This window comes from Anabrus simplex, chromosome 1, assembly GCF_040414725.1.
Source record: "Anabrus simplex isolate iqAnaSimp1 chromosome 1, ASM4041472v1, whole genome shotgun sequence".
NCBI lineage: Eukaryota > Metazoa > Arthropoda > Insecta > Orthoptera > Tettigoniidae > Anabrus > Anabrus simplex.
The window spans coordinates 478,156,384-479,292,781 of record NC_090265.1 but is presented as its reverse complement, the minus strand read 5'-3'; the positions used below and the strand labels follow the sequence as shown (position 1 = coordinate 479,292,781).

At 40.4% G+C, this 1,136,398-nt stretch overlaps 2 protein-coding genes and 1 pseudogene across 8 annotated transcripts; all 3 read left to right on the top strand.

Annotated features, from left to right (window-relative positions):
• The first annotated feature begins 47,793 nt into the window (after positions 1-47,793).
• LOC136867409 (kelch-like protein diablo) lies at positions 47,794-154,581 on the top strand. 2 transcript variants are annotated; one of them, XM_067144617.2, is made up of 9 exons: positions 47,794-47,907; positions 53,164-53,278; positions 61,640-61,942; positions 72,889-73,158; positions 95,678-95,885; positions 116,723-116,901; positions 132,344-132,455; positions 139,150-139,339; positions 154,285-154,581. In XM_067144617.2, exons 2-9 carry the CDS (start codon positions 53,168-53,170, stop codon positions 154,535-154,537), a joined length of 1,626 nt encoding a protein of 541 aa, XP_067000718.2. In that variant the 5' UTR covers positions 47,794-47,907; positions 53,164-53,167; the 3' UTR covers positions 154,538-154,581. The 2 variants fall into 2 exon arrangements, with proteins under 2 accessions (XP_067000718.2, XP_067000710.2); XM_067144609.2 differs by lacking the exon at positions 47,794-47,907 and adding an exon at positions 48,377-48,846.
• A 100,787-nt stretch (positions 154,582-255,368) lies between these two features.
• LOC136856968 (sodium/hydrogen exchanger 3) lies at positions 255,369-1,077,935 on the top strand. Of its 6 annotated transcripts, none has more exons than XM_067135270.2 (17): positions 255,369-256,078; positions 707,108-707,371; positions 755,883-756,079; positions 784,644-784,900; positions 838,460-838,677; positions 901,846-902,048; positions 931,786-931,875; positions 940,733-940,803; positions 956,351-956,590; positions 965,638-965,800; positions 979,214-979,354; positions 983,213-983,282; positions 1,007,831-1,007,938; positions 1,027,169-1,027,339; positions 1,056,330-1,056,395; positions 1,065,229-1,065,393; positions 1,071,878-1,077,935. In XM_067135270.2, exons 1-17 carry the CDS (start codon positions 255,652-255,654, stop codon positions 1,072,378-1,072,380), a joined length of 3,354 nt encoding a protein of 1,117 aa, XP_066991371.2. In that variant the 5' UTR covers positions 255,369-255,651; the 3' UTR covers positions 1,072,381-1,077,935. The 6 variants fall into 6 exon arrangements, with proteins under 6 accessions (XP_066991371.2, XP_066991372.2, XP_066991370.2 ...); XM_067135271.2 differs by having other exon boundaries at positions 965,632-965,764; XM_067135269.2 differs by having other exon boundaries at positions 965,632-965,800.
• On the top strand, positions 853,854-855,373 carry LOC137498976 (zinc finger protein ZPR1-like; annotated as a pseudogene).
• Positions 1,077,936-1,136,398: the final 58,463 nt, after the last annotated feature.

Sequence of the window (1,136,398 nt, the reverse complement as noted above, 5' to 3'; positions counted from 1 at the left end):
AACCTTGACTGTCTGGTACAAATTTTAACCTAGGTCGAAATAATGTACAGCAGGCGAGCCAAATTGCATTTCGGGTGTTTTCAGTAAGATTTCTGAACAGTATTTATTTAATATTCTTCATACAGTAGAAGGCCATTCACTTTATTTTACAACTTACAAAAACTATTATTAATAGAAGCGGTATGTTTATATATGAAATATTTTAAAGACATTTATATTAATTATGTCTCCGAAAAGCATTTATTTAATATTCACGCTCAGTTAAAAAGGAAAACAGTTCTAAAATAGTATAATCTGTTGAAACTGGCAGTTCAATGTGATATTTGGGCTTGTCTCTTGGAGCATAACAATTGTATTCTTCGATACAACCAAGTTCTTCTTCGATTGACAAAAGCCTATTTCGTTGTTTGGTTTTAATAGTTTTCAAAAATGAAAGTGTTCACTTCACTTACAGTATATCGACGCAGGTATTGGAGATAATTTTCGATCTTCCTTTAAAGTACTACCGAAACAGGCTGCTATCCTCTGCGAGAGGGTTTCGGCATGTACGGCAGTCATGATGAACGGCTGCTCATGACGCAGGCTTCTTACCTCTACTTCTGTGTGCTGTATGCACAGCGGTTTTTTTCTAAAGTATAGAACAAACTATAATCTTGAGATACGTATGTTACGAATAAAACACTGTTTCATTTATCTAATTTAATTTAGGATGACCCATTCAGTACACACATACGCACACACACACAATTATACTTGAAAATGAATGGCAACAGTTCACTAATTAGTGGCTATTAGTCTCTTATCCTTACAGCAGATCTGCAGCTCGCTGATATTTACTGCGACGGTCGACCATTCCGTAATCTTGATTGACAGCTCTCGCCTTTCACTAGGCACGCACCATCGTCACTTTGCGTAACAGTTACATGCACACAGATTTGAATACAAGTCTGTTGACTATCACAACACACGACTGCTGAGCACTTGGCTCGACTTCAGGCAAGACCGATAATTCGCACAATCAACTCACTTCACTGTTCCACACACTGAACGCATTTCACACATAGTAAATAATACACTAGAGGTAGCTGCGGCGCCACCGTCTGTGAGAGAATCATTGTAGAGAGTGGGGGATATTGAAATCTCAGCTGTTTGGCAAAAAAACTCACTCCACTGTACTCATCAATGTAAATAGGGGACTTTTAAAATTGTGTGGATATAGATATGGTTTTAAATTCTTACATGTAAACGTTCTCGGATACTACAGTGTACTTGCGATGCTTCTCTCTAGTAGAAAAGAAAGCCCAAAAAGCATAAATACAGGAGAAATGCGTGATAAAAGAGGACGGTGTTCAGGTGCAGTTAAGTAACACAAAATTAATTTACTGTTCATATCAAGTCTTGTAACAAACGTGTAGAAGGAGAGCACGTATATTTCGCTGTATTTTGTGTAAATGACCGGGACTTTGGTATAATTCTGCCCAACGACCGAAAATGTCCTCTCTCGTACGAAGCGAATGAGGGAGTTTTTAAGCCTAAAAGCGCTGGAGAGATTTTTGGGTAAACTGGACAAAATATTGTCAACGCCGGTTTAGACGATGGGTTTCTGATCCCAAATTGGCAGGTTCGAGTCTAGCTCAGTCCGGTGATACTTGAAGGTGCTCAAATATGTCAGCCTATTTTAGATAGATTTACCGGCACATGAAAGAACTCCCACGAGAAAAAATTGCGACACCTCAGCGTCACCGAAAACCCCACTATTATTATTATTATTATTATTATTATTATTATTATTATTATTATTGTCGGTGTTTTCTAAAAGTAATTACAAAAGGAAATATGTCACTCGGTTGTGGTTTCAGCCAATTATGGAGTTTTTATTTAGCTTTTTCTGAAATGTATTATTTGCTTTAAGATTTTAACTTGCAAAATGATTTCCGATGGAAAAGAAGAGTGGTGAATTATGTAACTGAAGAGAACTGAAAAAACTTACAATATTTTGAACAATTTGCTTTATATCGCACCGACACAGATAGATGTTGACGACGATTAGATAGGAAAGGACTAGGAGTGGTAAGGAAGCGCCCGTAGGCTTAATTAAGGTACATCCCCAGCATATGCCTGGTGTGAAAATGGGAAACCACGGAAAACGATCTTCGAGGCTGCCGACAGTGGGGGTTGAATCCACTATTTCCCGAAAACAAGCTTACACTTGCGTGGCCCTAACCGAACAGCCAACTCGCTCGGTCAATAATTTATGATGCTTGTATAGTCCAGTACGACATTAAAGGAATGATAATGACGAACGTAAAGGACTCGGATGTTAACACGGTGTTGCACTTCTAGTTTCTAAATTGTAATATTTTGTAAGGTATGAATGGGGAGTGCTACACGTATTGTATGAAGGGAAAACAACAAATTGTACATACAGAAAATATATTCAATAGCTTTTAATACTATACATACACACAAAACGTGAAAAACGGAGCACAATTCCAGCCTATCATGCAAATCTTTCCTTATTTTCTTCATTGTACCAATTTGCTTTACGTTGCGCCGACACAGATAGGTATTACCGCGACTATGGGACAGTAAAGGGCTGGGAGTGGGAAGGGAACTACTGTGGCCTTAATTACGTACAGTCCCAGCATGTGCCTGGTGTAAAAATTGGAAACCATCTTCAGGGCTGCCGACAGTAGGGTTCAAACACACTATCTCCTGAATGCAAGCTGACGGCTACGTGTCCTAAAGCCTACAGCCACTTGCTCGGTATCATGCACATGATTTTTCTGGATATTCGCTTTCAAAGGCATGGCCATTCAGTGAAAGGAAAATGTCATCCCTTATATTTCCTAAAACATCAATTTCAGTCTTAAAGGTAAGATCCTATGAATGTCATTCACGCCGACGGGGGAATCAGTAGTGAAGTCAGTCCAAGTAGGCCAATTAACTTGACAATAAGTGTCACGGAAAATACACAGTTCAAAAAAATTAGGGGAACATGTTTTTGAACGTATGCCATACTCCACAAAACAATACCTCAATCCAAGTATATTACCAACTAAATCTTTATTCTTTACCGTTGAAGTATACAAAAGAACATCGATGGATTTGCGGTCATTTTCAGAACACAGACGGAAATGTCGAAATAGGGGCGAAAATAAAGTGATAACAGTCCTCCAGGGTGGATTTTTATCACAGTTGGAGAGCTTCAGTATGGTGTATGTCCTCCACGAGCATTTATCACAGCTTGGCACCTACGTGGCATGCTCCGTATAAGTCGACGGAGGTCACGTTGTGGTATCAGGTCCCATTTTTAAATGAGAGCCTGTTCGAGGTCTTGGAGAGTCCGTGGTGGAACAGGACGCCCACGAACACTTCTCTCAAGCCTATCCCACACATGCTCGATGGGACTAAGGTCGGAACTCACTGTTGGCCTTTCCATCTCTTGAATGTCCAGTTCTCGCAAGACAGCTCCGGTGATGCGCGCTACATGAGCCCTGGCATTGTCGTGCACGAGTACGAATTCAGGGCTAACACCGTATGCAGCAGCCAACACATGCTGTAGCAGTACCTGTTCATGTACCCTGCAGCGGTAAGATTACCACGGACGATGACAAGATCCGTACGGCCATCAATACTGATGCCACCCCACACCAACACAGAACCTTGTCCGAATCGGTCGCCTTCCTGGACAACATTTGGCATGTTCTGCTGACCACGGCATCTCCACACACGTTGACGTCCATCACGCTGTGTTAGAGGAAATCTGGACTCGTCTGTGAACAACACAGGTCTCCATTGGCGAAGTTGCTAGTTGACGGGGGTACGGGCAAACAGAAGGCGAGCTGCGTGATGTTGCTGCGTTAAATGTGGCACTCGAACAGGGCGTCTGGGTCGTAAGGACACTTCTCTTAACCTGTTCCTTACCGTCTGGTCAGACGCCGTGACTCCAGTGACCCTCCTGAGGTCTTGCTGCTATTCTCTGGCAGTTGCTGAACGACGCCGCAACGCACACATGGTCAGACATCGGTCATCCTATGGGGTTGTCATCCATCCACAACCTTGACAACAGTCCTTGTGAACTGGCCTGTCTCATTGTAGCGATTCCACAAGCGTTGAATAACTGACGGAGAGACATTGAGATCCACAGCAACACGACGAAAAGTACATCCTTCCTAGATCAAAGTGACGGCTAGCGACTTGAACCTCGTTAAGATGTCTCATGGGATGTGCTGCTTTACGTACAACTTGCTCAAATGACCGCAGTAGTCTGTGTACCTCACAACGACACACAGACGCACCGCTATTCACTTTGTTTTGAGGGGTCACCTGACAGTTTAATGCATGGCTACGCCTAAAAATGGAGTATAACTTCGATTTGACATACCCTAAGTAGCCATGGTATCAAGGTATGCTGATGACCATTGGAACGTCATCTACCAAATAAACGTTCGCATACCAGACGTTACAAAACATGTTTCCCTAAATTTGACTGTGTATTATTTTATACGGACGGAAATTAATTTCAAGGAAACATACCTGTGAAATGATACGCCATTGCCCTTTGCCATAAGCTGCACAGGAGACTGGCATTTTCCTTCAAAGAAGTATATACTCAATTTATCGGGAAGCTCCTGTAGTGACAGTGCCAAACAACTACTACTACTAAAATGTTTTCATTCCTCCCTGAAGGGGGAGGCGGGCCTCTTAGACGGTAACGCCGTCTCTCAGGCCGAGAGATTTATTACGGTGAAGGATGTGCACGGAGAAGGTGAGGGGGTTGGCAGCCGTGACCTATACTAGGAACTGTCCCGACATTCGCCTTTTTGCAGGAGAATGGGAAAACCATTCTCAGGACAGCCGACGGTTGGGGCCAGCCATGAGGTCCAGCCCTGTCCCGTCTCCCGAATGCAGAGGCGTAGACCCACTGTAGAGCCGTGGCTACCCCTCCTCTGCTTGGTTGGCCGGTCAGAGTGCAGAGCTGTTGGAGCACGGACCAGCCGTGGCTACTTATGGACAGACACCCACTCTGCATCTACCGACCGAGCCAAACAAGCCAGCTTTTGCCAAACAGCGCGCTCGCACAACTTCGCACGCGACTGCAGCGCCAGTGCTACCTCTAGTGTATTATTTACTAACTCTATGATTTCACTCAGCAAGACAATAACACAGCACAACTCAACACCAACTACTAATCAACAACTCTCCAACACTCCAACACTCCGATAACACGCTACGCTTGTTCACGGCCTGCCTACTTTTATATCCCGGTGGCTAAACATTATGATGTTACGGGTGCGGCCGGATTACACCTTCCAGCCAGTCCATGGAAACGCCAGATATAAAGCACAAAAACGGCGACGTCGCCATATTGTCTCCGCCGGCTGAGAGCTCCCCGGTCTGACTCCCTCATTCTTTCCAGGGAATATCGAAGGGGGCTCCCAGAGAGCTGGCAGTCGCATGAGCACGTAACACTTACAAATGAAAGTTCTTACTTTCAATTCAGATTGCATGTACACCGGGTGAGTTGGCCGTGCGGTTAGGGGCGCGCAGCTGTGAGCTTACATCCGGGTGATAGTGGGTTCGAGCCCCACTGTCGGCAGCCATGAAGATGGTTTTCCGTGGTTTCCCATTTTCACACCAGGCAAATGCTGGGGCTGTACCTTAAGGCCATGGCCGCTTCTTTTCCATTCTCAAGCCTTTCCTATCCCATCGTCGCTATGAGACCTAACTACGTCGGTGCGACGTAAAGCCAATTATAAAAAAAGGAAAGATTGTTTGTACAATTGAAAATGATACTATCGTTCATGTTTAAATAGGCTTCATGTAATGGGATTACGGAGTCAATGTGATAATATACATCCTTCTTGCATAAATTACTTCGCCTCAAAATAATTACGAAGTAATACATTTCATATGATATGGAAAGGGAGATGGGGAGGCAAGTATCTGTGTATAAATATATAGCCTACGTTTCATAAGTGCAGTTATTTAAATATATAAAATAACATGTCCTGACTGACTGGCTGACTGACTGATTGAGCATCACCGAGCCGCAACTACTGGACATAAAGTAATGGAATTTCGGGAATACATTCATACTACAATGTAGGTGCTCGCTAAGAAAGAATTTTTGGATATTCCGTCGCTAAGGGAGTGAAAAGAGGGGCTGAATTTTAAAAATGAATATATATATCCAAAATGAATATATCTATATCCAAAAAACTAAACAGTTTAAAGACGTGAAAATTGGCATTTGGAATCTCCTTCAAAAATAAAGAAACGTATTTTTTGTTTTCGGAAAATTCACTTAAGGGGATAAAAATAATTGGAAAGGGGGGTTGAGCCCTTTTTATGAGGACGCTCATATCTCAAAAACTTAGGATGTTACGGACATAGACATTGGTACATGGACTCTCCTTTCAAAAGAAAGGAACACATATTTATTGGGTTTTGGAAAATCCTCTTACGGGGGATGAAAAGAATCGAAAAAAGGGATGCATTTTTAAAATGAATATACAGTATATCATGAACTTAACATGTTACAGACGTAAATATTGGTATTTGGAATCTCTTTTGAAAATAAACACGTGTTTTTGTTTTCGGAAAGTCCACTTAATGGGGGGTAAGGGGGTGAAAAGAAGTAAGGGGGTTGAATTCCTTCTCTGAGGATACATATTTCTCAGAAACTGAAGATGTTACAGACGTGAAAATTGGTACTGTACTTGAAATTTTCTTTAAAAGTAAAGAAACACGCACTTTTGTTTTCGGAAAATCCTCTTAAGGGGGCGAAAATAATTGAAAAAGCGTGTGAATTTTTAAAATTAGTATATCTAAAGTACATTTCATAAACTTAACATGTTACAGACGTGATATTTGGTACTTGGAATCTCCTTTAAAAATAAAGAAACACATACTTTTTGTTTTTAATTATCGACTTAAGTTGGGAAGTGAAATAAGCGGAGAAGGAGTTGAATTCCGTTTATGAGGATACTGATATAGAAAAACTGGAGATTTTACAGACGTGAAAATTGGTGTCTGGAATCTCCTTAAAAAGTAAACACGTATTTTTGTTTTTGGAAAGTTCACTTAATGGGGGCAGGGGGTGAAATGAAGTGAAGGAGTTGAATTCCTGTTATGAGGATACATATGTCTCAGAAACTGAAGATGTTACAGATGTGAAAATTGGTTCTTGAAATCTCCTTTAAAAATAAAGAAACACGTATTTTTTGTTTTCGGAAAACCCACTTAAGGGGGTGAAAAGAATTGAAAAAGTGGGTGAATTTTTAAAATGAGTATATCTCATAAACTTAACATGTTACAGAGGTGAAAACTGTTACTTGGAATCTCCTTTAACAGTAAAGAAACCTGTATTGTTTGTCTTCGAAAAATCGACTTAAGGAGGGAAGTAAAAATAAGTGAAGGAGAAGTTGAATTCTGTTTATGAGGATAATTATATATAAAAATCTTTACAAACGTGAAAATTATTATTTGGAATCTCCTTTAATAATAAAGAAACGCGTACCGGTACCTTTTGTTTTTGTAAAGTCCACTTGAGTGGGGTAGGGGGCGTGGAAAGAAGTGAAGAAGGAGTTGAATTTTTTTATGAGGATACTTACATCTCAAAAAGGGAAGATGTTACAGACCTTAAAAATAAAGGAACATGCATTTTTAACGGGTGTGAAAATAAGTGGAGAAGGAGTTGAATTCTTTTTATGAGGGTACTTATATCTCAAATAACTGAATGTGTTACAGACGTGGAAATAGGTATTTGGAATCTCCTTAAATAAAGAAACACTTTTATTTTCTTCAACTTGAGCGAGACTTGTAATATGTAAAGTTCCACGTCGTATGCTCCCGAGTTAGCTCTGCCATTAGCCTGGTCATCTTAGCCCCACAAGACAATACTGCAAACGTGGTTTACAAAGATGTTCTTGGGGTAAATGAAACGCAACTTTTCGGAGAGTTTTTATACTTTAGGGATTTTCAGATAATGTCTTACTGAAGTTCCGTGGAACAATTAATTTTATCAAATCACGAAATACTCGCGAGCGAAGCAACAGCTAGTATATCATATACGAATAAAACAATTACGGTACTGAACATGCATTCAAAAGATGATTATTTCACTTTTTATAATGTTTCTCTTAATACGAAATTTATAACAAATAAATGGCCTTCAGGAATCAAGAATAAACAGGAGCTTTTACTGGTATACAGAGTCAGGTAATTGAACGCGTAAGCAATCATAGATTAATAAATAGATCTTGTAAAAATGAATTTTAAAAACTCGAAACTAACTTTCTCTTTGATGTATTGTGATTTCACTCCTTTTATTTCTATTATTTTGAATACGCAGATGTTTGAGTATTTGGTTTTAATTTGTTGCAGCATGCCGCCTTTCCCTGTATTGTGCAGGTTACGAGAGATCTGTCTATAAAACGTGGTAGAACAGCCTAACCACGGCTGTAGTCAGGCCACTATGGCTCAGTTCGCCATGCCTGTTCTAAAATGTTGTAACTAAATGTGTTTTCCCCAGCTTAAATACTCAGTATCTTAAAATTACGTTCTTCAGTTTTCACATCATGTCACAAGAATAAGACAAAAACTTTACTGAACCTATTATCGACTTCATTTTCCTAATCCAACATAAAAATGTTTGACCTTTATTATTTTTTTTGTCCGTCACCTTTCGGATCTGGCCGATCCCCCTTGGATTTAGTGTGGATCTCATTTCAAAGCAATGTCCTGGAGGTTTACATACGTGGTGGATCTAGCCTACAACTGTGCGAAAGGGATTGCCCATTTCCAAGGATAAGGACTAATAAAGGATTGACTGTAGCCGGCTAGAATATAATACACAGAGCGGTTATAGCAGCTCGATTAGCGCTCCGGACGGAAATAAGCAACACTGCGGCCTCCTTGATATAAATGTACCAGTTAACGACAAGAGGCCGGCCCCGTGGGGTAGGGGTAGCGTGCCTGCCTCTTACCCGGAGCCCCGTGTTCGATTCCCGGGCAGGTCAGGGATTTTTACCTGGACCTGAGGGCTGGTTCGATGTCCACTCAGCCTACGTGAGTAGAATTGATGAGCTATCTGACTGTGACATGGCGGCCCCGTCTAGAAAGTCAAGAATAACGGCCGAGATGATTTGTCGTGCTGTCCACACGACACCTCGTAATCTGCAGGCCTTCGGGCTGAGCAGCGGTCGCTTGGTAGGCCAAGGCCCTTCAAGGGCTGTAGTGCCATGTGGTTTGGTTTAACGACAAGAGCTGCCTGGAGCCAAATAGCTTAATTTGATAGGTATTACTGATATTTACTGGAACTATCTGAGTCTGAGTAATCTCGCATGTATGAAAAGTTCATCGTTGATAGAAATTATTTAACGTGGGTCTTTATTTATTGAAGCGCAGTCTGTTTGGCATGCTTTTCTTCGAGCAAAACAAACAGTGCATCTTATTTCAGGCAAGTTCATTTCTTTTCTATTATAAGAATATAACACAACACAACACAGAATTTGTGCTTTACCACAGTAAAGCACAAATTCTCGTCACGGGTTCTCACTATAAGACAATAGCTGACTGGGCAGTGGGTGAATAATATGAAGAGAGACAAGTGGTATCCCAAACGGCGAAGTACTCACTGATCAGAACATTACGTATGTGTGTATCCAATCCTTCTTCCGTTTCTCTACTGGTTCGGGTATTTAGTTAATGACATGAGGCGTGCTGTATGCATTACTGACAATTTAGAATACCATTTCTCATCCATACGTAATAGGAAAGGAAATAGAAATAATCCCAATGCATATTGATACACAATGGAGATGTATGAATATCTCCACATCTTTGTGCGTAAATAGTCGATTTAATCATTTTCAACACTATATCGCTTCAAGAAAAAACAAATTGTTACGTATTGTGCTTCTCTTATCCTTCTGAAGAAAGCGCCTCTACTGATCATTATCACTGTGCTACGAGTCACTCACAGAGTACTCTGAAAATGTTGTTGAGTACATAGCAAGAAATGTCATCCGTGAGGTGGGAAAAAATTAAATGCCACGACTGTCTGAAGGTTATGTTTGCTCAACATTCCGAAAAGCAGAAAGGACTTGTTGCACAGAAAGATGTAAAATATAGTCCCTTTATGCAGCTCATGATATTGTGAAATTGGCACGTGGCTGAAAAGGTATTCAGAAAAAGTCAATGTCACGAAGATAACATAAATATTATGTTAAAGTTACAGTCTGAAGTTCTCTCGTCAGTCGCAGGGCAGTTGTTTTACAGTAACGATCGTTTACTGCTACCGAGTTCAGTGAGGAATCCCATTACGCCAGCATGGCAATACTTCATTTAAAGCAGTAGCCTACTTTAAATTAGACTGCACCACAGATACAGAGCTATTACGCAAAAACGGAAAAGAGAAACCATGAGGCAGATGTACGCAAATGCAATACTTTTTATGGGATAATGAAACATAGCCAGAAAATACGTAGCCGTTCATGTGAATGAGAGAGCTGTTCCGGATCGAGGAATGTAACTATTAACAAACCAATACAAATTCAGTTTGTTTATTGTAAATTTTATTTTCAGTCTATGTTATAAACATGTTTACGTAGAAAGGTTGCCTTTTAAATGTATGATAATTCATTAAACTTGTTCAATTTTCTTAGCTGTTTAGATACGCATGCTAATCCGTAACCTTGTACCGTAGGCCCACACTCTTCCGTATATTGATACACATTGAGATGTATGAATATCTCCACATCTTTGTGCGTAAATAGTCGATTTAATCATTTTCAACAATATATCGCTTCAAGAAAAAACAAATTGTTACGTATTGTGTTTCTTTTATTAATGTACAGTACATTGCGATTCTATATCCTCTGTTTAAGGAAAACTTATACGCATCAGATAGTAACGCTTTCCATTCGATATTTTCATCATCAATTCCAATAATCTAATAATCAATTCATGGCTCCACCAGAGATTTTAAATCTTGCCAGATTAATGAATAACAACTGTGTGAAAATATCTCATTTTCCCGCTCTATTCCTCGATTGCTTACACAGCGCTCCACCTAATGAGATACATTTAAGACATGGCGGTCGACAATTCAACTTCCTTCAAAGATGGCAGCTTGATAGCCACTCTATGTATTATATCCTAGCTCGTTGATTGACTCGGTCCTGGAAGGAGGCGGCCGTGGCTTCAGATTACGCACCATCCCGTTATTTGCCTGGAGCTGAAGTGGGAAACCATGGAAACCATGGAAAACTACTTCGAGGATGGCCGAGGATTGGGTTATCAACCCACCTCTACTGCAATTATTGCTCTCACGAGGCTGAATGCTCCCTGTTGCAGACATCTGGCAAGATTTAAAATCTCTGGTGGAGCCATGAATTGAACAGAGTGCAGTACGTACTCCGAGACTACCGAAAAGTTGTCCTAGATAGACATGAAGTTTATGGAAATATTCTTACCCTTCAGGGTTGGCCGACTCCACGGACTAAAGCTCAATACCACCGGCAGACAGTGTCCCGGAGCTGGACGCATTCAGTCTTGTCTGAACCTTTATACACTGACTGACAGAGCAAATGCAACACCAAGAAGGAGTGGTTCGAAAGGGATGAAAGTTGGGGGAAAAACAGAGACGGCACGGACGAATAATTGATGTTTATTTCAAACCGATATGCAGGTTACACAATGAGCACGGCATCGACTCAGTAGGATGTAGGACCACCGCGAGCGGCGATGCACGCAGAAACAAGTCGAGGTACAGAGTCAATAAGAGTGCGGATGGTGTCCAGAGGGATGGTTCTCCATTCTCTGTCAACCATTTGCCACAGTTGGTCGTCCGTACGAGGCTGGGGCAGAGTTTGCAAACGGCGTCCAATGAGATCCCACACGTGTTCGATTGGTGAGAGATCCGGAGAGTACGCTGGCCACGGAAGCATCTGTACACCTCGTAGAGCCTGTTGGGAGATGCGAGCAGTGTGTGGGCGGGCATTATCCTGCTGAAACAGAGCATTGGGCAGCCTCTGAAGGTACGGGAGTGCCACCGGCCGCAGCACATGCTGCACGTAGCGGTGGGCATTTAACGTACCTTGAATACGCACTAGAGGTGACGTGGAATCATAAGCAATAGCGCCCCAAACCATGATGCCGCGTTGTCTAGCGGTAGGGCGCTCCACAGTTATTGCCGGATTTGACCTTTCTCCACGCCGACGCTACACTCGTCTGCGGTGACTATCACTGACAGAACAGAAGCGTGACTCATCGGAGAACACGACGTTCCGCCATTCCCTCATCCAAGTCGCTCTAGCCCGGCACCATGCCAGGCGTGCACGTCTATGCTGTGGAGTCAATGGTAGTCTTCTGAGCGGACGCCGGGAGTGCAGGCCTCCTTCAACCAATCGACGGGAAATTGTTCTGGTCGATATTGGAACAGCCAGGGTGTCTTGCACATGCTGAAGAATGGCGGTTGACGTGGCGTGCGGGGCTGCCACCGCTTGGCGGCGGATGCGCCGATCCTCGCGTGCTGACGTCACTCGGGCTGCGCCTGGACCCCTCGCACGTGCCACATGTCCCTGCGCCAACCATCATCGCCACAGGCGCTGCACCGTGGACACATCCCTATGGGTATCGGCTGCGATTTGACGAAGCGACCAACCTGCCCTTCTCAGCCCGATCACCATACCCCTCGTAAAGTCGTCTGTCTGCTGGAAATGCCTCCGTTGACGGCGGCCTGGCATTCTTAGCTATACACGTGTCCTGTGGCACACGACAACACGTTCTACAATGACTGTCGGCTGAGAAATCACGGTACGAAGTGGGCCATTCGCCAACGCCGTGTCCCATTTATCGTTCGCTACGTGCGCAGCACAGCGGCGCATTTCACATCATGAGCATACCTCAGTGACGTCAGTCTACCCTGCAATTGGCATAAAGTTCTGACCACTCCTTCTTGGTGTTGCATTTGCTCTGTCAGTCAGTGTATATTGTCATGCCCCTGAACAAGTTGCCGCGGAGTTTGGGTCGGGAGATAGTGGGTTTGAAACCCACTGTCGGCAGCCCTGAAGATGGCTTTCCGTGGTTTCCCATTTTCATACCAGGCAAATGCTGGGGTTCTACCTTAATTGATGTTGGTTTTATGCCCCATTGCCTACTTTTACGGTTTTCGGAGACGCCGAAATGCCAGGATTTTGCCGAACAGGATTTCCTTTACGGGTCGATAAATCTACCGATACGAGGCCGGCGTATTTTGAGCACCTTCAAGAGCCGCCAGGGCCGGGCTGAATGACTTAGATGGGTGAGCGCTGGGCTTCAGGCCCCGCGTTGGTGGGTATGAATTGATTCAGTCCGGTGACAATTTATTTTTTAAGGTGCTCAAATTCGCCGGCTTCGCTTCGGTAGAATATCTGGAACGTAAAAGGAAAGGACTCCGGCACCTAAGTGGTTCAGAAAATCGTAAAAGAAATTAGTGGTACGAAAAAACCAATTACATTATTATTAAATACCACCTGACTGAACTGGAATTGAATCCGCCAACTTGCGCTCTACTGTCTGTGCCACTCAGCCTGGTATGATAAAAAGCCTACTGAGTCTATGGTTTTCGATTTCAGAAACTTAGATATCATTTCTGATGCCGCAAGACTAAACCAGGACAGAAATTAAGGTAATGTAGTAGTATGTGTATAGCATATGACAAATAGATCTAGTTAGCCGTGCGGTTAGGGGTGCGCAGCTCTGGGCTTGCATTCGGGGTTCGAACACTCCTGTCAGCAGCCTGAAAGATGGTTTTCCGTGGTCTTCCATTTTCAAACCAGGCAAATGTTGGGGCTATACCTTAATTATGGCCACGGCCGCTTCCTTCCCATTCCTAGCCCTTTCTTATCCCATCGTCGCCATAATACCTATCTGTGTCGGTGCGACGTAAAGCCAATTAAGTAAATAAATAAATAAAACCTGTATAAAAACTAAAACACTTCTTAACCCACTTTTCATGGAAATAACTGAAATATATAATGTCATATCATAAATCAGGACTGAAGGGGTGATGAACAAAGAAAAAGCGTGTCATACTTTTTTATTAAAAATAGCCCAAGGAAAAGAGTGTGTTGATGGGTTACAAATGTTCTCTACCCAGTCTATTATCGGATAGAAAATAACTTATTAAAGCGTAATATCGTACTTTATGGCAGAGCTCCAACTTGAAGAATTCTGGGAATGAACAGACTAGCCCAGATTCTATCCACTTTCTTAGGCTTGGTTTTTGGTGTGAAGCAGCGGGTTTTTACAGTCATCCCCGTAATCTCGTAAATAGGAAACGCCCAAGTAAATAGACCGGATGTAAATACAGTTTCTTCCATTTATTTCAGTTTATTATTACTATTATTATTATTATTATTATTATTATTATTATTATTATTATTATTATTATTATTATTATTATTATTACCTCTGCTGGATTGTGTTCCAATGTTAGTATAGTAGGGTATAGACTCTTTTGCTCGTAAATAACATTCTGATGATATTTTTACAGCAGAAGTTGTCTACCCTAGAAATGAAAAGATTAACTATAGAAGTCATGCCCAAAGAGTTGGATTTCTCGCGATGAACGTTCGGATTGAATCTAGTTTTGACGCGAAGGAGACACTGTTGAACTCCGGTAGTTTTTCAATCTTCTCTGATTCGAGAATCAGCTAGAAGTTGATGTAGGGACTGTTCGTAGGAAGTGAACTAACTTCAACAGCTCTGGAAGTATGGCCTTCGTTTACTTAATAATTGCCTAGTTTTAGGGATGGAAACAGGAGCGAAGGGACCTGGGCCGCATAATTTGGCGCCTCTGCTTAAGGACAGTACTCTAATCCTATTTTAAAAATAATTTCAAGATCTCAGTTAATGGACTATTTACTGATCGTGTAAACTGAGACGTTTCGGTGCTAGATGAGGGAAACATGTCTGTTTATCAAAAAATCATATCAGTGTTCATAATTTATTCACCGCTGGGCTGAGTAGCTCGGTTGTCGAGCGCTGGCCTTCTGAGCTCAAGTTGGCACCAATAGAACTACTGAAGTCAAAAGAGAGAGTGCCGGGCTGAGTGGCTCAGATGGTTGAGGCGCTGGCCTTCTGAGTTCAAGTTGGCACCAATAGACTACTGAAGTCAAAAGAGAGAGTGCCGGGCTGAGTGGCTCAGATGGTTGAGGCGCTGGCCTTCTGAACTCAAGTTGGCACCAATAGACTACTGAAGTCAAAAGAGAGAGTGCCGGGCTGAGTGGCTCAAATGGTTGAGGCGCTGGCCTTCTGAGTTCAAGTTGGCACCAATAGACTACTGAAGTCAAAAGGGAGAGTGCCGAGCTGAGTGGCTCAGATGGTTGAGGCGCTGGCCTTCTGAGCTCAAGTTGACACCAATAGAACTACTGAAGTCAAAAGAGAGAGTGCCAGGCTGAGTGGCTCAGATGGTTGAGGCGCTGGCTAAGCTCAAGTTGACACCAATAGACTACTGAAGTCAAAAGAGAGAGTGCCGGGCTGAGTGGCTCAGATGGTTGAGGCGCTGGCCTTCTGATCTCAAATTGGCACCAATAGACTACCGAAGTCAAAAGGGAGAGTGCCGGGCTGAGTGGCTCAGATGGTTGAGTCGCTGGCCTTCTGACCCCAGCTTGGCAGTTTCGATCCTGGCTCAGTCCGATGATATATGAAGGTGCTCAAATATGTCAGACTCGAGTCAATAGATTGACTGACACGCAGAAAGAACTCCTACGGGACAAAATTCCGGTAACTAGGTGTCTCCGAAAACCGTAAAAGTAGTTAGGGGAGGTATGACCAATAATAACAATTTATTCAATGTGAACTCATCAACAGCCTGTTTAATATTCTACATCTTCCAGCAAATTCTGTTGTTATGTTCAGGTACATTTTATCACTTTTCCTTTGAAGTTCATATAAATAATTTCATAAACAAAATGGATTGTGCCTTCTAACTTGAGTAACATTGTCCACCACAAACGATAAAAGATACACCTTTTTTGTTAATAGAAATGTAGTAAAATGGATCTAACATCTTTTGAGGCTAGCGTCTATTCCCTGAACGAAGTGCGTAATTTTATAGAATCGTTTCTTCTTCTTCTTATTATTATTATTATTCTTTTCTTCTTCTTCTTCTTCTTCTTCTTCTTCTTCTTCTTCTTTCTGGCCTTTTCCCAGCTGGATGAGGTCTGCTCTAATGTGGATTAAGCCCAATCCTACGCCTGGATGACTTTCCTGACGCTAACCCTAAGTAAAGGAATATATTCACTGCTGCATGTTTCTGCGATGATTGGTAGAGTGATATTGTATGGAAACAAAGATCTGCATTAAGACGAACAAAAATCCAGCCCCCGAGCTGAAGTAATTAATCAGACTCAGTTAAAATCCTCGGTCCGACCGGGAACCGGAGGCCAGTATACTGACCGTTCAGCTAAGGAGCCGCGCATTTTACAAAATTGTTTACATATTGTTATTTGGAACCACACTGATTATGCTTCATTAATAATTTAAAAATATGCTCAAATCAATGTTTACTTTAATGGGTTAATAGTTTTTGTGCTTAAGTCTGCCTGTGAGAGCTCGTCAGAGACAAAGATGAGATTGATGATCAGCTGGCACAGTGTGCCGCGGGTCTAGGTCGGCCGTTCTGTATCAGGTTTTAATAATTCATTTTGTGGACCACAAAAAAAAAAAAAAAATTAAAAAAAAGAAAGAAAAAAAACAACGCAGCCTTGTCCACCACAAGAGATATTCAGTTAAAGCATTTCTGTTGTGACAGGCTTTAATTCCTTACGTCACCGCGGGACTACCCACCTCCCACGACACAGCACCGGTATTTACGAGAATGTGCAAGTCACGTGACGGTGGGCGGGTCCAGCATAGCAAGGTTAATGACCTGGTCCAACTCCAACTCTCGTAAAGTCTTTAAGGAGGAATTTGGGTTCAACTCTCGATTGACTCTGAACGTTCTTTCATCTTGTACCTCCATCTCATAGCCTTTTATTAAACTTCGATTGGTACGGGCCATAACCAGATTCCAGTTACACACGTAACCCAGCCATTCGTGTCTTGAAAAGGTTTGATGCCGAGGCATGGGATCCTTCTCTTCAGCTTATAGGCATAGGCGTAATTCGGGGGGAGAGGGGGGAGGGTGGCAAGGGGTGGTACCCCAATATTTTTAAGGAAACCAAGTTTTTGTAATATTACAGACTTCGAAATACATATTTTACAAGTGCGTTTTTCGTTACTCTGCTTAATTTAGCTCAATGAAAAGAAATGATCGTTGCAAAATTGTATAGGCTTCCTATATAATGTTGATAGAAATAATGTCTAATATTGTTCAATTTTACTTATTCTATCATTCTAATTAAAATGTCGTTTATTCAGCAACCTGCGAGAGGTGCTTTACATGCTTGGCGGCGTTTAAAAGCGTACTGCAGGAACACGATCACCCAGGAGAGCTTATCCTCTTAGGTTTTTTGGCTATCAAAAGTAGTACTGATGTTGCCATTTCAAAATTAACTAAAGAATTTAATTCAAATGGAAAAATAAGACTTAATTTGTGTCAAAATACGATGAGATCAGATTATGTAAAATAAAGGAAAGGTTCGGTTTTTGTCCATGTTGTTTGCTTGATTTTTACTTTTACGGATAAAAACAGGCCAAGTAACAAATACACTTGAATTAGGTCTACTTTTTAAATCTGCGTGAATGTTCTTTACTTTACAGGGGCTTGGTTGTCAAATTAAATGAAGAATATTCAAGGAAAAAGAGAATATTAGCAGTTAATTATGGTCGCAAATTGTTCTCAAAAGGGAGGAGCTATGGACCCCCGGTGATCATTCCCCCCCCCCCTCCACCAATCAAAATGCTTAAATTACGCACATGTTTATAGGTGACGTCCTTGACAGCATTGTACCTCGTGTTGGTTTCCAACTCAGAATTGACCCAAAATGTCAAAAATACATAATTTATATTTTAATATATGTATACTCTTATAACGTTTAACTCCTTACTGAACATTCAGCATAGCTACCATGGATTCAAAGGGTCCTGGCATTTTATTCCCGTCCGGTTAATTGCTATAGGGCGGACTGGCTGTTTGTGTTAGTCAAAGATGAACTTGATACAAACTGATGAGAATAACAAGTTTGTTCTTGCCAGTAGCGTAGCAAGGATCGACCGTTAGGGGCAGGGGGGGGGGGGGCTTATAGTTACAAGATGATAGAACATTATGAAGGTGTACAGAAACACGCAACAGTGATTACATCCCTACATATAGGGTTGGCGTCAGGAAGGGCATCTCTCTTAACTGCAGTAGTAATGGTGATTGCTGCTTTAAGTCAACTCTCTTGACTTCCGTGGTGGTGGTGGTGATTGTTGTTTCAAGGGTCACAATAACGGGATTATCAGCCCCTATTAACATTAATCTACGAAATATGAAGAATCCCGACTTTTTACCTGGAACTGAAAACTGGTTCGAGGTTCAGTGAGCCTGCGCTAGAACAACTGAGAAGCTGGCGGCGTGGTGGTAGCCCTGGTCTAGAAAGCTAACAATAACGACCGAGAAGATTCGTAGTGCTGGCCATGCGTTACCTCGTAATCTGAAGACTTTCGGACAGCTTGTTCTTGTCAGGGGCGGTGCGTGGTATTGTTGCAGGTTTGCACAACTCCCAATAATTTTACGCTTGATTTGTCGTCTTTTCTTCCTATTTTGCAGTTTAATAAACCTAACATGTACTCTAAAATGTGTTAAAACCAAGCACCTTTTATCGTTCGATGTACTAATACTTCGTAACGAACCATTAAACTCCGCCGTCTTTAAATCAAACTCAGGGGGTTGACTTTCCTACGCCAAACTCCCTAGCGCACAGCGCGCCGCTATTTAGTTTCAGCAGGGTCGAGCCTAAGCCTGTATACGATGTATAGCATCAGGTAGCAAGCCCGCCAGTATCGGTCCTAGGGAGTTGCATGAGACCAGCAAGTCCCCTATCGAAAAACAACTCCAAATGTCCCCGTTAGATTGCACCACTCTGCAGAGATGACTTCATCCCTGCTTTCTCTCCACTCGCAACGGTAATTTCTTTTCCACGCCACTAGGGTAAGGGTAAGCTGCACCGCACCATTCACAATGTTACCAACATTGGTAATTCATGGGCAATCATAACCTTTTATTAAATCCCAAAATTTGTTTTGAGGATATACTTTCGGAGGAAACGTTTTCTCATCAGCATAACTTCATGTTATGCATTTGCCAACCGTAAAACGAGCTTTGTGCCAACATTGTCACATGTTGGTAAACGGCTGGGCTATTGCGACATGGAGTTGTTGGTGTTAATGTAGACGTTATGTTTACATTTATCACGTGCAGGCCTTGGTGTGTTTTCAGGTGATTGAGTATTTTGGTTCTAGATAATTTTTCTGTGCGTTATTATTAAAACTGATGGGTTCTAAATTGTGAGTAAGAGTTCGTCACAAAGCTGCCGGTGTTTGTGTAGTTTAGTTTCAACAAATAGTGTATACGGTTCTGGACAAACTGAAACTACGCCATGAACTATCGTCCATCTATTTAGCACAAAAAAGCAAAGCAAAGTCACCTACGTACAGGCCATGAAAGCCCTTGTAGGAGTGGAAGGTAAAGGCTTCCACCATTGTTAACCTCGGCACATGATGGGGTAGAGTGGTTAGCTCTACGCCTGGCCACCTTTGCCCCTAGAAATTAACCTGGTACTCATTTTTGGTGTAGGCTGAGTGAACCTCAGGGCCATATGCACGTCCGGAAGTGGAAATCTCGTTTCTTAAAGTTTACTACTTCCTGACGGGGATTCGAACCCACGTCCTTCCGGGCGAACCGAGCACGCCTTTACCGCCTCGGCCAGACAGCCCCTATTTAGCACAAGAATTCAGATCATTGTCGGGCCCTGTTAGTTTAGCAGAGTTTATAATAACCAACAACCTGGAGAGGACGTTCACTGAACTGAGTGCTTGAAACTGCTGAAGTTTAATTTTACAATCCCTATGACGTCTGTCGAAGCAGAAAGATGTTTTTCTACTTTGAATAAAATAAAAACTTCCTTAAGGAACTCTATGAGCCAGGAAAGATTGTCGGCCTTGGCGATGCTTTCTATAGAAAGAGATCTGCTGATGGAAATCGCGGACTTCAATCAACGGGTGACTGACAAGTTTGCATCAATGAAAAACAGGAGGGCGAATTTTCAATTCAAGTGAGATAAGAATAACTGTAGTTATATTCTTATTTCCTGTGTTTTAATTGCTGGATATGTATTTCAATTTTAATATGAATGCAGTTCATTACATACGGATACTAGGGATTCTTGTTATTTCTATTAGATTCTCATTTAAAATTGCAACATTGAACATGTTGGTGCAACACCCAGCCTCAGATACGACCAGCCGCCACTGGTTCTTGTGCATACAGTATGTTTTAATTTGTCTCTTGGCACAGACCAGAACAAAATGTAGCTTCCACTGAAGTCTCAGGCTCATTTAAGGCTGTGATAGTATGAAAGACTGAGGTACGGCAGTGCTTAGTAATGGCATTCGGAGCACTAGTGCAACTGGATGTTGTGAAAGGTGCCACTCATGGCGTTTGTCGTGCTGTAACAGCACTTTCTGATTCAGTGAGAAAAGTAACGGCAAGCTACCTCAACCCCTGTGGGTGGGGGCGGTAGAATAATATCCACGGTAACCCCTGTCTGACGTAAGAGGCGATTGATAGGGGCCCCAGAGGCTCTTAACTTGGGAGAGTGGGTTGGTGACCACGGGGCCCTTATCTGAGTCCTGGCATTGCTTCCACTTACTTGTGCCAGGCTCCTCACTTTCATTTATCCTATCCGACCTCCTTGGTCAACTCTGGTTCTTTCCCGACCCCGACGGTATTACAGTACTCGAGGCCTAGGGAGTTTATCATTTTTACGCACTTCGTGGCCCTTGTCTTTCTTTGGCCGATATATTCATTTTTCGGAGTGTCGGATCCCTTCCATTTTTTTCTCTCTGATTAGTGTCAGATAGAGGATGGTTGCCTAGATGTACTTCCTCTTAAGACAGTAATCACCGCCACCACCAAACTACCTGACTCATCATGGCTTGTACGCCGCATTGTGGCGCCGCCATCAGATTTTACGGTTTTCCCATAATCGCATAACCTTCGATGCTACTATTTGAAGACCCAACCAGCCTCTGGGCTGATAACTTGACAGACAAAATAAGTAATGTGGTTGGTTAGGCGTTCGCTTTGAGAGGTGATGGTTGCGGAATGGCATTTAGGAGTATCTCATCTAAATACAGAAAATCAGTGTCATTAGGTTTCCTGGCATGTTAAAGAATATTTTATCTGGACAACATTTCAGGACTCTGGTGTCTGCCAAGACCAATACTTGATGAAAAGAGGGGCTGCCTGGCCGCGGGGGAAAAGGCGTTTTCGATTCACCCAGAAGGTCGTGGATTCGATTCCCTGTCAAGAAACATTTAGAAACCAGTTTTCCACTTCTGAAGAGGTACATGGTCGTGAGGTTCGGTCAACCTTCATCAAAAATAAATATCAGGGTAATTCCTGGCGGGGGGGGGGGGGGGGGGGAGCGGCCAAGCATAGAGCTTCTACCCCACTTACTGTAGTACCGAGGTTGCAAGTAGTGGAAACCTTTACCTTCAAAACACCTCCACAGGCCTTCATGGTTCTTGCGTTCTTGTTGAGCAGAGGAGGAAGAAAAAAATCTGTAAATACAGTATATCGAGCGTGTAAATAACATTACATTTCAAAGATCTATAGAAGACGGTATTCAAAAACGGAAAATTGATCATTACTTGGCGTGCTAAATCAGATCATCTGTCTGTCTAAATTCCATTTTCGAAACATTAAATCCGCCGCTATAGTATGTCTTTGAGTTAACCTGGACATTTGTAAGAATTAACTCAAAGACATACTAGTGCTATAGCTCTAATATTTCGAAGGTGGTATTATGACAGCAAATAAAAAACAAAACAAAACAGCCAATTTTAAAGAGAAAAGTTAATTTACATAACGAACATTGTGACGTCTCTCCTTGGGAAGAGATATGGACCGTTGTCGGCTTTGCATGTTTTGATAGTTTAATAACCTACAGGTACGGAGCTTCTGGAGTTGAGCTAGGCGTGGTCAGACTTCACAAGGTCTACTGGTCCTTTAATGTGATCGCACCAAGGGTATTAAACCCAGGAAACCGGCTCCGTATTCTACAAGTCAGTGCTCCTGTTGCGGGGGCAAGCGTTGGCTGCAGGTCATGGGCATGTGGGTATTCCACAACAACAAATGACACATTAAACACATGAATTGTATCAAGAGTATTAATTTGCACTTTTCTCACTTTTCATCACTGCTGTGAGAACGTTAACCACTGCCGGCTATCTGTTTAACGTGGCACGAACTCATGAAGCTTACGGTAACAACAACAAAAACAACAACAATAATAATAGTAATAATAATAAAAAACCTAGCGAGTTGGCCGTACGGTTAGGTGCTGCAGCTGTGAACTTGCATTCGGGAGATAGTGGGTTAGAACCCCATTGTCGGCTGCTCTGAAGATGGTTTTCGGTGGTTTCCCATTTTCACACCAGGAAAATGCTGGGGCTGTATCTTAATTAAGACCAAGGCCGCTTCCTTCTCACTCCTAGCCCTTTCCTGTCCCATTGTCGCCATTAAGACCTATCTGTGTCGGTGCGACGAAAAACAAGTTGTAAAATAATAATAATAATAATAATAATAATAATAATAATAATAATACCGTATGCCCCCGGAGACGCTCTGTTCGTGACCTGCGCACTTGTGAGGACGGGGCCCTCTCTAAGATGAATCTAATGTTGAAGACGGTACAAACACTTAATATTCCCGAGCCAGAGGAATTCACCAATAAAGGTTAAAATTCCTGACCCGGCCGGGAATTGAAGCCAGAATCTATTGGGCCGAATGCCGGCATGCTAACCATATATGGAACCTGAGACAGTGACAATGATGATGATGATTGTTGTTTAAAGGGGCCTAACAGCTAGATCATCGGCCCTTACTGGTACGAGATATAATTCATTTCGTGATGCTCTTTCTAGCCGGGTGCTGCCCTTGTAAGGCAGACCCTCCGATTAGGGTGGGCGGCATCTACTATGTGTAGGTAACTGCGTGTTATTGTGGTGGAGGATAGTGTTATGTGTGGTGTGTGAGTTGCAGGGATGTTGGGGACAGCACAAACATCCAGTTCCCGGGCCAAGGGAACTAACCATTTAAGATTAAAATATCCAACCCGGCCGGGAATCGAACCCGGGACCCCTCTGACCAAAGGTCAGCACGCTACTCATTTAGTCATGGAGCCGGACATGGTACGAGGTGAACGAAACGAAAGTTAAAACTTCAAAATGTATCCACCGACTAGAATCGAAAAGAATGGTGATGAAAAGATCGCGGAAAAAAACAATCAGTGGATCCAATTCACAATGCTTTAATTACTGAGATAATAATAATAATAATCGTATGGCCTCAGCTACCGTGTGCAGACATTTCAATTTGACGCCATCTGGCTGCCTGCTCGTCAATTTCGACGTTCCGTTTTACTCTAGGTCCACTAGATGGCAGACAGAGTAAACCGGATCTCTCTTGGGCGTCTATGGCTGAGATTTAATTAATTTTGTCGGGTAAATACCAAATGTATCACCAGAGATCTTTTACATGCCGACATCGTACGACATGGAGTGTCGAATGGACTTTTTTCAGCCCTTCAAAAATCCGACTACCTCTGCCGGGTTTGAACCCGCTATCTTGGGATTCGGAGGCCGACACTCTACCACGGATCCACAGAGGCAGCTTATTACTGAGATGATGCTTATTATCTAACGGGGTCCAAAATCCAGGTACGGTAACCGACCCCTCATAATGGTACTAATCACTGGTAAAGCAGAACGATGGTGTTTCTCCTATAGTGGTACTAATCACAGGTACCGTAACGTGGACTCGTGGTGTTTCTCGCATGGTGGTACTAATCATAGGTAATGTAGACCCATGGTATATCACACACAATGGCACCACTCACAGGTAATACAAACCTATGGCGTTTCGCACATAAGGGTACTCACAAGCAGCGCAGACTCATGGTGTTCATCAAATAGTGGGACTAGTCATGGGCGCCGGTATTCCCGTGGTGTTCCTCACTTAGTGGAACTAATCACAGGCCACGTATACTCATGGTGCTCACATAGTAGTACTAATCAAAAGCAATGTAGACCCACGGTGTATCACACATTATGGTAACGCCCACAGGCAACGCAAACCCATGGTGTTCCTCAAATAATGGCATTACTCTCGGGCAACGCAGACCCATGGTTTTCATAACATAGTGGTGTCCGACTTGTTGGCTGAATGGTCAGCGTACCGGCCATCGATTCAGAGGGTCCCGGGTTCGGTTCCTGGCCGGGTCGGGGATTTTAACCTTCATTGGTTAAATCCAGTGGCTCGGGGGCTGGGTGTTAGTGCTGTCCTCAACATTCCTCCAATTCTCACACCACACATAACACTATCCTCCACCACAATAACACGCAGTTACCTACACATGGTAGATGTCACCCAGCCTCATCAGAGGGTCTGCCTTACAAGGGCTGCGCCCGGATAGAAATAGCCACACGAAATTAATTTTCACATAGTAGTACTAATCACGGGCGCCTGCCAAACCCGTGGTTTTTCTCACATTGTGGTACTAATCACAGACAACGTAGACCCATGGTGTTTCTCATAAATTGGCACTACTCATTGGTAACGTAGGCCCATTCTGAACACAGTGGAACCGACCGGTGGAATAAACACGATGATATTTGTTCCGAGGTTATCTGTGGAACGGCAGAGGTGAAAGAAGGTGCGGGGGTGAACAGGTCCCAAAATACGAAATTAAAGATAAAATTTAACAAGGTTATATTTTCTTTTAAAGATTAAGAAATAACAAGAATGGCAGGTACAGAGTAGCAAGGTAACTAATGTACAATTACAGTATTCACAGAATTTGGGCTTCGAGCCCCGGATTCACAATTCTTGAGCTATAAGCCCAACCTTACGATATACAGAATTCAACAAAAGGGGCAGAAGACCCCAATTATGCCTAGGAGCACTTGCTCCTCTTTACACGGTAAAGCCTCCTCGAGGCATACAACAACTCAATTTTCAAGAAAGAGCAACTCGCTCTCAAAATTTAATCCGATCAGAGGCCACACCAAACTCCACATTCAAGTTGTCCTCCAAGGACAAGAAAACAGGGGTAAAAATACCCAAACCTACTGAGGCCTATCAAGTAAAGAAACAGAAATATTACATGGCCTCGACAATACCAATTTGAAAGGAGGCGAAGCTGCACTCCTAATACAATTTGTCTAAAACCTACTTGGCACTAGGCCGTTAATGCAACGGCTAATCCCATACTAAAGAGGTGACTTTTAGAAGGAAACAACTTACATTACACTAGACTGGAAGAAACAGTTGAGAAAAATAAGTTCACCTCAAAGCAATATGAGTGGGAGCTCGAGAGGGTTAAGCACTCTCTATCCCAATTTATAGTTTAAACAGATAGAATTGATACTGAGTGTCTTTACATTTTAGGGGAAACGTTACATGGTGGAAAAGCTTCGGAACTGCCCCGAGAGTTAAACTGCTGAGCTAGCAAGAAAAGAAGTTATTAAAAGGCCATTACCTTGTGGTTGAACTGCTGCCCGAAGAAAGAGGCGCTTCCCGCCCCCTGCTACGTACTTTACACACTGAAAGATGTTACTGAAGTGGCGCGGAGACCCGAAAATCAGCAGTTTATATACTCTCGCGGAAAGTTCGAGGCGTTTGAGGAATGAGAACACCCTCCCACAAGAATTTTATTGGTTACCCACGAAAACCCCTACACAAGATGAAGAAGAAACACATTATTGGTGGAAATTTAATTACAGAAAATTATGATTGGCCAGTTTTAAAACTGGCAGAAAGAAAGGGTTAATATTGCCAACTTAAACAATGACTGAATGAAATTTAACAAAGAGCAAACTTATACATACAAAATTTCTTCAAAGAAAAGTTCCTTCACTTCGCACTAGGGTGCACAATAGTAGTTCTAGAAGAGAATGTTCACACCTCTTGCTACAGAGAAAACAAAAATGAATCGAAACTGACACAGTTCAGAACTTCAAAATTTTACAAGTAGTGACATCTTCTGAGAAACTTGAAAATTAACACAGTAGATAAAGTTCAGACTTCCTCCAGTAGAGGAGTTTCAACTGGCGCAAGGTTTGAATAAGCGGCGTGGAGGTGTACCGCCCGGTACAATATTTATAACAAGCAACGCCCAGACCCGTAGTGTTCCTCACATAATGGTACTATTCCTATATAACGTAGACCCACGGTTTTCCTCGCAAGGTGGTACAAGTTGCAAGTAACGTCGACCCATGGTGTTCCGCACGTAACGGTACTAATCACAATTAATCTCATAGTTCTAAAGTCATCATTCCTTGGTCGCCCCTTTTAGTTGTCTATTACGACAGGCAGGGGATGTCGTGGGTGTAGTCTTCGTCTGCGTCCCCACCCACAGGTGACAGAGAGAGAGAGAGGGGAAAAAGAAAAAAGAAGAATCCGACACTTCAAACAATGAATTACCGGACGAACAAAGACAAGGGCCACGAAGGGCGTGGAAATGAAAGACTCCCTAGGCCTTGAATGCTCTAATACTGTCAGGGTCAGATAAGAACAAGAGTTGGCCAAGTGAGGTCGGACAAAATAGATGAAAGTGAGGAGCCTGGCACAACTAAGTGGAAGCAATGCCAGGACTCAGTTAAGGGCCCCGTGGTCGCCAACCCACGCTCCCAAGTTGAGATCCCTGGGGCCCCTTTTAGTCGCCTCTTACGAAAGGCAGGGAAAACCGTGGGTGTATTCATCTGCGTCCCCCACCCACAGGGTGGCAATAGGATCACTACATAATGGAATGCCAACATTAAATAATAATTTACATCTATATATATATAAGCAAGTCGGTTTGGAGCGATCTATATTTAGACGTATAAAAATGAAAATAGACGTGAATTAATGAGGCATTTCCAGGCCTCTCAGATACTTATAACTTGATACCAGAGAGGCTGATGATCTCAGGATCCCTAGAAAAATCGAAAATTCTCAACATTCCATGAGGGGGGAACGCTGGGGGGTTCAAATTTGGGGCTTAGCAAAAATAACGTAGTCGGATATATTTATCCAAAGCGATAACATATAGGTTTCGTTGGCTTAAAAACTTTCAGGAAATTCCTAATTTTACCCCCTCCCCTAAATCAAGATGACAGCACTATCTGCCAGACAAGCTAGAAAACTAAAATTGGCGAAATTATAGCTTTTAGCCATTAACAGATGGAAAAATTCCATGGTGTTAAAATGTTTCACTTTTTACCCCCCGAAAATGAACGAAAATGGAGTCAATTTTAATGATGATGCAGACCTTCCTTTCGAGGTACTTGGTGGCTAAACGGTAAGTCGTATCACAAAACAGAAGACACAGTCTTAGTTCAATTTGGAGTGTTCTAGAACTTTAGTTCTATGAGTTTTGTCGTATCTCTCTCCCTTATACGTTTTTGTCGTATCTCTCTCCATTATACGTTAGATTTGGATGTATTTCTCGACTGCACATAAATCGTGTGCTTTTTACACGTATATTTCATAGTTTGACACACTTATAGGAAGGATAGAGTGATCAGATTTGGCAATAACATGGACCGCCCAGTGGCAATATGTGTGCCAAATGCTGTTTCTATCTGTCACATAAGTATCCGAAAAGTAATGCAGTGTGTGAAAACTGGACCCAAATTACGCCCTATTCAACGTTTCTAACTCTATCTAATCCATAAATAGATGAGATACGCGAAAATGTCATTGGATTAACCACATAGTTCGCTAAAAGAGGCGTCTTACGGTGCAATCCGTTTATCGGTATGATGTAGAACTACCGTTAAACAGCACTTAATCTGTAAGTGAAGTTCTGCAGTGTTGTAAACGTGCATATACATGAGTATATCGATGCATATACACTGACTGACAGAGCAAATGCAACACCAAGAAGGAGTGGTTCGAAAGTGATGAAAGTTGGGGAAAAAAACAGAGACGGCACGGACGAATAATTGATGTTTATTTCAAACCGATATGCAGGTTACACAATGCGCACGGCATCGACTCAGTAGGATGTAGGACCACCGCGAGCGGCGATGCACGCAGAAACACGTCGAGGTACAGAGTCAATAAGAGTGCGGATGGTGTCCTGAGGGATGGTTCTCCATTCTCTGTCAACCATTTGCCACAGTTGGTCGTCCGTACGAGGCTGGGGCAGAGTTTGCAAACGGCGTCCAATGAGATCCCACACGTGTTCGATTGGTGAGAGATCCGGAGAGTACGCTGGCCACGGAAGCATCTGTACACCTCGTAGAGCCTGTTGGGAGATGCGAGCAGTGTGTGGGCGGGCATTATCCTGCTGAAACAGAGCATTGGGCAGCCCCTGAAGGTACGGGAGTGCCACCGGCCACAGCACATGCTGCACGTAGCGGTGGGCATTTAACGTGCCTTGAATACGCACTAGAGGTGACGTGGAATCATACGCAATAGCGCCCCAAACCATGATGCCGCGTTGTCTAGCGGTAGGGCGCTCCACAGTTACTGCCGGATTTGACCTTTCTCCACGCCGACGCCACACTCGTCTGCGGTGACTATCACTGACAGAACAGAAGCGTGACTCATCGGAGAACACGACGTTCCGCCATTCCCTCATCCAAGTCGCTCTAGTCCGGCACCATGCCAGGCGTGCACGTCTATGCTGTGGAGTCAATGGTAGTCTTCTGAGCGGACGCCGGGAGTGTAGGCCTCATTCAACCAATCGACGGGAAATTGTTCTGGTCGATATTGGAACAGCCAGGGTGTCTTGCACATGCTGAAGAATGGCGGTTGACGTGGCGTGCGGGGCTGCCACCGCTTGGCGGCGGATGCGCCGATCCTCGCGTGCTGACGTCACTCGGGCTGCGCCTGGACCTCTCGTACGTGCCACATGTCCCTGCGCCAATCATCTTCGCCACAGGCGCTGCACCGTGGACACATCCCTATGGGTATCGGCTGCGATTTGACGAAGCGACCAACCTGCCCTTCTCAGCCCGATCACCATACCCCTCGTAAAGTCGTCTGTCTGCTGGAAATGCCTCCGTTGACGGCGGCCTGTCATTCTTAGCTATACACGTGTCCTGTGGCACACGACAACACGTTCTACAATGACTGTCGGCTGAGAAATCACGGTACGAAGTGGGCCATTCGCCAACGCCGTGTCCCATTTATCGTTCGCTACGTGCGCAGCACAGCGGCGCATTTCACATCATGAGCATACCTCAGTGACGTCAGTCTACCCTGCAATTGGCATAAAGTTCTGACCACTCCTTCTTGGTGTTGCATTTGCTCTGTCAGTCAGTGTATATGCATTGAAATCGATTTGTAGCGTTCTTGAAAGAGGGTGTCTGCCATTATTGTAACCGTTCAATACCGTGTTACTAGACATGTTGGGTAGCCTAGTAAGTTATATGTACCGTTTTCCGCATCAGTTTGTGAAATATTTGGTTGCAAATAGCATTTTATGCCCTGTCCGGGATACGAACGACGCTGGGTGAGTTCGGAGGCTACAGCCCTAATTAAGCTTAAAGAGAGAGAGAGAAGATCTGCATACAACGTGACCTTGGTATTACCCTCTCTATCGTATAAGAGAGTTGACGATATGACGCGAGGTCTGGGATGCTGCTTGTGTCAAAAGGCGTGGCTAATTTACAGGGTTTCAACCTAAGAAATGTATATTTTTCCATCACTTCCTTGCCTATTTCCTGGATACCAATCCACAGATTTCGCGGGCTCACCAATAATAATAATAGTGATAATTCACCAAAAGCCCAGGAAAACTACATAAGAAGGATCAATAAACTTCGCACAATTTGCAGTATCTAATGAGGGAGAAATGTCGTTTATTTCTCAACGCAGTTTTAATGACGCCACTTAGGGTAACATCACAGTGACAAATATCAGTTGGCTCTTGGGTGTTTCTTAACTCAAAGCTGGGGAGTCCCCATCGCCCCTACAATGTGTGCCTAAAATACAAAAGATGCAATCGTAATTACTCTGAAACACACGATCCGATTTGAATGAAAATAGTTCAGTAGATAGAGTGTGTAAAGAGCTTCGACTTTGGGAGATGACTACTAATGGAGCGAATATGTAAAAGTGGGAGAGGAGTACCCTTTCCATAGTGAACTCCACAAGTCAGCTACAGTATATAAGGCGTTTCACCCTGCAGATGCCAGCTTATTCTATGTCATGGTTTGTGCGATTCATATCACAGTGCAGATTAAGTGTTTCTTTGTGCACATACCTGTAATCATTGTGTGATAGGTGTGTGTGTGTGTGGTATAGACAGTATTACGTGTGATCAGTACTCTTCTTGTTATGAGATGAGTATGAGATAATCTCAGAATTGATGTTCTGGACAGGCTAAGCAAATGAGCTTCATTTAGAGACCGGGTCACGCTTGTTGTGCTCGTCAGCGTAGTTGATACTGTGATCACTGAGAACTCGTGAACTCGCGTGAAGCTACCAGAGGCTATAATCACTATCAGATAACTTAGTCATATTAGCCAGGGATGAGTAAGTTGAATAGTGACGCTCAGTTTATGGATTAGACAGATTATCAAGTATCGCTATCTGTAATGAACGAAGCGCGAGTGTCAAACTCCTGGAATATTAATCGCTATTTGTGGTAGTCCATCTCGAGCCTATGAGTGGTCATTACCATTATCGCACTTATTTAGAAGTCAGAAAAACAGTACTTCGCATAACTTGATTTACATTTGTTTTCACATGCATGCGAGTGCCCCTTGAACCCAGTACCAGCGACAACGAGAACACGCCTATGTTCCAGCAATATTCCTGAGTGGAAGGACAGCGTGGAATTTTAAACGGCTTGGAGGTGGTAGCAGTTTCCAGTACATCATGAAGACAGCGCGGAGTCAGATGTACCCAGGATCTTCTACTAGCGAGATGGCGGTCATGGACTACTAAATCCACGTGGGTGTCACCAGATGAGAGCAGGTTACACTCCAAAACGATAAGTTCATTCCAATGACATCTAGCATGAAAATCCGTCGAAGGTCGCATTAATGTGATAACTTTGTAGATAAATTCAACAGCATGCATTTTAATTTCATTTCTAGTGTGTAGATAACGAGATACGCGAGTCTCAAAGGGGTATAGTTTCTTTATTAGTTTTTGTTTACGTGTCTCCAGGCTGATTATTGGTTAATCAGTAAATTTATCTCCGGAAATCTGCATGAAGTAGTGTTTAATGCCCTATATGTCGTTATGTGTGTTTAGCGAAGCATCCGTAGATGGGGTGGATTTCAATAATTCGGCTGACTGTCATAATATTTCCATTTAAATCAGCCGGTACGATCTTCCTAAGTTCCGATTATGAATCGTGCGATGAAACGGTAGCCAAGAACTTCACAAATTAGAATTTGCATGGTTATAGACATACTGCTTTAGTTTAAGGATGCCGATAAGTGAAGAAAGAAATTTTCGACTCGAGGTACGAACTATTCACTTAAAAGGATACGCCAGTGTGTGAAGTATATTTTAATTTTATATTTTAATTCCCTGTTGGTGAGGATCATCGAAATATATACTAGAGGTATTGGAGTAATGTGGATATTAAGTACATGTGTGTGAAATAGAGGGCGATGGAGAGAATATGTGAAAGATATGTAGTATATAAGAAATAATAATATAAGCCAATAGTGTAATTTGCAGAGCCATTGGAAGAAAGTGAGTAATATGTGATTAATATCCATTGAGGGTAATATGTCAGGAAAATATGCGATAGATATGAATTAATAATTAGATCGCTCATTCCGGATGTTATATTGTGCAGCCGCTCAACTGTCTTGGCCAGGGCTTGTTACCTTCGGTGAGTGAAATATGGCCTCAAAGTGGGGGAATGAGAAGGAGGCTAGACTCCAGACCCTTCGTCGTGTTTGTTTTCGTTTTTGCTGGCCATGTTACCAAGCATATGATGTTCTTGACCTGAAGAGATCTTCGCCCATTTAAACGCACAGTACTTAAAATATTCACTTGCGTAGTAAGCTGTCTTTACCACCGGAAGGCTCTGTGTTGAATGAGCCGGTATTTGATGCATTTCCTCCAATTAGGGTATTAAAATAAATTCGTAGTTAGGGAATTTCAGTTAGTAACTCGAGTCAAAATGGCGTGGTTCGATACCCGACTGGTATCGAAGTTCCTGGGTCGACACCAGAAAACCCTTGTGGGGTCCCAGACTCCGGAGAGCATTGGGTGTATTTCATATCTTGTTTACAGGGGAAATGCTCCACCGTATTGTGTACCTTATTGTTTGTGTCTTGTGTAATTGTTTGGTGATTCATTTCTGGAGTTACAGTTTCACCAGCGTTGTAATGTCCACATTGTAAATATTAGTAATAAGTTTGTCACCCCGGAGAAAGTATGTTCGGTAGTATGGTAACTTGTAATGATATAAACCATTAGTAATAGGCGACTGCTGCGGGATGTTTATGATTAGGTATTTTGATGATTCATGTGGAACGTACTAATTGAATACTCTCAAAATTATGAAGAACCATTAGAAATGCCAAATGTAATCGTGTCATTTATGTTTTCCTTTTACAATAATAAGTGGGCGGTATATTTGCCATATTGACAAACAGGCCCATTGGACCTTGTAATGAGGTGTGAATAAACAAATGATATTAATATCAAATTGAAAGGAAAGATTCCCTAATATTTGGCAGTGAATCTGTAATACATGCGATGTTGAGCGGTTTCGACTTGGGAATGTCAGAATGCAATTCAAGTGTGAATAACAAACTGATAAAGACATTAGATGGCATTACACATGCGATAAGTTAAGTGTAGCATATCTTAAAAATTGCCACGCAGGCAACTTAATTGGCATTTCATGTGCCCATAGAATTATTCATAGATGATGTCTCAGTGTTTTGAACTAGGTAAACATCTATTCTTATTCTTCATTAGATTAATGTATTCCTCTTACCATAAATCTCTGTTTTTTTAGATATTTATCTTACATGCCTACTTTATTTTCGTCGGACAGAACCATGACTCACGTACTCTCGAGTGAATCCGTTGCTCGGAATGAAAGTAGGGAGGATGGGACGTCGATGCCCGGGTTTGATTCTCTGAGGTTCTTCATCCATAAGATTTCCATCCATGACATATTTGTGAGGCATGTCTTTTATCCTTAGTACTCTGTCCATGCCCGGGACAGGTACTGACCCCATAAATTATACCCTGCTAAATATTGCAACTACAAGTGCAACCGTAATTCTTAATTCCAAGCTTGTCTCACATTCCGTGGCATGAGAACTCGCCGTGGGGAGCGAGCCACCTATTCGAGCGAGCTCGGAACACTTCGATTGACTTCGAGTTATTAATAATTAACTTCCACATAATAAACCTTCATTGCGAGAGATCCGGCGAGATCATTAACCAAGAAATAAATAATTCAGAATTTTAAGAAATATTTAATGAAGCTAAAATCTACAGGGTGGATATGTATGTAATTAGGCCTGGAGAAAATTTGGCATTCATACTGGCAGATTAGAAACACGTGCCAAGGCCACGCAATCCAAATGCGTGCGAAATCATCTACACGAAATTAATTAATTACGCGCATTACAGGCACGGGAAAATCAGCAAACAACACCATCACGGCTTGGAAATAAGGTGAAATTTTTGGGGTGAGCCTCAAAGAAATCGGTCCAGTGGTCATGGAATTGTATGATTACACCGCAATACATCGCGACCAGGAAAGCGTCCCTAGAAAAGCTATAAGTATCCCCACTTATGGACAGCAGCATTTAGTTGAATTGGCATAGAATCCCTGAACTTCTCAAATGAAAACCGCGAATTCATAGATAGCTTTCGGGAATTACAGTGTGTCTTCGTATTCAGTGAAGGGAACCGTAGACTAGCCAAGATAAGCATCGAGTTTCATATCACTAAACCACCTGGCATAAGAGGGTGAGAGTGTGGGAAGTTCTCACGGAGAGTTGGGTCTTCGCCGTTATACGGTGTAGTTGTACAGATTGTGTGTGTGTATCTAGAATACGTCATTGCTTACGTGTTTTGTACCAATTAAAATGTAGAGTTTGTGTAATTATAAATATCATAATATAAAGGAGAATAATGTTCTATTTAACCATGAGTGGTTAATTTCTGATACGACCTGGCTCGAATGTAGCCAGGATGGCCTCAAAAACTACGACACAGCACAAGGTCTGTCTAATTTGAACATAAAGTTTTGTAGTTAGAAATTGTGCATGCCTGTCCCATTAAATTATTATGTAGCGTGTGGAAAATTTAAGTGTGTTACAATGATGAGGCGAAGTGTCTATTATTCATGTCAGTGCGCGAAACCCAAAAATGCGTTTAAATTTCTGTAAGAAAATATAATCGGTGAAGTTTTGAATATTGCAATGAAAAGCAATGAAGTAATGTTCAGGCCGGTAAAAGTTACGATGATGATAAATAGTCGTTGTGAGCGTGATAAGTCAAATGTCCAATTATCCATAATAATAATAATAATAATAATAATAATAATAATAATAATAATAATAATAATAATAATAATAATAATAATAATAATATTCACGTCGGTATAAATTTGAGATTACAAATTATGTGTTCAGCATTAATGTCAAGCGAGATTTGCGATTTATACCGAAATCCAATGAAGTCTGATAAAGTCGGCAGTTATTTTTGAAAACTTAAATTATGTGACAGGGTGTCCTGTTTTACGACGGAGAGGAATTTCTATGACAGGGTGTTTGTGAAGAGGTGATATTTCTGAGACAGGTTGTGTAAGATAACGATGTCCTGTAAGCAATCCAGAACAGTAGACTTATTTTATGGTGTTCAAAGCCAAGTTAGCGCGTAATACCGCCTATTTTAATTACAAGTGATGTTCCCACATGGTTACTAATTTTTAATGAGACTGTAGGTCTTGGCAATTAAGTCCAAGTGACGATTCTATGTAATACCAGCAAAGTTCATTTTTGTGATAGTCGACCTTACGAACAAAATACATTCTGACATGCGGTCAAGGTAATACTTGATTATTGTAAATTGAATTTTATTCTGTAATTTTACGAGACGAAGTTATCGCTGACTAGAAACATTGCGGGTGTGAACAATGAATACATTAGAATGAGAGTGTAGCTTGAGTAGATTGTTAGAAAGTTACTTCACTGGATAGTTCACGGCAATACATGTTTGGAACGTTGAGATGATAGGCCATTTGGAGCCTCACACTTGAGTTATGCTGTGGATCTCGTGATGGTGGTGATTACTATTTTCCGTGATATTACGTAAAATTAAACGAGAGTTGAATTTAGCGAACCTCACTGCGTGTTTTGAGATTGTATTAAAGAATGGATTACACTATTCGGGCGTGTTATGTAATTTCGATTTCATACTTTATTGTAAGAAATGGACATAGTTATATTTCCAGGTTCGAGTTTATTCTGTGGCGAGTTTCATTTTATTGTGTTAGAGTTTCAACGACGATTACATCTAAATATCCGGGATTGTGTTTGAAGTTTCGATTTCGCCTGATAGTGTAAATGATGTGTAGACATCCTAGTGTAGACTCAACGATAGATTTAGAATGCTGCGTGTATTATATAAACATACGAATGTGTACACACTACGTAGGCTCGACGACAGGACTAGGGCATCGTCTTTATATAGTCAAGTCATAGGTTAGTCGTTTTTGCGAATCGACTTGAACGAAGTGTCTGCAGTAGTGAATACGAATGTGAAGAGTGTTAGCAGATATTATCAAGGCCATGTTTCGGCATAATTCTTACTAGCCAGAAGGTGCTCCCATAATAGCGTTGCATCAGTAGTGGCATGAATGTGAGGGGTGTCCCACGTGAAAGCCTAGCTAACGGAGACTGATCATTACTGTTTAGCCGCGCGGGTTCAATTTCGACGAACTTTCGTTTCCTATTTTACTTTCTTTACTTATAGAATTATTGTTTGGATGTCCGGAATATGATAGTACCGTGTATTGTCACTTAGTTGATTTATGTAGGATTTACGCTACGAATGCGGTTCCGATTCGTCAGCTGTTAATACCGGTATATTTTATTTTCAATTTTCGTTATTTTACTATATATTAGGCGAGACGTTGAGCTACCGATCACTTATAGTTTAGTTTAATGGGACAAGTGTAGACAGATTTGTAATGATAGTCGTAGGTATAGAAATTGGAAAGATTTAATTTGCTTAGTTGGGACGTGGACTTGTATCAGTGGCGAATATAGAATATATTTTTGGGGGGGGCAAGATTGATGTAAGGTTAGGTTAAGTAATTTTAAGAGGTCAGACGATTTCAAACACTTTAGAAAGGAAAAAGGAAACATTGATTTGGGCTGATACATACATACGTGCATACATACATACATACATACATACATACATACATACATACATACATACATACATACATACATACATACATACATACATACATACATACATACATACATACATACATACATACATACATACATACATACATACATACATACATACATACATACGTACGTACGTACGTACGTACGTACGTACGTACGTACATACATACATACATACATACATACATACATACATACATACATACATACATACATACATACATACATACATACATACATACATACATACATACATACATACATACATACATACATACATACATACATACATACATACATACATACATACATACATACATACATACATACATACATACATACATACATACATACATACATACATACATACATACATACATACATACATACATACATACATACATACAGTACACCAATGGCTACAAAACGAAGTCCAGGTTTCTTGGTACACTTGCAAACTTATCAAGAACTTCTTCGTCACCAATTATAATGCCTCTGTGGATAGAGAGTAAAGCAAGCCTACTTTCAGATGTGCTGTTCCTTAAGTAAGTCTTCAGTCTCCTTAGGCTAGAGAAAGTTCTTGCTACGGTTGCGATAGAAACAGGAAGAACTGCGAGTAATTTGAGTAGGGTATAAATGTTGGAGAAGAAAGTCTTGTCACATTTTTCTAGAGAACTTACAGCCATTTTTGGAAGATTTGAAGGATTTTCCTGACTCCACTTTTCTTTCCACAACATAAACTCACTTTGCACAATCTCTTTATGTGACAGATCTTCTTCGTAGAAACTAAAAGCGGCCTCCAGTGAACCGAAATCTGTTACGATACACAATTGTTTTGTAAGGATGCAACTATTTCCCTGTGAGATTCAAAGCGTTCTTTTAGTGAGTTACAAAAATCGTCCAGGTATGGCACATAAACAGCTACTGTAACGTCCTACTGCCATAACCTCTACATCGACGTTCTACGAGTTTCTGCAAACTTCGTCGCATGTACATCTCCACATACTCTACAAGTTTATGTTTCTACAAGACTATAATGCTATTATTATTGTCTGCTCTGCTTATCAATACTTCTTCCTATCATCAGAATTACCTTACTTTGCTCACCTGTCGTTACCCTCCGACCTTTCTCGACACACTGACCGCTGTCTTTCTGTCTGCCTCGCACCTACTACGTCATCTGCTACGTCACTTGATCTTTCTCGAATGAACTAGTCTTCGCTTTCGGGCGTGTATATATTGGACTGCTTGGCCCGTCTTCGGCAGACTGGCATCATCCTTTGTAAATAGTGTGTGTGTGTGGAGGGACTACGGACCTCGCACGGCTTGCCGTGTGCTGCGCCATTTTCTTCCCTACGAGCTGATGGAATTATTCTGAAAGGACTTTGGTGAGCTAAACATATCATTTGCTATACTTGTTTTTGGAAACTTTAATATTCGGCCTGTTTCGGCATGTTGAGAGATGGCATGCTATGAAAACTTTCAAGGCCTTGGCATCGAGTTTAATTTATTGCCACCTTCAAAACTGATTAAGTTTAATTGATTTTTAGTGCTGAATACTTGGTGATGTGGACTGAGCCTAAACATCGTCAAACAGAAAATTTTCACAACTTTAGACGATTCTAAAAAAATCTATTGGCAGATCAGACATTTCTCCAGCATTACGCAGTCGGAGTTTCCTTTCTTTTCATCCTCACTTGTCCTTATTGTACTGATCCTCCTTTTTACCCTACCCTTTTTTCTTTTATTAGGTGTGTATACTTTTTATATTAGGGCGCCCTGGAGGCGTATTTGGGTTTTTTAGTGTGGCCAAATATTTTCTTGATCCTCATGGTAAAAACTGTTACTTGTTGTCTCGAAATTTGATCAGATAATAATATTTAGAAATATCTTCTGAGGTGATTGTGTGTGTGACACCTCTCTATTCAAAATATAAATGGTAATATTTGAGAAAACTGGTTTTGGCCGAGATTCACGCTGACACAGTGATTCTATTGTAACGATTTTTCTTTTTTTTAAAAATTTTTTGTCCTAACTTATCTGAGGGTTAGTCCCCTTTCTAAAACGGGGACCCGAGCTGTTTTGTCTTTGTAAAATCAATGCCTGGGATTTTTTTCCTCGGACTATATTTTTCTTGTTTAACAAGGTGCATATTATATATATATATATATATATATATATATATATATATTGGTCAAATTTATTCTGTAGGTTTTAGCTTAATTATCCCTTTGATTATTTCCTACAATACCCAGAGTATATTTGAGGATCTTGTTTTTTCCAAAAATGTTAATGTGTGCTGTATTCTCGTTAAAGCTGCTGTTTCCAATACACTTGGTCATTTAAAAACTTTTAGCAACGTGGTGTTCTTTTTTGATTTTCTTTTTTGGTACCATCCACGGTAAACCTCTCCTACTATCCCTCCCCCAGTATTGCTTCTGCTCACTCTGCTGCTTTCTTGTTTTATGTGATCGACTCCTCGCTGCAGTGTTGCCTATGCACAGACCTCGTTTTAGTGGTTTAAGTGTGTTGCACATAACGTCACACTACTCAATAGTAATCTTCTTCTGTGGTGTAAGGGACGTTTCTACGTGCTGTTTGAAGGCAGCAAATTCTTGGAATCTCTTCTTTAATGTCAGGTTTGGCAGCGAATGACTTTGCTTGATTATACAAGGCTTTAAATGAGTCATCAGCATTTGCTCTTTCCTTCGATAGAAGGTGGAAGACCCTCATGACGTTATTCAAGGCCTGTGGAAGATCTATATTGTTGTTTTGAAACTGCTCGGATAAGTTATGCATGGTTGATAACATCCAGCTCAAAACAAAAAGATTAATAAGAAATGCAAATTGACTAATAGCACTACTTAGAGTGTGAGCCTTATATGCTGAATCACTTAATTCCTCTTCTATATTGCAAAGCGAGAGAAAGATAGACTCCGAAAAGTATTTAAATAAAATTACTGAGTCGTCCCATTCTACCCATCGGGTTTCGCACATTGAAATAAGTTTCTGTTTCTTTTGTTCTGGACAACATTCAGAAATCATTGATTTCAATATTTCGTTTCTTTTGGCTGATAGAATCCACAGATTTATTTTATGACACCCATACAGTTTCTTATAGAGGGTACTTTTTTCGCATCTGACAAACATAAATTTAGAGTGTGTGAAGAGCAATGTGTATACAGGGCCAACGGTAGGTAGCTTTTCTCTGATGGAAGCTTGTACTCCTCTGAATTGCCCGCTCATCGTGGCAGCACCATCGTACCCTAGGCCTCTCATTTTGTTTAGGTCAAGCCCTAATGTTGACAAGGTCTCCAATATTGTGTTGGCCAAACCTGCTCCAGTGACGTCATAAACGGGGACGAATGTCATAAAATCTTCTCTGATTTTGAAAGTTTGTTCCTCTACATAACGTACACAGAGAGAAAACGGTTTGATTTGGCTGATGTCGGTTGTTACATGTGCTAAAATCGAATAAGAACAGACTTTCTGACATTTTCTACAATTTTTTATTGCTAAGTGACCGAATGTGTTAATAAGTTCGTTTTGAATGAAAGAAATTGTGTACATCGTCTTCCCACCACTGGTCGTTAATTGGTCTTTAAGAATATTATCTGCACTGTTGGCTCGGTATCTCAACAACGATCGAAAATTCCCATCATTTTGGTCCGGTTCTTCAAGGCTTATACATTATTTCGGGGGGGGGGGGGCAGGCCCCCTGCCCCTCCCCCCCTTATATACGCCCATGACTTGTATGTTTATAAACTTAACGACATAACTATTTACGACCTGAAAGTCGATTTAATAAGAACATTTTCAAGTGACTTATCACGTTTCTTTAACTTCAGTGTTTGGCATTTCTTCTAAATGCATAATGAATTAACGTTTCCTGCGTTTCGCAGTTTTGTTCCTTCAGGAGGACGTAACGTAAGATCTTCTATGATCAAGTTGTTGTTGATTCCTTCTGAACATGTTTGGGGTCATGCATTTTTCAGCATTGGGATTTATTCTGTAACTTAAGGTTGTCACGAGATGACAATACATGGTGAAATTTTATTTTTGATTGTGACCATTGCTGTTAACTTGTAATGTACACCATGCCTTTTAGTAATGTTTCGCAACCTATCCAAAGCAACTGATAGTCGATTTGGTTCGATTAAGGGTCCATTTGGGGGATATTCCAATATCCGATAGGATACCGGACTGGTTGATAACATTAATTAAATGTAAATCTGGAATTCTACTTGTTGAAGGTCAGATTTTCCACGGATCGTGTGGACTAACTCTCAGTTATCGTTTGGATTAATGGTGCCCGATTTTCAGGTTTATTCTCGTTTTTCTGGTTTTTGCTGTCCACGATTTTGTTTTCTACATTTTCATTCTTTGACATATAATGTTAAACAATAATAAAATAAAAAGATAAGACTCACGTTACGTATTGTGACTGCGTTAAAACCTTGTTAAAATTATGAAGTGATTTTTTTCTAATTTAATAAATATGTTCACCGTGATTGAATTTTAATAAATATTTTAGTAGGCACATTTTTGCTGCTCATTTAAAGTAGTTAGGCTCTCTTCTGAACCCCGTCGTTTGGTCAATGTAGTGACAGGAAAAAAACCGCTACGACCTCAAGATCTAAGAGTTCGATATTGCTCTATTGAAGCAGCTGTGGCAGACGACCAACGATGGAACGGTAAGTTCATGGGTTCAGTAAATTATAAATAATCCTGTACAAATCGATCATGACCGTCAGTAGGACGGAAGGAGGGGCGTCTGCAATTGTAATCAATTCTCCCCACGTCGAGTTTGACTGGCAGTAGGAACTCCTGTGTATCTGGCATTAGTAAGGAGGGCCTACCGTTGTAATGAATAACTCTCATCGATTTGACTGGCAGAAGGCAAGGGAGAACGCAATTTTTTTCAAAACTCTCCTACTCAATTGTGTCTAGCAGTAGGCAAGTGTGCCCGTCATTGTAAACGAACTTACCCATCCAAATTGTGACTGGTATTAGGCAAAGTGACTGCTATTATCATCATCGAAACTCACCAACTCGAGTGAGACTTGCAGTAAGCTGAATGGCATTGGGAAAAGGGGCCTTTCATTATAATAATAACAGCACAACTCAATTTTGACTGGCAGTAGTGAATATGCCTGTCATTATAATGAAAACTCCTCAACTGGAATGTATCTGGAAGTAGGAAAGGGGCCTGTCATCGTAACGAAAACTCCCCAAATCGATTGTGACCATCAGTAGGCAAGGGGTCTGCCATTATAACGAAAACTTCCAACTGATTTTGAATGGTAGTAGACAAGTGAACCTGACATTATTATCACAACTCTGCAACTCGCACATTACACTGGAAACAACGTATGGGGTCCTCCCCATACTGTTTCTCGGATAACGCTAAGAGACATGCAGTTTTAAAAATCTTATCGTATTCACTGCGTGTACAGAAATGTATTTCTATATCTGTATACAGTGTGGAATACCCTAGCGAAGCACGGGTACATTTGCTAGTTTATTATAATCTAAAAATGTGGAAAAAACTATGGAGAAGTTATTAAAACTAAAAATCCCGTCTGGTGGCCATGAAGTCCGCCTCTGTGGTGTAGTGGTTAGCGTGATTAGCTGCCACCCCGGAGGCCCGGGTTCGATTCCCGGCTCTGCCACGAAATTTGAAAAGCGGTATGAGGGCTGGAACGGGGTCCACTCAGCCTCGGGAGGTCAACTGAGTAGAGGTGGGTTCGATTCCCACCTCAGCCATCCTGGAAGTGGTTTTCCGTGGTTTCCCACTTCTCCAAGCGAATGCCGGGATGGTACCTAACATAAGGCCACGGCCGCTTCCTTCCCTCTTCCTTGCCTATCCCTTCCAATCTTCCCATCCCTCCACAAGGCCCCTGTTCAGCATAACAGGTGAGGCCGCCTGGGCGAGGTACTGGTCATTCTCCCCAGTTGTATCCCCGACCAAGAGCCTGAAGCTGCAGGACACTGCCCTTGAGGCGGTAGAGGTGGGATCCCTCGCTGAGTCCGAGGGAAAAGCCGACCCTGGAGGGTAAACAGATGATGATGATGATGATGATGATGATGATGATGATGATGATGATGATGATGGTGGTGGTGGTGGCCATGATCGTCGAGGTGCCAAATCTATGTGGTCTGACACCGTGGTTAGCTGGTTTGAGTCCCGCTGGTGGAAAACAGTTTCACCATCAGAATGCTGTCCGGCAGGGTAGGAGAGTTGGTGGTATACAGTTTCTAATCACTAGACTGCGTACAAAAAGCCTCGATTCAATTTATTCCAAACATCTTCGCAGTGTTCACATGGAGTGCAGGCATGTCACGCTAAAGCTGTACCCAGGAACATTTTTCGGGAGTGGAGGATAGGAGTTTTCGGCGGTGGGGCGAGGGTTGATGAGGGGGGAGGAGGAATGGAGGTGGGGGCGGCGCTCCAAAACCAAAAGTTTTAGGAGATGGGGATGGTAGAATATACTCACGGTTGCCTCCGCAGCTCGTAAGAGCCGACTGACAAGCGTTCCTAGGGAGCCCAATTTGAAAGCGTGGGTTGGCAACCACGGTTCCTGTAGTTGTGACTGACATTGCTTACACTGACCTGTGTCAGGCTCCTCACTTTCACTTTCCTATCCGACCACCCTTGGTCAACACTTGTTCTCTTCCAACCACTAAGTTATTAGGTTTGCGAGGTCTAGGGAGTCTTTAATTTTCACCCCCTTCGTGGACCTTCTCTTTCTTTTGCCGATGCCTTGATTCTTCGAAGGTCGGGCATCTTCTACATTACTTCTCTGATTAGTGTTAATAGAGGATGGTTACATAATAATAATAATAATAATAATAATGGTGTATGGCTTCCTGAGATGCGTGGTGCAGGTCTTTAGAGATGACAACCTAGTGCCAACCTGCGTATCTGTGAGGATTGGTCCCCGTATAAGACGAATTCTAATGCTGAAGACGACACAAACACCCGACCCCGAAACAGAAGAATTAACCAATAAGGGTTAAAATTTCAGACCCGAACGGGAATCGAACACGGTACTCCTTGGATCGAAGGCCAGCATGCTAATTATTTAGCCATGAAGCTACACAAAGTTCCTATCCTCGTTCCTACGTTGTAGAGCTCTTTACAGGCATAGCGCAAATGGAGGTGAGCTACATGTTTAATTTTAACATCATACCAGCCTTTCTGCAATTCTTAAATCTTTGGCAGTACCAGGCCTCTGATGACGGCAGTAGTATACGTCAGGGATTCGGGCGCCACCTCTACCTCCGGCTCTCGGCAAAGGCCTCCGCCGCCTCCACCTCCACATGCCCCTCCGCAGAGACCTCCACCGCCTCCACCTCCACAAGCTCTCGGGAGAGGCCTTCTCCGCCTCCGCCACCGCAGGTCCCTCCACAGAGGCCTCCACCACATTGCTATGCTGGCTAAGAGCGCGAGCCTAACCTCACATCCGCCATTTTGGAGGGGCTTAACCTAACTTTTTACGCGTAAGAAAGCTAGCTTAACCTAATGGAGGGGCTTAACTTCAGTTTTACGGCTGGATGCCCTTCCTGACGTCTAAGAGAACGAGCTTAACCTTACATTTACTATCTTGGAGGGGCTTAACCTAACTTTTTACGTGCAAGGCAGCAAGCCTAACCACATGGAAGGGCTTAACATCAGTTTTACGGCCGAATGCCCTTCCCGACGCAGTTGCACAAGATGGCGGCTATACACAGATCCTTAAGAGACGTCTTAAGGTTGCTTGCGCAAGATGGTGGCCGCAAGATTGCTGCTATACATAGACTCTTATGAGACGATCTAGGGACGCTTGCGCAAGATGGTGGCTAATTCCACAAGATGGCAGCTATACATGGCTCCTTATGAGACTCCTTAAGGGTGCTTGCGCAAGATGGCTGCTATACAGAGGCTCCTATGAGACCCCCTAGGGATGCTTGCGCAAGATGGCGGCCGCAAGTTGGCGGCTATACATAGCTTCTTATGAGACGGCTTAAGGGCGCTTGCATAAGATGGCTGCTATACGTAGGCTCTTATGAGACTCCCTAGGGACGCTTGCGCAAGATGGCAGCTATCTAATTCTACAAGATAGCGGCTATACACAGCTCCTTATGAGACGGCCTAGGGGTGCTCGCACAAGATGGCTGCTATACATAGGCTCTTATGAGACGCCATAGGGATGCTTGCGCAAGACGGCGACTATACACAGGCTCTTGTGAAGAAAGTTAGCTTAGAGGCTACTGCGCAAGATGGCGGCTGCTGTTATGAATATCCTTATTTTTGCTGTGGAGGGCAATTTGAAATTCTACGTGCTCTTGTTTGTAAACAAAGCTGCGTGCTTTTTGACAGCGGCTGCTATCTTTAGCTACTACCTTTGAAATGTGGTAGCGGGCAATTTGAAAAATTCCACGTGCTTTTCTGACAGCTGTCAGCGGCCTTCTTTAATCAACAGAGCATCATGCTGCCATCTTTAGCCACTACCTTTGAAATGTGCTGGCAGGCAATTTGAAAAAATTCTACGTGGTTTTGACGGCTGTCATCACCATATTTAAACAACAACGCATCGTGCTGCTATCTTTACGGCACTAAACCTCATCCTTATACATGTGGTGGAGGGTAATTCGAAAAATCCCAAGTGCTTTTTTGACAGCTCCCATCTTTAATCAACAGAGCATCGTGCTGCTATCTTTACAGCACTAAACCTCATACCTTTGAAATGTGGTGGCGGGTAATTTGAAAAATTCTACGTGCTTTTTTGACAGCTTTCAGCGGCCATCTTTGAACAATGGCGGCTGTACATAGGCTGTTAAGGCCTCCTCCTCCTCCACCTCCTCCGCCTCCTCCTCTATCAAGGCATAGCTTTATATCTCTATCGAACAAGTTTAAATCTGCATCGCGAAGGCAAGAGTGTGCACGTGTTGCAGCTATAACATTATTATGCTTGTTTAGACTTGCAGATCATAAAAGAAGTGATTGAAACATAACAAGACTAGAATCAAGCACTGTATTCGATGTCGTTAACTTCAACATGCGTTCAGAACATTGTTTGATGTGTTCAGATCACTAAATAAGTGATTAAAACATAACAAGACTAGAATCGAACACTGTACTCGATGTCGTTACTTACAACATGTGTTCAGAACATGTTAGGGGATACCTTTGTTCTAAGAAGATCAGATTACAAAAGAAGCGATTGAAACATAACAAGACTAGAATCGAACACTGTACTCGATGTCGTTAATTTCAACATGTGATGTGAACATTGATTGATGTGTTCAGAACACTAAATAAGAGATTAAAACTTAACAAGACTAGAATAGAACACCATACACGATGACGTTACTTACAACATATGTTCAGAACGTGTCAGGGGATACCTTTGTTCTAAGAAGATGGATTCGAACGGAGAAAAAAGATAAGACTAGAATTCTGAACAGCTTGTGCAAGACAGCGGCTGTTATAACGTCCTCCTCCTCTTCCCGCTCGGTTAAGGCATATCTCTATCAAACATACTACGCGATCTTATGCATAAGGCAGTTCACATACTGCGTAGCCAACTTGCTCGGTAAACGATAATATGAATACAACAAAAGTACAACTTCAAATGATTTGCCTTCTATCATTTGTCTTGTGCGAAAATAAAAAACTACAGAAAAACCATACTGCGTAGCCAACTCGCTCGGTAAACGATAATATGAATATATCAAACGCACAACTTCAAATGATTTGCTTTCTATCATTTGTCTTGTGCGAAAATCAAAAGGTACAGAACAAAAACCATACTGCGTAGCCAACTCGTTCGGTAAACGATGTTTCAGTTTCCACATATGTGAGTGGTGGTGATTATTGTTTTAAGAGGAAGTACAACTAGGCAACCATCCTCTATATAACACTAATCAGAGAAAAAAATGGAAGAGATCCGACACTTCAAAAAAATGAAGGTACCGGTCAAAGTAAGACAAGGGCCACGAAGGGCGTACTCCCTAGGCCTCAAAAACCTAATACCATTGGGGTCGGAAAATAACAAGAGTTGACGAAGGAAGGTCAGATAGGATAGATGAAAGTGAAGAGCCTGGCACAAGTAAGTGGAAACAATGCCAGGACTCAGCTAAGTTCCCCGTGGTCGCCAGCCCACGCTCCAAAGTTCAGAGCCCCTGGGGCCCCTTTTAGTCGCCTCTTATGACAGGCAGGGGATACCGTGGGTGTTATTCTACCGCCCCCACCCACAGGGGGACTCTTTTATCAACTGTGACTCGAGGAAAGAGCTAGCTTGCCACATCGACTCTCGTTCATTCGTTTGGCTCTGGAACTGGGTGGTGTTTTTCCCAACACTCTCCTCTTCATATTCAGACAACACACCACACTGCCAATCACCACAGAAACACGCAATAGTGATTACATCCCTCCACATAGGGTTAGCGTGAGGAAGGGCATCCGGCCGTAAAAATGCCAACTCCACATGTGCGAAGCAGTTCGCACCCACGACCCAACAATTGTTGGAAAAGAGGTAGAAGAAGAAGTAGTAGTGTAATCATGTAAAAAGTGCCAATATATCGAACATATACGTCTCCTCCCGTGTAATCGTTCTTGAAAAAAGTTAGAAGACCGAGCTCGATAGCTGCAGTCGCTTAAGTGCGGCCAGTATCCAGTATTCGGGAGATAGTAGGTTCGAACCCCACTGTCGGCAGCCCTGAAAATGGTTTTCCGTGGTTTCCCATTTTCACACCAGGCAAATGCTGGGGCTGTACCTTAATTAAGGCCACGGCCGCTTCCTTCCCACTCCTAGCCCTTTCCTGTCCCATCGTCGCCATAAGACCTATCTGTGTCGGTGCGACGTAAAGCAACTAGCAAAAAAAAAAAAAAAGTTAGAAGAGTGTTTGACATACTGTATGCAAAAAAAAAAAAAAAAAAAAAAAAAAACAGTACGTAGTAAGAGATGCTATACGTGGTTATATGTACATTTGTGCTGATAGTATTTGCCAATGTTTTCGTTAAATATCGCATTTAATCAGTATGTTTCCTACGCTGCATTATTGAATGAAAGAATCTGTTTTTCCGAGTGGAACGAGCAACTTTCTGTATTTCCAGTCGAAACAGCATGTTCTGAGGACATCTGCTGAGTGAAATGTAAACTACGTGAACAGGAATGGGGTCTCGTCTCATGCTCAACTCGAACATAGGCTACGTCTCGTACGGTGCATTTAATCTTGAAAGACATCATTTTAAGAAGAATGGAACTTAGGCAAAGTAATATTAGATGTCATCCATTAATACCGGTGCTGTATATTTGTGATACGTTTCTTCGCTACTGTATATAAAGCTTTATCATTGAATTATTTGCCAATGCACATATTAATTATGAATTTGTTTTATTCCAAGAGTAGCGTAAGAACATGGGGATTTGACCATGGTTTACGGCCGGTTGCCCTTCCTGACGCCAACCCTATATGTATGGATGTAATTACTAATGCGTATATCTGTGGTGGTCGGTACTGTAGTGTGTTGTCTGAATACATCCAGTCCCCGGGCCAGAAAAAATAATCAGACGCGACTAAAATCCCCGACCCGGTCGGGAATTGAACCCGGGACCCTCTGAACTGAAGGTCTCACCGCTGACTATTCAGCCAATGAGTCGGACAATTATGAGATGGGAACGTTCTATATCAAAGGGTAGAGAGTATTTTTACTTTTCTCTATTGGTGACCCTTACTGTTCTGGACAAATGATTGTCGTTAGCCGCCTGTTAGTTTACTCAATGTAACCGAGGTTGGCTTTAGATACTTTTTGGATATTTTATGACCTTGCAAATTTATTGTGGTCTGCAGATTCATTTACAATATATGTTGAATTAAAAGTTTCCCTTGATCATTTGGAGTTTATACTGTTTTCTATATTTATTATAGCATTTTTCTCGTATTTAATGCCTTTCTGAGGTTAAGTGCTGTCAGTGTTGTCAGACGGTGGTTGCGTAGTCTAGATATAGGTTGTGTGGCAAATTGAGTGTGACAAGACAAACCACATAGTTAGGTCATTTGTTTAAAATTCATTATGTGTAAAACTATAAAATACAGTGATCATATTCTTCCAACACATCTTTTACAAGATCTTGCTGAAATGCAGAGCACAGGGACTTTGTGTGATGTGACTTTAGTTGTAGATAGCAAAGAAATCGAAGCACATAAGGCTGTGTTGGCTGCAGCGTCGCCTTACTTCAGGTAAAATTAGTGTTGTTACATAAGTAGAAGCGTTCATGATTTCAAAATACCTCCAAAACCCCTTAAATACAACTGTTCACTCCCTAAGTTAAAACTATAACATTTTTGTTTCTTCATCATGCCCTCTGAAGGTAATTTGAAACCAATTCTTCAGCGCCAAAATGATGTCCTGTATTTTGACTGAAAGAAGTTGTCATTTCTTGATGTACGTTCGTGAAACATACTTGTATGCTTGGGAAGAGCTCCATAAACTAAGGCAAAATCTATTGTAATTCACTAAGTGAAGCTGATTACTTGGTTAACTACAGTATCTTAAGACATATTCAAACAGGGCAAGTTGGCCGTGCGGTTACGGGCGCGCATCTGTGAGCTTGCATCTGGAAGATAGTGTCGGCAGCCCTGAAGATAGTTTTTTGTGGTTTCCTATTTTCACACCAGGCAAATGCTGGGGCTATGGACGCCTTCTTCCCATTGCTAGGCCTTTTCTATCCCATCGTTGCCATAAGACCTATCTGTGTCGGTGCGACGTAAAGCAGATTGTAAAGACATAATAAATACTGTGTCTCTTCATATATAGATGACATAAATCTTGACTTTATAAAGCACATGTCTCATGATATTCCCAGCAACCTGCTGTTGTATATGCTGAGCATCCAAAAACTACCATTGAAACTTTCAGCATGTACGCTGTCATCATTTAGGTGCAGGATAGCACTTAAAATTTTCCTCTTATAGGAAGGAATCCCACTCCTGTGAACCATATGTCCTTTTTGTAAAGGATTTGTCCCAATGAAGCAGGTGGTTGAGTCATGGATTCAATTGTATTGGAGGGTTAACTGATGAGAGACCACTATCTGTCTGATCCTGTGATGAAAATGATGATAGCTTTGTCCTGGGTAAAGTATTCTGGAGGTGAAATAGTCTCTGAGATTTCTGGCTGGAGGCTACTCAAGAAGGGGTGATTTTTAGGGATTTAAATAGCCTATTGACAATTTTTGAGTTGGAGTGTGGAATATTAGATGCTTGAATTCTTGCAGTAGTTTAGAGAATCTGAAAAGGGAAATAGATTGACTAAAATTAGATGTAGTTGGTATGTGAGATGGGCTGGCAGGAAGAGGAGGATTTCTGAGTAGGCCCTAGGCAATTACATAATTATTAACTTGAAATCCAGTTGGGAAAATTAAGGGGTTAATTTAATAATGGATTAAATAGGACAGAGGATTCTGTTGTAGAGTCCTTACAACTCTACCTTCACTGGGCATTGATGTAGTTAACAAAAAATAACTATATTATATATATGCTAGTTGTTTTATGTCACACCGACACAGATAGGTCTTATGGCGACGATGGGACAGGAAAGGCCTAGGAATGGGCAGGAAGCGGTCGTGGCCTTAATTAAGGTACAGCCCCAGCATTTGCCTGGTGTGAAAATGGGAAAACACGGAAAACCATCTTCAGGGCTGCCAACATTCGGGTTTGAACCCACTATCTCCCGGATGCGAGCTCACAGCTGAGCGCTCCTAACCGCACAGCCAACTCGCTCGGTACAAAAAAGAACTAAGGTAGGTGCACCTATGCCCTGTACCTATAGCTGATAGCCTAACTTAATATATTTAAAAAACGAGAATATCTCCGCTCATACTTAATTTCTTTTTGTATCCATTTGTGGTTTAAATGTTTCTCTTTGGCAGAAAAAAATGAGTTTGCAGTACTGTAGTCAAAGTACTGATTTAGATCTGCAAGTCCTTTTTGTGAAGGGGATCATCAGCAAACAAAGTTTGGAGGGAACCCTAGCATTTTTCATAAGGAAGTTAGTGCAAGTAAATAAGGTATTATAGGCTATTTTGTTTATTGAGTTCTGAAAGTTAAATCAATGTGTGATAGTACGTTTAATGAGTGTATATGAATTCTATATGGTGGCTAAAGTGAAAGTTATAAATTATGGATAGTCAGCCATTAGTACACCATAGTGGGGCCATATACCTATACCTGACACTTGTGTCAGCTTAGGGTGAAAACATTATTTTGGTCTTTTTCAAATTAGAAACATTCAGTTTATACTAGCTTTATACAGATATGCTGGCCATGATCGTTAAGACATCAAGTCTATATGATCTGACACCATGGTTAGCTGGTTTGAGTCCCATTGGTTGAAATAAATTTCACTATCAGAAAGTTGACAACAGGGTAGGAGAAGGGGTGGTATACAATTTCTAATGATCAGATTCCATGCAAATCACCTGGATTAAATTCCAAGCATCTCTGCAGTGCTCATATGGAGTGAGGGCATACGATGCTGTTAATGGTGATTTGTTCATTGTATGGGGACGGGAAGGCTTGAGCAAACCCCTTGGTGCTATTCAACAGGAGTAGGCTATGTGCCGGCACCATGTTTCACCGTCTCCTTTCCTGTTATCGTATCATTAATTTCAACTCAATAACTCCTCTGATTAGGTTGATGTCAGGAAGGGTATCCGGTTGTAAAAACTCGCTACAAAGATCCATCTCTCTTCATACCCGACCCCCGTAGAGAAACAGGACAAAGGTTGGATGACATACATATGTACATACCTACATATTATAAGTTATGAATTTCATTATGGTCCGTATTGACAATTGATCACTATCAAAGGGTAGGAAGGGGGCTGCCTGGCCGAGGTGGTAAAGGCGTGTTCGGTTCGCCCGGAAGGACGTGGGTTCGAATCCCTGTCAGGAAGTCATAAAATTTAAGAAACGAGATTTCCACTTCCGGAGGTGCATATGGCCCTGAGGTTCACTCAGCCTACACCAAAAATGAGTTCCAGGTTAATTCCTGGGGGCAAAGGCGGCCGGGTGTAGAGCTAACTACTCTACCCCATCACGTGCCGCAGTTAACAATGGTGGAAGCTTTTACCTTCCACTCCTCCAAGGGCCTTCATGGCCTGTACGGAGGTGACTTTGTCTTTGTTTGTAAAGGGTAGGAAGGGTCCACCTATTCAGTACTATTAGCTTGTATATTGTCTTATAAAACTGGGACTAGTTTTGACCCCATATATATTAGGTCATCTTCAGCCATGCTCCAATTGGAAGACATAAGCACACATATAACCAATAATAATATAAATATAATCGCCATCAACCACAACATTTTTGATGTGTTATTTAGTTTAAAGTGTGGATATGTCTTTCGGACATCATCAATGGTTTAAATTAAGGCTATAAATTGTGTCATATCAGTGTTTATATCATTATTGGTTATATGTGTGCTTATGTCTTCCAGTTGGAGCGTGGCTGAAGATGACACAATATATATGGGGTCGAAACTAGTCCCAGTTTTATAAGACAATATACAAGCTAATAGAATTGAATAGGTGGACTCTTCCTACCCTTTGATAGATACCTACATATTAGATAGATATATTTCTTTTAATATGATTCTCCAATAAGGGAACCTGAAGCTGACCCCATGTGTCAGGTACAGGCAGCTGATATGAGCCATAACCCAAAGCTGAAACAGCCGGGCTGAGTGGCTCAGACGGTTGAGATGCTGGCCTTTTGACCCCAAGGTGGCAGGTTTGATCCTAGCTCAGTCCGGTGGTATTCGAAGGTGCTCAAATACGTCAGCCTCATGTCAGTAGATTTACTGGCACGTAAAAGAACTCCTGCGGGACTAAATTCCGGCACCTCAGTGTCTCCAAAAACCGTAAAAGTAGTTAGTGGGACGTAAAGCATATAACATTATTAAAGCTGAAACATGGTGCGTATATTTTAACATTTTTGTCACACCTGTCTTTCAGGTGGTGATATAAAATGGACCCTCAACAAAGTACATTTTTAAAGTACCTACAGTCATCTATGGCTGCTGCATTGGATGAGGTGAAACAAGGAATGCCAGTAAATATGGCAGCTTCAAAGTAAGGGGTATTCTGTACAAGGCTAGGGGGCAAGTATCCTGCTTATAACATACAGGATATCTCTAAAGGGCGATTTATTGTTATATCATAGGCCTGCAGTATAATCTGTGTCAGCTATAGGTGCGAAAAGTGTCAGCTTTAGGAGATGAGGAAAAATAAGGTGTCGGCTACAGGTACGAAAACACACATTTTAAAAATTAATTTTGAGGGATAAGTATAGATTACATGACTATTTTATATGCATCTTGTTGGGCACAAAGAGTTCTATCTGATGGTACATAATGTGTGACTTGTTTAGCAAAGTTTTCTCCCTGGATTATGTAAAAAGTATTATTAAAGTGTCAGCTACTAGTGCATCTACCTTAGTTCTAATTATTTCTAATAAGTAAATGAGAGAATCTTCTTTTTCTTGTTTCTGTTTCAGGGCCATGTTTCTTGGAGGTATGAAGGAAGCAACGGAAAGGAAGATTGTAATGCATGGAATAGAATTCAGAATTCTGAAAGCTATAATTTACTTTTTGTACACAACAGAAATTGAGGTTTGTGAGAAGCTGTTATGTACTGTATGTTTTAAGTATGGTAGGTTCTTTTTAGTCCCAAAATATATATGTGTAGTACAAAGGGCACTAGGAAAGTTTTGCAATGTGAGTGAACGCTTTAGTCTTTTTCAAAATAATTTTCACCACACTCAATACACTTCTCTATACGTCGGAACCATACACTGAACCAACTCTGCCACTTTTCTTCGGTTACATTTTCACACTCTCGATCCCATGCTGCCAGAAGCTCCTCATCTGGTGCAAAACGTTGCCCTTTCAGCTTCATCTTCACTTCTGGGAAGAGTGCAAAGTCACATGGGGCAAGATCAGGACTGTATGGAGGCTGGTCAAGCACGGTCAACCCTGATCTGGCAAGAAAATCCATTGTTACATTAGCACGATATGTTGGAGCATTGTCGTGATGCAAGAGGCAAGTGTTGAGCCGTGACCTTGGATGGAGCTGCTTGAGAGCCTGGATGACCTGAGGCAGTCAAGTCTCACTGTACCACTTGGCAGTAACTGTCCTTTGTGTTTCTAGCACAACCCGAGTCAGGATGCCCTGTTTAATGAAGAATACTGCAATTATCCTTTTCTTTACTGACCTTGACTTTCGCACAGTCTCAGGAGTACCCTCATCTTCAAACAGCCACACCTTGTTCTGGGATTTTGTTGGGACATCGTAATAATAAAGCAAAATTTCCGTCACCTGTAACGATGCTATTGATGTTACGCAAAGTCCCATTTTCATACTGTTTTAGCATTTTTCGGCACCATTTTACTCGATGTGCCCTTTGTTCCTCTGAAAGTGAATGGGGCACCCAAAGGGAACAAACCTTTCTAACATGGAGATGGTCGTGTAGAATTGAATGAATAGCTGGTGCAGGGATGTGGAGGGTCTCTTCTACCTGCCGATATGTCAACCGCCTCTCTTGCTGTAACATTTTCCTCACAGCTTCAATGTTTTCTTCAGTCACTGATTCAGACGGTTGCCCTGAACGAGGATCGTCTTCAACGCCAAAATTTCCCCTTTGGAACTCTTTGTACCAGCGGAAAATTGTTGTCTGATGTGGACAGTCTTTCCCCAGCACAGGAGTCATTTCCTCCAGGCACTGGTCAACAGTTAATTCATGAGCAAAATTGTAGTGGATAATTGTTCGATATTCACCTTTAGACGACACTGACATCTTAATTGTTTTCAATCCCACTGCTTGGTAACAACTAGTGTGAAGGTTGCGCCTTGCTGTCTTTTAGACCGGTTTTCACCCCTCTTTTCATCTCTCACCATAACAGGGGTGTCTGGCCAACCATTTTTGCGTATTGCAAAACTTTCCTAGTGCCCTTTGTAATATACTGATTTTTATTGGACCCTCCCTGATTTTAAGGGAAGAGTCCAATCATAAAAGCTGTCAAACATTGTTGTTACCTGAATTCAAACTGCCCTAACATATTTGTTTTTGAAGCTTAAGCTTTAATTTAAGAATCAATTGATGAAAATTCCAGCCCATGACTTCCAATATTAGAGCCTTGGCTCCACGTGGAGTGACTGTCTTTTGTTTACTTCTCACAGCCTTAACACGGAGGATGTGGTTGGGGCGGTCGACAAGGCTGCCAAACTCTCTAGTTAAGAACTAAAATGAGGAGGCATAAACCCCCGGAAGGAGAGAAAAGAATGGAAGTTAAAATAATACAAGACTGTTTCGTGTTGTGTAAACACCATCTTGGTATGGTTAGGTTAGGGTAGGGCTGGGCAAGACCAGTGATACGTGGAACACCAAAGGGGGCATGGGGGCGTAAGTCCCCCAGGTTAGAGCCCCCAAGTGGCCCTTAGGCTTCTAGTATCCCCTGTGAAGAGACCATTGGTCTGGACTGGTTAGGGTTGGATTAGGGCAATAACAGTGCATTCATGCGGGCTAGTGGTGGAAAGTTGAATTTGGTATTGCTAATACTTTTGGCCATGGAGCATTCTATAGGGTCTAGTGGTGGAAAGCTGAATTACAACTTTTTGCCATACTTTTTCAAAACACACATGGTCCCAGGGCGATAAGAGGCATTCTATTTGGCCTGTGGTGATAACAGAACATTGTATGTTCAATTCAACACGTTCCTATGTATATGAGTTCTGTTTGTTTGCACTTTTATTCTGCCCGAGTTGGTAATAGAATCTGGTGAATCTAGTGAACAACAATAATCAAGATGAGACCAAACTGTTTTAATCGACCTCTCGGTCAAAGATTAAGGAGAAAAAATACCCAAATAGGTCCTTCTTCTCAGAACCCTCAAGTTCGTAAGATTGGACCATGAATACAAATTTACCAACTCAACGTTGAAGGTATATGCAGAGCAAAATGTGAATATCCATCCAAAAGCTTGAAGAATCATCGAATTGACGTCATCTTACTGCAAGAAACCCGTGCTGAAGATGACTTACAGCTTTACAGCAGAGGAAAGATTCCAGGGTTTAAGCCTGTGGCTACAAACAATCATCCCAAATATGGATTAGAAACCTATATAAGAAATAACACAGCAACCACGAGTCCTGCCATCAACTTCAGATGACAGTGTCTTTACAGCAACAGTTAAGTTGGCTAACCTGACTCTAATCAACTTATACAAACCACCAGGATTCATCTGACCTTCTCCACCCTTACCCTCACTAAACAGCCAAGCATCATCGCTAGAGACTTCAATAGCCATCATACTCTCTGGGGATATCAAGAGTGTGATGAAAATGTACAAAAACTTGTTAACTGGGTGGATACAGGAAACCTCATACTCATTTATGATGCTAAAGATAAGGCAACTTTTATCTCTGCATGATGGAATCATGGCTATATACCTAACCTGTGCTCCATTACACAGTCTCCAAATGTTGCGAATGAGGTGTGTCTCACAGTACTAGCCAGGTTCCCTCACATCCAGCACCGGCCAGTAATTCTCCAGACAGGTCTGTTCATACCCATTATCCTCTCCTACCTGAAACCACGATGGAACTTCAACAAAGCAAATTGGACAGAATTTTCAAAGCAGACTGACTCCATTATAAGATTGATAAAACCCACTTTCAACAACTACAGCAGATTTATTGGTACACTAAAAGGTGCAGCAAAATGATGCATACCTTGAGGTTACTGCAAAGAGTACATCCCTGGCTGGAATGATGACAGCGAAAAGCTTCTCAAGGAATATGAATAGTGATCCTGTAACTGCGTCTATCCCTCTACAATCACTAAATGAAAACATACGAAACAAATGGCAAGAAACCATAGAATCCTTGGACCATACTCACTCCAGCAGAAAGGTGTGGTCCTTAATCCGGAAACTGGATACAGCAAAAAATACCATCAGGCAAAAATGTAACAAAGATGATATGACCAAACATATAATCACTACCTCCAAGTCAAGAAAGGAAATACATTTTTAAGAGAAGTCAGACAACAATTGAATAAAAGTAAAAGGTCAGCTCCACAATCATCTACGTTCTCTGCCCCATTTCAACTAAAAGAGACTATAGAAGCTGTGAAGTGCATGAAACCTGGAAAGGCAGCAGGTGTTGACGCATTTACCCCAAATTTCTGTTACACTGTGGTCCAGCTACTGTCAGATGGTTGAACACCTTCTTTTCCAACATTGTAGAAACAGGTTATCTGCCTCCACTATTCAAGAAAACCAAGATCATTGCTATACTAAAGCCAAACAAAAACCCTTCAAAAGTTGAAAACTACCACCCCATTGCACTCCTTAGTGTCACGTTCAAGTTACTAGAGAGACTGATTCACAATAGAATCTCCTCAGCCGTCAACAAGGTTGTCCCTATAGAACAAGCTGGATTTAGACCAGGAAGAGGCTGTAAGGAACAGGTGCTAGCAGTAGCAACTCATATCAAAAATGACTTTGAGAAGAAGTTGATAAGCCTGGGTGTTTTCTTAGATCTAACTGCTGTTTATGATACCGTTTGGCATGACAAACTGCTGCTCAAATTCATTAGTGTCATCCCTTGTCGGAAACTAACCACTCTAATAGACAGTATGCTGAGCAATAGGTATTTTCAAGTGTTTTCAGAAAACTCTACAAGTAGGGTGCGAAAACTAAATGACGGGGACTCCCACAGGGATCTGTGCTGGCTCCACTACTTTTTAATTTGTACACATACGATCTTCCAAATACCAAGTCCAAGAAATCTATTTACGTTGATGATATTGCCTTGATAGCCCACGATCAAAGCTTCCCCTAAACTGAAGCAACATTAACATCAGATCTAAAGATATTGGATGAATACTTCAAACATAATTCTCTTTGACTGAATCCTCAAAAGACTGTTGTATCAACTTTCCATCTGCGGAACAAACATGCAAATTACAATCCTACAGTCAGTTTCAGAGATGAGATTCTCCAATACTGCAGTAACCCTAAATACCGTGGACAGATCACTGACATACAAAATGCATCTCAAGAATGTAGCAGCTAAAATTAAACCCGGAACAACATATTACAGAAGTTAACAGCGGCCACCTGGTGTGCCAATGCATCAGTCCTTAGATCCACAGCTCTGGCTCTTTTGTACTCACAATGTTAAAATTTGGGTAAAAGTTCAACCTTTTCAATACAATGCGTGTTGTACAGGAATGTTATTTACAACATATTTTATTTTAGGTACCGGTTTTGACACCTGTACATGGTGTCATCATGAGAATAAAATTACAACCAAGCAAAAGAACATACTGGAATTGTCTTTACAATGTATGCAAATGACACAACACATGTTATAAAATCACATACTAGGTTAAAATAATATGAAATATGTAGTACGTTTTCTCTTTACAGCGCATTATAGCGTAATAGTCTTGTATGGTTTTGTGTAATTTAAATCACTGGTAATGGAACCAAGATGTAGTTAAATATAAAGTTAAAAGTCAGATGTACAAAAAAACTTGAAGAACACGATTTAAACATGCTCATCCAGATTTTAATTCCTTCACGCCTATGGGGACTGAACTTTCACTTGAACGGTAACCGGAGTGTCACTATTCATCTCAGCAATCCCGATAACTATGCATTCAACGCTAATATTGGCTATTTTTGATTATTTTTATATTGAACTCCCATCCCTAGGGGCACTAGGGGTGTCTACCCCCACAGTATTTGTTTCCAGATACAGTAGTAAGTCATATGTGAACCAAGTTTGGTTATAAGGTATACCAGAACATACTCACATACATCCATAACCTCAGTTATTTTTGCATTCATTTTCACCCCTTCTCAACCTCCATTCCCAGTGCGGCTGAAGTATGACTTAACCGGCATCCAGATTGTCAAAGTTCAACTCAGTATTGTCGAAAACTATGCATTCAACATTCATATTAGTCTCTTTTGATTATTTTTATATTTCACCCATCCCTATAGGGGTGCTTATTGTGTTTTACCCCCACAGTAGTACTTCAGATAGTAAGTCATAAGTGTACCAAGTTCAGTTGAGAGCCATTCTGGAATGTACACATAAATAACAGTAATCTTGGTAATTTTGGATATTTTCTCCTTCACCCTTTCTCAACCCTCATGCCGATGGGAACTGAACTTGGACTTAAACAACAACCGGATTGCCGATATTCATCTCATTGACCTCAGAAACTATGGATTCTACATTAATATTGGTCGTTTTTAAAATTTCAGCCCCCTTTCCACCACCACCCGTAAAGGGTGTCATACCCCACAGTTTTCTTTCCCAAATAATAAGTCATATGTGTACTATGTTTGGTTGAGGGCTATGCTGGAACATGCACACTTACATCCATAATCTTGGTCATTTTCAACATTTCTTTTTCACCCTTTCTAACCCCCATCCCGATAGGAAATGAACTTTGATTTAAATGGCATCCAGAGTGTCACAGTTCATCTCAGCTACCCCAAAAACTATGGAATCAACACTAATATCGGTCATTTTTGAATATTTTTACATTTCACCCCATTCTGTTAGGGGTGCTAAGGGTTTATTGCCCCTACAGTAATTTTTCCAGACAGTTATATGAGTATCAAGTTTGGTTACTGAGGTCGATAGCTGTAGTCGCTTAAGTGCGGCCAGTGTCCAGTAATTGGGAGATAGTGGGTTCGAGCCCCACTGTCGGCAGCCCTGAAAATGGTTTTCCGTGGTTTCCCATTTTCACGCCAGGCAAATGCCGGGGTTGTATCTTAATTAAGGCCATGGCCGCTTCCTTCCAATTCCTAGGCCTTTCCTATCCCATCTTCGCCATAAGACATATCTGTGTCGTGCGACATAAAGCAAATAGCAAAAAAAAAAAAAAAAATAATAAAAAAAGATAGCAAGTTTGGTTAAGAGCTATGCTGGAACAGACACACATTCATCCGCAATCTCTGTTATTTCCTACATTTTCTCTTTTAACCCTCTTCACCCACTGTGCTGATGGGCACCAAACTTGGACTTAAACAACATCCAGAGTGTCACTTTTCATATCAGTAACCTCGAAAACTATGGATTCTATATTAATAGTGGTCGTTCTGTATTGTATTTTTATATTTCACCCCATTCTGCCTCCACTCCTAGGGATGCTAAGACCGGGCGAGTTGGCCGTGCGCGTAGAGGCGCGCGGCTGTGAGCTTGCATCCGGGAGATAGTAGGTTCAAATCCCACTATCGACAGCCCTGAAAATGGTTTTCCGTGGTTTCCCATTTTCACACCAGGCAACTGCTGGGGCTGTACCTTAATTAAGGCCATGGCCGCTTCCTTCCAACTCCTAGGCCTTTCCTATCCCATCGTCGCCATAAGACCTATCTGTGTCGGTGCAGCGTAAGGCCCCTAGCAAAAAAAAAAAAAAAAAAAGGGATGCTAAGGGTGTCTTACCCCCACAGTAATTTTTTCCAGATAGCTAAGTCATATTATGTGTGCCAAGTGTGGTTGACAGCTATGCTGGAATATACACACACATAAGTCCATAATCTCAGTCATTTTTGGACATTTTCTTTTTAAGCCCTTCTCACCCCTATTAGATTGGGGCTGAACATTGATTAAATGGCATCCAGAGTGTCACTGTTCATCTCAGCAACCCTGAAAACTATGGATTTTTTTATTTTATATGTCATCCCTACCCACTCCTATCCATAGGAGTGCTAGTGGTGGCTTACCCCCACAGTGTTTGTCTCCAGATAATAAGTCATAAGTGTACCAAGTGTGGTTGAAATTTCTCCAGTGGTTTAGGAGATGATGTTGAAATTATACTCTTAGCCTACATATATTATATTATATTATATTATATTATATTATATTATATTATATTATATTATATTATATTATATTATATTATATTATATTATATTATATTATATTATATTATATTAACAGGTGCAGTAATGAACCTCCTAGCAAGACAGGTACTTTATAAAAAATGGCAACATGTTCCCATCCTAATATTCACCAGACTATCGTGATACAGCATAAGTTGCTGTTGCCTAGCGACAATCTGTCCATCAAGTTGATCCAGTCTTGGTGCAGCTTTACAATGAAATGGCGTATGGCTTTTAGTGCCAGGAGTGTCCGAAGACAAGTTCGGCTCGCCAGATGCAGGTCTTTTGATTTGACTCCTGTAGGCGACCTGCGCTTCGTGATGAGGATGAAATGATGATGAAGACGACACATACACCCAGCCCCCGTGCCAGCGAAATTAACCAATGATGGTTAAAATTCCCGACCCTGCCGGGAATCGAACCTGGGACCCCTGTGACCAAAGGCCAGCACGCTAACCATTTAGCCATGGAGCCGGATGGCTTTGCAATGAATTCATTACATAAAATTACTCATCATAAAAGAAACTACCTATCGGATTTCTCTCAAATCACTTCCTAAACCATCCCAGGAGTAATTAGAACAAATTGTGAAATTTTCAGCAAAATTGGTTCTCTAGTTTTGAGTCCATGCGAGACAAACATAGTTTCACTTTTATGTACAGTATATATAGATAAAAGTAATTGTACTTCTGGGGGCAGGATGGTGGGTTCCAGGACATCGCAATGAACACATCTCTCAAGTAAGATTTCCATAAATACCACATTCTAATAATATCACTAAGTTTGGAAGTCACTGGCTGGAATTTTCCCCAGTTTAGTAATGTATGATGTATTAAGAGTAATATGAAGAAAACATGAAAATTCTTGTTAGAGCTTATAGAATCATTCTATATAAGTGTCTTAGAACCCCCTTAAAAATAAAACTCCTTCCTTATTGCTTGTAATGAGCTAGAAATGTTATAGCTGATTTCCTTGGTCCCTTTATTGTTACTGTTAGTGTTCTGGTTGACTTTACCTATTTTAACCTGATTGCCATGCTTATATGATCATATGGTTTTGAATTTTAAGGTTTCAGAGGAGAATGTATTTGCCCTCTTAGAAGTGTCCGACTTGCTCCAAATTCTTGCACTTCGAGCTGTATGTTCAACTTTTCTGGAGAGTACACTGAATGCTACAAATTGCCTGTCTGTGTACACACTCGCTGGTCCTCGTGGTTACCATGACTTGGAGCATGCAGCATTCCGATACATTCTTCGGAACTTCTCAGCTGTCATGGCAGAGGAAGAGTTCTTACATGCACCTCTGGAGGTTCTTGCTACTGTACTAGAGTCAAGGTTATTAAATGTGAAAGATGAAGGTGAAGTTCTGCAGGTGAGCTCTGTTATACTACCATTACGACTACTACTACTACTACTACTACTACTACTACTACTACTACTACTACTACTACTACTACTACTACTACTACTACTACTACATTTTTTGTGTATATCTCGCAATCACATATATCTCAAATTTCAAATTTTGTTGTGGATTTAAGGGTGAAAAATTATCTCCACATACATCTTGCATAGATTGATCTTCAGGTGTCAATATTAATTCGATGAATATGCGCCCTGTGTCCTGCATGGTCGTACATTGTTCAAAGTCTGTCTCCCCTTGTTTTGATGAAAGGCTGGTAGGAGGTCGTAGGTATTTGTAGTATTGCATGATAATAGGATATGTTCTACCCTGATGAACTACATTGAATGTGTCTGTTGTTAGACTGTCTGCAGTTTCAGTATAACACAATATGTGCTTGGCATGAGGTGTAAAATCTGGTGTTATGTAGTTTCTTATTATCAATTTTCTCATCAGCATAACTGTCCTTGATGGTGAGTTATAGAGAATCGCTCTGGTTTTACACCAAGTTTTGACCTTCAAGTGATTAAATTCTCAGAGAAACATGATGATTTTATCACAGGCCGAGAAAGGGTAGAGGAGTGTATTCAGCTGAAACTAGAAACCACCATACATTTTTTTTCGTATTTGCTTTACGCCGCACCGACACAAATAGGTCTTATGGCAACGATGGGATAGGAAAGGTGTAGGAGTTGGAAGGAAGCAGCTATGGCCTTAATTAAGGTACAGCCCCAGCATTTGCCACAGAAAACGATCTTCAGGGCTGCCGACAGTGGGATTCGAACCCACTATCTCCCAGATGCAAGCTCACAGCCGCCCGCCCCTAACCGCATGGCCAACTCACCCGGTCCAGCATACTTTTATACGTTAATATTATAACATGTTACAGAACATAATGAAATCTATACTGTGTATAAAATGGATGGGGTGTGTGTGTATGGGGGGGGGGGGGGTAAGTCACCCTTAGCACCCATAGAGGTGGAGGTGGGGAAGGGATGACATATAAAAATAACAAAAAATAGTGTCGAATCCACAGTTTTCGGGGCCACTGAGATGAATAGAAACACTCCCAATGTCCTTGTAAGTCGCAGTTCAGTCCCCATCGACATGGGGATGAGAAGGTGTGAAAAAGAAAATGTCCGAAATGACTGAGATAATGGAGGTATGTGTGTACAAGGGTTGGGGCATAAGTCACTGCACCTATTCTGTTCCCTCGTATTTGCATGGTGCTACCATACAATGGTCATGTATCCTGGAAAGTACGACACTCGTAGTACATGGACACAGCACGAGATGATGATGCGTTGGACAGGTACCATGCACAGGGCAATGAGACTGCAGTAGTGAGTCAGGCTCCATGCAGAATGGATGTGATGAGGTAATTTCAGCGATAGGGGGTGGGAAATACTGGAAAACCGCCATACCCGCCGGATCTGTCTCCGTGCAATTTTGACCTCATCCCCAAAGTGAAAGGGCTATTGCATGGGATGTGGTTTGGGACACGAGAGGACATTGTCAGTACTGTGAAACATGAGATTGCAAAATTCACACATGGCGAGATGACTGGTATCCGACATCACTGTCAACGTGCTGTAGACAATCTAGAGGACTACTTTTAGGGTTTACTGTAAAAATTACTGTATTCTGTGAGGATAAACAGTATGTATCACAAGCATTTCAAGGCTGACAGTCTCCTTGTTTTATATCTTACACCCGGTAAACCTACTCTGCATTATCCATATATTCCACAGCACCTTACGCTCCCCATTTCCATTTGTCTGGTAGATCCTGCATTTGTGCAAAAAAAAAAAAAAAAGTAGTTGCCATGATTTATGGCCCAACCCCCATGTGTTCCAGTATAGCTCCCAACCAAACTTAGTACACATATGACTTGCTATCTGGAAAAAAATACTGTGGGGTAAGACACCCCTAGGATCTGTAGGGGAGGGGATAAAATGTAAAAATAATCTAAAAGGACTGACATTAGTTTTGAATCCATAGTTTTTGGAGTTGCTGAGATAAACTGACACACGCTGGATTGTGTTTAACTCAAAGTTCAGCCCCAGTCAGAATGCAGGTTGATACAGAGTGAAAAATAATGTCCAAAATGACCAAGATTATGGATGTACTGTATGTGTGTATGTTCCAGTATATCTCTCAACCGAACACATATGACTTACTACCTGGAAAAATACTGTGGGGATAAGGCACCCTAAGCACCCCTAGGGGTGAGGATAAGGAGGGGGTGACATGTAAAAATAATCAAAAACTACCAACATTAGTGTTGAATTCATAGATTTCTGTGTTGCTGAAATGAATTGTAACACTTCGGATGCTGTTAAAGTCCAAGAAGAAATGAAATGAAAAAGAATGTCCAAAATGATTGGGATTATGAATATATGTGTGTATGTGCCAGTATAGCTCTCAACCAAACGTAGTACACATACGACTTACTATCTAGAAAGAAATACGGTAGTGGTAAGACACTCCTAGCATGCATAGGGGAGGGGGTGACATGTAAAAATAATCTAAAACGACCAAGTTCAAACTCCATCAATATCGGGGTCGCTAGGCTGATTGGTGGCAGTCTCCGTGACAATTGGAATCGTGTACTTCATATCTATAGCACGACGTGTAAATACATACAGTTATAACTTTTATTATTTATTTGAAAAGATTAACTACCTCTCAGACAATCTGGGCTGACACAAGGACAAATTTTAATGCAAAACTAAATCATCTCAAACTAAAACTTTAAAATAACAGCAATAACTACCGGGCGAGTTGGCCATGAGGTTAGGAGCGTGCAGCTGTGAGCTTGCATCCGGCAGATAGTGGATTAGAACCCCACTGTCGGCAGCCCTGAAGATGGTTTTCCATGGCTGTACCTTAATTAAGGCCACAGCTGCTTCCTTCCCATTCCTAGGCCTTTCCTGTCCCATCGTCACCATTAGACTTATCTGTGTCAGTTCGACGTAAAGCAAAAAAAAAAAAAAAAAAAAAAAGCCAGCAATAACTCTAAACCTACAAAAGTGTTTGTAAAATATCAGTCAATGTTACAATAAAGAAATTACAAAAAATCACTAATCTCGCACCTTGATTTTAAAACTTAAATTTTTTGGAAAAATATCTACGAGATCTCTGTGAGTAAATATGGTACTGTATTTCTATGGACTGACAAGTTAAAAAAAGCACGTGCTTGGCACTCACTGCTGACTACTCATTGAGTAAACACTGAAATCTGACCATCCCTAAAAATAGAGAATGAGGTTTAAACAGCACGTATTGTAAAGAGCACACACAGTATTCTGCTCAGTAGAGTGTTAGTTAGGGATCTGTCATTCAGTAGGAAGTTAATAATAACTTGGCAGCATTCACTATAAATAGGTCAGATAACTCGTCTTGATATGCCTGCCGTTGTGACATTGTTTCACCTGCTCTTTTCAATAGTTTTATGAACATTTAATACTGGTACATAATAATTGATTTGTTCGTAATATAGTATATAACACTTATTTCCATATAATATTCACTGTGCTTTGACCATTCGGACATCTCTGTACCGTAACATTTTCTTGCCCGAGGTAATGCAACATACAGTTGGCCTTGACTGTTATCCATAACTGAAATATGTGATTTTCATCCTTCTTGATAACGTATTTGGTAATACGATTGCATGCAGCCATGTTTGATTGCTGCCTGTCAAGCCAGAGAGTATACACTTCCTCTAATCATGGACAAATTTTAAGATTACTCAAAGTTTACTGAACCTAGAGACTTATCAATGTGTGATGATTCACCGGCAGGTAACTCTGGAAAAAATAAAACAAAAATGAAGCAAATCGGTTCCGTACAACTTACAGATGGACTTGCCAAAGCTATTTTTAGTAAACTTTTTAACATATACTGTAGATGGCGTATGGCCTCCGGAGAAGCCTGATGCAGGTCTTTTGAGTTGATGCCTAATAGCAACCTGTACATCTGTGATGAATTATAATGGTGAAGACCAGCCCCAGAGCAGTCGGAATTAACCAGCGAAGGTTAAAATCCCCAACCTGTCCAGGAATCGATCCTGAGATCCCTTGGACCAAAGGCCAGCATGCTAATCTTTTAGCCTTGGAGCTGGATCATAGGAAATTAAGCCTGAAAATTTTGAGATTAAGGAAATTTTTCTGAATTGATAAAATGGTGACTATGGGAGCTGAAGGAGCTAGGGTCATTGGCAACAAAATTAGAAAGAAATAAACCAGTGAGATAGTGGAAGAGGTCAATGACCTCATTGTTCGATCCTTTAAAACTGCACTCCTCCTCCTCACAGCAAAAAGCCGATATCAGAGTAGTAGTAGCGACTGAACGGCTTTCAATTTTAGACTTCTGAGGTGCATATGAATAAAATGAAATTGCTTGGGTAGCCAAAGTGATTTTTTTTTTTTTTTGCTAGGGGCTTTACGTCGCACCGACATAGATAGGTCTTATGGCAACGATACGATAGGAAACGCCTAGGAGTTGGAAGAAAGCGGCCGTGGCCTTAATTAAGGTACAGCCCCAGCATTTGCCTGGTATGAAAATGGGAAACCACGGAAAACCATCTTCAGGGCTGCCGATAGTGGGATTCGAACCTACTATCTCCCGGATGCAAGCTCACAGCCGCGCGCCTCTACGCACACGGCCAACTCGCCCGGTTAAAGTGATTATAGAAGGGGTTAAATAGTAGATATGAACATAAGTGTATCTAGCATATGTCATGTTATACTGATTGTGTGGTGTGTTTGAGTCATCAGTCCATAGATTGATTTGATGCAGCTCTTCATGCCACCCTATCCTGTGCTAACCTTTTCATTTCTATGAAACTATTGCATCCACCATCTGGTCTAATCTGCTTGTCATATTCATACCTTGGTCTACCCCTACCGTTCTTACGCCTACACTTCTTTTAAAATCCAACTGAACAAGTCCTGGGTGTCTTAAGATGTGTCCTATCATTCTATCTCTTCTTCTTGTCAAATTTAGCCAAATCGATCTCCTCTCACCAATTCGATTCAGTATCTCTTCATTTGTGATTCGATCTATCCATCTTACCTTCAGCATTGTTCTGTGCCGGGCTGAGTGGCTCAGACAGTTGAAGCGCGCCTTCTGACCCCAACTTGGCAGGTTCGATCCTGGCTCAGTCCGGTGGTATTTGAAGGTGCTCAGATACGTTAGCCTCGTGTCGGTAGATTTACTGGCATGTAAAAGAACTCCTGCGGGACTAAATTCTGGCACCTCGGTGTCTCCGAAAACCGTAAAAGAGTAGTTAGTGGGACGTAAAGCAAATAACAGTATTATCATTCTTCTGTAACACCACATTTTGAAAGCTTCTATTCTTTCTGAGTTGGTTATCGTCCATGTTTCACTTCCATACAATGCCACACTCCAGATGAAAGTCTTCAGAAACATCTTCCTAATTCGTATATCAATGTTTGAAGTGAGCAAATTTCTTTTCTTAAGATAACTCTTCCTTGCTTGTGCAAGTCTGCATTTTATATCCTCCTTACTTCTGCCATCGTTAGTTATTTTACTCCCCAAGTAACAATATTCCTATTCTAATATTTCCTGCATCACCTGCCTTCGTCCAACTGCACTACATTACTTTTGTTTTGGACTTATTTATTTTCATCTTGTACTCCTTCCCAAAGACTGTTCATATCATTCAGCAACTTCTCGAGATCTTCTGCAGTTTTAGATAAAATAACAGTCATCATCATCATCATCATCATCATCATCATCATCATCATCATTATTTCCCTTTATCCAGCTGTAGCCAGGTAGGGGCAAATATGGTTCATCTCCACTTTCTTTGGTCTTTCCACCTCTTCTCCTCCTCCAAGACTGTGTCCCAGTTTAAGTTCTTTCTATAATACTGTGTTGGATTGTGTCCTTCATCTCAATCATGGTCGTCCACGGCCTTTCCTTCCTTGCATTTGCATTTCCATCACTTTTTTGGCATTCTTTCATCATTCATTCGCTTTATGTGCCCAAACCATTTTCTTCCTGGATTTTCTCATTCCTTATTTTGTCTCTTCTACTCTTCTGTATCATACTCTTCAAGTTCATTTCGGCTGCCTGTATTCAACTCATCCTTCTTCATCATTGTCCAAGTTTCTGCTCCGTAATGTGTTATGGGTATGTAATACATCTTGTACACAGTTTCCTTTGCTTCTATTGGCACATCTTTGTATCATAACATGTTTCTTACACTATGATAGAAACAGCTACCAGCTTGAATCCTCTTACTAATCTCAGCATCCAGTCGAGCATTCTCCATTCATTCACTCCCCAGGTATTTGAACGTCTCCACTACTTCCATGGGCTTGTCTGCAAGTCTAATTTTGAACCAACTTGTCCTGCCAACTTGTGTTTGCACGCAACTACAACATTCCTTGTACATTGCCATGATCATTTTTATTAATCCCTGTCCAATTCGTTTTTGCACCAGACTGTCCCAAACTTTGGTCCTGGGGACACTGTCATATGCTTTTTCAATGTCAATGAATGTTATCATCATATTATTTCCATACTCCCATTGCTTTTCCATTAGTTGTCTCATAATGAGAATGGGCTCTATTGTTGACCTTCCACTTCTGAAACTAAACTGATTTTCTTGTAACTTATCTGATTTTCAACCCTAAACCTTATCCTGCTTTCCAGTATCCTCTCCATTATCTTTGCAATATCAGAGTAATTCCCCTGTAGTTCTTCAATACTTTCTTATCGCCTTTCTTGAAAATTGGGATGATTATTTCCTTTTTGCCAATCCTCAGGGACCTCCTTATTCTCCCAGACAATCCTGAGAACTCGATATGTCCACTGCAGGCCTACAGCTCCAGCTGCCTTTATCATCTCCACTGAAATTTCATCTATTCCAGCAGATTTTCCTTCATCTTTCTTACTGCCATTTCAGTTTCATTCGTTGTAATTTCTTTATCCATTTCTTCATCAACTAATTGCCTTTCCTGGTCGTCCATTGAATGACTGTCATTAGTTCTCATGTTCAGCAACTTCTGAAAATACTCTCTCCATCTGTTTCTTATTTCTTCTGGCTTTGTTAATGCTGCCTTCATCCTTTACAAATCTGTGTTTATTTTACCTCTCTTTTTGTTAAAATTCCATACAGTAATTTCTTGCTGCCCTGCATATCACCTTTCAATTTCTGTGTCAATAAGGCCCAGCTTTTCCTCTTTTCTTTATCCACTACTTTCTTGGTCAAATTCTTTGCCTCCACATATTTTCTTCCACTTTCTTCAGTCTTAGATGTTTTCCATGCTTTCCATGCCATTTTCTTTTCCTTCACTTTAATCTTTACCCTATCATTCCACCAGTGTGTTTCTTTGTCTTTCACATTTCCTGATGTTCTACCATATACCTTTTCTGCACATCCAACCAGTGCTTCCTTAAATCTTTTCCATTCATCTTCAGCATTCCCCATCTCCATCCTGGGTACCAAGGGTATTATTTCCCTTTGAAATTCTTCTTGTATGCTTTTCTCCTTCAACTTCCATACTTTAATTCTTTTCTCTCTTCTTAATGGGGGTTTTTCAATCTTTCCCACTTTCAGTTTTCCTATCACAACTCTGTGATCTCCACCAAAGGCTTCTTCAGGCATGGCTGTAATATCTAAAAGGTTCTTCTGGTGTTCAATCATGGTCTTTGTTCGTCTGTCTCCCCAACCATACCTCGTAATCTTCTGACTGTTCTTCTTCCTAAACCAGGTGTTTCCAACATTCATTTGGTTGCTTATGCAAAAATCCACCAACAACTCACCTTCTGAATTTACATTTCCATATCCAAAGGGCCCTACAACATCTTCCTTTCCTTGTCTTTCCATTCCATCTTGTGCATTTAGATCTCCCATCAGTAGCACTTCCTTATCTTCTATCTGTCTCTCCACTTCCTCTAAGAAGTTCTCTAGATGTTCATCTATGCAACCCGTTTCTGGGGCATACAACTGAAATAGATCTTTCATGCCATTTTCAAACTGGAGTCTCATCAGCATCATCATCCTATCGCTGACGCATTTTGTATATTCCACATATTCTTGGATTTCTTTTCTAAGTATGATGGCCACTCCATTTTTTGCCTCAGGTTCTCCGCTTTAATACTGCCTGTATCCTTCTTTCAGAGGAATCTCTCCCGTATCCCTCTTCTTGGTCTCACACAGTCCAAGTATAGCTATATCTTTTTCTTTCATGAAGTCAATCAGTTCTTCTGTCTTTCCCATCAGTGTCAGGACATTTACTGTCGCAATTTTGATGTAGTTTGGTGCTGGTTGCCCCCTTCTCACAGTTCCCCCAGCACCCAAAGAGCTGTGTGTTGCTTTTAGCAGGGGAGGCCCTAACCTTTTCCGAGGTACCATATCTGCTTTATCCATATAGGCTATTGTTACGATGGGCTTGCCACATCCAAAGTCATTTTATACTTACTGCCAGGTTCAAAATTAGGCCACCCGTAACATGGAGACAGACGCCTTTCGTAGCCAGTCCTCTGGAATACAGACACTACAGATTTGCCCCTTCCACCAGCTCCACTGTACCGAAGTCCACCTTCTCCGCCGTAGATGCCTTTGAGGTCTTCACTCGTAACCCTGGCTGGGACCCATACCAGATGTTACACACCGGGTGAGTGTGTTCTGGGATTCACATAGGTAGGGGCGCCACTCCCTGGCTAGGGCTGCCTCCGAAGAGGGTCCTTACCTGCTACCTAACAATATCATCAGCAAATCTCAAGGTTTTGATTTCCTCTCCTTGGATTGTGATTCCCTTTCCAAATTCCTCTTTGTTTTCCTTTACTGCCTGTTCTGTGTAAATATTGAAAAGGAGGGGGACAGACTGCAGCCCTTCCTCCCTTCTTTCTGGATTGCTGCTTCTTATTTAAAGCCCTTGTTCTTATTACTACAGACTGATTTTAATAGAGATTGTAGATAATTCTTCGTTCTCGGTATCTGATCCTAATCATCTTCAGAATCTTAAATAGCTTGGTCCAATCAACATTATCAAATGGCTTTTCTAGATCTACAAATGCCATGTATGTAGGCTTGTCCTTCTTAATTCGATCCTCTAAGATCAGACGTCAAGTCAGGATTGCTTCACATGTTCCTGGATTTCTTCTGAAGCCAAATTGATCTTCTCCCAACTTTAGCTTCAATTCGTCTTTCCATTCTTCTGTAAATAATACATGTTAAAATTTTGGTGCTGTAGTTTCCACACTTGTCAGCACCAGCTTTCTTGGGAATAGGTATTGATAAAGTTGGAATTCAAGAGGACAAATTGGGGCAAATATTCATTTATAGAAAGGGGAGTTAGAGATTGGAATAACTTACCAAGGGAAATGTTCAATAAATTTCCAATTTCTGTGAAATCATTTAAGAAAAGGCTAGGAAAACAACAGATAGGGAATCTGCCACCTGGGCAACTGGCATAAATGCAGGTCAGTATTGATTGATATTGATTGATTGATTATTCATTATTAAACCAACTCCTGCATTTCCCCTGTTTGGTTGTTTGTTGATAATTCTGTAGTCGCCTGACCAAACATCCTGTTCTTCCTGCCAATGTACTTAACTTATACCAACTACATCTAACTTTAGTCTATCCATCACAATCCACCACAATGATTCAAACTTCTAACATTCCACGCTTCGACTCGCAGAATGTCAGTATCCATCTTCCTGATGATCACCCCCTCTCGTGCAGTCCTCACCCAGAGATCCGACTATCATACCTCTGAAATATTTTACGCCGGAGGAAGCCATCATCAGTACATCATTCATACAGAGAGAGCTGCATGTCCTTGGGAGTTAGTTATTACTGTAGTTTCCTGTTGCTTTCAGCCATGTAGCAGTATCAACATAGCTAAGCCATGTTGAGTATTATTACAAGGCGATATCAGTCAATCATCTAGACTGCTGCCCTTGCAACTTCCGAAAAGCTGTTACCCCCTTTCGATGAACCATTCGTTAGTCTGGTCTTTCAACAGATACCCATCCGATATGGTTGCACCTGCGGCTCGGCTATCTGCTTCATTGGGACGCGCAAGCCTCCCCACCATGGCAAGGTCACATGGTTCGCAGGGGAGGGTTATACTGATTAGCGTAACAGATCTCATAATATATCCATATATATTCTCATTAGTCAGCATTTTTTTCTAGATGATGCAGTTAGATTTATTTTGATATTATTTTTGATATCTTTCTCTAATTTGCTTTTCTTCTCTAATATATTCTCATTAGTCAGCATTTTTTTCTAGATGATGCAGTTAGATTTATTTTGATGTTATTTTTGATATCTTTCTCTAATTTGCTTTTCTTCTCTTGCACTGGTCTAGTGTTGTTCAAAACTTCTGTTCATCAATTTGTTGGAAATTTCAAATAATTAATGTATAGTATTCAGAAGTCATTTTATTTAAGAGGAGTTCTGAGACTTTCCAGACTTAATTTAATTTTGATCTCCGATAGAGATCTGAAGACTTCTATGGAGCTATCTTATTTTTACATATCTTTGTTTTTGAATTTTGAACTGAATTTTATTTCTATGAAGGGTAACTTAATCTTTGAGATTTCCTGCAATTTATCACGGATTCTAAGTCATTTTTTATGATCGTGTACAGTTGAAGTGTTCAAGAAATACTAGATGTAACTTCATCTCAAATCTTTTGTCTTCTTCATCCTGCATTATCAGCTGTGACTCATTTGCCTTGGCTGATAAAGAAAGAGAACAGCTTCTCCACAAAGTGCAAGTCTCAGTTGTTGAATTGAAAGGCATCCTTATGTTAAAATTCCAGAAAAGTTTATTAAAACATTAATAGAAAGGATGTAATATAATGAGGGGAAGCTCATATAAAATAATTCTGTCTTGTAAGTTTATTTCTTCTTTTTTTTTTAGGGTGTAATGAAATGGTTAAAGCATGATCCTGACAGAGTTGAGTTTGTTCAAGAGTTAGCATCCAAGTTGAAACTTGAACATGTTCCCATGGAGATTCTATTGAATGTAAAGGCTGAACCACTGGTAGCCAACTCCTCGCTCGTGCAGCTTATTAGCAGAACAATAAATGATGTGTTATCATGGCGATATGATCAGATGGGGAAAAGAATTTTATGGAACTCACCAAGGGAGCAGTTTGAGAGGAATGCAAGATATTCAGCAGAGCAAGCTGTAAGTTAAGTGCAAATATGTCAACCAAACAATAATGCTTGCATTTGGTTTTTTGGTGACATTTGATGTTATTTTTTAAGTTTCTTTGTCTGGACGTGTCCATATCTGTTCCATATGGCTACTTCAGCCCACCAATATTAACATCATTGAGAGAGAGAGTGACTGTCATTATTAGATTTTTAAGAGAATTGTGATGGAATGATCATCCCATGAAAATTCCCTGCACTGGGAATACTGTCTTTGATCCCTTTATCGGCTGATGCTACGTACTCTTGCACGGTCTACTTAAACATTGGTTTGTCAATAACAAACATTCCTGCTCGTAAGCATGTGGAACAAGCTCGTCGCCTGGCTACAACAATTTCTTACTCTGGTGTACTGGAATATTTCCATTCGTTACTGAATTCATAAAATATAGGGCTTAATAGCATTAAATATAATTACATGTCATTACAAGGTAAACCTTATTACCACGAACCTACTTTGCTGGCGTAGCAGGGGGAGAGGTGATACTCCCACGTGGCATGTCCCAGGGAACCGGCTTGCCGGCAGACTTGAGGGAAATAAAATACCTCTCGCGGACCAAACATACTATCCCCTGCGGATGGGGGACGCACATGTAGAATACACCCGCGGTATCCCCTGCCTGTCGTAAGAGGCGATTAACAGGGGCCCTGGGAGCTCTCAACTTGGGAGTGTGGATTGGCGACCACGGGGCCCTTAGCTGAGTCTTGGCATTGCTTCCACTTACTTGTGCCAGGCTCCTCACTTTCGTCTATCCTATCTGACCTCCCTTGGTCAGCTCTTGGTCTTTTCCGACCCCGACGGTATTAGAGCATTCGAGGCCTAGGGAGTCTTTCATTTTCACGCCCTTCATGGCCCTAGCCTTTCTTCATCCGTCACTTCATTTTTCGAAGTGCCGGATCCCTTCCTTCTTCTTCTTTTCTCTCTCTTTCCCCCCTGTGGGTGGGGGACGCAGACGAATAATACACCCACGGTATCCCCTGCCTGTCGTGAGAGGTGACTAAAAGGGGCGACCAAGGGAAGATTGAATTAGAACCATGAAACTACTTTTGATTCGTACCAACACGTGGGGAACTCCATGGGTTGCCTGTACTTGCGAGTAGTACCACTAAATTCGGTACACAATCGGTTTGTGATTAGTAGCAACAGAGAGGAGTTCACTGTGGTTTTCCAGTACCCGTGCGTCGTACCCATGTGAGCAATACCACGGGTCTGGGCGTTAACTGTGAGTTGTACCACTATATGAGCGACACCGTGGGTCTTCGTTGCCTGTGATTAGTACCCACTATGTGAGGAACACCACGGGATGTGTGGTTAGTACACCTAAGTGAGGAACCTCATCGGTTTGCGTTGGCTATGAGAGGTGCCATTGTGTGAGAAACACCATAGGTTTGCGTTACCTATATGAAGTACAATACTTGTGAGTAGTACCATCTTGTGTGGAACACCGTGAGTCTTCGCTCCTTTTGATTAGTACCCCGACATGACAAATACCATGGTTCTACTTTACTCGCGACATGTACCATTCTGTGGGGCCTTAGATGTAGATTTTGCACCCCTTTAGACATCAGCATCATTGTGCTTTATATGTGGTCCCTTGGTCATTAATACTATTGTTTCCGATCTTTTTGTCTTTAGTCTGATCCACTGTTTTTCCGTTTCTTTGTTTGGTTGTTTTTTTTTTCTGTCCGGTTCATGTCCATCCCATCATTATTCATGACATTTGTTAATTTTATTTTGATCAGTGGATGAATTTGACCTTTTTGTTTTTTTCATTTCGTACCATAGGGGCCGATGACCTAGATGTTAAGACCCTCTGAACAACAAGCATCATCATCATCATCAAACCTTATTACAACTTATATTCCTATACTGTGTTGTTCCTTTCCCAACACTTTGGGATTGAGTCCCAGCTGCCGCTTATCTCACAGTCTACTGGTTCGACCCTTGGGGAGGTCTGTATACACGACAGTCTCTTGGATATCTGGCTACACTTAAATATGAGGCGATGACATGGCTGATTCACAATGATTGAAATAGGTCAGCCTTTTCTGTTCATAGATAGGCATTTCTGGAGTTAATTTCTTCAGTATATACTGCGTAATTCAGTGAAACAGGCGATTTCTATGTATGGTGACCAGATGGATTATATTTAGCGGCATTTTGCTCCTATGTGGGTTTAGTTATTGTGTATTATTCTCTATCAGTCCAAATAATCTTTTACACTCTTTCCATGTGCAAATATGGTGGAATATTTGTAGTCGATACTGAGGCGTGTGTTTAAAGTGAAATTTGAGATAAAAGTGATTTATGATACATTTGGGGTAGCAATTAGAAAGAAGTAAACCAAATACCACCCTTTGATGATGAACTCGAACGTTATTTCTTTCACATGAATTCCACCAGAAGAATCTAAATCAGTTTCTGTCTCCTGATTTGGAGGAAAGTCTTCTCTATGTCAGCTATAACAACAAACTTCCCTTCTTGAAATTTCAGTAGTAAGGAAGCATTTCAAACATTGATTTAGGGATTCACATTTCTCTCTTGTATGTAAGCGCCAAACACAAGATGTACCCTAGTGGTATTGTTCTCTTTGATGACAGCTCAGATGTGGCAGGTACTGACCATAGTCATCCAGTTGAAGCCAAAACTAGTTAGGACGTTTTGTGGGGACCGAAAAATTAAAAAGAACGTCATAAAGAGGGAACGTGCTAAGAAGAATGAAAAAACATTTTCGCTGTAAAATTTAAGGTTAGGTTTGAACGTAAAAAATAATTATGATAAAAACAAAGAGACAAGTGTTTACAATTATAATTAATGAAATAAATAAAGAAATAATACATTTTAAGAACACCAACATAGTAAAACTTCAAGGAAAAACGTTCTCAGAAACGCGAACTATACACGTTGCTTACAATTATGTTTAAAGTTGTCACTGGAAAGTCCAACATCTGGGCAATTTGCACACGTTTCATGTGTGGTTTAGCTTCCACTTTCTCAATAAACTTTAATCTTTCATCATCTGTAAACTGTCTAGCTTTCTTCTTGTCCATAACTTAATGTCCTGCAAACCACTATGCGTAAGTCCAGTAGGCCTAATTTATGTATGTTGTTACACAATTCATTTATGAACGTAAAAGTAAGCACCAACATGTCAGCTGTAAACGTAAGTAGAGTAGGCCTAATTTACATAGATTGTTACACACGTAAGTACAGTAGGTCTAATTTACGTACATAAGTCACTCAGGGCTCTTTCAGATGGCGCGAGTGTAAAACGTGCCTGTGTGTATGCGAGTGGTGCAAAACTCCCCGCACTTTCCAGCGGATCATTGTCAACACTCTTTTCAGTGTGGTGATAATTATGGACCATCATAGTCTTCGTTTACACTTAAAAAAATACTAAAATAGTTCATGCATGCTGTGTCCTTCTCATTTCATTAGAGAAGATGGGTACAATTTTGAGGATACTCTCTCAAAATGAGTCTAAATGATATCACGCTTTCCAAACACGAGACCACTGATATTTCCAACATTAAAGTTATTTAAGTTCTCAGTGTCTATTTCGGGGTACATAACGACCGCTGTACATCACACAGGAAAAGAAAAAAGCACACGAATAACTTTTAAATTAAAAATGAGAAATAAATACTGTATGTCAAATGGGTGAGAGTGGGCCTACTTTTGTTTATCGTCTTAATTCACTTCTACTTTTGTATAGGTACACTATCAGGTTCTGTACTGATGTCGCGAGCACGGTCAATCCGTTGTGTATGCGACATGCATAAAAACTTATGTCCAATAACAAGTAACTGTGGGCGTGGGACCGCGGCTCACCACGGACTGCCCGCTCAAACGTTTCTCCCACGTGTTGTTACTCTCTGCCTCCGCATCATCTGAAAGATTCTATTTGAACAATCAGTTTTTAGTTTAGGCCTAGGCGGACCGGCGTCTAGGTGTGGAAGCGGGTCAAACCCGCGCTGTCTGAAAGAGGCCCCATGAACGTAAAATTAAGTACCAACATGTCAGACGCAAAGAGAATAAGACTGGCTTGGGAGTGACGCCCCCTGCAGCTGTAGCCCGACACACAACGGTGCTCCACTGCCATGAAATTAAGTTCTCTACCAAATCCTTAGACAGGCCAGTTGTCGTTGGCCTGTCGTGGGCGTAATGTGGCCGGGAATGGTAATTTAAATTGTTTATGGTGGGAGTTACGAACGTACTAAAGACTGACGTAAATGCGCTATCGATGTTTCTTTAGCATGTATTTAATAGGACACGTCCTGGGACTTCAAAATAATGGCGTAATAACCAGGGAAACGCACTAGAGAGGGATGTCTTAACCAGTTTCGACAGTATTTGGGTGGCACCTCTTCAGGTATTCCCAACTCCTCCCATTTTGTCAGGACTTCACTGTAAGAATCAAAAAAGATTCTGAGTTTGAAGTTTAACAGGATTTGTTAGACATGGAGCTCATTGCTATTGGTGGCGTAATGGCACCTCACCATGTTGTACATAAGAAGAGAGACAGGTCCTGTTTTTTCTATTCCCTGTCTTACTTAATTTATGGCACTGACTTGCTGGTGCCTCAGGTGTGGGTTCATGTCGTACAGCATATTTGTAACAACTGGCGATGGTTTCAAGTGTTTACGATGGTGTTGTGTGGAAACATGTACAAAACCATGGCTGAGTACCAGGCTTACGTGTCTCTTCCTACCTCATATGTCACCCACTGTTAAATTGTGGTTGCTGGTGAAATATATCATTACCATCTGGTGGTATATCGTGAAGGGAATGTGATAATACAGCCTGAAGAGTCTGTTGAGGGAAGGGCCAAATTACGTTTTAAGTTTTCTGGTCTCATGATGTCATGGCATTTTGAACCACTCATACCTCAATATATCCTTCCCCATCAACAATCACCCGCTGTTGTTAGCCCTCTCCTTACATCACTTAATGTAATCAACCGTGAGCGTATTTTGTTCAGTGCTCTACCAATGACAAAACCAACATGAATTTCCTTTCACTGATTATCATCCTCTTCGTAAACATAAGTCTCTTTCTGTTATGCCTGATGATGATGATGATGATGATGATGATGATGATGATGATGATGATGATATAAATTCTCCCTCTGACTCGAAAACAGTTCAAAATGTCCATTGTCCAATGAAAAACAAAGAGGAAAGATGTTCTGTGCTAAATTCACTGATAGAATTAAGGTGAAAAAATGTAGGGTAATGAAAGAAAACCTGATGTTTTTTTGCTAGTGGCTTTACGTCGCATCGACGCAGATAGGTCTTATGGCGACGATGGGATAGGAAAGGCCTGGGAGCGGGAAGGAAATGGCTGTGGCCTTAATTAAGGTACAGCCCTAGCATTTGCCTGGTGTGAAAATGGGAAACCACGGAAAACAATCTTCAGGGCTGCCGACAGTGGGATTCGAACCCACTATCTCCTGGATGCAAAAAACCTGATGTTAATAGGGAAGCTGTTAGGAAATACACTAAAAAAATCCTATAGTTTATCAAAAAGGTGTTAGGAGATACAATGAAAATAAATTATTGATCCTATGGAAAACAAAATCTTTATCAGGATTCAAGTACAACCACAATTCAGATTACAGTAATGACAGGGTTGTTGCTAATAGAAAGTCAGTTACAAATAGTGTCGTGCAAAAATAAAAATAAAATGGAAATCCCCAGTCTGTGTTAAGGAATGAAGAGGTACGCCTCCCTCTTTCTGAAGAGCCTCCTCATCCTCTACACAGTTTCCTTACTAATGATCATGTTGAGTCTGAGCATTTATTGAGGAACATTAGGAAGTATAATGGATGTTTTCAAATGACATCATTTGAAACTAAGGAGTTACATGAGAGAAATTTTATGCTAGATTTTAAAGTTCAAGGCCAAACTTAGCATTAGGAAATGGGGCTTGCCATTATAATGAAAACTCCCCAACCAAGCCTTTACATTAGAAATGATGTGTGGTGACTTCCCCATGGTGTTTCTTGGGTAATGCTAAGATCAATGCATTCTAATAAAACCTTACTCACAACTTGTACAGTATTTTGCCTAGAATTCCATACACAATGTAGAATTCCACAGCAAAGTATGGGTATATGAGCTACTATTACTGTGCAAAGTAATAAATAAGAAACAGGATTTTGACTGTAAAAGGACCTTGACAATAGTGTGACGTGGACAGCAGACAATGGCATGATGTAAATGGGATGAATAGTTAGGTTGTAAGTTTCACCTAGAGGAAAAATCGTCTTAGTTTTAATTACTGGCTTTATGGGGTAAAAGTACCTCATAAGGATTACTGTAAGTATGGTACCTGGCTGTTGATATAAGGAATGATCTTCATTGAGGTAATCACATAAATGAGAGTATAAATAAAGGTTTCAGGTCTCTTTGTATGGTTATGGTATTCAGGGGTTGTAGTAAGGATTTAAAGCCGAGGGCATATAAGTCACTGGTAAGACCCCAATTAGAGTATGGTTCTAGCGTTTGGGACCCACACCAGGATTACTTGCTTTGAGAACTGGTAACAATCCAGAGGAAAGCAGCACATTTGGGCTGGAAAAATTTGAGAGTACAGATGCAAACAGCTCGACTAAGTGGTATGTTCCAAGCTGTCAGAGGAAAGATGGCGCGGAATGACATTCGTGGGTAAGCTGGAGTGGAGTATTTAAAAGTAGTTAAAATCATGGTTAGAAGATAAAGTTGGAATTCGAGAGGACATATTGGGGAAAATATTTGTTTCTAGGAGTGGAATCAGGGATTGAAATAATTTACCAACTGAGATGTGCGATAAATTTCCAACTTATTTGAAAACACTTTAAAAAAAGTAGGTGTACAATTGATAGGGAATCTGCCACCTTGGTGAAAATTAAAACCTACAGCCTGTTTTCCAGTCAGTGAAGGGTCAGGGATGGAATGAATGAAGTCCCCGTCTTACGGCGAGGATAGGAATTGTGCCGGCTGCCGAAGCCTGTCGCACTCCCCTTGAGCCATGATTAACGACTGACAGATGAAGTGGAATGATAGTGGAGAGTGTTGCTGGAATGAAAGATGACGGGGAAAACCGGAGTACCTGGAGGAAAACCTGTTCCGCCTCCGCTTTGTCCAGCACAAATCTTTCATGGAGTGACCGGGATTTGAACCACGGAACCCAGTGATGAGACGCCGACGTCCTGCCGTCTGAGCCACAGAGGCTTCTGCCACCTAGGTGACGGCCCTAAGTGCAGATCAGGGGGGATTTATTTGATGAGGTTCAACACGTGTGGAGAATTATCTAATTGACCGTACCTGTTCGCTACACAGCTAAGGAGTTTGAGCCTCCATGGACGTTAACATACTCTTGCTATCTACTTAATATGGACTCCATTAGAGATGGGCACTATCGACTGAAAACCACTATCGACTAGTCGGGCGATAGTCCCTTCGAACTATCGACTAAATAGTCGAATGTTTTCAGTCGAACAAAAGTATTCATTACTTCCTGTCAAGAAGACTGAACAGTCGAATGATTTCAGTCGAATGAAAGTATTCATATATAGCAACTTTTTTTTTTTTTTGCTAGTTGCTTTACGTCGCGCCAACACAGATAGGTCTTATGGCGACGATGGGACAGGGAAGGGCTGGGAGTGGGAAGGAAGCGGCCGTGGCCTTAATTAAGGTACAGCCCCAGCATTTGCCTGGTGTGAAAATGGGAAACCACGGAAAACCATTTTCAGGGCTGCCGACAGTGGGGTTCAAACCTACTATCTCCCGAATACTGGATACTGGGCACACTTAAGCGACTGCAGCTATCGAGCTCGGTATATATATAACGCAACTAGTCAGTCCATGAAAAACATTTGAATGTTTCCAGTCGAAACTCTCCGTATCAAAAGTGGAGAGTCGTAGGCCTACTTTTACGAATTCGACTCATTTTAACGCAATTTACCCATAATTAGAAATCACTTGTATAGACACGCATTAAAATCCTATTTACGCACTCGTTCGTACACAGGGCTAATAGATAGAGAGATGCCCTTAATACGAACTAACACATACGAATGGCCTTTCTTGGTGCTAAATGGACAGTGAAACGTAGACGTCCGCCTCTGTGGTGTAGTGGTTAGCGTGATTAGCTGCCACCCCCGGAGGTCCGGGTTCGATTCCCGGCTCTGCCACGAAATTTGAAAAGTGGTACGAGGGCTGGAACGGGGTCCACTCAGCCTCGGGAGGTCAACTGAGTAGAGGTGGGTTCGATTTCCACCTCAGCCATCCTGGAAGTGGTTTTCCGTGGTTTCCCACTTCTCCTCCAGGCAAATGCCGGGATGGTACCTCACTTAAGGCCACGGCCGCTTCCTTCCCTCTTCCTTGCCTGTCCCATCCAATCTCTCCATCCCTCTACAAGGCCCCTGTTCAGCATAGCAGGTGAGGCCGCCTGGGCGAGGTACTGGTCATTCTCCCCAGTTGTATCCCCCGACCCAAAGTCTGAAGCTCCAGGACACTGCCCTTGAGGCGGTAGAGGTGAGATCCCTCGCTGAGTCCGAGGGAAAAGCCAGCCCTGGAGGGTAAACAGATTAAGAGAGAGAGAGAGAGAAACGTAGACGACAATGAGGCTCTATTCCCCAACAATGCTAACAATAATAATATGTAAAACGCATTGCTGTAGTACACAATCAAGATATACTGTAGATGAGAACAGCCAAACACAATACTACCGTATTTTCTAGATTATTATTATAGTTATTCAGATTATTATTATTATTATTATTATTATTATTATTATTATTATTATTATTATTATTATTATTATTATTATTATTATTATTATTATTATAGTTATGCCTTATGTATGAATAGGGCTTAACATAATTAACATAAACAAATATGCAACAAAATAAAGAGCATATAAACAACAAGAGAAAATCGCCATATATTGCACCCGTCCACCTCCCAAGTACCAGACTAGCATTAATCTCAGGGGTGTCGGTTCATTGTTTAAGTCCACAAATATATAACTGGAGGCATCAGCGAACACGGGAATGAACGGAGCAATTAAAATTAAAGTGGGGAAAGCTCGATTGTAAACATGAATTTAAGGACTCCATGACAGGACTAGGAAGTGACATTTAAATTGAAAAACGGCATAACATCTAACTACAATAAAAATATTATGAGAATGGTTTCCTTTGAAATAATTGCCAGAAGGAGCAGTTTATTGCGCCACCCGCCGCTATTAACTTTGATACAGTTGAATAGAACAAAAAAAGAAAATATTTGGATTTACAACACCTGATATAAACAGGTCACTTGCTTCACCGCAAGTGGTGATAATATACTGGTAGGTTTATCCTGAAAGAAAATTACAATTTGGGGTATAATTTACGGATCGATCACGTTTGAATCGAACCGTTGTCCAAGGAAAAGCCTTCCTTCTATCGGGAGCCCGAGCATAAACCACATTTATGGTCGGCTTCTCGATTCAACTTAGATGCAGTACCCCGACTATCTACATTTCTCCAAGGTCGGTACTCGGACTGGGTAATGTCAGAATGAATTTTTAGGAAACTGTATTGCACTGACAGGTCCTGTCTTAAATATCCAGCTGATGCCATACCACTGAATTAACATTTATATTTTCTTTACACATGATCTAAATTATTATCAAGCGGTCTCAGAAGGTTACTGTCACAAATGAGATAACGAGGTACGGGGGAAATACCGGCCGTTGACCTCTCCTCGCCCCGCAAGAAAAATAAACAAAGTATTACGGTAACTTGCCTCGGACAGAGCCCCACGGTAACGAGATAACAAGTGACTATTATATGATTCAAAAACTCGAGCAGAGATATGTTGTCGGCACTGATTTAATTCACTATTATTGGAATATTCCTGCCTCCACGAAATTAGCATTATTGAAATTATTATTATTATTATTATTATTATTATTATTATTATTCTGATGCTCGATAATTCCTGGCACAGGTACGTTTGATTATGATCGTCATTATTACGGGATGCAAAACACAAGTGTTATTACCGTTATTATTATTATCATCTCCCTCTTGTGATTATTATTATGACGTCACTCAAGATTATTATTATTAACGAACCGGTCACTTCCGCCAAAAATGCATTAAGATATCGGTCGCGATTACAATTATTCAATGATCAACCCAAAGACGTCATTACTATTATTATTATGACAATTATTATTAATCTGACCGCGATGATTTATCATCGTCCTAACGTTATTATTATTATCGGTTGCATATTATCATTTAGATTCCTTTTTAACAACTTTATCATCGCCCATTTAATTAACACGGTCCAACCTTTTATCTGCAATATTTATTATCATCACGGCATCATGATTGTCATCACTCGTCATTACAATGATTACAACATACGATCTTTTATGTGGAATCTGAATCTCTCATTATCCTTAAATCCGTTGTATCTCAACGAATAGCTACGCAGTCTATTTATTTCGTACATGCTGTCACGGGTTCGAATTCTACCCGCTACGTAATTCAGTATTTCTCTGTGACATTGCCCGTATATTTTACACTCATTTCAATATGCTAAGTGTTTCTCATACGGAATTTATATCCCTTTCTATCTCAATATTCCTTTATTCATTTATTTCTCACAATTATCAACTGACTTATATATTCCACTTCTGACATCGTATGACATTTTATTATCTGACTGCAGGTTCTTTATCACCTTTCTATTCACATTCGATTTACGTCTTAGTTCATTCTCCACAAATAATCGTAACAGTCTGAAATTATATTTACCAAAATTTGACAATCATGGTTTAGTAATATTAGTCATATGTGTTCCAGCTAATGAATTGCAACTTTAAGACACGACATTTATTCGTAAAATTATTGGACCGTAATTTAAACAACACATTCATTAACATGTACGGATATTAGCACCGATATTATTATTATTCAATATTATTAATTGATCAAATTAAATTACCATACACTTTAATTCCGAATTAAAAACGACATCCCGTCATTAAACGATTCCCGATGATCTCAACATTATCGCACAAAATTTACTATTAATCAATGTTCACGTAACTACGGTATCTCATGAATTATTACTGTTCTGTGGTATTTCCGACAACTTTGACAACTTCAAATTTAGAATATTAACACTGAGAAAACCACAGCTGGCATGACAAGGTTGGATTTTCCTTCAACACTATTATATAACTGGTCGTTAAATGACTAAGAGAAAAACACACTCTGGGTCTATTTGAATATTACATCAAGTCAAATGTCGAAAAATTTCGACTATAAAAACATAAATGCATGCATGACTTAATTCACTACCCTATGTCTACAAAATTGATATGTACAACAAAATCACTACATAATTTAGACCCGACATTTAATCTATTATCCCTTAGTCCCGTCAGTGCTTCAAATTTTGAATGGCATCGTGAGGCAACCCATTTTGTTACGTATGGTAACCAAGTCAAAATCAAACTATTCCCATTTTCCTAATCACGGTGACATTTCCCAAATATTATTTACATTGTGGTACTTGTCTGACTTATGTTATCCATTGTGGCTTAGCAGATGAGAGGCCCCTTTCGGCCCCTATCTGCCGTACTACTCGCCCATAATTTTTGGCTTTACTTCACAGAAAATTTCCTGGCACCTCGCCATTTTCACTCCACTATATTAACTATCACACTAATTCACCACTGAAATTGTTAACACTGAAAAGTTGATCTCTACTTGAATACTACAACACAAATTAAACCCTAGACCCAAATTATTATTATTTTACACTGTTTGAACTTCGTCCTTTTCACCGCACAAAAGGACTTTGACACATACGACGGGGGTGTCAAATTATACGCCCAGCGTAATTTACGTTATCCGACGCGGCACGCCCAATTCATGTTGCACTCGTGAAGTGTTCACGATATTGGTTCGATCTCCTAAAGTACAGGCTATTATTCCCTCAAGGTACTGTTCGTCACACAGTCTTCTAATTATGCACCTACTGCTGTGTACTTGAAACTTATTTTCTTACTCCCACTATTTAGTTATTTGACTTCACTACAATATTTTATAACTGGCACACACTGCCTAAGTTAAAATAATTCAAGTTCATGGCGCTCGAGCGCGATCGCTTTCCGTAAGTGCCGGCGGTTGCTCGCACAAGTAAAGGTTGAGTTAGCGGTACACGACGGATTCAGCTACGGACGATAGTTCAGCTCCAAAGTTTAATTTCAAGACTGCCATGAGTGTCCCTTGCGCTAGTATATATGGATGAAGCCTCCCCTAGCGGGTTAAATGACGTCATGTCCATGAGGGAGGGGGTGGATTTCCAAAATCGGCACTTGCATTCCGAACTGAATGTTATAATTAATATCAAATTAATCCACTCCTTTGGAACATACGCTGGATTAAACATGAACTCCTGACGATCATAGATTTCGGAGATATGGATGGATTTTACTCCTGACTTTTGGCGCCTTCGAAAGCGTCTATCTCCACGTTGTCGTCTCTCAGCCAATGGCAATTAAGGAGCTCAAATTCCAAGAAAGTCCTTCTTCAATTAAGTTGATTTGCTAATAATTATCGATTATTTTTCCACGCATGACATCTAATAAGTTCATTACGTCGATCCGTGTACTCACAATAATTTATTACTGATTACATTCGAAGTTACATTAGTGTCTCATCCACCATCTCTCAAGGTGGTATCCCTGAGTCTCCCAATGACTTTTTGTGATTGGCCTACAAGTGGTCACGTGATTTAAGTTTCCACCTGCAATAACCTAGGCTAGCGAATGTCGTCGAAACCACTGTACTTTTCCATTCAGCCTTTCCTGGAATTCATGACTTCGCGGAAGTTTCCGTCCGCCCAAAATATCCCAGCGCACTGCTCGTGTTGCAAGCTTCCATTGTGTCAAACTACCCCCTTCTCTTTCTGACCAAGACTTATTTGTGGACTTGTATTTTCCTGGTCGCCAAACTAATGAGCTCCCCTGCTGTGAAGCAGCTAAATTCTGTTGTGACAGACTAAGCTCCACGGCTCCAGTCTGTCGTATGACCAAATTATATTATTTCAGCATTACTCGTTTGGAATAAATTTTTCTGTACTTCAATAAATATTCCATATATTAGTTCATAAATCAAATCATGATTGACTTTGGGCCCTATTCACTCGGGTTCAATATCGTAGGTACATATGAAGTTAACATAATTATGTATTACATATCCGAAGTGACCATAAACCGATAGTTCCATTCGCTTCCTTGTTGCTGTGACTTGAGTGTGACTGAATTCAGTCGACTTGTTTTGTGCTGACTGGACAGTGAAACGTGGAGAGATGCGTGGCGGGAATGCGACTGAATTCAGTCGACTTGTTTTGTGCTGACTGGACAGTGAAACGTGGAGAGATGTGTGGCAGGAGTACGACTGAATTCAGTCGACTTGTTTTGTGCTGACTGGACAGTGAAACGTGGAGAGATGCTTGGCGGGAATGCGACTGAATTCAGTCGACTTGTTTTGTGCTGACTGGACAGTGAAACGTGGAGAGATTATTTTGTAAGAATAAATCAGCAACCTATGACATTTCAGTGTTCTTATGAAGTAAAACATTACATAATGGTGCCGAAACCCATTTGTGGAACGATCAGCGGCAAGAAAGACGCAGACGGACTACAGTAAGCAGCATCACACTACATCGCCGTATCAACGAGAAACCAGCTAACGCAAGTAAGATCTCTACTTACATTCAATTTCTTAAGCAACGGATATACATTTGAAGGGGTATACGTAATTATGTATATTACGAGCAGACTCACTTGAAATGTTACGAAACATCAGCGTACGTTTCAAAGTGCGTCGCAAAAACAGTGTATATTACAAGTGTGTAAAGCCGCTGTTGACAGGATCAGTACTATACGAAACCAACGCTTAAGATTTAACCATCGTAAAAACATAATACGGAAACCCAGACTGTTTACGAATGCAGTGTAACTTCAGGTTGCAGTGAAATACCAATTACATTACAGATATAGGTTAAAGACAGGAATACGGTTGTGTCCATGTACGTAGTGTGTGTTATTTTCGTTAACGGTATTCGTGCATAATTCAGTTCAGTGAAACATAGAGATTACGAATATTAACGCACGTATTGCTCAGTTTACAGTTTCAAATGCAAACATTTTACGGACTGAAAGATGTGTTCGAACAGCAACCAGATCATCGGAAACTAGACTTATTCAAAGACTACGGACAGCGATCGAAGATGGATATGATGACATCAAAATGGAAATATTAGCGCAAAGATTACACGAACTACTACTAGATTTGAGCAAAATTCAGAAACGGATACAGGCATTGTAGGAAGACAATGCAACGAACGGGATGCAGAAGAGTGTGAAAACCGTCAAATAGAAGGCCGAAAACTAATTGCAATAGCAAACAAGAAGATCAAAGAAATTAGGTTTCCCCAGCAGCAATCAAACGCAAAGAATGACACAACTATTCTTCAGTCTGCAGTCGTGAGACCACGCTTACCTAAGCTTGAAATTAAACCTTTCATGGGCACCTTTACAGACTGGCCAAGATTTTATCAGCAATTTGAATCAGCAATTCATAATAATTCGGCAATTACGCCAGTTGACAAACATCTGTATCTATGGAACTTGGTAGAAGGAGAAGCCAGACATCTCATCAGTGGGCTGAAAATGTCAGAGGAAAATTACAAGATCGCACTTCAGAAGCTGAAGGAACGCTTCGACAACATTAAATTACAGCAATAGGAACATATAGCTTTCTTCCGTACCTTGAGAAAAAATTCAGATCCAACTACTACCAAGTTGAGGAGCATATATAACAGTTGCCAGATGAATATTGCAGCTCTTAAAGGACTTGGGTTTGATGCCTGCATGCTTGGTTCCTTTTTATCTGCAGATATTTTACGTGCCTTTCCAGATGAAGCAAAATTTGCCTGGTACACTACGCAGGGCTATGATGGTAACTTGGATGCCCTGATGAATTTCCTGGACAAATGGGTACTCAGCAAAGAAAAATCAGAGAAGTTGAATGAGTTCAGTGACAGTTTAGGAGAACAGTTCTCTACAACAATGAATCTACACACCAGTCAATACAAGAAAGAAATAAAAAAGAGTAAGCATATTGAACAGCAAAATAATCCACCTAAACTAACGTACAGCGATGAAACAAAAACAAACCCAATCACATGCGCCTTTTGTGATAGAAGAGGCCACTGGAGCAACAAATGCCATAAAATAGTCTCAGTTGCAGCCAGATCAGAAAAATTAAAGAAAGATGGACAATGCTTCATCTGTTTAGGCAAAAACCACAAAAAGAAAGACTGTAGAAAGAAAGATCAGAAATGTCGAGTCTGTAATAACACAGGACATCATAAATCCATTTGCAAGTCACCCTTGAATACAATAACGGCAGTAACCATAGGGGAGTCACTTACGAAAGAAACAACTGTTACAGCCGTCCATACTGTAGAGACAAGGAATACACAATTGCATGAGACGTTTTTGAACACAACATTAGTGTGGATTTCTGATCGCAACGGCAATCAGCATATGACAAAAATACTACTTGATGCCGGCAGTGAACGCAGTTATATCATCAAAGATCTAACAGATAAACTAAACTTGGAAAACATTGGAAAAGAGTCCTTAATTATTTCAACGCTTGAACATCACGGTAAAGCAACAATACACAACTGAGTACGATTTCAACTTACAGGAGCAGCCACGGGAACTGCAATCCAGATAGAAGTTTTAGAAGCTACACATACTTTTCAAGCTCTGAGACCAGTCCCAATGGATATTAGGCAACAATTCAGCAGTTTAAAATTTGCAGATGCGGATGAAATATCGAAGAACATCTCTATTGGAATATTAGTTGGCGCTGATTACTATGAACGTATCTTACAAGATGACATCATCCGCTTATCAGACTCACTCACCATTCGCAAAAGTATTTTTGGTTGGATTTTATTTGGAAGTCGCACTGGGATTTCGATACAAGAAACAACTTCATACTTCATTCACTCAGAAACAGACAACCTATTGAAGAGATTCTGGGAGCTAGAGAGCATCGGAATCAGGGATGACAAAACTCACAAATTCACAGCCAAGGAACAGAAGATCTTGACAACAACCAATGAACAATTTGTGGTAACTGAAAGACGGTGCACAGTATTCCTACCTTGGAAAAAGGATGAACCTAATCTACATGACAACAGGAATATTGCGTTAAAGCGTTTCGATAGTTTGAAGAAGCGATTTGCGAGAGATAAGAAATACGAAGAACGCTATGTACAAGAAATGCAGAAACACATTGAGAACGAACAAGTTGAATTCTGTAGTGAGGAATCACAAAGAGGCAAAACATTCTTCATGCCACATCATGCAGTAATTCGAGATGATCATGAAACAACCAAAGTGCGGATCGTATTTGACGCTTCTTCACATGAGAAAGGCGAATTGTCTTTGAACAGCAACTTAGAATCTGGCCCCAATCTGAATCCAGATTCAACAGCAACCTTACTTCGGTCACGAACGTTCAACAAATACATTGCAGCGGACAGGAATCAGAGCTTTTTACAGTTGATTCTGAATGAGAAAGACAGAGATTCCACTCGTTTTTTCTGGTTTAAAATGATTCGTTCAGAAGAAGGGTGGCTGAGAACCAATGAGACCACAATATACTGTTTCTGTCGAATCCCATTTGGGCTGACATGCAGCCTGTATTTCCTGGCAGCAACTTTAAGACAACTAGCAACGGTGATGAAAGACAAATATCCAGACGCATTACGAATTCTAGAAGACAACGTGTATGTTGACGATCTAGCAGCAGGTGGAGACACAAATGAAGAATTGATAGACATTTACACAGAGATGAAAAATTGTTTCAACGAGATCAGCATTCCACTTTCCAAATAACAATGAACCAGATGTGGCGAGAAACGAAAGAAGTGGTCCGCCAAAATACATCTATTTTAGGCATTCCAACTGATACGTATACAGATGAATTCTATTTCTCGTTCGAGAATACCGTAAGTACAGCAGCACTCATGCCCTGTACTAAAAAAGTTGTCCTGAAGACTGCAGCAAGAATTTACGATCCATTAGGCCTCCTATCACCAGCAACAATTACAGGAAAGATTATTTTCCAAGAAACTTGGCTGAGAAACCTCGACTGGGATGAGCTTTTGCCACATGATTTAGTTCAGAAGTGGAACCACTGGCTAGAAGGTTTAAAAATCCTACACACAGTTAAAATTCCACGATGGATAGGATCTTGGATCAAGCAAGACCAGATCAGAGAATTGCACATTTTCAGTGATGCCAGCGAACGAATATATGGCGCAGCAGTTTACATCAAGACGACAATAAACGAACATGTCAGGATCGAATTAATCACAGCCAAAAATCGACTCGCACCAGTTCAGAAAATATCCTTACCACGACTAGAACTCATGGGAGCTATCATAGCAGTTCGTCTTTCGGAGTATGTCAAACGTGAACTACACTTGGAATTACACCACGTCCAATTTTGGACTGATTCAACCATTGTATTACACTGGATAAGAGGAAACGCGTCGGAATGGAATGTGTTCGTCTCGAACAGAATACATGAAATTCATCGAAGGTCACACCCAACACAGTGGCGTCATTGCCCCGGCAAGGAAAACCCTACAGATCATATAACACGAGAGCTAACAGCAAATCAACTGCGTGAAAGTAACTCATAGTGGCATGGTCCAGACTGGCTTGTAAAACCAGAAGAGTATTGGCCGAAATCAGTTGAAATATCAAAAACAACTTGATAAAACAGGAACAGAACGAAAGAAAACAGTTTCCCATGCTACCACAGCTAAACAGACAGAAGCGATTTTCAATATTACAAGATATAGCAGATTAACCAAAGTTCTCAGGATTACAGCATGGATTTGGCGATTTACACGAAATACACGCTATCAAGAAAAAACCTTAGGCCCACTCCAATTAGACGAAATCCAAACTGCAAAGCTGTTTTGGATTAAACATTCACAGAGAGAATCATTCTCAGAAGAAATAGAAGCACTACAGAAAAGGTCAGAACTACCCGAGCAGTCCAAAATTAGAAACTTTTCTCCATTCTTCAAACATGGCATTCTTAGAGTTGGTGGACGTTTACAATTTGCCAGTTTAGATGAAAACGAGCAACATCCCATTATTTTAAATGGTGACCACCATTTCACAAAACTCTTAGTAGAAGAAGAACATAAAACCCAATTTCATGTAGGAACTCGAATTTTGTTGAGTATTTTAAGGACAGACTTTTGGATACTTCGAGGACGACAGATCATCAAGAAAATCATTAGACAGTGCTTACCATGCAAAAAACTGAAAGCAAAGGCAGCTTCGGAAGTTGAACCCCCTCTTCTGGCAGAACGCGTAACTGCTAGCAGACCATTTGAGACCACTGGTGTGGACTTCGCAGGTCCGTTATATTCCAAGAATGGAGGCATATTACGGAAAAGATACATTGCATTGTTCACATGCGCTGTCACACGCGCTGTTCACTTGGAGCATGTGACAGATATGAGTACGGAGAAATTCATTCACGCCTTACAGCGATTTATTGGACGAAGAGGTTTATGTCGAACAATTTGGTCCGATAACGCACGAACATTTAAGAAAGCTGAAAGAGAACTTAGCACATTATGGGAAAATCTGAAAACAGAAGACATTGTGCATTTTTTGAATGGTAAACATATTCATTGGCAATATATAGTCGAACGCGCTGCTTGGTGGGGAGGATTCTGGGAGAGAATGGTACAGACAGTGAAAAGCTGTTTGAAGAAAGCCTTAGGAAGCAGGCGGTTTGATGATGAAGAAATTTACACAGTTCTCGTCGGAATTGAGGCAACAATCAGCAGTAGACCCTTGACGTATGTGGAAAACGATCCTCAGCATCGTGCGCTGATACCAGCACATTTTCTTATTGGTGATAACACAACAACGCTACCAGACAGAAAGACCAATGTTGAAGATAGTAACAAAACAAAAGAAGAAATGAATCAGATGTGGATAGAAAAACAGTCTGCACTGAACACATTTTGGAAGCAGTGGAGGAACGAGTATCTATTGGATCTAAATCGTTTCCATGAAGTTCAGCAACGGAACCAGAATCGTCCACTTCTTCAACAAGGAGATCTGGCGCTGCTAAGCGACGATAAACTACCAAGGCAAATTTGGAAGCTAGCTAGAATCTCCAAACTCATCATAGGACAAGATGGGAAGATCAGGTCCTGTGAGCTGACTGACAAAGAAGGGAGAGTGTTTCGAAGACCCATTCAACTGGTACATCCATTGGAGTTGAGCAACCGTGATACGGCTCAAGGTGGAGAGTGTGGAGAATTATCTAATTGACCGTACCTGTTCGCTACACAGCTAAGGAGTTTGAGCCTCCATGGACGTTAACATACTCTTGCTATCTACTTAATACGGACTCCATGAAAGTAATAGTATAGTAGTCATGGTGATGTTTTGATGATGTTGTAGCAGATTATGATTATTTTGTAAGAATAAATCAGCAACCTATGACATTTCAGTGTTCTTATGAAGTAAAACATTACAACATGTTTTCACTTGTTGTTGAGGCTGATTCAGTTCACAAATATTCTGGCAACAATGATAATTTTCAAATGTATAAGCATTGCTCCTTCTTTCTGTAACTATCAAACTCGATAGCTGCAGTCGCTTAAGTGCAGCCAGTATCCAGTATTCGGGAGATAGTGGGTTCAAACTCCACTGTCGGTAGCCCTGAAGATGGTTTTCTGTGGTTTCCCATTTTCACACTAGGCAAATTCTGGGGCTGTACCTTAATTAAGGCCATGGCTGCTTCCTTCCCACACCTAGCCCTTTCCTGTCCCATCGTCGCCATAAGACCTACCTGTGTCGGTGCGATGTAAAGCAACTTGTAAAAAAAAATCTTTCTGTAACTTTATTGGTAGGTTCAATCCCAGCTAAGTCCGGTAGTATTTGAAAGTGGTGAAATACATCAGCTTCATGTTGGTAGGTTTAGCAGTATATAGAGAAACTTACGTGGAGAAAAATTCTGGTACCTGGCATCTCTAAAAACTCATAAAACTACTTTTGGAACACCAAGTACAAGGTGTCTTTCATTGATGATTCTCATTTAAAACAGCCAAAACGAGTTCTTTGTGACAATTTGTGGAGTGAAAGTTTAGAAAAGCTGGAGGCATTAATTGATGTGATGCTCTGTAGTCTATGAGGTGGGAATCACCATTCTTCAGTAAAGCAGTAAGTAGAAATAGTTTCAGGGAGATTTAGAGACTTTTGCAATATAAGAAACAGAAGGTCAGAATACTTGAAGACATTGTACTGTAATCAAGTGTCTGAAACAAAATAATTAAGAATTGTCAGTTGACATATACTTCAAGTAAAAATATTAGTGGAAATAAGCATTTCTCTCCAGTTCTCTCTCTCTCTTTTTTCCCCCTCCCAGAACTTGCTCAATAGTCCAGGTAAATTTGGAATTAAATATGATCTATATGTGGATGTTGATTTAAAAGTTTATTTACAGTTTGTTGTGTTACCTAGGGAGGCTTTAATCTATATATATATATATAAAATAACATGTCCTGACTGACTGATTCATCATCGCCGAGTCAAAACTGCCAGACATAAAGAAATGAAATTTTTGGGATACATTTATATTGGAATGTAGGTGCTAATAAGGGAGGATATTTGGATATTCCATCACTAAGGGGGTGAATTGTTTAAATGAGTATATCTATATCTCAAAAACTTAAAAGTTTACAGGCGTAAAAATTGGTATTTGGAATCTCCTTTGAAAATAAAGAAACATGTATTTTTTTGTTTTTGTAAAATCCAATTAATGGGGAGTGAACAGGATTGACAAAGGGGGTGCATTTTAAGAAAAACTGTATCTATAGAATATCTCAGAAATGTAAAATGTTACAAACATGAAAATTGGTATTTGGAATCTGCTGTAAAAGTAAAGAAACATGTACTTTTTGTTTTTGGAAAAACCACTTGGGGGTGGTTAAACAGGACTGGAAAGGGGGTTTTATTAGTATACTGATATCTCAAGAACTGAAGGTTACAGATGTGAAAATTGGGATTTGGAATCTCCCTTAAAAATATAGAAACACACATTTTTGAGGGGAGAAATCAACTTAAAGGGACAGGATGGTGAAAAAGGAGTTGAATTCTTTTTATAATATCCCCAAAACTGAAGATGTTACAGATATGAAAATTTGTATTTGTTATCTTCTTTCAAAGTAAAGAAATGCGTATTCTTTTGTTTATCAGAAAATACACTTAAGAGAGGGGTGAATGAATTGAACAATTAGTTTAATTCTTTGCATGAGGATACTTATATCTCAAAAAGTAAAGATGTTACAGACATGAAATGAGTGTTTGGAATCTCCTTTAATAAAGAAACACTTTTTTTTCTTTCAGAAAATCAAAGGAATTGAATTATCTTTATGAGGATACTCATATCTAAAAAACTGAAGATGTTACAGACGTGAAAGTTGGTAATTTGAATCTCCTTTAAAAATAAAGAAACACATATTTTTTGTTTTTGGAAAATCCACTGAAGGGACTGAAAAGAATTGCAAACGTGGGTGAATTTTTAAAATGAGTACCGGTATATCTACATTATATGTTAAAAGCTTATCATGTTACAGACATGAAACTTTGTATTTGGAAAGTCCTTTAAAAGTACGGAAACATGTATTTTTTTGTTTTCGGAAAAGGCACTTAACGCGGGTGAAAAGAAGTGTAAAAAGAGTTGAATTATTTTTTTATGAGGATACTTATATCTCAAAAACCGAAGATGTTACAGATGTGAAAATTGGTATTTGGAATCTCCTTTAAAAATAAAGAAACTTTTTTTGTTTTGTTTTTTGAAAATCCACTTAGGTGAGGGTGGGGAAGTACTGATAAAGGGGTTGGATTCTTTTTATGGGGATACTTATATCTCAAAAACTGAATATGTTACACACATGGAATTAGGTATTTGGAATCTCCTTTAAAAATAAAGGAACATGTATATTTTTGTCTTTTTAACTTGGGAAAAGACTGTTTCTCACATGTACAGTTCTAGATCTCATGGTCATCTTAGCCCCTAAAGGAAATACCACAAACGTGGTTTACGAAGAGTTTCCGGGTTAAATGAAGCTCAATTTTTCAGTGAGTTTTTATACTTTAGGGATTTTCAGACAATGTCTTAGTCCAGTACCAAGGAACGATTACTTTTATCAAATTACGAAATCCACGCAAGCGAAACTGCGGGTAACTGTTAGTTTTTAAATAAAAATTGAAACAGGCTAAATCCAAATGTGTTATGATTTTTGTGTTTATGCTTATCTTGGGAGATTGATGATGTGTATGTGAAGTCCTTCTGGTCTTTTTCCAGGTTATTCTTGCTCTTGGTGGTATATCATATGACAGTATCTGGAGTAGTGTGGAGTGCTTTACGCTGGGATATGACAGTTGGAAGTGTGTTGTTCCAAGTGTGGTTCCTACTACAGGAGCAGAACATGAAACACAGGTGATACCAACCATGAGTGTTCCTCGTTATTACTTTGCTGTGGCTACTTTGGAATACGAAGTGTTTGTCATAGGTAAATTTGTGTACATTTCTTAATATGATAGCTCTAAGGAAAAATGCCAGTATGATGAGTACATGTTTCAGATACTATTGCTGACTGTTCTTTAATATTGCCATCAATTTCAATTCCCGTTAGATTCTGGAAAGTTACCTTTCAGAATCACTTGTGTTGGAAGGAAAGAGATCATTTTAATGGTGTCAAGACATACTAGGGTGGTGCTGCCTCTCTGATATGTCTACAGATTCATGGGGTATTGGGGTTTTGGAAATACAGATGTGACCCTGACTTGGTTTTCTGACCATTGTGTCGGTACCTAAAGCACCTGTTTGGACCAACTACAGTTCCGTTTTTAGTTGTCCAGAAGCACGTTCCAAGAAGATTCTCCGACCATGCTTCTCCCTCCATGCAGTGTTTTTGGCCATTCTTGATCCACTTGTATGAAATGAAGCTTACTTATCTTAGAAGTGAAGCTTCCACGGTGTGAAGAATTATTTAATTTATTTTCCGGATTGAACCGTGTTGTACTTGTACGCATATCACGTACAGTTTGCCGACGTTTCGAATACATTGCAGTATTCTTTGTCAAGGCGACTGAAATACCCCTACTCGATCCGAGGTAATCAGTCTCGCAGGCAGAAATTACACTACTAGAGTGGCCTTGATCTTGGCCTTTTATATCCTAGCCTATCTGGCTGACGTAAGCCCTGGCTGTCTCGCGAGGCTTCTGGAAAGTTTATGTCACAGCCAGGTAGTGGGGGCTTGCCCGCGCTGTTATGTAATGGGGTTGCGGCCCGTGTGTTTATGTTGTGGTCTGTATATCTTAAACTATGAATGATGGGCATCCAAGAATTACTGATTTTGTATCCTTCTTCTAAATTTATGTTATTCGGATGTTTCTTGATTTCGATAGCCTCGCGGATTTTCCTTTCCAGATTCCAAGGGATAGCTGCTAGGATCTTGGTCTTGTCAAATGATATTCCGTGCCTAGTTTCGTAGGAATGCTTGGCTACTGCTGAAATATCTGTAGGCACGGAATATCATTTGACAAGACCAAGATCCTAGCAGCTATCCCTTGGAATCTGGAAAGGAAAATCCGCGAGGCTATCGAAATCAAGAAACATCCGAATAACATAAATTTAGAAGAAGGATACAAAATCAGTAATTCTTGGATGCCCATCATTCATAGTTTAAGATATACAGACCACAACATAAACACACGGGCCGCAACCCCATTACATAACAGCGCGGGCAAGCCCCCACTACCTGGCTGTGACATAAACTTTCCAGAAGCCTCGCGAGACAGCCAGGGCTTACGTCAGCCAGATAGGCTAGGATATAAAAGGCCAAGATCAAGGCCACTCTAGTAGTGTAATTTCTGCCTGCGAGACTGATTACCTCGGATCGAGTAGGGGTATTTCAGTCGCCTTGACAAAGAATACTGCAATGTATTCGAAACGTCGGCAAACTGTACGTGATATGCGTACAAGTACAACACGGTTCAACCCGGAAAATAAATTAAATGAAGCTTACTTAATTCACTTTTATAGTTTTGTACCCTCTACTTCTTGATTCTCAGCAGTACACTCTTCTTAAGACGTTGTCTCCAAACGGAGATAGACGAACCACACGGCCAGCTCTGATCTTGACGTTGCAGCCATGCCATGTGAATTTATTGGAATATCTTTCAGGATCTTTAATGCAGTGGTTTCCCGTTGCCTTCTGCATCCTAATGCCGTTGACCAAACTGGTTCCTCCGCTTCTGGGAACAATTTCTTGTCCCCAGGACAATAGAGTGCCCTTACCCATACATGCTCATTCACTCTCAAAAGTGACTGTTGGCACTTGGTATAGGGGATCTCCTTATACTGGGAGATAATCAGTCCCTTCATTCATTAGCCGCCTGCATATAAAATATTATTTTTATATACAGTCATTGCCCCCTCTCTACTGCAGGGAGTACACTAGGGTCCCATTTAACCAAATTCGATGGGACCAGTGGTGCTTCAGTTGAACGAAAATTTGGTTAAACCTTGTTGGCTGAACGGTCAGCGTCCTGGCCTTCAGTTCAGAGGGTCCCGGGTTCGATTTCCGGCCGGGTCGGGGATTTTAACCTTAATTGGTTAATTCCAATAGCATGGGGGCTGGGTGTATGTGTTGTCTTTATCATCATTTAATCCTCATCACGATGTGCAGGTCGCCTACGGGAGTCAAATAGAAAGACCTGCACCTGGCGAGCCGAACCCATCCTGGGATATCCCGGCACTAAAAGCCATACGACATTTCATTTCATTGGTTAAACCAGAATAATTTGATATCAAAACAATTACAGGCACTTATTTACTGTATTAACTCACTAAAAATGCAGTTGTACTACAATAGTACTGTAATTCATATTGCTTCAAAATGGTGTATTTCATTTAACTAAAGAAAATGAAACATTAAGGCTCTGGTACAAACAGCCATACGACTAAATCAATGAAGTTTAATTCAGCTTGTGAAAAAGAAAACTGGTATTTTCATTTGCTTATTATTAGATTATTCCTATACCAGGTGGTTCACCAGCCCCTTGCAGTTTAGTTTTATGCATCCCACTGTATTTACTACAATTCTGAAATACATTGGTCCCTCTCCCTAAACCGTGGTAATATAACGAGATCTGTGGTTACGGGCTAAAAACCAGCAGGAATCATGAGCGCCACTATTAATTCATTGTGAGTACACCAAATGAACCTGTAAAACTAGCACAGATACAAAGAATATGTACCTTACAATTGAAGGTACACACACAGACCAGGAGCAGGTAATGTATAGCCTGGAAACTACGCGCTGCATGTCAAGCCTCGCAGTAATTAATAATTTTAATGTTATTGGCTTTATGTCCCACGAACTACTTTTTTGATTTTCGGAGATGCCGAGGTACTGGAATTTAGTCCTGCAGGAGTTCTTTTACGTGACAGTAAATCTACCGACACGAGGCTGACGTATTTGAACAAATACCACCGGACTGAGCCAGGATCGAACCTGCCAAGTTGGGGTTAGAAGGCCAGCACCTCAACTATCTGAGTCACTCAGCCCGGCAAGCCTCACAGTAGCTCACTTACTTGGCATGGGCGTGGTGGGAGTTGTGATTGCGGACGGTGCTTGAAGGTACGAATTACACGCAAGGTTTCTTTATTACAGCCAGTTAGCTGACTGGAGTGTGGCAAGGTTGCAGACTTGGTTTCCACAGACTGATTTATTTATATGGCCCTGAAAAGGGCCCTTGGTGTGGTGGCTTATGGAGCTGGGTTGGAAGAGGCTAGGAAATACGTGACAGGATTTCAATTACCTACGTCTTTTAACGCAGCACTTGCTTGAACTGATGACCTCCGTGGTCAATACAGAGCCGTGCGTGATGTTGTAAGGATTCAATTCACAAATATAAGAATGGGATGTTGCCACCTAATCAATAAGTGGCACATGTTCCAAGAACGGTGGCTGGCAGGTCATCTTGGAGGAACTGCAGATAGCATTCTGCATACCTACATTCATAACTTCGAGCACTGTCCACTGTCACAATGGGGACCAAGGAGGTGATCACACATGATGCCACACCATACGTTCACACCCGACTGTACCTGAAATTAGTATCATATGAGTTGTAAGGACCTTCTGGCATATTACATCTCCAGTGTAACGGATCAGTAGGCCTTAGTCCGAGCTCGATAGCTGCAGTCGCTTAAGTGCGGCCAGTATCCAGTACAAGTAATAACTCTCATTATTGTTCCATATTGAAGATGACGTTAGGCATAGATATCAAGGATAATTTAATAAAAAACCACCTATTCAATACTTTCCACGTTTAATGTGGTTATTATCTACATGATTTTATGTAGACTTATTTAGGTCAGGTACATGTTTCACCCATTATTTTGGGCATCTTCAGCCTGTATACAACCTTTAGGTCAAGGTTTGGGACCTTTTTAACCAATATAAACATACCAATATATACACTATATACAATATATACATTATATACAATATATACAAACATTAATGAACCCTTAAGATGGGTAATATAAGTTAATACAGTTAAGTTTTTTGGTCCTAATCTATCTAATATGAAAAATGTCCAAAACTAAAATGGATCTTCTTTTTGGTAAAGAGGATTACATATCGGGGTTTATGTGACCCCTATATCATATCATGTTCTTGACGTACCGTGTCTGTTGACAGGATGTGTCGTCAACAATAAGTGGAGATTTGAACTGATTGTTGATTGTAGGTTGGTCAAGATTGAAAATATAAATTTTAATTAAATGTGTTTTAACTTGGCAGTTCTATTCTGGTTAACTTAAAATGTTCAAAATAAAATGAAATGGATCTTCTTTTTTATCATGAGTCTTGAGAAAGGGTGATATTAAAAGTGGGGCTTATTTGACCCACGATTTTCATTTTCGTGTTCTTGACGTAACTAATATTTAAATGTGTTGTCATGCACAAGTGGAGATTTAAAAAACCAATTGTTGTAGGTTCTTGACCAGTCTACCTATTTATCAGGATATGGTGCATGTAGATGGTTTCAGACGACCACCGCTGTTGTGCAGTGAAGCTCCGTGATGTTCAAATCACATCCTGCAATTGTCAAGGAGTAGCACATTCCAAGAACAGTGGCAGGTCATCTTGGAGAAACTGCAGATAGACTTCTCCCGTCAGAGGTCTCTCAAAGGAATGAGGACCAATAAAGTGATCACGCATGATACCACACCATATGTTTACACCCCACTGTACCAGAAAAGCTGCCTGTCATACCCAGTGGCGATTATCCACACTTCATTGATGCATATTATGTCGATTAACGGTTCCATTGTTGTGGAACCACGCTTCATCCATAAATAAGATGGGTCGATAAAAAGACAGGATCAGTGCCCACATGCTGTAGGGTCCATTGACAGAACATCACCTGTCCTTTGAAATTATGACCATGGAGCTTTTGGTGTAAGTGCAGATGGTACGTGTGAAACCGCTGGTTATGCAGTATCCGCATAACAGACGCGCAATTGATGTTCGTCTCCTGTACAATGGTCCATGTGCTAGTGTGAGGGTTATGCCAGACAGAGTCCATCACAACTTCTTTATTGTGAGTAGACATCACAAGATGATCTCGAACAGGTTGTATTCTTCCCAGGGATGCTGTAGCCCTCTATCCAGATAGTGTTCTTCATACAGGCGTAGTGCCTGGTATGCATTCTGTCTCGTTTCTCCATAGATATTGGTAACATATCCACATACTTGTTGCTGGAATACATCACAAGGCAGTGAATAAGTTTTGTGTTGTGACGTGCCTCAGAGGAGGGGAGTTTGCACAGCTACGTATGTTGTTATCGTTTCATGGGGCATACTTTTCCCTACCTATGGTCTATGAAGCTTGGAACTTGTAGGACATAGCTAATAGGTTGCCTGTGTCCTGGCCACAGACCATCACCTCCTCATCCTCGTCCAATCCAGCTCAATACCCTATGCCACGATACATACGGCCTATCAATTGGCCAAATAAACAAATCAGTCTGTGGGCCGATGACCTCGATGTTAGGCCCCTTTAAACAAGCATCATCATCATCAAATCAGTCTGTGGAAGCTATCAAGTATGCAACTTTACCACATCACAGGCAATTGGCAGCAAAATTTAAATCATGGAATTCGAACCTTCAAGTACCGTCCACTATCAGAACTCCCACCGCGCACCTGCCAAGTGAGCTGTTGCGAGTCTTGACATGCAGCGTGCAGTTTCCATCCTATACAATACCTGCTCCTGATCTGTATGTGCACCGTCTGTTGTAAGCTATGTGTTCTTCATATCTGTGCTCGTTATAGGGTTAATTTGAGGTACCCATAATGATTTAATAGTGGCGCTCACGATTCCTGCTGTCTTCTAGCCCGTAAACCCACATCTTGTTATATTACCGCGGTATAGGGAGAGGGACCAATGTATTTCAGAATTGCAGTAAAAGCAGCGGGATGCATAAAACTAAATCACAAGACGCTGTAGAACCACCCAGTATAAATGGAATATATTTATCAGCTGACTTATTCTTAGTTGCCAGCATTTTGCCCCCAGTGTGCCAATTTGGGCTCATCAGTTGGTAACTCTCAAACCTCCAGGATGTATGGTTAGTGCCCCTTTCAGACCTGAAAGAAAACTGGAGGTGTGAATTTTCATTTGTACATCAAAAACTTACTAAAATGTTCTTAAATACATATATTTATAGTTTATTTTACAAAATAAAAGCTAACATCTGAAAAAAAAAAAGCCCACACAATTGTGCGTGTCAGGACATAATTCACTCCCTACAAATTAAAAAAAAAAATCAGCCCAGTACATGTGAATATGCATATGTACACAACCAAGTGTTCTGTTTTACAGTATAGAACAATTTAAAACAATTAAAATCTTTTACATTACTTTTCATACATGGAGTACCGGGCGAGTTGGCTGTGCGGTTGGGGGCGCGCGGCTGTGAGCTTGCATTCGGGAGATAGTGGGTTCGAACCCCACTGTTGGCAGCCTTGAAGATAGTTTTCCATAGTTTCCCATTTTCACACCAGGCAAATGCCGGGGCTGTACCCTAATTAAGGCCATGGCCGCTTCCTTCCCATTCCCAGGCCTTTCCTATCCCATCGTCGCCATAAGACCTATCTGTGTCAGTGCAACATAAAACAAATAGCAAAAGAAAAACATACATCAAGTACAAGTTCTGCTTTTACAGTTCTTTTGGTGCCAGCCCCCAGCACTCCCGTATGCATTGCCTGTAGCAAAACCCAGCATGCACAATTGTGCATATCAACATTCTTCCTGAACCCTGGTGAAAGAAGAGTTTCCAAGGTACAAAAAAGTTGTAAGGCTCATCTCTAAAGATAATAGGCAATTGATGTTTTTGGAGAGTACAGACCTGGAAAAGGGCGATTTGGAATTATTTCATAAGATAATCAGCTTTGTGGGAAACGATATGGAAATAAATGTGATTGTAGCAGGTGATCTCTATTTACCATACGTCAGTTGGGAAGGTAATGCGAACGGCAGGAAGCATGACCAACAAATGACAAATAAGTTAATCTGGGAAGGACAGCTTAATCAAAAAGTGATGAAACCAACTAGAAGCAATAATTCGGTATACTGGATGTGGTGCTGGTAAAACCAGATGAGCTCTATAGAGAAACTAAAGTAATAAATGATATTAGTGACCATGAAGCAGTTTTTGTTGTAGTTAAAAACAAATGTGATAGAAAAGAAGGTTGTAAAATTAGGACTATTAGGCAATACCACATGGCTGATAAGACGGGCATGAGGGAGTTTTTAGAAATTCATTACGATTGGTGGAAAACAGTAAATATAAATGTAAACAGACTCTGGGATGGCTTTAAAGCAATCGTTGAGGAGTGTGAAACAGGTATGTACCTTTAAAGGTGGTAAGGAATGGTAAAGACCTGCTATATTATAACAGATATGTAAAGAGACTAAGGAGGAGGTGCAGGTTGGAAAGAAATAGAGTTAGAAATGGTTGTGGAAGTAAGAGGAAATTGAAGGAACTTACTAGGAAATTGAATCTAGCGAAGAAGTTAGCTAAGGATAACATGATGGCAAGCATAATTGGCAGTCATACAAATTTTAGGTGAAAATTAGAAGTGTATGTATACGTACTTAAGGTAGAAACAGGTTCCAAGAAGGACGTTCCAGGAATCATTAATGAACAAGGGGAGTGTGTATGCGAGGATCTTCAGAAGGCAGAAGTATTCATTCAGCAGTAGCCTATGTAAAGATTGTTGGATACAAGGAAAATGTCCAGATAGAGGAGGTGACTAATACTAAACAAGTATTGAAATTTACCTATGATAACAAAGACATTTACAATAAGATTCAAAAGTTGAAAACTGGAAAAGCAGCTGGAATTGCTTTTCTGGGGATATACGGAAGACAATGGGTTGGGATGTAGTACTGTACATCTGAAGTAGGCCTGCTTATTTAATTACTGTTTGCATGAAGGAGCTATATCAAATGAATGGAGAGTTGCTATAGTAGTCCCTGTGTATAAAGGAAAGGGTGATAGACATAAAGCTGAAATTTACAGGCCAGTCAGTCAGTTTGACATGCATTGCATTTAAGCTTCGAGAAAGCATTCTTTCTGATCAGGCCTAAATTTGACATGTTTGCAAAATTAATAACTGGTTCAATAGAAGGCAGTTTGGGCTTAGGAAAGGTTATTCCACTGAAGCTCAACTTGTAGGATTCCAGCAAGATATAGCAGATATGTTGGATTCAGGAGGTCAGATGTACTGTATCAAGATTGACCTATCTAAGGCATTAATAGGGTAGATCATGGCAAAAATGAGTGCAATTGAACTAGACAAAAGAGTGCTGAATGGGTGGCTATTATTTCTAGAAAATAGAACTCAAGAGAATTAAGAGTAGGTGAAGCTTTATCTGATCTTATCATCAATAAGAGGGGAATTCCTCAAGGACATTTGGACCTTAGTGTTTTCTTATATATATATATATATATATAAATGATATGAGTAAAGAACTGGAATCAGAGATAAGACTTTTTGCAAGTGATGTTATTCTGTATAGAGTAATAAATAATTCACAAGATTGTGAGCAAATGCAAAAAGACCTCGACAATGTTGTGAGATAGACATCAGGCAAACAAAAACAAACCAAGGTTAATGGTCAGGTTGTGAGTTTCACTATTAGGAAAAGTCTTCTCAGTTTTAATCACTGCATTGATGGGGTGAAAATTCCTTATGTGGTTCGCTGTAAGTACCTAGGTGTTATTATAAGGAAAGATCTTCATTGGGGTTATCACATAAATGGGATTGTAAATAAAAGTTACAGATCTCTGCACATGATTATGAGGGTATTTAGGGGTTGTAGTAAGGATGTAAAGGAGAGGGCATATAAGTCTAGTAAGACCCTAACTAGAGTATGTTTCCACTGTATGGGACCCTCACCAGGATTACTTGATTCAACAAATGGAAAAAAACCCAACGAAAAGCAGCTCGAATTCTTCTGGGTGATTTCCGACAAAATACTAGCATTATGCAGACAAGCAATGTGTTCCACCTATCAATACTTTATTATTTATTATAAACGGATTTACGTCAGTACCGGCTATTTTAATATACCAGCTGATGATGGCCGTGGAAGGCCGAAACCGGTACTGATGTACACTGACTGACAGAGCAAATGCAACACCAAGAAGGAGTGGTCAGAACTTTATGCCAATTGCAGGGTAGACTGACGTCACTGAGGTATGCTCATGATGTGAAATGCACCGCTGTGCTGTGCACGTAGCGAACGATAAATGGAACACGGCGTTGGCGAATGGCCCACTTCGTACCGTGATTTCTCAGCCGACAGTCATTGTAGAACGTGTTGTCGTGTGCCACAGGACACGTGTATAGCTAAGAATGCCAGGCCGCCGTCAACGGAGGCATTTCCAGCAGACAGACGACTTTACGAGGGGTATGGTGATCGGGCTGAGAAGGGCAGGTTGGTCGCTTCGTCAAATCACAGCCGATACCCATAGGGTTGTGTCCACGGTGCAGCGCCTGTGGCGAAGATGGTTGGCGCAGGGACATGTGCCACGTGCGAGGGGTCCAGGCGCAGCCCGAGTGACGTCAGCACGCGAGGATCGGCGCATCCGCCGCCAGGCGGTGGCAGCCCCGCACGCCACGTCAACCGCCATTCTTCAGCATGTGCAAGACACCCTGGCTGTTCCAATATCGACCAGAACAATTTCCCGTCGATTGGTTGAAGGAGGCCTGCACTCCCGGCGTCCGCTCAGAAGACTACCATTGACTCCACAGCATAGACGTGCACGCCTGGCATGGTGCTGGGCTAGAGCGACTTGGATGAGGGAATGGCGGAACGTCGTGTTCTCCGATGAGTCACGCTTCTGTTCTGTCAGTGATAGTCACCGCAGACGAGTGTGGCGTCGGCGTGGAGAAAGGTCAAATCCGGCAGTAACTGTGGACCGCCCTACCGCTAGACAACGCGGCATCATGGTTTGGGGCGCTATTGTGTATGATTCCACGTCACCTCTAGTGCGTATTCAAGGCACGTTAAATGCCCACCACTACGTGCAGCATGTGCTGCGGCCGGTGGCACTCCCGTACCTTCAGGGGCTGCCCAGTGCTCTGTTTCAGCAGGATAATGCCCGCCCACACACTGCTCGCATCTCCCAACAGGCTCTACGAGGTGTACAGATGCTTCCGTGGCCAGCGTACTCTCCGGATCTCTCACCAATCAAACACGTGTGGGATCTCATTGGACGCCGTTTGCAAACTCTGCCCCAGCCTCGTACGGACGACCAACTGTGGCAAATGGTTGACAGAGAATGGAGAACCATCCCTCAGGACACCATCCGCACTCTTATTGACTCTGTACCTCGACGTGTTTCTGCGTGCATCGCCGCTCGCGGTGGTCCTACATCCTACTGAGTCGATGCCATGCGCATTGTGTAACCTGCATATCGGTTTGAAATAAACATCAATTATTCGTCCGTGCCGTCTCTGTTTTTTCCCCAACTTTCATCCCTTTCGAACCACTCCTTCTTGGTGTTGCATTTGCTCTGTCAGTCAGTGTAAATCCGTTCATAATGAATAATAAAGTATTAATAGGTGGAACACATTTCTTGTCTGTATAGTGCATCCACTCAATATAGAAAATGAAACTTATAAACAATAAAATACTAGCATTACGAAAATTTTGCGAATTTTGGGCTGGAAGACGTGGGAGAAAGGAGACGAGCTGCTTGACTAAGTGGTGTGTTCCACGTTGTCAGTGGAGAGATGGCCTGGAATGACATTAGTAGACGAATAAGTTTGAGTGGTGTCTTTAAAAGTAGGAAAGATCACAATATGAAGATAAAGTTGGAATTCAAGAGGAGAAATTGAGGTAAATATTTGTTTATAGGAAGGGGATTTAGGAATTGGAATAATTTACCAAGGGAGATGTTCAAGTAAATTTCAAAATTCTTTGCAATTATTTAAGAACAAACTAGGTAAACAACAGATAGGGAATCCGTCATCTGGGTGACTGCCCTAAATGCAGATCAGTAGTGATTGATTGATCAATTGATTGATTGATTGATTGATTGATTGATTGATTGATTGATTGATTGAGTCCATTGGAAAATGTATTCAATTTATATAGGAACTATTACGTAAGCCTGTCTTGAACAGTCAAAATTACTATCTATAAAGTAATTGAAAATTTTAAATGGACTATTAATATATCTTATGTATAAATGTTAAACTTCCAGGTTTTATACGGTATTTGAATCAAAATAGGTATTATAGTATTTCCTTACTAACCATATTAGTGTAGTTGTAGACTGGAGTTGTACTTTGAAGTCTATGGATCTGATTACTCTTGAAAAACCTGTGTAAATCTGTCTAAAACACTCGGGAGATTCATCCCAACTTAATATTTGTCCTGGTGGCTTATTTATTGTGACAGAGAAGGCTAAATTTAGAGGAAATGGGCTCCATTTAAGAGTGAATGGTATTCCCGCATTCACAGGTACTAAATCTATTCTTACCGGGTGAGTTGGCCTTGCGGTTAGGGGCACGTGGCTGTGAGCTTACATCTGGGAGATAGTAGGTTCGAATCCCACTGTCGGCAGCCCTGAAGATGATTTTCCGTGGTTTCCCATTTTTACACCAGGCAAATGCTGGGGCTGTACCTTAATTAAGGCCACGGCCGCTTCCTTCCAACTCCTAGGCCTTTCCTGTCCCATCGTCACCATGAGACCTATCTGTGTCAGTGCGACGTAAAGCAACTAGCAAAAAAAAAAAAAAAAAAAGGTAATAAATTATTCTTGGAATAAAATACTTTCTTCCTGAAGCTGAGCCCGTCTGAACTTCTACATGAACAATATTTTTGTCTAGCTTCTGTAGATTCAATCTCGTTCCATTGCAAAAACCAGCTTTATTAACTAACTTCTAATAATATATAGAATCGTGCAGTAGATTTAAGCTCTACATATAAAGTTTATCCTTTTATTAAAACATGGCAACCTGGTCGAATTAAATCTACAAAATAGTGCCTCCCCTTTAATAGAACAATTAATTTTTTCATGATCATACACTTTTTATTTTATTGATAATTACTATTCTAGTAGCCTATATCATAGGAAGTTTATTATTTAAGAAATTCATACATCGTTACTTACTTGAAGGACAAACAATCGAAGTAATTTGAACAATTCTCCCTGCAATTACACTTATTTTCATCGCTCTACCATCCCTCCGACTTCTTTATCTTCTTGATGAATCAATAGACCCACTTATCACAGTAAAAACTGTTGGACACCAATGATATTGAAGTTATGAATATACAGACTTCACCACTCCTTATGAATTTGACTCATATACACTCCCTTATAACGAAATACCTGTAGACGGTTTTCGGTTACTGGATGTAGATAATCGAACTGTTCTTCCTATAAATACACCTATTCGGATACTAGTTACTGCTGCTGATGTCCTCCATTCTTGGGCAGTCCACTATGGAGTCGATGGCAATATACAGTACATTATTTGGTCATCTTTTAAGCTATTCAGAACCTATTGGTTGATTATGTTGACATGTTTGTTTCTTGGGAAAAAAATTGCTGCTTTGGAATACATTGTACTTTCACTTGGATGAAAAGAAGAACCAAGTGAATCTCGTAGAATATTTTTTTGAAATCCAGTTTTGTTGAATCTCGATAGTGCCATTGGCTAATTCTCCGTATGTGCAACAAAATGACAACCTCACCTCGTTGAATGAGAGGCATTTTACTGAGAAAGATCCAAGCATACTAAATTCCATCTCAGCCGATACATGTCACTTACAACAAAGCATCCAAGATCAACATTTGTTAAGATGTCATTTCCTCAAACTAGTATGTCCAACCCATTATGGGATCAGATATGAAGTAAGATGAATCTTCATAGCAAGTTTCTATAACTGAATGCCCTTCCTGGCATCAACCTCATCAGAGGAGTTAATGAGATAAAATTAATGACATGATATATGATAGTGGAAAGAGAAAGGGTGAAACCCCTGCTGACACACAGCCTACTCCTGTCTAATAGCACCACAGGTTTTGTTCAAAGCGTTAGGTTTCCATCCGACAAACAAATCACCATCAACAGCATCATATGCCCTCACTTCATATCAGTAATGTGAAAAGATTTGGAACTTGATCCAGGCTTTCAGTGCGCAATCTAGTGATTAGAAATTGTATACTAGCACCTCTCCTACCCTGCTGACCAACATTCTAATGTGGGTTTGTTTTTTTCGATCAACAGGACTCGAAACCAGCTAACCACGGTGTCTGATTATTTAGCCTGCATGCCTAAACGATCATCATCACCATGCGGGCTATGCTAACCGTGGAGACAGCATGTTTTATACCTCAGAATGGAAAAATGATTCATTCACTTCACAGAAAGATAGTATTGTTCACTAAATAGTTTAAGTATGATGATCGTCATTCAATTGTTCTTGTAACCCATATACAGTAACTTCGCTGATAAAAACGTATTTTTCTAAAGTTCAAAAGTTTGGAATTTAATCCAGGCTTTTGGCACACAATCTAATGATTAGAAATTGTATACTAGCGCCTTTCCTACCCTGCTGGCCAACATTCTAATGGTAATTTTTTTTTCAAACAGCAGGACTTGAACCGGCTAACCACAGTGTCAGACCATAATATACACTTGACAGCTTTAATGACCATGGCCACCAGAATGCTGTGTGTGATCTTGCATCCAGGAGATAGTAGGTTCGAATCCCACTATCGCAGCCCTGAAGATGGTTTTCCGTGGTTTCCCATTTTCACATCAGGCAAATGCCGGGGCTGCGGAACTCCTAGGCCTTTCCTATCCCATTGTCGCCATAAGACCTATCTGTGTCAGTGCGATGTAAAGCCACTAGCACAAAGAAAAAGAAGAGAAAACTCTCTACAGGTGCTTTAGTACCTGGCAGTGATAACCCAAATTCTGCAATCTTAGAAAAATTACTGAATGATGATTTTTGAGAAGAGAAATACTGAAACATTTCTACCCATCTCAGATGGGTTCCTTTTCCATCAATATTCCATTGAGTTATTTTGTCTGCAGGAGCAAACTGCTTAACATAAATAAATTCACTGAAAATTGCATTATCATCAAAATTTGGTTCACCAGATACATTTTTAATCGTAGGTATACATATTTCAACACCATTCCATTCTAGGACATTGTTAAGCAAGATCCATTCAAATTTCTTATATACAGTACTTCAAATCTGTCAGCCCAGACTTTTAAGTACTGAATTCATGAATCATAGAAACTATTTGCAACTTTTTGGAAATCCTCTACTTTCACCTCACCCTCATCTAGTAATTCATGTAAAGCACATTTTACAACAACTGGGATAAAATTGTTCTCCTTTTTCTTAGTCACATTTATTTTCAACATGGAAAGTGCCGTGGCTACGTCAACACCTGTTGTTAACTCAGCTTCTACCTGGAGAACTGCCTGGTGGAAATTTGCAGCTTTCTTGTGTAAAAAAAGAACAACAATTTTCACCAGTGTGTTTTAAAACTTTTTTCATAATCATTGGACATTTTTCCTGACTAAGGAAAATACGACCTCAGTCCTTCAAACATTGGAAGAACTTTTCAACACTAACCACCTGATGTTACTATAACCTAACAATTTCCTGTACTCAATCTCAGCAAAACTGCAGAAATCCTTTGGTGATTCTACTCTAATAGTATTTGTGTGAAAATGGTAGTATACTTTGTGAATAACCAGTTCTGCATTGATATGTAAACTATCAGCATCAGTCGTAATTGTGTTGTGCACTATATGCGCTGCACATCCAACGCCAAGTATTTCACGATGTAATATTTTAAGTTTGTGGAAAATATCTGGATCCCTTATTTGCTGCCACACCAAAATTACTGTTAGTATTGTCACCATAGGATGCAGTTATATTGCTACTAAGATTGTTTTTTTGCAAACACATCAGTCCAATAACCGGTAACAATATCTGCTGTTTCGCCAGGAAGTTCATCAATTTCCAAAATTTCGAACACAGACACCCAGTAGTGGTAAAAAGTGCCTAACCATAACAGGAAGACTCTTTTTCTCCCCATGATTAGAAGAATCTGTAAACACTGTAACAAACCTGACTTCATTCAATTCCTTCTGGAATATTTCATAAGAATGAGACGCAAGTACGTTCACAACAAATCCTTCACACTTCTTTTGACTGCAAGAAAATTTCTGTTGAAACCAGTTTCTTATTAGTTTTGAAGCACAGTCATTTGAGTGAAAACTATGATTTTCTTCAACCATGTGGTAAGTCTGTTCCTGAAGTTGGCCGGAAAAATGAAGTTACACTTTTGGATGACACTGCCGTATTTTCTGCGTTTTTATGCTTGTTTGATTTTAGATGTTGTTCAGTGTCGCTCTTCTCTCCATGGGACATAGTAAATTCGTTGTTACAAATGGTGCAATGAACATCGCAGTCGGACAGCGTTTTCTTTATGAACGTGTAGCTACGATAGTATATTTTGATCTATACATAATTTCTGGGAGTTGAATAGCACTAAATTCGCTATAAATTATAAGTAGTAAGACACCATTCTTGCAACGCATTAGTGAACATACATGTTTGTTTTGGCATCTTTAACCTTGCATCATACTTAGGAAATTCGATCCTGGCCTTTATTTCTAATCCCGGGATTTTGGTATTACACTTGGTCAATCCCGGGATTATCCTGGGATTGAAAGTTACAAATAAAAAAACAAGATATTCTCACAGAAATCAGCTGTTTAATCAGAAAATCAAAATTTAGATAAAATAAACATATTTTACGGTATACACCTAGTTAATCTAATCACTCTAACTAATCAGACTTAGAGTCAGACTAACCAGATTTAAAATCATTCAGTCTCTATGTTAAAATTATTCTTTTCCAAGAATCAGTGAGATCTCTTTAAAATGACATAAAGTTAAAAAGCTCTTATGTAACAAACTACTTTAGAAATAAACAACAATCTCTCTGAACATGGACTAAATAGACGACTTTCATGTAACAACATAATAGGTAGGTAGAAGGTTTCTTAGCAAAAAGTATTTAAAAATAACATTAACCAGTCACATTTCACATTTCTCGTAAATATAAAGAAAACTAATTTAATAGCAACATTCTAGTTTGAATTGCGAAAATATGATCTGAGAAATAACAACGCGTCCAGTGTCTCATCACCAAACCTGCTTCTCAATTTCTTGCGCATATATGCAGCTGCTGAGAAAGCGCATTCAGGTTCGATGGAAGTTGGAGGAATCGTCAGTAAATACTTATAAGCCTGCTCTAGGTTATAGCTCCGAGTAGAATTTGAAGACTCGTATAGGTTCATTTCTTTCTTAACAATTCTGGAAAATTCATTTTCATTTAATGCTTCAGGAGACATAATTTTCATGCTGTTTTCTATTTCCAGCTGAAGTTTTTCTTTGAATGTCAAATCACTTTTTTCTGTATTTGTAGGCTCGACTTGCATATTTTGTTCTTCCTCTTCGTCTTTTTTTACCATCTCTCAATTAAAGAAACAATGTGTTTTTATCAGGACTTTGCTCAGACTTGAAAAAGTACGCTTTATTTCATCATCGAACGCCAACGCCACATTGTGACTATGAGGATTTTGTAGGTGGCATAATACGCCACTTAACTCATTTCTTCGGCGATCTTTCATGCTCTTTTGTAAATGTATCTTGAATTTAGAAGCCAACTCGGAGCTATTGTCATTTAACTGCTTAAAAAGAAACTTTAGGGCAGCACAGGTTGTGCATAAATTCGCATCAGTGTGACAGAGTGCGTCTACAGTTAATTTGACTGGAGCCAAGACTTAATGATTTCATTGATGAGCTCAAAATCGGATTCTTCCAACTGCACTGGATTATTCAAAGCTATAAGCGCCTTTTTGATGCTAAATTTCAAGAAGGCACTCACTCATCTCACTCACATGGGAGAGGTAATGTACCAATGCACGCAATTGTGGTCAGACTTTCACGCACATAGGGGATGAACTCATGTGCTAAACGAGAACAGGCATTTACACACCAAAAAATGCATAAATAACGCACTGAGAGTTTTGCTTCACACAGTCTATTATGCAAATTTTTAAAAAAGATGTCAATCCCGAAAATCCCGGGATCCCAAAAATGTAATCCCGAAATCTACGGGATTGAAAAGCGGTCAGATGCTCTAATCATACTACACTCCAACTGCTGTTGCTGAGAGAATGAACCAGCAACTTGCTTCAAGCAAGGAAAAAAATGCAAGTAGGGTAACAGTGTTGCTATATTGGTTGTTGCTCGTAACAAATATTGTAACAGCCTCCTATATTCCCTCTTTACTCTTCGCTAGCTTAGTTATTATTGACATACAAATGTACTGTCCTGTTTAAATGGGACGTCTGGACACTTTATCTTAGGTAATCAGAGGTATAATGTCTGGCTCCGTGGCTAAATGGTTAGCGTGCTGGCCTTTGATCACCGGGGTCCTGGGTTCGATTCCTGGCAGGGTTGGGAATTTTAACCATTATAGGTTACTTTCCCTGGCACGGGGGCTGGGTGTATGTGTTGTCTTCATCATCATTTCATCCTCATCGCGATGTGCAGGTCGCCTACGAGCATCAAGTCAATAGACCTGCACCTGGCGAGCCAAATCGTCCTGGGATCTCCCGGCACTAATGGCCATACGCCATTTCATAGGTATAATAAACATAATAGTGGACTGACAATGAAATTCTCGGTTCGATTCCTGGCTCTGCTACCAAATTTTGTTTGGCTGAAAGGGTCTGAAATGTGGTTACACCTACCTAATGATGCCAAATGGTGAACAAAAGTAAGAGACATACATACATACATACATACATACATACATACATACATACATACATACATACATACATACATACATGGGTTTATCCAGAAATTATTTTTCAGGAGGAGGATTCTTCCTTCATTGGTTTTTGATCAATCAATGGTTTACCATAAACAAAATTTGTCAATAAATACAGAGTTTAAATTAAAAGGAAATACACCTGAGCTAGACATGTTTGTTGCAATCAGTCAAACTTTCAAAATTTCTGAGGGGGATACATCCCCTCCCCCACACACACTGCATACATCAGTGAATACTTTCAAAATTTCTGAGGGGGATACATCCCCCCCCCACTGCATACGTCGGTGTATACATACCCTGCAGTCTGCAGTAAGGACTTTAGTCATAATCAGTAATATTGTTAAAAATACTTTATCTCCACCAACAATGCTGACATTATTACCCACGGGTTCAGTTTTGCGGTTATTTTTCAGAAAGTTCACAAAACATTTCTTTGGGCATGAACACGCGGCACCGATAGTTTTCTTTGGGATAACGTCGCCTTTGTGCATAGTGTATTCCTCTCTTCTTTTTCATTATTTCTCTATACCACTTTACCTCATTCCTTTTACAGTAATTTCCACAACTATCTTCACTTTCATCACCATAACTCACGTACTCATCACTGTTTACTGCCGCCATTTTCTTGTTTACAAAGCTCGTCAAGTGCGGCAACAATTTAAAAGATTGAGTGCAATGGAATGCTTGATATTCAAGCAATATTTAGGTTTTCTGATAATCTTATTCTTCTGAAATAACTAACCTCTACCAATAATCTAATTGTTCATCTGTCATCAAAGGTTGGCTGCACGCATTTGGTTACATCTGCTGTAGGATTAGACCATTTTTGCACTTCACCATTCAATCTTGGCAAACAAATGAGAATTTTGAGGTAGTTTATTTACCCACCACAACATTCTCTGATGTTGTACCATTCATTAATAGTTAATTCCTGTCCTAACCAAGAGATAGCAGCATACCTATTAAAAAATTGATTTTGAGGGTTAGACCATTTATGTGCTCATGACTTCAATTATTTCAATCCCTAATTCCTCTTCTTAGAAAGAAATATTTGCTCCAATTTGTCCTCTTGAATTCCAACTTCTTTCTTACCTTTAAAAGCTCCGTCAAGGTTATTCAGCATTGCCATAAGACCTGTCTGTGTCGGTGCTACATAAAGCAACTTGTGCTTAAACAAAAAAACAAGGTTATTCATCTACCATCGTCACTCGATGTCATCTCTCCACTGACACTTTGGAACATACCGCTTAGTCCAGTAGCTTGTCTCCTTACTCCTAAGCAGAGTTTTTTTTTTTTTTCTTTCCAGGGGGAACGCAGGGGTATGTGTATACCTTAAACATTTGAAGATTAAGAAAAATTATTGGTATATTTCTATCTAGTTCAGCAAATATAACTTCTGACTTGAAAGTTCATCAGCTGGCATCATTGCTCTACAAGATTTTGAGTAATCTTTGATGTAAATCGATCTATCGAATCTGAATGGTAATATAGTAAGCAAGATTGAATCAAGGTGCAGTAAAGCTAATGAAGTGAGCTCGCAGTTCTGATCATTGTTCTGTAAGAAGAAAGTCAGCTCCCAGACGAAACTGTCTTTACATCGGTCTGTTTCAGACCATTTTTGCTTTATGGGACCAAAAGCTGGGTGGACTCAGGATATCTTATTCATAAGTTAGAAGTAACAGACATGAAAGTAGCGAGAATGATTGCTGGTACAAACAGGTGGGGACAATGATAGGAGCTTATTCCAAATGAAAAGATAAGGAATAAGTTAGGAATTAACTCGATGGATGAAGCTGTACGCATAAACCAGCTTCAAAGGTGGGGTCATGTGAGGCGTATGGGGGAGGGTAGGTTACCTAGTTTGTATTCAAACTTATTCATGCCTATAATTCCCATCTGTAGCCATATTATTATTATTTGCTCGACTAAAGCTTTATAATTGCTTCCTTATTGGAAGAAATTTTACTGGTTTAGGAACAAATTAGTATTTTAGTGCTGCATGTTGGCTGTACTGTTAATGTAGATACTTATGATCGCTGGTTTTTGTCTGATGTGATATCGGTGGCTTTCACTTTTCTCCAGTATGTGGTTAATTGTTTTGTTTGCATTGAAAAGTGACATGTCTTTTGTGATTAGATTTTGAATTTTTTAATGGCATGTATAACTTTAAAGAAGGCAAAGATAGTATTAGGCTGAGTTAGTAATCTGAACACCTGAACAGAAATGATTTGACGGTACATATTCTAACAATAGTGAAAAAGAATTTGTTTGTATAAGCTCATAAGCTAGTATTTGGTGGTGAGTTAGGTTGTTATTTTGTGTGTGTGGTTAGTTTTGAAGGATGAAGAAAATAACAAACTATTTTACATCCATCCAGATATCAAATAAACTAGCTTCTAGCTTTAGAGCAGTCTTAGCTGTGTGGAAAAATTTGGAAGTTTTAATGGCACATTTCAAAAGTGCCAAAGATGATTCCAAAAGAGACAAAACTGAGCAAACCATGTATGGAGGACTCCTTAAACGCATGAGAAATGTCACCTTTATATTAGACCTTACGTTGATGTGTAATGATCTTCACAGGGCGAGTTGGCCGTGCGGTTAGGGGCGCGCAGCGGTGAGCTCGCATCTGGGAGATAGTTGGTTCGAATTCCACTGTCGGCAGCCCTGAAGATTGTTTTTCGTGGTTTCCCATTTTCACACCAGGCAAATGCTGGGGCTGTACCTTAATTAAGGCCATGGCCGCTTCCTTGCAACTCCTAGGCCTTTCCTATCCCATCGTCGTTATAAGACCTATCTGTGTCGGTGCGACGTAGAGCCAGTAGAAAAAAAAAACCAAAGAAAAAACAAAACCTTTCTCTACAGGGGGACGGAGTGAAGACTCGGTCGTCGATTTAGTGGAGTGCTACAACATTCAGAGCAATGAGTGGTGTGAGTTACCTGCTTTACCTTCTGCAGTTGTTGGTGCTGGAGCAGCCTTTGTTGACCAACAGTTAATGGTTGTTGGAGGAGAAGTGGATGGCATCATTGACCGCAAAGCATGGGTGAGTTCACCTTTCTTTTAGGTTTTAGTATTTCTTTTGGAGCTGTCAGATGACAACATTCTCTTTTTTTTCTCTCTTCCCTTGCAGTCATTTAAACATTTTCCTACATTATCATGGTAAGGAGGATACTGTTGAGCCTGATCCACGGGTTCGCCTACAACTTATATTTTTTAAGAAGCTTGGTCTCAGGATAATAACCATATATTATATGGTTCTCTTTAATAACTGCTGATGACTTCTAATTAATCACATAAATTCGGCCAACATATTAAAACATTATTTAAGAAGATAAAGTTTTAACTTTTTGTAAACTGGTACTATCAACAAATGGGACACACACAAGGAATGAATGTGAACTGAGTGATACACTCCAGACTTTCAGTCCAACAGAACTTGTTTACAAGTGGTCAATTTACCAAAACTTTTATTTAAATTTCACATCTTCTGTTTTAAGTGTCTTTTACACCGAGCTCGATAGCTGCAGTTGCTTAAGTGCGCCCAGTATCCAGTATTCGGGAGATAGTAGGTTCGAACCCCACTGTCGGCAGCCCTGAAAATGGTTTTCCGTGGTTTTCCATTTTCACTCCAGGCAAATGCTGGGGCTGTACCTTAATTAAGGCCACGGCTGCTTCCTTCCCACTCCTAGCCCTTTCCTGTCCCATCATCGCCGTAAGACCTATCTGTGTTGGTGCGACGTAAAACAACTAACAAAAAAAAGGTGTCTTTTACGAGGGCAAGTCAATAAGTATCTGCAATTTTGCTCTAATTGTCTTTAGATTGGCTCTAAGACATTGTGTGCTCACCAGCTGCTAGATGGCACTGTGTCTACATCTGTGGTAGATTTATTGTTATCAGGTCAGTATATCTTGCGCTGTTGCAACGTAAAGATGACCGTGCCACTCTCTGTTTGCACCATAATCCGTTTTTTGTAGTCTGAGTGTGTATCAGGAGTGAAAATTCATAGAAGACTTTCAGCGCTATATGGGGACAATGTTTGGCCACAGCGGATGTTTCCATTCTATGCTCTGATGCTTGCTCTCTGGTTTGAAGTGGTGAACCCATGTTTCATCTCCAGTGATGATCTGTTTCAGAAACGCTTCACCTTTGTTAGCACAACGGTCCAGTAAGTACGGACAGATTCTCACATGATGGCACTTCTGCTCTTCATTGAGTTGTTTTGGAACCCATCTCGAACAGACTTTGTGAAAGTTAAGCTTGTTATGCATGATTTCATGTGCAGAACCATGGCTAATGTGCACATGGTTTGCCACGTTATCAGCAGTCACTCGTCTATTATTCAGGATCACATCACGCACTAATTCAATATTGGCATCAGTTACGGCTGCAGTTGGATGCTCGGATCTTTCCTCATCTTTCACGCTCATGCGACCCCTTTTGAACTGTTCAGTCCACTGGTAAACACATCGCTGTGGCAAAACATTATTCCTGTATTGCGCTGAAAGTCTTCTATGAATTTCCGCTCCTCGTAGACCCTCAGGCCACAAAAAATGGATTACGGAATGCTGTTCTTCCTTGGTGCAAACAGAGGGTAGTGCGGCCGTCTTTACATCGTAACAGTGCAAGATGTACCGATATGATAACGCTGAAACCTACCACAGATGTAGACAACAGTACCATCTAGCGGCTGGTAAGCACACAACGCCATAGACACAACCTAAAGACAATTAGAGCAAAATTGCAAATACTTATTGACTTGCCTACGTATATTGTCTGCTTAGGTCTCCCAAAGACAAGCGCCATCCTCTCTACACAGCAGGTGTCTAGAAGATCCCGTGCAGCTGCGGCCAGGTATACATAGGCACTACCAAACGCAGCATCGACACACGACTGAAGGAGCATAACAGACATAGCTGGCTGGGACAGATAGATAGATCATCAGTCGCTGAACACTCGCTGCTAGCAGGCCATGAAATACAGTACAGCGACACCGAAGTACTGTCATTTACTGTGTCTTATCACGCCCGGCTACAGAGAGAAGCCATTGAAATCCTGAAGCACACCAACAGGAGGAAGGACACGATAGCCGTGGCAGACCAGAAGAAAGCAATGGGTGATCAGCTGCCTGTCTCTGTCAAGGCAGGTCAATGTACACTGGGCCCCATAATGCTTCAACCATTGGCCAAAGAACAGCCAATCAGCAACCGCCCCCCCCACCATGGCGGCCAACAGGCGAGCAGCGTACCGTATCCTGCACTACATTATGAGGTGGAATTACAACAGCACTTCATTCCAGTGAGAGCTTCACTGTTATCGAAGTCAGTCGGAACCCTTGACAATGCCGAACGCAGTCTTTGGTGAAACGTCGGGACATTCACTCGCTCCTGGACCACGGCCTACAAGCCTGGAAAACACTGACATGATATGTAAAATGTAGTTAAAATAAAATAACCAGCTATATTTTCTGTTAATTTGGTGCACTGTTAACAAAACCAGATAATCAAATTATTTTTCTTATTTAATTTGAATGTCACACTGAATCTCAAGTGGCAATTGACCTCGATTAGAAAACAAATTTTTCACCAACTAGTCATATTGTTGTACACCATGGCTTCAAACATGCTTGGAACTAAGGGCCTCTCTTTACTTGCCAACATTATTTCCACCATCACTAAAAACTTGTTCACAGGGAACTGACATACCGTAGCTGTTAAGCAAAGCGGACAGAATGTGTTTTCCACTACTTTCGAGGATCTTGAAAGTCATCCTCTAGTTCCTGCAAAGACTCGTAAACATCATTCTCCTTCGCTAATGGTGTCATCTTCACTCTTGCTCTCAAATTCAAAAGTCAACTTCCTCTTCTAGGTACATGGTTCTCTTGGAGTTAGTGTGCTGCTTCTACTACTCTGTCAGAAGTCTTTTCCACACAGGATTGAGAACTGTAGCTTCTTCATAGATTTGTAAATTACTCTTCACATTTACTCTCTCCCATCAAATCTTGCACAGGAGACTTTTTATAAATGGTTACGTACCCAAGATCAGCATCAGAAGTATTTGAAGACTTTTTTTCCTTACGTCGCACCGACACAGATAGGTCTTATGGCGACGATGGGATAGGAAAAGCCTAGGAATGGAAAGGAAGCGGCCATGGCCTTAATGAAAGTACAGCTCCAGCATTTGCCTAGTGTGAAAACGGGAAAATGGGAAATCATCTTCAGGGCTGCCGACAGGGGATTCGAACCCACTATCTTCCGGATGTAAGCTCACAGCTCCGTGCCCCTAACCGCATGGCCAAATTGCCCGATGAAGACATTCTGAACTGTCTTACTGCTCACAGTAGAACACTTAGGCTAGTCTCTCATATTTGTTTATAATACATCTATAATTCCCATTTTAGCTCATGAGATAGCCTACTCTTGGAACATGTAATATATGCTATTCTACCTAGTTACTATGTCCTGTTTCAATTTGCATTATTGCTGAAGTCCCATTTCTTTTAGTTTCCTACCAAGTTTGTTTTCTAGATAGTGGCTGTGTTCAAAATGACTCACTGATTTCCTACAGTTTGCAAGTAAAATATCCACAGAAGCATTCTTAATAGTTTTAGTGAAACTTAGTTGTAGAGTTTTGGTAGTGGAGCAAAAATATTTTTTCTTATTCAGCTCCAAGAGCAATGTTTCTGGCATTGTCATTACAAATACTGACAACTTTATTTTCCAGTTACGAATGATATCATCAAGCTCCGCAAGTGCATGTGGTGGTGCTGTGCCTCTTTGTGATGTACTTTATTCGTTTTGCCGAACTACAATATCTTCAGTTTGAGTCAGTCCCATGCACTGTAACATCCAAGTAGCCATGGTTAGATAGCACGGTCCAAAATCCCTAGGAAGACTAACAAATTCCCTGTATTTGTTTTATAGAGGGAACTGACTTTGCTGTTAGGTATTCCAGCATTGGCTGAGATTGCATGGTATTCCAGAGCACCTTGTCAGTTTGATGCTACTGCTTTATACTGTGCTAAGAAGCTACATTTATGTTGCAGCAGTAGTGTTTGATAACTTCTATATTACAGTCAGTCCCCCACCAGGGCTCAGCCCTATCACCTTTTCCGTTCATTTTTGTGATAAACACCATTACAGTACAGCTGCTCCAGCAAATATTATCTCAGACCCTTTTATCAGTCAATCAGTCTATCAGTGATCGGCATTTAGGGCTGGCGCTCAGGTAGCAGGTTCCCTATCAGTTGTTTACCTAGCCTTTTCTTAAATGTTTTCAAAGAACTTGGAAATTGAAGATTTCCCTTGATAAAGTATTCCAATTCCTTACTCCTCGTCCTATAAATGAATATTTGCCCCAATTTGTCTTCTTGAATTCCGTCTGTATCATCATATTATGATATTTCCTACTTTTAAAAGATCCACTCAAGCTTATTTGTCTACTAATGTCATTCCATGCCATTTCTCCACTGACAGCTCAGAACATACCACCTACTGAAACATCTGATCTCCTTACTCCCAAGTCTTCCCAACCCAGAGTTTTGCAACGTTTTTGTAACACTACTCCTTTGTTGGAAATCACCCAGAACAACTTGTGCTGCTTTCCTTTAAACCTTTTTAAGTTCTCATATAAAGTAGTCCTGGTATGGGTCCCATACACTGAAACCATAGTCAAATTGGGGTCTTACCAGAGAGACTTATATGCCATCTTCTGTACATCCTTACTACAAACCCTAAATACCTGAAATCTGACAAGTAACATTTGCTCAGTCAGTAGGGAGCAACGCATCCGCCTGTCACCCGGCGGCCCCGGGTTCGATTCCCGGCCGGATCAGGGGTTTTTAATTGTAAATGATTAATATCCCTGGCCTGGGGACTGGGTGTTTATGTCATCCTTAGCGTTCCTTTCCTCACATTCAACACTCTACACTTCCGCAATTACACTTACACGCAGGTTCCTATCATATGGTGAAAGTAGTGCCAAAAGATCTGCAGAGGTCGACGCTACAAACAAATATAATTTTTTTTTTAAACAAAAAAATTTTCTCAACCATCGGGCAACAATTGTAATTTAACACTAACGTGCTTCATTGTTGTGTGCTAATTGTGACTTGAAATTCTCAAAAACAAACTACATATTGAATGATTAAATTTGTTGGGTACTGAGAGAAAAAGAATTCCTCCCCCCGATCCATTTGCTTAAATTCTAAATGAAAATGTCTTTAATTTGAAATTACAGAAACTAAACATCAATTACTTGAGCACGACAAATTTTCTTCCGTATCCCAGGGTGTTTGATCATGAGCTGACAAGAATTCATTTCTGCTGGTATAATCTTACCTGACATGCATTCATCCCTGAAAATAATAGGGTAATATGCCAGGTATGACTTCCACTAATAAAATAAACAGTTGCCTGATAACTAATTGCATTTACTCTACTAATGCACCACCGCCTGTCTTACTGTTGGGTATACTTATTTATAAAACATTTATTGCAGCAAAATAGCCGTACATTAGTGAAAGGTGTTATAACAATTTAACACTTGCACCATTGGTCGCATAGTCTCTGATTGATCTAGTCCTCTTGTTGCAGAATTCTAAGTGATATCGTTCACATAAATGCCCACATAATGTACACTTGCATGAGTTTGACGGTTCGTGGTATGTTGGGTTTTCGCAAATGACATGGTGGAATCCATGTACTGCAAGTCTTGTAAACACGTGCCTCGTCTCAAAATTTGCTGCTGTCCATGTACGGTCGATCATGGCCCCAGTTCCATAGAATTCCGTGGGAACTTCTTCTCTTTTCCTTATTAGTGTTCTTAGTAGGTTCTCCGATGCCGTTGTGTTAGGTAGGGGGGTACACTGTTCTTAAATACTCTATGAGGAAAGTTTCCCGCGGGAGAAGGTAGACTAATCTGGATCTTGTTGTTTTTGCCACTCCAATTGCTCTTTTGATGTATGTTGCTTTAACTCTTTCCAGCAAAGTTCTTTTCATTCAGGTGTGTCCATATAATTTCAATCTCATATGTAAGTATTGGAACGATTTTCGATTTGAAGAGCGTCATTGCTGTGTCAAGATTTAGTGTTCTGATGAAGCTTATTTCGTTCATCGCTCTAATTGCTTGTTTCTGTAAAATATATTCACCGCCTTGTCAATACTTATACATTTTATTTTATTTAATTACCGTACATGTACATGTTTCGAGAGCCACCGCTCTCTTCTTCAGCGGAGCCAAACATTAATTGATCCTTGGACTATGGTACCATGGTATAACATAACAAGTATATATGAATTTTGAAAATTGCTACAACAATTTCTCTTAGTTTCACCTTTCTTATTTACTATGTCATTTGTTACAGATTTTACTGGAAATTTCCTAACTAATGTAATCTATTAAATTAATCTCTATATGTTAATTTATGTCCTTATTTACATCTGAAAGAATAATTATTTCTTCTTGTCTAAATTTAACATTTACTTGTCATTTAGTGGAAATCCTCAAATCAATCAATTTGTAAAATCATAGATAACATCTATAAATAGTCTTTATCCTAAAATCGTAAAATCATAAATGATAAATATCAATACATAAAATAATAAATAAATAACATCTATAAAATTAGTTATCCTTTAAAATGTTTCTGCCCTCTTCTTTCTTCTTAAAGTCTGCTATAATTTTCTAGACCTTTCATATCAGAGTATCTTCTCTTAATCTCGTCCAATTCCTTAAATAAATAAACCATACAAACTAACTTTAGAGACCTTTTGCGAAAAAGACGGTTACTCAGATGTCTGGAGAAATTATTTAGGCCTACTTACTTCATTCCATCTAATTTATCCAAAAATTAAAATGATGTGAATACTTCGGTCAAGGTTAAATTTTGGCAACCAGTCAAGCTGGAGTAAGTAAATACAAATTTCTCTAAATATCTGAGATATCGTTCTTTATAAACACATCGCTAAAGATTAGTTTTTGGTTTATTATTATTTAAAGGAGTTTGACGGTTAGAAAGCGACCAGCAAGGTCATCGCGTGACCAGTAGCAGAGTAGCAGATTGACAACAAGGAAGGAAGGAAGGAAGGAGGACATATTGTTTGGGTTCATACCAATATCACATCATTTTAATTTTTGGATAAATTAGATGGAATGAAGTAAGTAGGCCTAAATAATTTCTCCAGACATCTGAGTAACCATCTTTTTCGCAAAAGGTCTCTGAAGTTAGTTTTTTTTATTTATTTATTTAAGGAATTGGACAAGATTAAGAGAAGATACTCTGATATGAAAGGTCTAGAAAATTATAGCAGACTTTAAGAAGAAAGAAGAGGGCAGAAACATTTTAAAGGATAACTAATTTTATAGATGTTATTTATTTATTATTTTATGTATTGATATTTATCATTTATGATTTTACGATTTTAGGATAAAGACTATTTATAGATGTTATCTATGATTTTACAAATTGATTGATTTGAGGATTTCCACTAAATGACAAGTAAATGTTAAATTTAGACAAGAAGAAATAATTATTCTTTCAGATTTAAATAAGGACATAAATTAACATATAGAGATTAATTTAATAGATTACATTAGTTAGGAAATTTCCAGTAAAATCTGTAACAAATGACATAGTAAATAAGAAAGGTGAAACTAAGAGAAATTGTTGTAGCAATTTTCAAAATTCATATATACTTGTTATGTTATACCATGGTACCATAGTCCAAGGATCAATTAATGTTTGGCTCCGCTGAAGAAGAGAGCGGTGACTCTCGAAACATGTACATGTACGGTAATTAAATAAAATAAAATGTATAAGTATTGACAAGGCGGTGAATATATTTTACAGAAATTTGAATATAAGTCAATACGGACCAACATGGTGAAAATAATCAATTCTAATTGCTTGTGTCGCTTTCTCTATTGTGTGCGTAGTGAAGCATTTCGCAGACGGCTGGAGTGTTATCCCTAGATATTTGTATTCTTTGGTGATAGATATTTTCCCTTCTAAGGTGATTCTTGTCGATTTTGGTATTTGCCCTCCTGATCTGAACACCATCATCTCCTTCTTCTCGGTGTTAATTTCGAACTTGTGTTCAATGCACCATTTTCCCAGTTATTTACTTATTTGTTTCTACTTATTTATATTTATTTATTTATTTATTTATACTTATTTATACTTATTATTTATTTATACTTATTTACTAATTGCATTTCTAACGGCCATTCCAAATATAACTCAAAACTTTCCAAGTTTCAAAATCTTGGGCAACACTTTATGCATTTTGACTTGAGTTCCATTAACATTAAATGTTTCACAATATTATACAAAATTATATGATATTCATACAAAATCCCATACTCTAAATAATTTGACAGCTCAAAATGTCATTGTCTTATATGACACTTTAATCTAATAAAATTATAACAATTTAAACATAATTTTTTTTTTCCTATTTGCTTTACGTCGCACCGACACAGATAGGTCTTATGGCGACGATTGGATGGGAAAGGCCTAGGAGGAGGAAGGAAGCGGCCGTGGCCTTAATTAAGGTACAGCCCCAGAATTTGCCTGGTGTGAAAATGGGAAACCACGGAAAACCATTTTCAGGGCTGCCGACAGTGGGGTTCGAACCCACTATCTCCCGATTACTGGATACTGGCCACACTTAGTGACTGCAGCTATCGAGCTCGGTTTAAACATAATTAAATAGACCACGAACCTGCTACGCAGGCGTAGCAGGGGGAGAGGTGATACTCCCACGTGGCGCGTCCCCAGGTGGCGGATAGGGGGGTCCTAACTGGCTTGCTGGCGGACTTGAGGGAAATAAAATACCTCTCACGGACCAAACACACTACCCCCTGCGGGTGGGGGACGCAAATGTAGAATACACCCGCGGTATCCCCTGCCTGTCGTAAGAGGCGACTACAAGTGGCGACCAAGGCATGAATGAATTAGAACCATGAAACTACTCTTGATTCGTACCGTCATGCGGGGAACACCATGGGTTGCATGTACTTGCGAGTAGTATCACTAAGTTGGTACGAAATAGGTTTGTGATTCGTTGCAGTAAAAATCCTGGCCGGGTGGATTCCAGTACCCGTGCGTTGTACCCATGTGGGCAACACCGCGGGTCTGGGCATAGCCTGTGAGTTGTACCACTATATGAGCGACACTGTGGGTCTGCGTTGCCTGTGATTAGTACTCACTATGTGAGGAACACCACGGGGCCCTTGGGACCGGCACCCGTGACTAGTACACCTAGGTGAGGAAACTCATCGGTTTGCGTTGGCTGTAAGTGGCGCCATTGTGTGCGAAACACCATAGGTCTGCGTTACCTGTACGACGTACAATTGTGAGTAGTGCCATCTTTTGTGGTACACCGTGAGTCTTCGCTACTTCTGATTAATACCCCAACATGACACATACCGTGGTTCTATTTTACTTGCGACATGTACCATTCTGTGGGGCCTTAGACTTGGATTTTGCACACCCTTTGGACACCAAGCATCATTGTGCTTTATAAGTGTTTCCTTGGTCGGTAATAATGTTATTTTCGATCTCTATTGAGTCCGATCCACTGGTTTCTGTTTGTTTTGTGTTTTGTTGGGTTCCTGTCCATCCATTCATTCTTCATGACATATTTTATTTTTATTTTGGTCAGTGGTTGCCTTTGAAATTTTTGTCTTTCATTTCGTACCATTAGGGGCTGATGACCTTCGATGTTAGGCCCCTTAAAACAACGAGGCTCATCAGCATCATCATAATTAAATAGTGGAGTACCATATATATATTTGTCAAATCTTGGGATTCATACACTTATACAGGTACATACCCTCATAACTATATGAAGAGATCTGTAGCCTTTCTTTACAACCTCGTTGGTGTGATTACCCCCAATGAAGATCATTCCTTATATTAACACTTAGGTACTTACACTGACCCCCTAAAGGTACTATCACCCCATCTACACAGTAATTAAAACTGAGAGGACTTTTCTTCTTGGTGTAACTTACAACCTGACTTATCATCCCATTTACCATCATACCATTATCTGCTGTCCATCTCACAACATGTCCAACTCATTGGATGAACGGTCAGCGTACTGGCCTTCGGTTCAGAGGGTCCCGGGTTCGATTCCCGGCCGGGTCAGGGATTTTAACCTTAATTGGTTAATTCCAATGGCACGGGGTCTGGGTGTATGTGCTGTCTTCATCATCATTTCATCCTCATCATGATGTGCAGCTCGCCTACGGGCGTCAAATAGAAAGACCTGCACCTGGCGAGCTGAACCCGTCCTGGGATATCCCGGTTCTAAAAGCCATACGACATTTCATTTCATTTCATCTCATGTCACAACATTATTGAGGTCTTTTTGCGACACAATCCTGCAACTTATTTACTACTCTATACAGTATATCACAATCTGCAAACAGCCTTATGTGTTCTTTACTCATACCATTTATATATGAGGCAGTCTGTTCTAAAACTTGTCTTATCCACCATAAGTGTTTTAGGAAATGCCAAAAACTGGTCATTTTTGTAATATATATATATATATATATATATATCACTTATTGAATTGTATTACCATGCATTCAAGTCTAAAGTCATAGGGTCATCTTATTGAAGAATTATAAGTACAATTAGTAGAACATCAATAAGTTAATTTTTTATAAGATGAATTTTGGACCATTCAGTGAGAAAATCAAATATTTTACCTTGTACAACTTATTTAAAAAACAATAAAGAGAAAAAATATGAACATAATGTTATGATAAAACATGCTAGTACACTAATATACTTTCCTGCTATCAGTGTAATGATATTCACTAATAAATCAATCACTCCAGTGGATTTATCACTCTTACATCATATCAGTCAACTCTCATTACTTGAAGAAACTCTCTCTATAGACTACACTGCACTCACAATAGAACCAAATTCAACAATAAAACATCACTTCATTGTTTTTAATCATGTTAATAATGCATTACACTCTCAAATCTGATCCCTTCTATTGAGATCCATCATGAAGAACTTCTGTTTCTTCATCAATATTCTTTATATCTACATCGGGACAGGTGAGTGTTGTAAGATAACAAGCAGCTCGACCTTCAAGCTCGTCGAGTTTGCTAATACTTTAACCCTTTGTAATAATAATGTTATTGGTTTTACGTCCAGTTAACTACTTTTACAGTTTTCAGAGACACTGAGATCCTGGAATTTTGTCTTGCAGGAGTTACTTAATGTGCCGGTAAATCTACTGATACGAGGCTCACATATTTGAGCATCTTCAAATACCACCGGACTGAGCCGGGATTGAACTCGCCTTTTGTGCCTATGGGTTTGTGTGTTCAGCGTTCTGATGACTTGAGACGTAGGAGAAAAAAATGTTAAATCATTGACTAATGAAGACAAAACTAAAATACTTCTAGTAGACACAGTAAGAGTCCCCAGCAGAAATGAATTAATGAGGTTTCACTGTATTTAAACTAAACTAAAATATTAGGATGTAACGTTCATAGCCCACCTCTCTCTTTTCTCCTTGGTTTTTCTCCAGGAATCCGGACTACGCTTTGCTCTTCCCCTTTTACTTTCCGCAGCAGGAGTAATATTCTCCATCATCCTAATACTCTGTATTGAGAGCACAAAACTACACGAAGTACTAACATAGTTCAAGAACAGCTGACATAAACTGCGGGTAAAATGCAGCATGAAGCACATGCTGAAAGCATCTTTTTCTGTTGGTTGATAGTATAAGGTGTGATTTGGAACGACAAGTACTATGGTTAAGGCTAATTGTTGAACAATAAATACCCTAAGTTTGGTGACAGATTTCTATGGCAAAAGGCAAGTTTTGATGCCTGGTTTTGTGATAGAATTATCACAAACCTAACCAAGAAGTCAGTGCTACCTCTAACTCATTTTTTATTTATTTATTAGATAAGACCAGTTTTGAAACAGACCACCCCATGTATAAGAAAATATAAAGGTCCAATAATATTGCCGTGTGGAACACCCCTGCTCTTAATCATTACAGGATCAGATAACACTACTCTAATTTTCCGAGTTCTGTTTTCTAGAAATTTTTTTTTTGCTAGTGGCTTTATATTGTATTGACACAGATAGGTCTTATGGGGACAGTGGGATAGAAAAGGCCTAGGAGTTGGAAGGAAGTGGCTGTGGCCTTAATTAAGGTATGAAAATGTGAAACCACGGAAAACCATCTTCAGGGCTGCCGACAGTGGGATTCGAACCCACTATCTCCCTGATGCAAGCTCACAGCCGCACGCCCCTAACTACAAGGCCAACTCGCCCGGTGTAGAAATTTAGCCACCAATTCGACCATTCTTTTGTCTAGTCCTGTAGCCCTCATTTTCATCAGTAATCTCTCATGATATCAAAAGCCTTGGCTAGGTCAATAGTGATACAGTCTTTTTGATCTCCTGAATCTAAAATATCTGCTATATCTTGCTGGAATCCTACAAGTTGAGCTTCAGTGGAATAACCTTTCCTAAATCCAAACTGTCTTCTATCAAACAGTAATTTTGCAAACATGTGTAGTATATTCAGAAAGAATGCTTTCCCAGAGCTTACAAACAACACATCAACCCGACTGGTCCGTAATAATCCGCTTTATGTTTATTACTCTTTCCTTTGTTTACAACATCATGCTAACTGCCAAAAATAAACTTGATTTCCAGTGTCTATTTCAAGAATGGATTGATTAATTGGTTCATATGAGTTGCGACTAAAACAGATGTAAATTGCATAAATGATAGTAGACACACAAGAAATCGGAACAATCCATATTGCTGTCTAGGAACTATCATGGCGATGAATTTCAAATAAATTATAGATGTAATCAGTAGGAAAGCGATACTAGTTGCTACACATTGGATTGTACAGCCCTCACTTTGGCAAGCCAGCAGTAGATCAGTGTACAGAAAGCCATGAATCAAGGTCATACAGCTCACCAGTGGGGCAACAACATCCAGCTGCATTATTGTTAGGCTCCATAAGATTCTAGGTACAGGTTGCAGTGGAAACGGTCAGAATTTTTTTTTTTTATTTTTTTTTTTTTTTAATTTTTTTTTTTTTTTGCATGTGATCTCGTAGCACATTGATTGTGTCACAGAAGTTTCAGGCAAAGTTGCCAACACTTAATGGCAAAAAGTAACCAAAATGATTTGCCAAAATGGCCAGAAATGGCTAAATATGTGGAATAGATTACAAATAGTCACTATATGCATAAGTGTAAATCATGAGACAGGATAGGTTTATGCATATACACACTTTTTTTAAGTGTAACGGCTGAAGGAGAAGAAAAATTTATGAAAGTTCCATTTTTTTTAATGGTACTGAACTCACCTAAAAAAAATATACATCATCATCCTCCTCATCCCTTCTCAACTGTACCCCTTCCAGAAGCACTTGTGGGATATCCATTGATTTATTTGAGATGACATTTAAGCTGTACTTGTTAAAACAAATCGAAAAACATGAAAAACAACACATCCTCGACTTCTGCATTTGAATGAGGCAAAGTTAGGGCTGAAAGAACAAACCAGACTAATTCTAAATAGGGATTTTCTACTGCAGCATCTTGATATTCATTAAATTCTAGCCAGAATTCAGTCATGGAGGACCTATTTATCCATTGATGAAAAGTGATATTCCTACACTGATTTTCATTTTTGTCAGTACTTCTTTCAAATCCTACAGCTAAGTCTGTGATAGACTTTTTAACTGTTTTTTAAGACTTCATTCACACTTAATAGTGATTTTTTTGGGGGGGGAGGGGGATTTCAATGTTGTCAGGCAGCTGATTTAGAATTTCTGTAACTTTTTTTTTTTTTTTTTTTTTTAAATTTACGTACTTATATCTTAAATTCTCCTTGGTGTCATCTGACAAATTGGAAATTTTCATTTCATTCTCAAGGGAATAACCAAAATATGTTATGCAGATAAGGGAGATGAACATGTTAGAAAAGTCAAATGGGAAATTTTACATGAAATGAATTTCATTATATTTCCATACTGGCAAATATGTTTTTGGTGATTATTTACGAAACAGGGATGTTCAATTACTTTCATCATTTATAAATATAAGAAGTATTTCACAAAATGCCCAAAATAGCAATACAGTAGAGTCTCGATTATCCGACTTAAACGGGACCTGGAGTACGTCGGATCACCGAAAATGTCGGATAATACGGAATAACTTTGAAAATGAACTAAAATAAACAGGAAGGCTATACTGTATTATGTACTATGTTTTACGGGACTCTATTTATTGACTTATTAATTCAATTGTACAGTAGATGCAGTACTCTTTTCTTACTACGCCTGTAGCCAGGTGCAGACGTCTTGGCTTGGGCTGCAAGAGTTTTGATATCATCTTGAAATTCAGCCCAGTCTCATCACAATTAAAAATCTGATCACCGGTTAATCCTTCAGCAAGAATTATTTCTTGAAATTGTCTTGTAAATTTCACAACCTCATCGGATTTAGCTGACAGTTTTTCTCCACAGATATTAAGCTGCCCAATGCCGTACCGTTTTTTCCACCGATCAAGCCACCCAGCACTTGCAGTAAAATTAGGGTCCCTTTATTAAACTTCTTCTGGATATACACCGTCATTTCTTGCAGAATGGGGCCAGATATTGACAAGCCCTTTTCCTGGTTTTTAGGGAACGAGAGAAATAGTGTTACACTTACTTTTCCGTACTCACATTTTTCATTGTTTTTTTCTAATTTTCAGTGCATCACTTGTTGCTCTGGTAGAGCACCACTTTTCAATTTATTCCCTCGTATGTTTCCAGTCTCCCACTGTAACACGTCCAACAGCATAATCTGAAGCCATCATTTTTTGGAGAGTTCCCCTTTGTCCAGTCTCTTTAACCCACTCTACTTGTCTTCCTTTCTTACGTTTATTCGCCATACTCACAGAGGATATGAAAACTATAACTTCCGCACCCAACTAATACTACATTGAACAATCCTACCGCATGACTGCTAGTGCTTGTCCCACGGTCGCACCCTCCACACCCCGTGTCCCAGAATTGCATCCACCTAAAGTTCAAATTAAGACTACCAGTGTCGGATAACACGGAGTGTCGGATAAGCGAAGGTCGGTTGAGCGAGACTCTACTGTATTAAAATATGAAACTGAACTGAAAATTACAGTTAAAACATCCAAAGTAAATATGGCTAGAAATGACCAAATCAGGAAAAGAAAGTGGCCAAAATGCTGCTAATGGCTCTTTCAAAAAAAATGTATAACTTAATACTCTAAAGTGGCCAGATCTAGCCACTTTTTGGCTAAATTGGCAACCCTAGTTTCAAGATCAGTTTTGGCGTGAAGACTGCGACACTTTCCTTGCAAGCTACTCTTCATTACTCCATCTGTTGCATTGGTTAAGTTTGCACTATGTATAAAATAATGCTGAGGATCTAAATGAATCATCTTGTTATTTTCAGATGTATGATAAAATTCAGAAATCATGGAAGACAATGGCCTCAATGAATTGTTGTAGAGCTTACCATGGTGTTACCAGTATTGGGGGCTACATCTATGCAATTGGGGGAATAGGTAAGAACTTTCCAATTATGAATGTTGCAACTGTGTTTCTTTTATATCCCTCAGCCTTTTGTCTATGACTTTCTCCACTATTTTTAGCCCATGTGATAATAGGGTTATACCTCTGATATTCACATTTCTTCCTATTTCCTTTTTTGAACAATAGAACAATGCTTCCTTGTTGCCAATCTTCAGGTACCCTTTCATCCTTCCATATGGCATTGAGGGCTTGGTATAGCCACTGTAGTCCAATGCTTCCTGCTGCCTTAATCATATCAGCATTGAATTCGTCTTTTCCACTTGCCTTACCTTTGGTCATTGCTTTCACTGCCCTTTCAAGTTCCAACCATGTTATCGGGTTCTCTTCTTTTTCTCCATCTATTATTTGCATTTTCTTATCTCCTTCTTCCTCCGAGCAGTCATCCTCATTATAAAGTTTTTCAAAATACTTTGCCATCACCTTCTGGAGACCCTTTTCGTCATGTACTATTGATCAATCTCCTCGCTCTAATGTTTTGATTTTTTCTTGATTTATTCTTTTTGATTCTATTACTCTGTATAATAGTTTCTGATTTCCTTGACTATCTTGCTCAGTTTTTTTGGTAAACTCTCCCCAACATTTCTCCTTTTCTTCCTTGATATTCCTCTTTACTTGTAGTTGCAATCTTTTGTATTCCACATGTAACCTTTCTATCTTATTCTCATCCCTTTTATACGTTTTTGCTTTTCCTTATCCATTTCTTTCTTCACCTTGTTCCTTTCTTTTATTTCTTTTTTTATTTTGTCTGTCCACCACCGTGTCTCCTTTCCCTTAAACTTTGCTTTTGTTTTTCCGCATACCTCAATTGCTGCTTCCACAAATGTCTGTCTTAAATTGTCCCACTCTTCTTCTCCACTTCATATTTCCGTGTTAGGCAACTTCCTTTTTATACAATCTTGGAATGCCATTTTTTTATTCTCCTCCTCCAATTCCTAAATCCTGATCTTTGGTTTGTTCTTCAATACAATTAGGGATTTTTACTTGTTTTAATTCCACAGTTAATAATCTGTGATCACACCATACTTTCACTGGGTATTGTCTTTGTATTCATGATGTATCTTCCCCATTCTCTGTCTGTTGTTATAAAATGGATGAGTGTTCTATACTGTCCATCCCAACTATATCGGCTGATCTTATGGCTATTCCTCTTCCTGTTCATAAATATTTTATGTATATTGTACTGTACAGTATGTTTATTTTATTACTCTTCATGTGTTCTTAATTTAAAAGAAAAATGAATTCATAATTGTTCATAAATGTTTCATATATGTATCTTTTGAATGTCTATTTCATTATGATAAAATGTTGAATTCGATTGTCTGGATTTTTGCTTATCTGGGTGACCCCTAGTAAAAATTAGTCTGGATAATAGAATTGACTGTACTTGTACAGAGTGATCAGATATGCTTTACTACAGTTCACGCAGTGCCTTTTGTATTACTCATAATTACAGAGTTTTCTGATGTTCCCACCTTATCAATACTATGTATGTTGTAAAATTTATTTATTTACATCTAAATTGCAATACTAGTTTCAGTCCATGGATCATCCTCAGTTGCTTACACTAACAGTTAAAATACGGTAGTACATTCACAATCATTAGAAACCACTTTCTTTGAGTTTGTCATATACAGTAATACAGTCTTAAAGTCTAATAACCATCTATGTTTCATTTCACTAGCACTGTTGAATTAGAACACTATTCTCGAACTTTTATAAATTTTATAAATTCACTGTCTTAAGATCTAGTAACCATTGTTTAGATTGTTACACTAACAATTAAAAGAGTACTTTCACAATCATTAAAAATAATTTTCTTTGAGAAAATCTAATAAAACATCTGTTTCTTTTCACTGACATATCTCTATCTGTTGAATGGGGTACCAAAAGTCCGTCGGGGTTATGTAATTATGTTGCCTCAAAACACACTTCCCGGATTTTTATAAATTCACTACCTTAAAATGTAGTAGCCAATTACTTAATTTTTTCTTATTGTGCTACGTTAAAATCTCAGTAAAATGGGGCGTCATGAAATTAGTTACACTAGTATATATATATATATTTTTTTTTTTGCCGTGCCAACTTAGTGTTGAAAAGTGGTTTGTCAGCTTGTTGTTGTACTCTTGATAGTAAGTATATATATATATATATTTTTTTTTTTTTTGCCGTGCCAACTTAGTGTTGAAAAGTGGTTTGTCAGCTTGTTGTTGTACTCTTGATAGTAAGGCTAGGAAGGAACATCTTCAAATAGGTGATTGGTTGCATAATGCATATAGCCTTAGTTGTGTGAAATGCCTCCTTGTAGAGTAAATGTGTTGTGTGATGTCTGGAAAGACAAAAAGGAGATGTCAGAAAATGTTTTTATTAATATGTGTCAAGTTTGAGAAGATTACTTACGTAACTTACTCCCTCATGTTCTCATGGGCCGATTCCCAGCAGCCTGTTGCTGGTGCACTGAGTATTGTACGCGCACTTTTTAGTGATAGATTTTTGTACTCGATTGAGGAGTAAGAAGGGAGCACTGCCGGTTCCGGTAATACTGCCAACTGAATGGAAATGAAATCTGAATTGAATCGATAATATGATCGATTGATATGAATTTTCTAACCCTTTATTATCTTACGCCAACAACTGTGTTACACACACAATATATAATACTATATAACATTTCCCGATGCTAAACGTGTTCCTAGCGTGAATTCTATAGTTTGGCTTTGATGTGTAAACAATAATAGTACGAGTACTTAAAGTGTACGCCAGATGTCGCACAGCGATGATAAGCGATTCTTAGTTTGTGTTTCAAAGATTGCCAATACGAATCTCGAAGATAACCGAAGTCGACCGATTCAGCACTAGGGTGTAAATCTATCGCTAAAAAGTGCGCAGATAATACTCTTTTCTTGTTTGCAGTGAGCTATAGCTTAGTGTGTGAGAGGGGAGAGTAAGACGGGTGTGGTAGCGCAGGGTTTAGAGGGAATGACTTGCAGGGGCTGAAGTGCGTGTTTACAATGTTGATTGATGATTTTATTTAAATAAAGGTTTTTAATTAGAGAAATAAAAGCGTCATATAGGATATTGGTTATGTCAGTTATTTCATTAAGGTTTTGTTTCAGGTTGGTATATTGTTCAAGGTGTATAAAACATTCTTCAGTAATATTGAGTAGGGTGCCTTTCGGTATGGTTTTTGAAATGTTCATATCATTTTTGATGTTGGAAAAGCTGTGTTTTGAATCAATCATATGGTGCCCTTTTGCTGAAAATCTATTATGCCTAATTTCATTTATATGTCAGGTGTAACAAGTGTTTAGGTTCCTCCCTGTATGTTCGATGTACCTGGCTTGATATTTTGTGCATTCCATTCTGTAAATACTTTGAGTAGTTGTATTTATTGGGTTTAATAATTGATCTTTTGTTGTGAAAGAGGGAAGAGTTGTTTTGGGAAGTTTTAAATGCTACTATTAGATAATATCATTTGAATACATTGGTGATATGGTGAGTACTGTTGTTTTTGAAGGTGAAGGACACGTATTCGTTTTTAGGTTTATCTTCTTTAATTAGTTTTCATTAGGGTTTGTGTTTGATCTGCAAATAATTTTATTTATGAATTCCATATTGATTATAAGACTGTAATATATGACTAACTCAAAGAAAGTGGTTTCTAATGATAGTGAATGTTTTATTTTAATTGCTATTGTAAGCAACTGAGGATGATCCACGGATCGAGACTGTTTGCAATTTAGATTAAGATAAATAAATTTTACAACATATATAGTATTGATTTGGTGGGAACGTCAGAAAACACTGTAATTGTGAGTCATAAAACATCAATACAGAAAAATGAAACTAATCACACGTGTTTTTATATGGGCGAGCTTCCCGCTCTTTCGCTGCTTGCAGGAAGGGGATGTCATGGTATACCATTACATGTTTTGTCCATGACTCCGCCTTTGTTTTGTGTTTATGAATTTCCCTACTAGCTGACCTTGTACACGTTGTGTCTGGTATTGCAATTGTATTTCAACTGTTCCCAAGTATGAATTTTGTTCTTTTCTTAATTCTGTAATTAGTCACAAAGGGTATTAATGCTTGTATGTTTTCAACCACACAACATGTCTTGATGCCGGCCCCACAGTGTAGGGGTACATGCCTGCCTCTAACCCGGAGGCCCTGGATTTGATTCCTGGCCAGTTCAGGGTTTTTCACCTTGATCTGAGGGCTGGTTCGAAGTCCACTCAGCCTATGTAATTACAATCGAGGGGCTATCTGACAATGAGATGGCAGCCCCGGGCTAGGAAGCCAAGAATAATGGCTGAGAGGATTTATCATGCTGACCACACGACACCCTCATAATCTGCAGTCCTTCGGGCAGAGCAGCGCTTGGTAGGCCATGGGCCTTCAGGGGCTGTTGCACCATTGGGTTAAACATGTCTTGATGTACGAATCATGTTAACTCATTCAGCTCATGAAGTTCAAAGACAGTTTCAAGAAAGATTCCCTGGTGTTAAAATACTGTCTTTACAATACATTTCAGGAAACTGGTAGTATCCTTCCTGTAAAACAAAAAAACAAAAACAAAAACAGCATAAGGTTCTCACCAAAGAAGGAAATTTAGATGACATTGGTCATAGTTGGAAAATTGTCCTTAAAAAATCACTTTGTCATCTCGCACAACAAGTGAAAATTTTATATGGGTCTGTTAAAAGGCTACTAAATTATTACACTTAAAGCCATATAAAATAACCATGACACATACTCTTCAATAAGGTGACGCTATACATACATACATATTTTGTGAGTGGAGTCTGGAAAATGTATACAATGGATAAATAGACTCACAACAATATTCTTCTCAGACGAGGGCTGGTTCCACCTTCATGGTTGTCATTACTGGAGTGCTGTTAAATCTGACTTTTTACATGACGTGTCCCTCCATCATACAAAAATTGGTGTATAGTGTGCCATCATTGGTAGAAGAATCATAGGACACTTTTTTTTTTAGAATACGGTTAATTATGTTACTTAAGTCAGTACGTCACTAACTTCCTTTTTCATAGAATTGACCAACAGGCAACATGATTTTGCAATGTTTCAACAGAACTCTGCCATTGCTCACACTGAATAATTTTATGAGAGAATTCACAATTTGTTTCCACTTGTGGCTCCCTTCTTCCCCCAATTTATTGCCTTAGATTATTATCTCTGGGGTTAATTTAAACATTCTCTGTTCAAGACAAACTTGCACACCATTCAAGAACTGAAATGTAATATTTGTCAAGAAATTGCCAGGATTCCTCAATGTAAACTGTACCAAGTGATGAGTAGTTTCCTAATGAAGTGTCAAAAATTTGTGGAGGTAGAATGAGGGTAGTTTCAGCAGCCCCTTTCATAATTTGTTATGTAACGAACTTAAAATTGTTTGTGCTACCTTCCTGCTACTGTAAACAAGCGCACACTTGCCCATAGTAAAAATACAGTGCGGTGGAGGAAAGCATACCTCATCTCCCTCTATTTGTGATGACTGTAGTAGTAAGGTCGTGATGTCCTTTAAATGCCTAATAATATTTCCATCTAATGACCACAGAATGCTTCTTGACACTAAAACCTCTGTAAGTGTTGAATGTCTTTCAGAAATGTACAAATGTAGTAATATTACAAATGGAGATATTAATGCACTTGGTTTTCTTTGTGTTCAAGCTTTTATGTCTGCCCTCCTTCCCTTATGCATAGATCATAAAATTCTAGCATGAAAACTATGAGGTTAATATTCAAGAAATACGGACAGATGTATAAAACCTTGAAAATGTTGCAAATATCCAGACAGCTACTTTTCATATCTTGGACTTGAAATTTTCACAAGACTGCCATTGATATTTTCCTTTTCACTGAACTGGAAAATGGCAAAGAACAAAATAATTTGTAAACAAGATTGTAAATAATTTTGTCATGGTCAGTTTTCCTGTTAAATCAATTTGCGAGAAGGAAACATTGTTTATGCAATGGAAGATCGTGCTCGATTTAGACGTTATTTAGGTAGACGTTGTCTAAGGCTTAAAACTCGTCATTGTTTCTGCAATCAGCCCATTGAGTTTTATGTTTTAGGCCCTCTCTGAAGCACCCCTCATACTCAATTATTTTGAACAACATTTAGGTAAGATCCTACTTGCCCTTATCCTAACTTAAATACCAAGTTCAGTGAAACTCCCCCATCCTTTTTTTCCATGATTTTGTAACAAACAAACCCAACATAGGCTGTTATTTATTATGTCTGGAATAAAAATCAAGTATCAGGTAATCAGAATATACAGACAAAGACAATTTTATATAGAAAGAAATGGATTGCATTGTAATTTTTCACCTTACTTCACACTGAAACATTTGTACTTTACTAATACTATCTAATAAATTTGTCAAGGAAGTCATTCTTTTTTCAGTGTCAATTCAGTTAATACAAATTTTAAGTCACATCTAATAAGTTATGATTAAGCTGTAATCCAGGGTTGAATTAGATCCCCTGACCACTACATTATACTGAGTTTCTGCTGTGAATCAAAATATATCATTTTTGGCTGTTTCTGCTCTGAGTGGCTTAAGAGAATCTATTTATGTCCTTTTGTTGATCGAAAACTTATTTTGGGTACTTCAGTGACTGAAATTGTTCTTGTGCAGGTGGTTATACCATTGACGAGAGAACAACGTTGGCCGATGTAGAGAGGTACAACCCACAACTTGATCAATGGCATATGCTACATCCCATACATGAACCTAGAGCAAGGTTTGGCTGTGTGTCTATCAATGAGTTCATTTACATCCTGGGTGGTGATGATGATAATGGAATATGCATCAAAAGTGTAGAAAGGTTTGTGTTTTTTTTCTGTCCTACTTGTGTTGTTAAGTTTCCTTACTCAGATTTGAAACTGGGGAAAGGGGAAAGAAACTTGGAGACAATCATACTCTTCACATTGTGCACTATTATTCATTGTGTTCAATCACTTATATATATATTAAAAAAATATATTTAAAAAAAATTAAAAAGGCAGACACCAGAAAGGTGAAGATGTGGATCTTGTCAGTTTGTTTTCGTTTGGACTTTTCCCTCCTTTCTGTTACTCCATCTATCTGACTGATCAGTAGTTATATTTATTGTTTGTTTATATTCTTATCTTTCTTTTTAATTTTCTGTCTCTGGTGTTTATTCTTACATCTTCGAAATTCTTTTACAAGGGAACTGTTTGGGTTGGACCATGCAGATTTCAGTGAGACTTGGGTGAATGACCTATTAACATAGCCTCAATCAATATCAATCAATCAATCAATCAATCAATCAATCAATCAGTCAGTCAATCAATCAATCAATCAATCAATCAATCAATCAATCAATCAATCACCACTGATATGCATTTAAGTCAGTCTCTCATGTGGGAGATTCCCTATCAGTTGTTTACCTAGTCTTTTCTTAAATAACTTCAAATTTATATAACATCTCCCTTTAGTGGTAATAGTCATTTTTCAGTAAATTCAATGTAATGTTGAAATTAAATGCTGAGAATACAGCTGGGCAGCTCAGAGCAGTTAGCTGATGATGTCATAGAATGACCTCATGTATGCACTGTAGAAATATACCAGTAGTTCTATTTTAAAGATTTTTTTAAAGAATTTTAAAGAATTTGATACTCTACAAACCTATTTAACTGACACAAATAGCATATAAATATATCAAAATATTAGGGTTTTAATACTTCTGTATCATTTGTAATGGAAGATAACATATTATGTAGTATGAAATCTGGTCATCTGTAGAATTATAAACATGCATACTGTTTCGTGCCAGCCCCGTGGTAGCACCTATCGGTACTTCCAGGAAGGGGCTAGTGACTCAGACAACTGGGAATCTCCCAGCCGGCTTGTAGGGTGGGGCTGGCCTTTCTGTGTATTGTTCTTGTCAGCTGGCTTACCTGTGAGTTTCTCGGAGATTCAACGGGAATGTTCCACCTCTAGCCACCTCATGAATTTTTTAGTTCACATCACCTGAGCTATGAAATGGGAGGCTAGCCGCAACAGTCAGTCAGAGTTGGGCTCCGTGGTGGAGCTATAGTCTGTGTTGGTGCTGGACTCGAAGCCAGTGTTGGACTCCGTGGTGGAGTCAGTGTGAGACTCAGTGTGTTGGAGTTTGGTGGCTGGGCTGAGGGCGACAGAGGTGTTGGCTGTCACTAGTGTCCTCACCAAGGTCTGACCAGGAGCTGTGGTTGTGGTGTCGAAGAATCCAGTGAGTAGGTGGGCTGGAGATGATGGAACGGATGACTGTGTACTACATGAGAGTACTGTGTGTTTGTGTATTTCTGTGGACAGAGGTGATGCAAGGATGGAAAAGGGCTAGGACTTGGAAGGTAGCCTTTAAATTTGAACTCCTGTTTTTGGAACTTAAATTTTGTCACCATCTAATCACCTCTGTAGTATAGGCTTAACCTCTGTAATTTCATGTAAGATCGTGATATAAATAAAGATGAAGTAAACTTCTCCGGAACCACCTAATATCAAAGGAATAAATGTCACTCACATAGATAGCATACAACAGTACAAATTCACTTATCACGGATGTACACAGACTGAACTATGTAATGAACAGCTGGAATTTTAAGAATTTTATATCACAGCAATCAATTGTATCATAATTTTAACTTATCTCATGTATCACTACAGTAATTGTATTTTATAATGTGTTAAAATGTGTATTAGATGTTTTAGGAATATATATATTGTTTAATTTGTACTTAAGGCTGATGATGACACATAGATGCCGAAACTAGTACCATTTGACCATTTCACATGTGACTGAATCACACTAAAACGTCATTGTATTGAATAGGTGGACCTTGAAAGAATTTAATTTTACTGTAATCCCACTTTAATACGGAACAAATGAAATTCATAACTATAAGTGAAGATAAGAAACAAAAGTGTGGAATATGGAGAACGTCCGACCACAGAAAAGAGAAGCAAAATACAAACGGTGAAATTAGAAGGTTGAGGGTAAAGAAAAAAAAAAAAAAAAAAAAAAAAAAAAAAAATTACAAAAGGATGTTCTGGAGTTAATTTTTGTTAGTATTTAACGTTGCACTAACACATCAAAAGTTTTCAATTTAGCAGTTCACTCATGCTGACAGATATCTGACCATTCTTACCCTTGTCAGGTATTTTGTAGCAAAACACCTTAGTTTGAAGAAAATAATATTCCTCCAGCAAATAATTACAGTAACAGGGAATGTTTTCATTTTTTCCTTCTTTCTTTGCAGATTAAAACAAACTGGTTGCCAATGTTATTTTATTCAACGGCACATTTTATGTGGACATTTTAGAAATCTATATATTGAAACAGGAACGTCCATACTTTAATTTGGTGGAGAGCATGGATTGACGCCAGGGTGTGTACGGTCCATGCTCAGAGAGTAAGACAGGGATGGGTAGTATAATAAGTTCTTATTAAGTTGAAACTTGTGTTTATTTAAAAGTCGACAAATTATTTCACCTTTTACAGACAAACAGTTGAAATTTTGAATGTCCAGGTAGAGGTAGGGAGAGACGTCGTCCCTCGGCGTCGGTGATGTCCCACGTTGTTGAACTCCTTCCCCGTCACCATAGAACTCCTCTCAGCACCATGGCAGCACGTTATCCCACGGCGGTTGACAACATTTGAAGTTCAGATGAGACTTGAACCTGGGAGTCTGACGTTTGGTGATGTCTGCATGCAGCGTGGAATATTTAATTAGTCTTCTGATTCCACCGAAATCCCATGAAGGGAGTAGAGAAATATGTGGACTTCGCACAGAATGTCAGTAGAATCTGATACGACACTTCTCTACCGCACTGCACTAAAGATTGTGACACAACACTGGTCGTAAAATTCACAAGTTCCATGGTTAATAGGGTTGGACGCAAACACTTGAAGAAATTCAAATAAATTCAGTATCACAGTTTGTGATGATGAGGAAAATTAGCACAGTTCAAAATATGAAAGTAATTATCGTAAGTTAGAGCACAACAATCTTATGAAAAGAAATTGCGTTCATTCACGAAGGCACAGTCTCGAAAAGAAATTAAGCTTTCATGGAGGCACACTCTTATGAAATGAGACGCACAGTCTTATGGAAAGAAATTAGGTTTTCACTGAGGCACAGTCTTTATGAACCGAGATACAGAGTCTTACGAAAAACACTGTCATTTGAGAAAAGTTCATGTGGAACAGTCCCGTAAAGGTACAGTCTTTGTGAACTGAAATGAAATTCACAAGTCACTTTGTGATTGTTTAAAATATCAATCATCTAAGCACTTTCAGTTTGACACTTTATAAACCCGTTTTATCACTCGTGTATTACTGTTTGTACAAGTTAGTCACTACCAATAACTTTAGATAATTCGCCTCCTTCAATCTCACATGTTAAAGTCCTACGATCACACTTCTAACACAGAAAATTTGACTGTATCACTCACATCCTGTCATCAGCACTTAGCCGGACAGAGTAACGATCTTGAGTACAACTTCCATAGCTGACACGACGTAGCAGCTGGGATACGAAGACACAGTCTGAATCCTACTGAGCGAGCACGCTTTTTTTATTTGCATGGGTTGGACTGCGAAGTTTCAAATACAAGGTTCTTCAACCTTTGACAACTCGGTTATTCTCCAGTCGATTTTCTTGAAACTTGGTACATTCTTATCTGATATAAGGATCAACATGATGATGTGGTTAAAATTTTGATCGGACATTCTATTCTGGAGATAACGAAATGTAAACAATGGAACGTTCAATCGTGACGTCACTTGGCCTTGGCTGATTCCCCGCAGCGAGCAATCACCTGTCTTGCTGTCACGTCTGCTTGGAAATTCTAAGTTCCCCTGAAGGGAATTAGATTATTTTCCACCAATAGAGCATATAAAAAATCAGATAAAAAATTAGATGTATGGCTTTTCCGGTGTTTGCTCTATTAACCAGCGTTTCGTCTTAGGTCTGACACTAGACTCTTCAGAGTGGGATGTGTCAGACCCTACCCACTGACGCTGGGGTGTATGCAGGTGAACTTATCAGAAGCCTACTTATGAGGCATAGTCTGATAACTGCATACAGGAGATAAAACTCCACAATGGAATTAATGCCCGCCTAGCAATTCCGAATTCTAGAGCAAACACCGGAAAAGCCATACATCTAATTTTTTATCTGATTTTTGATATGCTCTATTGGTGGAAAATAATCTAATTCCCTTCAGGGGAACTTAGAATTTCCATTCGGAATTGCTAGGCGGGCATTAATTCCATTGTGGAGTTTTATCTCCCGTATGCAGTTATCAGACTATGCCTCATAAATAGGCTTCTGATAAGTTCACCTGCATACACCCCAAGGTTCTTAAACACTACTAAAGGTTGGGCCCAACGTGAGACGAGCTGCTATTGGTTAACGAAATGACGTCACAGTAGGAGCAAAGCAGCCGAGTCCAGAGCACGCAAATCAGTAGGAATCTCATAATACCAGCAAACATTACAGTCTCTCAGAACTAATTGCAGACCAGACATAAAGATTACTGCTTTTATACGAGTGAAAAAGAATATAGCATAGTACGTTTTCACTATTTCTATTATGAACAAGGCATATATGGAACGTAACGGTGCGCTGACCAACGCTTGAAATTTATTAACATTTCCAAGTTCCTCTATTTAGTTTGAGGAAAGTTACGCGCTCTCAAATCTGTTAACACACGATACACTGACTTACTTCCGCAGGAATCGAGTTTAAAGCTTAACACATATTATAACAGCAGCAGAAATAAGTTTATATTCAAAACCATGCATAGATATTCCTACCTTTAAAATTAAAGAATAAGAAAGAACAGGAAAAACAATTAGAACACAGTCCTACCCGTGAGATCAGATGCCGTGAAGTGGTTGCTTTTGAAGATGAAATCCACTGTCGTGCCTTTCGCCGATGAGCTGCTATGGATTTTTCAGTTCTTGCCCGAATGTTCATTTGTCGTATGAGTATAAATGTTCTCGTTCTAACATACATTTTTACTATTTCTTGTGGTACAGCGGGGATTTTACAGCTAATTATTTGACAAACTTTGCGTATAATATTAGGTGTGCGTCACAGTTCGGCGCCGGCCCTGTTGTGTAGGTGTAGCGTTCTTGCCTCTCGCCCAGGGGGCCCCGGGTTTGATTCCTGGACAGGTCAGGGATTTTTCTCTCGACCTGAGGACTGGTTCGAGGTCCACTCAACCTACGTGATTAGAAGTGAGGAGCCCAGAATAACGGCCGAGAGGATGTGTCGTGCTGACCACATGACCCCTCGTAATCTGCAGGCCTTTGGGCTGAGCAGTGGTCGCTGGTCAGGCCAAGGCCCTTTCAAGGGCGTTAAGTGCCGTGGGTTTTTTTGGTCACAGTTCAGCACCTCCGTGAGTGTCCATCAAAATTAACTCAAATTCCTTTATTTGGTTTACCATTCTTCCGATGGAACGAGTAGACCTCCCCGAGATAACCTCTATTCATCCCACAAGGGCTGTATCAGAAAAAATGGAAAGCATTTCCCCAATGGGACTTCCCATTGACCTGTCATATTTTCTTCCACGGAAGGCGAGGTATTGAAATCTCTCTGCTGAACATTCAGGTGTCGCTGTAGATTGTGCGGCACGGTTTTCTATCGCAATGATACTATGAACACAGAAATTTCACTCCAGCTACTATTACACTATTCACGCAACTAACGAAAAGAAAATAAGTGCACCTCACTGCACGAAACACAGCAACTTAACAGAGATTTCACAGAAACGAACTACGACACACACTACGCAAAATACAGTAGGCCACTATATAAACCAACAGTAATATACGGAAAGAAATTACATATAGATATTACGTGGAAATCCTTTCTTTATAAGACAGACAGCCATAAACAACGATATAAGATACACGTGCGGTTGTATGCTACACAGTCATGGTGCTCCTGTGATGACGTCACGAGCAGGACGAGGGGAAACTAACATCTACTGCGCAACCAATCTGGGCCACCCGTGCATACACCCCAGCGTCAGTGGGTAGGGTCTGACACATCCCACTCTGAAGAATCTAGTGTCAGACCTAAGACAAAACGCTGGTTAATAGAGCAAATGCCGGAAAAGCCATACATCTAATTTTTAATCTGATTTTTGTCACATCTGCTGCCAGAGTGCTCAGCGGTCTTTTCAAATCCTAGTAGACTGGTGTTAGCGCGAGGTGCTTAAGAAATACTTTGACGGCGAATGTCGACATGGCATTTCCGTTTCAATATATAAAATAACATGTCCTGACTGACTGATTCATCACTGCCAAGCCAAAACTACTGGAAATAAAGGAATGAAATTTTGAGGATACACTTATATATTAGAATGTAGGTGCTCACTAAACAAGGATTGTGGGCTATTCCATCATTAAGGGGGTGAAAAGGGGGTTGAATTTTTTTTTTTTTTTTTTTGCTAGGGGCTTTTACGTCGCGCCGACACAGATAGGTCTTATGGCGACGATGGGATAGGAAAGGCCTAGGAGTTGGAAGGAAGCGGCCGTGGCCTGAATTAAGGTACAGCCCCAGCATTTGCCTGGTGTGAAAATGGGAAACCACGGAAAACCATTTTCAGGGCTGCCGATAGTGGGATTCGAACCTACTATCTCCCGGATGCAAGCTCACTGCTGCGCGCCTCTACGCGCATGGCCAACTCGCCCGGTGGGGTTGAATTTTTAAAATGAGCATATCTATATCTCAAAAACTTTACAGTAAGACATGAAAATTGGTATTTGGAATCTCCTCAAAAAATAAGGAAGCATTTTTTTGTTTTCAGCAATTCCTCCTAAGAGGGGGGGGGGGGGGGGGGGGGTGAAAAAAAAATTAAAAAGGTGTTGAATATCTTGTATGAGGATACTTATATCTTAAAAACTGAAGGTGTTACAGACATGGAAATTGTTATTTGGAATATCTTTTAAAAATAAAGAAACACGTAATATTTTGTTCTTGAAAAAATCAATTAATTGGGGGGGGGGGGTGAACAGGAGTGACAAAGGGGATGAATTTTTAAAAGACTTTATCTACAGTATATCTCAAAAACGTAACATGTTACAGGCGTGAAAATTGTTATTTGGAATATCCTGTAAAATTAAAGAAAGACAATTTGTTTCTGGAAAATCCACTTAAGGGGAACTGAAAGAGGGGGGTGAATTTTTTTAAATGAGCATAACTACAGTACATCTCCAAAACTTAACATGTCACAGATGTGAAAAATTGGTATTTTTAATTTTTTAAAAATAAATCAACATGTATTTTTTTGTTTTCAGAAACAGTTAAGGGGGTGGGGAGGGGGTAAAAAGGACTGAAAAGGGAGTTGAATTATTTTTATTAGGATACGGTACTGATATCTCAAATACTGAAGATGTTGCAGATGTGAAAACTGGTATTTGGGGTCTCTTTTAAAACTAAAGAAATACTTTTTTTCGTTTTTGGAAAATCCACTTAAGGGGGGTAAAAGAATTAAAAAATTAGTTGAATTCTTTGTATGAGGATATTGCAAAAACTAAAGATGTTGCAGATGTGAAAATTGGAGTTTGGAATCTCCTTTAAAAATAAAGAAACACATATTCTTTTGTTTTTGTACCAGCCACTTAAGGGGCAGTGAATGAATTGAAAAATTAGTTGAATTCTTTGTATCCCATACTTATATCTCAGAAACTGAAGATGTAACAGATGTGAAAACTGGTATTTGGAATCCACTTTAAAAATAAAGAAACGCATATTTTTTTGTTTTCAGAAAATCTACTTTGTGAAAAGAATTTAAAAAGCGAGTGAATTTTTAAAATGAGTACCGATATATCTACAGTACATGGCAAAAACATAACATGTTACAGACTTGAAACTTGGTATTTGGAAAGTTCTTTAAAAATACTGGAACATGTATTTTGTTTTTGTTTTTGGAAAAGGCACTTAATGTGAGTGAAAAGAAGTGAAAAAAGAGTTGAAATATTTTTTATGAAGATACGAAGTGCATCTCACAAACTGAAGATGTTACACACGTGGAAATAGATATTTGGAATTTTCTTTAAAAATAAAGCAAATGTATTTTTTTTTCTTTTGACTTGAGAAAAGACTGTTTCTCACATGTACAGTTTTATGTCACATAGTCATCTTAGCCCAAAACGCAATACCACAAATGTGGTTTACAAAGAAAATGAAACTCAATTTTTTTGGTGAGTTTTTATACTTTAGGAATTTTCAGATAATGTCGTAATACAGTACCAAGGAATGATTACTTTTATCAAATTATGAAATCCACGTGAGCGAAGCTGCGGGTAACTGCTAGTATATTGCACCCATCCACTTCTCGAGTCCCAGACTAGCATTTATCTCAGGGGTGTCGGTTCATTTTTTTAAGTCATCAAAAATATAAATATAGAGGCATCGGCGAACACAGGGATGAACGGGGCATATTAAAATAAAAATGGGGAAAGCTCAATTGTAAACATGAATTTAAGGACTCCATGATAGGACTAGGAAGTGACATTTAACTTTCAAAAGGGCATAAAATCTAACTACAATAAAAAGATTATGAGAATGGTTTCCTTTGAAATAATTGCCAGAAGGAGCAGTGTATTGCGCCATCCGGCGCGCTGAATTTCAATACAATTAATAAAACACTTGATTTGACAACACATTAAATCAACTGGTCACTTGCTTCACTGCAAGTGGTGACAATACACTGATAATGTTCATCCTGAAAAAGAAATACAACTGTGGGGTATAATTCACTGATCGATCACGTTAGGATCGAACCCGTGTTCATATGACCTGATGGTCTATCAGGACGAGCCTTCTTCATGTCGAGAGTCCGAGCATAAACTAGGTTTATCGTCGGCTTCTCGAATCAAATTAGATTGAGTACCTCCAACTATTTACATTTTCCCAAGGTCGGCATGTGGGATGTTACGATGAATTTTTAGGAAAGTTTTAATTCACGAACGGGTCCTATATTATACATCCAGCTGATACCATGCCACTGGAACTAGCATCTACAAATTATTTACACATAATCTAAATTACTGCCAAACTCGACCACATGGCCTCAGTAGGTTATTGTCACTCTGCCGCAACAAATGATGTAATGGAAATCCCGGCCGATACCCTCGTCTCACCCCGCAAGCAAAATAAACACAATGGGGTATTACGGTAACCTGACTCGCGATGAGCCGGCTAGATATGAGACAACATATGATTAGATTCCACTCAAAATCTCAAGCTAAGGGATGTCGTTGTCACTAATTTAATTCATTATTATTATAATAATCCTTCATTCACAAAATTATCACTTGCGTCCATTTATCGTACTCATGCGAACGACGTCCGCATAACTTTTAACTTTCCCTGGTCAAACATGATTATTCTTCTTCTTCTTTCTTCGTTATGCCTGTTTACAGAGCGCGTTGGAACTTGTTGCCTGATGATGGTTTTCCTTTCTTCTTCTCCTCCCAAAATCTCTTCATGAACTCGCTATGCTGTTTCTTGCGTTCTTCCGTCCATTGCTTCCCTGTGGTTCTTTTAGCCTTTTCCTTGAACGTGTGCTTTGCAACCAGATTCCCAAAAGCCTTGCAATCCCTGATGATATCTTCTGTGATATTCATTTCTCTTAAGTCCTGCTTTATTTCCTCAAACCAGCTTATTTTGACCTTCTTTGAATTAATTATACCAAGCAGTTTTTTTGCATGTCTAGTGTGATCCATTCTACAGATGTGGCCATAGAATTTCAATCGTCTCCTGTTATTATTATCTACAACTCCTGACTCTGCCACACATTGATCTTGATCATTATTATTACTGGACGCAAAATACAACTGTCGTGATTATTATTATTATTATTATTATTATTATTATTATTATTATTATTATTATTATTATTATTATTATTATCATCATCAGTTTCACATCATCGGTTATACTCCCTTTATCACATTTATCATCGTCCATTTATTTAACATGGTCCAACCTTTGATCTGCAATATTTATTATTATTATTACGGTATCATGATTATCATCGCTCGTCATTCTTAACTATCACAACATACGATCATTTATGTAGAATCTGAACCGCTCATTATCTTTATGTCCGTAGTATTTCAACGCATATCTGCGCAGTCTATTTATTTCGTACATGCTGTCATGGGTTCGACTCCTGCCCTCTACGTAATTCAATTTTACTCTGTTACATTGCCCGTACTTGTACACTCATTTCTCTGTGTTCATCATTAATTTCATACACTTCCTTGTATCGTATTATATTTCAACACAGCTTCATTTTGCAGTAAGTGTTCCCATACGGAATTTCATCTCTCTTTCTATCTCAACATTATTTTATTCATTTATTTATCATGAGTTTTCAACTGACTTATTTTCTCATCTATGACATCGTACGACATTTTACATTCTGACTGCATGATCTTTATAACATCTCTCTTCACATCTAATTTACTTCTGAGGTCATTCCCCGCACATGATCGCAACAACCCTGACGTAATGTTCGCCAAAATTTGACAATCATGATCACGTAAATATTAGTCCTATATGTTCCGGCTAATACTCGCAAACTAAATTTCTGACATTTATAAAATAATGGACAGTATAAACAATACGTTTATTAACATATAAGTTTTATTAGCACCGATATTATCTCTAGTGATTATTAATTCACCAATTTAAATTATCATCCCTTTTAGCGCCCGAATTAGAGAACTATACCATCATTAACAATTCCCGATAATCTCAACATATTATCCCTTCAAATTTTAATATTACTCACTGTTCACATAGAAAGACGATGTCTCATGAATTATTATTAGCATTATTATTATTTGTTTGTGGCATTTCCTACAAATTTTGACGTCAGTTAGAGACTATTTACACAACAACATTACCACAGCTGTTATGACATATGGCTGGATTTTCCATAAACCTCATTATCTAACTTGTCGTCAAATGACCGACCTAAAAGCAAACTCCGGGTCAAATTGAACATTACACAAAATCAAAATGTCGAAAGATCTTGACTATCAAATATGGTAATACATGCATAACTTAACTCACTGCCCTATACCTACAAAATTATATGTACAACAAAATTAATACATTATGCGACCCGACATTTACATTAGTATCATTGAATCCCGTTCGTTATACAAATTTAGAATGGCATCGGGAAGTGATCCATTTTGTTACATGACGTGATCAATTCAAAAATCAAACTACTCCCCTTTATTCATGGTAACATCCCCCAAATATTTACATATTGGTACTCATCTTGTAGTTGAAATCCTTTGTGGGCTTAGCAGATGAGGGACCCACATTGCCCGTATACTTACTCCTCCATATCAGCTGTGTTCCTTTCACAGTTGATTTCCTGGCATTCTGCCATTTTTACACTGATTAAATTATTACACTGATTTACTATTTCAAATATTAACACTGATACCTTGATATTTACTTGAATAATATGGTAACACTAAAACACCCTAGACCCAAATTAATTAATTTACACTATTATCTCTTCATCCCTTCCCCGCACCAAAGGGACTTGACACAAACGGTCGGAGTGTTAATATAGTTGCCCAACGCGGTTCATGTTTCTGACTCGACCGAATCACATCGCACTCTTGAAGAGTTCATTATGATGGCGGTTCGATTCCTAAAGTACAGGCTCAGTTAATTAATATTATTCCCATGTACTGTTCGTCACACAGTATCGTACCTCTGCGTTTACTGTTTTAAAGAAGAATATATTATTCCCATGTACTGTTTGTCACACAGTATCGTATCTCTGCATCTACTATTTTTAGAGGAAGAATTATATTTCTCACTTCTTGCAAATACTATCTATTTACTGGACTTAAGATTACACACAACTCGGAAGCTCAGATCGTAACATGATCTGGAACATCTAACCTTTCTCGACTGACTGGCACACAACGAAAATATTACACGTCACTTCGCTCGAGCGTAAGCACATTATGGAGTACCTGTGGTCGTTCGTACAAATGAATGTTGAATCAGATGCGCACGGCGAGTTAGCGTCAAAATGATTTCGGAATAAGCTGTGCACGACGAGTTAGCATCAAAATGATTTTAGAATGAGCTAGTGAGTATCCCTTGCGCTCATATTTATTGGTGGAGGCCTACCTGGTGGCTTAGCTGACATCATGTCTTGGAGAGAGGGAGGTGGATTTCTCAAATCGGCACTTGCATTCCGAACTGGAAATTTTAACTGATATCAAATTAATCCCCTCCTCTGGAACATACACTGGATTGAATATGATCTCCTAACGATCATAGATTTCGGAGATATAGCCAGATATCGCTCCCTGATTTTTTGCGGGTCACATAGCGTCTCTTACGGCATGGCTACCTTTCAGCCAATAGCATTCAAACTGCCCTGATTCCAAGAAATTCGGTCTTCAATTTATATAATTTGCAACTTATTATTGATTATTCTTCCATGCATGACATATAAAAATTTCCTTAAGTTGATCCATATAACTGCAATAATTTATTAATGATTTTACTTTTCAAATTAAATTTACATTTCATTCACATCTGTCAAGATGGTATTCCTGGGGTCGCCAACTAAATTTTGTGATTGGGTTAGGACGAGCGGTCGATTTGAATCTTCCCCTGTAACAACCTGACAAATATATGCCTTGGAGCTCTGTACTTTTCCACTCTCCGATTCCAAGAATCCGTGACGTAGTGGAAAGTTTGTGCGGGCCACAAATATACCTGTGCAGCGCTGACGTTGCAACATTCCTATTGTTTTTGACTTGCCTTTATCTTCCTGTACGAAACTTATTTGTGTACCTCTGTATCTTTGCGTTGGCAAATTAATGGGCCTCCTACTGGGAAGTATCTCTCTAGTATTGTGACAAACTAATCCCCTAGGCTCCACTCTGACCAGTTCGCGTTTCACCATCGCTCAGACGAAATATTTTCAACTAAAATTCTGTACTTCAATAAATGTACCCTATTCTGTTTCATATATCAAATCATGATTATATTATGACCCCTATCACATGGGTTCAATATATATAAATTAAGAGCCTTGTTTGTACATTGCTCAGAATTTAAAAAGAATGGCATTTCTCTATCGGTCTTGTCCACAGTAACAAGGAAATACACTTTTTAATTTTCCGTCATGTCTGTCTGTCTGTCTGTCTGTCTGTCTGTCTGTCTGTCTGTCTGTCTGTCTGTCTGTCTGTCTGTCTGTCTGTCTGTCTGTCTGTCTGTCTGTCTGTCTGTACGTCCATCACGAGAAAATGGGTGAAGAGAATTGAATGAAAATCAGTATGTAAAGTCGGGGAATGAGCCACTACAATCTAGGCTATAAATAATTTCATTCACGCTGAGTGAAATGGTAGTTTAGGGAAAGGCCTAAAATGTAATTCTCAAATATTTATGTTATTAGTGGTCCTATCGATAAATACTGCATAACAAAAGTTATAGAGAATTAAATTTCCAAACATTTATGTCTTATACATTTTTACCGTACTGGCTATGATAACAAGAGAGATTCATGAATTTGAATTTTTGTTGCTAAGTCCATCTCAACGCCTAGCCACGAGAAAGTGGTTAATCAGAATTTGATAAATATCAGTATGTAAAGTCGGGGAATAAGGAACTCCAGTCTAGACTATAAATAATTTTATTATTACTGGATGATATGGTAGGTTAGGGGAAGGTGCACGGTTTTTTATTTGATCGAGTATTTCATGTGATAACATTGCTTTTAATCGCAACATTCCTACTGACATCATCATAATGACCTATGTTGATTTCAGTTGGAAAAGCCACAATGACAGTCTTTCTAAGGATGTATTAAAGGCAGGTGGAGAGTGAGTGTCTGGCATTACAATGAAAATTCCCCAACCCAATCTTCAGATAAGAAATCTCGTATGGTGACTTCCCCATCGCGTTTCTGGGGTAATGTTAAGAGCTATGCAATTTAATACAATCTTACCCACATCGTGAACGTACTTAACCTAGAATTCTGTATACAATGTAGTATTCTGTAGCGAAACAGGTTACATCAGCTAGTTTTAATATAACTATTAAAATGATTAATACATCACTAAAATGATTAATGATGATGGGATTAAGTTTCTGACAACTGGTTCTAATAAATGTTGATACAAACTGTGTATGTATTTGTTTACTATTGTAAGTGAGGAATGCATCTCATTTTATAACGTGTTCTATAAGCCACTAATTTTAATCTGAATGCATATCCTGATGTAGTTTTACTAGGTGCTAATGTTCCTTCTTATTCTTCTTCCTGGTCTTTTCCAAACTACTTGGCATTGGCACTATGTGTGGATTAAGCCCAGTTTATGGCTGGATCTCTTTTCTGATGCCAACCCTATGTGAAAAAATGTTTCTATAGTGGTTAGTAGTATGATGTGTTGTATGTAAATGAAGATGTATAAAGACAAATACAATTACCCGGACCCCAAGCTAGAGGAATTAACCACCTGGGTTTAAAACCTCCGACCTGGCCAGAATCAAACCTGAGGCTGTCTGAACTGAAGGTCACTGCGCTGACCATTCAGCCAAGAAGCCGAACTGTTGGTTTTCCTTTATTAATTTCTTGTTACAAATTGTTAGGATTCAGTCCTTGTATGTTGTTGGTGTTTTTTGAGCAGTCTGTGATTACTTATTTTGAAGTACCATACTGCTGCTTCTGATGGTTGTTGGGCTTGTATTTCAGGTATGACACATTGAGCAACCTTTGGCATCTCAGAGCACCTATGCATGTTCCACGCTGTGACTTTGGTGTTGCCGTTGCTAATGGCTGTGTGTACTGCCTAGGAGGCAGTGACAGTGTACATTTTCTCAACACAGTTGACAAGTACAATGCCCAAACTGACAGGTGGCACTGTATGCACTCAATGCAGGTGACTCGTGTCAGAGGTGGAGGTGCAGCGCTTTATGTTCCACAGATCAAGAGGAACAACTCTTAATGCTACGGGTCATCGAAGTAATTAATTTGAAGCTGTGATATTAGGTTAGTAGGTTCAGTTTTGTTAAGGCTAACTGAGAACTATAAAATAATTTGCATAAATTTGAGTTTGTTTATTGTTTTCTGATACAAGAAGATAGCAGTGGGAAATTTTATATCCTGTGAAGGGACCATGATTTGATACATATACTATATCTTTAGTTCATATTCTTAATTTAAAACATTTTATAGTCTGTTTTCTTTGAATTGTTTGTATTTGTTATGTGCATATCTGAAATAGAATTCATCTTAAATGTGTTTTTTGTTATGTTTAATGTAATCTTTTTGCTTTCCTGGGAATCCAATTTAACTAATACAGTGAAACTTAAATAATAGAAAACACTGAACGACAGTTCGATAATGTTGTTTATTTGCTGTGATCACAACAAATGTGCATAGAATACAGGAATCTTACAGTCTAGGTGGACACAGAGTGTTTCATATCCTTGATTAAAATATATGTAAGATTTATTGGTCCTTAGTCTCAAAGAGAATATGTTTCCGTTGTGCCTCTTCACAACACAGAGAAAAAAGGTACAGGAAGTTACTGGACAAGTCTTGTCTTCTTGCCGTTATAAGCATTGCTTGAAGTGGGGAGGGAGAAGTGGCTCGATGGTTTAATCTTTTTCCTAGCTGACAGATAAATAGTCACTCAAATTCTCTTTCTTTACCGGTACCCTTTGATTAATGTTTATATTGAATTCTATCGTTATCATAACTAGGGCCTGCATTTTTAGGTTTTAACCTCTTTTTTTCCCCTCGCTATTTAATTCACATATTTCGATATATTTGTTCATTTCACACTTCCTGGAGCAGAATATGTATTTCATTGCACCTAAAAAAAAATCCTAAATGAGAGGTTGACACCTAAAATAATCTAAATAGCTGTTTTACCTTCTTCAAATAAAGAATGTTATTTCCCCATTGAAATGCTTGTAAAATAATTTTCACCATGATTACAAGCAGTAGGACGGAGATAGTTCAGGTTACTACCGTTAAATGCAGCACGTCCCATCTTCCCACTAAACATGTGACATCTGGTGGCTCCTTGATGCACCTGATAGAAGGTCAGAAGGAACGTAAATAGTTTCGCCTCCAGTCGTCCACAGAGAGTACGGTTGGCAGAGTGTGTGGTGAATGGTTCCTGCAGTATTTTCTAACCGTATTTGTTGTATAGCAAAACAATGCCTAAATCGCACTTATTGAAAAAATGGATTGATACGGATGGACACTTCACTTCACTTTTGTTAGGCATGCTCCAAAGAAGTAAGTTTTCCGTAACTGACTTAAAACCTGCATTGCAATACCCTAGCTCGCTTACTGAAGAGTACTTAGGATTTGGATTGCAAGCAAACATTTATTTCTTCCACAGTTGGCAGGCCTGAAGATAACTTTAACTTTCACCTATGTCAGGCATTGGTATCTGCAAACATCCCATGGAACGTGCTAAGTTATCTAACCATGAAAACATTCTGGGGAGACATCAGTGGCCACAGTATACCTAACGAATCCAGTTTAAGGAAGAATTATTTGGATCCTGTTTACCAGAAGACATTAGATGAAATAAGAGAAGATATAGGTGTTCTGTCGATAAAACATCTGTCAGTTGCGATTGCTTCATTGTGAATGTGGTAGTAGGTAAGCTGGATCAAAATGAACCAGGTAACCCTCATCTAATTCTTTGTAAAGAAATAGAACAAACTAACAACAGCACAATAGCCTGCTCAATGAGGGATGCTTTATGCATATTGTGGCCAACAGAGAATCAAGATAGTAAGTTCCTTTTGTTAGTGACAGTGCTGCGTACATGTTGAAGGCAGGGCATGTTCTACTGTCCTTGTACCCGAGCATGCTGCACATTATGTGCTTGGCCCATGGCCTGAACCGCCTTGCGGAGAAGATTAGATGCAACTTCAATGACATGAACAGCGTGGTTTCTTCAGTCAAAAAGTTTTCTTAAAAGCCCCAATACGTATACAGTTGTTCAAAGAGAAACTGATTACATAGATGTTGATTCCCATAGGGAATCTGAAATATTTGTCCTGAATGAGTAAATTTATAATACCAATATAAATGGTCCATTATTGGACGTTATAAATTTTCAAGCGAACTCATTCTTGGTTGCCAGCGTTTCGCCCTCGTGTGCTAGGGTGGGCTCATCAGTTGGTACCTAGCACACCTACCAATACGCTGGCTAGTGCATACCGTGGAGGCCACTGCTTAGGCCAACTGGAGCCACCGGCAGTGCCAATGCACTAAGAGACTTTGTCTCATTATCAAATATTGATGCCTACTTGGCCATCAGATGACATAGATGTTGATTCCCATAGGGAATCTGAAATATTTGTCCTGAATGAGTAAATTTATAATACCAATATAAATGGTCCGTTATTGGACATTATAAATTTTCAAGCTAACTCATTCTTGGTTGCCAGCGTTTCGCCCTCGTGTGCTAGGGTGGGCTCATCGGTTGGTACCTAGCACACCTACCAATACTCTGGCTAGTGCATAGCGTGGAGGCCACTGCTTAGGCCAACTGGAGCCACCGGCAGTGCCAATGCATTAAGAGACTTTGTCTCATTATCAAATATTGATGCCTGCTTGGCCATCAGATGACATAGATGTCGATTCCCATAGGGAATCTGAAATATTTGTCCTGAATGAGTAAATTTATAATACCAATATAAATGGTCCGTTATTGGACATTATAAATTTTCAAGCTAACTCATTCTTGGTTACCAGCGTTTTGCCCTCGTGTGCTAGGGTGGGCTCATCAGTTGGTACCTAGCACACCTACCAATACGCTGGCTAGTGCATACCGTGGAGGCCACTGCTTAGGCCAACTGGAGCCACCGGCAGTGCCAGTGCACTAAGAGACTTTGTCTCATTACCAAATATTGATGCCTGCTTGGCCATCAGTGGCCTAAGCAGTGGCCTCCACGGTATGCACTAGCCAGCGTATTGGTAGGTGTGCTACGTACCAACTGATGAGCCCACCCTAGCACACGAGGGCGAAACGCTGGCAACCAAGAATGAGTTAGCTTGAAAATTTATAATGTCCAATAACGGACCATTTATATTGGTATTATAAATTTACTCATTCAGGACAAATATTTCAGATTCCCTATGGGAATCAACATCTATGTCATCTGATGGCCAAGCAGGCATCAATATTTGATAATGAGACAAAGTCTCTTAGTGCATTGGCACTGCCGGTGGCTCCAGTTGACCTAAGCAGTGGCCTCCACGGTATGCACTAGCCAGCGTATTGGTAGGTGTGCTAGGTACCAACTGATGAGCCCACCCTAGCACACGAGGGCGAAACGCTGGCAACCAAGAATGAGTTAGCTTGAAAATTTATAATGTCCAATAACGAACCATTTATATTGGTATTATAAATTTACTCATTCAGGACAAATATTTCAGATTCCCTATGGGAATCAACATCTATGTCATCTGATAGCCAAGCAGGCATCAATATTTGATAATGAGACAAATTCTCTTAGTGCATTGGCACTGCTAGTGGCTCCAGTTGGCCTAAGCAGTGGCCTCCACGGTATGCACTAGCCAGCGTATTGGTAGGTGTGCTAGGTACCAACTGATGAGCCCACCCTAGCACACGAGGGCAAAACGCTGGCAACCAAGAATGAGTTAGCTTGAAAATTTATAATGTCCAATAACGGACCATTTATATTGGTATTATAAATTTACTCATTCAGGACAAATATTTCAGATTCCCTATGGGAATCAACATCTATGTCATCTGATGGCCAAGCAGGCATCAATATTTGATAATGAGACAAAGTCTCTTAGTGCATTGGCACTGCCGGTGGCTCCAGTTGGCCTAAGCAGTGGCCTCCACGGTATGCACTAGCCAGCGTATTGGTAGGTGTGCTAGGTACCAACTGATGAGCCCACCCTAGCACACGAGGGCGAAACGCTGGCAACCAAGAATGAGTTAGCTTGAAAATTTATAATGTCCAATAACGGACCATTTATATTGGTATTACAAAGAGAAACTACCGGCAACACATCTTCCACCTGAGCCGATACTTACCCGCTGAAGAACCTGGCTGTCTGCTGCTATTTACTATGCTGAGCACCTAGAAGGAATTAAAAATGCTGTCAGTGACTTAGATGAAACAGAAGCTTCGTGCATCACAAAGGCCGAGAAATTGCTTGAGTGCCCAACCCTCATCGCTCCCCTCGCATATATTAAGACACATTTTTATTTTATACCAGAAGCTATTCTCTAGTTGGAAAGTGCAACCTTGCCACTCAAAGATCCCTGGATATTATTGGCAATGTTTCCACAAGAGAAATACCTGGGCCATTGGGAGTGGCATGTTCTTCGAAGCTGCAGAAGATTCTTCAACGCAAGAAAGTTATCAGTTCAGTATTAAAGGGAGAAAAGTATTCAGGAAAATTACCCCTACAACCTGCTGCATTAGCATCTATGTACTATGCTCCAATGACGTCATGTTCCGTTGAAAGATCTTTTTCGTCATATAAGAATGTGTTACGTGACAACAGGAAATCATTTACGCCAGACAATTTGGGTTTGTAAGTTGTTATTTACTGCAATGCCAAAAAATAACTTACAAAGGAAACAGTAGAGTGTATTCTATGTGTGTTTTTATGAATATGAGCATGACAACGTAAACTTTTGTGAAATAAGTACATAAATAAATTTTACAGAACTACGAAAACAGAAAATTATTGCTGCCTGTATTGATCCTGGAGGCAAAACCTAAAATAACCTATTAAGAATACAAGAAACCTAAAGTGAAGCTTTATGCCACCTAAAAATCCAGGCCCTAGTCATAACGCAGTGATCAAGAAATGTTTTGCATAATCTGGTTTATTGCATGTTGTATTTTGCTATGCAAATATATGTACATTACACATTATGAATGGTATATATACAAATGAAAACAACACACAGTCAGCTATGCAAAACCAGCAGAAATGCAACAAGAGCGTGAAGTTGGTAATGTGAACAAAAAAATTATCCATTTTGTAGCAGATCAGTACCAGGTATAGCCAGCCACCTTGGGCCCTGATGTATGCTTGAATACGATGAAGCATACTCAGCACCAAAGAATTCAATTTGTTTTGGGGCAGATTACTCCATTCTTGAATGGCAGCTTCAACCACACCATATCATTTTATGGTACGTTTGCCTGTTCTGAAGTCTTCACGTTCCTAGTGAACTCTTGTATATTGTGAACTGTTAATCTTTCCTATCATGTGTTGTTACCACTTCGTAATCTTTCCTTATTCCGGTAGATGGCATCTTATGCGTTAGCATAGGTCAAAGCATTTCTTTTCTACCCAGTCTTGTTGGGTTATCTTTCTGGTTGGTTGTGTGGGGAGTTTTACTTGAGAAGATGGAAGGATTGGATTTCCAAGTCACCTTTGTGGCATATAAAAGATATTTTAACAGATTCAAGATGTCTTTATGCATATCTCGACCTTTCGAGAATGTTAATTGCCTATGTAATTGTGGTATTTATTTTTCTTTAATCTTCTCTTGGTTTTGTTATTGCTTCGTTCTGTGCTCACCATGGTTGGGTTAGAAAGGCTTCTCTCATTACATGTGTTTCTAATTTATTTGTGCGTTAACTTTGCTTTTACATGCTTCTTTCGGTATTTTCCTTTACCGATCCACTATGTTTGTTTTGAGAACAGAAGGTGACACGGATTCATGTGTGTGTGTATGAGATGGTGTGCTGTGTGCCGTCCGAGACGTTTCACTCATGTCGCTTCTTTAACATACAGTTTGAGCTCATGTTCTATTATTTTATCGCGTGTTCTGTATATTTCATGTCCACTACATTTGTGTGATATGTATACAAGCTAACAACGCGATTGGCCTCTTTCTGTATGTTTAGGTGTTGGAGACACTCCGTCTCTCTAAGATGGACCACTTTCTGGTTCGTATTGACTGAGCTCGAGAGCGGTTGTTTATTTTGTTATGTGCTGTGTGTTGACATTCTTATACGTCCCTTTATTCGGCGACCTGTCCTCTATGGTCTCTCTGTGAGAGTGGGTGGTTCTGACCCTTGGATCCGTGATACCTTTTATGTCTAATTTATTTATTGTTCATTTCACATTGCCATCATTGGCTTTCTTTTACCTATTTTCTAGTTTAATATGTTTTATTCTTTGCAGGACGCCTTTCCATTTTATCTTAGTTGTTTGGCGTGAAATCATGGTAACCTCCCCTTTTCTCTTCGCTTTAATTTTATGAGCTCGGTGCACCCTTCCCTCTTCTCCCGGTTTAAGCTCTTTTACTTAATGATCTTGTATTCTCGGGGGATGTGGATTTTTATTGTTCAGAGCTTTATGTCGTACCTTATGAACTGCAAGGAAGAATGTTATGATAATGTGCTGTTACTTCCTAAACTTATGGTGGTTTAGATCTGATGTGCATAAAAGAAATACTTTGTACCCACCTGAATTTATGTTCTTCATTTAACGATGGTAGATGCCAAGCCTTTGTGCCTAACTTTTCATCACGTCTTTTATCAAGGTAAGCGAGTGTGAAGGTGTGATAAACAGTGAATCTTATGTATTTTGATTATGGGCCATGTATGATTAATATAATATATTTAATTTTTGGCCCCCTTGTTTCATCTATGCGACCTTTTTTATTTTCTCTTCATAATAAATTTATGTCATCATCATCATCATCTTCCTTCCAAGTATTGGGCCATGTGACCTGTTACGGTCTTGCATATTACTTTTTGCAAGACTTGAAAGCAATCAAATGTCCTTCTGATGGGTTGCTAGCCTGAAGGAAGTAAGACCATTGGTGGGGCTGCCACCTCTCAGCTAATGGACTAGCTGAAATCACAGCATTTCCTCCATAATGGATGTAACGGTTATACCGCCGTGACTCTGTCGACAGGGCCTCATCTGTGGGAACAGGTTTCTTCATCTCGGGAAGGTGAGGTTGGCCTTTGGGCAGGAGAGGTTATGTCATAATAATAATAATAATAATAATAATCATCATCATCATCCTTCCAAGTACTGGGCCATGTGGCCCGTTACGGTCTTGCATTTTCTTTCCATCGCTTCATTGGACATCCTATAGATCTCTGTCCTCTTGGTTGATAGCATAGGATCTCCTTTGGTAGTCTTCCAGATTCCATCCTTTGAACATGACGTTTCCAGTTTTCTTGGTAATCATAGATGTAATTGATTACTGATTTCACATTCAGTCCTTTAAGCACATCTTCATTTCTTATACAATCCCATTTCGTATAGCCTGCTGTTTTGCGCATGAACGTCATTTCACGTGCTGTAATTCTGGAAATGTCTTGAGTTCTTATTGTCCATGCCCCACTGCCGTAGCAAAGGGTTGGTCTGGCTAAAGTGTTATAAAGACGTAAGCGAGTGTGTTTTTGGACAAGAGATGGCTTCATGATATGATTTATGATTCCTGTTGTTCTGGAAAATTTGGTTATTTTTGCAGAGATATCAATTTCCCCTTGGTAAGATAAATTGAATCCCAGATAATTGAATTTGTTGACTCTTTCCAAAATTTTATTATCTAAACAGCTTTTACTCGGGATAGGGTCCTTCCCCTTAAAGGCCATTATTTTGCTCTTTTGTGGTGAAATGATCATGTCGAATTTTGAAGAGACTTTCTGGAGATTAAATACTGACCACTGAAGATCATCTTCTGATGATGTTACCAATGCAACATCATCAGCAAAGAGTATGGCATCAAGATGTGTGAGATATCTGCTGACTGGGATTGATCCATGCCTTTCATGCCTCCATTCCTGTATTATGTTGTTCATATAGATTATGAACAACAAAGGAGAAAGTCCACAACCTTGTCTCACACCTCTGCTGACCGGTTTCCATTCAGTCTGATGATTACCTAACTTTATTGCAATAAGGTTGTCACTGTACGTGTTGTATATGTTATCTATTAACTGTTGTGGGACATTATCTTCTGCTAAGATATTAAGAAGTCTGTTCCTGTTAACTAGGTCAAAGGCTTTCTTAAAATCAACAAATGCTATGTGAGTTTCCAAGTTAAATTCCCTACGTTTTTCGACTAAGATTTTCAAGGTAAAGTAAGCATCAGCACATGAGCGCCCCTTTCGAAATCCATGTTGTTCATTTCCAATCACATTTTCATAATACCTGAATAATTTTTTTCTGACAATATTAGAGTAAATTTTGTAACCTGAGTTGAGTATACTTATCCCTCTGTAATTTCCACAATCTTTCACACTGCCCTTCTTATGAAGAGGAATAACTATAGCTTTTTGCCAATTCTCTGGTGGTCTGTTGCCATTCCAAATTAAATTGATGAATTTGAGAAATCTTTGCTTGAAGATGTCACTGGAATACTTGAATAATTCTGTATTTATTGAATCTTCTCCAGATGCTTTTCCATTTCTAAGTTTTCTGAGTATTAGCTCCAGTTCTTCGAGTGTAATGGTTTCCGAAGACTAGTTAAGAGATGTTAGCAGAAGAAATGGCTCAATATTTGAACCTCTCCAAAGGTTCCAAAAATAAATGAGCCACTCCGTTAGAGGTATTGCATTAATGCGTATGTCTTCTTTTACATCATTATTTAATTTCTTGAGTATTTTATAGGTCTGTGGTTGTGGTCTTGTTATATCAGTCTCCAGTTGTGAAACAAAGTTTTCCCAACTCTTTCTGTGCTTTTTCTGCACTTCCCTTTTTGCTATTGCTCTCTTGTTGTGATACTCTATTTTATCTTCTAATTTGCCAGCTGACAAAAAAAATTTTATAAGCATTTCTTTTGTCTGAAATAACTTTTTCAATCTCTTCATCCCAGATTCTTAAACCCTTTTTCCTCTGCCATTTTTTCTTAACTCCCAAACTCTCAGAAGCAGACTGCTTTAAAATTGAACACAAATTAGACCACTCCATTTCCACGTTGTCACTAACTGGTGTCATCTGTGTAAGTCTGTTCTGGTACAGCCATTTTATACTGGGGTCTCTTAATAGGTTAACCTTGTAAGAAGTTTTAATTTCTTGTGTTGTTTGTTTGTTTCTTTTATACCATCTAGGCCTCAGACGAATAGGTGCTACTAATAGATAGTGATCAGTTTCCAATTCAGGGCCTCGATAGACTCTTGTATCCAAGACTAAATCTGCCAATTTACCATTACAAATTATAATCTATAATCGATTTCTGATTTCGGCAGACCACGTATACTTGTGGGTGTCCTTGTGTGGGAACATTGTATTCATAATCTTTAACTGATTGAAGACAGTGAAATCTATTAATTTCGTTCCATTGTTATTACGGGTTGTTTCTCCATGGATTCTGATGTGATTCTGAATTTTTTCATTACCAACTCTGGCATTGAAGTCTCCCAGTAATAATAGCATATCTTGTTTGTTAATTTTATTGACTATCTTTTGCAGATCATTATAGAACCCATCACTTTCATTTGAATTGCCCTCCACTGGAGCGTATACCCCTATAACTGTAAGATAACCCCTGAATAGTTTTAGTCTTAATTGGATAATCCTTTCATTCCAAAAAGTGTAGCTATCAATTGTTGATCTTAATCTTTTGTGTACCATGAGCAGTACACCTGCCTGTGCTCTAGTATCTCTGTCAACCCCACTGTAAAACTGTAAATAATTTACTGTCTCTTTTGATGCCTGAAGCTTTCTTTTTGTTTCTGAAATTGCTGCAATTAAAATGTCTTTTTTTTGCGAGAATGTCGTCCACCTGGTCATCTTTGTGTGAGATACCTTGTACATTCCAGGTAGCACATCTAAAAGTATTTTTCTTCTTCCAATCTTTGTCCATTTCCCTGTCCTTTTCATTGCCAGGAGAGGTTATGTATTCCACATAAAGTTCATTTTGGATAATATACAGAACAATAACAAATAGGTTAATATGCCAAGTTCTTCATGGTGTAGATAAAATACATATAAAGTGTATAAATATCATAATTTTAAAATATTCACCGTATAAGAAAACTTCAATCTTCAAAGAATATAAAAGACTTGTTTATGATAACCATAGCAACTGTCACTAATCCTTCACAGCACCATAATTTTCATATTTTCCAAAAAAACTACTATAAAATTCAGGACACCAGTAAGTGTATATTACAAAGATGACTTTTAAGTTTCATTAACAACAGCATCAAATCTATATCAATTCAGAAAAAACAGAATTATAAAAGTACTAATACAGAGCTTCTCATATATGTAATGATATAGTCATGGCCACCTCTACAATAATAAATTTATGTTCTTGCCCTTATTCCTGTTATACTTTTATTTCTTTGCGTCTCTTATATGTGTGTTAACTGTAAGATGCCCAGGTCCAGTTCCTGGCAGTCTTTGCTAGTTTTGACCAAATCCACCACACTGGGTCTTCGTCGTGTTCTTCACTCAGTTGCTGAATATTAGCAGGACGATTGAGAAGTTGGACAATTGCTCTCTTCATTTTACACATGCATGTTCAACACAGTTCCAAGTCTGCAGAATATGGTGGCCACACCGTTCACTGTATGCTGTGTGTCTTAAGGAACTGATTGACCACTCTGGTTCGATGGGCATGAGAATGATCATCCACTATGGTAAAGGCCCTCGCCCGCAGTGGCAGCAAATCATGTAGCTAAAAGTTGAAGGATGTTATCTCCATATACCAGACCAATCATGTTACCCTGGATAGGAATTAGGGACATACGTTGACCTAACATGACCCCACCCCAGAGCCCACCTTGCTGCTGATGGCTCTCCAGTAAGAAGGGCTCATTCCATTTTTCACCAGATCATTTCAGACTTTGTAATGCTCCTGTTGTAAGAGTGCAAACTTATGGTGATCTCATCAGTAAAGAGCATACGCTTCCACTATTCCTGATGCCATGAGCTGTGAGTTGTTGCCCACCTTACATGACCTGCTCTATGGTGTGGTTTAAGAGGAGCTTTTGGCACAGGCCTCCTTGATGTCGGTCCTCTGTTGTGCAGGCGATTTTGCACTGTCTGATCTGACATAAAACTTGATGGTCCTCCAAAGATCCTGGCAAAACAAGGTGTGGCAGTAGCAGTGGCCTATGACATGCTGAAGGCAAAAAGTACAATTCCTGCCTGTCGATCATTGACCAGTTTTTGTCTCTTTGAACTCTTTCCAAACACTGGAGACATCACTCTCACTCATTCCAACATGAGTGATGACATCCACTAGTCGCTATCCATCTTGCAGCATTGTCACAATTCAAAAGTGATCAGTAGCAGAAATGCCACGTTTACCTCAGTCCTACATGTGCGTTCTCTACAACGCTGACCTTACAAGTGATATTCTTAAACTGACTGACATGACAAATTCCTCCCATTGGACAAATGTCAAACTTGATCTGGGTTTAGCATCACTGTTTGTCTCAGACATTGGCCTATAAACATGTTTGAGGTTCCGTGACATATACTGTATGAAATCATAAAAATTTTCTTGAGCTCTGTATATCAGTATTGTAACATGATGGCAGGGTGATAGATATATAAATAGCCAGGCTGAGTAGCTCAGGCGGGTGAAGAGCTGGCCTTCTGACCCCAACTTGGCATGTTCGATCCAGGCTCAGTCCGGTGGTATTTGAAGGGGCTCAAATACGTCAGCGCCGCGTTGGTAGATTTACTGGCACGTAAAACAACTTCTTCGGGACAAAATTCCAGCACCTCGGCATCACCGAAAACCATCAAATAGTAGTTAGTAGGATGAAAAAAAAAACATTATTAGATAAATAAATACATGACTGGTAGAGTTTACTCTAAGATTTAGTAACTAACTCTAAAACACATGATTGCACTAGTTCTGTGTTCTCACTGTTCAGTCACTGTAGCATTTCAGTCTAACACTTAAACCAGTTTGACTATACAGTTCACATACACATGCACTTTACGCTATCGTGGTCACACAATTGCAGTTTACACACACACACAATCTTATGATTCTGTCCGTGGTACACAGTCCGTTTCCCACGGCAGTCTTCAGTTCACTTTTCCCTCGTTGCTCTGCTGCATTGTTTATGCAGCACACCAGTGCTTATAATCTTGATGGTCTGCCCCTGCATACGGTACAAGCTTCAGAATGTGAAGGAACATACAAGTATTGCTCTCGCTCTCTCTCATTCACACACACCTGAGCGAGCGGCTGCACGTAGCTGTCAGCTTGCATTCAGGAGATAGTAGGTTCGAACCCCGCTGTTGGCAGCTCCAAATATGGTTTTCTGTGGTTTCTCATTTTCACACCAGGCTGTTTCTTAATCAAAGCATGGTTGATTCCTTCCCACTCCTAGCCCTTTTCTGTCCCATCATCGCCATAAGATCTAACTGTGTTGGCGCAACGTAAAGCAGATTATATAAAAAAATCAAAGTATTTCACACAGTCATATAATAAAATGTTTATGGTTTGCTTTAATAAGGAGTAAAAATGGCTTCCTAAATTAATTAATTTTGTACTTTTAAAATGAAAGTTTTCAAACCTCTTCCTATTTCTATTCGGAAGTTCTTTTGTTTCATAATTCTTGTTGTTGGGGGCTGAGAAGAAATGGGTGTAGAAGAACTGTGATTGAAGAGGAGAGAGGTAATCTTTTTGAAAATATGGAGATTGTGCTTGCCCCCCTTTTTTTTTTTTTCCCTTCTATTTCTCCTCTTCCCACACTGACCTGTTATTGTGTTTCTCCTCTTGTGTTTTCATTTTGATGTTTCTACCTTTCTATATACATTTTGATTCACACTTTCTATGACTTATACGGACCACATGTGTTCCTTCTCTTGTGTGTGTTTATCCTGTGTTTCTTATCTTTTACCATCAATATTCCTCTTTAACTCTTTGTCACTTCCCTTTTCCTGTGTTGATTTGGTTTCCCTCTACCCCATACTTCCCACAACAAGACTGAAGATCTGTCAAGTGAGTGTTGAAGCCCACCCTCCTGATGAAGCTCGAAGCAGAAACAAACTTGCTGGGGGCTAAGAAGAACTAGGATTGTTGAATTGAGAGCCAGTCTATTTGAAGATAGCAGTGTATGAGGATGTGGAAATTATCCGTGTCCTTTTGTGTTTTCTTTCTTTCTTCCCACACTGATGTATCATTGTGTTATTCCTGTTGCATGTTCCTTTCTATATATGTCGTAATCATAATTTTAAGTGTAGATTTGGAGCCCTGAATAAAACATCTTAATACGGCCTTCAAATTCTCTGTCAGAACATTTGCCATAGGGCTGAACAGAGTTTAATTTAACTATGTAAGATGGCCCAATTATTACTTACCCTGTAATTAACATATGATGATCAGTCTACAATATTTCTTTATTTGTGAAGAGTAGAAACATTCTTTACTCTTTATTATTAGTTATTTTAATCCAGCTCGCTGTCTTCTGCCTTATCACGTTTTTTATAAATGTATATTTACAATGTGTAAAGTCTCATTACTGAGTAATGTTCTTTAGAGGAAGATAGCATTGAATTTCATGTCTGTGTTTGTGCAGAAAAACATTTGAAGTGAGGTGCAAGTAGGTCTACTTTGTGGCATCTTATGTGTTTTAAGTTCCTAAGTGGACAGATTTTACCCAGTGTACAGTAAAAATTACTATGTTGAGAGAGAGAGAGTTTTTGTCATCTTCAAGAGGATAAGCAGATCATTACCAGTCAGGAGGATGAGTAGAACTTCACCAGAATGATGTGATGATTTGAAAATTGTTAGACTCATAAATCTAGTGCTGATGTCTTTTTTTTTTCTGTCAAGATTAAGAAGGCACTTAAAGGGAGGACATTGTAAGAAACTGAAAGTTGGATTTGTAAATTTATGCAAATATCTGTGTATGAATGTAATTTTGTTCTTTCAAACTAGAGCTTTTCTAATATAAAAACCAAATAAATGGTATGGGATGTGTTATTTATGAGAAATAAGTTTACTCTGACCATTTTAAACACTTGGATTTCCAAAGCATGAGCCAATATTATGATTGTACATTCTCCATGCATTTTATTTTTCTCACGTAGGAACTTCAAATCATGTCACTCAAATAATTTCAATATTTCCTTTGAAAATAACAGTTTTTTTTTTGTTTGCAGTCTTATTTCATCTATTCATTTTACAAACCTGAAAATCCTGCCTTATTCTGGTATAATTCAGACTAGTTTATTAGAGCAAGCTTAAATGAGGCATTATTACCTAAATACTTGCTAATGGTACTCAAATAAAAATACGGAGGTTGAAACTAAGATATCTATATTTTGAAACTCGCCCTGAACTGTGCAGTAAATGTTGGAGATAATGGGGACGTAAAGTACGCAGATATTTCTTTTAATCAGATTCAGTTTGAAAAAAATAGGTGTATGTGAATTACGCACAGGTATAAATTACGTGAGAAAATATGGTACTCGTATAAAGCTGCAACAAGCAAAAGAACCTTAGTCTAGTTTGGTTCACGCAGCTCATTTCGGCTCTCCCCAATCTTCCCCAGCAATGCAGAAGACAAGTGTACGCACGTCTGGCTATCAGATACAACTTCCTGCTTGTTTTTAGTTAAATAGTCACTGTGCTGTACATTCTACAAAATGTCGTACCTCTTGTACACCTCTAGGAAAATAATTTTGTTCAAATTACACTTCCTTGTTTTTATAAGATAATACTTTAAAAGCACGTGATAAGGTCAAGTCAAGTGAAGGGTAAGTAGGGGTTTACACACAGAGAGCCGTGGAGTCTAGTTACACACATGATGGGTAAGTGAACACAACGGTAGGCCTAGATGGCTGGTCAGTCTTCTTATTGCTTGAAGGTGAGTTAACAACCCCATTATTTATACAGGGAAGTTTGGAGGCAACTTGCCACTTGAATCCTCTAAGCTTTCCCTGTGTAAATTAGGGTTAATCCACTACTGTGGGTTTACTGAGTTCTTTTATGGCCACAGGCTGCATTCATAACAGACCATATCCAGGGCAGCTACATGCAGCAACTAGGGAGTCAAAATCAGCTAATGTACTTGTTAAATTGACAGTCCAATACAGTTGCCAAGGGAGATGGTTCAGGAGGGTACCATTAGTCAAACTTCCCATGTCTAGTGGAAAAGAGGGCCTCAAGCCCTAACTTCGCCAGTGAAAAAAAAGGCATTAAATAAATAAATAGTCCGCCTTTGTGGTGTAGTGGTTAGTGTGATTAGCTGCCACCCCCAGAGGCCCGGGTTCGATTCCCGGCTCTGCCACGAAATTTGAAAAGTGGTACGAGGGCTGGAACGGGGTCCACTCACCCTCGGGAGGTCATCTGAGTAGAGGGGGGTTCAATTCCCTCCTCAGCCATCCTGGAAGTGGTTTTCCGTGGTTTCCCACTTCTCCAGGCAAATGCCGGGATGGTACCTAACTTAAGGCCACGGCTGCTTCCTTCCCTCTTCCTTGTCTATCCCTTCCCCACTTCCCATCCCCACACAAGGCCCTCTTCAGCATAGCAGGTGAGGCCGCCTGGGCGAGGTACTGGTCATCCTCCCCAGTTGTATCCCCGACCCAGAGTCTGAAGCTTCAGGACACTGCCCTTTAGGCGGTAGAGGTGGGATCCCTCGCTACGTCCGAGGGAAAAACCGATCCTGGAGGGTAAACAGATTACGAACGAACGAAATAAATAAATAAATCCTATCCCTGCCACGTGCATTTTGTGCAAGAACTTCTCTGTGGCAACACTAATAGGTAGGAAGAGTTGTGGGGTGATTTGAAAATAGGCTTCAAGACCAGCAGAACCTTGAAGCTGATATTCTGCTCAGCAACAAAGCCTGTTTCCATTTTAATGGGACAGTGAATAGACATAATGCAGACGTTGAAAACCCCCCATCTATGATGCACACCATCAGACGGATCCAAGGTTAAATGTGTGGTGGGACATACATGGAGACATTGTCATTGGCTTTGTATTTCTGAACAACAGGCTCACTACTTATCAACACAAAAGTAATCTTGACGTTACACTATGGCCGCATTTGGATTATCTGCCCCAGGCATGAAGACTGGCTTTTCTTTCAACAGGGTGGAGTACCCCCACACTTCAGACATGTGGCTGGAGGTAGGCTTATTCCTGTGCATTGGATTGGTTGATAGGGTCCAGCGGAATTATCATCTAGTTCTAGATCACAAATCTGATGCCAATAGACTATTTCCTCTGAGGGGACCTCAGGTCTGTGTATACTAACAGGCCGTGAACGCTAATGGCACTGCAGGGCAACATTAGAAGAGCATGTGCTGAAATAACACCTGCTGTGTTAAAATATGTGCGCCAGAGTTTTTCTCTTCCATGTTTGGATGCACCATCTGCGGGGTTGAAACCAATTCAAACAACTTCTTCATTATTAAGTGTGCGGTAGTGATGGGCAATGCTTTCGCTCGAGACTCGAAACTGACAAGATGTTCTTTGCTGCATATGCAACCACCATTACACATGAGTGGAACGTGTAATCTAAAATGCCCGAGTTTGCTCCAATTCTTTCGACAGGGGTGATGGGCAACACTCTCGAGACCGTTTCTCCTGTGCTGCGAGCTGTGGGACATCCCAGTAACTATGAGCGTAAGCTTGATAGTATATCATCATCAATTCTCATATGGAAACGTGTGTGCCGATAAATTTTGTCAAAAGCCTAGGAATGTACTTCATGTTGAGCTACGAGCCCCGTAATACCATTAACGAAAGTGAAAACAGAATGTCAGTATCTTAAATTGTTCACGAGTTATTTCAAGTGGACATCTTAAATGAATAACCCTTATAATTTGTTAATAACTGTAGAAAGGATGTACACCTACCTGGATACCCAATTAGGTATTAGGTATTGATTTTGAAGCTCATAGATTAAAATCACGAAAGCTTGACATAAATCGTTGTCCTTAACTCTTAAGACTCCCCTTGTTAGGCTTTTTGGTGATAATCAGCACATGCAAACACAGGAAAATAAGACAATCGAAATTAACATGCATCTAACGATAAATGGCACCTCACTCGAAAGCGACAAGTCGCTGAAAATCAGTCTAGCCAGCCCCGTATATCGGTGTCTAGCTCCAGGTAGCTACCTAGCGCTTGCGCGGACGTGATTGCACGCAAGCCAAAGTACCAGCTGATTTGTACCCCGAGGCAGTTTACCTCCCGCGTAGCTGCCAGCCAGTTTACCAGCAGATGGTCGAACCGGCCCCTGGTCGAGCATCTCTTCTCCTTACTCCCAAGTCTTTCCAACCCAAAGTTTGCAACATTTTCGTAACACTACTCCTTTGTCCGAAGTCACCCAGAAAAAAATATGCTGCTTTCCTTTGAATTTCTTCCAGCACTCGTATCGATTATTTCTGGTGAAGGTCTTATACACTGGAGCCATACTCTGGCTGCGGTCTTACCAGTGACTTATACGCCCTCTCCTTTACATCCTTACTACAACCCCTAAATACTCTCATAACCATGTGAAGAGATCTGTAACATTTATTTTAATTGTATTGCTGCCCTGGGCAACTAACAAACTGCCGCCTCCTCAAACGAACTTGCCAGTATATGTGAAATGAATATAATCAATGTACAAAGTGAAACATTAAAGAAGGAAACAAAAATACATAGGTATATATAACACTTCATAAGTCAATAAAGCTGTGGTTTCTTTCACTTTCTTATTTCAATTGTATTGGTGACAGTAACGGTTGGAAACTACAGGTGATCAGTAATGAAATCATTTTGAAATGTTACTATAATAATACAACATTAACTCAGGAATGACATAAAAATTAATAATTTTCAGTTTAAAAGTTTTGACAATTATACCTTTCTAGGTAAGCATACACTGGAGCCATACTCTAGCTGCGGTCTTACCAGTGACTTACACGCCCTCTCCTTTACATCCTAACTACAACCCCTAAATACTCTCATAACCATGGGAAGAGATCTGTAACCTTTATTTATTTAACTGTATTGCTGCCGTGGGCAACTAACAAACTTTCTAGGTAAGCATTCTTTTTTCCTTTCTGTTATTTAATAAAGTTTATGATCTGTAAAACAGGTATTTGATTAAATCCTTCGATAGAGGTGACACGACAATATAGGTCCATTAGTAGTCGGACATGGTATCAAAAACCAGTACATATTTCAAGTTTACACGTTGTTTAGTTAGTTAACCATTATTTGAAAAAAACCTGTGTATCATGAACGCGAAGACTACGTTTATAAATTTCTTCCATATGGCATAACTTTTTTAACAGAAAAAATGCCACCCCGTAAAACTTGCCGCCCCTGGCTTTGGCTCATGTTGGTTCATGCGTAAATACGGCGCTGTGCAAAAGCGTCAAAGTAGTGAAATATCAATATCGCGAACTAAGGAAGTATAAATATAATGCTAAACTACAGATGGTCTTGGTATAACACATCAGCAGAATCCATCTATCGCAAAGGTGTTTTATATATCAATCGTCACTTAGAGCTATCGTGACGCACCTAAAGCGTCATTGGCAGATATACGTAGTATTCGGGATAAATTTGCTATTCACTGATTTCGCACGCAATTAAATCAGATACCAACAAACGTAGCCTAGGCTATATGATACATATTTTATCCATCGCATGTTAATATTTACTTTGTATGCCTATTTATGATACCTACAGTAGTTACTTCGTCATGTCTCCCAAATATTCTAACATTTCCATCTGAAAACCGCAAAACGTTTCTTGACATATCCACTTTAAAAGATAAACCTATTTCAAAAATGTGTATTTATCCGAATGTTTCGGGGTGGTGGTTATTCTTTTAATATTAAGCACAACTAGGCAGCCCTCTTCTATTGAAACTAATCAGAGAGGAAATTGAAGAGGAATGAAGGAATCGGTAAAATAAAGGGAATGGCCACGGGGCCACGGGGCCACAGTGGGCGAGAAAACGAAAGAGTACCAAGGCCTCAAAAACCTAATACCATCGGGGTCGGTAAAAAATAAGTGTTAAACAAGCGAGGAGCGGATAGGATAGATGAAAGCGAGGAGTCTGACACAAGTGGGAGAATGAGAGACTCAACTAGGGGAACCATGGTCGTCAACTACGCCCCCAAGTTGAGAGCCCCTGGTCCCCGTTTTAGTCGCCTCTTACGACAAGTAGAAGATGCCGAGGATGTTATTCTACCGCTTCCACCCACAGAGGGACAAATTTTTGGGAGATTCGACACCAGATATAACGTAAAGGGATATATTAGCCCATTTGGTTGTCTTTGTGTTAAGGCCTTCGTATAAAAACCAAGTATCAGGAAAATATTCTAAAAGTACAGATAGATGTACAAAGCCTTTAAAAACGTTCGTTTTCGGCTTTTAAACTTTCACACAACCGCCACTGATATATTCCTATTTCTTTACTGTGTTGGAGAAAGGAATGGCCTTTATGTATCACTAACTACTTTTACGGTTTTCGGAGACGCCGAGGTGCCGCAATTCAGTCCAACAGGAGTTCTTTTACGTGCCAATAAATCTACTGACACGAGACTGACGTATTTGAGCACCTTCAAATACCACCGGACTGAGCCAGGATCGAACCTGCCAAGTTGGGATTAGAAAGCCAGTGCCTCAACCGTCTGAGCCACTCAGCCCGGCTATCAAGTTTTACGCCATCAGACCACGGAAGAAGCATAGCACTGTCAAACAGTTTGGATGCCATCGAGTAAGTATTATCCCTTTTCTAAAATTTCGGCTGTTAACAAATATTATCACCTGGTCCATCCAATTTCATTGTTCCAATCACACCGTTAGCTACATAGCGTCCCTCAGCATCAGTGGTCTCATTGCTAGAAATCCATAGCTTCTTCCCATGAATACCGCACCTTATTGACATAAATACAGTCTAGTCTGAGCAAGCGGCGAGAGAGGACGTGCTGCGTAGTGCGTCCGTGAAGTATGGTAGGAGTCGAAGAGTACCGGGCCGCGATTGGGAGGTGGCAGTGGAAGCGGGGGAAGAATTCAAAGAATTGTTTGGAGAGAAAAGAAGAGCTGGGAAATATGGTGCGGCGGTACTGGTGGCAGCAGTGATAACTGTGCTTCTGGTTATTGGGGAGAGGGGAAATAAACCCCGGCCCGAATACCAGTGCCAATTTCAGCTGGGAAGACTTGGCAGCAATTAAGGAGATAGTGAAGGAAGTGATACAAGAAACCTCCCCATGGGACCAGATGAAGGAAGTGATGAAAGAGCAACCAAAGGAAATAGGGAATATGAAGCAATGGCTGCAAGGAAAGGCGGAGAAAACGATGAACACAATGTGTAGCAACGAGAAAGAAGTAGAGCTGTTAAGAGGGAAAGTAAAAAATCTAGAAGAGCAGGTGCTGAATTTGAAGAAAGAAGCAGAAGTATGCAACCAAGAGAGGATGAAGAAATCCTTATTTGTATATGGTGTTCAGGAGGATGAGAAAGAGGGCAAGGTGGACCAATAGCAGACGTCTCTTGACCAATAGTTTGCTTGCTTTGCCAGTGACAGTCTACGTGGAGTACTTCAAAAGCGTGCCAGTACTGGAGCCTGCTCGCTCGTCAGGTCTCCAGTGTTGCACAGCTGTACGCAGTTCTGTCCAGTGTCACTGCTCGCTCTCGTGGCTACATAGTTAAAAGTTAAGAGTTGACAACGCTGTGTCGCGAGTTGCGGAAATCCTGGCACTCCGTAAACAAGGAAAGTAAACACAGCCGACCAGCTAGGTTTTAAAATAGTGCCGGTCGTTAACAAGTAAGTTGCAAAACTATACTTGTGCAGTCATCTAACCTTCATTGCCGATAAATATTTCCACTACTAGTTACTATATTAGCAAAATAATTTTATGTTGAATTATTATATTTCAATATTTGTAATAAAGTGCTAGTTAATGATTTCAGACGTAATGTCATAAATTTTGTGACAAAAAGAACAAAATGACCTTAGAAGACAAAATTCTCCAAAATCAAACATGATCGAATAATTCTCCAAAATAAAAGCAAATGCTCTTAAAATTTTAAAAACCGGGAAGAAAATGGAAAATAAAAAGTATATATTTGTAATACGGGTGCCTTGAACACAGTTTATATGTATTGGAGCACTGCATCAGACCACTTAATAGAAAAAGACATGTCTTAAACATCCGGGCCCTAGTTATCAACTTTCTTATATCTGTAGATGAATAGTCTCTAGAAATTTAGACAAGTTGTGGTGGTGGTGGTTTAAATCGTAGTTTTAAGAGGGAATACTTCCACGTAAACCTTCTGTTCCGTTCAAAAGTGAAAAAAGAATAGATCCAACACTTCCAAAGATGAATATATCAGCAGAAGGAAGGGAATGGGCATGAAAGACTTGGAAATCCAACACTCCCTCGGAGTCCCAAACGTATTCAGGTTGAGGATAACAATTGACGAAGGAAAGTCGGATAAGGAACGTGACAGCAAGGAGTCTGGTACAAAAAATGGAAGCAATGGCAGAGTTAGGGGCCCCATGGTCACCTCATAACACTCCTCGAGTTTAAGAGTCTCTTAATCTGCATTGTACGACCCTTGAGGAATATCCAAAATTCGTTGGTGGTACAGGTTCCACCGCAAAACACGAATATAAAAATACAGAACATCCATGCGTTATAATCTTAAATATACGATTTAAGGAGAGGCGAGGTGCTAAATACCGAAATCCCTTTTGATTTTCACATTTTCATATCCCAAGATGAATTTTCTATTAGTGTAACTGAACTTAGTACATCAGAGTTTCAGTGGGGACTGATAGATCAGCTCGCTTCAATACTGTGTGAATCACTTGGGGAGTCATACAGTTTATCCGGCTAGTGACCGCGATACTACACCTCCATGAGGTTTAGAGTATGATTGTGGCGTATGGTAAATGATCAACTTTTGAATGGTAAGTAACACGATATCCAGTTGTGTTTTATTTAGATGAAACATAGTTTTAAGGTTCGGTGACATCAAGAGTGAGTCTATGAACACGATTTATAGGCAAACATTTTTCTGAGTACATAGCGATTTAGTGCTGTAAACAGACATATTTATATTACAACATGTCAGCATGGAGACGAGACAAAGTGAGAATAAAGAGGCATTTACAATGAAAATAATATTGCTTTCTTAACTCATAGATTATACAGCTCACGTTAAGATGACCGCTGACTGGTTGGATGACCAGCAGATATTGGAGTGGCACGTGATCAGCGTGATGAAATCTTCAGCCGTATTGCCTGGCTTTCGTGACCGGGATATTCTAGAACAGACCAACTAAAATTTAAAATCTGCGAATACGTTTACAAAATATAACATTCCTTTTACATTTAAAATTATTTTAACAGCAATATAAGAGAAATACACTCGTGCTTTTGTGGCGTGCCCGCTCTTACACCCCGGATGGGCGACATATGTGACGTGCCGGGTCACCTTAATTTTCATATAAATACTCGTTCATTTCCCTCTCCATAAACAATATCCCACGGGCGCCAGCCTTCAAATTCATGGTTTGAAGACGACAGTTGATAATTAATAATAATAATAATAATAATAATAATAATAATAATAATAATAATAATAATAATAATAATAGGCAATGAGACTCTAAATACTCCCAGAGATGGGGCGACAGGACACTAACTATTAAGTACACACTAATTAGGAAACTAAGGATCATTAATAAGAATTTATGAAAGTACCAATTAAAATAACCATTTATTTGAATGGTAAACTGAACTTACGGAAACAAAAGAAAAATTGAATGAAATAAAATTTAAGAAAATGAACTCTTACGCGGAGACTTGAAATAATTTATGCCAATAGCTCACCATTTGTAGATTCTGGTATCCGGACACGTTCGATGGTGTAGGAGCTGTTTGAAAATCCTCTCGTTCTGCCGTTGTCATCTCTCGTGGTAAGTACCAGTCCTATTTCCGATTCGTGCATTGCCCACTAATTATTGGACAATAGGGATGGGAAAAATGCTTACTTTTCAGTGTCATGTTCCTGTGTATCCGTTACACTGTAGTATTAGGTTGAAGTATTAGGATACAAAAGTAACATAATACAAGATGCAAGTCAACTTTTGGATGGAACATTCCTTTTATCTGTTGTCTCTTGTAGCCGCTAACCGCACCTTTGTAAGTACTTATAAATAGCAATACTATATCTTCATCTCGCTTTCTTCTCTCCCACTGTTCCTTTCGCCAGGTTGTCACTCACATTCTTAACTATTTCTAGAAAAATGTTTGCAATGACTTCGAAACCTTCATGTATAAAAAGCGCCTTGGCTGCTATGTGCATTCGTAGATGTCCAAGGATCTGTCTTAAACAGACATTATAACCGTACTTTATAAAATATGTTGAGGAACGAGTGTCATGTACACTTCAGTTGCCGCCGGATTGGGTCATGATGAAATAGCCCTGTCAGGCAAGACGTAATCAGAGTTTAACCCAGTACTTTTTTGTTATTTGTTTTTTTACTTTGCACCGACACATACTGATCTTACGGTGACGATAGGTTAGGGCAGGACTAGGTTGGAAGCAGCCGTGGCCTTAACTGAGGAACAGTCCCAGCATTTGCTTGATGTAAAAATGGGAAACCACTGAAAACCATCTTGAGAACTGCCGGCAGTGGGGTTCGAATCCACCATCTCCCTAATACAAGCGAACAGCTACGTAACACAAACCGTGTAGCCAACTCGCTGTGTAAATCCAGTATAAAAGACTCCAAAATCGTCTTTCGTCATATACAGAAGGTTGTGGGTATAAGGTAAACAACAGTGTAAGTGTCTTGTCCAGCATTTTTTTTTTTCTGTATATCACTCCTTCTCTTCTGTACTGGTAAAATATTATGATACCTACTGCCTCACAGGTTGCAGTCGATGACGAAATTTCCGAACGCACAGATTCACGTGATGGGACTTGCGATAGCTTTTCAGGACCTGATATTAAGTACCATGTACCGGTACATTATCAGAATTATATGAACCGGTAATATTTTTAAATTATTATTATTGGGTACATTATTTCAACGCGTATCTAAGAAACCGTTTTCCTGTAATTGAGTTTCTGTCCACATAAATCGTATCGGATGTAATTAACATCCACTCACTCATTGTCCAGAACACGGAGTGAAACTCGAGATGCAAGGTGGGAAAATCACGCGTAACTGTTCCGAGGAACTGCGCTACTGTATGTATTACCACCAGTAAGCCTGATACAAAGCACTTCGAAAAACTAAAGAATATCTGTAACCGACCAGCAAGTAACTGTTACAAAAGTATCGCTCGCGCCTGTGCAGGATTGCTCGCTTTATAAGCGGGCTGCTATGCTTCCTAATACCCGTTAGCCAATCAGAAAATTCTCTACCCTTCCCTTGGTTTCGTTGAGACAATTACTCCCAGGGTCTCCGGAGGAACATAATATTTCTGGAACAGCTTATTGTTATGGATTAGGATACAGTATCATGTTACGGTATGTAACTCCCATCTCTATTGTACAACGACTTTCCTGACTTTAACACTTCCTATAATACTCATTACATAATGTGGTAATGAGCCCTAATTTCAATATAAAAACCACCTTGGGTTAGGTTCATGGAGATAATACACTTGTATTCTTCCGTATTACAGAAATGTAGTCTGACTAAATACATAACAACATTTCTCCTGTGCTAGATAAATCAAAACCGGTCTCTCGCTAACTTTATCTCTCGTCATTGAGATAACCAGTTCTCAATGACAGTAACTTTGAGTAGTTCTCTACTCAGATGCGAAGTGAACTTGTAAACTACAGGGAGAAATTCATCTTTTTATCTGCCCTGTCATCTCTCGTATAATAAGAACGACGAGAAAGACCTTCTTCTTCTATCATCATGAGTCATGACCATCAGCAGTTAACCCAAATGCAACCTTAATCGGATTGGTACGCGTTCTGTCTTCCGGGGTAAATATCCATGAACGTACTTTTATGCATCCGTTACCCCAGTAGAGTATTGGAAAAGCGGTGGAGAAGTGAAGAAAAACAACAATGGCTGAGGGTTTACTCGATCCAATACGGCTCCTATTTTTCTTCTTTCATTCTTCTTCCTCCTCTTCTTTCCTCCTTCTGCTTTAGGAAAAAGAGGAGAAATAAGGAAATAGAGCAGTTGCTGACGGCTTACTCGATCAAATATGGCTTCTTATCTTCTTTTCTCATCCTTTTCTTCTTTCTTTTCTTTTCTTATTCTTCTGCATTAGGAAAAGCAGTTGCTGAGGGTTTAATTGATCAAATCTAGCTCATTCTTCTTCTTTCCTTCTTATTTTCTTCCTCTGCGTCTTCCTATTCTTTCCTTCTCCTTTAGGAAAAGCAGTGGAGATAGAAAAATAACAGTTGCTGAGAGCTTACTCGATCATTCTTCTACCCTTCTTCATTTTTTTTAAAAAAGCGAGGGGGAAAGAATAATGGCCGAGACCTTACTGAATCAAATATGACCTATCACTTTTTCCTTCTTCTTCTTTTTCTTCTTTAATGGAAACCATGAAGAAAGACAGAAAAAAGAACAGTTGATGAGGGCTTACTCGGTCAAATATGGTTCCTTGTTTCTTTTCTTCGTAGTAATTTTCCTTTAGGAGAAGAAGTGTAGAAAGAAAGAAAAAAGAAGAGTGGTTGAGATTAAGTCGATCGAATATGGCTTCACCTTTTTTTCTTAGTATTATTACAATACCTATTCGTTCCAGATAAGGCAGTTTCAGACTTGTTCGTGGCATATCGGAACACTCCTGCTGAAGGCATTTTGAGTCCAGTCTTTGACACCAAAACTGCACAGTAGAAAGTTCGTGGATTCCTATCAATGTCAGTGAACATGGCAGCTGAGTGAATATGGGTTAAGCCCATCAGCAGTTCAGCTATTAAGACCTCCTCGAGCTCTTGTCGTTGATGTGTATAGGCTCCAAAATCTCTCTCCATCTACCATAGCACATCGCCCAGTAAGATCTGATGTTCTATCCCTTCTCTTATCCATCGCTGTATATCCATAATCTTGTTTCGTAACGTTCATTCACATAGGTTGAAATCTGCGGGCTTTCGTAAGCGTCTGTAGCAAAATTCGAAAAGTAGGAGTTAACAAGTTATAACTGTCTCTTCAGAATATTGAGTGGGGTAGGCAGTTTTTCAGTCTCGATTATGTCCTTTTTATGGTAAAGGGCTAAAATTAGCATAGCATGACCGGTCGCCTGACCTCGGCCTACTGGAAATTTACTGCAAGCTATTAATACGGGTGATGTTCTAATACCTTACTCAAGACTCAACTCGATCTGAATTCGTTATTGCCGTGATACAAAGAAATGAGATGATAATGTGAAATGTATGCCTAAAATGCCTATATATAAGCATAATAATTTAGAATGCCCTACCACAAATTAAATACACTGACTGACAGAGCAAATGCAACACCAAGAAGGAGTGGTCAGAACTTTATGCCAATTGCAGGGTAGACTGACGTCGCTGAGGTATGCTCATGATGTGAAATGCGCCGCTGTGCTGCGCACGTAGCGAACGATAAATGGGACACGGCGTTGGCGAATGGCCCACTTCGTACCGTGATTTCTCAGCCGACAGTCATTGTAGAACGTGTTGTCGTGTGCCACAGGACACGTGTATAGCTAAGAATGCCAGGCCGCCGTCAACGGAGGCATTTCCAGCAGACAGACGACTTTACGAGGGGTATGGTGATCGGGCTGAGAAGGGCAGGTTGGTCGCTTCGTCAAATCGCAGCCGATACCCATAAGGATGTGTCCACGGTGCAGCGCCTGTGGCGAAGATGGTTGGCGCAGGGACATGTGGCACGTGCGAGGGGTCCAGGCGCAGCCCGAGTGACGTCAGCACGCGAGGATCGGCGCATCCGCCGCCAAGCGGTGGCAGCCCCGCACGCCACGTCAACCGCCATTCTTCAGCATGTGCAAGACACCCTGGCTGTTCCAATATCGACCAGAACAATTTCCCGTCGATTGGTTGAAGGAGGCCTGCACTCTCGGCGTCCGCTCAGAAGACTACCATTGACTCCACAGCATAGACGTGCACGCCTGGCATGGTGCCGGGCTAGAGCGACTTGGATGAGGGAATGGCGGAACGTCGTGTTCTCCGATGAGTCACGCTTCTGTTCTGTCAGTGATAGTCACCGCAGACGAGTGTGGCGTCGGCGTGGAGAAAGGTCAAATCCGGCAGTAACTGTGGAGCGCCCTACCGCTACACAACGCGGCATCATGGTTTGGGGAGCTATTGCGTATGATTCCACGTCACCTCTAGTGCGTATTCAAGGCACGTTAAATGCCCACCGCTACGTGCAGCATGTGCTGCGGCCGGTGGCACTCCCGTACCTTCAGGGGCTGCCCAATGCTCTGTTTCAGCAGGATAATGCCCGCCCACACACTGCTCGCATCTCCCAACAGGCTCTACGAGGTGTACAGATGCTTCCGTGGCCAGCGTACTCTCCGGATCTCTCACCAATCGAACACGTGTAGGATCTCATTGGACGCCGTTTGCAAACTCTGCCCCAGCCTCGTACGGACGACCAACTGTGGCAAATGGTTGACAGAGAATGGAGAACTATCCCTCAGGACACCATCCGCACTCTTATTGACTCTGTACCTCGACGTGTTTCTGCGTGCATCGCCGCTCGCGGTGGTCCTACATCCTACTGAGTCGATGCCGTGCGCATTGTGTAACCTGCATATCGGTTTGAAATAAACATCAATTATTCGTCCGTGCCGTCTCTGTTTTTCCCCAACTTTCATCCCTTTCGAACCACTCCTCCTTGGTGTTGTATTTGCTCTGTCAGTCAGTGTATATACATCCACTGTCGGTAGCCCTGAAGATGGTTTTCCGTGGTTTTCCATTTTCACACCAGGCAAATGCTGGGGCTGCACCTTAATGAAGACCACAGCCGCTTTCATCCCATTCCTAGGCCTTTCCTGTCCCATCGTCGCCATAAGACCTATCTCTGTCGGTGTGACGTAAAGCAAATAGCTCTCAATATATACATCTTTCCAATTAATTCCACAGTTTGATAATTTTATGTACATGCTGTGACATTCAAAACATCGCACTTTTTCCATCGGATTTAAGCTAGAGAAAGATAATTCAATATGGAATTTTGCTTTAAATGATTAATACAGGGACTAAAAAATAAAAATGAGTTCCGGTACATACTTATCGATGTGTTTAAGTCAAAGAAAACAAAGGTATATTATCTCTTTTGAAAACATCCGTTGATGTCATTCTTTGTTACGAGTATATGCAAATAAGCTTGCACCACTATTATCTACAAGCTTTTAAAATATAATATGACATAAGATGATACAAGCACGTGTTTTTTATGCGAGGGAAAATCTCAAATCCAAGTTTTTATCCTCGAGCAAGTGTTCGTTATATGAGGAAAAATTCTTCAAATCTAAGTTTTCATTCTCGAGCACATTCTATTTTTGACGTAAGAGTCTGACTGCGATATCATTCAAAGCAGAAGAGGGATTAAGAGGTTCTTAATACTATACTGAGTACTTTGCACCACGGCAGTCATACTAGACTACTTTACTGATTGGGGATGTTGAAGTGAGACCTTTGTTTCTGACGATTAACGTGGCGATACTTTCACGTGACATTGAAATTGTACCAGTTGACTGGCAGCGTAGCTCTATGTTATTACTATTATTGTCCGACTCGTTGGCTGAATGGTCAACGTACTGGCCTTCGGTTCAGAGGGTCTCGGGTGGATTCCGGCCGGGTCGGGGATTTTAACCTTCATTGGTTAATTCCAATGGCCCTGGGGCTGGGTGTTTGTGCTGTCCCCAACATTCCTGCAACTCACAAACCACACATAACACTAATCTCCACCACAATAACACGCAGTTACCTACACATGGTAGATGCCGCCCACCCTCATCGGAGGGTCTGCCTCACAAGGGCTGCACTCGGCTAGAAATAGCCACACGAAATTAAAAAATTACTATTATTTTTATCCCTGTTAAAATATTAAGCCTGTATTTGTGGTCATTTAATATGTCCCATTGCCATATTTTGAACAATGATGGAAAGTGGATTATTTTCTAGCTCTTGACATCATGCAAGCAGTTTTAGTTTGAAAGATCTGTAAAGGAAATTAAGAAAAACCTGTACTTTAATGAAACATTTCCGTCTAAATATTATTTTGTAAATACTTTTTTATTTCGTAGTATATGGCCTTGTTCTTCACCATCTTGACCTTAGATGGAATGGACACAGAAAGAGGAATTTTGCTAATTAAGAAGCATGGTCAGCCAGGATGCAGGTGCTTTTAGAGATTTGGTGAGTCGTATAAATAAAACTAAAGGAGCTTTCGTACAGTTACGACCAACATGAAGATTCCCTCACATTCGGCTAAAAACTAAGCTAAGAATATTCAACTCAAATGTTAAATGTTTTACTGTATGGAATTAACGCAAATCGTTGCTTGAGGTACATTGCGTGAATATGGTGGCCAAAGACCATCTCAAAGAAAGATCTTCGGGAGGCTACAAGTCAAAGTCTCGTACAGCAACGTGGCTCGGCCACGTCCTGAGAAGTCCAGAAGAAAGTATGACAAGGCAGGCATTGAGCTGGAATCCGAAAAGTAGTCGAAGGCAAGGCAGACCGAGGATTACTTGGAAGTGAACCATAGACATGGAGATAGCTGGAGTCAAGAAGACATGAAGAGATGTGAAAGCATTGGCGGTAGATTAAACAAGCTGGAGAAATTTCGTCGAGGCCGTATGTTTCACGTAGTAATTAAAGGAAATCCAAGCTCTCAGAAGAGAAATCCCATGTTTTTGTAAGGGACCGAGCGAGAGACTGCATGAGTTGGGTCTTGATAGGGTCATGTAGCTGTCAGCTTGCACTCGGGAGATAGTAGGTTCGCACCCCACTGTCGGCAGCCCTGAATATGGTTTTCCGTAATTTCACATTTTCACACCAAGTAATGTAAGGCCATGGCCACTTTCTTCCCATTCTTATCCCATCGTTAAGTATTTTAAAGGTTTTTTGCTGACGCTTTTGTCCCATTTCACTTCGTCTACGGACAAATTGTTGACGGTCATAAATGTCTATAACCAAAAGTGTATACTCATAATGTTAGGTTATATATGTTACAACAGTAATTTGGTCTACATCAGAAAATAACCATTTTGTTTTTTTAAATCGTAGCCAAAGAAATTGTTTGATTTAAATCGTGGGCATGGATATTAAGAATTTTTCTATTCCTGGGTCTATCAAGTTAAATTTGTGCCAGTGGAATCTTATACTATGAAATCCAGCAAAGCAAATACAATTTTAGAGAATGGAAATTCTACGTATCACTTTAGCAGGAAAAATATACAGAAATGAATCAGTAATAGGTTGGAGATGTCTACGGATGGACACGTACAGTGCAACGAGCGTTGCAAATAACTTAGCTACAGACGAGAGATTAAGAATTTTAAATGTGAGCTTCATACACACCTACATATACAGTATTATACATGCTGCTGAGGTAGAAGCGCGTAAAGGCAGGAACTAAAATATATACAATGTAAACCACGGTGAGATAATAATGCGTACATAGATGGATATCATACAGACTGAAGCTGTATTTTGAAAATTTCGGAGAAGACGAAAATTGAAGAAAACATCATGCAAAATATTATTCAATAAATCCACTGAAATTGTGTGGACCATATAGTCTACTACAGGGTGATCAGATATGCTTTACTCCGGTGCGCGGTGTTTTCACTACGGGCGAGTGTGCGCTCGTTTGCTGCGTGTGGCTTGAGGTCAGTAGTAGGAAGATAAACGATACAACAGAAACACAACCACTTTCATGAAGTTCACTACTTACCAAATTATGAAAGGAGGCGTTGGAACAGTCCGCCTTCTATCACCACAAATACTTGACACTTAGGAAATTATTTATCACTCACTTTAGTTTGCGTTGAGGAATCCTGACAATCTCCGGACAAATATTACGTCTCAGTTCTTGCACAGTGTGCGGGTTCGTCTTGTACACGGCATTTGTAATTCACCCCAGAGATAATAATTACAGGCGGATAAATCGGGGGAACGAGGGAGTCAAAAATTCCTACTAATTACTCTGTTCTATGCAAACATACTGTTAATTTCTCTCATGAAATTATTAGCAGTGTTATCAGTGTCGGAGTTCTGCTGAAAAAAAATGCAAAAAGAACGCTTCCCGTTGGTTAATGCCTTGAAAAGGGTGGGGGCACAGCATACCGGGGGATGGCGGTTGCTCACGTCCGATTGCCCTGCATGTGTACCCTGGGTGGTGCTAAGCAAGCAACAGCGACAACATAAAGTCTCAAACTGTTGGAAATAACGGTTCGTTTGAGAACCACTCAACAATCGACATTGGACGTTCAGTTCGTATTTTCCAACTAAATATTGAAGGCGTAAGTCGTGCCAAGTGTGAATATCTTAGAAAACAGCTGAACAACTTCGACATTGGTATGGTCAATATTCATCAGGCGCACACCACAGATGAACAGGACTTGGATAGAAGCGGACGAATACTAGGCTATACGCTAGTCGACACTATCCACCATCAGCAGTATGGGATTGCCACTTATGCCAAATCCAGTCTTCCCGGAGTTCAAGTTGTTGAGTCAAGTGTAAAGGATCTCATTTTCTCTATAGTAATACAAGTTAATAACCTAACAGTTGTTAACGTGTATAAGCTTCCTAGCATCAGATGGTCTCCTAGCATTTTGCCAACCTTCAGCCATCTCTGCATTTACATTGGAGATTTTAACAGCCGTCATACAAAGGGGCGATATGACACAGTTGATAACGATGGTGAGGCATTAACTCAGTGGACTGACATATCCGATCTGCACCTAGGTCTTGATGCAAAGACAAGGACATTTTCCATTCTGCTCGCTGAAGACTACAATCCCGACCTAACATTTGTGTCCAAGAATTGCTTTGATCAACCTCTCAGTATCACACGTACAATATTGTCGAGTATCCACAAATCAATCGACCAGTCCTGTTGGAGGCAACTATGAAGATACCCTTGGTGACCTTAGTAATTCCACCCAGGTGGAATTTTAATCGTGCAAACTGGGAAAATTTCTCTAAAGATCTTGATCAGAAGCTTTCTGATATAAATCTAGAACCAACTACCAGTAACTATGATGACTTCGTCAGCTTAGTGTTTTCAGCTGCCAAATCGAATATTCCGAGATATTTCAGAAAATATTATGTGCCCGATTGGAATCCAGAATGTGAGGCTCAGTATGAAAAAATATCAAACACCAGGCAACCATGAAGTAGGTTCACAGCTTCTATGGTCATTAGACAAGAATAGTAGAGAAAAGTGGGAAGCAACAGTGAAAGACATGGACTTTGCAAAATCGAGCAGAAAAGGCTTGGCGAGTCTTAAATCGACTTACTGGAAAACATCATTCTCAATCAATCAATCAATCAATCAATCAATCAATACTGATCTGCATTTAGGGCAGTCGCCCAAGTGGCAGATTCCCTATCTGTTGTTTTCCTAGCCTTTTCTTAAATGACCGCAAAGAAATTGGAAAATTATTGAACATTTCCCTTGGTAAGTTATTCCAATCCCTTACTCCCCTTCCTATACACGAATATTTGCCCCAATTTGTCCTCTTGAATTCCAACTTTATCTTCATATTGTGATGTTTCCTACTTTTAAAGACACCACTCAAACTTATTCGTCTACTGATGTCCTCCCACGCCATCTCTCCACTGACAGCTCGGAACATACCAGTTAATCGAGCAGCTCGTCTCCTTTCTCCCAAGTCTTCCCAGTCCAAACTTTGAACATTTTTGTATCGCTACTCTTTTGTCGGAAATCACCAAGAACAAATCGAGCTGCTTTTCTTTGTATTTTTTCCAGTTCTTGAATCAAGTAATCCTGGTGAGGGTCCTATACACTGGAACCATACTCTAGTTGGGGTCTTACCAGAGACGTATATGCCCTCTCCTTTACATCCTTACTATAACCCCTAAATACCCTCATAACCATGTGCAGAGATCTGTACCCTTTATTAACAATCATATTTATGTGAGTACCCCAGTGAAGATCTTTTCTTATATTAACACCTAGGTATTTACAATAATCCGCAAAAGAAACTTTCACCTCATCAACGCAGTAATTAAAACTGAGAGGACTTTTCCTATTTGTGAAACTCACAACCTGACTTTTAACCCGTTTATCATCATACCATTGCCAACCGTCCATCTCACAACACTATCGAGGTCACCCTGCAGCCGCTCACAATCTTGTAACTTATTTATTACTCTGTACAAAATAACATCATCTGCAAACAGACTTATCTCTGATTCTACTTCTTTACACATATCATTGATATATATGTAAGAAAACATAAAGGTCCAATAATACTGCCTTGAGGAATTCCCTTCTTAATTATTACAGGGTCAGATAAAACTTCGCCTACTCTAATTCTCTGAGTTCTATTTTCTAGAAATATAGCCACCCATTCAGTCACTGGCAATGCATGTCAAACTAACTGGCCTGTAATTTTCAGCTTTATGTCTATCACCCTTTCCTTTATATACAGGGGCTACTATAGCAATTCTCCATTCATTTGGTATAGCTCCTTCAACCAAACAATAATGAAACAAGTATTTCAGATATGGTACTATATCCCAACTCATTGTCTTTAGTATATCCACAGAAATCTTATCAATTCCAGCCGCTTTTCTAGTTTTCAACTTTTGTATCTTACTGTAAATGTCATTGTTATCATAGGTAAATTTTAATACTTCTTTAGTATTACTCACCTCCCCTATCTGGACTTTATCCTTATAACCAACAATCTTTACATACTGCTGACTGAATACTTCTGCCTTTTGAAGGTCCTCCCATACACACTTCCCTTGGTCATTAATGATTCCTGGAATGTCCTTCTTTGAACCTGTTTCTGCCTTAAAGTACTTATTCATACCTTTCCATTTTTCACTAAAATTTGTATGACCCCCAATTATGCTTGCCATCATGTTATCCTTAGCTGACTTCTTCGCTAGATTCGATTTCCTAGTAAGTTCCTGTGACTGTAACAGGTATTAAAATTAGGACTATTAGGAAGTACCATATGGATTATAAAACAGGCATGAGGGAGTTTTTAAAAAGTAACTCTGATCGCTGGAAAATGGTAAATAAAAATGTAAAGAAACTCTGGGATGGGTTTTAAGCAATTTTAATACCTTCCTTTCTTTCAGAGTTATTTTTAACTATAACAAAAACAGCTTTGTGATCACTAATACCATCTATTACTGCGGTTTCTCTATAGAGCTCATCTGGTTTTATCAGCACCACATCCAAAATATTCTTCCCTCTAGTTGGTTCCATCACTTTCTGAATCAGGTGCCCTTGCCATATTAAATTATTTGCCAGTTGTTGTTCATGCCGCATTACCTTCCCAATTGACATTTGGTAAATTGATATCACCCGCTACAATCACGTTCTTTTCCATATCATTTCCAACATAGCTGATTATCTTATCAAATAATTCTGAATCAGCGTCAGCGCTACCCTTTCCCTGTCTGTACACTCCAAGGACATCAAATTGCCTATTATCTTTAGAGATGAGCCTTACACCCAGAATTTCATGTTTTTCATCCTTAACTTTTTCGTAACTTACAAATTCTTCTTTAACCAGAATGAATACTCCCCCTCCTACCATTCCTATTCTATCTCTACGATACACACTCCAGTTTGAGAATATTTCTGCATCCATTATATAATTTCTCAGCCATGATTCAACTCCTATTACAATATCTGGTAAATATATATATATTAAATTACTTAATTCGATTCCTTTGTTTACAATGCTTCTACAGTTGAGCACTAACAATTTTTATGTCATCCCTACTTGATTACCAGTTCCCTGTTCACTTAACACCGCTCCCTAAACCACTCCGTTTCCCTGAATGTACCTGCCTATAACCCTTCTAAACAAGTTTCCTAACTTATATGTACTACTGCGGTTTAAGTGAAGGCCATTTGAGCGCAGATCCCTGTCTCCTACCCACCCTTTAGGATCTAGAAATCTCACTCCCAGTTTCCCACATACCAACTCCATAGTCTCATTTAAATCCCCAATCACCTTCCAATCAGTATCCCTCCTACACAGTATTCCACTGATAACAATCTCCGCTTTCTTAAACTTCATCCGTGCTGCATTTACCAGATCCCACACATCCCCAACTATGTTGGTACTTATACCTGCTTACCTTACGTTGTTAGTACCAACGTGAAACACTACCACCTTCTCCTTTCCCTCTTCCTTCTCTTCTACTTTCCTCAACATCTGCTTCAACCTGATTCCTGGATAACACTCTACCCTGGTTCCCTTCCTTCCCCACACTTTCCCCGCATGTCAAACGATGGAATCCCCCATGACCAGAGGCTCAACCCTACCCACCGCATTGGAACCCCTCCCCTCCTGGTCGGCCCTATCTTCTCTCACTGCTGCAGAAGCTACTTCCTCCTCCCTTTTCTCCCTCCCATGACCCTGTTCCACCTGTCTTTTCCTTTCCACTAAACTACATTTCCCTTTCCTACCTTTTCCGTTCCTCCTACTTCCACACACCTCAGCAACAGTTCCCTGTTTCTCATCTTCCCTCGGCTGCACTAACTTGAGCTCAGATGCCATTGCAAATAGAATGAATGAAGTCACCCGAACCAAGAGAGATAAATGCAATACGAAAACTGTGAAACATAATCTCACCGAAGTCAAACGTGGAACACAGAAGAATGAGGAACCGTCTAGGCCATTCTGTACTCAGGGTGTTGAAGCTGCAATCAAAATGCTGAAAATAGGTAAGTCTGCTGGCCCAGATAATATCTACAACGAATTCCTTCGAAATATGGGTCCACATAGCATAAAGTGGATCACTTCTTTTTTACTTACATCCTTACGACTAACAACCGCCAAAACAGTTCAAACGGTCAAAGGTGATCGCCCTTCTTAAACCTGGAAAGTCAGAGCAGAGACCTGAAAACTACCGTCCAATAGCACTTCTTAGTTGCATGTACAAACTCTTGGAACGAGTCCTCCTCACTAGGATAGCACCACTCATTGAAGCTGTAATCCCTCCAGAACAAGCTGGTTTCAGAAGAAATCGTAGCTGTACTGATCATGTTTTGGCTATTACTACTCACATCGAGGCAGGCTTCCAAAATAAGTTAAAATCAGCAGCTGTCTTTATTGACCTGACAAGTGCATAAGATACTGTCTAGCGACTTGGACTAATTCTAAAGTCATGGAAGTAATCCCCTGCTTGGAAATTGCAAACTTAATTGCCAACATGCTCTGTGAGAGAGAGTTTGTAGTATTCCTAGGTGATTATAAAAGTCACAAAAGAAAATTAAATAACGGTCTGCCACAGAGATCAGTTGGTCCCAGTTCTCTTCAACATCTACATCCATGACTTACCATCAACCACAGCTACTAAGACCATCTATGCAGACAACATTGCACTGGTAGCTTAAAGCAGAAATTTTGAGGATGGAGAAAAAGGCAACATTAACAACCGACTCGCAAACTACGAGCCTCTGTTTTATTCCTTGGTGAAAAGCTAAAGTATAACCCGTTCCCGAAATATCTAGGGGTCACCCTAGACAGAACTCTGAGCTACAAAGAACATTTCATTAAGCTCTCTCACAAAATCGCTACAAGTAATATCATCCTGCACAAGCTTTGTGGCAGTTCCTGGGGAACCTCGGCTGACTGCTTACGATTAACGGTTATCAGTCTTGTCTACTCTGCAGCGGAATACTGTGCCCCGCTATGGCTGGAAAGTGCACATATGCATAAAGTGGACACTAAGCTGAATGGTACCGTCCGCTGCATAACTGGTGCTGTAAAGTCAACATCTCCCCACCCCACCTGAGGAGAAAGGAAGCTGTGCTGAGAGAAGCAAAGAAGATCTGGTCATCTCCCTCATTACCATTTCACCAGGAAATTTGTTACCCGTCGCCACGACTTCGATCTAGGAGACCAGCAAGTATACTGGAAGGCCGACTCTTGAGGGATAATTTTAATCTAAACCACAGCTGGCGAGATGAGATGTCAAATTCAACATCTGGAACTAATGCTCGTGAGCTAAATCCAACTCGGAAAGTGAAGAGATTCGACCTGCCTAGAAAACTATGGTGTCGCCTCAACAGAGTGAGAACTGTGCATGGACGCTGCAATTTCTTACGCCATAAGTGGGGTTAGATGGATTCTCCAATGTGTGAATGCAGTGAAGAGGAACAGACCATGGACCATGTCATCCTGCGCTGCCCTTTGCATGCCTACTTCGGAAGCCCCAACGACCTGTTTCATCTTTCAGAAAGTGCTGTAGATTGGCATAAAAACTTGGACCTGGACTTATGGATTTGTTGGTATAACCACCATACGATTAAATAAAGAAATAAAACACCATACGCCGATTTTTGTGTCATGTACAAAGTCAGGTTTCTCAGCATTCCAGTAACGATTGTTTCGTGTACACACACAACATCGGAGGTGAAACAGGCCTCGTCCGAGAAGAATATTAAATGTGGGTCTATTTGTCCATTGTTTTTATTTACCCCGACTCCATTCACAAAATGTGCACCTACGTACAAGGTCATCTGGTTGAAGAGCGTGACAGTTTTATTGTATACAGCTCTAAGAGCAATAATTTAGTCAACTTTCACACAGACCCATATGAAATTTCGTGTTGTTGTGCAAGATAACGAAGTAATTTTTAGTAGAATTTTCCAAATGATGACAAATGTCATCTAATTTTTCTTCGCTGAGAATCCTACGCTGCTTTTTTCGTTCCTTGAGCTGGATACTTCCAGTTTCCTGAAGTTAATTGTGATTCCAACACGACTAAAATGAAATGTTTACACTGTTTAATTGGTCTTAAAATGATGTCTACATCAGTTCCTGGGGAACCTCGGCTGACTGCTTGCGATTAACAGAAATCAGTCTTGTCTACTGAGCTGAGAAATGACATGGTAGAAATGAAAAACTGTGTATTATCCGCGAAACTTTTAGTGATACTTCGGCTCCCCAGTGCTGAATCGGTAGACCTCGGTTTTATTCGAGATCCGTATTGGCAGCCTCTGACATTCTGCCTTTAGACATTACTTTCGTAAACAAAATGACTGTGAATCGACGCTTTATTTATGGTAATAACAACAACAGGGATTATGGATTGTTTTAAGAATTGGAAAGTCTACAGTCGGGAATCTTTCTTGAAACCGTCTCTGAACTTCACGGGCTGAGTTAACTCATGAATCGTACATAACAACACGCTGTGCCGTTGAAAACACAAAAGCCATAATACTCTTTATGACTACTTACAACATTATTAAGAAAATAACAAAATACACACGCAGTTAAGAACAATTGAAATACGACTGCGACATCGGACACGTGTACAAGGTCATCTAGCGGGGACGTTCGCGCATACTAAACAAAGACCGAGATCAGGGAGTAAAACATACTTATGATATCATACCGAGTCATCCCCTTCCAGTGTGTGCTGAACGAGGGGGACTCACACCGGACGAGTTGGCCGTGCGGTTAGGGGCGCGAAGCTGTGAGCTTGCATCTGGGAGATAGTGGGTTCGAGTCCCACTGTCAGCAGCCCTGAAGATGGTTTTCCGTAGTTTCCCATTTTCACACGAGGCACGGCCGAATCCTTCCCACTCCTAGGCCTTTCCTCTCCCATCGTCGCCATAAGACCTATTTGTGTCGGTGCGACGTAAAGCCAGTTATAAAAAACAAAAGAGAAAAACCCCCTTCCGCACCGGAGTAAATTAGTATGTAGACATCATTTTAGAACCAATTAAACAGTAGACATCAAATCAAATCAAAATCTCTTTATTTGCAAATGAGATGTCTACCTCGGTGGCAAATGGTACACTAAAATACATTATTGTCAAGCACTAAATTTTAAATTAACAAGAGACGAAGAAAATTTTCCTAGAATACAATATTATACAATTTACGCTAATAATCATCCTTAATAAATTTATATTGTTTACAAAATTCTACTTATATAATATCTTACAAATATAGACAACTCATATACAGTATGTGAAATTACTTCTAATAATAATATACAACTGGTATAAGATTAAAATTAACATTGAATTTATTTACATATTTATATTTTACCAATTTTGGAACCTAAGTAGCATAACGACCTGCTGCGTCTTAACCAGAGCCCCTTTTGCCACCACTTTTCAGAGTTCCTGAAGGGCCTTCACAGCTACCGTAGCGGTCCCAGGGCCCTCGAAGTCCCCACTGTACTTCACCCCTACAGGCAGTCCCCTACTTGGGCTGTCCAAACTCCATAGACAAGGGTATGGAATTAATTTAATCACACACATTTTTTATTTACAATATCCTGCACTGGTCGAATGCCCTCTAACATTTCATTTATTTTCTCTGTTGTTGTTTATTCTCTTCTTGAATATCTGTACAGATTTTGGAAAAGGATCAAACACTACCCCTGGTAAACTGTTCCACTCCTTCACGCCCTTTCCAATGAATGAAAATTTACCCCAATCGCTTCTGCTAAAATTCCTTCTAATTTTGTACTTGTGGTCAGTTCTACCAATATAATTATTTTCCAACTGAAGCCTCTCACGGATATCTCTCCATGCTTCTTCTCCTGTATAGGCTCTATATAATCCTATAAGTCTAGTTTTCTCCCTTCTCTTACTTAAAGTTTCCCAACCAAGTTCTTTTAACATTTCTGATACACTACTCTTTCTCCTGAAATCCCCTGTTACAAATCTTGCTGCTTTCCTCTGCACACCATCTAGTTCTTTTATTAGGTATTCTTGGTGAGGATCCCAAACACTGTTTGCATATTCCAATAATGGACGAACCATACTTAAGTAACTTTTTTCTTTTAATTCTTTGTTGCATCCTTTAAGTAGCCTCATTATGACATGTAACGATTTGTATGCTTTCCCAACAATGTCATCAACATGACCCTTCCAGTGCAAATTACTTTCAAATCTCACACCTAAGTATTTGCACTTGCCATCTTTAGGGATAACTACCTCATCCAAGGTATATTCAAATTCAGTTTTAAAGCTCCTGTTTGTAAATGTTGTAACAGTTGATTTGCCTCCATTAATCTTCATATTATTTTCTTCAACCCATTCTTGGATACTCTCAAGGTCCCTTTGTAATTCTGAGCAATCCTCAATGTTATTTATTTCCCTATAAACAATTATGTCATCTGCATACAATCTTATTTTTGATGTTATATTATTCCCTAAATCATTTGCGTATATTAAGAAAAGTAACGGACCGATTATACTACCCTGTGCAATTCCCTTCCAAACTTTCTCTTCCTGTGATATATTATTTCCTACTTTGACTTTCTGAACCCTTGAATTTAGAAATGTTCTTATCCAACGTATAACCCTTACGTCCAATCCTATTCCCTCCAATTTCTTTAATAATATTCCATGTTCCACTCTATCAAAGGCTTTGGAAAGATCTATGGCTATGCAATCTAACTGGCCTCCTGAATCCAACTGATCTGATATGTCCTGCTGAAATCCCACCAGTTGTGCCTCACAAGAAAATTTCTTTCTAAATCCATACTGGCTCCTCATAAACCAATTTTTATCATCACATATCCCTCTGATGTACTTTGCTATTAAACTCTCCAGTATTTTACAAACTATACTGGTCAGGCTGATTGGTCTGTAGTTCTCTGGTTTCCTTTTATCACCCTTTCCTTTATAAATTGGTATTATTATAGATTCCTTCCATTCCTTTGGTATTACACTATTATTTATGACATAGTCAAAGAGAAATTTTAAATAAGGCACTATATACCACCCCATTGTCTTTAATACCTCCCCAGTAATTTGACCACTTCCTGCTGCTTTTCCTTGCTGAAGCAGTTGGATTTCTCTGAAAATATCTTCATTTGTGAATGAGAAGCTTCTTGTTTCCCTATGTGTCTCTCCCTCTCTATCTTCTGTTATGGTTTCCAAGTCCTGACAATCTTCTACTGAATCTCTGAATTCCCTACTGAAGAGGTTTGCTTTCTCAGTATCTGTTAAATAGTGTTCACCCCCTTCTCCCACCATTGTAGGAATTTGGATTCCTTTTCCTTTTTGATTCCTGATATATGAATACAGCTTTTTCCATTTCCCTTTGTGGTCATTACCCTCTTGAAGAATGCCATTCATATAATTCTCTTTTGCTTCCTTTTTCACTCTATTCAGTTCCCTCATTAGCTGTTTTCTAGTTTCTCTATTCTCCCTACCCTCTTTGATTTTCTTGTTTACTATTCTACATTTTCTTTTTAATTTTCTTATTTCCCTTGTGTAATAAACAGGGTCTGAGGTCATTTTACCCTTCTTAACAGGTACAAATCTCTTCTCTCCTTCCCAAATGATTCCTTTAAATTTAGCCCAAAGTGTATCCACATTACTCCCTTCACTTATCCAACAACTGAATTGTGATTTAAGGTAAGTCCCAAATTCATCAACTTTAGTTTTTCTGTATAATTTCTTGTCTTGTGTGACCCTCTTATTAAGCCTTTTTGGTACCAGTCTTACATCCATTATTACAGCCTTATGGTCACCTATTCCTTCAATTACCTCAGTGTTATCAACAATTTCCCATGGTTTAACCAGGAATACATATAGTAAGTTATTGAGACGAGTCGGTTCTTGTACTACTTGTGTAAATCCTCCCTCCCAAATTAACTTATTTGCCAGTTTCTGTTCATGGGCTTCACTTGCAGCTCCATTCCATTCAACTTCAGGCAAATTTAGATCTCCCCCAATTATTACCATATCATTATTATTGTTTTTATGAATATAATCTATTATTTTCTCAAATATTTCCATGTCTCTTTCCTCTCTTCCAGGCCTGTATGTTCCTATAATTCCCACCTCCTTCATATTATGACAAACTAATTTTATCCCTAATATTTCATCCCTTTCACCGGTAAACCATTCATGTGAACAATAAGTTTCCTTCACCAGAATAAACACCCCCCCCTCCCTTTTTATCTCCTCGGTCTCTACGATAGACTGTGTACCCTTCTGGAAATACTTCTATATTACCCACCCCTTCTCTCAACCATGATTCTACTCCTATCACCACATCAGTCTCATAAGATTCCATCAATGTACCGAATTTTAATTGTGTATTTACTACACTCTGACAGTTTACCAAGAGCAATCTCAGACCTCCTTCCTCCCTAAAACTTGACTGTTGCAATTGGGTAACGTTTGACTCATGAGTGGAGAACGTCCCTGGAACCCAGATCCTTGTACATAGATCTTGATTTAAGGGTCTGGGTTTTCCGTTTCTGGCAAGTTTCCCTGTATGTGCCAGTTTAGTGGTATGGGTTTTCTTAAGTACAGATTAGTTTGCAAATCTCTGTTGATAATTGTAGCAATTTGTCTACAGAGATTTGCTTTTCCATTACCATTCAGATGTAACCCATGCCTAGTGAACATTTGCCTGCCAAGACCTAAAGTATCTACTACATAGACATTTCTAAAACTCTTACATAATCTCTTGATTTTTATATTTGCATCATGTACAGCTTTGTTCACACATGAGTCCTCTAAAAGGTCATACCTAGGTGGCACATTAACTACAATTACTTTTGAGTCAGGTAGTTTGGAAATCTTACCTTTGAGAGTCGTAATTAGTTCCTCACCTTCATTTGCAGCAATGTCATTTGTACCACTCACAATTACCACATAATTGTCCTTCTCTAACACAGGATCACAACTTGAAAGGTCGTCTTCAGTTTTGGCACCTGGTTTTATTAGTCCTAAAACCTCAGTTTCTGCAATACCCCGCCCTTGACTGTCTGCGTAGAGATGAATCTTTGGCGATCTTGACTTTCGGTTGGTTTTCTTCTTCTGTAGCTTACCTCCACTGGATTTAAAATTATTTGGAAAACTTGGTGTGTCTTCTTCTGGAACTTGCTGAAGTAACTTAAATCTATTTTGGCACTGCAAAGATTTTTTTCCCGGTTTGAAGTTGTACGTAGTTTCTCCCATATGTTTAACATTAGGCCTAAAATGGCTACGCGTCACTTCCGTCCACGGCGATCTTTCTTCTCCAATGTCTTCTTTATCTTCCAGTTTCTTTATTCTGTCCTTTAAGCTTTCATTTTCATGTTTCAGAGCGCATAAGTCTTCTTGTAGCACTCCTAAAATCTTAATTATAGTTTCGTATGTCTCTCTTTCTTGTTGTTCTGCCTCACTATCGGTTTGTTTACACTCGGGACACAGCCACTCACTTTCTTCAATATCAGTCCTATTTATAATATTTGCACAACGAAAATGGTACCATTCATCACACTTACGACACAGAATCCCATTTTTAACTACTCTTCTGCATTTGCCACATTTTTCACTGCATCTTACACCATTATCTACTACGGATATCACAGACTCACACACAGTAGTCGCCATCTTCTAAAAAAAAAAAAAAAAAAGAAAAGAAAAGCATTTTAGTCGTGTTGGAATCACATCCTGCACAAGCTTTGTGGCAGTTCCTGGGGAGCCTCGGCTGACTGCTTACGATTAACGGATATCGGTCTTGTCTACTGAGCTGAGAAATGACTTGGTAGAAATGAAAAACTGTGTATTATCCGGGAAACTTTTAGTGATACTTCGACTCCCTAGTGCTGAATCGGTAGACCTCGGTTATCTTCGAGATCCGTATTGGCAAACTCTGACATTCTGCCATTAGACATTACTTTCTTAAACAAAATGACTGTGAATCGACGCTTTATTTATGGTAATAACAACAACCGGGATGATGAGGAACTGTCGTCTTTTGAGTGTGAAAGGTGAGTCAGTGTGACAATGTAAAGGGCTTTATTTGCAATTTCAGATCTTTTTGAAAAACCCCCTTTGTTAGGATGAGCGCGGGAATTTGTCTTCCTGCCCCCTTGCGGATTTAGAGCTACCTGCAGAGTTGTAATCGAGCTTGCGAAGCGGGAGGTTGTATTGTTCAGTGACTGCTGAGTCAGAAGAATGAATATTGCTGTAGAGCAGTATCGCGCGGCCAGAGGGCGATGGCACGGGCGAGTGTGTGCGGCAAGTGGGAAGGTGCACCTCCGACAATCTGGGCTCGAGGTAGCTATGATGGCGGCAGCAGTAGTGGCAATTCTTCTGATAAAAGGAGGTGTAGAAGTGAACCCTGGACCAGTGGGAGCAATGAGTTAGGAAGACATGGAAAAGATCAGGGAAATAGTCAGAGAAGCCTGTCAGACTGAACAAACGAGGGAGTTAATTCGTGAGCTGAGAAATGATATGGTAGAAATGAAAGACTGTGTATTATCCGCGAAACTTTCAGTAATTCTTCGGCTCCCCAGTGCTGAATCGGTAAACCTCGGTTATCTTCGAGATTCGTATTGGCAACATCTGACACCAAGCTTCCATGGAACTACAATAGGCGAGGATATGTTTCTCCAACTGAGTGAGACATTAAAGGATCTCGATTTAGGATGGGATGGAATGGCGACTATAACAACAGATGGAGCAAGGCATATGAGTGGTACAAAAACTGGATTGATTGGAAGAATAAGAAACGAATTTACTAACAGAAATACTGATATGCCTCTTGAATTACACTGCATTATTCATCAGCAAGTGCTATATGGAAAAGTATTACATTTACAATGTGTGATGAACGCAGTGACATCTACAATTAATTATGTTCGATCGCATGGACTCAATCATCGACATTTCCAGTCATTTCTGTCTGAAATTGATTGTGATTACGGCGATGTAATTTATCATAGCGAGATACGCTGGCTTAGTTATGGTAATATATTGAAACGCTTCTTTCATCTTCGTGAAGAAATAAGCACATTTATGAACATAAAACAGAGAAAAGTGACAGAATTTGGGGACGAAAACTGGATGTGGGATTTAGCAACTTACAGATTTAACGCAACATATAAATATTTTGAACAATGGTTAACAAGGGAAAGGCGTACTTTTAAATGAAGTGTATAGTTACGTGTTAGCATTCCAAAATAAATTGAAATTATTTCAACAGCAATTAGAGAAGGGCACGTTCCCACATTTTTCATATTGTACTGAGCTTCAAGAAGCGAACTCCAACAGTTCAGTGCCATTTGATCGGTTTATTAAGTTGATTGACCTACTGAAGGATGAGTTTGAAACCATATTTATTTATTTATTTATTTATTTATTTATTTATTTATTTATTTATTTATTTATTTATTTATTTATTTATTTTTGCTATTTGCTTTACGTCACACCGACATAGATAAGTCTTATGGCGACGATGGGACAGGAGAGGCCTAGCAATGGGAAGGAAGTGGCCGTGGTCTTAGTTAAGGTACAGCCCCAGCATTTGCCAGTGTGGAAATGGGAAACCACGGAAAACCATCTTCAGGGCTGCCGACAGTGGGGTTCGAACACATTATCTCCCAGATGCAAGCTCACAACTGCGCGGCCCTAACCGCACGGCCAACTCGCCCAGTGAAACCAGATTTAAAGACCTTTCTGCGAATGCGGAGAAAATTAATTTGTACGAAAATCCAGTTGCAGTTGATGTCGGTGATGCACCTGCGAAACTACAGATCGAATTAATTAAACTTCAGTGCTGTTCCCAATTAAGGGTTAAGTTCGCGGAAGAAAATCTTATTAACTTTTACAGGGCGCTTAGTAATTATTTTTTCAGCTTTCTTAACCTTTGCGAGAAAGTTCTTGCGAAAAAACATTTTCAAAAATGTTGATAAAATCAAAAGTTACGTTTCCGGATCAGTGGTGAACACCTACTGTACATTCCATTCTTAGGGTGGCTGTGTCACATCTATCTCCAGACATTTCAACACTGTCACTTCAAGCGAAGGCCCAGGCCTCGCATTAACTGGTAAGTTTATCCCAAGTTACTGAGTATTGTTTACTTTCCTCAGTTTGTTTTGTATTGTGGTTCACCGGGCGAGTTGTCCGTACGGTTAGGGCCGCGCAGCTGTGAGCTTGCATCCGGGAGGTAGTGGGTCGAACCCCACTGTCGACAGCCATGAAGATGGTTTTCCGTGGTTTCACATTGTCACACCAGGCAAATGCTGGGGCTGTACCTTAATTAAGGCCACAGCAGCTTTCTTTCCAATCCTAGGCCTTTCCTATTCCATCGTCGCCATAAAACCTATGCGTGTCGGTGCGACGTAAAGCCAATTGTTATTAATTGTATTGTGGTTCAGGGTATTGTTCGTTGCCGAATGGCCGTGTGAGAGCTTGGTTGGTTAATTGGTTGGTGATTGAAGAAGGGGGCACCTGGGTGTGTGGATATATTTGTGTTAGGAAAGGTCGGGCCGGGGGGAAGGGAGTACATTGTGGCCCCCGGTACGTTTAGGTATCTGCCATTCGTCCCGCCCACAAAGTAAGTTGAGCACCCCTGCCCTAGAGGAATAAATATAACCCAATAACATCATGCTGGGAAAAAGTCAGGTAGTGGTGTTGGTAGTGAGTAATACGAAAGAGGAAGTTCAACTGGGTACCGACCCTTCGAAAAATAAATAAAAATCCACAGCCTGTTTCCAGTTTCAACCAGGTCAGGAATGGAATGAATGAAACCGTCATCTAGCGGCGAAGCCTGTCGCACTCCTCTGGGACAACGATTACTGACTGACAGATGAAATGAAATGATATTGGCATGGGCGCCCATAGGATAGTTTGTAGAGGGGGGCTAGACCTGTGGGTATTTTTAATATTTTGGAAGATGAATGGCGACTTGTATTTCACGGTAGAGTACCACACACGGTATCCCCTACCACTTCTACGTAATGCCGATTGTTGAATCATTTTCTTGAAAGAAAAGTCCCTGATTAAATTAGATTTGTTTCTTTTCCCTGAGAGCTAGGGGGGGGGGGGTCGTCCCCACCTTGCCCCCGGGCATGGGCGTCCATGGCATATTGGAAAGTCTTCCTGGAATGAAAGATGACGAAAAGCTGGAGTAACTACCCGGAGAAAAACCTGTCCCGGCTCACATGGGATGACCGGTATCCGGACCTTGAAACAAGCGCAATGCCACCTGAGCCACGGAGGCTATCGAAAAATAAAAGTAGTAGCAAAAGAAAGTGAAAGGCCACAAAGGCGTGAAGATGAATTGATTCGCAAACCAAATACTGTTGGGGTCAGAAGTTAACAAGAGTACGCCAAGGAAGGTCGGATAGGAAAGATGAACCAAAACAAACCCCATGGCTCAACACCCCCAAAGGGCACTGGCCTACCAAGCAACCACTGCTCAACCCGAAGGTCTGCACGAAGAATCCTCACGGCCGTTATTCTTGGCTTCCTACACCGAGGCCGCTATCTCACCGTCAGACAACGCCTTCAGATCCAGATAAAAATCCCTGACCTGACCGGGAATCGAACCCGGGGCCTTCGGGTAAGAGGAAGGAACCCCTACATCGCCGGGCCGGTATAGGAAAGATGAAAGCAAATTGTAAGTGTAAACAGTGCCAGACTCAGCTACGGACCCCGGTGGTCATCAACTTATGCTCCCAAGATTAGAGGATCTTGGAAGTTGCCCCTTTCAGTCCCCTTATAAGAAAGGCAGGAGATATCGAAGCTGTATTCCACCGCCCCCACCCACAGGGGGAGGGAAGAAATCAACGGGGATTGTCAAACAGGAGGAACCTGGCAAAACAAAAAGTTATAAGAGACTCAGCATGGGGCTTCGTGGCTGCAGTACCTGTCATTTAATTGTTTACTTTCTGAAGAGAGGTGCCTCTGCTTAAACTAAATATGATCAATCATACCAAAGTTGTTCGGAAATAACAGCAAGTGTGTGTGTGGGGGGGGGGGGGGGGTGGGGGGAGGAGGTTACATCACAGTCACTGAAATCATAATGACGTAACCTCATTTTACAATCTCTTGCGCTAAGAAAAACTGAGTGCAGTGACCCGCTCGTGCTGCCTGCACCCTAAGGTGCTCGCCAGATCCACGTCGCTGCCACACCCACAGCACTTGTCTTACAACATTTGGTTCCACCGGCCTCCCACTTCGGCAGCTGGTGAACTAGTTCGATATTATAAACGCGACCTTATGGTACCCTCCCTACCGAGGATTGATTAGCTTACTGACTGACTGATTGATTGATTGTTTGTTTGTTTGTTTGTTTGTTTGTTTGATTGATTGATTGATTGATTGATTGATTGATTGATTGATTGATTGATTGATTGATTGATTGATTGATTGATTGATTGATTGATTGATTAAGGTAACAACAATGCACTGATGCCTAGTAGCAGACATGACCCTATTTACCACAATCACTCCCCACACCACAGAATAATAATAATAATAATAATAATAATAATAATAATACTCTTCCTGCACCTTGGTTGGGTCGCGAGTCCGAACTGTCACATACATATATTTGGATTTGGCCCATTTTACGGCCGAATGCCCTATCTGACGCCAACCCTATCTGGAGGGATGTATTCACCACGATCGATTATGTGATTGTATGTAATTTTATTGTGTGTGTAATTGGTTATTGCGATTCACGTGCGATTATTAAGATGCTTGTAGGCTAAGTGATAATACCCACTAAGTAATTACGTAAAGACGGTTAGGACCTCACTACCGTGTCTGCGGACATAAAATTTCAAGCTACTCATTTCTCATGAATGGAATACAAGTCACCCATGATTAATCGCGGGTGTAGTTTGGTTATACTCGAGTTATGTGCTTCTGAACTGATAAGTGTTTCTACGTTGGATTAAGCGTGTTGATGGACTCGTGAACATCTGTTGATGTAATGTAAATGTATTTGTGTGCGTTTCTGTTTGGTCTTTTTCATAATTTTGTGGTTTCATGTGTATTTATTCGAATAAACTTAGTAATTAATTTAACCGATTGTCGCCCATGATTTAAGTAGATAGCTTCACCCTATATTAATGCCGGTCTGTCGAAGTATATGTTCCCCGAAATCTCTATTAGCGGTGAAATTTTAGACTTTGCTTATAGAGTTAGGACCAGACATGCCTGAGTGACTGACTAGTTGGGGCATCACCAGATTTTGGTGGCGATATGGGGACAAAACATGGTTTTGCGGACTATTTTGTAATGTATACGCATAATCTCACCCGTTTGTATGGCGCGGATTCATCCAGATTCCTTGTCCTAATATATCCAAAGGTCATGTAGTAGACATTGATCTTTCGTGGCTCAGGCGTCAGCGCGCCGGTCTCTCACCGCTGCGTTCCGTGGTTCAAATTCCGGTCGCTCAATGTGAGATTTGCGCTGGACAAAGTGGAGGCGGGACAGATTTGTCTCCGGGTACTCCGGTTTTCAATGTCACATTTCATTCCAGTATCATTTCATTTCATCTGTCATTCATTAATCATTGCCCAAGAGGAGTGAGACAGACTTCGGCAGCCGGCACAATTCCTATCCTCGCCGCTAGATGGGGGCTTCATTCATTCATTCCATTCCCGACCCGGTCGAATGACTGGAAACAGGCTGTAGATTTTCATTAATGCAGTAGACATTATGCAACTTCTAAACGGATTGGGTCTACTAAGTGGAAACGACTAAGGCATGGTACAACTTCAGAGGGGTCTTTAAGATAATTCCTGCGAAGTGGATTTTTACTTAAAAAAAAAAAAAAATAATAAGAACAACGGTAACAATGTACTGTCAGCTTCAGCATTTCAATTACGTAAAGTACCGAGCTCGATAGCTGCAGTCGCTTAAGTGCGGCCGGTATCCAGTATTCGGGAGATAGTGGGTTCGAACCCCACTGTCGGTAGCCCTGAAGATGGTTTTCCGTGGTTTCCTATTTTCACACCAGGCAAATTCTGCGGCTGTACCTTAATTAAGGCCACGGCCACTTCCTTCTCACTCCTAGCCAGTTCCTGTCCCATCGTCGCCATAAGACCTATCTGTGTCGGTGCGACGTAAAGCCACTAGCACAAAAAAAAAAATACGTAATGCATATTCACGATGGGATTTGTTAATAAATAATATACTATATGAAAACCCTAGAAATAAGACATTCCACTTCCATTTTTTTTTGAGACAGCACTGAGATAATTTATAAAGAGAGATACACTTTGTTTGGAACTGTTGCAGTAATCGTCGATACGCGGGGGTTAATGGGGCCAGATCCTGCTACAAAGACAATGGAACGTGAAACTTGAGTTACTGCCCCATTAAACGTTGCAAGAATCATTCAGCTGATAACAGAGTGACAAAGCAGTAATGATGTTACATGTTTTTACAGATAAATGGCTCACGCTGCCTTTCAGAACATTCACTGCGTAAGTAGAATGATGATGATTTAATAAACCTGTGCACCTTAACTACAAGAGTGTCATCATAAAAATAAGCTTAGTTTCTACGTTTAGAGTTAGTCTGGACAGATCTATTAGCATGACGATTGATTTTTATGTTTTTCCTGGAAACGAAGTAATGGAATCTACTTTCGTCACATATCCATAATAAAAAGTATGGTACATTAGTTCTTTCTCACGTTTCTCCGGCTCTTTGGCTGAATGGTCAGCGTCGTACCCCACAATTCAGAGGGTTGCGGGTTCGATTCATGACCGGGTCGGAAACACTAATCTTCAAAAAATCAAGATACCGGTATCGCCCAAAGAGAAATAAGGGCCACGGCGGGCGTGAAAATGAAAGACTCCCTAGATCACGAGTGCTCTAATACCGTCGGGGTCGGAAAATAACAACAGTTGACCAAGGGAGGTCGGATAGGATAGATGAAAGTGAAAAGCCTGGCACAAGTAAGTGGTAGCAGGAGATACCGTGGGTGTTATTCTACTGCCCCTACCCACAGGGGGTTAATTCCTCTGACTCGGATACTAGTCGTTTGTGTTTGGTTCAATACTCACCTCTTCATAATATACACACTACACAACCAACTACCACAGAAACACGTAAAAATGAATGCATCCCTCCACAAAAAGTTGACGTCAGAAAAGGCATCCGGCTGTAAACCCTGGTTAGGTTCACATGTGCGACTCAGTTCGCACCCGCGATCCCACCAGGTTGCAGGAAAGGCGGCTGAAGAAGTCGTTCTTTTTTTACCTTTCGTTCTCGACCTCTACTCTTTCAGCTACAATAATAATCGGTACACTTTAACTCGGAGATGATATGCAATACGTTCAAGCTGTCTAGGAGAACTATCCACAAGCTTCTGAAGCCTTTTAACCGTCAGGGAACAATTACATCTTGATTAAAATAATACGTTCCCAGTACGGAACCATAATTTAATTTTACCGAGAGAATGTCGTATCAACAAAACTTTCTTTCAGACGTGAATTAACCAGAGTTTCGTCAAAATGCAGCAGCGGCCTCATCAGCTGCAATGCCACACATCTTCAAGACGATGGCTAGACACTGTCGCGTTACCATTACAAGCCTCCTTTGAAGTTTAGTACTGTGCATGCCAGTGGCAAGCAGGGTTCCTATGGACGGGCCAAGAGCATCGGCAGCCCGAATGTGCACAGCGTATGGACTAGCATTCGAGGCGTCACGCACCTGCCCACTATAATACAAACACTGACCACTTTCCTAGGCTTACTTCAGCGCAGACGCGGTTTTTTATTAAGTTCAATGATTTATTGAACCCCCTACTCTCACCACTATAAAGCTACCTATTTTCCTATTGTTTTCCTACGGATAAAATCAGTAAGGATATAGCTGGTTATTCGGCTTCCTTCGATTTCACTCAGAGCATAAACGAGATCCCAGCCAGATGGCTAATTCTGCCAAGGAAACCAGCAAAAGTTTCCAAGATAAACCTAGGTGGGGCACAAGTATTGAGAGGTATAGGGGAAACGTGATTTTAAAACATGCAGAAATTACCAGAGAAAGTTGTGGGTCATACACTTCCCATCTCTGCTACAGCGCAAACTTTTCAAGTTCGCCATTAGTATAAATACTTGAAGTCAAGGCTTTAGGAATGCCGCTTCCGCTTCAGAACATTTCCCAGGACCGATCTTGTAGGCTATAGATGAAACGTACTGTAGATGTACAATATTCAATCCTCAACTTTATTTTTGATATAAACATTCAGCAGCAACATCATCGACTTCAATTTCTTTTGTGATTAGGTGAGTGTTTATTTTGTCCTTGTTGCCTGAGTGTATGTTTATTTGATCTCGGAAGAGTTTAATATCCATTAGAAAATACTATAGTCATTTTTGTGAAATTAAATGTGTGAACCGTATCATCAAACTTTATACGAGCCACCACTTCTTCAGTGAAACATTCTCTCTCACAGTGTGATCTTGAAAAATATTCTGAAATATTTGTTCGACTGCAGGGACAGTTCTAACCAAGATTCCAGTACTTGGACAGTCTTGTACCTCAATTTGACATATTTGCAACTCCATTTTCAGTAAATATTGATTCTGTTCCCTTGCAATTACAGGTAGAAATTATTGATCTCCAGTGTGACAGGGAGCAAAAGGACAATCTTAGAAACGAAACGCATTGGAGAGATTACTACCGAAAGTTCCCTCGCTCAAGATTTAAGTGACCATTCGGCTAAGATGTAGTGCATGTTTGGTACAATATACTTATGTAAGCAGCTGTCTGCGGTTACGAAACTAGTACATACATTTGGTCAAACCCCCTCCCCCCACCTCCTAAGACAACATTCCATGCGAACTGCACTTAACCTACAGGACAACTACTTCAACACATCAGATGGTGCAAACCACAGTGGCAATAGACGTTCCTAGCACATACTAGAATGATAGCCGAGCATTAAGACAATAACAGATTTATAAAAGCAAACGTCTTGTCTTGTGCAAAATTATAGAGCTAAATTTTGTCAAAATGCTCAAGAAATTGTTTCAGCTTGATAGTATTTATGTTAGTTACGGCAAAACTGTAAAGGTAGTCTATATATGAGAGAGCCGATGACCTATAAATATTAGGCCCCTTAAAACAATAATCACCAACACCTCTATATATGAGAATGAAATGTCTGTCTACCTTCCGAAATGACATCACACATAAACCGCTGGGCAGAATTTCATGAAATTTTGCACAAACATTCCCAGAGGGATCTGTCACATTTTAGTTCAAAACATAGGTCTGAAAATATAACATTTGTTAAAATCCGTACCTCCATACCAGGTAGCACGGTTACGCAAACATAGAAATTACATAAATGTATCCATATGAAGGCGGTAGACGACAAACTGATAGTGTGGGATAGCTTACTCGCACCTTGATTACGTGGGCGTAGCAGTTTATTTATTTATTTATTTATTTATTTATTTATTTATTTATTTATTTATTTAATACATGATGAACTGAATATTTACATGGTAACGTCTACACAGTTACATAAGCATAAATGCGGAATATACACTTTATCACGTTCGCATTTACAGTTCTAAATCAGGGTGTGAAAACCAATAAAGATTTTCATCTCTCACACTGTTCAGGTCTTCTATCCAGCCTCTGAACGCACGGAGAGGCCATTCAAAGGCAATGTGATCCACCGTCTGCTTTTCTTCTCCGCAGGCACACTGAGGTGAGCGCTTCTATTCTCATTTGAAAAGAGTCGTTCCACGTCTGTTATGAACAGTCCTAACTCTGTTTATGTCCTTCACTGCCGTCTGGGTAGAAGGAATCCCGCCAATAACTTGCTGGGGATTTCTATGATATGATGGTGGGGTTACAGGAATTGCTATTGCCACTGCTGTTTCCAGGCATTCGATATGTTGAAATACCCGTCCTTCAGGTTAAGTGCAGTTCGCCAGGAAGGTTGTCTTGATCTCAGTCTCTTGATAGGTCAATGATGTGTCTGTATGAATAGCAAGGCGAGGATTGTTTTTCATTTTCTTTCAGACGTTCAACAGCGACTGGGGTCTCATTAATGATGGTGGAGGTGTGTTACTCAGGACAGGTACCCAATGGATGTTTGTAGGGTGAATGAATCCCATTATGATGCGCACTGTCCGGTTCAGGTGGGATCTATCACTTTTGTATCAACCAAGACCATCTACAATATCTGACCTTAATGCAGCTATCCATATTAGCTAAAACAGTTTTGCGTTTGATTTGTTCAAATGTAAATAAGAACACGTACTTTTGATTTGATTAAGATTACTACGCCGTTTCCCGAGTCTAAGTCTCTTGGCGTCAAAGAAAAATCCACGGTTAGGTTCAGTAAGCATCTCAGGGTTTGTGACGAATAATATGTATTTTTAACGTGAATACAGAGAGAAATGCTCAACGCAATGCTTTCGTTCGTTCAAGATAAATCAGACAGACGTCTCTATCGCTTGTCAATTACGGTGACGGTTTTATGTATTAATGCTGTCATAATCATAACTTACATACTATACCGATAATCTATAAATTATAATAAATTATATCTTACTATCATTTATTCAAGAAAATAAATATAGTGGATAAATTAAAATATAAGATTTGCTTAAAGTTTGAAATTAATGATGAAATTGAAATATTATATTCAAAATTATTTGTTCAACAATATTTTCTATCGTAGGAATTGTCATAATATTCATTGAAAGGGTAGTTAACTCAACTTTGCTTTAACACCTCATGATAAAATAAAATGAACCATATTTTTACAAATCTGCATGGATTGGAATCGTTTGAATTAATTAATCTTTCTAACAGGAATGTCTCTCATTTGATCATAAACTCACTTCTTGATGTTAAGAAAGAATGATTTTAGATATTTTCTTTAAATTAGACACATACAGAATAAGATTAGTTTAATGACTGTGTAGCATTCATTGGCTACATATCAATTTATATCTACTAAATTACTAATAATCATCAACACATTCAATATCTACTTTGGAAAGGAGTGAACTTGTCCCAAATAATTATGGTAGCTTCATGATTAAATTGCAACTCTAGTATATCATTTCATAAAATCCAGTCAATCTTTGTAGGTTTATAAGGAATAGTATGAATGAAAATTCTAAGTCATTATCAGTCATAAAATATTATTAAGAAGGCATTATAGACTATTCACGTCTTCAATAGTACGAATTTATCATTAAAATCGCCAGTTAAGTGAAGATCATGGGTATCAGGATTTATTTTGATGATCAATGCCTATCAATAGCTCGTAAATACCGTATCGTGTTGCCATTTTGTAAACATCAATATCACCACAATATCTACCATTGATCCGCGTCTGCGCCACTGAACTACTCTTTATTTATTCATATATAAATCCCTCCTCTTATTTCTTCGCATGATTATCACAATTCATCAATATTCTTTCCTTCATATATCAATATTCTACCATCTCACACTTCCTTTCTCATATTTCTCTTTATGTTTTTACCACACTGTGACGTACCCACTTTGCCCACAGATGTATGACAAATTTATAACGTGGCGGGTCACTTTAATATTAAAATAAATAAATGATATGTCATTGTTTCTCCAGAAACAGTATCCCAAGGGCGCCAGTCTTCAAGCTTATGGCTTGAAAACAAAAGTAGATAATTAATAATAATAATAATAATAATAATAATAATAATAATAATAATAATAATAATAATAATAATAATAAATAAAAATACGTAATGAGACTCAAAAAACTCCCAGGGGTGGGGTGAACGGAACACAAATCATTAAGTACACTACCTTGGAATTTAAGGATCATGAATAATAATTTCATGAAATACAAATTAAAACAGCTATTTATTAAGATGAAAACGTGACGTAACGGCGTATTAACGAAATCTGAACTTACGGAAGCAAAAGAAAAAGTGAATGAAATTAACTTTAAGAAAATGAACTGTTGCGCGAAGACTTGCAGTAACTTATGCCATAAGCTCACCAAATGTAGACTCTGTTGTCTTGAAGCTGAAGATGGGTGGATCTCTCGTACAGGCTGCCTCATCTGTTGTTGGATTCCAGTCCTACATCCACATTTCCTGTCTTTAACACTTCCTATTGTACTCCTTACATAAAGTCGTAATGAGTCCTAATTTTCAGTGCAAAACCACCATGGGTTATGTTCATGGAGAGAATACATTCGTATTCTTCCGTATTACGGAACAGTAGCGTAGCTAAATTCATAATAAAAGCTCTCCTCCCCTATACCAGTCAGAACCGGTCTCCCGTTGACTACCTCTCGTCATTGAGTTAACAAGTCCCAATGAGAGTAACTTTTGAGTAGAATATACTCAGATGCGAAGTGAACTAAGTTAAAATCTTCTCCGATGTGTAGACGTAGAATCGTAGTAAGAGTATCTTCCAAGCGTGAGAATCAGAATCAGAATGTCCGAATCTTCGAATAAGAATCTGAATGTGAGTCTAAATGAGAGTGTCCTCTCCAACCCTTGTCGGTGGTATATATTGGTTCAAAAGTTTCCTTCCATCAGCCATATCACATGGTCCAGTAAGATTCGAGGTCTCATCCCTTCTCCCTTGTATAGCTGTGCATCCATCACGTTGCTTCATTACGTTCATTCACATAGGCTGAACTTTCCCGCTGAAATAAAGCGTCCCCAAGCTGAGTTTGAAAAGTGGGTGTTAATAATGTATCAACTGTCTCATCATGAGGTGGAGAGGGTAAGGTCTCTCGTGATCTTGATGACGTACTTTTCCTGGAATTGGGCTGGAATTAGCCTGCTGACTCTGGTCACCTCACAACGGCTATTGGAAAATTTACTGCAAGTTATAAATATGCGTGATGTTGAAATACTTTACCCAATAATTTGTTCGTTCAGAATACGTTATAGCCGCGATACAAAGAAATGAAATGATGATTGAAATGGATGATAAAAACCATATATATATATATATACATATTAATTTTAAAATGACCTATCAGTGATTAAATATATACATCTTATCAATTAAATATATATATAGTTCAATAATTAAAAATATATAGTGATGTCCCAAACATCACAACACCACATGTCAGTATTTCTTATTTAATTGACAGTAACGCATAATTCAATTCACTTTTCAAAAAAATCATTCCCCAGATCAATATATATCTCTCATTTCTGCCAATACGTTCCTTATTTATACATATGCATCCATATCTAACCTCCTCTGGTTTATTAATGACGATAAATGATTTATTTTTACGAACCTGATGTCCTACATCTCAATATTACTACCTATCACACTCTATTATTATTATGATTGATATCATTGACATAACATTATACTATTATATGGTCACTTCTCTATTTTGAGATAAAAATTATTCATCCTGAAGACTACCTATCACCTTCCTAAACATGTCACATTTTACATCACTCGGGAGAAACTGCTTGATATTGAATTATATTATGAAGATATAACAGCCTATTACACTCCAAACAAATATACACAGTCTACATTATACAAAGAAAACATAAAACTCACTTGATAATATTCTGAAAACGTATCTTATTCTGTATTCGTCCGCCGGAATTGGTGTTGGTCCAGCTACACCATCAGCTGCACTGGTCCTCCTTTGGCTCGGTCATCTGGCATCTCTTCTGTGGGAATCGAGCTCTCATCTGCCCGTCAAGTCGGATAATCCCCTCTGGTCGCCAACCCCATTCTCGATTTACACGAAAATCATGTCAGTATCTTGTGCATTTAGGAAATACAGATTCAAAGAAAACATTAATGAAAACATTTTGTCAAATGCAAAGCCTTCTTGTATTGCAGTATTGTTTTATGTTGGCTTAGATAAACGTCTATGTCTAAGTTATTATACGCAGTAGATTGGAGCCCTACAAACGTTGCAGACGTGTGTGCGGAGTGCTGAGTGTTGTGGCGTAAGGGGAATGGGAATAAGCTTAGAACTCTATCGAGCGGTCATCGGCCGATGGAACAATAGCATAAAATATCAGGTATGTGGTTTAAAATGTGATATAAAATATTCTGAAATCGTGATGGCAGCGTTAGTGATTGCTGCGTTATTAGTAATTGGAGGAGTGGAAAGTAATCATGGGCCACTGAATTGGGAAGATATAGCAAAGATTATGGAGGTGATAAAAGAGGTCAGCCAAACAGACACAACGAGGGAGCTCATCATGGCACAGAATAAAGATATTCAGGATATGAAAGATAGTCTACGGGGTGATATGGCAGGTATTAAAGAATCTCTGGATAAATACCAGGAAGAAATGGAAATTGCAAAGGATCACCGATTGGTGTTGAAGAAGCACACACGGGAGCTGGAGATGCAGGTCCGGAGATCAGTGTTTGCCCAACGTAGCAGATGCCTGGTCATACATGGGATTAAGGAGAATAGAAGCGAGGACAAACTGGCGCTACTAGATGCTGTGTTGGAAGCGTTCACGCTAGGAGTGAAAGTAAATTGCACGGAATCCGTTGTGGACGACGTGCAGAGAATAGGAAGGACCCAAGGGAACAGGCCCATTAAAGTACAATTGGTATCTGGAATGAAAACCTACCAAATTCTTCGGAATGCCAGGAATTTAAAAGGGACGGAAGTTTGGATCCAGAGAGACCTGGGAATTGAAGAAAGGAAGGATATAAGAATCCTACGATTTCACATGGGGAGAGCAAGAAGGGAGAGCCGTTCAGCGTTTATTAGAGGCAAGAGACTATTCATCACAGGCGATAGTTGGAGAAAGAACTACACGCCATCCCCACTGGAAGCCTTGATGCGAGAAGGAAGTGCGGCACCAGCACAACACGGAAGAAGGAATGATGACGTGCAGGAAACAGGAGCGGAGCTCGTGCCGACAAGGTTGCTGACACCTACTGAGAGTGAGGGCGTTGCCGCTAGTACGGAGGGACGACCTGTAAGTAAATGCTTAACACCTGGTGATGAATCGGGAAATAGCTCGTGTACGACACCGGTAGCTGTAAAAAGCAGCAGCAAGATAGAGGAGTATAAGAAAAAGAAGCATGGACAGAGCTTGAAAGACTTATGGGCTAAGAAGGGGGTGCTTACAGATGGAAAAGGTAATAAACGGAAGGAAAGAAGCTAGGGAAAATTTATAGTTCTCCTCATGGAAATATAGTACAAATTGATAAAACAATAAACACACGTAGCAAAACAGGAAGTGTCTCTGATAACAGGAAAGTGAAATAACCAGCATTGAGAATTGGTTTTGTTAATATAGAAGGCTTATTAAATAAACTGTGGAATGATGGAGTGTCTGAGCTTGTGGTAAATTTTGAGATATTTGCTTTTTTAGAAACATGGATGCCCGAAGGGAAGATTTTAACATGGAAGGAGTATGTTACGAGAAATTCAATAAAAAGAAAACGAGGGACTCGAGGGAGAATTCCGGGAGGAATATCACTTCTGATAAAGGAAGAGTTTAGTAGTCAGATAGAAGAATTGCCTAACGATATGGAAGATGTAGTTTGGATCAAACTTAAACTGGAAGGGAGTAGACAGAGAGATATATGCATAGGCTTTATATACAACCATCCTATGGTGTCACCATATACGAATGTGAACTTTTTTGAGGATTTAATAGAGGAGATTAACTTAATGAGAAGCAGGAATTATGCTGGGAGATTGGAACGCACGAATTGGAGAGTCAATTCCAGCATATAGCAAAGAAGGAATAGAGCTAATAATAGGTAGCAGAAACAGTCGGGATAAAGAACGTAATGTATATGGGGATAAACTACTAGAACTATGTACCGCAGAGAATTTATATATTGTAAATGGATGGTGGCGGGGAGATGAAATGGGAAAGCTAACATATATCACAGCGCAGGGAGGTAGTGTAATCGATTTGGTTGTGTGTACAGGAGATATTTTAGAGACGGTGAAGGAAATAGAGATCTTTGAATGGGGCGAAACACATCATTCCCCGGTATCTGTTACCCTAGAAGTGTATGGGAAAGAGCAGGAGGAACGTAAAACTGTAAGAAAAAAGAGAATAATAGGATAATAAATAAATATAAGTGGTGCGAGAATACCCCGAAAAGATTAGAGTCACATTTAAGGGGAGAAGAATTCCAGATAATTAAGAGTGGAATAGAGGTAGCGTTATTGAGCAGTAATGTGGACCAAGTGGTAGAACTGGTAGACGAACCCTTTAAAACTGTAGCTCACGTGAAAAGAAAGCAGAATAATAATAAATATAAGGGGAAAGGATGGTATAATGATGTGTGCAAAACTAAAAAATTGGAGGTGATTAGAAACCTAAAGGCACATAGAAAAGTGGGGGAGCCTGAGGTTCGGGCACGCTATTGTAAACTAAGAAAGGAATATAAAGTGTTGTTAGTAGAACAAAAGAGGACATGGCAACAGGAGGAGGCAAAATTAATAAACATAGATTGTAAGAATAATCAAAGTGATAAGATATGGAATACAATTAACAAAATAAGTAGAGGTGAGGGAGGATATTCCAATGTTAAAATTGCTAATGGAGTCTGGATTGATTATTTTAACAAATTGCTAGGAGGACAGGATACTTGGATAAATAATAGAACATGTATGGGTATCTAGAGGGATTTAGAGATAAGTATCCGCTGCTTAGATAAAGATCAGAATGTGAGGTTTTAGAAATGATCAGAAAGGCCAAATGTAGGAAAGCGTGGGGGCCTCAGTGGTATAACTAATGAATTTTGGAAAGAGGCAGTTAAAAGTCAACAAATGCTGGAAATACTAGTAAAATTGTTCAATAAGATATTTGATTCTTTGGAGTTTCCTAAGGCATGGCAGACAGGTATAATATGTCCAATCTACAAGAAGAGTGGGGAGAGAAGTAAGCCAAGTAACTATGGAGGTATAACACTATTGGACTCCCTAAGTAAATTATATACAGGAATTCTGGCAAATAGACTGATGAACTGTGTGGAAGAATTCTCCATCCTCTCGAGATATCAAAGTGGTTTTAGGAAAAGCAGAAGAACAATAGATAACATCATGATTGTAAAAACAATAATAGATAAGTATATAAAACCGAAAGCAGGAAGACTATATATAACGGCTATAGATTTTGAAAAGGCCTTTGACACAGTCAGCAGGGGCGCATTGGTCGCGAAATTACGCCTATTAGGGGTATCTAGTAAGATGGTACAAGCATTGGAGGCGTTAAAGTAGTTGCATTCGCATTCAGATCAAGTGTATTCACCGTGATGATTTTGTGCTTACAAATAATTCATTATGGTGCATTAAAGCATTCGAAGATAAATTTGTCATTATAGAGGATGTTTCCTGTGTACTCGATGAGTAAAAACTCAGAGGCGGTGCCCACCATAGAACAATACATTTCCTATACATTCATCATGCATACACTAGAGTCCCGTTTAACCGAATCCCAATTAACCGAATTGTCAGGTTAACCGAATAAGTAAAAATCGTGCGCGATCATGTTTTACGTGGGAGCACCGGAAAAGGACCTCTGAGCACTTAGAGATCGAGCTGCTAAGAAGTGTTCATCAAATCTTAAGCAAAATATTTCTTTTTTACAAGCTGAATTTAAACTTCATTGTTTTAGTCGTACGGCTTTTTGTTTCAATTTTTAAAATTAAAGATCATACAGTAGCGAGCAAATTAATCCGAACAGAGTCCCGAAAAATGTTCTTATAACAAACGTCGTAAAAGCTATTCAGAATTGTAAGTCATACCTTAATACTTCATACGACTTCCTTTCTTCTTCAAAACAGCATCGACACGTTTGTTATGGATTCCATCAATTTTTCACAGATATTCTCGATCTCTTCATCGTCAAACCACAGTTTGATAACAAAACATATCATGCTGACTTTCGTTGATCTATTCAGTTTTTCCATTCTCTTCTAACAAATGGTCCATAAACCTTCGTTGGGTTTGATATCGGGTGAGTTGCTGGGCCAAGGAAGCACTTCAATGGTTTATCTTCAATGAATTAGTTGACCGTTTTGGATGTGTGGCATGGTGCTAAAGCGTGTTGAAAAACACTATCACCATCTTTAGAGAGCTTTTGTAACTCTGGCACCACCCTTCTTCTAAGGATTTCTATGTACTGGTCACTCTTCATCATACCCTTAATGGGAACTAAAGGTCCTGGCCATTTCTAGGTAAAACATCCCCAGAATATCAATTTTGAAAGATGTTTAGCTGCTTGTTGAATATGGACCGGTGATATTTCGTCTGATATTTTTTACGTACATAAGGAATACCCTGATGACAAACTTCGAAATGAGTTTCATCTGAAAATACAACTTTCTTCCAATCTTCTCAACAGTCCAGTCTTTATCAAGTTTATCCCATATCAAAGACTTTATTTTTTGTTTTATGCATAGCATCCATCAGAAGCTGCTCCTTTGCTGGTCTGCACCCTCTTCTGCGGCGAGCTGTTGCAACGTGAACATTTCGCCCACTCTGACTGAAATCTCGGTTTAAGTCAACAGCTGAGATCCTAGGGTTTATTTTACTGTTCTTAGTGAGTAAACGGTCTCCGTTTGATGTATTTTTTCATTTCCGACCAGAGTTTCCTTCCTTCAGCGATAAAAAGGACCCGGTTTCTCGGTACCGCTTCAAAATTTAATTTACAATAGCCACACCACCATCATATTGTGAAGCAATTTGTTTTGTGTCATAGAGGTATTCTCGGCTAATTTCACAATTTTCCAACATTTCCGTGGGGTGTTATCCATTATCAATTTAGAGTAAAATTACACGACACAATACTGAAAACGTATACGACCTTACCGGGAGACATTCAACTAATTACTGCGTTATAAAGTACATCAATTAATGCTCAGTGATGTTAACAATAATGCCGCCATACACCAACAATGCATTTAGCTTGAAATCGAGAACATTATTTAGCGGGAACGTGCGATTCTGTCAACATTAGTTATAAATAGTCTTAGAAATGATTGTGTTCGGATGAATTGTGCCCTACTGTGTGTATTTGTAGCCATATGAGTTACAATACTGTACTATCCTAACGTGTGTGCTCCTTGAAAACATATTTTACTGCATATTTAGCGAGTTAATGCAGTATATTAATGCCTCCAGTTGTTTTGAAATCAAATTATTCTGCTTTAACCGAATTTTCATTCAACCGAAGCATCATCGGTCCTATCAAAATTCGGTTAAACAGGACTCTAGTGTATTGCAAAGTTCCCCAATAGAGAACGGGTTCACTTACTGTATATGATTAGAACACTTGTAAATTAATAGTCAAGATTTTAAAAGCATGTAGTAAATTAAATAGTATTACCATATTCGAGGACTTTACAAGTTAGGTTATGAAAAGTTTTTTGCTAGTGGCTTTACGTCGCACCGACACAGATAGGTCTTATGGCGAACATGGGACAGGAAAGACCTAGGAGTTGGAAGGAAGCGGCCGTGGCCTTAATTAAGGTACAGCCCCGGCATTTGCCTGGTGTGAAAATGGAAAACCATGGAAAAATGTATTCGGGGCTGCAGACAGTGGGATTCGAGCCCACTACCTCCCGGATGCAAGTTAACAGCCGCGCGCCCCTAACTACACGACCAGTCGCCCAGTGTTATGAAAAGTAAGCCATTTCTTTTATTTGTGGGAGCGCTGACCACTTGCAGTATAAAAAATGACCAACGAATTGCATGTTTTGTACGAAAATGTATATGCCTCCAGAAAACTTCAACCAGATTGTATGACTGGAATATAAAGATTTTCTTTAGTGTAACAGATGGAGCATAGTTACCAATTAGGCGAGTCGTTTTCAGAATCTTGGTTATGAGAGAATTGAAATTCGTGACAAGATTATGCTTCTAATAAATGTCTTGAATATGAAATCTAAATTATTATGAATAATAATTGAAATAATTAATTAAATGAAATGGCGTATGGTTTTTACTGCCGGGATGTGTCCGAGGACTTCGGCTCGCCAGGTGCAGGTCTTCTGATTTGACTACCGTAGGCGACCTGCGCTTCATGATGGGGAATGAAATGATGATGAAGACGACACATACACCCAGTCCCCGCGTCAGAGGAATTAACCAATTATGGTTAAAATCCCGACACTGCCGGGAATCGAACCCGGGACCTCTGTGACCAAAGGCCAGCACGCCAGCCATTTAGTCATGGAACCGGACGAAATAATTAATAACAGTATTGAAATAAAATAAATTAATAAAAATAATTAATCGAAATGTCCGTAGTATGGGCGCCAGAGTTCACCAGAATGGATCCCGCAAATTTTAATGAAGCATTATAATTCTCCCTCCCAGGGAATGTACCTAAAGCTGCATTCTGGTACATCCAGTGGGAAACCAAAAGCGAGGACCAGGCTACCATTTGCAGTCAGTCCGTTGAACATTAATTACAAAGCCCATATATGTAGATAAATACCCTTCACTGTCTCTGTGTATCAACACAACATGCATATTCTCCTAATTGACACTTGTTATATCACACAGATGCTGTACCTTTATTCTCTGTTCACTGATTCTAAAATATTGTTTAAAGATACATTCACTCGAGCAACACACGCTTGTTGTTGCAGAACATAAATTATGAAATGTCTGAAATACAGCACCCCATAGCTCGCACCAAGTGATAAAATATCAGTACCTAAGCACTCCGCAGTTTTGTAGGTCAGTTCCACACATCACATTCCACGAAATTTCACGTCACTCACGTTCCACACAAGTTTTAAGGCAAGTCACGTTTCACCAAAAATTGAAGTCAAGTCCGCTCCACCATAGATTTTAAGACAAGATTGTTTCACAAACGTTACATCTCCTCTCACGTTCCACCAAAGATTCAAGACAAGCATGTCTCACAAGTTACATCTCCTCTACGTACATCAAAGTGTTTAAGACAAGCATGTCTCACGAAAGTTACATCTCCCCTACGTACATCAAAGTGTTTAAGACAAGCATGTCTCACAAAAGTTACATCTCCTCTACGTACATCAAAGTGTTTAAGACAAGCATGTATCACAAGTTACATCTCCTCTACGTACATCAAAGTGTTTAAGACAAGCATGTCTCAGAAGTTACATCTCCTCTACGTACATCAAAGTGTTGCATGTCTCACAAGTTACATCTCCTCTACGTACATCAAAGTGTTGCATGTCTCACAAGTTACATCTCCTCTACGTACATCAAAGTGTTTAAGACAAGCATGTCTCACAAGTTACATCTCCCCTATGTACACCAAAGTTTTTAAATTAACTCCTCCGCTGTTTTCAGTCAAGTCCTCTCCGTCTTTTCTTTTCGGTGGGGAGGGGAGCCGAAGCCCGCTCCCACCGCGTGACCATCGACTCAATTTGCATGGCCTCCGACATGCTACTATTTCTAAGAAGAAAGAGACAGCAGGGAAGAGTGGGAAGTGATACAAGGAGTATCTGCCGGTTTCCGAGTCAGACTTGCTACCACGGCAAGAGTTTGTATTGGTTAGGTAGTGTTAAGGTGTGATATTGAAGGGTCAGAGAAAAACCACATAGACAGGAAACAGAAAGAGCCTACATATAAAAGCTGACATCTTTTGATAGCACATGCAAGGATGTGGGCTGGAAAAGTCCAGTGGTAGTGTTAGTTGAGAAAAGGTATCATGCACCAGCTAGTCATGGACCATAGTCTCGCCGTTCCATCTGCCAGGGGATCATTCCGTCTGGGCACTGCTGTGACTAGCGCGGGCCTTGCCGGCTGTGGAGCCATGCGTCGAGTACCACTAGGGCCTGCCACACAGTACCACCTCCTTAGGGTCCCTCGTAGCCAGTCTCCGATCCCGGAGAATGAGGCCAAGCCCGCCGAGGCGGGGACCTCCTGGAAGGGGGTGGGTCATGACGCCGGGCCTCCTTCCTCTCTGCCCGCGCCATGGCTCGGTAGACTGGGCAACTGCGATGGGATGCCAGGTGGCCCTCCACGCAGTTGGCGCACACCGGCGCCTCCTTAAGTGTTGCGCAGGCCATGTAGTGGTGATCACCGCCACAACGGTTTCATTTCACTTGGAGCCCGCAGCTCTCCTGCCGGTGGCCCCACCTCAGACAGAGGAAACACTGCAAGAGCTGCTGAGGGGGACGTTTCCATCTCACCTGGCTGCCGCTACCCGCTGAGGTCCTCTCTTGATTTGTTCCTCTTTAGACTGCTGTCCTTGGAGCAGTCCTGGGTTGCGGTTGGGCGGCCATCTCCTGGTGGGCCAACGTCTTCTTCCTCCTGGTCCTGGGGCGGCGTCGTCTTCTTCCCGGCGTTGTCTTCTCGGCATTGGAAGAGGCCTCGTCCTAGTGGCCCTCCTTCCGGCCTGGTGACCTCGGGGTAGCGGGTGGTCCCGCTGCGTCGCCGTCTTCTTCCTCCTGGCTGGCGGTGGTGACGTTGGTCGGTGCTAACACTCGACTGCGTTCCCTGTCCTGTGGGGCGCACGTCGATGTCTGCAGCTCGACAAGCACACTGGCAGGCGGGACTGGAGAGCAGCCTCAGAACGCCAGGGGGCGTCCTCTTCCACAGCCGTGCTGCAGTCCGCCGTCACGGGCGCTTTCCTGGATTGCGCCCGGGTAACAGGCCGTTCCTGGTAGGCCTGGGTCTGCGTCCACTTCGTGAAGGTGGTCCATGGAGGAGTGGTCTGCGTCCACTTCGCACAGTCGCGGCGCCAGGGGCGGCATGCTCCACCTCCGTGGGGGCGTCGCAGGTCGCAGGTCGCCGGGTGGGTGACCTGGACTAGGTCGGTGTTAACCGCCCTATGTCGTAGCCTCCTCGGCGTCTGGGTGATGGCCTCCCTGGTCTCCGTCTCGGCCCTCCCCCTGAGGGCGCCGGCGTTGGTCCCTGGCACGCCGTCCCTCCCTGGTAGGCGGATGACCTGGAACAGAGTAGAGAGCTCCCTCTCCGCGTCGCGCATCCGTTCCTGGTCGTGGTGTCTAATGATGAGGCCTCCCGGTAGGAAGCTTTCGTCGGCCATGGTCGTCGATAGGATCCTGCCTCCGTGGCGGGGACGCCTCATTCTGTCCAGGACTAGGCCCCGTTCAGAAGCTACAGGGCGCCCCGGCCTGCAGTACACCAGGAGCGCCTCGCACTCCGGGTCGGAGTAGCCCTCGGAGAAGAAGAAGCCGTTAGGGGGATCGCACCCGTCCCTGTACGGCTCAGTCTCCACCTCGATCTCCGGCGCCTCCTACTCCAGCTCCGGCTCGGGTGCCGGGGTCTCTAGCTCCGTGCTGATCTCAGTCGCTGGTGGGACTCGGCTGAAGAGGTTCCGGACCATGAGCCCGAACTCCCTCGCAACCTCTTCGGGCTTGCTGGGTTGCATCTGTCTGCCCTCTGTTGTCCGCAGTAGTCCCCCTGAAATAGAAATCCTGAAAGAGAAGCGAGCACTGAGAAGTCAGTCAAGAGAAAGAGTTATGACTAAATCTTCAAAATCGCTGATGTATGCAATGGCAACCGATAGTCCAGGTATTATCCGCAATATATTTATTACAAATATACGATATGTGCATCGAGAGCCTATATTTAATTTAAAATGTTCTATATTTTCAGACAGATATCCGTATTTTATTATTTCCACTTAACTAAATATCACCTAGGCAATATTTCCGTCACCGACCTCGATAGCTGCAGTCGCTTAAGTGCGGCCAGTATCCAGTATTCGGGAGATAGTAGGTTCGAACCCCACTGTCGGCAGCCCTGAAAATGGTTTTCCGTGGTTTCCCATTTTCACACCAGGCAAATGCTGGGGCTGTACCTTAATTACGGCCACGGCCGCTTCCTTCCCACTCCTAGCCCTTCTCTGTCCCATCGTCGCCGTAAGACCTATCTGTGTCGGTGCGACGTAAAGCAACTAGCAATATATATATTTCCGTCCATCAATTCATGATCGGAGCTCGAGGCACAATCCCTAAATTTCTTGTACAGCTATGGGATTCTCTCGGTCTTAACCGGACACGTTTCACGACATCGCTATCGCCGCAATGCGAGGTTCAGTAAACATACTCTTCAATCATCTATATAACATTCGAAGAACCACAAATCATACGACATTCCAAATATATTCCCGAGCCTTGTGATTAATCTAAATAACATGTTTCATTTCATATACCGGCATAATTTTTCACAAGTTAGCAATTCAAGACCATAATCAGAAGGTTGTGTTCATGTATTACAGGCTTGTTTACATTCAACCAATGCGACGGTCTTATTGATTCTGTATTAATGTCTAATGCTATTGGAGCCGGTCTTATGTGAGCGTTGTTAAACCAAGTTTAATAGCAGTATTCAGCGTTGCAGTGACGTAATTTTATTGCTATGGAAGCGATCGCCGACATGATGAAAGTACACCGGCCTTTTTAGACATTTTCTACACCAAAAATATTCTGTAGTAATGTAACGTGAGCTCCATAATTTATCTATAGAGTATCTGGAGTTCGAGTTGTATTTATTTTCACTATTTAGCGAATAACTGCAAAATTAAGTAGATTAGGTTACAGCGAAAGGTCACTCATAACCTTGAACTACAACCAATTAGGTCTATTGAGCTTCTCCCATAGAGAGAGGACGAAACCCAGTGTCGACGGATAGCCATAACACCAAGGGGTCTGCTCAAGACTTAACTTCCCCATCCGGCGGACAGCGTCATATGGCAGCACTCAATATGAGCATTGCGAGGAGGTTTGGTACTGTACAAGGTTTCAGGCACCCAGTCCAGTGATGAGGAGCTGCGTACCATCGCTTCTTCCACCCTGCAGGCCAATGTTCACATGATAGGGAAAGAATCACCATATGAATAGTAATGACAATAAAAGTGCACAAACCGGGCGAGTTGGCCATGCGGTTAGGAGCGCGCAGCACAGTGGTCTAAACACCGATTCTAGCCGGCAATAAATCGTATCATCTTTCCGGGTTCACAAAAGCCGATGAAAATTCATACTCGGGGGTTTTCGAGGTCGCTGATTACGAATCCGTTAATGGATTTTCGATTAACGGAGTAGCGGATCCATACGCGTCCGCTAACTCGCAAAACTTCAGGTAGCCGGACAAAATTTAGTATTCCGCGAATGGATTCATGGTAAATGGCGCGCTACGCTCTCGTTAACTCTTCAATGAAAATATGAACAGTGTTTAGAAAGAAAAACGTATGGGATCCTTGACAAATGTCATGATTTTATTTTCATAAGAATCGATCATCTAAATCCATGATGTAAAACATATCAACGATTGTAAAAATTAGGCCAGTTTGGCGAGGAAGGTGACCTGAAAAGGAATAAACTACGTTATATTTGAAATGTTTCGAATTTTTAGCGCCATATTACTTATTTTTTATATGCTATTTGTTCGGGGCGTTGTAACTGTTCGCTCTCCTCATCAAGACCATTGGGGAGATGAAAGTTATTACCTTGGGACACATGAATATCAAATAAACTATATGTGGCTTGCCCGCAAATTGCGACGCAAATAGAAACAATTAACATTCCATGGTTTCCCATTTCTCTATGTGATGTTTGGGCGCCAGGGTTACGGTTTTAAACAAAACTGTAAACCAAAATTTATATTTACTAGCATAGATACTTATACTTAAATCACAGGGGTAGGATTTTAAATAATTAACCATTAAGTATCGCTTAAGAGAGAAAATTAACGCAATATAAAATACAAATGAATTTATTATACAAAAAATGAGATGAATCGGAAAAGTTCCTTAAAGCGTGGAGGAATTTAGAATTTACTTTACTGAATTTACTAATTGCTTGCTTTATCTAATTGAAGCTCACCAATTGCAGCTTCCGTTGAAGTCATCTGGTTTCCGTGGTTACTCGTTCTCTTCTTCTCGATGTAGAATTTGCTCCATGGACATCCTTCCTTCCTTCTCTGATATGGCACGGACTATCTGGACTAGCACTCCCTAATTGCCTAGTCTTTAAATTAGACATTGGCCCTATACTTGTAAAAACTGATCAGCGTTGATCGTAAGAGGAGAAAATTCAGAGATATGAATTTTTCCATATTAGTAGAAATCTCAATCCAACTGAGCTATAATATTTATACGGTACAGACTTGTACCAAATTCCGTAGACTTGAACTAAACATAGTTTTTCGTCCAGAAGATTTACTGAATATAACACAAGCCATAAGCTTGTTTCGTTTCACGTAGATCCGATACCATAACCACAGCTAAGTACTGTATCGAAGCGATAACACATTGTACAAAAGTAACTATGTCGTGGAGCGACCACACACTGTTTCAAAAATCAATAACGTCGTTCACAGTAGATGTTCTAATAGTAGCTCGGATGACAGCAGAAGTAGTAGTTAGGTTCTGTTCTCGTGGTGAGGATCTCTATATATCCGGGCTCACCCCCACTCTTGGTAACAGTTCAATCTCAAAACTCATATACAACGAAGTATCTGATTCGTAGATCGAATTATCAACCCCCCTTCTCTTCTTTCTTGACAAGTCCAGTAGGCGTGGCGATGATGTAGCTGACCAGCTTGCAAGTCTCGCGCGCGGGTCGCTGTTTACTAGCCTTGGTGCTCAAGAGTTAAACCCATGAGTCATGTAATTTTCCACGCTCAAGAATAACCTTTTCCGTATACACTAATATGAGATGAAATGACAACAACTATATTTCAACATATTAACCAAATCCAATACATAATAAATTCCTATCTTTCATAATATAATAATAAATGATGTTATAATATATACAATATGAATGCAAAAACCTTATTTACAAATGCTTGACGTAGAATAAATATGTTATTAGGAATAATTTCCGATGGCGGATAAACTTGATATCAAATGATATCGCGTAAAATGATATTATATTAAATTAGTGGGGCTGGAGAAGCCTGGACGGTTACAGCGTGGACCCATGTTGATCCTTTGGCCCTATGTTACTTATTATGTAAGACTACTCACGAGTCATGCCTTGGGTTCACTATCTGTATTTGACAATTCAACGTCCTCTTCTTCTGCTTCGGAAGTCTCTTCATCTGTGTCCTCATCGAGCACGAGCAAAGCGTGTACTTCAGGGGCCAGTTCATTCCAGTGAATTTCGGCTTTGATGAGGTGCCTTGTAACTACTACGTCCGACGAAAACAGGAGAATGTGTATTAGATCAGTTTTGTGTCCTTTCTGGAGGTCTTCCGGGTTTGGTGCTCCCAGAAGAACTGTAATCCTTGTTTAGGGATTCTTGGGCCTCCTCGAACAGCTTTTCGATTGACAGTAGGGTGTATCTGATCGCCTGAGCACCATGAATTAAGACTTTGCGGACGGTCGGAGGCATAGGATACCAATTATATAAGGACACGTACAATTTTGCAGTGTCCAAAGCGTACACGCTGAAAGCCTCATCGTTCACCGGATGACCACTGGACAAAACCTAAAACTCAGAGAAGAGTATAAATATCGTGAAACGAAGGAACTAAGTCCAAATATAGTTGAATTGGCTTTTGTTGTTGTACCTGCAATATAACAGTAAATCTGATGATTTATTCTTCGTTGACTCCGGTTGCTTCCGCTGCCTTTTTTTCGGATTGCGATAGAATCTTCTTGAGATATTGCCAGTGTTCGAGGTCCCAGTCCCTTGAATAACCCCTGTCAACTTTCAGGCCCAGCTCTTTCCACAAAGCCTCCTGAATAGTGGGGTTTCGATTTTTGATCTCTTGCTTTTGTTCATCCGTGGTGTTTCGTAAACTACCTTTAAACAACAAATTTCAATGTAAAGAAATACAGTCAGATCCATGGTACAGAAAGGCTCGGAGAGCGGTAGGCCATAGTGGGTGTTGCGTTGCGGGTAGAGGGTGGGAGGGGGGAATGACACTGATAAGAAAAAGGTAGTGCGGTGAAAGTTTTTCGGGTTGCTTGTAAGCAAATACCGTCAGGAAAAAAATGCAAGAAGTGGCAGTTGATTTTTGGTGGAAATCCTTTAGTATAGTGTATAATATCGATTCAATCAGTAACACATAACTACCTATAACTTAGGTTTCCGGCCCTGAAAACGCCGTAAAATCGGAGTACAGTGAAGTCTGAAATATGAAGTTAACTGGTTGATACGGTCTTTTTGACGAGTGCAGAAGGACGTATCCTTATGAATTTACTCAACAAATACCCTCCAAGGAGGGGTTCTTTAATATCCTGGTTGGCCCAATAAGATATAAATGGTTAATATTTTCCAAGTTTTAAAATTGTCATGTTTGTGCTTCATTCCCCGCCACTTACACACTCCAAGCACATTATGTAGGGTAGATATGAGGTACCTGGAGTGTCTAGAATGAGTTCGCAAACTTTTTTCAGCGATTTCTTGACTTCGATTTTATCGATTTTTTGCCGGCTAAAATCGTTGTTTAGACCACTGTGCGCAGCTTTGAGCTCGCATCCGGGAGATAGTCGTGACGTAAAACCACTAGCAAAAAAAAGGGCACAAATATAATACAAATCAAATACATATGTATTCATAACCTAGAGAGAGGGAAACTTTAAGCACAGAAATATACTGTTATATTACTTTTTGCATTTAAACTCTCTGGTCTCCAGTCTTCCAATACATCGGCTTCATCAGAATAATATAGTACATCCATCCTGTCGACTGTGCGGTCCATGGTCTATGGTAAATATGAAGATGTTTCAGTGGGCTATTCTGATTATTTTTCATTAAAAAAAGTGCACGCAGGTGCCAAAATGATAATATTGTGCCGATACACAGCTGTTGATTGGTTGAAGTTCCTGAGATTCTTACACCGGGAGCCATTGACCTATATGTTAGGTCCCTTGAAACAACAATCATCATCTTACACTGGATTACCGAGCTCGATAGCTGCAGTCGCCTAAGTGCGGCCAATATCCAGTATTCGGGAGATAGTAGGTTCGAACCCCACTGTTGGCAGCCCTGAAAATGGTTTTCCGTGGTTTCCCATTTACATACCAGGCAAATGCTGGGGCTGTACCTTAATTAAGGCCACGGCCGCTTCCTTCCCACTCCTAGCCCTTTCCTGTCCCATCGACGCCGTCAGACCTATCTGTGTCGGTGCGACGTAAAACAACTAGCAAAGAAAAAAAACCCACCGGATTGATCACTGGATCCATAGCCTAAGCTAAATGAAAATCCACAACCTGTTTCCAGTCATTTGACCGGGTCAGGAATGGAATGCATGAAGCTCCTATCTAGCGGCGGGGATACGAATTGTGTCGACTGCCGAAGGCTGTCGCAATGATTAATGACTGACAGATGAAATGAAATGATATTGGAGAGTGTTGCTGGAATGAAAGATGACAGGGAAAACTGGAGTACCCGGAGAAAAACCTGTCCCACCTCCGCTTTGTCCAGCACGAATCTCACATGGAGTGACCGGGGTTTGAACCACGGGACCCAGCGGTGAGAGGCCGGCGTGCTGCCACCTGAGCCACGAAGGCTAAGCCATAAGCTAAATAGTCCTTAGTAAATTACAGTACAGTATCTTTCTTATTTGACCTCAAGAATTCAAACAAGGCAACTTGAGAGCGCCGAAAGCTCCAAATCTTCTCAAAAGTCTGGGAGAAATTAAATTAAAATGTACGATTTAAGTTGTGTTTTTAGTTTATCATTTTGAAATGTAACAGACATTTGAACCGCAATGTATTACGCTTGGAAATATTCGAAAAATGTTGATACCAAGCACATACCTGATCGATTTAAAATAATCCCGATGTAAAACGTTACAAATTTTGGCTTCACCTTTTATATATCCATATAGAATAAAAGTGACTGCCGAACTATCGGACGAAACTATCTTTACATCAGTTTGTTTTCAGACCAACTTTGCTGTATGGGAGTGGAAGATAAGTGGTCTCAGGATATCGTATTCATACGTTAGAAGTAGCAGACATGAAAGTAGCAAGAATGCTTGTTGACACAAACAGGTGGGAAAAATGGCAGGCGGGTATTCGAAATGAGAAGACAAATGTTAAGTTACGAATAAACACGATGGATGAAACTGTATGTATCAACCGTCTTCAGTGGTGGGTCATGTGAGGCGAATGGAGGATATGTTACTTTGGAGAATAATGGACTAAGCCTGTGAGGTTAAAAACAGCAGAGGGAGACCACGCTTTTAACGATTTAATTATAAGAGGTGTGGAGCTAAACGACGGATAGATTCTGCCTGAAATGTTTAAAAATATTGACATGAAGTGAGAACTTCCTAACTGTCTGACTGAATTTACAAACATATAAAACTGCATTTAACTTGAAAAATCTGAAAATGGAAAATGGAAAATCTGAAAATTAACATTCATTAAATAAATTACACACTTGTCGAACCTTGTACTCACACTTACTTGTTACCTGCTTACTTACACATACGTTATTTGAAGGGCGCCAGCTGTCACTCAGTACAGCAATAATAGAATGAGATTCTTGACTATCTCTAGGGTGTGGGGTAATAAGCTTACTTTTGACAACATACCATATAAGTTCTGGGAAAAGGAGATTGGCGTTCGGTTTCCCCATTAATTTTGAGGTTAAGATATTTTACTGTCAATGAAATGAAACTCTGAATTCGTTTGATAGAACAATATATATTCTTTAAATAATATATCAAAAAAATAGTGAGTCTTGTTGCGATAAAACAGATGAGAATATGAAATTATGACATTGCAACTGAAAGAAACTAGGCATGAATTTGAATTCTTCTTGACCGGACATTTAACAATTTATACGAAATATTTCCCTCACTGATTCACTTGACTGTACCTTCAACACTTTGAGTGTAATTACGACGTAATCCATTGCTCTGGTGTTTACTGTAGATGTGTCACGCCTAACGTGGTGATACATCCTTGAGACTGCTTCTTCTCCATATCATCTGACTTCTTTGTAAGTCAATATGGTATGACCTCTTGGTAGGTCCAGGGTTGCCCTCTCTGACTCCTTGGTAAGCCTTGCGTCCGCGTCTTCCACTAAGTGACGGACCAACCATTTGGTCTCACTCTCTCAATGACCAATAATGGCTCTCTGAGTCTTCACCATCTCTCGTTCACACTGGTTGGCTGACCACTTAAGGCCTCTTGATCTAGTAGACTACTTCACTGTACTGCATCCGTATAAGTAATGACTGATGCTACAACATGGAGCTACCTTATATGGACGTAGGTTGACACAGCTACGTAATCTCCAGAAATAACAATGACATACTCCCACCTACGCGACAAATATTACATACAGTGGTGAAATAGCCCCGCGGCGATAAGTCCGTGCGCGCATATCTAAATCAATACGATGACATAGCCATGGAGTGGCGATGACTTGGCAGAATCGCCAACAATATTGCACAATGCACCAACGTCACATCCGATCTCTGATATATACAACAATTCTCACTGTACAGGTATTGAGTGTTATACTACACATACGTATATATGTATACATCAAAGTGCAATCTTGCAAGCAACAGGCAATTGCAAAATTGAATAAAACGGATAATTACAATAATAGTACAATGTCACAGATAACATAATAATAATACTGACATAATAATAATAATAATAATAATAATAATAATAATAATAATAATAATAATACAGATAAAATCATACAATAATAAAAATACAGATATCATCTTGTAACGGGATTTGAACCGTTACAATTCGCCTCCCTCAAAAATAAATCGAAGAACAAAGAATCGATTGATTTATGAACAAAATTATATATATAACACTGACACAGATAAACACTTTAAATGAGTATACAACAATAATTTTCTTTTTCAGCATCCATACATTTTATAATACATCACATATATGAGAATTCTTCTCGCACATTGCCATCGTAGATAACTGTTCAGTGTCCCATTCTCATACAATACACAAGAGCATAGCCCTTAATTTAACACACACAAATAATTTTCAATCAATATACAACATTCTTCTCCTTTTTTTTTTTTAATATATCAAAATATTTTGTGAAATATCACTTATATGAGAACTTTTCTCGCATATGGTTATCGCAGATAACTGTCCAATGTCCTGTTCTCAGTTTATTTGTCACACAGAACATGACAATGTAGCACTTATTCTTTCAATGCACCAATACGACACTTGGTTCACACGCAAATTCGCAGATGTTAATTTTATTTTGCCAGTTTCTCACAAAATTATTCATCTTACTCTTATTTCAACAAATCTCACGTGAAATACTTCTTTACATATATAATACTACAAATACCGACAATATCCCCTTCCTGATCTTTATAAGAATATGCACACTCCCCGATACGGTTCACAATAGTGAAATACCCCTGATAAGAAAATATAACTTCAACATATTTTCCGCCTCTGCAGATGATAAAATGGAACTCTGAGTAGCACTCTGTCACTCAAACTGAATCAATTTTGCCCTTATTAACTTACATCTCTCAATAGATCACATCCTCCTTGGCAACAATAATTAAAGGCCCAACACTATGGCTACAAGATGGTACAATTATTCCGTAATCCAGCATAATGTTTATTTGTTCTTAGACTTCACTAGCATTTTTAAGTTGAATGGGGTACTTACCTCCCACAAATGATGAATGGTCATTTACTACAAATTTATGTTCATATACGTGTTCTTCCTCACTTACCACTAAATACCTCTCGATGCTTACCTAACATCGCACACAATTACTCCTCCTGTAATTCACTCAAATTACCTCACGTCACTGCCTCATACCGACGATCCCTTAGATCCTGGTCGTACAGGCACGTAACACACCCAACAACACATTTCCTCTCACTAGGAACAACTTCACTTACCTCTCATATATTTCAAAGAACACACGTCACCAACACACTTACCTCAGACCATCATAATTAACACGTACTTCTTTGCTAGTTTCCTCATAGAACAAACACACACTACCTAAATCAAAGTCTATTCTACTTCAATGATTTGCAACCAAGTCAGCTCCTAAAACAACTGAATACACAAGTTCTGGTACAACAAGGCACGTCTGAAACTTACAATTATCTTCAATTATGGTTGGTACCGCTATCAACTTATTTACTCACTTTGACTCACCCAACGGCTGTTATAAGATCTGATAGTACCTTCACTTACCTTCTTCATATCACAATTTCCATCATTGGAGTTACTACCTCACTACTTACATCACATTCTCGGCATTACAAGTACTTCCATCACTTATCAGAACACTTCTTACTTCTACCTTACTACTACTATTAATTACTTCATTATCTACGACTACGTCCCTACTTAAATATCTCACTTAACATTACTTAGGTCACAATCACACTGTACTCTTAAATCTACTTTCACTACATAACTACTTATACTACATACCTGTTCATCTACTACCTTCAGCCTGTCTACTTAACTTACCCGATTCCCTGTGAATCTGAAATACTCTGGCTCCATAAAGAAACTTGGATAACATTCATATTAAGACTATCATAATCTCTCTGATAACTCAAAACCGTACGCCTCCCATCTTCCCATTCTCTCTGATTACTCCTCTGACCCTCTCTTTCACAACTCAAATACATACGCCTCCCATCTTCCGATTCTCTCTGATTACTCTTCTGACTTTCTCTCTCATAACTCAAATACATACGCCTCCCATCTTCCGATTCTCTCAGATTACTCCTCTGACCTTCTCTCTCATAACTCAAATACATACGCCTCCCATCTTCCAATTCTCTCTGATTACTCTTCCGACCACTATCACCATCAACACAACTATTAATCCTCCGCGGATCATGATCACCCCCTCTCCTCTGATACACGGCAAACATTTTCTCCTCTCTCTCTACTATATTACTTTCCCTAGACATCATGCACTCTCTCTCTCGCGCGCGCCCTTGCACACATTCTTTCCAAAGCCTATCAATGAACACTTTAAACTCTCCTAAATTAGACATATTATTCCAGTATACTCGAAACCATATTCTACTTTCACCGACAAAAACATTAGACAAAATCTCCAACACATATTCCCATTCAATAATATTATTCCTCAACTTACTTGCAAATCTTTTCTCAACTACTTTTACAAATTCTACAGAACTGAACTGTTCTCCAGAAAACTTGGTTAAATCACGATCCCTACTGAACAAACCACTCGCTACTATCACGTCTAAACCTATCTTACCTCTACCTTTCTGCCGTATCACTCCCTGGCAGTCTACTTCTTCTTCTTCTTCTTCCGCTGCTCTTTCAGCATTCTCTTCCACTATTCTCACGTCATCCTGCGATTCTTCCTCTCTCTCTCTCACCTGCTGTGATAGCGTTTCCTGTTCGTTCCGTAGTTCACTGACTTCCACAAGTTTGCTTTCAATTTGTTCAATTCTACTAATCTGTTCCCCCGTATCTTCCCCAACTACATTGTAACTCTTGTCCAATCTTTTCTCGACTACCTCATGAATTTCTTCCCGATTACTAGACATTTCTGACAACTTAATAATTACCGGTACGATCTTGTTACTGTCCTCTGTACATATTTCTTTGACTTGCTCGGTCTGAATATGAAGACTGCTCCGATTCAACTTCATTTCACCTTCTCTACGGTCAACACACTCTTTGTTTAACTTATTTTCTAACTTAGATATTTGACTAGTCACCTCTACTATCTTAGTATCTATTTTAGAATTAAGTGATTCTTTTAAAGCATCTATTTTCTCATTGGTCACATTAAAATTTTCTTTATTACTGCCAATTAATTCTTCCATTTGTTTCTTATTATTTTCATTACTAATACCAATCAATTCTTTCATCTCTTTCTTATTATTTTCACTCATCTTTTCCTCCATATGTTCCATATGTTTCTTGAGCCCGGTCATTTCGGCCATGAACAAATTAAGAAAATCTTGGTTCATTCCCCCCACGATTTCCTTTTGGGTTTCAGTGTGCTTCTCAATTTCTGCACTTTCCTGAATTATCCCAGAACCTTCCATCGTATTCACCTGCTCCCTACTCTGAATTTCACCTTGGATGTCCGCAGAAGCAATGACCTCGTCGTTACATGACTTGTTACTGTCTTCCGTGTCCATCTTTGGTTCACTAGTAATAGTCCGCGATCTCAAATTAATTTCCCTCTTCAAATCCCTTGACATATCCCCGAAATACAAATATATATCACAAAATTACACTCTTGACATTTACCGGTAATAATTTCCGTTGGCTTAAATGCGCATGCTCCTCCCAAAATGAACCTATGATATGCTGTCATTCAGAACAAATTCTGAATTTATTCGGGCACCACGTTGCGGGGCCAAAATGAGAACTTCCTAACTGTCTGACTGAATTTACAAACATATAAAACTGCATTTAACTTGAAAAATCTGAATATCTTCATTTAAAATGGAAAATCTGAAAATTAACATTCATTAAATAAATTACACACTTGTCGAACCTTGTACTCACACTTACTTGTTACCTGCTTACTTACACATACGTTATTTGAAGGGCGCCAGCTGTCACTCAGTACAGCAATAATAGAATGAGATTCTTGACTATCTCTAGGGTGTGGGGTAATAAGCTTACTTTTGACAACATACCATATAAGTTCTGGGAAAAGGAGATTGGCGTTCGGTTTCCCCATTAATTTTGAGGTTAAGATATTTTACTGTCAATGAAATGAAACTCTGAATTCGTTTGATAGAACAATATATATTCTTTAAATAATATATCAAAAAAATAGTGAGTCTTGTTGCGATAAAACAGATGAGAATATGAAATTATGACATTGCAACTGAAAGAAACTAGGCATGAATTTGAATTCTTCTTGACCGGACATTTAACAATTTATACGAAATATTTCCCTCACTGATTCACTTGACTGTACCTTCAACACTTTGAGTGTAATTACGACGTAATCCATTGCTCTGGTGTTTACTGTAGATGTGTCACGCCTAACGTGGTGATACATCCTTGAGACTGCTTCTTCTCCATATCATCTGACTTCTTTGTAAGTCAATATGGTATGACCTCTTGGTAGGTCCAGGGTTGCCCTCTCTGACTCCTTGGTAAGCCTTGCGTCCGCGTCTTCCACTAAGTGACGGACCAACCATTTGGTCTCACTCTCTCAATGACCAATAATGGCTCACTGAGTCTTCACCATCTCTCGTTCACACTGGTTGGCTGACCACTTAAGGCCTCTTGATCTAGTAGACTACTTCACTGTACTGCATCCGTATAAGTAATGACTGATGCTACAACATGGAGCTACCTTATATGGACGTAGGTTGACACAGCTACGTAATCTCCAGAAATAACAATGACATACTCCCACCTACGCGACAAATATTACATACAGTGGTGAAATAGCCCCGCGGCGATAAGTCCGTGCGCGCATATCTAAATCAATACGATGACATAGCCATGGAGTGGCGATGACTTGGCAGAATCGCCAACAATATTGCACAATGCACCAACGTCACATCCGATCTCTGATATATACAACAATTCTCACTGTACAGGTATTGAGTGTTATACTACACATACGTATATATGTATACATCAAAGTGCAATCTTGCAAGCAACAGGCAATTGCAAAATTGAATAAAACGGATAATTACAATAATAGTACAATGTCACAGATAACATAATAATAATACTGACATAATAATAATAATAATAATAATAATAATAATAATAATAATAATAATACAGATAAAATCATACAATAATAAAAATACAGATATCATCTTGTAACGGGATTTGAACCGTTACAGAAGACATATTTAGGAAATCAGTTTTAAAAATCCCGTTTTCAGAATGAAATGGTGCCAAGTTTATATCTCTCTCAATCGCGCCTGTTCTACTGGACCAATATGAGCTGAAACTTGTTATGGATATATCTCAGATACTGAGTTCAAATACAATTCTATTCTAATTTTTCACTAATTAACCTTTCTAAATGGGGGCCATTAAAATGAGGATATTTGGTGAACTTATGCACGTTTTATGCGCTAAAAAACTAAATAATGGGCGATAGTTCTATCATCAAATAAGGCCCACCGCAAGCAACGCCATATGCAACTTATTAACTTTCATGGTTCTCCAGGAAATTCGGCTTTTATATCTTAAATCAGGCGTTCAAGAGCACTCGCTAGTGGAGCACTGATCGGCTGGATATTTGGGCTGGTTTTCGGTAGGTTCTGCTAATTCAAACTAGACAACAAAATGTGCAAAGGCTGCTGATTGACAATTAGACGTCAGCGAAGGTCAGAGGTCAGTGACATCGCCAACTACCGGCTGCCAATGACGGATACACTGTGTTAGTATTATTATAAACTTATTTTTGATGTATTAATTTATTACGTAAGTTCCTTCATTAGTAACACCGCACGTCACTGACGCCAAAGCGAGAGCCCTGTGTACCGTCCACGCCGCAAGAGTTGATATGCTATTGGTTTTACTTCGCACCGACACAGAGAGGTCTTATGACGACCATGGGATAGGAAAGGGCTAGGAGTGGGAAGGAAGTGACTGTGGCCTTAATGAAGGTACAGCCCCAGCATTTGCCTGGTGTGAAAATGGGAAACGACGGAAAACCATCTTCTGGGCTGCCGACAGTGGGGCTCGAACCCACTATCTCCCGGATGCAAGCTCACAGCTGCGCGCCTCTAACCGCACGGCCAACTCGCCCAGTGAACGGTAGTTGCCGTGCCAGTGCACTAGCGAAGATATATATACCACGTTCTTTTAATTGCTATAGAAGTCTGCCTAAGAGGGAGGTTTACTAGCCAGCGTCTTGGAGAAGAGTGGTATTTCAGTTGATCACAGTGGGGTGAAACAATTGATATTTCACGACAGAAAAAGCCTGAATAATATATTTTGTTGATATTATTATTGTTATTATTACTTAGTAAGTTGGACGAGAAATTCACCGGACACATCTTCATTAAAGAATTGCAGAGTGTAATTAAATCAGCATAGAGCTCGTCTTCACGCCGAAGGAATTAAGAGAGGTGGAAAGGAAACTGTAAATTACTACTTTGAAAAACAGTAAATTGAAGGAATATTCGTCCTTTCTGCAAGAAGAAACGTAACCTACGGATGGACAGACACTTCGAAAGAACTGCTACTAAATTTCCTTTGACTATACACTTCTGATTATCTTGCCACTAGAACACTCCTTCACAGAAATGATAAATCGGGTGACAGATTTACTAAAGTCAAATACCGGCAATTGCATTATATCAAAACTAAGGGTCAAGTGATCCGAAAATTAAGGAGAAATATAACTTTTTATACGCTTAAAGCGTCCACTCTCCAGTAGCTTGTTGGTCAATTTCTCACCATTTAGAACACAGCTGTGGACTGCCAGGGACTGTTCGTCCATTATATGCAACGTAACATTCATTGCTCACTAATATTATTTTTAGTACGCAAGCAGTAGTTCAAGAACCTGCCAATCACTCACTTCAGAAATATTTAAAACAGGAATCCGATCACGTGCAGCGAAACTGTTTTTATGGAAGCAGCAGTGTTCTTCATTCAGAGCAAGTGAGTAATTGTCACTAACGTCTCGAGTTGTAAAGCTACCGTTGTATACTCTACTGTCTACTACATTTTTCCGAGTAAAACTGACAGAATAAGATGCAAGCTTAGTTACCGGTATGTTCAGCTTGTTGCCTGAATATCAGGCGATTCCATCTGTTGACTGTACTCGTATTGTAAACGTCTCAAATCGATTTCATACTCGATTTTTCTAGAAACCGGAAATGTGTTAAGTTCTAGAAGCTGAGGGTACATAAACGATCACTTAGCCTACGAAGCATTAGTATTGAAGCACAGTTCTTCAGCGAGCGTCCTCGTTCACCAGTTATGTCAATACTATAAGGAATTAAACAAACGCGACTCTCGGCAGGAACCGAACCCGGGTCTCTACGAACTGAAGGCCACAACATTGATCATTCAGCCAAGGAGCTGAACGAATATTAATGGTAATACAAAAATTAATCATTGTTGTGTGTGTATGTGAAATTAACTTTAATCACAATCAATTACAGTAGTTTGATAAAGTAAAACAGATGTCCTGTTTAAAGCATTTTGTTAATCGAATAAAACTATTAACGTACACTCTGTTGGAATACAGTAACAAACAGTAAACTGGTTCTGAACCAAAGTGCAGCTGTAATTAAGAAAAAAATCAGAACATACTTCCTATACAGCACATGCATTTGAGTTGCCTTTGCTACAGTACTACCAATGTTACCACCAATTGTACGAATTACTAACTCATTTCCGTATTCTACCAAAACTACCGAACCAGTGGAATTCCAGAGCGCATCTATACTAATGAGTGCTAAAACTAAAAAAAAAAATTAAAATCATACATGATTGAGATCAGGAAGATCATCTGCCATTAAAACTGGGCCAAATCGATATGCGTAACACATCCCCACCAAGTTGTTGGCAAAGAAGCAGAGAAAGAAGGAAAAACATGAAGAAACAGAAGGAAAGAAAGGCCTTCAATGAATGTTTTAAAGTGATGATGTTAGTGGAAAAGTACTAGTACAACTGGGCAATCACTCCTTCTTAACACTAATCAGAAGAGGGGGAAAAAGGAAGTGGTTCAGTTCTTCGAAGAATGAACAAAAGAAAGAGAATGGTCATGAAGGCCATGAAAATGAAAGTCGGATGGAAAACCCGTCGCATACCTGGTTTTCCTTTACCTGTTACCTACGGCGATATGAAAGGTGTTACAATCATACATTTTATGATGGTGTATTTATGAACACAGCAGAGCGAATACCAGCTGTCAGAAAAAAGTGTATTTCAAAAACTAGCTCATGTTCCATACGTAGCGCGAATCTAACAGGTTTAAGGCTAGGTGTTCCATAAAGAAACCAGAGTTAATACCATTATTTCAAAAGATACCTCAACAGAGCTCGACAGCCGCAGTCGCTTAAGTGCGGCCAGTATCCAGTATCTGGGAGATGGTGCGCTCGAACCCTACTGTCGGCAGCCCTGAAGATGGTTTCCCGTGGTTTCCCATTTTCACACCAGGCAGGCTGTACCCTAATTAAGGCCATGGCCGCTTCCTTCCCATTCCTAGCCCTTTCCTATCCCATCGTCGCCGTGAGACCTATCTGTATCGGTGCGACGTAAAGCAACTTGCAAAAAAAAAAAAAAAAAAAAAAAAAAGATACCCCATGTTAAAATACTGCAAGTTCGATTATGAGTCCCTTTGTACAAATACTGAAAGTGAAAACAGAATGTTGATATCTTGAACGGTTCACAGAGTTATTTTAGGTGGACAACTTAGCTGAATAACGCTGTATATACAATGTAACTAACTCTCTGATGAGAGCTCAGTAATCACATAACGCCATATGCTATAAAATGTAAACGTCTGTTCGCAGATATATTAATATTATTACACACGTAATAGGCCGATATCAGACCAGGTGAAGCATTCATGACTGCTTGTTCTTCCTGTTCTTCCAATGTTGTTTCATTTGGTCACTAAAGGTCCTCTTCCGTTCTTCAGTTCACCTCGGCCTTGGTGCTTTAGGTGCTGCATCCTCTGGCATTACTTCCCACTTGTATATCTTGTGCCTATAGATTTTTTTGTCTGCAATGTTCGCTGAATCTACATGCACCCTTTCCAGATCGAGTTTTACTTGCGTCATCCATGGTGTAGTGGTCTTGACCCCCTGGATGTGTCTGAGGATTCTGAACGTAAGTGTAGATTGTGGGAGTCTGCTTACGTGTCCATAAAATTTTAGTCGCCTTTTTCGGATGTCTGCTGTGAGGTTAGACAATCTCTCTGTGGTATCCCTGAAGTGAAGCCTGTACCCTTCATTTGTGAGCTTTGGGCCGATAATTTTTCCGGTGATTTTTCTTTCCTCTTTAAGTAGGTTCTCCAGATCGCTTTTGGTGTGTAACATCAGGGTTTCACTTGCGTATAGCACTTCCGGTTTAATCACAGTGTTCTAGTGACGAAGTTTGGCGGCGGTGAACAAACATTTTTTGTTGTAGATACCCTGTGTTTTGTATAAGGCTCTCTTCATCTTGAGTAACCTAGTTTTCTGCGCAATTTATCTTTTCCGGTCGGTTCAAGCATTTCGCCTAGGTACTTAAAGTACTTAGAGTGATCTTGCCATATTCCGTGTTCAAAACCGATATATCGAATTTTGTGCAGAAGAACTCAGTCTTTTGGTAGGAGATTTGTAGGCCTACTTTCTCTGCACACTCTTAAAGTCCTTTTATATGTCTGATTGCAGTGGTTTCGTTATCTGTTAGTAGTGCCAGATCGTCCGCGAAAGCAAGACAACTGACCTTTAGTCTATCCTTGCTTCGTCCTAGTCGCACTGGCTTCTAGTGGTTTTGTATCTTCAGCTCCTTCTCCCATTCCTTGATGACTTCATATAACACTAGGTTGAAGAGGAGCGGTGAAGGACCATTACCTTCACGAACACTTGTCTTGATCTCAAAGGGTTCAGATATTTTCCCCATGAATTTCACTTTAGATGTTGTGTCTATCAATGTCTGTTTGATCAGGTGCAGTGTCTTGCTATCCAAACCTTGTTCGCAAAGGATGTTGAACAACGACTGGTGGTCAACTGAGTCATTGGCCTTTTTGAAGTCAACAAAAGTAAATATGACTGGAGTGTTCCGGAGGGCTTTGATTTTCAAAGTAGTCTTTAGGTTGAATATTTGTTCTGCGCAAGAGCGACCAGGGCGGAAGCCTGCCTGGTATTCACCGATCTTATGTTCCAGCTGATCCTTTTTCCTTTGACATAGGCACGCTGAAAGGATCTTGTAAGTTACTTGTCTAGTGAAATACCCCTGTAATTTTTCACATCTGTGCGGTCACCCTTTTTGTGCAGTGGGTTTATCAGTGCGCATTTCCATTCTTCTGGCAGCTGTTCTCATATCCAGATGTCTGTGATAACCTGCGTGAGTTCTGTAAGTGAGTTTGATCCGAGGTTTTTCAACAGTTCGGCCACTGTGCCGTCTTCCCCAGATGCCCTGTTGTTTTTGAATCTGAGGATATGTTGGTGGATGTCCTCTTGAGTCGGAGGTGGGGAGTCAATATGTCTCTCTTTGGGTTCTTCCATCTCGAACCTCTCTGTGAGCTCCGGAAAACTGAGAAGTTCTGAGAAGTTCTGTGCCAGCATCTGGCAATTCTCCTTATTCGTCAGTGCCAGTTTTCCGTCATTTTTGATAAAGCATAGATTCGCTGGTGTGTACCCTCGGATGTGTCCTGGAAACGTCCTGTGAAAGTCCTTACATTGTAATAGCGGAAATGTTCCTCTATGGAATCCAGCTGGTCCTTCATATATTTCCTCTTGGATTGTCGGGTGATTTTCGCGGTTGTTTTTCGTGTTTAATTGAAAACTCGTAAGTTTTCTGGGGTTTGTTTGCTGTTGTATTTCTGGTATGCTAATTTCCTGGAGACGAGTGCAGTCTCGCAGTCAGTGTCCCACCAGGGATGTTTCGTGTTCTTCCTCAGAGGAACGAGGGCTTGTGCTTTTTCTGTGATTTTTCGGTGGAAATGTTGCCAGTCATAAGATTGTTCTTGTTCCCATGCTTCAGTCACTCCAGAGTCTGCAATCTCCTTTGTGTCAAACTTATGTTGAGGAATTTTCTTACGGACATTTCTCTTCGGGGTGAGCTTGATTTTGACGCATGTAAGGTAATGGTCTGTGTCGATGTTGACTTCCCTGCGTATCTGCACGTTGTGGACGTCTTTCTGCACTGGGTACGAGATTGCCACATGGTCTATTTGGAACTCACCTAACTGCTGGTTTGGGGAGCGCCAAGTTTTCTGTGTTGTGGGATGTGTCCGGAGCGATGTCGACATGAGCTTGAGGTTGTTCTGCTGACAGAGTTCTATGAGCCGCGTGTCATTTTTGTTAGTGAATTTATGTGCAGGATTATTTCCAACCGTTTTATTGTGCATTTTTTCTCTGCCAATATGAGCATTGAAATCACCCAGGAGGAGTTTGATGTCATCCTCGGCAACTTTGGACATCACTTTCTCGATGGTTGACCAGAATTTCTCTGCTGACTGTGGGTCTTTCTTGTTACTCTGGTTAGTGGGGGCATGTGCGTTGATCAGAGTGTACATTTTATTGGTGCACTGGACGCGCATAGTCATCAGTCGGCTGTTGATTGGTGTAACTTCTGCGACAGAATTAACTGGGCTTATGGACCACGAAGGCCATCCACAGTAGTGGAACTCCTTTGGCAACGCCCCTGTCAGTTTTGCTCTTGAAGATACGGTACCGAGCTCGATACCTGCAGTCGCTTAAGTGCGGCCAGTATCCAGTATTCGGGAGATAGTGGGTTCGAACCCCACTGTCGGCAGCCCTGAAGATGGTTTTCCGTGGTTTCCTATTTTCACACCGGGGAAATGCTGGGGCTGTACCTTAATTAAGGCTACGGCCGCTTCCTTCCCACTCCTAGTCCTTTCCTGTCCAATCGTCGCCATAAGACCTATCTGTGTCGGTGCGACGTAAAGCCAAACCAAACCAAACCAAACCAAACCAAACCCCATGGCACTACAGCCCTTGAAGGGCCTTGGCCTACTAAGCGACGGCTGCTCAGCCCGAAGGCCTGCAGATTACGAGGTGTCATGTGGTCACAACGACGAATCCTCTCGGCCGTTATTCTTGGCTTTCTAGACCGGGGCCGCTATCTCACCGTCAGATAGCTCCTCAATTCTAATCACGTAGGCTGAGTGGACCTCGAACCAGCCCTCAGGTCTAGGTAAAAATCCCTGACCTCGCCGGGGATCGAACCCGGGGCCTCCGGGTAAGAGGCAGGCACCCTAAACGTAAAGCCAATAGCAAAAAAAGAAAAAGTACAGTAACTTCCGTAACCCGTGGTGTCTTCGTCAGTTATACGCGTCTCCTGTAACGCAAGAATCAGAATCTTCTGTCACTTCTGTCAAGTTCTGTTACTGAAGTATGCAGCTTACCAGGTTGTATGAGGGTGTTGATGTCGAAAGTGCCCATGAAAATTGGTGTCTTCTGTGGAAGTTTACCAGAGAACTCCATCTTTCTCCGTAATCGTGTAATCCCGGATCCCCTAGAATCCCAGAATCAGAGTGCTCGTTGCCGTCTGGGTGGGTTGGTCACCACCTGGCGTACTGCTGTCATTACTTGCAAGAGGCATGACTGCTTGTCATCAGGTGTCCAGTAATCGCTTACTGGGTTTGTTAGAACCAGGGATTGTCAGTTCCTGGAGTGCTGAATAATAATAATATAAGTACGAAGATAAATCGTCCAATACACATCTACTGTTCTACTGTTCTGCATTGTTTAAAATACGGTTAAAACAGAGAATTCAGAGGCCATAACTTCTCGCAGAAGGGCGAGAGCAAACTATGAACCTGAGGACACGAATGGTAGTGGACGGTTTCCATCACCGATTATGCATAAGGTAAACCTACCATGCACCTGATGAAGACTGTGTGTGTGACCGTTGCAATCAACACTGTGAGATATATCACATTCTAAATTGCCCCAAAAAAGGGATCTCCGTAACGAAATTCTGCCTGGAGGAGTAATTATGTTCTAAAATAGATTCTACGTCCTAGCAAATTCTCCTATATATTGTTGTAAAATTCAAGTAATGTTAATTATGTGTTTTTTACAACAGCTTAATAGAACTTGTATATGGCCATATTAAAACTTAAAGAAAGTAAAAATTAAGAGCTCACACTTTTAACTAACAACCATGTAAAAAAAATAATATAGAACACAAAATCATAAATATTTTCGTCCAAGTGTGGTAGATGACATAAGAGATAAGAAATCATAGCTTCTACTATTGTTACGTATACAGGATGCAGAAAAACTTTGTTTCGTAAATTACAGGAGTATTAGATGTTACAAATACAAGTATATTGAACATAGGAACCATAGGTCAGCGGTGATTAGCTTCGACAATCAATCAATCAATCAATCAATCAATCAATCAATCAATCAATCAATCAATCAATCAATCAATCAATCAATCAATCAATCAATCAATCAATCAATCAATCAATCAATCAATCAATCAATCAATCAATCAATCAATCAATCAATCAATCAATCACTACTGATCTGCATTTAGGGCAGTCGCCCAGGTGGCAGATTCCCTATCTGTTGTTTTCCTAGCCTTTTCTTAAATGATTTCAAAGAAATTGGAAATTTATTGAACATCTCCCTTGGTAAGTTATTCCAATCCCTAACACCCCTTCCTATAAACGAATATTTGCCCCAATTTGCCCTCTTGAATTCCAACTTTATCTTCATATTGTGATCTTTCCTACTTTTAAAGACACCATCCAAACTTATTCGTCTACTGATGTCCTCCCACGCCATCTCTCCACTGACAGCTCGGAACATACCACTTAGTCGAGCAGCTCGTCTCCTTTCTCCCAAGTCTTCGACGCTACGCTACGGCTGCCATCTTCTCAGGCACTAGAACCTAAAAGTGAAACACTGCTTGCGTTTGATTGACATTTAGCTGCACACAGACAGTATCTCAAGAGCAGGTGTTCGAAATGTTTCTCACCAACTTGGCGGTACAATTCACATCGACGCAACAGCAATGTGATCCGCGTATTCCTTGGAGAATTCCCGGTGCTTCTCGGACACCATGTGCAGGAGTGGCGACGGACAGACGGACAGACGGAAGGTGGTCAGGCGGACAGCGTCTCAGCAAGAAACACGTGGCTTGTTAAAGCTCGAACGTCAGGAAGCAGGCAGGTAGCCTGTTTATTAACTTTTAAGTATTTATAAATATATTGATATATTATTTATACAATGAAAATGTATTGTTTTTATTTAAACTATATAAACGGAGAAATGTTAATGGAATTAAACCATTTAAAAAAAGCAGCTTTAATCTGATCAACACATTTCTTTAATTGGAAATAAATTTCAATATTATTATTAACTTTTCAATAGAACAAATATTAACGCCATATTTACAAATATTTTAAACAAAGTAATTATAGCCTAAGTTAAAATCCCTCTTTCCCATGACTTAAATGATGAAGTAACTGCCTCGCGGATCAATTGTAGAATTCGCGGGTTCGATCACGGCTGAGGTAGTAGATCTTTTAAAGACGGTCAAAAATCTTGCCACTTCAAGTCATTGGTGTTGATATGTTAAAGATCTCTGAAGGCACGCCTAGTGTTTGTTCCTTGATGACGCAATTGTCCATGTCCCTTCTCACCCAATTTTTCTCACTTTTTAAGTTGCAGGTATTCCTCAGCACTCTTTCCGCCATCAGGGTTGATATTAACTTAACCTTGATCGGTCTCCTACCCTTCACTTTCCCCACTCTATATACATCGTCTATGTCCACCTCACTAAAGTTTATCTTCATTTTACTTTGTATTACTTCTACCACTTTAAATACTATTTCCACCTTGCTTTCGTTCTCTCCCTCCGGCACACCATAAATAAAAAATATTTTCCTCCTGAGCTCTTGGTTAGTCCTGTTTTCAGACCACTTTACTTGACACAGTTCCTCCTCTAAATCCCTGACTTTGGTCTTCAGTCGCTCTACTTCCTCCGTGTTATGAGCCACTCTCTCTTTTATCACATTCATCTCCTCTTTAACACACTGTTTTAACTCTTGAATTTCCTTATTTATTTCCTTGGCTTGTTCTATAATTAGGTCTCTTGTTTGTTCATCCTGACATGCTTGTTTGATCAGTTCCTTAATCATTTCGAATTTTTCCCATTCTATTGCACCAACTGGTCCAGGCCCCGGGTTTAGCTCAACTCCACCAATTTTTAATAAGATTGCTATCACTGCGGCTACCAACAAGGTTACCAATACACCCATTTGCTGCCCATTTTTCATTTTTCCTCTCACTTTTTCACATTTCACTCTTCCATTCCACCTTCCTATAGCTGCCATGTACTGCACTAGTGAATCGCCCATATTCAGCACTCTACTCAGCACATCCGCTCACTCGACTGTCTCACTCACGACTGCACATCTAGTGTCACTTGACAACATTGAAGTTAACTCAGCCATCGGAACTCTCCAGTAGAATTCTACTTTCGTTGTTAGATAGGAACATAATCGGAATGTAGAAATTGGAAGACAGACCGCCTAGAGGGTATGATCTGTAACTTGGTTGCTGATGCCGTAAGATCAATAATAATAATAATAATAATAATAATAATAATAATAATAATAATAATAATAATAATAATAATAATAATAATAATAATAATAATAATAATAATAACAACACTGAGGTGTGTATTTTCTATTTTTATTTTTTGGTAGTAGTTTAATGTCGCACGAATACATCGAAGGTTTTCGGCGACACAAGAATGAGAAAGGTTTGGAAGGTAAAGTCCGTGGCCTTAATTAAGGTACAGCCCCAGCATTCGCTTATTATGAAAATGTGAAACCAGAGAAAACCATCTTCAGGGCTGCCGATGATGGGATTCGAATCGTCTATCTCCCGAATGTAAGCTCAGAGCTACGTTTCTCTAAATTACGTTCAGCTGTCTTCATGTGATGATGTAACGAACAGACAGACAGAAAATTTAACTAACGGAGTTTGTTGTCTAGTTCAGGTATAAACATTGATTTTGGTTGTAATAGAACCCGTACTTTTAGCTTCCAAACACAATTTGTATCTTAATAATGAAATCGCACTAGAATTTGAGTTTTCGTATTTAAGAGCAGTGGTGCCTGTGTGCTTCTAATCACTATAAGCCTAACCAATGTTTGTCATTATTATTCATCAATGCCTATTTGTCAAGAAGTATCTACTAATAAATTACTGCGTCCTTTCTGAGTATTCTACCGAGGGATGTTTATAGAATGAAGTAATACAGAAGCACCTATTTTAGCCGGAAGCTTCTTATCTTTTCTAGGGGAGTTAACTTTTGATTGTGTGGGCCTATTTTCGTAACTTGGACTTGTATGTATGTATGAGTGCTCAGCCCGGAGGCTCGTTTGGACCTCAACAGCTCCACCGTCAGCCGTCATAGGTGGCCCAGGCGTCACTGAAGAGGCGTACGGAAATGAGGAGTAATGTACAGTAGTTTCCCGTTGCTTTCCTCACTGAGCCAGAAGTTTACTATTACATATCAGTCTACCAAGCCCACCAAAATGCATTATCTATTATTAATATAGACATTAATATTTTCTCACCAAGTTTAGTGTTGGTGCGATGTAGAACATTATTTTTACGACCATATACTTATTCGGCTTGTCTCTCATGCTGTCCGCGCTCGACTGACACTCTTCGAATATGGTATGACGTCGGCACATCATGTGATTCTCAAAAGATTCTATCTCTCTCAAGAAACTTCGGTTTGCATATAAATATAGGCCACCTATCTAATGAAAAGTCGAGGACGAGTTTGGCAGTCACAGCGAGAGGACGTACATGCTTCCCGCTGACTCACTCTCCTCCCCAGGCTATTTGTACTTTCCAAGTTCTAGTCAGACAACTGTACTCGTTAGTACATCTTCCAGGAGAGCATTGTCTACTGTGTGTAATTTTCAGTACGCACTACAAACGTTTTCAGTTCTTCCAAGTTTTTATTTCAGGAGGACCACGATGGCGACGGTGGAGAACGGGACGGAATGAGAAGCCTACAGGGACGGCTTGTTGTTCCGAGAGCGCTGTGCAACCCCCGTGAACCAGACTCTCCTCTTGTACTACAGGCCGGGGAAAAGCGCTGAGCTAGACATGGTCCTGCACATGATGCGCCACCCCCTGTCGAAGAGAAACCGGATCTCCCCTACTCATCACGTCGACAGCTTCCTCGCCGGAAGTTCAATCATCAGGAATCACAAGCAAGAGCGCCTGGACAACATCGCTAGGGATATCTCTCAGCTATACCGGGTTATGCGGCTACCAGGGAGAGACGACGCACCAGGGATGTTCGAAGCCTACCAGTGGAAGCCCGTGACCAGCACAGCCGTCACCCAGACGGCTAGGAAGGACAGATGGCTAAGGAATAAGGCCGCTATTAGTCGAGGGCGACTAGTGGCGCAACTAGTTGCCAGAGGATTTAAATACCGGGTGATCAGTGGTGCAACTTGTGAATAATTACTCAATTCACATCGGGGGAATAGTCACTAGAGAGAGAGAGAGAACGGTGTTCTGTGATGAACTTCTTCTCCTTGCTCTTCTGTTAGAAATGAAAAGCCGAAGGGTTAGGAAAATGCGAAAACATCCTATATCTGTTTCTGGACTGACTAGAGGATTATATTATACATTGGTTAACGATCTAACTGCGGGCTACATTAAATGTTTCAGTTGTCGTCGCAAATGGAAATCGTCATTTTACTAACTGATAGGCTTCATATAACAGGAAACGACACAGGACTAAACAAGCGTTTCCAAGCAGAAGAAAAATTGGTCCCCACACTGGGGTAAGTCTTGCCATAGTCGTTACTTTGTTTCTCGTAATAAATATTTTATAATTATATCCGTCATTTTGAACAATCTTGTTATTCGAATCAATCACAAACAGATTTAGTTAATCTTTAGTAACTGACTCATGAACTCCTCTAACGAGGTTCCCGTCAGGAAGGGCACCCAGTCGTAAAAACTAGCAGCGAAGATTCATCTCACTTCATATTCGACCCGTAGAGAAACGGGGCAAGGGATGGACATACATACATATATAGGCCTATATATTCTAATTAGAAAATATGAATGTTAGTGAATGTAAAATTATTTCTGTAAAAATATTTACTTTGCGATGAAAATAATTTTAGTAACTAAGAGTAAATAAAGTAGGTAAATACAAGCAACTTATGTTTATTGTACAACTTTAAGTAATGTTAAGTATTCTCTCTTATAAAATACTGAAAGAACCTTGTGTCAATAATATTAAAGATTTTTCTAAATAAAATTTCAGGTCTACAATACGTCATTTGCTCTTCAATTTACCCACTCCATGTGAGTTATAATTCAGCTCTAATTCACTAATATAGCAAGACAAAGAAACAATAGTACAAATTTAAATGATATAGATTTTTAATAAATATTACACATTTCTGCATTGAATAGTACAAGTAGTATAAAAAATACCTAGAACACTATTCTCGCCCAGGAGTTTCTTCGATTCTGGAATGAAGTTCTTTCAAATGCTCTTCCAAGAATTCAGTTTTTCTACTTTATGTCCCGAGCTGTCAGTGGAGAGTTGGTGTGGAATGACATAAGTAGACGAATAAGCTTGAGTGGAACATTTAATCGTTTTTTTTTCAATTTGCTTTACGTCGCACAGACACAGATAGGTCTTATGGCGACGATGGGATAGGAAAGGTCTAAGACTGGGAAGGGAGCGGCCGTGGCCTTAATTACGGTACAGCCCCAGCATTTTCCTGGCGTAGAAATGGGAAACTACGGAAAACCATCTTCAGGGCTGCCGGCAGTGGGGTTCGAACCCACTATCTCCCGGTCACAGCTGCACGCCCCTAATCGCACAGCCAAATCGCCCGGTACTTTTCATAGTAGGAAAGATCATAATATGAAGATAAAGTTGGAATTTAAGAGGACAAATTGGGGCAAATATTCATTTGTAGGACGAGGAATAAGGGACTGGAATAAATAGGGAACATGCATGATCCGGGGTTTTAATTAAAAATATGCTAATCTGATTCAAAATTTCGTGCAGAATTCAAAAATGTGATCAGAATGTACAAATAATAACTCCAAACATGATAAAAATCTACGAAAATGTCACGTCACGCAAGTACGCGATCTCATTGGTCTGACGTCATCGTACAGGTTGACTGAATTAGCAGACGAAATAACGCATAGTGCGCTGTGAGAAGCAGGATACACTTCGCGTATTTCTACTTCACGTTAGTGTCTAGTATGATTAAATTCGAGGTCTATACATCGGATAATAATCTGAGTGGTATATTTTAGACTTAAAATGAATCCTGCGCAGACAGTGAGGCAGAAAACTTATAAATGGTGTAGAGTTCCGATGTGCAATAGCACATCGCATACCGTACCAAACAAATTTTTTATACATGTTCCAAAGACGCTAAAACTAGGGAGAAATGGATTTTGGCGAGCCGGAAAAATGCTGGTGATATATCGGAAAAGTCTACAGTTTATTTTTTTGAAGATTTTAACGTAAGATGAATTTGTTTGAATTTTCAAATCATTTTTCCATGTCAGCTGTTCTAGTGGTAAAACTTTAAATTTTAATGTATGATGCTTTATTTAAATGCTTCAATTACATCTTGGAATATGAAAGTAATAAACAGTGCATTAAATAATGCTGATTATTAAAGTATTCTCCAAACCTAACCTATGTTTTGGGTGATCCATGTCAAGATAATAAATCAAAGGGGTTATGAACCATTTTGACAGCTCTAATTCTACCAATATATCTTGGCATGGGACAGTTATGTATGTCTTTATTGAAGAGCTTAATTGGTAAAGAAATTTAGGCTATATCTAAATAGTCTATAATGTAACAAAGAATAGGCGTGTACATCACGAAAGGAAACAACGTGAATTTAACAAATGTATAACTCTACACAAAACCAATGCTTGTTTGTTGGGGTCTTATAAGTTAACAATGCTCAATTATAATAATTATCATAATATTAATGAAATAAATAACATAATTGCACACAGGTGAAAATAGTGATGTAGGTGTTTAAAATATTATCCAACTTAGCCTAGGTTTTCGGTTATACAAGCGAAGTCAATAAACCGAAGGGTAAAAATACCGCGCGAGTTGGCCGTGCGGTAAGGAGCGCGCAGCTGTGAGCTCGCATCCGGGAGATAGAAGGTTTTGAACCCCACTGCTGGCAGCCCTGAAGATGGTTTTCCGTGGTTTCCCATTTTCACACCAGGCAAATGCTGAGGCTGTACCTAAGGCCACGGCTGCTTTGTTCCCATTCCTAGGCCTTTCCTGTCCCATCGTCGCCATAAGACCTATATGTGACGGTGTGACGTAAAGCAAACAGCAAAAACAAAAAAAAAAAAGTAAAAGTCACAGCACCCAAAGACATTCCTGTATTGAGCGACTAAAATGTCACCAGGACACTTTTCTTTCCTGATATGCTCAGCTTGTTAAAAGCCAAATGTAATTAATGTTATTGGCTTCACGCCCCGCTAACAACTTCTACGATTTTCGGAGACGCCGATGTGCAGGAATTTAGTCCTGCAGGAGTTCTTTTACGTGCCAGTAAATCTACCGACACGAGGCTGACGTATTTGAGCACCTTCAACTACCACCGGACTGAACCAGGATCGAACCTGCCAAGTTGGGGTCAGAAGGCCAGCACCTCAACCGTCTGAACCACTCAGCCCAACTTGTGAAAACTAGATGAAGTCATATTTATCTTTATCATGTTTAACTTTTTCCCTCCACCAAGATATTTAATTCTCTTTCATGGGCCCCGGAAGTGGGTAGGCCAGTTGCCCCAACCATAAATATATATATTTTTTAGAAATGATAGGTTATAGACCTACAGTACTATGATCTTTCTTTCTTTCTTTCTTTCTTTCTTTCTTTCTTTCTTTCTTTCTTAATCAGTTTATCCTTCAGGGTCGGTTTTCTCTCGGACTCAGCGAGGGATTTCACCTCTACCACTTCAAGGGCAGTGTCCTGGAACGTGAGACTTTGAGTATGGTGATGAAACTGGTGAGGAGGGCCATTACCTCGCCCAGGCGGCCTCACCTGTTATGCTCAACAAGGCCTTGTTGGAGGATGGGAGGATCGGAAGGGATAGACAAGGAAGAGGGAAGGAAACGGCCGTGGCCTTAGGTGCCTGGAGGAGAAGTAGGAAAATACGAAAAACCACTTCGAGGATGGCTGAGGTGGGATTCGAAACCCTTCTACTCAGTTGACCTCCCGAGGCTGAGTAGACCCCGTTCCAGCCCTCGTACAATTTGTTTTCAACTTTCATGGCAGAGCCGGGAATCGAAACCGGGCCTCCGGAAGTGGCACACATTAACCACTACACCACAGAAGCGGACTAGTACTATAATGCTACCTATATGTTTATGTTAGTGCTGAAATCCGATTTCTTACTTTACTAATGCTGAAAGCCCGAAAATGTAATGTTATTCTTTAATAGGGGAATCAGTCCAGAAGGAAATATTGAAAGTGATGTGATATCTATCCAGGTTCGTTGTTATCCTAATACTATGGGTTACAGTACATTGCACATATATAAAAGACGCCACTTACAAACTTGCTTGTTATCCGCTAATTTCTGCGGCCACAAAAGTCACATTTTTCAAGAATGATGACATCTACACATAGTAGATTGACTGTGCTGTTTTGAACCTTTCTTCTGTCATTTCGAAGTTATTCGCGATCATGAATAATAAACGATCGGCTTTTAGCAACGGCTGATGCACAACGGCTGGTAGAGCTCCATGCGGTACTGGATCGTGACGTCACAGCGCGCCGCTTACGTCAGAGGCCGTTTCACTCGCCTTGCGGAAAGGCACTATTAAATATTTTTTTAATGGTAGAAAACAAGGCAACATACCACAATGTAATACGTTTACGTACTATTTCATTGGTGTACTTTTCAAAAAAAATATTTTTGAAAATGATGCATGTTCCCAATTTCCAAGTTCTTTGAAAATGTTAAAAAAAAGCTAGGTAAACAATTGATAGGGAATCTGCCATCATTAAATGTTTGGATGATTGATTGATTGATTGATTGATTGATTGATTGATTGATTGATTGATTGATTGATTGATTGATTGATTGATTGATTGATTGATTTTTATTTTTATTTTGCAATTGGCTTTACGTGGCACCGACACAGACAGGTCTTATCGAGACGATGGGATAGGTAAGGGCTAGGCCTTAATTTCGGTACAGCCCCAGCATTTGCCTGGTGTAGAAATGGGAAACCACGGAAAACTATCCTTAGGGCTGCTGACAGTGGGGTTCGAACTCACTATCTCCCGCATGCAAGTTCACAGCTGCGCGCCCCTAACCGCATGGCCAATTCGCCCAGTGATTGATTGATTGATTGATTGATTGATTGATTGATTGATTGATTGATTGATTGATTGATTGATTGATTGATTGATTTTTAAGAGTCCCTGTTCTGTGTAAAAAGCTAATAAATGGCCGGCAATAATGTAATAATGGACACGCTAAGTGATTGTTTCTTCAAATGCGGATACAACAGGTCGTATAGGCTACATGTATTTTCAACTTTCAAGCAAACCCTGTCACTGGACTACCGCCCTTGAATGGTGTTAAAAATGCCCTTCAGGAAATATTCCATTGAAATTACTTCCCAGAAATGTCTGCTTTATTGTTTGATCCTTATTTCAATACAGTAATGACGTGCTCAGAGTCTTATTGCACTGCTCCACTTACTAAAGTATCCTTGTTTATCGCCAATCCAGACAATAAAAGCTGTTTTGCCGAAACACGACACAGATACGTGTGGCGTGACGCCACACGACACACAGTTGTTCAGACTGAAGATGATGAATACCATGACTATTCTTACTTAATAATAATAATAATAATAATAATAATAATAATAATAATAATAATTTTATTAACATATTTTGTAGAATGACTGGCTTTTGTTCTCGTCAATGGCGGATTAAGTTCTATACATTTGTGACAATAAATATATCTATCTTTATTTACGCCACACGACACACAGTTGTTCAGAAAACCACATTCAATACCGAATCACATCATGAAAGATTTAATATCATTTGTATTCTTCAATTGCAAAAATATCAGGAAGACTGACAAAAATAATATTTCCGTAGATATGTAATTGTCCGCCTTTGTGGTACAGTGGTTAGTGTAATTAGCTGCTACCCTCGGATGCCCAGGTTCGATTCCCGGCTGTGCCACGAAATTTGAAAAGTGGTACGAGGGCTGGAACGGGGTCCACTCAGCCTTGGGAGGTCAATTGAGTAGAGGTAGATTCGATTCCCACCCCTGCCATCCTGGAAGTGGTTTTCCGTGGTTCCCCACTTCTCCAGGCAAATGCCGGGATGGTACCTAACTTAAGACTACGGCCGCTCCCTTTCCTCTTCCTTGTCTATCCCTTCCAATTTTACCATCCCCCACCAAGGCCCCTGTTCAGCATAGCAGGTGAGGCCACCTGGGTGAGGTACTGGTCACCCTCCCCAGCTGTATCCCCGACCCAGAGTCTGAAGCTCCAGGACACTGCCCTTGAGACGGTAGAGGTGGGATCCCTCGCTGAGTCCGAGGGAAAAACCGACCCTGGAGGGTAAGCAGATTAAGAAAGAAAAAAGATATATAATTAATTGCTAATTATACCAGAAAATATTTGTACAAATGAATGGGGTAGTTTGTGTCGAGACATGGCCGCGAGATTTTTTACATATGAATGAGTCGTGTTAATGGAGATAAATCAAAGATAGTAGTATCATTCAACTGTGTGTAATTTCGATATCACAATTTTACTATTTTCCAGTTATCTTGGGTAGGTACTGTGTGGATTAGGCCTTGTTTTACAGCCAGATGCCCTTCCTGACGCCAACCGTATGAAAAGGCTTGTACACACTATTCTGTGTTTCTGTGGTGCGTGTTGGTGAAGATTTGCGTTAAGATGATCACAAACATCAGTCCCGGAGCTAGAAGAATTAATCAAACGTGGTTATAATTCTCCGGCTGAGGCAGGAATCGAACGACGGCCCTATAAACCTAAGACCACTACGTTGACCATTAAGCCAATGAACCGGACGGTGAATGAATAAGAACGACCTTCTCAGATATCTCAGATCCGCTAAAGAAATTGATAAAACAATATCCTCCTCTTATTCCGAAGAATTACTAATGACAGTGGCGTGTGGTGAACACGATCGTCACCCCAGCAACAAATATATATATTCACAGCCCCACCACATTACCATTTCCGAACTGCTACTCACAGCATCATAACATAAGCTACAGCAAATTTTAAACCATGTACTTACAATTCCACCCGGTGACAGATCGTAATCGTACAGTTATGGTTTTCACAGAAATATACTAGGACATATTGTTTTTTAACTTAAAATCCTAATCTACACTGAGTGAGCGACGGTAGACGTGGGAAAGTATTCCTCACGATGAATAACATGTTATATTCACAAAGAATGCCACACACCGGGTGAATTGGCCGTGCGGTTAGAAGCGCGCAGCTGTGATCTTGCATCCGGGAGATAGTGGGTTCGAGTCCCACTGTCGGCAGCTCTGAAGATGGTTTTCCGCGGATTCCCATTTTCACAACAGGCAAATGCTGGGACTGTGCTTTAATTAAGGCCACGGACGCTTCCTTCCAACTTCTAGCCCTTTCCTATCCCATAGTCGCCATAAGACTTGTCTGTGTTGGTGAGACTTAAAGCAACTCGTAAGGTAAAAATTTATGCGAAACAAAACATTGGAATTTATATTTTGCACAACTTTTATAATGTAAACTTTTTTCATACAGCCGATATTAACGGAGAACAACCCAGTCATTCTTGAATTTAAAAAAGCATTTTCAGCCGTTTTTTCGTGAGACAATTAAACAAACAAACAGCCAAAATTTGAACTAAACCTAGTTTTGACGTTTGTGTACCTAATTATATAAAGAAAATTTGTAACGTAGATAAGACTGAACGAGCTAACAATGCATATTTCGTACTTGATGTGGATCAGAGTTCAGGATGTCTTGCGACACGTCATATCCGGGATATCCTACTATTTACGTTATGCCTTTCTCCAAATTTATATCAAAGGCTTACTTCTTCGTGTATATGATAAAAATTGAGTTATTTTGAGATGTGGTGGTTTAGTGCAGACTATCATTTACATTCTGTCTTCCCAAGCCACAGCATTCATCTAATCCCTGGTATAAATCAAGGAAAGGGAAAAAGTAGTTTCCACGCAGTTTCCAGCGACGCCCGTTCAGCTGCGCTTGCTGTACTGCTTACCGGCAGGCGCCCGTAGCCACAGGCGGCGCATGCGTTCACTGCAGCCCCTCCTCAAGCTCTATCAGCTGTAGTAGAGGTGATGGCTGCTTGCGTGCGGGCCCTGCAGTCAGTCCGTACCTCTCTCACATTAATACTATATCATGACACCGTTGCTGCTGTGAGAAGTCGAACTTGTATCAGCGTGCTGACCTAAATATGAAAAATAGATATTCCTCATAACTAAGGACATGAAATATTAACGTAGCTCGCGGTGTTATGAATGTTAATTATGGCAGGATGAAAATAAGTCGGTTGCTCTATATTTTAAAAATATATCACTGTTAATAACTGTTAATTCTCTAGGTTTTATGTGTGTTGATCACAATGTTGGAAATTAGAAAGGTGTTGCTGTTATTCGTGGTGGTTGTTTTGTTGGCGGTGTGTATATGTAAAGCGGATATAGCTTCAACTACATCGACCGGCAATAAGGGGTTGGCAACCAACCCCCCTGGAGGGGGTGGTTTTGCAACTTTAAATAGTGCTTATAGTTCGAATATAAGAAATCGCCAAAGTGATGCGCCCTCATCCTCCTCGGAATCTCCGGGGACCTCCGGGTCCTCGGAGTCAGGAACGGCCTCTACGGGGTCCACCCCGACGGAAAATCAAGCCGACGGACAGCAAGGGACAAACGCTCCGGATACACAGAAAAAAGCCATCAGGAGGTACGCGATTGCTGCTGTTGAATTTGCCCGTGTTGAGACGCCGTTCATCATTGGGCTGTGGATCTTCTGCGCCAGTCTCGCGAAAATCGGTGAGTGACCGTTTTGTTATTAACAATTTCCTGTTACTTTGCTCGTATGTTCTTTTGTTTTCTTCTTCTTCTACTTCTTTGCACATTGTTATTATTATTATTATTAAGAAGAAGAAGAAGAAGAAGAATTTGACAGGTGTTGTTGACATTTGCCGTCAAAAGAGGGTCGATGTCACTCCTTCGGGCAGGCAATGTCTCACTCCTCCTTTCAGTACTACTCATACTGTTATTTGCTTTACGTCCCACTAACTGCTTTGACGGTTTTCGGAGACGCCGAGGTGCCAGAATTTGGTATCGCAGGAGTTCTTTTAGGTGCTAGTAAATCTAACGACACGAGTCTGACGTATTTGAGCACCTTCAAATACCACCGAACTGAACCAGGATCGAACCTGCCAAGTTGGGGTCAGAAGGAGAGCGCTTCAACAATCTGAACCACTCAGCCTGGCCTCTCCCTCCTTTCAGTGACCCAATGTGTGTTGCAACATGGAGCTCGAGGTTTCACTCACTTGTCCGGTGTTCTCGTATGTCCGACACCCCTTGACTTTTATTATTATTATTATTATTTTTTTTTTCTGGCGATGAGAAAGGAAAAGTGTTGAGTGGGAAGGAACTGACCGGGGTCTTTGTTCTTTTCGCATCCTGATAGTGTAACTTCTGGGAGGCCTGGTGAGTCCATACTTTCTTACCTGCGTGATAATCGAGTATCGTCGTCATAGGCTTCTCACCAAGATGCTGCGGTTCGAATCCCGACCAATGCATGCAGGATCTTTGAAACGAAGAGTCACATTCCTGTGGTTTGAATTCCGCGTAAAACTGGAGGTCACATGGCTATGATCACGATACCAACTGTCACGTAAAACCACAGGCTTGTCCCTACTTTCCCACATTTCCTTTGCCTGACACCCTCAATGTTGGAGTGGTTGGAGCTCTTGCCCCCCACCCCCTCCCCTTTTAAAAAATTAATCTTAAAGAGAAGCTGATATCACCCACCACCCATCATTAGTTTCCTCACCCATCCCTTTGTACTTTTGCCGAACATTTTTTTTTTCACTGGTATCTTGAAATACTTCTGCTGTTTCGTAGCAGAGAATTTCTCATTCAGCATAATATTAATAGGCCAATTCAAAGATAAAGAACTTTTTATTTTGTTGTGTTGTTGTTAAAATGTTAAGCCTCCGTGGCTCAGACGGCAGTGCGTCGGCCTCTCACCGCTGGGTTCCGTGGTTCAAACCCGGTCACTCCCTGTGAGATTGGTGCTGGAGAAAGCGGAGGCGGGGCAGGTTTTTCTCCGGGTACTCCGGTTTTCCCTGTCATCTTTCATTCCACTCTCCACTATCATTTCATTTCATCTGTCAGTCATTAATCATTGCCCAAGAGGAGCGCGACAGGCTTCGGCAGCTGGCACAATTCCTATCTTCGCCGCAGGATGGAGGCTTCATTCATTCCATCCCTGTCCCGGTCATTGACTGGAAAACAGGTTGTTAAATGATGTTCTGGAAACTAATGTTGTAGCCTCGTAACTGATATCTTGAGTATGTTCTTCGACCGGCTCTTCCACTCCACCGAGCAAGTTGGCCGTGCGTTTAGGGGCGCACAGCTGTGAGCTCGCATTCGGGAGATAGTGGATTCGAACCTCACTGTCGGCAGCCCTGAATATGGTTTTCTGTGGTTTCCTATTTTCACACCTGTACCTTAATTAAGGCCACGGCCGTTTTCTTCTCATTCATAGCCCATCTTCACCATACGACTTATCTGTGTCGGTTTGATGTAAAGCAACTTGTAAAAAAAAATAAGAACAAATTTTCCACTCCTCATGAAAATGTAAAGATTCTATATTATTTCAAGTCCTTAAGCATGCAACCGAATACAAGGTCCTACACTACTCCATTGACAAACATAACCATACCATAGCAATATGCGTACATTCATAGGGCTAATAACAACCAATGGTAATGATCAAAAGAGACTCGGGGCGGTAAGGACGCAAGAAGAGTGATTTATTTCGATAATCGTCTTACAGTTGTCATCATTCATAGGAATAATATCCATTATATTTCTATATTTCTATCTAATTGCGGGTCCAATATATTAGATAATAATGATAATAATAATAATAATAATAATAATAATAATAATAATAATAATAATAATAATCCTGGTCTACAAAGCCAAGAATAACGGCGGAGAGGATTTGTCGTACCGACCACACGAAACCGTCGTAATCCGCAGGTTTTCGGGATGAGCAGCGGTCGTTTGGTAGGCCATGGCCGTTCGGGGCTGTTGCACCATGGGATGCGGGGTGGATAATAATAATAATAATAATAATAATAATAATAATAATAATAATAATAATAATAATAATAATAACATCGATTACTCCTCGGCGCTGAAGTCCATGAAGAACATTGACCTTTGTTACAACTTTCTTCCACATGTATCGGCCTTTAGCTGTTGTCCTCCAATTTTCTCGCATTCAATGCTCGATTTTTTTTTCGTGTGGCTATTACTAGCCGATTGCAGCCCTTGTAAGGCAGACCCTCCGATGAGGGTGGGCGGCATCTGCCATATTTAGGTAACTGCGTGTTATTGTGGTGGAGGATAGTGTTATGTGTGGTGTGTGAGTTGCAGGGATGTTGGGGACAGCACAAACACCCAGCCCCCGGGCCAATGGAATTAACCAATTAAGGTTAAAATCCCCGACCCGGCCGGGAATCGAACCCGGGACCCTCTGAACCGAAGGCCAGTACGCTGACCATTCAGCCAACGAGTAATGCTCGATGACCAGCCTGTTCTTCAGTCAATGACTACTGATCTCCATTTAGGACTGTCGCTCACGTGGCAGATTTCCTATCGTTTGTTTACCTGATCCTTTCTGCAGTTATTTCAAAGAAGTTTGGGAATTTATCAAACATCGCCCTTGGTAAATTATACCAATGTCTTACTCATATTCTTATAAACGAGTATTTTCCTCAACTTGTCCTCTTGAATTCCAACTTTATCTTCATATTATGATCTTTCCTACTTTTAAAAGCGCCGTGTTGAGTGGCTCAGGCGGTTGAGGGCTGGCCTTCTGACCCCCAATTGGCAGGTTCGATCCTGGCTCAATCGGGTGGTATTTGAAGGTGCTCAAATTCGTTAGCCTCGTGTCGGTAGATTTACTGGCACGTAAAAGAACTCCTGCGGGACTAAATTATTATTATTATTATTATTATTATTATTATTATTATTATTATTATTATTATTATTATTATTATTATTACTACTACTTTTAAAAGCTCCCCTCAAGCTTCCAAACCACCCTTCCATTGACAGCTAGGAACATACCGCTTAGTCGATCTTCGTCACTTTACTTCCAAGTCTTCCCGGCGCAAAGTTTGTAATATTTTCGTAACATTACTCGTTTGTCGGAAATCACCGAGAATAAATCGTACTTCTTTCCTTTGGATTTCTTCCAGTACTCGAATCAAATAATCCCGGTAAGGGTCCCATACACTAGAACTGTACTGTACCCTCTCTTTTCCATCCATACTGTAACCCGTAGGTACTCTCATAATCATATGAAGAGATCTGTAACCTTTATTTACAATCCACCGAGCTCGATAGCTGCAGTCGCTTAAGTGCGGCCAGTATCCGGTATTCGGGAGATAGTAGGTTCGAACCCCACTGTCGGCAGCCCTGAAAATGGTTTTCCGTGGTTTCCCATTTTCACACCAGGCAAATGCTGGGGCTGTACTTTAATTAAGGCCACGGCCGTTTCCTTCCCACTCCTAGCCCTTTGCTGTCCCATCGTCGCCGTAAGACCTATCTGTGTCGGTGCGACGTAAAACAACTAGAAAAAAATTACAATCCCGTTCATGTTAATACCCCAATGAATAACTTTCCTTATTTTAACATCTAAGTGATCCCCGTGGGTTACCGTCATCCCATCAACACAGTAATTACAAATGAGAGGACGTTTCCTTTTGATGGAACTTGCAACCTGACTTTTCACCCCATCTGCCATCATACCATTATCTGCTGCCCACCTCAAAACTGTGTCAAGGTCATTTTGCAGTCGCTTACTCCATACACTTAGCATCATCCACAAAAAGCTTTACTGTGCTTCCAATTCTTTACTCATATATATAAGAAAACACAGAGGTTCAATAATACTGCCTTGCGGGACGCCCCTCTTAATCATTACTGGATCAGGTAATGCTTCATCTATTCTAATTCTCAGTTCTGTTTTCTAGTTATGTACCCACCTATTCAGTCACTCTTTTGTCTAGTCAGATAGCTCTCATTTTCATCAATAATCTAACATGATCTAACCTCTCAAAGGCACTAGACAGGTCAGTAGCGATACAGTTCATTTGATCTCCTGAATCTAAAATATTGCTATATTTTGCTGGAATCCTACAAGTTGAGCCTTAGAGGAATAATCTTTCCTAAACCATTCCTGTTCTCAAGACACACTATATTTCAAACTGTAAATTGTTCATCCGTTTTCGTAGCCTGTCTTTGCGTGGATCGTTCCATGTCATCAGTCCTTTCTTTCATTATAAACTGTTTTCTTTAAGGTATGTTTTACAAGTGAGCTTGTCCGATCGAGGAGGATATCGCCCTTTCCCTCCGGTCTCCTGGATTGCTAATTTTTTTGTCAGGCGAAGTCTCTTAGTCTTTTGTAACCCGACTCGCCCTACACTGCAGCGAGTGTTTACCATCATTGCTGGTGCACCTGGAAAGAGCAGCACCACCTCGAGGAACAAGCGAACACGAGTCAACGTTTTACCTGAGCCCTAGGAAGGGACCCTCGAGCCAGATTTCTTACCCCGTATACGTCTCCCAAATCTAAGTGAACAAGTCCTGGATAACTCAGAATGTGTCCTATCTTTTTCTGATTAGTTTTCTCCAACTCTTTTCCTGCCACCAGCTCGATTCATTATCGCTTAATTTAAGATGCAATCTATCCATCCCACCTTCAACATTCTTCTGAAATACCACATTTCAAAAGGTTCTATTCTCTTTCTTTCTGCGACAGATAGTGCCCGTTTTCGCTTCCTTACAACGCCATGCTTCACTTCTTTTTAATGCGGATATATCCGAAGTGAGGAAACTTAATTTCTTTAGAAAATCTTTCCTTGCTTGTGCTAGTCTGCATTTTACATTTTCTTTACTTCTGCCGTAATTAGTTACTGTACCATCCAAGTGACAATATTCACATATTTCCTTTAAATGTTCGATAACCAAGTGCCTCATCCAAACACCAGAACTAGGTGATGGGCCACCGATTACGCATCCTGAACCGGAGTTTACTTGCCTTAGGATGAACAGTTCCTCTCCGCTCCTCCTCTAGGTACTCATTCATACCCAATGTTGCTTAATTTCGGAGATCTTACGAGATCCGGTGTTGCGATATCGCTACACAGTTGATCTTATAGCATTTGCTAATCCTGTATTTCCTGGGCGTAGCATTGGGAAATGTGAGAGTTTAGTATTCCGTTTCACCGTTTATGGGGCTTGTGTCAAAAATATCCGTCATCCAAGATCGAACCAATTACCTCTGAATTTCCAATTTTCTCGTGGTAACGGGGTTCGACGCAGCATCAAATGCAGTTTATCACGTTATAAACTCGGTGGGTAGGAATGTAAGAACTCTAGGTGGTTTGTATTGTTCTTGAAAAGTGATTGAGGAACAATGCACGCCATACTCAAGTTGCCAGTTAAAGGCCGTTCGTGTCGTAAGTTGAAGCCATTAAACTGTTTATGTTGTACATTGACCTATTGGCGTATGTTACGACTTTATCATCTGTACTTCGCTTGTTTTAGCCGTCCGGCTCCATAGCTAAACGGTTAGCGTGCTGACCTTTGGTCACAGGCATCCCGAGTTCGATTCCCGGCAGGGTCGGGAATTTTGATCATAATTGGATAATTTCGCTGACACGGGGGCTGGGTGTATGTGTCGTCTTCATCACCATTTTCATCCTCATCACGACGCCCAGGTCGCCTACGGGCGTCGACTCAAAAGACCTGCAGCAGGCGAGCCGAACTTGTCCTCGGACACTCCCGGCACTAAAAGCCATACGCCATTTCAATTTTTTCTTGTTTTAGCCGACTTCACGCATTACAATATTTTCTGTTCAACTGAGTAGCGCACTTGGTGAGTTGCTCATCTTCTGTGCTCAAGGTTGTGATGTCGAATCCCGGAGCGGTCACTGACAGTTCCACGAGGAACTACGTTTCTAGCTGCGAAAATCAGTCAGCATGGAATTCAAGAATTCCTGCATGTCTCCTTGCTCGTGGTCATAGGATCAAATCTCGGCATGTTCGTGAGTGCAATGCAAGGTCTCATGTTAACGTCACGATACCAAGAGTAGGTTTTAGGCGCGCAAGAATGGTTAATAATGTTATTGACTTTACGTCCCACCAACTACTTTTACAGTTTTCGTAGATGCAGAAGTGCCGTAATTTAGTCCCACAGGAGGTATTTTACGTGCCAGTAAATATACCGCCACGAGGCTGACGTTTTTGTTCACCTTCAAATACCAACGGACTGAGCCAGGATCGAACCTGCCAAGTTGGGGTCAGACATCCAACGCCTCAACCGTCTGAGCCACTCATCCCGGCGCGCAAGAATGGGAAAAGCTAAGATTGAGAGGGTAGCAACCAACATACAGCCTCTGAACTTGCCTGATGTGAATATAGGAAACCCCTAAGACCATTTTAAGGACTGCCGAAAGTGGCCTTTGAACACATGATCTACCAAATGCAAGCTTACAATTACACGAACTGTACCGCGCAGCCAACTTACTCTCTGTAGCCGTCTAGGAGAAAGCAGTAATTAAAGGATCATTAAAATTAAAAGCAATGTTGTATTTTTAGGCCTACGTGACTGCTGATACTGGGGCCACAGTCGCGAGTTGTCTTGTTTTACGTGGAATCCGAACTACAGGAACGTTACGTTTATTTTTACATCCTAGATGCACTGGCTGGGATTCGAAACACAGTCGCCTTGGTCAAATCCCAGCGTCGGTGTTAGTCTATTATTATTATTATTATTATTATTATTATTATTATTATTATTATTATTATTATTATTATTATTCAAACACCATGGCGCTACATTCCTGATGGGTTTTGGATTATCAAGGGACCGCTATTCAGCCTAATGGCACGTAGTTTATGAGGTGACGCGCGATCAGCGTAATGAATCCCCTCGGCCATTATTCTTGGCTTCCTAGACTGGAGCTGCTATCTCACCGTTGAATAGCTCCTGAAGTATTCTCACGTAGCTGAATGGACCTCGAACCGCCATCCGATCCAGGTGAAAATCCCTGAGCTGACCAAGAATCGTACCCGGTTCCGGATAAGAGGCAAGCTCCTCACCTCCAGAGTGCTGGGCTGGCATTATTATTGACAACAACATGTCTTACGGCTGGAGATCATCTGAAAATTTGTGTTTTGGAAATTAGCGTGTCAGAAGTGTAACCCTAGCAACCGTGCAGGCTGTGATGTGAGGTATGGATGGATGGTCAGACAATGTTACCTAGCAACCGTGCAGGCTGTGATGTGAGGTATGGATGGATGGTCAGACAATGTTACCTAGCAACCGTGCAGGCTGTGATGCAGGGTAAGGATGGATGGTCAGACAATGTTACCTAGCAACAGTGAAAGCTATGTCTTATGGCTGGTGGTCATTTGAAATTAGCAGAATGTTGATGGGTGGCCATGACCGAGGGACATATTTATGATAATTTGATTTTCGCAAAAAAGGAAAAATGATTTCTTTATTATTATTATTATTATTATTATTATTATTATTATTATTATTATTATTATTATTATTATTATTATAGTAGTAGTTGCTGTTGTTGTGTGGTGGTGCTGGTTGTAATAACCATTCTTTGTTCTTCCCGTTCTTCTCTGTCGTGACTGTGCTCCGATACTGATTTATTCGTGCGATCTTAATGTGGTATCCATATTTGTACCATTATAGGGGTGGGAGGATGGGGAGTGGTGTGGTAGGTCGTACAGGAAAGCACAAGGAGGAAAACCGCAGTGTAAAATCTGCTGTCTGTTTCCTGTTTCCTGTCTCATGTTGAGACATAAGGTGCTTGTGGGTTTTAGACTGATAAATCGTGCTGTTTGCATGTTTATTGAACATATTTTTTGCTTTGTTTGACACGAAAGAATGATAACGTAAAATATTTTTAAATACCTGTCAACTAATTCCTTGGTGAGTGACATTATCGGCTAATGACAACTTACACTGCTGACAATTTTGACATAGAAATGTTTTAGAGTTGGAGGTCATCTGAAAGTGTAACGAAATAGTGTTATATAACAAAATGTGGGAGACATGATGTTACCTAGCAGCAGTTCCTTGAGAGCTGCACAGGTCGCGGATGTGTATGTTAGGCCATCCAACAGTACTTCACATCACAGCCTGCATGGTTCCTGGGTAACACCACGTCACACATTTTATTGAAAGACATATTTATGGTCATTTGATTTTTACAAATGGAAATTTATTATAGTTTTCTTAACATAATTAGAGCCATTTATATGAAAATAATTCTCGGACGTTCCATTTAATCTCTTTCTAACAGGTTATTTCTCAGCATTACGTAAGTGTGTGTAACATTTTAAAATAGTTGTTTACCTTGGGGAGGCTCAGGTAAACATTAGAATTTACACTGCGAGTTCTGGTTCCACGTTTACGTCGACAAATCCTAGTCCTGGCCAACTACAGCAAGAGAAGCAATGGAAGCACACTCTGCGAGACCCGCTCAGTCGTTGCAGTCTGGGTTAACGTAACAAAAGCGTCTCATTAGAGCACCGGACTAACCTCCACAATCGGTTTAAGTAATAATAATAATATTGGTTTTACATAGCACGAACTAATTTTACGGTTTTCGAAGACGCTGAGGTGCCGGAATTTTGTCCGACAATAATTATTTTACGCGCCATTAAATCTGACATATTTGAGCACATACATATACCACCGGAGTGACCAGGGTCGAACCTGACAAGTTGGACTCACATGGCCAGCACTCTACCGTCTGAGCTAGGCAATGATCGGTTTGAGAGTTCTGAAAGCATGATGTTTTCTTAAAGTGGCGTCTAACTGTTTCTTACTATTAATACTGTCATTGGGTTTACACCCCGCTAATTACTTTAACTGTGTTCAGAATTGCCGAGGTGCTGGAAATTTTGTCCCACAGGATTTATTTTGCGTGCCGGTAAATGTATGGACGCGAGGCTGACGTATTTGAGCTCTATGAAATACTACAGGACTGAGCTGGGATCGAACCTGCCAGCGTTCTACAATCTAAGCCACTCAGCTCGTCTACCGGATTAAAACCCGCGATTTTGGAAACCGGAGGCCAACACTTTACCACTGATCCACAAAGAGAGTTTCTTTTTCTTCTTCGTATGTAAATGAAGAGAAGTGTTTTAAGAAGAACACAAACACCCAGTCCCCGACCCAGAAGAATTAACCATTCACAGTTAAAGTTCCAGTCCGCCCGGGAATTGAAGCCGGGGCCCTCTGATCTGAAGACAATACGCTGACAATTCAGCCAAGGAGCCAGACAATGAGAGATTCTTGCAACAACTGAACCTAATTTATATGAAGTTCGAAACTCTCTTCGGATCGCATCAGGATGCAATATTTTCTGTGAATCTGAATGTTTATGTTGAATTAGTTGTATCCCCAACACATCCACCATCATCTGTCATAGAAAGTCTGCAAGTCACTAATGTGGAGAGAGACAACTTCCCTTACTTTCTCCACTGAGCCAGAAGGCCGTATTACATATTAGTCTGCAAACCCTCCATTTCGTGCTTGCACTCGGTGATTTGTTTACTTTCAGCTGATCACTTTCCTGTGATAGGAAGTGTTAGACTATAACTGTAATCGAGGAGCTACTTATTTCACATCCTCCTTTCTAAAACATTGATAATCAGACTGGGAAAGTGCAGATTTTTATTTGTTTTACGCCGCACCGACACAGATAGGTCTTGTGGCACGATGGCATAGGACATAGGAAAGGGCCTTAATTAAGTTACAGCCCCAACATTTTCCTAGTGTGGAAATGGGGAACTACGGAAAACCATTTTCAGGGCTGCCGGCAGTGGGGTTCGATTCCACTATTTTACGAATACAAGCTCACAGCTGTGTGACCCTAACCGCATGGTCAACTTGCTCCGTAAAGAGGCAGAAATGTCCGAAGAATTTTTATAAACATATTGAAATACTGGTTATCTGAACTTGAAGGCAAACGTGATAAAACAATGATATACGGCTCTTTTCTAATAACACGCATTGCGGTAGTCCTTGGCAGTGATAAGCTGCTGATTTATGGTGATTTATCTCCGAAATAACTCACGAACCAATGATGCGTATCTTCCTCCCCATCAACGAAACATTTGATTGGCAAGTTGTTTTTAATCTGTTCATGTGATACTAGTACTACTACTGCTAATAATAATAATAATAATAATAATAATAATAATAATAATAATAATAATAATAATAATAATAATAATAATAATATGCATTTGACTTGACATGTTTGCTGCTATTCCTATTCGAGCACAGGGCATCTGTGAAATACATCAATTCAGTTCTATTGTTGGTCAGTCTTTTCACTTCGCTCCAGGTCCTTCCCATATTCCCACCAGTTCTTCTTAGGGCCACCATACTTTCGAGCACTTACTGGTTCCAATCGAGTACCGATCTTTTGATGACTCCATGGGCTTTACATCGCCATTTCCGCTCCTTTATTTAGACTTCAATTGGCTATTGTTCTGTTACCTCCCATAGTTCTTCATTAGATACATCCGGCCATCTTCTTACTCGACGTTAACTGTGCTTTATAAAGACTTATGGTTTCGTACCCATAAAGGAGCTTTACATTGGTGTTGCACAATCGGAATTTGGTTTCCTCGATATGTTTCAATTCATCCACACAGGGTACAGTTGGACAAATGTTCCGTTCGCTTTACTCTGCTCCTTCAACTGTAGAGAAAATGCTCCCAAGGCACGAGGGCTGTAAATAGTGTTGGCTACTGAGTGTATGATTCGAAGCAGTGCATTGATTCACTCAAGTGTTCGAGTGAATTGATTCACAAGAACGGCGAGCTCATGGCACACGATTCAGTTGACTCCCAGCAGACAGTGCTGAGTGGCGCAATCACGGATCAGTGAGATACAACACGCACACGGTTCATTATCGGCACACCGGGCGAGTTGGTCGTGCGGTTAGAGGTGCGCGGCTGTGAGCTTGCATCCGGGAGATAGTGGGTTCGAATCCCACGGTCAGCAACCCTGCTGCGGTTTCCCATTTTCACACCAGGAAAATGCTGGGGCTGTACCTTAATTAAGGCCACGGCCGCTTCCTTCCAACTCCTAGGCCTTCCCTATCCCATCGCCGCCATAAGACCTATCTGTGTCGGGGCGACGTAAAGCCACTAGCATTATCGGCACACTGGACATTGGCGGCGAGCCGAACTTTCGCTGCACCGAGACATACGGAGCCATGGGACACTGAAAGAATCGTACGATATAACGGACTCCCGCTCTCAGCTCATTTGAAATTAATACACATTTGTATTCACCGTCCTCTTATTACAGGGAGGTTTAAATAATAGATGGATTTATTTGCAGAGTTAAAAAGGTAGTCAAAACATCATTCCAAATTAACTAACTGGTAAATAGGTACCGGTAGGCTATTAGGTTCTTCTATTTATTAGTTTATTGAATCAGTATTATAACTTATGTTGACATTCGACAAGTAATTCAACTCAACTCTACAGCCTACCATATGACTATAAGTCATGTTCATGACCACTCGAAATTGTCTGTTTTATATTGGGATGAACCGTTCTGTATTTTCTCAGTTCATATGTCGCTGCACAAGGCTTCACTAATCGAATCACGAGATCACCGGTGTACGTGGACAGTGAGTAAGTGAGCCGACTGGCGCAATAAATTCACTGTCGGAGGCAAAACTTCACATGCCCTGATGAAGGCCAATGCAATTTGGCCGAAAGCTTGGCTTTAGTATTAATAAATATATATATAGTGGCTTTAATCCAGTTCATTTCTTTATTTCTTTAATACAATGAGCCACGAAAACTTACGTTCATTAATCAATAAAAAGATGTTGAATCAGAAAACCACAGGGCTACTGTATATCTCGGGTAGTCTATACAAAATATGACGATTTAAAAAATCCTCTGCCGATAGAAAGAGACATATTTTCAAAGATGACCGAGCGAGCTGGCCGTGCGGTTAGGGTGGCGTAGCTATGAGCTTGCATTCGGGGAATGGTGGGTTCGAATCCTACCGTCGGCAGCCGATAAGACGGTTTTTCGTGGTTTCCCATTTTCACACCAGGCAAATGCTGGTGTTGTACCTTAAGTAAGGCCACGGCCGCTTCCTTTCCACTCCTAGCCCATCGTCGCCATAAGGTGTGTTTGTGTTGGTGCGAGGTAAAGCAACTTACTTGATTTATATTTAATATGTGGACTACTTACTGCGAACACAGGTATTTTTACATCTAATTCTGTATATATAATAAAGTTCTGACTTTCAGAGAACTGTGGGAAAAATCATGTTAGTGTATAAAATTTGAGTTATGTCAGTTCTTCTCCTCCTCCTCCTTCTTCTCCTTCTTATTATTATTATCTACGTAAGTTTTGTACTGTAATATAACGAGCATGTATAGAACTGCACAAGTGCCTACTTTTTCCTTCATTCCATTTTTTTAACTTATTTGTTTTGTATTGTGTACTTACCGTGAATACAAATGAAATTCCCATGTTCTTTGAGATCATTTGAGAAAAGACTAGGCAAACAATTGATAGGGAATCTCCCACCTGGACGACAGCTCTAAATGCAGATCACTGATGATTGTGTGTACAGGTATTTTAAAATGTAATTCTGTATACTTATTTAATGGAGTTGTCACTGTGGAGGAAAGGTTTTGTAACATCAAAATTTGATGCGAAGAGGTGGCTGCAGGAGAAACCTGAATCTGAAAGCTGGATGACGCGTAGAAACGCAGTTCATAGAATGAAGACCAGATGGCAGCAGCAAGCATTGAATGCTGTTGCTGCTGTCTTATCAGTACACAGTACACAGATGCAATAGGAACGGCGACTCTAATGTGGCGTGAATCGGATCACTGTATCGATTCAGTAACCGTGAACGGAATCAAATGAATCGTTTGAGTAAAATGATTCGAATATCCCATCACTAAAATAAAGTAGTGGCAACGTAGTCCAGACACTCGCTGGAGATCGAGCATGTGCAACTAGGATATGGGAGCGAACAGGTGGCGCTGTTGTCGATGTGTAGTGCGCATTTGACGGGCATCCAGTTGGGAGTGTTGTTGCCGTGTGGTGTTGAAGTGAATAATATCAATTTAACCGTTCTAAAGCATGTTTTCAAAAGGTGATCAGTGTTCGTGGATTAAAATTGAGGTTGCCCGTGGTAAAAATGCATGCATGTGGCGAGAATACATTACCGTATAGGACGGTTGAACGACTGGCGTTTCGTGCGGGTTGGAATGAGACTGCGAATTTGCACCGCACAGGTCGGCCGTACATTCCTCAAGATCAGATTGACATCGTGAGTGGTCTCGTTTCCGAAGATCATTGATGGACTGTCCGAAAATTATCCGTCATCAAGCGATGTGGCACATGCTGACGAAATGTCTTAACATGATGAAAATTGCGTCCCGTTGGGTTCCGCATCATCTCACCGACGTACAGAAATGGCATCCACCTGGACAGATATCGCAACGAATAAGACGTATTTCTGCAGCGTATTGTCGCCATTGCATTGATGAGGCGTGGGCACGAGCCTACGAAGCTGAATTAAAGCGTCAATCGAATGAATAGCGTCACCCAGGTTGTACTTTATTGCCTTGAAATGTTCTTGATATCTTTGATTTAAGGCTCGGCCAGTCCTTCCTATATAAAAACTTTTTGCAGTCGTAACAACCGAGCCTGTAATTTGAAAGAAATAATTCGATACCTCGCACCGTGGTAATTTTATCAGCTGCTGAAGTTAGCCAATCAGATCACTTCGCGGGCGAATTCAAATAGGCTTTGCGAGGGTGTGTTTCTTAATCTGTACGTGCTGTAAGACCAGTATGAGTGCACCAGTCGACGAATGTAACTTCGCCAGGGGACGGGTGTGAATACATACCTCCTAGTCGGCAGGATAGCCCCGAAGCAAGTAATCTACGGTGACACGGGCTGAAACCGGGATTGGAACACTAGCACGGAGTGAAACTTGCACTGAGCCTGGATTTTCATATTCTCCGGTATTAATAGACACGGTGTCCGCCTCTGTGGTGTAGTGGTTAGCGTGATTAGCTGCCACCCCCAGAGGTCAGGGTTCGAAAAATTTGAAAAGTGGTGCGAGGGCTGGAACGAAGTAGTTTTCCGTGGTTTCTCACTTCTTCTCCAGGGGAATGCCGGGATGGTACCTAACTTAAGGCCACGGCCGCTTCCTTCCCTCTTCCTTGTCTATCCCTTCAAATCTTCCCATCCCTCTACAAGGCCCCTGTTCAGCATAGCAGGTGAGGCCGCCTGGGCGAGGTACTGGTCATTCTCCCCAGTTGTATCCCCCGACCAAGAGTCTAAAGCTCCAGGACACTGCCCTTGAGGCGGTAGAGGTGGGATCCCTCGCTGAGTCCGAGGGAAAAGCCGAACCTGGAGGGTAAACAGATGATGATGATGATGATGATGATGATTAATAGACACGTACAGTACTTCTCATAGCCTCGATTGAAGAGCTGACATAAGTTGTTGAAACCATACTCTGTTTACCTCGAATATCTTTATTATTATTATTATTATTATTATTATTATTATTATTATTATTATTATTATTATTATTATTATTATTATTTGGTTACACTTTTCCTCACTTCATTCGCCACATCATCCGGATTGTAAACATGACATGCCTCGCCTAAAGCTATATTACTTTCTCTTTTCATTCTTCCTTTACAGTGGGGCTGAGTGGCTCAGACGGGTAAGGCGCTGGCTTTCTTAGCCCCAGTTGACAGGTTCGATCCTGGCTCAGTCCAGTGGTATTTGAAGGTGCTCAAATACGTCAGCGTTGTGTCGGTAGATTAACCAGCACGTAAAAGAACTGCGGCACAAAACATTGGCTCCTCGGCGTCCGCGAAAACCGTAAAAGTAGTTAGTGGGACGTAAATTATTATTATTATTATTATTATTATTATTATTATTATTATTATTATTATTACTATATTCCTTTACATTTCCTTTTCTTGAAATGTGCGTGGTAATAAGTCTGTTGATCTTTATTGGTATAGTCCACAATGTACTGACGCCCACTGTAAATCAACAAAGGCTTCCCCTTGGTGGTCTCAGTGAACTCCATAGCTGTAGAACAATTATCAGCAGTTCAACAAGGAAGACTAGCTGTCACCAGATATCAATTGTAGCAATGAAATATAAAGGCTTCTATCTATCTATCTATCTATCTATCTATCAATCTATCTACCTATAGCGTGAGTATCCCCCTCCCCATATTTCTGCTTTCAAACTCTCCTTGGGTCTCCGTGCAAGTGCCACTGTTTGACATACCCATGCTTAGTAAACCTTTTCCTATGTATAACTCGCTTCCAAAAAATATAAAAATGTTACCAACTTTATCTATCTTCAAAAGTAATTTAACTAAATACCTGAAGTAGTATGGTAATTATGGTTAGGAAGCTTTGTCTTATCTTATCTCTTACACCATGTTAAATTATATACTTACTGTATTTTATTTTGTAATCAGATTGTGAATATAGCTGCCATTGTCATTTATTTGTATTGCACCAAGAAGAGCCTTGGCTCAGGTGCCTATATTGAAATTAAATAAATAAAATGTCATTTTGCAGTTTCTCACAAAAAAAAAAAAAAAAAAAAAAATCCAGGAATGTTTGGCATTCCGTGCAAATGTCAACACATTCCATCTCCGAGCAAGTGTCTCCGCGTGCAAATGTCACATCTTCCTGAAACCAACGGTGTGTTTGTGTTTGACGCTGATTTCTTGGTATGCCTCTCAAGCCGTTCTTAAGTCATGTGCAAATTTAGCAACTCTGCCGCCCAAACCCCATTTAAATTCGCCCGCGAAGTGATCTGATTGGCTAACTTTAGCACCTGTTAAACGACAACGGCGCGAGATATCGAATTATTTCGTTCAAATTATTTGTCATCATGACCAAACCTCTTAGGTTCATATACCCGGTTCACGTTGTTTACGACCATCCTGTATATTATGTAATATTTTTAAAGAGATTATTTACCGTATTTAGTAAGCAGTTCGGTCTATGCCGACGACTTAGTCTTAATCACAGAACATCAATATACAACGGAAGTGCACAGTCCATGTTAGAGCTTGGAAACAAAGATGACCGCAGCGCTCCTAGTAGTCTGGCTGCTAAGTTATAGCACAGCCGAATGGATCCCTTGCTCCTCTAGCGAGAGCGACGCATCAAGTTGGCCGTGGTTATAATTATGAGAATCTTAGCTTGCAAAGTACCTCCTGGTATGAAAACTTTCGTTTTGTTATATAGGATATGCCGCCTCCCCACACGTTTCTCAGTATTTTAACATGAATAACATGTAATAGTCTACATTTTTTCTCTCATAATGAATATGGCTTGACTGCGCAATATGTTTTACTAGTGGTTCATATATTACTTTGTATTTTCAGACTTTCCTATACATAATTTACGAAATTTAATATGTTAAAAACCTGAAAAACGCGTGGGAACGCGGAATATCCTAATTAACAAAACGAAAAAATGTCATACCAGGAGGTATTTCGCAAGCTATTGACAGACTGCTGAAAGCGTGCCGTCTAATATATTCGAGCTTAAAAAGTTGTGGAGAAAATGATATGAAAAAATTAGCGCTTCCATGAGTAAAGCGCTGCCAACTGGAAAGGGAACTGACTGTCAGGTCAGGAATACAAAAATGTAACTGGCAGATCATTTTAAGTGTGTAGGGTGTGTCTTCTCTCAAGATGGTATTACTACTAAGTGATATCGAATGAAGCCGTAGCAAGGCTGCTTTAGTGAACTCACAGGTGCAATCAACGATATTCTGCAAGCTCTTGGACGAACTTATTACATAGGTCTGTTTCCAGACCGAGTTTATTATCCGGGAATGAAAGCTTATTGGACTCAGAATATCGTATTCAGAAGTTGGAAGGAACAGTTATAAAAATAGCGAGAATGATTGCTAGTGAAAACAGGAGGGAACAGTGGTAAAGGGTTCTCGGAATAAGAATATAAAAGCTAAGTTAGGAATAAATTTGGTGGGTGAAATTGTGCGTATAAACCGACTTTAGTACTTGGGTCATATGAGGCGAATGGGGGAATTTAATTAATTCTGGAGAATAATGGACTCGGTCATGGAGGTTGAGAGCAGCAGAGGTCAAGACGACGGTGTTTTGATTCAGTTTTTAACAAGTTCAAGAAAAGAGGTGTGGAAGCAAGCGAGGCCACACGGCTGGTTACAAGTAGAGGATTGTGGAGGCGCTTCGTTAATTCACGGATACTTGAAGACTAAACGCTCAACAGTATACTAATCTGCAATGAAGACGTATGCATGATGGATTATATCGTGTGCGTCTAACGCTGATCATTCAGTAGACTGAGCTCTCGTGGTTCTCTTAAGTTCATTGAATTGATAGAGCAATTAAGGAGAAGTAAAAGATGTTAAGCATTAATTTAACAGATGTTCCAACTAAGCCACCTAGAAAACAGCGCATTCAACTTGGGATGTAAGGGATTACATAATATATCTTTGGTCTTATTATTTGGGATTGGGAAAGGTACTCCAGAACGTCTAGTTATGCTTCATGCCGGTACCTGAGTGTGAGAAAGATCTAAGGATAAATAACATGCCAACTGTCGCTATTACCGCCATATCTCTCAGATTTGGACATCCTGGTTTCACTAACGGGTCCTTCGTTCTCTGTCTGTTATAAAACGTTAGCCGCTTCTTATCATCAAAATATGCAGAACCTACAGGGATATTTACAAGTGGCCATCATTTCCGCTTCTAAACGGAGGCCATCCATCCGCTGTTTGATATAAACTCGAAACCGAACCACCGGAAGGTCTGATATTTTGAGGCTAGAATCGACGGTCTTATCTTCAAGGAAATGTTACAATATTACAATATACACAGGCATACATTGTTCACATTTTCGTTTACTGATTAAGACTAACCTCCGTATAATAGTACTTTCGGATCCAAACATATCGTATTGTTATACTGAGGAATAGGAAATTTCCATGTACAATACTGTTTGACCTTCGAGTTAATTTAACGTAGCATGCAAAAGGGCTAAACATGAAAAAACTACAATTTATTTATTTGTCTCTTTGAAAGTACACAGGCAGTAGGCCCAATATAGTACCTTCTTAACATAACAATACTTATAATACATATGTAAGTAAAATAAATACTAAATAAGAATAATGAAAGGCATGCTGTAGCGTTTATATAGTTAAACATTATGATAAATTGATACATTCCGCATTAGCACTGAAATGTATTATTACTGCACTCATCTATTTTGGAAATATGCTGGTACTTTTTGTTTATTTTTTGTTCTTGATAGCCTCTCCAGTAAATAATCCATAATTTTTACAACTGCTGTCTGTCTCATTCCACATTCAAATCTTTAAACGCTTCTAATTTTGCTTTTAAATTTATTGGCTTATGTTGAATCTTTATTACAGCCACGCACAAGGAAATGACAGAGAAGACAGGCTAAGTTTAGAGGTTGTGTACCTTACACTTCCATTGATGAGGAGAAATTCCCATTCATGTGTCAGTGGTCATATCTGTTGGAACTGTAAAAGTTGCACCGTAGAGATTCCCCGCCGGGAGTAGAAGTGGTTTGACAGCTGTTTTAAGCAACTGCTACCTGCCCTGCATCGCAGGGCCTTATTTCCAGGTCCAACGAATGGTGTGAATATCTGTAGTACTGATATTTTGAAATTAACATATACGAAATGTTATTCACTCTACCAATGTTATTTTCTTGCACATTTAGAAGACCTGCATCGTATTTATATCAGTGGGTGAAATGTGTATAACTACTTTATTTACAAACCAAGTGTGGAAACATGGAATCAGTCTTTCAGTCTTATGAAGAATATACACAGCCTGTTTGTAGCTAACTGACAGGGTCAGGAATAGAATGAATGAAGAATGAAATACCTCTAAAGGAAGAAAATGCTGCCGAATGCGAGGTCTGACGTGCTGTTCCGGACAAAGAATAATGGATGGCAAATAAAATGAAATGATAGCAAATTTGCTGAATAAAGAATGACCAGTGAAAACAGATAAAACTGTCTCACCCTACGTTTCCCCGACATGCACCCCTTATGAAGTGATAGGGATCAAGAATGAACCATAGCTGCTTCCAAGGAAAGGAAATTGTGTGCCCCGGCGAGGCCTGTCGCATTTCCCTGGGTATAAAAGATGAATAAATGGCAAATGAAATTGTTTCAAACAGTGATGCTGATATAAAGAAGAAAAAAAAACCGTTACTCTGATTACTTGATCTTTTAGCCTCACTACTGCTCCCTTGCAACATTTGGTTTTTTCGTGGTTACATTGCCATACAATGGAATTGTCTTTATTTGCCCTATGTTTTCGGTAGCAAAAAACCTTCCAAAACTAAGCTTGTTCTTCCCTTTGTGGTCTCGATGTACTCCATCGCTCGCGTTCTTCAAGTAAACGATGCACAACGAGATCCAGGTAAGAAATTACGAATAGTTTTATGCGTGCGTGACGTGGCTGGAAAACCCTGATCAGGGGTAAGTAGGGAGTGGACAATGTCACATTCTGAACTAAGAAACTTCCCTGTGGAATTCCCAGACAAACAAGACCTCTCGCTAATGAGATCCTAGAATAGGGCCTCATAAACGCCCAAAATCTCACGTGTGCATATTGCGGCGCAGAGTTCCTGTGCACAGTGCATCGGTTCCACTCGGCTCGGCGCGGACCTACGCTTCGTCTCTGGGCTACACGGCTAAGCTTGGCTCAACTCGACTCGGATTTGGAGCGCTACGGAGCAAGTGAGGAAGAGGGAGACAGGGTGAGCGAGCGAGACAGGCGTGGGGGAAGAGAGAGACAGAGCTATTGCTCCAAATCGAGGAGTGGGGTCTGCACTCTAGTCAACCAAGCGAAGTCGTCTTTTGCACCGTGCACAGTGAGAGGCCCTGTCCTAGAATGATTAATGACCACGGCGCAAGTTTTATGACACCGCTGGAGCCACCAAGGCTTAATTTGGTTTTGGCCGCAGGCCCCTCCTGACGCTACTGTGTGATTTTTCGAGTTAAAATTCCAACCCGGGATTGACCAGGATATCGTTTGAATAACCAGTCTTACAAATGACACCTCTCCCCGGTCGAAATTCTGCGTATCTGTCACCAGTTCGTGATGGGAATCTGCGGCCCTGGGGAAGTTCCTACCTCCAATAGCTTTTAAAGGTGATGGCAGGTGGCCCTTTCTAGTTTGTTCTGTGGAGTTGGTGAATGGGTGGTCAGGTATGATTGGCATAGAACTCGCTCAAAATAAATGTGCCGCGCGGTACGCGAGATGGAAAATGTTCACTCGGTTTAACTATGGTCTCTGTAAATATTCATACTGTTCCTCCCGGAACATTGAACAACTTGAATTTTGATGGACAGTACTTGGTTTAGGACAGACCAGGAAGTGGGTAAATTCCCCTAAACAGAGGAGATGTTGGAGAAAAGCTTGTCACATCGTTCAGTCTACGGCAGACCCTAGACGTGCCATTGTTTGTCCTTAAATTCCAGGCCATTTACTTATGCATTGCACACGTATTTTTGAACAAATTCAAGCAGAAACGTTGGACATGCATGACACCATATTACTCAGAAAACTTTATTTAACATACTCATATAAATATTGGATAATTTACTTACTTGTCTGGTGAGTAGCAAGTAATCAACAATTTGGAAAACTAAATAGGTTTTAGTTTTCGATATTTTCAAGTTTACATTATTAATAATAAAAAACCACTCATTACTATGTACAAAACACGCAACATTTCTTCTGGTTTTTAAACTATTGAGTACTCAAAAGTAGACACAGAAACAAAAACACAAAAGAATTAAAAGTTCCGAGCGACACACAGTTCCGTCAGCTGCCGAGCACTACTCCGATACATTCTCGAAGAGTTTTCTTTTCCTGCCAGCCCTCATAGGTCTCCAGAAGTACTGCATCCCACGATTACACTTCAAAAGAAACAAAATAGAAATAAACTCAGTAATCGGTCGAAAGATAACTAAAGGAATTCACAGAAACTATAACAGGAACAGCGAGCGAGCGCGAGGTTGCATAGCAACTGTGACCATAGGGGGATGAGGAAAGGGCAGCTGACTTCATACTTACCCTGACCTTGTCTGTCATTCGCAGCTAGTGAGGAATGTGTGATTACAGATTTGAGGCTTTTGTCTTCAATGTCTTACTTGTTATAATAGCGTAGGTGAAAGATAAATGATGTTATAACTCAGGGGTTTCCAATTTGTAAGGGCTCGAGGGCCATATTGGAAACCTTAGGCATGTTCGCGGGCCGCACTTGAATAATAGGCCAATTTTCGTAAAATTCTGCATATAGTAGGTCTACATAGGTACCACTATGAAAAAATAATATGTATAATTCAATTGAAATAAAGGTTTGATGCTGATGATGATGATGCTTGTTTAAAGGGACCTAACATCGAAGGTCATCGGCCCCAATGAAGGTTTGATAATTTTATTTACTTAGGTAAAACATTATTTTATAAATGCATAAAAGAGTGAAATTTGGAGCCGAGCTGAGTGGCTCAGATGGTTGAGGCGCTGGCTTTCTGAAGTTGGTAGTTTCGATGTTAGATCATTCGGAAGGAGCTCAAATACGTCAGCCTCGTGTCGATTGATTTACAGGCACGTAAAAGAACTCCATCGCGACAAAATTCCGGCACCTGGGCGTCTCCGAAAAACGTCAAAAGTACTTAGTGGGACGTAAAATCAAGAATTATTATGTGAAATTTGGATTTAAACATTTTTAAAATGAAAAATAATCCATTCAGATCAACTGAATTTTTAAAAAGAGGAAATAATATTAAAGAATGAACTAGTTCGGACTTGTGCCTATAAAGAATATAAAAATTAATACATTTTGAAAGACTTATAAAATATTATTTTGTGCCTGTCCTTCACATTATTTATTAAAATGCTCTCGCGGGCCGCATTATATGACTTCGCGGGCCGCCATTTGGAAACCCCTGTTATAGCTGATTAAGCGAATACATGTACTATGCGTCGCGAATGCGAGATTGGCATTCTAGTGATATTTTATTCCGTCGCAAGCGCGACGTTTGGCAGTTCTAGGGTTAACAGCGTTAAATAACTGTATGAGCATTGTGCTCGTTACAGACTGCTGTGATCAGTAGCAGAGAACTGGCAAATGGTATTTGGCGCTGCTGCAATTTTGTTCGTCGTCTGTTCCTTTCCTGTCCACGTCAGGACAAGTATCATGCCCAGGAGCGAGCTAGACCGTACCCCCTTTACTTCAATGACACGTAGACAGTGCTCCTGCCTCTACGAGAACGAAATGTTGTAACTTTCTTAACTGGAGAAGTCTGCAAAATTTTCCTGTTCGTGGGAGAGTACGATATTTGGTTTCTACACGCGGCGCAGTTATTTGTATCAGGTTCTCCCTGCGTCTTAAAGGGCTGTCGCTGTCAAACTTTCATCTGGGTGAGGAGTGCCAGGTGTTAAAGAGACTTGTTGCAGGGATAATATTTAGCAATTCGGGTTTGGTGTTGTGCTGTGGAGATATGAAAAATATCGAACAAAAGTAAAAGGAAGCAAATTGACATGACTTTGGCTATGATACTGGATGCTTCAGAGTGTCTGGATATAGGATAGACTTGAATAAATCGGTGTTAGGTTTCAGATATTGGGCATACAATAATGGGAGGCTGGATAAAAATAAATCAGTCCATTAACAAATCATTTTCAGTACCTCGTCACCCTATCATTGCGCATAAAATAGAGTTTGTAATATTTAATGTCAATTTCTTTATAGCTTGCGTCTTTCCGGAGGTGCATATGGTCCTGAGGTTTGCTGAGCCTATATAAAAAATGAGTACCAGATTCATTCCTGGGGGCAAAGGCAGCCTGGTGTAGAGCTACCCACTCTACCCCATCATTTTTTACTATTTGCTTTACGTCGCACGGACACAGCTAGGTCTAATGGGGTCGATGGGATAGGAAAGGCCTAGAAATGGGAAGGAAGCGGCCGGTGGCCTCAATAAACGCACAGTTCCACCATTTGCCTGATGTGAAAGTGAGAAACCACAGAAAACCATCTTCAGAGCTGTCGACAGTGGGGTTCGAACCTACTGTCTCCCGGATGCAAGCTCACAGTTACACGCCCCTGACCGCACGGCCAACTCGCCCGGTCTACCCCATCAAGTGCTGAGGTTACGAGTAGTGGAAGCATTTACCTTCCACCCCTTCAAGGTCCTTCATGGCCTGTGCGGGGATGACTTTACTGTATACGTCTAAAACGTAGACTAGATCCAAATAAATAAGTAGATCAGTTGCGTTTTAACGCGAAGTTTCTTATACAATACAGTACTCAGTGCAAGTCAAACAGAATACCAGAAAACGGAGTAACCGAAAGGAAATGAAAAATGGATATACACTGACTGAGCAAATGTCATGGGATAGCGGAGCACTGATGCGCAGGTGTGTTGTCTGTGCACCACACGCCCCCTGTGCCAGCGACGGTTGTATAGGAGATCTTGTGAGCAGTGGCTGTGCATGTGACAGGTGTAACATGGAACGTGGTCGTGAGCTGACACCGTTCGAACGGGGTATGGTGGTCGGTGCCCGACGGATGAGAAGTGCGATTTCGGAAGTGGTACGGGAATTCGGCTTCACACGATCAACCGTGTCCAGGGTGTATCGTGAATGGTTGAATGCGGGTGTCACCGTCCACAATAGACGAACGACCGGCCGTCAAGCCACCCTCGATGACCGTGACCGGCGACATTTGAGACGGATTGTTAATAGTGACAGACGGGCAACCGTGCAGCAAATGGCGGCTCAATTCAACACAGGCCGTGCTAGATACGTCTCCCAGTGGGCAATCTGTAGGAACATGGGTTCTATGGGGTATGGGAGCCGGCGCCGCACACGGGTGCCACTGTTAACCCAACGTCATCGGGCACAACGACGCGCATCTGTCGCTAGTCACTAGGGATGGACAATGGAATAATGGCGTAACGTGATATGGTCGGACGAATCACGATTTCAACTGCACCATGCCGATGGGAGGCACCGTATATAGCGCAGACCACATGAAGCGATGGATCCCGCCTGCCTCGAAGGTGTGGTCCAGGGCGCTGGTGTCTCTCTTATGGTCTGGGGTGCATTTTCCTGGTATGGAATGGCCCCCCTAGTCGTTCTGGAAGAGACTTTGAATGGTACGCGGTATGTTAAGCTGCTCGGAGACCATCTCCACCCATTTTTGGGCTTCCAGCGCCCAGACCGTTCTGCGGTGTTTCAAGATGATAACGCGCTGCCACATCGCTCCTACGTCGCCCGGGAATGGTTCCAGGAACATGCAGCGGAGGTCCAACGACTGCCATGGCCACCCAGGAGCCCCGATATGAACCCTATCGAGCATATCTGGGATGTCCTGGAACGCAGGCTCCGTGCCATGGATCCTGCATCCACGAACAGACCAGCATTGGCGGCCGCTCTGCAAACAATTTGGTGTCAGCTGCGTCCAGAGGACTACCAGGGACTTGTCGACTCACTTCCACGGCGTCTGACTGCAGTTCGCAGGGCCAGATGAGGCCCCACACGCTATTAGGTGACTATCCCATGACATTTGCTAAGTCAGTGTACATTTAACAATACATTATCAAGTATCTAACAGTAACATTTCAGTTAAATGATTAAACTACACTTCTTCTTCTTCTCCTTATTCTCATTCTTCTTCTTTATCTATTTGCCCTCCAGCGTCGGTTTTTCCCTCGGACTCAGCGAGGGATCCCACCTGTACCACCTCAAGGGCAGTGTCCTCGAGCTCAGACTCTGGGTCAGAGAATACAACTGGGAGGATGACCAGTACCTCGCCCAGGCGGTCTCACCAGCTATGCTGAACAGGGGCCTTACGGGGGATGGGAAGATTGGAGGGGATAGACAAGGAAGGATGAAGGAAGCGGCCGTGGCTTTAAGTAAGGTACCATCCCGGCATTTGCCTGGAGGAGAAGTGGGAAACCACGGAAAACGACTTCCAGGATGGCTCAGGTGGGAATCGAACCCACCTCTACTCGGCTGACCTCCCGAGGCTGAATGGACCCCGTTCCAGACCTCGTACCACTTTTCAAATTTCGTGGCAGAGTCGGGAATCGAACTCGGGCCTCCGGGGATTGGCAGCTAACCACACTAACCACTACACGACAGAGGCGGACGATTAAACTACACAATTAACTATTTTACTGCCTGAATTGGCAAATAAATGACTGACTCACTGGGGAAAGTTCAAGATTATGAAGTGTACCGTTGACTGTTCTGAAAAACCAGAAATCTTGCTGCAAAACTACCATGCGGTGATTTAAGGTTTTGTACTGCACTAATATAGTATAATATATTGCCACTGTACTAATAATAATTATTATTATTCAAGAACATTTGAAAATAATAAGAAACATCGTTATTATTGTATCTACTACTTAACTCCAGTGGAACGGCCAGGACCTCCTTTTTTTCATTGATGTCACTGTCGTTATAGCTATCATCAGTGTAGATGTCTTCACTTTTGATGCATTCATAATAGACTGTGATATTTCCAATAGTCCAAATTCTTTAATGAAGTCTCGGTCTGAAAGCGAACCTGCCTGTTACCTGAAGTCCCGTTCAGGACAGGGCTTTTACCTGGATCAGAGGGCTACTTCAACCTACAAGAGAACATTTAAGGACCTGTTTGGCGGTGCGATAGTGACCTCGGTCTAGAAAGACAAGAATAACGGCCGAAAGAATGTGCCGTGCTGACCATGCGTCACCTTGTAGTATACAGACCTTCGAGCAAAGCAGCAGTCACGCAGTAGGTAAAGGCCCGTCACAGCTGTAGTGTCAAGAGATTTGTTGGTTTCTTCCCTGTTGCTACTTTTCAGTGTATTGAACACAGGTTACTCAGTCCTTCTGTCAAAGTGCGAGTTCTTTCGTTACGTATTTCATTCTGAAAGCCTCTTTTCTTTATTAGCTTTACCTGAGGCCACACAAAGTCGTGGGATTGCTCTAGGAATTACAAGAGGACAGTCGTATAATTTCATACTTCCTTTCATTATAGGGTGAATCGATCTCGTACATTCTAGATTTACGTTTGAAGGGTAACCGCTGTTGTTAGAGTCAGTAAGAACCGAAATTTCTATATCCATTTGTTGTTGTTCTTTTTTTCTTTACGTCCCACCGACACAGATAGGTCTTATAGCCACGATGGGATAGGAAAGGCCTAAGAGTGGGAAGGAAGCGGCCGTGGCCTTAATTAAGGTACAGCCCCAGCATTTTCCTGGGGTGAAAATGGGAAACCACGGAAAACTATCTTTAGGGCTACCGACTGTAGGGTTCGAACCCACTATCTCCCGGATGCAAGCTCACAGCTGCGCGCCCCTAACCGCACGGCCAGCTCACCCAGTAATATGGAGATTTGAACAGTTAACAGTAATCATACATTGCACTTCAAACACAGAGACGCCTCAAGCGCATGTCACGAGCCAAGCTTATCAGTGAGTGAATTAATTTCAGCTGCCTCACCAGACCGTAGAGTGCTGTAGAAAACATGCGGCAAATATTGATATGGCATATTTTTATCCTTCCTGTTCTATGAAAAACACACTTATGACGTTGTCCCATGCTTACATTTTAAGTAATTTCAAATATCTTCGATGATTCACAGCATAGGTTGATGTGTCACAGGGTTGATTTAGAAGTCAACTATGTGGTCTATATTTCACACTATAGCCCCAATTATTCGAGGATGCTTGATTAAACACAAAACTCCGCCAATAAAAAGTTCAGAATATCAAGGATGAAACGCAATAATAAAGTTGTTTATTGTATCACAGAGAATTGGAATGATAAACTTATAAATTCAAATGCTTTTCTTCAAATATATAACGCAAATAAAAGTAATAATGAAAAGGTTATGATGTTTGTGCGTTCTAAAAGTGAAAATTATCCCTCTACTTTAGTACCCTGCAAGGTCTCCTCTGATATTGTTCAGGTCTCTAACATGCTGTGGCTTGTTTGCGATCAGTACAATGACGTCACCTTGAGGAAGAAGTTCCCATTCCATCTGTGCACGATCATAACATCCGTTTTCAACCTGTCCTCTACATGCTCAGTGTTGTTCATGTCCGGCGAATTAGCTGGCCAATTCATATGGTTGATAACCCACCACTTTCATGAAGTTCCTCACTGATGAACCTCGATGAGGGCGGCTTTGTTGTCGACGAAAATGAATTCATAATTCAGCACCATATTCATCCCAGAAAGGTTGTACAAATGATCGAAGAATTTCATCGTCATATCGCTGGGTAGCTAACGTCCTTCGAATTGGTATCAGAGGTGTACGACGGCCATGCACAATCCCAGCTCAAAACGTTACACCAGCACCTTCAAATTCATTCACCTCTTGAACATGTTGGTACTTTCCACTGCGTCCTTTACGTCTCCACACCCTTTGTCGTCGTGGTTCATCCATTGGGGGTTGGATGAATGATTTAATGTCATGTTTGCAGGTGAAACACGGTTAATACTTAGGACAGATCGATAGGCCTATATCAGCGTAACAGCACAGAGGAGACCAACTTCGACAGCTCACCAATTACGAGATGAGGACAATCAGCGTCCGTGTTTCTGCACAAACTGAACGCAGTCGGCTGCATAGAGTCCAGTTAATATCATTTTGACTTATACAACGTGTTCTACTGGAGAATAGTCATCGATCTTGACGTGGCGTTGTCACCCTCGGTCGACCTTCCTTGTGTCTGTGAGTCTCATCATTGGTCTCATGGTACCCTGTACACATTTTTGACGCTGCGTTGTAGGTAATCGCTACGATGCGTGGTACCTACTGCTGCTTGTGTATGCCCACCCTTAATCAATGCTATAATTCTGACCCGGCCAAACTGGGAAATACGCACTGCACATGAAATGTAACCACTAGCTGAAGTTCTTACCACACTGTATACTTTACAGTACTACCAGTCTTCACCTGAAATGGCATAGATCACCCCAGGCTCAACACAGACCGTAGGCAGCGATATCTGCTCTACTGTGACCAAGCAATGACTTGATTATAGAGTTCAGTAGACCTACCACTTACAACATGTCTACACACGCCCTACCACACAACGTGTCTAATATCCCAAACTATGAGATGCATATTTCAGACACAGGGATCGTGTTGACTGAGTAGTCCGTGTAACGGCCTTCAATTCAGAGGGTCCCGAGTTCGATCCCCGATATAGCGTGGGTTTTAGTCACGTCCGCATAATTCCTCTGGCTCCGGGACTGCTGTTGATGCTTGTCTAGGTACACAGCTCCAAGAACAAACACAGAAACAGGTAGTTCTAATAGTGAATTCATCCCACCATAGGTTGACATCGGGATAGCATTTGACCATAGAAGTAGGCTTGATCCATATTCATTGTCGACCTCATGGGGGAATCCCAGGAAAGAGGAAGATAGATAGTGGTGATAAATTAATCAAAATAAATTAGTCGTCCAATATACTACTCTTGTTCTTTTTACGAGTTATTTGCGCCGCACCGACACAGATAGGCCTTATGGCGACAATGACATCGGAAAGAGCTAAAAGGGGAAGTAAGCGGTCGTGGACTTAATTAATGTAGAGCCCCAGCATTTGCCTGGTGCGAAAATAGGAAACTATGGAAAACCATCTTCAGGGCTGCCGGCAGTTGGGTATAATAATAATAATAATAATAATAATAATAATAATAATAATAATAATAATAATAATAATAATAATAATAATGGCATGTGGCCTCTGAAGAGGCCTGGTGCAGGTCTTTTGAGTTGACTCTGTATACGCGACCTGCGCGTCTGTGAGGATGGGGTCCTACATATGCTGAATTTTAATGCTGAAGATGACACATACCCAGTCCCCGAACCATCGGAATTAACCAATGAAAGTTAAAATCCCTGACCCGGCCGGGAATCGAACCCGGGGCCCTCTGGAACAAAGGCCAGCATTCTAACAATTTAGCCATGGAGCCGGACGACAGCTGGTCGATATTTTAGTATGCTAAGGCTACTGAATTTGTAAGGATTCTCTAAGTATTTATACTTGCAAATATATCTCGTTGTAGGTTAATTTGTAAACTTAATCCGCAATATTCAACAGATGTCTGGGCCCGTATTCTGTACTGGACAATGAGGTGTGTTTCAGTGAGTCGTTATTGGAAAAGGATGAGTATGAGTAGAGTTTTGAAAGAATATACGCCGCTGAATTGGAACTCTCGATCAAACTTCCTATAGCAGTAAACTCTTGAGGATATTGCTTGTTACTCCACTCTCGCCTACACCTACACGAACCAATAAAATCTGTGGCAGCCAATGATAATGGAAATTATCGTTTAAACGGGACTAAATAACCAACGCCGAAAACCTGTTCCTCACTCACTAGAGATTAAGTCTAATGACGACACATTAATATACTGTACACTCCTAAACGAAGCCTTAGCCAATATCCCTCGTTTTGTCCAGGGCAAACAACCTACTGTGAACAGGTGTCTGTTGCTTGAAGGAGGTGTCTAGACAACCAAAATACCGAAAAATTTGTATTTAAAAATAACGTTAATGCAGCTTGCTCGAGTCATCAGTCCATATAATGGTTTGATGCAGTTCTCCATACCACCCTATGTTGTGCTATCATTTTCATTTCTACGTAACTACTTCATCCTACATATGCTCTAATCCGCTTGTCACAGTCATACATTGGTCTACCCCTGCCATTCTTACCGTCTACACTTCCCTCAAAAAACAACTGAACAAGTCCTGTGTGTCTTAACATGTGTCCTATCATTCCATCTCTTCTTCTCGTCTACTTTAGCCAAATCGATCTCCTATCACCAGTTCGATTCAGTATCTCTTCACTCGTAATTCAATCTATTCATATCACCTTTAACATTCTTATGTAACACCACATTTCAAAAGCCTATATTCTCTTCGTTTCTGAGCTAGTTATCGTCCATGTTTCACGTCCATACAACGTCACACTCCAGACGAAAGTATTCAAAAACACCTTTATAATTCCTATATCAAAATTCCAAGTGAGCAAATTTACTTCCGTAAGAAAGGCCTTCCTTGCCCGTGCTGGTCTGCATTTGATGTCATCCTTACTTCTGCCATCGTTAGTTAGTTATTTTACAGCCCAAGTAACAATATACATTCACTTCCTTTATCCTGCATCACCTGCCTTCGTTCCACTTCACTCCATTCACTTTTGTTTTGGACTTATTTATTTTCCTCTTGTACTCCTTCCCCAAGACTCTGTCCATAACATTCAGCATTTTTTCCAGATCTTCTGCAGTCTCAGATAAAATAACAATATCATCGGCAAATTTCTGTTGCTCACGGTCAAATTCAAGTTTTATAAAACCTTTGATAAAACTTTTCATAAAATAGGACATGTTCTATTCCGTAAAATTAATTTTACGAAACGAACCAATCAGCGAAGCTGACATCACGGTGATGCTGGCGCTACGTCGTGAGAAGATTGCGAAGCTCAATTGTAAACAAACGCTTCTTTCTAAAATGGCAGGATCCGGGTGGTCTAAGGAAGCTGTAAGTGTTTTACTGACGAATACCAGAAATATCCTTGTTTGTACGAAGTTAAAACGCCACCTTACCACAACAGAAATGCAAGAAGAGAGGCAAAAAAAAAAAAAAAAAAAAAAAAAAAAAAAAAAAAAAAAAACACAATCGGCGAATTCCTATATGAATACTGGTCTTCTAACCTCAACTAATTTTCGACCAAGGACCTTCTTCTTTTGATCTAGTCCCGGGTCCAGCATTTCCTGGCATTTCTTTTCTTACTTTTTACCACTGCACAACATATAATTGCAGCTAAAGCAGCAAGTTTCGCTTTGTTTGTTGGAGCCATACTCTCAAAAACATTGTAAGTTGAACAGCTGATTCTTGATTTAAAAGTTTATCAATAGATGGCAGCACATACATATCTTAGTTCAGAAGTAAGTTCATAGATGGCCATCCTGATGTTTCCACGGATTTTATAAAATAACTTTACCGTGAGCAACACAACTTGTTTTCACCAAATTTTTATAAAATTAATTGTACAACAAATTTTACGAAACATTTTACCGTGAGCAATAGGCATTACAGTTAGATTTAGCACTATATGTGGGCGAAACTCAGTTTTACGGCTGCATGCTCTTCCTAACGTCAACCATATGTGACCTGATGATGGTTGTTTGTGCTGCGTGTAAATGAAAAGGTGTTTATTTAGACAAATTATTAGCCAAATGATGATATTTTTTTGCTATTTTATTTACGTCGCACCGATACAGAGAGGTCTTATGGCGACGATGGGGTAGGAAGGGCCTAGGAATGGGAAGGAAGCGGCCGTTGCCTTAATTAATTTTTTATTTATGTGACAGGAAGGGCATACTGTCTAGTTGGCTAACTTGTATGAAGAACTATAACAATATAGATTATTCATTACTTGAGTGTTAAGGACTGTTTTCATAAATGGCTATCTAAGATAATTTTAAATTAATGTAATGCTATTCGAATAACATAAATCATAATCAAAGAGATCGTTGGGAGACGTCAGCGTTATCATGAAAACATACATCATACGTACTGTACATCTGCATTATAAACCGTTATGCCTTTCGGAATTCAGTCTGCAAGCCTCTGTGAATTTACTAAACGGCTGCACAATACTCTGGTTGTCACTCACTCTGTGCCCTCGTTTAGTTCCATACCTGGTATATTTAAATCATTAGAAAATGAGTGTAACCATCGTCGTCTTGTCTCCCTCTACTACCGAGCGAGTTGGCAGAGCGGCTAGGGGCGCGCAGCTGTGAGCTTGCATTCGGGAGATAGTGGGTTCAAACCCCACTCTCGTCAGCCCTGAAGACGGTTTCCCATTTTCACACCAAGAAAATGCTGGGTTTAAAGTAATTAAGGCCACGGCCGTTCCCTTCCAACTCCTAGCCATTTCGTATCCCTTCGTCGCCATAAGACCTATCTGTGTCGGTGAAAAGTGTAAACATTTGTCTCCCTCTACTTCCCTTAATCTCTTTGACCAAGTCCTTTTTTTCCTAGATAACCTGTCTTCCTTCATTCACCCCACATGACTTCGCCAACGATGCCGGTTTATGCGTATAGCTTCATCAATAGAGTTCATTCCTAACTTAGCCTTTATCTCCTCATTCCGAGTACCCCCGTGCCATTGTTCCTACCTGCATGTATCAGCGATATTCTCGCTACTTTCAAGCATTCTACTTCTAACTTATGAATAAGATATCCTGAGTCCACCCAGCTTTCACTCCCGTAAGTAAAAGTTGGTATGGTCTGAAAGTAGACTGGTGTGAAGATGTTCGCCTTTTTTCCATCTTCCCATCTTTACACACAGCTGTTCCCAGGCATTCCCTTGCTGTATCTACTACAGAATCCCTGTATGCCACCTATTCTCTTTCTATATCATGGACCTGCTTAATGTCTATTGTGTGGAACTTTTCATATACATGCACTTCTGTCTAATTTCTTCACTGTTATGATGTAGTCTATTATGAGTATGTTGCCCGTACCCTCCCACGTGTAGCGGTGAATAGCCGTATGCTTGAAAAATGTAGTCGTAACTGCTAGTCCCGTACTTGCACAGAAATCCAGTAAACGCTTCCCATTTCTATTAGCTTCCATATCTTCCACAAATTTAGTCATCACCCTTACATATCCTCCAGTTCTATTTCCAACTCTCTCATTGAAATTGCCCATTACCAGTATCCTATCTCGTTATTGACCCTTACTACAATGTCACTCAGTGCTTCATAAAAGTTTTCAATTTGACATGAAAACATGGACACAATTATCATCGGACACGTGGAATAACACAGAAGAGCTCTTTGCGTTACAAGGAAGCCATTAAACATCAAAGGAGTTGTTTAGAAAACATTTGCGGTCGGTATTATTGTGTGCTGCAGGATCTGCGATGTCAAGGGAAGTAGCTAAAGGTCATGCGCGAAGAAGTCTGCACAGAGATAGGAGTATAGAATATGTTCGTGAAATTATTTGTGGCTCATTGTCGACATATTCATCTCCTGTGTATGAAACATTCTTACATTACATTAGAAGGGCACGAATTTATGTCCGTGAAGAAAACCAAGAATCCATTAAATCTTTATTTAAACAATATTTTTATAATATAGTATGATCTACAAATATAGTACTTTATTTGGATTTAACATCATAATAGCTCAATTTGCAAAACTATTCAAGATTATGTTGAACTATCGAAAACGTTGACTTCGCGGTACGGGTCGTGTAGCTGTAAGCTTGCTGTAAACTGCCAGAAAAGTATTACCCTTAATATAATGATGCTGGGAGATACTGTATCCCGGTGGCAATTTCTGCTTACGGCATCGTCATCATCATCATCATCATCATCATCATCGTAATCATAATGTAGAGCCTAGTAAGACCCACAGCAGAAGACAAAGAAAGAAAACCACATATCTACAACATGTTACAAACATATTGTCAATCACACAGGAGGTAACAATGTCGTAGCTACAGAGAGATATCTAGTGCAGATGTTGGCCAATCACTGTCTGTCTCTCGCGAGTTAAATGAAAACATAAGTTATATGAAAATAAAATATTAGAAACATTCAAGAACACGACATTTTATGAAAAGAAACCCACTTCTCCTTTTGCAGATCAAATTATCGTAAATTTGTCTCTCACTCGTGGCTATGCATCAGCGGCTGGTAATTTCAGATGGCCACCACCAGCACGGTTGCTAGGTAGCATAGTCTGACCATCCATCCATACTTCACATCACAGCCTGCACGGTAGCTAGGGTTACACTTCCGTCACACTAATTTCCGTAACGGTAACGTAAATTTTCAGATGACTCCCAGCCATAAGACAGATTTATGTCAAACGGAAAGATGAATAAAACTTCGAGCGAGGCTGTGTCGGGGTTACGGCCGTACGTTTTGATGTGGAATACGTAAGGCGTGTCATAGGTTTTATCGAAATAAAATACTGCATCTAGACAATATCGGTTTGAAATACTATTGGTGATATTACTTATTTTTATAGAAATGTATACACCTTGAAGACAAAGTCAATCAAATCAGGGTGGTCGGTACCCGCATTATGAGTTCCAAAACATTTCCTATCACCGGGCTGTAGTTGTGCTCCAGCGCGGAACTCAGCTGCCTTACATTTAACACGCTCCCAATAACCCTTTTAACTCTCGGTATTGGCGGTTTTTGACTTCTTTGGAATCCTGAAAATCTACTCTATCTTATGGAATAATTTTGAAGCCAGTTGTTATCGATATGTCGTGACATTGTGCGCACTTCTTCGCACCAGAATTTTCTCAAATGTTCCCTATTTGATTTATTTTTCCGTATAATCCAAGAACTCACACGATGTGCTACAATGAGCTACATTACTTGTTAACCGCGCGGAATGGCGATTTTAGTACCTCAACATGGTGGTGTTCTTATATAGTCCCATGGCGTCATACGATGTTAAGACTCTTGTTGCTAGATTGGTAGTTCCTCTTGACAGTGAGGTATTGATCACTGCGTCGCACGTATTTCTACAAACTATTTTTTTTGTTTGTTATTTGCTTTACGTCGCACCGACATGGATAGGTCTTATGGCGACGATGAGGGAGGAATGGGCTAGGAGTGGGAAGGAAGCGGCCGTGGCCTTAATTAAGGTACAGCCCCAGCATTTGCCTGGTGTGAAAATGGGAAACCACGGAAAACCATCTTCAGGGCACAAACTACTTCAATTCAAATGATTTTTTGTAACCCATAGCGCCCCATGTACAGTTCCGAAATTATAGACTTATTCTAAACCAAAGAAATACAGGAAAATAAGAAAAGCACTTTGCAATTAAAAATGACTTACCAGGATTACTTGATTCAAGAACTGGAAGCGATTCAAAATAAAATAGCACGATTTGTTCTGGGTGATAGAAACAAAAGAGTGGTGTTACGAAAATGTTGAAAACTTTGGGCTGGGAAGACTTGGAGTAAGGAGACGGGCTGCTCGACTAAGTGGGATGCTTCAAGCTGTCAGAGGAGAGATGGCTTGGAATGTCATTAGTGGACAAATAAGCTTGAATGGAGTTTTTAAAAGCTAGGTATTAGTTTTACGTCGCACCGACACAGATAGGTCTTATGGCGACGATGGGACAGGAAATGCCTAGGAGTGGGAAGGAAGTGGCCGTGGCCTTAATTAAGGTACAGCCCCAGCATTTGCCTGGTGTGAAAATGGGAAACTACGGATAACAATCTTCATGGCTGCCGACAGTGGGGTTCGAATCCACTATCTCCCGGATGTAAGCTCACTGCTGCGCGACCCTAACCGCACGGCCAACTCGCCTGGTAGTTTTTTAAAAGCAGGGAAGATCACAATACGATAATAAAGCTGAAATTCAAGAGAATAAATTGAGGAAAATGCCCGTTTATAGGAATTAGGAATGGGAATAATTTGCCAAGGAAGATGTCTGACACATTTCCAAATTCTTTGAGGTCATTTAAGGAAAAGACAAGGTAAACACATGCTAGGGAATACGTCACATAGGCGACAGTGTTAAATGCAGGCGATTGATTGATTGATTGATTGATTGATTGATTGTGTGATTGATTGATTGATTGATTGATTGATTGATTGATTGATTGATTGATTGATTGATTGATTGATTGATTGATTGATTGATTGATTAAACCAAATCCATAGGAAACTACTTTAAAATATTCACTTTCATGTAGCGTAACATAATTACAACTCGGTCACTCAAGCTGGCGGCTTCGATCCAGGGGTATTTGAAGCCTCTTGTTGGTAGATTCACCCGAACATAAAGGAAAGTGTTAAGAAGGTATTAAACGGAGAGGGAAACGAGTAAAGTAAGGGTCATTGAAAGACAGGCAAATAATTTCTGTAGATCTCACAAACCTACAAACCTAACAGAGTAAAACCTCTGGTATCGGACACGCCTTTAAGGCGGACATCTCCGTTAATGAACAGTAATAAAAAATTCCTGGCAACAGGTACGGGGACTGATACGTAAAAAAGAAAAAAAAAAAAACTACTGTATAGCAGACATTCTGCTAAATGGACACGGCCATTAACTCCATTTCCCCTAGGCGTAAATTTACCTCTCAGTTAAAAAGGGCATTTATTTTCAGGTAAGTCGCAAATTCAGTGACAGAAAGGTAAAATCAACCATTTTGGTCTGTTTGCGTTATAGTATTTCATAATCATGTAGTAGCAATGTTGATGATTTGTGTCTGACAGCACAAAGCGAAAAGTTCCAAGAGGTGGAGCATTTGCTCATTGGTGCCTTGGAAGACCTTTTGACTTACAACTGAAAGCTAATACATCCAAGACGTAGGGTTTTTTTTGCACCACAGAAACAGGGAATCAACAAGGAAGTTCAACATTAGTTGGAGAAGGTGATCGCTTGGAACATTGTTTTACCCCGAAATACCTAGGGGTAACTTTGGATCGCACCCTATCTTACAGGACATTTTATATGAAAACCAAACAAAAAGTCTCTACGAGAAATAGCGTAGTTCGTAAACTGAGAGGGGCAAACTGGGGCTCTGACTCTACGTACAACCGCATTAGCTCTGTGTTATCCCGCTGCAAAGTACGCTAGCCCTGTATGGTATCATTCAGCTCATGCGAAACAAGTGGATATTAATGTCAATGAGTCATGTAAAATAATTTTTGGCTCCCTGAAATCTACACCTGTCTAGAAACTATACTTCCTGGTAGGCATCGCCCCTCCTGGGGTCCGTCGTGAGGTCAATAGCACAACAAGGAGACGGATCAAATGAATGAAAGGTTTTGTGCGGACACAACAATGCTCACTGCAAAACCTGAGGTAGCCAGGACACAGCTATGGCAATCCTCTATACCACCAGAGAGGTTGAAGGCCAACAGACTTTGGAGTGTGTGGGAAGATGTGGAGATAATTTACATGAATAGGGATATACAGTATATGCAGGGTTCATATCTCTGCGAGTGTGGGGAGAGGTGTTACATCTGTGAACTGTGTCCATACTCTTGCACAACTCAGGAGTTAATGGTTAATTGTGTAATTGTAACATTCCTTTATTGCCTTTTACGTTATTGCTTCTGACTCGAGTAAATAAATAATAGCCTAATGCATTCCAACCCTTGAAGGGCCTTGGCCTACCAAGCGACTGCTGCTCAGCCCGAAGGTCTGCAGGTTACGAGGTAACGTGTGGTCAGTACGACGAATCTTCTCGGCCGTTATTTTTGGATTTTTAGACCAGAGCCGCTATCTCACGGTCAGATAGCTTCTCAATTCTAAGCACGTAGGCTGAGTGGACCTCGAACCAGCCCTCAGGTCCAGGTAAAAATCCCTGACCTGGCCGGGAATCGAACCCGGGGCCTCCGGGTAAGGGGCAGGCACGCTACCGGTACACCACGGGGCCGGCAACAATGCATTCACTCCGACCATTAAAATGTTCATGTCACATCTTATTTACTTCCAAGATAAAACAACACACATACTGTGTTTAAGTACTGTGGGATCATTGTACCTTGTTAGGCTACATCAAGTTTTCAAAAAGCCAGGCTGAGTGGCTCAGACGGTTAAAGCGCTGGCCAACGTGGCAGGTTCGATCCTGGCTCAGTCCGGTGGTATTTGAAGGTGCTCAAATACGTCAGCCTCGTGTCGGTAGATTTACTGGCACGTAAAAGAACTCCCGCGGGACTAAATTTCGGTACCTCGGCGTCTCCGAAGACCGAAAAGTAGTTAGTGGGACGTAAAGCAAATAACATTAAAGTTTTCAAAAATATCTTACTTTAACAAATGCATGAAATAACAATAGCTTTGTAAAAAATAGTTAATTACTCTAAAAGTACATTTTCGAATTTTCAATTCATATAGTGTGTGTGCATTTCTCTCTAGTACGGACACTTCCTCATTATTATTATTATTATTATTATTATTATTATTATTATTATTCCTAGTCTTTTACCAATTTGCTGAGGTCAGCACTTGATGTGGATTTGGCCCAGTTTTTCAGCAGGATGCCCTTGGTGGCGCCAATCGTATGTGGCAGGATGATTTCACTATTGAGAGCCGGGCTAAATAGCTCCATCGGTAGACCGCTGGCATTCTGACTCCAACTTGGCAGCCTCAAACTGGCTCAGTTCGGTGGTATTTGAAGGTACTCAAACACGCCAGCCTCGTGTTGGTAGATTTACAGGCATATAAAATAACTCCTGCGGGACAAAATTCAGACACCACGGTGTCTCCGAAAACCGTACAGGTAGCTAGTGGGACATATAATCAGTAACGTGATGGTGTTTATTATTATTGTTGTTATCATCATCATCACTGTTGCGTGTTTCTGCTCTGGTTGATAGTGTAGCGTGTCGTGTGTAGATGAAGAGAAGTGTATTAAGACGAATACAAACACCCGGTCCCCACAGTAAGAAGAATTAATTCGCAGTTAAATTTCCCCGACCTGGTCGGGAATTGAACCCGGGCCCTCTGAAGCTAAGACCGGTACGTTGACCACGGACACCTCCTTGTTACGGACAAAATACCAATTTCCCTTAGGTGTTCGTGTGAGAGAGGTTTCATTGTAGTATTGAGGTCGAAAAGGAACGAAAGATGAACTAGAGTCATCACAGAGAAGATAAAGGAGAGAAAATTACAGTAGGGCAGGGCGGGGTTATTCCACTCAGTTCACCATTCATTATTGACAACAAAACACACCTTCTGTATTCCTTATCACATATATTTATTGGGAAAATAATTATATTATAATGTATATAATGGTCAAATTAAAATATGAATCGAAGAAAAAATAAGAAATTACAACATTAGTGGGGCTATTCCGTCCAAGCTTGGGGCTATTCCGCTCACAGAATATTATGTCTCTTTCTCAAAGTGCGTTTGCCACAAATTAAGTTTTTTCCTTCTTGTAGCACCAACAACCACATCACGAAACCATGTTCCATAGTCTTGGCATTGTATCCAGCCACCCTTTGATATGACTGAGCAGAATAGAAAGTTACGCCAAATATCTACATGGTGTGCCTTCCTCGTCACTATCTAGGACGATCTGTAAGCCCCCAAGGTTTGCCTTCCTAATGTCTCGGAATGGTATTTTTTAGCAACCTTTCGTTTATTTCCCTTGTCGAATTTTAAAATCCGTTTTGCCCTTGTCTCTTCGAAAGATCGCGTCTGATGTCAGGTGCTTTGTTTCTTGAGTGCTTCTGCGCTTCTCTGATAGATTCTCTTTTTCTGAAGTTCGAATTACTGAGCAGAAGGGAGACTTTATCCCTCCTTTCTTGGTAAGTCAGGTGATTTCACAAGTTGTAGAGTATCGGTTGTTTAATTAGTGGCCTGCTCAAAAATGTCTGGTTGAAAGTACTCTGAAGGTGAAATTTTTGTGTTCGGGAATGGCCAACGGGTTGAACGGAAACATACTTGTGCACTGGAAATCTTGGAAAGCTCATTTATTTGAAGTCCTAGATAATAGTTGCAATATAATAATAATAATAATAATAATAATAATAATAATAATAATAATAATAATAATAATAATAATAATAATAATAATAATAATAATAATAATAATAATAATAATGAGAAGTGCTGACTGGGCCGAATAGTCCCAAATACTAAAAGAAACGCACACCTTGCGAGATCTGTGACAAAGGAAATGCGCTACCTGCCGAGATGTAACTTAACTTGCAGTCTACCAGGGGCCTCGCTTCCGGGGAAAAATACTGTGGATGCTATTGCTTAAGTTGCAGGTAATATATTTATTTATGAAGACAAGTTTTGCAATATAAATTGCTTACCTTACAGCATTCTTCCTTTGTTTCCCAAAACTCAAACTGTAGGTAAGTCTCAAACAAACGATAGATCTAGTAGCATAGAGACTAATAGTCACTCTGAACACAAAGGGAAATGTCATATGCGCAAGGCGGCTGCTTACTAGAATTTGTGCTTATTTCGGACGGGAAAGCCACGCGGGAGGAATAGCCCCGCCCTATCCTATAAGAAGTAAATTGATCAATGCAAGGCTTAGGTGAGGCTCTGACCCCACCACTGCACACTCATAGGTTCTGAAATGGAATGGAAAAGACAAGGGGCACAAATGTGTTGAACAGTTCATGACACAGTGCGATCATGTTGCACATGACCATTGCCCTGGCAGTGAACTTTTTTGGCACATTTTCTAGGACAGAGCGTTCACGGAGACATTTTATTTTCTGGTCGAATTAGTAGCGCCATATCTCTCTTCAGCAATCACATTGGGATTATTTTCGGCGGTCTCAGTGTTCTATTTCCGTTGAGTTTCAAAGCGCGTAGCAAACCTTCATTTCGTCAAATGTTCGCGTCTAACGATGTAACAGTCTTCTGAGCTCTCAGCAGTATGTTTATGTGGTAAAAACATATCGGTCATCAAATTAAATCACGAAACTTTCATACAAGCTCTCATTATACGGGGTCTATATAGGACAAACAAAACGAAGAAGCCTACTATAACTATTGATTTACTTCGACTGAAAATGTCCAGATTATTATAACGTTTATAAGTATTACCTGCGTATCGTACTGCCCGTTTTTATTATTCAAAAACCATTTATCCAAGGTATTGCACACCTAGTTTAACACTACGCCATTATTCATCTGGTATCATGATTTAATAATAATAATAATAATAATAATAATAATAATAATAATAATAATAATAATAATGATAATAATAATAATAATAATAATAATAATAATACGAGGATTGGGGCAAACGTCATGGCAACTATTTTTTTCTTGTAGATATGTGAAAGGATCACAAAGGTTTAAGTGTCGTGTGGAAGTTCTTCAGGCATAGTGTGTATGCAGAACAACAGCTGGCTCTGTGATAGCTGGTAGTAGCGCAGTGAGGGCTGTGAAATCAGTCAGTTGGTGAGTGTCGTGCGAGATGGAAGTAACCCGTGTTGAACAGCGCGCTTACATCAAAATAGCAGTTCTCCGAGGGAGAAATGCGATGGAATGTCACAGTGAATGAGCGGAATCCCTTAGGAATAATGCCCTACCATACCGTACAGTAGCACGGTGGGTAGGGAAGTTTCAGCAAGAACGTGTGTTAACCAGTGATGAGCAACGTTCGGGAAGACCTGTCAGTGTGCGGACCGACGTGGCACGTGCCGTCATCGAGCAGCTCCTGGATGAAGACAGGCGATGGACGCTACTGGAGTTAGAGAGGGCAAGTAGCATCGAGAAACGCATCGTCCACAGGATATTACGTAATGAGCTGCAACTGTGCAAAATCGCATCGCGATGGGTACCGCATGCACTGACGGAAGTTCAAAGGTGGGTGCGCTATGCAATATGCTCCCACCACCTTGCACGCTAGCAACAGGACGGCGATCAATTCTTGTCACGAATAATCGCCATCGTTGAATTTTGAGCTAGGGCATACGAACCAGAACTGAAACGTCAGTCCGCGGAGTGGCGACATGCTGGATCACCAAGGAGGCAGAAGGTCCGTCAGAATTCTTCCCCAGTCAAATTGATGGTGATCGTCGCGTATGACGCCAGGGGTGTCATTGTTTGCACAGTGACCGCACAGTACTACAGGGACTTCCTCGTGCGACAGGTGCGACGTGGCGTCCGGGAGAAACGTCCAGATCTTGTGGACAGTGCAATAATCCTGCACGACAATGCAAAACCACATAAAGCAGAGTGTGTAGGGCAGCTATTGCGACGTTGGGGATGGGAAGAATTGGAGCACCCACCGTACTCTCTCGACATTTCGCCCTGTGACTTTGATCTCATTCGAAAGATTAAGGAACCACTACGCGGTAGGCGGTTTGCAACACGAGAAGACATTGCTAATGCTGTGCGCCAACAGATGACCCGATTCACACATGGTGCGGCAAATGCTGAAGCAGATGTTATTCAGCGCCTCCCACATCGTTGGCAACGTGTGGTATCAGTAGCAGGGGATTACATTGAGGGTTTTTAGGCCCAGGTTTGTCATGTCAACTTTATGCGTACTGTGTTGTCATTCTTTTGCACCAGGAAGGCCATATTGCCCTGTATACTACCGTAATAAATTAGTGTGTTACGATATTTCAGTGCTATTCATTGACCACACATGTAGTTAACACCTTGTCCTTTCGTCTGTATATGTCACATTTTCCAACCGGACTGGTATCTTCAAGAAAAAAATAGTTGCAATGACTTTTGCTCCAACCCTCGTAATAATAAAGGATGCTAGTTAACTACAAACATGGTGATTCTATTTATAAGACTAAGGGTTTAAAGACCCGGCCCTCTGGGGATTCAAACACGAATTCTCCGCCCTTAGGATCGTCAATGTTCTTCAAAACAGCACAACTTCAGCTTAAGGCATGATTTCTTTTTTTGTTGTTGTTGCTATTTGCTTTACGTCGCACCGACACAGACAGGTCTTATGCCGACGATGTAACAGGAAAGGGCTAGGAATGGGAAGGAAGCGGCCGTGGCCTTAATTAAGGTACAGCCCCAGCATTTGCCTGGTGTGAAAATAGAAAACCACGGAAAACCATCTTCAGGGCTGCCGACAGTGGGGATCGAACCCACTATCTCCCGGATGTGAGCTCACAGCTGCGTGCCCCTAACCGCACGGCCAACTCGCCCGGTGAAGGCATGAATCCAAAATGTGAATGTTGTTAGTTGCAACGTTCATAACATGAAATGTAACGAGATAATCGCATTCAACGGCGCTTTTTCGAACGAAACAATCATGAGTATGGGTGAATAAAAAGGAACTTTATGAGATGGGATAAGAAATTGGTTGACAATTTGGGTTTACGTGTTTAAACACTGTTGTACAGTAGATGGTTCATTGGATGTACGAACAAACTTGAAACTGTTTATGAGGTTGCCGATAGTAGAAGGCATTACCTTCCAATCCTACAAGTACTATCGTGATATGTACGGAGATTACTATAACGAATTCACTAGAAATTCATAGAACGATATTGAAATATTGGAACCAAACTCAGAATTAAAAACAAAATATCCGTGGATCTACAAATTTCGTAGATTCTGAGTCTACTGACTGACGGCTGCTTCACTGGAACAAGACTTGTTGTAGTCAGCACAGTGGATCTTCTACTGGTAATTTTAGTTGAACAGACTGGGGCCGCTATGTTTTCCGATCAGATAGCTCGCCAATTGTGGCGTGTACAGGGCTGAAGCAAACGAAGCACTAAGCCAACAGCATTAATAAATATCTGTTAAATTGAAGTAATGATTGATATTTTACGTTGTTTGAACGCTCAGGTTTCTTCTTGTCCTTGAGTAAAATCGCTGCTCATTTAGAGTTAAAGGTTACTCAGCAAAGTTGTTAGAGTGTGCTCCTATAATGTCCTCCGCCCGCAAAACATCCCTTATGGTCATATACTCATTCTCATTATAATATATGCTAACGTGTCGAAATGAAGCATGCATCATCTGGCTGTGCTTCGTCCATCACCAGCCAGTGGCAGATTACAATCACAGGCGAAGGGGATGGGTTAAAAAAGAATGTTTCGCTTTGTTCTTCGGTTCCAATCATTCTAAGCCAGCACTGATCAATGAGGGACCCAGCAATAACAGGTTGCTGTCCTTACAGTAAAACAGCAAATGCATTACTAGATGAATATATAAAATTTATGGAAATGTGCAGTACTCTCATTTTACGAGGAAACTTAGTATAATTCTGCCGCCGGCCGACTCCCCCTCCCCGAATGCACCGTGGGAAGCTAGGCTTACAAAACATCCCAGCAGTTAGCTTTTTCTGAGAATTGTACTGGAACGTGTGTGCGGCTGTTGCTTGTGTATTGAGTAATCGATTGGACAATGAAATTTTCGGTTGAACAGCGAATTTATTTGGTGGATAACTGTAGAAGATGCATTCGTAGATTTGCTCGTAAATATCCCACAAAATATTGCGGTTCCAAGTTGATATGAGAGCGGCGTACAACAGGTTCAGGTTTTGATGCAGAGAGGAAGCAGGAGAAACTCGTTTTAACTGAAGATAAACGTGGTGATATTCGAGAGCGGGTAGAAGTTAGCCCCAGAAAATCACTTAATTGTCTAGCGCAGGAACCGAACACATCGATGGGTTGACCCATAAAGCGACCAGAGTGCTGAAATTTCGACTATATACAATAAGGAACTTCACCTGACAGATTTTGTCGCAAGAATAAGTTTCAGTATTTAGTTAGGACAAAGTTAGAATTGGGACCCACAGCTAATATTTATGTCTGATGACGATGAGGCAAGCACGACACGCGGAAAGTGTGAGCCGGGGTTTTGCTGTAATCTGGCTCCATCGTTTTTTTTTACACCTGACATTCCACGGTGCGATCGGGAAAATGGTGTGAAGTTTCCTCGTAAAATGAGAGCACTGTATTACAATATAGTTTATAACTAGGTTCTTCAGATTCGAACTGAATTCTTTTCCTCATTACAGTTTGCAATTTTTATAATTTGTACTCTGATAGCATTTCTTAATTGCTATCTTAATCAAATTAAGTACGTGCTTATGCTATATGAAGAATATTTTAGAACAAGCAGCTTGAAAATTTATCCTCCTAATCATGGCCATAATTAATCTCAAATCGAATAACATTTACAGTATTGGAAAATTGATGTGTCATAAAAATGCTTTCTTTCTTTCTTTATTTCTTAATTCGTATACCCTCCAGGGTTAGTTTTCCCCTCGGACTCAGTGAGGGATCCCACCTCTACCACCCTAAGGGCAGTGTCCCGGAGCGTGAGACTTTGGGTCGAGGATACAACTGGGGAGGATGACCAGTTCCTCGCCCAGGCGGCCTCACCTGCTATGCTGGTTAGGGGCCTTGTTGGCGGGGGGGGGGGGGAAGATTGGAAGGGATAGACCAGGAAGAGGGAAGGAAGCGGCCGTGGCCGTAAGTTAGGTTCCATCCCGGCATTTGCCTGGAGGAGAAGTGGGAAAACCCCTCTACTCAGTTGACTTCCCGAGGCTGAGTGGACCCCGTTTCAGCCCTAGTACCACTTTTCAAATTTCGTGGCAGAGCCGGGAATGGAACCTGGGCATCCGGGGTTGACAGCTAATCACACTAACCACTACACCACAAAGGCGGACATAAGTTTATGCAAGATTGCATTAATAAAGTAAATGATTCCACATTGAAAGGTATGCCTGTAACTTCTATGTAAATTCAGCTTATTCTTATGTACCTACTAAGTGACATTGTAAAAACTGTGCAGTCCCAAGAGGTGACCCTTCCTCCTTACGACACGTCCCTAGTCTCCTGAAAAGCGTCTTAACGAAGTTTTATATCAGTGACTACCCTCCAACGAGCGGGATTGTATTGAACGCACAAAACTCCATTACCTAACACTTTTATCTGTATTGGAAATGAATGAGCTGTAGAAGCCTATTTTGTTGGGCGGAGGCAGAAACCCACGCACAGACAGACGCTACTGACGCAGCTTTGCTTACGTAAGTAACTCAGCGTGGTACTGGTACCGCTATCGATTTAACTCTCTGTCGCGTACTGCACCTGTCAGCACCAGACGGTGTAGTGGGCTTACTAGCAGCTGACTGTCACTATCCTTTTTTTTTTTTTTTTTTTTTTTTTTTTTTTTTTGCTAGGGGCTTCACGTCGCACCGACACAGATAGGTCTTATGGCGACGATGGGATAAGAAAGGCCTAGGAGTTGGAAGGAAGCGACCGTGGCCTTAATTAAGGTACAGCCCCAGCATTTCCTTGGTGTGAAAATGGGAAACCACGGAAAACCATCTTCAGGGCTGCCGATAGTGGGATTCGAACCTACTATTCTCCCGGATGCAAGCTCACAGCTGCACGCCTCTACGCGGACGGCCAACTCGCCCGGTACTGTCTTTATCTGCCCTCCATGCTGCTCTCTCTGCTTGCTCTAGATAATGATGATGATTTATAGCCTATAATTCGAAAATCGGTCTAGAAATATTGATTAAATGCCGCCTGTCAAATGTAAAAAATACGTGATAAGGTCTCAATGCAACACAGTTTTGAAAGATAGGTTTTGCAATATTCCAAGTGGTCTCCCTTCCATTTTATAAGAACTTGGAACAAGAGTTTCCTTGTATCCTCGCATTGGCATGCGGCGGTTACTCGTTAGCGTTCGGATGTTCTTCTCCAACATACAGTATATTAGGTCAAGGACGTTTCCGGTAAGTCGAAACACAATTTAAGACGAAAACAACACCATTGGTTTCATTGAAATGTTTTAATTCCCTATATTCTGGTAGACACTCTGGCGATGACGCGGCAACGTGCAGTTTTCTGGTGGGCATCATGTATACACTTGTTCGGAAAACTATTGGTGAAACATCATTCATATAAATGATGGATATGACCAATGTGTATGATGGTTTTTCAGTTAGTTTCTTCCCACGACGGTCACGGTTAATGTATGTAAAGGTTTCCAAATGGAAAGTCACACCCATCTCGTTCCTCTTAGTCCATGACATCTCGTCGTTAGGTTAGATCACTAAAACAACTAGCTTGTTTCTCTCGTTTGATTCCTGAGAACCGCATTTGTTAGTTAAAGACAGCAGTTTTGTCCATTTTATCGTGTGGATATTATTATTATTATTATTATTATTATGATAATAATCGAAAATTGTAGGCCTACTATTTGGAGAATATAGGATCGAATTGTTATGCTGACAGCGATTATACTAAGTGTTTTTTTTTTCAAGAGCAATATTCGCATTCACTCAAAGCACACACTAGATTAATACCTATTACAAGTTCCACTACAACTACCGCAATCACCGAGTGAGTCGGTCCTGCGGTTAGGAGCGCGCAGTTGTGAGCCTCCATGCGGGAGATAGTGGGTTCAAACACCCACTTTCGGCAGCCCTGAAGATGGTTTCCGTGGTTTCCCATTTTCATATCAGGCAAATGCTGGGACTGTACTTTAATTAAGGCCACGGCAACTTCCTTTCCACTCCTACCCCTTTCCTATGCCATATATCTATCCTATCTGTGTCAGTGCGACGTAAAGACAATTGTAAAAAGAAACCTACCACAATCACTGTTAACAAGCACTCTGTCACAGATCCTACAAGTACACAAAACTGACAGCCAACGTCCTATGGCTCAGTTACTTTAATTTGTTGGCTGACACAAATTGTGCCACAAGAGATTTTCAACATGGCGATAACAATGCCATTGAATGCCGAGATTTTTGACCGATCGTCAAAAATCTACTACCTCAGCTGGGATCGAACCGCGAAGTTGGAATCATGAGTCGGACATTCTTTCACTAGTAGACTTATCCACCTTTAGTGATTGAGCGCCAAGTGCTCCTCCAGGTATGCATTTCGCGTTTCGAAATATTGGATGAGGAATCGAACGTACGATCTTGCAGGTGAAAGAAACGTGCGTTCACCACACGGTGTTGGGAGCTCTTAGCGAACATATAGTGGTGGGACGGGAACGTGATTAGCGCAGTGGCTTAGTTTTCCACCCAGAAGGGCGAATCCGCCTTGCAATTTTCACCTGTAAAGCAACGTGGCGGCTGAGATGACATAGGCCATTGAATCTCGTGCCGAAACCTGAAATAAAGCCGAGTGCCTCAAGCGACCTCGGACATGCCTGCAAAACGCTTTCATTTAATAATTGGAGCAATACAAGTTGTATGCGTGATTTAGGAGGGGCTGCTCTTACCAGATATAGCTGTTATCTTTCTATCAAGGTGTAGGTTCACACGACGTGGGTTGCGAAATTGCCGCTGTACTTCACTTTGATCCATGCAATAACGTGCTACGTAAATTTGTTCTTAGTGAAATTAACTCAGACGCATGTATTGCAGTCCCAGCTAGTGATACATCTCGATGGGAATAGGTTATTTTTTTTAACCTGTCTCTTGTGATAGGCCACAGTAAAATGTAGCTTCGACTGAAGTCTCGGTCTCATTTATGGCTGTGACAGTGTGGAAACTGCTGAGATATAAGTGGTGCTGGTTAATGACATTTATGGAGCGCGGATAGTACGTCAGAGTGTTATGGATGGTGTTGCTCATAGAGTCGGGTGTTTTGCAGCACTTTCTGGTTCAGTAGGAAAGCATTGACAAACTACCTCACCCCTTATCTTGCCGTCACAGTCGCGTCGGTTTTTGCGATTTTCCTATAACCGCATAACCTTCCCTGATGCTCTGTAACCCTGTGACATCTTAAGTTATACGGGGACATTCTTTTATCTGTGCAGGGGTCCGACTCGTTGGCTGAATGGTCAGCGTACTGGCCTTCGGTTCGGAGGGTCTCGGTTCGATTTCCGGCTGGGTCGGGGATTTTAATCACTTTTGATTAATTCTTATGGCTCGGGGACTGAGTGTATGTGTCCGTCCCAACGCTCTCCTCATCATATTCAGACAACACACCACACTACCAACCACCACAGAAACACGCAGTAGTGATTACATCCCTCCATATAGGGTTGGCGTCAGAAAGGGCGGCAGTAAAATAATACGATTCTTTTGTCTGTGCAGCCAACGGCCGTAGCCGTGTTGAAACACCGGATCCCGTGAGATCTCCGAAGTTAAGCAACATTGGACGTGGTCAGGAGTTGGATGGGTTGCCACGCGCTGTTGGTGGGGGGGGGGGTAAGGGAATGGAGGAGCGGAAAGGAACTGGCCACCCTACCGCACGTAAACTCCGGCTCAGCAACACCTCTGCGGAGGTTCGGACCTGCCTTCGGGCAGAATAACCTTTACCTTTTTTACCTTTGTCTGTGCAGGGGATTGTCACTCGCCCGGTCGCCTGCGCTGCGAGTCTGTCTCGGTCAAGTACTTTGCGTAACGCGGCCAGCGCTCGCTTGGCACTGAGTCAGTGTGTTTTCGCACAAGATTTCATGTACTTTATGAAGGTGTTATGTATTTGCTGAAAATATCATGCGTAGAATACATTCTATTTATAACAATGAAAAGGCACGAACCTATACATGAAATATTGTATTTATAATACAGTATTTTACCATCCGACTTAAATTACTCTGTTCAGAGAAATGTCAACTACCCCAAGTATCCCAAGACTTAATCTCGGACCGAGTAAGTGGCTGTGCGGTTTGGATCATGTAGCTATCAGCTTACATTCCAGAGATAGTGGGTTCGAACCCCACTGTCGGCAGCTCTGAATATGGTTTCCCATTTTCACATCAGGCTGTACCCTAATTAAGGCCACGGTCACTTACTTCCCACTCCTAGCCCTTTCTTATCCCATCGTCGCCATAAGACCTATCTGTGTCTGTGCGACGAAAAGTGGAAAGTGCACATGCGCATAAAGTGGATACTAAGCTGAATGATACCATGCGCTGCATACCTGATACTGTAAAGTCAACACCTCGCCACTATTTACCCGTATTTAGTCATATCCCACCACCCCACCTGAGGAGAAAGGAAGCTCTGCTGAGAGAAGAAATGAAGATCTTCCCCATTACCAGTTCACCAGGAAGTTTGTTACCCATCGCCACGACGACTTCGATATAGGAGACCAGCAAGTATCTGGCCGGCCGACTCTTGAGGGATAATTTTAATCTAAACCAAAGCTGACGGGATGAGTGGTCAATTTCAACACCTGACCTAAATCCAACCCAGAAAATGAAGGGATTCGACCTCCCAAGAAAACTATTGTGTCGCCTCAACAGACTGAGAACATGGACGCTGCAATTTCTTACGCCATAAGTGGGGTTGGATGGATTCTCCAATGTGTGAATGCAGTGAAGAGGAACAGACCATGGACCATGTCATCCTGCGCTGCCCTCTTCCTGCCTTCTCCGAAAGTCCCAGCGACCTGTTTTATCTTTCAGAAAGTGCTGTAGAGTGGCTGAAACAGTTGTACCTGGACTTATGAATTTGTTGTTATAATCACCATACGATTAAATAAATAAATAAGCAGATTATTTTTAAAAAACGAGTTATTCTGGGGTGCGTCTGCGAGGAATGAGACGGTATTGGCTGTGCGGGGTATGAGTCGAGCCTTTGGGGTTAGGTGTGTTGTGGAATGAACTACTCTAGCATCGAAACTGCGCTGTGAGAGGTCCTGTTGGAGGGCAGGAATTCGACGCACTGGAGGTCTGTTAGGTCGTCCAAGTTAGTGAGTAAATGTTGTGTAAAGTTGAAAACTCAAATTCGAATGCAGTTTTAAATAACTTTAAATAGCATTTCAAACAAAATTAATTGATAGTAAAACACGTATGCCTTTGCTGGCGAGATGTAGTGTTTACACTGCACTGTGTCTTCTGGTATGGGCTATATCAAATTTGTTACTTTCATTGACCTGTCTCAGTCTCATCCTTGGCTTTGACAATATGAAAGTGACTGAGGTACGAGTGATGCTAGTAATACCATTCCTTATGCAGCCAGTCCCTGCTATGAATGGTGTGAAAATATCGCTCATAGGGTCAGTTGGTGCATGCATTTCAGTGGGCTTGGCAGACTGATATGTAATAGCAACGGCTGGCTCGGTGAGGAAAGCAACGGGAAACTACCTCACTCCTCATTTCCCTAGTACGCCTCTTCAGTGACGCCTAGGCTGTTTATGACAGCTGTTGGCGGAGCTACAGAGGATCAAACCAGCCTTCGGGCTGACTACCCAACATACATACAGTAAAACACGTTACCTCTCTGAGTAGTCATTTTTGATTAAGGACCCTGACAACCCACCACAATATCTTTGGATGAGCAGGAAATCAAACCTGAGGCCTCCATGTAAGATGCACTTTTGGGGTTGGCACATTTCTAACTAATTTTTATATTAGACGCTCAAGTGACCTACTTTACCTCTTTATTACTGCTCCTGGGAACTGAATTTCCTCGTAGTAAGAGTTCCATTGGTTCGTACAATATGGTTCCTTACTTGGAATGATTTCCCTCCAGGGCAATTGTGGAAGATGGTTTGAGCTTAGCGAAAAGTACTGCTGAAGATCTTGCAGATAATTGACCTGGAGACATGTTAAAGTCAGAATCTTGTTAGAAGTCAGGAGGAAACCGGAGAATACTGTGCAATGAAGGGAGTGGAATATACTATTTTTGTATTCAGTCCTTGATACTTCATTCAGGGCCAAATGACATAGTGGTAATAGGTATACTACTACTACTATCACCACCACCACCACCACCACCACCACCACCGATTTACTCACGCATATCTCGCCATCGCTTGCTTGTATTACGTACTCTATTGTTAAAAATGAAGGGAGAAAATAAATCCCCGCACATATCTTGGCTAGCTTGATGCTCAGATGTCAATATAAATGAGATTGGAATTTTGGCGCACTGCTCGAAGTCTCTTCTTGATTGGATAGTAAACTTGTGTCCTTCGAGATGGTGCGGCTCTTTCCAGACACATCCTTAATGGAATATGCATGTGCAATATTTTAACAAAGTACATCACTACTGGCAGTCTTAAATCTCTGGCAGTATTGAGAATCGAACTCGGGCCTCCGCGGACGGGAGCTAAACGGAGGTACACCTTGATTGGATGAAAGGAAAATAGATCCTTATAGTATTTTGTGATCCTTAAGTATTCCTTGGCCTAAATAACTAGATAGAATCTTACGCTATTGGACCATTTGCGAGTTCAGTATAACACGGTATAGGCCTATGCTAGATGTAAGATGTACGATCGAGTGGAGTGTATTTTCTTTCTAATAATCTACTTTTCAGCGTGACAAGTTGTCGGTGAGTTACAGAAAAGCACTCAAGTTTTACGGCAAGTTTTACATTTCGAGTGACTGAATTGCGGAGATACACGGTAATCGTATGGCCGGCCGAGATTTTAATGTTTTATTGATTTTAAAAGGTATGTTAGGTTTTAATAAAAGTGGATTTCCTGCACGCGAGTAAATGCGGTGAATAATAGTGAAGACCAAGCAACATTATCATGGAGATCCCTAAATGTATGTACAGTAAAGCAGAGAACCCAGTGCTATAAAATTCAAAGAGAGAGCCCGGGAACTGAAGAGGAAGACAGGACTCTTTCAGACGTATGAACTGCCGGTCTTATCGGATTCACACTCCTTTCACTTTTCCCCTTGACTCACCTCTTAGCGACCATGAGGTCAGCGTACTGGTACACTAGTTTCTTTGAAGGGTTTCGTACTTACGGCGAATATGACTTAAAACAAACAGCACATTGTGGCTTCTCACCTCGTGAAATGTCTGGCTCCTTGTCTGAATGGTCAGCGTAGTGCCTTTCGGTTCAAAGGGCCCCAAGTTCGATTCCCAGCCGGGTCGGAGATTTTAACTGTAGATGGTTAATTCCTATGTCCAAGGAACGGGTGTTTGTACTGTCCCCAACATCACTGCAATTCACATAGAACACCATCCTCCACTACAGTAATAGCCAACGGCCGTAGCCGTGAGATCTCCGAAGTTAAGCAACATTGGGCTTGATCAAGATTTGGATGGGTTGCCACGCGCTGTTGGTGGTCTGTAAGGGAACAGAGGAGCGGAAGGGAACTGGCCACCCTACCGTACGTAAACTCCAGCTCAGGCACACCACTGCGGAGGTTCGGACCTGCCTTCGGGCAGAACACACCATTACTTTACTGCAGTAACACACAGTTTCTTATACACGGCAGGTGCCGCCCACCCTCATCGGATGGTCTGCCTTACAACGGCTGCACCAGGCTAGAAATAGCCACACGAAAAAGAAACCTTGTGAAATAAATCCATATTTTTTCTTTCGAAAAAATAACTGACTCATTGGATTCAGAGGGCTTACTTAATTTCTGACACAAAATAGTGCGTTTTCCATTGGTAACTGATGATAAATATTTAATGACTTAAGTTTTACTGAACTTATACTAACAATGTTTAATGGGCAATGACTGAGTGATCTTGAGGGACGAGATATCGTTATGGGCCAGGAATGGATTCTTGGACATATTTTTCGAGTCTTGTGCTCAGGCAACTATAACGTCCCAATCAAGCTATCTTCTTCCTGGGCTTTTTACGATTTTGGTGAGGTGGCAGTTGGGGGGATCGGCACTATACGTGCATTTGTCTGGGTCTCTTGGTCCTATGGGAGTGACACATTTTACTATTTGGCAGATCTTGGACCCGTGAGAGTGACAGAGTCCCATCTCAGTTTGACAGATAGGGATTCTTTGAACACGACTGAACAAAGGAAATGGAATTACATAGAGAGCTATCAGTATCGATTTTTTTTGCTACATGCTTTACGTCGCACCGACACAGATAGGTCTTACGGCGACGATGGGACAGGAAAGGCCTGGGATCGGGAAGGAAGCGGCCGTGGCCTTAATTAAGGTACAGCCCCAGAATTTCCCTGGTGTGAAAATGGGAAACAACGGAAAACCATCTTCAGGGCTGCCGACAGTGGGGTTCGAACCCACTATCTCCCGGATGCGAGCTCACAGCTGCGCACTCCTAACCGCACGGCCAACTCGCCCGGTCAGTATCGATTGGTCTTCTGGAAGAAGAAAGTAAAACTACAGTATGTGAGTCAGCAAATAAGATGAAACTGGTTGTGTTTGGAATTAGCGATATTCAGGTAAGGGGATGTACAGTAGCGGCGATTAGGCGGGGGGGGGGGGGGCTGTCGCCCTCCTCCCCAACTTTGTGGAGAAAATATCATCACGTTTTTATTCCATTTTAGCCAGCTAAAACTAGGAATTATAAGAAAATCATTTTTACAAGCACTGTTACCTTATCAGCTAATTCTTTCTACCGGCAATATGCACAAAATGTCGTTCGTCGCGGCTATAAATGATTTTTCATTGTATATTCACACCGGACTTATATTTAATTGTAATACATGTGTAATATCGTTCCTTTAGTGGAAGTTTTATTGTATAGTATTGGATCAAAATCTCAAAAAACTATAATTACCGCACGTAAGTTGATAGATGATTCTGAGAAAACGCACTGGAGAGGATAGAACGGCTCTTCTGAATTCCAGCGAGTCCAAAATTACCAATGCTGAACGTCAAAAGACTTAAAGACTCAGAGTTCTGTGACCCCAGCCAGGCACTTCTACTGCCCCAGTGGTTGAGGAAATTCCAACCCATACTAACCACATACTTTACATCTATATATTGTGCCCTTTTCAAGGCAACAACTGCGGTGAACTCTTCCTTCTTCTGTGCGCCGGCTGCTCTAAATAATACTCACCGCTGCATGTAGACTCTTCTTCCTCAGTCGTGCCCAGGGGGGTGAAACTCTAATAGGGCTTTTGGTTCCAATCTGTAGCTAGCTTCAGGTAGTTTCAGTCTCTTTTTCTAGATGGCGCTGGAGGTCATTCATAACGTGTAAATAGTTATATACACGTTCTGTAGATGGCACGCAAGTAAGCATAAAATGAGCGTTGTTAATAATTAAAGGCTCTTTGTCTCGAAGTGAAGTATTTAAAGTTTTTCAAGTCTAACCTCAATCAGTGGGCACTTCTTACAAATTAATTAGTCATAAAACGTCGAGCATTGTGGAGATAATATTGCTGAATTGCATCGAATTCGACTTTACCCAATCGATTAACCTTGTTCAAACTTATATCGATTTTAATCGATAGTTCCCATGATGCTACAGTATTTGTGTTGTTTGAATTCCAAGTACTCATGTGCTTGTGATGTAAATCTTAGTTCCTTGTGCTTGGTTATTTGAAATATATCTTCGCCAGTCCTCCTGAAATCCTGTATTTCCTGTTTGAGTACACATCAGGAGCTGAAAGCTGAATGGTTCTATTAATGTAGTTCTATATATTTCCTGTCTCAGTGCATTTAATTCTGTTATCTTTATTTTTATGTGGTACTTGGATATTGATGTGATACCCCATTGTCTTGTGTATGGTGTGCTCTATTGTCTTGTTTTCGAAGGGATTTCTTATTTGTTATAATATCAGCTTTGTGTTAATGTGTCAATCATTCATTTGAAGTTAAAGCTGCTTTGAGGTGTGTGGTTATGTTCTCAGTATGCCATACAAACTTGGGGTATCAGATCATTATTTACAACGTAGTAAGTACTTGGAAATAAAAATATATGAATTACAATGTATTGGGCATGGAAGTAGTAGAACTGCATTATTATCGCCGTTGGGGGGGGGGGGCAGGGAAAGGAGGGGGGAGGAGCCGTAAGCATACCCGGATGTGCGTCACTGCGCCGGATGTTAATTCTCCGCGCTATCTGTTGAAAGTAATACTAAGGTATTGCACCAGAATGCACACTGTGGCGCTATCTCGGAAAAGAGACTAAAACTACTAGCGCCAAGTGGCTTGGAACCGAAATTTATCATTGAGTTTCATCTCTATTCTATTCTAACCTCTTTGGTCGTGCCCGTCCGTTATCCCCGAAGAGAGGCCACCCGTCGAATAAGGAGTGAGGGAATGAAAAGATGGGGTAAACTAACTAAAATGACGGTACCCAAAGACTGAATTAAAATTTAAATAAAAGACAGATTTATTGAAATAAAATGCAAAATGCTAAAAAAAAGTGAACGTAAACTGAACTAGTGAAAAATGTAAACAAACTGAAATCAATGAAACTAAGAAAATTAAAGATTGAGGATCTGCCTTACAAACATCAATATCTGCCTAGTAAACTGACTGAAGGTCAAACACCTTAATTAAAAATATTCCAGACTCTGTTGACACTGTCTTCAAGTTAAATAACATGACTCAGTTTAAAACTCTGGTCAGAAAGACCACCTTCTTGAAATACAGAATTATTACGTAGAAAATATCTCTCAAAAATAAATTAAAATAGTTGAATCAGAATAAAGTGAAATTGTTACGTCATCACACCACTGACTTAAAGGAGTTATCAAATATTTATCACATGTGGCTCATTTGGTAAAATACCCAAATTTAAATAATCAAGGACTGCACTAACCAAGTGTATCATATAAGGAATAACTCGAAGAAAAACACAGCCATGAACATCACACTTCATTTCCGACATAACCATTGTCTTATTCAAACACCTCATGATTAAACAAAATAAATTATTGAAATATCAAATCTGAGTGTATCAACCACTCATCTAAATTTTAAACTTCACTTGCATACCTGTGATAGACTGGACTTCTTAAGAATGAACCAAAACTTAGGCCAAGTGCCTGATGTTAACATATCAAATGATAGCGATCCTTGTACATTAAAATTTCTATTGAATTTGCCGCTAACTGCATTTCATTATCAACTCATATTTGTGGTACCACCACTAGATGGAGGCAGATGCCATCTTGTTTACCTCATTCATTGCGGCAGTTTTATACAATTTGTTTATTAAAGATCGCTTCATTTTGCAATAAAATGTAGTGGATTTTAAAAGGTTTTGTAATTACTTAAATGCCTGGTATGAGCATACCACTACTATCGTTTCGACTGTGATTTAATCGATGATCCATAAACCTAACATCTGACAATCTAATTTACATCATTACATCTGTTAACGGAGAAACACTGCTCCGACAAAGAAAATACAGAAATCAAAACTAGCCTATCTACACCTATCTATTTACATCAAAACAAATATAAATAATTCACATACGCTTGCGTCCTACAAATACACGGTAATAACGTACACTCAGAAAGAAAACAAATAAACAAACTAGATCCCACCATCGCGGCCTACTGGAATTTAATAAGGATGGAATGCGCACAATAAAGTCGGAGTCTCCATAAAAATATACCCCGCTGCGAGTAGCAACATATTGCGAATTTGACGGCAATCTCTTACCTCAGACGATAAATGTCTGGACATGATACTATTTAACCTTGATGGACAAATTACTGTTATTTCATGCCATCCATGACTCCACATGATTATCGAAAAACACATTGACTCGTCGCTCTGCTCACATTGTACCATGGCTAGCATATTTGCCGAACATCTACTTTCCCTGGAATTATTTAAACAAATACAGGCTTCTGCCTACAATCATAACCCATGTCGTAACACATTTAACACTCGTGGTTAAATTCTTCATTTCACAATTCTCTTTACTCATTAATTCTCGACGTCATTATTATTCATTACTCTCACAATACGGCCTCGCTCGTATCCGGCGGGCAAAATATCTGTCGTGCACATTACGACTTCTTACGACAGTATCATGACATGGTCCAAATCATATTTCCATCATCAACGTAGATCATCAGGGATATTAATCATCTAGCTCGATCTCTCGATCATTCTCTGCTTAACATATCACAAAATCTCAGAGCTGACTCATCAATGGCACTCACTGTTTCTATATAACAAAAAGATGACGAGATTGCCTCTCAAACACAGATGTTGAAACATGTGTAACCGCAACTACACAGAAATAAATACTCGCGTCTACCAAAAATCGTCGCAAAATACACGGGATAAGTACAATCAAAATCGTCGCAACTGAAGGATGATTCCCAACAAAAAAAACAAGCTGAATGCGCAAAATTAGCAAAAATAAAACATTAAAATCATCGCGGCGGCGTCTACAAGATCAAAACTCCAACAAAATGACTCAAAAACCAACGATCTAATCACATGATAAATAATAATAATAAACTGGCATTACACTCATAGGTCAAATATCAAAGCTGCCTAACTGTCAAAGTGACATACTACAGAAATAATCAAATAAAACACGCAAACAACATCTACCTAAACGAAGTGCACAAATAACCTAGCTGAAAGTGCAACATAACATTATTATTATTATTATTATTATTATTATTATTATTATTATTACTATTATTATTGTTATATTATTATAGTTACAATTATCAACTGTGAATTATTTACAATCCTATCTAATACTCTAAACTACATTGATCATCGATTAATCACAGTCCTACATATTTATTTACATTATTTATTGATGCTCATACCTGTGTGATGGAGGCATGTTGACTCGCCCTCCGGCCTCGGTCATGGTGAAATTAGAATTCCATCTTCACGCTGCTGTGGTATTCCAAATTTTTACACACGCAAATTTGACACATATTTGCCATGCCGTAACACACGTTTATATTAGCATACAACACTCGCATTTTCTCTCACTCCAGTGAAAGTTAGACGATCCCACTGCAGACACCTGTTGTGAAGTTGGACGGTCGTCTCGCTGTCTACCTGAAAATCACCTGTTGGTCTGCACGCCGGTCTCTCAGCTTTATTTACCTCGCAGCTTACAGAACATTAACCCCAACGGAACATAACTGTTTGCCCAAGGTTTGCTACTGCGGCCTTCATTGAAGAAAAGTCGTTCTCCTCCCTGTCTGTCTTTACTCGTTTCTGCCCGTAAATATCTCGCTTGCCAAACAGTTTATTGAATGTTAGAAGCAAGCTAAAATACAATTTATGTTGTGGAGAAAATTTATGCTGATAACACATGTGAACTACCCGTGGGTTAGAGAGGTTTTTATGTAGTTATGCCGAAAACATGAACTTGTTCCTCTCGACTCGTAATGTGAGTTCATTTAAGTTGAAAGTGTAGCTCTTGCCTGTCATCTCTCTGCATTTACAGTAAAAGTTTGTTAAAGTGTTCATTACTGAAATGTTACTCTCCCCAGTAAATCAATACAAGGCTTTCTCAAAATACCTACAAGTGTCTAATCGCTTTCTTACCAGCCAAAAGTCAATCTGACTACCTAAACTTGCCGTCACACTCTGTCACTCTGTCAAACGAAGATTCACTGAGACATATAGAATCACTGCCACGACTCAAGAAAACACTGTCACACTGAGAGTACTCAAGACAACACACACAGAGTACTCAAGACAACACACTGAGGATTCAAGACACAATGAGAATTCAACCCTCTGGTCGCTGGGTTTTGTAAAGAGTCCTCCCACCACCTAGAAAATAGTTCCGTGGAAGGGATGTGGCGTAGTAATCTAGTCCTCGGGAGCGCTTTATCGTACATCCGTAGGTTATAGTTTTCAAAATTTATATGCAGAACTTCCTAAATTTTGTCCGACTCACATGTGATGTTGCGCCGCGGGAAATGATCACAGGATAAACCACACGACGGCGCGCGTCACTGGTGTTATTTCCTTCCGGTGGATGGCTCCATCCCGCCATGACAGCTCATTCTTCTAGGTCCTCTTACTCCTCCGTGCGAAGTTAAATTTTATTAATTGGGCACTAAATAACCACAGATTTGCACTGATAATTCACCAAATATTATAAAGAAATCAGGACACTGTTTTTCACCACCACACCGGGCTTCAGATAACGAAATACTGACTGTAGACTCCCGCTATAACAGTTCATTCAAATTTAGAATTTTGTGATTGGCTGAGACTTTCGCGCCCTTCGTAGCGTGGGTGCTTCCACTTCCTCCCAACGGTTGGCGGGTATTGTCGCTGTCCCTTTTGTCCTAGCTAAGTAGGTCAGGTCTCAACGCGTGATTTTCTCGTGAGAACCAAACAGCAAGTCGCCACTCCTATGCGGTGTCATAAAATTTATTGGATGGACTCCTTAGGGTGGTTTACAATTTGGTCGTGCTCTGAGAACAGTTTCATGGATTTTACTTGCCGCCTGACTGGCGCCAGAAAGTTCCTTTGTGACTGCTAGTTTCACAGCCTAACTGTGGTATCTCATATGCGAGATATTCAATTTTAATTTGTAAATTAATTAGGTAAATTCGCTTATGGGTGCAATATATAAAATGAGAGTTTTGTCTGTACATTGCTCAGAATTTGAAAAGAATGGTATTTCTGTATCGGTCATGTCCATAGTAACAAGAAAATGTACTTTTTACTTTTCCGCAATTTCGGTCTGTCTGTCTATCTGTCTGTCTGTATGTATGTACACGCATCACGAGAAAACGGCTGAAGAGAATTTAATGAAAATCGGTATGTAATGTCGGGGGATGAACTGCTACAATCTAGGCTATAAATCATTTTATTCACGCTGAGTGAAACGGTAATTTAGGGGAAGGCCTTAAATTTAATTATCGAATATTTACATTATTAGCAGTCCTAGCGATCAGTTTACAATCATTTATGTCTTATACATTTTTACCGTACCGGCTCTGATAACACAGATATTAATGAATTTGTATTTTTGTTGCTAAGTCCATATCAACGCCGAGCCACGATAAAATGGGTGAACAGAATTTAATGAAAACCGCTATATAGAGTCGGGGAATAAAGAAACTACAGTATAAGCTGTAAATAATTTTATTTTCCCGAGATGAAATGGTAGTTTAGGGGAGGGCGCCTGAAATTTAAATGTTAATTCCGGTACCTATATTATTGGTGCTATCGAAAAGTACGGTGTACTACATAACAAAATTTATAGACAATACAATTTCCGATCATTTATGTTTCATTCAGTTTTACTGTACCGACTATGATAAGAGTGGTATTTCAGAAGGCCTACAATATCCAAAGCGCATAACACTGATCAACAATAACTTTACATTGACCATTGTTTGTTGTGATGTTCTTCGTGCCGCTCAACTCCGATAGATGGGATTACTGATGCGTACCGAGTATAACAGCCTGACTGAACATTGGCGGGAAATAGCTAGGGAGTTGGAAAACTTTCTTCTTTAGCATGCCACTCCTCTGGTTCATACATTTTCTGATACTGCAGGTACGTAACACACTGGCTCATCATAGCATTCGAGCTATTCAATCCCTACTCTGAGGCACTGATTGGAATGAGTAGTGTGCATATTTAATGGAATAATGACAGAGGAGTGTTGATAGCAATCTGCGACCTGGTTGTTCCAGCTCTGGAACTTTGGACTGTTAGATCGGCACCGTAGTACTGTTCGTTGAAAGTGAGAAAGTGTGCGGTTTTTCATTTGATCGAGTATTTTATATAACATTGCTTTCAATCGCTACAGTCCTACTGACGTTTTTGTAATGACCTATGTTGAATTCAGTTAGGAAAACCACCAAGTCAGTCTTTCTGAGAATCCCGTAACGAAACACGGGTACATCAGCTAGTCGACAATAAATATCACGTTAAAACTGCGACCGTGACCCCGAAACAGCCCCGTTCGATTTTTTGACATAAATATGTCTTATGGCAGGGGGTCATCTGAAAATTTGCGTTACGGGAATTAGCACGACGGATGTAAAGATGGAAAAATATACTCATCAAGAAATTTGGCAGTAGTGCCTGGAGAGGATTAGCGAAATGTGGCGAAGATTAGAGAGTAAGCAGGTTCAGGGTACTGAAAGGGAATGCGTGGGAACAGGGATCCCATGGTAGAAACGGCAAAGTCATGTCATTGAACAACAATGTGAAAAGAGGAAAAATTTGTATGCAATCGGAACAGCATGTAAACGTTAAGTGGAAATCTCGTGCATCCGTGCAGGCTGTGATGTGAGGTATGGATGAATGGCCAGACAATGTTACCCAGCAACCGTACAGGCTGTGATGTAAGGTGTGGATGAATGGCCAGACAATGTTACCTAGCAACCGTACAGGCTATGATGTGTGGTATGGATGAATGGCCAGACAATGTTACCCAGCAACCGTGCAGGCTGTGATGTGAGGTATGGATGAATGGCCAGACAATGTTACCCAGCAATCGTACAGGCTGTGATGTGAGGTACGGATGAATGGCCAGACAATGTTACCCAGCAACCGTACAGGCTGTGATGTGAGGTACGGATGAATGGCCAGACAATGTTACCCAGCAACCGTACAGGCTGTGATGTGAGGTACGGATGAATGGCCAGACAATGTTACCTAGCAACAGTGCAGGCTGTGATGTGAGGTATGGATGAATGGCCAGACAATGTTACCTAGCAACCGTACAGGCTGTGATGTGAGGTACGGATGAATGGCCAGACAATGTTACCTAGCAACAGTGCAGGCTGTGATGTGAGGTACGGATGAATGGCCAGACAATGTTACCCAGCAACCGTACAGGCTGTGATGTGAGGTACGGATGAATGGCCAGACAATGTTACCTAGCAACCGTACAGGCTGTGATGTGAGGTACGGATGAATGGCCAGACAATGTTACCTAGCAACAGTGCAGGCTGTGATGTGAGGTATGGATGAATGGCCAGACAATGTTACCTAGCAACCGTACAGGCTGTGATGTGAGGTACGGATGAATGGTCAGACAATGTTACCTAGCAACCGTGCAGGTTGTGATGTAAGGTATGGATGAATGGCCAGACAATGTTACCTAGCAACCGTGCAGGTTGTGATGTAAGGTGTGGATGAATGGCCAGACAACGTTACCTAGCAACAGTGCAGGCTGTGATGTAAGGTGTGGATGAATGGCCACACAATGTTACCTAGCAACCGTACAGGCTTTGATGTAAGCTATGGATGAATGGCCAGACAATGTTACCTAGCAACCGTGCAGGCTGTGATGTAAGGTATGGATGAATGGCCAGACAATGTTACCTAGCAACCGTACAGGCTTTGATGTAAGCTATGGATGAATGGCCAGACAATGTTACCTAGCAACCGTGCAGGCTGGCTGGTGGTCTTTTGAAATTTGCAGCCGTTGATGGTTGGCCAGGACTGAGAAATATATTTATGATCATTTGATTTTCGCAAAGGAAAAATAGGTTTCTTTTTGTAACCTGTGTAGCTAAGATGCCGATATTCGTGAGTGTTTAATTCAGGCTAGAATTGAGAAGGAAGTGGCCAATTACTCTGTCCTTGCATTCTCCTGCAGTTGAAGTGTACAACTTTGGAACATCATTACGTATGGTTAGGATCATAAGGGCGTATCTACATTTTTACCATTTATTTATTTATTTTAGAAGTTCATCTCCATTACAAATACCAACACATGATGATGCATTTAAATGGTTTCACTGAGGTTTTAATTAAGCAGAAACAAATAATTAATAACAAGTTCTAATAATTTTATTTCAAATCTGTTTTCTCTGATATACGCCGTTTTGTTTTTTTAGACTTTTCAGTGAGTAAGTGGCGTAAGTACTTGTTGCTGACATACGCCTCTTTGCTATTTTAAACATTATAATAAGTTCAATGCATGAGGTTTCAGTACTAATACTAATAATAATAATAATAATAATAATAATAATAATAATAATAATAATAATAATAATAATAATAATATTACCGGTTGGTACACCTATACGCCGCACATTTGAATTTTCCGCCTTAATTACTCCTCTACAGCTGAAACTCTGAACTTTAAAACTGAATTAATTCTGTACCGGGCGGTACACCTCTACGCTGCAAAGTTAAATGTCCCGCCAATAAATCCTCCTCTACCGGAGAAACTGTGAACTTTTAGAACTGTATTAATTCATGAGTTTTTTCAGAAGAGGTCTATACTATAAATTTTGGGATTACAAAGTTGTCTATACTGTGTGGATTTCAACGTGTTTTGTTTTCTATGGATCAAGAAGTGTGGACATTCGCTAACAGATGTCTCTACCCAAAAAACTATGATTATGCACCCTGATGCGAAGTGAAGGAACTTTTGTTGAAGAAATATTGTATTTATGTTTTGGTCTTTACTAAATTTTGTTCTTTCATTTGTGGGTTGGCAATATTAAGCTTTCTTTCCGCCTGTTTTGAACTTAGCCAATCAGTAATTTCTGTAATTAATTTTCCACCTATCAGAGGTTTCTTCTTCGAATTTCCATGTTTAACCCATAGCTATCCAATAAAGTTGAGCGGATGTGTCTTTATTATTCATGAAAGGTCTCGAATCTTCCACGAGGGTTTAAAAACTGCTGTTCTCGGCTCTTCGCCACTTCAACAACATCTAGCTTAGTGTATGGAAGTATAGCAGGGGGCGGGTTGCGCCTCTTCCTTCGAGCAGCAGCTCTTCAGCAAAGGTAATGGCCTCTTAACATCTTTATTTCTTTCTTGGTCAGCAGTTTAACCCCCGGGGAAGGTTCGAAACCTTTTCAAGTATCCCACCTGTTTAAAATGTAACTTAGTGCCGGCTTATGTAAACATTTTCTTATTACTTTAAATATAAATCGGGGATAGAGAGTGCTTTACCCTCTCGAGCTCCCCTTCATTTCGACTTGAGGAGACTATGTTTTCGTACGTGATTTTCTAATCTTTCCTAATGTGTTAAAATTTTCTTATACAAGTCACCTATATAGTGTGAGAATAACCCCTGTGTATCGGCCTAGTGCCACTTAGGTTTTAAAATGTGTATTTAGGAGTGCTAATTCACGCCTCCATTCCTTTTGCGTTTTGGGCCGTTTTTATTAACCTAGTATTTGTCCACTAAGGCCGGGTAGAATGAGTACAAGATACCCCTGTTTCTTTGTAAGTGTGCCTTGAGGGCAGTTTGTAGTAAAGTCCGTTTATTGCCTTTAATAGGCTTGGACAATTGAGAGCGGGTCAGCTCTTTCTGGTATTTTAAAGGGTGTCTCTAGGAGGCTTGACATTATGAGGTGGGAGCAAATGCTCCATGTAATTAGGGGTTTTCTGCCCTTTGGTAATTTGTGGTTGTGAGCTGAGAGCTCAGAAATTGTTAAACTTGGGGGCTCGTAGCCCAGAATTGTAAAAACCCCTTAACTTGTGCTTTAGTTTGTAAAGTTGCATTGTACCTGATTTTTTCTTTGTTATTTCACCTAGTGAAAATTGTTAAATCTTGTTATCAGTTGAAAATATAACCTTTATTTAAATTTTAAATTAATCTTTAGGACTTGTAGTTAGACCCATTCCAGCCCGCACCTTCTTTCACCTCTGCTGATCCACCAAAATACGGTAATAATATTAATAATAATAATAATAATAATAATAATAATAATAATAATAATAATAATTTTATTGTTGGGACTTATTTTTGTTCAAACTAAGTGCAGTACAAAGTAAAGTGAATATCAACACAGCCCTGGCTAAAAACGTGTTTTCCATTTCAAAAACTGGCTTTTATTCTTTCAGTTTATCAGAAAACCCTGATAAACTCAATATGTTTCTTGAAAAGAACATCTCAAAATTACAGTAGAACCTCCATACAATAGTATGTCAAAACTATACAAAAGTCAAATTCATAATAATACTAATAGTTGCTACATTAAACTTTGATAAAGACGTAGGTATTGTATCATTCCTGATTTAAAGCAATATGCTTGTAAATATAAACCAGTCTTGAAAAAATGTTTGTGTTGCTAATTCAAAACTTGAGTGAATTAAACTAGTTGAAGAGAGCACAGAGTCATTTAGTTTGAAATAAGAACTAGTTACGAGTTAAACAATACGGTACACCCTGTGCCGTGGTCTTGGTGGCTTTGCTCGTTTCCAATTAAATGCTTCAAGGTTTCTGTCGGCAGGTCATCACAGCTCCTCATTAGAGTCTGATGAGAACCTTGACGCAATTGGCCGGGCTTAAAACTCTGAATACACGTGATGAACGTATTGATGTATAATAGTAAAGTGTGAGGGACAACCAATATCGACTGAATTAGCTAACAATATGTGCAATATCAGTTTTGTTTTTCTCTTTGTAAAGGTGCATACTCAGTATTACCAACTAATCGATATTGTCATCAGGCCTGATAATGAATGCCAACCCAGTAACATGCTCTTTACTGAACAAGTCGATATTCTCGTTTGTACGTACTGTGGGCGCCCTCTTAACCGGCCTCGGGTTAACTAGCCGACCCGGTGAACAGTATCGCTTCCATTCTCCCACGTTGAAGACCGTCCGCGTTTCCTCTCACCCCTCCCCGCTTGCTGACAAGGTGCAATTTATTTCTTATTACGTTTTGCTCACAGTATCGGACGCCGTTTTGACGTAGAATATGGTATGTGATTTGTTTCCGAGCCGTACATGGGCTGGTTAAAGCATTAAAGTTTTCTCAGGTAATACGTGCGACAACATTGTTGAATCTCTCGTTTTAAATGAGAAGAACCAATGTATCTGTCAAGGAGAGTCTGACCAAAGTATGACGTTATGGGGCGATGCAATAGTGCTGCCATCTTGAGGTACTAAAGTCGCAGTGCCGCGTAGCTCAGGACTCCGGTGTACTAGCATGTCGGGTGAGTTTTCATTTGATTTGTCTCAGTAGGTTCGATTTGTATACGGCAAAGACAAATCACATTTATTTGCGAAAACTGTGGTGCGAAGACGCGTGAAACATTATTTCTTTCGTGAAGTGTAGGGTTACCATATTTTGTTTTTCACAAACCGTGACCCTTTGAATTCTCAAACGCAAGGAATTTTTTTTATTAATCACCATCGTTACATTATCATCAGATGACATATTTAATTTTAAATAAACACTCTAACTAAACGAATACCAAAGATTATCACATAGTACCGGTTTCGGGAAGATAAACAAACTTCGTAACTGAGTCGTGGTTCTCGGATATTTTAAAATTGGTGAGAATTTGTTTAATTACCTGACGTAGACCTTTTCAAAAATGAATATTCTTTCCGAAGCTCAACTTACAACTCCGTTTTGGCATTTTCGAAAGAAAGTAGAAACACTACCACAAGAGAAGGACAACATACATCAAACAACAGATAAAATAACCAAGTGGCGGGTTACTTGCGTCATTACAGTGATTATGTTTTACCGTAGCTAAACGACGTATATAGTGTAAATAATCACTGCCTCCTTGGTCATTAGTAGTGCACATGGAACAACACATATGGATTTTAGCCAGTCAATGTAACCCTCAGCTGCTGAGGTGAGAAATCGGTTACACTTTTACTGACATTGAGTCTGAGAGACTCCTTGAAATAAATTTCAAATAATGGACTGTTAATGTAAGTTTTCATGAATAAAGAATTAACAATGGTTTAGCATGCACTGTAAGAAACAATTTAGTGTAAGATTCGACATGGCATGTTTTCTGACTTGTAATAAATGGCATACTATTTAATGACCGATTTTTTTTATTATTTCACATTTTTCTCATCAAATAAAAACTAAACCGTGCATAAATGAATAAATTCCAGATTATTATATCATAAGGTATGACAAGTTTAAAAACTTTGTATTATAGAGCCTTATTAAAAAACTGACACGAACTTCATCACTGTCTTTTTTCATCACAAAATGCTGTCTTTTGGTACACTTATTTACTTAGAACTATTTATCTACACATTACACATTATACACGCATGAAACCTAAAACTGCCGTCACAACAAAACACCATATCAACAAACCACCATTTTAACAACTGCCTATCACGGAGCACATGGAGATTACAACCTTGAAACAGTTGACTGCTGACTGCCACAGAATGTCGGCACAAACATAACACGTGGTCACAAGTACAATTACTGTTAAACCGAAACTCCTACTAAACAATAACTCGTCTCTACCATCAAGACCACCTCCTTATATATGTGCCTGGCCAGGCTTCTAGAAAGATATGTTACAAAATACCTTCTTGTAAATTCTAGAGTACTTAAAGCCCAGATACAATGTAAAGAATATTCTGCATAGTTTTCGTCTACCAAGTGCCATTCTGGATGTTGCAGTGTGTTTCACAATACTGTAGTGGATTACAAATCATATATACAGGTAATAATAAATTATATACTATTGAATACAGGTCCTTACATGAAATAAACTTATATATATGTACAGCACATGTTTCATGCCATAACCTCACAAATAATCCGATCGTATCGTCTATACATACAGTATGACGTAAATAATAATAATACTAATACTAATACTAAATGGATGTTAACACTTCATAGCCATACATTACAAGTCATAATATTAATAATCATCGTAATCGTAAAATAATAATAATAATAATAATAATAATAATAATAATAATTCGAGCTCGATACTTGCATTATTTACCCATGGGTGAGAGAATATTGTTTTCAAGTTATATCAGTTTATCACACTTGCGTCAAGGTTTTCACAACAAACTTTGCGAACCTTGCTGCTGTACTGAAGGCATATTGGTTTAGAGCACTGTTTACATGTATATTGCGTTTTTCTGCGGAGCTTAGGAGGACATAAGTAACAGTACTTCCTCTTTGAAAGCACTTCTTCGTTTCCAGCATAATCTTCTTACCAAGGATTCTTCCAACTATCGTACGGACATCCGTGGATATTCTGGGATTTCCTAGACTTCTTTCCCATGTGAGGAATTGTTAGCTGCCTTGCGAGTTCTTTCTTGAATACACTGCGTTACACTCTTTCCTTCGATTTATATGAAATGTACACAACGTATGCATTCACTGTGCTAATGTCTAGAAGTCGGTAAAAGATAGCAATGGGCCAGCGCTGAGTTCTTCTCCTAGTTCCATACTTCGTGCACTTCTCGTCTAGACTGTCAACCCCACCTTTTGTACTGTTGTAAAAATTGATAATTTCCTCCACATTTTTTGAGTGATGCATTGATGATATAAGCCTAATCAGAACAACACTTTTTTTTTTGGAACATGTGACACAAATGTGACATCATTAGTAAAGCCAAATTTACTGGAGCCAACTTCTGTTGTTGCGTTTGGTAGAAATTCCTTGGGAATGAAAGGTTTATTATTATTATTTTTTTGCTAGTTGCCTTACGTCGCAATTATTCTCTTTTTTGCTATTTGTTTTACGTCGCACCGACACAGATAGGTCATATGGCGACGATGGGACAGGAAAGGTCTAGGAATGGAAAGGAAGTGGCCGTGGCCTTAATTAAGGTACAGCCCCAGCATTTGCCTGGTGTGAAAATGGAAAACCACGGAAAACCATCTTCAGGGCTGCCGACAGTGGGGTGGGACAAAACAATTCGAACGGGGCTGTCTCGGAGTCACAGCTGCAAGTTTCGACGTAAAATACGTGCCGTGTGAGAGGTTTCGTAGAAATAAAGTACCTAGTCAGTATTTATTGGTTTGGAATTTTTTGTTGTAACTTCATTTCCTAATTCTAAACAAATACAAACAATTTCTTTAGTTTCAAATCATTTCCCTTCACCGGAGCAGTAGGTGTGCTCGGCTGGGGCTCCAGTAGCGTGGAACTCGCCTCACGAGTTGCCCGTGCGGTTAGGAGCGCACAGCTGTGAGCTTGCATCCGGGAGATAGTGGGTTCGAGCCCCAATGTCGGCAGCCCTGAAGATGGGTTTCCGTGGTTTCCCATTTTCACACCAGGCAAATGCTGGGCCTGTATCTTAATTAAGGCCACGGCTGCTTCCTTCCCAGTCCCATCGTCGCCATAAGACCTTTCTGTGTCGGTGCGACGTAAAGCCAATAGAAAAAAAAAAAGAACTTGCCTCATGACGCACTCTCACTGTAACGTTGAGACGCTCCCGGAAAGTCTTTTGACGCTCGACGACCTTGGTAATTTTGAACCTTTTGGAATTCCGACAAGTCGCTCATTCTCTCGAATGCGTTTTCGATAACTTTGAAGCCATTCATTGTCCATATGTTGTGACACTTCACTGGGTTTACCATACGTACCGGGACCGTACCAGTTTGGAAGCTCTGTGCCGCTGTCCAACCCGGTTCTTAGTTTTGTCCTGGTTTTTATGGAAACCACTGCTCAAATAATTCACACTGTATCATTCTTTGTAAGCGATCTTGTGGTGCTGACGTATTTTCATAAAACGTTCATCTTTAAAACCCTCAGGTACTGACGTGGAGTCTCACAGACTGAAGAGTCATTCGCTTCCGTTTAGACCTTTCACTTCACATCCTTCATCTTCCTGGTACCTTCCTCTTTCATCATCTTAAGCAAACACGCACCGGATCATTATTGAGCAATGATGTGTCTGAAGTAGTGTAGGAGTCTCACAGACGCCTCGTCAGTACGAGTGCCATTACCAACCGTGACTTGTGAAGCAATCCGTGTATGCACATAGTGCTAGCTTGTATGTTGTATGTTGTGAGTAAAAGCGAAATGGAGTATAAACTTGGAACATCAAGGGAGCTAGTAAACGTTGATGATGCTGAACTTAAGGAGACTGTTTCTCGATGGGTTGAGAACAGTGATGGTGATAAATCGTATACCGATCATGAAATGTATAGTGACCACGGGTCTGTAAGTGATCAGTCCGCTAGTGATCCTGAACTGGAATTAGACGCAGACAGTAGTGAAGATATTCCTGCTGAAGAGACAGTCAAAAGGCCGAAATATTACTACAGAAAAAGCAGACACAAATAGGCTGTCGAAGAACCATCAAGAAGGAGAAGAACACCACAACATGACATAGGTAGTTGTAAAGTTACCTGGTTTGCTACCCTCAGCGTTGCACTTGGGTGAGTCTCCCTCCCACTTTGAAGCGTGGAATATTTTATTTGATGATACAACTTTGTCCGAATTTGTTCTCTGGACAAACAAGAAACTTAGAGAGATGTCAGAGCCTATCGAAATAGTACAAGACCAGAAATGTTACCCACAGATATTACACAATTAAAATCTTTTCTTGGTCTCCTGATCAACACAGCAGTCTTCAAATCCAATGATGCAGATTTGAATAATATTTTTGCAACAGATGGGACTGGAAGAGAGATCGTTCGTGCAGTTATGATTAGAACTCGCTTTGCTATTCTGTTAGCAGCCCTTCGCTTCGACAACAAAGAAGACAGAAAGGAGCGCCTGAAAAGTGATCCCTGTGCTGCACACGGCAACTTATTTAGCCGATTTTTCCAAAATTCACAAAACTACTATTCCATAAGGACAAATGCATGTATAGACGAAATGCTGGTGGGGTTTAAAGGCCGCTGATCTTTTAAAATGATCATGCCGAGCAAACCCAGAAAATATGGCCTGAAAATGATTATTGTTGGTGACGCCCGAACAATTTTTGCATTGAACAGTTATATAAACTGTACACTGGAAAAGGCAGTGATTTAATTGGTCTTTCTGCAGAGGAAAAAAACAGAACATCCCAACACAAGCTGTATTGCGAGTAACGAAACCCATAGAAGGAAGCAACAGGAATGTCACAGCAGATAATTGGTTTTCTCTTCCCTCCAACTAACAGTGCTGAAAGAGAAAAATCTCACATTTGTTGGGACCTTGAAAAAGAATAACCGGGTGAGTTGGCCGTGCGATTAGGGGCGCGCAGCTGTGAGCTTGCATTCGGGAGATAGTAGGTTCGAACTCCACTATCGGCAGTCCTGAAGATGGTTTTCCGTGGTTTCTTATTTTCACGTTAGGCAAATGCTTGGGTTGTACCTTAATCAAGGCCACGGCCACTTCCTTCCCACTCCTAGCGCTTTCCTATCCCATCTTCGCCGTAAGACCTATCTGTGTCGCTGCTACGTGACTGAAACCCCTTAGCCACTTGTCGGTAGAGATTTGTATTTAGGTTCGATACATGTGGTTTGTTCCTAAGCATATGTAGCCTACCTTTTATTATTATATTATATTTGCCTTTATTTGTAGTGGCGAAGTTAGGACTCATGGTTCTCTCTTACACTTAACCACACTTCATTAACATTGTACATCTGAGAGCAATATTCATAATCTTATCTTAAAACTACCATTACAAACTATGGAACAAAATAATATAAACTCTATAAATATTCTTAGTCATGTCTTAAAACTATCGTTACAAATTAAATGTTGAATGACACAAAATACCATAAGCACAGTAAACGTACATTCATACACGCATTCACTCTACCAGATTCATTCAGCCTGGCGGCACACATCGAGGAGATACTCACGGCAAGACAACTTGAAGGAATTTAAGGATTTTATGGCTCTAATGTTGTGGGGGAGAGAATTCCATATTCTAGCTCCATTTGCAACAAAGGAACGGCTAAATGCTGCTGACCTGCTGAGAGGGATAGCAAGTGTACTGCCGGAGCGTGTGTTATGCTGGTGGAAAGAGGATAGGAAATTGAGTTGTGAAGATAAGTAGTATGGGATATTCTCTTTTAATACTCGAAAGATTAATACTGCCACGTGGAGGTTTCTATATTGTTCAAATTTTAGAAGGGAAAGTTGTCGATAATAAGGGGTAACATGAACATCATAGCATAAGGAAAATATAAATCTAATACATGAGTTCATAGCACGTTGTAATCGGTTTAGTTGTTCTCTCGTGGCATCAATTAGTACTACGTCACAGTAGGAAAATATAGGGAGGATAAGAGTATTTATAAGCCTAATTCTCATGTTTAGTGGCAGCATATTTTGACGATATTTTACTGTTGTAAAATAGTTTGCCTCTAGGTGAAAAATACTTACTCTTGCGTAAGTATGCAGTTTTGCTTCCGAGTCTCAATTTCGAACACCCCCAGCTCCACTCACTCGAGGAGTTTTAGGAAATTTCGTTTTTTTTTCTAGGCATTGTGGGAGTTTCAGGTTTTTTAGTATCGAGTATAGTTAATTAGTGTCTGTTTTCATTTTATATTTACCTTTATTGATCGCTAAACTTGGACGCCCGTTTCTTGATATGGACGATGTCTCATTGTGATTGCAAATATTAGAACAACAAGTCAACATGACGTTTTTCTTGGAAGAATCTGTGGCATTCATTGAGTAATTATTTAGTGGGGTTTATTTTATTCAATATCCAGAAGTGTTTGTCTGTGTGTGAGTTACTGTATGTGTGCGATGCCCAGTGGCAACATTCGTGCCGTAGGTGTATTCTCAGATGATTGTTTGTACAGGTAAAGACCTGCTTCCATTAATTATTAAGGCCTATATTATTTTAATCGTTTTATTTATTTATTTATTTATTTATTTATTTATTTATTTATTTATTTATTTATTTATTTATTTATTTATTTACCAGATATTCATTTCATTCACGTAAAATTTTTAGGAAATACGAGGATTTCACTATATCAGCAATAATACGCGAACCGTATTTTCTTACAGCTAACTCAATCTTATGTTTTATTATTTTATTTAGAGGAAACATGTAGTACTGTACATTACAAAGATAATAATAAACGAGAAATATTAATACATATATCAGTGAAGGTGCCATTTTTCGTCTATGATAGAGGAACCCATTTTCTGCCCCCGACACGAGGAGCCATATTCAGTCCTGATATCCGAAGGTGTTTGCCTGTGTGTATGTGTGCTATCCGCAGCTAAATCTACGGCACTCAGAGATCTGAAAATTTTAACATACAGCATTTCACCGATCACGCATGGCTGTGTCAAAGAGCAATTCTTGCTCCAAGGAATTAAGCTGTCAACATCATCAAGAAGCAACTTTTACAAAAATTCCCCAGTGTTCTATAAATTTACAAGTCTGTCGACACGACATGTAATACAGATGAGGGTGCCATCTACACGATAGAGCTTTCGAACAATTTGGAGTCACCTAGAGTACCCTCGAACATCTTGGAGCGGACGGTTATGGCACGGATTATCCTTTTCAGGAATATGAATCCTCCTTCCCTCTGCAACAGAACACGATTCTGAGTCAAGAAACTGATGCCGAATATTATTGAAACCACCATCATGACTGGACATGCCGCGAGCGAAGTAGCATTCATTCCTCGGATTCAAATTATCTCTTCGGATATACCATTTCAGTGTATGCGTCTGCAGTTCCCTGTTCGCTATATGTATCGACAAGGACGATCGCTAAAAGTTGAAGGATTCGATCTTCGAAAACGGTGCTTCTCCCATGGTCAACTGTAGGCTACGTGGGTTATTCAAAAGTAGGAAGGGCAAACACTCTACACATCTTAGCTACAAATGGAAGGACACGTTATATAGTTTATCCGGAAGCTCTATAAGGAAAAGATAGTTTGTTTTATATAATATGGTATTTTATATTGTTTTAATATTATTTGTATCGTCCACTAACGTGGTATCTTAATTTTCGAAGTAACAATATAATTAAGTCCGCCTCTGTGGTGTAGTGGTTAAGTGTGATTAGCTGCCACCCCCGGAGGCCCGGGTTTGATTCCCGGCTCTGCCACGAAATTTGAAAAGTGGTACGAGGGCTGGAACGGGGTCCACTCAGCCTCGGGAGGTCAACTGAGTAGAGGAGGGTTCGATTCCCACCTCAGCCATCCTGGAAGTGGTTTTCCGTGGTTTCCCACTTCTCCCCCAGGCAAATGCCGGGATGGTACCTAACTTAAGGCCACGGCCGCTTCCGTCCCTCTTCCTTGTCTATCCGTTACAATCATCTCATCCCCCCACCAGGCCCCTGTTCAGCATAGCAGGCGAGGCCGCCTGGGCGAGGTACTGGTCATTCTCCCCAGTTGTATCCCCCGACCCAGAGTCTGAAGCTCCAGAACACTGCCCTTGAGGCGGTAGAGGTGTGATCCCTCGCTGAGTCCGAGGAAAAAACAGACCCTGGAGGGTAAACAGATTACGAACGAACGAACAATATAATTAAACATAATGTAATTCATCCAATTTATGTAAAAACGATGTGTGTTAACAAATATGCTTTTTTTTTAATTTTTGCTTTTAAATAAATGGTTAAGGCATCTAGTGGTTGAGTTAATAAACGCGGGTGAAGGCGCGTTTACATGCTGGTTACGTAATATTTGTATAACAATAACATACGAGCTTACTCCGTTGGTAGTTGATACTAGGGATAATAAGTGAGTGTTGCGCTATAAAGGCAGTCGGATTATATACAGTATATATTTTACAATCTGCTCTATGTCGCATCGATACAAGTAGGTCTTCTGGCAGTGATATATATATATTCATTTACAGTACATATTTGTATCGTTTAATTGTTATAAAAGACGTATTCCACGCATTATATTTTAAGAAGGTAAGGGTGTATTCTGCCCGAAGGCAGGTCCGAACCTCCGCAGAGTTGTGCCTGAGCCGGAGTTTACGTACGATAGGGTAGCCAGTTCCTTTCCGCTCCTCCATTCCCTTATCCCCCTTCCCCCCATCAACAGCGCGTGGCAACCCATCCAAATCTTGAACCACGCCCAATGTTGCTTAACTTCGGAGATCTCACGGGTTCCGGTGTTTCAACACGGCTACGGCCGTTTGCGTATATTTTAATTAAAACGTTTTAAACTTTTTTCTTCTAGTATCAGTTCACCGCCAATTTTCAACACTTTTGTTTTAGTAGTTCAGTTTGTCGTTCCGTTTTTCTCGACGATATACTGCACCGTTTAGCCGAGAGTATATGGGAGCCTTTACACCGGGTGAATATTATGCTGTTGTCAGGCTTTTGGGATTAGTTCAGAGACCCATTGATTGGAAGAAATGCCGATAACATTGCACATTCTTCTTCTTCTTCTTAATATGTTTACCCTCCAGGGTTGGTTTTTCCCTCGGACTCAGTGAGGGATCCCACCTCTACCACCTCAAGGGCAGTGTCCTGGAGCGTGAGACATTGGGTCGGGGGATACAGCTGGGAAGAAGACCAGTACCTCGCCCAGGCGGCCTCACCTGTTATGCTGAACAGGAGCCTTGGTGGGGAATGGGAAGATTGGAAAGGACAGGCAAGGAAGAGGGAAGGAAGCGGCCGTGGCCTTAAGTTAGGTACCATCCCGGCATTTACCTGGAGGAGAAGTGGGAAACCACGGAAAACCACTTCCAGGATGGCTGAGTGGGAATCGAACCCACCTCTACTCAGTTGACCTCCCGAGGCTAAGTGGACCCCGTTCCAGCCCTGGTACCACTTTTCAAATTTCGTGGCAGAGTCGGGAATCGAACCCGAGCCTCCGGGAGTGACAGCTAATCACACTAACCACTACACCACAGAGGCGGACAACATTGCACATTACAAGAAAAAATAAGTGCAGATCTTCCTACGATACCATAGAACAAAGATATGTATGTCTCTGTTGAGCCGATCAGCCAGTTCGGCTCTGCTATGAGTGACGGTTCACATTTAGTTGTCCCTGTTTTGGCTTCGGCTGCTGTTCCAGTCTCCAAGTGGGGCAAATCAATATATGGGGCGAGAGTGTGGAACACATCGTCCGTCCTTTTAATGTCCGCCAAGCGCTGAGCCTTTAAAGTACTATCTTACCCGGACTTGAGGTCACAGATAGCAGTCGAGGGATTTTCAGTGCATAAACTACAGGACATTTCGGCTCGTTGGCTGAATGGTCAGCATACTGGTCTTCGGTTCAGAGGGCTCCAAGTTCAATTCAAGCTTACAGCCACACGAAGTGTACTCCATAGTCGACCAGCTCGGAACTATCTATCTATTTTGAGGGAGAAATCTTCAGGGCTGCCAACAGCGGGGCTCGTGGAACATACATGGTTCGTCTAGAAGCACTTGAGAGAGATTCCTTCTAGGAAGTGGTGACTTAAAAAAAAAAGCTTTATGTCGCACCGACACCACCTTCTGTACAGGCATATGACCATGAGATTCATTCAGACTGCAACAGAAATTAGTATCCTAATCCGTGGGGAAAGGGCAGCTGGACATAAAAACTAAATCCCACTTAGTCCTGTGGTTACTACTAGCGGAAGCCTTTACTTTTCATTCCTTTACGTCCTTTCATTGATTTATACTGAATCCACATTGAACGGTTTCAATACACTCACTTTGATGGTTTTAATTTTCATCCTGGGTTACGAATTATCAATAATAAACGAACAAGTAATATCCGGCTCCTTGGCTGAATGACCAGCGTCGTGGCCTTCAGTTTGAAGAGCACCGGGTTCGATTACCAGCCTCGTCGAGAATTTTATCCGCGTCTGGTTATTTTTTTTTTTGGCTCGGGGTCTGTATTATTGTCTCAATACACACATTTCTTCATATGCGCGGAACACAACTACCAACCACCACGAAAACACAAGTAGTGATTCACAACCCTCCAAATAGAATTTGAGTCAGGAAGAGCATCAGGCCGTAAAGCAGGGCAAACACTCAGTTCGCACCTGTGACCTCAGAAGGGTGTGGAAGAAGCGGCAGAAGAACAAGTAGAAAGGGGCACGTGACACCTGTAATAATAATGGCGTACGGCCTCCGGAGAGGCCTGGTGCGCGTCTTTCTCTCGTAGACGACATATTGGGCGACCTGCATGTCTGTGAAAATGAGGGCCCTACCTAGAATGATTTCTAATGCCGAATATGCCACGCATACCCAGCCCTGAGCCACTGGAATTAACCATTTAAGGTTAAAATCCCCGACCCGGCCGGGAATCGAACCCGGGACCCTCTGGACCAAAGGCCAGCACGCTATTTAGCCATGGAGCTGGACGACATCTGTATAAAACCTGAGTAAGAAAGGTGTATGCTGCTGATCTAGACCAGGGCCTCTCAAACGCCCAAAAAATCACGCGTGCAAACAGCGGCGCAGAGTTCCTGTGCACAGTGCATCGGTTCCGTTCGGCTCGGTTGGGACCAACGCTTCGTCTCTGGGCTACTCGGCTAAGCTCGGCTCAACTCGGCTCAACTCAGCTCGGATTTGGAGCGCTACGGAGCAAGTGAGGAAGACAGGGGGAGCGAGCGAGAGAGGCATGGGGAAAGAGAGAGACAGTGCTATTGCTCCAATTAAAGAGTGGGGGTCTACACTCTGGTCAACCAAGCGAAGTCGTCTTTTGCACCGTGCACAGTGCATGCACCAGGCGCAAGCACCCTGAGAGGCCCTGATGTAGACTGTACCGTTCTAGAAGTTCACAACACACCTTCCTCCTATTCCAGTGTACCACATAGGCTTACCGACTGAATTGGCGTGGGTCGTAACTTCGAATCCCATCGTTGGTAGCCCGGAGGAGGTTTTTCTGGGGTTTCGTATTTTCACACCATACCAATCATGGGGCTGTCGGAGAGGGCACATTGCGCACAATTTTAAGATAATACCCTGTCAAATAGTCCCAAAGCGCATATGTTATTTTAAATATCACAGTCGTACAGTGTACACGGTCAATTTCTAATGGCGTGCAGATGGCGGCTGAGTAACTGACTGGTAAGTAAGATTCTCCGTTAAATTGTGTATTTCAAAGTGTTTCAAAGGGAAACCTCAGGAAATAAATTAATACCGATATATTTGTAAATAACGGAGAAAGTCTTCAACACAAGAATGAGTGCTTGTGAGGAATGAAAAAGAGATCTGGGCAGGGCTGTTTAAGTACAGTGTGATTCCAGTGGTTTCACAAGAAGTGCGATTCACAGAGTGGTCGTGTGAGAAGTGCGTAAGTAGTGAATACAATCGCAGTATGAATCGGAGGGTGCGTAAATCGGACAGTGGTTCATCTTTAGACAGTATATTTTCTCTCTTGAAGGAACTCACTGAAAAAGTGGGAAGAATGAAAAAGGACCAGAAGGAAAGAGAGGCCGACATAGAAAAACTCCTCGAACTATGTCATAAGAAATTGGACGATACTCCGTTGTTCTTCGCTAAAAAGAAAAAAACAAGAACTGAGCCAGTGTTTTCAAAAAATCGAAAACCTAACAAAAGAAAACCTCGCCTCGCCTTGAATGAACAAGTAAAATTACTAGAAGGACCTGTAGGGGACACAGAATAGTACAGTTGGAGGAATACCATTGAAATACAAATACAGTACATGGCATTCGTGATATTTAGAACGAGTGTGTCTTGGACACATTAAAGAAAGTTCAGGTTACTGAAGAAATGGTTAACGCTTGTCATCGCTTTCCGAAGTCGTAGGATCAAAACCAGAGAGGAATAATTGTGAAGTTCTTCTTCTTCTTCTTCTTAATCTGTTTACCCTCCAGGGTTGGTTTTCCCCTCAGAGAGTGATCCCACCTCTACCGCCTTAAGGGCAGTGTCCTGGAGCGTGAGATATTAGGTCGGGGGATACAACTGGGAAAGACCTCGCCCAGGTGGCCTCACCTGTTATGCTGAACAGGGGCCTTGTGCGGGGATGGGAAGATTGGAAGGGATAGAGAAGGAAGAGGGAAGAAAGTGGCCGTGGCCTTAAGTTGGGAACCATCCCGACATTTGCCTGGGGGAGAAGTGGGAAACCACGGAAAACCACTTCCAGGATGGCTGAGGTGGGAACCGAACCCACCTCTACTCAGTTGACCTCCCGAGGCTGAGTGAATCCTGTTTCAGCTCTCGTACCACTTTTCAAATTTCGTGGCAGAGCCGGGAATAAAACCCGGGCCTCCGGGGGTGGCAGCTAATCACAATAACCACTACACCACAGAGGCAGACATTGTGAAATTCGTGCGGCGAATTGACAAAGAACGCTAATGGAGCGACGGCGGGTGAAAACTGACCTCTCTACGAGGCACGAGGTTCTGCTAGGCGACAACATGATCTACGTCAACGAGAGTCTGTCTCTGCGAAAGAATAAAGCTGCTAGCCCAGGCGAGGAGGGTGCGTCGAGAGAAGAAGAATTACGCCTTTATCTGGGTAAGAAACGGGGTTCAGACGCAATTGCCATTAAGAGCCAGGATAATTCATGTAATTTGTAAATATGCTAAATAATACTGGGTTCTCCATTTACTACCAGAATATACATAAATATAATATAAAATATAAAACTAAACTCAATGAACTAAATCAGAACATTCCAAACAGTGATTTTTGAAATCTATATATTTGCTCAATCATGGCTCGACTCTAGTGTATATGACAGAGAGCTCAACAGTGGGCGGTACAGAGTGTATAGAGCCGATAGAGCTAGGGAGGTGGTGTCCTCTATTACTACTAAAAATGTTTTCATTCTTCCCAGAAGAGGCTGGAGGACCTCTTAGACGGTGACGCCGTCTCTCAAGCCGGGAGATTTGTTACGGTGAAGAAGATGCGGAGAAGGTGAGGGAGTTGGCCGCCGTGGCCGGCATTCGCCTTAGTGCAGGAGAATGGAAAACCACAGGAAACCATTCTCAGGACAGCCAACGGTTGGGGACAGCCGTGAGGTCCAGCCCTGTCCCGTCTCCCGAATGCAGAGGCGTAGAACCGCGGTAGAGGCGTGGCCTCTCCTCCTCTACTCGGTTGGCCGGTCAGAGTGCAGAGCTGTTTGACCACGGACCAGCCATGGTCACTTATTGGCCGAGATCCACTCTGCATCCACCGAATGTGGTATCCTCACACTCATAGCAGTCAAAAGCGGATTATTTGTCCTGAAAGTTTAGCAGATAACAAGTGGTTTCGGAGGTTTGCTTCTAAAATTACTCGTTCAAAGAAAGGTTCAAAATGTTTGCGGTACTTACGTACCACCTTATTCAGAGTTAGAGTCTATTCGGAAGTATTTGGGTGGCTGGATTCTCTCTATGAGATCCACGATATTAATATTATAATTGCCGGAGATTTTAACATACCATAAATATGTAATAACGAAATAGACCTAAATTTAAATAGAAAAAAGCAGGAGCTTAGAAATTTCATGAAAGTATAGGCTACAATTGTAATGATAGGCATAGTGTCAATTAGTCGGTCGGTGTATGTATGTTCAGTCTTTAGCCCTAAGGCTGGTTGGATCCTCAACAGCTCTGCTATCAGCTGTCATAGATGGCCTAGGCATCACTGAAGAGGCGTACTAGGGAAATGAGGAGTGAGGTAGATTCCCGTTGCTTTCCTCACCGAGCCAGAAGTTGCTATTACATATCAGTCTGCCAAGCCCACTAAAATGCATGCACCAACCGAACCTATGAGTAACATTTTCACACCATTCATAGCAGGGACTGGCTGCAGAAGGAATGGAATTACTAGCAACGCTCATACCTCAGTCACTTTCATATTGTCAAAGCCAAGGATAAGACAGAGACAGATCAATGAAAGTAAGAAAATTGCTCTAGCGCATACCAGAAGACATAGTGCACAGTAAACACTAGATCCTGCCAGCAAAGGCATGGTCGGTCGGTAACGAACGTAATGCGTATAAAGAGAGCTGATCTCATACTGTCTGAGGACGCTCACCACCCCGCCCTTATCAATACCGGTACCACTAAAGTAAAGTAAACTCGTGTCCTTCTCCCGAGGTGGTGCAGCTCTTTTCAGGCACACCCACGATGGAGGTGAGCTGCATGTACCATTGAAACCACACACCAGCCCTGCTGCCATTCTTAAATTTTTGGCAGTACCGGGAATTGAACCCCAGGCCCTATGCTAACCGTTACGCTACGGAGGCGGATATCAATGCCACTTAAGATCGCAGAAAAGGTTGTGTGGAGTCTTCCAAACAGCTTTCAGTTTCAGGAGAGCTGATTTTGAACGCCTGCATACTGAGCGAGCATTTTACGAATGCACTATTGTCGACAATGCAGTGGACTGCTTTTACACTATTTAACGTATTCTCGTTCCTAGAACATGTAAGATAAAGTCTAGGAGGTATACGGTTTGATTTTCTGACAATATAATACAAGTAATACGAGGAAAAAATACTTCAGAAAACTGAAGTACATTTCAGAATGTTGTAATAGACAGTTTCATTAAGATCGGAAGTAAATTCGGTGACAATATCAGCTTATAAAAAGTGTACAGAATCTTCGGAAGACGATGTATCAGGTTATACTAAATATTTTTGGAATTATATTTAAAATAAAAGAAAACATAATGGTAAAAAATACACTAGCGTAAATGGAAATTGTTACAGTCCAGGGGTGCTCAACTTAATTTGCGGGCGGGCCGAATGGCAGATTCCTAAATGTACCAGGGGCCACATTGTACCCCCCCCCCCCACCACCACCACCCAGGTGCCTCCTTCTTCAAGCACCAACCAATTAAACAACCAAGCTCTCACACGGCTATTCGGCAACATAAACAATAACCTGGACCGCAATACAAAACAAACTGAGAAAAGTAAACAATACTCTGTAACTTGGGAAAGTGGAGATAGATTTGACACAGCCACCCTCAGAATGGAATGTAGGTGTTCATCACTGATCAGCGAACGTAATTTTGATTTTATAAACTTCAATTTGAAAATGATTGTTTAAATGTAAGTACTCGCAAACGCGCACAAGAATTTTGCAAAATTTAAGAAAGGAATTTTTTTATTACTAAGCCCCCTGTAAAAGTGAATAAGATTTCCTTCCGCGAACTTGTCCCTTAATTGGGAACAACACTGAAGTTCAATTAATTCGATCTGTAGTTTCACAGGTGCATCACCGACATCAACTGCAAATGGATTTTCGAACAAATTAATTTTCTCCGCATTCACAGAAAGAAAGATCTTTAAATCTGGTTTCAAACTCATTCTTCAGTAGGTCAATCAACTTAACAAACCGATCATATGGCACTGAATTGTTTGAGTTCGATTCTTGAAGCTCAGTACATCATGAGAAGTGTGGGAACGTGCCCTTCTCTAACTATCGACGCGCATACCTCTCCAACTCCTGGAATCATGGTACGAGGAGCTATTGGATATGACAACGGGACGAATTTGGTACTTACTGAAAAGAGACTAAATGCCTGTATGTGTCAAGAATGGTAAATGACGAGGGTACCAAATGACATATTCTTGCAGGATAATGCAAGAGTCCAAACCGCAATTCACACCAGAAACGCCTTAATGAATGTACTGCCCCCGTTTTACCGGGTAGCTCAGCCGCTGAGCGAGAGTCCCAGGGAGCGGAACGTTCGCTAAACGGCAACGCAAAAGTTTTGAGGACAGGGATAATCTAAGGACTGACGACAAATGAAAAACACTAAAAACGGCTTTTAACATTAAAAAAAATTAGTAACACTTTCCAAAAACCATCTATTATTTTAAAATCTTGGAATAAAATAATTAATTCTTCCCTGCTGGAATTCATCCGAAATTCTTCACCAAATTACAGTCTGCAAAGATATGAAACTGAATTTTACTAAATAGCATTAGAAAATTATTTATCTCCTTATTTGAGAAAATCCTATCTCAATATCATTAATTGAATTGACAATATTTTTGCTATTTACTCATAAATCAATGAAATTTTCACCTCTCAGCAAAAATTAAATAATCATTTCTTTTGATTAAATATTATTCTGATAAGTTATTTATACTTTAAATTACTTAATTAAATTAGTTTGAAATCCTTCATCCAACATATTATATTTTTAATCTTGTATAAATCGACTCAATGTTGTGCACAACTCACAATAAAATGCTTAAAATTTACGATGTATTAGGTTACTCTTTTACACTTTGTGAGCTTAGTTCATTGACATGATCCTTGCTTAAACATTTTCCTCGAAGCACAAGATCCTAATCTATCTTATTTCACCATAAAATCGCTTAAATATTTATAACTGAGTCAAATAGGCTCACCTCAAAACATAAAAAAATCGAAAAAATTTACGCGTATTGCGTACACATATCATGACGAAATATCACCGTGAAAAATCATATTTACAAAATATCATCCATTCATCCATCTCAAATTCAAGCTTAGGTCCACAGCAATATTATCAAATATTATCAAATAAATTTAACGAAACCTAGTCCTTGATTTTTATTTTTGTATTTATTCGAAATTTGAGAAAATTTCCCGATGACGGTGTCATATAAGGACTACCATTACGATCATTTGACTTGTGATGGTATCAGGATTATCACTTTTCAATGAAATAGAATTCACAACGATGTTCCAGGAGGATTTTACAATAGAAATCATCACTAAGAATTCCTCAAATTTGCCTACAGTCTCAGATAAATAAGCATTCGCGTATGCGGTCTATGAGTCACGACTTCAATATTATTATTCTCCTATTCTCTCAAAACATCGACCAATATGTGCTTCCCAAGAAGAAGTTATGTTCAAAGACATACTCTCTTCCTTAATCGACTCATGTAACGGACACACAAATAATATCCTATCATAAAATCCATTTACAAGTCTCAAAATCCAAAATATCAGCAAATGTAAAAATGTGAACCTTCAAGTCACGACCATATTCCAGGCCTACATCTACTTCAAATAGAGCACATATTAATCACTCGTAAGCACAGTAATAATTATACTCATGACCCTTACATATTCTTTTAGACCGTAACAACGTCATTATTATTATTATTATTATTATTATTATTATTATTATTATTATTATTATTATTATTATTATTATTATTATGCACGCGCGGTCGCGTCATCGTAGGCTATAGCTTAATGAAATCATAGATGACTCTATCCTATCTCGAATCTATGATAAACCACAAATATCATCAAGGGAAAATCCTAAATTTACAGAACACGTCGATATTCTGTCCCAAATAATTCCAAAATTATTTGAAAATTATTTAATAAATTAATAATTATTAACGCGTGGGTCAAATGATTTTATCACTCTCCTATGTTAATTCTGGGACAGTGAGAACATGTCACGAAGCACGCACTCAAGTAAGACAAAATACAGGTCCCAAATACACTCTCTCACACATCAAATTCTACCAACACCAATGAAAGAAGAATTAAATTTCTAACTACAAAGACTAGTAGAAATTATCGCCAATATCTAAACAAGGACTACGTCTACAATATTATTACAACAGTTGAACAGAAAAAATAGTTTGAAATCTTATCTGTAATGGACATGGCTTCTGGACTTGGCTGATGATCAGTTAAAATGGATCAGGTTTCATCTCGAGTAATACTCTCCCCTTGGCTGAATGATGCCTCACATTTTAGTTATTCATGGCTGCAGCAGATGAAGACTTGGAACAGTTATAGATTCCTTCGTAACGTTGAGGTTCCATCCTTCGAAATAATTCAGGACTGCTTGCGATCTTCCGTCTTCTGGTAAAAAGCTGAAACTAATAAATTTGTTTTAGTAATAATTCCAAACACACACTCGATTCTTTATGATGGTACAGTTCTACGTACTTTAATGTTCCTCAGATTATTAATGAAATCTGAACTGCGACGTTTCAAACAAATATTACAATTTAAAATTTCCTCAGAAGCATAAATATTGCCATCTTTCGTCAAATGGATGCCTATAATTTCCAACGTCGTGTAGGTCGTCTCCCAGTAGTACAGGCAATTTTTTTTTTCGAAGACAAGTTCTTGCAAGAAGCAATTAGCCAGGTAAAACAGCTAAAGTCAGCGAAGCGAAGAAAAGTAAGGAATAAAGAGAGCAAATTTCCCCAGATACACGGGTATTTATTTCTTCAAGACGTAGGTGTGTCTGTTAGTTGAGTCCCATTGGTTGAAATCTTGCGATCGAGCTAACCTTCCAATCCAATTGATGAAATATCATGACGTATCAATTCTCAAAATATTGATCGCCCTTGGCCTGGTAAACCTGTAGTCACGTGTCACACAGCTGGGGTCTAGAACAAGACACAAAAAACCCAAGACTGCTGCCGGCTCGACGGGGAAAACCTGTTCTGCCGCTGGCGAGCGGAGACAGTGCAGAGTTGAAATCTCCTTCCTGAATGATAAATTAATGCATTGTTCCACCCCGATAATAAAATATTCTTCCCATACAGCCTAATTACCAATTTTCAAGGGTACAGTACGGATCTTTGTCTGGTCTGCCCGATGCCCTGATTTGTCACCCTTAGAGCATGTCTGGGGTGTGATGGGAGGACGTATACGGTCATATCAGCCTCCAGCCAGCAATCTTCCTGAACTGACACAGCATGTGTTTCAGGCATGGCAAGAAATCCCTGAAGAGGACATTCGGAGGCTGTTTGCTTCCATGCCACACATAATACAAGTGTGTATTTGTGCCCTTGGGGTCACATCTCATACTGATGATGATTATGATGGACAGTTCCGAATGGACTGAAAGTTTAATCATTTAATATCTGTTATGTGATGAACATCTCCACAAAGTTTGACAAATATCGGAGTTGTATTTCTTGGTGTAACACTTTTCATTTCCGCTGGTGTATTAGAGAACGTTCAGAACATTGCAGGACGATTTGCAAATTTCTTCTATTCGGTGTATGCTCCAGATACAACACGATATGTTTCTTCCGAGGAATTCATGTCTTAATACAAACGATGTACACATCAGCGCAATAGCCATAAAAGAGGTTGAAATGGCGATGAAGAAACTTAAACCGAAGTCATCCGCGGAGTCAGATCAGACACCGCCTTATTATAAGTTGCATGGGCCATCTTAAGTACCCCTTTCACTTCATTTACAATTTAATTTTTAAAACGTTTGAATGTTTGTCCTTATTGAAAGTTTAGAGAATGTGCCCGATATTTAAATCAGGAGATCCCAGTCTAAATAATGTAATTATCGGCAGGTATCCATATTATCAGCGTGGCAAAGATATTTGAATTTATACTATAGGCCTAAGTTAGAATATCGAATCACATACGACTTTTAACAGCATGAATTTCTTTCAAAACGACCTAAAATTATAAATTTGGTTAATATCACGCAGTCGGAATCTACAGTCATTAGACAGTGGCGATCAGATGGATATTATGTTCACGGATTTTGAAAAATATTTCCACAAAATTAATCGTGATATACTTTTTTAAAAATTAAATGGTTTAGATTTCTCTCGTTCATTCTTGTGTTTCTTCGGTTCCTACCTAAGTGCAAGAATATAAAATTTGTGGTTTGGGAGATATAATTCTAATGAATATCCGGTAAAATCAGGAGTAATTCAACGGTCTAATGTGGTTCCCTTAATATTTCTAGCATTTATCAATGATCTATATGTACTTGATCGTGTAAATTATTCTGATTTCCTACGATATGCTAATGACTTCAAAGTATTCAAAGCCATTTCAACCATTACTGACTATGAAGACCTTCAGTTAGACGTAAATAACATAACGGACTGGACAATATAACATACATTATATCTAAACATTCCAAAATGTGTGACCATTTCGTTCACCCGAAGTGAAGCACCAACCCCCTTTACGTACAAGTTATGGTACGATGACCTGAAAGCCGTAAGAGAATGGAAAGACCTCGGACTGTTATTAGACCAGAAGCAGACCTTCACTCCTCGGGTACTGAAGGTGGTCGCTGAAGCATATAGACCTTTAGGATTTGTGATAAGAAATGTGAAGCCATTTATAAACATAAAAATGTGTATTAATTTGTACAACACCTTGGTCAGGCCGAAACTAGAACACGCGAGCATGAAGTGGAGTCCTAGGTGCAAACTGCATGTGTATTAACTTGAAATGATGCAAAAGAAATATTTGAAATATTTACATTAAAAAAACATCTCAATATTCACAAATGGTTTCGTACAAAGAGCTTTTGTTAAGTTTAGAAATAAAGAGTTTAGAGGATCGCAGGTAGAAAGATGCGGTAAAGATATAGTAGTAAATTTGCAAATTGTTCATCCTGAGTTCCTTTTCCTCTTGAATTTCTGTGTGCTGCACCCACATTCATGATTTAATTTAACATTTTCAAATACAAAAGTTAGAATACTTGCCCATCGAAATTCACCGCTTTAGAGACAGTACATTTCGGAAAAGTAATGCTCTTGATTTCAGTACAAACGTGCCAGTATTTTTAGAAGAATTCACGGCTAGCATTAACAGATAACAGTTGTGATAAACCCTGTACGTACAGTATATTTAACTATATTGGAAGAATGACTTGTAAGCCCATGTCCAGAATAACAGGATAGGTCGGATTAGACTAATTATATTAGGTTAGTTTAGATTAGATTTAATTATGTTAGGCTAGGTAATATTAAGTAATAATTATTCGTAATTACACTTTGTGTCCGCCTCTGTGGTGTAGTGGTTAGTATGATTAGCTCCCACCTCAAAGGCCCGGGTTCGATTCCCGGCTCTGCCACGAAATTTGAAAAGTGCTACGAGGGCTGGAACGGGGCCCACTCAGCCTCTGGAGGTCAAATGAGCAGAGGTGGGTTCGATTCCCACCTCAGCCATCCTGGAAGTGGTTTTCCGTGGTTTCCCACTTCTCCAGGCAAATGCCGGGATGGTACCTAACTTAAGACTACAGCCGCTTCCTTCCCTCTTCCTTGTCTAGCCCTTCCAATTTTACCATCCCCCACCAAGGCCCCTGTTCAGCATAGCAGGTGAAGCCGCCAGCGCGAGGTACTGGTCATCCTCCCCAGATGAGTCCTGGCATTGCTTTCACTTACTTGTGCCAGGCTCCTCACTGTCATCTATCCTCCCCGACCTCCCTTGGTCAACTCTTGTCTTTTCTGATCCCGACGATATTAGAGCACTCGAGGCCTAGAGAGCCTTTCATTTTCACGCGCTTCATGGCCCTTGTCTTTCTTTGGCCGATATCTTCATTTTTTGAAGTGTCGGATCCTTTCCATTTTTTACCTCTGATTAGTGTTATATAGAGGATGGCTGCCTTTAATTGCGTCTAATGCTTCTGTATACTGTGTGTTTGTGTTTGCCTCAACTATCTCCTCTTCATATTCAGACAACACACCACACTACAACCACCACAGAAACACGCAATAATGATTACATCCCTCCGCACAGGGTTGGCGTCAGGAAGGGCATCCGGGCGTAAAACAGGGCTAAATCATCATGAGCTCCACTGTTCGCACATGCGACCCCACAGGAGTGGGAAAGACAGTATGAGAAGAAGATAAGTATTTGGAAGGAGTTAGGTATTAAGTCTAGGATTCTGGAGTGCGATATCAACAAACCTGCTGATATGATCAAGAGTTTTTCATCCCGAACTGTTGACCTGCAGTCACATGGTTCGTTCCACAGAGGCAGCTGTCCGTACCCTTACACATGTTGGCGAACTGTGCTGGTTGGCACGAGCTGTTGAGGATACTTTGATCGAGAGCCAAATTAAGAGAAACAAGGTAAAAATATTCGGCGGCATAAGCCTACTTCATTTTATGAATGAGTAATACCAAATGGTCTGCTTTAAAGTCCACTTTCTCCAACACTTTTGAACTGTTCTGAATCCAGTGACCCCACTTGTGCACACGTTTCCCTGAAATAATTATACTGTGTAGACTACGCACGTTGGTATCGGAATAAATTGTGCTTCTCATGGATTTAATGCTAGAATTGGGAACATGCATCATTTTCAAAAATATTTTTTTTGAAAAGTACACTAATGAAATAGTACGTAAACGTATTACATTGTGGTATGTTGCCTTGTTTTCTACCATTAAAAAAATATTTAATAGTGCCTTTCCGCAAGGCGAGTGAAACGGCCTCTGACGTAAGCGGCGCGCTGTGACGTCACGATCCAGTACCGCATGGAGCTCTACCAGCCGTTGTGCATCAGCCGTTGCTAAAAGCCGATTGTTTATTATTCATGATCGCGAATAACTTCGATATGACAGAAGAAAGGTTCAAAACAGCACAGTCAGACAATCTACCATGTGTAGATGTTATCGTTCTTGAAAAATGTGACTTTTGTGGCCGCAGAAATTCGCGGATAACAAGCAAGTTTGTAAGTGGCGTCTTTTATATACGTGCAATGTACTGTAAACCATAGTATTAGGATAACAACGAACCTGGATAGATATCACATCACTTTCAACATTTCCTTCTAGACTGATTCCCCTATTAAAGAATAACATTACTAATGCTGAAAGCCCGAAAATGTAAAGTAAGAAATCGGATTTCAGCACTAACATAAACATATAGGTAGCATTATAGTACTAGTCCGCTTCTGTGGTGTAGTGGTTAATGTGTGCCACTCCCGGAGGCCCGGTTTCGATTCCCGGCTCTGCCATGAAAGTTGAAAACAAATAGTACGAGGGCTGGAACGGGGTCTACTCAGCCTCGGGAGGTCAACTGAGTAGAAGGGTTTCGAATCCCACCTCAGCCATCCTCGAAGTGGTTTTTCGTATTTTCCTACTTCTCCTCCAGGCACCTAAGGCCACGGCCGTTTCCTTCCCTCTTCCTTGTCTATCCCTTCCGATCCTCCCATCCTCCAACAAGGCCCCTGTTGAGCATAACAGGTGAGGCCCCCTGGACGAGGTAATGGCCCTACTCACCAGTTGTATCACCATACTCAAAGTCTCACGTTCCAGGACAGTGCCCTTGAAGAGGTAGAGGTGAAATCCCTCGCTGAGTCCGAGAGAAAACCAACCCTGAAGGATAAACTGATAAAGAAAGAAAGAAGGAAAGAAAGAAAGATCATAGTACTATAGGGCTATAATCTATCATTCCCAAAAATATATATATATTTATGGTTGGGACAACTGGCCTACCCACTTCCGGGGCCCATGAAAGAGAATTAAATATCTTTGTGGAGGGAAAAAGTTAAACATGATAAAGGTAAATATGACTTCATCTAGTTTTCACAAGTCGGGCTGAGTGGTTCAGACTGTTGAGGTGCTGGCCTTCTGACCCCAACTTGGCAGGTTCGATCCTGGTTCAGTCCGGTGGTAGTTGAAGGTGCTCAAATACGTCAGCCTCGTGTCGGTAGATTTACTGGCACGTAAAATAACTCCTGCAGGACTAAATTCCTGCACATCGGCGTCTCCGAAAATCGTAGAAGTAGTTAGCGGGGCGTGAAGCCAGTAACATTAATTACATTTGGCTTTTAACAAGCTGAGCAGATCAGGAAAGAAAAGTGTCCTGGTGACATTTTAGTCGCTCAATACAGGAATGTCTTTGGGTGCTGTGACTTTTTTTTTTTTTGCTGTTTGCTTTACGTCACACCGTCACATAATGGCGACGATGGGACAGGAAAGGCCTAGGAATGGGAACAAAGCGGCCGTGGCCTTAGGTACAGCCTCAGCATTTGCCTGGTGTGAAAATGGGAAACCACGGAAAACCATCTTCAGGGCTGCCGGCAGTGGGGTTCAAAACCCACTATCTCCCGGATGCGAGCTCACAGCTGCGCGCTCCTAACCGCACGGCCAACTCGCGCGGTATTTTTACCCTTCGGTTTATTGACTTGGCTTGTATAACCTAAAACTTAGGCTAAGTTGGATTATATTTTAAACACCTACATCACTATTTTCACCTGTGTGCAATTATGTTATTTATTTCATTAATATTATGATAATTATTATAATTGAGCATTGTTAACTTATAAGACTCCAACAGACAAGCATTGGTTTTGTGTAGAGTTATACATTTGTTAAATTCACGTCGTTTCCTTTCATGCTGTACACGCCTATTCTTTGTTACATTATAGGGTATTTAGATATAGCCTAAATTTCCTTACCAATTAAGCTCTTCAATAAAGACATACATAACTATCCCATGCCAAGATATATTGGTAGAATTAGAGCTGTCAAAATGGTTCATAACCCCTTTGATTTATTATCTTGACATGGATCACCCAAAACATAGGTTAGGTTTGGAGAATACTTTAATGATCAGCATTATTTAATGCACCGTTTATTAATTTCATATTCCAAGATGTAATTGAAGCATTTAAATAAAGCATCATACATTAAAATTTAAAGTTTTATCACTAGAACAGCTGACATGGAAAAGTGATTTGAAAATTCAAACAAATTCATCTTACGTTAAAATCTTCAAAAAAAAGTAAACTGCAGACTTTTCCGATATATCACCAGCATTTATCCAGCTCGCCAATATCCATTTCTCCCTAGTTTTAGCGTCTTTGGAACGTTTATAAACAATTTGTTTGGGATGGTATGCGATGTGCTATTGCACATCGGAACTCTACATCATTTATAAGTTTTCTGCCTCACTGTCTGCGCAGGATTCATTTTAAGTCTAAAATATACCACTCAGATTATTATCCAATGTATAGACCTCGAATTTAACCATACTAGACACTAACGTAAAGTAGAAATACGCGAAGTGTATCCTGCTTCTCACAGCACACTACGTGTTATTTCGTCTGCTAATTCAGTCAACCTGTACGATGACGTCAGGCCAATGAGATCGCGTACTTGCGTGACGTGACATTTTCGTAGATTTTTATCATGTTTGGAGTTATTATTTGTACATTCTGATCACATTTTTGAATTCTGCATGCAATTTTGTATCAGATTAGCATATTTTTAATTAAAACCCCGGATCATGCATGTTCCCTATTGGAGCATGGCTCCCTTTCGCTTTCAGACTGTTCTGGGCAGTGATGGACACCATTTCGAGTACACTTTGTAGTCTGACGGATAATACGCCCATAACCACTCATACTGCATGATATACAGTAGTAACGCATTAAAAGTGCTTCATTGGACTTGCTTACGCATTACTTCTATTTCGTATGTCCAAGGCAATAGACACAGCTCCACCATATCGTAGGCTTTGTGCTGCTTTCTCTCAGAGCGTAGAAATAATAATGTCCTGTTTACATATGGTTCATTCGAGTAATCAATATTAGGGCCTTCCAGCTGGTGATCACAATATATTTATTCTTGTTGATTAATTTTAGTGACCAAGGATCGGAGTTGTCAACACCTTTAACAGACTTTCTCTCGAGATGACTCGTCTGAAGTCACTAAAAGTTTTCGCTGTAATTGGAGGTGTTTATCTCGCTATATTTAAGAAAAATACAGACCTTCCATACGTTCAAAAGATTGAAAACTGCGAATTCTGCGTACAAGCAGCGTTTGCATGCATTTGAAAACCATGGAAAAGTAAATGATAGGTACTTGCAATTTATATTAATAAACGAATAAATGTAATGAATCACTGTCTGAGAACAAATCGTTGTCATACCCCCCCCCCCCCCGATAATAGTCTGTGATGCTGCGCCTCCTTTAAAGGAAAGCATAGCAGAGTTGGTACGTTTCTCGTTACTTGAGATGGAATCTAAAAAGTGGACCACGATTTTCCAAAGTGTTAGTTTCTTAAACTGATGATGGCATTCAAGGTACTGATGTTTAATTTGTTGCGAGGTTTAGTTTTCACCACATTCATTGAACTAATTAGAAGCATAGCACATGTCATCGTAAGAAATGTATAGACATTTGTATTAGCTGTAACATTAAAATTCGCAAATCATCTAAATAAATGTCAATATTTGAAATGCTAGATTTGTGGCTAGTCTTTGAAACCAATATCATATCGCTTTTTATTCTGTAAAGTCACTAGGTATAACGAAAACATCAATAAGTTGACAACACTTCCTCAATTAAAGTTGAAATTTAAAAACACCTGAGCTGATGAGATAACGAGTAAAAACTTGGATTGCAACAACACAGCAATGCATTACAGATGGCATGGAGTCCTGCACAAAGTCTTATTTTATGCTCGTGTTCAGACATGTCCAGTGTTAATGTAATTGTGCCTGAACTGAATATTGATTGCAACAAACAATATAGTAGAGTGCAATAGAGCCACCTTTTCAACACAAAATATGCTGCTAATTTAAAATTACAACATTACTTTATTTGGTGCCGGTTTCAACATCTCAGACGCCATCATCAGCCAAAACTGGGCAGGTAAACAAAGATATACACAATGTTAAAATTAAAATATCAATGGTTGGATAAAATACAATGCGTGATGATGTTTGAGGAGAAAGTCATTCTCAAGATATTTTCACAAGTTGAGGGCTTGTTAGTCATCTGTAAAACAGCAGGTGAAAACCTTTGTAAATATTTGAATAAGTCTTAGTCACTTTATGGATCTTGAAGTCCTAAATGTGGCGTTATTAGCCACGGGATAAAATGGTTTTAAATGGTGCCGTATGAATGCTGTTCTTCCGTAGAGCGTTGACATTAAGATGAGCATACGTAGCCTTAGTGGTAATTCGTGACACCAGTCTTCATGAGGTGATGTGCTAAGTCGTAATGTGATTGAGGAAGTAGATCTTGTTACAAGTATGGATAATAAAGTAGTCAAATGACAAAAGGTTCCCCATCCAATACGGGATCTCGATCGGCCTGCTGTATATTACGGAGTCTAAAGAGGAACCTCTCTAGTAGAGTCTGAGACGTCTAAGACGTTGAAACCGGTACCAAATAAAATAATGTTGTAATTTTAAATTAGCAGCATATTTTGTATTGAAAAGGTGGATCTATTGCACTCTACTATATTGTTTGCTAATCTCTATTGAATACGGACCAAAGGTGAAGTTCTCAACATTAAATATTGAATGCAAAACATTAATTTGGGAATAATTGCATTTGAGTTGGCATTTGAAAAATTTCCCAGACTTATCCCTAAAGTATCCGACCTGGTTCTAAGAGAGGAGCTGAATTATAGTCACTATTACGTTTTTAAAATACCGTGGATATAGCGACATATACACCCAATTGGCAACACTGCCAGAGACCTGTTTCTCTCGTTATCTCCGTATACCTTTATTGTTGGAGACAATCTGTATAGTTGTGTGGTATTTTGCATTACTTAAATTACTTGGGCCGATGTGCCCAGGTTCTTGAAATAACATTATTATCCTAGATGTTTATGGGAGAAAATATGGGAAAACTAGGCTTAAATTCAGGAGAATTGCCGTCAGGGCTGGGATTTTGTGAAGCGAACTGTATCACCCGCCGTCCTATTGAATCTCCATTCGCTGATATATCCCTATAGTATTGCGTATGCATGTATTAATGCTAACGGAGGCCGGCTGCGTGGCTAAACGGTTAGCGTGCTGGCCTTTGGTCACAGGGGTCCCGGGTTCGATTCCCGGCAGGGTCAGGAATTTTAACCTACAGTGGTTAATTTCGCTGGCACGGGAGCTGGGTGTATGTGTCGTCTCGATCATCATTTCATCCTCATCACGACTTGCAGGTCGCCTACGGGAGTCAAATCGAAAGACCTGCACTTGACGAGCCGAACTTGTCCTCGGACACTCCCGGCACCAAAAGCCATACGACAGTTCAATGCTAACGGAAGGCATTTTGCACATTTCATGTAAGTGAGAGTTTCATGTGATATGCTGATACGTTCTGTTCCTGTGTGTTTCCAGTGATTAATGTACTGTGTAGCGTTGCAGAAAGTGAGTTCTAATTTGGAAATAAAGCGTTTCCGGACCCATGTCCATGTCTTCTTCTACGTGTGGGATTGTGTCCTGGAAGTGTGGCCTACATTATTGTTACATTCTGTATCTGTTAGATGTTAAGCTCTAATAAAAGAGACCAGCACTGCAAGTTCAAGTTTGCGATGCTCCCGCCGCCGTCTCAGTCTTTCTGCAGATGTACGAGTACTTTTGATCTTATTCACTCTCTTATTGAGTAGTTTCTTCCTGCAGACGTTTTCTATTGCCCTTATTGGTCATATTCGTATTTGGACGTTTGAGTAAAATATGCAAAATAACTAAATTCTAGATCTCCTACAACTCACATAACACTGGTCTCTCGGTCAGAAACATCCACTCATCTGAAACCTCTTTCGGGATGTAACTATGCTGTAGAAATTTTACGAAGCCACTTTTTATATCGGTTCCATGATAATGATTTCCATCGCAGCTACGTTTCTGATAGATGTCTAAGTTTTTATGGCCTAATCTCGATAACCAGCGAACGGTGTTCACTGTTGTATAGAGCATTTATGTAGGAATATTTAGGTGTATGAGACATTAATCTACGACAAAATGGAACGTAATAGAGGCGATTTTAGTGAATCAAGTTAAATAAATAAATAAATAAATAAAGAAAGAAAGAAAGAAAGAAAGAAAGAAAGAAAGAAAGGGTCATTCGAGCGCTTTCTCGCCTTACGCTGCCTTAACCATGAACAATAGATTCCAAGTACTGTATGTGTGAAAGAATTGTTCAGCATAAAAGGCTCTACAAAAAGTCCGCGACGGTGTATATCTGTCTGTAGAAGGTAGTTCTCAATAAGCGTTTTGACATAAACATGTCATAGCTGGGGGTTCATCCAAAAGTCCCCCTGTGGGTGGGGGCGGTAGAATAACACCCACGGTATCCCCTGCCTGTCGTAAGAGGCGACTAAAAGGGGCCCCAGGGGCTCTAAACTTTGGAGCGTGGGTTGGCGACCACGGGGCCCTCAGCTGAGTCCTGGCATTGCTTCCACTTACTTGTGCCAGGCTCCTCACTTTCATCTATCCTATCCGACCTCTTTTGGTCAACTCTTGTTCTTTTCCGACAGGTTTGCGAGGGCTAGGGAGTCTTTCATTTTCACACCCTTCGTGGCCCTTGTCTTTCTTTGGCCGATATCTTCATTTTTCGAAGAGTCGGACCCCTTCCATATTTTCCCTCTGATTAGTGTTATATAGAGGATGGTTGCCTAGTTGTACTTCCTCTTAAAACAATAATCACCACCACCACCACCATCATCCAAAAGTTTGTGTAACAAAATGTGTGACGAAAGGGTAACCATAGTAACCGTGCAGGCAGTGATGTCAGGTATGGATGGATTGTCACACAGTGTTACCTAGCAACCGTACAGGCTATGTTTTATGGCTGGTTGCCGTCTGAAATTAGCAGCCGTTGATGGATGGCCATGCCCGAGAGACATATTTATGATCGTTTGATTTTCGCGAAGGGAAAAATGGTTTCTTGTTGATACGAATGTGTCTTAAGGCTAGGGTTTCTTTTTTTTTTTTTTGCTACTAGCTTTATTTTGCACCGACACAGATAGGTCTTATGGCGACGATGGGACAGGAAAGGTCTAGGAATGGGAAGGAAGTGGCCGTGGCCTTAAGGTACAGCCCCAGCATTTGCCTGGTGTGAAAATGGGAAACCACGGAAATCCATCTTCAGGGCTACCGACAGTGGGGTTCGAATCCACTATCTCCCGGATGCGAGTTCACAGCTGCGCGCCCCTAACCGCACGGCCAACTCGCCCCGTAAGGCTAGGGTTCAAAGCTCCTTCCTCTTCACCTTCACTAAATTAAGATTATTATATTCCAAATTATTCGCGAAGAGGACGTTTCTTCTCTGGCTTGAAGGAAATTATTGCCTCCAAGTCAGATAGCTTCGTCCTGGGACTCTCCACTATTCGTCCCCCCCCCCCCCCAAACCACCACTACCAAAAAAAGTATTTTTCTGTAACGCGATAAAATGTGTGAGGGAAGTGATGTCACAGTAGTCGTTACCGTAGGTCTTGGTCGTCAAAGATGCTGTGGCTGTGGATTTGTGTGTGTTGAAATAGAATGTGTACCGCCAGTGACGTCACATTATTCGTTACCGTAGGCCTTGCAAATAAATCGTTCGTTATCAATATATTTTATGTTATAGTTTGCAGTAAAAATCAACCTTAACATTAAAAACCATATATTGATATTAATCACGTGGTCGTTATCAAAATTCATTGCTTATTTACCTCGACAATCTTATTAAGGCATAATTCAGTAAATGGTTTAGCTGTTATTGTCGTTTTAGTGAAAATACAGGAATAATTTGAACATTACATGGGGAGAAAGAAGCAAGGTAACAAGCACGCGGCCAAAAAAGTCTTCCCAATTAGCTTCATACAGTATATACTGTACACCAGGAGGAAAACAAAATTGCTCTCATGGGAAGCCGAGGCGGGTCACTTTTATAATAAATTAAATAAATCAAATGGAAGAATTTTTTTTTTTTTTTTTTTTTTTGCTAGTTGCTTTACGTCGCACCGACACAGATAGGTCTTATGGCGACGATGGGACAGGGAAGGGCTAGGAGTGGGAAGGAAGCGGCCGTGGCCTTAATTAAGGTACAGCCCCAGCATTTGCCTGGTGTGAAAATGGGAAACCACGGAAAACCATTTTCAGGGCTGCCGACAGTGGGGTTCGAACCTACTATCTCCCGAATACTGGATACTGGCCGCACTTAAGCGACTGCAGCTATCCAGCTCGGTAATGGAAGAATTAATAAACCAAAGACAATATATAGAAGGCAATTTTCCATGATAAGGGAAAGTTTGTATTACTATTATCCGCGCACTTTTTAGTGATAGATTTACACCCTAGTGCTGTCCGCCTCCGTAGCATAACGGTTAGTGTTATTAGCTGCCGTCCTCGGGGGCCCGGGTTCGATTCCCGGTACTGCCAGAAATTTAAGAATGGCAGGAGGGCTGGTATGTGGTTGAAATGGTACGTGCAGCTCACCTCCAATGGGGGTGTGCCTGAAAAGAGCTGCACCACCTCGGGATGAGGACACGAGTTTACTTTACCCTAGTGCTGAAGCGTTCGACTTTGGTTATCTTCGAGATTCGTATTGGCAACCTTTGAAACACAAACTAAGAATCGCTTATCATCACTGTGCGCCATCTGGCATACACTTTAAGTACTCGTACTGTTGTTGTTTACACAGCAAAGCCAAACCATAGAATTCATGCTAGGAACACGTTTCGCAACGGGAAATGTTATATAGTATTAAATATTGTGTGTGTGACACAGTTGTTTGCTTAAAATAATAAAGGTTTATAAAATTCATATCGATCGATCATATTATCGATTCAATTCAGTTTTCATTTCCATTCAGTTGGCAGTATTGACGGAACCCTTCTTACTTCTCCAACGAGTACAAAAATCTATCACTAAAAAGTGCGCGGATAATACATACTTTCTTGTTGATCATTTCCTTAGATAGAGTGAGTCAATATACGACGTTAAATGGGTATAGCAGACGTGCATCAGACATGTTGCCGGTCCTGGACATCCCAGCAGACTTCGTGGCGTAGTCAGTACCAGTGTAGTGTGTGACAGTGTGAAGTTTTTGAAAATGATGGGCGAACGTGGAGTTCAGTTTGTAATTTCGGTCAAATGTAAATACCGTAGAAAGCATACGATTATTTCAAGGGACAAACAGTATCTTGGTGGTATTCTCTTAACAAAAGATCCTGTTCTATAGGATAATTCAGACGTAAGTAAAACACATATTTTATCAAATATAACTCCAAGTTGATTTTGGATGTATTGTAGTTAGTCACTTAAATGAGAGTGCTGATTAGCAGCAATTCTACTGGTATAATTTAACGAGGTTAATATTGTACTTCAATTAGTTGTAATGAAAAGTTTTGTTACTGGGATTGTAACACTTTCATATCGCGAGGTTTTTTCCACAATACCACTGTACATTAACACTACCTCCTTAGTGAGTGATATTTTAAATCAATCCTATGGATTTTTTTTCGATTTATAGCTCTTTTACCGAGCAAGTTGAGTATGTTGTAGGGGTCATATAGTTGTATAGGATTCTGACCGACTGTGTATCCCAGTTAATTAGGTATTCGTGTCCTGTTCTCAGAATTACGTGATTGAAACCCAGCACTGTCGGTTGACAATTAAGAGTGGTTAAGTGAAAGGGAAACTGGTCAAACTTATTATCACGTTAAAGAAATCCCTTTCAGACCTCCACTCCTTAAGATCCAGAGTAATTGTAGGGACGTAAATAGCTATTATTATTATTATTATTATTATTATTATTATTATTATTATTATTATTATTATTACTTATTTCATTTTGAACAAGCATATTCACAATAAATGATAGACCTTGAAATTAATCCTAAAGAAAAATTCGTCTGAAATTTCGACGTACTGTAATTGAGATGTTCTTTGGTTTTCAGTACTGTATTTACTTCTGACGTTAATTGTTATTCCCATGGCCATTGTAATTCACAAACAATATAAATAGACTGGACGTGTGATCCATAATAGCGTCATATTCCCTCTACTTGTATATGCCAGTATCCAGTGTATTTGGAATATCGAATGGGACAGACGAGGTGAGGAAACAGGTTTACAATCATCGCTCATTAGAGCACATTCCAACACGGTTACTTAATGACTATTAAGTGAATAAGATATCAAAGCTTTCTGTATTGACTTGTAAACAAAGCAGTGGGAGACTGGGTGAGTTGCCCGTGTCGTTAGGGGCGCGCAGCTGTGAGCTTGTATCCGGGAGGTAGTAGGTTCGAACCCCATTGCCAGCAGCACTGAATAACGTTTTCCGTAATTTCCCATTTTTACACCGGGCAAATTCTGGGGATGTACTTTAATTAAGGCCACGGCCGCTTCCTTCCCACTCGTAGCCCTGTATTATCCCATTACAATTTGTAGAAAAAGAAAAGTTAAGGACATAAGAGAGCTAGATTGCCAATTCACTTAGGCCTATAGACACTCTTCAATCTTACTAGTTATATTCCTTAAGGTACGAGTTAAGGTGCAAAAAATGCTGCGTTCTTGTACAGTTACCAGAGATAAATATAACATTGAACAGTGCTAGAGAGCACATGACTACAATGTGACTGAGTGGTGTCATAGAGAAAGAGAGAGAATTAATAGCCATAAAGTAATTTACTAGGAACAAAATTATGTTTAACAGCGTCATATGTAGTAGCGTTTTGAAAATGTTTTTAAACTCAGCAGTTGGCAATATGTATTTATTTGCGCGATAAACATGGTCGACAATATGTTCTTTAATGACTTAACTATTTTGAAAAGCGGTGTTGTGGTATTGAATACTGTTGATAGAAATATCTATACTGTTCTAAGCATGTTCGTTTGTCACTTTGAAAATGAAAATGTTCAAGCTTTGACAGTTCGAACATGTGGTTAGTCGATGTGCGGTGTTAGAATTGAAATGTTGTGGAATTATCGTTCAAATATGTAAGTTTGTGTGGGGTAATTCAATTAGAGTGCATGTGAAACGAAAGAATGATTGTTACTTGGGTAACATTTCCACTCGAGTCAAACATTAGGTAATTATATTTTCAGCTAGAAATATACAATAAAATTGAAACGTCCTGTGTATAGTGAATATTGTATTACTGTTCAATTCGTTCTACTAAGTGTCCTGGAAGTGTTATTCTTGATTATGAGTTGTTTCTTACAGTGTTACACGAAAATTGTAAATAGTGGTGTTCCAAGTGTAAATAGTTGAAGATTGGAATGATTTAAATATGTGTAGGATTATCGGTATTTCTACACAGTTTTATTATGTCACGATATTATTTCTGAGTGTTATATGTGAGCTTTAATTGCTTTTAAACGCTTTTTGCCCTGTTTTATATTCAGTACTTAGACATTTTGCTATTTAAGTGTGACGTCATAGAGCAAATAGTTGCCTTTCTGTCATGTATTGTCTGCGCACCTTTGTCCGGCTCCATGGCTAAATGGTTAGCGTGCTGGCCTTTGGACACAGGGGTCTCGGGTTCGATTCCCGGCAGGGTCGGGAATTCTAACCTTAATTGGTTAATTTCGCCGGCACGGGGGCTGGGTGTATGTGTCGTCTTCATCATCATTTCATCCTCATCATGACGCGCAGGTCGCCTACGGGAGTCAAATCTAAAGACCTGCATCTGGCGAGCCGAACTTGTCCTCGGACACTCCCGGCACTAAAAGCCATACGCCATTTCATTTTTTGCGCACCTTTTCTGGATAGATTTACACCCTAGTGCTGAATTGGTCAACCTCGGCAATCTTCGAGATTCGTACTGGCAACCTTTGAAACACAAACTATGAATCGCTTATGCATCGCTGTACGACATCTGGCGTACACTTTACCTACTAGTACTGTTGTTATTTACACAGCAAAGTCAAACTATAGAATTCACTCTAGGAATAAGATTCGCATCGAGTAATGTTATATAATGTGTGTGTGACACAGTTGTTGGCTTAAGATAACAAAGGTTTAGCAAAATTCATATCAATCGATCATATTATCGATTCAATTCAGATTTCATTTCCATTCAGTTGGCAATACTACTGGAACCGGAATTGCTCCCTCGTTACTCCTCAAACCCGTACACGAATCTGTCGATAAAAAGTGCGCAGAAAATAGGTATGTTAACCTCAAAGATTAGACGTAAAATCAGGATTGCTTCACGTGTTCCTACATTTCTTCTGAAGCCAAATTGATCTTCCATTCTTCTGTAAATAATACGTGTTAACATTTTGCACGCATAAGACACTAAACTAATGGTGCGGTAGTTTTCACACTTGTCAGCACCGGCTTTCTTGGGAATAAAATAATTTTTCTACATAAGGCCTCTTTGATAAGAGAGCTTTCTATATGTCTCTGCCATGGCCATCCATAAATATTTCACATCACAGACTGCAAGATCACATCAACCATCTGTACTCTTAACGTACGTCCATGATAATGTGTGTGTCATGGCCATCTATCAATACTTCACATCACAGCCTTCATGGTTGCTAGGCAACATCACGTCAAGCATTTTGTATCGCTAATTTCGTGACGCAAATGTTCAAATTTCAATAGACCTGGCTGCACTTGGACATGTTTGTCTGGTCAAAGTTTCGTCTGGGCCACAACTGGACGACGACGACGACGACGACGCCGCCGTCGTCCCCGTCCTCCGCAGTCCAAGCGTACTCGCTTGCAACAAGCTTCGACTTGCATGTGTCCAAACATAGGGAGTCTTTGGTTTCGTAACGAGGTATCAAAATGGATACTCTCCTTATACTAAATACGTTTCTGTTTGAATTTATAAAATAATATGTAACAGTCTCAGGCCTGAGGAAAATCGTCCAAATAATATCTGAAAAGAAAATAACGTACAATGTATAAATAATTGGTACAGTTTTGCTCAAACAACTGTCAAGAGACTGATATCAAATATGTAAAGAACACAATTCAAAGTGAACGAAGTAGCCCTCGAAAAGAAAGGAAGAAAGGCAGTGCCGCTCGAAAAACTACTGTAACTGTAAGTAGGAATAGATGGTGGATTAACCATCATGGATACGAACCAACTCTGTGATAGGGCCTGGTACAAATGACTAATATCAAAGGACCAATAAATACCAGATGACAATATTGAAAATGTGGAAGAATATAAGAAACATATCACTACGTTTCTAAATCAGGAATATTTGTATAGGTTCAACACTTTTAGGTTTAATCTATGCAGTTAATTGATACGCGTAATTTGACATTATTTTAACAAGTCACAGGATTTGGAGAACGAAATGATCTAAGCCAATACTATTGAAGAACTTCTCAAACTTTTAGTGCATACAGCGTCTTATTTTCATCTTCCCCCCACCCCCATATTTATTTTCTACTAGCAAATGTACCCGTGCTTCGCTACGGTATTCTAAATGGTATACAGATATCGTAGTACACTACTGTACACCCAGTGAATAAGATTTTTAAAATTTCATTTGTCTTAGCGTTATCCGAGAACTAGCATGGGGAGGTACACAAACGTTGTTTTCAATGCAAAGTGCGAGTTGCGGAGTCGTCATTCACAATCGAGTTCGGAAGTTCTCATTACAATGACAGGCCTCTTTGCCTACTGCGCGGCCACAATCGATTTAGGGAGTTTTCATTACAATGATACGCCCCCTTTCCTACTTCCAGACACATTACAGTTGAGGAGCTTTTTAATCATGGCAGGCACCTTCCGTGCTGCCAGTCAACATTGAGTTGTGCTCTTATCATTATGATGACAGGCACTTTTCCTAAAGCCATTCAGGTTACTGCCAGTCGCACTGGAGTTGGTGAGTTTCGATTCGAATAGCAGGCCACTTTGCCTAATGACAGTCACATTTTAGATGCGTTATTTTTTCTAATAGCGGGCCCCCTTTTCTGCTACCAGACACAATCCGGTAGGGGAGTTTTCAACAAAATTGCATGCTCCCTTGCCTTCTGTCAGTTAAATCGAGAAGGGAATTATTCATTACAATGGTAGGCTCTCCTTGCTAATGCCACTTACACAGGAGTTGGAGAAGGACCCCATTTCTGCTGCCAGCCAAAATCTGTGTGGGTAGTATTGATTACAGTAGCAGTCGCACTCCTACTGATAGTCGCTATCGATTTGTAAAGTATTAATTGTAATGGCAGATATTCCCTTTCTTTATCGCTACAAATCGTTTTCAGTGAATATATAAATCGATATACGAAAGTATATGCAGTCTACAATTTCCAGAATTCATTTACAGATTAACTGGCCCAGTTTTCACAAATTAATGTGTATTTTTATACTCATGTGACCATGCCTTTGCTGGTGAGATGTAGTGTTTACAGTGCACTGTGTCTTCTGGTATGGGCTATATCAAATTTGTTACTTTCATTGACTTGTCTCAGTCTCATCCTTGGCTTTGACAATATGAAAGTGACTGAGATATGAGTGATGCTACTAATACCATTCCTGTTATGAATGGTGTGAAAATATCGCTCATAGGGTTGGTTGGTGCATGCATTTCAGTGGGCTTGGCAGACTGATATGTAATAGCAACGGCTGGCGCGGTGAGGAAAGGAACGGGAAACCACCTCACTCCTCATTTCCCTAGTACGCCTCTTCAGTGACGCCTAGGCTATTTATGACAGCTGTTGGCGGAGCTGCAGAGAATCAAACCAGCCTTCGGGCTGAATACCCAACATACACAACATACACTCATGTGACAGCTGGAATCATAAAATTTGGCTAACATATGGCCACTGGTCGTGTCAATGTGTGTGCCGAATGTAATGATTCTATCTTTCCTATAAGCGTGTCAAACGTTAACACATACGTGTAAGAAGTGCAAAATTAAATTGAAATCGAGAAATACAACTCTATTTAATGTATAAGGGATATAGATAGGGCAAAAGGTCATAGGACCAAAGTTGTAGACCTCTCCAAATTGAACTGCGGTTGTGCTATCTGTTTTGTGATATGACTTACCGTTTAGCCACCAATTATCCCGAAACTAAGGTCTGCACCGTCATTAATTTTGCATCCATATTTCGATATTTTCCGGGACCAAAAGTTATACATTTGAACAGCTTGGAATTTTTCCTCAAAGGAAAGAGCGTCCAGGTTTCGGCATTAGCATTCGCATACATACGGAGTAATTAAGGAAGAAAGTAATACAGTTAAGAAAGTTGAAATTAATAGAAAATAGGATTGAAACTGAGGACAGTCGGATAGGACAAATATGTAAATATCAAATGGATTTATTGGAAAATAAAATGTCCCTCAATAAATTGTAATGGTATGATTTATACAACGTAAGAAGGCGGTAACGTAGGAGAAATTTAGGCGTGGGGATTCTTAGGTAAACGGATAAGATGACTTATTGTGTTAGGCCTAATACTTAAACCTAAAGAGGCAAGGCAGAGACAAGAAATTAAAGTGAGAGACAGAAGTAGAATAGAAATATAGTAAAAATTATGCAAATGCCAGAAAATACCTTACGGTGTGAAATAATGGGCTACACTCCGCGGTACTGTTCAAATATTAACAGCGCCCCATAGTGCTATCCGAGGACGATTGTAACCTCCAGCGGTATTCCAGATTGACGTCTCCCTTGCTTTCTATTCAAGGAACAACCACAAGTTAACAGGAATGACGAAAATGGCAATACTTTACTTCCCTGAAGGCGAGCAGTCAGAGACGTTGCCATGGTAACCTGTAGGTTCGTTGTCCGTCTATCGGTTACTCATTGCAGAGCATGATACCCGCAGAAAATAGTAATTTTCTCCGTCATCTGAAGAGTAAGCGAAATTATGAACGTTAAAAAAGTTATTTATAATGAAGGAACATTTCACATGTTGTCCACGTATTTTACAGAAAATAAGAGAAAATGGAAGAAAACGGTTTCAGTTTTCTTATAAACCCCCGTCTATTCAGAGATGTTTAAATCATATGCATATCGAAACCTTCCCCTGGTTGAGTATACTCTAAATATGAAGTTTGATCGAGATCTATCCAGCCGTTTCGCCGTGATGGTTGAACAAACAGACACGAAGAATAAAAACCAATGATACGGCCTTGAATTGATCTAAAACGGAATAACATAGGAAAAATTGGCAAAACAAACGAAATTGCAGACAGCGGACCCCCTACAACTTTATTTATTTTCTGTATGTATAGCTTCTCTTACACATACAGTAATTGATTTTCTTTTTTTTTTCTGCTGTTCATGTTGTTCCCGGTCCTTGACGCTTGTTAATGATTTCAACATACTGGAATTACAAGGGACACGCCAACGTACGGGCTTATCCGACAGTCTTACACCATTACCACAGAGTACTAGCGTGTTACATGAAATCTCAGCTGCCTTGTCAATCATTTTCCTGTTAGTGAACAGATAGCAGTTTTGACCTGTCATGGGGCCAGTCCTGTCAGCAATACTGCTGATGTATGGGTAGCCAGTAGTACCATATAAATGCTATAATGAGTGAAACGTTTACAATAGTTGAGATATGTCCGATCATCTACTTTCCCTTTGTCGATACCTTCATTATTCTGAGAGTCAGACATGCCGGGCTGAGCGGCTCAGACTGTTGAGGCGCTGACCTTATGACCCCAACTTGGCAGGTTCGATCCTGGCTCAGTCTGATGGTATTTGAAGGTGCTCAAATACGTCAGCCTCGTATCGGTAGATTTACTAGCACGTAAAAGAACTCTTGCGAGACTAACTTCCGGCATCTCGGCGTCTCCGAAAATCGTAAAAGTAGTCAGTGGGACGTAAAGCCAATAACATTATTATTAGAGTTATGGGGGCTCGGGGATTACAACTTCACGTAAAAAATATGGGCATCACCTTACTAACTCTGAAAATCAATTTTTTTTTTTTTTTTCTATTTGCTTTACGTCGCTTCGACACAGACAGGTCTTATGGCGACGAAGAGATAGGAAAGGGCTAGGAGTGGGAAGGAAGCGGCCGTGGCCTTAATTAAGGTACAGCCCCAGCATTTGCCTGGTGTGAAAATGGGAAACCACGGAAAACCATCTTCAGGGCTGCCGACAGTGGGATTCGAACCCACTATCTCCCGAATACTGGATACTGGCCGCACTTAAGCGACTGCAGCTATCGAGCAAGCGACTGCAGCTATCGAGCTCGGTGAAAATCAATTTAAGGTAATTTCTGTTGCTGTAGTAGTTCAAAGTGAGGGACACTTCCAGCGTTAGCTGTGCAGTGCAGTTGGTCGAGTGTTCATCTCCTGGGGGCAAGTTGCGGGATTGATTTGTAGCATTGTTTAGAATGCGTAAATGTGAGCGACTCATGCCACTAGATTTCCTGGTACGTTTATTAAGGAGGTGGTCTTAATTGGATAGAGCCAGCCGAAGACGGTAGAAGTGCTTGCCTTCGAAGCCCAAGTTAGTTGATTCGATCCCGGCTCAGTGTGGTGGTGTTTGAAGGTACTGGAATGTGTCGGCCTCCTTTTGGTACGTTTACTAGCACGTAAAAGAACACGTGAGGCAACATTCCGGCACCTCGGTGTCTCTGTTAATTGTAAAGGTAGTTGGCTGGATATTGAACTAATAACATTTTTATTAGGTACAGCCCCACCATCCGCCTGGTCAGAAATCCATTTCCAGAGCTGTAGACAGTGGTGTAGAATCTTCCATCTCCTGAATGCAAGCTTTCAGATACACGAATCGTACTGTGTTGCCGTACTCCCCTAACTTCATGAGCACATTATTATTATTATTATTATTATTATTATTATTATTATTATTATTATTATTATTATTATTATTATTTTATTATTATTATTAGCGTATTCTCCCAATAATGGAAGACGTTAAGCAAACAACTCAATCAAGCTTTCTTTGGGTTCTTCTTGTTCTTCCAATAGGCTTTCATTCTCTCTGAGAAGGCTTGTTTACGTTCTTCCGACCATTTCGGTCTGCACTGTTTTTGCTTTGGTTGCTCTGATGTAACTTCCCACTTGTTGACTTTGTGTCTGAAGGTGTCTCTTTCTAAAATGTCTGTTGCACATATGTTTGCGTTTTTGAGGTCCTTTCGAAGTTCGTCCAGCCAAGGTGTTGAATTCTTAAGTGAGCTAACATAATTTAATATTCTTTTTGACAGTCGATTTTCTGGTAATCTTGTGAGGTGTCCAAAGAATTTCATTCGTCTTTTCTTAATGTCAATTTCAATGTTTGAAACTTTTTCTGTTGTTTTGATTGATTGTAGCCTGTAACCATCTTGGGTATATTTTGCTCCTAGGATTTTCCTGATGATCTTCCTCTCTTGCTTTATTATTATTATTATTATTATTATTATTATTATTATTATTATTATTATTATTATTATCATCCGACTCGTTAGCTGAATGGTCAGCGATGAGACCTTCGGTTCAGAGGTCCCGGGTTCGCTTCCCGGCCGGGTCGGGGACTTTAATCGCCTCTGATTATTTTGGCCCGGGGAATGGGTGTTCGTGTTTGTCTCAACACTTTCTTCTTCATATTCAGACAACACACTACACTACCAACCACCATAGGAACACGCAATAGTGATCACATCCCTCCGTATAGGGTTGGCGTCAGGAAGGGTATCCGATCGTAAAACAAAGCCAAATCCACATATGCGATACAGTTCGCACCCGCAATCCCAAAGGCCTCAACGCCGACCACTAAGCCAAGGAGTGGGGCAGTTTTCAAAATGAGTATATCTACAGTATATCTCATAAACTTAACATGTTACAGACGTGAAAATTGGTATTTGTAATCCCCTTTTAAAACAAAGAAACACGTACTTTTTGTTTGCAGAAAATCAACTTAAGATGGAGATCGAAATTAAGTGAAGAAGAGGTTGTATTTTCTTTATCAGGATACTTATATCTCAAAAATTAAGATGTTACAGACGTGAACATTGGTATTCGGAATCTCCTTTAGAAATAAAGAAATCCTTTTTATTTTCGACTTAAAAGAGTACCGTTCCTCACAATCATGTAGAGTTCCATGTCGCATATTCCATATTTAGTTCTGCCAGTAGCCTGGTCATCTTAGCCACAAAAGGCAATGCCGCAAACGTGGTTTACAAAGAGGTTCTGGGGTAAATGAAATGCAAATTTTCGGTGAGTTTTTATACTTTAGGGATTTTCAGATAATGTCTTAGTCCAGTACCGAGGAACAATTGTTTTTTATCAACTTACGAAGTCCTCGCGAGCGAAGCCGTGGGTAACTGCTAGCAGTAATTAAAGGGATGTTCAACGCAAAACAATGATATTCTTCATGATGTCTGCCGATGTACCTCCTTACTTCCATCATTACCCCTTTTAGACAACATAGGGCTGCTCCAGAGTAACATATAAGGTGTTGGTTGCTCAGGAATAGATTTGGGCGGTTCCGTGTTTTCGGGGGCGAAGGAGAAGTGCGGGCCTGGCTCACTGGAGCTGGTGGAGATCAATACAGAGACAGCGAGTCCACCCACTCCGTCAAACTCCCCCACCTCGTGCATCTTCTGCATGGCTCAAACAGCCTTGTTTACCAGATAATACCGCTTTAGTTATTACAGAGTGGTCATTCAGTCTGAACAGGAACAAATATATCTCCAAGACAAATACAATTAGTTCAATTTCGTCAATATTCCATGTACATATTATCCATATATTCAGCCTGTTATTTTTCGATGGATACAGTATTTCTTTAATTTGTCTTTTGGCACAGGCCAAGCAAAATGTTGGTTACATCATTCATCCAACAGATTTTCGCCCTCTTAGGGAATCAAACTGGACGGCCTCCTTAAGAGTTAATACAGAACACTAAATCATGGCAATGACCTTTCTAGTTTTCATTACTAAAATAATTACCGTTTTCTATGTTTTATTGCTATTTTTCTAGCAAACAGCTTCATAATATGTTCTATCGAAGATGTGTGATAACTGTTTGATTTCTTGTTGTCTATTTCATTGAAATTTTGACGGAATACCTGAGATACAGTCAACTGCTAACGAGTGTTTTAGCATCCAGTCTGCTATAGTCTGGATGATAAGTTCAGGTGTTCTGAACTTTCTCAAGAAGTTGAGAGTTTATTTAGACATAACCTATCTGGTGCCTATCAACAGAGCAACCACTTGCCATTTCTGAATTCTGTATGCATTTTTCAGGTCTTCTCAACCTCATTGTTGACTGTGTCATTATCGAAGCTGCTGAGGGATATGTGGTGTTGAGTAACGAAAGTCAGACTACGACTAGTGCATTTGTACGTTTCACTTGCAGAGTTAGTCGTGCTGCAATAACACGTTTCGGCCCAGTGGGGAAAGCAATTATTATGCCTTGTACACCTCATTATAATGTTCCCATTGGTTTTTGTGGTTTCCCTATATCCATAGCCAACGGCCATAGCCGTGTTGAAACACCGGATCACGTGAGATCTCCGAAGTTAAGCAACATTGGGCGTGGTCATGAGTTGGATGGGTTGCCACGCGCTGTTGGTTGGGGGGTAAGGGAATGGAGGAGCGGGAAGGAACTGGCCACCCTACCGCACGTAAACTCCGCCTCAGGAACGCCTCTGCGGAGGTTCGGACCTGCCTTCGGGCAGAATAACCCTTAACTTACCTATATCCATATTAACCGTGGTTAAGTCCTTAAGTCCAGTCTCATGCCCTTCATTCCTGTTGATAATATTTAATGCAATTATTGTTTTGATATCATTTCTTGGCTGAATGGTCAGCGTAGAGACTTTCCTCGGAGGGTCCCGAGTTCGATTCCCGGACTGGTTGGGGATTTTATTCACGTCTGAATAATTTCTCTGGCTCGGAGATTGCAATATAATCCCCGTGGAATAGTTTGAATTGCAACTCCTCACTACAATAAGAACTTTCCCCAAACTTTACTGCCACAACATTTTCGTTCTCACCTTTTTCAGATTTAGGACATGCAGTGTTTTATGTAGATTAGGTACTACGTTTATTGACAAAATAGTTAATAAAAATATGATTAATCAGTCAGTAATAACTAATCTATAACACTGGTGCGGTTAAACTTTCGAGCTTGTCTGTCTTCATAAAATAGAACATAAATTCAAATACGATTGCTATTCACAGTTGTCTTTGTTTGCTGAAATAATATATTATTTTTCCATATCGGTATGAAAGTCGATCTGCGGGCTTCCTCTTATATTTTTTCAACTTCATCACGTCATGCTTTTTCAGACGAGACGATCATCTCAGAAGGACCGGTCTGAGGGAATACGGTATATCAATTTGCAGTTTCTTAAATAACCGAAACAAACCAAACCAAACGAAACCAACCCCCATGGCACTACAGCAGAAGGACCTTGGCCTACCAAGTGACCGCTGCTCAGCCCGAAGGCCTGCAGATTATGAGGTGTCGTGTGGTCAGCACGACGAATCCTCTCGGCCGTTATTCTTGGCTTTCTAGACCGCGGCCGCTATCTCACCGTCAGATAGCTCCTCAATTATAATCACGTAGGCTGAGTGGACCTCGAACCAGCCCTCAGGTCCAGGTAAAACTCCCTGACCTGGCCGGGAATGAACCCGGGGCCTCCAGGTAAGAGGCAGGCATGCTACCCCTACACCACAGAGCCGGCTTTGCAGTTTCTTAAATAGTCTACAATTACAGAAATATTAGGATAACTCTTTTTTAACTCATTATTACGTCGATGGAATATAAATTGTACAAGCAATTTTGTCAACATCCCATTGCTGCCTAACGAAATTTGGAAGTTACCGTACCAAACGAACCACTGACGATACAAATTTCTACGAATTGACACGAACTTCACAATTTATAGGAGTTTTCATAAATCCCTCTGTTAGGTTAGGATTTACTAAAACCTTCAGTTGAAAGCCCTTAGCTCGTTCGAGACTCGCCTTACCCGGTTTCTTCAGCAAGGCGAGCGACGAGACCAAAGGGTTATTGACTCCTAGAGTCGTGGAGACACTGATTAGTATAATTTCCGGAAGAAAGGATTGGGAAGGCTGAACCTGTTGACCCACTGGTTGAGCTGTTAGCGAGCTAGTTCCTTGTGTCCAAGATCCCTTCATGATCGATAGAATTTTGAAGGAAAGCGAGTCAACAGGTAGAGTTGCCAGGTGTCCCCTATTATACGTATTATACGGGATTTCCCGTATTTAAATGTCTGAAATACTGTCCCGTTTTAACAGCATACGGGACGCCCTTTTTTACCCATATTTAAGCAACTTCCTTCTTTCATGATTAAAATGATATATTTACCGATCCTACGTTTCAGTTCATCATTCTTCATCTAGCAATTCTGCACTATGATCGAAAAGTGTACTAGGCGAGCGAACTGCCGGCGCCGAGTCCAAGAGTGGGACTCGCGGGAGCGAGTGACAGAGGAATTTGGTTTATGTCAAGTTAAGTCATTAATAGATCAACCCCTTCCAAACTTCAGAATGAAGTTAAATCTAATCTAAAGAGCCTTTACAGTGCTGCAATATCTGGAGAGCCTCCGTGACTCAGGTGGCTGCGCACCGGCCTCTCACCGCTGGGTTCCGTGGTTCAAATCCCGGTCACTCCATGTGAGATTTGTGCTGGACAAAGCGGAGGCAGGACAGGTTTTTCTCTGGGTACTCTGGTTTTCCCTGTCATATTTCATTCCAGCAACATTCTCCAATATCATTTAATCTGTCATTCATTAATCATTGCCCCAGAGGAGTGCGACAGGCTTCGGCAGCCGGCATAATTCGTATCCTCGCCGCTAGATGGGGGCTTCATTAATTCCATTCCCGACCCGGTCGTATGACTGGAAACAGGCTGTGGATTTTCATTTTCAATAAATTATCTGGAAAATGTTTGACTTCAGGGTTGTTAATATTTTTCACTAACTGGAGGGTTTACATTTGAAAGATGTTACACTTTCTGGTTTATGAAAATATTATTAATTCTTTGAAACCTACTGAAATTTGCCCAGCTTTTACTTTGAATAGCTTGAAGAATTTTCTTTCCACAACATTGAATTACGTGATACTGGAGCTAATTATACCTGTTCTGATAGTGATTAAGAGTTCTAAACTCAAAATGGGTGGACTTTTCTAAAGTTAATTTAGATGCTGTTACTAATATACTGATGTTGATATCTTATGTTCTAAATATACCTGATTCGAGTGCATTAGTTGAAAGAGGTTTTTTCCAGTTCTTGAAACAAATGGAATGATCAAAGGAAAAGTTGTTCAGCAACTCTAAAGTCAGAAATTCAAGTCTCAATTTTGATCACAGTTGTCAGATATTTCATGATTCGATTAAACAACAAAATACTTCAATAAAGTTTGTGCCTACAGTTTAATTATATCAGTGTTTTCTTGAGCAAATGTCGTTATGTCGTGTCGACATGACCTATCCCTTATTGACATTTCAAAAATCTGGTAACCCTATCAACAGCACACCACATCGTCTCATATAAGAACCTAAGGTAATATATTAGTTATTCTCTCTTGGCATTCTAATCCATCTTCAGCCTTGTCCGGGCTATCTCGTAATTTCAACTCGTGAAACTTCGAGCGCCACTTGTATCCATTCTGATACACAACAGGGTTTACCAGAGGGGCCGTGTGATACATATGTTGCAATAGCCATGTTTCGTTCGCTGTGCGTATGTGAGCTTCATAGATACCATGGATATCAATGTAGTTTTCAACAGATTTGGTCCCTGGGAAAAAAAAAAAAAATTGAATCGTCCATTGAAAATCCAGCGCTGTGCAATTCAAGACAGCTAACTGTTCAAATCCTTCCTTGAAATGAATATGAAACAATTTCTTGGATGTTGGAAAGTAAACAAAATAGGGACGGCAAGAACACATTTTTTAAAGATTAAATCAGTGTTCTGTATTAGAAATCTGGATTGTTATACGGCGAAGTCTTGGCACTAAAAGCAGCGACAGTCATGCGAATAGGAGCGTGGCTTCACAGGAGACTGCTTTACATTCCACGGACAACGTGAATAAATAACATAGCTTTCAACTCAGGTGGCCCCGGTTTGATTCTCGGCTCCGTCAAAGGATTTAAGATTGATGGGAGGGCCGGCTTTGGGATTTCACCAGCCTCGCGATGCCAATAGGTGAAGATAAGGAGAAGGGGAAAAGAACTGGCCATCCTACCGTACATAACTCCTGAATCTGGTAGCCCTCGTGGAGGTCTCCAACGCTCAGTAATGAGTATGTGGACAGAATGCGAGTTTTCTCATCGCCAAATGAATATATATCAATTCTAAACACATGGCCCACGTAGAAGGATTAGGTGAAAATTAGTTAGCTAGGACCACGCGCATCAATATGATATACGCTAATGGCAAGAAAACTAAGAAGACGTATAATATTTGAGGCATATATTAAGCAGTGAGGCTATTCTCATACCGCTTTTGCATGGCCCTCGTAAATAGTTTCGTTGCTGGAGAACGAGATATTAACAATGTTGGAAAGGACCACGGACGACTTCTATTATTGTAGTAGCAAATGTTAGTCTTTCTTTCTTTCTTTCTTTCTCAATACGTTTACCCTCCAGGATTGGTTTTCCCTCGGTCTCAGCGAGGGATCCCACCTCTACCAACTCAAGGGCAGTATCCTGGAGCGTGAGACTTTTGGGTGAGGGGGATAAAACTGGGGAGGAGGACCAGTACCTCACCCACCCTGCCTCACCTGCTATGCTGAATGAGGGCCTTGTGGAGGGATGGGAAGTTCGGAAGGGATAGACAAGGAAGAGGAAAGGATGCGACCGTGGCCTTCTGTTAGGTACTATCCCGGCAATTGCCTGGAGGAGAAGTGGGAAACCACGGAAAACCACTTCGAGGATGACTGAGGTGGGAATCGAACCCCACTCTACTCAGGACCTCCCGAGGCTGAGTGGACCCCGTTCCAGTCCTTGTAGCACTTCTCAAATTTCGTAGCAGAGCTGGGAATCGAATCCGGATCTCCGGGTGTGGCAGCTAATCACACTAATCACTACACCATTATTATTATTATTATTATTATTATTATTATTATTATTATTATTATTATTATTATTATTATTATTATTATTGTTCATGACCATTTTCCAATTACCTGGGGTTGACATTTTATATGAATTTAGCGCTATTGTACAGCCGGATGGTGTTAACCCTGTATGGAGGGATGTATTCACTATTGCATGTTTTTGTGGTTGTTCGTAGTGTGAACTACTGTGTGTAAATGAAAATCTGTATTAAGACGAACACAAAACCCCAGCCCCCGAGCTGGAGGAATTAACCACACGAATTTAAAATTCCCTATCCGGGCGGGAGCCGAAGGTCACTACGCTGACCATTCACCAAGGAGCCGGATTACTATTATTATTATTATTATTATTATTATTATTATTATTATTATTATTATTATTATTATTATTATATAGTACAATATTAATCATCATTATCTACCGAGCGAGTTAGGTCTTCTGTACAGGCCATGAGCAATTACACGTGACCTACTTTATAATCCGCTTCTTTTACTGTTCTTCTCCTTGGATGACAGAAAAAGCTTTTCCTGCTTAAAATGGGATGTTCTGTGCCCTACTTCAGTGAACTGTCGGCGAACAAACAACTTGTTGGCAATTCCTTCGGCTGCTTAGATCTGGACCGCGAGATTTCCAGTTTAAAAACACTGGAGAAGAACGCAAAGGATTAAAAAGCAATCTCCAGTATTATTCATGAGTTGTTTTTTTTTTGTTTTTGTTTTTTTTTTTTTTGCTATTGGCTTTACGTCGCACCGACACTGATAGGTCTTATGGCGACGATGGGAGACAGTAAAGGGCTAGGAGTGGGAAGGAAGCGGCCGTGGCCTTAATTAAGGTACAGCCCCAGCATTTGCCTGGTGTAAAAATGGGAAACCACGGAAAACCATCTTCAGGGCTGCCGACAGTAGGGTTCGAACCCACTAGCTCCCGAATACTGGATACCGGCCGCACTTAAGCGACTGCAGCTATCGAGCTCGGTTCATGAGGTCTTTAAAAATCGTAATAGGCTGGGTAGATCACCCAATGACGTTATACAAAATTCGTCTCTATTGCGTTCGACGTTAATCTCCAACGGACCAGGCGAGTTGGCCGTGCGGTTAGAGGCGCGCGGCTGTGAGCTTGCATCTGGGAGATAGTGGGTTCGAATCCCACTGTCGGCAGCCCTGAAGATGGTTTTTCGTGTTTTCCCATTTTCACACCAGGCAAATGCTGGGGTTGTACCCTGTACCTTAATTAAGGGCACCCCCGCTTCCTTCCAACTCCCAGGCCTTTCCTATCCCATCGTCGCCATAAGACCTATCTGCATCGGTGCGACGTAAAGCCACTAGCAAACAAAGAAATCCAACGGCATGAAAGACCGGAAACCTTTAGACTGCTAAGATGACTCGTTTCCGTATCGTATGTATAAGAAACTCCCCCATACTTTGTACTGCTGAGGAATTTTTCTTATGGAGGATGATTTTCACTTTTTAGGAATCCAAAAATCATCACCTTCTTTTCCTTATTCTTCTCCTTTTTTTGCTTCTTCATCTTCTGCTTTAACTCTGAAACAAATCCGTGTTGCAAGCCTTCAGAATCTTAAAGAACTCTAACAGGACTTTTGACATACTGCCATCCCTTGAATCTGCATTAACTGAAGAGGCGTCAACTAAATAACGATTTTATTTTTCTTCTACTTTACATTATAAAGCAGGAAACACCATTTTCACGTCATCCATAAAATTTCTTTCATTAGGGCCGATGACCTCGATGTTAGGCCCCTTTAAACAACAAGCAACCAACAAGCAACACAACAAGCAAAATTTCTTTACAGTTGCATAGCGTTAAATCCAAAACTGTTGAAGTAAGTCTTATGCTATTATTCTGCATCCTATATTTTGCAATCGATGCAGATTTCACTCCCGTGATATAGATATTTACTGTTTGGCTTCTTAATTGGTTGGCCCGGCTTATATTTTCGGCTTTGTGGCTAATTTAAGACTTGATCGAGAGTCTGCAATGAGGCGCTCTCATCCTCTGGTAGCCTTCCCAGCCTCCAGTATCACACGGTATGCAAATAAAATTCCGACTCTGAACCATCCTTGCGTGGTTTTTTTTTTCCATTCCATTCTGATATATTTCCACGTATATAGACAATGTTCAAATCGTAAATAAGACGTCGGCTTTGACATAGGCACAGGTACATAGTTTACGGCGTAGAATACATCTTTATGTGAGAAATGAAGTAGATCGAATTACATGTAACTACTTTTAAATATCTGGTGGCCATTGTCACTGAACAACTTGATCTTGAGAAAGAAGTGAAACATGGAATAGCAATAGTACGAAGAATATTTACAAAAATGAAATCTTTCTTTTGCAATGACTACTTAAATTTAAAACTTAGACAGAGGATGGTCAAGTGCTATATATGGTCAGCCTTGCTATATGGTGTGGAAACATGGACTCTCAAGAACATATCAGTGAAACGCTTGGAAGCCTTTGAAATGTGGATCCACCGTAGGATGCTCAGGATTTCGTGGGTTGCACGACTAACGAACCAATAAGTACTCAGAAGGGCAAAAGCAAGTCGGGAACTCGTTCAAATATTAAAACACAGGAAGATCTCTTACCTTGGCCACATCCTTAGAAATGACCGTTACCTCATCTTACATCGGACTGTACAAGGCAAACTACAGGGTCGAAGAGGTGTCGTGAGGAGGCGAACATCATGGCTTGGAAACATCAAAGAATGGACTGGAATTCAGTGTTGAAAGACTTTTCCACCTAGCAAGAGATCGTACTGCATTCGCCACAGTGATCGCCAACGTCAGGGGGACCTGATATGGTACTGTGACGAAAAAGAAGAAGAAGAAGAAGAATGCAGGCACCACAGGCAAGAGAGAAGTGTTGGGCTGTAGACCCCGCTCCGTGAAATCCTCCACTTCCTTGCACTGTGAATAATCTCTGGCACATTTTGATCCAGACTTCTTGTGCTTATTCGATTTTTCGAATTTCTTTCTATCCTTCTGGATGAATTTATGGTAGTTTCTGACCCTTTCAGACCAAACATATGTATACATTTTGCAACTTAGCAAAAATGTTGAACTCTTCATAACGAAGTAATGCAATTTATGGTGACCAATAGTAGCTAGTGTAATACATATCTACGAGACAAATGTATCAATACAACATTCTAACACCACGGAATCGCGAGCTTTATTAATTTTACTTCGTCGTGACATTGTCGATGTCAACACACAATGACGGACGCCCTATCACTCGACTTGACGTCACGGATAATTGAAACTAATTTTAAAGAATGTCTTCATTATTCACTTTTTTAAATTATATATTAACCATTAGACATCGCTTATAGTTGTAGAGTTATGAAGCTGAACATACCATACAATTGCGTGTGACGCTACACGGGGCGCAGTTCGCGAGCGAAACTATACATACACACTTCATGGTCAAGATGTCCCAACTGCTTGCATGAAACAACGGCGACAACATGACTGGATATGAAAGTCAAAACTGCATTTCAATCACTGCCATTAGGCGCTTTTCTTCTATGTCTCTAAGGCAGCGGGATTGAATCCCGGCGCAGTCTATTGGCTGCTTGATTGATTGCCAGAGAGCCGTGCCGTTACCTTTACTAGTATGAGTTAAGGAACCGTTTTTCTAGGATTGACAGATATCAAGCGCTTTTCTTCTATGCCTCCTAGGTAGCGAGATTGAATCCCGGCGCAGTCTATTGGCTGCTTGCTTGTGCCATTAAATGAAATTTTCTGATATCTTAGGGAACCCTTTCTTAAGACGTTCCAATCTCTCTCAAAATCGATAGTTCGACTACGGAGTACGTTTTGTGTGGCTGCAAGCGTGAATTCGGGAAACGGAGTGTTCGAACCCTACCACTGGCAACCGTGTAACTGGTTGACCATGTTTTTTTTTGTTTCTACACTATACTGCTAATAATAAGAGTTGGCGTGTGACATTTCTTAGAGGGAGGTCCCTTTACTGCCTGCCGGGGCGGGATAAAGGGAGTGGCTGTGTGATTGCCATGGAAACGAGGGAGGGGCGACTGCGGTTGCCATGGAGATAAAACTCCAGGGCAGCTCGTCTTGCTGGGAGTTGCCAAACCTGTCATTGTCACTGATAAGAACCTGATTGTTTGTATGAGAGTGATCGCAAATGGGACGACACCACCTGGCCAGGTAGTCTACAACAGATCACAGCGGTCAGAATGAAAGAGGGAACAAGTGAGCCGGAAGCGAGGGGTAAGAGCATGTAGAAAAGAATGCTTGAATGTGGCAACATCGTGAAATGCCACGTGCAATGCTCCTCCCTCCAACCTTACCTGTCAGACGCCAACTTTAGTTAAGTCTAGTATAGACTATTTTATTCCTCTACTTCGGTTACTGGGTGTTCGTGTTTGTTTCACTACGCCTCACTATCAACCACCACAGAAAAACTCAGTAGTGAGTACATCCTGTCATGTAGGGTTGGCGGTGCGAAGGACATCTGGCTGAAAAATAGGATGAGGTAGGAAAAAGTAGTACTTTGTCTGAATTTCTAAGAATCAAGGAAGATTTTTTTTTCTTACATGCAAAGGAAAAACGAAGTTAAAAGCAAAAGCCGTGCTTATAACTAGTAATTCCACTAGTACCATAATAAGGCTCTTGTTCACTTCTCATGAGTTAAGCTTCATGTTTGAACGTCACAGCAAAGAGATCCTTTCCCTGCTCATGTTAAATTCCCACTCGCTGATATCAGTAACGTTGCTGACGCGTAGTTTATTGTGAGAAGGCGCCGAGTTAACTGGAGTGTCTAGAACTGATAATAGGGAGAGAGGAGGCCGACCACACTCAATGTAGTTATATCTCCGATCTACGAACTCCTCATTCACTTTTAGTACACTAGGGTAGGTTATTGGTTAAGCTTTTGTCTCTTGTGGTCGATTAATAAGACATACCGAGTAAGTGGCTGCGCGGTTTGAGTCGCGTAGCAATCAGCTTGTATTCGTTCGAACCCCACTGTCGGCAGCCCTGGATATGGTTTCCCGTAGTTTCCCATTTTCACACCAGGGGCAAATGCCAGGGCTGTACATCAATTACGGCCACGGTCGCTTCCTTCCTACTATTATCCCTTTCATATTCCATTGTCGCCATAAGACCTATCTGTGTCGGTGCTACGTAAAGCAAGTGATATTAAAAAAAATAAGAGTTATAAAAGTGCACTTTCTCGGGATTAATATCTATAACTAAAACAGATAGTAATTGTAATGACAGTAACACCATATATTATTATTATTATTATTATTATTATTGACATGATACTGTATAGGCTTTATAGTAGAAGTAATATTATATTATATTATATTATATTATATTATATTATATTATATTATATTATATTATATTATATTATATTATATTATATTATATTATATTATATTATATTATAAAGTCTAAATTTTAAAGAGTCATTATTTAAGAAGTCTTTCTCGTGGACAGTCGAGATTTCTTTTGATGACTCAGAACACAGTTCTCTGCGAAACGTAAAGAATTTGACCTTATTTTCTTGACATGGCATAAGCCCATACAAAAGCCTATACAGTATCATGTCTATAAGTATGGGCAGTGAAAGCATCAATGGCAACATTATTATTATTATTATTATTATTATTATTATTATTATTATTATTATTATTAGTATCTTCACTCCCGTTTTGGTCAACTAAATATCACTTCATTTCAATGGTTTTCGTTAATTTTTGTGTCTTATTCTTTTTTGAATATCATTTGCTTTGCGTCGCACCGACACAGACAGGTCTTCCGACAACAATGAATACGTCCTCAGTGTCGTGTTCTCTCCGCAGTCCATGTCTTCCCTGTTTATGATTCAATTTTCCTGGAAACTCCTATGCGGTTGAAGTTTCTTCTGAATATCTTACAGTGCGATTGCCATTTCTTGCATGTCCCTTTTTTTTTACCTCGGTGAATCAGGCTTCCTTGAGTTTTTCATCCAGAAAAACGAAGATGAATAATATCCCTGGGAACCTTTGTGGGTCAGATGAACATAAAAATAAATCTCCTTTCCTGTAGTGCCTCAGTGTACTTTTTCTATGTGCGCGCACGCGCGTGTGTGTACTTCAGTGTTAGGCCTATATCTTCTCCTGCACTCTCCATTTTATTCGACAGGACCAAGGATATTCCCAAAAATCTTCCTTTTCTTCATTTCCAATTTCTCTACCAAATACATCATCATCCGGTTCTTTTCCTGCAGCTTTCTGGCCTTAGTGTGGAAGGGCCTCGGGTGTGATTTCTCAGCCAACTGATCGAAACTGAAAGGTAGGCAGCCTAAATGGTGCAAATTGAAAATACCTGCACGTGGTAGCTGAGACCATACGAGTATCCTCTTCAACACATGTACAGGGTCCTTTTTTTTTTTTTAGCTCGTTCCGTGTGTCAGGGGAACACGCACGGAAGGCAATAGCGCGGCCGGGTGACTCATTCGCCGAGAGATACAGACATGGACAAAAGTATTCATACCCCTATCCTTCCGATACAAAATGCGTTATTGCTGGACCAAAACGGAGTACAGGTCAAAATTGCAAACCCAAACGTATACCTTGTACAATAGTGGTCATTACAAAGCACAAAATAAACTGGAAATAAATAACAGTACATAACAAAGTAACAAATGCGTACTCCATGGCCCTACTTGTCTGGACATAAGTATTCATACCTTACGTGTAAAAATGGGGTTTGAACGAGTAAACAGAAACCTGTATTGTTCCGTGGCATTAGCTGTGCATACAGAGACGGACTGATCAGGTGGTCAGAGACGGTACTAGTCCAAAGGCGAGGAAAACTAGGGAAAAGTCTGTTGAAGAGAGATGACTTATCCTACGCCTTCACCACCAATCAGAATCGTATTCTGAGGTCGGAAACATCATTGGAAGAAGTAAACCAACTGTGCAAAGCATCATACAAAGGTTAAAATGACAGTATGTTCTTATAAGCAAGAAAAGAAATGGACGTAGGAAGAAACTGACCGCACGAGAAGAAAGGTTCATAGTAACGACAATTAAAAAACAACCACACACTACATCTTCGGCAATAGCATCGCAGCTTGCAGAATGTTTCCATCATGCAGTGTCACAGAAAACAGTAAGGAGGGTCCTTCACTCCCTCGGTATCGATCTAGGTTCCCAAGAAAGAAACCGCACGTAACGAAAGTGAATCGACGGAAGAGACTACAAATTGCAAAAGAACATGTGGCGAAAGATAATGCGTTTTGGTCGACAGTGATGTTTACAGATGAGAGTAAATTTAATATTTTCCGAAGTGATGGACGCATTTTAGTGTGGAGACGCCCTAACACAGAGCTCGATGAGCAGAACCTCGTTACCACTGTTAAGCACGGCGGGTGTGGGGCTCAATGGACGTTTCAGGTGTTGGGAGTTGGTATTTATCGAGAAGACTATGGGCAGATTTCTATATCTGAATATCCTGAAAGAAAACTTTCGCAAAACAGCCGAAAAGCTTGGGATTTCCAATGAGTTTTACTTCCAACACGACAATGATCCAAAACATACGGCGGAAACTGTTCGTTTGTGGGTACTCTACAACACGCCGCACACACTAAAAACACCTCCCCAATTGCCGGATACCAACCCCATCGAACATCTATGGAAAGAATTGGAGTCCAGACTAAGAAAACACCACATAACAAGTAAAGCACACTTGAAACAGTTACTACAACAAGAATGGGGGAACATTTCATCTGAACTAACACGGAAACTGGTGTTCTCAATGCTCAGCAGGTTAAAAGAAATAAAATACAGGAAAGGCGAACAAACGCGCTACTGATCGAATTGGTAGTATCTGCTTCTTCATTGAGTTGTGAACACTTCTGGGATACGATATGAATACTTATGTCCAGACAAGTAGTGTCATGGAGTACGAATTTGTTGCTTTGCAATGTACTGTTATTTACTTCCAGTTTATTTTGTGCTTTTTAATGTACACTGCTGTAGAAGGTATATGTTTGGTTTTGTAATTTTGACCTGTACTCCGTATTGGTCCAGTAATAAAGCATTTTGTATTGGATGGGTAGGGGTATGAATACTTTTGTCCATGCCTGTATATTGCTTTATGATCGGCTAAGATGATCTAATACAGTACGTTACCGATAACCATTGCTTCACAGCAATAGTTTAGTTTAACATCTGTGGTATTGGTAGCGTGTTCAATGTGTTCGCTTTAAAATAGCGTAGTTTCTGTAGGAATACTAATCGTGTGTTTAACGAGTGATGTATACAGTAGAACAGCGTGTACACATTGTGTTGTGCTATGCGAAGCATTCTTCTTATACAAGGAGCCGCTTTCGATTCATTCACAAATTTCCTGGCATCCTCCCTCCCCATAGAAGTACGGTACTGTAAATTAGTAAAGAAGTTCCGCACCACCGGATCCATTCTTAACAAGAAATCGCGCAGGAGACGAACCGTTTTAACAGAGTAAAAGCTTGACGAAACAGGAGCTATCGTGGAAAGAACTCCAACAAAATCCCTGTCGCGTCTCGCCGTACAAGCTAATGTGTCATTATCTTCTGCCCACAAAGCAACAAAACTGTTAAAAGCAAAACCGTACAAACCCACCCCTGCCCAATATTTAAGAGGACCTGAGAGTTTCGCTAGGGTTCGGTATTGTAACTGGTTGCTTCAGTCAGTTCACGATGGGTATGTTGACCCAGAACTTTTATTTTATAGTGATGAAGCATGGCTACACTTAAGTGGCTATGTAGTCAAAACAATCGCTACTGCTGTGCAGAAAATCCCCACCAGCTGTATGTCCGCCCACTACATGATGTAAAGGTAGGAGATTGGTGCGCAATAAGTGCTCGCAGAATTATAGGGCCTGTATTTTTCGGTGTAACAATAAATGCTGATCGATATATAGACCTCATTCTCAGATCATTCTTTCAAGAGCTGACGGAAGAAGAAAGGCGTAATGGTTACTTGCAAGATAATGCGACGGCACACACTGCTGACCGGTGTATGGAGGTAATAAGGGAAGTTTTCGAAGATCGCGTGGTTAATTATCCCCCTAGATATCCTGATTTAAATCCCTGCGATCATTACCTGTGGGGGATGCTGAAGGGAAAAGTGTATGTAAACAACCCTCATAAGAGAGAAGAACTACAGGAGAACATTACACAAGTTATTTCGAACATCACACGGGCTGAGATTCGCCGAGTGTCTGAAAAACTATTTACGAGGTGTCAGGCGTGTTTGACAGCTGAGGGACAACATTTTGAACATCAAATGTAATGCCAGGTAGGTTTTAGACTAATAGTTTCACTAGAAATGGGATTTCTATAAGTGTGAATTGCCGTGAGTAGGGGGGGGGGGGAGGAAGCGCGCATTGTAAGACCAAATATTCTATTTGGGGCACCCCTGAGGGGGGCCTTATTGGGTACCAGTCCCGGCTAGCGACGGAGTGTCATTGCGCCAGTCGTGCCGTGCTCCGAGAGGTGTTGCGGAGCGAGCTAAAAAAAAAAGACTCTGTACATTACTTTAGCATGGAGTTTATGCAATATAGAAGGTACCCCTACTCGATACTGATGAGTTTTCTAGAGCGTGATGGCTCAGTGACCTAGTTACTTATTTCGGTTCAATTCCCAGTCAGCGCACGTGAAATATGCGGGGCAGGAAATCACATCCTTGTTTTTTAAATTCAATATGACACTTCATGTGCTTTTGCCTTCATTATTCAGTATTCACTTTGCGAGTCACTCTGAACGAATTATTTATCTCCTCGACCCTTATTAATGGGTAGCAATGAGACCTCGTTTTTACTCCTCTTCTGGTCAAATTCAATAGTTCTCGTCTCCTTATTCAGTACATAGTGTCCGATCTTCCCATCTTACATTTATACCGTCCACCTTCGTAGTGTAAGGGTTAGCGCTATCAGCTACTACCACGGAGGCTCGGGTTCGATTCTCAGTACTGTCAGAGATTTCTGGTTGGCAAGACGGCTAGTAGTTCTAATTATAGAGGTATCTGCTTATTATCCATTGCTTATAAAATAGTTTCCAATATTCTCGTTAGCAGATTGGTGTCTTACGTGGAAAATGCGGTTGGTGACTATCAATGCGGATTTCACCAAGGAAGATCTGCTATTGATCAGATCCTTAAAAACCGCCAGATACTTGAAAAATGTAAAGAATTTGGAATTGATACACAACATCTCTTCATTGATTTCAGATCAGCCTATGGCAGCACTGATAGAAGTAATCTCTATGTAGCAATGGAAGAGTTTGAGATCCCTAAGAAATTGATCACCCTTGTGAAAGCTACTATGGAAAACATTCGGAATCAAATTAAGATCCATAATATGTTATCAAGTGCTGCAACGACCAAGAACGGAGTTAGGCAAGGAGATTCATTATCATGCATTTTGTTCAATATAGCTTTGGAGAAAGTTGTTAGAGATAAGACTATCAACACAAGGGAAACCATCTTATATAAATCAGTTTAAATTTTGGCATATGCAGATGATATTAATTTAATCGCAAGAACACCAAGAGCATTGAAAGAAGCTTTCACAAGCTTCGAAAAAGCTGCAAGAAAGATGAATTTACAGATTAATAAAGGAAAAACTAAGTACATGCCCGTAACCAAGAAAGACTACCCTAGTGGATCTACATTCATAGAAATTGGCTCGTATAAGTTTGATGTGTGTAGCTTTACCTACCTTGGATCAGAACTTAATTCCAAAAATAATGTTAGTTCTGAAATCCAAAAACGTCTATCTGCTAACAAGTGCTATAATGGCCTCAGAAAACATCTGAAGTCTAAGCTCCTGTTCAGGAAAACTACAGTCCTGATGTATAAAGTTTTAGTAAAGCCTGTATTAACATATGGTGCTGAGACCTGAACACTCTCAAAATCTGATGAAAGACAGCTTGGTATATTTGAAAAAAGGATTTTGAGGCAAATGTTTGGGCCAATGGAAGAAAATGGTTTCTGGAGAAGAATATATAATCATGAGTTGTATAATTTATATAACAAAGCAAATATTGTTAACTGCATAAATATCAAAAGGTTGGAGTGGGCAGGACATATGCTGCGTGCAAATGACAGAACGATAAAGAAGATATTTAATGCAGTGCCAGAAGGAATCAGGAAAGTTGGCAGACCAAAGTTAAGGTGGAAAGAAGAGGTGAGAGAGGATGTAAAGATAACTGGGATCAAGAACTGGAGGAGCTCTGCACTTAACAGGAAAGAATGGTGAAGACTTCTTCAGAAGGCCGAGGCCCACAAAGGGCTGTCGAGCCAGTGATGATGATGATGATGATGATGATGAAGACGGCTGATGTGTTGTTAAGAGTACAAACAGTTCGCCTCTATTGGAAGCGTGTCTGACAGGAGTTGCACCACCTCGAGGAATACAACAGAAGTGTACTTAACTTTTACCTTCATATTTTGGTAACACACTTCAAAGGCTTCTTTTTCTGTACCAGCTATTGTCTCCTCATTTCTATACAATGGCACATCACACACATACGTCTACAGGAACATATTTCTTCACATGTATATGGCAAATACAATATAAGCCACAGATATCCCACGTGATCGTAACCAGTTATGTCCTAGGTCGCAAGATGTAGCAATTTGAACTGCTCCAACCATGATCCTAGCGTACGACGTAGGTCGTTGCGTGAGAATAGCAGGCGGAATAAGAAAAGAGCGTCTTTCATTTATCATGTGGGGAGAGCATATGTAGCACGCATGGCTGTTAAATAATAGTCACACCTGCTCTTTATGTTAATACACGAACGTGTAATGGCGCTGACGCCAGCGACCTAAATAACAAGAGAGGAATACACCTCTCTTAAGAAGTATGTAGTCTTTTTTGTGTATTTCCCTCTGAAATATAAAGCTCTTATTTTATAATGTAACCTGTTCAAAATGAATATAGAATACCCATTCAACACATTTCGTGAGGCTTCTGATATACAGAGATTCTTCTTTATTCTTCTTCTTGAAAAGAAGTAGACCCATTGACCTATACCGGTTTTAATCCATCTTTTTCCTTTGGCTTTCTGAGTGTCTCTTGCCGAAGAGCGGTACTGATATGGAAGTTACATAGCTGCTTGGATCCTTATGTCCTGCATGATCTATCTTTTCTGTCCTATGTTTACTTTCTTGAGTTTTACCGGGCGAGTTGGCCGTGCGTGTAGAGGCGCGCGGCTGTGAGCTTGCATCCGGGAGATAGTAGGTTCGAATCCCACTATCGGCAGCCCTGAAAATGGTTTTCCGTGGTTTCCCATTTTCACACCAGGCAAATGCTGGGGATGTACCTTAATTAAGGTCACGGCCGCTTCCTTCCCACTCCTAGCCCTTAGCTGCTGGCTGTCCACCCAGATGGCAGCGGTATCACCTAAAATAATAAAAAACAAGCCATAGTGCTCTAGTGACTCAATAAGTAACTGGATAAGATGCAGATAAATAAAAAATAAAAATAATAAACAAATAAATAAATAAATTAAATAAATAAATAAATAAATGTAACCTGAAATGTGTACAGTATGACATTAACTTGTGAAAACAGGACCTAAATTTGGTGTATTAAGATTACTGAACCATGACAGCAGAATACCAAGCTAAAAAAGTGGCGTACCTATGTCGAGTGATAGGATACAAAACAAAGCTGTGGGAGATAATTGGGGGTGGGGGGGGTGGAGGGTAACGTCAGTAATGAATGACATCCCTAAAAAGAGGTCACTGAAATGGTTCGGCCACCTGGTTCGATTAGACGCAGAAAGCAAATCGCAACGAGTATTTGAAGCTAGAATGGCGAAGAAAGGGGTGTCCACGAATAGAGTAGGAACAGATGATCGGTAAAATAAAATTTTAAAAAAAACTACCGATGAAAAGACCACAAAGAAGACCAGAACTGACTTCCTGAGATGGTTAGAAGGCCTGACAGACAGACAGACAGACATACAGACAGACAGACAGACAGACAAAAGAATACTTAGCTGAGGCTGAATACAAACTAAACCAACGTATTGCATGCTTGTTGTCGTTAGATTAGGTAGCCTGTCAGTGTTGATTGACACATGTCTCCTATCTTTCAATTTTCATTCTGAATGTTGCTGTATTTCGACCTGCACAGAAAATAGAAAGCTCTCATTAAGCCTGTAAATTCAGGATGCAACCATTCTGACCATAAAAATATACATATGAATGATTCCTTCCAGTAAACAGTAATTGTTGATGATTAGGGCCCGGATATTTTCAAAATGCATATGCGCATATGCAAATGCATATTTTGAACGTTAGTGCATATACAGATATATTTTTCTCTTATGTGTGATCGATTATCTAATATTTCTGAACGAAGTGGAAAATCTAATGAACTCTGTATATTATACATCCTTGGCAACGTAGGAAGCCTTCCTTAATCAAGGAATACGCTTTCAGTGTCGCAATACAAGTAGGTAGACGGATAATGACGCTTTTCACAATAGCTATTTCCGTCTCCTTAGAGTAGCCTCCCGAGGTGTGCTTAAACAAGTGCTTTCATCTGTTAACTTGCTCTTCGTCTACTGCAGTGTTTCAGCAGTTTAGACTTGAAAATGCCTAGAGATTTTGCCAGAAGAATGTTCCGAGCAGCCAGTGCCAGTGTTCAAGTATTACCCACTTACATCCGTCGACGTAGGACGATCATTTTCAGTGTATGAATTAATTCTGGCCTACAACAGAAAGTTATTGACTCCTGAAAACGTTGAAAAACTGTTGAAACCTACTGACATCCATCATTTTGCAAGGAATTAAACATGGTTGTCAATTTAACACTGAGTTAAAGTTCAATAATGCGTCTGGTGATTGTATTTTGTTTAGTTTTAGTGCATATTTTCGTGCATATTTATAACATTTTTAGTGCATATGAGCATGCATATTTTCGGAGTTTTTAGTACATATGAATCCGGGCCCTAATGGTGATTATGGTGACTTTGTTTCATTTTCCTTTCATTACTGCAGATGTTTAAGATATACGAGCGTAGTCCTGCAGTTCTTTAACGTGCCGAAAGCCAACGTCGTGGAGGTGCCGTAAAAACATTATTATATACCACTGAACTCTGTCAGGATCAAACCCATTACGGCTAAATGACTGCGCCTGAAATCAGCCGAACAGGATATTGCACTGCATTCATTTCTCATCCCCGTAAGGTACATATAAAAGCACGTGATATTATTGAGTCTACTCATTTATTATCCTGTCTCTTCCGCTTTTCGTACATGAGATCTGAGCCACACGTATGGACCTTGCCCCATTTTACGGTCGAGATACCCTTCCAGTCGTCAACTGTTGTGTGTTTGTGGTGCTTGGTAGTGTACGAGGTGTGTCGGGTGTCACTGAAGAGGTGTGAAGTAAGACAAACGTTCCCGAGCTAAAGGAATTAACCAGATACGGCTACCATCGGCCCGGACTGGAATAGAACATGGGATCCTATGAAACGAAGACCGCTACGCTGACTATTTAGCCAAGGGAATATTATAAAGAACTGTATCGATTTATGTTTCAACAAGTTAATTTGTGATAAAAGATGTTCGCTGGCCTGTGATGATCAGACGCTAGAGTGGTGGCATTTCGAGCCCATTCCCGCTCCGTCCGGTGGTATTTGAAAGAGCTTAAGTTCAGCAGCGTCGTGTCACTAGATTTGCCAGCGCTAAAAGGAACTCATGCGGGACAAAATTTTGGTACATCGGCGTCTGCGAAAACCGTATAAGTAGTTAGTGGGACGAATAACAATAATATCTACATAAGTCCCTATTCCGCCTGTCCTTCATAGCGATATTGAATAAACGAGAACAATTGACCATTGGAAATTGGTATCATAATGTATAGGTTGTCCTCTTTATAGGCAAAATACCATGAACCGCCCATATTCACCCTTTTTTTTTTTTTTTTTTTGCTATTTGCTTTACGTTGCACCGACACAGATAGGTCTTATGGCGCCGATGGGACAGGAAAGGGCTAGGAACGGGAAGGAAGTGGCCTTGGCCTTAAGGTACAGCCCCAGCATTTGCCTGATGTGAAAATGGGAAACCACGGACTCTAAGAAATTTACCTTTTGTTTATAACTATTATTTTAATTTTATAATTAATTATATGTAATTAGAAATGTTAAAACTCTGTAGTTTGTACAATGTAGTACATATGAGATTGTTTGGCAGAACAGCAGGCTTCATAGCCTGAGCCACGCCATATAAAACAAGTCAATAATAAATAAATAAATAAAAACCCACTATCTCCCGGATGCAAGCACACAGCTGCGCGCCCCTAACCGCACGGCCAGCTCGCCCGGTCATTCACTTTTTAAGTAAACATAGTTTCTTTCAGCAAAATAACCGTCAATTCCGGATGTTGACACCCCCAGAGCCATCTGTCGGCATGAGCACGCCCGTTCCTAATTTCTGTTGCTTTCCAGTGCAATGCTGAGAAAACAAGAATTTTTTGATGGCTGAAATCGGGACCACATAGTTGGGCGTAAAAACAATATCATTATTAATAGGGACCACATACAGGCAACACAATCATTGCGACGACAAGCATAATATCTGAAGTGTTTTGTGAAAAATACTTTCTCTCAGTGAAATGCCGTCTGCAACGTCATTACCTCCATCTATGATCAGGAGATAGAACTCTTACCGCTAAGCTGTACAGTATTTTGATCGTGGTTACTTCGTTGTTGTTGTTGTTGTTGTTGTTCTTTAATGAAAACTCCACAGCCTGTTTCCAGTCATTCGACCGGGCCAGGAATGGAATGAACGACGCCCCCATCTAGCGGTGAGGATAGAAATTGTGCCGGCTGCCGAAGCAAGACCGACTCCAATCCTCAGACCGTAATATTAAAAAAAAAACATGGCGGCTGGAGTAGCCGAATTGCTGCGATTGGCTAACGCGAAAATATGACGTACACAGGCGGTAATTTAACATTACAAATGTAACATCATAGGGTAAACCACTCCTGCACGTACGGAAACACGTCGGCAACCACTGCCCATCACATATAATCAACTATACTGCTAATAATAAGAGTTGGTGTCTGACATTTCTTAGAGGGAGGTCCGTTTACTGCCTGCCGAGGCGGGATAAAGGTAGTGGCTGTGTGGTTGCCATGGAAACGAGGGTGGGGCGACTGCGGTTGCCATGGAGATAAAATTTCAGGGCAGCTCGTCTTGCTGGGAGTTGCCAAACCTGTCACTGTCACTGATAAGAACCTGATTGTTTGTATAAGAGTGATCGCAAATGGGACGACACCGCCTGGCCAGCTAGTCTACAACAGATCACAGCGGTCAGAATGAAGGAGGGAACAAGTGAGCCGGAAGCGAGGGGTAAGAGTGTGTAGAAAGGAATGCTGGAATGTGGCAACATTGTGAAATGGCACGTGCAGTGCTCCTCCCTCCAACCTTACCTGTCAGACGCCAACTTTAGTTAAGTCTAGTATAGATGTACATATATTCTACTACAATAAATGGACAACCCCAAAATAAAAAAGGAACAGCAAGCTGATTATTTAGAAATTTCACTTAGTCAAACAAACACTGTCTCTTCAATTTCACTTCACAGTATAATGGGAAAAGATTACAAAACCGGTTAAATAATTTTATAACATCATTCTGAACATTTAAACAAATTATGGTGTGAAATTTCTCAATTTGTTCCTATGCATGAGAGCTAAGAAAGCATAACTTTTGCTCTGAGGGAATCAAACATTTTAACAAGAATATTACTGAGCAGAGTGAATTGCTGAGGATGTGGGGCTGGAATATTCCTGGAATGAATCAAGCTAATGTTTGAAGGTGAATGGAGGTAACCAAGCCAGCGAACGGAAATGGGTGCAAATGCTACAGAACAATAAATTAATGTAAAATATGCTTTAGGCCTACCTTATTTACTGCTGAGTTTTAATGCCTTACGTTTGTGCACTTTAACTCCAAGTTCCTCAGTAATTTTCCTTTTATGTTCCTGGTTCTCAAGTTTCTTTGCCAGTTCCCTGGACACATTTTTATCATGCAGCACTTTCGAATAGTTATTAACAAATATGTTAGCAAACACTTTCACACATTTCTTGACAATTTTTAACAAAGGCACACCACAACTGCATTCATCACTTACATTGCTTATATTGCTCTCTATAAACTGTATACCTAATGTAATCACAGCATCTCTCTGATTTTCTAACTTTAAAAATGCAGGTTCAAACCTGCTGCTAATGAGTACCTGAAAAAGTCTATAAATGTCACAACATAAACACATCAAAAAAGATGAAGGACTGTTCAAACCACCCCTGTTGAGTTCACTGAAGTAAGATAGAAGATCTTCCTTGTCACAATTGATGATCAAATCATCTTCAGATTGTAATACTTGCTTACACTGTGTGCACTTTCCACTTTTCTCTAACTTTAACAAAGCCTTCATGCTCGTGTAACTTGCAATACATACAATTATTTTTAGCGTCTTAAGAGAAATCGACACTAAAGGTGTTTCATCCAAGGCAGACTGAAATTTGTCCAAGTTCTCAACTATTTTATCTTGGCTGAAAGAAACTGTCAGATCCTTGAGAGTAAATTCCCCCAACTTTGCAGAATGAAGTTTTAACAAACTTATCACCTTGAGTCTTCGTTCAGATTCTAGCACTTGTTCTACTGAGACATTATATGTGCAGCCACTTAACCTTCTATACGCTCCGAATCTGCCCTCTAAACTGTCTGTCTGTAGCTTACCTGTCAAAATGTAGGACCATTTATATTTATTGAAAATATATCTGCATAACTGAACAACTGCAGTCAATGTGTGTGTAAAAGCTAAGAATGTTTCATTACTAAGTTTACCCTCATTGTGTGAGGTGCTGCTATGCCATATTTCAACATAGGTCTTAATAGTTTCTAGAAAGACAAGCTTAGCATCACCAGGGCCATTAATTGGGCTACCATCATCATTTCGCGTGTACTTCCCTTTCATTGGGTGCTGAACATTAGAAATAGTCCACCACTTAGAAACTAATTTTAAAACCTGGACAGTCCCCTCAGAAATAGTGACACCCTCACTTTTAAGCATATCCAATGCCACTGTGTTTTTGGTATCAAATATACTCATAGCAAGAGCAACATTCTGCCTCTCTATAGCAGTGGGATACAGTGCCTTTCTTGATAAGTTTGGAGCCAGTTTTAATATCATATTTTTTTCAGAATGGAACAGGTCTCTAATATCAGATAACTTTGCCTCAACATCTGTGTACTGAAAAGTAGATTGATTTGCAGTAGAGTGTAGCAAGCTTTCTATTTTTGGAAATATCTGCTCAGTGTTAGGAATGACAAAAGTTTGACTGGGTTGATTTAACCAATTGTTTCTTACACATTTCAGCAAATGTACACTGTCGAACAGAAGAAATAGTGACCTGGAAGGATTAGCTGGGTTTGCAATGCAGGATTTTAGAGTACCACCACCCAAAAGCTCAAACATTTTGCGATTCATGCTATGGTTATCTGATATCAAGCAGACTACATCAAATTTAAGCTCCTCCATGAAGGTTAAGACATCAATAGTTAGAGTCAATAGAGCTTTTGCATTCATGTTTCACAGGGAAAAGACCTATTACATCTTTATTGTCTGAATGTAAAGAGGACAACATGAAAGCCTGAATGGTAGTGGCAGAGCCACCTCCTGAGCTATTTTCAGCCATTCCTATTATTTTCCCTGCTTTATAACTGAGTTTGGAATTGACAAAGATCTCATCCAGCAAAATAGCGACAACTTTCTCGTCATCATTCAGGAGCTTACTTTTTTCTCTTAAAAGTGACTTTTGCAAAGGGCCGATACCAGAACTGTTTGGACCTATTTTGGACAAGAACTGTCTCAGATAAACAGCCCCTGGATGTGAGTAAGAAATACTTGCAGCCCATATTAAAAGATCTGCTGAATATTTAATTTGACAAGAAATTGCAAGTTCCAACTGTTCTAATGCAAACTTCATCTTTCCAGCCCTCTCTACATTCATATCAGCATCGAGTAGCAAGCCCTCCTTTGTAACATTTATCAGTGCAGTTACCCTTTCAGAGAGGGATACATTTTCCTCATTATAATTAGCAAGACAACTCACCAGATTCTCCAGTTTGCTCCATCTATCACACTTGTAGGTTTTGTTTCCATTAGACTCCAAGATCCAGGCAAATTTTTCCACAGGCAAGCACAGATTCTTGTAAAATACACTTACATCTAAATCGCTGGACACTTTAAAGCACACAGACACTGATGGAATATCTCGATATCCATTATCATCTATTTTAATGAAACTAACATAGTCTTCCTTTACAATCGTTGTGAATCGATTTACCTGCCTATTTTAATTTCACATAAACAAAGAATCAAAATCTGCAATAGTATCCTGTTCACACCATTCATTAAAATTATCCTCATCTCTTCTGCGCACGTTCTTCAGGATCTTTTCTTCCTTTACTTAGCCTGGCTGTTAGATATGATGGTTGATTAGGGAAAATTGTGGGGTAAGCATCATTACTTAGTTTTGGATATTTTCGAGGAACACGAATCAGTTCTCCATTTAGAACTGGAAAAACATCTTCCCTAACCACAAACTTATCCTCAAAGTGATGTATGCACACGACTGTTTTATCATTTACTTCAAAATTGTCACGGCGTATACTCCTAATCCACTTTTCTCTTAATGTTTTCTCCTTAGGAAACTTAAAAATACTAGTACGAGAGGCATTCGTGTAGTTTGATTTACAACCCGGCACACAGCATGAGCGACCCATATTAAAATAAACACCTTTTCACATTACTACACATAATTACATATCATGAATGTCCACTGATTCACATACACACTCCCACGCTAAAATTCTGCAAATAACCTAACGTTTATCCTCAACTTTCATGAAAAAACACTGACTGAACACGATCACAACAAACCAAAACAAACCCACGTTTCCAACAAATTCGGCTACTCGATTCGCCATCTTTGAGCAATCGAGAGTAGCATTAAGGTCTGAGGATTGGAGTCGGTCTTGGCCGAAGCCTGTCTCACTCCTCTGGGACAATGATTAAAAGGGAATGCGCACAAATGTGCAAAGAAATTAAAGTTTATAAGTCTCTACTACTGTATAAAAATTAGGTGATATCGAACGCATTTTTCTTCACACAGAAAGCACGCAACAGTTGTCATTAGCCTCGTGAAATCGCTGTGTCGTACATAAGATGGAATTCATGGACTGCCATGTTACAGATATAATTCGTGTATAATAATAATAATAATAATAATAATAATAATAATAATAATAATAATAATAATAATAATAATAATAATAATGTTATTGGCTTTACGTCCCACTAACTACGTTTGCGGTTTTCGGAGACGCCGAGGTGCCGGAATTTAGTCCCGCAGGAGTTCTTTTACGTGCCAGTAAATCTACCGACAGGAGGCTGACGTATTTTAGCACCTTCGAATATCACCGGACTGAGCCAGGATCGAATCTGCCAAGTTGGGGCCAGAAACCACTCAGCCCGGCAGATATGATTCGGGCGAGTTGGAATATCTCATGCTTGGTTTTTACCCCGTAAAATGCCTTTCGTTCAGCGACGTGAGATTACACGTAGCAACATTTACATAAGACTACGCTAAGTCCTATTGCCTGCTTTGAAGTTACCGCGTATGCAGTGCGATATCTAAGAAATAAGGGTTCAAGTTTCGTTATACATGGTTGCCAAAGGACACAGAATATAGAAGATATGGTGACACGTACTGTAATACACTCGCTCGCTGAAGCCGATTTTTGTGCCCATCACCGTACTGTGGCGAGTCCGTCAGTGGTAGCAAGGTGCTAGCCAACGAGCACAGAATAAGACAGAACACATCAGTGTGCAGCCGAAGTTGAAGCCCTCGAATACGCGGTGCCGCCATATTGCTTGGGCCCAAACATGAGAGACTTGTTGCTGTCAACAGGTCAGTGTTTTACGTTTGACGTAAAACAGACGATTATTTATTAAGACTTGCGTTTAATGAGGTGTTAAAACGAGTTGCAACAAAAATTAGGCAAGCAACTCAGGTTGAAAACATCCTAGGGATATGAGCTACGAATTTTAGGTAAATAAAATGTAATAAAGTATACGAATATATTCTTTACTTATTCTTAAAAGTTACAATCCTTTTTTTCTATTCGACGTTATCCGGTCGATTAGATTAGCAGTTTGCCTTTGACTACCACTACAAGCGCTAATGTAAGTCAGTTTCACTTAAGCCAGTGCGGATATTAAAAAAATCAAAAAATGTCTGAGAGTATTGAACCAAGGAACACATTACAGAAATAATTATGTAAATAAGTTAATTTGGCTAGGATATGAATATAGAAGAAAACGAATAAAGAAAGGCTGTTTTTCCAGGTTCATTTAGGCCGAAAGTGATTTTCGATATTTTTTTTAGTTTGACAGAGCTACCCAAGACTCACAATTTGAATCCTTCAGGGCCCATTTAGCCCTTCAACTTTCGGCACAATTGAGGAAATTGCTTAATTCTACGTTTTTCGCAGTATAGGGACCTCTACTTTGTCTACTTAGAAATGGTTTCAATGTTAAAAGGAAAGGATGCACACTAAGTCAAATTAGCTGCACAAGTTTCGAACCACTTCAAAAGCCTTTAACCGGACGAGTTGGCCGTGCGCGTAGAGGCGCGCGGCTGTGAGCTTGCATCCGGGAGATAGTAGGTTCGAATCCCACTATCGGCAGCCCTGAAGATGGTTTTCCGTGGTTTCCCATTTTCACACCAGGCAAATGCTGGGGCTGTACCTTAATTAAGGCCACGGCCGCTTCCTTCCAACTCCTAGGCCTTTCCTATCCCATCGTCGCCATAAGACCTATCTGTGTCGGTGCGACGTAAAGCCCCTAGAAAAAAAAAAAGCCTTTAAACATCAATACCAGCAGGACTTTATATCTAGACAGTTCCCGACTCCTGTTCAGTCAAATTGAAACTCTTAATTTTAGGAGTATTTTAAAAAGTAAAAGCTGTAGAGCCCAACTGCAGTTAATGGCTTTCTAGATTCGGCACTGCAGAATTACACCAAAATGACATCCAGGTTTCACAAAGCCGTTTTTCTTCGTATCCGAAAGATAATGCATTATTTTTCGTAAGAAATAGTTAACTTCAAAAACTAACAGGTTCTGAAAATTTTGCACGGTGACAAAATAACGAACATTAGCATTGATTTTGTAGAATCCGATGCTGTTAATGAAGTCGCTGAATTTCTTAACTCTCTTTATCTTTTAGGCATGCCACCTCACAAGTTATACTTGTAGGTGGGTTGCATCATAATTCCTTTTCGCAGTACTAAAACTGGTTTGTACAATGGAACTGGATTGACTGCTCTAAGCTAGACAAAATATTGTTCATACAGAAATTCTGACGGGATTCACTTCAGGAACAAACCGTTTTATTCCAAAGAATTGATTTCATTCCTGTTAATTCTGACAATCTATTCGGTCTTAGTCAACATTAAAATTAAATTTTTAAATGATTTTAAACTTAAATGAAGTGATTGCTTTAAATTTAACCTTCCTTGTCACGCTCGATCAAGTCACTTTCTGGGCAAACTTTACATACAATAGGGCCAAATCTATCCACTCTGGTGTTAAGCCTTGGACAGCAATATGAGGTTTCTGAATAATACGCAGGTCCATAGAGGTTAAAGTACGACTCCCGTTTAAAACTATAGGCCTACTCAATATTGTTATAATGCCTGTTATTAATAACTACAAGTAGGGTTGCCATAAGGTTCACGACGAAATTCAGTACACCAATATCGACGAGTTCCAACCATAGGCATCGACTCCACGGGAGCACTTGCCCCCAGACATACATATACCTACAGTGGTACGCGGACTCAATCGTGTTTTTGCTCTCCTAAGAATATTTGATACTTTCATCCTCCCCGCCGTGCTCAGTACTGAAGTTCCGTATGGTTCCAACTAGTGTATCTGGGTAATTCCATATCAACCGTCCCGTCCGTTACCAAAAGACACACTTGTTATATGATGTTAATGTTTAATATTAACAAACGAATAGAGAAATAATAAATTATACTTTATTTAAAACACCTACTTTACAGACCACTCCAAAATTATATAATATTCAATGATATTTGCATAAGTAACAGATGGGACAGCTCATAAGGAATTACTCATTTGTCAATAACACAAGTAAATTAAAACTAAAACAGCATTTATTAACCTTTTCTTAAATATATTTATAGCGGAGGAGTGCCCTGATGCTGATACCAATCATATTTTTCTGAACTTGACACTTTTCAGCAACTCATCATTTTCTTCAAATGTAATCATGAAATTTCTGCCAAGATATTTCTTTAAAATTGTATTGCAGAAATAATATTGATTTAACAGTTTCTACTTTCAGTCTATTTCTGTCATCTGTCCATTGTGAATTCATTAAAGAAAAAAATCTTTCCACTCATGAATTTTGGCCAGGTAAACAGAAATAGAACTGAGCCAATTTAAGCAATTCGCAATATTGCTCACTGGATTTACATTGATTTAAAAACTGAATCCATTTATTAGTAGCTAAAATGGATACAAAATAAGTTTCATCATTATTCAACACGCATTTCCCCGACGAAAGTAGATAACGTAGGTCAAGCCTGTTACCATAACGTCAGGTATTGACGTAATACTCTGCTTCAGGATGACCAACCAAAAATATTCCATTCCCTTTCAAAAGCATTTGAGCAAAGTTTTAAATAATTTGCTCTGATTTTTAAAATTCAGAGATTTTTAAAAATTCGGTCAGGACGTCGGGACGCATGCTCAAATTCAGGACAATCCCTCTTTTTTCAGGACGTATGCCAACCTTAACTACAAGTGACATATATATAACATGAGAAGTACAACATTTATTTTTCATCAAATTTCGAAATACTAATTACTTTTTACATAGAATTTCGAGTCGAAGACAGGCATGCATCTTAGTGCAAAGGCGTAGATTTAATCCGAATGTTCAACATCGACCCTGAAGCTTTATAGTGACTCGTGGTCTGCTCTGGCAAGCGACCCTGCCATATGCTGCACAGTTTCTGTCTCCAGTCGGAAGGTTAAGTAAGCTATAAAACTGACATGTGTATTATAAAGTCCCCAATCACTCCTACACACACGTACTGTACCGGTCTCGCCATGTCATGTGGCTTACAAGTACCGAGAGGAGTTGTCGACCCTCCTTTACAGAATCTTTATAACTCTTCTCCTCCTTCCTTGCCCCTTGCCCAATTCATTGAGGTCGGCACCCCATATGGATTTGGCCCACTTTTACGGCAGGATGTCTTTCCCTACGCCAAACCTTAGTGGAGGTGTGTGGTGTGTGTCGATGAAAGAAAGTAAGACGAACAGAAAAACCCAGTCCCCGAGGCAGTATAAAAGCAGTCATCTTCGTACAGACTATGAAGGCCGATAGACGGGTGGAAGGTAAAGGCTTCCACTAGCTTTAACCTCGGCACTTAGTGGGGTAGAGTGGTCAGCTCTACGCCCAGCCGCCTTTGCCCCCAGGAATTAACCTGGTACTCATTTTTGGTGCAGGCTGACTGAACCTCAGGGCCATCTGCATCTACGGAAGTGGAAATCTCGTTTCTTAAATTTTTCGACTTCCTGGCGGGACATCGAACCCACGTCCTTCCGAGTGAACTGAGCACGGACGAATTAAAGATGCTCAGTTAAGAACCCCTGCCCAGCCAACAATCGAGCACACGGCTCTCTGAACCGAAGACAACTGCGATGACCATTCAGTCAAGGAGATCTAAAAACCATTATATACCGGGCGAGTTGGCCGCACGGTTAGAGGCGCGCGTCTGTGAGCTTGCATCCGGGAGATAGTGGGTTCGAATCCCACTGTCGGCAGCCCTGAAGATGGTTTTCCGTGGTTTCCCATTTCACACCAGACAAATGCTGGGGCTGTACCTTAAGGCCACGGCCGCTTCCTTCCAACTCCTAGACCTTTCCTATCCCATCGTCACTGTGACTTATCTGTGTTGGTGTGACGTAAAACCATTAGCAAGAAAAACCATTATAACTCGTTCCCCGAACGTGCTCGATTTGTGTTTTATTTCATCGAACTTTCTCACGCCCGAGACCCAGTTCACTTATTTATTTATTTATTTATTTATTTATTTATTTATTTATTTATTTATTTATTAGTTTTACGGCCTGGTAACCACATTCATAGTTTTTGGCGTCTCCCATGTGCTGAAATTGTCCTCACGAGCACTTTCACGTGCCGCTACATCTACCAGCACTGAGACACTTATTTCAGCACCTCAAATACCACCGGACTGAGCCGGGATCAAACCCGCCAACTTCGTCTGAGCTGTTCAGCCTGGTATTATTACCACTATTGTTATTATTATCTTGCCTTTGATGGTGAGTTGTAGTGTCTACAGGGCACTATGTCTTCTGGAATGGGCTAGAATAAATTTACTTTCATTGACTTGTCTCAGTCTCATCCTTGGCTTTGACAATATGAAAGTGACCGAAGTATGAGCGATGCTAGTAATACCACTCCTTATGCAGCCAGTCCCTGTTACGAACGGTGTGAAAATTCACTCATAGGGTCGGCTAGTGCATGCATATCAGTGGGCTTGGCAGACGGATATGCATAGCAACTTCTGGCTCGGTGAGGAAAGCAACGGGAAACCACCTAACTCATTTCTCTACTACACCTCTACAGTGATGCCTAGGCTATCTATGACAGCTGTTGATGGAACTGTGGAAGATCAAACCAGCCTTCGGGCTGAATACCCAACATACAACACAACATGCATTATTATTATTATTATTATTATTATTATTATTATTATTATTATTATTATTATTATTATTATTCGCGGATCTGATTATTGTATTTTTCGTGGTCACTTGATTATTCAACAGCAGAAGTAAACAGCATTCAGTGAACTACTTTATTTTCGAGGGACATACCAGCAATCCATACCACTTGGAGTTCGGGAGAGCACAACATCTAATTCTTATTTTCACCTTTAGATACGAATGAAAAACCTGGCCCAAAGCAGACCAGTGACAAGTAGTATGAAAAACATCTATATCTGAATATGGCAGATTATAATTTTGAATATTATAGTTACGTTTCGCAAAGTGGTCATCATCAGAGTTACCGGTACCAAAAATGATCAAAGCTGGCTTTGAAATTGAAGACCTCGGTGAAGTCCAAAAGGTAAAATTTTACAGGAGACAAAATCATTCCAGAACTTCCAGATGTACATGACTATCAAATCAAATTTTTCACACAAAACGTAGGCAATGCCATTTGGTTATCGACGTTTTTATGCTGTTCGTTATGTACATTGACATTTTTAGGATGATGGATTTCACTTTCTTGACCCGGAAGGATCCAGCGCCATATTAGTCATTCTAAAGTTGTATTCATTTGTTAATTATTTGGAAAATAACAAAACACATTTTCTTCTCGGTTTACTTTCCAAATAACCCAACTGTGTCGTTAACCATTGTAAATGTGGAAGTCTTATACATATTCGCTTATACTCTATATGCACCGAACTGGATAGCTGCAGTCGCTTAAGTGCGGTCAGTATCCAGTATTCGGGAGATAGTAGGTTCGAACCCCACTGTCGGCAGCCCTGAAAAATGGTTTTCCGTGGTTTCCCATTTTCACACCAGGCAAATGCTGGGGCTGTACCTTAATTAAGGCCATGGCCGCTTCCTTCCCACTCCTAGCCCTTCCCTGTCCCATCGTCGCCATAAGACCTATCTGTGTCGGTGCGACGTAAAGCAAGTAGCAAAAAAAAGAAAAAAAAAGAAAAAAAGAAACTCTATATGCACACAATCAATTTTTATTTCCATGTTAAAGGCATTACAGACAAGACTCATTTAAACGTCACGAAAATGACAATTTTTCCATGATTAGGATTGTACACCTTGTATTTGTTATGTGCTTTAGTCCGATTCACTTAAAACATTATTTTCTTGTTTCGTAGTGCTGTACGACTTAGGACTAATGTTTATACGTAGTATACCCTTCGGCACATATTATAATGAAAGCTTTTGCACATCTTTAAATTCAGTTATTTTGATTGGCATTGGACTATGGCAGCAATTCACATGTCAATACACAACATCACAAATAATGACACATAAGTAATGTTACTGCCATCTAGCAAGAGAGTTTCAGAACAAAGTTTGTCCAATCCGGACTTGGCCGAGTCAAAAAAAAAAATCAAATTCGTGATGCACTCAAGTCCCTCTCTACGACAGAGACTTTACTTAAATAAGAACGTGTCTGATTTTTAAAAATCAAATGTGTAGCATCTATTTCTCTACCCAGTACACATAAAACGTCATATTTTCAAAAAGTTGGACTTCATCGGTTTTTGCACCGATGTGTTCAATAGCACTACACGCAGCGAATGAAGAGATAATGCTTGTTCCTTACGGATAAGCAATGTCCACTGTATTTCCAGCCCGTTATTATCATTTACCTCCATGGATATAGGATACATATATTTTTAATGGTTTAGAAGTTATTTCAGGAGAAGATCCTGAGTGAATAGCCCTACATATCACTGTCTTAGTTATCCGGCTAAATGGTTAGCACGCAACCCTTTGGTCCACGGATTCCCGGGTTCGATTCTCGGTCGGGTCGACGGCTTTAACCTTTATTGGTTAATTCCGATGGCCGCGGAGCTGGATGTGTGTGATGACTTCATCATTAGAATTCATTATATACAGAAAGGACTACGTAAGTTGAGACTGTACAATACCTCAAAAACCAAGCGTTGTATAAAGAACTGTCTGGCATAGAAATTGCTTGATATTAAGGGGGAAAGAACATGCTGTTTGTCGTGTTTTATTTGGATAACGTTTGGATGGTCATTTGAAGGTCACGTGACGTTTTCTAAAATGCCAACCGACATTTTTTAAATTTTGTTTTCGCATTCCTCTTACAAAAATTAACGTTTGTATAAAGCACCTTGCAATTGTTCATACACCAAAGTACATAACATAACATATCTTAATATCTTATTTAATTTTATGAAATCCAACCGACATTAAATGTTTCCTTAAGGTCGATATTGCTCTGCATCCTGCTTGTGTCAGCAATGTAACTGAGTCATGGAACTAGCAAAGGAAAAGTGCACAATTTCCTCCCCTTTTTATGGACCATTATACAAACATGCGATTTGTTGTTCCCCAAAATAACACATGTACCCGTAATACGATCGACTTAATAGGTCATGCCACGTGTGAACTCTGTAAACCGTGATTAAAATCTCTGGCACAGATGTTAACATTCGACCGAGTGACTTGGTCGCGTGGTTAGGTGCACGTAGCTGTGAGCTTGCGTTCTGGGGATAGTGAGTTCGAATCACACAGTCGGCAGCCCTGAAAATAGTTTTTCGTGGTTTCCCATTTTCACACCAGACAAATGCTGGGGCTGTACCTTCCAACTCCTAGGCCTTTCCTATCCCATCGTCGCCATAAGACCTATCTGTGTCGGTGCGATGTAAAGCCACCAGCAAAAAAAAAAAAAGTCATTTATGACATGCCTTAAGAACAAAGTAGTTCACTGTTAACTCATTCACATTACCAGGACTGTTTACGTGCAGCAACAGGCAACTTCTCTTAAGGCACCGCTGAAATCCTGATTAATATTCAGACTTACAGATATCATAAACTTCATGAATGATTTTAAAATAAGTTGATTTATTTATTTATTTACTTATTTATTAATTAAAGTTGTTCCATTGTAGGGTTACTCACTTACATTACGTTAGGAGGTTTGAGAACCCCTGGATTAGTCTCTGTTTTATTTCATACATATCATTGCAGTTAGTTAGCACCGACTCCAGGTATCTGAACTCTTTCCAATGTGTAGTCACCCATTGTTATTGAGGGTAGCATATTTCCTTTAAGTGCTTTCCCGGCAGCCATGTACTTGTTGAATAGTTAAATGATCAGTCCCATATTCCTAACTAAATTCTGTGGAAATGCAGCTATTGAACCTTATCGTAAATTGTAATTCTGTTAAAGATGCTGTCCCCGTTGTCAAGGAGTTTCTTATCCCCATTTCTTCTCCGAGAGCTTTACTTTACAAATGGTCTCCTCCTTTCCGACGTTAATCCGTAAAATGTGCCAGAGTACTCTTTACAAACTGCACTCTCTCGACGTCCAGGGATGGAGAGAGATAAACTGAGAGTATCATGTAACGTTACTGGACTGGTTCATGTCTAGTGCTCCTGGCTCCAAGGAAGACAACGATAACTAGTATATCTTCTACTTCTTTGCATTGTATTATTTATTATTATTATTATTATTATTATTATTATTATTATTATTATTATTATTATTTCTTCAATATAGCCTCCGTGGCTCAGGTGGAAGCGCGTCGGCCTCTCACCGCTGGGTTCCGTGGTTCAAATCCCGGTCACTCCATGTGAGATTTGTGCTAGACAAAGCGGAGGCCAGACAGGTTTTTCTCCGGGTACTCCGGTTTTCACTGTCATATTTCATTCCAGCAACACTCTCCACTATAATTCCATTTCATCTGTCAGTCATTAATCATTGCCCAAGAGGAATGCGACAGGCCTCGGCAGCCGGCACAATTCCTATCCTCGCCGCAAGATGGGGCTTCTTTCATTCATTCATTCATTCATTCATTCATTCATTCATTCATTCATTCCATTCCTGACCCGGTCACTGACTAGAAAACAGGTTGTAGGTGTTCATTATTATTTCTTCACTGAAGGGACGTGATTAGCACAGTGACTTAGTAGCTGGGTTTCCACCCTGATGATCAAGGTTCGCATGCCATTGGATCCCAAGATTGAATTTTCACTTGAGAAGTCAGGTAGCATCCTGCCCTAAACTGCCGGCCAGAACCCAAAATGATCGGCAGAGTATGTCAGGTGGTAGAGCATTGAAATTTCGAGCTTAAGGTGATGGTTTCGATCACGATTCAGTGTGGTATAATAATAATAATAATAATAATAATAATAATAATAATAATAATAATAATGGCGTGTAGCCTCCGTAGAAGCCTCCAATTATCTTTAAAATTCCCGACCCTACCCAGAACCCGGGACCTCTTTGGCCAAAAGCCAATCACGCTAACCATTTAGCCATGGAGCCGGACATTCAGTGTGGTGGTAATTGAGGTCGTCCAAATATGCCACCCTCGTAAAACCAGGACATAAAAGATCTCGCGTGGGACAAAACAAAAATTCCGGCATCTCGCGTCTTCAAAAAACAGTACTTTTTAGTTAGTGAGACGTGAAATTGAACTCAGAATCATTCAGGATGTCTCCATTGACCACAGAAATACCAGGAATAAGCTGAATATCGTTTATTAAGATTAAAATGTGATGGGCACTCAGCCTCAATTAGAAATACCATTTGTGTAGAGAAGTGGGTTCACATCCCCACCTTCCGTTATCATACTGTAGGTTTGTTTCTGTATTTTCCCTAATACAGCCACAGAGAAACCATTGAATGAGACGTTTAATGTTCAAAACTAGATGACCAGGCGAGTTGACCATGTGGTTAGGAGCTCGTAGCTGTGAGCTCGCATCCGGGAGATAGTGGGTTCGAATCCCACTGTCGGTAGCCCTAAAGATGGTTTTCCCTGGTTTCCCATTTTCACACCAGGCAAATGTCGGGGCTATACCTTAATTAAGGCTACGGCCACTTCTTTCCCATTCCTAGGCCTTTCCTATCCCATCGTCGCGATAAAACCTATCTGGGTCGGTGCGACGAAAAAGAAAATAGCCAAAAATAAAAAATAAAAATAAAAATTAAGAAACCGGAGGGAAATTCAGTTGTGTAGAGCCAGAAGAGAAGAGACCCTTCAAATCAGCGCAAATAATAATTATTGTGTCATAAGGAGGTAAACAGGTAGAAGCAATTCACTAGAATGCATTCGAATTAATGGGTGCATGAAGGAATCTCAACTGAATACGTCTTGCGAGAATTGGCGTTGATCCAGGAGGGCTGTCGTGTTGCCTAGGATCTCGGTGTCTCCCCGTCTGCCATTCATTGGCTGTTGATTCGATGTAGTGAGACTGGTCAGTTCACTGGGTGGGCTGGCCAACGTCGTAGAAGCATAATAACTCCAAAACAAGACAGATAACTGGCCGTCTACCAATACTGCCGCCGCTTGCGAACTTAGACATCACTTAGACATTGTATGTATATTTTATTTATTTATTTATTTATTTATTTATTTATTTACTGTGCACTTTTCTAATCCCAATTACAGCGGTAATTGTTTACATGCGTGTATTTTTCAATGTTTCGAATCAGTCTAATAATCTAATATCTAAACTATTCTAATATTATATTAACATTGAGAAAGAAATAATATCTAATCCTTACAAGAAACAAGTAGATAAAAAAACATAATTTCGTATCTAAACTAGTCTCCTATCTGAACTATTCTAATATTATATCTACAATGAGGAAGGAACAGTATTCCATATCTAATCTTGTTTAATCTTTACAAGAAAGAGTAAAATAAAAAAAAAAGTAATTGCATATCCAAACTGTTATTTTCTTCTAATTCTAACACCTATAATTACATTTATGGGATAGGGCTTAATGTAGAATGTTTAAAATACATTTTGTGGTTCAATCAGCATTACAGGTTATTCAGTGAGTTTTCACGGAGATGGTGAATTGTTATTTTTGCAAGCTGCTTTACGTCGCACCGACACAGACAGGTCTTATGGCGACGATGGGAAAGGAAAGGGCTATAAGTGAGAAGGAAGCGGCCGTGACCTTTTTTAAGGTACAACCCCAGAATTTGTCTGGTATGAAAATGGGAAACCACGGAAAACCATCTTCAGGGCTGCCGACAGTGGGGCTCGAACCCACTATCTCCCGAATACTGGATACTGGTCTCAGTTAAGCGACTGCAGGTATCGAGCTCGGTGTGAATTGTTGTAGAAACAGGTCTAGAGGTACAATGAAGTCTAAAGAATTATGTTCATCAACTGCACTGTTGTAGACAGTAGCCTGTAGAGCGGCGAATTTTTGTGGGCAAATGCATATTTCGTTTGTCGATATGTAGTCCTCCAGAACTGACAAAGAAGTCCGTTTGAAGGTGAAATTGGACGAATTATTAAGTTTAACAGTGCACAGATACGGGCATATTTGCATATATTTGAGATGTGCATACGTTTCAAATTCGGATCTATTGTGCATATTTTCTACTTTTATTATGCATATTTTAACGTGTTTTACAAGCAGTCCTCAACAGAATGTGACGTAATTAATGGCGTGAACTCCATCGGCAATGAAACGGTTCAAAGGGTACTGGCATTTATTTTTATTTTTGCTATTGGCTTTACGTCGCACTGACACAGATATGTCTTACGGTGACGATGGGACAGGAAAGGGCTAGGACTGGGAAGGAAGCAGCCGTGACCTTAATTAAGGTACAGCCCCAGCATTTGCCTGGTGTAAAAATGGGAAACCACGGAAAACCATCTTCAGGGCTGCCGACAGTGGGGTTCGAACCCACTATCTCCCGAATACTGGATACTGGCCACACTTAAGCGACTGCAGCTATCGAGCTCGGTTGGCATTTATCAAGACACACCAGAATCAACCAAGAAGCTAGAAGCACGTGAATTGCGTCTTGGTGATTCACTGGGCATTATGGAGAACGTGAAGTGTGAAATGGGAGGTATCCCAGGAAACCTCGGACTCTGTCTGCATCATGATAGCTATAAACAAATATTTGGCTGGTACTAATAATGTGGATCTACCAGAATTAGATTCCCTCGCGAATTTAAGTACTGTCCTGTCACATCTTTAGATATAGGGAGATCATTCTCTGCATTGAAGCTAGCTTTAACAGACAAACGCCATAGATTTAAATCAGGAAGCTTGTAGAAGACTGTTGAAGGGTACTGCAAAGCAAATTATGTGCAGGAAAAGGAGGGTGTGCAGTGTAAAATGAAAGGAGAGTGTGTACTTAAGCGTGTTGCTTCACGTTTGCGGCCTTGTTTTCGTAAAACTTTACTAATTGATTTATCATGTGTATTAACACGCTGTGTCGCTTCTAGAAGTGTGCATATTGTTTTAACAGTGAACACTGATAGATTGATACGTCTCACAAACTATGCGCGGATTGTTAGTACTAGTGGAACAGCCGCAGTTGTAAGTGCGAATTTGTTTGTTTTTCATCCAGTTGTTTATTAATGACCATGTTTTGTTTTACAATTGGCTTTACGTCGCACCGACACAGATAGGTCTTTTGGCGACGACGGGATAGGAAATGTCTAGGAGTGGGAAGGAAGCGGCCGTGGCCTTAATTAAGGTACAGCCCCTGCATGTGTCTGGTGTGAAAATGGGAAACCACGGAAAACCGTCTTCAGGGCTGCCGACAGTGGGGTTCGAACCCACTATCTCCCGGATGCAAGCCCACAGCTGCGCGGCCCTAACCGCACGGCCAATTCGCCCGGTAAGCCATGATTTTATGTGTTGGTGTGGGTGAATCGGATGTGACTAGTAAAGGAATGTTACGTTTGCATTTCATACAAATGTTTAACAGCATGCAAGTAAGTGCATATTTAAATGCATACTTCACCACGGTTTGCAGCATAGTTGCATACTTCTATTGGAGATTTATACAGCATATAAATCCGATGTATAGTCACATCTGAAAGGTAGGCCTATCCGATTAAAGTGTAAGGAACAGATAAAATGTTATCTCACTCGAGTCCAGTTTTACGTGACAACCAAAACTGCTCGCTTTCTGTAGGCGCTTGTCCAGCTCTATTTGATCGACATTGGAGGACTGTGCTATTCATAGCGAGTCACACTTTCCCCCAGACTCAGTGATGTGCAATGTTCTGGTATGGAAAGATCTTAATGAGTGTTTCTTACTCAAGAAATAGACATATTCGGACCGGGTTCTGTGATGGTATATTATGGTGTGGTATTTAGTGTTGACAACCGAACTGACCGTGTGTAATGCCTGGACACCTAGGTGGATTATGCCCACTAGGCACGTGCCTATGGGCGACGGCGAAAGTTGGCTAATCAATCAATCAATACTGATCTGCATTTAGGGCAGTCGCCCAGGTGGCAGATTTCCTATCTGTTGCTTTCCTAGCCGTTTCCTAAATGATTTCAAAGAAATTGGAAATTTATTGAACATCTCCCTTGGTAAGTTATTCCAATCCCTAACTCCCCTTCCTATAAATAAATATTTGCCCCAGTTTGTCCTTATCTTCATATTGTGATATTTCCTACTTTTATAAACGCCATTCAAACTCATTCGTCTACTAATGTCATTCCACGCCATCTCTCCGCTGACAGCTCGGAACATACCACTTAGTCGAGCAGCTCTTCTTCTTTCAATTCTTCCAACCCAAACATTGCAACATTTTTGTAACGCTACTCTTTTGTCGGAAATCACCCAGAACAAATCGAGCTGCTTTTCTTTGGATATTTTCCAGTTCTTGAATCAGGTAATCCTGGTGAGGGTCCCATACACTGGATCTATTTTTTATTCCTACTATAGTATTTTTGTATGCTTTGAATACATTTAGAAATTGTCTGCTTAATCTTTCGCTATTTATTCTTAGAGCAACACAAAACCTGTGTGGCCTTACATCCCTTTTCAATGTGATAGATTTGTTTCTCGATGTATCGCTACTGACTGACGGTATGTTGGCATTCCCTTCCTGGTTAAGCATAATTTCAGAAGAACGATTTATCTGACATACTCAAGTAGTACATTTTCTGGGAAAATTCGGGGACTTTGGCTTTGACAAAAGCAGTGTTTTATCATAAATCATAACCCTTGCATTGTTCAACTGGTGGCGGATGACTAAAAACTTGTATGATTGTTGAATTTTTTCATCTGTAAGTTATCAGATTCCGCGTCGTCTGGTTCTGTGCAATTTAAGATTGTGCGGTGTAACACATTCTGCTGTTATTTCAAATACTTTTCTATTTTACATTTTTCTTTTTTATGACACGCTAAAATTGTGCGTAAGGGCTGTCTGTCCGTGTGCTACGGGCGTAGAAATGATAAACCTGCCACTGCATTTGGCCTGTATTCTTTCAAGGGTTATGTATTTTGTCCTGAAGGCTACTTCTTTCGCAGCTTTTTCTACACCCTGGGGCGGTCGTTAGAGCGAACCGTGTCACTCATGTGAACTTGATCCCATTCAACGGCCGGATGCCCTTCCAGACGGCAACCTTATGTGAGGGGGATGGTTTGAGTGCTGCGTTTTCTGAAGTGGTTGGTAGTGTGATGTGTTGTGTGTAAATTAAAAAGGTGTGTACTGAGACAAAGAAAAGCACCCAGAATTAACCAGACGCGGTTCAAATCCTCAATTTGACTGGGAATCGAATCCAGCACACTGTAATCCAAAGACCGCGACGCTCATCATTCAGGGAGGAGCAGGTTTGTCCTGAACACTGTTCTGTGCTATGTTTCAGATTCTCAAAGGACAAACAGTACTTGGTATTTCTTTAATAACCGGGCGAGTTGGCCGTGCGGTTAGGGGCGCGCAGCTGTGAGCTTGCATCCGGGAGATGGTGGGTGTGAACCCCACTGAAAATGGTTGTCCGTGGTTTCCTATTTTCACACCAGCTGTGCCTTAAGACCACGGCCGCTTTCTTCCCGCCTTTCCTCTCCCATCGTCGCCATAAGACCTGTCTGTGTCGGCGGGACGTTAAGCAAATTGTAAGAAAAAACACTTTTGACGTGATTCAAAATAAAACTGTTGTATTTCATTTTAATTGTATTTGATAAAAACTTAAATGTGATGCATTCACGATCTGTTGAATTACTATTTAGTTATTTTTCCATGTTGACTCATGTTGTTATTTTGTGTACTGTCCGACTCGTTGGCTGAATGGTCAGCGTACTGGCCTTCGGTTCAGAGGGTCCCGCGTTCGATTCCCGGCCGGGTCGGGGATTTTAACCTTAATTGGTTAATTCCAATGGCACGGGGGCTGGGTGTATGTGCTGTCTTCATCATCATTTCATCCTCACCACGACTCGCAGGTCACCTACGGGCGTCATATAAAAAGACCTGCATCTGGTGAGCCGAAGCCGGCCTGGGATATCCCGGAACTAAAAGCCATACGACATTTCATTTCATTACACATTTGCACATTTATTTTAGTCCCTTCTACCATCCCTCGAAGCTTGGGTTTTAGATTTTTTTTTACACTCTCAGTATACTAATTTATGTGGACGAAGGCGAACTGTTCGAAATTTCCGGATTCTGCCTTTCCAACACGGTGTCATTGGGATAATTACGTCTGATGGTTTCAACTAATTCCTCGCAAAGTTTACACTCTGTTAGTTGTGAGAGTGAATGGGCGTCACCTAAAAATAAGCTTGGCAGTTTGCTCCACAAAACTGACCAGCATCACGGGAAGAAAGTGGATCCAGTTCAAACCGCTCCTGTCTAATAACAACAGAACATAAATCGTCCAGTAAACGAACCCTATTATTTTCCAATGACTTTTAATTACCCGGATGACTTGGGGCACGCTAGGTTTTTGCCTCGCTAATTGCGAATAATGGGCGTGGAATGCGCAGTTCGTTTCTTCTCCTTGTCTGGTGTCCAATTCACAGCATACCGAACTTTCAACGTCTCACAGAGACTGTGGTTGCTCTTAAGATCCTTAATTTAAGAATGGTTTTGAGGGATTGGGACGCACTCGGCCGTAATTAACGCGATTAAGAAGAGATATGGATTCAAATCCCGCTCTCAGCCAACCTAGAAGTAGTATTCCAGTTAATTTTCATTACAGCTTGGTGATATTACTAACATAAACAGCAATGCCTTTTCATCCAATTTTTAGCTCCAATTATAAAAAGTAAACAGTAGTACAAATACGGCACACAGGTTACGGGGCGAAATTCACTCTTACTCCGGGCTATCAATCACGATATCTCATTTTCTCTACATGGAGGTACTACTACTACTACTACTACTACTACTACTACTACTACTACTACTACTACTACTACTAACTACGACTAACTACTACCTTGTGAAGCGATTGAGTTGGCTGCGCGTTATGTTCTGCGTTGCTGTAAATTTGCATTCGGGAGATGGTGTGTTTGAATCCCGCCATCAGTAGCCATGGAAATGGTTTCCAGAAGTTTCCCATTTTTACATCAGACAAATTCTGCAGTTGTTCCTTAATTAAGGCCAGAAGTTTCCTTATCAATCTTACGTCGTTCCTATCCTGCTTCACCGAACACCTACCTGACTTGGTGCGACGTTGTCACAAACAAACAAACAAACAAACAAACAAACAAACAAACAAACAAACACAGATAATTAAAAAATTATCCTGTGCTCAACGTTCTTTCAAATATCGTAGTTTTTAAGAGACATAGGTAGTCCGGCCCCGCGGTGTAGGGGACCTGTCACCCGGCGGTCCCAGGTTCGATTCCCGACTGGGTCAGGGGTTTTTAATTGTAAATTATTAATATGCCTGGCCTGGGGACTGGGTGTTTGTGTCGTCCTTAACGTTCCTTCCCTCACATTCAACACTCTACACTTCCTCCATTCGAATTACACACAGGTTCATATCACATGGTGCAAGTAGGGGCAAAAGATCTGTATAGGTCGACGCCGCGAACAATTAAAAAGTTCCTTACGAAAATTAATAGCTCACTCTTCTATTACTCACATTGGTTGAATAATTGCCGCTATGGTAATCGGAGAAAACCTATGGGAACTGTATTTCATTATTTACACATTCCTCAGCTTATCTATCGTTTTAGTATTCAACACACATCACATTTATCACATCAATCAAAACTTCTGTCGTAATTTTACCGAGATGTGGTGGAGAGTCTAAATACTCGTATACGGAGCCATTCTGCTGCTATTTTGTTCTGAGAGAGAACAACTAGCTAGTAAATGAACAGACACGAATCTCGCATATTAAACATTTATCAGCTGCGCTGAAATTCGATCCTATAAGCTAAAGCTCGAGAGGCGCTGCTTACGCAGTCACATAATTCATTCGTCTACTCAGATCGGACAAATGCTATATCAGCACATAATTTCTAGTCAGTGGAACTTACCTGTCCGTTCAATCAGTCATCATTGATCTGCAATTAGGGCTGTCACCCAGGTGGCAGATTCCCTATTAGTTATTTGCGTAGTCTTTTCTTAAATAATTTCAAAGAACGTGTAAATGTATCAAACATTTCCTTCGATACATTATTCCAATCCCTAATTTCGCTTTCTATAAATTAATATATACCCCAAGTTGTCCTCTTGAATTCCAATATTTACTTCATATTATGATCTTTCCTACTCTTAAAAGCTCCACTCAAACTTATTCGTCCAATGTCATCTCAGGCCATCTCTCCACTAGCAGCTCAGAGCATACCGCTTAGACGAGCAGCTCGTCTCCTTGCTCCCAACTCTTTACAGTCCAAAATTTGCAACATTTTCATAATATTACTACTTTGTCGGAAATCACCGAGAACAAATGGTGCTGCTTTCCTTTGGATCTTTTCCAGTTCACGTATTAAGTAATTCTTGTGTGGGTCCAATACACTAGAATCATGCTCTAGGTTCTTACCAGAGATTTATGCGCCCTCTCCTTTACTACCCCTAGATACCCTCATCTGAATACTTGGTCTGATAGGATGTCTACTCAGAAATGTGCTAATTGCTTTACGTCGCACTGACACAGATAGGTCTTATGGCGACAATGGGACAGGGAAGGGCTAGGAGTGGGAACGAAGCGGCCGTGGCCTTAATTAAGGTACAGCCCCAGCATTTGCCTGGTGTGAAAACGGGAAGCCACGGAAAACCATTTTTAGGGCTGCCGACAGTGGGGTTCGAACCTACTATCTCCCGAATACTGGACACTGGCCGCACTTAAGCGACTGCAGGTATCGAGCTCGGTCTACTCAGAAAAACAGATGACTAAGTTACATAGCCTACGCGTACTAAGGCCCATATTCACCAACGCGAATAAAAGCTGTTATCTTAGTTTAATGCTAAGAAAACCGAGAAAGTTAAATTTGCATTTACCCAGAACATTATCTCGGTTTAAACTTTTACCGGAGAAAGGTTGGCTGGTAAAATAGGAAATCTAAGAAAATAATCTCTTAAAATGGCAGCTCGTAGACAACTGGAATATTTAACTGAAAGAGAAACTCACATCGACAAGGAATATGACCATGCAATTAAACATCCTAGGTGGATAACAACATTAGGAAAGGTTTTGGAATTATAACTTAGTCGTTTTGTGGTTCAAAATATTTCTAAAATGTAATAGAACGAAAGAAAAATCACTGCCAAAACAAATGAGAGAGGACTACAGAACACCCAGTAAATCACTAAGCTCCGTCGCTATGATGCAGGCAAGAATCCTAGGATACAAAGTATGAAGGCATACCTCTGCTATGTGAGCAGTTGGCAACTTTCACCCGGGACGCTTAGAGATGTACCACCTGTATTTTAATAGCCTACGTTCGTAAAGTATTCGGATATCTCTATCCTGTTCACTGAGCTTTCATGTAGATGTACTACCAGTGAAAGTAGTACTGCAGATCATTGTGAGGTCAGGTCAGCTCTCTTCTTGCATTGGGAAGGGTTGTGTGATCACTGATCATCACGTAGTCCTGAGATATCGATTGTGCGGTCTCGGGCACAGGAAGCGATCGACTAATCAGCCGGTAAAAACATATTATTGTGCACTCTTCTTCTTCTTCTTCTTCTTCTTCTTCTTCTTCTTCGCATTTCCCCCCAATTTCTTTCGGTCGACATTTGATGTGAATTAGGCCCAGTTTTACGGCCGAATTCCCTCCCGGACGCAAACCCTATATGGGGAATGTGTTCACTCTTGTGTGTTTCTGTGGTGGTTGTTAGTGAGATGTGTAGTATGTAGATGAAGACACGTGAACACAAACACCAAGAGTGAGAAGAATTAACCATACACAAAATTCCCTACCTAATGGGGAATCGAGTCCAGGGCCCTCTGATCCGAAAAAGAGTACGCTGACAAGGAGCCGGTCTAATATTAAGTTTTTTCTAGAAATAGCGTTAGCAGATTATCAGCCGACAAATATATGACATACAATGTAAATTAATTCATCAAACTGAAAAAAATCACTTTTCATTTTTTAAATTTTCAAAAGATAAACAAATTGTACCATCTCTTCCAAGGCTAAGACGCCGGCTTTTCACCGCTTTCAAATCTCAGTGACTATACTGCTAATAATAAGAGTTGGCGCCTGACATTTCTCAGAGGGAGGTCCGTTTACTGCCTGCCGAGGCGGGATAAAGGGAGTAGCTGTGTGGTTGCCATGGAAACGAGGGTGGAGCGACTGCGGTTGCCATGGAGATAACACTTCAGGGCAGCTCGTCTTGCTGGGAGTTGCCAAACCTGTCACTGTCACTGATAAGAACCTGATTGTTTGTATAAGAGTGATCGCAAATGGGACGACACCGCCTGGCCAGGTAGTCTACAACAGATGACAGCGGTCAGAATGAAGGAGGGAACAAGTGAGCCGGAAGCGAGGGGTAATAGTATGTAGAAAGGAATGCTGGAATGTGGCAACATCGTGAAATGGCACGTGCAGTGCTCCTCCCTCCAACCTTACCTGTCAGACACCAACTCTTATTATTAGCAGTATAGGTTGTGAAATTTGTGTTGGGTTGGATCGTAGAATACAGTATATCCCTACGATGACAAAAATGGTTGACTCCCCTCAACTTTGGAGTGTAGATTGGTGACCGACCACTGGGCAGCCAGCCGAGTTTGGACTTGCTGGGATTCCGACTACAATGGTATTAGGTTTGCGAGACCTATAAAAGTCTTTCTCTCGTCTTTCATAGCTCTTCGCTTTTCTTAAAGTAGTTATTTGAGGAAAGAAACTCATTCTTCTTTAGGGACCAATGAATTGTTTGTTTCTTTGAACGAATCATTAATATTTGTACACTATTTAACCTCGACACTAAGCAGAGTACAGCGGTTAGTCATTTTGACTCCTAGAAATAACCAGCTAACGATTTTTATCGTAGGTAAGAATGAACCGCAAGGGCAATTTACCTCTCCGGAAGTAACAATCGTCTTTATGAACATAGAATCGAATCCGCATCCTTCGGTGAGAAAACGTTACATATTTTTATTGTCTCTGGATAGACAGCCTCCATTTAAATATTTATGAAATATAATCGCTGTTATATTTTTTACCGGAGGACATATTTTTATGGCTTTCAGAATTCAAGTACTTTCCCCACACTGTTCTCAGTCACATCGGTAACGGGATTCGAATCTTCGATGATAACCTTCCAGCGGTTTGATTTGCTCACTGTTGTGCTGCTGTTCTTGGTTTGTGAAGAACAGGACGCTTCTGAAACTATTTTCCTCCAAAACTTAAAGTTGAATTACTAATTATATTTTCAGATATTTCTTTTCTAAATCAGTGAAGGAATAATTTCTATTTCCAGTAATATTGCGATCAATCGAACTTCATAATTGACGATGAGGTAATGAAACCCTCACACATGTTACTGTATAGCGATGCACCACTATGATCCTCCTTTATTTGTATGGCATTTTATGTAGGTCTTTTGAATTAGTGGCATGTCTTTAATAATCAGACACTTTGGTGAAGAGAAACATCAGTGCATGTGTTAAGGAGGTTAATGGTTACAGTTTGCCATTGCGAACTTAAGCTAGGCAGTGTGTGTGCCATTATGTTGGCGTGTTACTCCACCGGACATGTTGAGGCAGTTCCAGACTTCCAGTCGTATCGTAATATCAACAAGCAAACACTGTAAGAAATGTGTGTGCCATGACCTTTCACTATGTAGAGTAAATTGTTTTCTTTACCAGTATATGTCAGATCTTCCATAGTACTGTGTCTTACAGATTGGCGGCTGGTTACTTTGGTTGGTTGTAGTTGATGCAAGTGTAATGACTAGTATAACTTGGAAACAATTCTCTAAACCCATGCGTGAATAATGAAAATATTGAGCAAGATTTCTTCATTTATACCAATTTCGTGAACATCTTTGTTTATTTCTGTAAGCCAGTTGTGATTTTTTTTTAGATACTGCGAGATTTAGTATTGTCTTCGTTAGCCTATTGCTATCCATCCTGATCAAGTGACCATAGAATTTTATCTCCTTTTCCTAATGGTGTCTGATTTTTTTCTGCTACTTGATAGGTTTCCTGTGATTTCCTTTTCATCCAAATACCATTTTCGCATTTAGGTCTTAGAATTTTCCTGAGAATTTTCCTCTCTTCTTTTTCGATGTTTTAAATTTGTGATCTGCCACCAATTATTTATCAGAGTTTCTGATGCATAAAGTGCTTCTGGTTTGACAATTGTGTTGCAGTGTCGTAATTTTGCGTTTTGGGATATAGATTTTTTGTTGCATCTGCTCCAGACAGGCTTAAAACAGTAAAATAACAGCCTGGAAACACCTTGAGGCAACCTTTAAGGCTCAGTACCTTAGTTGTATCCCTGAGACCGACTTCGATCGATCTCCCCACTATCTTCAACTTGTTAGCATGATGGAAATGTCAGTTGACGAAACAATTACCCCAGGCCTTAGTACAAGTACTAGTTTCTCGTTTGCTAGTTGCTTTACGTCGCACCGACATAGATATGTCTTATGGCGACGATGGGACAGGGAAGGGCTAGGAGTGGGAAGGAAGCGGCCGTGGCCTTAATTAAGGTACAGTCCCAGCATTTGCCTGGTGTGAAAATGGGGAAACCACGGAAAACCATTTTCAGGGCTGCCGACAGTGGGGTTCGAAGTACTAGTTTATCTCGGTCATCGGATTATGGGGGACCGAGAACGTCATGCTGGAATGAATCGGTGTTTATTATTATTATTATTATTATGTCCGACTCGTTGGCTGAATGGTCAGCGTACTGGCCTTCGGTTCAGAGGGTCCCGGGTTCGATTCCCGGCCGGGTCGGGGATTTTAACCTTCATTGGTTAATTCCAGTGGCCCGGGGGCTGGGTGTTTGTGCTGTCCCCAACATCCCTGCAACTCACACACCACACATAACACTATCCTCCACCACAATAACACGCAGTTACCTACACATGGCAGATGCCGCCCACCCTCATCGGAGGGTCTGCCTTACAAGGGCTGCACTCGGCTAGAAATAGCCACACGAAATTATTATTATTATTATTATTATTATTATTATTATTATTATTATTATTATTATTATTATTATTATTACTTGAGGTGTGGCTATGACGTTTTTTACGTCTATTATTGTTATTATTACGTACTTATGTAAGAACTTTATTTGGTATAAACCGTGGTCGTATCAATTATCATTTGTGTATTGTATGATCAGTCTTGTGTAACAAAACATGTGAGGTTATGTTTCGCCACGTCTGCTGTATGTATATTAATATGACTTTATTTAATGTAAGAACACGTAGTTAATAGTATATAATTTATCATTACCTGTAAATATGATGTATACATTCAATGTAATGCTGTGCAACACAGGGTAATAGTCCAGAACAACGCATCTTTGTCACTAGAGGTTTACAGATGTTCGATCCATTTGTTCATAGGTTATTGGAGACTCAAGAAAATTCGAGAAAAGCATGTTAGGTCATACTTTTCTAGAAGCCTGGCCAGACAATATATATAAAGAGGCAATCTTGGAAGACGGTGTTGAGTTATTAGCGAGAGTTGCTAGTGAAAGTCGTTAGTCAAGTGAACTCACGTTGTGATTTTCTTGTGTTGGTAATCGGTTGACATGCTAATGTAGCAGTCAAATGTTTGTCAAGATGGCGGTTCATTAATGTGTTTATAATTTGTAAATTAGTCTACACAATTGACAGCATCCCGTGTGTGCGTCTTTGTAGTGACAACATAGTTCACAACATTGACAGAGTGATAAGTTAACATTAATTGTGACTAAGAGATTTTTGAGAAATAAAATACTGCAATGTTAGCTTCTACAAAAAGTACGTTCATACACTGCCGAAAAAAACAAAAACAAAAAACAAACATGAACATCCTCAAGGACTCTGTTCAGTGGCACCAGGGTATAATATGTGCATTATGATGGGATGTTGTGTTAGTGATTCATTTGTCACGGACATTGGTGATCAGATGGTGCTCAGGAGGCCTGTCCCTACGCAGTCTGTTTTGTCTCTGCAGGCAGTAATTGTGCTGAGGTTACAGGTGAACAGTGTTTCAACATTCATTCTAGGGTTCAATCAGCGGGCGAGTTGGCCGTGCGTTTAGTGGCGCGCGGCTGTGAGCTTGCATCCGGGAGATAGTGGGTTAGAATCCTACTGTCGGCAGCCCTGAAGATGGTTTTCCGTTTCCAATTTTCACACTAGGCAAATGCTGGGGCTGTACCTTAATTAAGGCCACGGCCACGTCCTTCCAACTCGTAGGCCTTTCCTATCCCATCGTCGCCATAAGACCTATCTGTGTCGGTGCGACGCAAAGGCACTAGCAAAAAAAAAAAAAAAAGAGTTCAATCATGCCCCGCCGACGAGTACCTGCTCCTGTTGAACAACAGCAGCCATTTGAACGGGGTCGCATTCTGGGTCTGCGGGAAGCTGGATAAGCGTATCGACGGATAGCTGCACATGTAGGGCACAATATATCGATGGTGTGTCGCTGTTTTTAGCAGTGGTCTGTGGAATATTCCCACATCCGTACACCAGACTCCAGACGTCCGCGTAGTACAGACGCACGTCAAGATCGATGCATTGTGCGAGCAGCGGTGGTCGACCGAAAATGAAATCCGTTCACATGTTGCACCTGCTATATCACCGAGGACCATTGGGAATCGTCTGTTTGCGGCAGGATTACGATCGCGTGTGCCTCTGGCCAGGCTACTACTGACAAAACGACACCGCCAAGCACGGTTACTCTGGTGTCGTGAAAGAGTCGACTGGAGAAGAGAATGGCGCTCTGTTATTTTCAGTGACGAAAGTATGTTCCGTCTGTATGCAAGTGGTGGACGTACACGTGTACGGTGTAGACCTAGTGAGCGGCCTATTCCACAGTGCATTCGCCCACGACACCCAGGTCCCACCCCCAGGTGTCATGGTGTGTTGACGTACACGTGTACGGCGTAGACCTGGTGAGCAGCCTATTCCAGAGTGCATTCGCCCACAACACCCAGGTCCCACCCCCCAGGTATCATGGTGTGGACGTACACGTGTACGGCGTAGACCTGGTGAGCAGCCTATTCCAGAGTGTATTCGCCCACGACACCCAGGTCCCACCCCCAGGTATCATGGTGTGTGGACGTACACGTGTACGGCGTAGACCTGGTGAGCAGCCTATTCCACAGTGCATTCGCCCACGACACCCAGGTCCCACCCCCAGGTATCATGGTGTGTGGACGTACACGTGTACGGCGTAGACCTGGTGAGCGGCCTATTCCAGAGTACATTCGCCTACGACACCCAGGTCCCACCCCCAGATATCATGGTGTGTGGACGTACACGTGTACGGCGTAGACTTGGTGAGCGGCCTATTGCACAGTGCATTCGCCCACGGCACCCAGGTCCCACCCCCAGGTATCATGGTGTGTGGACGTACACGTGTACGGCGTAGACCTGGTGAGCGGCCTATTGCACAGTGCATTCGCCCACGACACCCAGGTCCCACCCCCAGGCTTCATGGTGTGTGGACATACACGTGTACGGCGTAGACCTGGTGAGCGGCCTATTCCAGAGTGCATTCGCCCACGACACCCAGGTCCCACCCCCAGGTATCATGGTGTGTGGACGTACACATGTACGGCGTAGACCTGGTGAGCGGCCTATTCCAGAGTACATTCGCCCACGACACCCAGGTCGCGCCCCAGGCTTGACAGTTTGCGGGGCGATAAGTTACAACTCGCGGTTACAGTCGATGTTTGTGCAGAGTAATGTAACCTGAGCCCGCTACGTTCCACATGTTGTTGTACCCCTGCTACTGCCATTTCTTCGACAGGAAGGTGATGTGCTTATTCAGCAGGACAATGCACATCCACATGCAGCTGCTGCGGCGCAGCGTGCTCAACGTGGTGTACAACAACTGCCCTGGCCAGCAAGATCACCGGATCTTTCACCAGTTGAACACGTATGGGACAGGATGAAGAGGGAAGTTACGCGTTCTCCAGAGTCTCCAAGAACCTTTGCCGAATTCCATCAAAAGGTGCAAGATGCTTGGGACATTCTATCGCAGGATGCCATTCGGCACCTTTATGATCGTTTGCTTACGCGAACACACGCCTGCATTGCCGCCAGAGGGGTTACACCCTGTTTTGATGCGACTGTTTGCCCACCCTTTAATGTGACATGCGTGTTTCATTTGGTCTGAGCTTGTAATCCTATACTCCTGCAATGATGAACTACCTGTCACATCACTTATGAATAAAATGACCTTCTCCTTGTGGATGTTGCATGCTTTTTTCCGGCAGTGTATTGTAAAATAGAAAACAAAGAACTCTCCGATTACTTAGATTAAACATTCACTATTCACTATTTGGAACTCTTTACATACTTGATGTCAACTTAAATAACTGGTAAAGATGTTGGGAAACGGAAGCTAAGATGTTCGTATCTCGACGAGTGGTTAGAACCTACGCCGCCATTGGTTGCTTCTAAAGATCCACTTCTAATATCAATGGAATCTTAACTAACCATTTCTGCCCATGTAGTTGCTTAAACATCCCCTAGCGATGATGCCACAAGCATACGGAAGTCGCTTGTTTAAGTCCATAACAATTGATAAAGGAAAACGTAACACTACAAATATTACGAATTTTTAAAACAAATAAATGAATCATTATTGGTAGCAGCACGAACATGATACCTCCTTGAGCACCCACCACTGGTCGTATATACCGACTTCAATAGTTGCAGTCGAAAGTGAGGCCAATATTCAGTATTCGGGAAACAGTGGGTTCGAATCCCATTGTCGGCAGCCCTGAAGATGGTTTTCCACTTTGACACCAGGCAAATGCTGGAGCTGTAGCTTAATTAAGGCCACGGCCGCTCTTTCCACTCCTAGCTCTTTCCTGTCCCATCGTTACCATAAGACCTATATGTGTCTGTGCGACGTAAAGCAACTTGCAATAAAACAAAAACAATTGGTCTTACAGAATATACAGAGTCGTCTGAATTTACTAACTTTGTAAAGAAGTTAAATATAGGCCCTACTCGTAGTACCCTCTTCATCATCTTCTTCTCCTACCGCTTTTCCCACACCTGTGGGGTCGCGGGTGTGAACTGTGTCGCACATGTTGATTTGGCCGTGTTTTACGGCCAGATGTCCTTCCTGACGCCAACCTTATATGAAAGGATGTAATCACTATTGCGTGTTTCTGTGGTGGTTGGTAGTGTAGTGTGTTGTCTGAATATGAAGAGGAAAGTGTTGGAACAAACACAAATATCCAGTCCCCGAGCCAGAAGAATTAATCCAACATGATTAAAATCCCCGACCCGGCCTGGAATCGAACCCGGGACCCTCTGAACCGAAGGCCTCAACGCTGACCATTCAGCCAATGAGTCGGACTAAAGATACTCGTATTACATATTATTGAATTGTTTTATTTTACATAATTTAGTACCTTATTTCCAAATAAACTAAAGTAATTGTATTTCTTCCTTAATTCGTTTACCCTCCAGGGTTGGTTTTTCCCTCCGAATCACCTCTACCGCCTCAAGGGGATACAACTGGGGAGGAGGTCTACTACCTCACCCAGGCGGCCTCACCTGCTATGCTGAACAGCGGCCTTGTGGGGGGATGGGAAGATGGAAGGCTTAGACAAGGAAGAGGGACGGAAGCGGGTACCATCCCGGCATTTGGCTGGAGAAGTAGGACACCACGGAAAACCACTTCCAGGATATCTGAGGTGGGAATCCCACCCCCTTCTACTCAGTTGACTTCCCGAGGCTGAGTGGACCCCGTTCCAGCCCTCGTACGACTTTTCAAATTTCGTGGCAGAGCCGAGAATCGAAGCCGGATCTCCGGGGATGGCAAATAATCACACTAACCACTACATCACAGAGACGGACAAGTAACTATCTATTTAACTAAAGGAATCAATCAGAGTTAGAGTAATAAAAAACAAAGCCGTGACAGATACAGCCAATTAATAGACTTGGCCTGCCAAGATACATGCTGCCCAGTCAGATTACTTGTAGATATGGAGTGTTACGTGGTCACCGTAACGTCTCGTTTTGCTGGGCTTTTATAACAGAGTCCGCTGACTCACATAAGACAGCTCCTCACGGGATTGAGTGTATCTCGTCCAACCCTTAGTGCACAACTGAAATTCTTGGACTAACCGGCAATCGAACATATGGCCTCCGGGTAAGAGGATGTGTCGTAAATTATTTAAGCCCAAAGGAAGTTAAAGTATACAGCTTCCATGTGTTAATAGCTTTAGGTCATTTATGTCTGTAATTTCAGCTGGGATGGAATTCCGTGGACGTATGGTCCGCGGTACAAATGCTTTGTTGTACATACTGCTGTAATGAGTGTGACTTTAATCACTATTTTATCCTGTTTCATAAAATAAGTCATTGCTTGTCAATCCTGGCTACTTTACTTTTACTCCCATTTTATCTCATTGGGTACATTTCTTATAATTCATTTAATTTCATAACACCACACCCCTTAAACCGATTATTATTATTATTATTATTATTATTATTATTATTATTATTATTAGACCAGTCTTTCGCTATTGAGCCATTTGATTTCAGTGGGGAAATCGATCTTGTTAACTCATTTTCGTCCGACATTTACAATCTGCCACCTGTTCCACGAGAGAATGAAAGTACACAGGCCAAACAGGGCTATGGACATACTGGAGCTTGGCAACATGATGGCTTTCATTCCATGCCATGTGAACTGGATTGACAGCACGTCAGAGTCTTGCGCAGGGTGGGGCAGTGTAGCAGTAACGAGAACATTGCTAGTAATGAGCAACCACATTTCACTGTCCATTACTGAGCAGTTTTTAACATTACATTGCACGGAAGGAAATGCAGCGTTTAATAACATGTATTGTAAGGCAGCTGTCCCGTTATATTAACAACATGAGTTGTGATTCAGAGGTTAAGGACGCTATGGTGTTAAATGGTGATTCTGGCTCGCAGCAGGCAGAAGGCCAAGCAGAAATAGCGGTACCTTCTTCAAAGAATGTATTCTACAACCCTGTTCAAAAATGTAATCGTGATCTGAGGTAATGTATTGCATATTTATTAGATCTTTAGAAATTTCTGTTTGCAGGCTCCGTCTTCAGCCCGAAGGCTAGTTGGATCCTAAACAGATCCACCGTTAGCTGTCATTGATGGCCTAGGCATCTCTGAAGAGGTGTACTAGGAAAAAAAAGAGTGAGCTCGTTTCCCGTTGCTTTCCTCACTGAACCATAAGTTTCTATTACACAGGCCTACCAGTCTGCCAAGCCCACTGATATGCGTGCACCAACCGATCCTTTGAGCAACATTTTCACATCATTCATAGCAGTGACTGGCTGCATAAAGATTGCCATTACTAGCGTCGCTTATAGGCTACGTCAGTCACTTTCATATTGTCAAAGCCAAGGATAAGACTGAGACAGATCAATGAAAGTAACAAAATTGCTCTAGTCCAGACCAGAAGACATAATTCATTGTAAACACTAGGCATCCCCAGCAAAGGCATCAAATGTCTATTTAAACCCGGATAACCTAAAGGCTAACCTGTAAACTGTACAACTTTCAACTTACCGGGCGAGCTGGCCGTGCGGTTAGGGGCGCGCGGCTGTGAGCCTGCATCCGGGAGATAGTGGGTTCGAATCCCACTGTCGGCAGCCCTGAAGATGGTTTTCCGTGGCTTCCCATTTTCGCACCAGACAAATGCTGGGGCTGAACCTTAATTAAGGCCACGGCCACTTCTTTCCAACTCCTAGCCCTTTAATATCCCATCTTCGCCATAAGACCTATCTGTGTCGGTGCAACGTAAAAGCCAATTTCAATTTGATTAAACATTAGTGAGTTATATAAATTGTAAAAACCTTATGTTTTATTAAATGTATGATTATTGTCAACATGTGGTCCATGTTTCACACGTTCCTGTATCCAGTTGCTGTGGTGAGGTGGTTCTTGATTTACACATGCCTGCCAGAATTGCTAAATCGAATCACTTGATTTCAGAACTATTGTTGTGTTGTGCCAATGGTGACATGATTATTAGCTCAGTGGTTTTTACTGATTGGCTTTCACCCGGACGGCTGAGGATTAGGAAAAATCATAATATGAAGATCAGGTTGGAATTCAAGAGGACAGATTGGGCCAAATATTCATTTATAGGACGAAGAGTAAGGGACTGGAATAAATTATCAAGGGAAATGTTCGATAAATATCCAAATTCGTTGAAAATATTTAAGAAAATGCTAGGTAAACAATTATAAATTATGAGGTAAACAATTGCTAGGGAATCTGCCACCTGAGCGACCGTCCTAAATGCAGATCATTAATGAATAATTGAAGGCAGGGCTAACGGTGAAGAGCATTGGAAAAGGAAGAAATGAAAATAAGCAGAAAGAAGGCTGAATGTATAGCCATGGATGGAAAAGGCAGTTCCAAAAGCTCCAGGCTAATTCTCTGGGCTGAATCTCTGAACACACCCCCAAGTTCTATTGGCTGATTGAAATAAATTTTAAAAATTCCTTATTGGTTAACATTTTAAGCCAGCCGAAAGAGATATAAGTGCTGATAACCTTAGACCACCAAAAACAGTCTACAAACAATTCATTTTTATCAACTAATGACTACAAAATTTCTCTTAAAAATTAAGTGTCCATCCTGTCACCATCACACTGGGAACACCATGAGTCGCCTTTACTTGCGAGTAGTACCGCTATGTTAAGTACACAATAAGTATGTCATCAGTAGCAGCAATGTGGGTATACAGTACCTGTGATTATTACCACGGGCTTACGTTGCCTGTGATTAGTACCACTGTATGAGCGACACCTTGGTTCTGCGTTGCCTGTGGTTAGTACCACTGTATGAGCGACACCTTGGTTCTGCGTTGCCTGTGGTTAGTACCACTGTATGAGCGACACCTTGGTTCTGCGTTGCCTGTGGTTAGTACCCACTACGCGAGGAACACCACGGGAATACTGGCGCTTGTGATTAGTACACCTATGTGAGGAACACCTTGGGTTTGCGTTGCCTATGAGTGGCGCCATTATGTGAGAAACACAATAGGTGTGCATTGCCTGTGTGACGTACAATACTTGTGAGTAGTACCATAATGTGTGGATCATCGTGAGTCTACGCTACTTTTGAGTAGTACCGCAACAGGGAAATACCATGGCTCTACTTTACTAGAGAATATGAGAGGTCGTTGACTTGAATTTTGGACCCCTGTTGACAAGCATCATCCATTCAAGATTGTGCTTTGTGTTTAAAGATAGTTTCTGGGAATGTGGGCATTGCGAGTCGGATCCATTGATTGTTTTGTGTTCATAATAGTTGTTCATCGTCGTCTCTTTTAATTCTAGTCAGTGGACCGATTTAGGATTTTTTTAAACTTTCAGTAACTTATTGTGAGTTCCATCCATTGATTATTTTACGTTCATATTCTATCATTCATTCTTCATTGTCATGTTTTGAATTCTGGTCAGTGGATGAATTTTGGTCTTTTAAATTGTCGTTATATTTCGTACCATTAGGGGCCGAAGACCTAGAAGGTTCCCGAATTCTCTGGGATGAAGTCCTAAACACCCCCCCCCCCAAAATTCTATTGGCTGATTAAATACATTTCAAAAATTCCTTATTGGTTAACATTTTAATAATAATCATCATCATCATCATCATCATCTTTTTAAAGGAGAGGATATGCCATTCATGAGGAGCTTCCTCGAATCGCTATACAAGGCAGTACGAAGCGAATCTATATCATAGTCTCTCAAACCGACTCAAAAACTGGCTGTATACTAGATTCAACTATGAAGTTTGAATTGAGTTCAAACCAGCCACCAGAGGTTGCCAATGGGTAAAAGGCTATCTACGAAGCTACAGTGCCCTACTATAGAAATAAATACAACCTTGAACATATTGGAGGTGATTGGATTGATGGTGGGGTCTTCGTGGAACTATTCCAACCCTTTTTGTAATGACCTGAAGTATTGAATTGAATGAAAAAAAAAGGTGTGTATCAGGCATTGTCAGTGCAGTGGCGTCCGACTCCATGGCTAAATGGTTAGCGTGCTTGCCTTTGGTCGCAGGGGTCCCGGGTTCGATTCCCGGCAGTGTCGGGAATTTTAACCATTATTGGTTAATTTCCCTGGCACGGGGGCTGGGTGTGTGTGTTGTCTTGATCATTTCATCCTTATCACGACGCGCAGGTCGCCTACAAGCGTCAAATCAAAAGACCTGCATCTGGCGAGCCGAACTCGTCCTGGGATCTCCCGGCACTAAAAGCCATACGCCATTTCATTTCAATGCAGTGGCCGTCAGTTTGATGGGCACAAGATTCGATTACCGGCCGGATCGGCGATTTTAACCGCGTTTGCTTAATTCCTCTCGTCTTAATACACATTTCCATCGACATAAAACACATCACACTATCAACCACTATAGAAACACGCAATAGAGTGTATGTTCTTATGTATTCAGCCGGAAGGCTGGTTTGATAGTCAACAGCTCCACCATCAGCTGTTATAGATGGCCTAGGCGTCACCGATGAGGCATACTAGCGAAGTGAGGAGTGAGAGAGTTTCCCGTTGCTTTCCTCACCGACCAAAAGTTGCTGATGAATATTAGCAACACAGACATACAGTTTAGTAGTCTTTGCAAACATTGTAAATTATCAGTCTGCACACACCAACTGACCCTATGAGCGACATTTTCACACCATTCATTACAGGGAATGGCTGTATAAAGAATGGCATTACTAGCATCGCTCATGTACCTCAGTCACTTTCACATCGTCATAGCCCACCCTCATCGGAGGGTCTGCCTTACAAGGGCTGCAATCGGCTAGTAATAGCCACACGAAATTATTATTATATCGTCAAAGTCAAGGATGAGACTGAGACAGCTCAATGAAAGTTACAAATTTATTCTAGCCCGTACCAGAAGACATAGTACATTGTAAATACTAGGTCTCGCCAGCAAAGGCACAATAGTGTGTGCGTGTGTATATAATCTCCACACGTGGATGGCGTCAGGAAGGATATCGGGCAGTAAAAACGTGCTTAATCAACATTAGTGCCAATTCCAGATAATTGGGAAGACACCAGGAAGGAAGGAAGGAAGGAAGGAGGAAGATAGACCAATACTTGTGTTTGCAGACTACAGGGACCTCGGGTCGTTCATAATGATGTTGATGGTTTTACGTGCCATTAACTCTGTAATGGCCAGACTTATTGTATTGTGCTAGAAGGATGTTATTTTTATGAGGATAACATTCTATAACTTCAGCTTACTCTGCGTGTTGCAGTTAACCTCTACAGTAGCCTTAAATGTACCGAGCAAGTTGTCCGTGCGCTTAGGAGTGCGCAGCTGTGAGCCTATTTGTAGCGCCCTGCGCGGATATACAAAATAATATCCACATCCGCTCCGCATACGCACTTCCTTCATCCACACCCGCATCCGCATCCGCATCCGCGAATTGTTATCCGCATCCGCGAATTCTTATGCGCGGATAATTTAAATATTTAACTACAGTATATTATACCCAAGTATTGAAACGGATAGACCTGCTAACATAAAGCAATAGGCGTGATAGGTGGCACCAGAACCCTTACGGTCGCACGTTTATGAGGGATTTTCTCTTGCGACAACTAGAGATGTATTGACCTTTGTTCCTTCCTTCCATTAATTGCGGGTAGGAGCCAGTTAGGCTTGGGACAGATTTACGGCTTTATAGTCTCAAGGCTCTTTATATATCACTATTCTCCCATACCAATGTCAAGGGTCGCCTAACCACAAGCAAAAACAAGAGTATACCTGTGTGAAAATCAATAAACGTAATTATTTAGAAATTATCAGCAAAATTATCCGCACTGCCATACAGTTTGTATCCGCCAAGACAAGAACATCGCGGATATCCGCACCGTGCAAGGCTCTACCTATTTGGTTTAGGAAACCTTTACACAGACCGCGGTACTTTCACTACGTTCGGAAAACCTCGACTATCAATATGCCGGCTATCATCTTTATATCAATACATTTATTTATGCCATTGCAATGCTCACGTAAACATGGTACCTGGTCTGGGAGAAGCTATTTTTCGCGAACAATTTCTCGAAACAGAAATTCAGGTCTTTGTTTTGAAATCAAACGCTTGTAGCCGTGTGACAGATTCCTCTGAGAATGTTTGCGCAAAATGTCATGGAATTTCCCTTCAGCGGTTTGGACGTAATGTCGTTTCTCAAGACAGACATCATTTCATTTTTATAAATATCTGTAGAGATTATTTCTGTCCATACTTGAGCGAACATGGTTTTGCCGGTGGCTTCAGTGTGAAGTGTTGAGAAGCTCGCTGACAGTGCAGTCCTTACAAGATAGTTCAAACTCATTCACACAGAGTTGCTCCAGTTTCCCGCAGCTGAACTCAACAATTCAGGGATCGGAATGCGAGTAATATTCCTGACCTCAAACGACCACGGTGACAGCTTATAATTCACTCGGTCCATATACCGCCATCGTGCTCAGTAGCTCAAACGGTAGAACACTGACTTTCTGTATCCAAGTTGTGGGTTCGATCGCGGCTCGGTCCGGTCGTATTTGAAAGTCACCAAATACGGCAGAGCCTCGTGTCGTAGATTTACCGGCACGTTAGAGAAATTCTGCGGGGCATTTTTCCGGCACCTCGACTGACATTAAGCCGTACAGGGTGAAACGTAAAACCGCAATTACACAATAGAACGAACTGGCTACGGGTCGCAAAAAGAGCTTGCATTCATGAGATGTTCGGGTCAAACCCCACCGTCAACAGCCCTGCAGATGTTTTTCATTATTGACCCATTTACCCAAGGAATAATCACGAGTTTACAGGAATTAAGACAAAAATGGGATTGCGTTACTTCCCTGCTGGCAAGCAGCCAGAGACGGTGCCATGGTAACCTGTAGGTACGATGTCAGTCTGCGAGGGTATCAGTCATCCAAGGCAGAAAATAGTTAATTTCTCCGCCATTTGAAGAGTAAACGAAATAATGTGCATAACAAAAAATTGTTTGAAATGAAGGGATGTTTCAAAAATGTCTACGAATTTTACAGAACATCAATAGTATAAGAGAAAATTGAAAAATCTCTTCTGATTTTCCTAAATCATATGCATATCTAGACCTGCACCTGGATGAGAGATCTCTCCAGCCGTTTCGTCGTAATGGTGGAACAGACGAACAAACAGACGCTAAAGCTAAAAACCACTGATACGGTCTTCCGGATAAATATCTGAAAAATTGGTTTAAAAAAAAAAAAACGAAATTACAGACAGCGACCCTCTACAACTTTGTTTATATAGGTTAACTACAGCAGAGAAAAGCACTGAAGAAACATTTTACACACCTTTCAGCAGATTTACCTAGAAGCTGTCAAAGAAAGGTATTTGGATGTCTGTCTTCATTGTGAAAGTGGTCCACGCCATTAACCGTGGAGAGATCTAGAGATTCAGATTATATTTTTTGCCCCCAGAAAGTTTTTGGACGCCAGTTTGGAAGTTAGGAGGGAGCTGGAATACACCAGCGGTCTCACAGCCAAAGGAAGTTCGTTATGAGGAGATAACTACTCCTCTAACATGGCTTACACAAGAAATCAACCAAGAAGAATTCGTTCAGTCTTGATCTAACTGACTAATGCAACAAAATGCAATAGAGGCTACCAGTGAGAGAGTGGGTGTGCTTTGTCTCATTCCGGACGCGCACCGTACCCAACACTTATTTGCTGATGCCTCTGAGGCTTCAGTCGACCCCGCGACTCGGTCGCAGACTGATCCTCAAAACAGATCAACAGTCCTTGACCTCATCTGAAGTTCAGCTGTCACCCCAAGGACATCACCAAATACGATGAGGGTGTCTTACTTCCTTGACATAAAGCAGGAAGCTTTCGTAGAGGTGGATGGCCCCTCCCCGCCATCACCCGTGGCGACCATCCAATAAGTCGATGCGCTTTGTCGCCTCCGGAATCCTTTCGGACGCGCACCTCATCCCACGTATTTGCTAATAGACCCGAAGTTTTAGTCGTTTTCGACACTCGGGACTGAATCCCCAAACAGAGCAAAACCCTGTTCTGAGGAGCAGTGACCTCGTGTCGAGTTCGACTGTCACCCCGACTATATTAACAAGTACAGTGGGGGAGTACCAGCTGCGATCGCAGCAGGCTTCCCCGTAGTGATGGCTGCTCCCCGCCATCACCCGTGGCAATCATCCAGAGAGTCAGCACGCTTGATCGCCCCCGGAATCCTTACGGACGCGTGCTGGGTGAACGGGGAATAGCAAAACTATTTTTTACCCTTCTTATATTAACTGAATGCGGACTGCACAGTAAACAACCTGTTCAACAATAGTATGTCTCTCTCGTGTCTTGGTGTTGACTGTGCATCGAATGTGTTGTGACTATAGAGCAGAATGAAGGCTTCCCCCAATCCCATTATTTCGTACCAGATCTTAAAATTGTGTTACACTAAGGAATTAGGTTGTAAGAATAAAGAACTGAGTTTCTCTCGTATATTATATTGTTTCCTACTGGAAGATTGTTGAACTGAGCTGTGAAACTCCAGCTCTTCCATTCTATTCTGGTCTCATACTCCTTTAAGGATATCAAATACTGTAGTAGTGTTACTACCTCAATCCTGTATGCGGTGCCTCACGCTCAATGAACAGTGATTACTATGTATCGCATGTATTACAAGCTGCCATTTCCTCATACATTAATACATTTTTGTGGCAATAATAAGTTTGTTCGTTTCCTTAGAAACAAGTCCGACAGATTAAGCTTCCAAAAACTGAAGCGTAATATTATTTCCAGTTATACAGACTGTATCGAGGCTTTCATCGACCCGAGAGTCCACATGCACTTGTCCCATAAAATCTAAATACTCTGTAATTTTAACATAATATGTACAGGCTTGAGTTCTCGCTTATTATTTCAATAATTAATCAGTAGCCGTAAATTAATCCATTCCTTTCGGAAAGAATATGTTAATCTTATTGTTATACTAGAATTTTACCCGTTCTTCGCACGGGAGGAATTTGTAATGGAATATAGATTTTCTTCATCAATTTATGCGAATTTACATGCCAGTATTCAAACTTTTACATGGCGTGTTAAACGTGAAAGTAACGTGAATTACGATAAAGATGAACAAAGTCGAGGAAGAATGAGGATGATTACAGAGTTTATTGTACTGTGAAGTTCCAGGTCCGAAGTTATGCGAAATTCTCCTTGCTTCTCGGTTACATATTGTTGTTTCTCTGACCACTCGAGTGGCGCCATGGCTGAAGACTCATGAAACTCATCGTTGATGATAATTTCCCTTGTTATACGTTAACCGGGCGAGTTGGTCGTGCGGTTAGGGACGCGCTGCTGTGAGCTCGCATCCGGTAGATAGTGGGCTCAAACCCCACTGTCGGCAGCCCTCAATGTGGTTTTCCGTGGTTTCCGATTTTCACACCAGCCAAATGTTGGGGCTGTACATTAATTAAGACCACGGCTGCTTTCTTTCCGCTCTTATGCCTTTCCTGTCCCATTGTCTCCATAAGACCTATCTGTGTCGGTGCGACGTAAAGCAAATAGTTATTTGTTCAATCGAAAATAGTAAAATGACTCTTTAATTATTCTCTTTAACCCAACCTGAATGAGTGACTGAAGTGACATGCGTTAAGTGCTCCAGAGGACATGGATTAAAAACAAAAAAATTCGTAAGTATCTTCATTATTTACCGTTGCATGATAATTACGTACACGGCATAAAATAACGGAAATAACATATTTAAACGTACGTCATATAGGTACAATCTTTGGATAAAGCAAATCTAACAAATATATACTGGGAATAATCTTTCTATAAACGCTAACTCTAAATGATACCTTGACGTCAGATGCACCTGATAACACAATCCTGAATTGCAAATTGCTCCCGCCTTTGGGCTAATTCCGCTGGGACTTAGACTAAAAACAGTCCCTTAATATCTACCTTATTAATCCTCCTATCAAAATGATGCACATGAGAAAAAAAATTCAGAAATTGATTTCCATTAAGGCGGGCAGATTTTGATTAAATTTGTCTGTGTGGGAGTGCAAAATCGCGGTTTCGGTTTCGTATAAACCCCCAGTCAGTTCAGGGATTTAGAAATAATATTGACCCTAAAACCTACCCAAGGGCAGGTGGACTCTAAATATGAAGTTTGGTAGAAATATGTCCAGTAGTTTTCAAGTTATAAGAACTCAAACCGACAAACAGACACCAAACTAAAAAATATGCATATCGTCATTATTACACCTGAAACGGATAGCTGAACGAAAATTTCGCTAAAATAGTCAATGTACAGACACATGGTCGTTACGATTTTATTTATATAGAAGATTTTTTTTTGCTAGGGGCTTTACGTCGCACCGACACAGATAAGTCTTATGGCGACGATGGGATAGGAAAGGCTTAGGAGTTGGAAGGAAGCGGCTGTGGCCCCAGCATTTGCCTGGTGTGAAAATGGGAAACCACGGAAAACCATTTTCAGGGCTGCCGATAGTGGGATTCGAACCTACTATCTCCCGGATGCAAGCTCACAGCCGCGCGCCTCTACGCGCACGGCCAACTCGCCCGGTATATAGAACATTAAGGTGTGTAGCAACCCGCTAAGAAGAATACATTGCGGACTAGGGCAAGCCTTCGCCTGCAAGTACTGGAGTGGTCATTTAGTGATTTGATTTTAAGATTACTCAAAGTTGACTGAATTTAGAGATCTATCAATGTCTGATGATTCACCGGCAGGTTATCAGGAGAAAAAAAAAGAATGAAACAAATCGGTCCAGTAAAACGGCTTGGCGGACTGGACAAAGCTGTTTTTAGTAAACCTTTTTAATATAAAGATGGTGACGTGCTTGGTTCAGAGCACCGCCGTCTCAATCTCTATATTACTGCCTGCTCTGTGCTGCGAGATTTGCGTCTACAGCGACATTGCAGATGGCAGCACTTACCGCACCCAGGACATACGTTAGTTGAATAATAGTTCGTCCGTAAGATCAATATAAAATGAGAAATAATCATTACAGTGCTACTAATTGAGAAGATAATGGACATACATAAACTAACATTTCACTTTTGGACCTGATTTAAAATAAAGAAATGTAAAATATATAAAATAACTTACCAGTTACAGTAGGTACACTGCTGCATGGTGCATCACAATTTCAGAATTTTTCCCGGCAGGGGCTTGGAGTGACACGAGTAAAGGAGCACCTTTTCAGTCCTTTTCTTACCGATATTTATTAGCAGTGGACGTACACATTTTAAATCACTATTTCGCCGACCATTTGCTTGTGACCTGGAACATCACATTTCACCAAAGCGCACTGTGAGAGGGCTGGTATCACAATGCCATGCATTGTTTTCAAAACAGGGACTCGATTTTTAAAATACGGAACAGCAGCTTCAACAAAGTCTTGCAAACACTTCCGAGTTCCACAAAACACTGTTTATGGTATCGAAAGCCTCGCATGTCTTGATTTCTAATGACCTGCATTAGCGCTGATGATGAGACGGGCGTGGATATAGGCGTATTGCTTACGCACATGTCACATCCTAGCCTTTCTTCAACCACACGTACTAAATACCCACAAACCAAAGCTTGGAAAGCTGTTTCTAAATTTATTTCTACCGTAGCATCTGGCATACGAATGTTTTCCAGAAGGACGGTGACATCATCGGGAAGAGCAATTTCATCTTGGAGTTTGGTTTTGTCGTGAGGTTGATTGAAGTATTCAGTTGGCAAGGTGTCACCGCACGCACTAACATCTGCACTAGCAACATTCGCTCTACGGGAAGGTATCATAAGCCCAGATTTCAGGATACGCTTTATAGCACATACTGCAGTGTGTGCGTCCGTCATTTCATTAGATCCACCACCTAATCTCACTGCGTTGAACAGAGCTTCTACTGCATCCCCAGAAAATCTTCTAGTGATAACATAAAATAACCCATTCTGTAACAGGTAAGTCGCACATTCCACTGTAGATTTCACAGTTAGCAAGAGAGCATCTGTCATCTCATTAGTTAGTCCCCCGTATTGATTCCAACTGAATTGTTTTAATGTACTTGATGAAATCATTAATTAGCCATTGTAGTCTTTTATCTGCTGGCGAATAGAAATGCATACAGTCTGGATTACTTTACCGAATGTGCTGAGTTCTTTCACTGACGTCGTAAAATCTGAAAAATTTGTAAATTGATTTCGTAAAGCTCACAGTCGATTCCCCGTCTGAAAAGTCTAAACTTGTATTTGAACGAGCATTGTTGTCTTTCATGAAGCGAATAGTAGCAGTAACCGCTGGGGCAAATATTTGTACAGCAGAAAGAACATTCATCTTTTCCAAATTACTCGTTCGGTGTGTTTTCTCATCAAATACCGAACCGGCTTGACAATCAAGTCTCTCTGGAGGCGATAAACTTCTTTCACGTATTTGGAGGTGATGACGCCTTTGCCTTCTGTCATTTCTCTGTCTAGAAACTGAGATCTCATATTTTATCATATGACAATAGTCAAAACTGAAAACAGTTTACGAGTAGGATCACAAGGACGAGTCACACAGGTTCTCAGTTTTCCCTCTCCAAAACGTTTAAACATGGAAACATTGGTTCTATGAATGTCAGTCACTAATCTAAGCACATAGAACCCTGTTTCTTCAACTGCATTAATCACTTTCTGGACCAAACGGTATAGATCGGAGCCTTGTAAGCCTTTAACAAGGAAGTAAGCAGCAGGAATAGTGAACTTTTTTGAAAGTCCGTTTACAACAAAACACAACAGTTTATTCGCGAGAGCTGGAGATTGTCCAATATCTGTGCCGTATACACCATGAGCATTGACCACGCATACGAACTTGTCACTGGTTCGGTCATAGAGGAGCTGTTCCTTAATAGTCATTTCATCGGCAATCACTGTCACGATCCTCTGTGTTGGTTGGAGAGTTTCACATTCAGATTTAAATCTTTCCTTCACTAACTGGGAAATTCCGACACCACACTCAACATTTCCCATGTACCTGTCCAGAGTACTTCTCTATGGAGCTGACACTAGACTAGAAGCCCTCCCATATTCGTAGCCTTTTGGGATACTATTCTCCACGCCACACAGTACTTTATGGTTTGTTCTGACCACGCGGGGTTTGTCTTGCGGAAATTATTGATTTTATCTAAAAGAAAAACGGCCATTTAGCTCTTTAGCTTCGTCCTTTAATCTCTTCAGATGTCCAATTTCTGGGTTGTCTTCGAATTTCCTCTGTAGTCGTTTGAGTTCATTATCCTTCTTTATCGGTTTTTCTCGCAATCTCAGAATTCTCGATCGCAGCCTCTGATTTATGATCTTCTGATGACTGCTGTCCTTATTACTCGTTAGGATATCGACTTGGATTGAGACATCATTGTTCTCGTGAATTTCGTATTCGATGTCCAAGGTATTTCCAGCGGTTGAAGAACGTTTTACCTCAAGGATATGTTCCGAAGAAATATCTTGTCGCTGTCTGGTCTTTCGTGGAGCTATTTTTTCTCGTTTGAAGGTAATGGGGATAATTCGAAAACTGGCTAGGTACAACATTTGGCTTCAGTATCTTTTCTTACAGTTTTTTCGGTAATCCCCATCACTAAAATGCAGGTTACAAACACTAAAACAATCGGATGGAATCCATTCACTACCCCTGTTTTATCATTGCCTTGATATAGCATAAGCCACTTTCTCCGAAGTTGTTCACTTGAGGGGATTTCATGAAACCTCACACCTGAAGAATTTCGATTCCCTTGCTTTGATTTACAGGGAGGAACACAGCAATTCACCAATGTACAGCCAGAAACTCACACATAAATACTCGAAGTAAACGCGCGGGAACTCAACAACAACGTGGTACGGAGATAAGCTGGGTGCGGTAGCTGGCGCTCCTAGCGGAGGTTTGTGATACTGAGAGCTCACGCTAAGCTGCATGTTAACCGCATAGCATAGAACAGGCAGTAGATAGATATTGAGACGGCGGTGGTTCAGAGTAAGCTAGCTGATGGCGCTAGTAGCTAATACTAGTTTCCAAGGTCAGTAGATGTCGTTGCAGTTGCACTGTCCAGTTAGCAGATTCAAAATGACACCTGAATCAGCATAGTCTGTTGAAACGTTATTGAATATTAAGTTTGAAAATGCCAGGCCGCAGGAATTATGTTGGCGGGCCATGGGTTGTGCACAGATGAACTAGTACTATCTATATACAGTAGCTGACACACTAGTCAACAGACCACACTGTTCAGTGTACAGAAATTAACTAGAGTACGATCAGATGCGTGTGTCTTGCTGTCGATTAAGCTACATTTACAGAGTAGACGAAAAGTCCCGTACACTTATTACTTTTTCGAAAGAAACGTGTTGCATGAAAATTGTGTTGGTAATGTTTGGATTCGAGCTATGATTACGGGGAAAATTTCTTGGCCTCTGAGGGGAAATCACAACAATGCAGGTAGCAGGCCATAGTTGATAATTTAGAATAGTGGATACAAGCGTTTTTAGTGTTGAGGAAATATTAGTTGCTACAGTGTTGATTCACAAGCGGCCACATACCAGAAAATGTATGAGTAGCATCATTTTAGGGCTCGTTTTGGCAAGGCGCCACTGACGAGCGGTAAACTTGTTGAAGTGGAAAAACCATATTTCAGCATAGAAGTGTTAAAAAAACTGCGCAACGAAGTGGGCGACCCTGAACTCGACAGGAAACTTCTGCTGCCGTCACTCTGTGGCCAGATCACCGATGAAATAAATTTAAAAAAAAGTGCCGCCAATTTGGAAGTTTTACGGTCAACCATACGCGATTACATGAAGTACTTGAAATGTTTCCATCCTAAATTATCAGACGGGATTTGGACATGTATCAGCTGGCATGCGCCTTGTTGTTACAAACATTTTCAACACCGCTGAGGAAGAAGGACGTCCTCTTCATTTACTGCAATTCAAGAAATCCTAACATCTGCTCTAAAGAGATCCCTCACTTTGATCTGGAAATTGAATATAACCCTCCCCATGTGATGACGTGGATGGGCTTGATTTCAGACTATCTGTTTGAATCTTATTTCTTTGACGGACCAGTAAATCAATCGTCCTGCCTCAACAAGCTTCCGCAGCTGCAATCGGCAGGCGTCATGAACACTAACTGGCTGCCAGCAGGAAGGTGCGCAAGCACACTTCGCACGTGCCGTCCGTGTCTGGCTCGACGAAATGCTTTCACATTGTTGGACTTGACGTGAAAGTGAGCAATCACCTGTGCTGTGGCAGATCTCACCATTCAAAAAATTGCATTGTAGGGCTCCATTATGGAGAAGGTATGACAGCACAGATATATGTTTCTAGTGATGACTTAAAAGTTGCTGTTCGTCACGCTTTCCGGTAAGTGACGCGAACGATGCTCCATACAATGCACGAGAAGATGGCCCTGTATTCGTCTCTGCAGCGATCACGGAGGAACATATACGGATATCCTAGATGCGTAACGGGTAACTTTCTATTCATTAAATATACAAATATGCACTCTAGGTGGGAAAAAAGGTGCACTGGGACTTCTCGTCATTCTGTACAGGATATTGCACACCTATCTGTACACAGATAGGGGAGATGTATGTGTATGTTCTGTCTTCAGCCCTAAGGCTGGTTGGATCCTCAACAGCTCCGCCATCAGCTGTCATAGATGGCCTAGGCATCACTGAAGAGGCGTACTAGGGAAATGGGGAGTAAGGTAGTTTCCCGTTGCTTTCCTCACCGAGCCAGAAGTTGCTATTACATATCAGTCTGCCAAGCCCACTGAAATGCATGCACCATGCGACCCTATGAGCAACATTTTCACACCATTCATAGCAGGGACTGGCTGCATAAGGATTGGCATTACTAGCATCGCTCATACCTCAGTCACTTTCATATTGTCAAAGCCAAGTATAAGACAGAGACAGGTCAATGAAAGTAACAAAATTACTCTAGCCCATACCAGAAGACATAGTGCACTGTAAACACTAGGTCCTGCCAGCAAAGGCAAATAGGGGAGATAGAACATACCAAAACAAACATATTTTGGATAGGAATGAATGTTCGCTGCAGTCATCTACCAGCCATACGGGACGTTTACAAAGTTGCATGTTGAGGTAGTGTAGAAAGCTAGGAACATCTGTTTATTCACCGTATGCCACCGGGCGAGTTGGCCGTGCGGATAGGGGCGCGCAGCTGTGAGATTGCATCCGGGGTTCGAACCCCACTGTCGGCAGCCCTGCGGATGGTTTTCCGTGGTTTCCCATTTTCACACCAGAAAAATGCTGGGGCTGTACCTTAATTAAGGCCGCTTCATTCCAACTCTTAGACCTTTCCTGTCCCGTCGTCACCATAAGACCTATCTGTGTCGGTGCGACGTAAAACAAATAGCAAAAAAAAAAAAAAAAAAAAAAAAAATCATACCTCATTGTCCATGACTTCGTCAAAAAATGTACCCCTGCTACCCTTCCTTATAACACATGCATAGTGTCCTCTACTTGCTGTGGCGCTATACAAATAGGTTAGCCGTGACGAACGACATTTTTGCATAATTCCGCTAATAATTTTGTTAATAATTAAAGCAAAGGAAGGAAATAATTAAATGATAAGACACCAGAGCATGCACACTTTGCTTTTTAGTATAGTTCCTGTAAATCCTAGCTAGTTTCATCCGGTTAAAATGGAATAAAAACGTAATGGTTTTTCCACAAAGTTGGGGGGAGGAGGGCGACTGCTCCCCTCTCGCCACCCTAATCGCCCCGCTAATGAGTGTTACTGAGGCAGAATGGAACCTGTGAGGAGAACCTGGGATGCTATTCTTCACAGCACTCATATCTCTGTAATATTTGTCCTGTTACAGCAATAAATGAGTCCCATACGTCATTACTGTAGGCTGAGTCAGGGATAAATACAAACCGAGTCCAGTTATAAAGAGAAGTGAACTGACATTGGACAGGGATAGAACTGCATATTCAATCCCAGTATTAGTATGAAACATTCCTCTGGCGTCCGGCTCCATGGCTAAATGGTTAGCGTGCTGGCCTTTGGTCACAGGGGTCCCGGGTTCGATTCCCGGCAGGGTCGGGAATTTTAACCATCGTTGGTTAATTTCTCCGGCCCGGGGGCTGGGTGTATGTATCGTCTTCATCATCATTTCATCCTCATCACGATGCGCAGGTCGTCTACGGGTGTCAAATCCAAAGACCTGCACCTGGCGAGCCGAACATGTCATCGGACACTCCCGGCACTAAAAGCCATAAGCTATTTCATTTTTATTTCATTAACTGATAAGACACCAGGGCTTGCACACATTGTTTGTTAGTATAATTCCTGTAAGTCCTACTTTCAGCCGATTAAAATGGAATAAAAACGTAATGGTTTTTCCACAAAATGGTGGTGGTGGTGGTGGGGGGGAGAGTGACTGCTCCCCTCTCGCCGCTAATGAGTGTTATTGAGGCTGTATGGAGCCTGTAAGCAGTACCTGGGATATTAGTCCTGTCACAGCAATAAATGAGTCCCATACGTCATTACTCAAGGGTGAGTCATGGATAAATACAAACTGAGTCCAGTCATCAAGAGAAGTTTGGACAGGGATAGAACTGTATATTCAATCCCAGTATCAGTATAAAACATTGCCCTGGCCAGCCCAAAGGATGTAGCGTTGTGGTAATTTAACTGCACAGAAACGACTGCATTTTACAATAACAAGTACAGTATCAAACATGTACTGTATTACAATATCTACAGGTAGTTTGATAAGCTTCCAGAAATGGTACCGCTTGAGGAAACTAGGCTCTTTTGAAATTTCATGAATTTGTATAACTTGTTCATTGCTATAAGCTGCTACTTTTCTCCTATTACTATTTGTCTGTTAGGTCATGAGCCCGAAGACTGGTTGAACTCTCAAGTAATACCATTTCATTTGATTCTTTGTTTTAGAATAACAGGCAAGCCTCTTTAGTAAATTATCCGATCTTAAGATATTTGTCATTAGAAATGCATTCGTAATGTATTAGACAACTCACTATTTCAGACTCAATTACAATTTGGTTTTCTCTTGTTTCAGGTACGTACTCTGTCTTATCTAGGCGCAGTGCTGTGATGTGTACTGGAGTCCTGCAGGTATCAGAAATGCATGCTTTGTAATAATTATCATGATTGTTAATTGGTTACCATATTATGGAACGTTTGTAAATTGGGCAATTTTCTCAACTACTGTACAAAAGTGGTAAACGGAATTATAAAATTAGAGAATCTCAGCAAGCATGGTGGTTGTTTAAGAGGGATTAGTTATATCTCTTGTCAATAAATTAACTGGCTCACTTTTCAGGGAAAAATTCAGTTTCCGGTGTCTGGATGGTAATTGAAAGGCCGTTTTGGATTGCTGGATTATCGAGCAAAGTGACCGCGCAGTTTGGGTCACGTAGTTATCCGCTTGCATTCGGGACATAGTGGGTTCGGACCCCACTGTCGGCAGCCCTCACGGTAGTTTTCCGTTGTTTCCACATCTTCACACAAGGAAAATGCTGGAGATGCCCCTTTATTAAGGCTACGGGCGCTCCCTTCCAACTCCTAGGCCTTTCCTATCACATCGTCGCCATAAGACATATCTGTGTCGGTGCGACGTAAAGCAAATAGCAAATAGCAAAAAAAAAAAAAAAAAAAAAATCTAGGAATAGTCACCTAACTAAATAAAAATCATGACACAGACTGATTTTAAAAATTATTTATAAAATTTATTGATCATAATAAGAAAAATGAAGAAATATAATTAATCCATAACTAGTGAATGTGATGTAAATTCAGACTCAAAATCATATTATTACATTGTCACAATGTCCACGAGTATTATATATAAAATAAAATATGTTATCACGTCACTGATTAACTCTTAAGATAAATAATTTATTAATTAAATCATGAAATCTTTTATAATTACCAAATCTGTTACTTAAATTCATTAAATACTTGTGTAGATATACACATTTGCATGGTAATATGGTGATAGTAACCATGCATAAATGTAATAATAAGTGGACGGTAATAATAATAATAATAATAATAATAATAATAATAATAATAATAATAATAATAATAATAATAATAAATTTTTACCCAAATGAATTTTATAGTGGCTATCCAAAATCAAGCATCAGAAGTGCTAATAATCATCCATCAAACTCAATTAAAAACAATAATAAAATTATTCAGAAGTTACATTTAAATAATATGTTAATATTCTAATTAATTAAAATTATAATTAATTCCAAAAATGCATAATTAACCGCTTCAGAAAGATTGATAACATGCCTCCACCATTATATTAGGCCTTCCAAAGTAATAGGAAAATTATAGTGATAACACACTGAAAATAATAATAATAATAATAATAATAATAATAATAATTAGCCACTGGTGTCCACTGTAATTCATTACCACTGTGTATATGAAATTTATGATTCAGAACATTCACATTCCAATAGATCACACTTCTGGTGATTACAATTTGCTTTCATTTACATAATTTAATAAACACTTGTTTTTAATGACAGTTACCATGACATGTTCCAATTCAAATGAAAGAGACTGCTCACTGTGTAAAATAAAGAAAAGTCAACTGCCTAAAACATATTTTTGAAAATAATAATAATTACTTCTTTGCCAAATAGTTACTGAACCGTCCAACTATAATTCATGTTCCATAATATACCATTTTAAAATACATAAATGTTAGTTCAGACCATCCAGTTCAGTAACATGTCAAATTCATGGGGTTTGTTGTTGTTGCATTAGAATCTAAAACATCTCCTTATATTGTACCCGAGTCCTACACTAAATTAATCTAGATTAAATCAAAGAGAAATAACTCTCCCACTTAAAAAAGTATAGATCCTAAAAACACGGTATTATTTACAAGAGACACAGCCAAATGTAATAGCCTAATACGTCAACAAAACAAATTTAGGAACAACCAACTATCACCGACTATTTACAAATATACACTAAAAGTTATATCCACAAAGATTCTCGAAGAAAATCATCACATCAGGTTATAATATTTAATTTATATGATTACTGGTTAATTTCAGTGTCCAGATAATAGTAAATCACTAAAACAACCATTGACCACGACCATAAACCAATTAATCTCGTGGCTTACTCAACCTGATACACAGTGAAAATCCATTATATCAACTCATGAAATGAGGTTCATGTCAGCATAAAGGACCGTAGCACAAAAAATTGCCAATAATAATAATAATAATAATAATAATAATAATAATAATAATAATAATAATAATAAGACGTAGTGTCACGCAAAAAGTAGTTCCTGAAGGTAAGCAATAATCTAGCGATCTTAATAAAGCAATTGGGTTTTCCATGTACCAATACGATATTTCAGTGGCAATCTAAATATTCAATAAAGTTTTACATATCAATAGTCGATGTTGTGTTACAATTAGCCTACAAATACGTCATTAGGTCCTTTCAACTACTTAATATTTTCAACTGGTTCATCAGCATATCTGCCTCTCAATACTATGTTACTTCGGATTCACAATGCCGGTATTCAATTCATATCAGCTGCATCGCTGATTTCTCTACATTTTTCCGTCAACATCTGATGCATAAATCTCTCAATTATTCTCTGAGAAGAACATCACGTACCATCATATTCTATTAAATATGGACCTCAACAAATATCAGAGTGCTATCGTCACTCAACATCGCATTTCATTTCAATGACAAATGGTTCTTACTAGATGCTATAAATTTTATAGTAATAATAATCACACAACTATTTACTGAGATTTCACTACAAAAAGTAACGATTACTATCATCTTCACTGACATTATGATCGTAAATCAAATAAATTCCTGGTCATAATATTGAATTAAGTTACCACAATCCTAACTCGATATGCTGGTTTACACAAATAAAATGACACTATTAATAATAATAATAATAATAATAATAATAATAATAATAATAATAATAATAATAATAATAATAATAATTCTCCAACGACGGTCCTATAAATATCTCAAACTAGACATGTTTACGACACCACACTAAACTGAAATTGTGCTCCATACAATCGTACAAATCATTACAAATAACCTGAAGTAGCAACATATTAATAATAATAATAATAATAATAATAATAATAATAATAATAATAATAATAATAATATCTAAGCATATTAACACGACAAAAATACCCTAAATAATTTGACTGTGCCCTCGTGTCTAAATCTACGAATCGCGTACCTATATCTAAATTACAATAAAGATATGTTTTAGATTCTACTGTACATAATAATATGAGGGTAATACATAAAGCAACTAACTCCAACCCGCCACAGGACTCCGCCATAAGAGGTTAGTATTCCATGTTACACCAGTTATTATTATTATTATTATTATTACTATTATTCATTTTTCTTGAGGTATCCATATTGCTTAACCACCACTTACATCTAACACAGAAATATTATGCTTGATTATTTACACTTTCACACGATATTTTCACTGTACTGCTGATGTAAGATATCGGAATACTAATCATTTAATATGTACACATCCTATATCGTGCTCAACCGCAAAAGATTGTTAATAACCTTATTCGTCTTGGACGTCTTTTTTGTTTCATACACCCGCAGTCAATACCAGCTGTTGTCGGCCTTCCCTCCGGTCTTGACAAAAGAAAGTTTCCCTTAAGATGCGAGGGTTGTGTTCAGTCTTGAGAGAGTCCGCTAGTGAAAGTGGAATTACACAAATAGCTGCTCCCCAGCTGACTTACTACAGCAGAACAAGAAAAGTGTTCTCAAGACTGAAATGATCTCCTTGCATGTTAGAATGTCTAAGTTCCGTCACTAGTGAGCATAGCAAAGCTCATATTACAATTGTGTTGTAATTATTACGCACCTCTAATAATAATAATAATAATAATAATAATAATAATAATAATAATAATAATAATAATAATAATAATAATAATAATGTTATTTGTTTTACGTCCCACTAACTACTTTTACGGTCTTCGGAGACGCCGAGGTGCCGGAATTTAGTCCCGCAGGAGTTCTTTTACGTGCCAGTAAATCTGCCGACACGAGGCTGTCGTATTTGAGCACCTTCAAATACCACTGGACTGAGCCAGGATCGAACCTGCCAAGTTGGGGTTAGAAGGCCAGCGCCTTAACCGTCTGAGCCACTCAGCCCGACATTACGCACCTCTAAACCTCGTGTCGGCAATATGCAAATTGTCTCATAGAATATGTTTTTCCATTATTTAGTTCCCTGAAATTCTGAAAAACACTGTTACTGGCACTTGGTGTTTCTATGACTTAACTTTATATGTATACATGGACAGATACACTTTGTTCACTGCAATATTCACGAATACGGAGCGATACTCAGCACGCGTCTTTTCGTCACGACCCCTTCTGAAGAACTGAATGTTGCGAATTGGGGGCTCTGCAGTGGTGGAGTTACTTTTCAGCGGAAGGATACATACTTTTATCACACAAGAATCCTCGTTGGAGAGCGTCTCCTAATAAAAAATGTATAAGAGATGGAATCCATCACTCAATTATATAAAATGCGTGCCAATATACTGGTATAGCGTGATCCAGAATTTGTTCGTAATATTTTTTATAATCATGTTAGCATTGGTCGGATTCTTTCCAAGCGCTGTCGAACCAACTCCATAGTAGCGGTAACTGCACATCTCTGTTGCTAACTGAGAGTCAATTGCGCAATTAATATTTTCCATTACCTTTAATGCATTTGCTTTGTCCAAAAATTACTTGATCAGTACCAATATCCTGCTGTTATAGAGTCCATCTTAATTATTTGCCTTGATTGCAGATACATTAAATATTCCATCCCGCTAATTTTGAAATTATTTGAATGATGAAACCAGATTGGACCAGATATATTCGCCAGTCACTTGTTTGGACGAGTCCATTTCACATCAAGGGATTCCAGGTAGTAATGTTCGTTGTTTTCTGTCTCACTCATCCAGTTGAATTTTCCGCTTCTACTGCGCAATTTCTATTCTGATGCAACAGACCGGGTGTTGACTGTTTACCTTACAAAGATAGCGTTTCGTTCTAGAAAAGAAAGAAAGCTTGGGCTTTATCTAATTCTTTGTTCACATACAGTGGCCTCCTGAGTGTCCCATAATTTTATCATTTTGATGACATATATGAATATCTCCCATCCAATATCAAATATAATTAATTAAATTTCCCAACTGGCTCAAATGATGGGTGCAGTAGTTCAAATACATGAATATTATTTCTGGGACCATTTATTTAAAAAATAATTACGTTGTATTTTTAACTTGGATGATTCCAATAAGGCGTTTACTTGTAATAAGTGGAATTTGGATAACATATTTCTTATAGAAAATGAGAATTTATCAGTGCTATTACGGTTCGAGAGATGCCTCACCAAATACACTGCGATGCTTTGTAGGCCATCTTCAGTGAAGGGTCAGTTATCACGTACAATATAAAATTGACTTCAGTTGTAACTCCCTTGTTACAAACTGTGTATATCCTTATTTTCGTTTTTTGTTGCATTGCTTCAGGTGGTGGTGGTGGTGATTATTGTTTTAAGAGGAAGTACAACTAGGCAACCATCCTCTTGAATTTATTGCTTCATTGATCTATGGAAATGAGACTTTTATCAACAAAGTGATGTACAGACAAAGTCCATATCATTTATTGCTGAAATACTGTCATGAAACAATCGTGCGATAGAAAATGTTTCTGTTTCTCTTTAGTGTTATGAACTAATAGCTAAAGTAATCGTTCTTTGTACGGATTTATGAGCAAATATTAAAGTTGTTAAATTAATGTGGTCTGCAAGTATATGTGTGTGTTATAACGCGCTCTTGTAGACAATATTTACGACCTTATCATCGGGTACATAAATATATAGGTTATGCCCCCTCAACACTCAAGAGTACGCCATGTAAAGATGGCTGGTAATCTACTGTAAATAATGATGCAAAATTAATGAATGTTAATTATAAACCCACTAAGTATGAATCTTAAACCTACACAATATTAAAACATACAAACTTGGGATGTACATACAAGACGATGGCGATGAATAATGAAAATGGTTGAATAAATAAACTACAGTCCACAGCAGTTCTCAAATATGGATAAGCACGCTTAATACTCCCAACGATACAACTGGAGTATTGAAGCGTTCACCACAGAATGGTGCGCTCATGCTTTCGGTGGCCTGTTAAAAAGCAAACGACGACTTACGTGCGAAATGAATAACCTATTCAGTAATAAAGGCGACCACAGTCAGAAACACACACACACACACACACACACACACACACACACACACACACACAAAAGAGCTTTTTTTCGAAAAAATGTAGAGTTGCGAAGAAAATGCATGTGACGTTTCTTGTAGAAAATTTACTTTGAAGGCTACATGGTGCACTTAATTTTGCGATAGAGCATTCCTCCCGATTCCCGCTAACAATGCCAGGAGCGCCATGGGGCTCTTCTTTGTTCACTATTAACACTGGGCCTCAAGTCAAGAAAAATACACTCCTGAGCAATTGAACTGGAGGTACTTGGCTAATAGTGTGCATCACTCCTTTCGCCTTGATGACGGTGACAATGCGGCGTGGCATGGACTCTTGAAGACACCGGAAGCGTGGGGAAGCCATCCTGACCCATGATCGCTGCACAGCCTCCCATATCCACGAAGATTGGTCGGTGCAGAGTGCAGGACACGCACATCCCCCTCGACAGCATATCAGATGTGCTCAATGGGTTTGAGATCCGAGCTTCTTGGGTCCGGGGCTGGCAAGCATCTTCACGTCCATGGAGTGCTCATCGAATCACTCAGCCCGAATTCGGGAGCGATGGGCTATAAGTACAGGTCGCCTGTAGGGTGTTGGAAGCGATCAAAAGGATGAACATCAAGTGCCAGCAGGTTTCGCTAACGTTCGCCGGTGAGGAAGGTTGTCAGAAGTGCCAGGGGTTCAATTTTATCCCACGTAAACAGTCTCCATACGAGGATATCACCACCACCACCGGCCTGAACTGTACCCCGCTGGCTAGAGTGATCCATTGCTTCATATGATTGACGATACACTTGTACCCGGCCATCTGCATGTACCAACTGGTAATAATAATAATAATTTCGTGTGGCTATTTCTAGCCGAGTGCAGCCCTTGTAAGGCAGACCCTCCGATGAGGGTGGGCGGCATCTGCCATGTCTAGGTAACTGCGTGTTATTGTGGTGGAGGATAGTGGTATGTGTGGTGCGTGAGTTGCAGGGATGTTGGGGACAGCTCAAACACCCAGCCCCCAGGCCATTGGAATTAACCAATGAAGGTTAAAATCCCCGACCTGGCCGGGAATCGAACCCGGGACCCTCTGAACCGAAGGCCAGTACGCTGACCATTCAGTCAACAAGTCGGCCTACCAACTGGTGCCTCTACTCATCTGTCCAGGCGACATTTTTCCATGCTTTCGAGCGCCTAATAGCGCTGTTCCTTTGCCAATGTCAGTCGTTGTACCTAGTGACATGCGTTGACCAGAGGTACCCTCGTGGAACGTTTACTTCTGTACCTCATGGCAAGGAGATGGTTCTGGATGGTACAGCTGCACACATGTCGTCGTTGTCTAACACTGAATTGACGAGTGACCTGCTGCACTGTGGCCCGTCTATCCGCTTTTACGATCCGAGCTAGCCGACGGTGACTCGTCGTACACCACGACAGTTGGCGGCAGTGATTTTTCCCGAATCCACATACGCGTGGTCTTGATGCGGTTGTCCACGGAAAGCCCAGAGCTTCAGGGATGGAGTGGCCCATACGTCCGGCGCCGACAAACTGACCACGATCGAATTTACTGGGATCTCGTGTCTTATCCATCCTGTAGTCAACTGTTACTCATACAGCACGTACGAAATGTGACGTCCTGGCTGTTACATGCCACGTCTTCCTATTACATTAGGCGGACCATGCACCCACTAAGGCACCTATCTCTAATTCAATTGCTCAGGGTTGTAATATTGTACGATATATGTTATGGCTTCTTCTGTGAGCACTATTATAGTTATACAAACAATATTTCATACTATAATGTAATTACCTTCTTCCCGTACTGAGAAGCGCACGGAACACACACTTTACCGCACTGTAATTACTTCTCTTCTTCTTCTACTACCGCTATTCCCACACCTGTGGGGTCACGGGTGCGAGCTGTGACGCACATGTGGATTTGGTCTTGTTTTACGACCGGATGCCCTTCCTGACGCCAACCTTATATGGATGGATGTAATCACTATTGCATGTTTCTTTGGTGGTTGGTAGTGTAGTGTGTTATCTGAATATGGAGAGGAAAGTGTTGGAACGAACACCAACACCCAGTACCCGAGCCAGAGGAACTAATCAAACACGATTAAAATCCCCGACCGGGTCGGGAATCGAACCCGGGACCTCCTGAAGTGAAGGCCTCAACGCTGACCATTAAGCCAATGAGTCAGACTCCATATAATTACTACCCGCAGTGTTTTAATACAAATCGTCTCTTATTGGTTAAACTTCGCTTCACACTAACGTGAAGATGGATAGTCAGGGAGATCATGATTAAAGGTACACGAAAGTTAACTTTGTTGAATTGTTTCCCCGCCTGATTGCAGCACCGTGATTCCATTCCCATCTGCACAAAAAATGGCGTCTCTGCATTCCCAACTGAAGTAAAAGGTAAATTCGTGTCCTCATCCCAAGGTGGTGCAGCTCTTTTCAGGCACACCCCCATTGGAGGTGAGCTGCATGTACCATTTCAACCACATACCAGCCCTCCTGCCACTTTTAATTTTCTGGCAGTACCGGGAATCGAACCCGGGCCTCCGAGGACGGCAGCTAATAGCACTAACCGTTACGCTACGAAGGCGAACCCCAACTGAAGTAATCTGGCGCTATCACAGTACTGACTAATGTAGAGGTTAATCCATTTCCAACAGGTAAATATCGCATATATCACTCTGGTAGCTTAGTGGACTGTTCACTGCTTCAAATAACATTATTTTTAATGTTTCATTGCTGTATAACTCCATATAGAGACATCTTTCAGAGGAAGACACAAACAGCAAAACAAGAAAACGTCAATGCATGGATGACTTGCGTCGCGACGAATCAGAATCATTTATAATTAAATTAATTTAATTTAAAAAGTAAATTCACTGTAGTATGAAATAAAAAGATTATAGGCAACAGCTACTAAAGTGATAAGTTTACTTTATCCGTTTCGAAATTCCGCTCTCACCTGCGGTTCTGGCGTAAATATCTCACTCGTAATGTAAAATATCAGTTTCCTTGGCAAGTGCCTAAATAACTATTACACAATCTTGATTTTTGAAGCATTTTTACATTCGTAATTTTGAGAAACTCGTGTTAACTTTTTGCTGTAATTTGTCTGACTTGACGTGGAATTGAGTTGGGTTCCTCCAAAGAATTTGAATATTAAGACCATTGATCAGAGTTACAAAATCCAAAGCATTAATGAACAACACACTGTGCGGCGTGAAGTCGATGTACTATACATGGCTCATATTTAATTAAACATGTAAAAGTGGTCGCTGAATAAGCAACCCAATCTCGTAAATTCATCAAGCAATATAAGTTATCATGCATTTCAATAAGTGTCCGTGCCGTTAGGGTTGCGCAGGTGTGAGCTTCATTCGGGAGATAGTGGGTTCGAACCCCACTGTCGGCAGCCGTGAAGATTGTTTTCCGTAGTTTCCCCATTTTCACACCAGGCAAATGCTGGGGCTATACCTTAATTAAGGCCACGCCCGCTTCCTTCCCACTCCTAGGTCTTTCAAGTCCCATTGTCGCCATAAGATCTATCTGTGTCGGTGCGACGTAAAGCAACTAGCAAAAAAAGAAATACTGAATGTAGTGATTTATAGTTATTTTCTAACTACTGGGCTCGATTCAGTGTCGCTAACCATACAGTTTAGGGACCCTACTTGGCGTTTACTACCTCTTACTGTAAGAAGTAACGTTACATCCTCTATAAAGATCAGTTCAGTTGAAATGGAAATTTCATTATCAACCTAACCTAACCTAACCTAACCTAACCTAACTTATTAATCCTGCAGGTTGGCACTATGTAGTCATCATTTTTTCGTAACTTGCGAATTTTTTCATGACTTGCGAGATTATACGGCACTAACACTGCCGTTTCATGAAAATCGCTAGTGTTACATTTGCGGGTATAATTAAAGCATTTTTTTCTGTAGGATTGTAAATATTTTTTGGGTAATACCACGTAAGTAGAATTGTGGCGTCTTTGATTAATGGATTTATTAGTGTAGTTGGTGTTAAATGACGAACGCACCATTTTATAAATGCGGTCATATTTCGTCCAACTTGTATGTACACGGGTTGTATAAGAAGCAAGAAAATTCTGCCAGGAACTCCACCGAAAGGAAAGTAACGTTACATCCTCTATAACGATCAGTTCAGTTGAAATGAAAATTTCATTATCAACCTAACCTAACCTAACCTAACCTAACCTAACCTAACCTAACCTAACCTAACCTAACCTAAACTAACCTAACTTGTGTTGTCACGACTTTTGCACGGTTCGCAGACTCAGCCTTTGTATAATCTAATTGACTTACGGCATATGTGCATGTAATATTTGCTTGTGTGTATTATTACAGCGTGGTTTCACTTCACTCCGGTGAGTAATAGCAAATTTCAAGAAGGCAAACCCCGAAGAATACGGTTATAGTAATGCGTATATCAAAATAAATGCAGAAACACATAACATTAAATTAAATGAGGGTGAGGGAGAAAGAGTGTGTTTATTTCCTTAATTCCTCATTGAGCTGGAAAGCAGACTGAATTATGAATATCTTAATTTATTATTTACTTTGGTAAGGGAACCTCCATTATTGTTACTTCAATAAGATTAGTTTGTTGATGGTTATATCTCATGATTTCAATATGTAATTAGTCAAATTGATAGCAGTGATGAGCCGTTCAAAAAATACTATAGGGTGGTGATATTTGCTTTTTAGCGTATACCTTTACGTGCTGAGTTCTATAATTAGGGCCACGGCCGCTTCCTTCCCACTCCCAGCCCTTTCCTATCCCATTGTCGCCGTAAGACCTATCTGCGTCGGTGCGACGTAAATCAAATTAAACAAAAAAAGAAGCAATAATTTGTATTGGACAAAGTAGTCAACTCCAACGTTTCGAAAGCCCATTCTTTTCACTTAAAGTCAACAGTGTCAAAAATTACGAAATAACTACAATCATATCTAGAACTCATTTTCAGAGGCAATGTCTTCAAGGGAATCTAGTTAGAGAATGAAATACCAACCTTAATTTTTGTAGGTCTGTTCTCAAGTACGTAATCAGGACCTATAAAAGATAAGAATTAGAGCTAAGAACTCAATTTAGGTGTCAATATCTTCCTAGAGAGGGGATAAAGAAATAGAATAAAGCACCAAGCTTCAAGTTTGTGTGTGTTATGCAATCGCATTTTCTGTGGTTGACATTCAGCGTAAGAGATTAGTACGTAGGCTGGGGGACTTAAATAATAAGTCTCGGTAAATTTCTAACTTCTCTTGAGACTAAGGTCAGGTCAACATGACCGTTAATCCCCAGGTGAATTGTGGCGAAGACGTTATGCTAAAAGCAGAATGATTCAAACGGTACAATGCTGGCCTTCATAGCTCAAGGTGGCGTGTTCGATCCCGACTTAGTCCAGTAGTATTTGAAGCTGCTCGTTAGAACACATGCGGAACAAAAATCTGTCACTTTTGAGTCTTCGAGAACGGTAAGAGTTGTTGGCATGGCGGAAAACCATTATTATTATTATTATTATTATTATTATTATTATTATTATTATTATTATTATTATTATTATTATTATTATTATTTCCTGTTTCGTATAGGCTGACTATTGCGTTCGAGCTGGGTTTTGGTGTTTGCCCAGTAAAAGCGCATCCCCTGGCTGTGTTGTTCCTTTCTCTCCTTTGTCCGGAGGTTATCTGTCTACCTTCTTGGTGGTTTTCCTGGAACTTCTTTTGTGTAAGTACCCTCCTGAAAGATGTCCGATCATTTAAGTGTCCTTCTGTTCCATTTCCTGCAAATTATTATTATTATTATTATTATTATTATTATTATTAGTAGTAGTAGTAGTAGTAGTAGTAGTAGTAGTTGTTGTTAATTTAACCATTGGGGCCACGGTTTGAATCCACTCAGTGCATGTGAGTTTTCTAAAATAGAAATTCTCGTTTCCGGCGCTTCGGATTCCACGTAACGGAGAAAATACTGTAGTTGAAGACGTAAGTATTAAGACACAAAACCTTGAAAATCTTTACAGGCAACAGGACCAATATCCATTTGCAAATTACGGCTGATAATTTATTTTGGTATTTGGAGGAGTGTCCATGTAAGAGAATTTCAGCTGACATTTAAAAATACGTTTAGAGTTGGAAATTATGCACCATGACAACATCGTATTCAGTTGGAATAGTTCAGGGAAACCTTTTGAGAATAGCTGCTTTCAGCGATGTATGTCTCCAGCTGAAGGTCCCAATAGTTTACTGTTCTCCTTGTAATTTCATTATATCATCATCTTTGTTCCTCTTCATCTCATGCCATTTCTTTGATGGCTTCAGGTGCCATCATTCTATACGTTGCTTAACCTAGTTTCCTGCGGTGAGTAGAAGGGAGGGCAGTCTATGTCGTTTATATTACATAAGCGAGCAGCATGCATCATTAAAAGAAGCCCTATTCAAACATTCGAGTGTTACAGGAACAACAGTTGGAAAATGACTAAGGTCAAAGAAATTCTGCAAGTAATGTGTGTTCTGGCGACAATGTGTCGCCCTCTTGATGAGCTTGCCGTTCTTTTGTGCCTTGACTGAATGCTCACTTGTTTCCGCTTGGTCAGCAGTACCTCCTTGGTGACCCAAGGGTCGTCTGCTTAGCTCACGAGTTTTAACGAATTGCTAGTGGGACTGTTCGTTATCCCATTCACTTTGTTAATTGATTGTTTTGGTAACAAAGTGACCTGGGCTAGACTTAGCCGTTTTTCTGTGTTTACAGGTTTGCTTTCTATATAACACTTCGTCTAAAATGAAAAACTACCGTACTCTTCATATTCTGCCGCCTTTAGGCCCGTTTCACTTCAAAGTAGTATGTCACGAGTCCAGAATCGTGATTGAAATCTTCGCCGAATTAGCCCAGATCGTCCAAATAACATTACGTTATAAAATAATTGAATCGATAAATGTAGATTTAAGTATTTCATGGTATAGTGTGCAGGGTACCTTCTCATGCATTTCCACACTACTTGCAGGCGTGCCTCTCTTCATATTCTGGGGCCGATGACCTAAATGTTAGGCACTAATTGCACGGGTGGACGTGATATAGAAACAACGTCCAGGCGTGGAGTTCATCGTCCATGTCGGAGCCACAACTCCCGGCTCCAGTAAAGGGTAGTAAAGAACAATGAGTACAAGACATAATTCCGTACATGAATGACCATTCAGAAAAAGAAGCACAATTACTAACAGAGTTCGAATAAGTCCGCAGCAATATGACCGTGTGGTGCATAAGAAAAACTATCGTACTTTAAGGGAGGACAGGGCGGACCTGTTAGGAAGATTGTTGTTTGCGCGACGTTTCAAAGACACTGGAGACAAGTTACACGAGGTGCATACTGATCTTCGACATTATTGGCATCAAATTGCGCAAGACATAGGTTACAGTGACTTCAAGGGGTGTAGTGAATGGTTGCACAACTTCAAACGGAGCTACAGCATTGGACGGCGCAAAATAACGAGATTCCAAACAATGCGGCAACTTCACGATGCACAGCAAACTGCAGAATCGGCTCGAGCATTTGTAAATGAGGTAAACATTATTACATCGTTTAGTGCGGAATTCGTTTTCAACACCGACAGATCAGATTTGACGAGGAAATGTAAACGAAAGACACCCTGGCAGTTAGAGACACCAAGAGATTTATAGCACGAGCAACGAACATCAATGTTCTAACGCATTCGTATACAATTATGCCTTCTGTTAGTCTGGATGGCAAATTGGCTGGGAAGTCATTTATTATGCTGCGAGTAGTTGGAGGTTGTCTGCCTCTGATTCTATTGCGTGTCAAAGGACCTAGGAAGAGCAGTAGGGAATGTTTATGTCACAACAAGCAAGAGTGGGAAACTGGGATTACCAAAACTATTGCTTTTGGCCAATAGCTGGTGAAAATAACTTGCTGTTGCTTGATTCCTGGTTTACCTATACAAACCATACTATGTTAGAGAAAACCACCCCTCCTGGAGTGTGTCTGACATTGCAGTACATACCACCTTGAACCACGAGACAAATTTAACCGCTGGGTATCTATTTTTTCTTTCCTACAAAACCTATCGCATCATCTGCAGCTACGCCATATAGGGTAGACAGTTTCACAATAAACTGCATGACAGACTGGTTCGCATTCGGTTCTCATCACCATGTTATATCAATATAATTATCCAAGCATTCTGTAAGAGTGGATACCTAGCTGATTGTCCTGAAAGATTTATAACTCCCAAGGCGTCCGCCTTTGACATTCCTGGCGCTAACTTTTGTGATCACGGTGGCGCGTCATTCATTCTTTCAGTGCTCATAGTGCAAGTTAAAGGTTTGTTTTGAACGTTTTGTCAACATCGATGAAGTCCATTTTGTTAAGTGTAACACATGCATTCCAATGAATGTTGATCTCTGCACCGCCCCGACGACCATTTGCTGTCGCCCTTCTATGCACACGGTGTGTCACTAGCAGCTAATATTGTTTCCTTTCTCAATTGAAGACATGGATGGAAGAAGGGCGTAAGTCAGGTTGTGTCTTTATTCGGTAAATTGCGTATATACGTTCTTTGGAGGCTGTTTTAGATACTACCCAAATGGCTTCTCGGTAGTGTCAATAGATGGCATGTGATGTGATATATTGAGTTGCGTCGTTCTTCCAAATATTGCTCATGCCTGACTTAAAATACACTCCAATGCTGACTTACCGCCAGCCAGCACTCATCATTCATCAGAAGCGAAACGGCTGATGCAGGAGTAGCCTCGGGAGGAGAAACATCTGATGTTTGAGCAGATGACAGTGAATATATACCAAATGAAAGCTCAGATGATTCGGATACCAAACCTTACTATCCAAATGGTCTGCTGTTCTCACCCCAGTGTCATTTGCAACATCACAAACAAAAGGACTAAAGTTTTCAATTCAAAAGTATGCCATATAATGTTACTCTCCTGAAGGAACTGTACCAGGAAGCCGGACTTATGATATTACATTTCATGACAAGTTTCAGTTATTGAAGGATATAAGGTCTTTAGATGCTTTAGGTAGTATTCCAGTCCCTCATGTAGGTATTAAACCTGGGAAATGAAAAGATGTTAAAGATTTAGTAAGCTTTGTATGCACAGATGCACATGCATGGTTTGAAAATATTTTCTGGAAAGCTGAATTTGTGGGAGTAGGAAATTCTCGATATAGTGACTCCCCTAATGACATGTTGTGGCCTGTCAAATGTTCTAACCTGTAAAACTTGTCTACATGCTTCCAACAATGTAAATAACATTAATTTTCAATGAAATATTTTCCTGAAACTGGAATAAGGGCCTAACTCCAAAATAAAAACTGTCAACAAACCACAAAATTTATAAATATTTTTGATGTACATATTATGGAATAATCAAGAATGCAGTTAAGTATAATATTCCAAAATTCTGTATTTATGAGAAAAGTGTTTGATGTTATAATTCTTTAAACTCATTTATCTCAAAAGTGTTTTTTTTTTTTTGAGTTACGCCCTTCTTCCATCCATGTCTTCAATTGTTACTACAGCACTTCCAAACGTCCCTTACTAGACATCTCATCTGCGACTCGTTAGTGTTCCTTGTTAGAGCTGGAGGTCATCCGAAAATGTCTCTAACGAAATAGTGTCATGTAGACGAGATGTTATCTAACATCCCCCTGTGATTCGGGGCGGTAGAATAACATCCATGGTATCCCCTGTCTGTCGTTAGAGGCGACGAAAAGGAGCCCCGGAGCTCTCAACTTGGGAGCGTGGGTTGGCGACTACGGGGCCCTTAGATGAGTCCTGACATTGCTTCCACTTACTTGTGCCAGACTCCTCACTTTCACCTGTCCTATCCGACCTTACTTGGTCAAGTCTTGTTCTTTTCCGATCCGGACGGTATTAGAACACTCGAGGCCTAGGGAGTCTTTCATTTCTTCGTGGCCCTTGTCTTCCTTTGACCGATACCTTCATTTTTCGAAGTGTCGAATCCCTTCCATTTTCACTCTCTCTGATTAGTGTTATACAGGGTGTCCCAAAGAACAACGCTTAGTATGTTGTGCGGGAAGGCAAACAGATCCGTTTTCAAGAAGGAACCCATATCCAGAAACGCACGCCTTGTACGTTGTAGCGCATCAAAGTGTGATATGGGTGTGTGTTCAGCATGCTATCAATAAACCGAACATGAGTAGCACATCGTGCTCATTACAAACGGGGTTTGAACTGTGTACCTCCTATGTCATTGCAGAGCCTACATTGGAGGTGGTGAACCTCATGAACAATAATCACCACCATCACGCACATGACCCTTTATGAGCGGTTATCTTTGATGAAATTCAATCGCTCCGTGGACTCGAGGAATCAGGTCCTCAGCTGACGTTACAAGAGTTTCATACACCATACTCTTTCTTTGTCTGGTACTTCATTTTTCGAAGTGTTGGATCCCTTCTTTTTCCTTTTTTCTCTCTCTCTCTCTAACCCTTGTGGGTGGGGACGCAGACGTTGACTACGCCCACGGTATCCCCTGAGTGTCGTAAGACATTAGAACCATGAAATTACTTGTGATTAGTACCATTAGGTTCGGAACACCATGGTTCTACGTTGCCTGCGGTTAGTACTACTATGTGAAAAACACCACGGGTTTAGCTGACGCCAATGATTAGTGCCACTATTTGATTTAAACCATTAGTCTGCGTTGCCAGAGAGTAGTGTTATTATGTGACGAACACCATTGGATTGTGTTGTCTGTGGGCGTTACCATAATGTGTGATATACCCTGGGTCTGCATTGTCTATGATTAGTACCACTATGTGAGCCACCCCTTGCGTATACGTTACCTGTGATTAGTACTACTGTATGAGGAACACCATGGTTCTGTTTTACAGCGATTAGTACCATTGTGAGGGGCCGGTGACCTGGATTTTGGACTCCTTTAGATGATAAGCATCATCCCAGTAATTCAGACATTGTGAATTGCATCCACTGATTGTTTTTGTTCCACGATCATTTTCGCATCACCATTCGTTTCAGATTCTAGTCAGGGGATACATTGTCCGGCTCCATGGCTAAATGGTTAGCGTGCTGACCTTTGGTTCAGAGGGTCCCGGGTTCGACTCCAGGCCAGGTCGGGATTTTAACCTTTATGGGTTAATTCCGATGGCTCGGGGACTGGGTGTGTGTGCTGTCTTCATCATCAGCATCATAGGTAGGGCCTCATCCTCATAGACGCGCAGATCGCCTATACGGCGTCAGCTCGAAAGACCTACATCAGGCCTCTTCGGAGGTCACACGCCATTAATTAAGTGGATATATTTCGAAGTTTTAATTTGCATTTCGTTACACCTCGTGCCATTAGAGGCTTATGACCTAGCTGTTAGGCCCCTTTAAACAACAGTCATCATCATCATCATCAATCCAATTGTGCGACGCAGTTCGCACTCGCGACCCAAAAGGTGCTGGAAATGTGTTAATTTTATTATTATTATTATTATTATTATTATTATTATTATTATTATTATTATTATTATTATTATTATTATTATTTGTTCAATGTCTCTTCGTTGGCTGAATGATTGGCCTTCTGGGTCCTAGTTGGTGGCTTACTTCCCGGCTCGGTCCGGCAATATTAGAAGGACCGCGACAGTTGGCCGTGCAGTCAGGGGCGCGCAGCTGTGAGCTTGCATCCGGGAGATAGTCGGTTCGAACCCCACTGTCGGCAGCCCTGAAGATGGTTTTCCGTGGTTTCCATTTTCACACCAGGCAAATGCTGGGGCTGTACCTTAATTAAGGCCACGGTTTCCTTACCTTTCCGAAATCTTTCCTCTCCCATCGTCGCCATAAGACCTATCTGTGTCGGTGCGACGTAAAGCAAATAGCAATATATATATATATATATTAGAAGGCACTTAAATAGGTCAGGGATTCTACAAGTTCTCGGACGTATTTGTGTTCTTGAATCTGATGGCGAACTAAAGTATGAAAGGCGTATGTAACGACCTTATCAAGCCTTTGTGACATTAATTACGTCGCACTTGTGCTGTTATCTGACAGCAAGTCTCCTCACGCGGCAACCTGCCAATTACCACCACGTTATTAACATTCGAGATGATGTTTGAAATACGGTAACGCTCTCAGAGCCATACTTACTAGGGGCACGCGTGCTTTTGTACACGTTAATTCTCTGACATATGGGATGCTTAAACCTATTCATAAAATGAAAATACCGGGCGAGTTGGTAGTGCGGTTAGGGGCGCGCAGCTGTGAGCTTGCATCCGGGAGATAGTGAGTTCGAACCCCATTGTCGGCAGTCCTGAAGGTTGTTTTTCATGGTTTCCCATTTTCACACCAGGCAAATGCTGGGGCTGTACCTTAATTAAGGGTACGGCTGCTTGCTCCCCAATTCTAGGCCTTTCCTATCCCATCATCGCCATCATCTGTGTCGGTGCGAGGTAAAGCAAAATTGTAAAACAAAATGAAAATAATGTAGTTTACAACCAGCTGTAGTACAGAGTTCACTGAAGTGAACTTAATCTTTAGTTCCTATATCCGAGGAGTTTCAAAAAAAAATATATACAGGGTGTTAGGTGTATACGTGCAGATATTAAGCTAGTCGGCAAAGAAAAAGACATTTCACAATATATGCTATGTACTTTTTATCTTGTCCTATTAGTTTGCCCATAACTGAGCCAAATATTTCAGGACCTAATGTGTTTTGAACGGCCGTAGCAGGACATGCCGGTTACGTCATTCTGTCCACGCGTAGTGGAAGTACAGTAGCAGAGTATAGGGCTTGTTGAACCTGTTTCTTATCGCAGGCCAACACATGTTGTTGTGCACTTCCCCTAAAGGCTTGGCAAGTAGGAGAGGATGACTCACGTGCCAGGCCACTTGCTGTACTCGAAAACCGGTCTAGGGTACTCTGTGTGAAATGTACACAGAATCCTTACAGTGACCTCGAAGATACGCACCAGCACATACGTGCGAATAAAGTATTGTGTAGTTGTGTGTGATTTATAAGACGTCAATGGCATTACTCAGTGATCCAAGCTGACAAAATGAAAGGAAATAGTTAATAAGTAAATGAAAAATGAGCGCAACATTTCTGTGCTCTTATTGCGACAGTCTACGATGAATTTCTGACAATAGACAATGCGAGTTGTCTATGCTTATTCATAAACTTTTCAGGTCAATGAAAGGACGGTGGACACTGAAAGAAAAGGCTGTAAGTATTCAGTCATATTGTTATTAATGAGACAGATTTCAAAAACCGTAGTTGCAACCATGCGTGAACATTGCTCGAAGGAAAAATAGCTACTGTGCATTTCTTTTGCTAGATGCTTTATGTCGCACCGACACAAATAGTTCTTATGGCGACGATGGGACAGGAAAGGGCTAGGAGTAGGAAAGAAGCGACCGTGGCCTTAATTAAGGTACAGCCCCAGCATTTTCCTGGTGTGAAAATGGGAAACCACGGAAAATCATCTTCAGGGCCGCCGACAGTGGGGTTCGAACCTGCTATCTCTCGAATACTGGATACTGGCCGCAGTTAAGTGACTGCAGCTATCGAGCTCGGTCTACTGTGGAATTGCCGCTGGGCATTTCTAATAGAAGGCTTATTCTTCTTTTTCCTAATCTGTTTACCTTCCAGGGTTGGTTTTCCCTCGGACTCAGCGAGGGATCCCACCTCTACCGCCTGAAGGGCAGTGTCCTGGAGCGTGAGACATTGGGTCGGGGATACAACTGGGGAGAATGACCAGTACCTCGCCCAGGCGGCCTCACCTTCTATGCTGAACAGGGGTCTTGTGTAGGCCTTGCGGGGGAATGGGGAGATTGAAAGGGATAGACAAGGAAGAGAGAAGGAAGTGGCCGTGGCCTTAAGTTAGGTACCATCCCGGCATTTGCCTGGAGAAGTGCGAAACTACGGAAACCACTTTCAGGATGGCTGAGGTGGGAATCGAACCACCTCTACCCATTTGACCTCCCGAGGCTTAGAGGACCCCGTTCCAGCCCTCGTACCACTTTTCAAATTTCGTGGCGGAGCTGGGAATGGAACACGGGCCTCCGGGGGTTGGCAGCTAATCACACTAACCACTATACCACAGAGGTGGACAGAAGGCTAATTACTGGACAGTAAGTGCCGATAGGTAATGTAACGGACCCGTTTAATTAAAACGTCCGTAATAATAATGTTACTACTACTACTACTACTACTACTACTACTACTACTACTACTACTACTAATATTTTTACGTTCCACTAACTAATTTTCACGGTTTTCGAAGACGCTGAAGTGCCAGAATTTTGTAAAGCAGCACATTTTTAAATGCAAGTAAATCCACAGACACGAGACTGGCGTATTTCAGCACCTTCAAATACCACCGAACTGAGCCGCCATCGAACCTGCCAAGGTGAGATCAGAAGACCAGCGCTCTATCGTCCGAGCTACGCAGACCGGCATTGGAGCTTAGAGTAAGTTGATCGTGCGGTTAGGGGCGCGCAGCTGTGAGCTTGTATTCTGGTGATAGTGGGTTCGAACTCCACTGTCGGTAGCCGGGAAGATGGTTTTCCGTAGTTTCCCATTTTCACATCAGGGAAATGCTGGAACTGTACCTTTATTAGACTTCGAACGCTTCCTTCCCATTTGTATCCCTTTTCCCTCCCATCGTCGCCGTAAGACCTATTTGTGTCGGTGCGACGTAAAACAATTTATAAGTACATGCTTCGGTAATTTCGGAGATATGTTTGCAATTATAATATTAATAATAATTCGGACCTGTTAAAAGCTCACTATTTTCTTTAGTGTTTTCTGACAGATTACGAGCTACGAAGTTTGAGTGGGGCGATTAACTTTTATTTTCATAATAGTCAGTAATAATAGAGTAACACAGTTTTTATAATAATATTGTTAGTGGCTTTTCGACGGATGCAAGCTAATCGCACGGCCAACTCGCCCAATAATAATAATAATAATAATAATAATAATAATAATAATAATAATAATAATAATAATAATAATAATAATAAATCTTCACGTGCCAATGGAGACGCGCGGTGTCGGAATTTTGCCCACAGGTATTCTTTAACGTGTCCGTAAATCTACCGATCAGAAGCGGTCGTATTTGAGCACCTTCAAATACCAGCGGACTGAGCCAGGATCCAGCCTGCTAAGTTCATGAAACCAGTGCTTGAACCGTCTGAGCCACTCAGCCTGGCAACGTTTATTTTGATACGTTGAATAGGCACTGCAAAATCAGCAGTAAGCTAGAAGGTTCTCATTTACATTTAAACATGTTCTCTTCGGTTGGAAGCACGAAAGGAAGGTACGTTTAATTAATTTATGTTTATAACATGTCCCTTACTGGTATGAAGTAAAACGTTCGATGTGTTTTGACATTTCAATTCCGATACTACTCACTTTGAAATTCTATCCCATGCATTCTTTCGTTGACGTAATAAACTTTATTTACGTACACGTCAACACGGGTTGTTTCTGCATAAGGCGAGTTGGACTCCCAAAAGACCATGATATTGAAATCGCACTGTGGGAGAATATTCCACGTAAACAGTTCGACAAAACCGGTCTGTCTGACCTTGGCTGAATAACAGCTGTCAGAGATGCGAATTATCGTCCGTACTAGTACGCGAGTTACTTCGTAGTAGTAGCATCAGTAGTAGTATTTGAATAATGGCAGTGTATGAATACCACGAATACCATTATATGCTGCTAGTGTATCGTGTGGCAGAACAGAACACGGGTCGCTCGTCATGAATCTATCGGGAAAGGCTTCCAGCAATTTATATTTTGTTCTTATTCCCTACGAGTTAAAACAGAGGACACTTTGCGTTTTTAAGGGCCGATGACATTAAGACAGCAATCATCATCATCATCATCATCATCATCGTCGTCGTCGTCGTCGTCGTCACGTATAAATATTCAATAAAATAATCGTTTTATATTCATCGTTACTGAAATAGGAACTATAAGTTACCATTTAACTTAAGAAGATTGCCTAGAGTGTTTTGTTAATTTACAAAAGAAAGTTTAACATTTCTTTTAATGCAATCTGTATGTTTTTGTTTTCTAAACTGTTGTACTGTAATGTTTAACATAGGTACATTATGTTGTTCACAGGCGTTTTCGTGTACGTTCGTAAATCCGTACTTTTCTATTCGAGATAGTCTTGTTACCGTCCACCTGGAATTACGGAGCCCGTACTGTATGTTAGTTCATTATTTTTCTACAACAGAGTGTTACGAATGCAACTGTAGTTCCCGCGATCACGCCACTCTTATGTCTGTGTCACTAATGTGCACTTTGTTCAGCTGTGTGCTGCTTGACTATGTGGCTCTCGTTACCTTCTTCTTCCTCTTCTTCTACTGCAGCCTTGTGTCTTAACAGGTATACTGTATTCTACCGACATCATCTCAACACGCAGTAGCGTAATCTGCTGCGATTTACCGAGCTCGAAAGCTGCAGTCGCTGAAGTCCGGCTCCATGGCTAAATGGTTAGCGTGCTGGCCTTTGGTCACAGGGGTACCGTGTTCGATTCCCGGGAGGGTCGAAAATTTAACCTTAATTGGTTAAATTTGCTGGCACGGGAACTGGGTGTATGTGCCATCTTCATCATCATTTCATCCTAATCACGACGCGCAGGTCGCCTACGGGAGTCAAATCAAAAGACCTGCATCTGGCGAGCCGAACTTGTCCTCGGACACTCCCGGCACTAAAAGCCATACGACATTTCATTTCAGTGTGGCCAGTATCCATTATTCGGGAGATAGTGGGTTCGAACCCTACTCTCGGCAGCCCAGAAGATGGTTTTCCGTGGTTTCCCATTCTCACATCAGGCAAATGCTGGTGCTGTACCTTAATTAAGGCCACGGCCTCTTCCTTCCCTATCCTAGCCCGTTCCAGTCCCATCGTCGCTATAAGGCCTATCTGTGTAGGTGCGACGTAAAGCCAATAGCTGCTGCGATTTGTTATTAGCACCATCATAGTAAAATGTAATATAGTTGTGGCAGAATCTTCTTAGATATGTTCGACATCTGTGGATTGTGTATAATTTGATAACTCATCTGTACTCATGAAAGCGACCGTCGGCCTGGCGTTCAGGTTAATAGCTACATGTCTCTAACGTGTAACCTTGTTTATGTTTCTTATATTTGTTGATGTGTATGTTTGATGTTTATACACAATACGAGATTACAGCTGACTCATTCCCAAGAGCTTGACCTGGTTCTCGTTTTACGCATAGTAATCTGTAGGTAACTACTGCGACCGATGCTAACTCACGTGACATACATTTCATCTTGTTTCCTCTTAAACCACGCATATTTTACTATTTTCTTCCACGTATTTCAGCTTTTAATGACCTAATAATAATAATAATAATAATAATAATAATAATAATAACGTTAAGTGCTTTACGTCCCACTAACTACTTCTACGGTTTTCTGAGACGCTGAGGTGCCCGAATTTAGTCCCGCACGAGTTCTTTTTATGTACCAGAAAATCTGCCGACACGAGGCTGACCTACAGTATTTGAGCACCTTCAAATACCACCGGACTGGGCCAGGTTCGAACCTGTAAAGTTGGAGTCAAAAGGTCTGCAGCTCAACCGTCTGAGCAACTCAGCCCGGAAGGAGGCACGAAATGTAGGTACGTTTAACTTATTTAGTTGTATAACATGTCCAACATTCCTTTGAAACTAAACGTTCGATGTGTTTCGATAATTCAATTCCGATGCTACTCATTTGGGCATCCCATGACTGCTTTCGTTGGCGTAAGGACTTGCCATCTTTCTTCTACCTTTACGCAATGCACAACGGGGATCTACTGTATTTCACGTCCCGGCGCGACTATCCCAACCAATAATTATATCACACGCTCGTACAGGTCGCACACCGATTCAGGTTTTCAGGTCATTTCCATACTCACTAGACCACGGGGCTGATGACCACACATATCCCAATCCCTTAAAGGACATAACAGCAAATGAACCAGTATTTACGCTGAGAATTCGGTACATCTCCAGGGTCCGAAACCGATGACCAGGGTTGTCTGAAGCCCCTAAGACGGAAACTGAATACTGACAACTACGAAACCAGTCTGGCGAGAATGTAACGTAACAAGGCATACGCTACTGTAGTAGCCACCTTCAGCTGTTATCGTAGCTCTGTTGCTCTTAAACATAAAACCAGTTTGACAAGTATGTTACGTAACATCTCGTGCATTGCATAGGTAGCGTTCAGCTGTTGCACGTAAACATAAACAGAAACCAGTTTGGCACGCATGGCGCGTGACTCGCCTGTTTTCAAAGGGAAGCTATTCATTCACAAGAACAAGGCATACTACCTATTCTAAAAACATCGTATCTCTTTGCTCTCGAAAATAACTTCCGAGAATTACTAAAAGTTTGATATATAGTGGTTCGTCACATCGTTCTCTATTGCTAGAAGAAATATCTGCAGGTATACACCTAACACCCTGTATATATATATATATATTGAGTACCTGTTGTTCACTGATTAGGTTTTACAATTACAGCAGTAATGCCATTATTGGAGATAAGGGACATATGAGACGGACCAAATAGAAATAGTCAGTCTAATGTTATTGTTACGTTTTAGGAACTAAGGACGTTGTGGGCCATCATAGAGTTTTCTTCCCGCTTGGCGATATTAGGACACTGGAGGCCTTGGCCTTCATCCTCATTTTTATGATTAATTTCCCCCCATTCTTCGAGTGATCATTTATTCGCATTTTTTGTTATTTCGTTAGTCATTTTCATTATCTTTCTCATATCCTGGTCGGGTCACGAGTTCGACATATGGAATTGGTCCAATTTTATGGCCGGATGCTCTTATTTATGCCTGTCTTATGTGGAGGGTTGTATTATACTACTGCCTGGCGTGTTCTGTGTGTAGATAATATGGACTGCATTAAGTTAGAGTATGTAACTTCGAAGCAGAGCAATCAACCAGACGCGGCTGAAGTCTCCAGTCCACCCGATAATCGAACGCAGATCTTCTGAACCGAAAATCAACATGCTGACCATTCAACCATGAAGCCAAACATCAGCAATAATAATTGATAATAATACTAATAATAGTGAGAGTGGAATATAAAAGGAAATGCAAGGTATAGCAATAAAATATTTCATGGGTAAAAAATAATCTTCGGGCGGAAGGAAAAACTGGAACTATTCACTTTGGAAAAAGTTAAGGAAGATGTGAATAAATGGTTGCACTGTTATAAAAGATTGTTCCGAGTGAATATTTCGTTTATGTTGCGAATTCTAGTGTGGGGTTGTTGGTGTTTAGCAGCGCGCTTGCTGTTAGCAGGTACTCTTGCATTATGTGGGTTGTTCCCACAGAGACCATAAATTATGCACTTCTGCCCTTTAGAATCGATCACGACTCCTGCACTACTAGGGGGAGGGGAATCTCCAGGTTGCGTCTACCTGAATTACCCTGCGTGTCACCTCCGCACGGAAACATCGTATTTCCCCGTGACAAGTGCCCTTGTACAAGTAACCACTCCGGGAATCTCTTGCTTGATCTAGGGCGACGTTCTCTTCACTGCGTGTGTAATTCACTTACGTAAATTGCATTTTGAGAAAGTGGTGGCGATGGTGATTATTGTTTTAAGAGGAAGTAAAACTAGGCAATCATCCTCTATATAACACTAATCAGAGAGAAAAAGTGGAAGGGATCCGGCACTTCGAAAAATGAAGGTATTGGCCAAAGAAAGCCAAGGGCCGCGAAGGGCGTGAAAATGAGACTTTTTTGCTAATGGCTTTAATAAATAATAATAATAATAATAATAATAATAATAATAATAATAATAATAATAATAATAATAATAATAATAATAATGTTATTTGCTTTGCGTCCCACTAACTACTTTTACTGTCTTCGGAGAGGCGCCGGAATTTAGTTCCGCAGGAGTTCTTTTACGTGCCAGTAAATCTACCGACACGAGGCTGTCGTATTTGAGCACCTTCAAATACCACCGGACTGAGCCAGGATCGAACCTGCCAAGTTGGGGTTAGAAGGCCAGAGCCTTAACCGTCTGAGCCACTCAGCCCGGCGCTAATGGCTTTACGTCACACGGACACAGATAGGTCTTATGGCGACGATGGGATAGGAAAGGGTTAGGAGTGGGAAGGAAGCGGCCGTGGCGTTAATTAAGGTACAGTCCCAGCATTTACCTGGTGTGAAAATGGAAAACCACCTTCAGGGCTGCCGACAGTGGGATTCGAACCCACTATCTCCCGGATGCAAGCTCACAGCTGCGTGCCCCTAACCGTACGGCCAAGAAAATGAGACTCCCTAGGCCTCGAGTGCTCTAATACCGTCGGGGATGGGAAAAGAACAAGAGTTGACCAGGAGAGGTCGGATAGGATAGATGAAAGTGAGGAGCCTGGCACAAGTAAGTGGAAGCAATGCCAGGACTCAGCTAAGGGCCCCTTGGTCGGCAACCCACGCTCCCCAGTAGAGAGCCCTTTGGGACCTTTTTAGTCGCCTCTTACGACAGGCAGAGGATACCGAGGGTGTTATTCTACCGCCCCCACCCAACGGTGGAGTATTTTGAGAAACTCAGACAATCTTGGGTTCAATTCTTACATGGTATGACACGCTGACATGCATGAAAATGACGAGCAGGTATTCAGATAAAAGGCGATTTAACATAGAGCATATCTGGTCCATGACTTGAGGAGGTGGAGTTTTCAACAATCGTGTAGGTTCTTCTTCTTCCTCCTCTAATTATTATTATTATTATTATTATTATTATTATTATTATTATTATTATTATTATTATTATTATTATTATCATCATCATTGTGTCGTCTCTTCACATGAAATTGACAACCACCATTTGATGTTAAAGAGTGGATATAGGCTTATTCGGAGAAAAGAGGACGTAGGCTACCAGCTGCATAAGTAATTCGTCCGTAGACGGAAACTCCATTGAAAGGGTGTCACTTTTCAAGTAACAACACAACTAACACATGAATGGAATTCGGTTCTAGAAAGACAAAAATGAATCGCATTGCAAGAAGTGTGTTTTGAAATTAAAACATCTTGTGTGTAACCATGACCTTTGATTCGAAACTTGTTGGTGTGGCAAGGAGTGTTATGCGTTATCGATGCTGCTTTATGGTGTCAAAGGATGGACATTTAAGTCAGCGAGCTGATTGAGGACCTTTGAAATGTGGATGCATCGCCGAATCCCATGAGTACACCAACGGCGAGCTAACCTGTCGTGCAAAAAGCAGGAAAGCAGCTCACCTCGGTGTCATCTCCCCAAATGATGAGTACATGTGATCATAGAAGTTAAGATAGAAGGGAAACATGGATGCGAGCGAAGAAAATAATCCTTGGCGCGGAGCCTCCGGCAGTCGTTCCACATCCACAATACAGCGACCCTGGTAATGGAGGCGAAAAATAAGAAAAGACTACTCCGTAAAACGTCCCAGCAGCAGCAGCAGCAGGGCTCGTTCATTTTCTTCTTCTAGCTGATTGCAATGGAGTTTGTTTTTGGTAGATAATAATAATAATAATAATAATAATAATAATAATAATAATAATAATAATAATAATAATAATGGCGTGTGGCCTCCGAAGAGGTCTTTCGAGTTGACGCATTATAGGCGACCTGCACGTCTGTGAGGATGGGGCACTTACCTATGATGAAGTCTAATGACGTAGACGGCACACATACATCCAGCTCCCGAGCAATCGGAAGAAACCAATGAAGGTTAAAATCCACAACCCGGCCGGGAATCGAACTCTGGACCTTCTGGACCAAAGGCCAGCACGTTAAACATTTAGCCATGGAGCCGGACAACTCGTGACATCCCGAGGTGGTGCAGCTCTCTTCAAGCACTCCAATGAAGGTGAGCCCTCCTACCATTATTAAATTTGTGGCAATACCGGGAATCGAACCCGGGCCCCCAAGGACGGCAACCAGTAACACTAACAGTTACGATATGGAGGCAGACTTCTGGTAGATGTAGACAGGGTAAAGAAATGTAAGAACTTTTTGATCTTGCAAAGATTTGGTTCGGAAAGTAATCAAAGTAATCAACGAATGTCGGACGAGAAAGATAAAAGGAAGGAACCTGACGTAGCTGAAAATGATGTCAGATTCAAGTAGAACGTTGTGATTACCATTTACTTGTGGATTTTTGTCAGAGAGTAACTTGCGTGAAGGTGACCCTTCGAATATAAGATAGATGTCCCGAAACCATAGGGCCAGATATCCACAAATTATCTAGGAAATCGGCTTTGACAAATTCCAACTGCTTAATATCAACTAAATGTTAACAAAATGACAGTGAGTTGCGCCCCAGTCTTGTAATCGAGGGTTCAAGTCCAGCTGCATGGATTTGTTTCTTTCATGTTTCATTCTTCTATGTTCTTCTAGAAATACTTGTGTTGTATGAAAAGTTGCGCACAAATGCGGAAATCGAAGATGTGTGTAATATCGAAACAAAAGTTAAACGCTCACGTATAACATTAAAGTTGAAATGTGATGTTCAGTTTAAATCTGTATAGCCTAGTAGTAATAATATGATATAATGTTATAGGTAAGTTATTATTTACAAATCATCTGATTGTTAGAGCATATTCTCGTGTACAGTGCTATAATGCTTATTCAATTGTTAATTTGCTAAGTCATTAAATTAGTCAGATAGCTTTGAAGAAAGAAATGGTACACTACAAGATTCTTAAAAAGAAGCCGTGACAGTGTAATAGGTTCGTAACAGGTGGAAGTTAACAGAGAACGCCGTTCCACGTGATTTCCCGGTAGTACCAAGCTACTTCAGTCTATATACGTTCCAGTGAAAGGAATTCCTTCGTCTACAGCGAACTGTGAGGGTATCCGGACATTTCTTACCACGGACATTCCGTACCACTTGATTTTTGAGGAAATTTCGTACCACCTAGGTCGTTATCTACCTGCGAACGGTTTTCCCGTAATCCCAAAATATTTACGCCAGGGCAATCCGTACCACTTGATGTCAAATTGGAATTCGATTTCCACGCCAGCGGGCGGAATGAGTCTGTCAGACACACTTTAGAAATCAGAAACAAAAATAATTCACAGCATTTGCTGAAGAAAACTTCTATATTATTTTAATAATTGCCCTTTAAACTATACTTATCACTTATTTTTACGTAAATATGATCACAATAAAGTCAATTTATAAGGTATAAATCCTGAAACAAAACAATAAAATAGAAATACACATCGTGTTCCGGCGCAATTTGCCTGACGAGCATAAGGATGGATAATATTGCTATCATTGTTAATATTTACAAACTACTGCATTATTTGCCCGACTCGTTGGCTGAACGGTCAGCGTACTGGCCTTCGCTTCAGAGGGTCCCGGGTTCGATTCCCGGCCGGGTCGGGGATTTTAACCTTAATTTGTTAATTCCAAAGGCACGGGGGCTGGAGGTATATGTTGTCTTCATCATCATATCATCCTAATTACGATGCGCAGGTCGCCTACGGGAGTCAAATAGAAAGACCTGCACCTGGCGAGCCGAATCCGTCCTGGGATATCCCGGCACTAAAAGCCATACGACATTTCATTTTTCATTACTGCATTATTTCATTATCAAGTAAATAAAATAAAAGGTTCTGATTAACTGGCCGATATGGGCTTGAAGGTAACGCGGAAATATGTCCCCGCGATTGAGGAATACGAGATAAGAATTAATACGTGTGCCAATCGGATCAGTTGCTCCTGACGGAAAGTTAACATCAGTAGTGGTCACACCGTGCGAAGGCTTCTGCGCCAGTAGTGGACAATGGATATACAAATGAACACATTCATCAGGATATCTTTTTAACTTCGCAATACATCCCACTCTTTCAAGTGGTACGGAATGTCCTCTCCTAAATATTTTAGTCATTAGCTAACACTTCGGAGGTAATCAGGGATCAAGTGGTACGAAATGTCCTAGAACCACTGCGAGGATGTTATTGACCAACAAATAAGATCAGTGGTACGAGATAAAAGGTAAAGGAAAATATTCATGAACAGATAAGGGCACTGTTACATTGACAAATATTGAACCGGGCCTCAGTCCCATAGTTCTGTCATTTAATAAGAACAGTTCACTTAGAACAAGCGATAATCTCGTTAATTATTTATGTGGGTACTTGATTCACACAGCGGCAAAGAAACTTGTACCTTGCAGTGAGTGTAAGAAATCATTAGAATGTGATTCAGAAACTCAGTGTGTCCTTAGTGATGTGAGCGTTCTTTCCAAATTACGGGAGGCAGTGACTCTAAATGCCTCAGATATCCTTAGCCTTCTATGACGTGATGAAACGTGTAGACGCTACAAGGGAAGAAAAGCTGAAAGGAGAAGGCGCGTTGTGGGCTGATACATTTTCAGACTGTGTGGAGATGATATACGAACTTCCAATGTTTCAAAATTAGCGCTGCTTAGAGGATCATCTGGTAATATATTTGCCCAAAAATGTATTTGATTACATTAAGTGCAGATTTATTTTTCGGGCAAAGGAAATGTCAAGAAAGGTGAGGTCCAGGTCATCTTCTAAAACAGCAAGAAAAGGATTGAAAGTTTCTTCCAATTAGAGATAAGCATTTTTAATTGTGTGTCCTGCATTACATGTTTTTGTATTTCTGTAAACAGTACTGTAGTGCTTTATATAGCGCTCCCAATAATAATTGCATTAATGTGTATTTAAATTATGTACAGAAGCTCCAGCTATTTCATATTGCGGCATACCGTATTGCAGTCGCGTTTAAGACCAACTAACATTAGCTCCACCTTGCGGCGGGAACGTTGAACTACATGAGTTCAACCATTTAATACTTCACTCGCCCTGGTGTTACGAAGAAAGTGCATAGAACTTTTAACCGTGTTACTTTGTAATGTAAATATCTTAGTACCTGTAAACTATCCGCTGCAGTGACTGGCCTGGCGACCTCAGTAGCGTAGTCAGTAAGTCGTTCCTCTCTTCCAGAGACAGAGGATCGATCCTGTCTGAGCTCGATGAATTTCGAGAATGTTAAATGGAACAACTGTGCATGCTAACTTCTGGTACCATAAATAACTCCTGCTGACACCTCAAGGTCTCTGACTTCAGCAGTCAGAATCACCTCAAAATAATAATAATAATAATAATAATAATAATAATAATAATAATAATAATAATAATAATAATAATAATAATAAAAGATGATGAAGAAGCAGTAGTAGTAGTGTACCCTCAAGAGAGGCCAGGTTCAGATCTTTCTGAATGATGATGAGGTAGGGAGAGGGTGAAACGCAGTGTTGGCACATAGCCTGCTGCTGTCGAATAACACCGATGAGTTTTCGCAGGGTTTAACATCCCCATCCGACGGATGAATTACTATTAACAGTGTCACATGCCCTCTCCATATGGACGCTGTGGAGAGGTTTAAACCCTGGATTTTGGCACGCAATATAGTGCTGGCTAACATTCTGACTGTTTTTTTTTTCCTTTTCCACCAACGGGACTCGAACCACCTAACCACGGTGTCAGACCGTACTTGACGTCTTAACGATGATGGTTGCCAGGTGTGTTAATAATAATAATAATAATAATAATAATAATAATAATAATAATAATAATAATAAGCAACAGCACTCGTATTTATAATTTATTTATCTACTAACGCGTACCCGCGCGAGACCTCTCGCATGTGGAAAGGGACCCCCCTCTATCTCCCCTCACCCGTTTGAAGAGTACAAGTTGTTAGCGAAATGTGTTTATTTGCGTAAAATGGTAGGTCTATATAAACCTTATTTTCAGTTTACTTACGAAATATAATTTTAAATATATTTTTTTTCTTACAAGTTGTTTTACGTCGCACCGACACAGATAGGTCTTATGGCGACGATGGGAAGGAAAGGGCTAGGAGTGGGAAGGAAGTTACCGTGGCCTTAATTAAGGTAGAGCCCCAGCACATGCCTGGTGTGAACATGGGAAACCACGGAAAACCATCTTCAGGGCTGCCGACAGCGGGGTTCGAACCCACTATCTACCGAATACTGGATACTGGCCGCACTTCAGAATTAAAATATCAATGCATATTTACTGAACATTAATTTTTCACAGAAAAACACAAGATAGGCTTATTAGATTATAAATAGCTCGAAAAAATTCATTTACAAATGTTCCTGAAGATAATAGTGCACAATGGTTTCCTTTAAAACAAAATTTGAAGTATTGATACAGTTTTCCTTGAATGTTGTTTACCGCTTTCCATGCTGGGTAAATAAATATTAGAAATCCCTTTTGGTCTAGAGAAAAATACATGAAGTTGTCCATGCGAAAACACTGGTTTGGGCAAATACAACCCTTCTGTTTGCATTGTTTGACCTTGTGGTTTATTAATGGTCATAGCATAGGCAATTTTAATGGGACGAATAACATACCAATAACGAACAAGGACGAATAAATTTGATATTGAAAGAAGACCTAGAATGTCTTCTTTACGACAAATCAACGATAAGTTGGAAATAATTCTATGGCAAGCGATAGATTTTAGAGGAATTGAAACTTGCATAACTACGTGTTTCCCGCGGCAAAGGTGGAGCTAACTTTAGCGAAAACGAGACACGCCTTCTTAACAGATCATAAATATGTATAAAGTAAAAGTGCAATTCGTCACTGCTCCGGGAATTTCTCTTTCTTTTGGCACGTCATTGTTAATATTGGTTGTTTGTGAGAGCCGCAAAAGGGATCTATGTTATAGAGATAGTGTATACGATTCCTTTTGTATCCGTAAAAAAGAGACCCCAGTTCTTGGCGGCTCGAAAAGGACACATCGGATATGTCTTCAAACAATCCTATATATAGGCTTTTTAATCATGATATCAACACTCAAGTAACTTTACAATCTGACAATAATGCTCGCTATAAAAATGTTATAATTTCCGATGGCTACTACTAGCCTGTTCTCGAACCAAGAGAATTAATTGAGCTAATAAGATTGTAGATTTACTTGGCGTGTTGATATCTTGATTATAAAGTCGATATATATAATTATATCACATTTGGTGACAAATATCAAACATGTCCTACCGGGAATCGAACCGGCGCCCCGAGGAGCGAAGACCTGTCATCCATGAAGCCGGACAAATAAATTCGTGTCCTCGTCCCGTGCAGTGCAGCTCTTTTCAGGCACACTCCCAATGAAAGTGAGCTGCATGCACCTTTTCAACCAAATGCGAATCCTTCTGCCGATCTTAAATTTCTGATGCTTCCGGGAATCGAACCCTAGGACGACAGCTCATAGCGCTATTCATTACACCACGAAAATGGCCAGTGTTCGCTATACTAGTCTTTATCTTTCCTCACTGTGGATGTGCGCTTCGTTTGTGTGGAGCGCAGAGTTCGTCAGAGCTTACGATCTTGAGTCACTATGGTAAATAATTCTGGTTTCTGTAACTCGGGGTATATTTTCTGACTCTGTTTTTACCGACGAATTTTGTGTTCTTTCCCTGAACAATTTTAGTGTTTTCGTAACGGGTATCGTACAACATTTACACAGTGAAGTAGACGAAGCAGATGACCGCGTCGTCTTAGCTCCTAAGAAAAGAAAGGACATTGCGTGCGCAACTGAGCAGAATGTAAAGAGCTGACGTAGATCAGACAGCTGACTCATCACCAGTTGGCTTCTTGATAGTATATTGCCCTCGCAATATGGTTATATCGCTTCCGGAATAGCCTACCTTTCTTGGCGAGTATATTGTCATGCAAAAGTGTCTTACTCTTACACTTTACAACGTCGTGAATGGAGTTGTTTGACAGCAATGTCGCCTTATAGACCTACACATTATTTGAACTTTTCAGTAGGTCAGAAAATGTCCAGATAGCTTGGGAAGGTAATACTGAAATACAAAAAACATATTTAAAAAACCCAGGAGGAAACAACAAACAACTATTTACTGTCGGCAGCCCTGAAAATGGTTTTCCGTGGTTTCCCATTTTCACACCAGGCTGTACCTTAATTAAGGCCACGGCCGCTTCCTTCCCACTCCCAGCCCTTCCCTGTCCCATCGGCGCCATAAGACCTATCTGTGTCGGTGCGACGTAAAGCGACTAGCCAGCAACAACTATTTAATTTCATCGATTGAGAATATTAACTTGAGACGTCGCTGCAAGCCTGCGTTGTAGGACAACGCAGTGTTAGGACAGACAATAAAGAAGATATGTATCTCCACATGTATAAATGCCTGTCTTTGGCAGAGGGACATACAGCATCTCTCCTAGCGCACTGTCACTGCATTGTTCTGCCAAGGAGGCATGCAGGGGTATCTCAACGGCGCACTAACAGTGAGCGTCTTGGAAAGGTGACAATTTAACTGACGAACCTGCTATCATATCGGGGCGAAACGTTGGTAATTTCACGATTGAAAAGGCCCAAACAGCGTGATTACCTTAAAGGCAATGTGAGTATACTTTCCAACATAAACATTTAATAGACTTCTATAAAAAGAAATAAACAGTCAAATCTTATATAATATCTGTCCCTGTGCGTACTACTATGTGTTACGTAAGTGTCAAGCAGCGCTTATGGCAATTTGTAGTGAAGACTCTTTCTAAAATCGTAGAATCGTACCATGAAATGAAATGAAATGTCGTATGGCTTTTAGTGCCGGGATATCCCAGGACGGGTTCGGCTCGCCAGGTGCAGGTCTTTCAATTTGACACCCGTAGGTGACCTGCGCGTCGTGATGAGGATGAAATGATGATGAAGACAACACATACACCCAGCCCCCGTGTCATTAGAATTAACCAATTAAGGTTAAAATCCCCGACCCGGCCGGGAATCGAACCCGGGACCCTCTGAACCGAAGGCCAGTACGCTGACCGTTCAGCCAACGAGTCGGACTCGTACCATTATATCGTTAAAGTTTAGATAGATCTGTGGATTAGGAAGTAGGATGGAATAGATGAAGACCTGGGAAAGAGTCAGCCGTTGTGTATGGAAAAACCATATCACCTTTGGTGGTGCTATTTGAAAATTCAACCAGCCTCTGGGCTGATGACCTAACAGACAGATCAAAGCTCGGAAACCAAGGGTGGTGATTGAATTCGCCTGTCTCCCGAATCCGAGCTTCTAGTTATCCTGATTCCTGCGTTAGAGTCCTAATATTGAGAACCAAGTATCTAGTTGTGCGGTATTCTTTCCCTTCGGCCATGCCTTTCATTTCCCAGTACGTGGAGGGCTAAATAAAGAGTTTCGGTATTTTTCCCTCGATCTCCTGGAAAATACGATAGCATTATGTTAAGAATAACGACTGCATTGACTGTTCAATAGGAAGGGAGGATCTGAACGTGATCGGTGAGAGAACTTCAAGAGTCCTTGTGTGTAGTCTCAAGGCAAAGCTATCTGCGGGGGAGTTCGCTCACGTTCGGCCTTTCTAGAACCACCAACAGGCCGCATCCGATCGTACTGAATGCTCATCGTATACCGTACAAAATGTACGTTTTCTATTGTGATTTCTTTTGTTCTGCCATTTGCCTCCTTAGGGTAGCATACCTGACAGCTGTCCAGTTTCTAGGCCTATTCCTTACATTGCTAAGGGTCATTTCTTCATACTGCAGGTGCTTAGAAGTTAAATGGCTCAGACGGTATAGCGCTGACTTGAAGTCCAAGTTGAACGTTTTGATCCCAGCTCAGTCCGGTGATACTTAAGTGTTAAAATAAGTCACACTCGTGTCGATAGAGTTACCGGCAGGTAAAGGAATACCGGGCGAGTTGGCCGTGCGCGTAGAGGCGCGCGGCTGTGAGCTTGCATCCGGGAGATAGTAGGTTCGAATCCCACTATCGGCAGCCCTGAAGATGGTTTTCCGTGGTTTCCCATTTTCACACCAGGCAAATGCTGGGGCTGTACCTTAATTAAGGCCACGGCCGCTTCCTTCCAACTCCTAGGCCTTTCCTATCCCATCGTCGCCATAAGACCTATCTGTGTCGGTGCGACGTAAAGCCCCTAGCAAAAAAAAGGTAAAGGAATTCCCGTAGGACATAATTCCGTCACCTCGGTGTCTCCGAAAACTGTAAAAGTAGTTATTGCAATGTATAACCAATAGAATTATTACTATTAATATTATCTAGCCTAATATTATTATTCATCCCCGATTAGGCTTATATGAAAAAAATGAAGACTCATAAAGTCGCATTATATAGTAAAAACAAAATACTTGGTAGGTTCGATCCTGGCTCAGTCCGGTGGTGTTTGAATGTGCTCAAATACGTCAGCCTCGTGTTGGTAGATTTACTGGCACGTAAAAATCTTCTGCGGGACAAAATTCCGGCACCTTGGCGTCTCCGAAAACCGTAAAAGTAGTTAGTGGGACGTAAAGCAAATAGCATTATTAAAAACAAATTAAAATCGCCATAAAAACTTTATAACTTATACTAAACACCTATAAGATAATTTTGCTTTGTCTTTTATATGCAACGTCTTAGAAAACATTGATATTACAACATTAAAGAAGTTCTGAACTGACAAAGCAAAACTTCTTTCCACTTCACAAGACGCCACAGGTGTGAGTGTAAACATAGTCGAGGCACTATGATTTAAATGTGAGACTGATGCAGTCCGACACTTGACATCCCAACATTTTTCTTGTTGAAGAGTGGATGTTCTTGAGGAAATCGAGGATGGCTGTCGAAAAAGACGCGAAGTGACGCTGTAGTTGTAAACGTGATGGAATTTTCCCCGCGGAGTCAACACAGGGACAAGTGCCAAGTGAGGATACCTCTACCCAAACGACCTTAAGTTACACAATGGAGTCAGTTTTAATACTCCTCGGTAACATCAAAGGACGTCCAACTTTGGAGGATTACACACCAGACCTCCTCCAGACTAGCTTGTTGTCATCCTATACCTGTTTATTTCATACAACATTCAGGTACAGCTAGCCAAGATTCACTGAATGATCCTGAGCAGAAAACGTGTTTAAGTCATTGTACGTCACTTTGGGAGGGGGGGGGGGGGGAGGGCGAGGTTAATCCCCAGCGATTAGAGATAGAAACAAGAGGTCTTTCTTTCAAAACTCCGATTTCTCTACAGACACTGGAAATCTCTTCAACACCTGTAAATTATGCTTGAAGTGGAATTTTAAAAATGGCGGGATGGTTTAATCTCTTTCCCAGCTGACTCACAATGTTCACTCAAACTATCAACTATTATATTGAATTCTAGCATTAACGTACTATTAATGACATTTGAACATGCGACATACTTTCAAAATATTTCCCAAATGCTTTCCTTGTTGTCACGTAGCTCTGAGCTTGCTTTCTGAAGATAGCGGGTTCGAACCCCACCGTTGCCAACCATGAAGGTGATTTTCCATGGTTTCCCATTTTCACACCAGGCAGATGCTGTAGCTGTACCTTCAGGCCACGGACTGCTAGCACTTTCCTGTCCTATCGTCGCCAATATAAATTTCAATATAAGCTTGAAACACATTAGGTTGAATATTATATTACTGGCATGCCACTGTCGCTAACAAAAAGTAGCCGGAAGGTTAGAATGTATTTTAGGAAGTAACGGGATACCATTCTGCCTCAAGTGTTAACTACCTGTGTGTTCACTTCCTGACGCACACTGAGCGGATCTTGTGCAGTGCAATCAGCGTGAAACCTCGTATACTTGTTTCGCGTTACGGACTTGCACCATAAAATATTTCTTGTCTTACACCTCAGTATACATTTGTTCAGTACGCACTTTGACAAGACACTTGCGTAGTTCTGTTTTATTGGGAAAGTGGCAAGCAACGTTTAAGGAATATGTAGTGACGAAATTACTTTTAACAGTCTGCTTTCGTGAGCGCGGCGGGTAGGTCGTGCTAGCTGAGCTCCCCGCAAGTGGTTACGTATTTGACTCGGGCGAACGGAACATACTGTAACAAGCGTCTTGTTTGTTTGTGCTACGAATCTAGTACTATTTACTACAGTGTATTATACTTAAGTAAAACGTGTTTTATTATTGGACGGTGGAATATAAGGAGAGGGAGGCCCTCCTCCTATTCAACCGACCGATGACATAGAGAATTTTCCCATTCCTTCTTTACATTCTACAGTGAATGCAGCTCTCCTCACACTCATTGGAGACCAACATTACGACGTAGAAATGGAGATTCGAAGCAATACAGTCCAGAAGCGTCCGATGGATCACCAGCCACACAAGAAAGAAAAATAGTTCACGACAACTACTACTGAATTACAAGGTAAACATATACCTTTGCTGTTATCAGAAAACTTCCGAGTACAGTTAACACGCGCCCTTCCCCCTATGCGAACATCAAAAACAATAGGTACAAGGACGATTCTCCTGTCTCATTCTATATTTACGTAGATGGTACGGCAGACAATATTGGAAAATTACATCCCGTGGGATTAGGGAAGTTCCTTTACAGTAGTGTGCCAACAGTTTTGAACATTAGCCCCATCAGACGGAACAGAATCAAGATTGACTTAAAAACAGTTCGAGCTGCTAGCTTACTTGTAGTCTCTCCCCTGTTTGCCGAGAAACAGTTGTAAGCGTATATTCCAGCTCTAGCATTATCGTACTATTAATGACATTTGAACATGAGGCATACTTTCAAAATATCCAAGGAGTTATCCGTAAGGAGTTATCCTCAACGTTGATGTCAGTTTAGGTGACGAAGAGTTTTTACAAACATATGATCCCCTATTAGCATTCTCAGGGTACGCCGTATGATGAAGAAAATCCATCACAATGGCACACAAAAGAGTATCCCTCTTCAAACATGTGTAGTACAATTCAGTTCCCAGTTTTTGCCGGACAGTGACTCTGTTTACGGTATGCGGTGTGAGATCACCCCACACGTTGCTCCTGTACGCCAGTGTTTTAAGTGTTTACGGTTTGGCCACACTCAGCTGCACTGTCGTTCAACGGGAAGATACGCTCAATGTGGTAATCAGCACCCTGCATCACAGTGCTCATCCTTGCAATTAGTGTGTGTACATTGTAATGGTGCACTTTTTGCCACAAGTAAAGATTGTTCTGAATAATCAGCAGAAGGTGAACGAAATATCAGCTACTAGGAATATTCCTTTCAAGGACTCAATCAACGTTTTGGAACATCGACCCTACGCAGAGGTAGTGTGAACAACCCTACCCGTCGAAGATGAACGGACCTTCCCCTCGCTCTCAACGCAGTGAACAACTCTACCCGCCACGCTTATTATGTGGGGACCTAAATGCACATTGTGAAACCTGGAGTAGTGCGCTAACCGATGCTGCGGGTACTGCCCTATTGAATACCCTCGACAAATTTAACTTTGTCATTTTAAAAGATGGATCTCTAACTCTCGTCCCTCGACTTGGACAGTGTCCTTCTGCTGTTGATGTTACATTGTGCTCTTCTACTGTCTTGAACACAGTGTCCTGTAAAACTTTGCCTATGCCATAGGTTTGGACCTTTATGCGATTGAAATGTTTTTGCATACTCTTTATCTCTCACTATGCACTATTTACCCATCCACCAAGTGGAATACAAAACTTGCAGACTGGTACGCCTACACTTCTAAAATCAACAATGATCTCCAGTTATTGTGGACTCCGTTATCCACGTTAGAAGACTATACTGATTTCCTATAAATAATAAATTCTGCCGCCCATCTTTCTAAAACCTGAAAAGCACCCATACACTCTTAAGAGGACCTCCAACCCCTTGGTGGTACCGAGTATATTCATTGAAGATTGGAAAGTGTAAGCAAGCTTTTAACCAGTACCGACACCAACCTACTTGGAATAATTGTGTTGTACCAACAGACTAATGCCAAAGTGAAACGTTACTTGTAACAACGAAAACGTCAAAGCTGGAGGAGTTTCTGTGAACGTATTAATAAAAATACCCCTCTAAGTGCAATATGATCGCAAATTAAAGTCCTCCGGACAGATAACCACATTACATCTTTTCCGTCCAACATTGCAGAGCTGGGCGAACAGTTTGTTGACATTATTGCACCTCCGTTCGTGCCTCAACCAATAGATACAATGGATGACGTCTGCGACGATCCCAATCACTTCCTCACGCGACCATTTTCATTGCATGAATTTCAGCGGGCTCTTAAAGACTGTAAGAATACTGCTCCTGGAAAGGACAGCACACAATACTCCATGCTTAGTAAATTGCCTCTCTCGGCTCAAATTCTCCTTGTCCAGATTTTAAAATCCTTATGGACATATGGGCTACTACAGGAAGACTGGACTACTCAAAAAGTGGTACCCATATTAAACCCCGGTAAGGATCCTCAAGGTGCAACATCTTACAGACCAATAGTTTTATCCTCTTGCGTGGTTAAAATACTAGAACGGATGGTTAAAACAGATTAGAGTGTTTTTTGCTATTTGCTTTACATCGTATCGACACAGATAGGTCTTATGGCGACGATGGGACAGGAAAGGCCTAGGAGTGGGAAGAAAGTGGCCGTGGCCTCAATTAAGGTACAGTCTCAGCATTTGCTTGGTGTGAAAATGGAGAAACCACGGAAAACCATCTTCAGGTCTGCCGACAGTGCGGTTAGAACCCACTATCTCCGGATGCAAGCTCACAGCCGCGCGACCTTAACCGCACGACCAACTCTCCCAGTGATTAGAGTGGTTTCTGGAACACTACAGGTTACTGCCTGTATCTCAACATGGATTTCGAAGAGGACGTCGAAACATGGATCATCCAGCATACTCACCACTGACATCGAGCGTACTTTCCAAACTCGGAGTTATCTGGTTGCATTTTGCTGGGACATTGGTTCTGCTTAGAGAATGTGGACGTATCTCTACTGCTGCGTATGTTAGCAGCATTGAAACTACCATAAACTCTTACCTTCGGGATTGCATCTTTGATTAAATAATGCACCATATACATTCGGAACGGACCTAATTTTATTGGACCGCGTACAGTCTCTAAAGGCCTCCCCCAGGGCAGTGTATTAAGTCCCTTACTGTATGATATCTACACCTCTGACTTGGACGCAATATTTAGTCCCGCCATCCGTGTCTTTCAATATGCTGATGACGTCTGCATTTATACATCTTCAATCAATTTGACAATTACTCTTCAGCGTCTGAACACAGCGTCACAATGTCTTCAAGAATGGACTACACAGAGTGAACTTACTTCCACTTTCTCTTTCAAAATAATCAGTAACTATATTCACCAAGAAGAAACTGGTTCTTCAGTCTTCTAATTGGGCTATATTCTTTTCCTGTGAAGTCTACTGTCCGCCTCCTGGGGATGCATTTGAATAACAAACTAACTTGGAGTAGACATATTGCTTACATCCAGACACGGGCACTGCGTGCATTGAATGTCCTTCGTTTCTTAACCCGCACTTGGTGGGGGTGCTGTTCTCGCCTCCTTACTAATTCTTTACCGCTCCTTGATACGAACCGTTATTGACTATGGCAGTGTGTTGTACAGCAACGCTCCGAAGTATGTTCTGGAGATATTAAATGTCATGCAATTTCGTGCTCTCAGAGTATGTCTTGGTGCTATGTCGTCAACGCCTACAATTGGTCTACAGGTCGAAGCTCATGCACTACCCCTGCACTTGAGAAGGAAACTAATGGCAACAAAACTTCTTCAACGTTCTACTCTGGAGGATCACCCATTATTCAAGAGCTTACACCTTCTGCAAAACCAGTATGGAGAACATCAGGGGAAACATCCACCTCTACTTCTAGAATGTTTCAGAGAACTGAAGTTCTGTATACCCTTGACCTTGAAGTCCCATACAATTCTGGCATTCCAGTTTCACTACGCCTGCTCGATATCCCCAGCTTCCACATATTATGTCCCGAGTTACCTACCAGAAAAACCTGCTCCAAATAAACACGTAATTGATTCGATTGAATCTACCTGGTCAGACTACATCCACATTTATACTCACGGTACAAAGTTTACAGGTTCAGTTGGTTTTGCGTATGTTTGGGAGCAAACACAGGAATATGATAATTTCTCTATTCCCGTTGAAGCATCCATCTACACTGCTGAACTTGTCGCCATCCGGGAGGCACTGAATTACTCTCACTCAAGAAATTTTCAAAAGATACTTATCATTTCAGATTCTCAAAGAGTGCTATTAGGGAATTGGAACATCCTCGAAGGAACATACGAACACATTCCTGCATCTATGAAATATTAGAATTATCGTCTGTCATTAAATCGCGCAGAAAATGTGTGTCATTTTTATCCGTGAAAGGACACTCAGGACTTCCATACAATGATCTGGTTGACCGTTTGGCCAAACAAGGCACACGCACTGGCCTATTTCTTTCATTACGCCTCCTCTGTACTGATTTTTATGTAACTAGCAGAAGGAAAACGCATGTTGAATGGACAGCTCTGTGGAACAGGACTACTGAACGCAAAGGACGATACTATGCCTGCATTCAGCCAGCTATCCCACACAAAACATGGTATCAAGACGTCATATGGGCAGAGGCCAAGTAACTACCATCTCCGCTCACCTCAACAGGATTGGAGTCCTTCAATTAGCACAATGTCCATGTAGGGCAAGTAACACAGGAGATGTGAACCACATCATCTTCGAGTGCAGTAGGACTGTATCCTTTCGCAGAGAATTGTTCGCTACCCTTGTGCACCTTCGGGTTCCCTTACCCACACATATTCAGCTATTACTGGTAACTGGAAACTTACGTGTGTACAGTGCAATTGCAACATACTTGAAAAAACTCGCGTAAATACCAAAATAAACAAGTGCCTTTATTACAAGAGTGTTCTGTTTTCCTTTTTGATCTGTTCTAGGTCCTTTCTGTCATTTTATCTCTCAACTTGTTTTCCCTTTTTCTCTTTCTATTTTCTGTAACATTTTTATCATTGTACGTTGTTGATGGCCAAATGTCCTAAGGACGAAGGTCATAATAAAGAAAAAATCCTTTGAAAGTATAGTAGTGCACCCTGTTACTGGGAAAATGTGTGTGAACCTCTTTGTATTAACTCACCAAGAAATGTCTAACAAATCGTCGCCCTTCCTTTCGGTTGTACTTGTAATAGGGAACTTACAATTTTCAGCCGATCGCTTTTTTTTGTGCCAGGAAGTGTACCGCGATGTTCCAGATGTGCTGTTTACGATCTCTGCAAAAACTGACCCCGCTTCTACAAGGAAGTAGTTTACAACTTAACTCTATGATATAATGAACGAACAATTTATCTCTTTTCTTGCCTTACAAATAGTAGAAAATGCCGCATATCTAGAAATTCTCGAGAGTCGAAAGGCTGCCACCTTGGCTTACGTCGAATAAACGAACAAAATGTTCATAAAGGTACTGAAGCGTTCGAGAATTCAGTGCTTCACTGATTGCGGTTTTTATTGAGAGAGTTGGATACCCAGTATGAGTCGTGCAGTTATACGCTTGCATTTGGGACATGGTAGATTAGAACTCCACCATCGGCAGCCCTGGAGGTGGTTCTCCGTGTTCCCCATTTTCATCTAGGGCCACGGCCGCTTCCTTCCCAGTCCTAGAGCTCTCTCCTCTTCCAGCGACCGAAAACCTGTGTTAGTGCGACGTTAAAACAACTAGCTATAATAACCTTTTGTCTTCATAAAACGATCTCTCACACGTTTAATACGAAGTTAGACCCGCCTGTTCACCAAAAAACTTAAATACTCGGTATTGTTCATAAATAAAATGTTCTGCATGGACGTAATCTGACATGTTCTGCTCAACTAAGTGGATTAGACGGTAGAGCTTTGGCTTCCTGAGCCCAAGTTAACGAGTTCGATGCCGAATCAATCCGATTGTATTCAAATACGTCAGCCTCGTGGAGGTAGATTTAACAGTTCGTAAAAGAATGCCCAACAAAATCTCAGGACCTCGGCACATCAGAAAACTTTAAAAGTAGTTTATTATTATTATTATTATTATTATTATTATTATTATTAACTATTTTTAGATTTGAATGATTGTACCATTTTCTCCTCATCTACATTCCTTTCCTTTTGGACACGTCTCTAACTGTGGATCCTAGAATACGAGCTTGATATTTTCTGTGGACAGTGCTAAGAATTCGTGGATTTTAAAAGGTGCATAACAATGGACGTTTCCTCTCATACGTAAAGAATAATTACACAGTTATTCCATTCCAATAATTTTAATTCTACAGTATTTGTAGCATTCCAACATTAACGATCTTTCGTTATTTGACTCTTCAAAATATTATTAATTTTGGACTACTCTATGTAAATGAAGATAATGGTGCAGCCATGTTTAAACACCCGATCCTGTCAGATCTTCAATGATAAGCAACATTGGGTGTGGTCACCACCTGGATGGGTAGTCCACATGCTGTTGGCTAGAGGTGGTGGGGAAAGGAATAATTGCTCACCCGACTGCGCGTAAATTCTGGTTCAGGCTTAGTTATTTTTTTTGTTATGCAACTTGAGAATAATTTTACAGTAGTAAATGTAATAATTTGATATTTGAGAATAATAAAAGTTGTATAATTTTTCCCAGGGCTAAGTTTAGCTGAAAGCTGGTCGCCCTAAATAAGATCTGGCTTATAGATAATCTGCTTATTCAGAAACGCACGCTTTTCGCACCACTCAAAGGTAAAATGTCCATTCTTCTCCTCTGGACAAGATGTGAACTGGATGTAGTGTGGCTCTTCCAATAATATCAACGTTATGTTACTTTCCGACTTCAAAGTGCCTCGTTACCTTCTGTCCATATTTCATGTAACGTATGGATTCCATTTTTAGCGCGACACATTAAGCTCATATTTGATCATTTAAAGCAGGGCCTCTCAAACGCCCAAAATCTCACGCGTGCAAACTGAGGTGCAGAGTTCCTGTGCACAGTGCATCGGTCCCACTCGGCTCGGACCAACGCTTCGTCTCTGCGTATCGGCTAAGCTCGGCTCAACTCGGCTCGGATTTGGAGCGCTACGGAGCAAGTGAGGAAGAGGGAGATAGGCGGAACGAGCGAGACAGGCGTGGGGAAAGAGAGAGACAGCGCTATTGCTCCAAATCATCGAGGAGTGGGGGGTCTGCTCTTTGGTCAACCAAGCGAAGTCGTCTTTTGCACCGTGCACAGCGCATGCACCTCCTGAGAGGCCCTGATTTACAGGGTTAAACTTTCATAGGTACATTAACAAAAAATCCACAGTTCTAGTCCTTCAGACAAGCAACTCAATGTTGAAAATATCCTAGGTGTATGAGCTACGAATTTTAGGTAAATAAAATATAATAATGAGAATATATTCTTTATTCATTCCTGAAAGTTGCAATCCTTTTCTTAATCACCGTTGTCCAGTCGATTAGATAATTTGGCTAGGTTATGAATCAAAAAAGAAAACTGGTAAAGGAACTAGCGATCTTAAGGCTGTTTTACCAGAACTGTATTTAAGTAGGAAGTGATTTTTCGAATTTTTGTTTTTGTTTGATTGAGTTAGGGCCCTTTAGCCCTTCAGCTTTCGGCACAATTGAGGAAATTGTTTAATGTTACGTTTTTCGTAGTACGGGGACCTCTGCTTTGTCTGCTATGAACTGTTTTAAATATCAATAAATATGCGCTCTTCTTTAAGGTATCTTTGACAATGTTTCAGGAGGTCTCCTTTATGATCCTTGGTTACATAATCCGCAAATGTCTGACATGTCTTAAAATTTGAGTTAATACGTAATTCTGTCTTAACTACGTTTATTGCGCTCATCAGTCCACAATTTTGGACATCAAGAGTTTGAGTTTACAGTATTATAAAGTATCGTTTACGGTTTTCTGGTCGTGAGTCACACGTGGGGTTATAGATTGCATTTTCATTTTATCACCTGTCGTTGTACTTTACTTCATATTTGCGAAGTCTTCAAGAGGCTGTTGGACCTTTAAAATGCATCGCCATCAGCTACATGATTATAGAAAAGATCCGAACGTTCAATTCCGAGCATTAAAGAGTGAATGTGCGGAAATGTGTGGAGTTGATTAATAATCCATTCCTTTCCTCAATGGACCAGAAAGTGGCATTACAGTAGTATTGATCCAATGAATAAATTCTTTAATCACCTCCACCGACAGTAGCTCTGGACTGACTGATATACACTGAGTGGCCAAAAGTCACGGGAAGGGGTGTCCCATTAGAAAATGTGCACCGGGCGAGTTGGCCGTGCGGTTAGGGGCGCGCAGCTGTGAGCTTGCATCCGGGAGGTAGTAGGTTCGAGCCCCACTGTCGGCAGCCCTGAAGATGGTTTCCCGTGGTTGCCCATTTTTACACCAGGCAAATGCTGGGGCTGTACCTTAATTAAGGCCACGGGCGCTTCTTTCCTACTCCTAAGCATTTCCTATCCCATCTTCGCCATAAGACCTATCTGTGTCAGTCAATTCCTGAAAACAACCTGTTGTCATCTCTAGTTATTTTCCCTTGCGTTTCTCTCTGACTGCCAGTTTTACTCCTCGTAATCCTAACTATTCCCTGTTGAAAAGAGCTCTCATCTAGTGCGCTAACACTTTCCCTATTGCAAACTTCATTTTTTTAATGCCAGAAGTCCTTTAAGCTCTGGCGCCTGCGTCTCATTGCTCAGTCTCCGTGCTCATCCACGGCTGCTCTCCTTGTCGACTAACTCCGAGTCAACATGTTCACCAGTCCCTACCTTCCGCTCTCTTCCTCGTGTCGCGCGGTTCCACCTGGTTCGCGAGCTGTGCTCAGCTGAGCAATGCGCTCGCATTCCTCATCGGCCATCGTCCTCTCGGCACTACCCCAGTCCTTCAGCTGATCTGCTCACAATGATCGTCTCCACTTTCCATCACCCACCACTAATTGGTATCCCCTTATGTAGACGATCAGTTCAGAATGCCTAGCCTTTCCCAGATGAAATCGAAGAGTTTTCTGGTTCTCAGTGACTTCTCTCTACATTTCCTGCGTAATCCATACTTCTCTACCTTTCAAATGCCGTGTACTCTCCAAGATCTTTGCCATTAGGGCTGGAACAAGTCTCACTTTCACTTGTCTCTTACCTATCAACTTTCCCAGCCACTGAATCTCGTCGATATCGGCTTATACGGCTTATCTTCAAACTATAATTGATCAGATCTATTATACTTCAGTTGCTAGATCTTCTTTGGAGTCCTGCGGTAACCCGTATATTATTAAAAAGTTTTTCTTACGGGTTTCTTGCTAGAGCTTTCTCTCTTGCCACCTCCATTCTTTTATCTCCGCTTCAATTTTCTTCACCGTTTCTTCAAATTTTATATTTCCCTGTTGTTCTGAATCGCCTTGTTAGTTTTTAGCTTCTCTATCATGCATTCTTTTTTTTTAAACTCGTTAGCTTGCCCCCGTAGAAGATCTCTGGTCTGTTCTGCTTAACAAGCCTCCTTGACAATTTCTTTTATCTTTTCCATTTCTTTCCATCAAGCGGTATCTCTATGACCGGTCCAAGGTTCATTTTCGCGCCTCCACTACTGTCACTACCAACGTGCTAGAATAACAAAGAGGGGCGAAAGCGCTACCTGGCTGAAGCTAATTGAACTAATGTCCGCCATGCTTTTGGTGGTGACGTGGTGACATAAGCAAGGGAGCGTGGCTGTTGAACGACGAAAAGTATTGAAAGTACGCATTATAGAATCACTGGTGCAAAATTAAAGACCGTTAGTCGAAAGTTTAGGAGCATTAATAAATCATACAGTGTGAATAGCGCCACTTCACCCATGTGGACAACAGAACGGTCGGCAGATTGTAGGGTAGTTCGAAAAGGATATAAGGAGAATCATCATACCGTGATATACGAACAGGCCACGACATTAGAACACGAGCGTTACCCTGCTTGGCTGTTGTGGTTAAGCGCAAATTACAATAAAAGCCGTGGACATGAATATTTGTGAAGGAATTCAACACGAAAGGGACCTACGATAGGTTACAACCTCATTCTGATCATATTTATAATCGTATTGGATCCCCATGACTACCACTATAATTGTTTAATGTAATTATTTATTTATTTTGACTACTTGTTTAACGTTGCACGAACGTAATGAAGGTTTTCGACAACAAAAGAATGGGAAAGGGGTGGGATTTGGAAGGAAGCGGCCGTGGCCTTAATTAAGGAACAGCCCCAGCATTTGCCTGGTGTGAAAATGAGAAACCACGGAAACCCATCTTCAGGGCTACCGTCGCTGGGATTCGAACCCACTATCTCCCGATTGCAAGCTCACAGCTGCGTGATCTTACCGTACGGGAAACTCGTTCGGTAAAAATATTTATTGTACTGTAGGGGACATATTTCTTTTTCTTTCTTTCTTTTTTCCTTTCACCCCGTATCATACCGGGATTACTAGCTGAAACATACCCTTGAAAATAGTCCACTATGGAGGTGTAGCCTAATTTTAAATATTAATGTGACTGACGTCTAAAATAAACATTCCTTTTTCTAATTTTTTGTTGCCAGGCTGAGTGGCTCAGACGGTTGAGGCACTGGCCTTCTTACCTCAGCTTGGCAGGTTCGATCCTGGCTTAGCCCGGTGGTATTTGAAAGTGCTCAAATACGTCAGCCTAGTGTCAGTAGATTTACTAGCACATAAATGAACTTCTGCGGGACAACATTTCGGCACTTCGGCGTCTCCGAAAATAGTTAGTGGGACGTAAAACAATTTATATTAATTACTACCGTTTGCTTTATTATTTCTTTTACATGTTGCTTCCATCACACAGACACAGATAGGTCTTATCGCGACGATGGAATAGGAAAGGGCTAGGAGTGGGAAGGAAAGGCCTTAATTAAAGTACATCCCCAGCATTTGTCTGGTGTGAAAATGGCAAACCATGAAAATCCATCTTCAGGGCTGCCGACAGTGGGGTTCGAATCCACTATCTCCCGATTACAAGCTCACAGCTACTCGCTCCTAACCGTACGGCCAACTCGCTCAGTGTACAATAAACACTTCGTAAATTTCACCAACACCAGTAAAATACTGTATTTACCATGCTTGGTGTACTTTTGACTGAAATAGGCCTACGTCAAGCCAATGCCCAAGCACAAGACACGTCTTCAGGACCATTATGAAGAGAAAAAAAGAAAAGCTGAATATGAAACTCCAATGGATCATATACCAACACCAGATGGCAATCAAAATGGACTTTCAAGGGCAAAGATAAATAGGTACCAAGAAATCATCACTTACTATAAGTCTGAAAAGAAAGGGAACATTATCAATCACTCTACTCCTAATAGCGCAGCCGTGCGCTGAGTATACAGCTGGCTGGCATTCATGAAGGCGAAAATGTAACTTTTCACTTATTGAAACTCATGATGTTTATTACCACGCACAATGTCCATGCCATTTCATCGTTAGAGATTAGCTTAAATGATATTTCAGAACATCTGTGACCGGCGTAGTGACACAAAATTATTTGTGGCTTTTGTCTGTGATTCAGTCACAGGAAGCACGAGCATATGATTATCGTCACGGTCACTCTTTGTCCACGGGCGGCGAGTATGGAAATACTTCTAGTTGATATGATGACAATGTCGGGTAGCACATTTCGGAAGATTCGGGATATTAGAAGTGGGTAAAATGATATTCACATTTATAATGTGAAGTTTTAGTAACGCATAGGGAAAAGTTTGTTAACATGATGCGCAATAAATTAACAAACGGAATGTGATTACCCGTGTCGTGTCTCCGGGATACCAATTATTTACGGTACTTTATGTAAGTTTAAAAACAAAATGACTAAAAATTATAAATGTATGAACTTAATACAAGATTCTCCCATATACAGGGTTATTCAGCAAAGTTTTCCACTTCAAGTAACTTGTGGACGGTTAAAGATATTGGCATTTCATTTTTAGTAATGGTACCAAAGGGGCAATTTAATTGGATTTACAGTACGGTACTGCTTCATGGCGTTAATATTTTATGATGTCATGGTACTACCTTCGCTTTTTTAAACGGTAGCACACTATTTTTTACACATAGCCTTAATATTACGAATTGAGCACCGTGATTATTTTGAAAATTGGACAAGTGCTTCTCGAAAAAATATGATGTATTCAAACATGCTTCATTTACCAGCTGAGGACTAACCTGTTCGATTCGCGCTACGTATGAAACACGAGCTAGCTGGTGACATACAGAGTTGCTAGATAGATAGTCTATCTACTATGCTCATAAATGAACTATGATGAAATGTATGATTTACCACCTTTAATATCGCCGTAAGTAACTGGCAGACCCAAATGAAAAACGGATATAGACCTTGAGCTACAGCAGATAACATAGCCCTGTGAGCGTGATCCAAGCCCTCAACGTAAACGATATTTTGTCACAGATACTTCCGTGACAGCATATCTGATATATCGGTGACAAAGTAGCAGGCTGTGATTTATCGACCATCTCTATAATCATCTGTTCTCGTGCCAACACGCTTTGCTTTGGCAACTCGAAACATGGATGCCCTTTATGAACTTGCCTCCGCAAGGAGCGCTGATGTCAGGCATACCGCTCCTCTGTCATTCTAGCTCGTTGGTCATCAAACTTGTGGGTATCTCCGCCTCTTATGCGGTACTGTACCCCGTAGCAGGCTAGACGAGCCTCTCCCCATCCGTGCCAACGACCTATCGCCACCCGATGCTGCTGAATAGCGATCCTCTTGTTACCACTTGCTTACTATACCGCTTTTCACGAGAGTTTAATCCTGATGTACAAATAGGCGGAGCACCTTTCCTTTGCACGTGGACATAGACGTAGTTGATTGGAGAAGCAACCGTCGCACTCATTCGACTGTACGCAAGCTCGAACAAAAGTAGTACGCCGCATTATTTTATTTTAGTTTATTACTGTTACCGAGTTTTTGTGGTAGTTAAGCATGAAAGAAGGTGCTGGGTGGTGAATAGGTCTCAAGCTACTAAAGAGAAATTAAATTTTAAAATTTAACAAGGTTATATTTTCTTTTCAAAATTAGGTAACAACAAATAGAATAGGTACTTAGTAGCCGAAATACAACTTGAAATGTACAATTACAGGGATTAAAGAATTTGGGCTTCGAGCCCTGAAAACACAATTCTTGAGCAACTAGCTCAACTTTACGATATACCAATTTCAACAAAAGGGGCAGAAGACCCCACTCAAACCCTGGAGCCCTTGCTCCAAATTACACAGCAAAGCCTCCTCGAGGCATACAACTCTCAGTTTTAGAAAAGAGCCACTCGCTCTTAAAGTTAAGCCTCTCCCAGGCCACACCAAACTCAACTTTCAAGTTGTCCTCAAAGGACATATACACAGGGGTAAAATACCCAACCTACTGAGGTCTATTAGGTGAGAAAAGATTAATACATGACCTCTAAAATACAACTTGAGAGGAGGCGAACTTGCACTCCTAATACACTTTGCTTTTAAAACCTAATCTGGCTCTGGGCCACTAACGCAAGGGCTAATCCCATACTACAGAGGTGACTTAGAGAAGAACACTTTACATTACATAAACGAAGAAAAGTTTGAGAAAATAAGTTCACCTCAAAACAAATGTGAGTGGGAGCTCGAGAGGGTTAGCACTCTCTATCCCAATATGTAACTTTACAAGAAAAAGAAGAAAAGAGTAGTTACATTTTAGGAAAAGGTTACATGATGGAAAACGCTTCGAACCCGCCGCGAGAGTTAAACTGCCGACCTAGCAAGAAAAGAAGATATTAATAGGCCATTACCTGGTAGTAGATCGCTGCCGAGGAAAGAGGCGCTTCCCGCCTCCTGCTATGTACTTAATACACTGAAAGATGGAACAGAAGTGGCCCGGAGACCCCAAAATCAGCAGTTTATATCCTCTCGCGGAAGATTCTAGGCGTTAGGGGAAAGAAAACACCCTCCCACAAAATCTTTATTGGTTCGGGAAAAGAAACCCCTACATAGAGGAAAAAGAAACACATTATTGGTGGAAAATTAATTAAAGAAATTCGGGATTGGCTAGATCCAAAATAAGGGGAAAAAGAGGGGTATACAGCCAACTTAAACCATGACAGAAAGAAATTTAACAAAGAACAAACTCTTGAAATAAAAATTTCTCCAACAAAATAGTTCTTTAACTCCGCACTAGGTCGCACTATTGTTGATCTTCAGTAGTGTCCTCTAGAAGAGAAAGTTCACACTTCTTACTTCAAGCGAAACAAAAACACATCAAAAGTGACACAGTTCAAAAACTCAAAATTTTCCACGTGGTGACATCTTCTGAGAAAGTAGAGAATTAATAGAATAGATAAAGTTCAACCTTCCTCCAGAAGAGGAGTTTCAACTGGCGCAACTTTTAAATAAACAGAGTAGAGGTGTACCGCCCGGTACAGACCTCCCCCCCCAAAAGTTCCTCCAAGGGGTAACACAGAAGAACATAAGCTTTGTTTCCAAAATAAGGTCCAAGTTTTGATGTTGATATTAAGATTGATTGCGGAAGCATTTATAAGATTTTAGTAATTTGGTTGGTTGCAATTTCAAAATTTTGTTGTTGCCGGTGCAGTAAAGTTTTTATATTTGTAGAATTTGTATTTCTGAAGATAAACCTTTAATGCTTAAAAGGTGAAGAAAAGTTTTGCAATGTCCACCAAATATTGTTGCCAAATGTAGTTATCTCTTATAGTAACTGTCCATGTAGTTGATGTAGATTGAGTCGGATGGCCAGACCGGCCGTTGCAGCTTGCGTCCAACGGAGGCCGCTCGGACCCCTCAAGTACCCTGAGATACCGCTCGCCCGCACTATGAGGGGAGCAGAGGTGTTGAAGTACGCCGCGCCCGCGGTGAACAGATACAGGCTGCGGGCATGTAGCAGGTCGTGCGCCGCACATCAGCCTTGGCCGGGAGGTGAGCTCCGGCTCGCCGTGCACATGTCGTCCTCGCTGGAGAGGAGGGGGCCCATCCCCCTCCCCAGTCGCTGCACGGCGCTGCGCGGCTGCGGGGGCGCTGAAACATTAAAGCTAGGCGGCAGAATTGTGTTGGACAATCATTTTCTTTGAGGGTACAGGCTTGTAGAGAGAGTGAGGGGCCAGCGGCGTGCAGATATTCATGGTATTCGTTAAGCCACTGTGTAGGGTGGAGCAGGAGACGGGAGCGTGGTAATGGCCGTGGCAAGAACAGGATGGCAGTTTAACGGGTCGGGGCAGGTTTTACATAAGGCTTACATCTAAAACCAAAATATTACAGAAGGGGCAGAATGCCTTAAAAGTGAAACTCAAAAAAAAAAATATAACCTTCATATCCTTTCAAAATAATATGAAGCAAGTTAACACAGAAATTACACCGGTTTCACCTGGGACAGGTGAACCCTAAATATCCTCTCGGTGGCTGGATTACTTAGCAATAAGGTAACCGGCGTAAGAAAATCGAGAATGATACAAGGCCCATGAAATCTGGGGGCAAGCTTGCCCGCGGGAACAAAATTTTTGACCATAACCTGGTCGCCTACCTTCAAAGTGGTGGGTCTCCGTCCACGATCATACCTTTCCCTAACCTTTTCATGAGACACTTTAAGATTGGCTTTAGCCTTCTTCCAAAGATCTTTAATGTTATCCGGATCTATTGTCTCGGGTAGAATGTCATTCAAAGACCAGAGGTTAGAGAGCGGCGAGTTGGGAACAAACTTAAACATTAAAGAAGCTGGAGTAAACTTGTGAGATTCATGAACCGCCGAATTCAAAGCAAAAGCTATCCAATGCAGGGACGTGTCCCACCTAGAATGATCTTCATGATGATAGGCAATAAGTGCGGACCTGAGATTACGGTTAACCCGTTCAGCCAGAGATGGTTGAGGGTAATAAGCAGATGTAGTTACATGAGAGATGGACAAGTCAAAACAGAATTTACGAAATAAATTTGATGTAAAAGCCTTAGCATTATCAGATACAATATATTGACACGGACCAAAAGAAGCAAAAATAGAATTTAGGCAAGTAATGGTGGACTGAGCGGTAGCCAGCTTAGTCGGAAATAACCAGGAAAATCTTGTAAAACCATCTACACACACAAAGATGAACTTGTTGGCATTACCCTTTGACTGGGGGAAGGGTCCCACATAATCGATATACAGGCGTTCCATGGGGCGCGACGCTTGATGAGAAGACAAAAGGCCTACTTTAGTGGACATGGTGGGTTTACTGATCAAACAAGATTTACAAGCTTTTACAAGTTCCCGAATTTCACCGTCCATACCTTTCCATATGAAAATTTCACGAATCTTTTCACGAGTTTTAAAGATTCCAAGATGCCCCCCCAATGGGGTCTCATGATAGTATTTGAAGATCATAGGTACAAGAACCGCTGGAACAACAACTTTCATCAACTTATCATGCCTCGAAGGGCAACATAGAACACCATTCCTCAGAACATAAGGGACAGCATGTTCCCCAGAAGAAAGGGTTTCCATTATCGGAGCCAGCGTCGGATCTTCACGTTGGTATTTCTCAATATCCCTAAAAAGCATGGGAGCATCTGTTAAGATGGCATTAACACCAGATAGTATGGACTCGGAAGGTGATGAACTGTCGACCGGTTCGTGGGTCTCTACGTCGTTATGAAACATACGGCTGAGTCCATCGGCAACAACATTTTCAGTACCTCTGATATGCCGTACATCGAATTGGAAGGCAGAAATACGGATGGCCCAACGGGCTATACGACCTGTACGACGCGGCCTACCTAAGACCCAGCTTAAGGCTTGATTATCTGTCTCCAGATCGAATTTGACGTGTTCCAGATAGAGACGGAACTTTTCTAAGGCGAATAAGACTGCCAAACCTTCGAGCTCATAGATGGAATACTTGGCTTCTTGAACCGATAGAGTCCTAGATGCATAGGCGATGGGACGCCTCCCTAGTTCAGTCTCTTGAAGAAGGACTGCAGCTACAGCTGACGACGACGCGTCCGTTTGGACGATGAATTTCTTCGAGAAATCAGGCATAGCAAGTACAGGGGCATTACAGAGAGCTAATTTAAGATCTTCGAAAGCGGCTTGTTGAGAAGGTCCCCACTCGAATTTGATGCCTTTCCTACGAAGAAGGTTTAAGGGCGCCGCTCTATTAGCGAAGTTAGGAATAAACTTCCTGAAGAAATTCACCATACCAATGAATCTAGCGATACCTTTGATGTCCTTAGGAGGTTTAAAATCACGGATGGCCTGTGTTCTAGAATGATCGACTGCTACACCATCAGGTGACACAATATGCCCTAGGAATGACATAGAGGGCTTAGCAAAGGCAACCTTGGACAACTTAACAGTTAACCCAGCCTTACGAAGGCGATTGAGAACTTCTCGCAAATGATCTAGATGTTCTTCAAAGGTTTCGGAAAATACGACGACATCATCCAAGTAGTGATATAAGTACTCAAATTTGATGTCGGAAAAGACCCTATCTAGTAGCCTAGTGAGCACAGCTGCCCCCGTGGGGAGCCCGAAAGGCACGCGGTTGTATTCATATAAATTCCAGTCCGTGGCAAACGCTGTAAGATGTTTAGACTCTTCGGCAAGGGGAATTTGATTATAGGCCTGATTCAAGTCCAAGATGGTGAAGAACTTGGCCTTACGAAACCATGAAAAGCAAGAATGAAGGTCGGGAAGGGGCACAGATTGCAACACCACCTTCCGATTGAGAGCCCTGTAATCAATGACAGGCCTGAAGCCTCCTTGGGGTTTCGGGACTAGAAAAATAGGCGAAGAATACGCTGACTTAGAGGGCCTAATAATACCATCCTTCAACATCTGATCGATGATTTCTTTCAGAGCCTTCATTTTAGGTGGAGATAGTCTATACGGTGGAAAGCGAACAGGAATCGAATCCGTGACCTCGATTTTGTATTCAATAAGGTCAGTAACACCAAGAGTATCAGAGAACACCTCGGGAAACGACTGACACAGTTTCCGAATACTATCAGCCTGCTCCTCAGGTAGATGTCTAAGGTCTAACAACATGTCATCCTGGGTAGGCGAAATAGATGAACATGATACAGAATTACACTTTAACAAGGGAATTCTACAATTGGACGCAAATTTGAATATGCACGACCTACACTGGAGATCGAGCACAAGACCAGTGTGAGAAATGAAGTCCGCTCCCAATATGATGGGGCAAGACAAACGCTTGGCCACAAACAATTTGATCTTCCATGTAAACTTAAAAACCCGAATTTTGACATGTATGGAACCTAGAATTTCTAATGGAGATGAATTAGCCGAAACATATTGAACAGGAGAAGAGACATAGTCAGGGAGTTTACAAACAGATTTCAATTTAGAATACCAATCAGCCGAAATAATGGAACAAACACTGCCTGAATCTAAGAGAGCTGTTATAGGCTCGTTATTTAACTCAATCTTAAGAAAAGGAACAGGTGCAGGGGTATCCGCCGCAATCCTAAGACACTCTTTAGGGCATTCAAAAGATGAATTTGAAGGCTGGTCGTTCTCTGCATTTACAACCTGTTTACTAGGGGCTAAGTCTCGGGAAGATGGATTAGTCGGCTCAGCCGACGCCACTAGTCACTTTTTATTATTGGAATAGCTGGAATTTGCACCAGAAGTTGAGCAGGAGGGGGTGCTATTTGAGTTTGGGCAATTCTTGGCGATATGTGAGACGGCCCCACACTTAAAACAGCCTTGTGATGACCCTACTCCATTCCTTGTCCCACTTGACTTGATCAGAGGACACTTATTCCGCAGATGGTCAGGCGACCCACAAGCATAACATTTACGGGGATTGACTGGTCGGCGAGGTGGAGGCCGAGTGTTACTAAAGGAAGGCGGGGGTTCTTTCGCCACACGCAAGGAATCGGCATACCTAACTCCTTCCGCAGAGACGGCTAATGCTTCCAGTTCAGAGAAGGTTTGCGGGCACGCCGCGAAACACAAATATGACCTGTAGGGTGGTGAAATCCCTTCAACAATAGCTTGCACGATCTGATCCTCAGGGAAGTGGAGAGCAAACACCCTAGTATAAAACTTAATATCTTGGATGAAGTCTGCCAGGTTTTCATCCAAGCGCTGTACCCGATAATAATATTTCTGAATAAGGGAGGACCTGGCCCTAGCCGGGATGAAGTTAGCTAGCAAATGGGCGTGGAAATCCTCAATAGAAGATTGCTCGGCAATGGCTCTAACTATTTTGTCAGATAGAACCCCAATAGCATAAGGATAGATAATTTGCAAAATTTGACATGGGGAAAGAGAAAACACAAGGGCATGATCCTGAAATTCCACTAGAAATCTTAAAAATGAAATTACGTCACTGGTGGTGTTGACGGAAAACTTAGAGATACCTCTAAGCAACATTGCCAATGGATGCGGCAAGCTGCTGAACCCAGGTGACATAGTCGTTAAAGGTTTCAATGGCAAAGAAGTTAATTCAGAGCGGATGTTACTCAATGACGCACGGCGTTCAGATTCGTTGTTCGATGGGGCGGAGATAGTTTGAGCAGCAACGGTTATCCTATTGACTTCTCCCTGAGGAGGCTCTTCCTCGTTACCTACATTCACCGTGGCGGGTTGATCAGTTTTGGGAGGAACTTCGCCGGTTAGCAATTGAGTGACCTTATTAGACAATTCAGAAATAGTTTCAAGGAGCGTATTAGCGTCCTTCCTCTGAACGTCATTCACCTTTAGAGACAATAGATCATTAACTCTATTTGCAAAGTGATACAGCCTGCCTTGCACACGCTTAATTTGATTAGGAGACGGATCGTTTTCATCAAAAAAGCTGACTACCGATGCTAGCCCAGTAATATTCTCGACAATCGTGGAAAGAGAGTCGTCAATTTCTTTCTCTCCCAAATTGGGGATGGAAATGGGCAAATCAAGGGACTCTCTAAGCTTGTTAGTGTCTATTGCAACCGTGCCTCCAGATTGAACGTTTCTGATAGTTAACTCATATATCAACTCCTCTTTACGCAAGTAGTTAAGGAGGAGAACATCGCGAGGGCCGGGCATGATGACAGAACAATTTTGAAAAACTCAAAAATTCCAGCAACTAAGAAAATTGTTAGAGTTCGAATCAAAGCAATGTTTAGCCGTCAAAAGGGGCTAAATTGAGACCCATTCAACCACGCTCTGCTACCACTTGTTACCGAGTTTTTGTGGTAGTTAAGCATGAAAGAAGGTGCTGGGTGGTGAATAGGTCTCAAGCTACTAAAGAGAAATTAAATTTTAAAATTTAACAAGGTTATATTTTCTTTTCAAAATTAGGTAACAACAAATAGAATAGGTACTTAGTAGCCGAAATACAACTTGAAATGTACAATTACAGGGATTAAAGAATTTGGGCTTCGAGCCCTGAAAACACAATTCTTGAGCAACTAGCTCAACTTTACGATATACCAATTTCAACAAAAGGGGCAGAAGACCCCACTCAAACCCTGGAGCCCTTGCTCCAAATTACACAGCAAAGCCTCCTCGAGGCATACAACTCTCAGTTTTAGAAAAGAGCCACTCGCTCTTAAAGTTAAGCCTCTCCCAGGCCACACCAAACTCAACTTTCAAGTTGTCCTCAAAGGACATATACACAGGGGTAAAATACCCAACCTACTGAGGTCTATTAGGTGAGAAAAGATTAATACATGACCTCTAAAATACAACTTGAGAGGAGGCGAACTTGCACTCCTAATACACTTTGCTTTTAAAACCTAATCTGGCTCTGGGCCACTAACGCAAGGGCTAATCCCATACTACAGAGGTGACTTAGAGAAGAACACTTTACATTACATAAACGAAGAAAAGTTTGAGAAAATAAGTTCACCTCAAAACAAATGTGAGTGGGAGCTCGAGAGGGTTAGCACTCTCTATCCCAATATGTAACTTTACAAGAAAAAGAAGAAAAGAGTAGTTACATTTTAGGAAAAGGTTACATGATGGAAAACGCTTCGAACCCGCCGCGAGAGTTAAACTGCCGACCTAGCAAGAAAAGAAGATATTAATAGGCCATTACCTGGTAGTAGATCGCTGCCGAGGAAAGAGGCGCTTCCCGCCTCCTGCTATGTGCTTAATACACTGAAAGATGGAACAGAAGTGGCCCGGAGACCCCAAAATCAGCAGTTTATATCCTCTCGCGGAAGATTCTAGGCGTTAGGGGAAAGAAAACACCCTCCCACAAAATCTTTATTGGTTCGGGAAAAGAAACCCCTACATAGAGGAAAAAGAAACACATTATTGGTGGAAAATTAATTAAAGAAATTCGGGATTGGCTAGATCCAAAATAAGGGGAAAAAGAGGGGTATACAGCCAACTTAAACCATGACAGAAAGAAATTTAACAAAGAACAAACTCTTGAAATAAAAATTTCTCCAACAAAATAGTTCTTTAACTCCGCACTAGGTCGCACTATTGTTGATCTTCAGTAGTGTCCTCTAGAAGAGAAAGTTCACACTTCTTACTTCAAGCGAAACAAAAACACATCAAAAGTGACACAGTTCAAAAACTCAAAATTTTCCACGTGGTGACATCTTCTGAGAAAGTAGAGAATTAATAGAATAGATAAAGTTCAACCTTCCTCCAGAAGAGGAGTTTCAACTGGCGCAACTTTTAAATAAACAGAGTAGAGGTGTACCGCCCGGTACAATTACATTTAGAGAGTTTTGAAAAGTACGTAATCAAATTAAAATACGGTTTTTTTAAATATGGAATAGTTATTAAATAACGAGAAAGAAAGGCACAAAGCGTGGTGTAATACAGGAAGTCTTCTTGTAGTGAGGGAAAGTTCCAAACTGTACAGCGTGGAGATAAGGTGTTGCATCTTGTAGCAGCAGTCACAGTATCCATAGTGACTGAAATGGAGCAAGAGGTAGGACCATCGCGTGTAGTGAAGCAAAAAAGAGGAAAACTGCTCAGAAGTGAACATAGGTGAATATGTTCATTAAACTAAGTGAACAGAATCCAGGTTTAGTCGTTTATTCAGAAGTTCAGATCTTCGCACTGTTGTCGTATGCGATGCGTAGCCCTGTACGTCCGAACAAGAGACGTTGACGGGGTGGAGGTCGGTACTATACACTCAGCGAATCACAACTCTTTCTTTGGCGGAGGCGTGGACATACCATGTTTACATCAGGATTAAACTCTCGTCAAAAGACATATACACAACCTTCCTGTTTATTTGCTTGATTATAACTCAATGTTATGGCATGTTGGCATTTAATTTCTGCGTTGATTATGGAATAATACAAACATGTTCCACTCACTACGTTCGTTTCTAATTTCATATTCGAGGGATCACATTCACGTACTACAAGTATGAAAATAATCTCTGACCCATCTACCTGAAGTTCTTGTTAGTTTGAGAGATCCAAGTTTATCTTTCGTGTGAGTGTTGTGTTATTGTATGATCAAATGTAGCCTAATGCTAATGAGGAAGGCACTCGATACGCCTAAGAAACAGACATTAACATTACCGGTGGAAGTGGACCTATTCCTGTATTATTCTTCCTTTCATAGATATGAGTAAGGTTATTTAATTATCGGTTACAATGAAGCATAGTGCCCTGTGAGGTTTCAGTTGCAGTTCTAACTGGATCGTCGTGAACTCGGTGAACTTTTCTTTGGGGTGTGGCTGCTTTAACATTCTTATTTTTACTTCTCTGGCTCTTTGTAGGCGTGCGTGTTAAGTCTATCATCATGGAAAGATGAGGACAAAAGGTGACTGGCTCCGAACCGCTGGTATCCAATGTGTGTATGCGTTCTCCCCCTAGATTTTCCGACATTCACTCCAGGAAAATACTGGAATAATATTTTATATTAAGTTCCAAATTATTTTCTTGTTACTGGTCTCAATATTGAGGACATAATAACACAGTTTATCAGAGAGTGTAGATAGCAGTGCACAGATGCCGGGTTGAAAAGGAGACTTTGCCATCGTGTCCTCACTGATTTCATCCATTTTCAGGACATGACGAACTTTTTCACCAGTTTAAATTGCAAGGCGTAATTCCAAACCGTTTCCGAGAAAATGCAATTTGAATATTTCTTCACAAGACCAGCACATAATACACTTCCACAACAAGCGTTTAGCACGCTCTTCGCTTCATAAGCTCGTGATCTGCGGATCGATTCTCAACTCAGTTGTAGTTTTGTACAAATTGCAATACTATTGCTCCTCTTGTTGTATGATCAATAATACATTGTAATCCGCAATCCTAAACACAATTCTTACAACGTGCAATAAATGACGGGCAACTAATACATCGACGAAGGCGTGTGTAAACGATTTTATGAACGCTTGCGTCACCATCCTTTACACAAAGTAGTAATGATCAGTTATAACTGTACCTACGTAGTTCTTGAAACAATAAGGTACTGATATTTTCGATACTTAACATCCGATTTTTCCCACAGAGAAGCAGATGACTGACAATACGCGCACTAGTCAACCAATATTACTAAATGTATATTACTGTGCTTATCTTTAATGCGGTTGTTATAAAAATTACGTACGAACTGAATGTTAAAACAAATCCACGGAAACACCACGGAGATGCGATTCGATCCGTGCATCACAACGTTCATTGTGGGAATGTGTGGCGCACTGGTCTTGTGAAGCTCTCTCAAAATGTTCAAATTCCATTTTCTCGGATTGGGATAGGAGTTGCGCCTTGCGATTTCGACCGGTGAAAGTTCTCATCATGGCTTGCACGTACGTTGAAAATGGTTGAAATCGGTGCGGACGCATTGCTAAGGTCTCCTTGAGGGATCGATGCATTAGTTCGTGCGGTATTCTTTTGGGTTGGCAACAATGCAGCGTGAAGGGATTGCTTATCGTTTTAACTGAGTTTGGAGTTTGCGTGTTATGAAACACAGGTTTTCTTGATTGTAAACGTATTATTCCTGTATATTTCAGGCAAACGGATATGGAATGTCAAGTTGAGAAAAGTGAGCATTTCCGACACATTTTACTCTTTGAGTTTAACCGAGGATCCAGTGCAGCAGAAGCTGCGGGAACAATTTGTGAAGTGTACGGGAATGAAGCAATTGCTGAAAGAACAGTACAATCCTCGTGAAACAACGCGGGAGATGGTGCAAGTTTTTGAATGTGATCAGTCAACTATTGTACGCCATTTGCATTCTTTGGGTAAGGTACACAAATTGGGTATAAGGGTACCACATGTGCTAAGTGACAGTAACAAAAATCAACGAGTAGACATATTTTCGTCATTGCTTGCCCGGCATCGGTTGGCTTGTGGTAGGCACGAAGCATTCCTTTCGAACATTGCCACCGGTAACTAGAAATGGTGCCTGTATGTCAACATGAAGAAGAGGAAAGAGTGGCTCAGCCCATAAAAGATGCAACTTCCCGTGCCAAGGATAGTGCGCATCCACAGAAAATCATGTTGTGTGTTTAGTGGAACAAAGATGGCATTCTTCACCGTGAACTTCTTCCGGACAACGTAAGGATTACCTCTGCTGTGTATAGTGACCAGCTAAGACGGCTCGCCGTCGCTATTGACAGCAAAAGACAAAGACAACAACCAGTCTTATTGCCATGATAACTCTCGTCTGCATACAACGCAATTGACCAAAGGTGTGATTGCTGAACTTGGCTGGGAACCTGTTCCTCATCCTCCGTATTGCCCTGTCCTTGTCCCCCCAGATTTCCATCTTTTCCGCTCTCTTTCTAACCACATTCAGGGGCAAGTGTTTCCTGACGAAGCTTCTCTTGACCAATGACTAACAATTTCTTCCAGTCAAAACCAAAACAGTTCTACAAGCGAGGCATTCAACTGCTACCTGAACGTTGACAGAAGGTCATAGAGAGTGGAGGTGAATACATCACTGAGTTATTGTGATTGTGAGTTAGAGTGCGTGACATTGACAGTAAAATAAAATATAAAATATAAGAACCACACAAACTTATGCATCGACCCAATAAGTACCTCAGAAAGAAAGCTCTAGTTTTCTGACAACAAGTTTCCGCGTTCGATCCTGGCTCAGTCCGGTGGTATTTCAGGGTGCTAAAATACACCAAACTCATACCGGTATCTTTACTCACACGGGGCAAAATTCCGGCCTCTTGGAGACTTCGGAAACCGTAAAAGTAGTTTATGGTAGTTTGAGTCATAAACATGGCTTAACAGAGCTTTCTCCATGTAAACTGGCTCAGCTATCTTCGAAATAAAGATCCACAAATGTCATATTAGTAACTAAGTAGGCCTGTAACGTTTTTCAACTTCTGTTATATCTAGGATTTCTTAATTTCTACTCTAAGAACTTTCAAAATAAAACTATTTTCCCTTAAGGTTTACGATTCAGGATAATATAAAATGTTGTGCTAAGTTCCACTACAACATGCTCACACAGCTCGATAGTTAACTTTCGTGCTCGTATGTTAAGTTCTATACAACGACCTTGTCTCGTAAATATTCAAGAATAATGGGACGGAAGATTACATTATCTGTACACAGGCGAGGTCATGATAATGACGACCATAAACAACTACTATGGTTACTGGGACAATGATAAAAGTTATATCGTCGCTGGCTTCTCACCAAGCTGGTCACGTTGTGATAGTACATGTATCACACCCTCGCTCTATATTCAGAAGTAAGATATATTATTATCGTTATTCGTATTATTGTTATCATCATTATTTCATTTGTATATTTATTCTTAATACATACGTATTTTAAGCTGGAAGGTTTCCACCCTTTAGATGGCGTAGGTGGTGGTGTTCGTCCTGTGGACTTGCCTTGGCTCCTGAAAAAAAAGTTACTCACTGCGCACGTAGAAACTTACCTCAGGGGTGATACGTCCATGACCTCGTTTTAGGGCCGATGGGGGATCCAAACAACTACTATGGGTCAAACTAATCTAGAATAACGTAACCCAACCAATTAATACAATTTATTGACAAAAAAGAAATCAAACAAAATTAAACTCAACTACAATTGGAAAAATTGAAATAAACTTACTCCCGCTCAAAACAGCGCAAATAATACACAATAACAATGATTCTAAAATAAAAAAAGAATCCTGAAATTTATACCAAAATCAAAAGAATAAACGTCACCTAACTGTACTTAAGAATGATTCAAAAACAAATTAAATAAAATAATTAATGATTCTCAAAAATGATAATAAAAATAAATCCAACTGTTTCGTCTCAACACCAAACATCATCAATGAAACTAGTTCACTACAGCGATAATTCAATTAGTTCGAAATAGTTAGCTGACCTAGCATTGGAGACTGTTAACCATGCGAAAGCATTTCTCCCATGAACACGCTCTCATTTCTAAACATAATTCATTTTAGTGTTATCTTACTCACACACTGTTATCAAATGGCTTGTTGTTGCCTTTCATGGCTGTCTTTAAATTTAATACAAATGACAGATTAAAACCATTTATTAGTCATGTAATATAATTTTTGGTTACTCACTGTGACAGTCACTGGGCCTTTGGGATTTACAAGTACATTTTATTCTGCCATTGATCGTTGTAACTCACCTTTCTACATGCATAGAAATTATCACTCTTAACAACCCTTCTAATTACAACTTATGTATGTTATGTGCTACAGCAGGAGGTTTTGCACTCTTAATCAAACAACTTTGCGGCATTTATTTTGACATTAATTTAATTTGTCAAGGTCGGTTCCATGACATAACATATTTTCTCATTTAATAAAAAAGTTATTTGCTTTATGTCCCAATAACTACTTTTACGGTTCTAGGAAACGCCGAGGTGCCGGCATTTAGTCCCGCAGGAGTTCTTTCACGTGCCAGTAAATCTACCGAAACAAGGATGACGTATTTGAGCACTTTCAAATACCAGCGGACTGAGCCAGGATCGAACCTGCCAAGTTGGGGGGTCAGAAGGGCAGCGTCTCAACCGTCTGAGCCATTCAGCCCGGCTTTTTTCTCTCATTTACATTTAATGGTTGTTCTGATTTACATTGCGATGTCCTTCACTAGGATAAAGAGAAATGTTGCAATTTAATAACGATGACCACCGGGTCGTTCTTCCTTACTATTACTAAATTAAAGAATCAAAAATCAACCTTGAAATTATATACAAATATACACAACACTCTCAAACATAGCATTCATTAAGTACAATAAACAAAATAACACAATCTTCAAATACCCTATCTACTCTGAATTTACAACATAATTTGACGTTCACGCTACTTATTACTCTGATTCGAACACTAATCGGCGCCATAAACTTTCTATTACCGTGTCAGATACAATAAAGTCGATTTGTTAACTGGCATTTTTAGTCACTCTGCTCTATAACTCAGTAAATATAACAGTAACTCATGTCTCCACCATATTTCATGAGTATGTTAATTTCGGTCACGTAATTAAATATTTACACTTATGGCCAATGATAAATAGCACAAGTTACCACGTCAATGAAACACCAATTAAATCACAGTTTATAATATTGTCACTCACCTGGTCACAATTTACTTTTATATATTTACTCACACTGAGGTTCTACTGTCGGCAATCAATCCGTAAATTATTATCCTCCCATAATTTTACTATATTCGTCTCAGAATTTAATCGTTTAATAAACGTCACGTTATTTCTATTTCATTCCTACCTTGCTTATTGATCTCATTTATTTGCCCATTCATTTGCACGATAATGTCTACGAACACCTTCGTCTCTGAAGTAATGACTCCATCTGTCATTTCTTATTATGTCTTGTCATCCCTGATAATTACTGGCGTATTCAACACCTCTTATGACCTTCTTTCATATTTATTGACATAGACTTCGAGCTCCGATTCATCAAGTTAATTATTTTAAATTAAATTCCTTAAACACGATTATCACTTATTATCTTCACAACATGGCACTTCCGGCCTCTTCTCGCGCATTTCACCTATTAATTACATTTGGGGTATCATTTCATAATTTATTGTGATCGTATTTTCAGTCTTCCAATTGGACCTCTTTATCGTATACATCTCATTTATTTTATCTCCTGCAAGTTAGCAATGGAATACATATTTACCAACACGGCGTACTATTTCTATAATCAAAATCTGATTGCCTACACAATACTGTAGGTTTTGCTTCTACCTTTCAACTAGCGGATAATTACAATCTTTCCTTATAAATACTGATATAGGATTATTCCTATTCTCACTTCTCTCATATATATTCATAAATTAATACAGTTACTAACTTGAAAATCATAAGCTATTTCAGCTAAATTTATTATACGTTCATGATAAACTTATTATTATTTCTCCCACATAGTCTGTTATTTATTTTGGACAAAATTATCACTGTGACCAATCATTACCAAGTACACGCAAATTGACTAGTGTTGTAAAATTAACGAATTTTATCTGACATATTATTATTATTATTATTATTATTATTATTAGTGATAACTCTCCTTCAAGAAAATGACTTATATTTACTCGGATAGACGTCGGATATCTCGGATTATTAGAACAAATATCAACATGACACTGATACACGCAATCTTATCTCATCCATCATGTTAGATTAAAACACTCAAATCCCGATCGTTAAACCTGACTGCTCCAATCTCCCATGTGTAAAATAATAATAATAATAATAATAATAATAATAATAATAATAATAATAATAATAATAATAATAATAATAATAATAATAGGTAGGTGAACTAAATTTCTCCTTCTCATAGCTGATCACATAATCCTCCTCATTTGGAATTCTATATCATTCTAACCTAAATGCGGACAACGTTTTGCTCAACGTCACATTAATTACAAAAAAAAGTAAATTCAACATTATATTTACCTTGCACCGGATCATCGTTTGGTTACTGCATTCGGTCAGCCCTCGTTTCCATGACGAAGTTATTCCATGGCAGAGGCCGTAAGCATGGTACAGGAACCGTAGAATACTCCAGTAGAATGAATTTGTATTTCACTGATCACACGCATCAATTTATCTCACGCTAGTCTTGAACATACTATAATTACACTAATTTTTACAATTAGATTATAAACCACGTTTGTCTCTGAAATAGACGATTCCTGTAACCGAAATAATCCTCTACTGATCAGCTGGTCAGACCTTGATCTAATTCTGCAACGCCCGTCTCTTGTTAACTGTTTGTAAACAGACCTTACTGGTCATTACCCTTGCTCCTAAAATGAAATGTCCTCGGAATGTGTCCTTGACCATCTTTCTTTCACCGGGCGAGTTGGCCGTGCGCGTTGAGGCGCGCGGCTATGAGCTTGGATCCGGGAGATAGTAGGTTCGAATCCCACTATCGGCAGCTCTGAAGATGGTTTTCCGTGGTTTCCCATTTTCACATGTGTTGTCTTCATCATCATTTCATCCTCATCACGACACGCAGGTCACCTACGGGTGTCAAATAGAAAGACCTGCATCAGGCGAGCCGAACCCGTCTTGGGATATCCCGGCACTAAAAGCCATACGACCAGGCAAATGCTGGGGCTGTACCTTAATTAAGGCCACGGCCGCTTCCTTCCAACTCCTAGGTCTTTCCTGTCCCATCGTCGCAATAAGACCTATCTGTGTCGGAGCGACGTAAAGCCCCTGGCAAAAAAAAAAAAAAAAAAAAAATAGCATCTTTCTTTCATCTATGTGAATTTCTGGCTACCGTCTGCCCTCCTGCTTGTACGAAACTGTGGCTTTAATAAGTCTCTTTTACATGTACTGTCTTAAAAACTGCTTCCTTCTGTACTTATTTTGATGAATTGCTAGAGTATTATAGTCACTTCCGTGACAATAAGCTACCTTTAACGTACAGGCTTTGAGCTTATTAAATTAATTGTACGTATTAATCCAACTTTAATTGTCTAACGATGCAAGTCTGACAAAAGTTTGTAAATTGCAACTTACAAATATTTGTTGAGCTGGAAACGTAGAACGGCAAGGCTACGCGAAAATTTCGACATGTTTCCAATTCTCTTCATACACAAAGTTTTATTATCACTGCGACGCGGCTGATACCAAATGACGGACGAGTCCCATCGCTGAGTGACTGACTGTGACTGCCCGTGACTGCGAATAACCGTGACTGAGAATAAGATTGACTACTTCTCGGCGTCGTCACCTTGTTTTGTAACTTTTCCTGACCACGCCCCGGAACTAATTTTGAAGACGGTGGTGGCGGATTAATACAGTTATTACACGTTGATATATCCGATGTCTGCGGCTTAATTAATAAATTAAATGATGTCCATGACTCCAAAAATTGGTGCCATTGCACTGCTGTAAAGAATTATAAGAATCGTTCGTGCACATTTAAGTAAAAATATAAGCGTCACTGGTGTAATTTCTCCTGGCGATTTTGTAACGACTTACGGTAGTTCGACACTTTCTTCTGGATGAATCCACTTCACACATTTTAACGACGTAGTTGCTCATAATTAATTATCCAGATTATAATTTTGCACTTGAACTATCACAAAAAGTATTACTAATCGCATGAAGACAAGAGCACTGTATTTCGTCTTTAACTCACCTCCGAGTGGCGAAAACGAACTAACTGACATTATTACTTTAGTTGGGCGGTTGAAATTTTCAATGTTATGATTGGCTGAATATTGTCTACGGCCCATTTTACGTAGTGTAAGTTGAACTGAACCACTGTGACCAGGGGGTAAAGGGTATCTCTTTTTATGACTTAAGGGCAGAACCGAACGTGCCTATGACCAAGTACGAAGGATAATCTTGAGCACTGGGAGGTCCCTTTGTTGCTTTTCAGCGAAATACCTGTACTGAATTCACTGTATGTAGTTTTCATATATCCAAATATATTAACCTGATTAAATTACCATGAGCCTATTCGCCTTATGGGTCCCGGAAGAGATTCGAGGCATGGTCTTGGTATGGCAAGAGGTATGGCCAGGACCAATCTAGACGTACCATGTGAGAGAAGGAGGAAGCTGAGGTCTATTTAGGCATGTGAGGAAACGACGGAGGGGACTTGACTGAAAACAGCGGAGGAGTTGATTGAAAAACTTTGATGTACATAGAGGAGATTAACTCTTGTGAGACATGTTTGTATTAAATCTTTGGTGGAACATGAGAGGAGATTAACTCTTGTGAGACATGTTGGTATTAAATCTTTGGTGGAACATGAGAGGAGATGTAACTCTTGTGAGACATGCTTGTCTTGAATCTCTGGTGGAACGTGAGAGGAGATGTAACTTTTGTGAAACAAGCTTGTCTTGAATCTTTGGTGGAACATGAGAGGAGATGTAACTTTTGTGAAACAAGCTTGTCTTGAATCTCTGGTGGAACGTGACAGGAGATGTAACTTTTGTGAAACAAGCTTGTCTTGAATCTCTGGTGGAACGTGAGAGGAGATGTAACTTTTGTGAAACAAGCTTGTCTTGAATCTTTGGTGGAACGTGAGAGGAGATGTAACTTTTGTGAAACAAGCTTGTCTTGAATCTCTGGTGGAACGTGAGAGGAGATGTAACTTTTGTGGGACATGCTTGTCTTGAATCTCTGGTGGAACGTGAGAGGAGATGTAACTCTTGTGAGACATGCTTGTCTTGAATCTTTGGTGGAACGTGAGAGGAGATGTAACTTTTGTGAGACATGCTTGTCTTGAATCTTTGGTGGAACGTGAGAGGAGATGTAACTCTTGTGAGACAAGCTTGTCTTGAATCTTTGGTGGAACGTGAGAGGAGATGTAACTCTTGTGAGACAAGCTTGTCTTGAATCTTTGGTGGAACGTGAGAGGAGATGTAACTCTTGTGAGACAAGCTTGTCTTGAATATTTGGTGGAACATAAGAGATGTAACTTTTGTGAGACATGCTTGTCTTAAATCTTTGGTGGAACTTGAGAGGAGATGTAACTTTTATGAAACGTGGTTGACGTGAAAATTTGAGGAATGTGATGTGTGGTACTGAACTACAAACTGTGGTATGCATAGGCACATGGTATTTTATCACTTGTCACGGCTTGGTGTCTTATATGTTGGTGAGAGCTATGGGGTACTGTATTTCAGACTTTCCACAATTTATATTCTGGAACAACAAGCGTGTGTTGCTCGAGTGAAAGTATCTTTAAACTAAGTGTTAGAATCAGTTAACAGAGAATTAGAAAGGACAGTATCTGTGTGATATAACAAGTACCATTAATGAGAATATGCATGTTGTGTTGATACAGAGAGGGTGAAGGGTATTTATCTACATATATATGCTTTGTAATTAGCGTTCGTCGGGACGACTTCAAATGGTAGCTTAGTCCACGCTTTTGGTTTCCCACTGCTTTCTTATTGGATAATTGTGTAAATATGGAATCTTCCGGCAGTATTTTGTAAGTGTATTTTATGTATACTTTGGTGTGTTGATGAGGTCCTCGTGCACGGATATTATTCAGAATATAGTTAGTTGTTTTAGAATCAGTGGAGTTATTGATGAACCTAGGTGCAGTTCCGACCTACTTAGTCGTTTTTAGAAGATTAGGTAAGGCCTGAAGCAGAAGTACCAGTACGCAGCTTTATGTACACGCCCTGAGAGAGAATGTTCATGCTCTATCAAAATTCGAGTGATCCATTCTTGTGAACTCTAGCGCCCATACTATGGAGATTTCGATTAATTATTTTTGTTAATTTACTTATTTCAATTATTTTATTAAGTTATTAGAGTTATGTCCGGCTCCATGGCTAAATGGTTAGCGTGCTGGCCTTTGGTCACAGGGGTCCCGGGTTCGATTCCCGGCAGGGTCGGGAATTTTAACCTTAATTGGTTAATTTCGCTGGCACGGGGGCTGGGTGTATGTTTCGTCTTCATCATCATTTCATCCTCATCACGACGCGCAGGTCGCCTACAGGAGTCAAATCAAAAGACCTGCATCTGACGAGCCGAACTTGTCCTTGGACACTCCCGGCACTGAACGCCATACGCCATTTCATTTCATTTCATTTCATTAGAGTTATTTATTTTGTTCGTATTCGATTATTTTAATCATATTTAAATGGTTATTAATGGTCATCCGGATATAATAAATAGATTACAACGTTTCTAATCCCATTCAATATAGGTATATGGGGTTTTCCTTTATTTAGTAGTCGCATGCCTGAGACTGACCACGTTCTGAGCTGTTACTACAAACACAAAACCACGTAGTTCTGCAATCTCTGTCGGTTATTTTCAGTTTCGCCAGTTTTATCTTTATTTCATTTGAATAACCCTTTTGGATATATACAGGCAGCTATCAGCTTTCATTCGGGGGATGTGCTACATCAGCACATATTGCTGACCCCAGGTAACTGTACAAACACCAGGAAGTCTAAGACGAAGAAGAAACAGTGTTTTGATCTGCACAGCAGTTACAATATGGAAACCTACAACCTGTTGTCCAATCATTGACCGGGTCAGAGATGAAATGAATGAAGCCCCATCTAGCGGCGAGGAAAGGAAGTGTGCCGGCTGCCGAAGCCTGTCGCACTGCTCTGGGGAATAATAATTGACTGACAGATGAAATGAAGTGATAACGGAGTGTGTTGCTGGAATGAAAGTTGATAGGGGAAAACCGGAGTACCCGGAGAAAAACCTGTCTTGCCTCCGCTTTGTCCAACACAAATCTCACATGGAGTGACCGGGGTTTGAACCGCGGTATCTCCAGCGGTGAGACGCCGACGCGCTTCCGCTTGAGCTTTGTAGGCTGGAGTGCGAATGACATATTGTATGGCCTAAATTGAAGTGGCTTCTCTCCTGACCTTAAATAACGATTTATTTTTAAGTATTTTTCAGCAGGTTGGACGTGATGCGCGAACAGACAGATATTTAAAAATTGCATTTCCTTCTTATTCTGGACATGACTCACACATCATTAAAAAGTCCTTAACGATCTTACCGATTTTATTTGCATAGTTGTTTTCTGTATATCTCATTACCGAGCGAGTGGCTGTGGGATTTGCATCAAATAGCTGTCAGCTTGCATTCGGGAGACAGTGGGTTCGAATCCCACCGACGAAAGACTTCAAGATGGTTTTCCGTGGTTCCCCATTCTCACACCAGGAACATGCTGCGGCTGTACCTTAAACAAGACCACGGACAATTCCTTCTCCTAGCCCCCTAGCCCTTTCCTCTCCTGTCGTCATCATTAGACCTCTGTGTCAGTGCCACGTAAAGCAAATTGTTAATATAATTTAAAAATAAATGTACTCGTATATTCCATTGTTGAGGTGAATAAGAATATAAGTATCTTTATAAATTAGTGATATTTGTTCGTGGCGTCGACCTCTGTAGATCTTTTGCCACTACTTTCACCATATGAAATGAACCTGCGTGTAAGTGGAGTTGCGAAAGTGTAGTGTTGAATGTGAGGAAACACCCAGGGCAGGAATATTAATCATTTACAATTAAAAACCCCTGATCCGGCCGGGAATCGAACCCGGGGCCGCCGGGTGACAGGCGGACTCGTTGCCTCCTACACCGCGGAGCCGGACTGATTAAGAATAACTTACTCTGTTATTCTGTGATCTGAAAAGAGGTCTCGATTTTCGCAAGCATTGCTTTAGGCTGAATTGGAAGGAGTGCCATTCAGTTGTTGAGCTGTAGAAATATCTCCATGTTGTAACAGTTAATTTATGGCTTATAATGTAGGAAGGAATTGTTTCAAGGCCGTCGGTCCTAACACGTGTGCTATTCGGAAGTTTGAGATAATTATAGCGTGATGCTCATAAAAAGGAGAAAACAAAGATAGCAGGCAGGCGTTGTCTCGTAAGGAGGTCAGCTCTTAATTTAATAGCTATTCTGTAATTTTGTAACAGTTACGTAAGGTTAATAACCTTCCAATTGTATGTGTGTACCTTGTGCCGAATGCCAGTATCTCTCTGGTACCCTATTTATAAGACTGCCGTTGAAGTGATGGACGTAGAACAAGTTATTTTTTCTTCAAGGAAGCAGACCGAACATAAACCGGGCAGATATCCAAGGGAAGAGATTCAAAAGCCCCGTGAAATGGAGCAGATGTGTGAAACTCATATTATAAACATTGACTCACCGACCGACATCAACAAACGAAGCACTTCGTAAGACGAACTGATGATCTAAAATTTGACAGTGTGTCATAGAACCCGCAATTTATAGGTCTGATTGAACCTGCGTATATGCATCCTTAACCTAATTGCCGGGATAAGTGGCTCAGACGGTGGAAGCACTGGCCTTCTGAGCCGAGAATAGCGGGGTCGATCCCGGCTCAGACAGGTGGATTTTGAAGGTGCTCTGAAAGCGACAGTCTCATTTCGACAGAAAATAAATCTTGCGGGACCAAACTCCGGCTCTTTGAACTCTCCGAAAACCGTAAAAATGGCTAGTGGGACATAACATTATTATTATTATTATTATTATTATTATTATTATTATTATTATTATTATTATTATTATTATTATTATTTACAAGTTGATGTACGTCGCCCCGATACAGATAGATCTTATGTCGACGATGGGACAGGAAAGGGCTAGGAGTGGGAAGTGCCATGGCCCTAATTAAAGTACAGCGCCAGCATTTGCCTCGTGTGAAAATGGGGAAACCAATGAAAACCTTTTTCAGGGCTGCCAACAGTGGGTTCTGAACCCACTAACTCGCAAATACTGGATACTGGCCGCACTTAAGCGACTGCAGCTACCGGGCTCGGTATATTATTATTATTATTATTATTATTATTATTATTATTATTATTATTATTATTACCTCAGTGGCTTAGCTGTTGGATTTCAAGCCGGATTGCTGAGGTTCTAATCCCTGTTGATCTTGTATTGAGAATGAGACCACTGCGCCTCGCGTCAGTCTGGTTGCCAATTGGTTTTACGAGGCTGAGTTCCAGTCCTCAGTCCAGAATTTACATCGCTGAAATGGCCATGAATTGAAACTGGGCAGGCAGGCACCGTACAATTCATAAATCTTCCGGTACATTGCAGCCCCTGAACTGTTTTCCTCGTAAATTGCGGCCTATCACTTGAAGAGTGTTATACGTAACACACCCCGAGCAATGTGTGTGCACGTCTTGGCCCTGGCAACGCTTTCCTTCCCATGATTTTCAGACTTCGGACTGTTGTTGTATGCGTAGATATGCTTAAAAGTGTGCCATGTGTTAAAACATTAGATTTTCTCCCCAGAAAGTTGAAATATTTTTTATTACAGTAAATCAATAAATAATGATTTCCATCATCTGAAATAATCCCTATCACTTTCGAACGCGTAAAATCTTTGAGCATATTGATTGAACGAATTCAAGCCTAGTGCTTTGTCTGGTACTTAATAATTATGGTACTTAGTTTTGTTCTTCGATGGCGAACTCCTTAAACTTATGTGTCACACTGAACTTCTTTTAAGATTTCTGTCAGATGATATATATTGGAGTGAGGAGATGAGAGCATCAGCGATCCGGGTTTCAATGCCTGTATCAATGCTAACGGAGGGAATTTTGCACATTTCATGTAAGCGAGAGTTTCACGTGGTCTGCTGCTACGTTCTGTTCCTATGTGTTTCCCATGATTAATGTACTACTGTATGTTCAGTTGTAGAAAGTGAGTTCTAATATGGAATCCATATCTTCTTCTGCGTGGGAGGATTGTGACCTTACCTTATTATCACAGTGCCTCTGATCTGCGTATCTCAATCAAATTAGTTCGGGTTGAAAAAGACAGTGCGTCACTTTGCAAATCGTTCATCAGAAGAAATTCCTCGCGCTTATTTCTTTTAACTTGCATTGAATTAAGTCCATCGTGTAATTCCTGTAGGTTTCGTGGTAGTCTTGGTAAATGTCACGATTTAGAATTTTGAATATATCTTGTAACTAACAGAGCCTCTTCTTTATTTAAGGATTAGGCGTCAGAATTCTGCAATTCCAAATGAATTCCAAGCGTATGGCTCCGGCACTTTGAGTTGTCTCTGGAGGGTCAGAATGTACGCACTTCGTTTGCTTTTCCGGTGCGACCGCAATTTACGGTTTGCCGGTTGTTAGCCTGTCCGAATTATACGTGAGATAATTCGTAATACATTTTTCTGTCTGTGTTTGTCAACCTAGTACTTCGATTTTGTACCGAACAGGGCAAGTAATGACAGATGGATTCAGTTTAATTTTTGGTTGTTTGTTACTGCATCACAAGCATAGTCTACGTCAGGGCAGAAATTCAAACTTGATATTTAAGTTAAGGCTAAGGACGATTCCGATTTTAGTTAGCTACCTGTAGGCTACTCATGGCCCGTGTCAAAGTAGGCCTAGGCTTAAGAAGATGGCCTGAACACATAGAATATTAACAAACTACAAATATCTCTCGTAATATAAGTATTATAAAATGATATGTATTACTCAGACTATAGCATTTTTTTGCTACTGGCTTAACATCGCACTAACATATAGAAGGTTATAGACGATGGAAGGATGGGAAATAGACAGGATTGGAGAGGTAGTGGCCTTGGCATTCCTGCCTGAGTTATCCCGCTCTTTTAATCCATGTACGAACGCTTCAAGATGAGCAAGCCAGCCGAAGGTTTTATTTTTGTGTTACTAGGTGTTATTGAACTGACTCGGAGTGCTAGGCTGAGCGGATCTGACGGTAAGGCACTGGTTTTCTGAGACCAACTTGATGGGTTCGATCCCGACTCAAAGTGATGGTATTTGAAGGTGTAGGCCTACAAATACGCTAGGTTCGTGTCGGTAGATTTATTAGCATATGAAAGAATTCCAGGGGGACCAAATTCCGGCACCTTGGCGTATTTAAAAACCAAACATATAGCGGGACATGAAATAATAATAATAATATAATAATAATAATAATTTATTTAACGCGGAATATTTACTGACCTCTCCTTTTTGTCTAAAACTGATTCTACCCTTATTTTGCCGTATAGAACTGGAATTTTTGGCGCAGATGTACTCATCGCTAAAGGTACGTTTTGCTGTGAGAAAACTGCAATCACGAGACCGAGTGTCTCAGACGGTTCAGAGTTGGTCGTCTGAGCACATGGTAGGTAGGAGTTTCGATCCCAGCTCATTCTGGTGGTATTTGTAGGTACTCAAATACGCCAACCTCATGTCGGTAATTTGCCAGCACGTAGAATAAATCCAACGGGCAATATTCCGGCAATTCGGCTTCTCTGAAAGCCATAAAAGTAATCAGTGGGACGTGAAACCAATAATATTATCATCCTCCAACTCGTATCCTTGTTCAGAGGTGGTGCAGCTCTTTTCAGGCACACCCCTAATGGAGGTGAGCTATATGTACCATTTCACTCACATATCAACCCTCCTGCCATACTTATTTCCCTGACAGTACTGGGTATCGAACCCAGGCTTCAGAGGACTGATGCCAATAGCGCTAACCGTTGGACTACGGAAGCGGACAACAGATACTGTACTGCATATCGTATTTGTCCTGCAATATCCTGGACTAGTGTGGAGTTGGAGGAGATGCCCAAGTACTTAATTACGGCTCGTTTTTTTGTCTTTATGGTCTTCCAGTACAGAAATGCCAGTCATAGATTATCACTGAGTCGCTAGTCGCCCTTGTTCAGTAGACAGTAATTGACCTGTTCCCTATAGCAATTGAAAGAGTTTAATTTGAGTTACGAAACTCTTGTTTTCTTTAATCATTCGAGCCACCGTGAAAAAATACAATGGTTATGAATTTATTGAGGCCACACCCTGTTTGTAATAACTGATAAATGCTGGCAATACCATTCACTGGCTTCCTCTGTGACATGGGAGTGGTCCTAGCCACACCCTTGGTTATTACCCGCAAGAAAGTTATATATTCCTGCGTTTATGCGAAAGCAAAATAGCGAGGATTAGAATTTTGCTGGTCGTACCTATATAATTTCTAAAGTTACATAGTAGAGAGCGGCCAAAACAAATATGATCTAGGGTGGCTGCAGCAACGTCAGAAATTATCTAGAATGAGTTTACGTCCATGAATGGCTAGCACAGCGGCCTTCAGTTCAGATGATCAGGGTTCGATTCCCGACTAGGTTCGGAATTTTAACGACGTGTAGTTAATTCCTGTTTCGAGCCTGTGTGTTTGTGTTTCTGTTAACAATTCTATAAGACCTTCCCCCTGTGGGTGGGGGCGGTAGAATAACACCCACGGTATCCCCTGCCTGTCGTAAGAGGCGACTAAAAGGGGCCCCAGGGGCTCTGAACTTTGGAGCGTGGGTTGGCGACCACGGGGCCCACAGCTGAGTCCTGGCATTGCTTCCACTTACTTGTGCCAGGCTCCTCACTTTCATCTATCCTATCCGATCTCTCTTGGTCAACTCTTGTTCTTTTCCGACCCCGACGCTATTAGGTTTGCGAAAGCTAGGGAGTCTTTCATTTTCACGCCCTTCGTGGCCCTTGTCTTTCTTTGGCCGATACCTTCATTTTTCGAAGTGTCGGATCCCTTCGATTTTCCCTCTGATTAGTGTTATATAGAGGATGGTTTCCTAGTTGTACTTCCTCTTAAAACAATAATCACCACCACCTCTAAGACCTCTTCATTATATAGTAAAAAAATGAACTACACTATTAGTCACCACAGAAACATGAAATAGTTAAATACATCCCTACACTTGGGAGTTGGTGTCAGGAAGGGCACCAGACCATAAAACTGACCGAAATCCACATATGTGAAACAAATAGTACCCATGTACCTCTCAAGGTGTGGGTAAAGCATAATAATAACTTTAATAAAAGTAATAATATAACGAGTTTGCGGGGTGGTGGATAAACGCAGATGTTTGTAGCGTGATTATGTAATCACTAGTCCGCACATTAACACTCACAAACTACCGAGATCACAACCTGCACTCATAGTACATGTTACACAATTACACGGTTCGCCCCTCCCCCCCACCCCTTCTCTCTTTCTTACTTCTTACCTTTCAATCACACTAATTCGCTCAAGTCTTCGGTCACTAGCACTACATTCTCACTCGGTTACTTCGTTGACGCTCTCACAGTCCGCAGTTCACCAAAGGGAAAGAGGAGGACATTTCAAGAACATCCGACCCCTAGTAATGATATTCCAAAGCTCACTAGTAGTGTGAAAGTGTTAGTTGGCCGTGCGGTTAGGGGCGCGCAGCTGTGAGCTTGCATCTGGGGAATAGTGGGTTCGAATCCCACTGTCGGCAACCCTGAAGATGGTTTTCCGTGGTTTCCCATTTTCACACCAGGCAAACGCTGGGGCTGTACCTTAATTAAGGCCACGGACACTTTCTTCCAACTCCTAGGCCCTATCCCGTCATTACCACAACACCTATCTGTGTCGGTGCGACGTAAAGAAAAAAAAGACTGGCGTAAAAATGTCAAATCACGGAAAACCATCTTCAGGACTGCCGATAGTGGGGTTCAAACGCATCATCTTCTGAATGCAAGTCAACAGCTACGTGGCTTGGTCCACGCAGCCAACTTGCTCGGCATTATTATTATTATTATTATTATTATTATTATTATTATTATTATTATTATTATTATTATTATTATTATAGGTTTTAATCTAGGATAAATGGGATGTTTTAGGAATTAACTGTGAAGGAAGCTGAGACAACCATTAAAATGCATTTATGTATCAGATGACGAAGTATAAAGAGGAGGGACCGGTAGGGTCAGCGTGACAGGATGTGGACTGTCAAGTTCGTCCTTACTACCCACACCTGAGCGCTTGAAACCATTGCTTACTTCGTTTGAAACCTTATCTAATATAGAATAAGCAGGCGAATTTCAGAAGGTGTACCTGCGGGTATGTGTGCTGGCTGCCACATACAGTATCTGTTTCTAAAGGCAATAATTGGCCTGTGATGTTACTACCCAGAAAGCCACAGATATATTTTATTTGATACTCTGTATGTTTACATTCTTCAAATGAATCTGGGAGGTGGAACTTAACGGTGCTGTAGTTACTTAGCAACCTCAGACCGAACAGGTTAGCTCAGTGCGTTGCAGCACGCCCAGTTGTGCATGTTCTCGGGAGACAGGTGAGTTCGAATCCCCGCCGGGCGTCCTCGAAATGGTTTTCCATGGTTTCCCATTTCAACTACAAACAACTTCCTCAAGACCACGACTGCTACCTTCCTATTTCTTGCCCGTGCACTCACAGACAACACCTTCACACAGCGGTACATGTAGCACACACCCGTGGGGTGTGCCGGGAAAAGCAGCTACATAGCTGTCGAAACGAACATGTCCTCGGAAACTCCCGGTACTAACAGCCATACGCTAAACAAACCGCACTCAACTCTTACTAGTATAGAAGCATGTCATCAGAAACCTTTTTCAATGCATATAAAACAACTACTATAATGCTTTCCAGACGGGTGCACTGCGTCATGTGGACGAGTTTATCTATCGACTGATTCTCAAGGATATCGATTCTTTCATGGATAGCGTCGACTGATGAATGGTGGACCCTGAACTGAAGATAATGTGTTCATCTGAGTAATATTAAGAATAAAACATTCAACACCGGGCGAGGTGGCCGTGCGGTTAGGAGCGTGCAGCTGTGAGCTCGCATCTGGGAGATAATGGGTTCAAACCCCACTGCCGGCAGCCCTGAAGATGGTTTTCCGTGATTTCCCATTTTCACACCAGGCAAATGCTGGGGCTGTGCCTTAATTAAGGCCAGGGCCGCTTCTTTCCCATTCCTAGGCCTTTCCTCTCCCATCGTCGCCATAAGACCTATCTGTGTCGGTGCGACGTTAAGCAAATAGCAAAAAACAAAAAAAAAACATAGTTTGATATGAATTATTATATGTTACAAAGGCGAAAACGTTTCACGTAATCGTTTTGAACTCCTAAAATCTCAACTCATGCGTAAAACTTCACTTTCCGCTCTTGTAGCGTACATAATGATGTCTTGCCCCGCTCCCTCCTGTGCAATTTAGAGACACGAACTTGCCCACTGTCTGCACTGCCTGTCGTCTGGCGCGACTAGGAGGGACCATCTTATCGTCTGAATGGACGGACGTCTTTCTAAGGAAACTTAACCCCACAATAACCAGACGCCTGAACTGCATTTACTCTCCTTCCCGCTCTTCTGATCTGACATCAAGATCTTTTGTCTTTTATGGTGCTATTCTTTTCTCCCCGACTTCTCATGTTTCAAGGGTCGACAGGTCTTTTCATAGGACTTGGGATCAGAGACGGATTCACTCAAGAAGCCAAAGAGGTGACGGCCGTCCACTTAGCTCAAAACCTAAACCAAGTGAGATGGCTCCAATGTATCATACGGGCTGCTCAACTGTAACCTTCTATTAGGGAGATGGTGGGCTTGAACGCCGTCATCAGTAGCTCTGAAGATGGTCTTCCGTGATTTCCTATTTTCACTCCAGACATATGTATGGCCTACACCTTAGTTAACGCCACGGCTGCTTCCTGCCCAGTCCTAAAACTGTTTCTATCCCATCTTCGCCGAAACCATGAGTTAGTGCGACGTTAAACCGCTTACTATAATAGAAATGAAATTTAATCAAGTGATCTTAGTGAAAGTCTGCGACGGTAACTTATCTAGTCTAATATATATTTTTGGAGTTAGAATGTAACCTATCCCATTAATTATTTGTGTTAACCAATTCATACCATAACTTTCACTGTTAAATTTAATTGAAATTAATTCATACATTGAAGTTGATTCAGTGTATTCTAATGGACTGGTTCCTAAATTATAACTATGACTTTGGAACTAGAACAGGAATCCTCCTTGTCTCTGATGCCTTATTCTACCTTAATCTATTTGTTCTATAATTTTATAAGAAAATAAGGCATTTCAAATTAGATGCGCTGATTGTTTTAAATTAATAATCATTTTCTATCATAATTTGTTTTAAATTGTAGTCAGTAGATACATTTAATTATCATTACATTTCGTTTCGTGTCGTACCATTATGGGCCTATGACCTAGATGTTGGCTCCTTTAAAAATCAAACATCATAATCATCATCCTAGTCCATGGAAGACGTAGTGACTATTTCGCTGGAAGCGGCCACAAACTCAGGAAGTCGCTATTTTAAAGACATGATGGTCTAGCTGTAGTGGAAGTTAGACCGTACCTCCGGGCTGTGTCAGAGACCCATCTATAGTTCAGCTTAGTCACGTGGATACCCTTGACGAGCAGCGATTTCAAAAATAGGTTTCACTTACTATATTTCCATTAGTTACGTCTACGTGTATGAGTAGATAGTAAGTTTGCAATCGTCGTCTAGCGCTTAGTGAAATAGCTTTCCACCTAGCTGTCAAAATAAGGAACTTAGTTTTTACGTGATATTTTTATATAGCCACGGTACCTCGGTATGTTAAGATATCAAAATACTACACTATTTTTTTTTCTCTCTTGTCTATTCATCTGACTCGTGTATTGGCATTTACAGATTCAGGAACGATAAGTGGTTCTCCCATTCGTGCAAACTACAAGATGTGATGGCACTGTTGGAGATCACTGTTCATTCGTCCGTCATTCTTGCGTATCTCAGTAACTTTAAGTGGCGAGCAGAAGTGCAGTTTCAATCGGAACGAAATCAGCTCCTAAACGAAATTCTATTTCCGTATTAGAAAGTCCCAAGGCGGGAATTCTTAGAAAATTAATTTCCTAATTTCATAAACCTGGAAAATGATTTTGACCTTTCTGTAACATCTATGCGCGTCCAACCTGCAAAGGTAAGATTGGATTTTCAGCTAGAATTAATATCAGTAGCCAGCAGAATTATACGTTTTAAACATCTGGATCACCGAGCTCGATAGCTGCAGTCGCTTAAGTGCGGCCAGTATCCAGTGTTCGGGAGATAGTAGGTTCGAACCCCACTGTCGGCAGCCCTGAAAATGGTTTTCCGTGGTTTCCCATTTTCACACCAGGCAAATGCTGGGGATGTACCTTAATTAAGGCCACGGCCGCTTCTTTCCCACTCCTAGCCCTTTCCTGGTCCCATCGTCGCCATAAGACCTATCTGTGTCGGTGCGACGTAAAGCAACTAGCAAAAAAAAAAAAAAAAAAAAAAAAGTCTGGATCACGGTAAAGTTGGTGTAGATATATTCAAACATTTTCAGTTTGATAAGCGCGTGAAATTAAAGTTATTTATAGCTAAACTTTTCTGTATTTGCTTCTACTTACTTTCGTGAGCAACTCATTTCACAAATGAACTATGCCAAATCAAAATCAAAATTCCGTTTGACTGACGAAAGTCTGTTAGCGGAACTGCAAATAGCTTCAACTAAAATAAACCCAGATATAAATGAATTAATTGTAAATGTAAAATAAATGTAATAGAGAATACAATCTTGTAATTTATTTGTTTACTGCAGTCTAAAGTGCATATAAACCATTATCATTATTTGTATAAAAAGCAGCAACTATCACTTCACTCACCGTTTCTGCCTACCAGTTTGTTTCGAACTAGGTGGTGTTGCGTATCGAGTGGTTGGGAACTTACGCATGCATGGCTTATCACAATGGAAGGATATCCGCATGTATATTGTATGGTTAGTCCTACATACCAACTACAAATGGAGCATATGACAGATCTTTCAGTTCCATCTAAAATTACTAACGAGAGAAAATAAGTCAAAGATTGTTGCGATGTAAGTAATTAAAGTGAAAGTCAGTGTCAACAAATCAATCCATAGTTGAAATTGGCGAGAAAACTCAATCTGAATTTATTGAAGGAGCCAAAACCTTATTTTTTCTTTGCCACATCGCGTAGCCTAGGCGATGAAGTCGTGCTCCATTCACCTGGATCCATTCACCTGGTTCGATTCTCCGTCAGGAGATTTCTACTTGTGCAGAGGCACAAGGCCCTGAAGTTAACTCCGCCTACACACACACACACACACACACACACACACACACACACGTGTGCGGTTAATTTCTTGTTTAGTACCTTGACAATTGTCTGAAATTATTTCTCTATATCTGCTTCAGTATTGTTTTTGTTTTACTTTCCAAATTTTTATCTCAAAGTGCTTCTGTCTCGCTACGCTCAAAATAATTCACCGTTCTCCGCGTAACAAACGATCTTTGATATTTTTCTTGCATATATCCATTAGCTACTATATCACATCTCTTCTCTATTTGCTAGACTTTGTCTTCTTGTAATCATTTAGCTAATTTCGTAGATTTTTAAAGATGTCCTTTCGGTCTTACATTCCACATAAGTATGTACTTTAACACCCGGAACGCATGTGCTTACAAGTCTCTTACACTACTGCAGACCTGGCGGAAACAAAGTTTAAGACATGTCACCAATACAAACCTTCAGTCATTTACACTACCACAGACATCACAATAAGAACATTTATAAGACTTATCACCAACAAAAGCGTTAACAGTCTCTTTCGCTACGACATACACGGCAGTAACAAAGTTTGAGACATGTCACCAACACAACCATTAACTGTCTATTACTACACTAACGTAGATATCGCACTAGTAATGATTGAGACGTCGCCAACACAAAGGGCTGACGAACAGTGATGTCGTCAACTAGTGGTACTTTCAGCCCTTAAAGGGCACTAGAACTGTAAATATGACTGCAAAATGGTAACTGGATAGTGTGACGGCTTCCTCAGTAGTAGTGCTGGACATTCACAGTGGGATTGGGGCAGATGACCTAGATGTTAGGCTTAAATAATAATAATAATAATAATAATAATAATAATAATAATAATAATAATAATAATAATAATAATAATACTCGTCATCATCTTAACGGGAATGAAAGCTTCACGTGTCATACAGCTCCTCAACTGTTCTTACGAGATTAGGTGAACCCTCGGACTTCTACCAGTATCCTCGATTCTTGCCTTACTCAAACCTGGACCTTGGCGGCCTACTGCGTTCCCCTTGCTTGGCAGTAACAACTGATCAGCATCCTGAGTCAGAGTTTACAGAAGGTAGGGTGGTCAGTTCCTTTCCACTCCTCCTGGAGCTAACAGCACGTGGGTTACCCATCCAGGTAGATACCACGTCCAATGTTGCTTAACTTCAGAGGTATCACAAGATTTAGTATGGCTTCGTCGTTGAACGAACTAGTAATCCAGTTCGAGAGCAGAGACGCAATGGGGCCGATCTGAAGGTGATCAGTGCCTCTAATAAGGGAATTGTTTCTGTTGTACGCAATGCGACTTAGAAGGGTGATCATCTAAGATATCATGCACGCCCGTCGTTGTTACATAGCCTGTCCACAGCATGACAAAATGAGTGATTCTGAACTGGTATCCGTCAATTCCCTCCTTTATGCTAAGAAAAGATTACCGTTATATTAATGACACTCCCGTTTTTACATGAATGACAAAGTTTTCATACTGTTTCCATTATAAACGAAACAGCAGTATTAAAACTCCAATATTTTGATATATTCATATACTGTGCATACGAGGGTTGATTCGGAAGTCATGACAACGGGTTTTTTTATTTCCCAAAAATGTGCCAATGTCAAATATGTAATACAGTTGAAATCGTTCATTGAGACATCGTTTTTAACGACGTGTTGGATATAACGGCGAAATCTAACAGTCCCGTCTAAATGTTATATAAACACCGCATTTTAACAATTTGCTTATTACGACATCGCTTATTACGACATCGCTTATTACGACATCGCTTATTACGACATTTTATATAAAACGGCGTATTGTTAACACATTTTGAGAGAAAAGTATCGACTATAACGTTCAATGTTGAATTTTGTTTGTTACGCGTTTGAATTGCTGACACCAATGTAAAGCTTATTTTCAAACTCTTGTTTTCATTTTTTTCAATTTGCTTTACGTCTCACCGACACAGTTAGGTCTCATGGCAACCGCGGGATAGGAAATACCTAGGAGTGGGAAGGAAGCGGCTGTGGCCTATATTAAGGTACAGTCCCAGCATTTTCCTGCTGTAAAATGGAAAACTACAAAAACTATCTTCATGGCTGCCGACAGTGGGGTTCAAACCCACCATCTCCCGAATGCAAGTTCACAGCTGCGGGGCCCTAACCGCACGGCCAACTCGCCCAGTACTCTTGTTTTCAGTAGGTTGTAGATTTCATATCAGTCTCTCTGTTAAATAGTTAAGGCAAGCATCGCTGTGACGATGTCGCAAAAGAAAGGGAAAGTGTTTAATATAGAAGAAAAGTCATACATAATATGACGATTACAAACAAAGATCAGCTTCACGAAGGAATTTGCTTTCCACAGTTCGGAAGGACAGGGAAAATTAGTCAAGACCGTATGCGACATTACTGATTAATTTACATTGGTACTACTTCTTTCCTCACTTATTATTTTATATTTTGCTGACACGTTATTTCTGTACACACTTTGTAAATAAATAAAAAATCCTCGCACTCCCACTACACAAATACAGTAGGTATTGCAAATACATTACTTATTTCACTTATGTTTCTTGAAGTTTTAACTTTATTCTGTTAATTAACCATGTAAGTTGCCTGCTGCCATTTCATAATGGATACAGTACTTTTGTATCCATCTCTTGGCACAGGCCAGAGTAAAGTGTGGCTTCCACCGAAGTCCCAGTCTCATCCATGGCTGTGCCAATATGGAAGCTGCTAGGGTATGGGTGGTGCTGAGTAATGACATTCAGAGCACGACTAGTGCATCTGAGTGTTATGAAAAGTGCTGCTCATAGGGTCAGTCGTGCTGAAATAGCACTTTCCGACCCAGTGAGGAAAGCAATGGCAAACTACCTCACTCCTAGTCTTGCCTAGTACGCCTCATTTCGGTGCTGCCATTGGTTTTTGCGATTTCCTTATAACCGCATAACCTTTGGTGGTGCTATTTGAGGATCCAACCAGCCTCTGGCTGATGACCTAACAGACAACCATGTAAGTGAGCAGCCTAAAACCAAATACCTAAAACTTACAGATATGATATTTTTAGCAAAAAAGAAAAAAGACCGGTTTGTGCAACTATCGGCTGTAACTAACAGTTAATTGGCGGTCCCTTCAAAGTCAGTATAACCGGTTTCGACTATGTAGTTAAGGCAAGCATCGCTGTGACGATATCGCTAAAGAAAGAGAAAGTGTTTAATATAAAAGAAAAGTCATACATAATATGGCGATTACAAAATGGGGAAACAAACAACAGCTTCACGAAGGAATTAGAGAAGGAAGAGAATTAGAGTAGGCGAAGCTTTATCAGACCCTGTTATAATTAAGAGGGGAATTCCTCAGGGCAGTATTATTGGACTTTCATGTTTTCTTATATAATATAAATGCTATGAGTAAAGAAGTGGAATCAGAGGTAAGGCTTTTTGCAGATGATGTTATTCTGTATAGAGTAATCAATAAGTTACAAGATCGTGAGCAACTGCAACGTGACCTCGAAAATGTTGTGAGATGGACAGTAGGCAATGGTACGTTGATAAACGGGGTTAAAAGTCAGGTTGTGAGTTTCACAAATAGGAAAAGTCCTCTCAGTTTTAATTACTGCCTTGATGGGGTGAACGTTCCTTTTGGGGTTCATTGTAATTATCTAGGTGTTAATACAAGGAAAGATCTTCATTGGTGTAATCACATAAATGGGGTTGTAAATAAAGGGTACAGATCTCTGCACATGGTTATGAGGGTGTTTAGGGGTTGTAGTAAGGATGTAAAGGAGAGGGCATGTAAGTCTCTGGTAAGACCCCAACTACAGTATGGTTCCAGTGTATGGGACCCTCACCAGGACTACCTGATTCAAGAACTGCAAAAAATCTAAAGAAAAGCAGCTCAGTTTGTTCTGGGTGATTTCCGACAAAAGAGTAGCGTTACAAAAATGTTGCAAAGTCTGGGCTGGGAAAAATTGGGAGACTCGACTAAGTGGTATGTTCCGAGCTGTCAGCGGAGAGATCCCGTGAAATGATATTAGTAGACGATTGTGAGTGGCGTCTTTAAAATTAGGAAAGATCACAATATGAAGATAAAGTTGGAATTCAAGAGGACAAATTGGGGCAAATATTCATTCATAGGAAGAGAAGTTAGGGATTGGAATAACTTACCAAGGGAAATGTTCAATAAATTTCCAGTTTCTTTGAAATCATTTAAGAAAAGGCTAGGAAGACAACAGATAGGGAATCTGCCACCTGGGCGACTGCCCTAATGTAGATCATGATTGATTGATTGATTGATTGATTGATTGATTGATTGATTGATTGGATTGATTGATTGATTGATTGATTGATTGATTGATTGATTGATTGATTGATTGATTGATTGATTGATTGATTGATTGATTGATTGATTGATTGATTGATTGATATATGCATTTGAAAGTACGTTACTTGAACTTTGTAATGTTACTGACTCATGGGCTATGAACGCAACATTCCGGGCGTGATCAGGTCACTACATTGTCGAATCATGTTGTTCTTGTTTGAGTCATCAGTCCATAGACTGGTTTGATGCAGCGCTCCATGTCACCCTGTCCTGTGCAAACCTTTCCATTTCTACGTAACTATTGAATCCTTTATCTGCTCTAATCTGCTTGTCATATTCACACCTTGGTCTACCCCTACCGTTCTTACCCCCTACACTTCCTTCAAAAACCAACTGAAGAAGTCCTGGGTGTCTTATGATGTGTCCCATCATTCTATCTCTCCTTCCAGTCAAATTTAGCCAAATCGATCTCCTCTCACCAATTCAGTTCAGTATCTCTTCATTCGTGATTCGATCTATCAATCTCACCTTCAGCATTCTTATGTAACACCACATTTCAAAACCTTCTATTCTCTTTCTTTCTGAGCTGATTATCGTCCATGCTTCACTTCCATACAATGCCACGCTCCAGATGAAAGTCTCCAGAAACATCTTTCTAATTCCTATATCAATGTTTGAAGTGAGCATATATCTTTTCTTAAGAAAGCTCTTTCTTGCTTGTGCTAGTCTGCATTTTATGTCCTCCTTACTTCTGCCATCATTAGTTATTTTCCTACCCAAGTAATAACATTCATCTACTTCCTTTAAGACTTCATTTCCTAATCTAATATTTCCTGCATCACCTGTCTTCGTTCGACTGCACTCGATTACTTTTGTTTTTGACTTATTTATTTTCATCTTGTACTCCTTACCCAAGATTTCGTCCATACCATTCAGGAACTTCTCTAGATGTTCTGCAGTCTCAGATAAAGTAACAATATCATCGGCAAATCTCAAGGATTTGATTTCGTCTCCTTGGATTGTGATTCCCTATCCAAATTCCTGTTTGATTTTCTTTACTGCCTGTTCTATGTAAACATTGAAAAGGAGGGGGGGGGGAGGGGCAGACTGCAGCCTTGTCTTACTCCTTTCTGGATTGCTGCTTCCTTTACAAAGTCCTCGATTCTTGTTACTGCAGACTGATTTTTATACAGATTGTAGATAAATCGTCGTTCTCGGTATTTGATCCCAATCACCTTCAGAATCTTAAATAGCTGGGTTCATTCAACACTATCGAATACCTGTTCTAGAACTACTAACGCCATGTAACGTGGGCTTGTCCTTAATTCGATACTCTAAGATCAAACGTAAAGTCAGGATTGATTCACGTGTTCCTACATTTCTTCTGAAGCCAAACGATGGTGGGGCGAGTTGGCCGTGCGGTTAGAACCGCGCAGCTGTGAGCTTGCATCCCAGAGATCGTATGTCGGCAGCTCTGAAGATGATTTTCCGTGGTTTCCTATTTTCACACCAGGCAAATGCTACGGCTGTACCTTAAGGCCACGGCTGCTTCCCTCCCACTCCTAGGCCTATCCCATCGTCAACATAAGACCTATCTGTGTCGGTGCGACGTAAATAAATAAATAAATAAATAAATAAATAAATAAATAAATAAATAAATAAATAAATAAATAAATAAATAAATAAATAAATAAATACACGGAAATAAAAAAAATCGAGCAGCGTTCGTACATCTCATTCCGTGTGGTTTCAATCCCGCTATTACACTAAAACATTGGTGGCGACACCAGAAACTAGTGTTTGGATGGTGGACGAGCCCGGTAATCGCTCGGGACACCAGTTGGGCATTGCTTCAAATGTAGCCCATCATATTAGGACACTGGTGGCGCCACCTGGTTATATTCCATTCCTCCCTCCATATCCGCGTTTCCCTCAACCCATTTCCACTGAAGCTGTTCTCTTTTCAATATTGTGCTCATGGCAGCCGAGGGGAAACGTTATGAAGGATAATAGTGCTGGGGATAAGATGAAAGAGTTTGCTAATTTAATAGATAAGCAAGTGAATACGGAGGACTTAATGGCCCAATTTGAAAAATACCCAGTTATATGGAACAATGCAACCGACGAGTACAGTGATGGAAATACCAAAATAAATGCGTGGAACGAAATTACCCGATTTTGAGGATGTTGATGATAAGAAGGAATATTTAGTTTTGCAAACAGCATCGTGACTTGAGACAAGCGAATTTCAATTCTGTATACATTTCTATATATATTGTTTGAATGGTGTTTCATTTAGAAATCAACACAATCACATTATAAACATAACTAGCAAAAGTAGGTCCTCAATTGTTGACGACATCTTTTAAAATGGATCTACAGTATACATGATTTCTGGTGTCTAGTGAACTTGTGAGTTGGCGACACCTTCAGCGTCCAGTATCGCCACCAGTGTCCTACTACGTATTCCCATAGTGAAGTAGCCATTGCGTGGGAAACTCGTTACCAACAAATAAAAATAATACGAGCATTTTAACGTGAGGTAGCGTACATTGACGAACGTCGTGCAGCCGATGGAATTTTCCGTCTTTCTCATCGACGGCAACGAACCATAAACGACCTAGGAGACTACTTTGAAGGGTTTAAAAGAACTTGTAGGATACGTACATACAATTATATAGAGGTTGACTGAGAATTAAACAAATACACCAATGATTTTAAAATGCCATGTTTGTCAGTTTACCTTACCAGAGATCCGTGCATCCATAACCCACGTAGTGTCACTTTGTGAAAGGTCCTTGTAGTACACTTCCAAACGTACTTAGTGAAGTTCCTATGTTGGATAGAAAATGTAGTTGCCATGACTTCTGAATCAACCCTCGTATTGGCAAAAATAGGTTATCGGAGCGTGAAATTATGTTTGTCAAAGTCTCATAATTATCATAATTTTATGTATTGTATCTTTAAAATACAAAAATCAGTATATTTATATCATTACATTACATCTTTATTATCCCACCATACTTGTATGTTTATAGAATGCGTACGCAAGACCATTCTATGAAATCATAATTTGATTGCTCCAAGCTTCCCAGCTATTTTTCAGCAGTTAATTATAATACCGTTAATTTTACGGCAGAATGATTTTTGCTATTACATTTAGGAAATGCTCATTGACCATGCGCCCAAGTTTCGTTGAAGTTTGTTTTGTCCACCCTCACTTCGTACCCTGGGGTAGTATAGCTGCTTGTGCACTGTAGAATGTATTTTTGAGTTATTTCTGAAATTCTTTGTTCACTGACTATTCCACTGGAAAAAGTAATATACTTTGTGTCCTACTTTTTCATTTATTCAGTTATATGAAGGTAGGGGTGTTGGACATTCATTTGTGAGAGAATAATAACAGTCACTCCTTCCATCGATGCTACAGCTCTGTCAGCTGTTTGTCGATAAGCTGACGTAGACCGGTACCAACGAGGAAGAGAAAGCAGCCAGCCGGGCATTTCATGAAAATCAATACGGCAGCTGCGATATCTGGATGGCGAGAGCTTTGTTATACATCATCAAAAGCACTGACGTAGTCCGTCAGTGAATGGCTTTGCTGTTACTGACGCGTGTGCCATTGTTCTGTAACCCTCAATAGGTACCTACTTGCGCCAGCTCTTTTTTAAAATTACATTTCACTCGTTGGAAAGTCAAGTGCAAGTTATTTACCATAACAAAATACGTAATCTTTTCTGAAGGGGCTATGTGCCACCCCTACATGTTTGCTATTTGACAGATGAAAGATAGCAACATTTCCTCTTTAGACCCAATATCCATTTGCGAGGTCAAATAATGCATTATAATTTCTGAATATCAACATAATTCGAATTTCCCAACAGTTTCATTGAGAGTGTGCTCTCAAAGCTTATTCTCACAACCACACTTTCTATAACGCCTTCATAGCCCTCTAAGTGGATGATGATGATGATGATGATGATGATGATGATATAGTAACAATTTCACGTACAATTCCTAGTAGAAGTTGCTTTCTGTATCTAAAGGACGGAGATGCTGCACACACCACAGTTGAATTACTGTCATGGTTGAAAAGATTTTTCCTATGGCTTTCTTGGCCTTACAGTTTTAAGAAAGATGAAAATCACTGAATGGCTGAAGGGTCGAATCCAGAGCCTGTTGAAGATTTCGTCATAATGTCTCTATAGAAATTAAATTGCTTGCCAGCCTCCTTGCCTGTCTTCCGAAATACCAAGTCAAAAGCACTGGGGGGAAATTGTATGAAATTTTGCATAAAAACTCTGAGGTAATTGTCACATAACTAATTATGTTTTGTTTCAAAATATTGAACTGAACATATAGTATTTTTGAAATTAATTTAAAAATCACGTAATAGTTTAAAATGAGTGAATGTCTGTTTCTTTCTCGCGCAATCGCACCTAACCTACTCGACCAATTGAGCTGAAATTTGGTATGCATATATCTTATCCAGTGCAAGTACAGACGTGTTCTGATTTTCAATAATTAACCATTCGAAAATGGCGGCCATTAATATTGAGGTATTTACTGAACGTGCACATGTTTAATCCGCTAGAAACCAAAATGGTGGCCAAAAAAAAGTTCAGTGCGTGTTTTTAAAATTCCAGATTTCTACAGGTCACATGCACTTTGTAGCTGTAATAATTCGCCAGTAAATAGCACTTTTAAGTTTAAATCACGAGTTCCAGAGTCTCCAAAACGAATCTCTATAATATTAGGTAAATTAATTGCCCCTGTTTCTTCGGAGTTATGCAACTCGCAGTTTATATCCTCAAGTGAAAACATGCCCGCTATCGTCCGTTAAATAATTCTCGTTTAGATACAAGGCTTTGATTATTTATTTATTTATTTATGTAATGTATGTATGTATGTATGTATGTATGTATGTATGTATGTATGTATGTATGTATGTATTATCCGCACACTTTATCTTGGTGCATTTGTGTACGGGGGTGAGGAGTAAGGAGGGAGCTGTCCTGGTATCGATAGTGCTGCCTGGTGCTGCCAACTGAATGAAGATGAAATCTGAATTGAATCGAGAATATGATCGATCGATATGAAATTTCTAAACCGTTATCATCTTAAGCCAACAACTATGTCATATACACATCATATAATATTATAAAACATTTCTCGATGCGAATCTTGTTCCTAGCATGAATTCTATACTTTGGCTTTGTTGTGTAAACAACAACAGTACTAGTGCGTAAAGTGTACGCCAGATGTCGCACAACGATGCTTAAGCGATTCATAGTTTGTGTTTCAAAGGTTGCCAGTACGAATCTCGAAGATCGCCGAGGTCGACCGATTCAGCACTAGGGTGTAAATGCACCAAGATAAAGTGTGCGGATAATATTTATTTATTTATTTATTTATTTATTTATTTATTTATTTATTTATTTATTTATTTATTTATTAGATGCAGCCTATAGAGGGCCATTTTACACTAATAATAATACTAATAATAATAATAATAATAATAATAATATGTATAAAATATAACAATCGGTATAAATAACACTATTGTCAACAGTAAATAATAACAATTATGAACAATAATGTCCATATGAAGTTTTTGCTTCAAATGATCGTTCCTGTCATATCACTGAATATTGACCATTCCTACTGGGACACCCTGTATGTTCATAAAATTTCTGTACGATGTTGTGTAAAATACGACTCACAGACATTTAATTCCTCGCAGGTTGGATATATCCAAGACAAAAATAGGCGCAGCTGAAATGACGCCTGTCTGTCTGCCTTATGAAACATCATGTCTAAACCAATGAATGGAATTCAATGAAATTTTAAACAAATGTCCTTAGAGGGAACTGTCGCACGACTGTTCCATTTCAAAATATTGTTCTGAAAAAATATTTTTGAAAATTATTTGCAAAAATCGCGTTGCAGCTTAACATGGGATACTGTCTGCATTTTTCCTTACTCAGTCACGTACCGGGCGAGTTGGCCGTGCGGTTAGGGGCGCGCGGCTGTGAGCTTGCATCCGGGAGATAATGGGTTCGAATCTCACTGTCGGAAGCCCTGAAGATAGTTTGCCGTGGTTTCCCATTTTCACACCAGGCAAATGCTGGGGCTGTATCCTAATTAAGGCCACGGTCACTTCCTTCCAACTCACAGGCCCTTTCTATCCCTTCGTCTCCATAAGACCTATCTGCGTCGGTGCGACGTAAAGCCAATAGCAGAAAAAAAAATAGTCACGTCAAAATACAGAGCAATTGAGCTAGAAAATTGATACGGACATATACCAGATATTCATTTCAAAGGTCGACTCTGTGTTTTCATTTATATGTAGTTATTTATTAAACTTCGGCATGTTTTACGAGCTGTAAACCGAAATAATGAATACTTAATTTGTCGTGTCATAAAGTAAAGTCCAGCTCTTCTTCTTCTTCTTCTTAATTCTCAATCCTAAGATTGGTTGGCAGCAATTCGTCTTCTCTGTAATCCGCTAATCTCTTCATTTCCACATATGAGCCTGTTCGTACGTCATCTCTGATCTGTCTTGAATATTGCAGTCTAGGTCTTCCTCTTCCTTTTTTACCTTGAATCATTCCTTCTATGGCATTAACTATGAAATCATTGTGCCTATAGAGATGGCCAATTAATTGGTCTCTTCTTTTATCTTATTTTTGCTAAAAAGGATCTTTTTTCACTTATTCATCGAAGAACTTCTTCATTGGTGAGTTTTTCTGTCCATGAGATCTTTTCCATCCTCCTCCAGCACCACATCTCAAATGCTTCCAAACGTTTCTTATCACATGCACTAATAGTCCACGTTTCTGAACCATACAAGGCCACACTCCAGACATAGCACTTAATAAATTTCTTCTTGGTCTCCACATTTAAATTCCTTGATGTAAGTAGTATCCTTCTCTTGTGAAAAGCAATCTTTGCTTGAGAAATTCTGCTCTTTATGTCATCTGGAGTGATTTTACTTCCTAAGTAGGTAAAGACATTTACTTGCCTTAGTGGTATATCACTCTGATGTCGACTGCAATGTGCTGGCGGTTGCATACCATAATTTCGGTCTTTTTTGTATTAATTTTCATGTTATACTTATCTCTCAATATCTTATTCATTCTTATTTATGCACTTTGTAGTTTCTCTTCGTTCTCCTCTTTGACAGCTATGCCATCAGCAAATCTTATCATTTTGATTTCTACTCCATTTATCTTTATCCCTTCCATATCCTCTTTACATTCCTCAATGTCTTTCTCACTATACAGGTTGAACGGCACTGGTGACAAATTACATCCCTGTCGTACTCCTTTCTTTATACATGCCTCCCATACGTCACCATTTATGTTTATGATGCCTCTTTGATTGTTATAGAGTTCATATACTATTCGTCTATCTCTAAAATCTAAACCAACACTAGTCATAATCTTCATTAACATATTCCAGTTCACATTATCAAAAGCTTTTTCTAAATCCACGAATGCAATAAACAAAGGTTTTCTTACGTCTAGAATTTTGTCTATAACCTCTCGTAATGTTAGGATAGCTTCTCGTGTGCCTCTATTCCGTCTAAATCCAAACTGATCTTCAGCCAAATGTGGTTCAATTTTATTGCTTATTCGGTTATATATTATTCTTGTCAATATTTTTGACATGTGCGACAATAGACTCAAGGTGCGATGTTCTTCACATTTTAGAGTTCCAGGTTTCTTTGGTATAGGGATTATGAGAGACTTTTTAAAATCTTCTGGAATTTCTCCGGTTTTATATATTTCCGTGATCAGATTAAAAATATAGCCGTGTGTTTTATCATCCAGTCTCTGTATCATTTCTCCAGTTATTTCATCGCATTGTGACGCTTTATTAGGTTTCAATTCCTTCACAGCCTTAAGATATTCTTCTTTTATTAAATAGGGTCCCAGTTGGTCGCTTGTTATATTGTCTTCATTTCCAAGTTCATTTATGTTAGTAGGATCTTCATATAATGTTTCCATGTATCGCTTCCATCTTTCTCCCACTTCTTTGCTCTCAGACAACAGTTTCCCATTTTCACCTAATATGCTGTTACTACGACCAGTGACTGTTCTGAATTGTTTCTTAATCAATTCATAAGCAGTTTGCATGTTCCCTTTCTCCATTCTTTCTTCTGTTTCTTTGCATTGTCTCATTATATATTCTTCCTTAGCCTTCTTTGCTTCTCTGTTGACTAGGTTTCGGAGTCTTTTTATAGTTTCTGATTCCTTCTTCACTCTTTGAGTTTTTAAATTTCCTCCTTTCCTCTTTAAGTTCAAGCACATAATCTATAACCCATGGTTCTCGTGCTTGTTTTGTCACTTTCCCTATTACCTGATTTTCAGCTTCTATGATAGAGTGTTTAAGGCCCATCCATTTCTCATTTATTGTACCATTGGGTATTTCTGCGACGTCCTGTTTTACCAGTGTTTGATAGTTTTCCTTGATTCTGTCTTGTTTTAGTTTCCTCACATTATATCTGCAATATTTTTCCGCGTTCTTTCCTCTTCTTAGTCTTAAATCAGATTTTAACAATACTAGGTTGTGGTCACTCGCTACATCAGCCCCTGGATAACTTTGGCATTGTTTGACTTGGTTACGGTATTTTTCCCATACCATAATATACTCTATTTGGTATCCCGCTTTATCTCCAGGTGCAGTCTAGGTGTACGTTCTTCTCTTGGGCTGTTTGAACAAGGTGTTTGTAATTATTAGTCCTTTTGCTTTACAAAAGTCATTTCTTACTCCAAGACCATACTGACCTACAGTCTTCCCATCTTTTCCTTCACCAACAGAGGCGTTCTAGTCTCCAAGAAAAATGAGGTTCTCGTTGTCCTTAATCGTATCCATCAACTCCTCTATCTGATCATATACCTGGTCCGCTTCTTCATCTGAATGATTCGTTGTTGGCATGTACACCTGCATTATTACCATGTCAACTGGTTCATTTTCTATTCTCACCATAATTATTCTATCACTGTATTGTACATAGCTCTAAACTCGTACACCTACGTCTTTACTTAATACTATTCCTACACCTGCATGGCATCCTTTGACTCCAGAGTATATTATTCTAAAGTTATCACTCCAAAAGTCCCCATTCTCAGGCCACTTTATTTCACTCACTCCTAATATGTCTATGTCATGCTTAGACATCTCCTTTTTTAAGTTCTCTAGCTTACCACAAATGTTGAGAGATCGTATATTCCAAGTTCCTAAGATAATATTTCTTGTGTTTCTTCCACGCTTTGTCCCTGACCCCAGCCGGAGATCCGAATTGGGGACTATTTTACCTCCGGAATTACATTTAGTTCCAAAGCCCACCATCATTGCTGCATAGCAAGGGATATCCAGTGAATCTTTAATGGGGTGGTTTCCCTCTGGCCTTCTCCATCCTATGCCGTTGACCATACTAGTTCATCCGCCTTTAGGAGCAGTTTCCCACTCCAAGGGCAAGAGAGTGCCCTACCCTATACCCGCTCATCCGCCCTCCTTGGAGGCCGTTGGCACTTAGTAAAGGGGGCCCCCTTATACCGGGGGGTATTCGGTCCATATTTTCTGTCCAGGAATAAAACCAATTTGGTAAGACTTGGGGTTAGTTCTTCCGCCCTCCAAGCCGTTGGGAGACCTCCTCTTCGCCTTAGAGACCGTTGACCATTTTCTTTTTAGCCTCATTTGATCCGCGGGAAAGCAAACTGAGTACATCAGAACATGGTCATTCAATTGTAAATAATCAGGCCTTGAAATATAAGAAAGATTCCAGGTAGGTGTCTGATGTCATTCTTCCATCTGTCATCTTCTTTGAAACAAGCGACCAACTGACCTACTGTGTGTTAATCAACGGATATTTCATCCTTAATACTGGTGGAGGGCTGTGTTTCTCTTGGCTCTGCCAACTCTGATTTCAGTTCTTCTGTCAAATGCATCTCCTCTGATATAATTTTGTAACTGTCGCATGAGGTATTTGATATTTCCCTAAAGCAGATTGGTTCCTCTTTGATCTTTTACTTCCAAGTCCATTTTAAATAGCGTGTGAAGGTATAGATGGTTTGAGGATGTAGATTACTTCCGCAGACCTTGCACTGATGTAGAAAATCTCAAGATAAACAGCACAATCCACAGAATAAACCTGCAAAAGCAGCCAAAATATGTCCAAAATAAGTCCAGCTCGTGGACTTAAAATTTTTCATTTTTCAAGAAAGGTCGTATTTATTTTCTTTGCAACTACATTACAAGATACCTTTTCCGTTTGGAGTCCAGGGTTTTATATGATTTAGGGCAGTCACGTGTCAATCTCTCTGGGTGGGATACATTGCCTTCATACTGGTTGATTACCAGGGAAGAGGGGGATATGTGTAGCAAATAGTTAGGAGTTTAGGAAGGGGTTTCTGATGGCAACAGGGAGTGGGGCACATACGTCACGGAAAGGTTTGGGCTGATTCTGGCTAGCCTGAGGATATGTATCATCCTGGACTCTGAGTTGTTATTGAAAAGTTACTCACATCTTGACTCAACAGTATTGGTCACTAGTTTACTTAAGGTCTGTTGAAACTGCTCGACACTCATACAGTATGCCAGCAACAGTAATAATAATAAAAGTAGCTTTTAGAAGCCGAATCCACTAGTATTAATGGGTGAGGGTTCTATTCCCGGCGAGGGATATAACTCATGCACCTCTTGAACCTGCTGGTACTTTCCACTGCGTCTTTTATGTCCCCATACCATTTGCCTTCGTGCATCTGGCCTAGTTTCATCTGCAAACATGGCATTACGCCATACATCCAACCCACAATTAAGATGTTATCTACACACGATGACAATCCTCTAGTGGAACACGTCGAATCGATTGAAATGACACGTTAATTAGACATTATACAGCCGATTACATACAGTTTATGCAATACACGGACCCCGGTTGCCCTCAAGAAGTCATCTCATAATTTTTGAGCAGTTGAAGTTGGTCTCCTCTACGCTGTTACGCGGATATACGGATCTTGACGTGGCGTTGTCACCCTCGGTCGACTTTCCCTCGGTTTATCAGTCACATCATTGGTCTCACGGATCCTTTTCCACGTTTTTGATGCTGAACTTTGGGTTACCTCTACGATGAGCGCTACAGCTGCTTGCGTATGTCCACCCTGAACCAGTGTCACAATGCTGGTGCGGTCAAATTGGGAAATACGCATTGCACATGCAACTTAAACACTAGCTGAAGCTTTTACTGCATTGTATACACTACCCCCAGTCTTCACCTGAAATGACATAGTTCACCCCATGCTCAACATAGACCGCAGGCAGCGACATCTGCTGTATTGTTAACAATCAATTCAATTACTTGAGTGTATGCAGTGCTCTCTACCACTTACAACAGGACTACACACGCCCTACCACTTAATATGCCTAATCCCACAATATTCAAAATTGTTTTTGGAATTGCAACTCATGAAAATGTTGTAATTATATTTATTGTAAAAAGTGGACGTTGGATCTGAAGAGGATATTGTGGCTGTTGCCTTTCTGATGTGAAATGTCATATCGGATGGGGTACTTGGATCAGACTCAACGAAAATATGTACACCAAACTCTTCTATATAACTCAGAAATTTTAATAGATACCGTATTTGAACTAGCCGTGTGTCATTAGAGAAAGGAAAGTTGAAAAAGTAAAATGCGTGGTTATCTTGCAATTGTTGACCACGTCAAACAGAAGATGACCGCCAAATATGGGCAAAAAATCGCGTGTCGCCGGTAGTGTAAAATTACACTGTACAACAACGGAAATGTTTCCTTCACTTCGTGACTCAAGTCTTACTAATTTAGAGTTGAGAAAAATTAATATCAGAAAGAAAATTTTTTATTAGCTTTAGTTTTATGGTGTTCAATGCTTGGACGTATTTTATTTTAACGGATCGAGAGAAAACTATATATTTTAATTACATACGCCAACAACATTGAAAGTCTATTTGAAACTTTTCAAATGACAGTAACATTCTAAGAGTTGTAAACTGATGGAAGAATACCTAGCAGGTGGTTGGGTCTGAAGAGAAGCATGTGGTGGCTTCGTGAGATCGTTGTCTTTTTGCTTGCCTCTTATAAGCGAGTTCCGAAGCATCCCTACACAGAAACCAGCAGCAATCCACAAGCATTGCTTCATTCCAGCGGCCTTCATATCTTCGTTCCATTCCAGAAATATCCTGATGGAACCTTTCTCCGTATTCATCGCTGACAGCTCCACAACTAGGAGGGAAAAAGTCTAGGTGGGAGTCGAGAAAATGGATTTTAAGGGACATGTTGCATACGAGTTGATGGTATTTTTGCAGAAACACTGTCACCAACTGAGTGCAGTTATCATCTCTCCTGTTACTTAAAAATCCAATAGTAACTCCCTTGAAGGCTTCCCAATCTTTCTTTTCTTTCCCCTCCAAAACTAGTTCAAACGCAGGATCCTTTGTAAGTCGACGAATTTATGGCCTAACAAAAACACCTTCCTTAACTTTTGCCTCACTTAATGTTGGAAATTTGTCTCTTAAGTACTTAAAGGCCTGTCCTTCTTGGTGCATACCTTCGACAAAAAATTTCATCACACCGAGCTTTATATATGTAGGGGTGGAAGAAGAATATCTTTTGGGTCCACAAGAGGCTCAGCAACAAAATTTTTCTCGCTTGAGTTAAGATTTCTTGTAGGCCAGTCTTCTTTAATATAATGTGATTTTATATCTCTACTGTCCTACATACATAAAATGCAGTAGTATTTAGTGTACCCCAGCTGCATTCCTAAGAGTGCAGCTATCACTTTTAGATCGCCACAGATTTTGCACTTGTGCTCAGTGTATTTCTTTGCGCCGAGGAGGACTGTCATGTTTGCATAAGTCTCCTTCATGTGAACTGCATGACTAACAGGAATGGGAGGTGGTTGCCGTTGTGAAGTAACACAGCTTTCAATCTAAGCTTGAAGGCACCTATGAATAGCCTCCATTCAGTTGGATGATGGTTCAAATTCAAACTTTTCATCAAACTATTGACATCGCAGCAAAAACCAAGATTGTTTTTCTTCTAAAAAAAGGAAGCAGTTCCCTCTGACGTCTGTACTGTGAGACCCTGACATCACGTTCGAGAAGATTATGTTTCTGTAATCTTGACCCTAGAAGTTCTGCCTTATCCTGTGTTAAGTGAAGGTCTCGAATGAGATCACTCAATTCCGCTTGATTCAGTCTGTGCGGTTTATCAACTTTTTCCTCAAAATCAGGGTCATGGGATGAGTAAGGCTTGTTGGGTTCTTCTACACTGTCTTCATTTTCTATTTCCATTTCATAATTTTGAGGTGGAGTAGGAACTGGTGAACTCTCTAAATGTGGAGTAGGTTGAATAGCAGATGGAAGATTTGGATATTCAAAGGTTCCTCTTTTCTTCATTGACAATCGTGACTTAATTGGTGGAGTCAAGCAGAAACAGCAGTTATCTGTTTGGTTTGTAGGCTCTCACCAAACCATAGGCACAGCAAAACCCACAGATCATTTATTTTTCCTCCATTCTCGTAGTATAGCCGAACACGAGTTGCAACATATATGTGGAGCCCATGACTTACCCTGGTCCCCTACCTTGATACCAAAATAATGATCATAGGCAGTCTTCACAAGATGTGTCAGATTGCGTTTCTGTGACGAACATGTTACTTCACCACAAATGTAACAAAAAATATTCACGGAATTTACACATTTCCTTGGCAAGTTGATTTAACAAATTTTACACGATAAAAGCACTCCAAAACCAGAGATTCTGCTCTAATTGATACAGAAACTCACACTCACAGCAACAGTACTGATGTTTATAACCTACAAACAGCTTTAGAGCGTTGTGTTTTGTCAGTTGACAGGTGCGCAACTTCCAAAACAAATTTTCTCCGAAACTGAAGATGTAGACTCTAAAAAAGTATGTCACTGTATCTCCGAAGCAAGAGCTAATCGGTCATACGTAAGAATAGGCTATTTTTCGGCCCGAAACATTTTCATTGTTGTACAGTGTTATTGTAGCTCGACGTAAAATCGTGCGAGAAGTTCTCGAGTGGATTCATTTTAAAGCTTTTAGATTGTTTTAACGGATAAAATAACGAAACAAACTGAATTCAATGTTAAAACATTTTAGATATTTAAGTTGTGAAATATTGAAAAAGTTCTACATTTCCGGGAAAATATCTTAATATCTGGAAATTGAGGAACTGAATGCTGATAGAAAGAGGTTACAGGATAAACGAACATTGAAATCCGAATCTAAGAATCCCATGAAATGTTCCAGAAAATTTCGCGAACAGTAGTAACGCAGTGACAGCGCAATGAGCGCTAGTAGTGGAAGTTGAGCGCGATAGTGGCGCCGCTGTAATGCTGACGGCGCGGCGGTTAGAATCAAGCTGACTCACTCATCCGTTCCAGGAAATACCAGGGCTAATATAATAGCGTGTGACCTCCGTAGGCGCCTGGTGCAGGTCTTATCGAGTTGACGCCGAATAGGCGAGTCTTTGAGGATGGGATTCTGATGATGAAGAGGGCACACACACCCAGCCCCCGAGCGATCGGAATTGACTAATTAAGGTTAAAATCCCAGACCCGGCCGGGAATCCAACCCGTGACCCTCTGGACCAAAGGCCAGCACGCTAACCATTTAGCCATAAAGCCTTACTTTTATTATTATTATTATTATTATTATTATTATTATTCATTATTATTATTATTATTATTATTATTATTATTATTATTATTATTATTATTATTATTTGGCTGGGCTATGCGTTCAGATGATGATGTGTTCGAACCCCAGCGTGTACAGCCCTGAGTACAAAAGACTCTTTACAACTTAATCTGTCAATTTTGACCTACATTTAGGACTGTCGTCCAGGTGGAAGATTCCTTATCAGTTGTTTACCTAGAATTTTCTCAAAGAACTTTGAAATATATTGAAGATTTCCCTTGATAAATTATTCCATTCCCTAATTCTTCATTGTATGAATTTAATATTTGCCCTAATTTGTCCTCCTGAATTCCATCTTCTTCTTCGTATTCTGACCTTCCCTACCTTTTAAAACTCCACTGAAGCTTATTCATCTACTGATGTCATTTCACGCCACTTGGAATATCCCTCCTTAGTCGAGCAGCTCGTCTCCTTACTCTCAAGTTTTCCCAGCCCGAAGTTTGCAACATTTTCCTAACAGTACTCTTTTGTCGGAAATCTCCCAGAACAAATCGTGCTGACTTCCTTTGGATCTTCGCCTGTTTTCGACTCAAGTAATCCTGATGTGGGTGCTATACACTGGAACCTACTCTAACTGGGGTCTTGTTCTACACATAATACTTTATTAAATAATTCATTTTTGCCTATAGCTTGTTTCCTTTCAGCCTTTTCAGTTCGGCTCATTTTTTGTATGACATGAACTCTGTTGTCTTCAGAGCAGAATTTAAGTGTGTTCAATTATATATTGTATGTGTTTATATGTATAATGTTGGCAGTATGGTCGACAGAGACCGAATCCCTTATATCTTCAGACAAAAAAACCCACCACACAACAACTGGGGTCTTACCAGTGACTTATACGCCTCTCCGTTACATCCTTACTACAACCGCTAAATACTCTCATAACTTCATGGAGAGATCGGTAACCTTTATCCACAACCTTGTTAACGTGATTACAGCAATTCATTTCGTCCCTTATATTATCCCCCTTAGATACTTACACACCATCAACACAGTAATTAAATCTGAGAGGAGTTTTTCTCTTGCTGAAACTTACAATCTGACGTTTCATCCCGTTTATCATCATATCATTGTCTGCTGTCCATCTCACCACATTGTCGAGGTAATTTTGCACTCTCTCACAAATCCTGTAACTTGTTTATTACTCTGTACAGTATAAAATAATATACAAAATTCCTTATATGTGATTCTAGTTCTTTACTGATGTTTTATTATGTATATAGATGATGTAATGGTGCAATAACACTGCCATATGGGACTTCCCCCACCACCCCTCTTAGTCGTTATAAGAATCGCACCTACAGCTTTAAAGAAAGGTAGTCGAATGCATGGCAGTGCGGGTAGGGGCCGTAGCCTTAATTAAGGTGGGCCGACGACCTCGCTGTTAGGCCTCTTTAAACAACAAGCATCATCATCATTATCTTAATTAAGGTACAGCTCCAGCATTTGCCTGATGTGAAAATGGGAAACACCGGGCGAGTTGGCCGCGCGCAGCTGTGAGCTCGCATCCGGGAGATAGTGGGTTCGAATCCCACTGTCGGCAGCACTGAAGATGGTTTTCCGCGGTTTCCCATTTTCACACCAGGCAAATGCTGGGGCTGTACCTTAATTAAGGCCATGGCCGCTTCCTTCCCACTCCTAGCCCTTCCCTGTCCCATCGTCGCCATAAGACCTATCTGTGTCGGTGCGACGTAAAGCACATAGCAAGAAAAAGGGAAACCATGGAAAACCATTTTGAGGACAGTGGGGTTCGAAGCCAATATCTTCCGGATGCAAGCTCACACCCACATAGCTTCTAATTAAATATTAAATTCGTCCGAGAAAGTAGATGTTAAGCAAACGAATGCCGTTTGTTAAATCAAAATGGGACAATGTGTGTAATCACTTTACACCCGAAATTACACTCGAGTTATACACCTCCACCTCCCTCCCCACCTAGTGCGCGACACCACTCCCACTCTACTCTTGTACTCGCGTAGAGGATTATTTGCCCCACACGTTGATACATACATCATTTGTATAGCAATTGACGAACTTCACACATTGTATATTTCCTACTTCATTTCTGAACCAAACCCGAATCAAACCCCATTACACAACATCCCCAAAAGGCCAAGGCGTACCAAGCGACTGCTGCTCAGCCCGAAGGCCTGCAGATTGAGGTGTCGTGTGGTCAGCACGACGAATACTCTCGGCCGTTATTCTTGGCTTTCTAGACCGGGAATTTATCTCTGAGCCTTGTTTTATTTATTTCTGAGACATTCTATCAGTTTCAGAAATGGCTTCAAAGAAATACAATATTTCATTATCGATAAACTTCGCCTTTGTGGTAGCCTCATTACGGGGGAAGTTGTATTAATAATTCGTAGGAGGGAATCAAACACCTATCGGCACCGAATTTCGTCATACCAACCTTTCTAGTCTGCACCTTTAGCAGCAGACCGAATTATGTTATAACCGAGCGAGTTGGTCTGGCGGTTAGGGTCGCGTAATTCTGAGCTTGCATTCGGGAGATTGTGGTTCGAGTTCCACCGTCGGCAACCCTGAAGATGGTTTTCCTTGGTTTCGCATTTCCACACCAGGCAAATACTGGGGCTGCACCGTGAAGCCACGGCCGTTTCCTTCCCAATTCTAGCCCTTTTTATCCTTGTGTCGCTGGAAATTTTCAGTGTGTTAGTGCGACGTTAAAACAGTATTCAAATAAATGTTACCACGTCGAAAAAATTAAATAGAAAATAAGCACTCAACTCTGTCCAAGAGACGTAGTGTATATAGTGAAGGAACGATATGAATTCCGTCGCATATTTGCCTCTTGCGATTTAAGAAAGGAATAGACTTAATTTTTAGGCATGGTTGGTCCTCCATTCCAGTTCAAACATTCCAATATTAAAATAGTTATTGACAGAAGGTAGAAATAGTCATATTCCCTGGCGAATTATCGACGACGACATAGACGGTTGACCAATCATTTGCTGATAGATGGTCCACGAGCACATCTCATGTTGCAGCACTTAGCCTATTTTGAGACTGGAAACGAACACCGTCGAGCTAGTCTGCGCTTACTTTATGAAGTCAATGGACCAGAGAAGCTGTAAAGGTTAAAGGGGAATGAACGAATGAGTTAGAGAGATCGAACATTTGTACTGCAGAATTCCTTTTATTGCCGTATTCTGTTACCCAATAAAACATGAAGTTTCTCTTACTAACGTTCATCAGTGGGGCCGGGTTCAAAAGGAAAATCAAATTTATCATTGTCGTTTATATAAATAAATCTGCGTTTGGGAACACACTGTGGTAACATTGACAGCAGACATGGGCGTATTGATTCATAGAAACAGAAGTTCAAAGTCCCATCCGTACGCCCTTTTGAAAAAATATCATTGTGTATTTATGCATACAAGGTTCATTCTCCGAGCAGAGAGGTTTTAAATCACTTATGAGCTGATATAACACTATTACTGTACACGTAATGGTTAAGGAAACAAGTGAATGGTGTGGTCGAGCACCGAGGAAGTTGGCTAGGCAGTACTGATCGAACTTGGGTTCAGGGGATGATAGCTTCGAACCTTGCCACCGGTGGCCATGAAGAAAGTTTATTATAACTTAAGAAGGAAATACAACTCAACAATCAGAGATGGAAGAAGTCAGACCCTTCGTAGAATGATGCTATCGGTAAAAGGAAGGCAATGAAGAGTTTCAAAATGAAATAATGAAATAAATATAGTATCATCGGGGTAAGAAGAGAACAAGAGTTGATCATAAGTGTGGTCGGATAAGAAAAATGAAAGTGATAAACCTGGCACAAGTAAATCAAAGCTATCCCACACTCAAATAAAGGTCCTGTGATCGTCAAATCATGCTTCCAAGTTGAGAGATCCTGGGGTTCCCTTTTCAATCGCCTCTTACGACAGGCAGGAGATGGCGTGGATGTATTTTACGCTCAGATCCACAGGTGAGCCCTGTGTATAGCTTTCCGTGGTTTGCCATTTTCACACTAGACAAATGTCGGGGCTGTACCTCTATATAAATCATATAGATCACGGCTGCTTCCTTCCCTGGCTTAGCCATTTCCCATCCCAGCATCACCGAAAACCTGTATATGTGATTGTGCTGTAAAACCACTAAAATGTAGCAACTAAACAGAATTACAAACCAAACCAACCCCTTGAAGGGCCTTGGCCTACAAAGCGACCGCTGATCAGCCCGAAGGCCTGCAGATTACGAGGTCTCGTGTGATCAGCACGACGAATCCTCTCGGTCGTTATTCTTGCCTTTCTAGACCGGGGCCGCCATCTCACCGTCAGATAGCTCCTCAGTTCTAATCACGTAGGCTGAGTGGACTTCGAACCAGCCCTCAGGTTCAGGAAAAAAATCCCTGACCTGGCCGGGAATCGAATCCGGAGCCTCCGGGTAAGAGGCACGCACGCTACCCCTACACCACGGGGCCGGCAACAGAATGGCAGTGAATAGCTCTATTCAATTTTCACGACCGCATTGTAGGCTACTCGAAATACACTTTTAACGTATGAGGTCGTATTAGTTCTGTGGACTCGGATCTCAGGAATGGGACAATTTGGGCCAACATTACCTTGAACTAGTGGACAGTATGCCAAGACGAATTCAGACATGCATCAATACAAGGGGGCGTGTTACCGTGTATTTAAGATACTGCTGTATTCAGTAACTCAAATTGCGACAGCAAAACTGTATTGTTGGGCAATAAATAACGTTGATATGGTACCTCTGTATTTATTTATTTATTTATTTATTTATTTATTTATTTATTTATTTATTTATTTATTTATTTATTTATTTCGTATCGTATCGTAATCTGTTTACCCTCCAGGGTCGGTTTTTCCCTCGGACTCAGCGAGGGACCCTACCTCTACAGCCTCAAGGGCAGTGTCCTGGAGCGTCAGGGGATACAGCTGGGGAGGATGACCAGTACCTTGCCCAGGCGGCCTCACCTACTGTGCTGAACAGGGGCCTTGTGGGGGGGGGGAGATTGGAAGGGATAGACAAGGAAGTGGGAAGAAGGCGGCCGTGGCCTTAAGTTAGGTACTATCCCGGCATTTGCCTGGAGGAGAAGTGGGAAACCACGGAAAACCACTTCCAGGATGGCTGAGGTGGGAATCGAATCCACCTCTACTCAGTTGACCTCCCGAGGCTGAGTGGACCTCGTTCCAGCCCTCGTACCACTTTTCAAATTTCGTGGCAGAACCGGGAATCGAACCCGGGCCTCCGGGGTGGCACCTAATCACACTAACCACTACACCACAGAGGCGGACATTTATTTATTTATTTATTTATTTATTTATTTATTTATTTATTCATTTATTTATTTATCTATTTATTTATTTATTTATTTATTTATTTATTTATTTATTTATTTATTTATTTATCGTCATCATCATAATCATCATCTTAGCATTTGCCGCGCATTGGAGCAGCGTCCAGTGTTCGGCAAACCAATATCTGCTTTGTTCTATTGAGTGCTTCGTTTAGAACAAGATGAACATAGCACATGTCTTCTCGAAGGCGATCAAACCAGCGTTTCTAGGGCCGAATAGGTGGCCTATTTCCAGATGGCATGATGCGGAATGCCGTCTGTACAATAGATGTACTTTCTGTACGCATTACGTGATCATACCACCGAAGTCGCGTTTCACGCATCTTGTCTACAATCGGGGCAACTTCCACGATTTTCCAGATGTCTATGTTGGTGACATGATCCAGCCGGGTCAGGCTAAGTGACCAGCGAAGCATGTGCATCTCCATGACATAAAGTGCTTGTTCGTGCTTGACAGTTGCCGGCCAGTATTCAGAGCCGTACAGAGCGACTGGCGAACAACGGTCCTGTAAACTTTGGACTTCAGGTGGATTAGTATCCGACGATCGCAGAGAACAGTAGTCGTTTGCCGCCACTTCATCCAGGCCCCATTTACTCGTGCATTATTTATTTATTTATTTATTTATTTATTTATTTATTTATTTATTTATTTATTTATTTATTTATTTATTCTTCTTCTTCTTGCGTGCCGGCCTTCTAAGGACCACGTTACAATTTCAATTCTTCCTCCTTAGTTCTTTCCTTTTCTTCCAGTATTCTTTCATTGTTTCACTGTGCTTCTTTTTCCTGTCTTCAGTCCACTTTGTGCCTGTTTTCTTTTCCTTCCTCCCTTGGAATCCTTCCATTTATAAGGCTTTCTTCTAAAAATCTTTCTTTCCAATAATTCTTCTCGCATGTTGTTCCTTTCCAGGTCTTTCTTGACTTCTTGAATCCAGATGGTAGTTGATTTCTTTTCCCAAAGGTATTTGAAGATTCGTTTAGTTAGTCTATTGTCATCCATTCTGTAAATGTGTCCAAGAAATAGCAGTCTCCTTTTTCTTATTGTTTCTGATATGTTTTCGATGTTCTGGTAAATTCCATTGTTACTTCTTAATTTCCTAAACTCTGCAATTCTTAGAGGACCTAATATTTTCCTTATAATTCTTCTTTCTAATATTTCTAATTTATCGAGCTTGTAGTTCAGTGCTAGACATTCGCTGGCATAAATGTATTCTGGTTTCACTACTGTGTTGTAGTGCTTTATTTTAATTTTTCTTGATAAGCACTTTTTGTTATAAGTATTCTTAGTTAAACCGTATGCTCTTTCCATCTTTTGTATCATCTCCTCTATAGCAGATTTTTCTAAATCATTTTCTTGATTTATTTATTTATTTATTTATTTATTTATTTATTTATTTACGGCTTGTTTTATATGACGTGACTCAGGCTACAGAACCTGCTGTTTTGCCAATCATAATACACATTTGTAATTTATCTCAATTTCTAAAACTTGAAGTTGGGTAACTTATTATAAACTGGTTGGAAAAACTCATCATCTACATCCTACGATTAATATTTACACGAAGAAAGTAAATTATGTGTTAAGGACTATGTTATTATATGAAAGTAATGTTTGCAACTCCTTCTCTTAAACAGCCGTGTACCAAGCATTCGTTTTCGTTGTTGCCGGATATGAAAGATGAAAACCTGAGCCACGCCATACAAAACAAGGCGTTAATAATAACTAACTAAATATATACCAGGTGGCTCACGGACGCCGTGTCCCGCATGCATAAGTGATGTGTGGGGTGTCTACCAACTGATTTTTTTTTTTTTGCTAGGGGCTTTACGTCGCGCCGACACAGATAGGTCTTATGGCGACGATGGGATAGGAAAGGCCTAGGAGTTGGAAGGAAGCGGCCGTGGCCTTAATTAAGGTACAGCCCCAGCATTTGCCTGGTGTGAAAATGGGAAACCACGGAAAACCATTTTCAGGGCTGCCGATAGTGGGATTCGAACCTACTATCTCCCGGATGCAAGCTCACAGCCGCGCGCCTCTACACGCATGGCCAACTCGCCCGGTCCAACTGATTTTAACAGGGGAACTACTGCCAGCGGGCAGGTTACGTCAGAATATGAAAAGATAAGAAACATAGTCACACTCGCAGCATGTTACTCAGCGCTGGCGGTCGAATGCACCCCTTGCATTAGTAAACATCGTTTTCGATCGCACAGTTCTAGGCTGGTGTATGGTACAGCCGCACTATATTTACTGTCTGCTTATCGCCAATGGCTAGTGTGTTCAGCAAAGACGAATACATAGACATTATTTTAATCTGGACAACCCGGTCGGAATGCAACCGAAGCTCCAAACAGACGTATGCCTTCTACACAAGTATTTCACCGAACAGTATCGTTTTTGTTTCATACAAGCAACTCGTTTATCGAGTGGAATGTCGACACATGTATAAATTATCAAGTGATTAAATTTCCTTTTCTGCATCTTTGGCGTGTTAACAAACAGTAGCGGCGATTAGGGGTGGGGCGTGAAGGGAAAGTCGCCCCCGCCCCTCGCTACTTTGTGGAGTAAACATTACATATTCACTTTAGCCACCTGGAACTAGGAATTGTTATTATTCGTTTTGCTAATTGCTTTACGTCCCACCTACACAGATAGGTCTTATAGCGACGATGGGATAGGAAAGGCCTAAGAGTTGGAAGGAAGCGGCCGTGGCCTTAATTAAGGTACAGCAACAGCATTTGCGTGGTGTGAAAATGGGAAACCACGGAAAACCATCTTCAGGGCTACCCACAGTGGGATTCGAACCCACGATCTCCCGGATGCAAGCTCACAGCGAATTATTTGTATAAGAAACGTTATCTGTACAAGCCTCTGTGTCTTATTTGCTAATTCTTTCCTTTATTTTCCTTAATTATTAACATAATTTTTGGCGGAAATAAGCACCAAATGCCGTTCGTCGCGGCTAACCGATTTGTATAGCGCTACGGCAAGTAGTGTAGACTTTGCATGTGCTGTGGGGAAGGGTTGTAGGGGTATAATGTTTTCGCCAAGGTCGTGGACACTGAGTTATAATTCACCGGTATGCCGCACGCATTCGTCAGTCTGGCAGCCTCTTCAGTGTCTGTTAGTTCCATAGTGTGTATTAAAATACTAAATAACTTTTAGTTGCATGATCATGCCGTACTTCTATTTAATTGTACCGGCTGAGCTAGCCGTGGAGTTAGGGCCGCGCAGCTGCGAGCTCGCACCCGGGAGATAGTGGTTTCGAATCCCACTGTCGGCAGCCCTGAAGATGGTTATCCGTGGTTTCCCATTTTCACACCAGGCAAGTGCTGGGGCTGTACCGTATTTAAGGCCATGGCCGCTTCCTTCCAACTCCTAGGCCTTTCCTATCCCATCGTCGCCATAAGACCTATCTGTGTCGGTGGGACGTAAAACAATTAGAAAAACAAATAATAATAATTCCTAGTTCCAGGTGGCTAAAGTGAATATGTAATGTTTACTCCACAAAGTAGCGAGGGGCGGGGACGACTTTCCCTTCACGCCCCACCCCTAATCGCCGCTACTGTTTGTTAACACGCCAAAGATGCAGAAAAGGAAATTTAATCACTTGTTAATTTATACATGTGTCGACATTCCACTCGATAAAAGAGTTGCTTGTATGAAACAAAAATGATACTGTTCGGTGAAATACTTGTGTAGAAGGCATACGTCTGTTTGGAGCTTCGGTTGCATTCCGACCGGGTTGTCCAGATTAAAATAATGTCTATGTATTCATCGCTGCTGAACACACTAGCCATTGGCGATAAACAGACAGTAAATATAGTGCGGCTGTACCATACACCAGCCTAGAACTGTGCGATCGAAAACGATGTTTACTAATGCAAGGGGTGCATTCGACCGCCAGCGCTGAGTAACATGCTGCGAGTGTGACTATGTTTCTTATCTTTCCATATTCTGACGTAACCTGCCCGCTGGCAGTAGTTCCCCTGTTGAAATCAGTTGGTAGACACCCCACACATCACTTATGCTTGCGGGACATTTATAAGTAGAAAGTACGGCGTCCGTGAGCCACCTGGTATATATATAAACAGTCGGGAACTCTTTGGTCCGAGATAATACAACACTTGTTTTGATGTGTGCATCTCCCTTGGCTACTGCCACGTGAGGAATGTTACATTTCAATTTGAAATGCTAAAAAAAAGTGGTTCCAAACGTTTTGCTGCTTCAGTATGAGTGTGCATTTTTCCTTTCTAAAATACTGATGAACTATCTGTATAAATACGCACCGGTATGGTTGTAATTAGCCATTTTACTTAAGCCCTTAGATACAAAAGGGTTTAATTTTAAAGTGTCTTCAAACTTCCCTTCAATTTTGACATATCCATTGTGCACCGCCAAATTTACAAACCCGCCACTGGCTCTCATCCGAATTGAATATGGGCTTCTTATTTTTGCTTTTCAGCTTTATTAAAAGCGCGGACAGAAGTTTTTTTGTTTTTATGTTTGCATTTGAATTTACGTCGCACCGACACAGATAGATCTAATGGCGACGATGGGATAGGAAAGACCTAGGAGTGGGAAGGAAGCAGTCGTGGCCTTAATTAAGGTACAGCCCCAGCATTTGACAAGTGTGGAAATGGGAAAGCACGGAAAAACATCTTCAGGGCTGCCGACAGTCAGGTTCCAACCCACTATCTCCCGGATGCAAGCTCACAGCTGCGCGCCCCTAACCGCACGGCCAACTCGCCCGGTTCACGTGGACACAAGTGAGTGAAGGCAAAAACAAACTCAGCTTTGACATTATGGTCGCCACTGAATTATTGTGCTAGAGTAGGTGACTGGAATGTGCCAAGACATGACATGACAAGACATGACACTCATGACATGAATAATATTCTTCCGTTCACTGAGAGCTTAAAGCTCTGTAATATGCCACTATTTAAAATCATTGCCCTCCAACTTTGAATACCGAATCATATAATTCCTTGAAAATTCATACCAGTGACGCATGAAGTCCATGGGCAAGTCACAATCATTATTTGTTTAAATAACAGACGACAGAGCAGAAGAACCCACCTCTCTGTACACCCCTGTAGCGCTCATTAACGACTTCGCGAGGAAGCACGTCTGCTACTGAAAGTCGTCCTCTTTAAGTCTGAAGTGGATCCTTTCACATCTCGGCACCTTCGCACTACAACCCTCTCTGTCACTGGAGGTGTCTGATCACAATACTGGTAGTCGACGGTCCCCAGACGTCCCGTTGTATACGGCAAAAGCCCGGTTTTCGCTCTTGTGTCCCGTTGTCCCGAGGAAAGAGTTAGGAACGGCATTTTTAGTGTACTTCGTAGTTCAAGACTGAAATGGAAAATGATTGCATTACAAATTTGTCTGGCTAACATTGTCCGGTTCCCTGGCAGAATGGTCAGCGAAGTGGCTTTCTGTTCTGAGGGCCCCGGCTTCGATTCCCGGTGGCGCTGGGGATTTTAACTACATTTGGATAATCCCTCTAGTTTGGGGACTGAATGTTCGTATAAGTCTTAGTATCTCATGAAGTGCTTTTGGTGATGGAGGGTAAGATATTAATTGATTGGGTCGTGGGTGGTAAGTGGTACAGCGAAAACTACTTCATAATTTATACACTGTTACCTTTTTAAATTTCGGACTGAAATAATAAGCTTTTCGGTAAATATGGGGAAGGAAGAGGGCCAGGACTAGAAAGGTAGCGGTTTTGGCCGTAATTAAGGTACAGCCCCGGGATTTGCCCGGAGTGAAAATGGAAAACTATCTATTCCAGAGAGAACAGAGAAGCTTTGTGCAATGATCAAAATACCAGACTTCGTGCACGTCCCACTAGTTTCTTGTCCTCATTCCAAGGTGGTGCAGCTCTTTTTAGGCACACCCCCGATGGAGGTGAGCTGCCTGTACCGTTTCGACCACATACCAGTCCTCCTGCCATTCTTAAATTTCTGGCAATACCGGGAATCGAACCCGCGCCCCCGAGGACAGCAGCTAATAGTGCTAACCGTTACGCTATCGGGGTGGACCACGTCCCACTGTAACCTTACGTTTGAACCCATGAGGATTCAGTGGGATGTGTGTGTGTGTGCGATGCATTTAAGGCCTACGTGATCTGACTGATGGACGGAAGAGGAATGGAAACAAGTGTCGGGTGACTGTGTCTGAAAGCTGACGGACGGAATTCTTTCCGGCGGATCACCAAAAATGAATTCTTGTGTTAAAATGTTACTTACACAGCCATATGACGAATAATTTTTCTACAGTTTCTTTTAACATTTTTACATACTTTACGGGTCATGCACACACTTGCTAGTTCATGCTTTTAACAGTTGTAACCACTTGGGTTGTAAGGAACTGCAATTCCCAGAAAATTTTCAACGGTTATTATCTCGAACATTCAGCAATTTATTTTTGAACTACTTGGAACTGTTCACAATAGTGTGGGGTTGAGGTGACCGACCATAATAGCAGTAGATGATAAAGCATCAACTAGGCCGATCACTTAAATGTTTGATTCCTTAAATCAGCAGTCATAATCATCAACTAAATCGTTAGCCCAGCTTATGAGGTCGGCTAGGTTAGCTACCTCATCCTTATTATTTCTTACAAGTTACTTTACGTCGAACCGATACGGATAGGTCTTACGGTGACGATGGGGCAGGAAGGGGCTAGGAGTGGGAAGCAAGTGGTCGTGGCCTTAATTAAAGTACATCCCCAGCATTTGCCTGGTGTGAAAATGGGGAAACCACGGAAAACCATATTCAGGGCTGTCGACAGTGGAGTTCGAACCCACTACCTTCCGAATACTGGATACTGGCCGCACTTAAGCGACTGCAGCTATCGAGCTCGGTAGCTACCCTTAGATAGGTGAGAAAGCCAGGAAAGCGGCTCTTAACTGATTGTCTCGTCTGAAGAACTCATTCTTCGCCGCCTGTGTATACGAAAGTAATGTTCACTGATTATATACCTTATTCGTATTTAACGAAGGGTTGTGGGAAGTAACGCATCAACCATCTTACAGAAGTAAAGAGAGGAGAGAGAGAGGTGAAGTGGATATAGGCTACGTTGCTCAAACAGTGGCAGTGAAGAGTTGGAAAGGTGGCTTTAATGTAGTATCCATAAGTGTTCTGAAGGCAACAGCGATCAAGGAAGGCCTGGAAACTTACCACTGGAGGAGAAGGAGAAAGAGGAGAAGGAGCAGGAGGAGAAGCGTAATGGAATGAAGACCGATCAATCCCATCGTTCGATATTCTATACTCCTCATAATGCATATGGAATTAGTACATCACATTGTACATTGTTATAACGTTGTCTCTGGCTAGACAGAATATCATGGAGGGCCGTAGTTTGAACGTCTCTGAACTGATACAACCATGACAAATACGCTTGTACTCATTATAGTAGAATTCCAACAAACAATACAAATGTGATGGATAGAAGATAGAGTTCAAAGAAATGTATTTGTGAAAGGTCAAACGAAAAGAGACCTGAAGGAAAAATAATAGATTTCCTTCTATTCGCGTGATCACTCACATTTAACGTATGAGTGAATGCGGGTCGTGTAGATGTAAGCTTGCTTAAAGCAGATGGTGAGTTAAACCCATCATCGGCAACCTGAAATTAATTTTCCGTTGTTTCTCAGAACTTTATATGTACCATCGTCGCGGAAAATTTTCTAGTGTGACGTTGAACAGATAGCAAAAATAAAGATTCAATATCCGAGAGAGATGCGAATGAATTTGGGGAATTACCAATTTTATTAGGTACGGTCCATGAAAGGACGATAATATAACTTCCTCTTTTCAGTTATTATTATTATTATTATTATTATTATTATTATTATTATTATTATTATTATTATTATTATTATTATTATTATTATTATTATTATTACACTATCCAAAAGAACCAGACGAACGTGTTATTTGTACGTCTGGTATGTTACAGTAATTTTGACACAATTGGTGCTAGTAGTCTTATTGCATAGAGTGAGACCTTGTGTATTCAAAGCAGGAAATATCTGGGTTATACTGTCTCTGTAGTCTTAGCCCTCCAGTGCAGTGTGAGGAGACTCCTCAAAACAAAATGAATACCCGTGTGCCGTAGCAAGGTGAAGAGACTGAAGTTGTCATCTGCAGAGTTCGTATACCTTCGAGCATGCATAATGAGACATCTTAAGGGCAAAGTCACTTTATCCAGGAAGGGTGGACTGTTCGTCGTGTTGCCGAGGACTTCAATGCCTACCCGTCAGTCATTTATCGCTTATGGAATCGATACAAGAAGACAGGTCAGTTCACCAGGCAGGTTGGACGAGGTCGTCGACATATCACAACCCAAAATGATGACCGATATCTGGTCATTTCTGCGTTGCATCGTCGTACCGCCATTGACAGAGAACTGCAACAAGACCTCAGAAAGGCAACAGGAGTCACAATATCCGATCAGAATTTATTGAACAACTTACTGGAGAGGATCTTGCAAACCGGGGGACATGTTAGAGCGCCTCAATGAACGCGACAGCATCAAGCAGCTCGCCTTCTGTTCATCCATAACCACGTCAATTTCGCCAGTAGAGAACTGTGTTCTTCACAGACGAGTTACGACTTCCTTCGATTTAAAGTGATGGCTGTGTACGTGAATTAAGAGGCTCTGTTGAGTGTTACTTGCCAAATAACTAATTTCTGACAACGTAAATTATATTGAAAATAACCTTGATTTCTGACGGCTGGAAATGGCAAAAACACTTACTGCGCAAGTGAACGGCGAACCTTCACGGACTGTGACAATCACAACGTTGCTGTGACTGAAGCCCATACACGGATCGCTCGCTCATTCGCCCGCCGACTTACAGTATGTACGTATTCTATTAGTACGGGCTTTTTGCGTTAGTACCTCAACGTACTGCCAGAAAATAATAAACTCAAAAGGATTTTATTCATATATTTACTATATCCGTTTACAGTAATGTTTACAAATCATACGGCTTGTAATAAAGAAAAGCGCGCCCATAATCTTGTATCTTTCCTATTCCTACAAGAAAATTGAACACTTGAAGTAAACAAAAAATAAAGGGTTCTTGGAACCTGTTAGTATCTAGTGGAATGCCCCCTAGTGTTTATAACTGCCTGATATCGTCGCCGCATTGAATACACTAATTTCTTGCACATGTTCGGGCTGATTTTCTGCCATTCCTGAAGAATCACACTTTTAAGTTCCTCCTACGTGAGCACACGTTACCTACGGATATTCCTCTTCAACGCAGCCCAAAGATGTTCGATGGGCTTTAAATCTGGAGTGGGGAGGTGTTCTAAGCTGCTTAGGAATGTTCCAGATGAAGCATGTCTTATTAATTTCAGCGGTGTGTTTTGGGTCATTATCATTCTGGAACATATAAACAAGTGGCTTCCCCATTTTCTCGGCATTTTGGTTCACGTTCGCCCACAAGGATTGCATTATAGCCCTCCTTGTTCATTATTCTGTCAATGAAATGTATGTAACCCACACCTCTGGCTGACATACAGCCCAAAAGCATTACAGACTCACCATCTTATTTTACAGTTGGAAGTGTATTTGCCACATCACTCTCCGTATCAATGTTTCTCCATATTCTGTGAATGCAATTTGACCCGAAAAGGTTTATTTTTGTCTTATCAGAGCAGATAACAACATTCCAGAATTCGTTTTGCTTATTTATACGCTCCTTAGCGAATGTCAGTCTAAGCCGTCCGTTTTTTCTACTTACGTATGGCCTTTTCCGAGGGATTCTTTCATAGTACCCATGCCGATACAGGTTCCGTTGCTTATCTTCTTTCCAGTTCGTTCCTCCGTGAGTCGCCTCAATACTGGTGCATTTAATTTGGAATCTGACATAATCGGCCGAACAACAAACCGTTCATCCCTTTCAGTTCACTTTTTCCTGGGTTTCCTTGGCGTGTTCTTTATAGTGCCATTGTATTTACATTTATGAACCACATATTGCATCTTAAAATGTGCTCTATTGACTAGCTGCCCAATCTTTCTTAATGAAAATCCTTCAAGTGCCAGTTTAAGTATAGCGTTTTTACGCTTCGTTCTTAACCCTGTACTCCTACCCATGCCCACCACAGATACACTACGAAGGAAGCTAATGCACTTGACCAGTCGTATGTTGCCACTGAGACTTTTCCGTGCATCACAAACAAATGGTGCGCATCATCCTGTCCATGTGTACGAATACAACTGGTACACCCGTTTGTCGATGCCGGCACATTCATATCAAATCTTCCTGCCTTATGTAAATAAGTATGGTTTTGACTAACGAATTATCATTGTCAAACCATATTTTTACCCCTAATGTACGTTTTATTTTAGTTTCTCAATTGTTAATGTGAGTATATGAGACTTGATAAGAAATTGAAGCCTGTACGAATAACAGAGACACATACTGTATATAGTGGGTGCCCGCGGGACGCAAAGCCCGGTGTGCGTACCTTTAGTGCAGAGGATGGCAATGTATGGAAGTGGGCCATAGACAATAAATGGCAAAGAAAGAAAGAAAACAGAATCCTTTGAAATATAGTGTTACAGTACGATTTTGAAGGTAAGAAGGGTAGCTCGAATTGCAGGTTACGTGATACTGAATCTATTCGGTGAGAGGGGAAGGATTTGTCGAAACGTTACCACGAAATGTCATATATATTTATGGGATAATAGAAAAAATAAAAGAAAGGACGATAATATAACTTCCTAGACATATTTCAGGAAGTTTTAGAGGGAAGGTTAAAGAGGAAAACTGGTAGGGAGAAACCTGAACAAGAACACCAAACGGCAGCCCTGAAGTTAGTTTTCCGTGGTATCTCATTTTCACACGAGGCAAATGCAGGGGCTGTACCTTAATTAAGGCCACGGCCGCTTTCTTCCCCACTCCTAGTCCTTTCCTGTCATAAGACCTATCTGTGCAACGTAAAGCTTGTAAAAAGATAATAACATGCTGGGATAAAACAGCATATAATACCGAATTAGCGAGATCAAAGTGCATGTTATAATGTTGATATTCATTTGCCCTGTACGCCGATTAAAAATGTAACTAGAGATACTTGGCTAGTAGCGTGTAGCACCCGCTTTCACCCTGATGACGACGGCAGTGCTGCGTGACGTGGACTCCACAAGATACCGGAAGCGTGGGAAGTCATACTGTTCCATGACGACTGCACAACCTCCCGTGATGTACAGAGATTTTTCGGAGCAGGCTCAACAGCGCGTACATCCATCTCGACAGCATCCTAGATGTGCTCAATACAGTTGAGGTCGGGTGACCTTAGCGGCCAGGCGAGCATCGTCATACCCGTCGATCATATCAGCCACAGTTCGGGAGCGACTCAGTGGTGCATTGTCTTGCTGTAGATAAAGGTCTCCTGCTGTGTGCTGCAGGTGAACAAATGAGCGGCAATGATCTGACGGCAGGTTCTTGTATCGTTCGCCAGTGAGGGGCGTTGTCAGATGTACCAAGGTTCCAATTTCATCCCTCGTGAACAGTGCCCGTACGATGTTACAACCACCTCCGGCCTGAACTGTACCCTGCTAACACGACGAATCCGTTTCTTCGAGTGATTGGAGGCAGAATCGTACCGTGCCATCGGCGTGTAAGATCTGGTACTGCAATTCTTTTGATCAGGCGATGTTTCTCTATTCTTCGAGAGTTAAATGGTGGTATTTCTGAGTCAATGTCATTCTTCGTGCTTTGTGTCGTGCGGTGCGTAGTGGTACCAAAGTGGGACGTCGGCTTCTGTACCTCATTGCGAGGAGGTGGTCGTGGACGGTATGGCTGCTCACACTTCGCGGTTATCCAGCATTGATTTCGCGAGTAATCTGCTGCACTGTGACCCGTCTATCACCTCTTACTATTCATGTCAGTCGATGGTGATCACTGACATCAGCACGTTGTACTCCACGGCAGTTGGCCTTGGCAATGGTGGTTTTGTCCGAATCTATGTACTCATAATACATTCTGGACACGATGGCCCATAGAAAGCCCACTAACTGCCTGCACGACTTCGGAGATGAATAGCCCATACAATCTAGTCACGATCAAACGCGCAGAGATCTCGTATGTTACCCATCCTGTACTCATCCGTTACATGGTGTCGTAGCGCTTCGTCCGAGCTGCGTTACGTCCGAATTTCAGAATTCCAGAACGGCTTAGAATTCGGGTTGCTACCTGACTGAGTAGCGTTTTGTCCGAAGGCTACTATCCCAATAGTGATTAATGAATCTTTAAAACCTATTGTTCATTGATTATGTTTACAGTGCTAAAGGTCCATTGTTAACGCCAGCCAAGATTGCATACACTTTTTAATTGACACCCTGTGAAAACAGAGGTGGGCCTGCCGTACAGCCTCGCAATCGGCATACAAGACAGGGGATCGTAAGTGACACACGGACGCCATGGACCCGCACGGATAATTAATGGAGTTTTAAGTTTATTTTATATGTTTAAAATTCTTAACAGCTCCATGGAAGTACAGCATTCGGCCTTAGAATTGGAAGCATAGTACAAGTTATATTTTTAACAGCTGTCTCCTTGTCAGTTAGTTTATATAAATAAACATTACATCTTAATAATAAACTATACCCTCAAGGCATTACACAGTGTCATTATATAGCTTTATGAAATCGCTTGTGTATCATTCCTAGGTAACTTAATTCGTCATATTAAACCATTTGGATGAAGAACGAGACATTTCATTTAAAAATCTGTCTTCTGACTGCTTCATTGCTTCAGTGGAAATTAAAATTCATTTGTCCATCAAGACATATTGCTTCTTCCATTTTACTCCTTCTAAATTCAGCTCTATTCTTACAATCTTACCGCATGACTGATCCGGTTCTTTCTTCAAATACATAACCATATCTTTCACTTGCGGGTGTGGTTTACCCACGACTGAGTCCAATCTGTTGTTCCACCCTTTAAAAGTGTTATTTGTCCTGTGTCTCCTTTGGTGGCAGTTCCATGTTTCAATTGAAACCTGTAGATTTTCTAACCACTGGTCCACAATGCACTTGAAAAATTCAATTTTGCATTCTCTTTTGCCTTACTGTGGATATGAATCCATCCTTCCTCCACGTCTGTTAGCTTTAAGAATTCTAAAGTAGCATCCGAAACTTCTGATTGGATTTGCATATACTTGTAAGCCCAGTGCTTAGGTTTACATTGCGGTAAGGTCCTTGTAGGCACTGATCCAAATAATGTCAACAGTACCTTGCGCCCTGCCTTAGGGGTGGAGGAACCACCGGTTGGTCAAGTTGTGGTACATGCAGCTCACCTCCACTGGGGGTATGCCTGTAAAGAGCTGCTCCGTCTCTTCCGGCCCTATTGCTTTGTCCCAAGCTCGAACGAAACACAACTCACTATCCTGTTTACTGGTCCATGAAACCGTCGCGAACTGTAACGTTTTTTCCACGAAATTCGCTTTCGGACGAGCTGCAACTCGGACGAAACGCTACGTAACCACTTACTCGGCCAGTACGAGGTCTGACGACACCGCAGTCATGCACCACGCCGACCTCTTGCATTCGCCGCGCCAACCACAGCGCCATTTTGCAAAAACAGCAGCCAACTCCACTTCAATTGCTCATCAGTGTATAGGAACTACGAAGGGACTCGACAGGAGGGACAGCACAGGATATTGTAAGTAGTGAGGAAGGGTGGTTTACCGAGCGTTTACAATTGTGCAAGGATAGAACAGCTTATCTTACTTCGCTATATATATATGTATATTATTTCTTACTCCTTTGACAGCAGCAGTTTGACGTCGCAGTAACGGAGGCTTTCGACGGCGCTGAGATATGGAGAGGGCTAGGTCTGGAAAGGTGGAGATTAATTTGTATGGAGTGAAATTGGAGAAACGTTGAACTGCCAATGTTGGGACTCAAACTCAAGCTTACGGATATATGAGCCGTACCGCAGAAGTCAACTCACTCCGTGGTAGATATTTTAATCAATGAATTCTCTGTTGTGGGAAGCATTCCTGTTAGAAAAGACTAACGATCCGTTGAGTCACTGGTACTTACGGAACATTGACTTTCAAGTGGAGTGAAGACGGTGGCACACAAATCTGTCTCCTCGGGAAAAGTAGTTCTGTTATCTTCTTGGAGAAGATTTTCATCTCTTCAGAATTATCGCTTGTTATTTAAATGAAGACAAGAATTTCTTTGTGCTTGCTTACCAAATACCAGGTGACAAAATTCAATACTGAAACTTCTAGGGATGATAGAAGAGGCCCAATCAAATATTTTGTCAAATAACCATGGGTCGGAAATTGATAAATTAAATTTTTTTAACGTGATTGACAATTGGAAATCATTGGGACATATTTTGTTTGGACCCCACGGGCTTCCATTACGTCTCACTGGTAGCTTGTACTTGCTTTTCGTGGAGAGTACATTGCCTGAGCTAAAACAAAAGTAAAGTTATGGTAGTCAGCAGAAATGGCATGGGGGCCCCGGGTTCGTTAGACGGAGAAAGACTAGAGACAATACAGCCCTTTGCTACCTAGAGAGTAAAGTCACATCGGACGGTAGGTCGAGGACGGTTGTTGCAAGCCGCATCCATGAGGCTAAGGCCAACTATAACAAGAAATTGAACCTCTTTTACACCTAACGCTATAGACTTGCAGACTTCAATCTCCGGATATATGTCGTCGGACTTTAGATACTTGGAGAGACAGAAAAGAAGAGACTGAAGGCATTCGAGACGTGGTGTTATCGTAGGATGCTCCAGATTTCCTGGGTGGACAGAATGTCGAATGATGAGGTACTGCGGAGATAAGAGGAAGTGTCACCGTCCGTTTGGAGACTCATCCAAACCAGAAGAACCATTTGGACAAGACATCTATTAAGACACGATGGTATCATTAAAAATCCATCGAGAGAGATGTTGAAGGTAAGAACACCAGAGGCAGGCTGAGATTGGAGTGCATCAACCAGATATGGAAGACACTGGCTGCCTGACTACAACGCTCTCAAAAGGAAGACTGAAAGCAGAGAGACGAGGCGAGATGCTGCCAACCAACCTGCGGATTGATAACAAAAGAAGAAAAGCTCCTCGAAAACGTTCTTCCTATTCGATATCGGTTGTGGGTTTAATATGACGATGCATCTCCTCATTTCTTTCGTTGGACACATGGCGTGTCCGGCTCGTTCTTCCAACCTCATGGCACTTCACCATTTCTATATGGAGGCACTTGAAGAGCCTGGTGTATGGGACTTCAAAATTGCATAAGCTGAGAGATAATAAAGCCTTTCTTTTGTTGTTGTTGTTGTTGTTGTTATTTTCCATGTATGAGACCTTAACGAAAAGACGTTTGCTTTATAAAACTTTGGCCACCATGACTTTTGATCAACACATCTACAGTACATGAGGGATGTTTGTCAACACACCGCCAATTTCAGGCAGTGATCCCGCCTTAAATATTACTAATACATATGAGGTTTGTCCTTGCTTCGATGAGGCTATCCTTAGAGAACTCAAATTTGCGTCAAACTCATTTTCCTTAAAAAGTGCAGATGTAGAGCTTTTAAATATCCGATTCATTGATGCACACAAGAACAACGGAAATACTTCTTTGCAAGTAACACTATTGAAGTAATAATGATCACAAGTAGGCTACTGAATTCTTTTAACACTTTTGTCTTACATATTTTTTCAGCCTTCGAAGTCGGATTGTAGTCATATTTCGCAAATTTTATGGAAGTTAGCGTGGAAGTCCCGTCTAGTCATTAGTACTGACCGTAGCGGCCATGAACGCACTTGTTCTGTTTTTATAATCTCATTTCTTGATGAGAATTCTACTTGACTTCTGCCACAAGAAGAGTGTTAGTCATTAGTCGTGATTAACAGTCGCACAGTGTATTCTAATTTATGACTGCATTAAAGTACTACATCTAGCTGTTCATCGCCAGTGTTGCCAGATATTTACGATTGAAATACCCATAACATTATTTTTTTAAATCCCTCATGTACCTGATTTTTCCCACATGGCTGAAATTTATAATAATAAATTTTAAAATAAGTTTCTCGGTGCTATATCAGAACTAAAAAAAACAGTAATCGCTATAATATAGCTCATCTAATATACCATATGTTCTCCCTCTTCTTTAGTCGATCATTCGCCCTGAAAATGAGCCTTTTATGATTGGCTAGCTTCAACAATTGATAAAATGACAGCAGCGCGAGATATTGAATTATTTCTTTCAAATTATTTACCAGCAGAGCCAGCATTCTAACGCTCGTATACCCGGTTGACATTGTTTCCGTGCACCCTGTATAATAATTTGATACTATTAACAAAATAGTATCCTACAGTACGCTACTACATACCAAAAAGCCAAACCGAACCCCATAGTACAACAGCCCCGAAGGGCCATGGCCTGCCAAGCAACCACTGCTCAGCCCGAAGTCCTGCAGATTACGAGGTGTCATGTGGTCTGCACGAAGAATCCTCTCGGCCGTTATTCTTGGCTTTCTAGACCGGGGCTGCTATCTTACCGTTAGATAGCTCCTCAACAGTAATCATGTAAGGTGAGTGGACCTCGAACGAGCCCTCAGATTCAGGTAATCAAACCCGGGGCCTCCTGGTAAGAGATAGGCACGCTACCCGTACACCGCGGGACCAGCTGACTACATACTACTTGTACAATTAAGCATGCCACTTGTACACATTCATTCAAAATATTACTAATAAGTGATATAAATGCATTCCAAACTTAAACCATTTAATTACAACAACCGATTGTTGAATAACTACCACATCGTTCCGGACCGTACTAGTCTATATAAAAGGAAAGTGTCACTCTCATTTTAAGAGGACAGTTCATTTGTTCAAATATAAAAAGGAACTGTAAAATGTTTCATGTAACAAGGGAGAGACGATGTTAAAATTACCACTTTTTCTGGACAGTCTTAGAATGTTTCCCTTGTTTTCTCCACAGTTCCACAACCACATCCATTCCCCTGTCTAGCAATACTGCTCACTGTATAACCATCCGGTTGCTAAATATACGAGGTCCTGTATAAATGTTACGACCAAATTCAATTTTTGAACTAATCCATTATATACAGAACATGTAAGAATATATCTCCACAGCCGTGCATTTTGCCATGAGAGGACCAATAAGCGCTTATGTCCACTGCTCAAGATTGTGGAATTGAACCTTGACAATCAGCGTGCAAGTACTTATTCTTTAGATGATATTTTACTCTTTAATAATAGAGATTTTAACTCCTCCTTATGTCTTACTATGAAGCTGTTATGTACCCGTCGTGACTGCTTAACAGTAGTAATGAAATCTAGCGGAGAAGAATGGCAGCAGAAGAAGCAGACCTCTGGTCTAACAACAGCTGTTACCCGTTGTAATGTTATTGTAGAAAAAGGAGTTGGGACATTGTAGGTATCAATTTTTTCTTTTCTTGTGGCTCTGCTATAATTGTTAGGATATTCGATACCTAGGCTTTCAGTCCCTTCGATCATCTTTTCTTCTCATTCTTCGAGTGATTGTTCCTATTTTCTTTTCATTTTGGTAGTCATCATTCCCTTCCGGATTAATAAGAGGTAGTGACCATGTACTTTATCCAACGTATACAAAGACAATCACTACCACAACCGCTACCATCGCGAGTTACTTACCATGGTGACTTAATGTTTCCCCGTCAGCGATGCTCCCCGTTGAAATAAAATGGCGTATGGCTTTTAGTGCCGGGAGTGTCCGAGGACAAGTTCGGCTCGCCAGATGCAGGTCTTTTGGTATGACGCCCTTAGGCGACCTGTGCGTCGTGATGAGGATGAAATTATGATGAAGACACATACACCCAGCCCCCGTGTCAGGGAAATTAACCAATTATGGTTAAATTTCCCGACCCTGCCGGGAATCGAACCCGGGACTTCTGTGACCAAAGGCCAGCACGCTAACCATTTAGCCATGGAGCCGGACTGCTTCCCGTTGGTAGACAGAGTAATAAGCGTCTATTCGAGATTATCTCCATGAATATAGCGCGTATGGTAAAACTGTATCAAGTATAAGAGATTGGAAATAGGATTTTCTATAATTTTTGTTATGTACACGTTTTATATAGAACAAATATTCCTGGTGATAAAACGTTGTTGTAAATTTGTGCAAAAGCGTCATAATAAATAATATGTCCGTTATTATTCCTCATACGATAGAAGCGCATCTAAAATAAAGTATGGAAACTTAAATTTTTGTTAATGCCTTTTCGTCGCATCGACATAGATAGGTCTTATGGTGACGATGAGATAGGAAAGGCCTAGGAGTTGGAAGTAAGCGGCCGTGGCCTTAATTAAGGTACAGCCCCAGCATTTTCCTGGTATGAAAATGGGAAACCACGGGAAACCATTTTCAGGGCTGCCGACAGTGGGATTCGAACCCACTATCTCCCGGATGCAAGCTCACAGCCCCGCCTCTAACAGCACGGCCAACTCGCCCTGTGAAAAAAAAATATTTTGCACATTAAGTAGACTTTTTCGATGCAGCTCATGTTAACGGAAGAATTTGGCATTTCCTATTTTGGCGTCCTTAATATTACTACACCACTGTATACCAACCGATCAAATAGACCGAGCAAGTAGCTGCGTGGTTTGGATAACGTAGCTATCGGCTTGAATTCGGGAGATCATGGGTTCGAACCCTACTGTCGGCAGTCCTGAAGATGGTTTTCCGTGGTTTCTCATTTTCACGCCAGGCAAATGCTTGGGGCTGTACCTTAATTAAGGCCACGGTCACTTCCTTTCTACTCTTAGTCCTTTTTTATCCTATCGTCGCCGTAACACCCGTCTGTGTCGGTGTGACATAAAACAGAGAGCAAGTCTGGGAATGTCAGGGACGATATAATGAGCAATTTATTTCACTATTTTAAAAAAAAATCTTCTACAGTTTTAAACAATTTAGAACTGACCTGACAATCAGCGAAGTGATATTCGTTTGTGCATAGAGTTCACTACGTCTAAGTGATGCCTGCATTGAATATGGGGGAGTGACAATTCGAACAGCTTATGTAAACATCATTCAGTGTCCAACTTCACTGTGTGCACAAACGACCACTGATTATCAGTATTGAACTGTTGGAGAATGTCTAGAATTTTGAAAAGAAATCAATTATATCGTTCCTGACATTCCCAGGCTTGTCCTGACGCAGCGTTTCCTCCTGGACTATACAGTACATTCCCATTCGTACTTCGACCCTTTTAAGGACTACTTCAGTTTTTGCCCAACTCCCTGTATCTCAGTTGAGATACAAAAAGACAGGCCTCCGTATTCGCATCTTGTGCTAAGGAACTGTACACGATGAAGACAAAGACACTTGGAAAATATTGTTCAGTTTATCCTTAAAGATACTGAGTGTGTCTCTGGTAGGAGGGACTTAAGGAAGGTAAGTGCCAAAGCTAGGCTATAATTATGAACATTGTTTACTTGTATTGTGGAATAAATCATAGCGACGGGGTAAACACAGATAAGCACATGGAAGTAGTCCTCGTGCTGTACTTCAAGAAGCTCACTTACTAGAAACGTGACCAGCTCACGATGAGCTACATGGCCTTGAATCTCGTGAGCAAATAAATTGATAGAGAGAGATACAGTATATTCAAGTTTGTTTCCCCTTGACAGTTAAGACCTCTCTCTTCAATCCTGACTTCCAGTAGGATTCCCTGCGACTGAATTGCTTAGTTAAATAATGCATTGTTTTTTCACATGAACCGGTAATCTGAGTTATCCACCTTTTTGGGACTCTTCCTTGTGCCTTCTGTCCCTTGGTTCTGTCCTGGATGATCAGATTTTCCATATCTTCTGCTTCTCTCCTCATTACGTGGCCAAAATATTCAAGTTAACGGAGCCGAATCTGGCCTGAGACACTCCTTTCGGTATTAAGCCTGTTTAATAATATGCTGAAGGTTTCTATCCAAGGAGATATGAAATATTTGTGCGGTGATCGGTCCGCGGAATTCTCAATATTTTTCTACAGAAAACATTTCATTTGCATCGATCTTATTCGTCCTCTTTTTTCTAAATTCTCACGACTGACTCACAACCATACATTAGCATTGGTCTGGGTCTAGCTAACTCCTACAACTCGTTAAAAGCCTTCCCGTTTTACTGGTTTCTTTCGTTTCTTGCTGGAATTCACAACGTACGTCTGGCAATTACTGACACAGTAGGTAGACTAATTTCATGCTCCTTCCTCCGGGAGAATGGAAAACGAGGACAGCCGACGGTGTGGACCGGCCCCTCTTCGTCTCCCGAATAAAGTGGCGTAGAGCCACGGTAGAGTCGTGGCCACCCCTCCTCTGCACGATTGGCCGGTCTTAGTGCAGACCTGTCGGACCATGGAACACCCATGGCCGAGACCCACTCTGTACCCTTAACCAACCATTCCATCACTCTTTTATACCTCCAAATTCCCGGCCTTTGCTCTTTGTAAACAAGGGCTAACTCATACCTGGATAATAATGTCGTGTGGCCTCCGACGAGGCCTGTTGCAGATCTTTCGGACGCCGTATAGGCGGCCTTTAACGAATTCTAATGATGAAGATGGCACACACATCCAGCCCCCGAGCTATCAGAATTAACCAATTAAGATTAAGATCTTTGACCCGGCCGGGAATGGAACGCGGGACCCACTGGAACAAAGCCCAGCACGCTAACCATTTAGACATGGAGCCGGACTCATATCTGGATGAACCACATTAATTGCAATGTCAGTAAAGCAAGGATGGTCATCCTGCCGAGTCAGAAAACTTCGCTTCGAACATGCCTTGTCGAACGAATTGAAGCAAACTTGGACATTTTAGTTTACACGCTCCACTCATGCAATGGTGGTTGCATATGCAGCAAGGCACATGCTGCTCTGTCATGGTTACCCGTCTCAAGTTCGAGCAATTCACGCCACTATGGAGCAGTCGTGTGAGTTATCGGTCTTGTCTGATTGGAGTCAAGTGTATAGTCCTCATGCGTCGTGATAGCAAATACTCGTATGTACGAACCTGTCTGCATGGAGCTGCTGAGTAAAGCGACATATGAGACCTGTCAATCAATATTATGGAAGTATCGCCCGTCCCAGGTAAATGTCAGCCAACCGGAGACACACTGTGAGGATAAGGGACTTACACACGGCCACTAATTACTGAAGTGTTATTCATTGTCAGCTATGCGTATGTGTGTGTACTGATTGGGTCATCCTAGATCAATTCAGTCCAATAAAATTCTCTCTGCCGGGTAGAGTGGCTCAGACGGTTGAGGCGCTGGCCTTCAGACCCCAATTTGGCAGGTTCAATCCTGGCTCAGTCCGGTGGTATTTGAAGGTGCTCAAATACGTTAACCTCGTGTCGGTATATTTAATGGCACCTAAAATAATTCCTGCGGGACAAATTTCCGGCACCTCGTCGTCTCCAAAAACCGTAAAAGTAGTTACTTGGGCGTAAAGCATATAACATTATTATTATTATTATTATTATTATTATTATTATTATTATTATTAAGAGTCTCTGTTCTATTCGTAATAATAGTGACGGGGCATACCTCGCCAAGACAGTAGAGGCGTACTCGATTTCCCGTCATGAATTTAAAAACTATAGAAACGAGACTTCCCCTTCTGGATGGGCACATAGCCCTTTGGTACACTCAGCCTAAGGGGAAAATAAAAAAGGGCAAAAATTGGATTGGGGCAGGTAAGGGACTGTCCCGATGAGTTTCATCGTGCGACGCAAGTATAAATTTGACACGTTAGATAGCTCAGAAGACTGAGAATAGTTATAACACATTTCAGTCCAATTCAAATTCCTCTTCCTAAATATTTATAGATAATTGGTAATCTTCAACATTTCATGCACTATGCAATTATGCCCTGAATATTTTAAGTCTTCCCCAATCGTGCTGTTATGTCGGGCGTAATATTCTTTATTGGATGATATACATATCACGGGTCGGAATTTACACTCAGAAGTCACCTTGAGATGAAAGAGAGCTTTCTAACGGTATCCCACATGAGGGGTCGGAATTTATATACACTGACTGACAGAGCAAATGCAACACCAAGGAGGAGTGGTTCGAAAGGGATGAAAGTTGGGGAAAAAACAGAGTCGGCACGGAAGAATAATTGATGTTTATTTCAAACCGATATGCAGGTTACACAATGCGCACGGCATCGACTCAGTAGGATGTAGGACCACCGCGAGCGGCGTTGCACGCAGAAACACGTCGAGGTACAGAGTCAATAAGAGTGCGGATGGTGTCCTGAGGGATGGTTCTCCATTCTCTGTCAACCATTTGCCACAGTTGGTCGTCCGTACGAGGCTGGGGCAGAGTTTGCAAACGGCGTCCAATGAGATCCCACACGTGTTCGATTGGTGAGAGATCCGGAGAGTACGCTGGCCACGGAAGCATCTGTACACCTCGTAGAGCCTGTTGGGAGATGTGAGCAGTGTGTGGACGGGCATTATCCTGCTGAAACAGAGCATTGGGCAGCCCCTGAAGGTACGGGAGTGCCACCGGCCGCAGCACATGCTGCACGTAGCGGTGGGCATTTAACGTGCCTTGAATACGCACTAGAGGTGACGTGGAATCATACGCAATAGCGCCCCAAACCATGATGCCGCGTTGTCTAGCGGTAGGGCGCTCCACAGTTACTGCCGGATTTGACCTTTCTCCACGCCGACGCCACACTCGTCTGCGGTGACTATCACTGACAGAACAGAAGCGTGACTCATCGGAGAACACGACGTTCCGCCATTCCCTCATCCAAGTCGCTCTAGCCCGGCACCATGCCAGGCGTGCACGTCTATGCTGTGGAGTCAATGGTAGTCTTCTGAGCGGACGCCGGGAGTGCAGGCCTCCTTCAACCAATCGACGGGAAATTGTTCTGGTCGGTATTGGAACAGCCAGGGTGTCTTGCACATGCTGAAGAATGGCGGGTGACGTGGCGTGCGGGGCTGCCACCGCTTGGCGGCGGATGCGCCGATCCTCACGTGCTGACGTCACTCGGGCTGCGCCTGGACCCCTCGCACGTGCCACATGTCCCTGCGCCAACCATCTTCGCCACAGGCGCTGCACCGTGGACACATCCCTATGGGTATCGGCTGCGATTTGACGAAGCGACCAACCTGCCCTTCTCAGCCCGATCACCATACCCCTCGTAAAGTCGTCTGTCTGCTGGAAATGTCTCCGTTGACGGCGGCCTGGCATTCTTAGCTATACACGTGTCCTGTGGCACACGACAACACGTTCTACAATGACTGTCGGCTGAGAAATCACGGTACGAAGTGGGCCATTCGCCAACGCCATGTCCCATTTATCGTTCGCTACGTGCGCAGCACAGCGGCGCATTTCACATCATGAGCATACCTCAGTGACGTCAGTCTACCCTGCAATTGGCATAAAGTTCTGACCACTCCTTCTTGGTGTTGCATTTGCTCTGTCAGTCAGTGTATATACGGTCCGATCGCCGATCTTTCTCAAAATAAAATCAACTTCGAAATGTTGGTCCTTCTTTTTTCATGTTATTCTTATGGTATTCACTTTGTTATAAGAATGTAAGGCGTTAAATCTTTAGGCAACTCAACGATCTTTCGATGTCTTTTTATTTCGTAGTTACTAATCACAAACTAAATCCTATACCTCAAAATAGTCACATTTATACATTCCGCCGCTCCCACCTCGCATCTTCCTATGTCCCACATTTCCAGCCAACTGGACCTTCAGTTCCGAAGCTATACACCCGAATGTAGCACGTGATTCATTGACGTTTTCACGTCGAAGAAAGCATCAGGTTAATTTCTTGCAGCAAAGGTAGACGGGCATATGCTCGTTCTATTCCACTTATTGCCGACGTTATAGATTGCGAAAGCTTTTGCGTTCCTCGTTTACAGAGACCTTCATGGCTTTTATTGGCTTTTAAATTAATGTAACTCTCATATTACAAAGTGCTTCTCTCTTCAGTCAAGAGAAGATAACAACAAATACACATTTCTTTAATTAGACCATTTCGCCCACTACTCACTAGTGTCTCAACCGGGGGAGGGATGCGATGCAGTCCCCATGAAATACGGCAAATATTTTGTCGATTTACTATATATGCAGTATTTTTCTTTCACAACTAGTGTACCTGAAAAAATTACGTTGGTATAATTCGATGTGTGGTGCTTGACTAGACAAGATGAAAAAAGAGGGGATTGCTTTACCCTGAAGGAAATGGGTTCGATTCTCGGTTAGAGATTTGAAGAAAATTTAAACGAGTTCTCCACTTTTGAGCGCAATCCAAACTAGGCTCTTCCTACATACTAAGCATATGTCCTCTCTGATATTTATATCATGAAAGTTGAGATGTTTGAAGGTCATGAAATAAAATGAAGTGTTTTTATTTCCTCTGAAATAACATAAACACTGGTTTTCATTATCATTCCACAAAATAAACAATTTGAACGAATTTATGTCTGGAGTTCCTAGTAAAAGTTTTAGCTATTTTCATGTGCCTTTTTTCCGACCAAACGATATAGTTACTCGCTAAAATAATAACAATCCCATGATTTGGGTACAATATGCAGACATTTTGATTTAACGCACTTTCGGCTGCCTACGTGTCAATTTAGACTTTCCATTGCGATGTTTTCTCACTTGGCCGAGAAACTTGATTCAGTCGAGTGACCTGTTACCGAGTTTAAAATGAATTAAATAAGCAGCAAATGTCACCAGAGATCTTTTATATATACACCAACATCGTACAGTATGGCGTACACAATGCACTTTCCTCCACCCCTTAAACATTCGATGAACTCTACGGGGTTTGAATTCGTGATCGTGGAATCCACAGGAGGACAATCGGCCATTGATCCACACAAAAAACTACAGTATTCCAGTGTTAGCACAACAGCTCACTCCATGAATAAGTGTTTCATATTGCATTGTTCACTCTGTGATTCCTTTGCGTGTGTACGGTCCTAGCGAAGTATGAATATACGAATCAGTTTTGAGTCCCAAATAAGAAAACATTTTCAAGTCTTTTGTCTAAGGGTTGATTTTAGATATGTTACTGTAAATATCAGTGGAAAATTACGATGAAATGTGCTTGGGGTATTTCAGACGGGATTGATCAGGATCGGGCTAAATAGTATATGCACTGCTACCACGACCTCTATTGGAATTTTCTCACATGGTGAAATCTTAGCCCTGCATTCAGCGCCAGTTAACATTGTTAACGGTAGTTTAACAAAAAAAGGGTATTGTTCAGACGCCTGGTGCCAGTAGGTATGACTTATAAATGTCTTCTTACTCAGTCATAGTATTCTTAAAATAGCCACATCACTCAAGAACACGTGCGTCAGGCCGAGTCTAGAAATGTTACCTGCCGCTCTGTGACCTTGGAGGACGCCACTACGTTTCTCGACCTGGACAACAGACCGAGGTTGAGGTATGGATTCTCGGGGTAGATTTAAATTATTTAGGTACAAGAAAACCGTGTCAGTAGATTTATTCGCACGTTAAAGAAGCGCTTCTGGGACTTCCGCCTTCTCCATAATTCCTTAACATCTATTACATAATAATAACCAATGTACATCTGCTTCTAATTTGTATGGAATCCTACACTAAGATTCCGAGTGTGGACACCTCCTTGAGAGTATTATTTTAGAATTTGTTGATAATTCACTGTTCAAAAAGTAAATTTGGTCACGACTTTCGAGTTTCCTATCTACATTTCACGAATGCATAGTATGGTGATTGGAATATTACGGTAATATCATTTCCTGTTTACACAACACAGGGCTCCACTGTCACCTGGATGTCTGGGAGGTGTCAGTTGAAACGCACGAGTGCCTCAGTTCGAACCGTGGCGAAGGTTGGTCCGTGTGGAGTGTTGTGTTGGAGTCGTGCGGACCGAGGCAGGTAAAGAAGGAAGCAGATATCGTCGATTGAAACTACTAGAGCACTTAGGGCCGGTATTATAATGAGGGTTTAAACTGAAGATTGAGTTAAACTGTAACTTGAGTTTAAACCGATGTTGAGTCTTATAATGACCGGCCTAAGTTAAACTGAGGTGAAGAAGGAAATATACGATCTTCGTAGCAGTGACTTGCGAGAAGAAAAGACTGTCGATAATGTTTTTCTGTAACTTGCAAGAAAAGAAGACTGTCGATAATGTTTTGTTTACTTCTTGTAGGTAAAATGCCGGATAAAAGCATTAGACTTTGTCCGAATTTTACTTGTAAGGAAATATGCTTGTGCAATTAGTACAGAAATATTTATATAGTCCGTGAAACAGTGGCCTTATGAATTCCTCCGAAATCTCCCATTGTAATAAACATACTAGGGGAGGCATAAAACCGCAATGCTGTTAGTAGCTGACTGAGGGGTTCTACAGCATGATTTCTGAAATAGAAGGAAGTTACTTTATTTTCTAAAATTTACACTTTTGACATTCAAAGACTTCAAAACATTTTTACATTCTTGCCTTTTCGTTGCATGTTTTATTCTAGCACCAATTTGCTGAAATAGGGTTATGACAGTCTGTTTTGTCTGTTAAATAATTTGAACCACTTCTTCGTCATCGCTTAGTATTTCTTCAAACACCTCAAAAGTATCTTCGAGATCCATTCGTTCTGCCATGTTGTAAGGTTATGTATTCTTAAACTTCAGTTTAAACAGTAGATGAGTGGCATTAAAATTAATCTCTAGTTAAGATTAAGTTTTATAATACGCGACTAACAGATAAATCAAAGTTTAAACTGCACCCACAGTTTAAACCTCTATTATAATACCGACCCTTAAACTGCTTCAACAAGGCTACTGGCGCAGGTACGTTGCCTGAATACCAGGTGCTGCTCAGAATACGATCTGGTATATTTGAAAACGTTTCCAGAAGACTGAAAGTGTTGCCGTGCGGTAAAGGGAAATAACCCCAGACCACGATCGTTTTGTGAGTCAACACGCTCTCTGAAACCGCCAAGTTATAGAGGACGAGCACTACAGGTGGACCTACAGTAGGTTTCTGGAGTACGAATTAGTGACCAGTCAGAAACAGGCTTCGAGGTCCCGGCAACCCGCTCAAGTACGTGCACTGGACAGACGACATCGTGGCAGGAGAGTTTAGTTTGCACTGGAAGATAAAGCCTGACGTCGGATGAATCTCGTTTCGTGTTACATCGTTCAGATGGTCGTCTGCGAGTATGGAGAAGACGTGGGGAGTGACTTCTTCCGACAGCTGTACAATCTACCGTTGTTTATGGAGATAGATCTGTGATGGTGTGCGCAGGCATAAGTCTCGACACGAAAACCGACCTCCTGATCATGAACTGTTCGACAGTACATTGATGAGATCTTAGTACCACATGTGATGCCACGCGTGAGAAAACTTGGATATAACGAAAACATAGTATTCATGAATTATAATACTAGAACGCACGATGCTAACATCGTTAGGAGACTCCCTCATGAGGACCACGTAGAACGAATGGAGTCACCATCAAGCTGTATTGAATCCGATCGAACAAGTCCGCGACCAACTGGAGCATCGCATCCGAGTGAGAAATCCACCACCGAACACTACAAAACTAAAAAACTGTGGACGTCTACTTCAGCTGAACGCACGGCGCCTTGAGAAAAACATGAGAAGGGCGCCAATACTCCTTATTAAGACAATTGGCACGTAACCGTTTTGGTGCAACCAGGTACCACTCCGACACGTTGTGCAATGACGTGTTTAGAGAAGAAAGAACGCTTTTCTGTTATTAATTATTGCGAAGAAGGAGGTTTTCATTGTGTGTGTTTTAATTTCAGTATTAATTAATTTACGTATCATGGAGGCGAACATATAAAAGAGTGACCAAATTTATTTTTTCAGTTTATGGAAATGCTTCACAGGCAACCTTACAGGGTGATTTAAAATCTTGTGCAGAAACAGGTTTCCCATCGAGAGGTCCAGCTACAACTTTCTAATAGAAACGTATGGTATAGCACGAAACCACGCTAAAGGTTAAGCCTAGAAGTGTCAGGAACGACATGGTACCCAATTTATATAATTTTTTAAAATATGTTTTACATTCCTAAATAATTCAGAACTGATAACCAGTGAAGTTTGACCATAGACACTGATTGATGTTTACAAAACTGTTTGAATTATCCCCATCACATTCAATGTCATCGGCGTAAGAGTTCATCCCGTACTGTGCATTCCTATTCGAAACCCCTCTATGGGATACTTCGGTTTCTGTTCAAACATACTTGATCTATACAAATCTATTGGAAAGAAACATTAGTATTGACTTTCGGGTTTATGGCCTTAATGTTAGGCCCCTTGATACAACAAGAACTCGTTATTATTGTAATAATACAAATCTCAATTCCAGAAGAAATATTTGCTATCTTATTTCTATTCTGTGGTCATTAGTTAGATGATTATATGCGACATTTGTGTTAGACCTATCACTGCAGTATCACATCACACCTTGAGCTTCAAGAGTCACTTCATACATCTGACGCCTCATCATATTGTTTAAATTTTGATCCATTTAAAAATTATAATTTTAAAGTCCGGCTAATTGGCTCATTGAACGGCGTCACGGCCTTCGGTTCCCAGAGTTCCACGTTCATTTCTAGGACGAGTTTGCTTTTAATTTGCGTGTCTTGGCATCTGGACATTTGTCTCAATACACACCACACTATCAAACACGGCAGAAACGCACTACCGTGAATACATCCCTCCATATAAGGTTGGCGACAGGAAGGGCATCCGTCATAAAACAGGACCAAGGCCACATATGGGACTCAATTCAAACACACGACCTCACCTGAATGTGAAAAAGAAAACGTTGGCGAAGAAGAAGGAGAAGAAGAAGAAATATTTTGATCTTACTACCGAGTAGAGTTTTCTGTCTCTCTTCGCTAGCATTTCTCCCGACAAACGGCGTCCACTGTATTACTACACCATCGCCCTTTGGCCTAGCCTTGGGCATCTTGAGGGTTGAGACCTACGTCATTCATGTCCTCCAGGATGTATTCCATGTATCGCTTCGGGAATTTCCTTTGTGACCAGCGTCCTCCAAAGTCTAGTCAGAGGACCGTGTTTTTAATTTTATTTATACAGAAGTATCGTTACTGCATGACATGGCTATACAATCAGAGTCGAGCTTCCGTAATCTTTTCTATGATTGGAGCCACACCATTGTTTCTTGTCATATCTCCATTTCTAACATGCTCCGAACGAGTTTATCCTAGTGCATGTCGCTGCATTCTTTATTCTTACTATAATTAATTTTGGGATATAAATATACAATCGCTAATTATTGTGGTCTCTTTTCTGCGATTATTAATTTTAGAACTTTCTGTTTCTAAAATACTGGGTTCCATCCCGGCTGAGATCTGAGACATTTGATTTTTTTTTGGAATGCGACAAAGCACTGTCGTTGGCTTCTGGTACGTTACAGAACTACTGGGGACATAATTCCGACACTACCGGCGAGTTGGCCGTGCGGTTAGGAGCGCGCAGCTGAGAGTTCGCATCAGAGAGATAGTGGGTTCGAACCCCACTGTCGGCAGCTCTGAAGATGGTTTTCCGTGGTTTCCCATTTTCACACCAGGCAAATGGTGGGGCTGTACCTTAATAAAGGCAACGGCCGCTTCCTTCCCATTCCTAGACCTCCCCTGTCCCATCGTCGCCATAAGACCTATCTGTGTCGGTGCGACGTAAAGCAAATAGCAAAAAATAATAATAATAATAATAAATCCGACACTCTAGAAGCTGTAAGGAGAGTTAGTCACAACGGATATTAAAGGAAGAATCATTATTAAATTACCTTCATTCTAAAGGTCCACATTTTCATGCAGGATTATAATGCATTCTTATTAGCTAGTCGTAATTGTCGTGTAGCCTGCAATGAGATTTGCATAATGCATTAGACGTATGACCTATAATAACCCCTGCTGTTTATGCAACACTTGCTGCATAATCGTAGAGCGCGTAAGATGGTACTTACTACTTGCTAAGCGTTCATTCTAACCTATTACAGCATAAAGATCTCGAGTTCTAAATAATAAATGCTATTAGATTTATGATGTGTAGTTTGTGACTAAACAGTCTTCTGATGACCAGCTTGCTATTCGTGGTTTCAGTCGGCTGAGTGTCTGACACCTTTTCAGCCCAAGTTGGCGATTTTGATCCGGGCGCACTTGGTTGGTTTTTCAAGATTCGTGTCCATAGATTTACCGACATGTAAATAAACTCTCGCGGGACGACATTGCAGCACCTCGTCATCTCTGAAAACGAATATAGTTTGTGGTACGTAAAACATTATTATTAGTGATTTCAGTTATAACGAAGCATTTATCTTCTGGTGACAAGCTCTTTATGGACTAGGGACTATGGAGAGAATGGGTCATTTTATTTCAATTTGGCAAACACATTAATTGTTTAAAGGCTATTATTATTTAGTCTGTTTCTCAAACTTGAGACTGTTAATTACATTTAACTCTAAAAGATCAAAAAGTATATTTTCATACATCGGAATGTCATAACGGCAAGTTGAGCAGAAACATCACTTTTGCGCACTCTAGGCGCGTGTCACAATTTGTTGTCAAGACACTTCTACTTCTTCAGCCGAGAATATGCCCATCATCACCTGATGGTCCAGTAACATTGACAAGGGCGGAACGGTACTGCCCAGGGAGATCTATGCTATTACGAAGGGAAGGGAGTGAGGTGGCCAGAAAGTAAGGTTGCTGTGACCAGTGGAGACTGGTATTCCTAACTAATACAGTAAGTTTTGGCTCACTCAGTGGTTGCACCTCTATAAATAACATACATTTTCGTCTGCACATTATGGAACTGGTCATTCTGTTCGAATAAAGGACCTTTCTTAGAATATTTGCTTTCGCATTTTGACAAAAAGAGACAAGTTTCTCTTTTATGTGAGAATAAGTCTCGAGTAGACCCCAAGACTCGTTTAGAGACAACCTATCCAATGTATGTAATGTAATGTATGTATGTATATATGCACACTGAACGGTCACTTTATTAGGAGCACTTATCTACGCGTAACAACGCGTTAGTCCGACTTAGAACGATGGCGAGTAATACAGAGTACTAGGCTCAGACGGTTGAGGCTCTGGCTTTGTGATCCCAACTTGGCGGGTTAGATCCTGGTTCAGTCCGGTGGAATTTGAAGATGCTCAAATACGTGAGTCTCCTGTCGGTAGGTTTACTGGCACGTTAAAGACCTCCTGCGGAATTAAATTCCGGCACCTCGGCGTCTCCAAAACCCGTAAAAGTAGTTAGTGGGACGTAAAGCTAGTGACATTATTAGAGAGTACTAGGGGCAAGTGAGCTTGGAATAAGTCGTAAGAAGACAAGAGTACATGTTCTTCAACTATGCGCAGCCCGGGCAAGCGGGCCTACGCGGCACTGGAGAATCACTGATGATGACCGACAAGTTGAAATATCTTGGATCAGTCATCACAACTGATGGCAATATCAACGCAGATGTCAAGCACGGCATCAGTGTTAGTAGCTGCCTCTGTGGATCCGTGGTAGAGTGTCGGCCTCCGGATCCCAAGATAGCGGGTTCAAACCCGGCAGAGGTAGTCGGATTTTTGAAGGGCGGAAAAAAGTCCATTCGACACTCCATGTCGTACGATGTCGGCATGTAAAAGAACTCTGGTGATACATTTGGTATTTACCCGACAAAATTAATTAAATCTCAGCCATAGACGCCCAAGAGAGATCCGGTTTACTCTAGGTCCGCTAGATGGCAGACAGAGTAAACCGGAACGTCGAAATTGACGAGCAGACAGCCAGATGGCGTCAAATCGAAATGTCTGCAAACGGTAGCTGAGGCCATACGATTATTATTATTATTATTATTATTATTATTATCAGTGTTAGTTGGATGAAATGGCGGTCTCTTACTGGTGTTCTGTGTGATAAGTCAGTCAAATTTATGGACAAAGTGTACAAAACCATTATCCGGCCTGCCCTCATGTACGAATCTGAATGCTAGGCGAGACAGAAGAAGCATGGGCAGCGAATGCATGGCTCAGATATGTGGATGTTGCGATGTTGCTCTGCGTAACAAAGTGAGCAATTAGCATGTTCAAGGAACTTTTAAAGTTGTGCCCATCAGCGACAAGATGCAGAAAAAACAGCTCCGCTGGTATGTTCACGTCAGAAGACGCGATGAACGTCATGTAGTACTGAAAGCTCCTGACATCGAAGAGCGAAAGAGAGGAAAGGGCCGTCCTAAGGCAACATAGAAACGAACTACTGAGGATGCCTGAAGGAAAAATTAAGTGCGGTCAGATCTGGTGCAAGAACGTCGGAAGTACCTCTTCGAGTCAGACGAGCCGACCCGAGTGAGCTCGGGAGTGCCCGTCTTATGGGTACATATAGGCTACGGTCAGGGAATAAGAAGAAGATGACATACCGACTGGAGAGTTCACGTGTTTTGACGCGATACGGCTATCGAGCCAGGGTCTGCATTCGAGCCCTACAATCGGCTGTCCTGAGAATGTTTTTCCGTGGTTCCCTATTTTCACTTCCAGGCAAATGCCGGGACAGTTCCTATTCATAGGCCACAGACTATTTCTACCACGTCCTTACTCAATTTCATTCATGATCGTTCGTTTAATCCTTATTAGCTCCTCAACTGAGGTTTGTGACAGGAAGGGAATTCGGCCGTGAATAACACACCATATAATTTCATCTCACCTCACCCCAAATCCCAAATCATGAAAACGGTATAAAGGGTACGCATACATATTTTATTTCGGACAGCTTTTTCGATAGGGCTACCGTAATTACGAATAACATAGAAACTGATCTTTTGCTCATAATTGGAAACGGCTGACTTAGAAAAAGTGTCAAGGAGAAGTTATTTACAAGTTAGCTTTGATCACAAAGGGAATATGACAGGAGAAAGCAAAAACTAAGGCAGGTAGTTCTGGGTCTTCCTGGTCAACAACAACATTACATTGTCCTTTATTAATTCAGGTGTACTTTTTCTCTTTTGGTTCCATTGATCTCTAATAGAAGTAAATACTGCTAAAACTGTTAAAAAACTAACCCTTCAACCGCTAGTAAATAATACATTGTTCATTTTAAATTATGAGGGGAATATTTCTACGAGTACCATATAGCCAACTCGCTTGGCCCCTTTCGAATTTCGAGAGGACAAGTAAAATTTCTAACTCTGTCATTTTACAGTTAAAAAGATCTTAGTGTTCACAGGAATACCTTGTATGATAGCATGTGCATGGAGAATGTAACAGACGACCGAAATCATTTTAAATGCACACTATAAGTAACTATGTCACACAATACAGAAACTGTCTATCAGATTACGTTTTGTAAGGCACGAGAGTGTTTTATACTGTGTGCACTGTAACTACAGTACTTCAGTAATTGCAGTTAGTTTGCTCTGCATGCCATTCGAATGCCGTGCTCTGTATCTGACGGCTGGACTTGTTGTTGTGGGTCAGGGACGTTATATCGACCCTGGTCCTCTGGCCTCTGCCGGTCAATATATCTCGTGTTTCAAGGTTTTGCGCACCCCAAGTGTTGAGTGTGGGGAAGAAGAGTTGCCATCACACCTTCAGATTTTCGTCTCCAAGTATTAGACCATGTAAACATCTTGTATCTAGTTGCTTGCTTACTTGTAACAGCTTCGCAATATTATTACAAGTAGCCACACTGAAACACGGAATTGGGTGATTTCATGATATCTATGTTGGACAATATTGGGGGTAGTGTTGGTGAGTAAACCGTTGACTGACGGAGGGCCAGAAAGAATGTGGCCACCCTACCATAAGTAAACTGACTCAGTGTGCTTATGAACGGTCCTGATTAGGGTGCCAATGTCCATGTTTGGATAAGGCACTGACTAAATTATGATTATCATAGTAGTAATAATACCTGAGTAACTCTAGATCGCTTCTGAGACCAGGTTCGTTGGTTCGATCCCGGCTCAGCCCCGTGGCATTTGAAGGTGCACACATATACCACCCTCTGTCGGTTGATTTATCGGCACGTAAAGGAACACATGCGTGACATAATTCACGCAACTCGGGGTATCGGAAAACTGAAATAGTAGTTAGTGGAACATGAAATTATTATTATTATTATTATTATTATTATTATTATTATTATTATTATTATTATTATTATTATTATTAGCATATCCCTTCATTGACATAAAATGTATTTTTGAATATTGCCTAGTTAGTGTTCTCCCTACTGAGTCAAAAAAGTAAGGTTCCCTATTGAAATATTAGTACTGATGATAAATATAAAATAATTGATGTATGCTTGAAGTCCCTAGTAACTTGTGAAAAGTATGGGTAAGGCTCAACACTTTGTTGTTCATCAGGAGAGTATGCTAGTGCCGTTTGGTATAAATCCACACATGCCATAAAGGTCGATGTCGCCCTGAATGAAACATGCAGACATATTACAGGATATCTGAAACCAGCACTAACAGACAAACTGTACCCCCTTGCAAGAATAGCCCCTCCTGAGATCAGACGCGAAGTAACTGCAAATGTAACTCAGTCCACCCCCTACATGGACACAAACTACCACCAACTCGATTGAAATCCAGGAACAGTGTTATGCACTCCTCATCCCCCGCTAGTGCAGATGCAAGGAAGACCAGACTTCTACTCTGGAATCAGAAGATCCCTTTTCATCCAGAACGCTTAAAATTGGAGGAAAAGCTTCCCGCTGGTCATGAAGAAACATGAACTACATGGAAGGCACTGAACAGACTAAGAGCAGGCGTTGGAAGATCGAGGGACAATATGAAGAAATGGGGCTTCCTGAAGGGCGATCAGACCCTATGTGAATGCGACGTGGTACAAACGACAAGGCACCTTATTAATTGCCCTCTATGCCTTGTCAAATGCACAGAACTTGATCTGGCACAGGCCAGTATTAGTGCTGTTAACGGGGCCAAATTCTGGGCCGATATTTTATAAATAACTTATAATTTTATGTAATATTGTAATTTCATATATATAATCTAATTTGCATCTGTAATCTATATTGTGCTGACACGCATAAATCAATTAAACACATTGTTTAATTCATGGACATGGATTGAAGACAGTGTGATCAGCACGGGATCTCAACTTGTACTTACTTGTGCAAGGCTCCTCACTTTCATCTATCCTATCCGACCTCCCTTGGTCAACTTTTGTTCTTTCCAGACCCCGACGGCGTTAGAGCACTCGAGACCTAAGGAGTCTTTCATTTTCATGCCCTTCGTGGCCCTTGTCTTACTTTGGCCGATACGTTCATTTTTTGAAGTGTCGGATCCCTTCTTATTTTCTCTCTCTCTCTGATAGTGTTATGTAGAGAATGGTTGCCTAGTTGTAGGCCTACATCCTCTTAAAACAATAATCACCACCACCACTCTCAACTTGTATACCAAACCATACCAAATCCCTGGGCATTATAGCTCTGATGATCCTTGGCCTCCCAAGCGACAGATGCTCAGCCCGAAGACCTGTAGATTACGAGGTGGCGCATGGTCAGCGTAACGACCCTTCTCGGCTGGCCTTTTTTCAGACGGCGACTGCTATCTCAGAGTCAAATATCTCCTCAGTTGTTCTTATGCCACCCTGAGCGGACCTCGAACTAGCCTTCAAATCCAGCTAGAAACCCTGCCCTGCGTCCTCTGCTCAACGTGTGTACACAGTGAAATAATCCACGCTAGAATGAATCCCACTAGTTTTGCTTTGCACAGCATACAGTACTGAACTTACCCCTACTAGGCCAGTAGATATGGTGTAAAATCTCTGCCGCTAGTGGGAATAAAACCTCGATCTGTCCTGGAAGAGCTTAAGAGTTGAGCCACCACGGCCTTATCATTTGCATTTCGTATAAACCAATTAAAATAAGTCATCTCACGTGTAACAGATAATCATATAAAATAACCTCCTTTATATGGATGTCCTGGTTTTGAGACCGCTTGACAAAACATTTTAACCCTGGTCTGAAGGCTGGAAGGGGCTTCTCAGCCTTATGATATCATCTCTGAGGAACTGTACGATATGAAAGAGAGCGGACCTGATTACGAAAGCCAAGCAATACGCTGAGGACGCAGCAATGCTCACTACGTCACACTGCTTTTTCGGACTTTTCTGACCATTCAGCCAGTCTCAAATCGTAGTTTTTTGGCATTGTTAAGTAAGTCGACTTTAATATTATGATGTATCACCCCTCCCCTCCATGACAGTACAGCCCTGAAGGTCCTTGGCCTACCAAGCGGCCGCTGCTCATCCAGAAGGCCTGCTATCATCTCGGCCGTTATTCTTGGCTTTCTAGACCGGGGCCGCTATTTCACCGCCAGATAGCTTCTCAGTTGTAAACACGTAGGCGGAGTGGACCTCGAACCATCGCTCAGATCTAGGTACAACTCCCTTATCTGGTCGGGAATCGAACTTCGGAGACTCCGGGTAACCCTACACCTCGGGCCGGCACGTATTATGATATAGTAAACTTATATTTAATACGAACACGAAGTCCCCGATTAGAGGAATTAAAATACTCGATCCTGCCTGAAATCGAACCCTGGGCTCTCTGGACCGAAGACAGCTATTCTGAACTGGGGATAATGTAAACCTACTCTTTTCTCGCTTCCACAGAATTTTCATGTTGCGAGTAGCTGTAGATATTTTGCTCCCGGCAGGAGAACCTAAAGAATGACAGTTAACGTTGTTTGGAAATACCCTGTTTTGTTAAATCTATTTTCCTTCTCGTTCCACTAAACAAGTTAAAGACGCCCTCAAACTTCTTTCAGAACGATGTTTTCGTGTAGTAAGTAAAAGAAGACAAGGTTTGTTTGTTCTCTCCGCAGGGCATACTTGAAACTCGTTAGAGAAAGTTTAATGTGTGGTATTACAGAGTCTCTAGCAACTCTGTTATGAATGGATGGTGACGGAACTGTTAGATGGCCGTTACAGGCTTGTATACTAACGTTTAAAATTTTCCATCGTTGACACTCGACCCAAATCTCATCAGAGACCCATCTATGAGCCGTCGGCTGGCGTAGCTCAGATAGGAAGGCGTTGATCTTGTAAATGAGCTCATGCTTGTAAACCATTCGAGTCCGCTCAAAGGCATACTGTCGATATTTTTATGTATCATATTATGAATTATTTCTCGGGATATACACTCACGTTCATAAAAACTAGAACATCATGAAAGACTAGAGACAGAAAGTGCATATTCACAGGACATATACATTAGTATATCCTGAAGAAATGATTAGCATTTGAACTAGGTCGGCCCTCAGGTTCAAGGTACATATCGATATCTTGGCGCGTCACCACCTACCGGTAAATTGTACCTGCGGCATTCGTTGTGTCTATAAACCGAAGATAATGGATCGGTGTGACATGACCGGACGTGCAGGATGTCTCGCAGACGTATGCGAGAACCGTACCGTCAAATGAGTGAGTTTGAAAGAGGGCGTATTATTGGCATGAGAGAACGTGATGCATCCATCCGCGAAATTGCTGCTCGTGTGGGACGAAGTGTGTCAGCAGTTCAACGGGTGTGTACAGAATGGTTCACAGAAGGCCGTAGAACACGACGAGATGGGTCGGGTCGCATCACACAGACTACCCTCCGAGAAGATCGACACCTCATTCGAATAGCATTGCAGGACAGATCTGCATCCTCCACGGCTCTGGCGCAACAGTGGAACAGTGTGACACATCGTACACTATCAAAAGTGACAGTCCGTCGGCGTTTATTACGGTCCGGGTTACCGGCGGGTCGTCCACTTCTCCACCTACCTTTGACTAATGTGCATAAGTATGCTAGACTGCAATGGTGTATGGAACAACGTCATTGGAAGCAGGAATGGCAGCAGATAGTATCTTCGGACGAATCCAGGTTCTGTTTGTTTGAAAATGATGGTCACATTTTGGTTCACCGCAGAGAGGGGGAGAGGCATCGCATTGACTGCATTCGAACAAGACATACAGAGCTAACTAAAAGCCTTATGGTGTGGGGTGCTATTGGGCATAACCAAAAATCATAGTTGGTGCGTGTCCAGGACACTGTGACCAGTTTGACCTACGTGAATGACATCCTGCGACCCGTAGCCATACTCTCTTTGCACAACACCCCAGACGCCAGATTTCAGCAGGACAATGAGTGATCGCATGTTCCTGCACGAACACGTGCCTTCTTGTTGTCACAGAATGTCAGACTGTTACCCTGGCCCACCTGATAATTGGACTTGTCGCCAATCTAAAATGTGTGGGATATGGTGAAACGACAGGTGCGGTGCTGTGACCCAATGCCAACCACCAAATATGAACTGTGGAACCAGGTGAATGCATCATGGATACCCCAGGATGCCATTCGTGCCTTATATACGTCGATGGCATCACGCATGGAACAAGTTATTAGTGCCCATGGAGGATCCAGTGCCTACTACGCAACAAGACACATACTGAACCTACCTAGGTGACTGAAATGCTAATTGTTTCTGGAGAACATACTAATGAACATGTCCTATCACTTCCTATCTCTAGTCTTTCAAGGTGTTATCCTTTTTATGAACATGAGGGTAGAACGTTCTTAAGACCGCACTAAATCATGATCTAGCCAGTGAACTCCCAATCAGAGAGAGTATTCTGGGTTCGGCCTCGGTGATTTCAGGTGGAATTTCTGCTAGGACTAGTGCGTGGCAGCAGCAAGGGCATTCTGTCTTTAACACTTTAACACCTGTTTGTGAGTACTCCGCCGAACTCACATATTCGTCAAAGGTGGAACTGAAGAATAATAGGGAAAAGAAAGGAATCATCTAAGCTCCTCATTGAAGTGAAAATAAAGTCGTCTACATGAATAATAAAATGGTTGCATGCACATTGATCTGACTGCAAAAGAAGGCCAATATATTAGAAATCACCACTACTTTCGTAGTGCAGTGAGTAAGTGCGTCCAACGTTTAAACTAGGAATCCGTGATAATTGGTGACCGAGGTTTAAACCCAATTCCAAGTCTCCACGCACCGACTTCAGTCTTAGGCTTAAGTGTATGAAATGGCAGTCATTACACAGTTAAGTAGTTTATCAGTCTGTACATATAAAAAAAAGTACACAAGGTGAATAAGATAGACAATCAGTGACAAAAATATTAATGTATATACATTTATTCTGAAATAATATACACTTCCCCCCTAATGAGGTTGGCTAGGAGGACAAAGTATACTACATACATTTATGACTATATACATGATTTCTCAGTATGGAAAATGAACCTTTCAAGGGTTTGAGGACCACATTTTTCGTTAACGACTCTGATAGATGGAATCTTGAGTGGAATTCTTGGAAGAATTTAGGAATTATTACTCTTGCACCGATCATAAGGCTTATAACCTGGATGTTATCCAGTCCGTATTCACGTCGGTAGAAGGGGATAGTTGATTCGTAGATGCTTTTCTTTTCCTCGTGTACTTCACTGGGCTGATTGGCGTGACATTCAAACCGAACCGTAGGATCAATAATATATCCATTGTTGTTATATTTCGAGACTATCATATCAATGCTACGGGTACTGCCGTTCTCCGACAATCCATGAACCTCTTCGCGCATTGTGTAACCAGCGTCTCTCAATGACTGAGAGATGGACCTTCGTATGGCATGGTGTCTAGTGAGTCGAGTAGAAATTTCGAACTCTGGATCCCAGGTTCAAGTATCGTTGAGTTATTTATTTAATAAATACAATTATCTATAGCAATGTCCGACTCATTTACTAAATTGTCAGTGTTGAGGCCTTCGGTTCAGAGGGTCCTGGGTTCGATTCCCGGCTTGGTCGGGGATTTTAATTGCGTCTGATTAATTATTCTGGCTCGGGGACGGGGTGTTTGTGTTTTTCCCAACACTTTCCTCTTCATATTCAGACAACACTCTACACTACCAACCACCACAAAAACGCGCAATAGTGATCACATCCCTCCACATAGTTTTGGCGTCAGGAAGGGCATCCGGCCGTAAAATATGGCCAAATCCGTATGTGCGGCACAGTTCGCACCCACGACCGCACATATGTGGAAAAAGTAGTAGACGAAGTTGCATCTATAACTTTGTCCGAAAATGTATCTCTGAAGATTATATTAGCTTGCCTTCCATTCACTTGCTAGAGACTGACCCCCCCCCCCCCCGCCCGAGCTCTTCAACTTTGCAACAACCAACGACATGGCATTGTTACATTTAAATACCCACAAAGGCCAAAGACTTAAAAAGAAGAATCGATTCTGCTACCTTGAACAGAACAGATAAAATAAGAATACCCGTCTCCCACTATTTCGGAAACCATACAGTAGATTCGAGAGAGGGCATAGTTTATTGTAATCTTATGTTTTAATACATGCTACCTTGAACAGGACTACGTTACTGATGTCTACTGCTGAAAAAAAATACAATGTTCAAGATACATACAATGGGGGCGGGGGATCGGAAACAACGTAAGCCGAATATATGAGCGTTAGAGCGTTTGCCATACTGATAGGTAATTTAAAAAAAAATACGTCAATATCTCGCGCCGTTATCTTTTTATCAGCTGCTGAAGTTAGCCAATCAGATCGCTTCGCGGGCGAATTCAAATGGGCCTTACGAGGCAGTGTTGCTAAATCTGCACGTGGCTTGGTCGGGCTTGAGAGTCATAACGAGAAATGAACATGAAAAATAACACACAGTGGGTTTCTGCTAATGCCACCGTAGCGTGCTTGTTCAGGCTCTCCCCTGGAGAAGTTTATTTAATCTATTGGCGCTCTCAAGGCGGTCATAAGCGAAATTTAACACCACCACCTCGCAAAGCCCATCTGAAGTCGCTCACGAAGCGATGAGAGTGGCTAACTTCAGCAGCTGATAAAATGACAACGGCGCGAGATATCTACTTTTTTCAGCTATTTATCAGTATGACCTACCGTATAACCCTCATATACCCGGTTCACGTTGTGTCCGACCACCCTGTATATCGTTAGAAGTGCGGGGGGGGGATATACAGACAACAGAAAGTAGCCGGGTTGAGGGGGTGTATACAGACAACAGAAAGTAGCCAGGTTGATGGGGGGGGGGTGTATACAGACAACAGAAAGTAGCCGGGTTGACGGGGGTGTATACAGACAACAGAAAGTAGCCGGGTTGAGGGGGTGTATACAGACAACAGAAAGTAGCCGGGTTGACGGGGGGTGTATACAGACAACAGAAAGTAGCCAGGTTGACAGGGGGTGTATACAGACAACAGAAAGTAGCCAGGTTGACGGGGGGTGTATACAGACAACAGAAAGTAGCCAGTTTGACGGGGGGTGTATACAGACAACAGAAAGTAGCCAGGTTGACAGGGGGTGTATACAGACAACAGAAAGTAGCCAGGTTGACGGGGGGTGTATACAGACAACAGAAAGTAGCCAGTTTGACGGGGGGTGTATACAGACAACAGAAAGTAGCCAGGTTGACGGGGGGTGTATACAGACAACAGAAAGTAGCCAGGTTGACGGGGGGTGTATACAGACAACAGAAAGTAGCCAGGTTGACGGGGGGTGTATACAGACAACAGAAAGTAGCTAGGTTGACGGGGGGTGTATACAGACAACAGAAAGTAGCTAGGTTGACGGGAGGTGTATACAGACAACAGAAAGTAGCCAGGTTGACGGGGGGTGTATACAGACAACAGAAAGTAGCCAGGTTGACGGGGGGTGTATACAGACAACAGAAAGTAGCTAGGTTGACGGGGGGTGTATACAGACAACAGAAAGTAGCTAGGTTGACGGGGGGTGTATACAGACAACAGAAAGTAGCCGGGTTGAGGGGGGTGTATACAGACAACAGAAAGTAGCCGGGTTGAGGGGGGGGGGGTGTATACAGACAACAGAAAGTAGCCGGGTTGAGGGGGGGATTTATAAACATTAAAACTGAACAAAAAAGCTACAAAATAGTAAGTTTTCGATGCTCTTTGAGCGAATTTTTACAGAGAAGTGAAGGTTGATAGTTTACTAACTTAAGTGGGGTAAAAATAGTTCTTTCTTTGAGATTTTGATTCAATACCATGCAAGAAAAATTTTACCAAAGAAACAATATTACACGCGTATTACAATTAAATAGAAGTACGGCGTGATTATAAAATTAAAAAATAATTTAGTATTTGACTATACACTAAGAAACTAACAGACACTAAAGAGACTGCCATACTGACGTATGCACGCAGCAAGCAGGTGAAACATACCTCAGTGTCCACGACCATGGCAAAAAATATACCCATGTTACCCTTCCTCATAGCATTTGTGAAGTCTCCACTACTTGCTGTGGCGCTATACAAATCGGTTAGCCGCGACGAACAACATTTTCTGCGTATTTTCGATAATAATTTTGTTAATAGTTAAAAATTTGCACAAATTGTTTTTTTAATAATTGCTATAATTCCTAGTTTCAGCCAGTTAAAATGAAATAAGTATGTGCTGTTTTCTCTACAAAGTGGGGGGAGGGGCAACTGCCCCCCCACCTCGCTCCCTTTAGTCGCCGCTCTGTTCACACTATTTAACTTTAAAAAGAGCCGAGCCAGGAAAAAAGTATTCGTTTTACTAAAATACCGTGGATTCGATTTTGCTTAGAACGTCGAAAGGGGCTGCCTGGCCGAGGCGGTAAAGGCGTGCTCGGTTCGCCCGGAATGACGTAAGTTCGAATCCCCGTCAAGAAGTCGTAAAATTTAAGAAACGAGATTTCCACTTCCGGAGGTACATATGACCCTGAGGTTCACTCAGCCTACATCAAAAATGAGTACCAGGTTAATTCCTGGGGGCAAAGACGGCCGGGCGTAGAGTTAACCACTCTACCCCATCACGTGCCGAGGTTAACAATGGTGGAAGCCTCTACCTTTCACTCCTCCATGGGCCTTCATGGCCTGTACGGAGGTAACTTTGCTTTGAATGTCGAAAACATAGACATAATTTCCGGGGCCAAAGATGTCTGATCAAAGACCTAACCATTCTAGTCCACTTCGTATGGAATTGGTGCTGCAGTTACGGATAGGGAAAGCTTCGCCTTCCACCGTCTACTGTCGGAGAAAACCTCAAGTTTCGTCTTTTATTTGAGGATTTTTCTTACAACCCGAATACTCCACATGATTGACGAGACCAAGTGAGTTGGCCGTGAGGTTAGGGTCGTGTAGCTGTGAGCTTGCATTCGGGAGATGGGGAGTTCGAAACCGACTGTCGAGGCCTGTCATGGTTTCCCGTGATTTCTTATTTTCACACCAGGCAAAAGCTGGGACTGTACTTCAATTAAGGCCATGGCTGCTACCTTCCCAGTCCTACCCCTTCCCTTTACTCCATCGCTGAAAGCCTTTGATGTGTTAGTGCAACATTAAACCGTTTTAAGGAAAGATTGACGGAATGGTAAGTACCTAACATATAGACCACACGTGAACCTTCTGCAATCCTCAATCGTTATAAATATACGTATCAGTTCCGACACCACCATCACACAGATTATCAGACGCACTTTGGTGGATGGGGCTCTTGAATAGGATGTTCCAAGAAACTCATATGAGAAAACTTCAACAAAAGCCGTGCTGAGTGGCTCAGACGGTTAAGGCACTGGCTTTCTGAGCCCAAATTGACAGGTTCGATCCTGGGTCAGTCCGGTGGTATTTGAAGTTGCTCAAATACGTCAGCCCTGTGTCGGTAGATTTACAGGCACGTAAAAGAACTCCTGCGGGACTAAATTCCAGCACTTCGGTGTCTCTGAAAACCGTAAAAGTAGTTAGTGGGGCGTAAAACCATTATTATTATTATTATTATTATTATTGTTATTATTATTATTATTATTATTATTATTATTACTTCAACTAAACAGTTTCGGATATCCTTTCTGATCCCAACTTGATCCTGACTCAGTTCGGCTGTATTTGAAGGTGCTCAAATACGTCAGCGTCGTATCGGAAGATTTACTGGCACGTAAAAGAACTCCTGCGGGACTAAATTTCGGCACCTCGGCTTCTCCGAAAACCGTAAAAAATTCCGTTAATGAGACGCAAAAACAAATAACATTATATTCCAATATCCTGTTAAAAAGGCAGAGAGCTGGTAGAGCCAATACGCCACAGAAGACCCGTTTGGTTGTTTTGCTCGTTCTGGAAGAACATAGGTACCTTAGTAGTGGACCTAACCTTGCACCTTGAGACATTTCCGCGCTGGCGTTGAACACGTGCTGTTTGACCGTTGCGTATAATACTCATTGTTCACTGCCAAGTTTATATTTAACTGCGATACGACGACAACTGCCCGGGCAGTCTGTGTTGACATGCAGTGCCCTCTTAAGACAGGGCTAATTATACACTATTAACTCAAATATGTCTGGTATTCCTCTCAAAATGTGACTCTACGTTTACGATAATGAGGGGAAGTTTAACGACTTATTTTGTGAGGCAGTCTATTGTGTTCTTTCTATTCATTAACCAGGAGTGCTGTCTCTCTGCTTAACTGTTTAGAAAACAACTTGATTCATTCGTTCTTCCTCTGATCTTGGCAGTGGCCGTCTTCTGTTGTTAGCAACGTCTGTTACGCTACGTGAGATGGCATCGGGTGTAAAACTACTGCCAGTGTATACTAAGAACAAGTTTTCTTACAGAGGAGCTACTTGATCGGAAGTGACACACGGGCAGCGTTATAAACAGCCGTACAGCGCATGTGTGGCCCACCCGTGGTCATAGTTACCACAAAACATTAACTTCAGAGTGAAAAATAAATCTACCGTATTTACAAATTGCATATTTCGCTTATCTGTTTATACATTTCGAACATTGTCAGGGCAAACAATAATTATCAATTATAATAACATAATAACAGTAGAAATAATTATAAGCACATTGTAAATAGTTATGCAATATTAATGAAACAATAATTTCTGAGTTCAATCCCTCGGTAGTTGAGAGTGAAAGCGGAGAGTAAGGTCGGATAATAATAATAATAATAATAATAATAATAATAATAATAATAATAATAATAATAATAATAATAAAGAAGAAACATAGTGAACAGATGAAAGCGTACTGGAAGAAAAGGAAAGAACAAAGAAGAAGGAATTGAAATTGGCACGTGGTCCTCTGGTGGCCTATTCGAAATAATAATAATAATAATAATAATAATAATAATAATAATAATAATAATATTTTTTTGTTTTTGTTATTTGCTTTACGTCGCACCGACACAGATAGGTCTTATGGCGACGATGGGACAGGGAAGGGCTAGGAGTGGGAAGGGAGCGGCCGTGGCCTTAATTAAGGTACAGCCCCAGCATTTGCCTGGTGTGAAAATGGGAAACCACGGAAAACCATCTTCAGGGCTGCCGACAGTGGGGTTCGAACCCACGATCTCCCGAATACTGGATACTGGCCGCAATTAAGCGACTGCAGCTATCGAGCTCGGTAATAATAATAATAATAATAATAATAATAATAATAATGTGCTGAACAGATCCTCAGCTTGAAGTAGGTACTAATGCAAGTTAAACTAGTGGGCAAGAAGTATGTAGTCACCTTTGTTGACTTTACGAAAGCATACGACTCAGTAGACAGAATGACCCTCATGAGAATTCTGCACGAAATGGGCCTGGACCAGAAGACCCACAGCCGTATACAGAAGACCCTGAGTAATACGCGATCACAAATGTTCAGAGGAACACTTTCGGAAAGTTTTGAAATAAAAACAGGAGTTAGACAGGGAGACGGACTTCCCCCCCCCCCCTCTCTTCAACTGTCCATTGGACAAGGTCATCAGAGAGCGGCGGAAAGAACTGGAAGAGCAAAAGATACCAAGTGGTATTTACGCGGGACACAAACGGAAGGGGTTACTAGTTGACTGTTTGGCGTTCGCAGATGACCTGGCACTTCTAGCGAACTCTGTAGAAGTAACAGTGAAACAACTCACTGCACTTAAACACCAGGCTTTCAAGGTGGGATTATAGTTATCTCTAGAAAAGACAAAATACTTCACCAATATCAGTGATACTCCCAGCAAACTACAGTTGGAACAGGGCCAGACTGAGAAAGTCAACAGATTTAAGTACCTGGGAGAATGGCTGGAACCCAATATGTCAGAAGGGGTAGCACTAACAACCCGGATTAACAAACTAGCATCGACTGACCAAAAACATCTGTAACAAGAAATGTCTCTCTCGTAACACCAGCATGAGACACTACCAGACAGTCATCCGCCCAGAAGCCCTATACACCACATAATGCTTGATGCTGAAGAGGAAAGGATTGCTGGACAAACTGGAGGACCAGGAGAGGAAGATCTTGAGAAAGATACTAGGACCGAGCAAAGTAGATGGCGAGTACAGACGGCGACCAAACAAGGAGCTATCCAGTTATACTGAAAAAAAATCAGATTTAGCCAGGAAGAGGCGTCTAACCTTCTATGGACATGTCACGAGGGATGAACCCAACTAGGATGACCTACCGGTTACTCAACTACTGGACAAACAGAACGATAGTGACACCGTGGCTAAGAAAGTGAAGAAAGACATGCAGGAACTGGGAGTAACTGAAAACAACATAAAAACCGAGCACCTATCAGAAGAATAATCAAACGAAAGAGGTTTCAGGACAGACCATCATGTAAAATAAGAGGCGCCCTTTGGACAAAGGAAAGAAGAGAGGAGCATAGCCAGAGAATGCACGAGTATTGGGCAAATATCAAGTCCCTCTATAAGCAGAAAAGTGGAACATTGTGGTCCTTAGTTGTCCCATTCGAGGAAATAATAATAATAATAATAATAATAATAATAATAATAATAATAACAATAATAATAATAATAATAATAATAATAATAATAATATGATAATACATAGAATGTAAATAAACATTTTTAATTTATATGTTTGTGTAGTTTCATTATTAAAAGAAAACATATTATGTGCATGATGTTTTCATGACAATTAAATAAGAGTTCAATTAAATTAAATAGAAATTAACAGGAGTGCGTATTTGCTGATTGAGTTCATGAATTTTTAAACAGTACTGAATATAATTTGTATATCGGTTTAAAAGAACATAATTTGGAAACAATCGAACGTTCGAGCTTCTATATTGTTCTTCTGAATCTTTTCCCGCTCATGTGGGGTCGACGGTTTTGACGAGTCGTTTCCATTTCTCTCGGCCCCAAATGACATTTCCTGTTCAACGCTTCTCTCTGAGATCTTCCCACATGCAATCTATCCATGTTATGGATCTACCTCTCTCCCTCCTACCTTCAACCTCCATGGCAAATATTCTCCTGCCTGCATAGTTCTCATCCCTGCTATACAAGAGCAACCGTCTTTCTTGGACTTTTCTAGACATTTCAGTCACTTTAACGCTGCCTCGAACAAATGTGTCCTGGATGGGGTCTTTACTCGTAACCCCAGACATCCATCACAGCATCTTCATTTCAGCTATTTCGCGGCGCTTACAGTGTGACTGCACTGTTGACACAGTTTCTGCGCCATACATCATTGCAGGTCTCACCGCACATTTAGTCTCCTGTCACAGACAGCGGACACCTGACAACTGTTTCTAGTTAGACAAGGCAGCCTGAATTCGGCGGCTAATTTATAGATTTGTATTAATATCGGCAGACATAGTGGATCCCAAGTATTTCAAACTGTTTCTCGCCTGGAGCTGGTTTCCATCCATCTGAATTGTTTCATTCCCATTTCCTCCATTTATTCAGTCTTATTAAGACTGATTTTTAGACCTCTTTCCTCTTCGGCTCTTCTCCAACATTCTAGTTTATGTTCAAGCTGTTCTTATTTGTGCAGCTTAGTACAATACCATCTACACCAAGGAGCTGGTTCTCTTTAAGTTTTCGGAGAGAACATCCGTTGTCAGTTCAAAAATATAGGGACTTGGTGCACATCCCTGGTAAAGATCAACTTTAAACAGGTATTGCCTCCGTCAATCCTACTCTGCTTCTAACTTGCACCGTTGCTCCTTGGTACATGTTCTAAAACAAAGTGCACATATTTTTCCGGTACTCCTTTGCATCTCTCACGTATCTCCATACTTCTGGCCGGGAACATGATCATAAGCCCTTTCTAAGTCTATGAACACCATATGTAGTTCTTGCCGCTTTTCCCTGTGCTTTTCCATGACCTGCCTAAGACCAAAAATAGCATCTGCAGTTCCTGTCTCTGCCATAAATCCAAACTTCTCTTTCCCTATTGTATCCTTCCTAAGCCTACCTTCAATAACTTTTTCTCAGGTCTTCATAGTGTGCGACATGTGTTTTATTCCACTGTAATGTGCACAATCATGAATGTCCTCTTTCTCCTTATAGGAACTATGATAAAATCCCGCCATTTATTTTTTGGGCATTGTTTCGGTGGGTACTTCCAGGCCTCCACAGGAACTTCGTCGGAGCCGGTTGCTTTTAATAATAATAATAATAATGATGTTATTGGCTTTACGTCCCAATAACTACTTGTTCGGTTTTCGGAGACGCCAAGATGCCGGCATTTAGACACGCAGGAGTTCTTTAACGTGACAGTAAATCTACCAACACGAGGCTGTTTTATTTGAGCACCTCCAAATACCACCGAACTGAACCAGGATCAAACCTTCCGGGTGAGAAGGTCAGCGCTTCAACCGCCTGAGTCACTCAGCCCGGCCGGTTGCTTTTCCACATTTCATTTTGCTCATAGCAATTACAATATCCGCCCTACATATGCCACTTGTTACGTTATAGTTTGGGATACCACCCTCAAGAAACAAGCCGTAGATTCTTTTCATTAAGCAACTTTTTAAAATATGCCCCCTTCTCTTGTTAGCTATGTTAACCATCTCGAACGACCATTCCTTGTTCATTCTTGACACATTGGACCTACGCCAACAGTTATGGTCTGGGGAGCGATTTCCTTTGACAGCAGGAACACTCCTGTCGTTATCCCAAGAACCTTGATAGCAGACTCGTGACTGAACAGTTAGTGCTGACATTCATTCACACTATTCAAGGGAGGGTGTTTTCAAAACAGGATAACACTCGTCCTCTCACGTGCCCTACTGAACGTTGACGAGTTTCCGTGGCCTGCGAGGTCACCAGACCTTTCGTCCATTGAGTACGTATGGGAAATTATGGGACGACAAATCCAGCGTCATACGATACTATCATCGTCAGTATTGATTCCGCATACTTGAGTGAGCAGATATTACATGTTGTGAGCAGCCTATAAGACAAGAGTGTACAGTTATATCGGTGTGATGTAAAATGCCTCCATAAGTTTGTGAATTTTCTCCTATTTATTTTTAGATATAAATGTAAATTACCATCTATTTGCCGTGGACGTCAAATCTTAAAATCCTCCACTGGACTAGTAAGTATGCAAATTATCTCCGGTTAATTCAAGATATACAATTATCTCCACCGGGCGAGTTGGCCGTGCGTGTAGAGGCGCGCGGCTGTGAGCTTGCATCCGGGAGATAGTAGGTTCGAATCCCACTATCGGCAGCCCTGAAAATGGTTTTCCGTGGTTTCCCATTTTCACACCAGGCAAATGCTGGGGCTGTACCTTAATTAAGGCCATGGCCGCTTCCTTCCCATTCCTAGGCCTTTCCTATCCCATCGTCGCTATAAGACCTATCTGTGTCGGTGCGACGTAAAGCCCCTAGCAAAAAAAAAAAAAAAAAACAATTATCTCCCATTTGCTGCGAACGTTGAATTTTCCAATACGGCGCTGAATGCATCTAACATGGTATTAGATGTTTAACCACCAAAATGACGTCATGAATAAGATTATTTGGTTATATTCTGGACACCTTCCTTCATATGATGTAAGCAGAAGAATCATCAATCGGACGTATTACCAAAAACTGCGAATCATTCTGTAGGAATCTTAATTTTCGACACTAATCATCCGAATATTTCTTCATTGTTTAGCCGCTTGGGCGTAGGAAATAGATCTGTTTTGCGTAAACTTCGACGTGAACTTTTGCGTGAACTTCGACGAACAAGAAATTAGTTGACTAGAGTTTGTAATTTCTACCTGTTTAAAGCAGTATCTAACGTTTCAAGCACAGCTTAATTTTTGTTGAAAAATGTGGCGTATTTATCAACGGGAAGCAAGTTAATTCTCTAGGGCAAACAGGAGACAATTTACAATTTACATACCATAAGTCATGTCAACAGGAGACAGTCATTTCTTTAGTCCTGGGGAGACAAATTGCCATCGCCGGTTGTATATGTGCGAGTTTTCTGTCAGTGTAATGGCCACATTTCTGATCTCTACGGTGTCTCAGAAATTCCCGATTAGCTTCAAAAGGCCATTTATTTCACCCCAACGAGAATTTTATATTTCCGATAGAGCTGTGAATCAGACTCTATATCTCTTGATTGGTAGTCTATTATACCTTTCACTGCCGTTACTAAATTTTAACCTAAAATGTTTAATTATCTTGGCTCGGGGACTGGAGTTTGTACTCTCCCCAACATCCCTGCAACTTACACAAAACACTCAGTTCCCATACACGGCACATCCCGTCCACCCTCGTTGGAAGGCCTGCACCAAGTCAGGAATAGCGACACGAAATTATTCCTGCCTTTGCTTTTAGTTGCTTTTGTTGCCTTTGTAGTAGTAGTAGTAGTAAAACCACCAGCTAGATCCCATCTCTGTGGCCACCAAGCAAATAACAGTATCGAAATATTTATGAAATAATGGCTTACCACAGTGACCACCCAGCCATGACGATATACTAGTGTTGATTAGCTGAACAGAGAACAGGAAGTGGCCTTTAGCAAGTCAGTGGCTCGGAAACTGATCTCAGTTCAGATTCGTCGACGCACATGTCATGGAAAGTTGTGATCAGAATAATGAACTAGAAGTGATTTTTCACAAGATGAGCAATTTTCCGTCTTATTTACAGTTAGAGAAATATTAATATTGTAGCGGGATCGACTACATTCGTACAGCATTTGTTACTTCAGCAAGTTGCCGGGAGATGGTGGGTAGGAATTACATCGTCGGCAGACGGTTTTCTGTAGTTTCCCTATTTTCATACCAGGCAAACACTGGGGATGTACTGTAGGGACTTTGTACACGACGCAGGTTAAAGTGCATGTCAGATGCAGGTAAGCTGTGAAGCAACCTGTCCTGCGTCCTGTGAACGTCCACTTACTTGACGTACTCCCGAGCCTCCAGCAGGTAACCTGCAGCTTGTTACCCAGAAAGTCAGGTAGATTGGTAATGTGCAGTCTACGAGTAGTTGCGTAAGTTGAAACACCATCCAACGAAATGATTTGACATGGGGTTACCTACTTGTAACTTGCTTCGTGTAGATGCGTACTGCTGATCAAGCTATCGTTTCAAGCGAGTGATTAGATCTCGTGTTTGCCAAGGTGTTTAATTCTGCAAAATTACTGAAAAATTGGATGGAAGACCAGATCTACCATTTTGAGGACAAATGTGTCCAGCTTGAGTGTCTGGGAATATCAAGAGTGGAGTGTACTAAAATAAGCTCGCCGAAGAAAGTACATCGAAGGAACTCATGCTGCACATGAACATTGATGGTATTGGCGTTCAAGAAGCAAAGAAAAAAATCGTAGCTTGCACGTTGCCTATTTTGGTAAGATGATCAAAATGGAAACATCTGTAAAAAAACTAAAATGTAAGGGCACCTTCTCCACTAATTTCAGACACAACTACTTGGCAGGTCTACTTGGTTGTGTGTAGATGTACGACAGGTTTCGGCAGCCGGCATAATTATCCCCGCCGCTAGATGGGGTCTTCATTCATTCATTCATTCATTCATTCCGTTCCTGATCTGGTCAAATGACTGGAAACAGGCTGTGGATATTCATATTCAAGAAGAGCGTATGTATTAAACTAGCGAGTAGCAGTGCAGCAAGTGTTCAACAGAAGTGGGCAGGGATTGCAGTTCAAGTAGGGGTTACGTAAGATTAGACACGAATTCCGAAAACTGGCAAAATAAATTCACTTTCATACAATTGCAGGAAGACCTCGAATGTTTTGTGAACCGCAGTCGTCTCCTGTTTCGAAGAGGAAACCGTAGTGACTTTCAAAATATTGTTTTAATGTGGGGGAAGTCGGTCAAAAGTAATCGATATGTTCTCGAATCATACTAAAGAGTAACTTGCTCTGAGCTTACATTCTGGAGATAGTGGGTTCATATATATTATATATCACCGGGCGAGTTGGCCGTGCGCGTAGAGGCGCGCGGCTGTGAGCTTGCATCCGGGAGATAGTAGGTTCGAATCCCACTATCGGCAGCCCTGAAAATGGTTTTCCGTGGTTTCCCATTTTCACACCAGGCAAATGCTGGGGCTGTACCTTAATTAAGGCCACGGCCGCTTCCTTCCAACTCCTAGACCTTTCCTATCCCATCGTCGCCATAAGACCTATCTGTGTCGGTGCGACGTAAAGCCCCTAGCAAAAAAAAATATATATATACTAGCGAATGTACCCGTGCTTCGCTACGGTATTCTACATTGTATTCGAATATCGAAGTAAATAGTGTACATGCAGTAAATAAGATCCGAGAAAGAGCATGGGGAGGTCCCCGTACGTTTCCAATGTAAAGTGTTTGTTACGGATTTGTGATATAACGGCAGGCTCACTTGCCTACTGGCATTCACAATCAGGTTGGGAAGTTTACATTATAATTGCAGGCCCCATTGCCTACTATGCGGACAGAATCGATTTGGGGAGTTTTCGTTAAAATGGCAGCCCCCCTTTCCTACCTCCAGACAGATTACAGTTTTTATTATAATGGCAGGCAATTACCCTACTATCACTCGAAATTGAGTTGTGCAGTTATCATTATAATGACAGGCCCCTTTTCCTACTGCCAGCCAGCGTACTGCCAGTCACACCAAGTTGGTGAGTTTCCATCAAAATAGCAGGCCACTATGCCTAATGCCAGTCACATTTTAGATGAGTACATTTCTTTATAATGGCGGGCACCCTTGCCTACTGCCAAACACAATCGGGTAGGGGAGTTTTAAACAAAACTGCATGCTCACTTACCTTCTGCAAGTCAAATCGAGAAGGGAACTATTCATTACAATTGTAGGCCTTCCTTACTAATGACAGTTACACAGGAGTTGGAGAAGGAACCCTTTCCTACTGCCAGTCAAAGTCGGTGTGGGGAGTACTGATTACAATAGCAGACCGACCCTTTCTCGATCGCTAAAACGACATCAGTGAATATATATAGATCGACATACGAAAGTATATGCGTGTTTACAATATTGAAGACCTTCATTTACAGATTAACTGCTACTAAACGTACGTCATATCGACAAAGGATTATACCATAAGACACGCCGGATTTAGTGGCCTAAATGGCTGGTCCAATGATATGTCATCTATTCTTGGGTCAGATTTAGAAACGTGGAACAGGGTAAAGGTTTTGTAAGATCATCTCACATTACATTACTTTTCGGATAATAATGTGACAGCTACATACGTAGCATTTGGCTCACATATGGCTACTGAGTGGGCCAATTTTCGTGAAGAGTTTGATGATTCTGTATTTCATATAAGTAATTGAAAGTATGAATAATGCATGTGAAAATTCCAAATTGACTTAACATCGATTAATAGAGAAAAATCAAACGTAAAAGGGATACAGATACGGCATAAAGTCATAAGACCAAGGTTGTAGATCATTCCAAATTGAACGGAGATTGTGCAATCCGTTACGTGATAGGAATTTCCGAAGGTCTGCACCATCATTAAAATTGCCTGCATATTTCGATATACTTCGGGGATAAAAAATGAAAAATTTAATGATATAGGTTTTTTCATTCGTTACGGGCTAAAACGTATAATTTTGTCAAATTTCAATTATCTTCTTATTCTTCTGGCAGATTATGCCACAATGTGGATTTTGGGCGAGGCGGGTAAAAATTAGGACTTTCAGGAAATCAAAAATTATGGAGATTGTTATTATTACCCCTTAAACGGAAAGCTGTACGAAAATTTCGCCAAAATAGTCAGTGTAGAGGTACACAGTCGTTACGATTTGATTTATATAGATAAGGAATCTGCTCCATGTAAAACACCTTTTGGGCTATGTCCGCTGGACTTAACCTGCAAAAGTGACCATTCATGATATCTCCCTTATTAATCCTCCTGACGAAAAAATGCACATGAAAAAAAAGTTTTAGAGGTGGAATTCCATCAGGTTTGGTCGATTTCCAGTCAGGTTGGTCTTGTTCTGTATATATTGTGGAAGAGTAAAATCACCATTTCGGTTCCTGATAAACCGCCAGTCCATTCCGGAACATGAAATGTTATTTACGTTTAAAACCTACCTTTGGACAGGTGGATGCTAAATATAAATTTTGTTTCGAATGTCTTCAGTAGTTTTCAAGTTGTAAGGAATACGCTTTACACGCACCCGCTCGTGAGTTAAGTCCGATGGGACTTGTACAGAAAAACGGTCCTTTAATGATATCTCACTTATTGATCCTCGTATCGAAATGATGCACATGAGAAAAAAAGGTTTAGACATTAATTTCTACCAAGGTAGGTAGACTTCCATAAACTTTTGTTGTGTATATTTTTTGGAAGTGCAAAATCACTGTTTCGGTTTCGTATAAACCCCCAGTTAGTTCAGGGATTTAGAAACAATATTTGCCCTGAAACCTATCAAGGACAGGTGTATTCTAAATACGAATCTTGGTGGAAATGCATCCAGTAGTTTCTAGCATTCACGTACATACGGCGTAATTAAGGAAGAAAATAATACAGTTAAGAATGTTGAAACTAATAGAAAATGGATTATAACTGAGGACAGCCGGATAACGACAAATAAATAAATGCCGTGAGTTATGGATATAATAAAGCGCTAACAGAGGAGAAATTTAGGTTCAGTGATTCTTAGGTAAACAAATATGAAGATGACTAATGGTGTTATTACTTAATCTATTCGAGGGCGGTTATAACCTCCAACGATATTCCGCCAATATCCCGCAGATGAGCCGATTGATGCCTCTCTTGCCATCTACCCAAGGAACAACCACGAATTTAAAAGCATGATGAGGAAAATGGCAATACGTTACTTCCCTACTGGCATGCAGTCAGAGACGTTGCCATGGTAACCTGTAGGTTCGTTGTCGGTCTGTCGGTCACTAAATGCAGAGCATGATACCAGCAGAAAATTGTAAATTTCTCCGTCATGTGAAGAGTAAGGTAAATTATGAACATAACGAAAGTTGTTTATAATGAAGAGACGTTTCACGTACGGTAAACGAAGTTTACAGAAAATCAATAGTATAAGAGAAAATAGAGGAAAACCACTGTGGTTTTCCTATAAAATCCCCGTCTATTCAAAGATTTTAAAATTATATGCATATCGGAACCTTTCCTGGGATGAGTATACTCTAAATATGAAGTTTGGCTGAGATCTATCCAGCCGTTTCGACGTGATGGTGGGAAAACCACTCTGGTTTTCCTATAAACCCCCCGTCTATTCAAGGATTTTAAAATGATATGCATATCTAAACCTTCCCCGGGATTAGTATACTCTAAATACAATGTTTGGTTGAGATCCATCCAGCCGTGTCGACGTGATGGTGGAAAAACCATTCTGATTTTCCTATAAACCCCCCATATATTCAAATATTTTAAAATGATATGCATATGGAAAACTTCCCCGCGATGAGTATCCTCTAAATATGAAGTTTGGTTGAGATCTATCCAGCCGTTTCGACGTGATGGTGGAAAAACCATTCTGGTTTTCCTATAAACCCCCTGTCTATTCAAGGATTTTAAAATGATATGCATATCAAAACCTTCTCCGGGATGAGTATACCCTAAATATGAAGTTTGGTTGAGATCTATCCAGCCGTTTCGACGTGATGGTGGAACAGACAAACAGACAGACAAACAGAAACAATTTTATTTATATAGATTTTTACACTCGTTCTTCACCCCCTTTCCATCCCCGCCCAAAGGAGTCCTATGAGTGCCTTACACAACAGTATATTTTTTTCCCAGATATTAAGTCTTATTTGTACCTATTTTGGTTGACAGCTATGCCCAAACGTACATGCATAATCTCACTGCTCTAGAATCCTGGAGCTGACGTTGCCATGGTTACGGCAGTTCATTTCTTTATCCGATTCCTAGAGCAGGGGTAGTGTGGTGCCAATATCTCCGTAACGGTTGGTTTTAGGGCCTTAAAACATGGTTTTCGGGCCCGTAGGGCTTACCGAGTTTTGTTCTTTGCGTCAAGAGGATTAAATTGAGCTTTGTCTCGTCCTTATACGACAAATTCGATATTTTGCCTATAATAGTATAAGAGAAAATGGAGGAAAACCGTTTTTCCTATAAAACCCCCGTCTTTTCAAAGATTTTAAAATGATATGCATATCGAAACCTTCCCCGGGGTCAGTATACTCTAAATATGAAGTTTGGTTGAGATCTATCCAGCCGTTTCGACGTGATGGTGGAACAGACAAACAGACAGACAAACAGACAAACAGAAACAATTTTATTTATATAGATATATTATATATCAGTCTTCCAGCACACCGGAGTTTAGCATAACAGTGAATCACTTTAGTTGGGACTCTCAAATTTAAAACTTTTAAAGTTCTGCGCCAGGAATCGAACCCACTGGGAAGCATAGTACGCGAATAGATTTAACCATAACAGATTATTTAATCACAATTGGTAGTGACTTAAAGTTAGTAACTACGATGGGGAGCACCCCTTAATGCGCTAGTTTGAGGAGAAGGATGCGCTAGTGCCCCATTTAAGAGCCGAAGTGCGCATAACTTCATTGCGGTATCGCCTTGTGGGACTGTTCCATGCATACCCTGTCTCTTTAAGAGATCGAGCCAGTATTGGGGACTGCATGGCGCATGTTAGCCTTTGGCCCGGGCTACGCTCCGGATCGATACTGCCTAGCGAGGACGGACACGACCATAGGCAATACAGCAGTTCTAGAGGGTGCTTGGTCTCGTCATGTGTCAGAAACGACGCATCATCCAATAAACCTCTCACAAGCAATAAATACGCGTTTTTGTACAATGTCTGTAGCTCAACGTATAATATATTTAATGTTTGTCGAAGCCTTGCCCCGTTTCTCTACGGGGTCGGGTATGAGGTGAGATGAATCTCTCGTGGCGGGTTTTTATGACCGTATAGCCTACCTTTCCTGACATCAGCCTGATCAGAGGATTTAATGGCATGAAATGAATGAAGTGATATATGATAGTAGGAAGTGAGAGGTTGAAACCTGGTGCCGACACACAGCCTACTCCTGTCAGCACCAACGGGTCTACTCAAGACTTAACGTCCCCATCGGACGGACGAATCACCATCTACAGCGTCATATGCCCTCATTCCTTATGAGCATTGTGGACAGACTTGGAATTTAATCCAGGTTTTTGGCACGCAATCTAGTGATTAGAAATTGTATACCATCACCTCCCCTACCCTGCCGGCCAACATTCCGATGGTGAAAATATTTTCGATCAACGAGACTCGAACCGGCTACCCACGGTGTCAGGCCGTTTAGATTTCAACGCCTTAACGATCATGGCCACCAGGCGGGCTATATAATATATTTAATAATAAAACATTATTATTATTATTATTATTATTATTATTATTATTATTATTATTATTATTATTTATAAAAGAGGACCCGTACTGCTTCGCAGCATTCGTTATAAACAGGTCAAATAACGTGTCTTGATATAAAATTACTCCATTCACTGCCCGCGTACTTTTTTGAACGTCTACTTTTAGGATTTGTAGATTATTTATTGTGTGGGAAGTAGTTGACCCTTTCAAATAATAAGTGATAACTGTATGTATTTACACTCGTGCTATAGATATGATGTACCAACCAAACAATGAAACGCACGGCACTTGACGCCCTTGAAAGGGCTTGGCCTGCTCAGCGACCGCTGCTCAGCCCGAAGGCCTGCAGATTACGAGGGGTCGTGTGGTCAGCACGACGCATCCTCTCGGCCATTATTCTGGGCTTTCGAGACCGGGGCTGCCATCTCACCGTCAGATAGCTCCTCAATTCTAATCACGTAGGCTGAGTAAACCTCGAACCAGCCCTCAGGTCGAGAGAAAAATCTCTGACCTGGGCGGGAACGAAGCCGGAGCCTCCGGGCGAGAGGCAGGCACGCTACCCTACACCACGGGGCCGGCAGATATGATGTACACGTAAGTTATATGTATACGAAGTTTGGTTGAAATTGCAGGTGTTCCTAAAGTCACCATCAATTTTAATCGTTTAGCTTCGATATCTTTACGTTAAGATGTTGCTCCTTAACTGTGTGCAATTCGCTAAGCACAGAATGTATTGCGGGTTAGGGTAAGCCTTCGCCTGCAATTACTGAAGTGATCATTTAATGATTTGATTTTATGATTACTCAATGTTGATTGAGACCTGTTTGATGATTCACCAGCAGGTAATTCCGGAGGGAATAAAACAAAAATGAAGCAGATTGGTCCAGTGGAAACATGTTTTTCTTCTTCTTCTTCTTCTTCTTCTCCTTCTCTCCGATGAGGCCTGCTAAAGACCACGTGCCAATTTCAATTCAGTTCTTCATAGTTTGTTTTCTCTTCAGCTCCTTCCAATATTCTTTCATCCTTTCACTATGCTGTTTCCTTCTCTCGTCGGACCACTTCTCACCAGGCTTCTTGTTCAATCTTCCTTGGAATCCTTCCATACTTACTACCCTCTTTCTAAAAATGTCTCTGTCCATAGTTTCTTCTTCTCTTATATTATTTCTTTCCACATCTTTCTTTACTTCTTGAATCCAGCTAGGTGTTGCCTTTTTGCCCCAAAAGTACTTGAAAATCCTTTTTGTTAATCTGGAATCATCCATTCTGTAAATAATATGTCCGAAAAATTGTAATCTCCTTTTTATGGTTTCTGTTATGTTTTCTATGTTCCCCTATATTTCATCATGAGATCTTAATTTCCATACTACCGAGCTCGATAGCTGCAGTCGCTTAAGTGCGGCCAGTATCCAGTAATCGGGAGATAGTGGGTTCGAGCCCCACTGTCTGCAGCCCTGAAAATGGTTTTCCGTGGTTTCCCATTTTCACACCAGGCAAATGCCGAGGCTGTACCTTAATTAAGGCCAGGTCCGTCTCCTTCCACTTCCTAGGCCTTTCCTATCCCATCGTCGCCATAAGCATATCTGTGTCGGTGCGACGTAAAGCAAATAGAAAAAAAAAGAAAAATCCATACTTCTGTTGTTTTTTACAGGGCCTAAGATTTTTCTCATGATTCTCCTTTCTAGGTCCTCAAGTTTGTCTAATCTATAGTTTAGCACCAGGCATTCACTTGCATATAAGCATTCCGGTTTCACCACTGTAGTGTAGTGCCTTGTATTTAATAATAATAATAATAATAATAATAATAATAATAATAATAATAATAATAATAATAATAATTGTACCGGGCGGTACACCTCCACGTCGCTAATTCAAACTTTGCGCCAGTTGAAACTCCCCTACTGGAGGAAGTCTGAACTTTATCTAATGTGTTAATTTTCAAGTTTCTCAGAAGATGTCACTACTTGGAAATTTTGAAGTTTCTGAACTGGGTCGTTTTCGATGTATTTTGTTTTACCTGTAGTAAGAAGTGTGAACTTTCTCTTCTAGAGGACACTACTGAAGAACTACAATGGTGCACCCTAGTGCGAAGTGAAAGAACTGTTTTTTTGGAGAAATTTTTATTTCAAAAGTTTGTTCCTTGTTAAATTTCATTCTGTTATTGTTTAAGTTGGCTGTATAACCCTTTCTTTCCCCTGGTTTTGAATTTAGCAATCCCGAATTTCTTTAATTAATTTATGACCAATCAGGTGTATCTTCTCCAACTTGAATATCTTGCTTAACCCTAGCCAATAAAGTTTTTGTGGGCGGGTGTTCTCATTCCTGAAACGCCTCGAACTTTCCGCATGAGTATATAAACTGCTGATTTTCGGGTCTCCGGGCCACTTCAGTACCATCTTTCTGTGTGTAAAGTACGTAGCAGGGGGCGGGAAGCGCCTCTTTCTTCGGGCAGCAGTTCATCCATAAGGTAATGGCCGTTTAATAACTTCTTTTCTTGCTAGCTCAGCAGTTTAACTCTCGGGGCGGGTCCGAAGCTTTTCCACCATGTAACTTTTCCCTAAAATGTAAAGACTCTTAGTATCTATTCTCTTTTAAGCTACATATTGGGATAGAGAGTGCTTAACCCTCTCATATTGTTTTGAGGTGAACTTATTTTTCACAACCTATTCTTCCTTAACGTAATGTAAATTGTTTCTTTCTAAAGTCACCTCTTTAGTATGGGATTAGCCCTTGCATTAGCGGCCTAGAGCCAGATTAGGTTTTAAACAAAATGTATTAGGAGTGCAGATCGCCTCCTCTCAAATTGGTATTTTAGAGGCCATGTAATTAACCTTTTCTCACTTAATAGGCCTCAGTAGGTTGGGTATTTTACCCCTGTGTTTATGTCCTTAGAGGACAGCTTGAAGGTGGAATTTGGTGTGGCCTTGGACAGGCTTAAATTTTGAGAGCGAGTTGCTCTTTCTTGACAATTTTGTTTTCTGCGCGCCTCAAGGAGGCTTTACGGTGTAATTTGGAGCAAGTGCTCCTGGGCATGAATGGGGTTTTCTGCCCCTCTGTTGAAACTTGTTTTGGGGTAAAGCTGGGATAATTGCTCAAGAATTGTGAGTTCGGGGCTCGAAGCCCAAATCCTGTAAATACTGTAATTGTACTTTTGTTGCCTTGCTACTCTGTACCTGCCATGCTTGTTATTTCTTAATTTTGAAAAGAAAATATAACCTTGTTAAATTTTAAATTAACTTTAATTTCGTAGCCTGAGACCTGTTCACCCCCGCACTTTCTTTCACCTCTGCTGTTCCACAGATATCTCGGAACAATAATAATAATAATAATAATAATAATGGTGCATGGCATCTGTATAAGTTTGGTGGTGACCTAATGAGGATGAAATGAACGTCGAATACGTAATAATAACCCACTCCCCAAGCCATGGGAATTAACAGTACGAGGGGTTGATTCTGAGAACGGAACCGGGGCCATCGGACCAAAGGCAAGCATTCTATCCATTTAGCCACAAAGTCGGACTTTAATTTGCTAGACCTTAAACTACCGTCTCCACTGATCTGGTGTTGAGTATTGACAGTAGCAGTGGCCAGGACAGTAGCTTCTGAAACTAGCTTTGACAACGCAGCAGGCTACTCCGTTGGCTGTTGGCTGCAGCTCAAAACTCTTAAAAGGCTTGACGTTAACTAAACCTACCATCGAAAAGGGGTAATCTAAGTCTAGTGGTAGTCCACGTTTTGGACTCATCATACGCCACTGGGGACAAAGGCAGGAGGGTATACGGCATGAAGAAATAAGGACTAAATTAGAAATGAACTCGATGGGAAAAGCCTTGCGTTCAAACAAGATTCAGTGGTGGGAGGAGGACTTAGCCACGGGTGGTAAGAGAAGCAGAGGGAGATAAAGGCAACGATGGTTATACTCGGTTTTTAATGTTTTCAAGATAAGAGGTGTGGGACTTTGCGTGTCCACTGGTCGTTGTCGCACCTAGAAAAACCGATTCGTGATGTATTTCAGCTTAGTACTCTGACCAGAAAGGTTCTGTCATGTAACGTTCAGTACTGCATGAACTAGTGTATATCAGTGAATGTTTGTTCCAAGTGATATATTGTGTGCTGCGGATCAGTATTCTTCCGACAACATTGTCACATAATGGTATTATGAGACACGACGGCGAAATGGAGGTTTGTGGAAGCGCTTAGTTAAATTCAAGGAGCCTAGCAAACTGAACGCGGAGAGGTCTATAATAATAATAATAATAATAATAATAATAATAATAATAATAATAATAATAATAATGCTGAGCTGAGTGGCTCAGACGGTTGAGGCGCTGGGTTTTTGACCCCAACTTGATAGGTTCTATCCTGGCTCAGTCCGGTGGAATTTGAAGGTGCTCAAAAACGTCAGCCTCGTGTCTGTAGATTTACTGGCACGTTAAAGGACTCCCGCGGGACTAAATCCCCGCACTTCGGTATCTCCTAAAATCGTAAAAGATGTAGTTAGTGGGGCGTAAAGCCAATATTATTATTATTATTATTATTATTATTATTATTATTATTATTATAGAGACAACTTGGGTTGTACTTAGACAAGATTTAATGCTCAGATATGCAAAGATTGCTCTTAACCTTCGGAGCGAATTGGTTCTGTGGTATGGACACCGATTCATCACGTAATGGGCTTGAAACCCACCAATCGGCAGCCTTCAAGATGGTTTTCTGTGGTTTCTTATTTTCACATCAGGAAAATGCTGGGGATCTACCTAATTAATGCCACCGCCACTTCTTTAAAGCTCTAGCTTTCCTATGCCTTCTTCACTGAAAACCTATCTGAGTTAGTGCGACATTAAAATCACTGGCATATTACATGTTCTTAACATTTTTACTTAGGTGACGTTAATTGTATACAAAATTGAATTACTATACCATAGCAATAAAGAACGGAATGCCTCATAGAGAGGTGCTTACATCAATTTGGTATAGTTTCTATTGCACGAACATGGAATATAAAAACCTTAACAAAATCTATATGTGTATTATTAGATTGTTAGATTCAAGGTTATTTACTTTATTTGCTAACAGATTGTACTAGCAAAACCCGACAGACGTTGCCCTGCCTGTGTACATTTATTTACCTCAGCATATACGACACTAATATCGGTCGTTTTCGATTACTTTTACATTTCATCCTCTCCCCTTGGGCTGGGAGGGGGTGTCCTGCCCCCACACTATTTGATAAACGCAGAAATAAGTTTTAAGGAACACATCATAATCTTCATATACTGTTGGGTAGGCAACCCGCTGATCGGGCTAGTCTTGCGGTTTGCTTATCTTCCCCTATTTTATTTTTCACCCCTTAGTGCCGAACTACTAGTCAGATTTCGTTCAAGCCAATTCATAACCTCTCTCAAATGTAATAAGAACAAACTGTGAAAATTTCAGCGAAATCGGTCCAGTACTTTTTGAGTCCATTAGCTTCAAACATACCAACATCCAATCTTATATATATATTCAAAGAAACCATAAAAAGGAAACACACTGAGATTGGAAACGTAAGATTGCAAAGGAAACGATTCTAGATAGAATAAATACTGTTCTCCTCCCTTCACTGGACACCAGTACATGCGTGTTTATAGATGATCTGAACTCTGGTCGGCATATTGTGAATAAGGTTATTGATGTCAAGTGAAAGATTATCCCATTCTCCCGTCGCTGCTTCAATAAGCTGTTGCACATTTTCCGATGGGTGACGACGACGACTACAAATGGCCTTTAATAATGTTCCAGGCATACGATCGAATTCATATCTGGTGTTTGTATGGGCCACTATGTACTATGTCATGCATCGAGGCATTACTGAACAATGTGCATAGGATGTAGCCTTGCACTGTAATGGAATGAAATAAAATTACGTTGTACTGCTGTACTGTATGGAGGGATGATGGTTTCGAGGATTACCAGTCATAATGCCTACTATAGGGATTAGCGACGTTCAGAGGCCTAACATGATTGCAGCTTAGAACATCATGGCTCCAGAACCATTCTACGTCCAGTTTCTCTCTCTTTCTCTGTCGTACGCCGTATATGGCGCCTCGGTGCAGAAAGGAGATATTACTCCATTATAATAATATTATCTGTGTCGGTACGACGTAAAGCAACTTATATAAAAACGTTCTTTAATGATCGGCGAATGTGCTGAGCTCACTTCTCAGGACTATGGTGTTAATTTCGAAGGATAGAGTATATTATTGAATCTTCGGACTACAATCAAGAACCACACTGTTCTTTTAGCTATATGTTTGTCACTCTCATAGGTTTGCAGCGATGAGATATTATTATTATTATTATTATTATTATTATTATTATTATTATTATTATTATTATTATTCTTTTACGTCCCACTAACTACTTTTACGGTTTTCGGAGATACTGAGGTGCTAGAATTTCGTCTCACTGGAGTACATCGACTGACATGAGGCTGGCTTACTTGACCACCTTTACCACCGGACTGAGCAGGGATCGAACACACTGATTTGGGCTCCGAAGATCAGCACTCTACAGTCTGATCCCCTCAGACCACAGTTACGAGCATATCACAGAGTATTGTAATATCGGGGTACGGGTGGTGGCGGTAGTTGTTGGAGTAACTATGACTGCCAAAGATAAAAGAGCCACATTGCCGTATAGGGAGTACATCCGTTCGCTTACTTCTTAAAATAAGTTGAAATAAGCTTTTAGTTATGGTTTCTTTAGCGATAGATTCCATAAAATTGCTGTTTTTAAAGGCTCGACAAAGGTATTCAGCCACTTTATGCCAATTAAATAATCAGACTGCGACTTCAGAACTGCTACCTTACTACGCGCGTTATGAGTGAATTCCTTCATCCTATCTCTTGAGAGTGCTTCGCCTCATAAATTCCAAAACTTTAGTCTTCAAAATTCACTGATGTTCTTTCACTTTGACATTGCTCCACTCGAAGTGTATTAATCCAGTACAACCTGCATTGCATTGTTATAGTTGTAGCTCAGACGGTAGAGTGCTAATCTGGCTGATTAGATGCCATCTCACCACGTAACCTGCATTTGATGTGAAAATACTCTTCTACGATGACCAATAATTGGATTTAAATTAACTGTTCTAGTTAATGGTTACTCTACCTGAGGAAGAGCCTGGAAATAACTTAGGCAATTGTAGGAAGATAGTATGCCAATCCTTTGATCACGAGAGCAGAATATTAAATATGAGGGCTGCTGAATTAAAACCTAGACTGATGGCCGTGCGGCCAGGGTCGCACAGCTATGAGCTTGCGTTGGGGAGATTGTGGGTTCGAACCACACTGTTGGCAGCCTTGAGGGAGATTTTCTATTTTAAACCAGGAAAATGCTGGGGCTGTACCTTAATTAAGGCCACGTCGCTTCCTTCCCACTCCCAGACCTTTCCTATCCCGTTGTCGCCGTACGATCTATCTGTATCGGCGCGAGGCAAAGAAAATTGTAAAAAAAAAAAAAAAAAAAAAAAGAAGCATAGACTAATGATTAGAAATAATATATATATATTGGATAAAATATACTACACCAAAACGATAGCATACTGATGATAGTTCGGGGTATTTTACAAAGAATCACCCCAACCGTTCACGCACCTGCCCCAACGCTGAACAATACTCTCCACAATGAAGGACGCTGATTGGAGGTTGAAACAGTCTTCCTTAGCATCGGGAACCCCCTAATCTGTGGTGAAACGCTTGTTCTTCAGGGCTTTCTAGTCATTTTGTAGGTAAGAATTCTACACTGTTTAAGATGAGCTCATTGTATAATTTGCTTGCAAATAACCGCAGCCATACTGATCTTGACGTTTCTGCTAACTGTAATGTTCATATTCGACTACTAAAGAAATGATTATATTAACATTGTTACTAAAGCCAGAACTTTTATTTACATGTAGATAAAAATGCAACGAAATCTGCAGAGAGTTTCTATCTGTATATTTTATGTGCTGTTGATGCTGATTATCGTACTTGTCATACCAAACACTGTATTTCCTTCTCTACTTGTCTTTTTATACTAGTTGTTTTTCCTAGCTGAGGTCAATTTGAGAAGTTACTGCTTTTGTGCTGTAGATATTAATTCTTGGAATATATGTATTTCTTTCGCTCTACAATTCCTTATTTGCAGGTTTCTTTTTAACTCTGTCTATGTTTCATTGATCAATCCTTATAACTGCTGCTGTTATTTGTTCTGCCGCTATTTTCTAATACTTTTATCTTTCTTTTTACAGGTGAGTGCCCGTTATGCTGCTCGTTGTCACGTGTAAGTCATTATATGGGGGAGATTTATTATATTGCTAATGTTACTCTGTGGGTCAAGAGGAATACTCATTATCACCAAAACACAGGTTCGACTCTGGCTGAGGAAGGACAGATAATAATATTGAAACTGTCATAATGTAAATAGGCCTGCAAAAGAGCGCCTAAAATGACCTTAATTCCAGACATCTGCAATCCGGCCGAGACCATATTCTTATTCTTTTCTTCCTCTTTTTCTTTAGCCTGACTAAGTGACTCAGACTAAGTTAGTGGGTTTGATCCTGGCTCTCAAATACGTCAGTCTCGCGTCGGTAGATTTATCGGCATATTAAAGAACTCCTTTGGCGCCAGTTGGTCGGTAGGTACTGGAGTTTCAATTGGCTGAGCGAGATCCGTTCCAGCCTCCGAGTAGGAGGATAGCATCCTTTCCCTTCTTGGCAGGCTAAAATGCTAATTACCGGGCGAGTTGGCCGTGCGGTTAGAGGCGCGCAGCTGTGAGCTCGCATCCGGGAGATAGTGAGTTTGATTCCCACTGTGGGCATCCCTGAAGATGGTTTTCCGAGGTTTCCCATTTTCACACCTTAATTAAGGCCACGGCGGCTTCCTTCCCATTCCTAGGCCTTTTCTGACCCATCGTCGCCATAAGACCTATCTGTGTCGGTGCGACGAAAAGCAAATAGCCTACTAAAATGCTAATTCATGCACCATTAAATTAAGAAAGTATATTTAACGAAAAATATCTCTAAACATAGCGAAGTCGTCTCCATCCAGGCCCTTGGACGAGTGGAAGATAACGGCTTCCACTTTTCGTAACCTGGGCACTAACTGGTATGGGATGGTTAGGTCTATGCCCGGCCGCCTTTGCCCCAGGAATTAACCTTGTACTCATTTTCGGTATAGACTGTGTGAATATCAGAGCCATGTGCCGCTGCAGAAGTGGAAATCGCATGTCTTAAATTTTTCGACTCCCTGACGAGGAATCGAACCCATGTCATACTGGGTGAACCGAGTACGCCGGTACTGTCTCGACTTGGCTGCCCCTAAATATACCAAACGTATTAATAAATGTTATTAGTTTAAGGTCTCTTTCTTACAAATTTCAGGAGGCACAGGGCTGTTCAAATGTCCCATAGGAGTTCCTCAACATGCCAGAAATAAAGGACACGGAGTTGTCGCATTTAAATACCCTCAATTGCCACCGACCTCATAATGGTATCCACCTCGATGTCTAACGAATGGCCGACCAACAACTAAACGACATATGTCCGTATTGTTAAAGGTGTAATATGATGGTGAAATTATTAATTGTATGATCTTCGTTCATAACTAGTATAGAGTTTTATTCGATGTAGCTATATGTGCTTCTGCGTGAGCATCCCATGTTGTTTGGTAACTGTAATTCGGAATATGCGCTGGGGATTTCATAGTTAGGAGGAATCAGATTACTTGCTAATCGTTCGTACGCCGTATGCTGCTGAATAGTAGAGGGATTATCTAATCTCGTGTTCGTTATCCGTACACTATACATCATCGCACATGTGGAGTAGAGGAGGACGGGTAGCTGATTATCACTACAGCATTCAGGTTATAAAGATCAAGGCAAATTCTCAAAAAATTAAACACGTAAACAGGCGCCTTTTGCATTAAATCACTGAAACGGTTTAAGATATAGTTGCCAGCAGCCTTCTGGATTGTTAAGTGCATACATTTTTCCTGATAATTGTTTCTAATATTGGGGAGTGCGCTAGCTCCGGTGTCCCGGGTTCGATTCCTGGTGACTTAGGATGGGATATAAAACCATATAAGAGCCTCCGTGGCTCAGGCGGCAACGCGTCGGCCCCTCATCACTGGGTTCCGTGGTTCAAATCCCGGTCAATCCATGTGAAATTTGTGCTGGATAAAGCGGAAGCGGGACAGGATTTTCTCCGGGTACTCCGGTTTTTTGCGTCATACTTCATTCCAACAACACTCTCCAATATAATTTCATTTCACCTATCATTCATCAATCATTACCTCAGAGGAGTGCGACAGGCTTCGGCAGCCGGCACAATTCCTATCTTTGCCGCTAGATGGTGGCTTCATTCATTCCATTCCTGACCCGGTTGAATGACTGGATTTTCATAAAACCATATAAAAATATTTCTTCGGTTATATTTCGTGAGACAGAAACTCTCCTGTGTCCCTTTTTGCGTGTGTACAAGACTTACCATAGTTTTCCACGGAATTTTAAGTTGTTGTTATTAATTATGCTATATATATTATAGTTATTTGATACTGAAAGACCACAGCACGAGACGAGGTAACAATGATTGATGCACTGAACGAGTTGGCCACGCGGTCGGGTAACGTAGCTGTCAATTAGCATTCGGGAAAATAGCGGGTTCGAACCCCACTGTTGGCAGCCCTGAAGATGGATTCCCATGGGGTTCCTATTTTCACACCAGGCGAATTCTAAAGGTGCACTTAAATTAAGGCAACGGTCGCTTCGTTCCCATTCCTAGCCTTTACATATCCCATCTTCGCCATAAAATCTGTTTGTGTCGGTGTGACGTAAAATAAATAGCTAACAAAAACAAAAATAACAAAGGGAAAGACTGACGCTGATTATCCCGTTCAAGAATCCACTAGCTTTTTGCGACAGGAAGTATACAGATGTTCAGCATATAACTGTGTAGATTTCTGTTTTTAGCAATGCATTAACAAGTTCAGGGTCTTTTCTCTGTCTCGATTGAAGCAGAATCAGTCCAGCATCAAGCACTGATATGACTTCATGATGGACTTCCAAATAAGAACATTTAATGTATCAGTACCCTCCTATCTGCATTCAGAGCTGTCCGGCACCATGGCTAAAAGGTTAGCGTTCTGGCCTTTGGACACTGGGGTCCCGGGTTCGATTCCCGGCAGGGTCAGAAATTTTAACCATAATTGTTTAATTCCCCTGGCACGGGGACTGGTTGTATGTGACCTCTTCACCATCATTTCATCCTCATCATAACGCGCAGGTCGCCTACGGGAGTCAAATCAAAAGACCTGCACCAGGCCTCTACGGAAGTCACACGTCATCATTTATTTATTTATTTATTTATTATTTAGGATCGTTTCAACCTCCTATGGGTGACGATTACACAACTTCTTTGACTATTGATGTTCTTTCTTTTTACGCCAATACTCCTTCATTCTCTGGCTCGCGTTTGCTCGTTCCTCATCCGAGAACACCCTTCTTGTTCTCCTGGGTTTCTCTACGAACAGATCCGTTACCTCCGCAAGTTTCCTTCTGAACACTGTTCTGTTTGTAGTATCTCTCTCCTCAATGCCACATTTTTTAAGATCCTGATGAACTTATCTCAGCCATGGTACTTGGGTCTTTCTTCTTTCCTGGAAAAGAAGGGTGTTATTTGCTAGGCGTTCCGGCCCCATTCTTCTCAGGTGTCAATAGAAAGTCGGTCGTCTTTTTCTTATCGAGGTTGAAATGTTTTCACATTTTTCATACAGCTCTTGATTTGATCTCAAACGGAAGGTAAACTCATTTCCTGTTGCTTTCTTGGGTCCCAGCATTTTCCTCAGAACTTTACGCGCTTTCTTTTCTATTTCGGTAATCCCCGTCCTGGCAATTATCTCTGGTGCATAGAGGCATTTAGGTTTTACCATGGTATTATAGTGTCTGAGTTTGGCTTGACAGGAGAGGGATTTGGAGTTATAAGTTTCCTGGGATAGTCTGAATGCAATATCCGTCTTCTTTGCTGTTTCTTTGATAGCTGGCTTCTCGCTGTTGTTAAGAGTCAGAATCTCCCATAGATATTTGAATTTCCATGTTGGTTCTATTGTTATTATTATTATTATTATTATTATTATTATTATTATTATTATTATTATTATTATTATTATTATTATTATTATTACATTAAGAGCTTCAAAACTTCAGTGTATATCCAGATTTACCCATAGCTTCTACTTTGCCTGATATTCCTCTTAATAAAGAGAAACAAAGTAATGCTGAGTGTAGAAACGTCATATGAACTTCTGTCGCTCTTCTTAGAAAAACTTCTTCTGAAATACAACGAAGAAATTTTACAAAATATTGCAAATGAATATAAAATCGAGAACGTGACTATAATGTGTCTTGAGGAAGGAAATTGGGAAAATGTTATTATTTTTGAGCTAATATGTCGTGTAATTTTTCATGAATATACCATAAGTAACAACTGTCTAATTACAGTCACAATGTATATACGGTGTATGTAATATTATGTACAGGGCAAGTCATTAAAGTTTCAACACAAATACCTTCAGTATAGCAATGACAGTAGGTGAGATGGAAAACCGTGGGGAAAAAATCGTCGATAACTTTACACGAGAAGCAAGTTCACCAGGGTCCGTTGTGCGTGGGTACTCGCCAGACTGACCATTTCTTTTTCAAGGTATTGTCTTGTAATATTACAATGAATCGTGAAAAGATTTTCAATGAGATGCCCCGAAATCAAACTACTAAACCATGACTAAGCGATTCCTAGAGTTGAACTTGGCATAACGCAGTAGATATCAAAATCATTTTCAGAAAACACTGAACATTATAAAAAATAAGCAACTATACCCTAGTTCATTATCTATAGAATCTGAAAGTACGTAGTTCTATTAATAAAATGTTAATGTTCATGGCTGTGTAAATCAAAAGTAACTTGCCTTTATTTGAAATGGAAAAAGTACCTGAACTCCTTGGCCCAGATATTAACCCACGATCCTCTCCGTGGCGAAGCAGGGAAATCAATAACGGAGCTCCGCCTAGAACAATAGATGGGTAGAGATGTCGTCTTCACATAATGAGAATGTTTCGTAGACCAACCTGACAATAATTCTCCGTGTTCTTTTCACTGTATCATTATAAGTAGGCCTATCCTTTTCATGAACAAGCATAGAGAGAGAGAGAGAGAGAGAGAGAGAGAGAGAGAGAGCAAGTAGACCATCCCCCCATAGCACTACAGCCCTTGAAGGGCCTTGGCCTACCAAGTGACCGCTGCTCAGCTTGAAGGCCTGCAGATTACGAGGTGTCGTGTGGTCAGCACGACGAATCCTCTCGGCCGTAATTCTCGGCTTTCTAGACCGGGGCCGCCATCTCACCGTCAGATAGTTCCTCAATTCTAATCACGTAGGCTGAGTGGACCTCGAACCAGCCCTCAGGTACAGGTAAAAGTCCCTGACCTGGCCGGGAATCGAACCCGGGGCCTCCGGGTAAGAGTCAGGCAAACTACCCCTACACCACGGGGCCGGCTTAAGTAGACCATGAGGAATGTTAAATTAAAAATGTTTTAAAGGTGATGTAAAAGTTTAGAAGAGAGATAGCCTATACTTCAAGCATTTGTTTCCGCTGATTATTATTATTATTATTATTATTATTATTATTATTATTATTATTATTATTATTATTATTATTATTATTATTATTATTATTGTATGTGTGTAGGTATGTTTAGTTTATAAGTATAGTATTCAGCCCAAAGGCTAGTTTGATCCTCAACAACTCCACTATCAGCTGTCATAGATGGCCTAGGCGTCACGGAAGTAGTCTACTAAGAAAATGAGTGAAGCGGTTTTCCTTTGCTTTCTGCGGGGACCCAGAAGTTACTGTTACAAATGAGTTTTCCAAGCCCACTAAATGCACGCAAAAACACACCCTATGAGCGACAGTTTTTACAGCATTCATAACAGGGACTGGCTGCATAACGAATAGCATTACTAGCATCGCTCATGACCTCAATCGCTTTCATATCGTCAAAGCCAAGATTCAGGGTGAGGCAGTCAATGAAAGGAACAAATTTGTTCTAGCCCATACCAGAACACATAGTTCACTGTAAACACCAGGACTCGCCAGTAAAAACTCTAATCGTCAATAGGGGTTTGCTGTCATACATTACAATATTTTCCAGTGGGAAATTGTTCTCTTCGTGTACGTTTTCGTACAACTTGCGCCTGTGTACCTAAAGTTACAGTGCGTTGCTGTACTTAGAATTGTTTCTATCACCATCCGCATGCATATGTCCTGAAGCTACAGTGAGGTGATGTGTGCAGATGCAATGCAATGCTTCTTCCACATTACGCAGTCAGAATACTTCCTGAAGCTGCAGTGCAGTGATGTACGTAGAATTACGCATTATGCATGCAGAATACGTCCTGAAGCCGCAGTGTACATCTGCAGTGCAGCGATGTACTTAGAATCGCTTCTTAGACACTACGCACACGTACTGGTACGGCGGGTCACATAAGCCGAGGGGCGAACGAAGCTGCTGCCTACCTCATAAACAGCACACACTACTTCTCTCAGGGTGCATGCGCCAGTGCACTGCACGGCGCATGGTGCAAGAGACGACTTCACTAGGTTGATCAGAGTGCAAACTCCCACTCCTCTTTCTCTACACCTGTCCCACCCGTTCGGCCTGTCTTCACCTTCCTCACCTTCCCCGCTGTTACTCCCATCACTGCAAGATGTTTGCGAGCGGAGACACTCATTTGTATGGGACAAGGTTACCGGTGTTAAAATTCTCTTCCTCGAATTTGGTTTCAGCAGAGAACTTATCTTCTCTAGCTCTTCTTTTCTTTTCTCTTTGCAATTATACCAGTAATGTCTGGAACAAGGGATCTGCTGACAACAATTCTGAGAGCGTTCGTCAAATTACAATAAGAAATACCCGCATTAAATCTAGTTTACGTACAAGTCAAAACAGAAAAGGACCCTTTCACATATGCATGTCGAACCAAACATAGAAATAATCTTAGCTGCTTCTCGATGCAGCCTAGGAAAATCTTCCTTTGACAAATTCTGGCAGAATTCGAGCAACATCTTTGTTTGAAAAATAAATAATTTTGACGATTACGTAACTATTGTCCCACAGATTAAGCACATGGCTTTATCGTCACGACTGACAAGAAACAAATACGAAAGTTTCGAGTTCGATCGAAATGGACTTTCGAAAGTCTTGTCCTGCTCCATGGCTAAATGGTTAGCGTGCTGGCCTTTGGTCACAGGAGTCCCGGGTTCGATTTCCGACAGGGTCGGGAATTTTAACCACCATCGGTTAATTTCTCTGGCACGGGGGCTGGGTGTATGTGTCGTCTTCATCATCATTTCATCCTCATCATGACGCGCAGGTCGCCTACGGGAGTCAAATCGAAAGACCTGCACCTGGCGAGCCGAACATGTCCTCGGGCACTCCCGGCACTAAAAGCCATACGCCATTTCCATTTCATTTCGAAAGTCTTTGCTTTCTTCGAAACGGATTGCTCCATTATCATGTTGTTGTCTTGCGCTTATTTTTTCACTGATAAACAAGCCGTCTATCACCGAACGCTTCGTCGCTCTCAGCGCACTGCACCATCCGAGTCAAGCCAAGTTGAACCGAGTCGGACCAATGCACAGTGCAGAGAGTCTCTGCGCCTCGGTTTGCACGCGTGACAAACAATGCGCTAAATATAAAAAGTGACATATTTTACGAACTGCGGACATTCCTCCCTACGTCCGTACCTTCCCTAAGATTACATAGGTATACTTACCGTACCTCCATAACATCTTGTATATAACTTATAATAATCTAGAATAGTGAAAGAGTTACTGAAATCCGTGAAGTAGTTCCTGAGATTAACTTCCATGTACAGACAGACTTATAAACACTCTCTCTCTCTCTCTCTCATATATATATATATATACAGTACACAGTAGGATCTAGGCAAAGTAAAACTGGTACGGAAAATATTTATAAGACTGACGTGCAATTGACCCTTGTTAATGAAAACTGCCCAAAACAGGAAATACTGGAAATCGTGATTTCGATGCACCAATCGGTCGCTCTCACATGTCTGCGCATCTCCCGAGTACGTCACTGTGTGTTACGTGTGAGTAAGAGAAGCAGACGTGTTTAGTGACCATTTGACTGCCACATAAAATGGTGCTCACGACAAAAACAGCACGTGTTCATTGTCGAGTGTTTGCAAAGCACGATTTGTGAAAAGCGTGTGCAGAACTGCTTGCGTAAGAGTTTAAGATTGGAAGTGTTTTGGCAAAACTTCCAGCAAAGTCTGCAATGCAAAACTTAGTGGCGAAACGGGCTCTGTAGGTAACCGTAACTATCAGAAAAGAGTTCGAACACCAGAAAACATTGCTCGAGTGAAGGAAAGCCTGGAACCAAGTCCAACAAAATCTCAGCGCTGTTTATCTGTGCAAGTGGGAATTAAGAGATTGTCGTGTCGACACATTAGCAAAAAGAGGCATCTGTTTCCTTACAAAGCTACTGTTGTGCATGCGTTAAAGCATGCAGACGAAGAATTCACCCACGGTGTCTCCTGCCTCTCATAAGAGGCGACTAAAAGGGGCGACCAAGGAATGATCCATTTAGAACCATAAGACTACTTGAAATTATACCATCACGCAGGGAACACCATGGGTCGCATTTACTTGCGCGTAGTACCACTATATTAGATACGCAATAGGTTTGTGATTAGCAGCGACAGTGTGTGAATCAGGAGGTGGGTCCTGCAGTACCTGTGATTCGTACCCCTATATGAGCGACACCATGGTTCTGCCTTACCTACGCTCAGTTCCCAGTATGTGAGGAATTCCACGGGATAGTACGAGTCCCTGTGGTTAGTCCACTTACGTGAGGAACGCCATAGGTTTGCGTTGCCTGTAAATAGCGCCGCAATGTGCGAAACACCATAGGTCTGTGTTACATGTGCGCATTACACTACCTGTGAATAGTACCATAATGTGTGGAATACCGCGAGTCTACGCTACTTTTGATTAGTACCGTAACATTACACATAGCATGGTTCTACTTTCCTAGCGATAAATACCATTATGAGGGGCCGATGACCTGGATTTTGGACCCGATTCGACTATAAGTACACTGACTGACAGTGACAATGCAACACCAAGGAGGAGTGGTTCGAAAGGGATGAAAGTTGGGGAAAAACAGAGACGGCACGGATGAATAATTGATGTTTATTTCAAACCGATATGCAGGTTACACAATGCGCACGGCATCGACTCAGTAGGATGCAGGACCACCGCGAGCGGCGATGCACGCAGAAACACGTCGAGGTACAGAGTCAATAAGAGTGCGGATGGTGTCCTGAGGGATGGTTCTCCATTCTCTGTCAACCATTTGCCACAGTTGGTCGTCCGTACGAGGCTGGGGCAGCGTTTGCAAACGGCGTCCAATGAGATCCCACACGTGTTCGATTGGTGAGAGATCCGGAGAGTACGCTGGCCACGGAAGCATCTGTACACCTCGTAGAGCCTGTTGGGAGATGCGAGCAGTGTGTGGGCGGGCATTATCCTGCTGAAACAGAGCATTGGGCAGCCCCTGAAGGTACGGGAGTGCCACCGGCCGCAGCACATGCTGCACGTAGCGGTGGGCATTTAACGTGCCTTGAATACGCACTAGAGGTGAGGAATCATAAGCAATAGCGCCCCAAACCATGATGCCGCGTTGTCTAGCGGTAGGGCGCTCCACAGTTACTGCCGGATTTGACCTTTCTCCACGCCGACGCCACACTCGTCTGCGGTGACTATCACTGACAGAACAGAAGCGTGACTCATCGGAGAACACGACGTTCCGCCATTCCCTCATCCAAGTCGCTCTAGCCCGGCACCATGCCAGGCGTCCACGTCTATGCTGTGGAGTCAATGGTAGCGGTAGTCTTCTGAGCGGACGCCGGGAGTGCAGGCCTCCTTCAACCAATCGACGGGAAATTGTTCTGGTCGATATTGGAACAGCCAGGGTGTCTTGCACATGCTGAAGAATGGCGGTTGACGTGGCGTGCGGAGCTGCCACCACTTGGCGGCGGATGCACCGATCCTCGCGTGCTGACGTCACTCGGGCTGCGCCTGGACCCCTCGCACGTGCCACATGTCCCTGCGCCAACCATCTTCGCCACAGGCGCTGCACCGTGGACACATCCCTATGGGTATCGGCTGCGATTTGACGAAGCGACCAACCTGCCCTTCTCAGCCCGATCACCATACCCCTCGTAAAGTCGTCTGTCTGCTGGAAATGCCTCCGTTGACGGCGGCCTGGCATTCTTAGCTATACACGTGTCCTGTGGCACACGACAACACGTTCTACAATGACTGTCGGCTGAGAAATCACGGTACGAAGTGGGCCATTCGCCAACGCCGTGTCCCATTTATCGTTCGCTACGTGCGCAGCACAGCGGCGCATTTCACATCATGAGCATACCTCAGTGACGTCAGTCTACCCTGCAATTGGCATAAAGTTCTGACCACTCCTTCTTGGTGTTGCATTTGCTCTGTCAGTCAGTGTATAATCGATTCAGCATCGTGCTATAGCAGCAGTCCCTTGGTCAGTAATACTATTGTTTTGTGCCAGATTCTGTGCATGTGAGGCACTGTAGGTCGGATCCACCGATCGTTTTAAATTCATATCCGTCCATCCATTCATTCTTCGTCCTCACGGTTTGAATTCTGGTCAGTGGAGGATTTTGGACTTTTAAGTTGTCACTTCATTCCGTCTCATTTCGTATTATTAGGGGCCGATGACCTCGATGTTAGGCCCCTTTAAACAACAATCAATCAATCAATCAATCAATCAATCAATCAATCAATCAATCAATCAATCAATCAATCAATCAATCAATCAATCAATCAATCAATCAATCAATCAATCAATCAATCAATCATTCAACCTTCGCGTGTTGAGTTCTGCTGGTGGTTTCTGAGTGAAGTGGAGTCAGGACTTTGGATCCTCAGCTTTTCATTTCGTCAGATGAGGCCATTTCCAGCATCTTCTGTGAAAATCCCGCGTCAGCCTTATTGTAAATATTTTTCGAGCTGGTTTTATTTTGTCCGCTCGGTATAATATTAATATACTGAATGAGTGGCAATGTTCTACACTGGGAGGATCATTCTTCCTGTATTCATGTAAGTGACCAGTTAAAACAGTAAGTGTTGACTCTCAGTTGTTCAACAAGCACGGTGGCTGCTGTTCGCGAGGCTGACACAGGTGCGTGCGTTGATCAGAGTTCCCGTGGTTTCTAATAAACCCTCTACATTATTCATTACCGTTTCCGTTCCGGTCAATTACATGATGCAGTTTAATATAAATAAATCGATACTTGGAGACCACAGGTTTGATTAAATTTCGTACAAGTACTGTATTTTGGTAGTAATTCTGCAACACATGGAACGAAGAACAAATATTGTTCACTTAGTATTCGGGAGATAGTGACTTCGAACCCCACTGTCGGCAGCCCTGAAGATGGTTTTCCGTGGTTTCCCATTTTCACACCAGGCAAATGCCGGGGCTGTACCTTCATTAAGGCCACGGCCGCTTCTTTCCCACTCCTAGCCCTTTCCTGTCCCATCGTCGCCATAAGACTTATTTGTGTCGGTGCGACGTAAAGCAAATAGCAAAAAGAAAAGAAAAAAAAGAAAAAGCAGATTGTTCATTTAGACATGAACATGAAAATATTTTGAAAATAATTCACGGTTTACATTATCAGGTAACAAATTGTCACAACACTAAGTGTGTATCTTAAAAATAATATTTTGGAACAAGATATTCTAAGTCGAAGCACATAATTATTTGTTAGATTAGACTAAACTACGTATAGTCCCATCATTTGACTGGTCTGAAAATGGGGAAGCCACGGAAAATAATCTTCGAGGCTGCTGGTGGTGGAACACGACCCCAGCATCTCTTGAATGCAAGCTCATAGCTACGCGACTCGAATCACACGACTAATTCACTCACTATGTAATACATTTATTTTTGTTGGACAGGAAAGGGAGTCAGATCATAAGCCCCTACTAATAATAATCGGAGGGGAAGCGGAAGACTTCCAACACTTCGAAGAATGAAGGTATCGGCAAAAGAAGCGAAGAGCTACGTAAGATGGAAAATGAGTCACCCTTGGCCTTGCAAACTACTTACTGTCTGGAATGGAAGAAAACAAGAGTTGACCAGGGAGGTAACGTAGGAAAGATGAAAGACAGGAGTCAACAGAAATAAGTGGAGACAAGTCACATGGGGTCCTGTGGTGATCAACCCATGCTCGTGTTCTGATCACTCGAGAATAAAAGAATGGGGCGATTGTTGTTTTATGAGACAACGTGAAGGAATTTCCTGGAGAAAAAGAGAGAGAGGGAGAGAGAGATGAGCCGTCCGGAACTAAGGAGCAGAAGGTCGAAGGAGAGAATACCCCATTGAGTATAACACACTAAGGGCATTCATCGTCAACTCCCAAGTCTACCAGCAAATGTGTGTCATTTTTACTTTAAGCTCACTTTTATAGCTAGGTAGTACAGTTACTGGATTCCCATCAATGTGGTGACATCATTGTGGTTCTCATTCCTCATAAAAGTGGAGGTCTCGTGTATAATCACGATATCTACAGTTATGTAAACCCACAAGCCTGTTTGTTTGTTTGTTTGTTTGTTTGTTTGTTTGTTCGTTTTTCTTGAATTTTCTGTTTGATATCGATGTACAGCGTGTTAAAGTGGGCATTTTGCACCCCATCGTAATACAGCCAGTGTTCCTTGAGTGAATTCTACTCTCATACAATTCTCTAATGGTTATAGTGAAGAAAACAGAAGAGATCCAAGGTTTTTACATTGCGATTCAGCCTATGCTACAGGGATGAATTTTGCCTAGGTTAGGTGTGAGAAAGATCAAGATGCTAACGGTGTTATCAATCAGACAATTACTATTAACCTCCGTACCTGTCGATAAGTTGCATTTCAAACCATTTTCAGTATTAATCATCAAACTCAGGACGTTTAATCCAATGTGATGAATGCTTTTGCTACATTGTCGATGAAAGTCTGCAAACTGCAACACAATGTGCGTAGTCAAACAACCTGGATAGATAAGGCAGTCCTGGTATTGAAAAAATGTACTCAGGAGATTGGAGAGTTCGAAAACCACCACCGACCATCCTCGAATTGATTTTCATATCTCATAGTGTTAATTCTCGGAGAATCCCGGGAGAATATACACTGTGGGAATAATATCCAAACACCATGAAATTAAGGAATGTAGAATACGGAAATTTTGGCAGTATATTTGTCGCAGTAACATATTTAATTGATTAAAGGTACAAGACTACAGGCTAATATCCGCGCGAGAAAAGCCATCGTAAATGTGCCATGCTCGTCCACTAATAGCCGGTATAATCGCCTGAATATTGAATGCAGGCATGCAAACGTGCATGCATTGTGTTGTACAGGTGCCGGATGTCAGCTTGCGGGATGGAATTCTATGCCTGTTGCACTTTATCGGTCAATACAGGAACGGTTAATGCTGATTGTGGATGACGCTGGATGTGTCGTCCAATGATGTCCAATGCGTGCTCAATTGGGGACAGATCGGGGGATCGAGCAGGCCAAGGCAACATGTCGACACTCTGTATAGTACGTCGGGTTACAACAGCGGCTTGGGGGCGTGCATTATCCTGTTGGAAATCACTCCCGGGAATGTTGTTTATGAATGGCAGCACAACAGGCCGAATCACCAGACGGACGTACACATCTGTAGTCACGGTGCGTGGGATAACCACGAGAATGCTCTTGCTGTCATAAGAAATTGCTCCCCAGACCAGAACTCCCGGTGTAGATCCAGTGTGTCGACGCCGCAGACAGGTGGAATGCAGGCGCTCACCTGGCCTCGTTTTAACCAACGCACGGCCATCACTGGCGCCAAGGCAGAACCTGTCTTCATCGGAAAACACAACGGATCTCTACTCCATCCTCCAACGAGCTCTCGCTTGACATCACTGAAGTCGAAGACGGCGGTGGTTTGGGGTAAGTGGAATGCACTCCGCAGGCCGTCTGGATCGGAACTGTCCCTCAAGTAACCGATTTCGAACAGTTCGTTGCGTCATTGTGGTGCCAACTGCCGCTCGAATTGCTGCTGCAGACGCAGTCCGCTGCGCCACAGCGGTCCTCCCTCTCGGTGGCGCCACGGGGACGTCCGGAGCCCGGTCTTCTTGCGAGCGTACCTTCTCGTGACCACTGCTGCCAGCACGCATGCACAGTGGAGACATTCCTGCCAAGTCGTTCTGCAATAGCACGGAAGTAAAATACACCTTCACGTAGCCCTATTATACGTCCTCGTTGAACCGCAATGAGCTGTTGATACTGGCCTACCCGTCATCGTAAAGGCATTCTTGACCCACTCGCAGTCATTCCGTCCAATCTCACCGGTAACTAACGCTATAGCACAGTAGAGACCGTATTTAACCAAACCTGATGCGCAACGTGATGGGGCCACTACTAGCGCCACGATAAATCGATTTGCTGTAAATTTGAATCAACGTCATCTTTCTGATGTATAAACACGCCTACCAACATTCGTTAATCTAGCACAGCCACTTCTTGGTGTTTGGATATTATTTTCCGCCAGGGTATTTCTCAGTACTGCTATAATCTTCTACCTAACCCTCTCACCATCAGGACCGGGCAAGTTGGCCGTGCAGTTACGAGCGCACAGCTGTGAGCTTTCATCAGGGAGATAGTGGGTTCGAGCCCCACTGTCGGTAGCCCTGAAGATGGTTTTCCGCGGTTTCCCATTTTCACACCAGACAAATGCTGGGGCTGTACCTTCATTAAGGCCATGGCCGCTTCCTTCCCACTCCTAGTCCTTTCCTATCCTACCGTCGCCATAAAACCTGTCTGTGTCGGTGCGACGTAAAGCAAATTGCAAAGAAAAATAGCACCATCCGATGGCAGATACATTCACCAGGACATACACCTCAGAAACATAGCTCACAAGAAATCATCGCCGTCATAATCTGTGTTGTGTGCTAAGTAGCCGATACGTACAAGGTGCATCAACAGAGTTATTCAGTGTTTTATGTAGTGAACGGCATCTGATGTGGGGAAAATATCATCAATAATTCTCAAATACCACTATAAGTCGATCGCGTGACAGCAATACATGGCAAATGGCGCTCTAAAATAGTACTCCCGGGTAGTAGTTCAAGGAAACCGACATAGCATTGGTGCTGTCAATGAAAAATTTCACGAAGGATGTGAATATCGACTGGGAGATTCCGAGAATGGATAGAACATGAATTTAGCCAAAGGAATAAAAAACAGAATACGAGAAATGAGAAGGTACTTGAGATGTAATTACTGCATCACAAAGATTATATACAGTCTCTTGTTAATAATAATAATAATAATAATAATAATAATAATAATAATAATAATCGCAAGCTGAGTTAAACTATAGCTGTGGATGTTCCTGTCGTGCGGTCTCGAGCCAGACATATCCGTTAAGTAACATCCCAAAAACGTGTGTACTGTGAAAAAGTGGAAGGTTGTGGTCATCCAGTCATAGTCCAACTCAGCGTGATACATGTAATCGTTCACTGATGTGGTGGTGAATTGCCGCAAGCAGGCTTTAAGTTAAATGCCAACAGCAGCGTTTATAATCTCAAATGGTTGATCAACGTACATGGAATGCGCACTAGGCACAAGCGAAACAGGAATACAATGTTACCTATACCTTGAAATCTTCTTCTTTTTCTCCTCCTTCAAGTGTCATAACCCGTCCCCCAGACGTTGGCGATCATCCTGGACAAAGTACCCCTTTCTTTAGCTAACTTGAAGAGTAGGGGTGATGTTTTGGAGCCATGGCATCGGTGGTCTACCAGCTCGTTGCTTGCCTTCTATATTTCGTTGTAATATGAGCTGCAGAAGCCAGTACTTTCTTCCTCGTAGAACATGGACTAAATGAGCTGTTTTCCTGGCTTTGATGTTGTTTGCTAGCTCACTCTCAGCTCTAGCTCTTCGCAACACTTCACTATCGGTTACAAAATCTGCCCAGGCTATTCTTAGCATTTTCCTATTCTCCTTGAAACTAGTGACCAGTATTGTAATGCAGGAATCGTCCAAACTGTCACCACGTGTATAACAGAATGGATTACCACAATTAAGGTGTAGCTTAACAGAGACCTTGAATTGCTCTCGTCTTCTGTATGCAGTCGCTTAAGTGCGGCCAGTATCCAGTATTCGGGAGATAGTGGGTTCGAACCCCACTGTCGGTGGCCCTGAAGATGGTTTTCCGCGGTTTCCCATTTTCACACCAGGAAAATGCTGGTCTGTTTCCTTCCCACTCCTAGCCCTTCCCTATCCCATCGTCGCCGTAAGACCTATCTGTGTCGGTGCGACGTAAAGCAACTTGCCTCTTCTGTAAGGAAGAATTGTTCTATTTTCAGACCGAATTATATGTTGGAATGAAAGATGGATGGCCTTCTCATAAACTTATGAACTGGAAGGAACAAATTTGAACTCAATAAGAAATCTTTCTGGTACCTACATACAGGTAGGAGGGCACTCGTCATGAGGAGATTGAGGTTAAATGAACTGATCGATAAGGTGTGCACGTGAAGCGGCTTCGATAATGGGGGAAATGTGAAGCGACCAAAGGAGGATGCCGTAGGTTATCTAGGGAGATAATGGGCTTGGTCATGGAAGGTAAGAGAAGCAGAAGGAAAACTAACTGGTGGTTAAATTCAGTTTTTAATCTTTCAAAGATTAGAAGAACAGAAGTAAACGAGGTCGCAGAGCTAATTGTGAATAGTGGATTGCGAAGGTGCTTAGTTAATTGGAAGAGGTTTGCAGATTTGAACGGTGAAAGGCATAACAGTCTGTACTAAAGATGTATTTACAATTTTCTCTACGTCGCTCTGACAAAGATAGCTCTTATGGCGACGATGGTCTAGGAAAGGACTAGGAGTGGGAAGGAAGCGACCGTGGCCTTCATTAAGGTCAAAGCAAGGTCATCTCCGCACATGCCATTAAGGCCCTGGGAGGGGTGGAAGGTAAAGGCTTCCACTATCCGTAACCTCGACTCATCGTGTGGTAGAGTGGTTAGCTTTATACCTGGCCGCCTTTACCCGCAGAAATTAACATGGCACTCATTTTTGTTGTAGGCTGAATGAACGTCAGGGCCATGTGTACCCCCCGGAAGAAGAATTTTTATTTTATTTTTTCGACCTCCTGATGGCGAATCGAACCCACGTCCTTCCGGGTGAACCGAGCACTCGTTTACCGTCTCGTCTAGGCAGCCTCTTCTTAATTAAGGTATTGCCCCAGAAATTTCCAGATGTGAAAATGGGAAACTACGGAAAACCACATTTATGGCTGCGGACAATGGGCTAAAGATGTATGTACTATTCTGAGTACGCAATCTATTATTTCGTTACTTCCACGCAATCTCTGAAATGGACGGTAGGCTACAGGGATACGACAACCGACAATGTCTTATACCTTCCCTTGTTGATTTAAGATTTCGCACTGTCCTATGCTGCCAAGTGTTCTTTGTTGGATTCTAATCTGAACTGCGAAGTGGTTTGATTCCTATCTTCTTCGCATGCTAAGTAATGCACAGTCAAAGTATGTAGTATACTGTCCCGCGATACACTGTCGAGGTTAAGTAGAGGAAGAGATGTTTTTAACAACGTACGAACTTATACTGAGAGGTGCATTAGTACATTACCGAGCGAATTGGCTGCGTGTTTTGGGCCATGCAGCTACTTTCCTGCATTCGGGAGACGGTGGGTTTTGAACCCCACCGTCGACAGCCCTACGTATGGTTTACTCTGGTTGCCTATTTTCACATCAGGCAATTAACCAAGGCCACGGTGGTTTTCTTACCAGTCGTAGGCCTGTTCTTTGTTGCCGTAAGGTCTGTCTGACTCAGTGTGGCGTAAAACCCAAAACCACATCTGTTTCCTTCACAGTCTTAGCCCATTCCTATACCATCGTCGCAAAAATGAGATGTTTAAACAACAGAAAAAGATCCGCATATCGTAGATTTTAACCCAACATCTCAGACATTACGATGACAATTTTAAAATGAAGGAGGCTTTACATTCATAGCAGGGGCGTAATTATCTCAGTGGCTTACCTGACTTCCCATTCAGAAGGCTAAGATTCGAATCCCGGTCAATTCCGGGTTAAGGTTTTCATCTCAAATATCACGTGGAGTCAGGAAGTGCACCCGGCCTTCCCAGCCAAAATCAAAATGTGCCTGGGTGGCTCCAGTAAGTTCAGAAATAACTGACCGGGTGAGTTAGCCGTGCGGTTAGGGGCACGACGCTGTAAGCTTGCATCCGGGAGATAGTGGGTTCGAACATCACTGTCAGCAGCCCTGATGATGGTTTTCCGTGGTTCCATTTTCACATCAGGTAAATGCTGGGGCTGTACCTCAATTAAGGACATGGCAGCTTCCTTCCCACTCCTAGGCCTTTTCTATCCGATCGTCATGTTAACCATAAGGCCTATCTGTGTCGGCGCGACGTGAAGCAAATTGAAAAAAAAAATACTGCTAAGGGTTAAAAGTTGTTCGAAATACTCAAATATTTTTTACAAAAGGATAATTTAACTTCTTAACGTAAAATACGTATTTTTGGAGGATCTACTAAAAAAAGTCACATTTTCAGTGTTATCAGCAGCCGTCTAGTACATGCGTGTAGTGTGCTGCGGTCATAGTCGGCACAAGCCAGTGTTAAGTACAATGTAACTTCAGATGTAAATAATAAGCCTATTTATCTATCTATAATTATAAAAGAAAGTGTTTGTCTGTGTTGCGCGCGTGTGTGTGCGATGCCTAGCCGAATCTACAGCACGCAGAGATCTGAAATTTTGAACATAGGTAGATGGAAGGGGGTTCGAATGCACCTCGAAGCCTGATTTTTCATTTTCGCTTTCATTGGTGAGTTATCATAGGTTGTAATTTTCATTTCCGTGTTGACGTATAAATAATATAACAGAGTTTGAGGCATATTCCACCATTCAACACAATGTCAAATGTTTGAAATTTATTAAGTGAAGACCGGTTTCGATTCCCTTGGAGTCATCATCAGTTCTTGTAGATAATTAAATTAATGGGAATCTGATAATTATCATGGGGATTGCCTCCAAACGTATCCATAAGTTGACAAAAAATCATGACAAAATTATACACACAATGATAATTGCCTAAATACTTATCAATAGGTTGTCCTAAAACATAACGACAAATTATGTACACAATGACATGAAACGCTTGGCACTTTAAGAAAGATCTTGGATCTGGGTTAAAAACGTGCTGTAGTATGTTTGTAGAACGCCAAACAGACTTGTCAGTCTTGTTACAATCAACTTGAAAACATGTGAATCAGTTGAAATAAAACCTAATGACAAGTTATATACACATTGACATGAAACGCACACAATGACCAACAGGTCTGTTCCGTGTTCCATAAACACACGGTAGTATTTTTAAACCAGAACCAAGAACTTTCTTAAAGTGCCAAACTTTTCATGTCACTGTGTACATAATTTGTCGTTATGTTTTAGGACAACCTATTGATAAGTACTGTATAATTTTGTTATGATTTTTGCCAACCTATGGATACGTATGCAGGCAATCTCCATGATGATTATCAGATTCCCATTGATTTAATTATCCACAAGAACTGATGATGACTCCAAGGGAGTCGAAACCGGTATTCACTTAATAAATTTCAAACATTTTACATTGTGTTGAAAGATCCCTCAAACTCTATTATACTGGTGAATTATGAACGAAAAACCATCGGAAAACGTGTGTTGGGATATGACAATCCAACATGCTGTCACCAAGATTGAATGCATCGATTCATTGTCGCTAGGCAACGTACATAAGATAGGTAATACAAGTGAAGGAGCCATTTTAAGTCCATGGTGTAGAAAGCCATTTTCGGTCCCAGACACTAAGAGCCATATTCAGTCAGTCCATGATATCCGGAAGTGTTTGTCTGTATGTGTGCGATGCGCGGCTAAATCCACGGAATGGAGAGATCTAAAGATGTGTTTTCACGACATGAAAAATATACGTAAACATACGCTTATTTTCTCTGAATCTGTCATAGACAGGATCTGGAGAAGTTCCTGTGTTCTGGAATATGGTCTTTAAGAAAGCGTCAAAGGTGAAAAATGATGCATAGATAACGGTATGGTGAATTACTAACTATGTAAATAAATAAATAAATAAATAAATAAATAAATAAATAAATAAATAAATAAATAAATAAATAAATAAATAAATAAATAAATAAATAAATAAATAACGCGATTCTTGATGTGTCGCTTTAAAAGGACGTGTTAGTGGACTACAGTAGCAGAGGAAGACCAAGACATGAGCAGTGAAAACACATCAAAGAAGAAGAAGAAGGAGAAATTACAAAATTATGCCACCTTGGCTTCTCCGAAAACTTTAAGAGTAGCTATTTGGACATAAAATCAATAATAGTATTATTAAATTCGTGGGGTTCTGTTTCAGATCTTCAAATTACGCACACAGCACAGCGCACTGCCAACCACTGCAGAAACACGTAATTATTCGATACATCCTTCTACTCAGGGTTGGTGTAATGAAGTGCATTCGGACGTAAAACCGGGCGAAGTAAACTCCCTAGGTCTCAGAAACCTAACAACGTGGGGGTCGGATCAGAGTAAGAAATGGACATCTATCCTATGTTTAGTGAGCTATAAAAATTAATTTTGGCTAAGTCTCGCCAAGTTAAATACTGTCTGGATCGGAAGACTAGACGGGTTGACTAAGAGAGGTCCGATAAAAAGTTGAATGTGGTGAATCTGGTAAAAGTCCATGGAAGCAATGTCAGACATGACAAGGGGCCCTGCGGTCTCAAGTTTAGAGCCTAGGGTTATCCCTTTGACTGGTTTCTTACGACAGACAAGGGATACCGTGGACAAGTCCTACGCAGCAACCAACGGGCATAGGTTGTGGCACAGATACTCTCAGATGGTAACAAAAATGACAGCCATATGTAACGAAAAGGATAACATTTAAGAAACTACAGCAAAAGAAAATTCACAAATTACCGTATAGCACAATTTAAAAGGCTGTGATATTTTTCTCTACACGCGTGTGAATTTCTCATTGAACTGCTCTACGTATTATTACCAAACCACAACAATGAACCACTTGTCAAAATGGCGGGTAACCGCTCTCTCAGAAACCGGAGGTGGGAATGAAATGAAACATATCTTCTTGTAGCGCATGCAACGAGCTATAATAACATAGAGAGGTGGAAGCGCTGCCTGGCAGAACCTAAGTATGCGAACGTCCGCCATATTTCCAGTGGTCAAATAAGCAAGGGGATGTGGCTCTTGAATGACGAGAAATGTTGAAAATTGGCATTATAAAATCATAGGTGCAAAGTTGAATACCGTTAGCCGAAAGCTTAGAGCACTGGCAATAACAGATTGGGAATACCGCATCTTCATCCCTTTTGCGGCGCGAGGCCAATATCGCGATCAGCTGATAGTTCCCCCATTTGTTTGAGTTTCGATATGTCTATCAACAAGGCACAAGGGCAATCGCTTGAAGTTGGAGGACTCGATCATCGGAAACGGGCGTTTCTCTTACGGCCAAGTGCACGTGGGTGGTTCAAGAATTGGAATGGCAAACACACTATACTTAGCACCAAATAGAAGGTCAATATCAATATGGGTTATCCGGAAGCTCTGATATATTGTTTTCATATTATCTGTGCCGTCCACCAACCCGGTACATTTTAAGCATTGGAAGTAACAACATTTAAAAAATAAAATAATGTAATGAGTGCAATTAAAGCAAAAACTATCTGCGTTAATGAATATTTTAAATTTTCTTTTAAATAAATGGTTTTAACAACATCTAGCTGTTGAATTAATAAACGCGGGTGAAGCCGCGGGTACATGCTAGTATATTATATGTTCAGTTTATCTATTTGTTCATTTTAAACGTTGTTAGAGAAAATAATAATAGTTGTTTCTTGTCTACACGGTAGTCCTGTTTCCTGATACGAAGTCGAGGATGACATGAAAATTGATTATTTATTTAAACATAAATATACATCCGCTAATGATAATATGCCAACGGCCGTAGCCGTGTTGAAACACCGGATCCCGTGAGATCTCCGAAGTTAAACAACATTGGGCGTGGTCAGGAGTTGGATGGGTTGCCATGCGCTGTTGGTGGGGGATAAGGGAATGGAGGAGCGGAAAGGAACTGGCCCCCCTACCTCACGTAAACTCCGGCTCAGGAACACCTCTGCTGAGGTTCGGACCTGCCTTCGGGCAGAATAACCCTTACCTTACCGTAATGATAATGTACCGGGCGGTACACCTCCACACCGTTTATTTAAAAGTTGCGCCAGTTGAAACTCCTCTTCTGGAGGAAGTCTGAACTTTATCTACGGTCTTAATTTCCAAATTTCTCAGAAGATGTCACTACCTGGAAAATTTTGAGTTTGTGAACTGTGTCATTTTCGACGTACTTTTGTCTTGCTTGTATTAAGAAGTGTGAACTTTCTCTTCTAGAGGACACTACTGAAGATCAACAATAGTGCACCTTAGTGCGGAGTCAAAGAACTATTTTGTTGGAGAAAATTTAATTTCAGGAGTTTGTTCTTTGTCAAAATTTCTTTCTGTCATTGTTTAAGTTGGCAATATTTACCCCTTTCTTCCCCTTGTTTTGAATGTATCCAATCACGAATTTTTTCAACTAATTTCTGACCAATCGGGTGTATCTTTCCCCAACTTGAATCTGTTGCGGGGTCCTACCCAATAAAATCTTTGTGGGAGGGTGTTTTCTTTCCCCTAACGCCTAGAACTTTCTGCGAGAGTATTTAAACTGCTGATTTTAGGGTCTCCGGGCCACTTCTGTTCCATCTTTCGGTGTATTTAGTACATAGCAGGAGGCGGGAAGCGCCTCTTTCCTCGGCAGCGGTCAACAATAAGGTAATGGCCGATTAATAAATTTTTTTTCTTTGCCAGCTCAGCAGTTTAACTTTCGGGGCAGGTTCTAAGCGTTCCCCTATGTAACCTTTTCCTAAAATGTAACTTCTCTTTTCTTCTATTCTCTTGTAAAGCGACATACTGGGATAGAGAGTGTTAACCCTCTCGAGCTCCCACTCACATTGTTTGAGGTGAACTTATTTTTCGCAACCTATTCTTCAGTAATGTAAGTTAGTAGTTTCTTAAGTCACCTCTGTAGTATGGGATTAGCCCTTGCATCAGTGGCCTTAGAGCCAAAATAGGTCTTAAAGACAAAGTGTATTAGGAGTGCAAGTTCGCCTCCTCTCAAATTGTGATTTTAGAGGTCATGTATTAACTTTCTTGTCATTTAACAGACCTCAGTAGATTGGGTATTTTGCTCCTGTGTATATGTCCTTTGAGGACGGCTTAAAGGTGGAGTTCGGAGTGGCCTATGATAGGCTTGTATTTTAAGGGGAAGTTGCCCTTTTTGAAAATTGTGTTTCTGCCTCAAGGAGGCTTTTGGATGTAATTGGAAGCCGGTGTTTCTGGCATGTTTGGGGGTTTTCGGCCCCTTTGTTGTATGGTGTTCATTGTAAGGTTGGGCTCATGGCTCAAGAATTATGTTTCTGACTTTTTGAAGCCCCAAATGGGGTACCTATGTAAATGTAATTGTCAATCGTGTTTCGGCTACTAAGTACCTGTTCAATTTGTTGTTACCTAATTTTGAAAAGAAAATAACCTTGTTAAATTTTAAAATTAATTTCACTTTAGTAGCTTGAGACCCCTTCACCACCCAGCACCTTCTTTCATGCATAACTACCACCAAAACACGGTAACAAGTGGTAGCAGAGCGTGGTTGAATGGGTCTCAATTTAGCCCCTTTTGACGGCTAAACTCTGTTTTGATCCGAACTCTAACCATTTTCTCAGTTGCTGGAAATTTTTTATTGAGGTTTTTCAAAATTTTTCTGTTATCATGCCCGGCCCTCGCGATGTTCTCCTCCTTAACTACTTGCGCAAAGAGGAGTTGATCTACGAATTAACTATTAGAAACGTGCAATCTGGAGGCACGGTTGCTATCGATACTAACAAGCTTAGAGACTCCCTTGATTTGCCCATTTCCATACCCAATTTGGGAGAGAAAGAAATTGATGACTCTCTTTCCACGATCGTCGAGAACATTACTGGGCTAGCATCGGTCGTTAGTTTTTTGATGAAAATGATCCGTCTCCTAATCAAATTAAGCGTGTGCAAGGCAGGCTATATCATTTTTCAAATAGAGTTAATGATCTGTTGTCTCTAAAGGTGAATGACGTTCAGAGGAAGGAAGCTAATACGCTCCTTGAAACTATTTCTGAATTGTCTAGTAAAGTCACTCAATTGTTAACTGGGGAAATTCCTCCCAAATCTGATCAACCCACCATAGTGAATGTAGGTAGCGAGGAAGAGTCTCCTAAGGGAGAAGTAAATAGGAAAACCCCCACTGCTCAAACTATCTCTGCCCCATTGGACAACGAGCCTGAACGCCGTGCATCGTTGAGTAACATCCGTTCTGAATTAACTTCTTTGCCCCTGAAACCTCTACCTACTATGTCACCCGGGTTTAGCAGCTTGCCTCATCCATTGGCAATGTTGCTAAGAGGTATCTCTAAGTTTTCTGTCAACACCACCAGTGAAGTTATTTCATTTTTAAGATTTTTAGTTGAATTTCAGGATCACGCCCTTGTGTTTTCTCTTTCCCCTTGTCAAATTTTACAAATAATCTATCCTTATGCTATTGGTGTTCTCTCAGATAAGATAGTAAGAGCTATTGCTGAACAGTCATCTATTGAAGATTTTCACGCACACTTGCTTGCAAATTTCATTCCTGCCCGCGCGAGGTCATCTCTGATTCAGAAATACTATTATCGGGTACAGCGCTTGGATGAAAACTTGGCTGATTTCATACAGGACATTAAGTTTTATACTAGGGTGTTTGCCCTTCATTTTCCTGAAGATCAGATTGTGCAGGCTATTGTAGAGGGAATTTCACCTCCCTATAGGTCATATTTGTGTTTCGCGGCGTGCCCGCAAACCTTCTCGGAACTTGAAGCGTTGGCCGTCTCGGCGGAAGGAGTTAGATACGCCGATTCTTTGCGTGTCGCGAAAGAACCCCCGCCTTCCTTTAGTAACACTCGGCCTCCACCTCGCCGACCAGTCAATCCCCGTAAATGTTATGCGTGCGGGGCGCCTGACCATCTGCGCAATAAGTGTCCTCTGATCAAGTCTAGTAGGGCAAATAATGGAGCTGGTTCATCACAAGGCTGTTTTAAATGTGGGGCTTTCTCACATATCGCCAAGAATTGTCCCAATTCGAATAGCACCCCCTCCTGCTCAACTTCTGGGGTAACTTCCAACAACAATCAAAAGTGACTAGTGGCTTCGGCTGAGTCAACTAATTCATCTTCCCGAGGCTCAGCCCGTGGTAAGCAGATCGAAAATTCTGGGAACGTTCAATCTGCTAATCTGTCCTTTGAATGCCCCAAAGAGTCTTAAGATTGCGGCGGATACCCCCGCACCTGTTCCTTTCCTTAAGATTGAGGTAAATAACGAACCTATAACAGCTCTATTAGATTCAGGCAGTGTTTGTTCCATTATTTCGGCTGAATGGTACTCGAAATTGAAGTCTGTTTGTAACCTACCTGTCTATGACTCTTCTCCTGTGAAATGTGTTTCTGCTAATACATCTCCATTAGAAATTCTAGGTTCCTTACTGGTCAAAATTCGTATTTTTAAATTTACATGGAAAATTAAATTGTTTGTGGCCAAGCAATTGTCTTGCCCCATTATATTGGGAGCTGACTTTATTTCTCACACTGGTTTTGTGCTCGATCTCCAGTCTAGGTCGTGCACATTCAAATTTGCTTCTAGTTGTAAAATTCCACTATTAAAGTGTAATTCTGTGTCATGTTCTTCTATTTCGCCTACCCAGGATGAGATGTTGTTAGACCTTAGACATCTACCTGAGGAGCAGGCTGATAGTATTCGCAAACTGTGTCAGTCGTTTCCCGAGGTATTCTCTGATACTCTTGGCGTTACTGACCTGATCGAATACAAAATTGAGGTCACGGATTCGATTCCTGTCCGTTTTCCACCGTATAGGCTATCTCCACCTAAAATGAAGGCTCTGAAAGAAATCATCGATCAGATGTTGAAGGATGGTATTATTAGGCCCTCTAAGTCAGCGTATTCTTCGCCTATTTTTCTAGTCCCGAAACCCCAAGGGGGCTTCAGGCCTGTAATTGACTACAGGGCTCTCAATCGGAAGGTGGTGTTACAATCTGTGCCCCTTCCCGACCTTCATTCTTGCTTTTCATGGTTTCGTAAGGCCAAGTTCTTTACTATCTTGGACTTGAATCAGGCCTATAATCAAATTCCCCTTGCTGAAGAGTCTAAACACCTTACAGCGTTTGCCACGGACTGGAATTTATACGAATACAACCGCGTGCCTTTCGGGCTCCCCACGGGGGCAGCTGTGCTCACTAGGCTACTAGATAGGGTCTTCTCCGACATCAAATTCGAGTACTTATATCACTACTTGGATGATGTCGTCGTGTTTTCGGAGACCTTCGAAGAACATCTAGATCATCTGCGAGAAGTTCTGAATCGCCTTCGTAAGGCTGGGTTAACTGTCAAGTTGTCCAAGGTCGCTTTTGCTAAGCCCTCTATGTCATTCCTAGGGCATATTGTGTCACCTGATGGTGTAGCAGTCGATCATTCTAGAACACAGGCCATCCGTGATTTTAAACCTCCCAAGAACATTAAAGGTATCGCCAGGTTCATTGGTATGGTGAATTTCTTCAGAAAGTTCATTCCTAACTTTGCTAATAGAGCGGCGCCATTGAACCTTCTTCGTAGGAAAGGCATCAAATTCGAGTGGGGACCTTCTCAACAAGCCGCTTTTGAAGATCTGAAATTAGCTCTCTGTAATGCCCCTATCCTTGCTATGCCTGATTTCTCAAAGAAATTCATCGTCCAAACGGACGCGTCGTCGTCGGCGGTAGCGGCAGTCCTTCTTCAAGAGACTGAACTAGGGAGGCGACCCATCGCCTATGCATCTAGGACTCTATCGGCTCAAGAAGCCAAGTATTCCATCTATGAGCTCGAAGGGTTGGCAGTCTTATTTGCCTTAGAAAAGTTCCGTCTCTATCTGGAACATGTCAAATTCGACCTGGAGACAGATAATCAAGCATTAAGCTGGGTCTTAGGTAGGCCGCGTCGTACTGGTCGTATAGCCCGTTGGGCCATCCGTATTTCTGCCTTCCAATTCAATGTCAGGCATATCCGAGGTACCGAAAATGTTGTCGCTGATGGACTCAGCCGTATGTTTTCAGGCGACGTTGAGAACCATGAACAGGTCGACAGTCCATCACCTCCCGAGTCCATGCTATCTGAGGTTAATGCCATCCTAACAGATGTTCCCATGCTGTTTAGGGATATCGAGAAATACCAACGTGAAGATCCGACGCTGGCTCCGATAATGGAAACCCTTTCTTCTGGGGAACATGTTGTCCCTTATGTTCTGAGGAATGGAGTTCTATGTTGCCCTTCGAGGCATGATAAGATGATGAAAGTTGTTGTTCCAGCGGTTCTTGTACCTATGATCTTCAAGTATTATCATGAGACCCCATTAGGAGGGCATCTTGGTATCTTTAAAACTCGTGAAAAGATTCGTGATATGTTCATCTGGAAGGGTATGGACGGTGAAATCCGTGAATTAGTAAAGGCATGTAAATCCTGTTTGCTTAGTAAACCGACCATGTCCACTAAGGTAGGTCTTTTGTCTTCTCATCAAGCGTCGCGCCCCATGGAGCGCCTGTATATTGATTATGTGGGACCCTTCCCCCAGTCAAAGGGGAATGCCAACAAGTTCATCTTTGTATGTGTAGATGGTTTTACTAGATTTTCCTGGTTATTTCCGACTAAGCTGGCTACCGCTCAGTCCACCATTTCTTGTCTTAATACTATCTTTGCTTCTTTTGGTCCTTGTCAATACATAGTTTCCGATAATGCTAAGGCTTTTACATCTAATTTATTTCGTAAATTCTGTTTTGACTTATCCATCTCTCATGTAACTACTTCTGCTTATTACCCTCAACCATCTCTGGCTGAACGGGTTAACCGTAATCTCAGGTCCGCACTCATTGCCTATCATCATGAAGATCCTTCCAGGTGGGACACGTCTGCATTGGATAGCTTTTGCTTTGAATTCAGCGGTTCATGAATCTCACAAGTTCACTCCAGCTTCTTTAATGTTCAAGTTTGTTCCCAACTCGCCGCTCTCTAACCTCTGGTCTCTGAATGACATTCTACCCGAGATAATAGATCCGGACAACATTAAAGATCTTTGGAAGAAGGCTAAAGCCAATCTTAAAGTGTCTCATGAAAAGGTTAGGGAAAGGTATGATCGTGGACGGAGACCCACCCCTTTGAAGGTAGGTGACCAGGTTATGGTCAAAAATTTTGTTCCCGCGGGCAAGCTTGCCCCCAGATTTCATGGGCCTTGTATCATTCTCGATTTTCTTACGCCGGTTACCTTATTGTTAAGTAATCCAGCCACCGAGAGGATATTTAGGGTTCACCTGTCCCAGGTGAAACCGGTGTAATTTTGTGTTAACTTGCTTCATATTATTTTGAAAGGATATGAAGGTTATATTTTTTTTTTTGAGTTTCACTTTTATGGCATTCTGCCCCTTCTATAATATTTTGGTTTTAGATGTAAGCCTTTTGTAAAACCCGCCCCGATCCGTTAAACTGCCATCCTGTTCTTGCCACGGCCATTACCACGCTCCCGTCTCCTGCTCCACCTTACACTGTGGCTTAATAAGATTAAATGCCACGGATATCTACACGCCGCTGGCCCCTCAACCTCTCCATAATGCCTGTGCCTTCAAAAAGACGATGGTCCAACACAATTCTGCCGCCTAGCCTTAATGTTTCAGTGCCCCCGCAGCCGCGCAGCGCCGTGCAGCAACTGGGGAGGGGGATGGGCCCCCTCCTCTCCAGCGAGGACGACATGTGCACGGCGAGCCGGAGCTCTCCTCCCGGCCAAGGCTGATGTGCGGCGCACGACCTGCTACTGGCCCGCAGCCTGTATATGTTCACCGCGGGCGCGGCGTGTTTCAACACTCTGCTCCCCTCATAGTGCGGGCGAGCGGTATCTCAGGGTACTTAAGGGGTCCGAGCGGCCTCCTTTTGGACGCAAGCTGCAACGGCCGGTCCGGCCATCCAACTTCATCGACATCAACTACATGGACAGTTACTATAAGAGATAACTACATTTGGGAATTCAACCGCAATATCTGATGGACATTGCAAATTTTTCCTTCACTTTTAAGTAGTAAAAGCTTATCTTCAGAAATTCAACTTCTATAAACCTAAAGACTTCACTTCACCTCCAACAACAAAATTTTGGAACCGAATTAAGAAATTTCTCAAATACTTCTGCAAGTTATCTTAATATCAACATCAAAACTTGGAACTTATTTTCAAACTAAAGTTTATGTTCTTCTGTGTTACCCCGTGGAGGAACTTTTGGGGGGGGAGGTCTGTACCGGGCGGTACACCTCCACACCGTTTATTTAAAAGTTGCGCCAGTTGAAACTCCTCTTCTGGAGGAAGTCTGAACTTTATCTACGGTCTTAATTTCCAAATTTCTCAGAAGATGTCACTACCTGGAAAATTTTGAGTTTGTGAACTGTGTCATTTTCGACGTACTTTTGTCTTGCTTGTATTAAGAAGTGTGAACTTTCTCTTCTAGAGGACACTACTGAAGATCAACAATAGTGCACCCTAGTGCGGAGTCAAAGAACTATTTTGTTGGAGAAAATTTAATTTCAGGAGTTTGTTCTTTGTTAAATTTCTTTCTGTCATTGTTTAAGTTGGCAATATTTACCCCTTTCTTCCCCTTGTTTTGAATGTATCCAATCACGAATTTTTTCAACTAATTTCTGACCAATCGGGTGTATCTTTCCCCAACTTGAATCTGTTGCGGGGTCCTACCCAATAAAATCTTTGTGGGAGGGTGTTTTCTTTCCCCTAACGCCTAGAACTTTCTGCGAGAGTATTTAAACTGCTGATTTTAGGGTCTCCGGGCCACTTCTGTTCCATCTTTCGGTGTATTTAGTACATAGCAGGAGGCGGGAAGCGCCTCTTTCCTCGGCAGCGGTCAACAATAAGGTAATGGCCGATTAATAATTTTTTTTCTTTGCCAGCTCAGCAGTTTAACTTTCGGGGCAGGTTCTAAGCGTTCCCCTATGTAACCTTTTCCTAAAATGTAACTTCTCTTTTCTTCTATTCTCTTGTAAAGCGACATACTGGGATAGAGAGTGTTAACCCTCTCGAGCTCCCACTCACATTGTTTGAGGTGAACTTATTTTTCGCAACCTATTCTTCAGTAATGTAAGTTAGTAGTTTCTTAAGTCACCTCTGTAGTATGGGATTAGCCCTTGCATCAGTGGCCTTAGAGCCAAAATAGGTCTTAAAGACAAAGTGTATTAGGAGTGCAAGTTCGCCTCCTCTCAAATTGTGATTTTAGAGGTCATGTATTAACTTTCTTGTCATTTAACAGACCTCAGTAGATTGGGTATTTTGCTCCTGTGTATATGTCCTTTGAGGACGGCTTAAAGGTGGAGTTCGGAGTGGCCTATGATAGGCTTGTATTTTAAGGGGAAGTTGCCCTTTTTGAAAATTGTGTTTCTGCCTCAAGGATGCTTTTGGATGTAATTGGAAGCCGGTGTTTCTGGCATGTTTGGGGGTTTTCGGCCCCTTTGTTGTATGGTGTTCATTGTAAGGTTGGGCTCATGGCTCAAGAATTATGTTTCTGACTTTTTGAAGCCCCAAATGGGGTACCTATGTAAATGTAATTGTCAATCGTGTTTCGGCTACTAAGTACCTGTTCAATTTGTTGTTACCTAATTTTGAAAAGAAAATATAACCTTGTTAAATTTTAAAATTAATTTCACTTTAGTAGCTTGAGACCCCTTCACCACCCAGCACCTTCTTTCATGCATAACTACCACCAAAACACGGTAACAGATAATATGTCTAGAATGTTCATAACTTTTTTTTTCGTTTCTTGTATACTGATTAAAAGACCCAATTATGCTAGAACAGCTTTCGTTCTTAATGACTTGTTTAGAAAGCTCGATTGACTGATATCTCCATAGCAGGAGTCCTACACTCTGCTAGTAGCCCCAAGGGAGAAACTGAACAGCTGTAATCCTTGACAAATGAGAGATGCCAGGGAACAGATGATGACGGGCCATTACAAAAGGATAGAATGTAATCCACCTGAAGCTTTGAGGTCAGAAAGAACAAGAGTGCACGAGATAAGAGAGTGAGATTCCCAGAACCAAGATACGAGTGAAAAAGCGCAATATCAGATTTTGCTTGATTGCCTGATAATGCTGTTCATTTAACCGCTTAAACTAGCATCAATCACCACCTTTGATCTCCTGGTAATATCAGTAATTCTGTATCCCTTGGGAAAATCAATAAATCCTTAGAACCGCGCTGCGTGGGTCAGACGGTTGAGGCGCTGGCCTTCTGACCCCAACCTAGCAGGTTCGATCCTGGCTCAGTCTGGTGGTATTTGAAAGTGCTCAAATACGTCAGCCTCGTGTCCGTAAATTTATTGGCACGTAAAAGAACTCGTGCGGGACTAAATTTTGACACCTCGGTGTCTCTGAAAACCGTAAAAGCGAATAACATTATTATTAAATCCTTAGACAAATTCAAGAAAAATTCTGCAACTTAAATAAAAATTTTGCCTCGCACCGTTATCCCACACCCTGGAGAAGTCTTCGATGTGAACTGTGTCGTAAATATGGACCTGGCCCTGTTTTACGGTCGGATGCCTTCCCTGACTCTAACCCTATGCAAAGGGATATACTCACTATTGCGTGTTTCTGTGGTAGTTGGTAGTGTAGAGTGCTGTGAGTATATGAAGAATTGTGCATTGTCAAAAACATAATCACCCAGTCACCGAGCCAGATGATTTAACCAGACGTGGTTAAATTCTCTGTCCCGGCTAGGAATCGAACGCTGGATTCTGGATCAGAAGGCTGCGACGCTGATCGTTCAGCCACGGAGCCAGACTGAAATTATGAAATCATACTATGCACAAAGTAAGTGGTTCAAAAGTGGGAAGTTCCTGGATAGTACCTCACTTTATAGGATTATCTCGTGACTGTGCGCGTAGGTTCCTTGTCTCTGGTGTTAGATGTTGCACGAATTTTACAAGATGATTTCAATAATCAGTCATTACCTGATGTGGGAATGGCGTGTAAGCCTTTTACCCGTATAGCCCAGATTCGATACATACATCGCTCAAGTGCTTCAATTTTGGACTAAGGCCTGAGACGGGATGTACTCGGCGCCGTAAACTAGAAGCGATCTGCTATGAGAGGCAGCAGAACCAAACAATCGGCTAAGATTGTCTCGCTGACCACGCTTTGTGCATTAAGGAGAAAAAGAACTTCTCGTAAGGCATAAAGTACCTCGTAGCTTTGACTGGTATTATGCTTATTTATGTAGGTGTCAATTGTCGCGTTACTGCATTTATTGGATGGCTGATGTATTTGTCATCAATTCGCTGTAGTTGTGTGTAATTCTTCTTAATATTGTCTATATTAAAGAGTAATTTATAATAATGTTATTTGCTTTACGTCCCACTCACTATTTTTACGTTTTTCGGAAACGCCGGGATGCCGGAATTTTGTCCCGCAGAAGTTATGTTACGTGACAGTAAATCTACCAACACGAGACTGACGTATTTGAGCACCTTAAAAAACATCGGGCTGAGCCAGGATCGAACCTGCCAATTTGAGGTCAGTAGAACAGCGCCTCAACCGTCTGAGCCATTCAACCCGGCATACTAAAGAGTGCAACAGGAAATATTTAGAACTTCTATTGGGATAAGTGTGTAGGTACTTGAGCGTACTGACGCAGCCATTACCTTGAGCGAGAGTGGATATTTTTGGGAAAAACTACTCGCAGACCATAAGAACCATCAGATTTTTTACTTCCTGGGTGGCCTTAAAGTAGCAGAAGACTCTGCGGTGATGAGGCAGGCTAGAAATTGATTGAATGGTTTTAAGATTTACTTGACTCTTCGACAGTCCACTTCTTTCGTTTTAAAATATGCCCAGAGTTTGAATTTTATTGTACAAACGTAATAAATGCATAATCATGAAAACCATTACAATCATAATCTTTCAGTATTAGGCCTCTAGGCCTGTCCTGTATCCATGTTCCGCTGATCACTCCATTATTTAAGGATCTTCCTCCTTTTTTCAGTTGGCTTGTGGTTATGTACCTACCTTTGACGGAATTCATGTATCATCAAATACATGGTGATAACATGTCTTCTGTAGTCAGTTATGGTATCTTTTAAATGTGGTTAAACTTAACACCTGGTGGATACTATGTTTGCTCTGACGGCCTATGAGGGTGTAGCCTGCTAAAGGTCAAAGCAATATCATTTCTCTGCAGCCTCGATTCTCTGCTTCACTTGCTGATAGAACCTGTTAGCGGTGGGACTGCCGTGGTTTTATAAAACTTTAATATAGTGTTCGATCTTACCTTAGTACGGAGCGAACGACTATGCTGTTTGGGCCTCGTTGCAGCAACTTCCATTCGGGATATAGATGGTTCGAACCCCACCATTGGCACCTTTGAAAATAGTTTTCCGTGGCCACGGTCGCTTCCTTCCCAGTCCTAGCCCTTTCCATTCTCATCTTCGCCATACGACGTGTATCTGTCCGTGTGACATAGAAATAAATTGTTTCAAAATTATTATTATTATTATTATTATTACTTTTTTGCAAGTTGCTTTACGTCGCACCGACACGGACAGGTCTTATGGCGACGATGGGAGAGGAAGGAGTTAGGAGTAGGAAGGAAGCGGCCGTGGCCTTAATTAAGGTACAGCCCCAGCATTTGCCTGGTGTGAAAATGGGAAACCACGGGAAACCATCTTCAGGGCTGCCGACAGTGTGGTTCGAACCCACTATCTCCCAAATACTGGATACTGGCCGCAATTAAGCGACTGCAGCTATCGAGCTCGGTTTCAAAATTATTATCATTATCATTATCAAGTTTGGAAAATTATGAATAAAGCCCAGATGTTTGGCAAAAGGATATTTTTAGGGCAGGTATATCAACGAGTTATATTAGAGATAAACATGTTTGGCATATTTGGGAACGAATGTTTTGGCCTCTGCTGAATTTTATACGACAGTGCCTCGTTTTGTCTTTTGAGGGTATAAATTGATGTATTTACTTACTTTACCTGTTATTTTGGCTCGATACACTATCAGAGCATAAAATAATGTGCTCGAGATGGATGCGCGGTTAAAATTGCAAGCGTGTTATATCTAGAACTGTAGGATTTTAGAAATTAAGACATTTTTCAATTTTTACAATTTATATCTCGGTAGCCGTAGATATAAATACATTTATACTATCTTGCTTTAAATACACTTCCATTATACTGTGTTAGTTTATATGGAACGGTCTTTTTCAGCAAAGAAAACGTGCTTTGTCTGACAGAAGTGGTAATATGCAATAAGTTATTGATCGATTCCATATGATAGGAATGTGAGTTGAAACACTGAGATTTTCACGAAATGTCTTATGGTGGTGTGTAATTCATAAGAGTATATTCTTCGTGGCGTTATTCAAGCACTATGGTGGGCTCCGCTTGTCGGCACATCCGTCTCCATTTGGCCCGATACAAGGCATCCTCATTGCTAATTCCCAAATACTCCATGTCCTACTTGATACGGATTCATCCACCGCTTCTTGGGTGTACCGCGCGGTCTCCGTCCACCAGGGTCAAGCCGCATCGCTATTCTTGCCATCGACTCGTTATTGCTGCGTACTACATGTTCATACCATGTAAGCATAGTTTCTCCCAGTTTTTCCCCAATTGGCACAACTCCCATTCTTCGTCAAACGTCATTCTGCATCGCATAACCAAATCACGTTAGTCCAAGACACCATCGAACCATTCGCATTTCCATCACATGCTGAACCTGCTCGTGCTTTGCTGTTGTTGGCCCACATTCTGGGTGCGCTACAGTTCTGTACATCTTCGACTTTAGGGACATTCGTCGATCACACACAACCCCAGTCACTTGGCACCACTTCATCCAAGTGTGGTTACTCGTGCAAGAACCTCCAGAACACTGTCACGTCACTGCATATAAGGGAACCAAGTTTCTTGAAGTGTTCCACTTCTTCAGATCTTCTCCACCGATGATGATGGTTCCATCAGTTTGGCATCCACATTTCACATATTCCGTCTTCTTGGTATTCAAGCGAAGTCCGAATGGGTTGAACCGATCATTCCGTTGTCGTGTTTGCCCTTCGAGGTTCTCACGTTGTCGTTTGTCAAGAAGATGTCATCGGCATAGAGAAGCGTCCATGGATGAGGTGACTGGAGGTCAGATGTTACAGTATCCAAGCATAAAACGAACAGCAAGGGCGAAAGCGCAGATATTGTTACATTATTATCAATGTATAATTACTGATATATTATGACGTAGCTGATAGGGCTACCAAGGAGGCGGTCTCATTGCCCCCGCTGCCTTTGAAGGTTTCAGACAGTGATATTCATTCTCAAGTGAAACAATTGGTATGTCCCATTCGGAGATGGGGTGGCAGGCCACCCCTCTTCCAAATAAACTGGGAACGATAAAAGGAAGTACGAATGTACGGAATATTTCCCTTCAAGCTTTTCCTAGGGAAGCAGTGGTATTATGTCGTATTCGGATCGGCCACGGTATAGCAACGTACTCCCACTTACTGAAGGGAGAAGCCCCCTCCGGTGTGTACTTGCGGTGGTCATCTGACCGTAGTTCACCTGGACCTGGATGATCTGCGCCGTAGTCTACAACTTCTGGGTACAATCTCCCTCATCTTAGGAGATGACGAGCAGTCATCAGGCCTTGTCATCCGTTTTATGAGGGACTAGCTATAGTACGCGGCGTTGCCCGGATAGTTTTTGAATGTTTATCTTTAAGATTCGTATTGCTTGTTAATTATGTGTGAAATGAATTTTTGTAGAATTACTTATTGAGACGTTGATTGATATTTTACTATCTACTATGTAGGTTTATTTCCGAGTAAAACTTTGTCCTTGTGGAAGACCAAATTGACCGGGAAATCACTAATCTCGGTTATTTTACACTTTTCACCCATCTCAGTCACCGTCCCAGTGGAGGCTGAACGTGGGCTTAAACGGTGTCTAGAGCGTCACAATTCATCTCAGCGAAACATAAACAATGAATTCGACATTAATATCGGTTATGCTCCATTATGTTTACATGTCTTCTCCCATTGCTCACCTCACCACTAGCGGGGGTAGAAATTTCTCACCTCCATAGTATTTCTTTCCAGATAGTAAGTCATGTGTGTACCAAGTTTGGTTGAGAGCTATGCTGGAACACACACACATCCATAATTTTGGATATTCTGAACAGTCCTTTTCTTCTCAACCTCCGTGCCTATGGGGACTGAACTTTTACTTAAACGGTTACTGGAGTGTCCCTGTTCATCTCAGCAACTCCGATAACTATGGATTTGGCACTAATATAGGTCGTTTTCAATTATGTTTACAATGAACTACCATCCCTAGGAGCGCTAGGGGTGTCTAAGCCCCACAGTATTTGTTTCCAGATAGTAAGATATGTGAGCCAAGTTTGGTTAAGATATATACGGGAACATGCCCACATACATCCATAATCTCGAATATTCATACATTCATTTTCATTTTCATCAACCTCCCATTTCCACTGCGGCTGAAGTATGATTTATCCGGCACGAAGCGTGTCACAGTTCAACTCAGCGACCTCGAAAACTATGGATTCGACATTAACATCGGTCACCTTCGATCATTTTTATATTTCACCCCTCACCTATCCTTGCTTAGTGTGTGTTATCCCCCACAGTAATTATTTCAGGCAGTAAATCATACGTGTACCAAGTTTAGTTGAGAACAATACTGGCAACTACACACATACTTCCGTCATCTCGGTAATTTTTAATATTTTCTCTTGGACTTAAACGGCATCCAGAGTGTCACAGCGACCCCAGAAACTATGGATTCGACACTGACATCGATCGTTTTCGATTATTTTCGCACTTCATCCCCACTCCTAGCAGTGCTAGGAGTGCCGTTCCCGCATAGCTTTTTCTCAGATAGTAAGTCACATTTTTACTAAGTTTGGTTGAGAGCTATGTTGGAACATACACACACATATGTCCATAATCTCGGTCATTGTTTGACATTTTTTTTCACCCCTTCTCTACCCCTGTGCCGGTAGGGATGAACTTGAACCACACCCGGAGTGTTACTGTTCGTCTCAGCAACCACAGAAACTATAGATTCGATTATTTTTACATGCCACCCCTACCCATCCGCATTCCTATGGATGATAGGAGTGGTTTACCCCCATAGTGTTAGTCTCCAGATAGTAAGTTTGGTTGAAAATGCTCCAGTGGTATAGAAGGAGATGTGGAATTTTTACTCATAGCCTACATACTTCCATTTTTATATTATAATATATACACTTGCCTTTTATTCGTTGGGGCCTACGACCCCAAACTCCCAGTTGCTCTTTGTTAGAAGTGGGTAATAACTCGTGTCATTCCACTGTTGATTTTCTATATTTCACACACATGACATCTACATCTGTAATACGCAGTGTAACCCGTCAATGGGGGTTACATGCATACATACCTATATAATAATAATACTGCCGAGGGAAATCACAAAGTATCGGTGACACCGAGTAATTTCAATCGGTAGGTAGTAATATTACGCAGCGAGTTAAACGCCAAATTGAGAATGGAGGCCGTGGTAAAAAAAAAAAAAAATCTCCAATAAGCTTTCCAGAGTAACAGCAGATAGCGCAGTGGAAACCATGCCAGATAATATTAAAAAAAATTAAAAGAGAATGTGAGGAGAAATAAGGGACATTACGGGTGAAAATAGATGAGAAACCAAGATAAAATTTGAAAACATATATTAGAATAATAAATCAAAACTCTAACAATTTACTGTACATGAAAGGAGAACTGTACAAATATGAAATTTTCCCAACCACATATACAAAATACAAATTCATTATAGTAAAATAAGATATCCAAGAGAAAGAAAGTAAATGAGAGAGAATAGCGCAGGAATGGAAAGGGACGAACAAGGAAAGGATAAATATAACTGTAAAAGGAGAAACCCAGAACAACGAGAAAAAGGGGATGTTTACAGTTACCAAATTCGAGTATGCCAGCAGGAAATCTTCTGAGCAAAATCTAAATGCTATATGCAAGTCACAACCACTTCCGTTATCACTCGATTGACACAAAGTAACGTAGTTCTACAGGAGAATAATCACAATATACTTTAAGTGAACCAGTTTCACAACATTCAGAAACTCAAATGGCGAAGCACTGAACGGGTAGAAGTATGTGTACAGTAGGAGTCGCACAGTTGCCCATACACCACACGCACATTTAGAAAGAAAGTCGTTACTACGTTCGTCAATGAAAAGTTTAAATACAAAAAAGACAAATGAAATTTCGGCCTGGAAATGCCATGCTCCCAGTCAGAATTTGCAAGGAAAGTATCTCCCAATGCAACTAAAGGTATTTACAGCAAAGAAATAAGTTTGTCATACCTCATCATGAACCAAATTGCACCGGCTGCCCGAAAATGGAGACTTCTGGGCACATGTCCCTAAGGACGGAGTTGACGTTGGATGTTGCTCCCTCCACACAGGCCAAAGTCCATCTCAATACATTCAGAGGAAGGCCGGGTATTTATAGTGTGGAATAATGAGAAATATGTCTGGAAGATTCCAGAGGTTAGTGGAGCATGCGTGACAAACCAGGTGATGTCACATGACGTCAGGCGGCGAAAAGGAAGTTAGTTTATCGTAGATCGTAAAGGTGGATAGAGCAGAGTTCATGCAAGGTATGATGTGTGCAAATTCACATAAGTATGTAAGTTCCAGTTGGAGAGAAAATGCGATTTATATCATGATGAGGGTAAGTCCATATTAATAGAAGAAAAAGGTTATGTGCGTGGCGAAGTTCATAACAGTAGTTGCCGGTGAAGTGAGGAGTCCGTTACAGCAGCTACATTCTTCAAACTGGGCTGACCTATCAAAGCTGGTCCTATGACACGAAAATGCATCTCGATCACGGCATGTTGGATTGCTATTTCCAAATAACAGATACGGCCATGGAATAAAGGTACTTTATACAACATGGCGGGGTGTTCCAATCCCCCTATCTATATAGGCCTGCAGCATTTCTTACCGGACTAACATGATATAGCGTAAGCGCCTAGCGACAAGTTGTCCACCAAGTCGATCCAATCTTGGTGCGGCTTTGCAATTAAATTAATTACATAAAATTACTCATCATAAAAACTATCCATCGGATTTCATTTAAACTACTTCCTAAACTCTCCGAGGAGTAATAAGAGCACATTGTGAACTTTTCGGCGAAATCGGTTTAGTAGTTTTTGAGTCCATTCGAGACATACAAACAAACATTCATTTATATATTGGCCTATATATATATATATATATATATATATATAGTAGTCTATTTTATCTATATAAATGAAGTTGTAGGGGGCCCACAGTCCGTAATTTAATTTATTTTGCCAATTTTTCACATATTTATCCGTTATATGTCAACTCAAAACTTTATCAGTGGTTTTTATTTTTCGTGTCTGTTTGTTCAACCATCACGGCGAAACGGCTGGATACATCTCAACCAAACGTCATATTTAGAGAATACATATCCCGGAAAAGGTTTTGATATGCATATAATTTAAGCATCTCCTGAGAAGATGGGGAGTTTATAGGAAAACCAGAACAGTTTCTTTCCATTTTCTCTTATACTATTTATTTTCCGTAAAATCCGTGGACTATACATGAAACGTCCCTTCATTATAAACAACTTTTGTAATGTACATAATTTCGCTTACTCTTCAAATGGCGGAGAAAATTACTATGTTCTGCGGGTCTCATGCTGTGCATTGAGTGACCGACAGACCGACAACGAACCTACAGGTTACCATGGCAACGTCTCTGACTGCTTGCCAGCAGGGAAGTAACGTATTGCCATTTTCGTTATCATTCCCGTAAACTCGTTGTTGTTCCTTGGGTAGAAAGCAAGAGAGACGTCAATCGGCCATTCTGCGGGATATTGTCGGAATATTTTGCAGTCGTCCTCAAATAGCACTAAGGGTCGTTGTTAATATTTGAACAGTACCGCGGGGTTTAGCCCATCATTTCACATCGTAAGGTGTTTTCTGGCATCTACTATAATTTTTACTATATTTCGATTCTATTTCTGTCTTCCGCTTTAATTTCTTTCCTTTGCATTGCATATTTATGCTTAAGTAATAACACTATGTCATTTTCTTACCTATTTGCCTAAGAATCCCTGTGCCTAAATTTCCTTTCTGTTGCCGACTTACTGGGATTCTTCAAATTTCTACTGCTTCCAGTCTGTTTCGAAAGTGTACGGAGCTTAATATCATGTGATATGTAGTTTTTTAAGATAAAACAGTAGACTTTCACCTGTATTACTGCATTCAGTTCAGTTCGATCATCACTGGATATTGAGATCCGGGAACTCGATATCATTTCCGGCTGTGGAAGTGTACTAGACAGCCCGGCTTCTATGACAGTAGGTCAATAGAGCCTCGCCAAACTACTGCACGCGAGGTCTGGCGTGATTCACGGTCATGGTCGCCGTTCAAGGAAGCAAATGTCCACCTTGCCTTACCGCTCTGTTATTCCACTATTATTTCATCTCGGTCCTGGAGTAATCACGGTCTTCGTGGCTAATATAATCAGAAATGCAACTCTCACCATTTATCGGTCAGATGTAATAAGTTTAGGGAACTAATGAACGTAGGTTTTTGTGGCTCATTGTATTAAAATAAAGAAATAAAAATGCGAACTGAATTAAAGCCACGTACATACATTTAACAAAGCCGAGCTTTCTTCCAAATTGTACTGGCCTTCATCAGGGCATGTGAAGGTTTGTCTCCGACAGTGAGCAAAGAGATTCTTCGAAGGAACGTCGAAGTCACGATCATACTATCTACGGCCCCCCTACTAACTAGACTCAGGGATCGTCACGTGTGCTGTGGTGTTTGGGAGGGAAGTTACTGATTCGCCGCCTTCTGTCGATAGTTTCTTGAGTGCCATGGTAGTGTTATACATGTATTTCTGGAGTACAGGTCTCCATGTATTTGATATCTTGATGCCGTCTTCCCTGTTGATGTTATTTGGGCGCAGGTCCATGGCTTCCGTTACAAGTCGAGCATAGACGTTTTTTACAGGCACGATGACCTTCGCCTGGTCAAAGAGGATTTCATGGTCTTTACTATAGAAATTTTCTGCTATGGCAGACTGGCTTATAGCATTTTCCGTGGAGGACGGAAGATTGACATTCTTGACTGATCTGATGTGTTCTTTCACCTTGGCGTTAACAAGCATTTTTGTCATGCCAATATACGAGCAACTACAACCACATTGAACTTCATACACGCCCGGTGTTTCAAAATGTGGTGTTTCTTTGATTGGTCGAAACAGGGATTTTAGCTTCCGGTCTATGCTGAAAACTGGAATTTTATTGTACTTCCTAAGAACGCACCCTAATCTATCAGTTATACCACGTAAGGAAGGAATACTTTTCTTTTTTCTGTAGTCCTGGTTTGTAGTATCCCTGCCAGGCTCCCTGATCTTTACAGCTCGTGCTGTCTCCTGACATATAGCCTTTATTTTCATGGATGTTGTCAATTCTCTTAATGCACTCAAGCGATTATCAGCTTCTGCACCGTTTTTCACCCTAGCAATAACGTTCGAAGGAGAGCCGATTTTTGGCAGAGGTGGTGGTGTGAGGACTTAAGAAGGTATCTTTCAGAATGTCTAAGTTTCTTGTACATTGCATGGCCTAGTGTATCATCATTCTTCTTGTATACTAACACATCAAGAAAAGGCAATTTACTTTCATTTTCTTCTTCCATTATGAACTTGATATTTCTTTTAATGGAATTTAGGTGCTCCACAAATTCATTTAATGTTTCTCTTCCATGTGGCCAGACCGAAAATGTGTCATCTACGTAACAATAGAAGCACTTAAGTTTCAGTGGCGCTGTAGTTAATGCAGTAGACTCAAAGTGTTCCATAAAAATGTTTGCAGCCACTGGTGACGAAAGTGAACCCATTGCTGCTCCTTCTGTCTGCTCGTAATAATCCCCTTTGTAGTAGAAGTAAGTAGATTTTAAACAAACTGCTGCCAGATTGGTCAAGTCCTCAGACAGGTATTGTCGGATGTAAGGAAGCGTTTCTTCTACACATCAGCTTCTTTAAGTTCACCTTTGGTATCTTACGTGCTGAAAAAAGCGAAGCCACCACGTGCTAGGCATGATGATGAGTGAAATAATTTGCCTTTGCTTTCCTCAGTGGACCAGATAGTGATATTGTAGAATGACTGACACTTCAATGCTTTAGTCTTGCTCCAAATATCGTTACCCAGCACCACCCACTCCGCAGCAGCTTGCGTATTATTGGCACACTTTTTCTGGATAGATTTGTGTACGGGGTTGAGGAGTAAGGAGGGAGCTCTCCCGGTTCCGGTAGGGCTGCCAACTGAATGGAAATGAAATCTGAAATCGATAATATGATCGATCGATCGATATGAAGTCTAAACCGTTATTATCTTAAGGCAACAACTGTGTCACACATAGGTTATATAACATTATATAACATTTCTCGATGGGAATCTTGTTCCTAGCATGAATTCTATAGTTTGGCTTTGCTGTGTAAACAACAACAGTACTAATACGTAAAGTATAAGCGATTCATAGTTTGTATTTCAAAGGTTCGAAGATTGCCGAGGTCGACCGATTCAGTACTAGGGTGTAAATCAATCCAAAAAAGTGTGCCGATAACACTGTTACTGTAAATGAGACTGAAACTTCCGTGGAAGCTACATTTTACTCTGGCCTGTGTCAAGAGGGAGATGAAAAACACTGCTTCCATCAAGAATTTACATCAGGCAGAATGAGAAACAATGGGTACGTTTATTAATATTACAGAAATATTGATGCGATAAATGATACTAACAGGGTTAAATATATGTGTATCACTGGCCATAGAAGAAAGCATCCAGATGATGCAAAAATATGTTCTCCATGGCGTCATAATAGAACAGAACATCACCTGTTAAATATATCTGAACGGTATTACATCGTCAAAAAGGATGATCGTCTAACTGCATAGCACGCTATCTTTACACAACATTAAACGATGCGTGTAGAGGTGAATAACTATTGGCGCTGTGTGACGTATACACTGACTGAGCAAATGTCATGGGATAGCGGAGCACTGATGCGCAGGTGTGTTGTCTGCGCACCACACGCCCCCTGTGCCAGCGGCAGTTGTATAGGAGATCTTGTGAGCAGTGGCTGTGCATGTAACAAGTGTAACATGGAACGGCGTCGTGAGCTGACACCGTTCGAACGGGGTATGGTGGTCGGTGCCCGACGGATGGTAAGTGCGATTTCGGAAGTGGTGCGGGAATTCGGCTTCACACGATCAACCGTGTCCATGGTGTATCGTGAATGGTTGAATGCGGGTGTCACCGTCCACAACAGACGAACGACCGGCCGTCCAGCCACCCTCGATGACCGTGACCGGCGACATCTGAGACGGATTGTCAATAGTGACAGACGGGCACCCGTGCAGCAAATGACGGCTCAGTTCAACACAGGCCGTGCTAGACACGTCTCCCAGTGGGCAATCCGTAAGAACATGGGTTCTATGGGGTATGGGAGCCGGCGCCGTACACGGGTGCCACTGTTAACCCAACGTCATCGGGCACAACGACGCGCATTTGTCGCTAGTCACTAGGGATGGACAATGGAACAATGGCGTAACGTGATATGCTCGGACGAATCACGATTTCAACTGCACCATGCCGATGGGAGGCACCGTATATGGCGCAGACCACATGCAGCGATGGATCCCGCCTGCCTCGAAAGTGTGGTCCAGTGCGCTGGTGTCTCTGTTATGGTCTGGGGTGCATTTTCCTGGTATGGAATGGGCCCCCTAGTCGTTCTGGAAGAGTGAATGGTACGCGGTATGTTGAGCTGCTCGGAGACCATCTCCACCCATTTTTGGACTTCCAGCGCCCAGACGGTTCTGCGGTGTTTCCCGATGATAACGCGCCGCCACATCGCTCCCACGTCGCCCGGGAATGGTTCCAGGAACATGCAGCGGAGATCCAACGACTGCCATGGCCACCCAGGAGCCCCGATATGAACCCTATCGAGCATATCTGTGATGTCCTGGAACGCAGGCTCCGTGCCATGGATCCTGCACCCACGAACAGACCAGCATTGGCGGCCGCTCTGCAAATGATTTGGTATCAACTGCGTCCAGAGGACTACCAGGGACTTGTCGACTCACTTCCACGGCGTCTCACTGCAGTTCGCAGGGCCAGAGGAGGCTTCACACGCTATTAGGTGACTATCCCACGACATTTGCTAAGTCAATGTATTTACCACTGACCTGTTCGTAGGGACGTTCCTAGGGATGAACTGCCCTTGTCCTCGACCTGAGGATAGTTTCTCTTGAATTAGTCTCTCAGATAAAAAATGTAAAAATGTGACCGTCCTCAAGACTCGAATTCGAGGTTCTCCGGATGGAGTACACGGGGTATCTATCAAATTGAGGTCTTTCATTTTGTATTATCTGCCTATGAATATATCTACCGGGCAACGATTGATTTTTTTTTTTTGCTAGGGGCTTTACGTCGCACCGACACAGATAGGTCTTATGGCGACGATGGGATAGGAAAGGCCTAGGAGTTGGAAGGAAGCGGCCGTGGCCTTAATTAAGGTACAGCCCCAGCATTTGCCTGGTGTGAAAATGGGAAACCACGGAAAACCATTTTCAGGGCTGCCGATAGTGGGATTCGAACCTACTATCTCCCGGATGCAAGCTCACAGCCGCGCGCCTCTACACGCACGGCCAACTCGCCCGGTGATTGAATTATTATTATTATTATTGTTACCGAGTTTTTGTGGTAGTTATGCGTGAAAGAAGGTGCGGTGTGGTGAACAGGTCTCAAGCTACTAAAGTAAAATTAATTTAAAATTTAACAAGGTTATATTTTCTTTTCAAAAACAAAGAAATAACAAGCATGGCAGGTACAAAGTAGCAAGTCCAAAGGGTAGTTTCAATATTTACAGGATTTGGGCTTCGTGCCCTGACTTCAGCTCAGTTTTATCCCAAACACAAGTTTCAACAGAGGGGCAGAAAACCCCATTCATGCCTAGGAGCCCTTGCTCCAATTTACACTGAAAAGCCTCCACGAGGCATACAACACTCAATTTTCAAAAGAGCCACTCGCTCTCAAATTTAAGCCACACCAAACTCCACCTTCAAGTTGTCCTCAACGGACGTAAACACAGGGGTAAAATACCCAATCTACTGAGGTCTATTAAATGAAAAGAAGGTTAATTGAATGACCTCTAAAATAACAATTTGAGAGGAGGCAAACTTGCACTCCTAATACACTTTGATTAAGACCTACTTGGCACTAGGCCGTTAATACAAGGGCTAATCCCATACTAAAGAGGTGACTTAAGAAGAGAACAATTTGTTTTACGTTAACGAAGAATAGGTTGAGAAAACTAAGTTCACCTCACAACAATATGAGTGGGAGCTCGAGAGGGTTAGCACTCTCTATCCCAGTATGAAGCTTTAAAAGAGAATAGATGAAAAGAGGAGTTACATTTTAGGAGAAGGTTACATGGTGGAACGCTTCGAACCCGCCCCGAGAGTTAAACTGCTGAGCTAGCAAAGGAAGAAGTTATTAATCGGCCATTACCTTGTTGTTGACCGCTGCCGAGGAAAGAGGCGCTTCCCGCCCCCTGCTATGTACTTTACACACTGAAAGATGGAACAGAAGTGGCGCAGAGACCCAAAAATCAGCGGTTTATATCCTCTCGCGGAAGGTTCTAGGCGTTAGGGGAATGAAAACACCCGCCCACAATTACTTTATTGGCTAGGGTACAGAAACATATCCAAGTTGGGGGAAGATACATCGGATTGGTCGGAAATTACTAAAAGAAATTCGGGATTGGATAAATCTAAAACAAGGGGAAAAAGAGGGGTATACAGCCAACTTAAACAATAACAGAAAGAAATTTAACAAGAAACAAACATTTGAAATAAAAATTTCTCCAACAAAATAGTTCTTTGATTCCGCACTAGGGTGCACTATTGTTGATCTTCAGTAGTGTCCTCTAGAAGAGAAAGTTCACACTTCTTACTTCAAGCGAAACAAAAACACATCAAAAATGACACAGTTCAAAAACTCAAAATTTTCCACGTGGTGACATCTTCTGAGAAGGTAAAGAATTAATAGCGTAGATAAAGTTCAGACTTCCTCCAGCAGAGGAGTTTCAACTGGCGCAATTTTTAAATTAGCGGCGTGGAGGTGTACCGCCCGGTACAGACCTCCCCCCCCAAAAGTTCCTCCAGGGGTGACACATGAATTTGTTTGAAAACAAGGTCCAAGTTTGATGTATATATGGAGATTAATTGCCAAAAAAAATTTATAAGACTTTCTTAATTTGGTTTGATTCAGTTTCAAAATTTTGTTGTTGCAGGTGAAGTACAGTCTTTATGTTTGTAGAAGTTGAACCTCTGAAGATAAACTTTTAATACTTAGAGGTAAAGAAAATTTTTGCAATTGCCACCAAATATTGCTGTTGAATTCCCAAGTGTAGTCATTGCTTATCGTAACTGTCCATGTAGTTGATGTTGATTAAGTTGAATGGCCAGACCGGCCGTTGCAGCTTGCGTCCAAAGGGAGGCCGCTCGGACCCCTCAAGTACCCTGAGATACCGCTCGCCCGCACTATGAGGGGAGCAGTGGTGCTGAAACACGCCGCGCCCGCGGTGAAGATATACAGGCTGCGGGCAAGTAGCAGGTCGTGCGCCGCACATCAGCCTTGGCCGGGAGGAGAGCTACGGCTCGCCGTGCACATGTCGTCCTCGCTGGGGCCGAGGGGGCCCGTCCTCGAACCCAGTCGCGGCCCAGCGCCGCGCGGCTGCGGGGGCACTGAAACATTAAAGCTAGGCGGCAGAATATTGTTGGACCATCATCATTTTTTTGAGGGCACAGTCTTGTTGGAGAGGTAGAGGGGCCAGCGGCGTGCAAATATCCATGGCATTTAATCTAATCAAGCCACAGTGTGTATTGGAGCAGGAGACGGGAGCGTGGTAATGGCCGAGGCAAGGACAGGATGGCAGTTTAACAAATCGGGGGAGGTTTCACACAAATGCTTACATATAAAACAAAATATTATAGGAGGGGCAGAATGCCTAGAAATTGAAAACTCAAAAAAAATATATAACCTTCATATCCCCTTTCACGATAATATGAAGCAAGTTAACACAGAAATTACACCGGTTTCACCTGCGACAGGTGAACCCTAAATATCCTCTCGGTGGCTGGATTGCTTAATAACAACGTAACCGGCGTAAGGAAATCGAGAATAATGCATGGCCCCTGAAATCTGGGGGCAAGCTTGCCTGCGGGAACAAAGTTCTTGACCATCACCTGGTCACCTACCTTCAAAGGGGTGGGTCTCCGTCCACGATCATACCTTTCCCTAACCTTTTCATGAGACACCTTAAGATTGGCTTTAGCCTTCTTCCAAAGATCTTTAATATTATCCGGATCTATTGTCTCGGGTAGAATGTCACTCAGAGACCAGAGGTTAGAGAGCGGCGAGTTGGGAACAAACTTGAACATCAAAGAAGCTGGAGTGAATTTATGGGATTCATGAACCGCCGAATTCAAAGCAAAAGCTAACCAATGCAGGGACGTGTCCCACCTGGAATGGTCTTCATGATGATAGGCAATAAGTGCGGACCTGAGATTACGATTAACCCGTTCAGCCAGAGATGGTTGAGGGTAATAAGCAGAAGTAGTTACATGAGAGATGGATAAGTCAAAACAGAATTTACGAAAAAGATTTGATGTAAACGCCTTAGCGTTATCAGACACAATATATTGGCACGGACCAAAAGAAGCAAAAATAGAATTTAGGCAAGTAATGGTGGACTGAGCGGTAGCCAGCTTAGTCGGAAATAACCAAGAAAATCTGGTAAAACCATCTACGCATACAAAGATGAACTTGTTAGCATTACCCTTTGACTGGGGGAAGGGTCCTACATAATCAATGTACAGGCGTTCCATGGGGCGCGACGCTTGATGGGAAGACAAAAGGCCTACCTTGGTGGACATGGTTGGTTTACTAATCAAACAGGATTTACAAGCCTTTACTAGTTCACGGATTTCACCGTCCATACCTTTCCAGATGAACATTTCACGAATCTTTTCACGGGTTTTAAAGATTCCAAGATGCCCCCCTAATGGGGTCTCATGATAGTACTTGAAGATCATAGGCACAAGAACAGCTGGAACGACAACCTTCATCATCTTGTCATGCCTCGAAGGGCAACATAAAACACCATTCCTCAGAACATAAGGGACAACATGTTCCCCAGAAGAAAGGGTTTCCATTATCGGAGCCAGCGTCGAATCTTCACGTTGGTATTTCTCAATATCCCTAAAAAACATGGGAGCATCTGTTAAGATGGCATTAATATCAGATGGTGTTGACTCGGGAGGTGATGAACTGTCGACCGGTTCATGGTTCTCAACGTCGTTTGAAAACATACGGCTGAGTCCATCAGCGACAATATTTTCGGTACCTCTGATATGTCTAACATCAAACTGGAAGGCAGAAATACGGATGGCCCAGCGGGCTATACGACCAGTACGACGCGGCCTACCTAAGACCCAGCTTAAGGCTTGATTATCTGTCTCCAGGTCGAATTTAACATGTTCCAGATAGAGACGGAACTTCTCTAAGGCGAATAAGACTGCCAAACCTTCGAGCTCATAGATGGAATACTTGGCTTCTTGAGCCGACAATGTCCTAGATGCATAGGCGATGGGTCGCCTCCCTAGTTCAGTCTCTTGAAGAAGGACTGCAGCTACTGCTGACGACGACGCGTCGGTTTGGACGATGAATTTCTTCGAGAAATCAGGCATAGCAAGTACAGGGGCATTACAAAGAGCAAATTTAAGGTCTTCGAAAGCAGCTGGTTGAGACGGTCCCCACTCAAATTTGATGCCTTTCCTACGAAGAAGGTTTAAGGGCGCCGCTCTATTAGCGAAGTTAGGAATAAACTTCCTGAAGAAATTCACCATACCAATGAACCTGGCGATGCCTTTGATGTCCTTGAGAGGTTTAAAATCACGGATGGCCTGTGTTCTAGAATGATCGACTGCTACACCATCAGGTGACACAATATGCCCTAGGAAAGACATAGAGGGCTTAGCAAAGGCAACCTTGGACAACTTAACAGTTAACCCAGCCTTACGAAGGCGATCGAGGACTTCTCGCAGATGATCTAGGTGTTCTTCGAAGGTTTCCGAAAATACGACGACATCATCCAAGTAGTGGTACAAGTATTCAAATTTGATGTCGGAGAAGACCCTATCTAGCAGCCTAGTGAGTACAGCTGCTCCCGTTGGGAGCCCGAAAGGCACGCGGTTGTATTCATATAAATTCCAGTCCGTGGCAAACGCTGTAAGGTGTTTAGACTCTTCGGCAAGGGGAATTTGATTATAGGCCTGATTCAAGTCCAAGATAGTAAAGAACTTGGCCTTACGAAACCATGAAAAACAAGAATGAAGGTCGGGAAGGGGCACAGATTGTAACACCACCTTCCGATTGAGAGCCCTATAATCAATGACAGGCCTGAAGCCTCCTTGGGGTTTCGGAACTAGAAAAATAGGCGAAGAATACGCCGACTTAGAGGGCCTAATAATACCATCCTTCAACATCTGATCGATAATTTCTTTCAGAGCCTTCATTTTAGGTGGAGATAGCCTATACGGTGGAAAACGGACAGGAATCGAATCCGTGACCTCAATTTTGTATTCGATCAGGTCAGTAACACCAAGAGTATCAGAAAACACCTCTGGAAACGACTGACACAGCTTACGAATACTATCAGCCTGCTCCTCAGGTAGATGTCTAAGGTCTAACAACATCTCATCCTGGGTAGGCGAAATAGAAGAACATGATGCAGAATTACACTTTAATAGAGGGATGCTACAATTAGAGGCAAATTTGAAAGTGCAAGGCCTACTCTGAAGATCGAGCACAAGACCAGTGTGAAAAATAAAGTCCGCTCCCAATATAATGGGGCAAGACAAGAGCTTGGCCACAAACAATTTAACTTTCCATGTGAATTTAAAAATACGAATTTTGACCAATAAGGAACCTAGAATTTCTACTGGGGATGAATTAGCCGAAACATATTGAACAGGAGATGAGACATAGTCAGGTAGTTTACAAACAGATTTCAATTTAGAATACCATTCAGCCGAAATAATCGAACAGACACTGCCTGAATCTAATAAAGCGGTTATAGGCTCATTGTTTAAGTCAATCTTAAGAAAAGGAATAGGTGCGGGGGAATCCGCCGCAATCCTAAGACACTCTTTGGGACATTCAAAAGATGCATTTGAAAATTGCTCGTTCCCTGAATTTACAACCTGTTTACTAGGGGCTGAGTCTCGGGAAGATGGATTAGTCGACTCAGCCGAAGCCACTAGTCACTTTTTATTATTGGCATAGGTGGAATTTGCACCAGAAGTTGAGCAGGAGGGGGTGCTATTCGAGTTTGGGCAATTCTTGGCAATATGTGAGAAAGCCCCACATTTAAAACAGCCTTGTGCTGAACCAGCTCCGTTATTTGCCCTACTAGACTTGATCAGTGGACACTTATTGCGCAGATGGTCAGGCGACCCACAAGCATAACATTTACGGGGTGTGACTGGTCGGCGAGGTGGAGGCCGAGTATTACTAAACGAAGGAGGGGGTTCTTTTGCCACACGCAAAGAATCGGCGTACCTAACTCCTTCCGCTGAGACGGCCAACGCTTCAAGTTCAGAGAAAGTTTGCGGGCACGCCGCGAAACACAAGTATGACCTATAAGATGGTGAAATGCCTTCTACAATAGCCTGTACAATCTAATCCTCAGGGAAATGAAGAGCAAACACCCTAGTATAAAACTTAATGTCTTGTATGAAATCAGCCAAGTTCTCATCCAATCGCTGTACACGATAATAGTACTTCTGAATAAGGGAGGACCTGGCCCTAGCAGGGATGAAGTTAGCTAGCAAGTGGGCATGGAAATCCTCAATAGATGATTGCTCGGCAATGGCTCTTACGATTTTATCAGAGAGAATACCAATAGCATACGGATAGATAATTTGCAAAATTTGACATGGTGAAAGAGAAAAAACAAGGGCATGATCCTGAAATTCAACTAGAAATCTTAAAAATGAAATTACGTCACTGGTGGTATTAACGGAAAACTTAGAGATACCTCTGAGCAACATTGCCAAGGGATGAGGCAAGCTACTAAACCCGGGTGACATAGTAGGTAAAGGTTTCAATGGCAAGGTAGTTAATTCAGAACGTACATTATTTAATGAGTTACGGCGTTCAGACTCGTCCAATGGGGCAGAGGTTGTTTGAGCAGCAATGGTTTTCCTATTGACTTCTCCCTTATGAGGCTCTTCCTCGCTACCTACATTCACCGTGACGGGTTGATCAGTTTTGGGAGGAACCTCCCCAGTTAACAATTGAGTGACCTTGCTAGATAATTCAGACATATTTTCAAGCAGCGTACTAGCTTCCTTCTTCTGAACGTCATTCAACTTTAGAGACAACAGATCGTTAACTCTATTTGAAAAATGAAACAGCCTAGCTTGCACACGCTTAATTTGATTAGGAGAAGGATCATTTTCATCAAAAAAACTAACTACAGAAACTAGCCCAGTAATATTCTCCGTGATCGTGGAAAGAGAGTCGTCAATTTCTTTCTCTCCCAAGGTGGGGATGGAAATGGGCAAATCAAGGGACTCTCTAAGCTTATTGGTGTCTACTGCAACCGTGCCTCCAGATTGCACATTTCTAATAGTTAACTCATATATCAACTCCTCTTTGCGCAAATAGTTAAGATGGAGAACATCGCGAGGGCCGGGCATGATGACAGAACAATTTTGAAAAAATCAAAACAAATTCCAGCAACTGAGAAAATTGTTAGAGTTCGGAACAAAATAATGTTTAGCCGTCAAAAGGGGCTAAAATGAGACCCATTCAACCACGCTCTGCTACCACTTGTTACCGAGTTTTTGTGGTAGTTATGCGTGAAAGAAGGTGCGGTGTGGTGAACAGGTCTCAAGCTACTAAAGTAAAATTAATTTAAAATTTAACAAGGTTATATTTTCTTTTCAAAAACAAAGAAATAACAAGCATGGCAGGTACAAAGTAGCAAGTCCAAAGGGTAGTTACAATATTTACAGGATTTGGGCTTCGCGCCCTGACTTCAGCTCAGTTTTATCCCAAACACAAGTTTCAACAGAGGGGCAGAAAACCCCATTCATGCCTAGGAGCCCTTGCTCCAATTTACACTGAAAAGCCTCCACGAGGCATACAACACTCAATTTTCAAAAGAGCCACTCGCTCTCAAATTTAAGCCACACCAAACTCCACCTTCAAGTTGTCCTCAACGGACGTAAACACAGGGGTAAAATACCCAATCTACTGAGGTCTATTAAATGAAAAGAAGGTTAATTGAATGACCTCTAAAATAACAATTTGAGAGGAGGCAAACTTGCACTCCTAATACACTTTGATTAAGACCTACTTGGCACTAGGCCGTTAATACAAGGGCTAATCCCATACTAAAGAGGTGACTTAAGAAGAGAACAATTTGTTTTACGTTAACGAAGAATAGGTTGAGGAAACTAAGTTCACCTCACAACAATATGAGTGGGAGCTCGAGAGGGTTAGCACTCTCTATCCCAGTATGAAGCTTTAAAAGAGAATAGATGAAAAGAGGAGTTACAGTTTAGGAGAAGGTTACATGGTGGAACGCTTCGAACCCGCCCCGAGAGTTAAACTGCTGAGCTAGCAAAGAAAGAAGTTATTAATCGGCCATTACCTTGTTGTTGACCGCTGCCGAGGAACGAGGTGCTTCCCGCCCCCTGCTATGTACTTTACACACTGAAAGATGGAACAGAAGTGGCGCAGAGACCCAAAAATCAGCGGTTTATATCCTCTCGCGGAAGGTTCTAGGCGTTAGGGGAATGAAAACACCCGCCCACAATTACTTTATTGGCTAGGGTACAGAAACATATCCAAGTTGGGGGAAGATACATCGGATTGGTCGGAAATTACTAAAAGAAATTCGGGATTGGATAAATCTAAAACAAGGGGAAAAAGAGGGGTATACAGCCAACTTAAACAATAACAGAAAGAAATTTAACAAGAAACAAACATTTGAAATAAAAATTTCTCCAACAAAATAGTTCTTTGATTCCGCACTAGGGTGCGCTATTGTTGATCTTCAGTAGTGTCCTCTAGAAGAGAAAGTTCACACTTCTTACTTCAAGCGAAACAAAAACACATCAAAAATGACACAGTTCAAAAACTCAAAATTTTCCACGTGGTGACATCTTCTGAGAAGGTAAAGAATTAATAGCGTAGATAAAGTTCAGACTTCCTCCAGCAGAGGAGTTTCAACTGGCGCAATTTTTAAATTAGCGGCGTGGAGGTGTACCGCCCGGTACAATTATTATTATTATTATTATTATTATTATTATTATTATTATTATTATTATTATTATTATTATCTCGCTTGACGATCCCCAGAGCGATCTATCGGTAATGGGAGAAATAGACTTTTACCTTTCAAACAAATTGCCCTTGAACAGAACTGACCAAGATTTCCGCCTGTGTGCATTGCTTCTTCGTAATGCCAGTTCTCATTGGTTGCTCATATATTCCCCCTATCTTCCTCTAGTGTGTTTGTACTTGCTCTCACCGCGTCCACCTATTTCCATAACTTTGTGACTGAATGTAGATGTGCTGCAGAATCAAGACTATTTCGTTACTGCGGCAAAGTTGAACGCGGATTATGTGGTCGCCTTTGATCTCGAATGTGTTATGCTACGTTGATACTCAGTGTTAGTGTTCTGTTTACTCGACATCAAGAACAATCGCAAGCAAATCGACTTTAATAATCTAAATTGAATACATGCGCTTAGCTTCGAACGTAGCGTGTGTTGGTAAATAGTTTTCCTCTGCTACGGACCTACAGCTATATCCGTAGTAATGCGAGAAGAACTCCGAGCTGTATCCGTAGTAATGCAAGAAGAACTCTGAGCTGTATCCGTAGTAATGCAAGAAGAACTCTGAGCTGTATCCGTAGTAATGCAAGAAGAACTCTGAGCTGCTTCCCTAGTGTTGCGAGAAAAACTCTGAGCTGTATCCGTAGTAATGGAAGAAGAACTCTGAGCTGCTTCCCTAGTATTGCGAGAACTCTGAGCTGTATCCGTAGTAATGCAAGAAGAACTCTGAGCTGTATCCGTAGTAATGCGAGAAGAACTCTGAGCTATATCCGTAGTAATGCAAGAAGAACTCTGAGCTATATCCGTAGTAATGCGAGAAGAACTCTAAGCTGTATCCGTAGTAATGCGAGAAGAACTCTAAGCTATATCCGTAGTAATGCGAGAAGAACTCTAAGCTATATCGGTAGTAATGCGAGAAGAACTCTGAGCTGTATCCGTAGTAATGCGAGAAGAACTCTGCAAGAAGAATAACTCGCATAGACACATAAACAGACAAGCAGGAAATATTTCGACAAGAACATTCGCCAATAGATCACTTTCACCATTGCACTCTACCCTACATCAAGGTGTGCTAGAATGCACAGTGTGCAGAGTTTGGCCGAAACTACCTTAGAAGTTTCTCTTAGAGCTCTTGCATTTTAAATATTTAAATATTATGTGGCAGGACCTACACTGCAAATATTTCCAGGACGACGATGCATCAAAATCTGATCAAAGCATCGTACATCACGTTCTTATGCTAGAGTAATCTCGGAATTAAGGTATGAATGGCCTTCCCTGATGAATCCCGCTTCGGCTTCGTGTAGATTATACCAGGGAATGAGGCCACAAAGATTTCTCCGCAGGGATTGGTGAGTTCGATTCGAGAATTGGAAAGCTAAAGCGGGTGCATTTGGTGTAAAATTAACGACAGAAGAGTTAAAATATGCCTTTTCGCTATTCTAGAAGAGTTTCTCTATGATTTCTCGCCTTCATTCAAACCGAATGCTGAGATGGTACCGAATATATATATTCCATTCTCAAATCAATCAATTACATCCACTCACATCATTACAAACAACGCAGCAATACAAGGAATGAACTGGTATTCACACACACACTGAACGAGCTGACTACAAACTAGCAATCGTGTACTTGTAAGTTTAAACTCGTCAGATGCCAGGATAGAGTTAAATCTTTGGTAGTCTTGAAGATGGTTTCCTATGGTTTACAATTTTCACAGCAGTTAAGTTAAGCGCATGGCTACCACCTTTCCAGTGATCTATACCAATGTCGCAGAAAGCGTAACTGTCTCAGCGTCACGTTAAGCTGCTAACAAATAAAGACTTCTACACACACTGAGCATGCGGGGTTTTTGATGTCCCAATTCCTTGCATGAAACGGCGATAACAATAATAACTCTGTTCGTGTATCTCGTGCATCATGTTTGCCCTTGGCGTGCTAACCTACTCCCGAAAGCAGGGCGCTAGCTCGACCCTTACTTTATTCATTATTTATAATGACCTGTATTATGTGATGTTGCATTCTAATTGAGGGGGTTAGAAGTAAACGGATGCAAGTGCCAAAATCAAAAACTATATATTTTGTAGTATGCGACAAGTGTAAAGGAAGAACCAATCTGTTTGGACCGGGCAAGTTGGCCGTGCGCGTAGAGGCGCGCGGCTGTGAGCTTGCATCCGGGAGATAGCAGGTTCGAATCCCACTATCGGCAGCCCTGAAGATGGTTTCCCGTGGTTTCCCATTTTCACACCAGTCAAATGCTGGGGCTGTATTGAACCCTTGAACTTGAGAATTATGGGTTCAGTACCTTAATTAAGGCCATAGCCGCTTCCTACCAAATCCTAGGCCTTTCCTATCCCATCGTCGCCATAAGACCTATCTGTGTCGGTGTGACGTAAAGCCCCTAGCAAAAAAACAATCTGTTTGGTGGCAAAACAATGCAAGTGCTATAATTGATACGTGCTGCAATGCAGCATATTGTTTCAGGACCGCTTCACCAAACTCTTATTTTGTCTGTCGGCAGAGGGAAACAAGTACAGTTGCACCTTCTTTACCTCCAAAGTCCTTACGATAAGCCAGCTGGAGTAAACCTGCAGACTGGATGTATGCAGTTGCAAAGGCGAATGACTACTGAAGATTTCCATTCAACTGAAAACATAAACAAATCCCTAAAACTTAGTGTTGCGGGGATCAGCAAATTGCAATGGATCCATTTAAAAAAGGATCACCCATTTGCACTTTTACAACATCGGTGGTTGCAAAGAAGGCTCCTATCTACAAGTGGCCACGGTTGGCCACAGCTCTGCATTCCGACTGACCAACCGAGCAGTGGAGCGGTGGCTACGGCTCTACTGTGGCTCTACGCCTCTGTGTTGGGGAGACGGAGAGAGGCTGGTCCTCATCTTTGGCTGTACTGAGAGTGGTTTTCCGAGGTTTTCCATTCTCCAGTACTAAGGCGAATGCCGGGATAGTTCCTAGTATAGGCCAAGGCAGCCAACCCCCTCGTCTTCTCCAAACAACTCAATCAGCACCACAAATCTCCTTGCCTGAGAGAGGGCGTCATCGTCTAGTAGGCCCGCCCTCCCCTTCAAGGTAGGAATAAAAACAATTTATTAGTAATAGTAGCAATACACTTTACTACAAGTGCTCGCTCAATGAAGATCTGCAGTTTGAAATTTATGGTGTGAAAAAAATAAATAGAGTTCGGCACTCAATAACAATAACTTTAACCCCTTTGTTTGAAGTGCCTCCAGAAATGACCACTGTAAAGCAGTTAATGGAACATGAGCATTTCCACTCTCATCGTGATTACGTGTTAATGTTTTAAGAGACGGGGTAGCGAATTGTGCAGAGTTTATTTAAATCTATGGTTGGCTTCACAGATTTCTGAGCATTGACCATAAAATAGGCCAGGTCGGTTATTATTATTATTATTATTATTATTATTATTATTATTATTATTATTATTATTATTATTATTATTATTTAATGGTATTAATGTTTGTTAGTTTACCTTAGAGGCATTCTACTGTATTAGTTTGTTCATGATATAAAATAACAGTAATTGCTAGTTTGTCTTGTCAAGAAAGGGAGCGCAAAATTATTTGGGCCTTGAGGCATTGCAGTAGTTAAATTCAGCCCTGGGTAAGACGAACGCCATTCTCGACGCCATCTGATAATTCAGGCGAGAATTCCTCTCTGTTGTCCACCAGAGTTGAAACCTCGACCAGCATCCATTACATTAATCACGAACCCCACATCTGTTGTTTAAATACGGAATAGCAAATAGTAATTTGCTTTTCAAATACAAGCTTTTTGTTTATAATGCTTAAAGCTATTAACTGTCATCGGTTGGGTGTTTACTCTCAAAATAATAATGTGGCTACCGAGCGAGTAGGCCGTGGGGTTAGAGTCACTAGCTGTGAGCTCGCATTCGGGAGATAGTGGGTTCGAGTCCCACCGCCAGCAGCACTGAAAATAGTTTTCAGTGGTTTCCCGTTTTCACACCAGGCAAATGTACCTTAATAAGGCGAGGGCCGCTTCCTTCCCGATCCTAGCCGAAAACCTTCAATGAGTTAGTGCGGCATTAAACCACTAGCCAAAAAGCAAAAAAGAAAGGGCCATTATGTTATGTTCCGCTACTAGACATCTCTTCAAATTAGCTGCCACGATCCGGTTATACATCTTATGAGATGTTTGTATGTTGAGATTAAGGGTGACTTTTAAGTTCATTCATAGCGGACAAGCAATATTCTTTTACACGTCTGAAAACTAACTGAAATCTTTCGACTTATTATCACATATTTTTAACAACCCATCTTGCTAGCAGTGAGTTACAGACTGAGTAGCTACCGCAAGAACGGTAAAAAAATGTAAATAAAATGGGAGTGGGTTTTGTGAAACACACCAGTATTTACGTGTTTATCTTCATTTGAGTTTATTATTCCTGTCATCATGGAGATTATCATGAATGAAGTGATGCAGTATTGATATTAAAAAGCGAAGGAAGGTAAGAAGAGAACAAGGAAGGAAGGAGTTACAAATACGGAAAAATACAAACAAGAAGCTATCAAGAGATATAGAAGGCCACGAGTCAGCTCATTTATAGGTGATACACACCCAAAAACATTGCACGATATATAGTTTTGTGGAATTGCACTTCTGTAAACAATTCTGTTTATTTTTCACAAACAAAAGATAAACTTTTTTCCCGATAGTTGTGTTTCATTGATGAATATTCATTTCAGAACCACTGATTCAATTCTTCTAGGTGTACGTATGATACAGAATGGTTGGTCACAATTCGTCGGGAATATTCTTTAGTTAATCTACGCGAGAGTGCCTGGCTTAGCTTGGGACGCCGGCGTGCAGGTTTATAGTCCATTCCAGAACACTTATCTAAACCCCATGTGGAAATAATTTCCCACTGGAAATGGTAGAGCAACCGACGCGAAATCGTGAGGTAGTGAGTTCGGATCCCAACGATGCCCGGTTAGCTATTTTTGTTCTGTACTTAACATACCTTCAACACGTACGATATGTACGGAACACGACCAATTAGGTTGAAAGTTAATTTCGATTATAATGCGGTCGTGAAAATTCAATATTCATTAAAGGACACATTTGCTTGCATTAGAAAAACTTCGTGGACTGGGTGGTGCCACGCGTAAAAGCTAGTATTTTTATAACATCTTTAACAAATATGTAAATAGATTACGGTCCTTCTTTTCACTTTGGGTCGATGACCTAGATGTTAGGCTCCTTTAAATAATAAGCCAACATAAAACGTTTACCTCTGCCTAATAGAGAAATGAGAAATTGAAGTAGTCTGGAAATAAATAATACGTGCCATTCATTACTCAGCAGCTGTCTGGCCAGCTCTTAAAAGGATTATTGGAACCGAACATCCTTCTTGCAATATGCACATCTTTAGTTAATACAAACTGGAAAACAATTCTATTCTAATTCTATGTAATGGCATGCTGAAAAGCATCCAGTTTGTTTTTATATCGGATTCCATTCCTCCTTCATAACCTAATTTGACAATTCAGTTTATTTCCGAGTTCCTGACATGCGCAGTGTATCGTTGGTTTGAAATTAGTGCAGATTTGCTAACGTACTCAATATGCATATTTATCACTGAAGGCTAATGTGTGCTCAAACGCTTACCCTACAGTACGTGTGTATAAATTCACTTGCTTTCAACCATATGCTCGGCTGTTTGATGCTTTATGTCGTAGTCATTTCCGGGAAAAGAGATATTCCACTGTATAGGTATTTATTTATAGCTCAAATAGCGAGTGATCAAATTCTGATTGAGAGTTCCCTTCTTCCTCCCTTCAATTGAAAATCTCGTTACCAGTAAATTAAATGTCAAAAGCGAATGACGCGGGAGGCTCGCTGTGGATGTCGGATGTAAGAGCAATTTTGACACATTTTAGAGAATAAATGTATGAATGTTTATTTCGGAAATATTTGCTGTTTATAATGGGTTATCGACTTCTGCTTGTCAGTAGATTTTCTTCGCTCATACTCCTTACTAGTCATTGTTCAGCAGATTCACAATTCCATTGATAAGATGCTGGAATGAATATCAATTTTAGAAAATATCTCCTTGTACCTTAGAACTGTATCGTAGTATATTATATCAACTGCCTCGGTGGATTGGTAGTAGTGTCCGCCTAGATGACACCCCTTCAAAAGATCTGCAACTCGACACATGATGCCATACTATTATTATTATTATTATTATTATTATTATTATTATTATTATTATTATCAGCCTGCTAAAGCTTCCGTGGCTCAGGCGGCAGCACGTCGGCCTCTCACCACTGGGTTCCGTGGTTCAAAACCCGGTCACTCCATGTGAGATTTGTGCTGGACAAAGCGGAGGTGGGACAGGTTTTTCTCCGGGTATTCCGGTTTTCCCTGTCATCATTCATTCAAGCAACACTCTCCAGTATCATTTCATCATCTGTCATTCATTAATCATTACCTCAGAGGAGTGCGTCAGGCTTCGGCAGCCGGCACAATTTCTATCCTCGCCGCTAGATGGGGGCTTCATTCATTCCATTCCTGAGCCGGTCGAATGACTGGAAACAGGTTGTGGATTTTCATTTTCATCAGCCTGCAAAGGACCACGTTATTTCAGTTGTTTTTTCTGAGCTTTGGCCTTTGCCCAGTGCTCCTCCATTCGTTGCTGGTGTTGCTCTTTCTCTTTCTTCCATCCACGTCTTTCCACTCTTCAACTTTGGCCTTTCTTGAAAACACTGGTGGTCTTTTAGTTTCCTTCCGAGTGACTTGCGTTCTTATATATCTTCATAAGTGATCCCCATCTCCCATAGCTCCCTTCTCACCTCCTTCAACCAAGTTGGCTGGGCCTTCTTAACTTTAAAATAGGTAAATATCCGATTTGATAATCGTGTTGGCTTTATTCTTAGGTAAGGTAAGGGTTATTCAGCCCGAAGTCAGGTCCGAACCTCCGCAGAGGTTTTCCTGAGCCGGAGTTTACGTGCAGTAGGGTGGCCAGTTCCTTTCCGCTCCTGCATTCCCTTACCCCCAACCAACAGTGCATGGCAACCAATCCAACTCCTGACCACGCCCAATGTTGCTTAACTTCGGAGATCTGACGGCATCCCGTGTTTCAACACGGCTACGGCCGTTGGCTTATTCTTAGCAAGTGACCATAAAATGCATCAGAGATCGTCTGGATATTATACAGATCATGGTTATACCAACGTCTATATTCATCTTTGTCTTTAACTAGGCCAAGAATTTTCCTTAAGATCTTCCTTTCTTTCTTTCTATCTTTCTTTTAAAATTTTTCTATCCCGTCTCCCTTGTCCATATTAAAGCATTCCTCTGCATGCAAAACCTCTGGTCTTATGACAATGCAATAATGCCTGAGTTTTGCGTTCAAGGATATGGAACTTAGTTGTAAACGTCTTTGGTCAGCCGATAAGCCATTTCCATTTCATTCATGCGCGAAGCGAATGCTTCTTTTTCAGAGATGTTTGGTTTTATCCACTAACCAAGATATTTAAAATCTGTCCTTTCGATTGCCTTCTGGTTTACTTTTAGCTCTCTTAGTGCTGGCTTGATATTAGTTATGAATTGAGTGTTCTCCGAAGATATCTAGAGACTTGGTTTTTCCGCCTGTGCCGTGAGGTGGTTAATTTGCTTTGTAGCCATGTCTAAAGACTCAGAAAAAATTGCTAGATCATCTGCAAACTCTAGGCAATTAATTTAAAGATTCATGTTCTTGTAACCCAAGTTACCGAGCTCGATAGCTGCAGTCGCTTAAGTGCGGCCAGTATCCAGTATTCGGGAGACAGTAGGTTCGAACCCCACTGTCGGCAGCCCTGAAGATGGTTTTCCGTGGTTTCCCATTTTCACACCAGGCAAATGCTGGGGCTGTACCTTAAGGCCACGGCTGCTTCCTTCCCACTCCCAGCCCTTCCCTGTCCCATCGTCGCCGTAAGACCTATCTGTGTCGGTGCGACGTAAAGCAACTAGCAAAAAAGTAACCCAAGGTCACACCACACCATTTTGGAGCCAATCGTTGTTAATTTCTTTGCGCCACTCACGGATGACTTTTTCAAGGACGCAATTGAAAATCAAATCAAATCAAAATCTCTTAAACCTGAATAATAATAATAATAATAATAATAATAATAATAATAATAATAATAATAATAATAATAATAATAATAATAATAATCTTTGGCAAGAGTGTAAAGAGAAGGGCATTAGTCTGCGTGTCAGATGGGCAGGGAGAATGTGTAAACATTGCGCACAGATGAATGAATGAATGAGTGAATAATATAATATTGGGAAAAATCGTTATCATCATCGTCATAATAATCATTATTGACGACGTAAAAAATCAAGTCTTCGCTATGCCGCCTGGGAACTTACAGTAGGAAGAAGGGCTGTAAATGAACAGTTGATACAATGTACAGAGTTCGAGTGGTGCAATTATTATTTAGAGCATTTGACAGGCTACCATGTGGACAAGGCTAGCTATTTAATATTTACAACATAAACCTTTCGTTTGGAGGTAATGTCACGCAGATTCGCGCAATACAAAACTAAGGCACCAGCAGAATTTCTGCATGAATGATCGCCTGTCGGAATGAAACCTCACAGAGTTTTTTAATGTACAGATTCGCTGACCTGTTTATTGTCCGATATTTATGAATCTTAAAAAATGAATGTAAATAAAAATCCTGACAATACTGCAAGAGAAATTGTATTGAAATTATCTGGAGTTTTGTATTGACATTTTATGTAGCTCTATTGTTACCAAATTGTGTAGGACGCGAATGGCACATTCAATTTTGTACATTTTTGCATGCAGTGCTATCCGATAGTTAATGCTGAATGTAATCTAACGACTTCCTCCTGATTATTAGTGAATACGATGAAGTAGATTAATTTACATGCATCACCCGTCATATGTTGGAAGTAGGCAGAACCCTAAAGTTCTACACGGTAGCTCAGTGGGAGTGTCGGCCTCCGGATCCCAAGATCGCGGGTTGAAACCCGGAAGAGGTAATCGATTTTGGAAGGGCGGAAAATAGTCCATACGATACTCCATTTAAGATGATGGGATGTAAATGATCTCTGGTGACGCATTTGAGTTTCATCCGACAAGAGTAATAAAAACTCGGGCATAGCCTAGATCGCCCATGAAAAATCCAGTTTGTTCTGCCATCCGCTACGGTGAAACGGGACGTCGAAATTGATACGCAGGCAGCATAAATTGCGCCAAATTAAAATATCTGCACGTGGTAGCTGAGGCCGTATTATTATTATTATTGTTATTATTATTATTATTATTATTATTATTATTATTATTATTATCATCGGGGCAGAAGAGATGGTAATCGAAGATTCTTAACGGAGGAGGTACACCTTTTACCAGCTTAAATTTTGCACAAGTTCATTTTCTTTCTGCTTAGTAACTAAGAATGCTGCTTAACGAAACTTTGAATACTTAACGTGCACTCATTACCATTATTCTGAAATATAATAATCAGTTTCCTAAATCCTACTTCATATACACATCTTCATTATGGACTGTTGTACCTTTCAACTCGGTTTACAGCCTGTCCCTTGTTATGCGGGACGTCCCGTATTTCAGGCAAAAATGGCGTGTCCCATATTATCTGTTGCTGTCCCTTGGTTTAAATAACAATATTTTAAAAATTATTTATAAAGGAGAAAATTAGGGAAGTTCATACAGTTTTATTACGAAGCTCTAAAATAATTCTTCCAGGCATATGATTTCTCTGAGGACAATTTTGCATCAAAGCTGTTCAGTTTGAAGGAAAGCATTCATATTTCTTGTCTGGAAGATGCAGTCCAATATCCTCCGTTAACCGAGGAGATTGAAATGGAAGAGCTGTATGAAGAGTTCCGAATTTTTGAAAATATTCCTAGACATCGTATAAAGGGGTGAAGATGAATCATTTAATGATTAAAAAGCATAATGAAGTGCATAAACGCAAGGAACTTGAATACCGGCGTTCTTTGTGCTTAGTTTTCCTGGTTAAAATGTGTTTGTATATTCTCCCTGGTCACAAACAAGTGGGTTGATACTAGAAATGGGTGTTCACTGTCCATATTCTACTTCTGATTTCATCAGTTATTATGGAAATATCTCGTCAATAACTTCATACCATGATAAAATCTGAAGCTGACATTTTTAAAAGCAGCAAAGTCGAATAGCGAATACACTTCGACGAAATAAAGTAACAGTCTTTCTTTTTTCTCAAATCAGTAGTATCTATTATTTTCTTAAATAGCTTGCCTTCAGGAGATAGTGGGTTCAAACCCCACGGTTGCTTTTTTACACTCCTAGCTCATTCCTACCCATCATCGCCATAAGACTTATATATGCCGGTGCGACGTAAAATACGGTACATTGTAAAAAGAAATAATAAAATGTCTCATATTTTCAATGGTGTGTCCTGCCGAGCGAGCGAGTTAGCGTGCGGCAAGGGTTACACAGCTGTGGGCTTGCATTCAGGAGATAGTGGATTCGAATTTCATCATCGGCAGCCCTGAAGATGGCTTTCCGTGGTTTCACATTTTCACACCAAGTAAATGCTGGGGCTGTACCTTAAGGTCACAGCTGCTGCTTTCCCAGTCCTAGAGTACTAGCCATTTTCCAACCTCCCGTATCCGAAATCATAGATATATTAGTGAGACGTTAAACTACTAGCAAAAAATAAAAATAAAAAGAGTGGTGTGTTTCTTATTTCGGTCCACAAAAGTGGCGCAACCCTACTTTCCTGATTGACTACAGGACTAACATTTACCAGTTCCCGTATTATAATTGAAATTGTAATGATTAGCAGTGATGGAACTAACAGTTCTATGAATATTAGTACATGAAGGAGTCTCGATGATGAACATACTCAAGATGTTAAGAATTTAGAGCCTAATTTATTTTCAAATTTACTCATAATTTCATCCCATTTTTTAAATGCCAATTGTATATGTTTTAATTTGTTTTATGTCAATTGTGTGTGTGTGTACATTTGTTTAGTTATTAGATGTTTTACATTAAGGCTAAAGATGGCCAGCCCAGGCGGAAACGAGTCCCTAATTAGTGTAATTCAAAATATTGCATATTATAGTATTGAAAGGTGGACCATTACGACAATAATTTACTAATTATTATTGTGATCACAATTCTTACAATTCAATACGGATCAGAACCATGAAGTTTATATCCTATGAAGTGATAAAGTATAGTTAAAAAATAATTACCCAAATTATATATATTACCCAACAAAAACAACAACAACAACAACACGAGAACAACAAGAAACTGTAGTACCGAGATATACTGAAAATATCACATTTTCTGGTTATGAGAGCCAGGTCATGGTTAGTGGTTGGTAGGTCTTGCAATTTTTATTTTACAAAGAAGAGTTTGTCATTGAAAAACAAAGAACAACAGCACATAATACCGGACACGTGAAATACGAGGCAGTTGGCACACCTGGCTGAAACGTGTACCGTACCAGTCCATAATGAAGGTTGTTTTTTTTTTTTTTTTTGCCTACTAGGGAACATGGGGCTCGTCTTAAACTCTTAGCTAAGGTCTTCTGCTTTATCTTGGCCCAGGACGTTTTAATTTTCTGGCTGTGTACCTGCACCGTCCCATCCGTCCACTTAGGTCTGGTGGTCCCTATACTCTTTTTGCTAGATGAAGCCTTTGTGGGGGAAATGCCTCATAAATTCATTTTTTTTAAAACCTCAACGGCAGCAAAGGCGGAGAAGATGGACTTGATACGGTGGAGCTGGCGAAGGAGGCAATCTACTGTCCATCGTTATAATGGGCAGAGGGCACGACGGTTCCATGTGTCAGTGGCGGTACCTCGGCAGCGCCTGTTCCACAAGTTAGTGGCGGCTGATAAAATATACCTCAGGGCTAACAACCTTGAGAGTTAAAAACCGTCACCCACTACCACATATATACCCGTTGGCCTCAACATGAATATCAACAAAAATATTACCTCGGGTGGTAACCAATCCACCCCCAGTCATGATGGGGCAAGCAGGTCATCGGATTCTAGAGAGCCTGCACCTTCATGTACTCCACCACTACTGCCCTCACAAAAATATGCATATTATTATTAACAAATATATCACAATTGGGAAATATCCCGGTAGCAATGCTCACTTATAGTAGTGATAATAGGGTAATGTTATAACATAATTACCCAAAACAGCAACAAAAACTTCCATAGAAAGAAAATATTACAATAAATACTACTAGTTTAACACTCTAAATCAGGGTCTCTCAGGGTGCATGCACGGGGCATGGTGTAAAACACTACTTCGCTTGGTTGACCAGAGTGCAGACCCCCACTCCTCGATTTGGAGCAATAGCGCTGTCTCTCTCTTTCCCACACCTGTCTCGCTCGCTCCCTCTGTCTCCCTCTTCCTCACTTGCTCCGTAGCGCTCCAAATCCGAGCCGAGTTGAGCCGAGCTTAGCCGAGTAGCCCAGAGACGAAGCCGAGCCGAGCCGAGTGTAACCGATGCACAGTGCACGCAACTCTTGCGCCTCGATTTGCACGCGTGAGATTTTGGGCGTTTGAGAGGCCCTGCTCTAAATCCAGCACCATCATATACAAATGTACACACAACATAAGTGTTTCAAAATTCTCCACTATGACTTAGGGAAGCTTGAGAGGTCTAATTACTAGCTATTATCTTAGCATTGTAAATACAACACGTTCATATACAAATTCTTACATACCTTAAATAATTCAGATGCCTTAATACTACAATTTACAGTGGGTTGAGCGTTGTATTACAGTATGATACCATCACATAGAAATATACACACAGTTTACAGAATGTTGGAGTCTATTCTTGAAGCATCTTATATTTTTGAGAAAAGGCTCTAAGACAGCTGCAGATAATACATTCCAATAATCAAGTCGCCGATTTGCAAATGAGTATTTACCGTAGTTTTCTGTGATCTATTTTTTTATGCGGATGATCTGTCCTGCTTATGTACAGGGCTTTTCTAGTCGACTGTTCACCTCCCCCAAGCCTGCTTATTCGTGGCACATAACCGTGTTCGTTTCCTTCTAGTCCGCAGTGTTTCTCACCCAAATTTTTCTACCATACTTGTCACACTATATGTACTGGAATTTAAAAAAATTGAACATTACACTTCGTAAATTGTAATAAGTGTACGTTCATTATTCAGCTTTTCGTTTAAGCAGTAAGTTATTCTTAGTTATTGACCTAAAAACCCAGCTACCATTAGATATGGAAAAACAAAAGTTGCCCGTCAGAATAACAAATCCTGCTTGTTTCAGTTCATCTAATCATTTTGACCTTTCTACGTCATACACCTTGTCACTTTTTTCTTGTTACCATCTCTCTAAAGGGAAGATAGTAAGTGTGAGAACTGAGACCACGCTCAGAGATAATATTGACCGGCCTCCTATCCTGCACAATCCATTTCACTAGTTTATTCGTAATTTCAGTTCCCTTATTAGAGGACAGTCTTCACTATTAGGTGCTGCAACGTTGATTGAGAAGATGGGCTAATAGTGACATTGATAGACGCAGGAACACTTTGGAAAGGATGACTATGTTTAAGATGACAATTGAAGACTAATTTACTTGTACTTCCAGTGTAACTAAACGATTTTCAATGTTTCTTACAAAACACTGTTCTCTCCTCTGTCATCTTAACACAATCGTTTAAATCCGAGACTTTCACTAAGTTTTCCTCGCATCGGTTCATGTATATAAATAAATTTGTACGGGTCCACTATCTGTAAATTCGTTTTATTTTCCCATTTTTGATATAGGCCTATGTATCCATTTTAGGTTTACTCAAGACCGTATTAGTGGCTTTTAACTTTCGTATCTGTTTGTTTGTTCCATCATCACGAGTAATCGGCTGGATAGATCTCGACCAAACTTCATATTTAGAGTCTACTCATCCGGGAGCAGGATTTGTTATTCATATGATTTTAAAATTATTGAATAGAGTGGGGCTGTACAGGAATATCGAAAGTTATTTAGTGTTTTCTCGTATACTATTGATTTTCTCTAACAATCTGTAACTATATGTCAAACATCCCCTCATTTTAAATCATTTCTGTTCTCTTACTCTTCAAATGACTGAGAAAATCGCTGTTTTCTGTGGGTTTTATGTTCTGCCGCGAATGATAGGCACGCTCTCAGACCGACAGCGAGTCTACCGGTTGCCGTGGCATTTTTGTCATTATTCCTGTAAACTCTTGGTTGTTCATTGGGTAGAAGGCGAGAGAGGCGTCAAGCTGATATTCTGCGTGATATTTGCGGAATACCGTTGGAAGTTACAGTCGTCTTCGAATTGTGCTAAGTATGATTGTTAATATTTGAACAGTGCCTTGGAATGCAGCTCATTATTTCACACGTTAGGGTGTTTTCTGGAATTTCCTATGATTGTTACTGTATTTCCCCTCCACTTCCGTTTTCTGTTTTAATTTCTTGCCCCTGCCTTGGCTTTCCAGGCTTAAGTAATAACACCGTCAGCAGCTTCTATCTGTATACCTAACAAGCACTGCGCGTAAATTTCTCCCCTATTACCGCTTTCAAAAATCCATAACTCATACTATCAAAATTTAGTGAGGGACATTTCATTTTTCTGGTACATCCACATAGTATTCACATATTTGTTCTATCCGACAATTATTTTAAGCTTTCCAGTTACCTGTCTTAATTTCTCCATATGTATGGAGGTGCTAATCCCGAAACCTGGACTCCCCTTTCTTTGAGTAATATTATGCACTTCGTGCAGTTTCGTTTTTTCCTTCATAGTCTATGATTTCGCTGATTAAGTCCCGTAACGTACCGTTAACTGGAACTTTGGTGTCAGTGGTTATAGTATGACTCTTTCGTGTACAGGTGCCTTTTACTATGACCAGTAAAAAACGAGCTACCCTTTGAAAATCATCATCCAAACTCATGAACACCTTTCTAGTCCAGGGCGTCTGAGAACGCTTCTGAACGTGAGCCTGGTTTGATTGCGGACAGAATTAGAAATACGGTTGGAGATCGATGCTTATAGTAGGCCTGGTTAAGTTCTCAGAAAGAACGCCTTTGTAAATATGGAGAGTCTCAGACTGCTTTTAGTAATGCTATTTTACGTCCCACTAATTACTATAAAGTTTCCGAAGGTGTCAAAAATCTTGTGCCGCAAGATTGAATTTATGTACAGGGGGTCTATCTACAAGAGACTGGCCCATGAGAGCCCGCTCTAGATGAAAGACGAACGATGCTCAAGACGGTATTCATGAGTTTTGATCAACTAAACACTCATGAGGGCAATGATAATATTCCGACCCGCGTTAAGAGCCCGTCCTCAGGAGCTTCACTGAGTCTTATGTTTCCTCACTTCAGCATCAACATGACGTTCTAAATGTAACATATCTATTTCAGTTATGTTGTATGGAAATCCGGAAAGTGTCTGCTGATCAGAGATATCCTGTCGTTAAAATAGTTGTGCGAGAACTAGAACAACTTCCCCACCAACCTTGTTACGCATTTCATCATCTAGTAGAACATTCGCATTGAACTGCAGAAGATAGTGGTTTTGGAAACCTGTAGTATTGTGAGGAAAGTACTGAATAGTGTTTTTAAGGATCCTTAATAGGAAAAAATCACAATTCACTCGGCTTAGATATTAAACACTCCTAATGTAACTGAATACTGAAGAAATCTAAACATTCCTGGAGATGATATTAATAATAATAATAATAATAATAATAATTTACACACATAAAATCGTAAATCATTCATTATATAAGCAATATTTCCTTATGAGTATTTGTTTCCTCCGTGATGCTGATCATCTGAAGGATTATTTATTCCTTTTGATGTCGGCCTATCTTGTCTATTTGTCTGTGTGTCCCAAAACTGAAAAAAATGCTGGGCATATTTCAATCAAACTCCGAATTTGAAATCTACCCATTCAGGATTGTGTTATCAGGTGCATATGACGCAAAGGTCATGACGTGGGAGTTGGAGTTTATAGGAAGAGTATTCTTAAGTATCTTCTATCAAAAAATTGTATGTAAGGAATTTTTAAGAATATGTCATTCCCGTTCGGTTATGCCATATACGTATTTATCTACGACTAATAATAACGAAGACGCTTACGAAAAGTAGATTTTAGACCATGTCCCGTGGAGTACATGATTCATGCCACTTCAAGGAGGGTTTACGGGGAGAACAAGAAAATTATTTTACTCTTTGCGATAGAGCATATAATAAGGGAAGTATCATCAACGGCGGGTTTCGTGAGTCTTCATTCATAGCGCCACACCAGTAGTCAGAAAAAAGCAAATATGTAACTGAGAAGCAGGGAGAACTTCGTACCACTTCGGACCAGGAACTGTACCGTAGGTCTACTATAAATTCGGAAATCATCCTCATCCTTTCTTGACTTTGATCACATTTGTCGTAATTCAATTTACTGCCGCGTTCTTTAGGAGAAAAACATCAGTTTAAAATGCTGTATTAAACTTCGCATAAATTCATGAAGGAAACATATAATCCATTGCAAATTCCCGTTCGAAGAATGAGTATGATTGCTAATAAGCCATATTTGTAAGTTAAGTTCGCAAACACAGAATGTGTATATATACTGTCCTGTTAATAACAACCACACACCACCTGAGGTTTAAGTTGTCACTTTTTCTATTGCGTCTTTCTAGAAATTGGTATCTGTCCATTCGCACATTACCTGGAAATTCCTTAGTGACAGCCCCTTCGAGTGTCTTCCCCACCCCTACCCATTATGCCACCTGAATGAGTTTTGTAAAGGTCGGAAAATATACTACGATAGCCTGTCCGTTATTTCCTTTCCAATAGCTTGTAAAAGCAATGGTCAACATAACCCTCGTTTTAGTAGAAAGCAATTAAGGAGGTATTATTGCTTTTGCTTTCTGAAAGAAAGACATGAATATCATCTTAATTTTATGACCTGTCGATCATACAATAGCTGACCCTACCACACGAAATGACAAATAATAATACAGTACACAGGTTTTGTGCCACGCAAAACAGTTTATTTTTCCTTCACCACACTACAATCAGCTAAAGCGCATTGATCGGTTAATCGGATTCTACATTAATCCTTTAATCGTTTCAATTTATTTATTTATTTATTTATTTATTTATTTATTTATTTATTTATTTATTTATTTATTTATTTATTTATTTATTTATGTATTTATTTTCTAATCGGCCAACTATTGACCACGACAAGTTTCATTATGCATTCTGGCGTTTGCTCAGTTTTTGATTGATCCAGTAGGTTTTCATTAGCTCGCCGTGTCGTGCCCGGGGTTTATCTGATCACTTTGCACCAGTTGTCCACTTCTCATCCCGAAAGTCACAATGCTTCTTACGAAAAGGTCTCGTTTGTCCGTGTCATCTGGTCGTAGGCCCATTTTTTCGAGGGTTATTTTGACGTTAACGTACCAGTGAATTGTTGTTTTTGGTTTTGAATTATTATTATTATTAGTAGTAGTAGTACAGTAGTATATAGAAAATAAAATACCGTGTAAAATTCGATGTAGCTGCCTTTAGAAGTTTCTGAATCATGATGAAAACCGTGTTGTGTAAAAATGAAAGTTTCTTGGAATGAGTGACCAGGTGGAGGTGGCCAGAGGCATATTTGCTGGTTTTATGGTGAAGATGGGATAGGGCAGGATTAGGACTATGAAGGAAGTGATCGTGGTCATAATTAAGACACAGCTCCGGTACATGCGTGGTGTGAAGATAAAAAGCCATGAAAAATTATCTTCAGGGCTGCCGGCAGTTGGGTTCGAACCCACTACCTCTCGAACGCAAGCTCATAGCTACATGGCCTAACAGCATAGTCAGCTCGCTCAGTAACATATCTTCTGAACTAGGTGAGATTATTATTCTCAACAGATTAAAGAAAAAACTATCCATAAAGCTGTTGCCCCTCTTCCCCTCCACTAATGTGACTAATGAATATACAGGCCATTGTTTTTTCAATTTGCTTTACGTCTCACCGAAACAGGTAGGTCTTACGGCGACGATGGGATAGGAAAGGCCTAGGACTGGGAACGAAGCGGCCGTGGCCTTAATTAATGTACAGCCTCAGCATTTTCCTGGATTAAAAAAGGGAAGCCACGGAAAACCATATTCAGGGCTGCTGACAGTGGGATTCGAACCCACTATCTCCCGGATGCAAGCTCACAGCTGCGCGCCCTTAACTGCACGGCCAACTCGTCCGGTCATACAGGCCATTAGGCCTCGTGCACGAGGGAAATATTTCTAATACTCACAAACTCGGCACTAACAAGTAAGTAAGAAAGAGTGGCCGGTTCTATGCCCAGCCTACTGTGCTCCCATGAATTTATGACTTATTAATTTCCATCATACTCTAGCCAGGAGTTGAAAATGTCAGTGCAAACTTTCACGAACTGGAACGCAGTGGCGGTTCGTGACATTTTACTCTGGCAGGGCTGTGCCGCCATCTCTTTCCCCTCCTCAGTCGGTCCAGTTATCATTGACCAGTACTACGATACTTTAATAATAATAATAATAATAATAATAATAATAATAATAATAATAATAATAATAATCATAATGTGTAATGGTGCTGCATTATTTGTCGGCTTATACAGAAGAACTGTACTTCTTTTATGGCTTCCGAGGAATAATAGTGGTTCTACTTGTGGTGTTACAAGTGAGTTAGTGTTATCTTGTGATTTTGTTGTTATATAACAGGGTTTTTGGTTAATATTTAATATGAATTTCATGCCGTAAATGTCCGCCATCTTGGTAAATACGACAATTATTCCATAGATAACACGATCTAGAGGTCACTTCATATATCTCGTGAACATTTTTGATATAACTGCACTCATTTTGTTTCCTTTGTCATCAATTCCATAGAAATCACGAATAAGATATGCAATATTCCTTTTACTATCAGCGTTGCCAAGGCCACACTGCAGGCCACTATATTGTCAGCCATTTTAAGCCTGGCAATGTGACGCATATGTATTGGACAGCATAATGCATTATTACCTGGTCAGCTCACGCGGGGGTTTAGTTCCGAACTGAGTACGAACTAAGCATAACCCTGCGTGAGACACTGGGATGGGGCCCTCAACCCCGACACGGCGCGTCCCAATGGCTAATAGAGGAAGTCTCCTGTAGATATACAGGACAAGTGTGAATAAGACGTAGTCAAATAAGCACTCGCGGATCAACTGAGGAAACTAGAACTGTAGTCAACGGCTTCGATGGCAGAAGAGGACATATGTCTCAATGGCTGAGAGGGCGGAAGAACCAAAAATAAAATCCACCTCGCGTCTGACTCGGATCGAGCTGTGAAGTGGTCAGCGTCTGTTTACCTAGTAGGTACAGCTGTATAGTTACGTTCCAGGAACTAGCAATCCCTGGTCCTAATTTCCCAGTGGAAACACTGGATCAATCTTTGATTACAAGCTATGATGATTCGTGAGAGTAAAATCAGCATTACCCCAGGTGGTTACCAATCCACCCGTCATGAGACGGCTACTGGGTATTCGGATTCTGGGGAACCCAGGCAATCACGAACACAGAGAAAGTCGGAGTTCTCTGGCAAACTAACATCCAAAACCTTCACATACATTGGCATGTTCAATGTAAATACCTTAATCCAACCTGGTAAATTGCACAATCTTGCAACAGAACTAGATCAACAGAAAATTCAGATACTTGCCCTGCAGGAAACGAGATTCACTGATGAGGACACAGCTAATTATGGAAACTACCGTATCTTCAAGAGTAAAACGGAGCGGAGAGTTGGTAAGGGAACTCCCTTACTAGGAATGGCCTTCATGGTACATAGAAGTATTGTAGACTCAATAAAAGAAGTTACTCCCATAAGTAACCGGCTCATGACAATGCGAATCCAATGTGCTAACAAGAAATATACAATAGTGAATGTACATGCACCCACTAACGCGGACAATAAAAAGAACCGCAAAAAACTGATGAATTCTGGGCTAAACTTGAGAAAATCATGGCGAAGATTCCAAAAGAGGATACAAAAATTTTGCTGGGCGACTTTAACGCAAAAATTGGTAAAGAAAAAGAACATCAGAAAACTGTTGGCAAATTCCCTGCTCACAAATTCACTAACAAAAACGGGTTGAGACTCGTTGAACTGTGTCAACAAAACAATCTTAAAATCATGTCGACTTCTCTGAGAAAATCTCCACGGAAACAGAAGACCTGGAGGTCTCCCGTTCCAGGGATCGGTGAATTTCAAATCGATCACATTGCCATCTCTCATCCCATGCAGAGAGAGGTACACGGTGTACAGGTACGCCGAGGAGCAAACGTCGATTCCGATCACTACCTAGTGAGAATAAAGGTAAAATTCACCCCGAAGAAAATTCATCATAAGAGGTCACAAATACCGAAGTTTGATACGACGTAGATTGGAAATACTAATCTGCAAGAAGTGTGGGAAAGGGAACATGCAGGCACCTGGCAGAAATTCCGCAACAAAATCATCCAGAAAGCTCGAGAGCAAATTCCCCTGAAAAATAATACTAAACACCCTTGGTGGAATTCTGAATGTGAACGTGCCTTGAAGGAACGAAAAGAAGCATTCCAGAAATACAACAGCAAGAAATCACCAGAAAACCAAACATATTTCAATGAAACTAGAAAACGAGTAGCCAAAATCATCAGGCAGGTCAAGAGAAAACACTTGAAGCAACAACGGGACTCGATTGAAGACAACTTTCGTAACTACAATGTACGAGATTTCTACAGGGAATTCGGAGGACAAGTCCGTGGGTATGCTCCTCAAAACCTGGCTTTCAAAAGATCAGATGGAAAACTTGCATTCAGTAATCAGGATAATTGTCAGGAATTAGCACTTTACTTCGCTGATCTCCTCAACTGTCCAGAGCCCCTCACAAGATTCCCTCAAGAACCCCCAAGGCACACTTTCCCAGAATCTCCACCACCGACAGAGGAAGAAATCCGCGGCCACATCCTCAAACTTAAAAACAATAGAACCTCCGGAGAAGATGGCATCATTGCGGAACTTCTGAAAAATCTTGGACCTAACTCCCTCAAGGAGCTCACTCAAATCATTACAGATATCTGGCAATCGGAAGAATTGCCTCAGGACTGGAAGTGCGCCCTCATCCACCCATTACACAAAAAGGGAGATAAGACTGACGTAAACAATTACAGGGGCATTTCTCTTCTCCAAGTGACCTACAAAATTCTTTCAGCTTGCCTTTTGAAGAGAACGCAAGAACAACTTGAACAAAGTATTGGCGAATATCAAGCAGGCTTCCGCCCTGGTCGCTCGTGTGCAGAACAAATATTCAACTTGAAGGCAACACTTAAATACAAAGCATTGAGGAACAAACCGGTCATCTGCATTTTTGTTGACTTCAGGAAAGCGTAAGACTCCGTTGATCGACAGTCTCTCTTCGTTATTCTTGAGGAACTGGGGCTTGATTCCAAGACACTCAACCTCATCAAGGCAACACTCACTGACACTATCTCCAAAGTTAAATTCATGGGGGAGATCTCTGAACCATTCCCGATTAAAACTGGCGTCCGACAAGGTGACGGCTTATCTCCGCTTCTTTTCAACCTCGTCCTAGACAAAGTCATCCGCGAGTGGGAAAAGGTATTGAAAGACATGGGATACTGGCGCCCCATACGACTAGGACGACCCAAAGACGGTATTGAGATATCATGCCTCGCTTTTGCAGATGACCTGGCCATACTTACAGATGATGTGTTTTACCGAGCTCGATAGCTGCAGTCGCTTAAGTGCGGCCAGTATCCAGTATTCGGGAGATAGTAGGTTCGAACCCCACTGTCGGCAGCCCTGAAAATGGTTTTCCGTGGTTTCCCATTTTCACACCAGGCAAATGCTGGGGCTGTACCTTAATTAAGGCCACGGCCGCTTCCTTCCCACTCCTAGCCCTTCCCTGTCCCATCGTCGCCATAAGACCTATCCGCGTCGGTGCGACGTAAAGCAACTAGCAAAAAAAAAAAACAAGATGATGTATTCACAGCCGTTAAACAAATTGAAACCCTTAGCGATTGTGCTGGAAAGGTTGGCCTACAAATTTCCTTTGAAAAGACCAAGTCCTTCTGCTCAAAACTTGACATTCAAAATTTGAACACGACACATGGGCAAATCAATCGAGTACCACAATTCAAGTACTTGGGAGAAATACTTGAACCAACGGGAGGCGAGAAGGCTGCCCAGAAAATTCGCCTACAAAAATTTCGGAAAGTCTACGGTAGGGTTCACAACATATACAATAAAAAGTGCTTGTCCCGCCATGCAAAGATCAGACACTATAATACAGTAATAAAGCCCGAAGTCTTATATGCCAGCGAGACCCTTACACTAAACGGTAAAGGTGACCTAGAAAATATTTTAAAAGAAGGAGAATCCTGAGGAAAATTCTCGGCCCTCGAAAAACAGAAGATGGATATAGACTGAGGTCACGCAAAGAGACAGAAGAGCATTCCAACATTGCAGCAGACATCCGCAAAAGACGTCTGAAATTCTATGGGCACGTCCACAGATTGCCGGCAAGTAGACTGACACACAAGATTCTCACCTACATAGAACATCTAAAAAATATTCCATGGGTACTAGAAGTGAAGAAGGATCTGGAAAAAGCCCAGATAAACCCAAATGACACCGCGGACAGAAACCTTTATAGGAAAAAAATCAATGGATGGAAAGTGCAACCAGAGAACGAAGTGAAAAAGAAGACTGGAGCAAAGTGGACAGAAGAACGAAAAAGGATCCACGGAGAAAGGATGAGAGCTGTTTGGCAACTCAGAAAACAGAATCGTTAGAGCTTTGCGTGATCCATTGTCTATACGCACATAATAATAATAATAATAATAATAATAATAATAATAATAATAATAATAATAATAATAATAATCTGATGACACTGGCTGAATAGCAATCTGTTTGCACTACATTGATTAATTAACTACACTACAATGGCATTTATGCACACACATTACGAGTAATTAACAAGCTAATGCAATCCCGGCTATTATGGCACTGCACTATTTCACTGATTGCAATCACAATTGATAATAACAACATTTATGCAAACAAATAAACAGTGCACTTCCGAATTTCTACCTCCTTGCTCAAATTTCAAAGCATGACAACGTATTTAACAATTTGAGCACCCTACAAATAGTGCCGTCACGTTATAGTTACAGTTTGAATCTTTATTTTAGCTTCTTTATAGAACTGAATTGATTAAATATTCAGTATAATGGAATTAATTGTTTTGTAAAATGTTGTGGAATTAATCTCTAACAAGAATTAATATAAGACGTAGGTAGTGGTTGGCAATGTTGCTGAGAGGGCTCCGCCGTTCAGCGCTTACACCGAATACAGTAGAGACAATACGCGACACTTACGGATTTCGCCTTGCTAAAATAGGAGACAATTCGACGGTGGCGCTCCTAGTGACTTGACCTGAACAAATCGCGCTAAATTCAAATATCAATGGAAATGTATATACGGAATGGATAAATAAATTACGTCTAGAAAGAAAGTGGTATTGAGATATTAACTTCGAAGTTGCTAAAGCAATTCTGGATAAATGAATGAAGAATTATTTAAAAGTCTAATTCAAAGACTGAAATTAGACACATAAACAAGATATGAAATGGGCTGCTGTGAAATGGCTTGATCTTTCATGTATGCATTACTTTTTAGCTTTAGCATTCCTGCCTGGACTTTTACGGTTGGATTTGTCTTTTTTTTCATTTAGAAAATATTGTATCATCACATTAAGACACTTGTCAATAAAAATATCGGCACATTCCTTACACACATGATGCAATGAATTAACATTTAAAAGCTGGACAATTTTCCTCTTAACACGAAGCCTACTAACAGAAAGAACTATAAAATTCCGGCTTTAATCTGAGAAGAGGGATTAAAGAAAGAAAAGTATGAAAATGTTGTCGATAGTGATGTTTTGAGGAATATTTACGTACAATTAGAGTAAAAATGTAACATACCCTTGGCTGTATAGTCGAGGATTTTTGAAAATAATCTGAACAGATCTTATAATTCTTATATAAGCGTAACGTCCCTTCTTTCTTGTACACCTTATCCAAATCACTTCTGTGACATTTCAAAACCCACAGATCACACCTACAACAACACATCGGTATTGAAGGTTAACTGCTGCACTATACAATAAAATATGCGTATTACATTTTATGCCAGTTAAATATGGCTCGAGGAGGTCAGAAGGTTATGAAGTACTATAAAAATCTCTGTCACTGGAAGAATATATATGCAAACACAATATTACTTACATTTTCTTGTCACGAGGGAACCTGAAGAACGACCGCGCATATTTCTCTATTTCGTAATTACTGCAGCCAAACACAGCACATACCTTTCCCCTCATGTTGAGAGGAGATATCAAGGAATGACACACGCTACTATTTAATTATGTCGACTCACTGAAAACGCATAAATAACACCAAAAACTTCACACAAAAATACACGTGCTCTTATGAGAGAATCAGTACTGTTCAGGTCTATCCGCTAGAGTAAGCTCCAATAGCTGTCCCTCGATATCTCGCTCAGTGTCGCGTATTGTCTCTACTGTATTTGCTTACACCCACCTGCACTCTTCTTACCTGTGACAAGCCCATGTCGTTCTTCCAGGCTCTTCGCACATCCCGCACATTTACACACTCTCTGCTGCAATTTGCTTTACGTCGCACCGACACAGATAGGTCTTACGGTGACGATGGGACAGGAATGGCCTAGGAATGGAAAGGAAGCGGCCGTGGCCTTATTTAAGGTACAGCCACAGCATTTTCCTGGTGTGAAAATGGGAAACCACGGAAAACCATCTTCAGGGCTGCCGACAATGGGGCACGGCCAACTCGCCCGGTTTACAAACTCTTGGGATCTGCTGAGGGCTGAGGCCTATTTTAAGGTGCTCTAATACGTCAGCCTCGTGTTGGTAGATTTACTGGCACGTAAAAGAACTCATGTGTGGAAAAAATTGCGCCACCTCTGCGTCTCCTAAAACCGTTAACAGTAGTTAGTGGGACGTAAAAGATTATTATTATTATTATTATTATTATTATTATTATTATTATTATTATTATTATTATTATTATTATTATTATCCATCACTCGTGATTGTGAATATCGAAATGTTGATTTATGTTTACCCAGACACTTAAACAAGTACGTGTAAAAAGAATATGAAGTAGATGAATGATAATTATTTTAAAATACCAAACTCACAGATATTACGTTCACCGGATTTATCCACTTCAGACATTGGATGGGGGAGGGGCGGATATGGGCTCTTGTGTACGAGACTCTGGTTGTCAAGATAATTGCAGCAACTGGGGAAATCAGGAAAATGCTGAAACCTTTCAAATCAAATCAAAATCACCTTATTTGCAAATCAAATCAATCAAAATCAAAAGCTCTTTATTTGCAAATGAGGTGTCCACCTCGGTGGCAAATGGTACACTAAAATACGTTATTGTCAAGCACTAAATATTAAATTAACAAGAGAATAAAATTTTCCTATAATACAATATTATACAATTTACGCTAACAATTTTTTCTATTAAACACACAGCTCATCCTTAATAAATGTACATTGTTTACATTGTACTACTTACAAATATAGTCAACTGATATACAGTATGTGGAATTACTTCAAATGATACTGTACAACTGGTATAAGATTAAAATTTACATTGCATTTATGTACTTTTTCTTTTCTTTACCCATTCTGGAACCTAAGTAGCATAACGACCTGCTGCGTCATAACCAGAGCCCCTTTTACCACCACTTTTCGGAGTTCCTGAAGGGCCTTCACAGCTACCGTAGCGGTCCCAGGGCCCTCGAAGTATCCACTGTACTTCACCCCTACAGGCAGTCCCCTACTTTGGCTGTCCAAACTCCTTAGAGGTGTCTACCTCTGTGGCAAATGATACACAAGAATGGATTATTCTCAAGCACTAAATTTTAAATTACAAAAGAAAAGAAGACATTTCCTAAAATACAGTATTATAGAATTTACATTAACAATGTTTCTATTAAACACACACCTCATCCTTAATAAAATTTATATTATTTACAAAATTCTACTCATAATATCTTCTGTACTTACACACATAATTTAACTCGTATACGGTGTGTGGAATCGCTTTAAATAATACTATACAACCCCTATAAGATTAGAATTTACATTGTTTTTTACTAACGTGCATAACGACCTGCTGCGTCTTAACCAGAGCCCCTTGGCCACCGCTTTTAAGAATTCCTGAAGGACCGTCAGAGCTACCGTACCCCTCGAAGTCCCCACTGTAGCCTACTTCCCCCCTACAGGCAGTCCCCTACTTCGGCTGTCCAGTCTCCATAGACAAAGGGATGGGATTAAAATCCTTATTTACAATAACCTGCACAGGTCGAATGCCCTCTAACATGTTTTTCTCTGTTGCTGTTTATTCTTTTCTTGAATATCTGTAAAGATTTTGGAAAAGGATCAAACGCTTCCTCAGGTAACCTGTTCCACTCCTTCATGCCCTTGGCAATGAGTGAAAATTTACCCCAGTCGCTTCTGTAAAATTCCCGTCTAATTTTATACTTGTGGTCAGCCCTACCGACATAATTACTTTCCAAGTGAAGCCTTCGTGGATTTCCCCCCATGCTTCCTCTCCTGTATAGGCTCTGTATAATCCTATAAGTCTACATTTCTCCCTTCTTTTACTTAAAGCTTCCCACCTAAGTTTTTCTAACCTTTCTGATACATTACTGTTTCTGCTGAAATCTTGCTGCTTTCCTCTGCACACCAACTATATATTTTATTAGGTATTCCTGGTGAGGATCGCAAACACTGTTTGCATATTCCAATAATGGACGAACCATATTTAAGTAACTAAATTCTTTGTTGCATCCTATAAGTAGCCTCATTATGACATGTAAAGATCTGTATGCTTCCACAACAATGTCATCAACATGACCCTTCCAGTGCAAATTACTTTCAAATCTCACATCTAAGTATTTGAACTTGCTATCTTTTGCGACAGCTACCTCATCAAAAGCATATTTAAATTCCGTTTTTAAGCTCCTGTTTGTAAATCTTTCGGCAATTGATTTGCCTCCATTAATTTTCATATCAACTCTTCAACCCATTGTTGATACTGTCAAGGTCCCTTTGTAATTCTCGGTTATTTATTTCCCTATAGACAATTATTTCATCTGCATACAATCTTATTTTTGATATTGTATTGTTCCCTAAATCGTTTGCATATATTAAGAAAAGTAATGAGCCGATTACACTACACGGTGGAATCCTTTCCTAGTTTTCTCTTCCTGTGATACATGTTTTCCTACTTTGACTTTCTGAACCCTTGAATTTAGAAATGTTCTTGTCCAACGTATAACACTTATGTCCAGTCCTATTCCCTCCAGTTCCTTTAATAATATTCCATGATCCACTCTGTCAAATGCTTTGGAGAGGTCTATGGCTATGCGATCCAAATGGCCTCCCGAATCCAGCTGATCTGATATGTCCAGTTAAAATCCCACCAGCTGTGCCTCACAAGAAAATTTCGTTCTAAATCCATACTGACTCCGCATGAACCAATTTTTATCTTCAAATACCCCTCTAATATCCTTTGCTATTAAACTCACCAGTATTTTACAAAGTATGCTGGTCATGCTGACTGGTCTGTAGTTCTCAGGTTTCCTTTTATCACCCTTTCCTTTATAAATTGGGATTATTATAGATTCCTTCGATTCCTTTGGTATTACACTATTATTTATGACATAGTGAAAGATACATTTTAAATAAGGCGCTATGTACCACCCTATTGTCTTTAATACCTCCCCAGTAATTTGATCACTCCCTGCTGCTTTTCCTTGCTGAAGCAGTTGGATTTCTCTGAAGATATCCTCATTTGTGAATGAGGAGCTTCTTGTTTCCTTATGTGTCTCTCCCTCTCTATCTTCTGTTTCGATTTCCAACCCCTAACAATCTTCTACCGAATCTATGAATTCCCTACTAAATAGATTTGCTTTCTCATTATCTGTTATAAAGTGTTCACCCCGTTCTCCCACCATTGTGGGAATTTAGATTCCTTTTCCCTTTTGATTCTTAATATTATGAATACAGTTTTTTCCATTTCCCTTTATGGTCATTACCCTCATGAAATATGTCATTCATGTACTTCTCTTTTGCTTCCTTTTTCACTCTAGTTTCCTAGTTTTATTCTCCCTACCTGCTTTGATTTCCATGTTTACTATTTTACATTTTCTTTTTAATTTTCTTAAATCCCTTGTATAGTGAACAGGGTCTGAAGTTATTTTACCGTTCTTAACAGGTACAAATCTCTTCTCCCCTTCCAAATGATTCATTTAAAATTTGCCCAAAGTGTATCCACATTACTCCCTTCACTTGTCCAACAACTGAATTGTGATTTAAGGTACAGTAAGTCCCGAATTCTTCAACTTTAGTTTTTCTGTACAGTTTCTTATCTTGTGTGACCCTCTTAATAAGAGTTTTTTGCAACCACTCCTACATCCATTATTACAGCCTTATGGTTACCTATCGCTTCAATTTCATCGGTATTATCAACAATTTCCCATGGTTTTACCAAGAATATATCTAGTAAATTATTGAGAAGAGTTGTGCTTGTACTACTTGTGTAAATCCATCTTCCCAAATTAACTTATTTGCCAGTTTCTGTTCATGTGCTTAACTTGCAGCTCCATTCCATTGAAATTCAGGCAAGTTTTGATCTCCCCCCATTATTACCATATTATTATTATTGTTTTTATGAGTATGATCTATTATTTCCCCAAATATTTCTATGTCTCTTTCCTCCCTTCCAGGCCTATATGTTCCTATAATTTCCACCTGCTCCATATTACCACAAACTAATTTTATCCCTGATATTTCATCTTTTTCATCAGTAAACCATTCATATGAGCAATAAGTTTCCTTCTCCAGAATAAACATCCCCACATCCCATTTTATCTCCTAGGTCTCTGCGATAGACTGTATACCCTTCTGGAAATACTCCTCTATTGTAACGGCTCAAATCGCGTTACAAATATTTCTCTGTATTATTATTTTTTATTATTGTTGTAACTATTATTATTGTAACTATTATTATTGTAACTATTATTATTGTTTGATTCAGTTCTATAATCTAATTGCACTATGTATTAATTAATTATAGCTTGCTTCATTTTAGTTAATGTATTGTGTATATGTGTGTATATTAGCACCAAAATTATATAAAGAGAGACTTACTGCCTAATATCAGATATGGATATATTATTTGTGATACTATCTTTTAAAACATTGCAACATATGGTGTAATACTGTTACTGTAACTGTCGAGTCATCGCTCTGTCATCGTATGCTTTCAGCGATGAGATAATATTTAGGAAGTTCCAAATTTGCCTGAGGCTATTTCAACACAATATGTAACATTTGTAGCTAGGTGGGAGTAACATCTCGCCTGTTTTTAGAAATGGCGTGTGTGTGACAACTTATGTCTATATAAAGGGATATATCCTATAGCGGCAGTCAGTTGGAGAGTTCAGTTGGTTGGAAGGAGATGAACGGCGAGACTTGCCATGAAGTCAATTTGCGTCAGTTGGAAGGAGACGGATAGTGAGTCAGTGAGATGAAGAAGCAGACGCATGAATACGTAATCGTCAGTGACAAAATAGATTATATGTTCGGAGTGTGTTTCGTATATCTGTTCGGTCGAGTTCTTGTGTCAGTTCGGTGACAGCCGAATATTGAGTCGTCGTAATGCGGACTAACAGTTATCAGTGAATTACTTGTAAAGTTGATTGTGATGTGTGAATATAATTTCAAATCATGCTATATCTCGTTTGTGAAACTAAAATGTTACTTCACCAAATTAGGTTTGAGATACCTACAGCTGATACCAACTCAAAGTAATACGTCGTAATAACACACAGTGTTGAAGGTACTGTTACGTGAACCAGTGAGGCATAAATTTCTTGTACAACTTTTAAGTATCCGGTCAAGAGGATTTCAAATTTAATGCCTAGAGTTTCTTTCAGTTGTTAGTGCAGAGTTTTATATTATCATTCATATTATCGCAGCAGGTCTCACCCGTTAAAGTCAATATTTAAAGAATATATTTTATTTAGTATCAAATACAATTAACTGTTTCATTTCAATAGTAGATTAGATAACCTCACATTTGAATGGGGAAATCAAACTTCATTGTCCTTTCCCCAGAACCTATATGTTATGCTATCAATGTAAGCTTATTATCTCACACCCTAGAGATATTCAAGATTCCCTTTCTATTATCGTTATATTGATTTCTAGCTGGCGCCCATCAACATTTGTATGTGTAAGTAATCAGGTAAGTACGAAGTGCGAGTACATAGTCCGACGATTGAGTATTTTATTTCATTAATATTTTAATTCAGTTTCATTTTAAAAATCAGTGAATAGCCACACTATTAATTAATCCTTCTCTCAACCATGATTCCACTCTTATCACCATATCAATCTCATAAGATTCCATCAATGTATCGAATTTTATTTGCTTATTTACTACACTCTGACAGTTTACCATGAGAAATTTCAGACCTCCTTCCTCCCTTTCCAATAATTTACTATGATCAATGTTCCCTCTGCTATACTAGAATCTTCTTTACTATCCAAATGATCATCAAGAGAATTTAACCTATGTTCCTTCACAATTGTTCTGCTTATGGGCCTGGGCTCCTTGATGCATTCATTTCCTTGAGTTGCTAATTGATAAATAATTACCTACATCCTTGGATGTTTTTACCATTTTCCTAGAAAAGTGTTACCTGTGGTGTTATCTTTAAATTTGATCACACATCGATCCAGCAACGTTGGTTTGCCCCTTTCTGTTTATTATTCTCCCTAATTCTCAACGGCATATTCAAATCCTCAATCAACGTACCTAACCTGTCAGACACCTGATTTTCCCATGCCTGTTCATGTGAGGACCATGCCTTGTAAAATGATCCCTATCTCTCAGTAATAGGATTTAAGTTAGGCATATCATGCCTGTTTGGTATAGCATGTAAAATTACATTGATTTTGTGTGTTAATTTTAGCAAATGACTTATGACATGGTCCAATTCCTCAGTAATTACATTTTAATATAGCCTTACATCATTTGTTCCACCCATTATCACCAGTACATCTTTCTCTCGTTTCTGTATTCCTCGCTCCAGTTGGCAGCTCCTTCGGTAGCTTTGTTTTCCATCCTTTCGTTGTCGAAGTCGTCGTCCTCACCGCCGTCGTTGTCGTCCCACTTGTCTTCCTCTTCTCCTCTAAAATGAATTGTTCACTGTTTGTTTCATTAAGGAATCTGATCAAAATTTTAACTGGATTTGAGTCCACTGTAGCGAAAGTCGTAGGACTAATTTTCTAGCTTAAACTAGGCCTAAATTGGGTCTCCCTACGAAGTTCACTAACCTATTGTGTAAGATCGTCATTCATTTCCTTCATTCGAACGATTTCCATTTGTGCAGCCAAGTCTTAATTATCGCTGCTTTATTTACACAATCCAATCGCAATTCGTCACACGCTGAACACTCACCATCTGTAGCATCCAATATGTCATCTGATACCTCGTCCACACAATATTTACAAATCCATGTGTTACTATTTACACTATCACTATCTACTGAAATGCATTCCACATGATACCATCTAGAACAAATTCTACTCAGTACACCATTTCTCAGACGCTTTTTGTTCAAACCGCACTTATTTCCACTCAATTTGCAAACGAATGAAGGCCCAATACACTCCCTTGTACACGTTACCGCCGCCTTTGTTCGTATTCAATAGTCCACGATGTGAGATTTGTGTGCAGGTCAATGAAAGTGTTGCAGTTTGAAGATTTGTTTGCGTTCCACTTTAACTACTGTTTCTGTTTGTTATAAAATTGTTAATCTTTATTTCTAGTCTGTTTTCGTTGATCTTATATTTCCCTTGGCATATATTCTTCGAATGTTGTTGACGTGTAACATCAGTAGAGAAGAAAATGTTTCGAAAAGTAACTGTATCGTCTTATTCACGCAAATCCAAGTATAACCAATCCGCTTGTCACGTTCCCGCCACAAAATTTAGTGCTGAAACCCAGAAACTTTTAATATACTCAATCATTAGTGAGTGATATATCTCATGGAATGAAGGATCACATTGAAGCAATTTAACCACCCCAAATATCGAGATATCAAGATTACATCACATATGATCATGGCCGTTGCATTTGTTCCAGAAAACGATGTAAAAGTTTTTGATATAGGCCAAAGGTAGGCATTTATACAAGTGGAGGCACATGTTTCCCCTAGTGCACCGTCACTCCATTGTCCTACATAAGAGGCTTGCAGTGGTGACTCAACGGCGCACTAGCCGCCAGCGTCTTGAAACGGTGTAGCATTCCAACTGATCAGCCCGCTGCTACAATGGGGCGAAACGCCGTTAATTTCAGGACTGAGAAAGCCTAAAGACTTAAAGAGATTAGGCGTAGAAGTTGTTTTTCATTTGGTCAGAAACAGTAATGAGCGTGAAACACTTACATCACTTCGATTACCTTGCAGAATATTACGATACAGGACGACATATGTTGCCTTGTGGCTAATGGCACGTTTTGCAACAGCTCCGGTGATATTTCCAGTAGATTATACCATTTAACCGCAATTGTAATTAGTTCAATCACACTTTTGACAGCGACCGTAACTCAGTGATGTCACCCGCCGTTTCAGTCAGACTGAACTGCTGTTCCCAAGGTCGCAAATTAAAATGACGGACAGCGTCACAGTATTAATGATTTATTTCGGTCCTTAGAACAGTTGTCTCGCCAGGGAGAGTACTTCAGTGATGTACTGCATCACCTAAGCTGATAAATACCTTGCTCCTTAGCAGATGCATTGTTTCGACTACCCTCCAAGTGACTTAGAAAAATCATAACTGAAGACTGTTTTCAGAAGGAAAGAAATATTAAAGCTACCACAAAGAAAGCCTTCTCTGCTGGTTAAAATACATGTGCAGTCTTCAAGACGATGGAGCAGTGGTCGAATGGAACTCCTTGAGCCGTGAACCCATAGTTCGCATGCGTATTCGTAGGATGGCATTAACACCAGAGCAGAGAGGACTCCGTTTAAGGTTGTGCCGTTACCAGGTGGTTTGGACTGATAACTGACGTTGCATGATGTTAAGCGATGAATCAGTTCATAATTTCAACGGATGATCATCGTGTGTGTGAGTAGGGACGACGCCGAGGGTGCACGATACATTTTGCCAATGTTGTGGAGAGATACACCGGCATTACTCCTAGCATCATGGTATGGTAAGCCATATGATATAGCTTCATGTAACCGCTAATAGTTATTTGACGGACGATGGCGACACTATGCATTCCAACAGTCGTGACATGGAGGACATCTTCCATCTTAATGTGTTACCCCCTGAAGAGACACCACCGTGGTACAGTTTTTGACCAAGACAACGCTTGTCCACATACAGCACATGTGTCTATGGACTGCCTGCTTCATGTAAGTTAAAGATACTCTCGTGGCCAACAAGATCCATCGATTGAAAACACGTGGGATCATCTCGGACTTGAACGCTGACCCAGTGCTGATCTGCAGGATATCGAGGACCACATTCAGCAGTTGTGAGCCAAGTTGCCCCGGTAGAGGATGCAGCGGCTGTGTACCTACGTTCCGAGCGGTGCTACATTGTACTAACATGCGACTGGGGTGCTTGTACTGTCAACTCCGTTGTCCATTTCAACTCATATTGTAAAGATTGCAATACCGTAATATATTTCATTTTCAGGTTTCCTTATGTGACATTTTTATTTTTTAATGAGCATATACTGCAAGGACGTATTGGGTGCATTTATAATTCATTTTCTACTTATTAGTACGAGTAATAAGTTTCCTCTGAAGAATATAGTAATTAATTTGTAATGCGTAACTTAAGTTTCCCGCATCTGACCACACGTTTTAAGTCCAACGGAGAAAGTCTACGAATACAATCTACTGTTGTTGACAGACTCAAAATTAGATATGAAAACAATGATGGGAAACTTGCGACATGAAGTTGAACTTCCTTTGATGATTTTTCCCAGTCCTATAGTTTTCTTTATCTCATGAAGTATAGATCTGGAGAAAGAAATACAGATGTATGGCAGGAATAAATTCAAATGTAAGGGTGGAATATGAAATTCATAGCTCTTGATGGATATCCTAGTAGAGTCATAGTGAATTGTTTTAATTGGGCTATACAGTATTTTCGATTAATTTTAATCGCTGATTTTGGCCGTGCGGTTAGGGTCGCGCAACACTGAGTTTGCGTTCGGGAGATAATTGGTTCGAACTCCACTGTCGACAGCCCTGAAGATGGTTTTCCGTGGCTTCCAATTTTTACACCAGGCAAATGCTGGGGCTGTACCATAATGAAGGCCACGGCCGCTTTTTTCCCACTCGTAGTACTTCCCTATTCCATCGTCGCCATAAGACCTATCTGTGTCGGTGCGACGTAAAGCAAATTCTTTTCTGCTAGTTGTTTTTTTACGTCGCATCGACACAGATATGTCTTATGGCGACGATGGGACAGGAAAGGGCTAGGAGTGGGAAGGAAGCGGCCGTGGCCTTAATTAAGGTACAGCCCCAGCATTTGCCGGGTGTGAAAATGGTAAACCACGGAAAACCATTTTCAGGGCTGCCGACAGTGGGGTTCGAACCTACTTTCTCCCGAATACTGGATACTGGCCGCACTTAAGCGACTGCAGCTATCGAGCTCGGTGTAAAGCAAATTATAAATAAAAAATGCTGATTGTCATCTATTTTCATTATCGAGCCACAGAACACAAGCCACGGAGAATTAATGTAATTGCATGATAGTAGGAAATTCTCAATCGAACTTGTATTGTTACACTTGCAAATCAGTATGTCGGCTCCCGGTCCACTTGTGGCGAATAATATCTGTATATATTGATTGGTGATAGCATTTTAGTGCCTAATACGAAGTCCATGGATTCGAAGAAAATCTATGTGAAATCTGAGCAGTTTATTTTCATTCCCCAGTTTAAACGAAAGTAGCCTTGCCACAACTCTTGTTCAGTCTGAATAAACTGGAGCATCAAGCAGTCAACGATATCTTCAGATGTTTGGCACAACTTTCTGACCGATGGACTGCCTCTAGACCTTCAGGACACGGAGTTATTCTCGTTATAGCCCTCTGCCTAGGATTAAATATCTGGATGAAAAGGGATTCCAACCTGGTCCCATTCTTACACATTTGAACTCACTGTTTATTCATGAACGTCCTATTTTTATATTTATCAATATTCTTCAATGTTGCCATTGACGCTTTCAAGGCCCGTACTTATGGACATGATATAGGCTTTTGGGCTTATGCCGTGTCAAGAAAATAAGGTGAAATTCTTAACGTTTCGCAGAGAACTGTGTTCTGCGTCATCAGAAGAAAATCTCGACTGTCCACGAGAAAGACTTCTTAAACAATGAACTTTTAAATTTAGACGTTATAATAGAAGTGGAAATAGTACGTTAATTCGTCACCAGATTTCTCAGTTTATTCAGCCTCAACAAGAGTTGTGGCAAGGCTACTTTTGTTTAAAATGGGGAAACTTTGTTAAATAAACTACCCGGATTTCACATGGATTTCCACTTCTATCATCATCATCATCATCTGTTTACCCTCCAGGTTCGGTTTTTCCCTCGGACTCAGCGAGGGATACCACCTCTACCGCCTCAAGGGCAGTGTCCTGGAGCTTCAGACTCTTGGTCGGGGGATACAACTGGGGAGTATGACCAGTACCTCGCCCAGGCGGCCTCACCTGCTATGCTGAACAGGGGCCTTGTGGAGGGATGGGGAGATTGGAAGGGATAGGCAAGGAAGAGGGAAGGAAGTGGCCGTGGCCTTAAGTTAGGTACCATCCCGGCATTCGCCTGGAGGAGAAGTGGGAAACCACGGAAAACGACTTCCAGGATGGCTGAGGTGGGAATCGAACCCACCTCTACTCAGTTGACCTCCCGAGGCTGAGTGGACCCCGTTCCAGCCCTCGTACCACTTTTCAAATTTCGTGGCAGAGCCGGGAATCGAACCCGGGCCTCCGGGGGTGGCAGCTAATCACGCTAACCACTACACCACAGAGGCGGACTCCACTTCTATTATAACGTCTAAATTCAAAAGTTCATTGTTTAAGAAGCCTTTCTCGTGGACAGTCGAGATTTTCTTCTGATGACGCAGTGCACAGTTCTCTGCGAAACGTAAAGAATTTCACCTTATTTTCTTGATGCGGCATAAGCCGAAAAGCCTATATCATGTCTATAATATTCTTCAACGTTAACGTTACACGTTTAATGGACGCGTTCGCTGGAATGGGTTTCCTACAGGCCCAAAACTGTCTAGTACAGCTAATTGTAGCCTATGACTAAAACTTGTGATCAATCACCATAAAGTTAATGTGTAGGTTATATCTCTCGGTATGGGCAATTTTCTTCTTATTGTTCTTCTGTAATGTTCTCTTAACTTGTCATGAGTAACGATCAAACGAAGGTCATTTTACTGCTGAGCTCATGGTATTAACAGCTCTACTTCTGACGAAGCATTTCAATGAAATTACCCTTTCTATCCATGACACAGCATTTTTTGTATTTGCTTTAAACTATTCCTACTAATTACTTTTTGACAATATATTCCTATTTTTTCTACCACTGCGTAAATATTCTTTTGTTCCACTGGGAAACACAGGGCTTTTCCAAGCTCCATCCAATGAAGATGAGAACCTTGGTTTAAGGTTTCCTTCTAGAAAATCGTTTTGAATCCAGGCGGTAGAATAAGATTGACGCGGAGACAGGAGAACTGTCCATCACAGGAAAACGTGATATCGATGCACCAATCAGTTGCTGTTACATGTCTGCACGTGCGCATCTCCCGAGTACGTCGCTGTGTCATTACGTGGGAGTGATTGAGAGGAGCAGACGAGTTGAATGCAACACAAAATGTTGCTCACGATAAAACAGCACGTATTCATTGTTGAGTCGTAGAAAACCTGTGCGGAACTGTTCGCGCAAGAGTTTAAGACTGGAAGTGTTTTGGCAAAAAATTCCAGCAAAGTCTGCAATGCAAAACATAGTGGTAAAATGGCGTGAAACAGGCTCTGTAGCGAACAAAAACTGTAATTATCCGAAAAGAGTTCGAACACCAGAAAACATTGCTCGAGTGAAGGAAAGCCTGGAACGAAGACCAACGAAATCTCAGCGCCGTTTATCTAAACAAGTGGAAATTAAGAGATCGTTGAGTCGAAACATTATTTTAAAAAAAGGACCTGCATCTGTATCTTTACACATTTGCTGTTGTGCGTGCGTTACAGCGTCCAGACGAGCCTTCGCATGTTGAGTTCTTCCAGTGGTTTCTAAGTGAAGTGGAGTCAGGGCTTTTGGATCCTCAGTTTTTCATTTCTTCAGATGAGGCCATTTCCATCATCTTCTGCGATGGTGTTTATTAACGAAGGTCAATCCCGCGTCAGTCTTTTTTTTTTTTGAAATGCTATTTGTTCGGAGCATCGAACTATAGAGATCTTTAACCCCTATACGTTTACCGGAGCGTGGCTTCGATCCACGGATCTCAGTTATGGGCCAATCACGATTCCACTGCGCTACTCCGCTGTTCGCGTCAGTCTTACTGCAAATATTATCCGGGCCAGTTCTATTCTACCTGGTCGAGGCGGTAAAGGCGTGCTTGGTTCATCCGGAAAGACGTGGGTTCGAATCCCCGTCAGGAAGTTGTAAATTTTAAGAAGTGAAAGTTCCACTTCCGGAGGTGCACATGGCCCTGAGGTTCACTCAGCTATACCAAAAATGAGTACCAGGTTAATTCATGGGGGCAAAGGTGGACGAGCTAACCACTCTACCCCATCAAGTACCGAGGTTACGGATAGTGGAAGCCTTTACCTTCCACCCCTCCAAGGGCCTTCATGGCCTGTACGGAGATGACTTTGCTTTGCTAGTTCTACTTTGCCCACCCTATATATTGTATCTTTCAAAAAACGAAGGTTGTAATTTTACGTGACTTCACATTGTTATCCGAACCACAAGGGCATGACCTTTAAAGTAAAAAATTCCCACTTTTACTGATCGGGTTTCGAAACTCGGCCGCCTTGATGAAAAGCCAGCGACGATGTTGCTCGGTTCTCACACCCTGCATCCATCAAGAAATAACGACATGCAGAGGGAGCATAGTAATAGAAGGAAAAATGTACTATTGTTAGCAATGGGCCTGCGTTACTTCCTCTCTATAACTCGGTTGCGAACCAGATGTGATGGTTATCGGCATGCACTCGGCTGTGAAGCAAGATCAGTGACAGACATATTATCAAAACGTAACACGTGAACCAAAAATGTAGTGAGGCAATACAGCATGGGGGAAGGCCGTGTTTGGCATTGTCTTTTGGTTTTAACTTCATATCTTAAACATGAATATCATCCACTATCCACTAATGTACCTCTGTTCTGGACCCTTCCGAGGACCGAGATTTGAATTCGGGTGCTGGCAGAATGGAAGGAAGTATATGAACACATGAATGAGTGAAAGAATGGGTGATTGGAATTGATTAGTCAAATGGCATATTCAAGGTGAGTTTTTCCTCTATGGCAAAAGGTAAGGTGATGAATCGGGAGGTGATAAGGAAGACAAAGCCAAGATGTTTAGACCAATTCACTTCCGTTTTTGTACTGTCTACAACTGTACGCTGCTGAGACTACAATTGCACATACAGGCCTGCATCTGCTGAAGCTAGAGCAAGTAACATTCATACCACATGCAATTTAAGCGTAACTGTAAATAATGGGTGTACGAGACCTTTTCGTACTGCAATCTGCGCGCAAACTGTTGATAAGATACCGAGCGAGTTAGCCGTGTTATTAGAGTGACGCAACTGTGAGTTTGCCATTCGGGAGATAGTGCGTTCGAACCCCACTGTCGGCAGCCCTGAAGGTGGTTTTCCGTGGTTTCCCATTTTTACACCAGGCAAATACGTCACTTGCTCGAAGAAACTTTTGTCGGCACGCTAGAGGCAACGCAACACGATGTGCGTTCTCCTTAAACTTTGATCAACTGTAACTAACATAGAGTAGTAGTGTTGTGGGTCCGTCTCCGTGGTGTAGTGGTTAGTGTGATTAGCTGCCACCCCCAGAGGTCCGGGTTCGATTCCCGGCTCTGCCACGAAATTTGAAAAGTGTTACGAGGGCTGGAACGGGGTCTACTCAGCCTCGGGAGGTCAACTGAGGAGAGGTGGGTTCGATTCCACCTCAGCCATCCTAGAAGTGGTTTTCCGTGGTTACCCACTTCTCCTCCAGGAAAATGCCGGGATGGTACCTAACTTAAGGCCACGGCCGTTTCCTTCCCTCTTCCTTGTCTATCCCTTCCAATCTTCTCATCCGTCCACAAGGCCCCTGTTGAGCATAGCAGGTGAGGCCGCCTGGGCGAGGTACTGGTCATTCTCCCCAGTTGTATCCCCGACCTAGAGTCTGAAGCTCCAGGACACTGCCCTTGAGGCGGTAGAGGTGGGATCCCTCGCTGAGTACGAGGGAAAAACCGACACTGGAGGGTGGAGGACTATACTTCTTGGCTTACTATCTTCTTTATCATTGTCCCATCGGGCGAGTTGGCCGTGCGGTCAGGAGCGCGCAGCTGTGAGCTCGCATCCGGGAGATAGTGGGTTCGAAAACCACTGTCGGCAAATGCTGGGGCTGTACCTTAATTAAGGCCACGGCCGATTCCTTCCCATCCCTAAGCCTTTCCTGTCCCATCGTCGCCATAAGACCTATCCGTGTCGGTGCGACCTAAAGCAACTAGCAATATATATATAACCATTGTCCCAGTCTTCTCTTTGCGTTTTTCCATAGAGGGCTGCTCGCCCTGTGTATTTTACACAATATGTATTTAAATAATTTATTTGTATACAGTATTTAGTAAACCAAATAAATAGTGTAAATAGTAGGTATTTCATTTTAAACATAAGTGTAGGAAACATTTTATTTACTCCATATGTCTGTTATTTTTCGGGTATTATGTCTTGTATGTTCATTCTTATATTAACGCTTCAGGGAGATACGGTGAGTGATACCGATTGTAGAAACATTTGAAACATATACATTTCGCACACCACGAGCATCGCGTGGAAGCAGGTTTGCCAGAGTAATATTTCAGGTGAGAAAATATCATCCAGTAAAGAAACGTCGTTAATATTAACTTACTTAAGATTTCACGTGTTGGCAATAACTTTGCGACAAACCACACATAACATATTTTTCCGATAACATTGTTTTATTCAATTATTGATGTGTTAAAATTCATTTACCACATAGAATATGGACGAATAAGGACAATTATATTTCAAAATACATTGAACAAAGCCATTCGTGTAGTAATCCTCAATGGAAAACGGTAAATAAATGAAACAAACAAAAAATCATCGGAATTTGAATACGGGGCACAAAAGTGTGAAGCCGCGGCGAAAACCACTGCGCCACCGCGTCAGTTGAATTTGCTACGAGTTAATAGGCACGACGTAAAGCACGTCGGAGCCGGGCTGAGTGGCTCAGACGGTTGAGGCGCTGCCCTTCTGACCCCAACTTGGCAGGTTCGATCCTGCCTCAGTCCGGTGGTATTTGAAGGTGCTCAAATACGTCAGCCTCGTGTCGGTAGATTTACTGGCACGTAAAACAACTCCTGTGGAACTAAATTCTGACAGCTCGACGTCTCCGAAAACCGTAAAAGTGGTTAGATGGACGTAAAGTAAATAACATTATTATTATTATTATTATTATTATTATTATTATTATTATTATTATTATTATTATTATTATTATTATTATTATTATTATTATTATAAAGCACGTCGGAAACTTCGACCGTCATTTTCTCGGAAACGGTCGAGTGTCTACGGATAAGCCGAAACCTGTGTTCGCTTATTTCAACCCCTCTTTTCACTGAACAGAGTGTCCGGGCAATAGGGTTGTTACACTTGGCGTGTTCTCCCTCGTCAGTGAAGTCCACTCGCCAACATATGCATCAAGCACAATGGAAACTGAATAGGAAGTGGCATCTAAGCGGATTTCTGCAATCTGTTATTCAGCGTGAGAGTATTTACTCCAAGCTGAACAGGAAAGGGAATATACTTGATGGCGGCATTTTGAATTTATTTCAACGTTGTCATAATACACCTCTAATGGGTAAATGTTAAGGTAATGGGACTGTTATAGCAATTTTACTGAACTACCTGGGGCAAAGTTTCTGCCCTTGATTCCGGGACAATCCGAGTTTTATGGCCATGCAGGTCCTTGGAAGTAAATGCTTCGACTATTTATTATTTCGGCACCAACTAAGACAAAGCGGTTACCTCTATGCCCAGCCACCGTTGTCTCCGGGAAGTGATTCTGGCGCCATGTACAGCCATTGTCAGTAATTCCAGGTCGATGTAGAAAAAGACAGGGTCGCCTACCTGCTGCTGTGGGCAAGTTTACAAAGCATTCTCTTCTTTGTTCAGTGGTAGAAATGTTATTCCGTAACCAGCATTGCTCCAGTGCTCTTCCAAGTCAACGAAGGTCGAAATGTCGATTTATAAGAAGCACATATGTCTCCATAACAAATCTCATAAACTGGAAACTGTTTGGATGTGGATAGAATGGATTGTTTTATTTTCCTTTATGAGGTTTAAATTCTTCTTTTCTTGCCGCTTTTTCCCACACCTGTGGGGTCGCGGGTGCGAACTGCGTCGCACATGTGGATTTGGCCCTGTTTTACGGCCGGATGCCCTTCCTGATGCCAACCCTCTATGGAGGGATGCAAGCACTATTGAGTGTTTCTGTGGTGGTTGGTAGTGTAATATGTTGTCTGAATATGATGAGGAGAGTGTTGGGACGGACATATACACCCAGTCCCCGAGCCAGAAGAATTAATCAGAAGCGATTAAAATCCCCGACCCAGCCGGGAATCGAACCCGGGACCCTCTGAACCGAAGGCCAGTACGCTGACCATTCAGCCAACGAGTACGAGGTTTAAATAATATTGATTATTATTGATTCTAAAATTTGGATTCAATTTTCTCTGCTTGAAAATATTTGAGTTGAGAAATTTCTTACGCAAAATTCAAATTTATATTGTTTGTAAAAATGGTACACTGCTAATTTCTTATCGTTTGAATATTTGAAGTTTCCTAAAAAATTACAACCATACAACTTTTGGATTATAAAATTGATCTAAACCTACAAAATATATTAAAGAAACAGATTTACAGTTGATGCGCGTACGGTGTCTTATAATGATGAACTTTATATAGAAAACCTAAACCTCTATAACATCTACATTATGTTACTTTGATTGAAGTATCAACATAAAGACACCTCAACAAACCTGTTTACCCTTCAAACTCACGCACTGGGACGGATCAACCGAACTCTTGCCCTGTTTACGTAGGTCTACCATCGCTGATGATACCTATACCACTGAAGTGGGAGTGTCGTTTCTAAATGGTTTGACTTCCTAATGAGATATCGAACCTACGTTCATACGGATGAACTGAGCACGCCTTCGCTACCTCGAATACGCCGCACCAACGATGAGCCTGGTGAAGTATGAAATGGATGTCCTTCTGGCCATTTTGTGAGGTAGTAACCAATTAACATGTGAACTACTTTGAAAATTGGTTTATGTATCAATTGAAACAATTTAACACGGAAATATTTCACCTCTGAAATTGCCTTACGATCCATTGGAGGATCATAAAAGATTAAATGTATCTAGAAATGTCCATGGTTATCGTAATTGTGCTTCCTGAAGTGTACCTCAGTATGTTCCACCTTAGGCTTACATTTATTAACAGGTAGAATTTACTTTCTGGTGTTAATACTTAACTGACTTTCTTTTGCTTGCAGGTTTCCACATGGCCCCGAAGCTGTCCAAGATCTTCCCTGAGTCGTGCCTGCTGATCGTGGTGGGGGTAGTAATCGGTGTTCTCCTGTTCCACACCAGTAATGTTCACGTGTCGCCGCTCACTCCTGACACATTCTTTTTGTACATGCTGCCACCTATAATCCTGGACGCGGGCTATTTCATGCCTAATCGGCTCTTCTTCGACCATCTGGGGACCATTCTGCTGTTCGCTGTGCTGGGCACCATCTTCAACACCCTCACTATCGGTAAGTGACAATGCCTGCTGTTTACTTGGATATTTTTCAAAAGAAAACTACACTCTACGGCTTTACAAGGAATGAATCACTAATGAAAAGGCAACTACTAAGTAAAGTGCTGGTGGCTGAGAAGTCAAGTTGGCTTCTTGTATGGAGAATGACCTGACATTAGGCATCGCTCAGTAACATTCCTTCTGCAATAGGCTACTAACGAACAGGTTAGCTCAGTGCGTTGCGGAACGGGTAGATTTGGCTGCTAGCTATTCATTCGGGAGACAGATGGGTTCGAATTCGTCGAAATGTTTGTACTTGGTGTCATATTTCAACTCCAGGCAAATGCCGGGATGATACCTTTCTCAAGGCCACGGTAGGACACATCTGGCACTAAAATGCATACTGCAGGGAATATTATTTCTACCAGTGACTACGTAGTGCGGTGTTATTCAATCTGTATAATTCATCATCTTCTCCTTCTTTTTGGCCTTTGCCTCATTTAATTTGCGAGTTAGCTATCCTAGTTGGAGTTCGTCTGTGTCCACTATTCATAACTAGAAGATACATTGACTGGCAGTTTTGGTTATGCGGGGTTTCTACCTGACGTCAAGACCCCTCCTGCTAACTGGGGCCTGTCTGACGCCGCTGTCCACTGCTGGCCTGTCCTCAGACATGTCAGAGCAGCCCATCGGTGGTTGCCCACCGGCCCCCCACTCGCCGTAACAAATTCCATCTCCTCCACCAAGTAAACCGTTGAGATCTTCCCTGTAACCCTGACAAGGGGCCCTTACAAGGTACTACCAGCTGGGCCAGTTGGATATTTCCTGGAGCGATGTAACTCATTTATTATTCACCGCATCGTCTTGGTTGGAGAACGCAGAGTCTGGCTTCCTAATGATGAAACCACGTTGGTAGTGTTTTCAAACTTCACTTGAGATTCTATACCTCCACAATTGTCGGTGTATTATTTAACAGATTCATCCACAAGGTCTTTCTTATAAACACAGACCGTCGAGCGGCGTTTCTTCTCTCCGGTACCAAAGCAGCTATACGGGAGGCGAGCCCATAGTTGTTGACCTTGCAAGCAGCGTGCACGTATTCGATCAAGCATCAATAGCCAATCTGAATCTCACCTGTTAAGGCGACACTCCGGAGATAAAAAGATATTTTTACTTAATGCATGGATTTTCACGAAACATTGTAGGAATGTAAAAGTAGAGATATCACGAACATTTCTTTCGTATACAATTAACAGTTTTCCAAAATATTTTTTTGGACATTTTAATTCCATTTTTTTCATGAAATTTAATTAACATGTTAATGTAAATCCATAATTAGGTAGATAATACTCCTTTTAAAAGCACTACGTGTTGATGTTTCTGTGCATAATTTATATAAGGAGATAGGCTTATATCGTACTAAAGTGTGTCATTTTTACGTTCTAAAATCTTGGACTTAAAAATCCCTACTACTTGAAAAAATTCTTCAATCGAAAATTCCACAAGCAGGTTTCTTAATATAGCTGTGATACATATACCATACAAATTTTGTTCCATTTGGCAGAATATTATGGAAGAAAAAACGAGATTTAAATGTAAAGTTAGAATTCGCAGTGATAAATTGTTTGAATTCAGACGAATAGCTTCGTGAAAAGAAGAAAGAAACTCAATCCTTTCTATTTCACTCATAAAAATATTTTATTAAAATGACCAAAATATCAGTTCTTATCTCCGGAGTGTCGCCTTAACATGGTGAGACAGTTATAATTGCAACACCGTATTTTCGTATTTAAAAGTCACTTTAAGTACGACCGGGCGAGTTGGCGGTGCGGTTTAGGTGCGCGCGGCTGTGATCTTGCATCCGGGAGATAGTGGATTCGGCAGCCCTGAAGATGGTTTTCCGTGGTTTCCCATTTTCACACGAGGCAAATGCTGGGGCTGTACCTTAATTAAGGCCACGGCCGCTTTCTTCCAACTCTTAGACCTTTCCTATCCCATTGTCGCCATAAGACCTGTCTTCTATGTCTGTGCGAAGTAAAGCAAATAGCGCAACAAAAAAAAAAAGGAACGTACGAGTCGGCTCGACGGGTATGCGATGCATTTGTTCATCAATTTCCTGGTGAAGTGCCACTTTCACGAGCACAGATTCGCGTAACTGTAAATACATTCGAAACTACTGGCTCAGTGCTCAATAAAAAACATGCGCGCACACGAACAGTGTTAACAGAGGAAAAACTAGACGCCATTGGTGCGAATCTTGAACGGTTACCGAATAAATCACTCGCAAAATTAGCACAACAAATAGGAGTTTCGGTTTCTTCTGCACACAGAGCTACAAAGCTGTTACACACCAGGTTTCCTTTACGTCCCATTAACTACTTTTGACGGTTATCGGAGACGCCGAGGCCCCGGAATTTAGTGCCGCAGTAAATGTACTGACACGAGGCTGACGTATTTGAGCACCTTCAAATACCACCGGACTGAGCCAGGATCGAACCTGTCAAGTTGGGGTCAGAAGGCCAGCGCCTTAACCGTCTGAGCCACTCAGCTCGGCCCGTACAAGTTTACACTGGCCCATTATTTAAAACCTGCTGATCCAGCAACAAGAGTGAAACATTGTGAGTGGTATCTTGCATCATTGAATGATCGTTTCTTCGACCCACAGCTTGTGTTCGTAACGGATGAGGCCTGGTTTCATCTTAATGGTCGTGAGAACAGTCATAACTGTCGCTACTGGTGTGCAGAAAATCCTAATGGTGTTTATGAAGTCCCTCATTAAAGCTATCCACAGATCAAACAGATAAGTACTGTAGAGCATAAACTTATATCTTCAAAGGTTCGACCACAATTACAGTTTTTATATTATCCTGTGCTAGGTACGAGAAGAGCATTCTATAACTCGAAAACCACTAGAGAGATTATTATCTGCTTTTCGCTGTTGCCTAGAGGATCTGGAAGCAATAGTCAAACTGTGAGGGCTTTATGCTAAGGAAGAAGTTCCAAGAGATAGATGCAAAAATACTACATCCTTCAAGAAATAGCAGCTGAGCCAAACAGTTCTGTTACCACCGTGTAACCAATGCGTATAAGTTATCTGCAAATTTGTTACGAGAACTTTGGAAGGGAATATAACTGAAATTCTGCATTTTTGTCTCGGATAAGTGTTTCTCTTCCCAATGCTTTTAACTTCACATTAACACAGAGGATTTGCAGTGACGGAAGGGTGGTAAAAGGCTAGGAATCCGAAGGTAGCGGTCGTCAGCTTAATTAAGGTGCAGACTTAGCACTTGCCTGATGTGAAAATAGGAAATCACGGAAAACCAGGCTGCCGATGACCCGATTCGAGCCCACCATCTCTCCGATGGAAGGTCATAAATATACAACCAACTCCCTCGGTGGGATAAGTGTCTCGTCTCTGAAATGTTTGGGCCTGTGTTTAGAATGAATATTTTGGTTTTGAAATTAGGTACTATCACAACACTTTTCGGAAGAAAATAAGGGAAATATCAGGAGAAATGACTACACTTTGGATAGACAATTTCAGAGTTGGAAGTTGAACCTCAGATCACCAACTGAGGCAGCACCCTATTCCCGTAGCAGAGCGTGAGTATCATGTTTAGCTACAATATATATATTTGCAGGGAATGTACAAAGAGTAGAACACAAAGATTGGAGTTCTACATGCTTCTTAATCTCACGTCATTAAACACGAGATCTACAATCCAGTGATGGAATTCAGGCTATTGAAATGTGCTTTTCCTTTTCGAATATTTTGCTTACATTGGGCGATCTTTGAAATACAGTCACGTTGGTACTACTACTATTACTACTACTACTACTACTACTACTACTACTACTATGTTTTCATTCCTTCCCTGAAGGGGGAGGCGGGCCTCTTAGGCGGTGACACAGTCTGTCAGGCCGGGAGATTTGTTACTGTGAAGGAGATGCTCGGAGAACGTGAAGGGTTTGGCTGCCGCGGCCTATACTAGGAGAATGGAAAACCACGGAAAACCATTCTCAGGACAGCCGACGGTTGGGGCCAGCCGTGAGGTCCATCCCTGTCCCGTCTCTCGAATGCAGTGGCGTAGAGCCACGGTAGAGCCGTGTCAACCCCTCCTTTGCTCGGTTGGCCGGTCAGAGTGCAGAGATGTTAGACCACGGACCAGCCGTGGTCACATATCGGCCGAGACCCACTCTGCATCCACCGACCGTCACGTCGGTGATAAATTGGTAACGTAGTTACTTATTCATCACGTCCGCTTTACGGGTAGTCTCTCGGTGTAAAGTGTCTCGTCAGATGCTATGTATAATCAGTGCTTCTGCACAGCGCTGAAACATGGACTCTGAAATGTAACGCTATTAGGGGAATAAATTCCTTCGAGATGTGGGTTTTCCAGATGATGTCCCGGATCTCTTAAACTGACTACGTCTCCAAGGCTGTCGTACTCACGCGCGTGAGGAGAGAGTGAATGTTGGTGTGCGGAATCAAAGAAAGAAGACCTTGGGAATATTATGAGAATGAAAAGTACAACCTACTAAAATTGATCATGCAGGGTAAAATGGATGGAGGTACAGGTTGCGGTCAAAGGGAACACTCTTTGCTGAGGAACTTGCGTGATTGGAGAGGACTAGATTCGAGTAGACCGATGAAGACAGCCGAACATCGTGCTGGATTCGCTGTGATTGTGACCAACCTTCAGTATTGGAGAAGGCACTACAAGAAGAACTGGGTTCTCCAGGCGTGCTAAGAGGCGTCATACAATCCTCCACGGAGAGAGGACAGTCTGTCTGCCTAAATAAGCGTGATTAAGCTCATTTTGAAAGGCATGCTGTTGGGAGTGTGGTCAAGCGTATGGTGTAGGCTATTATTTGTAAACACTCGGGCTATGTTTTCATTTTGAACAGTATCAGGCTGTCACCACTGAATAACTAACGGTGTGCTCGTCACCAGTTGTTTACCTTTCCGCGCCACCGAAGATCCCAGTTATGTCTTTTCACGAGAGTTTAATCCTGATGTAAACAAATAGGCGGAGCACCTTTCCTTTGCACCTGGGCATAGACGTGTATAACCTTCCAATGTATGTCAGGATGAGATTGGTGAACACATTTGAAGTTTATGTCGAGAAATAATGTCAATGAAATCTTATGTCCGGTTATCACACCTCCAGATGAATTAGAAGGCAGTTGATTTGTCTAATTACGTGAACGGCATCGCCGAATTGAAGAAATCAGCAGATTGATAATCAGCTCTGAACCCCGTGGTATCTCGGAAATATTAGCAGAAAGTTAATATTGTGAAACATAGGGCAGGATTATATGAATAATACGCATTCTTCAAGTAAAGTTTCCGGAATGCATGAACGGCAGTATATCTGCGACAGAATGTTACTGAGGGCCATGAAATATGTAAACAATAAATTTATATGAGAGGGCCATACCTTGTACATCTAGTCTCGCACGATCCGACGATCGAGATGAAGAAAGGAAACTGTCGATTACTAACCTAAATACGAGGCGGCAATTATTAAATAAGTTCCTTTACTAATACAGCTGATTTGTACGAGATCGTCTTACATTATGTGTCAAATGTTTCCAATTGTCAGAAACATATGGGAGCTAGAAGCTGAGAAGAATTCTGAAAAGCAAACCGTCTGCAATTATTATGTTGTGGTAGAATCTGTTTTGTCTCTGAAGAAGTTGACACTCTCAATCTGCATCTCAGAAAGATCGGAAGCAAGAATTCATAAGGAAAAAGATTGTATTGAAAGGAGTTATTAAAGAGATATTGGCATATTATAAACATACAATATTGTAAAACAAGATATCTTGTTATTGAATGAAAAGGCAAGTGTATCACTTGAACTGTTAAAATTGTATTAAGGTGTATGACCTTGTTCTAATTGATATCTCTAAGTTTCAGGTAATATGGAAACGTCAGCAGTTATTTATTCAGATACAATGTGTGCACGTATCAACATGAACAACTAAAATAGAGGGACCTCAAAGGATCTGATCTGAAATGTGATGGACAATACTTGATAATGTTATTGAGTGAGAGCTGAACTCGGAAGGTGACACCGTCGTGGAGCAACAACCCAGGATGAGTACTTGAATATCTTATACATATTCCGCCACGTAATTGCTTATTGTAGTTGTAGAGTAGTATTTATTTTGTTGTCAATTTTGACATGAACAATTTTAACTTGAAAGCGACCGTTATTTGTTGGACATTGCGTTGTAATATTTATGATCGTTACGTCTAGTGCGGTGAGCCAGACTACGTTGTGATAATATGCAATAGTTGTGTAAGATTTCTTTAATGTTTGCTAGCAAGGTTTTACGAAAGTTTCTTCGACATGGATGTTATTGGTACCGTATTGGTGTTATGGTATTGAACGTTAATTTTAACCTGTAGCTCAGAATACCTCGGAGGAGCTCGGTATTTTGCGACGTGCGATTCTGTGGTTTTCAAAATGTTATGTGCTTGTGTGGAAATACAGTGTTTGATAATAGAAGTGCGATACTATTGTGGTGATATGGAATTAATGCGGCAACGTATTTAGTAATTTTATGTAATTGCCTGAATAGATTGTTCTTTAGTATTGTGAATTCGCTGTGCATGACGAGTTGTGCGATGTAATAAGGTGTTAGTTACGGTAGGATCTTTGAAAATATTTACGTGGATAGAGTGATGTGATGATTATAGACGTGTCATTAGGATTGCGAATTTTATGATGATGTTATGTGAAGGTCCTGATGATGGTATTGACGGTAGGAACTATGTTGGTCATGCGTGAATTTTGATGTTGTCGTGATGAATAATTTATTTAGGTACGAGGCCGTATTTTTAGAATAATGTTGTAGGATGTTGCACTCACGAACACTAGTAGTTGGTCGTCACAGTTATCCTATTTAAATACAAGATTGACCAGAGCGCACGATTTTAAAGGGATGTTTAGGATCTTCGCAAGATAATCGGTAACGTAAAAATATTAAGGCTATGTCGTGAAAGAAATATGATCTTCTATGGTAAGTAGACCATTTCTTTGCTAGTTGGATTTTGTAGATCATTTGAGTTGACGCCTAGTGCTAATGTAGTATTCCAGGTCAAACGTCGCAGTGGTATCCGGAGGCGCAGAATCAACGTAGTTAGACAAAGTTATCGTAGACGTTGCAATGTCTCTTGATGTTTATTTTTTATCTAGGTGTAGTCACCGATGAATGTACAGGAGGATCGAGTCTGTCTTGTAAAGCATGATTTTGATGGATGTCATATTATGTTACGATCCTGTGTTTTCAAACATTTCTATTGCATTTATGGTGATTTTATATGGTTAGAATAACGGTAATTTTCAAGTTGCTAGATAGACAGATACTGACATATATGCGGTGATTTTTAAAGGAAATGACGGAATATTATGAGATGTTTGAGTAGTAAATAGCATTCTGAAGTGGAAGATTCTATAATTCCCAGTGATTTATTTTGAAAAATGCGAGATTGATGACTGATCTTTCCATGTAAGCCTTCAGCAGAGGGGCACTTTGTCTCTTTTAGTTTCGAATGACGATGTTGTATTTACTTGTAACAAGAGCCTGAAGTTAGGTGTTTATTTTTCAAGTTAACAGAATATTTTCCTTCCTATTTTCATTTGTGTTGCCGATAATTTGTTCTTAATGTAATTGATACATCTGAAATTACTTTAAAATCATTAAACGGGAGATCCTTCCATAATTAAAACATTTTACGGAGTTCTCATTTAAAGTAGCGTAGGAACATTAGGATAGTTATTTGATTTAGTATAAGATTAAATGTTGGTCAATGTATCTCGTCGAATATGCCAATATCCTCGATCTCTTAATACTCTATTGAGGAATATTCACGTAATTTAGGCAGAAATGATGATTACATTCCACGTTAAAAGCCACGATGATAACAGTCCACTTATTTAACCTGTGTCCCAACTCGTCGGACTTGCACGTCCCTTGAGTGGAGCCTTCATGGATCTCCGACTGCATTGCTTCGCCGCGGCTTAACCCAACACTGAGATACCGAATTAAAATTTACAGCATGGTCACAGGGACTGCTGTCAGGGCACATATAGGTTATTATAATTTTACTTGACACCCAACTGTGGGGCCAGAGTTGAATTGTTTTATTACCGAACGACTAGAGTCGAATTACTTATCGCATGGCAGTGGACTTAAAGAAAGGAAAACTCGAAGAGACATTGGTAATCAGAGAACATTGAATCTACAACGTTGTTGGTGAAGAATGTTTGAGATATTTATTTAATCATATATTTTATGAATAATACTGGAAGGATTTGACCGTTAATCAGTACTACGATTTTACTTAGTTTCATTTTGTGACATTATGGAAGGATTTTCCGTAAAGTTTCAGCTCTTGTTAATCGGGATAATGAGTCATTTAACTCGGATAGAGCAATAGGTTGTTCCGTGTCACTTATTATTGGATGTCCGTCATATTTCGGGTCAGATCCGGAGAGACCCATACGTTCATTTATTGAATCTATTCGTGAGGTGCTAGGCAGGTATAGGTGTTGTTGAAACACTGGACAAGGACTGTAGAGAGATATTGAGAGTGATATATTCTTGTTAAGAAACGATATAGGAAATTACGATGGCGTCTCTTGCTCAAGTAAAACTATTATTGGAGGAACTCGCTGGAAAAATGAATAAAATGCAGGAATCGCAAGAGAGTACAGAAAAGAGAATTCAAGAGGTACGAGAATCGCAAGAAAGTACAGAAAAGAGAATTCAGGAAGCGCAAGAAAATACAGAAAAGAAAATTCAGGAGGCACAAGAAAGTACCGAGAAAAGGATTCAAGAAGTACGTGAATCACAAGAAAGTACTGAGAAAAGGATTCAAGAAGTACGAGAATCGCAAGAAAGTACTGAGAGAAAGATTCAGGAAGTACGTGAGTCGCAGGAGAATACTGAGAAAAAGATTCAGGAGGCACAAGAAAATACCGAGAAGAAAATCCAGGAATCACAGGATACTACCGAAAAGAGAATTCGAGAATCACAGAAAAATACTAGAGCAGAAATCCACGAATCCCACGAGAAAATGCAAGGAACTTTTGACAGAATCACCGATATGGTGCAAGAAAACATGAAGGTGATGCAAGAAGAGATTGTATCACTAGGATCGAAAGTCGCTGAGGTACAAGGAGAAGTATTAAATTTAAAAGAAGAAGTGAATGCGGCGATGATTGAGAATAAGAGGAATTTTCAAGAAAAATTCGAAGAATTGAAAGATGATTTTAAGTCGAGCATCCAAGAGTTGCGAGTTCAAGTCGACTATGACCTTAAAGAGTTCAAAGAAGAAGTAGATGTGATGCAGGAGAAGATGAAAGAGTCTGATAATAATTGGGATGGAAAACTCAAGAAGGTATCGGATGAAGTCGTTATCACCAATGAGAATATTCGGAAAGAGATAACCCAAGCAAGAGAGCAGATCAATGACAGGTTCAATTTGATAACGGAAGAATCTGAAGAGAATAAAGCTTTGATGAATCAGCAAATAAAAGGATTAAAAGACGACTTAAATGCTATTCAAAAGGACGTACAGAACCTGAGGATTGAAAACGAAACAAATAGAAATTTGGTATCATCGTTGAACGACCGACAGACGATAATTGAGGATGGAAGGAAGACTGAAGTAAACAGTCAATTTGAGATACCACAGTTTTGCGTTGATATTAATGACAACGGGACAATTCATACAGGAAGTGGAACCCAGATTGTTAACATTATACGCACTTATGAGGATAGGCCTAAGAAATTTAACGGAAATATAGGATCCAGCATGACTCCTCGTGGTTTTCTAAGAGAGATTGAGGAATATTTTAGGGAAACAAAGGTATCTACAGAGCGCCAGTTAAAGACAGTGGAGAAACACTTAGAAGGTGCACCACTCATTTGGTTTAAAGCTTTCCGCTACGTTTTTGAGGATTATGCAGGCTTTAAACAAGCTTTCTTGGATAAATTCTGGGGGATCGACGTACAGCAAGGAATCAGACTCGATCTATACTCGAAGAAATATTCTTTAACAGGACCGAGTAGGTTTGCCGAATACTTTACGATGCAATTTCATCGACTGAAGGAGCTTGATTCTCCACCTACAGAAACAGAAATGGTACGAGCAATAATCAAACAGTTCCCTGCGGATATACAGAGATTATTGACGGCGGCAAATATTCAATCAGCCGTGCAAGCGGAGTCGATACTTCGGCAAATTGATAGCACGACAACACATACTAATAGCCGCATAGTAAGACACGTCGATCCGACGGTAAACGTGATAACACCAGCAGGAGATGAAGGTGTAGAAAGAAATCAGGGATACAACAGTCATGGTCAAGGAGACAGACCTAGGACGAATGAAGGCTACAGAAGAGTGGAACATAGGGACGAGAAGAATGACAAGACGCGCCAGAAATGGACACCGTCTCGGAACGAAGAGCGGAGATATCCTAGGTATTACAGAAATACAAGGTGGAGTCGAAACAGAGATAAATGGCCGTACCGCCGAGATAGGTATCGAGAAAATTCAAGACAATCAAATATTCGACAGGACGAGGAGATAAACAAGGAAAGAGAAAGGTACCTTGGCGAATTAAGAAAGCAGCAGGAGTGCAAACAATGGGAACGAGCGATATTGAATCAAGACATGAACGCTGATTGCGTGGGCGCGACTAGTCTGTTGTATCAGCAAGAACAAAGGAAAGAAAGCGCTGATAAAACGTTAAATCCCGCAGCCACACCATTTGACAAGAATAATCAAGGCAATGACGGGGTGAAAAAAAAAAACTTCGTTTTGGAATCAGTAACAAATAATAGAATTAGTAAATTAAATCCAAATTATAGGCAGCACGAATGGGTCATAGCAGGAATCGAATCGTGGGAATTTGAACCCGAGGAATTGCTACACGAAGACGGTCGACCAGAAGGAACAAGATTAAAGAGAGGACTACCCGTTATTTACGTCACAATATTGGGTATTCGAGTATTGTCATTATTGGATACTGGAGCAAGTATAAGTATCATCTCCAAACTACTATTCTCAGAGTTACAAGACAAAGCACACTTGCCTGTAATTCCGGTTGCCAACATGAAAATCAAGGGCATAATTCCAGACAAGGTCACGAGATGCAAGATACAAACTTATTTGCCAATAGAAATCGGAGGAAATTTAATGGAACATCCATTTGTAGTCATGGACAAAATCCAATATAACTTAATTATTGGATCAGATTTTATCAGGGAAAACAACATAGTAATTGATTTAAAGAAAGAAGAAATAAGGATCAGATGTGACGGTGAAAGAGGACAGGACATCACAGCTAGAATAGAAAACAAGGAAACGAGCGAGCTGCAGAAAACCATGAACATTTCAATAAATGAAGCTGCCCATGTTGCCGAGAAGATAATGGAAAGATACGACACAGAAGATGCTGTATGTGGACAGACAATCGACAGTGGAATAGGAGGAAATCCTGAACAGCAAGGGATAATTGAGAATCTGCTGAAAAGGTATAGCAATGCTTTTAAGAGCCAGCCCGGAGCAATAAAGAATTTTGAGTACAAGTTATTAGTGAAAGATTGGAGGCCGTTTAAGATTAAACCGTACCCTATACCAGATAAATTCATGCCCGAGGCTAGGAAGGTAATACAGGAGATGATGGATAATGGTATAATATCTAAAGCACATACACCATTCGTTAGCCCTCTGGTAGTGGTAAGAAAAAGCAACGGATCAATTCGCGTGTGCATTGATGCGAGACAGGTCAACTCCAAATTAATTCCTGAGTATGATAAAGCCCCAGTAATAAAGGAGATAATAAGAGGATTTCGGAACAAGAGATTTTTCACGATTTTAGATTTGACTTCCTCATACTTCCACATAGTTTTGGAGAGTAAATCCAAGCTATTTACTGGTTTCATGTTTGATAATCAAACGTATATCTTTGAAAGACTACCATTCGGCATTTCTAACTCTGCGGCTGCATTGGTACGAGCTTTAGACAGGAACTTGAAACCGGAAGTAAAAGAATTTATAACCATTTATGTTGATGACATCGTACTGGCGACAGCAACTTTCGAGGAGCATGTAGTCAAGTTGGAACAGCTGCTAAGAAATTTAGATGAGGCTGGATTCAAAATCAATCGATCCAAGTCAAAGTTCTGCCAATCTGAAATCTTGTTTGTTGGACATGTAATTGATGGAACTGGAATAAGACCAAACCCAGTTAAGATACAGGCCATATGTAACTTTCCGAAGCCCAGAAGGATTAAACATATCCGACAATTCTTGGGAATGACGAGATTTTTCGCTAGCCACTGTCCAAGGTATACAGAGATATTAGCTCCCCTGCAAGATTTATTGAAGACCAATAATCGTTGGCGATGGAATGAGAGTCATGATCGAGCTTTTGTTAACGTGAAGGAATTACTAGCTAACAGTATAAAACTTGGATATCCGGACTTCGATCGTGAGTTTATCATTCAATCTGATGCCTCAGCAGTTGGAGTTGGAGCTGTATTGTATCAGGAGAGTAATGGGGAGAATAATATAAACTATTTGGCCTTCGTTAGTAGGAAATTAAGAAACCATGAGCTTAAGTATACGACCACTGAACTTGAGATGCTGGCCATTGTTTACGCATTACAACAGTGGAGGAAAATAGTGTATGGGTATCCGGTAGTTATTAGGACGGACCATAAAGCACTAACGTTTGTGTTAAAAACCACATTATCCAGCGAGAGAGTATCACGATGGGCACTTTATGCGCAACAATTTAATTTAAGAATTGAGTTCTGCCCAGGTAAAAGTAATGTGTTGGCAGACAGTCTAAGCCGAAATCCAACAGAAGAGCCTCTGGAGGTCAATGTTATTGAAATAATTCAAGAGGATGAAGAATGCTTGGAAAGCTTAAAACGATTGCCGGAGTTGCAACTTGAAGATTCATCTCTGAAAGAGATTATTGAATATTGTCTAAGAAGGTCAGCTGATGATGGACCCGAAGATCAAATAAATGATTATGTGCTGACGAATAACATCTTGTATAAGTACATAGACAAAGATCGGAAGAAATTAAGAGTGGTGGTACCACGCAAATTAAGATGTAAACTCATATGGTACATCCATAGAATGATTGGTCATGGTGGTCTAGATAAATTAGCAGCTACAATAGGAGAGACTTTCACATGGACTGGATTCCGGAGAACCATAGGGAGAATAGTAAAAACCTGCGATATATGCCAGAGGGTGAAATACAACTCCGTATTATTGTATCAACCACCGATAGCTGTAATACCAGACCGACCTAGGGAAGTATATGCCATGGATTTGTATGGGAATTTACCCGTAGGTAAACGTGGAAACCGTTTTGTATTGGTAGTCCTCGATGTGATGTCAAAATTTGTGTCACTTCAGCCCATTAGGAAGGCCAACTCTAAGTCCATAATTAGGAGTTTAGAAAGGGTAACGATACCAAAGATGGGTAAACCAAAATGCATAATAACGGACCATGGAACACAGTTTACGTCAAACGAATTTGCAGAAGCTTTAAGGAAAATGAACATTCAACATCGGTTCAGTTCCATAAGGCATCCTGAATCCAATGCAGCTGAAAGGGTCATGAAGGAAATTGCGAAATATTGTAGGATTTTCTGCCATGAACGTCATTGGACATGGACTTCTTGTTTACCGACAATAGCCGATTGTATAAATTTTACTTGGCACGAGTCTATCGGCAATATTCCAAGCGTTCTTCATATGAATGAGCAACCAAGACGTCCCTGGAACGAGATCATTGCTAGGCCAGTCGAAGAAAGTCCTAGCATCGAAGAGAACATAAAGCAAGCTCAGGCGTGTATGAAAAGGCAGGCCGAAAAACGTCTCAAGAAGTTAAGGCATAAGAAATTTCGAGAACCTTTGGAGGTTGGAACCTATGTTCTTGTAAGAAAACCAGCCGTATCTTGTCCTACGGAAAAATTCTATTCCAAGTTTGCACATTTGTACATTGGGCCGTTCAAAGTTATTGAAGCACTGGGCAATAACGCTTATAAAATACAGAGTTTGGAGTCCAACAACATTGCTATTTTCAATGCTTCAAGTCTTAAACAGTACAATTTCCCGATCGTTGAAGAGGAGGAAGTCAATATCATCGTGGAAGACGAAAGAAACGGAGATGCTTGGGATGTTTATTCGCTGACCGACGGATCAGATGACGAATGATGAAGTCCAGACAGGATTGGAAGACAGGATATGGTATAACGGTATCCCAAGACCAGAGTTATTTTTCGTTCATTTCAGACGTGATAAAAGAAGATTTCATTGAAGAAGAGAATTATGATAAGATCTGGCATGAATATGAAATTTCTCCTTTCATACGAAATTTCATTTTTGAGTAGAGGAGGAATATAACCTTCCAATGTATGTCAGGATGAGATTGGTGAACACATTTGAAGTTTATGTCGAGAAATAATGTCAATGAAATCTTATGTCCGGTTATCACACCTCCAGATGAATTAGAAGGCAGTTGATTTGTCTAATTACGTGAACGGCATCGCCGAATTGAAGAAATCAGCAGATTGATAATCAGCTCTGAACCCCGTGGTATCTCGGAAATATTAGCAGAAAGTTAATATTGTGAAACATAGGGCAGGATTATATGAATAATACGCATTCTTCAAGTAAAGTTTCCGGAATGCATGAACGGCAGTATATCTGCGACAGAATGTTACTGAGGGCCATGAAATATGTAAACAATAAATTTATATGAGAGGGCCATACCTTGTACATCTAGTCTCGCACGATCCGACGATCGAGATGAAGAAAGGAAACTGTCGATTACTAACCTAAATACGAGGCGGCAATTATTAAATAAGTTCCTTTACTAATACAGCTGATTTGTACGAGATCGTCTTACATTATGTGTCAAATGTTTCCAATTGTCAGAAACATATGGGAGCTAGAAGCTGAGAAGAATTCTGAAAAGCAAACCGTCTGCAATTATTATGTTGTGGTAGAATCTGTTTTGTCTCTGAAGAAGTTGACACTCTCAATCTGCATCTCAGAAAGATCGGAAGCAAGAATTCATAAGGAAAAAGATTGTATTGAAAGGAGTTATTAAAGAGATATTGGCATATTATAAACATACAATATTGTAAAACAAGATATCTTGTTATTGAATGAAAAGGCAAGTGTATCACTTGAACTGTTAAAATTGTATTAAGGTGTATGACCTTGTTCTAATTGATATCTCTAAGTTTCAGGTAATATGGAAACGTCAGCAGTTATTTATTCAGATACAATGTGTGCACGTATCAACATGAACAACTAAAATAGAGGGACCTCAAAGGATCTGATCTGAAATGTGATGGACAATACTTGATAATGTTATTGAGTGAGAGCTGAACTCGGAAGGTGACACCGTCGTGGAGCAACAACCCAGGATGAGTACTTGAATATCTTATACATATTCCGCCACGTAATTGCTTATTGTAGTTGTAGAGTAGTATTTATTTTGTTGTCAATTTTGACATGAACAATTTTAACTTGAAAGCGACCGTTATTTGTTGGACATTGCGTTGTAATATTTATGATCGTTACGTCTAGTGCGGTGAGCCAGACTACGTTGTGATAATATGCAATAGTTGTGTAAGATTTCTTTAATGTTTGCTAGCAAGGTTTTACGAAAGTTTCTTCGACATGGATGTTATTGGTACCGTATTGGTGTTATGGTATTGAACGTTAATTTTAACCTGTAGCTCAGAATACCTCGGAGGAGCTCGGTATTTTGCGACGTGCGATTCTGTGGTTTTCAAAATGTTATGTGCTTGTGTGGAAATACAGTGTTTGATAATAGAAGTGCGATACTATTGTGGTGATATGGAATTAATGCGGCAACGTATTTAGTAATTTTATGTAATTGCCTGAATAGATTGTTCTTTAGTATTGTGAATTCGCTGTGCATGACGAGTTGTGCGATGTAATAAGGTGTTAGTTACGGTAGGATCTTTGAAAATATTTACGTGGATAGAGTGATGTGATGATTATAGACGTGTCATTAGGATTGCGAATTTTATGATGATGTTATGTGAAGGTCCTGATGATGGTATTGACGGTAGGAACTATGTTGGTCATGCGTGAATTTTGATGTTGTCGTGATGAATAATTTATTTAGGTACGAGGCCGTATTTTTAGAATAATGTTGTAGGATGTTGCACTCACGAACACTAGTAGTTGGTCGTCACAGTTATCCTATTTAAATACAAGATTGACCAGAGCGCACGATTTTAAAGGGATGTTTAGGATCTTCGCAAGATAATCGGTAACGTAAAAATATTAAGGCTATGTCGTGAAAGAAATATGATCTTCTATGGTAAGTAGACCATTTATTTGCTAGTTGGATTTTGTAGATCATTTGAGTTGACGCCTAGTGCTAATGTAGTATTCCAGGTCAAACGTCGCAGTGGTATCCGGAGGCGCAGAATCAACGTAGTTAGACAAAGTTATCGTAGACGTTGCAATGTCTCTTGATGTTTATTTTTTATCTAGGTGTAGTCACCGATGAATGTACAGGAGGATCGAGTCTGTCTTGTAAAGCATGATTTTGATGGATGTCATATTATGTTACGATCCTGTGTTTTCAAACATTTCTATTGCATTTATGGTGATTTTATATGGTTAGAATAACGGTAATTTTCAAGTTGCTAGATAGACAGATACTGACATATATGCGGTGATTTTTAAAGGAAATGACGGAATATTATGAGATGTTTGAGTAGTAAATAGCATTCTGAAGTGGAAGATTCTATAATTCCCAGTGATTTATTTTGAAAAATGCGAGATTGATGACTGATCTTTCCATGTAAGCCTTCAGCAGAGGGGCACTTTGTCTCTTTTAGTTTCGAATGACGATGTTGTATTTACTTGTAACAAGAGCCTGAAGTTAGGTGTTTATTTTTCAAGTTAACAGAATATTTTCCTTCCTATTTTCATTTGTGTTGCCGATAATTTGTTCTTAATGTAATTGATACATCTGAAATTACTTTAAAATCATTAAACGGGAGATCCTTCCATAATTAAAACATTTTACGGAGTTCTCATTTAAAGTAGCGTAGGAACATTAGGATAGTTATTTGATTTAGTATAAGATTAAATGTTGGTCAATGTATCTCGTCGAATATGCCAATATCCTCGATCTCTTAATACTCTATTGAGGAATATTCACGTAATTTAGGCAGAAATGATGATTACATTCCACGTTAAAAGCCACGATGATAACAGTCCACTTATTTAACCTGTGTCCCAACTCGTCGGACTTGCACGTCCCTTGAGTGGAGCCTTCATGGATCTCCGACTGCATTGCTTCGCCGCGGCTTAACCCAACACTGAGATACCGAATTAAAATTTACAGCATGGTCACAGGGACTGCTGTCAGGGCACACGTGGTTGATTGGAGAAGCAACTGTTGCACTCACTCGACTGTATGCGAGCTCTAAGAAAAGTAGTACGTCGCATTAATTTTATTTTATTTTAGTTTATTACATTTAGAGAGTCTGGAAGAGTACGTAATCAAGTTAAAATTTGGTTGTCATATATACCGGCATATGTATATATGCTTTTAAAAAAATTTTAAATAGCAATTAAATAACGAAAAATGAAGGCACTAGGCGTGGTGTAATGCTCCCGTAGTGGGGGAAAGTCCCAAGCTATACAGCGTGCAGATAAGGTGTTGCATCTTTCAGCAGTCAGTGAGTCAGTATTCATAGTGAGAGAAATGGAGCAAGAGGTAGGATCATCCCGTGTAGTGTAGCACAAAAGAGGAAAACCGCTCAGAAGTGACCATAAGCAGTGCATTGTGAATGTGTTCAATAAACTAAGTGTTCAGAATCCAGGTTTAGACCTTTATTCAGAAGTTCAGATTTTCGCACTGTTGTCGTATGCTATGCGCAGTCCCGTACGTCCGAACACGAGACGTTGACCGGGGTGCAGGTCGGCACTATACGTTCAACGAATCACAACTCTTTCTTTGGCGGAGGCGTGGACATACCATGTTTACATCAGGATTAAACTATCGTGAAAAGACATCTACTAACAGTAATTGCATCACATCAAAATCCACTAATGACAAAACGCATGTTAATACACGTTATCAAGAGAGACAGATTTTACACAGAACTGATGACCAAAATGCTATGCCCTTATTAGTCATTTAAGGGACACTGGGACTGCGTTTCTTGAAGTGAGTTTTATTTTTGTGATACAGAGATGAATTTAATCAACTGTTTAAACTAATAGCATATCAGTTCCTGAGATAAAAATGATTTCGTCATGGTTATTTTCAAGTGTCGATAACAAAAGAAATGAACGTATTATATTTTCGAGAAATTCATAGATCTCCACCTCCATATTGGGACGGTTAGCGGTATTAGCTGCCCTCCTCGGAGGCCTGGGTTTGATTCCTAGTACTATCAAATTGAAGATTGACAGGAGGGCTAATATGTGGTTAAAAAGGGAGACAACTCACCTCCATTGATCGTGGTTCGTCTGTCGGATGGGGACGTTAAACCTTGTTCAGAACCCTTTGTGTTAATCGACATGACTAGGCCATGTGCCAACACCAGCGGTCACCCACCCCCTAACTCCTCCTCCTCCTCCTCATCATCATCATCATCATCACCAATCGTCATCTCAGACCCATTTACAAGAGCTGCACTACCTCTGGACGAGGACACGAATTTAATCCGGCTCTGTACCTAACTATTCCACATGCTGGCCTTGGATCCAAAGGGTCCTGGGTCCGATTTCAGGCAAGGTCGGGTTTTTTAACATTCATTGGTTACTTTGTCTGGTTTGTAGACACATCAGATTTCATCAGGGGTATGATCCCATCCTGACTGTTGCACAGGACGCTCATAGGCGTCTACTCAAAAAAACCTGCACCAGCCTCTCCGGAGTCCACACGCCATTATTATTATTATTATTATTATTATTATTATTATTATTATTATTATTATTATTATTATTATTATTATTATTATTATATTTCGTAGAAAAAACTAAATTTGCGGGTTTCTTCCACTAAAATCATATACATTTTACTTATTTTATAAATTACATGAATGAAAAATATTATTGTCCAATCACTTCGTCAGTTTTAAGAGTATATACACAATAACATTTCTTGAAATTGTCAGTGAATCTGAAGCAAACTTACTTCACCGAACATTCTGAGTGCCCGAAGTGTATTAATTTTAAGAAAGACACATTTAAATATGAGATATATGTTTGAGTTACCTGTTCAACACTTGCAGACGATCCCTTCCCTCTTCTTTATAACTGGTAGATGACCCCCCCCCCCCCTCTTTATAACTGTTTCTACGCGAAATGTTACTGATATCGTCAGCTCTTTCTATTTTGAACTGAATCACTCACAGTAATAGAACCGTCAACTATCATGGTAATGTCATATTTCTTCGCCACCAGGGCATTTAAATAAAAAATTCTGGAAAATAACTTCTGAGCCGAAATCACAGTATTTGAACGTACTGTAATTTATTTAGCAAAGAAAGAAAATATTTTTAAATAGGCCTACACATATTTTTCTAAAAGCTCACTTCAGTGCCCTTTGGTATACTGAAGTATGTTTCGGAGTTTAAAATGCTTCTACGAGTAAAAAAAAAGTCATATTCTTCATTTACAAGTACTTCTTAGGAGATGCAAGGAGTAGGAGCACTTTATGACACTTCGTGGCTATTGAGATGGAACCTGAACGTAACAACGCAATTCGTATGAAAAAACAATGAACCATGAAGGTCGCGCTTATCTTTGAAGGGACGATTTCATGAAGCATCTCGGCACTAAAACGGAAGGCTCGCCACATAATGTTAATTTTATGATCTACAATTTACCAAGGCCATCTTCGTAGCTACCTCAGGTATTTTTTCCATCCTCCTTTGATGCGTGTGGAAACATTGATCTGAAATACGGGAAGGACTAGAAATATTCAGCTCGTCAAATGATCTCTGAACATACGTTCCCATGATTTCATTACTGAAGAAATGTTCTTGACATTCACCATGTTCTGTGCTGAGAATGTCGTGTCTTTTTCCTCACTCGTGATCTGTCCTGTGTTTTCTTCCTTCTCAAGCAGCTCTCTTTCAAAATTAAAGTTCATTTATATTTTTGAGTTCCGACCCTCTGCATCAGAGCAGGGGTTCCCAGACTTTATTTCTGGTCAGTTCCATGAACTCATTATCTGTATCCACTTCCTTATTGGCAATGAAAATGAAAACCTACAACCTGTTTTCCAGTCATTGACGGGTCTGGAATGGAATGAATGAATCATATATAGGCTATTAGTACGATGGGGTCGCCACTCCCAAAGTGATTTTTATTAATGACTGATGGATACTATGAAATGAGAATGGAGAGTGTTGCTGGAATGAAAGATGACAGGGAAAACCGGAGTACCCGGAGAAAAACCTGTCCCACCTCCGCTTTGTCCAGCACAAATCTCACATGGAGTGACCGGGATTTGAACCATGGTATCCAGTGGTGAAACGCCGACGCGCTGCCGTCTGAGCCACGGAGGCTCCTCCTTATTGGTAATACCATTTTTAAAATAAAGATTTTCAGTTTACATTTAAATTAATTGCAACTTAACATTAAACGTTGTATTATAATGCAGCCATGAACTTAGCCTCCTGTTAACCCCCACCCAGCCTGCCGCTCCTTAGCTATCCTTGCGTATTCCACAATGGAAATCGTCGGCTGTACGCTGCTTATCCTTGAGCAACGCGGCCGGTTGGAATACGCTTGCATAGCAGTCACAGATTGTTTGATGTACCTTCGGTTCGCCGTCTTGTCAGACAACCAAGTGGGTTACCTCCATGGATAATACGACGACCTGAAATAATCCTGGATCTGCACATTGGCCCGAAGGAAAATACGGACCCTTCGATTTATCGGAGGCTCTTCCTGTCTGTTGTTGGCCGGCATCCAGATTCAGTCGTCGTTTACACGGATGGTTCGAGGGCAGAAACGAAAGTGGGCTATGTGTTCGTTGTCGACAATGATAGGTTTCTTTTGCTTTTCCAGAAACCTGTAGTGTGTACGCAGCTATCTGTGAAGCTCTGCGGTACGCACTGTCCTATGAGCGCAGACACTTTCTGCTGTGTACCGACTCCTTGAGCTCGCTACAGTCTATTGATACGTGGCTTCCTCGGTACCTTCTGGTGCAGCGGATCCAGGACCTGCTGGCCGGGTGAACGGATGCCGGCACCAGAATCACGTTTACATGGTTCCCAAGCCACATGAGTGTACAGGGAAACGAGTTAGCTGATAAGGCTGCCAAGGAGGCTGTAACATTTCCCACCTTGCGACATTTTTTTTTTTTTTTTTTTTTTTGCTATGGGCTTTACGTCGCACCGACACAGATAGGTCTTATGGCGACGATGGGATAGGATAGGCCTAAGAGTTGGAAGGAAGCGGCCGTGGCCTTAATTAAGGTACATCCCCAGTATTTGCCTGGTGTGGAAATGGGAAATCACGGAAAAACATCTGCTGCCGTCAGTGGGATTCGAACCCACTATCTCCCGGATGCAAGCTTACAGCCGCGCGCCTCTACGCGCACAGCCAACTCGCCCGGTGCTGAGACATTTGGTTATGTCCCATTGGGAGATGGAGTGGCAGGCTACTCCACTTCCAGATAAGCCGAGAGCGATAAAAGGTGCAACGAATATATGGAGGACTTCCCATCTGGCTTCTCGGAGGGAATCAGTGGTATTATGTCGTCTTCGGATTGGCCACGGTATAATAACGCACTCCTATTTACTGAAAGGAAAACCCCCTCCGGTGTGTACTTGCGGTGATCATCTTACCGTGGTACACATCCTTACGGAGTGCGTGGACCTGGTCGATCTTCGCCGTAGTCTAAAACTCCCGAGTACCATCTCCCTCATCAGCAGTCAGCAATCCTCGTCATCCATTTTATGAGGGATAATGGTTTGTTTTATCGCATATAAACGTAGTGTTTCTCGTATTAGTCTTTGTATTATTGTTCAGTACGTTTTATCAGTCCGACTCTGTTTTAGTTTCTGTTTGTATATTTTAATGCGATTTTTTAAAATAGTAATTTGCATGATATATTTCTTTGTTTCTTTCTTTCTTAATCTGTTTACCCTCCAGTGTTGGTTTTTCCCTCGGACTTAGCGAGGGGTCCCACCTCTACCGCCTCAAGGACAGTGTCCTGGAGCGTGAGACTTTGGGTCGGTGATACAACTGGGGAGGAGGACCAGTAAATCGCCCAGGCGGCCTCACCTGTTGTAAGTCTTTTCACGAGAGTTTAATCGTGATGTAAACAAATAGGCGGAGCACGTTGTCTTTGCACGTGGACCTAGACGTAGTTGATTGGAGAAGCAACCGTCGCACTAAACTCGACTGTATGCCAGCTCCAAGCAAAGTAGTAAGTGGCATTTATTTTATTTTAGTTTATTACATTTAGAGAGTTAGGAAGAATACGTAATCAAATGGTTGTCACATATACCGGTATATGTATGTTTTTTAATATAAAATAGTGATTAAATAAGGAGAAATGAAGGCACAAGCGGTGGTGTAATACAGGAAGTCTTCCTGTAGTGGGGGAAAGTCCCAATCTCTACAGGGTGGAGATAAGGTGTTGCATCTTGCAGCAGCAGTCAGTGAGTCAGTATTCATAGTGAGAGAAATGGAGCAAGAGGTAGGACCATCGCGTACAGTGAAGCAGAAGTGACCATAGGCAGTGCATTGTGAATGTGTTCAATAAACTAAGTGAACAGAATCCAGGTTTAGTCGTTTATTCAGAAGTTCAGATCTTCGCACTGTTGTCGTATGCGATGCGTAGCCCTGTACGTCCGGACACGAGACGTTGACGGGGTGGAGGTCGGTACTACACGCTCAGCGAATCACAACTCTTTCTTTGGCGGAGGCGTGGACATACCATGTTTACATCAGGATTAAACTCTCGTGAAAAGACATATATGATGAACAGGGGCCTTGCGGAGGGATGGGAAGATTGGAAGGGATAGACAAGGAAGTTGGCCTTAAGTTAGGTGTCATCCCGGCATTTACCTGGAGGAGAAGTGGGAAACCACGGAAAAACACTTAGAGGATGGCTGAGGTGAGAATCGAACCCACCTCTACTCATTTGACCTTCCGAGGCTGAGTGAACCTCGTTCCAGCCCTCGTACCACTTTTCAAATTTCGTGGCAGAGCAGGGAATCGAACCCGGGCTTCCGGGGATGGCAGCTAATCAGGCTAGCCATTAGGCTACACTACAGAGGCGGACTGCATGATGTGTTATTGCATTTTAAGGCATACCATAATCTATCATCTATCATTTTACCGAAAATAAGGCATTGCGAATTAGATCAACTGATTATTTTAAATTCACAATCACTCTTCTTTATTTGTTTTCAATTCTAGTCAGTGGATACATTTTAAAATTGTAATTATCATATCATGTCGTCCATCTCCTACCATTAGGGGCCGATGACCTTAGATGTTAGACCCCTTTAAACAACAAGCATCATCATCATCATCATCATCACCTGCCGCTCCCCGGTTAGCAAATCCCATCGCCCACTTTGGCAACCTCTGCTCTACATATTTTGTACCCTGTTATCGTCGCACTTTACTTCCGCGGACTCTGTGGACGTTCTTGTGTAACTAGATTTGCCTTTCTCCTTATTCTTACCTCTCCTAGCTCGGAGACTGGGTGGTGGTGATCGTCTTCATCCACATACAACACATCGCATTACAAACCACCACAGAAATACGCAATAGTGCATATATCCTACCACATAGAATTTGAGTCAGAAAGGCCATCCAGCCATAAAATTGGGTTTAATCCTTATTATTGCCGACCCCAGTTGATTATAAAGGCCAGGAAAGAAGATAACGTATCCTGATAATGTCCATAATTCAGTATTTTAAACGTATTAGTGCGCTTAGCAACTCCACTACAATTTTCATGCGTTGCTTATATTGGTAACAATGTAATAATATTACATTTATAATTTAAGATTAATTAATGAATTAATTAATTTATCTATTTATTTATTTACACTGTTTACGCCCACATTGGAACACCAAAACCAGACCTTATACAACAAAGACTTCGAAGAATAAGTACAGCTTTTAACACTTGACAACTTTTTCCTTTCGCAAAACTTCTTCATTCTGGATGATCTTTTCTGCTATTTGTCTTACGTCGCTCCGACACAGATAGATCTTATGGTGACGATGGGAGAGGAAAGGCCTAGGAATGGGAAGGAAGCGACCGTGGCCTTAATTAAGGCAAAGCCCCAGCATTTGCCTGGTATGAAAATGAGAAACCACGGAAAACCATCTTCAGGGCTGCCGACAGTGGGGTTTGAACCCACTATCTCCCGGATGCAAGCTCACAGCTGCGCGCCCTTAACCGCATGGCCAACTCGTCCGGTGTTTCCGTTTAATAAACCTGAACAATATTTTTTATATATCTGCCGTATAATTCTCTTACTTCTGTATTCACTTACCTAAAGTTCCGGAACGCCAAATAAAAAGCCCTGCTAAACCAAACCAAACCCCATGGCACTACAGCCCTTGAAGGGCCTTGGCCTACCAAGCGACCGCTGCTCAGCCCGAAGGCCTGCAGATTACGAGGTATGGTGTGGTCAGCACAACGAATCCTCTCGGCCGTTATTCTTGGCTTTCTAGACCGGGGCCGCTATCTCACCGTCAGATAGCTCCTCAATTCTAATCACGTAGGCTGAGTGGACCTCGAACCAGCCCTCAGGTCCAGGTAAAAATCCCTGACCTGGCCGGGAATCGAACCCGGGGCCTCCGGGTAAGAGGCAGGCATGCTACCCCTACACCACGGGGCCGGCAAAAAAGCCCTGCTCCCTTCTGTAATTTTTGTGAAAATATTCATTGTCCTTACGGATTAAGGAACAGGATATTATTCCATATTTTCTTAGATTGTAATACTAGTCTTTTACATCATTCAGCCAGTCATCGTTGTTCGCCTTGTGATTTAACCTACTTTGTTAATGTATTAGTTATCTTGAGGCAGGGTTGAATTAGCACAGTGACCAGACACAGACATGAGAGAACGGCAGCCACACCCTTTAAGGTATCGACCACAAGCCTGGTTCGAACCGACCACACCGTACTACTTGTCTTCCTCGTTAATATTTGTCCGTGTGCTCGTGACCACGAGGTTCTAAATCTCCTCGAGAGGAGTTGGTACTCCTGTACAAAGGCACGAGAAGAGAGTAGACCCCCAAGAAGGATCAGTACAGCTTTGAAAATATAGTACTTATATCCTAAATGATGGTATTAGATATTAATATTATTAACATTATTATTATTCTTTTACGGCGTTTAAAACTATTTGCTGAGAATGGTTTTCGTAGAAACAAATCCACTACAGACAACACATTTGCAATTAAGACTATTAATGATAAGGTGTGGGAACACACACAGTCGGGTCATTATCTCAAGGCATATGTTTCAATCCATAGAGAAGGGCTGTGAAACATGATGATGGAATTTGGCTTTCCTATCAAATTAATTAACATGTGCTAACTGTGTATGAATGGTAATGTTAGCTATGTTTTGCTCAAGGGCAAAAAATCAAGTTCCTTTCAGAATAAAACTGGTCTGAGAAAAGGGGATGCACTATCTCCTCTTGTATTCAGTATTGCACTGGAGAATATTATCAGGAAATTAGCTCTTGTACCTGCTGGCGTGGGGAGACAGCATAAAGTCCTTGCATATGCGGATGGTATTGTTCTTATTGACCGCAATGAATTACAAATTAGGCAGTTATTTATGGAACTAGAGGAAATGGCAGCAAAAATTGCCTTACGGGTAAATGATAAAGACACATTACATGGTTACACGGAGACCGAATCATGAAGGGGATTGACAGATTGCCGTATAAGATTGGGAAATATATGCAGTAAAACCTCGTTAATTCGAAGTCGTCGGGATGCAAAAATCGGACTTCGAATTAACCACCAAGTCGTAATTCAGAAATGCCAACCCTTGCCGCATCACAAAATATTTGAAAACACGTTACTGCATGCAGTTAACTTTGATTCACACTTAAACCTTTCAAATGCCATGGAAAAAGAAGCTATTTCCAAAATGTATCCAACAAGGTGCATTTACAGTATTCAAATAATGCATTTGGATAACTCGCCTGCAAACCTAACCTCACGCAACGAAAGAAGAGAAAAGGCACGATTCAAAGACGAGGCGAAATCTATGCTGGCTCCCCTGTGCAAGTGCTTTATTCATTGGATTACTGCACTGTATGCATTTTAGACGCTCTTTACTTGCACGGAAAGTACCCGGTGCCCATAAAACATCGTGGCTTATCGAACTTTCCTACGACGAGGAGAGAAAGTCTCTCGCTTCCGTCTCCATTTCAACCAACGAGCTCGCTGATTACAACAGAGTACAGTGACTCTATCCTTGTATGATTTCCCGCCATGACACTTCTCTCGTAATTCAGAAATGCCCACACTTGCCGCGTCACAAAGTATTAATGCATGAAATCGCCTTGATTCACAGTTTCAACCTTTCAAATGCCATGGAGGAAAACCATTTTCGAAATCTACCCAATAAGGTACATTTACATTATTCAAGTCATGAACTTGGATAAATCACTGGCAAACATAACCTCGCCCAACAAAAGGAAAAACACACGACTCAAAGAGAGTACAAATCTTGCGGGTTTCTATGTGCAAATGCTTTATTTTTGTATTAATGTACTGTTTGAATTTTTTTGATGCCTTGTATTTGCATGGAAAGCGCCCGACGCCCTTAAAACATCGTGGCTTATCAAACTTTCCTTTGACGAGGGAAGGAAGTCTCTCGCTTCCGTGTGCATTGCGACAAAGTACAATGACCCCCACCCTTGTACAATTTCTCGGCTGGCACTTCTCTCCTTTAAAACCATAAGTCCGTATGGGTTCGGCATTGAAAAAATGCTTTTTCATCGGCATTGGCAATATTGTTCGGCGCGTACTAATTGCTTATATGAACGACGCTTTTTCGCCAACTGTCGGCAGTTTCTGCTTCTCCGCACACTGCCTGCTACGTGATATCGTGGCGTTCCTTAAAACGCTGAATGCAAGAGAATTATGATTTTACTCGAACTTAGCACATATGAAGCACAGTGTAGACACACCGAAGTGAATGAAAGTGCAGAAAGCTACCTCTGCACGTTCTATCATGACGCGAATAAATTTTGAATTTAAATCACTCTGTAAAATGGCCTACTATTTTCTTATAACGCAAAGGCTATTTTGAATTAAAAGTCTGAATTTCGGTAATGGGGCCGACATTGTTCTTCGAATGAAGAATTGTCCGTATTTCGAATTAAACAATTTAAATAACATGAAAAACCTTACCTCATATTTCCGGAAACGAGAGCTTATTCGAATTAGGCAGGATTCTTAATTAACCGATTTAGAATTATCGAGGTTCTACTGTATTTAAAAGAGTAGAGGAGTTTAAATTCCTTGGTGTATTAATCCATGAGCAAAACCGAACGCAACAGGAACGCTAAGCTAGAATTAAGAATGCAAATAAGGCATTTTACTTTATGAGCCTATATTAGGCTCCAAGTTTTTAACAAGGAATGCAAACATGGTTATCTACAACTACAATACAATCATTCAACCAGTACTTCTGTATGGTTCCGAGACATGGAGTATAACCAAGAAAGAGCAGCAGCAGTTGCAAGTCTTTGAGAATAAAGTTTATAGAAAAATATTTGGCCCATGGTTTTATTCTATCAAAGCCGACAGAATCTAATTATGAGTTTTACACTCTCTCTCAACAACACACTATAATAGGTGTGATAGAATCCATCAGACTGCGCTGGGTTGGACATGTACTGAGGATGCAGGATAATAGAGCACCAGTAGATCTATACAAGGGATCTTTTAATGGGAGAAGACATGTAGGAAGACCCCGAAGCCCCTGGAAGAAGATCAACAAGGTATGCCCGCCTTCCAAATTTATAACTGGCAAGAGCAGACTCGAGATCGGAAAGGATGGAAGAGGCTTGTGAGATCGGCACGGGCAGTGTTGCCATCTTAGCGGATTTTCCGCTAAATTTGGCGGAATTAGAAGACTGTCGGCGGAGAAATATATCATTTAGCGGACAGCGGATTTTTGGCAGAATTCTAGATTTATTATAGTGGAATTTAGTGTTTTATCCATCTTACGTTTTTTTTAAATCGTTCTCCAGTCTGTCTCCGAGCTATTCCGTATTTCTTGTCAGGAGCTAGCAGTGGCATAAGGAAAAGTTATTTGGATTTGATGTTATGAGATCATGGTATCATAAATTTGTAATGCGTGGGAAAACGGTATTTATCTCTTAGTTGACGAATGACGACAGATTTTTTTTTTGCTAGGGGCTTTACGTCGCACCGACACAGATAGGTCTTATGGCGACGATGGGATAGGAAAGGCATAGGAGTTGGAAGGAAGTGGCCGTGGCCTTAATTAAGGTACAGCCCCAGCATTTGCCTGGTGTGAAAATGGGAAACCACGGAAAACCATTTTCAGGGCTGCCGATAGTGGGATTCGAACCTACTATCTCCCGGATGCAAGCTCACAGCCGCGCGCCTCTACGCGCAAGGCCAACTCGCCCTGTGAATGACGACAGATAATGAAACTGTGAGAGAGTAGCATTTATATTTATGTTATGAAGGAAGACCATTTAATGAACTGGCCTCTTTTGTGTGTGGCCCTTGAGGTAGGGAATTCACCTAGTTTGTACCCGGCAGTAAAACGCCTACAAGTTTTAGTTCGCCGGTTCGCAGGCAGGGGTTAATCCCAGTGAAAATCACAGATCAGGTGAGTGCAGATATTTTATTATTATTATTATTATTATTATTATTATTATTATTATTATTATTATTTGAGATCGGATTTCTTGGTGGAATTTCAGCGGATTTTTAGTAGTATTTAGCGGATCTTGAAGATATAAGTTGGCAATACTGGGCACGGGAAGTTCACGTCCCTCAGAAGCCTACGGAGTGAGTGAGTGAATGAGTGTGTATTATTATTATTATTATTATTATTATTATTATTATTATTATTATTATTATTATTATTATTATAACACTGAGCTCGATAGCTGCAGTCGCTTATGTGCGGCCAGTATCCAGTATTCGGGAGATAGTAGGTTCGAACCCCACTGTCGGCAGCCTTGAAGATGGTTTTCCGTGGTCCCTCATTTTCACACCAGGCAAATGCTGGGGCTGTACCTTAATTAAGGCCACGGCCGCTTACTTCTCAGTCCTAGCCCTTTCCTATCCCATCGTCGCCATAAGATCTATCTGTGTCGGTGCGACGTAAAGCAATAGCAAAATATTATTATTATTATTATTATTATTATTATTATTATTATTATTATTATTATTATTATTATTATTATCGGCTCTGCGGTCTAGGGGGAAGCAGTCTGACATTTACCCGGAGGTCCTGGGTTCAGTTCCCGAAGAGGTCAGGAATTTTTACTGGGATCCGAGAGTTTGCACGAGATCCACCCAGCCTGCGTGAGACCAGTTGAGCGGCTACATGGCCGTGAGATATCATCTCCGGTCTAGAAAGCCAAGAATAACGGCCGAGAGAATTCGTCACGTTGACAACGCGTCACGCCGGATCTTCAGGCCTTCGGGTTAAGCAGCGGTCGCCCATCATGGCTGTACGGCAACGAGGCTTGATGATTTTTTTTTCTGGTGGTTTAACGTCGCACTAACACATTGACGGTTTTCGGCGACACAAGTATGGGAAAGGACGAGGATTGGGAAGGCAGTGGTCGTGGCCGTGGCCATAATTAAGGCACAGCCCCAACATTTTCCTGCTGTGAAAAATGGGAAACCACGGGAAAAACTATCTTCTGGACTGCTGACGGTGGAATTCGAACCCGCCATCTTCCTAATGCAATCTCACTGCTACGCGACCCTAACAGCACGGCTAACTTGCTTGGTGGGTTTGATTGTAGTAATAATAATAATAATAATAATAATAATAATAATAATAATAATAATAATAATAATAATAATAATAATAATAATAATAATAATCATCATCATCATCATTCAGCGTCACCGTCACATACTTATCTGTGATCAAAGGAGGCCCACTGTGGTACTCGTATAATGCTTTTGCCGGACACCTTTCCTTTCGACATACCCTAATCCTGTTGAAAAATCGCCACGCTGAGTGGCTCAGACGGTTCAAGCGCTGGCCTTCTGACCCCAACTTGACCGGTTCGATCTTGGCTCAGTCTGGTGGTATTTGAAGGTGCTCAAATACGTCAACCTCGTATCAGTAAATTTACTGTGACGTAAAACAACTCTTGCGGGACTAAATCCCGGCATCCCGGCGTCTCCAAAATCCGTCAAAAGTAGTTGGTGGGACATAAAAACATTATTATTATTATTATTATTATTATTATTATTATTATTATTATTATTATTATTATTATTATTATTATTATTATTATTATTATTATTGAAAACTTAACTTTTTAGTAAGGGCTTAATGTCGCACTAACACTGTTTGGTGTTCGGAGACGGTGGGACAGGAAAGAGCAGTCTTGGAAGGTAGGATACTTGACTTCGGTTAAGGTACAGTCCAGGCATTTTTCAGGTGTGAAAAACAGATACAATGCTAAAACCATCTTCAGTGCTACTGAACTGCAAGCTTACAGCTAAACCATCTCGCTCGGTATATCCTTAAAGATGGTCGGGAGAGAACCGACTCACCTTACCAAGTTGTTTACCATTACCAAACACTTGAGATAAAAGGGAACAACCTCGCTTACGCCCACTGCCTGTTGTGAAAACTAAACATTGGCGTCATTTCGCGGAAATGCCGACCACAAGAGATCCGTCAGTAGGATCAGAAGATTCCCTGTCTAGAGTGTTGTAGGAGTGACATGTTTTCAGACAAACGTTTTGATCTCTTGTTGGCCCCTGTGAAGTGCACTGAAGCTAAAGTAAACCTGTGCCCAGACAGCCTGCAGATGTTGGTGTGTCACGTAATGATCACCTCGGCCATATTGCTTGACTTTCCGGACGGAGTTCGTTGCCTTTCACATCAACAGCTCTATGATTGATATAGGATAGGGATCACTGACAGTCGTGTTTTCAACGATCATAGGATATGAAAGGGCTAGACAGTTACCGAAGTGGCCGTAGCCTTAATTAAAATACATCCCCGGCATTTGGCTGTCGTGAAAATGGGTATCCACAGAAAACCACCTTCAGAGCAGCTATCAATGGGGTTCGAACCCACAATATCCTGAATGCAAGCTCACATCTACACTCTCTGTAACACTTAGGCAGTTCTCCCGATCTCCGTAGTTGACCTCACGATTTTGACAGTTCCCATCCATAGATTAGGACTAAAATATTATTTTGAACTAAGCATCAAACTTCTGCACACATGCTGAGTATCTGTCCAAAGGGAGCGCTGCAAAGAAATAGCAGACACAGCGAAGTCAGATCATCTACAGGCCAGCACATTACGCGATTTGAAGTGGCAACTTCATGAAGAAGTCCACTGCATATCTTACACCGGATCTACACGCACAGTTGTGGTAACAGATCCTATGATACACTTTGAAAAGGATACAGGTCAGGCCACACACGTTGAAACAGAGATAAGAAACATTAAGAGAGAGAATCACTACTGATCTGCATTTAGGACAGTCGCCCAGATGGCAGATACCCTATCTATTGTTTTCCTAGCTTCCCCTTAAATGATTGCAAATAAATTGGAAATTTATTGAACATCTCCCTGGGTAATTTATTCCAATCCCTAACTCCCCTTCATATAACCAACATTTACCCCAATTTTTCCTCTTGAATTCAAACTGTATCTTCATATTGTGATCCTACTTTTAAAGAGTTCACTCAAACTTATTCCTCTACTAATGTCATTCCACGCCTTCTCTCTACTGGCAGCTCAGAAGATACCTCTTAGTCAAGCAGTTCGTCTCCTTTCTCCCAGTTCTTCCCAGCCCAAACTTTGCAACATTTTTGTAACGCGACTCTTTTGTCGAAATCACCCAGAACAAATCGAGCTGCTTTTCTTCGGATTTTTTTTCCAGTTCTTGAATCAAGTAATCCTGGTGAGGGTCCCATACACTGGAACCATACTCTAGTTGGGGTCTTACCAGCGACTTATATGCCCTCTCCTTTCCATCCTCACTCTAACCTCTAAAACCGGCCGAGTTGGTCGTGTGGTTAGGGGCGCGCGACTGTGAGCTTGCATCCGGGAGATAGTGGGTTCGAATCCCACTGTCGGCAGCCCTGAAAATGGTTTTTCAGGGTTTCCCATTTTGACACCAGGCAAATGCTGGGGCTGTACATTAATTAAAGCCACAGCCGCTTCCTTCCCACTCCTAGGCATTTCCTATCCCTTTGTCACCATAAGACCTACCTGTGTCGGTGCGAAGTAAAAAAACCTAAATACCCTCATAACGATGTGCAGAGATCTATACCCTTTATTTACAATCCCATCATTTACCTCAGCCAGCACTACAGTATACGACCAGACAATTGGTTTGTTAGTGGGGCGCCTGTTCGGTAGCAGAGAAGTATCAGTAGCGGCGGTTAGGGCGGGCGAGGTTGGGGGGTGGGGGTGGGTGGCACTCTTTTTGAGAATAATTAAAGCGTTACTCCATTTTAGCCACATACAACTAGGAATTATAATAAAAGCAATTTATACAAACCCTGTTGTTTTATCACCTAATTCTTTCATTCATTTCCTTAAATATTACAAAAATACTTGGCTGAAATACGAACAAAATGTCATTGGACGCAGCTAACCGATTAGCAGAGCGCCACAGCAAGTAGTGGAGACTCGCGCAGCAGCGTGTAGAAGCGCGATTACTATCTGATGGCACACCGTATGCTGCAGCATGACAGAGGGGAGGATCTTTCACTTCGCTACCGAGCGGTTCACGTCGGCTCCTGGTGACTGCGTCACTGTGACCGGGCTTCATTTCGCTGCCAATATCTCAGCAGTAGTTACCCCCTCCACGACCTGTCTTCCCCTACTTCTCCCTCCAAAATCGAAGCTTCGTGCAGGTTTGTATCGTTAAGTAGTAATCGCAGTCTCAGTCAGTTAATGTGTCTGTGTAGTTCTGTCTAGTATCTGTTACTTTTTTAGTGTGCAGTCGAATACTAAAACGCTTTTTATTGTATAATCACGCAGCACTTCTGTTTAATTTTAATACATTCTTTAATTGTTCATTTGGTGAAAGTTTATTGTATAGTATTGAACAAAAATCTCAAAAATCAATTATTACCATAGTTGGTAAACTGAACACCTTTACTTCTCTGTCGAAATTCGCTCAGAGAACATCAAAAAGTTACTATACTGTAGGAATTTTTAAAAAAAATTCGTTGTCTACCCCTCCCCCCACTATATTTCCCAGAATCCCGGTACGTTTTGTTCTCTATATAAATAAATTCCCCCTCTTCTAATTACCAATCGCCGTTAATGGAAAGTATGACCAAATATGCGTGTAACAACTTGAAGGAATGCGCAATTAACCATGGCAAGACCGAGCGGAGTGGTTGTGCGGTTTGGATCACGTATCCATCAGTTTGCATTCGGGAGATAGTGGGTTCGAACCCCACTGTCGGCAGCCCTGGTTTCCCATTTTCACACCGGGCAAATTCCGGGACTGTACATGGACCTTAATTAAGGCCACGACCGCTTCAATCCCACTCTTAGCCCTCTCCTATACCATCGTTGCCATACGATCTAGTTCCAGATGGCTAAATTGGAATAAAAATGTAATGATTACTCCACAAGGTGGGGGGGGAGACTGTCCCACCTCACCCCTCCCCCCTAATCGCCGCTACTGTTTGTAGACACGCCAAAGATGCAGAAAAGTAAATCTAATAAATTAATTTATACACGTGTAGACATTACACTCGATGGAAGAGTTGCTTGTATGAAAGAAAAACGAATACTGTTCGGCGAAATATGTGTGTAGAAGGCGTACGTCTGTTTGGAGCTCCTGCTGCATTCCGACCAGATTGTCCAAATTAAAATAATGTCTGTGTATTTGTCGTTGCTGATCGCACTAGCCATTGCTGATATGCAGACAACAAATATAGTGCGGCTGTACCATACACTAGCCTAGAACTATGCGGTCGAAAACGACGTTTACTAATGCAAGGGGTGCATTAGACCAGCAGCGCTGAGTAACATGCTGCGAGCGACACTCTTCATATTCTGACGTTACCTGCCCGCTGGCAGTAGTTCCCCTGTGAAAATCAGTTGGTAGATATCCCATTCATCATTTGTGCATGCGGGGCATTTATAAGTAGAAAGTACGGCGTTTGAGAGCCACCTGATATAACATTGGATGTTGGTATATTTGAAATTAATAGACTCAAAACTACTGGACCTATATCGCTGAAATTTTCACAGTTTGTTCTTATTACATCTTAGAGGGATTATGAAGTGGTTTGAACGAAATATGATTGGTAGTTCGGTACTAAGGGGTGAAAAATAAAGTAGGGGAAGATGAGCAAACCGCAAGACAAGTCCGATCAGCGGGTTGCCTACCCAACAGTATGTGAAAATTATGATGTGTTTCTTAACACTTATTTCTGCTTTTATTTTCTATATAATCATGTAAAAATGTGAAGTCCAAGTTTTGTCCTCATGGCACAGAGGGTGAGAAGGTGAGAAAATGTCGCAAATTACAGAGATTACGGGTGAATGTGTATATATTCAGCATAGCTCTCAACCAAATTTGATACTCATATAACTTACTATCTGGAAAAATTACTGTGGGGGCAAGAAACCCCTTGGACCCCTAAAGGAAGAGGCTGAAACTTAAAAAACCGAAAACGACGATATTAGTGACGAATTCATAGTTTTTGGGGTAGCTGAGATGAACTATGACACTCTGAATGCGTTTAAGTCAAAGTTCGTTCCCAATTGGTATGGTAAACAAATTATGACTTACTGTTTGGGAAAGAAAACTGTAGGGTAAGACACACATACGGACGGGATCGTACAGTATATAAAATGACTGTCATGACTGACTGACTGATTCATCATCGCCGAGCCAAAACTACTGGACATAAAGAAATGACATTTTGGATTGTTTCCCGAAATTCCTTTTAAGGGGGGGTGCGGAGAAAAGAGGTTAAAAAGAGGTTGAACTTTTTACGAGGATACTTATATCTTAAAAACTGAAGATGTTACAGACGTTAAAATTGGTATTTAGAATATTCTTTAAAAATGAATACATTTTTTATTTTTTGTAAAATCCAGTTTAATAAAGGTGAACGCCATTGACAAAGGGGGTGAGTTTTTCTTAAAGACTATATATATCTGCAGTATTTTACACACGTGAAAACTGGTATTTGGAATGTCCTGTGAAGGTAAAGAAACACATGTAATTTGTTTTCAGAAAATCCACTTAAGGGGAACTGAAAAGGGGGATGAATTTTTAAAATGAGCGTATCGATAGCACATCTCAACACTTAACATGTTATAGACGTGAAAATTGGTATTTTTAATCTCTTTTAAAGATAAAGAACCACACATTTTTTGTTTCCGGAAGAAAGCACTTAAGGGAGGGGGTAAAAAGGACTGAAAAGGGAGTAGAATTCTCTCAAAAATGTGAAGATTTTACATACGTGAAAACTGGTATTTGGAGTCTCCTTTAAAACTAAAGAAATACGTACATTTTTGTTTTCGGAAAATCCACTTAAGGGGGCTAAAGAATTGAAAAATAAGTTGAATTCTTTGTATGAGGATACTTATAGTTCAAAAATTAAACGTGTTGCAGACGTGAAAATTGGTATTTGGAATCTCCTTTAAAAGTAAAGAAACAAGATTCTTTTGTTTTCGGAAAATCCACATAGGGGGAATAATTGAGACATTAGTTGAATTATTTCTTACGAGGATACTTGCATCTCAAAAACTGAAGATGTTATAAAATTGAAAATTGGTATTTGGAATCTCCTTTAAAAATAAAGAAATGTGTATTTTTATTTGTTTTCGTAGAATCTACTTAGGTGGATTGGGGTTGGGTAGGACTTACAAAGGGGTTGAATTATTTTTATTGGGATACTTATATCTCAAGAACTGAAGATGTTACTGACGTGGAAATAGGTATTTTGAATCTCCTTTAAAAATAAACTTTTTTTCGACTTGAGATAAGACTATTTCTCACACCTACAGTTCTAAGTCGCATCTTAGAACCCCAAAAGACAATAAACAAACGTGGTTTACAAAGATTTTCTGGGGTAAATTAAACTCAATTCTTCGGTGTGTTTTTATATGGATTTTCAGATAATGTCTTAGTACAGTAGCTATATCAGATGACGAAATCCACGCGAGTGAAGCCACGGGTAACTGCTACTATTATATAGCTTATTTAATACAACAATTTCTATATTACTACATTTTATATTAATTAAACCTACTAGTGGTGCTAATCTCTTTTCATCTCCTTCTGACACATTATACTTTTAAATTTATATTCGTCACCAAAATATTTAGTTCTCAGTACACCAGTTCCCCTACACACCAACAGTAACAGTACTTTTCTTTCTGACACATGCTTCTTAAAATACAAAAAAACCTTAGCTATTCTTCCTGGGGGGCTCCATTCTTTATTTAACAATTTAGCTATTGTAGCAGTAGGAATCAGTGCAGCTGCGGGACTCGTGTGTATGGCGTCAGAAGCGCTTATGCATCTGAAATCCAAAAGTAACATGCGGTTGATAGGATTTTCACTGCCGGACCAACACACGTCAGTTATGGGCTCTGACCCGTTGTTCATCTCTAAGTATACATAGGTCTATTAGTTTCCGAAGACGTTTGCGTGGAGTATTGCAATGCAGGAAAAGTGATTCAGTACCAAATAGAACGGAACATGTGAAGTATGGTGCTGAAGATCGGAAAGATCGACTAACAAATTAAGAAATTAGACTTGGTGAGGGCAGGAGGTGTATGTCGGCTAAATGCGACTTAATGGGATCGCTTGGAATAAAAATGGTTGGAAAAGGCTAAGATAAGGCAATTAACCACTAAAGGCTATAATAGTTACAATGATAGGATTATGACAAGAGAAGGTAACATAGACTTCTACACCAAACCGGTCCGTCGACTGGGGACCTAAATGATAATTCCCCGTGTCGTACTGAGAGCCCGTACTACGACTGTCAGATACTAGGCTACAGTTTTTCAAACTAGAAGGTAAATATTTACTTGCGTACTACCCACGGATTTTAATGACGGTATTGTTATGCGGAAGGTCTAGTAACATTTTTATTGCGTTAGTAATAAGATTACTAAACATACAGTGAAATTTAGCGCGAATGGAATACGTGTTCCCTGGTGCTTTCGTTTGTTTAGAGCTATTCCTTTTGAAATTACTGAGCTCGATAGCTGCAGTCGTTTAAGTGCGGCCAGTATCCAGTATTCAGGAGATAGTGGGTTCGAACCCCACTGTCGGCAGCCCTGAAGATGGTTTTCCGTGGTTTCCCCTTTTCATACCAGGCAAATGCTGGGGCTGTACCTTAATTAAGGCCACGGCCGCCTACTTCCCAGTCCTAGCCCTTTCATGTCCCATCGTCGCCAGAAGACCTATCTGTGTCAGTGCGACGTAACGCCAATAGCAAGAAAAATGAAATTGTAATACTAGAGTCAAATATCAGACTCTTATTAAGCTATTATGTGGAAGTTCAGGTCAAAAACAGAATGAGGACTGAAATGTACACATATGAATACTGTAAATGTTAAAATTAATTAACTACGTAACGAAACTCAGAAATTGTTGCAGAAAATAAAAATACTGAATGTGTAACCTGGACGCAAAGGTTAAGATGCTGCTGTAACGACTACGAAGCTTGCTTTTTCAGTTGCTTGCATGCAACTCATCTAGTCAGTAGCAACAACTTGCTAGCTTGGGAAATATTTAAAAATTCTGTGATAGCTGGACAGGAAGCATTGTATACTGTATTTTATAAATATATACATAGCTTACATTATAACAGCTTATTTTTCGTATAGCATCATGCAGATGTAGATTCATTTTGATGTGTAGCCATCTTGATTCTTACAGTAACGCTCCCAATAGGAACGAAGTTCCAGATAAGAGCGTTAACTGCCTCTCCAAATTCGTCATACCTTAACTCCAGAATATTCTTCCACATTGTACTTAAATGGAAGTGGTGGTGGTGATTGTTGTTTTAAGAGAAAGTACGACTAGGCAATCATCCTCTATATAACACTAATCAAAGAGAAAAAAATGGAAGGGGTTTGATCCTTCGAAAATGACCGTATCGGCCAAAGGCGGACAATTGCCGCGAAGGGCATGGAAATGAAGGACTCCCTAGGCCTCCGTACGTAATACCGTAGGGGTCGGAAAAGAACAAGATTTGTCCAAGGGAGGTCAGATAGAATAGATGAAAGTGAGGAGGAGCCTGGCACAAGTAAGTGGAAGCAATTCTAGGACTGTGCTAAGGGCCTGTGGTCGCCAACCCACGCTGCGAAGTTCATAGCCTTTGGGGCCTCTTTTAGTCACCTCTTACGACGGGCAGGGGATACCGTGGATGTTATTCGACCACCCCCACCCACAGGGGGACACATAAACGAAAGTCGTAGTACGCGTTTTCAACCGAACTTCCAGATAAATTTAAACCGCACTTTTATCTGGCTGTCGTAGTACAGGCCCATAGTCCTGTCCTTTGCCTGACGTGATGGTGGGAATCCTCGGTAAACTGTCTTGAGGGCTGCTGACTGAGGAATTCCAACCCACCATCTCCCGAGTGCAAGCTTATCGCATCACGACCCGTACTGCTCGCTCGGTGACACTGAATGAGGATGTTCTTAAGGTCAATAGTAAATAGCTTTCAATAATTCAGGTTGCACGCGCGTGTTTGTATGTAGGGGGATGGGGATGAATAATAGAAACGCCTGCTAAGTTTCTTATGCAACACTTCCAACAATCGTGTGTAGCGAGCTGCCTAATCACGGTGGGCAACATACAGTAAATCGTGAAGAATGGGTATCGTCGAAAGATTATTATTAGATGCATTTGTTCAAACTATTTAATGTAGAGTAAAATAGCCAAAAAATCCGAATATGTTACATTTTACAGATGAATACTCAAAATGTTACACAAATATTAAGAATAAGTAAAACTCAAAATAGGGACTTACATGAATATGAATAATAATAATGAAGATATAACAAAGTAATGTCATCGTTTTATTTATTTATTTATTTATTTATTTATTTATTTATTTATTTATTTATTTATTTATTTATTTATTTATTTAATTAATTTCATTTCATAAGTAGTACGAAGTTACATGCGTCTTTAATATCAATGTACAGAACTAAAATAGGGTTATAAATAAGTCGTTCAATTGACAAAGAGGAAAATACACCTTTCGATTGTTTCACTTGATTTCTTTACTTTATTCTTGTCATACCTATTCACATCTATGTGCAGAACTAAAAATGGGATTTTGAGTTAATCGTTCAATTGATTGTGTAAGAGCAATTACATACCTCTCTCGATGGTTTCTGTTCATTTCTTTCTCTTCTTCCTCTTTGTTCGTATACTTTTGGCTCAGTATGAACAAATTCCACCAATTTGAGATATTATTCACTTCACCTTCGCGTCTGAACAGCTGGATAATCTGTACAGTTACTAATCCTACATCGAGTTTCATCAACAAGGACTTCTTACAGACATTCAGCGCTACCTGCAAATAGTTGAAAATAACGGCCATCACTCTGCCGTCCAAAGACTGCGCTTCAAATTGCGCTTTAATGGCCGTTAATTTCGTATGCCTGGCCATTAACAGCTCGTCCAAATTTAAAGACCATCATGAATTGGGTTTTTTTCTAATCAGTTTACAACCTTAGGCCAGCATCAGAAAGGTCCATTTTATTTTTCTTATTGCTGTTATTTCTCGTGTTGGCTCATGAAAGGGTGCAAGAAATATTAGTTATTAGCTCCACACTTACTCATCGTGCGTGTGTGTGATCAAACTGAATATCCTAGTTGTAGCGCTTCCCTCTTGTCTTGAAGATTGGTAATGAGAGCCTTGTATCAGAAGAGTTGTTATGTCCTAAAACCCATATACGAGGAGGGATTCCGGTTCTTTATTTCCTCTTCGGACCGATAGCAGTTGAAGGCTGGATAAATTCCAGGGCCATATGCCTCTCCCGGAGTGGAGATTTAGTTTCTAAATCGCATTCTTCCAGGTGAATCAAGTACATCGTTACTATCTCGCTAGACACCCTTCAAAGTGCATTGAATAGTATATAGAATTATTATTTTTCAATCCGTTATGCCAAAATAAGTAGCGCGTTGTTCGGCTCGTTAGCGTGCTGACCTTTGGTCACAGGGGTCCCGGGATCGATTTCCGGCAAGATAGGGAATTTTAACTATAATTGGGTAATTCCGCTGGCACGGGGGCTGGGTATATATGTCGTCTTCATCATTTACTTTGTTCTTGCCATACATATTTACATCTATGTGCAGAACTAAAAATGGGATTTTGAGTTAATCGTTCAATTGATTGTGTAAGAGCAATTATATACCTCTCTCGATATACTTCATCATGACGCGCATGTCGCCTACGGGAGTCAAATCAAAAGACCTGGATCTGGCGAGCCGAACTTGTCCTCGGACACTGCCGGCACTAAAAGCCATACGTCATTTGATTTCAGTAACGCGTTTGAGCTTACTTAATAGACTGCTGCTGTTTTCCTTTTCAATATTTCTTTATTCGTTCATTGACTTTTTCGTTCTGTCCACCCTGCATATTTTCTTTTAAGTTTACCTGCAAATTTGTATTTGCTATTATTATTATTATTATTATTATTATTATTATTATTATTATTATTATTATTATTATTATTATTATGTGTGTGTCTGTGTTCCTTAACGGAATTCGTTAATTGTTTTTAAAACGTTTTGCGTTTTTTAAATGAATATTGGTGTAATTTGAAGGTGTCCGGCGTTATTTCGCTAGACCTTCCGTAATGCTATGATGCACTTAAAATATTTTTAGTTCTTTTTATAGGTAATTTTTCACAAAAATCCATTATTGATGCATAATACTGACTTTTTATTTTTAAAAAAGCATTTTGTCATATCTGTTATTACTGAATTATGCACAATGTCAAGCAAGTAAAATGCATCATAATGTGCTTGTTGATTTACGAAGGATAACATTTCCGTAGTGTTCACATTATCTTGTGCTTCAAAGCAGGTCACTCAAGACTCTCAAGTATGAAAAAAAAAAAAAGAAATATTCATTGCCATCATTGGCACAAGAACACCGAACTAACTGAAGAACTCTGCCATAACACCCGTCTTTCTTAAATTCAGTTCCTCTTGCCTGGCATTAACTAGACTACAGGATCTAACCAGATAGTGCAGAAAACGGATTCGTTTACCGATGCTGCTATATTACTGACCTTGTAGTTCACCTTGGAGGCTCAGAAAAAAGGCTTAGCTGAAGGAAGTGAACTGAGAGAAGTTGACAACAAATAATCGCAGTAGTCTTCACAAGAAATGTACAGCGGCGGAAGAAATTGAAAAATAACCAAGGGGCTCAAACATTGTGATGTCGCATTTTTGCGTTAAGTTGAACATTTTGACTTACTGCGTTTAATTTCCTATTTCATTGTAATTCGCGAAGAAACACACCTACATTTCGAATTATTAACTTACGTAATGCTTAGAGGTTGTTTTCCAGGCAGTTTCAGATATTATTTTAATAAAATATAGGTTTTATCGAAAATCGTTATGTAACAGGCCTACTAATGTGTGTATGTCTATCGGATTGGGATTATGACTGAGTAAGGAATCAATTCAGTATAAATTTATCGAGTAACTATCATGATTGCCGCTGTTGGTAAAGTAATCTCATGAACGGTTGGCTAGCCTTGACTCCTTTGTGGATGTTGATTAAAGAAATGGCTATGGAGGTAGTTAGCTTTAGATCTTCTTCCGGTTTAAAAATATTCGAATTCCACTGAGAGCTAACTAAACTATGCGGTGGCGGTCAGTAATGTACTAAAACTACGTCATTACTCCCACATTCTGTAGGCCCTGTAGCTCGGTCAAAACATTTCAAATACCAGTAAAATCAATACCACATCAGATTGTTGTATTGTATTGCTTATAAATAGAGTTCAGGGTTTATAGGTACTAAAAATAACCAAAATATCAACGTAGCTATGTAAAATAGGCATTAAAAATGACTTGTAATTTAATAGTGCACTCATTTACTATAGAAGGAAGTAAAAACTAACCACTTTTTCTATTTTTTCAGATAACAATAATGATTATTGTGACAACCTGAGAACTTCTTAATTATTATATATCCCTTCGGCTAGTAAATGCAATGGCGATGAGAAAACTTTTTTTCCAGTTATTAATTTTTAATATCCCTATCACATGACATCCCCATTTCAAAACCTCAATGAAGCCAGTTCTTCTGGTTGTAGATCTACTTTCACCTACCACACCTTTTAGATTCTTTTGCTTTTGATTCTTAAAATTTGCTTTACGTCGCAGGACACATATAGGTGTTGCGGCGACGATGGGAAAGGAGTAGTAAGGAAGCGTCAGTGACCTTGATTAAGGTACAAACCCAGCATTTTCCTGCTGTGGAAATGGGAAACCACGGAAATCCATTTTCAGCTCAGCCGCTCGCTCGGTTCATCTTGTAGTAAAGTGGCTACTTTCACTATCTCTTTCTAACCGGAATTCGCTGCAGGACTCTATCAGACTTACCTGACTCGGCTGTCTTCCTACATTTTTGCTGAAGGACATGGCTTTCTTGGCTTCTCTTAAATGCTGGATGCTACAGCGTTTGCAGTGGGATAAAGTCTCTCACCATTGCAGTACACAGATCTGAGGTAAATTGTAGCTGGTTGCTGCTCAGTTGTGCTGTAGAAAGGCTGTCTTGATACAATCTTCTGCACTTATTTCAGATGCATCTCTGCAGTATTGTGCTGACGTTTGCTCAAGACTTTCCCTAAGTTCTTCCACATCCTAATGGGCTCCATAATGGGCATGCCACTCCTCTCCAACTCTGTGGTGACTCCCGATGGGCATGACATGACTATTGGCTTCTATCGATTGCGGGATGTTATCATGAATGTATCTGAATTGCGAGAAGGATCTCTCGATATCACTTGCAGTGATGGGACAAAACTTCAGTGAAGCCAGTTCATCTGGTTTTATGTCTACTGCTTCACCTACATCATCTTGTAGCATATTGGCTAATTCTACTATCACCCCCTGTGAGTGGGGGACGCCGATGAAGAGTACACCCACGGCATCCCCTCCCTGTCGTAAGAGGCGACTAAAAGGTGTGACCAAGGAATGATTGAATTAAAACAATGAAACTGCCTGTTATTAGTACCATCACGCGGGGAAAACCATAGGTCGCCTTTACTTGCGAGTAGTACCACTATGTTAGGTACATAATAGGTTTGTGATTAGTAGCAATAGTGGGTGGCTCACTATGGGTTTACAGTGCCCGTGAGAAACACCACGAATCTGGACGTTGCCTGTGATTAGTACACCTATGCGAGTAACACCGTGGATTTGTGTTGCCTACAAGTGGTGCCATTATGTGAGAAACACCATAGGTCTGCGTTACCTGTGAGATGTACAATACTTGTGATTAGTACCATAACGTTTGGAACACCGTGATTCTACGCTACTCTTGATTAATACTGCAACTTGAGAAATGCCATGCTTCTGCTTCACTAGCGATAAATACCATTATGAGGGGCCGTTCACCTGGAAGTTGGACCCCTTTGGACAACAAGAATTATCGATTCGGAATTGTGCTTTGTAAGCAGTCCCTTGGTCAGTACAGTTTCTGGGAAGGTGGGGCATTGCTGGTTGGATCCACTGCTTGTTTTAAGTTCATAATCATTGTATATCGTCGATCATTCTGAATTATAGCCAGTGGATCTATTTTAGATTTTTAAAAGTATTGTGAGTTGGCTGCGCTGATTATTTTAAATTAATATTTATCCTTTCATTCTTCATCATCACGTTTTAAATTCTAGGTAGTGGATGAATTTTGGACTTTTAAATTGTCATTGCATTTCGTCTCATTTTGTACCATTAGGCTCCTTTAAACAACAAGCATCATCATCACTTTTACTGTCGCTTTCCAATCTGGAATTCGCCTCAGGGTCCAATCAAACCCTTCCCTCACAGTGGCTACCTTCACAGATGTTTACTCAGTACTTCTCTACCGGGGGGCGAGTTGGCCGTGCGGTTAGAGGCGCGTGGCTGTGAGATTGCATCCGGAAGATAGTGGGTTCGAATCCCACTGTTGGTAGCCTTTAAGATGGTTTTCTGTGGTTTCCCATTTTAACACCAGGCAAATGCTGGAGCTGTACCTTAATTAAGGCCACGGCCACTTCCTTCCAACTCCTAGGCCTTTCCTATCCCATCGTCGTCATAATACCAATCTGTGTCGGTACGACTAGCAAAAAAAAAAATACTTCCCTAACTTCTTCCACAATCCTAACGGATGGCGATGCCACTCCTTTCCAACAATGTGGTGGCTCCCGGCAGCTTCTTGAAGTTGTCTTCAGGAACGCCAAATCTGATCGAACTGATGGACACGACATGGCTTTCTTGGCTCCTCTTTAATGCTGGATGCTCCGGATTTTGCAGTGGGATATTGGCTCCCACCATTGCAGTACACAGATCTGAAGAACAGGGCAATTCAAAATGATGGACCCGATTTCATAAATTTATTCTGTAAAATCTAATAAACATATCGAAATGTGAGACATGTGTTAAGAACGGTAAACTCTCAAAGTTTTTTCAGTCATATCTCAAGTGTTCTATGTGAGCACCTCGCGTAACACGACATACATCAAGCCGATAGTCTATCTCCTGCCAAACCTTGTGTAGTGTGTCGCGGCCTATCTCTGCGGTGGCTGCTGTGATGCGGGCACGAACGTCGTCCAATGTTAGTGGAAGAGGTGGTACGTAAACATGATCCTTTACGAAACCCCACAAGAAGAAATCACATGGGGTTAAGTCGGGGGAACGCGGTGGCCAACGAATAAGAGTTCGATCCTCTTGAGATACACGACCTATCCAGCGTTGTGGCAATGTCTCGTTGAGATGGCTCCGAACGTTGCCATGGTAATGCGGAGGGGCACCATCCAGTTGAAGGATGAAATCTGCACTATCCTCTTCGAGCTGTGGCAGGAGCCATTGTTGCAGCATATCAAGAAAAACATTTCCTGTCACAGTAGGTTCAATGAAGGAAAAGGGTCCATAAACCTTCTCATGGGAAATGTCACAAAACACATTCACCTTGGGAGAATCGCGTTGGTGTTCCACATCTTGATGGGAATTATAAGTTCCCCAGATCCTTGCGTTGTGTCTATTCACAGTCCCGGAAAGGTGAAAATCGCTTCATTACTGAAAATTACCCTTTCGGAGAACCCATCCTCTTCCATTATGCGAGAAAATCGGCGCAGAAGGACGATCGAGCAGCATAATCAGTGTGTCTTAAGGCCTGCACCAGTAGCAATCGTAAACGTTTCCGCAGAATGCGCCAAACAGTTGCCTGTGGAAGTTCAAGTTGCGTCGCTGCCCGGTTGCCCGGTAGGTGGACTTCTGCGGACTCCGCACGTAACTGGCGCGAACACGTTCCACTGTCTCTTCCCCGGTCGAAGGACGGCCAGTCGACTTTCGCTTACAGGTGCAGCCCGTGTCTCTGAATTTTTCATACCACGCACGAATGGCTTTTCCAGTAGGTGGGTCTCTTCCATATCTGGTACGGAAATGGCGTTGAACACTGATCACAGACTTGTTTACATGGTAATCAAGCACACAGAACGACTTCTGCTCTCCAGCCGCAGCCATTTTCTTTACTCGCTTCCTACGCGCTCGTAACGGCTGAAAATAAAACCACGTGGGTTGAAATCTAAACTCAACTAAACTTTGAGAGTTTGCCTTTCTTTGCGCATATCTCACAGTATATGTTCATTACATTTAATAGAATACATTTATGAAATCGGGTCCATCATTTTGAATTGCCCTGTAAATTCTTGATGTTCGGTGTTCACAGTGGTGTAGCCGAAAGGCTGCGTGATCCACTTTCCTGCACTCGTTTCAGACGCATCGCTCTAGTTTTGTGCTGACCTGTGAGGTGTTTTTTCAAGTTTGAATGAAAAGTAATAAATTTGACTTGTTACAATGCTCCTCTGCCTTGAGTATTGTTGGTATAACTAACAGTAATGCTTAGTATACATTCAATAGCTTCATACGAAAAGAAAAGGAAACAGCAGTTAGGGATAATGTTCCCAGAAGTACTAAATCATAGTTATAATTTTGCAGTATTGTGTAGAGTTCACTAGATTAGATCCTAGACATAGCGCTGGTGGAAGTTACTCACGAACGTTTTCAAACATTTTGATTTAAAATTGCAAATCTCATTTTCACGGGAAATGAAACACAGTTCAAAATGCCAACTTTCATTTTAATTCACTCCGTGAAAGAATACTACAGCGGTAGCGTTCTTCATTAATTAAATAAACTTTCTTCAGTTATTTCTGTGGTCGCTATAGTCATCCAGGCTCATTTTGGTTTTGACGTCGCGTCGTGTTTGAGATGAATCTCGAAAGAGGATCGACCGGGATTTGAACCACAGCCTCCCGGATGGGAAGCCAGCAGAAAAGCCGTTGAGATAATCACGCCCCCCCCCCCCCCTCATCCAGTAATTTCATTATTATTTACATGTTTCAAAAAAGAATTATACCTTTACTAGCGAGACCTAGTGTTTACAGTGCACTGTCTTCTGGTATGGGCTAGAGCAATTTTTATACTTTCATTGACCTATCACTTTCTTATCCTTGGCTTCGACAGTATGAAAGTGACTGAGGTGTGAACGATGCTAGTAATGCCATTCCTTATGCATCCAGTCCCTGCTATGAATAGTGTGAAAATGTTGCTCATAGTGGGCTTGAAATTCTCGAAGTTCTATTTCTGGAGATTTCCGAGAATTATCCTTATTGTTAGTGAGGTAAGCCGGTGTTGAAGAATGAGAAAATGATTTTGACCACACCAGCTAGAATACAATGCACTGGAAGAAAACTGGCTTCATTAAAAGACTGTCAAAAGCCAATAAATTGGCAATTATACTCCAAATAGGCACAAACCCTTAAAATAGTAATTTATAGGCACAATAGAACCAATTAATTCTTGCTAAAAAAAAGAGCCTAAAACGGATTTATACCTTAAAAGCCTACGTTTTTGTACACAGGAATAAAATACGCAAACGGGCAAAAACTCATCCCTACTTATAAACCACTCTCTGCTCGGATTAATTTAAGTACGGTAGAACCAGTCATATTCGGAATACGCACACATTTACCATCTAATACTACGAAACGTACGAGTACATAATTGCTGTTATTATTATTATTATTATTATTATTATTATTATTATTATTATTATTATTTTGCTAGTTGTTTTACGTCGCACCGACACAGATTGGTCTTACGGCGACGATGGGACAGGAAAGGGCTAGGAGTGGGAAGGAAGCGGCCGTGGCCTTAATTAAGGTACATCCCCAGCATTTGCCTGGTGTGAAAATGGGAAACCACAGAAAACCATCTTCAGGGCTGCCGATAGTGGGATTCGAACCTACTATCTCCCGGATGCAAGCTCACAGCCGCGTGCCTCTACGCGCACGGCCAACTCGCCCGGTATTATTATTATTAGTATTATTATTATTATTATTATTAGTAGTAGTAGTAGTAGTAGTAGTAGTATTGACCGATATCGTCAAGAAATGTGCAAAATCGACATACAGGAATAAGCAGGCCCCATGAAACATGATGGGTAAATATTGAGAAGGAACGATGATGACGACTCTTGTTCTTAGTTTTCTACCACTTTTCTCACACCCTGGTGGGCTCGTGGTTTCTTCTTTTTTAACGGAACTACACTGTTTCCCACGCTTAGCATTATAAACATGGACCTTGTAAATTCAAGGGTGTGATTATTTTCAAAATCCGCCAACCGTGGGTCACCCTATTCCAATGAATCACTAACCAGGCAGACAACGCACGCGATACCTATGAATCGTGCGCTTGTTTACGTACAGAATTTCTTCACAGTCTTCGTGCATGCAAGTAAACTACCCGCTCTTAATGGTCAACACCCATGATAGGCCTGCTGTAGATTTTATGAACAGTCAAAGAATGAAAATTGTATAAATCATTATAAGTATCATCAGTTGGTTTATTCGTGTCTCATTTGACTGTTACAAAAATTTCACGATAACCGAATGCACCGGAATATTTTAATTCTGTAATCGAAATGTATATTCTAACGAAATAATTGACATTCTTCTATTTCAGGTGGCTCCTTGTGGGCCGTGGGGCAGACTGGACTGTTTGGCGTCTCTACCCCTCTCCTCGACATGTTCCTGTTCTCCGCCCTCATCTCAGCCGTGGATCCTGTGGCTGTATTGGCTGTTTTTGAGGAGATCCACGTCAACGAGATACTCTACATCGTGGTCTTCGGGGAGTCGCTGCTAAATGATGCCGTGACAGTGGTTAGTAACCCCCAGAATTACCCGTTGAAGATATTTGTATAGTACTGAGTTTTAGCCCCTTAAATGTAATGGTGTAGCATATCTGCGACAAGATTTTAGAAAATGATGCGGGATGTCTCTACATAGATTTTAGTTAATTATTGTGTGTTTACAATGTGCTCCATGATAACTTCTGACACCGGCTCTTCAATGTTTGACTGAACTGTGTGTTGACAGTGGTATTTACTGATGGGCGTGAAAAGCTTACGTCATGCTGCTCTGAGTTGAAGTTTGGGATTCGTTTTGACTCGCTAAAAGCCATGAAAAGCGATGACTCAACACTCAACTGGTTACTGGTTCAAGAAGAATGTCATAAAACCGATGCAAATTTCTTGGATACAGTAGGCTCCCGTTGATTTCTTGACTAAAATGTGAAGTGTTCCTTTGTTTCAACAAAGACAAGGGCTGCTACACAAGTTTCCACCAGTAGCCTGAAAGGCCGGGCTGAGTGGCTCAGACGGTTGAGGCGCTGGCCTTCTGACCCCAGCATGGCAGGTTCGATCCTGGCTCAGTCCGGTGGTACTTGGAGGTGCTCAAATACGTCAGCCTCGTGTCGGTAGATTTACTGGGACGTAAAAGAACTCCTGCGGGATTAAATTCCGGCACCTCGGCGTCTCCGAAAACCGTAAAAGAGTAGTTAGTGGGACGTAAAGCAATTAACATTATTATTATTATTAGTAGCCTGAAGTTATTACACTCGTGTCTTTTCCTCCCTTAAAGTGATAGAAACACAGAAATAAACTGAAACTAAGAAAATAGGCTGAGGCATGAGTTTACCTACACAGTTCCCGCGGCTCCGCTCGTGTTGTAGTCAGACTTGTGCACTCTTGGCATAAATAATGAACAATCTAATAACTTATCCCAGATCACACTCTGTATCAAATTTCATCTCATCTCTCGGCCTCTCCATCTTATAGCGCGCTCAAGGCTATAGCCAGGAAACAAGTCCGCTTTTTCCAGAACTTGTGCTGCTAATAGATTGTCTTTCAAGAGTCCCAGACGTGCATTGTCTTTTGCATGGTCCACACTTCAGCCCACAGTCTGGTTAGATCTCAAGCCGTACCAGCAATAATGTAATGCAGTAACAGGGAAACCGCAAAAACCGATGACGTTTCCATAATTAGACGGATAAGGCAAGCGGAGTGAGGTAGTTTGCCATTGCTTTCCTCACAAGTTGGTGGTGGTGGTGGTGGTGGTGGTAATAGTAGACATTATAGCGTGAATGCTAGTTGGTTCAAAGAGGTGGGAACAATCTTGCGATTAGTGATTAAGAGAGGATTGTTATGTAGATATATTTCCCATTAAAACAGCAATCACCTCCACACTTCCTCATTTTCACAGCAGGTAAATATTGGGGTTGTGTAAAGTCCACAGCCGCTTCCTTCCTACATCTACATCTTTCCTTTGGCCGGGATGAGTAGCTTAGGCGGTTGAGGCGCCGGCCTTCTGACCCCAACTTTACAGGTTCGATCCTGGCTCAGTCCGGTGGTATTTGAAGGTGCTCAAATACGTCCGCGCCGTGTCGATAGATTTACTGGCAGATTAAAGAACTCCTGTTGGACTAAATTTCAGCACCTCGAACCAAAACCAAACCCCACGGCACTTAACGCTCTTGAAAGGGCCTTGGCCTGCCCAGCGACCGCTGCTCAGCCCGAAAGCCTGCAGATTACGAGCGGCCGTGTGGTCAGCACGACGCATCCTCTCGGTCGTTATTCTGGGCTTTCTAGACCGGGGCCGCCATCTCACCGTCAGATAGCTCCTCAATTCTAATCATGTAGGCTGAGTGGACCTCGAACCAGCCCTCAGGTCGAGAGAAAAATCTCTGACCTGGCCGGGAATCGAAGCCGGGGCCTCCGGGCGAGAGGCAGGCACGCTACCCTTACACCACGGGGCCGGCTCCAGCACCTCGGCGTCTCCGAAAACCGTAAAAGTAGTTAGTGGGACATAAAGCTAATAACATTATTATTATTATTATTATTATTATTATTATTATTATTATTATTATTATTATCACATCTTTCCGAAACCCAGTTCCGATTGAGCGACGTAGAACAATTAATTAGCCGAAGGAGTTGTGATTTTAAAATTCCATTCGTGTGTGTGTGGGGGGGACTTTATTTCTAGGGCATGACTTAGGCTATGAAGCCTGCTACTCTGCCAAATCGTCTAATACATTGAGTTTAACAACATACGACACACACACTATAATACTAAACTGTGTAGGCCTACATAGTTATAAAAGCACACTGAACGAAAGAAAACGAAATGCATATTAAATAACCCAGAATAAAGAAAGATGACCTAGTTTGTCCAAAAACAAACTGAGCACAGAGCTTGGTAACACACGGAATGGAATAACAAAAGGGGATAACAGGATTCATGCAATACGTACGGCCATCCTGATAACCATCGTGCTGTTATTCGTTAATCTATATACACATAACATACTGCTTTCTCATGTTGCTGTTATTCTGGAGCCTTTTTCAAGAGGCCATACGATATCTATTAGCGTGCATGCTTGAAGGGTTGGGATTATCAAAGTAGCGCTTCAGATAAAAGGAGTGAACGCCCCCTTTGCTAACAAGCGTATCACATCAAATGTCACCAAAGAGCGAGAAAAATGTCATTGGCCTTAACTTTTTATATAGAACTAGCTGTTGTGTGAAGGATTAGTTTATGTTATTGCAGCTTTAATTGCAAAGAATGAATTTCATTGTGGTTCCGTATTGACTTACAAATTATACAAAATGTGACTTTTTGCTCCAACTTAATACTTAAATCATTTAAAAAAAAAGTAAGTTGCAGTACTAATGCTACCTAGCGCAGGCGAGTAGCAGTGGAACTGACAGAGCACACTTTAACTAACAGTTAGTATAATGAAAGTTTTTAGAGGCGTTGGGCATCATAGGTCATCATTTATCAGTAATATGTGTATAGCCTAAGGACGTAACCCGACTATCCCTGAACTTTCATATTCAGTTACGAGAAGTTCTGTTAAGCCGTTTTCTCGTGTTGTAATGTACAAAAATCGAACTGAATCTACTATCGAATTTTATATACTTGAAATGCGAGGCAAACATTTGAATTTTGCAGGCAAAATTATAATTTTATTAGCTTAAATACCATAACTCTCCCGTACGCGAGATATTATTATTATCATTATTATTATTATTATTATTATTATTATTATTATTATTATTATTATTATTATTAGCTGTAGTACTTATTAATTATGTGTGAAGTGATTTTGCGTAGAATTCATTATTGAGACGTTGACTGGTATTTTAGGATCTATTATGTCGTTTTGAAGTTATTTATATGTGTTAGATATTAAGTTTTAGATTATTTCATTTTCAACTTAAACTTTGTCCATGTGGAAACCCGAATTAACTGGGAAATATTTGATCCTTAAAAAAAGTGATAATTGTATTTATTTACCCGTCGCGCTCTAGATATGGTGTACACCATTCCAACTGTCATTAAAACTGTCACCGATCAGCCTTGTGAACCCAAAATCTGTGGATTCAATACTAAGCTCCGTCATTTTAGACTACAGTATTTACTTTTCACCCCATCACAGCCCCCGTCCCAGTGGAGGCTGAACATGGATTTAAACGATATCTGGAGTGTCACATCATCTCAGTGACACAGAAACAATGGATTCGACATTAAATATCCGTCATTTTCCATTATTTTACTCACTTTTTCAATGCCTCTTTTTAAGTAAGTACACAATTAGAGATACGTTTATACGTACAAAATAAATGAAAGACAATGATATTTTGTGCATTAAATTAAATTTGGAAAAGTTTATTCAAGTGTTTTGGGATGTACAGTATTTTTGGTCTTTCCATATTCTGCAAAAACAAATATTTTTTTCGGCTGTCCCACTCGCGACCATGCGACGTTCTAATTGACCATATGAAAAGCATGATTTTCCAACTTTAAATCACACACTTGAAGCGATTCACCTTGTGTCTTGTTGATGGTCATTGAGAATGCAAGGCAAGCGGGGAACTGCAGTCTTTTGAAACGAAACGAAATGGCATGTCGGTGGGAATCATGGGAATACGTGGCTCTTAATCACCTTTTCTTTAGTGCGCTGCTAGTAGATCTACCAATTGATGCGCGTTTAGGAGACATGATTATGTTGACGGAGAAAGTAATAGCTAGCCTCAATATGGCGGGAGGGAGTTTCATTACGAGGACATAAATATTTACTACCCAAGATTAAAATACAACAACAATGTAAATATATCTACCAGATACATATACAGTATGCCTTCAAATAAATAACCTAACTGATGATATTCGCAGAAAGCATGATTGGATTGTTGGTGAGTTTATCAGCTAATTTAAATACAAACAAACACAAGCAAACAACTTATCCATCTTAACTCCGTATTATATTAGAAATGTTTCTGAAGCAGCTCTTAAAATTTAACAGTGAAAACTGTAATTAATTACGTTCATTTTAAACGTATTTGAGGTTGTAGGCCTAACTCTTTATTGTATCCGGTCAAAATATACAGGGTTATTCACCTAATATGTTACACAGAAATAACTCCTAAACTATTAAAGATATCGGCATTCTGTTTCCATATTCGTGCATGGTACCCAGGGCCTTGTAAAATAGCGTGCTACTTAGTCTCATGGGGTGATTAATAACCGAGATATTGATACGAACTCCATATTTTTAAACGGAATGGCACAATTTCATACAACTGACCTTAAAGATCAACTGCGTACAAGTTCAAATATGTAAGTATTTTCAAAATCGGACAATTACTTTTTGAGATATAAATAAGAACAGCCTGCGCGGTTTTGCTGCCGCATCAGACGGCGTGAAGTCGGGCAAGGACATATTGAGGCGCAAGCTGCTTCCTGGCCTTGATTCCAGCCACAGAACGGATACCAGGCATGTACTGTAAACATAATGTGATGTACCCTAACATACCCTCCATGTCCAACGTTATTGTATGACTGACGAACACACAACGGAGAAGGGAAATTAAAGTTGTATTGTTTTGTTTTGACATGTAATAGGTTGCGCTCAGTTTAGCGTTTTTTCTCACGGATGGGAATGGGAAGGATTTGGAAAGGAAGTCGGCCGTGGCCTGTCACAAAGGTACCTATCCGGTATTTGCCTGGTATTGAACATGGGACACCCTGAAAATCACTTTCAGGTTGGGCGAGGCAGGACTCGAACCTACGCTCTCCCAAATGCACGCTACTACACTCGCGCTGGAGCTCTACGGAGATAAATGCGTGTAAAATAAAACAGAAATAATAGTGCTGTTGCCATCTCACCACGATCAGCTCTGATAATTTGCTTTTCTAGAAGGAGGTCTTCCGGTGTTTTGTGTTATGTTTATTTCTCAACTCATAGAGTAGTATGAACTGTACATTAAAACCAGTGACAATTATAGCTTTCGTTATGTTCCTTTCAAGGCAAAGTACTTATTTTATTCCTTTCAAACACATCAACCCTTTTTTGTCCTGACACGTGTTCGTCTGTCATACACAATTTGCAAACCCATCACATGTGTACGAGGTGCTTACATGCCTGGTATCTGTTCTGTGGCTGAACTCGCTCGCAGGAAACTGCTTACGCCTCAATATGTCCTTGCCCGACTTCACGCCATCTAATGCGGCAGCAAAACTGCGCATGCTGTTCTTACTTATATCTCAAAAAGTAATTGTCCGATTTTGAAAATACTTACATATTTGAACTTGTACGCAGATTAACTTTTAAATGAGCTGTATGAATTTGTGCCATTCCATTTAAAAATACGGAGTTAGTATCAATATCTCGGTTGTTAATTACTCCACGAGACTAAGTAGCACGTTATTTTACAAGCCCCTGGGTACCATTTACGAATATGAAAACAGAATGCTGATATCTTTAATAGTTTAGAAGTTATTTCCGTGTAACATGTTACGTGAATAACCCTGCATAAACTACAATGAATGTAAATAACTTACAACTTCTTACAACGTAAATTGAAAATGACGGGGATTTCTGCCCTCTTTCTTTCATTACTTTCTGCCTCCATTTCAAACACGTGTATCGCCGCAGTGATTGAGAGTGACTGGGAGAACTTCGCCCAACCTTCACGGCTTGTGACGTAACCACAACGTCACTGTGGTTGAGCAGCATACACTGCGCTCATCGCCTGCCAGTCCACCCACATAAGGCCTGTTTTCACATGTAGGGCTGTGCTGCGACTGTGCTGTGGTCATGTGGTCCTTGTTCATTGCATTTGTGCTCATAGGTTGGAGACATGGATCTGAACGAAGAAGACGTAGTTATTGCCTGCGCAGCGTACATTGTTTTACAACAAAAGAAGAATAAGTATAAAGGCATTCATGTTGTTGAACTAAACTTATAACTTGTTCGTCCATCTTTAAGGAAGACAACTGCGCCACACATACTACTGCAGACTATCACACAATGTATCTCAACCAACGAGCACAGTACTCAGACAGCGCATTGCGCACTCTATGTTATTCTATGCTCGTTGGTCACTGGATCACGTACGACCGAGTGCTACCGATTACCACCGAAATAAGACGGAAGTCCGGCTTGGCGACACTAGGGCGACCGTTTCTAATTTTCACATGTGGTACTGTGCTGAGACCAGGCGACGACTGTGTGGGCCGTAATCGCTCGGCTTGGCGATCCATGACAGCACGGTACCAACACGGTAGGGACACAGTCCTACATGTGAAAATACTCAACTGCTGTTCAATGCAAATGGAATGGTTTATACTGTTCGTCGATTGCGGACGACACAACACGGTCGAAGCACAGTCGCAGCACAGTCCTACATGTGAAAACAGGCCTTATACAGAGCTGGGCCAGTACCTACTAATACTGGCACTGGTTCTACCTATACAGAATACCTTGCAGTACGATTCGTGACGTCACAGCGCTAAAGCCGAGAACAGGCTATGGGCGCACGTCATGCCGTTCGTAAATTGAACACTTTGACCGGATTATTTCAGTTCGAATTTACAGTTGGCTACCACACACACACGTCTAATAGCTTCAATCTTTATTTTTACCGAGCAATTACCGTACCGAAACATGTAAGATGTATTACTGATCATTTCTAACGTAAGGATCATTCGGTAAAAACAACCTATGTTTAAATAACGAAATTTTACACAAATAGGTACTCGGCTATCCCTATACATCGTTTGGTAGTTTTCAAAATATTCAACACTCTGTTCAAGAGGAAGGTGACCCACAGATTTTACAGCAGGTGCTGATGAATTCATAGGCTAAGATATTTTACAAAGCAATTTCTAAACAAGAATAGCAGCATTTTAAAACACAACAACTATAAGAATGGCATGCACAATCAATGACCCCACATATTTACCTTAATAACAATGTACAGTACATGGCACACAAGCTTACCACTAAAACAACACTAACTAAAAACTGGCATGCACACTCAATCATACTGTAATTAAATTACCTTATCAATGAATGAAATCCAGTACATGACAGACACATCAGTGTAGAAGTTCAAAATACCAATTACTGACAGTTGCATAGACCATTTACAGAAAAATATCAGAAAATTTAATTTAAAAACTGGTTGCCTGCTTTTAAGTTTAATCATAGTTCTTAGACTAAAAGCAGTCTGTACTCTATTTACAAAATGTTTGTCATAATCAACACTAAACATTACAGTTCACTGCATTAGTTTTCTTCTTTTATGCTGAACGAGAGTTTTAGATTTAGCATCATTGAAGTCCTTTACAACATTATTAATCAGTATATTGCTAGCTGTATGAAGAATGCTCTTTTGAATGAGATCTGTCGTATGAATGGGACACTTGTGGCCCATAAAGATGTCAGAGGGCAAACATTTCATAGTTACTTGTAACAACACATTCAACTGAATGGAATGATGTAAACAATGCGTTTTGAAATACTTCTGCAACAGTTTATTCATAATTATGAAACAGTATGATGTGCACAATACCACATCACTGTGTGGATGACACAATCCTCCCCTGACATTTGCATTTATTAAGCTTGAATGGGCAGCAGCACTATTACCTGTTTCATTGCAGATAAAAACGTTACAGTAATCGCAGCTGTATCGTTTCATTATACCATAGAAACAGTATCCGCTGATGTAACATAGGTCAATATTCTTCTTCAATCCCATTCATATCATTTTCATCTTCTGTACATTCCACAAATACACTAACATCACACTCATTGTCTTCTGCACAATCAACAATAGCAGCATCCAGTTCCATAACAGACTGAAGTCGCAATTTGTTTTCAACTTCATATATTTGCCTGGGAGATATATTGTACTGACTACCTGCAAGTTGTCGATATTTACCAAACCGAGCTTCCAAGTTATCTGTACGTATGCACTTTTCGAGGCAAGGAAAAGCTGTGATCTTTATCGATGAGAAAATAATTTGCCATTTCTGATAAACCCTTTGTGGTGTGTGTGTCTCATGAGTCTTCCATTAGAATTACTAGACTTCCAATTATCTACCCATTGCACTATCTTCCCCTTATAATCAATATGATATGAGACTGTGGTTATAGGCTCCTGAAAAGGATTCCTGAGACGTTTACATTTCCATATTGTTCTTGTCATTTACTATGTCCCACCACGTAGAGATTATTTCTATAAAATTTGCTGTACTTTCCCAGCATCCCAAGTTTTTCTTAGGTCCTATTTCCTTCAGGGCAATAGCTAGTGGATGATTGAAAAATTTCAATGCCAAAGAAACATTTTGGCGTTCCAAATTTGTTGGATACAAGCTTGCAGCGTCAGAGAGAACTCATATTTTGGAAGGTTCTTCTTTTCTAATGAATGCAGATGTTTAAACACGCTAAGACATACAACGTTCATCTTCTCATAGACAGTTATGTCTTGGAAATAGAGTTGCTGGTCCTTTACATTTAACCAGTTATTTCGAGCACATTTTAAAATATGGGCGGTGTCTATGATAAAGAAAAGCCTTCTGTTCTTGTCTTTGGGATGGCTGTTAACATGCTTCAATTCAGGCGGATCGCTAAGAAGACACACTGTTTTCCTGTTCAGAGCACTATTATCTGCAATAACTGATACTATTTCAAAGCCTATTTCTTCCAAACCAAGTATTATTGCTTTCATAGTGTTAAATAATTCCTTACCGAGCTCGATAGCTGCAGTCACTTAAGTGCGGCCAGTATCCAGTATTCGGGAGATAGTGGGTTCGAACCCCACTGTCGGCAGCCCTGAAGATGGTTTTCCGTGGTTACCCATTTTCATACCAGGCAAATGCTGGGGCTGTACCTTAATTAAGGCCACGGCCGCTTCCTTCCCAGTCCTAGCCCTTTCCTGTCCCATCGTCGCCATAAGACCTATCTGTGTCGATGCGACGTAAAGCCAATAGCAAATGATGATGATAATAATAATAATAATAATAATAATAATAATAATAATAATAATAATAATAATAATAATAATTCCTCACCATGAATGTTAGTGACAGGTACAAAGTGAAAGTGCACAATGGACCATGAAAACATATGCACTTGTGGCACATTCATCACTGTTCATCTCAGTACCTACTACCCTGCCCTGTTTGAAATCTAACTGGGGGTTGATATGAACCTCATCCATTGACAATAGTACTAATTTGTCTTCTGGGGAGAGTAATGGAAATTTACTTTTCATATAGAGCACATAATTGCCATTCTTTTCTGCAGAGGGTTTTTTACACGCTTTGAGCATTTTATTTGGAACGTACGTGGAGCAGGAAGAATTAAATTACCAGATCCTCGAATAAATTTGTAACAATGGGGAGAAATTAAATGAGCTAATGAAGAAAATACCATTAACTCCCAGGAATCATTCTTCACCCTCTTCTTAGGTAGCAAGAATAATTGCTCTTTTAAGAAATTCAACATACTTTTTGTTCTCAAGAAACTTACTTTCTAAGTGTTGCAATAAACCATCAAGAACAGTCAAAGTTTCTTCTATATCCTGGCTGCTAGACATAGTGTAAGATGCATACAGAGAATGTGCATTCTGTATCAGTGTTTCAATTTCTGTAAGATCTTAACATGCTTGGGCAATGACACCTCTCTACAGCGTTTAACTTCTATATTATTGACAAATAATGAAGCATGTAAATCTTGTGTTATTTTAACCCTTTGGCACTCAGCCTATATGCAGGTGTTTGCTCGAAGACACTCAGACTAATTTTCGTGATTTTCCAAAGCAAATTACAAAAATTCAACACGTAAAGAGTTTAACACACATTAAAATAAATTAATCACACTAATACAGGAAACTATGAGCATTTCAGAAATGAATATACCTTGGACGTATTGTTATTGGTTAAGCCCAAAACAATTATTAAATTTCGAAAATAAATTTTTAAAAATAAATTATTGTTTTCAATGACAGAAAAATTAGACATTGTTGCGTCTTCCTTCTTTACTCTTAGACGTGAATGAAAGAAAATTTAATTCTGAATAATAATATGATATCAATATGATGTGTGTGCTGCAATTCACTTATGAAGCATTGCACAAAGTTATTCAGTGTACATGTAACGGTCATCGACGTCAGGGCCTCGTGGTCCGATGCACGGTGAGCAGTTACGACCGTGTCACTTCCCACATAACGGGAATCACTTTCGGTAAAAGAAGGTCATTATTACTGTCTAAATCATCTGAAAATTCAATGATATCGGCCTCATTCGGCCTTGAATATGGCCTAGCCATTACTATAAAACAGGGCCATCCAAACAGCGCTCCCAGAGCGCTAGCGCTCTGGCCGCGCTCCAAGCCAGTGCTCCGAGCGCTTTGCGGAAGGTAGTGGTGGGAGAAGCTTGGCTGGTTGAGAGAGCGGTCTGCCCGCCGCGCCGAAGAGAGCAGTCGATCCATCAGTCGTAGTCTAGTCTACAATGACTCTATACATATAGTGTCACTGTATTCTAGTCCAATGTGCTTTGTTGACACCGTGTAACTAAATAACTAAATCAGTTTCGCAGTTGTCATGACTGAACATCACACAAAAAAGGAGTGGTGACGCAGCAGCCTTTAAAGCAGGATGGAAAATTTCATTTTTATGTACAGCTTATAAGGGCATGCCAAATTTTTAGTGTGCCACCGAGATTTAATGTGTTAAAAAAGCACAATTTGGAACGGCACTACAGTGCCAACCACGGGGATGATTATGGTGATTTGACAGACGCCAGTCGCCAATCGAAGTTAGAAGAATTGAAAGAAAATTTCAAGCAGCATTGTTTTATAAATATTATTGTTTTAATTTTTAAATGCTTGTTTATAAACGGGAAAGAAGAAATGATTGAATTATCTGAAGAATACTAAAATTGTGACTTGCCGTAGTTTTGTCTGACAGATGATTGAGGAGAGTGAGGTTGGTGGACCCATTTTACGAACAAGCTATAAATGTTCGCCGCGAATTGCCAAAGCTGGGAAACCCTTCACGGAAGGGAATGTAATCAAGGAGTGCCTAATAGATGCGGCGGCATGTATTTGTCCTATGGAGCTTGTTGAGAAATTTGATAAAATCTCTCTTCTCCTCAAACTGTGGCTCGCAGAATAGACGATATGGCCGTTGATATGGAACAGCAATTAATGGCGAAGGCAGCAAATTTTGTATCCTTTTCCATCGCCCTCGACGAATCAACCGACATTGCGGACAAAGCTCAGCTCGTTATTTTCATTCGAGGGGTAGATGACGATCTTCGGGTCACCGAGGATTTCCTAGACTTGGTATCTCTCGAAGACACCACTACCGGTTTCGATATTTTCCAAGCAGTGGAGGGTGTTTTTGAGTCAATGGAATTAAAATGGGATAGGTTGTCTACGCACGGGGTTCTTCAGCTATGTAAAATTAAACATGGCTGAGAGCGGTAGTACCCTAATGGTGGCGATCCAGTGCTTTATACACCAGGAGGCAATCTGTGCAAAAGTCGCCAAGCTTAAAGACGTAATGGGAACAGTTGTGCGAATGGTAAATTTTCTTCACTCCCATGGACTCACGCACCGTCAATTCAAAGAGCACCGGGCGAGTTGTCCGTGCGGTTAGGGGCGCGCAGCTGTGAGCTCGCAATCGCGAGACAATGGGTTCGAACCCCACTGTCGGCAGCCCTGAAGATGGTTTTTGTGGTTTCCCCATTTTCACACCACGCAAATGCTGGGGTTGTACCTTAATTAAGGCCACGACCGCTTCCTTCCCATTCCCGGGCCTTTCTTGTCCCATCGTCGCCATAAGACCTATCTGTGTCGGCGCGACGTAAAGCAAGTAGCAAGAGAAAAAAGTCAGAGTTCTTGGATGACATCGAACCGGAGTATCCGGATATCCCGCACCATGCAGAAGTAAGATGGCTGAGCAACGCGAAGTGCCTCATCGAGTTTTTTGCTTGCGGAATGCAATAGATACCTGTTATGACATGAAGGGTGGCTCGAAGTTCTTTTGCGCGATCTTAAGTGGGTGGCGGACTTGGCCCCTTGAAGTGACTTCACTGCCCATCTGAATACTTTGAACATTTCGCTTCAGGGCGAAAAGCACACTGTCTCCGATTCGGTGGAAAAAATTTAAGCGTTCGAAAGAAAATTGATTTTGTGGGAAAACCAGTTGCGTGCAAGGAACACAGGACATTTTTCATTGCTTGAAACAGTGAAATACGGTGTCGACTTGGATGAGTATTTGCAGGTAATTCACCAACTACAAGAAGAGCTTAAAAAGAGATTTTCAGAATACAGAACTCCAAGCGGTGTTAGATGTATTTCTTCGACCATCTTCTCTTAGTGCAGACAGTGCTCCACAGCTATTTCAATTAGAGTTGCTTAAACTGCAGTGCAATGTTCGTCTTAAAGACAGCTTTCTAATGTCATGAAGTTTAGAAGAATTTTGCAGCGGCTTTCCGCAAGATGTATAAACATGCATGTAAAGTTCTGTCAATGATCGGCTCAACGTTCATTTGTGAGTGTTTCTTTTCGGTTCTTAAGTTTACCAAAAGTAAACATCGTGCAACGATAAGCGATAGAAACTTGCGCAATTGTTTAAGAATAGCTGTGTCCAGAAATATTGTAGGCCTACTCAATTTGGAGATGATTGTTTGCTCCAAAAGTAAAAGCTCGTAAAAACGACTGACCAAAAGTCACGTTGTTGAATTTTCCTCTCAGATATGTTCAAATTTCAGTTTTGAATAAATCACATTACTGTATTTTTACTTAGCACTTGATTTCGTTTCCTGCATATTCCATACATCGGAGTACCTTTCGATTTGTAGATGCTGTATATTTTTACGGCAAAACAGCCCTATCAATATAATGTCAACAAACCCACAAAAGCCGTCGGACGCACGGCTGTACGTACGCATCTGGTCAGCGCGGTCCGAACATTGTATGTCTCAGGTCTCCTCGCTGCCACACTATAGTGGTGGTAGGGGAAGGAGCGCTAGTCTGACTGCCCAGTGCTCCCCGAGCGCGGGCGCGCTCTCGGAGCGCAATGGCTGGATGGCCCTGCTATAAAAAGATGACGCAAGCACGCGCAACAACGGAGTTATGAAAAGGAGTAAAATTGTAGTTTACGAAGTACATCGAACACACGATATACCAAAGAAACGAAATAAACTATAAACAAAACACATAGCAAGATCAACTTGTTGTATTCATAAGCCAATCAAAACAGATCCACTCAATAACAACTTCAAATAACCACAACATAAACATTCACGGTCAACAGATTTCATTTGTCGAAAATAAAAATATTTTGTAGGGCTGGTGGATATATCTGTTGAGTTAAACACAAATTCAACGCTTTAATGTATCGTCACGATCAACTGTTACGATTTAACAGCTACGCAAATGACCAAAATCCGTAAATAAGACAGAGCCGATGTATCGGCGCCGTGAGCGTTTTCGCCATAACCTATCGCACCGATAGATCGGCGCGCTGAGTGCGAAAGGGTTAACACAACAATTAATATGAGGGTTAGGTTCCTCTTTCATTAAAATGAAATATAAATCTGATTCTTTCTTGAGCAAGCCCCATTCAGTTTTAAATGTAATTCCATTCACTTTCAGCTTTAATTCCTCAAAGTCTTTAAATGTTATTGGCTCAGCACGCTCACCATATGTACGTAAACTGTCAGTAATAACATTTTCTAAACACTGGTTTTCCACTGTGCGCCGCCTGTTTTCCGGATCTTTACGGGAGGCAGTAGTGGTTCCAGAGAGATATTGAGGGCAGTTTGGAAACTGTGATGGAATTGCATCTAAAATGTTTAAAATTAGTTGTTACGCTGTTGTACTGAAACTGGCATTCTATGAGGAAACAAAGAATAGGCCTACTGTAAAACATGTAAAACATTGTGCTCTATCTGGGAATGATGAACTAAGCTTTCACCAATCTGGGGTTTGACAAAGGAGCGGTGAGTAACCTCCCGTTCTTTTCATCGAACATGCTCGTGGATTTTTCAATCTCATAATCTTCAAACTGAAGTTCGCATAACTAAAAGACAATGACATTGAAAAGTGAACGCACATGTTCGTGAACTATGCTGTTCGTAAATTCTTAATGTGATTTCCGTGCTAAAAGGATTTAGTAAACCAAAATCCTCCCGATGAATAGCTCTTATCCATTTTAACCTCAGTTCTTCATTAGCAGGGAAAGAGAACACACGCACTTTTGGTCCATTTAAAAAATTGCCTTTACAATTTGGCACACTGCACTTACGAGCTATTCTGCCTTTTATTGTGATATTAGACCTACCACCAAGTAGAGAACATACATTCACACGCACTAGTCAAAAGTTACACTTATTCCACGCATCCAAAAAAAAATAACATTCAAAACACGCTGCCAGCTGTTTACAGTTCGGATAGGACGTATGAGCATGACGTCGTACGAGGATCGTATTCGTATTGCTAGGCGTTCTCAACAGAGGTATCGTCGCGATTGCGAACAGTCTCGATTGAAACACCCCATTAATAGTCTGGATGTGCCTCGATTGCAGACACTATTTCCTACAGATAAGGCTTCGTGAAATAAACCATCTATCATATTACTAGTGCAAGTGCGTCAAGGTTCTTTGTAGCGCCAACCAGGACTGCATGCTTTTTTTTTAGAGCAACATAGCTTATTTTCGAGATAGGCCTGCCGTATGGCTTCGCACATGAAGTTGCCGGCAGGGGTCGGAAGACAGTCGGACGTCTGAACCCGCGTGGTTAACCGTACTCGGCATTTAATATAATGAAGACCTTTCTTTCTTTCTTTCTTTCTTAATCAGCTTACCTCCAGGGTTTGTTTTTCCCTTGGACTCAGCGAGGGATCCCACTTCTACCGCCTCAAGGGCAGTGTTCTGGAGTGTGAGACATTGGGTCGGGGGATACAACTTGGGAGAATGGCCAGTACCACGGCCAGGCGGCCTCGCCTGCTATGCTGAACAGGGGCCTTGGTGGGGGATGGAAGGATGGGAAGGGATAGACAAGGAAGAGAGAAAGAAGCGGCCGTGGCCTTAAGTTAGGTACCATCCCGGCATTTGCGTGGATGAGAAGTTGAAACAACGCAAAACCACTTCCAGGATGGCTGAGGTGGGAATCGAACCCACCTCTACTCAGTTGACCTCCCGAGGCTGAGTGGACCCCGTTCCAGCCCTCGTACCACTTTTCAAATTTCGTGGCAGAGCCGGGAATCGTACTCGGGCCTCTGGGGGTGGCAGCTAATCACACTAACCATTATACCACAGAGGCGGACCATAATGAAGACCTAGTCCCATAAATTAGTTTTTTTTTTTTTTTTTTGCTATGTCAGAATAACTGTTTGCACTTTTACTAATTATTTGCGTATTAATTTAGGCTTCTAATAATTTCTCATCTATAAGATTCGTCATAGCAAATCTAATGTATTTTAACATATTTGCACCTAAAGTTTAAATGAATCAGAGTTCAAACTTAATAGAGAGGCATACATATTAATACTATTAAAATCTGTTAAAATTAAGTTCTGTTACATAAAACCAAACCAAACCAAACCAAACCCCATGGCACTACAGCCCTTGAAGGGCCTAGGCCTACCACACGACCGCTGCTCAGTCTGAAGGCCTGCAGATTACGAGGTGTCGTGTGGTCAGCACGACGAATCCTCTCGGCCGTTATTTTTGGCTTTCTAGACCGGGGCCGCTATCTCATCAGATAGCTCCTCAATTCTAATCTCGTAGGCTGAATGGACCTCGAACCAGCCCTTAGGTCTAGGTAAAAATTCCTGACCTGTCCGGGAATCGAACGCGGAGCCTCCGGGTAAGAGGCAGGAACGCTACCCCTATACCACGGGGCCGGCGTTCTGTTACATACCTTTAGTAAATACATTTCCTTTACACTTTTTCGTTTTCTCCTTCAAACAAATCCATTTGGTGACATTTTTTACTAATCATGCAATAGCCTAAAGCACATGGCTTACCTAAGACCGTCTTAATAAGTTCCATAATAGCACAACAACGATGAATTAATGGAAATAAGCAAAAGAACTAAAAACTCAACACAGTGGTAGAGCTGACGTTCTGTAGTGGATTGGTAAGACGGGTAGAGGAGGGGTGGAAAGAAAAACTCTGGAACGAGCTGGCACTGTTACCAAATATGCTGTGTCCACAATCGAGACTATTTATGAGTTGTTCGCAATCGACACACATCTCTAGGTGGTGTTGGCTCAGACAGTTAAGGCACTGGCCTTCTGACCCTAACTTGGCAGGTTCGATCCTGGCTCAGTCCTGTGGAATTTGAAGGTACTCAGTTACGTCAGCCTCTTGCTGGTAGATTTACTGGTACGTAAAGGAACTCCTGCGGGACTACTTTCCGGCACATCGGCGTCTCCGAAAACCGTAAAAGTAGTAAGTGGGACGTACAGCAATTATTATTATTATTATTATTATTATTATTATTATTATTATTATTATTATTATCATTATTATTATTATTACAATGAGAAAAGACGGTCGATAATTGTACACTGCTAAAGGTTTTGCAGGCACTGAAAGCTTTGCCGGAGATGCAAAAAGAAAATATTCCTGGAATGCGTTTGAGGAAAAGCCTATGCCAAATCAGGAAGCAACGCACTTTAAGGTGGTGTGGCCCTGAATTTATAGGGGAAAAACAGCCAAAGATTTGGAAAGCGAATTAAACGGTGCAAAATATCTACTTCACATGAGAACAGAGGGATTATGTAACCGATCACAAGTGTTCGTCTCCTTGGCTGAATGATCAGCGTAGTCGTCTTCTGTTCCGAGGGTCCCGGGTTCAATTCCTGACTGGGTCGGAGATTTTAACCTTAAATGGTTCATTCCCCTGGCTTGGGGACGGGTTGTTAATACTGTCCCAAATATCCCTACAACATTCACATCATTCCACTAAAATAATACGTAATTTCCTACACACGGCAGATGGCGCCCACCCTCGTCGGAGGGTGTGCCCTACAAAGGCTGCACTAGGCTAGTAGTAGCCACGCGAAATTATTATTATTATCAATCACATGTTTACTGATGACTTAACCAGTGGTGTGTTTACAATCTACAAGGGTGGTGATTTTACCCTTCCTACTGTCAGAGTGTCCGAAGGTGTTGCTAAACTCATTCATTATGTTCCCGACGACGTCTACCAACAGATCTTACTGCGACCAGCTTCTGATGGATGCGAAGACAGTGATTGTTTCAAGTCTTTTTAGTATGGTAGATTTTTTATTTTTCGACATGCTTTTTCTAAACGTTTAAACTAAATGTAGTCTTGTAATTAAACCAGAGGACAAGTATGAATTGTAGAAGGTAAAACTTACGGGATGTAGTTCTTCAGAGTGCGACAAATATGCTGGGAAGTCAACCAGAAGACTAAACCTTCGTTTCATGAAGAATATCATCGAGCGAATCAGCTACGCCGTTTGAAGTGCGTAGCTGTTTGCTTTCGGGAGATAGCGGGTTCGAACTCCACTGTCAGCAGCCTTGAAGGTGGTTTTCCGCGGTTTACCACTTTTACACCAGGCAAATGCTGGGGTTGTACCTTAATTAAGGCCACAGTCGCTTCCTTCCCACTCCTAGATTAGGAAAGATAATGAAATGGGTAAAGTACCCTCCAGAAGATGCGAGGATATTATTCATAGTAGTGAGACGGACGTCACATAGTCTGTTGAATAAAGATCATGGCAGGTTCGATCCTAGCTCATTCCGGTGGTATTTGAAGGTGCTCAAATACATCAGCTTCGTGTCGGTAGATTTACTGGCACGTAAAGGTACTCCTGTGTGACTAAATTCCGGCACCTCAGCGCCTCTGAAAACCGTAAAAGTAGATAGTGAAATATGAATAGAGATCATTTTACAAAGTTTGCGAGAGGCATTTAAAGCCATCGGAAGTTAATATTAAAGAATGAAGATAATTGGAGTTGTACCTCCGATGGAACAAGCTAAGCTGTTTGGAAGATACTTTGAGAAGGTCCTAAATGCTGACTTCCGTAGTGAGAATATGGATTTTCAGAGTATGCAGAGAATGAAGTGGATGGTGCATGGATGAAGCCCTCGCGGATATACAAAATATTATCCGCATCCACACTTCCTTCATCCGCGAATTGTTATCCGCGGATATTGTAAATATTTAACTACAGTGTATCACACCAAAGGTATTGAAACGGAGAGATCTGTTAACATAATACAATATGCCTGACACCTGGCACCAGAACCCCTGCAGTCACAGGTATGTGAGGGATTTTCTCTTGCAACAACCACCGACGTATTGATCTTTGTTCCCTCCTTCCGTTAATTGCGGGCAGGAGTCAGGTAGGCTCAGGTCAGATTTACGGCTTTATGGTCTCAAGGCTCTTTATATATCACTATTCTCCCATACCAATGTCATGGGTTGCCTAACCACAAGCATAACTAAGAGTGTACGTGAGTGAAAGTTAATAAACGTCATTATTTAGAAATCATCAGCAAAATTTTTTTTTTTTTTTTTTTGCTAGGGGCTTTACGTCGCACCGACACAGATAGGTCTTATGGCGACGATGGGATGGGAAAGGCCTAGGAGTTGGAAGGAAGCGGCCGTGGCCTTAATTAAGGTACAGCCCCAGCATTTGCCTGGTGTGAAAATGGGAAACCACGGAAAACCATCTTCAGGGCTGCCGATAGTGGGATTCGAACCTACTATCTCCCGGATGCAAGCTCACAGCCGCACGCCTCTACGCGCACGGCCAACTCGCCCGGTATCAGCAAAATTATCCGCACTGCCATAGAGTTTGCATCCGCCAAGACACTAACTTCGCGGATATCCGCATCCATGCAGGGCTCTATCCATGGCCAACAGTTGAAGAGATAAGACTAGTCCTAGAATCCTTCAAGAATAATAATAATAAGGCCGCAGGGGGCTACGTCATTAACGCAGAGTAAGGTAGTGGTGGAAATTCATTAACAGCTGATATGTTATCTGACGAACTTAGGAGATTCCACCGGAGAGGAAGAGGGCGATTATCTCTCCAGTGTTGAAGGAAAACATGATTGCACGAAAGTAGATAACTATAGAGTGATCTCTCTGCTGGAAGTATGTTCTAAAATCTTCGCCTCCCGGATACTGGGCCATCTTAAACCACATTTGAGAGATATATCGGTCCATATCAGCGTGGCTTTACACCGGGTCGTTCGACTACTGACCACATATTTATATTAAAATAACTCACGGAGAAATCCTATGAGTTTTATACAGAACTGCACTTGCTATTTATTGATTTTCTCGAGGGATTCTTGATGTTTATGTACGTAGTTGAATAGGATGGAAGAAATGGGATAAGTCTAACAGTTTGATGTAAGTGTGGTCCTGTAGATTGAGAAGACTGAGTGAACTAATGGACTTGGAATGGAAACTGTTGGTGTGTAAGTGAGATGTAAAAAAAAAAAAAGGTTAAATTGTTTTAAGTGCGATGATGAGGGATGTAATATGGTTGTTAGTTGATGTTTAAGTCTTAAGCTTAATAAGGTGAGATGTAGTGGACGAGAATAGTGCGAGAGAGGAGAAGGTGACGTATCAAAGGTAGAGGGAGGGGATGGGCCTTGACCCACCCCAAAGAAGTTAGGCTGGAGCACGTCTGCACGGGAAGAAAAAGGAGAGGGAAGATAGAGAGCTGACAATGAACATAGTAGGTGTGACGTACATAGCGGAAGTGTGTGGCAAGCCATGTGTTGGGCCTGGTTTCCGCCAAGCTGGCTTGTCACACATGGTAGGGAGGGAATACATTGTCAGCAAGTGTAGGTGAGATAGGAGATCAGTTCTCACGTGGCGAGGCTGGTGGCTGCGATCAACGGGTTGGTGGGTATGTATTCCATACCAGGGCTGACGCAGCGACCAGTCTACTAACAATTTTTTTTTTAGGTGGTAGGTGGGAATAGGGGAATAGGGTAGTTTGTAGTCCGGTGCTTCCTGCACGTATGCTGGCTATCCGCGTACGTGTGGGAGGGCACTGAGTAAATGTAGAGGTAGATAATTTAGTTAAGTAGTTTTAGAAGAGATGTAGTGCCTATTGTTTGTTTGTTCTGTGTTTTCGCTCTGCCTTTATTACCTGTAAGCCGATGGTGTTTACTAGGGTGGGTAATAAAGATTATGTATGTATGTATGTATGTATGTATGTATGTATGTATGTATGTATGTATGTATGTATGTATGTATGTATGTATTTATTTATTGATTTTCGACAGGCATATGGCATTAACCAGTCAGTTCTTTCGTTGTACATGAGTTATTTATCCTTCCGAAGTATATTAGATTTGTTGAGGCATGCTACGCGGACTCAAGTTGGCTAATAGATACGTTTTGCAAACCAGTTATTAGCGACCTTCCCTGGTTGAAACGGTTTGTGTTGAGGGGTTCGCTTACCACCAATCCTGCCCAATATTGCCCTTGAAAAAGTGAAGCGTGAAACTGGTAGATAAAAGATAGATGGTTGCAGATGAGACGATTCTGGATTGTGGGGATAATTAAGTGATTATTGGTGAAACATTGGCTCAGGCAACAAAAGGTACATGCCGGTTTTGTTAAGAAGTAAGGAAAGTGGGGTTGATAGTCAATGACCAGTCAATGATCGCGCTGACAGAAAAAATCTGTTACCATCTGGATAAGGGACGATTCATTCCAGTGTGTAGAGAGTTTTAAATATCATTTATCGGTACTGTTGAGCAGCGAAAGTGAGGTTTAGGAAGGAGTAAGGCAAAGACAGTACGAGAGATTTTAGTTTAAGCTACCTTTTTTACCTCACGTTTGGTATCCCAACAAAGCTAAATCCATATATGCAGTAGATATATATATGACTTCAGTGCAACCAGGTTTATTACATGACTGTGAGACATGGGCTACCGCACGAACGATGGAAGAAAATTCGTTATTTTGAAAGGCAAGTCCTGAGGAAGATCTTTAGTCCTACTTTCAGTACAGAGATGGAAGAAAAGACTCTATGGAAAACCTGACATTGGAAAAGTGATGGAAATAAAAAGACTACAATGGTTGGGTCATGATATGATAACAGAGAACACCCTTCCAAATAGTGTTCAGCTCTCAAGCAGATGTGAGGCGCCCGTCAGGTCTCCCGAGAACAAGATGAAAGGATTGTGTGAGGACTGTGCTGGTGCAGAGAGAACCAACATCCTTCTCTGAACATGCAAGATGCATGACTTCTGTAATAAATATTTGAGAATCTGTTTTTAGAATAAGTTTTATTTCCTGTATGAATGTGTCTACTGTAATGGGTAATCTAATGTACACGCGCCGACAAAGAAGGTGAGTGCCCCTTGGGAGGTATGGTTGCCCGCAACACGCACAGATGGGAGGATAGGATATGAAACATGGCCCCGCCGACTTACGTTCTATTTAATTCTCTTTATACGGCCACAGGGCATGGCTTGTTACATCTTTCTGCCTGGGACATAATATATCCGCCTAGTGGCCACGTTTGTCAAAATGTATGCACTGTGTTATAGTTTTTGAAGTGTCTCCGAACGTGCGTACTTTGTTAGCCAAGTGGTATCCATGCGTGAAATCGTGAGTTCTACCACTCGCCTCTGGTGTCAAGAGTCAGGAGGGTAAAGTATTGTTATGCTAAGTTTTATTCCTACACTGACTTATTTAGTGAGTCACGTAACTTCCTTTATTTATCATGCCATTACTGACAGTGAGTAGGCTTAATTCGTGGCTCTGAAAAGGGCTGTTTGGTGGTCTTCTCAGTAAGAGGATCATGCACACACGTTATGCACGGCCTTTTCCAGGTGTGTAGACCATGGAATCGATTAGCGCAGAAGCATATGAATTGTCGACACCAGCCTCCCCGTCACAGGCCGCACTGATATCCCAGAGAGCGTCGTTCGTATTTGGCATGGGATCGGGCCAGTTCTCCACTATTACTCTCTTCGTCGTGGCCCACATGTACTCGATGGGATTTACTGTATGTCTGCCCCACAAGAAGGCCAGTCGATAAGCTCGGCCTGACTTTGTCTTGCCTTGCGAACTATTCGTGAACTAATCGGGACGAAGTCCTACTGAAATTGTATTACATCGGCTTGGTGAATCACCCACACGGTAAGAACCACACTGCCCTCTAAAATGTGCAAATATTGCTCGTCCGTGAGACGCTGCTCCATTCTGTGCAACATTCCTATCCCGCGAGAGCTCATCCAACCCCAACAAGCAACAGATACACGGCCAGAGCGCCACTGCTCCGTCACGTATGCTGGATTGTGTCGGGTGCCGAAAGGGTGAAACAAAGTGCCGGCTCATCTTTCGCAAAGGAAAACGTATTCTCGTCGGAGAATATGATATTCAACCAGTCACGTAGTATGATGCCCTCTGCAAACGTTGCTCCTCATTCAGACGCCTCAAGGCCATCCTCGAGCTGCCGGGAAAACACTCTGCCTGGCGTAGCTGCATGGTGTCCATGAAAGGAGTCGAATAGACCTGACTGATCAAGCGATCATAGTGATTCCGGATTGAGGCCCGAGCCAGCACGTTGGTTTACGTCTCGTGATTCTCGAAAACATCTTATACAAGGCGTCGACGTACTCTGGGATGCCATAGTATCGTGCATTCTCTGTTGCGATTAGATTTCCTTCTTCAACGAAAGAAACTACCCGTTCACGAATTTGAGGTCCTTCCTTGCTGTGACATAGTTGCCGGTAGAATGACCTACCTGTGTGTAGTAAGTGTGGTAAATGAAATGGCGTATAGCTTTTAGTGCCGGGAGTATTCGAGGACATGTTCGGCTCGCCAGGTGCAGGTCCTTCGATTTGACACCCATAGGCGACTTGCGCGTCGTGATGAGGACGAAATGATGAAGACAACACATACACCCAACCCCCGTGTCAGCGAAATCAACCAATGATGGTTAAAATTCCCGACCCTGCCGGGAGTCGAACCCGGGACCCCTGTGACCAAAGACCAGCACGCTAACCATTTAGCCATGGAGCCGGACAGTAAGTGTGGTGAGGACATCCTGCAATGTGACTGGTTTGCCCGGTCTTGCAGCCGGCTGAGTGAAAAATAAACATCCCAAGCGAATTCGAATCGGCCACCTACCAACTGTGACCCTGAACTGGGCTACGGCACTTCACGAACAGGCAAACATTCACCAACGTCAGTTACTTTTGCTGTTATCTTAGATTTCCAAAACTCGGATAATGCCGTAATCTCGGATAACGCTCGCTTCCGTATTCACCAGAGAATTAATTAATTAATTAATTAATTAATTTATTTATTTATTTATTTATTTATTTATTTATTTATTTATGTATTTATTTATTTATTTACAGTGGCGAATTTAGGGCTTGAGGCCCTTACACTTAACTCTTACACTTACCTTGATTTACTATAAATAAGTTTTCGTTTCAATCTGAGTTAGAACCGCAAATTGTTCATGCTGACACACGGAAAACAAATGACTACGTGCTGCCGCCACTATCGAAATATAAACAAGGTTTTGATTCTATTTGGGGTTTGTAAATAATTTGCATAAATAATGTCCGCCATTGAGCAGAAATGAAGAAAGAAGCCTAATACGACTTTCCAAGAGAGTGAATTGTTGCTGAATTTTGTGGCAGAAAGCATTGACAACATAGAGAATAAGAAAACAAATTATAGCCTTCACATCGTATATCACTCAAAAATAAGGCAGTTAACCTTAATTCTTCTTTAAAAAGACACCCAGTCGTGTACCGTACAAGATACAAGCTATAATTATTGAGAATTCATCTTAGGCCTACCTATGTATTGAGAATTCCAGGTTATGTTCGGAAACTTTAGATAACCTAAAATGTGTCTGAAAATCAGAGTCGTCATAGTCCTGGAAATACACAGTTCAAACAAATTAGGGGAACATATTTTGTAACGTCTGGTATGTGAACGTTAATTTGGTAGATGGGGTTCCAATGGTCGTGCAGCATACCTTGAGACCTTAGCTACTCAGGGTATGTAAAATCGAAGTTATACTCCATCTGTAGGCGTACCATGTATTAAACTGTCAGATGATCCCTCAAAACAGAGTGAATAGCGGTGCGTCCGTGTGTCGTTGTGAGGTACACAGATTATTGCGGTCATTTGAGCACGTTGTACGTCACCAGCACATCCTATGAGACATCTTAACGAAGTTCAAGTCGCAAGGGCCGTCACTTTGATCCAGGAAGGATGGACTTTTCGTCGTGTTGCTGTGGATCTCAATGTCTCTCCGTCAGTTATTCACCGCTTGTGGAATCGCTACAATGAGACAGGCCAGTTCACAAGGAGGCTTGGACAAGGTCGTGGACGCATGACAGCCTCACAGGATGACCGATATCTGACCATCTGTGCGTTGCGGCGTCGTTCAGCAACTGCCTGAGAACTGCAACGAGACCTCAGGAGGGTCACTGGAGTCATGGTGTAAGGAACAGTTTAGGTAAAGTGTCCTTACGACCCAGATGTCCTATTACAGTGTCCCGTTTAACGCAGCAACATCGCGCAGCTTGCCTTCTGTTTGCCCGTACCCACGTCAACTGGCAACTTCGTCAATGGAGACTTGTGTTGTTCACAGACGAATCCAGATTTCCCCTGACACAGTGTGATGGACGTCAACGTGTATGGAGACGCCGTGGTGAGCAGTACATGCCAAATGTTGTCCAGGAAGGCGACCGATTCGGACAAGGTTCTGTGATGGTGTGGATGGCATCAGTATTGATGGCCGTACGGTTCTTGTCGTCGTCCGTGGTAATCTTGCCGCTGCGGGGTACATCGAGCAGATACTACTAAAGCATGTGTTGGTTGCTGCATACGGTGATGGCCCTGAATTCGTACTCATGCACGACAATGCCAGGGCTCATGTAGCGCGCATCACCAGAGCTGTCTTTCGAGAAATGGACATTCAAGAGATGGAATGGCCAGCAGTGAGTCTCGACCTTAATCCCATCGAGCATGTGTGGGATAGGCTTGAAAGAAGTGTTCGTGGGCGTTCTGTTCCACCACAGACTCTCCAAGACCTCGAACAGGCTCCCATTGAACAATGGGACCTGATCCCGTACGTGACCTCTGTCGACTTATACGGAGCATGCCACGTAGGTGCAAAGCTGTGATAAATGCTCGTCGAGGACATACACCATACTTCAGCTGTGATAAAAAATTCACTCTAGAGAACTGTTATCACTTTGTTTTCGCTCCAATTTGGACATTTTCTTTTGTGTTCTGAAAATGAACGCGAATCCATCGATGTTCTTTTGTATACTTCAACGGTAAATAATAAAGGTTTATTTAGTAATATACCTGGGTCTGAGGTATTGTTTTGTGGAGCATGGCATACGTTCAGAGACATATTCCCCTATTTTTTTTTAAACTGTGTATGATGCACGTTCTTTTATCCACCTAGGATGTTTATTAATTGCATAATTTTCATCATATTACTCGCCACTGTGATTTTATCTTTCAATTAGATATTCCAGCCGCCTACAAGTTGCCATCTTGGAAGGCTATTATCTTAGATTTCCCATTTTACCGGCCAACCAAGCTCAGGTAAAATTTTAAACCTTTATCCGAGATAATGTTGTTGATGAATACAAACATACCTATTATATCGGTTTACGTAGCTTCAAACTAAGATAAAAGCGTTTACTCACGTTCGTGAATACGGTCCTTAGTCTGCCTGGAACCTCCCACCTCGCTCCTAGTGTAAGTCCGTTTACAGGGATCTGTGCTATCTGATTGCTCCAGTTATGGTGGCAATGTCTATATAAGTAATGTTTCATTGCCGCTGACTATCGAACTAGGAACTTCAGCATCGTGGTTTCATGTGACAGTGGTCATTACTGTACAGTTTAACTAGGAATTTTTCAGTGCGCTCACTTTCTATGCCGCATGTGTATATTTTACTTTGCCATGGGCCATAACGGTCAGTCAAGTACAATAAATGATTATAAGTGGTGTAGTTTTCAATAATCACTGTAATATTGTGTACAATATTATTTAAAAGCAACTCTGTTAGGTTAGTTACAAAGTTTATTCAGTACTTTGTAATTGTACGTTTTTTATTTATGTTTATATTTGACACTTAGTCCATAGATGAATGGTTTCTTTGCATTTTCTGTAAGTAGCTCTATACCTTCCATTTCAACATCGCGCATTCAATTCCGGAGCGACAAAAATGCAATTAACTGTAGACTCCTGAATGCCATCAGCACGTCTTGAGACGTAGTCAGGACATAATCGACACACTCTTGGGACATCGGTAGGAAGAAAAAATGTTAGGTCCCCTGTCATATTTTATGGTACAACTCCCGTAAAGGTTAACCAGCGCAGAACCGCTGTTTAATGTTCATTTGTCATTCAGGATGTAAGTCAGTTCAATTAGTTCGTGGTACCAACTTTAATTAGTCTCTAGTATGACGTACCAACAACTAAACTTAGTTCCTCCACGTACCAACTTGGGCGATGAAGAGGGGTATTATTTATTTACCGAGTGCGTTGGCCGTGCGGCTAAGGGCGCGCAGCTGTAAGCTTACATTCGGGAGATAGTGGGTTCGAATCTCACTGTCGGCAGCCCTGAAGATGGTTTTCCGTGGTCTCCCATTTTCACCCTAGCCAAATGCTGAGGCTGTACCTTAATTAACACCACGGTCGCCCCCTTCCCATTCCTAGCCCTTTCCTATCCCATCGTCGCCATAAGACCTATCTGTGCCGGGGCAACGTAAAGTAGATTGTAAAAAAACTATCATATTTCCTAATGTTAAATAATGGTAATAATAATAATAATAAAACAAAAATTGCACTAAAGTTCAATCCTTCCCACCTATACGCTTTCCCATAACCAAACTGACATTATAAAGCGACTTTTCTACGGTTTGATGCAGTAAAATCAAGTATTGCATTTGATAATCAACAATCATCTACAGGCCACACTAGCAGATTCTTTTATAGTTGGTCAAATCCATGGTTACGAGTGTGACACTTGCAACAGTAAACTTTGTGGTAATTGTTAAGAAATCATAACTTTTATTTTTCCCTAAGCTAGAATAAATACGGTACAGCTATACTTACTCACTAACCAAATTGATTAAATGGTTTCCTACGACTGATTTAATAACGATGAAAGGTAAATTACATCGTCGAACTTCGCCAGTGGACTCTATTTGACACCATCGCCTTGATCTCAGGCCAGGCCTTTCCTCCTTTCGCAATGGTTCCACCTCTACGCTTCTCCTCCAGGTGTTGTTCGGTCTGCCTCTTCATCTTGTGCCTTCAGGATTTCCATTCCAGAGGTTGTCTGGCAATGTTGTTCGCTTCACGTGGTAGCGTGTGCCCACTCGATCCTTGCTTCCTGCGACGCACCTTGATTTCGATTGGTGTTTGTTTAGTTCTGCTCCTCAGCTCTTCGTTGGAGATGACCTGCGGTCTCCATATCCCCAGGGATGTTCCTCAGACAAAAGTCTCAAGGCTCCTTGATCTTTTGTTTATTCATTATACTTTTTTTGCATTTACCATGTTTTAATTTAGAATTTTATAGAGTTTTGAAGAAAAATATAGTATATGTGTTCTGATAAATAATACAGTATTACTATGAAATTAAAATAGTTTTTGCATAGGGCTATTAGTAAAATAAAAATACTTTAAGTATAAGAAAATTGTGTAATTATTTTACATTAACATAATCTAAAACATTGACATTGAAAAAATAACAAATTTATATTGATGAACAAGTAGAATAACACAAATAAAATACTGCAGCATATGCGAAAGGTGCACAAACTCTTAGATTGAATTTTTCCGGAAGAGAAATGAGTAGTTTTATTTGATATATGTCAAGATAGCATTTATATCGCAGTTTAGTGTATTTTTTTTAGTAAATTCCACATTTGACCTCGTATTCAAAATACATACAATTCGGTTTACAGGTCGTGAAAATGAAAATAGAGAGGCATAAGCCTTTACACGCATTTCGTATAATATCAGTGTTGCGAAAACATGATAACATGAACTTTCTTTGTTCCACAGGTGTTGTACCACATGTTCGAGGCGTACACAGAAATGGGTGTCTCCAACATCTTGTATACCGACGTGCTATCAGGGGTAGCGTCGTTCTTCGTGGTGGCAGTAGGTGGTACCATCATTGGCGTTGTATGGGGCTTCCTCACCGGCCTGGTGACCCGCTATACCCACGAGGTGAGGGTTATCGAGCCCATCTTCATCTTCGTCATGGCCTACCTTGCTTACCTCAATGCTGAGATCTTCCACATGTCAGGCATACTTGCGTAAGTACCTACAGCATCTAGCATAGGTAGTTTCGTAACCTCTGCATTATTAAGTATCCGCATAAACTGTACATTTTAATGACTTTCCAACCAATTAATCACATTGTTGACTGTCTGCACCGCTCATTTAAGATATTAATTTTCCTGAGACTCACAAATGGGAGGACACAGATATATGTTTTTCAAATTTTTGGATGTTGATCTACATCAAAAATTAAGAGATACGCGTCTGAGGTCTGTGCTTTATTTAACAAAAAAATTAACAGCCTGCGCACCTGTTGGCAATTTGTCTGTGTCAGCAGCACCACTAGTCTAGTGGTGAACGTCCTTGACATGTGCACTTCTTTCAAGGAGAGCTAGCCTCACATTTTTACTGTTTCTCCCTTTTATTTCTTCTTTATTAGACTGAAAAAAACACTAGTATTCACTAACGAGTGCTAATTTTTGCTACAAAACATGCAGTATAATATTCCTCTAATCACCAAGTTAAAATGTATTCACGTTGTAATAAAAGTCCGTTAACGTTTTACGAGGCAATACTTCACGGAATATTGGAAGTAAACATTTATTAATTGACGCACATGATTGACATGACATGGGGTTTTATTGACACCAACAACGAGTGCGCAAACAGGCCAACAGATGGCGCTGGAAAGCAACACTTCAGTGATGCCGCATGAGACCAGTGTACGGTATAAAAGGAGCTGTCGTGAGAGAGGGTGTCAGATGCGCCTGCAATCGCGGCATGTTGACGTCACCAGAAGAAGCACGGTTAGTGAAGCTTTATTTACTTTATTCTGGTGTCAATAAAACCCCATGTCATGCCAATCATGTGTGTCAATTATACCTCCAATATTCCGACAATTTAATTCATAATAATAATAATTAATGTTATTTGCTTTACGTCCCACTAACTACTTTTTAAGGTCTTCGGAGACGCCGAGGTGCCGGAATTTAGTCCCGCAGGAGTTCTTTTACGTGCCAGTAAATCTACCGACACGGGGCTGTCGTATTTGAGCACCTTCAAATACCACCGGACTGAGCCAGGATCGAACCTGCCAAGTTGGGGTTAGAAAGCCAGCGCCTTAACCGTCTGAGCCACTCAGCCCGGCAATTTAATTCATTTATAACTACCGGATAAATCTTGGCAACTCATTATTATTATTATTATTATTATTATTATTATTATTATTATTATTATTATTATTATTATTATTATTATTATTATTATTATTTCCGAGGAGGCCTGCTAAGGACCACGTGCCAATTTCAGTTCAGTTCTTCATACTTTGTTGTTTTCTCTTCCGCTCCTTCCAATATTCTTCCATCCGTTCACTATGCTCTTTCCTTCGGTCCTCGGACCACTTCACAGCAGGCTTCTTGTTCAATCTTCCTTGGAATCCTTCCATACTGAATACCCTCTTTCTAAAAATTTCTCTGTCCATAGTTTCTTCTTCTCTTATGTTATTTCTTTCTAAATCTTTCTTTCCTTCTTGAATCCAGCTAGTTGTTGCCTTTTTGTCCCAAAGGTACTTGAAAATCTTTTTTGTTAATCTGGAATCATCCATTCTGTAAATATGTCCGAAAAATTGCAATCTCCTTTTTCTTATGGTTTCTGTTGTGTTTTCTATGTTCCTGTATATTTCATCATTAGATTTCCATACTTCTGTTGTTTTCACAGGGCCTAAGATTGTTCTCATGATTCTCCTTTCTAGTACCTCAAGTTTATCTAGTCTATAGTTTAGTACCAGGCATTCACTTGCATACAAGCATTCCGGTTTCACCACTGTAGTGTAGCGTCTTGTATTAAGATTTTTGTTATAAAAACTCTTTGTAATACCATATGCTCTTTCCATCTTGTGTACCCTTTCTTCTACTGCAGATTTGTATAAACCATTTTCTTGAATTGTTTCTCCCAGATATTTGAATTTCGTTCCTCTTTCCACTTGGCCAATATCTTTGCCAAAAATGTTGGAGCATTCTTGATGTTTGTAATACATTTTGTTTCTTCTACGGAGATTCTCAAACCTGTCTTGTCGACTATTTCTTCCAAGAGATTGATTTGTGTTGTTGCACTTGTTAGGTTTTCTGACAATATAGCGAAATCGTCTGCAAATGTTAGGTAATTTATTTCAATGCCTTTGTTTTTTCTCCCCGAAGTTACCGGCAAAATGTTATGCTCTTTAAGCTTTACGTTCCAAATTCTTACAATTTTCTGTAGAACACAGTTGAATAGAAGGGGTGACAGACCGTCACCTTGCCGTATTATTATTATTATTATTATTATTATTATTATTATTATTATTATTATTATTATTATTATTATTATTATTATTATCATCCAACATTTCGTACGTAAACCACACATTTAAATTCACTGGCAATTTCATTTCTCTGGATTTAATGTAACAACATGCCTATTCCTGATACTAAAAATATAGCATTGACCAAAGCGGTCCATATGTTACATTATTCTAAGTAATGATTATTAATATACTTATTTCCCCATTTTAACGCGATAACATTCCCACATAATTAATCAGATTATGGTACTCATCGTCTTTGTAGGCTCCTTAGCGTTGAACAGACAAAGGGCTCAGGCCCACATTATCCTTGCTCTGATATGAATTTGGCCTTTAAGACAAGGTGCTGAATTAATCCTATGCACTAATACATCAAACACATCTTAAACTAAATTGTACACAAGAATATACAAGTATTCTGACTTGTCGGTGCACATTCACTGAATTGTCTTCATTCCTGCCCGAACTAGGAACCATTGATACTAAGCGACGAAGTATCATATTATGCGACGCGACGTCCTTCGCGAGTATCGAACGCGACACTCCCGGAAATTGTGCTTGTCTCGGCCGTCTCGTGTTCGCTACGCTGACTCGGTTTTCCTCCACAGATGACGAAGTCTCACCGTCTGAAATATTACAGCAGGATTGCCTTTACTAAGACTATAGCCTACCCCCCTTCCAAGCGAATGCTGGAAATGTCCCTTCGCATGTCTATTCGGAGTCTAAATACTGATAAATGCAGGCTAGGTACATTGCCTTCATTACAAGTGCTTCCGGCGTATACCGGTAATTTACATTTAATTCAATCACTTCCTACGTGAAGAGAGACATAATAACTGTCAAACTGAATTTATCACTGTTGCTTTAACCAATACGAACTCTAAGTACTCGGGTTATACTCTATAGGTGGCTTAAGTGAGGCGCGGAAAATTTTGTGCTGAGCAGCATAACTTCCGCCCTCGGCTAACTGTTCAAGTGTCGTCTGTCGAGTCTGTTGGGAGCCCTTATTTATACCTTCCTACCCTCTTCCTTTGGCTCATCTGAGGTCAACCCACAGAGAGCAGGCCTGGTTGTTCAAATTTTCACCACTGAATGGTCCGATAATTTTAACTCATACGTCGCAGTCTTATCAAGAATCGATCATGGATTGATAAGATATCAATGGATGTCCGTCTTCCATGTTTCGCGGGTTTCTATCGTCGCTATTGGTGTGGTGTAGCTCTGGCCAGTAGCAATCCAGTTGGGGTCAATTCCTAGAAATTAATACCTTAAAAGATTAAAGTTACTGTAAATAATCATGATGAAGATCTTGTAAAATCCTCACAGGTGAAGTTCTTCGATTTGAATATGTCATGTATTATTAATTGGAAAGATATCCGGATTTCATATTCACAGATTCAAAGCTGGTTCACCTGGAAATGGTCGACCTAGTCCCCAGAATTTTGTCATTGGCCTAGAAAGTAAAGCGGGCCTCTTAAATGTTCCGTAGTGTTCCCGTAGCCAACCTTACGAATATATGCCCGTAGGCTGGGAAATTTTGTTTCCTCATTTCTAAGAGTTTTTGGCTTTTGCCACTTCGCACTGAACAAGAATATCGGTAACCGTTTCCTGGTAGCAATTAGTGACTTAGCCATTAGCTCTCCCGTTTCCACTCCCGTAGTTAAGGGCGCGGGCACTTCGTGTGATTTCTGCCGAGATAAACAGCTTAACTAGCCGTGCTTCTCGCCACGGAAATGTTCTTTTCTATTGTCCATATAATCCGTCTGAATGTACTGTACTTGCAGGTGTGGTAATATTCCCCAAATGAGCAACCAGCTTCCCAATATGAATTTCATATCATATCAATCATACCAAATAATGATGAGATGGCTCATCCTGCACGGGTACAATATATTGTGCCCATAGTCACGTGACCTCCATTTTATGAGGATACGAACCACAGGTCCGTGACTTCTTCTGTCAGAAAATCTCCCAATCTTTTTAATCCACGTTTGCAGATCTTTTTATGGTTATATACACAATTTATTGTGCATATATTATGTTTCTGATTAAATTGGTAAAGTAAACCTTTTGCGCTTATATGAAAAATATATGTGAAGTCCTCGGCCCAAATGCTGTTTGGATCCCCAACAGCTCCACCTTCAGCTGTCATAGATAGCCAAGGCATCACTGAAAAAGTATGCTAGGGAAATAAGAAACGAGATAGTTTCTCCTTGCCTTCCTGAGTGAGCCATAATGTGCTGTTGCCTACCAAGCCCACTGAAATGCATACCCCAGCCGACCCTACAGTGACACCTTCAACATCACAAGGACTGGCTGCATAAGGAATGGCGTTACTAACATCTTTCATACCTCAGTCACATTTTCATAACTAAAGATGAGAATGAGACAGTTCTATGAAAGCAACAAAACTTACTCTAGCCCATGTCAGGAGATACACTTCACTGTAAATACTATATCCTACCAGAGATAGATGTGGGAATATATCGTCGCTGGAAAGGTAAAAGGTTGTATTCCACAAAGCTCTTCCTATCAATTATTCTCCTTAAGACTGGTCACGCCTCCCAGCCACGTATGGATATGCAGTCCATCAGAACAAATTTTGTTGTGTTCATTTTCCTATGCCCATGTGTAAAGGAAAATTAACCTTACAGTACCGTAGTGTAGGAATGTACGTTTGCATTACGTATTTACGCACTCCTAGTGTACAATGCATGTAAGGTTCATTTTCGTTTAATCGTCGACATAGGAAAAAGAAAACAATGGACATTTTTCTGATGGACTGCGTATCCATATGTGGCTGGGAGGCGTGACCAGTCTTAAGGAGAATAATGGATAGGAAGAGTATTGTGGGATACAACCTTTTACCGGTGAGGCGACGATATATATCTCCCAAATGACGATGGGGCATAAGAACTGTGGACAACATACTCGTTGACATCATTAAAGCGAAAAATCTAAACACTTTTCCAGCACTTCATTATCGATACAAGTAATTCGTAGCGCACAGTCGGCCACAGCGCACGGAACTTTCGGTTTTATGAGTACCAAAGTTTTATCTTGCTCCGATTTGGTTCAAACATATTTCAAGCTCATTCGGCTCAATCAGCCTAACAAACTCAAGTCTAGGATTTTAACTGGGCAAATCGAGCTCGGTTAGGCTCATAGGGCTCCGAACCTGTTTTACAACTCCGTCGCCCTAAGAGAGACGACGCCAGGCTCATGAGGTTGCTTGAGACTTCTCGGTTAGGCTAGCTGTGTACAACTCATTCGGCGAGCGGTGCAGCCTCAAGGTCTGGCCAGGCAGGTTTACAGCCACGTTTCAGTTATAGGGGAATAGCCATTGCGAGAAGTCCCCCTCGATCTCAGCATTCAATGGTCCTGAGCGATGTGTAGTATTCCAAACATCCACGTAAGGGGTCTTCTCCCACGGTGCTGCGGCGTTGGAACACTTGCACGGAGCCGTTCAACAGTACTTGGTGAGTCAAAAGTAGGATGGTGACAGCGCGGTGTGACACTAGCACGGAGTCTCGATTTTCATATTCTCCGGTATTAATAGACACGTACAGTACTTCTCATAGCCTCTATTAAAGAGCTCCTCTTTGTAAATTATTGAAATCATACTCTCTGTTTACCTCGCATTTTTTTCATTTACTACACTTTTTCTCACTATATTCGCCGCTTCATCCGGAATTCAAACACGACTTGCCTCACCTAAAACTATATTACTTTTTCTTGTTATTCTTCATTTATAGTTATTCCTGAAATCTACACACCGTAAATAAGTCAGTTGATCTTATTGGTATAGTTCATAATGTACTGATGTACGTGGCAAATCAACAAAGGGTCCTCTTGGAGGTTTTGGTGAACTTCATAGCTGTAGAACAATTATCACCAGTTCAACATTGAATACTAGTTGTCACCAGCTGTAGCAGTGGACTCTGAAGGTATCTATCTATCTATCTATCTATCTATCTATCTATCTATCTATCTATCTATCCCGGGTAGGCCTTCCCCTCCTCGTGAATTTCAGCCCTCCTTGGTCCTCCGTCCAAGTGTCACTGTTTGACATGCCCATGTTTAGTAATTTCCTGGAATGTTTGGCGTTCCGTGCAAATGTCAACACATTCCATCTCCGGGCAAGTGGCATAGCTTCAGCACTACAGCTCCCCGCTACTGATACTGCAGTGCGATCTTTCACCACACGCCGGACGAGCTGTACCTTTTACGTCGACACCCTGATGAGGCCGTAGGTTCGCTCCATTTAGCCTTTCGTAATTTAAATTGTTTGCTTGAATACTTCCCTATTACAGGTCATTATCCGCATGGTTACTCCGTATACTTCCCTATAATGTGTCCATGATAATCTTATTGGTGTAATGTCCCACTAAATACTTTCCTACGGTTTTCGGAGATGTCGAGGGGCCGGAATCTTGACCCACAGGAGTTTTTTACTTGCCAGTAAATCCCCCGACACGAAGCTGGCGTATTTAAGCACCTTTAGATACCACCAGATTGAGCTGAGATGGAATCCGGTAACTTGAGCTACTCAGCCCATCCTTTGTATGTTGACTGTTGTTTGCAAAACCTCTGAGCGCTACTTTATGCTCTGTCTTGAACGCTCTCCATCGATTCTCCTGTAGCCTCCGACCAGATTGACCTGCAAATGTATCCAAATAATAATGTGTATTAGAGGGCTATATAAGACACGGTTCGACTTCGATAGGCCATTTAATATAATGTGATGGTTTTACTCGGTGAAACGTTTCTTAACGGACCGGCCTTGGATCGCTTTGACAGGACAGCATAGTTTACAAAATATAGTCAAATATAATGGTTTGATATTATTACGAAAAAACAAAATCTGTTTCATTACTCTAATGTATTTCAGGATGAACCAATAAATGCACATACACACAATTCCAATCAGCCATGTATGGCCAAACTTACTATTTGCTGTCTATTTACAAGTCTCTCTTCTTTCGGCACAGTAGGTAGTCCGGCCCGTTGCTGTTACCTGGGGACGGATAATTTCACTTCCCCAAGTCCAGTCACTTCACACAGCAGTTGTGTGTATACCGCTGGATTTGAACACAGGACTACAGGCTACATAAAACATGATGAGTATTTCTTGGTTTGACTCCAGAGACAGTCCAGTAATTCACACAGTCACATGCAGTGAACAACTAAACAGCGTAATACTATCCAACAGCAGGGCGATACTCACAACAGCGAATACTAACACAGGTCCAAATACCCTCACACTCAGGATAGCTGCTGACTCACGGCGATCCTCTGTCTACAGAACTACACACACACACTCTCTCGGATAGTACACAGCATGCCCACGCCGTCTCCAATGCAGATATTCTCTGTACGCTCCGATATACCCACAACCACAACTCCTCGTTCAGACCTCGGTGGGACATTAGCGACAGCCAGCACCTCTATCGCCCTCAGCCCACCGAATCCTAACACACTGACTCAGAGTCCAGAACCAACACTGACTACGACTCCACCACGGAGCTCAACTCTGATTAATACAGTAGTTCGCGGCTAGCCTCCATTTTTATAGCTCGGGTGATGTGAATCAGTAAAATATCGCGAGGTGGCTAGAAGCGGAACATTCTCGTTGAATCTCCAAGGAACTCACAGGTAAGCCAGCTGACGAGAACAACACACGGAAATGCCAGCCATGCCCTCCAGGCCGACTGGAAGCTCTCCGATCAGCTAAATGACTAGTTCCTTCCAAGAAGTACCAAAAGGGAATACGACAGGGCTGGTACGTAACAATACCATGTAACAGATACGTGCAGGAATGATGTATTTGCTGTTACTTACAAATCAAACCAGTTGAGCTATTTCATTACAAAATACCTACTTCTAAGATTTCTGTACCATTTTTTACAGTGTTATATGTCTCCTTTCTTCTGCTGTAATTTCATCCTTACGTAGTGTTGGTTCTTATGCGACTATATAGATTGTGTCCATAAGAATTTACCAATCGTAACTCGTTACTTTAATATTAGTACTACAACCAGAAGGATCTGTTCTTGTTCTAAATGAGTTAAATGATCCACTTTTCCTATTCTCAATTTGTTAACAAAAATAAATACAATGACTAGTGAGAGGAGAAGTGATTAATGACTAACGACTAGTAACTGAAACAAAATTATGTTTTCGCTCAAAATAAGAATTTAAACAGAAAAGCACCATACCGTATGCCGATGATATTGTTGAGGATGGTGGTACTAGGATTCTGCGGCAAATAAAAGAATTACCTGAAGGGACAGGTTTAACACAGACATAGGACCATGCACAGGCTCGGTTGTAGTATACAACACTGCTTCACAGAAACGTTTGGCAGTTTGCCTATACAGCTGGGCGTCAGACGTTCATTTAACCTATGGTCTTCATACTCGGGCATGCAGGGCTGTATCGTGCATGTTGACTTAATGGTCAGCATACTGACTTTCAGTTTAGAGGGCAACGGATTTAACGGATTTAATTCACAAACAGGTTGGTATTTTAGGCGCTGCCGGTCAATTCCTCTGCCTCATGGGCTTGGTATTTGTGTTTGTTTTCATATACACGTCTATTTACTCACAACACATCACACTATCATTAATCACCAATACACACGTAATATTTTAATACATCGTTCCTTACTAAGTTGATATCAGGAAAAACATCCGGGCATAAATCTAGGAATGTTCTCATGTGTGACAGGTCGCATTCACAACCTCAACATGGTGTGTGAAAGTCTGAAGAGTAAGAAATAAATCTTGTGAGTTTTACGTGACTTTTGACATCGTGGTCTTAGCCACTAGACCTTTCGTTTTACTTGGAATTCTAACCGTGAGGACGTGACTTTTCATCTCAAAAATCCCATAAAGATTGACTGAGATTCGAACCGCAGTCACCTTGGTGAGAAACAAGTGAAAGTTTCACTCGGCTATCATGCTCCCTACACGAAAGAAAGAAAGAAAGCAAAAAAGAAAGAATAATCATAATAATCATCTCATCATCGTTATCGTCATTTCTGCAAGTCTTAGAAGTATCCCTTATCTTCTCAAGCACAATGTCGTGACCAGAAAATACCGCCTACCACGAGCTGTCATTTTCTTGGACTTCCCATTAGAAGACTCGTAGTCCTCTGTCATTATCTTCGTGTATCCGTAATGAAATTAGAGTGCCAAAGTGCTCCCAAAGAAAGTGAAGCAGCTTCTGGTCAAACAGAATGAATGGCGCTGAGAAAAACATACGAACTTTTTAATGTAAGCTGATCGAGCTCCCTTATTTCTCGGAATAATCACTTCCATAATACGTTGTGATTTCTGTTCAGCTCTGTTTTTAGAATTTCATTTCATGGGTTATACATATTTAAATTTAGCACGTAGCATATATTATTATTATTAGTATTATTATTATTATTGTGGCAATGCATTACTTGCAAACTTTTTTATTACTTGTACCCATGGTTGTAACTACAACTTTGTAAATATTTCTGTCGTCTGGGTGCATCATTGCAAGTCGGTTACCTTTTGAAGTCTACCCATTCGCTAGAACTACATCCTCTGCATAATCGAATTATCCACTTAACATCGCGTCCGTATGACCTACTTACTTACTTTGCGCTAACTGATGATCAATATTTCCACAACATTTGTAAATTAAACAAAAAGTATATTCTCTAGAAACAAAGAGAATCGAGCTGACGGCTGATGTGAGAAGATAATGTTTCTCAAGTGACGTTCTCTGTCTCGAGTAACCTTATTTTTTAAATCACTTTATACGTCTACCTATTATCTTCGATACTGATCTCTGCGCATGCATCACAGAACTATTTCTTTTATAGCGTAAAATTCCTTAGTCATCCTTCTGCCTAATTACTCCAGCTCAGTGGCTAAATGGGCAATGACAAAGCCCTCGATGAAGAGAGTCTGAGGTTCGATATCCGGCCGGGTCGGGGATTTCAAATGCGTCTAATTCTTCGAACTTGTGGTTTGGACTTTTGTGTTTGTCCCAATACACTCTTTTTTATAAAGGATGGACCACTTCAGTTTTTTACCCCAAATATCTTCCAGCTAGTTGAAGATACCGTTTACCGAGCGGAGTGGCCACGCATGTTACGGTACTACGCCTATAAAGCCAAGCTCTGCATTCGGAAGACGCATGGGATCGAACACCACCGTGGGCTGTTCAGATGAAATGGAACAGCGTAAGGCTTTTAGTGCTGGGAGAGACCGAGGACATATTCGGCTCGCCAGGTGCAGGTCTTTCGATTTGACTCCCGTAGGCGACCTGCGCGCCGTGATGATGAAATGATGATGAAGACAACACATACACTCAGCCCCCGTGCCAGAGAAATTAACCAATGATGCTTAAAATTCCCGACCTTGCCTGGAATCGAATCCGGGACCCTTGTGACCAAAGGTCAGCACGCTAACCATTTAGCCATGGAGCCGGACGGTTGTTCAGATAATAGTTTTCTTTGGTTTGCTATTTTCACTTCCAGTCAAATGCCGAGAGAGTTCCTATTCATAGGTCACAGCCAATTCCTTCCCCCTGCTTACCCAATTTAATTCACCTTCATTCATTTAATCTGCATTAGCTCCTCAACTGAGGTTGGCGTCAGGAAGGGCATTTGGCCGTATAAATATGCCATAAATTAATCTCGACTCATGCCCGCTCTAGTATCAGAAAGGCGTCTCCGAAAACCGTAAAAGAGTAGTTAGTGGGACGTAAAGCAAATAACATTATTATTATTATTATTATTATTATTATTATTATTATTATTATTATTATTATTATTATTATTATCATTATTATTATCAGAAATGGGAGTAAGGTGTAGACAAACAGTTGAAGATATCGATAGACGGTTTTTACCAGGAGAACAACAATAATGGCCACGTGACGGATTGTTCAGTATGTGTCCCGTGCTGTAATAAGCACTTAGGCCTTTCGTCCACCAGAGCTACGCAACCCAACTTAAACCCAACTTGTTTAGAACAGTTGTTCGAGAGTTGCGTTGCACTTTCTTCGTCCACTGATGCAAGTCTCCTCAAATTAAAAGTTCATGAGTCTGCTACAGGAGTCTCTCCACAATGTTGCCGTTATTACTCTAACTAACCCCATGCCATTACAGCTCTTGAAGGGCCTTGGCCTACTAAGTGACCGCTGCTCAGCGCGAAGACCTGCAGATTACGAGGGGTCATGTGGTCAGCACAACGAATCCTCTCGGCCGTTATTCTTGGCTTTCTAGACCGGGGCCGCTACCTCACCGTCAGCTCATCAATTCTAATCACGTAGGCTAAGTGGACCTAGAAACAGCCCTCAGATCCAGGTAAAAATCCCTGACCTAGCCGGGAATCGAACGCGAGCCCTCCGGGTATGAGGCAGGCACGTTAACCCTACACCACGGGACCGGCCGTTATTACTCTAATCGCCTCATTTAATAAATTATCTAGGAACTGTGTCATAGATCTGCTTTCTTTCCGATATAAACTAATGTTATACATTATCGATGGGACCACTAATGCATAGATATTTGAGAAATACATTTTAGGCCTTTCCCTAAACTACCATTTCACCAATGAACAAATACCAATCTTATTGAATTCTGAGCAATGTACAGACAAAACTCATATTTTATGTATTCTACATAGATACGCTATACGATTAAACACCCAATAGTAGAAGGATATTGAACACTTGCACTTACAACGTAATGTACATTGTTGGGAGATCAGAAGAATGCACATGCCAGGTGAGGCACGGGGCGAAAGGGTTTTCACCAGCAGAGCCAGTGACGCAATGGTTACCATAGCAACTCCACTACTACCCAGGCGACTTTCTATTATATATTCTACTGGCAGCTCTTCACTCTTGTCAGTTGTAATACAGCAAAGTACAAAGTGTGAGCAGATAAGAGCCTATCTGTCTGGGCAGAAGAAGAAGTTCGTGCTTGCAGGCCACATTCCTCTTTCTTGCATTCTTCTTATCTCTACACAGTACATGACAGTTGTATAGACTTCTTTGGCTACAGCTTCCCATGTCTTGTCTTGAGTCTTGTTGTTTGAGTATTCTGACAAACTATAGTCGAATAAACAAAGGTGCTTTTCCACAGCTTCTACGAGTTGTACACATAACTCCTTGATCACGATCTGGCATAATACAATTGAATTATACAAGTGGTGAATTACGAAAAATAGCAAGATCGTCTGACTCGAGTCGGGACACGCAACTAAGCCAGCCGTTTGTGAGTTGGTCGTTCGCGAGTTGATGGACGAGTGCGTTACAGTCGCGCAGGTGAACGAGGACTGTGCATTTGGATGGGACAAATGGTTACCTTCCAGTATCCTGTTCCTGTGTATCCGTTAGGTTGGAGTATTAGGATATGAAAGTAACATAATACAAGTTGCAGGTCAGCTTTTGGGAGGAACAGTCGCTAACCCACTGCTGCCTCTTGCAGCCCCCAGCCCCGCCTTAGAAAGTTTGCAAATAGCAGTATTTTATCTCTCCATATCTCTTTCTTCTCTCCCACTGTCCCTTTCACCAGCTCGTCACTCAAATTCTTAACTGTTCCTATAAAATGTTTGCAAAGACTCATTTACACTCCGAGAACTAATAAATCGGAACCTTCATGTATAAAATGCGCCGTGACTGCTAGGTAGGTGTGAGTATTCCTAAGTTTCCAAGGATCTGTAATTAATGAAGCATACAGTGGGACCCAACGTTATGAAATATGTTGACGAACGAGTGTTGTATACTCTTCATATATTGCTGGAATGAGCGATGAGGAAATGGTCCTTCTATCAGGAAGAAAGTAAGCAGATTTTAATCCAGAACTTTTTTGTTATTTGTTTTTCACCTCGCACCGACACAGACTGGTCTTATGATGACAATGGTATAGGACAGGTCATGAAACACGGAAACCACCGAAAACCATCTTCAGGGTTGCCTACAGTGGGATTCGAACCCACCATGTCCCGAATACAAGCTAACAGCTACGTAACTCAAACCACGTAGTCAAGTTGCTCAGTACATTCAGTATAAAGGCCTCAAAAATCTTCGTCTTCCGCTATTAAAAAAAAGGTTGGAAATATGCGTTAAACAATATTGTGTAAGTGGCTTGGCCAGCGTCTTTTTCCGTATATCTGCCTTTTTCTTTTGTACTGGTAAAAATTATTATAGCAACTGTTGCTGTACTGGCCCACAGGTTGCAGTAGCCGGATGGACAGATACGCGTGATGGCACTTGCGATGGCTTTTAAGGACCTGATATTTGAGTACCATACACATTATTTGAACTACATGAACCGGTAGAAAGTTTATATTTTTTAAATTACCTCCTATTATTATTATTATTATTATTATTATTATTATTATTATTATTATTATTATTATTATTATTATTATTATTGGGAACTTTCTTCTGGCGCATTTCTTCAAATTAGAAATGTTTCCCTGTATTTGAGTTTTTGTCCACACAGACCATATCGGGTCTTTTGCTCATTGTCCACAACGCAGTGTGAAACACGAGATGCAAAGCGGGAAGATCATGTTTTACAGTTTCGGGGAACTACGCTACTGTATGTACTACCACATGCTAGGCTAATACAAAACACTTAAAATAACTAAAGATGATCTGTAACCGGTCAGCAAGTAACAGGGTAAGAAAGCCAGTACTGCGTCTAAACTGCTACAAAATTATCGCTGGCGCCTGCGCAGGAGTGCGCGGTGTCTCTCATTTTATTTCGTAAATCAGGACGTGTCGGCGTGCACACAGTAAATACACGCTCGGAGAACTCTGCAATTTTGCATTTCCGGTCCCACGTTAACAGATTCTTATTTTTCTTCTTTTTATATGAGGAATTCTTTCCTGAAATTTTTCCATTCAGGTTTGATACACGCTGTATATACAGTATATATAACGATCTCATACTATATACTACTTTAGCTTCCAATATTGACGATACAGAAGTACATATTGCAGCACGCACAGCAACCGATTGGGGCACCCCCGGAGTCCCCGGTTCGAATCCCTGCTCTGCCACAAAAATTTGTAAAGTGGTACGAGGGCTGAAACGCGGTCCACTCAGCCTCTGGACGTCAACTGAGTAGAGGTGGGTTCAACTCCCACCTCAGCCATCCTGGAAGTGGTTTTCCGTGGTTTCCCCGTTCTCTTCCAGGTAAGTGCTGGGATGGTACCTAACTTAAGGCCACAGCCACTTCCTTCCCTCTTCTTTGTCTATCCCTTCCAATCTTCCCATCCCCCACCAAGGCCCCTGTTCAGCACAGCAGGTGAGGCCGCCTGGCCGAGGTACTGGTCATTCTCGCCAGTTTTATCCCCCGACCCAAATGTCTCACGCTCCAGGACACTCCCTTGAGGCGATAGATGTGGGATCCCTCGATGAGTCCGAGGGAAAAACCAACCCTGGAGGGTAAGTAGATTAAGAAAGAAAGAAAGAAATTACAAAACACTACCGTTGGTTTTAAGCAAAAACATAACCACCATTAAATTCAGTATGTGTTAATTGATCACTCGTTTCATTAAAACCTATCTGAGTCTAACCCAAGCAGTTGCTTTGCGAGTCCTTGTAATAAAGGATAATATTACTAATCCCATCGAACAAGTTCGTCATTCTTCGGTCTGGTCTCTTCATATTGCCACCTAGAAGAAAATCCTCTCTCGGAGTATAACGGGCCATTTATATTCAATTCTCTCGGTCGTTTTTACGAGCCCTTTTAGCAGTGTTTTAGTGTTCTCCTACACACTATATGTGTGTGCACTCCCCCAGCATTTATGATGCCACACAGCTGTGATCATCGTCATAGTCGGGATCTTTATAGACCTAGAGCGTTCTCTGCGGTGCTGTAAACGCGAGGTCATCCACTAGGGATATTTTACATCGAATGTCACTACAGAAGAAATGAATAGCTTCATTTGGCTGGGAATCGATTGTGTTGGTTGCCCACAACTACGTTCTGAAGAAACAGAAATGTCGGTGGTACTACATCCCCTGCTTGTGTTGGTGATTCTTAACATAATAGTGAGATCTGGGTACAACGATAACCGCGCGGACGGAAGAGAATATTGCTTTAGAGGGAGTTATCGTTATAAAGAGCGATTTTCAGTAACGGGCTCTCATGTCTATTGAGCAGCACAATAACAAGCACATTGCATTAAATACCTTAATTACATTAACAACCTGCCATATCAGATAATTTAATTTCCACTAATATGAGGTTTGCGACAATAGCCACACACACACACACACACACACACAATGACTCTCTTATACCGAGTGAGTTGACCGCCCGGTTAGGGCCGCGCAGCTGTGAGCTTACATTCGGGATATAGTGGGTTTGAACGGCAGCCCTAAATATGGTTTCCCGTGGTTTCCCATTTTCACTCCTAGCCCTTTCCTGTCTCATCGCCACCATAAGACCTATCTGTGTGGGTGCGACGTAAAGCAAATTGCAAAACTGACCACCTTGCCTATGTCCAACAGAGTATATTCATATTGACCACGTAATTTTAATATCTCACACGTAATTGCTACTGACACTACGCAACACTCCACTGTTGTAAACTACCGTAGTCAAAGACATCTGAAATGACGGGTCTTTTTTTATATTCCTCTTCAAAGACAGAGAAATGCACAAAGACCTAATTTCATCGAGATTTACTGATACAGTTACAACAGTCCTTGGAATCTATGACAATGTATCAAAACAAGAAAACGAAAGGACTATTTTAGTTTTAAGCGATAGCTACAGTAGTGCGATTTAAATCCTCCTGGTATGCACATTACACTACTTGGAATTCCGTAGCTGCAGAGTTCCCAGAGTTGCCCAACAAACCCACCCCTCAGGTAAGAACTTAGCCATAAACACTCTTGCTTGCTGTACGAACACAGTAGGAAAGTTCATGGCAGTAACAGACCTTCCTATTACTTTTGTGCCTTGATTATCGTAGTACCGGGAGGAAAGCACATAGCTGGGGTCTGAAAAGGCAATTGTAACGATGATTGATTTTTGTTGTTTAAAGGGGCCTAACATCGAGATCATCAGCCCCTAATGGTACGAAATGAGATGACAAATTAAAAGTCCAAAATCCTCCACTGACCAGAATTCAAAGCGTGAGGACGAATGAATGGATTGATATGAAGTTAAAACGGTCAGTGAATCCGACCCACAGTGCCTCACATGCACAGAAGCTGGCACAAAATAATAGTATTATGGACCAAGGGACTGCTTCTATAGCACGATGCTGAATCGATTAGAATATGCTCGTTCTTGAAACGGGTCCAAAATCCAGGTCATCGGCCCTCATAATGGTATTTATCGCTATAAAATTAGAACCATGGTATTTCCCATGTTGCGGTACTAATCAGGATTAGCGTAGACTCGCGGTATTCCATACATTATGGTACGACTCACAGGTAATGAAATTCGCACATGTATTACAGACCTAGTGTGTTTCGCACATTGCGGCGCCCTTGACAGGCAACGCAAACCTATGGTGTTCATCACCTAAGTGTACTAACCACAGGGACTCGTACTATGAGTTCCTTCATCCCATGGTGTCGCTCAGATAGTGCTACTATAGTCCGCACGGCCTTACTTCTAAATTGAAGTTTCGCGAAACAAATAAGCATCGCCTTTCCTCTGTTGCCAGCGCGCTACGCCCGCGAGAACTGCTGACGCAATACGACCGCTGTAAACAGCCCTTGTAAAATGTAATACCGTACTCAGAAAAACTAATGAATATGGATTAAAAACAAATTCACATAAACTACACTTACTAACAACATCTGACACTAATAAGAGAATATATTTATTCAGAATAAAGAGAATGAAGAAATAAAACATCACTCACAGCTAATGGCTGGCACAAGGAGGAGGTTATGGCCTACAAAGGGAACACTCCACTGATCTCAGAGTCACTAGAACCCTCCAACAACATGAAAAACACACTAATTACTGAAGGAAAATGCAAAATATCGCGAAGCGTACCGAATACCATACACGCTGAGCGAGACAGGTTAACCACGTGGCGAATGTAAATATTAGTTGGCAACTGGGTTTCGAGATCGTGCTCTGCCGATATGAATGGCAGATTGGGATTGGTTGGATGTCTATGGTTCAGCACATAACCACCAGACAGAGCCAAAATCTGCCAAAACGTCAATTTAGAAGTAGAGCCGTGCAGAGTATAATCGCAAACCTATTTGATACCCAACATAGTGGTGCTACGCGCAAGTAAAGGCGACCCATGGTGTTCCCCGCCTAGTGGTACTAATCACAAATAGTTTCGTGGTTCTAATTTGATCATCCCTTGGTCGCCCCTTTTAGTCGCCACTTACGACAGGCAGAGGATACCGCGGGTGTATTCTTCGTCTGCGCCCCCACCCACAGGGGGTAGATAAAGAGAAAAAAGAAGAATCGAAGTGACGGACAAAAAAAAGGCAAGGGCCACGAAGGGCGTGAAAATGAGAGACTTCCTAGTCCTCGAATACTCGAATACCGTCGGAATCGGAAAAGAACAAGAGTTGACCAAGGGAGGTCGGACAGGATAGACGAAAGTGAGGAGCCTGGCACAAGTAAGTGGAAGCAATACCAGGACTCAGCGAAGGGCCCGGTGGTCGCCAACCTACACTCCTAAGTTGAGTTCCTTGAGCCCCTTTTAGTCGCCTCTTACGACAGGTAGGGGATACCGTGCGTGTATTCTTCATCTGCGTCCCCCACCCACAGGGGGTAGTGTGTTAGGTCCGCGAGAGGTATTTTATTTCCCTCAAGTCCGCCGGCAAGGCGGTTAGGACCCCCCCCCCCCTATCCTCCACCTGGGACGCGCCACGTGGGAGTATCACCTCTCCCCCTCCTACGCCAGCGTAGTAGGTTCGTGGGCAATTGTAATGGGGAGTTTTATCGTTAACGAGAGTGTCATTAAATGAAATTGAGTTAATGAAATTCATGCCGGAACCGGATTATTTTGTCCTTACAGAGGTGATTAACATTGTACCGGTAATCGTTGTACCGTATTTCACCTATTTCATTGTTGTTCTCTTCAGATTGTGTTACTTTCAAGACAAGTTATCCTCCGAATTATTATTAGTAGTATTAGTATTACTAGTAGTAGTAGTATGTCTTTTCTGACGACAACCCTGTAACGAGGGATTGCGTATTACTGTGCAGGTTAGTGTTGCGTTGTGTTGTATGTAAATGAAGGGGGGTGTGTGTGTGTGTGTGTGTATAAAGACCAGCACGAGCACCCATCCCACCAGCCTGAGGATTGACCAGACGTGCAAGAATCCGCGGACCAACCGAGAATCGAATCAGGAAGCCAAGGGGTACAAGTCGATTCCCACTAACTTGTTCTCTAGCCTCTTATCCCTCCTCTGTGCCTTCACGGCAGTAGTTGCATTTTCTTGTTGTGACTCGTGTCCCTGAGTGCGAGCCCGTGAAGGACAGAAGTAGTATCTCGTAGATATCGAGAAGACTCTGGTACGAAGACCGAATAATAAAGACGTCGTGACAGAAAGCATTTGATGTTTTTGATCGGTTTCACCCCTACACCCTTTTTACCCAAGATGTAGTGTCTCTCGTCCTTGGTGTCAAACTGCGGCCTGTCGTAGACCAACAGCGCTGTGAGGCCCGGGCTAAACGAGAAGTACTACAACCGTACCCCCGGCCTGAAGGGAACTTTCTGCTGCTGCTCCTGATGAGTACTCAAAAATACAAAGACCAGCACAGAACAATTGAATGAGTTTTGACGTTTGTGAACGAAGAGCAAGCACTTCATTTCGTCAGATGTCAGGCGAGAGCTCAGGTATGCAAGATTGCATACATTAGCTGTATTTTTGAATCAATATACGTACACGAGAATTCTCCCTTCCCTCATAAAATTTTATGTCCAAATCAAGAAATATGCATTCTTAGATTAATTATTTCCCAGCTATTACATCCCAGTATTGAAAAACTTGTAAAAAAAAAAAAAAAAGAAACACAACATTTAGTCGAGTATCACTGTGTGATAGTACATATATCACACCCCCGAATTATATGTAGAAGTTAGAGATATTATTGTCAGTATTCGATTTATTATTATTATTATTATTATTATTATTATTATTATTATTATTATCAGTATTTCATTTGTATATTTTGCCATTTATATTGGTAAGCTGGAAGATATCCACATATGTAGGTATGAGTAATTTGTTTTGCACCAGTGGGAAAACATTGCTGTAATAACTCTGGTAATTTGAATGAGTCATCTGGCTACCCCAGTGTGTGTTGTGATGTACTTGTGTCAGGGAATTCCATTTGTCATGTATATATCCCAGCCTGATGAGATGAGCTTGTTGTTGTACCAGGGAAAGTTTGGTGATTCATGAAAACTCCCCAGAGTTTGTTATTGTCTTGGGAGGAAGAAGTAGTTCAGGGCTTGGTCTTGATTTGAGATCACTCATGATTGGCTGGCAAGCACCAATCCAGACGTATCATCTGAGAGGAGGGGGATGTTGATGTCTATAAAGGTTGATCATACGGCGGCAACCGGCACATTGTATGGGAGATTGTATGAGAAACATTGTAAGGGTGATTGTGAAGGTGATTGTATAGGAACGAGAAGGAAGATAACTACAACTACAACTGACGGACTGTACGGGAAGGAAGTGGTGCTGAGACACGGTACTGGATTGACATGGCTGCAATGGACTGGACTTCAAACGTTCGTGGAGCGTAGTCGTGTTATGTTTGTGGAAAGTGGTTGATTGTGGAGAGTGCTTGCGCATTAAGTATTGTAGCACTTGTGGCGGCCTAGCATTATATGTTGGTGAAAGCTATCTCAGACTTTCCATAAATTTATATGTTGAGGATCGACAGACGTGTGTATATATCTTTACAAGTGTTAAAATATGTGAACACAGTAGTACAAGGTACAGTATGTGTGTGAAGTGATAACTGCCGATTATGAGAATCGGTAAGTCGAATTGAGATAGAGACAGTGAAGGGTATTTATCTTCATACATGTACATTGTTCATCGGACTATCTGCAAATGGTAGCTTAGTTCTCGCTTTCGTTTTCCCACGATTTTCATTATTGTTGTTGTTGTTGTTGTTGTTGTAAATATGGAGTCTTCCAGCAATATTTTAAGTGTGTATTATATGTATAATGTTGTATGTTGATGAGGTGCTCATGCACGGAATTTGTTCAGAATATAGTTAGCTATTTTAGAATCAGTGTTATTGATGAACCTAGGTGCAGTTCCTACCTAATTAGTCGTTTTCAGGAGGTTAGGTAAGGCCTGCAGCAGATGTACCAGTACGCAGCATTATGTACACGCCCTGGGATATAAAGTTTATCATGCTCTTATCTAAATTCGAGGGATCCATTCTGGTGAACTCTGGCGCCCATACTACGGACATTTCGGTTAATTATGCTTATTAATTTTATTAAGTTTTTGAGTAATTTTATTTATATATTTTTATTCATGATTTTATTTATTTATCAGTAGTCATCAACATATTACAATTGGCTTCCCAACGTGGAGCTGAATGATTGGTACATCTGTTAGGCTGATAAGCGTAGGTGCACTTGTCAGGTGTGGATGGAATTCTACAAACTATGTCAGTGAAGTGTTTTATATGTACGTGATATGTATGTTGGAGTATGAAGAAATGTTGTAGCGAGTCGAGTATTATAAAATTGAGAAGTAGAGAGGTTGTTAAAGTTGCTGGTACCATGAATCAGGATAAGAGAAGTCAAAAGAATTCCACCACATTGAGTTTATCTAATTTAAGTGAGAATAGCGAAATGGCTGATAGTAGGAAAGATCAATTTACAACGATCGGTGAGGAATCCAGTAACCCGTCTCAAACTCAGAATGTAGGGGTTGTTAAGGAAACGGTTCAAGGGGAGGTTTTAACTTTTAGTATGATTAAATCACTATTTAATGAATTGTCCAGTAAGAGTGATGAATTATCCAGTAAAATGGATAGGAAGAATGAAGAGTTGAAGGATGAACTCTCCAGTAAAATCGATAATAATAATGTTGAATTGTCCAATAAGATTGATAGTCAGAGTAAAGAGTTGAAGAGTGAATTGAGTTTTTTAAGCAATGAAATATACAGTATTAATAGTGAATTAAATTCAGTTAGTACGGAATTGTCCAGTAAGATTGAGAATCAAAGTAAGGAGTTAAATTTAGTGAGTGTTGAATTGTCTAGTAAAATTGATAGTTTAAGTAGTGCTGTGAATGGTAGAATAGATGAATTGAACCAGAAGTTCGACCATCAAAGCAGGGAAATTCAGGAAGTCAATAATAAGGTTGAATCTCAACGCTTGGAATTGACTGAGAAAATCGAATGCCGATTTAATGTAGTTAGGAAAGAATTTGTTGAAAGCAGCAAGGAATGTGATAAGAGAATAAAAATAGTGGAAGATAAAGTAGAAGAAATAGATAGAATTAATTCCAATCAGAACGTTTTAGCGAAGCGTATAGATGAGAAGAATGAGAAATTGGAGAAAGACCTTAAGTCGGTAAAAGATGACCTCAAGTCAGTAGAAGGAAATGCCAGAATGGTAGTGGAAGAAGGAATTAAATCATGTCATGTGAAATTAAGGCAGGAGATCAGTCAAATCCAATTAGGTAGCAGCATATGTAATAAGTACGTATCTTGTACGAAGGACTCTGAATTACCCAAGTTTAATGGTCGTCAGTTTAATCCGATGGAATTCTTGAAAACGGTGGAGAAACGGTTTTCCAAGAATCTTGACGATGGTTTGATTGATTGGAGTATGGTTGATGAGATGTTGGATGTTGCATTTGTTGGAGAAGCGAGATCTTGGTTTCAAGTTTATAGACAGGGTATTTCGAGTTTGGAGGAATTTAGGGAGAAATTTAGTTCTAAATTTTGGAGTGAAGCTATTCAGGGAAGGGAAAGAGATCGCGTGCTATTTGGCAAGTATAAACCTCAGGAAGGTGTATCTATGACGGAGTATTTCTTAGCGCATGTTCTGATCAGCCAGAATATTGAAGGTCTAGCATCGGAGAGAGATACAGTCCGCCAGATGTTGAGGCATTTTCCTGAGAAGGTCGGATTAGCTGCATGTATGCAGAATATTGTTACGATTAAAGAATTAGAGCAGCTGTTAGAGAGGTTTGATGCGTTGGAAGGACAGGGGAGGACCAGGCAAAGTGAAGGTAGAAATTACGGGGATAATGGGAGACAAGGTAATCAGGTAGCGGGAGATAGGAATAATCAGAATTTCAGTCATTCTAGGCAAGGGAATCAGGGTGGTAATTCCGGAAGGGAAAACAGACACTTTAATCAGGGAGGTAATCACCAGGAATATTTTGGCAGAAGACCTAATCAAGGGGAATCAGAAAGTAGGGGGCGTACGGATCAAAGACCTCCAGATCAAGTGCAGAGACATGATAATAGTGAACAGTCCATGTCAAGTAATTTAAACCGGAATCGGACTTCTTAGTTGGGTCAGATAGGCAGTCCGATACCGAAATTCCTATTCACGTGATGAAACAGGTAAGTTACGAGGTAGACGTGAAAGAGGAATCATTGTATGACCATGTGTTTTGTGTTCAGGGAAATTTTGAGAATAGGGGGCGTGATGAAGGTAAGAAAGATGTGTCGGATGACTTACTTTGTACTAGTGGTGATGGTAATAGTGGTGTTGCGATCGATAATCTTACAGAAGTTTCTGAAATTGAAAGTGAAGTTTTTTGTGAAGTTGATGAAGGTTGTTTAGTAAGTGAAGAGTGTTCACGGAGTATACATCATGAGGATGTTTTTGTTGATTTAAGTGTACGTGAGGAGAGTAAAGTTAGGACCATTATGTGTGAAAATGGTGACTTTGAGATTAATGAAACTTCTGATAAGAGAGTCGAAAGTAGCAGTGTTGTTGGCATGAAAGTGGTGCAAGTAGGAGCTGATATGGAAGGTGGTGAAGATGGATTAATTGTTGGGTCATTAAGTGGTAATGATAGCAACATTATAGTGAATTATGGTAAGAATTACAATAATAGAGTGAGCGTGTGTGAGAATGGAAGTGTGCGTGAGATGAAAGAAAGTCTGTTAAAGCGTGTGCGTAATGTTTTATTTAAGGCTGAGAGTTGTGGGAATGGTTCGAATGACGTGCTGAGTGATATCGATGTGGAATGTGTGAAAAAGTATGTGATCTGTTTGCTTGCATTAATTATGAGTTTGTGGAAGAGTAAACGTAGTGAGATTCCCGCGCACTTCAGAAAGAGGGATTTCTTTGTTATGAATGTTCTGAATGAAAGTTTGTATGATTCTTGTGTGACTGGATGGTACGAATCTTTGTGTGTGAGATAGAGTGTATTCTAGACATAGTTAGTTTTTATTGCGGTACGCATTCCTCGCTTATCGATGCCATGTTCAGTTTACGTATAGTTTTTTCATTTATGTTAGGGTCCGTATACTGTGGACAGTAGAATAGGCAAGTGTGCTTATAGGCTCCTAACCGCTGAAAATAAGGTCCTTGGGACATTTAATATCTATAGCCTTCGCAGATATAAGAGATAGGATCTGCACCTCCGATGTAAATATTATCATTTATGAGTTATGTGTACAGTAGTAAGAAGGGATTGTATTCAATGGTATATGAAACAATCGGAGTTGTGTGTATATAGCCATATTATTATTATTATTATTGTTTGGACAAATTGTATTTCGTGTGTGCGAATACAATGCTGTAGACGCAATGTATATATCATTATTACTGTAAATTGTGTGTTCAGTTATGCCATTATAAGGTTATGTATGAAGTTCTGTTTTATGGTGAATCATAATATGTGATATCATCGATTCACCAAGGGGGCGTTATGTGATAGTACATATATCACACCCCCGAATTATATGTAGAAGTTAGAGATATTATTGTCAGTATTCGATTTATTATTATTATTATTATTATTATTATTATTATTATTATTATTATTATTATTATCAGTATTTCATTTGTATATTTTGCCATTTATATTGGTAAGCTGGAAGATATCCACATATGTAGGTATGAGTAATTTGTTTTGCACCAGTGGGAAAACATTGCTGTAATAACTCTGGTAATTTGAATGAGTCATCTGGCTACCCCAGTGTGTGTTGTGATGTACTTGTGTCAGGGAATTCCATTTGTCATGTATATATCCCAGCCTGATGAGATGAGCTTGTTGTTGTACCAGGGAAAGTTTGGTGATTCATGAAAACTCCCCAGAGTTTGTTATTGTCTTGGGAGGAAGAAGTAGTTCAGGGCTTGGTCTTGATTTGAGATCACTCATGATTGGCTGGCAAGCACCAATCCAGACGTATCATCTGAGAGGAGGGGGATGTTGATGTCTATAAAGGTTGATCATACGGCGGCAACCGGCACATTGTATGGGAGATTGTATGAGAAACATTGTAAGGGTGATTGTGAAGGTGATTGTATAGGAACGAGAAGGAAGATAACTACAACTACAACTGACGGACTGTACGGGAAGGAAGTGGTGCTGAGACACGGTACTGGATTGACATGGCTGCAATGGACTGGACTTCAAACGTTCGTGGAGCGTAGTCGTGTTATGTTTGTGGAAAGTGGTTGATTGTGGAGAGTGCTTGCGCATTAAGTATTGTAGCACTTGTGGCGGCCTAGCATTATATGTTGGTGAAAGCTATCTCAGACTTTCCATAAATTTATATGTTGAGGATCGACAGACGTGTGTATATATCTTTACAAGTGTTAAAATATGTGAACACAGTAGTACAAGGTACAGTATGTGTGTGAAGTGATAACTGCCGATTATGAGAATCGGTAAGTCGAATTGAGATAGAGACAGTGAAGGGTATTTATCTTCATACATGTACATTGTTCATCGGACTATCTGCAAATGGTAGCTTAGTTCTCGCTTTCGTTTTCCCACGATTTTCATTATTGTTGTTGTTGTTGTTGTTGTTGTAAATATGGAGTCTTCCAGCAATATTTTAAGTGTGTATTATATGTATAATGTTGTATGTTGATGAGGTGCTCATGCACGGAATTTGTTCAGAATATAGTTAGCTATTTTAGAATCAGTGTTATTGATGAACCTAGGTGCAGTTCCTACCTAATTAGTCGTTTTCAGGAGGTTAGGTAAGGCCTGCAGCAGATGTACCAGTACGCAGCATTATGTACACGCCCTGGGATATAAAGTTTATCATGCTCTTATCTAAATTCGAGGGATCCATTCTGGTGAACTCTGGCGCCCATACTACGGACATTTCGGTTAATTATGCTTATTAATTTTATTAAGTTTTTGAGTAATTTTATTTATATATTTTTATTCATGATTTTATTTATTTATTAATATTTATCAACTTATTACAACTGTAATCACTGAATCATTCACTTCTTCTTCTTCTTCTTCTTCTTCTGCTGCTGCTGCTGCTGCTCATGCTGCTACCACTTTATCCCCACATCTGTGGGGTCGCGGGTGCGAACTGCGTCGCACATGTGGATTTGGCACTGTTTTACGGCCGGATGCCCTTCCTGACGCCAACTCTATATGGAGGGATGTAATCATTATTACGTGTTTCTGTGGTGGTTGGTAGTGTGGTGTGTTATCTGAATATGATGAGGAGAGTGTTGGGATGGACACATACACCCAGTCCCCGAGCCAGAATAATTAATCAGAAGCGATTAAAAGCCCCGACCCGGCGGGGAATCGAACCCGGGACCCTCTGAACAGAAGACCAGTACGTTGGCAATTCAGCCAACGAGTCGGACAATCACTGAATCATTCACTGTGCATAATAATTTCTAATATTACATTTCCTCATTTATATTGTTCAAAATTAAATTAAATTAAATTAAATTAAATTAAATTAAATAATTGTATGGACAGTGGCGACTTTAATTTTCTATTAAAAAGGCAAAGTCACCTCCGTACAGGCCATGAAGGCCTTTGGAGGAGTGGAAGGTAATAGCTTCCACCATTGTTAACCGCAGCACGTGATGGAGTAGAGTGGTTAGCTCTAAGCCCGGCCACCTTTGCCCCCAGGAATTAACCTGGTACTCATTTTTGGTGTAGGCTGAGTGAACCTCAGGGCCATATGCACCTCCGGAAGTGGAAATCTTAAATTCTTAAATTTTACGACTTCCTGGCGGGGATTCGAACCCACACCCTTCCGGGCGAGCCGAGCACGCCTTTACCGCCTCGGCCAGGCAGCCCCTTTATTTTCTATTATTGAAGGATTTTGTTATACTTTATTTATACTATTTATACTACTTTATTTATACTATTTATAAACTGCGAAAAACTGTTGTGTAAATAGTTAATAGAGAGAATATCCAGTATCATTAATTCCAAGGCATCGTGTTATTTCATTCAAATTCCCACTTCCCACACACCCAGTACCCACCCCACTAGATCCCATCAACTGCTGTCTACATTTCACCCTGGCTGGATCATTTTTCCTGGTCGAGTCCGCCATCATACTGAAATGGCTACTTCTTATATTGGAGGAAGTGCGAGCATTCTCCGTGCAGTGTGGAATTTTGGAGAAAAGGTTCCGGGTCCCAGTGAGTACTGGGATCTATACTTGATTCAAGCAAAGACCTGTTTCCTTGCGATAGAAATTTCTGGGATTCCTTTCTTCTACCAATAAACAAGCATTCTAAAAAGGAGGATTGCAACAATTGTTCAGTTACTGTTTACATATTTTGTAGGTATTTTATCAAAATTTTGGAACATTGCACAGGAGCCAAATCCATGACCAATTGGAATAAATACAAACCTTTAAGAGCGTGATTAGCTGCCACCACCGGAGGTCCGGGTTCGATTCCCGGCTCTGCCACGAAATTTGAAAAGTGGTATGAGGGCTGAAACGGGGTCCACTCAGCCTCGGGAGGTCAAGTGAGTAGAGGTGGGTTCGATTCCCACCTCAGCCATCCTGGAAGTGGTTTTCCGTGGTTTCCCATTTCTGCTCCAGGCAAATGTCGCGATGGTACCTAACTTAAGGCCACAGCCGCTTCCTTCCCTCTTCCTTGCCTATCCCATCCAAACTTCCCATCCTCCACCAAGGCTCCTGTTCAGCATAGCAGGTGAGGCCGCCTGGGCGGGGTACTGGTCATTCTCCCCAGTTGTATCCCCCGACCCAATGTCTCCAGGGCAGTGGCCTTGAGGCGGTAGAGGTGGAATCCCTCGCTGAGACCGAGGGAAAAACCGACCCTGGAGGGTAAACAGATTAAGAAGAAGAAGACAAACCTTTAAATAATAATGCATTAATTTCCTCAAACTAGTTCTAATCAACAGTTAAATTAAGAACAAGATAGTATTAGATAGAATTTATATATAAACACAATATGTCAGGAAAAAGGGCGCTCGCAAGTAGCCCCTAATGTAACTTTTACGCGATATTAATACCCTTACACGATATGATTCTTAACAGCTAATGATAATAAGTTGAAGGCCTATAACACAAGCTTTATATGTTGATTAAAATGCAAATAAATGTAGATACTGTCCGAAATACAGGCTGTTGAAAGTAGGTAAGAAAGTTGCATTTACAAAAAACGCAACATATTTCTTAACATTGCTTGAATTAAATATCAGTCAATGAATCTCTAAATTGTAAAAAAAAAAAAAAAAAAAAGCATTCTCACTTGACGTCATTGGTCTCGATGTTTCCAGACACAAAAACAAAAAGCACATGGGGGCAGGGATTTTGTGGGGGTCTAATGATCAACATTCTTCTTCTTCTTCTTCCCCCACACATGCAGGGTGCCGGGAGCAAACTGTGTGGCACATCCTGATTTGGCCATGTTTTACTGCCGAATACTCTACCTGACGCCAACCCTATATGGAAGGATGTAATCACTACTGCATGTTTCTGTGGTGGATGGTAGTGTGGTGTGTTGGCGTCTAATAATCAGCGCCTGTATTAAATCCTCCACGAAGTTTTGAAACCTTGGAACAGCTTGGAAGAATTAGAAAAGTCAAGCCATTCCTAAATCGGTACTAGCAATGTCTTCTTACGGTAAAATATTTAGATGAATAAGGTGTTAGCAGGTAAATCCATTATATATCTGACACATCTAAAAGGTACGGTATCCACCCTGGAATAGGCTCAGAAACACTCACTCTATTAATATAACGCACACAATTTGAAAGGTAACCTAGTGCAGCAGAACTCGTCTTCGCCTCGCCAGAGGTCTATGCAGCTGTGTGACTCTTGTGAACGACGGTTGCTAGCGTACGTACAGTATATGAATTACTCATTCGTAACAAGATTTTCTTTTCTCTTTAAATTCTGCCTGGTTTGCGTGCATTTGGCCCCACCAGGCATTGCTGGATAATTACATAAAGTTCAATGCTAACACCAACATGTTTCCGACGACGCTGGGATGGGAACACCAAGCAGAGTGGCTTCGGCTAACAGCGGGCACAGTTTTACCGTGGTCTTTACAGATCTGCATTCGGGAGGCATTGGGCTAGTTTTTCGCGGTTCTCCATTCTCCTTACTAAGCAGCCACAGTTATCAAAAGTGCCGGAAAGTCGCGGTACCAGTGAGTTACTTCAGCCCATCGAACCAATGTAAGCCTTGAGTGCTATTTTATAATATATTACTAGAGACGAGAATTATAGGCACTAAAAACAGTTAAAATAGGCAGGCATATAGGCTCTTAAATTAGCCAAAATAGGCACTAACGTGTAAAATAGGCAACAAAATAGGCACGAAAATATACTTGTAATTCAATAACACGCTCAATTACTATAAAATGAATTTACAACAAGCAACGTTTCAATGTTTTCGGGTAACAATCTTGTTCTCCTGTCGGGCAGAATGTTTTGTACTGAGAGAAATCTCTTAACATCACAGGAAGTGATTGGACAAAACTTCAATGAAGCCACTTCATCTGGTTTTAGTTCAACTGCTTCATCTACCTCACCTCGTAGCACCCTGGCTACTTTTACCGTCGTTTTCCACCATGGATTCTGCTGCAGGACTCTTATGGAACTTTTTACTGACAGCGGCTACCTTCTCAGAGGTTCGGTCAACATTTCTCCTGACTTCTTCCACAACCCTAAATGACTCCACCGGGGGAAAACCACTCGTCTCCAACTCGGTGCTTGCTCCCGGCAGCTTGTTGAAGTCTGAAGATGCTCCAGTTTATTCAGGGGGATATTAGCTCCCATCATTGCAGTGCACAGGTCTATAGAAATTTGTTGTTGGTCGCTGTTCACAGGGGACTGGTAGAAAAGCTGCCTGTACTCGTGTCAAATGCATCGCAGTATTTCTATGTTGATCTATATGGTATTTTTTCACATTTGATCTGAAAAATAATAAAATTGAATTAAATTACAATGTGTTTATATTCCTAAAGCTGGGCTAATTGGCAGTAATGCTTAATATAAACATAATAATGGCGTATGGCCTCCGGAGAGACCTGGTGCGGGTCTTTTTCTCGTAGACATCCTATTAGGTGACGTGCATGTCTGTGATGATTTCTAATGTTGAGTACGCCACACACACCCAGCCCCGGAGCAATTGGAATTAACCAATTAAGGTTAAAATCTCCGATCCGACCGGGAATTGAACCCGGGACCCTGTGAACCTAAGGCCAGTACGCTGACCATTTAGCCAACGAGTCGGACAGTATAACCATGCATTTGTTTCATTAAAAAAAGACTATTAGAGGTGATGTTTCTAGAAGTACAAAACTTTAAAGTAGGAACAAGAGAATTCGTAATTTACATGGAAATATGTCCTCAAAATGTTCAGTTATAATCTGGCAGTTTCTTGTCGAGTTCACCGGGTGAAAAAAATCATGAAAATGACGCGAAACGATACCTGAGAAGCGTAGAGGAGAGATCCTTCCTACATGCTTGTCAGAAACTCACCAAGCTGCCTCCAGCAATATTCTTACTTATATAGAAAAATTAAAACGGAGGCACTATAAATCTCAGACTTGTGAACATTTTATATGTTTCTATTGGCCTGATTTGGTCACCCGGGTCAGCTGTCATGAAGACTATTTTCTGTTGCCTGCAATAGATCCTGCATCACGTGTGCCCATCTTGTACGTCTAGCCTCTGTGATGTCCTAGCTGCACCACATTCGATCTTCACCCTATGTTTCGCGAAGGCATAGCGGAAGCGTAATAGAGTTTACTAGAGCCTACACATAGTGCTGGTGAAAGTTACTCACGATTTTTAAAAATTACAATTCAGTTGTAGTCCGCTTCTGTGGTGTAGTAGTTAGCGTGATTAGCCGCCACCAACGTAGGCTCGGGTTGGATTCCCGGCTCTGCCACGAAATTTGAAAAGTGGCACGAGGGCTGGAACGGTGTCCACTAAGCCTTGGGAGGTCAACTGAGTAGAGGTGGGTTCGATTCCCACATCACTGGGAGAGTTGGCCGTGCGGTTAGGGGTGCGCAGCTGTGAGATGCCATCCGGGAGATAGTGGGTTCGAATCCCACTGTCAGCAGCCATGAAGATGGTTTTCCGTGGTTTCCTTTTTTCACACCAGGCAAATGCTGGGGCTGTACCTTAATTAAGGCCACGACCGCTTCCTTCCAACTCCTAGACCTTTCCTATCCCATCGTCGCCATAAGACCTTTCTGTGTCGGTGCGACGTAAAGCCGCTAGTAAAAAAATTAAAATTCCCACCTCAGCCATCCTCGAAGTGCTTTTCTGTGGTTTCCCACTTCTCCTCAGGGAAATGCCGAGATGGAACCTAACTTAAAGACGTGGCCACTTCCTTCCCTCTTATTTGCCTGTCCCTTCCAATCTTCCCATGCCTTCATAAGGCCGCTGTTCAGCATAGAAGGTGAGGCTGTCTGGGAAAGGTACTAGCCCTCCTCCTCGGTTGTATTCCCCGACCCAAAGTCTCACGCTCCAGGACACTGCCTTTGACACGGTAGAGGTGGGATCCTTCGCTGAGTCCGAGTAAAAAACCTACCCCGGAGGGTAAACAGATTAAGAAAGAAAGAAAGAAAGAAAGAAAGAAAGAAAGAAAGAAAGAAAGAAAGAAAGAAAATATTTCAGTTGTAAATCTCTATTTTCGCGGGAATTGAATCAGAGTTCAAATGACCGATTTTTAAGTTTCATCCACACTATGACAAGAGACTATCGGCGCTCTAACTCCTCGTTCAGTAATAAAATTATTATCTACATTTTAGTAATATAAATTATTGAAAATTCCCTACTAATATAGCATTGTAACAAAATTAACTTTCCACAATACTTAAATTATAATAGGCCTATAAATGCTACAATGAAATGCTATCGTAGTTCAGTTACAAAAAAAAAAAAAAAAAAAAAAAAAAAAAAAAAAAAAAAAAAAAAAGATAAAAGGAACAAACGAACTTACCAAGCTTGGCAGAAGACTACTTTTCCATCCGTAGTGAAATTGGGATCCCCTGTGATCCACCGCTTCAGCCAGTAGGACTTCCGAGATTTTTCTTTGCAATTACATTTTTTACGTCACGCCGACACAGATAGGTCTTATGGGGATGATGGGATGGGAAAGGCCTAGGAGTGGGAAGGAAGCGACCGTGGCCTTAATTAAGGTACAGCCACAACATTTGCCTAGTGTGAAAATCGGAAACCATAGAAAACCGCCTTCAGGGCTGCCGACAGTGGGGCTCGAACCCACTATCTCCCGGATACAAGCTCACAGCTGCGCGCCCCTAAGCGCACATCCAAATCGCCCGATGATTTTTCTTCGGGTATTGCCACAGACACCCTTCTTCTTCACAATAAATCGCAACACGTTTTGAAGATAAAGCGTACGCGTACAACAATTCACATCGAGAAGGTGGTATAAGGGTTCGACGTTGATTGGTTCTCGTATATGTCTTAGAAAGTTGGAGGGGTTGAAGGCTTCGAGGTCAAATTGTTCCTTGTTTCTTCTGACGGAAATTTCCCAAGAACTATTTCTGGTGACTTCGAAGAATTCCAGTTTTTGTTCGTGGGGTAAACAGATCTTGAGAAATGAGAAGATAATACTGTCGAGCGCATCAGTTGCAATATAATGCACTGGAGGAAAACCGGCTTCTTTAAAATAGATTAAAAAGGCATCAAATAGGCATCGAATAGGCAATTATACTCCAAATATGCGCAAACCCCTGAAATAGGCATTTATAGGAACAATAAAACCAACTAAATCTAGCTTAAAGGAACCTGAAACGGATTTATATCTCAAAAGCCTACGTTTCTGAGCACAGGAATAAAATAGGCAAATAGGCAAATTCCCGTCTCTCTATATTACTATCTAAAGCAGGGCCTCTCAAACGCCCAAAATCTCACGCGTGCAAACTGAGACGCAGAGGTCCTGTGCACAATGCATCGGTCCCACTCGGCTCGGCTCGGACCAACGCGTCGTCTCCGGGTGACTCGGCTAAGCTCGGCTCAACTCAGCTCGGATTTGGAGCGCTACGGAGCAAGTGGGGAAGAGCGAGGCAGGCGGAGCGAGCGAGACAGGCGTGGGGAAAGAGAGAGACAGCGCTATTGCTCCACATCGAGGAGTGGAGGTCTGAACTCTGGTCAACCAAGCGAAGTCGTCTTTTGCACCTGTACCACGCAATGCACTGGTGCATGCACCCTGAGAGGCCCGATCTAAAGACTGCATTTTTGTTGGTACAGTTGTGGAACTTTGTCATTTTAAATCACGCTAACCAGGATATGGTCTGCATCCCTTATTGGGGTGGCGTTAGAGTAGAATATCCTTAGGTCTTCGGTGTCGAAGACCTACAGTGTCATAGTTGCCGATGTTCCTGATCAGCGAATTTTTGCTCTCAGTGAGCGCGTCATAAAATTTCGCAGGTGTGTTGCGAATCCTGCTATGAATGGTGAGCTGGTACCGTTCATGCAGGTCGTCGTCCGTTTCGAACCACTGGGTAACTGTTAAGCGGCGCAGCGCACTGTATCTTTAACAGATGCGTCTTCCCTCAATAAAATGAATGCCGGGACCGTCCTTTTATAGGCCACGGCTGCTATACTCTCACCTTCTCCGCATCTATAACACATCTCCTGGCCTGAGAGAAGGCGTCACCCTCTATTAGGCCCGCCTTACCCCATCAAGGTACGGAATGAAAACTTTTTTTTTTTTTTGCTAGTTGTTTTACCTCGCACCGACCCAGATAGGTTTTACGGCGACGATGGGATAGGAAAGGCCTAGGAGTTGGAAGGAAGCGGCCGTGCTTGGTGTGAAAATGGGAAACCACGGAAAAGTATCTTCAGTGGGATGGGAAAAAGGCGGAGGCTGGAAACGTAGCAGTCGTGGCTTTTTTAAAATGCTATTTGTTCGGGGCGTCGACCTAAGAAGGTCTTTTGCCCCTACTTGCACCATTTGTGAGGAACCTGCGTGTATTATGTAAATGAATGAAGTGTAAAGTGTTGAATGTGAAGAAAGGAACATTAAGGACGACACAAACACCCAATCCCCAGGCCAGGGATATTAGTCATTTGCAATTAGAAACCCCCGACCCCGCCGGGAATCGAACCCGGGACCGCTGGGTGACAGGCGGACTCGTTACCCCCTACAACGCGGGGCCGGACTGCCGTGGCTTAACAGCCATAATCCTCAGCTGAGAAACTTCATTTTTACTGCATACATTTTGAAGCAATCTTTAGGTTATCAGCGCCGAATAGTTATATCCATTATCGTCCAGAACATTTTCAAGCCTGTGCATAAAGTGACTGTAGAACTGTTTAAATTATATCAGTTGTGGAGTATTAATTGTCGGATAAACACAGGTTAATCAAGATTTCCTCATCTCTGGGATTTTAGAACGCTGTAAATAATGTTAATATACAGACAATCTGTAATTATAGGATCGTATTTATTAATATATTGCTGATTAGTATATTCAATGATGATGTTGTTTGGTACAAAAGACAAAACAATTTAAACGAAAGTCCAATAAAAGGTTATATTTGCTACGATCCCAATTGAGGACACGTCCTTCTTCGCTCTCTATTTAAAATAATGTTACTTGACACCTATACTTCGTCTTATTTCTCCCTGTTACGAGATGCTTTTATCTTCTCCCTGTACACTTCTCCTGCACTGTGACGCGCATGTTGATATGGTTCTATTTTACGGCCGAATGCTCTTCCTGACGCCAACCCTATGTGGAGGGATGTGATCACCATTGCGTGTTTCTGATGTGGTTGGTCGTGTGGTGTGCTGTCTGGATATGAGGAGTAGAGTGTTTGGACAAACACAAACACCCAGCCCTCGAGCCCGAAGAATTAATCAGAAGCAATTAAATTCTCCAACCCGGTCGGGAATCGAATCCGAGACCTTCTGAACTGAAGGCCTCAACGCTGAACATTCAGCTAAGAGGTCGGACTACTAGATATTTTTATATAGGCCCTACCTAGTAAAATAGTTAAGTTTTTCTTGTCTGAAAATACATAGTAAATCACAAAAACCTATCTTCGAGGCTGCCAAGGCCAGAGTTCAGATCCATTTCCTTATCTCTTCAGAATATTTCTTCGTCTCCGATTTTTCAGTGAATATCTATCGGAATTCAGTCTCTTCATACTTCAGGTTATCAGTGCCGATTAGATATTTTCATTATCGTCCAGAACATTTTCAAGCCTGTGCATAAAGTGCATATTATCAGGAGCACTCGGTCGTTTCCTCTTTGAAGTCAGAGCGGCGAGTAACACGTGCCTCTTCTCTTAACTTGAATAATATGTTCTTTGCCCCAGTGCACAAACACATGAGTCACATTACTTGGTTTATCACGTCGTAAACAACTTCACTTGAACACACCGTCGACACACTCATTTCTCGCTTTCCCTCTCAGGATCCACAGAACGTTACTCCAACCAGCGAGACAGATTTCAAAAATGCTCCTGAGGCAATCTCAGAGAGCGGCGACTGGTTCTCTTACAGACGGTAGGAGCACTGATCTTCTGAACACGAGTGAATGGGTTCGGTTCCATCTTAGTCCGGTGGAATATGAAGGTATTAACTTAAACCAGTCGTCGCGAGCCCCCACGGTCTAGGGGTAGTGAGCCTGCATTTTTTTTTGAAGGCCCCGGGCTCGATTCTCGACCAGATCAGGGATTTTTACTTAGATCTGAAGACTAGTTCCAAGTCCATTCAGCCTACGTCAGAACAATTGTGGAGCGATCTGACGTGAAATAGCAGCCCCGGTCTAGAAAGCCAAGAATAACGGCCATGAGTACTCGTCGCGTTGGCCACGTATCACCTCGTAATATGTAGGCCTTCAGGCTGAGTAGTGGTCGCTTGATACACTAGGGTTGTATTGCCACGAGGGGAAATACGTCAGCCTCGTGTCGGAAGATTTATTGGCCCGTAAAATAACTGCTGCGAGACAAAATTCTGGCACCTCCGCGTTTTCGAAAACTGTGTTAGTTACTGGAACATAATATTATTCTTCTTCTTCGGAACTGGGTGCAGTAGTGTTGTACTATTCATGGTTCAACACCGGTGATATCTAAAGTCTCTAGCTTTAAAAAATCCACTTATTTCCCAGGTACAATAATTGTACGACTTCAAGTGGATCGCAGACATTTGGTGGTGCCGTTTAGGTCGGGAAATCCGTGAAGCGCACTGTACAAAGCTGTTTACCTTAAATAAAGGGATTTGAAGCGCAGCACATGGCCAAGAAATGTAAACCTTGAAGCGCACTAGTGATAATCAGTATCCTTTGAACGTCGGTAGACAGATATTCAGTTCATGTAGTGTTCTGTGTGTGTTGTATTAAGAGTCCACAGTGCGATCCCTCTGTGGATCAATGGTAAAAATTTGGCCTCCGCATCCCAAGATCGCAGGTTGAATCTCGACAGAGGTAATTGGATTTTTTCAGTACTGAAAAGAGTCTGTTGACACTCAATGTTGTATAACGTAAGCATGTAAAGTAGCCCTAGTGACACATTTAGTGTTTAACGACAAAATTAAATCAAACTCGGGCATAGATCAATCAACATAGATTCATTTTCATCCCATCTGGTAGAGTAACACGGAACGTCGAAATTGACACGCTGGCAACCTAAATAGCATCATATTAAAATGTATATACACCGTAACTGAGATCATATTATTATTATTATTGACCGGGCGAGTTGGCCGTGCGCGTAGAGGCGCGCGGCTGTGAGCTTGCATCCGGGAGATAGTAGGTTCGAATCCCACTATCGGCAGCCCTGAAAATGGTTTTCCGTGGTTTCCCATTTTCACACCAGGCAAATGCTGGGGCTGTACCTTAATTAAGGCCACGGCCGCTTCCTTCCAACTCCTAGGCCTTTCCTATCCCATCGTCGCTATAAGACCTATCTGTGTCGGCGCGACGTAAAGCCCCTAGCAAATATTATTATTATTATTATTATTATTATTATTATTATTATTATTATTATTATTATTATTATTATTATTATTATTATTATTGTTACCGAGTTTTTGTGGTAGTTATGCGTGAAAGAAGGTGCGGGGTGGTGAACAGGTCTCAAGCTACTAAAGTAAGACTAATTTAAAATTTAACAAGGTTATATTTTCTTTTTGAAACAAAGAAATAACAAGCATGGCAGGTACAAAGTAGCAAGTCCAAAAGGGTAGTTACAATATTTACAGGATTTGGGCTTCGCGCCCTGACTTCACACTGCTAGGGCAATCCGCTCAGTTTTACCCCAAACACAAGCTTCAACAGAGGGGCAGAAAACCCCGTTCATGCCTAGGAGCCCTTGCTCCAATTTACACTGAAAAGCCTCCACGAGGCATACAACACTCAATTTTCAAAAGAGCCACTCGCTCTCAAATTTAAGCCTCTCCCAGGCCACACCAAACTCCACCTTCAAGTTGTCCTCAACGGACGTAAACACCAGGGTAAAATACCCAATCTACTGAGGTCTATTAAATGAAAAGAAGGTTAATTAAATGACCTCTAAAATAACAATTTGAGAGGAGGCAAACTTGCACTCCTAATACACTTTGATTAAGACCTACTTGGCGCTAGGCCGTTAATACAAGGGCTAATCCCATACTAAAGAGGTGACTTAAGAAGAGAACAATTTGTTTTACATTAACGAAGAATAGGTTGAGAAAACTAAGTTCACCTCACAACAATATGAGTGGGAGGTCGAGAGGGTTAGCACTCTCTATCCCAGTATGTAGCTTTAAAAGAGAATATATGAAAAGAGTAGTTACATTTAGGAAAAGGTTACATGGTGGAACGCTTCGAACCCGCCCCGATAGTTAAACTGCTGAGCTAGCAAAGAAAGAAGTTATTAATCGGCCATTACCTTGTTGTTGACCGCTGCCGAGGAAAGAGGCGCTTCCCGCCCCCTGCTATGTACTTTACACACTGAAAGATGGAACAGAAGTGGCCCAGAGACCCAAAAATCAGCAGTTTATATCCTCTCGCGGAAGGTTCTAGGCGTTAGGGGAATGAAAACACCCGCCCACAATTACTTTATTGGCTAGGGTACAGAAACATATCCAAGTTGGGGGAAGATACATCGGATTGGTCGGAAATTACTAAAAGAAATTCGGGATTGGATAAATCTAAAACAAGGGGGAAAAGAGGGGTATACAGCCAACTTAAACAATAACAGAAAGAAATTTAACAAGAAACAAACATTTGAAATAAAAATTTCTCCAACAAAATAGTTCTTTGACTCCGCACTAGGGTGCACTATTGTTGATCTTCAGTAGTGTCCTCTAGAAGAGAAAGTTCACACTTCTTACTTCAAGCGAAACAAAAACACATCAAAAATGACACAGTTCAAAAACTCAAAATTTTCCAAGTGGTGACATCTTCTGAGAAGGTAAAGAATTAATAGCGTAGATAAAGTTCAGACTTCCTCCAGCAGAGGAGTTTCAACTGGCGCAATTTTTTAAATTAGCGGCGTGGAGGTGTACCGCCCGGTACAGACCTCCCCCCCCCAAAAAAGTTCCTCCACGGGTGACACATGAAATAGTTTGAAAACAAGGTCCAAGTTTGATGTAGATATGGAGATTAATTGCCAAAAAAAATTTATAAGACTTTCTTAATTTGGTTTGATTCAGTTTCAAAATTTTGTTGTTGCAGGTGAAGTACAGTCTTTATGTTTGTAGAAGTTGAGTTCTGAAGATAAACTTTTAATACTTAAAAGTGATGAAAAATTTTGCAATGTCCACCAAATATTGCTGTTGAATTCCCAAGTGTAATCATTACTTATAGTAACTGTTCATGTAGTTGATGTTGATGAAGTGAGATGGCCAGACCGGCCGTTGCAGCTTGCGTCCAAAGGAGGCCGCTCGGACCCCTCAAGTACCCTGAGATACCGCTCGCCCGCACTATGAGGGGAGCAGTGGTGCAGACACACGCCGCGCCCGCGGTGAAGATATACAGGCTGCGGGCAAGTAGCAGGTCGTGCGCCGCACATCAGCCTTGGCCGGGAGGAGAGCTCCGGCTCGCCGTGCACATGTCGTCCTCGCTGGGGCCGAGGGGGCCCATCCTCTGCCCCAGTTGCTGCACGGCGCCGCGCAGCTGCGGGGGCACTGAAACATTAAAGCTAGGGGGCAGAATTGTGTTGGACCATCATCTTTTTGAGGGCACAGGCTTGGTGAAGAGGTTGAGGGGTCAGCGGCGTGCAGATGTCCATGGCATTTAATATAATCCAGCCACAGTGTGTATTGGAGCAGGAGACGGGAGCGTGGTAATGGCCGAGGCAAGGACAGGATGGCAGTTTAACAAATCGGGGGAGGTTTCACACAAATGCTTACATATAAAACAAAATATTATAGAAGGGGCAGAATGCCTAGAAATTGAAAACTCAAAAAAAATATAACCTTCATATCCCCTTTCACGATAATATGAAGCAAGTTAACACAGAAATTACACCGGTTTCACCTGTGACAGGTGAACCCTAAATATCCTCTCGGTGGCTGGATTGCTTACTAACAATGTAACCGGCGTAAGAAAATCGAGAATGATACAAGGCCCATGAAATCTGGGGGCAAGCTTGCCCGCGGGAACAAAGTTCTTTACCATCACCTGGTCACCTACATTCAAAGGGGTGGGTCTCCGTCCACGATCATACCTTTCCCTAACCTTTTCATGAGATACCTTAAGATTGGCTTTAGCCTTCTTCCAAAGATCTTTAATATTATCCGGATCTATTGTCTCGGGTAGAATGTCACTCAGAGACCAGAGGTTAGAGAGCGGCGAGTTGGGAACAAATTTGAACATTAAAGAGGCTGGAGTGAATTTATGTGATTCATGAACCGCCGAATTCAAAGCAAAAGCTAACCAATGCAGGGACGTGTCCCACCTGGAATGATCTTCATGATGATAGGCAATAAGTGCGGACCTGAGATTACGATTAACCCGTTCAGCCAGAGATGGTTGAGGGTAATAAGCAGAAGTAGTTACATGAGAGATGGATAAGTCAAAACAGAATTTACGAAAAAGATTTGATGTAAACGCGTTAGCGTTATCAGACACAATATATTGGCACGGACCAAAAGAAGCAAAAATAGAATTTAGGCAAGTAATGGTGGACTGAGCGGTAGCCAGCTTAGTCGGAAATAACCAAGAAAATCTGGTAAAACCATCTACGCATACAAAGATGAACTTGTTAGCATTACCCTTTGACTGGGGGAAGGGTCCTACATAATCAATGTACAGGCGTTCCATGGGGCGCGACGCTTGATGGGAAGACAAAAGGCCTACCTTGGTGGACATGGTAGGTTTACTAATCAAACAGGATTTACAGGCCTTTACTAGTTCACGGATTTCATCGTCCATACCTTTCCAGATGAACATTTCACGAATCTTTTCACGAGTTTTAAAGATACCCAGATGCCCTCCTAATGGGGTCTCATGATAATACTTGAAGATCATAGGTACAAGAACAGCTGGAACGACAACTTTCATCATCTTATCATGCCTCGAAGGGCAACATAAAACACCATTCCTCAGAACATAAGGGACAACATGTTCCCCAGAAGAAAGGGTTTCCATTATCGGAGCCAGCGTCGGATCTTCATGTTGGTATTTCTCGATATCCCTAAAGAGCATGGGGGCATCAGTTAAGATGGCATTAACATCAAATAGTGTGGACTCGGGAGGTGATGAACGGTCGACCGGTTCATGGTTCTCAACGTCGTTTGAAAACATACGACTGAGTCCATCAGCAACAACATTTTCGGTACCTCTGATATGCCTGACATCGAATTGGAAGGCAGAAATACGGATGGCCCAACGGGCTATACGACCAGTACGACGCGGCCTACCTAAGACCCAGCTTAAGGCTTGATTATCTGTCTCCAGGTCGAATTTAACATGTTCCAGATAGAGACGGAACTTCTCTAAGGCGAATAAGACTGCCAAACCTTCGAGCTCATATATGGAATACTTGGCTTCTTGAGCCGACAATGTCCTAGATGCATAGGCGATGGGTCGCCTCCCTAGTTCAGTCTCTTGAAGAAGGACTGCCGCTACTGCTGACGACGACGCGTCGGTTTGGACGATGAATTTCTTCGAGAAATCAGGCATAGCAAGTACAGGGGCATTACAAAGAGCTAATTTAAGGTCTTCGAAAGCGGCTTGTTGAGAAGGTCCCCACTCAAATTTGATGCCTTTCCTACGAAGAAGGTTTAAGGGCGCCGCTCTATTAGCGAAGTTAGGAATAAACTTCCTGAAGAAATTCACCATACCAATGAACCTGGCGATGCCTTTGATGTCCTTGGGAGGTTTAAAATCACGGATGGCCTGTGTTCTAGAATGATCGATGGCTACACCATCAGGTGACACAATGTGCCCTAGGAAAGACATAGAGGGCTTAGCAAAGGCAACCTTGGACAACTTAACAGTTAACCCAGCCTTACGAAGGCGATCGAGAACTTCTCGCAGATGATCTAGATGCTCCTCAAAAGTCTCTGAAAATACGACGACATCATCCAAGTAGTGATATAAGTACTCAAATTTGATGTCGGAGAAGACCCTATCTAGTAGCCTAGTGAGTACAGCTGCTCCCGTGGGGAGCCCGAAAGGCACGCGGTTGTATTCGTATAAGTTCCAGTCCGTGGCAAACGCTGTAAGATGTTTAGACTCTTCGGCAAGGGGAATTTGATTATAGGCCTGATTCAAGTCCAAGATAGTAAAGAACTTGGCCTTACGAAACCATGAAAAACAAGAATAAAGGTCAGGAAGGGGCACAGATTGCAACATCACCTTCCGATTGAGAGCCCTATAATCAATGACAGGCCTGAAGCCTCCTTGGGGTTTCGGAACTAGAAAAATAGGCGAAGAATACGCCGACTTAGAGGGCCTAATAATACCATCCTTCAACATCTGATCGATAATTTCTTTCAGAGCCTTCATTTTAGGTGGAGATAGCCTATACGGTGGAAAACGGACAGGAATCGAATCAGTGACCTCAATTTTGTATTGAATAAGGTCAGTAACACCAAGAGTATCAGAGAACACCTCTGGGAAGGACTGACACAGCTTACGAATACTATCAGCCTGCTCCTCAGGTAGATGTCTAAGGTCTAACAACATCTCATCCTGGGTAGGCGAAATAGAAGAACATGATGCAGAATTACACTTTAATAGAGGGATATTACAATTAGAGGCAAATTTGAAAGTGCAAGACCTACTCTGAAGATCGAGCACAAGACCAGTGTGAGAAATAAAGTCCGCTCCCAATATAATGGGGCAAGACAAGAGCTTGGCCACAAACAATTTAACTTTCCATGTGAATTTAAAAATACGAATTTTGACCAATAAGGAACCTAGAATTTCTAATGGGGATGAATTAGCCGAAACATATAGAACAGGAGATGAGACATAGTCAGGTAGTTTACAAACAGATTTCAATTTAGAATACCATTCAGCCGAAATAATCGAACAAACACTGCCTGAATCTAAGAGAGCTGTTATAGGCTCGTTATTTAGCTCAATCTTAAGAAAAGGAACCGGTGCGGGGAAATCCGCCGCAATCCTAAGACACTCTTTGGGACCTTCAAAAGATAAATTTGAAAATTGCTCGTTCCCTGAATTTACAACCTGTTTACCAGGGGCTGAGTCTCGGGAAGATGGACTAGTCGACTCAGCCGAAGCCACTAGTCACTTATTATTATTGGCATAGGTAGAATCTGCACCAGAAGTTGAGCAGGAGGGGGTGCTATTCGAGTTTGGGCAATTCTTGGCAATATGTGAGAAAGCCCCACATTTAAAACAGCCTTGTGCTGACCCAGCTCCATTATTTGCCCTACTAGACTTGATCAGTGGACACTTATTGCGCAGATGGTCAGGCGACCCACAAGCATAACATTTACGGGGTGTGACTGGTCGGCGAGGTGGAGGCCGAGTATTACTAAACGAAGGAGGGGGTTCTTTTGCCACACGCAAGGAATCGGCGTACCTAACTCCTTCCGCTGAGACGGCCAACGCTTCAAGTTCAGAGAAAGTTTGCGGGCACGCCGCGAAACACAAGTATGACCTATAAGATGGTGAAATGCCTTCTACAATAGCCTGTACAATCTGATCTTCAGGAAAATGAAGGGCAAACACCCTAGTATAAAACTTAATGTCTTGTATGAAATCAGCCAAGTTCTCATCCAATCGCTGTACACGATAATAGTACTTCTGAATAAGGGAGGACCTGGCCCTAGCAGGGATGAAGTTAGCTAGCAAGTGGGCATGGAAATCCTCAATAGATGATTGCTCGGCAATGGCTCTTACGATTTTATCAGAGAGAATACCAATAGCATACGGATAGATAATTTGCAAAATTTGACATGGAGAAAGAGAAAAAACAAGGGCATGATCCTGAAATTCAACTAGAAATCTTAAAAATGAAATTACGTCACTGGTGGTATTAACGGAAAACTTAGAGATACCTCTGAGCAACATTGCCAAGGGATGAGGCAAGCTACTAAACCCGGGTGACATAGTAGGTAAAGGTTTCAATGGCAAGGTAGTTAATTCAGAACGTACATTATTTAATGAGTTACGGCGTTCAGACTCGTCCAATGGGGCAGAGGTTGTTTGAGCAGCGATGGTTTTCCTATTGACTTCTCCCTTATGAGGCTCTTCCTCGCTACCTACATTCACCGTGACGGGTTGATCAGTTTTGGGAGGAACCTCCCCAGTTAACAATTGAGTGACCTTGCTAGATAATTCAGACATATTTTCAAGCAGCGTACTAGCTTCCTTCTTCTGAACGTCATTCAACTTTAGAGACAACAGATCGTTAACTCTATTTGAAAAATGAAACAGCCTAGCTTGCACACGCTTAATTTGATTAGGAGAAGGATCATTTTCATCAAAAAAACTAACTACAGAAGCTAGCCCAGTAATATTCTCCGTGATCGTGGAAAGAGAGTCGTCAATTTCTTTCTCTCCCAAATTGGGGATGGAAATGGGCAAATCTAGGGACTCTCTAAGCTTGTTTGTGTCTACTGCAACCGTGCCTCCAGATTGCACATTTCTAATAGTCAATTCGTAAATCAACTCCTCCTTGCGCAAATAGTTAAGATGGAGAACATCGCGAGGGCCGGGCAAGATGACAGAACAATTTTGAAAAACTCAAAAATTCCAGCAACTGAGAAAATGGTTAGGGTTCGGAACAAACAATGTTTAGCCGTCAAAAGGGGCTAAATTGAGACCCATTCAACCACGCCCTGTTACCACTTGTTACCGAGTTTTTGTGGTAGTTATGCGTGAAAGAAGGTGCGGGGTGGTGAACAGGTCTCAAGCTACTAAAGTAAAACTAATTTAAAATTTAACAAGGTTATATTTTCTTTTTGAAACAAAGAAATAACAAGCATGGCAGGTACAAAGTAGCAAGTCCAAAAGGGTAGTTACAATATTTACAGGATTTGGGCTTCGCGCCCTGACTTCACACTGCTAGGGCAATCCGCTCAGTTTTACCCCAAACACAAGCTTCAACAGAGGGGCAGAAAACCCCGTTCATGCCTAGGAGCCCTTGCTCCAATTTACACTGAAAAGCCTCCACGAGGCATACAACACTCAATTTTCAAAAGAGCCACTCGCTCTCAAATTTAAGCCTCTCCCAGGCCACACCAAACTCCACCTTCAAGTTGTCCTCAACGGACGTAAACACCAGGGTAAAATACCCAATCTACTGAGGTCTATTAAATGAAAAGAAGGTTAATTAAATGACCTCTAAAATAACAATTTGAGAGGAGGCAAACTTGCACTCCTAATACACTTTGATTAAGACCTACTTGGCACTAGGCCGTTAATACAAGGGCTAATCCCATACTAAAGAGGTGACTTAAGAAGAGAACAATTTGTTTTACATTAACGAAGAATAGGCTGAGAAAACTAAGTTCACCTCACAACAATATGAGTGGGAGGTCGAGAGGGTTAGCACTCTCTATCCCAGTATGTAGCTTTAAAAGAGAATATATGAAAAGAGTAGTTACATTTAGGAAAAGGTTACATGGTGGAACGCTTCGAACCCGCCCCGATAGTTAAACTGCTGAGCTAGCAAAGAAAGAAGTTATTAATCGGCCATTACCTTGTTGTTGACCGCTGCCGAGGAAAGAGGCGCTTCCCGCCCCCTGCTATGTACTTTACACACTGAAAGATGGAACAGAAGTGGCCCAGAGACCCAAAAATCAGCAGTTTATATCCTCTCGCGGAAGGTTCTAGGCGTTAGGGGAATGAAAACACCCGCCCACAATTACTTTATTGGCTAGGGTACAGAAACATATCCAAGTTGGGGGAAGATACATCGGATTGGTCGGAAATTACTAAAAGAAATTCGGGATTGGATAAATCTAAAACAAGGGGGAAAAGAGGGGTATACAGCCAACTTAAACAATAACAGAAAGAAATTTAACAAGAAACAAACATTTGAAATAAAAATTTCTCCAACAAAATAGTTCTTTGACTCCGCACTAGGGTGCACTATTGTTGATCTTCAGTAGTGTCCTCTAGAAGAGAAAGTTCACACTTCTTACTTCAAGCGAAACAAAAACACATCAAAAATGACACAGTTCAAAAACTCAAAATTTTCCACGTGGTGACATCTTCTGAGAAGGTAAAGAATTAATAGCGTAGATAAAGTTCAGACTTCCTCCAGCAGAGGAGTTTCAACTGGCGCAATTTTTTAAATTAGCGGCGTGGAGGTGTACCGCCCGGTACAATTATTATTATTATTATTATTATTATTATTATTATTATTATTATTATTATTATTCTGCCATTGGCGTTGGTTAGGTTATGAAGGAAGCAAATAATGTAAACAAACAAGTTAGTGGGTGCGTTAAGTTCTCACCTGCCACTTACGTTAGTGCGCTTAAAAAAAAGCAAAGTCACCTCCGTACAGGCCATGAAGGCCCTTGGAGGAGTGGAAGGTAAAGGCTCCACCATTGTTAACCTCGGCACGTGATGGGGTAGAGTGGTTAGCTCTACGCCCGGCCGCCTTTGCCCCCAGGAATTAACCTGGTACTCATTTTTGGTGTAGGCTGAGTGAACCTCAGGGCCATATGCACCTCCGGAATTGGAAATCTCGTTTCTTAAATTTTTACAACTTCCTGACGGGGATTCGAACCCACGTCCTTCCAGGCGAACCGAGCACGCCTTTACCGCCTCGGCCAGGCAGCCCCTAGTGCGCTTAAAGGTTTCCGTTTATTTGAAAGTGCACTTCGCGGATCAACTTGAATAAGTAGATTGTGTATCATTTTCCTCAATCTGATTGCACCGCCATCTAGCAGCTATTAGTCTGTTTCAACCAGAATCACGCGTGAAATTGTTTTTAATTTTCAAAAACTCAGGGCCGTAATGTATGTGGGAGCCAAAGGGGTCCGGGACAAGGGTGACAAATCTATGCGAACGGCACAAAATTAACTACGTCCATAATTTTTTAATTCATTCGGAAAGGATATCTTAATGAAGGAAGTGTGGTGAGCTGTGAGCGCTGTTGGTTTTTGGTCACACTGTTAACGGAACACCGTAAAATAGTTTGGACGCAATACAATAATAAAGTTAGTGATTGTTTATTATAGAACATCACAGACACACACAACCTAGAAATGTAAACTTTTACAAACTCAGATGTTTTCTTCCAATATCCAACGCGAATAGACAGTAATAATCACTCTCCTTTAGTAATGTGTATGGCCTCCTCTGGCATTGTTCAGGTCTCCGACACGCTGCAGCATGCTTGCTATCAGTACATTGGGGCGTCTTCTTGAGGAAGATTTGGTCAACTCTAATGAGGTTTGCAGTGTCTGTGGAGGCTGTAGACCTTCCAAAACAGCCGTTTTCAACCTTCCCCATGGATGCTCAAAGCAGTTCATGTCCGGTGAATTAGCTGGACAATTGATATGGTCGATATCTGTCTCTTTCATGAAGTTCTTCACTGATGTACCTCGATGAGGGCAAGCATTGTCGTCGACAAAAATGAATTCAGCACCATATTCACCCCCTAAAAGGTTATGCGAATGGTCATAGAATATAATCGGCATACCGCTGGGCAGTTAACGTCCCTCGAATTTGTATCAAAGATGTACTACGCCCATGCACACTCCCAATTCCAAACATTCCACCACCACATGCACCTCTTGAAAATGCTAGTACTTTCCACCACGTCTTTTCCGTATCCACATCCTTTGTCGTCGTGTATCTGGCGTAAGTGATATCCCGTGTTTCATCTGCAAACATGTCATAATGCCATTCATCCATCTCCCAATAAAGATGTTGGGTGGCCCATTTTCTTTTCTCAACACGAAGGCGATTCTCTAGTTGAAGACGTCGAATCGGTCGAAATGGCCTTAATTAGGCACTATGCAGCCGGCTGCATACAGTTTGTACAGATACACGGACTCCAGTTGCCCTCAAGAAGTCATCTCCTAATTGTTGAGCAGTCTACGCTGGTCTCCACTGCGCTGTTACGCGGATATACCGATCTTGAAGTCATGTTTTCACTCACGGTCGATCTTCCACCTGTTTGCCAACAGTGTTGCCAACTTATATTTTCAAGATCCGCTAAATACTACTAAAAATCCGCTGAAATTCCGCCAAGAAATCCGATCTCAAATAATGAGCAATAAAAATGAGCAATAGTAATAGTACTACTACTACTACTACTACTATTATTAATAATAATAATAATAATAATAATAATAATAATAATAATAATAATAATAATAATAATATCTGCACTCACCTGATCTGTGATTTTCACTGGGATTAACCCCTGCCTGTGAGCCGGCGAACTAAAACTTGTAGGCGTTTTACTGCCGGGTGCAAACTAGGTGAATCCCCTATCTCAAGGCCCATACACAAAACAGGCCAGTTCATTAAGTGGTCTTCCTTCATAACATAAATATAAATGCTACTCTCTCACAGTTTCATTATCTGTCGTCATTCGTCAACTAAGAGATAAGTACCGTTTTCCCACGCATTACAAATTTATGATACCATGATCTCATAACATCAAATCCAAATAACTTTTCCTCATGCCACTGCTAGCTCCTGACATAAAATACGGAATAGCTCGGAGACAGACTGGAGAACAATTTTTTTAAAAACGTAAGATGGATAAAACACTAAATTCCGCTACAATAAATCTAAAATTCCGCCAAAAAATCCGCTGTACAGGGAGGAGATAAGGTGTTGCATAATGCAGCAGCAATCAGTGAGTCAGTATTCATAGCGAGAGAAATGGAGCAATAGGTAGGACCATCCCGTGTAGTGAAGCACAAAAGAGGAAAACCGCTCAGAAGTGATCATAGGCATTGCATTGTTATGAACACAACTGCCTGTACTTCTTTTCTTTTTGAGTTGTTTCTTTTCGGTAGATGTTGCTACAGGATTATCAACAGTTCCGTCTGGCGTCCAATCATGCTATATGCTATATCGGGATAGGAACTCGGCAAGATAAGTGATATAAATATCAACTCGAAAGTTGGTATTTTATAAGGTTAGAGTCTACTGGGCGGACATTTCAAACAGCTGTCCTAAGATAAACCTTCCTACGTGTGTAATTTTGTGCTCTAGTTTAAGAGAGCTTTCTTTAATATTCAGAAATGAATAAATAAATAAATAAATAAATGACGTAGGCCCTAATCTTCAGCAGTAGATCTCCGTTTATTTTCACACAGCTCAAAAACTGTTCCTCGTCTATTTTAGGTAGTGTACACGAATATGTTTATTCAGACGTTCAGATCTTCGCACTGTTGTCGTATGCGATGCGCAGCCTTGTACGTCCGAACACGAGACGTTGTCAGGGTGGAGGTCGGTACTACACGCTCAGCGAATTACAACTCTTTCCTTGGCGGAGGCATGGACATACCATGTTTATATCAGAATTAAACTCACGTGAAAAGCGGTTTACTAACAGACTTCTAAAATGGCATAGCTCACAGCAGGCTCAACACAGCGGCATCTGCTGTATTGTAAACAAACAATTGAATTACTTGTGTGTATACAGTGCTCTCTACTACTTACAACAGACTACACACGCGCCTAATCCCACAATATTGTTGGGCGACTTGTTAGAGGCACGCAGCTGTGTGCTTGCATTCTGGAGATAGTTGGTTCGAAATCCACTGTCGGCAGCCCGCAAGATAGTTTCCCATGGTTTTCCATGTTTACACAAGGCAAGTGCGGGGTCTTATATAAGGCCACGGGCGCTTCCTCACCACTCCTAACCCTTTCCTATCCCATCGTCGCCATAACACTTTTCTGTCTCCGTGCGATGTAAAACAAACTTTAAGTGTATATTCTGGTTTCCGGAAAACCATCCCTATAACTTGGCATTTGTTAGTTTCCCAAGCTGTTTAGCTCTATAACGGTTTTCGTTGCTAATTAATTACTGCTTGCTGCGCATGAATAGTGCCGATTTCAACTGAATGTATGCTATTGTAGGTTAAAAACTGGATGACCGGAACGATTAAAAGGTGCAAAATACCACAATTTAACAGAAAAGGAGGAGAGAAAGGAAAAGGATGCACTGTTTCCGACACAATGATACATTCTTTTTCCCGTGAAACATTACACAGTCTCAATTACTAACCAACATCGGAAAAAAGATCATGCTGAGAAACTTGATGTGCGTACTCCTTCTATTAGCAATGATCGTCATGTATATTCAGACGCATTGGTGCAGAAAAATAATTCACCGAGCTCGACAGCTGCAGTCGCTTAAATGCGGCCAGTATCCAGTAATCGGGAGATAGTAGGTTCGAGCCCCACTGTCGGCAGCCCTGAAGATGGTTTTCCGTGGTTTCCCATTTTCACACCAGGCAAATGCCGGGGCTGTACCTTAATTAAGGCCACGGCCGCTTCCTTTCACTTCCTAGGCCTTTCCTCTCCCATCGTCGTCATAAGACATATCTGTGTCGGTGCGACGTTAAAGAAACAAAATAGCAATAGAAAAATAATTCAAAATAACTTTACTGGCTTTACACATTTGCACAGGAAAATGAACACAATGAATGTTGTTCTGATGGACTGCATATCCATGTATGGCTGGGAGGCGTGATCAGTCTTAAGGAGTAGGCCTATAATAGATCGGAAGAGCACTGTGGGGTACAAGGTTTTGCTCGCGCACCTTCGAAATGATCCATTTATCTTATAGGCAAATGATGGCAAATGGCGGTATGAATAAAAAAATTGGCAGCAGTTTTGTCTAATTCTAAGCGAATTTATCCAGATAAGCGTAGATTTCTGGTGACGGTATTCTTTGAAGGAGAGCTTTTAAACGAAGATATTTTGAACCGTGATTATATGGTTTATTCGACCAGCCAAGATCTGTGTTCACGTAAACTTTCTGGCGGCGAGGACATCAACATTTGCTACACATAACCTCAATGTTAGCTGCCTCTGTGGATCCGTGGTAGAGTGTCGGCCTCCCGATCCCAAGATAGCGGGTTCAAACCCGGCAGAGGTAGTCGGATTTTTGAAGGGCGGAAAAAAGTCCATTCGACATTCCATGTCGTACGATGTCGGCATGTTAAAGATCTCTGGTAATACATTTGGTATTTACCCGACAAAATTAATTAAATCTCAGCCATAGACGCCCAAGAGAGATCCGGTTTACTCTGTCTGCCATCTAGCGGACCTGGAGTAAAACGGAACGTCGAAATTGACGAGCAGACAGCCAGATGGCGTCAAATCGAAATGTCTGCACACGGTAGCTGAGGCCATACGATTATTATTATTATTATTATTATTATTATTATTATTATTATTATTATTATTATTATTACCTCAATGTTGGAAGCATCTAATCAGCGTGTCACAGAACATGAAAATTCCCGCTCTGTTGTTATTGTGTTTTCATGTTCAAAAGAAAGGGAAGTAATTATGCAGAATTGATAGCCATATCCTTTTATAATTAGAAGAAATTAAATATTGGAGGTATGCTCCAAAGACTAATAGTTGTAAAACAACTGCCCTTTCTTGGGTTAGAAGTGAGAACGGGATGATGTGCATAGAGATTACAGCTGGAATGGACATATTCTTGAAAGATCATACAGCCTAACATGGAAATCAGAGTAAACGGAAGACCTTCGAGGGAGCTAGCTGCCGCGCAGTTGTGAGCTTGGATTTGAGAGATGGTGGGTACGAATCCCACCATTGGCAGCCCTGAAGATGGTTTACCGCGATTTTCCATTCTTTGACGTAATTAAGGGAGCATGTGTACCATTCACCATTGAAAATTAACCATTTTATGATTGTTCTTCCTCCAATTCTGTGAGCCTTATCATAATCAAATTCGATGTGCCTTATGTTTGAAACTTTGGTCTACAGCAAAATGTATCATCTTATTTGTGAAAGGTTTTCATACACCCTGTGGGTGGGGTACTCAGATGAAGACTACACCCACGGTATACCCTGCCTGTCGTAAGAGGCGACTAAATGGGGCGACCAAGAGATTATTGAATTAAAACCATGAAACTACGTGTTATTAGTACCATCACGCGGGGAAAACCATGGGTCGCCTTTACTTGCGAGTAGTACCACTATGTGAGGTACACAATAGGTTTGTGATTAGTAGCAATAGTGGGTGGGTCAAGATGGGTTTACAGAACCCGTGATTAGTACAGCTATATGCGGAACACCACGGGCTTATGTTGCCTGTGATTAGTACTCACTATGTGAGGAACACCATGGGTTTTCGTTGCCTACGAGTGGCGCCATTATGTGTACCATAACGTTTGGAACACCGTGAGTCTACCCTTGATTAGTACCGCAACTTGAGAAACACCGTGGTTCTACTTTACTAGCGATAAGTACCATTATGAGGGGCCGTTGACCTGGATTTTGGACCCCTCTGGACAACAAGAATTATCGATTTAGAATTGTGCTTTGTAAGCTGTCCCTTGGTCAGTAGTACTAATTTTTCAATATAGTTTCTGGGAAGGCGGGGCATTCCGGGTCGAATCCATAATCATTGTTCATCGTCATCTTTTTGAATTCTAGCCAGTGGATTGATTTTGGAATTATTTTTAAGTATTGTGAGTTGGCTCCGCTGACTATTTTAAATTCGCATTTATCCTTTCATTCTTCACCATCACGTTTTAAATTCTAGTCAGTGAATGAATTTTGGACTTTCAAATTGTCATTGCATTTCGTCTCGTTTCGTACCATTAGGGGTCGATGACCTAGCTATTAGGCCCCTCTGAACAACAAGCATCATCATCATCATCGTCATCATCAAGGTTTTCAGTCAGATTTTCGAAATTCTCTTTCAAAAATTTGCACTAAACTGTCATTTTCAAAAATGTTTCCATGGATCTTTTAACATTTAGAAGTGGTTTCCCTTTTGTTCTAATGTTAATAACCTGAATCTCAGCAGCGTTTTGCGCTGTAATAAGAAGAACATATTGTTATAGAACTTTGGAATTACTATATATATTTTATAGCAAACGTTCTGTTCAGGCTAAAGACGGAGGCTCAAATTATACACAGTTCTAGGTTGGACGCTCATGCATAATTTCGCAGTTATCTTGAAAATCGTCGGCCCCGCAGTGTAGGGGTAACATGCCTGCCTCTTACCCGGAGACCATGGGTAGAAAAACACCCACGGTATCCCCTGCCTGTCGTAAGAGGTGACTAACAGGGGCCTCAGGGGCTCTGAACTTTGGAGCGTTGGCTGTGACCACGAGGCCCTCAGCTGAGTCCTGGGATTGCTTTCACTTACTTGTGCCAGGCTCCTCACTTTCATCTACCCTATCCGACCTCCCTTGGTCAACTCTTGTTTTTTCCAGAGCCCAACGGTATTACGTATGGAGGCCTAGGGAGTCTTTCACTTTCATGCCCTTCGTTGTCCTAGTCTTCCTTTGGCCGATACCTTCATTTTTGGAAGTGTCGGACCCCTTCCATCTTTTTTTCTCTGATTAGTGTTGCCTAGTTGTACTTCCTCTTAAAACAATAATCATCACCACCACCACCACCACCACCACCACGGGTTCGATTCCCGGCCAGCTCGGGATTTTTACCTGGATCTGAGGGCTGGCTCGCGGTCCACTCTGCCTACGTCATTATAATTGAGGAGCTATCTGACGGTGAGATGGCGCGGTCCCGGTCTAGAAAGCCAAGAAAAATGGCCGAGGGGATTCTTCGCGCTGACCACGCAACACCTCATAATCTACAGCCCTTCGGGATGAGCAGCGGCCGCTTGGTCGGCCATGGCCGTTCGGAGTTGTTGCGCCATTTATAAAATCTCTTCCACGTTTTTTAACATAAATGGAAATGTTGGGTTTGGTTCTTGAAAACTGTGGACGTTATGAAATAAATGTTATAAAACTTACAGTTTTGAGGAATCAAGCCTTAGACATAGGGTTTGCAGGCTACAGTTGGATTAAATATTCACCGACAATGATCATACAGGAGCACGTTTTAACGTACAACTCATTTTTACCTTCGAAGATGTGTGTTTCCATTCCCGTCCCTTCACGCTAGGGCCGCTTCCTTCCCAGTGCTAGTTCTTTCCCTTCTTTGAAGCACTGAAAACTTTCCATGTGTTAGGGCGACCTTAAACCAATAAGGAAAAAGAGTTAAGACTTCATACTTACTAACTGAAATCTACGAGGAGGTCAAAATGATTATGCCTAAGCTGCTGATAACCCTCATTTTCAGGTGTGCACGTACCAATGATTTTGAAATCCGGTAGAGACAGAACATTGTTTGTGCCCCTGGGCTTTGCAGTAGTTCAGTTCAGCGCTTCAAAGACTAATCCATACAACAATGAACTCCTATGTTGTTCTTCATACTAATACTGTACTTCTTTCATTTACAGAATCACTTTCTGTGGAATCACTATGAAGAACTATGTGGAGGCTAACATCTCCCACAAGTCGCACACAACGGTGAAATACGCCATGAAGATGCTCAGCAGCTCCTCCGAGACCATCATTTTCATGTTTCTGGGAGTTGCAACAGTGAACGACAGCCATGACTGGAACACGTGGTTTGTCTTCCTCACCATCATCTTCTGCTCCGTGTATCGCGTCATTGGTGAGTACACATATCCTCTGAATGGGACCCATATTCTTCATGTTTTAATAGAAAGTTTTCCTCGCTTTCCGGGAGTAATTTCGACGGAGGACAGATAAATAGCCCGTTGGCGGCTCATGCTAAAATTCAACTGTCGTCTGCAAGTTCGGTTGTACAGTGCTGCGAGTCTGGTCGTTGCCTACAAGATATACAAGGCCGGGACATAGCTACTAACCAGCAAATGTACCCGTGCTTCGCTACGGTATTCTACATTGCATTCAAAAACCGAAGTAAATACTGTACACGCAGTAAATAAGATTGTTTTAAAATTGCATGTCTCTTAGCGTCATCAGAGAAACAGCAAGGGGCGGTCCCCATACGCTGTTTCCAATGTAAAGTGTTTGTTACTGATTTGTGATATAACGGCAGGCTCACTTGCCTACTGCCATTCACAATCGAGTTGGGAAGTTCACATTATAATTGCAGGCCCCATTGCCTACTGCGCGGTCACAATCGATTTGGGGAGTTTTCGTTACAATGGCAGCCCCCCTTTCCTACTTCCAGACAGATAACAGTTGAGGAGTTTTTATGGCAGGCAACTACCCCACTATCAGTCGAAATTGAGTTGTGCAGTTATCATTATAATGTCAGGCCCCGTTTCCTACCGCCAGCCAGCTTACTGCCAGTCACACCAAGTTGGCGAGTTTACATCAAAAGAGCAGGCCACTGTGCCTAACGCTAGTCACATTTTAGATGAGGACATTTGTTTATAATTGCGGGCTCCCTTGCCTACTGCCAAACACAATCGGGTAGGGGAACTTTAAATAAAACTGCATGCTCCCTTGCCTTCTGCAAGTCAAATCGAGAAGTGAACTATTCATTACAATGGTAGGCTTTTCTTACTAATGCCAGTTACACAGGAGTTGGAGAAGGACCCCATTCCTACTGCCAGTCAAAGTCGGTGTGGGGAGTACTAATCTCGATCGCTACAAATTGACATCAGTGAATATATATAGGTCGACATACGAAAGTACATGCGTGTTTACAATTTTGCAGATCTTCATTTACAGATTATCTGCTGCTAAACGTACATCACATCGACAAAGGATTATACCGTAAGACGTCGGATTTAGTGGCCTAAATGGCTGGTCCTATGATATCTCATCCATTCTTGAGTCAGATTGAGTTAGAAACGTTGAACAGGGTAAAGTTTTTGTAAGATTATCTCACTTTGCATTACTTTTCGTATAATTATGTGACAACTACCTCCATAGCATTTGGCTCACATATGGCTACTGGGTGGGCCAATTTTCGTGAAGAGTTTGTTGATTCTACATTTCCTATAAGTGATTGAAAGTATGAAATATGCATGTAAAAAGTCCAAATTTACTTAACATCGATTAATAGAAAAAAATCAAAGGTGAAAGGGATACAGATACGACAAAAAGTCATAAGACCAAGGTTGTAGATCATTCCAAATTGAACGGAGATTGTGTAATCCGTTATGTGATAGGACTTCCCGAAGGTCTGCACCATCATTAAAATTGCCTCCGTACTTCGATACTCTTCGGGGATAAAAAGTGAAAAATTTAAAGATCTTGGAAGTTTTCCGTCCGTTACAGGCTAAAACGTATAATTTTGTCAAATTTAAATTTTCTTTTTCGTCTAGCAGATTATGCCGCAATCTGGAATTTGGGCGAGGAGGGTAAAAATTAAGACTTTCAGGAAACTAAGCCAAAAAATATGCGGATGATCATTATTACCCCTTAAACTGAAAGCTGTACGATAATTACGCCAAAATAGTCAATGTAGAGGCACACAGTCGTTACGATTTTATTTACACTGACTGACAGTGACAATGCAACACCAAGGAGGAGTGGTTCGAAAGGGATGAAAGTTGGGGAAAAAACAGAGTCGGCACGGAAGAATAATTGATGTTTATTTCAAACCGATATGCAGGTTACACAATGCGCATGGCATCGACTCAGTAGGATGTAGGACCACCGCGAGCGGCGATGCACGCAGAAACACGTCGAGGTACAGAGTCAATAAGAGTGCGGATGGTGTCCTGAGGGATGGTTCTCCATTCTCTGTCAACCATTTGCCACAGTTGGTCGTCCGTACGAGGCTGGGGCAGAGTTTGCAAACGGCGTCCAATGAGATCCCACACGTGTTCGATTGGTGAGAGATCCGGAGAGTACGCTGGCCACGGAAGCATCTGTACACCTCGTAGAGCCTGTTGGGAGATGCGAGCAGTGTGTGGGTGGGCATTATCCTGCTGAAACAGAGCATTGGGCAGCCCCTGAAGGTACGGGAGTGCCACCGGCCGCAGCACATGCTGTACGTAGCGGTGGGCATTTAACGTGCCTTGAATACGCACTAGAGGTGACGTGGAATCATACGCAATAGCGCCCCAAACCATGATGCCGCGTTGTCTAGCGGTAGGGCGCTCCACAGTTACTGCCGGATTTGACCTTTCTCCACGCCGACGCCACACTCGTCTGCGGTGACTATCACTGACAGAACAAAAGCGTGACTCATCGGAGAACACGACGTTCCGCCATTCCGTCATCCAAGTCGCTCTAGCCCGGCACCATGCCAGGCGTGCACGTCTATGCTGTGGAGTCAATGGTAGTCTTCTGAGCGAACGCCGGGAGTGCAGGCCTCCTTCAACCAATCGACGGGAAATTGTTCTGGTCGATATTGGAACAGCCAGGGTATCTTGCACATGCTGAAGAATGGCGGTTGACGTGGCGTGCGGGGCTGCCACCGCTTGGCGGCGGATGCGCCGATCCTCGCGTGCTGACGTCACTCGGGCTGCGCCTGGACCCCTCGCACGTGCCACATGTCCCTGCGCCGACCATCTTCGCCACAGGCGCTGCGCCGTGGACACATCCCTATGGGTATCGGCTGCGATTTGACGAAGCGACCAACCTGCCCTTCTCAGCCCGATCACCATACCCCTCGTAAAGTCGTCTGTCTGCTGGAAATGCCTCCGTTGACGGCGGCCTGGCATTCTTAGCTATACACGTGTCCTGTGGCACACGACAACACGTTCTACAATGACTGTCGGCTGAGAAATCACGGTACGAAGTGGGCCATTCGCCAACGCCGTGTCCCATTTATCGTTCGCTACGTGCGCAGCACAGCGGCGCATTTCACATCATGAGCATACCTCAGTGACGTCAGTCTACCCTGCAATTGGCATAAAGTTCTGACACTCCTTCTTGGTGTTGCATTTGCTCTGTCAGTCAGTGTATATGAGAAGTAACGGTAATGCCTCTTTTAGTGAATGCCTACAGTTACATGTTTATACTAGGCTGTTCATCATCATCATCATCATCATCATCATCTGTTTACCCTCCAGGTTCGGTTTTTCCCTCGGACTTAGCGAGGGATCCCACCTCTACCGCCTCAAGGGCAGTGTCCTGGAGCTTCAGACTCTTGGTCGGGGGATACAACTGGGGAGTATAACCAGTACCTCGCCCAGGCGGCCTCACCTGCTCTGCTGAACAGGGGCCTTGTGGAGGGATGGGAAGATTGGAAGGGATAGACAAGGAGGAGGGAAGGAAGCGGCCGTGGCCTTAAGTTAGGAACCATCCCGGCATTCGCCTGGAGGAGAAGTGGGAAACCACGGAAAACCACTTCCAGTATGGCTGAGGTGGGAATCGAACCCACCTCTACTCAGTTGACCTCCCGAGGCTGAGTGGACCCCGTTCCAGCCGTCGTACCACTTTTCAAATTTCGTGGCAGAGCCGGGAATCGAACCCGGGTCTCCGGGGGTGGCAGCTAATCACGCTAACCACTACACCTCAGAGGCGGACTACTAGGCTGTTGCTGCTACAATTTACTGCAATTTTTTCTACATCGAGAGCAAGAGTCCATGAAACCGCCACAGTGGAGGAATGTGATGTCTGTCAATGATGCTCACCTGATTTAAAGTCAAAAGAAACAATCGCAAATATAAGTAGAACTGAAACCAGAGAGCTTATTTGTCACCATTTGCAGCTATTCTTTGTAAGTGGATTTTCATGTCAATATTTCAAGTGAATGATTTTGGAGCTGTCATTCGTAGGTGTACATTTAGTCCCACAAATACCCTACTCTACGCACCTTCATACTCAGTTCTTAATAACCCTTACTGAATAGTATTTTCTCACGGCACGGAGCATGTAAATTACAATAAGCAGAAGTGCGTATGTCTTTTAAAGTGCTCACACACAGGCCGGGATGAGTGGCTGAGACGGTTGAGGCGCTGGCCTTCTGGCCCCAATTTGGCAGGTTCGATCCTGGCTCAGTCCGGTGGTATTTGAAGGTGCTCAAATACGCCAGCCTCGTGTCGGTATATTTACTGGCACGTAAAAAAACTCCTGCGCGACTAAATTCCGGCACCCCGGCGTCTCGTAAAATCGTAAAAGTAGTTAGTGGGACGTAAAAGCAAATACCATGTTTAAAGTGCTCACGTACATGTAAGTACAATTTATCCTTACCGCTCATACCAGCGAGAAGTAGGCTATTAGCATTTAGTCAGGGGATAATTATTCTGCTTCTTCTTCCACTTTTCCCACACCCTGATGAGGTCGGAGTTGTGATCTGTGTACTTGCGGATGCCCTTCCTGACGCCAACCCTGTGTGGAGGGGGATGTATTCTCGATTCTGTTTCTGTTGTGACTATTGAGCTATAATAATAATTTCGTGTGGCTATTTCTAGCCGAGTGCAGCCCTTATAAGGCAGACCCTCCGATGAGGGTGGGCGGCATCTGCCATGTGTAGGTAACTGCGTGTTACTGTGGTGGAGGATAGCGTTATGTGTGGTGTGTGAGTTGCAGGGATGTTGGGGACAGCACAAACACCCAGCCGCCGGGCCATTGGAATTAACCAATGAAGGTTAAAATCCCCGACCCGGCCGGGAATCGAACCCGGGACCCTCTGAACCGAAGGCCAGTACGCTGACCATTCAGCCAACGAGTCGGACTACTATTGAGCTAAAGAGCCGGGCTGTTACGTAACAACACCTTGAACATTGTATATGTCTTTGCGACTTCGCTGAAAGAAAGAAGCCATTGCATGTAACATAATATAGCCTAGTCCATACCAGAGGTTCTGATGATTGTACCCCTCACTCATGGCTAAAAGTTCAATGTATCCCCACAAAACGAAAATCAATAAATGATATGTTTAAAAACTATGATTATCTGGCTAACTATTAAGGCATTTTAATTGTTTATAAACCATTATTTTAAATAGACATCGTAAATAAGACGATACTGTAAAATTAAATACAGTTCAATCAATCAATCAATCAATCAATCAATCAATCAATCAATCAATCAATCAATCAATCAATCAATCACTATTGATCTGCATTTAGGGCTCGCCCAGGTGGCAGAATCCTTTATCTGTTGTTTTCCCAGCATTTTCCTAAATGATTGCAAAGAAATTGGAAATTTATTGAACATCTCCCTTGGTAAGTTATTCCAATCCCTTACTCCCCTTCCTATAAACGAATATTTGCCCCAGTTTGTCCTCTTGAATTCCAACTTTATCTTCATATTTTGATCTTTCCTACTTTTAAAGAAGCCACTCAAACTTATTCGTCTACTGATGTCATTCCACGCCATCTCTCCACTGACAGCTCGAAACATACCACATAGTCGAGCAGCTCGTCTCCTTTTTCCGAAGTCTTCCCAGTCCAAACTTTGAACATTTTTGTAACGCTACTCTTTTGTCAGAAATCACCCAGAACAAATCGAGCTGCTTTCCTTTGGATTTTTTTTCAGTTCATGAATCAGGTAATCCTCGTGAGGGTCCCATACACTGGAACCATACTCTAGTCGGGGTCTTACCAGAGACATATGCCCTCTCCTTTACATCCATACTATAACCCCTAAATACCCTCATAACCGTTCCATGGCTAAATGGTTAGCATGCTGGTATTTGGTCACAGGGGTCCCGGGTTCGATTTCCGGCAGGGTCGGGAATTTTAACCTTAATTGGTTAATTTCGCTGGCACGGGGGCTGGGTGTATGTGTCGTCTTCATCATCATTGCATCCTCATCACGACGCGCAGGTCGCCTACGGGAGTCAAATCAAAAGACCTGCAACTGGCGAGCCGAACTTGTCCTCGGATACTCCCGGCACTAAAAGCCACACGCCTTTTTTTTCACCCTCATAACCGTGTGCAGATATCTGTACCCTTTATTTACAATCATATTTATATGATTACCCCAATGAAGATATTTCCTTATATTAACACCTAGGTACCTACAATGATCCCCAAAAGGAACTTTCATCCCATCAACGTTCTAATACCCCGTTTATCATCATACCATTGCCTACTGTCCATCTCACAACATTATCGAGGTCATTTTTCAGTTTTATAACACACCACAAGAAATTTAAGAGTTTGTGTCTGTATCTAGTATAATACATACATACATTATCATTATAGACTGTTATGCCTTTCAGCGTTCAGTCTGCAAGCCTCTGAGAATTTACTAAACATCGCCACAATCCTCGATTTGCAACTAGTGTTGTGGCCTCATTTAGTTCTATACCTCTTATCTTTAAATCGTTAGAAACCGAGTCTAACCATCGTCGTCTTGGTCTCCCTCTACTTCTCTTACCCTCCATAACAGAGTCCATTATTCTCCTAGGTAACCTATCCTCCTCCATTCGAATCACATGACCCCACCACCGAAGCCGGTTTATGCGTACAGCTTCATCCATCGAGTTCATTCCTAAATTAGCCTTTATCTCCTCATTACGAGTACCCTCCTGCCATTGTTCCCACCGTTTGTACCAACAATCATTCTTGCTACTTTCATGTCTGTTACTTCTAACTTATGAGTAAGATATCCTGAGTCCACCCAGCTTTCGCTCCCGTAAAGCAAAGTTGGTCTGAAAACAGACCGATGTAAAGATAGTTTCGTCTAAGAGCTGACTTCCTTCTTACAGAATATTGCTGATCGCAACTGCGAACTCACTGCATTAGCTTTGCTACACCTTGATTCAATCTCACTTACTATATTACCATCCTGGGAGAACACACAACCTAAATACTTGAACTCATCGACCTCTTCTAGCTTTGTATCACCAATCTGACATTCAAGTCTGTTGAATTTCTTACCTACTGACATCAATTTAGTCTTCGAGGGGCTAATTTTCATACCATACTCATTGCACCTATTTTCAAGTTTCAAGATATTAGACTGCAGGCTTTCGGCACAATCTGCCATTAAGACCAAGTCGTCAGCATAGGCCAAACTGCTTACTACATTTCCACCTAAATGAATCCCTCCCTGCCATTTTATACCTTTCAGCAGATGATCCATGTAAACTACGAACAGCAAAGGTGAAAGATTACAGCCTTGTCTAACCCCTGTAAGTACCCTGAACCAAGAACTCATTCTACCATCAATTCTCACTGAAACCCAATTGTCAACATAAATGCTTTTGATTGATTTTAATAATCTACCTTTAATTCCATAGTCCCCCAGTATGGCGAACATATTTTCCCTTGGTACCCTGTCATATGCTTTCTCTAGATCTGCGAAACATAAACACAACTGCCTATTCCTCTCGTAGCATTTCTCAGTTACCTGGCGCATACTGAAAATCTGATCCTGACAGCCTCTCTGTGGTCTGAAACCACACTGGTTTTCATCCAACTTCCTCTCAACGACTGATCGCACCCTCCCTTCCAAGATGCCAGTGAATACTTTGCCTGGTATACTAATCAATGAGATACCTCGATAGTTGTTGCAATCCTTCCTGTTCCCTTGCTTATAGATAGGTGCAATTACTGCTTTTGTCCAATCTGAAGGTACCTTACCAACACTCCACACTAATTTTACTACTCTATGAAGCCATTTCACCCCTGCCTTCCCACTATACTTCACCATTTCAGGTCTAATTTCATCTCTTCCTGCTGCCTTATGACGATGGAGTTTATTTACTATCCTTTCCACTTCCTCAAGCATAATTTCACCAACATTTTCCCCCTCCCCATGAGCTTGGCTGTTTGCAACACCACCATGATGATTTCCTTTTACATTGAGAAGATGTTCAAAATATTCTCTCCACCTCTCCAGTGATTCCCTGAGATCTATTATGAGTTCACCTGAATTACTCAAAACACTGTTCATTTCATTTTCCCTTCCCTTCCTAAGATTCTTTATTACTGTCCAGAAAGGTTTCCCTGCTGCTTGACCTAGCCTTTCCAGGTTATTACCAAAATCTTCTCATGACTTCTTTTTGGATTCAACAACTATTTGTTTCGCTCGGTTTCTTTCATCTACGTCTGCCTCGGCCCTTGTTTGGAGCCATTTCTGATAAGCCTTCTTTTTACGTTTACAGGCTGCTCTCACTTCATCATTCCACTAAGATGTTCGCCTTTTCCCATCTTTACACACAGTTGTTCCTAGGCATTCCCTTGCTGTTTCTACTACAGCATCCCTGTATGCCACCCATTCACTTTCTATATCCTGAACCTGCTTACTGTCTACTGTTCGAAACTTTTCACTAATCATATCCTTGTACTTCTGTCTAATTTCCTCGTCCTGGAGATTTTCTACCCTTATTCGTTTGCAGACAGATTTCACTTTCTCTACCCTAGGCCTAGAGATACTTAGTTCACTACAGATCAGATAATGGTCTGTATCATCGAAAAATCCACGAAAAACTCGTACATTCCTAACTGATTTCCTGAATTCAAAATCTGTTTAGATATAGTCTATTATGGATCTCGTACCCCTAGCCTTCCATGTGTAGCGGTGAATAGCCTTATGCTTGAAGAATGTATTCGTAACAGCTAAACCCATACTAGCACAGAAGTCCAGCAAACGCTTCCCATTCCCATTAGCTTCCATATCTTCCCCACATTTACCAATCACCCTTTCGTATCCTTCAGTTCTATTCCCAACTCTCGCATTGAAATCGCCCATTAGCACTATTCTATCCTTGCTGTTGACCCTGACCACGATGTCACTCAATGCTTCATAAAACTTGTCAACTTCATCCTCATCTGCACCCTCACATGGTGAATACACTGACACAATTCTTGTCCTAATTCCTCCCACTGACAAATCTACCCACATCATTCGCTCATTTACGTGCCTAACAGAAACAATGTTGCGTGCAATGGTATTCCTGATAAAGAGCCCTACCCCAGACTCTGCCCTTCCCTTTCTAACACCCGTCAAGTACACTTTATAATCTCCTATCTCTTCCTCATTGTCTCCCCTTACCCGAATATCACTTACTCCTAGCACATCCAGGTGCATCCTCTTTGCTGACTCAGCCAGTTCTACCTTCTTTCTTCCATAAGCCCCATTAATATTGATAGCTCCCCATCGAATTCCATTTCGTTCGCCAAGTTGTTTCCAAGGAGTCCCTTGCCTGTCAAATGGGAGTGGGACGCCATTACTCCCATAGGTCCGAAGTTTGCTTAAAGTGTTCTGAGCTCGGTAAATTCATGAAGCAGGATGCTGCCCTACTTACACATAGTCCAAGTGAGGATCTCCCCTCTAACGGGTTATGGACCACCGGTGAATTGTGTAGTCCTAGCCGCCTGAGCACAAGGAGGGCCATGACTCAGAATATGTCCGAGATGCCCACTCCCATTCCATAGCAACTGGTATCCCGACTCTCAGGACCACTTACTAGGCCACTCAGCCGTTGCCCATGGTTCACGAACTAGGACGTGACTACAGTAACCCACAAACATGAACCATTCTAGTATAATACGATTACTATAATAATAAAGTAACACACGATACCCCGTTCGTGTGAAAGTTTCACAAAACGCTAGATTTTAGCCTCAATATCAAATTAATAAATAAGGAAGAAAAATTGTCTGTCTTAAACCTGGAATTCAGACATTGCGAGCCACCAAAATTTCAATGGGATGGGTGTGCCAACATGGCATGACACAGTTTCCTGATGTGCCGCAGTTCAGATAAAACTTTCAAGTGAAGCGTGGTTCCATATATATATATATATATATATATCTTATTTATTCCCATATTTCAATTTTTCATTTTTTCCCCCTGAAGTCTGCTCACGTATCCCAGTAAAAGGTCTCAGGCTTATACCGAGGGGTATGCATACAACACTGGTCTGTACCACATATTTTCCATTGGATAGATTTTAAATCTTAAGAATCGTTCTCGACTAAACCTACATAAAATCCGCTTGCCTTCATTTTTGAATATTCTACCCCGCAGTCTAAGGGTAGCGAGTCTGCTTCTTACTTGGAGGCTCCGGTTCAATTCCAGATCAGGTCAGGGAATTTTTACCTATATTTGAGGTCTGGTCCGAGGTCTATTCACCCTACGTGAGAATAAATGAGGAGCTATCTGACTGTGAGATAGCGGCCCTGGTCTTGAAAGTCAGGAATAATGGCAGAGGAGATTCGCCGTGCTGACCACGCTTCATCTCGTCATTTCCAGGCCTTCGGACTGTGTGATGGTCACTTGATAGGCCAGTGTTTCATTAGGGCTGTAGTGCCATTGAATTTCATTTTCATTTCAGAGTGTATAGGCATGGTGAAAATATCTTCCGGCACTCCGTCCTTTTTATTGCATAGTTTACCTAATTCTCTAGCCGGGTGATTTGTCTCAGAGTGTAGAGCGCTTGCTTTGAGCCCAAGTTGACAGGTTCGATCCCAGCTTAGTCTGGTAGTATTTGGAGGTGCTGAAATATCCCACCCTAGATTAGTTGTTTACCGGCACGTACAAGGGCTCCTGCTTCCTCAGTGTCTCCGAAAACAGTAACAGTTGTATATGAAACGTAAAATTCTATTATGATTTGGTGAATATATTGGAATCTCTAACTGTTCACTGCAGAATATTCATCTTCGGTGAAGAACACCGCGCTCGGGATATGCTGGACGAGTTCTCTGTTGCGATGGCATTCAAAGGCCAAATTCCTTCGTTGACTGTCAGCCTCAGACTGGGAGGTCATCACTATCACACACATTTCATTTATCAGCGACCGAATAAAGAGTGCATAACACGTTTCGCTCTGTCCCTGCTGTAAAAGGAATATTTCATTTTATAGCTGAATCGTTTGTTCATTCCGGCATTGGAACTCCGTACTAAAATGCGTTTGAAGATCAAAGAATACTCCCTTTCATCACTCTATGAATAGCTCGAAACAGGTAGGAGGGAATTCTATTGAAAAGTTTTAAAATTGACAGTTTTATGACTCCTGTATCGGAAAAGGTTTCCAACATTTCAACAGTGCATTGTCTTTCAATAGAAATTATGCTTCCAAAATAATTATCGCATTGACGAATGGTCGATACTAAGCCTCTTAAAGAATCATCATCAATAATAATAATAATAATAATAATAATAATAATAATAATAATAATAATAATAATAATAATAATAATAATAATATACTATCGTTATGGCGTGTGGTAATAGTTTCATCAATAACGGATGATTATGTGATCTACATTATCTTAATATATTTTTGATACTACACCATTTAGTTTTAAGATTATTTTGACCATTAATTTATTTCTGAACACATTCCAACATCGTGATGTATTAAACAACATGACATATTGCAAAATATTCAATTAATGTAATTTAAAGAAGAGTATTTTATTTATTTATTTATTTGTTTGTTTGTTTGTTTGTTTGTTTGTTTGTTTGTTTGTTTGTTTGTTTGTTTGTTTGTTTGTTTGTTTATAGCATAACAGCTGTCCAGCCATACCGAGTCTGCCTCTTACAGAGAGGTCAGAAAATTTTACTTAGATCTAAAAACTGATTCAAGGTCCACTCAGCCCATAAAGGCCCATCGGAAGTGTAGCACCATGAGATTTGATTTAGTTTAGTAGCATAATTTGTCTGTCGGTAAATTAGTTTTCTTCAATTGGAGAATCTTCGCTAGGATGTAGCAATTCGACTTCCAACCCAGGCGTCCCAGGAGCGAATCCCAGTTACTTCGATTGGAATTTTACTAGTACTAGCCCATGATAGCAGAAAGGACATTCGACAGCGGGGATACCGATCTCGCGGTGCTGGAGCCGACTCTGCACATCTACTCGTAGCAGCTACTGAAGTTGGTTTATTAGACCAAACGGTTCCTCCGTCTGTTGAGTGCAGTACTACTGATCATACACAGAGGTTTCAGATTCGGCGCGTATAATATTTTCATATAATTTGTAATTTGATTATTGAGCAAAATAAATAAGACTAAATTCATTTTAAAATACAAATGTGTGTTTGGTATGTATCTCAAAGTTATAACCAGTTTCTCCTCTGGAGGTATATATACAGTTGAACCTGACTTATACGTATATCAAGGGGAAGAGAAAAAACTACTTGTAACTCAGAATTACTTAGAAATCAGACTTACGCAATACATCACATATTTACTGAAAAACCAATAGAATAGACCTACATGTGTAAATCCTTGCAAATAATAAACACATTAAGACAGAAAACATTATTTTGAACTTGGCCCGGCCTTAAAGAAATCAGATAGTTTGGCTTGTTTCAATTTTCTTGCATTAAGAATATAAACCTCCTTTAGCAAACTTGGTGATGAATTCAAAGCATTTTCACTTCAACCTTTCGCACTGATGGAACGCCTACACACTTCGATTACATTTTAACACTTCGCTCAGTTGAGGTGTCAAGATTCAAGTCGTTATCTCCATCTCCAATGTCACTATCGCTTGTAGCTGGTCCATCACTGCCGCGTTGTTGGCATACATCAGCAATAATCTCTTCATCCGGTAGTTCTCCACATACAGCCAGATTGTCATCGAAATGCACAAAAGTATCGAATTCTATTTTTTATCACACCCCCAGTTAGCTCATTACCAGACAAAACTTCGTCCCCATAATCACATCATAATTAGAAGCAGCCTCTTCTCGTAAGACACCAGTTTTGCAGGAACGGTTGCTGATTGTGGAGGATGACACTTGCTTCCAGGCAGCCGAAATAAAGTTCATGGCTTGTAACAAATTAATGGAGAGAGGTTCATTTCCTGCATCACTCAGTGTTATTAAATGTTGAACCAGCATTTTTCTATAATGCACTTTGAAATTTGCAATGATGCCCAAATCAAGCGGTTGTAGAACGCTGGTACAGTTAGGAGGGAAAAATTCCATTCGGATATTCTCCAGAACGATTTGAGGTGGATGTACTGCACATCGATCCATAAAATGAAGGATCTTCTTCTGTTTTTTTTCCATTTTAATGTCCAGTTTTTTCAACCACTGTTCCATTGGATTCAACTTCCTTAGGTTTTATTTTCGCACCCTTAAAACACCTCGGATTCTTCGATTTTCTTATCACAAGTGGAGGAAGTTTGTCAGATCCACCTGCACTGGTGGCGAGAAGTACTGTTACACGAATTTTATTTTTCTTCCCTCCATGGCATGAGTCACCTTTTTCACCTAATGTCTAATTAGGAAGGAGAGTGTAGAATACGCCGGTCTCATCACAGTTGTAGACGTTTGGAGGCTGATAATCGCTTACGATACCCGGCAGAACCTCCCCTTTCCAGTGTTGCACCGTGACGTCGTCTGCAGATTTTGAGTCACCGCAAATTGTTCTCCCTGTAATTCCATGACGATATTTAAATCCTTGCAACCATCCCGATGAAGCCTTGAAAGCAGCAGTGATACTCATCATTTTAGCTAAATCTATCGCCTTTGCCTTCAGCATGTCTGCACTAATTGGTAGAGCTGCAGCCCGCTTTTGCTGGAACCATGCGAAAAGTGCTTTCTCCAAATCTACGCACCATCCTTCTTGCTGACGGCTGCGCTTTGCTGATTTTGAACCCAGTTTTAAGAACTCATCCAAAATAGCGTTTCTTTACTGATGACTGTACATAGCGTGGTATAAGCAATGCCTAAGTCTGAAGCGATTTCAGTTTTCGTTTTGTGTGGATAAGCGTCCACTTCTCGTATAACTTTCCCGTTTTCTGTTCTCCATGGCTAATCAAAAGCAACTACTGTTCAACAGTAAACATCAGATACCGGCATCGTGGACATTTTATTCTCCGTTGTTCCCACGAAAGAAATTCTCATATTCAGACAAATTTACTGTACTTTCTTTTGTTTACGCACCGAAACCGCCCATTTTGCTTACAATGTACCTTAATCTTTGGCGGCGTGTTAAAAATGACGAAGGTAGAGGAGGAGCGAAGGGGGCTCGTCTTTGTTAAGCCGCCAGTAAGTAAGGGTCAACAATGTCACTCGGCAAAACTCTCTGTTCTGTTTCAGCACCGAAACCCGATCGCTCTATTTCCGCCTACGCCGACAAAGAGGGAACTTCGTAAATACAGTAGTTTCTTTTTAAAAAGCACATTCTCATTACAATTACGCAAAACTCAGTTATATTTCACTGGCACTTAATACGTATAACAGCGAATTACGTATAAACGGGTTACGTATAAATAAGATTTAATTAACACGCTTTTAAATTATATTTTGCCGGGACCTAAAGGAAATTACGTACAATTACGAATTACGTAGAACAGAGTTACGTATAAAGCAGGTTTAACTGTATTGTCTTTAGTGAATTAACTCATCGAAACAAGCGATTGATATCATGGTAAAATTAAAGAACTTTTTCTTACCTCTCCTTGCTTGTTCGAATAAAGTTTAAAATTGTCCTTTTGTAACTCGATCGCTCAAAATAGGATGGACCCACAGTCGTCGACTCTTTTGTTCCTTATTCTCCTCCAAGCTAAATAAATCAGTGACAAAATAATTATAAACTCTTCCTCCAATAAATAATCTCTGTCAGGGTCCATATTCCGTCGCGTCAGCAATCACATTGCACCTCGTTCACAGTCACGTGTGTTTAGGAAAGTGTTGCCGCCGAATCTGAAACCGCTGAGTGTCATCGCCCTGAACTCGTGGTCAAATCTCAAATTCCACGAACCTACTACGCTGGCGTAGCAGGGGTAAGGTGATACTCCCACGTGGCGCGTCCCAGGGGGCGGATAGGGAGTCGTAACTGGCTTGCCGACGGACTTGAGCTCTCGCGGACTAACCACACATCCCTCTGTGGATGGGGGACGCAGGCGAAGAATACACTCATGGTATCCCCTCCTGTCGTAAGAGGCGACTAAAAGGGGCGACCAAGGGATGATCGAATTAGAACCATGACGGAATCGAGTTGCAGCATGCGGCAAGTGTGTGGGGTGATTGCAGGTTGTCTGTGGGTGCTCAAGTGCAGTTGTAGTGGTGCGTATTGGTGTTGACTGTTGAAAGTTATGGCAAGTGGAAGTGTGATTCCATAGTGCGAGATATATTGAGATTTTAGGTGTTATATAATTTTACTGGAATTATAATGGGGGAAGATAAAAAACAACCTTTGTTTAGGGATTTAAATGCTGACGATCCTGATCCAGAAACAACCGAAATAGAAAGTTTGTGTATGAACTGTGGAGAGAATGGTTTGACAAGACTTTTGCTTACTAAAATTCCCTTTTATAAGGAAATTATTTTAATGTCATTCGAGTGTGAGAAGTGTGGGTTCAGAAATAATGAAATTCAATCAGGCGGTGAGATACAGGAAAAGGGAATCAGAATTGTGGTCATGTCAGGTCTCCGTCGGACTTAAATTGCCAGGTTGTGAAATCAGACTATACTGGTGTTAAAATACCGGAACTTGATTTTGAAATACCGTCACAGTCCCAGAAAGGTGAAATAACTACTGTTGAAGGTGTCTTGGATCGTGTTATAGCTGGTCTTGAACAGGATCGGCCAGTCCGAAGAAACGAGGATCCATTTTCCGCTACTCAGATTGATGCATTTTTAGAGAAATTGAGAAAACTAAAAGATCTTTCAACACCTTTCACTTTGGTGTTGGAAGATATAAGTGGAAACAGTTTTGTTCAAAACCCATGCGCACCGCTTAAAGACCCAGGAGCAGAAACTACTCTCTTTGTTCGCAATAAGGAACAGAATCTTGCGGTAGGAATTATAAGTTCAGATGAAGCTTCAGAAAAATCAGAAAGCCTTGGTGTTTTAAAACCTATGAAGCAAGGAGACTTTACCTTAGAAGACCTGGAAGGAGAGGTGGTTCACTTCTCTACAAATTGTCCTGATTGTAGAGCCCCATGTCAGACAAATATGAAAGCTGTCAAGATTCCTCATTTTAAGGAAGTCCTGATAATGGCTACAACCTGTGACGTTTGTGGTCATAGAACTAATGAGGTGAAGTCTGGAGGTGGAATTGAGCCTAAAGGACTGCGTATTGAAGTTAAAATTAGGGATAGGAAGGACTTCAGTAGAGATGTTCTTAAGTCTGAAACTTGTTCTCTTTCGATACCTGAACTGGAACTGGAAGGGAGGCCATTTACTCTTGGTGGACGTTTTACCACAATAGAAGGACTGTTGGTTGCTGTGAAAGAGCAAATGGCACAGCAAGGTTTGATGTTTCGTGACAGTACTGATGAAGACTCTCGAATAAGACTTTCTGCTTTTCTTGATAAACTGAATGAAGTGTTATCAGGGGGAAAATGTGTTACTCTAGTGCTTGATGATCCAGCAGGTAATAGTTATGTCCAGAATCTAACAGATCAAGAGCCTGATCCCAATCTGAGCATAACCGCATATGAAAGAACATTTGAACATAATGAAGAACTAGGCTTAAATGATATGAAAACTGAAGGCTATGAAGAGACATAAAAGTATGCCTATAGGAAAGATGAAAATAGGGTTTGGTAATGTGTATAAAAATGTGATTTTACAGTAAGCAGTACATTTAAATGCTGTAGGCCAAATTAAACAAACACTTTAAATTTTAATAACTAATTGTTTTATAAAATAATTTGCTACTTATGTCTGGTTGGGCATAATTTTGGAAACAATGTGGGGTTAAAACTTGTGTAGTGTGTGCCAATTCATTAGTAAATATGTTGGAAGATAGTCCGCCTAGTCAATACAATTCATTTATTTACCTTTCACCTTAACATCTAGTACATGTTTCGAGAATATTATGCATTCTCTTCCTCAGCTAGTGGATTAAAATTCAGTATACAATAAGACCTGACTAAAATACGGGGGCCCCCATTAAAATTCAAACCAATGAGTATGACAATGTGACACTTAAAATTTTTTGGATAGTACAAACATAGAATTAAAATCCCATTTTGTCAAGTACAAATTAAAAACACAATATAGTCTAATTAATGTCTAATTAAATACAACGTCTTGTGATGATATTAATTCACAGTGTCCTTGAAGTTGCCTTGCGTAGTTCAAAAATGTTGAGTTAAGGATGAATGAAATTGCATTAAAACTTGAAGTCCTGCCGATATCCACCGTTAATGGGTGTTAAAATGATGTATATTTAAATTGAAATATTGGACACAGCATCGTATAATGATGTGAAATTACGGTGTCCTTATACGATGCTGTGTCCAATATTTTAATTTAAATATACATCATTTTAACACCCATTAACGGTGGATATCGGCAGGACTTCAAGTTTTAATGCAATTTCATTCATCCTTAACTCAACATTTTTGAACTACGCAAGGCAACTTCAAGGACACTGTGAATTCATATCATCACAAGACGTTGTATTTAATTAGACATTAATTAGACTATATTGTGTTTTTAATTTGTACTTGACAAAATGGGATTTTAATTCTATGTTTGTACTATCAAAAAATTTTTAAGTGTCACATTGTCATACTCATTGGTTTGAATTTTAATGGGGGCCCCCGTATTTTAGTCAGGTCTTATTGTATACTGAATTTTAATCCACTAGCTGAGGAAGAGAATGCATAATATTCTCGAAACATGTACTAGATGTTAAGGTGAAAGGTAAATAAATGAATTGTATTGACTAGGCGGACTATCTTCCAACATATTTACTGTTACTAAGTCAATACGGATCCAATCCCGACCATCATGGTCAAGATTATTAATAATGCCAATTCATTGTCAAGATGAGCGCTGGGTAACAGTCATCAAAGTTATGACTGTGAATTCTTGTTTAATATGTTATTGACCTCTTGGTATGAATGACAAGCGAAGAAAGGCTCAAGTGGTTTAACCTTGCTCAGGTACATGTACTAATTTATCACTTTTCACTCAACCAAAGAGGTTAGACTTCGTTCAGGTGTGTAGGTATATATGTAAATATTATTGTTGGTTGAGATGGGTGGCCGTGGGCACCTGCCATCCAAGAATTTTACCCAGTTTGGGAATGTAGGCATAGTTCTTGTTGTGGGTATACTTTAAATTTTATGCGGCATTTTTAACTGGATACATATGTTATTTAATCCCTGTTTCAACTATTGGATAATATATTAATATCTCTTCCTTTTTTATTGTTACAACTCTTATTGAAGCTGTTGAATATATACGTAAATTTGGTGATTTGTATGTTATTTTAAATGGTGTTTTTATAAAGAAACCATTTTGAAAGTCCTTAAAATGAACTAAAGCAAATGGGATGAAAATGTTACTTACATTTACAGTGCCAAGGAGGCAAATTGTGTCATTAAAGAAATGGGGATAAAAGTCCTCGCTGCATGTTACACAAAGTTGACATGTAAAAGGTCTTTGGTGACACATTTGGAGTTTACCCGACAAAATTAATGAAAACTCGGCCAGGGTACATGAACGATTCGTATCCATGAAATTTCATTATAATTTTTGTTGTAAATGGAGGACAATAGTTGCTTTTACGCGGGTTAGGAGTGGAATTGGTGGTAAATTGATGAATGCCATTATTACTAGAACCATGATACTACTTGTAATTAGTACCACCACGCGGGGAACGCCATGGGTCGCTTTTACTTGCGCGTAGTACCACTATGTTAGGTACACAATAGGTTTGTGATCAGTAGCGACAGTGTGTGCTCATGATTTATTTTACAGTACCTGTGATTCGTACCACTACATGAGTGACGCCATGGGTGAGCGACACCATGGGTCTGCCTTGCCTATGGTTAGTACCCACTATGTGAGGAACACCACGGTTTAGTACTATAATACTGTGATAAGTACACCTATGTGATGAACATCATAGGTTTGCGTTGCCTGTAAATGGCGCCGCAGTGTGGAAAACACCATAGGTCTGCGTTACATGTGCGCATTACATTACCTGTGAGTAGTACCATAATGTGTGGAATACCGCGAGTCTACGCTACTTTTGATCAGTACTGCAACATGGCAAATGCCATGCTTCTACTTTCCTAGCGATAAGTACCATTATGAGGGGCCGATGTTCTGAATTTTGGACCCCTTTAGACTACAGTCATCATCGATTCAGGATTGTGCTTTAGAAGCAGCCCCTTGGTCAGTAACACTATTGTTTAACTCTAGTTTCTTGGAATGTGAGGCATTGCGGGTCGGATCCACTGACTGTTTTAAATTCATATCCAACCATTCATTCTTCGTCATCATGTTTTGAATTCTGGTCAGTGGATGATTTTGGTCTTCTAAATTGTCACTACATTTCGCCTCATTTCGAACCTTTAGGGGCCAATGGCCTATACCCCTTTAAACAACAAGCATCATCATCATCATCATCATCATCATCATCATCATCATCATCATCATCATCATCATCATCATCATCATCACAAATCTCAAATTGTACCTCAGGTCTCTAGACCCTTCCAAATCTTGTTGAAAAGAAAATATTTTAATTACCTAAAATGGCTCCTACCAGTATATAAAATTTTCTCAAAATATCCATGTACTTCCTGTTGTGCCTATACTTTCGGAAACTTCTATAGAAGCCCAGAAATGCGTGTATTGCATATTTTTCGTTGGTATCAAGTGGTGTTCCATATTTAAGTGCTCCTCTGTGGACAGGGATGGTAGAATACATCCATGCTACCGAGCGAGCTGGCAGCGTGGGTTGGGTCACGAAGCTGAAAGTTCGCATGCGTGATATTCTGAGTTCGAATCCCGCTGTCGACAACCCTAAAGATCGTTTTCCGCGGACCCTCATTTTAATCTAGGTAAATGATGGGATTAAGGATACGATCGCCTCCTTCCAAGTCCTGTCCGATCCCATTCTGAGTCGGTGCGACATAAAACCATAGCCTATATAAGAGGAAGTGTAGGCTCTCCGTGGGTTCCGTGGGCCGATGCACAGATGGCACTGACAACATCTGTGCCGCGTCGTGCATTTAACAGAGGCATGTATTGCTTCTATCTACATAATAAACTGAAGTAAGTAAACTCATGTAGTGCAGCGCTTTCCAGGCACACCCTCGATGGACGTGAGCTGCATGTGCCATTTTAACCATATGCCAGCCCTCCTACGATTTTTAAATCTCTGGCATTACGGGGAATCGAACCCGGACCCCCGAGGATGGTAGCTATTAGCGCTAACCGTTATGCTACGGAGTCGGACACGTACACATGCAACTCACGCTTAAAGATGATTTCAGCAGCTGGACACTTTGGAGTATTTTCGAGATGATATAGCTGTCTTGGAAGCAGCCAGCTCTCTTCGTATCTCCCTTGTTCAGAAGAAGAATAGATAGGCTACATTGTGACGTGCCGGGTCACTTTAATTTTAATATAAATAAATACTCGCTCATATCCCCATCCATGAACAATATCCCTTGGGCACCAGCCTTCAAACTTATGGCTTGAAGACAGTAGTTGATAATAAATAGTAATATTATTTTATTTTTCCTTATTTTATGCCATGTATGCCATTTTGTTTTGTGTTCACAAAGCTGTCGTACTCCAACGGATAACGGCCCTCCGAAAAGGAGTTGACCATGGGCCTTTTTGACAATGTCTGTCGATGATTTCATGGAAATTTATTTTGGTTTGTCGGTTGGTTTGTTTATTTTCAGCAAATTCAAATTGATTGATCATATCCTGATAAGGTTAGACATTGCTATTTTTCTCCGTTATAGATAATTAAGGTAATGTACTGTAGATCTGGAGGAAAATAAATATATAGTAATAAAGTAATAATAATTAATAGTAATAAGTAATAAGACTCTAGATACTCCCAGAGGTGGGGTGACAGAGCCCTAAGAATTAAGTACACACTAACTAGGAAACTAAGGATCATTAATAAGAATGTATGTAAGTACCAAATAAAATTACGATTTATTATGATGATAAACGTGACGGCAGATTGATGAAAACTGATCTTAACGGAAACTAAGGAAATCTGAATGAAATAAAATTAATGAAATGAACGGTTACGCGGAGATTTGAAGTAATTTAAACCATTAGTTCACCATTTTTAGATTCTGGTATCTGGACACGTTCAATGATGTAGGAGCTGTTGTTTGAAGTTCCTCTCGTACTGTCGTTGTCATCTCTCGTAGTAAGTACCAGTCCTATTTCCGATTTGTGCATTGCCCACTAATTGGACAACGACTTTCCTGATCTTAACACTTCCTATAATACTCATTACATAATGTGGTAATGAGCCCTAATTTCGATATCAAAACCACCTAGGGTTGCGTTCATGGAGAGAATACACTTGTATTTTTCCGTATTACAGAAATGTAGCGTAACTAAAGATATAAGAAAATGTTCTCCCTCCCAGACAAGTCAAAAACTGGTCTCTCGCTTTCTCTCTCGTCATTGAGACAGCCAGTTCTCAATGAGAGTAACTTTAAGTAGTTCTCTACTCACATACGAAGCGAAGTTGTAAACTAAACGGAGAACCTCCTCTTGTTATCTGCCATGTATTACCTCATATAATAAGAACAATGAGAAAGACCTTCTTCCTCTATCATCATGACCATCAGACTCTAAGACGTTCAGACGCTGAGATGTTAAGATGTTCTCGTATTAAAACGTTATTAAGACCTTCTGACGTTAAGCTATTCAGCTATTAAGATCTCCACGAGCTCTTGTCGTTGATGTATATAGGCTCCACAATCTCCCTCCATCTACCATATCACATGGTCCATAAGATCTGATGTTCTATCACTTCTTCTTTCCATCGCTATATATCCACCATCTCGTTTCGTAACGTTCATTCACATAGGTTGGAAGTTCGCGCGCTTCGTAAGCGTCATGCAGCAAAGTTAGAAAAGTAGGAGTTAACAAGTTCTACCTGTCTCTTCGGGGGACAGTGTAATTCTGCAATCTCCATGATGTCCTTTCCTGGTAATCGGCTAAAATTAGCATAGCGTATCAGGTCGCCTGACCTGGGGCTACTGGAAATTTACTGCAAGACTTAACTCATCCATTTTTCGTTATTGCCGTGATACAAAGAAATGAGATGATAATGTGAAATAGATTACTACAAACGCTATATATAAGCATAATGATTTAGAATAGCCTACCATAAACGAAATATGTACATCTTACAAATTAATTGTACAGTTTGATAATTTTACATATATGCTGTGATGTTCAAAACGTCATATCGTCAAGTAGTGAAATACAAGTTTAGGTAGCATGATATCCACACCATCCCCATTACGACGACTTCACATTATAACTTCTAAACTATATATATTTATACCCTACAAACTATTAGTACACGTTACCTTTTCCGTAACAATCATTTCCACTCGAAACAGCACATTATAAACACTTTCCGTTGCATACGTAAGATATGTGTCACTCTGTGTAGACCCGTAATCTTTTATTAGTGTTAGCGAAAAATGTACCGGCACATTAACAGTCGGTTGTCCGGCTGCATGGCTAAATGGTTAGCGTGCTGGCCTTTGGTCACAGGGGTCCCGGGTTCTATTCCCGGTAGGGTCGGGAATGTTAGCCTTAATTGGTTAAGGCACGGGGGCTAGGTGTAAGTGTCGTCTTTATCATCATTTCATTCACATCACGACGGGCGTCAAATCAAAAGACCTGCATCTGCTGAACCGAACTTGTCCTCGGACACTCCCGGTACTAAAAGCCATACGCCATTTCATTTATCAGTCGGTTTGCCGTGGAGGAATGGTGAGCATAATTTACACAGCGTCACCTTTGAAATATTTCGCATTATGTATCCGGATAAATAATACGCTAAAACTCTGCTTACATAAGTCAGGTAAACTGTTTTTCCAGGCCAGTATTTGAATTTCATCTTAAAGATTCACAATTTTTCCCTGATTTTTTTATCTTCAGGTTGTGTTTTCACTGCACAATTTGTGTACTCAATTGAAAGAATGCATATATGATTAAGAAGAGCTCGGTACTCCAGCGGAGGGTAAAGCAAGTTTATTTGGCACGTAAATGGGCTGCAAAATATGTAAATGTAAAAAGTCAATAGTGGACGGATGATCGTCTCAACCTAGTAATCGTAAGATAACCAAAATGGCGTTCTAGGGGACCTTGATTACATTCTCCTGTCAAAATGTAGCTGCAATTGTTTTCCCACACTTCTAAAGTGCTTTCTAAGGTAACTTTCAAGAACTCCAGTGTTCGTTGTGTAGCGAATGTATTTTGAGTATCTCCGAGGACATTCTGCCACTCCACTAGTGTGTCATGTGCCTGTGATCCTTTATACAGTGCCTGGGAAGATGAATGAATTTAATGCGGCAATGAGGCAGTTTTAAATCACTTGTGAAATGCTCCCTTGCTTCTCTGTCTTCTAAACCTCCTGAATAATACCCTGAATTCTATACCATTAGTGACAGATTTACTGAATAGTTGAAATGCCAGCCTTACATTCATTACTTGAAACGAATTAGGATCCCGAGGTGAGTTTATAGCAAACTTTCAATCCGGAAAATTCGGGAGATGTCACATTCATAAACTTTCCTGTAAAATGAATAATCAGCAATATCACCATCTTTTAACCTGTACGTTTTTCATGAAAATTATGTCTTATACACTTAAATATCTGTAGATCGCCTGAAAACGCCCACAGTTTTCTGCTAGAATCAACTGGATTGGAGACTGACCAACTTATAAGGGGCGCAGAGAGTTGAATAAGGGTATATTAGAAATTTACCTCTTTCTACAATCTTCTCGGCCACGAAATAAAATAAAACGTTTTTGTACTGAAATATTTTTCATAAAAATAGCTGCAATACAATTTCTGCACTTCTTGAAATTCGTCTTAGGAGGAGTACAAAGGGCTGAACAAAGAATATTCTAAATAATGTGGGTTTTTTTTCGATTTTCTCAGCCACGAAATAAAATAAAACTTCGATTTTATACTAAAACATCCGCCATGTAAATACTTAAAATGCAATTTCTACGTATTTTGACATTCGACTTAGAAGGGGTGCGAAGGGTTGAACAAAGGAATATTCTAAGTTTACCATTTTTTTTTTCAATTTTCTAGGCCATGAAATAAAATAGAACGTTTCTGCACTAAAATATTCTTCATATAAGTACCTAACATACAATTTCTGAATTTTTCGAAATTCGTCTTATCAGGAGTACAAAAGGTTAAACAATAAATTATATCACAAAATCAGAAATGTAGCAAATACGTTATATCGAATTGAGATATCAACGCCATTCTTCCTAAGACATTGTTGTCTATACCATAGCGAACAGAAGATTAGGTGCGCCGTCTGACTTAGTTCACGCGTTCTCTCGCGAGATTACCCTTGCCTCATTAGTGCTCAAAGATCTGCGCTGTGCTCTATAGCGCATTACTTCACCACGCTTCAAGTTGCCATAATTTAGCAGCAAAAGGGAATAAACACTTGAACAAATACAGTAGAAAAAATGCCCTTTCCGACTTATCCTTCCTGAAGAAGTATATTTTATAATAATAATGTTATTGATTTTACGTCCCATTAACTATTTTTACGGTTTTGGGAGACGCCGAGGTGCGGAAATTTAGTCCCGCAGGAGTTCTTTTACGTGCCAGTATATCTACCGACAGGAAGTTGATGTATTTGAGCGCCTTCAAATACCACCGGACTGAGCCAGGATAGAACCTGCCAAGTTTGGGTCAGAAGACCAGCGCCTCAACTGTATAAGCCACTCAGTCTGGAAGTTTGTTTTGCAATGACACTCGGTAAGTCACAAGAGCAATCACTGAAAGTGGCAGGAAGCGATTTAAGGGAAGTCTGTTTTTCTCATGGCCAGTTCTCCGTGGCTTGCTCCCGAGTCAGTTCTCCATCAAGCTTAGTGGTTTTTACACCTGATGGAAAGACTACGTATTCAAAGAAGCCCTGACATAATTATATCGCTTTGTAAAATATCTGTTATTTAAAGGATATCTTTACTATAATTCACTGTTATTGATAATAAATTTGTGCAAATTTCGCATAGAAAACTTACTTTTATTTATAGGACATTTAACTATAAGTAATTCTTGGCATTGATGAGTAAGTTATTATTAAACAGAATCGCTAGCTTTAACAATTAAACAAATCGCGGGGGAAGCTGCAACGGGTAAAGGTAATAACATAAATTGCATTGTAATATATTTTTGCTTTTGGAAAGATTTTAGTGGCATATCGTTTTCAGTCTTGAAATTGTAACCCTGAACTCCATCTCATGACCTGAAAACACTTAATTGAAATTATATTTTGTAGCAGAACTGTTTTGGGCAAGCTTGCAGAGCTCGTGTCCCCAATATCGATTTCTGTTGTCACCTTGCGCATCTGACCCTCAACCAACATTCTTTGTCTCTCTGTCTTCAGCTTGCAGAAATGAGGTCGAATCGATTACTTTCTCTATTTGTTCAGCTGCGTGTTTTCCCTCCGGTACATCAGTTCCGTCCTCTAGCTGTGAAGCCACCTTGCAAGGGATGCGTCCAAATAGTATGCTCCCAAGCATTGCTCATTTTAAGGGATGAAGAGAACTTATTTCTCATTCGGAAAAAATGGGATGTATGTGGTGAAGATTTATATTTCTACTAGTACGTAAGCCTATCTTCAACAGTCGAAATTAGTATCTGTAAAGTAATTGGAAATTCTAAATGGACTATTAATATTTCTTATGAATGAAAATTAGTTTCCAAGTTTAATACGGCACTTGAATGGAATCAAAACAGGTATGACAGTATTTCCTTACAATCCACACTTTACTCAATTCATCTTTCTCCAAACGTATCGTTTCAGCTTCAGTTGTTTGCCTCTGTAACTGCATATTTTATCTTTGCCACTTTTGCCTTGGTTGCCTGTTTTCGTCTTCCTCGTGGAGTTCTAGTACTTTGGATGGTCAACTCATTGGAAATTTGTTGACTTAATACGAAATTCCTGCAAATATTTACGATCGAAAATTCTTTCCAGGTGAGATCTCATTGCTTCAGGGACGTCATATTCTCCCGACGGATTTCTGCGGACGTATTTCTGTGGGTGTATAGTCGGTTGAACTAAGTCCAAAGCTCCAAGCTCCAACGAAAAGTAAAATCATTTTATGGCCTAAAGGATATTTCTCTGTATACAGCGTGAACAAATAATAACATAATATCCCGATAAATAATCACTAGATCCTAATTCACTCAGTAACTTTGCCATTATAGTGCGAGAAAATAGATACGGTGTCTAATACCCATACATTTAAATGCACAGAACACAAATATAATGAATATTGAATTATTGTCATTTGCTAATATCGCTGTCTGTAATGTGAACACATCAAAGCAGGCAACAGGACTTCGGTCAGTGTAATGCCATTAGATTTTGTTAATGCTGCTACTTGGTCAAAAATGACAACCCCACTATACTGGATGAGAAGCATTATTATCGCATTCGATACGCAAAAACTTCATCAGAGAGTAGAAATTGGTTCAATCTTATGCCTATAGATGACTAATGTTATTATGTACAACAAAATGGCAATCTCACCTCGTTAAATGAGGGACATTTTATCGAGAAAGAACCAAGCATACGAAATTCCATCTCAGCCGAATCATATCTCTACCATAGAAACACCTACAACGAAGTATCCAAGATCAATATTTCTTAAGATGTTATTCCTCACTGTTGTGTGTCCAATCCATGCGGGTATGAAGTGAAATGAACTTCCGTAGCGAGTTTTTACGACCGGATGGCCTTTCCGACGTGAACCTCATCACAAGAGTTAATGAGAAGAATTGAATGACGTGATGGTGGGAATAGAGAGGGTGTCTAATAGCACCAAAGGCTTTACGTCCCTCTCGGACGGACGAATCACCATTTACAGCGCCACATGGCCTCACTCGATACAACCACTACGAAAAGTTTTGGAATTTAATTCAGGCTTTTGGCACGCAATTAGAAATCATATACCACCACCTCCCTTACCTTTCCGGCTAACATTCTGATGGTAAATATTTTTCAACCAATGGGATTCGAATCGTATAACCACGGTACCAGACCAGTGCTTAACGACCACGGTCACAGACAGACTCTCTGCTTACGTGCTTATCTATGGAGATAATTTGTTTTCATACTCCAGAATGGAAAAAAATGATTCATTTATTTTACTGAAAGATAGCATTTTTCACTAAATTGTATGATGGACAACATTTCATTATAGTTACAACCCATATCTGTACCAGGTGGAATGCAACAGAAGTCAGGATGTACTTAACTTCAATACATGCCGATAGATATAGCTGTGTGCGTCATCATGGCGATGAGACAATAACTTTGCTGATATAAAACCATTTTTTCTTTAAAAAGTACAAAATTCTTGGTCCTGAGAGGTTTATTGTATTTTTCTTGTAAAGAAGACATAGAAATCTATAACTGTTACCAATTTCCGCTGCTGAAACCACCTCGTTCTCTCAGTATCGCTGTGAATGACATAATGAAATATTTTATATACAGTATGCGAGCTCCGTAGTGCTGAATGGGAACTAGGATTCGAGAAAAGATTCGCCTCCTGAGATGTTGTGGTTAATGTGAGTAGCTGCTACCCCCGAAAGCCCGGGTTCAATTCCCGGCTTAGACACGAAATTTGAAAAGTGGTACGGGGGCTGGAACGGAGTCTACTCAGTCTCGGGAGGTCAACTGAGTAGAGATGGCCTCGATTCCCATCTCAGCCATCCTGGAAGTGGTTTCCATTTCTCATCCAGGTAAATGCCGGGAAAGGCCACGGCTGCTTCCTTGTCTATCCCTTCCAATCTTCCCACGCCCCCACAAGGCCCCTGTTCAGCATAGCAGGTGAGGCCGCCTGGGCGAGGTCAGTTGTATCCCATGACCCAGAGTCTGAAGCTCCAGGACACTGCCCTTGAGGCGGTAGAGGTGGTATTCCTCTCTGAGTCCGAGGGAAAAACCGACCCTGGAGGGTAAACAGATAAAGAAGAAGATATGCGCATTTTATTTATTTATTTAATTTTATATGGCCATTCGAGAGATACAGCGTTCGAACCCCATTATCAGTAGCCTTTTCCGTCGTTTCCATTTTCACACAAAAGAAAACGCTGGGGTTGTACCTTTCTTTTCATTCTTAATCCTAGTCCTTTCCTACCCTATACCCGCCGAAAACTTATCTGATTTAATGCGACGTTAAACCGCTAGCAAATATACAGCGTACGTAGGCTACATGGGTTTTGTTTTTAAATTGTGCAACGTAGGTGCAATGCTAGTCGTACGGTGAGCTCGCCACTTGCAACTGCGGTATCAATGCTGTAACTCGCCGTGGCTTGAGTGCTGCTGCTCAAAAAACATAAAATAAAGACACTGTGTATATGCCATGTGTCAACTAAGTAATTTCTCACAGAGTTCCGCGGCACGGCTCATGTAACAGTAAGCTTGCATTCAGGGATGTCGGATTCAAACCCCACTATTGGTAGAGCTGAAGATAGTTATCCGCGGTTTCCCATTTTCACACCAGGCTATACCTTAATTAAGACCACGGTTGCTTCCTTCCTAGTCCTGTCTTAAACAATCGTCGCATTGAGATCTGTTGGTGTGACGTGCAACCAATAGCAGGAACAAAACCACTCGATAGCAGCTGACGACTCGTTAAACTATTATTTCTTTCTTCATTAGAATGTTCTAGGAACCACGTGGCAATTTCAATGCTTCATCCTTTCTTGTTCCTTCTTCTTCCTCCAATACTCCTTCATTTGCTCACTGTTTCCTTTACCTTTCTACGGACCATTTTGAGCCTGTTTTATTTCCCTCCAGACCTTGGAATCCTTCCATTTTTAACACGTCCTTTCTATCCTTCCATTTTTAACACGTCCTTTCTAAAAAATCTCTCTCTGTTGCTGCTTCTTCTCTTATATTGTTTCTTTTCGAATCTTTCTTGAATTCATGAATCCATGTTGTTGTTGACTTCTTATTCCAAAGATATTTGAAGATTCGTTTGGTTAACCTGTTGTCATCTATTCTGTATAAATGTCCAGAAAATATCATTAGCCTCCTCCGCATTGTTTCTGTTATGTTCTCTATATTCCGGCATATTCCATTACTTCTTGATTTCCAAAGTTCTGAACTTCTTAGCGAATCGAGTATTTTCCGTACATTTTTTTTTTCTTTCCACTACTAATTTATTCAGCTTGTAATTCAGTACTAGACATTCACCCGCGTGTAAGCATTCTGGTTTAACTACTGTCCTATAGTGTTATATTTTGAGGTATTTAGATAAACACTTCTTGTTGTAGATATTCCTAGTTATACCATATGCTATTATTATTATTATTATTATTATTATTATTATTATTATTATTATTATTATTATTGTACCCGGAGTACACCTTCTCAGTCCTGTTAAACTGCACGCCTTCTATGAGGCCATCTGTGTTATGGAACTTGAACTAATGTAATGCAAGATACTTGGATTTTCAGCCATTAGATGCCTCTACCATCGGCCTAGTGCCCCCTCTGGCGGGATTAAGGATAATTAATACGTAAGGGAAAGTTAATTTTTGTCAACACTTCTGACCCACTCTATTTTCTGTACCTAGCAACCAATCAGAAATGTTGTTAATATTTTTCTTTAGCCAATTAAATTTGGGGGGGGGGGTGTTCAGGCATCCAGCCTAGCTGTAAAGAGTTCTGGAAACTTCCCCTCGAAATGCTATAAAAGCTGGGCGCTTTAAGGCCGTATAGTCATCTTCATCGCTCCAGATGATCCTTTGCGGCATGTATTAAGGAGGCAGGGACCGTAGATTGGCGTTAGGAAGGCCCAGCAAGCAAGGTAATGGCAGAAGTTTCTTAATATGTGATAGCTCCGGCAGATAGCTTGAGAAGTTTTCAAATTTCTTTTCCTGTATGTTAAGTCCGAATTTATGGTTTAAATGTAGATTTTCGGCAAGTCTGAAGACTCTGTTCTAATCCTTGCTGGGAAACATGTAAACTAAAGGAACAAAGAGTGTTCACCCTCCGTTGATTCCTATTCAATTTGGTATGGGGTGACTAAAATTTCGTAAACCTCTAAATTCTTAACACGCTTTTGGGATGTAATATTTCTCGTTTAGTCACCGCTCTGTAGAACAGGCTTAGCCTCTGCAACTTCGGGCCATAAGCCTACTCAGGGTTTTTAGGAGTTTTTCAAAAAGGAGTGCAAGTGTTTTGCCTCGTAGCCTTTTGTTCATGGCCATTCATATTAAACCTTTTCCTTTTTACATTAAGGCCATTTAAAATGGTCACTCATTGCCCCTTTATTTGTAATATGTTATAGACCAGTGTGTAACAAACTGTAAAGCAGAAGTGACTGCAAGTATATCATTTGAAGTTTGTCAAGCATAACTTTACAAGAAGCTTGTGCCTCTGAGAGGCTGCACTACAGTATCTTTTGTAGCTCAGTCTCCTAGGATATACTGTAAATTAGTGGAGCAAACATGCTCTAAATGAAAGTGCACCGGTGTAGAGCTATATTGCTCATTCCTTGTAGAATAGCGTGTGGATAATTTTTCTCTTGTTCTTGTACCTGATTTTTTGGACTTATAGTCCGCTGTTGTTATCAGAGCTGACGGGCTTATTTGTTGTTGTTAATTCAGATTTTCTATCTATCAAATTTTAAACTCAAACAAAAAAGGGGGAAAGAAATAAAATTTCAAGATTTAGTGCTCTAACTTATGCTCTGGTCATTTCCTTGTCCACCCATTCACCCGGCACCTTCTTACTCCTCTGTGATCCACGATATCCCCGAATTATTATTATTATTATTATTATTATTATTATTATTATTATTATTATTATTATTATTATCGTATTCTTCTAGTATATCCAAAAGGATTTAGACACTTTTAAAAGAGCACGTGGCACACACAGTCCATTAAGGGCTACAAGACAACTACTCCCGTGCCAGATGGCTTGCAGGTATTGGATTACCTCGTGGTCAGCGTGATGACACTCTGAGCCGTATTTCTTGACTTTTGTGACCGGGTCCGCAACTTCTCAGTTGGTACCACGAGGTTAAATAAACTCTGTTCCAGCCCTCAGTCCAGAATTTAAACTCTATGGGAACTGGCGAGGAATCGAACCCAGGACTTCCGCATAAAAGGGAATGTATCGAGTGGAGAGGCCGCTTGTTTTAACGCGCTATGGCTATGGAACCAAGTTCTGGATTCGGGAGACGCGTGGTTTGGAACCTCACCGTCGGCTGTCCCGAGAATGGTTTTCTGTGATTCCCCATTTTCACCTCTAGGCAAATGCCGGGACAAATCCTATTCATAGGCGCAGCCTATCCCTTCCACCTACTTACCCAACTTCGTTCACTGTCATTAACTTCGTCTTCATTAGCTCCTCAACTGAGGTTGGCGTTGGGAAGGTCATTCCCCTCCCTTGTTTAGAAAATAACAAGGTCAACAGTTAATGCTCTATAGAGTTTTTTAATCTGAAAATAACAAGGTAATCAGATATATAATGTTCTCCCTGCCTACTAGGTTAAGTAGTGAACACGTTGTGAGTAAGATTAATATATATTAAATTGCATAGCTATTAACGTTACCCCAGAAACGCGACGGGGAAGTCACCATACGTCTTTTCTCATGCGAAGAATGTGTTAGGGAATTTTCAATTTAATGGCAGGCCCTCTTGCCTACTATCAGTTACAGTCAAGTTGGGGAGTTTTCATTATAATGGCAGACACTCACTGTCCACCTGCCTCTCTACATCCTCAGAAAGACGACTGTCTTTGTGGTTTTCCCAACTGAAATCAACATATGTCATTATAATGAAGTCAGTACGATTGTCGCCATTAAAAGCAATGCTATCATAGAGAATACTCGATCAAATGAAAAAAACGGCCCATTTTCTCACTTTGAACGAAGCAGTACTACGCTGCCGACCAACAGTCTAAAGTTCCGAGCTGGAATGACCTGACCGCAGACAGCCGTGAACACAGCTCTACTACTACTAAAATGTTGTCATTCCATCCCTGAAGTGGATGGTGGACCTCCTAGAAGGTAACGCCGTCTCTCACGTCAGTGGGGTTTGATACGGTGAAGGAGATGTTCGGAGAAGGTGAGGAGGTTGGCGGCCGTCGCCTATACAAGGAACTGTCCCGGCATTCGCCTTAGTGCAGAAGAATGGAAAACCGTGGAAAACCTTCCTCAGGACAGCCGATGGTGGGGACCAGCCCCTCTCCGTCTCTCGACTGCAAAACCATCACGTCACGAATGAACCGGAACGCTCCTCTGCCATTATTCATTTCATCAGCAGTGAAACAAAACTTGGCTTTGGATATCTGAGACGTGAGACACCTCTGTCTTTGATTTTTATTAATGACGTTAGTGGAGATGGACTCTGGATACTACTCATTTTATCAACACACTCTTGATATGGCATGTGGTCTTCGACAACTCTTACCAAATACCCTCCAATATATGCCATTGCAGCACTCGACGGAGCGGTCACTGGGGTTCCATAACTTATCCTTGGTACCACTTACACAACAGAATAAGGAAATTATCATTATCAGAACAGGAGCAATAATAATAAGTAACCTAATTTTTGCCATCACATGGTCGGCGTATTTACTGTACCATACCTTGTCTGCTTCTTGCTTTAATCCATAATTTCCTAGTTGGCTTTTGGCAAGGGAATTCATGGAAACTAGTTCCAGGAACTTTATTCCTGGAGCCTTGTTTACAGCACGGTACGAAGCAGTACACCACTGTAATATGATTGACGTATTTTAACAATACCCTTTTCCCATTTGGTCAGTGTGTGAATTAAGCCGAAAGTGTCAGGTTCCAATTCATCCTCAGTTTATAAGAGTTTACCCGTTTCACATCGGATGGTAAAATTATATTCTGCGACGTTTGCAGCAAAAAGGTGAGTGGAACTTGTTTTATATTTCCCCATATCGAATTATAATCAATTTAGCAAAATCAACACGGTGTTTTAAATAATGCATATTAAGATACGTGAAACGGCAGCTGTCTAAAAATATTGTAGAGCCTATTTGAGAGTCTGCTTTAGGCAGCTAAAAATAACATTTTAGCACCTAAAAATCCGAGGTCTAGTAATCGCTATATCAAGTTCCTGTGATGGTTGGAAGTGTAGTGTATTGTCTGAATATGAAAGGTAAAGTGTTGGAACAAACACAAACACCAGTCCCCGAGCCAGAAGAATTAATTACACGTGATTATAATCACCCATCCGGCCGGCAGTCGAATCCGGGACCTTCTGAACCGAAGGTCTCAACGCTGACCATTCAGCCAAGGATTCGGACAAAACAAAATCATTATTGAGTTTCATTATTTCTATCAGTATTAACACTCAACTTTCGTAGTAAACGTCATCAGTAAGCATACAACGTGCAGAAATACTGCCAACCGAGTTGTTCATTTGAGGTTGAATTGCAGCGCCTCTAGCGGCAAGTATAGTATCCACAGGGCGGACAGCTATGAGTGGCTATTGGGCAGGCTTTGTATTCCTTGTAGGCTAAGATTTAACGCACACACTTCGGCACGATTCGACTGCCACACATGTCCGTGCTTATAGGCTCCGTGCTTATAGCAATGTGCTGCTGCAGGTGGAAATTATGAGAACTGCTTAGGGGCACCTTCATCAACAGCTGATCATAAGAAGCTGGAATATGTGTGATGTTTACATACATATATACAATCATTTTACAGTGGCCCTCTGTCGTTGAATCCCTTTCTATGTTTTTGTCTAAAGCCATTGTTAGAATTTAAGACCACAATCACTGTGTGTTGATCCGGTCATGTTTGTTTCCAATAATGTTCATGAACGCAAACTGATAAATCACAAATGAGCCACGCACGAGGGAATATTATGCAACTAGGACTTCATTTGCGCAGGGGCTGTTCCTTGTGACCGTTCCAATCAGTCTAATGCCGAACACACCTGTTGTATGTATGTATGTATGTATGTATGTATGTATGTATGTATGTTGAGTGCTCAGCCCGGAGGCTGGTTTGGACATCAACAGCTCCGCCATCGGCCGTCACAGGGAGCCCAGACATCACTGAAGAGGCGTTCTAGGGAAATGAGGTAGTTTCTCGTAGCTTTCCTCACTGAGCCAGAAGTTGATTTTACATATCAGTCTGCCTAACCAACCGAAATGCCTGCACCAACCGACCCTATGAGCAACGTTTTCACACCATTCATAACAGGGACTGGCTGCATAAGGAATGGCATTATGAGCATCACTCATACCTAGGTCACTTTCATATCATCAAAGCCAAGGATGAGACTGAGACAGGTCAATGAAAGTAACTAATTTATTCTAGCCCACACCAGAAGACACTGCACCTGTTACTGTTTGTAATCATTTCAATTTTAATTTTTTCCATTCTGGTTAGCAATTTACTTATTTGAAACAGAAAAGAGACGAAACTGATTCCCTTCAGGAGAGATTGTGAAAAGACAGAATTTCTGACAGTTCCTGATATTCCATAGTCCCGCTTGGTTCATTTTCACTTTCTCTGTGTCTACCATCGTAGTGTAACGGTCCTTGAGAACCTCGGTTCGATTGCCTGTACTGCCAGAAGATTGACAGGAGGACTGGTGTTTGGTTAAGAAAGTACAATCGCTCCCAAAAAGGATGAGCGCATGGTATTATATGTTCCTCGCACTTAATATTTTATCAGACGTAATCATATTTATTAAACTATAATTCACCTCCCATGTAGAAAGGAACACATTGAATACGCACAACGACTATTCCTGAAAAAAGTGTACCTGCGAGGAACTTATTCAACACCATGCCCTATTTTTTGGAGTGGCTGTACATGAACAGACAACCTCCATTGCCTGAAAAGAGTTGAACCACCTCGCAACGAAGGCACTAATTTACATTTACTTTCTTCATTTTTCAAAACGATGCTGTTTGTTGTATTCGCGTAACAGATATAAGAGGTTTACAAAAAACTACCCTTCAAATTTTCCTTCATCGTACCAGTAAATTTAACAATTTTTTGTTTGCGCTGCATCACGTACCTTTGACGTCCTTAATCTTCATCGTTTCGCAAATAACACTAAAGCAGTCCTTAATATCCAACTTCCTGAAGGAGTACGCAAGGGTCTGAGGTCAGGCATTCTAGTGTCTAACAATCGGAAATATGTAGGCCTATATTTCTAAGAAACTTGTTTCTATGTTTTAGCTTTATATTCTTTAGATTCTTGTAGTCTAAAATAATAAATAGGCTTAATACTTTACTTTATTACTTATATAATGTAGGTATGTTTTTAATTTTACTGGATTTGGTATTAGTATTTTACATTTTAAAGTTTAATGTTTCGTTTAATACTTTAATATTATAAAAACGTAGTTAGTGTGTTCATAAACCTATATTGTATTATACGAAGGTGCTACATAAAGTGGCTTTTCAGTCTCGGTAGCATGTAAATCATGAATCAATTCAATTTACTTCACTTCAATTCAATGCAATTCATTTATATAATCCAGCAATGTTGGTAAATTATATCTCGAGCGACTCGGTTTACGGTGCTACATTTCTATTATCGCCGAGCTGAGTAGTTTAGAGGGTAGAAAGCTGGCTTGCCGAGAATATGCTAACGGATTCTAGCCTGACTGTCCGGTGGTATTTGAAAGGGCTTAAATACGGCAGCCCCATGTCTAGATTTACCGGAATGTAACGAAATTATACGGGACAAACTCTACGATACGTTAGCGTCTCTAAAAACCGTAAAAGTAGGATGGAAATTTGATAACATCATTATAAAGAAATTGGCTTTGTTTCCTGTCCACCTGAAAGATTGTTTATCAGCCATGTTACTCCTTAATGAACCTCCGTGTATAATTGGGTCGATAGTCATGGCTAAAAGATATCAATATCTGGGTTGATCAAATGCTCAGGATTAAGAAAGGGTCTCTATTAATTAAATGAAGACAAAGAAGGATTCGACACAATAAACTACACAGTAAACCAACTGAGCCACACAACCGGGCTAATTTCTTTCCTCGAACCAACACCAGATATGTATGTTGAAGAACACAGCTTAATTTAATGACAATGTTATTTGCTTTCCGTCGTACTAACTAGTTTTACGATTTTCGGAGTCACCGAGGTGCCGAAATTTAGTCCCCCAGGAGTTCTTTTATGTGCCAGTAAATCTACCGACACGAGGCTGACGTATTTGAGCACCTTCAAATACCACCGGACTAAGTCAGGATCGAACCTGCCGAGTTGGGGCCAGAGGCGCTTCAACCGTCTGAGCCACTCAGCTTAATAATGTCTTCTTTTGTTATTTGTTATAGCAGAACTGCCCTTGTTAACAACCGACAGGCCATTTGTAACAAGTGGCAATGCTAGTGGAGTAGTGGAACCCGTTTCTTCTGACCGCAGCAAGAAACTGCGTCTATTTGCGTCATTCTCCAATAGCAGTGATGCAGCAACCAAAAGTTTCCATGTCTACTCCACGTGGAGGGAACGTTGCAATATTTCCGGACCATTGAGAAGCTTGTTGCAATGCTCGCCATAAATTCAATCTGCTTAGTAACATACCGTTTTTTAAAATTTTGAAAAACCGCATTCTTGTAGACGGCATGTATATAGTTGAAGTTCTAGTTTGTTTCTTATATATTGCATTAATTGTAGAACTGCATTTCTTCAAGCCTTGTATTGTACTGTATATAACCAACTGTTATCATTAACGATTATAGAAATTAGCTAATATTTCTTGAGTGCTACCTTCTTCCACTTTTTCTACCGCCCTTCCTACGCCAACCCTACATGGAGGGATCTAATCACTAGGGCTCGGATGTTTAAGACCTAAAAATAGCCCAAATAAGCAAGCAAATATGACCTCAAAAGTGACGAAATATCACTTCAAAAGCGACGAAGCATGGCGTAAAAATGGCAAAATATGACCCGAAAATGATTAATCTAAGTATGGCCATTTTAAAATAAGTTATAAATCGAAACGGCAATTCCTTTGATACATATTTGTTAACATTGTTTATTGTTACTTTCATATTAATTTTCTGAATATACACGTTTAGCAGTTATTCACAGTCTATTGTCCTCGATTCACTTATCAAACATTTGTGAATACATACCTATAAAGTACTAAGTTCGCTAAGATTATCAGATCACACAACATTTTAAAAGTCAAAACATGTTTGCACCCTTCATTGTTGGTTTGAAATACGAGAAAACTAGAAATCAATCTATTTTTTGAAACTATTTTGGAACGTTTAAGCCCAGATTACTTTAATATTACTCAAATGTGTTAAAGTTTAAATTGAGCACCACGAAACGAATTAAGTAGATGTCTTTCGATACATTATTGTATGGCGGCTCGGCATATAGTGCAAACTCACGTAACTTTTTCATTCATCTCCGCGGGTGGTATTGAAGTGTATGACAAGATTCATCTTCAAATCATCAGGCGTGAAAGATCTCCGACTATCACTTAACACATTATTGTAAGAAGAGGAGCTCTTTTCTACATCACAAGACGTTATTGGTGCATATTCAAATAATATTAAATCACTGCTGTCGAGTATGCACTCATCTTGAAATGTACTGGTATCTTCCCCTCTAAGAACATCATTTATCTTGCACACACAGCGAAAAGTGTCACTTCGATTAAGCACATTTTAAAGTTTCCATTTTACACCAACGCGAACTATTCCATGTGATTGTTGTGCTGAAAGTTCAACACTTCTCACATTTTCAATACTTGCATGAATTTCTAAGCTAGCAGCTTCTAAACGAGTAATTGCACTCGATATAATATTCCAAAGTTCGACTTAACATATGCCAGACTTTCTGACAAAATGCAGGAAAACAATTCCTGCGCAATCTTGATAGAAGAGAGAGTATTCCACTTGTATTAACTACAGATGTGATACGGAAAAGCAGTTTTGTGAATACTAGTTCTCATTCGGAAAGTTGACGATGATTTTGCACAGCTACAGCTGTCGCCAAACCAACGAAATATGACCCAAATATGACGTTCCTAAGAAAATAGCTCAAAATATGACCTTATGACAAAATATAGCCAAAATATGCATTTATATGACAAATAAAAATTAATTGTGACGATAATCACCTGATTTGCACCAAAATCCAATCAGGTAAGAAAATAGATACAAAGAAAAAATATGACTTTTCCTAAACATCCGAGCCCTAGTAATCACTATTGCGTGTTTCTGTGGTGATTGGTAGTGTGGTATGTTGTCTGAATATGATGAGGAGAGTGTTGGTACGGGCAAATACACCCAATCCTCGAGCTAGAAGAATTAATCAGAAGCGATTAAAATCCCCGACCCGGCCGGGAATCGAACCCGGGACACTCTGAACCGAAGGTCAGTACCCTGACCATTGAGCCAACGAGTCGGACACTTCTTCCTTGCTATAATCATGTTATAGTAGCGTACATCCTATCACTTTTCTTTTACTTTTACAATTTGTTTTTACCTCGTACGGACAGAGTCTTATTGCGACGATGGAATAGGAAAAGGCTAGGAGTAGGAAGGCGTACTTGCTGTACAGCCCTTGCATTTGCCTGGTGTGAAAATGGAAAACGACATAAAACCACTGCCAAGGTTTCCGACAATGGGGTTCGAACGCACTATCTCCCTAATGCAAGTTGATAGCTACGTGACCCAAACCGCGCACCCAATAGCTCGGTTTCCTTCTACATTTTATTATAATTATCTTTATTGTGGTTTATTTTAACTGTGCAAGGTTAAATATTCAATGTTCTCGTTAGATGGAAGAGAGTCCGCCTTTGTGGTGTAGTAGTTAGTGTGATTAGCTGCCAACCCCGGAGGCCTGGGTTCGACCCCCGGCTTTGCCACGAAATTTGGAAAGTGGTACGACGGCTGGAACGATGTCCACTGAGACTCGGGAGGTCAACTCAATAGAGGTGGGTTCGATTCCCACCTCAGCCATCCTGGAAGTGGTTTTCCGTGTTTCCCACTTCTCCTCCAGGCAAATGCCGGGATGGTACCTAACTTAAGGTCACGGCCGCTTCCTTCCCTCTTCCTTGTCTATCCCTTCCAATCTCCCCTCCCCTGCAAGGCCCCTGTTCAGCATAGCAGGTGAGGCCACCTGGTCGAGGTACTGGTCATCCTCCCCAGTTTTATCCCCCGGCCCGATGTCTGAAGCTCCAGGACACTACACTTGAGGCGGTAGAGGTGGGATCCCTCGCTGAGTCCGAGGGAAAAACCGACCCTGGAGGGTAAACAGATTAAGAAAGAAAGATGGAAGAGAGGGTATAAACGCCTTAATCGTGCCAAGTAATAAAAAATCTATTCTATTCTATATAATCTAAAAATTAAATATGACTTGTCGAAAGCTCTTAAATACTACTACGAGAAACCCTGGACTGATATCCTTTGTTACTATACCCGGTCCAAGATCCAAGAATAACACCTATGATCTATCGTTCTAGTCCTGCAAGGCCAGTTCGTGTATTCCACAAAGCATACTGGAGTGTCCAATGAGAACCGGTTAATCACCACATGCTTATATGAGCGAATAAGGAAAGTCGCAACAATGCATTGTTCGTAACTCGATAGATAGTCTAAAGAGGTAAACTCATGCCTTCGTATCCTTGTTGTGGTGGGACGTGAGCTGCATGCAAATGTTTACCCAAATACGAGCCCTCGTGCCAATCTTAAATCTCCGGCAGTACCGAGAATTAAAATGCGGGCCCTATAAGACTGCGTGTAACAGCGCTATGGAAGTGGACACGCTATTGGCGATACGGACCAGGATCGCTTGATAAGCCACTCATTTAGATTTTCAGCAATGTTGGTACGGGGGAGGACCTTGTGTAGAACAGTACAGTAGTTAGCTTGGCCTTAATTACGACACAGCCCCGGCACTTGGCGTGGAAATGGGAAGCCATCGAAGATCTCCTTCAAGCCTGCCGACGGTGGGTTGGAACCAACTATCTCTCGAATACAAACTTACGACCAATACTTCGCAACAAACTCGCTCGTTGAACGTTTTAGTATGAAGATACGTCTAGCACGGAGAAATCAGTCGCACTGAAACTGACGTTATTAACATTTGAGTAACAAATTATGATTGAACAATGAATTTCGCCATGTGACTGCAATTAACACTTGCGGTACAGAGGAAAAATATTAGGCATTATGGGACACCACATAAGGACGTACCGTATCTCAAAGCTCCTTCCGTGGATCCCAAGAGAGGTAGACGGATTTTAAAAGGGTGGAAGAAAGTCCATTCGGTACTATGTCGTATGATGCCGGCATGTAAAATATCTATAGCGCCACATTTGGTGTTTGACCAACAAAATTAAATAAAAGTTACCCATAGAACGCCCAACAGAGTTCCAGTTTCTCTGCCATCCGGTGGAATAAAAAGGAACGTCGGAACCGACACGCGCAGGGAACCTAAATGGCGTCAAAACAAAATGTCTGCACACGGTATCTGGAGGTCATACGCTTCTTCTTCTTCTGATGATGATGATGATTATTATATTATTATTTTTTACAAGCGAATGGACCACTAAGGATCACGCTACAACTTAATTTCTTTCTCTTCGTGCGGAGTTTTCTCTGTGTCCAATACTTCTTCATGCGTTTGCTGGCCTGCTTCCGTTGTGCATCTGTCCAAGCTCTTCCGGTCTTCTTAGTTCTTCCTGCGGCTTGAACGCCTTCCAAATCCTTCACTGTGTTCCTAAGCCTATTCCTTTCTAACAGCTGGACTTCCGAAATGCTTAACCGTTCCATATCCTTCTTCGTTTCCTTAATGCATGTTGTAGCGGTCTTTTTCCTCCAGAAGTAATCAAATATCTGTTTGGTACATCTATTTGCCGTCATTCTGTACAGATATACGAGAAATGCCAGGCTCTTTTTCTTTATGGTCTCTGAGATTCTTTCCACCTTCTGGTAGACTTCTTTGTTGCTCCGAAGTTTCCATCTGCTTTCAGTTTGGACAGCTCCCATAACGTTTTTGAGGATTCTTCCTTCCAGGACCTCTAGCTTCTCCAGCTTGTAGGTAGTTCATGGACAGGCATTCATTGACATACAGGCATTCTGTTTTGACCACGGTGTTGTAATCTTTTAATTATTTCTATTATTATCTCTGAAGGAAAACAATAATGTGACTCTTACATCGCATTTCCAGTCATTTATGTAATTATGTTTGATTTGAAACAGGCACATAATCATAGAACTATACAAGATAATGAAAATACGTTCAAAACACAATTTCTCAGAACATCATTCCTACATTATACTGGCTGATTTTAGACAATATGACTTGACAGATATAGTATTCGGCTGTGTTTTGAACATACTTTTAAACACACACGCTTTTAAATGCCAACTTTCATATCTACCTATTGTGCTTGTTGCTCTTTGTGCTTGCAACCTAAAGTTACCTTCGTCGGTCTGAATCTCTCGTGTTCACTGCGTTCGAGTTGTCAGACTTACGCGTTGTGTATTACTTGTAAATATTAATTGATCAGAAAGCTAGAAATTAAGTTTGTTTTCTGCCCCTAGCTGAGGGGTTTCTGTACGAGTTTCACCGGAGGTTTGGAAGCACAAGCATAGAATTTCACGTTTCAGACAAATCTCTGTAATAGAACCATTAACTTACTGTATAATGCACTTATTATGTGCTCTAGCGGATATTGATAACGGTTTCAAAGGGCAGTGAAACTTTATGGCGGAGAGAGTTTGAAATACCTCTTTGAAGTATTACGCTTGGAGCTAAGTCTGGCAGGCCCGCAATGAAAAGGGTATCGTTCACGAGTCAGTAGAGGTGTGCGGTACGAGGTTGTTCTTGTATTAAATACTTCTGTTACTCTACGCCGGAAGATATTCTGATGATCAGACACAAAATAATATATATATTTACAAGTTGCTTTACGTCGCACCGATACAGATAGGAAAGGGCTAGGAGTGGAAAGAAGCGTCCGTGGCCTTAATTAAGGTACAGCCCCAGCATTTGCCTGGTGTGAAAATAGGAAACCACGGAAAACCATCTTCAGGGCTGCCGACAGTGGGGTTCGAACCCACTACTTCCCGGATGCGAGCTCACAGCTGCGCGCTCCTAACCGCACGGCCAAATCGCCCGGTGTGTTCATCTTCTGGCAGAACAAGAATATTCGTCACTTGGCTGACAGAAACTGAGGACATTAAAGAACTGGGAATATCAGATCCTTCAAGATAGACGGTCTGTACGACATACCCTGAAAGAAGTCCATGGATTTCAAGAAAAACCCTGGAAGAAAGGTACCCCCTGGACAGATGAAAGAAAGGAGTTACACTGGCAGAAAATGCGTCAATAATGGGCAAAGATCAAAGCCCAACAGTTGAATAAGCGTGGTCCAAAGTAGGCAAATTCGAACCAAGAAGAAGAGAAGATGATTTTAAAGAAACTCCCATTAGTATTGCTAGGGTTAATAAACTGGTCAAGCAGGTCCATAGCGTTTTGCAAATTAAATGGCCAAAATACTTACTCGCCATCGCGTATATTAGGCAGAGAGAAAAAATAATTTCCTATTATATCTTGCATCTGTTTTTCTTCATGTGTCAGTATAAATCCAAGGTGCACTTTGCAGTACGTACGCTTGCTCTCCGCTCAAGACCGAATTGTCTCGAAGTCATTCTTCCCCTATTTTAGTCGCAGTAGCTCTCTCTCCTTGTTCCCCACACTACCACTTAGCCTCAACTGTACAACAATGAAATTGTTTCCGACTTGAAAGTATTTTTTACTAAAACAAATGCGACATTGAAAACGCTTAGTTAGCTCTTATTTTCGAGATATAACCCGTTTATGAAGCTTTAGGCTATGCACATAAGATGAACTGCGAGGCGCTAAGTAAGTTAGTACGAAAAGTAAATATAGCGGCTGGCAAGCCTGGGAACGGGCATGAATAATTGTATACCTTCCTTCGTTCATTGTCGTTACAGTTTGATTGAGTGAAGGTTACAGTGTTTTTACTTTCATTGTTTGCAGGTTTGTTTTGTGTTCATACTTAACCTGAGAAGCCAGGCTGCCACGAAAATGTATTAGCAAATCGGGCAATTTCTCTTATGTGAGTGGTGATATCAAATTCGCCGAACAGGAACACCCAATTACTCCACTCGTGAAGACAGCTTACAACATACAAAAGTTGAAAACTAGAAAAGCGGCTGGAATTGATAAGATTTCTGGGGATATACTAAAGACAATGGGTTGGGATATGAAGTACTTATTTGATTATTGTTTGGTCGGAGGAGCTATACCAAATGAATGGGGAGTTGCTATAGTAGCCCCTGTGTATAAAGGAAAGGGTGATAGACATAAAGCTGAAAATTACAGGCCAGTAAGTTTGAGATGCATTGCATGTAAGCTTTGGGAAAGCATTCTTTCTGATTATATTAGACATGTTTGCGAAATTAATAACTGGTTTGATAGAACGCAGTTTGGGTTTAGGAAAGATTATTCCACTGACGCTCAACTTGTAGGATTCTAGCAAGATATAGCAGATATCCTGGATTCAGGAGATAAAATGGACTGTATCGCGATTGACCTATCTAGGCATTTGATACTACTGGCAAAAATGAATGCAATTGGACTTGACAAAAGAGTGACAGAATGGGTGGCTATGTTTCTAAAAAATAGAACTCAGAGAATTAGAGTAGGCGAAGCTTTATCTGTCCCTGTAATAATTAAGAAGGGAATTCCTCAAGGCAGTATTATTGGACCTTTATGTTTTCTTATCTATATCAATTATATGAATAAAGAAGTGGAATCAGAGATAAGGCTTTTTGCAGATGATGTTATTCTGTAAAGAGTAATAAATAAGTTACAAGATTGTGAGCAACTGCAAAATGACCTCGATAATGTTGTAAGATGGACATTAGGCAATGGCATGATGATCAACGGGGTTAAAAGTCAGGTTGTGAGTTTTACAAATAGCAAAAGTCATCTCAATTTTAATTACTGCATTGATGGGGTGAAAGTTCCAGCGTATGGAACCCTAACTAGGATTACTTGATTCAAGAACTAGAGCAAAAAACAAACAAAGAAAAGCAGCTCGATTTGTTCTGGGTGATTTTCGACAAAAGAGTAGCCTTACAAAAATGTTGCAAAGTTTGGGCTGGGAAGACTTGGGGTGAAGGAGAAGAGCTGCTCGACTAAATGGTATGTTCCGAGCTGTCAGTGGAGAGATGGCGTGGAATGACATCAGTAGACGAATAAGTTTGAGTGGTTTCTTAAAAAGTAGGAAAGATCACATTATGAAGATAAAGCTAGAATTCAAGAGGAAAAAATGGGGAAAATATTCGTTTATAGGAAGGGGAGTTAGGGGATTGGAATAACTTACCAAGGGAGATGTTCAGTTAATTTCCAATTTATTTGAAATCATTTAAGGAAAGGCTAGGAAAACAAGAGATAGTAAATCTGCCACCTGGGCGACTGCCCTAAATGCAGATCAGTAGTGATTGATTGAACCATTATTTCAGCACAAAATTTAGGGGCACTTCATATTTGCTGCAATTCTTGTTCCGTAAATCGACGTGGATGGATCCATAAAAACGGACATTCAATGACCTTTGGCATCTCTATGATTTGCAGAGAGGCCACAAATCACGTAGACAACTGCTATTTATGCATAGTACATCCTATTAAGAATGGTACTGTATACCAACAAAAAAAATACCACAAAATACTGTCAGCTATCCGACCAAGACAGTACGGAGGAGCTATCATACCCATGCCCAGAGACTTTAAAATCACATGGTCCTGATTTCACACGTAAATCACTGGATGAACCACACAGACTTACCCAAGGTGAACTAAGTTATCTAATCCAAGACCTGGATTTACCAAAAGACAAATCCGAGCTTCTAGGTTCTAGGATCAAACAGTGGAATCTTCCGTAATATAAAGTTTCAGTGTACAGTAGTCGGCAGAAATATCTGGTTCCAAATATATAAGAACGAAAATAATAACTTAGTTACCTGCCGTGAAGTGTTTGATGACAGCTTTGAACTTGGAGCACCGAGCTCGATAGCTGCAGTCGCTTAAGCGCGGCCAGTATCCTGTATTCGGGAGATAGTAGGTTCGAACCCCACCATCGGCAGCCCTGAAGATGGTTTTCCGTGGTTTCCCATTTTCACACCAGGCGAATGTTGGGGCTGTACCTTAATTAAGGCCACGGCCGCTTCCTTCCCACTCCTAGCCCTTTCCTGTCCCATCGTCGCCATAAGACCTATCTGTGTCGGTGCGACGAAAAGCAACTAGCAGAGAAGAGAGAACTTGGAGCACAAGCCAGAGAACTGACTGCTGTTCATAGACTCATCAAAGGTTAAGCTGTTTTGCTGCACAATGGGAACTCTCTTCATTCAATTCCTGTAGACAATTGTTCATATGAAGGAAGCGTATGTAAATATGAAAATACTTCCGGAAGCAATTAAGTACAAAGATCACCAAAGGCATATATTTGCCTACCTTTAAGTGACTGCAATACTGCTGGTCATGTAGTTGAGGTGCACCAAGTGCTACTGTTCCCTGTGTGAGTGAGACAGTCGGACTCGATTCTCGCAATAGACTGCTCTCCAAGAAAAACTCTGCAACCCGGGTAGAAGAATACCCAGCACAATCCTCTGGTTGGTCGAAGCAAAATTCTTCTGCCCCCTTTAATATCAAACTTGGCCTTATGAAGAACTTTGTAAAGGGGATGAACAACGATGGAAAATGTTTCATGTACCTGAAAGGCACATTTCAACGGCTAAGTGAGGATAATGTTAAGGAAGGAATCTTATTTGGTCTTCGTATTCTTGCGGATGAAAACTTCGGGTGAGTCCTCCAGAGTGATGAGCAACCAGCTTGGGAAGCCTTTAAAAGTGTTGTGCATGGCTTCTTGGATAACTGGAAATTATGATGAGCTTGTAAACTACCTTCTAGACAAGTATAATCGATTAGGCTTCAAACATGTCCTCAAAATCCACTTTCTCCACTCTCGCCTAGATTTGTTCCCAGAAAACTGCGGTGCAGTGAGTTATGAGCAGGGGGGGGGGGGGCGGGGAGGTGTTCCACCAAGACATTTCCACAATGGAACACAAAAATATCAGGTTTGGTGGAATCCTGCTATGTTTGCTGTTGGACGTTGACAAGAGATATCACAGAACAGGATTACAGGCGACAAGCAAAGAGAAGGTGCACTGATTTGCACGCCACTATATCTGTATTTCAGGTAATTATTGCTGTATGTTTGTTATGTAGTTTGTTTTGTTTTTGTGTTGAATAAAATATATTTAATTTACTTTGTTTTAGTATAATATAATACCGTTGAAATTATTTTTACTAAAATATATAAAATAACAAGTTTTGTATCTCCATTACTAGAGCTAATAAAAAACTATTTTAGACTCATTTTTCTCGACCCTAAATTAACAAAGTTTGACTATTTTTTTAAGGAAAAAATTACATTAATTTTGTTGATGTATAAAATTATTGGTGAAAGACATGGATCCTAGGCTATTTTCTGGCCTAATGAGCTAGATGAAATGTAACACTGTTGAACTGGCTGCAGTTTCAGTATACCAGTGTACGGTATGGTACGAGACGTAAGGTGTAAGATCGAATCTAGCGAGTTACAATACCGCAACTTGTTTGCTTGCTTGCAACAAATCAAGAAAAGTGGAGAGTTTTCCGAGTTGGAAAATGAACTGCATAATAGTACCTTGACGTAATGTTTAAAGTGCACTTTTTCTTCTGGTATAGGCTAGAACAAATTTGTTACTTTCATTGACCTGTCTCATTCTCATTCTTGGCTTGGACAATATTAAGGTAGGAGAGGTATACCTGACACTAACAACATTACTTCTTAAGTAGCCAGTCCCTGTGCTGCGTAGTGTGATGTTGTCACGCCTTGTCTTGGCGGTTGATGGACTTTGTTATAACACGCTCTGGCTTTATGAGAAGAGTAACGGGAAGCTACCTCACTCCTCACTTTCCTACTAAACTTCTGCAGGCTAAAGATTGAACATATAGCTGATGTACCCGTGCTTCGCTACGGGATTGGATTCTCAGAGGGACTGACCTTGTGGTTTTCCTAACTGAAGTCAACATAGGTCATTACAAACACGTCGGTAGGAAAGTAGCGATTAAAAGCAATGATATATAAAATACTCGATCAAATGAAAAACCGCACATTTTCTCACTTTTAACGAACAGGACTATGCTGCCGATCTAACAGTCCAAAGTTCCAGAGCTGGAATGATCAAAGCCGCAGATAGCCGTGATCCGTGAACACCCTTCGTTTTTTCTCGGCAGGGAGGGGGTCGAATAGTGGAGACTCCCACGGCATAAACTATGCCCTTCTACTAATCTTTTTCCTAGGAGTGCCCGATGAGTCGGAAAATCTTAATTCACTACACTGGCGGCGGAAAAATCTATCTGACTTGGAGACAAATTTTCCTCCAAGCAAGAGGAGAAACCCACTCATCACTGCTAATTTGGAATAAAATGAATGTAGAATTTAATAAAAGTAAAGAAGAAGCTTTAATTAAGAAACGGCTCTTTTCAGGGTCGAACTTTGAGCTATTTAGTGAATTGTGGTGCTATAATTTGGAATAGGCCTAAATTGTTATTCTATACCAGGCCATACTACTACTACTACTACTACTACTACTACTACTACTGCTAAGTGAGCCTCTGCCTTAAGTATGCACGCTGCTCATTCAAAACAGCGCATCAGATTAGGGATTGCATAGCTGGAATACTATGATGAACCTGTGTGTTACGTACCAGTTGTATCAGAAAGTGTATGAACCGGAGGAATGGCATGCTAAAGAAGAAAGTTTTTTATCTCCCCAGCTATTTTCCGCTAATATTCAGTCAGGCTGTTATACTCGGTACGCAGCAATAATCCCATCTATCGGAGTTGAGAGGCAGCATAAGAGACAAAGAACATCACATCAAACAATGGTCAATTTAATGTCACTGTTGATCAATGCTATGCGCTTTTGATATTGTAGGTCTTCACATTTAGTTTTCTTCCGACTCTGAAATACCACTCTTACCATAGTCGGTACGGTAAAACTGATTAAAACATAAATGATCGGAAATTGTATTCAATATAACTTTTGTTATGTAATACTTTTCGATAGCACCAATAACATAGGTATTTAAAAATTACATTTTAGGCGCCTTCCCCTAAACTGCAATTCCATCCAGGGTGAATAAATTTGTTTATAGCTTAGACTGTTATTTCTCATTCCCCGACTCTATATAACGATTTTCATTAAATTCTGTTAACCCATTTTCTCGTGGCTCGGCGTTGATATGGACTTAGCAACAAAATTACAATTTCATGAATATCTGTTTTATCACAGTCGGTACGGTAAAAATGTATAAGACAAAAATGGTCGTAAATTTAATTCTATATAACTTTGGTTATGTAGTATTTATCGATACGACCACTAATAATTTAAATATTTGAGAATTAAATTTTAGGCCTTCCCCTGAACTACCATTTCACTCAATGTCAATAGAATGATTCATAACCTAGATTATAATGGCTTATTCTCCGACTACGCATGCCAATTTTCATTGAGATAGGACCACTCATGACGTAAATATTCAAGAAGTAAATTTTTTGGTCTTCGCCTAAACTACCATTTCACTCAGCATGAATACAATTATTTATAGTATAGATTGTAGCGACTCATTCCTCGGCTTTGAATACCAATGTTCATTACGATATGACCACTAATAACATAAATATTCGAAAATTAAATTTTAGGCCTTCCCCTAAACTACCATTTTTGTCAGCGTAAATAAAATTATTTATAGCCTAGATTGTAGCGAGTCATTCCCCGACTTTGCATACTGATTTTCATTAAGTTCTCTTTAGCCGTTTTCTAGTTATGCGTGTACAGACAGACAGACAGACAGACAGACAGACAGACAGACAGACAGACAGACAGACAGACAGACAGACAGACAGACAGACAGACAGACAGACAGACAGACAGACATTACGGAAAAGTAAAAAGTGCATTTCCTTGTTACTGTGGACATGACCGATACAGAAATACCATTCTTTTCAAATTCTGAGCAATGTACAGACAAAACTCTTTATTTTATATATATATAGGTAAACATAAACGTTCGCAGAAGCAAAAAAGACTAGATCTTTCAACCTTATTTCATAAGAGTAGGTAGAATGAGAACAGAGAAGTTGCATTAACTTTGTTGGCAAGAAGAACTGTTTGGCTAAAAATGCATTTAGTTCGTCGGTCAGTCGGACTGTACTTTAACAGTACTGACTTACTTAACAGTTTAAATAAAATAAAGCATCAGAAATTCATATTCAAACTGCGTAATATGTAACATGTTTTGAATACGCGAGCATAAACCCAACACAATGGAAGATATAGTATTCTGAATTCATTCTGGGTCTCAGCAAAGTCTTAAATAGAAACTGATAAATATAATATAAGTCTGAATAACTTCAGTATAAAGAATTGTGATCCTAAGGGAACCGTGTTTTTAATTTCATTGATTGCGAATATTAAAGTATTCAAGCTCCTTAAAATTACTAGCGTTTCGCCCCAGTGTGGTAGTGGGTGCTTCATTTGGAATATTACATCTTTCCAAGACGCAAGCAGCTAGCGCGCGTTGCAAGCTTTCTTTATTATTACTTTTTATTTTTGCTATTGGCTTTACGTCGCACCGACACAGATATGTCTTATGGCGACGATGGGACAGGAAAGGGCTAGGAGTGGTAAGGAAGCGGCCGTGGCCTTAATTAAGGTACAGCCCCAGCATTTGCCTGGTGTGAAAATGGGAAACCACGGAAAACCATCTTCAGGGCTGCCGACAGTGGGGTTCGAACCTACTATCTCCCGAATACTGGATACTGGCCGCACTTAAGCGACTGCAGCTATCGAGCTCGGTAATTTCTTTAAAGCACAATGCAATGACTAGGGTTACCATACGTCCATTACAAAATAAAAGTGGACATAGGCCTACCTCATCGATAAAATCATATGGTTTACAACCTAAAAATAAACCATGTAAAACTACCCTAAACTAAATCAGTAACTTCCCGTGGTTATTTTAACACTAAATATCAGTGCCTTGTCAGTTTATTCATCATCACTACATTCAATTATCTCATTATTGTCTTTTCCACTTTAATGCCACGAATGTTTGGAGGATAAAGACATCTCTTAACAGTTTTTTGTTTCCCAACAAGTATTCATGGACGTTTCGTGTGTTTAGAGCTGTTTTCATGTGCTTCTGGATCCAAAAAATCTGAAAATAACGTGAAGGTATTAACCTCTATTGACGTCCGAAACGGGGGAGGAGCATACGGTCAGCTGTTTCCAATATGGCTGCGAGATAGTGACGGGAAGTAAACATGACAGTGATCGGGTGTGCGTCTGTAGGATTTATTAAGTATTCAGAATGTCTTTGGTGTCGTATGCGCAACTGTTGAGAGTTGTCGGAGATTTCACGCGTCCATTGGTGGAAGGGAAAGAAATATTCAAGCGTAATTACTTGATATGTGTAGGTAAAAAGTTTGAAACCGAAGATGAAACTGGTGTTGTAGCGTTGTCTTTACAATCATCCCACATCGATTCAAAACAGCACAAAGTTAATGTTGTCTTGAACAAGGGGGTAAAAATGTGAAGTGCAACTGTATATGCAAAGCGGGTTTGTCAGAGAAATGTTACCGTTGACACGCTGATTCACCTTAACAGTTAAGCTACTGTAATTTTCCACTATTAGAGGTTATGGAGTAATTTCTTGTTGATTTGGTCCATGCCAAAGCCTTAGCCAGGTGACGGGGGAGTTACCTGTTTTGTAAACTGTAATCTTGGGGAAGAAAGAAAATAATAATTCTACTAAGTAAATTTTGTAAAGCAAATAAATCCTAGGCTTTATACAGGCTTGTGTTGGAACAGCCCACATAAACTTAATGTTCTTCCATTTTTACCATCAGCACAAAATTTAGAACTTAGAACCGACAATAATACGTATAAAAATTATAACTACCTACAGAATATGCAGACCAAAGTTGGAAAATTATAATTTAAGAGTACTATAACCTCTACAGTCACAGCTGTTTGGGGTTGCAGAATACTTGGTTTGTCCAATTCTCAAAAATCAGATCAAAAATTAGATGTATGGCAAACGCCTGAAAAGCCATACATCTAATTTTTGATCTGATTTTTGATCTGATTGGTGGAAAAATATCTAATTCCCTCCATGGGAATTTAGAATTACCATTTGTCCAATTCTACCAAATAATTAGGTTATGGCTTCTAATTTAAGATGACCGGGCGAGTTGGCCGTGCGGTTAGGATCGTGAAGCTGTGAGCTCGCATCCGGGAGATAGTGGGTTCGAACCCCACTGTCGGCAGCCCTGAAGGTGGTTTTCCGTTTTTCCCATTTTCACACCAGGCAAATGGGCTGTACCTTAATTAAGGCCACGGCCGCTTCCTTCCCATTCCTAGACCGTTCCTTTCCCATCGTCGCCATAAGACCTATCTGCGTCGGTGTGACGTAAAACAAATAGCAAAAAAAGTTAATTTATGATGGAAAAATACTACATATTTTCTTTCATTGTTAGAAGCATTTTATAGGCAATTTAAATGCAGCGCTTAATTACTACCAGTTAAAGATATTACTCACATGTAGATAGTTAATTTACTGTCTGCTGTTACACATATGAAGAAGTTTACAAAGAGCGGATTACATTCTATGTGCGGCACAGAAGTATTAGGCTACAAGTTTATCAGTATTTTTGATGTAGCTAAATCTTTGTGAATACAAATTAGAGACAATAACTATCAATGAGTACAATAAACAGTACCGGTACCTACGCTGTGGAAAGAAGTCGTTTTCACGAGAATGCAGACTGCACACTGTCATGTATCGCGTAACGCGTTTTCCAATTGACAGCGCGGAAAACCATCTTTCTCTCTGAACTTTTTGTACAGAAAAGTAGTGAACAGATTTCGCATCCGTTTTATACGATTTGCAACCGTATACCTCCTCAAATTTGACAATTTTCTTTCTGTTTCCATCACGACGTCAATGCTTCGCCATGTATAATAAATAAATCTCACCAGTCACTATGTTGCAGCTTCAACATTCTACCGCGTGGCTGCGCCATCCAACTTTTCTGACGTCAATAATTACAAAAATACCGTTTAGATTAATACGGCCGAGCGAGTTGGCCGTACGGTTAGGGGCGCGCAGCTGTGAGCTTGCATTCGGGTGATAGTGGGTTCGAACCCCACTGCCGGCAGCCCTGAAGATGATTTTCCGTGGTTTCCCATTTTCATACCAGGCAAATGCTGGGGCTGTACCTTAATTCAGGTCACGGCCGCTTCCTTCCCACTGCTAGCCCTTTCCTATCCCATCGTCGGCATAAGACCTATCTGTGTCGGTACGACGTAAAGAAACTTGAAAAATGATTAAAACGATACTATTTTAATTCTTACGATACTTAAACGACTTACCTTTATTAGCAACTGATATGTATGTTCCAGCAGGGCAAATCAAATATTCTGCCTCTTGTTCGTTTCTTTCTGTTTTGAATTATTTGAATTTCCCCATAAACACATCATTAATCACTCTTTCTTTTCAGAATTTAACATTTAAGTTCGTAACTTTATTGATACAAAAGACCCCACTATCTCAAATAAATAACGCAACTTTAAACTCAACCTCTCAGGCTAACAGAAACAACACCAAAGGACAAATGCGGAAGACAGAACATACCGCTTGAATACAGAATAGACGACTTCCTGATGATGTCGCCAACGAAACAAAAATAAATTGACTAATCAGAGATATATTTGTTTGTCAAAAGTATTACATTTGCATTTATTTACGATTGATTACAGCGACGACTGATTTCCTTTGTTCAAAACTAGCATTTTTTTCGCGGAGCCCAAAAATAGGACATTTCATAGATTTTTGTGAAATCCGCTCGGTCTTGCCTTAAAAAGAGGACGTGTCTCGGAAAAAAAGAGGGCATATGGTAACTCTAGCAGTGACGGTGCACAAGGGGAGGAATGAACCTCAACGGCGAAGAAGCGCTCGTAATTTCACTATTGTAAAAGGTCAAGTAGCTTGAATAGTTTGACTTCCCTATTTTTGTGAATATATGAACGAAAGTTATTATAGGATTGTTTTCTAAATCAGTTACTGGAATTAATATTTCCTTATTTTGTCCGTAATGAAACTGTCAATATTTGGAATCATATTTCGTGCCTATTTTAGACTGAGATAAACTTAGAGACTTGCATTGGGTGAATGGTAATTCTGAGCGTACTTCTGAGCTGTACTGCATGTAGACTATCGTTATAACGAAGTTGTAACATTAAAGAAGCTATTCCACAGGCTGTGATCTTAATAGCCTAAGCGGATCTTGGCCATTCCTAGTGTTTCGCATTTGATACAGCTGGAGGAGGATTGATTTCTGTGGATTGCAGATGGACGAAGGAGTTCTGTTGCTGGTTCTCACAAGGAGCTTGATATATTGTACTCAACAGCACCGTACAAGTAGTGCGCGTAATGTATGAGAACCTGTGTTGTTGTGGTGTCTGTTAGTAATTTATACACTTATACAGTATGTATGTCTTTTTTTTTTTTTTTTGCTATTTGCTTTACATCGCACCGACACAGATATGTCTTATGACGACAATGGGATAGGAAAGGCCTGGGAATGGGAAGGAAGCGGACGTTGCCTTAATTAAGGTACAAGCCCAGCATTTGCCTAGGGTGAAAATGGGGAAACCACGGAAAAACATCTTCAGGGCTGCCGATAGTAGGGTTCGAACCCACTATCTCCCGATTACTGGATACTGGCCGCACTTAAGCGACTGCAACTATCGAGCTCGGTATATGTATGTCTACAAACCAAACCCCATGGCACTACAGCCCTTAAAGGGCCTTGGCCTACCAAGCGACCGCTGCTCAGCCCGAAGGCCTGCAGATTACGAGGTGTCGTATGGTCAGCACGACGAATCCTCTCGGCCGTTATTCTTGGCTTTCTAGACCGGGGCCGCTATCTCACCGTCAGATAGCTCCTCAATTCTAATCACGTAGGCTGAGTGGACCTCGAACCAGCCCTCAGGTCCAGGTAAAAATCCCTGTCCTGGCCGGGAATCGAACCCGGGGCCTCCGAGTAAGAGGCAGGCACGCTACCCCTACACCACGGGGCCGGCTATGTATGTCTACACCTTAGTCCAATTTCCTGATACGAGGTCGGGGATGTGGTGAGATGTAATCTGTAATATAAAATAAGAGGTTTTTGTTCATTGCTCGGAATTTTAAAAGGATGGTATTTATGTATCGTCGTGTCCACAATAACAAGGAAATGCACTTTTTAATTATATGTCTGTCTGTACGGGCATTACGAGAAAATGGCTGAATAGGATTTAATGAAAAACTGTATGTAAAGTCGGGGAGTGAGCAACTACAATCTAGGCTGTAAATAATTGTATTCGCGCTAAGTGAAATAATAGTTTAGGGGAAGGTTTAACATTTAATTATCAAATATTTGTTATTGGTGGTTCTATCGATAAATATTACTCAATGTAAGTTATTCAGAATTAAATGTTTGATCATTTATGTCTTATACATTTTTTCCGTAGCTGCTATAATAACAGAGATATTCACGAATATAGATGTTTGTTGCTAAGTCCATATCAACGCCGAGCCACGGAAAATGGGTAAACAGACTTTAATGAAAATCGGTATGTAAAGTCGAAGAATAAGGAACTGCAGTCTAGGCTATAAATAATTTTATTCGCGCTGGATAAAATGGTAGTTTAGGGGAAGGCACCTGAAATTTAATTTTTTAATACCTACCGTATGTTATTATCCTATCAAAAAGTACTACATAACAAAAGTTAGAGAGAGTACAATTTCCGATCATTTGTGTCTTATTCAGTTTTACCGTACCGACTATGATAAGAGTGGTGGTGGTGGTGGTTATTGTTTTAAGAGGAAGCACAATTAGGCAACCATCCTCTATATAATACTAATCAGAGAAAAAAATGGAAGGGGTCCGACACTTCGAAAATGAAGGTATTGGCCAAAGAAAGACAAAGGCAACGAAGGGTGTGAAAATGAAAGACTTCCTAGGCCTTCATACGTTAATACTGACGCGGTCAGAAAAGAACAAGAATTGACCAAGAGAGATCGTAAAGTAACGATCACTTCAAGAATAAGACAAGAGGGAGTCAAAAAGGAAGTAAGACTCCCTATACATTAGATGCTCTAATATCACAGAGTCGGAAGAACACTAAATGTGAAGGCCTAAAATGTCGACAGCTCATAAAACTGATCAATAACATTACATTGACCATTGTTTTTGTTGTGATATGCTTTGTCTCTTCTGTTGTCACTCATCTCCTATATATGGGATTACTGCTGCGTACAGAGTATAACAGCCTGCCTGAATATTGGCGGGAAGTAGCTGGGGAGTTAGATAACGGTCTTCTTTAGCATGTCATTCCTCTGATTAATACATTTTCTGATACTACTGGTATGTAACACACTGGTTCATCATAGTATTCCAGCTATTGGATCCCTACTCGGAGGCGCTATCCGGCTCCATGGCTAAATGGTTAGCGTGCTGGCCTTTGGTCACAAGGGTCCCGGGTTCGATTCCCGGCAGGGTCGGGAATTGTAACCATAATTGGTTAATTTCGCTGGCACGGGGGCTGGGTGTATATATCGTCTTCATCATCATCATGACGCGCAGGTCGCCTACGGGAATCAAATCAAAAGACCTGCATCTGGCGAGCCGAACATGTCCTCGGACACTCCCGTCACTAAAAGCCATACGCCATTTCATTTCTGAGTCACTTTCATATTGTCAAAGCCAAGTATAAGACAGAAACAGATCCATGAAAGTAACAAAATTTCTCTAGCTCATACCAGGAGACATAGCGCACTGTAAACACTAGGTCCCGCCAACAAAGGCACTCGTTACTCATATACAGTAAAATCTCGTTAGTGCGTTCCTCATTAACACGTTTTCCCGCTTAGCACGTCGTAAATTCGAAGTCCCGATTCCCATCTTATAAAATCTATATTAAAAAATACCTCACTTATTGCGCCACGAATTTTCGCTATTACCGCTTAGTACGACCACATTTTTCCTAGACATGAAAATGTTACTGTATTTGTCATCCCTTTTGAAAGAAACGTGATTTCCAACTCGGATAAGATCCATTGCCACAGTTGCGTGATTACGGGGAAAGGCCTAACTGAACTTCAGAAGATAAGTTGCACTTTCGGGGAGCAAACCGTTAGCCTCAGGAATGTTAATTTTGCTTGCTTATATTAGATGGTTGTTTGATTTGGAATGTACACTATCTGATTAACGTTGTCCGAGCACATCTCTGTACACGTAAACTAGAGTTTAGATAAAAGGTGGCCGAGTGCTTGTTATTAAGTGTTACTAGGTACCTACAGAATACATGGAGCAAGATAATTTATTGACTGGAACGGTTATCAGTTGTAACATCAGTAAGCAATTAGTCAGGGAAATTTCCGTTCTTTCGAAGATACGTTAATCAACTGTCGAAGATGTGACAGTGAAGTGAAAACGGGAAGACAGCCACGACAGGGACCAATACTATGTGCTTTATGTGTCCCCGAGGTAAGGTGACGTGACCTAACTCGTGGGGTGGGAGTGATAAGATAGGCGGCCTCGCTGGTGGATATCCGCGGTAGGGAAGAGGAGATCATTTCTCAACTGGGCATCCGTGAGGAGTGATAATGAAGATTGCTCTGGCTATAGCGTCGCCGTGGCTAGGGCGGTTATAATGAGGGATACACAGGTAGCCACACGCTCAATAAGAAATACCTTTAGATGTAGCTAGTATTTTATTTGTAATTTTGTTCTATAGTTATTTTTATTTTCTCCGAATCGATCCATTAGGTATTTTTACTGTACACATTGGAGGAAATAAAGGTTATTCGTTCATTCATTCAATGTGCTTTACGTCGCACCAACAGATAAGTTTTATGGCAACGATGGGATAGGAAAGGGCACGGAGTGGGAAGGAAGCAGCCCTGGCCTTAATTAAGGTACAGGCCCAGCATTTGCCTGGTGTGAAAATGAGAAACCAAGGAAAACCAGGGCTGCCGAAAGTGGGGTTCGAGCCCACATCTCCCGAATGCAAGCTCACAGCTGCGCGCCCATAACCGCACAGCCACTTGCTCGGTGATCGTCAGGGGCTGTCGAGCATTGAAGAAGATGGTACGTGAAAATCACGTGACATCGTATTATACCACTACTTATGAATTCCATTTCTTCTTCTTCTCTTCTTCGTCTTAATATGCCATATTCTAGCGAAGGTTGGCGATCTTGAATTTGGATGCAGTGACGCAGAACAGGGACATTGCACTCAACCCGTAACGATCCACGATATTCTTCAGCTAAAGAGTTCGTCGTCTTCCATGTCTCCAACGTTCTTCTATTCTTCCTTGTACGATATGATAGAGGATTCTGTGCTTATCATTCTGCATTATATGAGCGAGGTATTCCTGCTTCCGCTTGCTAATGGTCAACATGACTTCAGTCTTCTTTCCTAGTCGATCCAACACTTCTGAAGTCCGAATCCTGTTCATATACGAAATGTGAAGCATCCGTCTGTACACCCACATTTCGAATGCCTCCAGTCTCTTGCGGAGAGCCTGGGTAAACTTCCATCCTTCCATGCCGTACAGTAATGTGAAAAGACGTAGGCACGGACCAAATGGAGCCCTGGTTTCTGTTGTAGGTTACGGTTGGTGAGCAATTTCTTCATGTGAATTGAGATGCTTTTCGCACATTCGATGCGAAGCCGTGTTTCTTAGCTGCAGTCCCAACAATCGTTGAGGTAACATCCTAGGTACTGAGATTGGTGAACCTTGGCGATGGTTTCATTACCGACAGTGAACTGTGCTTGGACATCTTACTGTTTACTGATTTGGGTTTTCTTAATGTCTATCTTCAAACCTCTTGTGCTGCAAGACACGTTCTCTTTTTCTAATAATACCTAAAGGTCCTCTGCGGTGTCTGCTAGTAACACTGTGTTGTCCGCGTAACGCAGGTTGTTCAGACGCACCCCATCGATACTGATGCCTATGGTAGATTTTTCTTCCAGAGTTTCTGCGAGGATAGCATCTGAGTACATCTTAGAGTGGAAGTGATAATATACAGTCTTGTCGAACGCTGCGGTGGATATGCATTGCTTCCGACAGTATTTCCTCAATCTTGACTGCAGCTTTCTTATCCTAGTACAAATTAACAATGATCCGCAAGTCTCGGGTTTAAACTCCGATGTTCCCCAGAATCGCCGTCATCTTCCCGTGCTGGACTTCGTCGAATGCCTTTTCATAGTCTATGGAGTATACACAAACCTCCTGTTGATTTCTACGCAACGCTAGACAAGCACTGGCGTACAGAAACGAGAATGTCTAGTCCCGAGAACATGAATTCCACAGTATCACTAATTGTGGTGACCATGACTTTGCGCCTAAAGATACGAGAACTGGGCACCCACCAATAATCAGGACATTTCGCAAGTGAACGCTTGGGAGAGTGCCGCCAGTGATTCGTAGTAAACTGGAGACACATGATTTGCAGCGATGAATCACGTTATACTACGCAGCAGTCAGATGGGAGGGTTTGGCTGTGCCGAATGCAAGGTGAGCGATACATACACGGCTTTACATCAAAGTGGAATTGGCGCAGGTGGAGTAACAGTGCTGGGGGATACTTATAATGGAAAGGACTGGGCTATCTCGTAATATTACAGAGCACGGTAAAGGCAGGATGTAAGGACAGTTTAATTAGCTACGTATGTGTTGTCTGCGGTAGAAGACCAGTTTGGAAATGATCACTGTGTGTTTCAGCAGGATAATGCTACCTGCCATAAATCAGGAGACAAGGTTTGTGGACAACTAGGTCTCGGAAATTGATTGATCAGCCCAGAGGCCCAAACTCGATTCTGTAACTCTGTTATTCTGATGAAGCCGACATGCTCTCGTTATATTACGATATTATTATTATTATTATTATTATTAGTATTATTATTATTATTATTATTATTATTATCGTTCCATTGACTACTTGAAGTATAACATGAGAATGGCATGAGCAATAACTAGCGCATAAAGAAATAGAATATGAAATGTAGTGTAACAGAAGAATGGTGGATCACAAATGAAGAGAGATTGCATCCATTTAGTGAGACGGAAACGAGTGGATGAAAGTTAATCAGAAGGAGATATAAATTAATAGGTTATATCCTGGGGCACCCAGGGCTTGTTCACTTAATTCTCGAGGGAAGTGTAGTAGAGTTAGACGAGGAAATGAATATGACAAACAGCTGAAGTAGATGTAGAATGTAGTAGATGCGTAGAAATGAAAAGTCTCGCACAGTATAGAATGGCATAAAAAGCCAGTCTATGAACTGATGATCCAACAACAACAACAAACTACTTTTACGATTTTTGGAGACGCCTAGGTGCTGCGATTGTGTTCCACATGAGTTATTTTAAGTGTCTAAATGCACCGACACAAGAATGACATTTTTTACCTCCTTCAAATATCCCCGCATTTAGCTGGAATTGAACCCGTCAAGTTGAGCTCCAGTGGCCAGCACTGTACCGTTGAAACTACTCAGTCCGATGGGTCTTATAGGAGAAATCGTTAATTAAGTAATTATTGTATATAATTTTTACATCCACATACAACAATCTTACGTCAGACCTTCCATTACGGTAATGTGAACTTGAGGTACTGTTCAGCGCTAAGAGCTACTCCGTTCACTTTAAGTAGGTCGCCACTTACAGCTGGTTGCTATAGCTGATAAGATCTTGGACTCTCTTAGTTTTTAACACGAACGGTTTTAGTTTGGGATAATTTTAAGTTTCTGCTTACTTACCTGGACATAGTTACTTTAAGATATACCAGGTATAACAAGATTCAGTACCTACTCAAAGTTCTAGCTAAAATAAAATTAAAATAAAACTGGCCAAGAGAATAATATGTCTATTAAATTAACCAGAGGTCAGAAAATTATAATTGAGGTATTTTTTAACGTGATTAAGAATGGAACCGTTAACATTTCAATTTTATTCTCGCTCTTTACAAAAATTATCGGAAGTGCGGCCTCTTGCTGCAAGGCCTGCTTGTTCTCCTGCACTCACTCTACTTGTTGCGTTTTTTGTTTTTGTATTGGGGCACTTGAAGAGTTTGGTGTATGAGTCTCCAATTAAATCGAAGGAAGAGCTCGTTGTTTGGGTGCATGCAGCTGCTTACTCTCTACAGAACATGCCTGGAGTCTTTGAACGTGTACAACAGGCAATGGCATGTCGTTGCAAAGCTCGTATTGCAGCAGGAGACCGCATTTCTGATACCTTAATCATCGACATCTGACCTATGGTTATTTAATAAAATATATTTATTTTGCTCTCGTCTATCATCCATAGAAATTTGAATATTGAATCTCGTTATACCCAGAGGGGATCCTTGAAACCTACTTGGAATTTGATCGCTGTGCAATGTGAGGAATTTATGAACAGTATTAAAGAACATTTTCTGTTACTCTTCCTTCTGTGGTAAAGATTCACCAGGATGACAAGCAGGCAGCCTAAATGCCGTCAAATCCAGTGTGTCTGAACACAGTGCCTTAGGCCATACTATAATAAATAAGTAAATAATAAATAAATAAATAAGTAAATAAATAAATAAATAAACTGCGAAAATGTAAAATATTTCGCACTCTGGCAAATATACAAGTTAATCAAAAAGCAGTTATACAGGCATTTGAATGTTCTGTCTGGTGTCATGTAGGCAAAATGGTAGACTTCATTGATGTCACCACTCAGGTAGTTGACTGGCTGCAGAATTTCAATTGTCAGCTGTGAGGTCTACTACATCACAGTCCACTGAATTCTCTCCTTTTCCTTTCTTAAACATTTCTTAAATCTCTTTTCAGTTTCTCTGTGTGCTTTGTACTATATTTGCCGTACACTAAACCCATTAAACAGACGAGCAAATGAGGATTCTCTGGTTCAAGAACAGTTCGATAAAAGAAAAGAGCCTATTTCAGACGTGATAAACTTCAAGCTTTTACTGCATACAATTATATGTGGTACTAGCTGATATACCCGTGCTTCGCTACGGGATTCTCAGAAAGACTGTCTTTGTGGTTTTCCTAACTGAAGTCAACTTAGGTCATTACAAAAACGTCAGTAGGAATGTAGCGATTAAAATCAATGTTATCATATAAAATCCTCGATCAAATGAAAAACCGCACATTTTCTCACTTTTAACGAACAGTACTACGATGCCGATCTAACAGTCCAAAGTTCCAGTGCTGGAATGACCAGACCGCAGACAGCCGTGAACACTCATCTATCATTATTCCGTTAAATATGCCCACTGCACATTCCAAGCAGTGCTTCAGAGTAGGGTTTGAATAGCTCGAATGCTATGATAAACCAGTTTGTTACGTACCAATAGTATTAGAAAATTTACAAAGTATGAACCAGAGGAATGGCATGCTAAAGTAGAAAGTTGTCTAAGTCCCCAGCTACTTCCAGCCAATATTCTGGCAGGCTGTTATACTCGGTACGACCGGCTGAGTTGGCCGTGCGGTTAGGGGCGCGAAGCTGTGAGCTTGCATCCGGGAGGTAGTGGGTTCGAACCCCACTGTCAACAGCGCTGAAGATGGTTTTCCGTGGTCTCCTATTTTTACACCAGTCAAATGCTGGGGCGGTACCGTAATTAAGGCCAGGGCCGGTTCCTTTCCACTCCTAGTCCTTTCCTATCCCATTGTCGCCATAAGACCTATCTGTGTCGGTGCGACGTAAAGCAAATTAAAAAACCTCGGTATACAGCAGGAATTCCATCTATCGGAGATGAGTGGCAACAGAGACACGACGCACATCACAACAAACAATGGTCAATGTAATGTTATTGTTGATCAATGTTATGAGCTTTCTGTATTGTAAGCCTTCACATTTAATTTTCTTTCAACTCTGTGATATTAGGGCGTCTTTCAAAAGTATTTAGAGCATAGACTGTAGTTCCTTATTCCCCGACTTAAAATACCGATTTTCATTAAATTCTGTTTACCCATTTTCTCATGACTCGGCGCTGATATGCACTTAGCAACAAAAATCCAAATTCATGAATATATCAGTTATAGTCGGTAAGGTAAAACTTTATAAGACATAAATGATCGAAAACGTAATACTATATAACTTTAGTGTCGATGGGACCACTAATAACACAGTTATTTGATAATTAAAATTTAGGCCTTCCCCTAAACTACCATTTCAATCAGCGTGAATAAAATTATTTATGACCAAGATTGTAGCGACTTATTGTCCGACTTTGCATACCAATTTTCATTACGATAGGACCATTAATGACAAATATTTGAGAATTAAATTTAGGCCTTCCCCTAAACTACCATTTCTCTCAGCATGAGTGAGATTATTTATGGCCTAGATTATAGCGACTTATTCCCGGACTAGACATAGCAATTTTCAATAAGATAGGACCACTAATAACATAAATATTTGATAATTCAATTTTAGGCCCTTCTCTAAACTACCATTTCTCTCAGCATGAATAACATATTTTATTTATAGCCTAGATTGTAGTGATTTATTTCCGGACTTTACATACCGATTTTTATTAAATTCTCTTTGGCCCTTTTCTCGTGATGCGTGTAGAGACAGACAGACAGACAGACAGACAGACAGACAGACAGACAGACAGACAGACAGACAGACAGACAGACAGACAGACAGACAGACATTACGGTAAATTAAAAAGTGCATTTCCTTGTTACTATGGACATGACCGATACAGAAATACCATCCTTTTAAAATTCTGAGCAATGTACAGACAAAACTCTTGTTTTATATATATATAGATAAGGTCATATTGACGCTGTACTTGACGCATGGTTTGATATCGATGAAACGTATGTGTTGCAGGTGTGATCTTGTTAACAGCAGTGGCGAACCGCTTCCGGCTCCACAAGCTCAATAAGGTGGAGAAGTTCGTGATGTCATATGGTGGGCTCCGAGGTGCTGTAGCCTTCGCACTGGTGCTCCTCATTGAGCGCCACCATGTCCATTTGCAGCCCATGTTCGTGACCACCACCATCGCCGTCATCTACTTCACTGTTTTCTTCCAGGTACAGTATTTTTATTTATTTATTTATTTATTTATTTATTTATTTATTTATTTATTTATTTATTTATTTATTTATTTATTTATTTATTTATTTATTTATTTATTTGATGTCCGGTTTCAGAAAAGCCAATCAAAATCTGACCGGAGATTGATTGGTAATCAGTGTGGGTTTGATTGGTAATCATTCTATTTGAGTTGCAGAAATGGAAATCAGTATTTGATCGACGATCAATCCTCCATCAGATTTGACCAGCAAGTAAATGCTGATCAAGTACTGATTCTCCAATCAGTGACTGCAGTCCTTAAACTCAAGGGTGCTATTCTTTAATGAAATACATCCGATTAAACGTCTCAATGGTAATAAATTTAAGTTCATGTAGAAAGTGCGATTTGTATGACGTAATATTTTGTTTTGCATAGTCATTAGTTTCGCATATAACCTCAATCTTATACCGGTTTTGAACGAAGAACGAGTTAATATCTATCAACAAAATTAATCGAAATCTTGAAATAAATGATAATCTCTGGCTTATAAATATTCATGTAAAACCGAACTCAGAATTAATAAGCCGCCAACATGACAGAACTTAAATCTATCTGCAGCATGTTTTTCTACTCTTTTGTAATTTTCGTACCATACTCCGATAATTGTAGGTACTGTAGTGTATCGTGGTCTGTTCGCTGGTCTGATTGAAAATTACAGTTATATCTAATAATTTGTTAACATGAATTCTTCTGATGAAGAGGTAAGGGTCTATTCTGCCCGGAGGCAGGTCCGAACCTCCGCAGAGGCGTGCCTGAGCCGGAGTTTACGTACGGTAGGGTGGCCAGTTCCTTTCCGCTCCTCCATTCCCTTACTCCCACCAACAGCGCGTGGCAACCCATCCAAATCTTGACCACGCCCGATGTTGCTTAACTTCGGAGATCTCACGGGATCTGGTGTTTCAACACGGCTACGGCCGCTGGCTCTGATGAAGAAATACTGTAATAATATGAAGAAATTATATTAAGAAGAATTTTTCATGATAGGCATGAACTGTCTGTTATATTTAATAAAAGTGAGTTTCCCAAAATATTTAGCTTAATTATTCGCAACTGGCTTTATTGAAGCCACGAGCAATTTTCTTCGATATTTATTCCCTCTTTCTGTTTTTCCCACATAATATCTGTCTTTTTTTTTAAATTTCAATAACACGAAGGTATCACATTACTATGTTAAGTAAGAGGGCTCTATCATTCAATGAATAATTCTGTGCTCCCTCTTTCTTAGTGGTTATATCACTCAATTTGTCAAGTACCAAATCAAAACAAAGCCTCGAAACCGCCATTGTTCAGTTGTCACAGAACACGATCAGCTGTTTCCCGATTCACTGACACCTTGATGTCTTCACTAGACACCATCCTTAAGGAATAAAAAATCCGCAGTTGTAGTCTTTCAGACAAGCAACTCAGTGTTGAAAACATCCTAGGGATATGAGCTACGAATTTTAGGTAAATAAAATATAATAATGAGAATATATTCTTTATTTATTCCTAAAAATTACAATCCTTTTCTTAATCAGCGTTATCTAGTCGATTAGATTAGCAGTTTGCCTTTTTGTACCACTACGAGCGCTAATATGAGCCAATGCAGAGTTTCACTTAAGCCCTTATAACTACAAAAATTCAAAAAAAGCATCCGGGAGACAGGTGGGTTCGAATCCCACTGTCGGCAGCCCTGAATATGGTTTTCCGTGGTTTCTCATTTTCACGCCAGGCAAATGCTGGGGCTGTACCTTAATTAATGCCACGGCCGCTTCCTACCAAATCCTAGACCTATCCTATCCCATCGTCGCCATAAGACCTATCTGTGTCGGTGCGACGTAAAGCCACTAGAAAAAAAAAAATTCAAAAAATGCCTAAGGATATTGAACCAAGGAACGCGTTACAGAAATAATTAGGTAAATAAGTTAATTTGGGTAGTATTTGAATCAAAGAGAAAAACTAGTAAAGAAACAAACGGTTTTAGGCAGTTTTTCGGAACTGCATATTCATCGCTGTAATCTACTGATGAACCCGCTACTCCCTCTAAAATGTTCAAGATATCATTAAGCTGGTGTGAAGACATGTTTGTCCAGTAATACAGCTGACAACGCGACAAATTTTGCGCGCTCAGCACCGGTACATCCCGTGCTTCAGCACAGGTCACGACAAGGAGGAACTGCCCTTTTTATCGTTTAGGTTTAAAATTCCCGATAACTGCTGCATTCTAGTGGACACTAGATAAATTACTATCTCCAAGCAAGGGACGGCAACCGTATGGGATTCGTGCGGCTGCTTTATAAACACGAGCGAAAATCACGCCCGTGTGGTGTACGGACGCCGTCCACAACCAGGAAATCAGTGCGCCCGTATCCCGTACGGGCATCTTGTTAAAAGTGTTGATATTGCTGATGTTGGAAAGCTTACGAGGCCGTAGATAGGATTTCAGTGGAGGTATGGAATGACTGCGTCAGACACGCACAGAAGTTAGAGGAAGAGGACTTCGTAAGGGAGCTTCCAAGAGACAGTCTAATTGAGCCTTTCGTTACCATTCTCCAAGATTATGGTTCTGAGTCTGAAGAACCAACACAGAAACTGACTGAGAATCTTACTTCCATTATGTATAACTAGGGATGTGCGCTACCGAAGCCTGGAATTGAGAATGTAGACTACTCCGACTCTGAACACCGGGGTCGGTTCGCATGAAGCCTCGCGACTCCAAGCTAATGTGACTCTCATTGCGGGGCCACGCGCATGGTGAAACACGGAAATCTAACACGAAATATACGATCCATGCGTGTGTTTATTTCAGCCTAGAGGATTCGTCGTGCTGACCACAAGTCACCTCATAATCTGCAGGCCTCTGGGCTGAGCAGCGGTCGCTTGGTAGGCCAAGGCCCTTCGGGGCTCTTGCGCCATGGCGGGTGGGGGGGGTTGTGTGTTAATTTTCCTGTTTGAGTTTTATAGTATGAAATATTGTCAATGATGTCTACAGGGTTGTAAGTTCACATCTTTATTGGTTGAGGTCAGGAAAACTGATAAGTACAGTGTGATCCAAAAGTCCGTTAACATTTGATGGAATATTCACGGAATATTGGAGGTATGGTATGGGGTTTTATTGACACCAAAATAAAGTACACAAGAAGTCGCAAGTCTGCCGCGATCGTCCGACTTCATTAGAGATGCTAAAAGACAACATCTGACGACAACTTCTCACCATACCTACGGATATGCTGTGTAGTGCTGTTCACAACATTGTCCCTCGACTACAAGTATTGTTGATGAATGACGGCCGACATCTTGAGCATGTGTTATAAAGAGCATCGTATTTGCTAACCCTCGATTGTTATGCTAATTATTGCTTGTGTATCGTATGGAGCGCCATCTGTTGGTCATTTTGTGTACTTTATTTTGGTGTCAATTAAACCCCATGTATCCCAATCATGTGTGTCAATTATTACCTCTCATCATCATCATCATCATCATCATCATCATCATCATCATCATCATCTGTTTACCCTCCAGGTTCGGTTTTTCCCTCGGACTTAGCGAGGGATCCCACCTCTACCGCCTCAAGGGCAGTGTCCTGGAGCTTCAGACTCTTGGTCGAGGGATACAACTGGGGAGTATGACCAGTACCTCGCCCAGGCGGCCTCACCTGCTATGCTGAGCAGGGGCCTTGTGGAGGGATGGGAAGATTGGAAGGGATAGGCAAGGAAGAGGGAAGGAAGCGGCCGTGGCCTTATGTTAGGTACCATCCCGGCATTCGCCTGGAGAAGTGGGAAACCACGGAAAACCACTTCCAGGATGGCTGAGGTGGGAATCGAACCCACCTCTACTCAGTTGACCTCCCGAGGCTGAGTGGACCCCGTTCCAGCCCTCGTACCACTTTTCAAATTTCGTGGCAGAGTCGGGAATCGAACCCGGGCCTCCGGGGGTGGCAGCTAATCACGGTAACCACTACACCACAGAGGTGGACATTATTACCTCTCTACCTTCAAAATTCCATTGAGACCGGGCGAGTTGGCCGTGCGCGTAGAGGCGCGCAGCTGTGAAGCTTGCATCCGGGAGATAGTAGGTTCGAATCCCACTATCGGCAGCCCTGAAAATGGTTTTCCATGGTTTCCCATTTTCACACCAGGCAAATGCTGGGGCTGTACCTTAATTAAGGCCACGGCCGCTTCCTTCCAACTCCTAGGCCTTTCCTATCCCATCGTCGCCATAAGACCTATCTGTGTCGGTGCGACGTAAAGCCCATAGCAAAAAAAAATTCCATTGTGGGTCACCCTGTAGATACTGATGGTAAATCATTATGAATATAATATGGATAAAATCATTGAAAATAAACACTGTGAATGAAATCTTTACTAAACCCTTCAGTGTCGACTCCCACAAATAGCAGTGGCAATGTGGTATCCAGGAAATTCAACCAAGACAGTGAACATCATTCCTTTGTTACGTGAATGAGGGATAGGAATGATGTGTTTACAAGGGATAGTAAGGTACTTCTAAGCTATGAGTGATTCAAGCGTGAATTGCCGCTTTTTCCTACTACCGGAGTCTATACACGGGCACATATTTCCACACTTGGTTTTGCTAATGGGACGCACTACAAATCCATAGATAACGTCAACGTTAATGGAGTGCATATTCGATACACACAAATACAGCGTTAGTCATGGGGCGTGATAGCCAAGAGTATCGTCGCTGGTTTCTCACCAAGGTTTCCGTTGTTCGAATTCCGGCAATGCATGTAGGAATTTTGAAATGAGAAGTCGTGTTTCTCTAGTTCGGATTCCTCGTAAAATCTGGAAGTTCCATGGCTATAAACCTCATATCATTCATGTAAAATCAGAAGGGACTTTGTTTTTCTACTTCAAAGGACTAATCCAAGTTCAAATTCTGATTTAAAACTATAAAACCACAACTAACCCTCATAAGACGGATGGCAGGATCTGCATCTAGTAGGAAAGTGCAAGGTAATGTTGGGTTTATAGTAGCAAATGCCGCTGCATAAAGAAAAATCATGCTGCGATGAACCCATTTAGAACGTTTAGGACCATGGCATCCAGTTAATATACCCTTACTCTTTATTATACAGTGTAGGTTAGAGGGTGTCTGACCTTGTGATAAAATACAGGGAAGTTATTAGAACTTTCAGGTCTTCTTAATCTGCTAAGGTAAACTATTCAGTACAGAAGTGGCCCAGTACACTTGTTGCATTACTGTTTAATTCACTGCCTTCCTTACGCTGATAGAAACTGTGTGTGTGTGTGTGTGTGTGTGTGTGTGTGTGTGTGTGTGTGGTCATCAGCCCAGAGGCTGGTTGGATCCTCAAATAGCACCACCAAAGGTTATGCGGTTATAAGGAAACCGCAAAAACCCAGCACCAAAATGAGGCGTACTAGGCAAGACGAGGAGTGAGGTAGTTTGCCATTGCTTTCCTTACTGGGTCAGAAAGTGTTATTGCAGCATGACTGACCCTATGAGCAACACCTTTCATAACACTCAGACACACTGGTTGTGTTCTGAATGCCATTACTCAGTACCACCCATACCCTAGCAGCTTCCATATTGTCACAGCCATGCATGAGACTGAGGCTTCGGTGAAAGCCACACTTTACTCTGGCCTGTGCCAAGAGATGGATACAAAAGTACTGTATCCATCAAGAAATGGCAGCAGGCAACAGACAGTATGTATGGTACCTATATTATGAAATGTAATAAATACTGCATTAGAGTACCGGTACCAGTTTGGTAATATCCGTTCATCGTTAGTCTGTCACCAAAATACGTAAATACAAGGGCGCCCATACCCGGGGGCAAGGTGGGGCCGTGGACCCCCTCTAGCTCTCAGGGAAAGGCAAAAATCTAGTGTAGTCACGTGTTTTCCTTTCAAGAATATGATTTAAAAGTCAGTATTACGTAAAAGCGATAGTACCGTCCACCACGAACAGGCAGGGGATACCGTGGGTTATTCTACCGCAGAATACAAATCGCCATTTATCTTCCAAATTAAAATTACTACGTACCCCCAGGTCTGGGCCCCCCTCTAGTGTCATATGGGCGCCCATGCATAAATAGTAATATCGATGAAAACCCTCAATTAACGTTTAATGTTTCCTGCCTTATTAATATTCTGAGCTAAACACTCATGTAGTTCCGTTAACTGCTGAGAGATCGCACTAACGTATCACCAGAGTAGACTCTTCAAGACTCCGTTTGCAACCCATTCCTATGGAGAACACATTTTTGTGTACATTTAGTGCTATGAATTATGTATTTGGAGTATTAGTATTTCTTTTACTGGATCCGCCTTGCCAATATCTAAATATACAATCACAATTTATTGTCTACATCTTTTCACGAGTACATGTTTCGAAAACCTTGAAATTCTCTTCATCAGCTCACAATTTTAAAACCTTTTAACATATCTATGTCTATTAAAAATTACGTAATCACTTAAATCTACTTAACACATAATCTAAAAGCTTTAATTTTACAGTTCTTGGGCTACACATTATAATTTTACGGTCGGTGTGCGTTGACCTTGTAAAAGGTTATAATTGTATTGTTCTATATTTGATTGTCACAAATTAATCAAATCGCAGGTGAGCCTGTTCACTAATGTTGATCAGTTTTATGTACACACGCAATGTTTATAGCCAACGGCCGTAGCCGTGTTGAAACACCGGATCCCGTGAGATCTCCGAAGTTAAGCAACATTGGGCGTGGTCAGGAGTTGGATGGGTTGCCACGCGCTGTTGTTGGGGGTAAGGGAATGGAGGAGCGGAAAGGAACTGGCCACCCTACCGCACGTAAACTCCGGCTCAGGAACACCTCTGCGGAGGTTCGGACCTGCCATCGGGCAGAATAACCCTTACCTACAATGTTCATATTATATGTTAAGTAATTTAAGTGATTATGTAATTTTTAATAGATCTAGACATGTTAAGAGGTTTTAAGATTGCGAGCTGATGAAGAGAATTTCGAGGTTCTCGAAACATGTACTAGTGAAAATATATAACGATAAAATGTAATTGTACATTTAGCTATTGACAAGGCGGATCCAGTAAAAGAAACACTAATTAAGCAGTCAATACGGGCCAATAGGATCAAATATGTTCAACATTTTATTTGGAATATGTAATTCAGTTTACCCTTCTCTTCTCTGGTGTTGTATTATTATTGAAGGACTTCTTTAATCTGTAATATTGCCATTATTATTAAGTTACCTAATGATTCACACATTTAATGTAGACCTATGGTATCTACTGCAAGTCTCTAGAAAACAGAGTTCTGGCTGTGAGTATTAAAAGTTGGTGAATTGCCTGGTCGTGAAAGCATCCACCAGTACAATATAATTGTTAACACACATATAGGCCTATTTCAACATGAGCAGAGGTTGATGTCTTGATCAGATAGCAGACAATCATGTAACTAAAATTTACATAGTTAATAAAATAAATATGTATGATACACATTATTCTCTGCTATTCGTATTACCAGGTTAATATGAGTTGTGTTGTCGTGCCGTAGTAGTCTTGACAACATTAGAAAGTTCTGGCGTTAAGGATATCAATCCTTCCTTCACTCTTATTTCGGCACGTATTCGAGGTTAGTGGCAAAAACGGATGCATTTATCTTCCTGTTTCTGCGCAGTAGGCGTACACACACATTCCACCCGCCATCCGAGCTGCTCCGAGCTCTTCATTATTATTGTTACCGAGTTTTAGCGGTAGGTAGAGGTGAAAGAAGGTGCGGGTGTGAATGGATCTCAAGCTACGAAATTATAGTGCCTGTAAGGTAAATTTAAAATTTAATACGGTTATATTTTCTTTTCAAAATAAATAAGTAACAAGCATGGCAGGTACACAATAGGAAGTCAAATAAGGTAGTTACAATATTTACAGAATTTGGGCTTCGCGCCCCGAGTTCACAATGCTTGGGCAATCAGCTCAGTTTTACCCCAAACACAAGTTTTAACAGAGGGGCAGAAAACCCCATTCATACCTAGGAGCCCTTGCTCCAAATTACACTGAAAAGCCTCCTCGAGGCATACAACATACAATTTTCAAAAGAGCCACTCGCTCTCAAATTTAAGCCTCTCCCAGGCCACACCAAACTTCACCTTCAAGCTGTCCTCAACGGACATAAACAGGGGTAAAATACCCAATCTACTGAGGTCTATTAAACGAAAAGAATGTTAATTAAATGACCTCTAAAATAACAATTTGAGAGGAGGCGAACTTGCACTCCTAATACACTAGATTAAGACATACTTGGCGCTAGGCCGTTAATACAAGGGCTAATCCCATACTACCGAGGTGACTTTAGAAAAGAGCAATTTGATTTACATTATCGAAGAATAGGTTAAGAAAATAAGTTCACCTCAAGACAATGTGAGTGGGAGCTCAAGAGGGTTAGCACTCTCTATCCCAATATGCAGCTTAAAATAGAAGAAAAGATCGTTACATTTTAGGAAAAGGTTACATGGAGGAACGCTTCGCACCCGCCCCGAGAGTTAAACTGCTGAGCTAGCAAAGAAAGAATTTATTAATCGGCCATTACCTTATTGTTGACCGCTGCCGGAGAAAGAGGCGCTTCCCGCCTCCTGCTATGTACTTAATACACTGAAAGGTGGAACAGAAGTGGCCCGGAGACCCAAAAATCAGCAGTTTATATCCTCTCGCGGAAGGTTCTAGGTGTTAGGGGAAAGAAAACACCCTCCCACAAACTTTTTATTGGCTAGGGTATAGAAACATATTCAAGTTGGGGGAAGATACCTATGATTGGTCAGAAATTAATACCAGAAATTCGGGATTGGTCAAATGCAAAACAAGGGGAAAGAGAGGGGTATACAGCCAACTTAAACAATAACAGAAAGAAATTTAACAAAGAACAAACTTTTGAAATAAAATTTTCTCCAAAGAACAGTTATTTTTCTTCCCACTAGGGTGCACTATTGTAGTTTTTCAGTGGTGTCCTCTAGAAGAGAAAGTTCACACTTCTTACTTCAAGTAAAACAAAAGTACGTCGAAAATGACACAGTTCACAAACTCAAAAATTTCCCGGTGGTGACATCTTCTGAGAAACTAGAAAATTAATAGGGTAAATAAAGTTCAGACTTCCTCCAGCAGAGGAGTTTCCACAGGCGCACATTTTAAATTAGCGGAGTGGAGGTGTACCGCCCGGTACAGACCTCCCCCCCCCAAAAGTTCCTCCAGGGATTTCACATGAAGTCAGTTTGAAACAAGTTCCAAGTTATGATGTGAAAATGAAGATAGATTGCAGAAGCATTTATGAGATTTTCTTAATTTGGTTTGTTTCAGTTTCAAAATTTTGTTGTTGCAAGTGAAGTAAAGTCTTTCTGTTTGTAGTAGTGAATTCTGAGGATAAACTTTTAATACTTAAAAGTGGAGAAAAATTTTGCAATGTCCACCAAATATTGCTGTTGAATTCCCATGAAACGGTATTAAGGTTGAACAGGAATGTCTATGTAGTTGATGTAGGCTAAGTTGGATGGCCAGACCGGCCGTTACAGCTTGCGTCCAAAGGAAGCCGCTCGGACCCCTCAAGTACCCTGAGATACCGCTCGCCCGCACGATGAGGGGAGCAGAGGTGTTGAAGCACGCCGCACCCGCGGTGAACATATACAGGCTGCGGGCAAGTAGCAGGTCGTGCGCCGCACATCAGCCTTGGCCGGGAGGAGAGCTCCGGCTCGCCGTGCACATGTCGTCCTCGCTGGGGCCGAGGGGGCCCGTCCTCGAACCCAGCCGCGGCACAGCGCCGCGCGGCTGCGGGGGCACTGAAACATTAAAGCTAGGCGGCAGAATTGTGTTGGACCATCATGTTTCTTTTGAGGGCACAGGCATGTAGAGAGATTGAGGGGCCAGCGGCGTGCAGATATCCATGGCATTTCATCTAAGCCAGCCTCTGTGTGTAGTGGAGCAGGAGACGGGAGCGTGGTAATGGCCGTGACAAGGACAGGATGGCAGTTTAACAATCGGGGGAGGTTTACAAGAAATGCTTACATATAAAATAAAATAGAAGGAGCAGAATGCCTTAAGAGTGGAACTCAAAAAAAAAAAATATATAACCATCATATTCCTATCAAATTATATGAAGCAAGTTGACACAAAATTTACACCGGTTTCACCTGGGACAGGTGAACCCTAAATATCCTCTCGGTGGCTGGATTGCTTACTAACAATGTAACCGGAGTAAGAAAATCGAGAATGATGCATGGCCCATGAAATCTGGGGGCAAGCTTGCCCGCGGGAACAAAATTCTTGACCATAACCTGGTCACCTACCTTCAAAGGGGTGGATCTCCGTCCACGATCATACCTTTCCCTAACCTTTTCATGAGACACTTTAAGATTGGCTTTAGCCTTCTTCCAAAGATCTTTAATGTTGTCCGGATCTATTGTCTCGGGTAGAATGTCACTCAGAGACCAGAGGTTAGAGAGTGGCGTGTTGGGAACAAACTTGAACATCAAAGAAGCTGGAGTAAACTTGTGAGATTCATGAACCGCCAAATTCAAAGCAAAAGCTATCCAATGCAGGGACGTGTCCCACCTGGAAGGATCTTCATGATGATAGGCAATAAGTGCGGACCTGAGATTACGGTTAACCCGTTCAGCCAGAGATGGTTGAGGGTAATAAGCCGAAGTAGTTACATGAGAGATGGACAAGTCAAAACAGAATTTACGAAATAAATTAGATGTAAAAGCCTTAGCATTATCAGATACCATATATTGGCACGGACCAAAAGAAGCAAAAATAGAATTTAAGCAAGTAATGGTGGACTGAGCGGTAGCCAGCTTAGTCGGAAATAACCAAGAAAATCTGGTAAAACCATCTACACACACAAAGATGAACTTGTTGGCATTACCCTTTGACTGGGGGAAGGGTCCTACATAATCAATATACAGGCGTTCCATGGGGCGCGACGCTTGCTGAGAAGACAAGAGGCCTACCTTGGTGGACATGGTCGGTTTACAAAGCAAACAGGATTTACAAGCCTTTACTAGTTCACGGATTTCACCGTCCATACCTTTCCAGATGAACATATCACGAATCTTTTCACGAGTTTTAAAGATACCAAGATGCCCTCCTAATGGGGTCTCATGATAATACTTGAAGATCATAGGTACAAGAACCGCTGGAACAACAACTTTCATCATCTTATCATGCCTCGAAGGGCAACATAGAACCCCATTCCTCAGAACATAAGGGACAACATGTTCCCCAGAAGAAAGGGTTTCCATTATCGGAGCCAGCGTCGGATCTTCACGTTGGTATTTCTCGATATCCCTAAAAAGCATGGGAGCATCTGTTAGGATGGCATTAACCTCAGATAGTATGGACTCGGAAGGTGATGAACTGTCGACCGGTTCGTGGGTCTCGACGTCGTTAGAAAACATACGGCTGAGTCCATCAGCAACAACATTTTCGATACCTCTGATATGTCTAACATCAAATTGGAAGGCAGAAATACGGATGGCCCAACGGGCTATACGACCAGTACGACGCGGTCTACCTAAGACCCAGCTTAAGGCTTGATTATCTGTCTCCAGGTCGAATTTGACGTGTTCCAGATAGAGACGGAACTTTTCTAAGGCGAATAAGACTGCCAAACCTTCAAGCTCATATATGGAGTACTTTGCTTCTTGAGCCGAGAGAGTCCTAGATGCATAGGCGATGGGGCGCCTCCCTAGTTCAGTCTCTTGGAGAAGGACTGCAGCTACCGCCGACGACGACGCGTCGGTTTGGACGATGAATTTCTTCGAGAAATCAGGCATAGCAAGTACAGGGGCATTACAGAGAGCTAATTTAAGGTCTACAAAAGCGGCTTGTTGAGAAGGTCCCCACTCGAATTTGATGCCTTTCCTACGAAGAAGGTTTAAGGGCGCCGCTCTATTAGCGAAGTTAGGAATAAACTTCCTGAAGAAATTCACCATACCAATGAACCTGGCGATACCTTTAATGTCCTTGGGAGGTTTAAAATCACGGATGGCCTGTGTTCTAGAATGATCGACTGCTACACCATCGGGTGACACAATATGCCCTAGGAATGACATAGAGGGCTTAGCAAAGGCAACCTTGGACAACTTAACAGTTAACCCAGCCTTACGAAGGCGATCGAGAACTTCTCGCAGATGATCTAGATGTTCTTCAAAAGTCTCTGAAAATACGACGACATCATCTAAGTAGTGATATAAGTACTCGAATTTGATGTCGGAGAAGACCCTATCTAGTAGCCTAGTGAGCACAGCTGCCCCCGTGGGGAGCCCGAAAGGTACGCGGTTGTATTCATATAAATTCCAGTCCGTGGCAAACGCTGTAAGATGTTTAGACTCTTCGGCAAGGGGAATTTGATTATAGGCCTGATTCAAGTCCAAGATGGTGAAGAACTTGGCCTTACGAAACCATGAAAAACAAGAATGAAGGTCAGGAAGGGGCACAGATTGCAACACCACCTTCCGATTGAGAGCCCTGTAATCAATGACAGGCCTGAAGCCTCCTTGGGGTTTCGGGACTAGAAAAATCGGCGATGAATACGCCGACTTAGAGGGCCTAATAATACCATCCTTCAACATCTGATCGATAATTTCTTTCAGAGCCTTCATTTTAGGTGGAGATAGCCTATAAGGTGGAAAACGGACAGGAATCGAATCCGTGACCTCAATTTTGTATTCAATAAGGTCAGTAACACCAAGAGTATCAGAGAACACCTCGGGAAACGACTGACACAGTTTGCGAATACTATCAGCCTGCTCCTCAGGTAGATGTCTAAGGTCTAACAACATCTCATCCTGGGTAGGCGAAATAGACGAACATGACACAGAATTACACTTTAATAGTGGGATTTTACAATTAGAAGCAAATTTGAATGTGCACGACCTAGACTGGAGATCGAGCACAAGACCAGTGTGAGAAATAAAGTCAGCTCCCAATATAATGGGGCAAGACAATTGCTTGGCCACAAACAATTTAACTTTCCATGTAAACTTAAAAATACGAATTTTGACCAGTAAGGAACCTAGAATTTCTAATGGAGATGAATTAGCCGATACGTATTGAACAGGAGAAGAGACATAGTCAGGAAGTTTACAAACCGTTTTCAATTTAGAATACCATTTAGCCGAAATAATCGAACAAACACTGCCTGAATCTAAGAGAGCTGTTATAGGCTCGTTATTTAACTCAATCTTAAGAAAAGGAACAGGTGCGGGGGTATCCGCCGCAATCCTAAGACACTCTTTGGGACCTTCAAAAGATGAATTTGAAAATTGCTCGTTCCCTGAAGTTACAACCTGTTTACCCGGGGCTGAGTCTCGGGAAGGTGGATTATACGACTCAGCCGAAGGCACTAGTCACTTTTTATTATTGGCATAGGTGGAATTTGCACCAGAAGTTGAGCAGGAGGGGGTGCTATTTGAGTTTGGGCAATTCTTGGCGATATGTGAGAAGGCCCCACACTTAAAACAGCCTTGTGATGACCCGGCTCCATTCCTTGTCCCACTTGACTTGATCAGTGGACACTTGTTGCGCAGATGGTCAGGCGACCCGCAAGCGTAACATTTACGGGGATTGACTGGTCGGCGAGGTGGAGGCCGAGTGTTACTAAAAGAAGGCGGGGGTTCTTTCGCGACACGCAAGGAATCGGCGTATCTAACTCCTTCCGCTGAGACGGCCAATGCTTCAAGTTCAGAGAAACTTTGCGGGCACGCCGCGAAACACAAATATGACCTATAGGGAGGTGAAATTCCCTCTACAATAGCCTGTACAATCTGATCTTCAGGAAAATGAAGGGCAAACACCCTAGTATAAAACTTAATGTCCTGTATGAAATCAGCCAAGTTTTCATCCAAGCGCTGTACACGATAATAGTACTTCTGAATAAGGGAGGACCTGGCCCTAGCTGGGATGAAATTAGCTAGCAAATGGGCATGGAAATCCTCTATAGATGATTGCTCGGCAATGGCTCTTACGATTTTATCTGAGAGAATACCAATAGCATACGGATAGATAATTTGCAAAATTTGACATGGAGAAAGAGAAAACACAAGGGCATGATCCTGAAATTCAACTAGAAATCTTAAAAATGAAATTACATCACTGGTGGTATTAACAGAAAATTTAGAAATACCTCTGAGCAACATTGCCAAAGGATGAGGCAAGCTGCTAAACCCGGGTGACATAGTAGGTAAAGGTTTCAATGGCAAGGAAGTTAATTCAGAACGGATGTTACTCAATGATGCACGACGTTCAGATTCGTTGTCCAATGGGGCAGGGATAGTTTGAGCAGCAACGGTTATCCTATTAACTTATCCCTTGGGAGGCGCTTCCTCACTACCTGCATTCACTATGGTGGGTTGATCAGATTTGGGAGGAACTTCCCCAGTTAACAATAGAGTGACCTTACTAGATAATTCGGAAATATTTTCCAGGAGCGTACTAGCTTCCTTCCTCTGAACGTCATTCAGTTTTAGAGACAACAGATCGTTAACCCTATTCGAAAAATGATATAGCCTGCCTTGCACACGCTTAATTTGATTAGGAGACGGATCATTTTCATCAAAAAAACTAACTACAGAAGCTAGCCCAGTAATATTCTCGACGATCGTGGAAAGAGAGTCATCAATTTCTTTCTCTCCCAAATTGGGGATGGAAATGGGCAAATCAAGGGACTCTCTAAGCTTGTTAGTGTCTACTGCAACCGTGCCTCCAGATTGCACATTTCTGATAGTTAATTCATAGATCAACTCCTCTTTGCGCAAATAATTAAGATGGAGAACATCGCGAGGGCCTGGCATGATGACAGAACAATTTTGAAAAAGTCAAAAAATTCCAGCAACTGAGAAAATGGTTAGAGTTCGGATCAAAACAATGTGTAGCCGTCAAAAAGGGGCTAAATTGAGACCCATTCAACCACGCTCTGCTACCACTTGTTACCGAGTTTTAGCGGTAGGTAGAGGTGAAAGAAGGTGCGGGTGTGAATGGATCTCAAGCTACGAAATTATAGTGCCTGTAAGGTAAATTTAAAATTTAATACGGTTATATTTTCTTTTCAAAATAATTAAGTAACAAGCATGGCAGGTACACAATAGGAAGTCAAATAAGGTAGTTACAATATTTACAGAATTTGGGCTTCGCGCCCCGAGTTCACAATGCTTGGGCAATCAGCTCAGTTTTACCCCAAACACAAGTTTTAACAGAAGGGCAGAAAACCCCATTCATACCTAGGAGCCCTTGCTCCAAATTACACTGAAAAGCCTCCTCGAGGCATACAACATACAATTTTCAAAAGAGCCACTCGCTCTCAAATTTAAGCCTCTCCCAGGCCACACCAAACTTCACCTTCAAGCTGTCCTCAACGGACATAAACAGGGGTAAAATACCCAATCTACTGAGGTCTATTAAACGAAAAGAATGTTAATTAAATGACCTCTAAAATAACAATTTGAGAGGAGGCGAACTTGCACTCCTAATACACTAGATTAAGACATACTTGGCGCTAGGCCGTTAATACAAGGGCTAATCCCATACTACCGAGGTGACTTTAGAAAAGAGCAATTTGATTTACATTATCGAAGAATAGGTTAAGAAAATAAGTTCACCTCAAGACAATGTGAGTGGGAGCTCGAGAGGGTTAGCACTCTCTATCCCAATATGCAGCTTAAAATAGAAGAAAAGATCGTTACATTTTAGGAAAAGGTTACATGGAGGAACGCTTCGCACCCGCCCCGAGAGTTAAACTGCTGAGCTAGCAAAGAAAGAATTTATTAATCGGCCATTACCTTATTGTTGACCGCTGCCGGAGAAAGAGGCGCTTCCCGCCTCCTGCTATGTACTTAATACACTGAAAGATGGAACAGAAGTGGCCCGGAGACCCAAAAATCAGCAGTTTATATCCTCTCGCGGAAGGTTCTAGGTGTTAGGGGAAAGAAAACACCCTCCCACAAACTTTTCATTGGCTAGGGTATAGAAACATATTCAAGTTGGGGGAAGATACCTATGATTGGTCAGAAATTAATACCAGAAATTCGGGATTGGTCAAATGCAAAACAAGGGGAAAGAGAGGGGTATACAGCCAACTTAAACAATAACAGAAAGAAATTTAACAAAGAACAAACTTTTGAAATAAAATTTTCTCCAAAGAACAGTTATTTTTCTTCCCACTAGGGTGCACTATTGTAGTTTTTCAGTGGTGTCCTCTAGAAGAGAAAGTTCACACTTCTTACTTCAAGTAAAACAAAAGTACGTCGAAAATGACACAGTTCACAAACTCAAAAATTTCCCGGTGGTGACATCTTCTGAGAAACTAGAAAATTAATAGGGTAAATAAAGTTCAGACTTCCTCCAGCAGAGGAGTTTCCACAGGCGCACATTTTAAATTAGCGGAGTGGAGGTGTACCGCCCGGTACAATTATTATTATTATTATTATTATTATTATTATTATTATTATTATTATTATTATTATTATTATTATTATTATTATTATTATTATTATTATTATTATTGGGTGCGATCGCCTACTGTTCTGAAACCCGCATTGCACAACCGATAAACGTATTGTGAACCTCACAGGCGTTAGTCATACTTAGTAATGTTCGTCTACGGTGGTCATAATATATCAAGGTTGCGATAGTATAGGTAAACATATCTCAGTGGTCCTGTGTTCCTTTCACAGTCATAAGAAATATTAATATTTCTGGAGAAGGATTGGGATGGATTGTACCCAGCCTCGCGAGAACAGCTGTGAATATTGTTGGCTCGAGTATCGGAACGTCTGATCGGAAGAAAAGACATATAATATTATTCATAATACATATAGTTGCAGTCACGTAGAGATAAATTAAGGGAGAAACATAGAAGCTGCTAGTAAAATACACCTAGATATATTTTACAATCGAGTGATTCACTATAGGAAAAGTTTTATGGACATAAAGAGTGTTTATTTTATCAACGAAATGACACTGCATAAGTAAAACAACAAATTAGCCTATGAACGCACATGAAAATAATAACAAGGAAACAATTCAGCACTGATTATTTATAAGAAGCCTGACACCCGTGTGGAACAACCGCTGGTTCTTCATGACAGCGACGGTGGATCAAATCACAGCCAATGCATGTGACATTTATGAAATAGAAAGTCAAACTCCAGTGGTTAGGATTCCACGTAAAACTGGAAGCAAATAAAATTCAAGCTAGCTTGTAGTTTTACGTGACTGTTGATATATTTATGAGCCACAAAACGCAGAACCTAAAACTTCCTGAAATAGTATTTCCAGTTCAAGCGTTAGTTTTGTCAAACAAAATCACTAATCACTAATCGCTATTCTTTTCTCAACCAACTTTTTTCTCTGGTAAGTCATGTGGGACTCAAACATTTAGTGAGAAGTAAGGCTTCAGTAAATATTCGTTTCACGAAACACACTTCCCTAATCAGCCATGGTTAGTAAGTCGTGTACGATTATACAAATTATCTCACTGTCGGCAAACCTGAAGATGGTTTTCCGTGGTTTTTCATTTTCACGCCAAGCAAATGCTGGGGTTGTATCTTAATTAAGGCAACGGCCGCTTCCTTTCCACTCATAGCCCTTTCCTATCTCATCGTCGCCGTAAGACCTACCGTGTCGGTGTGACGTAAAGCAGCTTGTAAAAATAAATCTCAGGAACTAAAGTGTAAATACAGTGTACACATGGTATTAATTATATTGGAATCTTTAAGATAATTTATTTCTTGATGAGAAAATCTTGTAGTATTCATCTTATATTACGATAACAATTCATGGAAATTTACATTGCTGCAGGAATTCATCGCATTAAAAGACAAAACAAAAACCAGTAGCGCAACAGCCCATTAAGGCCCTTGGCCTGTCAAGACTATTGCTACCCAGCCAAACGGCTTGCAGGTATTAGTGTCCCATGGTCAGTGTGATGACGTCCTCAGCCATATTGCTTGGCTTCCGCGACCGGGTTCTGTCACTTGTATTAACAGCTCCTCAGTTGGTGTCATTAAGCTGAGTGAACACCGTTATGGCTCTCGGTCCAAAATTAAAATCTTTGTTCTGATCGGACAAGATGCAAACACGCTACCTCTACACTACAAGGGTGGCTGGAATTAATCAAATTGCCCACATTAATTACAGTTCTCCTTAAAGGCATATATTTGTCATTCGTTGGCGTATTACCTAGTCAAGGCGATAGGGATGTACTGTATTCACCTGAAAGGACATAAGTTCGGTTCCCTGTCTGGAAGTCGAATAGAAACCTTTAGTTTTGAAGAGATTCTCATAAGTGCACTCATTCTCCACCAGAAACGAGTCTCAAGTCTGTGCTGGGGCCAAACGTAACCTGGCATAGAGCTACATATAGCACCGAAGTTACCGAAATTGGAAGTCTTTAACTCTCTCTCTTCCAAGAGTATTCACAGCTATAACGGAGGTGACTTTGCTTATTCACCTGCAGTCGCTTAGGAAAACAAGAAAGAAAGGTCACAAGTGACAGTGAATAAAACCATTTAAACTCCTAATTTGACATATGGCAATGAATTATGGGCTTTATCTTCTAGTAAGGACAGTAAGCCACGGAGATGAGATTGCTGAGGATGGTGGCGGGAAGGAGCCGGCCCCGTGGTGTAGGGGTAGTGTGTCTGCCTCTTACCCGGAGGCCCCGGATTCGATTCCCGGCCAGGTCAGGGATTTTTACCTGGACCCAACGGCTGGTTCGAGGTCCACTCAACCTACGTGATTAGAATTGAGGAACTATCTGACGGTGAGATAGCGGCCCCGGTCTCGAAAGTCAAGAATAACGGCCGAGAGGATTCGTCGAGCTGACCACACGATACCTCGTAATCTGCAGGCCTTCGGACTGAGTAGCGGTCGCTTGGTAGGCCAAGGCCCTTCAAGGGCTGTAGTGCCATTTGGGGTGGGGTGGGGGTGACGGGAAGACAAGAAGAGGCAAGTGCAACGTCACAATACGAGTGGAACCCCTTAACAACTGTATAAAAAGTGCGCATGTGCAATGGTCTGGTCATGTTCTCACCATGGAAGGTATAACCTAAACAGGAGGCACGCTGTGAAGGGAAGTGATCTTGTGGAATGAGGAGAATAATATTCTGTCCATTCCGCCGGAGACAGGAATTTCTTGGCCTGCTACTGTGGGGAAGACGAAATATTTTGTTTGGAAAGCCTTTAGCCAATCCCCTGTACGATGGAAGAATTAAGTAGCTCACTTAGGCTCTTCATTAATGAAATTTCATTATAAACTCTCGAACATACAGCTTACTATTTTTTTAAACGTATAGCCGTTGTGAGCTATTCCTCGAGGTGCAGGGAAATTAAGTCTTGTGTACATATAACGTGCACTATCTATCTATTAAATGTTTTCATTCCCCACCCTGAAGGGGTGGGGCGGGCCACCTAGAGGGTAACGCCCTCTCTCTGGCCAAGAGATGCGGGAGGGTTGGGGAGATGTGACGGAAGAAGGAGGTGGGTAAAGGATGTGAATATATAGGAGATGGGAGAGGAATTGTGCCTATGCCTAAGTATTGAAGTCCGTTGAGTGAGTTTATTAGCACAGATGGTTACAAAGTAGTACAAAAGATATTACAAAGATTTAGAAGTATGTAGGAGGATGATATAACGGCTGTGGAACGAAGGTGGGATTAGTGCTAGAGGTAAGATGTGAAAGATACAGGAGAAGTGAGTAAGGTGTGGAGGGGGTTGGTTGGGGGTTATAACGCGCACTGCTCTGTTGCAGTAACAGGCAACGCCCATCGCGTGCATCATGACAGTGCTGTGATACGGATGTAATTCCCTTTGACCAGCAAAGACTGGCATGGACTAGATCTGCTTTCTCGGAGTAGAGGACATTTTAAAATGACACTGCTCTAAATCTTTAACACTTTCTTATGACCGTAGGCATCATACTTTTCCAAACAAATACAGGAGTTTTAAACATTTTTCGTTGAAATCGATTAGGCGTTGCATTCTTGGACTTGGAATCTCCTTCATTTGGAAGTAAGATTAATTTCTACTTACAGGCCACGAAATCCTATCTGTAACCCTCGATGCTAAGTGAGATACAGTTGTTAGCTCTAGCCTGGCCTCCTTTTCCCGAGAAACTAACCTGGTACCATTTTTGCTCTAGGCTGAGTGAACCGCAAGGCCATGTACCGCTCCAGCAGTGGAAAATATTTTCTAATTTTTTCGGCTTCCCTTCGGGCAATCGAACCTACGCCCTTGTTGGTGAACAGAATATGGTTTTGCCACCTCGACTAGCCAGCTCCTAAGTGGTGGCTATGATTGCGGCTATATGCGGCCCTCCTTAATTTTGACACATTTTCACGAAATGCTGGGATGGCTCGTGTTTGTTACATGTCCCAGACTAACGTAATCAGGCGTAAGGACAAATTGATGTGCATATTTACACAACATATTCACTACAGATGTACGCGTTTTGAAAATTTTGAACATATATACCCGGGTGGTTACAATTAAACAATCCGTACTTAACCGTCAGATTTAAAAAATCAGCGGATTTATGAATACAAAAAATAACCAAGTATTGCCTTGGACATACGAAATAGAAGTAATGCGTAAGCAAGTCCAATGAAGCACTTTTAATGCGTTACTACTGTATATCATGCAGTATGAGTGGTTATGGGCGTATTATCCGTCAGACTACAAAGTGTACTCGAAATGGTGTCCATCACTGCCCAGAACAGTCTGAAAGCGAAAGGGAGCCATGCTCCAATTGTGTACCTGCTACCTTTCTTGACATTCTTCTCTTCAGACCTACACATACGTGAACATTCTTCTACTTCAGGTAGCCAAATAACCAGAAATCACAATGCAAAGTCTGCTTATGTTGGTGTAGGAATGAAATTAAAATATAAATTACATAAAAATTTCATAACAAAAAAATAAATAAGAAGTACACGAAAACAAAAGATTTCAATAAATAATATTAAAACAATAAATTACTACATAATAATGAAAGTATATAAAATACATGAAAAGAAATAAAATGGCCTGTATGATAATTAAAGTAATATCTACCTGCATAAAATCTTATTTCTCGTCGCCATAAGACCTATCTGTGTCGGTGCGACGTAAAGCCCCTAGCTGATGAAAATCTTATTTCTCTCGGTAGAATATTATTATTATTATTATTATTATTATTATTATTATTATTATTAATGCATGCTATTTGCTTTACGTCCCACTGACTCTTTTTACGGTTTTCGAAGACGCCAAGGTGCCGAAATTTAGTCCCACAGGAGTTTTTTATTGTGCCAGTAAGTCTACCGACACGAGGCTGGCGTATTTGAGCACCTTCAAATACCACCGAACTGAGCCAGGATCGAACCTGCCAAGTTGGGGTCAGAAGGCCAGCGCCTCAACCGTTTGAGTTACTCAGCTCGGCTGTAGAATATTAACCTGATACTTGTTTTTTATACAAGACAGGACAAATGATAATCTATGTTGGGTTCAGTTTTATTTTGTCTGTCTGTCTGTCTGTCTGTCTGTCTGTCTGTCTGTCTGTCTGTCTGTCTGTTACATGATCACGGGAAGATGGATTGCTTGATTTTCACGAAACTTTGTATTTAAGTTTAGGATAACGGAGAGTAAGATTTTAATTAAAAGTCGTTCAGAAAAATCCTGCAAGAGACCTTTAACATAAAACTCCATGTACCTCTTTTACCGCTGGCTTTACAGGAAAGTGTTCAAGACAACATTTATTTAGAATATTATTTAGACCTACACACGTCTTTTATTCTATACCTTCGCAATAAAATAACTAAGGGAATATCATTGCCGGTCCTGTGAACGTTGCAGCCCAAGTTCCGATAACTAACTTTAGTGACTTTAATGGGACATGGTCAAATGACACAAGCCGAAGTAGCAAGCCTAGGACAGGTCGACCACGCAAAACAACCGCGGTTCAAGACCGATACATCCGTATTCCCGCTAGGAAACAACGTAGGAGCACAGTAACTACCTTTTCGAACGGCTACAGGAGTCAGTGTGTCTACACAAACGGTTCGAAATCGATTCCACAATGTAGGACAACGTTCTTGAAGACATTTAGGGGACCACGCCTTGAATATTGCCACAGACGTCAGGGTGTAGAATGGGTAAGAAGATATGAAAATTGGACCCGGGAACAATGGGCCCAAACATTATTTACAGATGAGGTACGCATTTCGTTGCATCCAGATGACGAAAGTATTCATGTCTAGAGGGCAAATGGTCAACGTTTAAATAAAGCTTTCGTTGTTGAACGCTACCAACAAGGTAGCTCTTCTGGGGAGGAATAATGATGGGCCGCTACACACCAATAGTCCACATCCAGGGCAATATTAAGTCACGAAAATACGAAGACAACGTCCTTGAACTCATTGTTCGTGGATTTAGAGCTGATATTGAAGCAGATTTCACTTTACTGCACGACAATGCGCGTGCCCTCCGCGCACAGTCTGTGAATAGGTTCTTGGGAAGACATGGTATTCGAAGGATGGTCTGGCCACCGTCGTCTCCTGATTTGAACTGCGAGGAGCATGTATGCAGATTACTGAAAACAGCTATTTCCAACCGTTCCCAATCACCACGAGCCGTGCAAGATGTTATCCCTGTTGCCACAGAGGAATAGGACAATCTTCCACAAGATTTACCGGATACCCTGGTACTGAGCATGCTCACTGCCTCCAAGAATGTCGCAGGGCTCATGGAGGCCACACACATTACTGATTACCCAGAAAATTGACTGTAATTGTGGTTTAAGAATTACGTGAGTTTTTGTTTGCATTGCTGTATGACGAAATATTATTTTTTGCACATTGGCTCATGTGTTGTCTCTAAGATAAAGTGATTTTACGTTTGTTTGCACTGTGCACTATTACAGAATAAACAACGTTATATTATATTTGGTCCAGAAACACACAATCTTGAAATATGCAAAACTACTTTTGACCAGTGAATTTGAATGTTCACATAGCAGTTACGCAGCAGCCTACTGGCACTCTTATAACGTTGTAGGAGCCTCCTTTCTTATAGCTCTCCATCAATTTCTCAAATAATTACGCTCGGACACGCTAATAATGTCGCTGTAAGGTGCGTGCCAGATGGTGGAAGTGGAGCGAGCAAAATAACTTACGAATAGTAAGCCTACATGAACTCGCTGAATAAATCGACGTTTTATCATCTCATCTACTTCATTGTTTTGGCAGAGCTTTTAGAATTGTTAGTTTAAGTTAATCAGGGGTGGAGAAAAATGTCCGCGGCGTTTTAATCAAAAGTGGTGGTAGTAGTAGTAGTAGTAGCAGTAGTAGATGATTTTTCAGTCCCGTGTCGATAACTTGACTGGCTCGTAAAATACCTCCTGCAGGACAAAATTTCGGCACATCAGCGTTTCCGAAAACCGGACAAGTTGCTGGCGAGTCCTAAAACAAGTACGGTACCTGATCGTACAAGTAGTAGTCGAATTATGAAAGACGAGCACTTTGATTTCTTCGTTACTCTGTCAGAATTCGAATTACTTGTACTTTGTAAATGAACCCGTTAGGTATTTTTGACGTCCTTTAGATTATCAACAACTGAGCAAGTGTCTGTGCGGTTTGGATCACGTTGCTATCAGCATGCATTCGGGAGATAGTGGGTTCGAACCAACTGTCGGCAGCTCTGAAGATGGTTTTCCGTGGCTCCACATTTTCACATCATGCAAATGATGGGACTGTACTTTAAGACCACGGTTGCCTCCTTCCAAATCTTTGCCCATTCCCAAATCCATCGTCGCCATAAGACTTGTCTGTGTCGGTGCGATGTAACGCAGATTTATATATATATATATATATATATATGTATATATACACTCATGTACATAAAAACCAGAACACCATGAAAGACTAGAGATAGGAAGTTCATATTCACAGGACATGTGCACTAGTATGTTCTGAAGAATGATTAGACCGGGCGAGTTGGCCGTGCGCGTAGAGGCGCGCGGCTGTGAGCTTGCATCCGGGAGATAGTAGGTTCGAGCACCACTATCGGCAGCCCTGAAGATGGTTTTCCGTGGTTTCCCATTTTCACACCAGGCAAATGCTGGGGCTGTACCTTAATTAAGGCCACGGCCGCTTCCTTCCAACTCCTAGGCCTTTCCTATCCCATCGTCGCCATAAGACCTGTCTGTGTCGGTGCGACGTAAAGCCCCTAGCAAAAAAAAAAAGAGAATGATTAGCATTTGAACCATGTCGGTCCTCAGGTTCAAGGTCCACATCGATATCTCGGCGCACCACCACTGACTGGTAAAATGTGCCTGCGACTCTCGTTGTCGCTATAAACCGAAGGTAATGGATCAGTGTGACTTAAGCAGACGTGCAGGATGTCTCGCAGACGTATGCGAGAACCGTACCGTCAGATGAGTGAGTTTGAAAGTGGGCGCATTATTGGCATGAGAGAACGTGTTGCATCCATCCGGGAAATTGTTGCTCATGGGGGACGAAGTGTGTTGGCAATGCAACGAGTGTGTACAGAATGGTTCATAGAAGGCCGTGAAACACGACGAGGTGGGTCTGGTCGCACCACACAGACCACCCCACGAGAAAATCGACACATCATCCGTATGGCATTTCAGGACAGATCTGCGTCCTCCTCGGCTCTGGCGCAACAGTGGAACAGTGTAACACATCGTACACTATCAGAAGTGATAGTCCGTCGCCGTTTATTACGGTCTGGGTTACCGGTGCGTCGTCCATTTCTCCGCCTACCATTGACTAATGTGCATAAACATGCTAGACTGCAATGGAGTACGGAACGGCGTCACTGGGGATAGGAATGGCAGCAGATAGTGTTTTCGGACGAATCCAGGTTCTGTTTGTTTGAAAATGATGGGCACATTTTGGTTCGCCACAGACAGGCATCTCATCGACTGCATTCGCACAAGACATACAGCGCCAATTCAAGGCCTTGTGGTATGGGGTGCTATTGGGTAGAAGCACAAATCACAGTTGGTACGTGTCCAGGGCACTGTGATTAGTTTGACATACGTGAATGACATCCTGCGACCCGTAGGCATACCCTTTCTGCACGACACCCCAGATGCCATATTTCAGCAGGACAATGCGCGACCACATGTTGCTACCTTTTTGTTGTCACAGGATGTCAGCCTGTTGCCCTGGCCCGTCCGATCACCGGACTTGTCGCCTGTCGAAAATGTGTGGGGTATGGTGAAACGACGGGCGCAGCGCTGTGACCCGGTGCCAACCACCAAAGATGAACTGTGGAACCAGGTGAATGCAGCATGGATGGTCATACACCAGGACGCCATTCGCGCCTTATACGCGTCGATGCCTTCACGCATGGAACAAGTTATCAGTGTCCACGGAGGACCCAGTGCCTACCAGGCAACAGGACACATGCTGAACCTAGGTGATTGAAATGCTAATCGTTTCTGCAGAAATACTTTTTTTTTCTATTTGCTTTACGTCGCACCGACACAGATATGTCTTACGGCGACGATGGGATAGGAAAGGCCTAGGAATTGGAAGGAAGCGGCCGTGGCCTTAATTAAGGTACAGCCCCGGCATTTACCTGGTATGAAAATGGGAAACCACGGAAAACCATCTTCAGGGCTGCCGACAGTGGGGCTCGAACCCACTATCTCCCGATTACCGGATACTGGTCGCACTTAAGCGACTGCAGCTATCGAGCTCGGTGCAGAAATACTAATGAACATGTCCTGTGAATATGAACTTCCTATCTCTAGTCTTTCAAGGTGTTGTGTTTTTGATGAATATGAGTGTTTTATCAACAAAATTTCTTCGTCTAGGTGTTGTTACCATGGACCCGAACGGACCTTAGTCGGAAGACACATCATGTTGTATGTAGTAGCATTTTTATTCTGTCTAGTTCGTGGATGTTCTTGCTGGGTGGTTCAAAAGGTAAGACACTGGCCTTCGGAGGCTTCGTTGCAGGTTCGAACCTAGTGGTATTTGAAGTTGCTAAAGTACGCCAATCTGGGGTCGATAGACTTGATTTGATGGTATGTAAAAGAACTCCCGCGGGACATAATACTGGCACGTCGGTAACTCATAAAAGTAGATAATAATAATAATAATAATAATAATAATAATAATAATAATAATAATAATAATAATAATAATAATAATAATTATAATAATAATAATGTTAGTGGCTTTACGTCCCACTACCTACTACGGTTTTTCGAGACGCCGAGATGCCGGAATTTAGTCCCGCAGGAGTTCATTAACATGATAGTAAATCCACCGACACGAGGCTGACGTATACGAGCACCTTCAAACACCGCCGAACTGATTTAGGATCGAGCCTGCGAATTTGGCGTCAAAAGGCCAGCGCCTCCACCGTCTGAGGCACTCAGCCCGGTTCTAAAAGTAGATACCGTAACAGGATAAAAAACCAATACATACATACATACACTGACTGACAGAGCAAATGCAACACCAAGGAGGAGTGGTTCGAAAGGGATGAAAGTTGGGGAAAAAACAGAGTCGGTACGGAAGAATAATTGATGTTTATTTCAAACCGATATGCAGGTTACACAATGCGCACGGCATCGACTCAGTAGGATCTAGGACCACCGCGAGCGGCGATGCACGCAGAAACACGTTGAGGTACAGAGTCAATAAGAGTGCGGATGGTGTCCTGAGGGATGGTTCTCCATTCTCTGTCAAACATTTGCCACAGTTGGTCGTCCGTACGAGGCTGGGGCAGAGTTTGCAAACGGCGTCCAATGAGATCCCACACGTGTTCGATTGGTGAGAGATCCGGAGAGTACGCTGGCCACGGAAGCATCTGTACACCTCGTAGAGCCTGTTGGGAGATGCGAGCAGTGTGTGGGCGGGCATTATCCTGCTGAAACAGAGCATTGGGCAGTCCCTGAAGGTACGGGAGTGCCACCGGCCGCAGCACATGCTGCACGTAGCGGTGAGCATTTAACATGCCTTGAATACGCACTAGAGGTGACGTGGAATCATACGGAATAGCGCCCCAAACCATGATGCCGCGTTGTCTAGCGGTAGGGCGCTCCACAGTTACTGCCGGATTTGATCTTTCTCCACGCCGACGCCACACTCGTCTGCGGTGACTATCACTGACAGAACAGAAGCGTGACTCATCGGAGAACACGACGTTCCGCCATTCCCTCATCCAAGTCGCTCTAGCCCGGCACCATGCCAGGCGTGCACGTCTATGCTGTGGAGTCAATGGTAGTCTTCTGAGCGGACGCCGGGTGTGCAGGCCTCCTTCAACCAATCGACGGGACGGGAAATTGTTCTGGTCGATATTGGAACAGCCAGGGTGTCTTGCACATGCTGAAGAATGGCGGTTGACGTGGCGTGCGGGGCTGCCACCGCTTGGCGGCGGATGCGCCGATCCTCGCGTGCTGACGTCACTCGGGCTGCGCCTGGACCCCTCGCACGTGCCACATGTCTCTGCGCCAACCATCTTCGCCACAGGCGCTGCACCGTGGACACATCCCTATGGGTATCGGCTGCGATTTGACGAAGCGACCAACCTGCCCTTCTCAGCCCGATCACCATACCCCTCGTAAAGTCGTCTGTCTGCTGGAAATGCCTCCGTTGACGGCGGCCTGGCATTCTTAGCTATACACGTGTCCTGTGGCACACGACAACACGTTATACAATGACTGTCGGCTGAGAAATCACGGTACGAAGTGGGCCATTCGCCAACGCCGTGTCCCATTTATCGTTCGCTACGTGCGCAGCACAGCGGCGCATTTCACATCATGAGCATACCTCAGTGACGTCAGTCTACCCTGCAATTGGCATAAAGTTCTGACCACTCCTTCTTGGTGTTGCATTTGCTCTGTCAGTCAGTGTATTTTCAGGTCATCTGGCTAGGCAGTAGTCGTCATTGCAGGCTGACGATCTTAGAGGACTATATGTACGAGGGCTGCAAATATAGTATTGTCAACGTAGTCCAGACACTCGCTGCAGATCGGGCATGCGCAAATAGGACATGCGAGTGTTCAGGTGGCGCTGTTGTCGATGTGTAGTGTGTATCTGACGGGCATCCAGTTAGGAGTGTTGTTGCTGTGTTGTGTTGAAGTGAAGAGTGACAATTTCACCGCTCTAAAGCAGGTTTTCTACAGGTGATCAGCGTTCGTGGATTAAAATCGAGGTTGCCCGTTGCAAAAGTGAATCAGAATGTTATCAAGGATTATGTGAAGCCTATGGCGAGAATGCATTATTGTATAGGACGGTTGCACGAAGGGTCAAGGCGTTTCGTGCGGGTCGGGATGTGACTGCGGATTTGCACCGCACAGGTCGGCCGCCCATACCTCAAGATCAGATTGACAACAAGAGTGGTCTCGTTTCCGTAGACCATCGATGGACTGTCCGGGAAGTATCCGTAGATATTGGTCGCAGTCATCAAGCGGTGTGGCACGTATTGACAAAATGTCTTAACATGAGGAAAATTGCGTCCCGTTGGGTTCCGCATCAACTCACTGGCTGGCATCCACCTGGAAGGAAGTAACGAGGGAAACGCATATCTGTAACGTATTGTCTCCATCGATGAGACGTGGTCACGAGCCTACCAAGACGAATTAAAGCGTCAATCGAATTAATGGCTTCGCCCAGGTTCGCCACGTCCACAGAAATGTCGACTAGAACCCAGTCGGGTGAAGCTTACGCTGACTGGGGTGTTATTCTTTCGCATGCTGTGCCTCAGGAACAAACCCTCAACAGTGACTACTATTGCCGATTTCTGGAGCGCCATCTGTGTCTGGCTATGCGGCGTAAACGTGCACGTTTATTTCGAGACGATCGCCCTATGTGTAGGATAACAACGCACATTATCATGTCGCAAAGAATGCCAAGCTCTTTCCGCAACGGTGGCATTGGGAAGTCTTGGAACACCCTCCATACTCACCAGACATGGGTCCCTGTGACATCGACCTGTTTCTGAAGTTGAAGGGACCCCTCCGAGGCCACCAATTTCCTGACGTGACATCTGTACTCGGCACAGTTGAGCACTCCGTTGCTGTCTTCAACAGAGAACGCCTTGCCAGCGGTACCCAACGCCTTTTCATCCGGCTCCATGGCTAAATGGTTAGCGTGGTAGCATTTGGTCGCAGGGGCCCCCGGTTCGATTCCCGCCAGGTTCGGGAGTTTTAACCATAATTCGTTAATTCCCCTGGCACGGCGACTGGGTGCATGTGTCGTCTTCATCATCATTTCACCCTCATCACTACCCGCAGGTCGCCTACGGGAGTTAAATCAAAAGACCTGCACCTGGCGAGCCGAAGTCCTCGGACACATCCCGGCACTAAAAGCCATACGCCATTTCATTTTCAATGGCTTCCCGACATTTAGCAAAAGGTAATAGACTTTGCGGGTGACTACATTGAACGAATGTAGTGCAATGATTGCACTTGTTAGTTCATAAAATATTGCATTCTATCGATATTGCCACTACTCTATTTACAGCCCTCGTATCTAGCTTCTTAGAGCTGAGGATTATTGAGTATTGCTACTTTGGGAGACCACTTGCAGAAGCTCACTCTGGCAGTACCAGAGTGCCTTCGGCTGTGAACAAAGCGGATTCGTGTTCGAATCTCGACTCAGTTTGGCTTAAGTAATTACGTACACATGTAATGTTTTCAGCAGTTTACAATATGTACATGTATTGTTTCAGGGTATCACCATCAAACCACTCGTCAAAATTCTCAACGTGAAGAGGGCGGAGAAAAGGAAGCCAACCATGAACGAACGGATCCACGAGAGGGTGAGTAAAGATTTGTTTGGTCCCATGACCTCGATGATTGGCCTCTTAACAATACAATCATCATCAAAATCATCTCTTGAAATAGAATATATCTATCGTTTCGTTCCAGTACTGGGTACCTTTGTAAAAATCAATGTGCCAGAAAAACTGCCAGTGTATACCAGACTTCCTTCGCAAATTTCAGAACTATGAAAACTAGCATAAATATAATTGACTTGAAAAGGGGAATGTCAAAAACGTCTACACAAATATCTTTCAAGTTCAAATGGTGCTACAGTGAGTGACGCGCCCATCCGTCATTTTGGGGTGAAATCATAGGCATAACGTCCTCATCTTAGTTTTGTCACTTTGGCTTCAGAAGACTATAACGTGCTGTCCTTTACGGAGTGGGAACTCCGCAGCGCTTTGGCGCTTTGCTAGGACCGGGCTCCCGGACTAGATAATGTCCATAAGCAGATGTTGAAACACCTCAGCGAGGATGCCCTCTTATATCTTCTCGGGGTGTTCAACCGAATCTGGACAGAGGATGGGTTTCCATCACAGTGGCGAGAGGGAATAGTAATTGGCTAGTTGCTTCCCTCAATCCTGACAGAGATCCCAAGCATGCAGGAAGTTACAGATCTATTTGTCTCACTAACTCTCTGTGTAAACTATTTGAGAGGATGGTTAATCACTGACTTGTGTGGTGTTTGGATAAAAAGGACTTTTGTCCGAGTGCCAATGTGGTGTTCGAGCCATCCGCTCCACCACTGGCAATTTGGTACGCCTGGAGAGTTCTATTCAGGACGCATTTCTCTAAAAACAGCATTTTATGGCTGTTTTCCGTGACTTAGGAAAAGTTTATGACACCAGATGGCGTTATGGCATCCTTTCAGTCCTGCATCAATGGAGATTCCGAGGGAACTTGCCGGGTTTGTTGTGATTTGTTTGTTCCTTCGTCTATTCCGTGTCCAAGTAGGGAGGGCATATTCGCAATGTCACGTTCAGGAAAATGGAGTCCCACAGGGATCGGTTCTCAGTGTCACTTTGTTCGCGATTGCCAAAAACAGCACCATCGCTGCTCCTGGTTCAGCAGTAATGCCGTTGCTATAATGTAGACGATTTTCCTCTGCATTATAGCTCACAAAGTATGGTAGTCGCAGTGCTGCAATTACAGCTAGCTATTAGGGAGAGTGAAACAGTGGACCTTAGAACACAGCTCTCGGTTTTCGACTGTTCATTTCTGTCGGAAGCGCACTTTTCACCCCTCATCCTGAGCTTTATTTATGGGGTGTCGCTCTTCCTGTAGTTGACACAACGATTTCTTGAGCTCCTTTTCGATATTAAATTTTCGTGAAATCCATTGTAGGTGAAGTGTCCATTCTGGTTGTTGGAACTTCAATAAGTCTACCCGATACACCACTTCTCTCTCACACTTAACACAATTTTCAATGTACAAACTTTGACTCATTTCTCATCCCTTTTAACTGTTTAAAACCGCATCCAATAACTTTCTAACTTAATAACGCCATTTTCCTCAGAACAGACAAAAATTAAATCACATCTCCTGTGTAACACAAGCCGCCATTTCTAGTCCACTATCTGTAAGGTGCTTTTATTTTTATTTTTTTTTAATTTTTTTGCTAGTTGCTTTACGACGCGCCGACACAGATAGGTCTTATGGTGACGATGGGACAGGGAAGGGCTGGGAGTGCGAAGGAAGCAGCCGTGGCCTTAATTAAGGTACAGCCCCAGCATTTGCCTGGTGTGAAAATGGGAAACCACGGAAAACCATTTTCAGGGCTGCCGACAGTGGGGTTCGAACCTACTATCTCCCGAATACTGGATACTGGCCGCACTTAAGCGACTGCAGCTATCGAGCTCGGTCTGTAAGGTGCTGATGACTAATTAGTTCACTGAAAGAGAAGTTCTTATTTTCACCATTCTCCCACCTTTGATTTGAAATGTATAAATCAAAACGCAAATTATGAAGTTAAGAACAATCACTATAATAATTCAGAAAATCCTTAAGGATTCTTCTTGTAGTTATATTTTGCAGTGAACTCTGAGTTTCTGCTTCAGCCCGTGCAGCTCCAACATGGCCGTCTACTTCAAGCGGGAAGATTCGCTGTAGGCCTACTGGTCGAAGCGGCTCCTTAGATGCTGTCCTCACCTTGGTGACTCTCGTGTAACCATTCTTCCACGGATATACCTCCGCAACATGTGTCAATGGCCAGAATGTTCTCTTCTTATTCCCGTTCACTAGCAGAACTACATCCCCAACTTTCAGATGTGTTTTTTTCTTCCGTGGGTGTTGCTGAACTAACTGACCAAGATATTCCACCCTAAATATTTTCCTCACTTCTTCCCTGAACCGCTGTCTGTACCGGAACCTCTTATTCAGGTTGGATTGGTCAAAATGATCCAAATCAGGCACACTCAGTTTTGTTACAGTCTGTTGAAACATAGCCAGAGTTAGAGGGCTCAAGTCTTCAGGATCGTCAAACACGCAAGTTAAGGGCTTTGAATTCACTGTATACTCACAGTTACTTATTACACTGACCATTTCTTCCTAGTTGAGAGACTCTTGTCCCAGCACTCGCCTCAAAATTTTCATCACCCTTTGAATCAATCGCTCCCACCAGCCACCTCACCAGGTAATAGTGGATGGGTTAAATTTCCACTGAATCCTCCCGATAGATGTCCCAGTTCCAACTTTCTTCCAGTCATAGTTTAAAACAAGTTGTTGGCACCAACAAAATTTGTTCCATTATCTCCGAAAATAATTTTGAGCCGAAAGGAATGGACTGCACTTCACACCGAGGACCACTCTACAATGCCTCAAGACTGTGACTGCCGTTTGTTGTCTCTCCACCAATCTCACGATCTTTGGCTTGACTGACGACTGAGATATGTAAAAAGGCCTGCTTGATATAAAAAATTACACCAAATCTTTGACGGAACTTCAAGAGAATTACAGAAATCTTCTCGAACAGGTTTAGTCTCTTTTCCGAGTAATCATTTAATGAAAGCCCACTTTTAGATTTAAACGAGCCATCGAAGATAGGTCGAACACTTGTCGTAGGATTTTTAAAAACTCCTCAATATGACGAGCAATATCCAAGATTTCTTTCTTCTTCTGGGGTGACTTCAGTTCCTCCCGCATTGAACCATATTTGAAGTATATGTTCTTCTTAACAGTCTTCTTAAAATGGTCATACACTGCAGCTTCTATTCTTTCGTTCCCTTTTATTTCACAGGGATTTATTACTCCAATGTATCCAGTTTCCCTAGCTCCGGTAGGTGATTAATGAGAGTCCGGGTGGTGCTTAGCATTGCTGCACGAGTGGCTTGATTTGATATTTTTTTCAGTTATACGAACGTTGTGAATATGTGTCAATAACTGCTCTTGATGTCCGTTTCCTTCCATTATACGCCATATTTACTAACAAATTCTGTAGAAAAACTTCTAGAATTATTCTAGTACGACGTAATTTCCACTTCTGCAACTTGCATTTTCTGTCTGAGTGGTACCTCGGGACACATTATTGTACAGTGTTTCTTAAAACAGACAATACAACTAATTCTCTTGACTTATATCCTGGTCTGAGGCAGACAAAGGAATTCCTTTTTTTAGAGCATCTAGCTTCTGCTTACGAGGACGTTTCTGAGGCAGGAAGCACTCCTTGCTCTCGTGTGATTTATTACAAAACTAACAATTACTGCGCTTTGTTTTCTTCTCGCCTGCCAATAGTATTGTTTAAAATCGTCATCATCAATCCATTCTGTCACTTTCCTCATCTGGTCAAGCCTGATTTCGCGTGTAAAATCCTTTCTTCGCTTTCTACTTCATTGTTTTCATTTCATTTTGTTCATCACTGGTGACCTCAGAGTTTCTCAGCCACGTTCTGAACATATCTTCAGGCATGCACGATTCCACAAAAGGAAATAGCATGGCAGTATACCTAACTATTCTAAAGCACTCAAGTGTGGTGCGAGCATATCATACATTTTGGCAGTCTGTTTGCTTCAGTTACATTGTAACTAAACATAACAGTTTCCTCACACAATATTCAGCCAGTAGCTCATCTCTATCAAATCTTTCTCAAGCACTATACAGCCAATTTTGAGTTCTGAATTCGACAGAGCTTTGAGAGTTCCTGAATAGGAACAAGGCACTTGGAATTGATGACGTCCCTTGAAAAGTATTGACCGCCTTAGGAGAAACCATCGTGGGGAGGTTATTCTATTTATTGTGTAAGATACAAGAGAACTTCCATCCGATTTTAGACAGAATATTGCTATACCTATTCCCAAGAAATCGGGTGTTGGCACGTGTGAAAACTACCACAAAATAAGTTCAATATGTCACGCTTGCGAAACACGTATTATTTACAGTAGAAGGGAAAGACAAGTTGAAACTGAGTTGGGAGAAGATCAATTGGCTTCAGAAGAAATGTAGGAACACGTGAAGTGATCTTGACTTTACGTCTGATCTGAGAGGATCGAAAACAGCAAAACAAGCTCATGTACATGGCATTCGTAGTAAAACGAATTTGATAATATTAATTGGATACAACTATATGAGATTCTGAATTTGATCAGGAACAGATACCGAGAAAGAAGAATTATCTACTATCTGTACAAAAATCCGTCTGGAGTGATTGACTAGGCGGATCATCCATCTCTCTATTTACTGTGATTAAGTCAATACGGACGCAATACTGTCCATTATGGTCAAGATCATTAATAATGAATCGAAGGCTATGAAGAAGGAGCAGCAATCCAGGAAAGAGTTTGCCCCCTCTCCTTTTCAATGTGTAGGCCTACATACAACAGGCCGTATAGGAAATCAAAGAGAAATTTGAAAAGGAATCCAAGGAGAGGAAATCAAATCTCTGCGTTCGCTGATGATATTGTTATAATATCTGAGCCTGCAGAAGATTTGGATAAATTGCTGAATAGTATGGACACAGTTTTGGATAAGGAGTACAAAACGAAAATAAATCAATTCAAAACAAAAGTAATTGACTGCAATCGAATGAAGTCAGGTGATGCAGGAACTATGAGATTAGGAAATTAATTCTTCAAGGAAATAGATTAATATTGTTACTTGGGCATTAGAAGAACGAATGATGGCAAAAGTAAGGACATGCATGACATGCAGACTAGCACAAGCAAGGAAAGCCTTTCTTAAGAAAAGAAATGTACTCACTTCGAACATTGATGTATGAATTAGAAAGATATTTATGAAGACTTTCCTCTGGAGCATGGCATCGTATTGAAGTGAAACATGGACGATGACTAGCTCAGGAAGAAAGGGAATAGGAGCTTTTGGCATGTGGTGTTACAGAACAATGCTGAAGGTGAGATGGTGGACCAAATCACGAATGACCGGGCGAGTTGGCCGTGCGCGTAGAGGCGTGCGGCTGTGAGCTTGCATCCGGGAGATCGTGGGTTCGAGCCCCACTGTCGGCAGCCCTGAAGATGGTTTTCCGTGGTTTCCCATTTTCACACCAGGCAAATGCTGGGGCTGTACCTTAATTAAGGCCACGGCCGCTTCCTTCCAACTCCTAGGCCTTTCCTATCCCATCGTCGCCATAAGACCTATCTGTGTCAGTGCGACGTAAAGCAACTAGCAAAAAAAAAAAAAAAATCACGAATGAAGAGATAATGAATCGAATTGGTGAGAGGAGAACGATTTGCGAAATTTGACCAGAAGGAGATAAAATGATAGGACATATCTTAAGTCACCCAGGACTTGTTCAGTTAGCTTTTGAGGGGAGTGTAGCAGGTAAAAACGGCAGGAGTAGGGCAAGGTATTGCCCCCTATTTCCCGGTCAAGCTCAGCCAGCAGACAAGAGATCCCAAGGTAGACCGTTCGTTTTCAAGCTGTCCTAATTTTGGAGGCATTTAAAGGACAAGGGTTGACGACAATACAAGAAAAAGAACAATTTAAAAGATAGGCTTGACATTTATTATAAGATATGCACAAATAATAATGAATTTAACAAACAAAATGCTTCTTGCTGAAGTTATACTTGAATCTCACGAAGTAACAATGGTTGAGTAAGTTCACAAAAATGAATTCTTATGTCTGGAATAGCGTCGACATACTGGGCTATTCTGTAAAGAATACAAAAGGAAAAATTAGCCTTCCTTTGGCTATGCAAAATAAAATTAAGTGGATGAACTCCATCCTAAACCATCCTTAATCCCAATTATATTTTAAAGCTAGATTTCAATTGTATCACTTTAAACAAGAACAAAAACATTAAACGTCCACTTAAACTGAGAGGTGGATAACCACTATATCCCTTTTAACTCGATCTATACAATATTTACAAAAATACACTCTACTCTCTCTCTTAATTAATGACAATTCCTTAAATAACACACGTTGAGATTATTAACTCAATTATTTGAATTATCGACTCTCTTGAAAAATCATTAAATTAATTTAAGTTAATCATGTCGTTACATAAACTTAATAATCGCTGATTTAAATTTAACATGACAATTCTTTCATTTATTTTACTGTACATCCTTGCTTATGCTTACTCTTTTAGAAAATTTTCCGATCTTATTCACTTACACAAAATCGCGTTATTATAGAATCAAATGTCATTAAACTTTGCATAAAAATATTAAACAGCACTGTCAAATAAATGAACAACAACACAGACAACGCGGGAATAATGTGATCCACCGTGCTGAACACGTGGTCAGGTTAATCATCACATTTCAAGAAATAGCACTGCAAAGTTATCAATAAGATCGCGCACACACTATGCACACATAGGATACTCGGATTTTATGTGCAAATTTACACTCGGATCCTAGGCTTTATTTTTATTTATGATTATTATCATAAAAAGAAGGTTGAATGGAATAGGCTGATGACCTTCCTTTAAATTCAACATGCTCAACAACTGACGTGATTCGTGATAAAATTAGAATGGTCAATTAATTGAACATTATCTTGACATTACAACGGCCATATCTTCAAAAATCCCATTCTGAAGACTTGGTAGAACAATAATCATCATGCACGTAGCTTGGGTTAACACTGATAATCTCCTGACACATGGTCATTCAGTGTCAATAAATTATTATTATTTCTTAAATATTGAAATACATCTCAACACGTGTTCCACATTTATCGGAATGCATTGACACATGCTTCCAAAGTGCAATAAATTTCCCGCAGTATTACCATCTTCCAGGTAAAATTACACTGTAGTTGAGCGCACTTTACATATTCAACATGAACAATTCTAATATTATTCATCACGCATGACCATTATAATTTCATTTAACTCTATCTTTAAATTATTATTATTATTATTATTATTATTATTATTATTATTATTATTATTAGCAATGATTTTAAATCTACCATCAACATCTGAATTAATATTTAAATAAGATGACACAATCTGCATTATCGCGTGGCAATGCACTGGATGAAACACAGCCTAAAACTCGTTCCACAATTTCATAAAAACCTGAAATAATCATTTTAAATTCTTATTTATCCGAGAGGTCATTAATTATTAAGCATGATTTTTAATAATTGTACTGAGGTAGAAATATTCTCAGAAGACAAACTACTCTACATCTAATCTAATACAGCCCAATTTACACTCTCTCATACTCAAAACTACCTGTACCATGGCAAGATGAAATGTGAAAAATATCACTAAATTACTCGAATTTAATAGAAATATTATTTTAGAGAAGAAGATCGTTAAATTTTCTACAAAGATGGATAGAAAATATTACAGAAATGTAAAATTTTACGATGAAACTAGATTCCCGGAGCGGTCTGCTATGCTCCCATGATGATGATAGTATCCGTCACATTCTCCCTCCGACGTTAGTGGCGCCTACATGCTTAGTGCCACATGGTTGATGTAGATTTCAAGTCCCACGTCGGATGAATCGGTCTTCTTGAATTCAAAGTAGACATCCTGGAACTGGTTGTGTGATTATGCTGGTGGCAGTCCTCTTACCTCTTCTGTAATTATTTCTGAGCTGAAACTGACGCAAAAATTTTAGAAAATGTTCGTTTAAGGCCAGACTGAATTATTCAAATGTACACGTAACTTAAATTGGCTCGTAGATTTCTCGTAGAATAAAGGGGGTGATCTAAGTAAAACACTAAGTTTAAGTAACCTCTCGTTTGGGGGTGTGGTTATCGGAATAATTGTTATTGGCTTGTGTACGCGTAATTGTACCTCGTAATTGGTTCACATCATTCTAGAAAGTTACATGAGGACGGGCGATCACACGAGGCGCTGGGTATAAGCTTGAGACAGGCCAGCTTATCACGTGATCTCCACATGTCCGATCGATGAGTGTGAAGGGGAAAAAATCAATATTTTAGGAATTCCAACTCATCGAACAGCTGGCTGAATGAGATAACAGACTGTCGCCAAAAAAAACTTGGAACTTAGCCCAGATTGAATGAATGACTGGCTGTTACAGGCACATCATTAAATACTCGAAAAGCACAACATTGACGGGGACAGTATGAATGTGGCATAGAGATTAGAGTAGATGTAGGATGTAGTAGGATGAAGTAGTTACGAAGAAATGAAAATGTGAGCTCAGGCTAGTGTGACACGCTGAGCTGCATCATACCAGTCTGAGGACTGTTGACCAAAACAACAACACATCTGTAGTGGAAGTAATTAATTTTGGTTGCCAGATCAAGGGGAAAACTCTGTTTCTAAAATAAAATGGGAAAATTGTTAAATACTACTATTTGACCCACAGAGAACTGTCATAGGTAACCTCCGTCCAGTATAGTTGATAACATCAGTAGCTAGGCTATTCCTGGATAACTTTCTTTACACATTTAATCTTTTTATAGGTTATGGATCATGTGATGGCGGGACTTGAAGATATCCTGGGCCATCACGGCAACTACCACGTGAGAGACAAGTAAGTACATATGCGTATATATTTACCTGCTTGCTTATAAGTAATTATTTAATGCCTGTTTGGTTACCTAGTTTACACAGTGGAGCCTATTTATGTGCCTGTTTTAACTGTCTTTAGTGCCTATACAGTAGTTCTTGACCCTATATATTATATTTCATAATATGTCGAAATTTATGTTTATGTTCTTCAAAATAATGTGGAAAGTAGAGCTTTCCAACAAAGTAGTTACTTACAGCACAACATAGAAATACCGTATACCACCAGAAATCTTTTTCAAAGAATATAAAACAGTCACTTAGATACTTATCAAATGGCTACACTACGTCATATGGGGAAGTCCAGGACTGATTCATGAATAATGACGATTATTACACTGTGTCCAAAAGTTAAGCATAAGTTACGAGTAAGCAGGGCAACAGGAAATAGACCGCAAATCGCACAACATATGCACCTACGAACCTTACATGTTCGCTCTGTATAGGAAAGGAGTATTCCATACTTTGACTAGCGGCGTAACCGCAAGGTAAACACAGCCAGTGCTTGCGCCTCATATTCTCTCAATCGTGTTTGCCTTGTTATAGTGTGAAGAGTGTAGCCTCGTGGTGAACGTGACAACATAATGGCACAACAACGCCATTTGGACCCCGTTTTGCAGGATAGAATACTCGGCCGCCTGGAAGCAGGCCAGACACAGACCGAAGTCGCCGTATCCTTGAATTTGCCACATCGTGTCATTTCCAGGCTTTGGAGACGATTTCGAGACACAGGAGATGTTAGTCGTAGGCCAGTACCAGGTCGACCAACGATAACCACCCAACAGCAGGACCGATATCTGGCCTTAACCCCCCGACGAAATCGGAGTGCACCTGCAAGACAATTGACGGCGGAGCTTGCAGCCGTCTCAGGGGTTGCCGTTTCCCGGCAAACTGTGTGGCTGTTTGCCCGACGTCCAGCGGTGTGCGTCCTACTCATTCCAGCACGGAGACGGGCCCGTTTACTGTGGAGCCGTCAACATCGAAACTGGACCATGAATTAATGGAGACATGTGCTCTTCACAGATGAATCCCGCTTCAGTTTTCCAGAACGATTCCCGTCGCACATTAATCTGGAGAGAACCAGGTAGCCGATACAACCACAGGAACATCGTGGAACGGGACCAGTATGGTGGTGGCACCGTCATGGTGTGGGGCGGCATCATGTTGAATGGCCGTACGGACCTGCACATCTTCATGGGTGGTCCGACGAACACTGTTAACACTTGGAGATACAGGGATGAGGTACTGAGACCACATGTTCGACTCTTCAGAGGTGCTGTTGGTCCAAACTTCCTCTTAATGGACAATAATGCCCGACCGCACCGCGCTTCTCTGGTGGATGAATTTCTGGCTGGGGAAGATACCCATCGCATGGATTGGCCAGCGAGGTGTGCGGATCTGAATCCTATAGAACATGCCTGGGATGCATTGGGGAGGCGAATTGCTCCCGTCAGCCTCCACCAAGGACCCTCCAAGACCTTCGCATTGTCCTTTGGGAGGAATGGGATCGACTGCCACAAGAGCTCTTGGACCATCTGATAGAGAGCATCCCACGTCGCTGCGAAGCATGTGTGGTCGTTAGGGGTGACCATGCACCCTATTAACAGATATTGTGTTGTGGAAGACACTGCCAAGTTTTTTTAGTTGTTGTCAAAGGTGTATCTTAGCTATCAGAACCTTTCTGACACTGTTTCTTCGGACAAGTTGTGTGACATATGGTGTGTGATTCAGCTTCCGTTTGTTCAGCAATCCGTCTGATATTCCTATCAGGCGGTATGGCCTCGTTTAGTGATTATGCTTAACTTTTGGACACTAGTGTATTTCACGGATGGCGTCGATTGTTTGAATGGTGGACCCTGAAATAAGCATAATGTGTTCATCATATTATTATTTCAATAAAGATAAAGAAAAGTTACGTAGTATAATATAAAAGTATTGTACGTTACACAGATGGAAGTGTTACATATGTTAGTTTCGAAATTCCGCCTCGCCTTCAAAAACTCACTTTCGACCCTTGTAACGTAAGTAACTATGGCCTATCTGAGGATTTCTTCTGGAGGTAAGGCCAGTGCCCTTTTTCTGTGATAATCTGTTTCAGTGGGTTTGATCACTGAGAGTGGAACAGTAGCACAGTGGAGCCCGTCGCCTGTCTGGAAAGAGCTTGCATAACACAGTATCTCTCTCGCTATTAATATTTTCTAGGGCTCTGATAAAGCCGAGCTTTTCCTTTCTGCACACATCAGTTGTATTCTATCATATTATTAATCACACAGCAACCGAAAGATCTGTTGCACTGGTAATTTTACGCTGTAGAGACGTCGTGGTTAATCATCTCGTATACTCTTTGCGATTCTGTTTGATAGTCTGACTTACAAAGATAGAGCTTAGGACCGTGTTGAAACGTTCATCACATATAAAAGAAATTGTCAAGATGAGAAATGTTGGAGTTCACGGCCTTTCCAAACGTGAACAGTGTTGTACGAAAATCCTCACCCTGAGGCATGTATGATAGTCTGTCTTGCTAACTAGATAATGTTTGTTTTGGAGGACAATCTCAATGCATGTTATACCATATTGTTGAGTTACAACTGTGTTTATACTGTTCTTAAAGTTTGACACAAAAATAAATGTACAAAAATGACAAAAATGTCTTGAAACGACGCAGTCCGGCTCTATAGATGGTCAGCGTTGTGGCCTTCAGTTCACAGGACTTCGGGGGTTCGATTCCCGGCCAAGCTGAGGTTTTAACAACGTTTGGTTAATTCCTCGAGCTCGGAGGCTGGGTGTTTGTGATTGTCGTAATAAACATCATCCCCTGTACTCAACATATCACCATCTTAAACACTCAGCAGTGAATAGGCTGCAGCCCTCCAGATAGGATAGGTGCCGGGAAGGGCATCCGGCTATAAATATGGATTACCGAGCGAGTTAGCCGTGTGGTTAAGGGCGCGCGGCTGTGAGCTTACATTCGGTAGATAGCGGGTTCGAACCCCACTGTCGGCAGTCCTGAAGATGCTTGGGCTGTACATTAATTAAGGCCACAGCCGCTTCCTTCTCACTCCTAGCACTTTCCTATCCCATCGTCACGATAAGACCTGTCTGTGTCGGTGTGACGTAAAGCCAATTGTAAAAAAAAAAAGAATCCTTTTCTCTTATATGTTAGTTTCAGTTATCTGCTTACTGAACAATTTCTATTTTAGGTGCAAGAAAAGGGCCAATTAATGTTACATTGTGTGTTTTAGTGCAGCCTATAATATTTTGTTAAGAATAACGATAAATTTTCGACGGGTCTTCTTGCTTCTCATTTTATTTCCATTTCAGGGCCTTTTAATGTGAAGATTATTGCTCAAGACTTATTATTTAATAATAATAAGAAGCAACATTCTGATAATTTTTCGAAAAATTTGGATATATCTCGAAATGAAGTAATAAATTATTTTAGTTTTCCTACAGAGCAATTTGGACATTAGAAGTAGATTATTATTGAAGTCTAGCCCCTATTCAACTCCCATAAGACAAATAAAAACCAAATCAGAGCTTTTTATCAAGATTGCTTTAGAAATGCTGTCTCCTTCGGAAAATAACAAACAAGGATCTGAGGAACATTAGGAAGAATATGATGGAGAGGGTTGAGATTCTTCCTTAAACTGAAATTTTCGTCATATTTGTAAACATTTTAAAATGCTTTATAAAATAAATTGTACTCTAAACTGTTTTATATCCGTATCCGTCCTGTACGCAAAATGTCTGTTTGTATGCGTAATTTACTTATAAATTATATATATTTTTTAAGAATCCAAGTAAATGGAAATGGAAAACAAAAAATCCTAATGAGGAGTAGAGAGAAGCAGTTTAACTGAATAACAACTAGAACTACTTATGTTTCACTAGTGTTTTTGGCAAATACGTATCAGATGGTGAGCTCATCGCCACCATGAAGACCACATAACTTTCTGGCATATACAAAAGCGAAAGGAATACAAATTAGTATGAAATTAATTTTGTCCTGATTTTTGGGTCGAATATCCCTTTATGCGTTGGAGGAAGACAAGTTAACGTAGTTCTGCAGGTACTAAGAGTATGTATATGATGGTTTATCGTATATGAATTTATGCTTTACCTTGACCCCTTCCCTTAACTTGGGATTGTGTAGAACTCTTTAAAGAGTCTCATATTCGACCATGTTATTACTTGGGTTCACTACAGTGATTCTTTTTCCGCGTCTCATCTCATAATTTCATATACGAGGTGTTACACTATTCTCTTTATAGACACCGTTTTTGTCCAACTTCTTGGAGAGGTAAGATCCTTTCTTTTGACAAAGAAGAGCAACTTGCCAAGAAATTATCTTGTTCGTCTAATATTATGGGTGGCAAGTTGATGACTGCAGGCCCTGATACTTATTTCTGTAAACTTGAAATGTTCTAAGCTCGGTGAATGCTGATATTAAGTAACAGATTAAAGTACTTGTCATTCTGTTATCATTTCTCAGCTGGGATATCTTGCGTCTTAATACTTTTTTATTCCGGCCCCTAAGCTGAATGGCCAGCATAGTGGCTTTCGATTCAGAGGGCTCAGAGTTCGATTCCCGGCCGGAGCGGGTATTTTGAACCACATTTGGATAATTCCTATAGTTTGAGAACTATGTGTCTGTGATCGTTTTAATACATATCTCCATTTACATACAACACATCACACTACAAACTACCATAGAAACTTGCAATAGTGAATCCCTCTCTCCACATAGGGTTGGCGTCAGCGAAGGGATACGCCATAAAACTGGGCTTGATCAACATTACTTCCAATCACATATAAAAAGCGAAGGAGAAGAAGAATGCATGTAATTACTAGTATTTATGTTTTCTTGTTGCTGAAAACAGTTGTAGGCCGAACTGCACACAACCAGTTTACAATAGTGTAAATGACTTAGATAACATAATGAATAAAGAAAAGACGAGCTCACTAAAATGTATGTGTGCTTTTTTTCTTGCTTGTGGTTTCACGTCGCGCAAACTCGGTTAGGGTTGTGGCTTTTTTTTTTTTTTTTTCGGCAATGGGATAGGAAAGAGCTAGGAAGGTATAGCCCCAGCATTTACCTGGCATGAACATAGGAAGCCACGGAAAACCATCTTCAGGGTTACCGTACCGATAGTTGGGTTTGTTCCCACTATCTCCTGAATGGAAAAAATAGCTACACGGCCCAAACCGCACAGCCAGCCAGTTCGCTCGGTATATGTATGCAATGTTATGTAATGCATGCAGAGTCCTCAATCCAGAGGCTGCTCGGATCCTCACAGCTACCCCCATCAACTGTCGTAGATAGAGTAGGTATCAATGAATCAGTGTACTAGGAAGGCAGTTTCCTGTTGATTTTCTCGTACAGTGAGAAGTTGCTATTGCAAGCTAGTCTGACAAGCCAAGATGTATACTCTAATCGACACTAGTACACCGTCCGTCCGTCCATCCGGCCGAGGTTATTATGGCTTGGTGCCTTGCTATGTCTTTCCATCAGATATTTTGTGCATGCACGTTTACATTTCTTGTACACTGATATTCCTCTGACTTGCGGCAGATTGTTCCATTCACGAATTGCAGCAACTGTGAAGGAATTGCCATATTGTGATTAGGTAGGGTAAAAAAAGCATGTTCCATGCTCCTGTGTTTTTTCGTTGTGTAGAGAGAGATTATAGAAACGCTCTTTAAGGTAAGAAGGATAATTGAGATGTAAAGTTCATTGCAATAAGTTTAGGCAGTGAAAATTAAGTCTGTCTTGTAGACGGAGCGAGCCAAATTTGCTGCAAAACGATGTACATGATCTGTGTATTTATGGTTACACATGAACCTTACGCATGCATTTCGGAGCGTTGTAACTTCTGTAGTGATTCACCAGTGCTGTCGTTATAAAATGCATCGCAATAATCAAGAATTGACATAACTAGCGTGCAGACCTTGATTTACAGCTCAAGTCTTTGCATTTAGGTCTCCGATTACCATCAAGATGTCCCATTTCCTTACACTGTACCATAATAACTGTATTTTAGTTCTTCTGCAGCCATCTCACTGGGCACATAGCATTACGTTATAGTGATAACCGTAGAGACATTTAAGTCCTTTCAAAAATAAAACTTAAAAATGGAAGGTTGTATTTTGAAGTTTCCATAAATAAATACGCCTTTTAGAGGTTTAGTGAAAACTCTTATTGGTGTTCGGATATTACGAACGAAGAGACTAGCATTTCCTTTGACTCTCTTGCTTCTACACAGGGTTTCATGGTTTGTGCTGCGAAATGTGGCACTTTTTTCCGCACACTTCGGTGACTTTTCACACACTTTACTGAGTAGCATTGTCACATCAGTCTAAAACACATCACCACCAAATTCTATAAATAGTTTTGATTTGTTTTTTAATGTTACCGATTCTTTAGGTATGGTGATGTATCTTCTTTGTAAACACCAAAAAGAAACTATGGAACACAGGCAGACTAACTGCAGCAATACCAGCTTTGAGTGGATGAAGAAAGCGAACTGAAAGCTCTGAGAGAAAAGTGTGGCATTTTACCGCAGACCTTGATCATACGGCGTGAGAAAACATACAGTACGTTTTATTGTACTTGCAAAAGTCTTCTTTCTAACAAGCAGGGAACTATCAGTGGCGTGCACTGGGCCGAAGTAAATGAAATACTGCTTCACTAAAGGAAAAATAGCATTTATATTAGTTTTGAATGTTCTCAATAAAAAAAGGTCACTACTGATCTGCATTTAGGACAGGTGACAGATTCCCTAGTGCAGGGCCTCTCAGGGTGCATGCGCGTGGTGCATGCACTGTGCACGGTGCAAAAGATGACTTCGCTTGGTTGACCAGAGTGCAGACCCCCCACTCCTCACTCCCTACACCTGTCACCCCGTTCGGCCTGTCTCCGCGTTCCTCACCTTCACTGCTGTTTCTCCCCCACTGCGAAATGTTTACGTGTGGTGAGCGGAGACGCTCAGTTGTATGGGACAAGGTTACCAGTGTTATTAAAAAAATTAAAAAAGTGAATTAGAAATACACATACATGTTTGAGAGGAATATAAACATAATTTAAAAAAATGCAGAACCCGTGACCAAAATGGAAATGCTACAGTACTGGAACAAACCTCATTTGTGGATATAGAATGCTCTTCTTCACGCTGTTCCAACTTCCTTAATTCTTTCTCTCTGACGTCTCCTATGATTTCACAATAATTTTCCGAATGTAGTCTGTTGTAGTGTCTTTCAATAGACGATTTTCTTACGCACGTAATTATCGTCCCACAGATTAAGCATTTGGCGTTATCGTCACGACAAACAAACAAAAACAAAAAAATACGAAAGTTCCCAGTTCGATTGAAATGGACTTTCGGAAGTCTTTGCTTTCTTCGAAACAGGTTGCTCCATTATTATGTTGTTGTCGTGCGCTTGTCTATTTCACTGATAAACACGTCGTCTACCACCAAACGCTTCGTCGCTCTCAGCACAGTACATCATCCGAGTCAAGCCGAGTTGAGGCGAAGCGTACCGATGCACAGTGCACAGAGCCTATGCACCTCGCTCTGCACGCGTGAGAGTTTGGGCGTTTGAGAGGCCCTGCCCTAGTGTTTTCTTAAATGATTGCAAAGAAATTGGAAATTTATTGATCATCTCCCTTGGTAAATTATTCCAATCCGTAACTACCCTTCCTATAAACGAATATTTGCCCCAATTTGTGCTCCAACTTTATTTTCATATTGTGATCTTTCCTATTAATAAAGACACCACTCAAACTTATTCGTCTACTAATGTCATACCACGCCATCTCTCCACTGACAGCTCGGAACATACCACTTAGTCGAGCAGCTCGTCTCCTTTCTCCCAAGTCTTTCCAGCCCAAATTTTGCAGCATTTTTGTAACGCTACTCATTTACTCTTTTTTTGACCTCTTCTCTGTATTGAAGTAATGATTGATACTTTACTTTGTTGCAACGCTCAGCTTTCCTACGTCCGTGAATAAAATAGCTGCTTCAGTTAGTGCTCAGGGTTACATAGATAGTGCAGCGATAGGAGTTTGCTCCTTAAACGTCCTACGCCCGTAAAGCATTCCTGAAACTCATGATCGGAATATACGCTACACTTCGAACTGAAGCATCTGGCTGTGAATTTATAATTGATTTATTTACATTTAAACTGAATTATTTTCCCCATTACAGCGCGCAGATGGTTTTATAACTTGTATTTTGATCACATCTCGTTGCTAATGTCGTAAAAAGATTGCGTTATTGTGCTGTATGAAGGATATTTTAGGAAGAGCTCTTATTGCTCGTGCTTCACCTGTCCAGAACATCACCGCGCGCCACTGGGAAAGATCCAGATGCTGAGCATCCCTTGCTGTAAGAAGGATCACAGGCCAACGATACCCAATCGTCCCTTCAAAGAGTAATGGTGCAACACAGCCTTCGAGAACAAGGCAGTGTCACTTTGGCGAGGAGGGCGAGTCACTTAATTTCGAAAATTAAAAAGCTCATTTTACCTATTTTCAATTAAATGGAGTAGGGGAAGGAGGGGAGGGTTGAGACAAAATTTACATTTTATTTTTTTAAACAATTTTTCTGAATTTATTTTAATGATCAACTGGTGCAGTCAGTTCCCTATACCTTCCTCTTGAGTGTGTTATTTTCTTAAACTGTTAGATAATTAACAAAAGCCAAAAAATATTCATAAATAGACACACTACATTATGTCTCAAACCACCCTTAGTAAGGGAGGTTTGAGACACATGTATGGGAGGCTTGAGACACGTGTGGAAATTTACAGAACTGCAGTAAGTAATAGTACAAAATTATAAAAATCATTAGAACTGAAACTGTGGACATAAAAAGATATTTCTTGTGCACAAAATGCATATATATATTTTTCCAATGGAGACCTGAAATAGAAATCTACCGCACACAGTATGATGAAAAATCAACATCGAATATGAGTTGCTTATGAGCACGCTGTGTTCCTCCAACAGTTATTGGCTTTTCCAGTTTCATAACTATATCGTCAGCTATAACATAACTCACATCTTCAGTTTCGGGATAGATGAATGTCTTACCACCTGTGCAACGTTTCAGAAATTTAATTTTGTATTCATTGTCACTGCGGTTCACAACTACTACTGATCCAACATAATAAACACTGTTCTTCTTGCTTGCAAATTTAACGAGAACACAGTCCCCAGTTTCAATGTTTTCAGGTGTGCGATCAAAGTCATCGGTTGCCAATACCTCCTCGCTGAAGGTAGTAAAATCTAACGAGTCTTCTGAGGCTATATTAAAATCCTCATAACTGGATGATCCATTTTCTTTTGAAAATGCAAGCTTAGATTTCTTCACATTTTTATCATGAAGTGGATTGAAATTCAGCCTCCTTTTCTTTGTATTACGAGCTTCAAACTCCTGGTGTATTTCATTTTTTACTGGAGTGTCTGTCAAAATTCTAGATTTTTTAGGTTTCCTTCCCATAGTTTTCTTCCTAGGACCTGCCTTCGGAAAAGGCCGTATCTCTTCTGATGTCACAATTCTTCCGTTGTCTACACTTCCTGAAGGCTGAGGACTTGATTCACTTGCAATAAACCTCTAACAACTTCTCTTCTTCATCCGAAAACATTTGGTTAGTGACATAGTTTGGTCTGTATGTTAGATTTTGTTTGCTGTTATCATCTGTTGCTTTTTATTTCTTAACATAACGGCTCAAAGTCTGTTTATCTATGGAGAAACGTCTTGCTGATTCACGTAAAGCTCCACCTTCTATTACCGGTACTGCTTTAACTGCACTTTTAAGTCTATCGGGTGAAATACTGGTCCTCGTCTTCCCAGACTTACTTTTCCAAAAGAATGGCATACTGTAAAGAAGTACAGCAAGTGTAAACCAAGGATAATAGGTAACTGAATAGATAAACTGGCAAACTATCAAAGTACCATTTACAGTGGTAAACTATATACGGTATTCAGTTCTGACTGCATGTGACGGGGAGGCTTGAGACAGTGTCTCAAGGCACCCTTAGACATTCTGTCTCAAGGCTCCCAGCACCTCATGTATATGTAAATTCGTGCGAATAAACATAACCTCAAAAGCTAAAGAGTTCATTGTTTCTATAATTATAGCTTACCTCTTAAGTTCACTGATGAAATTATAACAGCTGTTAAGAATGTGTTCACTTAAACAAAAACTCAAAATATATCACGTCACCAAAAAATACTTCTCATATCTCAAAATACATTTATCACTCTAACTTCCACTCTTCAACAGAAATCACCATGAAACTCCGTCAGCTCACTCTGGTGGCACATTGCTACAACTGTCATGCAGAAGTGTTGCCAACATATAACATGTTGAGGAGATATCACTGGTGTCTCAAGCCTCCCTCCGTCTCAACCCTCCCCTCCTTCCCCTACTGATTTTAACAAATTAATTAACAAACTAAACGTGAAGACCTACAAATTTCGAAAGCCATAAAATTGATCAGCATTAATATTACATTGATTATTGTTTGTTGCGACATGTTTTGTCTCTTCCGCTGCTACTCATCTCCGTTAGATGGCATTACTGCTGCGTGCCGCGTGAGCTTCCCGAGTAGAACAACATGCTTGGATATTGGCGGGAAGTAGCTGGGGAGTTAGATAACTTTCGTTTTTTAGCATGCCATTCCTCTGGTTGTTGCATATTCTGATAACTACTGGTACGTGACACACTGGTTAATCATAGTACTCCAGCTGTTCGATCCGTGCTACGAGCCGCTGATAGGAATTGGGAGTGTGTAAACTTAACGGTAAACGGCAGAGCAGTGATCATGGCTGTCCGTGGCCTGGTCATTCCAGCTCTGAAACTTCGCATTGTTACAACACCAGCTGTGCCGTTTTCCAATTGATCAAGCATTTTATATGATACCACTACTTTTTACCGAGACATTGCAGTCGGTTAAGATTGTATTCCGACAAGAATACTGGCGTCATTGCAATGATCTATGTCGAATTCAGTTTAATAATATTTGTCTGTGCCTGTTAAAGCATCTCTAGAAAATGGATGGGTGGATTTTAACAAAACTTGGTAGGCTATTTCAATTTCGAATAAGGTCGAGTTGGATCTTGGCTAGAAGTTGTCCAAAAAATTTCAGCAGGAAGGATTGTTTCAGAAGAGGCCTAAAGCATTAAAACTCGACATCGTACTCTTAGGTTGGTTTTACACTAAAACAGCTCATTCGATAGCTGCAGTCGCTTAACTGCGGGCAGTATCCAGTATTGGGGAGATAGTAGGTTCAAATCCCACTGTCGGCAGCCCTGAATATGGTTTTCCGTGGTTTCCCATTTTCACACCAGGCAAATGCTGGGGCTGTACCTTAATTAAGGCCGCGGCCGCTTCCTTCCCAGTTCTAGCCCTTTCCTGTCCCATCGTCGCCATAAGACCTACCTGTGTCGGTGCGACGTAAAGCCAATAGCAAAAAAAAAAAAAAACAGCTCATGGCGAACTTTTGTTCTATACCGTTCTCTGATGCAGTGAAAAATAGGCTAAAGGAAAATATCGATGACAATCGTGTGATAGTTCAAGTCCATGAGTTGGTAACTAACTCAATATACTGTAAAGAGAGTTGCTATGAGTACGTTTACATGGGGATTGAGATCGATTTGAGTACACTTACCGTACTGAATACGATCCCCGTTTACATGTAGTATTTGAGTATCGCAGGCAACATCGACGTATACAGACGATGCAGAATTGTAGTAAAATCGATATCACCTCTTAGAATTTAAAAACGCCAAATGAAGTAGAAGCCCAGGAGATAACTTTCAATTTTGAAAGTATGTGTGGTATTCCAAATGTAACTGGTGCAACAGATAGAAGGCGCGTTCCAATTTTACCCCCAACAGAAGGTTATCATGACTTTTTTAATCGCCAGGGCTGGCCGTCTCATAATATGATTGCAGTTGTTGATCATTTATACAGGTAAATATATTTACTGGCTTATTATATTTGTTATTTCGACAGAACTTTAATGATGATGATTTTGTCAGAACAAACATGGAGTGTGTGCGCAGTCGTTTACAATACGATCTCAGTACGATCCGCGTTTTCGAACAGAGTGCGATACGATCGCAGATTTTACCGTATCGACCTTGAGACTCAATCCGAACTGAGTTCCTGTTTACATGGTGTTTTCAATACGGGAAATGTACTCAGATCGATCTGAATCCTGCATGTAAACGTACTGATGGAGATGGTTCCTGCAATTTTTTAAAAGCTCTGTACACCTGTCAGTATTCTTTGAATATTAATCTGATACTTAGCTTTCCTTTATACCGGAAGGAAGATCAGCAATAATGCCAACAAAAAAAAAGAAGAAGAAACTGCAAAGGGTCACAGAGAGCAAGGAAGTGAGTACGTCATGAGAAGCCACTGACAGGAAGAGGCGTGCCAACTTCTGTGCCTCAGAATCTGGGGAACAATATGAGGGACGGACAAACATGTAATCATGCACATGCTAAGTAATTGTACCGTCATCGACGGGTGGTACAGCTGGTAAGAAAGAAATAATAAATTCATGGCAGTCAGTTATCACAAACTAAATTTTACTCTCATTCAGTCAGGACAGTAAATATAGATTAATAACTAGACATTGTAAAATTAATAAATGAAGACGAAACTGTATTTTCCCTCGTATGCATTGCTGTAACTTATTACTCTAGTTGCGATTGTTTTGACTTCATACTTGTTTGAGTACCGTATTTGATTTCATATGCAAGGAAATACTAATTTTAAGACTGCTCTTCAAATTGTCAGTGAAGCTTAATCTATGGGTTTACTCGATGCTGATTGTTTAGCCTCTTTCTCAGAAAACAGCTCTGTTCGTGTTCATTGTTTTGTGAGAGTTACGGGATAGCTATCCAGACACGATAGAACAGCCTGGCCACGACTGGCCTGGGTTAGAAAATTGGCTGTCAAATGGGCGAGAAACTGAATAGTGGGCAGCATAGATTGCGCAAATGCGGTGCACGCGTTCAGGCCAACAATAATCATGAAACATGCCAAGATTGCCTCTTGGCGATCTGTTCTATAGTTGTTGCAATTTAGTGTGTTGGGACATCATGTACCCATTTGTACGTTCCACTGATAACCCGCCTTTCTTGAGTGACAGGGGGAGAGAGAGAGAGAGAGTAATTGATTCGGTTTGGGACTGGAATGGAAGCAAGTAAGGTATCTCATTCCAGCATTTGTGATAACAAAAATACGAAAAATTGCGTCGTTGAAGACCGATGGAGGAATTCGGATCTGTCTCCTTAGTCAATAGGAACTGACCAGATCGGGCTTCTTAAGATCTCTTTAACTTTAAATACTGTTTTGTTTTGCGTTCTTCATACCCTGTCCCTTTTAAGGCTGTATTCACCGGGCTGAATGGCTCTCGTGACAGAGCGCTAACTTCCTGAATCAAAGGTAGCGGGTTCGATCCCAGTTTAATCATGTAGTATTTGAGGACGATCAAATACATCAGCTTCGTGTCGGTAAATTTTTAACCGACACGTAAAAGAATTTGTGCGTAAAAATTTCCCGCGCCTCGTGAAGCCGTAATAGAAGCAATGGAATATAAAACTATTTATTATTCGCTAATCGGCCAACTAGGTACCACGATAAGTTTGATTATACATTCTGGTGTTTACTCAGTTTTCGATTGATCCAGTAAGTTTTAATTAGCTCGCTGTGTCAAACACGACGTTCATCGGACCACTTTGCACCAGTTGTCCACTTCACATGCCGGAAAGTCCCAAAAAGTTCTGAAAAGGTCTCGTCTGTGCGTGTCATCCGGTCGCAGGCTCATTTCTTCGAGGTCTTTCTTGAGGTTAACGTAACAGGGAATTGTTGTTTTTGCTTCTGAGCCAAAATTATTAAAAAATGCTTTTTGTCCATCGAGAGTCGTCCATCCGTCGTAGGTGACCGTAGAAGCGAGCCCTGCCGCGATCTTCTCTTAGTGTAGATTCCTTGTCTGGATTTTCTTATATACATACCGTTTTTGTAATTTGGGCCAAAAATGTTTCTGAGAAGGAGAAGGGTAAAGCATTCTGACGCATAGAGAGAGACCACAGTGTTATAATGGTGAATTTTGGTATTTATGGAAAAGGAGAGAGGGTAAGGCATTCCGACGCATAGAGAGATCACAGTGTTAAAATGGTGAATTTTGGTATTTATGGAAAAGGAGAGAGGGTAAGGCATTCCGACGCATAGAGAGACCACGGCTTTAAAATGGTGAATTTTGGTATTTATGGACAGGCACATTATGTTTTTTATTATTATTATTATTATTATTATTATTATTATTATTATTATTATTATTATTTACAGGTTTGTTCCCTGTTCAATCCATCTGTCATTCAGAATTTCCTATTGAAGTAACAATACATATAAATTACATTTTGTTTCACATTGACTAATTAAAAAAAATGTTTCTTTACTGTTAGTTTCTTCTATCTGCCAAACCTAAGTTTGAGGAATAAATTTATGAATTGCCTGAAAAGAATAAAAACATTTGGTAACAGTATTAGGCCTATACTTGAAAAAGAAACAATTTTTCAAGTATAATACTGTTATCATAAGTTTTCTTTTTAAGATAGTTGATAAATTTATTACTGGAGAAATTGCTGCATGGTATGAACAGAGTCTTGGGTAAGGAGTACAAGATGAAAATAAATAAGTCCAAAACAAAAGTAATAGAGTGCAGTTGAATGAAAACAGGTGATGTAGGAAATATTAGATTAGGAAATGAAGTCTTAAAGGAAGTAGATGAATATAGTTATTTGGGTAGTAAAATAACTAACAGTGGCAGAAGTAAGAAAGATAAAATGCAGACTAGCACAAGCAAGGAAGGCCTTTCTTAAGAAAATAAATTTGTTCACTTTGAACATTGATGTAGGAATTAGAAAAATGTTTTAGAAGACTTTCGTCTGGAGCGTGGCATTGTATGGAAGTGAAACATGGACGATAACTAGCTCAGAAAGGAGGTGGATAGAAGCTTTTGAAATGTGGTGTTACAGAAGAATGCTGAAGGTTAGATGGATAGACTGAATCATGAATGAAGAGATACTGAATCGAATTGGTGAGAGGAGATCAATTTGGCTAAATTTGACCAGAAGATGAGATAGATTGATAGGACACATCTTAAGACACCCAGGACTTGGGCTGGTTTTTGAGGGAAGTGTAGACTGTAAGAACAGTAGAGGTAGACCAAGTTAAGAATATGACAAGTAGATTAGAGCAGATGTAGGATGCAGCAGTTAAGTAGAAATTAAAAGGTTAGCACAGGATAAGGTGGCATGGAGAGCTGCATCAAACCAGTCTATGGATTGATGACTCAAACAACAATAACTTAAAATTAGTGTAGCAGACTGAAGAACCTAGCAGTTAAAAATTAACTGAGTTGATACTGAAAAGAGATCTTACAAAATATTGACTAAGTGCTACCATGCTTTTGATTTTGTCTCTGTGTATAGGTTCAAGAGATTTGACAACAGATTTATCCGTCCGCTCCTCCTGAGGGATCATCAAGGAGGGGCTGAGCCTAAAATCCTGGAAACCTACTCCAAGCTGGCCATGAAAGATGCCATGGAATACATGCGCAGGAACGCATCCACTATTGGCAACATATCTGGCACAGAGTCCATGTCCGCTATCTTCAGGAACTACACTGCTGGAAACATGAATGGTAACCTGAGTGGACAGCTCAATGGCAGGTAATGCAGGCTACAGTGCGATGCATAGCAGAAATTTGTTACTTGAGTTTACTATTAATAAGAAAGACAACCCTGTGTTATTTCCTCTCTTTGGGCAGAAATTGATGTGTACCGCACATATTCTTGGGAAAAAATGGAGTTTTCCATTTCAGTGGATGAAAGTAAATACATACTATAACAGATAATGCAGGCATACACTTTTGGACTTGAAAATGGATAGACAGAAAAAGTCATGACCATATTTTTAGATAGAATCTTGTAACAAAAATGTAGTTATCCATATGAATGGATGATAAAAGTTTAATGTACAGTTTCAGACTTGAAAGTAGATTAGAAGAAAACTGTAGTCTATGACCACTTCTATTGTCTAATATAAACATAAGATGATTTTTGTCACGGCACGTTGAAAATCTTGTCAGTACTTGACATCATCATAATTAAAGGTGATGATTCCTAAGATTTTGTAATTGTAAATTTGGCATTTTGATTTTAACATTTTGTAACATTTACATGTTTGCCATTCAATTCTTCAGAGAATTCTGAAGTAAAACCTGAAAGTATAAATCGCGTGTTTTTTCGGGGAGGTTTCTCATCATGGCGGCTGTAGCTTTTGAAATGAAAAGTTACGTCCTTGTGGTTTGGATTCCACACAAAACTGGAGAACCCTTGGTTATTATGATATCAACCAGGAGTAGCTCGTGAGGTGGTACCATTGTGCCATGGCACCACTAAAATAATAAATAATTTTCTTTTCCCTCTTGAGAACAGTTTATATTAAATTTTAATTTCAAGAAAATTTGTGCATATCTTATTCTGCCTTCATTTGAACAAGCACGCAAAACAATATGTGCTCCAGTGGTACTTGTCTGAGTTGTTTAGCCAGATCACGTGGGCACCGCTTCCGAACATAAGACACTGTACAGAAGACTGTTCAAGTTGGGTTTGTATGTGCTGTTAAGGGCTGAGGGAGTGCTAGTAGCTGTGCAGTTCAACGTTTCAATTTCATCCACTAGAGTACAACACATAACAAGCACAAGCATGGACAGACTAGGCACGAGTCAAAACTGCTTTATTTTTCAATTGCTAGAGTACAGCGTATGGCAAACACAATGTAGACAACAACCTGCATTACAATATAGCGATTTTGTCACTGTATCTGGCGAATATTATGTCTTTTACTGAGTTATTATTTGTTCTCTCAAGTTAAAATAGACATCTAGTGACATTTTAAAAAAACTATTATTAGTGACAGAAAAATCTTTCTCTATGTAAAAGTCTACGATTTTTGCAATTCATTTTGCTCTAGTTCATTGATGTAAGCTGGCAACACAGTTACTTTTACTACTAGAACACAAGCATGAAATATCAAAATTGCTAACTCTTCTTTTTGCATTTATGAATAGTGCTGTAAAAGTATTTGCATGTATAGTCATATAGGGTGCAGTGGATATCCCTTCCAAATTTATATGTGTGTGTCAGGTAGCCTTGAATTAGAAGGTAAGACATTTAGTACATTTCAGTTTTGCAGTAAGTGAAATTTTGACTAATTGTTTGTGTGCACACCTATCTTGGCAAGTATGAGTTACTCTCAGTACTGTTCTTATTAGTTCATTTGAAGGTATCATTCAAGGTTTTTGAACAAGTATTTTTGATGAGAAAGCCCTAATTGTTAATTTGTTCAGTAATCTTCTTAAAACTGGACTTTTAAGAAAATGCATGTGGATTAAAGTAAATATTTATATTAGTTTCTCAGTTTATGAATTTCTTTCAATTTATAGGTACTTTATTAAAACAATAGCACAGTTAAACAATGTGATTTCATGTAACTTACAGCAAAGATAGACAAGTAGTGTCTGTATTCGCAACTTTGAAAGATTTGTTTACAAATTTTGAATTTGCTGGCACCACTAATAGAACAATCACTAGTCACCACTGATATCAACAGCACATAAAGTTATAAGCTAGCCAGATCTCTGGTTTTATCAACTTTGTATGAATATTACAATAATTCAATCAATTACAACAAATGTAACAACACCGTGTCTAATGAAAAGTTGTTCACAAGAAGTTACCTCAAATCTATTTCTTTGATCATCATTCTCAAACTGTTGCCTTTCCATACACTCATTACATTATTTGCATATAACAGTTTCACTATTGCTCACATAAATAAATTAGTGTTCTTATTTTTCACTCACTGCTTTATGGAAACCCTTGCTGACTATCTCAAAGCACTACCATACATTTGCCTTGTTGATGCTTGAAACAAAGCAAAACATAATGTAAACATAATGTATGGTTTGACAGACCAGCACAGACAATTTATTCTTCTCTAGGTTCTTCTTTCATCGGCATAGTTTTCTGTATTTTCCCTAAATGTAAATTACGGTTGAGGTCTTCTTCAATCATAGTTCTATTCTAGTCTCAAACAAAATTGATTGCTTACAGAGAGAGAGATGGGGGAGTGAGAGAGCAGGCTGTGCCCTGCAGGAATTATACACATTCCTTGAGTCACATTATATTCTTGAGGCTCCTTCCAATAGTTTTCCTCCAGGGGCAAATGCTGGTCATGAAAGTCAGGCTTGCTCTTCCTTTCGTGAAAGTTGGTGGGGTGGGACATGCATAGTTCTGAATGAATAAAATTTATAAACCCAATAATTGCTAAATCACATGAACATTTTAATCATCGGCTACATGAACACGCATTCAAACTGGTTACATCACACCTTCAAGGATGGCCAAAAGAATAACAATCAGACACATTTTATAATTATTAACAAATCATGACAAGCCAGTGATTATATAATTTAAACAAGTAAACGTCAAACTATGTACGCAGAAAAATTGCAACTATTTATTAGATCTTCCTACTTAAAAACAAACTCTACTCTGCAGCTTCTCTTTACAAAACCATCAATAACTTCATCATAGAAAGAGGACTGTAATCTAATTTTTGCAAGCAATCCTTTTTCAATCGACAACATAGCTAAAGATGATAGCCTCTCCTGACCTTGAGTCGATCTGCAATATGTATTAATGCGTCTCAGTGTTGAAAAAGAATGTTCTGCATAGGATGTAGTAGCAGGAATTGTTGCTACAAGTTTAATGAGCTTGAAAATTTCTGGCATACCCATGTACAATTTATTAGTGTGCATAAACTGCATTAAGCCTGAAACACTTTTCTCTTTAAAATCAGAAGATGAATACATCACACTTAATTCGGTTTGTAAGTGAACAATGTCGAAAAATGACCCATAGGTCTTTTCTAGGGCAGTAACATCACTGTCTGGAAACCTATTTCTGTGCTTCTCAAACAAATCATAATCCAACAGCGAGAAGAACACAAATTTCTTTATGCATTTAAAACGCTCTCCTATTTGGACAAGTACATTGTCAATAATTTCATTGAATAGGCATTTGTATTTTGATTTTTCTCGATCATCACTAATTCTTCGATTTTTAGAGCACGGCTGTCCTCCATAAACATCAATTTCAGTATCAACATGACCATACAAACTATCAAAATCTTCATGTCTCATAGACTGGATATTTAAAAAGAGCTCCTCAATCTTTTTGCCACAGTACTGAATATCCAGACCTTTTGTTTGTAAAATATTGAACACAGTATCGGAGAATGAAAAAATCTTGGAGAACACTGCCAGCAGAAATCTAGTGTTGAACTTAAAAATCCTTGTGCTTTCAATGTAGTGTCTTCATCCCAGTCGTCTGAAGTATCCTGTACATGTGGAAAGAATTTCACCAGCGTATCATAACATTCCTTCACAGTATTAATAAGACGTGAAGCAAAATTCCATCTCGTTGGTGCTACTGTTGGCAACTTCTTCTGAACAAAATCTCGAAGAGCAGCTGTTCTCTTTGTAGACTCTGAAAAAAAAAAAAAAAGCAGTAAGTCCTGGCATTGTTTGGAAGAAAATTGTACATTCTTTGATTTTTGAAGCAGACTGCTGTAGTGTTAAATTCAATAGGTGGCTATAACAATGCACAAATGTCACATATGGATACTGGTCTTGAAATAGTTTAATAAGCCCATTCACATGACCAGCTAAGACAGCAGCACCGTCATATGTTTGAGCCACAATATTTTCCTCACAACTGAACTCTTTTAAAATAGCACAAACATGATTTAAGAGGGCTCCAGCAGTGTGATCTTTACTAACGTCAGTAAAACCAAGAAACCTCTCTTGAATTTCACCACTTTCATGTACAAAACGGAGTAAAGTAGAGAGTTGTGACTTATTAATAATATTGGACGTTTCGTCCAACATTATTGCCACAAAAGTTGCTTGTTTAAGCTCCTCCTTTATTCTTCTCACAATTACTGAACTTATTTCTGCTATTAAATCATTTTGGATTGCAGACGACGTCCCTCTAAACATGGTGGAGTCTTTCAGATGAGCTGCCAGAAGAGGATCATAATCACTTATAATTTGTAAAAGTTTTGATGTAATTCCCTCTGTTTACGGAAGTTGCAGACTCATGTCCGCTAAATGGTAGTTCCCGTTTTGCTAAAGAACATACTGCATCGATCAGTCATTTAAGTATGTCACGATTTTTCTTTACCTCTTCATTATGAAGCTGGTCACTGATGCATTTCTGTTCATCCAGCTGGTGGTCGATCTTTGTACGCCCAAAGCTATTTAACTGCAAGAAACACTTCATATGGGTTGCAGATTTCTCATGTCTTGTAATGGACAGTGTCAAGGTGTTCAAATTGTCAAAGCCACTTTTACACCATACACCGTTATCAGCAGAAAATAGTAAACACGGCCAGCAACACAGTCTGTTCAGTACCTTGGACCCTGTCAACCAGTGCGTATTATTATATTGAGATACAGAGAACGAACATACATATTCTCTATTTTTCTCCCTGTACTGTGTCTTTAAATCTGGCAGCGCTGGACAGGGCCTGCCATTCTTAATAATGTCTGTTTTCTCTTGGATAGTCCTCCAAGAAAATGGATTTTATAACAAGCTGTCAATAATGCACTGTTTGGAACCCATTGCAGCACGTTAAATCATTCAGAATAGATGATCAGGAACTTACAGTACACTACTCACTGACACAACACACTAGATCTGTAGCTCTCAGACCAGAGCTTCCAACTACACATTACAAATGTGACAGCTTGCAACCGGCCTTGGAGAGAAGAAACCTGCATGCACGTACATTTCTCGCTGTGTCGACAGCTCCGTTGAAGCTCCTAAGACACGAGCAAGCCTCGCTAGACTCGCCAAGATATATGCAACATGCGATTTGTATAATGCAGATCTATTACAGATATGGTACATATTGTAATTTTTTAACTCGCCTGCTTTAGAAAAATATTGCGCTTGTGCAGCAAGTGTAGCATGCTCAGAGAAATCGCCCCTGGTTTCCTCATACAGTATTATGAACACATTTAGAAGAAAATTTCATTTCTAAGGTTAGGGGTAAACATTCCAGCTCCCTGTCTGACTGGCCTGATCTCAATTCCAAGTTCTCTCATGAATCTTAGACTGGGATAGGGTGTACTCAGAAAAGACAACAGTGAGAAGGGATTTGGACAAGCTTGTAGTTATACATGACTGTTGATATTGTTATAATCATAGCCATCAAATTTATGTGGAATCTAAACCATGGGGACATGAAGAGTATTATTTGTTGACCATCCCCATACTAAACTTTTTTCTTCTTCAGCTTATCCCAGCTTATCCCAGGCATTTCTGAGGTCACCGGGGTTCACCCTTCCTGACGTGATTATATTCTTGAGATGAAAATCTCAACCCAGGATCAACCGGGATTCAAACCTAAGACTACCAGGTGGGAAGTGAGCTGTTAAGCCGCTGAGCTAAGCACGCCCCCTTCCTTAGGCTAAAATGCACCCATGTTAATGCTACTACATCTTTAAAAATATTATATGTTTTTTTATTAGTACAGCCAAATTTCTTAGTATTTTTGAAAAAATAGATCAATACCAAACTGGCCACAATCTGAGTTGCGACCAATGCATGTGAGATTTTTTAAATGCAAAGTCTCATCACTTTAGCTTATATTGCATGTTAAGCTAGAGGTTCTTTGGCTTTGATCATATTATAAACATCCACATAAAACTGCAAGCTTGTTTTGCATTTTTCTTTCTATAAATCCACGTGCATGTCCGACTCCTTGGCTGGATGGTCAGCATAGTGGCATTCAGTTCAAAGGGTCCCAGATTTGATTCCTGGCCGGGTCAGAGATTTTAGCCATGATTGGTTACTTTACCTAGGTCGAGGATTGGGTGTTCATGTTAGTCACTTACTGGACAATTTGGCCATGCAGTTAGGGGCGCGCAGCTGTGAGCTTGCATCTGGGAGATAGTGGGTTCGAACCCCACTGTTGGCAGCCCTGAGGATGGTTTACCTTGGTTTCCCATTTTCACACCAGACAAAGACCTATCTGTAATTAAGTTGACAATTAAATTGAAATAAGATACATATAATGGTTCAACCTTTTTAATACACGTATAATTAGAAATGTAATGTTACATTCCTAGTTGATTACAAGTGGTACCGGTTTCGACCACTGTACCGGGTCATCATCAGCTGATCATTTACTACACATCTTCATTTACATACTACACATTGCATCACACTACCAACTACCACAGAAATCACTGCCATTCTCCATAAATTAGCTCTGGAAAATAAAGGAAGTGTCTGAAATAAAAATTTGTAGATCTGTAAAGTGGAAACACAATTTAGGGAAGCTTGACACTTCTGAAAGCAAGTCACAATATGAACAGAAAGAAAAGAAAACCTTTTCTGTGCCAAAGATATATGCCACACTAAGCACAACTCTTCAATACTGGAAGGAGAAAAGTTTTCCTTAGCCAGATGCCCATAACAAAGATTGTTTCAAGCAGTGGTTTATGTGCAAGAAATGCTAACAGTGGACACACAAATTTTGCAAAGATGTTTAAAATCAAATGGAAAATTTAACATGTGATTTGTGTAGGTGATTTGTTGAGACTCTACGAACTAAATGTTCAGTTAAAAAACAATTGTATTTTAATTTATATACTCCATAATACAAGTGCTTTAATTTCTCAATTTTCCTTTTTCATGTTATATGTTCATTTTATCAAGAACATACATTTCACTATTGTTGCAATTCTTTTCTTTGTAAATTTGACTATTTGGAATTAATATCCATATACCAAATTTACATAACTGTTGATATTGTTATAACCATAGCCATCAAATTTATGTGGAATCTAAACCATGGGGACATGAACGGTATTATTGGTTGACCATCCCCATACTAAACTTTTATATGTCATTATAATAATGTCATTAGATATTATTATTTCCAATCATTTTTACAAAGAAATAACTCTGTAGGGCAGTTATTAATTGTTTCTTGAAATATCATGTAGCTAATGTCTACTTCAATATCAAGCATATTCAAATGACATTCATACAAAATCTGTTATCTTTTGCTGTGCATTTTTTCTAAAATTCGGTTTTTCCTTAATGTGCCCATGTAGCCCCACCTTCCCCTAACACGATATCGTCCCCCCTCTGGCAAACTAATGAATGTGCAAACTGTCAAAAAATTACAAGAGCTGAAAGAAGTTGTGATTACTCATGTCAAATCAATTTTTACACTTAATGATTGGTTTTATGTGTTAGCTGTACAGAACGAGCTGCAGATGTGAGACTTTGTCAGAGGGTAGACATTATATAAATAATAAAATATAGACCAAAAACTTTAGAACTACAATTCCCTAGTTTGTCACTTTCACTCATTTGCCATAGTGGGGACGATATATTATGATATATTTGTGCTGGTATATCAAGTTATGATATAATTAATCCTCGGCAAGCATCGTGATATTTGTGGAACTTAACCAGTGTTGTGAGGACCATGGGACTGCACATGTTTAAGGCTGAGTAAAGTTTTAAATTTCTAAAGAATGTCATTAGATCATCAATGCTGCATTTACTTATTATTATTTCCAATCATTTGTCCTAATTTCATGAAGAAATAACTCTGTAGAGCAGTTATTAATTGTTTTTTTTAAAATATCATGTAGCTAATGTCTACTTCAATCATGTCAAGAATATTCAAATGAACTACTTACAAAATGTTTCTAATTCTGTAATTGCCAGTGGCGTATGCTGGCATCAAGACATGGGCTACCACTAGATTTAGGTTACCCCGTTTCGATAGTTGGATTAGTGAATGTCAATCCCTAAGCATTTTGAGCTGCAGCCAATAGCTGACAGAGTAGCCTGCAGTGTAGTCAAGACTGTTTCACAAACTACTGCCTTGGCCTCTGCTATTGTCAATAATCAACACCTGATCAGTGGAGATGATAGCCTAAGGTTTACCAAATTAAAGTCCGGCATTGAGGTGAAATGGATAGAATGCTTGCCTTTGGTCCGATGGGCACGGTTCATTTCTCAGAATCAAACCCCTCGTACTCTTAATTCCCCTGGCTTGGTAACTGGGTGTTTATCACACCTTTGCCATTCATTTCATCCTCATTAGGTCACCACCAAGCCTATACAGACGCCATGCACCATAATAATAATAATAATAATAATAATAATAATAATAATAATAATAATAATAATAATAATAATAATAATAATTCAAACCCTATTGACTATAATAATCCATATGCAATTCATATCTATACAACATGATTTTCTAAAAGTATTGAACATCATTCAAAATTGAGTCTTGAAGATATGAAATTGTTTTGAAAATCTCTTTATTTGTTTCTGTTTCAATTAACTTCATGACTCTCAAGCTACATTAAATCTCTTCTTGATTTCTTGGAGGATTCTTATTTTAAGTCTTCTTTCTCTACTAGTACATTTATTTTTTGTAACATAGTCCTTCCATGCATGAATAGAGAAACTAATTTGAATTATCATAAGTTGGCTATAAAAACTCTGGCTTAAAGATGCACCAAAAAACATGGTTCCACCATTTATCTTGGTGTATCTTGCAAGCTTGTCCTATTTTTACCACAGCTCCACATGGTTTAAAGTTGCAGTCAGCTGGATTCAAGCACATGGAACATAGACATGCAGGAACTGGAGTACAACCCATCCAAGAAGGATCTCACTGATGCCAAAATCCATCACTTGCTGGATGAAGAGCTCTGCAAGCCTTATAGAAGAGTATGTATCAACACCTCTCCTTGCTTCGAGCCCAAGGTTATTAATATCCTTATCACATTAACAACCATTGATGTCTGTTGCCATCTTGATGGAAGCTTAGTGGATGACACCCTCATGACCTGAGCTTACCTACACTGTAATTCAACAGGTAGATGTGTTAGATTTCTTGCAACTTTGTAACAATTAGAGCACAGATTTCCTTATAGTGTATTATTTGTATAATACATGTTCACAGAATGATAAAATATATTATTATTCAAGCTGTAGCAAAATACAGAACTTTAATGACAGAAACAAATGTTAATATATACCTCAAACTTTATCTGCCCAACAAAACACATTCAAGACATTATTGTGGTGAGAACAGAAAATTAAGTAGCCATTCTTTTATTATTTATTTTCGGTCAGATTAGATTAATAAAAAATTTAGATTTTTAGATTTTAACTTTAGATTTCAAATTTTCTTGTTTATTCATTCAGTCTATCCAAGCATGAATTTTATTTTTAAATGCTGGTATGTTTTTAGCTGCCTTAGATTCATTCAATCATTGATGTAAAAGAAAATTCAAAGGATGAAAGTAGTAAATAGAAATGATGCATTCACTATAATATGTGTAGTATAATAGTATAATGCATAATTTCTGGGCAGAACCTGAACATACAAGAAATTTGATGTGCAATATAGAATATGTCCAAGAGCATAAAATGTTAAATAAAAATAAAGTTATAAGGAGAAACATAAAATATTGAAATAACCAACATGAAAAATCTGAGCTTTAATTGTATGCAGTACAGGGGTATAGCCAGAGGTAAGGTATGGATAAGTGTCTAAATATCTTATTTCGTAAAAATTCCATAATAATACAATGCATAATTTCTGGGCAGAGCTTGAACATACAAGGCATTTGAACTGCCTTTCACTAGCTGAATTGATTACTGCAATATCAGAAGTCCTCCCTAGCTATGCTCCTGTGATGAGACAGCTTAGTAGAAGATAAATTGATGTTAACTGGAATGCATGCATCCAATTATTTATGTGGCGAATGTACATTTGATAGCATGACCACTACTTTTATGCTGATGTTGAGTGTTTTTACTGTTTATCATGAACAATAGCATACATACCTACTCTGATATTATAGACTTTCCAATTAAATTACTTTGACCTCTATAAGTAGGCACACAGTATGTGTCAAATATATTGTATTGCACAGACCAGGCATATTGTCTTTTTCAAACACCATTTATCCTGCAAACACTTCTCTTTGAGCTTTAAATAGGGGCTGATGATCTTGATGTTTGGTTCTTTGAAACAACAAATCATCATGGTCTTTATATAGCTAACTGCCTGAGTACAGTCGATTAGGTGCTTGCTTCCTATATCCAAGGTTGTGGAATGGAATTTAAAGTACCAGTACTTTAATCTGAGAGATAAGAGTTTTTAGCAAATTATTTCTTGCCAAAACAAAATTCCTGCTCTCTGTTAACTATAGAGAACATTAGCAGCTGTAGGAATATTAAATGCACAACATTGAGCTGAAAATGTAGACAGCATTTATTAAAAGAAAATGGTAAGAATCATAAAAGAAGAGTGATTTTTGCACAGGCCATGAAGGCCTTTGGATCAGTGGAAGCCTTGCTTTCATTATCTGTAACCTCGGCATTGAGTGGGATAGTGTGGTTAGCTTTACTCCCAGTAGCCTTTCCTCCCATGAATTAACTTGGTACTCATGTTTGATGTAGGCTGAGTGAACCTTGAGGTCATATGCATGGAAATCTTGTTCCTAAATTTTTCAACTTCCTGACAGGGAATCAAACCCATGTCCTTCCTCATGAACCAAGCATGTCTTTATGGCTAGACTAGACAGCCCTTGAATATTAAGTCATTATGAGTACAATTCACTGAAAAATGTCATCCAGAATATCAATACGCTCGGCAATATGATAAGGATTCTGAATTCCAAATAATATATGTGATTTTTATAGCTCAGCAGTGATGGAAAAAAAAAAAAAAATAGCAAATGATAGTTATCAACAAGAGACTTAGGAAGACTGACAGACATACAACATGCCATAAGAACATTCTGAAAAATGTACAGTTATAAATAAATACACATGATGAATTCTTAATGTTAACAACTTGCAGCAAGACTGATGTGATTTCCGGGTTTCTTATCTCGCCAAGTACTGTTTGACACAGTACCTTTTCTGACAGTATGAAGGGATCACAAGATTGCTCTTAAGTTTTAATCAAATTGGGTTCCTTGTAAGTGTGTTGTAATGGGAGCTATTTTCTTTTTATAAAATCTATGTAAACATGAGAGAGAGAGAGAGAGAGAGAGAGAGAGAGAGAGAGACTCACTTTCCTTAAATTTAGAACAAATTATTATTATTATTATTATTATTATTATTATTATTATTATTATTATTATTATTATTATTATTATTATTATTATTATTATTATTATTATTTCTAGACTCTTGGAGTCACCTCTTGTGTGTGTTTCAAATTCTTGTGGCTTAAGGACTTACACTGTGGTAGCAAGTAGAAAAATGCATTCTGGTGCCTTACCCTTCACAGTTTACTATATTTCTGGTTTAATATCCTGAGACTGTCCATTATGTGGAAAAATTCGTGGCAGGAAGAAAGAAAAAGAAGGAACCAGAAATGTTTGGAAGTATGAAAATATGACAGTTCAAAACAGAATGGTTCATTTTCCTCTATTACCCACCTCCCAGCAATACCCAATGTGGATAGAATCATAGAACACATCCACTCTCCTGCCTGTTGTAAAAGGTGACTAAACCGGGAAAGTTGGCTGTGCGGTTAGGGGCGCGCGGCCGTGAGCTTGCATCCAGGAGATAGTGGGTTTGAATCCCACTGTCGACAGCCCAGAAGATGGTTTTCTGTGGTTTCCCATTTTTACACAAGGCAAATGCTGGGGCTGTACCTTAACATGTTCATTGCATATTAGCAGAGTGTGACATACCCGCCAACCTGAACAAAATATTTGTGTGGGACTCTTTAAAAGTTGTAATTATCAAAGTTTTGTACGTTGGTAGGACGAGTTCTATCGAACTCATGGACTTATCCCACTCACGCGCCTGGTGCGTGACCCGCACAGTGGTTGAAATCGAGAAGTAATACTGGTCACCAGACGGATCACGCGCCACGCGCGTTGGTAGATTACTGTGCATTATTTACCGCGGATAGCAAACAAATACATAAAGTATATTACAGACATAAATATATTCATATTTACACTTCTCTATTACAGAATTTGACAAACAAAAATGAAACACTTTGGCTAATTGTGTGGGTCTCGTGACGCTGAAGGAACCACATCGTCGGCCATCTGAAAAAAATAGAAATAAAATGATAACATAAGCATCATGAAGCAATCAAAAATGATTACTGCACGTTATTTCAAGTTACTTATAAATGTGATGCAGGAATAAATGACAATTAGAAGTTTCTTTCATATTATACATATATATGATGCAAGAATAAATGACGATAAGTTCAGTTCTTTTACTGAACATACTGTTGCAGTAATAGAATTTATTTATTTCCAAAGCGGAATCACTCGTGATTCTCTTGAAGTAATAATAAACAGAAAATGCAGTGTCTTACCTCGCATTGAATTGGTCTTGCTGCTCAAATATCCCATAAATGAATGATGACGTATGATGATAACTCTGGAGAGGAAATACGCGGGAAACGGAATATGCATGCACAAATATGGCTACAGATGAACCTGCTAGTTGATTGGACTTACACAATGTGCAGGATGACAATCAGAGCCTTTCTTACCATGCGGGAAACCTGTGATTCACGTTTCCTAGCAATCGTCCCATGACGCGCTAGGCGCGTGCTCCGCACGTGCTTATAAAGTAGTGTCACGCGCCCAGCGCGTGATCCGCATTGAACGTCTTAAGGCCATGGCCGCTTTCTTCCAACTCCTAGGCCTTTCCTATCCCATCATCGCCATAAGACCTATCTGTGTCAGTGCGACATAAAGCTACTAGCAAAAAAAAAAAAAAAGTGACTAAAAGTGGGACCCTGAGGAACTCTCAGTTTGGGATGTGGGTTCAGGACCATGGGTGCTTACCTGAGTCTGGGGTTGCTTCTAATTACTTGTGCTAGGCTCCTCATTTTCACAGTTCCTATATGACCTCTCTAGGTCAACTCTTGTTCTATTCTGACCCCGACAGTATTAAGTTTGTGAAGCCTAGGAAGTCTTTAATTTTCCCACCATGTTCCTTCCCTTTTACACCAATACTCCATTCTTCAAAGGGTTGAACCTCATCCATTTCTTCCTCTGATTAAGAGTTAAGAGGGGATGATTGGCTAGTTGTACTTCCTTTTAAAACAATAATCACCACCACCTCCTTCCCTTTACATAAGAGACATTTTTGTTATACTGACTGGATAACATCTTTGTATATTACAGGGAGTATAGTTTAAGACTTTGTAGCAGAGTACAGAAGCACAGGAGCGCAGAGAAGCAGTGACAGTGAGTGCAGTGCCCACAATGGCGAGCGGACATAATTGTCTCAAAGAAGCGGCATGATTATACCTATAGACACTAAATGAAATTGAACTCAACAGCTATATGCATGCTCAGGACAAATAAATAAATAAATAAATAAATAAATAAATAAATAAATAAATAAATAAATAAATAAATAAATATCTGAAAATGATAGGACTTTAAATTATTTAGATTTAACAATTGCTAGAAATTCTGGTCATTTCAATTTTCAAATTGACTTAATTAATTTTGGGGCAAATATTCATTTATAGGAAGAGGAGTTAAGGATTGGAATAATTTACCAAAGGAAATGATCAATAAATTTCCAAATTCTTTGTAATTATGAAAAGACTAAGTAAAAAACAGATAGGGAATCTTACACCTGGGTGACTGCCCTGAATGCAGATCAGTGGTGATTGATTGAGCTTGACACAAGCCATACGATGCCAACTAGGGGATTCCCATGGCCTGTGAGTAGAAGTATGAAGTCTTAAATTATACTCCCTGTATTTTCCCCTCTTATGCAGAATAACAGATATTTTTATGGGTGTCTTGTCTGTTTGATCTGTTATTTCTATAGGTTTCTTATATTACTATTCATACACAACCTGGAGTAGCTAGTATCCTTTTGTTTATGTGGTGCGTTGTGTGTTTTACATTAGCATTTTATTATATCTGGCTTGTGTGTTAACTATTAGTTTCTTCAGGTGGCAATACTAACAAGAATAAAGTTGTACATTGTCAGATCTGTGTTCCATCACATATCTCTCGCACTGGTGTTTAGCTTATGGGTGTTGAGATCTGTTGACCAGTCCTCAGCCAAACAGCTTAGCTTTGTAACACAAGCCTAAAGCATGTTATTATTGAGATTTTCACACACAGCTTATGAGTGGTTGGAACTGTTGTTCATCTGCACAAATGTGTTTTGAAGTGTTAAACAAATCTATAATTTTATGCCGTTCTGTACACATATGTCTATGGAAATGAAAGCAAAGTTTCCTTATAACAATTTATTATTCTGTACATACTGAACATTTCTCACCATGTGTTGTTGTTTGAGTCATCAGTCCATAGACTGGTTTGATGCAGCTTTCTATGCCACCCTATCCTGTGCTAACCTTTTCATTTCTACATAACTGTTGCATCCTACATCTGCTCTAATCTTCTGATCATATTTATACCTCGGTCTACCCCTACCATTATTACCGCCTACACCTACTTCAAAAACCAACTGAACAAGTCCTGGGTTTCTTAAGATGTGTCCTGTCATTCTATCTCTATGCACAGAGTCTTCATGAATAACGACTTTTAAAGACTGCATACCAAACTCATGGTGCACAAAGCTGTTGTCATTTCCATGCTGCTGTATGGCTGTAAAGCTTGGACACTCTATCGCCGTAATATCAAAAAACTTGAGCGATTCCACCAACAGAAAATGAGATGCATCTTGAATATTAAGTGGGAGGACTATGTGACCAACACAGCAGTTCTCAACAAAGTGCAGCTAAATAGCATTGAGGCAACTATCATCGTTCATCAACTGAGATGGTTAGGCCATGTTCAGCGCATGGGTGATACCAGACTTTCCCGCTAAATTCTTTATGGTGAACTTTGCTCCAGCAGTAGACCTCATGGAGCCCCTCTTAAGCATTTTAAGGACCAGCTGAAACACATCATGAAGACAACTGGTATAAATGCACACATGAGAAGAATGTGCTGTGGACCGTTCACTGTGGCAGAACACTACATCCACCACTGTCAACTTGTTTGAAAGAGAACGTCGCAGACATCAAGAGGCCAAGCGACAAGCAAGAAGACTGTTGATATAAGACGGCCAAATTCATACAAAGATTTTTAAAAGAACACTATAAGTTTAATAGTGAGATGCACCTAATTAATACTATTTACTATAGAATTTAATGCAACACAGCAAATTTAGTAAGGTGGAAATTGAAGTTTTAACATTACAAGAATTTGGAAAATAACTATTTTGTTCTTGACAACAAAATTTTTCAAACGGCTTCAGGTATTTTAGCAAACATATTCATGGTTCATGGATTACATGGAATATAACAAGATAGTGGATAAAATACGTGGATTGATTATATGGTTGAGATACGTCGATGATATATTTGTTATTATCGATGAACAAAGGCTTAAACCTGATGGTATATTATATTTAAATACTTTGGATAAACAAGTGCATTTTACGATGGAATCTGAAAATGATAGGACTTTAAATTATTTAGATTTAACAATTACTAGAAATTCTGGTCATTTTGATTTTCAAATTTTCAGTAAAGCTACTCAAACAGATACTATTATCAGAAACGATTCCAATCATCCAGGTCAACATAAAAAGGCAACATTTTACAGTTTAATTAATAGAGCAATGAACATACCTATGTCTAGGAAGAATTATAATAGAGAGGTAAATATAATTCACCAAATTGCTCGTAGCAATGGATATTCCAGAAAATTTATTAATAGAATGATAAATAAAGTGAAAAATGAACCAAAAACAACTTTAATTAAAGAGTTAAAGGAGAAAAAGAAATCTGTAGTTCTAACTTTTCGAAATAAGCACTCTTATCTACTAGCTAAAATTTTCAGGAAAAAGAACATCAATGTTGCATACAAAAAGGATAATACTACGAATAAGATAATTTTCACTTCAGATAAGATAAAGAATAAATGTATATTTAATAAATCAGGAATTTACAAATTAACATGCCAAACATGTAAACAACGATACATAGGCCAGTCCGGAAGAAGGTACAAAGCACATGTTAATGCAGTCAAACATAAAAGATATTCAGCAATGGGAGAACATATGGTTGAAAAGAATCGTAAATTTACAGACATTTCTAATGACATGGAATTAATACATTCGGCCAAAAAGGGAAAATTAATTACTGTTTTAGAAAGTTTAGAAATTTATCTTGCACAAAAAGATAATTTTGAATCATTTTAAATGAGAGAAGTGCAGAAGATAACCCACTGTATAGACGAGCATATGATAATTTAAGGAACAAAAAGAAGAAGAAAAAAAGAAGAAAAACTTGAAGATCTCAAATTTATATAAGTATTCTCATTCAGTTCAACAAAATTTTATGTATTGATCATTTTCATAATATTTCATGAGTTTTCTTTATTTATTGATATGGTGAATTAGGTCACAATACTTCTTTAAATTGTAAAAACAAAAGATAGTGTTATATTGTTTTATTCTTTGAACTGACCACTGATGAAGGGAATGTATGACTTCCTGAAACATTTATGGTAAAATAAATATGTTTCTTTCAGGCAGATTCAAGTATAACTATTTTAAATAGTTCTGTAATAGAAGCAAGAAGACTCCTTCAACTACAACCCTGCCCTCCTGCATCCATTCAGCCAAATTGATCTCCTCTCACCAATTCGATTCAGTATCTCTTCATTCGTGATTCGATCTATCCATCTCACCTTCAGCATTCTTCTGTAACACCACATTTCAAAAGCTACTATTCTCTCTCTTTCTGAGTTATCATTCATGTTTCACTTCCATACAATGCCATGCTCAAGATGTAAGTCTTCAGAAACATCTTTTTAATTCCTATATCAATGTTTGAAGTGAGCAAATTTATTTTCTTTAGAAAGCTCTTCCTTACTTGTGCTAGTCTGCATTTTATGTCCTCCTTACTTCTTCCATCATTAGTTATTTTACTACCCAAGTAACAATATTCACCTACTTCCTTTAAGACTTCATTTCCTAATCTAATATTACCCGCATCATCTGCCTTCGTTCGACTGCACTCCATTACTTTTGTTTTGGACTTAATTATTTTCATCTTTTACTCCTTATCCAAGACTTCATCCATACTATTCAGCAACTTCTCGAGATCTTCTGCAGTCTCAGATAAAATAACAATATCATCGGCAAATCTCAAGGTTTTGATTTCCTCTCCTTGGATTGTGATTCCCTTTCCAAATTCCTCTTTGTTTTCCTTTACTGCCTGTTCTATGTAAACACTGACATGGAGGGGAGGGGGGACAGACTGCAGCCTTGCCTCACTCCTTTCTGGATAGCTGCTTCTTTTTCAAAGTCCTCAATTCTTATCACTGCAGACTGATTTTTATACAGATTGTAGATAATTCTTCGTTCTCGGTATCTGATCCCAATCACCTTCAGAATCCTAAATATTATCACCATTATTGAATGCCTTTTCTAGGTCTGTGAACGCCATGTACGTGGGCTCGTCTTTCTTAATTCGATCCTCTAAGATCAGACTTAAAGTCAGGATAGCTTCACGTGTTCCTACATTTCTTCTGAAGCTAAATTGATCTTCTCCCAACTCAGCTTCAACTTGTCTCTCCATTCTTCTGTAAATAATACATGTTAAAATTTTGCAGGCATGAGATACTAAACTAATGGTGCAGTAGTTTTCACACTTGTCAGCACCAGCTTTCTTGGGAATAGGTATAAGAACATTCTGCCAAAAATCGGATGACACTTCTCCTGTCTCATACATCTTGCATACTAGATGGAATAACCTTGCTATGCTGGTTTCTCCTAAGGCAGTCAGTAATTCAGAGGGAATGTCATCAATTCCAGATGCCTTGTTCCTATCTAGGTCTCTCACAGCTCTATCAAACTCTGACCTCAAAATTCGGTCTCTCATTTCATCAGCATCAACAGCCTCTTTTTGTTCCAGAACCAAATCATCTAGGTCTTTACCTTGGTACAACTATTGGATATGTTCCTGCTATCTTTCTGCTTTGTCTTCTTTCCCTAGAAGTGGCTTTCCATCTGAGCTCTTAATATTCATACACCTAGGTTTCCTTTCTCCAAAAGTTTCCTTGGATTTCCTGTATGCAGCATCTACCTTTCCTAGGACCGTATAACCTTCAGCAACCTTGCACTTCTTCAGCCATTCTTCCTTAGCTACCTTGCACTTTTTCTCCACTTCATTCTTTAATCACCTGTATTCTTTTCTGCCCATACTGGTACTTACATGTTTGTTTATTGCTGGAAGACTTCTGCCTGTTCTTCTATAATAAATCAATCTAAAACCATTATCAGTACATATTTACTTTTATGGCATTTTGTCCTAATTTACTTGTTATGTAATATTTAATTCTTATGTAATATTTAATTCTTTTCCCTTTGTTTTACACTATACTAAGTTCAAACCTCTTGAAATATTTCATTTCTCCATTAAAATCCGTGAATGATTGAAGAAATGAACAGGAATTGATATCAGTGGAAGCTGAGATGTAACTAGCTTCCTGTTAAGTTCTTGTTTCAGCCCAATGATTTATTTTTTTATATTTTGGAGAGTGAATAGAGTATTTTCTATTCTAATAGAAACATAAATTGGGTAAGTGACAAGTACTGAAGTCTCCTTAGTTCAGTGCTGTTGAATGGTTCTTATTTCATCCAAGGGGGAAATTATGGCATATGTGAAGAAGAACTTATATAGGTTGTGTTTTTTATTTATAGCTTGTCATCAAACTTGATGCAAAGCATCAACTTTTGTCACAGACTCTCAAAATTTGGAAGTGTGTCATAATAAATAGCATCAGAAATTTTATCAACATTCATCAGAACCAGTGCAGTTCATGTCTGGTATGTTTGCAAGTGATCCAATTCAGAATAAATAACAGGATCTTGATCGAGAAGCAGTATGTACTATGTTAGGAACTTCACATGGTGTTTATTGACCTGGAGAAGCCTTTGACTGCATTCCCAGAGAGATTATCTGGACAGCGTTGTAACACCTAAACATCCTCTACCTAGTGTGCTGGCTATGTGGTTCGGGTCATGTAACTGTGAGCTTAAATTTGGGAGAGTTCAAACCCCACTGTCAGCAGCTATGAAGATGATGGTATGTAGTTTCCCATTTTTACACCAGGTAAATGCTGGGTTGTACTTTAATTAAGGCTGTGGTCACTTCCTTCCTAGTCCCAGACTAGTCCCTTCTCTTCATTGCCATAAGCTCTGTCTGTGTCAGAGAGATATGAAATAAATAACAGAAGAAAATGGCCCTGAGGACTATGTGAAGCTGATTCAGGACATGTATGTTTGTCCCTCTAACAAAGTGAAAGACATTTCTGGTGTGTAGATGTTTCTTATTGAAGTCACTGTACATCAGGAACCAGCACAGAGTCCAATTCTGTTCAAAAAATATAGAGGCCTACCTATAGAACTTGGGCATGCATCCATGATCTGTCTTGTTACTGTTAGAATTTTTAAAAACTTTTTCATAACTTACCGAGGATGCACATAGTTTTGGCTTCATGACAAAATGGTCCATCTTCAAAACAGTTACTTATATGGCACAAACTGAGGAACTAACATGCAGCTCACAATCCTGTCACATTCCTCCCAATACTGCAACTTAAATACAGCACATCTTTCAACCACAATACAACCCCAGGATTCCTAGAACATTGTTATTTCCTGGAACCGATATGCAAAAGCTGACTTGATGTAGTAAGCTTGCAACTGTTTCTGGCCATGGCCCCCGTTATCTCAGTGGTCACATTCTGGCTCCCTACTGAGTAATCCCTTGCTAATGGCCCTTTTCCTCATCTCTTGACATTTGTCAACACACAGTTCTATTCCCAATACTGAGGCCTCTACAGGGAAATATCCCCACACATCACAATCCTAAGCATTTTCCTCTCAGTCAAGCAGTACAAATATGGAGAAATATGTATGGCCCTACTGAGCCTTGCTAGTAGATTCTTTGTTGCTACGTTAATTCAACATTTTGGCGTAGTTTTTAAGTTATTTGTACCATGCGTAAAACAATGGCTGATCCTCGCTTTAGTTTCACGCCAGTGGCGTGAGATCAATCGAACAGAGCTCCCCCTCTCGAGTTGCAGCCTTTGTCCTTTATGGGACACTACAGGCTTATTAATTCATTTATTCCTTCAACAGACACAGCAACAGACCTAGAAAATAAAGGCTATACGTAGCATTCAATGATATCAAAGTTCAAAATGTGGAGCTAGATAGAGCTGTAACATCAGCTGCAAATTGAACATCCTGAAGATACTTAATTCATTTGCAGAAGCAGGGATTGAGCACTGAAAAGTTTACTAGCCTAAGGAAAATATGTGTGTGTTTGGGGTGGTGGGGGAGGGAAGGAGGGGGGGGGGGGGGGACACACACGCGTGCCACCTAACAAGAGTTTACAACAAATTCAAGTGAGGTGCATGTAGCAAGCTGATGGGAAGAACAGGCTGTATTATTCCAGATCCCTACTGATGCTTTCCTCTGGAGACAGCTGCTGTTTTCTTCAACAAGAAAGAATTAGGAAACAGTCTCACTATCATAAAAAACACAAAAGAAATGAAAAGCATTTTGTTAGATTTAAATGAAAAGCAGGCAATGATTTTCCTTTTCTTACTTTAATGTCCTAGCAGCTGCTGAAAATGATTTACATTTTCGATTATGCAGACCTGGCATCTTTGAAGGAAATTCTGTGACATGTATTGTAATTCTTTGCTGATTACTCTCCCAATTTTTTTTTCCAGGTCCTCAGCTGTTTTGTTGGACTCTCTGTTTCAAGTTTCCCCACATATAAATGTCACACATATTGAAATCTGGAGAACATATTTCTAATTGCAGCCATAGAATAGTGTGCAGTGTGGGTCATAGCACTATCCTCCTGAAAGTAGGCATGGTCCCTTTTGTCCTTAGTTATCATGTTAAAGGAGGGATGCAAAAGAGTCTCCAGGTATCATTTGAAGGTCAGTGTTTCATGAAAGAAAAATATGGATCCATTTATTGTTAGTCCATGAAATGCACACCAAACATCCACTTTTATGTCATGTAGAGGTATCTCGTGTATTGTATGGGGATTTTCATTGTTCCATTGTCAACTGTTCTGAGAACTGTTGTACTCACTGAGGTGAAACCAAGCTTTGTCAGATATGATCAGAAGAAAAGGACTAAATCTCCATCATGAACGGATTGTCATATACACTAGCAGAAGTTAACACAAACAATGGGATCTACAACATTTAACTTGTGCACTACAGGTATCTTATAGGAAACAAAATTCAGAATTTTAAGCTCTCTCAGCACTGAAGTGGGCAACAAAAATAACCATGAGTGCTGACCTGAAGTCTGCCTGACATATCTTCAAATTTTTCATCAGTTAAGACCTTCTCTTTATGGTGCCTTTTGTTTGAAATGAATCTAGTTACGTGTCACATTTCAAGCAAAGCACGGACTTATGGTTGTGATAGTATTGAACTTTCCAGAAATCATCACACACCTATCGTACAATTCCTCGTTTTAAGGTACCGGTATGTTCCAACATTAAACACTCATTGCTTAATGGTATACTTAACCATGGTGAATAATTGTTACTGAGAACTTTGTAACCACAGTCACTGAACATGTCAAGTAAATCACGTCTCACTAGCACAAGTAGAAAGCTCTACCAATGACTTAGCCTTTTTGGACAGAGGATGGGACAAAGAAGCTGTTGTCTCTCACCTAATGGCTACATGCTCATCCGTTCAGTGGGAGGGAATACAGCCGGTCCTTCCTCGCTATGTATGCCTTGCTTGAGTTTGACATAAATTTTTGTTTAGTGGTCACCATGTATGTATGTATGTATGTATGTATGTATGTATGTATGTATGTACTGGTATATATGCTGGAAATTTTTGTACTCTTCTTATTACATTTACCCATACTTACTGGTAATAGTTGACTAAAAGGTGGTGTCAAACATGATGCAGTATTCAGTATTTTCATTCTCTTGTTCTCTTTGTAATTTATTCTCATTTACTTCCACTAACCTTATGCCACTTTCGTGATATTTCTGTATACTAAAAGAAAGCCGTTCCTGTGAAACTTGCATTATGTCAAATATTTTTTTCATGTTACTAACTCTATGTTGTTGTGTTACAGCACCGAAGGTTGAGCTACAGCAGACATGCTGTTAATGACAGAGATCTATCCACACAGGTGAATTACCGCATGCACATGAACATCAGACGAATGGTGGGGGAACGCAGGCACCGCCATAAACATAGCAAGCGTCTAGGCAGGGTAAGCCTTAGTAGTAGGTGAATATATAGACCAATTCCATATGTTAAAAAAATATTTCCTCAACTTTCATTACTGAAATTAGAAGAGAAAATCATGGGGTCCTGTGGCATATCTAGTCAGGCACAACTGATTAGGCACCTACCTCATCTACCAATGAACATTGCAGTATCAAATAATACTTATTCATTCAACATATGGAGTGCTACAAAGCAAGAAAATTTTACTAGCATCTTTCAAGACAAAATTTAAAAATTCAGCATTAATAAGTCCATTAGCAAACCAAAGGAATGTCTGATACATTTTATTAGACAAAACTCATATTTACTGGAGGAAATCTATGTAACTGAAGTTTACATTGTTTTTCTAATTTAGGATTTCATAATATTCAGCAATAACACTGTCCAGCTATGTGTATCTCTCTTGAGTGGTTTGGCTCTCAAACCTCGGGGTCACAAGTTTGATTCTAGACCAGGACAAGGGTTTTTAATTGTGAAGAGTTAATTCCTTTGGCTTGGGGACTGGACATTTCCGCTGATCTTATCATTCTTGTAAGTCTCACACCACTACCCTCCACCTCACTAATACACAGTTTCCTGTACGAAGCAGGCGCTGCCCACCCTTGTCGAAAAGTCTGCCTTATAAGGGCTGCATCACGCTAATAATAGCTATCCATACAATATTATAATAATAATGTTCTGTATAAAACATGAGATAGGTTACACATACGTTAAGAAAAGTCTTTTCTTGGACTAAATATATGCCAGGTATAGTGGCTCAGATGATAGAAGTAGTAGTCTTATGAGCTGAAATTGGTGGGTTTGGTCCTGACTTAGTCTGGTGGGATTTGAAGGTTCTCGAATATGCCAGCCTCATGTCAGTAGATTTACCTGGAGGTGAAATAACTCCCACAGGACAAAATTGTGGCACCTTGGCATCCCTGAAAACTGGGAAAGTAGTTAGTAGGACATAATGACCATTAACATTCTTATTGAAGGAAATTTTTACTTTCTGTTGAGTACTATTTAAATATGTATAATTAAACATAGATATTTCATAAATACAAGTATATTGCTTTAGAAATAAAAATAAAATGTATTAGTTATTAATCAACAGTCAACACATGTAATATTTCACTAAGTTCAGTATGTTGTTGAAATACTGCAGAGATTGATTATGGATGCTATGGATTTACAAAATATGCTAGGAAAGCAATCAGGATACATAATAATGAGTACATCAATGTTAAGACTCCGTCGTCTTACCAGTCTGTCTGTAATATATGAGTAAGTTTTGGAAGAGTTAGAGAGTCAAATACATAAAATTGAAGCAGCACTGAAATGTTCTTACAGAACAATTGGTGCATATAATTTCATCATGAAAGTCACTTTGATGTCTTCCACAACAACCATAAAATTCAAAATCATTAGCCAGGAGAGGAACAGAATGTTAAAATGGAAAGTAATCAAAATCAGTGTTATGCACTGACCCAGCCTGTTCAGGTAAATTTTTTGATTGTTCAGAACATAGATAAAACAATTTGATTTACACCTCATCTGTTCCTGGCCTTGCAAAAAGGTAAAAAATTCAAACTGGGCTGTGTTGGACTCATGGCCACACATTTTGAGAATACTTGATGCTTAATAGGTATTCTCAAAATAAGTATCTAGTCAGTATGGGTTTGAAATCTTACTGTTGACATTTTATTTCTTAATTATAAACAAATTTACACATCTTCAAGAAAAAATAGATGTACAAGGGTCTATGATATGAGAAGTAACGTACAGATGAAAAAAAGAGAGCCTTCAAAAGTTAAATCTGTTTGTGAGAGCTTCAAGTAAGTCCACCAGAGACTTTTCGTCATCACCAGAATGATAATCATCCACATCCATGATTTCCAAACCATGTTCCGCCACTGGGGTGGTAAATATGCTCAGGTGGGGCTCCAGTAGTGTGGAAGTTTCCTCTGACTCTCAACCACCTTTATTTTTGGGATGTTCCCAATAAGTCCTCTGATGCTCAGCAGTAGTGACTTTGGACTTTTCAGAGTTCTGACAAGCTCTCCATCTTTTAGAATATGTTTTTGAAAGTCTTGAAACCATTTATTGTCCATATGTCATGATACTTTTCAAGGGAAAGACATTTTATACACTTCTTCGCACCATAGTTTTACCAAGTGTTCTCTCTTTTGTTGCATACTTCTAGAACTTACTGAGATACTGGTAATCCAAATGACACCCCATACAATTTGTTACCACTCCAGAATCCAGAGCTACACTGGTTGTCAGAAGCATGGCCTGGTAACATTGAACACTGTCATCATGTGATGTCTAGAAATTCTTTGTTTTAAAACCTTCATGCTTTTGTAATGTTCACCAACACAAATATGGTTCCAGAACTATAGACATATCCTACATTAAAAATACAGCAATGTGAGAACTTATCTAACAAGTAGCAAGATATGTCTGTTAGACTAACATTCTGCATGAAATATATCACAGTCATCATTTCTATTGTCTGGCCCTTGGCTGACTTGGCAGCATAAGGATTGGTGTCAGGAAAGGCATCTGGCTGTAAAACAGAGCTGAATCCATATTAAGTGCCAGTCCCATATAGAAGAAGAGAAGATTACCATCAACCAATCACCCACATTATGATCTGAAGTACTTACCACTTGTAATCTGGGAAAAAAAAGTCTTGCATTTGAGACAATCCTATGGTTTGACTTTGTGATTAATTAAATTAATGTTCTGTATCAAACAAGACAGAGATTACACAAATGTTAACAAAAGGATTGATTGATTGATTGATTGATTGATTGATTGATTGATTGATTGATTGATTGATTGATTGATTGATTGATTGATTGATTGATTGATTGATTGATTGATTGATTGATTGATTGATTGATTGATTGATTGATTGATTGATTGATTGATTGATTGATTGATTGATTGATTGATTGATTGATTGATTGATTGATTGATTGATTGATTGATTGATTGATTGATTGATTGATTGATTGATTGATTGATTGATTGATTGATTGATTGATTGATTGATTGATTGATTGATTGATTGATTGATTGATTGATTGATTGATTGATTGATTGATTGATTGATTGATTGATTGATTGATTGATTGATTGATTGATTGATTGATTGATTGATTGATTGATTGATTGATTGATTGATTGATTGATTGATTGATTGATTGATTGATTGATTGATTGATTGATTGATTGATTGATTGATTGATTGATTGATTGATTGATTGATTGATTGATTGATTGATTGATTGATTGATTGATTGATTGATTGATTGATTGATTGATTGATTGATTGATTGATTGATTGATTGATTGATTGATTGATTGATTGATTGATTGATTGATTGATTGATTGATTGATTGATTGATTGATTGATTGATTGATTGATTGATTGATTGATTGATTGATTGATTGATTGATTGATTGATTGATTGATTGATTGATTGATTGATTGATTGATTGATTGATTGATTGATTGATTGATTGATTGATTGATTGATTGATTGATTGATTGATTGATTGATTGATTGATTGATTGATTGATTGATTGATTGATTGATTGATTGATTGATTGATTGATTGATTGATTGATTGATTGATTGATTGATTGATTGATTGATTGATTGATTGATTGATTGATTGATTGATTGATTGATTGATTGATTGATTGATTGATTGATTGATTGATTGATTGATTGATTCAGATTCATTTCATAAAATATGTAATTTTGTGTGAATTTCTGAACATTCATAATGGTATGTAATATTGTCATGTGATTAATGTTTATTACTTTATTTCATTCTTTACAGGATGGAAAACAAAATCATGTCAGTTTTCCTGGAATTACACAAAATGGATCTGCCAAGCAGTTTTCTCATGGTAAGTGTCACTAAGATTAAAACTATACAAATACATTCCACTTAAATTGCAAGAAGTGCTTTTAAAACTCTTTTTAATATGCAGTATATGTAGTAAGATGTAAAAGTATGTAGAAAACTAAAAAAAAATGAGGCAATGAGCTGTCTCTTGTATGACAATACAGTATAATGCTGTAATGTAAATTACTATTGGATGTTAGTGGTAACCTTACTGCTGGGTCATCTTTATTGCCTCAGAGATATGTTCCTCAGCAAAATCTCTCAAACATATTCGCTGGGAAGAAAGTATTGGCCTCTCCCAGGAAATGTTAATGTTATTTTCTGAAAGCTGCTTTTAGATATAGCATGAAAATATCTTCATGCAGTGCACCCAGAGCAAAACAGTACAAGGTGCTGTATTCCCATAAACTCATAATGGTTTCAGTAGCTCTAGCAATATGAATCTACTTCATTTGAAACAAGAAGTTAGGATTTTGTATTTAAATATCTGTTTTTCTTTTTGGCAGTTGTTTAATGTTGTACTAATACTATGGCCTTTAAGGACACAGGGGAAATGAAGGGCCTGGACTAGGAAGGAAGCATCTGTGGCCTTAATTAAGATACAGCCTCAGGGTTTGTCTGGCATGAAAATAGGAAAACAAGGAAAATTATCTTTAAGGTTGATGATAGTAGGATTCAAACCAACCATCTCCTGAATGCAATCTTATTGTTATAAAAGGTGTAACAAGCAGCCAACCCGCACAGTGTTTACAGAGATGAATTACGTAGGTGATACTAGGCATTCTCTTTAGGGAAGTCCGGCTTCATGGCTAAATGGTTAACATGCTAACCTTTGGTCAAAGGGTTCCCGAGCTGGATTCCCAGCAGGGTCGGGAATTTGAACCATCATTGGTTAATTTCGCTGGCAGGGAGGCTGGGTATATGTGTTGCCTTCTTCATCATTTCATCCTCATCATGACGCGCAGGTCGCCTACAGGCATCAAATTGAAAGACCTGCACCTGGCGAGCCGGACATGTCCTCGGACACTCCCAGCACTAAAAGCTATATGCCATTTCATTTCATTTCTTTAGGGAAATTTTGAAACCATTGGGGTAGTGCATGCATGTAGCCTACTGTGAGTACAAAGATGGTAGCTCCTTTATTGTATTAAACTTTACATATTTGTGGTTTTAATTGTCACATTTTCCTTAAAACTAACTATTTTGTTAATATCTATGTTCACTGTCATTAGAGTCATACAAATTCTATATATCTTTCTTATCTTTTCAATTAAGGATTGGTCATTTTTCATATACTGTATTATCCTTGCTTTTTGCTCTGATTTCAAATGTTATGTAGGCCTACGTACCTACAGATGGCTTCATCCAACGAAAAATCATCACGTTTATAATAAGGAGCTGATGATAATAAGTGAAGATGAAGGTATGTCAGAAGCATAAAGAGGGTAGATAGTGAATGATATGACTGCATGGCTAAAACAAAGCAAGCTCCTTGTGTCCACAGGCAATCTTCTCTGAACTGAATTCTGGCACAGGTGTGAGACTTATTTTGCAATTTTACTGGATTCCTGAGTACATTGCAGAATTTTGAGGGAAAAAATGCATTAGCATTCTGTAGTTTGAGTGATAATATATAGATTACAGATAATTCATAACCCAATCCAGGAAAGAACTGGAAATGGGAACTGAAGAAGACGACCCCGTAGGTTTGTGAGAAAGCTCCCGAATGTAAGAGGCTGGCTTCAAATTACTATGTTACCTCCATGAGAATACTGAGAATTTATTATAATTATAGGCTTAATTTTAAATGTTCCATCATGAAATTTAGTCAAGATGGTCATTTTTAGAGAATAAAATTCACCTTGGTTAATCATAATACTATTGCAAGTAATGGATCATTAAGATCACTGTTACATTTTCTTTTCTGTTAAATACTGTAAGTTGTACTATAAACTCGGCCATAGATCCATCTGATAGTGAACTGCAACATCAAAATTGACACAGAGGCATCCTAGGTGGTATCAGATTAAAATGCCTGCACATAGTTACTGAGGCCATATTATTATTATTATCTACTTTTTATTTTTTTTAGGAAGGTTTAGTGAGACTCAAGCAATGATCCATTTCTGGCAAGACAAAATGTTTACATTGTACTAATCTTCTGGTATGGTCTAGAACAAATTGGTTATGTCCACTGACCTGTCAATCAAACAGTACTGATCTGCATTTAGGGCAGTCGCCCAGGTGACAGATTCCCTGTCTGTTATTTTTCTTGCCTTATCTTAAATGATTTCAAAGAAATTGAAAATTTATTGAACATTTCCCTTGGCAAGTTATTCCAATCCCTAACTCCCCTTTTTATAAATGAATATTTGCCCCAATTTGTCCACTTGAATTCCAGCTTATCTTCGTACTGTGAACTTTCCTACTTTTAAAGACAATACACAAAATTATTCGTCCACTAATGTCATTCCACGCCATCTCTCCGCTGACATCTCAGAACATACCACTTAGTAGAGCAGCTCGTCTTCTTTCCCCAAGTCCTCCCAGCCCAAACTTCGCAACATTTTTGTAACGCTACTCTTTTGTTGGAAATCACCCAGAACAAACCGAGCTGCTTTTCTTAGGATTTTTCCCAGTTCTTGAATCAAGTAATCCTGGTGAGGGTCCCATATACTGGAACCATACTCTAGTTGGAGTCTTACCATAGAGTTATATACCCTCTCCTTTCCATCCTTACTACAACCCCTAAACACCCTCATAACCATGTGCAGAGATCTGTACCCTTTATTTACAATCCCATTTATGTGATTACCCCAATGAAGATCTTTCCTTATACAGCATCAACACCTAGTTACTTACAGTGATCCCCATAAAGAACTTTCATCACATCAACACTGTAATTAAAACTGACAGGACATTTCCTATTTGTGAAACTCACAACCTGACTTTTAACTCCATTTATCATCATACCATTGCCTACTGTCTATCTCACGGCATTATCAAGGTCATTTTGCAGTTGCTCACAATCTTGTAACTTATTATTACTCTATACAGAATAACATCATCTGCAAAAAGTCTTATCTCTGATACCACTTCTTTACTCATATCATTGATATATATAAGAAAACATAAAGATCCAATAATACTGCCTTGAGGAATTCCCCTCTTAATTATTACAGGGTCAGATGAAGCTTCGCCTACTCTAATTCTCGAAGATCTTTTTTCTAGAAATATAGCAACCCATCCAGCCACTCTTTTGTCTAGTCCAATTGCACTCATTTTTGCCAGTAGTCTCCCATGATCCCCGCTATCAAATGCTTTAGACAGGTCAATCGCGATACAGTCCATTTGCCGTCCTCAATCCAAGATATCTGCTATATCTTGCTGGAATCTCACAAGTTGCGCTTCAGTGGAATAACCTTTCATAAAACCTTTCTTATACCCGAACTGCCTTCTATCGAACCAGTTATTAATTTTGCAAACATGTCTAATACAATCACAAAGAATGCCTTCCCAAAGCTTACATGCAATGCATGTCAAACTTACTGGCCTGTAATTTTCAGCTTTATGTCAATCACCCTTCCTTTCCTTTATACACAGGGGCTACTATAGCAATTCTCCATTCGTTTGGTATAGCTCCTTCATGCAAACAATAATCAAATAAGTATTTCAGATATGGTACCATATCCCAACCCATTGTCTTTAGTATATCCCCAGAAATCATCGTTTCCAGCCGCTTTTCTAGTTTTCAACATTTGTATCTTATTTTAAATGTCATTGTAATCATATACAAATTTTACTTCAACTTTAGCAATAGTCACCTCCTCTATCTGGACATTATCCTTGTAACCAACAATCTTTGTATACTGCTGACTGAATACTTTTGCCTTTTGAAGATCCTCACATACACACCCCCATTGTTCATTAATGATTTTTGGAATGTCCTTTTGGAATCTGTTTCTTTTTTAAAGTACCTATACATACCCTTCCATTTTTCACCCAAATTTTTATGACAGCCAGTTATGCTTGCCATCATGTTATTTTTAGCTGACTCAACAATTGCTATTAACCCATCCCAGAGTCTGTTTACAGTTTTTTTTACAGTTTTCCACCGATCATATTTACTTTTTAAAAATTCCCTCATGCTTGCTTTATCAGCCATATGGTACTGCCTAATAGTCCTACTTTTAAGACCTTCTGTTCTATCACATTTATTTTTAACGACAACAAAAACAGCTTCATGATCACTAATGCCATCTAGTACTTCAGTTTCTCTATAGAGCTCGTCTGGTTTTACCAGCACCACGTCCAGAATATTCTTCCCTCTAGTTGGTTCAAACACTTCCTGAATCAGCCTGTCCTTCCCATATTAACTTATTTGCCATTTGTTGGTCATGCTTCCTGTCGTTCACATTACCTTTCCAATTGACTTTTGGTAAATTCAGATTCCCGCTGCAATCACATTCCTTTCCATGTCCTTTCCCACATAGCTGATTATCTTATCAAATAATTCTGAATCAGCGTCAGCGCTACCCTTTCCCGGTCTGTACACTCCAAAGAGATCAAGATGCCTATTATCTTTAGAAATGAGCCTTACACCTAGAATTTCCTGTTTGTCATCTTTAACTTTTTCATAGCTTACAAATTCTTCCTCACCAGAATGATTTTTTTTTTTTTTTTTTTTTTTTGCTAGTTGTTTTATGTCGCACCTACACAGATAGGTCTTATGGCGACGATGGGAGAGGAAAGGCCTAGGAATGGGAAGGAATCGGCCATGGCCTTAATTAAGATACAGCCCCAGCATTTGCCTGGTGTGAAAATGGGGAACCACGGAAAACCATTTTCAGGACTGCCGACAGTGGGGTTCGAACCCATTATCTCCCGGATGTGAGCTCACAGCTGCGCACTCCTAACCCCATGGCCAACTCACCCGGTCACCAGAATGAATACTCCCCCTCCCATCATTCCTATCCTATCTCTACGATACACACTCCAGTTGACATAGATGTTGATTCCTTTAGGGAACCTGAAATATTTGTCCCGAATGAGTAAATTTATAATACCAATATGAATGTTCCATTATTGGACGTTAGCCATGCATCTTGGTGGGTGTGCTATTTACCAACTGATGAGCCCAACTTAGCACACTGGGACGAAACGCTGGCAACCAGGAATGAGTTAGCTGGAAAATTTATAATGTCCAATAATGGAACATTTATATTAGTATTATAAATTTACTCATTCGGAACAAATATTTCAGGTTCCCTATGGGAATCAACATCTATATCATCTAATGGCCAGGCAGGCATCAATTTTTGGTAATGATACAAAGTCTCTCATAGTGCATTGGCACTGCTGGTGGCTCCAAATAGCCTACGCAGTGGCCTCGACGGGGAGAGGTCTGGTTCAGCGAGATCAACATTACTCGCAACGATCGCTGATCACACCACACGTCTCTAAGGTGGATTTCTCCGTACTCAACACCACTTCTTCTTTTTGATCGGCCAGGTGATGCCGCATCTTTACTACCACACCCAGCCGCGATAAAAAAGCATATCAGCTGACGCCAAGTAGGAAGTCGGCCTTCCCATCACCATCATGCCCAACTGCATCCTTCACGATGTCGAGCTCACCTACTCGGATGAAGAACTTCTCCACTACTTCCGCAATAACTAACGTATCTCGGGTACAGGACAATTGTCCTCCCACTCGTCGGATCCTCGTTTAAGTTCCAACAGAAGATGCCGTACAACAAGTGCTCCAAGACGGTGTGTACCTTGACTTCTCGACGCATCGTGTGGAACGTTGCCCTTCATATTTTGATGACGCTTTTGAGCCTCTCGCCGCACCCATACCACCCCAAGGACTCCTGCCTCCCCTGACATTGCTCTCTTCCTACGACCTCCCTGTCACCACCACCACTTCTACCATCACAACTACCACCAACACTTCTGTCCATGCTTCCTCTGCTATTACTCAAACTACTACCGTTATGTCCCATTCCTCCCCACTTATGACGCTTCCTCTCCCCATCCCACCCCCCTTTACTCAGCAACATGCAACAAACCAGCAGCCTGCTTAGGAAAATGCCACCGTTCAAGATACAGCATGCCCACCGTCTCCACAATCACCGCCGAGAGACCAGCATACCATCTACAGCTGTGTTGTTTGTGGCGTCGACCCGAATCTCCCATTTAAGGTAATCATCCACGAACTTTGCCTGGCAGGGATCCCCATGCGGAGAGCGTTCAGGATCTACAACGCCGATGGACCCACATATCTCGTGCGCCTCCAACTTCCGACGTCTGCAGACAGTCAACGCCTCATCGCTCATGGAATCCATCTCCACGGTCACCACCATCGAGTAGAACCCTCCCGTTCACCTCCCCAACTTTTGACCCGACTTATATCACCTCGTCGGCATCCCTGGTCTGCCCCTCCTCCTCCTCCACTTACTCCCAATATGTAGTTTCATACACCCCCACCCAATTACTTTTCTCCACCTCCGCCCCCATCAGACATTCTTCGCCTACTGCTCACATCCCTTATAAACTTCCTTCCCATCCCTCCCAGCTACTCCAACCGGTTTCCTATCAATGAAGACGACTCAGCAACACCATCGATCACGCCGCCATCCACCTCAGCAGACATCGCAAGAGAACCATCATCACCACCACCACCTCCAGATCGCAACACTACGGAAGCCGCTCATGAACCATCATCTTCATCATTGCCACCAAATTGCACTACAATGTATAGTTGTGTCCTTCATGGTGTAGATCCTGACATCTCGGATCAAGACATCCTCCTGAATTGAATCTGGCAGAAATTCCTGTACATCAAGCCTTTTGTATTCGGAATACCTCGGAACCAGCCTATTTACTTCGCCTCCACCTGTCCACTGAGGACGATGTACAACAACTTATAGCCAGCGTGCACGTCTTTATGGTCGATGCCTGAAAGTAGAACCTTCCCGCTCTCCTCCCTGACCATTCAATAGTCCACGTCATCGACCCCGGCCAGCCCCTCCCTATCGACCTCCACCACACGACCGTCCACAACCTCCTACAACTTGCTCCTTCGTCCCACCACCCCCGCAAGCTGAACTCCTCCAACTTCTTACAACTTCCCTTTGTACTTTGTAACATCTCCACTACGCTTCACCTCTTCCTCGTCAACCCTGGAACTCTCCTATATAATCTTCCCACCTCGCACACATCCCCTCTATAATACCATATCTGTAGCCAAGAGGCCCCATCTCACCTTCTCCCCTTCTTAACTTTTACACATCGTTTTCCCCTCTTCTTCATCCTTCAAATCTCCTGCTTCTCACACTTCGCCCGGCCAGAGAAAGGGCGTCACCATTTGAGTGGCCCGCCCCGCCCTTCGGGCAGGGAATGAAAACTTATTCAACGACGCCCCCACGATATGCACTAGCCATACGTCTTGGTGGGTGTGCCATTTACCAACTGATGAGCCCAACTTAGCACACTGGGGCGAAACGCTGGCAACCAGGAATGAGTTAGCTGTAAAATTTATAATGTCCAATAATGGAACATTTATATATGGGTATTACACACTCCAGTTCCGTGAGAAAATTTCTGCATCCATTATATCATTTCTCAGCCATGATTCAACTCCTATTACAATATCTGGTAAGTATATATCTACAAATTAATCTAAAAAGCCACCTAATCGATACTTTATTTCTTTTGCCTTTGGCAAACTTAAAAATACATTAACAAACACAGTACATGTTTCGACCACTTAGTGGTCATCTTCAGCTGTATATAAAAAATCTTAGATGATAACATTTAAAAGCAAGCACATTGGATCTTAAAACTATATCCCATGGGAATTCAAAAACTATTGTTCTAGATGCTTTAAATGAAATGAAAGATGGGGGGGGGGGGGGGTAAGGAGATTTATGTGAATGATACTTAAATTACAGTATCTTTTACAATTGTGTTTAAAAAACTTAAATGATGAAAAACATTTAAAATATTTAAAAGCGTCTATGGTAAAATTCTTTTTGATAACATTAGGTGGCGTGAATAAAAAGTTCATGATTGTAATAATCTTCAGGCATATGTGAAAAAAATGATAACTCAATTAAAATTCACATCTGTGGTGATGTTAAACACTTTGTTTTTAATAAACATACTTTAAAATATTCTAAAGTGTCTATGGTAAGGCACTTATTCAAAAACACTTGTGCTTGAATGAAAGTTTATGTCATATGCACCAGTCTTCAGGTATTTATTGTTTATATTTAATAACTTCCATGAGTGATATTCTTGTGGTTAAAAGGCCGTGTTGACTGTTTAACTGTTGACTGTCACACCGCTATCACACTAGGTCGTGCACGAAGGCAGTTCTCCAAGGCAACGCGGATTAAACATTTGCCAGATAAGATCGCGAGGCAAGCTGCCTGAATCAGATTGCCATTTTACATAACAGAAGCCACCACAGGGTTTTAGCAAGTTAAACGACTAACACAATTTCTTTTATCACATTCCGATGAGCAATTCTTGGAAGTTAAACAGTCAACACGGCCTTTTAACCACAAGAATATCACTCAAGGAAGTTATTAAATATAAACAATAAATACCTGAAGACTGGTGCATATGACATAAACTTTCATTCAAGCACAAGTGTTTTTGAATAAGTGCCTTACCATAGACACTTTAGAATATTTTAAAGTATGTTTATTAAAAACAAAGTGTTTAACATCACCACAGACGCGAATTTTAATTGAGTTATCATTTTTCTCACATATGCCTGAAGATTATTACAAACACAAACTTTTTATTCACGCCACCTAATGTTATCAAAAAGAATTTTACCATAGACGCTTTTAAATATTTTAAATATTTTTTTCATCATTTAAGTTTTTTAAACACAATTGTAAACGATACTGTAATTTAAGTATCATTCACATAAATCTCCTTACCCCCAACCCCCCCCCCCCCCATCTTCCATTTCATTTAAAGCATCTAGAACAGTAGTTTTTGAATTCCCATGGGATATAGTTTTAAGATCCAATGTGCTTGCTTTTAAATGTTATCATCTAAGATTTGTTATATACAGCTGAAGATGACCACTAAGTGGTCGAAACATGTACTGTGTTTGTTAATGTATTTTTAAGTTTGCCAAAGGCAAAAGAAATAAAGTATTGATTAGGTGGCTTTTTAGATTAATTTGTTGATTATACTCATCGATACGGCCATGAAGTGGACAGTTTGCAAGTATATATCTATTAAATTACTTCATTCTATTCCTTTCTTTACAATAATTCTACAGTTCAACATTAACATTTTTATTTTTATGTCATCCCTACTTGCCTTCCAGATTCCTGTATCCTTATCACTGCTCCCTAGACCACCCCGTTTCCCTGAATGTACCTCCCTATAACCCTACCAAACAAATTTCCTAACTTATACGTACCACTGCAGTTTAAGTGAAGGCCATCTGGGTGCAGATCCCTGTCTCCTACCCACCCATTAGGATCTAGAAATCTCACTCCCAGTTTCCCACATACCCACTCCATAGTCTCATTTAATTCCCCAATCACCCTCCAGTCAGTATCCCTCCTACACAGTATTCCACTGATAACAATCTCTGCTTCCTTAAACTTCACCCATGCTGCATTTACCAGATCCCTCACATCTCCAACTATGTTGGTACTTATACCTGCTTGCCTTAAGTTGTTGGTACCAACGTGAAATACTACCACCTTCTCCTTTCCCTCCTCCTTCTCTTCTACTTTCCTCAACATCTGCCTCAACCTAATTCCTGGATAACACTCTACCCTGGTTCCCTTTCCTCCACACACTTTCCCCACATGTCTAACAATGGAATCCCCCATGACCAGAGCCTCATCACCACCCACCTCATTTGGCCCTATCTTTCCTGACAGCTGCAGAAGCTACTTCATCCTCCCTTTTCTCCCTCCCATGACCCTGTTCCACCTATCCTCTACTCTACATTTCCCTTTCCTACCTTTTCCCTTCCTCCTACTTCCACACTTCTCAGCAACAGTTCCTTGTTCCTCATCTTCTCCCTGTTGTTTTACCTGCAGTGACTCATACCAATTTCTCACAGACACCTGTCCCAAATTCTGATCCTGAATAGAGCCCTTAGCCTGCAATCTCCTTCCCCTTAGAACATTAGACCACCTGTCTTCTACAATTGTCCCCTTTCCTTTCCATCCCTCTTTTACACCTACTGCATCCTGTTCATTGTGTGAGGGAGGCCTACCTTCCTTCCTGTCTTCTGAGAGAATCCTAATTATCTCCCTCAAACTCTCCAACTTCTCCCTCATACTCCTTAATGCCTGACCACACCCTCAGTTCCTACACTTGCACTCCTTAGCCATTCTTTATGAAAAATGAAAAGGAAAGGAAAAATAAAATAACTTATTATGTGAAAAAAAAATTAAAGGAAAGGAATATTATCCTTCTAGGATAGTACACAAAAATCGTACGATAATAAGGTAATTAATATACTACTACACTACAATACTACTTAGTCATACTACTCATTCTCATCCTTGACTTTGACAGTATGGAAGTGACTGAGGTATGAAAAATACTAGTAATGTCATTTCTTATGCATCCAGTTCCTGTGATGGATGGTGTGAAAGTATTGCTCATAGGGTTGGTTAATGTGTGCATTTCAGTGGATTTGACAGACTTGTGTGCAACAATATCTTCTAGCTTGGTGAGGAAAGCAGTAGGAAATTTACCTTACTCCTCATTTCCCTAATACATGTTTATGGTGATGCCAAAGCTATTTATGTCAGCTGATGGTGGAGTTGTTGGGGATCCAACCTACCTTCAGGCTAAGGACTCAACATATAAGGTCAATTCAAAAAGTTCCTGGACTATCTGTGTTGATGATAAAGTACATTTTGTACCTAAGTTTGAACATTATCTTCTCCAAAATAGTTGCCTTGTGCAGTAACACACAGCTCCCACCATTTCTACCACTATTGGAATGAAGCTTGGAAGTCAGTTTGGAGGAATGAATCCAGAAACTTTTGTGTTTTGTTCTGGATCTCAGCAGTGGTGTGAAATAGTGACCTTTCAGCTGCATCTTCAGCTTCGGGAAAAGGAAGAAGTCAGCAGAAGCTAAATCTGATGAGTAGAGTGAGTGGGGAAGTGATAATATGTTGCATTTGACATGAAACTTGCAAATAACAAGTGCTCATTGACAGGGTGCATTGTCATTGTGGAGAATCCAGTTCTTTGTGCAGCACAGATCCAAACTCTTTCACTGAGTGTTCTCCCTAAAAAAAACGCTGCAGAACATTGCAGTAAAATGTTCTGTTCATAATCTGGTCCTGGGGAACTAATTCATGATGAGCAGTGCCATGGATTTCAAAAAACTCGATGAGCATGGTCTTTGTTGAGTTACGGCTCATTCTCCTCCTCCTTTGTTCATGGAGATAATGGACTCTTCCATAGCAATGATTGCCACCATGTCTCAGAGTCGTATATACAGACCCAAGACTAGTCACTCGTGATGATCGTGGACATGGCGGATGGATCATCCATGGCATGCACACGGAGATCTTGGCACACTGCGATGCGATGTTCTTTCTGTTCAGGGGTTAGCAATTGGGGCACAATCATGGAAACGATACACCACAGGTTCATTACTGACCTTAGGTTGGTTTTATTTTTTACTAGTGGTTTAACATCGCAGTAACACATTGAAGGCTTTTGGGAACACAAGGAAGGGAAAGGGCTAGGATTGGGAAAGTAGCTTCCATGGCCTTAATTAAGGTACAGGCCCAATATTTGCCTGGTGCATTGTTAGGATTGTCTGCACTGATCCATATGACACACCAACAATGTCTGCAATGTCGTTGATCTGATGATCCTCTCACACAAGTTCCCCAATTTGTTCCACATTTTCTAGGGTGATGCTTGTAGAAGGTCTTAAGGATCACTTCTCAACTTCAAAGAAAATTCTTTCACCTGTAAAACACCTATGCCACTCCAAACATTGCATACAACTCATTGCCTCATCCCCATATGCTTGCCAAAGGATGTCTCTGCAGGAAATTTTCCCCAGTTTAACACAAAATTTCATGTTAGCTCATTATTTGACCTTCTGTCCATGATGAAATTCCTGAATACCACACACAGGTATTTGTTTACAAACAAATGAACAAACAAACAAACAAACAAAACTTCTGATGTTAACACAGCGATGTCTCCTAACACACTGCCTTACTATAACTGCTAGTCCTGTGTTGCCACACCACAGAACAAGTCTGGGAACATTTTGATTTGATCTTGCATACATACATACATACATACATACATACATACATACATACATACCGTACATACATACATACATACATACATACATACATACATACATGATGTGGCTGCAATTTACTTGATCTGAAATCCACTACTTCAGTTGAACTTATTTCTCCTTGATGCTGAAACTTTAAAGCCTATTTCTAGTTACTCTGACCACTGCAGAAGATGTACAGCATTAATGCTAATCGAAAAAGAGTAACAATCACACCAAAGGGATTCAGATCATCAGTAAGATTCAATGTGGTAAAAGAATCCTGTTTTGTTAAAAATTAAATGAATAAGAATTTTTGCTAGTTGAGCAGACTAACATTTGAATGTTATAGATGACCAAATAAAATACTGTAATTATTAAAGAAAAAGTTTGTTTGTGTAGGACCTTAACAATGAACAGGAACAGCTCATGAGGTGGTGCTGGTGTAACAGGGCACCACCAGTGTAACAAAGAATGAGAGATTCTTTTCCTCTCGAGAATAGTTTCTATTAGATTTAAATTTCAAGAAAATATATGCATATCTTATTTTGCCTTAATTTAAATGAGCACACAAACTGACGTGCTCAGGTGATGCTTTTCTTCAGTATGTGAGCCAGATCTCACAGGTAATGGTTCCAAACATAAGACTGTACAAAAGACTGTTTGGCTCAGTTTGGCTTTGGTTTTGTGTGTTAAGGGCTGCGAGTGTGCCAGTGACCGCGTGATGCAATGCTTCAATTTCATCTGCTAGAGTGCAGCATGTACAAACACAACTGCTTTATATTTCAACCACTAAGAATGTCACAGTACAGCATAATAACAAGCACAACACCGTGTTATCAATATAGTGATTTTGTTGCTGTATCAGATGACTGTTAAATCTTTTAACAAGATGTTCTTCATTCTCTCGTGTTAAAATAGACACCTAGTGACCTTTTTAAAACTTGTATTAGTGACAGAATTAAATATTTTTTCAACTTGTAATGTAACAATCTGGGATTTTTGCAGTGAATTTATCTCTGTTCCATTAATGTAAGCTGGCAACACAGTTACCTTTACTTACCAGAATGCAAGCATAAAATATCAAAATTGCTAACATTTCTGGTTTTATTTTGTGTTTATATGAATAGTGTCGTTAAGTTTTTTTTTTGTGTGTAGGCCTAATCATATAGGGTACAGTGGATATCCCTTCCAAATTAATGTATGTGTGTAAAGTAGCCTTGAAGTTGAAGGGTAGGCATTTTCTAAATTTCACTTTAGTGGCTACCAGCATTGTCATCAAGTGCTTGTACATGTGCATATGTGCACTCAACAAATGCTATTTTCGTTTGTACCTTTCCTAACCACTCACTTTTACCAAATCTTTGATGTTACATTTATTTACATTTATTTATGCAAACTGTTACTTTCTAAGGTATGGTATTTAAAATAATTGTATAGCCAACTTTCAAAAAGCATGAATCTTTTGTTTTGTTTTTTCCCCCATACATTTGTAAATTTATTAAACATAAATAAGTCATTAACTCCCATTTGCTATGGTTCTAACAGCCACGCAGAGTCACTTACCAAAGAAAGCTTTGAAATATTGTCAGTGTAACAAAAATATTCAAATGTATTTTATATTTAGGGCATTTTTTTGAACTGGTTTATCAAAATAATCATGTGGTTAATTAGTAGGTAAATCAAAACTATTTTGAAGAAATGAAACAAAAGCAAATAGTATTTACCCCTAAATTGGAAGGAAGGAGGAATGATCACAAGCTACACATGGATTCATGGGATGATATTGTGTATGTTTGTTACATTTTTAAAAAAATTTCTTATGTTAATGGTTTTGATGCAGTTTATTATGTGATTTAAAAAAGAAAAAGTTTCCATTATACTGATAATCACTGTTACCGTGTTTTTGTGGTAGTTATGCATGAAAGAAGGTGCTGGGTGGTGAATAGGTCTCAAGCTACTAAAGTGAAATTAATTTTAAAATTTAACAAGGTTATATTTTCTTTTCAAAATTAGGTAACAACAAATAGAACAGGTACTTAGTAGCCGAAACACGATTGAAAAATACATTTACATAGGTACCCCATTTGGGGCTTCAAAAGTCAGAAACATAATTCTTGGGCAATCAGCTCAGTTTTACCCCAAACACAATTTTAACAGAGGGGCAGAAAACCCCATTCATACCTAGGAGCCCTTGCTCCAAATTACACTGAAAAGCCTCCTCGAGGCATACAATATACAATTTTCAAAAGAGCCACTCGCTCTCAAATTTAAGCCTCTCCCAGGCCACATTAAACTCCACCTTTAAGCTGTCCTCAAAGGACATATACACAGGGGTAAAATACCCAACCTACTGAGGTCTATTAAATGACAAGAAGGTTAATACATGACCTCTAAAATACAATTTGAGGGGAGGCGAACTTGCACTCCTAATACACTTTGTTTAAGACCTACTTGGCCTTAGGCCGTTAGTGCAAGGGCTAATCCCATACTACAGAGGTGACTTAAGAAATTTGAGGGGAGGCGAACTTGCACTCCTAATACACTTTGTTTAAGACCTACTTGGCCTTAGGCCGTTAGTGCAAGGGCTAATCCCATACTACAGAGGTGACTTAAGAAAATAACAATTTACATTACATTACGGAAGAATTGGTTGAGAAAATAAGTTCACCTCAAGACAATGTGAGTGGGAGCTCGAGAGAGTTAGCACTCTCTATCCCAGTATGTAGCTTTACAAGAGAATAGATGAAAAGAGAAGTTACATTTTAGGAAAAGGTTACATAGTGGAACGCTTAGAACCCGCCCCGAAAGTTAAACTGCTGAGCTAGCAAAGAAAGAATTTATTAATCGGCCATTACCTTGTTGCTGACCGCTGCCGAGGAAAGAGGCGCTTCCCGCCTCCTGCTATGTACTTAATACACTGAAAGATGGAACAGAAGTGGCCGAGAGACCCAAAAATCAGCAGTTTAAATACTCTCGCGGAAGTTTCTAGGCGTTAGGGGAATGAAAACACCCTCCCACAAACACTTTATTGGGTAGGACACAGCAACATATTCAAGTTGGGGGAAGATACATCTGATTGGATAGAAATTAATTTAAGAAATTCGGGATTGGTTAGGTTCAACACAAGGGGAAAGAAGGGGTGAATATTGCCAACTTAAACAATGACTGAAAGAAATTTAACAAAGAACAAACTCTTGAAATTAAATTTTCTCCAAAAAACAGTTCTTTCACTTCGCACTAGAGTGCACCGTTGTTGATCTTCAGTAGTGTCCTCTAGAAGAGAAAGTTCACACTTCTAACTACAAGTGAAACAAAAACACAGTTCAAAAACTCAAACTTTTCCACGTGGTGACATCTTCTGAGAAAGTAGAAAATTAATACCGTCAATAAAGTTCAGACTTCCTCCAGCAGAGGAGTTTCAATTGGCGCACATTTTAAATTAACGGCGTGGAGGTGTACCGCCTGGTACAGACCACCCCCCCCCCCCCCAAAAGTTCCACCAGGGGTGATATATGAAACCAGGTCCCAGGTTTGATGTAGATATGGAGATTGATTGCCAAAAAAAAAAAAATTTATAAGATTTTCTTAATTTGGTTTGTATCGGTTTCAAAATTTTCTTGTTGCAGGTGAAGTATAGTCTTTAAGTTGTAGAAGTTGAATTCTGAAGATAAACTTTTAATACTTAAAAGTGATGAAGAATTTTGCAATGTCCACCAAATATTGCTTGTTGGTTTCCCAAGTGTAGTCATTGCTTATAGTAACTGTTCATGTAGTTGAGGTTAATGAAGTTGGATGGCCAGACCGGCCGTTGCAGCTTGCGTCCAAATGAGGCCGCTCGGACCCCTCAAGTACCCTGAGATACCGCTCGCCCGCACTATGAGGGGAGCAAGGGTGTTGAAGCACGCCGCGCCCGCGGTGAACATATACAGGCTGCGGGCAAGAAGCAGATTGTGCGCCGCACATCAGCCTTGGCCGGGAGGAGAGCTCCGGCTCGCCGTGCACATGTCGTCCTCGCTGGGGCCGAGGGGGCCCGTCCTCGAACCCAGCCGCGGCACAGCGCCGCGCGGCTGCGGGGGCACTGAAACATAAAACTAGGCGGCAGAATTGTGTTGGACCATCATCTTTTTTGAGGGCACAGGCATTATGGAGAGGTTGAGGGGCCAGCGGCGTGTAGATATCCATGGCATTTAATATTATGAAGCCACAGTGTGTATTGGAGCAGGAGACGGGAGCGTGGTAATGGCCGTGGCAAGGACAGGATGGCAGTTTAACAATCGGGGAGGTTTACAAGAAATGCTTACATATAAAATAAAATATAATAGAAGGAGCAGAATGCCTTAAGAGTGGAATTCAAAAAAAAAAAAAATATATATAACCATCATATTCCTATCAAATTATATGAAGCAAGTTGACACAAAATTTACACCGGTTTCACCTGGGACAGGTGAACCCTAAATATCCTCTCGGTGGCTGGATTGCTTACTAACAATGTAACCGGTGTGAGAAAATCGAGAATGATGCATGGCCCATGAAATCTGGGGGCAAGCTTGCCCGCGGGAACAAAATTTTTGACCATAACCTGGTCACCTACCTTCAAAGGGGTGGGTCTCCGTCCACGATCATACCTTTCCCTAACCTTTTCATGAGACACTTTAAGATTGGCTTTAGCCTTCTTCCAAAGATCTTTAATGTTATCCGGATCTATTGTCTCGGGTAGAATGTCATTCAGAGACCAGAGGTTAGAGAGCGGCGAGTTGGGAACAAACTTGAACATCAAAGAAGCTGGAGTAAACTTGTGAGATTCATGAACCGCCGAATTCAAAGCAAAAGCTATCCAATGCAGGGACGTGTCCCACCTGGAATGATCTTCATGATGATAGGCAATAAGTGCGGACCTGAGATTACGGTTAACCCGTTCAGCCAGAGATGGTTGAGGGTAATAAGCAGAAGTAGTTACATGAGAGATTGATAAGTCAAAACAGAATTTACGAAATAAATTAGATGTAAAAGCCTTAGCATTATCAGATACAATATATTGACACGGACCAAAAGAAGCAAAAATAGAATTTAAGCAGGTAATGGTAGACTGAGCGGTAGCCAGCTTAGTCGGAAATAACCAAGAAAATCTGGTAAAACCATCTACGCACACAAAGATGAACTTGTTAGCATTACCCTTTGACTGGGGGAAGGGTCCTACATAATCGATATACAGGCGTTCCATGGGGCGCGACGCTTGATGCGAAGACAAAAGGCCTACCTTGGTGGACATGGTGGGTTTACTGAGCAAACAAGATTTACAAACTTTTACAAGTTCACGGATTTCACCGTCATTACCTTTCCAGATGAACATTTCACGAATCTTTTCACGAGTTTTAAAGATACCCAGATGCCCTCCTAGTGGGGTCTCATGATAATACTTGAAGATCATAGGTACCAGAACAGCTGGAACGACAACTTTCATCATCTTGTCATGCCTCGAAGGGCAACATAAAACACCATTCCTCAGAACATAAGGGACAACATGTTCCCCAGAAGAAAGGGTTTCCATTATCGGAGCCAGCGTCGGATCTTCACGTTGGTATTTCTCGATATCCCTAAAAAGCATGGGAGCATCTGTTAGGATGGCATTAACCTCAGATAGCATGGACTCGGGAGGTGATGAACTGTCGACCTGTTCATGGTTCTCAACGTCGTCTGAAAACATACGGCTGAGTCCATCAGCGACAACATTTTCGGTACCTCGGATATGCCTGACATTGAATTGGAAGGCAGAAATACGGATGGCCCAACGGGCTATACGACCAGTACGACGCGGCCTACCTAAGACCCAGCTTAATGCTTGATTATCTGTCTCCAGGTCGAATTTGACGTGTTCCAGATAGAGACGGAACTTTTCTAAGGCGAATAAGACTGCCAAACCTTCGAGCTCATAGATGGAATACTTGGCTTCTTGAGCCGACAATGTCCTAGACGCATAGGCGATGGGTCGCCTCCCTAGTTCAGTCTCTTGACGAAGGACTGCAGCTACTGCTGACGACGATGCGTCGGTTTGGACAATGAATTTCTTCGAGAAATCAGGCATAGCAAGGACAGGGGCATTACAAAGCGCTAATTTAAGATCTTCAAAAGCGGCTTGTTGAGAAGGTCCCCACTCGAATTTGATGCCTTTCCTACGAAGGAGGTTTAAGGGCGCCGCTCTATTAGCAAAGTTAGGAATGAACTTTCTGAAGAAATTCACCATACCAATAAACCTGGCGATGCCTTTAATGTCCTTGGGAGGTTTAAAATCACGGATGGCCTGTGTTCTAGAATGATCGACTGCTACCCCATCGGGTGACACAATATGCCCTAGGAATGACATAAAGGGCTTAGCAAAGGCAACCTTGGACAACTTAACAGTTAACCCAGCCTTACGAAGGCGATCGAGAACTTCTCGCAGATGATCTAGATGTTCTTCAAAAGTCTCTGAAAATACGACGATATCATCTAAGTAGTGATATAAGTACTCGAATTTGATGTCGGAGAAGACCCTATCTAGTAGCCTAGTGAGCACAGCTGCCCCCGTGGGGAGCCCGAAAGGCACGCGGTTGTATTCGTATAAATTCCAGTCCGTGGCAAACGCTGTAAGGTGTTTAGACTCTTCGGCAAGGGGAATTTGATTATAGGCCTGATTCAAGTCCAAGATAGTGAAGAACTTGGCCTTACGAAACCATGAAAAACAAGAATGAAGGTCAGGAAGGGGCACAGATTGCAACACCACCTTCTGATTGAGAGCCCTGTAATCAATGACAGGCCTGAAGCCTCCTTGGGGTTTCGGGACTAGAAAAATAGGCGATGAATACGCCGACTTAGAGGGCCTAATAATACCATCCTTCAACATCTGATCGATAATTTCTTTCAGAGCCTTCATTTTAGGTGGAGATAGCCTATAAGGTGGAAAACGGACAGGAATCAAATCCGTGACCTCAATTTTGTATTCAATAAGGTCAGTAACACCAAGAGTATCAGAGAACACCTCTGGAAATGACTGACATAATTTACGAATACTATCAGCCTGCTCCTCAGGTAGATGTCTAAGGTCTAACAACATCTCATCCTGGGTAGGCGAAATAGATGAACATGACACAGAATTACACTTTAACAAGGGAATTTTACAATTGGACGCAAATTTGAATGTGCACGACTTACTCTGAAGATCGAGCACAAGACCAGTGTGAGAAATAAAGTCCGCTCCCAATATGATGGGGCAAGACAAGTGCTTAGCCACAAACAATTTAATTTTCCATGTAAATTTAAAAATACGAATTTTGACCAGTACGGAACCTAGAATTTCTAATGGAGATGAATTAGCCGAAACATATTGAATAGGAGATGAGACATAGTCAGGTAGTTTACAAACAGCTTTCAATTTAGAATACCATTCAGCCGAAATAATCGAACAAACACTGCCTGAATCTAAGAGAGCTGTTATAGGCTCGTTAATTAACTCAATCTTAAGAAAAGGAACAGGTGCGGGGGTATCCGCCGCAATCCTAAGACACTCTTTGGGGCATTCAAAAGATGTATTCGAAGACTTATCGTTCCCTGAATTCTCGACCTTTTTGCCAGGGGCTGAGCCTTGGGAAGCAGAATTAGTTGACTCAGCCGCAGCCACTAGTCACTTTTGATTGTTGTTGGAAGTTACACCAGAAGTTGAGCAGGAGGGGGTGCTATTCGAATTGGGACAATTCTTTGCGATATGTGAGAAAGCCCCACATTTAAAACAGCCTTGTGATGAACCCGCTCCATTATTTGCCCTACTAGACTTGATCAGTGGACACTTATTGCGAAGATGGTCAGGCGACCCGCAAGCATAACATTTACGAGGGGTGACTGATCGGCGAGGTGGAGGCCGAGTATTACTAATGGAAGGCGGGGGTTCTTTCGCGACACGCAAAGAATCGGCGTATCTAACTCCTTCCGCTGAGACGGCCAATGCTTCAAGTTCCGAGAAAGTTTGCGGGCACGCCGCGAAACACAAATATGACCTATAGGGAGGTGAAATTCCCTCTACAATAGCCTGTACAATCTGATCTTCAGGAAAATGAAGGGCAAACACCCTAGTATAAAACTTAATGTCCTGTATGAAATCAGCCAAGTTTTCATCCAAGCGCTGTACACGATAATAGTACTTCTGAATAAGGGAGGACCTGGCCCTAGCAGGGATGAAGTTAGCTAGCAAGTGGGCATGGAAATCCTCAATAGATGATTGCTCGGCAATGGCTCTTACGATTTTATCAGAGAGAATACCAATAGCATACGGATAGATAATTTGCAAGATTTGACATGGAGAAAGAGAAAAAAACAAGGGCATGATCCTGAAATTCCACTAGAAATCTTAAAAATGAAATTACATCACTGGTGGTATTAACGGAAAACTTAGAGATACCTCTGAGCAACATTGCCAATGGATGAGGCAAGCTGCTAAACCCGGGTGACATAGTAGGTAAAGGTTTCAATGGTAAGGAAGTTAATTCAGAACGGATGTTACTCAATGATGCACGACGTTCAGATTCGTTGTCCAATGGGGCAGGGATAGTTTGAGCAGCAACGGTTATTCTATTAACTTCTCCCTTGGGAGGCGCTTCCTCACTACCTGCATTTACTATGGTGGGTTGATCAGATTTGGGAGGGACTTCCCCAGTTAACAATTGAGTGACCTTACTAGATAATTCGGAAATATTTTCCAGGAGCGTACTAGCTTCTTTCCTCTGAACATCATTCAGTTTTAGAGACAACAGATCGTTAACCCTATTCGAAAAATGATATAGCCTGCCTTGCACACGCTTAATTTGATTAGGAGACGGATCATTTTCATCAAAAAAACTAACTACAGAAGCTAGCCCAGTAATATTCTCCGTGATCGTGGAAAGAGAGTCGTCAATTTCTTTCTCTCCCAAATTGGGGATGGAAATGGGCAAATCAAGGGACTCTCTAAGCTTGTTAGTGTCTATTGCAACCGTGCCTCCAGATTGCACATTTCTGATAGTTAATTCATAGATCAACTCCTCCTTGCGCAAATAGTTAAGAAGGAGAACATCGCGAGGGCCGGGCATGATGACAGACCAATTTTGAAAAGGTCAAAAAATTCCAGCAACTGAGAAAATGGTTAGAGTTCGGATCAAAACAATGTGTAGCCGTCAAAAGGGGCTAAATTGAGACCCATTCAACCACGCTCTGCTACCACTTGTTACCGTGTTTTTGTGGTAGTTATGCATGAAAGAAGGTGCTGGGTGGTGAATAGGTCTCAAGCTACTAAAGTGAAATTAATTTTAAAATTTAACAAGGTTATATTTTCTTTTCAAAATTAGGTAACAACAAATAGAACAGGTACTTAGTAGCCGAAACACGATTGAAAAATACATTTACATAGGTACCCCATTTGGGGCTTCAAAAGTCAGAAACATAATTCTTGGGCAATCAGCTCAGTTTTACCCCAAACACAATTTTAACAGAGGGGCAGAAAACCCCATTCATACCTAGGAGCCCTTGCTCCAAATTACACTGAAAAGCCTCCTCGAGGCATACAATATACAATTTTCAAAAGAGCCACTCGCTCTCAAATTTAAGCCTCTCCCAGGCCACACCAAACTCCACCTTTAAGCTGTCCTCAAAGGACATATACACAGGGGTAAAATACCCAACCTACTGAGGTCTATTAAATGACAAGAAGGTTAATACATGACCTCTAAAATACAATTTGAGGGGAGGCGAACTTGCACTCCTAATACACTTTGTTTAAGACCTACTTGGCCTTAGGCCGTTAGTGCAAGGGCTAATCCCATACTACAGAGGTGACTTAAGAAATTTGAGGGGAGGCGAACTTGCACTCCTAATACACTTTGTTTAAGACCTACTTGGCCTTAGGCCGTTAGTGCAAGGGCTAATCCCATACTACAGAGGTGACTTAAGAAAATAACAATTTACATTACATTACGGAAGAATTGGTTGAGAAAATAAGTTCACCTCAAGACAATGTGAGTGGGAGCTCGAGAGGGTTAGCACTCTCTATCCCAGTATGTAGCTTTACAAGAGAATAGATGAAAAGAGAAGTTACATTTTAGGAAAAGGTTACATAGTGGAACGCTTAGAACCCGCCCCGAAAGTTAAACTGCTGAGCTAGCAAAGAAAGAATTCATTAATCGGCCATTACCTTGTTGCTGACCGCTGCCGAGGAAAGAGGCGCTTCCCGCCTCCTGCTATGTACTTAATACACTGAAAGATGGAACAGAAGTGGCCGAGAGACCCAAAAATCAGCAGTTTAAATACTCTCGCGGAAGTTTCTAGGCGTTAGGGGAATGAAAACACCCTCCCACAAACACTTTATTGGGTAGGACACAGCAACATATTCAAGTTGGGGGAAGATACATCTGATTGGATAGAAATTAATTTAAGAAATTCGGGATTGGTTAGGTTCAACACAAGGGGAAAGAAGGGGTGAATATTGCCAACTTAAACAATGACTGAAAGAAATTTAACAAAGAACAAACTCTTGAAATTAAATTTTCTCCAAAAAACAGTTCTTTCACTTCGCACTAGAGTGCACCGTTGTTGATCTTCAGTAGTGTCCTCTAGAAGAGAAAGTTCACACTTCTAACTACAAGTGAAACAAAAACACAGTTCAAAAACTCAAACTTTTCCACGTGGTGACATCTTCTGAGAAAGTAGAAAATTAATACCGTCAATAAAGTTCAGACTTCCTCCAGCAGAGGAGTTTCAATTGGCGCACATTTTAAATTAACGGCGTGGAGGTGTACCGCCTGGTACAATCACCACCACAACCACCACCACTAATGTCCATTTACTGCTGATATTTTGTGTTGTTTTCTCTTTCTCCTGAAATGGAGACAAACTTGATTGACAGTATACACCGTGTTGCTTTTAATCTAAGAAAATGTCCGCCTCCGTAGCGTAACGGTTAGTGTTATTAGCTGCAGTCTTCAGGGGCCCAGGTTCGATTCCTGGTACCAGTACTGCCAGAAATTTAAGAATGGCAGGAGGGCTGGTATGTGGTTGAAATGGTACATGCAGCTCACCTCCATTGGGGCTGTGCCTGAAAAGAGCTGCACTACTTCAGGATGACGACACGAATTTACTTACTATCTAAGAAACTGAAACTAAATAATCATACATTTTTAACATTATATACAATAATACCTTGCATAAAGCATTTATTTAAATTTGTCTTTAGATTGTTAAATGGAGATATTATACTGTTATAACCTTCAAAGCCTGGTGTACTTGAAGGTCCCATTATGCTGTCCATTAAGCTATGGTATGCATAATTAGATATATGCCTATTTATTGTAAATGTTTGACTATTTCTGGTACGGTACATTTATGAGGGACAAGAAAATACATTTTTTTCAAGTGGCTCTTGAGTTATTGATTTTTCTGATAGACATTGAAACTTCATTGATTGTTCCTTAGCATTGTATAGGACAGTATTTGTCAAACTCTTCTGATCTATACAAATATGAACTTTTTTCTGTTTTACTTATCCAAGATGGTGTATAACAGTATAATGAGGAAGATTCCACACAGGCATACAATATTCCAGCACTGGTCTCACAACTGTGTCTGTAGTCTTACTCAAATGGGAAGCATTTGGCCTCAAGAGGCTACTCAGAATTGTCTAATCAAGCAGCTGCTATGTTGTCATGTTATCCCACCCTCTTGTGCTCTATGCTCCATGGAAAATGTTGCTTCATTAAATATTTCTTGCGCCAAGCCAAAATATTTTTCTTCATTACCAATGTTATAGACATTTCTTTCAATAAAGTACTTTAAAGTTGAAATACTGTATTTGACCTTCCTTTTTTTTTTGTGTGTGTGTGTATTTCCAGAAACTATATAGATTATAGTGTGAACTGAACTAGCAGATGGAAACAATATTTGAGAAACATAATTGGGATTCAGCTTTAAAAAATAGAAAATGTCCGATAATCACTAACAAGACTTGAAAGTTTAAATACTGCATTTAGCAAATATTTTGGCATATGACATTAATAAGGGATGGTGCTAAACTAGAGGCAGACATATGAAATAGAAGGCAGAAAGCCAAATAAACATACAATTTATTATTACTCCTCTGTTCCATTAACACCAACTCGGACACTAGTGTAATGCAATTCCTTTCGTTTTGTATCTAGGTTGTAATGCACAATACTGGTAATTGTTCTTGTTTTATAGATTACTTGAGTGAAGTCTTGCAGGAAGCTGAGAATGATGGAGATGTTCCAAAATCTGCAAGCAAGGAGGACTGGGATAGTGCTATTACATTTACTGCCAAATCCTCACGTGAGTAGCCTTGTTTTAACTCAGACTTGTCCATAGGATTACCATGTTGTTATTCAAAATCACAATATTTCTCATGAGATCATTGTCTGTAAAAATGTTCTCTTTCTTCTTAGTGTCATTATTTGACACATATGCAGAGATATCAGATGAAGAATGAAATTTTTTTTAAACAGAAATACTGATTATTAATTTTAAGATTTTTCTTATTTTGGTTCCTGGATCTTTTGGTGTAATTTATTGCTGACCAAGAAAGTTTAACATTTTAAGTTTTCTGTAAAATCCTTCGACATGATAAACTTAGTTTTCTTCTATAAAGTAGCAGTGGAATTCTGAATATAGGTGTGATAAGGATGAAATTAGGTTTGATTATGCTATTTGAACAATAATCAATTTCTAATAGAAGAAGTAAACTTTACAAATCTTCTGAATGCTATATCCTTTAACAGAGGTTAACTTATATAGCATTTTGATCAGAATTCAAATGTACATTTCTTCATAATATTATAGAATATCAACCAATTGAATATTACATATTTGAAATAATGAAGTTCATTTCTTTAAAGTGTAAAGTTTGCTTTCCTTTGCAAAGCATTAGTATATGAAACAAACAAACAAACAAACAAACAAACAGACAAACAAACAAACAAACAAACAAACAAACAAACAAACAAACAAACATTATTAACTTTCACTCACTAATTCATTAACAGATGCTCATGGAACAACCAATTTGACATTCCTGTGTCTTTAAAGAAAGAAAGATGGGAAGAAAGAAGCATAGCTACCGGTACCTTTTCAGATGATGCAGGAAAACTAGTTGTTCTAAACAGCTGATAAAATTTTAATAAAGATAACAATATCTAAATTCATATTTGATTTTTTTTCGGCAAACTCAACCAGCCCCATGGTGTATGGGGAGTGTGTTTCTTACCCCAAAAGCCTGGAGTTTTTTCTTTGAGTGTCCTGGGCTTTTAACCCTAGAATACTAACCCTATTTCACCACACATTATTACTAACCCTTCGTAAATTTGACTATTCCAATTTATAATTGTTATATTTTCTACGTAACAGCTTATGTTTGGTAAGATTTTGGTTATTTAGGGTTCCTATAGTGTCGTGAACTTAACATGAATCAAAATATGTAGATATGAAATAATTTTATGTGAATATTTATTAAATATAGAAAACTTGACACACAAAAAATATTAAATGAACATGTTTTATAAGAAATTAATTTTATAACACAACATATTCAAATAAATCCGTAAAATTATGAATGTGGGTTATTTATATTGCAAAGAAACCAAAACTACCAAGAAAATAAATAAAATAAGTATAAATGTAAAAAAGGCATGAAGACACATTATACTTACAATTATTACAAGAATGAGCAAAGATATCAACAATCGCACATGCCACAGTTAATAACTGCTCGAAAAAATCAGCTACACAAAATGACGGCAGGCACGCATGCGCGGAAGGCAATAAACTATACCGTTCTGCTACCTACCGCCGTAAAATTTACGAAAGGTTAGTGTTTTAGGGTTAATCCTGGACGTACAACTGGAATGGAATTGACTCAGCCTCATGAGTCAACTGATCTGATCCAGACAGAAAGCCAAATAATGTGGCTTAGGAAGTTCTCACGTTAACCACCTGACACTGGTAGATAACATGCAGATATCGGAATGCCATGGGTCAGCACTGCAACGTCCTCAACCATGTTGTCTGTATTTCATTATTCGAGTCTACTGCCTCTCATATCAACACCTTCTCAGTCAGTCTCGCAAGGCTGAGTGAACGTCGTTCCAATCCTCAATCCAGGATTAAAATCTATGGTCAAACTGGATATCAAATCTGGATAGCGAGTTTGGTTTTAGTCCTCATTCTCTCCAATTTGAAGTTAAATTTAACTTGTGAAGGAGAGGAAACTACACCATAGTAATTTGAAAAATCTTACCATTTGTTGATTATCCATTGAATAAGAACTGGAGAATGTAGAGTCACTAAATCAGTTATTTTTTATTATTAACAGCACTCTTCTACGTTTACTGGTAGCCTAAAAAGACAAACTGTTTGACGAAGCTTATGACACATTTGGATGCCTTTGTGTAATTTTTCAAGTGGACTAACAAAGAAGAGGGGTTTAGAATTTTTCTAATCAGATTTTTGTGAGATTAGCGGATCTCAGATCAAAGTAATATACTCCTTGACATTTACTTGATATAATGAGTAAACATTCTATGTGATGGCCACTTGTGGTTCCCAAGGTTGGATTCAAACTACTAACCTCCTTCCTGTAAAGTACATACTTTCCCAACTAACAATTCATCTATAGTGACAAGTTCGTTCATAGACTGATAACCTTGATGGTAAGTCTAAAGAACCTCATTATAAGTTTGTTGGTAGAGCTTCTCAAAATTGGTGGAATAGTTCTTGAATATTTATTATTTAGTGATGGTAACCTTGTTTTTTAAATAGGTCATATATGTAAAGGTAGGATCATCAATAGGAACATATGACAATGAAGACAATGAAGACAACGACGACGACTCTCTGTGGATCAGTGGTAGAGTGTTGGCCTCAGGATCCCAAGATAGCTGGTTCAAACGTGACACAGGTAGACGATTTTTGAAGGGCAAAGAAAATCCATTCGACACTCCATGTCGTACGATGTTGGCATGTAAAAGAACTCTGGTGACACATTTGGTGTTTACCCGAGCTGAGGTCATACAATTATTACTACTACTACTACTACTACTACTACTACTACTACTACTACTACTACTACTACTACATTGTAAGAGGATACATAGAAAAGAGTACAAGGACAAACATGGGAACTTAAAAGGACGAGGATAATCTCCACATCTTCATACATTGAAATCTTCAAATAGATAGGGGCTCTCTTCATCAACTCCTATTCTTCATTTCTTCTTGGCCCCCCGACAAACTTATTCTGGTTGCCAGCTTCATCTGGGCAGCAGACACCAATACCCAGCGAGAGCCATATTGACAGATCTTCAGTATAGAATGTATGGGACAAGAGAAAAGCTGAATAAACACAAGAAAAGGGAAGAGACAAGAAATAAATACATCTGGGTTCCTTTTCTCCTTTTGTCTCTTCCCTTTTGCCGAGTTTCTTTCCTCCGAACCTACACTTCTTACAACAATATGTGATTTATAAAGATGTACGCTCAAAGAGTGTTGAAGTCTGCCCTCCTGATGAAACTTTAAAACAGAAACAAGCTTGTAGGGAGCAGAGAAGAAATGCAAATAGAAGAATTGAAATTGATGATGGGAGAGTATGTACTGTACTTAAAGACGGTGTATGAAAATGTGGAGTGTGTCCCTGTCTTTTTATGTTTTCATGATTGTCCTATTTTCTTTTTCTGTCATTTACTTTTCCAAAGCTGACCTTTCAATACCTGACTTGACTTTTTACGTCTTTGTTCCTTTTCATTACGATACTTTAACAAAATCAAACTTTACTTCAACTTTTAAACAGTAAATAATTTGACCGTTAAAGCTCCTGGTCTTCCTCAGCAACTCCCGGGATGGCAAAATCTGACGTTGTGTGTTCGTTATCAACATTACCATTAGAAAGATAGTAATGCTGCATGATGTGGTTAAAGAATGCATGGAACTTCAATCTGTTCATTGAGAATGTTGATGCTTGGAAATATAGAGAAAGTGTGTGTGTTCTCTTTTCATTCTGTTTTATAGTATCAAGAATGTGTCCTTGGAGCAGATATGGAGAATTTCCATGTGTGTTGATGTCTGCATGTTCAGTGTTCTTTCTTTGTCTAATGACTGGTAAATGCAGATCTCTGTTTTGTTTGAGTGTCTGATATGTTCTATGTATGGTACTGTGTGTTAAAATTTTAACCAGGTTGTCATAAGTAGAAATTTAGTAATACATGGCACACTAACATATGTTAGGTCAAGTCATAAGCAGAGATACTGGAACATGAAATGGAACACATAATAGGTGGCAGGTCAGTGTGGCAAGAGGACTCAATAGAAAGGGGAGTCAAGAACGAACAAAAAAACATTCCCAGTTACGGTAGTATTAATATTAGTATTATTTTATTTCCGCAATAATCATAACGGATGGCAATATAAAAGGGACTAGTCCCACATACATAACAGTTCTACAGCACTACACTCTCCTAAATTACATAAGATCTTATAATCTAATATCACAGATAATCACAATACTGTACTGGTATTAATTTTTGCATTATTTTTAATTTTACACAAATTTACAGATAATCAATTTATTACACCACATCCACTCTGTTCAAATATTCTACCTCTCATCCACACATGCATGCATACATGACTTATGACTTGATTTTTACTTTTTTGTTGTTTTTAATTACTTAAACAAAAACTAGCTTCACTTCAACTTTTAAATCGTAAACTTTAAATAGTAAGTAGTGACCTATTACAACAACATAATCATATAGCTTATTTACATATTTAAAAACTTCTTCCAGACAGTCTGTCTAAAATCTTCAGGGTGTTGGAGCTTTATTTGGGATAGGAAACTATTCCAGAGTTGAGTAGAGCAATTGAGGTGATAAGTGCAATAACAACTAAAGTCTGAAAGCACTGTTTTGAGAAAATCACATCCAAAGTTTTGAAACACTCTAAATATCATTTTTCATTTATGGACATTTTATGGAAATTTTAGTAACTAACTAACACTAGGTCAAGTCATAAACAGAGATACTGGAACATGAAATGAAACACATAATAGGTGGCAGGTTTGTGTGGCAAGAGGGCTCAATAGAAAGATGACTCAAGAACAAACAGTTACGGTTGTATTAGTATTACTTTATTTCCACAATATTCATAGCAGATGGCAATATAATTTAATGACAGTCCTTAACAATATTTCCATTTCACTGTGAATTTAAATTTCTCTAGTTCTTAAATATTTTGATTTAAATGTGAGTTTACTTAAGTCGTTATTGCGTAGACTGACAATCAGCACCTTAAATTAGCATTTATGGGCAGTAGATTTGTGCCGGCCCCGTGGTGTAGGGGTAGCGTGCCTGCCTCTTACCTGGAGGCCCCGGGTTTGATTCCCGGCCAGGTCAGGGACTTTTACCTAGACCTGAGGCTGGTTCGAGGTCCACTCAGCCTACATGATTAGAATTGAGGAGCTATCTGACGGTGAGATAGCGGCCCCGGTCTAGAAAGCCAAGAATAACGGCCGAGAGGATTCGTTGTGCTGACCACATGACACTTCGTAATCTGCAGGCCTTCAGGCTGAGCAGCGGTCGCTTGGTAGGCCAAGGCCCTTCAAGGGCTGTGTAGTGCCATGGACTTTGGTTTGTTTTGGGCAGTAGATTTGTTCAAAACAATTTAATACGGTAAAACAGCTGCCCGGTACTGATTAATAAGTATATTTTTATAGTTACATTATAATATATATAGTATATGCAGAATTTACAAAAAAAAGTAAACTAGGCCTATTTGTTTAATAAAGCACTTTTGAAAGAAATTTCAATCAGAGAATAATGATTAAATGATTTCTTATACAATGGTATTCCCTTGATAAGGTAGACTAAGTAAAATGTATTCATTTAATAATAATAATAATAATAATAATAATAATAATAATAATAATAATAATAATAATAATAATAATAATAATAATAATAATAATAATAATAATAATAATAATAATAATAATAATAATAATAATAATAATAATAATAATAATAATAATAATAATAATAATAATAATAATAATAATAATAATAATAATAATAATAATAATAATAATAATAATAATAATAATAATAATAATAATAATAATAATAATAATAATAATAATAATAATAATAATAATAATAATAATAATAATAATAATAATAATAATAATAATAATAATAATAATAATAATAATAATAATAATAATAATAATAATAATAATAATAATAATAATAATAATAATAATAATAATAATAATAATAATAATAATAATAATAATAATAATAATAATAATAATAATAATAATAATAATAATAATAATAATAATAATAATAATAATAATAATAATAATAATAATAATAATAATAATAATAATAATAATAATAATAATAATAATAATAATAATACAGGGAACATTCATTCTTTCCTCAGTCTCACTGATTTCACTTTGCAGTTCACTTTCCTCCACAACAGTCTCTTTCTCTAATATTTGCTTAAGTGTATCTGCATTCTCTGGTTTTAAAAACGTGAGTAAAAACGTCATTTTTCTTTGATGACTTCAAGCCAGGCTGAGGCAGTTTTTTGAAATTCAGCTGTTCTTTCAGCGGCAAATCACACTGTAAGGAAAAATGAAATGGTTGCAAGACAGCATTATAGTTAGCTGATACCGCAAGTGACCCTGAAGTTTCAAATGTAAGCACCATATATTTCTGAATACAGAATTTAGTGCCGTTTGAATTAGGAACTTTGAAAAAAAGAGGTTCTAATGCTGAGCACCAGTCTTCTATATGATGAGCTGCCATCACAACCTCAAAAGGAGAAGGATTATTTTGTGCTGTCTTCAATATTGACAGATAAGCTTCAGTAGGCTCAATATTTTCTACTCTTTTGAGTACGTTATCATAAAGCCCAAAATTCCTGCCACATTGGCAATAAGAGTGATCACAGGATGAAAATGAGTGTGTTATTCTAATCTTTCTTGTCTACGACAACCAGGAACAAAATCTGAGCATTGTGGAATTCTTGTTCTGGTCCCCTGCTGCATCCGTAAAAAGAATAATCTTCTTCACATTCTTATAAGTTTCAAGTTCCTTTGAGATGAAGTCATGTAAAAAACTACACACTGAATTCACATTTTTCCTGGCATCACATTCTAAAAACAAATAAAATGTACTTCCAGAGTCATTATGACAGTCCACATTAAAAATATTAAACCACAATAACCTTTTATAAAATTGGGAGGTAATATTAATCTTAGGCAGAGGAAGGTTCTGCCCATGATCATACTCTAATATTAGGGTGTCATCTGCTTCTCTATGACCTTTCACTTTTTTGTTTTACGTCGCACCAACACAGATAGGTCTTATGGCGACGATGGGACAGGAAAGTCCTAGGAATGGGAAGGAAGCGGCCATGGCCTTAATTAAGGTACAGCCCCAGCATTTGCCTGACGTGAACATGGAAAACCATCTTCAGGGCTGCCGACAGTGGGATTCGAACCTACTATCTCCCAAATGCGAGCTCACAGCTGCGCGCCCCTAACCGCACGGCCAACTCGCCCGGTCATCACTTTAGCAAAGTATTCTTGTTTCAGTGACTGATACTTTTCTACCATTTTCATGTGAAGTTTATACATTATTTTACAAGGATCATTATGATTAACATCCAATAATCTTGTGGATTCAATGCAGAAATTGCAGACATCAACTCTTGGTTGCCTAAAACAGTATGGGCTATTTTTTCTAAAATACCTGTAATATGTAGAGTATTATATTGCAAGAGTTCTTCTAGCAGATTCAAAATAATACTGCTGAAATATAGAAAAAAGCTTCTTCACATTCAAGTCCGGATTTTCAAAATATTTCCGCTTGGTATGTCCTTGGCAATAGTGAGACTCCTTGCTTGGAAATGTAGACCAGTGTTCCTTGATCCTTTTCCAGATGTCATGGGACAGTTTGTTCAGATGTGTTGAATGTTTTCCCCTATTCTCTTTTATTACGAGATTCCCTGTAAAACCAAAGATGAAAACAGGCATCAAACAACTTACGTGTTACCGGTACTTGGAATTAAAAAGATGAGATACAAACCTTAGGACTGTTCCATGGATTTTTAATTTAATATTAAAAATAATATTATAAGAACATTCCAGAAATATCAAAAAATAAAATTATAATTGTCATGATAATAATATTCGCTTTATGTCCCACTAACGGTTTTTATGGTTTTCGGAGACGCCAAGGTGTCAGAATTTAGCCCCACAGGAGTTCTTTTTAGGTGCCAGTAAATCTACTGACACGAGGCTGACGTATCTGAGCACCTTCAAATACCACAGGACTGAGCCAGGATAGAACCTGCCAAGTTGGGGTCAGAAGGCCAGCGCCTCAACTGTCTGAGCCACTCAGCCCAGCAATAATATTATAGAAACATTCCTACAATATTATTTAATAATAAATAACATTTCATACTGATAGAAAATTGACGTTGTCTTACCTGAAGCATGAGCACGCAACACAGTCTTCATTCGGGATTCAGTGACTTGAAGACTTTTCAAGAAGAACTCTTTACAGACCTCTTTCTTTCGCCATTTTGCAGGTGGTATGTCCATGAATATCCTCTGGTCTTGTAAATAGGATGTGGCTTTTTTGAGACCACTTCCTTTTTATCAATATGGCCACAAAGATAATTGTCCTGCACTACCTTATCACCCAGTTCCCAAAACAAATTAAACATTTCTTCCTGTCTTTCTCAGGGGGAAAATGTGTGGCAGTTTCTCTTGAAACATTTTCCAGTATACAGTAACTGAATATTTTCTTGGAACCATTCTTGCCACTAGTACTCACATAGCTGTCGCCACGATTCCTCTTTGCTTTGTTCTGCACGTGTTTCCAAGAGTCTCGGTGGAGTAATCTCTTCTTTCCTTTATTCTGCATTGTTCCTTCATTTAACTTCTCATCTGCCTCCTGAGCACACATCTGTACAAAATAAAACTACCAAAACCACACACAACAGTCACACGACAACACTCACTGATTCCCGGGTGTGTGTGATACCGCCAGGTCAAAGCACCTAAGTCGGCCCAGCTGTTCGCCAGAAGAACGACTAGCTACATAGCTGTATATAATGCAAGCTCCTGCCATCTAGCATTGACATAATGAAATAATATTTGGAGGATAGGTGAAGAACATATTGAGGATTATAAAAATGCATTCGCTGGAAAAACGACTTAAGTCAACTTAAGTAGTTATTGCACCCATCACCTCAATTATAAAGCTCTGAGAGGTATGCAGTTGAGCATGCAAAAGGGAAAACAAGGATCATTCTTTCCAAGTCTTGACAGGCAGAATGAAAGGAGAGTGAAAGTCGTTGCAAGGGAGGGAGTTTGACAGCACCAGTGAAGGACTTTTGAAGGAAACAGAGGTCTAGTTCTCTTGTAACAGTTGATAACAGAGGAATGGAATAACTAAAGGAGAATCTTCTGCTAATAATCAATCGTTCCACTGGATTCTAAATACATTCCAGTTTTTTAATGTTTTCACCAGACATAAGATGCCAGGTTTGGCCTGTGATAGTATAGGTCTTATGAGATAAAGGTATGCTACTTTTAAAGCATTTGACCTCCACCATTGCAGGTATCTTTCTGTTTTTACTGGAAACCAAGAGTTCTGCTCACCTTACTTCTAACCTCTTCCATCTGCACATTCCATTTGATGTCTGATGTGATTCCAACTCCTAATATTGTCAGAGAATTCAGAATGCAGGCCACTGTAATTCAAGTTGTAGTTATCATCTGCGGAGTCATGAGACCTTGTTACCCTGGTAATTTTACCGTTCTGTTTGAAAATGAAAACCTACAACCTGTTTTCCAGGTATTGACTGGGTCAGGGATGTAATGAACGAGTCATATATAGGCTATTAGTACGATGGGGTCACCACTCCCAAAGTGATTTAGTAATGACTGATAGATCCTATGAAATGAGAATGGAGAGTGTTGCTGGAATGAAAGATGACAGGGAAAACCGGAGTACCCGGAGAAAAACCTGTCCCGCCTTTGTTTTGTCCAGCACAAATCTCACATGGAATGACCGGGATTTGAACCACGGTATCCAGTGGTAAGAGGCCGATGCGCTGCTGTCTGAGGCATGGAAGCTCTTACTGTTCTGTTTATTAATGTTATTTGTTTTACATCACACCGACACAGAAAGTTCTTACAGTGACGGCGATATAGGACAGGGCTAGGACTGCAAAGAAAGTGACCACCACATCTTAATTAAGGTACAGATTGGTGTGAAAATGGGAAGCCACAGAAAATCATCTTCAGGACTGCCTGCAGTGGGGTTCAAACCCACTGTACCCTGAATGCAAGCTCACAGCTATGTGACCCAAACCTCATGGGTAGCTCACTCGGTCTGTATATTTAATTACGTTTTGTTAACTGAATGCCATTTCAAGTTACTACAAGTCTTCTGAAGTGCTTGTGTCAGTATGACTCTTAATAGGCCTGTACATTAAAGTGTCGTCTGCATGGATGGAGTTACACTACCTGGAAGGTCAAGTGTGTATACAGTGAAGAGTAAAGGTCCAATAACACTACCATGGATTACATCCGAAGTTACCACTACCCTTGGTGATCTTGCATAATTTTGCAATATACTGTATGCTGAACTCATCCTTCTAGAAATGACCTCAGGTTCCCACACTGAACTCTAATGCTGTCATTTCTTTGTTTTAACAAAAGTCATTCATGAGTAACTTATTAAAAGATTCGCTGCAGTCTGGGAAGACTCAATCAACTTCTACATCTTCAGACTACATCCATTTCTTCATAGCCATCAATGAGCTCATATATGTCTATGTTTCCCACCTTCATCAGGAGGGTGGGCAACAACTATCTTTGTGGGATCATCTTGATAGTTCTTCAACCATGATGTGGGAAGAGTAGGATAAGAAGAAAGCTGGATAAATGCAAGAAAAGGGAAGAGACATAAGATTAAGGTGAATATACTATAAGTGGTAAAGAAGTAACACAAGACAAATACAGAAGTAGAAAAGTTTCCCAACAGGCTGATAAAACTCATAAAAAAAGAATAAACCAACATCAAATCAAGTTGTGCAGAATATAATGAAAAAAATTAGCATATTTTCAGGCATGGATTCTTCATATGTAAAGAAGATAAAAAAGTTCTCAATATGGTTCAGTAATGGTACAGTTCATCTGCATTTGCTTACACATGGTATTATGCATTACAAAATATATGTAAAACATGTCACTCCTTTTTTTTTATGGCAAAGAAGGGTTCTGGAGTGCTCACTGATCCTAGTTGCAAGCAAGCAAGCATGCAAGCAAGCAAGCAAGCATCCTTGAATCTATGCTGATATAATCCTTTTGTCTTCTCTATGTACGATGAATCCATACCTGAAGTTTTGTCCAAGTTTTTTTTTAAAATTTTGTTACATCCTGTGTACAGAGATAGGTACATAAAAATGAACATGTAATAAGAGGAAGCAATTTATCATGAGAGAAGTCACCTATGAGAAGATGGCAGTGCATGAAAATGTGGAAGTAGTCCTTGTCCTCTCTTTCTGTCGCTCCCTATTCGCACATTGACCTGTCGTATTTATCCTACTATGTATTCCTTTTTATGTTCCTATTTCCCTATATATGACTTAATTTGACACTTTTTTGTTTCTTTCCCATTAATTAATATACTTTCTATACTGACATATTTATATGCACATGCAAAGGATAGCATTCCAAAATATTGAGAAATTGAGAAGACAGATCACTTTGCAATATATATATATATTTACAACTTGCTTTACGTTGCACCAACACACAGATAGGTCTTATGGCGATGATGGGATAGGAAAGGGCTAGGAGTAGGAAGGAATCGGCCATGGCCTTAATTAAGGTACAGCCGCAGCATTTGCCTGGTGTGAAAATAGGAAACCACAGAAAACCATCTTCAGGGCTGTCGACAGTGGGGCTCAAACCCACTATCTCCCGGATGCAAGCTCACAGCTGCGCGCTCCTAACCGCACGGCCTACTCGCCCGATGGGACAATGATAAAGAAGATAGTAACTCACTCACTAACTTACCCGGTACAAAATATTAAACGTAGAAACAATTTTTGCTATTGATATTACATTGCATGTACTCAACCGCAAAAGAAATAATGCAAACATGATATTTATAAACTATGTCCCAAATTCTACTTTCTGCAAACCAGTCAAGTTCAAAACAGTACAAAAACCACTGAGAGCACTTACGCAGAACACAGATCTGCAGATGCTAACTGCTTGCTAGACACAGAACATGACATGTAGATGTTAACATAAGCATGGAGATTATCTACATTAGCTCTAAAAGACACACTCTTAACATTTAAAAACATACAGAAACATACATTCCTAATGAATGGACTCAATTACAGTACTATGCATTACACAATCACATCATATTTAAAACAACTTTCTAATCACAATATTGGAAATAAATATAAGGTATCAAGTGTTTTTGTCCAGGAAATCAGATGCTGAGGATGACCAGACCTACACAGTAGAAAATGCTTTGAGGTAATTTATTTACTGTTTAAAGAGTGTGGTGAAATTGTTCATATTTTGAATAACAGTGAAATGACCTGTCTAATGCAATGCTGCTAATAAGTAGGAACTTCTTTAAATGGTGGAGGCTTGTCCTGCTGAATACCATCTATGGATGTGTATGTTTCACAGAACTCAAAACTCTTGAACTACAATGAGTTATGAGGTGGTTTTTTTTTTTTTTTTGTTTTTTTTTTTCACCAGAATCTTCTAAATCTTTTAAATAATTCAGAAAAACACCTTGCTTGCTTAAAAAAATCAGTAGAATGATTTCATTTTTGGTATAATATGTACCACTACTCTGTGTGCATAGATGATCATCATTATTAAAATATGGCTACCATACTTAGTTACCAAAGGAATTGTTGTCCTTGCCTATTCATTCAAAGCAAGCAGAAGCCAGTCATAAACCTGTCAGTACTGTATATTGGCTGGGTTTGTAAGGCCTATGTGCATCTTTTTCCTTGTTTTTCTCAGAGATGGAAATAGTTAGGTCCTTGTGGTTTCTGCTTCCAGTCTAAACATGTTAGAGTAACATGACAGTCTTGTGACAAAGTTTTGCTTTTGCTTGTGATCTGTGGAATATTTTAGTGCTCTGTGGGCCTGTCAGACCCACCCCGTGCAGTCATGTAAGTCATATTATTCTGTGTTATATTTTCAAGCTGCAATCATAAATAGCATTTTATGTTAGTTCTTATAGTGAATCTGGGGTCAAGGAAGATGATCATAAAAATATTGGGAATAAAAGAGGTTGCTGTGCGTAATGCAAAGACACAAAGATCTGCTACTCATGCTGCCAGTGCAAAAAATACCTCTATTTGGAGCACGCTGTATTCTTGAGCATTGTCCTTGAATATGACATATCAATGTTTTGTTGGAATGAACCAAAAGTTAGGATTAGATTGTCCAATTTTCAAACATTCTGAGTATAAACATTTTGAGTTTTGTGTTAATTAAAATATTAATGTGTAAAATTTCAGTGCTAACAAAAATTGCGTTGTAAAGTGGTATCATTTAATAATTTAATCTCAAAATTTGTTGTTTTTGTGATGATGATGATAATAATATGATGATCATGCTGCATTCATAACAGAATAAGATTAATGAGAATAAAGTACGGTACCATAATTTTAAATAATTATTAAGAATGTATTTCAGAATGGGTCTCTGAGACCCAACCCATGCACTCATATAACATATCATGACCTGTTCACTGGCAGGTTATTGATAAGAATAAGATAGGTTATTTAACATACGCACATTTAACACGAAACAAATCTACAACATCAAGTTTTCATTACACAGTAAAATAAGGGGCTATTTTCTCCAGGGGCTATTTTCTCAGTCTCTCTTCCACAGTCAGTGTTATACTATCGCAGTGCTTTAGTTAAGCAGAACAATGTAGTGATGTAACGAGTCCAATATTTCAACTCATGAGGTTTCACTGACTGACGTACTGGCTCATCAATGTCCAGCCAAACCTGCTGTAGCATGAAACAAAGAAATTTGGACATCTTACTTCTCTTATACTGTAAGTATGAGATAAGGAAAGGTTTTTGGATATGGCATTCAGATCCTAAAAGAGAAAAGAGGAGAAGTTAATTTACCCTCCTTTTAATGAATACCCATATTTTACTAATTGTTTAAGTTAGAGAGGTAAAATTCAGCATGTAAGTTAAATTGCAGTAAAAATAATCAAACCAACATATGTTCGAGGATTTTTGAAAATTCCACCCTTATAGATATTCATATCTTTGAGCTGGAAATGTGAATTTGGCATATAAACTTACCATTAAAAAGAAACAAGTACATGTTTGAAGGTTTTTCAAAATTCAACTGTAATAGGGATGAAAAGTGCACAAGTTGTTTTCGTAAAGTTGCCCACCTCTCAAAAGTCATTTAAATTGGAGATGTGACATTACGTATATAAACTCATCGCTAAAAGTTTATGAAACACGTGTTTGAGAATATTTTGAAATTCAGCCCTAATAGGGTTGAAAATGGGGTAATTTGTTTCATCAAAGGTATATATATTTTACACGAGTTGTTAAATTTGGAGGTAAGAAATTTGGCATTTGGACTCCTTATATATATTGATATTATAAAGAGAGAATGCTTGTTTATCTGTTTGTATATTCAGGCTAAAACTGGGAAGCACCTGACAGATTTTGGAAATTCTTTCGCCATTAGAAAGCTTATTTCTTCTAGATTATTCTAGGCTTTTTATAATTATGTTGGACTATCAGGGGATCAGGTAGATTGTTTTTAAAGTGGAGCAAGTCAGAAAAATAGTGCATCTGGGATCATCTTCTTCACCTATTCAGAAACTTGTGTTATAACTAATGTAAGTTTGCATAAAAAGTGTGTGAATACTATAAATAATGCTTTTGACATTGGAAATGAACATTTACAATTATACTTCAGTGTTCAAGTCCATTTAACCTTGCATGATTTTTCATGTGATATTTTCTGCATTTGATGTCTTGTTGCATTGAGAGTCACAGACTTATTACTTGCATGTCAAACAACATGATAACTTTCTAACTGTTGTTTAAGAACATTTGTGGAATTTCATCAGTCACTGCTTTCAGAAATATTAACTGTATGATTTTATGCTTAATGAAAGAATATGTTAAATTTGTTATGCTTCACTCTTTCTTTTGTAATTTTATTACATTCACTTCTTCTTTCTGATGACACCTGGTGCTATCAGAGTGTTCCTAAACATGTGGGAAGTAATCAGATGGTGGGTAATACACCCCAAAACAATATAAAAAGTCCCTATGAACATGCACCCTATGGTCGATCATTTATGAGCTAGGCCTGTTTTAGTTATCAGCTGGAATGGGGGGATAGTTTGTATTTAGGTTTAAGTTTGGAGTCAGGCTGCCATTACAGACATTGCAGTTATTTGCCAGCATGTTGAACAAGATTGCCTTCAAACATGTGCAATGCTTGGAGTTCACGAACATGTCCGACAGTCAATGTTGCAACGTGTTCAAGCGTGCATTCAGATGCATTGTGGACATTTTGGAGGACTTCTTTTATTAGAATACAGTATACCTGCAGGTACACCAATGTGGTAACAGCTACTCGATGTGGGATGTGTCAGGTAACACTATTACCTGTTGTGAAATTCATCAATTGTTGTTTGTAAATGATCAACCATAGGGCATAAGTTCATAGCGACTTGTTGTGTTCTTTTACGGTGTGCTATCCACCTTCTAGTTACTTCCCACCCTTTAGAGATGGGATTAGATTTCATACACTCACTCTTTCAACAGAAATAGGCTTCGTCACTTAATTCAGATATAAAGTACAAATGGGCAGGTAGAGGTGAAAGAACCAACTTACTGGTAGTTTTCTGTTTACAAGATATCAAACAGTTCTTCATTTGTGAACTTTAGCAGGAACAACATATTTGTACTTTAGAGAAAAGAGGTGAACCTTCATTCAGAATAAATGGGGATAATTGTTATGGGCATAATAATGGTTGTTCAGATAGGGCTCTCCGTCTCCATGTATGATGTGCTCTCCTTGTATGACTGTTATAATCCATTAGTATATTGAGGATGTGGTAGGCCTACTCAGAGATAACTCTGAAAGTTACTCCATTTGTTTTTGTCATTATTCTTCTTTTTCTCTTTATTATTATTATTATTATTATTATTATTATTATTATTATTATTATTATTATTATTATTATTATTATTATTATTATTATTATTATTATTATTATTATTATTATTATCATAATGTCTTAGCCGTATGCTTTCCATCCAGACAGCCAAGGTTTGAATCCTACTGGATCCTTTGGAACGTTCATCTGAACAGTCACAGGGCATTAGGTAGACATCTGGCCTTCCATCCCCAGCCAAAACATAAAATGAGCCAGGATAGTTTCAGCAACCCCAAAAGTACTCAGGATCGAAATGAAGAATTTATTTCCTTTTTTTAATGTTACTGTTTCAGTTTAAGGGGACTGAGACAGCAGAGTCAAAACTTTATGTGCTGACTGTGAGAATTCTGTCTGCTCACTCATGTAAATGTAGTATCTATTCTAGTGTTTGTGATAGTTATCAATTGGGTCTAAACTGAAGCATCTGTAAACATAATGAGAAAAGTGTCACCTCAACACATTAATGTGGAGTTGCCATAGGAAACAATATAATATCATTTTGAGGATGGATAGTAAAAGGACCTGAACCTACCTATCTTTCACATCCAGGCCTCCACAGGTTGCACTTTGATGGGCTGAACTAACATGGTTCATAAATCTTTATGAAAAGGTGCTCATGGCTTAGGGAAGGAGTTACACTGTTTTGAGATTTAGAGAGAGAAGTTTATCTTTGATAATATCCACCAGCAATAAAGCTGCAAATGCTTAAAGTCAAACGGATACTTCTTACATCTCTCCCCAAAGGGTTTGGCCATTGAAATGAGAGAAATGTAATGGTTCCTAAACACTTGGAACAGAAATTCTACAAATGAAATATTGTTGCTTGAATAAAAAATTGCTTGGTTTCTGAGGTTTGCTGTATGTAGAGAGTAAGGTTTGTATATGGAACTATTTACTATTTCCAGTAAGTTCCCATTTAGTTCCCATTGAAAAAATGGTTATTATTTATCATATGGCTTTTAGTGCCATAATGTCCCGAGGACATATTTGACTCATTTGGTGCAGGTCTTTCTATTTGACACTCATGGATGACCTCCACATCTGGATGAGAGATGATGAGGTAGGGAGAGGGTGAAACCTGGTGTCAGCACATAGCCTACTCCTCTCAAATAACACCAAGGGGTCTGCTCAAGTTTTAATATTCCCGTCTGCTGGATGAATTATTATCAGCAGCATCATATGCCCTCACTCCATATGAACACTGCAGAGAGGTTTGGAATTGAATCCAGTCTTTAGGCACGTAATCTGGTGATTACAAATTGGGTACCACTACATCTCGTACCCTGCCGACCAACATTCTCTCTCTTGTTCTCCCCAACCTGATTGTTGGAGGGTAGCATGACTGTCCTCGTCCAACGACCTTCTGTCCTGAGCCACCTGCTTGATTAGTTGATATGGACATCACCCTTTAATGCCATCAAGAAACCCTGCTCTTGTTCATCCTCTTCTAGTCTTTCCTTCCAGTTTCCCTTCAAGCAGTGTGGTGCACCATGATGAATGCCGGAGTAAATGACCTATCCAACTACATCTTCTTTTCATGATCATTTTCTCTAGACCGATGGTTTCTTCAGCTCTCTTGAGAACTTCTTCATTTGTTAGCCTGTGAGTCCAGGGAATTCGTAACATTCAACGCCAGCACCACATTTCAAATGTATCTATTTTCTTATCAGCCTTTAATAGAGTCCAGGTTTCAGAGCCATAGGTCACAATGCTCCAAATGAAGCTCTTAATGAAATGCTTTCTTACTGGTAGGGATATTGCCTTGGAGGTCAACAGGCTTCTTTTTTTTATTGAAAGCTTCTTTAGCCTGGGCTATTCGAGAACGGACGTCCTTTTCACACCTCCCATCAGATGTAATGATGCTTCCCAAATAACTAAACTGATTTACTTGAGTCAGTTTTTCTCTTTCCAACCAAACATTAACATTCTGTTTACCATCTGGAGTCCATTTCATTATCTTGGTTTGTTTTGTTAACATTCATGTTACATTTTAGTATTAGTAGATCATTCAATTTCTTTAGTGAGGTCTCTATCTCTTTCTCAGTTTCAGCTATGAGGGCAATATCGTCTGCAAAACGTATTGTTTGGTATAGTTGGCCATTTATTTTTATTCCATGGGTGGAGGTGGCTGAAAACTCTTTCATTGCTTCTTCTAAATACACACAACATTGTGATGGTGAAAATTTTTTCCACCAATGGAACTCGATCTTTTAGATTTTAATCTTGAAAGTGTTTTACTTAATGGAACTCGAACCAGCTAACCTATAGACTTGATGCCTTATCAATCATGGCCACTAAGTAGACTACCAGTACTGAAAAATGATAACTTCTACATATAAACCTAAATCTCTTAATACATGTAAACCCTAGAAATAGCTGTGTTCTCCTTCCTTTCAGTTAATCCTTTTAATTATATCTGTAGCTGTTCTAGGACCATAAATAAGGACAGGTCATATAAACAATTAGGACAAATCTCCTTAAAGAAAGTTCTGAAGCTGTTTCTTCCTCCTTTCTCTCACCATGATTAGAAATGTTTACAATTAATTTAAAGTTGTTGTTTTTAAGTGTGATTCATAATCTTGTCATCAATATAAAAGATCATAGAGATGGATGTCATGAGGGCAGAATGCCCTCAAGTGGTTGTTAAAACTTTGCTTTTTTGGTTCTTATTTCTTTCCACCCTGTTGCTTAATTTTACCTGTATATTAGTTTTTAGTGGCTGATTTTGTTGCTCAGTGTATTTCCTTTCTAGATTTGTTTATTGAAAAAAAATATGAACAAAGATAATACTGTTAAATTATTTTTTATTTTAGTTGCAGCTTGCAGTGGTTTTGGTTTTTGAAAGAACAGCTAGGTTGTTGCAGTAAATAGCTTGAGTCTCTGCACCTGAGGGCAAACTTCCTGCATGACATACATGGTGGTGTTGTCTTAAATCTTATGCTAGTGTATCTGGTATCTTTGAAATAATCACAACATTGAAATATAGATGATTTTGCTACAATTAAAATTCCCTCTTCACTAAGGTGTGACTTGCTTGTAATATTTGTTGATAATGAATGTGTGGTTGCTATGTATTTCACACTTTCTTACTTACACTTTTAACTCTATTTCTAGCTCTTGTTGTGCCTGTTAAAAACTGTGTACTTTTGGTGTTGTTCATTTTTTTTAGTTTTTGCTTGTTTCCTTTTTTTTTCCTGTGTGTGTGTGTCTTAACTGGAAGTAGCTGGTGCAACAACGCCCGAGAGCAGCGTCTTGACTCAAATAAGCAGCTTGCCAGGCTCCAACCCTCGGAAAGCTCGTCTGATCAAGCAGTATTCCAAACCCACCATTGATTATGATGATGCGCCAACGGTGGCCGAAGTTTCGTTACCGTGGCGACGTGGTAACAATGGGGGTACGTTAAGATATTTCCTTCCGTCAAGTTAATAGTAGCATCATTACCCCACTTCATTTATATGTATAAATCATTTTTGTTCTTAAGGAAAAATGTAGATCTTATTTTACAACAGAACAGGTAGAGAGGCTTTCTTTTGTAGGATTCTCACAAAGCCATATTTCATCACTGTAAATGCAGTGAAAGTATTTAATAAATGTATATAGTACATATCGCTTCAAGCAAATGCTTCAAAATAAACATTTCGATTTAAGACTTTTCTGAAAGGAGGGGCTTGACAGGAATCCCCACAGCCCTTATGATGATGATGATGATGATGATGATGATGAAGTTGTCATAGCATCCAAGAGTCTGAGAGTTCTCATTTACAATCATTTTTATATAATCAGTGTGTTCTTCAGAAGAGTATTATTCATTTTCTATTTATAATCTATATACCAGGCAAATACACCAGTTATTAAAGATTCTTATACTGTTTGTATACTAGTCCCATAAAGATTTCCACATCATATCAATAAATTGAACAGGAAATCAAAACAGTGGGAGCTGTAGGCTTGGTTGGGTGTGTAAATATGAGAATAATAAATCCGTTATGTAAGGCACCTTTAAGAAGTATTGAGTTGGAATAATAGTTAAGGCCAATAAACTTTGAATTATTCTTATTTTATTAATGATAAAGCATAACAGAAAATTAATAGATCTTAGGGAATTTTTAATAGGTTCCTGCTATGAATGCTTATGTGTTTATAAGCAAAGAAGAGGAAGGTAACTCAAATGGATAGAGCACCCATAATGATATTAAAGAGATCAAAGGTTAATATCACAGCTGTCCCACTCCAATTTTTCTGTTATTTTCATATTCAGGTAAAACTACAAAATAATTTAAACATGATAATGCATAGTAGTTCTTGAACTTGTGAGTATGTATAACTATTATTTTTATTTTTTCTCACAAATCCTGAATTTTTATCACAGTGGGGAAGTTAAGGGCTGCCCCTTGGAAAACTGTGCTATGATATTGTCAAAAAATAACAACACAGCTTGTATTTTTAAACAAAACGTTGCCTGAAATACAGCTTAGACAACAGTGTTCATTCATAGCTTGATTGCAATGAATTTTTATACTTACGTGGATGGGGCATTCCATGTCAAATCAACACAGGTGACAACCCAACATATACAGAATTTAATGAAAATTGCCTGAATTGAATATAATGGTAAAATGGGAAATATTAGTTCAGTATCACTAGTATATCATGAGTGGTAGCAGTTTGAATCTTGAAACTGTTCATAGAAATGTGTTTTACCCTCCATTCATAAGCCTATATAACTTTTCAGCCAGAACAGTTAAGAGGAATGTTTATCGTCTTGATTTAAAGGAGATAAGGCAAACTATTATGAAATACGAAGCGTATTGATACTTCATGTAAGACGTTGAAATTATCTGAATGAATATATAGTGATATTCGGTTCTGCAGATGATTATGTCTTCATTTTGCACATGAAATGCAATCATTTCACAGGAGTAATTCCCAGACCACATTTCACCCATTTGTAACTTATTTCAAAACATCAGATCACTGCGATTATGTAATAAAATCTAATTGCACTCACTTTGGGAGTGGCAACCCCATCATACTACTAGCCTGTATATAATTCATTCATTATATCCCTGACCCAGTCAAGGACTGTAAAACAGGTTGAAGGGGATTTTTTCATCTAATTGCACTAATTGCACTATTTATTTACATTTGACTCAAATGCATCTGGTCAAATTTATGTCTGAAAGATTTTTCATTCAGCCTGAACATATACCAGCTGGGCAGTTTTTTTCTAGTTGTTTTACGTTGCATCGACTCAGATGGGTCTTATGGTGACGATGGGATAGGAAAGGCCTAGAAGTTGGAAGGAAGTGACTGATGCGGGATTGACCCTTGTTAATGAACATCACAGAAGATGCTGGAAATGGCCAAAGTTGATATCGCTGCAGAACACCACACACCAATTTTGATATTATACAATGACTTTTCGACGTACTGATGGGGATTTTCTGATGTATAATGGCATGTGTTCTGTGAGCTCGCATACCCTGAAAGGCTGAACCAGGCCTCATCTGAAGAAATGAAAAACTGAGGATCCACCAGCAGAACTCAACGTGCCAAGGTTCGTCTGGACGCTTTAATGCATGCACAACAGTAAATTTGTAAGAATGCAGATGCAGGTCGTTTCTGATAATGTTTTGTCACAACATCACTTGCACAGATAAATGGCTTTGAGATTTCATCGGACTACGTTCCAGGCTTTCCTTCACTCAAATAATGTTTTCTGGTGTTCGATCGCTTTTCGGATAATTACAGATTTTATTTTCTACAGAGCCCATTTTGCACCATTTTACCACCAAGTTTTGCATTGCAGATTTTGCTGGAGGTTTTGATAAAACTCTTCTAGTGTTAAACTCTTGTGCAGACAGTTGGGACAGGTTTCCCATGGATCGTGTTTTGCATAACACTCGACAATGAACATGCGCTGTTTTATCGTGAGTACCATTTCGTGTCGCATGTCTGCTCCACTCACTCACTCACTCACTCACTTACATGTAATGACACAGCAACGTACTTGGGACAGAGCATGTGGGAGATGTGCATGCGTAGACATGTGACAGCAACTGATTGGTGCATCAAAATCACAGTTTCCAGCATTTCCTGTGATGGGCAGCTCTCTTGGTCATTAACAAGTGTCAGTTCCATGTCAGTCTTTTAAATATTTTTCAGGCCAGTATTATTTTGCCCACCCTGCGTATTATTTCTCTGATGGTGCTGTAGCTCAATACATAAACAAGAAAAACTTTATTGAACTTTATTGAATCATTGAGTCATTTATTTGGTATTAAACAAGTGCAATAGCCTTTGTCATCATACATAAATGTATACAAATATACAGTAGATATTTTCCATATAAGCTAAACGTGTATACTCCACTGACAGACATGAGAGTAACAAAAAAATTAACTCTAGTATTGTAAATAATTGTCCATTGGCAGTGCAGTGATGTAGTTGTCTATCCACACTCCTGGTGTGTCCCCATCAGCTTTGAATCCTGGTAACATTTGTTGGAGGACTCTCATCCAGTTCTGTGTGTAGTGGCCATTGAAATGAAATCAGAACAAGAACATCTGTTGTAGATATCTTCATTGAATACAGTTATACATAGCACATTTAAATAACTAGATATAACTAGATATACATTATATTTAGCAAATATGATGGGAAGATATATACGTGAAGTTAGCATAGGCGGCTCCAGTCCTCTTAATTGCACTCAGAAATGGAGTACTATGGATATACCAATATCCATTTATGAAAATTTCATGTGAAAATGTTCAATGGGAGCTGATGGGATACTTGATTTAATTTATTACAGTTATACCTAATGCAGTATGATATTTTTGAGTTTGCTTTACAATACACTGCAGCGTATTGAGATGATAGGTGCCTACTGAAAAGCTAGCAAGTTTAAATTTCAAATTGAGCATATGTAAAGTAAATTTTAAATGGAGAATGGTTAACTATGATGAAGTGGAAAAAGTTGTTAATAATATGAAACCCTCAAACAGTGAGGATCACTATGGCTTTACCAAGAACATTTCAAAATCTCTCATTACTTCTATCTCTATTCCTCTGACAAAGATCATAATTCAACGTCTCTAAACTGGTTACTTTCCAAACCAACTAAAAATTTCTAGGATAGTGTACAATGTTGGTCAAAATGTAGCAATTATTGTTTAGTGTCTCTTGTTCCAATTTTCTCAATTTTTTTACAGTGTGTGATGCTAGTATATATTTATGATTACTTTATGTCTAATACATTTTTGTCAAAATCTCAGAATGGCTTTATATGAGGGAAAAACAACAATAAATGCACTGGATGATGTTATTAGTTAGGTCTATATAATGAGTAACTGAGGAAGGAAATTATGTTAAGGTTTACCTCTGTGACCTTAGTAGACCTTTGATTGTATACATGATATTCTGCTTGAAAAATTAGCATATTCTGACATTTCTGGATATAAACACACAAAAAAAGTAGATCATACATATCTGGTTGAATCCAGTATTTGGAGGTCATTGCAGTGTGTTTGAAAGATTTGAGATGAAAGGTGGGGTACATCAAGGCCCATTTTGGTCCCTTTCTCTTTCTGATCATGATAAATGATTTGCATGATAATGTACAAACACTGTCATATATGCAGATAACTCTACTTGTCTGAGCTAATTTTTTTTGCTATTTGCTTTACGTCGCGCCGACACAGATAGGTCTTATGGCGACGATGGGATAGGAAAGGCCTAGGAGTGGGAAGGAAGCGGCCGTGGCCTTAATTAAGGTACAGCCCCAGCATTTTTCCTGGTGTGAAAATGGGAAACCACGGAAAACCATCTTCAGGGCTGCCGACAGTGGGGCTCGAACCCACTACCTCCCGATTACTGGATTCTGGCCGCACTTAAGCAACTGCAGCTATCGAGCTCGGTGAGCTCATGTTAAAATCTAGATGAACTATTGTTGTTGTCCAAACAAGTAAAAAGTTAAATCCTGGTTTAAAATAAATAGTTTTCTCCTCAATGAAGAGAAAACTCAAAACCTAATTTTTGACCTCAAAAATCAAGGGAATGAATTAAAATATGTTAAACTTCTTGGAGTACATCTTGACCCAAAGCTGATGCGGGAATACCACATTAACCACATTTGTGTCAGATTATTCCTAGTAGAATATCTACTTTATCATCTGAAGTGTGTAGTAAGGAAAGTATATGTGCATCCAGCATATTTTGCATTTTTCAGAGTACTTTCGGTGTTGTATGTATGTTCAGTCCTCAGCCCTAAGGCTAGTTGGATCCTCAACAGCACCACCATCAGTTGTCATAGATGGCCTCGGTGTCACTGAAGAACTGTGCTAGGGAAATGAGGAGTGAGGTAGTTTCCTGTTGCTTTCCTCACCAAGCCAGAAGTTGCTATTACATATCAGTCTGCCAAGCCCACTGAAATGCATGCACCAACTGACTCTGTGAACAACATTTTCACACACACCCTATGTGTGGGGGATGCAGGAAGCTTTGAAGGCATCCCCTGCCTGTCATATGAGGTGACTAAAGGGGCGACCAAGTGATGATCATATTTGAACCGTGAAACTACTTGTGATTAGTACCATCACACAGGAAACACCATGGGTCCCCTTTAATTGCGAGTAGTACCACTATGTTAGGTACACAATAGGTTTGTGATTAGTAGCAACAGAGGGTGAAGTAGTATGGGTTTTCCATTACCCGCGATTAGTACCATTGTGAAAACCACCGTGGTCTGGGCATTGCCCATGATCAGTACCACTATATAAGCATCACCTTGGGCCTGCGTTGCTTGTGATTGGTATCCATCATGTGAGGAACACCACGGGAATACCAGCGCCCATGATTAGTACACCTAGGTGAGGAACACCATGGGTTTGCATTGCCCATGAATGGCGCCCTTATGTAATAAATACCGTAGGTCTGCGTTATCTGTGCGACGTACAATACTTGTGAGTAGTGCCATAATGTGTGGAACACCATGAGTCTACGCTACTTTTTATTAGTACCACAACATGCAAATACTTTGGTTCTAGTTTACTAGTGATAAGTACCATTATGAGGGAGCCGATGGCCTGGATTTTGGACCCATCTAGACAACAAGCATCCTTGATTCAGGATTTTGTCTTAGAAGCAGTCTCTTGGTCAGTAATACAATTGTTTATGATAGTTCCTGGGGAGGTGGGGCATTATGGGTCACATCCACTGATTGTTTTAAATTCATGTCCATCCATTCATTCTTCATCATCACGTTTTTTTATTGTGGTCTGTGGATGATTTTGATCTTTTAAATTGTCATTAAATTTCATCTCATTTGGTACCATTAGGGACAGGTGACCTAGATATTAGGCCCCTTTAAACAACAAGCATCATCAACATTTTCACACCATTAATAACAGGGACTGGCTTTATAAGGAATGGCATTACTAGCATTGTTCATACCTCAGTCACTTTCATATTGTCAAAGCCAAGGGTAAGACTGAGACAGATCAATCAAAGTAACAAAATTGCTCTAGCCTATTGCACGGTAAACACTAGGTCCCACCAGCAAAGGCATGTACTTTTGGTATGGTGTAATATTTTTTTAGCAACAGTTCACACATACATGATATTTTAAAGTTGCAATTAAAGCTATTTGCACTATTGCCAGAAATCCCCTTTACTTTCACTGTAAACCACTATTCATTAAGCTTCTTTTCCTAACAGTAATCAATTCATATGTATATAATCTTCCGGTTTATATGAAGAGTAAGCCCAGTAATGATCTGCCAAGATGTTGGAGCAGCATACATAAACACAATACCAGGTCATTCTCTTATAAATCTTTGTCACCATGAGAAACATTTTGGTGTGAAAGCAGTGGCACTTTTCTGTTGCTGCCCATGGGAAAAGTGATGGAATAGCTGCTGAATAACTAGCATGAAACTTTATTTTGTATATCAGCATAATGAGTAGTCCGGCTCCCAAGGCTAAGTGGTTAGTGTGCTGGCCTTTGGTCCAAGGGGTTCCAGCCAGGTCGGGGATTTTAATTTTAATTGATTAATTCTGATGCAGACGTGCCAACTTTCAAAAGTAAAAAATGCGGATTTTTTTGCGGCATAACTGACATGTTACGGTGCATCCTTGATGACATAACTTGGAAGAATATTTAACACATTATACTACCCAATTATGTAATTTCTCATGTTAATTTATTTATTTTTACAAATACTGAAATATTGCAATTATTTTATAAATACTGAAATACTGCATGTATCTGAGCTTTAGAACACATGACTCTTCATTGTAATTATTGCTTTAGGCCTCTTCATAAATTTCTGAACTAGTTTTATGCTCAAAGCACTGGCCTTGTTGAATGGGTTTTATGATTTAATTTATTTTCTAGAATTCTTTTTTCAGGAAGCTTTGATCTGAATCGAGTTTTTTCCTTTTAAATATGCTAAAAGATACCCTCACGGTCGGCATTGCTTTGTGGATATGATAAAATGAAAAGCATTACATTAGAGATTGTCATATTTAAGAACACCACCAGCTGATTGCATCTGTCTCACCAGTGCCCACTGAACGTCAATTCTCTCCAGCTACTTAAAGAACAAGGAAAAACCTGGGATTTTCAAAAAATACAGGAATACCAAATCTGTTCTCAAAATTGGGAAATACTCGTAAGCCTCTGCAATCAGGAGAGAGGGAGGAAAGACCAAAAACAGGGAGTCTCCCACTTAAATTGGGGGAGTTGGCATGTCTGCCGATTGTTCGGGGAGCTGGGCATGTTGTTTTCAGCATTAGAATTCAACACAGCTATGGCCTCATCCTCACAGACACTCAGGTCGCCTATAGGTTTCTACTCAATAGACCTGCAACAGGCCTCTCCATTATTATTATTATTATTATTATTATTATTATTATTATTATTATTATTATTATTATTATTATTATTATTATTATTATTATTATTAACCGTTATGCCTTTCAGCACTCAGTCTGCAAGCCTCTGTGAATTTAGGCTAATTTTCATACTATACACATTGCAGCCATTTTCAAGTTGCAAGATATTAGACTGCAGGCTTTCGGCACAATCTGCCTTTAAGACCAAGTCGTCAGCATAGGCCAGACTGCTTACTACATTTCTACCTAACTCAATCCCTCCCTGCCACTTTATATCTTTCAGCAGATGATCCATGTAAACTACAAACAACAAAGGTAAAGGATTACAGCCTTGTCCAACCCTTGTAAGTACCCTGAACCAAGAACTCATTCTACCATCAATTCTCACTGCAGCTCAGATGTCAACATAAATGCCTTTGATTGATTTTAATAATCTACTTTTAATCCCATAGTCCCCCAGTATGGTGAGCAACTTTTTCCCCGGTACCCTGTCATATGCTTTTTCTAGATCTACGAAACTTAAACACAACTCTCTATTCCTCTCGTAGCATTTTTCAATTAGCTGGCACATACTGAAAATCTGATCCTGACAGCCCCTCTGTGGTCTGAAACCACACTGGTTTTCATCCAACTTCCTGTCAACCACTGATCGCACCCTCTCTTCCAAGATGCCAGAGAATATTTTGCCTGGTGAACTAATCAATGAGATACCTCAATAGTTGTTGCAATCCTTCCTGTTCTCTTGCTTATAGATAGGTGCAATTACTGCTTTTGTCCAATCTGAGGGTACCTTACCAACACTCCATGCTAATCTTATTATTCTATGAAGCCATTTTTTCCCCTGCCTTCCCACTATACTTCACCATTTCAGGTCTAATTTCATCTATTCCTGCTGCTTTGTGACAATAGAGTTTATTTACCATCCTTTCCACTTCCTCAAGCTTAATTTCACCAACATCATTTCCCTCCTCCTCATGAGCCCGGTTGTTAACGACACCACCATGAAGTTTTCCTTTTATGTTGAGAAGATTTTCAAAATATTCCCTCCACCTGTCCAGTGATTCCCTGGGATCTGTTATGAGTTCACTTGAATTACTCAGAACACTGTTCATTTTCTTTTTCTCTCCCTTCCTAAGATTCTTTATTACTGTCCAAAAAGGTTTCCCTGCGGCCTGACCTAGTCTTTCCAGGTTATTACCAAAATCTTCCCACGACTTCTTTTTGGATTCAACAACTATTTGTTTCGCTCTGTTTCTTTCATCGATGTACAATTCCCTGTCTGCATCAGCCCTGTTTGGAGCCATTTCTGACAAGCATTCTTTTTACGTTTGCAAGTTGCTCTCACTTCATCATCCCACCAAGATGTTCGCATTTCTCCATCTTTACACACAGTTGTTCCTAGACATTTCCTTGCTGTTGGGAAGACTTGGGAATAAAAAGATGACGTGCTTGACTAAGCTTGATATTCCAAGCTGTCAGTGAAGAGATGGCGTGGAATGACATTAGTAGACGAATAAGCTTAGGTGGAGGAAAGATCATAATATGAAGATAAAGTTTGAATTGCTTCATCGTGTAGGCAACGGAGAAATAGAATGTCCACAGTAGATGTACCTTGCTCCTCCATGTAACAGAGCATTCCTTCAGCGGCCTGTAATCCTTTGCTGCGAGTCAACTTTTCTGTTGTCTTCCATTCTTCATCTTCTGATTTATCTTCATTTTCCTTCACTAGTGCAACTATTTCACTATCTAAAAGTTCACAGTTTTTATCCTTCCCCATCCATTCTCCAACATCACCACCAGTAACATCTTTGTAGTCTGGAATTTTCTTCAATATGTACACTAGCATAACTTTCTGTCTCTTCAAATGGTCCAGCAACTTTCTCCAGGAATGAGTGAGGCTTATATGCATGATTGCATTCCAAAATTCAGATATCCATCTCACTACATCCACTCTTCAGTTTATCAATCATGTCACACCCTTCCTCTGTGGCTAAGACAACAAGAGAAAAAAGTTCACATCTGTGTATCTCCTTCAATGCTTCCAGAATGCCCTGGTCCATTGGTTGACACACCAAAGTCACACTAGGAGGGAGAAACGTGGTTTTTATATCTTTGTCTCATAATTCTTCTGCACCAGAATGGGAAGAGACATTGTCGAAAATGAGAAGTGCTTTCCCTGGCAGGTTTTTAGACTTTAGAAACTCTTCTACCACAGGAACTCTTTATAAAACCAGTGCACTCAGCACACTGAATCTCACCAGAGATGGATCTGAGCATCTGGAATGCATCATTCTTTAAACTTTAAAAGTTCATGAATTGAAGACAGAACACATTTTTATATTTAGGACTAGCAAGATACCCGTGCTGCGGTATTATACTGAAATTTATAATTGAATGCTTATTGTTTTAGATATATAATCCGCCGAAATTCGCGATCTGACTCGTTTTCTGCAAGAATCCACCAAAATTCCCGATCTGACTCATTTTCTATTATTTTACGGCAAGTTTCCTCCATTTTTCAATCTTCCTTTCCAGTAATCGATTTCATACCTCACGGGCTAGGCTCAGGTATTCCTCCCGGTCAGTTGGGTCCGTAAATCTTTGCCATCTTTTCCTATAATCATTTTTAACATGGATAAAATCCTTCAGGAGATCCGGCGTGGTGTCATATTGGGTGCCTTGGCGGCACTGAACCCGCGGGCGGACTGCATTCTTAGTCATTACCCGTCCAGGAGCCGTTTCCACCGCGGTCCGCTCATTTGACGACGGTCCGGAACATTATTATTATTATTATTATTATTATTATTATTATTATTATTATTATTATTATTATTATTAGTATGTGTTGCTGGAATGGCTGATGACAGGGAAAACTGGAGTATCCAGAGAAAAACATGTCCCGCCTCCGTTTTGTCCAGCACGAACGTCACATGGAGTGACCGGGATTTGAACCACGGAACCCAGCTGTGAGAGGCTGGCGCACTGCCGCCTGAGCAACGGAGGATCCTTATAAGTACATTAATAACAGTAAAATCAATTGGTCTCACCTCCTTCTACACCCCACCGCCGTTAAGTTTATTTACCGACAACCCCCCCCCACCACCACCAAAAAAAATTAAAAGAAGGCTTGTTTCTTAATGTTTAAGGGAGATTCCAAACACCAATGTTCACGTCTATTACCTTCAGTTTTGAAATATAAGTATCCCCATAAAAATAATCTACTTTTTTCACTTCATTTCACACTACTCCCCCCCCCCCCCAAGTGAATTTTGCCGCAAAAAATACTTGGTTTCTTTAATAGTAAAGGATCTTCTAAATACCAATTATCACGACTCTAACTTCTTCAGTTTTTGATTTATGTGTCCTCATGAAAGGAATTCAACTCCTTTACACTCCCGCCCTCCAAGATGGTCCCCCCCCCCCCAAAACACGTTTTTCTTTGTTTTTAAAGGAGATCCAAATACGAATTTTCACGTCTGTAACAACTTTAGTTTTTATTAGATGTATGTATTCTCATACAATTAAATCAATTAATTTTTCAATTCTTTCACTCCCCCCCCCCCCCCTTCATTGGATTTTCTGAGAATACGTGTTTCTTTACTTTTAAAGCAGATTGCAAATATCAAATTTCACGTCTGCAACATCTTCATTTTTGAGATATCAGTAGCCTAATTAAAAGAATTCAACACCATTTTCAGTCACTTTTACCCCCCTCCCCCTCCACCCAAGAGGTATTTCCGAAAACTAAAAATACACGTTTCTTTATGTTTAATAGAGATAAAAATACCATTTTACACTTCTGTAATATGTTAAGTTTTTTAGATATACTGTAAAAATCCTCATTTTAAAATATCACCCCTTTTGAGTTCCCCTTAAGTGGAGTTTCCAAAAACAAATCACCTATGTTTCTTTACATTTACAGGAGATTACGAACACCCACTTTTTACGTCTGTAACATTTTACGTTTCTAAGATATTCTGTAGATATAGTCTTTCAAAAAATTCACCCCAATTTGTCACTCCTGTTTAACCGCCATTACTTGGATTTTCCTATTGGGATTTACAGGAAACAAAAAAATACGTGTTCCTTTCTTTTTAGAGGAGATTCTAACTACCAATTTTTACATCTGTAAATTTTAAAGTTTTAAGATGTAGACACACTCATTTTAAAAAAATTCACCCCCCTTTTCACCCCCCAATATTTGGATTTTCCAAAAACGAAAAAATTTGTGTTTCTTTATATTTAAAGAAGATCCCAAACACCAATTTTCAGGTCTGTAATATCTTCAGTTTCTGAGATATAAGTAGCCTCATTAAAGGCATTCAACCCATTATTCACCCTTTTACACCCTTCCTATTGGGATTTTCCGAAAACTAAAGAATACGTGTTTCTTTATTTTTAAAGGAGATTCTAACTACCAATTTTTACATCTGTAAATTTTAAAGTTTTAAGATGTAGATACACTCATTTTAAAAAATCACCCCCTTTTCACTCCCCCCCCCCCCCCATTAATTGGATTTTCCAAAAACAAAAAAATATGTGTTTCTGTATTTTTAAAGGAGATCCCAATCACCAATTTTCAGGTCTGTAATATCTTCAGTTTCTGAGATATAAGTAGCCTCCTTAAAGGCATTCAACCCTTTTTTCACACCTTTTCACTCCTCCTATTGCGATTTTCCGAAAACAAAAAAATACGTGTTTCTTTATTTTTAATGAAGATTCTAAATACCAATTTTTACATTTGCAAACTTTAAAAGTTTGGAGATATAGATTCACTCATTTTAAAAATTCACCCCCTATTCACCCTCCCATTAATTGGATTTTTTAAAAACAAAAAAATACGTGTTTCTTTATTTTTAAAAGAGATCAAAAGTACCAATTTTCAGGTCTGTAATATCTTCAGTTTCTGTGATATAAGTATCGGTATCCTGATTAAAGGCATTCAACCCATTTTAACCCATTTTCACCCTTTTTCACCCCTCCTATTGGGATTTTCTGAAAACAAAAAAATACGTGTTTGCTTTTTTTTTTTTAAAGAAGATTCTAAATACCAATTTTTACATCTGTAAACTTTTAAAGTTTTGAGATGTAGGTACATTCATTTTAAAATTTCACCCCCCTTTTCACCCCCTTAGCGACGGAATATCCAAAAATCCTCTCTTAGCGAGCACCTACATCTTAATATGAATATATCCCCAAAATTTCATTTCTTTATGTCCAGTAGTTTTGGCTTGGCGATGATGAATCTGTCAGTCAGTCAGTCAGGACATGTTATTTTATATATATAGATGATGGAAAGTGTGTTATGAAATGAGTATTAAAGGGGTTATATAAAATGGGCATATTTAAGTGCTATTAAGTATCTGAATAAAATAATCAAGTATGCATAATTAGGACTGTGTTATACTTAGGAAAACTGAATACAAAAAATCAAGAGGACAAATTGGGGCGAATATTCATTTATAGGAAAAGGAATTCGGGAATGAAATCATTTATCAAGGGAAATATTTGATGAAGTTCCAAGTTCTTTGAAAGAAAAGACTAAGGAAACAACTGATAGGGGATCTACCATCTGGGTGACAGTCCTAAATACAGACCAAGATTGATTGATTGATTGATCTATCGATCAAAATTGTGTCCATTATTTTCCTTTGATGAGTTCCTTCTGCCCTTCATTACAGTTAAACACCAAGTATGGCCATTTGTAGACCATAGCTTTCAGCACTAATATAGAGTAAGAAATGAATATGTTTACATATACATAAAAAATTCAGTTATTTTACTACGTGATTGACTATCCAGTACGACTGTATGTTATTTAATGACAATAAAATTATTCTTTTCTATTCTATACCAGTATGGTATATTAAATTCTGTAAAATTATTCGTTATTGTCTGTAACTCTATCTGCCTTAAATTCAGTATTCTTTACCTCTAAGCATGCCTCTAACTTTGGCTTTAATGTACCATAGATAATAAGCATGGTATTTAAAATTTTGTACTCTTTCATTTGGCATGGATGTTTGTTTGCATGTTGTGGAAATAATGACTGATTCAGTTTTGCAAAAACTTTCTTATATCACAAATGCCTTAATTTTATCATGAACTCTCATTCTCAAACTACCCTCCACTTTGCTCGGAAATGACTTATTAAGAAACAACTGCTTCTTGGCTGTAATGCTGTGAAGAAGAAATATATATTGATTGAGAATTACCTGCATTCATCAGTTGAACATACAAATGGTTTGAAAGGAAATGTTCTCCTCAGTTTATTTTCAGAAAGCAGAATATTTTCTTCATTTTCCAGTCAACAAAATTATTTAACAGAATGCTGACGTTCTCATATATGTGTAATGGCTGCTTATCAAAGATCACCATCAGTTGTCACTGATCTGCATTTAGGGCTGTCGCCCATAATTGAAACAAAATCCTAAGTTGTTTTTACTGCAGTTGCTTGCTTATAGTTACCAGGGTCTTAATGGTTGCTTTTGTCAGATAGGCTGTATTCTCAGAGCAGTCACATTACTGTGTAAATTTTCCAAGGGAGATGCTTGATAAATTTCCAATTTCTTTGAAACATTTTTGGAAAGACTAGACAAACAACTGATAGGGAATCTGCCACCTGGGCAACAGCCCTAAATGCAGATCAGTAGTAACTGACTGATGACTGAGGCTTAAGAATGCTATTGGAGGAAATAGAGTTCCATTCCAAAATATCCCTGGAATCAGTGAACAGGAAAACTCAGGAAAATTATCACTGTTAGCATTAGGATTGTGTTAGGAAAGCAGCAGAGTACACAGAATACAGGATGTAACAGTATGGTAACACCAAACTTTCAGAATACTTTCCTCACACAAAGAAGAATATATATTACTGGCAATTACCCGCGGCTTTGCTCGCATGGATTTCATAATTTGATTGAAGTAATCGTTCCTTGGCATTGTACTAAGACATTATCTGAAAATTCCTAAAGTATAAAAACTCACCCAAAAATTGAGTTTCATTTATCCCAGAAATTCTTTTAAAACCATGTTTGTGGTATTACCTTTTGGGGTTAAGACTACCATGTGACATAGAACTGTAACATGTGAGAAACCGTCTTCTCTCAAGTCGAAAAAATACATACATGTTTCTTTATTTTTAAAGGAGATTCCAAATACTTAATCCCACATCCGTAACATCTTCAGTTTTTGAGATATCCCCATAAAAATATTCAACCCCCTGATCAGTCCATCCCCCACCCCCATCTAAGTGTATTTTCCGAAAATGTGTGTTTGTTCAGTTTTAAAGGAGATTCCAAATGCTAATTTTCACGTCTGTAACATCTTCATAAAAGTAATTCAACTCCTTTTTCACCCCCTTCCTACCAGTTAAATTGATTGCCCCTCCTTAAATGTGTGTGTTTCTTTATTTTTAAAGCAGATTCAAAATATCAATTTTCATGTCTTTAACATCTTTAGTTTTTGAGATATAAGTATCTTCAGAGAAATAATTAAACTCCTTTTTCAATTCATTCACCCTCCTTAAGTGGATTTTTCGAAGACAAAAGAACACATGTTTCTTTACTTTAAAAGAAGATTCCAAATACAAATGTTCACACCTCTAACATCTTCAGTTTTTTAGATATAAGTATCCTCATAAAAATAATTCAACTCCTTTTTCACCCCAGCCTGTTAATTTGATTCCCCCACTCCAAAAAAATGCATGATTCTTTGTTTTTTAAGGTGATTCCAAATACAAATTTTCACATGTGTAACCTTAAGTTTTTGAGATATAAGTTTCTCCATAAAAATAATTAAATATTTTCACTTTCTTTCAACCCTCCCCACTTAAGTGAATTTTCCCAAAACCAAAAAATACTTGTTTCTTTATTTATAAAGGAGCTTCCAAATGCCAATTATCACAACTGAAACATCTTCAGTTTTGAGATATACATATCCTCATGAAAAGGAATTAAACTCCTTTTCCCCGCCCCTGCCCCCAAGTTGATCCCCCGCCCGCAAAATGCGTGTTTATTTTCAAAGGAGATTCCAAATCACGTTTCTAACATCTTTAGATATTTTGGTATATAAGTTATATACATTCTCATACAAATAATTCAACTAAATTTTCAATCCCCCGCGCTGGTTAAGGGATTTTTCCGAAAACGGAAGAATATGTGTTTCCTTATTTTTAAATGAGATTCCAAATACCAATTTTCACGTATGTAACATGTTAAGTTTCGAGATATGCTGTAGATATGCTAAATTTGAAAAGTCACCCCCTTTTTCAGTTCCCCTTAAGTGGATTTTCCAAAAAAAAAATGTTTCTTTACATTTACAGGATATTCCAAATACCGGTTTTCAAATCTGTAATATGTTACGTGTCTGAGATAATTTGCAGATATAGTCTTTTTAAAAATTCATCCCATTTGTCACTCCTGTTCACCCCCTATTTGTCGAATTATCCAAAAACACAAAAATATTCCAAATTTTAATTTTCATGTCTATAACATCTTCAGTTTTTGAGATATATCTCTTCTCATAAAAGGTGTTCAACCCCTTTTCCGCCTTTTTTCACCACCCTTAAAGCTGCCTCTGTGGATCCGTGGTAGAGTGTCGGCCTCCGGATCCCAAGATAGTGGGTTCAAACCCGGCAGAGGTAGTCGGATTTTTGAAGGGCGGAGAAAAGTCCATTCGACACTCCATGTCGTATGATGTCGGCATGTAAAAGATCTCTGGTGATACATTTGGTATTTACCCGACAAAATTCATAAAATCTCAGCCATATACGCCCAAGAGAGTTTCGGTTTACTCGGTCTGCCATCTAGTGGGCCTAGAGTAAAACGGAACGTCAAAATTGACGAACAGACAGCCAGATGACGTCATATCGAAATGTCTGCACACGGTAGCTGAGGCCATATGATTATTATTATTATTATTATTATTATTATTATTATTATTATTATTATTATTATTATTATTATTATTATTATATATGTGTTAGGCCCTCTAAGGAGCACGTAGAACCGTTAGTTAGCATTCTTCTTCTTGTTTCTGTTATCCTCCCAAAACTTCTTCATCCTCGCACTGTGAGTCTGTTGTCTTTCTTGAGTCCATGCCTCCTGGAGTTTCAAGTTTCTTGTACATTGTCTGGCTTCAAAGCTGTGCAAGTTAATTTTTTGTCTAAATGTAGCCCGTGTAGTTGTCAGTGGGTCAACGCTGACTTCTGCAAGATCTTTTTGGGTGTCAGCAAGCCACCATACTTTATTTTGTCGGGTTCCGCTGATAATGAGGAAGATTTTCTTGGTCAGTCGCGAGTCGTCCATTCGTGCTAGATGTCCGTAGAATTGCATACGTCTTCTCCGGGTGATTGAAGTGAATCTTTCAGTCAGCAAGTAGAGTTCTTCCGAGCTTTTTCGCATTCATATTCCATCTTGGAATTTTGGTCCAAATATTTTCCTAAGTATTTGCCGTTCCATTTTCTCGATGCCATTGATATTGATGGTCAGTGTTGATGTTTCAATTGCGTAGAGTGCTTCAGGAAGAACTACTGTATGGTAGTGATGCAGCTTGGCTTGGATGGAAAGGGATTTCTTATTGTAGGTATTCCAGGTGACTGTGCAGGCTTTACGTAATTTTTCGGCACGGGTTTTGTTGGCTATCCTGTCGTTACCAGTGCTTCCGATAATTTCACCTAAGTACTTGAAATGTTTAACTCGTGTGATATTGCCATATTTGGTCCCAAGTGATTCCACACTGGTGTTCTTGGAGTCCATGTATTGTGTTTTCTCATATGATATTTGGAGGCCAGTCTTAATAGCAATCTCATGCAGATTCTCAAGAGCGGTTCTGGCTTCCTCGGGAGTGCGGGTGATTATTGCTAGGTCGTCAGCAAAGGCAAGACACTTAATATTGATTCGCTTATCTCTCGTTCCCATATTTATCCCGTGTACTTCTTTCTCCCATGTTCTAACGATCTTGTCTAGTACAAGATTGAACAGCAGTGGAGATAATCCATCATCCTGCCTCACGCCTGTTCTTATCTCAAATGATTCGGAGATTTCGCCCATGAATTTCACTTTAGAAGTTGCGTTAGTTAAAGTCTGTTGGATTAACTTCGTTGTTTTATTATTATTATTATTATTATTATTATTATTATTATTATTATTATTATTATTATTATTATTATTATTATTCTTATTATTATTATTATTATTATTCACCCCCCTTAATGGGATTATCCAAAAGCAAAAAGTACGTGTTTCTTTATTTTTAAACGAGATTCCAAATACCAATTTTTACGTCTGTAAACTTTGAAGTATTTGAGATATAGATATCTTCATTTTAAAAATTCATCCCCCTTTTCACCTTTTTAGCAATGGAATATCCAAAAATGCTCCCTTAGCGATTACCTACATGTTAATATGAATGTATCCCAAAAATTTCATTCCTCAAGTCTCTGATATAAGTCAATCTTCTCTCTTTTTCTCTTCATATTTTCTCCTTCCATGATACCGGTACTGTAATAGTGTTGAATGATGAGACAACCCAAAACACATTGAGTACAAAACTGTAATAACAGAGGCGGCCATTAGCTTAGTTTTGCTGCACCATCTACTAGAATTAAGTGGGATATTTGAACTGTCACTGCTGGTTAATGTGATAGTGAACCAGAATGAAGCATTGAGAACTTTCCAAGTGATTGACTGCCAGATAAACAGCTTCTACTGTATCATATAACAGTAAATTTGAGTACGTTACATCTGTGTCTGACTATACCAAGTTACAGTCTAGTCTATGAATGCATACAAATCTACTTTCTACTTATGAAGTGTTGTAAATACCATTCCCTCCAACTGGTATATTCTCAGTGCAGACAACCACCTCCTCCACCAATCATTATTGTTTATATTATTAATTATCTGTTTATCGGAGGCAGTGAGGGAAAATTATGGCTATAAACACAGTGATGCAATCTGTTACCTCAGCCCAATTGATACAGTTTCATCTTCATTGAACATTACTGAATTGTCTACCAATACTATTGTTGTTGTTCATATAAAGTTAATTGCTGCCCTTTTTTTGTGTGAATGTGTGTCTTTTAATGGAACTATAGATTTTTTTTTTTTTTACAGTACAGAAATGCTTCCAATAAAATCACACAAAGTGATCCGTTCTCAGAATAGGAAGATAATATACAATGTTTCAAAAATTCTGTAAAGAAGAAAATTCCCCAAAACTGTAAAAAGTAGTACTTGAGGAGCAGGTAGAAGTGGGAGGAAGTGTGTAACATTACTAGGCAGTATGAGAAAGCAGATAATGACAAAGTCAAATCCTGACTCCAGATAATTGTCAACCACATGTAAAGAAGACAAAACTAGATGATTTTCATCAAAGTGATGTACATTTAATGCTTTTAAAGTATTAAGTACAGAAGGGATATTCTAAAGACACCATGACCCATTAATAGAGCAGGAACTCAAAGGATCATGATGGATGTTGGTTTGGAAAGCAGTGTTCAAAGTGAAAAGGAAAAATGCAAATTGTATAGTAGTTTGACAGACACAACTGATACAGTGAATAAAGAATATTACAGTATGCCAAATATTCTATTTCAGATTCTGCTCATTAATGCATTACTATAGCACATGTTGCATGAAGTTGTATGTTTTAATAGATTATAATATGTATCAGCAGCATAATAGCATGCACTGTATTCTGCATTCCCAGTCTGGCAGCAATCGCTAATAATGATTTCAAGTGTGTCCATGCTGGCTCCCAAGCTTCGCAAGCTGCTCCTTCACTACAGAAATCACAAATATCCAATGAACTCCAATGTGTCTCATGGACTAGGAGTAAAGACTGATCAGACAAGTAATGTGCTGCTATAGATGCCAAAATTATGGTGTTTATTTATAAAATAGTTAAATTGCAGTCCTATAGAGCTAAAACTATATTTGGTTCCTCCTATAGTAATAAATGTAGATATGTCTTTCATGCAAAGTACTACTAAGGGTGCAGGTAAAAGTTGTACTGCATGGTAACATTATACAAATTGATAATGATGATGCTTGTTGTTTAAAGGGGCCTAACATCGAAGGTCATCGGCCCCATTATACAAATTAAAGGCAATTACAAGCAAACAAAAGGAAAAGATAAAGGATACAGGGGCAACTAAAGGTGATGATGGACAGACAACAGGATGTGGAAGGTGCTGGACAACCCCACTGGGAACATGAACCAGTGATACTTACACTCCTGAACTCAGGCAATCATGTTTCTTACAATCTATTAAAAATAAATTCATAACACTTAATATGATTATCCAAAGATAACTCCACTTAGTAATAAACTTAACTTTCAAAAATTGATATAAAAATGTAAAATCAAAAACTTAACCTAATCAGAAAAAAATAACTAAAAGTCTCATAAACTTAGTATAATACGAGACATGTTTTTTTAAGTGAGTACCATTTTGATATAGAAAATAAAGTAATGCAATTTTTTAAACAATTCTTAATTTACATGTAAGCCAGTATCTTCAACTACTTCTCAACATAAGTTTCAAGGATATTAAGGCACCTGCCATATCGTAAAATCAGATTCTGAATTCCATTCTCATAGAAATCTGCTGCCCAGTGTGCCAGCAACTGCCGCACGGTCTTTTTAGGTCATCAACGTGGCGCTGACCTCCTAAATGCTTTTTCAAGTGCAGGAATAAGTGGTAGCTACTAGACACTAGATCACAAATATACAGAAGATGATCAGAATATCAGGAACCAAATGAAGCGATGAGGTCTCGGGTTTGATTAGCCGTGTGAGGTAGCGCATTGTCATGAAGCAAAAGAATCCCCCTTGTGAGCATACCATGCCATTTGTTTTGCATTGAATGAGCACTTCTGATAATCTAAACATCCTGACACAGTTTCATAAAGAACACTCCTTGAAATTTCAGGCAACTTATAACTTAATGACGAAATCATAAAGCGTCTGCCTTCTCAAACCTTTGCATCAACTTTTTGCACCAAGTCTTCTAATGAGAGACGGTCACCCACTACGCTTCTCATCCTAGACATTAGTATGGCCTTTTTTTTTAAATGCTGTGACCCATTTTTTACCATTCCTTCACTCATAGTGTGTTACCCATACACTTCACTAATCTGATGATGAATTTCAACAGCTTTCACGCCTACTCCATTTAGAAAACAAATCACAGCACGTACTTCACACTCGGCGGGACCGTTAATTTTCAGAGACATTTTCAATATGCACAAACAAACTTAAATACAGGTGAATGCTTCCATAATGGCATTTGTGACTAGCCTACAGATATACGTACTGAGCGTGCATGGTCTGAACGACGACCAAAGAACTGCAGCGTCCATATTTGAAAACAGTACTTAATTTAAAAACATGCTTCGTACTTACATTATGATTAATTTGAAGAAAAATACTAGTCCATGAACTACTAACACTGGAATAAAGCATGTTAGAAGCAAAACAACTGATAAAATTCCCTTCCACCCATACTTTTCCTTTAAGGAAATCTTTTCATTCATTATTATATATCTTTACCAAATGTAAGAAAGAAGCTAGAAACTGACCTTCCTTTTTTATGCTGTGCACTTTTTAAATGCCATGCTTGCAGACACTAGAGTGATACCACCTTTAACCATGTCCTAAGATTTAGAATAATATATTACAAGGAAAGGGAAATAATGGACTGTAGATGAAAACCAAATGAATATCATGAGAATTGACAACAAGGTTGAAAATGCGTCACAAGAATAATAATAATAATAATAATAAATGTTATTGATTTTAGACCCCAGTAACTGATTTTATGACTTCTGGAGATGTTAAGGTGCTGGAATTTTGTTCCACAGAAGCTCTTTCACCTGCTACTAAATCTTTCAACACAAGGCTGATATATTTGTGCATCTTTGAATACCATCAGACTGAGCCAGGATCAAACCTACCAAGTTGAGTTCAGAAGACCAATGCTCTACAGTCTGAGCTACTCAGCCTGGCACTTAATTAGTTAATTTGGAACATCAGCTTTGTTATTACATTGGACTAGCCCCATACTATCTGACACATACAAACAATACAGCTTAGGATATTTACATGGCTCTTGCAAAGAGAAATACAAAAAAGTTTGCCTGCTCCTACCAAAATTATATCATAGCGCTGAAAACCGCTAATGAATTATTCAAAAAGAGGATGCGTACCATACATTATTAAAATGAAAATGCAGGACTGCCCCGTAGACTTCCTGCAACAGATAACAAGTTAATTTAAGACATTATAAACAACACAAACTTAGGTTATCACGCAACATCAGCCCGAACTCTGCTGTGGAGCAAGAGCTCGAACGGGAAGACATCCACCTTGACTGAGAACAAAGATGAGAATGAGAACGCTACCTTACATCCTAGATATAAACCCCCAGTTTCCACATGGCACCCTCGCAGAACAACGGAACCAATCAACCAATCACATGCAGAATTTCAAACAGAGCACTCCTCGCAGTTCTCTCCACAATATTTCTCTGCAGTTCTTGAAACAATGAAACCCCTTTTCATACACACAACCCCAAAAGATAATTATTAATTCCTGTAATTAATATAATTGGTACAAAAATTGCTAGGCAGTATGATAAAGGGGATAATAATGGAAGTTAAATCCTAACTCTAGGTAATTATCAACCACGTGTGAAGAAGACAAAACTCGATGATTATGTTTCTTAATTCAAGAGTTTCATGAAGTACAGAAAGGAAATCCTACTAGTACATTACCCGTCTCTTCTACATGACCAGATTCGGCTTGCACTTTAGCAACATGGGGTCCTGGAATACCATGTCACTTGGGAGCAGCTACCTTATAGAGTTCCAGGGGAGGTATGTCAAGAAGAGTCTGATGACTTGAAAACTACAGTTGGTGTCCACCGGTTCTTGGGGCTATGTATTAACTTCTCTTCGTCTTTGTTATAGACACTTACAGCAGATCTGCACTGGCCAATGCACTGGATCCTTCTCTACATAGAAAATGTAATGTTAGCCACTGAAAACAAACTTTGGGCTAGCCTGGCCCATCTCCGGAAGGCTCACCAACTCAAGGTAATGGCAGACATCTTGTAATCTTGTAATAGCCTCAGAAAGCTAACTTGAGGGGAAGATTTCAAATTCTTTCATTATGTAAAATTCAATCTTAAATGTAAGTTTTCAAACAAGTCTAAAGACCTTAGTCTAACTTAGGGAATAAAGAGTGTGAACCCTCTTTTATTCCTCTTCAACATGGTATTGAGGTGACTATGATTTTGTAAACTTTCAAATTTATCTCTTTCTTTTGTAATTCAAATGTTCTATCCATCTAGTCACATCCGTAGTATAGGCCTAGCCTCTGTAACTTCGGCCATAAGCCCACATAGGGTTTTAAGTATTTTCAAGTGAATTTCAAAGGAGTGCAAGTGTTTGCCTCCTAACATTTTGATTTCTGGCCAGTAACTTTAACCTTTTCTTTTTCACTAAGGCCAGGTAGAATGGTCACTTATCGCCTCTGTTAACTATTCTTATTTAACTTTCTATTTAAATGTAACTTAGGCTGTTTGAGAGGATAAGACAGTAACTACTTTTTGTTTTTGGTAAAAGTTAGATCGTGCCTTTGAGCGCCTTTAATCTTGTAAATTTTGGAGAGTAGTATCCTAATTACTTGTGTGGAGCAATGATGCTCTTCTGAAGTTTTGTAAATTTAGGAGCCCAGTCTCCTAACTTGTAATTGATTGGAGCAGTAGTGCTCTTGATCATAGTGTAACATTTGAGCTGCCTAACCCATCTTTAAAAATCATCATGTCTATTGTACCTGATTTAAATAACTATTTGTATAAAAGCTGAAGAGCTCCCCTTCTGACTATCCAACTGTTATTTCTTTAACAAAGTTTAAAATCTGAAAAGAAACAAAACAAAAAAAAGGAAGTAAAATTTTAAATTTTAGAGTCTTAAATTATACTTTGGTCTTTTCTCTGTCCACCCATTCATGCCCGCACCTTTTTACACCTCCTTGGAACAATAATGATGATAAAAATAATAAAAATAATAATTGATATGGATTTTCTGGGCATGAATGGATGGAGAGAGAAAAGATCAAATCAGAATTTAAAACTCTAAAATTTGAAATTTTCTTTTCCTTGTTTTTTTTTTTTTTTTTTTTCCTTTCTAAATGAAACTTGGATGAACAACACCAAATAATAGTAGGATAGACAAGGTTGAGCTTGTAAGCTCTAGTAAAAAGAATGATTTGACAACCCTAAAATAATCGGGTACATAATTAAATTACAGAGTGAGCTTGAAGCTCCTAAGTTACAAATCTTCAAAAGAGTGTCTTTGCTCCACACAATTACCTTTCTAGGAGACTGTTCTCCAAAACATATTCCAATCTGGCCTCTCCAAGGCACAATCTCAATTTTACTTTAGGTCGAATACAAACAGTTTTTACTGTCTTACACACTCGACAGTCTAAGTTACATTTAAATAGGAAATTAAATAAGAATAGTTAACTTTAACTGAGGTAATAAGTGCCCATTCTACATGGCCTTAGTGAAAAAGAAAAGGTTAAAGTTGTTGGCCATAAATCAAAATGTTAGGAGGCAAACACTTGTTCTCCTTTGAAATTCACTTGAAAATATTTAAAACCCTAGGTGGGCTTATGGCCCAAAGTTACAGAGGCTAAGCCTATACTACAGAGGTGACTAGATGGAGAAAAAAATTTATATTCCAAAAGAAGAGATAAATTTTTAGGTTTACAAAATCATAGTCACCTCAATACCAAGTTGAAGGGGAATAAAAGAGGGTTCACACTCTTTATTCCCTAAGGTAGACTAAGGTCTTTAGACTTGTTTGAAAACTTACATTGAAAGATTGAGTTTTACATTAAGAAAGAATACTGAAACCTTCTGCTCAAGTTAGCTTTCTGAGACTACTACATGATTAAAAGATGTCTGCCAATACCTTGGGCTGATGGGCCTTCCGATTTTGGGCAAGACTTGCCCCTTGCCTCTGACACACTCTAAACCTCTTGACTGGAGCGATGGAAAAGACAACATGGCCCAAAAGGTCCCAGCTTTTATAGCGGAGAGCAAGGTTCCAGAATTCTCTGGGCCAAAACCCTGTGCACACCCACAAATTCTGTTGGTCGATTTAATAAATGTACAAAATTCCTGATTGGTCAAAAATTTAGAAGGAGGAAGGGATAGCAGTGCTAGTAACCTGAGAACACAAACAAGAATTTACAACATTTCAGTTCTGAAAACACCGAGCTCGATAGCTGCAGTCGTTTAAGTGCGGCCAGTATCCAGTATTCGGGAGATAGTAGGTTCGAACCCCACTGTCGGCAGCCCTGAAAATGGTTTTCCGTGGTTTCCCATTTTCACACCAGGCAAATGCTGGGGCTGTACCTTAATTAAGGCCACGGCCGCTTCCTTCCCACTCCTAGCCCTTTCCTGTCCCATCGTCGCCGTAAGACCTATCTGTGTCGGTGCGACGTAAAACAACTAGCAAAAAAAAAAAAAAAAAAAAAGTTCTGAAAACCTTAAAATTAAAAAATTTCTTTGAAAATTAATTGTTCATCTTCCCACCAGAGGGGGCACATAAGTAGACAGTAGAGACATCTGACAATAAATGTTCAAATTTCTTCCAAACACAGTTTGAAGTACACGATAGAGATGGACTTCTAAAAGCCCCCCAGATGAAATGCATGGAGCGGGTGTACCTCCAGTACAATAATAATAATAATAATAATAATAATAATAATAATAATAATAATAATAATAATAATAATAATAATAATAATATTTTACATTTTATATCCCACAAACTTCATTTCCAGTTCCCAAGACAATGAAGTGCTAGAACTTTGCCCTACAGGAGTTCTTTTATGTGCTACTAGCAAGATACCCGTGCTTCACTATGGCTTTAAAATGGAAGTTACTATTATCTGTAACACCCTTCGCTTTTGTGATATAAGTATCCTCATAGAAAGAATTAAATTCATTTTTCAACTCATTTACCCACCCTTAATTGGATTTTCCAAAAATAAAAGAATGCTTGTTCTTTATTTTTAAAGAAGATTCCAAATACAAAATTTGGAGAGTCCTCTGTCAGCTGAGCCTGTAAAATATGCCCTCAGTTCGTATGTCAAACAGTTTGGGGGAATGATTATTTATTTTATAATCTACCACTCACTTGAACCTCGTTCGGAAGAATTTGAATGTTTTAAACCTTATTCGATTTAACATCTAGAACGTAAAAGTGACCAACCTGTGAAATTTTGATTTGTTCGGCAGACAGTAATGGAAGAATGAATACTTCTTTTAAGGGGTGAATGTTTTAGAATATTCATTAACATCTAGGATATAGAAGACCACCCTCCATTTAAAAAAAAAGTTATGTTTATGCCTGACACGGTTTTGGAAAAATGGATATTGTGTTTTTGAGAATCAATACCATCTAAACCTCTAGGGGAGAAATGTTTTGAAGTATATGATATTTTACAAGATTGTGAGCAACTGCAAAATGACCTCGATAATGTTGTGAGATGGACAGCAGGCAATGGTATGATGATAAATGGGGTTAAAAATCAGGTTGTGAGTTTCACAAATAGGAAATAAATATCCTCTCTGTTTTAATTACTGCATTGATGGGGTGAAAGTTCCTTTTGAGGATCATTGTAAGTATCTAGGTGTTAATATAAGGAAAGATCTTTATTGGGGTAATCACATAAATGGGATTGTAAATAGAGGGTACAGATCTCTGCACATAGTTATGCGGGAGTTTAGGGGTTGTAGTAAGGATGTAAAGGAGAGGGCATAAAAATCTCTGGTAAGACCCCAACTAGAGTATGGTTCCAGGATTACTCGATTCATGAACTGGAAAAAATCCAAAGAAAAGCAGCTCGATTTGCTCTGAGAGATTTCCGACAAAAGAGTAGTGTTACAAAAATGTTGCAAAATTTGGGCTGGGAAGACTTGGAAGAAAGAAGACGAGCTGTTCGACTAAGTGGATTTTACAAAAACAAGAAAAATACGTGTTACTTTATTTTTAAAGGAGATTCCAAATACCAATTTTCACGTCTGTAATATCTTCAGATTTTGAGATACCTGTATCCTAATGAAAACAATTCAAACCCTTTTCCTGTCCTTTTTTGAAAACAAAAAGGTATGTGTTACTTTATTTTTAAAAGAGATTAAAACATATTCCATTTTTGAGAGTTTTAAAAAGTTTTAAAAAGAACACCTTGTACTCTTCAAGGCCATTCACATATATTTTAGCTGTAAAAAAATTTTTTTTCTATACTGCATAAATATCTCATGTAATTACCTATAATACCTTACAAATTTTCATTGGCTGATGATGGCATGGGAGATGCCGAAACCGGTACCATAATGATAATAATAAAAATGTGATATTTTAATTAAGTCACTATGTCATTGTATTGAACAGGTGGAAACCCTTTATCCTTAATCAACATTGTAAAGTAAAAAGTACAAAATTTACATGCAATTGAGAATTGCTGCTCTTTCTAACGCATAAGGGATAGAGATATGGCAAAAAGTCATAGGACCAAAGTTGTAGATCACACCAAATTAAACTGAGATTGTGCCATCCGTTTTGTGATATGCCTTACCATTTAGCCATGAAATACTTCAAAACGAAGGTCTGTACCGTCATTAAAATTGCCTCCATATCTCGATATTTTCTGGGGGTAAAAAGTGAAAAATTTAAACATCTTGGAATTTTTCCCTTGGTTACAGGCTAATACCTATAATTTTGCCAAATTTCAATTTTCTACCTCATCGGACAGATTGTGCTGCCATCTTGACTTTGGGGAGAGGGGTAAAAATGAGGACCTTTAGGAAACGAAAGCTAAAATATATGCAGATGGTCATTATTACACCTGAAACGTATAACTGTATGAAAATTTTGCCAACACAGTCAATGTACAGACACATGTCATAGTGTTTTCATTTATATACTTGAAACTAAGTATCATAATAAAAATACTTCAACCACTATTTGACTTCTTTACAAGCTCCACCCCCCCCCCCCCCCCTTTCAGTGGATTTTCCAAAAACAAAAAATATGTGTCTGTGTGTTTAAAGGAGATTCAAAATAACAATGTTCATGTCTGTAAATCTTCAGTTTTTGAGGTATCGGTATCCTCGTAAGAGGTATTCAATCCGTTTTTCAGTCCTTTCCACAGCCCCCTCCCACATCTCTTAGGTGCATTTTGTGAAAACAAAAAATACGTGTTTTGTCATTTTTAAATGAGATTCCAAATACAAATTTTCACGTCTGTAACATCTTCAGTTTCTGAGATATAAGTATCCTCATATAAAAGAAGTCAAATCATTTTTCACTTTTTCTTCACCCACCCCTTAAGTGAATTTTCTGAAAATAGAAGAATAAATGTTCCTTTGATTTTAAAGGAGATTCCAAAGTCCAATTTTCATGCCTGTATCCTTCAGTTTTTGAGATATCAGTATCCTAATAAAAAGAATTCAACCCCCTTTTCAGTCCTTTTAACCTCCTCCCCCTTAAATGGTTTTACCAAAAACAAAAGAAATACGTGTTCCTTTATTTATAAAGGAGATTCCAAATACTCATTTTCATTACTGTAACATGCTACATTTTTAAGATATACTCTTGGTATACTGGTACTCATTTCAAAAATTCACGCCATTTTCACTCCTGTGAATTTTAGGTGGATTTTCTAAAAACAAAAAAATGTGTTTATTTTTATAGGAGATACCAATTTTCATGCCTGTAACATCTCAGTTTTTGTGATATAAGCATCCTCATAAAAGGTATTCAACTCCCTTTTCACCATTTTTCACCCCTCTTAAGATACTATTAAAGTAGAAAGACACGTTAAATAATATTTTGTATCGTGATATATTAATGTTAATTTATTATTGCTGATGATGTCCCTTAGGGTACAAAACATGTACTAAATATAATAAATCATATAATTATTATATTGAATAGGTGGACCACTTGGTTATAATATTTAAATTTATCTTAAATATTCACTATTTGATTATAGTCAATATAGGATTACTATTATTAGAAATGAAGCTGTTAAAGCTTGTTACATGTAGCATAATGAATATGACAGTGAAAAATACAATGTTAACTGAACTATGAATAAATAAAAAGGTAGAACTGAAATAATTTTATCAGTTTAGTATTACAGTCTCAAATCATGACAAACCATATTTTGTGATGGGCCCTGTAGTGTACCCTGAAGACAAATCTGCAATAAATATTAAAAATAGCTAAATATCTGTTCATAGTTTTCAGAAAGCTTGGTTTGCTCATTAGGTGTTGTTTTATAGAGTCTGCTAAAAACTAATTTATTATTGCATCCTTTATGTGAAACATTTACTATTAACATCCTTATTGACAAAATAGTTATTTTATGTCTATAACAAATATTTATGTTCCCAACAGAGGAGCCCCCAACTGTCTCTGGAGGTAGTGAAGTACAGAAGAAACTTTCCCGTGATTCTGATACTGGTGAGTCATTATTTAAATTGTTTCATCATTTCATTTTATCATATTATTTCCACACACAGGTTTTAGCCATATTGACTGTGTTACGGGTTATATTGAAGGCTGCAATGGCAAATAATTCAATCCTCCTGCCTTGTTGACTAGACTACCATGATTTCTTTTAGAGTACTATTGCAAAATCTTGACAAAGTATTAGGAAGGAAAGAAAGAAAGAAAGGGAATAGTGATTTATGGGTTTTTACCTGTTATTTCAGGCTGTGAGAAATTAAGTTCCATTTCATTGACATTACTGGCATTGTTTAGTGACAAGGCAAGCAAATAGATATGTTTAATTGGCTTATATACTTGTTCTGTTAGGTAAGAATCCAAAAGCAGTAATTGATGATTTTAACATGATGTTTTCATTATTTATATTCAGTGTCACTATGGTAGAGACTCCATCACAAAACATCATCTGAGAAAGTTGGTCATGTGGTTCAGGTCATGTAGCTGTAAGCTTGCATTTGGGAGATGGTGGTTTGAATCCCGCTATCAGCAACCCTGAAAATGGTTTTCTACCTATTTTCACACCGGGTAAAAGCTTAGGCTGTACCTTAATTAAAGGCACAGCTGTTACCTTCCCAATCCTATTCTCTGGGTCACCTTTTGAACAGAATAAAGCAGAAGTAATGTCATTGCCTCATCGTACTTGTCTTGGTTGCCAAATGAACTGGTGTGGGATTGAAATACTCAGCACTATAACACAGCACAGATTGTAACTTGAGCACTTTTAAAAGAATTAATGCATCAACGTATTCATACTAGTGGACTCCCATAATGCCACTTAACAGCTACATATTAAAACATGAATCAATCAATCAATCAATCAATCAATCAATCAATCAATCAATCAATCAATCAATCAATCAATCAATCAATCAATCATTCAATCAATCAATCCTGATCTGCATTTAGGGCAGTCGCCCAGGTGGCAGATTTCCTATCTGTTGTTTCCTAACCTTTTCTTAAATGATTTCAAAGTAATTGGAAATTTATTGAACATCTCCCTTGGTAAGTAATTCCAGTCCCTACTTCCTATAAATGAATATTTGCCCCAATTTGTCCTCTTGAATTCCAACTTTATCTTCATATTGTGATCTTTCCTACTTTTAAAGACACCACTCAAACCTATTTGTCTACTAATGTCATTCCACGCCATCTCTCCACTGACAACTTGGAACATACCACATACCACATATCACATACCACATATCACATTCAGGACAAATATTTCAGGTTCCCTATGGGAGTCAACATCTATAACATACCACTTAGTCGAACAGCTCGTCTTCTTTCTCCCAAGTCTTCCCAGCCCAAACTGCAAAATTTTTGTAATGCTACTCTTTTGTCGGAACTGAATTAAGCTATGTATTAACTATAATTTCATGCTTAAAGCATTGTGATTGATTTCTTTTGACATACACAATAAATATTACATTGAATTATTATCATTATATATATTAGGCCCACATTATTTTATTATTTATCAATCACTATCATTATCTAAATGTGTGGCTTGATTCAAGTCAAAGACCAGGCCAGGTATGGAATGATACCCCACCTAATTCCAAGTATTTGAATTGCGCCAGCTGGAGAGGTCGGTTACACTACTCACAGGCGATAATTTATGAATAAGTGAAAGAAGTAATAAAGCACGCCTATCGGAATGAACTTTGAAACTGACAGGGGAAATGGTGGATCCAGGTGAAAACCTGTCCCACCCCCGCTTTGTCCAGCATGATTTCACTAAATAAATATTTTTATAAATAAAAATAAATTATTATTATTATTATTATTATTATTATTATTATTATTATTATTATTATTATTATTATTATTATTATTATTAGATTCTGTGTTGAGATTTTCATCTCAAGAATCACATGGAGTTAGGAAGAGCATCCAGTCTTAAACCCCCAGTCAAAATCAAAAAATGAGTCTGGGCAGCTCCAGCGACCCCAGAAATAGCAGGGATAACTCCACATTGGCGGCAGCATTGCCAGAACTCGTGTTGACAAAGAACGCTGTTGTTATTGTTGTTGTTATTATTATTTCTATTATGATCGGATTATTGGACACATAAAATATGTTTATATCATCATGCAGCACATTTAAGCATCAGCTTACCTGTGCAGCAGTAATTACTTTGTATTGAGTGTTTGCATATTCGGGAAATAGTGGGTTCGAACCCCACTGTCGCCAGCCCTGAAAATGGTTTTCTGTGGTTTCCCATTTTCACACCAGGCAAATGCTGGGGCTGTACCTTAATTAAGGCCATGGTCACTTCCTTCCCACTCCCAGCCCTTTCCTATCCCATCATCGCCAGAAAACCTATCTGTGTTGGTGCTACGTAAAGCAACTAGCGAGTGGTTGCACACACAAGTCGGAATCAGAATCAGGGTCAGCACATGAAGTATCATCACGGGAGCTGTAGCTGCCATCATTGAGGTTGATCACAATTTTGCGTGAAGATGTTCTATGAGGCTATCAGCTTCCCACATGTGATTCTCTGTTTCACGTGTTCTACATAATTGCACCATTGTTGTGAAGAAAAATTTAGCACATGGTATGCACATTCACTGTTTTTTAATAGCGAATCACACTGATAAAGTTCTCTCACTGCTGTTTTAAATGGACTATGATACTAACTGCACACATGTGGTCAAGGCATCTACTGAGTAAGTATGGCAGCTCCGCATTGGCAGCAGCATTGCCAGAACTCATGTTGACAAAGGGCATGAAATGTGCCCCCCACTGCTGCTTTCCGCTCTCCTACCATGTGACAATACTGTAGACACAACCCTTCTCACCCTCATCTTCCCTTGGCATTCACCCTCATTTCCGCTTTAGTCTGTTTAAAAGGTGGCCCGGAGGATAGCCCTTACCTATCCTTGCATTGCCAAACAACCTTCAATGCTTTAGTATAACATTATTTTGTAGTTTCTAAACAGAAAGCTGGTCGTTTCAAATATTTATGATAAACTGAGCTTTCAAAGTACAGTACGTATTTCTTAGTCTTGACTTTTTATAAAATCAATCAATTTGTTTATAACTTACTTAAACATATATAAAATTTAAAAATAAAAACATAGCCTACTTTAAAAATATGCATATTTAAAAGAATACTAATTTCGTATTTGGAGATGTTAGTACAGGTTGTTAGGTGTGAATGCTTCTAATGTTATTCTTCTTCTTTTTTCTGACATCTATAACTTCTAATTTCTTTTCAATAGTTAAAGCAACATGTTTGTATTTATCTGTTAACTTCCTAGCACATGTAAACAGTGTGTAACTTCAGCAACAACAAGAAATGTGATATAGGTTTGTCAATGATTCGTTTTAGAGCTGGTGGTTATTATTGTTTTAAGAGTAAGTAGGCAACCATCCTCTACTAATATTGATCGGAGGGGAAAATGGATGGGGTCCGACACTTCGAAATATAAAGGTGTCGGTCGAAGAAAGACGAGGGCAATGAAGGGCGAGAAAATGAAAGCCTCCCTAGGCCTCGTGACCTAATACTGCCAGGGTCAGAAAATTAACAACAGTTGACCAAGTGAGGTCGAATAGGATTAAATGAAAGTGAAGAGCCTGGCACAAGTAAGTGGAAGCAATGCCAGGGCTCAGCTAAAGACCCCATCATCGCCAACTCACGCTCCCAAGTTAAGAGCCCCTTGCGCTACCATGGGCATTATTCTACCACCCCGACCCACAGGGGGTTCATTTTAGAGGCTGTTACTGAGATCTTTCAGTAGCTAGAAAAGTATGGTCAACAATGCCTTCCTCATGGTATAAACATAGAGCAAAAATTCTGAAGGGAACTGTCCCAGAAGAAAACTTGAATCTATTTTCTTTTACTACAGACTTTAAGTGGATTGGAAATTATCTACGTTTATCTCCTAGGGAAATAGTTTGGCAAAGATATACACAGGCAATCAGCCACAGACATATTATGAGGTTACAGTCACAGCATTCACCTGAAGATAAAATGGGAAGCAACAGAAAAATATTTCAGGGGCGACCAATGGTGGGAATGGTGCCCATAGTGTCTAACGGCAGTAAAACATGAGTCACATGCATAATAGTGCATTTTAAATGAAAACATTTCTAATTATAACACATTACAGTACTTCAGGCTGCTTTTTTTAAATTCACTGAATTATGCATGGGTAATCCGCATGCAAATAATTGGAAGTTTGTTGAATTTCTTTTTTAAATCAGTCAACCTGTCATGTATTAACAACATGAACAAAAGGAAGCAAGAAAGTAGAGAGTGGAAAGTATCGCATACAGCGAGTAGGGCCAGCTGCCGTATGATCTTGTCCTCAAAGCCAAGTGTCCACTCTCACTTTGCTGGAGTGAAAAGGTTAAGTAGATCTTTCATATCTGAAGAAAATGCTTCTTTTAGATGTCAAAAATAGTCACCATCTTTGACTACGTCAATGTCATACAACAGCACTGGACTTAACTCCACATCATTGTTCTATGTATATTCTCTGTGTATGTTTTGAAACAATGAAAATAATTGCTGTCTGTTTTATGTTAGAAGTAAATGTATTTTTCCGCTATTTCATTTTCATCAATATCAAATTTAGTTACCGTACCATGGTGTTCCAAAATCTAAACATGTGCACCAAGGTTGGTTATGCTGTACGTGAGGAAAAAGTCACCAATGTTGCTGAATTTTCATTTTGTGCAATTCTTTCTTTGGATTACCGAGATTTTGCTTAGGTTGATGTACAATGTTTTCTGCTTGTAGTGTGATGGTACAAGGCGCCAACTCTGCATTCTGTCATTAACTTAACCCCACAGTAGTCGCGCTTCCTTTTGTGCAGTGAGTAGTCGCGACAGACTGTGGATCTGCACGTACATATAAGTATATTTGGACGTTGTTGACACAAAACTAATATAAAAAATGCATTTTTGAGGTGCAATAGCTAATTTAAAATCTCTTTAATCATTCTAAAAGTATATACAACATAAAAAATGTCAAAATGTTACAGAACAATGTTAAAGGACTAATCAGTTCAACGACTCAGGAGATAGCCACAAAAAGCTTGTCAGTCAGAGATAAACACATAATACATTTTATAATAAAGAATTAACATCTCTTAACACATTTTAGTCACTTTGTACATGCTCCAAGCATTCGGAGCACAAAATATTTACATATTCAAGACACAAGTATTTATCACACTTCTTGCAACTGTTCTGTACTTTTTCCTATCACAGTAAGCACGACGACCCCTGTGGTGGCTGGAATTCTCCACAGGGAATCCTTTAGGTTCAATTTTGAAAATTTCACAGATCCTTGACGGAATATTACTATTATCTTTTACTGTTATCTTTTATTTTATTTTATTTTCTTAGCACATTTTTTGGTTTCAATTATGTTTTATATTAACCCCGTGTTCACTGAATTTGTCTCAGCAAGTTATTTATTGCTCCATCTAGTGATGTAAATATTGTATATTGGTATTGTTTGTGTTTCCATCTTTCTTTTTTGTTTTCATTTGTTCTTTCATTATGTTTGTAACACATCTTTAGCTATTATTATGTAGATTACTTTAACTCCCCTTATTTCACTGAAGATGGCTCAAACGAGCTGAAACATGTTTGATTTTTATTGCTTCATCTAATGATGGAATATGTTTTGTATTGAATTAGGAAGATACATTTAATTTTTTGCTTAGTAAAGGAATATTACTAGGCAGATTATTTATGGCAGCTCAGTTTCGTACATGTTCTGCAACAAGTTCATAGGACAAGCGGCGAAGGAACTCCCTGCATGGCACGGGGTTGTCAGAATTATTTGCTTTAACTTGCAACAAATGCTATCCATATGATCAAGAACCACAAGTAGTGACATAAAAACCTCCAATTGAAGTCCTACTACCTACAAAAATAGCCCACTTGCAATCCTTATGTAAGCAGCAACAATTAGCTATCTTATACGGCAATAGTCGCATGGGACTGTCAATCTGTATCAACTATTTGTTTCAAAACTACTGCACAGAATGAAGTGAAATGAGAGAATGATGCATGGGAGCTATTGACAGGAAGGTATTGAAGTCACATGTCTCCTAAGGTCAAGGACAAGTAGGGGAAGAGAAAAATAGCAGCGTGCGGACTATAAGTTCGTGTACGAGCACTGCAGGGTTAATAATAATATTATTTGATTTACATCCCACTAACTACTTTCATGGTTTTTGGAGAACTATTGCTAACTTATTTGACCTTGTAAGTTACACATCATCATTATAAACTAGATGTTTAAGCTAGCCAAAATTTTGAAAATATGTTTTTAATGACTTTTAAGGGCCTTCCAGCAACACTTCCATAAAAATTTATTCTGAAGCAATATTTAGGGAAGTGTTGCTGAAAGAAAACAGTGGAATAGTTATAAATGAACAGGCAATTAACAATATCAGGTACGCAGATGATACTGTTGTCATAATAAATTAATTACCTGCATTCCAACGCATGATAGACAAATTAGTGCAGCGCAGTGAAGAGTTTGGCCTGTTTGTCAACGCTTCCAAGACCACAGTTATAGTCTTCTCTAAGAAAAATCCAAGCAACCCTGTCAATAAAAGTCAGTAAGATTGAACAAGTATCCTCCTTCAAATACTTGGGTAGTGTGCTAGATGAGGAATAAAATCTAGAGAGATAAAATCTAGAAGAGAACAGGCCAGGAAACAATTTTTTAGCATGAAACAGCTATTTACAAAATCAGATCTAAGTGTGCAATTGAGAATGTGTATGATTCGGTGCTATGTAATCTCCATTTTTCTCTTTGGATGTGAAAGCTGGACCCTTGACCAAACTCTAGAAAAAAAGAATTGAGAGCTTTTGAAATGTATCTACTTTATATCGCCGCCTACTCCGCATACCTTGGGTGCTGAAAATTTCAAATTATGAAGTCCTTCCTCACATGAAGAAACAAAAAGAACTATTATTTACTGTAAAAAAAAAAAAATATCTAGGGCACATTATGAGAGGCAAGAAGTACCACCTATTACAACTCATCATTGAAGGTAAGATACAGGGAAAAAGGTCTGTTGGCAGGAGGAGGAATTTATGGTTTAAGGACATCCGAAGATGCTGCAACTGCACTTCAGAAGATGCTTTCCATGCTGCAACATCATGTCTGGAGCTGGCTATGTGGACCGCCAACCTCCGCTAGGAGAAGGCGCCTCAAGAAGAAGGAGGACTTATAATAGTTAACATTGTAGGCTTTCATCTAATTTACTTCTATAACCAGAAAATAGTGTAACTCATCCAAGAATCTTAAATAATCTATATGATTTTGTTCCCATGATTCCCTTGGCTAATCCCAGGGAAATGTGTGAGCTTTCTATAATGCAGCACCATGCCCTCCACAAATTTTACTTGTCAAAGTAAAGTTTTCAATAGCTTTAATAATATTTAGCCTCCAAGATACCCATGGTTAATAGTTCATATTTGTATATGTACAAACAAAATGAAGGCATGTTGCTTTTTAAAAATGTAGGTAATTTAAAACATCACATCAATAAACATTTCAATCATCCATTTGTGCAGTAAGGATGCCTATTCGATTTAAATGAATCTGGTGCTTTTGAAGTCTTTTTCACTGTTCATTGTAAATACACTTACTTTTTGTCATAACGTACGCTTACTTGCTATTGATAATTTTTTCACGAAGAATTCCTGGCTCTTCTTGAAGACCATAACACTTTCAATCAATTCTATGAGGCTATCTTCCAAACAGTGAGATAAGATGTCTGATTCTTACAGGATGACACACAGAAAAATTCCCTTCTTGGGACCAATATATCTTCCTAAAATGACAAATATTGGACAAATATTCAAACATTGATCAAGAAATACTTAAGGGTGACTGTAACAAAGAAAACATGAACAATAAAGAAAATCTTATCCATGTAGAGGAAAAGTATTTATTGTGGTTGGTTTTTAATATTTTGTAATCAATTAGTTTGGTTTCACCACAGATGTACCATAAACTCTTTTATGACTAAAAGGGAAGAGAAATACATGTTTAGACTACAAAAATCAAGAATGGAAGTCTAAATTATTGAATATAATCCTTTACTGATTTAAGGAAAAAGATATCAGCAAAAAGAGTGAGTTTCCTAGCATCATTCCTTTGAAATATCTGGTACAGATACCTGGCTAAATGGTTAGCGTGATGGCCTTTGGTCACTGGGGTCCTGGGTTTGATTCCCAGCAGGGTTGGGAATTTTAACCATCATTGGTTAATTTCACTGGCATGGGGGTTGGGTGTATGTGTCGTCTTCATCATCATTTCATCCTCATCATGATGCACAGGTCACCTACGGGCGTCAAATCAAAAGAACTGCACCTGGCAAGCCGAACATATTCTCGGACACTTCTGACACTAAAAGCCATACGCCATTTCATTTTTACTTCTGTGATTCTGCCAAGCATGTGTGTGTGTGTGTGTGTCTGCCATATTGCTGCCTGCAAATCAATCATTTCCTCCTTAACTCTGATAATAGCATAATTGATTTCCAATTATTATGTACAAATTGTGAAAGAAATTACAACTTTTGTGAAAAAATGAGCTCAGAGACAGCATTCAAAAATGTAATTTTGTGAATTTCTATCATGTATGTAACATGTGGTATTCAACATTATTTGTTTCATTGTAATGTGATCAAGAGTCAACATATCCCAAATACCTTCCCTTTTCTTAACATTGTGTGTACAATTTATGTAATCAAAGCATGAAGTTTCCAGGTCAGATGACTCAATGGTGTGATTTGTTTGGGTACAGAGAATGCACGTGTGACCACTCCTACTGCTACAGAGACCATGTTGCCCTGGAAACGGGACGACGATGGAGACATGAATGCATGCCCTCTTAAACAGAGCGAGTTCCCTCCCTGGTGCTCCAATAAGGAGTACCTGGCCTACAGCTCACCCTCTGCTACATTCCTAGGTAACTAACCTCCCAACCAAATGCATGTGTGTACAGTTGTGTAAAGTGACACAGTTTTTAGAGGAAAGTAGCAAAAAAATCATAGGTACATAAATAAAACAAACAGTTATTTTCTCTATTTGAAGAAATTGAGGTGCATACTTTATGTGAAGACATGAATTTACAATATTTCCAAAGTGGCATAATTTAAGTATGGTCATATTTAGAAAGACAAAAACATGAATTTGAATGCATAATAGAATAAACATGATGGCAGGTTAATTTCAGAGGAGGGAGCTACAGGAAGAGGAAATGAGGGCAAATATCAAAACACTATAAAACAAGGACAATATCTTGATTTTCATACACAATTCTATTTCCATAGACAGGCTCTCTCCTTATCAATCCCATGTGCATCTTTCTACATATGACGTGATTCATCATCTTTTGTTCCTTTTCATTACTTACACAAAGTGTTGACCTATTGGTTTCCTTTCCTCTTTTTGTGTTGGTCCTGTGATGCTAGGCTCTAATCACTTGTATTCATCTTTATCTTTTTGTGTCTTACTCTTTCCTATGTTCATCCAGCTTTCTTATCATCCTGCACTTTCCACGTTAAGGCTGAAGATTTATTTAGATGGCTTTTCAATGAATGTTGAAGCCACTTAAAGTATGAACTTTATGGAAACAGTTTTTCAAGTCACTGTTACAACTATATGTGTACCGAGCACAATAATAGCTTGTGTATGTTAGAATCACCACTTCATAGTCCACCTCCTTAGCATAATGGTTAGCACTATTAGCTGCCATCCTCAGGGGCCTGAGTTTGATTCCTAGTACTGCCAGAGAATTGAGAATGACAGGAGGGATGATACATAGTTAAAATGATATATGCAGTTCACCTACAACACCTCGGGACGAGGACACAGATTTTTAAATCTGGCTCCTTGGCTAAATACTCAGCATGCTGTCCTTTGATCCAGTGAGTTCTGGGTTTGATTCTTGGCCAGGTCAGGGATTTTAACTTTTATTGTTTAATTATGATGGTTTAAGGACTGGAGGTGTATGCCATCTTCAGCGATAGAATTCATCATTGGTAGGGCCCCATCTTCACAGATGTGCAGATCGGCTGTAAGGAGTCAACTCAAAAGACCTGCACGAGGCTTTTCTGGAGGCCACACGCCATTATTATAACAGTTCACAGCAGTCACCATGATTTTGGATACCAGGTTTTGCCTACATTTCAGTGGGTTTTTGTTCTTTTCGTACTGTGTTTAAGAATTTACATCTCTCTTCAAGAATCATCTAAGGTTGCAAGAAAGTTAAAAAGCAAGATCTTTCCTCGTGAATGATAGTTACTCAGACCTCAATTACTTACAAAGGGAGTCTATTAACTGGCGAACACTGGTTTTGCAAAGTTAATCATCATGGGTGCAAAATCAATACAGAAATTCTCTGGAATGGACTTAAATATTCAAGAATTCAGTGTTTCAGTTTTCAAAGACCAGTTATAAGCCATCATATAAGCTGCACTTCAGAATAGCTTTCTTGAAGTACAGTGGTAAAGGCAGTGGCTCTGTAAAGTAAGCTGCATGGGTTTTGGTCACTACTTAACCTGTTTTTATTATTTTTTATTTTTCCCTTTCCTTCTTTATTTATTCCCTTTCTTTTGTTTCTCTACATTCAATTAAAATATCATGTTTCATAGAGTAGCTTTTAATGGAGTATTGATGCATGTTGCTACAGGGTGTATCATGTCAGAAATAACATGTTAAAAAGAAAGTTAAGAACTATGAAAAAATATTTTTAAGAAAATTCAGATAAGCAAGAGAAACAAAAAGAAAGAAAGAAAGGAAGAAAGATTTTAGGGGTAGCATGCCTGCCTCTTACCCAGAGGCTTCAGGTTCGATTCCAAGTCTGGTTGGGGATTTTTACCTAGATCCGAGGGCTGGTTTGAGTCCATTCAGCCTATGTGATTTGATTACATTTGAAGAGATATCTGGTGGTAAGATAGTGGTCCTAGACTAGAAAACCAAGAATAATGGCCAAAAGTATTCATTGTGCCAACCACACGACATCTCGTAACCTGCAGGCCTTTGATTTGATCAGCAGTCGCTTGGTAAGCCATGGCCCTTCAGGGCTGTTGTGCCATGGGGTTTGGTTTGGAGGAAAATTCCACAGCAGATAGTATACTAATAAGGGGAGTCAAGAGTTTGGCTTCTAATGGAGTTTCCCACAAATAATGTACAGGGTATGGTTGGTAGAAAAGAGGGAGAAGTTGTGGTAGACAGGCAGGTTGATGTTTTAAGTGGAAGGAAATTAAGGGCTAAGGGATCTAGTCTGAGGGAGTGGTATTGGAGAGGAATCGGTATGAATCACTACTGACAGAATAACAAAGGGAAGATGGGGAACATTGAGGTGATACAGAGGCAGAGGGGGAGGTAAGAGGAAAGGGAAACATAGAGTAGAGAATAGGAAGAGTGTGGTTCTGCAGCTGTCAAGAAAGCTAAGAGAGACCAGGAGGGGAAGGGATCCAGTGACGTCGATGGGGTTGAGGCTTTGGTCATGGTGGATTCTATTGTTAGGTTCATGGGGAAAGTGTGTGGAGGAAAGGGAACCAGCATAAAGTGTTATCCTGGAATTAGCTTAAGACAGATGTTCAGGAAAATAAAAGGGTAGGAGGAGGTTAAGGAGAAGGTGGTAGCTTTTCACATTTGTACCAACAACGTCAGTCAAGCAGAAATACATATCAACATAGTTGGGGATGTGTAGGATCTGGTTATGGGAGCACAGGAGAAGTTTCAGAGAGCAGAGATTGTTATCAGTGAAGGAAGAAAGATTAGAAAACATGCCTACAAAATTCTTAAGATGACTTGGACAAGAAGTTGGGGTTTAGAAAAGCTCAGCTACGAAAATGTTAAAATTGATGCAGGAGGAGAACATTTTCAACATCTCCTGTCATAAGGTGTGACCTTCTGTTCTTAATTATTATTTTCTTCATTTTAATTGTTATCTCAGGTCGTGCACGAATAAAGTGAGTGAAGTGCTGTCCTTGTTGCTATGCCACGGAGCGGGGAGTGATGAGTCAACGGGAAGCAGATGAGCTGTCAACTGTTGAGAGAAACTCACTGTATTTCAAGCAATGGGTTGGGATACAGTACTATATCTCAAGTACTTATTTGATTACTGTTTGCATGAAGGGGCTACAATAAAGAAATGGAGAGTTGCCATAGTAACCCCAGTGTAAAATTTTCTAAATTTCCTCGTTAACAACCGGCAGCCTACCCGCTGGCTCGACTGTTAACCAATAGCAGATGACTTACATACAGCTGTCTGGAGGTGACTCGACTACTGACCAATAGCAGATGGCTCTTGACCAATGGCATGCTTGAGAGACTCCACATGGACCATAGTGTGGACTTCAAAAGCATGCTGGGCGTTATGAGGAAACGGTGAGAACTATATAAAGAAAAGTGTGATGAATGTAAAGCGGATGATTACAAGCCAGTCAGCTTGGCCTGTGTTGTATGTAAGCTCTGTAAATACATTTTTCTAATTACATTAGACGCATTTGTGATATTGTTAAATAGTTTGATATAAGACAGTTTGGGTTTAGGAAAGGTTATTCTGATGAGGCTCAACTTGCAGAATTCCAGCAAGATAGGCCAGGTATTTTAGTTTCAGGTTAAAAGTCCTCAAAAGGACTGCATATTGGCCTGCTATAGGCCTGCAGGCTATGTAAGATATTTACTAATTCCTCGGCAAAGGAAGAAAATTCTTACAATAGAGAAGGAGTGGTGGAGTACCTGACATAGAAACAATGGTCACATATTTGCCCACTGCAGACCTACAGTCTACTTGAGTTTGTGGGTGAATGTTGCTGTGGTTTTTTTGTTTTTTGTTTAACTTTTTACTGTAGTTTACTGCTAGTAAAAGAAAACTGTCAATATTGCTTGTGGTGTGTGGAAAGGAAATATTGTTACTAAACACAGAGCAGCACTTAATTTGGAGCATGCGAATGCAGTCACAAGTTTAAAATCATGAATGAAGCAGTACTGGTTAAGTGAGTCTTTCTTTAAATTAACATTTTCAGAAATGTATCCAATAAAAGTGATTATCAAGAAATATAATATAATATTAATAACTTCATTGTTCATACAAACATTTCAGAATAGCTATAATCACAGAACATGAATTAAATTAAACAGTTTGATATATAGAACATTTAAGTTCCTTGTCTTACCCATAAATATTTTTGAATTGATCAAATTAAGTAGTTAATTGATTAGCCTAAACATTTTGATCAATCAATAACATTAATTTTTTGTAAAAAAAAAAAGCATTTTCCTACGAGACAGTCTTAAAATATAAAAAAGAACAAAAGAAACATTAGAATGAAATACATTATCAATGACAAGATGTATAAAAACAGACATGCAGTCAGAAAAAACAGCAGGTAGTAATTAAAATAATTAAATTAATGTTTATGAATTACTTACAGAAAACTTGAACCTGTGCTCATTACATTACATAGCCAGTGCCTGGACCACCATGCCATGAGAACACTTCTCTGAATAGCGACTGATATGACTGCCTAAACCTATTATTTGAAAACTGAAATGCTACAATCTCAAAATTTTAAGCCCATTCGAGATAATTTCTAAATAGATCAGGACAATAACAAAATATTGTCTGCCACAATATAGACTCCCCTTGTGACATATAAACAGCATTTATATTCCTATTCTACCTCTCACAGCTAACTGCAAAATATCTCAAGCATGGAAGGAATGCCTTGCATTCCACAAAATCACATAGAGCTGAAGTCATTTCAACACAACCTCTGTCAACCTCACTTTTAAATCATAAATAAGAATGTTGATTTTTATGACTCATGTAGGGTTGGTGTTAGGAAGAGCATTCAGCGGTAAAACTAGGCCAAATTCTTATTCATGGCCGACCCTAATAAAATGAGAAAAAGGCCAGGAACAAGAATTGTATTGAGTCAATTTGACCAATTTGAACAAGTTTTCTGAAAATACAGGTATGGCAAGGAGGGACTGTCTCTCTAGGTTTCTGTGACAATGTCGCCTGGTGCTAGTGTGACTTCGGGTGAAATGAAAGACACATAGACAGTCAATTCGATAACATTTTATATACAAGTGGCTGGTGATAACTTCAGTACAGTGAGAGAGATGAATGGCATCATATTGGTGAATTGTCATGAAAATAAATAAATAAATAAATAAATAAATAAATAAATAAATAAATAAATAAATAAATAAATAAATAAATAAATAAATAAATATGATTAACTGATTTTATCATTATTGCTGTTATGTTGTTGATGTTATTTATTGTGAAATAACTAATCTGGCTGGTCACCTAGTGATACCGATGGTTAATTATATAGCTTGAGCATATTTTATGTATCACTATATTTTGCAACTTACAAAATATCATATACCATGTAACTCCTACCCTAATATGAAGTGGTACCATTATGTTGGCATGAGATTCTCTATTCAGTGATGCACACATCGTGGGTTAGAATTTATATTCAGAAGTTGATACAAAGCAAATTAAGAAATGTTCACAGTTTCAACCCAACATATCTTTGTAAGGGTTGTAAGGTAAATTGTTTACTGTAATATCATCACCTTGGAGTTAGAGAGGGCTTTGTAGTAGTATTCCACATGAAGGGTAGGAATTGATATTTAGATGGGAAAATTGCCAATTTTTTAAAACTTTGGTGCAAATTTTCACTGTTCAGAATCATTCACATACTGTGCTTGTATTCACTATGATGTCTCATTTGTTAGCCTGATTGTTCATGAACAAAGCAAGACCAGAATCTTTTAAATGGGTCAAAATTTTCACTCTCTACGATGCTCTGAAGTGCATTAAGTTAATGGAGTGTTCAAAGTACGAGTCTACCGTGGGGAGAGGTTGCATCATCGTACTACATTTATTGTCATAGCATTTTGCTTGAGGCTTTTAGTTACCTAGTGATATTGGAAAGTTGAATGTATCCCTTGTAGTTTGCCAGAAACAGCCTGTGACATACAAGCTGATTTTCCTAATGCCAACTTTCTATGTATGCTGCAGAGTGAGACATTGTCATGTCAGAGACTTTACACTTATAAACTCAAAATTATCACCCTCTGCGATGTAGACTTAAAGGAAATAAGGTGTTCAATTAGCTCACAAATTTTCAGGGTGAAATATTAATTCAGTGACCTTTGAATGTGATAATGTGAAAGCTACCATCATTGAGGTAGACATTAATTTCTGTTCATTTCTAGAAGAGGGAAAAAAAAAAAAAAAACCTGACCAACAAAAACAGCCAATATTTGATATGTTTGATGTATATATTGGGTTTTCAAGAGGAAGTGTGCAGGTATCTTATTACTGTAATAGAAAAGACCTTTGTTCTGGTTTGGCAGTAAAATCTGAATTTTTGTCAGAATGCCTGTGAATAAATTTCAACTTTCCCTTTTTCCAGGTGGTATTGAGCAGCCTAAAGTAGCTTCTGTGATCGGTCTCTTCCGAAGAGAAAGTGCTTGCTCAACCCACGACTCACATGCAAGCTCTGAGACATCCTTACATCACCAAAGTGGAAGTGACTCTCCAACTTCTGGAACAGGAGGGGGTACTGTCCTTCTTATTGAAGAATCTCTCCCAGAGCCTATGGGTCTCATAGGACTGCCTGGTATCGGAAGTGCCGCAAGACGCCCCACGACAGGTCGTCGGGGCTCTATGCTGGAGCTAGGAGCATCTGTAAATCCCATTCCTGAAGAGGAGATGCTGGCTGGTGGAGCTAATTCTGTACAGACCTCTCCTACCTCTACCACTGGCCGCTGGAAACTCAGGAAAGGTTCAGGATCTCGCTCCACTCAAATGATGCAACCTCGCCTTGCCATCCTTACCTCTTCATCATCTTCTGATACTTCCATTGATGATGAAATTGAAGAGGAGAAACGTGCAATTCATAGGACACAAAAATAGTCAAGAAAGAAGATCTCGACTCGGCGATGCAAACTGATGTAAAACATTGCATAGAAAGTATTGAGTAGGGACAGTGTACTATGTATGAGAAGGTTTTAATGGATTTCAGTGACATGATATTATTTATGTAAATGATAAAAAGCTTTTAATGAATTTCTCTTCTCCATCTTATTTTCTGTGATGTGCTTGGTAGGAGCTTTACTTTTACTGGATGATTTCAATTTTTATGAGGCATATGTTTTAGCAACCTTTCTTTTTCTCCTTGGCCAATGGAGGCAGAGAGAGAGAGAGTGTGTGTTTTTTTGCTTCATTTTCTACCATCCTATTCTAAATATCTAATGTTAGGAAAGAATCTGATGAGCCTGAATGCTAATGCATGTTGAATGAACCCAGTTTTATTGGATTATAAACATCCCAGAGCAGATTATTTACATTAATTTTTTTTATGTAGATTATGAACTGAAATCAAAGTGTTAATTACAAGGTTAGCCTGTTTTAGGTGAGAAAAGTGTAAGATATTCATAACTTAGTTGTCTTAAGCTATGATTTTTAGAATTGTTTGTGATAATATTGCTTTACTCCCTGTGAATTTGGGTCTTTGTCTTCCTCTTCTTTTTCTTATAATTGTTATGCATTGATTTACAAGTAAAATGTTCCTCTTTTCAGCCTTTACTTTGTTTTCCTATCATACCAGTCAATTCTGAGCAAACAAGTACAAGGTGATAATGCATGTTCACTGTTCCAAAATATATATATATACACCGTACTGTATATATAGGCCTAATAGAAACCATAGTAGTAATTTAGAAGCACATCACTAGAGTTCAGGATGTAAATGGAGACATGATAATAGTTTTAACCATCATGAAAATAATTGAAAATGTTAAGTAAATAATACCATGTCAACTTTTGAATCTGATGACAAAATATAGAAAACAGGTAGTTCAAAGTAAGATGTACTTTGATGGAACAGAGGAATGTAATGTGGAAGTATAGGTACCATAGTTTAACAAACTAGCAAACACACAGTTTTGTACAACTGTTAAATCTTCTGTTCATCGGCTATTGGATGTACCTTCTACATGCCACCCGAAGAAATGCATGTCTTTTCATTTCAAAAATGATGGATTATTTAGTATCTGATGTAATCAGAATGAATATATAGAATTTAACTGTTTTACATACCAGTACATAATAGATCAAAGCAAAGAGAGTTGTCTGACATACAAGCAGGTCCTGTATTATTGTTCAATATTACCTCTCTCCTTCACTTGTTCATTCATGTGTGTTTGTTAACCACTTTTTTACCTTATAATTCAAGTTTTTCATTATCAATTACTTTGTAAACAATAAAATATATGAAATGTACTTAACATTAGATGGGATGGAATGAAATGAGATATGGACATATGGTACTTAACGAAGGATCTGCTAGGGATCTTGCCTGGAGAGTAGGTACTTGAAGACAACAGCTTAACAGTTCCCAGACAGTGGTGCTTCCAGTACTGTCACAGTCAATTGTTTTAGTAATGACAATGCTGAAGTCAGGATCCAACTTTCATGGTTTGATCTATGAGGTGGTAAGTTTCCTTGAAGTTTTGAATTTTATGTCATCCTTGTTGAATAGCCTCACAATAAGTTCAGAGTTAAATGAAATAAAGAAAATTGTCTGAATTTCATCTGCTAATTCAAAGTTTATTTTCCACATAAATTATGACAGCTCTCTGCATGCCTAGTTACAAAAACATTTTGACCATACCTGTCCATGTAAAGTTCTGATTAGGAAGTTAATTCAAAGCTTCAAAACTTGGTACATTCTTGTTAAAGATAAATGGTCATATTTTTCTCATTTCCATATTTTGCCATCAGCAAACATTCCTCTCATACATGAGTTGAAATGAACCTTGAATAAGGAGGCCTTTATATATGTTGATACAGTTCTAAGGTAACCCAGCCATTATTCAAAATAGTTCTGAAAATATAGAAATTGATTGGTATTATGGATTCGGGAACTTCAATAATGTAGATATTAGAAGGTCTTGCTTCCCTTTTATGCCACTGTATTTACTTGCCTATATCTCACTTGAGTTTTTCAAAGCTTAAAAATCGACCGAGCTCGATAGCTGCAATCGCTTAAGTGCGGCCAGTATCCAGTATTCGGGTGATAGTAGGTTCGAACCCCACTGTCGGCAGCCCTGAAAATGGTTTTCCGTGGTTTCCCATTTTCACACCAGGCAAATGCTGGGGCTGTACCTTAATTAAGGCCACGGCCGCTTCCTTCCCACTCCTAGCCCTTTCCTGTCCCATCGTCGCCATAAGACGTATCTGTGTCGGTGCAACGTAAAGCAACTAGAAAAAAAAAAGCTTAAAAATTGGGGTGCGAGGTATATGCAGAAAGTTAGTAAATTGTTAAGAATTAAAGTACTTTTTAAGTAATAAAGCCTCATGATCTTGCATAATAAATTGCAGTTTATTATTTTCCATAACATGTTATTGAATATTAACAAAAGTATTAAAGATTATGGGATACCATTTCTATGCATCGTGGTAGGTGTGCTAGTTACCAAGTGATGAGTCTAAATTGGCACACTGGGGTGAAATGCTGGCAAATCAAAAATGAATTAGCTGGAAAACTTATAATTTCAAATAATGGACCAATTATAATGAAATTATTCCATTCGTAGCCACATACGCTACCCTGCCATTTCCACTTCCTCTTCATGAATCGGACTATCCAGCTACGGCTCACCTTCAGTTTTATACAACTAATAACCTCCTTTGTCGCTATTTTACGTGCTTTAATTTATAACATTTTGTATGAAACGGCATATCTATCGTAGTGTAAACATTTCACGGTATGAAGCAGTTGATTTTTCAACCTCAGAAAACTTTCCACTTTCTGGCCCCTAGGACATATTTCCTGATTTTTGATAGTTTCAAAAGCGACTTTCTGTTCTTTCCAGTAGAGTACATTAAATTCTTTGCTTGTGTCATGATCACAAATCTGCACATTGAATCACTTCAATTTTAAAATTTGGCATAAAACTTGAATGCTTTTCCACAACTCTCCTATAAGTGAAATTGCACTGGAAATCAAATTACGGTATCATAATGCACTGGATTCAAACTTATACTTTACGTCTTGCACTTACCGCATAGTGGTATATTGAAATTGCAGCCAGTTCAACAGTGTCACATTCCATCTAGCTCATTAGGCCAGGGAACTGCTGCAACTAAGATAAGGGGAGGATTGTTGGAGACAGTTTAACCTTGAGCTGAGAGCAGGCCTGCATACCACAGCATGCACCTTGTTGTATTTATACTGACACATGAAGAAAAACCAATGCGAGATATAAGTTGGGATTATTTTTCTCCCTCAATTCCACGTCAGAAATTAAGCTGCATGAGGTACACAAGTAAATACGGTATAACTCTAAATCAATCAAATTTTACTTTTCACCAGTACCGGTAACAAATTACCTATTATGAATATTACCAGTACCGGTACTACCTTTCTGTCAAATACTCTCATCTGTACCTTTGATGCTTTCTCTTTACGGGAACTTAAATGTAAAATCTTAACTATTTGCTGTACCTGAAGAAAGAGTGATGCAAGCTTATGATACATTGAAAAATCGTAAACTATTATTGGTATGAATTAATTGCTTTTGTTCTCTAAATGTTATTAGGTGTAAGACCATCATTCTGACAAATTTTAAATCTTGAAGTTATTATCTATGTTATTGATGCCATCTTTTCATTGATACCCTGCTGTGATTTCTTTCCAGTTTTCTGGTTGAACAAACACTTGGATTTATTTCACAAACAGTCTTGACATACTTTGGAACACGTGTGCAAATAGGCATGGTATAGAGTTTAAGGTTATGTAGCACTATCTCAGTCTTCATCTGATCCTATCTGATATAGTCTGCTGCTCTTTACATATACCTTATTTCTAACTGCCATTTCATATTAATCATACTATACTTCATTCTGGTTACAGACAACCTTACTTTACTAAAGGGAGTCTCAAGCACATACAGTATAAATGTGTTTTTGTACTAGAGATTGTTTCTTCATTAAGTTCTCATACAGTTATTCAACTTATACTATCACTGACAGGAATTAATCTTTGTATCTGAACATAATTCATGCATCCCACTACCTATTTTTTAATTAAAACATTATCAAGTGTATTGTGGCAGATAAAACTTGAAGACTGGAAAGGATGTAATCTTATGTAAATAATTAATAAAATAATAATAATTCACCATAATCATTGCCCCATGCTTGGGTGTCATTTGTAATATATGTAAAATAATATTATTATTTCATAACCATACCCACTGCCATATGATCAAAATAATCAAATATGAATAAAATTAAACACTTAACCGCCTCATACATGGGCGTAAATTGTGATCTAATTCAAAATATATGAATAAATAAGTGAATAAATTACTAAAATAAATTAAATTAATAAAATAAGTAATCGAAATGTCTGTAGTAGGGGCGCCAGAGTTCACCAGAAAGGACCCCTCGAATTTCGATAGAGCATGATAATTCTTTCTTTCCAGGGCGTGTACATAGAGCTGCCTACTGGTACATTTGCTTCAGGCCTTACCTAACCTTCTAAAAATTACTAAATAGGTAGGAACTGCACCTAGGTTCATCAATAACTCCACTGATTGTAAATAACTAACTATATTCTGAATAACATCCATGCATGAACACCTCTCCTAATTCTGCACGGATTAATAAGCTGAGAGATGTACCTACCATTCCTGCTCAGGCACCAAAAATGAAGTATAATGTTCCAATATCCTTATGATTAGTTGAAAAAAGTCATTGTTGCGGTAGAGTGGCTGAGATTATAGGCGGTAAACTGTAAATTTATTTAGGAGAATTCTTCTCCCCTTCCAGGCTTTACCTCATCAACACACCAAAATATACATAAAATACACTCACAAAATACCACTGGAAGACTCCATATTTACAACAACAACAACAAACACACCAAAAACAGTGGGAAACCAAAAGCGAGGACCAAGCTACCATTTGCAGTTAGTCTGTTGAACGATGCACATGTATATAGATAAGTACTCTTCACTGTCTCTTTATCAACACGACTTTCATATTCTCATAATTGGCACTTGTTATATCACACAGATACTGTACCTTTATAATACTGTGTTCACTGACTCTTAACACTTGGTTTAAAGATACATTCATTTGAGTAACGCATGCTTGTCGTTCCAAAACATAAATTATGGAAAGTCTGAAATACAGCACTTCATAGCTCTCACCGAGATATAATACCCATTCAAAAATAATAAAGATGTACACTAATCCATCTATTCAATACTTTATTCCCACTTAAAGTGGTTACATAAACACAATAACACTTATATGGGACATGTTTCACCCTTAATTTAGGGCATCTTCAGCCTAAAACAATCTGCAAAAGTATATAATAATATTGCAAACAGAAGCTAAAAGATTAGCTAGTTACTAAAATTTGGTTCATATAATGTGAATATTGATACATTAATAAAAGCATGTTAATGGAACACTGTCAATGAACATACTAAAACTCTTGTCAGAGACTAAAACTTCCTCCATTAAAAATACGTAGTTCTAATTAAAATGGTTCAAATAAAAACGTTTGTGGATTCAACAATGTGATAATGCATATATTGCCAACAAAATGAGGGTGTAAACATAAGCACAAAAACGTATGTCAAGTACACAATATGTTCAAGGCTGCTATTAAAGTCATAAGCACGAAGGTATTAAAACATTCAAAGATAGATATACGTAAAGGCATAACTGAAACATCTGTTGAATTGTTGTAGAAGAAGTGGCCCTTTGTACAGGTATGAAATATTGCCAGAGACCTTTGTCGAGAAATTCCAATAGATTCTGGTATAATGTTCAGTGTTTGTTGTAAGTTGTTACTTGTTATCTACCACTGTCCGGCTCCATGGCTAAATGGTTAGCGTGCTGGCCTTTGGTCACAGGGGTCCTGGGTTCGATTCCCGGCAGGGTCAGGAATTTTAACCATAATTAGTTCATTTCGCTGACATGGAGTCTGGGTGTATGTGTCATCTTCATCATCATTTCATCCTCATCACGACACGCAGATCGCCTACGGGCGTCAAATTGGAAGACCTGCATCTAGGGAGCCGAACTTGTCCTCGGACACCCCCGGCACTAAAAAGTCATACGCCATTTCATTTTTCATTGTTATCTACCGTTCTGTTAGTAACTGCCCTTCTGCTGGCAGAACAAACACTGAACATTATACCTGAATCTACCGGCATTTCTCGACAAAGGTCTCTGACAATATTGCCTACCTGTACAAAGGGCCACTTCTTCTACGACAGTTCAACAGATGTTTCAATTATGCCTTTACGTATATCTCTCTTTGAATGTTTTAATACCTTCATGCTTACGACTTTAATAGAGACCTTGAACATATTGTGTACTTGACATACGTTTTTGTGCTTATGTTTACACCCTCATTTTGTTGGCAATATATGCATTATCACATTGTTGAATCCACAAACTTTTTTATTTGAACCATTTTAATTAGAACTATGTATTTTTAATGGAGGAAGTTATAGTCTCTGACAAGATAGTTTTAGTATGTTCATATGACCTACAATCCGCTTCAAATAACCCTTTACGAACAATGGTCATAGTTAACACACGCTTAACAAATGTACATAATTCAATTATCTCAGGCTCATTCACACCACTCTTAGCACGCATTCCCTCACTCATGCTCACTCTATTCCTGAAATCATTACCAGAATTCACTTTGAAACCGCTATCATTACTACTTAATGCCAACAATTAAAACATCTTCACCACCTTTCATATCAGCTCCTACTTTCACTACTTTCATGCCAAAAATACTTGCCAAAAGTTTCCTTATTCTTAAAGTCACCATTTTCACACACAATTGACCTAACCTTAATCTTCTCACGTACACTTAAATCAGCAAAAACATCCTCGCTCTGATGTATACTCCGTAAACACTATTTACTCAATAAACAACCTTCATCACCTTCATGAAAAACTTCACTTTCAATTTCAGAAACTTCCACAAAATTACCGATTGCAACACTGCTATTACCATCACTACTAGCACAAAGTAAGTCATCCAACACATCTTCCTTAATTTCATCACCCCCTATTCTGAAAATCCCTCTAATAATCAATTTCACTCTCTACTTTATCAAGTGCTTTGCATGACTCCCTTAACACTTGAACCCTCTCATCGATCTTATTGGACAGTTCATCTATTCTACCATTCACAGCACTGCTTAAACTATCAGTTTTACTAGACAATACTCACTGAATTTAACTCCTTACTCTGTCTTACTGGACAATTCATTAATCTTATTATCGATTTTACTGTTAACAGCATTTAATTCACCCTTCAACTCTTTACTTGGCATAAGAAGCAACTGAAGCATACTAGTAATGGAAGGCCCCTCTTGATCTATTTCTTTAACAGGCCCTACATGCTGAGTATGAGACGGGTTAAATATATAAATAAATATATAAATAGTGTAGCCTATGAGACGGGTTACTCGATTCCTCACCTATCATTGCTGATTGATCTTTACTACTATTAGCCATTTGGCTAGTCTCACTTAAATTAGACTCAGTGTGGTGGAATTCTTTTGACCTCTCTTATCCTGATTCATAGTACCAACAACTTTAACAACCTCTCTATTTCTCAATTTTATAATACTCAACTCACTAAAATATTTCTTCATACTCCAAAATACATATGGTATCACGTACATATAAAACAATTCACTGACATCGTTTTTAGAACTCCATCCACACCTGACAAGTGCACCTACACTTATAAGCTTAACAGATGTACTAATCATTCAGCCACACGTTGGGCAGCCATTTGTAATCTTATGTAAATAAGGAATGCAATAATAATTCACCATAATCATTGCCTCATACTTGGATGCCATTTGTAACATATGTAAAATAATAATAATACAGTAATAATAATAATAATAATAATAATAATAATAATAATAATAATAATAATAATAATAATAATAATAATAATATTTCATAACCATACCCATTGCCATATGATTAAAATAATCAGATCTGAATAAAATGAAATACTTAATCGCAGGAGCACTGGTATGCGGTTAAAATGGTATATGCAGCTCACCTCTATTGGGGATTTGCCTGAAAAGAGCTGCACCACCTCAGGACGAAGACATGAGTTTACTTTTTAATTAAATAAGTATACTGTTTCTATCACAGGGATGGAAATCAAATTTCCTTGTATCAGTCATCTAATTTTTGTACTTGATATCTTTTATGAGCAGTAGCAGCCTTACAATGTTCAGTAATTTAGATCATGCCTTTTCAGATACTTCACAAGAACATAAGTCTTCATTGCTACTATGGTACACTCCATAGTAACTTCTGTTACTGTTCTGTTCCTGAAAGATAATGCACGATTACAGTATGATAAAAAATAGAGAACAAAAGTCACACAAAAGGAGCTTAGAATCATGTATATAGTACAAGAAATTTCAAAACTAGTGATTTTCTTAGTTATAAAGAAGCAGTAATGCCACAGGAACTCCAGACGTTGATACAGATTTCTACCTATGGCAGGGTTATTTTGAATGATTCTGATTTTCACAACCAGAATTTCTGCACATTGGTCAATAATGGAGATTACAAGTCCACCACTACATTTTATGAAAAGAGCTATAACCTGCAAAAGTTCCAAGTGCAGTTCATAGGTGTAGTACCAGAAAAAATTTGCAAACTTTTTCCTAAAACATAGGGAAATGAGGATAAAATTCAGCATTATAAGAAACAACTTTGCCACCTTGAAAATTTAATCAAACATAAATCATTTTGCTGCCCTCTTTCAAAATCAGAAAAGTTTCAGTAGTTAACATCACCTAACTATTCTTTGAATATGCAGTATTGTATCCTTTGTCAATAAGATGGCATCTAGTTAAAGGAAGTGTGCTAAATTTATTTTGTTAAAAAAATTATATTCATTGAGAACTAAATTGTGTTATGTAATGTTATTGAAGAAGTGAATGAACTCTGTCATGATGTCAATATAATCTGCTTGTTATCACTCTTTTCCTCTTAGACTAGAAATTATTATAATCTCTCAGTCACTGCTTTTTTAAATGTTTTAGAGTTTTGTTTACTGCAGTCCCATCAGAATATACAATACAACCTATTTCCTCTTTGAATATTTCTGTTGGCTATGTTAAGTTAGAACTGTTGCTGAAAATATTGGCCTTTATTTCTGAAAATATAAGATATCAGTTTGCTTGCCTCAGCCAAGAGTCGAGACCAAAGCCATTGCAAAAGCACTGGCTGCTTGATCATTTTGGATTTCTCTGAAGAAACAGAAGAAAACAGTTTCCTCTTTTTGAAATGCCAGGCTATATTATGAAAATTTAAGCCAGTAGTAATATTTTGTTCCTCTAGAAGTATTGTGTATGCCTCAGGACTGATGTTAATATTATTCTTCCCAGTGTATAAATTCCTACAAAAATGATTTAGTTCAGTGTTGAAAATTTTATTGCAAGAACACTGTTGTAAAAATGTGGTAGTCACAGAGCATTCCGAAATGCTTGATCAGCTCAATCAGTACTTCAAAATATATTTTTCAGCTGATAAAGAGTCTGGCTGAATAATTCTTGTTTTCATGCAGTATGTGCCTAATTAATAAAAAGATTCAAGGAAGTCATGTAAATGTGTATATATGCATACATAAATAGACCTAAGGACTTTTTATTTGTAATTTCAACGAATATACATATATATTTTTTGTGATTAGAGACAATACTTTTAATTTATGAGAACATACCGCTGTGATGTTTTGAAAAGGCTGAGTTACCAGACAAATAAAGACTTCTAACTCGGAATGTGCTGGTTCACAATGTGTGTGCGATTGTGTCATTAACGTGACGTGCAAAGGAAGAGATTCACAGGGTGAAGAAGAATTGTTTTACGATGAAAAAGACAGGTTGTGGATAATTTATTTTTAAAAATAACTTCACATTGATCTGTGAAAGATAATGTTATTTATGGTGCTAACATGTTGAAAACAAGACTTTGATGGTTCTTTGTAGAATTCTTTGAAACACAGGTCTTTTTTCATTTTTGAAGATATACATCATAATTAAATACTGTACAGAAAGTCCATGAAAAATTATGTACTTGAACACCAAACATATACTTTTCTTTTACTTTGTGTGGATGACACATCCATCATACTGAATAGCAATGTAATGGTTAGGTCACCCAGCAAATTTCTTGTCATGTAAAATTTTTAAACTTTGCAGTATGGAATGAAGACAAAGGAGATAATTATGATGCCTTAGGATTTAGCCTTTTATTATGATCACATCATAAATCATAGAAAATAATTGCACCAATGTGCTGTAGTGTATTTCTTCATTATCATTATTACTTGTTGAACAGGGACATTTAAAACACTTTCTTCATTCATTTGAAGGTTCATATTATATGTTTCTCATACCATATGTGATACAGTAAGTATAGAGGTACAGAGCAGAAACTTGTTGAGTTGATGATTGTATAACTTAAGGCAGTATACATCTGTATACCATGCTACTGCTACTTCCATAAACTAATTAGCTTTCCACTACTTCTTGCTGTTAATTACTCCTAATCTACTACTGGTATGGATTAAAATCTAAATGTTCAGTGAAAATCTCTGCAACTCAGTTGTGGAAAAGATAGAACATAAATTATAATTGATTAATAAACCTCCATGTATGAATACCATTCCCCTACAAGCATATTCAGTAGGCCTATTCTTGATACATTTATACTTTGATAAATCTCTTTAATGTCATTATGTCTATATAGTTTTTGATAACAATCCTTTAATAATGGTACCGTACTTTGATTAATATTATCTTATTTTATACTGTGACAGTATTTTTAAACTACCAGTATATTAAAAAAAATAGGTTGCCAGTAGGTATTGAAGTAAACTGAATGAGTGGGATAGGTCTTGAATGTATTCTTCTAAATTTTCTGGAAAACATTATTTTATGCATCACAAACCAAACATGGCAAGTTATTGTTAATAACAATGGTTTTATAAGTGAAAAGGGGAAAATTGCATACTCCTATTTCAAGAAACAAAAGCTTTGCTTAATACGGTATCAAGAGTTAGATGTATGTTCTATTAAATTCTTCAATTTTGTATGATCTTGAAATACTGAGCTGTGAAATTGTCCAAACCAAAATTTGCTTCCTGTTAACCTAAGAGTTTTGAAGGACATTAACTCATACTTTTAAATCTGGCGATCATCAACAGGATCTTAGGCACATGTGAATTGTTCATTCAATAGACATGTTAAAATCTGTGGAAAAGTATCTTGTATATATGAACTGTATTATCCAAGTTGGTTTAAAAATCTCGTTGGGAATGGCATTAGAAGTATTCCAATTGTTGGTGTTAGGAAGAAAGGACATAGATGATGTCGGTAATACTGAGAGTATGGGCACTGTGAAGGGGGTGCAAGGGGTAGGATTTGTACCCCCCTTGCTTATGAAAAAAGATGGATTGAAGTGGTAATATCCTCATAAAAAAAATGCTATACGTTTGTATAATGTAGGATGTAAATTACTCAAATAAACAGAAATTTATTCCATAAATCTAATACTAATGAATCTACACAGTAGAACTTTGTGTCCATTGTTATTCAATAGAACAGAAATGCAGTGCATAAAAGTTAATGAACATGCAATAACACTTCAGAAAATCTGATGCTTTTAAAAAAACAAATTAATATTGAAAGAGGAACTTCTGCCTTATTTGCTTTTTTGCCACATTGTCAATGAATTCAGTGTTCTCTTGCAAATTAATAAATAGTAAAAGCCAGTAAATAGAAATTGCAAAAATTATTATCAATTAATTGAAAAAGGACATATTTAAAGGGACAAAAATCTATTAAAAACAAGTAATCCTGAATTCAAATTTTAAAAAAGGTCCCCTTTTTCATCCTCCCCTCTCTGCAAGTAATTCTGCCAGGACCCATGACCTGTGCAGGTTTGGGTAACAGAAAATTGTGAAGAAGCATAATATATCAGCTGATATTTCTTAATAGCATATGTTGGTAAGAGATGGCCAATAATACCATAAGAACATAAGAACAAGTGTGAATACTCCCAGAGTTCAAGTGCACCCCTGCCAGGCAGCCCTAGAGTGAGCAAGCTCCACAGTACTAATCAGCTGGTCTTAGGAATGATGCCAGAGGAAACGTATTACTCCATAACTTATAAGTATATAAACTGTTTTTTAAAAAACAATGAGAGATTACAATTAAAATACCACAGCAGGATACAATGGATAAAAAAGTCATACATGGAAATAATAACTATGGCCTTCATCAAATGTTGCGGAAAGCACAGGTTACTGGCTTGTACACATACAGACAAATAGCACATAATTCCCAGCATAATAAAACAAACACCCATGAACTTATCAACTCCATTTGTCGGTTACTGGACATTCGAAAACTTGTGTGAAGATTTTGTGGTGATTTTATTCTCAACAATAAACTCTCTAAAATGAATTCATTGCTGAACCTCATTCCATTTAAAGATTTCACTTGGCATTTCTTAAGCATGGTGTCAATTATCATCTCTTCCTTCTTGCTAAGATGTTTATTATCTCTATAATTCAATGCCTGTGTATTTCTAACCTGCTTCTCCAGGAAATTAATTCTCGATTTTGCTGAGCGGAACGCATTAAATTTCGATTAGCATTTCTAGGTGCCTTTTGAGCGATAATATTGTCTTTTCAGCATCAGAATGTACACTAGAATGACCCAAATTTGTTCTACATTAGACTGATCTTTTAATTCCCCATTCGCTGCTGCACTCCCGTCTTCAATCTTCTTTCTTCTTTTCCTGATGATCTGTAGGTTCCTTTTTCTGTTGGAAGTTTCATGGAACTTAATCTCACTTGAAAGGTATTTTGGAAAATTAGGAAAAGTGTGAGGCACTGCTCCTGGACGTAATTTCCATCTCACATGAGAGATATCCACTTTTTCACAATTCTCTATAAAATTATTTTACTATAAAATCATCAGAGAAATGAACATGACAAATTCTGCTACTACGCATTAACTCAGTGTCCTTCCGTGGAATAGCTCTGGTCCATTTTTCAAATCGATTTCTATCCTTCGGTGGTGAGAACAATCGCACATCATCAACTACTCCGCCACAGCCTGACTTACAGCCAGGCACAAAACAGTACAGCATGCTGACTCTTAAATTAATCAAGCCACATAAGGTACATGCTTGAAGTACACAACATGCAATGAACTGAGTTTAGGAACTGAAAGCAAAGAAATATCACTGAAATATCTCACACAGTAACATCTCCAGCACTTTTCTATACCTGGCTTGTCGGAACTGCTGGAGTACATGTTGGGTATAATCGCTTGCAGTGCTTGCAGTGGCAGGACAACAAACTACCATGCTATAATGGCAGAGTCCTCACACTTCATCATAATCATACTATAGTCAGCCTACACCACACCATCTCACTTACACTGGCTGCTTCTATTGATGATAGGCTCAGCTACTTTGTGCTGCTGACCACTTTTGAAGAGATTGTATTTGGGACCTACATATCAAGGTTGATTATCAATTCACCATGTGGTGAAATACATGGTTGCAGTGGCGGCTCGTGAAAAAATCAGCCTACGTGCTACAGGAAAACCACTGAATAAGCTTTCTTTAAGTCTGCATATTGCCATGATGACCAACATACTTCAAACCTGTTAATAATAATAATAATAATAATAATAATAATAATAATAATAATAATAATAATAAAGCTTTTCTCACAATTTATAACTCAGAACAAACAAGAACAAAATTACATTGTAATGCAGGAAAACATTTAGGGCCAGTCAAAGATTCTTTGACTCACCAACGAATTCCTTATTTTTGATTCCAAAAGGAAGATGGATATTTTAATAAGCATTGGTTGGTTTCCTTAATAACAACATTATCATTGCGATAGATTGCCTCCACTTACGCTTTACTTTCGAGACTGACGTTGCTTTCAATCCCAGGCGATACTATTCTCTAGTGGCAGAATCGCTAACCACTTACCACGTTCAACATCAGGGTAGCAGGAAACATCGTGCAGTTCTACCCCGCTTGCGGGAGAAAAAGTAACTATTGACGGGATCAGTGAAAGTTGAGCCCGGTTTATGGTATAGTCCACCGGCTACGGGGTGTGTTGCAAGCTTGGCTGCGCCTGCGTATTGCTTCCTTCAGGCTACAGGCCAGAGCTCATTTCAGATGAGCACGGACTAAGTTTCCCGGGAGAAGAGAGCTAGGTGTTCAACAGATCTTGTCCTGATTTTCACCAAACAAAATTCATACCGTACTCAAAACAAAGAAAAGGCACCAGGATAATTGTACTGTACATAAATTATTCCGTACAGTTCCAAGCTACGTGCTGGAGCCCGGTAGCACGTATTGACCGGCCGCCACTGCATGGTTGACCATCTCTGTCTATATTCTCGTCATTTTCTAATGGTCCCACTGCTCTTCACCTGTATACTTACGTGTATGTTCGTTTGATTCATTTGTTGCCTATACATGACCAGAAATTAAAATACAGAACACATTAACATGTAACAGAAGAGAATAACTTTCATTTAAGAAATTCACATATAAAATTATGATTTTTAAGTTTAAGACAATTACTGATCAGGAGTGCAAATTACTTGTTCAATTGCACTCCTGTTTGGTAATTAAGTTGATTCCTGAGCAATTCTTACCTTATTGATTCAACATGTTTGGAAATTTATTGTGCATATTGTCATTTACGCAAAGAAAGAATGGTAATAAGTTATTTACTGAAAGTAGCATTCATTATTCATAAAAAAAAGCTTGCAAATAACTTGTAGTATTCTTCTCCTGAATATCAGAAGTATTCCTTTACTCATTGGTGGTTGCTAATAATCACACGGGAGGGCTGCACACCTGACTAATAGAAGATAGTATTGGAGCTACATAGAGCAGCTGTGGTTTTTTATAATGCCATATATTGGTAAGAGAAGACCTCTGTATATTCTCAGTAATGTAACAACATAAACATTTGCATGCAGCTCTCCCAGCCCCATTTGGACTGGCTGTTTGCTGCCTTTACTGGTCTTATACAAGCATAGACAACACTCCTGGATGAGTTTTTCTTATGTATTTAGGTTTAACTGAAGAAGAATATCATTCTTTCTCAAACAATGATAGGAAAGAAAATGGTAAGTGCTACTGTAATGAACAACTTTGTTTTCTGGCTCACTTTGAGCCAAATATCAATACTGACTTAGTGCTGATCATAACAATTGTAAAAAAATAATTAACTAATCACTTTCCTCAAAATTTGTTGAGCATTGCCAACAGATAAAACTCCATTTTAATGTGGTTATAACTTTCACCCGGTTGGTAAAGGCTTGACAAATTTTTACTGTGCCTTATTTCCTCATAAGAAGTAGATTTAAATAAAGCTCTTGGATGAAGGAGAACTTCACCAAGCTGGTAGTTTATGGGTGAAAAAGTCAGTGTATGGTTAAAATATTTGTACCTAATGCAAGTTATAATCTTTAAAAATGAAATGATACAAGATTTATTCCAAGGAAAGAGAATTTTAAGATGCTAAAAGAACCATCATTGTCTTATTAAATGGTATTGCTTGTTTTAAGCAGAAGCAGAAATAATTAAATGTTGCACTTGTTGAGTACTGTAGACCACCCTTGGATGTACTTCTCTTACCTAAATGATATCTCATAAGCTTAAAACATTTGCTAATGTCTAAAACTATTTTTATGAAGCTTTTCTTAGAATGGAGTAATATTATAGAGGATTTGGTTTTATAAAATTGTAGTAGATTTGTTTTGTTTTTTTGTTTTTGCCATAATGATCTTTAGGTAAAAAGAAGAAACTATATAATGAAATGTGGTCACTCTAGATTAGGGAGTTAACTGATATTTTCATGTCGTCATAACATTAGAAAAATAAGAAGTTGTAGGAGAAGTGTTCTATAGAATAGTACTGTACTGTTTTCTTTCAGCTCTGGATTTATCGTTCTTTTCTAATTTTCAATTATCAATGGAAAGGCAACTTTCACACTGAGCTCTGAGTAACAAAAAGAGGAGTAGTACTTTTTTTTTTGATGATGACTTACGATTACAAGAGGCCGACAACAACGGCTGAATGATTAGCGATCTAGCCTCTTCTGCCTATGACCATGGATTTGATTCTAGCCAAGATTGATGGATTATTGAAGACCGGTAAATCATCATGTTGTTGATTTTTTTTCTCATAAAAATTCCCTGGTATACACATTAAAAGTACAGACAGAAAAATTATATTTTGGTATGTTTCATAGTGTTCTAGATTTTCTAATGACACATAGGCCCCAAAATATTTTTTTGAAATTACGCTCTGTGGGCTGAAACTTCCATTTACCCTTTGCAAGTGAACACCCGTGTCCACTGTGGCACTCAACACTTTCAACCTGATAAGGAGAATGGATTACCAAATTGTTACATAAGTCATGAAGGCAGGATGAAATCAAAGATTTGGAAATGAGACCATTTAATAGTAATCTTCCATTTTTCAGCATGGTAATCAAAAGTAGAAGGTACTAAAACATATTAGGGTATATTTTCTTGTAATTTGTTATGGAGAACTGATATTAGAGCCTCTGTATAGCTTGAACAGTAATGGTAACATGTGGTTGAGATGCAGTTTCTGAAGATCTTGACCACAAATTTTAGTACTGTTAGTGAACTGTTGGTTTTTGACGTAGAATATGTCTATATTTCACCAAGCACGTTGGCCATACATTTCATGTCATGCAGCTGTGAGCTTGCATTCAGGAGATAGTGGGTTTGAATCCCACTGTCAGCAGTCCTGAAGATGGGTTTTTCTGTGGTTTCCCATTTTCACAACAGGCAAATAGTGGGATTGTAACTTAAGACCACGGCCACTTCCTTCCCACTCCTAGCCTTTTCCTATCCCATTGTCGCCATAAGACCTATTTATGTCTGTGCGACGTAAAGTAAATTGTAATTGTCTGTAGTTCCAGAACCATTCAAAGCATTCCATACAAACACATGAAAGTTCTAAAATCGAAATAATTTCTAGACAACATCTCGACAAAGGTGTTCAATATCCCAGTGTAAAGGGGATAGATCACTGTACCCAGCAATAAAAGTCTGACCTCAGTAGGACGTTATCAGATGATTCAATAGGGCAGTACTAAAACTGCCATGCCACATGGTTAACAATATTAGTGTAGCTCTGGATTCCAGCATGATAGCATGTTATGTGAGGTGTTGTTTGATTCATCCCAGTACATTCTACAAGTACACAGCAAAAAAATAATCAAATATACATTTGAGGAAGTTGAGGAGCATGAAGTACAATAAATTTCTGTTTTTCACGAAATGGACATGACAATAAATAGCTTCAAAATTATCGAAAACGCATTTGAGAGGATAAAGCAACTTGTCAGAATTCCAAAAAGTTCAAATCCACCTATGCAGGTTATCAAAAGGGTTACCAGGAGCATCTCAAAGTTAAGGTGGCTGAGCATTGTGAGGCAAGTTCCATGCTACTGGAGCCTCAGCTGAGCATATCTCTTGCCCCAGTGGTGTAAAATCATTTGGAACACCTGGATGTGGATACTAATCAAGCTGGTGATTTTGAAGAGGCTTCGGTGCATCCATAAAAGCTCCCATGACTATGCATGGTAGCCTACAGATATAGATTTAACTTTTGTCCGTAATGACATTGATCTATTTCCATGTGTATGTTACTTCTTGTATTATATCACAGACCCATTGTACTTAGACATTGTCCTGAAAATGTGTAAATATGTTCAAAATCAAGAAATAATATCTCAACAGTAAAATCTACCATACTGATGAGATATTTTATTTGATTTTAATTTTATAATTTATAACTGTGAGTTTAGTTTGTTGAAACTCAGTATACATTTAGAACAAACTTGAAAAAGAAGACAGTTATTAACAGATTATACCTGAAAAAGGTACCATTAACTAAAAACAGAATGACATTTTTCGCTCTTGAAAGTACATCATATATTTAATAACCTCAGTAATCACACACACCTGAAAGATTCACTACTCTTATATCTCCTAAATTAAATCATATATCATTAAGGCATAACAATTATTCATACTCCAATACATACATACATACATACATATCCCACGTGCTTCCATCTTAAGTGATGGGTCGGCGAACGAGGCTTCTCCACCACCTACAGTCTCTGAACTTCTCTCCTTCGATGCTTTCCAAAGTATGTCCTCGCTGTTGAATGTCAATCTTCACCATGTCCTTGTACCTGAGTCTTCGTCGCCCTCTTGGTAATTCTCCAATGACCGAGCTCGATAGCTGCAGTTGCTTAAGTGCGGCCAGTATCCAGTAATCGGGAGATAGTGGGTTCGAGCCCCACTGTCGCAGCCCTGAAGATGGTTTTCCATGGTTTCCCATTTTCACACCAGGCAAATGCCGGGGCTGTACCTTAATTAAGGCCACGGCCGCTTCCTTCCAATTCCTAGGCCTTTCCTATTCCATCGTCGCCATAAGACATATCTGTGTCGGTGCGACGTAAAGCAAATAGCATTCAATTCACCAATGCTCATGAAACAACTCCAAAATCATTACCAAAATAATTTAAAATATGATGATAATATTAATAAAAACTACAATTACAATGACGATGATGATGGTAATAATAATAAAACTACAAGTACTGTTCCTCGAAAAGGTGACAAGATCAGAAATGATATAATGGAAAGTCACTGGTAAACTACCCAGCTCATTAAATGTTCATTAAACAACCACTAAATAATTTCCAAACAATTTAAAATATGATGATGATGATGATAGTACACTTCCACGTAAGCCTATGACTTCATTGGACCATGATGTAACGGAAACTTACCGACAAACTAGCCAGCTGGCCTCATACCAGTGTATTGTACCATCTTCCACCTTTTCTGGACAATTAAATAATATATCTGAGGACAAGATCTTGATGTCATTTTCAATCTATGGTTTTATTATTTGACAAAAACAACAGTAAGTCCCCAAAGAACACATATAAAACAAAAGCACACAGAAAGGCCGAAAGAGCATACACATCATTACTTCCCCCCACTAGTAAGGGATACATACAATTCTACAAAAATATATTAGATTAACTAAAATCTAAGACTACTTATTTCACTTTAAGTGTAGTACAATAAACATACATTGCGCTAGTTACTAAGGCGAACCGATAGGGCGGCTTCACCACTCTGCCTGACCTGGTGACATAATCACCCCCTGATTTCATAATCGCCACTAGGCTGCTGATCGCAGTTAGCATTGATGGATTCCGTGTGCAGACTCTGTATTTCTTGTCTGCTCAAAAACAAAAACAAAACCTTGTGAATCCTTTAAGGGCTATGGCCTCCTTCAATGCAAGGACAGTGCTCAGTTTAACTCATTAGGTGAGCAGGTCCTGAAGATCATTATTATATTGGTTTTCCTAGCTTGTTTTGTGAAAACATATTACTGCCTGTCATACACTTGTGTACTCTTACCTCCGAGTGGATGCAATTGTGTTTTTTGAGATCAGCAATTTGTGAAAACACACTGTTTCGTTATTGAAACTTGTACAGTTTTTCCTCAGGGAGGGTTGAGATTCTTTCTTGGTGAAAGCATACCCTTGCACGCTTCATTCTTCCATAGCTTCTCCTCCAAATGTTGTAGATATTTCTTTTAAGTTCTTGAGCTTATCCTCCATTGGAAATTCTCTATGATATACTTTACATGTGCATGTCCTCCTTTCACTATGTGCTCCGTGATGACTTGTCTGCTCATAGACCCTATAAAAGACTCTTTTGACGAATCAGAAATAGCAGGACTAGAAATTTTAAGAACACTTCACTTTAACAGGTTAACATGCACTGTACGTGTCGCCTCCTGACCAAACAAATCCACCACAACAGAGTAAACTCTTGACCCAACCTAGACAGTATTCTTCCTGGAACCCATTTCTGATAGCCTTTTAAATTTTTTATTTCCACCAAAACCTTTTCACCAGATTCAAAAATCCTACAGAGAAACAATCATCCTCTTGGTCTTTTGACTTTGAACTTCCAAACAATACTTTATGCGAAGACTTATTAATAACTGTGTTCATGACAGTCAGAGGATTCCATGGCTGGTACTCCTGTGACTGATGATGGTGTAGATCTGTAATAGAATAAGCAATCTGCCAGACGTTGGTTGGTGAATAAGATTTTATTTTTACAGGACAAAATGGATTTCACAAGCATTTCTTAAAGGTATAGACAGATCGTTCAGCACAACCATTGCTTTGAGGGTTATACGGTGGACTGAATATTAATTTTGTTCCTCTATCTCTACAGTATGTAGCAAGTTCTTGACTACTAAAAGGAGGACCCTTGTTGGTTACTATTGTATGGGTATATGCGAACCCAGCAAATACCGCCTCTAAATTTTCTAGTATCGGCTGAACTGCCATAGACTTTAATGAAAAACATTCATTCCATTTAGAGTATGAATCAGATAATATAAGAAACTTTATACCTTGTAATTCAAACAGGTCCATGTGGACTCACTCGAAGGGCCCCTGGGAATCCAGCCAGGAAAGTCTATCCTTTTTAGGGAAAGACCGACCAACTGACAAATCTCACACAACTGGGCCATTCTTTCTATATCTTCATTCAAACTCAGCCAGCAGACATACAACCTTGCAAACATTTTGGTTCTGACTATACCATTATGGTTATGGTGCAAAATCTCCATAACCCACCTCTGGAGGGAACGAGGAACCACAACTATATTCCAATATAGCAGACAAGCATGAGCCCTTTGAAAATTATACTGAAAGACTTCAATGTTATTTTAATGTGTTATCTGTAGCAGAGGCAATTCGTGTTTCAGTATTATGTTTGACGTTAGGCGCAAATGTCTATGAAGTCTTAAAAAGTAGTCTGATACCTCTGTCAGTAGCTCAAAGCTCCTATGAACTATGTATTGATAAGTTAAAAGGGGTTTGTTGTTCACCAATGTGTGTTATAGCAAATAGCTACAAATTCTGGCAGTGAGTCCAACAACCAGGAGAGTCATTGATGGATTTTGCTAATGCCCTCAAGAAGCAGTCTAAGAAATGTGATTTTGGTACATTCCTAGAGAGAGCACTGAGAGATAAGTTTGTTTCGGGGTTATTGTCTGAAGAGATGGTACAGCACCTTTTGTTGGAGCTTGCTACATTAACTTTTGAACAAGCAATAAAGATTTTCATCAATTTCGAGGCTGCCACCAAGAATTCAAAGGTATTCCAGTCTACCAAGTCTGACTCAGTCGTATGGACACAGTCCAGCAGTAGTCAGGTCTACAGAACAAGAGGTTTTAGCCCAGTCCGTGACCGTGGCTGCAACGGTAGTCCAGGTGGATGAAGTTCTCGCCCAAGTAGCCCAGTTGGTCAGAACTCTGGATGCTCTAGTCTTGTTCAATGTCGAAATTGGTCTTCTACCCAGTCTAGGCCAGGATCTCCACCTGCTCAACAGATCAAGTGGTGAGGACAGTGTTTTGTAAAGCATAATCCCATCCTCATCGCCAATTAATATATCCTATGACAAGACCTTAATTTCATTTTCAATCTATGCTTTTATTATATGACAAAAACAACAGCAAGTTCCCAAAGAACATGTATAAAACAAAATCACACAGAAAGGCCCAAAGAGCATACACATCATTAAATAGAGAGGAAAGACAGCTGGAACACTTTGTTAAGATAAGTTCTAATGTTGAAATATTAAAAGGGTATAAACAAAATTTAAACATTAATGTTTTTACCTTTCTTCATTGTCATCATTGCATAATATATTTCATGCTTGATGATGCCAAAATATAAATATTATATGCCAGAAAACTGAATCTTAATGAGGCTCATTATAGTTCAAGTTTCATTATAATACAGGTTCTCCACCAATCAGAGCTCAGATTTTCATTATGATACAGATTCTCCACCAATCAGGCTTCAGATTTTCATTATAATACAACTGTTTGACCAATTAGGTAAGGATAGCATCGCACCTGCGCTCAACGCACTAGCTTCGCACTTATTTCCAAAATCAAACATGTCGGACACACATATTAACATCAATGCACCTTCTACTTCCAATATTCCACAACCACACAGCACATTCCCGCAAATTCACTTCACCAACTGTAGAATAAACAATTTGTATTTGAAATAAAGGTAGGTTATGATAACCTTCTCTCAAAGCTTTGAAAACATATGACATTGTCAAGGTCTCTGATCCATTCACGGAAAATCAATAACCCAGCGCATGCGCTCAGCGCTTTGTCCAGTACTGTCAAGTGACATCTCAACAGAAATCTATCAATTAAAAAATAGAGTTATAATTATCATCGAGCATAAACAGTCGTATGCAAGTCGCCTATAATGGTAATTAAGACACTCGTATGGAAATGATAAAACTCTCTTTGCTCGTTTCATAAACATTCTTGTGTCTTAATTATTGCCATTATAGGCTTGTTGCATAATGTACTATTAAAGGAAAAATGTGATTTGATAGAATTTGATGATGATCCTTCAATAATGAAACGTGTCATTTTATTTTTAATTAATGGTATCTTTTTCAGGTATAATCTTTTAATAAATGTTTTCTTTTTTCACTCATTTTCTAAATTTGTTCTACCGAATTAGTTTTGACAGACTGAAGAACCTCAGTTATAAATTAACTAAATCAAAATTGAAGAAAAATGGCTTTCATTATAACAAATACATATTTTATTTTAACAATACGTATCACTGGTGAGTATTCTATGTCAAAATTTGCGTCAAAAACCCCGAGACAGCCTCATTAGAATTTTTTGTTGAAAAGGAGCTTGTAGAAATAATAATGATAATGATAAACAAGCTACACATTTAATGGCAATATGTCACAAGAGAAGTCCAGTGGTCAACATTTGGACCTGACAGAGGTTCTCTAATATCAGTGATGGGAAAAGAATAAGAAAAATGTTATTGGGCAGAATTGCAGTTACCTGAGAAATATTTTACTTAATTACTTGTACTTTTTTTTCAACAGGTAATCAATAAAATTACAATTACTTCACAGAACAGCAGTCCTAAGGAAATTTACTGAAATTTTCTCACATGGGACTGGAATACAGTAATACAAAACTTCACAAGGAAAATGATATTTCTTCATCACTTCATTTTGTATTTTTTTTTAGTACAGAGACATTGAATGGCTATCATCACTAGGTGGAACTTTTGAAATGACCTTTCCCCATCACTTTTATTTTAGTGAGTTTAACGTTTCAAATAATTTGTCATTTATAAATAAGTGGTTCTTAAAATTTTCATCACTAACCCTTGTCCTCTTTGGGGTAAAGTACTTCTTTGCACTTGCTGAAAAGACTACCTACAGGGGCACTTGAAGAAATACTTGTGGTTAATTCTAAAGTCACCATTGGGATAAATATGATGTCTTTGGGAGTACTGGAAAGGTAAGAAAGTACTCCATCCAGCACTGGTGAAGCTACTGATTATCTTCATCAATATTTTTTCCCCCTGTTTCTGCTTCTATTTGGTGTATATCAATTACTAGAATACAATGTTATTTCAAGAAGTAAATTACAAGTAGAAATGACATTTATAAAATGTAATGATTACAAGTAATTATTAACTTACTAAGAATTACATTCTTAGTCACAAGTAATTTGATTACTTTTACTAAATTTCCCAACTCTGTCTAGTATGCTAGCATATGTATCAATATGGGGCTACCGAGCTCAGTACCTAGCTGCAGTCGTTTAAATGCGGCCAGTATCCCGTATTCCAGTATTCTGAACTTCACTTACTTGTCTATTATATAAAAAACTGTTAGCCGTTCTCTATCTTACCAATCACAGAAGTAGTCCACTGCCTAAGTAAAGGTCAGACAGATTACAGAAGGCCAAATTATTGGTGTCATATTTGAGGGAACTTGCATAAAGGTTTTTGCATGATGGCAGACATTTCTTTCAAAACTTACTTTCCTCAAATAGAATGTAATATTATAGTATAAACGTCATTTTGTAAAGGTATACAGTGATAAAGTTAATAACATACATCTTTATCATAGACTGCTATGTCCCTCAGATTCAGTCTGCAAACCTCTGTGAATTTATTGTGTATCTCTACAATCCTCTCTCTGTAATTAGCTCAGTGATGTTGTCTATTTTAACATCGCTTATCTCTAGATCATTAAAAACTGAGTCCAGTCTTTATCTCCTCATTCTTAATACCCTTCTGTTATTGTTCCCACCTGTTTGTACAAGTAATTCTTGCTACTTTCATGGCTGTTACATTAAACTTACAAATAAGATATCCTGAATCCATCCAGCTTTCACTGTTAGCCATCTCTGTCTTACCAATCATAGAAAATAGACCAATGTAAAGATAATTTTGTCAATGAACTCTCTTCTTTCTTACAGAATACCAGTGGTTGCAATTGCAAGCTCACTGCATTAGCCTCATTACACCTTGATTCAATTTCACTTATTGTACTATCATTCTGGGAGATTGTACATCCTTAGTATGTGAAATGAATCCACCAATTCTGGTTTTTTATTTCCTACCTGACGTTCAATTCTCCTAGAATTTTTTCCAGCCAACATCAATTTGGTCTTGGAATTGCTGATTTTCATATCAAACTTGCTGCATCTCTGTTGAGAAAAATCTCAAGCAGTCTTTCTGAAATACGGCATTAAATTTGTTACCTCAGAGCTCAGAATGTGAATAAATTGAGTTTTGTAAGATAGGGGATCAAACTATGTCTCTTCTCTGTCTTTCATTTCATTTGAGGGACAGAAAGGGGTCATTCTATATAAATTTAAAAAAAGGCATTGCAATAAGTCCCTGATTATGATGCTGGTAAAGTTCCTCTTAGCCCTTACTTTTGACTGCAAAGTTATAGAAACTCCAAACTTAGCACAAAGTTGAGCTTATTCTTATCTTGCTAGGTATTAATACAGTGTTTATTAATAAATTTGGTTGTTAACTAGATATTCTCCTTTTGTTACTATTTGAAATATTTGGCTGATATATCAACTTGTAATGAAGGACATTTTAATTTAGTAAAAACAGTGTTGAGAGTACCTATCAATAAATAATGGGATTACTGGTTCCCATCTTTTTGGAGCTTCAGTTATAAACATTAAAAATTGCCTACTCCTGCAGTAGTTCAATGATTTCAACACTTAATCCACACTTCCATTCACTCATTAAAGTTTTTTTTTTTTCTTTTAATCTGTTTGGTACTCCAAAAAAAAAAAAAAAATCAATAAAAGTTAACTGAAAAACAGTGTTATTTCCCATGTCAGAAATATGGTGAAAATCCCTGAAGAGGGAACGAAATTATGTCATAACTTCAATGCCTTTCTCATTGATTGTGTTTTATGTTGCATGTGTCCAATGAGCCAGAGTATTGTTCTATATTAAGTGAGATGTGGTCTATTGTTCCAATTTTCCTTATCAGTAGTCCTTGAGTAGAATCGAGTAATGCTGTGCGGCAATTGTTCCCTGTTTATGAGGTACATCGTTGTGATTTAGACATGGATGATCTTCCAGGACATGGAGCACTGAAAGAACTTTTGTCATTCTTTGTGCTACACAAGCTAAATCCAAACCCCATGGCTCTACAGACCTGATGGACCTTGGTATATCAAGTGACTGCTGTTTAGCTGAAGACGTGCAGATAACAAGGTGAGGCGACAAGTGGTCAGCAAGACTAATCCTCTCGGCTGTTATTCTTGGCTTCTAGACCGGGTTGCTATCTTGTAAATTGCTATCTGACCATCGAATAGCTCCTCAATTGTTCTCATGTAAGCAAGGTGGACCTCAAACCAGCCCTCAGATCAAGGTAAAAATTCCTGACCTGGCTGGGAATCAAATCTAGGTTCTCCATATTAGAGGCAGGCACACTACGCCTACATCACTGGACCAGCATTACATAAGTTACCTACTAACAAATTTCTTGCATCATTTCCAGAGTACTGCAGATTGTTTTCAATGCAGAACTATAGCAATTTCAAATCAATGCAGTTTGCAAGAAATATATGCCAACGAAGGGGTAACCTATTACCAGCTGTAATAACGATGCTCACTGCATTATGCCATTCATGGTTAGAGCTCACCATGACAACTGATCGATGGAAGTGGACAAGGATTAGAATACCGGTAGGATAAAATGAGTTGCAATTTTTTATGTGATATTGTGCTTTTTTTCCTCAACGTTGTCAGATTTTTCCACTTTTAGACCACATTATCATCTAAATCTTCCACATTAACATGAGGAAATCATGCCTTATATATTGAAAAGTAATGAAGTATGTTGGTAAGGCCTGTTGGTCATGCCTGTTGGTCATATCTCAAATGCTGAGAAATAAATGAATGGAACATAACTGAATTTAAAGTGATGATAGAACCAGCAATTCTGAAAGATACCTGATCCCATATGCCAGAGCAAAAGGCTGATATCTTCCTTTTGAACTACAGAGTTGGATGAAAATGATTAATTTCCTTTGAAACCATTAACATGGAGATGGAAAATAATACATTAAAGTAAAAAGTGAATTTTACAAGTTGTTATAACTTTATATGCAGACAAATAATTCATATACTAGACTTCTGATAGTACCTTGTCAATGATCAAACTTCCAGTCAATGTTGCTGCAGTGTTTCTGAAACCTAATGTGTGTTCCATGAGCTTAAAGAACAATTCTGTAATTTACTACATTTATTATGAAAGCCTTCTTTCAGTGCAAAAATGAAAATCTACTCAAAGATGTACCATACTGTGAAGGGCTACAACCACCTTAAGGTAATTATTATCAGTGGTACATAGTATATTTTCAATGTAACAAATGATTACTACACTTTCTGTCTGGCTGTTTCACTGTTTTAGAAAGAAAGAAAGAAAGAAAGAAAGAAAGAAAGAAAGAAAGAAAGAAAGAAAGAAAAATAAATTCTTATTTCTGCACAAAGTTTGTATTCAGTGTCAAAATATGTTCATCTTCTCAATCTATTAGCATACATTCCTGCAGGACTATACTTCCCCAACTTGCATGATTAGAGTAATAATTATCACTTGTGTCTTAACTAGTAGTATTTGTACCATACCACACCAGAGTGATTCTTCCTCCAGGTGACTGTAGAAATACCTATACTTCAAATGATGTTATAATAATTTTAAAACATTATAAAAGAATAATAATACATTTATAATTTATACATGTTCTTTACATCAAGATTTCAGATATGCTATCTTAATTTCCTAGTATTTGTATGTACCAGCCATTTCTTAGGTCTAGTAATTAGTGTAGCTTGACTATCATGCTAATGACCCACAGTTCCATTCCTTGTTCTTCCTAAAATTTTACCTTGATAGAAGGATCTGGAAGATTGTCGATCAGCATCGTGAAGACCATTTAAGAGCTACATGATATGACAAGTACCAAATTTGTCATTGAAACTGATTTTAAGGCCTCTTGCGTAGTGGCAACTTTTTATTGCAGCATGCTGGTAATGTTCTAACTGCCAAAAATGGAACATATTGTCTTATATTGAAACCCTCACACTAGTGATTTATTAATTGTGGCAAGTTAAAAATTACTTCAGGCTCTATTCTGAGGACAAGGAAACTTTTGCTGCTGATCGCCACCAACAACAAAGTGCATATTCAAGCCTGTTGGCATGCACTGGTGAGTATTCAGTTGTTTGCAGTTACTCATAGTCGTGTGTAGTGGAATCATGTAATATGTCACTGGATATCGATGTTTTGATCAACAAAAATTGATTGATTGATTGATTGATTGATTGATTGATTGATTGATTGATTGATTGATTGATTGATTGATTGATTGATTGATTGATTGATTGATTGATTGATTGATTGATTGATTGATTGATTGATTGATTGATTGATTGATTGATTGATTGATTGATTGATTGATTGATTGATTGATTGATTGATTGATTGATTGATTGATTGATTGATTGATTGATTGATTGATTGATTGATTGATTGATTGATTGATTGATTGATTGATTGATTGATTGATTGATTGATTGATTGATTGATTGATTGATTGATTGATTGATTGATTGATTGATTGATTGATTGATTGATTGATTGATTGATTGATTGATTGATTGATTGATTGATTGATTGATTGATTGATTGATTGATTGATTGATTGATTGATTGATTGATTGATTGATTGATTGATTGATTGATTGATTGATTGATTGATTGATTGATTGATTGATTGATTGATTGATTGATTGATTGATTGATTGATTGATTGATTGATTGATTGATTGATTGATTGATTGATTGATTGATTGATTGATTGATTGATTGATTGATTGATTGATTGATTGATTGATTGATTGATTGATTGATTGATTGATTGATTGATTGATTGATTGATTGATTGATTGATTGATTGATTGATTGATTGATTGATTGATTGATTGATTGATTGATTGATTGATTGATTGATTGATTGATTGATTGATTGATTGATTGATTGATTGATTGATTGATTGATTGATTGATTGATATTTAAATAATTAAAGAACTAGTTAGGGTATTCTCTTAGGTTGTTATTATAAAACTGTCCATTAACCCCTCTCTGACATGTAAGGTTTAAATGTCTGATGCTTCCCAGGATACAGTAGAGTTAGAGATCCATCACTTTCAAGTGCTCTGTGAGTGAGTACCATGCACAAAGGTCATCTACTTGTGATAGTGTGTATGGTGATGATTATTTTAAGAAGAAGTGCAACTAGGTAACTATTCTCTCTTAATACTAATCAGAGAGGAAAAGGAGGAGGTCCATTCATACGAAAAATGGAGATATCGGCAAAAGAAAGTGAAGGGCCACAAAGGGTGTGAAAATGAAAGATCCCCTAGGTTGTGATGAGGTGTGGGTCCGTAAAGTGCATAAAGAACTAAAAAGTCTTTGCCTCATTATTGGTTGCATCCAAAAATTGTTTTTTTCTTTGCCAAACTTATGCAGTTACAGCAAAATCCATTTTTACACTGTACTAGAAACTCAGCTTACAAATTCATTTTAGTTGCCAGTGCGCATGTACCAGAAGACAGGAACAACTTTTAAGCAATCAAACTATTTAATCGCTCATAGACAAATTTGTCAGTGTGCGAGAGGTCTAAAAGTTTTTAGATTTACCATAGACTTTGATTATTACCTCATAATAGACAGCTGTTGGTCAAGTTGCCTTGATTCCACTGAAAGCCACAAATATGCAGGTAAACATTATCATAATCATGCACATTCTGTGGTCTCTGGACAGCTTTATTGGGTAAATTGATATACTAATTATGTCAGAATGAACAATACGCTTCTACTTTCTGCTGAGGAGAAGAATTTGTCATTTGAGAAAATAATTAACTTGAAGGATATACCTTCATCAAATGCAAGTGTATTTAAAATAATTCAGTTGCTTTTACAAGTAGGAAACACTCAAAGATGATGTACGATACCTCTGAAGTTAATAGTCAAATGTATAGCCCTATTTTGTTACTGTTCTGCAATAAATAACAAAAAGTAATTCTGGTACATGTTAGCATATTAGAGAGAGTTCAGAATTTTAAAATGATATCACTTTCATACATTATCATACCAAGCCAGTCATTTACAAAGTGCTACCACAGAAAATGAAGAGGATAATTACTTTCAAAATCTTACAAAGAAGATTGGTTTAATGACAAAATACATGTGCCTATTTACCTGCATCCTTTCTGTACTTTCAGCTTGTTGTGTTATATAAATAGAAAATGGTATTGTCTTCAATGGAACAAGTATTATCATCCCTTCTAAATTGGAAGAAGAAACGCTGAGGGTGATACATCAAAGTCACTTTGGAATGGAACGTTTGAAGTTTTTCGCACAAGGTGGTAGCGTTTGGTTATACACGTCACAAGACTTTGCTAATATGGTAGAGTTTTGCCCAACTTGTGCTATTCATTGTCTTAATAATCCTTAGAACCACTTCAGCTTCATAAGGTCCCTAGTTTACTTGTACCTTGGAAAAAATTGGAAGTATCTTTACTAGACCACCAAAGGACTAAATATATAGGTATTATCATAGAGGACTATTGCTCAAACTGCACTGATGTATCACCACTGATGCTAGCTACTGCTTCAAGAATTGCAATAGTCCTAGAAGCAAATTTCATGTGACATGGAATACCCAAAGAACTCATTAGTGATAATGAGTCACCTTTTAATTCTTCAGAATTTAAGATGTTCAGAAATCCATCACATTACAGCCTGTCCATACCATCCTAGGTCCAACAGCCTAACAGAAATAGAAGTGAAAATTTTCAAAAACCTTCTATTCAAATGTGAAATGTCTAATTTGACCCCACATCTGATATCATGTTACAGAGAGTTCAGAATTTTAAAATGAAGTCACTTTCCAGTATCATCAAATCAAACTGATCATGTATTTTGTCATCCTTTATACTGTTACCATATAAGAGCTTTCCATGGCGATGCAAATGGAGGTTAAGTATCTTTGATTATTATTTGGGTAATTAATATAAAAAATAAAATAAATAGAGCAGTATAGGTCTTAATACAGAAGCCTGCAAACACAATACCTACTTCATTATTCATTGAGAGTGAAACTAATAAATTAATTAATTCAGTTTTAAGAATGATACAAGCATAAACCAGTGGTTTCCAACACCATGAATACTATACTTACATTGTTATCCAAGATATAGCCTACAATGAATTGTGAGACCAATGGACTGCACATTAAGCATCTTAATACAACAATTATCATTATTGAAATGATTCCTTGTTTTGGTGAGCCTTAATAAAGTACTGGTACCAAAAATAGATTCCAGTGGTGGTGGTGGTTATTGTTTTAAGAGGAAGTATAACTGGATAACCATCCTCTATTAACACTAACCAGAAGGAAAATGGAAGAAGTCAGACACTTCAAAGAACGAAGGTATTGTCAAAAGAAAGGGAAACGCCATGAAGGGCATAAAAATAAGACTCCCTAGGCCTCACAAACCTAATACAACCAGGGTCAGAAAGAACAGAACGAGTTGATCAAGGGAGGTTAGATGGGAATGATGAATGTGAGGAGCCTACAAAAACTGGTGTCCAGGAGTGTGTTGAAAGGAAATTATCTATGAAGGTGGGGATTTACATAGATTTATGTACACCGGGCGAGTTGGCCGTGCGCGTAGAGGCGCGCGGCTGTGAGCTTGCATCCGGGAGATAGTAGGTTCGAATCCCACTATCGGCAGCCCTGAAGATGGTTTTCCGTGGTTTCCCATTTTCACACCAGGCAAATGCTGGGGCTGTACCTTAATTAAGGCCACGGCCGCTTCCTTCCAACTCCTAGGCCTTCCCTATCCCATCGTCGCCATAAGACCTATCTGTGTCGGTGCGACGTAAAGCCCCTAGCAAAAAAAAAAAAAGATTTATGTACATACGTGTATGTCAACGTAAGTGAATTGAACCTAAAATGAGATATGGTATCTAGTTTTAATATACCGTATCAGGAGTTTATGTACATGTTAGAGGCTACAATATTGGTTGGTAGTGAGTTATTCTATTCTACAGAGGTATTTATTTAGTCTTTAAATGTCTACTTAAGTAAATTCATCTAAAAACTGTCTTTAAGTGTAATCTATTTATTTACAGTGTTAAAAGCTTATGCTACATGTATAGGAGACATTTCAATGTCATTCGTAAGGGATTACATAGGCAACCTGCTGGGTAAGGCTATGCCAGTACTGAGCATGCGGCAACAGCTCTCTCATAATGGCGCAGACATTAGTAACACAATAAGCAGTGTTAGGGGCAGCCGTAGCATACACTGATAGCTTAAACGTGGCCGCTTCTGAAATACAGCAACACACCTGCTTACTTGCTAGCTTGCTTGCTGGTTTTTTCTGTTTTGAATACATAGGGTTTTGGTTTAAAAAAATAATAAATGAGTATTAAAATGATAAAGTCATCATAATTTATATATGCAACTTTATTACTGCCACCAGTAACAATGGTAATGTGCATGTCATGCCCCTGCTGCGAAGACCTTAAATAATTCACCAACAGCGTAAAAATATTTAAGAAATGTCGCCTGAATGAAACATTTTTATGACATCCTCTTCCGTAAATTTTGAGCAGGCTGCAATCAAATTTCAAAGAGAAATGATAAGGCTTCAATGCAAAACAGTTTTGAAGGATAGCTACAAGAATATTTCAGACAAACTCCTTGCATTTTATAAGAACTTTGCAAAAAATGAGTTTATGCATATTAATGTATTGACATGTAAATTACCATAGTTACTATGTTTGGCTCTACATACCTTTTCAAACACATATTCTGTCATGAATAAGAATAAGAGTAAAATTAGGTCATGGTTGCCTGATGCATTGAAAGCAAGTTTATGCATTCATTCTGCTCAAATAATTTTCCCTTACAACAAACACTAAGTTGGTGAAATCCTAGAAATGCCAGGCATCATCTTAAATGCAGAAGAAAGACAGTTTTATTTCTTTTAAATTTTGACTTTGTAATTCTTGAATTCTTTCTATGTCCCATAAATGTGCCGTCCATACACCTCACTCTCCTCCATCTTTTTCCCCATACTCTCACTATCTCTCTCCTTCGGGGCTCATTCTCAGCACTGAGAGCCCACGCCTGCCCTGGGCCAAGCATGGGACTGAAATGAACCTTTGAGAAAATGGATGGTCAGGTGAAAATATTCTGAAACTGAATCTCTATTATCACTTTTAATACACTGTGGTTTTTGGTGTTTTAACAACTCTGGGAAAGTACAATGGAAAACTGTTAATTATGACTGTTATGTAATTGTTAGTCTTTAAAGAATTATATTTAAATTGTTATAAAAACTATTAACAGAGCATAATTTATTTCATAAAAAGATAATTAAGAGAAATTCATAGGATGTGTAAAAAGGATATTGATTTCAAATAACTTTTTACACTTTTATTCATTTGTTGACCTGATAAAATTTATGGCAGAGTTAATAAATTATAAATATTTATCATATATTTTAATAATTAATTATTTCAGTATGTGAATCAAATGTAACTTATTTCAGTTCTTGTAAAAAAATATGCTATTCTGAAATAATGATCACAAAACTGGCACAAACTGTTCAGTCTTAACATTTGTTATTCTCATATTGCTGAAAGCACTTTGTTAAAAAAGAGCAGTGATTTAAGTAAAATTACATGCAAGTTTAATCTTATTTGAACCTTGCAATGTACCATCGCATATCATGTTTATGTTACTTTTTAGTGCCACATCATGGCAGTAATCAATTATGACAGGTAAGTCTGATTGTATATGTTTGATGTGAAAGAATTTAAATCTCATTCCAAGCATGTACCAACAACAATAAATATACTGAGATAATGCATAATTCTAATATTATCCAGAAATGTAACTTGAAATCTACAATCTTGATACACTCGGGAAAATGAAAATTCGCGAAGGGGTGCTCCTACAATGCCCCCAGGGTGTATATTGGACAGGTGTGAGGTAGTATGCGATAACACATTCAGGTACCTCTGTGTGCACATGTGCCCCCCACCCCTGAGCTATGACACATTTCTGAATCCTGTGTGCTATGGGGTCAATAAGGCCCTAGTTTACATCCTGTAGAATTGTGGTCCGTACTTGCTGCACCACAATGGTTAGTTTGTAGATGTCTACCCATCATGTCCCATAAATGTTCATTAGGATTTAGGTCCAGGAATCTCGTGGGCCACTATAAAAGCATAATGTCTTGGAGGGCTTCCATGGAGATGTCTGTAGTGTGATGGCAGGCATATTCCTGCTGAAAGATCCCATCTGCAATGTTATTAACAAGGTTATTCAGCTAAGCTGACTACCTCAAATAAATTGTGAACCATTTAAGGTATTGATAATCGGTTTTCACTTTTGTTTATGGTATTAAGGGGCTCATAGTTAAACCTGCAGTACTTTTCCATGTTGTCAGTATCTACTGGGATAACGGTAATAACTTAAAAATTTTTTACACTTAGGCTTAAACTTACGCTCATTACAAATTTAGTGCTGTGATTACAGTATCTTGAAAATCAGACAAGTACTTCTTGAGAAAGTAGAATGTCTCCAAACATGCTTCATTTGCCAGCCATAGGCTGTCATGTTCGATTGATTCATAAACGACTGTAGTCAGCCAAAAGACATGCTACGTATGGCACATGAGCTGTCGACATGCAGTTTTTCTTCACCTCATGATAATTAGGCATTCGCTCAACTGTGCCCATAAATACAACACTATAAATTGTATGATTTAACACCTTTGATCAGTGTCAAAGGTAACAGCTAAAATTAAATTCTTTCAAGGTCCACCTATTCAATACAATGAAGTTTTATTGTGATTTAATCACATGTCAAATAGTCAAATGGTACTAGTTTTGGCATCTATGTGCCATCATCAGCCTTGAGTACAAATTAAAACAAGATATATATTCCTAAAACATCTGGAACACATTTTAATACATTATAAAATAACATACAATTAATGTGGTGATACATGAAATACGATAAAATTATGATACAATTGGTGTGATATAAAATTCTTAAAATTCTGGCTGTTCGTTACATAATTCAGTCTGTGTGCATCTGGGATAAATGAATTTTTGCAGTTGTATGCTGTCTGTGTGAATGACATTTATTCCTTTAGATATTAAGTGGTTCCAGGGAAGTTTACTTTGATCATGTAAGATTGTGATGTAATTAGAGATGAATTCCCACTTCAATTTGAACCTGAAGGAGAAAATAGCCAAGTTAGACATTGGAAGCAATGTGTGGAAGTTACTAGAAACATTAGAATCGTTGAATGATGATTGACTCACCTTGAGCAGCATGTAAACGTGTTGTTACACAGACGGAGCCGGACGAAGTGTGTGGGCAACGGTAAAGGAGGCGAGGGGAAGGAAGGAGGCGGAGCACTTGCGGGGGAATGGAACTAAGGTGGGCCGGAAGGATGGGGTAGTGGGGGTAATTGACGGGAGTGTGTATTCCGGATTACTTGGAAAATCGAACTGTTTTTTGATAGTTTGGTATTTTTAAGCCAATCGATTAAAAGATCGAAAAGGATATTGGGTTTCTCGTAAATCTCATTTAAATTGTAATTGGGGTTAAAATATTGGTCGCAGTTGATGTGACAACTTTCAGTGATATTCATTATGGGTCCCTTGTTTACTGTTTGAAGAACTTCCATATCTTGTTCAATGTCAGTAAATTTGTGATTAGTGTCGTGCATATGTATACCCATGGCGGAGAACTTATTGTGTCTCATCGCGTTGACGTGTTCCGAATATCTAATCATAAAGTTGCGTCCTGTTTGACCTATGTAGGAGCTGCTGCATTCATTGCATTTTAGTCTATATATTCCAGATTTGGAGTAGATACTGGGAGTATTGATTGATGCAGAGTTGTGTAAAATTTCGGAGGTTCTATTGTTAGTTTTGAATAAAATTCTTACATTGTGTTTTCGAAAAAGGTTGGTGATTTTGTGGATGTCATTATTATAAGTGAAGGTGGTTGAGATAGGAGCTTTTTCTTTTTCTTTTATGAGTTTGGTTTTAGGCCGGTATATGGAAGTTCTTCAAACAGTAAACAAGGGACCCATAATGAATATCATTGAAAGTTGTTACATCAACTGCAACCAATATTTTAACCCCAATTACAATTTAAATGAGATTTACGAGAAACCCAATATCCTTTTCGATCTTTTAATCGATTGGCTTAAAAATACCAAACTATCGAAAAACAGTTCGATTTTCCAAGTAATCCGGAATACACACTCCCGTCAATTACCCCCACTACCCCATCCTTCCGGCCCGCCTTAGTTCCATTCCCCCACAAGTGCTCCGCCTCCTTCCTTCCCCTCGCCTCCTTTACCGTTGCCCACACACTTCATCCAGCTCCGTCTGTGTAACAACACGTTTACATGCTGCTCAAGGTGAGTCAATCATCATTGAATGATTCTAATGTTTCTAGTAACTTCCATACATTGCTTCCAACATCTAACTTGGCTATTTTCTCCTTCAGGTTCAAATTGAAGTGGGAATTCATCTCTAATTACATCACGAGCTTACATGATCAAAGTAAACTTCCCTGGAACCACCTAATATCTAAAGGAATAAATGTCATTCACACAGACAGCATACAACTGCAAAAATTCATTTATCCCAGATGCACACAGGCTGAATTATGTAACGAACAGCTGGAATTTTAAGAATTTTATATCACACCAATTGTATCATAATTTTATCGTATTTCATGTATCACCACATTAATTGTATGTTATTTTATAATGTGTTAAAATGTGTTTTAGATGTTTTAGGAATATACATCTTGTTTTAATTTGTACTCAAGGCTGATGATGGCACATAGATGCCGAAACTAGTACCATTTGACTATTTGACATGTGATTAAATCACAATAAAACATTGTATTGAATAGGTGGACCTTGAAAGAATTTGATTTTACTGTAATCCCACTTCAATACGGAACCAATGAAATTCATAACTATAAGGTAACAGCTAGAGCAGCATCTGAGAAACAACATTATTATCCTGGCGTGACATACAGGACTGAGGGAATTAGCTGTGCGGTATGACCGCAGAATGTGCAATGAGGCATCTCTTCAAAATAATCACATGTTCGTGACTTCCGTTGTATAAAATTACACACAATTACACATTGCTCAGTCATATGCCGAAGTACCTAATTATGAGATGAATACTTTATAATATTGTAAGGAATTATTTCTTTTGCCACCATAATGTTGGTAAACACAAGCACAGGTCAAGTGGATCATCAATCAGCACTGCTCTGCATTTAGAGCAGTCACCCAGGGCAGATTCCCTACCTGTTGTTTACCTAATATTTTCTTAAATAATTGCAAAGAATTTGGAAATTTATTGACACGGGGTCTGATAAATTATGAGTGATAATGATGTATACTGCAGTAGGCCTAACTGTCAGTTCCTGTATTTAGCCTACTAATTCGTGTACTTATCGCTGCATACAATGCCAGAATGCATATCCTTTCATAATTATGTTATACCTACTGCATCTGTAATAGACCTCGGTAGAAATGAATGGCCTGGTCGCTTGCTGATACATATTTATGGTAGGGAGAAAGCCCATGGTTGACTATTCGCATACTCTGCCTACCTCTAGGCCTACATGACTGCTGCATTCTACATCTGCTTGTCATATTCATACCTTGGTCTACCCCTACCGTTCTTACCCCCTACACTTCCCTCACCAAGCTCGATAGCTGCAGTCACTTAAGTGCGGCCAGTATCCAGTATTCGGGAGATAGTAGGTTCAAACCCCTCTGTCGGCAGCCCTGAAAATGGTTTTCCATGGTTTCCCTATTTTCACACCAGGCAAATGCTGGGGCTGTACCTTAATTAAGGCCACGGCCGCTTCCTTCCCACTCCTAGCCCTTCCCTGTCCCATCGTCGCCATAAGACCGATCTGTGTTGGTGCGACGTAAAGCAACTAGAAGAAAAAAAATTCATTTCCCTCAAAAACCAACTGCATAAGTTCTGGGTGTCTTAAAATGTGTCCTATTATTATATCTCTTCTTATTGTCAAATTTTGCTACAACGATCTCCTCTCACCAATTTGATTCGATTCAGTATCTCTTCATTTGTGATTCAATCTATCCATCTCACCTTCAGCATTCTTCTGTAACACCACATTTCAAAAGCTCCTATTCTCTTTCTTTCTGAGTTATCATCCATGTTTCACTTCCATACAATACCATGCTCCAAACGAAAGTCTTCAAAAACATTTTTCTAATTCCTACATCAATGTTCGAAGTGAGTAAATTTCTTTTCTTAAGAAAGGCCTTCCTTGCTTGTGCTAGCTTGCATTTTATGTCTTCCTTACTTCTGCCATCGTTAATTATTTTACTACCCAAGTAACAGTATTCATCCACTTCCTTTAAGACTTCATTTCCTAATCTAATATTTCCTGCATCACCTGATTTCGTACGACTGCACTCCATTACGTTTGTTTTGGACTTAATTATTTTCATCTTGTACACCTCACCCAAGACTCCATCCATATTGTTCAGCAAATTCTTCAGATCTTCTGCAGTCTCAAATAAAATAACAATATCATCAGCAAAACTCGGGGTTTGATTTCCTCTCCTTGGATTGTTATTCCCTTTCCAAATTTTTCTTTGATTTCCTTTACTGCCTGTTCTATATAAACATTGAAAAGGAGGGGGGATAAACTGCAACCTTGCCTCATCCCTTTCTGGATTGCTGCTTCTTTTTGTAGCCCTCGATTCTTATCACTGCAGACTAATTTTTATATAGATTGTAGATAATTCTTCTTTCTTGGTACCTGATCCCGATCACCTTCAGAATCTCAAATAGCTTGGTCCAATCAACATTATCAAATGCCTTTCCCCCTTTTCTAGATCTACGAACGCCATGTACGTGGGTTTGTCCTTCTTAATTCGATCCTCTAAGATCAGATGTAAAGTCAGGATTGCTTCACGTGTTCCTACATTTCTTCTGAAGCCAAATTGATCTCCTCCCAATTCAGCTTCAACTTGTCTTTCCATTCTTCTGTAAATAATACATGTTAACATTTTGTAGGCATGAGATACTAAACTAATGGTGCAGTACTTTTCACACTTTTCAGCACCGGCTTTCTTGGGAATAGGTGTAACAACATTTTTTTCTGCCAAAAATCTGATGGCACTTCTCCTGTCTCATACATCTTACACGCTAAATGGAATAACATTGCCATGCTGGTTTCTCCTAAGGCAGTCAGTAATTCAGAGGGTATTTCATCAATTCCAGGTGCTTTGTTCCTGTTTAGGTCTCTCAAAGCTCTGTTGAATTCTGGCCTCAAAATTGGGTCACCCATTTCATCAACATCAACAGCCTCTTCTTGTTCCAGAACCATATCATCTAGGTCTTTACCTTGATACAACTATTGGATATGTTCCTGCCATCTTTCTGCCTTGTCTTCTTTCCCTAGAAGTGGTTATCCACCTGCTCTTAATATTCTTACACCTAGTTTTCCTTTCTCTGAAAGTTTCCTTGAATTTCCTGTATGCAGCATCTACCTTTCCTAGGACCATACAACTTTCAACATCCTTGCACTTCTCCTTTGGCCATTCTTTCTTAGCTGCCCTGCACTTCCTATCCACTTCATTCTTTAATTGTCTGTGTTCTTTTCTGCCCTCTTGATTTTTTGCATTCTTGTATTTTCATCATTCATCAATCAGGCCTAGTATTTCTTGAGTTGTCCATTGATTTTTAGTTGATTTCTCCTTTCTTCCTAACAACTCTTCAGCAGCCCAACTGACCTCATTCTTCATGACTGTCAATTCTCCTACTGTGATTCCTTCAGCCTTTCCATTTAATCCTTTTGCAACATGTTCCTTGAAACAATCCTTCACACTTTTTATCTTTCAACTTGTCTAGATCCCATCTCACTGGATTCCTTCCCTTCTTCAATTTCTTCAACTTCAGATGGCATTTCATAACCAACATGTTGTGATCAGAGTCCACATCTGCTCCTGGGAAAGTTTTGCAATCCAGCACCTGGTTTCTGAATCTCTGCCTAGTCATAATGAAGTCTATTTGATGCCTTCCAGTGTCTCCAGGTCTCGTCCATGTGTACAGCTATCGTTTGTGGTGTTTGAACCAAGTATTAGCAAGGACTAAATTGTGACTGGTGCAAAATTCCACCAACTGACTTCTTCTTTCGTTCCTTTGTCCCAATCCAAATTCTCCTACTGCATTAAATTCTCTTCCTTGGCCTATCACTGCATTCCAGTCTCCCATCACAATTAGATTCTCGTCACCTTTTACATGTTGTATTAAATCTTATTTCTCTTCATATACTTTTTCGATTTCCTCATCATCTGCTGAACTAGTAGGCACATAGACCTGCACTATTGTAGTGGGAATTGGTTTGGTGTCTATCTTGACGACAATAATCCTTTCACTATGCTGATCATAGTAGCTTACCCACTGCCCTATTACCTTATTCATTATTCAACCAACTCCTTTATTTCCCCTGTTTGATTTTGTGTTGATAATTCTGTAGTTGCCTGACCAAAAATCCTGCTCTTCCTGCCAACGTACTTCACTTATACCAGCTACATCTAACTTTAGTCTATCCATCTCCCTTTTCAGATTCTCTAACCTACCACAATGATTCAAACTTCTAACATTCCACACTCTGACTCGCAAAATGTTAATATCCATCTTTCCGATGATCGCCCCCTCTCGTGTATTCCTCACCTGGAGATCCGAATTGTGGACTATTTTACCTCCGGAATATTTTACCTGGGAGGACGCCATCATCAGTACATCATTCATACAGAAAGAGTTGCATGTCCTCGAAAGTTAGTTACGGCTGTAGTTTCCCGTTGCTTTCAGCCATGCAGCAGTATCAACACAGCTAAGCCATGTTGAAGCCTTATCAGTCAATCATCTAGACTGCCGCCCTTGTAACTTCCGAAAGGCTGCTACCCCCCTTTCGATGAACCATTCATTAGTCTGGTCTCTCGACAGATATCCATCTGATATGGTTGCACCTGCGGCTCGGCTGTGCGGTGCAGGTTTTCAACTTCGTAGGTTCAATCCTGACTCAGTCCAGTGGTATTTGAAGGTGCTAAAATACGTCAGCCTTGTTTGGTAGATTTACTGGAATGTAAAAGAACTCCTGCAGGACAAAATTCCGGCACCTCAACGTCTCCAAAAACCATAAAAGTAGTTAATGGGATGTAAATCAAATAATGTTGTAAAGACCATCTCTCTACATAACTTAATTCCTCACTGTTTGTTCCTTTCCATTACTTATATCGACTACCTGGACATCTTTTCTCCCTTTTTGTTTGTCTCAAGTTCCTAATCTTTTACCACCTTTTGGCATCATAATCTCCTTGTCTTTTCCCTTTTTGTATGCTTATCTGGCTTGCGTCAAGGACCAATAATTTTAAAAACTCTTCACAACTATAACCCTAATATACTCATGTACAATAGGGTACAAACTGTCAGGATATAAATAAATAAATAAATGAATGAATGAATGAATGAATAACAAGTACCATAAATAAATAAATACCATAAATAAATAAATATCTGGCTTTCTTTTTATCCTGCATTCCCAACAACACCAAAGATTTATCAACATGGTCCCTCAATGGGTGTTGATATCTGTCTGTCCTGATGAATTTGGGAAATAAATGAACTTGCTAGGGGTTGGGAAGAAATAGTTTTAAAAGAACTAGGATTGATGAGGAGAGCATATACATATAAATATGTCAAAATTATCATTCTACTTTTGTGTTATATTTGTCCTGGTCCCTTCTTTCTGTTGCTCCCTCTTTTTACACTGATTTGTACTTATGTTTATATAATTTTCCTACTCATCTTTCTATATACAACTTGATTTGTCACTTGGTGTTTCCTTTCTGTTATTTATATTGAAATGTCTTATGATTTTAAGGTTCCAGGGATATTAAAACCTTTTTACTAGGTACTGTACTTATAATGAACTTAAACTTTATTTAATTTACACCTTATGAGTGTATTCATTGATAAATGATTGATTTGAAGGGACTTACAAGTCACCAACTACTGTACAAAGATTGTAAAGCCAATCTGAGGGGCTCGGATGGTAGAAGTGCTTGCCTTTTGAGTCCAAGTTGACGGGTTCAGTCCAGGGTCAGTCCAATGGTATTTAAAAGTGCTCAGATACACCAGCCTTGTGTTGTTGGTCGGCATGTAAAAGTACTCCTATATGACAAAATTCTGGCACGTGAGGGTCTTTCCAAAAACTGTAAAAGTAGTTAGTGGGACATAAAACAAACAAGCAGTTTAATGTACTATTGTCTTCCTCTGTCCGTCCATCCTCTTTGCTAATAACACTTACATGCCAGAGATAATGAAGCTTAAAGTATACAGGGAAAATATCTATTATTCAGTTCTAACCCAATAAACTAAGGACAGGAAGAGGGAATACACGATTTGTAGCTCATCGTGATCTATTGGATCGCCCTCCCCAGATGTTTGTGTAACACGTGATGGCATTCTGACCTTGTAATCTCCTTGGCAATAGTGTAGGACACTCTGAGAGGAAGTCAGGACTCTAAAGATCATTTCTTTTCCTCTTTCACTTCCACCATGTATGACGACAAAGTGACTGCTAAATGATGGATGTAGAAAATGATTCCCTAAGTCAAAATGTTTTGCATAAAAATATCCTATATTGAAAACTGTTTTCCGATTTTTAAAAATGTGCCTTTAAATCTCTAGTTGTCATAAGATTACTTTCAATTTATAGGCAAGGAACTAACTATCAAGAGATTTTGTCGTTTATCATTCACAGTTATGTCATTTCATTAATACTTGCAAGAATTTATGTTAAAACTATGTATATGTTACTCAAGACATACCCAAATGTGTATGTTTCAAGTACATTCTTGTGTGTATTGATTATGCATTCTTCATTCTACTTAGAGATAGAATGAAGTCAGTTCTTGGAAATCAACAGTGCTTCGTCCCAAGTTCAAAACTGTAGTTATATTTGTAGTTCTGAAAACTGCTGGTCAGTAAAATATTTAAACTTGTTATTCTAAGCATCAGCACAGTGATAGAACAATATTTTAGAAGTTGTAATTATTATGATAAAATATATTGTAAGAACTCTACATTGTGAAGTACATGGTATAGAAACTTTTAAAATACTGGTACCTGTTGTCCTCTCAAGTGTTTTTCTTATTGTCGTGTCTGCTGGTTTGAGTGCATAACTGTATCAGATTTTTGTTTTAATTATTTACACATGATATGTTTTAGGAATAGGCTCAATTTCTTCTTCTAAACAAAATAATTATTGGCATATTCAAAAACAGATGGCTTGGGTTCTCTTCTAACAAGGTGTATTAGGTCTGTTCTGAATGCTATTAAAGTTGTTATAGTTAAAAAATAAATATATATATAAATTTGAAAAATTGTCATTGTGATTTTCCTCCTATGCTGTTAATTCAACATATGTCTTGCTGTGGTTATCATTAACAAATATTATTAATGCACACATTAAAAAAAGAGCTCCTCAGCAGTAATCTGAAATAAACTTTATAAGAACATACTGGAGAAGGACATATCCTGAACACTAACAGAAGTTAGCTGCAACATAGTAGGTTATGTTGTTATAATGGCAATGACAGAACTACCGAAGTTGTAGATATAGGTAATGGAAGGAATGGATTGTATGTACTCTTTATAACAGACTGCTGTTGCTGAATGTCTGCCAGATGGTACTAGTTTGCATTCATCTCAATCTGAAAATGTGCATTTGCTGTTCGTTACTCAGAAGCAGCATGCGTCTCACCGCCAGCTTCTCTGGCACTAAGTGACACATGACTTCCTTAAAAAAAAAAAAAACCTCAATAATAATTGTTCCGAGGTATCTGTGGAACAGCAGAGGTGAAAGAAGGTGCGGGGGTGAACAGGTCTCAGAATACGAAATTAAAGTTAAGATAAAATTTAACAAGGTTATATTTTCTTAGCAAAATCAAGAAATAACAAGAATGGCAGATACAGAGTAGCAAGGTAACAAATGTACAATTACAGTATTCACAGGATTTGGGCTTCGAGCCCCGGACTCACAATTCTTGAGCAATTAGCCCAACTTTACCCAAAAAACAAGATTCGACAAAGGGGCAGAAGACCCCAATCATGTTCGGAAGCACTTGCTCCCAATTACAAGGTAAAGCCTCCTCGAGGCACCCAAAATCAATTTCAAAAGAGCGATCCGCTCTCAAAGTTTAAGCCTAACAAAGGCCACACCAAACTCAACTTTCAAGCTGTCCTCCAAGGACATAGACACAGGGGTAAAAGATACCCAACCTACTGAGGCCTATTAAGTGAAGAAACAGAAATATTACATGGCCTCGACAATACCAGTTTGAGAGGAGGCGAAGCTGCACTCCTAATACATTTTGTTTAAAACCTACTTGGCACTAGGCCGTTAATGCAAGGGCTAATCCCATACTAAGGAAGTGACTTATATGAGAAGACAATTTACATTACGCTAGACAGGATGAAACGGTTGAGAAAATAAGTTCACCTCGAAGCAAAATGAGTAGGAGCTCGAGAGGGTTAAGCACTCTCTATCCCAATTTGTAGTTAAAACAGAAAGAATTGATACCAAGTGTCTTTACATTTTTAAAGGAAAGTTACATGGAAAAGGCTTCGGACCAGCTCCGAGAGTTAAACTGCTGAGCTAGCAAGAAAAGAAGTTATTAAAAGGCCATTACCTTGTGGTGGAACTGCTGCCCGAAGAAAGAGGCGCTTCCCGCCCCCTGCTACGTACTTTACACACTGAAAGATGTTACTGAAGTGGCGCGGAGACCCAAAAATCAGCAGTTTATATACTCTCGCGGAAAGTTCGAGGTGTTTCAGGAATGAGAACACCCTCCCACAAGAATTTTATTGGTTAGGGTTAAGCAACATATCCAAGTTGAAGAAGATACACCTGATTGGTCATAAATTAATTAAAGAAATTTGGGATTGGCTAAATTCAAACCTGGCGGAAGGAAGGGGTTAATATTGCCAACATAAACAATAATTGAAAGAAATTTAACAAAGAACAAACTTATAAACTCAAAATTTCTTCAAACACATAGTTCTTTCACTTCGCACTAGGGTGCATAATTGTATTTCTTCAGTAGTGCCATCTGGAAGAGAATGTCCACAATTCTTACTACAGGCAAAACAAAAATATATCGAAAACGACCCAGTTCAGAAACTTCAAAATTTACAAGTAGTGACATCTTCTGGGAAAATTGAAAATTTACGCAGTAGATAAAGTTCAGACTTCCTCCAGTAGAGGAGTTTCAACTGGCGCAAAGTTTGAATTAGCGGCATGGAGGTGTACAACCCGGTACAGACTTCCCCCCCCAAAAGTCCCTCCAAGGGGTAACACAGAAGAACGTAAACTTTTGTTTCAACATAAGGTCCAAGTAATGATGTTGATATGGAAGTTAATTGCAGAAGTATTTACCAACAAATTTTCTTAAAATGATTGGATCCAGTTTCATAATTCTTTGATTACTATAGATGTAATGTCTTTTATGCTTGTAGAAGTTGAATTCAGAAGGAAACTTTTAGTTTTTTAAAGTTGAGGAAAAATTTTCTAAGTCCACCAGATATTGCAGTAAAATCCAAAAATTGTAGTAATGTTGATATTAAATGTCCATGTAGCTGATTAAGTGTATCAGTTGCCGATGACTTTGACGGCCAGACCGGCCGCTGCTGCTTATGTCCAGATGAGGCCGCTCGGACCCCTCAAGTACCCTGAGATACCGCTCGCCCGCACTATGAGAGGAGCCGTGGAGTTGAAGCACGCCGCGCCCGCGGCGAACAAGCAGGTCGCGGGCCAGTTACAGGTTGTGCGCCGCACATCAGCCTTGGCCGGGAGGAGGACTCCGGCTTGCCGTACACAGGTTGGCCTCACTGGAGAAGGGCGGGCCCTTACCCTGCCTCAGTAGCGGTACAGCGCCACGCTGCTGCGGGGGCACTGAAACATTAAAGCTCGGCGGCAGAATTTTGTTGGACCATCATCATTTTTTGAGGGCACAGGCTTTGTGGAGAGGTTGAGGGGCCAGCGGCGTGAAGATATTCATTTCATATATAAGCCACTGTGTGTTATGTTAGCAGGAGACGGGAGCGTGGTAATGGCCATGGTAAGGACAGGATGGCAGTTTAACTGATCGGGAGAGGTTTACAAAAAATAATTACACACAAAGGAAACAGATTCCAAGGGCAGAAGGCCTTAAAAGTGAAACCCCTCAAACAAAATATAACCTTCATATTTCTTTCAAAATTATATGAAGCAAGTTAGCACAGAATTTATACAGGTTTCACCTGCGACAGGTGAACCCTAAATATCCTCTCGGTGGCTGGATTACTTAACAATAAGGTAACGGGAGTAAGGAAATCGAGAATGATACACGGCCCATGAAATCTGGGGGCAAGCTTGCCCGCGGGAACAAAATTCTTGACCATCACCTGGTCGCCTACCTTCAAATTGGTGGGTCTCCGTCCACGATCATATCTTTCCCTAACCTTTTCATGAGACACTTTAAGATTGGCTTTAGCCTTCTTCCAAAGATCTTTAATGTTATCTGGGTCTATTGTCTCAGGTAGAATGTCACTCAGAGACCAGAGGTTAGAGAGCGGCGTGTTGGGAACAAACTTGAACATCAGCAAAGCTGGCGTAAACTTATGAGATTCATGAACCGCCGAGTTCAAAGCAAACGCTAACCAATGCAGGGACGTGTCCCACCTAGAATGATCTTCATGATGATAGGCAATAAGTGCGGACCTGAGATTACGATTAACCCGTTCAGCCAGAGATGGTTGAGGGTAATAAGCAGAAGTTGTCACATGAGAGATGGACAGGTCAAAGCAGAATTTACGAAATAGATTAAATGTAAAAGCCTTAGCATTATCAGACACAATATATTGACACGGACCCAAAAGAAGCAAAGATAGAATTTAGACAAGTAATGGTGGACTGAGCGGTAGCCAGCTTAGTCGGAAATAACCAGGAAAATCTAGTAAAACCATCTACACATATAAAGATGAACTTGTTGGCATTTCCCTTTGACTGGGGCAAGGGTCCTACATAATCAATATACAGGCGTTCCATAGGGCACGACGCTTGATGAGAAGACAACAGGCTTACCTTGGTGGACATGGTTGGTTTACTAATCAAGCAGGATTTACAAGCCTTTACTAGTTCACGGATTTCACCGTCCATACCCTTCCAGATGAACCTTTCACGAATCTTTTCACGAGTTTTAAAGATGCCTAGGTGCCCCCCTAATGGGGTCTCATGATAGTACTTAAAGATCATAGGTACAAGCACAGCTGGAACGACAACCTTCATCATCTTATCATGCCTCGATGGGCAACATAAAACACCATTCCTCAGTACATAAGGGACGACATGTTCCCCAGAAGAAAGGGTTTCCATTATCGGAGCCAGCTTCGGATCTTCACGTTGGTATTTCTCGATATCCCTAAAGAGCATGGGAGCATCTGTTAAGATGGCATTAACCTCAGACAGTATGGACTCGGGAGGTGATGAACTATCGACTGGTTCATGGGTCTCGACGTCGTTGGAAAACATACGGCTGAGTCCGTCTGCGACAACATTTTCGGTACCTCTGATATGCCTGACATCGAATTGGAAGGCAGAAATTCGGATGGCCCAACGGGCTATACGACCAGTACGACGCGGCCTACCTAAGACCCAGCTTAAGGCTTGATTATCTGTCTCCAGGTCGAATTTGACATGTTCCAGATAGAGACGGAACTTTTCTAAGGCAAATAAGACTGCCAAACCTTCGAGCTCATAGATGGAATACTTGGCTTCTTGAGCCGACAGAGTCCTAGATGCATAGGCGATGGGTCGCCTCCCTAGTTCAGTCTCTTGAAGAAGGACTGCAGCTACCGCCGACGACGACGCGTCGGTTTGGACAATGAATTTCTTCGAGAAATCTGGCATCGCAAGGACAGGGGCATTACAGAGAGCTAATTTCAGGTCTTCAAAAGTGGCTTGTTGAGAAGGCCCCCACTCGAATTTGACGCCTTTCCTACGGAGTAAGTTCAAGGGCGCCGCTCTATTAGCGAAATTTGGAATAAACTTCCTGAAGAAATTCACCATACCAATGAACCTGGCGATACCTTTGATGTCCTTAGGAGGTTTAAAATCACGGATGGCCTGTGTTCTAGAATGATCGACTGCAACACCATCAGGTGACACAATATGCCCTAGGAATGACATGGAGGGCTTAGCAAATGCAACCTTGGACAACTTCACAGTTAACCCAGCCTTACGAAGGCGATTGAGAACTTCTTGCAGATGATCTAGATGTTCTTCGAAAGTCTCCGAAAATACGACGACATCATCAAGATAGTGATACAAGTACTCAAATTTGATGTCGGAGAAGACCCTATCTAGCAGTCTAGTGAGTACAGCTGCTCCCGTGGGGAGCCCGAAAGGCACGCGGTTGTATTCATACAAATTCCAATCCGTGGCAAACGCTGTAAGGTGTTTAGACTCTTCGGCTAGGGGAATTTGATTGTAGGCCTGATTCAGGTCCAAGATAGTAAAGAACTTGGCCTTACAAAACCATGAAAAACAAGAATGAAGGTCGGGAAGGGGCACAGATTGTAACACCACCTTCCGATTGAGAGCCCTATAATCAATGACAGGCCTGAAGCCCCCTTGGGGTTTCGGGACTAGAACTAGGTGAAGAATACGCCGACTTAGAGGGCCGAATAATACCATCCTTCAACATTTGATCAATGATTTCCTTCAGAGCCTTCATTTTAGGTGGAGACAGCCTATATGGTGGAAAACGGACAGGAATCGAATCCGTGACCTCAATTTTGTATTCGATCAGGTCAGTAACACCAAGAGTATCCGAGAACACCTCTGGAAACGACTGACACAACTTGCGAATACTATCAGCCTGCTCCTCAGGTAGATGTCTAAGGTCTAACAACATCTCATCCTGGGTAGGCGAAATAGAGGAACATGATACAGAATTACACTTTAACAAGGGGATTTTACAATTGGAAGCAAATTTGAATGTGCACGACTTACTCTGAAGGTCGAGCACTAGACCGGAGTGAGAAATGAAGTCAGTTCCCAATATTATGGGGCAAGACAAGTGCTTGGCCACAAACAATTTAATTTTCCATGTAAATTTAAAAATACGAATTTTGACATTAAAAGAACCTAGAATTTCTAATGGAGATGAATTAGCCGAAACATATTGGACCGAAGATGAACAATAGTCAGGAAGCTTACAAACAGATTTCAATTTTGAATACCATTCAGCCGAAATAATAGAACAAACACTGCCTGAATCTAATAGAGCTGTTACAGGTTCATTATTTAACTCGATTTTGAGAAAAGGTACGGGTGCGGGGGAGTCCGCCGCAATCCTAAGACATTCTTTGGGGCATTCAAAAGATGAATTTGAAGACTGAATTTTCCCTGAATTTTCGACCTGTTTACCGGGGGCTGAGCCTTGGGAAGCTGAATTAGTCAACTCAGCCGAAGCCGCTAGTCACTTATTATTAGTGACATTGGTGGAAGTTGCACCAGAAGTTGAGCAGGAGGGGGTGCTATTTGAATTTGGGCAATTCTTGGTGATATGTGAGAAAGCCCCACATTTAAAACAGCCTTGTGATGAGCCAGCTCCATTATTTGCCCTACTAGATTTGATCAATGGGCACTTGTTCCGAAGATGGTCAGGCGACCCGCAAGCATAACATTTACGAGGTGTGACTGGTCGGCAAGGTGGAGGCCGAGGATTACTAAAAGAAGGAGGGGGTTCTTTCGCGACACGCAAGGAATCGGCATATCTAACTCCTTCCGCTGAGACGGCCAATGCTTCAAGTTCAGAGAAGGTTTGCGGGCACGCCGCGAAACACAAATATGACCTATAGGATGGTGAGATACCTTCCACAATAGCTTGTACAATCTGATCCTCAGGGAAGTGAAGAGCAAACACCCTAGTATAGAACTTAATATCTTGGATGAAATCTGCGAAGTTTTCATCCAACCGTTGTACACGATAATAGTACTTCTGAATAAGTGAAGACCTTGCCCTAGCCGGAATGAAGTTAGCTAGCAAGTGGGTGTGGAAGTCTTCAATAGATGATTGTTCCGCTATTGCCCTAACAATTTTGTCCGAGAGAACACTGATTGCATAGGGATAAATTATCTGCAAAATTTGACACGGAGAAAGAGAAAAAACAAGAGCATGGTCCTGAAACTCAACTAAAAACCTTACCTTAAGAATGAAATTACTTCACTAGTGGTATTAACAGAAAACTTAGAGGTACCTCTGAGTAACATTGCTAAAGGATGAGGCAAGCTGCTGAACCCAGGTGACATAGTAGGTAAAGGTTTAAGTGGCAAAGATGTTAATTCAGAACGTACATTATTCAACGAGGTACGGCGTTCAGACTCGTTGTCCAATGGGGCAGAGGTTGTTTGAGCTCCAACGGTTTTCCTATTGACTTCTCCCTTAGGAGGCTCTTCCTCGCTACCTACATTCACCGGGGTGGGTTGATCAGTTTTGGGAGGAACTTCCCCAGTTAACAATTGGGTAACCTTACTGGACAATTCAGAAAGATTTTCAAGAACCATACTAGCTTCCTTCCTCTGAACGTCATTCAACTTCAGAGACAACAGATCGTTAACTCTATTAGAAAAATGAAATAACCTGGCTTGCACACGTTTAATTTGATTAGGAGAAGGATCATTTTCTTCAAAGAACTAACTACAGATGCTAGTTCAGTAGTATTGTCAGTGATCGTGGAAAGAGAGTCGTCAATTTCTTTCTCTCCCAAAGTGGGGGTGGAAATGGGCAAATCAAGGGACTCTCTAAGCTTATTTGTGTCTATCGCAACCATGCCTCCAGATTGCACATTTCTAATAGTTAATTCATAGATCAACTCCTCCTTGCGCAAATAGTTAAGATGGAGAACATCGCGAGGGCCGGGCATGATGACAGAACAATTTTGAAAAAAGAAAAATCAAAAATTTCCAGCAACTGAGAAAATTATTAGAGTTCGGATCAAAGCAATGTTTAGCCGTCAAAAGGGGCTAAATTGAGACCCATTCAACCACGCTCTGCTACCACTTGTTCCGAGGTATCTGTGGAACAGCAGAGGTGAAAGAAGGTGCGGGGGTGAACAGGTCTCAGAATACGAAATTAAAGTTAAGATAAAATTTAACAAGGTTATATTTTCTTAGCAAAATCAAGAAATAACAAGAATGGCAGGTACAGAGTAGCAAGGTAACAAATGTACAATTACAGTATTCACAGGATTTGGGCTTCGAGCCCCAGACTCACAATTCTTGAGCAATTAGCCCAACTTTACCCAAACAACAAGATTCGACAAAGGGGCAGAAGATCCCAATCATGTTCGGAAGCACTTGCTCCCAATTACAAGGTAAAGCCTCCTCGAGGCACCCAAAATCAATTTCAAAAGAGCGATCCGCTCTCAAAGTTTAAGCCTAACAAAGGCCACACCAAACTCAACTTTCAAGCTGTCCTCCAAGGACATAGACACAGGGGTAAAAGATACCCAACCTACTGAGGCCTATTAAGTGAAGAAACAGAAATATTACATGGCCTCGACAATACCAGTTTGAGAGGAGGCGAAGCTGCACTCCTAATACATTTTGTTTAAAACCTACTTGGCACTAGGCCGTTAATGCAAGGGCTAATCCCATACTAAGGAAGTGACTTATATGAGAAGACAATTTACATTACGCTAGACAGGAAGAAACGGTTGAGAAAATAAGTTCACCTCGAAGCAAAATGAGTGGGAGCTCGAGAGGGTTAAGCACCCTCTATCCCAATTTGTAGTTAAAACAGAAAGAATTGATACCAAGTGTCTTTACATTTTTAAAGGAAAGTTACATGGAAAAGGCTTCGGACCAGCCCCGAGAGTTAAACTGCTGAGCTAGCAAGAAAAGAAGTTATTAAAAGGCCATTACCTTGTGGTGGAACTGCTGCCCGAAGAAAGAGGCGCTTCCCGCCCCCTGCTACGTACTTTACACACTGAAAGATGTTACTGAAGTGGCGCGGAGACCCAAAAATCAGCAGTTTATATACTCTCACGGAAAGTTCGAGGCGTTTCAGGAATGAGAACACCCTCCCACAAGAATTTTATTGGTTAGGGTTAAGCAACATATCCAAGTTGAAGAAGATACACCTGATTGGTCATAAATTAATTAAAGAAATTTGGGATTGGCTAAATTCAAACCTGGCGGAAGGAAGGGGTTAATATTGCCAACATAAACAATAATTGAAAGAAATTTAACAAAGAACAAACTTATAAACTCAAAATTTCTTCAAACACATAGTTCTTTCACTTCGCACTAGGGTGCATAATTGTATTTCTTCAGTAGTGCCATCTGGAAGAGAATGTCCATAATTCTTACTACAGGCAAAACAAAAATATATCGAAAACGACCCAGTTCAGAAACTTTAAAATTTACAAGTAGTGACATCTTCTGGGAAACTTGAAAATTTACGCAGTAGATAAAGTTCAGACTTCCTCCAGTAGAGGAGTTTCAACTGGCGCAAAGTTTGAATTAGCGGCATGGAGGTGTACCACCCGGTACAATAATAATAATAATAATAATAATAATAATAATAATAATAATAATAATAATAATAATAGCAGCCTCTGTGGCTCAGACGGCAGTGTGTCAGCTTCTCACTGCTGGGTTCCGTGGTTCAAATCCTGGTCTATCCATGCGAGATTTGTGTTGGACAAAGCAGAGGCGGGACAGGTTCTTCTCCGGGTTCTCCGGTTTTCCCTGTCCTCTTTCACTCCAGCAACACTCTCCACTATCATTTCATTTCATCTATCAGTCATTAATCATTGCCCCAGAGGAGTGCGACAGGCTTCGGCAGCCGGCACAATTCCTATCCTCCCTGCAAGGTGGGGGCTTCATTCATTCCATTACGTCAGCCTCGTGTCGGTAGATTTACTGGCACATAAAAGAACTCCTGCGGGACTAAATTCCGGCACCTCGGTGTCTTCAAAAACCATAAAAGAGTAGTTAGTGGGACGTAAAACAAATAACATTATTATTATTATTATTATTATTATTATTATTATTATTATTATTATTATTATTATTATTATTATTATTATTATTATTATTATTATTATTATTATTATTATTATTCATTCCATCCCTGACCCGGTCACTGACTGGATAACAGGTTGTAGGTTTTCATTCATTTTCAATAATAATAATAATAATAATAATAATAATAATAATAATAATAATAATAATAATAATAATAATAATAATAATAATAATACTGTATTTGCATGCATATAGGCCCTACCCTTATATGAGCCCCACCGTTGTTTTAAGACATAATATTTTATAAAAAAACATAATTGAACTTTTTCCTGGTGAAAGTGTTATGAAATGTGTCAACACTGTGCGGCCTTGTAGGGGGTCGTTATGCTGGAGGTAGTCCCAACTTCCCCTATCCAACAGGTTTTACCGGTACTGTATGTACCTAACCATAGCTCACTGAGGGTTTGGAAAATGTGAAAGTTGAACATAGGTCTTGTATGAACAAGTTATACAGCAAACTTCAAATTAGAGGCGGTGAAATATGCAGAAGAACATGGTAAGAGAGGCAGGAAGGAAATACGATATTGATCTGGAGAATGTTCGTCATTGGATGAATCAGAAGACATCTTGGAAAAAACCAATAGAAAGAGACAAGCCTTTCGGGGTAAAGAAGCAAAATACCCTCACGTGAAAACAGAGCTGTTAGAATATGTGCGCAAAACAAGAGCTCAAGGTATTGTAGTATCTGTGGAAATGGTTCAAGAGCTCAAAAGATAGCCAGTAAACAGAACATTTTGTCTACTGAATTCAAAGCCAGCTATGGATGGGTAAGGCGTTTTTTTGAAGCGGCATGATCTGGCAATAAGGTGGCAGACATCAATGGTGCAACGTTTTCCGGAAATTTACCAAGAGAAGCTACTTGAGTTTGAAACACACGTTATCATGCTTCAAAAGAAGAATACTACAACCTGGTGGCCATCGGTAATGTTGATGAAACACCTGTGTTTTTCAACATGCCAGAAGACCGACAGTAAACGAGCTCAGTGCTAATACAGTTCAGGTGCGTATAGCTGGTGCAGAAAAACAAAGCTGCACTGTGATGTTAGCAATCGCTGTTGATGGGCACAAACTTTTTTTAAGCGCAAGACTCTCCCCAAAGAAAAGTTACCATCAGGTGTTATTGTTTCAATGCAACAAAATGGCTGGATGACTGAAGACCTTTTCATGGACTGATTAAAAACAGTTTGGTTTCAGTGACTGGTGCACTCCTACACCCACGTTCGATACTTGCACTTGACAGTTTTCGAGGTCTTTTGACAGACGGCGTTAAGGAGAAGTGCAGTATGGTGGTGATTCCTGGTAGAATGACTTGAATGTTGCAACCTCTTGATGTTTCTATCAATCGTCCTCTCAAGGCAAATTTGAGATGACTGTACCATAACTGGATAAGCAGCGCAGCAGAACAACTGTAACTGGATCCCTTAAGAGAGCTTCCCTTTCACAGATGTGTGAATGGATTACTGGAACATGAAAGGAAATATCTCCAGACATTGTCCACAAAAGTTTCACGGTGACATCAATTTCTAATGCAATGGACAGAACGAAAGATGACGTAGTGTGGTGTAGGCCTGCAACAGGCACTGAAAATGAATCTAGTGATGACAAAAGTATTATTGAGTGATCAGTAATTCAGCAAATGTAACAATTCAGGTAATAACATTTTTCATAATTTTGTGTTTGTTCTGCGTATAAACACCCCCCTGCTTTTTGTCTCAAAATTCTAATATGAAAAGTGGGACTATACATGCGTAAATATGGTAATGGCATATGACCTCCACAGGGGCCTAGGAGCTAAATGCTTTAGTTGGTAAAAAATATTTTGGGGGAGCTCACTTTCATTTCAAAAGTGCCCATACTGATTGATATTGCAGATTCCTTTCAAGTGATTCTGGCTTACAGCATGTTGTCTTGTGTGTCAATTGCCTTCCTGCCTTCAGCCATGAGTTTACGTAAGGAACTAGGTTGAATTTCTAAAAAATAAATAGTTTTAAATAAAACTTTCAGTCACTTAAGGACAACAAGGCACCAGGTGAGGACTCTATAATTGCTGAACTTTGCAAGTATGCAGATGACAAAAGTCTGGATAAATTAACAGAAATTATCTGCAAGATTTGGGAAACAGAGATACTTCCGAATGGCAGGACTTTAAGCATTAATTCACACCCTTCATAAGAAAGGCAATGAAACAGGTGTGTATAACTACTGTGGTATCTCTCTCATGCTGAAAACATACAAGATTTTGTCAAAAGCCCTTCAGATAAGGGCAGAAGAACAACTAGACCCACAAATCAGTGGATATGAAGGAGGTTTCAGGAAAGGGCGATTTGCATCGAACAAATCTTGAACCTCAAATCCATCCTGTCATATTTGAAACTCGGGAATAAATAATTTACGGTGACATTCATAGATTTCAGAAAGGCATATGACTTGATAGATCGTACCACCCTGATTGGAATTTTAAAGGAATTTGGCCTAGACAACAAAACCAGAACAAACATTGACCAACACCACTTCGAAAGTGAAGTTCAGGGGAGAGATTTCATATGCCTTTGAAATCAAGACAGGAGTTAGGTAAGGGGATGGACTATCACCACTACTCTTCAACTGTATCCTTCAAAATATCATCTGGGAGTGGCGCAAAGAAATTAATAATCAAGGAGTTCAAATCGAAGTCAGGCTAGGGTGCAAAAGCCCAAATTCTGATGTTGATTGTCTAGCCTTTGCAGATGGTATTACAATTTTTCTGGTTCGTTAAACACAGCATGGAACAGGTTTTTCAGCTTAAAACACAAGCAGTGAAGGCAGGCCTACAGATCTCTTTTGAGAAAACAAAATTTTTAACTAATATCAAGCTGGCACCCAGAGAGCTCACAGCGGGATAAGACAAAATGATACGAGTAAGAAAATATCTGGGAAAAATTATAACACCAAACTTGTGAGAGAAAGAAGCCTTTACATTACGGATGATCAAAATGGAAATAACATACCATTTAACCAAAGGCATCTACAACAAAAATCCGTATCTTTCAAAGCAAAGCTGAGGCATTACTGCAGTGTCATCCATCCAAAGGTCTTATACGCTTCAGAATGTCTTGTAATGAACAAAAAAGGCCTGATCAAGAAACTGGAGGCCAAAGAAAGGAAGATTTTGAAGATCTTAGATCCCGTCAAAGACAATGGGGAGTACAGAAGACGGCATAACGACGAACTATACACCCACATAGAGAAGATTACTGATACCATCCGGAAAAGAAGAATTGTCTTTTATAGATGGGCATGTGACACGAATACACCCAACAAGACTGACCAACCACATCATTACCTTCTTTCAGCATGTGAAAAACAAAGGGGCTTGGTTCATTGAGGTGGACAGAGACCTTCAAGAAGTGGGAATCACACATAATGACATCCAGGAGCGTGTCCCACTTAAGAAGAAACTTCAAGCATTCCAGCATTTCCGAGACAAGCCAAAATTAAAAACTGGAAAGGCATGGATGCAGGAGAGGAAAGAACAATAGTGAGAATGCATGTGGAAGTATTGGGTAGACATCAAAGTCAGAAGTAGCCAGTTGAAATGACGTTGTCCAAAGTTGGCTGATACGAGATAAATGAATGAAAACTTTCATGTGGCAATAATTTCCCGAATGCAGCTCTGGTGAGCTCCAGCCCATCTAAAGCACTGGAATTGGTGTTAATAACAAGGAAAACAAGAGTATAGATAAATATCACATGAAGCAGTCTGACAAAGGTGCAGAGAAGCAGATGATACTACTCAACTAGCCAGTTGTGGAGATGTTTCCATGACGACAACACAGTAAATACAGCAGGAAGGCTGGTGACCATTCTGCTTTCTCTGAAATCACAATATTCTCAGCATGAAACTGTAAACTTGTGGACACAAAGACTAGTCTGCAGAAAGTTTTAATTCTACTTAATTGTCCAAGTGAAAGAAAAATGTAATTAAGAATAATCATCCTGAAGAATGATTAACCTATTTATGCCTGCAATTATTTGTTCTGAATATTTTTGCCTGAAATCAGAGCTTTTAATAATTTCTTGGTTGAGAGTATTTTTTCTGGGTTTTAACACATGAGGACACAAAATACATTATCTAATTTATTAGAAGAAATTGCTTGTAACTTTACAGACAGACATTAAAAATACCGGCAAACTATAAATAGCATGAAAGATGCTATAACACCACAGTTTTGTGTTGTTACAAAAACAGTCCTGCAATGTACAGTATATTGGAGTATTATGCCACTTTTCTGACAAGAAATAGGGTACCTCCAAACCTCAGAAGTAATATTTATCAGAAAATTTATAACTCAAATGAAAAGTATAGCCTATTTTGGAATTAAAATACATATAACATAATGATATTCCCATTCTGAGGTCTCTCTTCCTACTTAAAATAAATTGTGAAGTGCTATGTGGCTGTAATTGTATTGCGGCTCTTCTTTCTTTGATTCAGTAGCATGGAAAATATCTTCAAATTCTATCCACTGAGAAGATGGCAATGGAGCATGAAGTTCACTTCAGATATTTTCTGTACAGGACATTGTAGAGAAAGCCTAATTTTGTACTAATAAAACAATTTTCTCACCCAATTTGAGTTCAATGGGATCTCCAGTGACATTCAGGTCACCTTCTGCTTCCAGTAAATTCTTATCAAGTCCATCTGGTTTGTTGCATAATTTGTTTCATTATCAGTCGAGGGGATATATATCTATAATAATGAAAGGAAGTGTTTGTCTGTGTGTCTGTGAGTGATGCCCAGCAAAATCTAGAGCATGCAGAGATCTGAAATTTTGAACACAGGTAGATGGAAGGGGGTCCAAAAGCACCTGGAAGCCAGAATTTTCATTTTCGCTTTCGTCGATGAGCTATGAACGAAAAACCATCGGAAAACGTGTATTGGGATATGACAATCAAGTGTACTGTCACCAAGATTATATGCTTAGAGTCACTGTCGCTAGGCAACGTACATAAGGTAGGTAGAGAACACAATTCAAGGAGCCATTTTACGTCCATGGCGTAGGAAGCCATTTTTGGTCTTATATGGTGTGAGGGCATATGACCCTGCCGGATGGGGACGTAAAGTCTTGAGCTATTCGAGAGGAGTGGGCTATGTGCCGGCGCCAGTTTTCATCCTGTTCATTCTTACAATCATATATCATGTCATTCATTTCATCTCATTAACTCATCTGATTAGGTTGACGTCATGAAAGATATCCGGTCGTAAAAACGCACTACGAAGATTCATCTCACTTCATACCCAAACCGCGTAGAGAAAGGGGACAAGGGTTGGACATGTATACATTTAGAGGAAATATATAGGACACAAGATAGACGATAAGAATAAACAAAGAAAAAAAAAGAATACATATATCAGTCAAAATGCCATTTTAAGTCCGTGGAATAGGAAGCCATTTTCCTTCGGTCCATTCTGTCTGTCTGTCTGTCTGTCTGTCTGTCTGTCTGTCTGTCTGTCTGTCTGTCTGTCTGTCTGTCTGTCTGTCTGTCTGTCTGTCTGTCTGTGTGCGGTGCCCAGCCAAATCTACGGCAAACAAAGATCTGAAATGTTGTCATAGGTGGGCACAGGTTTTCTCCTAAGACATATAGCTGTGTCTAAGGGCAATTCTTGCACCAAGACATGAAGCTGTCAACGTCATCAATAAGCAACACTCACAAGAATTATCCGGTTACCATGTTTTCTTTCAACTAACTCAATCTCATGTTTTATTATTTCATTTAGAGAAAACATAGGCTATAGTAAAGAAGATTATATTATAATAAACACGCACAGATCTGAAATTTTTAACATTCGTGGCCACAGCATTTCACCAATTATGCATGGCTATGTCAAAGAACAATTCTTGCTCCAAGAAGTGAAGCTGTCAACGTCATCAACAAGCAACTTTTACAAGAATTACCCGATGTTCTACAAAGTTACAAGTCTATCGACTACGCAGCAGAGCTTTTGAAAGACTTGGAGTCACCTGGAGTAGCCTCGAACATCTTGGAATGGACGATTGTGGCACCGATTATCCTTCTTAAGAATAAGAATCCTGCCCTCTGCAATGAACACAACTCTGAAACTGAGGACTAATATTATTGAAGCCATTCTCATGATTGGGCATGCCGCGAGCGAAGTAATATTCAGTTCTCGGATTCGAATAATTTCTTCGGATATACAGTTTAAGTTTAGATGTCTGCAGTTTCCTGTTTGTTTCCTTTTTGCTATGAACATGAACAAGGCATAAGAACAATCTCTTAAAGTTGTAGGACTCCATCTTCTAAAAGGCTGCTTCTTCCATTGTCAACTGTACGTGGTTTGTTCAAGAGTTGGAAAGGTAAACGCACTATATATCTCAGCTCCATTTGTTAGGACGCTAATATTCAACCAGAAGCTCTACAAGGAAAAGATAGTTTTTTTATTATATAAAACATTTGAATTAATAAACTCGGGCAAAGCCGGGGGTACATGCTAGTATCATATAATATCATATTAGATATTACCTTTCCTATATTATAGGGCTCAGATTTCAATGACGTATAAATTCTACATTCATTTATACTCTAAAAATACATTTAAAATAACTAAACATTTGGAAATACGATGCAAAATAAATTATATACTGTCCAAAATTTGCTTACAATACCAGCAGAAAATTTAACATTATTTTATATTTCCAGTTTGATGACTTACTGCTTACAAAACCCTTACCTTCAAACTTCATTTAACTACAAATATTTCTAAGGGAAGAAAGTAAAAAATAACCAAACATGAATCACTTGACAACATCGGTACAAAACTTGTGAGTGATACTTGGAGAAAGGCTAAAACTGTTATAATGTGGCCAAAACTATGTTTTGGTCAAATATGCCTTATTTATTTCTTTAAATTAGTAAAATATGCATTAATGTAACCAAAGAAAACTGAACCATCTTGTTCACAAAATGTAGAAATATGTTTGTGTGTTTATAAAACTGAGACCAGGATGAAAATATGACATCATAGAAATTCGAGCCCTGGTGACAAATGTCTATAACACTGGCAATAGAGGGTGCTTTAACTCTAGCTCCTCAAAGATTTTGTACAGGTGATCTTCTGAACCTTCTAGAATGGAAATTGTTGTTTTTGGCATACAATTTTACTCAAAACCTTTGGATCTTAATGACATCATGAACATGTCATGTGCCTGCTAGCTGTTAGTGACCCACATGAAACTTCAGTTCATTCTATGAGGGAGTGGTGGTGTGGGTGAGGATGATGGAAGTGTTGAATACAGTTTTAAGAGGAAGTATAACTGGGCAACCATCCTCTATTAACACTAATCAGAGAAAAAACAGAACAGGTCCAGCACTTCAAACAATAAAGGTATCAGCAAAATAAATGAAAAGATCACCAAGTGCGTGAAAATGAAAGGCTCCATATGCCTCGCAAACCTAATACTGTCAGGGTTGGAAGAGAACTAGGAAAGTTGAAAGTCAGAAGTCTGTTGCAAGTAATTGGAAGGACCACTAGACTCAGCTTGGGGAACTGTGATCGCCAACCCACATTTCCAGATTCCTCTGGTCTTCCGTTTAGTCACCTCTGAAGACAGATAGGGGATACCGTGCATGTATTCTACTGCCCCCACCCACAGGGGGATTCTGTGAGGGGAAACAAGATAGAGTAATACATTTCTTAGACGGACACCTAAGAGGAATTACTTTTTGCCCATAATGGGGAGGTATCTGTACTGGAGAGAGATCCGCATATAGTATAACTTTCCTCAGCTTGTTCCAGATACTTCTGGGGTCACTGGAGCCACACACGTTTAGTTTGGTTTTGGCTTGACATTTAAGTCCAGGTGCCCTCATTGATGCCACTCAATTTTTGAGATGAAATTCTCAACCCAGAATAGACTGGGATTCAAACCTTGGGCTTCTGGATGGGAAGCCATTAGGTAAGCCTTTCAGCTAATCATGATCCTAGATGCATATGCAGTTTATGAATTGAAAATTCAAAACTGTGCATTTGCTATTAATGTATTATTTTATAAAAATAACTAGGCCTACTTTTCTTTTCATTCATTTATTAAAGTAAGACATTATTGAAAGCTATGTGACCTGCTGGTGGGTCTCAAGATGTATTGTGTATAATTGAGCCACACTGCATGTCATTCACAGATAATGCTTCAATACTTACTTCATGTTCTGTAAGAAGGCAAACTAACTTCTTATGATGTGGGACATGCAGGGGGTACAAATTTAACATGTTGGCAACTACCCACCGGCTGGTCTCAAGATGTATCGTATATAATTGAGCCACACCACGTGTCGTTCAGAATAATGCTTTTATACTTTCTACGTCGCCTGTATAGAAGGCAAACAACTTCTTATGATGTGGGACATATAGGGGAGTTCAGGTATCCCTGATTTTTCACTTCGTCACTAATGAATGAACTCAGAAAACATACCCTTTGTCAACGTGTTAAGCAGTACTTGCAAAATTCAGTGTAATTTTACTCCATACCAATCTTTCATTCTCATTGAGTAACAATAAATAATTTTATACTTGTTTGAACTTTACAGCTATCACTTCACAAAACATGTTCTGTATGGTGTTTTAACTTAGAAACCAGATGAAATACAACAGAATCACTCATAGACAAATAAAATTGTTGTAATGACCATAGTGCATGCATTGCTACATCATAATTATGAAGTTCTGAAATGCGAAGATAATAAAGTTGTTGATTTTACCGTTCTTTTCATTGTATTTTTGGCTTACCTGAAAGAAATATTTGTAATTGAGAGGTAAAGTTTCATCCAGCAGACGTAATGGTGTCCATGTCCATTAAGCAGAGTGTGCATTTTACAGAAATAATTTTACATACCCATTGCCAGGGATTTATACCATTTTCCATTAAATTAATGGAGATGTCCACCTTAAGGAGATGTCTGAAACCTGAGGTTTCCAGACCAGAGGTGCATAAATTTAAGTACTGTTCTTACACCTGCAAAACCCAGATTCATCCCTGGTAAGATATGATGTTTACAGTGCACTGTCTCTTTTGAAACAATGTGTTACTTTCGCTGATCTGTCTCAGTCTCACCTTTAGCTTTGATGACATGAATGTGACTGAGGTATGAGCGATGCTAATAATGCCATTCCTTATGCGGCCAGGTCCCTGGGTTGAATGATGTGAAAATGTTGGTCAAAGATTCAGTTGATGTGTGCATTTCAGTTGATTTGGCAGACTGATATTGATTAGCAGCATCTGATCCAGTGAGAAAAGCAATGGGAAACTACCTCACTTTTCATTTTCCCAGTATGGCTCTTCAGTTATGCCATGGCTACCTGTGACGACTGATGGTGAAGCTTTTGGGGATCCAACCAACTTTTGGGTCGAAGAAACAGACATAGGCTTAGCTAAGAGTAGTAACGTGGAATAATGAATCATGCTTGATGTAATGGCAAATCAAGCCTTCTAACACAACCTGTCTAGGTAATGAGTGAAATAACATCAAATGATATCCTGATGAACAGGGAACACCATTCACTTACTAGTGAGCAAATTTCTTCAAGGTTTTCTGCCAAACTCAAACTTGGGAGAGAAAAAAACAACTCTGGTTAAGTTTCCCACCTAGTCCAGTTGTTCATCTCCTGATAACTACTTTTCCAAAATAGCGATGTTGTGAAGTGAGTTTGAAGAAAGATGTGTTGATTTGCATAACCAAAACGGTCTTCTTAAAATTTATTTTCCTTGTTATACACTGTCAATGCTGCTTAAATGTGCAGCTCAATACAAATGGAACTGCTTGAACTCCAGATCAATCCTCCTTTGAGAGAAAAATTATTCAATGTGCCTTTGCTTATGTTTTACAAAGACTACATTCTGAGGATGCTAATATTTGCCAACATCCTTTGAAGATGTGCAGTTTGTTAGGGAGTACCTAGAGTACTTATGTGAGCAGTTCTTTTCTCAAATGAAGTATGTGAAGTCCAAGACAAGAATTCATCATCATCATCATCATCATCCTAAACCATCTCCAGTTTCCCGGGGATTGGTATATGAGCCTCTTCCATCTCATCCTGTCCTTGTACCATTCTTCCTCCACCAACTTGTCCCAATCATGACCTCTCAGCAGTACATCGTTCTTAACTAAATCTATCCATTTCCTTCGTGGCCTTCCCACGGGTTGTCTTCCTTCTACCTTTCTGTCAAATTCCTTCCTTGCAGTTCTGTTAACTGGAATTCTCGTCATGTGACCAAGCCACTTCAGTCTTGATATCTGAATCTTATTGAGGAGAGAATCATCTATTCCTACTTCTTCTCTAATTTTCTCATTCCTAATCTTGTCTTTCCTGGTTTTCTTGATCATAGTGCGTAGGAATTTCATTTCAGCTGCCTGAAGTTTGGAATTATCTCTATTGGTCAGTGTTGTGGTTTCGAGACTGTATGTAAGAATTGGTGTATAATAGGACTTGTACAATGTCATTTTTGTTTTCATGGGTATTTGCTCATCCCACAGCAGGTGTCTTACGTGGTGGTAAAATTGTGTTGCCTTATTGATTCGATTGTTCACCTCATGTTTTGCTAGGTTGTCATTTGATATAACGCTACCCAAGTATTTGAAATCTGGAACGCTGTCCAGTTGAGCTTCATTTAACATGACTATTGGTTCTGCTCCTTCCCCATACACTTTCATCACCATATTTCTTAAACTCCTCATTCCAGCTTTGTATTCTCTCCCCTAATTCCTCTTCTGAGTCACTCCAGATCGCAACATCATCTGCAAATGTGAAGGCTTTGATATCTCCATGTTCTTTCCTTTTAATAGATTTCATTACTACATCCATTACAATAATAAATAGAAGTGGTGACAATGAGCTGCCCTGCTGCACTCCTCTCTCTGTTTCAAACCAGTCTGACAAACCACATCTTACTTGAATACAGCTTCTGTTCCCACTATACAACATTTTCACTTTGTCTATGA

What these genes read in the sequence shown, in the direction of transcription:
- LOC136856968 (XM_067135269.2), top strand. Translation starts at nt 255,652, where the DNA reads ATGTTGGAAATTAGAAAGGTGTTGCTGTTATTCGTGGTGGTTGTTTTG. An exon ending in CTTCAACACCCTCACTATCG is followed by an intron (nt 707,372 to 755,882) that starts GTAAGTGACAAT and finishes CTTCTATTTCAG; the next exon opens with GTGGCTCCTTGTGGGCCGTG. An exon ending in GCGACGTGGTAACAATGGGG is followed by an intron (nt 1,027,340 to 1,056,329) that starts GTACGTTAAGAT and finishes TGTTCCCAACAG; the next exon opens with AGGAGCCCCCAACTGTCTCT.
- LOC136867409 (XM_067144609.2), top strand. Translation starts at nt 48,680, where the DNA reads ATGTGTAAAACTATAAAATACAGTGATCATATTCTTCCAACACATCTT. An exon ending in GATATTCAGCAGAGCAAGCT is followed by an intron (nt 73,159 to 95,677) that starts GTAAGTTAAGTG and finishes GTCTTTTTCCAG; the next exon opens with GTTATTCTTGCTCTTGGTGG. An exon ending in TCATTGACCGCAAAGCATGG is followed by an intron (nt 116,902 to 132,343) that starts GTGAGTTCACCT and finishes TGTTATTTTCAG; the next exon opens with ATGTATGATAAAATTCAGAA.